Genomic DNA, 1,041,322 nt, shown 5'->3' with positions numbered 1-1,041,322 from the left:
GCCTTTTGTTTCATAATAAATTTTATTTATATAACCTTTTTGCTGATTTTTAAAGTGTTACATAAACAGGACAGGTGAAATATTATCATGTAAAGCAACCATAAACACATGAAAAGACCTAGGTTTACAGTTTATGATTAAAACTCTACTATCTACACAATAGACATAGACATAAAATGTAAAAACTTAAATATCTTAGAAACAGTAGCCAATCAGTTGTTTTAATTGTCATATTTGAGTTCAGCACATCAAAATACATAATAAATAGCACCTTTTATCTCTGAAGCAGATGACGTCTCAAAAATTGTAGACCAGTTTTATCTGTCATAATCTGAATGTGCTGAGTCTGAAAAAACAAAACGAGTTATCAAGCTAAATTTTGAATATTTTGCATTCTAAATTGGAGTTCAAAATTTAAGTAAAATTTGGAAAATTAATAGATTTCTATGGTTTTTATTCCACTACAAAGTTACTCTAGATCCTACACATTGTTTAGATCAGCGTAACGTAACAGTTCCTACATGTGCCAACACACCCCTTGCATTTACAAGCCCCAGAGCATGCCCAGGTGGCATTTCTGCAGCTACAGCATTGTGATATATACCCATTGACACATCCACAGGTAATAATTTCTGCACAGCTGTCGGGAATTGGCTCCAGTGACATTATCTTGGGTACCCGTTCTCCATTGTGTTTGGGCCAACCCATAATCTCTGGTCAGGGTAGTAAGGGATGGTTGCAGTTTGCCTGCCTCCACACCCAGGGCCAGCTCCAGGCACCAGCAAACCCAGCACGTGCTTGGGGCGGCACATTTCCTGGGGCGGCACATTTCCAGGGGCAGCATTCCCGCCAACTTTTTTTTTTTTTTGCTTGGGACGGCAAAAGCCTAGAGCCGGCCCTGGCAGCAGCAGCGCGTCCTGCACAGGGGGTGCCCTGGGGCCACTGCAGTTTGCGTTGGGGAGCAGTGCCTGCACCTTATGGCCGGGTGGGCTCTGAGCGGGGACACTCGGGCTGAGGGCTGCCCCACGGGGCGCATAGAGCAGCCTGTAGGTGCCGCAGGGCGGCTGCCCCCAGTGCCACAGCTGGGGCTGGGTGAAGTGGCCTGAGCCACCCAGGGACTGCAGCAGGGCGGCCAGGAGCAGCAGCGGCAGGGCCATAGAGGGGACCAGTGCCCAGGGCGCTGCCGTGCGGGGCCTGCGTCCTGCTCTCCGGGGCTCCACTCCCTCTGGGGCTGCCCTGCCCCAGCTCCTCAGCCCTTTGCCGGGCAGTCCCCCAAGCTCTGCCCTCCCAGGTCCCGGCCAGTCCTGGAGGCAGGAGCCCCAGCTAGAGGGACCCTGGGCTGAGGTGCGGCCCGGGAGCCCCGCTGCTTACCCCGACCCTGCAAGCGCCGCACTGACTGGAGGCAAGGGGGGAGAGGGTGGAGTCAGCACTGGTGGAGGGGAGCCTAGGGCTGGGGCGGCAGGGGGTGCAGGTGGGGTGGGGGGAGAGAGCCCAGGGTTGGGGCAGCAGGGGTGCAGGTGGGGGGAGAGCCCAGAGCTGGGGTGGGGCCATGGAGGTAGCCAAAAATTCTTTTGCTTGGGGCAGCAAAAAACCTAGAGCCGGCCCTGTCCACACCATGGCTTGAAAATGAGCTCTTTGGATGTGCTAGTGCAGTGCATCACTAATTGGGGGCAGTGCATCTGATGATCAGCACTCCGAGAACAATACTGTAGGTGCCTTGTCGCAGCTCCCCTCATCGGGTAAATTGTGCAGGCTGCAGATGAACTTTTCTGCTGAAATGATTGTTTCATTCTGTAGATCGTCCTTCCCCAGGTTTCAGACATCCATGTCTCTCCGTGAATATTGTCGAAGCAGTGTCACAGCCTTTCAGTGCATGGAAGGAGAATATGATTTCTGTGTCTGCTTGAGGAAATACAGGCAGAAGCTTCTCTCAGATAGTATGCACAGGAATGTATTTGGGGTTTTTGATGTTCCAGTCTTCGGCCATAACTTGCTGCAAAGCATTTTGTCATAGTGTGCCACTAACAGAGGAACATCAGGGTCTTGTGCTGACACAACAACGCAGTCAGTATCAGCAAGCAGTGCAGTGTAATCTTGGTGTCTTGCCTTTTCCTGGTCAGCTTCCAAGTCACTCTTGTCCAGAGTTGGCTTTGGTGATTTAACCGTACTGACTCCTTTGAACTTTCTGAACAGGACAATCATTTTGTTTTGTGGAGTGCTGGCTAGGAGTTCTTCAGAGAAGAAGTTAACGATTTGTATCTTTGTAACTTTCATTAACACTTTATTTTCATCAGCACAATCATGCAGCTTTCATGCTAGTGTGGATTCATTGCAAGTCATTTGGTCATCAAGTGCAAGACTGAACAATGTTGTGGTTTGGTCTGCAATTTGGGCACACAGATTATAGGAGAGAGTCCATTGGCTGAGTGCTGAGGCCATGCTTGTGAGACCTATAATTCCTCCTCCTCTTTCACCAGTGGCATTGAGCCTCTCTTGGGAGTGGTCCAGATCTGCCTGATTGAATCTGTGGTTGGAACCTTTCACAACCCAGTTGCCTCTATCGAGCTCTTCATGTACCTCCAGAGGGAGCTTGTTCATTTCTGCAAAGGAGAATAACTCCTCACTTAACGTTGTAGTTATGTCCCTGAAAAATGCAACTTTAAGCAAAACAATGTTAAGCAAATCCAATTTCCCCATAAGAATTAATGTAAATGTGGGGGTTAGGTTCCAGGGAATTTTTTTTCCATCAGACAAAAGACATATACACACACATACGCACAAACAGTATAAGTTTTAAACAAACAATTTAATACTGGTACACAGCCATGATGATTGTGAAGCTTGGTTGAGGTGGGGAAGTCAGAGGGTGAGATATTTCCCAGGGAATGCCTTACTGCTAAATGATGAACTAGCAATTGGCTGAGCCCTCAAGGGTTAACACATTGTTGTGTAGCCTCACACTCTACAAGGCAACACGAATGGAGGGAGGGGAGACAGCATGGCAGAGAGAGACAGACACATTCACAGTGTGTGTGAGAGAGAGATGCACATTTCTCCTTTAAGTACGCTGACCCCACTCTAAGTACACTGCATTTTAAAACAGATCAGCAAGTTGAGACAGCAGCTCCTGCCAGCAAGCTCCCTCCGTCCTGAGCCCTGTCGTGTGTCCCCCTCCCCGTCTCTTTGGAAATGGGGTGGGCAGGGGGAGGGGACCACCCTGACATTAGCCCCCCCCTCTCCCACCCCCTTGCACAATAAGCAGGAGGCTCCTGGGAGCAGCTCCCAGGCAGAGGGCAGGAGCATCACATGGCAGCAGGGGAGGGACAGCTGAACTGCTGGCAATTGATAGCCTGCTGGGCAGATGCTGCACAGGGAACTTAGGGGGGTGGGGAGCTGATGGGGGGGCTGCTGGTCCACCCTGGTTCCAAGCCCCCACCAGCTAGCTCCAACGGGCTGCTCTTCCTGCAAGCAGTGGACAAAGCAGGCCAAACGACGTTAGAAGGGAGCATTGCACAACTTTAAATGAGCACGTTCCCTAATTGATCAGCAATGTAACAACGTTAACCGAGATGACTTTAAGTGAGGAGTTACTATACACAAATCCCCACTGAGCATAATTTGTGTGGTCATTTTCATGATAGAACAGGCACAATCTTTTACAGGCATGCAGACAAGGCTCCCAAATGGCATCCTGTTGAGCTCTGATAAACAGTAGGCACATACTTATCAACGTACAGCCACCAGTACTGGAAATTGGGCTGGTTCTCTGTGTTGCTGAGCACAAACAGTGCCATCTGGTCACAGAAACTTGTCTAGGACAGAATAGACTTTAGGACATTATTGTAATCTTCTGCAGCATCAGATTTTGAAAACAACTGGAGTTTTCTTTGAGTTTCTTGTCATGTTGCTGTAGATGGCTCAGAAGTTGTGGTACTAACAGTTGCCACTTGTCCTCACAAGATAACTCTACAGGCAAAGTGGCTTTTAGATAATTTTACCAGCAGTTACAAACACTCTCATTCGTCTACCTAAAATTCCACTTTCTGTGCACACACTTGAGAATCCAGACTCCTGTGTATACTACCCCAGCAGCTTTAGGAAGTTCATTGATATGTAGCCCTCCTATGCACGGAATCAGGATATCTTCCTATTCTGGTAAAGCTCCGTCACAGCAAGGAAGAGCACTTGGTCCACACTCAAGACAGTATGTTTCTGTTGAAGATAATGTGCGACTTGAGAAAGTCTTTTCATGACAGTTTTCCATGTATCAGATACGTGAGCTGGGGACTGAATGATAGGCATGTAGCTGCATGTAGTTCATGGAAAGTCGTTGCTCTGCTTTTCATTAAAACCTGTCCAGTCAGATCTTGGATTTTCAAACTGATGTTTGAAGAAAAACGCCATGTCCTGTGGTTGTGCTTTCAAAGCTGCCTGGCTATCATTTATGTGTCCATACCACCATTCTGCCAGGACATCTTCATTGAATTGTGGTTCTGTTGTACTTCCTGTGAAATTAGCAGGAAAGATGGTGTTCACATTGAAATTAGCATGATTAGTTGGCTCAGCATCCTGCAGTATCAGGTCAGATGCGTGTCCTCTCTGACAGACTGCATATTATGTGGCATGAAATGCGTTCAGCCCACTAAGTGCACACTCATTTATATCACTGTTATCTGCAGTGAAACGGGTAAATCTTCTTTTAACCAAGTTTAATGGAATCAGTATTCCACCCTCATTCCTTGTCATCAACCTGCTCTTGGCCAGTGCTGTGTCAGGTCGAAGTACATCCTTCTGGCTTATTCAGTGCCCAGCATTATGAAACACCTGGACAAGTTTTTTTGATCTTGTGGCCTGGTGACAGGTGCTTCCAACTCAATGTGTTTGGGTGTCCCTTTCCTACTTCCCCTGGCACTTTTGATTAAATGCTGTCTAATATTAACACCCAGGAAGGTTGGCATGATTCCTGTTTCTCATCTTTACATTCTTCTGCAATGTTATCTTCTGTGTTCTCCTCCTCCTCTTCTTCAACTTCCCAAATTCAAGAATAGACTGACCAGCCAAGAGTATTTGCATGTATACAGTTGGTGGCACACAGGCTAGTGCCTCTTCCTCACTGACGTTTATCTCGTGGTACCCAGGATGAGCAGGTACATCTGAGCATAATTTCAGTGCTACCTGTACCCTGCAGCTAAGCTTCAGCAGCCCATCCCCCTTCACCCAGGGGCACACAGCCACTGTTCAGATCGCAGCCTCATGCAACTTGGCCTTGCAGGTCCTCTGAAGATCTTGCCAATGTCACCCAATGAAAGGAGGGAGGCCAGGACCTGATACTGGGCTGCTGGGGTGTGCTTTCCCAGGGCCTGTGGCAACAGGAAACCCAGCCGCTTATGACATGGTGCTGTGTGCTGGGAGTTCGTGAGCAGGTGGCCTTGGGCCTGTGCCAGCTGAGGATTGGTTTTCGTCCATTGGACTTTACACTGCCAGGTGGGAAATTCAGGCAAAGGTCACAGCCCAAGACACTGTGGGGTGGGAGTTTTCCTAATCATTTGCATACTTGTGAACCATTTTGAGCTGTGTTTTCCCAAATGAATGCTGTATTCCCTTTCCTCTTACTAACCAGTGGGTTTTGTCAGATACAGACTCAGTGCTTGCAAGTGGGGAAGTATTGCTTCTGAGAGCTGCCCAGGGGCATGGTTAGTTCTTCCAGAATTGTGGAGGGAGGGGGGGCTTACACTGGTTCTGTTTTGTAATGTTGAGAGGAACCCCTGGATATTGACCCCGGCCCTTGCTGCTGCCAAATCCACTAGGCAGAAGGATCACACTGGCAGTGACTCATGTTTCGCTGTCCCTGGGGCCAGCAACTCTGGGTGGACACAGGCGTGACCCTTCCCTTCTGACCCTGGCACCCTCTCTTACAACCTGTGCCACTCCACAGGAGACCCCAGCCAGCCTCGAGTGGGAACGACCTTTCCTGCTGCCTGGGCAGCCTGTACTGCCTGTCACCACACAGGGATTGGTGCCTGGGGGATGTTTGCCAACCATCTGCTCAAATATTGTCTCTCCAGCAGCATGTGCCCAGTGCAAAGGCCACTGTGAAGCAGTGCAGGGTTGGGGCATAGGTTGGGGGCTCTCCATTCTCACTGGCAGTGCTGTGCTCATGCTTAACCTGTCTAGCACTTGTTCATGTGTCAGATCAGCTCCAGTGGAGGAGCCCTGGTGTGGCAGGGGAAGGCTCAGCCATCCTCTCCACTGGGGAAAAGGCCTAGTTTGCATGTTCAAATCCAGCCCGGTTGGGGGGTGACCAAGTGTCACTCCCACCTGCTGGATGCTTAGCCCCGCTGTAAAACAAATTGATCCCAACCCGGATCTCAGGCTGCCTTGTATTCAGGGGTGGCCTGTGTGCCCGGTCCCCGGGATTGCCCCCTTGGGAGGGGGCTGCGCAGTTGGGTGGTGTTAGCATATGAAGGATCAGTGACTATAAGCCTCTGTCGCCCTCCCACTGAGAAGCAGTACCACTGGCAGGACACACTGTCCCTCTCCCCATGGGGCTGCATTACCTTTTGGTTGGTGGGTCACATTTTAACAAGCCTGGTTTTTATGCTACCATAAAAGTTATGGATGAAGTTCAGGAATAGAACAAGCACGGGTCTCTCACCCTGTCTGCACACACCCACTGCACCACAAAGGCTCCCTCTCCTCCGCCTCCCTCACGACAGCCAGTGCAGCGGGAGCCATGTCCTTCCAGGCTGGTGCAGCCGTGGCGAAGGCTGGCACTGCCCTCAGCGCAGATGAACGCGGTGCTGCAGGGAGCTCTCCTTGGGCCCCTGCTCCATCAGCTCTTGGCTCCCGTGCTTCTGCCAGCTCTCGCTGTGTCTAATCCCCCGTTCTGGGAAAGGTCATTGTGGGACACGTTGGGCAGTACCAGGACCCTTCAGCTCTCACTAAGCACTGCCAGGCTCGCCCCAGGCTGGAGTGTAGGGCAGGCACTGGGGGCTTTGCATGGGGATCTCCTGGCAATAGATGGGGCAGTGGTTTTTGGGGTTGGCAGAACTGCTGGGGAGCCCAGGGCTGGGATAGCAGGGGGCTGTGGGGTAGAATTGAGGGGTGCTGGCAGAGCTGTGTGGGGAGCCCAGGACTGGGATAGCAGGGGGCTGTGAGGTGGGATTGAGGGGCTTTGGTAGAGCTGTGGGGGAGAGGCCAGAGCTGGGATAGCAGGGGGTTGTGGGGTGGGATTGAGGGGCGCTGGCAGAGCTGTGTGGGGAGAGGCCAGGGCTGGGATAGCAGGGGGCTGTGGGGTGGGATTGAGGGGCGCTGGCAGAGCTGTGTGGGGAGAGGCCAGGACTAGGATAGCAGGGGGCTGTGGGATGGGATTGAGGGGCGCTGGCAGAGCTGTGGGGGAGAGGCCAGGGCTGGGATAGCAGGGGGCTGTGGAGTGGGATTGAGGGGCGCTGGCAGAGCTGTGTGGGGAGCCAGGGCTGGGATAGCAGGGGGCTGTGGGGTGGGATTGAGGGGCGCTGGCAGAGCTGTGTGGGGAGCCCAGGGCTGGGATAGCAGGGGGCTATGGGGTGGGATTGAGGGGCACTGGCAGAGCTGTGTGGAGATCCCAGGACTGGGATAGCAGGGGGCTGTGGGGTGGGATTGAGGGACGCTGGCAGAGTTTTGTGGGGAGCCCAGGGCTGGGATAGCAGGGGGCTATGGGGTGGGATTGAGGGGCGCTGGCAGAGCTGTGTGGAGATCCCAGGACTGGGATAGCAGGGGGCTGTGGGGTGGGGCTGAGGGGCGCTGGCAGAGCTGTGTGGGGAGCCCAGGGCTGGGATAGCAGGGGGCTATGGGGTGGGATTGAGGGGCGCTGGCAGAGCTGTGTGGAGATCCCAGGACTGGGATAGCAGGGGGCTGTGGGGTGGGATTGAGGGACGCTGGCAGAGTTTTGTGGGGAGCCCAGGGCTGGGATAGCAGGGGGCTATGGGGTGGGATTGAGGGGCGCTGGCAGAGTTTTGTGGGGAGCCCAGGGCTGGGATAGCAGGGGGCTGTGGGGTGGGATTGAAGTGTGCTGGCAGAGCTGTGTCGGGAGCCCAGGACTGGGATAGCAGGGGGCTTGGGGTGGGATTGAGGGGCGCTGGCAGAGCTGTGCGTGGGATGTTTGCGTAGCGCAGTGTGAGGAAGTGCTGGCTCTAACCAGTGAGCAATGGGTGGCTTACCAGCATGGCACAGCATCAGCTGCCATTTGTGCCTGGGGTGGAGCCAGGCGTTGTACTTCATAATTACCTCGCAGCCCTGTCAGGGGGAATGATTTCTCTGTTAGGCATTTTAGACTTAATTCCTCCCTTTCCAAGCAAATTGCCCTGTTGTTGCAGTCTGAGCTTTCACACAACCTTTCAACACCAGCTCATTAAGGCGCATTTCCCCATTTGTAATAATCTCTTTCCCTGGCAGAAGCTGTTCTCATTGCACATTGTTCCAAAATTAAGTTTATCTTATTTACTCCTCCTCCCACGACCTCCTCCAATGTGTAATTTTCCTTTCATGCCTTCTGAGGCCTGTGTTTGAGCTGTCAGGATCTAGGGGCTCTATTGTGCTTCTGGGCTTAATTTACTGTTGCTGTGACTAAGAGCTGGTAATGAAATCAGCAAACAAGAATTATGGCAAATGCTTTCCACATTCCTGGTCCTCCAACCCCTCCCGCACACATTCAGAGACTCGCTCCATGAGCAAGCCAGCTCATATGTTCCAGAGCTGGGCACCCAGAGCCCTTTGGGGTGCAGGTCTGAGCATGGGTCCAGCTGGTGGAGAGATCATCTACAGAATCTGGAATCACTTACCTAAGGGACACAGCATCCCTCTTTCTGAAGCGCTGCCCTGGGATAATGATGAAGAAAGGTGAGAATTGTCAGCAGGCTTGTGGCTGCTGCTGCAGTGGAGGAGATCCGATCCCAGGGCCAGGCTATCTCTCCCAGCATCAGCACCAACGAAGCAAGGGGGCATTTCATTCATGTGGAAGCCCCAGTCAAATGCCTGTTCTCATTCTGCGCCTTTAAGCAGAGACTTCAGACACATAACATTAGTTCTTGGCACAAATCTCTCTAGCTAAGGACCTGTCTGCACTGTGCAGTAAAGCAGCTTTCTGTGCTGTAACTCCAAGGTGCAGGGGTGGCTCCAGGCACCAGTGCAGCAAGCCCGTGCCTGGGGCAGCAAGCTGTGGGGGGGCGGCCTGCTGGTCGCCGTGAGGGTGGCAGTCAGGCTGCCTTCAACGGCATGCCTGTGGGAAGTCCTCTGCTCCCGCAGCTTTGGCGGCAATTTGGCGGTGGGTAGGCTGAAGGTGTTGGACCGGCGGACCTCCCGCAGGCATGCCGCCAAATCTGCGTTACCAGTACACCCCCCGCAGGCATGCCGCTGAACTTGCGTTACCGGTGCACCTCCCGCAGGCATGCCACCGAATCTGCGTTACCAGTGCACCTCCCGCAGGCGTGTCGCTGAAAGCCATCTGACTGCCGTGCTTGGGGTGGCAAAATACATAGAACCGCCCTTGCCAAGGTGTGTACTCTGCCAAGCCACTTAGTACGCAGAAACTGCATAATTGTAGCTCTTTAAAAGAAAACACCCCAATCAGAGGTGTAGAGCTTTCTGGGCTGGGGCTATAGTGCTGTGGTGCCAGTGTAGCACCGTGGTCAATTACAGTGCTGCGATTGGCCTCCAGGAGATGTCCCACAATGCCTGTTGGCTGTTCTCACCTCTCTAGTCATTGGTTTGAACTCTACTGTCCTGCCCTCAGGTGACCAACCGTCATCCTCACCCCGTAAATTCTTTTGGAATTTTGAAAATCGCCTTTCTGTTTGCTTTCCAGGTGACCAGGCCTGCTCCATGCACCAGGTGATCCTTCACTTGGAGCAATGCCAAGCTGCTGGACCTCATCAGCATTTGGGGACAGGAGGCTGTTCAGTCCCCGCTGCACTCCAGCCATAGGAATTATGATACCTACGGACAGATTTCACAATGCATGATAGAAAGGGACCATGACTGGGACACACTGCAGTGTGGGGTAAAAGTAAAGGAGCTGTGGAATGCCTACCAAAAGGTGCAGGAGGCAAACTGCCACTTCGGTGCTGCGCCCATGAGCTGCTGATTCTACAAAGACCTCGACACGATACTCAGCAGAGCCTTCCCTCCCCTTCAGCTACTGTTGCAACACTCTTTCACATGCTCCCCCAGACACCACCAACACACTCAATAGTCATTCTGCACTTGCTCAGCCTGTTGTTGAACTGTTCCTTTCTGCTGTCAAGTTGCCCCATGTATGGCTTCATAAGCCATGGCATTAAGGGATAGGCGGGGTCTCCTAGGACCACAATGGGTATTGTTCTGAAAGATGCATGCGTCATGCACTTTTCCAAACCAGCCTGCATTAATGTCTGTGAAATGCCCATGATGTTCCACAAGTGCCTAGTGAACCATTGAGAAATACCCCTTGCAATTAATGTACTTGGCAGCTAGGTGGTCTGGTGCCAGAATTGGAATGTGCATCCCATCTTTTGCCCCTCCGCAGTTAGGGAAGCCTATTTGTGCAAAACGATCCACAATGTCACATACATTGCCCAGAGTCATGGTCTTTAGGAGCAGAATGGGATTAATGGCCCTGCAGACTTCCGTCAACACAACTCCAACAGTCAACTTTCCCACTCCAAACTGGTTAGCGACTGATTGGTTGCACTGTGGAAGCTGGCTATTCCAGACTGCTATCACCACGTGCTTCAACAACAGGGCAGCTCTCATTCTCGTGTCCTTGCGCTGCAGGGTTGCAGCGAGCTCATCACACAGTCTCATGAATGTGGCTTCCTCATGTGAAAGTTCTGCAGCCATGGCTTGTCATCCCAGACCTGCATCATGATGTGATCCCACCACTCAGTGCTTGTTTCCCGAGCCCAGAAGCACTGTTCCATTGTGGCAGCATCTCTGTGAATGCCACAAGCATTCTTGTGTCATTGCTACTATGTGTGGAGAGATCAATGTCGCACTCCTCTTGCCTTTGTAGTTTAAGGATTAACTCCACAGCCACTTGTGACGTGTTGGTCAGAGCGAGCAGCAAATTGGTCAACAGTTCGGGATCCATTCCTGCAGCCCAAAGAAGCAGGGCACGCAGTACTCAAACCATTGAAAAATGGCGCCAAGTGCGGACGGAAGCACAAGGGTTTCTGGGATGTGAAGCAATGCATCACGGGTCATTAGGACAGGACCCAGCATGCCCCATGACCCTCTCTGCCTTCCCACAACTCTTAGCAGCAGAAGAGGAAGAGATGCTCTGTGGAATAGCTATCCAGAGTGCACCCCTCTGAATAGCACCACAAGTGTGAACACACTATTGTGCAGGCAGCTATCAGTGTGAACGCACAACAGCGGTTTCTCTTCAGCACTGTCTGAGCAGCGCTCTAACTGCAGTGCTGTAACTCTACCGGTGTAGACATGCCTGTAGTGAGGCAGTGTGGCTCCCCTCCGCCCTGGAGGAGGAAGAGCCCAGCCGGAAGCCAGAGTGGGTGGAGCTAGGGAGCTTTGAGCCCGCCCCTCAAAGGGTCAGGTGACGACCCGGAACTATAAAGGCTCGCCCTCAGAGCTCAGTAGGAGCCCAGCCCCTGGACAGAGCAGATGTCCCTAGGGAATCCCGAGACTGGGAAGCTCTGGTGGCCCAAGGCAGCTGCCCAGACTGGCCAGAGCTACCCTGCGCCGGCTACCCGGAGGAGCTTCCGGTGCTGCCAGACCTGCCGTCCAACCCCTAGCCCGATGAACCCATGCTCCTGGACCCCACAAAGGCCAATGCCAGGGCCCGAGGGGGAGTGTGGAAGTGGCCCGGGGACAGCCGACCCCAGTCTGGCTGCAGCACTGCCAGAGCCCATGTCAGTGTGTTGCGGCCAGGATCCCCACTGACTAAGCAGCGGGTCTTCTGCCACTGCTAGGGCCCCGGGCTGGGACGCATGGATTGAGAGGGCCTGCATCCCTGCTACCACCCAACTCCTGGGTGGCAGTCTCCCCCTTCCCCTGGCCTGAGGAGGCCGGAGCTTGTGATTACTGCTCAGCCCTGTCTGAGGGCCTGAGCATCCTGACTCAGCGTTTGGAGCCCCACCCTGACCTAGGGCCGGGCTTAAAACTGTTGTTAAGGCTCAGCCCTGCCTGAGGGCCTGAGCCTCCTGACTCAGTGGTTGTTGCCTTGCTGGAGCCAGGTCCAGACTAACCACATTTCGAACTCCCGCAAGGGCTACCGAGGGAGACCCCAGGCTGGACTAATGCCCCGGACCTATCGGGGTGTAGTGAGCCGGCGTGGCTCCCCTCCACCCTGGAGAGGGTTGAGACCCGGTGAACTCTTGTACACATGGTACCAGAAGTGGGGATCTGATCCCTTGACCCCTCTGAGAAGGGGCCGGAGGAGGAGATCCAACCCCAGAGAACCATGGAGATGGAGCAATTGTTTAAGCTGCTGACGGAGAGTCAGGAGCGGCAGTAGGCCACCCAGCTACAGCAGCAGCAACAGAGGCAGCTGCCCAGCTCCAACATCAACAACAGAGGGACGCTGACCAACTCCAGCAGTAGCAGCAGCTTATTCAGCAGCTAGGAGCCCAGCTGCAACAGCTGGTGACAGCGTTACCATACCTCGTAGACCCGCAGTCAGGGGATGGGGCTGGGTTACCACACCCTGCCGCCCCTGTGCGACTAACCAAGATAGGCCCCGACGATGACCCCGAGGCGTTCTTGGTCACGTTCTAACAGGTGGCACTGGTCACTGGGTGGCCCCAGGACCAATGGGCCACCCTTTTGGCCCCATACCTAAGAGGGACTGCCCAGACAGCCTACTGGGGGCTGGCAATGGAAGAGGCAAGGGATTATAGCCAGGTAAAGGCCGCGATCTTGGATGCCTCAGACGTCAGCCCGGAGACTTTTTGGCAGCGGTTCCGGAGCCAGACGTACCCCTCGGGCATCCAACTCCGGCTGGTGGCCCAAGCCCTGAAAGAGGCATGCAGGCGATGGCTACAGCCAGAGACAAGGACGACAGAGGAATTATGGAACAAGTCATCCTGGAACAGTTTGTGCACACCCTACCGGCCTGAGCACGGGCCTGGGTGCTCCGCCATCGGCCGGCGACGTTAGCTGCGGCCATCTCGCTGATGGAGGACTTTCTCACGGCTGAAACGCCCGTGGGGCCCACCTTCCGACCTCCAAACCCCAGGCCCGAATGCTCTAACGCTGAAAAGAAAGGGGACGCCCCAACCAGGCTGCGGAGCCATGGCTGCGGGCAGGAGGCCCGCCCAGGGTCTTGGTTCAGACATCCAGATCCTTCACCTCAGCCGGGACCGGCGCCACCCTGCTGAGCATCGCAAGGGTTCCCTGGAGTCCCCCCAGGAGTCCGAGGGGAGCCCCCTCTCGGGGCGGTTGCCCTGAGCTTGGACCTTGTTTCTATTGTGGGAAGTCCAGACACTTGCAGCAGGACTGCACAGAAGTGGACTGCAGCTTCAGGCAGGTCTGTGCAGGGGACACCAGGGCTCGGCTACCACAGGCTCCCAAGATAACGGTTCCAGTAGTTGTCGGGGACCATGCCACCCAGGCTTTGATCGACTCTGCCTGCGGTCAGACGCTCATTCGCCAGGCTCTGGGACCCCAGGCAGACCCCCGCCTGGGAACGATTCACCTGCAATGCATCAATGGGGACGTCCGTCCTTAGCCTAGTGCTTGGGTCCCGTTGACAGTAGCTGGTGTCTCCCGACGAATCGTTGTCGGCTTAGCCCCTCGACTGGCGTACCCGGTGATCCTGGGGTGGGACTGGCCCGCCTTTGAGGAGATCCTCCGGTCGACCCCGGCGCTGGAGGGAGAGCGCCAGGAGGCCCTACTGGAAGAGGTGTGCAGGACCCTGGGAACTGAACCAGGGACCGACGAAACCGATAATCCCCTGCTGGAGCCCCGGTCGAACCCCTCCTCCATACTGATTTTTGCCGTGATCAGAGAGCTGATCCTACCCTTAGCCGAGCGTATGAACAGCTTGTGGCAGTCTATGGGACAATCATCAAACCCCAGTGCACAACCCAGTGGCCCCACTTCGAACTACGCCGGGACGGTCTTTACCGGATCGACCATGACTCCCGCACAAAGGAACTCCAAACACAGCTGCTGGTACCGCGGTGTCACTGGCAAGCCGTGATGAAACTGGCACATGACATCCCGGCTGCTGGGCATCTGGGCCATGAGAAGACCCTTGCCCGGATCTTGATGCGGTTCTTCTGGCCCGGTATTCACCAGGAGGTGAGGAACTATTGTAGCTCCTGCCCAGAGTGCCAGTTAGCCGCCCCCCAGCGAGTGCCCAAGGCACCCCTGGTCCCCATGCCTATAATAGAGACGCCTTTTGAACGGGTGGCCATGGACTTGGTGGGCCCACTCCCAAAAAGAGTTGCCGGGTTCCAGTATGTCCTGGTCATCATTGACTATGCCACCCGTTTCCCCTAGGCCATCCCATTGTGGAGCACCACTGCCCGGACCATTGCCGGGGAACTGGTGAAGGTCTTTGCTCGGGTGGGCCTGCCCCGAGAAATCTTAACCGATCAAGGCACCAATTTCACCTCCAGGTTGTTACAGCAGGTCTGCGAGCTCCTGGGGGTAAAACAATTACGCACCTCCATCTACCACTCACAGACGAGTGGAACGGTTCAACCGGACCCTCAAGGAGATGTTGTGGAAGTTCCCCCTCGAGGAGCTACGCCAGTGGGACCAGTTGCTCCCTCCCCTGCTGCTAGCCATTCGTGAGGTACCCCAGTCATCAACCTTGTTTTCCCCATTTGAGCTATTGTATGGACGCCGTCCACAGGGCCTGTTGGACTTAATGCGGGAAACTTGGGAGCAGTCCCCCTGTCCAACCCAGGGTGCTGAAGTGTGTTCTCCAGCTGCAGGAATACTTTGCTCAGGATGGGGCCCTAGCTTGTGAAAACTTAAAGGCTGCACAGGACAGGCAGGAACAGACTTATAACCAGGAGACGCAGGTGCGTGACTTTGAACACGGGGATCAGGTCATACTCCTCCTGCCCTTGAGCGAGTCGAAGCTACTGGCCCGTTGGCAGGGACCCTACGAGGTAGCTCGGAAGGTTGGGCCCGTCACTTACGAGATCCACCAACCCAACCGGCGTAAGAAGACCCAGCGATACCATGTGAATCTGCTGAAGCCATGGCTAGACCGGGAGGGCTTGCTGATTAACTCTTACCGCCAGAGCCTGAACTGGGTCCCCGCGCACCCCAGACAGAGGACCTTGCTGCTCCCCTGCTTGGCGACACCCTGATGGAAGAGCAGCAAAGAATCCTGTGGCACCTTATAGACTAACAGATGTTTTGGAGCATGAGCTTTCATGGGTGAATACCCACTTCCTCAGATGCATGAGATGGAAGAGCAATGCAAGCAGGCCAAATGTCTCCTGCAGGCTTTCCAGGGAACCTTCACAGCCCTACCTGGATACACGACCCTGGTCTATCACTCTATCCAGACCAAGTCGGGGAAGGAAATCCGGGAAACGACCAGGCCACTGCTGTACCGGATGTGCCAAGAGGTGGAGGAAGAGGTACAGGCCATGCTGGCCTTAGGAGTCATCGAGCTGTCTCAGAGTGAGTGGCGTAGCTCAGTGGTCTTGGTACCCAAGCCCGATGGCACCTGCCAGTTTTGTATAGACTTCCGGCGGGTGAATGCCATCTCACCGTTCAACACCTACCCTATGCCTCGCGTGGACGAGCTGCTGGGCCACCTCGGGGAGGTCCGGTTCATCACCACCCCCGACCTCAGTAAAGGGTACTGGCAGATCCCACTCGATGACACCTCTAAGGAAAAGACAGTGTTTGCCACTCCGACGGGACTCTATCAGTTTACATGAATGCCTTTCGGTCTCCATGGAGCCCCGGCAATGTTCCAGCGGGCTAATGGATCTTCTACTACAGCCCCATCGAGACTATGCTTCGGCTTCTCGGGATGATGTTGTGGTCTATTGCCACCACTGGGAAGACCACCTGGAATGGTTAGCAGCGGTCCTGAGGTCCCTACAACAGGCAGGACTGACAGCCAACCCAAAAAAAATGCCACGTTGGATGGCAGGAGACCATGTTATCTAGGGTATACTATCGGAGGAGGACGAGTGAAGCCCCTCATCGGGAAAGTGCAAGCCCTGGCAGCCTGCCCGATGTCTACCACAGAAGGCCACGTCCGACAGTTCCTAGGGCTTCTAGGGTACTATCGGCGGTTCATCCCCCAGTTTGCTTCCATCGCAGTACCTTTAACAGGACTGTTGACAAAGAACAGCCCCCGGCAAGTACGGTGGTTCCCAGAATGTGAAGATTCCTTCTGGACACTCCAGACGTGTCTCTGCCAAAAGCCGGTCCTATACAGCCCGGACTTCCACTGGAGGTTCATCCTCCAGACGGATGCCTCAGAGGTGGGGCTGGAGGCCATCCTGTCCCAAGAAGTTGATGGAGAGGACCACTCGGTTTTATATCTCATCCGAAAATTATTTCCCCAGGACAAGAACTATGCCATGGTTGAGAAAGAAGCACTGGCCATAAAGTGGGCCTGTGACGCCCCACACTACTACCTCCTTGGGGCTCCATTCACGCAAGTCACGGAGCATGCCCCCCTCCGATGGTTGATGAAAATGAAAAATAATAACAACCGACTATTGCGATGGTACCTGACCTTACAGCCCTACGCGTTCACCATCCAGCATAGGGCTGGTAAAGAACATGCGACGAGCGGGAGCCAGACCTGTGTGGCTCCTCTCCGCCCCAGAGGAGGAAGAGCCCAGCCGGATGCCAGAGTGGGTGAAGCTCGGGAGCTCTGAGCCCGCCTCTCAAAGGGTCAGGCGGCGATCCGGAACTATAAAGGCTCGCCCTCAGAGCTCAGTAGGAGCCCAGCCGCCGGAGAGCGCAGATGTCCCTAGGGGAGCCAGAGACTGGGAAGCTCCAGTGGCCCAAGGCGGCCACCCAGACTGGCGAGAGCTACCCCACGCCGGCTACCCGGAGGAGCTGCCGGAGCTACCCTGTACCTGTTATCCGGAGGAGCTACCGGACCTGCCGTCCAACTCCTGCCCCGACGAACCCATGCTCCTGGACTCCGCAGAGGCCAACGCCAGGACCCAGTTAGGGCCCGAGGGGGAGTGTGGAAGTGGCCCAGGGGCAGCCGACCCCAGTCTGGCTGCAGCACTGCAGGAACCTATGTCAGTGTGTTGCAGCCAGGATCCCCACTGACTAAGCAGCGGATTGTCAGCCACTGCAAGGGCCGCAGGCTGGGACGCAGTGGAGTGGGAGGGCCTGCGTCCTCCCCACTGCTCAACTCCTGGGTGGCAGACTCTCCCTCTCCCTGGCCTGAGGAGGCTGGAGCCTGTTGTTACTGTTCAGTCCTGCCTGAGGGCCTGAGCATCCTGACTCAGTGTTTGTTGCCCCACCCTGACCTAGGCCCGGGGCTTGTAACTGTTCTTAAGGCTCAGCCCTGCCAGAGGGCCTGAGCCTCCTGACTCAGTCGTTGTTGCCCCGCCCGGACCTAGGGCCGGGCCCCGTGGCTGTTATTACGGCTTAGCCCTGCTGGAGGGCCTGAGCCTCCTGACTCAGTGGTTGTTGCCCCACTGGAGCCAGGCCCAGACTAACCACATTCGGCCGACTCCCGCAAGGGCTACCGAGGGAGACCCCGGGCCGGACTAATGCCCCGGACCCATTGGGGTGTAGTGAGCCGACGTGGCTCCCCTCCGCCCCGGAGAGGGTGGAGTCCTGGTGAACTCTTGTACAATGCCCTTAGGTACTTCTATGGCCCCTGTCACTGCAGTGTCCAAGCACCTCCTGGTCTGCAAAAGATTTGTCCTCACCCCCCATGCAGTCGGGCAAGGCTGTTATCCCGATTGTACAGATGGCAAAATGAGGAACAGGGAGGCTGTGCTTTGATTTCAGTCAATGGAAGTTAGGAGGACCTGGGTATGTCTGGGTAAGGGTACATCTACAGAGCAACAAACAAACCTCCTGGCAGTGAGTCTCGGGCTCATGTTGCAGGGCTAGGCATAGCAGCGTAGATATTTGGGCTCTGAAACCTGCCAAGGGGGAAGGGCCTCAGCCCAAGTGAGAACAGCTACGCTGCTATTTTTAGCCCTGTAACCTGAGCCCTGTGAACCCAAGTCAGTTGACCTGTGCTTTGAGACTTACTGCCACAGTTGGGTGTTTTTGCAATGCAGATGTGCCCTTCATTTATGCCTACAGTGCAATAGAACTCCTGTGACTGGCCTAGTCAGCTAACTTGGGCTCAGGAGGCTATCACATTGCAGTGTTGATGTTCAGGCTTGGGCTGGGCTGGACTGGAGCCTGGGTTCTGGGACCCTCCCCACTCATGTGGTCTCAAGCCCATGTCTCTGCACTTCAGTTTTATAACCCTGCAGCCCAAGTCAGCTGACCTGGGTGTTTTAGCACAGTGTCGATGTATCCTTAGTGTCTTAAGATTGTAAAGAACAAAATTGTCAGACACATAGATGAACATAATTTGTTGGGGAAGAGTCAACACAATTTTAGTAAAGGGAAATCATGCCTCACCAATTTACTAGAATTCTTTGAGGGGGTCAACAAGCATACCAACAAGGGGGATCCAGTGGATATAGTGTACTTAGAGTTTCAGAAAGCCTTTGACAAGGTCCATCACCAGAGGCTCTTAAGCAAAATAAGGTGTCAAGGGATAAGAGGAAAGGTCCTCTCATGGATTGGTAACTGGTTAAAAGACAGGAAACAAAGGGTAGGAATAAATGATCAGTTTTCAGAATGGAGAGAGGTAAATAGTGGTGTCCCCCAGGGGTCTGTATTGGGACCAGTCCTATTCAACATATTCATAAATGATCTGGAAAAAGGGGTAAACAGGGAGGTGCCAAAATCTGCAGATGATACAAAACTACTCAAGATAGTTAAGACCAAATCAGACTACGAAGGGCTACAAAAGGATTGCTCAGAACTGAGTGACTGGGCAACAAAATGGGAGATGAAATTCAATGTTGTTAAATGCAAAGTTATGCACGTTGGAAAACACAATCCCAACTATACATATAAAATGATGGGATCTAAATTAGCTGTTACCACTCAAAAAAGAGATCTTGGAGTCATTGTGGACAGTTCTCTGAAAACATCCACTCAATGTGCAGCAGCAGTCAAAAAATTGAACAGAGTGTTGGGAATCATTAAGAAAGGGATAAATAATAAGACAGAAAATCTCATATTGCCTCTTTATAAATCCATGGTACGCCTACATCTTGAATACTGCGTGCAGATATGGTCACCCCATCTCAAAAAATATCAATTGGAATTGTAAAAAGTTCAGAAAAGAGCAACAAAAATTATTAGGGGATATGGAACGGTGGCCGTATGAGGAAAGATTAATAAAACTGGGGGACTTTTCAGCTTAGAAAAGAGACGACGAAGGGGGATATGATGGAGATCTATAAAATCATGACTGGTGTGAAGAAAGTAAATAAGGAAGTGTTATTTACTCCTTCTCATAACACAAGAACTAGGGGCCACCAAATAAAATTAATAGGCAACAGGTTTAAATCAAACAAAAGGAAGTATTTCTTCACACTACGCACAGTCAGTCTGTGGAACTCTTTGCCAGAGGATGTTGTGAAGGCCAAGACTATAACAGGGTTCAAAAGAGAACTAGCTAAATTAATGGTGGATCAGTCCATCAATGGCTATTTAGCCAGGATGGGCAGGGACGGTGTTCCCAACCTCTGTTTGCCAGAAGCTGGGAATGGGTGACAGGGGATGGATGATTTAATGATTCCCTGCTCTGTTCATTCCCCCTAGGGCACCTGGCATTGGCACTGTTGGAAGACAGGACACTGGGCTGCATGGACCTTTGGTCTGACCCAGTGTGGCCGTTCTTATGTACAGGGATTGTCTGTGGCAGAGCAGGTCCCCCAAGCACTAGGAAGTGCCCTGCCCACTGGACCAGGCAATGCATGTGCACCAGGTCCTAAGGCAGGCTGTCCTCATCATGGCCACATCAGAGCTGAGCCTGTGTCACATCTCCCCCTCCTGTAAATCCCAGACTACATCTGCAGCTGGCTTGACATCAGCTGTCTCCTGCTACTACACTGGCATGTTCCAAACCGATTTCCTATCAGCCTTTCTCACTGATGCCTTAATTCTGCAGAGCTCGTAAAGCCTGAACTTCATTTTAAGCAGTGCCTGGGTCCATCTCCATTCAGCAAATCATTTAAGCACCACTTTAACTCCAAATGACTTCAGTGGGACTTAAGCACATGCTTAATTGCTTTGCTACATAGGGAGAATTGCTTAATAGCTTTTTGCATTAGGCCCTAAAGTTCTGTGCAATGAAATGTTCTGTAACATTAAAACTCACTTTCTCTATCAAAGTTGATGTTCATTCATAACACTTCCATGGGTGTAAAATTAAATCGCGATGTGTGTTTGTTTATTTATTCATATAACTTAAAAAAACCTGAGGGAACTTCAAATGTATATAACTGAATGAACATCACCAACCTCCCTTCATACAACCATGAACATTAAATAATACAGGAAGCCCTGAGTTCATTATCATCATAGCAAATCCCAGAGGGACGAAGCCTCCTTGCAGATCTAGCATCATAGGCGCCGACTCCAGGGGAGCTCCGGGAGTGGAACACCCATGGGAAAAAATGGTGGGTGCAGAGCACCCACTGGCAGCCCCCCTATCAAAACCTCCCCTGCTCCCCCCAGCACCTCCCACCCACCAGCGGGCCCCACCAATCAGTGCCTACCCCTCCCTTGCTGCGCCTACCACCTGCCATGGTTTAGCTGTTTTGCGGTGTCAGGACTCAGGAGGCGCTGGGGGGAGAAGCGAGGGCACAGCATACTTGGGGAAAGGGGTGGAACTGGGTGGGGGTGAGAAGAAGCAGGACAGGGGTGGGGCCTTGGGGAAAGGGGTGGAGTAGGGGTGGGGCCCAGGCAGACCCATGAGGAGCATCCCTCAGCAGATTATAGAATCGGCACCTATGTCTAGCATCCCCTGGATTGATCTCTAGCTAAAACCTTGAGTTGTTCTTCAAGATGCATGGTCCCTATCTGTATTCCACTGTGTATTACACATGCGCACCATGCTCCCAGAGTCGGAGAATTTTGAAAGTAGTGTCCATTGATACGCATGTGCCCTGGCTCGCCTTGTGCGCCCAGCTGAGGTGATGGAGGACTTGGGGGCAGATTGGCCACCTATTCAGTTCCTTCTCACCACTGCACGCTCTGGGTCAGAACCTTCAGTGTCCTCATCTCAGATGTCATTCTAAATAAATAGTTGTATGTAGTTTTATTCTTAAATAACCTATAGATTAGTAGTTTTACTCATTTTAAATAGTTTTAACTTAGAATCAGATTACAGGGATCCTCACCCCCCAGCCTTCCTTGTAGGCTTACTATGTCCAGAATTCTGAGCTTCAAACTCTGAGCCCCCTTCTTGGTCAGCGATGACTGTCAATGCTGCCTCTGTTGCCTGGGAGAAGCTCACATTGTGGCTTGGTGCGGTATTTGCCAGTCCTTCCCCCGCCATACCCGAGAAAGGTGGGCACTTCACCTCCACAAGTATCTCATGGAGATGGCCATGAGACACCAATCTGACCCAGGCTGGGCAACCCACCCCCGCTTTCCCCCAGATATTGGCCTAACTAAGCAAGGAGCGTGCCTCCCCCTGTGACGTCCAGCTCCAGTGCTGGAGAATCCACCCCACAAACCACGGGGTGGAGGCCTAGTCAGGAAGTTAGGAAGCTCTCTCATAAGCATTGGACTCTAAGTCCACTTTAAAAAAAACGGCCGTCCCACCCACCATGAGGACTTAGTATGTCCTATGTTCCTCAGGCACAAGAAGAAAGCCCAGAAACACTGTGCTCCATCAACAGTGCTGTCCCCAGCTCCTCACGAGACCCAGAATCTCTGGCACTGGCAAAGACCGAGTACTGCCGGATACCATCTTCAGTGCTGGCACTGATGGCCAGAACAGACAGAGTCCTCCTTACGCATGGGAGATCCAGATCCATGGCTGCACCTCAGGACATTTTTGCTGTCCTGGATCCAGAATCCTCCTTCAAGAGACCTATGGTACGGAACCTATTGTGCCCCTCACCCCGGCCCACCTACAACATACACATCTCCAGTGTCACCAATGGTACTGCCCCTAGAGCCCAAATCGGCCTTTTCTTCCTCAGGGGATTTGGAACTACTGAAAGAACTGCCTTTTCCATACCGCTCCCCTTCATTACCCAGGAGCAACCACCACTTAACCTGCCCAGAGCCATTTATATCCCATGCCATGGGGACCTCCATGACTACCCATCAGTCCCGCTTGTTGGCCATGTTGGGGACCCTGGGACCAATACCCCACTTCAGCGTCCGTCTGCCCTTTCAGGGAGTCACCCACTGCTTCCCTTCCCTAACCCTAACCCTAACCACTGAACATGCCCCCAGATATGAAGACAGAGGAGGAGATCTATGTTCCGGTTCCTGCAGTTCCACCCGAACTGGCTAGACTACCATCATCATCATAGAATCATAGACTGTTAGGGATGGAAGAGACCTCAGGAGTCATCTAGTCCAATCCTCTGCTCAGAGCAGGACCAACACCAACGAAATCATCCCAGCCAAGACTTTGTCAAGCTGGGCCTTAAAAACCTCTAAGGATGGAGATTCCACCACCTCCCTAGGTAACTCATTCCAGTGCTTCAACACCCTCCTAGTGAAATAATGTTTCCTAATATCCAACGTAAACCTCCCCCACTGCAACTTGAGACCATCGCTTCTTGTTCTGTCATCTGCCACCACTGAGAACAGCCTAGCTCCATCCTCTATGGAACCCCCCTTCAAGTAGTTGAAGGCTGCTATCAAATCCCTCCTCACTCTAAGCTTTTTGTCCACTGTAATCCCCAGGTCCTTTTCTGCAGAACTGCTGCTTAGCCATCGTTCCCCAGCCTGTAGTGGTGCATGGGATTCTTCCTTCCTAAGTGTAGGACTCTGCCCTTGTACTTGTTGAACCTCATCAGATTTCTTTTGGTCCAATCCTCTAATTTGTCTAGGTCACTCTGTATCCTATCCCTACCCTTCAGCGTATCTACCACTCCTCTCAGTTTAGTATCATCTGCAAACCTGCTAAAGGTGCAATCCACGCCTTCCTCCAGATCATTAATGAAGATATTGAATAAAATCAGCCCCAGGACTGACCCTTGGGGCACTCCACTTGATACCAGCTGCCAACTAGACATTGAGACGGTGATCACTACCCAATATAGCCAGCTTTCTATCCACTTTATAGTCCATTTATCCAATCCATGCTTTTTTTAACTTGCTGGCAAGAATACTGTGTCAAGATATATCTCATCCACCACTTTCCCCATATCAACAGAGCCAATTTTCTCATCACAGAAGGCAATCAGGTTGGTCAGGCATGACTTGCTCTTGGTGAATCCATGTTGGCTGTTCCTGATCACCTTCCTCTCCTCCAAGTGCTTCAAAATGGATTCCTTGATTACCTGCTCCATGATTTTGCCAGGGACTGAAGTGAGGCTGACTGGTCTGTAGTTTCCTAGGTTCTCTTTCTTCCCTTTTTAAAACATGGGCACTATATTTGCCCTTTTTCAATCATCCGGGAACTCCCCCAGTTGTCACAAGTTTTCAAAGATAATGGCCAGTGGCTCTGCAATCACATCAGCCAACTCCCTCAGCACCCTTGGATGCATTAGATCTGGACCCATGGACTTGTGCATGTCCATCTTTTCTAAATAGTCCTTAACCTGTTCTTTCACCACTGAGGGCTGCTAACCTTCTCCCCATACTCTGTTGCCCAGTGCAGCAGTCTGGGAGCTGACCTTGTCTGTGACATAATCTGTCACTAGGTTGCCTCCCTCATTCAGTAAGGGTCCCACACTTTCCCTGACCACCTTCTTGTTGCTAACATACCTTCTTGTTACCCATCACATCCCTTGCTAGCTGCAACTCCAATTGGGCTTTGGCCTTCCTGATGACACCCCTGCATGCTCTAGCAATATCTTTATACTCCTCCCTAGTCATCTGTCCAAATTTCCACTTCTTGTAAGCTTCGTTTTGAGTTTAAGCTAACCGAAGATTTCACTGTTGAGCCAAACTTGTCACCTGCCATATTTGCTATTCTTTTGCACTTTGGGATGGTTTGTTCTCGTGCCCTTGATAAGGCTTCTCTAAAATACAGCCAGCTCTCCTGAACTTCTTGCCCCCCTATATTAGCCACGCAGGAGATCCTGCCCATCAGTTCCCTAAGGGAGTCAAAGTCGGTTTTCTCAAGTCCAGAATCCGTATTCTGCTGCTCTTCTTTCTTCCTTTTGTCAGGATCCTAAACTCAACCATCTCATGGTCACTGCTGCCTAGATTGCCACCCACTTCTACTTCCCCTACCAATTCTTCCCTGTTTGTAAGCAGCAGGTCAAGCAGAGCACAGCGCCTAGTCAGTTCCTGCAGCACTTGCACTAGGAAGTTGTCCCCAACACCCTCCCAAAACTTCCTGGATTGTCTGTGCATTGTTATATTGCTCTCCCAGCAGATGTGAGGGTGATTGAAGTCCCCCATTAGAACCAGGGCCTGTGATCAGGAAACTTCAGTTAGTTGTCCGAAGAAAGCCTTGTCTATCTCATCCTTCTGATCTGGTGGTCTATAGCACACGCCCACCATGACATCATCCTTGTTGCTCTCGCCTCTTAACTTAACCCAAAGACTCATAACAGGCTTTTCTCCAGTTTCAAACTGGAGCTCTGAGCAACCATACCGCTCTCTTACATACAATGCAACTCCTCCACCTTTCCTTCCGTACCTGTCCTTCCTGAACAGTTTATACCCAGTCATGTGAACTGCCTCACCAAGTCTCTGTTATTCCATCGTAGTTCCTTGATTTGTGGCAGGACTTCGAATTCTTCCTGCTTGTTTCCCTGGCTTCTTGCGTTCATGTATATGCACCTAAGATAACTAGCCAGTTGCTCTACTCTCTCAGTATGAATCAGGAGGCTTCCTGTTTTGTACCCTCCTCCTTGTGTTTCCTCCTGGTATCACACTCCCCCACTTATCTCTGGGCTTAGGTCACCATGCCCCAGTGAACCTAGTTTAAAACCATCCTCACTAGGTTAGCCAGCCTGCCTGCGAAGATGCTCTTCCCTCTCTTCATTAGGTGGATCCCATCTCCTCCTAGCTATCCTTCTTCCTGGAACGACACCCCATGGTCGAAGAATCCAAAGCCCTCTCGCCGACACCACCTGTGTAACCAGGCATTTACCTCCACAATTTGACGGTCCCTACCTGGGCCTTTTCTTTCTATAGGGAGGATGGATGAGAACACAACTTGCGCCTCAAACTCCTTTATCCTTCTTCCCAGAGCCACACAGTCTGCAGTGACTCACTCAAGGTCATTCTTGACTGTATCATTGGTGCCCACATGGAGAAGTAGGAAGGGGTAGCAGTCCGAGGGTTTGATCAGTTTCGGCAGACACTCAATCACATCCTGAATTCTAGCTCCAGGCAAGCAGCACACTTCTCGAGTCTCTCGGTCTGGTCAGCAGATGGATGACTCCATCCCCCTTAGGAGGGAGTACCCAACCACCACCACCCATCTCCTTCTCTTGGGAGCAGTGGTCATGGAACCCTCATCCCTAGGACAATGCATCCCATGCTTTCCGGCCAATGGGGTCTCGTTCTGATACCTTCCCTCAGAGGGCTCTTCCAAATCCTTCTCCACAGCAGTATCTGTGCAGAGAGCCTGAAAACAGTTTTGCACCTCTATCTGCATTGATTCTGCAGCACATTTTGCTTCCAGAACCAAACACTGACATCTATCTAGAAAATCTTCATTTTCTCTGAATCAACGCAGGGTTGATACCTGGTTCTTTAGTCCTCTAACCTTCTCTTCCAATATGCAGAGCAGCCTGTACTTCGTACAGACGAAGTTGCATCTGTTCTCTGGGAGAAAGACAAACATGGCACATTCTGAGCAAGTCACAACAGCTGATTGCTCACTATCTAGGTTTTCCTTCTAAGAGGCTTCTCAGATGTATGTACTGTATTGTGAGAACCTGCTCCACTGCAGCTTCTGCCCTCTGCCGCAGCCTTCCGATATCTGTCTCACTGATTTGCCATCACTTTTCTCCTTCATGGGTAATGGCTGGTGGCCATGTACACAGAACCCACAGGACCTTCAGCACCATGGCTCTGACCATGCACTATTAAAGTCAATGAGAGCATTGCCATTGCTTTCAGTGAATGAAGGATCATGCCCCAAGCATGCAGATCCCTGAAGAAGTCATTTTGCTGTGGGTAACAGGCCAGCTACTAGTGGGAGCCAGAGTCACGGCCACTATTGCTGTGCATTGCACCTGCTCCTCTCTGTACACACCTCTGATCTATGCTACAACTAATCAGGAAAGAGATCTTGGAGTCATTGTGGATAGTTCTCTGAAGACGTCCACGGAGCGTGCAGCTGCAGTCAAAAAAGCAAACAGGATGTTTAAAAAGGGGATAGAGAATAAGACAGAGAATATCTTATTGCCCTTATATAAATCTATGGTACACCCACACCTTGAATACTGTGTACAGATGTGGTCTCCTCCTCTCAGAAAAAGCTATACTGGCATTAGAGAAGGTTCAGAGGAGGGCAACTGAAATGATTTAGGGGGTTGGAATGGGTTCTATATGAGGAGAGATTAAAGAGGTGAGGACTTTTCAGCTTGGAAAAGAGGAGACTAAGGGGGTTATGATAAAGGTATATAAAATCTTGGGTGGTGTGGAGAAAGTGAACAAAGAAAAGTTATTTACTTGTTCCCATAATATAAGAACTAGGGGCCACCAAATGAGATTAATAGGCAGCAGGTTAAAAACAAATAAAAGTAAGTTCTTCACACAGCGCACAATCAACCTGTGGAATTCCTTGCCTGAGGAAGTTGTGAAGGCTAGGGCTATAACAGGGATTAAAAGGGTACGTCTATACTACCCGCCGGATCAGCAGGTAGTGTTCGATGTATTGGGGATTGATTTATCACATCTCATCGGGATGCAATAAATCGATCTGCTAATTGATGCCCATACTCCACCTCAGGAGGAGGAGTAAGCGGAGTTGATGGGGGAGCCACGGCAGTCGACTCAGCGCCGTGAGGACGGCCAGGTAAGTCGAACTAAGATACTTTGACTTCAGCTACGTGAATAGCGTAGCTGAAATTGTGTATCTTAGTTCGCCCCCCCCTCCCCCGCTAGTGTAGCTCACACCAAAGAGAACTAGATAAATTCATGGAAGTTAAGTCCTGTCATAAACAGATAGTTAAGGGTTAATGTCTCTTTTACCAATAAAGGGTTAAGAAGCTCAGTGAACCTGGCTGACACCTGACCAGAGGACCAATAGGGGGACAAGATACTTTCAAATCTTGGTGGAGGGAAGTCTTTGTTTGTGCTTTTTGTTTTTTTCGTTGTTCGCTCTTGGGACTAAGAGAGACCAGACGTACATCCAGGCTCTCCAAATCTTTCTGAATCAGTCTTTCATGTTTCAGAATTGTAAGTAATAGCCAGGCAAGGCGGATTAGTCTTATGTTTGTTTTCTCAACTTGTAAATGTTTCTTTTTGCTGGAAGGATTTTTACCTGTTTGCTGTAACTCTGAACCTGAGGCTAGAGGGGGTTTTCGCTGGGCTATATAAATCTAAGTACCCTGTAAAGCATTTTCCATCCTGATTTTACAAGGATAATTTTTACCTTTTCTTTCTTTAATTAAAAGTTTTCTTTTTAAGAACCTGATTGATTTTTCCTTGTTTTAAGATCCAAGGGATTGGGTCTGAACTCACCAGGGACTGGTGAGGGGAAAGGAGGGGGGATGGTTAACTCCTCCTTGTTTTAAGATCCAAGGAGTCTGGATCTGTGTGAAGCCTCTCAAGGCAACCCAGGGAGGAGAAAGTCTGGGGGGAAAGGAACGGGGATGGTTAATTTCTCCTTGTTTTAAGATCTAAGGGGTTTGGATCTGTGTTCCCCAGGGAAGGTTTTGGGGGAACAGAAAGTGTGCCAGACACTGAATTCTGGCTGGTGGCAGCGTTACCAGATCTAAGCTAGTAATTAAGCTTAGAAGGGTCCATGCAGGTCCCCACATCTGTACCCTGAAGTTCAGAGTGGGGAAAAAACCTTGACAAGTCCATTAATGGCTATTAGCCAGGATGAGTAAGGAACAGTGTCCCTAGCCTCTGTTTGTCAGAGATTAGAGATGGATGGCAGGAGAGAGATCACTTGATCACTGCCTGTTAGGTTCACTCCCTCTGGGGCACCTGGCATTGGCCACTGTTGGTAGAGAGGATGCTGGGCTGGATGGACCCTTGGTCTGACCCAGTATGGCCATTCTTATGTTCTTATGCTAATTCCAGTGCCATTGTTTCACTATGGAAAGGCATTTTATGGTACAGTGTGTGTGAAAGCAGATGCACCAGCTCACTCAGTGATGCACCAGGAAACCATACATACTTTGGGAATGGCGCTGGGTAGATCTGAAGCAGATTTAAAGTCTTTCTCACAAATAGGGTTGGATTATTTATTTTTGGAGGTTGCTTCACAGTGCAGTTTTATTGGCTCCTAAATTCCAGCTCCAGAAGTTATCCCAAATGGCTTCTGTGTTTGAGTGGCCAGGACAGAAAGAGCAACCTGCCACGCAAGGTGGGATTTGCATCTCCAGTCTCCAAGGGGAAGGGAAATTGAGCCCACAAAGTTTTTTAAAAAGAGAAAACTCCCAAGCCCCGGTGTTCCCATCCTCTGCTGGCTGTGGTTGCCAAACAGAGCCCAACAGGGTGTGAAACGTCTCCCAGTGCTAAATGGGTCCAGTGCAAGCCACTCCCAGAAATTAAAATGCTGTGCTTATTTTCCACCTGGCTGAGCAAGGAGGCGAGGCATGGAAGCAGAGCCCCTCTGAAATCACCCTGACCTCACCTCCAGAGCCGCTCTTCTGTGTGTCTATCTGCTTTGCTGCTGGAGTCCTGGCAGGATGGGAATGCCTGATTCCCGACGCCTGCCTTGTTTTTGTTCAATCTCTGCCTCTGCTTGGGCACCCCAGCTGATCAAATGAGGAGCAACTCGGTCCAGGGCCGGCTCTGGCTTTTTTTGCCGCCCCAAGCAAAAAAAAAAAAAAAAAAAAAAAGGCGGGGGAAGAGGTGGCCAGAGCAGCAAAGCAGGGGAAAACAAAACAAAACAAAACAAAAAAATGTTACAGCTGGAGCAGCAAAGCAGGGGGGAGGGGAGGGAACAGCACGGCCGGCAAAGCAGGGAAAAAAAACAGAACAAAAAACCCTACAGGGCATCCGGAGCCAGGGTGCAGGGGGACTACAGTGCGTGCCCGGTCTAGTGGGGGAGGAGAGGAAGAGGGAGGGAGAGAGAGAATAGGAGGGTGGCCAGTGCTTCAGTGGGGTGCTCACCCTGCAGCCCCGACCGCCGCGCCTCCTGCTGGAAGGGCTCTGTGCCGCTCGTCGGCTGGGAGGGAAAGATGCGGGCTGCCCTGCCGAATATGCTGTAGGGCACTCCCCTCCTCTGCCCCCTACAGGGCGGCCAGATTGGGGAACCAAAAAATAAACCAGCCCTGCTGCTCTAGGATTGGGCAGAAGCCGCCCCGTAGAATCTGCTGCCCCAAGCAGGAGCTTGCTCGGCTGGTGCCTGGAGCCGACCCTGACTGGGTCACCTTTGCACCAGAAAAGGGGGAGCACTTTGATAGCAGCTGGCAAGAGGTTGGAGCAGTTTACGGCTGTGGACTCTGGCTCAACCCCTGTCTCATCTTTAACAGCTGGGTGACAGTCTGCCCCCAGGGCATCTGGAATCAGGTGCGTATGTGCAGCTCAAGGAGGACGCCTCAGGAGAAGTTTGTAAAGCAGTGGGCTATTCAGCAGCCTCAGCAGAGTGGAACTGCTGCCATGAGACGTGCTGCAGTGTAAAACTTTCTTACAAAGTCAGGACCTACCCTGGTGACCACAACAATCCACATAATTAGCCAAAAGAACAGGAGTACTTGTGGCACCTTAGAGACTAACACATTTATTTGAGCATAAGCTTTCATGGGCTACAGCTCACTTCATTGGATGCATGCAGTGGAAAATACAGTAGGAAGATATATATATCTATACACAAAGAGAACATGAAACAATTGGTGTTACCATACACACTCTTAACGAGAGTGATCAGTTAAGGTGAGCTATTATTAGCAGGAGAGAAAAAGAACTGTTTGTAGTGGTAATGAAAATGATCCATTTCCAGCAATTGACAAGAAGATGTGAGAAACAGGGAGGGGAATAAACATGGGAAATAGTTTTACTTTGTGTAATGACCTATCCACTCCCAGTCTTTATTCAAGCTTAATTTAATGGTGTCAATTTTGCAAATTAATTCCAATTCAGCAGTCTCTCATTGGAGTCTATTTCTGAAGGTTTTTTGTTGGAATATTGCGACTTTTAGATCTGTAATCAAGTGTCCAGGCAGATTGAAGTGTTCTCCAACTGGTTTTTTAATGTTATAATTCTTGATGTCTGATTTGTGTCCATTTATTCTTTTCCGTAGAGACTGTCTGGTTTGGCCAATGTACATGGCAGAGGGGCATTGCTAGCACATGATGGCATATATCACATTGGTAGATGTGCAGGTGAACGAGCCTCTGATAGTGTGGCTGATGTGATTAGGTCCTATGATGGTATCCCCTGAATGGATATGTGGACAGAGTTGGCAACGGGCTTTGTTGCAAGGATAGGTTCCTGGGTTAGTGTTTTTGTTGTGTGGTGTGTGGTTGCTTATGAGTATTTGCTTCAGGTCTGGGGGCTGTCTGTAAGCAAGGACTGGCCTGTTTCCCAAGATCTGTGAGAGTGAGGGATCGTCCTTCAGGATAGGTTGTAGATCCTTGATGATGCACTGGCGAGGTTTTAGTTGGGGGCTGAAGGCAATGGCTAGTGGCATTCTGTTATTTTCTATGTTGGGCCTGTCTTGTAGTAGGTGCCTTCTGGGTACTCTTCTGGCTCTGTCAATCTGTTTTTTCACTCCAGCAGGGGGGTATTGTAGTTGTAAGAATGCTTGATAGAGATCTTGTAGGTGTTTGTCTCTGTCTGAGGGGTTGGAGCAAATGTGATTGTATCATAGAGCTTGGCTGCAGACAATGGATCAAGTGGTGTGGTCTGGATAAAAGCTGGAGGCATGTAGGTAAATATAGCGGTCAGTAGGTTTCCGGTATAGGGTGGTGTTTATGTGACGGTTGTTTATTAGTACTGTAGTGTCTAGGAAGTGGATCTCTTATGTGGAATAGTCCAGGCTGAGGGTGATGGTGAGGTGGAAACTGTTGAAATCATGATGGAATTCCTCACAATGCACTCCCTGAAAACCAAAGTAACAGAACCAGCCACCTGCCAGGGGCTGGGCTTGGGAGCCACCTTGATTTCCCTCCCAGAGGTGGGGGCCAAGAGTGCACTGGGCCAGCTGTGGGACAAGCTGTTAGTGGCACTGCAGTGTCTGAGGAGACTGGCTGGCTGGGTGGAGGGGCAAGATGGCAGGCTCACTGCCTGGAGGCAGACAATGATGGGCAGGGGTGATCATTGGTCTCCGAATAAGGGCCACTCTGAGCCCTGGCCAGAAAAGGACCAGCCGAGATGTTTGCTGAGCTGGGAAGAGCCATTGGCAGAGTAAGCGGGGGCTAATTTCCTTAGTACAGGCAATGCATGGGCAATAGTTCTCCTATACACCCAGGACTGAGCATCACCTGGTTACCCACTGCCTCCTGCCTGAGGGAGACCTGCGTGCGGGAGCTGAACCTTAGCTCCCTCACACCACCAGCATTTCAGCCACTCCAGCGCCCTCCTGCGAGCAGTGCCAGCCTGGCTTTGCCTGGCAGGTTAACAATAGCTGCACTGCAGCCCCCGCGACGCAGCCTTCTGCCTGCTATAATGTTCCTTTTACCGCCAAGTGGCCTCAACAGCTTGCAGTTGTCTGGTTTTACACAGACTGTGCTGGGGTGGGGCAGGGGTAAACAAGTGAACCTTGCATGACATCAGCAGGAACTGCTGGGCAGCCCACGGCACATGGGAGATGTGGGTCCTGGTAATCTCTGCAGAACACTGCAACTATGTCAAACACTCTGATGGGAACCTGGCTCTGACTGTCGGCTCTGATTTCTGACTGTGGCCCTGACCCTTCGTTCTATTCCTGGCTACTGACGCCTGCTCCCGCCACTAGGTATGGCCACCCATGTCCCGGTCTCTGACACACCAGTGCCCTTAGGCAAAGCTTTGCCAACTGGGCTGGTCTTGATGAAACCCAGTGGAGACTCCCCCCTTACTTGCCTTGGTCGCTGCATGTAGATGAGCTCAGAGTGTGGTGGGTTCAGGTGGTCTGAGCAGGTCTTCTCTAGGTGGGATGTCTGGTGTGGGTTTCCAGGGCCGCTGGAAGTGGAGACCACAGAACACTTCACAAAGGCTGAAGGGCCAGAAACCTCAAGCAAGGTCTGTGCATTCCCCAGTCCCCCGAGCCCTGCTCTCTACAGCTGTGCCTGCCCTATAACAAAGGTGCGGTCTTCACCCAAGCCAGCCAGCATGAGGCCCAGTCCGAGGCTAGACAAGACAGCTGGTAGTTTTCACATGAGTCAATGCAACCTACTGACTGGTGTGAAAACTGCCAGTCATCTTCCCTAGGCCTGTTGCTGGCACTGGCTTGTGCCATGTGCTGAATGCACAGGGAGACATTCTCAGATGCCGGCTGCCCTCCCCCCACTTGACATAATGGGGGCTGGGGTAAGGCTAATGCCAGCCACTTGCTCTGCCTCTTCCCTGCTCTGTACAAAGCGAGCCCCAGGAGCCAGCTATTAGTGTCATGGCTTTTAAACAGCTTGCAAAGTGAACGTGCTTTTGAAGGTCCCAGTTGATGTGTCCTCCCTCATCTCCTGTTCTCACTCTCCAATTATAGTCATTACAGTGAGGCCTTTGTTTTCATCCCTTTGCAGAGAAGCAACATAATGCAGCATGCTGCTGAGCACACAGCCAGAGGGAGGGTTCCCATACCCCGGACTGAAACTGCCAGGGCTCGTGGCTCTGACATGCGTGTGCTGGGAGCCTACGCAGTGTGGAGGGGGAGGCTCTGTCTTACCAGCATGTGACTCTTGGCATATGTGCAGGAGGAAGTGGGAGAGGGGTGGATATGCCTCCCCATCAGTTCCCTGGAGCTCAAGCTTTCTTGGAGTCATGATACACAAACCATTTCTAGACAGGCTCTGAGGCAGGTCTCCCGAGTGATGGCCAGCTCCTTGCACCTGCACTAGGTTTGATCACCTGCCAGGCTCGGCCACACATCAGCTGCAACATTAGCCTCTTTATGGCCAAATGCTCGTGGCTGCTTTAAAATGAGTCTATATTGCAGCTCTGCGCCAGTCCAATGGATAATTCTGTTGGAAGCGTGTGAGGTTGCCTGGCACTGGAAGGCCTGAGCAGCATATGATAATACTTCAGAGTGTCCCACCAAAACGATCCCTGGGTGCACTGGCACCTTAAGTGAAGACGTAATTTGGCACCACTTCTCCCCTAGCCATCCCCAGTACCTTTCTACCATGACTCACCCACATTTGCAAGTCACCTGCACTGCTCTCTATCTCCTCCTTCTTCAGGTCCCTGCTTCTGCATTTGGTGGTAGAAGAGACCTTTGCACCGGCTACTACAGTGCTTCATGTGCAATACCATCTGCATCAGCTGGTGCAGAGGATTCTGAGAAGCAGAGGTGCTCACAGCCCGTTAGCAGAGCACAGAAAGGCTTCTCAGGCCAGCTGGCAGTCACTCCCCAGCTAGAGAAGAGCAGGTTCAGAACAGGCATGATGGAAAGTCCTTGCTAGGAAAAAGGTTACTAGTGGTGTTCCTGAGGGATTGGTCTTGGACCAATCTTATGTAACATTTTTTGTTAATGACCTTGGCACAAACAAGGAGAGTGTGCTAATAACATTTGTGGATGACACACAGTTGGGAGGTATTGCCAATACAGGAGGAGGACCAGAATATCATACAAGAAAATCTGGATGATCTTGAAAACTGGATTAACAGAAATGGGATGAAATTTAATAGTGCAAAGTGCAAGGTCATGCACTTAGGGACTAACAACAAGAATTTCTGCTATCAGGTTGGAAGCGACAAGAGGAGGAGAAAGACCTGGGTGTATTGGCTGATCACATGACACCTATGAGCTGCCAACATGATGTGGCTGTGAAAAAGGCTAGTGTGGTGCTAGGATGCACCGGGTGAGGTATTTTCGGTATAGATAGTGCAGTATTAATACCATTATACAAGGCCCTGCTGACACCTCATCTGGAATACTGGGTGCAGTTTTGGTCTCCCATGTTTAAGAAGGACAAATTCAAACTGGAACAGGTTCAGAGAAGGGCTACTGGGATGATCCGAGGAATGAAAAATGTTTCTACCCATCAGAGGAGTGAAGTTCTGGAACAGTCTTCCAAGAGGAGAAGTGGGGGCCAAAAAACCTAACTGTCTTCAAGACTAAACTTGATAAGTTTATGGAGGGGATGGTGTGATGGGACTGCCTACAATGGCAAGTAGCTGATCTGTGACTGCTGTTAGCAAATATCTCTAATGCCTGGAAATGGGACACTAGATAGGGAGGGCTCTGAGTTACTGCAGAGAATTCTTTCCCAGCTGCCTAGCCAGTGGGTCTTGCCCACATGCTCAGGGTCTAACTGGTGGCCATATTTGGGATGAGAAGAAATTTTCCACAGGTCAGACTGGCAGAGACCCTGGGAGTTTTTCACCTTCCTCTGCAGCATGGGGCAAGGATCACTTGCAGGTTTAAACTAGTGTAACTGGTGGTTTCTCTGTAACTTGAAATCTTTAACCCATGATTGAGGACTTCAGTGACTCAGCCAGAGGTTATGGGTCTGTTACAGGAGTGGGTGAATGAGGTTCTGTGGCCTGCACTGAGCAGGGGGTCAGACAGATGATCATGATGGTCCCTTCTGGCCCTAAAGTCTATGAGTATCCCCACCAACCCTTTTGTGGGGGTGTGCCACTGGCAGCATCCTGCTTTGCTTGTGCCTTAGGCCCTCTCTGACTGGCAATGGGAATTGTCCCAGGCTGTTCCTTGGAGACAGTCAGAGTGTCACCACAAGGAGTTTGGATAAGAGTGGCTCTGGGCGGCTGGCACTGACAATGTGGGAGCACAGGGGCTGTGCTGTTATGGAGTGCACAGAGCTCGCACTGCTGGGCAGGTGGGCAGCTCTGCAAAGGTTGTTTCTGGGCATGTGGAGTCCAGCATGGACACACTCTGTTTGGTTACTGTTCAGTGACAGCAAACTGCAGCAGACCAGGAAAACCTCCCTGCTGTGGCTGCTCCTGGGCTCCCAGGCCCCTCTCTGAGAACAGAGCTGCCTGTGAGGCTGAGATCCTTGCATAGAAGCAGCCATATAAATGCAAACTCTCAGGCTAAATTATTGTTCCCCTCTTTAATGCTGGGGCTAGTTCCATGAGCTGTTTGCCAGGCCTCTCTCAACAATAACAAGATTCCTGGTAGTGCTGGTGCTTGTGTCGTTTGAAAGCTGTTCAGTGACGGGCGAACCCGCACAGCAGCAGAGCTCTGGCATGTCTGTTTATTCACAGCACTTTGGGCTGCAAAGCTCTCACACAGACTCATTTCCAGTCTTCCCTAGCTAGGGCAGGGCTGGAAGGAACCTGAGACCAGATTCTGTCTTGGACACACATTACTGCTAGTGAGGAGCTGTGGGGAGAAGCACAGTGATGTGCAGAAATGATGGTGCAAGGCCCTGCTCTCCCATCCAGTGCAAGAAATGACCATGTGGATCGGTTCCTATTTCTCTCAAACTCCTGCCCTTGGCCCTGGCTCAGACAAGACAAGCAGTTGAGTTGTCATCACAATCCCCTTTCCCCTTGCTCAGGGTTATTGCTAAAAATGGCAAGCTTTTAACTAAGAGCAGTGCTGCAGAGCTTTTAGCAGGACGGCCTGGCAAGGCACTTGGCCCCAGAGAATATAGTGGGGGAGAGGGGAAGCAAGCAGCAAAGAAGTATTATCTGTGCTGATCCACGTTTGATAACTCCAGGGGAAAAGTCACCCCATCTCCTGATGTTGAATCTCAGATGCAGGCAGCTGGCTGGGTGCACGACTGGCCCCATGTTGGGTCTCAGCCAGCTGGCTGGGCAGCAGGAGGTGCCATGTGAGGGGGCTTGCTAGGCTTAAAGGATTGAAAGGCTGGCTGGATGAGGTGTTGATCTGTAAAAGGAGGAAGGCATCTTAGGTGCTTCCTTGGAACCCCTGGGAGATGGATGGAGTGAATTCACCCTAGGGCTTGGGGATCTGCCAGTCTCTGCTGGGGATTTTGAAGATCTGGCGGGAGTGGGAGGGAGGGAGAGTTCTGTAGCTAAACAGGAATTTACCAGGGCAAGACTCTGTAGTCAAGAATCCATGGGGCCCTCTCCAAGGGAAAACAACTCTTCACCCTTGAAGCTGTCAGTGCAGCCCTGCAGCAGCTCATCATGGGAGGCTCTCTGGCAGTGGGGCCCTGTTCCTGGTCATGATTCATTCCTGCACCTGGGTAGTGTCCCCTGACTCCCTCTGTCTCCAGGAACAATCAGAATCATAGAATCATAGGACTGGAAGTGACCTTAAGAGGTCATCTAGTCCAGTCCCCTGCACTAAAGGCAGGACTAAGTATTATCTAGACCATTCCTGACAGGTATTTGTTTAATTTGCTCTTAAAAATCTCTAAAGACTGAGATTCCACCACCTCCGTAGGCAATTCATTCCAGTGCTTAACCACCCTGAAAGTTAGGAATTTTTTCCTAATGTTGAACCTAAACCACGCTTGCTACAATTTAAGCCCATTGCTTCTTGTTCTATCCTCACAGGTTAAGAAGAACAATTTTTCTCCCCACTCCTTGTAACAACCTTTTATGTACTTGAAAACTGTTTTCATGTCCCCTCTCAGTCTTCTCTTCTCCAGACTAAAGAAATCCAGTTTTTTTCAAACTTCCCTCATAGGTCATGTTTTCTAGGCCTTAAATCATTCTTGTTACTCTTCTCTGGACTTTCACCAATTTGTCCACATCTTTCCTGAAATATGGCACCCATACTTCTCATGTCTTGCTAATATATCCAAGAATGATGATCGCTTTTCTTTGCAGCACTATTACACTGTTGACTCATATTTAGCTTGTGGTCCACTATGACCCCCAGATCCCTTTCCGCAGTACTCCTTCCTAGGCAGTCATTTCCCATTTTGTATGTGTGCAACTGATTGTTCCTTCCTAAGTGGGCTACTTTCCATTTGTCCTTATTGAATTTCATCCTATTTACTTCAGACCATTTCTCCAGTTTGTCCAGATCATTTTGAATTATAATCCTGTCCTCCAAGCACTTGCAACACCTCCAAGCTTGGTATCATCCACAAACTTTATAAATGTACTCTCTATGCCATTATCTAAATCATTGATGAAGATATTGAACAGAACCAGACTCAGAACTGATCTCTGCAGGACCCCACTGGTTACGCCCTTCCAGCTTGACTGTGAACCACTGATAACTACTCTCTGGGAATGGTTTTCCAACCAGTTTTGCACCCACCTTATAGTAGCTCCATTTAGGTTGCATTTCCCTAGTTTGTTTACTAGAAGGTCATGCGAGACAGTAACAAAAGCTTTACTAAAGTCAAGATATAACCCACCTACTGCTTCCCCCCTATCCACAAGGCTTGTTACCCTGTCAAAGAAAGATATCAGGTTGGTTTGACATGATTTGTTCTTGACAAATCCATGCTGACTGTTACTAATCACCTTATTATCTTCTGGATATTTGCAAATTGATTGCTTAATTATTTGCTCCATTATCTTTCTGGTACAGAAGTTAAGCTAACTCATCCGTAATTCCCTGGGTTGTCCTTATTTCCCTTTTTATAGATTGGCACTATATTTGCCCTTTTCCAGTCTTCTGGGTACTCTGCGGGGCTCTTCTCCTGCCAGGCTCCTGTTACACCTGTCGCCCAACCCCCCACACTTTAGATTTGTCGCCCATATTCAGTTCATCCCAGTTTTTATGGCTCTGACCCTGTTCAGGGGAAGTAGCCTCTGGGTGGGGCCTGCTCCCCCCAGCTGGTGGGTGGTCAAAGAAGCCAGCACCTCCAGCCAGCACGTAACTGAGCTGAAGATCAAAGACACAGGCTCAATACACAGGGTTATTTTCTACAAAGAATCCTGGCACTGAGGGACCCTATCTCTGTTACCGAAGGAGAGGTACTACATGGCAACCTTTAAGGGGTGGAGGCTGAACTCCTTACCTTGTGGAGGCCAGTGACTTTCTGGGGCCAGGATTTCATCTGCAGAAGGTGCAGCATGAGTCACTGTCCCTGGCAGACAGCTACCAGCCACACAACCATGGGAAGGCTTTCACACCATACAAGTTGCTCAGGCTCCAAGGACCTGCCTGCAATTCTCTCCTCCAGTTACAGATAAACACCTCGTTCAAAGAGCTAAACTCCCTTTAAATGCACCCCAGCAGGTCCCGTGAATCACACCCATCTCCATGCTTTGCCAGCTGGAGGAGGCTGCATGGAAATGGCCTGCTGATTTGGCAGTGCCCTCAGCAGGCTGCTCTAGGAAGGCACCCGTGATTAGGAATACCAAATGTGATGTGTGCTATAGAAGAGAGGGTTTGATGGTACCTGTTCCTCAAGTGCATCCTGCTGCAGGATCTCAAATTACTCTATAAGCATTAATGAATTAGAGCTCTCAACCTGCCTGGGAGGTGGGTATTTATTATCCCCAAATACAAATGGGGAAACTGAGGCATGGAAGTGACTCTTCTGAGGTTGTCCAGAGTGAGAGATCAAGTGAGAACCCATCTCTCTTGACTCCCAGCCATTCCCCTGCCCTAATGAGTATTTCCACCCTGGCTTCTTGAAAGCATCACCTAGCTCCTCTGTCCTGAGCAAATTCTTGCTAGGCTAATTATATCCTGCCTATCTACTGGTTCTTCTGCATTGTCAATGGGATACTGTAGTGCTTCTCTTCGCATCTAGTCTTACTAAACTGCTACATTGTGTTGCATTAAGGTGTTAAACAGTGGCTGCATTCCACCTCAGAGGTGGCTGCACTTCAGTGGTGGGCAGGATGAGTTTGACATTTCAGGCCAGAGTTTCAATGAAACTGTGATGCAGATTTTCAGCCACCCAACACAATTGTGGCCAGGTGTTTCAAGGGCTCAGCGACCAATATGCTGGGCTCTCTTAGAAATCTGGCCATTACAGCACTCTTTGGGGCTGAATGGCTGAGATGCAAATTGACATTCATTGTGAATGGCTGGCTTGATAGGGAGCAAAGTAAAAGCCTCATCAGCAACAGGAGACTCAAATCCTGCTGCTGGCTGAGGCAAGAGCAGAGCATGGCCCGCAGGCCCATACCATACCAATGGCTGCTGGGGGAAGATCCCGTAAGTAAAGGGGGAAAGCTGATAAATGCTTTAGCCCGTTCACTCTCAACTCCATTTGGCCTCCGTGAGAGTTGATGGTGCCTAGCACTGGCTCACATCCATGGTGAATACAGGGCCTTCTGCAGGGGCGGGGATAACACAGCCATGCACCTCCAGAATTTTCTAGTGGGAGACAACGGGTTCTCACAGTGGCCACAGCACAGTTCATCTACTGAACGTCAGGTCATGCGTGAAGGGAGCCCCCCGGGGAAAACATGGGCATCTGGTGATGCACAGCCCTTTGCTCTCATGCGAAGCAGGCACATTTAGCAAGGACAAAATGGAACAGTGGCCTAGAGATGCAGGTGCCTGCTAGGGTCTACCGCTTCGCTTTGCTAAACTAGGTCATGCCATGAACTTGAAGGCTGTATCTGGTCAAGCTAAAAAAGCAGGCTCAGCACAGAGTTTTTTTATATAGCAGCGGCTGAGGGTTGCTGCACTGCTCCGCCACGGACTGAGGTTGGATTACTGGGCTTGTCCCACACCAGCTGGCAGGTAGCTAGGAGTGCTGCAGAGGTGCTGTGATCAGCCTCTGGGAGAGACGGGCACCACTCATTGCTCAACAGTGACCCCTCGGGTACCCCAACTGTGGAATGTTGGGCCAAAATGGGGGTCGCACAAACGTCCCCTGGGGAACTAGATTGAGACCTCCCAGATTCATTTCCCTTTGTGACCAAGCCAGGGCAAGCAGGAATAGACTAGGGCATTTCTTGCCCTCCCTTACAGACCCCATCCTGGCTGGCTGCCTCAAGCTGTCATTCGTGCTCCCTGCTCCATGCTTTAATCCCCAGGGTGCTCTCCTTGGCAAAGAGTAATTACCTGTGCCCCAGGGTGGCATTTCGGCTGGTGTTCTGCTGAGGGACACTGAGACAGGAGGTGCCATTTCTGTTTGCTGTCATCTCTTTTATTTGTTTTGTAATTTGATTATTTTAGGAAACTGGAATCCTGCATTTGAAACAGGGAGGAAAGAGTTAATGTTTGGCCTGAGTGGGCTGGCTGGTGTGCAGAGCTGTAACGAAAAGTGACAGCTGGAGCTTTTAGCCTTTCATGGTTTATGACTGAATTTTTCAAAGTGGACGGAGCGCATCCCGCATTCCCCGGGCTGTGCTTGCCCTGTCAGGGGTCCTAAAACCTGCCTCAGCCATGGGTGAAATGCTAGATCTGACCCAGGGAGCATCAGTGCCATTTCTAACACAGGTGCGTAACTTAGATGTGTCTACAGATTGTGAGCTGCAGCCGTGGCCGAGTGCTTTACTTCCTTTGGGACTGGCAAGAAGCATGTGAGCTCTCACTTCATTACCTTGAGGTTAGACTGCTGCAGCGCCTCGCAGAAAGCGACGGGAGTTTCATGCCAGGAACAGCACTTTGCGTTATGGTGTATATTACAGAAATGTCTAAAGCGCCATGTGCTAGGGCTGAATAAACACTCATTCCCTGCCCCCAAGAGCTTACATTCTAAACAGATCAGGAGGGGAAACTGAGGCAGTGACCATCCCAATGTCATTTAGCAGGCTGGTGACTGAGCCGGGAACAGAACTCAGGTCTCCTGACTCCCAGGCCTGTGCCCCAATCCATTAGGCAATGCTGCCTCTCAGCACTGGCTGTGAATCGGCTTCTGGGAGGAATTGGAGGATTGGTTTATCCTATAAAGCTCTAAATGGCAGGGAACCTGGGTATATGGGAGCTGCCTCTTTCCCTGCCATGCTGCTGCCATTGAAATTACTGGCACTTCTCAGACTGGCACCCCCTTGATTATAAACAGAAGTGGGTGACTGGCACGATGGTTTCAGCTTTACAGTCTGATCTGCCAGAACCTGCAACGCCCCTTTTCTCTCCTTGGCCTACGGGATAGGGGACTGGCAGTCCATCGTATCTGCATTTATTGTGAAATTACATTGTCAGGGTGCCCAGAGATGGGATGGAGGTTGTTTCTTTTTGCACAGCTCTGAAAGAACTCCCTCCAGCCCATGCAGATGCAAGCATTGCAGCTCAGAATTACAAGCTCAGCTTTCTGGCATGATTCCCATTGCTTCTGCCCCCTCCCCCCATACTCCCCTTAGCTCCTTGGACTCTCTTTAACCCAGGACTGCGGCAGGGGTTTTGCAGCAGCTGCTCTCCCTTCTGGGTGCTATTGTCATTGCCTGTAGGGCCAGCCCTGAGGAGAGAAGCTATTTGTATGTGGGGCGTAAGGTGACACTTAGGAGAGAGAAATTCCAAAGGCTCATGCAGTCGGAGACAGCTGTGCGGCTATCGGCTCCACCTCGCTGTTCATCGCAGACAGGAGCTGGATTTTCCACTGTGTACAGCAAAGTGGGTACAAAATACTGTTGAATTGCAATGGGAACTTAACAGCCAGTGCTCTGCATCAGCCTGGGGATTTGGGGGCTGATTCTGCCTCTGCTCTGGTGGCTCACAGGAGCAGTAAATGCACTGCAGCCACTGGGAAAACTCACTGGCTGAAGGGCTATTGTATGCCGCCTACACTGCCTCTCTCCCAGGGCAGTGCTTAGGTGGCGGTGTGTGTCGGGGGAGGAAGGGATGTTCTGGCCGAGTAACACTGTTAAAAGCCTAGGCCTAATTTCTAGTTTGAAGTTCTCTAGCTTCAGTTTCCAGCCATTGTATCCTTTTTGGCTAGATTAAAGAGCCATCTACGATGAGAAATGTCTTTCCCATGTAGGTCCTTGTAGACTGTGATCAAGTCATCTCTCAGCCTTCTCTTGGATCGACAAAATAGGCTGAGCATCTTCAGACTGTGCCTACATTGGAGCTGGAAGTGTAGTGTTCAGCTCAGCTTGCCTTATCCACGTTCCCTCAGTCAGAGCTAGCACACTAAAACAGATGTGTAGCTGTGGTGGCATGAGCAGCTAGCAGCCCTGAGTACATGCCTATGGTTTTGGATGGGATCATACTCAGGGTGGCTAGCCTGTCAGGCCACCATGACTACACCTCTCTCTTAGCATGCTAGCTCCATCAAAGCTAGTGAGTTCCACTCCTGAGTTGGAAACTGCACCTCCTACTCCAGTGTAGACATACCCTCAGTTGCAAAAACTGTCAGGTTTTCAGACCTTGAATCATTCTTGTATCTCTTTCCTGAAGCTTTTCAAATTTTTCACCATACTTTTTGAAGTGTGGACACCAGAACTGGACACAATATTGCATTCACTAATGCCATTTTCAGAGGTAATACCAAATCCCTACACCTGTTTGATATACCTCTGCTAATATAGACAAGGACTGTATTTGCCCTCTTACCCACAGCATCACACTGGGAGCTCATGTTCAGCTGGTCATCGACCATGACCCCTAAGTCCTTTTCAGAGTTTCTGGTTTCCAGGATACAGTCTCCCATTTTGTAAGTGTGACCTTACTCCTAGATTTATCTTGGACCTTGCATTTGGCTGTGTTAATATGCATATTGTTCAAATGATTGCTCCGTGTAATTGATCTGCCCCACTCCACCAGTTCTCGTGTTATCTGCAGATTTTACCAGCAATGATTTTATATTTTCTTCCAAATCATTGATAAAGATATTGAAATGCATTGGACCAAGAATATATCCTTGCCACTTGCACTAGAAAGAGCCCCCTCAGATGATGATGCCCTATTGACAATTACTTTTTGAGATATGTCAGTTAGCCAGTTTTTAATCCATTTAATGTGGCTACCTTGATTTTTGTGTAAGGCTAATATTTTTACCAGTCAAATGCCTTACAATAGTCTGTCTGTTATGTCACTATGGTTACATTATCAACCAAATGTGTGATAATGTCAAAAACCAATATCCTGTTTGTCTGACATAAAACACTTGTGACTGGCATTAATTATGCTTCATTACTGGCAATTTTGAAATGAAGATTTGGATGTTTTTCTAAAGATATTGTGTAGTTCAAACAGGAATTATTTTTGGGAAAATTCTGTGACCTGTGTTGCACAGGAGATCAGACTAGATGATCAGTGTCCTTCTGGCCTTGGAATCTATGACCCTATGCTGCCATCCCTTCATTCTTCTGATTTGATGTCTTACTTACCTTCCATTCTTCCATAAAGCCCCACTCCTGCTGTCCCTGGCTTAGCTCATTGTGTTCCTTGCTTTCTTCCCTTCCTGTCCTGTTCTATGCCTCTTCAAAGCACCAGGCAAGGATACCACTGTGCTGTCCTGGGCACCTGGAAAATAACAAATGCTACAGCAGGGGTCGGGAACCTGTCAGATGTGATGTGCCGAGTCTTCATTTATTCACTCTGAGTTAAGGTTTCGCATGCCAGTAATACATTTTAACATTTTTAGAAGGTCTCTTTCTATAAGTCTATAATATATAACTAAACTATTGTTGTATGTAAAGTAAATAAGGTTTTAAAAATGTTTAAGAAGCTTCATTTAAAATTAAATTTAAATGCAGAACCCCTGGACTGGTGGCCAGGACTTGGTCAATGTGAGTGCCACCGAAAATCCGCTCTCATGCCACCTTTGGCACGTGTGCCATAGGTTGTCTACCCCTGTGCTACAGTGTACATGGAAATAAACTGGTAATTTCCTGCTCCCATTCAGCTGCTCTGTCTTGGGAGCAGGGGGAACCCCCTTCAGGATTGAGGGAGAACACAGTTTCCTTATTAATATCAAAGAATTGGAATGAGTAACACAGTGTTGGCAACTCTCTGTGAGTCTCACAATATCTAGTGCTTTTCTTAAAGCCCCAGGTCCTGGAGTCATGTGATCAAAAGAGAATCTCAACTTTCATTTTTAAAAAGTACATTTCTAGCCCTAACAGTTGCAGAGAAAAGCTTGGAATGTGACCCAAACTTCACCTAAAGCTCAGAAACCAGAAGGCAAATAAAAAGAATCAATTTTTAAACCCTAGGATTTTAAGTCAATCTCATAATGTTTTGGGAATTGCCTCATGATTTTTAAACTCTAGGGTTGGCAATTCTGAGCAGTGCTTCTAAGGGAATAAAGCTTTTGTTTGGAGGGCTGTGTTTGCTCCTGCATGTGAACCTGGAGTCCTGAGGCATCAAATAATTCCTTAGGCCCTGCAGTCTTATTTTAGAGTTGCCCCTTGCCCTGTTGTGGAAGGATGATTGATGTTCCTGCAGCAGGGTGAGTGATGCCTCAAAGCTCTGTCAGTGGCACGCACCTGGGCCCCCATCTGATGTGCTGCAGCCATTCTTCATGCCGGCAGCAATCATGAAAACAGCAAAAATGTGGGACTGACAATACTAGTTAGATGCCAGTCCTGAGGCTAGGCAGGTGCTCTGTAATCCACCCACCACTCTGCCCGCTGGCATAAGTTAGACCAATATATCTTTCCCGTTAGAAAATTCATTGACAATCCACTCTGCAATCTATATGGTGTACGCTGAGGATTGGCCAGGAAATATGGGAGTTGTGAAGGCTCATTTGAAGTAAATATGCCTGACACACCCCTTCACTGTGATTGATGTTTCTGTTCCTCTGCTCTCTCCCCCCTCCTCTTGCAGGTGAGGGAAGCCCAACTCCCTAAAGTAAAACTATTGTAACAAGTCTAGGATTTCTCATTGGTCACCATTCTGCACATCCTGCCCTGGAATAGAAACCTGTTCCCATGCACCATGTGCCCAGGCCTGGCCCTGCTGTTAGCACTAATGGGCCTTTGGTAGCTGGAGCACCAGATGGGAGCACAGCAATTCCTAGAGGGCCTTTGTGCAACCCACAATTTTGCGTGTGGAAAAACTTGCAATCTGAGCACAACCAGCATTTGCTTTGCAATCACAAATCATGTGGCTGAGCACCAAATGCAAAGATAGAGACCACTTTTGAAAATGTGATCTCGATTACAGAAACCAAACACACAGCTCCATGCTGCCATACAATTAAACCAGGGTTTCTCAAACAGGGGTCACCGCTTGTGTAGGGAAAGCCCCTGGTGGGCTGGGCCGCTGTGTTTACCTGCCCCGTTCGCAAGTCTGGCCAGTCTTGCCACTCCCATGGGCCCAGAGCAGCGAACCGTGGCCAGTGGGAGCCATGATCGGCTGGACCTGCAGACGGGGCAGATAAACACACCGGCCTGGCCCGCCAGAGGCTTTCCCTACACAAACGGTGACCCCTGTTTGAGAAACTCTGAATTAAACAAACAACCCCCTGTTACAACAATTATGTCCTCAGCACTTTTCACAGACTGTGATACCTAGTTGATGTTATATTAATAGCTTAGTCAGGGACTTATGGTCTGTCTGCTGATGTAGCACAGAAATGATGTCTGACCTAGATAAAAAGCCTGCCGTCACCAACTCTGTAACTTCCTTTAAATACAGTACCTCTTAGATACACACGCTGTTCCGATAGGGTTGTCCATATGGGGCAAGATTCTCCAGTATGCTCCAGCTACTTTTGGGCCACTTTCATAAACCCAATTTAACTGATTGATCAGACCAGGCTGACAATGGTTTTCCGTTGTCAAAATGTTGCATAGGAGCTAGAGTGCACCAGTGAATCTAGCCTAGTTAGGAAACACATATTCTAACAGAGTAAAGAGATTAATTCTCATCAGGGGCTGTTGCCTGTCCAACCCCTGCAACCCTTCCCAGGCTTCTTTAGCCTCTATCCACGGGGCCAGAGACACACTTCTCATCTGCCTTCCTAGCAACACTCCCCTGGCCTCCTTCCTTGGGGTTGGGGACCTGCTGCTCAGCCCTCTGTCTTCCCTCTAATCTTTCCCCTGGAGCTGCTTAGCTCAGCTACAGCAGGACCCAGGCACCCCTTTGCCCCAGCCCCTTGCACTCTGCACCCCCATCCCATCCCGCATACCCTACCTGGCCTCCCACTACATCCTCTCATCCCCTGTGCCCTGCCTGGCCCCCCCACAACACATGCACAACAAATGCACCTCACATCCCATCCCATCCCAGTCTGCATGCCCTGTTTGCCCTCCCCACAACACATGCCCCGCCCCCCCACACTTGCCACTCCCAGCACACACGCCTTGCCTGGCTCCCCACAGCACCCCCCAATCCACCCTCTGCACCTTTTGGGATGAGTTCCTTGCTGTTAGGCTCATAGTGTGGGGTGGCCACTGTGCAAGGTCAGGGTATTGACAGGGGATGCCTGGCTTGCAGAGCCTATGGCGGGGAAGGGAGGCAGGCATGTATTGGCAGGTATGGGCTTTGCACTAAAGTAAAGCAGTGGCAGCGCTCACCCAAGCCCCTCAGTGTGTGAGACACAGCTATGATCTTACCTGCAATGGAGCTGGGGAGCTGGGCAGAGGGCAGGAGCACTTCCTTAGCAGCCTGGCAGAGGCTGCTTCTTGCTCCTCAGAGCCCTGGCTGGTAGGCACCTGCCTAGTTTGCCTATGGGTGTAACCATGATGGTGCCTAAGATAGAAAGGCCTCTGCTGGGTGGGCCCCCATAACCCTGAGGGTCCCGGTGCGACTGCACCACTGTAGCTATGAGTGGCACAAATGTACCCAGGCTGGTATATTCCATCTGGGTCTGACCATCAACTACCTGAGGCTCAGTGTAGTTTTAATAGAGACCCGTCTCAGGGCTGTGTGCTTAGGAGGGTGTTGAACTAAGGTAAAACTGTTGAACTGGGGTGCCCGGAGGCAGCAAATCGGTGTGCATTGTAGGTGGCCAGAAGATGGGGCCTGGGCACTTGAGTGTCACAAAGCTGGATGTGTCTATTGCTAGCCTCCAGCAGAAAAGAGCAGGGCTCCTGGAGCAGATAGCTGGCATAGCAAACCTTGATCAAACTGCCCAATAACCACAGACCCATTCATGGTGAAGGAACTTGTCAGGTTTATCGTCGACAAAGCACGGCTTGGGTGCCCTATACGTGCTACAAGTACACTCAATGCATGTATACCGTGACAGTGGACACAGCTCACTGAATGGTGGGACTTTCTATTCCCTATTCAGCTGGACAAAGACATCCCTTTGATACCCCTCTTTACACACCCCCTCTGACGTAGTTAGTTGCTGCCCCCGATGTGGTTAGCTTGTACATGTGGATTTGAGCAAAACACTCTATGCATAACACTGTCATCCTGAGGGGTCAGTGTGTTCTCATTACCTTCGCGGTGGGGGTTGTACCATATGCGGTGTCAGGATGTTATGGTACCACCCTTTTGGAATGTGCTTGCATGAGTGTCCTGTGATTAGCCCTTCGTAGGAACGTGTGAGGTTTTTGCAATACCATCCTTGTTGTTGCCAGATTCTGAGAACCGGTCCGTGGGCAGAGCCTGACTTCTGCGCACAGCCCGGCTCTTGCTAACTTCGCTTTTATCAACCAAGCTTGTGCACTACTTTTGTTCAGGCCTTAGGGCTCACACCAGGCTTCTGGTACAAGGCCTTATGTCTCAGGCTGTCTTTCTGCTACCCCCTGCAAAAGCGCCCCACTGCCCCACTGGAAAGGGTGACCAAACAGCACCCGCCTGCCCCAAAATCACATCTGTCCTTATTGCCATTTCCTAGTGAAATGTTGCCGAATGTTTCTGTTACCAAGAGCTGCATACGGGCCATAAGGCCCAGCCCAGCTGTTCTGGTCTCTGGCGTACCAGAGCCATACTGAGGCCATGTAGGGCCCTAGGTGCATCATGACATGGACCCCTTGTGGAGTGGTAAGGGCAGAGGGGCCTCGTCCCCTCCCAGGAGGCAGAGCTAGCATCTTGGGCACCTTGTCCCCCACTTGCATAACAGCAGCAAGACAGCCCTCTTCCTGTAGAGAGGCAGCAGCGCCCTGGTATGTATTCCAGCAGTGCAGCATCTCTACATGAGTGCTAAGGTGTGACTGGCCTGCTGCGCTCTCCTCCTGCCACACCCACACAGTTCCCTGCTCGGGGGGCAGACACTGGCAGAGCCCCCTGGAGAAATCCTGGGATGGGTTCCCAGTGAGAAGCATGGGGCAGCTCCCCCTCTCCAAGCTGTTGTTTTCAGCTGGATGCTGACTGGTAGATGTCAGTGCATTGGTTCCACAAGGGTCAGGCTTTTCAAGCTTTTCTTCACAGTTGTGGAGGCTCAGGACCTAGTTTGTTTTAAATGAAAGCAGATATCACAGGACTCCAGAAGCTAAGGCCCTGGTGCACACACACACTAGCAAGGTCTTTCCTGTGTTCCAGTCTATTTTAATTGCAGTAGCCTTGGAATTTATTTTTCCTTGCACATTTGTGTCTGGAAACGGGCTTTTTGCTGGCCTGCATCTGTGCATGGTACTGCAGCTGGGACAAGGGCTGTATGTTATGCTATGTCCTATTTGTATCTAAGAGTGGCAGACAGTCCCAGGTCTGTGTGCGGAACTCCTGTCGGAGCATGAGTCCCACTGCCCTAGCCTCTCAGATTTGCTTTCCTTTCATGAGTACCAGGCCATGAGAAATATTCTGAGCCCAGGCCAGGCTGTCGGCTTTCCCCAGCTCACTGAGCAGTGTGATCCCAGGGCAGTGGTTTGGTCTCCATCTGTATTGACAGAGAGCCCCAGGACATGAGTAAATAACCACCACTACCCTGGGATGACAAATCCCACAGAATAGGTCTCTTGTAAACCTCAGCATGGGCACGGGAGGACTGTTCCTCTTAATCAGATGTGCTTTCCTGCTGTGTGAGGGGAGCCATGGAAACCCCTGGAGACAGACAGACTGACACACTCTACATATGGCAAAGCACAACAACCCCTTCCACTCCCCTCCATGTCACCATCTCGTCTCCCCTGCCGGGATCATTACAAATGGTTTCCTTCTGCACACGGAAAGTGAAAGGTCTTCAGATGAATCTTACAGCTGGATAGATCAGGTTATGTTGCTGCAGCTAGTCACTCTGGATCATCCTCTCAGTTCTCTTCTACCCTCTCCTCCTCTGGTGTCCCGCTCCTCACCCACATGCTGTTTTCTCTGTGTCTGGAGCAATCTCTGTATTGTACAGTAGCTGCTCACTCTCTACATGTCAAACCCATTTTGCAGACTGCTGCAATCGGCATTCATCAGAATCACGTTGATGTGGTGACAGGTAGATTGATTTTTAGCATGGCCATGTGGGCTGCAGAACAAGGATGCTGTGTTCATAATCCTGCCTGAACCCAGCCTCCAGTCAGCCACTAGCAATGGATATGAACACAGTAAGAGTGATGGGTATCATTATGTTTCACACCATGCAAAGAGAGAAACTAGATAACAACATAAATGCTCTTGCTGGACAATTGCAAAGTCACATGACTTTATTTCATAGAATTCAGAATGATAACACAAAAGAACCCAAAACAGAGAGAGACAAAGCAGGCTGACTTCTAGAGCAGAGAGACACAACTCACCATATGCTGCTTTAATCCGTTTCTTTTCTGCCTGATGACTGCAAACATTGATGCTGAGCCCTCCTAGCCTTCAGAGAAGCCTAGGAAACTGTCTCACTCTTGAAGCGATGGCTTGCAATTCCAACATAGCCCTCAGTGCACCACAGATACGATTTTGTTTCTGCGTACTCAGCATTGCCAAGCACAATGGTCAAAAATCATGAGTCAGGCTCATGAAAAATAATGAGATTGGCTTTAAAATCATGAGATTATGTACAAATAATAGCGGTAGTGTTCTTTTTCTTTGCCTTCTGCTTTCTGAGGGTTCACTGGGGTCACATTGGGAAGCTTTCTTCACAGACATGAAGTTTAGAAACTATTTTTTCTTTAAGAGTGAAGGCTGAAATCATCACATCTCCATTTGACTCCAGGAACTGGGGCTTTAAGGAAACAACAATTTATCATGAATCTCATGACAAGATCATAAGCATTAGCAACACACGGCACCTTTCGATGTAGGCAGCATGTCTGCAGGAGGCGAGACAGTGGGGCAGGGCTGCGAGGGGGATTCAGGATGGAGGTTGTTCAAGAGAGACACTGCTTGCCTTCTCAAAGAAATTTTATATTTGTTCTTTATTTCTCTGTAGTCTATGCCGATGGAAAATGTGTTGTTTGCCTTATATGTGTGGAAAATACGACAGACAACTTGGTGATGAGGGAGAGATTTGAGGAAGGAAGGAAAGAAAAAGAAAGACAGACTTCAATGTTCTGGAGAAAGACAGAGAGCCAAGTGTGTCTGTTGTTCTGTAAGAGCTCACAGGACCACACCCACCTCCCAGGCAGGCTGGCAGAGTGCAGAATCAATGTAAGGGAACTACCACCATACTGGGTAAAAAGGCGGAGGGAAATCAGCCCAAGCCCCTACTGCACCTCCAGAGCTGACCTTCCTCATTACTTCCATGGGCATGTCTTCACAAGACAAAGCCAGTGTTAGCTCTTGCTCCCGAGGAGCTGAGTTAACATGGTGTTAACATGACTTAGCTGTCACTGTGGACAGGGACTGTTGTGATTAACATTGTGACAGTTGGCTGTAGGTAGGCTCAACTGGTGCCATAGCTGTTACTGTGATAGAAGTGGGGATTTTCTGTGGTAGTTTTATGACTGATGTAGTTCTGTGACCTGCAGTGTGCACGGGTCAGACTAGATGATCATGATGGTCCCTTCTGAACTTAAAGGCTATGAGTCTAGGCAGCTATGTGAATGGAATTGACCCATTTGGCTTGGTATTGCTACCCTGTGGGTGCAGAGGGGTTAAAATGCAGACCAGGTGGCAGAGGAGTTTGTGTCCTGTAGCTGTCTGGGGTGATATGAATGAGCCATCAAGGACTGGCTAGACCAACACACATCTCATTGTAGGATCCAGAAAAGACAATGGGACTCCAGTGACCCAACAATTGACACGTAACCATGGGAAGTTCAGGCAGCTGCACATGGAAGCCCAGCATGGTTTTGTAGCAAAAGGACAATGGTTACACAGATGTCATGAATGTGCGTCAAGAACCGGGCTCACAGAGACACAGCAGCTCACTTGGGACTGATAAAGGGGGCAGAGACAGTGAGGTTAGGGCTTGGGGAATGGTGAAGCCACAGCTTTTTCCAACAGGAGGCATATCCTAAGCCTTCCTCTTCATGCTAATTCAAAGATGTTCAGCTTCTGTACTCTGGGTGACTAATGTATTGTTGCCTTGCTCTGAAAAGGCTGCCTGGTGCCGAGACCGCTGAGCCCCAAAGGAGTGAAAAAAGTCTCTTGAAAGAGTCTGACCAGACTTCCTGCAGGGAGCCATGGAGAGAGACAGCGATTGGAGTACAAACGCCCAATTTTGGAGCTGTGGAGGCCACTGGCCTGCCCTGTGGAACAATGTGTGGATCCCTGGGTACAACACACTAAAGGGATATTCCCAGGAGAATGGTTAAAGGCTGAGCCCCTGTGAATCTGCGACTGTGACATTCTATACCTTGGAGGAGCATCTTGTAACCCCCGCATATTCCTCATAGACTCATAGACTCTAGGACTGGAAGGGACCTCGAGAGGTCATCGAGTCCAGTCCCCTGCCCTCATGGCAGGACCAAATACTGTCTAGACCATCCCTAATAGACATTTATCTAACCTACTCTTAAATATCTCCAGAGATGGAGATTCCACAACTTCCCTAGGCAATCTATTCCAGTGTTTAACTACCCTGACAGTTAGGAACTTTTTCCTAATGTCCAACCTAAATCTCCCTTGCTGCAGTTTAAGCCCATTGCTTCTTGTTCTATCATTGGAGGCTAAGGTGAACAAGTTTTCTCCCTCCTCCTGATGACACCCTTTTAGATACCTGAAAACTGCTATCATGTCCCCTCTCAGTCTTCTCTTTTCCAAACTAAACAAACCCAATTCCTTCAGCCTTCCTTCATAGGTCATGTTCTCAAGACCTTTAATCATTCTTGTTGCTCTTCTCTGGACCCTCTCCAATTTCTCCACATCTTTCTTGAAATGCGGTGCCCAGAACTGGACACAATACTCCAGTTGAGGCCTAACCAGCGCAGAGTAAAGTGGAAGAATGACTTCTCGTGTCTTGTTTACAACACACCTGTTAATGCATCCCAGAATCACGTTTGCTTTTTTTGCAACAGTATCACACTGTTGACTCATATTAAGCTTGTGGTCCACTATGACCCCTAGATCTCTTTCTGCCATACTCCTTCCTAGACAGTCTCTTCCCATTCTGTATGTGTGAAACTGATTGTTCCTTCCTAAGTGGAGCACTTTGCATTTATCTTTATTGAACTTCATCCTGTTTACCTCAGACCATTTCTCCAATTTGTCCAGATCATTTTGAATTTTGACCCTGTCCTCCAGAGCAGTTGCAATCCCTCCCAGTTTGGTATCGTCTGCAAACTTAATAAGCGTACTTTCTATGCCAACATCTAAATCGTTGATGAAGATATTGAACAGAGCCGGTCCCAAAACAGACCCCTGCGGAACCCCACTTGTTATACCTTTCCAGAAGGATTGGGAGCCATTAATAACTACTCTCTGAGTATGGTTATCCAGCCAGTTATGCACTCACCTTATAGTAGCCCCATCTAAATTGTACTTTCCTAGTTTATCTATAAGAATATCATGCGAGACTGTATCAAATGCTTTACTAAAGTCTAGGCATATCACATCCACCGCTTCTCCCTTATCCACAAGGCTCATTATCCTATCAAAGAATGCTATCAGATTAGTTTGACACGATTTGTTCTTTACAAATCCATGCTGGCTATTCCCTATCATCTTACCACCTTCCAAGTGTTTGCAGATGATTTCTTTAATTACTTGCTCCATTATCTTCCCTGGCACAGAAGTTAAACTAACTGGTCTGTAGTTTCCTGGGTTGTTTTTATTTCCCTTTTTATAGATGGGCACTATATTTGCCCTTTTCCAGTCTTCTGGAATCTCCCCCGTCTCCCATGATTTCCGAAAGATAATAGCTAGAGGCTCAGATACCTCCTCTATTAACTCCTTGAGTATTCTAGGATGCATTTCATCAGGCCCTGGTGACTTGCAGGCATCTAACTTTTCTAAGTGATTTTTTACTTGCTCTTTTTTTATTTTATCTTCTAAACCTACCCTCTTCCCGTAAGCATTCACTATATTAGACATTCCTTCAGACTTCTCAGTGAAGACCAAAACAAAGAAGTCATTAAGTATCTCTGCCATTTCCAAGTCTCCCGTTACTGTTTCCCCCTCCTCACTGAGCAGTGGGCCTACCCTGTCCTTGGTCTTCCTCTTGCTTCTAATGTATTGATAAAAAGTCTTCTTGTTTCCCTTTATTCCCATAGCTAGTTTGAGCTCATTTTGTGCCTTTGCCTTTCTAATCTTGCCTCTGCATTCCTGTGTTATTTGCCTATATTCGTCCTTTGTAATCTGACCTAGTTTCCATTTTTTATATGACGCCTTTTTATTTTGTAGGTCACGCAAGATCTCATGGTTAAGCCAAGGTGGTCTTTTGCCACATTTTCTATCTTTCCTAACCATCGGAATAGCTTGTTTTTGGGCCCTTAATAGTGTCCCTTTGAAAAACTGCCAACTCTCCTCAGTTGTTTTTCCCCTCAGTTTTGATTCCCATGGGACCTTACCTATCAGCTCTCTGAGCTTACCAAAATCCACCTTCCTGAAATCCATTGTCTCTATTTTGCTGTACTCTCTTCTACCCTTCCTTAGAATTGCAAACTCTATGATTTCATGATCACTTTCACCCAAGCTTCCTTCTACTTTCAAATTCTCAACAAGTTCCTCCCTATTTGTTAAAATCAAGTCTAGAACAGCTTCCCCCCTAGTAGCTTTTTCAACTTTCTGAAATAAAAAGTTGTCTGCAATGCAGTCCAGGAACTTATTGGATAGTCTGTGCCCCGCGGTGTTATTTTCCCAACATATATCTGGATAGTTGAAGTCCCCCATCACCACCAAATCTTGGGCTTTGGATGATTTTGTTAGTTGTTTGAAAAAAGCCTCATCCACCTCTTCCACTTGATTAGGTGGCCTGTAGTAGACTCCCAGCACGACATCACCCGTGTTTTTTACCCCTTCTAGCCTAACCCAGAGACTCTCAACACTTCCATCTCCTATGTCCATCTCCACCTCAGTCCAAGTGTGTACATTTTTAATATGTAAGGCAACACCTCCTCCCTTTTTCCCCTGTCTATCCTTCCTGAGCAAACTATACCCATCCACACCAACATTCCAGTCGGGTGTATTATCCCACCAAGTTTCAGTAATGCCAACAATGTCATAGTAGTATTTATTTATTAGCACTTCCAGTTCTTCCTGCTCATTACCCATACTTCTTGCATTTGTATATAGGCATCTAAGATACTGGTTTGATCTTGCCTCCCAGCTTTGCCCTGACCCTCCTTTCTCTCTGCCATTATAGCCCATGCTCCCTCCTGTTTCCGACCCATCTCCCAGGTCTTGTTCCCCACTTATCTGTAGGGTTTGCTCACCTGTCCCCGTCGAACCTAGTTTAAAGCCCTCCTTACTAGGTTAGCCAGTCTGCGCAAATAAGGCCTTTCCCCTCCTTGAAAGGTGAACGCCATCTCTGCCTAGCAGTCCTTCCTCGAATAGCATCCCGTGGTCGAGGAAGCCAAAGCCCTCCTGGCGACACCATCTTTGCAGCCAGGCATTCACCTCCACGATACATCTGTCTCTGCCCGGACCCCTACCTTCAACAGGAAGAATTGAAGAGAATACCACCTGCGCTCCAAACTCCTTAACCCGTACTCTCAGAGCCCTGTAGTCACTCTTGATCTGCTCAGTGTCACACCTCATAGTATCATTTGTGCCCACATGGATGAGTAGGATGGGGTAGTAGTCAGAAGGCCGGATAATCCTCGACAATGCCTCTGTAACATCTCGGATACAGGCCCCTGGCAGGCAGCCTACCTCCCGGGATGAACGGTCAGGGCGACAGATGGGTGTCTCCGTCCCCCTCAGCAGAGAGTCTTCAACCACCACTACCCTACGTTTCTTATTATCAGTGGTGGCAGCAGACCTCCCAGCCTTAGGAGTACGACTCTTCCCCTTCTTAACCATTGGGGGTGATTCCTTCTCTCCTGTATCAAGAAGAGCATAACGGTTATCTATTACCACAGCAGTAGGGTGCGCAGCAGGGGTGGAGCACTGCCTGCTGCCTCATTTTTATATAATTGTGATCTTACATATAAAACATGCCTTGTAAGGTATCAGGGGAAAGATTATGATCTGCTGAAAGTCATTTCTCTGTCCATATATGTATATCACTAATATGTATGAAGTTATGAGATTTATGTTTAAGTTGGGGAAGCAGCCAGATATTATCTCCCCAGAGGCAACAGCAAGGAAAGTAACCAACACCCAGGCAGGGTGTCAAACAACAATCAAAAGCCATTGTCCAGCAAGGGAGCTACAATTCAGTGACTCACCTGCATCAGGCCACAACAGGGGAACTGCTCAACCTTGCCTGGAGACTCAGCAATGCCCCAGATATGCCTGGACTTGTGCTCCCCAAGCACATAGGACTGAGGGTATAAAACAGACATAGTGGCCACGTGCTGGGCCTTTCTCCTTCACCTACTAAGCTGCAAGCAACAAGGACACTCTGAAGACTCCAACTGAGGGGACTGGCCCAGATTTCAAGGGTGAAATCTGTATACTAGGCACTGCAGTATCCAGTGGGGAGAGAAAAACTGCTTAATCTAGATGTTGCCCAGTCTAATATGGTTGAGAGTTTAGACTGTGTGGTTATATTTTCTTTTCTTTTGGTAACTAACTCTGAATTTTGGCCTATCACTTAATATCACTTAAAACCTGTCTTCTATAGTCCATATATTTGTTTTACTGTTTAACTTTACCAGTGAATTTGTATGAAGTGTGTGGCAAATCTTTTCAGGTTCCCAAAGGTTGGTGTATAGCCACTTTCCATTGATGAAGTGGTGAACCAATTATTAATAATCCTGGGGCACAGTTCTGGGAGCTGGGGGGGGGGAATTCGGCTGGTGCCTTTCTCTGTGTGATTCATGAGTGACCCTGGGAGCATTCATGCAATAGAGCTGGGTGTGGGGCTCCACATGCAGCTGTGCTGAGGGATAACAGTGCCTGGAGGGGTTTGCTGCTGGTCACTAGCAAGGCATTGTGAGAGACGGTCCAGGCTGGGGACAGTTCAGGGAGCACAGCAGTACCACCGTCCCAGGCTGCAACACAGGGTTCCTGTCACAGTGACACTTACACAACTGGTTCCTGCCAACACTGGCTGCAAAGTAACTGTCAGGTTAGTAAACATGACTCCTCCACATCCTCGTCTAATGCACCCTAATTTTCTAGTGAGGACAAGCCCATGTGACTGTCGTTAGTGACTTTGGAAGTTTCACCTGCTGGGAGATGTAGGGAGGTGCTGGTGCTGCTTTCATAGATTGCAAGGCCAGAAAAGACCACTTTCATTTTCTAATCTGATCTGCTGTAGAACACAAGCTAGAGAACATCCCTGAAATAACTCCTGTTTGACTTAGAGCATTTACCACTTTCCCTCTGGTTGGATGTGCACGTGTGTACAAACACACGTCCATTAGGTCAGGTTTGCAAAGTGCTTTATATCTCTTTATATTAGTGCTTTGTGTGAATATTATTATTTATGGCTGTGTGGCTGTAAAGTCATTCATAGACATCCCAGGAAGCAGCACAGAGATGGGGGTTGGGTGTGAGCTCCAGGGATGAAGATACCCACTGGGTAGAACTATGACTTCTCCTTGTTTGGAGAGCCTGGCTGGATCCTCAGCTGGAGTAAATCCCTGTGGCTCCGATACCAGTTTACACTAGTGGAGAATCAGGCTCCTGAACTCTTGTCCTGATACACTAGCCCTGATGTATGTGTGTCAGTGTGGTTTTTTACCCTACATTAAGGTGAATGGAGTTGGATGGAGCAAAATAGTTAGGATTTAGCCAGTTTCTAGTAATTAATATAGCTCCCAAGACTGTAGTGTGTGCTTTGGACACATGTAGGAAGCCTAGCCCCTCTCCCAGGGATCCTGTAGTGCAAGGCCCCAGTTCTACACACCCATGCTTGGTGAGTGGTCCCACTGAAATTAGTAGGACTATGGCCCAGGTCCCAAAAGGTATTCAGGTGGTAGTCAAGGGTCTAAATACCCTTTGAAGCTCTGGGCCTAGTCACGTGACGTGCAGGGTCAGGTTCTTAAAAGACAAAATGCAGACAAAGGACAGACGGATGGAGAAATGCACCATGAGCCTTCTTTATATTAGAACCCAGGCCCCTGCAGGTTGGTATTGTCTTTGGTTTATTTCTTTTATTTAATGCAGTTTCTTTCAGGTGAGTGAATGCATCAATAAGGAAGTGTGATAGTTAAGTCTTCCTCTGCTATAGCCAGCGCACTTCGGACTGCCCTAGTCCTTTTATTTTATGTATCACTTTTATTCTGGGAAACAAACCACAGTAGGATTTTAAAGAAATAACCAAAGCCTCCCTTTGCTTGTGTCCCCCAGATTTTCAGTCTCAGTGCAGCCTCCACTAACTCTGAAATGAAGCATTTCAATCCAGGCTCCTAATTTGCAGTTAAATAAAAAGTCTCACACACAGTTATTATCCTTGCAACACAAGCTGACATTTAGGGGATATGCTTTCAATAACTATGCACCAGAATGGCCCACATAACACATGCAGGTCCTTGTGCTGAGACAGAGACTCTGGCCATTTGCAGTCTCCCGAGGCTCCATTTGCTAGTGCAAGTCTGGCATGCTAGGAAACTGAAAACTGCATCTTTATGTCCGAGTGCAGTTTAGTCACATGCTTTTGCAAATACATTCATACATGTCAAGAGCTGCTGAGTTTGCAGCAGTATTCTGCGTGGGCAGTGCTATAACAAGGTGCAGCAAATGATGCTATCTCCCTTCAGCTTTCAAAGGGTACAACGGGTATATTGGGATGACAGGTTTCTGGGCTCCCGAGATCCTTAATTTGTATTTAGGAAAAACTCCTAGTGAAGTCAGTGACGGTGAGCCTGAGAATGCCTTCTGTCCAGGGCTGGCTCTAGGGTTTTTGCCACGCCAAGCGGTGGAAAAAAAAAATCGCAATTGGCGGCAGATTCACTGCGCCGCTTTCTTCTTCAGTGGCAATTCCTCGGTAGGTCCTTCCCTCCGAGAGGGACCGAGGGACCCACAGCAGAAGAGCCTGACGGGCCGCCCCCTTCCCCTTGGCCACCCCAAGCACCTGCTTGCTGAGCTGGTGCCTGGGGCCAGCCCTGCTTCTATCCACCCCCACTCCCTGGCTCCTGCCACCATCCTCATCTGCTGTTCTCCACTCCCCACCCCAGCTCCTCCCCTTTTCCATCTCTACTCTGTGCGCGCTTCCCACCATACCTTGGCTCCTTGTCCTTTCCTACAACACTCCTAACCAGCTCTCCCACCCCAAGAATCCTGCTACCCCCCCCCACTGCTCCTACTCAACCACTGTGCCTCCCTCCCTGCCTGCTTTTCTGGATCTGCAGGCCCTGGCTCCTATCCGCACCCCCCACCCATGCCTTCCTCCCGCTCTGCACCTGTTTATCCGCTGGGGCCCACAAATCAACCATAACTGAGAAAATTCAGCCCAAACAGTTAAAATATGGCAAAGTTCTGAGCAACTGAAAACAAGGTTTAAAACGGAAAGCGTCGGCCAATCTTAACTGCACAAACTCTTCTGCCAGGTGTGCCCCTGCTATCACACTACACCCCTGCCTGCTCCCAGGTGCTGTGCCTGGGTTTGTGATTTAGGCCTTGTCTACACTGGCGTAGTCATGCAGCTACACGCTGCAGTGAAAACCAAGCCATGTCCACACTCTGGTGTGTAGCTACAAGTGGCAATGAAAGGCTTTGCCTGCAGGTGAGGGGAGCAGCGCAAAAAGGTTCTGGGAACAGGGAGCTGCTGGAACCTTTACCTGCCATCTCCTCCTCTCCCACAGCTCTTCCCTGCCGCCGGCTCCCCTCCTCCACAGCTCTTCCCCGCCACTGCCTCCCCTCCCCTGCAACTCTTCCCCGCCACTTCACCTCCCCCATACCTCTTCCCTGCTGCCATGGCCTTTTCCCTGCTGCCTCCTCACTGCCAAAGGTTTTTCCTGCTGCTGGAGCCTTTCCCTATGGTGAGAAAAGACTTCACCACTGGGACACTAAACTGCTTAAATAAGCAGTGTTAGTGGGAGGCCGTGCTTGGGAAAGAAGAGAACTGGGTATTTTAAGGCTCTTTAAGGTACTTTAAGGTTCTGGTATGTTTTTACTCTACTCACCCAAGCAGTGCCTCCCCGGTCACACTGCTCCTTCCACCCACGCTAGGGGGCGTGCAGTGTATGTGCTCGACATGCTGCCCTAAGGAGGTGCATGTAGCTGCACCCTTAGGAGTCACAGTGAGGGCACAGCCATTTGAAAGGCACAGGACCAGCAGGACCACTTCTAGGCACCAGCAAAGCAAGCACATGCTTGGGGCGGCACAATTCCAGGGGCAGGATTCCGGCCGTTTTGGGGGGGTTTTTTGCTTGTGGCGGCAAAAAACCTAGAGCCGGCCCTGCTGCACAGTACCAGTTTACACAAACCAGGCTGGTTAATGTTTCCATAAAGAATAACTTCAGAAATAAACAGTGCTAGGCAATGCTTAGCTGCTGTGCTTAATTGTGAAATGGACTTATCTACACTAGGGCAACTTTTCAAAATGTTCCCCCCCTTTTGCTAACTCCATTTCATTTCTACCGGTATTAGCAAGGTTGGGAGACCTAGTATAAACAGGGCCCTAGCTGGTGCTGCTGGTGTTGTAATCACTGTATTGATCATACCCAAATCTGTGTAAGCAATGACGGGATATGTTTACAAAATTGCCCTTGCATAGTGGGGCCCCTAGCATATATGCATCCCTGTTGGAAGCTCATTAGCAGTGTGGCTGTTAAGAGATCCTTCTTTTGGTCTTGTAGCTGGTGGGTATGTTTGCAGAAGTGCTGAGACCTTCAGTGTAAAACACACTTCAAAGAAGACGCAAGAAAGCCAAGCAATGTCCTATGGGAGGACTACAAAAGGGTGTTGAGGGGGGGCTGTCTGCCTGTCGCTGCTTTTAGAGCTGTATTAATGAAATTCAGTGTAGCACAAAAATAGACTGGAAGGAAAAACATATTCATTTTTCATGAGGGTAAAGTCACCAGTTGCATCTGTTGACAAAACTGTTCCACTTTTTCTAACTAATTATCCTGCTGAGTCTCTTCCCTGGCTATTCACCTGTTTACAAACAATGTCCCTAGTTTATGGCCCATATTTATCTCCATCTCACCACAACCTTGCGGAATCACTGTACTGATACCAATGCAGGTATGATGATATTACCTCTGTATATGGCATCAGTGAGACCATTACCAGGTACTGTGCCCAATTCTGGTGGCCACACTCAGAGCCAGCCTTAGGGAAAATGGCACCGTGGGCAAACTCACATTTTGGCAGCCCTGGCCCCTGCTGCCTGCCCCCATCACTCCTGGGCCCTGCTGCCTTCCCCCAGTGCCCTTCACAATGAAAGAGGTGCCCAAGCCCCAGCAAAATTAAGCACTGGTGGGGTGGCTGCTGACTGGGCACCTGCACTGAAGGTTGCGTTGCTGCTGGCAGCAGCGCTGCCTTCAAACCTGGCATGGTACAGTGTTGATGCCCTTACCTCTGCACTGCTGCTGGCAGTGGCACTGCCTTCAGAGCTGTGTGGCCAGAGAGTGGAAGCTGCTGGCTGGGAGCCCAGATGTGCCAGGGCTATGAACTGTCAAGCCCCAGCACAAGTTAAGCACTGCTTCTCTCCCCTCCCCCGCAGTGCCCCAAGCTCCCTTCACAGCCTCACACAAGGCCTGCCCTGCTCCTTGACTCTTGACCATGGCGCCCACCCCTAAGGCGAGCCCTGGAGAGGTGACTTGACCACAGTCTACAAGCACCTACACTGGGAAGAGATTTCTGACAGTAGATGGCTCATTACTCTAGTACAGGGCTGGGCAAACCTTTTGGCCTGAGGGCCACATCTGGTTACAGAAATTGTACAGTGGGCCCTGAATGCTCATGAAATTGGCAGTTGGGGTGTGGAGGTGGTGTGGGCTCAGGGGTGGGGCTGGGGATGAGGGGTTGGGGGTGCAGGAGGGTGCTCTGGGCTGGAACTGAGGGGCTCAGGGCAGGAGAGGATTAGGGCCTGGGCAGGGAGTTGGGGCACAGGAGAGGGTCAGGGGAGCAGGCTCTGGGAGTTACTTACCTCAAGCAGTACCGGAAGCAGCATCATATTCCCCACTCCCCGGGCTCCTATGTGGAGGTATGGCCAGGCGGCTCTGCATTCTGCCCCGTCCACAGGCCCCACCCCTGCAGCTCCCCCATTGGCCACAGTTCCTGGCCAATGGGAGCTGTGGGAGCGGCACTTGGGGCAGGAGCAGCGTGCAGAGGGGAAGCATGCTGCTGCTTCTGGGAGCTGCATGGAGTGGGGCAAGCCCTGGACCCTCCTCCCCAGCGGGAGCTCAAGGGCTGGATTAAAACATTTGAAGGGCTGGATGTGGCCCCCGGGCCATAGTTTGCTCACCCCTGTTCTAATAGAAAAAAGCACAATGAGACCCAATGGCTGGAGGCTGAAGCTAGACAAATTCAGACTAGAACTAAGGCGCTGATTTTTAAGTGAGGGCAATTAACCGTTGGAACAACTTACCAAGAAATGTGGTGGAGTATACATCACTTGAAATCTTTAAATCAGAATTGAATATCTTTCTAATAGATCTGCTCTAGCTCAAACAGAAGTTATGGGTTTGGTGCAGGATTTACTGGGTGAAGTATTATGGGCTATGCATGTGTGTGTCGGGGGAGCGGAGGAGTTCATAGAATCATAGAAGATCAGGGTTGAAAGAGACCTCAGGAGGTCATCTAGTTCAACCCCCTGCTCAAAGCAGGACCAACACCAACTAAATCATCCCAGCCAAGCCTTTGTCAAGCCGGGTCTTAAAAACTCTCCAAAAAACTTTATGGATTGTCTGTGCACTGTTGTATTGCTCTCCCAGCAGATACCGGGGTGATTGAAGTCCCCCATGAGAACCAGGGCCTGTGACCTGGACACTTCTGTTAGTTGGCCGAAGAAAGCCTCATCTACTTTTTCCTCCTGGTCTGGTGATCTATAGCAGACATCACCCTTGTTGCTCTCGCCTCTAAACTTAACCCAAAGACTTTCAACAGGCTTGTCTCCAGATTCATATTGAAGCGCTGACCAGTCATACTGGTCTCTTACATAGTGCAACGCCTCCACCTTTTCTCCCCCACTTGTCCTTCCTGAACAGTTTATACCCATCCATGACAGTACTCCAGTAATGTGAGGTACCCCACCAAGTCTCTAGTATTCCAATTACATCATAGTTGCTTGACTGTGCCAGGACCTCTAATTCTTCCTGCTTGTTTCCCAGGCTTCTTGCGTTTGTGTACAGGCACCTAAAATAACTAGTCGATTGCCCTATTTTCTCAATATGAATCAGGAGGTCTCCCCTGCTGTACCCTCCTCCTTGTGTTTCCTCCCGGTATCCCACTTCCCCACATACCTCAGAACTTAGGTCTCCATCCCCACAGTGAACCTAGTTTAAAGCCCTCCTCACTAGGTTAGCAAGCCTGCCTGCAAAGATGCTCTTCCCTCTCTTCGTCAGATGGAACCCATCTCTCTCTAGATCTCATCTCTTCCTCTTCTTCTGCAGTATGTGGGTCCAGGTCACTTGCCAGGATTATCTCATTTAACCATTTCCATGTGTAGTGGGGCAGTAACCCCGCTTCTGCCCTTAAGGGCTTAAAACAGCCCTGCGAGAGGGCTGAGATGGGAACCAGTAAGCCTGGGCTGATTGGGGAAGCAGCCACAGCTGGGCCACGCCCTAATCAGGCCATAGCTGGCCCTATAAAGGAGCTGCTAGGCGGGAGCTCAGAGAGTCTCTCTCTAGCTGTTGAGAGGGATGGGCCTGGCTGCTGGGAGCTGAGCAGGGTACCTAAAGTGGAGCAGGGTTGGGGAAAGGCCAGAGGAGCTGGGGCACTCTGGCCTGGAAAACCCCCAGGCTGAAGGCCTTGTTAAAGGCCAAGAAGGGTATTGGGGTTGCAGAGGGGCAGCTCAAGGGTAGGCAGAGGCAGCAGGTACAAACCCTCCTTGCCAATGATGAGTGGCAATTATACTGCAGTCTGCCCCAGTGAGCGGGGGCTAGATGGTGACTGGCAGTAGCCCAAGACTGAGGTGAGGTGGGAATAGGGGGTTGGAGGCTCCCCAGGAAGAGGAGACCCAGTGAGACTGTGGGGTACTGCAGGGGGAAGAACCCCGGCAGAAGGGGCAACAGGGCCAGCGGCAAGGCAAGACACCAGCCTGCAGAGGGCGCTCCGGAGGCTGGCGTGCTAATTCCCAGGATGACCAGCAGGAGGTGCTGCACCGGTGAATCGTTGTCCCATTACACCCTGCCATTGGTTCACCTTGGTCCTTCCTGTTCTCTGCCTGTGGCACAGAATAGTTTAGTTTCCTGTGGGCTGTGATACTTTGGTTTAATTTTGGCTGTCGGGGCTAGTGTGCAAGTGCTGGATGGTGTTGGTGGCTTGTGATCTACAGGAGGTCAGACTATATGATTGTAATAGTCCCCCTTGGCTTTAAAATCTATGAATCTCATTTCTTAGTCCTATGGACTACCAACCGCAGAGATACTGAAGTGCTGGAGAGTATTACACATGAGGTTGCAGAAATGTACCTACCTTATTCCTGTTCCGTTATTCTTGCTATTGTGTCTCATGTATGGCAACAGCCTACAACAAGAAACAGTCCAGTGTCTCACGCTCAGCCTTGAAAACCTGAGAACTCTGCTCCCTGTCTTCACATGGCTTGGAAAGTGCAGGGGGCTCTGGGCCTTCTTAATCCTTTTCTTAGATAATTTTTTATATTTATTTATTTAAATATGTATACATGTGTAACAGTGCCCTGGGGGCAATTGCAAAATGAATGCCAGACATCTGCCAGCTCTTCATATGGTAATAGATGCTACTAGGACCAGAATCATTTGATGTGGACTTTTCTTATAAACATAAAGTCCAGAGTAGCATGGCCAAAACTGTTGCTGAGGTCCAGGACTACGGTCTGGTTTATGGGCTTGGATGGAAACACAGTTACTTTGCAAGGAAACTGCAGACTTGGCTGTTCTGCATTGGGTGTTTGGATTCATATGAGCAAGGGTATAAACTTCTTGTGCATAAACTCTGCTTCCCCACACACACACCAAGGTATAAACCTGATTCCTTCCAGCTGAATTCTCAGCCCCTCTTCTTTTGGGAAACCTGAGGGCAGTTCTCTTTCTTCCTTGCTCTGTTCCAGTATGTCATGGAAAATGCAGCTATCTAGAGCTGTAAAAACGGGGACACTTGTTAGGTTGTTATGATGTTTTCTGTGAAGCACTTTATTTTGCAGACAGCCCCGCTAAGTACCTTGTCTCATCCAATTTTCTCCTCTTTCAAAGCAAATCAGCGGCGATTCAGAGTTCCATTATGTGTAATGGCATGTGTGCAAAGAGCATTAAAGAGAAGGTAGTTTCAGAAGCAGTAGTGCACACAAATGGGTCCCCCTACAAATGGGTAGATCAAATGTCTTACCCTGATCTATACTATGAGTTTAGGTTGAATTTAGCAGCATTAAATCAATTTAACCCTGCACCTGTCCACATTATGAAGCCATTTTTGTCTACTTAAAATCGATTTCTGTACTCCTCCATGACGAGGGGATTAGTGCTGAAATCGACCTTGCTGAGTCGAATTTGGGGTAGTGTGGACACAATTCGATGGTATTGGCCTTCGGGAGCTATCCCAGAATGCTCCGTTGTGACCACTCTGGACAGCACTCTCAACTCAGATGCACTGGCCAGGTAGACAGGAAAAGCCCTGCGAACTTATGAATTTCATTTCCTGTTTGGCCAGCATGGCGCGCTCATCAGCACAGGTGACCATGCAGTCCCAGAATCACAAAAGAGCTCCAGCATGGACTGAACTGGAGGTACTGGATCTGATCGCTGTATGGGAAGAGGAATCCATGCTATCAGAACTCTGTTCCAAAAAATGAAATGCCCAAATATTTGAAAAAATCTCCAAGGGCATGAAGGACAGAGGCTATAACAGGGACCCGCAGCAGTGCCGCATGAAACTTAAGGAGCTCAGGCAAGTCTACCAAAGAACCAGAGAGGCAAATGGCCACTCTGGGTCAGAGCCCCAGACATGCTACTTCTATGATGAGCTGCATGCCATACTAGGGGGTGCCCCTACAACTACCCCACCCCTGTGCGTGGACTCCATCAATGGATACTCACACAAGAGGGATGCAGATTTTGGGGACAAGGAAGATAATAGCACACAGCAAGCAAGCAGAGAAACCATTTTCCCCGACAGCCAGGAACTGTTTATCACCCTGGAGCCAATACCCTCCCAACCCACCCACAGTGGGCTTCCGGACCTTGAAGGTGGAGAAGGGACATCTGGTGAGTGTAGCTTTTGTAAATATAATACATTGTTTAAAAACAAGGATGTTTAACGATTAATTTGCCCTGAAGGCTTGGGATGCATTCGCGGCCAGTACAGCTACTGGAAAAGTCTTTTAACGTGTATGGGGATGGAGCAGAAATCTTCTTTATTCCTCTGTGTTATCCTCAGGATTCATGGTCTGCATTCATAGTCACCTGGTTGAAATAGGGGAATTTTATTAAGGGGACATTCAGAGGTGGCCGTTCTTGCTGGGCTGTTTGCCTGTTAGACACGCGGTATAAGGAGGGGTGAAGTGATCATCCCAGAGAATTGTGTGTGTGGGGGGGGGGTTCATTTGGGTTTGTGCTGCACATTAACCTGAAAACCACAGCCCCTCCTTTTAAATGGCCAACCCATTGGTATGGGAATGGAGGGCGCTGCTGTTTGAAACCATTCCCACATGTTATGACGGTTAAAGAAGCCAAAAGGCTGTGGCTTACCATGTCTGCCTGCAAGCCAAATTCTGTTGCCCGCCAGCCCTGCTTGTGTGATCTCTCACACCAAACTGCCAGGCCCTCAATATAAGAGGCAAAATGCAACCTTCTAAAGAAAGCACACGTGCTATGTAATGTTAACAACTTGGTTCACCGTGAAAGAGTCTACCCATTGTTCTCAAAATGTGTCTTTTTAAATTTTACTCTCCCTTTTTTTTCTCCCACAACTGCAAATGTTTCAACGCACCCCATATCATCTCCGTCCCAGAGGCTAGCGAAGATTAGAAGGCAAAAAAAACGCACTCACAATGAAATGTTCTCTGAGCTCATGCAATCCTCCCGCACCGAAAGAGCCCAGAAGAATGAATGGAGGCAGACAATGTCAGACTGCAGGAAAGCACAAAATGAATGTGAAGACAGGTGGCGGGAACAAGATGATAGGTGGCATCAGCGTGATGAGAGGAGGCAGGAAACAATGCTGAGGCTACTGGAGGATCAAACTGACATTCTCTGGCGTATTGTTGAGGTGCAGGAAAGGCAGCAGGAGCACAGACTGCTGCTGCAGCCCCTGTGTAACCAACCACCCTCCTCCCCAAGTTCCATAGCCTCCTCACCGAGATGCCCAAGAACGCAGTGGAGGGGCTCCGGGCACCCAACCACTCCACTCCAGAGGACTGCCCAAGCAACAGAAAGCTGGCATTCAATAAGTTTTGAAGTGCAGTGTGGCCATGTCCTTCCCTTCTCCCCCACCCCACCTGGTGCTTCCCTCCTCCCCCATCCCTCCTGGGCTACCTTGGCAGTTATCTCCCCCATTTCTGTGACGAATTAATAAAGAATGCATGAACTTGCAACAACAATGACTTTATTGCCTCTGCAAGGGGTGATCAAAGAGGGGAGGGGAGGGTGGTTGGCTTACAGGGAAGCAGAGTGAACCAAGGGGGTGGGTTTTCATCAAGGAGAAAAAAACAGAACTTTCACACTGTAGCCTGGCCAGTCATGAAACTGGTTTTCAGAGCTTCTCTGATGCGCAGCATGCCCTGCTGTGCTCTTCTAACCACCCTGGTGTCTGGCTGCATGTAATCAGCAGCCAGGTGATTTGCCTCAACCTCCCACCCCGCCATAAATGTCTCCTCCTTACTCTCACACATATTGTGGAGCACACAGCAAGCATTAATAAGGATGGGAATATTGGTTTTGCTGAGGTCATGAAATTGCACCAGCTTGCTTTTAAACATCCAAATGCACTTGCTCAGCCTATAGTTGAACAGCTCCTGACTACTATCTAGGGTGCCTGTGTATGGCTTCATGAGCCATGGCATTAAGGGGTAAGCTGGGTCCCCAAGGTAAACTATAAGCATTTTGACATCCTCAGCAGTTATTTTCAGGTCTGGAAAGTAAGTCCTTTGCTGCAGCTGTTCACACACTCCAGAGTTCCTAAAGATGTGAGTGTCATGTACCTTTCCTGGCCATCTCACGTTGATTCATAGACTCATAGACTTTAAGGTCAGAAAGGATCATTATGATCATCTAGTCTGACCTCCTGCACAATGCAGGCCACAGAATTTCACCCACCCACTCCTGTAACAAACCCTTAACCTGTGTCTGAGTTACTGAAGTCCTCAAATCGTGGTTTAAAGACCCCAAGCTGCAGAGATTTTTCTAGCAACTGACCTGTGCCCCATGCTGCAGAGGAAGGTGAAAAACCGCCAAGGCCTCTGCCAATCTTTCCTGGAGGAAAATTCCTACCTGACCCCAAATATGGTGATCAGTTAAACCCTGAGCATGTGGGCAAGACTCACCAGCCAGCACCCAGGAAAGAATTCTCTATAGTAACTCAGATCCCATCATATCTCATAGAGCTAGAAGGGACCTGGAAAGGTCATTGAGTCCAGCCCCCTGCCTTCACTAGCAGGACCAAGTACTGATTTTTGCCCCAGCTCCCTAAGTGGCCCCCTCAAGGACTGAACTCACAATCCTGGGTTTAGCAGACCAATGCTCAAACCACTGAGCTATCTCTCCCTCCCCCTTGTCTCTTGTGATCCACCAGTACTTGCAACACCATTGAAAAGTACCTCTTGCAGTTTATGTACTGGCTGCCAAGGTGGTCCGGTCCCAAGATAGGGATATGGGTTCCGTCTATCACCTCACCACAGTTAGGGAATCCCATTGCAGCAAAGCCATCCACTATGACCTGCACATTTTCCAGAGTCACTACCCTTGATAGCAGCAGTTCAGTGATTGCGTTGGTTTCTTGGCTTACAGCAGCCCCCACAGTAGATTTACTCACTCCAAATTGATTCCCGACTGACTGGTCGCTGTGTGGCTTTGCAAGTTTCCAGAGGGCTATCGCCAGTTGTTTGTGAACTATGAGGGCTGCTGTCATCTTGGTATTCTTGCGCTTCAGGGGAGGGGAAAGCAAGTCACAAAGTTCCATGAAAGTGCCCTTACGCATGCGAAAGTTTCACAGCCACTGGGAATCATCCCAGACCTGCAACACTCTGCGGTCCCACCCGTCGGTGCTTGTTTCCTGGGCCCAGAATCGGCATTCCACAGCATGAACCTGCCCCATTACCACTATGATGTCCAAACTGCCAGGGCCCCTGCTTTGAGAGAAGTCTGTGTCCATATCCTCATCACTCTCGTCACCGCGCTGCCGTCACCTCCTTGCCTGCTTTTGAAGTTTCTAGTGCTGCATATACTGCAGGATAATGGATGTGGTGTTTACAGTGCTCATAACTGTGGTAGTGATCTGAGCGGGCTCTGTGGCACGGGGTCTGCAGGAGAGCAGGAGCAGAGTGGCAGCGGAAGCAGTCGTTCAGCGATGATGGTTTGCAGCCCTACTGCACCGTCTGCTGCCAGAGCAGGAAAGCAGAGTGGCAGTGGAAGTGGTTGTTCGATGACAACAGTTTGCAGCCCTAGTGCGCTATCTGCTGCCAACAGCACCCAGGACACAACAGCAGCGGCTGAGCTGAGCGGGCTGCATGCTTGCCATGGTATGGCGTCTGCTCGGAAAAAAGGTGTGAAATGATTGTCCGCTGTTGCTCTCACGGAAGGAGGGGCGACTGACGACATGGCTTGCAGGGTTGGCTTACAGGGAATTAAAATCAACAAAGTGGATGGGTTTGCATCGAGGAGAAACACACACAACTGTCACACCTAAGCCTGGCCAGTCATGAAACTGGTTTTCAATGCCTCTGTGATGTGCAGCGTGCCTTACTGTGCTCTTCTAATCGTAAACAGCCTAGTCAGCAAACAGCGCCAGCGAGCTTTTAAATGGCCAAAGGCACATTCTACCACCATTCTGCCTGTAGTTGAACTGCTCCTTGCTACTGTCCAGGCTTCATGAGCCATGGGAGCAAGGGAGTAAGTGTGACCATGCGGTGCGGCTGGCTGGGAGAACAGCCTGAGGCAGAAGCCTCCAGCTCGTATGATATTCCAGGCAGGACTGAATCTCCATGAGACGAAACTTAAAGAAGAGAATGACCTGGAGTCACTCCCATTTATGTCCAGGCGCCCCAGCTGACCTCACTGAGGTTGGCCAGGAGCATCCACGTCTGCCCAGGTGCCCCGACCTCGGTGAGGTCAGTCAGGAGCACCCAGGAGATGGTGGCTAGCAGTCGTATTGCACTGTCTGCTGCTGTGAAGGCAAGGAGCTGCTGCTGTGTAGCAATGCAGCACCGGGTCTGACAGCAGCATCCAGGAGACATATGGTGATGGTGAGCGAAGTAGGCTCCATGCTTGCTGTGGTATGTCATCTGCACGGGTAACCCAGGAAGAAAGGTGAGAAATGATTGTTTGCCATTGCTTTCACAGAGAGGGGGAGCCTGACAACATGTACCCCAAACCACCCACAACAATGTTTTTGCCCCATCAGGCATTGGGAGCTCAACCCAGAATTCCGATGGGTGGCGGAAACTGTGGGAACTGTGGGAAAGTCGATGCTAGCCTCGTTACTGTGGACGCACTCCGCCGACTTAATGCGCTTAGTGGGGACACACACACACACACAGTCGACTGCATAAAATTGATTTCTAAAAAACTGACTTCCGTAAAATTGACCTAATTTTGTCATGTAGGCATACTCTTAGTGTAGGATGTGTACAGGGATGTGAATGACTTGTCAGGGTCACCAACCAGCCCCTGCTGTGTGGAGCTGTTAGGCTGGAAATCTGATGGATTCTCAGTAAAGCATTAAGCAAAACAGGAACTGGGACATAGCTGGGAACACTGCACTGAATTCAGACAGAGCACCATGGATTGCTTCAAATCATCTGCACCACGGATTGCTTACAAATGGCAGTGATGGAACCACTTAAAAGTTGCTAGAACCACAAGACCCTCCCAGATTGTCCTTATATCTCCTTCCCCAATAGAAGAGTTGCCAATTACTGAGTGACATGCTATGGCCAACTAAATGATCATAATGATCCCTTCTAGTTTTAAAATGTATGAATCTGTGACATGATTTATGCTGGCTAAGTAGACAGTAAGATGAAGACAGCTGCAACTTTCCCTATAAAGATATGAAAGGTATATACATGTAAAAGTTGTGCGCATTTGATTATATCCTTCTGCCCTCATTCCACGCCTTCAGGTTTAGCTTGTCTTTTTAGATTGCAAACTTCTCAGGGCAGGGACCATGTCTCCATATAGGTTTGTACTATGCCTAACCCAATGGGGCCCCAATCTTGACTGCAAACTGTAATATCAATATAATAAATAATAACTATGGTTTAATTATGAGGCCTTCATTCTGAGTGTTTGTGAGGGATTATTTCTATGCTCCAGCTGCTCTTGTACTTTGTTAATGATATCTGGATCCAGATCAAGCAACCCAGTTGGGAATACAGTACATGATTTCAACGAGAACAATAACTAATTAAGTCTATCTCAGTCATGAAGAACGGAGAAAAAACCCAAACCCTTCATAGAATGGGAGCAAATTGAATATCAGAGAGATCTGAATGTGGGCAGATAATTTGAACTATATTTCATGGGAACATTTGCTGGGGTAAGTATGGAAAAGGCTGGCAACTTCACATATTCTAAGTATCATGACCTCTTTCACCAGAGGTTGGGCTCATGCCAGTGCTGATCACAGCATCATAGATTCATAGGACTGGAAGGGATCTCAGGAGGTCATCTAGTCCAACCCCTGCTCAAAGCAGGACCAATCCCCAACAAAATCATTCTGGCCAGGGCTTTTTCAAGCCTGACCTTAAAAACCTCTAAGGAAAGAGAATCCAGCACCTCCCTAGGTAACCCATTCCAGTGCTTCACCACCCTTCTAGTGAAGAAGTTTTTCCTAATATCCAACCTAAACCTCTCCCACTGCAAGTTGAGACCATAACTCGTTGTTCTGTCAGCTTCCTTGTAAGCAGGGGCTTACATTTGTAAGTTGCACTTTCACAACAAAGAGATTGTACTATAGTGCTTATATGAGGTGAATTGAAAAATACTATTTCTTTTTCATTTTTACAGTGTAAATATTTGTAATAAAAATAACATTCACCGATTTCAATTACAGCACAGAATACTATATCATAGAATGACAGACTTTAAGGTCAGAAGGGACCATTATGATCATCTAGTCTGACCTCCTGCACAATGCAGACCACAGAATCTCTTCCACCCACTCCTGTATCAAACCTGTGTCTGAGCCACTGAAGTCCTCAGATCATGGTTTAAAGACTTCAAGGTGCAGAGAATCTTTCAGCAAGTGACCCGTGCCCCACGCTGCAGAGGAAGGCAAAAAAACCGCCAAGGCCTCTGCCAATCTGCCCTGGAGGAAAATTGCTTCCCGACTCCAAATATGGTGATCAGCTAAACCCTGAGCATGTGGGCAAGACTCACCAGCCAGCACCCAGCAAAGAATTCTTTGTAGTAACTCAGATCCCACCCCATCTAGTGTCATATATGAAAATGTAGAAAAACATTCAAAATATGTAATTAATTTCAATTGGTATTCTATTGTTTAACAGTGCTATTAAAACTGCGATTAATCACAATACATTTTTTAATCGTGATTACTTTTTTTGAGTTAATCGTGTGAGTTAACTGCGATTAATCGACAGCCCTAGTCACAATTGACCATGCATAACTGAAACCATGCAAAAAAATACCCTGTAAATTGAGGCCTGACTGTATTTTGCATTTGTCCTTATTGAATTTTATCCTATTTACTTCAGACTTTTTCTCCAGTTTGTCCAGATCATTTTGAATTTTAATCCTAGCCCCCAAAGCACTTGCTACCCCTCCCAGCTTGGTATCGTTCACAAACTTTATGTGTACTTTCTATGCCATTATCTAAATCATTAATGAAGATATTGAAAAGAACTGGACTCAGAACTGATCCTTGGGAGACCCCACTCCTGCACCCTTCTAGCATGACTGTGTACAGTTTTCCAACCAGTTTTGCACTCACCTTATAGTAGCTCCATCTCGGTTGTATTTCCCTAGTTTGTTTATTAGAAGGTCATTCAAGACAGTATCAAGAGCTTTACTAAAGTCAAGATATACCACATCTACTGTTTCCCTCTATCCAAAAGGCTTGTTACCCTATCAAAAAAGCTAATCAGGTTGGTTTGACACGATTTGTTCTTGACAAATCCATGCTGATTGTTACTTATCACCTTATTATTTTCTAGCTGTTTGCAAATTGATTGCTTAATTATTTGCTCCATTATCTTTCCGGATACAGAAGTAAAGCTGACTGGTCTGTAACTCCCTGGATTGCCCTTATTTCCCTTTTTATAGATTGGCACTATATTTGCTCTTTTCCAATATTCTGGAATCTTTCCCAGCTTCCATGACTCATCTATCTCCTCAGTCAACTCCTGGAGTATTCTAGGATGCATTCCATCACATCCTGGTGCCTTGAAAACATCTAATTTGTCTAAGTAATTTTTAATTGGTTCTTTCCCTATTTTAGTCTCTGATCCTACCTCATTTTCACTGGCATTCACTATATTAGATGTCCAATCACCACCAACGTGCTTGGTGAAAACCGAAACGAAGACGTCATTAAGCACCTCTGCCATTTCCACATTTTCTGTTTTTGTTTCCCACCCCCATTGAGTAATGGGCCTATCCTGTCCTTGGTCTTCCTCTTGCTTCTAATGTATCTGTAGAATGTTTTCTTGTTACCTTTTATGTCTCTAGCTAGTTTGATCTTGTTTTATGCCTTGGCCTTTCTAATTTTGTCCCTACTTGTGTTAGTTGTTTATATTCAGCCTTTTTAATTTGACCTAGTTTCCACTTTTTGTGGGACTCTTTTAAAAAAAATTTTAGATCATTGAAAATCTCTTGGTTAAGCCACGGTGATCTCTTGCCATTCTTCCTATCTTTCCTATGCAGTGGGATAGTCTGTGCTTGTGCCCTTAATAATGTCTCTTTGGAAAACTGCGAACTGTCTTCAATTGTTTTTCCCCTTAGACTTACTTCCTTTGGGATATTACCTACCAACCCCCTGAGTTTGCTACAGTCTGCCTTCTTGAAATCCATTGTCTTTATTTTGCTGCTTTCCCTCCTACCATTCCTTAGAATCATGAACTTTACCATTTCATGATCACTTTCACCCAAGCTGCCTTCCACTTTTAAATTCTCAACCATTTCCTCATTTGTCAAAATCAAATCTAGAACAGCCTCCCCCTAATAGCTTTCTCCACATTCTGAAATAAAAAATTGTCTCCAGTACATTCCAAGAACTTGTTGGATAATCTGTGCCCTGCTGTGTTATTATCCCAACAGATGTCTGAGTAGTTGAAGTCCCCCGTCACCACCAAATCCTGTGCTTTGGATGATTTTGTTAGTTGTTTAAAAAAGCCTCATCCAACTCTTCTTCTTGGTCAGCTGGTCTTTAGTCATGAGCACCAACTTTCACTCTGCCCAGTGGGTGCTCAACCCCACCACCCCTGCCCCACCTCTTCTCACCCCTGCACCGCCCTCACCCTGCCCCATTACACCCCTTCTCCAAAGTCCCTGCCCCCTTCCGGTGCCCATTCCACCCCATTCCGCCAAGTCTCTGCCCCTGGCGGGGGGCTGGGGAGGAAGTGCTGAGAGGGAAAGGGAGGACGGGGACACAGTTCGCTAGGAGGGGGTGGGTGTGGAGCACCAGTTAATTTTTCCCCATGGGTGCTCCAGCTCCTATGTCTGTAGCAGACTTCTACCATGACATAGCCCTTGTTTTTTACCCCTTTTATCCTTACCCAGAGACTTGCAAGAAGTCTGTCTCCTACGTCCATCTCAAGCTCAGTCCAAGTGTGTACATTTTGAATATAGAAGGCAACACCTCCTCCCTTTTTACCCTGCCTGTTCTTCCCTTCTATACCAATATTCCAGTCATGCATATTATCCCAAGTCTGCCAACTTTGTCATAGTTGTTTATTTATTAGCATTTTGAGTTCTTCCTGCTTATTCCTCTTATTTCTCGCATTAATATACAGCCATCTAAGATACTGATTTAATTTCCCCCCAGTTCTGTCTTGTCTCTCCTTTATCCCTGCTCCCATGCTCCCCCCAATGCCTACTCTTCTCCCAGATCTCCATGTGTTTGACTTACCTATGGGCTTTGGTCACCTGCCCCCTTTGAACCTAGTTTAAAATCCTCCTCACTAGGTTAGCCAGTCTGTGTCCAAATATGCTCTTTTCCTTCCTCGATAGGTGAACTCCATCTTTGTTTAGCAGTCCTTCTTCCTGGAACAGCATCTTGTGATCAAAGATGTCGAAGCCCTTCTGGCGACACCATCTTCCCAGCCAGGCTTTCACCTCCAGAATGCATCTGTCTCTGCCTGGGCCCCTACCCTGGACCAGAAGGATCAAAGAGAACACCATCTGCACTCCCGACTCCTTCATCCTTAGTCCCAGAGCCTTGTAGTCACTTCCGATCTGCTGAGGGTCATACCTCGCAATATCATTAGTACCAGCATGGATGAGTACCATGGGGTAGCAGAGGGCTGGATGATCCTCGACAATCCTTCCGTAAGATCTCAGATATGGGCCCCAGCAGGCAGCATACCTCCCAAAATGCCATGTCAGGGTGACAGATGGGTGCTTCTGTCCTCCTCAGAAGAGTCACCAAGCATTACTACCCTATGTTTCTTCCTGGGAGTGGTGGCTGCGATCCTCCCAGCCTTGGGGATACATGGCTTCTCCTCCACCACCATGCCTTGAATACTGCGTGTAGTGCTGGTCGCCCCATCTCAAAAAAGATACATTAGAATTGGAAAAGGCACAGAGAAGGGTCACAAAAATGATGAGGGGAATGGAACAGCTTCCATAAGAGGAGAGACTAAAAAGACTGGGATTGTTCAGCTTAGAAAAGAGACGACTAAGGAGCAGCCCTTCTATGGTGCCAGGCCCTGCTCTAGTAGAGGCTGCGCCTGCCTTGCCTGTTGACTACGTCCTCTTTGGCTCAGAGTACCTGATCTGAAGCCAGAGCCACCTATTGCAGCCCCCTTCCTCAGCAAGAGGGACCTGGGGGTGGGGGAGACCCCATGCCAGGAAGCAGCTGGGTCAGGGCCTAACATTCCCTGCAACAAGGGAGAGAGAGGAGAAATCCCTTCCCCACACACACTTGGGGGTGGAGGTGAGGAATGGAGCAGAAAGTCCTAGTGGGGACTCTTTGGGATGCTACTCCAAGTAAGAGAAATGGGGATGGGGAGACAGACTCTGTGAGGGTTGGGAATAGCGTGGAGTGGGAGATTCCCATGGAGGAGTGAGAGGAAATGCAGAGAGAGAAGCCCTAGTATGGAGACCAGTCAGAGAGACCCCAAAGTGGAGAAGGGGAATAAGGAGAGAGAGATCCCCAGTGGGGTAGGAGGACGAGAGAGACACCCCGATATGGGGGGAGAGGGAGAACGATAGGGAGAGACCTGTTCCCAGAGCGTGTAAAGGAAGTGGTCTCCCCACCCATGAAGGAGGTGATTAAAGGGGGAAGGCGAGTTGGATGAACTCCTGCAGAAAGAGAGAGCCCACAGCAGAGGCCAGAAGCAGGCAGAGACACCAGCAGGGAATAAGAGGAGAGAGACCTCAGTTGGGAGACTCAAGAAGGGGTCAGGACTGAGTGGGGCAGCGGCTAATAGGGCAACCAGGGGTGGGAGAGTGAGGGAAAGGAGAAAAGAGGAACATAAGCAGCAAAATGAATCAGACTCTGAAAGAGACAGAAGAGGAGTGAGGAATGAAAGACGACTCATAGACTTTAAAGCAAGAGGGGAGAGCTATGCCCATCTATTCCAGGAGTTTGGGGCCTGTCATAAACAGATAGTTAAGGGTTAATGTCTCTTTTACCTGTAAAGGGTTAACAAACTCAGTGAACCTGGCTGACACCTGACCAAAGAACCAATCAGGGGACAAGATACTTTCAAATCTTGGTGGAGGGAAGTCTTTGTTTGTGCTTTTTGGGTTGTTCTTTGTTCTCTCTTGGGATTAAGAGGAGCCAGTCGTGCAACCAGTTTTCTCCAATCTTTCTGAAACAGTCTCTCATATTCAAAATAGTAAGTAATAGCTAGAAGGCAGAATAGTCTTTTTGTTTGTTTTCTTTATTTGCAAATGTGTATTTTGCTGGAAGGATATTTTACCTCTGTTTGCTGTAACTTATACTTAGGCTAGGGGGGAGGGAGTCCCTCTGGTCTATGTAAAGCTGAGACCCTGTAAACATTTTCCATCTTGATTTTACAGAGATAATTTTTACTTTTTCTTTCTTTAATTAAAAGCTTTTCTTTTTAAGAACCTGATTGATTTTTTTTTCCTTGTGTAAGACCCAAGGGGATTGGGCTGAACTCACCAGGGATAGGTGGGGGAAAGGAGGGGGGGAAGGTTAATTCCTCTCTGTTTTAGGATCCAAGGAGTTTGGATCAGTGTATATCTCAGGGTAACCCAGGGAGGGGAAAATCTGGGAAGGGGAAAGGAGGGGGAATGGTTTATTCCTCTTTGTTTTAAGACCCAAGGGATTTGGGTCTTGGGTTCCCCAGGGAAGGTTTTTGGCAGACAGAAAGTGTACCAAACAATATATTTTGATTGGTGGCAGCGTTATCAGATCTAAGCTAGGAATTAAGTTGAGAGGGGTACATGCAGGTCCCCACTTTCTGGATGCTAAAGTTCAAAGTGGGAATAAGACCTTGACATGGTGTGCAGCGTTGGGAAGTCTAGGATCCAAAAGCCAGTGAGTTGTTTTTTTCTCTTCTTTCTAACTGCTTGGATGCAGCCTGAAGGGATTGGGTTTCAAACCAAAAGCCAGTAGGATTTTTTTTTTCTCCCTGCTAGCTGCTTGAAAGCAGGCTGAGAGAAGTGCATTTTAAAACTAAAGCCAGTGAAAAAAAATTTTTTCTCTCCTTTCTGGCTGAGAAAGCAGTCTGAAGGCAGAAGGTGTTAAATTCTTTAACAAAGGTCTTTGTTAAAAAGGAGGCTCAAGCTGAGAGTAGCAGACAACCAGCAAAAGACATCTGCAAGTGAATTGTTTTTTTTTTTTTTCTAACTCTTCGGGCATAGATCGTTAGGAAGTCTCTGTAACCAAGCAGCCTAGACTGCAGCATTCCAGGCAGTAAGCTGCAGAGGGCGCAGCCAACACAAGAAAGCAGGAACAAGGAGTTCCAAGGAACAGGCACGACTAGATGTAGAAGAAGAAGCCAAAGAAACTGCCCACAAGAAAGACATGGAGAGGAAACAAAAAGAGATAGAAATAAAAGAAAAAGAGATGGAGATAAAACAAAAAGAGATACAAATAAGAGAAAAAGAGATGGAGATAAGAGAAAGAGAAGAGCAAGCCAAAGAGGCGGCCCACAAAAGAGAAAAAAAAGCCAAAGAGGCGGGCCACAGAAGAGAGACAGAGAGGCAACAAAAAGAGCTGGAGATCCAGAGGGAGGCCCACCAGCAGGCCATGGAATTAGCAAAGACTAAGCCAGATGTTCCAGCCAACCCTAACAACCCTTCTCCAGGTACTGTTCCCCATCCCAGAAAATTCCCCACCTACAAGGCAGGTGATGACACTGAGGCCTTCTTAGAAAATTTTGAAAGGACCTGCCATGGGTACAAAATCTCTGAAGACCAGTACATGATAGAGCTGAGGTCACTGCTCAGTGGACCCCTAGCAGAGGTGGCGGCTGAAATGCCTAAGGAACACATAAACAACTATAAACTTTTTCAAACCAAGGCCAGAATCAGAATGAGGCTAACCCCTGAGCATGCCCGTCAGCGGTTCAGAGCCCTAAGGTGGAAACCAGATGTGTCATTCACCCAACACGCCTACCACGTTGGAAAGAATTGGGATGCCTGGATATCAGGAGCAAATGTTAAATCTCTGGACGAGCTGTCCCTCCTAATACAACTGGAGCAGTTCTTAGAGGGTGTTCCTGAGGAAATAGAAAGGTACATCCTAGATGGGAAGCCCAAAACTGTAACCGAGGCGGGGGAGATTGGAGCCAGATGGGTGGAAGTGGCAGAAAAGAAAAAGGCTACTAGCAAGGGGAGCGAATATCACGGGGCACACAGACAATAAACCCTATCCCCGAGGGCAACCCAAGACCCCATCTACAACCCAAGGAAAGTCCCAGACTCCCTATTTTCCCACCTCACCAGTCTCCAGCAACCCACCTCAGCCCAGTGACCAGTCAGCTGGGCGATGCTTTAAATGTAATGAACTGGGACATATAAAGGCCAGCTGCCTCAAGAACCCCAACCGAGTGCAGTTCATTACACCACCATCATACCAAATATCCCCAGGCCCAGATGCCTCTCAAATACCCTTGGAGTGAAGGGAAACCTTGAGAGTGGGCGGAAAGAAGGTTATCGCGTGGAGAGACATGGGGGCACAAGTGTCAGCTATCCACCAATCCTTAGTGGACCCCAAGTTCATTGACCCAGAGGCCCAAGTGACAATTTACCCCTTCATGTCAAAATCTGTAGACTTGCCTACAGCTGAATTGCCTGTCCAGTACAAAGGCTGGTCAGGAATGTGGACTTTTGCAGTCTATGACAATTATCTCATCCCCATGCTACTGGGAGGAAGACTTGGCCAACCAGGTGAAGCGGGCCAAGAGAGTGGGAATGGTTACACGCAGCCAGGGCAGGCAAGCTTCCAGACCCATCCCTGTTCCTGAGCCGTCCACAAGGGCCCTGTCTGTGTTACCAGAGACCCAGACAGAGGTGGTGGACCCAGATCCCCTGCCAACAACGGCAACAGCCACAGTACCTCCAGTCCCAGAACCGGAACTGGAAAAGCAACCAGCACCAGAACCATTGCCAGCACTGATGCCAGCGCTTGCAAACCCATCTTCAACACCAATGCCAGAGGGCGCCAGCGAGCCTGAACTGGCAGAAGCAGCAGACAACCATACTCAAGAGGCTCAGCCAGAGCCTGAAATACCACCTGGTGCACCAGCGGGAAGCGGTTCACCAGCAATGAAAACAACCCCATCACCTACATCGCTCCCAGAGGAACCAAGCTCAAGTCCACAGTCTAAGGAGGAACTGGTGTCTCCAGCCTCAGGGGAACAGTTCCAGACTGAGCAGGAAGCAGATGACAGTCTTCAGAAAGCTTGGGTGGCTGCACGGAGCACCCCACCACCTCTCAGCTCTTCTAACCGAACCTGGTTTGTTGTAGAACAAGGACTTTTATACAAGGAGACTCTTTCTGGTGGACACCAGGAAGACTGGCATCCTCAAAAATGGTGGTTCCAACTAAGTACCGGGGGAAGCTCTTAAGCTTAGCCCATGATCATCCCAGTGGCTATGCTGGGGTGAACAGAACCAAAGACAGGTTGAGGAAGTCCTTCCATTGGGAGGGGATGGGCAAGGATGTTGCCAAGTATGTCCAGTCTTGTGAGGTGTGCCAAAGAGTAGGAAAGCCCCAAGACCAGGTCAAGGCTGCTCTCCAGCCACCCCCCATAATTGAGGTCCCATTTCAGCGAGTAGCTGTGGATATTCTGGGTCCTTTCCCAAAAAAGACACCCAGAGGAAAGCAGTACATACTGACTTTCGTGGACTTTGCTACCCGATGGCCTGAAGCAGTAGCTCTAAGCAACACCAGGGCTAAAACTGTGTGCCAGGCCTTAACAGACATTTTTGCCAGGGTAGGTTGGTCCTCCGACATCCTTACAGATTCAGGAACTAATTTCCTGGCAGGGACCATGAAAGATCTGTGGGAAGCTCATGGCGTGAATCACTTGGCTGCCACCCCTTACCACCATCAAACCAATGGCCTGGTGAAAAGGTTTAATGGAACTTTAGGGGCCATGTTACGTAAATTCGTCAATGAACACTCCAATGATTGGGACCTAGTGTTACAGCAGTTGCTTTTTGCCTACGGGGCTGTACCACATCCCAGTTTAGGGTTTTCACCGTTTGAACTTGTGTATGGCCATGAGGTTAAGGGGCCATTACAGTTGGTGAAGCAGCAATGGGAAGGGTTTGCGCCTTCTCCAGGAACTAACATTCTAGACTTTGTAAGCAACCTACAAAGCATCCTCCAACACTCTTTAGCCCTTGCTAAAGAAAACCTAAAGGATGCTCAGAAAGAGCAAAAGGCCTGGTATGATAGACATACCAGAGAGCGTTCCTTCAAGGTAGGAGACCAGGTTATGGTCTTGAAGGCGCAACAGGCCAATAAGATGGAAGCGTCATGGGAAGGACCATTCACGGTGCAAGAGTGCCTGGGAGCTGTTAACTACCTCATAGCATTTCCCAATTCCTCCCTAAAGCCTAAAGTGTACCATGTTAATTCTCTCAAGCCCTTTTATTCCAGAGACTTGAAGGTCTGTCAGTTTAAAGCCCAGGGAGAAGATGACGCTGAGTGGCCTGAAAGTGTCTACTAAGAAGGAAAAAGTGACGGTGGTGTGGAAGAGGTGACCCTCTCCACCACCTTGGAACATCTGCAGCGGCAATAGATCAAGGAGCTGTGCACTAACTTCGCCCCATTGTTCTCAGCCACCCTAGGACGGACTGAACGGGCATACCACTCCATTGACACAGGTAATGCTCACCCAATTAGAACCCCACCCTACCGGGTGTCTCCTCATGCCAAAGCTGCTATAGAACAGGAGATCCAAAACATGCTACAGATGGGTATAATCCGCTCTTCTACCAGTGCATGGGCATCTCCACTGGTTCTGGTACCCAAACCAGATGGGGAAATACGCTTTTGCGTGGACTACCGTAAGCTAAATGCGGTAACTCATCCCAACAACTATCCAATGCCACGCACCGATGAGCTATTGGAGAAATTGGGACGTGCCCAGTTCATCTCTACAATAGACTTAACCAAGGGGTAATGGCAAGTACCGCTAGATGAACCCGCCAAAGAAAGGTCAGCCTTCATCACCCATGCAGGGGTGTATTAATTTAATGTGCTTCCTTTCGGGCTGCGAAATGCACCCGCCACCTTCCAAAGACTTGTAGATGGTCTCCTAGCAGGATTGGGAGAATATGCAGTTGCCTACCTCGATGATGTGGCCATTTTTTCTGATTCATGGCCCGAACACCTAGAACACCTGGAAAAAGTCTTTGAGTGCATCAGGCAGGCAGGACTAACTGTTAAGGCCAAAAAGTGTCAAATAGGCAAAAACAGAGTGACTTACCTGGGACACTAGGTGGGTCAAGGAACAATAAACCCTCTACAGGCCAAGGTGGATGCGATCCAAAAGTGGCCTGTCCCAAGGTCAAAGAAACAGGTCCAGTCCTTCTTAATCTTGGCCGGGTATTACAGGCGATTTGTACCACACTACAGCCAAATCGCTGCCCCACTAACAGACCTGACCAAAAAGACCCAGCCGAATGCAGTTAAATAGACTAATGAGTGTCAGAAGGCCTTTACCTAGCTTAAGGAGATGCTCATGTCTGACCATGTGCTAAGGGCCCCAGACTTTGATAAACCATTCCTAGTAACCACGGATGCATCTGAGCGTGGTGAGGGAGCAGTTTTAATGCAGGAAGGACCGGATCAAAACTTCTATCCTGTCGTGTTTCTCAGCAAGAAACTGTCTAAGAGGGAAAGCCACTGGTCAATCAGTGAAAAAGAATGCTACGCCATTGTGTATGCCCTTGAAAAGCTACGCCCATACGTTTGGGTACGGCGGTTCTAGCTACAAACCAACTATGCTGCTCTAAAATGGCTTCATACTGCCAAGGGAAACAACAAAAAACTTCTTCGATGGAGTTTAGCTCTCCAAGATTTTGAGTTTGAAATTCAACACATTTCAGGAGCTTCTAACAAAGTAGCTGATGCCACTCTCCAGTGAAAGTTTCTCAGAATCAATTGGTTAAAAAAATTGTCCTTGAAATGTGAAAAGTCTTGTAGTTTACATAATTAGTAGTATATGTAAAGGTGCATGTGTTTTATTAATCTGTTTATTCTCAAGTTCTAGGAAGAAATCACCACCAGTGTGGTTCCACACTGTCTGAGATTAGGGGGGCATGTCATAAACAGATAGTTAAGGGTTAATGTCTCTTTTACCTGTAAAGGGTTAACAAGCTCAGTGAACCTGGCTGACACCTGACCAAAGGACCAATCAGGGGACAAGATACTTTCAAATCTTGGTGGAGGGAAGTCTTTGTTTGTGCTTTTTGGGTTGTTCTTTGTTCTCTCTTGGGATTAAGAGGAGCCAGTCGTGCAACCAGTTTTCTCCAATCTTTCTGAAACAGTCTCTCATATTCAAAATAGTAAGTAATAGCTAGAAGGCGGAATAGTCTTTTTGTTTGTTTTCTTTATTTGCAAATGTGTATTTTGCTGGAAGGATATTTTACCTCTGTTTGCTGTAACTTATACTTAGGCTAGTGGGGAGGGAGTCCCTCTAGTCTTTGTATAGCTGAGACCCTGTAAACATTTTCCATCTTGATTTTACAGAGATAATTTTTACTTTTTCTTTCTTTAATTAAAAGCTTTTCTTTTTAAGAACCTGATTGATTTTTTTTTCCTTGTGTAAGACCCAAGGGGATTGGGCTGAACTCACCAGGGATAGGTGGGGGAAAGGAGGGGGGGAAGGTTAATTCCTCTCTGTTTTAGGATCCAAGGAGTTTGGATCAGTGTATATCTCAGGGTAACCCAGGGAGGGGAAAAGCTGGGAGGGGGAAGGAGGGGGAATGGTTTATTCCTCTTTGTTTTAAGACCCAAGGGATTTGGGTCTTGGGTTCCCCAGGGAAGGTTTTTGGGAGACAGAAAGTGTACCAAACACTATATTTTGGTTGGTGGCAGCGTTATCAGATCTAAGCTAGGAATTAAGTTGAGAGGGGTACATGCAGGTCCCCACTTTCTGGATGCTAAAGTTCAAAGTGGGAATAAAACCTTGACAGGGCCACAATGGCTCTGCCCCTGCCATGCTGCTAAATGAGAAGGAGCTTCTGGCCAAATGCCAGTTAGATGGTGGGTGGGGGATCCAATGATGGAGAACCACTTATCTAGTCTGATCTCCTGCAGATCACAGACCTTAGAATTTCCCCAAGTGCTTCCTACAGCGGAGAGAACTAATCTTCCCTGCTAGGTAAGTACCACTATTGAGCCGAATAATTTGTGGTTTGAACTAGAGAACAGCAGAGAAATCATCAGAGGCCCAGCACAGCACTATTATTTGTATTATCTGTGTGCCATGTACTTTACAGATTGGCAGGAATAGTGGGAGGCATTCTGCTATGTGCTACAGCAGCGTACAGAGGCTTTAAATGCCCCTTTGCCAGCCAGGCGAGAATTCCCCTGGCACAAGCCTTATGCAGGACAGCTGCAGGCTGCCCTGTGCAGGGCCCTCAGTTTGGGAGGGTGTGGGACTGGGCATAGGTGTTGGAACTAGAGGTGCTACTGCACCCCCTGGCTTGAAGTGGTTTCCATCACATACAGGGTTTACAGTTTGGTTCAATGGCTCTGAGCACCTCCACTATACAAATTGTTCCAGTGCCCCTGGGCTGAGAGCGGGAGGAGGCAGAGCTGGAGACGAGCCCAAAGCAGGTGAGGGAGCGGTGGGGGTGGAAGCGGTAAAATAGAGCAGCCTTGGACCACAGAGCACCCTAGAACGGAAGAGTCAGGAGTGGTTTAAAGCCACTTGTGCCCTCCCTGGGCTGCACCTTTCTGTACTGAACCTCCCGAAGGCACAGCACAGCACCTCTGCCAAGGTGCCTGCCCTGGAGAATTTGATCTCAACAGACAGCATACATAGAAAGGGAGAAGGCAGCAATAAAAACCAGAGTGATGGAAAGGAGATGTGCAGGATTGCCAACTCTTCTCATTTTATTTCAAGTCTTGGGATGTTTGGAGTTTTCTTAAAGCCCACCTCTTGGAAGATGGTGATTATGACAGCTTTTAGTTTTCAGCTTTTAGTTTAAAAAAGAATAAGTTTCTAGCCCTTACGATTGCAGAGAACAGCTGGAAAAGATGACCTGAGTGTAACCTAATGGTTCAGTAAATAACAGACAAATAAAAAGAACCCCAAATTTATTACTTTTGAAAAATCGAATGATTTTTCACCAATCTCATGATTTTCTGGGGCCTGAGTCATAATTTCTGACCATTTGGGGCTGGCGATGGTGGAAACTGTGCTTCACTCAGCCTTTAACTAGTTGGATGTTTTAAAGTTTTAAAATATTTGTAAAGACGGTTGCCTATAAATACAACCATACTTTGATTTTATAAAGCAGGAACCATATGGGGCCCAATTCTGTACAATGAAGGTGAGGTGTTGAGTTTTGGAAGTAAGAACCGGAATGGACGCTCCACAACCCTGTGTGCAGGAAGGAGTATGATGCTTTGGTATTATGTTGGGTTTTGTTTGCTTTTTTAACAGTGATGCCATGCTTCTGAATCATTTTTGGATCTTCCAGTGTGCGACTGATAGGAAACAGGCCAGAGTCGTTCAGGCCTGCTGTTCTGTTGGTTTTGGTGTTTGTTTAAATTTTAAAGGAAGCAAAATATTAAAACACAGAGATAAATAACAGGCAGGTGGTTTTGCTTAAAAATTATTTTTAAATATCTTAAATATTTTCAGAATTGTCCAGTGAAGGGTCACTTGACCCTTCCTTTAAAAATCCTCAAAGGTTCTTTTATAATCTCTTGCTTTGCTTGGCTGTATGTGTATTTCTATAATCTGCATTTGTGTTTGTCTGAATAACATGAAGAAAGATTGACTATTCCTGCTCAGCTTCACTATAGCTATGCCATGCCTCAGCTATCGCTTTGTTTCCAACATACAGAGGGAAATGGTCCATGTCTGGGAATCTAATCTCAACACAGATTGTTGAATGTATACAATGTTTTAAAACCTGTCATCAGATAGTTAAACTCAGAGAAAGGGAATAATAAATAATACCTACAAGGAAAAAAAGAGGTTTGTGATGCTGCATAGACCCCTAATCATCCCAAGAGAAAGACCCACATAAAGAGAAAAGGCAAAGCAGATCAATAATAGGGAGGAGCAGGAGTGGCTAGCTAGCGGCACTGATTTGCTCCAAATGTAACTCCATATGCAGCCCTCCATGGGGGTTGCCAGCATGGAACAAAGTGGTAAAATGAAAGCTCTACTCCTGTGGGAATTCTGCGCCACCTCACAATGCAGAATTTTGCAGAAATTACCGTTGTGCATGCAGAATTTCCTTTCCCCCGCAAAAATTGGCTGCAGTGCTGTGAGCTGCCACTGAACCCGACAGAGCGCAGTTTGCACATAGAAGACACTGCTGGAGGTGGCGGTGGGGGTGGGCGTGGAGGGAGCTAGAGGATCCTGACAGCTGCAGTTCCCAGCATGCCCTGAGGGAAGGAGAAGGTGGCATGCACAAAACTCCATGCAAGGCTGGGACCCAGCATGAGGCTGTTTCTTCCTCTGGATCCCTTGGCTCTGGGGGAAGAGGTGCAGCTATCTGGGCCAGAGGGCCCCCCACGGCTGGGATCTGGAAGGGAGGGAGTGTGAGTATCTGGGCAAGTGGGGGACCCACACCTCTGAGGTGGGGAGGAGGAAGGGTATCTGGGTCAGGGGAGTCCCATGGGTGGGCTCTAGGGAGGAAGGAGTTGCGGGTATCTGGGCCAGGGGGCCCCGTGGCTGGGTTTGGGGAGTGGGGCGAAGGAGGGAGTGCAGGTATTTGGACTGGGGGCCCCTGCGGCTGGCCTCTGAGAGACAGGGGTTGTGGGTGTCCGGACACCCGGCTGGGCTCTGTCGGGGAAGGAGGCAGAGAAACAGGACTGGGTTGTCATAGGGTTGTTTTTAACTTTACTGTTGGGAGAATTTTTATGTGTCTGTAGTGTTACAGACATACTTGCTGACAGGTATTTTGAAATAAATTACCAAAATAACTGAAACTGGCATGATTATGTAGTGTTATTTTGACAAATAAAATCTGCAGAATTTTGCAAAATTTTAAAATAGTGTGTGCAGAATTTTAATATTTTTGACATAGAATGCCCCCACAAGTAAATCTCACCAGCCCTTCAGGGGCCTGATCACGCAGATGGGCTGAAACGTTGCCAAAAGCTTAACTAAAACAGTGACACCTAGTGGCTAGAAAATTGGCTACAATTGGTTCTGTGGGTGCTCAGCATATTGTCATATCAAGCTCATTTTTGTCTGTTAGATGGAGATAACAAAATTTACCCATGCATCGCAGCTTGAGGGTGTGAGAATTAATGATAGATATTAATGTTGGTAAAGAACCTTCAGAAATGTAGATGATATAAAGATTCATAGAATTTAAGGCCAGAAGGAGCTTTTCTGATCATTTAATCTGACCTGCCGGAGGCCATGGGATTTCACCCAGAAATTCCTGCAATGGAGGGAAATATTCTTCCCTAGTAGGTAAGTGACTACTACTGAACTACCTCATAGAAATATGCTGCAGAAGGGCATAATATCTATTTATTTACATCACCAAGGCTTGAAGCCATTACTGCCTGTGGGTGAATGCATGTGCAGAAGCTGATATTTTTCTGAAAATTCATGAATTACAGCCTAGGGTAAAGGGCTGCCATTTCCTTCAAGTGAAATAAATGTTTTCATGGCAATAATTATTGATTTTGTAGAGAAATTTTGCAGTTTTTGCAACAAAATGGCCATTTTACAGGAGAAAAATGCTGAAGTCGTTTCCCACCATTGAGCCTGATGTTCCTCACACTTACAGTGGAGTAAAGAGAGCACAACTCCATTAACACCAGCAGAGTTTCACCAGTGTAAAACCAGTAGGAGTAAATGGAGAATCAGATTAGTTGCACGGAGAAACTGCCACTAATTTGTATGAAGAATTTCAGGCAGGAATGGAAAATGATTTGCCTTTTTGTGGCCAGATAAACAGGTGATGTTTTTAACTAGTGATCACGTATTCTTTTCTTTATTACTGTGTCATAATAATGCAAATTACATAAAAATGTGCATACCCCAAGGAGTTTATCTTGTAGGTATGTGAGGGGTGTGGACTTGGGGACACGGAGAGCAGGAGGTCCTGGGTTAGCAGTTTGGATGGCAATTAGAATCTCTCTGCATTGATTTCACCTTGTTAGGGTTTCAGTGTGTCTCCCTCTGCCCCTAACACAACTAGGGTGACCAGATGTCCTGATTTTTATAGGGACAGTCCCAATATTTGGAGCTTTTTCTTATATAGGCACCCATTACGCCCCCACCTCCTGTCCTAATTTTTCACACTTGCTGTCTGGTCACCCTAAACGCAACAAAGAGTTCAAATCGACTGGGGCAGATTCTGTCCCCAGCTGAGACCCCTTTATGCTACTGTGGGGCCAGAAGAGCTCCCTGACATAGGCATCCCTATGCTGTCTCACACACACAGGACCTGGTGTGTGTGGTGGTATAAAGGAGTGCTGGGGGAGTGGCTGAGGTGGCATGGAACAGCCAAAGAGTGGCTGTGAGGAAGCCACCATTAGCTCAGCCCCTTGTCCAGGAAAGCCCCCCCCCCACTTCCCGCTGAGATGCTGGGAGCCCTTAGCTGTCACTGAACTTAACTGGAGTTGAGAGGACTCAATGCTTTGCAAGGCCAGCTTTTGGGGTATGTCTACACTGCGAAAAAGAAAAAAAAAGTTAACTTGAGTTAAAATAGTAATGAAGACACAAAACTCCATTTTAAAATTTGGGTTAGCAGCTCAGGTCACAGCCTAAAGTTAACCCCAGGTAAGAACACACCTTTGCAAGTGCACTTCACTTCATTGGAAGTGGTGATGTGACTGTAGTGCAGGCACAGGTCACAACCGTAGTGTAGATAGATTGGTAGTATGGGCTTCAGCACAGGCTAGCAATGAGAGTACAATCGGCTGGAGGCCCTGCCTACATACTCTGGTTGTAGCCTGAGCTGAAGCCCAGGCCACCTCATCTCCAGTACTATCGTTGCCTGTGTCAGCTAGATCACATCATTCCTTGCAGAGCATTAGGAGTAAGGTGGTTGGAGGCTGGCATGAGGTAGGTGCAGCTTCCTACGATGGAAGTCACAGGGCTAAGGCAAATTCCCCAGTAGGTCTGAGTAGAGGCCGCAGTATAGGTTAGAATATAAATGGTATTTCAGTGGGCTTGTTTGTGAAAATACCTTATGCTCAGGCTGTAGCTCCCTCACCTCCTTCTCCTCAAGGTCAAGGGCTTCTAGCCTAGCGGCTGGTTCTCAGAACTGAGTGTGGATTTGGATGGCCCACTCTGGTTGGGAAGAGGCTGGCTATGGAGACCTCTACTCTGCTGTGCTGTAAAGGCTACTGTGATTTGGGGATGACGTCAGCATGGCTTTAAAAAGAGGCTTGTTGAAAAACAAGGAATGACCTGTGAAGGGAGGCGCTGGCTGGAGAAGCAGGCACAGCTCCTACCAGTTTCAAAAGCCCTGCACACGGAGAGAAACACAAGGCAAGAGCTGGGGGCAGATTTCACAGCTGGCCCCTGGCTTCCTAATGGGCTGATTGAACCCCCCTGCTCCAGCCAAGTCCCAGCCATCACCCCTCCCCCACGTGGGCAGCCTTTCAAGGCCCCCCCGCCGCGCTGTGGCTGAGGAGCAGCTGCCATCGCCCCATTCTGGCGGGGCAGCTGCCTGTCCCCGGGCTCAGGGTGCACGGCGCTGCTGCACGGCGCTGCTGCGAGCGGTTGCTGGAGCAGGTGCGTTTTGCCTGCGCTGCCTCTAGCCGGCTGCCCGGGTTCCGTGGCGTCGCATCCTTTCCTCCTGGAGCTGGTTTTCCAGCTTTCACTTCTCCCTCTCGCTGCTGAGCGCCCCCCTCTCCCCTCCTTCACATGCCTTCCATGATGTCAGCACGGGGGGAGGGGGATATGGAGGGAGCTGCCTTAACCCTCCCAGGACCCAGCCTCCTGCAGCCATCAATGAGAAGGCAGCAACCGGGGAGGCAGCGGCTTGCTGAAGCGTTTTACTAGCAAGAGCCGGGTCTGTTGTGCGTCTCCTTCAGGCGGCCAGGAGATGAATGGCAAGAGGCAATACAGATACGGTGCCATGGCAGGGCTTGGCCCCTTGAATGCCAAGCTGGGATCCTGAGTGCACATGGCTCCGCGACAGGAGGAATAAAGCAGCAGGTCGGGGCGTACTGCAGGACTTCTTGCCGTCTCTTTGTTATCGCTCTTTCCCCTCAGCGTTATGGGCAGAGGTTTTGTGCAATGAATGTTGCCTCCAAAGCTTTTCTCCCGGCGAATATGGGCACAGCTGTATCCAGAAGGAAGACTCTGAGGAATGATGCTATATCTTCTGTAGCAGCTAAAGTTAGGTGAGTGAGAACCTCGGTCTAGACAAGTTTATTGCAAGGGTGCGATAAAAATAACTACCCAAGAAGATTCTGGCAATGCCTTGCTAAGCGAAATGCCCGCACAACTCAACGTGCTGCCTGGGGTATGCAGCCTGACTGGCTAACTGCATTACAGATGTCAGCTTAGAAGAAATCTGGGCATTTGCAGAGGGCAGGGTGTGTGTGTGAGGGGGCATAATAAGACTCAATATTGCAGATGTTTGCATTTGTCTCCTCTCTTTCTTTCTGGTGAAATTCACCAGACGAATAGTGCTCGAATATGCAAACATTTCAGATGCCTCATTGTTTTTCCAGACAAGGTAATATCCCTGCAAAGCAAACTAAACTGACAAGACAATCAGGCTTGTTTGTGTGGGTGGGGAGAGAATGTGATGCTTGATTTCCTTGCTCCCTTTAACCTGCAGGCTCCAGTGGAGAATGCTGCTTATTTATTTTTAGCTTTATTCTGGCTTTCCAGTGGGTTTAAATAGCAAATGACATGAGCTGTAAGGAACCATCTGCCTAGCGGGAGGCCTGTCAAAAAACCACTCATGGGAATAGCACAAACCAATCTCAAGTAATTAATGGCATTGATTTGCAATCAGGAAATCACATTTGGTATATGAATTTTACATATATAATGACATAACTTTTTGTGTTCCTCAGAAACACCCTGTGGGGCAAAATCTCACTGGCTCTTTGGTTACTGTATGTGTGAGTGAGCACCTCAAGGTCTAATGAACAGTGCAGTTCACGCTGCATTTAGTATGGGTGCATTAAGCTAATAGAAAGAATCTCTCTCTGAACAATCCTTATGTAGAGAATGTAACTAATGGCTGCTTAGAGTAGGAACACTTTTCATTAGACACTACATTGTACTTCTGCAGTCTAGAAATGCTGACATACACAGTACCTATAGACATATGGCTAATATTTGAAAAAATACCTAATATATGATAAATGCTTATCCTGTGCAAAACAGAAAGTTCACTCTTAAATGTCTGACATGCTAGCACATATGATTGTACCATGCAATTCTCTCAAGTGTCGTATAACTGTTTTCAAATGGAAAAACCAGCAAAGAGTTAATTCATCTGGGAAGGTTCTACCCAGGGCATATTCCCCAGCCTTGCTAGCATCATCAATTGGTATTGCCCAAATGCCAGCCCCACTGAGGCAGGGGTTTAATGTTTTAATGAGCTAGTCATCAGAGTGGATTCTTTCAATCCTTGTAAATGGCAAATACTTTGAGTTTGCCTGGTTTGGTTTGCATCTGCATGTCTGACCACGTGGCTGGTGGTGGTTTTCACAGTGAGGTGATCGTCAATTCCCCCTGTAATAAAAAAGCCATCCTGTGAAAAGCCAAACCTACCAAATATCCCCATTTCTTGGAATGTCTCAGGCCATTACATTTACCCTTTGAAAGGTTTTCTTTTCTTTGTACTTGATCCATGCTATAGAATTTGGGCATATATTGCCCATCCCTCTTACCTTTTAATATGGTAAGACTTATGAGGAAAGATTAATAAAACTGGGAATTTTCAGCTTGGAAAAGAGATGACTAAGAGGGATAAAATAGAGGTCTATAAAATCGTGACTGGAGTGGAGAAAGTAAATAAGGAAATATTTACTCCTCATAACACAAGAACTAGGAGTCACCAGATGAAATGAATAGGCAGCATATTTAAAACAAACAAAAGGAAGTATTTCTTCACACAATGCACAGTCAACCTGTGGAAATCCTTGCCAGAGAATGTTGTGAAGGCCAAGATAGGGTTCAAAAAAGACTAGATAAGTTCATGGAGGATAGGTTCATCAATGACTATTAACCAGGATGGGCAAGGAGAGCCTCTGTTTGCCAGAAGCTGGGAATGAGTGACAGGGGATGGATCTTTGTGTTCATCCCCTCTGAACCATCTGGCCCTGGCCACTGTCAGAAGACAGGATACTTTGATCTGATCCAGTGTGGCCGTTCTTATGGCTCCTGGGAGATCCTGAAAAACTTGTCTGTTGCTTGATGGGACTTGGGATTTTTTTTTTTAAATATAGATGAGCTTCACATCTTAAACTGACTGTGGAATATTGGCCATGAAGATGGCAGAGAACTGGCTCCATCCCTGCTGTGTGGCAAATACAGCTGCAGCCCTCTGGAGATATTTGCCTTTTGCTTCCTAGTGGCTGCTGGGCTGATATTATGTGGACAACCATAAAGGGAATAGGTCCGTTAGCAGCACTGGCTGCTTCCTCAGTTTTAGCCGTTCACTGCTAAGCAGATTAGAGGAAGTGAACTTTTCATACGAACTCGGGGGAGACTCTTTTTGCTAGAAAAAATTATAGCAGAGTTCTCTGTAGAGCCCAGTCGATGCTGCGCTGACAAATAGACTTAAAGCAGCTTGTCACTCTGAAGCTCTAAGGCACAGCATTAAATCCCGATGATGGTAATAGTGGGGTAAGAAAAGAGGAAGTGATGTAGTTAGAAATGGACAGTGCAGAAGGCAATATAGTTCAGATTATTTTTAGGGCAATTAAAGCAATTAAAATTAATCGCAATTAATCACACAGTTAAAAAAATCACGATTAATTGCACTGTTAAACAATAATAGAATACCATTTATTTAAATATTTTGGATGTTTTCTACATTTTCAAATTGATTTCAATCATAACACAATAAAAAGTGTACAGTTCTCACTTTATATTTTTGATTACAAATATTTGCACTGTAAAAAACAAGAAATAGAATTGAAAAATACATCTCATACAGGTATTGTAGTGCAATCTCTTTATCATGAAAGTTGAACTTACAAATGTAGAATTATGTTAAAAAAATCTGCATTCAAATATAAAACTTTAGAGCCTACAAGTCCACCCAGTCTTACTTCTTGTTCAGCCAATTCCTCAGACAAACAAGTTTGGTTACAATTTGCAGGAGATAATGCTGCCTGCTTCTTGTTTACAATGTCACCTGAAAGTGAGAACAGATGTTTGCATGACACTTGTAGCTGGCGTCACAAGATATTTACATGCCAGATGTGCTAAAGATTCATATGTCCCTTCATGTTTCAACCACAATTCCAGAGGATATGCATCCTTGGTGATGACGGGTTCTGCTCGATAACGATCCAGAGCAGACTGACGCATGTTCATTTTCATCATCTGAATTAGATGCCACTAGTAAAAGGTTGGTTTTGTTGTTTTTTGTTTTTTGGTGGTGATGGTAGTTCAGGTTCTGTATTTTCTGCATTGGAGCATTGCTCTTTTAAGACTTCCGAAAGCATGCTCCGTCCCTCGTCCCTCTCAGATTTTTGGAAGGCGCTTCAAATTGTTAAACCTTGGGTCGAGTGCTATAGCTATCTTTAGAAATCTCACATTGGTACCTTCTTTGCATTTTGTCAAATCTGCTGTGAAAGTGTCTTTAAAATCAACAACGTGCTGGGTCATCATTCGAGACTGCTGTAACATGAAATATATGGCACAATGCAGGTAAAACAGAACAGGAGACATACAATTCTCCAAGTCATGCAGTCACAAATTTAATAAATGCATTATTTTTTAATGAGCATCATCAGCATGGAGCCCGCTGAGATCACTGCAGCAATTATGAGCACTGTAAACGCCACACGCAGTATCCTGGAGTATATACAGAACCAGAACCTGCCAAAGCAAAACCAGGCGAAGCGGTGACGGCAGCGTGCTGACGAGACTGATGAGGACATAGACATGGACATAGACTTCTCGCAAAGTACGGGCCCTGACAATGTGCACATCATGGTGTTAATGGGGCAGGTTCATGCTGTGGAACGCCAATTCTGGGCCCGGGAAACAAGCACAGATGGGTGGGACCGCATAGTGTTGCAGGTCTCGGATGATTCCCAGTGACTGCGGAACTTTCGCGTGCATAAGGGCACTTTCATGGAACTTTGTGACTTGCTTTCCCCTGCCCTGAAGCACCAGAATACCAAGATGAGAGCAGCCCTCACAGTTGAGAAGCGAGTGGCAATAGCCCTGTGAAACCTTGCAACTCCAGACAGCTACTGGTCAGTCGGGAATCAATTTGGAGTGGGCAAATTTACTGTGGGAGCTACTGTGATCCAAGGAGCCCACACAATAAAAGGTCTGCTGCTATCAAGGCTAGTGACTCTGGGAAATATACAGGTCATAGTGGATAGCTTTGCTGCAATGGGATTCCCTAACTGTGGTGGGGCAATAGATGGAACCCATATCCCTATCTTGGCACCGGAGCACCAGGGCACCCAGTACATAAATTGCAAGGGGTACTTTTCAATGGTGTTGCAAGCACTGGTGGATCACAAGGGATGTTTCACCGGCATCAACGTGTGATGGACGGGAAAGGTACATGACACTCACGTCTTCAGGAACTGTGGTCTGTTTCAAAAGCTGCAGGAAGGGACTTTCTTCCCAGACCAGAAAATAACTGTTGGGGATGTTGAAATGCCTATAGTTATCCTTGGGGACCCAGCCTACCCCTTAATGCCATGGCTCATGAAGCCATACACAGGCAGCCTGGACAGTAGTCAGGAGCTGTTCAGCCACAGGCTGAGCAAGTACAGAATGGTGGTAGAATGTGCATTTGGACACTTAAAAGCACGCTGGTGCCTTTTACTGACTCGGTTAGACCTCAGCGAAACCAATATTTCCATTGTTATTACTGCTTGCTGTGTGCTCCACAATCTCTGTGAGTAAGGGGGAGATGTTTATGTCGGGGTGGGAGGTTGAGGCAAATCGTCTGGCCACTGATTACGCACAGTGAGACACCAGGGCAGTTAGAAGGGCACAGCAGGACACACTGCGCATCAGAGAAACTTTGAAAACCAGTTTCATGACTGGCCAGGCTACAGTGTGAAAGTTCTGTTTGTTTCTCTTGACGAACCCTCCTCCCCCCTCCTTGGTTCACGCTACTTCCCTGTAAGCTAAACACCCTCCCCTCCCACCTTTGATCACCACTTGCAGAGGCAATAAAGTCATTGTTGCTTCACATTGGTGCATTCTTTATTAATTCATCACACAAATGGGGGTAGCCCAGGAGGGGTGCGGGAGGAGGGAAGGACATGGCCACACCGCACTTTAAAACTTAAACTTATTGAAGGCCAGCCTTCTGTTGCTTGGGCAATCCTCTGGGGTGGAGTAGCTGGGCGGCCGGAGGACCCCCCCACCCACCGCGTTCTTGGGTGTCTGGGTGAGGAAGCTATGGAACTTGGGGAGGAGGGCGGTTGGTTACACAGGGGCTGTAGTGGCGGTCTGTGCTCCTGCTGCCTTTCCTGCATCTCAACCATACGCTGGAGTATATCAGTCTGATGCTCCAGCAGTCAGAGCATCGACTCTTGCCTTCTGTCAGCAAGCTGACGCCACCCATCCTCTTCAGCCCGTCACCTCTCCTTGTGTTCCTGTTATGCTTTCCTTCACCTTGACATCATCTGCCTCCACACATTCTGGTGTGCTCTGTCCGTGTGGGAGAACAGCAGTAGCTCTGAGAACATCTCATCCCGAGTGCATTTTTTTCGCCTTCTAATCTTCGCTAGCCTCTGTGAAAGAGAAACATTTGCAGCTGGTGGCGGGGGGGGGGGGGGAAAGGGAGCATGGTAGAGAAAAAGACACATTTTAGGGAACAGTAGGATCACTCTTTCCCGTTAAACCTTGCTGTTCACATTATACAGCACATGTGCTTTTGTTACAAGGTAGCATTTTGCCTCTTATATTGAGGGCATGCCAGTGTGGTGTGAGAGATCACTCCCACCGTGCCAGGCAACAGAATTCGGCTTTCAGGCAGCCATGGTAAGCCACAGTCTTTTGGCTTCTTAACCTTCATAACATGTGGGAATGGTTTCAAACAGCAGTGCCCTCATTTCCCATACCAAGCGGCCATTGGATTGGCCATTTAAAATGGGTTTGCAATTTAAAAGGAGAGGCTGCAGTTTGTGGGTTAGTGTGCAGCACAAACTCAACCCCCCCCCCCTCACTATTCCATGGGAAGATCACTTCACCCCTCCCCCCACCATGTGGCTAACAGCAGGGAACATTTCTGTTCAGCCTTAATTTTCACGTGGCACTGCTGTGCGTCCCTATTATGGCCTTTGTCCTTCATGCCCTTTGAGACTTTTTCTAATGTTTTGGCATTTCGTTTACTGCAACAGAGTTCAGCTAGCACGGATTCGTCTCCCCATATGGCAAGCAGATCCCATACCTCCCGTTCGGTTCATGCTGGAGCTCTTTTGTGATCCTGGGACTCCATCATGGTCACCTCTGCTGATGAAATCTGCACTCAGCTGCACCTTGCCGCTCTGGCTAAACAGGAAATGAGATTCAAAAGTTCGCAGGCCTTTTCCTGTCTACCTGGCCAGTGCATCTGAGTTGAGAGCGCTGTCCAGAGCGGTCACAATGAAGCACTCTGGGATAGCTCCCAGAGGCCAATACCATTGAATTGCATCCACACTACCCCAAATTCGACTTGGCAAAGCCGATTTCAGCACCAATCCCCTCATCGGAGGAAAGAAATCGATTTAAAGAGCCCTTTAAGTAAAAAACAGGGCTTTGTTGTGTGGACGGGTCCAGGCTTAAATCAGGTAACGCTGCTAAATTCGACCTAAAATCGTAGTGTAAACCAGGCCTCAGAACGATTTCTAGTAGACAACTTTTCTTCTGTATGAGAGACATGAATATATGACCCTATTACTGAGCAGGGTGCAGAATTTGTTTACTGTTGTGTGACAAGCATGATGATGTGGTTTCAGCAACAGGTCTAAAATCCCTCGAACCATAAATTCAAATGCCAGCAGGTTTGATTCAGCCCTTCAGCTTTCCCAGGTGGATTCATTAACTTCCGTGCAGCTTACTGCAAGTTGGCTCTTTCAAACAAATCTTTAAAAACCAAAGCCCTATCTGCTCTTCATGGATATCACCAGTACCTTGATAAAAACAAGTGATTGCCCTGGCATTCTTGGTCAACATTACCTCCTCTTCTGATGCATTTGTAGTATAGAGTGTAACGATCAGGTGCTATCTCCACTCCACAAGTGGCTGCAATTCAATGTTCTATTGTGCAGTCTTAAAATGTATGAAATGTCCTGTATAAATGTAAAATAGCATCATTATTATACTGCTTTATTCCTTGTTAGAGCAATGAGTGGGAATGAAGTCTTCCCATGCTGTGTCTTGGTGCATACAATACCATGGCATATGACCTTTCAGTACCTATGAACACAATGGAGGGATTTATGTTGCATGGTAGGTGTCTTCATATGATTATTCTTTGAGTGGACGTATAGGATGGTTTTCATGCACAACTCTCATGTCCCTCCCTTGTTATATAGCAGACCTGTTCGGGTTGTTGTTGTGCTGCAAGTCAAGTCTTTACAATTATCAGCTTCTGCTAGGGTTCATGGATCTCATGATGTTTTGTTACACATTTCCCTGCTAAAATTGTGTCAATTCTATGAGCTTATTGAATAATACATGTGAACATCCCTTTGCTTCGTCTACACAGCTGCTGGCATGCACACAGGATACCCTCTCCCCTGCTCGAGACCCCTTTTATGAGGTTACATGAGATACAATCCCTGTAGTATAAAGTCCTTCCAGATTCACCATATTGTACAGCATGCCAGCTTCTTGACACCTACTGAACCTGTCTAAATCTCCCATATTGCTTTGAAAATTTCAGTGTCTCTTTTAAAATGCTGAGCCCAGTGCTAGTACCTTCAATAACAAATAGCTGCAATAAGGAATCTGTTTTAACCAGCCAAAGGAAGCAGTGATAGGCTGTATATGTTCTGCCCTTGTCACTCTAGGCTAGGTGGAGGAAAATCTAAAGGGGTATGTTGCTCTTGGACATTAACAGTGCCCTGGTTATGCCTTCTGACACCTCTGAGTTGGGGCAACATGTTTAGGCTCTTTGCAGTCACCTTATTTACCTGAGGTAAGTTTCCTCTTTTCATGCATGACAGTTAAATGAATAACCTTTGCTCTCTGTGCTCCAAGCTCTTGACCACTGTGAAGGGTTTTCTGTCCAGGTCATGGATAATTTTGGTGGGTTTCCAACCACATTGGCTGTGTTCATAGTGGCAGAATTGAGGGGTGAGGGAAGTGGGGCAAACATAGAATATCAGGGTTGGAAGGGACCTCGGGAGGTCATCTAGTCCAACCCCCTGGCAGATTTTTGCGCCAGCTCCCTAAACGGCCCCCTCAAGGATTGAACTCACAACCCTGGGTTTACCAGGCCAATGCTCAAACCACTGAGCTTTCCCTCCCCACAAACAAGGTTTATTAGTAAATGTTGTTAATAAAGCTTTATTGGTTTTTGGTTTGAATTACAAAATTAGAGCATGAGGAGAACACAGTAGCTGCCATGTGATGGATTTTAGTAAAACATTCTGTAGTATCTTATGAAATTGTTATGATTTCAAATTGTCTTAGGTAGAAAAACTACCATGTAGAATTGTGCATTGGTCACAGACTCTAAATAAACAAAGGGTTATGGTAAACTGCAGTGCATAGGCATGTGCATGGGGTGTGCTAGGTGTGTCCAGGCATACCTAATGCAGGGGTGGGCCTGGCCCGCAGGGCTTTGGATTTGGCCCATGAGACTTTCCCCCTGTAGTGCTGCAGGCCGTGTGCCGCTCTCAGAAGTGGCTGGCATCATGTCCCTGGGGCCTCGGGGGGACGAGGGGGGCACAGGGCTCTGTGTGCAGCTCCAGGCATCGTCCTCTGCAGCTCCCATTGGCCAGGAACGGGGAACTGCGGCCAATGGGAGCTTTGGGGGAGGTACCTGGAGGCGTGGCAAGGGTAGCGTGCGGAGCCCTGTGCTCCCACCCAAGGGCCGTGCAGGGACGTGGTGAGTGGCACGGTGTGGGGCCTGGGCAGACAGCCAGGGAGCACACTGCTGCCACCCTGAGCTGCTTTAGGTAAGTGGCGCCGGGCCGGAGCCTGAAACCCTCCTGCACCCCACCCCCTAACTCCCTGTCCTGAGCCTCCTGCTGCACCCCTCATGCATCCCAACCTCGTGCCCTGAGCATCCTGCCTGCACCCTGCTCCCCAACCCCCTTCCCTGAGCCCCCTGCCTGCACCCTGCACCCCTTCTCTGTCCCAATCATAGAATCATAAAATATCAGGGTTGGAAGGGACCTCAGGAGGTCATCTAGTCCAGCCCCCTGCTCAAAGCAGGACCAATCCCCAACTAAATCATCCCAGCCTGGGCTTTGTCAAACCTGACCTTAAAAACCTCTAAGGAAGGAGATTCCACCATCTCCCTAGGTAACCCATTCCAGTGGTTCACCACCCTACTACTGAAAAAGTTTTTCCTACTATCCAACCTAAACCTCCCCCACTGCAACTTGAGACCATTACTCCTTGTTCTGTCATCAGGTACCACTGAGAACAATCCCTTGCCCTGAGCCTGTTCCTGCACACTACACCCCCTCCTGCACCCCAGCGCTTTGCCCCGGCCCTGCAATTTCCCCACCCCAATGTGGCTCTCGGCCCAAAAAGTTTGTCCATCTCTGCCCTAATGTCTCAGAAAAAAGAGCAGCTTTGCATTTTAATTTAATCGCATGATACGCTCTTTTAGTTATAAAGTATGAATTGTTGTATTATGCAATCAGCGCCAAATTGCATAATATAGATGTTGTAGAAATGTATGGAAAGCTTGCGTTCGCTCGCAGCATGCCTCCCCACTACTGCGGCATCCCATTACCATTAGTCCTTCCCTCCCTCTCCGACTACTATTCTAGAAAATTCTTTGACCTGTATAAGTGGCCACATCAGGCATGCCCAGCGCAGTGTCTACAGTGTTTGTAATCTTTGTTGCGTGTACTCTACTGAAATAGCATAACAAGCCCACGGCTTTACGTTTCAATTGTATGATACCCTCCCTTTAATTTTAAAATATGGATCGGTTCATTGTTAAGATAAGAAAAGGAGCAGACGGACTGAATTATAATGAATGTGCTAATAGTAGTGCAAATAGCTCGGACTCCTTGGTTAAGAACTTACATGAAGATAACGCTGCCACCAGTTCCAGTGCATGCAATAAACTGAGTAATGACCAACAGAAACAGACTTAATCTCTTAGTTCAGGTCAGTGTAGTTTCTATTCAAAGCCATCAAACATGCCATCTGATGACCCGGTCTGGGATATTCCAAAAAATAGATTAGAATCCCAGTCTCGATTATCTAGAGGTCCTTATCAGCCTAGATTGAGCATCTTTCCTAGAAGTAAAATAGGGAATAAAGAGAGAAGTTTTCTGTCCGATTGGTATGAAAAAGTATAGGTAGTTAGAATATAGCCCGTCAAAGGATGCAGCATTTTGCTTTTACTGCCATTGCTTCTCCTCTAATGATGCAGCAAACAAAGGTCACACGGATCCAACATTTACTGATAAGGGATTCGCAAACTGGCATAGGGCTAACAAAAGTTTTAAAAACCACCAGTTGTCAAAATCTCATGTGTTGAGCTGTTCTTCATGATCAAGTTTTAATGAAGGGAAACCTACTGATGTATTGTTGGATGAAGGCAAGCAGGCTTATCTGTCTAAACAAGAAGAAGAATGGTGCCATAACCGAAGTGTAATGGAGCGACTGATTGACATTGTTCTATGTTTGACGAAAGGTGGGAGGCCATTCAAGGGCACAGTGAAAAAGCTGACACTTTTGAGAATGGTTTATTTCTAAATCTTGTCAATATGCTCCAAAAATATGATCCCATAATGGCAAAGCATGTGCAACAATCTCCTCAAAATGCTACCTATCTGAGTAATCTCATCCAAAATGATTTAATTGTGGCCTTGCACAATGTTGTGCAACAAAAGATTGTGTCTTCACTAAATAGAGAAATGGTCTCAATAATTGCAGACGACACTACTGACTGTAGATGCCATGAACAGATGTCCATTGTGGTGTGGTATTTTGACAATGAAAAACAGAGTCCAGTTGAACATTTTGTGTCTGTTCAGAGACTATTAACAGTTGATTCTCAGTCTATTTTTGACCAGTTAAATGACGTCCTCGGCATTCTTAAAATTGACTGGTCATCAGTGATGTCTGTCTGTTTTGATGGTGTATCTAGTATATCTGGATGTACTGTGGGAGTTCAAATGAAATGTAAAGAAAGAAACACTCTATGTACACTGTCTATGCACATTGTTTGACCCTCGTCCTAGTAGATCATGCACCTCAAGTAAACAAAACAGAACTGTCTTTGATTTTTTTGGTGGTGTTTAGACTTTTTATGCCTTCATGGAGGGGAGTCCTGTGCGACATGCAGTAATGGAGAAGATTTCACAAGAAGTAGGATCCCAGTTGAAGACTTTGAAGTCACTGTCAAACACAAGATGGGCATGTAGAGCAGAAGCAGTGGCTGCTGTAAAACAAAACTACTCCATCATTTTACAAGCTTTAGAAGAGATTATAGAAACAACTCGCCTTGCTGACGCTAAAATAAAAGCCAGAGGTCTTATCTATGAACTAAATTCATTCAAGTTCATCTTTGCCCTTCACATGATGCTCCCTATTCTCCAGATGGTGGTAAAAGTGAGTAAGGCTCTTCAAGCTCCAGATCTCAACTTACTTACTGCAATGACAGGGGCGAAAAGCTTGCGTAACTCTTTGCGATAAGTGGCCCAGAGTATTTTCAATCTATTTTTAATGACAGTGTGAAAATGTGTGTAGAGAATGATCTATTGATTCCCCCAGTTAAGAAGAGAAAAACGTCCACTCGTATTGATGACGCATTTGAGTCCCAGCATCACTTTGATACAAAAGAGGAGCAGGAGAGAATAACTTCATTTTACCCACTCCTAAACTCAGTGATTACCAGCATTGACCAGCGATTTGAACAGGAAACTTGTAAAGTTGTGACTGCAATGGAAAAACTGCTGAACTTAGACGTTGGCAGGGACGATATGAGAATCATTGCCAACAAATTTAAAGTGTTCTTGGATGAATTGGTAGCTGAAGTCGGATTCCTTCGGGATCATGACGGATCTGTTCCTAAAGTCAGCACTATGAACACCACCAGAGAGTGACTTGATTGGCTAAAGGAATCAGATTGGTCTTCCATGTTCCAGGCCTTTTACAAATTTATTCAGTGCTTTCCAGTCTTACCTGTTACAAGCTGTTCATGTGAAAGAGCCTTTTCGAAACTAGCACATGTGAAAAACAAACTAAGAAGTACAATGTCCCAACAGCGCCTCGACTCACTCATGATTTTGTACATTGAACAAGAATTGACTTTGTCAGTTAATTAGAATGATATGATTGAGGCATTTAAGTCCATAACACCTGGTGTGCAACGTCTCATTCTCTAGGATGGGAAGATGAAGAAACCTTAGTCTGTTTTGATCAATTTGAGTTAACTCATCTGGTTAAAGATACAGTCAATTTTCATTATCTTAATCTTTGTATAAGCTAGGTTATCACTACAGCAAAAATTTGGTATTTTGTCTCATTTTTTTAAGTAAAGTTTAGTTGTTAATTTAAAAAATTAAGGTCTTAGTTTATTTAGTTTGATGAATAAAAATAATGTCCTTTATGATTGAGTATTCAATAAATGTTCGCCTTTTAAAAAAAAAGTTCTCTGGGTGCACACCTTAATGAAATGTGCTGCCCACGCCTATACTGCAGGGTATTGAGGAGTGGACTGCCTGCTGCAGAGATTGGAAGTAGGTCTGGTCTAATTTAACTTCCCAATTAATGTTCTGAAAGAGGGAGTACCTAGTGCATCAGTGGCATTTGCAGATGGTGCTAAACTGGAATAGCTGTGAAAACTGGTGAGGGCACAAAAATAATGCAAAGGGTATGGCATAGAGAAATTAGACATAAGGACAGCTACATGAGATGGAGCTTGGCAAAGTGCAAGCTAATACACCTGAGGGAAATATCTGAAACTCTGAGTCCATGAGAAGGGATTGGATACCAGAAAGCAGGAATGCAGAAGAAGACCAAAGGGTTAATGTGGACAGCAAATTAGACAGAATTTGCAATGGAATTAGCTGCAATATTGCGGTCATGACTGAATATTATATTGATATTGTTCTAGTCTCACTGGTTGATAATCTGGTGATGGACTATGGTCAAGTGTCCATGTTTTTTTTAGTCAGTCCAAAGTGCTTGATATCATGGACTGTGATATTTTGTTGATGTGTCTGCAGACCCAGCCCAGAGTGGACAGCATCGTTCTTGACTGGTTCTCTTCCTCCTTCACTGGGAAATCCCAGAGAGTGGTTTTGAATAATCACCTGTGTTTTGAATAATCATCTCTCGCATGTGAGATACCATGGGATCTATTCTGTCGCCTCTTCTGTTCCTGCTGGAGAAGATGATGAGATGTTTGGGGTGAGGTCTTTGGACCACAGCGCAAGGACTGTTCCTCAGATTGGCCCCATGCAACAGTTGGGGTGAGGAAGTTTTTACTCATCCCTCAGCAGCTGTGCAGGGGCTGCTCATAATTTGGGCCTGAAGAAATAAAGAAGATGAATTTGTCTAGACTGTAGTTGACAACTGAAGAGATAAAATTCTGGGATATTCCCACATGTGGCCTTCAGCATATAGTAGCAAATTCTTCAAAGGATAGTGAATGGGACCAGCTCAGATTTTAGGGCAGATGGACAATCAATAGTGGGCATCAGCAGAGATGTCTGGGGAGACCGATTGGATTGAGGTGCACTTACATCTTTGGAACAAATAGGAAACTAAAGTTAATCTGAATAATTCCAAATTTTTTGTTTATATAAAACCTCATGCTGTCATAAACAGATAGCTAAGGGTTAATGTTCTTTTACCTGTAAAGGGGTAACACCAGTAACCTGAAACACCTGACCAGAGGACCAATCAGGAAACAAGACTTTTTCAAATCTGGGTGGAGGGAAGTTTGTGTGTGGAGTTCTTTGTTCTTTGTCTTGTATCTGACCCTCTCGGCTATGAGAGTGATTTTTCTATCTCCTGGCTTCCTAATCTTCTGTTTCCAAGTTGTAAGTACAAGATAGTAAGACAATAAGGTTTATATTGGTTTTTTTTGTATTTACATGTGTGTAGTTGCTGGAATGTTTTAAATTGTATTCTTTTTGAATAAGGCTGTTTATTCATTTTTTTCTTTTAAGCAAATGACCCTGTATTTGTCACCTTAATACAGAGAGACCATTTTTATGTCTTTTTCTTTCTTTTTTATATAAAGCCTTCTTTTTAAGACTTGTTGGAGTTTTTTCTTTAGTGGGGACTCCAGGTAATTGAGTCTGCAGCTCACCAGGGAATTGGTGGGAGGAAGAAGTCGGGGGGGGGGGGGGAAATCTCTTTGTGTTAGATTTACTAAGCCTGACTTTGCATACCCTCTGGGTGAGGGGGGGAAGTACTTGTGTTTTCCAGGACTGGAAACAGGGAGGATGGAGTCCCTCTGTTTAGATTCATGGAGCTTGCTTCTGTATATCTCTCCAGGAACCCAGGGAGGGAACACCTGGAGGGGGGAAGGGAAATGGTTTATTCCTCTTTGTTGTGAGACTCAAGGAATCTGAGTCTGGGGGTCCCCCAGGGAAGGTTTTGGGCAGACCACAGTGCTCCAGGCACTGTATAGATTCCTAGCTGGTGGCAGCGTTACCAGGTCCAAGCTGGTAACTAAGCTTGGAGGTTTTCATGCTAACACCCATATTTTGGACGCTAAGGTCCAGATCTGGGAAAAATGTTATGACACATGCACATGTAGCGTAACAACTCATGTGAGAGCTGATAAACTCTTGTTTCCTTACATAGATCATTTACATGGAATGATGCAGAGAAAGAATTTGTGACACACACCAAACCAACCAACCAACTAACCCTGCAGTCTCTTCATTTCATGCATGTGACGCCTCATTACATGTATACAAAGGAATGGCACCCTAGGGGCTTGACCCTGCAAATCCTTACTTGCACAAGTAGCCCTTGCACGTGTGAGTTACCCATTGACACTATGTGAACAAGAACTGCTTGTATGAGTAAAGATTCCTGGGATTAGGTTCCTAAGTTTGGATTTGTATAATGCAAGGGCTGTATTGTGGCTGATACCTGGATGGGTACGCAAGGGGGTGAGAGGGCACAAGGAGCCTTCACCCTGTTTGTGTTCCAAAAAGAACTAGATAAATTCATGGTGAATAGTTCCATCAATTGATACTAGCCAGGATGGGGAGGGATGGTGTCCCTAGCCTCTGTTTGCCAGAAGCTGGGAATGGGCGACAGGGGATGGATCAGTTGATGATTCTCTGCTCTGTTCATTCCCTCTGGGGCACCTGGCACTGGCCACTGTCAGAAGACAGGAGGATACTGGGCTAGATGGACCTTTGGTCTAACTCATTATAGCTGTTTTCATGCTCTATGTCCCTGAGGCAGAGGTGAAAGTGGACAGGTACGGGCCGGTACGGGTCTGTACACAGCCAATGTTAAAGCACTGCCATGGCAGCGTTTTAACGTCGCTGCCCCGTTTGCGCCCCCCAGGGCCACCAATGGGGGGGGAAGGGGGAAAAGGGACAGCTGCCTTGGGGCCCTACGATTTGAGAGACCCTGGGGCTCCTGGCTGCCACGGCCACTACTGCAGCAGTGGCCAGGGCCCTTTTAAATCGCTGCCGGAGCCCTGGGTGATGCTGGCTGGGCGGTGCAGAAGGGCTGGCTGGGGGAGGCTGACCCCTCCCCCCAGCTCCACACCCCTTTCGGGGTCCCGGAGCTGGACCCCATACTGGTAAGCCTTTCATGTTACTTTCATCCTTGCCCTGAGGCATGGGTAAGTCACATTAGCAGCCCCTACATCCTCCTAAGTTTTCAAGCTAGACAAATTCAGACTGGAAATAAAGCATAACTTTTTTAACAATGTACCAAGGGTTCTGGTGGATTCTCCATCACTGACCATTTTTAAATCAAGACTGGATGTCTTTCTAAAAGATTTACTCTAGGAACAATTCTGGGGCAGGTCTCTGGCCTGTGCTGTACTGGAGGTCAGCCCAGATGATCACAATAGTCCCTTCAGCTTTGAAATCTAGGAATGTCCCAAGTGCAAGGGTGGCTTCCGGCTGGTGCCCCTTGGAATTCTACCCTGACAATGGAGTGGGGCTCTAACTCTGCCCCTCCCCAGCCCCCCACTGTAACAAAGGCACAGGGGAGAGAGCATGCTGCACTCTCCTAAGGGGTGCTGCAGTGGGTGCTCTGCTTTGTACTTGGTTGTTCAGGGAGGCAGAGAAGGGGATTACTGTCCCCAAAACAAGCCTGTGTCAAGGGAACATCCAGTTTTTGGACTAGACAAGTGCGTGGGGTGCATGACCATATCAAAGCCTTAGCACACTACGTTTTCTATGTGTAGCTAAGCAGAGAACAAAGCCCTGCTGCTTTTACAGGTGGAATCAGCTCTCCAGCTCAATACATTTTGCATCCTGCAATGCTGAAGTTATTAGTCCTGGGGAAATCAGATCGCTTCCCTTCTTTACTGCTTTGATAGTCTCCATTCCCAGTGTTATATTGTTTGTGGCTCACAAATGGGCCTTCCATTCTTACCTATGCCAGGCACACTTGTGAATACACCCTGGAGAGATAGTGTATATGTGCAGCAAGGAAAACTCCTGACTGCATGAGTGCAGGGCTGTTGCACTGTCCTATCATCAAGTGGCAGAATAGAAGGGAAGTCAAGAGCTGAGAGTAAGTGTAAATTTGAGCACAAGTGCTGTTGCTTTCACAAGCAGCCTCTCACGGCAGCAATTGCAGCTTCACCTTGAGAGGCAGAGGCTTACTCTGAGGTCAAGCACCTCCAAAGGAGAAAGATAACAAAAGTACTCTAGCAGAGTGAAAGAGAACTGTCCCCATTGTAGCTCACCTTCCTACTCTGCTACCTACTTGTTGTAAATGTAACTATTGTCATGAGCTTGTTTGTTTATTTTTACTGGTCTTAATTACCTTTTAATCAATCCTGTTCCGTAGCACCAGAGGAAGTGTAATGGGTGCCCCATAGCTTGGGGTAAAGTGAATGGATGGCTATTCATATTGTGGAGCTGGGGCTGCTAACATGTTAGAACATAAAGAAAAAGCACCAGAAGATTGGTTGGGACTGGAATGTAGAGGCTCTTTCCACTAGGCTGCCAGTCTGAATTTGACCCAAGCTGGTAGCTGTTACCATCTCAGGGCCACTCGGCAGCTCTCGGAAATGAGGCAGTGCAGCCCAGTTCCCAGTGGTCAGGTTTCCAAGTCATAAAAAACAAGACCATATTGTATAACAGTTGGTCCCCTTGTTTGCAGTCTCACCAGAGGCCAAAGGCTGAACAAACTATGGAGCTGCACTTCCACCTGGCTCCTAGAGATGTTCCAGACCGATAAAGTTGCGGCACCCCTAGCCATCCTAGTATACTTGTGTTGGCATCAGCTGGAAGTAGAGGGAGGAACAAGGGGACTTAGGGGAAATAGCACTCATTAAAATGCTCTTTGTGATCGCAAATAGCTGTTCCTACACTAACCTTTACTCCTCTCCTTTTGTATCTGCTGCTGCGTGTTCCCTGGCATTTGGACTTTCAGGGCAGCAAAGGCTTTTGGAGAGTATCTTTCACAAAACCACCCTGAGGGGAGAAACGGCTCAGGTAAGAGAAATCTTGTGTGACCTTTATACTGATGTTTGGATGGTGCTCATGTGTCACAGTGGATTTTATACTAAATGCACTATTCTTATAAAGAGTCAGCGTAGGGTGTCGGCACCTGAGAGGAGAGGGCCCCACCCCTTGGAGCCCAATGTTAAAGCACTTTAGAAGAAAAGGCTGAGATAATCTACACTTGGTGAGTTGGGGGTATAAGTTCTGTTCATAGAGGACAAGTGCCATATCACAAAACCTTGAAGGAAGTCTTCCCTTGAAGGAAGTCTCAGCAGAGAGCATAAAGTCTGAAATGCACAAGGAGACTGAGCTGGCGCCTCATGCTAAGGCCTTGTCTTCACTTGGAGGAAAGGTCTGTTTTAATATGTTAAGATCCTAGTGCAGGCAAGGCAAGTTGTAGTGTTAACCCATATTCATTGGCTGAGATAAGCTCTAGGCTCACTCCTAGGGCTTACCTTCACCAGCGTGTTAAAATTACAGTTACCTTGTCTCCACTAGGATTTTAGCATGTTAGCTAATGTGTTAAAATAAAAACACACCTGTGTAGTGTAGACACCCTTAGAGGTGGTCCTTTGTAAGCAAGTAGGTGGGTGTGACTCTCCGTCACTATCAGTCTCCGAGGGAGGCCACGCCCCATAGCTACATCCCTACAGATCACTGTTGAGACATTTTGATGGGAGAAGCCTGCCTGGCTGCTCCCTTTGGTGTCTCTGTTCTGTAGAGAAAGACAAGAGGCTCCAGAGCTGTCGATACAAAACATTTCACTAGCAGTGCAGCCACTAAAAACCCTCATGAAAACATCAGGCTACTCCACAGGGGAGGAAGTTATTTAATAGGATGTAAAATCTAGCATTTGCAATTTGGGGCCTCAGCAACACAGCTGACATTTGGCTTGTGTGGGGAAATATCTTTTGCCTCAAATGTATAAAATAATATGTCAGCTTGTGCCAGACAGCCAGATAACTCCCTGCTTAGTCAGTGCTGATAACCTACAGAATTGGTCTGCCTGCTGAAGAATATTGATTTAAAACAAAGCCTCTCCTGCTGTATATTCTCTTCCCCATTCACAGAGTGTGATGTCCCTTTGTATTTGTTAGGTATGATAGTCTCAGACAAAATGTCTCTGGGATTTCGATGAATCATAGTACCAAGGCCGGAAGGGACCATTGTGATCCATGAGGAGATCAGTAATGTCTGCTTCAATGCCGCATGCTATGGAGAACAGGCAAATGCCTTCAGCACAGTTGCCCTGACACAGACCTAGCAAGAATAATGAAGAAATGATGGTGTTAGTACGCTCAGCATCACCGTACATGGGAGAAAATGGAACTAATGGAGGCTCGTTATTCTCAGAACCTGGAACATGTATATGTGCACTTACAGTGGTGCATGCTCAGAAAGATGGTCTCCTGTTTCTGTTCCCATGTTCTTGGATCCATATTAGCCTTGAGGGGACAAATCCAAGTGTTTGTGAAACTATCTATCTGCGGGCATGGATCGGACAGTGAAAGGATCAAATAAATTTACTTCTGCCTGGAGCCCTTATGGAAAAATCTTAGACTTGAATAGGAACTAAATCAACAGAGTTCGATAGAAATGGGTCTAAAAGCCTGTAGAATATAATAGAGAATGCAGTCTTTTTTCCATAGATTTATTAACCATCCTATGGCATTCTATATAATTTAGCATATTCCATAGGATATGATGGAACAAAACTCATTGCAGTAGGAAGGTTATTCTGTTAAATGCAGAAGGGATTTGGTGGGTGCAAAATGTGGGCACAAGTTTCCGTTGTCCCACAAACAGAGAGGTCAGATATCAGCTTTTCTGCAATTGTTCCATACGATGGGCTTGATCCTTGAGCACTCTGGCTTTAATCTAGCAAAGCCCTTAAACAGTGTGCTGAACTTCTATGAGTATCAGAGGGGTAGCTGTGTTAGTCTGGATCTGTAAAAGCAGCAGAGAATCCTGTGGCACCTTATGGACTAACAGACCTTTTGAAGCATGAGCTTTTGTGGGTGAATTTCGTGGGCATGCATCTGACGAAGTGGGTATTCACCCACGAAAGCTCATGCTCCAAAACGTCTGTTAGTCTGTAAGGTGCCACAGGATTCTCTGCTGCTTTAACTTCTATGAGCTTCACTTTAAGCATTTAATTTATACCATTGAAGATTAGGGTTGGAAGAGACCTCAGGAGATCATCTAGTCCAACCCCCTGCTCAAAGCAGGACCAACACCAATAAATCATCCCAGCCAGGGCTTTGTCAATCCAGGCCTTAAAAATCTCTAAGGAAGGAGATTCCACCACCTCCCTAGGTAACCCATTCCAGTGCTTCACCTAGGGCCAGCTCCAGGCACCAGCATCCCAAGCAGGTGCTTGGGGTGGCAATCTGCAAGGGGCAGCAGTCTGTGTGTTTTTTGCCCCCAACAGGGTGCCATATTGCCACCGCGGATGGTGGGAGCAGTCCATGTGCCATTAGGGTGGCACGTGCGTTTCTGTGGCGGTGGCAATTCAGCGGCAACTTCTACGTTCATCTGTCCGCGGCGGCGCAGCTTCTGTCTTCCAGCTGAAGACAGAAACTGCCGCCGAATTGTGGCGGAAATGCATGTGCCGCCTTAACAGCATATGGACTGCTCCCGCCATCCGTGGCGGCAATTTGGCACTCTGCTTGGGGCGGCAAAAACAGTAGAGCCGGTCCTGGCTTCACCATCATTCTAATGAAGTAGGGTTTCCTAATATCCAACCTAGACCTCCCCCACTGCAACTTGAGACCATTGCTCCTAGTTCTGTCATCTGCCACCACTGAGAACAGCTGAGCTCCATCCTCTTTGGAACCCCCCTTCAGGTAGCTGAAGGCTGCTATCAAATCCCCCCTCACTCTTCTCTTCTGCAGACTAAACAAGCCCAGTTCCCTCAGCCTCTCCTCATAAGTCATGTGCTCCAGCCTATACTTCATTGCTTTGTTGGATTGGGTCCAGAGTGGTGGTCATCTTGCAGGATTGAGCCTCGTGTGTATGTGATTGCACAGCATGTGTGTGTGCACTATATGTGCAGCTGTGTTGTATATGTACAGGCACACTGAGAGTCATCAGCTGGTGAGATCTGCAGGCTTTTTAGTGTAAAAACTGGTGTTATAAAAAGGGATCATAGGTTGCTCTTTTTATTATTGACTGTTTATGCTGTGGTAGTACCCTGACGCCTCAATCAGGATCCAGGCCACAGTGTGCTAGGCATTTCACAAATGCATAGTCAGAGACAGTCCCTAAGTTAGAGTCTCATAGACTCTAGGACTGGAAGGGACCTCGAGAGGTCATCGAGTCCAGTCCCCTGCCCTCATGGCAGGACCAAATACTGTCTAGACCATCCCTAATAGACATTTATCTAACCTACTCTTAAATATCTCCAGAGATGGAGATTCCACAACTTCCCTAGGCAATCTATTCCAGTGTTTAACTACCCTGACAATTAGGAACTTTTTCCTGATGTCCAACCTAAATCTCCCTTGCTGCAGTTTAAGCCCATTGCTTCTTGTTCTATCATTGGAGGCTAAGGTGAACAAGTTTTCTCCCTCCTCCTGATGACACCCTTTTAGATACCTGAAAACTGCTATCATGTCCCCTCTCAGTCTTCTCTTTTCCAAACTAAACAAACCCAATTCCTTCAGCCTTCCTTCATAGGTCATGTTCTCAAGACCTTTAATCATTCTTGTTGCTCTTCTCTGGACCCTCTCCAGTTTCTCCACATCTTTCTTGAAATGTGGTGCCCAGAACTGGACACAATACTCCAGTTGAGGCCTAACCAGCGCAGAGTAAAGCGGAAGAATGACTTCTCGTGTCTTGTTTACAACACACCTGTTAATGCATCCCAGAATCATGTTTGCTTTTTTTGCAACAGTATCACACTGTTGACTCATATTAAGCTTGTGGTCCACTATGACCCCTAGATCTCTTTCTGCCATACTCCTTCCTAGACAGTCTCTTCCCATTCTGTATGTGTGAATTAGTCTATCGACTAATTTAAAACCAGACAAAACAAGTGTGGGTAATGGGGTAGGGAGGATAGAAACACCTGACTACGTAGACTAGCTGTGCACGCAGCGTCACCACTTAACTTCCCATGATATTCTATTTCCTTGAAGTGTCAGTAAGGGGCATTGCTGTTTACACTCCTTCACTCACTGGGATATGACTGATTCTGAATAAGAGAGGCCACATGTATGATAAATCCTCAACTAAGAGAAACTGTTTCACAGAACTCATTGTACTAATCCACCTGGGTATCCCTTTGACAAGGGGACTCTCACAGCCATGCACATGCTGCTGGCCAGATGTTTTAGTAGCACAGTGTTAGACTGAGAGAGAGCTGAGGCATCTCTTTCAACCCTTGCTTAACAGAAGTAGGAGGATCCTTCTTGTTATCTATTTAAATCCCAACCAAATCAATTATAGATTTTTTTTTCCAGCTGTGTTGAGGGGCCTTCATCCAGTCTCCCTGCACAGGAGCTCTTCTGAGCACCCGGACTCATTCTCCTGGCTGCCAGTGCCTGAGATATGTCTTGGCTTTGGAGGTGAATAGCTTTTTGCCATCTGCAAACCATACTCCTCACTTGTTTCCCCTCTGGTGGGTTCGGCAGCTTCTTTCTGCAGGAGAGAGAGTTTCTAATGCTCTCCTGCCTATGTGTTCTTCCAGACACAGCTCTCTTCTCAGCCTTAAGAGCATGCACTCCAACAGTCCATGCTCTTTGAAGAGCGCTTGCAAACTCTTAACAAATTTTGCCATCTTTCATCCATTCTCTTGAAATAGCTGTGCAGTTGGTCTGTGCTTCCTTTCTCATGAGTGCTGATTACTAGGATTGTGTGTTGATTTGTTTGTGGTTACAGAGATTGTTGTGTTTGATCAGAGACTGCCTCCTTTCTCACTAGCCTGCTCCTGTTGTTTAGTGCCAGAGCCTGTAACAGAGCAATCACTTTGTAGGGATGGTCGTGACATCACAGAATGGATCAGATGATGGCTAAACTGGAGTTTATTTTCAGGACTTGAAGTATTTGAAATATGCATTCATGTTTCATACATATTTCAGGAACTCTGGTAGGTACAGCATGGGTTCCTGACAGCTATGGGAAACATGAATGTGTATTTCACTGCAATATTTTGGCTCTAGATTTTTCTATACAAATTATATTTTTCACTTATTGTGTCACCTGAATTTCCATTTCTTCCTCTTTCCTCTTGTAAGTCACTCTATTTTCACTGTTCTGCCTGCCTGACTCTTGTTTTTTAACTGCCCCTCTTTTACAGTCTAAATTGCTCCTCTGTCCTTCTGACATAACCTTAGTCCCAGATTTGGACCTTAGCGTCCAAAATATGGGGGTTAGCATGAAAACCTCCAAGCTTAGTTACCAGCTTGGACCTGGTACCTGCTGCCACCACCCAAAAAATTAGAGTGTTTTGGGGCACTCTGGTCCCTCTGAAAAACCTTCCCTGGGGACCCCAAGACCCAAATCCCTTGAGTCTCACAACCAAGGGAAATAATCCTTTTTCCCTTCCCCCCTCCAGGTGCTCCTGGAGAGATACACAGACACAAGCTCTGTGAAACTACACAGAGGGACTCCCCCTCTCCGTTCCCAATCCTGGAAACAAAAGTACTTTCCTATTTCCCCAGAGGGAATGCAAAATCAGGCTAGCGATCCAACACACAAATCTCCCCTTGATTTCTTCCTCCCACCAATTCCCTGGTGAGTACAGACTCAATTTCCCTGAAGTAAAGAAAAACTCCAACAGGTCTTAAAAGAAAGCTTTATATAAAAAGAAAGAAAAATAAGTACAAATGTTCTCTCTGTATTAAGATGATACAACACAGGGTCAATTGCTTAAAAGAATATTGAATAAACAGCCTTATTCCAAAAGAATACAAATCAAAGCACTCCAGCACTTATATTCATGCAAATACCAAAGAAAAGAAACCATAGAACTTACTATCTGATCTCTTTGTCCTTACACTTAGAAACAGAAGACTAGAAAGTAGAACTACTTCTCCAAAGCTCAGAGAAAGCAGGCAGCCAGAAAACAAAGACTCAGATACTCAATTCCCTCCACCCAAAGTTGAAAAAATCCGGTTTCCTGATTGGTCCTCTGGTCAGGTGCTTCAGGTGAAAGAGACATTAACCCTTAGCTATCTGTTTATGACACGCCCCCCAAATTGCAGACAGTGGGGAAGCTCACTGGCGGCGATTTCCTTCTAGAACTTGAAAATAAACAGATTAATACAACACATACACCTTTACCTATACTCCTAAGTATATAACTAACAGACTTCTACATTTTAAGAACACTTTTTAACTACTGAATTATGGGAAACTCTCACGGGAGAGTGCATCAGCTACTTTGTTAGAAGCTCCTGTGATGTGTTGAATTTCAAAATCAAAATCTTGGAGAGCTAAACTCCAACGAAGAAGTTTCTTGTTGTTCCCCTTGGCAGTATGAAGCCACTTTAGTGCAGCATGGTCAGTTTGTAGTTGGAACCGCCGTCCCCAAACATATGGGCGTAGCTTTTTCAGGGCGTACACAATGGCATAGCATTCCTTTTCACTGACTGACCAGTGACTTTCCCTCTCAGACAGTTTCTTGCTGAGAAACACGACAGGATGGAAGTTGTGATCCGTTGCTTCCTGCATGAGCACTGCTCCTATACCACGCTCAGACACTTTTTGGCCTTAACAGTTAGTCCTGCCTGCCTGATGCGCTCAAAGACCTTTTCCAGGTGTAGTAGGTGTTCGGGCCAGGAGTCTGAAAAAATGGCCACATCATCGAGGTAGGCAACTGCAAATTCTCCCAGTCCAGCTAGTAGACCATCTACCAGCCTCTGGAAGGTGGCGGGTGCATTTCGAAGGCCGAAAGGAAGGACATTGAATTCATACACCCCCGCATGGGTGACGAATGCTGACCTCTCCTTGGCAGGTTCATCTAGCGGTACTTGCCAGTACCCCTTGGTTAAGTCTATTGTAGAGATGAACTGGGCACGTCCCAACTTTTCCAATAGCTCATCGGTACGTGGCATTGGATAGTTGTCCGGACGAGTTACAGCATTTAGCTTACGGTAGTCCACGCAAAAGCGTATTTCCCCATCTGGTTTGGGTACCAGAACCACTGGAGATGCCCAGGCACTGGTAGATGGGCGGATAATACCCATCTGTAGCATGTTCTGGATCTCCCGTTCTATAGCGGCTTGGGCATGAGGAGACACTCGGTAGGGTGGGGTTCTGATTGGGTGAGCATTACCTGTATCAATGGAGTGGTATGCCCGTTCAGTCCGTCCTGGGGTGGCTGAGAACAATGGGGCGAAGCTAGTGCACAGCTCCTTGATTTGTTGCCGCTGCAGACGTTCCAGGGTGGTTGAGAGGTTCACCTCTTCCACGCCACCGTCTTTTTTCCCGTCGTAGTAGACACCGTCAGGCCACTCAGCATTCTCTCCCTGGACTGTAAACTGACAAACCTGTAAGTCTCTGGAATAGAAAGGCTTGAGAGAATTAACATGGTACACTTTAGGCTTTAGTGAGGAATTAGGAAATGCTATGAGGTAGTTTACAGCTCCCAGGCGCTCTTGGACTGTGAATGGCCCTTCCCATGATGCTTCCATCTTATGGGCCTGTTGCGCCTTCAAGACCATAACCTGGTCTCCTACCTTGAAGGACCGATCTCTGGCATGTCTGTCATACCAGGCCTTTTGCTCTTCTTGAGCATCCTTTAGGTTCTCTCTAGCAAGGGCTAAAGAGTGTCGGAGGGTGCTTTGTAGGTTGCTTACAAAGTCCAGAATGTTTGTTCCTGGAGAAGGCGTAAACCCCTCCCATTGCTGCTTCACCAACTGTAATGGCCCCTTAACCTCGTGACCATACACAAGTTCAAATGGTGAAAACCCTAAACTGGGATGTGGTACAGCCCTGTAGGCAAACAGCAACTGCTGCAACACTAGGTCCCAATTATTGGAGAATTCGTTGATGAATTTTCGTATTATGGCCCCCAAAGTTCCATTGAACCTTTCCACCAGGCCATTGGTTTGATGGTGGTATGGGGTGGCCACCAAGTGATTCACCCCATGAGTTTCCCACAGTTTTTCCATGGTCCCTGCCAGGAAATTAGACCCTGAATCTGTAAGGATGTCAGAGGGCCAACCTACCCTGGCAAAGATGTCTGTTAGGGCCAGGCACACAGTGTTAGCCCTGGTGTTGCCTAGAGCTACTGCTTCTGGCCATTGGGTAGCAAAGTCCACTAAAGTCAGTACGTACTGCTTTCCTCTGGGCGTCTTTTTTGGGAAAGGGCCCAGAATATCCACAGCTACTTGCTGAAATGGGACCTCAATTATGGGGAGTGGCTGGAGAGGGGCCTTGACCTGGTCTTGAGGCTTTCCCACTCTTTGGCATACCTCACATGACCGGACATACTTGGCAACATCCTTGCCCATCCCCTCCCAGTGGAAGGACTTCCCCAACCGGTCCTTGGTTCTGTTCACCCCAGCATGGCCACTGGGATGATCATGGGCTAAGCTTAAGAGCTTCCCCCGGTACTTAGTTGGAACCACCAACTGTTTTTGCGGCTGCCATTCTTCCCGGTGTCCACCAGAAAGAATTTCCTTGTATAAAAGTCCTTGGTTTATAACAAACCGGGATCGATTAGAAGAGCTGAGAGGCGGTGGGGTGCTCCGTGCCGCCGCCCAAGCTTTCTGAAGGCTGTCATCCGCTTCCTGCTCAGTCTGGAACTGTTCCCTTGAGGCTGGGGTCACCAGTTCTTCCTCAGACTGTGGACTTGGGCTTGGTCCCTCTGGAAGCGATGTAGGTGATGGGGTTGTTTCCGTTGCTGGTGAACCGCTCTCCGCTGGTGCACCTGAGGGTATTTCAGGCTCTGGCTGAGCCTTTTGGGTATGGCTGTCTGTTGCTTCTGCCAGTTTTGGCTCGCTGGCACCCTCTGGCGTTGAGTTTGAAGATGTAGTTGCACTTGCTGGTGCTGGTTGCTGTTCCAGTTCCGGGCCTGGGACTGGAGGTGCTGTGGCTGTTTCAGTGGTAGGCATGGAATCCGGGTCCACTACCTCTGTCTGGGTCTCTGGTAACACAGACGGGGCCTCTGTGGACGGCTCAGGAACAGGAATGGGTCTGGAAGCTTGCCTGGTTTGGCTACGTGTAACCATTCCCACTCTCTTGGCCCGCCTCACCTGGTTGGCCAAGTCTTCCCCCAGTAGCATGGGGATAGGATAATTGTCATAGACTGCAAAAGTCCACATTCCTGACCAGCCTTTGTACTGGACAGGCAGTTGAGCTGTAGGCAAGTCTACAGCTTGTGACATGAAGGGGTAAATTGTAACTTTGGCCTTTGGGTTGATGAATTTGGGGTCAACGAAGGATTGGTGGATAGCTGACACTTGTGCCCCCGTGTCTCTCCACGCAGTAACCTTCTTTCCGCCCACTCTCAAATTTTCCCTTCGCTCCAAGGGTATTTGAGAGGCTTCTGGGCCTGGGGATCTTTGGTGTGATGGTGGTGTAATGAATTGCACTCGCATGGTGTTCTTGGGACAGTTGGCCTTGATATGTCCCAGTTCATTACACTTAAAGCATCTTCCATCTGATGGGTCACTGGGCCGAGGTGAGTTACTGGAGACTGGTGAGGTTGAAGGGTAGGGTATCTGTGGCTTTACTTGGGTGGTATGTGGGGTCTTTGGCTGTCCTCGGTTGTAGGGTTTATGGTCTGTGTGCCCCCTGGGGTAATCGTTCCCCTTGACCGTAGCTTTCTTGCTTTCTGCCAGTTCCATCCATTTGGCTCCAATCTCCCCCGCCTCAGCGATATTCTTGGGGTTTCCATCTTGTATGTACCGTGTGATGTCTTCAGGAACACCATCCAAGAACTGCTCCATTTGTATGAGGAGGTTCAGTTCTTCCAAGGTTTGAATGTTGTTTCCTGTTAGCCAGGCCTCATAGTTTTTTGCAATGTAGTAGGCGTGTTTGGGAAATGACACCTCTGGTTTCCACTTTTGGGTTCTGAAGCGCCGACGGGCATGATCTGGGGTTATCCCCATCCTGTATCTGGCCTTGGTTAGAAAAAGTTTATAGTCATTCATTTGGTGCTTAGGCATTTCAGCTGCCACCTCTGCTAAAGGTCCACTGAGCTGTGACCTCAATTCTACCATGTACTGGTCTTCGGGAATGCTGTACCCAAGACAGGCTCTTTCAAAATTTTCCAAGAAGGCCTCGGTGTCATCCCCTGCCTTGTAGGTGGGAAATTTCCTGTGCTGTGGAGCAGTAATGGGCGCCGGGTTGTTAGGGTTGGCTGGAGTCTGTTGCTTAGCCTTTTCTAATTCCATGGCCTGTTGGTGGGCTTCCCTCTGGAGTTCTATCTGTCTTCTGTGGGCTGCCTCTTCTTCTGCTTGCTTCCTTCTATGGGCCACCTCTTCTTCTTCTTGCTTCCTTCTGTGGGCCAACTCTTCTTCTGCTTGCTTCCTTCGGTGGGCCACCTCTTCTTCTTCTATTTTTCTTTTGTGTGCTGCCTCTTTGATTTGTTCTTCTCTTTCTTTCATCTCCATTTGTCGCCTGTGTTCAGCTTCTTTGAATTGCTCTTTGGCCTTAATTTTTGCCTTAGAAGTCATGGTTCCTGTTTTCTTGTGTTGGGGTGCCCTCCGGTGTTTATCTTCTGAACTGCAGGTTCTGTTGCCTCCTGAAGTCTGCCTAGCAACAGTGCTTTTTTCCTTTTCTCTCTCTAGCTAATGTTCAATGAAAGGAAACCAGAAAAACCACTTTATTTGCATGCATATAAGTGCTGGTACTTGCCTCCTAATGGGAGGGCTATTGCATGACAAAAGACCCTCAACAGTCCCTTAATGGCTTCTCGCTTAACATGCAAGCCACAAACTGCCAGAGAGAGCAGAAAAAAAAATTCTCTCTGGTTCCCTTTTAAAACCAAACTGTTTCTCTCTGCTAAAAAGCCCTTAGCAGAGAAAAGAAAAATATAATATTCCTACTGGCTTCTGGATTCTGTCTAGATCATCCCACCGCTGCCACCATGACATAACCTTAGTCCCAGATTTGGACCTTAGCGTCCAAAATATGGGGGTTAGCATGAAAACCTCCAAGCTTAGTTACCAACTTGGACCTGGTACCTGCTGCCACCACCCAAAAAATTAGAGTGTTTTGGGGCACTCTGGTCCCTCTGAAAAACCTTCCCTGGGGACCCCAAGACCCAAATCCCTTGAGTCTCACAACCAAGGGAAATAATCCTTTTTCCCTTCCCCCCTCCAGGTGCTCCTGGAGAGATACACAGACACAAGCTCTGTGAAACTACACAGAGGGACTCCCCCTCTCCGTTCCCAATCCTGGAAACAAAAGTACTTTCCTATTTCCCCAGAGGGAATGCAAAATCAGGCTAGCGATCCAACACACAAATCTCCCCTTGATTTCTTCCTCCCACCAATTCCCTGGTGAGTACAGACTCAATTTCCCTGAAGTAAAGAAAAACTCCAACAGGTCTTAAAAGAAAGCTTTATATAAAAAGAAAGAAAAATAAGTACAAATGTTCTCTCTGTATTAAGATGATACAACACAGGGTCAATTGCTTAAAAGAATATTGAATAAACAGCCTTATTCCAAAAGAATACAAATCAAAGCACTCCAGCACTTATATTCATGCAAATACCAAAGAAAAGAAACCATAGAACTTACTATCTGATCTCTTTGTCCTTACACTTAGAAACAGAAGACTAGAAAGTAGAACTACTTCTCCAAAGCTCAGAGAAAGCAGGCAGCCAGAAAACAAAGACTCAGATACTCAATTCCCTCCACCCAAAGTTGAAAAAATCCGGTTTCCTGATTGGTCCTCTGGTCAGGTGCTTCAGGTGAAAGAGACATTAACCCTTAGCTATCTGTTTATGACACCTTCCTCCTACGTTTCACCTTTACATCCACTCCAATCGGCCCTCTGTGCTCGCGCTCTCTCTCTCTCTCCTGAATTCACCCCCCTCTATCCGGATGGAGTCCCAGGAGGGCAGGGATGTTGTCTTGTCCCTAGGATCAGACCTGTCCTGCCTTTCCCCACTAGAGTCCAGGGGAGCCAGAGGCACTCAGATACAGCAGTGACAGAAGCCTTACAGCTCTCTGGGTAGCCAGGAACGTCATTCCCCTAGAAGCACTGGGGATAGAGGTTCCTCTTCTTCTGAAGGAGGAAGAGCTGGCAATGGTACAGACTTCATGCGGAAGGGCAAGCAGATAGGAGTCTTCCAGCTGGAACACGTCTTCTTTTGCCAGGTGCAGCTAAGCCTTCAACTCTGAGGCAGAAAGCTGGAGCCCCAGAGACTCCCCATCCAGACAGAGTCTCCTTCATTGAGATGCCAGCAGCATTGACACCCTCTGAATTCATTCCACCTGTGCCACACCCCATGATCTGACACTGATTTTCCCTTTTGGTTTTGTGCTGACAGATGCTGGGGAGGGAAAGTGGCTGAACCTGTGGCTTTGGTAGTTCCAAACTGTTGCTTCATGTTGCACCAGTGACCTGATAATCTATTGTATTTCATAGGTAGCGTTTGCCTTTGGAATGTGTGTGTGTTCATGTGCATATGTCTGGAGAGTTTGTGTGTGTGATAGGGCAGGGAGCTGGGGGTGCAATAAATCATTGCAAACCAATTGTAGATGAGCAGGATGGGCCAGCTGCCACTGTCTGGATAGTTTGGCGAGCTGTGATTTATTTGGAAGGCTTTGGTTGGGATGGTATTTTTCAATGCTTCTGCAGTTGATGGATGCCCAGCCCTCAGTCACTGAAGCTGTGAATGGTAGCTAGTCTCCTCCTTCCCTATGGAATTAAACTCCAGTCTTAGGTATAGGCAGACAGGAGTCTGCAGAGTACTGCAGTGTGTAATGTTAGCAAAAACGATTTTTGCTGGAGAAGTGGAAAGTGTTTATTACCACTTAACATTTTTGTTCCACAGGGTTTTTTGAGGGAGGTGGGTCCCTGCTAACTAAACATGGGACTTGGTGGCTTCATGAGGGTGAGCTTTTGGGTGATTGGCGGTCCAGGTATGTGTTACCTGCTTTGTGTCTCGTTGTGAAGGTGTTTTTCCAGGTGGGTTTAGAAGGCAGCAGGCGGGTCTTCTCTGCTGTTGGACAGCTTGTCTTAGCTGTCATATTGCTAAGGGAATATAGGGAATAACTGGCCATGCTGCATTTGTTTGTTGTAGGCATGGGAACATGAGCCATTTTTCTGCCATTGCTGCCATTTTGGAATAGGCCAGCTGTTCTGTTAGATGATGTGTTATTGGTGGAGGATGAAAGTTCTGCATCCCTGTGGTCCACTGAGATATCCTTCTGGTGGTCCTTGGATGCTATGAGGAAAGGTTGGGCCCATGCTGGCTGACCTAATGTAAACTTCATGCATAGCCTTGTGGCTGAGAATATAGGTGTGTGTGTGTGTGTGTGTGTGTGTGTGTGTGTGTGTGTGTGTGTGTGTGTGTGTGTGTTGTGACAGACCCAGGCCAGTGTGGTACAGGACTCTGGTAGAGGGCAAATATACTAGTCACTAGCTGAGTAGTTTTCTGTTCCCTGAGTGACTAGAGCAGGGGCTGCACTGGAGTAATCAGGAACCTGCTAGAACCAATTAAGGCAGACAGGCTGATTAGAACACCTGCAGCCAATCAAGGCAGGCTAATCAGGGCACCTGGGTTTAAAAAGGAGATCACTCCAGTCAGGGAGGGAGGAGCTAGAGGAGAGGAAGTGCGTGTGAGGAGCTGGGAGCAAGAGGCACAAGGAGCTGAGAGAGAGGGTGTGCTGCAGGAGGACTACGGAGTACAAGCATTATTAGACACCAGGAGGAAGGTCCTGCGGTGAGGATAAAGAAGGTGTTTGGAGGAGGCCATGGGGAAGTAGCCCAGGGAGTTGTAACTGTCATGCAGCTGTTACAGGAGGCACTCTAGACAGCTGCAATCCACAGGGCCTTGGGCTGGAACCCGGAGTAGAGGGCAGGCCCGGGTTCCCCCCAGTCCTCCCAACTCCTGCTCCCAACTCCTGATCAGACACAGGAGGAGTTGATCCAGACTGTGGGGAAGATCACGGAGGTGAGCAAATCTCCCAATAAGCGCAGAACCCACCAAGGTAGAGGAGGAACTTTGTCACAACTGGTGTGAGGAGTGGGATCTGGTGTGCACAGCGTGGCAGAAGAAGGAGGGTGATTTAAAAAAAAAAAGGTAGAGGGTTTTTTTTTTCATCACAATGGATGACTTAGTGTGGTCACTGATACAAGCTACAGCAGCCCAGCATGAGGCTACCCGTGTCCAGGCAGCTGCCCAACAGGAGGCAGTGCAGCTGCAGCAAGAGACTAATCGCCTGCTGATGGACCAGGCTTCTCAAGATCGAGCTGTGTTGCGAGAACTGGTAAACCAGGTAAAGACCCTTACAGAGCTGAACCACAGCCATGATAGGACGCAGATCATACGGGCCAGCCAGTGGCTGCAGAAAATGACACAGGAGGATGATGTAGAGGCATACCTTCTGGCCTTTGAGAGGACAGCCCTACGGGAGGCCTGGCCTCGAGATCAGTGGTCTGGCATTCTTGCTCCATTCCTGTGTGGGGAGGCCCAGAAGGCTTACTATGATCTGCCTGAAGAGGCTACAGCAGACTACCCCCAACTGAAAGCAGAGATCCTGGCCAGTTCTGGGGTAACGACTGCAGTGCGGGCCCAGCGGTATCACGAGTCGAGGTACCAGGAAAATAAAACCCCACGGTCCCAATTGTATGACCCCATCCATCTCGCACGAAAGTGGTTGCGAACGGAGTCCCGGAGTCCAGAAGAGATACTAGAGGTTCTGGTCATCGACCGATACATGAGGGGACTACCGCCAGACCTTCGTGCCTGGGTAAGCCAGAACGAACCCTCCACCTATGATGAGGTTGTTGCACTGGTAGAAAGGCGAAGGACAGCGAGGGAGCTGACCCGACCAGTTAAGGAAGAGGCACCCCAGGTTAAACTAGCAGCACTAAGCCCTAGAACTCAGGTGACTGGGCCACCAGGAGAGCCCAGGTGGAAAAAGAGAGGGGCTGAAGGCCCACCAGAGGCCACAAAGAGTCAGAGCACTGAGAGAGAAGAGGATCGAGATGTTAGACTGCCCAAACCAAGAGACTGGGGAATGCCTAAGGCCCCATACAGATGTTATGCCTGCGGGGAGTGGGGACATATAGCTGCACAGTGTCTCAATGCTGACGAGCCGATGCAGTGTAACCTGGGGAACAGGGCAGACCCATGCTCCCTAATCCACCTTGTGGGGGTCTCACTAACCCCACATATGTACACCAGACCAGTAAAGCTAAATGGGGCAGAGACCACGGCACTGGTTGATTCAGGCAGTGCTATCACGCTTGTCTCGGGGAAGCTTGTGAAGTGTAGTCAGCTGCTGCGGGCCAAGCGTACGGGGATAACATGTGTCCATGGGACAGTTGGTTACTACCCCACCATCCCAGTAAAAATTGAGATTCAGGGGAACACTACTGAGGTAGCAGCAGGTGTAGTCCCTAAACTCCCACACCCGGTGCTCATAGGGAGGGACTTCCCAGGGTTTGGAGACTTACTCCCAGTAGGAGGATTGGAGAAAGAGGGGAATCCCGAAGTTAGTGAGGCATCCACAGTAGACTGTCAACCCCCAGTCTTCTCTGAAATATCCCCAGATTTATTTTCCATTCCCAGACATGGTAGAAAGTCGAAAAGGGAAAGGAGGGCAGCTAAGTCCTTGGGAACCCAAATACTGGCCTAAAGCCAGAGGGTCGCTCTTGTAGGTAGGCGGACCAGAGCAGCTGAAAAGGAGGCCACCCAGGAGGGAGAAGCTCCTGAGTCTGACCCTCACCCTAACACTTCTGAACCAGTAGAGGCAACAGAGACTGGGCCCCTAGATCTTGGGCAGATTAGCCCTGGAAGAGGAAATTTTGGACAGGACCAGGCTGAAGACCCAAGGTACAACAACATTAGAAAGGAGGTGACTGAAATAGATGGGGTCCCTGTGGAAGGGAGAGCACAGGGACCAGGACCCTACTTCATAATGAAGAAGAATCTCTTATGCCGAGTTGCATCAGTACAGGGGCAGAAGGTACAGCAGATCTTAGTACCTCAAAAACACCAGAACGCTATATTAAGTCTTGCGCATAGTCATCTTTTTGGGGGGCACTTGGGGGTAGAGAAGACCCTGGCACAAGTCTTATGACAGTTCTTCTGGCCCAGAGTATGTGAAGAAGTGCGGAGGTACTGTGCATCCTGCCCAGAGTGTCAGCTGCACAGTCCCCATCCCCACCTGAGGGCACCTTTAGTACCCCTTCCCATCATAGAGGTCCCCTTTGAGCGAACAGCCATGGACCTAGTGGGACCCCTGGAGAAGATGGCTCGGGGCCACCAATATATACTTGTTGTTTTGGACTATGCTACTCGCTACCCAGAAGCTGTCCCCCTGCAGAACACAGCTTCTAAAACGATAGCCAAAGAGCTGGTGGGGATCTTTGCCTGAGTGGGGCTACCAAAGGAGATATTAACAGACCAATGAACCCCATTTATGTCAAAGCTAATGAAGGACCTCTGTACGCTGCTCCATATACATACCCTGAGAACTTCAGTTTACCATCCGCAGACTGATGGGTTGGTAGAAAGGTTTAATCGAACCCTCAAGGCTATGATAAGGAAGGTGGTAAGTCGGGATGGGAAGGACTGGGACACCCTACTGCCCTATCTTATGTTCGCTGTCCGGAAAGTACCTCAGGCCTCAACTGGGTTTTCCCCATTCAAGTTATTATACGGACGTCACCCCTGTGGCATACTAGATATCGCCAAAGAGATTTGGGAAGAGCAACCCAATGAGGGGAGAAATATAATAGAACATATAATACAGATGCGAGACCGGATAGCCCGTGTCACTTCTATTGTATGGGAACATTTGGAAAAGGCACAGGAGGCCTAGAGAACCTATTACAATCACCAGGCAAAAGTCCGACAGTTCCAACCAGGGGATCGGGTGATGGTGTTGGTACCCACGGCAGAAAACAAGCTTCTGGCCCAATGGCAGGGCCCTATGAGGTGGTTGAACCCATGGGGGAAGTAACTTACAAGGTGCAGCAGCCAGGATGCCGAAAACAAGAACAGATTTATCACATCAACCTTCTGAAACCCTGGCATGCACAAGAGGCATGTATAACTATCCGAAAAGACCTAACCCAGGAAAACAAGCCTTCCAAACAAGTGAGAGTGTCTCCCGATTTAACACCAGACCAGAAGAATGAGGTGTCTGAGATGATCTTCCGGAACCAAGATGTGTTCTTGACAAAACCAGTCGAACAACCGAGACATATCACCACATCGTCACGAACCCTGGGGCCAGAATAACAATGAGGCCCTATCGGGTGCCAGCGGCCAAAAGAGAGGAAATAAAAGCCGAAGTAAAAAAAAAAATGCTGGAGTTGGGGATCATCGAAGAATCCCACAGTCAGTGGTCCAGCCCAATCGTGCTGGTGCCCAAACCTGATGGCACCACAAGGTTTTGCAACGACTTCCTGCGACTAAATGAAGTATCCTAGTTCTATGCGTACCCCATACCTCGCATAGATGAGCTAGTGAACCGTCTGGAGAATGCCTGGTACTTGACTACCCTAGACTTGACAAAGGGGTACTGGCAGATTCCCCTTGCGGAAGATGCAAAGGAAAAGACTGCGTTCTCTACACCAGAGGGTCTTTTTCAATATACTGTCCTCCCTTTTGGACTACATGGGGCCCCAGCTACTTTCTAGCGCCTCACGGACAAGCTATTACGCCCGCATAACAGTTATGCTGCTGCCTACTTGGACGATTTGGTCATTCATACCCCAAACTGGGAAACCCACCTAGAGAAGGTGGAGGCAGTCCTTGATACCTTCAGGCAAGCTAGCCTTACAGCAAACCCTGCCAAGTGCGCTGTAGGGTTTACAGAGGCCAAATATCTTGGCTACATTGTGGGAAAAGGTCTGTTAAAACCCCAAGTGAACAAGTTGGAGGCCATCCAAAACTGGCCCCGACCGCATCACAAGAAACAAGTCCGGGCATTCCTAGGTGTAGTGGGGTATTACTGACGATTTATCCCCCACTTTGCCACAAGGGCAAGCCCCCTGACAAACCTCATGAAAGCCCGTGGACCTGATCTGGTGAGATGGTCTGATGCAGCAGAGGAAGCATTCACAGACCTACGGACTGCCCTCTGCAGTAACCCTGTACTGATAGCCCCTGATTTCACCAAGGAATTTATCCTGCAGACAGATGCATCGGAAGTAGAGTTGGGGGCCGTCCTATCACAGATGGTCGGGGAGGAGGAACACCCGATTCTCTATCTCAGTAGGAAACTCCTTCCGAGGGAACAAAAATATGCAGTGGTGGAGAGAGAGTGCCTCGCCGTAAAATGGGCCATGGAAGCAATGCGCTACTGCTTGCTCGGGCGCAGATTTGTCCTCGTGACCGACCGTGCCCCTCTTCAATGGATGTAGCGGAACAAGGAGAAAAACACAAGGGTGACCAGGTGGTTCTTATCCCTCCAACCTTTCCAGTTCCGTGTGCAACACAGAGCAGGGAGCCGTCACGGTAATGCCGATGGCTTGTCATGTGTGTACTGTCTGGCATCCCAAGCTGCCCAAGCCCTTGGTGTTGAGCAGGGGGGAGGGATATGTGACAGACCCAGGCCAGTGTGGTACAGGAGTCTGGTAGAGGGCAAATATACTAGTCACTAGCTGAGTAGTTTTCTGTTCCCTGAGTGACTAGAGCAGGGGCTGCATTGGAGTAATCAGGAACCTGCTAGAACCAATTAAGACAGACAGGCTGATTAGAACACCTGCAACCAATCAAGGCAGGCTAATCAGGGCACCTGGGTTTAAAAAGGAGCTCATTCCAGTCAGGGAGGGAGGAGCTAGAGGAGAGGAAGTGCGTGTGAGGAGCTGGGAGCAAGAAGCACAAGGAGCTGAGAGTGAGAGGCTGTGCTGCTGGAGGGCTAAGGAGTACAAGTGTTATCAGACACCAGGAGGAAGGTCCTGTGGTGAGGATAAAGAAGGTGTTTGGAGGAGGCCATGGGGAAGTAGCCCAGGGAGTTGTAGCTGTCATGCAGCTGTTACAGGAGGCACTCTAGACAGCTGCAATCCACAGGGCCCTGAGCTGGAACCTGGAGTAGAAGGTGGGCCCGGGTTCCCCTCAAACCTCTCAACTCCTGATCAGACACAGGAGGAGTTGATCCCGACTGTGGGGAAGATTACGGAGGTGAGCAAATCTCCCAATAAGCGCAGGGCCCACCAAGGTAGAGGAGGAACTTTGTCACAGTGTGTGCGGTCAGGAGGTACCTGGTACAGGAAGGCTTCCAAGATGAGCAACATTTTGTGGGCTGTACTAGCATTTTGAACCTCAAAACCCAGTGACCCTCATGAGCTCACTGGTACCAGCTGGAGGCTTTTCCTGTGAGTTCCTGGAGTGGAGTTAATGCAGAATAGATTGCTGTCCTCTCGGGTAATAATCCACAAGAGAGAGTAGGAAAAAGAATATATTAACCAACAGTCACGCATCGAGGCAGAGTTTAAAGGCTGCACACATCAAAGTAGTAAAGAAATAATCATTCCAAGTCTTACCATTCTGGGGGGGGCGGGGAGTGAGATCCTCTAGACTTTCCAGAACTCCCTTTTTCCTGAGGCACACAGCAGCAGTGTTGGAGGTCCCGGTTGAAATGTTGGCACAAGAACACGTGGGTACAAACTGGCCATTAATAACTTTAGGTGGGAAAGAGGAGGATTCTAACCATCATTGGAGGCAGATCTGGAACAGCCTCCCGACCGGAGATGAGTAGTGGTGGAACAACCTAGCTAGCCTTAAGGTGGAGCTTGAAAATTTTTTGAATGAGATTATATGGCAGAGTTGCCTGTGACATCGGGGGACTGGACTTCTGTGAGATCGTGGTGCAGGCTTCCCTACAGTCATCTGATGTGAGAGTGAGAGAGAACAAACCCAGGGCATGTCCCAGTCAAAGAAGTAGAAATTAGGGGGGAAGCATTTGAGCAATCCCCCACAGTGCAGTGCTGTTCATGAGGTCTTTCTCTGGGATGGGGGCAGGAAGGAGCTCTGGGTCATTTCACTCTGGCTCATGGTCAGACAGCTTCTCTTTCTGTTCCATCGGGTGAATTCAGAGGGTTGTTAGCTCTGGGAGGAAGGTAAGTAGTGCTGGGATGGTGTCTGTGAAGGAGCCAGTTCTCCAGTCTCCCACCTTCATAAAGAAGCTGGCCCAGGTAGCTGCTTGTGTAAGGAGAGGGCCCTTGAAGCAAAGGAAGATGGACTTACGTCATTAGCATCAGGCACATCTGGGCAACAGGCCCCTCCAGAGTGACTAGCACCCTCATTGTAGACTCTTGTTGTCCCATTTGTTTAACAGAAGTTCCATCAAATACAACACGGGCCTGGTGCTGCAAAAATGAAAGGATTAGGGTCAGAGCTGCTAATCTGACCTTGGCTGAAACTCAGTTTCATTAGCATATGAGGTAGGGCTGGCTGAACTTGTTTGCATACAACAAAAACCAAAGTGAGTCATCACCCGAAATGAGAACTAAGCGCTTTTTTTTCTTTTTCTTTTTTTCTTTTTTTTTTTTTGTTAAAGGGTCAGAAAACATTGAGTCACTTTTCCTTTAATTATTTATTTTTTGCACTAGGTTTTAGCTGAAGTGAAAACACTGAAATATGAGTGAGAGGCTGTTTCAAGCTCCTCGTAGCTTAACGGCAGCAGACTCCTGGAAATCACAGCAGAAAACCTCTTCTACTGAGGTTTCCTGTCCAGTTTTGCAGACTTGAGGTTTGTCAAAGCAACCAAACTTCCTGGTGCTCTGAACTCTCTGAGACTGAAGAAAAGTGGGTGCAAGTGTGCATACGTGAGACAATGGACACCAGTACTGAGAAGATGCTTATCTCAGTACCAGCAGCACACTGTGGGGCTTGAAGAACTTCAGTCTGAGGCTTTGAGCTTTTTCTTTGATCATTTAGCAGTTTAGGAGACTGCCAGAGCTCTGCTCTTTCCAACAGTTCATGCACCAAGGCTCCAGGGGAGAGAGCTGTCCACGTCGACCTCGGTCAGCATGTAGTGGGAAGAGGAATATGGGGTTCTGGTGCTAACGTGGAAATCCTGTGTTAGGTGGCAGTGACTTGTCTCCAGATTGTTTTGTCTTTGTCTTAGTGCAGGAGGCTATTCTATTATAATGAATATTGGCAGGAAGACTGAAAGTTTATGGATGCACAGGCAACTTTTTATCAGAAACAGCTTCAGTTCATCGTCTGTCTCCTCCACTGAGAGCTCTTCCAGCACACAAGAGTAAGCGAAGCCACCTTCCTGTTGTCAGGTGACCTTAGATTTCCTCAAAGCCATTGTTGGTCTTCACTCAGCAGAGGCCCAGGCATGGCTAGCAAGGGTGTTGCCAGTCAGGATGAAGATCAGGGATTGGCAACCTTTGGCACGCGGCTCGCCAGGGTAAGCACCCTGGCGGGCCGAGCTGGTTTGTTTACTTGCCGTGTCTGCAGGTTTGGTCGATCACAGCTCCCACTGGCCAATGAGAGCTGCGGGAAGTGGCACAGGCCGAGGGATGTGCTGGCCGCCACTTCCCACAGCCCCCTTTGGCCTGGGATGGTGAACCACGGCCCACCAGGGTTCTTATCCTGGCAGGCCACGTGCCAAATTTGGGTTGCTGATCACTGATGTAGATGAATTAGCAGTGTTGGGAGGAGCAGAATTGAAATAGCCTTGGGCTTTGCATTGTGGCTGAGATGCACTGGCAGAGCTTCATGGGAGCCCAGAAGAGGATGACCACACGTGTTGCAGGTCAGGACTGAGGGGCATCAGCAGAGATGTATAATAGTTCAAGATTAGAATTGCAGGGGGCATTGTTTATCAAGCAAGACTGAAAAGTGTTCCCAGAGCTCTCTGAGGGAAACTTGCTCAGTTCACATTCTGCCTGGTTCTGACTGGTCCCCATCACTTTGCCCGATTCTTTCAGATACAGCCTGTATCTCCATAACTAATGAACATTAATTTGCCCTAATATGAACCACATGGATGCATTTTTGAAAGAAGCTGCAAATCCAAGTTCTCAAACCGTTATTCCTTCTCATCTCACATTGTTAAGGGCCCAGAAGTAATAGCTGTCCCTTCATTTAATGGCAAAGCTATAATATAGCTGGAGAAAAATAATAGCCAGAGAAGCGTAACTGCAAAAAAAGGAAACACACATCTTCTGAAATCTGAGGTGATAGTTTATTTCCTCTTGCTCCCTAAGACGGTGAAGTTTATCTAGATGCCCATCTCTTCTTCTCCAGTGCTGGGTTTGGGATTCTGGATCCAGGACACTTTCATCCTCAGTTTGGTTGCTAATAGATTTGCTCCTTTTTATCTCCTCCTGTCCTCACTCAGTGGGCCAAATTCTGCTCTGACATACAACCTGTGCAGCCTCACTGAAATCAGAGGGCTGATACAGAACAGAGCTTGGCCTGATATATGGGGCCAGATCCCCAGCTGATGTAAATTGGTGACAGCCAGCTAAGAATCTGGTCCTGAGTCAGTACAACAGTGCAAGAAGGCAAGGGCAAGGTAATGCTGTTTTCCTCTCTTACAGAGACATTGTCAAATAAAAGGGCATTTAAAAGAACATGTCATGGGGTCAGACAATGCACTCAGTTTGACCTACAGTGTTTTAAAATTATTTTATGCCAAGAAAGTCCCCTGGAGTCTAAGTATCTGGTTTTTAGCTGGTGAAAATCCAGACACTGCTGACAGTGACAGAGAAGTATTTTTGTTCTGTTTCTGTATCCAGTCAAGGGATCACAAATAGGTTAACAAATGTTATTCACAGAATTATGCTGGTGTCACTAGCAATGTCTAATCAGTGATGCTTGTGATGTGACAGCTGTGGGGGCCTGTGTTCCATGCAAATTGGAAAAAGAAAGGAATGAGCAAAACCAGTATGGAAAGAAGGGTCATTTCCAAGCTTCTGAGGAAAGCGTTGGAGTGAGTAAACCAACGTTAGTGGGCTGGGAGACTGGATGGATCACAGGGCTGATAATGGGATATTGAACCTTCAGCCTCTTGATGGCCTGTTCAGATCCAGCTCCTGTGGGCAGTTAAGTAACATCTGTTATCATCTGCTCTTTGGTCTGAGGCCTCGTGGTCTCTTGTTCCCAGTAGACAAGTATCCCCATTTAAAAAAACCACCCCAACTGACACTGCCTGGTGTCAGCAATCTCCGCAGGAGCGGCCAAGCACAGGCTAGACATGGAGGCAGAAGGCTAGATCCTCAACTGGTGTAAATTGGCATCGCTCTGCTAAGTACCATGGAGCAATGCTGATGAACAGCAACTGGGGTCTGGCCCTGAGATTCAAACTCCATGTGTCATGCCATTACATACCAGTCAGTGTTACCAGACGGCCAAACTGAAGCACTGGAATGGGTTACCTAGGGAGGTGGTGGAATCTCCTTCCTTAAAGGTTTTTAAGGTCAGGCTTGACAAAGTCCTGGCTGGGATGATTTAGTTGGGGATTGGTCCTGCTTTGAGCAGGGGGTTGGACTAGATGACCTCCTGAAGTCCCTTCCAACCCTGATATTCTATGATCCAAACGGAGCAGTAATCAGGATGAAAAGGAATCCACTCTAGGAGCGCTAATCTTCCTGCTCCAATGTAATTAAGTAGATAAGATTCTATAGCAGGGGTAGCAACCTATGGCACAGGTGCCGAAGGCAGCCCCCGAGCTGATTTTCAGTGGCACTCACGCTGCCCAGGTCCTGGCCAGCAGTCCGGGGGGCTCTGCATTTTAATTTAATTTTAAATGAAGTTTCTTAAACATCTTAAAAACCTTATTTACTTTACATACAACAATAGTTTAATTATATATTATAGGCTTATAGAAAGAGACCTTCTAAAAACATTAAAATGTATGACTGGCACGTGAAACCTTAAATTAGAGTGAATAAATGAAGACTCGGCACAGCACATCTGAAAGGTTGCTGACCCCTGTTCTATAGGCATGCGTTTATTGGGGGGGGGGCAGGGAGAACAGGAGTGATTAACAAGTCAGTTTGCACCATTCCCATTTGCCTAGAGAGAGAGAGGAGGGCACAATGCCAGGTTTCCTAAGTCCCTGCCCTGGGGCTGGCATTACTTTAAGTCGCAGCTGCGGAAATTGTTGGAAGCCTGCATCCCAAGAAAGGGGAAAAAAAACATGGGCAGGAATTGTAGGCCAAGCTGGATGAGCAAGCAACTCAGAGAGGGGATTAGGAAAAAGCAGAAAGCTTACAGGGAGTGGAAGAAAGGCGGGATTAGCAAAGGAAGCTACCTTGGTGACGTCAGAATATGTAGGGATAAAGTGAGGAAGGCTAAAAGCCGCATTGAACTGGACCTTGCAAAGGGAATCAAAACCAATAGTAAAAGGTTCTACAGCCACATAAATAAGAAGAAAACAAAGAAAGAAGAAGTGGGGCCGCTATACACTGAGGATGGAATGGAGGTTAAGGATAACCTAGGCATGGCCCAATATCTAAATAAGTACTTTGCCTCAGTTTTTAATAAGACTAGTGAGGAGTTTAGCGATGATGAAGGGATGATAAATGGGAATGTGGGTATGGAGGTGGATATTACCGCAACTGAGGTAGAGGCCAAACTTGAACAGCTTAATGGGACAAAATCGGAGGGCCCGGACAATCTCCACCCGAGGATATTAAAGGAACTGGCGCGTGAAATTGCGAGCCCATTAGCGAGAATTTTTAAGCAATCGATAAACTCGGGGGTTGTGCCGTACGACTGGAGAATTGCTAACGTAGTTCCTATTTTTAAGAAAGGGAATAAAAGTGATCCGGGTAATTATAGGCCTGTTAGCTTGACGTCTGTAGTATGTAAGGTCTTGGAAAAAATTTTAAGGGAGAAAGTAGTTAAGGACATAGAGGTCAATGGTAATTGAGACGAATTGCAACATGGATTTACTAAAGGTAGATCGTGTCAAACCAATCTGATCTCCTTCTTTGAGAAGGTGACAGATTACTTAGATAAAGGAAATGCGGTAGATCTAATTTACCTCGATTTCAGTAAGGCGTTTGACCGGGTTCCACATGGGGAACTGTTAGTTAAATTGGAAAAGATGGGGATGAATATGAAAGTTGTAAGGTGGATAAGGAACTGGTTAAAGGGGAGACTCCAGCGGGTCATATTGAAGGGTGAACTGTCAGGCTGGAAGGAGGTCACTAGTGGAGTCCCTCAAGGATCGGTTTTGGGACCGATCTTATTTAACCTTTTTATTACTGACCTTGGCACAAAGAGCGGGAATGTGCTAATAAAGTTTGTGGATGACACAAAGCTGGGGGGTATTGCTAACACGGAGAAGGACAGGGATACTATTCAGGAAGATCTGGACGACTTTGTAAACTGGAGTAATAGTAATAGGATGAAATACAATAGTGAAAAGTGCAAGGTCATGCACTTAGGAATTAATAATAAGAATTTTAGATATACGTTGGGGACGCATCAGTTGGAAGCGACAGAGGAGAAGGACCTTGGGGTATTGGTTGATAGCAGGATGACTATGAGCCGCCAATGTGATACGGCTGTTAAAAAAGCAAATGCGATTTTAGGATGCATCAGGCGAGGTATTTCCAGCAAGGATAAGGAGGTGTTAGTACCGTTATATAAGGCGCTGGTGAGACCCCATCTGGAATATTGTGTGCAGTTCTGGTGTCCCATGTTCAAGAAGGATTAATTCAAACTGGAACAGGTTCAGAGACGGGCTACTAGGATGATCCGAGGAATGGAAAAACTGCCTTATGAAAGGAGACTCAAAGAGCTTGGCTTGTTTAGCCTGGCCAAAAGAAGGCTGCGGGGGGATATGCTTGCTTTATATAAATATATCAGGGGGGTTAACGTTAGGGAGGGAGAGGAATTATTTAAGTTTAGTACTAATGTAGGCACAAGGACGAATGGGTACAAACTGGATATTAGGAAGTTTAGACTTGAAATTAGACGAAGGTTTCTAACCATTAGGGGAGTGAAGTTCTGGAACAGCCTTCCGAGGGAAGTAGTGGGGGCAAAAGACTTATCTGGCTTTAAGACTAAGCTTGATAAGTATATGGAGGGGATGTTATGATAGGATAGTTTAATTTGGGCAATTGATCTTGGATTATCACCAGATAAGTCTGCTCAATGGTCTGCGGGGAGATGTTGGATGGGATGGGAACTGAGTTACTGCAGAGAATTCCTTCTTGGGTGCTGGCTGGTGAGTCTTGCCCACATGCTCAGGGTTTAGCTGATCGCCATATTTGGGGTCGAGAAGGAATTTTCCTCCAGGGCAGATTGGCAGGGGCCCTGGAGGTTTTTCGCCTTCCCCTGCAGCGTGGGACATGGGTCGCTTGCTGGTGGATTCTCTGCAGCTTGAGGTCTTCAAACCAATTTTGAGGATTTCAATAACTCAGTCCTGGGTTAGGGGTTGTTGTAAAAGTGGATGGGTAGGGTTCTGTGGCCTGCCTTGTGCAGGAGGTCAGACTAGATGATCATATTGGTCCCTTCTGACCTATGAGTCTATGAGTCTATAGCTGTTGGAGCAGCTGGTTATGGTAGAGGTGACAAGAACAACGTGGAGATGAAATGAAACTGAGCAGCAGTAACCAGGAAGAGGGTGTTAACAGAGATCTGTGTCAGGTGACTCTTAGAAAGCAGTTCCAAAAAAGCTCCTACTTATTGCTTCTCTGCTGCCTGCAGTGAACATCACCACAGCTAATGTTTTATTCAGCTTTGGAGGGAAGTAGCTTTGCCTCCTGTATCAGCTCTGACTTGCTCCCCTTGGGGGAACAAACCATAAACCCAGCTCTCTGTCATAACCAAGCCAAAGCCACCACAGTGCTCATCTGCATGGCAACTGAACCTCATCCCTCACAGGAACGGAGGCGAAGACATAACAGGATTGCAGTTGCAGGATGGACTCTTCAAATGGCCAATGAGCACACACAGCCACAGGACTACTGATGCATAGCAGGAGGAACGATCCAGCACACAGACTCGGCATACCTGTAATGAGCGTGGATTCATTTCTGAGCAGGGTGGTGATTTCATGTAATTGATGGATGCATGGAAAAAAACCCCAGTTTTTACATTTTTATTAACTTTCCTTTGTGGATTTAAACTTTCAGTTGAAAAAGAATTAATTGACTGTTCCTATTCCCTTGGCACATGAAATTGTTTTTCCTACATGTAGTTATGAAAGATGCTAAGCATTTGGCTAGGAAGAGAAATAATTAGCCACCCAATTGGTTGAGAGAGGCAGCACACAGAGGTGGCCTATAGAGATGTACAGTATTTCTGTGTGAAAACTCCTTGATCTTTAGAAGTCAAACCACTTTTTAAGCAGGGAAATGGAACAGACATAGGAAAATCCATCCATCCCTCCAGTTACAACTTTAACAAATTCCATCACACTTTTTAAGTAGTTAGAACTAGGATTATTTTCTCAAGAATTTTAACTCCACAATTATTTCAGTTTACAGGTTGAATCATATGTCAGGACAGTTCTGCTGTCATTTACACTGGTGTAAATCTGGAGTAACCCGACAGACTGCAGTGTCAATAACTCAAGTCCTGAAATCAGGATTTGAGACTGCTTAGAAATTCACACTATTAACACCAATATGCAGGCTTGTCTGACAGACACACAGGGTGGGCCTATCAATGAAATGTATATAATTAATTTTAATATCATAAGGATGTGATTAGGACTGTCAATTAATCACAGTTAACTCAAAAAAATTAATTGCGATTAATCGCACTTATAACAATAGAGTACCAATTGAAATGTATTACATATTTTTGGATGTTTTTCTACATTTTCAATATTGATTTAAATTATAAGTAAGCACAGTGCTCACTTTATTATTATTTTTGATTACAAATATATGCACTGTAAAAATGATAAAGAAATAGTATTTTTTTAATTCACCTCATACAAGTACTGAAGTGCAATATCTTTATTGTGAAAGTGCAAATTACAAATGCAGATTTTTTTGGTTACATAACTGCACTCAACAAAACAGTGTAAAACTTTTAAGAGCCAACAAGTCCACTCAGTCCTACTTCTAATTCTACCAATTGCTAAGACGAACAAGTTTGTTTACATTGACAGGAGATACTGCTACCTGCTTCTTATTTACACTGTCACCTGAAAGTGAGAACAGGCATTCGCATGGCACTTTTGTAGCTGGTGTTGCAAGGTATTTATGCTCCAGATGTGCTAACCATCCGTATGCCCCTTCCTGCTTTGGCCACCATTCCAGAGGACATGCTTCCATGCTGATGGTGCTCATTTTTAAAAAAATGCATCAATTAAATTTATGACTGTACTCCTTGGGAAGAATTGTATGTCTCCTACTCTGTTGTACCTACATTTTGCATATATTTCATGTTATAGCAGTCTCAGATGATGACCCAGCACATGATTATTTTAAGAACACTTTCACAGCAGATTTGACAAAACTCAAAGAAGCTACTGATCTGAGATTTCTAAAAATAGCTACAGCACTCGACCCAAGGTTTAAGAATCTGAAGTGCCATCTAAAATCTGAGAGAGATGAGGTGTGGAGCATGCTTTTAGAAGTCTTAAAAGAGCAACACTTTGATGTGGAAAATACAGAACCCAAACCACCAAAAAAAGAGAATCAACCTTCTACAGGTGGCATCTGACTCAGATAATGAAAATGAATGTGCGTCAGTCCTCAGTGCTTTGAATCATTATTAAGCAGAACACATCATCAGCATGGAAGCATGTCCTCTGGAATGGTGGTTGAAGCGTGATGGGACATATCAATCTTTAGCGCATCTGGCACATAAATATCTTGCAACGCTGGCTACCATGCCATGTGCCATGCGAACACCTGTTCTTACTTTGAAGTGACATTGTAAACGAGAAGCAGGCAGTATTATCTCCTGCTGATTGTTACCAACCTTGTTTGTCTGAGTGATTGCCTGACCAAGAAGTAGAACTGAGAGGACTTGTAGGCTCTAAAGTTTTACATTGTTTTAATTTTGAATGCAGTTTTTTTGTACATAATTCTACATTTGTAAGTTCAAATTTCATGATAAAGAGATTGCACTACAGTACTTGTATGAGGTGAATTGAAAAATAAATTTTTTTACAGTGCAAATATGTGTAATCAAAAAAATATAAAGTGAGCACTGTACACTTTGTATTCTGTGTTGTAACTGAAATTAATCCATGTGATATTTAATCCATGCAGATACCCTTTGGATGGGCCATGAATATCTATATGTCTGTGTTTTGCTATGTATCACGGTTCCTCTAGTCTGAGTGCACCCTGATAGATCTCGTAGTGGTTGTGCGGGTACTAACGTGTAACACAGAGAGGTACATACTTAGCACTGGTCTGAGCTTTTAACACAGGGTCTGGTGTGTGTAGCCCTTTCAAAAGCTGCGAGTGCTGTACAGTCTGGGAGGAATAGAAACCAGAGTGGTGGTGTTTTGCCGAAGGCATGGTGGCTCTGGATCACTGCTGGAGGTGGAGCTGGAGAAGAAATGGAAAGCTGCAGTGTAAGAGCCCCTTTCTCTGGTATCTAGCTGCATTCTTAGGGGTGAAGAGTGACACAAGCCACTGTGGAGTCTGTGAGCTTGTACTAAACCAGCTTAGTGTGGGATGTCATGTCTCCCAGTCCTGCCTGAACCCAGGGAAAAAGGAGCCTGCTGTGAGTGACAAGCTACAGCTAATGGAGTGACTCCTGTCACTTGAGCAGTAAGGGTTCATGCTATTGGTGATGGAGGTCCTATCCACGATACTGCTGTTATCTGTGGTGCATGTCTGACTGTAGCAGTAGAGGTAGAGGCATTCCCTGTGAATGCAAGGAAAAGATGATCACAGCTGCCTCTGGGTGCAGGAACGCTGTACTATCCCTGAGGCCTCACCAAGTCACCAGTGAAATGAACTGGATGGGTCTCGACCTGAACTGTTCCTTACATCTTTTCAATCCAAAGCCATGGGCAGGATGACCAGTTTGGCCCCCCAGAAACATTTTCCTCTGTTGTGCTGTGTTCCGATGGAGCAGGGAAAGGAGCTGAGGGTCACGTAGTGTGTGCTCAATACCAGACACCTTAGCTGGGGGCAGTGCTGGGTTCAGTGTTCAGCCCTTGGTACAAACCATATAGGATTAGTCCTCACTGCATGTGCAGGATCCACACTTGCCTCTAGTCCGAGAGCCAGGGAATAGGCACAGCTTGGAAGGATTCTCCTCCCGAGTCACTGGCACAAGAGCACCTCCCTCAATCAGATGGAGGGACCAAATGGAGGGGAAAGGAAAGTGGGGCCGAGTGTAGGGATGAGGAAATGGGGTGGATGATTCAATGGAGCAGAATTATTTGCAGATGCACCACAGCCGGTCTTTGTCCTAAGGCTACATCATTCATCCAGGCCAGCTCCTGCACTCTCTGGAGGATAGTTACGGGGCTGGTCGGGATCCTGAAATCTCTTAGAGATTCTTTCTACTCACAGCTCAGCTGCTAGAGGAAACATTTTTATTAAAAGTCTAATGAAGCAAAGGTTTCAGTTTGGTTTTTATTGTCCATGTTAGATGTTAATATCTCCTTGCGTGTCCCCTTTCTTCAGTTGGGAAGCTGCTAGGGAACTCTTTAAAAAGTATTTGGCAGGGAAGGCACCTCCTTTGCCCCAAACCCCCACGAAATGATTAAACAGCTGTTTTGGAAAAGAAAGAAAGGGGCCGGCAGATGAGTGGAGACAGCTGTTGGGGCTGTGCTAAGAATAATGCAGAGATTTCCTGGCATTTGACTTACTGCTTGTGCTCTGAAAGGAGATTACATTTGTAATTTCCCTCCACATGCTGGGCTTCTCTCTCTCTCTCTCTCTCTCTCTCTCTCTCTCAGCTCTGGCTACATTTATTCCATGCAAGGAGTCATTGCTTCTTCCTTTCAGTGCAGCTTTTGTAGAGATGCAAACATGGTTTACAAACAATGATGATGACTACTTGCTGGTGGAGTCACCTATCAAAGGGTTCCCATCACAGCTGGGGATTGATTCCTCTTTGGATTGGTTGTGCGTACAGAAAATCAGCCTGAAATCTCTGATGCTTCCCCCTCTCCTTCCATTTGTTTTTAAACAACAGATGCAGAAAACAAATTCAGTGCAAGAAGAATGCCCAGACCAATAGCTTGTTCCCAGAGTCCAGAGGACATATATTCTGCCAATGTGGATGCCCATGTCTATTCACCTGACCCAGGCAATCCCTGCTTTCTGGGAACAGTCTGAAGCCATGTGCGTTGTGACAGTACCAGAGCCAAGTTGGATGGTCTGTACATGTCTGCATGCCATTATTCAGAATGCCCTTTCAACTCTCCTCCCTCTCCCATGCTCATTGCTGGGGTCTGCTCTCTGGGAATAGGCTGAAAGGTTTGGGCATGCGTTTGGGTGCGGGCATGCCTTTGGTGTTTGTTCCACAAGTCAGAGCCCTATCTACAAACCTTCCTCACCTAAGTAGCCCCTTTTTAGGTGCGCAGCTCTGTTGAAGTTGACAGGACTGCTCAGTTGAGTAAGGACTGCCCCGGGAAGTAAGCATTTGCAAGTTCAAGACCATGAAGATGTTCATTCCCCTGTTGTCAGCTTTCAGCCCTTTCTTGTGTTTGGGACGTTTGCAAGGAAATAAAATAGGCACAACTGCAAGAAATGCCTCTTGTTTCAGCATCAATTGTCGAGATTTACGAGGGCAATGGGTACACATTCTAGTGCCTAGTTTCACAGGTGTATCTGCCCTCCTCTCTTTCTCCCCCGTCTACACAGATAACACAGGCTACAGCTTCATAGCACCTATTATGTCAGTGCCTGGGGTAAGCCAAGGGTCTAAGCGATAAATACCAAGTGTGCCCTCTGTTTCAGATCACCTGTTAGCGGACTCCTATATTGGACAGGAAGACTCCCCTGAGATGCAGCAGGCAGCTCAGAACAAGCGCAGGCTGTCCGTCATCTCAGCTGGCAAGTTTGAGAAGAACTTCTCTGAGGAGCAGGCCGAGAAGGTCCCGAGTGAGGGGCCGAAGGCACGGGTGTATACTATCTCCGGTGAGAGGCCGATGCTGTCGGACCATGAGAACGAGAGCATGGAGTTGGTGGTGATGAAAGGCACTGGCCAAGAGGACTGCCACCATGGCCAGCCTCTGCAGAGTGCTGGCAGCTCTCACAACATTAGCAGGCATTGCAAAGGCTGGGCAGGCAGTCGGCAGGGCTCCAAGGAGTGCCCAAGCTGTGCTCAGTTGGCAGCCCACTCCCAGCACTCCTTTGACCTGGAGCAGCACCAGTCCAGCGAGACAGGATGGCGTAGGAAAAAGCTGGAGAGGATGTATAGTATTGATCGAGTGTCTGGTAAGTGAGTGTGGATGTTGTGTGCACAAAGGGTACAATGGTTCCTATTGATATGGACGGCTGCACCTCTCTCCCGGCTTCAGAAATGAACCTCCAGGGAACAGTGATTGGCCTAGAGAACTTGAACCAGTATCCCTTGGGCTTCCCGTTGGGTGCTTTGCTAGTATGTGGTGCCAGCACTGGGCAGAGGGAGGTGGCAAAACAGTGAGCATAGAATGAGTCAGGAGGATGCACTATTGGGATCTTCTGTTTGGCAGCAGGAGAAAGCTCCTCAGAGTGGATAGCGCCGAGCCTTAAACGCTCCTGATGTGACCAATGGGAGTCCTGCTGTTAGCTCAGCTCCCAGCCTGGCAGCAGCAGCATTAGTCAATGCCACAGAGTGTCCCTAAGGAAGCCTATTGCACCATCCCATAGACTCTGCATGGTGATGCTGTAAAATGTCTTTGATGGATGCTACATTGGGCAGACACTCTGTAATATACTGCTTCCCTGGAAACACTATTGTGGGTGGAGTGACACAGTTCAGTGCTCCCTTGCAGAATGACACCATACAGTGCCTTTCTATGGACACTACAGAGTGATATCAAATTGTACTTCTTCCCTCGCCAGTGGGCTATTTGCTGCTCACACTCACTCCATGAGCATCTTCGGCAAAATGATATATAATGTCCTCATCTGGGGCTAAGAAATTCTTTTATTTCTTTAATATCTAAAGCTTTCATTACATTTTACATCTCAATACATATGCTGTGTGTGTGTGTGTGTGTGTGTGTGTGTGTGTGTGTGTGTGTTACATTTAATGCAATACTTGTATATCTGTCTCTTTATCTAGTCTATGCCAGTAAGAAAGGAGATGTCTGACTGTGTGGCAAAGGTGCGCATGCTGTTTTCTTGACTATTTTTTTACAAACAGCACAGACTTTAAGAGACAGGAGTCAGATTAACTGCAGGAGGGCTTGGGTCTTGTTTGCAGGAAGAAAATATGAGGGAGCTCAAATGATGGCATTTCCCTGGATCATACCCTTATCTGTGTGCATGTAAAATGTCATGAAGATTAGGCGAGGGACCACATTTTCAAACCTGGCTGCCTGAAGTTAGGCACCAAAATTCATACGTAGGCTATTGTAAAGAAAAATCCATGGATTTTCCAAGGTGCTGAACACCACAGCTCCCAGTAATATCCATGGCCAGTGAAAACCAGGGCACTTTTATTTGGTGTCTATCATATGGGTATCTATGCTTAACCTTAAAAACCCGCATTTGAAAATGTTGGCTTAATTTATTATTTTGATTTCTTCAGTACAAAAAATGAGAAAAGTTTTCCTTCATTTTTGTTACACATGACCCTGCTCTGGTAAAGGATTGTTTTGTGTGTAATGAGAGAGAAGGGTTGTGTGAGAGCACAATAAGAATGTAGGTTCTGTGGCTGGTCTTATCAGAGTGAGAGCCCGATTCTCTTTGGGATTTGGTTTTGCATAGGTAGTAATGGGAGTAGGCTGCTAATAATTTGGGTCTAGTGTAAGCCAGGAAGGTAAAGGGATAACATTCTAAACTTGGTATATTTATGTTTTAAACCATTTTTTGGAATATTAAAGAATGTACTTTGCAGGAATAGCGCTCTTACAGATTACTCAATACGAAACAATGGGACAAAGCCCTGAGAATGGTAGGTTGTAAAATTCAGTTATCAACATCACTTGTTGGAAAAAAAAAACCAAAACAAAATCCCCAAAGCCAAACAAATGCTGTACTTGGAAGATTCCATTCTCCATTCTGATCTTCTCCATGCAGAGTTTGCCTCCTTAGACTTTAAGGGATATATTTTCAGCTATGCAACCTTGTAAAGGGAAATGTCCTCTGCTAAACAGACAAATGGCCTCTACCTTTCTGAAACTTTACTTCTGAGAATAAGAAAAGTAACGACTGTTTACTCAGAAGAACTAGAACCAACTGGGTGGCATTGGGCCTGATCTTGCAAACCCTTACATTAATAATGCTTTCTCATGTGAGTAGCACTGCTTACTTGAGTAATGATTACCCACACGTGTAAGGGATTTGCAGGACCTGGGTCTTAAACCTCAGCAAAAACAGAAACTTCACATTTCTTCAACTTCACATCTGCACCAGTTTTCCTCACTTATATGTGAGCTTATTGAAGGCCAGTTGGCTTCTGTCACTTCTTGTGCTGCCATCTCAATGGCAGGCAGAAACCTCAGTTGCTTGCTCATCTGTTTCTCATTCTGCAATTCAGAGATCTACTCATATTCTTTGCAGAGAGGGGTCCCGTGACTTGTTCTACAGCCTGAAAGTTCACATCAAACACTGCCTTGGTGTAAACAGCCAACAGCTGTCCTGTGTGCGTGTGATAGGATTCATAGCATGCTCCATATGCACCTCGTTACAAGTTTTTGATAGAGATGTGAGGGTCTGCAAAAACTGGAAACTTTTTTTGGGGAAAAACAGAGGGTTTTTTCAGGGTTGTTTTTTTTTTTGTTTTGTTGCTGCTTCCCCCCCCCTCCCCCGAGGCCTGGTATGGGAAAAATTGAAATCTTGGGAAAAATTGAAAAGAAACTGTTATCTGGAATATTTTCTCTTGGAATGACCAGTGAAAGAGAAAGGAAAGAAGGAAAAACTTGAGCTATGCTAGCATTTCCCAGAATACATTAGCTACTGTTTAAATTATATGATACTGGTTCATCGGGTGGCTAGTTATGTCTACAATTTCGGCATATATGATAATGCACTATTAAAGAATCTGGTGTTACTAATATAAAGTTTGGATATATATATACACTTTTACTCTTGGTCCTTAATATTGTACTTTGTTAACTAAATTATAAATGTTAATTTTCTGGGCTTTTTCTCCACAAGCACGAATTTCTTCTGTATCTGCATGATAATGTCAGGTCAGCGCTATTTACATACATTTTTCTGAGCCCAAAGGACATAACCTTCCTTTTTGTTTCCAACAATACTGAGGCTTTCTATTTTCAACTTTTTATATATTTTTCCTGTTCACCTTAGTGTGCAGCTGCAACCCCATCGCTAATACTAGATATGTTGGATAGATATGGAAGGAGGTTACTAGTGGAGTTCCTCAAGGATCGGTTCTGGGACCAATCTTATTTAACCTTTTTATTACCGACCTTGGCACAAAAAGCGGGAATGTGCTAATAAAGTTCGCGGATGACACGAAGCTGGGGGGTATTGCTAACACGGAGAAGGACCAGGATATCATACAGGAAGATCTGGACGACTTTGTAAACTAGAGTAATAGTAATAGGATGAAATTTAATAGTGAAAAGTGCAAGGTCATGCACTTAGGGATTAATAATAAGAACTTTAGATATAGATTGGGGACGCATCAGTTGGAAGCAACAGAAGAGGAGAAGGACCTTGGGGTATTGGTAGATCACAGGATGACTATGAGCCGCCAATGTGATATGGCCGTTAAAAAAGCTAATGCGGTTTTAGGATGCATTAGGCAAGGTATTTCCAGCAAAGATAAGGAGGTGTTAGTACCGTTATATAAGGCGCTGGTGAGACCCCACCTGGAATACTGTGTGCAGTTCTGGTCTCCCATGTTTAAGAAGGATGAATTCAAACTGGAACAGGTTCAGAGACGGGCTACTAGGATGATCCGAGGAATGGAAAACCTGTCATATGAAAGGAGACTCAAAGAGCTTGGCTTGTTTAGTCTAGCCAAAAGAAGGCTGAGGGGGGATATGCTTGCTCTTTATAAATATATCAGAGGGATTAATATTAGGAAAGGAGAGGAATTATTTAAGCTTAGTACCAATGTAGACACAAGAACGAATGGGTATAAACTGGACACTAGGAAGTTTAGACTTGAAATTAGATGAAGGTTTCTAACCTTTAGAGGAGTGAAGTTCTGGAACAGCCTTCCAAGGGGAGTAGTGGGGGCAAAAGACATATCTGGCTTTAAGATTAAGCTTGATAAGTTTATGGAAGGGATGGTATGATGGGAGAGCCTTATTTTGGCAATTGATCTGTGATTATCTCCAGATAAGTATGCCCAGTGGTTGGTGATGGGATGTTGGATGGGATGGGATCTGAGTTACTGCAGAGAATTCTTTCCTGAGTGCTGGCTGGTGAGTCTTGCCCACATGCTCAGGGTTTAGCTGATCGCCATATTTGGGGTCGGGAAGGAATTTTCCTCCAGGGCAGATTGGCAGAGGCCCTGGAGGTTTTTCGCCTTCCCCTGCAGTGTGGGGCATGGGTCACTTGCTGGTGGATTCTCTGCAGCTTGAGGTCTTCAGACCACAATTTGAAGACTTCAATAACTCAGGCATAGGTTAGGGGTTTGTTATAGAAGTGGGTGGGTAGGGTTCTGTGGCCTGCTTTGTGCAGGGGGTCGGACTAGATGATCACATTGGTCCCTTCTGACCCTAGAATCTATGAATCTATGTTTGTCATTATTATTCAAATAGAAACTAAATTATTTTACTTACTTATTTAATAAGTGTAACTGTTCTACCTGTTGGAATTGGCAGTAACAGGGGTGGGGTTCAATATCTAGAGGTTTCTCTTCAACCATACAACACAAAACCAACTCAAGCCCCCACCCAGTAACACACTACCCTCTGGGTGCCTCTAAGAGGCAATACTTCCCCTCTTGCAAGCACAGAGTCTGAGTGTAGAAAATATTTTTTTAAGAAAAGGAGGGAATTAACCGGGCATTAATTTAGGAAAACACCACAAACAGGGTTCATAAACATAAATCATGAGCCAAAGACCAACCCCCAATAAGTTGGGCAGTGTCCTCTTCCGTCAGGTTCTTAAGTTCAGCAACCAAAAGTCCCTTTAACATGCCCATCCCTTCTCTCCACCCCGCTCACAGTTGTTGTCCTTGGTCAGTGCAGACCCAGAGGTGCATCTGCAGAGTTCACTTCCTGCCCTGGGTGGAAGTGGGGGGCGGTAAGAAGGCACTTTACTTGATCCACTGCCCAGGCACTTGCTGCTCCTCTTCGCTACCACCCTACTGGCCGATCGGTGCTCCGCTCATTCCTGCCAGCTGCCCTACTGGTCGAACACTGCACTTCTTCGCTGGCTGCCCTGCCGGCTAATCGCCACACCTCCCTGCCAGGGTCTCTGCTGGCTGCCCGCATGATCACCATGCCTCTCCGCTGGTCGCCTTGCTGACTGATCTCCACACCTCTCTGCTGGCCACCCTACCAGCCACTTGCTATGCTGCCTGGATGGTTTCAGGTCCCACAACTTAACACAGCTATCAGTGATGTCAGCTGTTACTGGAGAGCCTCACTGCTGGTGCACACTGGGCAGTCTCTTGAATCAGAGACACTGTCCCAAAGCCGGTCTAATGCTTAGACCTAGGTATCAGTGATTTCAGCTCTGCAGGGTGTAACAAGACTCCCAATAGAGTCTGAATTAGCTCAGTTATTATAGAGTGGCACCCACACCACCAGACACAAGTACCTGTCCCCAACCACTCTCAACTCACTGGGCTTTGAGGCCAATGTCTCCTGCCTCGCAAGTTCCATTTATATGAGGGCGAGTCCCTCCATCGGGCTTTGCCAAGTACAGTTCTGCTGCCCTTGATTCACACAAGGATAACAACCCTTTGTTACTCCTGCCCCAATAACAATGAGACTGGGGATCCAACACCAGCCAAAAGTGACCATTTGGGCAAGCAGTCCTGTCATGTTAGGCAGGGTGGGTGTGCCGTGCAAACAAGATCAGCTCCCAAAGTCCTTTCCACAGCTCACCACTAGATGTCAGGGGAGAGCTCATTCAGACTCTGCTCACATAAGTACACCAAACAATACTTTTGATGGTCTAACTAAATTATAGATAATATATTTCTCATTCTTAAAGAAGTAAATAAAGTTTAGTTTTGATAAGCAAGTAACTACTGCAGATATTTTGGTTTTGTTTTTTTACCAAAATTTCTATTATATTCCAGAACTCCCCTGGAAAAAACCTGCTTTTTTCCCATACCTTCAAAATTTCTGGAAATTTGACACCCCTAGTTTTTGATGGTTGATTCTTAATTTGACAGTTTATCATGCTCTTGCCAAAACCTTCAATGATCAAACCCCATTATACATATTGGCACCACATCCTGAAAGCCTTTTCAGATCTTGTCTACACTAAAGGTTAATTCAGTATAATTTATGTCGCTCGGGGGTGTGAATAATCCACACCCTTGAGCAATGTTCGTTACACCAACCTAAGCCTGGCATAGATAGCCCTATGTCAGTGAGAGAGCTTCTCCTGGCGACAAAACTACCGCCTCTCACGGAAACAGAAGTTATTAAGCCAATGGGAGAGCTCACTCCCATCAACTTACAGCATCTCCACAACAAGCTGCACTGGCGCAGCTGCGTGGCTGTAGGTGCCGTAGTGTAGGTGTAGCCCTAGCCGTCTAGAATTTCACACCTGTACGGTAGTGTTACAGCCTAAGGCAAACCCATGACTACACAGTGGAAATGCACCAGATTACATTAAATGTTGCATAGCAAATCATTCATACGTGGCAAGAGCAAAAGTTATTGAAACTGTGCCCCTAGCAACGAGTGGAAGCAAGAAATATATTCCCTCATTTCCCCAAAGGCTTGAATTTTAGAGCTGCTCTTGCCCTGCAGTGTAGGGATTCATGGTGTGAATTAAAGCTGCAATATATATATAAAGCTGCCTACAGTTCAGTCTAAACCAGTCTCATCCCCTTGGTATCTGAGCCCCATTCCAGAGGGTTAGAGGTTCTTGTCTCTTGTGCAGCTGCTGATGTGATACAGCCACTGAAAGAAATGTTGATATGTTTCAGGCAATCTGGCTGGCTAATACAGAGGACATCATTGCCAATTCAGACAACATCACCCCTAAATAATTCCCTGTGCCTATGACCATCCTCCAATTTTCACCATACAGTAGCAACAACTGCACTGGCTCTAGTCATTTCATGGAGGTTACCAACTAAGTGGATCCACCAGCTGCAATTTAGGTCATCTGCTTATAGCAACTGGTCATTAAACTCCAGGAAAAGCACTGCACCTCTGTTGTTTTTTGGTTAGATTGATATTTACAACTCTCAGCTTACACTGCAACTCTCAGATTGGGTGGATTATGACCTGCTTTAAGAGAGGGAGAACTTCATGCTTATAAATTAAAGTTTATCCTGCCAGATGAGCCCTGGAGTCTGAAATCTGCTCTCTAATTACCAAGCAAGCATAGCAGACACTTCCTGGATGCCACTGTGCCTCAACCCTGACTTCTTTTAGGAGAGAGAGTATAGCTCAATCCTCCTATTCACTCTCTCTGCTGAGGATGGAGAGCAATGGGGGCAATTAATGTATTTTGTGATGTGGACCTGTTTACTGGGAAGTAGATGGAGACTAGCTATTCCCAGGCTATATCCAGGCTATTCCCAGAGCTGTTGGATGGTATTGACTGTTGCCTATAATTTTCCTGGTTTGAATCTGAACCAGTGACTTAGAGCTGAAAGCCTCCATAGCATAATCACAATCCATCACACTATCAGTCCCTGAGGCATCTACTCAGTGGAAGCTCATCATCTAATTGTGAGATAGGCAGGAATTCAGAGCCCCACCTGACAGCTATGGGTTCAAAGATCACAAACAGATATAAACTGTTTAAGGTCTGTGCTCCATTTTGCATTGGTTTCCTGTTTGTGCTTCTGGGACAAGCAGACTCAATGCTCAGTAATGATTTTGTTGCAAGCTCTTAGTCATTAGCAATGATGTGGAGATTGATATCCTGTTACAAGGGAGCTGGGAAAAAAGTAGCCATTGGTTGGTGCAGGATAGTTTATACACAGAGGCACCAAATGAGTGCTGGGGCATCTCAGGTGCCTCCAGTCTCCCTATTGGATGTTCCATTTGAATTCTAAAGCAGGGACAATCCAGATATACAAGGCCTAAAACGGGTGACATTGCTTCCCAGTTTTCCTATCTCAAGAGGCATCTCTCTCCCTTTGATAGTTTCCCTTCAGAGTAACCCATTAGGTAAACACATTGGAGAAGGTACAGCACGGTCCATGGCAATTACATGTGCACATACATACACACATGCACAAACATATCTAATGTCCCTTTTAGCACAGGGCACAATACAGGTGAGGCTCATGTGTATTTCAAGCTCAGCTGTTCTTTCACATTACTACATAAGGTAAAAGAGAATTTGTGCCAGTTTTCAGGCGTGTTTGGTTGTTGAGAAGAGATGCAGTGGGAGACTGTTTTGGAAGGATGTCCCGATCACTAACTACATATGTGTGAAACCCGTTTATGTCTGGTTGGCACTCAATTTTAGCTCTGTCTCTTCCAGATGATGTCCCCATACGGACCTGGTTCCCCAAGGAGAACCTCTTCAGTTTTCAAACTGCTACTACAACTATGCAAGCGTAAGTGAAATGGCTGTTGCTGCACCAACCTCTTTTCTCATAGTTAGTGTGTGGCCCATGCATGACTGCATCTTAGGATATCAGAGCTTTGGACAGTCAAGTTCTATATATGGCACGATGGTATGTTTGGGTGGACTGGGTGGTGAGTGTTGACTTAGTCCTTAACTCAGTCATTGTCTTACTCCCATCTTCACTTACTTGCTTATTCAGGCTCATTCACTACTTCAGTCATTCCTTCACTCTCCCTTGTTTACTCAGAGCAGGTCTACATTAGATCTACTGTACTAGGTTTACTATATCTCCCGTCGGCATAATTACTCCACCTTCGCAAGAGGCGGAAGCTATGTCAGTGGGAGGGTGTCTTTTTCACACTTCTGAGCAATGTAAGTTAGATCGACTTAAGTAGTAGTGTAGACACACCCTCTGACTCATTCATTCCCCCACTTTAACTTCTTTCTTGATTAGCTTTCTAATTTGTTATGTGCTCCCTCTGCTTGATGTGTGGGCAGCACACCCTGGCTTGTGGAGAGAGCTGTCTGTGATGTTATTCCTGCAGGAGTATTAGCCTAGGCACTTCTCAGTTGATTCTTTTGCTCTTGCCACCTCAGCTGAAGCCATGGGACTAGGTGGCTTTTGCTCTTGTCACTGCTGGGGGAGACCCTGGGTTCCACAACACTGGCACAGGGCTGCGATTGAGCAAGAGAGACAAAGACATGAACTAACCTGAGTGGAGAGATCAGATCTGAACTAGGAGCAGCTTTGTCCCCTCCCAGCCTGAACTTGGGCTCAGGTGCCCCCAGACTGTTGTGTGTTGGGAGGAAATTGTCACTGGGAGGCCAAGTAAAGCTGGAAATGCTCCCATTAAGGCCATTGACAGGAACATTTTTCTTTCCTTAATGAAATCCCTGAAGTGTTTCCCATTAGGCTGAAATAACAAGAGTATTCCAGTGACAGCAACATGATGGAGAGGGAAACTGAGGGAGCCTTTTCCCCACTCTAATGCTCTTCCGCCTCTCCCACTGTGCCTTCTCCATCTTCACTGTCCCCTTCTCTTCCCTTTCCATTGCTCCCTCTTCTCCCCCTCTCTATGTGAGGGGTTGCAGGTCTCAAACCCAGTCCATAGGCAGTGCTCAGGCCACGGTTGCCATCTGGCAGCTCACCAGAGCCCACGGAGAAGGGGCCTAGCAGCGCTTTAGCTCACCAAGGGCTCCGGCTACAAAGCTCCTGATTAGAGGAGTTGTCCAGCCCCACCAAATGGCCTGGACACACTACTCAAGCGAGAAGGAGGCACAGGAATTTGCCTGAGTAATTAAGTGAATCCAAGGCTGTCTACCAGCATGGACCCCGCTTACTAGCCTGACTTCTGAGCCCTGCTTTCCCATCAGTTCGTGCCCTCCTTGCCGCAGATCCCCATCTGCACATGGTTCCTGCTTTTCTGTCTCGCAACAGGTCCCTGCTCCTGTGCCCTAGGCCCACCTATCAACTCCAACTTGGCTTGATCCCTGACTCCAGCTCTGGCTTGACCCCTAGCTCTGATTCTTGGTTTGACTCCAACTCCAGCTCAGGCTCATCCCCTGACTCTTACTCTGACTTCAACCCTTGGCTTGTCTTCTGACTCTGTCTCTGACACCCAGTTCGGTTCCTGGCACCCAACTCTATCCGTTACGCCTGACCACCCATTGTCCCAGTCCTTACAGCTTTTTTGGGCCACTATCTTCTACTCCTAGTGGTCCCAGCTGAGGATGGACCCACTGGAGTTTCCCATACCGCCAGGGCCATCGGTTCTGCACAAGGAGGTGATCTGCCTTCAAACAGGCAACTGAGCATTGCAGGCATAAAGCTGGCAGCTGGCTGCTGAGAATTGGGCATTGTGGGAGCAAGCCCATCAACTCCTAGCAGAGAACACTGTGCTTCAGGGTCCATCTGACTGTGCTGTCACCCAAGCTGGGACCTGCTGTTCCACTGCCTGAATGCTTTGATGGGAACTGCTCTAAATCCCGAGGCTTCCTGAACTTCATGAGCTCTTGTTCTTGCTTCATCTGCAGACGTACGCTTTGGACGAGGCCAAGGTGGGCCAGGTAGTCAGCCTGCTGACTGGAGAGGTGTTGGATTGGGCCTCCACCCTGTTGGGGAGCTAGCGGTCCTCGGTCAAATTGGGATACCCTCCAGCAGGCAATATCAACCATTTTTGACAGCTCCAACCACTCCCCATGGGATTCTGCTCCGCCAGTTGAGTCAATGCAAGTAGAATTATAGAATCATAGGACTGGAAGTGACCTCAAGAGGTCATCTAGTCCAGTCCCCTGCACTCATGGCAGGACTAAGTATTATCTAGACCAAATAGACCTGGTGCACTGACAACTCTCCCCTGAAGAGAGGGATTGCAAGTGATGCCTGTGTTACCACTGTGTCAAGCTGGGCCATGCTATCTCCAGTTGCCCCGTGAGGAACCCAGCCTGAAGGAATCTGTGAAACAAACTAGCCCAGGCTAGGTGAAGAGGGCTAGCTTGGGCACGCTGACAAAATGGTCCCTTGATCCCTGAACTGAGGTCCTGACAGGAAGGTGTGCTGGCTCCTGGCGACTGGCACTGTACCCACAAGAACCACTTGAGTTATGAATCCCGGGACACCCCCAACCACTTCTTTTGTGGTGGGCCCTCTTTGACTTGGGTGCAGCAGACAACTTTGTCAATGCAGAAGCCACTCAGTCACTACACCCTGTGGTCCAGACCTAGAAGTGATAGGTCTGACAGGTGATAACTGACAGGTCCCTCTTATCCTCCAAGCCAGTGGCCACAGAAACTGTCCCTATCGAAGTTCCTATCCAAGAACATTGAGAGATCCTACAGTTCAGTGGCATCTATTCCCAGCACTTCCATCTGATTCTTGGCATCTCATGACTGGCCCTCCACAACCCCCTTATCCACTGGCATGAACTAAAAGTCAGCTTTCTCTCAGGATTCTACCAACAGCACTGCTTGATCCCAGGAAATGGGCAGCATACAGTACTTCCTCGCTGATCCTAGTCCTTAACTTCAACCCAAAAACAGTGATTACAATGAGGAGAAAAAATGCAGATGCCTTTCTCCAGCACAGGGACTGTGATTGCCCAATTAAGCTACAACCCAGGGTAAAAGTTCTGTTCAGACATACATATGCCATGTCTGAACCCTAACTATCTGCTCTGCACAGCTACCTTTTAGGAGAACCTAGCCATTGGTTTATTCATAAGTCAACTTCACGCATTTAAAAGGTGATTGCTTCTGACTAGGCATGGACTATTGGATACTGAATCAGTTTATTATTAGACCAATATCCATTACCACTGATCCCCAAGCTAATGGACTACATGGGCACTGCTTGGGAGTACACAGAACTAGACCTCCAGGGGGAATATAATCTAGTATGTGTTAGAGCTGGGAATGAATGGAAGACTACCTTTCAAACTTGTTGTGGTCACTTTGAATATCTCGTGGTGCCCTGTGGTTTGACAAGCATGCCTGCAGTGTTCCAACATTTTATTAATGACGTTCTCCAGGACATTCTGGGCCAATATGTGGTAGCTCACCTGGATGACACACTTATTTTTTCAAACAATGCTGAACAACACACAATGTACATCCATTCCATCCTGAAGAGGCTGCGCCAACATGGCCTCTATGCTAAACTAGAAAAATGCACCTTTGATCAGTCCTCCAAAGAATTCCAAGAGTTCATCCAATCCCCCACTGATACTGAAATGGACCTATTCAAGGTAAAGGCAGTCTTCACATGGGCAGCACCCTGGCACATTTGTATCCTACAGTGTTTTCTGGGGGCTGCAAACGTCTATCAGCAGTTCATCTCAAGGTTTTCAAATGGATTGTCCCTTTCACCACTCTGCTCTGCAGAAACACCAGGTTCCTTTGGTCTCTCGAGGCCCAGCAGGGCAGTTTGAGCAATTAAAACTTGCATTTACCACCATTCCTTTATTGGTCTACCCAGATACTGTGCAAGCCATCATCATGGAAATGGATGCTTCCAATTTGGCCATAGGAGCAGTGCTGTCCCAAAAATATGGTCCTCAATTATTGCTGTATCCATGTCCCTTTTACTCCAGAAAAGTCACACACGTGGAGCAAAATTATGAAATTTTGGACAAAGAAATCCTGGTAGTTAAGACTGCCTTTGAAGAGTGGCACCACTCATCTAGAAGGGGACCAATACCCTGTCCAGGTGTACACTGATCATAAGAACCTGGACTATTTGCATAGGGCTAAGGCCCTCTACCAACATCAGTGGGCCTTATTCTTTTCATGTTTCTGTAATCTCCTATTGTCCAGGACCGAAAAATAGCAAGCCAGTGCCCTGTCCCAGAAGGGAAAAAGTTATACTGATCCAAAGGATTCAAACCCTAAAACTTCCTGCATCCTCAACTCTCATAACTTTCTGGGCATGGCTCCCCGCCAAGACCTGTTTAACTCACACACAGTCAGCATCAGCCCATGGGAGTCCTCCTGATAAACAGGAAGCCATAATTAGGGAACCCCACAATGTTCAAGGTGGGATAACCTATGTGAAAGGGCATATATACATTCCCCCTGGACCTCTGAGGACTTTAACCCTAAAAGTATGTGACAACTCCCACCTGACAGGACATTTTGGCTACTTTAAAATTTGTGCCTAGTCTCTCATCTCCTTTGATAGCCTCACATGAGGGCTACAGTACAGGTCTATGTATCTTCTTGCAATATTTGCACCCACTCCAAGATACAACACAATAATCCCTTCAGTCTCTTTCAACCCCTTGTGACGCCACCTAGCCCCTACACGTCATAGCCCCAGGTTTTGTAGTAGAAGTACCAGAGTCCAGTGGGTTCATGACTCTTCCAGCAGTCATGGACTACTTCACAAAGATGTCTCATTTTGTCCCCTGCATTGGTCTACCCTCTCCCAGGAGGCCTCCCAGCTCTGTGTGGATCAAGTTGTCTGCCTCCATGGCCTCCCGGGGAGCATCATCTCTAACCGTGGTACTCAATTTATTTCTTGCTTCTGGCCAGAAGCTCTCCAGATTTTGGGTATCTGCTCCTGTCTCTCCTCTGCCCATCACCCCCAAACAACTGTCAAACAGAACCAACCAGATCCTGGAGCAGTATCTTCAATGCTACATAAACTTCCACCAGAATGGCTGGTCCTTGCTGGAATGCTGTTATGTTCTTACCTGAGACAAAGTTCACGTATAATAATGCAGAACACCCCTCTAGAGAACAAAGCCCTTTATTTTCAAACTATGGGTTCCACCCTCAGTTCTACCTGGAGCTACCACAGCTTCTCAAACCCAGCAGTCCTGGGCTGAATACAACAGAAATGTCAAACCCAAGATTACCTAAAGGTTCACCTGGAGGACACCAAGAAGTGCTACAAATAATATGGGACTGTTGATAACAGGAGGGTCTGCATTTTCAGTAGACCAGAGGATATGTCTCTTAATGAAACACCTATATGTGGAAGGCTATCTAGTAAATTGGACTTCTACTTCCTTGACTTTTACTGAGCTTACCTGAAAATTAACCCAGTCACATCACTCAACTTAATACATTCCCTCTGAATACACCGTTTTCCATATCTCTTCTGAAACCCTATATTCAGGACCCATTCCCTCATCGATCCTCACTCTATGCCTCCCCACTATGCCACTATGTGTATATTGTCCACAAGATGCTTGAGGCCAGAATCAGATGGGGGGATACTCTGATATCTTGTGGATTGGGAAGGGTACAGTCCTGAAGAAAGCTCCTAGGAGAACATCCATGCCCCTGACCTGGTAAATGCCTTCCACAAAAATCGCCCCGGGAAACCTGTCCCACTACCACTCAGGGTGGGAGAGGGGTGATGTGAGGGATCATGGGTTTTGAATGCAGGCCATGATCAGACTATGGCTGCTACTCAGCATCTCACTGGAGAAAGGGACTAGCAGAGTTCTAGCTCACCAAGGGCTCATCTACAAAGCTCCTGTTTGGGAGGAGATGTCCAGCCCCACCGATTGGCCTGGATGCTCTACGTTAACCAGAAGGAGGCACAGGAAATTGTCTGGCAGCCAGCCAGGAATTCACCTAGTTGCTCAGTCACTGCAACTCTGCTTACTGGCCTAACTCCTGAGCCTGCCTTCCTGGCTGTTCCTGATTCCCACCATCCTTATCCCACATCTGCGTTTGCCCCTGGTTCCTGCCTTTGCTCCAGGTCCCTGCTCTTATGCCACACCTCTGGCTCCCAACTCTGGCTCATACCCTTGGCTTGACCCTGATTCTGGCTCTGGCCCCTGACTCCCAACTCTAATCATTAAGCATGCCTGCCCATGCCCCATCCTTGCACTCTGATCCTCTCTCCACCTCGGTACTGAGGGGATAATTCCAGCTCTGAAAAGAAGCCAAAAGTTTTTCCTGGGATGTTCCTGAAGCCATGTCAGAAATGTCAGGGGCCAGCTCTCTGATGGCAGGTAGACGCCCAGGGAAGTGGTGAGGAGTAGGGTCGGTACAGGAGGAGCTAGTTGCTGAGGTGAGGAAGAGGTCCAGACCAGAGAACAGTTTTCACCCACCTCCTGAACTGGGCCCTGCATCGCTTGTCTGGCATATGAGCCTACACAGGGGAAACACTTCCTGATCAGAGCTGGTTGGCAGGTTCTGGTTAAGACTCGTGGGTTCAATATGCAGAATGCCCAGCAGTGGCTGAGCACTAATGCATGTCTCTTCTCTTTTCCTTTTTCTGCTTCTCCTGGGATCTCTAGCATCTCGTAAGTATGGCCTTTTTTTCTGTTTCCTTGTTTGTTGATGTCTTGGACAGAAAACCTCCGCCATCTCATTTTTCTCTAGGGCTTCCTCTGTTTGAAGGCTGCATGGTCATCTTGTCAGATGATTGATGGCTGCACCTGGATGCCTAAATAGAACAGATTTCTGTCACCTTCATCTCTACCCTGGAGACTACATGTCCCAGCATGCTTTGCCCTAACTGGATCCAAGCAAGAATAGCTGTTGTCAGAGGTGCTAGAACTAGGGATGCAGGGGGTGCTGCCACACCCCCTGGCTTGAAGTGGATTCCATCATACTGAGAGTTTACAGTTTAGTTCAGTGGCTCTCAGCACCCACCCTCCATAAATTGTTCCAGCACCCCTGGGTGTTGCATGCTGGGTCTGTAGTCTCTAAGGTCCAAACTTCCATGTTAAGAGTGAGAGCTCGTGTCAGCCATTTTGCAGGCCACACTTTGGGTATCCTTGTGCTAGCTTTGGGAGCAGCCACCTTTCCAGCCTCCTGTAACAGCTGTAAATAACCAGTACACAATGGTTTGATGGTCTTTTCTCAGCCAGTCCCTGACTTCTGTATGGTTCCATGTGGCCTGGGTCTCTTCCGCAGAGCCAGACTGTGTGTTGGGAGGGTCTCTCTGGTGTCTGGTGAGAACTTGCTCTCTCTGTCTGTCTGTTTCATGTCGTCTTCAGTTCAAAGCTGTGTAGTTGGTTAATGGCTTAAAATGGTTTCCCAGGGCATTCAGGGGCTACGCAGAGAGGAAGAGACGGAAACGAGAAAATGATTCGGCAGCTGTTATTCAGAGGTAGGGCCTGTTTTCCTGTAACCTTGCCTGACATTGCATGGGCCCGTCGGGTGTCATCAATGACGCTTGATGATGTTGAACATGGTTGTCCCTTGTCTGTGTTGCTGTTTTAGTGAGGATGCTAGTGGTGGCCATGCTGAAAGTCTGTAGGGCAATGAGTCTATGGTGAGCAAGCAGTCTTCAGCCTTCTTAAAGGGACACTGTCAAGTACTTTAAGCTCCAAATCAAAACAGACAGGCTCTTAAAGCTCAGATATGTAATCATGTAGGTGCATAACTTACAGATGCAATGAATTATATTACTTCAGTAACTCTTAGTGATGATGGCCAGTTAAATGCCTGGCAGGTCATTTCCATTTACAGTTGTTGAACTTTCTAACATCACAAATGTACCAGCATGTGTGTATTTTTCGCAGCTGGATGGGCAGGATAAGACTCTGCATTATGACAGCTGTTAAAAACAGCTATATTCACTGCAGCTCTATTCAAAACAGAGGGATTAAAAATCAATGTTTCTGCAACACAAAAGGATGAAATTGGCAGGGAAAAGAAGGCATTTTCTAGTGTCTAGAGTTTTCTTTTTTTATCAGCAATGGAAAGAACGGAGAGAGAATTACAGCCCCTATAAATGACTAGGCAGTGTCTCTTTAAAAAGGAGATGGCTCAGAGTTCTCTAGATGGCGATAGGACTGTGTCAGAAAAGAGAGAGTCTTCATTGTTCATCCAGCCTCGCAGTATTTGAGCTGTGCACCTGCCATGATGTACACAACAGTCAGGTAATTCGGTTACTGGGCCCTACCCTGAGTTGTTAGAGGAGAGAGTAAATGGAGGGTAGCGTGATGCGGTCTTTGTGGAAGTATGAAATGCATCTCCTTACCTCCCACGGACCCTCGGGATCAGGGCAGGTTGTGGGGTCCAAGTCAGTTTGCATTCCCTCTTGTGGTGGAGAAGAGACAGGATTTGGTTGCAATGAATAAAGTGGATTCATTACTGAGGCTGCAGGACATAGCCAGGCCCCTGTGGTTCTCTCTGGCTCTTAGTGCCCCGGTTAACTCCGTTGCCTTCCCTGAACTAAGGGGTCAGTGCCATAAAGTGGAACTCTCTATTCAATCCCAGCCTCTCCTCCAACTCAGAGGCTCACCCCAGAGTCCTTTCCACTGTCAGGAGGAGGTGTAAGAATTAAAGCAGTGGAATTGGAGCTGCAGCATTGCGCTAACCATGGCAATGTGTCTGGTGCATTGGCAAAAACACTGCCTCAGTTGCTGGACTTGCACCTTGACATTGTATGCCCCCGTTAAAAGGGGTATGTGCCAGTGAAACCCTGGGGCTTGAGATTGCCTCAGGCAGCAACTGCAGGGGAATGGAGGAGTCCGTGGTGGTTGCACAGTTAAATGTCAGGATTGTTGGGTTTAGGTCCTGTGTTGCGGCAGAAGGGATCTGATTGAGAAGCTAAAGTACTTAAAAGATTCTCCTAATAAAAGTGCTTCTGTTGAGCATGCAGAGGAGTCCAGGAGAGCTGGCTGTATTTTAAAGAAGCCTTAATGAGGGCGCAGGAACAAACCATCCCGAAGTGCAGAAAGAATAGCAAATATGGCAGACGACCAGCTTGGCTTAACAGAGAAATCTTCGGTGAGATTAAACACAAAAAGGAAGCTTACAAGAAGTGGAAACTTGGACAGATAACTAGGAAGGAGTATAAAGATACTGCTCGAGCATGCAGGGGTGTAATCAGGAAGGCCAAAGCACAACTGGAATTGCAGCTAGCAAGGGATGTGAAGAGTAACAAGAAGGGTTTCTACAGGTGTGCTAGTAACAGGAAGGTCAGGAAAAATGTGGGACCCTTACTGAATGGAGTAGGCAACCTGCTGACAGAGGATGTGGAAAAAGCTGAAGTACTCAATGCTTTTTTTCCCTCGGTCTTCACAGACAAGGTCAGCTCCCAGACTGCTGCACTGGGCAACAGAGTATGGGAAGGTGGTGAGCAGCCCTCAGTGGTGAAAGAACAGGTTAAGGACTATTTAGAAAAGATGGATGTGCACAAGTCCATGGGCCGGATGCACTGCATCCAAGGGTGCTGAGAGACTTGGCGGATGTGATTGCAGAGCCATTGGCTGCTATCTTTGAAAACTCATGCTGATGGGGGAGGTCCTGGATGATTGGAAAAAGGCAAATATAGTGCTCATCTTTAAAAAAGGGAAGGAGGTCTCTTTCAACCGTAATCTTCTATGATTCTATGCAAATTCCTCAATCCAGACAGACCTGTCTGCTGTGTAGTATAGGAAATTGTACCCCAGGATGGGCTGCATCTGTCTCAAGAATCTTTTGGATGGAATGCCTCCCAGGGGTATGGCGTCGCGGCTGTACAGACGGTGGTGGGAAGTTGGTGCTGGCAGCAGTAGGAGCGATATTTAGGAAGAGAAATAACAAATAGAGCCTCTTTCAATTTTTAACTTAACTGCTGCTTTCTGCATTTGGATGGATGAAAAGATTTTTGACAAGTTAAAAGATCAGATTATGTTGTGTTGGTGAGTGCAGGCATTAGTAATTTGCCCCAAGTCCCCTCGTCACATGAGTCCTGGGTGGGTCATCGTATCTCCTGTGACTTCCACTCCTCCAAGGGTAACTGCTGCTGCTCCTTGGCTCTTCGGATGCTCCTTATGGATAAGGACAGAGGTCAGACTCGAGACAGAGTGACACAGCTGCACAAATCAGTAAGGATGGAGAGGCCTAGTAGATGGGATCATGTCACTCCTTTCCCAGAGCGTTTCTTTCTAGAGGGGCGGGGGAAGGGATCCTTTTACTACCACGTTTACTCTCACTTGATCTCCCATGGGCTTTGTGTCATGGTGACCTTCCCTCCAGCTCTGGAGAGTGAGATGCAGCTGCCCCGAGAGCCCATTAGTGCTGCTCTCAGCACTGCTCAGGGGAAGTCTCTGGAGCTCGGCCCAGAACTCTCACTTAGGGACAGACCCTGCTGTCTTTGTTGTTTTCAGCACAGTGAGAGAATGCTCTCATACTGCAGAGCCCTGTTCCCACGGGGCTGGGTCCACCCTGCAAGGGGAATGGAGCATTTGACAGGGAATGGTTTTGCTTATGCCAAAGCTGGTTACAGCAGCCTCGGTGGTTGAGCTTAGCATGTTAGCTCTAACAGGGGAATGCAAACATTTCATCATTAACCTGGTATAATGTAGGTTTGAAAGCAGCATTTTACTGGGCTCCCTTCCAGAAATGTGCCCATTTCCTTTCTAGAATGACACGTTACGCTGACATCTCAATTGTAATCAGATCTGACACCTCTGGCTGGGCACTGGCCAGTTGCCACACGGATCAGGAAGGAATCCTGCCCCCACTCCATCTAGAGCACTGCACAATAGCCAGAGGCAGCATGTGTTTAGGAAGCCACAAGTCTAGGTCTCAGCTGGGGACCGGATACCCATCTAAAAGGGGCCAGTGGCCTGACCCATAATAGTGAATATTGTGACTTCCCGGTAAATTTGATCAGTCCTGCCAGGTGCCAGATGAATGTAATTTACACACCAAGGAGCCAGATAGAAAAGCAAGTTGAAGTAGGATGGAGGCTTTTCTTTGCCCCATCCCACATGTATGAATTATACCAGCGAAGTCCCCTTTGAGCCAGCTCTGACATACTGCTTAGTTCCCACTGTGGTGAGTGCGTGTGTCATGGTATAATTCCCCACTCTGAACCTTAGCGTCCAAAAGATGGGGTACCAGCATGAATTCCTTTTAGCTCAATTACCAGCTTAGAACCTATAGCGCTGCCACCAACCAGGAATTCCAGTGCCTGGTACACTCTGGTCCCCACTAAACCTTGCCCGGGGACCCCCAAGACCCAGACCCTCTGGATCTTAACACAAGGAAAGTAAACCCTTTCCCTCACCATTGCCTCTCCCAGGCTTCCCCTCCCTGGGTTACTCTGGAAGATCACTGTGATTCAAACTCCTTGAATCTTGAAACAGAGAGGAAAATTCACCTTCCCCGCTCATTCTCTCTCCCCCTCCCAGACTCTCCCTGAGAGAGACAGTAATCCTAACACGGAGAGAAATTAGCCCCTCTCTCCCCCTTCCCTCCTTTCTCCCCATCAATTCCCTGGTGAATCCAGACCCAGTCCCCTGGGGTCTCACCAGAATAAAAAAACAATTAGGTTCTTAAACAAGAAAAGCTTTTAATTAAAGAAAGAAAAACAGTAAAAATTATCTTTGTAAATTTAAGATGGAATATATTACAGGGTCTTTTAGCTATAGACACTGGGAACACCCTCCCAGCCTAAGTATTCAAGTACAAATTAAAATCCTTCCAGCCAAATACACATTTGCAAATAAAGAAAACAAACATAAGCCTAACTCGCCTTATCTACCTTGTACTCACTATTCTGAACTTATAAGAGCCTGTATTGGAGAGATTGGAGAGAAACCTGGTTGCACGTCTGGTCCCTCTGAGCCCCCAGAGTGAACAACAACCAAACACTAACAGCACACACAAAAACTTCCCTCCCTCAAGATTTGAAAGTATCCTGTCCCCTGATTGGCCCTCTGGTCAGGTGACAGCCAGGCTCACTGAACTTAACCCTTTACAGGCAAAAGAGACATGAAGTACTTGTGTTCTATTAACCCTTGACTATCTGTTTATGACACACCCCCCCAAATTGCTGACAGTGTGGAACCACACTGGCAGTGATTTCTCCCTAGAACTTTAGAATAAACAGATTAATAAACACATACACCTTTACATATACTACTAATTATGTAAAACTACAAGATTCTTCACATTGTAAGGACAATTTTTAACAAGTTGATTCTGGGAATCTTTCACAGGAGAGTGCATCAACTCCTTTATCTGTTGCCGCTGCAGACGTTCTAGGGTTGTGGAGAGGTGTACCTCTTTCACGCCACCGTCACTTTTCCCTTCATAGTAGACACCGTCAGGCCACTCAGCGTCATCTCCTCCCTGGGCTGTAAACTGACAAACCTGTAAGTCTCTGGAATAAAAGGGCTTGAGAGAATTAACATGGTACACTTTGGGCTTTAGAGGGGAATTGGGAAATGCTATGAGGTAGTTAACAGCTCCCAGGCGCTCTTGGACCGTGAATGGCCCTTTCCATGATGCTTCCACTTTATGGGCCTGTTGCGCCTTCAAGACCATAACCTAGTCTCCTACCTTGAAGGAACGCTTTCTGGTATGTCTGTCATACCAGGCCTTTTGCTCTTTTTGAGCATCCTTTAGGCTTTCTTTAGCAAGAGCTAAAGAGTGTCGGAGGGTGTTTTGTAGGTTGCTTACAAAATCCAGAATGTTAGTTCCTGGAGAGGGTGTAAACCCCTCCCATTGCTGCTTTACCAACTGTAATGGCCCTTTAACCTCGCGGCCATACACAAGCTCAAACGGTGAAAACCCTAAACTGAGATGTGGTACAGCCCTGTAAGCAAAGAGCAACTGCTGCAACACTAGGTCCCAGTCATTGGAGTGTTAATTTACAAATTTACGTATCATGGCCCCCAAAGTTCCTTTAAACCTTTCCACCAGGCCATTGGTTTGATGGTGGTACGGGGTGGAGCTAAGTGATTCACCCCATGAGTCTCCCACAGTTCTTTCATGGTCCCGGCCAGGAAACTTAGTCCCTGAATCCGTAAGGATGTCGGAGGGCCAACCTACCCTGGCAAAAATGTCTGTTAGGGCCTGGCACACAGTTTTAGCCCTGGTGTTGCCTAGAGCTACTGCTTCCGGCCATCGGGTAGCAATGTCCACAAAAGTCAGTATGTACTGCTTTCCTCTGGGTGTCTTTTTTGGGAAAGGACCCAGAATATCCACAGCTACTCGCTGAAATGGGACCTCAATTATGGGGAGTGGCTGGAGAGGGGCCTTGACCCGGTCTTGGGGCTTTCCCACTCTTTGGCACACCTCACAAGACCAGACATACTTGGCAACATCCTTGCCCATCCCCTCCCAGTGGAAGGACTTCCTCAACCTGTCTTTGGTTCTGTTCACCCCAGCATGGCCACTGGGATGATCATGGGCTAAGCTTAAGAGCTTCCTCTGGTACCTACTTGGAACCACCAACTGTTTTTGTGGATGCCAGTCTTTCCGGTGTCCACCAGAAAGAGTCTCCTTATATAAAAGCCCTTGTTCTATAACAAACTGGGATCGATTAGAAGAGCTGAGAGGCGGTGGGGTGCTCCGTGCCTCCACCCAAGCTTTCTGAAGGCTGTCATCTGCTTCCTGCTCAGTCTGGAACTGTTTCCTGGAGGCTGGAGACACCAGTTCTCCCTTAGACTGTGGACTTGGGCTTGGTCCCTTGGGAAGCGATGTAGGTGCTGAGGTTGTTTTCGTGGCTGGTGAACCGCTCTCCGCTGGTGCACCAGAGGGTATTTCAGGCTCTGGCTGAGCCTCTTGGGTAGGGTTGTCTGCTGCTTCTGCCAGTTCAGGCTCGCTGGCGCCCTCTGTCGCTGGGGTTGAAGATGCGTTTGCAAGCGCTGGCGTCAGTGCTGGCAATGGTTCTGGTGCTGGTTGCGTTTCCAGGTCCGGGTCTGGGACTGGAAGTACTGTGGCTGTTGCAGTCGTTGACAGGGAATCCAGGTCCACTACCTCTGTCTGGGTCTCTGCTAACACAGACGGGGCCCCTGTGGACGGCTCAGGAACAGGGATGGGTCTGGAAGCTTGCCTGGCTTGGCTGCGTGTAACCATTCCCACCCTCTTGGCCCACTTTACCTGGTTGGCCAAGTCTTCCCCCAGTAGCATGGGGATGTGATAATTGTTATAGACTGCAAAAGTCCACATTCCTGACCAGCCTTTATATTGGACAGGCAGTTTAGCTGTAGGCAAGTTTACCGCTTGTGACATGAAGGGGTAAATTGTCACTTGGGCCTTTGGGTTGATGGATTTGGGATCCACTAAGGATTGGTGTATAGCTGACACTTATGCCCCCATGTCCATCCACATGATAACCTTCTTTCCACCCACTCTCAAAATTTCCCTTTGCTCCCAGGGTATTTGAGAGGCATCTGGGCCTGGGGATCTTTGGAGTGATGGAGATATAATGAACTGCACTCGGTTGGGGTTCTTGGGGCAGTTGGCCTTTATATGTCCCAGTTAATTACACTTAAAGCATCGCCCAGCTGACTAGTCACTGGGCCGAGGTGGGTTACTGGAGGTTGGTGAGGTGAGAGAATAGGGAGTCTGGGGCTTTCCTTGGGTTGTAGGTGGGGTCCTGGGTTGCCCTCGGTGATAGGGTTTATTGTCGGTGTGTCCCCTGTGGTATTCGCTCCCCTTGATAGTAACTCTTTTCTTTTCTGCCACTTCCATCCATGTGGCTCCAATCTCCCCCGCCTCAGTTACAGTTTTGGGCTTCCCATCTAGGATGTACCTTTCTATTTCCTCAGGAACACCCTCTAGGAACTGCTCCAATTGTATTAGGAGGTGCATGTCATCCAGAGATTTAAAATTTGCTCCTGATATCCAGGCATTATAATTCTTTCCAATGTGGTAGGCGTGTCGGGTGAATGACACATCTGCTTTCCACCTTAGGGCTCTGAACCTCCGATGGGCATGCTCAGGTGTTAGCCCCATTCTGATTCTGGCCTTGGCTTGAAAAAGTTTATAATCGTTCATGTATTCCTTAGGCATTTCAGCTGCCACCTCTGCTAGGGGTCCACTGAGCAGTGGTCTCAGCTCTATCATGTACTGGTCTTCAGAGATGCTGTACCCATGGCAGGTCTTTTCAAAATTTTCTAGGAAGGCCTCAGTGTCATCACCTGCCTTGTAGGTGGGAAATTTCTTGGGATGTGGAACAATAACTGGAGAAGGGTTGTTAGGATTGGCTGTGTTCTTCTGCTTAGCCTGTTCTAATTCCAGGGCCTGCTGGTGGGCCTCCCTCTGGAGTTCTATCTGTCTTCTGTGGGCTGTCTCTCTTTCTCTTCCTCTCAGCTCCATCTCTTTTTGTTTTATTTCTAGTTCTTTTAGTTTCTTTTCCATGTCTCGCCTCTGCCTCCAGTTTTGCCCATTCCTGTTTCAGGGTGCCCTTGGTAGTCATGGTTTCTGCTTTCTTGTGTTGGGGCGCCCTCTGCTGTTTACTGCCTGAAATGCTGCTTTTCTACTGCCTTCTTCGGGTTGCTTAGCAACAGAGTCTTTTTTAACTCCTTCTACCTAGCTATTCCTGACAGAGTTAGAAAGAAAAAAAAAACGTTCATTTGCAAATGTGTTTTGTTGGTGTATGGTGACTCACAACTGGAGTCCCTTTGTTTAACAAAGATCCTTGTTAAACCCTAATGTCTTTGCCTTCAGAATACTCAGAAGGGAGAGACCAAAAAAACTGGCAGACCTTTGCTTTCAAAAACAACCTCCTCTAGCCTGCTTTACACACAGCTAGCAGGGAAAGAGAAAGAAAAAATCCTACTGGCTTTTGCTTCTAAACCCAAACCTCAGTCTGCCTGCAGATAGCTAGCAGGGAGAGAAATAAAAACCTCACTGGCTTTTGGATTCTATCTTATCTATCTATCCCACACACTGCACACCATGTCATGGTATAATTCCCCACTCTGAACCTTAGCGTCCAAAAGATGGGGTACCAGCATGAATTCCTCTAAGCTCAATTACCAGTTCAGTACTTGTAGCGCTGCCACCAACCAGGAATTCCAGTGCCTGGTACACTCTGGTCCCCCCAAAACCTTGCCCGGGGACCCCCAAGACCCAGACCCTCTGGATCTTAACACAAGGAAAGTAAACCCTTTCCCTCACCATTGCCTCTACCAGGCTTCCCCTCCCTGGGTTACTCTGGAAGATCACTGTGATTCAAACTCCCTGAATCTTGAAACAGAGAGGAAAATGCACCTTCCCCCCTCCTTCTCCCTCCCCCTCCCAGATTCTCCCTGAGAGAGAAAGTAATCCTAACACAGAGAGAAATTAGCCCCTCTCTCCCCCTTCCCTCCTTTCTCCCCACCAATTCCCTGGTGAATCCAGACCCAGTCCCCTGGGGTCTCACCAGAATAAAAAAAAACAATCAGGTTCTTAAACAAGAAAAGCTTTTAATTAAAGAAAGAAAAAACAGTAAAAATTATCTTTGTAAATTTAAGATGGAATAGGTACAGGGTCTTTCAGCTATAGACACTGGGAATACCCTCCCAGCCTAAGTATACAAGTACAAATTAAAATCCTTCCAGCCAAATACACATTTGCAAATAAAGAAAACAAATATAAGCCTAACTCGCTTTATCTACCTAGTACTCACTATTCTGAACTTATAAGAGCCTGTATCGGAGAGATTGGAGAGAAACCTGGTTGCACATCTGGTCCCTCTGAGCCCCCAGAGTGAACAACAACCAAACACTAACAGCACACACACCAAACCTTCCCTCCCTCAAGATTTGAACGTATCCTGTCCCCTGATTGGTCCTCTGGTCAGGTGACAGCCAGGCTTACTGAACTTAACCCTTTACAGGCAAAAGAGACATGAAGTACTTGTGTTCTATTAACCCTTGACTATCTGTTTATGACAGGGTGTGAGTCTATCAGTCTCGGGGAACCTAGAGATGGTGCAGTATCTCCTCGGGGCTCCGTCTGTGTTTGGGCCTCGGCCTTGGTCTCTCTCAGGGTATATTTTTGCACAGCCCGCAGCAGCAAGCTCCCAGCCTGGGCTGATAGAGGTGGTCTGGTGGGGCTCATGCTAGTGCCCTGACAGTGGCTGTGTAGACAGTGCTTTGAAGTTGCAATTCAGGCTGTGGCTTGAACTCTGAAGCCTGGGGAAAGGGCTGGGCTCCCAAACTCACTCCCCACTCGAGCTATAACTAAAGTGCTGTCTACGCAGCTATTTAGAGTGCCAGCGTGAGCCCCACTATTGTCCTGGGCTGGGAGGCTCCCTGCCATGGGCTGTGGAGCTATATCCTTTGGGCAGCTGCTGACAGTCAAGTCTGATTTGTATAGAACTGAGTCTGGGGTGATTTCCTGGAGGCAGTTGCTATGTATCAAGGTGCCATCCTGCGGCATCCTTTACCTCTGGGGTCTCTGCTTCCTCTGTCTCTCCACCCATCCCCTGGCCTGTGAATCCCAGGCAGGAAGGTACCTGTTGAGAGATGCACTATTAGCAAGTAGAGGCAAAACACCTGCCCCAGGGGAACCTTCCTGCTTCATGACAGTCACATTCTGGCGGGCAATCCAGATCAGTGAGCCCTGTACCTTGGAGTGGAATTTAAAGATGGAAGACACCCCTAGGGGGTCAGTGCAGGAACCCGCCTGCCTAGCATTCAAGTCACTAATGTCAGTGAATGTCAGCTCTGGAAGCACCCCCAAATGTGCTTTGGGAATGGGCAGAGCTGTGAGTGTGGCACGAGCATGGGGGGAGAAGAGGACCTCTGCACTCCTGCTGTACTGTCTGGGGCAGGGAGGAGTAGAACACCTGCCTTTGGTTTCCAAGTGGATGGGAAGAGTTAACAGCTCCTCGAGCCCTTTGCCAGCTAAGGTGGGCAGCATGCTCTGGGGCCATGGGAAGGTAGGTGGGGAAGTGTGAATCAGGGAGAGTGGAGGCAACAGCCCGGAGGAGGTTGCATGAGGATGGCTGATGCACAGCAGCCCCGTGGCACAGGGATTGAAAGGGAACACAGCCGCTCCCCTCAGCTGGCAGACAAGCCACACCCTGGCCACTGAACAAATGCAGCTGGAGTTGCTCTGAGAGTTCTGCTGTGCCCTGTGTGACTGTATTTAAATGCCTGGAAAATGGGAACTTTCCCCTCGCCGCTACTGCTTGGGCCAGTTGGTTGCTAACCCCAGCGCTCATCACTGGGTTTGTGTTGCTTTTCTTTCAGGAATTTTCGGAAGCATTTGCGCATGGTGGGGAGCCGCCGAGTGAAAGCGCAACGTGAGTAAGACGCCACAAGGCATGGCCGGGAGATGGGAGGCAGAGGGTTAATGCCAATGGAACATGGGGCTGGAGAACAGAGCTGAGTAATTAGTCATTGTTTTGCTGTCTGTTGTAAGCAGAGGGCTGGAAAGCACCTGGCACAGGCACTGAGAAGAGGTTTTCCTCCCTCACACTGCTGTGTGTAGAGAAGAGGCCAGCTGGCCCCCAAGCCTCCATACACACCAATGTATGACACTGGCCTTTAACTGTGTGACGTGACATAGCATAGCAGGCAGCGTGACGTGACATAGACCCCTGCCCCTCATTGGATAGGAGTCCCAGCGTGCAGAGTCCACGTTGTTGTCAGGGCCATGCAGGAGCAGTCAGGAGGGGGTCCCCAGCTCTGTGTGGGATACAGGTGCATGTGGCTCCTGTACTCACTAACGCTAGTGATGGTACCTTAGAGGGCTGCACTGCACTACAGGGTTAAACTCCCTAATTAAGTCGCTCTGAGAGAGATGCAGCACGTAATGAGGGCTGCCAGGCTTCTCACTGCTTCATGGGGCACAGCTACAAACCTGGGAGGCTTTGTGTTTTCACAGGGCTGAGCTGTCCCTTTCCCACCTCTCTCCTCCCATCCTGCTCCCCACACCCACCTGCTGCTCTTACCTCCTGCCTGCCCAAATTTAAGCTAAGAGGAAAACCCAACTCTGCCACTATAGTGTGACTAGCGGGCTCTGGCAGCTGGGGAGCGCGACAGTTTGCGCTTAAATAAAGAGAGTTCTGTCCATGGGGCCTGCAGGGTGACTGTAAGGGCTACAGACAGGGTGGCAGACATATGGGCTAGGACCCTGTCCTGCGGCCAGCAGTTCCCTCTGTAATCACCAAGGCAGTCTGATTTGCAGCTCAGAAGCTGGGCACAGACTCCTGGCCCCTTCCTTCACTCTCCCCTTTCCTAGTAGTGGCCATTTGTATGCACCGTGGTGGCAGGGGCCTGTGAATCCCCACACCCTAGACTCTCAAGGAGTTGCTTTCCAGCTTCCTTCCCCCATCCCTTCTGCCAGTGCTGAGCCCTGTAGTACCTTCTCTCTGCCTCTCCCCTATCGCTGAGCCCAGCAGCACTGGGCCCGCAGAGGAGGCTGCTTTCCTACCAACCCTCCCAGCTGTTGCCACTACTGAGCCCAGGTTCCGGGAATCACCTGCTTCTTTCACTGCCTCCAAGAACAGGACCCGGAGGAAGAACCCCTTATGGGGACGTGTGAGATGGGTAGGGGTGGAGTAGGAAAAGAGATGTGAGGAGAATGACCAAGTGGACCATGTGTGAAAGGGAGGAGGTGGGGGCCAGGGAGAGGCAAAAGAGGGGACCCTCATGAAAGGTGGCTGGTCTTAGGGGCTGGTGAGCTAGTCAGCAGCAGAGGGGAATGTCAAACAACGCTTGGGGAAGTAGTGTACTTTGCAGTCACACTGCCACATTTTTCTCTTGCCAGTGAACCGTTTACTCCCAGCCCCCAAGCCCTATCAGCAAGGGCAGCTCACCCCTCAGCCCAGCACATGTGTGACACCCCTGCATGGCCTGGTCCAGTTTGCTCCTGCAGGCTTGTCCAGGGAGGCCATTGCCATTGGGGTAAGAATCGAGTGCGCTGCACACAGTCATCCAGGATTTACTAAGCTCTCGATAGCTGAGCTCCCATTCAGGCAGATGATACCAGTTGTGCTCCGGCTTGGTGCTGTCGTGCTGCTGGTCAATGCCTGCCGAGAATGAGCCACCACTCTTAGGAGAGGAGTTTGTCTTCCCACTATGACCTTTCCTCTCCTTTGTGGGCATGTCTAACTGCACTCCCAGCGAGTGATTGCCGCTTGAGCTGACATACATGAGCTAGCTTTAACCTAGCTTATACCAGAGGAGTGAAGCTACAGCAACATGCACTTCAGTGTGGGCTCTATGAGACTGTCAAAGCCCTCCGGGAAATTACCTAGGGTCCAGCCTGCGCTGATGTGGCTTTGCTGCTTTGGCACCCAAGCTAGCTAGATTAAAGCTAGTCTGGGTGTGTCACATCAAGCTGCAGTCACGCCCCCTGATAGCAGTCTAGACACTTCCTTTGACAAGTAGTGTGATAATGAACAGTGGTGACATCTGAAGTGGCATTACTGGTATCCGAGTTAGGCCCCTTTGAAATGGAATGGGGGCACCTGATCTCAGAGCTATTGTTTCAGGCTCTCTGCAGACTCAGGCAGACAACCTTGCAGATAACACTCAGGTCATGTTTTCAAGAGATATGTTTTAAAAATGAAAGCTGAGGCTGCAGAACAATTGTGAGGCTTATATGTGTCTGTCTGCCTCCCAGCTAGTCCTTTACATCTCCCCCAAAGGATGCCCCCACATCTTGGAAAACACCCCAACAAATAATAAGGATCTTCTCATACTCTCATAGTGCATGTGCATGGAGATGCTGGAACTATAATTAATAAATTCAGGTTTGAGCAATAATGTTTAGGGGCAGATTACCAAGTTCCTCTTCTGTGTCTCACTCACCAGCACACACTTGTGTGCAGAAATTGACACCTGTATCCCATCAGCCATATGCTGGGCACTTGTTTGTCACATGGAAGAACAAATATGCAAGTGTGTTTGTGATCTTTAGCGTTGATGGAACCCTGCTGGGTGTTGTGTGTTTTGCTGGCAGAGCAGCAGTGGCTTTGGAGTCTGTTAATGTCCCGGTTTGGTTTTATCCTAGCATTTGGTGAGCGGCGAGAGAGAAGCTTCAGCCGGTCCTGGAGCGACCCAACTCCCATCAAGGCTGAGTCCTTCCATGACTCTCGAGAAAGTGAGTTCTGAGCCCTTTGAGCTTCTTCCCATGGCCAAAGCTGCCAACCAAGGCATTGATTGGAATCTCATAGGAGTGAACTGTCCATCCTTCTGGCCCCCTGTGGTTGCTTCCTTTCATTAGAGTGAAGTAGTTAACACTCCACATATGCACATCTAGCCTTACCTCTGGTCCTCTTTAGTTGCGGAATGAATGCCCAGCAAAGTGTGGCCTATAGGCTTGTCACCACTTTCCGTGCTCCATGAGGGCTAACCACTGCACTGCACTGCCATGTTTACACACGTCAGCACTCCAGGGGTTAATCAATTGCAGTGAAGCAGGCTGGGGCACATGAGGGCCGAACACCTAGTGCCTACCTATCCCAGGCTGGCAGGAAGTCGGAGCACAGGAGAGGTGACCCTTGGGATGTGTCTTTGGTTAACAGCTCTGCAGGTGGCACAATCTGGATTTAAAGTTTTACAGCAGAGATGGTCTACTGCGGGGACCTGGTCTCCCATGGCTCTGCAGAGGTTTCACATAGGTAACCCGCCCCACACTCTGTAAACGCCCTGCATAGGGTGCAGATGTCCCCCAGGGATCCCCAGTGTCCTCTTTCTGCCTCAGCATGTTAGAAATAGTCCAGAATGTGGTGAAATCACTGCAGGCCCCTAGATTCCTATAGATCACTGACATATTCCAGGCTAGGGGAGTTATTCTCATGGTCGGTTATTCCTGGGCCTTCCTGTTCTAAGGATGGATCATATTCTTTAATCATTAAACTAATAAGCAAGGAACCAACTCTCCAAAGCCAGAGGGCATCGTGGGAGAGGGTGGGTGGGGAAAGCACTAGAAGGACCGGGTTCAAAACGTGACCTGGTTGTTCCCAGGCAGTCTGAATTCCACCCCTTCCCCAGCCATCTCAGCAACTACTGGAAAGGGAGCATTTCAGGAGGGGTATGTTCTCATCTGCACCTGTCACTGACCCTCTGGCTAGCACTGGGGGCTTGGCTCTCTTGCCTGGGGAGGTTTAGGTTGGATATTAAGAAAAACTTTTTCACTAGGAGGGTGGTGAAGCACTGGAATGGATTACCTAGGGAAGTGGTGGAATCTCCATCCTTACAGGTTTTTAAGGTCAGACTTGACAAAGCCCTGGCTGGGATGATTTAGTTGGGGATTGGTCCTGCTTTGAGCAGGGGGTTGGAGTAGAGCAGTGCTTTTCAAGCTATCTGATGTGGGGGAGCGGCAATTTTTTTTCCAATGTGCCAGGGACCGGTGCCATATTATTATCCTACTTGATGCTCTTATGAGGAAACTCGCCGCGGAACGGAACCGGCCTGGTCTGTGGGCCACCACTGTGAGCAGCACTGGACTAGATGACCTCCTGAGATGTCTTCCATTCCGGATATTCTATGATTCTATGTTTCTGTTGCTTAACAGTGCATGAGTCGCTGGCTTCAGGAACCACTCTTAGCCTTTAGTGTGCTATTATTTTATTTTGATTTCGAAGTATGTTTTCCCCAAGGAGCATCAAGCAACATGAGGCAGCGATTTATGGGAGCAGATCGAGGCCTGCTAGGTTTTTCTGGGACAGCTGCTGAGTGACTTTAGAGGGCTTCACCATTACAGTTTGGCAGGTCCTAAAAGTCCGATGAGTTTCTTTGACCTGCCAAGAAACTCTGAATCTGGGGTGCCACATTGCCACAACCTGCCTGCGACACGCCCGTTCAAACTCCATCATTTCTTGAACTGCAGGATTCCAGCTCAGTCTGGGTAGCCTGTGGAGCTGAATCTAGCACTGACTGAGTAACTCCAGAGTGACTGATTGCAGCGCAACACTTCTGTGTCCCAGGGAGCACTGCCATCAAACTGCCTCTGAAATAAGGGAGCTCTGTGCATTATTGCTGTTTCTTAGGGTATGTCAGCACTGCAGTCAAGGTGTGGGATTGTAGCATGTGTAGACAGAGCCACACTCGCTTTCATCAAGCTAGCTCGGGTTCCTGGAGCAGTGAAGTTGCAGCAGCACGGACACCAACATGGGCTAGTTACCCGAGTCATTTTCCAGGGCCCTGGATGAGCTGGTACAGGCTGCGCTACAGCCCATGCTGTTGCACCTTCACTGCCAAGTTTAGTCATGCTTGCTGCATTCAGGCCAGCGTGGCTCTGGCTATGTGTTGCAGTCAGCCCCCCAGTTGCAGCACAGGCACACCCTATTGTTACCTGTCTGGTTAAATGGCCCAAAGATTAGGGGTGAAGCACTGAACCCTTTGGAATGGTCCCTGTGGTGGGAATGAAGATTGTCACTTTGGGAATGAAGATTGTAAGTCTGGTGGCAAGTGATAAATTGAACAAGTTAGTCACCCTGCCAACAGGATGGTGTGGAGAATGCAAGAAGCCCTGTGGCCTGGTGCCTGGTATAATGCTTCTGTCCCGCTGTTGTCTGGCAGGCCATGATCTTCAGGACTACTGCTGTGCTCTGGATGATGACTTTGACTTGAACTGGGAAACAGAGAAGGAACTTGAAGCTATGGCGTGTGATGGAGATGACTTTATTCCACCAAAAATAATGGTGAGGGCTGTTCCCACCCCCCACCCTCCCTTGCCCATGCACCTCGTTCATCTTTTCACAGCTTGCTGATTAAGATATTCATGGAAGAAGGGCAGAACCTCCAGTTCCACCTCACAGCTCTTCAGATCTCTCTTGGGGCTACTTATGGGTAAGGGAGGACGCCATTTGTGATGAGACATGGAAAGGAAATTATCCAGCTTGGTTCTTAGATTCTAGGGGGAGTGTGCAGGGCTGGCAGTTAGAAACACCCTCCCTTCCTCATTTGACTTGTACAGTGCAGCTCCACAATGCCATTTGTGTACTTTAACCTGTTCTTATAGGCTAGGCCCTTCAGCCTTCCTTCCTCTTTACTCCTGTTCTTGCTGGTCTGGTTTAGTGATGTCCTTACGTAGGGTCAAATCCTGATGTCCTTCGTTAGCCTTCACTCAGGCAAATGACAATTGACTGAGCAAAAACTGAGTACAGAATTCTGAGTTTGACCTGTACTCAAGTGGCTAGTTGGGCAGCAGGACCATTGGGGCATTGCTGATGCTTCATCTGAATGGGCCCCCGCTTTGGCATGCCACTGGGTTGCTAATATAGAGAATAGTGGTGGTGAGGTTGTCTTTTCCTTATACTCCTCCATTTTATTCTTTCTCTGGCATCCCCCCACCAAGGCAGATTTTTTTTTCCAAGTGCAAGCGGTGGGGGTGTCAGGGTAAGACATCTCCCCACAGGTTTAACAGGAAATGGAAATATGGGGCCCGATCCTCTTTTAACTTACTGTCTGGGTCTAGGTCAGGAGGGACTTGAGTTGTGTCAGCAGAGCCACGATGGGGTGTGCTCCCACTGAGCTTTGTCACTGGGCTGATGCTCCAAGCGCTTCCTTAGTTAACATTTCACTGGTGCAGCTTACTAGCCTCCCTCAGTGCTGATGATGGCTGGCTTGCTGAGCTGTTCCCTTGCTACGGCCTGGATGCAAAAGGCTGATGAAGTGAGCAGTCAAGGAGCCCAGGGACTAGAGGGGGCCTAGCAGAGGAGTGGCCAGGATATTCCTACTGAGCAGGCTTTCACTTTAGTTACCAGCAGAGGGAGGAATCCCAGCTTTCCCCTGATACCAGTTATGAATTTTGGCTTGACGGTCTAGTTGATGCCATGTCAGAAGGGTGCCTTTAAGCAAAGGCCCTTACTGCAATCAGAACCGTACTGCGTAATGTGTTTGGCTGTCTTAGGCCATACCACTGTTTTCTATACATGGAGGAACTAGCTGGGCCCAGGGTCCCTGCTGTTTGCTTTCTGCAGTTCAGAGAGAGAATAGAAATACTGTAGCCTCTTTTAGCAGCTTATTTCTGACCTGAAAGAAGAAATATTTGCATCCAGAGGGATTATGGAGACTTCTTATGGAATAAGGATGCAGACAGCATCATTCCCAGTGTACAGTGCCTGCCCACAGTCCCTTTGTGTCTCTGCTCATGACCCGTTTCTATTTCTCATTTCTGTTCCTAGCTTATTTCTTCCAAGGTCCCCAAAGCTGAGTACATCCCAACGATTATCCGCAGGGATGACCCCTCCATCATCCCCATTCTCTATGTGAGTAACCTAGCTCTTTGCATGCTCGTTGGGTACTGGAACGTTGGGTTGGCTCATAAGTCGAAATGAGTTTAGTGATTGTATCCTAGTCCCTAGGTGGCATCAGAATGTCTCAGAAGAACGATCACACAACTGAGCAAAGCTGGCAAATACCTGCTCAAGAGAGGCCCAGTATTTTGGCAGCAGACATATTAGGTCAGGATTCAGGTTTATTGGCAGAGTTCTGTGGGGTGCCCAGGACTGGAATAGTGGGGTGGCTGTAGGACAGGCTGAGGGGCACTATCAGAAGCATGTGCCTAGGGACCTGGGACTGGAATAACAAGGGGGCTGTGAGCTGGGACTGAGGAACATCGTCCATGCTGTGTGACACCAGGAGTTGAATAGAGTCAAGGTTGCAGGTCAGGACCGAGGCACATTAGCAGAGCTCTGTGTGTTGGAAGGCTATGCCATTCTTTGCTGCATGTGATCCGTTCCTAGACAGTTCAGGACTCCACATATCTCTGCAGTGGCCTCAGTCCTGGGCTTACCCAACACATTTCCCTATTCAACGCACAAACAGTGTGCAGTATTTACTTTTTTAAGTCCACCTACTTCCTGTAACTTACAAAGTTTATGTTTATTGTAACACATGGATCTTAACATAAGGGCAATGATGCTTGTGATGTTGACTGAGACCACCAGTTAGTTTAATTGAATCCCAACTTACATGCTTACCTAGTGTAGCATTGTTCTCTGTCGCATGAGGAGATCTCTTTAAATGATGAGTATCTAGCAGCACCTAGGTTTGAAACATCCTTTCTGTTCGGTTCCAGGATCATGAACACGCCACCTTTGAAGATATTCTAGGTACGTGAGTGTTATTTTCTTTGTCTTTTCCGCCACTCAGAGTTTCATGTGAACAGTAACAGGGAACTAACTCTCCAGCAGCTGAGTGCATGGGGGATTTCATTGTAATCCAGTGTTCTATCGTATCCGGCCTCCATTGGGAAAAACTATGGATTCCTGACTGCCCAAGTTCTAAAGTCTGGGGCCTGTTTTGAAATCAGTGGGGCCTATGGGTGTTCAGAGCCTCTGAAAGTCAGGCCCATGATGTTTTACAGAATAAACACAAATGAGAGATAGGAAAATCTCTGTAAAAGAGCCAGTGTTTCACCTTCTGTGTGGCTCACGTCTTTTCCCTTCATTGTTTTCTGCAGAGGAAATAGAGAAGAAGCTTAACATTTATCAGAAAGGCTGCAAGATTTGGAAGATGCTGATTTTCTGTCAGGTACGTGAAAGGCATCGGGGCACTTGGCACTTTGTTAAAAGCCAATATTTTCTCCAGGAACAAATTAACTCCAGAAAACAATATTCCAAAGCCAGCCTGTAGCAGGCTTTTATTAAAGCAATCACATCTTTAAATTCCCATTTCCCATTTGCTGACCTCTGAGCATCCTCAGCTTGCTGTGATGGCAGCTAAGGACATTTGGTTTAGTGCAGCAAATGCAGGGTTTGGCAGCTTTTCAACAGCTTTCTAGCAAATCCACACAATCTGACTTCAGAAGGAAGCTCACAGACCAAGGGGCAGGGATTTGGAGCCTGATAGTTATTGATTACTTTCATAAAGAATCCTGCAGTATGCGTTAATATAGGAACATAGGAACTTCTATACTGGATAAGGCCAGAGTTTCTGTCCCTGCCAATGGCCAGCGCCAGACCTTGCAGTGAGCAGTTATGGAGTGACTTGCCCAAAGAGAGGTTTCTGCTGAGTCTTCTCATGCCCTGGAGCAGGAATGATGCAATCCAACCAAACTTTTGAGATTTTTGTTTTTAATCCTTGCTGACATAACTGTGGATTTTCTCACAATCCATATAAATGTGTCTTCTACAATTAGAGTAATGATGGTTTTCCATGCCTCCTGGCCTCTGTTTGCCTATCATTTCCCTACCCCACACCATCAGAGATCTTAAAGCAGCAATACCAGTCAGTGATTCAATGACTTTATCATTTTTGTGTAGGCTGCACTTGGTTACTGGATAGATTCATAGATTCCAAGGCCAGAAGGGACCATTGTGATAATCTAGTCTGACCTCCTGTGTAACAGAGGCCAGAGAAGCTCCCCAAAAGATCTTTTAGAGAAACATCCCATCTTGATTTAAAAATGGCCAGTGATGGAGAATCCAGCTCAACCCTTGATAAATTGTTCCAATAGTTAATTACTCTGACTGTTAAAAATTTAGGCCTTATTTTCCAGTCTGAATTTATCTGGCTTCAACTTCCAGCCATTGGCTCATGTTACACCCTTGTCTGCTAGACTGAAGAGGCCATTATCAAATATTTGTTCCCCATGTAGATATTTACAGACTGATCAAGTCACCCCTGAACCTTCTCTTTGTTAAGCTAAATAGATTAAGCTCCCCGAGTCTATCGCTCTAAGGCAGGTTTTCTGATCCTTTCATCATTCTCCTGGCTCCTCTCTGACCTCTCTCCAATTTATCAACATCCTTCTTGATGGGAAATATCCCGAATGTTCAGATAAAGTTTCCAAGTGAGATGAATTTCTTGGTCTCCCTTATTATTCCTCAATCTTCATATTTACACTGTGAAGATTTTAATCCAGAAATGTTATTGGGTCTTTCAAGAGCAGAGCTGGCTAAATAGTTAACTCTGATTATAAATATGTGCATGAATAAAGTTCGGAGTTCAGTTTGCTATGATCTGTGGGGGTATCCTGTTTACTATTCAAAAGTATAAAGGTGGCTACTGGGGAAAATGTTTTATATATTTTCAAGAATTAAGTGTTAAGTGTGACAAAGTTCATCCTCTACTTTAGTGGGTCCTGTGCTTATTGGCAGATTTGCTCACCTCAGTGATCTTCCCCACAGTCTGGGTCAACTTCTCCTGTGTCTGATAAGGAGTTAGGAGGTTTGGGGGCAACCCGGGCCCACCCTCTACTCCGGGTTCCAGCCCAGGGCCCTGTGGATTGCAGCTGTCTAGAGTGCCTCCTGTAACAGCTGCATGACAGTTACAACTCCCTGTGCTACTTCCCCATGGCCTCCTCCAAACACCTTCTTTATCCTCACCACAGGACCTTCCTCCTGGTGTCTGATAACACTTGTACTCCGTAGTCCTCCAGTAGCACACCCTCTCACTCTCAGCTCCTTGTGCCTCTTGCTCCCAGCTCCTCACACACACTTCCTCTCCTCTGGCTCCCACCTCCCTGACTGGAGTGAGCTCCTTTTTAAACCCAGGTGCCCTGATTAGCCTGCCTTGATTGGCTGCAGGTGTTCTAATCAGCCTGTCTGTCTTAATTGGTTCTAGCAGGTTCCTGATTACTCTAGTGCAGCCCCTGCTCTGGTCACTCAGGGAACAGAAAACTACTCACCCAGTGACCAGTATATTTGCCCTCTACCAGACTCCTGTACCACACTGGTTTGGATCTCTCATAAGGCTAGTTGGCGGAAAATTCATACTGGGAACTGCATCTGTTGCCATTCACAGTTCTCCTATCTCAGCTGTTTGAGTCATCCAGTCAGGAAGAAGAAACAATACCATGTGATTTAGGCAACCAGTCACTCCTCATGCATAGCAAAGAGGGAATATTCTAAGTGAACAGTTTGTGGACAACATGAAAGCTGAAAATTATTTAGCAACCCCTAATGTAGCAGCCGTGCTCCCGGAACCCAGGGGTGGTTCTCACATGAGACAGCAGCAGAAAATGTGACCAAGTTCACACCAAATTCAGGGCAGGATTCTGTGCAGCCATGCTGCAGGTTCACAGTGGGGAAGCAGTGGCCATAAGGAGCCTTCCCCGCTGCATGTGTCCGTGTAAGAGCTGGGCAAAGCTGTAGCCCCAGCACTGTCCGGAGCACAAGGATGGCTCTCTAATGGCTCCCCTAGGGATGTCTGGTGCTCCAGAGGGGAAGGGTGTAATGTAGCCAGGGCTCCATTCTCAGCTGGCTGGCCATCTACAGGGAGAGATCTGGGGGTGCAGACTGCCTCCAGTGCTGCTCCTGGGAAGATTGTGCCAAATCCTGAAACCTTTGCTGAGTTTTCACTCAGTTGTTAGTCAAGAAAATGTCAATTGAAGTCAATGGGAGTTTTTTCTGAGTAAGGACCGAGTGAAAACTTATTTATTACGTGGATACAGGTATGCTTTGAATTCTTCAGCGCCTTAGGGTCAGAATGCTTCACATCCATGAGCCACACAGCTGACTCTGACCACTGTATTTGCCAGTCAGTTAACCAACATCTCTGAGGCTAAGATCCCACCTAAGATGAGAAGTGGAGGCCAGGGCTGTTTATCCATCTGCCTGGAGCAAAGTCAACCTGCTATGTGATTTTAGTGTCATAGACTGGAGAGTGTCTGCTCTACCCTCGCCACCTCCAGTGCTTCTCAAACAGTCCCGCAGAAGCCTAGTCACTGGAGATGGGAAAAGCCAGGGCAGCATGGTGTGCTACCGTCATTCTCTCTCTTCTCCATGTAGGGAGGTCCTGGCCACTTATATTTGTTGAAGAATAAAGTTGCCACCTTTGCCAAAGTGGAGAAGGAGGAAGATATGATCCTGTGAGTCGCTTTGTTATTTCCCAACCCTGGGTGCCCTTTCTCTGGTCTATTTAATGTAGATGGGGGTGGGTAGGCTAAAGTTTTATTCATATATTCATTGTGATAATCTAGTCTGACCTCCTGCATAATATGGGCCAGAAAACCGCCCTGCATTAATTCCTGTTTGAACTGGAGCAGAGCTCTTAGAAAAACATCCCATCTTGAATTAAATATTGCCAGTGATGGAGATCAACCATGACCCTTGGGAAATTGTTCCAATGGCTAATTCCCCTCACTATTGCAATGTACACCTTAGTTCCAGTCTGGATTTGTCTGGCTTCAGCTTCCAGCTATTGGATCTTGTTACTCTTTTGTCTGCTAGACTGAAGAGCCCGTTATCAAACATTACTTCCCCACATAGCTAGCTAGGTGGTGTCCAAGTCAGCCCTTAACCTTCTCTTTGTTAAGCAGACTAGCTTGAGCTCCTCAAGTCTCTCACTTTGTCTACTGGGGTTCTGTGTCTGGGCCTTTACTCTCTACAACCGCTTTCTGCTGCTTTATTGCTCTCAGCATGAACCGATGCTGCGTTGTCTTTTTTAAAATGTCAGTGCTAGTAATATCATGCAGCACAATTGTCAGGAATGGGAGAAGGGGAGGAAATCAGAAGGGAAAAGGTTTAAGGAAAGTGTATTTAAAAACCCTGGCAACTATGAAGATGTAAAATTTAAAAGGTTTGGGACCAGTATTGAGGGAAGAGGAGTCCAACTGTACTGCCCTGCTTGGCAGAGGGAGAGCTGAGGGTGAGTGGTCAAAGAATTATTCTTTGGGGGGAAATGCCAATGCTTGCAGCAAGTATTATTCATGACAATCAACTGGCCGAGCTCTGCTTTGGGAGCTCACCACTGTGCCATCCTGGTAGAGCATCAACAACCCACCACATGTGAGTGCAGGTGCCCTGTGCTGCTGCTGCAGACCGGTTCAGCCCATCTTACATGCATGGAACAGGTGAGGTGGGGAGATTTCCATGGAAAATCTTGCAAATGAGCTCAGGGAGAGAGACTTGTGTCTCCTCCAGGGTGGTCCCACTTTGGTCTCCCTGAACAGCGTGTCCAATGCCAGGGTGCCTGACTCTGCAGAGGGATTTTAAATGGTAATTTTGTTTCCTCCTATTACTTCCAGCTTCTGGAAGCGGCTGAGTCGACTGATGAGCAAAATCAACCCTGAGCCAAATGTCATTCACATCATGGGCTGCTATGTTCTGGGAAACCCCAATGGGGAGAAGGTAGGTGGCCCTTGGCCATGGCCAGAAGCTCTCTGTGGGCAGGTCAGCTGGTGTGGCACAGAGTTGGGATATTTGATTAAAGGGCTTTCCCCTCTAATATTGAGGGGCATGTTGCCCTTTTCCCAGCCCCTCTTCTCTAAGGATTTGCCTGCTTTGCAGACATGCGCTGCACATCTCACCTCATGAAGAGAGTAGTTCGGCTAGTGTGTGTCTTTGAAAGGATAAACCACCCTGTGGGCCATACAGTAGATAGGCAGGAAGGGATACTAGAGGTGGGAGATAGGCAGGAAGGGACTGTTCAGTTTGGCCTGTGAGTGCCTTTCAGGAAAAGTGAAGAATGGGAACATAAGACCCTTCCTTGCAACCATAGACAAAGATCAGAGAATCATAGAACTGTTGGGCTGGAAGGGATCCCGAGACATCATCAGGTCCAGCTCCTGTGCTGAGGTAGGACCAAATAAACATAGCCCATCTCTGACAGGTGTCTGTCCAATGTGTTCTTAAAAACCTCTAGTGGCAGGGATTCCACAACCTCCCTGGGAAGCCTATTCCAGTGCTTAAGTATCCTTCTAGATAGAAAGTTTTCCCTAAATACTAACCTTGCTGAAATCTCCCTTGCTGCAGATTAGGCCCATTACTCCTTGTCCTACCTTTAGTGGATGTGGAAAACAATTAATTACTCTCCTCCTTATAACAACCCTTAACCTATTTGAAGAGGGTTGTCAGATCCCCCCTCAGTCTTCTTTTCTCAAGACTAAACAGGACCATAGATCAAGTGCTCAGAACTGGACACAATACTCCAGCTGAGACCTCACCCATGCCGAGTGGGACAATCACCTGCTAATACACCCAAGAATATTATCTCTTTTCACAACTGCATCACATTGGTGGCTCATATTCAGTTTGTGATCCACTATAACACGCACATCCTTTTCAGCAGTGCTACTGTCTAGTGAGGTTTTTCCACCATTTGTCCCTACCAATAACCAAAAGGGCTGATTGGGTTAGCCTGGGATAGTCAAAGGGAAGTACAGTCAATGTGAGTTGGGCACCTAACTCACAGCCGTATTCAGCTGCCCCTTATAGGCAGGATTCTTCCAGTGGTTGTGTGCGCTGACTCCTGTTGCCCAGCACAGGAGCTGTGAGCTGCTAGGGCATGGGTGGAGCAGGACCTTGCCTAGTGGTTGTGGTGGCAGTTCAGCATAATAGTGAGCATAGATCCAGCACCTACCGGTTGGAGGGTGATACCAGAGTCAGGGGCGAGAAGCCAAGCCAAAGGTCAGGGCAAGGAGGCAAGGCATAGACTGGAATGGACAGGACTCAGGTTGGAAGCAGGGGCTGGAGCAAGAGCTAGAGAAGGAAGTGGAAGGCAGCACAGCTGCAGCATGGCATGCTTTGAGCAGCCACTCTGCTGCTGCCACTGCAAGGCTCAGGTAGCAGGCTGCTGGCTCCCTGGCCGATCAGGAAGCATGGCTATTTGGAGAAGACTCGCTGAGCTTGCTGGGTGGCCTAACGACCAGGCTGGGAGCCAGCTGTTCTCCTGACGGGGCTGATCCAAAGATTTGAGTCTGACTGCTCTGAAGAGTGCTGAGTTCTCTCGTTCCCCATTGCCCTCTGCGTGCCCATCAGTTTAATTTGAAGCACCTAGCGTGCCTCTTTTGATTCAGCTACTAACTTTTAAATCTCGTCTCATTTCAGCTCTTTCAGAATCTGAAAAACCTAATGAATCCTTATAGGGTCGTCTTTGAGTCGCCACTGGAACTTTCAGCTCAAGGTAATTTCTTCTGCTATAAATGTGAGGGCGTGCTCCTCCAGCATCACTGCCTCCTCCATGGGCCCCCTTCACAAAGAAGCTCTCTTCAACTGCTGGAAGCCCTGCCTCAAAAAGCCAAGTCCCTGAAATCTTCCCCTCTTGGCAATGACCTTATCACTGATTTGTATGGTGAATTCCTCCTGGTCCGGCTTTTCCCCTTGCACATTTCCTCCCTTTTTTCCTTTCAGTTGCACCCGTCATTGTGTTTGTAGCTGGGCAGTGCCCTCCAGAGCTAATGCAGATCAACAAAAAGGGCCAGTAACAGAAGCTGAGCTTGTAATTGATGGTTTGGTTCGACAGCAGGTCCAAACAATTGAAAAAAATTCTCTTTGGATTGAATCAGATCTGAAATTTTCAAAATGTTTGGTGACTCAAAAGAAGTCCATTTCAGGTCTGTGCCAAAGCAGGGACTTGAACCTTGAGCTCCTACATGAAGCCACTTGGCTTAAGGGGTGGGAAAGTAGCACCTCTTTCTCTGGCTGGTTTGTGACTGACTGAAGTTTTGTGTCAAATTTGCAAATGGTTTCAAGTCAGCAGAAACTTCATTTTTTGTCAAATAAACTTTTCTTTAAAAAAATGTTGCCCAGTTCTACGTGGAACTAATACTGACCCTTCTGGGCAGAGGTAGCTTAGGAGATTCGGTAAGTTACCAGAGCATGCTGAGGTCAATAGGAGAGAAGCACATGCACATCTGAGAGTAGAATCTTTTCCTTAATGATGCATGTGAGTATTTCTCCTCCAGAGGATGCTAAACAACAGCACTAGTTCTGAACAGACTGCCCATGTTAACAGGAGAGCTGAGTGTGAACCATCTTTTCATAGTCTCTTCTTGTCTGTAGTTTGAAAGACTTTAGAGGCTGTAGACACCATTTCTTTCCTTGTATGGTTGATATCTGGCTTGTGGCTTCTATCCACCTGCTCTGTTTGGTAGATTTTCACAGTTTAACCAGTCATAAATACAAGGGATGCATTGTTGTCCTTGCTGAAGTTATCCACTGTGGTTTGCCGTTGCCAGAATCATAGCGATTAAGACCAGAAGGGACCATCAAATCATCTAGTCTGGCCTCCTGGCTATCCCAGGCCATTGACACCTCCCAGCACCTGCACACTCAACCCATCGACCGAAACGAGACCCAATATTCCAGCCCCCAGGAGACTAGACTTCTGTGCCACAGGCAGAGAATAGCAGAGACTGAGGTGCACCAGTGCTTGAGGTTAAGTGAGAGACACCCAGATAATCATGGCAAGTGCCCTGCACCCATATGCTGTAGTGGAAGGCAACCCCCCACATATGCAATCAGTTAGACCCTGAGTATTTAAGCAAAAATCAGCCAGCCAACACCTGAAAGAAAGAATGTTTGATGCCATTTCAGAGCCCTGGTGCTTCCTGTCCAGTGTCCATCTCCAGATGTCGCCATCCTAGATGCTTCAGCAGAAGAAGGTTTAAAATAAATCAGATTGCACTGAGGGTGGAAAAATTCCTTCCTGACCCCTGATGGTGGCTGGCTGAAAACCAGGGCTGCTGAGCCCTACCCCCCATTGCAAGCAACCACATCATACAATTTCACTCATAAATTTTGTCCAGCTCTTTCTTAAACCTAATTAAGTTCTTTGCCCCCACAACTACTATTGGAAGTCAGTTCCAGAACCTCCTTCCTCTGATGGTTAGAAACCATCTTCTAATTTACAGCCTGAATTTGTTCATGGACAGTTCATATCCATTTGTACTTGTGCCAATACTGTCCTTTAGGTTAATAAGCTCTTCACCCTCCCTGATATTTAATCATAGAATATTAGGGTTGGAAGGGATCTCAGGAGGTCAGCTAGTCTAACCCTCTGCTCAAAGCAGGACCAATCCCCAGATAGATTTTTGCCATAAATCCCCTCCTCAGGAACTGAACTCACAACCCTGGGTTTAGCAGGCCAGTGCTCAAACCACTGAGCTATCCCTCCCCCCCTCAATTTACCCCCCAATGTATTTAGAGATAGCAGTCATATGCCCCTCAGTCTTCCTTTTGCTAGACTGAACAAGCCAAGCTCTTCCAGTCTCCTCTGATAAAATAGGCCCTCCATTCCCCTGATCATAGTAGTAGTTCTCTGCTCCTGTTCTAGTTCACATTCATCTTTCTGGAACTTGGGTGACCAGAATTGTACAGAGTATTCCAAACAAAGTCTTACCAGTGCCTTGTACGATGGCATTAATGCATCTCTGTCTTTACTGGGTATGCCTTGCTTGATACATCCAAGGATTGCATTTGCCTTTTGTCCAGCTGCATGACATAGGTGGCTCATAGTAGTCTTGTGAATGACTCAACACCCAGCTCTCTCTCCTCCTCCTGTAGTAGAAATTCTTATTAGACCCTAAGCGCATGACCCTGCAATGTGTACTATTGAATTTCCTCCCATTTTTGCCACTCTAGTCTTCAAGGTTATCCAGATATTCCTGTATAAAAATCTGATCCTCCTCAGTATTGACGCTTCCCAACCTTCAGCAAATGTTATTAGCACACTCCTACTCTTTGTGCCATGGTCATTAATAAAAATATTGAATAAGATTGGTCCAAAGACTGATCCTTGAGGAACTCTACTAGTAACCTCCCTCCAGTCTGATACGTCATCTTTCAGCAGACCCTGTTGCCTTCTCCCTTTTAGCCAGTTCTTTGTCCACCTTACAATTTTTGTACTGATCCCCATCTTCCCTAATGTAACTAATAATTTACCATGTGGTACTGTGTCCACATATTTTAGATCTATTTATTTGTGTTACTGCATCATGGAGGAATCTAGGCAGTGTACAAATACAGAACAAAAAGACAGTCCCTCCCTCAAAGAGCTTACAGTCTGCAAGAAGATGAGCACCCTCACCCCGTTTGACCTTAACAAGATCATCCTCAGCTCCCACTGACTTGAGTTGAGGGTCCTCAGCATTTTGCCTGGAGAGGCCTTGCATTTTCAAAGTGCAAACCTAAGATCCACAACAAAACCATGCAGTGTGCATGGCCTTGGGCAGAGAGTTAACTGTATCAATTCAATGGAAAAGATTGTGCTTTCTGCAAACAATAAATCTTGTAGGTGGTGCCCAGCAGAGCGGTTCTTGGCTCTGCAGGAGAGCGAGGCTTGAGACTGCATTGCAATTTTTTCATCTCAATAAATCTAGGACACGTAAAGTAACCACTTTAATCCCTGGCTACGTGTCATGCAGACATCTCAAACTGACCTTAATCAGCTGTGAAAGAGAAAAGTCCCTCTCTCTGTTTTGCTGTTTAGAATCTAGAATTGTTTGTTTTTCTTATGCTTTGTGGAGGTTTGGGTTTTGTGAAGCTACACTGGCCATCTCCATTTGCAAGATTTCTGTAAAGTGACTGTCCTAGTGAAATACTTCAGTCAAGCAGGTGCAAAAAAGATTCACACCAGTAGCGAAACCACCAAAGTCCACGTTTTCCCCCAAAGTGTTCTGCTGAACTTTTCACTTTGGCAAAAGACAGATCTGGGTAGCTAAAGTGATCTTTTTGCCTTACCAAACTCACTGCAGCCATGGAGATTGGAGATCTCATAAGCATGAAGGAGAGGGCCCTCTGTTACTGTCTGACAGGTCTGACTGTGCCTTCTTTTGGTCCATAACTTCCCAGTAGGCCAGTGGCATGTTCCCTGCTGTCATTCTAGCTAGTGTCTCCCAGAGCTGGAGTGAGTTGTACTGCGATTCTCAGCAGCCACTGATTGTCACCTTTGCTGGCAATCTGTGCAGAGAGGCCAAGAACAGAATGGGACATGGAGACAGAGCTGTATCTCACCTTCTGGGTGCGGGTGGGCACACAGTGGCAGGCTGTTAGGGGAGCCCGCCTTGCTGTTGCCTGGGCTCTCCAATGTTGAGTATGAATAATATGATCACCCATTTTGGGAGTTGTCAAGGCAACACCTTTTATGGTTACTTTCAGATGGGGCAAGTGATGCCCAGAGTGAGTGACAGCTGTCAGCAGTGTCCCTACATGAGACTCACAGACAGACCTTCCTGTGTGCGTCATTGAAACAGGGAGAATCGATCTTTTTGGCTGCTGCAGGCTGCTTGGTCTCTGCTCTGCCCAATGCATCTCTGGGGTAACCTCTGTGCTTTGTTTTGGTTCTCATCCTAGGGAAGCAAATGATTGAAACTTACTTTGATTTCCGTCTTTATCGCCTCTGGAAGACTCGCCAGCATTCCAAACTGTTGGATTATGATGACATTTTATGAGCTGGAGAAGCTATTGCATGAGGAGAGCGATCACCAATGTCTCACAAGTCATGCTTGTGGCAGAGACTTTTTTCATTGGCACAGGGAGCCCTGCAGGAGGCAACAGTGCTGAAGGGATGGAAGGAAGAGCTGTCAGGACAAAAGGCTTTTGGGTAAAGACAGAGACTTGAAGGGGAATGGTCTGACTCCGCAGACACCGCCCACAGGGTCCTTGTCTCTCAGAGGGAGCTGTGTCAAATGGGAAATTTCCTTGCAGGACTGAGCTGTTTCAGGTCATGATGGGCCAGAATCAATTCCAGGTCCTTTTAAAGACATTTAAAGCTCAGGTTTTCTTATAAAAAAATAAAACAAACAATCCTTGCACTATAGTAAAGCACTGACTTGTAGCCCAGAGCGGGAAGGACATTGTACTGATGGGCACTCTCTAGCGGCAAACTTTGCTGTGCTAGAGATGTTGGAAGGCAAGGAATGCCATACTTAATCCTGCAAGTTTTGACCGGCAAAGTTCAGCAACCTAATGTGAATACACATTGAAATACAGAATTAAAGTTTAACATATTTTGATTGAATAGAAAATAAGTGCAATTTTTATACACAGAGGGGAAAACCCTCCCAATATTTAATTAGTTACAAATAACACATCAATAATCAATAGATGAGGTATTTTTTAGTCTGCTTGAAAATATATTCGAAATCGTAATATATCTTCTGTAGACATAGTTAATCACCAGCAATATGATTTTAATGTTACTTAGCAGACCCTGCATGTCTGCTGCATTGATCAGTCCTGTTTGGTTTTGGTTTTATTTTTAATTTCAGAGTAGCTGTGTTACACTAATTGTATGTGTTCTTATGAATGTATATTGCCCCTCCAGTTAGACACAACTTTGTTACTTTATCTTTGCTACTTGCAAAACTGTATGGTTTTAGTTTTGCTGAAAGTTTAGGTTAGAAATACAGTACATGACTGAGTGGAATCTTGGTCAGTTTCATTAAGATAGAATAATGAAGTAGAAATTAATAGCCATGTTAATTGTTCACTCAATATATTGCTACATTTTAGAAAGGTGAGCTCTTCTTGCAGACTGCAGGATGGAACAGAAGATTATTTGAGAATGAGAAATCCTCCGAGGAGGTTTAGGTGTTTGAATTAATAGAATGAAATACTTCTTGAAGTATGTAGCATTGGTTAGTAGCATTTTGAATCTTTCCCACGTTCATCTAGTTGCCAGTTGACTTACAAACCACAGTTTTTTCCAGCAATCTATTGAGCCGTTTGTAGTTCTCAGCTTTCCCTTCCAAATCCTCTTTGTCTGAGACAAACAGCTTATATAGCTCTCATTTGTGAGCAGCTATGGTTTTTGAATCTGGATTTGTGCTGAGTATCTTTTAAGGATATACTGTGGAATATCTTGACTTTTTTTTAGTCTTCTAGTATCCTGAATGTCTAGGGACTAAATATTACTGCAGTCTGCACAGGTCACCCTGGCCATTTGAGGCAATTATACCCTTTCTCTTTCAGATAGGTAAAATATACAGGAGAATAACCATGGAGCTTGTGCTCCTGATGTGTTCATTTGTAAAAGTACCTGGCTGTGCAGTGCAGAAAAAATATATATATAAACCTTCTTTTGAATTGTTTAAAAAAAAATTAGTTCTGATCTGTGGAAAATCCCCTTTCTCTTTCCTGCCTGTGTGTTGTTGTAATACTAGGGAGCAGGGCACTGGCTAAAACTGCTGACCCATGTACATTAATGACCTTTTATGTCAAATCTTTATGAAATAATCCACGTACAGTTAGTAGTGGGGGAGAGGGAGAGACAGTTTCCGATCATTAGAAATCACCCTGCCCAAGCAAATAGTTCATCAATATCTGCTTGCGAATGACATGGCCCCAGCTTGAGAAAGGTGAGCACATTGCTCTGCTTCTCCAGGCGGCCATCAGGATGCTCTGCAGCTGCTGGGCATTGGGGGCGCAATTCTTTTTCTAGTTGATTTATGCTCACATTTTCAGACTAAAAGGATTCTTGGCATCGCTACGGTGGTTTTCGAAGAAAATGTCACAGCAAATGTTTTTAAAGCTATATGTCACTGAACTAGCATCTGGCATGTGATCACCTCTCTGCTGCGTCAGGAGGAGGTGTGAGTTGGATATTCTACAACAGCCTAGAAATGAAATGACAGTGACAGCATTAAGATGTTAACGCAAAAACGCATCCATATTTGATTCTGTCACTTTCCAGGTTGCTTTCATGATTTGGGTTGTTGCTTACAATGTTAAGTAAAGAATGATAAAATGCTCTCTCGTCTCAAGTAAAGCCCCACTTCAGTGAATGTGATAGCATAAATGTAGCATTGTGAAAATACTATGTGACTCTGAAAGGGCCTTTAATATATAAACTTTGGTAATTTATCTGTATAACTATTGTATATCTATTATGACTGAGCACTTCTAGAACTAGAGTTGCAGTGGAAAGGTAGACTGTACAGTTGCATAACCTATCCTATGTGGAGATGTGAGTTTGAATGACTGTTTCAGATTGTTTTACTCGTCCAATTGACTGTATAGTGTAGTATATTGAAAATAATGAATGCATTTCTCTCTTTTCCAAAGATCCATCCCATGTAGTTTTATATTATTATGACATGAGCAGATTCTTGTATTTGCAGTGATCATTTGACTAAAGGGATGAAAAAATGTTCTGAAAGCTATAATTGGAAGGACATTATGGGGCTTTTATACCTCCTGCCTATCAACTATTTAAAACCTTTCGTGCTACTGTCACTTTTCAAGTTAATTTTGAAAGGAAATAATTGTGTTTTCATCCACTTCTAGCTGCCTGATCTTTAGAATGCCTGATGAAACAGGAAGGAGTCAGCTGGGCATAGGATGAAGAAAAACTTTGTAGCTATTTAGGCTTTAGAGGAAAACACATAGAATGTGACATCTTCCATTGGAACCAACATGTCAGCAGTTGCACACAGTGGGGCCTGCATTCATCAGTCAGTATATCATATGCACACACGGTGAAATCTACCCTATGCAGAGGGCCAGCTTCAGTTCTATGCACCACTTCAAGCCCACCTAAGCTCTATGGAATGGGTTTTGAGTAGTGCATAGGCCTTGTACTGTCATGCTCTGTTGTGTACCCATTGTGGCACGATGAGATACCAGAAGTATGTTTACTGACTGATGTTCACATCCTAGAGTGTGTCATTGCACCTATAAAATGGTTCTTTTCAGTTTACTTTTTTTTTTAGCTATAAAGCTGTATTAAGCCATGCAGTCTGTTCCCCAAATTAGTCCCCTTTCTAACAGTACTTTTATTTATAATTGCTATTTGAAACTTTTGGTGGAGCCCACTTCTCATAAATGTAGTGCAATTCTGTTTATAGTGGTTTCAGAGAAGCAGCCGTGTTAGTCTGTATCTGCAAAAAGAACAGGAGTACTTGTGGCACCTTAGAGACTAACAAATTTATTTGAGCATAAGCTTTCATGGGCTATAGCCCACTTCATCGGATGAATAGAATGGAACATATAGTGAGGAGATATATATACAGAACATAAAAAGGTGAGAGTTGCCATACTGATGCTAAGAGGCTAATTAATTAAGATGAGCTATTGTCAGCAGGAGAAAAAAACTTTTGTAGTGATGATCAAGATGGCCCATTACAGACAGTTTGACAAGTAGGTGTGAGGATACTTAACATGAAGAAATAGATTCAATGTGTGTAATGGCTCAGCCATTCCCAGTCTCTATTTAAGCCTAAATTGATAGTATCTAGTTTGCATATTAATTCAAGTTCAGCAGTTTCTCGTTGGAGTCTGGTTTTGAAGCTTTTCTGTTGCAAAATTGCCCCCTTTAAGTCTGTTACTGAGTAGCCAGAGAGGTTGAAGTGTTCTCCTGCTAGTTTTTGAGCATTATGATTCCTGATGTCAGATTTGTCAATTTATTCCTTTACGTAGAGACTGTCCGGTTTGGCCAATGTACATGGCAGAGGGGTTGGCATCATGATGGCATATATCATCACATTGGTAGATGTGCAGGTGAATGAGCCCCTAATGGTATGGTTGATGTGATTAGGTCCTATGATGGTGTCACTTGAATAGATATGTGGACAGAGTTGATAGTGGAATGAGACAAAAGTCCCTAATTGCTTAGCTACTTTTCATTTGGCTTTCAGTCCTTAAGGGCCTTGTCTACAGTGAGCTTTTTGTTAAGATTTCCCACCATTATGCTACAGCAGGTCAGCTCCACTAAAAGGAGTGTGCTGCTATAGACCCAGCCACAGGTATTTTAACACCTGTTTTGTCTAGACCTGCTGTGATCAGAGGCTGGATGAAACAGTGGTAAAATGCCAGCATCTGGGTTATTCTGACCCTTGTTCTGGTGCTAGCACAGTCAAAATACACCTGAGCTAGGGCAGTGGATGGAAATTTTAACAAAGATCACATGGTAGACACATGGTAAACTGGGGAGACTTATGGTAGACACAGTTTATTGAGAAACATCACTCCACTCTAGTGAGTTTGAGTGCATGCAACAGTTATCAGCTGTAAATGTTCAGTACAGCTTTCTAATGGGAGTGTCATCTCCCCCTTCTCCACTGCTCTGGCTGAGCAGGAGCAGAGAGAAGTTTGTTGGGCCCTGGATGGAGAAGTAGGGAGGAGTCTTGCAGAAGCTGCTTCCAATAGGAAACTAAGGCTTTGTCCACGCTAACACTTTTGCTAGGAAAACTTTTGTCAGTCATAGGTGTGAAAAAACCAACCCTGTCCGACTTAAGTTTCACCAACAAAGTGCCGGTGTGGAGAGTGATATGCTGGCAGGAGACACTCTCCCGCCGACATAGCTACCGCCGCTCGTTGGGGTGATTTGATGATACTGGCGGGAGAGCTCTCTCCCACCAGCACAGAGTGGCTATGTAGGAAAGCTGTGCCACTGAAAGGTCTGTAGTATAGACAAAGCCCAAGATACGGGTTTCCATAGAATTCCACTCCACTCCCACTGCAGCTACCAGCCCCCACTAACAGGGGGTGGGGTGGTTTGGTAGGCAGGCCCTCTGTCATTACAGTGCAGCTCCACTTACAATGAAGCTTGTGTGTGGGAAACCAACCAACCGCCCTGCTGCCACATGAGGGTTCCACTGGGCATGAACAGGAGAGCCCACCACACTCTGCCTCTCCCTCATGCCTATCCAGGGGCCTCAGGAGTAGTTTGAGCCACACCCCCTGCAGTCTGTACTCAGCCTAGCTTTGTCTGCAAGGGCTTCTGCTTCCCTGGGTGAGACTCCAGGAATGAATAAATTCTTCTGGCTCGGCTCAGCCTGGGCCTCCCCTCCTGCTTGTTTGGGGCTTGTCTGAACCCAGTTCTGCCTGCTGTGATGCTTCTTGAAAGAGATGATGTGTACAGTATACACGTGTTTTTGTAGACAGGCTACCTCTCACTTTGAGTGTGTGTGATGCATGTTCCCATTTGTTCCCATCTGCTCTGTTCCATGCATCAGATTGCAAGAGTTCTCTTAGTGCCTCCTTGGCCTCTCCACCATAACTGTCCAGTCACAGAATGATAATGCGTCTCCAGAGAAGGGAAACCCGAAGACACAGCCACGAACTCCTCTTCTTAACTCAGCCTAACTAACCATGTACCACCACAGCAGGGCCCGTCTTGGGCCTGAACATTTCTTTGGGATTCACTATTTGGGAGTCCAATACAAGGTGGCTTGTTGCACAATAATGAACCCTTCTAGGTCACTATAACAGGAATGGCATTGGCAGGAGTTGCCAGAACCATGCATCAGAGATTTTCAAGGAAGTCCTTTCCCTTCCCAGATCACAAATCAGTGTATTTTGAGGATGCTGGGTAAAATCCTCTCTAAATCCTCTCCAAAATCCTCCCCCGACACATATAAGTTCAGATGAGTTGCACTGATATAAATGGGAGCACGTTCTGGCCTAGTGTTGGCTGGGGTCTGTTTTGAATCAGTTTCCCATCAGTTAAACGAAAATTACAGGAGGTAAAGGTCACTGAAAACAAATATAGATTGGCACTAAATTAGAGTAGCACATGCTTGTGTGATCCCAGAAATAGTCTATTCATTTTGTCCCTGCCTTGCTTCTTAAAATAATTGTTTAACTCTAGGAGCGGTCATGATCAGAATCAGAATGTCCTTCATTCAAACCCTGCTGGCTGGACTTGTTATGGGAGGCCTGGACTGATGCAGCAAAAATCTGCTGATGCCTAGGTTTGTTGCAGCCTCAAAGCATTAAACCAGGGAGCTCGCCTGCTGGGAGACAGGCGGCCAGGGGCCTGCAGCCTTAGATTTGGGGGTCTGAATGAGACACCATTGTCTAATAATTTTCCTCCAGCCGTTCTGTTGGATGAGGAAGTGCAAGCCAACAGCAACCAGAAACCAGTGCACCCACAGCTATGGGTCGGTCTGACTGCTGATAGCTTTGTCTCGCTCCTGGGAGTTTAATGCATACATGTGAGACTTAGAGATGGCAAGCCTGATTTTGATCTCTGTTACATCACTATAAACCTGCTGTGAAACCAGTGATGTTAAGTAGTGTGAGATCGGAGTCAGGGCCCTGGGTGTAAAAACTAGAGTGCAATCTCTTACCAGTGCTGGGGAGACACAACTGGATGTTTTGATTCAGACATATGATACATGGGAGAGGATTTGTGAAATAGTGAATTTAGAGGTGAAAATAATGGATTTTAAATTCTAAGAACCCACGTGAAGGGAAATTAATTGGCTTTTTCCTTAAATATTTAGTAAATGTCAGAGTTAAAAAGTAATGATTGCTATTACATTGCTTTTAAAATATATTTAAAATTGACCAATGAAAGGAAAAAGATTGGTAAAACATCTATGGGTCTCTTACCTTTGGTAAGTGATGTTACCATTCTGTTAGCACTCTAGCTTTTCTTCCTTATGTTCTGTGTTGCAAAGTGGTGGTGTCTTTAACTGGTCCCAGTATTTAGCTGGTCCCTCTGCAGCTGGAGCCCTGTCCAACTCTCACTAAACTAATTGGAAGTCTCTCCATCAACTTCAGTGGGAGCTGTGTCTGGGTTTCTGAAACATGAAAACTTTTGCATAGAACCTCAAGCAGCTGCTGGAGAGTTTTGTTATTGTGTACAACTGTGAGCCCTTCATGAGACTCCCCAATTCCTTCTGGAGTTTATATAGCAATAATGTGCCTGTCTCTCCTCCACTGTTCCCACTCCCCATGTGATATACATGTTTTTTCAGCTTTTGAATGTAACCTTTTGCCTACGGCTGTGCAAATCAATCTGTAGAGTTCTACTGATGTACCCAGCACTCCCCCTACGGGGAGAAAAGTTCGGTGTTATTGCATTGTGGGCCCTTTGGCAATTGGCTTTAAACTGTTCGGGCCTCTGGCTCCGGGGAAGAACACATTGCTGGAGCTGGGATTCACATACAATTGAATAGAAAATGGGGGAGCTGGAGTTTTGACTCAAACTCCAACACAGAGGTTGCATTTCCCCTTCAAACATCCTGCTCACTCTTAAGTGAGGCAGAACAGAAGGTTTCAAGGGATACCACCCCAGAGATTGATTCTTAAATTTGAGATGTCATAAAAACATCCGAAGTTAGTGTAGGAGAGGAGGGCTTTTAGTGAGTGGGGAGAATTACACACATCTATATAAATAAGCTAGTGCGTATATATACATCCATGGAATCATGCCATTGTTTCTTGTACCCAATTATTTCCCTCAAAACCATGCACTGGTTTATCATCAGAGCTGCTAGCACAGCCTGGGTTCCTGGAATTGATTTTCCTTAAAGAAAAAAGCCCCAAGCAGTGATTGGAAAAAAACATACAGTCACAGACCTACAAAGCAAAGAGAGAGTAATTAATGAAAGCAACAAAATCTAACATATAACCATGTACTTGACAACGCCATGCAAAAGATCAAATGTGTACGGCCCAATTCTGTATTGTGCTGAGTGCCCTGACCTCCCTCTGATTTCCATGGGAGTTGAGGGCACTCAGCTTATTGCAAAAATCAAGCCTTTCCAGAGGAGGAGTGTATGTATCCAACTTCACACATTGTGTGGCCTCCTCAGCACTGCTCTGAACAAAGCAGACAGCAGTAGCTGAGGATTTCATTTCAGCAGGCAGGCAGTATTTTAGGGGGAGGAACAATCTTTCCTTTCCCCATCCCATTTCAACTGGAAATTACAGTTGGATCAGTCCCATGCAGAGTGCTCCAAACTCTTCATCCCAAATTTCCAAAAACAGCCACTGCTGCTCTCGAGTGCCCAATGTGAGACAGCTCAGGTGCACAAGCAGTGATGAGCTGCCAAAATCTTAACAATCGGTTCCCAATAAAAAGTTCTGATTTAAGGGGGGGAGGAGGAGAGGGGCCGGGGCAGGGGGAGACATACTCGTGGTGCCAGGGTTCCCTCCAAGGCCTGGGGCAAAATGCCCCACTTGCCCCCTCGGCAGCCCTAGAGCTTGCAGCCCCCTCCCCCCTTACCTTGCTGGCAGCTCAAAGCAGCAGGACGACTCCGGAGCTCAGCTGAGCTGCCCAGCTGATGCCGGTAGCTGGCCACGCTGCAGCTGGGGGGAAGCGGGGGAAGGGCCGGAGGAGTCTTAGCCTCCCCAGCTGGGAATCCTGGGAGCAACAGGATGGTCTGGCCCATGGACCGGAGTTCTTTGCCCACTCCCTGGCCCTTTAACAATCGGTTCTCCACGGAGGTCTAATTTTAGCAACCGGTTCTTGGGAACCTGTGGGAACTGGCTTCAACTCATCACTGTGCACAGGTTGGCTACGGAAGATCTAAAGCACCCAAAATTAGTGGAGAGTTTTGAAGTGTGGGTCTTGCCTCTGTGGGGGATTCGAGCTGCGTTTCAAAGGACTTCTGGGCTCTGAGCGAGCAGGTCAGATCTGCTAAAAGGCTGAAAGAAGAATCTTTCTGAGCACCACCACCCCACCTTAAATGCCGTTTGCCATTGGTTACACTGGCCTCCTTCCAAGTGAGATTTGCTGTGATGTAGGCTAGATCTACCATGTCCACTGGGTTGTTCACACATTTCTTTGAGATGATTTACTGCTTTGTGTATGATAACCATGTTTCAAATACATTAAAGTTTATAGGTTTTAAGATGTGATTTAATTAAAACCAACATTTTGGGGAAAGCATGAGAAAAGCTTTTTTCTTTTCATACTCTCTCTCTCTCTTTCTCTCTCTCTGCCTGGTTACTAACACGATAACCAGGTGCTCCTTGACAAATCTGCTCTTTGGTGTCCAGCGAGGGTTTAAAGACTTTTAACATTTCTAAAATTGCAGCAGGCAAAGAAGTGCTGAAGCAGAAACTCAGGGCTCTTACAGGGGGGAAGACAAGCCGGAGTGCTGAGTCCCAGGGGCCAGAGCTATTGTGTGACAACGTTAAACGATCTATAGAAAAGCATTGGTCCTTTTACCAACCACATGGCCATGTGAAGGGCTAAGCTGTGACAGCCATTGTGGCTCTCCTAGCAGAGATGGATGCACTTCTCATCTGCACAACAGCTCCAAGTGGGTGATTCTCTTCAGAACCAAAGTACCTAGGTGCATCCTCCTGACATCTTTTGACCGTTCAGCCAAAGGAGGTTTTTAACTGTCTTTGTCCCTAGGTCCAATTTGATTGCAGTGACAATACAAGAGGATCCCTTTATAGAAACCCCTGGAGCCCTCTTGTTTTAATTCCCCATGTCTCTAGTGTAGACTTGTCTTTCCCAAACTAACAATTCACACACCACTCACTTGGTGGTGCTGTCTGACCACCATCCCCAGTCCCTGATAGCTCAGAGCCAGCAACCAGAGCTAGGAATTAAACTAGCCCCCCACTCCTGCAACTCAGGGAAAGAGGGGCCAGGACTAAGAATCATGCCCAGAACTCCCTTAGGTCAGTGGACAGCGCTAACCCCTAGGCAAACATTGTTGTCAGTTGGCTCGTGCGTGTGTGTTCTTTCTGTGTGCTGTCCTGCTTTGCGCAGATAGCTGGCTCAGCAGACATGGATAGCACTACCCACTGGAGGTTGGAATGTTACTGCCTCAGTAGCGCTGCTTAAGCTGCTCTGTGCTTCTGTCCTTGCAGCTTCAATGTTGTTAGTAGATAGTCTGCTGACCTGCTGCACTGCGGTGTTACTCATGAAGAAAGGCCCCAGCTACAGCTCAGTGACAAAGGCACACGGCCAGGTTCATTCTCCCCTAGACACTCTCAGTGCCCTGGCTCCATTGTTACAGGTACGTTAACACATGAGTGCCTGGTATAGCGTGACCATACGTCCCGTTCTGGCCGGGACAATCCCTTTTTTAAGCCTTGTCCCAGCAGTTCCAACTTTTTTTCAGTTGGCAAGAGCAAACGGGGTAAATGACCACTAGTGTCAAAAAAGTGGGGTGCAGAGGAATGGGCGCAGGGGACACCAGCAATCCCAGTCTCGCACAAGGGGGCAGGCAGGGCTCTGGTGAGCGGTGACATCAGCCTTGCGCTGGGGGGCAGGCTGGCTCGCCCTAGCCTTGTGCTGTGTCCCATTTTCCCTTTGGGAAATATCGTCACCCTAGCCTAGTAGCAAGGAATGGCTCAGTCAGCAGCAGGAGTTCCTGCCATCCCCTAGGCCACACAATGAATTAAGGCGAAAACCACTAACAGACACAGCTTAGACACCACCAGACATATTTCCTGACATCTGTCTGTTACCTCCCCTTGTTCCTGAAATATTGGACAAAACATCCCTATTAATTGTTTTGTCAAACCATCCCATCTTGTGCGACATTGGGATGTATCACTACTAGTGAGAATATGTTTATGTAAATCTCTAGTGCCTAGGACACTAGCAACAGCTTTGCCAAGTTAACGTACTGGGCAGTGAATCTGTGAGCGTCTGCTTTAATGCATTGCCTGACTTTCGTTCCCAGCCTCTGGCTCAGGCCCCGGCCTCAGGTCTTGCACCAGGCCCAGTGCTCCAGGCTCTGCTCCAAACACAAGCTCCTCTTTCTCCATTTTCAAGGTTCTTTTGCCTTATGGTAATTTAAACTGGCCACCCTGAGGGTTATTTACCATTTGGTGACTCATCCATACCACTAATCCACTGAATGGCTGAAGCAGCTTGCTAGAGCAGTGGTTTCAACCTTTTTTCATTTGCAGACCCCTACACATATTTCAAATGGAGGTGCAGACCCCTTTGGAAATCTTAGACATAGTCTACAAACTCCTAGAAGTCCACAGGTTGAAAACCTCTGTTCTAGAGTAATGCAGCACACAGCTGTTGCACCACAGCCGAGTTCTTGGCTTTCTGGGCATACTGGTGAGCTCTTCTGTCTTCCTGGGTTATTGCAAAAGGTGACAGTTGAAGTTTTAATGTCTGGTGTGTTAGCTCCAAGGTGATTGTGGAAAGTTTCATTAGTGAAGGCACAAGAAGCTGGAAGATCTGAAATTCTGTTAAGAGAGTTTAATTTCTGCCTTTGTTAGATGGTGTGAGGTGCCCCGCTTCCAGCAGCAACACTGGACTACAGTGCAATAGATAGATTAGCAGCACTTCCATTCTGCACAAACACAACTGCCATAACAGAGAAAGGAAAACAGGGACTCTGCAAGGCGGGCTAAGCCTAGGGTGACCAGATGTCCCGATTTTACAGGGACAGTCCCTACATTTGGGGCTTTGTCTTATATAGGCACCTATTACCCCCCACCCCCATCCTGATTTTTCACACTTGCTGTCTGACCACCCTATCTAAGCCCACACCCAGCTCTAAGACGTTGGGCCCAGTCTTTGCTGCCCTCAGCTGCTTTGTGTTCTGGCTATGGAGAAATACCTCTGTCACGAGGCATATCTGTCCTATAGCACCTTGTGCTTAGGGAAGCATTGCAAATACTCCCTGTCTCTGTTCCCCTTCTCTGGAAGCCACTAACTTCAGCCACTCTTGCCTCAATAATATGAAGAGTATTAGGGCCTGTGTCATAAATAGATAAGGTTTAATGCCTCTTTTACCTGTAAAGGGTTAAGAAACTCAGGAAACCTGGCTGACACCTGACCAGAGGACCAATAAGGGGAGAAGATACTTTCAAATCTTGGTGGGGAGAAGTCTTTTGTTTGTGCTCTTTGTTTTGGGGGTTGTTCGCTCTTGGGACTAAGAGGGACCAGACATCAGTCCAGGCTCTCCAAATCTTTCTGAACCAGTCTCTCACGTTTCAAACTTGTAACTAACAGCCAGGCAAGGCGTGTTAGTCTTATTTTTGTTTTCTCAACTTGTAAATGTTCCTTTTTTTGCTGAGAGGATTTTACCTCTGCTGTAACTTTGAACCTAAGGCTAGAAGGGGTTCCTCTGGGCTATATGAATCTGATTACCCTGTAAAGTATTTTCCATCCTGATTTTACAGAGATGATTTTTACCTTTCTTTTCTTTAATTAAAAGCCTTTTTTTCTTAATACCTGATTGATTTTTCCTTGTTTTTAGATCCAAGGGGATTGGATCTGGACTCACCAGGGATTGGTGGGAGAAAGGAGGGGGGATGGTTAATTTCTCCTTGTTTTAAGATCCAAGGGATTGGATCTGGACTCACAAGGGAATTGGTGAAGGAGTCTCTCAAGGCTACCCAGGGAGGGGAAAGTTTTGGGGGGAAAGGGAGTGATCCAGACACTGAAATGTCTGGATGGTGGCAGTGATACCAGATCTAACCTAGTAATTAAGCTTAGAAGTGTCCATGCAGGTCCCTACATCTGTACCCTAAAGTTCAGAGTGGGGGAGGAACCTTGACAGCTTGTTTGTCACACAGCCTCAGAAAAGAGGGGCCATGACAAAAAGTCCCAAATAAACCAAAGTGGCTGCTGTAGCCTGCCCTCTAAGCATTGTTCCCAGTTCCCTTGGGGTTCTCTCTGTCTTTGTCTCTCCTTAGGGAAGAACTCTCCAGCCCTCTTCCTACAACTGGGGAACCAGGGCTGGCTCTAGTTTTTTTGCCACCCCAAGCAAAAAAAAAAAATTTTCTGGGATGCCGCCACTGAAATTGTGCTGCCCCAAGCACGTGCTTGGTTTGCTGGTGCCTAAAGCTGGCCCTGTGGAGAACTCAAGCAATTATTATCCCTCTTCTTACCAGGAAGCCCCAGAACACCACCTTGAGCTGGGTTGCCATTTATCACCCTCAGCTGGCTCCACTTGGCTCTCAGGCTCAGAGGTTCCCTGGCTGCACCCTGATAACTCAGGGTCCTGCAGGCGCCTTTTTACTCCTTTCATGTGTGTAGGCATCTGCCCTGCTATGAAAAAAGGAGGCAGCATTTATGCTGGTCCCTTCTCCCAGCTCATTCCTTATTGGCTGAGTGAGACGAGAGCCTTCCCCATCCTATTTGCAAGGCTCTAGGTCTTGGGCCCTTAACTTCTTCCACGGACCACTTTCCTCTCTCCCGATAGTGCCTCACACTTTGTGTATCACCCCCCAAACGGTTAAAGGACCATGTCACGTGCTGGAGAGGACTGACCAGTAGGCAGTACTGCCTGTAAGAGGAAGACTGCCCCATCACAACTCTACTGTCACCCATCTAATAATGGGCAGGGGTGGAGCACTCTCCTTTACTAGCTGGTCTCAGCTGCTGGAAAAGCCTCTGTGGGAGAATCAGCAACCAGCTGTAACTTTTGCTGGGGTCCACCCCCGCTAAAGCCCTAAAGTAGTATATGGCTCAATAGCTTTCATCACCATGCATTTTTGACAGGTTTCCATGTCCTGTGTGGGGCTTCCTTCCACCCCGTTTCCATTGGCACCAAAGTTTGGCACTGTCTGCCATTTTGAAATTTTTATTTTTTATTTTTGTGTGTGTTCGAATGGGGGAAGTTTTGTGCTTGGATACGTTGAGAGAAAAAGGTTGAAAGACTAGAGTGAGAGAAGTTTTAAAGCTGAAAAAGAAAGTTGGGGTAAGGTTTAGAGAAAAAAAGGGAGAGCAAGATTATGGAGTGAGGAGACCTGTAAGAGAAAAGGGTTAAAAGACTAGAGTGAGAGAAGTTTAAAGTTTGGGTAAGGTTTATTTTTTTCCAGGTGGCTGGTAAAGGTATGTTTTAAACGAATAGAAAATTTGATACATTGAAAGATTAGAGTGAGAGACATTTGGGTAAGTTTATTGGATGTGATTGAGTAAGGAGCTCTGTTACTGAAGAATAGCATGTTTGTGTTACTGAACAGAGGCAGAGTGAAACATTTTACCCCACTGTGTGTTTATGCTTAGATACATTGAGTAAGGCTTGCTGTTGGTAAAGGGCAGGTTATTAAAGAATAGAATGCTGGTGTTACTGAACACAGGCAGAGCGAAACATCCTACCCCGTTGACTGTTGGTAGTGAAATGATAGCTGTTTTAGGCCATGCTCCTGGGAAGATAGCCCCTTCTTTCGGTGGACCAATCAGAGGCTGTTTTACAGTTAGGTCACAGAATGCCCTTGTTGAACCAATCCTATAGTCCCAAGGCTCTTTACATTACATTAAAAGCTATAAAAACAGGATTAAAAAGGAAATTTTATAAGCACATGATAAAAAAGCATTAAACAATATTAAAAACTAAAACAAAACCTGTTTAGTAAGCACATGGCCAAAAACTAGCTACAAAACATTAAAAGCTAGGTTTACAATGGAAAGTTAGCAAGCACATAATAAAAAAGCATTCAGTATCAGGGTAGATTAAGAAAAAAAGCTAAAAGAAAGAACAAAGGAAAGATAAAGAGCATGTGGTTGAATCAAAGAGAGAGATCTTTACCTTGCTGGTTTTTCTGTAAAATGAGGCAACAGCACATCTCAGAAACTTTCAGGCTGGTTATCGTAGCCTTTGGATTGGGCCAATCAGAGGTTGTTTTACAACCGCATTACAAAACTTATTTTCCTGAACCAATTCTAGAGGCCCAAGATTTTAAACAAGAGCCAACTCCCTTTTCTTCCCCCTCCCCTTCCCTCCACCTTCCTTTTAACTGCTTTATTCTTGTAACCCTTCTGCCCCTCTGAGTTGGCAGCAACAAGGGCTGTGTTCAGTATCCAGGGGTTCCGTTTCAATAACATGATGCAAAACCAGCTGGAGCCCCCACCCAGTGACCTGGGACAATAACATACCACCCCCCTGGGCGCCTCTAGGAGGCAATACTTCCCCTCTAGCAAACACGGAGTCCGAGTGTAGCAAAATCCTTTTAATAAAGGAGGGAAACAATGCGGCATTATATTGGAGAAACACCACAAACAGGATTTATAACACAAACTATGAGCAGAAGACCCACCTCCAAGTAAGTTTGGCAATGTCCTTTTCCCCTCAGAGTCTTAAGTCCAATCACCCCAAAGTCCAACAACCCAAAAGTCTCTGTCCCTGGTCAGTGCCGCCCCAAAGTTCAAAAGTTCATCTGCAGAGTTTTACTCTGGTGGAATGAGCAGGGGGGCGCACACAGGGTGTTAAGGGGCACCTTACGTGGGCCAAGGCCGACTGCCTCGCCTCTCCATGGAGGTCTGCTGCAGCCTTCACCACAAACAGCTGTGCTCCACCACCCGCTCTGCTCCGCTCCGCTCCTCCAGCTGTCCCCACAAACTGCTCCGCTCTGCTCCACTCACTGTTCCATGGGCCGCTCCAACCATCCCACAAGCTGCTCCACTCCACTAGCTGCTCTATTCCACCAGCTGTCCCATGAACCACTCCAGCCATCCCCACAAAATGCTCAGCTCCGCTGCGCTCTCCACTCCAACTGTCCTGCAAACTGCTCTGCCAGCTGCTTAGCAATATATCTTCAGGCCCCACAACTAGTTAACACAGTACTCAGTGATCTCAGCTCAGTAAACATAGCTCTTTTAGTGATTTCAGCTTGTAGTAAAGAAGCCCCAGTGCTGGTGCACCATTAGCCCAAGGTGAATTCAGCTCAGCAGTCTCTAGCTAGACTCCTAATGGAACCAAAATTAGCTCTGCTGTTCAACAGTGGAGAAGACAAAGAATGTACAATTGGTGCTAGACCCTCAAAAGACACCAGGCCCAAACCATCAGATACACACTTCTATCCCCCAACCTTTCTCCATTCACTGGGGGGTTTTGGAACCCATGTCCCTTGTCTAGCAAGTGCTATTTAGTTGATGGTGAGACCCTCTTGTCATAAAACAGCCTCATAGTCCTTCATTCACATAATCAGGGTAACAACACTTTATTCCTCCTATCCCAGTAACCGAGAGATTGGGGATCTCACAGCTGTCAAAGTGACCATTTTGGGCTGCCGTGAACTCATGCTAGGCGGCGTGGGTGTGCCTATGCAAACAAGATCAGCCCCCTAAGTTCTTTTCCACACTCACCATAATTCACCACCAGATGTCAGGGTAGAGCTCATCCTGACTCTGCTTACATTCTTATTTAAAGAATCAGACCTACTTTTTTTACAAAGAGGTTTTATTAAAAGTTAATACCATAAGCTTTTAGTAACAAACAATTTTAAAAGATTTTTTCTAGGTTTTGGGCTAACATGGTTATTTTTTAGTAAGCATAGTGTGAAAACAGCTGGCTTTTGCAGCTGTCAGCAAAAACAGCCTCTGTGATCAAAGAGAAGGCGGCCCTAGTTATGCTTTTAAAACAAAATGATACCAAACACTTAGACTAAAATGAATAGTAACTTTAACTGTAAATAAGCTTACTATCACAGAATCTCAGGGTTGGAAGTGACCACTGGAGGTCATCTAGTCCAACCCCCTGCTCAAAGCAGGACCAATCGCCAGACAGATTTTTAGCCCAGTTTCCTAAATGGCCCCCTGAAGTATTGAACTCACAACCATGGGTTTAGCAGGTCAATGCTCAAAACACTGAGTAATCCTCCCTCTTGCCCTTAAAGCTTAAAAAAGTTAAGGTATGTAGACTAATTTTCTGCCTTTTTTTCCCCCTTTAGTGGCCACCTGCTTTGCTCTTATCTAAACACTGGTCATATTTGCTCCTAGCACTCACAGATCTGCTACATGCCATTGTAGACAGTCTCAAGGGCCGTGTAGACGGCACTTTGAAGTTGCCACTTGGGTGGGAGCTCGAGCTTTGAGGCCCACTGGCCTGAGCTGTGACTTCAAAGCACTGGTTACACAGCGTAAGCCCTGCTAACTCAAATCTGTCAACCTGGGCTGGGAGCCTCACAGTCGAAGGCTGCATAGACTTACCCTTACAGCCTCCATTTTCCTGACAGACACATTCTGCCACAGAACTTACATGTCACTCACATGTATGATAACCCATTAGAGCCAGTGGATGACATGGGTGCAAACGAGGTCACATTTTTGTCCTTGTGGGAGTGTATCCAGGAAGCAGGAAATCCAGTCAGCCCTGGAGTTGTTTTTTTTTTTACTAGGACAGAGGCATAAAGAAAAGAATTAACTGCTGCTGTGCAGTGTGTCTCTCTTTATACAGACAAAAGGAGTTGAAAGATGCCTATTCTATCCTTGGTGCAGGCAAACAAAGATGACAGACTCCATTGATGTGATGCTTACTGGATACTGAGTGATAATTGAACGCACCTTTAACTTGTTTGGGCATAAATCAAAGCAACTCTGTATCCTCCTCAAGAATAAACCACTTTGCATCCAGCACTAAACACATGAGCCTGCTGGTTTTGTAAGGGCACAAAGTGCGAAAAAAAGTTTGTATCAGTTTCAACAGGTTTTAGGGCAAAACCATACGTTTGCTTTTACCCTTCAACATGTGGTGTTGGCCAGATAGGGGGATGTTAGGGATGGAAAGAAGGAGCAGGAGGACCCAGAGGCGGATTGAGTAAATGGGCTTCTTTATTTCTGTACTTGTTCCCCTCGACCCTATTGTCGAGTAAGCCTCGAATTAGTCACATCAGACTCTTTTTATCTTTTTATCTAAATACCCACATTGACTACAATGCCCCCCAAACCCTTATTTGATCATATGAATGCCCATGTAATGAATATTAATAGCTATATATGAATATAAGTATACCAGCTCCTGTTTACTATTTACAGCATTAAGCATATTATACAGACATTTTTTACCATGAAGATACATTTCTTTGCAGTAATTTAGCCATAAGTGCCCTTAATCAGCAGTTCACAGGGGCCATGACCCTGAGCTCATTTATGTAGCTGGGAGAGGACGGGAGGGGGGCGATAACACTTCTTCACTCAAAGACAATCACATTTCTCATGCAGCTGCAACACTTATCAATCCTTAACAAGCAAAAGGGGAGAGAAAAGTGTGGCAACTTTATATATCAAGTGAAGAGACAGTGCCTGCCTATGCCTTTACTCCCTATTACCATGATAGCGGTTATCCAAGTCTTTACTTAACCTTACATACCCCAACAGGGACCACTAGTCCCCAACTGAGTGGGGGAAGGATTCCAATCTGAGGAATAAGGGGACTAATCTGTTGGTCTGAAATTTATAGAGTAATGTAAATAAATGCAAAGAAATACACTGTACTAAGGCCTTGTCTGCACTGGGGATTTCACGCATTCTGGTTTCAACCAGAACACCCAATCAAAATCGGACCTGATGGCTCTGGTTGGCACTGCTGACTGGGCTGTTAAAAGTCCAGTTGGCAGCACAGCAGAGTCCTGGGGCTAAGGCAGGCTCCCTGCCTACCCTGGTTCGTTGTAGGTTCCTGCATCCCCTAGGTGTATGGGAGGCCAGGGAAACTCCATGCACTGCCCCTGCCCCTAGTGCTGGCACCACATCTCCCATTGGCCAGGAACCACAACCAATGGAAGCTGCGGGGGCAGCACCTGCAGGTATGAGGACAGCATGTGGAGCCTCCCTGGCTTCCCATGCACCTAGGGGGCCACAGGGATCTGCCAGCCGCTTCCTGGGAGCCATAGTAAACACCCTGAACCACCTCCCGCACCCCAACCCTCTTCCCCAGCCCAGAGTCTCTTTCCGCACCCAAACTCCATCCTGGAGCCAGCACCCTGCACTCCCCCCCACACACACACCAACCCCCTGCCCAAGCCCTGAGCCGCCTCCTGCATCCCAAACCCCTCATCCCCAGCCCCACCCCAGAGCCCACACCCCCAATCACAGCCTTTTGCCCCAACTCCGTGCCCCAGCCTGGTGCCCCATCCCACACCCTGAACCCCTCATTTCTGGCCCCACCCTAGAGCCCACACCCCCAGCCAAAGCCATCCCCTCCCACACGCCAAACTCCTGCCCCAGCCCAGTGAAAGTGAGTGAGGAAGAGCGAGCAACGGAAGGAGGGAGGAGGGAGTGAATGGGGGAGGGGCCTCAGAGAAGGGGTGGGGTGGGGGCGGGGCCTGAGGGAAGGGGCAGGGCAGGGGTGTTCAGTTTTGTGCAATTAGAGAGCTGGCAAACCTACTGGTGACTAGTCTAGTTGCACGTGTGCAAACCCCCTGGGTAGGCAAGCAAAGGTGAAAGGCATTTATTAATCTGTGAAAGGCACCAATGCAGTTTATCCCAGTTTCCAGCAGCAGCCAACTGCACAGTGTCCGTTGCAACCTGTAGTTTTTTACCCTGTCTACACCTGGGATTTGCTCTGGGGCAGCTACCCCTGACAAGCCTCCTGGCCTGAAATCCCCATTGTAGACAAGGCCTAAAAACAATCTGATTTTTTTAGTGGTGTGTAGCGGCTGAGCTCTCTGCTCAGCTTCTTTGACAGTCAGGATATCAAAGGCAGATTCTGTGGCCTGTTCCCCTTGCACTGATAAATGGCTGTTATGTCGCTGAGTGCAGGGATCAGTCTGGAACTGTTGGACAAGTTCAGATTACACAGTAAAGAGTGAACATAAGAACGGCCATACTGGGTCAGACCACTGTCCATCTAGCCCAGTATCCTGTCTTCTGAGAGTGGCCAATGCCAGGTGTCCCAGAGGGAATGAACAGAACAGGTGATCATCAAGAGATCCATCCCCTGTCACCCATTCCCAGCTTCTGGCAAACAGAGGTTGGGGACAACATTCCTGCCTATCCTGGCTAATAGCCACTGATGGACCTATCCTTCATGAATTTATCTAGTGAAGCTTTGTCAAGATCATGATCTGTGGCACAGCCAGTCTCAGGCCAACCTAATGAGTGCAGCTGGTCTGCAGTAGGCTGCCTGATTGGCTACATCAGTGGTTCTCAACCAGGGGTACACATACTCAGAGATCTTCTAGGGGGTATGTCAACTCATCTAGATATTTGCCTTGTTTTACAACAGGCTACACAAAAAGCACTAGCAAAGTTAGTACAAACTAACATTTCATACAGACAATAACTAATTTATACTGCTCTGTATGTTATAGGATAATGTTAAGTGGGTATACACACGTTATTAGACGTGTTTTATGTCCTTTACTGATGAGTTCAAGCACATTAATGAGGTTGAAGTTGTCATGGTGTGTTTGTGCTTGCAATATAAAAATTGATAGATTTTTAAAATGAGGAACTGGAAGCGACAGTAATGCTGCCAGTGAAAACTAAGAAACTGAAGAATGACTGGAAAAAAAAGCCATCATCAGTTCTGCAGGGAATCCATTGCTTTTGTATTCACATCTGCAAATAGTGATTCACCTAAAGCTTTGAGTCAAGCTGGAAGGGCATAACGAATGAGGTCCCACAGGGATCAGTTCTGGGCAGGGCCAGCTCCAGGCACCAGCGAAGGAAGCAGATGCTTGGGGCGGCCAATGGAAAAGGGCGGCACATCTCGGTCTTTGGCAGCAATTCAGCAGCGGGTCCCTCAGTCCTGCTCGGATTGAAGGACCAGCCACTGAATTGCTGCCGAAGAATGAAGTGGTGCGGTAGAGCTGCAGCCAAAGTGCGGCTGAAGTGACGCCGATCGCGGCTTTATCTTCTTTTTCCTGCTTCGACACTTGGGGTGGTAAAAAAGCCCTGGTTCTGGGTCCAGTTCTGTTCAATATCTTCATCAATGATTTAGATAATGGCATAGAGAGAACACTTATAAAGTTTGTGGAGGATACCAAGCTGGGAGAGGTTGCAAGTGTTTTGGAGGATGGGATTATAATTCAAAATGATCTGAACAAACTGGAGAAATGGTCTGAAGTAAATAGGATGAAATTCAATAAGGACAAACGCAAAGTATCCCACTTCGGAAGGAACAATCGGTTGCACACATACAAAATGGGAAATGACTGCCTAGGAAGGAGCACTGCGGAAACGGATCCGGGGGTCATAGTAGATCATAAGCTAAATATGAGTCAACAGTTAACATGTTGCAAAAAACAAACATCATTCTGGGATGAATTAGCAGGAGTGTTGTAAGCTATACTCAAGAAGTAATTCTTCTGCTCTATTCCATGCTGATTAGGCCTCAACTGGAGTATTGTGTCCAGTTCTGGGCACCACATTTCAGGAAAGATGTGGACAAATTGGAGGAAGTTCAGAGAAGAGCAACAAAAATTATTAAAGGTCTAAAAAACATGACCTGTGAGGAAAGATTGAAAAAATATTGTGTTTGTTTAGTCTGGAAAAGAGAAAACTGAGAGGGGACATAACAATTTTCAAGTATATAAAAGCCTGTTACAAGGAAGGGAAGAAAAATTGTTCTCGTTAACCTCTGAGGTAGGACAATGGGCTTAAACTGCAGCAAGGGAGGTTAAGGTTGGACATTGGGAAATACTTCCTAAACGTCAGATTTCTGTATACTCCAGGACGGCTCCAGGACGGAGTATACAGTATACGGAAATACTTCCTAAACGTCAGAAACTGGAATAACCTACCAAGGGAGGTTGTGGAATCTCCATCATTGGAGATTTTAAAGAGCAGGTTAGACAAACACCTGTTAGGAATGGTCTACATATAGGGGATTGAACTAGATGACCTCTCAAGGTCCCCTCCATTCCTATGATTCTATGATTATAGAGATAACAGAAACATGGTGGAATAGTACTCATGACAGGTATTGAAGGGTGTGTGCTGTTCACCAAAGACAGAAATAAAGGGAAAGGTGGTAGAGTAGCATTGTATCTTAATGATGAGGTGTAAACAGGAGCGAAATTAGAAGTGATGGCATGGATAAGACAGAGTCTGTTTGTGCCAAAATCATTTTTGAGGAAGAAAGCTCCATTTATTATTTTGCGTAGAGACTGTCCGATTTGGCCAATGTACATGGCAGAGGGCATTGCTGGCACATGATGGCATATATCACATTGGTAAATGAACGAACCTCTGATAGTGTGGAACATATGCCATCATGTGCCAGCAATGCCCCTCTGCCATGTACATTGGCCAAACCGGAAAGAATAAATGGACACAAATCAAACGTCAAGAATTGTAACATTCAAAAACTAGTCGGAGAACACTTCAACCTTCCTAGTCACTCAATTACAGACCTAAAAGTTGCAATTATTCAACAAAAAAACTTCAAAAACAGACTCCAATGAGAATCTGCAGAACTAGAATTAATCTGCAAACTGGACACCATTAAATTAGGCTTGAATAAAGACTGGGAGTGGCTGAGTCATTACACAAACTAAAAACTATTTCCCCATGTTAATTTTCCACCTTCTTGTCAACTGTTTGAAATGGACTATCCTGATGATCACTACAAATGCTTTTTTTTCTCCTGCTGAAAATAGCCCATCTTAATCAATTAGTCTCATTAGAGTTGGTATGCAACACCCATGTTCTCATGTTCTCTCTCTCTCTCACTTCCTATTGTATTTTCCACTGCATGCATCTGATGAAGTGGGCTTTAGCCCACGAAAGCTTATGCTCAAGTCTCTAAGGTGCCACAAGTACTCCTTGTTCTTTTTGCTGATACAGACTAACACAGCTGCCACTCTGAAACTTAAAAAATTAAGGGAATTAGTTAAGGAAGTGGACTGGACTGAAGAACTCAAGGATCTGAATGTGGAGGGGCCTTGGAGTTAGTTTCTGCAACTTTTGACTTAAAGTATCTGAAGCCTGCATCCCAAGCAAGAAAAAGGAATTCATAAGGAAGGGCTGCAGACCAAGCTGGATGAGCAAGCATCTCAAAAGGTGATTAAGAGAAAGCAGAAGGCCTGAAAGGAATGGAAGATGGGAAGGATCAGCAAGGAAAGCCAGAAACTGTAGGGACAAAGTGACACCTGCCAAAAGCAAGAAGAGTTGGACTTTGCAAAGAAAACTAAAACCAATAGTAAAAGGGTGTATAGCCACATATATAAAAAGAAAACAAGGAAAGAAGTGGGACCGCTAAACACTGAGAATAGGGTGGAGATTAAAGATAATCTATGCATGACCCAACACCTAAACAAATACGTTGCCTCAGTTTTTAATAAGGCTAATTAAAAGCTTAGGGACAGTGGCTGGATGGCTAATGGGAACTAGGGTATTGAAGTAGAAATTACTACAACTGAGGTGGAAGTCAAACTCAAAAATCTGAATGGGATTAAATCAGATTGCCTGGATAATCTCCATCCAAGAATATTAAAAGAACTAGTGCATAAAATTTCGAGTCCAATAGCAAGGGTTTTTAATGAATCTAAACTTGGGGGCCATACCCTATGACTAGAGAATTGCTCATAGACTCATAGACTTTAAGGTCAGAAGGGACCGTTATGATCTTCTAATCTGACCTCCTGCACAATGCACACCACAGAATGTCACCCACTCACTCCTGTAACAAACCCCTGACCTATGTCTGAGCTTCTGAAGTCCTCAAGTTGTGGTTTAAAGACTTCAAGGTGCAGAGAATCCTCCAGCAAGTGACCCATGCTCCACGCTGCAGAGGAAGGAGAAAACCCCCCAGGGCCTCTGCCAATCTGCCCTGGAGGAAAATTCCTTCCCAACCCCAAATATGGTGATCAGCTAAACCCTGAGCATGTGGGCAAGACTCACCAGCCAGACACCCAGGAAAGAGTTCTCTGTAGTAACTCAGATCCCACCCTATCTAGTGTTATATTACCAATCTGCCTGAGGTGTCAGGTGATCAGGCTGAAGCTGCAGGATCTTTAGGGGAGGAGATGGAGGAGCACACCAAGTGTCTAAATTTTAAAGTTTAATTGATAAAATAATAGCGATGAGTGCTGGGACTACTCCCACGTCACACAAAGGAAGCAAGAAAGCATTAGTACCCCAGCCCTAACCCACTTTCATACTCACACACGCACAACACGAGGCCGGCCAAGCCTGGGTGTAATGTAAGAAGAAGAGGGGGAGGGGTGGACAGGAGTTCTTGTCCTGTGCATGGGTTGTCCAGGATCCACTGTGATCTCCAACTTGCTTCAGCATTCAGGAGGGTTTTAAGTCCTGGGTTCTTTTGAAGGCGTCTAGTTCAGGGACCTCTGTTCCTGGTGCTCTTTGTGCCAGTCAAAACCGGCTTTCTGTGGCCTCCTCAGCATTCATAAAACACACAGGCTCCAGGGATGCTAGAGTCTGTTTTTCCCCTTGCCAGCCTTCACTGTCTCGCTCATTGTGGCTGCCTCTGCAAGTCTGTTCAGCTGAATCCTCTTTTCTCACAGCTGGTCGGGGTGGAATCCAGGCCCCCGTCTTCCTTGGCAGGCAGCTGAGAATCAGATGTGTGCTGTGGCCTTGAGCTGGCTGGAGTCAGCATTTTATCTTCAGACTGAGCTAGCTGAAGTGTCGAGTTAACCCATTCTCTGCCCTCTTCCTTCTCCCCCCGCCCCACTTTTGGCCTCTTGTAACCTGCAAAGGAACCTTCCACTCCACACTCAAACCTTTGACCCTCCCCAACATCCTTTGCGATGCTTGCAACAGTGTTAGCAACGTGAGAAATTCTATTAGTAAACTCCCTCCAGCCTGACAGTTTGCCTTTCAGTATAACTCATTGTTGCCACCCTTTTAACTGGTTCCTTGTCCACCTTTCAATTCCCATATTAATTCCCATCTTCTCCACTTTAACTAATAATTTCTCATGAGGAACTGTATCAAGTGCTTTACTGAAATCCAAGTAGATTAGATCTATTGCATTTCCTTCATCTAAAAAAATCAGTTATCTCCTCAAAGAAGGAGATCAGATTGGTCTGGCATGATCTACCTTTTGGAAAGCCATATTGTATTTTTATCCCAATTACCGTTTATCTCTATTCCCTTAATTACTTTCTCTTTCAAAAATTGTTGCGTACAGTTGAGGTCAAATTAACAGGCCATAGTTTCCTGGATCATTCTTTTCCTTTTCTTAAAAATAGATACTGTATTAGCACTCTGGCAGTGTTTTGGTGTTCGTTGTGAGTTTGTTTTGCTGTGGGTGGTGGTGTTTTTGGTTTGGTTTGTGTTTCCAGGACTTACAGGATTTAGGTGGGAAGGCTATGACAGATACAGAGACAGCAGTGGTAGTTACCCAAGCAGTGGAAGACACAATGAAAATGACTGGATGTGGCATCTGATCCTGGAGGCGGTACCTGAAAAGAGTTTCGTCTGCATGAAGTGCTGCCTGATAGAGCTGACGGAAGAAAAGATCCAAGGATTGGAGATGCAGGTGGAAACTCTGGTTGAGTTTAGAAGGGGGTTCAAACATGAGCTAATTCAGTTCAAACTAAATGGAAGGATAAACAAAAATAGATCTGTGACTGGGGTTTTTGATTTAAAAATAGCTAACTTTAAAAAATTAAGAAAATTAGTTAGGGAAGTGGATTGGACTGAAGAACTTGCGGATCTAAAGGTGGAGGAGGCCTGGATTTACTTCAAGTCAAGGTTGCAGAAACTATCAGACGCCTGCATCCCAAGAAAGGGGGAAAAACTCATAGGCAGGAATTGTAGACCAAGCTGGATGAGCAAGCATCTCAGAGAGGCGATTAAAAAAAAAAGCAGAAAGCCTACAAAGAGTGGAAAATGGGAGGGATCAGCAAGGAAAGCTACCTTATTGAGGTCAGAATATAGAATCATAGAATCATAGAATATCAGGGTTGGAAGGGACCTCAGGAGGTCATCTAGTCCAACCCCCTGCTCAAAGCAGGACCAATTCCGAACTAAATCATCCCAGCCAGGGCTTTGTCAAGCCTGACCTTAAAAACCTCTAAGGAAGGAGATTCCACCACCTCCCTAGGTAACCCCTTCCAGTACTTCACCACTCTCTGAGTGAAAAAGTTTTTCCTAATATCCAACCTAAACCTCCCCAACTGCAACTTGAGACCATTACTCCTTGTTCTGTCATCAGGTACCACTGAGAACTGTCTAGATCCATCCTCTTTGGAATCCCCTTTCAGGTAGTTCAAAACAGCTATCAAATCCCCCCTCATCCTTCTCTTTAGCAGACTAAACAATCCCAGTTCCCTCAGCCTCTCCTCATAAGTCATGTGCTCCAGCCGCCTAATCATTTTTGTTGCACTCCGCTGGACTCTTTCTAACTTTTCCACATCCTTCTTGTAGCGTGGGGCCCAAAACTGGACACAGTACTCCAGATGAGACCTTACCAATGTCAAATAAAGGGTAATGATCACATCCCTCGATCTGATGGCAATGCCCCTACTTATACAGCCCTAAATGCCGTTAGCCTTCTTGACAACAAGGGCACACTGTTGACCCATATCCAGGTTCTCGTCCACTGTAACCCCTAGGTCCTTTTTGGCAGAACTGCTTCCTAGCCATTCACTCCCTAGTCTGTAACAGTGAATGGGATTCTTCTGTCCTAAGTGCAGGACTCTGCACTTGTCCTTGTTGAACCTCATCAGGTTTCTTTTGGCCCAATCCTCTAATTTGTCTAGGTCCCTCTGGATCCTATCCCTACCTCCAGTGTATCTACCACTCCTCCAAGTTTAGTGTCATCTGCAAACTTGCTGAGAGTGCAGACCACGCCATCCTCCAGATCATTAATGAAGATATTGAACAAAACCGGCCCCAGGACCGACCCTTGGGGTATTCCACTTGAAACTGGCTGCCAACTAGACATGGAGCCATTGATCACTACCCACTGAGCCCGACGATCTAGCCAGCTTTCTATCCACCTTATAGTCCAATCATCCAGCCCATACTTCTTTAACTTGCTGGCAAAAATACTGTGGGAGACCGTATCAAAAGCTTTGCTAAAGTCAAGGAATAACACATCCACTGCTTTCCCCTCATGCATAGACCCAGTTATCTCCTCATAGAAGATTAGGTTAGTCAGGCATGACTTGCCCTTGGTGAATCCATGCTGACTGTTCCTGATCACTTTCCTTTCCTCTACGTGCTTCAGAATTGATTCCTTGAGGACTTGCTTCATGATTTTTCCAGGGACTGAGGTGAGGCTGACTGGCCTGCAGTTCCCTGGATCCTCCTTCTTCCCTTTTTTAAAGATGGGCACTACATTAGCCTTTTTCCAGTCATCCGGGACCTCCCCCATTCACCATGAATTTTCAAAGATAATGGCCAATGGCTCTGCAATCACATCCGCCAACTCCTTTAGCACCTTTGGATGCAGTGTATCCGGCCCCATGAACTTATGCTCTTCCAGTTTTTCTAAATAGTCCCAAACCACTTCTTTCTCCACAAAGGGCTGGTCACCTTCTTCCCATACTGTGCTGTCCAGTGCAGCAGTCTGGGAGCTGACTTTGTTTGTGAAGACAGAGGCAAAAAAAATCATTGAGTACATTAGGTTTTTCCACATCCTCTGTCACTAGGTTGCCTCCCTCATTCAGTAAGAGACCCACACTTTCCTTGACTTTCTTCTTGTTGCTAACATACCTGAAGAAACCCTTCTTGTTACTCTTAACATCTCTTGCTAGCTGCAACTCCAAGTGTGATTTGGCCTTCCTGATTTCACTCCTGCATGCCTGAGCAATATTTTTATACTCCTCCCTGGTCATTTGTCCAATCTTCCACTTCTTGTAAGCATGTAGGGCTAAAGTGAGAAAGGCCAAAAGCCATGTAGAGTTAGACCTTGCAAAGGGAATTAAAACCAATAGTTCTATAGCCATATAAATAAGAAGAAAACAGAAAGAAGAAGTGGGACCACTAAACACTGAGGATGGAGTGGAGGTTAAGGATAATTTAGGCATGACCCAATATGTAAACAAATACTTGCCTCAATCTTTAATGAGGCTAATGAGGAGCTTAGGGATAATCGTAAGATGACAAATGGGAATGAGGCTATGCAGGTAGATATTACCACGTCCAAGGTAGAAGCCAAACTTGAACAGCTTAATGGGACTAAATCAGGGGGCCCAAATAATCTTCATCCAAGAATATTAAAGGAACTGACACATGAAATTGCAAGCCCATTAGCAGGAATTTTTAATGACTCTGTAAACTCAGGGGTTGTACCATATGACTGGAGAATTGCTAACATAGTTCCTATTTTTAAGAAATGGAAAAAAGAGTGATCCAGGCAACTACAGGCTTGTTAGTTTGACATCTGTCGTATGTAAGGTCTTGGGAAAAAATTTGAAGGAAAAAGTAGTCAAGGACATTGAGGTCAATGGTAATTGGGACAAAATACAACATGGTTTTACAAAAGGTAGATCGTGCCAAACCAAACTGATCTCCTTCTTTGAGAAGGTAACAGATTTTTTAGGCAAAGGAAACGCAGTGGATCTAATTTACCTCAATTTCTGTCAGGCATTTGATATGGTTCCACATGGGGAATTATTAGTTAAATGGGAAAAGATGGGGATCAATATGAAAATTGAAAGGTGGATAAAGAACTGGTTAAATGGGGAGACTACAACGGGTCGTACTGAAAGGTGAACTGTCAGGCTAGAGGGAGGTTACTAGTGGAGTTCCTCAGGGATCAGTTTTGGGACCAATCTTATTTAATCTTTTTATTACTGACCTTGGCACAAAAAGTGGGAATGTGCTAATAAAGTTTGCGGATGACACAGCTGGGAGGTATTGCCAATACAGAGAGGGACTGGGATATCATACAAGATGATCTGGATGACCTTGTAAACTGGAGTAATAGTAATAGGATGAAATTTAATAGTGAAAAGTGCAAGGTCATGCATTTAGGGATTAATAACAATATTTTTTGTTATAAACTGGGGACTTATCAGTTGGAAGGGACAGAGGAGGAGAAAGATCTGGGTGTATTGGCTGATCACAGGATGACTCTGAACCACCAATGTGATGTGGCCATGAAAACGTCCCAGGAGGCATCTGGTGAGGTATTTTCAGTAGACAGCGAAGTGTTAGTGCCATTATACAGGGTACTGATGAGACCTCATCTGTAATAACGTGTGCGATCCTGGTCTCCCGTGTTTAAGAAAGATTAATTCAGACTGAAACAGGTGCAGAGAAGGGCTACTAGGATGATATAGGAATGTAAAACCTATCTTATGAGAGGAGACTCAACGAAAAGAGGCTGAAGGGAGATGTGATTGCTCTCTATAAATACATCAGAGGGACAAATATCAGGGTGGGACGGGAGTTATTTAAGCTGAGCACCAATGTGGACACAAAAACAAATTCATATAAACTGGGCGTGAACAAGTTTAGGTTTCAAATTAGGCTAACATTTCTAACTATCAGAAGAATGAAGTTCTGGAACAGCCTTCCAAGGGGAGCAGTGGGGGCAAAACAACTGACTTCAAGATTGAGCTTGATAAGTTTACGGAGGGGATGGTATGATGGGACTGCCTACAATGACACATATCTGATCTGCGACTGCTAGCAGCAATATCTCCAGTGGCTGGAGATGAGACACTAGATGGGGAGGGCTCTGAGTTACTACAGAGAATTCTTTCCCAGCTGTTTGGCTGGTGGGTCTTGCTGACATATTCAGGGTTTAACTGATCGCAATAATTGGGGTCAGGAAGGAATTTTCCCTGCGTTAGATTGGCAGAGCCCTTGGGGCTTTTTCACCTTCCTCTGCAGCCTAGGTCACGGGTCACTTGCAGGTTTAAACAAGTATAACTGGTGGATTCTCTGTAACTTGCAGTCTTTAAACCATGTTTTGAGGACTTCAGTAACTCATCCAGAGGTGTGGGGTCTGTTACAGGTGTTGGTGGGTGAGGTTCTGTGCCTGCAGTGCGCAAGAGGTCAGACTAGATGATCGAGATGGTCCTGTCTGGCTTTAAATTCAAAGAGTCTATGAGGAACTCAGCTGGCTCTGGGAATGGTCACTGAGCAACCTAATGAGCTTGGCTGGGCCCAATAGAGGGTCACTAAGTGGCCGTGCTACCTGATTGGACAGAATGGCCAACAGCTCGCCCTTTAGCCTTGTAGTAACAGCAGCCCAGTGGCTGCTCAATGCATTCCATGCCTGCAGCTATGCCAGACTTGCTTCCTGCACCAGCCCTACTCCATCCTGTGCCTGCTCCCACTCCTTCTCTGGTCTCCGCCTTCCTCAGAACTCCTGACTCTGACTTGGCTTATCTCCTGACCATGACCCTGGCTCTGCCCGCCGAATCTGTTCCAACCACTAGGCCAGACTCCCATTCTGACTAGTAGCACTGCCTGCACTCTAGTGTTTGACAAGAAGCCTAACTTCTGGGAGCATGCAAATCCCCAACTAAATCAGTTGCTTTATGAAGATGATCTCCAAACCAACTACATATGAAGATTCCATGGAGCAGTTTCTAAAGACTGTTGCCTAATAACAGGTTTAGCTGTATGTGGTCCAATGACCAACCTTAACAGAGCATTGAGAACTCTGCTAATGTACAATATGTTTCCATACACACGCACCTTTTCTGGCCCCAAAGTCTGTGGGTCTTTTAATCCAGAGATCCCTTGCTACATCCTGCCCCGGCAAGTGCTCTGCTGGTGCTGACGTAATGCTGCACCCCCTGAGTGGCTCATTAGCATCAGGGACTAAACTGGAGACAAGTGAATCTAAGCCCAGGTCTCTACTTCCTGAGCTGGGAGACCCAGCAAGCTTAGCCTAGGCTGCAGCAAGCTCATTCCAAGGGGGACAGCGTGCCCGCTGAGTGGGTGACACTGACAACCAGCCAGAAGATGACAGGCATATGTGATAGAATTGAGATGGGTGTTAAAGCTGCTGAGACCTCTCCATTCATCAGTTTGCTTTTAGGGACTCCCCAGCCAAACCCAGGAGGGCTGTGCTGCCACTTACTCTGCTTTTGTCGCTAGTGTGAGGGTTTCCTCATGCAATATCGTTTAATCACCATTCCATATGAATGATGAGGAGCAACAGCTGCTGCTTACACAATGCTTTATAGTTTCAAAGTACAGCATAACATTAACTAAAGTGTAAAAGATCAGAATTTATCTAAACCCAAAGCTACAGGAGAGCTCTCTGTCCCTGAACCCATAACCCTCACAAGGGCCCATGCCTGCCCATCACCCAGCAGCTAGAGGTGCTGAACACCTGCTGGCACAGTGGGTATCCCACCACACCACAAGCTGAGGTCCTGGGCAAATGAGCTCACAAATGCACCTGCTTTGACATTTGCCAAGCAAGACTGAGGAGCTGAGCCAGCAATCTCCCACCGTCCTGTGCCTTGGCATCATCCCAGTCCGATAGAGGTGCTGATCCAGAGACCTTGCTGAATTCTGGGCCTTCACATAAGTCCAGCAAACTCTGGGTGCTGAGCCAGTGACCAGGCAGGGTAAGTTTACACGGCAATTAAAAATGCATGGCTGGCCCGTGCCAGCTGACTCAGGCTCTTGGGGCTTAGGCTAAAGGGCTGTTTAATTGCTGTATAGACATTGAGGCTCGGGCTGCAGGCCATGCTCTGTGGCCCTCACCTCACAGGGTCCTACAGCTGGAGCTAGAACACGAACACTTCAATTAAACAGCCCCTTAGCCCAAATCAGCTGCCCCAGGCCAGCTGTGGGTTTTTAACTGTATTGCAAACATACCCACAGGGGCCTGTGCTTTGAGCCAATAACCTTTCATGGGCCTGAACTTTGCCATCAGCCCAGCATGCTAAGCTGGTTGAGGTAGTGACCTCACCGAGGACTGTATCTGAGATCAGCCCAACTAGACATAGGTGCTGAGCAGGAAGGTTAGCGCCAGCTAGGAACAATCTCGATTCCAGGGCTTCCTTAGCAATTTGTAGACTAAAAAAGCCTTATTACCAGCCCTTTCCAAAACCGATCCGCAACAATTCCCCAGCATCCAGTCTGGCCAGTAGTCTGCACCCAGCATCTCTGAAAGGAGCTGCTCTCTTAAGGAGAGAGTTGTTCTCTGTATGCCTATTTCTCGTGGGGAGTGTTGCCAGTGTCAGGAGATCTCAATAATATTCAGAACCAAATTCACCGAGGTGTAATTGCATCGAAGTCACTGGAGTTACCACCAGGGATGAATTAGATCCTCAGTGCTTACATAGCATTTCACAATATTGATCATTAATGAATTGTCAGTAATAAATAACCAATTCACTGATAACCAATAACTGATACTGATTTTAACTCTGATTATATGTCTAGTGAGAAGGGTTTTCTGGAGTCTGGATTAGTGCAATAATAACAAACTCGGATGAGTCAGCTTTGACTGGATTTATTGATGAATGGTTCTGCAGAGAGGTATAAGTTACCAGCAGCTGTGAAAGACCTTCTCCTGCAGTCTGTGTCCAGTCTGTAGATGGTCTTACTTCCCCTATGATTATGGGGCAGTTACACCCTTGTTGTATCTCATGCTGGACTTTATCTATTTCCCCTTTTTGATTCAAACTTCGTCTTCTCTTCAGCTATTTCTAAAGTTTCCTGTGCTATAGAAATCTGTTCCTTATTTTGGTAAAATACCTCCTACAACAGTTTTCAGACTAGGCTAAGGGCAACTGCTTGGTAAAATTCCACCCTCGAAAGTTAGCTTCATCTTAAGTCTGAAGCCCCACAGGAGTCTGGCTCCCAGGCAAGCCTGAAAATCTTTCTTGGCTCAAGTGTCAACAGTAAAGGTAACTAACTAATCCTCACAACACTCTGTAAATAAATATTGTCATAGTCACCTCGTGGATGGGGAAACTGAGGCAGATAGGGTGAGTTACTTGCCCTCAACTACAATGGCAGTCAGTGCATGTAAGCACAAAGATTTGAACTGAGGAGTCCCTAGTTTCCAAGCCTGTGCTTAATCCAACAGACAATACTGCATCTTCTTACTCCTGTTCAGGCACAGGTAATGCTCATTGTAGGATTCACACTGGTTAGAGTCTTGTTCTGATTCTGACCTCCCACCTGTTCTACATTGGTGTAACCCTAGTGAATTCCCTGGGGTTGCTCTTGACTTACATCTTTGGAAGAATGAGGTCCTATGTGACTAACGTCCACCCTGACAACTACGTGGAGTCTTGTGGGTGACACACTCCAGCAAAGCGAATAGCTATCAAGGAGCAACATTATTATTGGGATGAGAGGGCAATAAACCTTGTGAGTTTGGCCCCAGTGGCTCATTTGTTCCCAGGAAGTGTCTGATGCTGCAGTTGTTGCTAGTATAAATTGGAAATTTAAAATTCACACATCACAGATTTCTGGACTCCATTGTGAGTGCTGCCATTCCAGCCTGCTGGGATCATCCCTCAGCATTTTAGTAGATAGCAATGAACTCAGGTTGTGGCAGGCAACCAGCCTAAGTGAATGAGGTGTGTTAGAAAATGTACCGTCCCACTGCAGTGACGAGAAGAGTGCATGCATTATTGTTGTTTGAATGAAGCTCCAGCCAAGATCAGAGCCCTGCTGTGCTAGACACACATACAGACTGAGACAGCCCCTTCACCAAAGAGCTCACCATCTAAATACTCCAGCCAGCCAAGGGGAGGAAGAAAGAATTACCACCCAAGTTTGACAAAAAAGGATCCAGAGAGGCCAAGGGCTAGGTCTACAAAAGGATTTAGGCACCTAACTTTCTGCCAGTGGGCATGTGCAAAACCTCAGCTCTGACCCATCCAGTTGCTCAGTGCCTAAGCCATGGCAGGATCCTCCAGACAGGTGTTCCTCTGCCCATCTTGCCTATGGGGCCCAATTCAGTCAGTGTCCTCAGAGGCTGCCTTCTGGATTGGGGCCCGCATAAAACAGCTAAAGAGGAGGCAGTCCCTCCCGCACACACTCTAGTTCAAGGCTTAGGGTATTCAGCACGGAGGGGGGAGACCTGCATTCGATTTCCTGCTCTGAATCAGCACAAGGGAGTTGAGCCCAGTTCCTGGAGATGAGCAGTGTAACCACTGGGCTATAAAAGGGATATCTACCACAGCTCCTTGCAACAAAGGGCTGACCTGGCTCAAGTGCCTAACTCCAGGAGAGTCTCTGGGGGATAGGGGTTAGGCCACAACTCTCCCTTCTCCTTGGTGTTTCCTCTGGGCTAGTTTAGGCAACTCCCAGTTCATTGTGCTGGCTTCTGTGGTACCTAACCCTCCCCATGTGCATAACTGCTGGAACTAGGGGTGCTGGGGGTTCGGCTGCACCCCCTGGTTTGACGTGGTTTCCACCATATTCAGGGTTTACAGTTTGGTTCAATGGCTCTCAGCCCCAGGGCCGGCCTTAGGATTTATGGTGCCCTAGGCGAGATTATTAAACTGGTGCCCCTGTGCCTGATCTGCTCTTAGCAACACAAACATAAGCTTATAGTATTGGAAAACTTGCCACATTCACATTATTAAAACCAGTTTAACTTAATTAAGCAGACTGTAATGCTGATGGACTAGCACTAAAGAAGCAGCACTATAGAAAAAATTCTGATATGACAGAATGATGCAAATAATATTTTTTTTTAATTTATCAAAATTTTATTGGAAATTTTTATGAAGAGGTATTGAAACAGATATGTTTTTAATTAAAAGCAATCTTTCTGGCTTTTTTGGCTGCAAAATCAGTAATAATGTCATTGTATGACAAAGACAAAGTCATGTCTTGTTCGATCGCAAGAATAGCAAGACCAGTCAAGCGTACCTGACTCATTGTAGAGCGGAGATAGTTTTTAATGAGCTTTAGTTTTGAGAAACTCCGTTCTCCTGATGCTACTGTTATAGGAATTGTCAGTAGAATACGAGTGGCAATGTACACATTAGGATATATGTCAACAAGTTTGCGGGTATGAATAAACTGTACAATGTCCATCACCGATTTTGCATGTGGCAACATTGATGACAGTGTACTCAATTCTTTGTACAGTTCAAGCCCATTTAAATCAAAACTATCACCGTGCTTCAGGAGGCTCTCTAGATTCTTGCACTTTGTCATTAGTTGCTCTTGTTTTCCTATTTCGTTGAATTTAGTTATGTCATACAAAAATCCAAACTGTTCATGGTGTACTTGCAAGGTATTAAACCTTTCATCAACAGCAGATACTGCTTTATCCATCACAACATTAAAAAATTCAACCTCAAATTTCTTTTCTGGATCGTCTATGGGCATGATCTGCTGTACAGATTCTTCACAAAGAAGTGTCCCTGGCCTTTTTAACTCATATTAACTATGTATTTACTTTATGAAAGTTGGAGAAAACATTGTGAAAACGTAAAACATTGGCTGCCCAACTTCTGGGCTGGCAAAAGTTATACTGACTCACAGGGAAAAAAAAAAAGCAGGTGAATCTTAGTACAACATATGGTCACTCTATACCAGGAGTCGGCAACCTTTCAGAAGTGGTGTGCCAAGTTCACTGTAATTTAAGGTTTCTCGTGCCAGTAATACGTTTTAATGTTTGTAGAAGGTTTCTCTCTATGTCTATATTATATAAATAAACTATTGTTATTATCTGAGGTCTTGGCCACTGCTCCTGCTCAGGCCACTGCCAGCTGAGTAAATGAAACCCCAAACCGGCAGCGGGCTGGTGGCTGGAACCCTAGACAAGGATCCCAGGCCCTGCTCAGCCCGCAGCTGGTCTGGGGCTCTGACCACCAACTCCTGCCAGCCAGGATCCCGGCCGCCAACCCCCCCACCCAGCCTGCTACCAGCCTGGGATTCTGCTCACCCAGGCTGGCAGGAGGCAGAGTGGGGCTGACGGCTGAGCTCCTGACTGGCAAGGGGCCGGCAGCCGGAACCCCGGAGTAGCAGTAGGCTGAGTGCTGCTGGCACCCCAGACTGGCAGCAGACTGAGCCACTCAACCCCCCACCGGCCCTGCTCAGCCCGCCACCAGCCCGCTCAGCCCACTGCCGGTTGAGTGAATGGAACCCCAGGCTGACAGCAGGTTGAGTGGTTCAACTGGCCTGCTCAGCCCACGCCAGCCTGGGGTTCCTTCGGGGTCCCCAGGCCAGCAGTAGGTGCTGAGTGGGGCCGATGGCTGGTATCCCAGCTGGCAATAGGGCAGCAGCCGGAACCCCAGAGCAGTGATGGGCTGAGCCGCTCAGCCTGCTGCTGCATACCATCAAAAATCAGCTCACCTGCCACCTTTGACACGTGTGCCGTACGTTGCCGAACCCTGCTTTATACACTAGTAAGGAGATGAGCATATTACAGTTGTTGGAGGGCTCTTATCAGGAGTAACATGCTATAGGAAAGTCAGTCAACATTTTTTGTTTCTCTGATGAAAACTGACCCACTCCCTGCCTCAAACCAAACCTGTCACTAATAATTGTCAACAACTTAATTTTCTGTTTTTGGCTAAGATATTGATTTTAAAAAAAAACATTGAAATTGGATTCAGGATTGTTAGCAATAATTTTTGGCAAACAAAGTTTTAAATGACAATCTAAATGTCAACACAGCACTGCTTTCATGCTTGGCTTACCCCCCAGACTGCTGGTCCAACAGCTGCTGTAGAGGAGGAGATAGGTGGAAAACTGTAGGACCCCAAAATCCACCTCTTGGGGTGCAGAGTGGTAACAGCAGCAGCAAACCCTCAGGTCCAATCACACACCAATGGGCACCGCCGCCAGCCCAACAGACCATGGTGAAGTTAGCACAGCATCTGATCTCAGGGACGGGGCACCCATGGAGCCACAGCAGCTCATCCTGCCCTGTGCAGCTCCCCCGGATGAGATGGATCGCTGGCAGCTGCCAGCCCGGGGGAGAGGCGCTCCCCAGCGAGGGTGGCCAGATCCAGATGTCCTGATTTTATAGGGTCAGTCCCGATATTTGGGGCTTTGTCTTATATAGGCACCAATTACCCCCACCTAGAGTGACCAGAGAGAAAATGTGTAAAATCAGGACAGGGATGGGAGGGGGTGGGGGGGTAAAAGGAGCCTATATAAGAAAAAGACCCCAAAATTGGGACTGTCCCTATAAAATAGGGATATCTGATCACTGTACCCCAATCCCCTATCCTGATTTTTCACACATCTGGCTAACCCCAGCCAAGCCCTGTGTGCCATTCCAATCCTGGCTGCCTGCCAAGGAAGTGAGTTACTTTCATTTTCATTCCTCAGCAAGCAGCCAGCCAGCCCTCCTCCTCCCATCCCCCAGCACCTCACCCAACCCAGCCCTGACGGAGGGGAGGGAGGAGAGAGAGAGGGGTGCTCCTGGGGAGGGGGGAGAAAGGAGGGGGTGCTCCGCGGGGGAGAAGAATGGATGTTATGGGAGACAACAAAGGATACTGGTTCCAGAGCCACAGAGCCTGCCTCACCTGACCTCAGCCGGGGGGAAAGAGTCACACTCACAGGTGAGCTCCTTTCCCAACCCCCACCCCCTCCCCTTCCCAGAGACCCCAGCAGCCAATCCCGTCCCTCAGACTGTGCTGCATTCGGCTCTCTCTAGGACCCAGCAGCCCTGCTTCTACACTGTCTGGGCTGCCTGCAGCGTGGTGCCCCCAGGCAGAGTGAGGCCCTACGCGGCTGCCTATCCTGCCTATGCCTAAGGACGGCCCTGCTCAGCCCCTCCTCCACAAATTGTTCCAGCTCCTCAGCTCCTGCACTATGTCGGGAGGCTGGGTGTCTAACGCCGGGCAGTTGAGTCCCCTAGGCCGCAGGGTGCTCAGGAGTTAGCAATTGCAACCCTGAATCGAAGTCCCCTTTTTGTACCAAGCCGCTTGGCACTTCAGCGCATGCTGAGCTCACAGTGGAAAGTGGACGGGAGGCAGCCACAAGTCTGCCCCGTAGGCAGGTGTTACATGAGCTATTTGGCAGCATTAGTGTCTGCTGAACGGGACCAAGAATGGGAACAGCACAGTGGGGGGGGAGAGGGGGGTGCAGGTCAGGACAGAGGTGAGCTGGCAGAGCTCTGGGGAGTGGGAAGGACTGTGAACACTGGACTAGCAAGGCTGGTGGGTCAGCAAAGAGGCATTGGCAGGTCCATGAGGGAAAGCTTGCCCAGCCCTTGGCTGCACTGTGCCTGGGTTCCCATGAGGCGATTAGCCCCTTGCTGTTGCATGCATTACATTCACCCACCTCATTTACACACAGCAAGAGTCAAAGAAAACAAACATCTCATTGTAAACCTCACAAGGAAATCGTGGGGTTTTCTTCTGCAAATGAAACTATTGTGAGCTGACATGCTTCAGCGAAGCGTCATCACAGGAGCAGAAAGAGACCTGCCTGTTAATAAACAGATGGGGCAGGAAGGAAACGCCAAAGGGGTGTGTCAGGCCGGCACTGTATAGCAAGTAAAGATACTTCCATGGGGGGGGGGCAGAGGGGGGCTGATTGGCCGAGTAACTCTGTACACGCCATCCACGTTATACAACTGCAGAGTTGGATTAAAACTTTGCTGTGTTTACTTGCCAACAGATTCTCCAGCTGTGCGTTGTCAGCTCTCGCAGGGCGGATTGTGCTTCCCAGTACTGCTCTGCAAAGGCAAAGGTAAGCTGAGAACCTCTTTCTGTCTTTCTGAATGCTCTGTGCAGTGATTTGTTATACTGCAGCACAACAAAGACATGACTTGCCTTAGGACTGGATACCCCAGGATCACAGCTCAGACCCAGCACCCTGCGGTGTTCACACTTGGGAGGAGTGTAGAGCAGCATTTCATCGCTTATTTCTCGTCCTATGGCTCAGTGACATGAATACAGTGGAATCATTCCTCGTCTAGAGGAACCATGTTTATCTCCAAACAACTGCACTCCCCACGGAGATTCTCCCACACTGGAGTTGCAGTCTGTGCAGTGTCACACAATGAAGTAGTTCAGGAAGTGTCAGCCCATGCATGCTCACAGGGAGCCTTTCCAGCATCTTGGAAAAGGCTGAGGCGCTGGAAGAATTTCTCTCTCCTTGCTGGAGCAGAATGCTGTGTAAAGAAGTCTATCCTCTCTGTGGTCCCTTCTTGTCTGGTTTCCAAGCTCCCTTGACCAGGATGGTCCCCAGGTCACTCTCAGGGGAGGTCTGGAGGGTCAAGGCATGGCTACCATCAGCTATAAACAGGAAGAAGTGTGTTTGCTTGTTTCCTTCATTTGCAGACTCCGGACAGCAAGTCAGTAAAGGGCTCCTATTCCAAGGTCGAGCTTTCTGAGGCCAGAAATTACTTAGTGGCCAGGTGAGGAGCAGAGGACTTGCCATGTTTCCTCTGTCTCTGCATCCTGAGATGTTAACCACTAAGGGTGCCTGGCTGGCTCCAGGGGCAGTACATGTGAGCTGCAATGCCTGTACTTAAGGGCCAACGTTGCCAAGTAAATATAAAAAACCTAGAGGCTTGATTATGTTTTTAGACACAACCCTGAGTAAGGGGCCGTGCAGAGCCCAGCTGCCCCCAGAGAAACATGGGGAGGTTTGTACCTCAGCGAACCGATTGCTGCACAGGAGGATGGTCGTATTGCACATCCTGGCACATGCTGCTCCTGTGACACCCAGCTCCCTCCACAGGCTGATGCACAGGGAACACAATGTATCGGGGCGTTGACTCCTCCCCACCCCTTTGAGAGGACTTACGCTCCATCCCTGGTGTGCATGGAGGAAGCAGCCTCTGTTCCCCATTGATTGTGACTGTCCCTGGTACTCACACAGGGTTTTGTAGGACATGTGACAGAGACCTTGGCCTCTCATACGCGCCTGTGGGCTGGGTCAAGCACCCCAGGCAAGAATGTGCTCTTCTGAGAGCAAAAGACAGTGGGCTGTTCTTTTTTCACTCTGGCACCAGTGAAGTAAGCTGTTTGAGCTGGGAGCCCCTCCCAAACCAACCACCACTTCAGGGAGCAGGGTCTGCTACCTTAGCCAGGCGTTTGTGGTAAGAGCCAAATGCAGACTGTAGCACAGTCTCAGCCACAGATTCTTTTTTGGGTCAAACACAAGTAACTGTGTCAAACCAGCGATGAACCAATGCAAGCAATGATAATAAAGTTCCTGTGACTCCCTGTATATCATCTGTGCATGTAGCTCTCCTCGCTTCCAGCAGCCTGCCCATATATGCTGAGGTGGTGACCCGGACTGGAACTCCTAACACTAAGGCTAAGTCTACAATGCAAATAGCGTAGCTGAAGTCGGTGTATCTTAGGTCGATTTACCTGGCTGTGAGGACAGCGGCCAGTCGACTGCTGCCGCTCCCCCATCAACTCTGCTTCCACCTCTCGCCGCAGTGGAGTTCCAGAGTAGAAGGCAGAGCGATCGGGGATGGATTTTATCTCATCTACACTAGACTCAATAAATCGATCCCCAACAGATCGATCACTACCCGCCAATCCAGCGGGTAGTGTAGACATACCCTAAGTCGGGCTTTGCCTCACCTCTCCATTCTTTCTGCTTCCTGGAGCCTCTAGACAGGAGACATTCCAGCTCTTTGTTGGCTTTCTCTGAGTTGACATTTCCAAGATACTTGCTGGAGTTTTCAGCTGGTGCTAGTGGCATAGGATAAAATGTCAGCTCCAAACACTTTACTCTTCTTAACCTGGGGCTGGGTCTGATGTTTGGCCTGATAGGCTGGGAGGATTAAATGGTTAAAGGGATCTGTCTGCTCAGAACAAGCAAAGTCACCTAAGGGATTTGTTACACAGGGTTACTAGCCTTAGCAGTACCTAGGCATTTAGACAAGGGGACTGTGACCACTTTGCCTGGAAAAGTCCAGGGCTGTGAGGAAAGTCTTCTAGGCAGATTTAGGCCAGAACAGGGCCCTATCCTAGGCTTCAGCACAAGTGAATGGCCCTGGCCTCTCCTCTCCATCCAGAGCACAGAGACAGAGTCTTCCTAACACTGGGGCTAAGCTGCTAATGCTTCACCTCCTGCCTAGAAGGCACAAGCAGGACAAGCAAAGGCTGCACTCATGCCCAGTGCTTACTCTGGGGTGCAGTGCCAGAGGGAGGGGCAGGAGCTGTTACATTATTAGAAGCTGGTTCTGCTGAACCCTCCTTTTCCATCCATGAACCCACAGCTTGTGGCTATTAGTAAAAGATCCTTGATCTTTGCAGGGCATCAAAACCCAGGTGCAAATTTGGGGAGTTGGGCTAAGTTAAATGCACAGGAAGAAATGCATCACTCATGAAGGGCTGACTATAAAGTCTAGGGTGTGGTGGGAGCATAAGCCTTCTTAAAAGGTACGTCCCATGCAAATAGAACACTGTGGACCTGTTCCAACTGCTTTGCACCCTCTGCTCTCATCTCCACTTGTGCAAAGCGGCGTAGGACACAACTAATTCAGAAAGGTACCTTTTTACATTCATAGGGTGCTGCTGAAAATAATGACATCAAGAATCAGGCTTGGTGTCTCTGGAAAACCTCTCTATTGCTGGGAAAAAATCAGCATAATTAGATACATCTCTGACATCAGGCAGACCAAGAGTTAGTCTGATTTGTGGAGGGAACCAGAACTCAGAAGGTGAATGAAGGGCTATGAGAAAATCAGCTGCACACCCCCACAGGCCTGCATTAGAGAATGAGTCTCTTTGAACCCTCCTGTAAATGTAAATACTGAATGCACTGAAAATATCCCCTGCACGCAGAGATGGAAACAGCTTCCACTGCGGAGCGAAGCCCCAGTTAGAGTGACCAGACAGCAGATGTGAAAAAAAAAATCAGGACACAAGGTGTGGGGGTAATAGGAACCTATATAAGAAAAATACCCAAAAATCAGGACTGTCCCTATAAAATTGGGACATCTGGTCAACCTAGGCGTGGTCAGCACCACTCATGTCAGGCTCGTCCAGACAAAGCAGCACCACCGTCAGTCCTGCAGGGAACACGGTACTCAGGGTATGTCTATACTACAGGATTATTCCAATTATACATAAACCGGTTTTGTAAAACAGATTGTATAAAGTCGAGTGCACGCGGCCACACAAAGCACAATAATTCGGAGGTGTGCGTCCATGTACCGAGGCTAGCGTCGATTTCCGGAGCATTGCACTGTGGGTAGCTATCCCGTAGCTATCCCATAGTTCCCACAGTCTCCCACGCCCATTGGAATTCTGGGTTGAGATCCCAGTGCATGATGGTGCAAAAACAGTGTCGTGGGTGATTCTGGGTAAATGTCGTCACTCATTCCTTCCTCCATGAAAGCAACAGCAGACAATCATTTGGAGCCCTTTTTCCCTGGATTGCCCTGGCAGATGCCATAGCATGGCAACCATGGAGCCCATTTTGCCTTTTGTCACTGTCACCGTATGTGTACTGGATGCCGCTGACAGAGGCAGTACTGCAGTGCTACACAGCAGTATTCATTTGTCTTTGCAAGGTAGCAGAGACAGTTATCATCCCTATTGTACTGTCTGCCATGCCATTGTAAATTGGTGATGAGATGACGGTTATCAGTCGTTCTGTACCGTCTGCTGCTGTCATGGGTGCTCCTGGCTAGCCTTCACAGAGGTCAGCTGGGGGTGCAAAGACAAAAATGGGAATGACTCCTCGGGTCATTCCCTCCTTTATGTTTTATCTAAAAATAGAGTCAGTCCTGCCTAGAATATGGGGCAAGTGTACTAGAGAACCAGAGAGCACAGCCGCTCCGTGTCAGATCCTGCAGAAATGATGAGCTGCATGCCATTCACGGGGGGTGCCCCTGCAACAACCCCACCCGTTGCTTCCCTCCTCCCCCAGTCCTCCTGGGCTACCGTTGCAGTGTCCCCTCCATTTATGTGAAGAAGTAATAAAGAATACAGGAATAAGAAACACTGACTTTTTAGTGAGATAAAACGAGGGAGAGGCAGCCTCCCGCTGCTATGATAGTCCAGGCAGTACAGAATCTTTTCTTTAGACATGAAAGGGGGGAAGCTGATGGAGCTCAGCCCCTAGTTGCTATGATGAAGATGGTTACCAGCCGTTCTGTACCATCTGCCGGGAATGACCAGGAGTCATTCTTATTTTTACCCAGGCGCTCCCAGCCGACCTCACTGAGGCCAGCCAGGAGCACTCACAGGGTGATGAGGACGGCTATCAGTCATTTTGTACTGTACCATCTGCTACCAGATAGGAGAGGGGAGAGGATGCTGCTGTTCAGTGCCACAGCACTGCATCTGCCAGCAGCACGCAGTAGACATACGGTGACATTGAAAAAGTCAAGAAACTATTTTTCTTCCCTTTTCTTTCATGGGATGGGGGAGTAAATTGACGAGATATACCCTGAACCACCCCGGACAATGTGTTTGACCCTACAGGCACTGGGAGCTCAGCCAAGAATGCAAATGCTTTTTGGAGACTGCGGGGACTGTGGGATAGCTGGAGTCCTCAGTACCCCCTCCCTCCCTCCACGAGCATCCATTTGATTCTTTAGCTTTCTGTTACGCTTGTCACACAGCACTGTGCTTGGCCTCTGTCTATCATAGCCTGGAGATTTTTCAAATGCTTACTCATTTCGTCTTCTGTAACGGAGCTGTGATAGAACAGATTTGTCTCTCCATACAGCGATCAGATCCAGTATGTCCAGTACGGTCCATGCTGGAGCTCTTTTTGGATTTGGGACTGCATCGCCACCCGTGCTGATCAGAACTCCACGCTGGGCAAACAGGAAATGAAATTCAAAAGTTCGTGGGGCTTTTCCTGTCTACCTGGCCAGTGCATCCGAGTTCAGATGGCTTTCCAGAGAGGTCACAATGGTGCACTGTGGGATACCGCCCGGAGGCCAATACCATCGATTTGCGGTCACACTGACCCTAATCTGAAATGGCAATACCGATTTCAGCGCTACTCCTCTCGTCGGGGAGGAGTACAGAAATCAGTTTAAAGAGCCCTTTATATCGATATAAAGGGCCTCATTGTGTGGATGGGTGCAGGGTTAAATCGGTTTAATGCTGATAAATTTGGTTTAAATGCGTAGTGTAGACCAGGCCTCAGTTTCGCCTCTCTCTGATTTCTAGTGTGCTGACCAAACATACCGGCTATGATGCAGCACCTTTCCAGGCTCCTCAGAATCTGTATTCAGGGACAAGTGTCTAGGTGCTTAGCCTATTCGAATGATAGAAGGCAGCTGTCACATTCAGATCAGGAACTAGATTGTGGATGTTCCAGGGTTTGGGGTCAGGCCTATTTTTAAATAAATCTGGATCCCATTCCAACACCAAGGAAACCCACGCAGAACCACAGTATGCCTTCTTCCTGAAGATCACATTGTAGCTCCCCTTCACTCCCCTTCTTAAAGTCAATCAAGTCCAAGTTCCCACACGCTAATGGCTCGCAGGCTGATGCCACTAAGGCACCACAGTTTCACAGCCAACAGCACACAAGGGAGTGAGGTTGCCAGCCTTTGCCTGCCCTTACCCGAAGGAGAGGTGGTCCTTTCAGGGTGAGGTCAAACATGACTCAGCCCCACAGCTTTCAGGCATGTAGTCGAGTGTCTTAGCCTTCTTAAAGGCTTTGGGTAAAATTGCAGGTGGGCCTGAGCTGCATGAGGTGCACTAAGGAGAGACGGTAAGTTGCTGTCAACCACCATTCCATCTCCTTGACACTGGGATCAGCAGGGGCCAGACTCATTATCAGCCTGGTCAAGGGTGCAGTTTAGTGTAGAGCAAAGCACAGTGGCTCTTGCTTGCAGGTCAGCTAGACAAAAAGATGCTCGCCAGAGATCAGCTATGTATGGCCAAAGCAGAAATATTACCCAGCATGACAGGCAGAGGATGCATTTGAGGGCACTGCTGGGACAGGCCTTATGTCAAGGCCTGTCCCCATGGAGAGTTAAAAGCCATCAGCAAAAGGCCACCAGACATCAGAAAGAGCATCAGCTTTAGAAAGGAAAATTACTAAGGGCTGGTCTACACTAGAATTGCGACACCAGCTGTTCTGATGTAGCTGCACCACTGTAGCGCTGCTAGTGCAGATGCCCTATGCCAACCGGAGAGAGCTCTCCCCGTGGCATAATTACTCCACCTCCCCATGCAGCGGTAGCTATAGCAGTGGGAGAGCTTCTCCCACTAATGGAGCACTGTCCACCCGGTACTGAGGTCTGTGTAACATACGGTGGCCTGGGGGTGGTGGTTATACTGAAGTAAGCGCTAATGTGTACAAGCACTAAGGCTGCTTTCTAATCAGCTGCCAAATGGTCAGATTGCCACATCACACACACCTATTCATAGGAATCCCATTCTGATTCAGCAGGAATCATTAGACTGCCTGACCTTTATGTTATAGTTACATTATCAACTCTAAGAGCCACGTGTCTGCCTGATGGCTGACAAACCAGTTCCCCAAGGGACTCTCCCCCACTTCCTCTGGCTGAGGAGGTGGGTGGGAGTGGGGGCTCTGCAGAGCCAGGATCCAGGGGTGAGGGGGGGGCACCTGACCACCTCTGAGGAGCACACCTGCTTTGTTTTATTATTTGTTTATTTGGATTTATGCAACCAGCTAAACAGGCAGCCTAACTGCTCAAATTACTCTCCCCTCCACAATTCATGGCACTCATCATGCTCCCTCATTTTCAAATGGCCAGCAAAAAAGAGAAGGCCTGTAGCATGCCTGGCAAGTCATCAGATTCAGGCTGATAGGTGGAGCTAATTCACAGATGCCTCCACAGTGCGCGATCTGCAAATAGCCCCTGGTTACACCAGCAGAGGATCTGTTGATACGCACTGTACTAGCCACTGCAGCAGTTAAGAAGTTGGCAGATGATTTCCTATGCAAGAAAGCAGATCTGGGTTCTGTCACTCCCCTGTGAACTTGATTGAGTTACTGAACCATTGCTTCCTTTTGTCTGTTTAGACTGCAAGCTCTGCAGGATAAGAACTGCCTCTTACCATATGTTTCTATAGCACCTAGCACAATAGAGACCTGATCTCAGTTGGGGCCTCAAGATGCTCCCATGATATACAGACTGATTATGATAGTAAGGTCTAGGGAGAGAAAGTGGCAGCTATATTATGTTACGTATCATGTACTGTGCACTCAGACCCATCACTGGATTAATGCTCACCCACAGCCTGCAAGGAAGCAGAGCTAAGCACCCGCATCTGGCAGATGGAGAAACTAAGGCAGAGAACACTTATTTGTCCAAGGCAATCCAGGAAATCCATGGCAGAGTGTGACTACTCCTGAGGGCATTTTGAGCCAAAAAAATTAAAAATTCTGCACTGCAAAATTAAAAATTCTGCGCATAATATTTAAAAATTCTGCAAGTTTTATTTGTCAATAAATAAATGTGGAGACTCTAGCATGGCAGTGGGAGCACAGGCCACTGGCTGCATGAAGGTGGCAGATGACCCTGCTGCCCCTTCCCTCCCCCATGACACAGACTCAGTGTGATGCTGCACCTAACCCTGACACAGCACAAGGGCTGGTCCTGCCCCAGAAATACCCTGGGGCCCTGCCCCTCTGTGCCAAGTGCACTGGGTGTGGGGAAGGCAGGCTCAACCAGGCAGGAGCCAAATGTGAAGGGACTCAGTGTGGGGAGGATCCAGATGTGGGGTGTGAGGCTTCCGTGTGGGACAATGTGGGTGCTGGCTGCTCAGTGGAGGGTCTATGTGTGGGAAGATGTGGATGCACAGAGGCTCTTTGGGGGATTTCAGGTGCAGAGAAAATGGGACTCTACAGAGGCTTCCAGGTGAAGGTGGTTGGGGCTCAGAGGCGGGTTTGGGTGTGGGGTCTCAGCAGGAGAGTCTGGGTGCTGAGGGAGTGGGGCTTGGGGGTCTGGGTGCAGCTAGCTGGGGGTTAGTGGGGTGGGATCTGGATGTGGAGGCTCGGGGGGTGCAGGAGGATGTGGCTTATCAGGTTGGGGGTTTGAGTGCAAGGAGATCAGTGGAGTGTTCTGGGTACAAGAGGTGGGGGTCTGGAGGCAGGGGGCTGGTTGCAGTGTGGCTCCAGATGCAGGGGTAGAGGTTCAGTGGGGTGGGGTTTGGGTATGGAGGGCTGGGGGGGTGGGTGTACTGGATGAGGTTCAGCTGGAGGCAGGTATGGGAGGTCGAGATGGATGGGGGTTAGATGGATGGAGGAGCAGCTCCCCGTACAGTGACCCCTCCCCCTGTGGCAGAGGAGCAGTAGGGGAAAGAAGCAGGAGAGAATGCTGAGCTTCCTGCTGCCAGGGGAGGTTTTGGGGGGTGGGTCTGACATAGTCCCCGTCACTTTTTGCACGAGAAGAGGAAGCCCCTTTCTCTTCTCCCTCCAGCTCAGCTGGGACTAGCTGCTGATTCCAGCGCAGGGTAGGAGCCACCAGCTGGGGCATTCCCAGCCCTGCGATGACTTACCTCTCTGCCAATTGCTCCAGGTGATTGAAACAAAGCACCTGCATTGTGATGGAGGGGTGCATGACCACTTTTGCTGCTTCCCTTTGCCTCCCTGTCAGAAAGTCATTTTTCTGTGGGGAAGCAAAGGAATCTGTAGGGATGTAAATTCTGTGTACGCACAGTGGCACAAAATTCCCCCAGGAATAAGAATCTGGATCGATTTCAGGAGCTCCTGGCTGTTAGCCTGTGCCTTAGAAAGCAGAGTTATTGAAACACACCATACCCACTAAGGGACTGGCAGGCTGCCATGGCACCCCATTATACTGTCCCCCCTGGAGGCGGTGCTGTGGTTATGGAGGAGCCACAAAGGGAACTTGAAATGAAAAAAGGCTCTTTCTGCAGGTCCAGATTTCCATTCCTCAGTCATCACCTATAACTGGGCCAGATTTCCAGATGAGCTCAGCACTAAACATGCACAGAACATGCTGAGGTCTTTGGACAATGTGGTTGCAGGTGCAGAGCCCTTCTGGAAATTCCAGCCCTAGTGTCTGTAGAATCTCAGTTTCCTTGTTCAGCATTGTTGTGGTTAAGAACGCAAGAACAGCCATACTGGGTCAGACCGATGGCCCATCTAGCCCAGTATCCTGGCCAGGGGCCAATGCCAAGTGCTTCAGAGGGAATGAACAGAACATGGCAATTAGTGGGTGATCCACCCCATGTCATACACTCCCAGCTTCTGGACATCAGAGGCTTAGGGCCACCCAGAGCCTGGGGATGCATCCCTGACCATCTTAGCTAATAGCCATTACATAAGAACATAAGAACGGCCGTACGGGGTCAGACCAAAGGTCCATCTAGCCCAGTATCTGTCTACCGACAGTGGCCAATGCCAGGTGCCCCAGAGGGAGTGAACCTAACAGGCAATGATCAAGTGATCTCTCTCCTGCCGTCCATCTCCATCCTCTGATGAACAGAAGCTAGGGACACCATTTTTACCCTTCCTGGCTAATAGCCATTTATGGACTTAGCCACCATGAATTTATCCAGTTCCTTTTAAACATTGTTATAGGCCTAGCCTTCACAACCTCCTCGGGTAAGGAGTTCCACAAGTTGACTGTGCGCTGTGTGAAGAAGAACTTCCTTTTATTTGTTTTAAACCTGCTACCTATTAATTTCATCTGGTGACCCCTAGTTCTTGTATTATGGGAATAAGTAAATAACTTTTCCTTATCCACTTTCTCCACATCACTCATGATTTTATATACCTCTATCATATGCCCCCTTAGTCTCCTCTTTTCCAAGCTGAAGAGGCCTAGCCTCTTTAATCTTTCCTCATATGGGACCCTCTCGAAACCCCTAATCATTTTAGTTGCCCTTCTCTGAATCTTTTCTAGTGCTAGAATATCTTTTTTGAGATGAGGAGACCACATCTGTACGCAGTATTCGAGATGTGAGCGTACCATGGATTTATATAAGGGCAATAATATATTCTCAGTCTTATTCTCTATCCCCTTTTTAATGATTTCTAACATCTTGTTTGCTTTTTTGACCGCCTCTGCACACTGCGTGGACATCTTCAGAGAACTATCCACGATGAAGCCAAGATCTTTTTCCTGACTCGTTGTAGTTAAATTAGCCTCCATCATATTGTATGTATAGTTGGGGTTATTTTTTCCAATGTGCATTACTTTACATTTATCCACATTAAATTTCATTTGCCATTTTGTTGCCCAATCATTTAGTTTTGTGAGATCTTTTTGAAGTTCTTCAAAATCTGCTTTGGTCTTAACTGTCTTGAGTATTTAGTATCATCTGCAAATTTTGCAACCTCACTGTTTATCCCTTTCTCCAGATCATTTATGAATAAGTTGAATAGGATTGGTCCTAGGACTGACCCTTGGGGAACACCACTAATTGCCCCTCTCCATTCTGAGAATTTACCATTAATTCCTACCCTTTGTTCCCTATCTTTTAGCCAGTTCTCAATCCATGAAAGGATCTTCCCTCTTATCCCATGAAGACTTGATTTACGTAAGAGCTTTTGGTGAGGGACCTTGTCAAAGGCTTTCTGGAAATCTAAGTACACTATGTCCACTGGATCCCCCTTGTCCACATGTTTGTTGACCCCTTCAAAGAACTCTAATAGATTAGTAAGACATGATTTCCCTTTACAGAAACCATGTTGACTATTGCTCAACAGTTTATGTTTTTCTATGTGTCTGACAATTTTATTCTTAACTATTGTTTCGACTAATTTGCCCGGTACTGACGTTAGACTTACCGGTCTGTAATTGCCAGGATCACCTCTAGAGCCCTTTTTAAATATTAGCTAACTTCCAGTCATTGGGTGCCGAAGCCGATTTAAAGGACAGGTTACAAACCTTAGTTAATAGTTCAGCAACTTCATAATTGAGTTCTTTCAGAACTCTTGGGTGAATGCCATCTGGTCCCGGTGACTTGTTAATGCTGAGTTTATCAATTAAATCCAAAACCTCCTTTAGTGACGCTTCAATCTGTGACAGTTCCTCAGATTTGTCACCTACAAAAGCCAGCTCAGGTTTGGGAATCTCCCTAACATCCTCAGCTGTGAAGACTGAAGCAAAGAATCCATTTAGTTTCTCCGCAATGACTTTATCGTCTTTAAGCGCTCCTTTTGTATTTCATCATCAAGGGGTCCCACCGGTTGTTTAGCAGGCTTCCTGCTTCTGATGTACTTAAAAAACATTTTGTTACTACCGTTGGAGTTTTTGGCTAGCCGTTCTTCAAACTCCTCTTTGGCTTTTCTTATTACACTCTTGCACTTAAGCTGGCAGTGTTTATGCTCCTTTCTATTTGCTTCACTAGGATTTGACTTCCATCTTTTAAAGGAAGTCTTTTTATCTCTCACTGCTTCTTTTACATGGTTGTTAAGCCATGGTGGCTCTTTTTTAGTTCTTTTACTGTGTTTCTTAATTTGGGGTATACATTGAAGTTGGGCCTCTAATATGGTGTCTTTAAAAAGCACCCATGCAGCTTGCAGGGATTTCACTTTAGTCACTGTACCTTTTAACTTTTGTTTAACTAACCCCCTCATTTTTGTATAGTTCCCTCTTTTGAAATTAAATGCCACAGTGTTGGGCTGTTGAGATATTCTTCCCCCCACAGGGACATTGAATGTTATTGTATTATGGTCACTGTTTCCAAGCGGTCCTGCTGTAGTTACCTCTTGGACCGGCTCCTGCTCTCCACTCAGGATTAAATCTAGAGTTGCCTCTCCCCTTGTGGGTTCCCGTACCAGCTGCTCCATGAAGCAGTCCTTTAAAGTATCGAGAAATTTTATCTCTGCATTTCGTCCTGAAGTGAAATGTTCCCAGTCAATTTGGGGATAATTGAAATCCCCCACTATTATTGGGTTCTTAATTTTGATAGCCTCTCTCATTTCCCTTAGCATTTCATCATCACTATTACTGTCCTGGTCAGGTGGTTGATAGATCCCTAATGTTATATTTTTATTAGAGCATGAAATTTCTATCCATAGCGATTCGATAGAACATGTGGATTCACTTAAGATTTTTACTTCATTTGAATCTACATTTTCTTTCACATACAGGGCCACTCCTCCCCCTGCACGACCTGTTCTGTCCTTCCTATATATTTTGTACCCCGGAATGATTGTGTCCCATTGATTGCTCTCAGTCCACCAGGTTTCTGTGATGCCTATTATATCAATATCCTCCTTTATCACAAGGCACTCTAGTTCACCCATCTTATTATTTAGACTTCTAGCATTTGTGTACAAGCACTTTAAAAACTTGTCCTTGTTTATTTGTCTGCCCTTTTCTGATGTGCCAGATTCTTTTTTATGTGACTGTTTATCATCTGATCCGGCCCTTACATTATCCTCTTCCATCCTCTCTTCCTGACTATAACCTGGAGATTCCCTATCATCAGACTCTCCCCTAAGAGAAGTCTGTGTCTGATCCACATGCTCCTCTACAGGAGTCGGCTTTCCCCCATCTCCTAGTTTAAAAACTGCTCTACAACCTTTTTAATGTTTAGTGCCTGCAGTCTGGTTCCACTTTGGTTTAGGTGGAGCCCATCTCTCCTGTACAGGCTCCTCCCATCCCAAAAGCTTCCCCAGTTCCTCTCTACACCATCGTCTCATCCACACATTGAGACTCTGAAGCTCTGCCTGCCTACCTGGCCCTGCGCATGGAACTGGGAGCATTTCTGAGAATGCCACCATAGAGGTCCTGGATTTCAGTCTCTTCCCTAGCAGCCTAAATTTGGCTTCCAGGACATCTCTCCTACCCTTCCCTATGTCATTGGTACCTACATGTACCACGACCACCAGCTCCTCCCCAGCACTACACATAAATCTGTCTAGATGCCTCGAGAGATCCGCAACCTTTGCACCAGGCAGGCAAGTCACCATACGGTTCTCCTGGTCATCACAAACCCAGCTATCTACGTTTCTAATGATCGAATCTCCCATTATTAACACCTGCCGTTTCCTAGCAACTGGAGTTCTCTCCCCTGGAGAGGTAACCTCAGTGTGAGAGGCAACCCCAGCACCATCTGGAAGGAGGGTCCCAACTATGGGAAGGTTTCCCTCTGCTCCCATTGACTGCTCTGCTTCCCTGGGCCTTTCTTCCTCCTCAACAGCACAGAGGCTGTCTGAGCGGAGGTGGGACAATTCTACAGTGTCCTGGAAAGCCTCATCAACATACCTCTCTGCCTCTCTTAGCTCCTCCAGTTCCGCCACCCTGGCCTCCAAAGTCCGTACGTTGCCTCTGCGGGCCAGGAGCTCCTTACACTGACTGCACACATACACCACCCGCCCACAGGGCAGGTAATCATACATGCTACACTCAGTGCAATGAACTGGATAGCCCCCACTCTGCTGCTGGGCTTCTGCCTGCATTCTCTCCTAGTTAATGAAAGGGTGGTTTAAAGAAAAGGGTTTTGGAATATGGTTTGGAGTATAGGTTTTAAGGGGACTACAGGGGAACAGGTAGGACCAATAAGGGACCCCCGCTCTCGTCCCACTCCCCTTCCAAACTCCCTTGCGAAACTCCCTGTTAGCAACCCTTGGTCACTTGTGAGCGGCTTTATAAAGCCCTGGCCTGAGTGAATGACCACCCACTGATTAAGGCTCAGCCAATTACCAGAGGCTTCGAGCTTTCAAACCTTCCTTTGAAGCTCACAGCCTCCAACTGCCAGCCACAGCACACGGTCCTTCAAACAACCAAACAAACAAACAAACAGACTGACAAACACAAGCTCAGCACATAGCACACAGCAAGTACCAATGATGGACCTATTCTCCATGAACTTATCTCATTCTGTTTTGAACCCTGTTATAGTCTTAGCCTTTACAGCATCCTCTGGCAATGAGCTCCACAGGTTGACTGTGCATTGTCTGAAGAAGTACTTCCTTTTGTTTGTTTTAAACCTTCTGCCTGTTAATTTCATTAGGTGAGCCCGAGTTCTTGTGTTATGTGAAAGGGTAAATAACCCTTCATTATTCACTTTCTCCACACCAGTCAGGATTTTATAGACCTCTATCCAGAGGTGAAAGTAAGCTGGTATGCCCCGGTTCAGCATACCGGCAAGAGCCAGTGCACTGTACCGGGGTGGCCTGGCTTCCCCAGAAGGCAATTTAAAGGGCCTGGGGCTCCCAGCAGTGGCTGGAGCCCCAGGCGCTTTAAATTGCTGCCAGAGGCCTGCTGCTGGAGCCCTGGGGTAGCAGTGGGACTCCAGGGGTTATTTAAAGGGCCAGGGCTCCCGCTGCCTTTACTGCCCTGGGTCCTTTAAATAACCCCTGGAGCCCCTCCACCACTACCCCAGGGCTCTGGGGGCTATTTAAAGAGTTGGGGCAGCAGAAGCAGGGGAGTCCTGGGCCCTTTAAATAACCCTCAGAACCCTGGAGTAGTGGCAGGGCTCTGGGGGCTACTTAAAGGGCCCGGGGCTCCCACTGCCTCTGCGGCCCCGGCCCTTTAAACCACTGCCGGATCCTCTGACTGCTGCTGCTACCCTAGGGCCCCGGCAGGCTCCAGCAGCTATTTAAAGGGCTGGGGCTATAGTGGCGGCCAAGCCCTGGGCCCTTTAAACTGCTGCCGGAGCCCCCAGCTGCCACTGCTACTCCAGTGGGGGAGGGAGAGGGCACTGACCCCCATCTCCACCCTTTCTGCCCGAGGCCCCACCCCTTCAGGGGGCCAGAGCCTGCCCTAACCCAGCCCCGTACTGGTAAGTCCCTATTTCTACTTTCACCCCTGCCTCTATCATATCCCCGCTTAGTCATCTCTTTTCCAAGGTGAACAGTCCCAGTCTCATATGGAAGCTGTTCCATACCCCTCGTCATTTTTGTTGTCCTTCTCTGGTTTGACACTGACAGTAACAAACAGTGAGGCTTATATTAGCAGGATCTATGAGGACAGTATTCAATTTACCCCAGAATGCGAGAGAGGCATGTTTAGAGTCCTAGCTCAGTGCATGCAATCTTGTGTCCTTCTAGTGCAGTGGTTCCCAATCTTTTTTGTCTGGTGGGCTCCAGACGATAAGCCACCGAGGACCAGAGCCGGTGGATGAGCATCCACCGAAATGCCTCCGAGAAGTGGCAACGTCAATAGACGTCACCACTGAAATACCAACGAAAATCATTGGCGTTTCGGCAGCGATGCCTCTGGATGACGCTGCTTTGCGGTGGCATTTCAGCAGATGCTTGTCTGCTGGCCAGTACGTGGGCGCACATAGATGCCCTGGCAGGCGCCGCCGCACCCACGGCCACCACGTTGGGGACCACTGCTCTAGTGGGTGATCCTAAAGCAGTGAGGCCTCTTTGGTTAGCTTAAGTAGGAGGGGGTTTGGTTTATGAGCTGGAAGTCTCTGCTTTGATTCCATACTGCTGACTGTATCCATCTAGAAGCAGACCTGCTGGTTACACAGGGGTGGTGCTTGTTAGTGAACATAACGTAACTTCTGTGTGTGTCAAATGCACATTTCCTGCACTGGGCGTCTTGTCTACTGGTGCCCAGGTTCTTCTATGTGAATGGTGGGTGGGAAGCAGGTTCTCCCTGTGCGTCTCTTTCACTGCTAGAGCTTGTGACTCTTGGCTTGCTGAGTTCCTGTTTGCAGAGGATTAGTAACTCTGGCAGCTGCCCCATCTCCTTTGTTGCAAATGGAGGTGGGTTGTTTTGTTCGTTTCGGGTCATTATTCTCTTATCACGTGACAGAGAAAAAAACGAAAAGCAGAAATGACATGCAGGGAAAGAGCTCTTTAACCCAGAGGCGGATGCAAGCTCCCGCTTCAACGGGTGCACAATATACCAAGGAGTGGGGGGCTCAGTAGGTGGATGTTGGGTCAGAGAGTGCCCAGGCCAGTGGGGTCACTGACCTCCCCACAAGTATGGGGGGAGTCTGTGCCTTGTGTGTGGCTAGGGGGCTGCTTCCTGTTCCACCTTTTCCTGAGCTCTGGCCCACTGCCAGTGAAAGCGTTATTCCCAACCCCACTCCTACCTCCAGGCTCCTGGCTTGATAGGTCCCCTTGGACCCCGCACGACGATGTCAGCAGCAGCAACAGTGGGATCTGGGCACGGCCAGGGCAGGCCTGTCGCTCGCCGCACTAGCGTGGCAGGCACCAGACGTGAATGGCACTGCAACCCCATGCACTAGGTCGCCACATCACTCACTTACCTTTGGCTCAGCAGCCCCTCCGTCATGAGGGATGGCTGTGTCAAACCTGCGTGGTGCTGGGACCCCATGCACCACATTGCATACCACTCACTGCCAGTCCAAACCTAAATGGTGCTGTGTGTTCTGATGGTGCGACCCTCCCTAGAACCACCAGTGCTTTCAGCTGGTATCGCTGTGGGCTGTGAGGCCAGCACTGTATGCAGGCCTACCAGTGGGTGCAGTATGGGTTATTGGCTGGGATTCTGTCTCTGCACCACTGACCGGTATCATCAGAGTTCAACACATGCCTAGGGCCACATATAGGTTGCTGTTGTCTACAATCTGCCTCCTTTCCCTGACCATATCCAGGACAGGCTTCCTCGCTGTTTCTTTGCTGAACACTACTTGAACCTGCAACCAGAGTGAGTGACTGATGTTAGTAATTCCTATCAGACAGATGCAAATCTTTGGCTGAAGCAACACCACCGAAGGTCCTACCTATCTGCACTAGACAGGGTCAGGAAATTCATTACATTCTCATTGCCTCCATTTCTCATTGCCTGTTTGTGGCTGCTGCAGTCACACCATGCTAGGCTCCAGCTCTGCAATGTCTTCCGTTAGTTTATCCCTCCATACTGTCACTGCTGTGCCCCTCATGGGGAAGAGGAGACAGGAGCGAGTTATAATGAAGATGAAGTGGATTTGTCATTGAGGCTGCTGGACACAGACAGAGCCCATGGGTCGCTCACTCTTGGATTAAATACATTCACTTGGAGGTGGTTAATGTTATCATACCAGATATCTCAAATCCTGGCTTGGATTTCTAAGCAGGGAAGGGATTTCTCATTCTGTTATGGGAACATTTAGCCTGAGCTGGGCTGCCTTCTTTCAGTGGTTCCCAAACGTTTTACTCCGGCCTCCCACCACCTGCATTGTCTGTTTGAAGGACCTACCGTTCCATATTGTAATAAAGCTGCCCATGACCTGAGGACCTCCCTACAGCCAGAGGTTGCCCTGCAGCACCCAGCCTCTGGTTCCCACTCTTCAGGGTCTTCTTAACCAGACTCCACACAGACTTGCCTTGTCCATTCACCACCCCTTCTCAGGGGTCACTTAAATAAATAAAGCTCCAAAAGAAAATTCAGATTTCTACAACACAGTCCCTATGTCTTATCCTCCCAAGCTTTTCCTGCCTGTAGTCTCAGGAGGGAAAGCCCACAGCCCAGGTCTTTCTACTGGAGTCTGCTCACTCCCAGTAGTCTCCAATTCAGCTGGCTTTCCTGCTCTGAACCTTGAGTCTCTAGTTCTGACTTCCAAACCCCCTGCAGGGAACTTCCCATGACATACTGCCCTTCTGTCCAGCCCCTGCTGCCTTTTATAGGGAATGACCTGCTGAACCCAGGTGTGCCTCCTTAGGAATCAGATTTGGCTAGCCCCAGGCCTCCAGCCGCTATGGACAAGCCCCCTTGTTACATGTGCAAACACAGAGATATAAGTTACTGTTGCTTGCTAGGAGCTGTCCTACCAGTCTGTGGAGTGCCCTGTAAATGGGGGTGCCATCCAGACCCCTGCTCCCACTTCTCAGCCCTGCAGCCCTCCTCCTCCAATGACGATGATTTGGTCCCCAAGCCCTCTTGCTCTTGCTCTCCCAGCCATGCTCTTCCTGCAGTCCCAACTGGCACCTCTCACCAAACTGTCTGCTTGTTGGCTCTGGCCACTTCCTCTGTGCTGCTGCTGCTGCCTCAGACCCATGGACATGCTACATTTCTCTCTGGAAAATCTCAAGCTGATATTTGGGTTGTTGCCTGCCATGTGTCCCACATTTTAAAGAGTGATTTCCACTTCATGGTGTTCTCTCTCATAGAGTCTCAGGGATGGAAGGGACCTTAGGAGATCATCTAGTCCAACCCCCTGCTCAAAGGGGGAACCAATCCACAGACAGATTTTTGCCCCAGATCCCTAAATGCCCCCCTTAAGGACTGAGCTCACAACCTTGGATTTGGCAGACCAATGTTCAGACCACTGAGCTATCCACTCCCTTATACTGGACATTATGCGAATCAAACAAAACCAAGAATATTTCTGATTTACATTACATTGGTAACTTGCATGGAGTTACATTGGATAACAAATGACAATGACAAATAGATTGATAGATTTCAAGGCCAGAAGGGACCATTGTGATCATCTAACCTGGCCTCACGAATAACACAGGCCAGAAACCAGCCCCAAAATAATTCCTTTTGAACTAGAACATGTCTTTTTAAAAAATCCAATCTTGAAATATTATCAATGTGAAAGGGACACACAGATGAAATAACCACATCTGTCGTAGGGTCCAAGCCACTTACTTCTGAAGAGTGTCCCAAATTCAGATGAGTGCTGCTAACTTCATCTCTCTGGATTGTGTTTAGAATCACACAGTAGCCAAAGAGCTGCCTCTAGGCTTCTAGCTGCATGGGTTCCTATACGTGGCTTATTCCAGCAGGTATACAAAGCCGTGTACATTTATGAAAAGCAGCTCAGCTGACTTCAGTGGGACCAGGATTTCAGCCCAACTGAGTAAATGAACCCTGGGGCTGAAACCTCTCCATATCTGGGAAGCCAGAGCCTTTTGATGTCTCAGCGTATTCCAGCACATGTGCCTTGGACATACTGCATTGCTGTCCTAATGTGCCATTTTGAATGGAGTCGGCCCCACTTTGAGGACTGTTATGCATGTGTGAATATGAGCTTACAGAGGAGCCTGCAGAATTGGACTGACATCACCAGTTTGTTTCATACAGCCCATTGCAAGGCTATAACTTTCATGCACTACTAATGGAGCCAGCTTCGAAGCAGTACCTGCAAGATGAACAGCTCTGCATCACCCTAACCGTCCCCATAGTTATCCATCCCCATCACCCTATATTCCCCGGCTCTTTTCCCCCATTTCTGTCACTCATGCTCCATTATTTTCCCTTCTCCTCCCCCCACCCTTTTTATCTTGGAACTTTCAGCCCCCACACACTAATTGGGATGAAGTGTTTTCCTGACTTTGATTAAAATATAGAAGTGGGCACTTTCTGATGTCCCAGCTGAGCTACATCCTGAAATTGTGGGTCAGTGGATGACCAGAATTGATCAAAGCATTCAAGCCAAAGGAGAGAACAGCAGAGTATTGCTGTGTGCACCAAACAGAATCCTGGCATGGCAAAGTGGTGGCAATAGAGATTGGTTACCTTGAGTTAGCATCAACTCCCTTACCCTGGCATACCTGACTGTCTGCCTTTGCCTGGTCAGATCCTGCTGTGAAAATGTTTAGAAAGTATGAAAAACACCTCCTCACCTGAACGAGGAACAGCATGATTAGCCAATAGTCTTTGTTTGTCTTGTTGCAATCTACAGTATATTTAAGACTCGTTCCTGGCTGAGTCGTGCTATGAAACCTGCAAGCCTGCCAAGAGCAACACCATAATCCTGTTTATAAAAAAGTAACCTATTCCAGTGTCTTGTAAGGTGTACAGCTGGGTGTGGTGTCAAGCAGCCTACGATGTCACCACACAGGCAATAGTTTAGAGTTCATGACACTAAGCAACCCTGAGTATGTCTCTGCCAACTTCCCCATCATTCTGCTCTCCAGGCCTCCTTTACATCTTGTAATTTATCTTAATAACATCCTGTCTCACAGACATGCCTACTCATGTCACACAGACACTTAACTCACCTAAGTTGTTCGAGGTGTTGACATTGGGCAAAACTCTGTGCTTTCACTTCGCAAAATCTCAGGTATTTGGACACCAAGTTCCTTTTAAAAGCAAGCCATGTGGGTGGCTTTGAAAATCTCAGACAGAAAGCAGAGATGGTCAACTTTTACAAATTCCCATTTTTCAACAAAATTCATTGTTGAGATTTTAGATTTTAGAAAAGGAATTTTCACAAATTTTTCCTTATGTTTCAAGAAACTTTCAAAACGTTTTTTGCAGACATGAGGTTTCATTTACTCCCATCCAAGTTTCAGACACTCCTTGTTATTTTTTTCAAATTTCACAGCTATTTTTAAGAAATTGCCTGTTTCTACTGAAGTGAAAACTGCTTCTCACTTTCTGCCAAAAGATACCAAGCAGTATTTGTGATTGAAAAGTGAACTAAAAGGCAATTAGGCAGTTTCTTTTAGGTAGAACAAGACAGAAAGCCAGAATCTACTGGTTTCCCTCCAGTAGAGGGAAACTACTCATAACAGCTAAGCTACAAAATATCTAAGACCATAAATCACTGACCATTCACTGGTTTGCATTTTCCTCTCCAGAAGCGGCTGCATTTCAGAGGTGGGAGAAATGATTCATACATATATACACATTTGTAAAGCTCTTTCGGCCAAACAGCCCCATTAAAATCAATGAGATGACTGCTGCGAGTTGCTCACTGATGGGAGAAAAAGTTCCCAATCTGGCCCTTTAGGATTAAGGGCAATGTATAAATATCTTGCATACAGAACTCATACAAGCATTTTACTGCACTTTACACCAACCCCACCGTGTGCTAGAGACTTTTACTAGAGGGAGCATGTAGTTTAATGAAATAATTATTTGTTGGTCCTAGCAGTTGGCTTGCTGTATAACCACTCACTCAATGATTTAGGAGGGACCATATCTCTTAGTTACAGACTCCACATCAGTGATACTTTGATAAGCTTCTTGGAATTTCTTTTTTAATTATTCTTCTCATAAAAGAAAAGAGAGAAATCAGGAAATAAAATGGCGAAACCTGCTCCCTTTTCTGTTGTCAGCAAAGCTACCTATAAGTAGGGGAGTCAGAACTAACAAGATGTCCTGCGTTCCAGTGTAGTGCCCTGTTCCACTTGGCCATTTCTAGTCATAACACAAGGCAATTGTCATGGTTGCAGGGCTAGCAGCATCTCTGTCCCTTCTTTGGTCTCTCTGAGTGGCCCACTCAGGTGTCAGGCATCAGGCTTTTACCTACCCTACTGTGGAATCACTTGATTCTCTCGCTCTTAAAGCAGATCCTGGGTTTCACATCCTGCAAATCCACTGGGCTTACCCGGCAGGGCCAGCTGGGTTAAGTGCCTGTGGTTCTTCCCTTCAGGAGTCTGTGAGCAGTGGGAAATGCAGTAAACAGGCATTCCTTACACCCAAGGATTGTTTATTTAACAGTAGGAATAAAGCATTTGGAGAGAGAGAGAGACTTTAAAACAGTCTGTGTACTTGTCTATTGTACCCAAAACCATCCTGTGATGGTGGGCCAGGCAGACCAGTGGGTCCTGGGTGCTAGCCTGGACAGCTCCTCCCCAACAACTACATTCCCCTGTAAAGAGCCACGTTTTGTCCATCTAGAGCTCTCTGTTCTTTTGGTTTCCCAGCTGTTGGCCCTGCTTGTTTGTGGGCTCAGCGGAAGTTTGAGCCAGACCCCTCAGAGCCAATGGTTCTGCCATTGCCCTGTAACCACCCTCAAGGGCTGCTGAGGGATGTCTTACCTTGTGCCATTTTTCACCTTCCTGCTTGTTTCCTAACAGTTCTGTTGATTTAACTCAATATAGTCAAACTATGAACATCCCAATAACCAGGTCTCACAGTGTATCATTGATAAATTAGTACAGAGCAGTCCCATGTCCATTGCAGCAGCAAAGAAAAATTGAATGCATAATTTAACAGATTTCTTTATAACAGAAAAGATATTTTAACCAAACATTTATCTGGGATCTCAAATTCCTCAGGGGATTAGGGTTTCCAGATATACCTGTAATCCCAGATCTCTTGCAGACTGGCTTGTCTAGATCTATAGCATGTAGTAACTCTATGTGTAAGGAAAACGTAACACCTCTCAGGGCTTGTCTACATGGGGAAATAGCCTGGAATTATTCTGCAATAGTTATATCGCACTAGCTCCCCATGTGGACACTCGTATTCTGCACTAGGAATGCCTATGTGCAGTTTAATGTAATCTACTTTAAAACAATCCTTTAACCTACAGGAAACTTTCCCTGATTTATAGATATTTTGGACTTGAGCTGTATCAGAATAGATGCCCTCATTAATGTATCTTCCCTTTAGCTTTCACACAGCTGCATGTGGCTTCAGCCGCACACTAACATCACTGAGGTTATGTGGCTCGTTAGATTTCATTTGCTACTTTGCTCTTTTCTTTTGTTTTCTTTTCTGTCTTCCTCGCTTTGTAGTGTGTAGCCAATTTCCATATATTACACTTTAATGACAATAAAAAAAGAGAATAGAGAACTCAGCTCTGATACCAGGCTGGCCTGGATACCCATTAGAGCTTGTAACATGGTTCTTATCTCATTGGTAAATTAGAATAGGGCATAGTTTCCTTTAGAAATAACTGTCCAGACACTAGTGTGCTTCCTCCATCCAGCAGTAAAGCTCCCATGCTCTCCCCTTTGGCACTTTCTGTACTCATCCGGATCAGGTCATGCAGAAAGACCTGAACTGATGCCACACAGGAAAGACATTTTGCATGACATAAAGAGGGATAATTAAGTGGATCAGGGAGAACAGGGAGCTGTGATCCTGAAACAATGAGACACTGTTGCTGATTGCCAACTTCGGCCTAGGAACAGGACTAAGGGCTCAGCAAGGTGTGGGTAGTTACATTCTACATTAGCATGATGAAGGGTTTAGCATTTGAAGTCATAGAATCATAGAATCATAGAATATCAGGGTTGGAAGGGACCTCAGGAGGTCATCTAGTCCAACCCCCTGCTCAAAGCAGGACCAATCCCCAACTAAATCATCCCAGCCAGGGCTTCATCAAGCCTTACTTAAAAACCTCTAAGGAAGGAGATTCCACCACCTCCCTAGGTAACCCGTTCCAGTGCTTCACCACCCTCCTAGTGAAAAAGTTTTTCCTAATATCCAACCTAAACCTCCCCCACTGCAACTTGAGACCATTGTTCTGTCATCTGCTACCACTGAGAACAGTCTAGATCCATCCTCTTTGGAACCTCCTTTCAGGTAGTTGAAAGCAGCTATCAAATCCCCCCTCATTCTTCTCTTCTGCAGACTAAATAACCCCAGTTCCCTCAGCCTCTCCTCATAAGTCATGTACTCCAACCCCCAATCATTTCTGTTGCCCTCTGCTGGACTCTCTCCAATTTGTCCACATCCTTTGTGTAGTGGGGGGCCCAAAACTGGACACAGTACTCCAGATGTGGCCTCACCAGTGCCGAATAGAGGGGAATAATCATTTCCCTCAATCTGCTGGCAATGCTCCTACTAATACAGCCCAATATGCCATTAGCCTTCTTGGCAACAAGGGCACACTGCTGACTCATATCCAGCTTCTTGTCCACTGTAATTCCCAGGTCCTTTTCTGCAGAACTTCTGCCTAGCCACTCGGTCCCTAGTCTGTAGTAGTGCATTGGATTCTTCCATCCTAAGTGCAGGACTCTTGTCCTTACTGAACCTCATCAGGTTTCTTTTGGCCCAATCCTCTAATTTGTCTAGGTTCCTCTGTATCCTATCCCTACTCTCCAGTGTATCTACCATTCCTTCCAGTTTAGTGTCATCTGCAGACTTGCTGAGAGTGCAGTCCATGCCATCATCCAGATCATTAATGAAGATACTGAACAAAACCAGCCCCAGGACCGACCTTTGGGGCACGCTGCTTGATATCGGCTGCTAACTAGACATGGAGCCATTGATCGCTACCCGTTGAGCCCGATGATTTAGCCAGCTTTCTATCCACCTTATAGTCCATTCATCCTGTCCATACTTCTTTAACTTGCTGGCAAGAATACTGTGGGACTTGTTGCCTCTTACCACTCACTGCTTAAGAGGGATATAGGATGCCCCCCTAAGATGCATGGGATGCAGGGTCTCAAGAGGCCACATGCTTTGCTTGATATATATATTTAAAGAGTTTGAAGCAGCAGATTGTAAAAATGAAACAATCAAACGTGCATACAAATAGGCAAAAGGAGCCTAAAAAGGCAGTTGCTGAGACAAGAATAGAGGCTGAAAAGGAAACAAAGAGGAAGATAGAGGAAGATGACTGTAAGAAATTGGTTTTTGAGTTGACAAAAAATGGAGTGAAACACAAGAAGTGAAGAACTTTTTGTGTGATGGATGGGAACTGTGTGGTGACTAACCCTAAAGAGGTGGTAGAAGAATGGAAAAAATATGTCTCCCAAGTCAAGACCATTCATTATCTATGCCCCACCCCCTTTTTTAAATTGCTCAGCTGCAATTAAGGGAGTTCTGAATGTAGGGTTCTTGAGTTTTACCCTTGCATGCATGGATACTTTGAGATTTTTAACCACTCAGATTTATTAATTCACATAGATCTATAATCAACAGTTTTATAGATCATGTTTAGATGCACCAAACCTGAACATGTAATGAACACAAAATACACATGCAGTCTTGCAAGCAATTAGCATAGGTGTTGGGGACCAGCAATTATATGAAGAAAGAATACAAATCACGAAATAGAATAGAATAGAATAGAATGGAATATTAGGGTTGGATGAGATCTCAGGAGGTCATCTAGTCCAATCCCCTGCTCAAAGCAGGACCAACACCAACTAAATCATCCCAGACAAGGCTTTGTCAGGCTGGGCCTTAAAAACCTCTAAGGAAGGAGATTCCACCACTTCTCTAGGGAACCCATTCCAGTGCTTCACCACCCTCCTAGTGAAATAATGTTTCCTAATATCCAACCTAGATCTCCCCCACAGCAACCTGAAACCATTACTCCTTGCTCTGTCGTCTGCCACCACTGAGAACAGCCTAGCTCCATCCTCTTTGGAACCCCCCTTCAAGTAGTTGAAGGCTGCTATCAAATCCTTCCTCTTCTCTTCTGCAGACTAAATAACCCAGTTCCCTCAGTCTCTCCTCGAAAGTAATGTGCCCCAGCCCCCTAATCATTTTCATTGTCCTCCGCTGGAATCTCTCCAATTTGTCCACATCCCTTCTGTAGTAGGGGGACCAAAACTGGATACAATACTCCAGGTGTGGCCTCACCCGTGCCAAATTGGGGGGAATAATCACTTCCCTCAATCTGCTGGCAATGCTTCTATTAATACAGCCCAATATGCCATTGGCCTTCTTGGCAACAAGAGCATACTGCTGACTCTCATCCAGTTTCTCGTCCACTGTAACCCCCAGGTCCTTTTCTGCAGAACTGCTGCTTAGCCAGTCGGTCCCCAGCCTGTAGTGGTGCATTTGATTCTTCCTTCTTCTGCACTTGTCCTTGCTGAACCTTATAAGATTTCTTCTGATTCAATCCTCCAATTTATCTAGGTCACTCTGGACCCTATCCCTACCCTCCAGCGTATCTACCTCTCCCCCAGCTTAATGTCATCTGCAAACTTGCTGAGAGTCCAATTCATCCCATCATCCAAATCATTCATAAAGATGTTGAACAAAACTGGCCCCAGGACTGACCCCTGGGGCACTCCGGTTGATACTGGCTGCCAGCTAGATATTGAGCTGTTGATCACTACCCGTTGAGCCCGACAATCTAGCCAGCTTTCTATCCACCTTATAGTCCATTAATTCAATCCATACTTTTTTAACTTGCTGGCAAGAATACTGTAGGAGACCATATCCAAAAGCTTTACTAAAGTCAAGATATATCATATCCACTGCTTTCTCCATATCCACAGAGCCAGTTACCTCATCACAGAAGGCAATCGGGTTGGTCAGGCATGATCTGCCCTTGGTGAATCCATGTTGACTGTTCCTAATCATCTTCCTCTCCTCCAAGTTCTTCAAAATGAATTCTTTGAGGACCTGCTTCATGATTTTTCCAGGGGCTGAGGTGAGGCTGTAGTTCCTCGAATTGTCCTTCTTCTCTTTTTTAATGATGGGCATTATATTTGTCTTTTTCCAGTCGTCTGGGACCACCCCCATCACCACGAATTTTAAAGATAATGGCTAATGGCTCTGAAATCACATCAGCCAACTCCCTCTCACCCTCAAATGCATTGCATCCACCCCCAGGGACTTGTGCATGTCCAGTTTTTTCTAAATAGTCCTTAACCTGTTCTTTCACCACAGATGGCTGCTCACCTCCTCCCCATACTGTGCTGTCCATTGCAGCAGGCTGGGAGCTGACCTTGTCTGTGAAGACCGAGGCAAAAAAAGCATTGAGAACTTCAGCTTTTTTCACATAATCTGTCACTAGGTTGCCTTCCCCATTTGGCAAGGGTCCCACACTTCCCCTGACCTTCTGGTTGCTAACACACCTGTAGAAACTCTTCTTGTTACCCTTCATATCTCTTGCTAGCTGCAACTCCACGTGTGTCTTGGCCTTCCTGATGACACCCCTGCATGCTCGAGCAATATTTTTATACTCCTCCCTAGTTATCTGTCCAAATTTCCACTTCTTGTAAGCTTCCTTTTTGAGTTTAAGCTCACTGAAGATTTCACTGTTAAGCCAACCTGGTCGCCTGCCGTCTTTGCTATTCTTTCTGCACATTGAGATGGTTTGTTCCTGCGTTCTCAATAAGGCTCCTTTAAAATACAGCCAGCTCTGTATTTTATTATAAGATTTCTTATTATTGTTACTTGTAATCTTCAATTATCAGTTCTTCAGAATATCTGATACCTTTATTACACTTCAAGTAATTTTCTCAAGGAGTAAGGATGTGTTTGTCTTAGGGCATGCTGACCCATGTGGCCCATACTATTTCTGTTTCTTGTTTTGAGAGGGTCTAGTTTAAAACATCAAAAGCTATTATTTAAAGTTATGGTTTGAGGCTCTCTTAGGCCAATCTACTTGGACTTATAAAGAAGAAATGTGCAGACAGCTTGCTCTGTTAAAATCCAAAATATGGTTCCTTAGGACCTCCCTAGAAAGAATACAGACTCAACAAGGGAACTTTCAGTTACCTATTTTAAAGAACAGAAAGAGAAAAACAGTTTCTGAAATGAAATCTCACCACTTCTTCTCAGGCCTGCTAGTCCTGGGATGGGGGGAGTCTGTCCATTTGGCTGGTCCAAGTGTCTTGTGGCACTTCTGGATTCTGCAACTTCTTTTGTGGGGTCAGCTAAATAGTTCCTTTTCTTAGTTCTGTGACCTTGGGGTGGGGAAGAGGCTGTCAAGTGTCTGGTAATACTTCCTTGGTTCAATAGCTTCTTTGATAGGTTCAGCAAATTCTGAGCTCCCTCACGATGACCTCAGTTTTATACCTGGCTTTCGGGGAATGTTGGACAGGGCAATCCTCTGGTTTCTATTGTCTTAAAGACTAACAGATTTATTTGGGCATAAGCTTTCATGAGTAAAGAACCTCACTTGTTCAGATGTGTCTGAAGAAGTGAGGGTTTTTACCAACGAAAGTTTATGCTCAAATAAATCTGTTAGTCTTTAAGGTGCCACCGGACTCCTTATTGTTTTTGTGGATACAGACTAACACGGCTACCTCCTGATACTTCGTTTCCATTGGACACTTGCCAAATGAGTTCTCAGATTTCTGTTTTCTCAGTTCTCATATCCAGTAGCTGGTGACAGGGTAAATACTTTTTCTCTGATCCTTTTCTTATTGGAAGCTTTTTATGTGTTATTCGTTTCAAGGGTTTTATTTCTTTGTTAACATAGACTATGCATTGGAATTCCCCTTTTTAAAGCAAATTCTTTTACTATTTCAAATGTATACATCAGGTAAGTGCTGCTATCTTTCAATATTCTTTTTCCTTCTGGTGCCATACAATTCCTATCACTTCTAGAGTATAGCAAACATTTAGAGAAAAGAACAACCAAATCCTTTATAGCTTCTTGTTGCAGGGCAAGTACACCCCATGATCCTAGGGATGGGATAAGGGCATGGTAGCCCTGTGGTTAAGTCTATATGGCTGCCCTCAGCCTCAGGGCTGTGTGGTCCAATGGCCGGCGCCTATAGGACTCCCCTTGTCTGCAGAGAAGTTCGGCCTAATGGCCAGAGTCAGTAGGACTCCCCTTGGCTGCTGGTAAGCATGGCCGAATGGCCAGAGTCAATAGGTCTCCCCTTGGCTGCAGGGAAACGCAGCCCAACAGCCAGAGTTATCAGAAGGGGGTGTGGTGGGTCACCCCCCTGAAGCGGGGGCAGCTGGGTAGGGGGACCTGGGCCTTCCCTGCTCCCCCGAGTCCCACCCACCCCGGTAGTGGCGAATGAGTTTGCCACTAAGTTGGCGGGGAATCCACCCGCAATATGCCGATTGCTGCAGGGACACTGGCTAGTCGCTCCCTGGGATAATTCCTACCTAGACTCCTGCAGTTGAAGTCAGAGTGTCTTTGGAGTCTCGGGGCTTTTTGGGTGGCAACCGCAATCTCCCTGGGGCAGCCACAGGTACCTAGGTGCCTGCCAGGGCCTCGGTGTCTCCTGCTCTCGCATTCCTGGATGTTGCCTGCTCCTTAGCTGGAGCCAACAAGATGCGCCCATCCTTCTTGGTGGTCAGCCCCAGACTAAGCTAAGCTGCTCCCTTTCATACTGCTGCCCCAGTTGGAGCTTGCCCAGCAGGGTTGAGGGGCTCTAAGAGCTCTGCCTTAGCCCCTTCCACTCCAATGTGGAGCAAGTACACCCCTGTCTCAAACCCTCCTCCTCCTCCTTCCTTGTCTTCCTCCCTACCCCACCTCAAAAAGAAATCTGCATTGGCATGTGCCTTTCTCAGTCAATGAAAGACACAGAAATCATACGGTTGTAGGGAGAGGTACCAACACATGATCCGGGCGTTGGTGTCTTTCGTGTTATTGAGCCAGCGGAGGGGGGTGGTCTGTAATTAGATGGAAGGAGTTTCCCAGTAAGTAATAACGCAGGGCCTCCACTGCCCACTTCATAGCTAGCACCTCTTTCTCGATGGTAAAATATTGAGTCTTCCTAGGGAACAGTTTCCAGCCCAGGTAAAGAAACAGGTGTTCTTCATTGGTTTCTTGTGAGAGGACTGCCCTGAGTCCAGTTTCCAAGGCATCCATCTGTAGGACAAATGGTATCAAAGTCAGGATGGTTTAAAGCTGGTTCCTATGCAAGCCATTCCTTCAGTGTGTGGAAGGCCACCTTGCATGTCTCGGACCACTGGACCTTCTGTGGTTGCAAGTTCTTAGTCTGGTCCGACAAAGGGGCTACTTGTATTGTGAAATCAGGCACGAACCAGCAGTAGTACCCCACCAGCCCTAAGAACTGCCTCACCTGCCTTTTTGTCATGGGGGCAGGCCAGTCCCTTAGGGCTTGTACCTTATCTACTAGGGGCCTCAGCTTCCCACCACCCACTATGTGCCCCAGGTACGTCACCTCCCATTGGCCAAAGTGATAGTTGGCCAGGTTTGCCATGAGCCCAGCCTCCTTTAGGACTCCCAGAATGTTGGTATCATTCCCGGCGGAAACACTGGTGGTAGGTCTTGGGACTGATGCCTGCCCAGTCTAAGATAGCACCTTTACCTTTTTGTATTCAAGGGCACCCAGAGTGTCCAGATTCCAGTATGCAGTCTGGGCTGGACCCATCATGTAGGGGGCCAGCAGAGTGGCCCAGTGTTCAGGAAAGGCCTCAGGGTCATCTTGGGAACCCATCTTTGTGAGTCGCATGGGGAGGTTGGCAGGTTAGGGTTCCAGTGTCTGCAACAATTGCATCATTTGCTGCACCAACCGCTCCTGCTGAGTTTAGTGCTGGTCAGCCAGCTCATGCATCAGCTGTTGCTGCTGGGCGGTGATCTGCTGCATCAATTATGCTTGGCACTGCTGCTTCTGAGTCGCCTGTAGTTGTTGGTTCTCTAACAACCGCTTCACTAGTTTGTCCATCTCCATCTTGCTTTACAATGGTTAACAAGTGGGGGAACCCTGTGCTTACTTCAGGTGGTCTCCTCTCACTTGGGTCCTGTTAGCAGGTCCCAACTATTGTCTGCATTCTCCACCATGTGTTGAGGGGCAAGTACACCATGTCACCCTGTGGGGGCGGGGGGGCAGGGATAAGAGTATGGTAGCTCTGCAGTTAAATCTATATGGCTGCCCTCAGCCTCAGGGCTGCGTAGTCCAATGGCCGGCCTCAATAGGACTCCCTTTGGCTGCTGGGAAGCATGGTTGAATGGCCAGGGTCAGTACGATTTGCTTGGCTGCTGGGAATCATGACCGAATAGCCAGAGTCAGTAGGCCTCCACTTGGCTGCTGGGAAGCGTGGCCAAATGGTCAGAGTCAGTTGGACTGTTACTAATTTGGGGTGAAAAATATATTGACGCTATATATCTGTGATGGAGTAGGGGCTGTCTGTGTGGGGAATGGGAGAGCAGGGGAGGACTTTAGGGGATGGACGAGACCGGAGCCTGTAACCTGAGCTAGGTAAGGGAGGGGAAAGGTCAACACCTTTGCTCGGGAAGGGGGACAAAGGAAGGGAGTGGCAGGAGGGAAGCAGTTTGAGTTTGGGCTTGGGGCTGTGTGGGCGGAATTCAGGGTATCCTAGCTAGGATCCAAGCACCCTGAAAGCCCAGAAGGACTCGATGGAGGGGTCCTGACTGTGCCTGCAAGCTCTGCTGTAGCCTGTGTTCCTGTTGTCCAATAAACCTTCTGTTTTACTGGCTGGCTAAGAGTCACTGTGGGTCCCAGGAAGAGGGGTGCAGGACTGGACTCCCCACACTCTGTGACAACATCTATATCTGTATACAAGGTCTCTCTATAGATACATAAGATATACACTCTTTGAGAGATGAGTAGGTCTGTAGGTCACCTAACAAGTTATTCTTAACAAGTATAAATTTACAGTTTCTCTACACCTCTCTAAAAATTGATTAACTTACAGGAAACAATGGTTCACTCTGCATAGGTCACCAGGATGTTACCCTTGTTTGCCAACATTTGAAAAGTTCTTTTTAGCTAGACAGAGGAAGAGACCGTTCCCTTTTGTGACAGACCCAGACCAGTAGGGTACAGGAGTCTGGTCCTATTGGTATCCAGGAAGTGCTAAAAGACCTCCCCCCAGCCTAAGGGGAGGAGCCACAGGTCTGTGACACCAAATAATTGCGTGGGACAACCAATGAGAAAACCAGGATCGGGAGTGAGGGCATAGGGCTAAACGAAGGGAACCTGATGGAGACACCAAGCAGAGAACCCCAGACAACCCCCACTGCTCCTCGAAGATGTCAAGGGAGCCAGTGGACGCTGCTCAGAGGAACTCTGCCTGGATGCGTGAACGAATGGAGTAGCGGAAATAGGCCCCACAGTCGCAGGAAATCCTGTCGGCCAACCTCCTCTCCCTGGTGTTGTAGATGGCTAGTTTGGCCAGGGCCAAGAGGAGGTTGACAAGGAGATCCCACGACTTTGTGGGGCCACGGATGGGGAGTGCATAGATAAACAGGTGAGGAGAAAAGTGCAACCAAAAACGCAACAAGAGATCCAAGAGGAGCCGGAACAGGGGCTGCAACCTGGCACACTCTAAATAAACGTGCGCCAGGGTCTCCTTCATGCCGCAAAAGGGGCAGGTGTTGGGGACTGGGGTAAACCGCGCCAAGTACACGCCCGTGCTCACGGCCCCGTGAAGGAGCAGCCAACTGATATCCCCGGCGGGCCTCGGGATCAGGGCAGAGTATAAGCTGGCCCACCGGGGCTTCTCACCCTCAAGAGGTGGCAGGAGGTCCTGCCACTTCGTATCGGGACGGGACGTGAGGGTGAGGCAGTGAAGAGTGTGGAGCATGAGCATGTACAGATGTTTCCTCGGCACGGTCTGGAGCAGAACCGGCTGCAGATCATGCAGCCAGCTCGCAGTGAAAGGGCGGGGGGGGCTGATTGGGTCCACAGGGCGGGGCCCAATAAAAAGGTCCACGAGGCCTGGGGTGGAGGTTCAGCAGGACATGCCCTCTAGCAGGACCTGGTTGAGGTAGGCCCGAGCAGTGGGCAGTAAAGCGGTCTTCACCTCCTGAAGTACATGCCGGGGAGTACAAGGTGTGGAGAGCCCCATGCGCTGAGCAAGCATCAGGGGATCCAGCCAGTCTCCCCGGTCGTAGTCCAGGAGGTCTCCGACCCTGGTGACTCCCGCCAAGACCAGCCTCTGGTGCACCGCAGAGGACTCCGCCACCTGCACAAGAAGCTGGGGGTTGTGTAGCAGGGGCTTCACGAGGAGATCAGCCCCCACGGTGGCCGCCATGGACCTGGTCGTTGAAAAGAGCTTCCAGGTCCAGAGGAGGTCTTGGTAGAAGACTAGCAGCCCAGAAAGGTCTCAAGGAAGACCTCTCGGATGGAGGTAAAAGAGCTACCTGTCATATCGGAGCCCTCGGAAGCAGCCGAGGAAGGTGCGCGCCAATACACTCTACGCCGGACTACCTGCACCATACAGGAGCCTCTGCAGGGCCTAGAGGCGGAAGACATGGACCTGAGTGTGTAGGCACTTCACGCCCTGCCCACCCCTCCTCCAGGGGCTGCTGGAGGACCTCTGCAGAGACCCAGTGCATTCCTGGCCAAAAGAACTCCAGAATCACAGTCCAGAGGTTGGCCAGGAAACCCGGGGCTGGGACCAGGGTGTTGAGCCTGTACCAGAGCATGGACAGGACCAGTTGATTAAGCAACAGTGCCCTCCCTCGAAGGGAGAGGCACCGGAGTAGTCCTGTCCATTTCCGGATCCTCTCCTTCACCTTGCCCTCTAAACCGTGCCAGTTCTCCGGTGGAGACAGATGCGTGGTAGAAAGGTAAACGCCAAGATAGAGCAGCGGACCCGCGCTCCACCGGATGGCCTGAAGCGCGGGTGGGAGGGAGCTCGCCTGCCACCCGTCCCTGACCACCAGGCCAGAGCTCTTGACCCAGTTGATCCAGGCAGAGGAGGCCGCCGAGTAGATGGCCTGGCAGGCCTCCACCCGCGTCAAGTCGCCCGGGTCCTGGACCACGAGGAGCACATCGTTGGCATACGCCAGCAGGACCAGCCGCAGCTCCGGCTCTCGAAGCACCAACTCTGTCAGCCTCCGGCGTAGGAGACAGAGGAAGGGCTCAATCTCCAGAGCATACATCTGGCCCGAGAGGGGGCACCCCTGCTGCACTCCCTGCCCGAAGCTGACCAGCTCGGTCAGGGTCCAGTTGAGCCTGACCAGACACTCTGCGGAAGCGTACAGCACCTGGAGAAAACCCACAAACTGGGACCCGAAGCCGAATGCTCGCAAAGTGCCCAGGAGATACCCATGGTCCACCCTATGGAATGCCTTCTGATCCAGAGACAAGACGGCGAACGACAGACCATCCCTACACCCTAATTCCAGAAGGTCTCGGACCAGATACAAGTTATCAAAGATCGTGCAGCGCGGGACGGTGTAGGTCTGGTCTGGGTGGACCACGTCCACCAGCACGGACCCTAGCTGCATCGAGATGGGCTTCGCAATGATTTTATAGTCCGTGCTGAGGAGTGAGACAGGACGCCAATTCCGTAAGTTGCGGAGGTCCCCCCTCTTCGGCAATAAGGCGAGCATGGCTCGCCTGCACGAGAGAGGGAGGACGCCGCTCTGCAAAGACTTGGCCCAGATGGTGACCAGGTCTGGGTCGAGGACGTCCCAGAACACACGGTAGAACTCCACAGTCAGCCTGTCCATGCCCAGAGATTTATTGGTGGGCATGCTATGGAGGGCTTCCGAGAACTCAGCCAGAGTGAGAGGCAGCTCTAGCCAGTCCCGGTCGCCCATCCTGACCATCGGGAGTCCGTCCCATAGCACTCTGCAAGTGTTAGGATCAGTCGGATCCGGGGAGAAAAGAGTCACTTAGAAGGCCCTGGCCCTCCCGCACATCTTCGTGAGGGGGGTGCCATCCTCCACCAGGAGGCAGATGACGTGCTTCTTGGTCCCCCTCTTTTTCTCCAGGGCGTAGAAGAAACGGGAGCAGCGATCCATCTCCCGAAGGAGGCGAATGCTGGATCGAACAAAGGCACCCTGCGCCCGATGGTCTTCAAGGGCCCAGAGCTCCTCCCGCTTCTCCCGGCACACTCCGCAGAGGGATGGATCCTCGAGCCTGGTGGCCAGACGCCTCTCCAGCTCCAAGACCTCCCGTTCTTCTTTGAGTGCTTGCTCATATCCATTCCAGTTAGGTCTGCGCGCGCCGTGTGCACGTTTGTTGGAGATTTTTACCCTAGCAACACTCGGTGGGCCGGCAGGGTGCCCTCTGAAGTGGCGCCGCTATGGCACCTGATATATACCCCTGCCGGCCCATCCGCTCCTCAGTTCATTCTTACCGCCCGTGTCGGTCGTTGGAACAGTGGAGCGTGGCTTAGCTGATCTCCACCTCCCTAGCTCTTTGCTCGTTTATATAGTCATTGTGTACATAGTTCGTTCTCTATAGTTCTAGTTAACTTTTATATTAGTAGTTTTTATAGTGGTTGTGTATATAATTAGAGAGGATCGAGGGCTAGCCCCTTCTCCTCCCCCAGTACCAGGGCCCATGCCCGGTTCACCGGGCTTCAAACCCTGTGCAGCCTGTCATCGGCCGATGCCCACAGGAGACCCGCACGACTCCTGTTTAAAGTGCCTGGGCGAATCCCACCTTGCAGACAAGTGCCGAATCTGCAAGGCTTTCAAGCCCCGGATGAAGAAAGAGCAGGACATTTGCCTCAAGCAACTTTTGATGGAGGCAGCTCTAACTCCTCCATCCTCGGCACCGACTCCGGCACTGGGGACAAGTGCTTCCTCTGCACCGGAACGCACGGTTCCAGTAAAGGCTCCTCGGCACCAGCCTTCACCAGCTCAACCCTCTGGCCAGTACCTATCCCTCTCCCCGAGGAGCAAGAGGCACAAGGCTCCTGCGGCACCTGTATCCATGCCGCAGTCGGAGCGTACATCCAAGGCTGACCGCCCGGCATCATCAACTGCTGAGGCACCGCTCGCCTCCGCACCGTTGATTCCGGTCTCTCAGGAGCTGTCGAGTCCAGTGCCTACCAGCTCCCCAGCGCACGCTGTGGTCGAGCTCGTCGTGCCCTCTACGCCGGAGACTTTCTCTACGGCTCGGGAACTAATTGCTCTGACGGAGCCTGAGCTGCCCCAACCCCCGGCACCGCCGGTGCGGGTTGTTCAGTCACTGGGCAAGCCCGCCTTGATGAGGCCATCTTCGCCAGACACTGCGCAACGCCGCCGGTCCCGATCCAGGTCCCGTGGACGCTCTCGGTCCCGCCATCGCTCCCGCTCTCAGCGCTGCTCGCAGTCCCAGTACCGTTCTCCATTCCGGTACCGGTCATACTAGCAGCACCGCTCGAGATCCCGGTCTCCATCACGGTACTCTCGGCATCTGTCCAGATCCCCCAATCTCAGCATGAGATGTGAGGCACCGGTCGACCTCCTGGCACCGCGCTGGTCGCAGGTCCCAGTCCCACTCCTGGCACCGCTATGACTCTCAGTACCGTTCGCCTGTACCGCGCAGACAGGAGTCCAATGGATGCAGAGACCTGGTCCAATCGACTTCAGCTCCTCCGTGGCCTTCGCGTCATCCATCCGTCTCCTCCCATGCGGACAGTGCCTCCTACAGGGATTTGGATATGCATGCCCATGGCCCGGACCACGGACCTCACCAGTGGCATGTACATGGTCCTAGAGGGAGCACCTGAAAGAAGTTTCATCTGCATGAAGTGCCGCCTGATGGAGCTGCTGGAGGAAAAGGTAAGGGGACTGGAGATGCAAGTGGAAACTCTGGCTGTTTAGAAGGGGATTTGAGCAGATGATGGAACACAGATATGATGAGGCACAGGGGACAAGCTCAGACGAGCGGACAGAAGCGGGACCTAAGGATTCTGAGGAGGGACTGCTGGGTGAGGAAAGTGGACGGTGGAAGCATGTCACTAGGAGAACCAGGCAGAGGAAAAGACGGGCCAGCGATGGACAAATAGAACTCAGGAACAGGTTTGCTGAGTTGGGAAATGAAGATGGAACACAGCAGGCTGCTGAAGGAGAAAGGGCGAGGAAGAAGAGGCAAGCAGCTAGTACTGCAGAAGGAGGGGAGCAGTCACTGGAGGCGACATCAAGTACGAGCCCTAAGAGGATTGTAAGGGCGAATTCAAATCGAGAGGAATCGCTGCCAGCTGCTGTGGGGGATAGACCGCAGAATCGCACTGTTGCCAGGAAAAGGCAAGTCTACGTGATTGGAGACTCTTTACTGAGAAGAGTAGACAGGCCTGTAACTAGACCTGATCGGGAGAACAGAAGAGTGTGCTGTATGCCAGGGGCTAAGATACAGGATGTGGATTTGAGGCTGAATACGATCTTAGCGGGAGCGGGAAAGAATCCATTGATTATCCTTCATGTGGGAACGAATGACACGGCTAGTTACTCGCTGGACTGTATCAAGGAGGACTACGCCAGACTGGGGAAGAGGCTTAAAGACATCGAGGCTCAGGTGATCTTCAGTGGGATTCTGCCAGTTCCTAAAGCGGGGCGACGAAGGAGTGACAAGATTATGGCAATCAACAGATGGCTCAGGGAGTGGTGTTATAAGGAGGGCTTTGGGATGTACAGTCACTGGGAAGCATTTACGGATAGACGACTGTTCGCTCAGGATGGACTTCATCTCAGCAAGGAGGGAAATAGAATTCTAGGATGGAGGCTCGCCGACCTCATCAAGAGGGCTTTAAACTAGGAAGTTGGGGGAGATGGTTGGGAGATGTTCGGGAGATCTCCACGCCGGAATATAACCTGGAGAGGGAAGTAAACAAAGTGAGCGGGGATACCCTTGCGACCCCAAGATTTGATCCAAGGAGGAATAGTGGAGTAGAAACCAGAGTAACGGGTGATGCTGGTGGTAGAAAGTTTGCGCACGACGGGGGAAAGAATGTCACTGACGCCAAACGCCGAAAATTAAAAGGTCTGTACACTAATGCGAGGAGCCTAGGTAACAAGATGGAGGAACTGGAGTTACTAGTGCAGGAAGTGAAGCCGGATATTATAGGGATTACCGAAACCTGGTGGAATAGTACTCATGACTGGAGCACGGGTATTGAAGGCTATGTGCTGTTTAGAAAAGACAGGAAGAAAGGCAAAGGTGGTGGAGTAGCCTTGTACATCAATGATGAAATTAAATGTAGCGAAATAAGAAGCGATGGAATGGACAAGACAGAGTCTGTCTGGGCAAAAATCACACTGGGTAAAAAAGCAACTAGAGCATCCCCTGAGATAGTGCTTGGGGTGTGCTACAGACCGCCGGGATCGGATTGGGATATGGATAGAGACCTCTTTAATGTCTTTAATGAAGTAAACACAAAGGGGAAATGTGTGATTATGGGGGACTTCAACTTCCCGGATATAGACTGGAGGACGAGTTCTTGCAAGAATAATAGGGGTCAGATTTTTCTGGATGTGATAGCGGATGGATTTCTTCATCAAGTAGTTGAAGCACCTACCAGAGGGGATGCCATTTTAGATTTGGTGTTGGTGAGCAGTGAGGACCTCGTAGAAGAAATGGTGGTAGGGGACAACCTTGGTTCGAGTGATCATGAGCTGATTCAGTTCAAACTAGATGGAAGGATAAACAAATGTAGATCTGGGATTAGGGTTTTTGACTTCTCGAGGGCTAATTTTAAAGAGTTAAGGAAATTAGTTAGGGAAGTGGATTGGATGGAGGAATTAGTGGATTTAAATGTGGAGGAGGCCTGGAATTACTTTAAGTCGCAGCTGCGGAGACTGTCGGAAGCCTGCATCCCGAGAAAGGGGAAAAAAAACCATGGGCAAGAGTTGTAGGCCAAACTGGATGAGCAAACAACTCAGAGAGGGGATTAGACAAAAGCAGAAAGCTTACAGGGAGTGGAAGGAAGGCAGGATCAGTAAGGAAAGCTACCTTGCTGAGGTCAGAACATGTAGGGATAAAATGAGGAAGGCTAAAAGCCACATTGAACTGGAACTTGCAAAGGGAATCAAAACCAATAGTAAAAGGTTCTACAGCCACATAAATAAGAAGAGAACAAAGAAAGAAGAAGTGGGGCCGCTATACACTGAGGATGGAATGGAGGTTAAGGATAACCTAGGCATGGCCCAACATCTAAACAAGTACTTTGCCTCAGTTTTTAATAAGACTAGTGAGGAACCTTGCGATGATGGAGGGATGATAAACGGGAATGTGGATATGGAAGTGGATATTACGGCAACTGAGGTAGAGGCCGTACTTGAACAGCTCGATGGGACGAAGTCGGAGGGCCCGGACAATCTCCATCCGAGGATATTAAAGGAACTGGCGCGTGAAATTGCGAGCCCGTTAGCGATAATTTTTAAGCAATCGATAAACTCGGGGGTTGTACCGTATGACTGGAGGATTGCTAATGTAGTTCCTATTTTTAAGAAAGGGAATAAGAGCGATCCGGGTAATTATAGGCCTGTTAGCTTGACGTCTGTAGTATGTAAGGTCTTGGAAAAAATTTTAAGGGAGAAAGTAGTTAAGGACATAGAGGTCAATGGTAATTGTGACGAATTGCAACACGGATTTACTAAAGGTAGATCGTGCCAAACCAATCTGATCTCCTTCTTTGAGAAGGTGACGGATTACTTAGATAAAGGAAATGCGGTAGATATAATTTACCTAGATTTCAGTAAGGCGTTCGACACGGTTCCGCACGGGGAGCTGTTAGTTAAATTGGAAAAGATGGGAGTGAATATGAAAGTTGTAAGGTGGATAAGGAACTGGTTAAAGGGGAGACTCCAGAGGGTCGTATTGAAAGGTGAACTGTCGGGCTGGAAGGAGGTCACCAGTGGAGTCCCTCAAGGATCGGTTTTGGGACCGATCTTATTTAACCTCTTTATTACTGACCTTGGCACAAAGAGTGGGAATGTGCTACTAAAGTTTGCGGATGACACGAAGCTGGGGGGTATTGCTAACACGGAGAAGGACAGGGATACTATTCAGGAAGATCTGAACCACCTTGTAAACTGGAGTAATAGAAATAGGATGAAATACAACAGTGAAAAGTGCAAGGTCATGCATTTAGGAATTAATAATAAGAATTTTGGATATACGTTGGGGGCGCATCAGTTGGAAGTGACGGAGGAGGAGAAGGACCTTGGGGTACTGGTTGATAGCAGGATGACTATGAGTCGCCAATGTGATACGGCTGTTAAAAAAGCAAATGCGATTTTGGGATGCATCAGGCGGGCTATTTCCTGCAAGGACAAGGAGGTGTTAGTACCGTTATATAAGGCGTTGGTGAGACCCCATCTGGAATACTGTGTGCAGTTCTGGTGTCCCATGTTCAAGAAGGATGAATTCAAACTGGAACAGGTTCAGAGACGGGCTACGAGGATGATCCGAGGAATGGAAAAACTGCCTTATGAAAGGAGACTCAAAGAGCTTGGCTTGTTTAGCCTGGCCAAAAGAAGGCTGAGGGGGGATATGCTCGCTCTATATAAATATTTCAAGGGGGTTAACGTTAGGGAGGGAGAGGAATTATTTAAGTTTAGTACTAATGTAGGCACGAGGACGAATGGGTATAAACTGGATATTAGGAAGTTTAGACTTGAAATTAGACGAAGGTTTCTGACCATTAGGGGAGTGAAGTTCTGGAATAGCCTTCCGAGGGAAGTAGTAGGGGCAAAAGACTTTCCTGGCTTTAAGACAAAGCTTGATAAGTATATGGAGGGGATGTTATGATAGGATCGTTAATTTGGGCAATTGATCTTGAATTACCACCAGACAGGTCTGCTCAATGGTCTGCGGGGAGATGTTGGATGCGATGGGTACTGAGTTGCTGCGGAGAATTCCTTCTTGGGTGCTGGCTGGTGACTCTTGCCCACATGCTCAGGGTTTAGCTGATCGCCATATTTGGGGTCGGGAAGGAATTTTCCTCCAGGGCGGATTGGCAGGTGCCCTGGAGGTTTTTCGCCTTCCCCTGCAGCGTGGGGCACGGGTCGCTTGCTGGTGGTTTCCCTGCAGCTTGAGGTCTTCAAACCATTTTTGAGGATTTCAATAACTCGGTCCTGTGATAGGGGTTGTTATAAAATTGGATGGGTGGGGTTCTGTGGCCTGCCTTGTGCAGGAGGTCAGACTAGATGATCAGATTGGTCCCTTCTGACCTATGAGTCTATAAGTCTATGAGTCTATGAGTCCTTTTGGACGCCTTGGGCATATCATCAAGCCCAAGGCGAACTGACTGGCCCATCAAGCTCCGGTCACTCAGAGCACTGTGTGCCCAAGGCCACCGTCAGACGACCTCCCCTCGCCGGCATGGAGGAAACCAGTGCACACGCTCCGGACCCGCATGATCTTCCAGAGACGGAGGTCCCCCCGGACCAGGCATCATTGCAGGACCCACTCGTCCCAGGGCTGTCATCCTCCTTTTCCCCGGATGAGGCAGTAGTGGGCACGTCAGCATCGGGGCCACCTCCGATTGACCTCCGGTCACACCAGGACCTTCTGCGGCGTGTCGCCCAGAATATCAACCTGCCAGTAGAGGAGGTTCCAGAGGTGGAGGACCCGGTGATTAGCATCTTGTCTGCAGAGACACCCACCAGAGTGGCTCTCCCCTTCATCCGTTCGATCCAGGCTAGAGCAGACACTATCTGGCAATCCCCGGCTTCCATCCCACCTACAGCCAAGGGAGGTCGAATGGAAATACATGGTGCCTTCCAAGGGGTATGAATACCTCTACGTGCACCCCACTCCCTATTCCTTGGTGCTACAGTCCGTCAACGAATGGGAGCGCCACAGCCAACAAGCCCCTGAACCTAAATCTAGGGAGGCCAGGCGCATGGATTGGTTGGGATGGAAAATCTGTTCCGCGGGAGGCCTCCAACTCCGCATAGCAAACCAACAATCTCTCCTGGGTAGATACAATTACAATACCTGGGAGGCGGTCGGGAAGTTTGTCAAGTTGGTTCCGCAGGATTCCCGCCAGGAATCTGCAGCACTCCTGGAGGAGGGGAAGAGGGTCGCAAGGACCTCCTTACAAGCCTCGCTAGATGCCGCCAATTCGGCGGCTAGAACGGTCACCTCTGGCATAGCCATGCACCGTATATCATGGTTGCAAGTGTCCAGCCTGCCACCTGAGTTGCAACATACCATACAAGACTTGCTGTTTGATGGACAAGGCTTGTTCTCGCAAAAGATGGACCCCAGACTGCAGAGTCTAAAGGACAACCATGTAATTATGCATTTGTTGGAAATGCATACGCCTCAGACTCAAAGACGGTCCTTCCGTTCCCAACCTCAGCGCCCTTACCCCCCGCCTCAGCCAAGGCAAGACTTTGCCAAAAGACGAAATTGTACCAATCGCAGACGTCAGTCTGGACCTCAAGGGGGTAACAATTCCGGTCCCACCAAACCAACACCGGGACCCAAATCAAACTTTTGAGGATGCGCCCGAGAGCCCTGTACCAATTGCCTCCCCGGATTCCTTTCAGTTCTACAACTGCCTTACCCCGTTCCTTCCTGCGTGGTCCCAGTTGACGTCAGATCATTGGGTCCTACGTACGGTGGAGCTTGGAGAACATCTTCAATTTGTTTCACCCCCTCCCTCCCACCCCTCCTCGTCCCTCTTCAGGGACCCCTCTCACGAGCAACTCCTCATCCAGGAGGTCCGCAGGCTCCTCTCAATTGGAGCTATAGAGGAGGTACCGGACGAGTTAAGGGGCAAGGGGTTTTATACCCGATATTTTCCAATTCCCAAGGTGAAAGGGGGCCTCCGGCCTATCCTAGACCTGCGAGGACTGAACAAATTCATCAAAAAGTTCAAGTTCCGCATGGTATCCCTGGGAACCATCATCCCTTCCCTGGATCCCGGAGATTGGTACGCCGCTCTCAACATGCAGGATGCATATTTCCACATTGCAATTTATCCCCCGCACAGGAGGTATCTGCGCTTTGTGGTAAATCATCTACACTACCAGTTTACTGTCCTCCCCTTTGGCCTCTCCTCGGCCCCTCGTGTCTTCACGAAGCGTATTGAGGTCGTCGCTGCTTCCCTACTCCGTCGTAGAATACACATCTTCCCTTACCTCGACAACTGGTTTATCCGAGGGGCCTCCGAGGCACAAGTCATCAGCCATGTGACCGTTATCAAGGACCTGTTTATGCGTCTAGGCCTGATCCTCAATCTGGATAAGTCAACTCTGGTGCCTACGCAGAGGATAGAATTTATCGGGGCAATGCTGGACTCCAACCTGGCGACGGCCAGTTTACCTCCCCACTGATTTCAGGCCATAGTCTCCCTTGTCCAAAGTCTTCAGAATTTTCCAACAACCTCTGCTCGCACTTGCCTTGGTCTCCTCGGTCACATGGCTGCATGCACATTTGTCACAAAGCACGACTGGCTGCGAATGCATCCTCTCCAAATCTGGCTCGCCTCCGTCTATCGGCCAGGCAGAGACGCCATAGACATCATTCTGACAGTTCCGCCGAGCTCCCTCGACTGGTGGTGAACGTCGTCCCAGGTGTGGCAGGCCTGCCATTCCATCCTCCCCAGCCCTCCACATCCCTAACAATGGATTCATCCTCTCTGGGCTGGGGTGCTCACCTAGGGCACCTGCGCACCCAAGGCCTTTGGTCGTCCCAGGAGCTGACGCTACACATCAATGTCCGGGAGCTGAGAGTGATCCAGCTGGTGTGCCAAGCATTCCAGTGCCATCTGCAGGGCCGTTGTGTTGCAGTATTCACGGACAACACAACGGCCATGTATTATATAAACAAACAGGGAGGGACACGGTCCTCCCCCTTGTGTCAGGAAGCGATCCAACTGTGGGACTTCTGCATAGCCCACTCCATAGACCTAGTAGCCTCCTTCCTTCCAGGAGTCCGGAACACGCTCGCAGATCACCTGAGCAAGTCCTTCCTGGAGCACGAGTGGTCCATCCGTCCGGACATTCTCCATTCAGTTTTCCGGAGGTGGGGCTTTCCCCACATAGACCTCTTTGCCTCCCGGGAGAACAGGAAATGCCAGGTGTTCTGCTCTCTACAAGGTCACTCCCCAGGCTCCCTGTCAGACGCGTTCCTCATCCCGTGGACAGGCCACTTCTGTTATGCCTTCCCACCATTTCTTCTCATCCACCGAGTTCTTCTCAAACTCTGCAGGGACAAAGCCTGCCTTATCTTGATCGCTCCGGCTTGGCCAAGGCAGCATTGGTACACCATGCTGTTCGACCTGTCTCTGTCAGACCCGATTCCCCTGACACTCTGCCCGTACCTGATCACGCAGGACTTCGGCAGGCTGCACCACCCGGACCTGCAGTCCCTTCATCTGACTGCATGGCTGCTGGCTGATTGAGCCAATCGGAGTTGTGTTGTTCCGCCGCAGTGCAACAGGTGCTGCTGGGAAACAGAAAGCCCTCCACATGTTCAACATACCTCGCTAAATGGAAGCGCTTCTGTCACTGGTGCGCCCAGCAGGACCTTTCTCCACAGTTTGTATTAGTCCCCACCATCTTGGACTTTTTATGGTCTCTCAAAGAGCAAGGTCTAGTGATCTCTTCTCTAAGAGTGCACCTTGCAGCTATTTCCACCTTCCATCCTGGGGAGGCTGGCAGTTCCGTTTTTTTCCCATCCTATAGTTTCCAGATTCCTCAAGGTCTTGGAGTGACTCTATCCCCAGGTCAAACGCCCAACCCCTACCTGGGACCTGAACCTCGTCTTAACCAGGCTCATGGGGCCCCCCTTTGAGCCTTTAGCCACATGCTCGCTGCTGTACCTGTCATGGAAGACAGTGTTCCTAGTCGCTGTCACCTCGGCTAGACGAGTCTCAGAACTTCGAGCTGTGACTGTGGATCCTCCGCATACGGTGTTCCGTAAGGACAAGTTACAGCTGCGACCACACTCGGCGTTCCTCCCAAAGGTCGTCTCTGCCTTTCACGTTAATCAGGACATCTTCCTGCCAGTCTTTTTTCCAAAGCTGCACTCATCACGACGGGAACAGCAGCTGCACACTCTGGATGTCCACAGGGCTCTCGCCTTTTACATCGAGAGGACCAGAGCCTTCTGGCTTTCACCTCAGCTATTTGTAGCGGTAGCAGAACGTATGAAGGGCATGGCAATCTCTTCCCAACGGATCGCATCTTGGGTGACATCCTGCATTCGGGCATGCTATGACTTGGCTCACGTTCCAACTGGCCATCTCACCGCCCACTCTACTCGGGCTCAAGCCTCATCTGCCGCGTTCTTGGCCCATGTTCCCATACAGGAAATCTGCCGCGCGGCCACCTGGTCTTCCATCCACACCTTTGCATCGCACTATGCATTGGTCCAGCAGTCCAGAGACGATGCCGCCTTCAGCTCAGTGGTCTTACATTCCGCAACGTCTCACTCTGACCCCACCGCCTAGGTAAGGCTTGGGAATCACCTAACTTGAATGGATATGAGCAAGCACTCGAAGAAGAAAAGACGGTTACTCACCTTTGTAACTGTTGTTCTTCAAGATGTGTTGCTCATATCCATTCCACACCCACCCTCCTTCCCCACTGTCGGAGTAGCCGGCAAGAAGGAACTGAGGAGCGGATGGACCGGCAGGGGTATATATCAGGCGCCATAGCGGCGCCATTCCAGAAAGCACCCTGCTGGCCCACCGAGTGTTGCTAGGGTAAAAATCTCCAACGAACGTGCATGCGGAGCTCGCACACCTAACTGGAATGGATATGAGCAACACATCTTGAAGAACAACAGTTACAAAGGTGAGTAACCGTCTTTTCCAACTGCTCTATCGCCACATCCCTCCGTCGGCTGGCGCCCCAGGTGTAGTCGCAGCAGAAGAGCTGGGCCCACACCTTCCCCAGGTCCCACCACCACCATGCCAAGGAAAAGGCACGCCTCTGCCCTTGCCAGGCCAGCCAGAACTCCCGGAAGGACACCACGAAGCCCACATCTTCCAGCAAACTATTATTAAAGTGCCAGTAGGCCGGCCCCGGTCTCTCCGCGCAGAGAGAGGCCGTCACAGTGGCAAGATGCTGATCTGAAAAGGGGGCCGACCGAACACTAGAGGAGTGGGCTTGTGAAAGGTGGAGACATGACAGGTAAATGAGGTCCAGCTGGGAGTGGCACGACCGATGGGCCTCCACCTGGACGAAGGTGAACATCGAGACGTCATCCGGGTGGTGGTCGCGCCAGATGTCCAGCAGGGAGTGGCGTTTGACAATCTCCCGGAGGACATCCACGGTGGCCTGGCACTGTTCAGTCCCCAAGCGGTCCCGTTCCTCAAGGGTGGTGTTAAAATCCCCTCCCAGGACCAGACACTCAGGAGGATCCAGGGAGCCGAGGAAGGTGGACGCCTGCTGAAAAAAATGCAACCTCTCCGGGCCCGATGTCAGGGCGTAGACATTGACAAGATTAACCACAAGCCCCTCCATGCGGACCCGGAGGTGCAGCAGGCAGCCCGGCACAGCCTCGGCGACCCCCAGCACCTCGGGCCATAGGTCGGGGGAGAACAAGGTCACCACTCCAGCCGTGCGAACCGAGAGGTGGCTAAAATAGACCCCATGCCCCCACTCCAGCTACTAGCTAGCTTCAGCGGCTGGATCCGTATGGGTCTCCTGCAGGAAAACTACAGAGTACCCCCCCTCCCCGAGGAAGGAAAGCACCTGGCTCTTGCAGAGACCCATCCTACAGCCCTGGGTGTTTAATGTGGCAAAGATGATCGTTGCCATAAGGAGGGCTGTGGGGGATCCTCGCTGGCAGACACGCCCACAGCCTCTGTCGGGCCGCGCAGCAATCCGTGACCTACCCCGTAGGTGAGTAAAGAGTCACGGGAGAGGCGGACCCGCTGGTAGGCTGCTGCGGCCTGCTTCCCGGTCCTCTTACCCTCCCCCATGAGGGCCCTCCATGAGGAACGAGAATACAGACTGCCGTGGGGTGCTGTAAGTACTGTAGAGCTTCAGGGTTGGAATGACCTCACTAGTTGCAATGGTGGAGAAATGAGGGAGCCCTGCATGCTGTTCCTAAAACCGCTGCAGCATTCGGAGGGTTAAGCCCAAGCTCTGTAGAGTGCATCATTCTATTCCAGCTTGAGGTTGGCATGTTTTCCCTTGGGAAAGCTGATGTGAGACTTTCATAATCAATGTTATTACAGCTTGCATACAGCTAAAGTAACACTAAGATGATGCACATCGCTGAGTTTAATTACCACCAAATAATGCCAGTGCTTTGAGCTTTGGGTTTAGAAAAACAGAAAACATCTGTTGGTATCATAGTTGGCAGGTTCTTATTGGATATTAGAAAAATTATTTAAGTTTGCATTTGCATCAACATGATGATCACTAAAATACGTTTATATGTTTTTAGATACATAGGTTACAAATATATATTGTGACAAAGTTCCTCCTCTGCCTTGGTGGGTTCTGCTCTTCCTGGCGGATTTGTCTCCTCAGCAGTTTTTGGCAGTCCTCAGTTTGACTCCTTTTGTTAGTGGCACAAACCTGCGGTTCATTTGGCTAACATCATCACTGGCCAGCATGGGGAAAAGGAGGAGAACAATCCCTGCAGTCTCTGCTGGCCCACCTAATGGGTCGGGGGACAGACCAGAGACCTTCCCCTATGGTGGGACCCACAGTCCAGCTCAACTCCTCTTATATCAAATAGGGAGTTGTGGGGGAATCTGGGCCCGCCCTCTACTCCAGGTTCCAGCCTAGGGCTCTGTGGATTGCAGCTGTCTTTAGTGTCTCTTGTAACAGCTGAGTGACAGCTACGACTGCCTGGGCTACTTCCCCATGGCCTCCTCCAAACACCTTCTTTGTCCTCACCACTGGACCTTCCTCCTGATGTCTGATAACACTTGTACTTCTCAGTCCTCCAGCAGTACGCCTATTCACTCAGCTTCTTGCTTGCCTCTTGTTCCCAGCTCCTCGCATGCCTCTCACTGACTGCAGTGAAGTCATTTCTAAACCAGGTGCCCTGATTAGCTTGCCTGCCTTAATTGATTCCAGCAAGTTCCTGACTGTACCCCAGGAAAAGGGTCCTGCTTAATCTGAGGATAATTAATATGTCTGCATTCTATCACTCTCCTGTAGTCATCTGGCCTGATCCTGTCATTATATATATATATATATATGGGCATCAAGTACTCAAAATTTACCATTATGCATGCAACCTTAATTTGACCCCCTTCTGCATCGGTTCTGCTCACTGAATGAGGCAGACGCCCTGTGGAAAAAATTAGTATGCACTCAGGTAATGAAAAGCTGTATCATAATGCAGTCCCCCAGTGGGCAGAATAAAGGTTGCTTGGGCTACTGTGAATCTGGCCCCCAAGCAACCTAACCGAGTAACTTCCTAGCACTTTTTTAAAGGAAAAGAACATATACAACTGTGACAACCCCGCCACATCAGCAGAATTTGAAGCTTCAGCACAGACTGTGCTCACTTTAGCTGCAGGCCTTACACCATAAGCTAATATCAGGAGTAAGCTGTTATTCCAGAGAGGAAAGTGGATTGCTGGGTCCTGTAGCTGGGGCTGGGTGGAGTCTAACCCAGCTGGAGAAGATCCTGCCCCATGTGGAACCCACTAAGAGATGCATAGGCCATTGGGGCCATGTGCTGAGTCTAGGAAGTGGCTGGGTTAGCCTGGCCCAGCCCTCTTTTCCTTTCCCTTCCAATCCCACTATGCTCTTCCCTCTCTTCGTCTCTGCCTAGCACTCCTCCTTCTTGGAACACCATCCCATGGTGGAAGAATCCAAAGCCTTTTCTCCAACACCACCTGTGTAGCCATTTGTTGACTTCCACAATTCGACGATCTCTACCCAGGCCTTTTCCCTGCACAGGGAGGATGGACCACTTGTGCCTCAAACTCCTCTATCCTTCTTCCCAGAGCTGCATAATCTACAGTGATCCACTCAAGGTCATTCTTGGCAGTATAATTAGTGCCCATGTGGAGAAGCAGGAAGGGGTAGCAATCCAAGGGCTCGACGAGTCTTGGCAGTCTCTCCATCACATCATGAATCCTAGCTCCTGGCAAGCAGCAGACCTCTGTTTTCTCGGTTGGGGCAGCAGATAGATGACTCAGTCCTGAGGAGGGAGTCCCCGACCACCACTACTCTCCTCCTTCTCTTGGGAGTGGTGGTCGTGGAACCCCCATCCCTAGGACAGTGCATCTCATGCCTTCCAATCACTGGAGTCTCCTTCTGCTCCCTTCCCTCAGATGTTTCATCTAGTCCACTCTCCGCATTAGTACCTGTGGAACGAACATGAAAACAGTTGCTCATCTGTAGCTCTGTTGCTGGTACATGGACACTCCTCTTTCTTCCTCCTGGAGTTCACATGCTGACAAATTTCTTCATCATCCCTCAGTCCCCTCTACGCAGCCTGCTCCGATTCTTCAAAACATTGTGCCTGTAGAAGCATATCCTGACGTCTGTCCAGGAAATCTTCTTTTTCCCTTATGCAGCGCAGGGTCGATATTTGTTTCTCCAGACCTCAAACCTTCTCTTCCAATATGGGGACCAGCTTGCACTTTGTACACACAAAGTCACTTCTGTCCTGTGGAAGAAAGACAAACATGGCACAACCTGTGCAGGTTACAACAGCTGAACGCTCACTTTCCATAATTTCTTCCTTCTAAGAGCTTCCTCAGCTGTTGCAGCAACTCACAGAAGCCCACGAGATGAAAGCCTCAGTGGGCTCTCTCCAGGCTATATCCCAGGCAAACTCCCTCTGTTAGCCTCCATTGTTCATTGCTCAGCTGGTTCCCCGCTGACTGCCTTTTTATAACAGTAGGGGCACTCAAGGCCCACCTGGAACAAAGCACTCCCAATTCACACTTTTCAAACAAACAATCAAACAAGCACACGGACAAACTGACAAACGCTGCAACAGACACTCAGATACTCACCAACACAACCCCCCTAATGCAGCACTTAGTGTACCTCCTCTCAGACAGATCCCAGGCAAACTCCCTCTGTTAGCCTCAAGAAAGGTCTGTCTTCCACATGAACAAGATTTACTCTTGTTGTAGAGAGTTCCTTTGTGTCAGAGGAACAGAACTGTTGACATAATCTTCATCATGGAGCATTAGATGGTCTTTTAGACATCCTAAGGCATTGTTTGCAAGCATGGTAATGTTAACCCCTATGGCACACTTGGGTAGAATAATTACTGGAGCATTCCCCTCATTGATGTTAATGCAGAGAAAGTCAGTGCTGGGACTGAGCCCACCTTTTGAGACAGTGATATTCTTTCATCGCCAGAGAAGGCCAGCGGAAGAATGTCACTACAAATTTATAGCTGGGTGTTAGGTGGTGTAGGGAACTTATGTTGACTAGGGATCTGGGGTGCATAGTGGATCACAAGTTAAATGTGAGTCAACAGTGTGACACTGTTGCAAAAAAAGCAAATATCATTCAGGAGTGTATTAGCAGGAGTCTTGTAAGCAAGACACGAGAAGTAATTCTTCCACTCTATTCCGCACTGATTAGGCCTCAACTGGAGCACTGTGTCCAGTTCTGAGTGTCACATTTCAGGACAAATTGGATAAAGTCCAGAGAAGAACAACAAAAATTGTTAAAGGTCTAGAAAACGTGACCTATGAGGGAAGATTGAAAAAAACTGGGTTTGTTTAGTCTGGAGAAGAGAAGACTGAGAGGGGCATGATAATAGTTTTCAAATATATAAAATGTTGTTACAAGAAGGAGGGAGAAAAATTGTTCTCATTAAGCTCTGAGGCTAGGACAAGAAGCAATGGGCTTAAACTGCTACAAGGGAGGTTTAGATTAGATATTAGGAAAAAGTTCCTAACTGTTAGGGTGGTTAAGCACTGGAATAAATTGCCCAGGGAGGTTGATCTTTTCTTCACTCTTCTTGTTTCTCTAATATCCTAGGCTCTTGGCTACACCAATACTGCATATTTCACATTTATTTTCATTTTCATGGAGAATTTCCTGGCTTTCAAACCACTTGTTTTTCTTATATCTACAACTTCCTCATAAGATCATTTTCTCAATATATATTTACAACCCTAAAACTTAGTAAGAAAGTTTTTGCCTGGGGAAATTATCATCCTAGCAAAATTATCAAGAAATTTACTTGAGGCTGCTCTATACTTACAAATTGTACTGTCATAGCTATGTCTGCAAGAAGTATAAAAATATCACACAGACCTCATTTGATATAGCTGTACCATCAAAAACCCTTGTGCAGATGCAGTTATACCAGCAAAAAATCATTTTGTTGGTATCATTTAGTCTGGGAAACTAATGTAAGCTTCATCTCCAGAAACTCATTTACGCGACAGTACTATGTATTAAATGTTCCCCATTGTATTCATGTATCCGGTTTGGATTGTGCATGTATGTATTAGATAGATTAGATAGATAGGGTGTATAAGGAGAGAGAGCGAGAGAGAGAGCATTAAGTATATTTCTAGTATATCAGACATCCCCCAGTGCACCTTGAAATGAATAAACTGCAGGGTTCAGATTTGGAATAGTAGGGAAAGAGGCTCACGGTAAGAGGCTACTGAGTATACTGCCCTTCAATGTGCATGATGAGGTCAGCCAAGGAAACGCCCTTCCACATGGGCACAGTGTCAGGTTATCTAACAGGATGTTACAAGGGAACTGGCTGGCACTGGCTGTACTGTAGAGATGCAGAATGTGATACATTTCACCCGGGAGTGAACCAGTCACCAGCAGTGTCTGGAAGGAATCATCCCCCCTGCACAACTGGCTGGCACATTGTGAGGAATCTTTACTGTCCTCTGAACATCAGCTATTAGCCGCTGCCAGCATCAGGTTGCTGCACTGGTACAGGAGATCCAAGAGCCTGATGAACAGCGGGCTGCAAGTTCCTCTTACACACACCTCTCCATCCCATGGCTTCACCTGCTCCTCGGTGTGCACTTGTCACCCATCGATAGGAGTTTCTTCAGGGATAGTGCAGCCAGAGGAGTCTGGTAAAACAGATTCTGCTGCTTTCATATATGGGAGTCTTTTTAACATGGAAAAACATGTCTTGTCTTAAGGAAAGGGGGATGGAGGGCTAAGGGGTGGGCTCCCCTCAGCAAGTCACTTCACCTCTCCTATTAGGCCAGGACTGAGGACATTGCTGGGAAGCTGAACACTGATGATGGAGCTCCATAGCTCTGGGGTGCATCTGCTTGAGGACTTCACTTCCAATAGCCTTCCTCTCCAGAGCCCCACTCAGCATGGCCAGGTTCCAGTAATGCATGTTATGGACTGGCTTGTCCATTGTCCAGAACTCCACTGGGGACTGTCCCAGCCCATGGAGAATACAGGTGCGTTTTAAAGCCATCCAGGGGATTTGAATGCCCAGTTCCATTCCCACTAGTGTTATTGAGAATTGGGCATCCCGAGCCCTTCAGTAACTTTGGAAATCTCAGCCTGAATTTTGCAAAGGTTTGTTCAAGACAAGAAGAAGTTAAAAGACTAAACATCTCTAATCAGGAAAAAAAATCAGCACTCTGCCTGGGAACAGAAATAACTCTGGGTACAGAGCTACACATCACCCACACTCAGGGTATGTCTACACTACGGGATTATACCGATTTTACAGAAACCGTTTTTTTAAACAGATTGTATGAAGTCGGGTGCATGCAGCCACACTAAGCACATTAATTCGGTGGTGTGCGTCCGTGTACCTAGGCTGGTGTCGATTTCCAGAGTGTTGCACTGTGAGTAGCTATCCCATAGTTCCCACAGTCTCCCCTGCCCCTTGGAATTGTGGGTTGAGATCCCAGTGCCTGATGGGGCAAAAAACATTATTGGGGTGGTTCTGGGTACAGCCTCACCCCTCCCTCCATGAAAGCAGCCTTTTTTCCTGGGTGAACTGTGCAAATGCCATAGCACAGCAAACATGGACCCTGCTGAGCTCAAGACAGCAATCATGGATGTTGTAAACACCTCATGCATTATCGTGCAGTCAATGCTGAATCGGAACCTGGCAGCTACGGCAGAGCGGCCATGAGAGTGATGAGGACATGGTCACAGAATTCTCTCAAACCACGGGCCCCTGCGCTTTGGAGAGCCTGCTGGTAATGGTGCAGGTTGTAGTCATTGAACGCCAATTTGGGGCCCGGGAAACAAGCAAAGACTGGTGGGACCGCATAGTTTTGCAGGTTTGGGACGATTCCCAGTGGCTGCGAAACTTTTGCATGCGTAAGGGCACTTTCATGGAACTTTGTGACTTGCTTTCCTCTGCCCTGAAACGCCAGAATACCAAGATGAGAGCAGCCCTCACAGTGGAGAAGCAAGTGGCGATAGCCCTCTGGAAGCTTGCAACGCCAGACAGCTACCAGTCAGTCAGGAATCAATTTGGAGTTGGAAAATCTATTGTGGGAGCTGCTGTGATGCAAGTAGCCAAAGCAATCATTAAGCTGCTGCTACGAAAGGTTGTGACTCTGGGAAATGTGCAGGTCATAGTGGATGGCTTTGCTGCAATGGGATTCCCTAACTGTGGTGGGGCCATAGATGGAACCCATATCCCTATCTTGGCACCAGAGCACCAAGGCACCCAGTACATAAACCGCAAGGGGTACTTTTCAATGGTGCTGCAAGCACTGGTGGATCACAAGGGACGTTTCACCAACATCCACGTGGGATGGCCAGGAAGGGTTCATGACGCTCTCGTCTTCAGGAACACTACTCTGTTTAAATGGCTGCAGCAAGGGAATTACTTCCCAGACCAGAAAATAACAGTTGGGGATGTTGAAATGCCTGTCGTTATCCTGGGTGACCCAGCCTACCCCTTGATGCCATGGCTCATGAAGCCATATACAGGCAGCCTGGACAGTGGTCAAGAGCTGTTCAACTACAGGCAGAGCAAGTGCAGAATGGTGGTAGAATGTGCATTTGGCCGTTTAAAGGCGCGCTGGCGCACATTACTGACTCGCTCAGACCTCAGCCAAACCAGTGTCCCCTTTGTTATTGCTGCTTGCTCTGTGCTCCACAATCTCTGTGAGAGTAAGGGGGACACCTTTATGGCGGAGTGGGAGGCTGAGGCAAATCACCTGGCAGCTGATTTCGCGCAGCCAGACACTAGAGTGATTAGAAGAGCACACAGGAAGCGGAGTGCATCAGAGAAGCTTTGAAAACCAGTTTTATCACGGGCCAGGGTACAGTGTGACTGCTGTGTTTGTTTCCCCTTGATGAACCCCCCCCTCGCCTTGATTGATTCATTCCCTGTAAGCAACCCACCTTCCCGCTTCGATTACAGCTTGTTTAAGGAAATAAAGCCACTATCGTTTAAAAATCATGTATTCTTTATTAATTCATTATAAAAAGAGGGAGAGAACTGACAAGGTAGCCTGGGTGCGGTTTGGGAGGAGGATAGGAGGGAAGGAAAAGGCCACTAAAAAAATTTCAAAGTAATGACAGCCTGTTGGTTGGGCTGTCCACTGGGGTGGAGTGGGCGAGTGCATGGAGCCTCCCCCCACGTGTTCTTACACATCTGGGTGAGGAGGATGTGAAACATGGTGAGGAGTGAGGGTGGTTATACAGGGGCTGCAGCGGCACTCTGTGATCCTGCTGCTGTTCCTGAAGCTCCACCAGATGCTGAAGCATGTCAGTTTGATCACGCACAGGGCGGTCCTTAGGCATAGGCAGGATAGGCAGCCGCGTAGGGCCTCACTCTGCCTGGGGGCACCACTCTGCAGGCAGCCCAGACAGTGTAGAAGCAGGGCTGTGGGTCCTAGAGAGAGCCGAATGCAGCACAGTCTGAGGAATGGGATTGGCTGTTGGGGTCTCTGGGAAGGGGAGGAGGTAGGGGTTGGAGAAGGAGCTCACCTGTGAGTGTGACTCTTTCCCCCCGGCTGAGGTCAGGTGAGGCAGGCTCTGTGGCTCTGGAACCAGTATCCTTTGTTGTCTCCCATAACATCCATTCTTCTCCCCCGCGGAGCACCCCCTCCTTTCTCCCTCCTCCCCAGGAGCACCCCTCTCTCTCTCCTCCCTCCCCTCCGTCAGGGCTGGGTTGGGAGAGGTGCTGGGGGGGAGGAGAGGCTGGCTGCCTGCTGAGGAATGAAAGTGAAAGTAACTCACTTCCTCTGCAGGCAGCCAGAATTGGAATGTCACACAGGGCTTGGCTGGGGTTAGCCAGATGTGTGAAAAATCAGGCTAGGGGATTGGGGTAGGGTGAGCAGATATCCCTATTTTATAGGGACAGTCCCAATTTTGGGATCTTTTTCTTATATAGGCTCCTTTTACCCCCCCACCCCCACCCATCCCTGTCCTGATTTTACACACTTTCTGTCTGGTCACTCTAGGTGGGGGTAATTGGTGCCTATATAAGACAAAGCCCCAAACATCGGGACTGGCCCTATAAAATCAGGACATCTGGATCTGGCCACCCTCGCTGGGGAGCGCCTCTCCCCCGGGCTGGCAGCTGCCAGCGATCCATCTCATCCAGGGGGAGCTGCACAGGGCAGGATGAGCTGCTGTGGCTCCATGGGTGCCCCGTCCCTGAGATCAGATGCTGTGCTAAATGCACCATGGTCTGTTGGGCTGGCGGAGGTGTCCATTGGCGTGTGATTGGACCCGAGGGTTTGCTGCTGCTGTTGCCACTCTGCACCCCAAGAGGTGGATTTTGGCGTCCTGCAGTTTTCCACCTATCTCCTCCTCTACTGCAGCTGTTGGACCAGCAGGCTGGAGGGTGAACCAAGCATGAAAGCAGTACTGTGTTGCCATTTAGATTGTCATTTAAAACTTGGTTTGCCAAAAATTCTTGCTAACAATCCTGAATCCAATTTCAATATTTTTTTTAAAAAAATATCAATATCTTAGCCAAAAACAGAATATTAAGTTGTTGACAATTATTACTGACAGGTTTGGTTTGAGGCAGGGAGTGGGTCAGTTTTCATCAGAGAAACAAAAAATGTTGACTGACTTTCCTATAGCCTGTTACTCCTGATAAGAGCCCTCCAACAACTGTAATATGCTCATCTCCTTACTAGTGTATAAAGCAGGGTTCGGCAACCTACGGCACACGTGTCAAAGGTGGCAGGTGAGCTGATTTTTGATGGTATGCAGCAGCAGGCTGAGCAGCTCAGCCCATCACTGCTCTGGAGTTCCGGCTGCTGCCCTATTGCCAGCCGGGATACCAGCCATCGGCCCCACTCAGCACCTACTGCTGGCCTGGGGACCCCCAAGGAACCCCAGGCTGGCAGTGGGCTGAGCAGGCCAGTTGAACCACTCAACCTGCTGTCAGCCTGGGGTTCCATTCACTCAGCCGGCAGCGGGCTGAGTGGGCTGGTGGCGGGCTGAGCAGGGCCGGTGGGGGGTTGAGTGGCTCAGTCTGCTGCCAGTCTGGGGTACCAGCAGCACTCAGCCTACTGCTACTCCGGGGTTCTGGCTGCCGGCCCCTTGCCAGTCAGGAGCTCAGCTGCCAGCCCCACTCTGCCTCCTGCCAGCCTGGGTGAGCAGAATCCCAGGCTGGTAGCGGGCTGAGGGGGGATTGGCGGCCGGGATCCTGGCTGGCAGGAGTTGGTGGTCAGAGCCCCAGACCAGCAGTGGGCTGAGCAGGGCCTGGGATCCTTGTCTAGGGTTCCAGCCACCAGCCCGCTGCCGGTTTGGGGTTTCATTTACTCAGCTGGCAGTGGCCTGAGCAGGACCAGTGGCCAAGACTTCAGATAATAACAATGGTTTATTTATATAATATAGACATAGAGAGAAACCTTCTACAAACATTAAAACGTATTACTGGCACGAGAAACCTTAAATTACAGTGAACTTGGCACACCACTTCTGAAAGGTTGCCGACTCCTGGTATAGAGTGACCATATGTTGTACTAAGATTCACCTGCTTTTTTTTTCCCTGTGAGTCAGTATAACTTTTGCCAGCCCAGAAGTTGGGCAGCCAATGTTTTACGTTTTCACAATGTTTTCTCCAACTTTCATAAAGTAAATACATAGTTAATATGAGTTAAAAAGAGCAGGGACACGTCTTTGTGAAGAATCTGTACAGCAGATCATGCCCATAGACGATCCAGAAAAGAAATTTGAGGTTGAATTTTTAATGTTGTGATGGATAAAGCAGTATCTGCTGTTGATGAAAGGTTTAATACCTTGCAAGTACACCATGAACAGTTTGGATTTTTGTATGACATAACTAAATTCAACAAAATAGGAAAACAAGAGCAACTAATGACAAAGTGCAAGAATCTAGAGAGCCTCCTGAAGCACGGTGATAGTTTTGATTTAAATGGACTTGAACTGTACAAAGAACTGAGTACACTGTCATCAATGTTGCCACATGCAAAATCGGTGATGGACATTGTACAGTTTATTCATACCCACAAACTTGTTGACATATATCCTAATGTGTACATTGCCACTCGTATTCTACTGACAATTCCTGTAACAGTAGCATCAGGAGAACGGAGTTTCTCGAAACTAAAGCTCATTGAAAACTATCTCCGCTCTACAATGAGTCAGGAACGCTTGACTTGTCTTGTTATTCTTGCGATCGAACAAGACACGACTTTGTCTTTGTCATTCGATGACATTATTACTGATTTTGCAACCAAAAAAGCCAGAAGGATTGCTTTTAATTAAAAACAAATCTTTGTTTCAATACCTCTTCATATAAATTTCCAATAAAATTTTGATAAATTAAAAAATATATATTATTTGCATCATTCTGTCATATCAGAATTTTTTCTATAGTGCTGCTTCTTTAGTGCTAGTCCATCAGCATTACAGTGTGCTTAATTAAGTTTAACTGGTTTTAATAATGTGAATGTGGCAAGTTTTCCAATACTATAAGCTTATGTTTGTGTTGCTAAGAGCAGATCAGGCACAGGGGCACCAGTTTAATAATCTCGCCTAGGGCACCATAAATCCTAAGGCCGGCCCTGATCACGCAGCAGCCCCAGAGTTGCATCCTGCCACTGCTGATCTTCCTGCCTACACCTCTGATTTTCCTGCTGCCACCGCTCATCTCAAGCGTCCCTCCTGTCCTCACATTCACTGGTATCTTTCCTGTAATTTGATACAGCGTCCTTCCACTCATTCAGATGAGCTCTTTCATTGTGGGTCACTTCCATGATGTTCGAGAACATTTCGTCTCGCATCTTTTTTTTCCACCACCTTATCTGAGATAGCCTTTGGGATGGAGTAGGGAGGCTTGAAAAATTTGCAGCTGCATGAGGGAGGGAAAAAAGGGAGAGAAGTGTTTAAAAAGATACATTTTACAGAACAATGCTTATACTCTTTCACAGTGAACAACACTATTCACCTTACATAGCACATGTGATTTCACTACAAGGTCGCATTTTGTATCTTAATATTGAGTGCCTGCGGCTCTGGTGTTAGAGATCTCACAGATGCAGGTCCGGGCAGCAGAATTCAGCTTGTATGCAGCCATGGTAAGCCATTGTCTTTCGGCTTCTGCAGCCTTCATATATCCAGCGCTCTCCTTTCCCAAATAGCAAGCAAAGCCCGTTGAGTGCTGCTTCTTTCCTGTTAACTTGCAGCAGCAGAAACCACCCCCCCATCCAATTCTCTGGGATGATCGCTTTACCCCTCCCCCCACCACATGGCTGGTATCATGGAAGATTACTGCTAAACACCCCCCTCCCCGCCCCACCGCGTGGCTGGTAGCAGGGAAGATTCCTGCTAGCCAAATGCGAAAAAACGCAGCACCAATCACCCCCCCCTTCCCCCTGCTTGGCTACCTGCAAGGAAGGATTTCTTTTAAGCAACAGGCAAACAGCCCAGTAGGAATGGCCATCTCTGTCCCCTTAATTAAATTCCTGAATTTCAACCAGGTTACCATGAATGATATCACTCTCCTGAGGATAACACAGCGAGATAAAGAATGGATGTTGCTTGAATGCCAGCAAACACCGGGACCATATGCAGCTAGGCTTTGTCATGCAATGATACCAGATTACTTGCTACGTGCATGGCGTGGTCAAGTGTCCTACCATGGAGGACAGAATAAGGCTGCCCTGCCCAGAAACCTTCTGCAAAGGCTTTTGGAGTACCTCCAGGAGAGCTTCATGGAGATGTCCCTGGAGGATTTCTGCTCCATCCCCAGATGTGTTAACAGACTTTTCCAGTAACTGTACTGGCCGTGAATGCATCCCAAGTCCTCAGGGCAAATTAATCATTAAAAAACACTTGCTTTTAAACCATGTTTTATATTTACAAAGGTACACTCACCAGAGGTCCCTTCCATGGCTTCATTGTGTGGGATAGTGGCTTGGGAGGGCTGGGAGGGTAATTCCGTCAGGGTGAGAAAAAGCTCCTGGCTGTTGGGGAGAACGGAGTGCTGTGTGCTCTCTGCAAGCTCGTCCTCCTCTTCCTCCTCCTCATCTTCCCCGTCCGCAGAATCCTCAGCCATGACTGAGATTACCACCCCCACCTCGGAATCCACGGACAGGGGTGGGGTAGTGGTGGTTGACCCCCCCCAGAATTGCATGCAGCTCAGCGTAGAAGCGGCATGTTTTCGGCCCTGCCCCAGACCTTCTGTTTGCTGCTTTGGTTTTCTGGTAGGCTTGTCTGAGCTCCTTAACTTTCACTCTGCACTGCACTGAGTCCCTGGTGTGGCCTTTCTCCATCATAGCCTTGGAAATTTTTTTAAATATTTTTTCATTTCGTCTTTTGGAACGGAGTTCTGTTTGCACAGAATCCTCTCCCCATATAGCGATCAGATCCAGTACCTCCCGTGCGGTCCATGCTGGAGCTCTTTTTCGATTCTCAGGAGACTGCATTGTTACCTGTGCTGATGAGCTCTGCGTGGTCACCTGTGCTGATCAGAGCTCCACGCTGGCTGTTATAGTCTTGGGGGCAGCCGGTTTAGGAAGAAATCACTTGAGGCCAGACAGCAGACAGCTAACAAAGCTACCATTTATTTTTGGATAGTACTCTCTGCAGTAGTGGACTGCATTATAGAGACTTCTGGCCATTTAGAATGGGCATCTACTGCCACCAAGAACATGCTTCCTTCAAGGGGGCCAGTGAAGTCAATGTGAATAAGTTGCCACGGGTTTTCAGGCCAGTCCCATGGGTGTAGGGGCGCCCACTGGGGTGCATTCCTCACACCTTGACACGACATACAAGCTTTTGCCTTCTCTTCAATAGCACTGTCCAATCCAGGCCACCAAAAGTAGCTATTCCACAGTGATCGGAATGTAGCTGTTCTAACATCTGTGATCTCAGTGGTGGTGGAATAATGACACGTCTCCCCCACAACAAACAACCAGATTGGACCGATAACTCCATCCTCCTGGACATGTAGGGTAACAAGGTTGGGTGAGATCGGAGAGGTTTGTCAAGATTTTCCATGCATCACCAGGTCCATAACTTGGGACAATACTGGGTCAACGCGAGTTGCCTTCTTTATCTGAGTAGCAGTGATGGGTGTATTCTCTACCTGTTCAAAGTAGAAGATTTCCTTTTGGGCACTTGTCATAAACAGATAGTTAAGGGTTAATGACTCTTTTACCTGTAAAGGGTTAATAAACAGGGACCCAAACACCTGACCAGAGGACCAATCAGGAAACAAGATACTTTCAAATCTGGGTGGAGGGAAGCCTTTGTTTGTGGGTTTTGGGTTTTGTGCGTTGTTCTCTCTGGGTCCTGGACGGGACTAGAAGTGCAAGCACGTTTCTGCCAATCTCCCTGCTACAGTCTCTTATCTATTCAGAATAGTAAGTGAGTAAGTAAAGGCGGTTATAGTCTTTTAACTTGTTTTTCTTTATTTGCAGATGTGTACTTGCTGGAAGTAGCTTAAATTGTGTTTCTGCTGGAGAAAGCTTCTTTCTATTGTCTATAAGCTAAAAAACCCTGTATATTTACCATCTTGATTACAGAGACAATTTTTATGTTTTTCCTTCTTTATTAAAGTTTTCCTTTTTTTTTTTTTAGAATCTAATTGATTTTTTTTGTTATCTATTGTAAGACTCCAGGGAAGGGAGTCTACACTCACCAGGGAATTGGTGGGAGAAAGGAAAGGGAGGAGGGAAGACAAACCTACTCTCTGCGTTTATCTCTGTATCTCTCTCTGGGGAAGAAGGGAGGGGGAAGGTAACATTCCTCTCGCGGTGGGGATTCAAGGAATTGAATCACGGTGGTCTCCTAGTGTACCCAGGGCTGGAAAGAGCTGGGAGAAAGAAAGGAGGGGAAAGGGAAATGGTTTATTCCCCTTTGTTTTGAGACTCAAGGAATCTGGGTCTTGGGGGTCCCCAGGGAAGGGTTTGGGGGGACCAGAGGGTATCAGGCCCTGGAATTCCTGATTGGTGGCAGCGCTACAGAATCTAAGCTGGTAATTAAGCTTAGGGGAATTCATGCTAGTACCCATATTTTGGACGCTAAGGTTCAAATTTGGGAATTATACTATGACAGCACTATCTTGATGTTTGACCGGCAAAGGCAACCTGGAGAGGCCATCTGCATTGCCATGCAGAGTGGATTTCTGATATTTGACTTCATATATGTGTGCTGAAAGTAACAATGCCCAATGTTGCATACGACTAGCAGCTAATGGGGGAATGCCTGTGTAGGGTCCAAAACTTGACGTCAGAGGTCGATGGTCTGTGAGAAGAGTAAACTTTCGCCCAAACAGGTACTGATTTAACTTCCGAATTCAAAAAACGATTCCTAATGCCTCACGTTCGATCTGGGCATAGTTTCTGCTTTGCTTAGAGTGCGTGAAGCAAAAGCAATAGGTCTCTTTTCTCCCGAATGCATACTGTGTGACACGACTGCTCCCACTCCATAAGGGGAAGCATCGCAGGCCGATTGTAGGGGTAAGGATGGATCAAAGTGCATTAGAACTTCAGAATTTAGCAATGCATCCTTAGCTTTGTTAAATGCAACATCACAGGCTTCAGTCCACTTCCAGGCCTTGTTCTGCCCCAGGAGCTCATTAAGTGGTTTTAGCAGTGTGGCTAACTGTGAGATGAACTTTCCATAATAGTTCAGTAGTCCTAGAAACGAGTGCAGCTGGCTTACATTTCGAGGTGGAGGAGCCTCCACAATAGCTTTAACTTTTGCAGGGGCCTTATGAAGACCTGCAGAATCAATGATGTGTCTCAAATATTCAACAGAGGGCTTGAAGAATTCACACTTGTCTTTGTGAACTCGTAGGCCATACTCTTCCAGTCTTTGTAGGGTAGCCTCTAAATTCTTTAAGTGATCTTCTTCATTCCTTCCAGTGACCAGGATATCATCCAGATAGCACTGAACTCCTGACAAGCCACACAAGATCTGGTCCATAGCCCTCTGGAACAGGGCGGGAGTAGAAGTTATTCCGAAGGGTAGGCGACAGTATCGATAAAGCCCCTTATGAGTCACAATAGTCAACAGCTCTTGGGACTTTTCATCGACGTGCCTCTGTAAATATGCTTGACTCAGATCAATCTTACTGAACTTTTGTCCTCCAGCCAGGCCTGCGAAGAGGTCATCGATGCGAGGAAGCAGGTATTGCTCTGCACACAACACTGGGTTGACAGTGACTTTAAAATCACTGCAAATCCGGAGAGAGCCATCTTTCTTCACTATTGGGACGATAGGAGTGGCCCATGAGCTATGGGTAACTGGTATTAGGACTCTATTGGTAACCAGGCGCTCCAGGTCTGCTTCAACTTTTGGCCTGATGGCATATGGCACAGTTTGGGCTTTCAGATATTTTGGTGGACTGTCAGGTTTAATGATCAATGTCACAGTGATTCCCTTCATACTTCCCAAATCATCTCCAAAAACAGCAGCATGTTTTCTTAGTATAGGGGTTAGACTGGTTTCTTCTTTAGTCATCCGGTGCACTTCTGCCCAGTTCAGCTGAATCTTCCCAAGCCAAGACCTACCCATTAAGACTGGGTAGTTACCTCTCACCACAAACAGTGGCAATTTAGCAGCCTGTCCATTGAGCTCCACCTTAACATCAATAATGCCCAACATGGGCACAGCTTCTCCCGTATACGTCTTCGGAACAGTTTTTGTTGCCTTAAGCGGAAGATGCAGTAGCTTTTCTTTATACATAGTCTCGGAGACCAGCGAGACGGCTGCACCGGTGTCCAGTTCCATGCGTATAGGTTTGTCATCCAACAACGGGGTTACCAAGTATTCATGTGAGCCCACTGCCAAAGACAAAACATGCAGTGGCACTTCCACTTGCGATGAGGTGTCACCTTGATCATCCTGGGTCTGCTCTAGGGTATGCAGGGTTCCTCTTTTGTCGACCAGACCACAGGCCTCTTTTTCTTTTGTTTACAGGCACACTCAATGTGTCCCTTTTTGCCACAGTGTCGACACACCCGGTCCTTACACCAGCATTCTGATGCCTGGTGACCCGGCTTACCACAGCGGTAACATTCTTGACCCTGCACAGTTTTGTGGGTTGGTTGCACCGATGTATTGCGCCTCCCTTGTAGCCAGTTCCATGGAGACAGCAATATCAACAGCCTTCTGTAATGTAAGCTGAGCCTCTGTCAGTAGGTGCGTCCATATAGCTTCACTGTACAGGCCACACACTAACCTGTCACGCAGGGCATCATTTAACATCTCTTTAAATGCAGTGTTCTGCTAGCTTTTTAAAAATTGCTACAAATTGTACAAATGTTTCATCTTCTTTTTGGTCTCTTTTGTGGAACCTATATCTTTCAGCAATTACCAGTGGTTTTGGGGAAAAATGGGAACCCAGGATTTCCACAACGTCACTGTAAGATTTAGTCTCAGGCTTAACAGGGTGTATGCGTAGCAGGGAGTAGGTTTTAGCCCCTACAACACTTAAGAATATTGGCACCTTCTTCACTTCTGTAGTGTCATTTGCAATAATAAAAAGCTCAAAACGCTCAGTATACACAGGCCACTGCTCTATATTCTCATCAAAAGGTTCCAGTGGACCGGTCAGAGTAGCCATGATTTTTAGTTTCACTTTCACAGTCAGTGCAAACAAGCAGTTTTTTTGTTTGTTTGTTTGTTTTACCTTGACTTCTACTTCCTTCTGTTACTAGAGCAGCACCGGAATTCCATCCATCGTCGCCACTTGTTGTATCCTTGGGGGCAGCCAGTTTAGGAAGAAATCACTTGAGGCCAGACAGCAGACAGCTAACAAAACTACCATTTATTTTACACACACAGAGCTCACCTAACCGGCTGAAGCAGGCTAGGCTATCCCCTAATAATCTAACTCAGTTGCCATAGGAACAAAAACCATGACAACCAAATACACAACACTGGCCAAACAGGAAATGAAATTCAAAAGTTTCCGGAGCTTTTCCTGTCTACCTGGCCAGTGCATCCGAGTTCAGATTGCTTTCCAGAGCAGTCACAATGGTGCACTGTAGAATAAGGCCCAGAGGCCAATACTGTCGAATTGCGGCCACACTAACCCTAATCCGACATGGCAATACCGATTTCAGCGCTACTCCCCTCATCGGGAGCAGTACAGAAATCGGTTTTAAGAGCTCTTTATATCGATATAAATGGCTTCATTGTGTGGACAGGTGCAGGGTTAAATCGGTTTAACTCTGCTAAATTCAGTATAAATGCTTAGTGTAGACCAGGCCTCAGTCTGCTTTGTATTGCTCTGGTGCCTTGGATATCCATTCTGTTACTGTGTTTCACCTCAGCGCTAGGAAAGTAAGATCCTCCAGACCATCTCTCTCTTGCCCCACCTTTAAGGAGATACCACCGCGGGCTGTGATCTTATCAGATCTCATCAGCCAAGCTGGGTTAGGTCTTAATACTTGAGTGGGAGAATTCCATGGAACCCCTTTAGGAAAAGATGTGCATGGGTGATTCAGTCAGTGGCAGTCTTCCCAACGCCCCCACACTGGTAGAGGATGCTGTGCTGCTAGGGTGCTACCTTTTGGACAAGTCATATAATCTGGTTCCTCTAAGGGGAGGTGCTATGGGGCTGCTGAAAGCATCATCTCAGTCTCCTAGCAAGGCTTTTCCTTGTACTGACCATGCTTGTCCAGCTATTTATATATAAAGGCTTCATTTGAAGTGTCACTACTCCAAATTTCTGTTTTACTTCTCATATACATAATACTGTGGAACACACCAGCTGCTCCAAGGCCCCCAACTGTGTATTGCTCTTTGGAACTAGGAACAAGGAATGTTTTACAGACCAGGGGACTCTATCCTGGGAAGCAGTGACTCTAAAAAAGATTTGGGGGTTGAGATAGATAATTGGCTAGCCACGAGCTCCCAGTCTAACACTGTGGCCAAAATGGCAGGTGCAATCCTGGGATGCATAAACATGGGAGGTTATTTTTCCGCTGCATTTGGCACTGGTGCAACCACTGCTGGGGTTCTGTGTCCCCTTTTGATATCCACAATTGAAGGAGGATGTTGATAAATTGGAGAGGGATGAGAGAAGAGCCATAAGAATGATTAAAAGATTAGAAAACCTGCCTTAGAGTGACAGACTCTAGAAGCTGAATCTATTTAGTTGACAAAGAGAAGACTAATAGGTGACTTGATCACAGTCTATTGGTACCTACATGGGAAACAAATATTTAATAACTGGTTCTTCAATCTAGCAGAGAAAGATTTAACATGATCCAATGGCTGGAAGTTGAAGCTAGACAAATTCAGACTGGATATTAAGCATATATTTTTAACACTGAGAGTAATAAACCATTGGAACAATTTACCAAGGGTCATGGTGAATGCTCCATCACTGACAATTTTAAAATCAAGACTGGATTTTTTAAAAAAGCTTTGCTTTAGAAGTGATTTGGGGCAGTTCTCTGGTATGTGTTATACAGGAGGTCAGACTAGACCAATGGCTCGCAATGTGTGGCCCAATCAGCACAGAGCTGCAGCCCATGTGACATCCTCCAGGCTGTACAGGTAGTTCTGGATGCAGCCCACAATGGTAAATAGTTTGAGAACCACTGGACTAGATGATCACAGTGGTCCCTTGTGGCCTGGGAATCTATGAATGAATCTGAATTCCTGGTACACCTCACGGAACAGCCCATCAGGCACATCTGAGACCTGAAGGGCCCTTCTGGAATTAGTACATGTTGTGCTAAAGTAAATTCCTCCCATTACAGAGCTGCCAGCTCCTCACCAGACAAGCCCCTCAGGGGATTTCTGTCTCTGCAGTGTGTGAGATGAATGTATGTATTCCTGTCAAATAGCAGCTGAATCAGATGCCATGCAGGCCAGCAGGTCTCAGACATTGGTATGGTACCCTTCTGCAGGCTCACAGCATTCCTGAGGATCCTCTGTGCTGAGCCCCGGTGCACTGCTGCTAGTGTCTCCCCCAGTCTGTGCACTAACATGGACACAAGGCCATGGTCTTGGCCTTGAGATGAGGTTAGGGTTAGTCTAAGCACCATGGTAGGCTAAAGCCAACATGTGTAGAGGGGAGGTGGCAGGCACAGCAAGGGCTGAGCTTGGAAAGGTTGGGAACAGTGATGCAGAGATGGTGTCTCAGAGCGCCCCCCAGTGCAGAAAGACTCTGGGTAACCCCTTCTGTGTCACACATGACATAAGCAGAAGGGTCAATATGAAGCTTGAAATAGGAACACATTGCTAACTCTCTTTACTAGGAAATTAAAGGTAATCATTACCTCTCCTTATCACCTGGGATGCAAATGAGATGTTATAATTTAACCTCTGGAATGTACAGTTCACTTTACAAGGATCCAGAGGGAGTTTATTGGAGGAAATGGGGAAAAGGCTATTTACCCCCATGAAGTCATTCTGCAGGAGACAGTTAGTACACAAGAGTGCTGCCCTTGCAGGAAGCTTTTCTCCACCCAGGGTGATAACACAGGCTGTCTTGGCCAAGGCCAAGTGCTGTAGCATAATCACAACCCATCTTCAAAGGGAGACCCTTGGCAAAGTTCTCATTGCCACTGGCTCCCCATGGCAACAGTTTGCCTTAAATCCGGAAAGGTTCCACACCTCTAAACCCTCTGGAGTGGAAAACCTGAAGCATGATACTGCATCCCTCCAGGTGACCCCTGCGACCAGATCTTAGCACAGCCAGGTGTGGGATTTCCACATCTCAGAGGCTGGCAAACTCTCCTCTCCTCCAGAGTGAAGGAAAGAGATAGTGACTGGGAGACAATAATAAGACAGTGGTAGTAATAATTCGCCTGCAGCACACTGCAGGCAGCACGTAGCTCTGTGGCTGCACAAGATGGTTTGTCCAGGGAAGGGTGTGTCCGACTGAACATTTGCCTCCGATCAAGTTCAGCATGGACTTGGCCAATTTATAAAGAGCTGCCAAACATCGGTGTACACAGGTCTCATGCCGAGTGTGAGCCAATGAATCCTGGTGGCTCTGCCAGATGGCCAAGTCCCTCCCCGTCCTCTGTCTGTGAGATTCTAGGGAAGTGAAGTCGGATTCTCCACCTGCCTGAAATGACATACTCCACACCATGGAAAGCACCCCTCGCTACCATGGTGACCAGGGTAATAAATAACTAAATGAAACATCTGCCATCACAACAGATGATGACCTCCCATAACAGTTCCCACTGGGGTCACCACCTAGTTCCCATAGATCCTCCGTGGGTGAGTATTAGCAAAATTTCAATATATTTCCATACAATTTTCCCTTGTCCCAATGGTCTCCCTTGTGGCTTTCCCTTCAAAATAAACCTAGCTACTGTCATTGCTATCAGACATCACCAGTGTGGTGCTCTGCTCTGTTCAGTGTTGTAACAGTTGGCTGCGTGAGTGTGTTCCCTCTGTGTCCTGCCCCGGCTCTGCAGATCGCTGGCGCAGCAGACCCCTAGAGAACCCCCAGTGACCCAGACTCTCATAAGGTACGAAAGCACCCAGCCAGGTTTATTGTCAAATGAAGCTCAGTAATAGTTCCCCACAGACTCTACAGGACATACTACAAATATGTGCCCCCTGACAATGGACCGGCTCAGTCAGTGGCAGGACTCTCCACTGCCCCCTAGGCCGGACAAAGACATCCACTCAGAGATGCATTCTTATTCACAGGTACAAACAAGTTACACATCACTCCTGATGTACCGAGGTACAACCCCTCTGCGTGTTGTGGTGCTGCCTCTCTCCTGGTACAGGTTGGTTCGAACAAATGAGTCTGTCCTTTTGACCCTGTCTTTTAGGATGGGTCAGCCTGTTCCTCATTATTTTTGCGGAATGTGACTGTTCTGGTGCCATCCTGGTCCACGTTTATCCTTTAAATATGTGTATACATCCAATTAGCAGCCTTCTTGCCAACTTTTGTGAGCAGGGCCTGCCTCTGGCTCACAGCTGAACTTTGCTTTATGTTAACAATGCCTTGACCATTCCTTTCCTCAGGCCTCATACCAGGTCTCTGATACCAAGGGTTTATGTTTCAGGGCCTCATCTTACTACAGTTGTCATCATCATCAGTCATGTGGGAGCTGATGGATTTAGTCAGCACAATCTGTTTCATACCTGGAATTTCTTGGGCAATATTAAAAACCTTCTGCCCTTGCCTTGCTCTGCAAATGCTCTGAGATCCTCACAAGACAATATCCCTGACCTTCAGCTTTCAGCTGAGCTGCTTGGTTGTGGGGGCAGTGGAAGGTTTGAGTTCAACTCTTCTCTTCACTGTGTATGAGGGTTGCCCTAGATTCATTTTTCTTCAGGTCACACTGTATTTGAGATAAGGTAGCTGGAAGCTGGCAAACCTTTGCCAGCTCTTTCCATGGTATTAAGTCTTGTGATAGCTGCATTTAGGCTCCAAGCTGTTAAACCTTTATGAGAGATCATTTGCTGCCTTTAGTGCAGGGGGATGCATGGGTCAAACAGCCTTGGACACTGCCCCTTCCATTAATGCTAACAAACAGCACCACATTGGCAGGGGAAGCACAAACTTCACCCATGCCAGCCCACACCTAATAGCCAGTTTCCTGGGCTAAGGAGTCCACGGTCACAGTGGAAGGAGAAGTTCAGCCTCTGCTGAAGCAGCCAGTTAGTGCCAATTACAGTGGTAGTTTTTGCATTGCATTTTCATTGATTTGAGGATAAAGTCCAACTTAGCAATGGTAGGGCAGAGCACAGGACTCAGGGCCAGGGATCAGAATGGACTTCTCAGCTGTATGTCTCCAAAATGTCCAGTTGCAAAAATAAGCCTCAAATGTAAAAACAGAGGCTGACTCATGAATGGCCAGAGGGGAACACTGCCTTTGAGGGATAAAGATAAACCCTAGCTGTTCTACAGTATTAATTGATCACAAAGCACTTTACAAAGCAGGTCAGAATCATGGTCTGCATTTTGCAGATAGGAAACCTTTGCTGTCTACTAAACAGCAATGATCCCCCGTGGCCACATCCAACCAACCCTTTGAACTGCCCTTCTACTTTTCTACATGTGTGTGTTTGCAGTGATTTTTAAAATGAGCATCGATTTGAGACGCTACATCCCTGCCATTCTGGTAGCGCTGGCTGTGTCTTCATCCATCGTCCTCATTCTCAGCCTGGTGAGGATCCAAAATGTCTCCTTTGCACCTCACAACAAGGTGAGTCCCTGAGCTACAGAATACAGAGGCCAGTAGTGTTGCATAGGTGCTTGGAAATTTCAGAGTTTACCAAAAATTGTATAAGTTAATATTTTTAGCAACAAGCAAAAATGCATTGCCATAGCTTTGCAGGTATAGACTTCCCAGCCTCCCTGCATACTGATGAAAAAGTGAAATACTGGCAGAACCCCACATGTGCTTGAAAAATACAACAGATCACACAAGAAATTGCAGTGTTATTTTTATTGCTCTTGGGACGAACGGCTTCAGTCGGCATCAGGGCTTCATTGTGCTAGGCACTCTACAAACTTCTAATCGAAGACCTCTGTCTGGGCCACCTCGGAAGAAGGCCATCATTTTGTGCCTTTACAAACTAAGGACCCATCCCAATGCCATCCCCAATGCTGAATCCCAGCGTATTTTTAAAAGGACTCTTACACTGTGACAGACTTGGTGGAGGCGCAGAAATTAACATGGAGCTGGACCATTATGTGCTCAGCCTTCTGTTTAAATCCATGCAAGCCCAGCTAGGGTGACCAGATAGCAAGTGTGAAAAATTGGGACTTTTTGGGGGGAGAGGGGCATAGCATAGGCACCGACTCCATGGGTTTTCCAGGACTGGAGCACCCACGGGGAAAAACCCCACCCTGTCCCCCTGCCCCAGCTCACCTCCGCACCGTCTCCTCCCCTGAGCGCACTGCTGCATCTTGCTTCTCCCCCATCCCTCCTAGCGCTTGCACTGCAAAACAGCTGTTTCGTGTGGCAAGCCTGGGAGGGAGGGGGAATGCAGCACACTTGGGGGAGGAGGTGGGGCCAGGGTGGGGATTTGGGGAGGGATCCAATACAGACAGGGAGGGGCAGAGTTGGGGCGGGGCTGGGGGTGGGGCCAGGGGCGTGAGCACCTACATGTGCAGACAAAAGTTGGCACCTGTGGAGTATAGTTGCATATATAAGACAAAGCCCCAATATATCAGGATGATCCCAATAATATCAGGATGTCTGATCACCCTAAGCCCAATGGGACTCCCTGGATAGGAAAGCTAGGGTAGAAGGTGGCCATATCTACTCTGCTACCACTCTGGGGAAATGTCAGAAGTAGACATTCTGTGAGAGATCATTTTCATTCACTCCAAATTTTCTTCCTCCTTCCACTTGATCCTACAACAGCAGTGCTCCAGCAGTGGTCTGCAGAGACAGGTGGCTGCTCACGTGGTTCTATGGGTACGACTACACTGCCCACATTACAGCGTGGCCGTGGCCGTGGCAAAGCAGTGACATGGGCAGTGTAGTCATGCTTTATCACTGGGGGAGAGCTCTCCCGGCAATAAAAAATAACCACCCCGAATGAGGGATGGTAGCTTTATCGACAGGAGCACGGCTCCTGGCGATAAAGTGCTGTCTAGACTGATGCTTTTTAGCGCTAAAACTTTTGTCACTCCTGGGGGTGTTTTAATTCACACTGCTGAACGACTAAAGTTTTAGAGCTGAAAGTGGCCGTGTAGACACAGCCTAAGTCTCCTTGTTTCCGGCTGCTACAGCCCATAAACATACAGCTTAATGTACATCTGAACTGGGACTTTCTGAGAGCTCAGGTGCCCAGCCCCCATTGACATTCAAGATTTGGCCACCTAAGTCCCTTACATCTCTTTGGAAATTCCAGCCTAAAGACTTTCCAAATATTACTTTTTCATGTAAACAATTGTCATAGTTGCCATATAGATGTTATATAACCATGAATGGGAGGGGAAGTGGTCCCTGAGATAGCAAATGGGTGATCAGGTGGTCTGGGTGATTGTGAATCAGAGGAGGTGTTCCTGAGATAGGAGTCCAGAGGGGTCAGTTGTGGCTCACCACGAGGACAGGGGGAAAGAAAAAGAAAATCCATAATTCTAAATCAGTTAATCTCTTATGGGACCACATATACTCAAAAGCCTGCATCATACTCCTATGGATCTGACATGGTGTCACATAAAGGCAGAGTTAATGTTGTGTGGGTACCCAAATTGTGCAGTTTCATAGCTTAACATATTTAGATTTTTTTTAAGTGTAACCTTAACTCTGAATTTCCCAGGTTTATAATGCTTGGATTTGGGAATACTTACACAATCCTTGTGATGTATTTTACCCTAAATTACTCATATGAATTCTCAACCTTAACTCTGTGTTAGCATAGTGTTTGTCTGGGAATCTCTAGTAAGTTGTGACCCATGCTCTGAAAAGTTTTGAGAAACTTCTGCCCACAGCAAAGTCCTGTAACACGTCAGAGCCTCTGTAGATGCCACAGACATAAGACTACACAGATTTGAGTTTGTGATGTTGCATGATGGAATTGTTGGTGCAGTCACTGAGAGAAAGATTGCTGAGAAGAAACTCTGGATTCTGGTCTCAGTGCACATACGTGTGTTCCCAGTGAGCACTGCAGTGACTGACCTTCCCTCAACCCCTAGACATGTACAGGGCTGAGGCACATGGAAGGGCGGGGGCGGGGGAAGCTTACATCATTGTAGCCTGTATTTTGTGGGGTGAGATCTTCAGGCCCAAGGCTGTCAATATGGCATCTTTGAACCACACTGGCGAACATTAAACCAACAAAGAAAATAAAAGATCAGTAAAACCTCAATAAAGAAAATGCAGTTGCACTGATGGTGTAAATTATCATCAGTCTGTGGACTGCAGGGGCAGGGCTGGAAACCGGTTGACTTCAGTGGAGTAGCCACATTAGCTGAGCCAACATGCTCAAGGGACCTACCTGTTTCTACTTTACCTTCAATGGAGGCACAGGTTTTAAGGTTTTAAAGGCCCAGCTTGACAAAGCCCTGGCTGGGATGATTTAGTTGGGGTTGGTCCTGCTTTGAGCAGGGGGTTGGACTAGATGACCTCTTGAGGACTCTCCCAATCCTAATCTTCCATGATTCTATGACATCAGAGGGCCCATTTGGCTAAGGAGCAGAAGCACATGCCTCTAACTCTGACTGACCTATTCAGCCCCCGAGCAAACATTAGCGCAGGGAGATGACAGGGCCCAGTTTCTGCTCTGGCTTACCGGACCCATCATGTTTTGGTTATGCCTTCCAGTACGGGATGGTGTTCGATGCAGGCTCATCCCACACCTCTCTGTTCGTCTACCAGTGGACATCTGACAAAACAAATGACACCGGAGTGGTCAGCCAGACGTTATCCTGTAATGTCCAAGGTCAGTATTCCTGCCCCTCTGTGAGGGAAACACCATGGGCTCAGAACTCCTCTGAGATTTCTTATGCATCATGGCACCTAGGTGGTGGAAATGTTGGATGAGTGTAAGAGTCTAGTGGACATGTCTTTTCTACAGAAGACGATCGTGCCCTACTGACACTGGGGAAGCACAGTAGTTACAGCAAGAATTGCTGCATCTAGGTTGCCTGAAGTCAAGGGATTCCTGTTTTCAGTTGCTCCCTGGCACCATGCACAGCCTCTGGCCACAGCAAATCAACCTGACCTTGAGCTGTGGGAAGGAACTTTTCAGGGCAGCCTCCAAAATCGCAGCACTTTGGGGTGCATCAGAGCTAGCCACATTTGTCTATAGACACAGGCAACTCAGCCAAAGAAGTGACACTGCGTGGAGAGATGAGTCCACAGCGCTTATCCCTCACCCCTTCTCTGGATTCACTTATAATGGGAGGGACAACAGAACCCACCTCTAGTGACCCTCCATCTATTGTGAGTGGAAGCTCAGGGTGGCTTCATGGCATCTGCATAGGTTTTCACTCCTCTTATAGTGATAGAGTGCACTATAGCATACCACCAGAGGCAAGGTACACTGTGACAACCCCCTTGGAATGCAGGAATTATCACTGAGTTCTGCATTCCAAGAGGGTAATCGCCAACTTTTCCTCCTCTGCTCTGGGTGAGCAGGGGATAGGAACATTGCCACTACCCTTGAGGGAAAAGATAGAGAGGAATCCCTGGCTTCCACTCTTGCATCTCACTGGGAATGAAGATATGGATTTCCAGAGTCTTCCCCGAACCTGCTAGCGCTCACTGCAACTGTGGTGAAGGAACCCTGCCAGCTTTTATGTTCATGGCACACACACAGAGCAATTAAAATGTTCTTGCTGGAAGGTTACAATGTAACTAGGGCTGTCAATTAGTCACAGTTAACTTACAGGATTAACTAAAAAAATTAATCATGATTAAAAAAATTAATCGCAATTAATCTGTTTTAATTGCATTGTTAAACAATAGAATCCCAATTGAAATGTATTAAATATTTTGGATGTTTTTCTATATTTTCATATACATTGTATTCTGTGTTGTAATTGAAATCAAAGTGTATATTATTTTTTATTACAAATATTTGCACTGTAAAAAGATTAAAAAAAGAGATAGTATTTTTCAATTCACCTCACACAAGTACTATAGTGCAATCTCTTTGTCGTGAAAGAGCAACTTAGAAATGTAGATTTTTTTTGTTACATAGCTGCACTCAAAAACAAAACAATCTAAAACTTCAGAGCCTACAAGTCCACTCAGTCCTACTTCTTGTTCAGCCAGTCGCTAAGACAAATACGTTTGTTTACATTTACAGGAGATAATGCTTCCCACTTCTTATTTACAATGTCACCAGAAAGTGAGAACAGGCATTTGCATGGCACTTTTGTAGCTGACATTGCAAGGTATTTATGTGCCAGATATACTAAACAATTGTATGGCCCTTCATGCTTCAGCTACCATTCCAGAGGACATGCTTCCATGCTGATGACGCTCATTGAAAAAAGAATGTAATTAAATTTGTGACTGAACTCCTTGGAAGAGAATTGTATGTCCCCTGCTCTGTTTTACCCGCATTCTGCCATATATTTCATGTTATAGAGGTCTTGGACCCAGCATAAGTTCATTTTAAGAACATTTCCACTGTAGATTTCACAAAACACAAAGAAGGTACCAATGTGAGATTTCTAACTGAATCAAGGTTTAAGAATCTGAAGTGCCTTCCAAAATCTGAGAGGGATGAGGTGTGGAGCATGCTTTCAGAAATCTTAAAAGAGCAGTGCTCCAATGAGGAAAATACAGAACCCAAACTATCAAAAGAGAAAATCAACTTTCTGCTGGCGGGATCTGACTCAGATGATGAAAATGAACATGCATTGGTCTGCACTGCTTTGGATTGTTATTGAGCAGAACCTATCATCAGCATGGACGTATGTCTGCTGGAATGGTGGTCGAAGCATGAAGGGACATATGAATCTTTCACGCATCTAGCACGTAAATATCTTGCGACACCAGCTACAACAGTGCCATGAGAACACCTCTTCTCACTTTCACTTGACATTGTAAACAAGAAGCGGGCAACATTATCTCATGCAAATGTAAACAAACCTCATTGTCTTAGCAATTGGGTGAATAAGAAGTAGGACTGAGTGGACTTCAAGGCTCTAAAATTTTTAATTGTTTTATTTTTGAAAGCAGTTTTTTTGTACATAATTCTACATTTGTAAGTTCAACTTTTGTGATAAAGAGATTTCACTACAGTACTTGTATGAGGTGAACTGAAAAATACTATTTTTGTTTTTTTATAGTGCAAATACTTGTAATAAAAAATAAATATAAAGCGAGCACTATTCTATTATTGTTTAACAGTGCGATTAATCACGCAATTAATCACAATTAATGTTTTAATTGCTTGACCGTCCTAAATATAACACTACTTTATTTCTTAGAATTCAGAACAATAACACACAAGAATCCCAGAACAAGAGCAAATAAAACAGCCTGTTCCCTAAGGTAAACACATCTCACTCCACCTCGCTGTAGGCTGGGTGTTTGCAGATAGACTGCTGAAGAGTCAGATTGCACACTTCCTTACAGAGCCCCCTAACCTGCAAGCAGGACCAGGAAAACCCCTGAGGACTAAAAGTGACCACTTACAACTTCAAAAACAGCTTTCAGTGCACCACTCCATCAGTCCCCTGGGCAACATGGCATGAGATCTTGTGCCAGAATGTAATCGGTAGAGCAAAGCTCATCTACTGCTGCAGGGCTTTTCCCACTTCCCTGCAGGAGGGACTCTTACTATGCAATAATTTTCCCAGGTGAAATGAGATCTCCCAATGTCAGTGTTTGAGTGGTGCTGGAAAGGGAGGCTGAGTCAAGCAGAAATCCCAGGCTTCCCATTAGCAGGCAGGGCTGGGCCCTGGAGTCTTTGCTTGCTCACCTGTTGCTAAACTTATCCTGTATTATTTTGGAGAGGTTGAAACAATCCAGTGTCTCTGCTTTTTTTTTTCTGGGCCTGTTTCCTCTGTTGGTCTCCACGAACAAATGGCAGCAATGGGAACCAATGAACGCAGATGCCTCTGCTGAACTGGGACTCTGCGGCCTGTATCTCTGCTGTGAGCTTCTTATGTAGGAGTTCTGACCACAGATTTGGGTACTGTGCTGGCATGGTGAGAAGCACTGAAAGGTTACAGGTGTCCCGTGCAGCACAGAAGTGTGCCATACAGGCACAATATGGCCTCTTATGATCTTACCTCCCAGTAGAGGGGAGCCGGGGCTAGTCTGTAATGGAAATAAAGAGAATTCATTATTGTGGCTTCTGGACACAAGCAGACCCTATGATTCTGCCTGGCTGCCTGGCTTCCAGAATAACCCACCCTGTGCTGCCTAGTTCCAACATGAAGGAGGTCCCTGTCTCCTGGCCTCGAGTGAGACACTGCCCACTACAGTACAGCCTGCATGCCACTTGGCTCCTTGCACCTAATGATCATGCTTCAGGAGGCGAAGCAGAGAGTTGAGTGATGTGGTTACTGAGGGATTCACAGGCAGGTACCCATCACAGTCCCAAGAGGTACCAGGCCTCAGCCCCTTATGTCCTCTCATTGTACCCTGCCCCATCCCCAGTCACTCTTATCAACATAACTATGTTCCAGGACCTGGCATATCGAGCTACGCCAATGACCCTCCCAAAGCTGGTGTGTCCCTCCGGAGCTGTCTAGAGGACGCCCTGAAGGTCATTCCTGATGAGAGACAGAGGGAGGTACCAGTTTACCTTGGAGCTACAGCAGGCATGAGGCTGCTGAGGTAATAACACAGGGTCTCTGGGGTAAACAAAAGGCTGTCTGTGGGGACACAACACCCCCCAGCCCAGTACAGCTACAACTGGCTCAGCACTCACAGGCACCCTTACCTCCCATTCTGGCACCGAAGAAAGAGATCAGATCCTCAGTAGAGCTCAGCACACGGGGTGCATGCTGGGTGCTGAACTGTCCAGAAAACATGGCCCTGACTGGGGATGCTGAGCCCTTGGGACTCTGGCCCTGGACGTGGCAGGGGGAGGGAGAAGTTCATTGTTAATGACACCACCCAGCCACATAGAGTCTCTCTCGCTGAACAGACCCCAGGTAGTCAGGGACGGCTCCAGCTTTTTTGCCGCCCCAAGCAGCGAAGCGGGGAAAAAAAAGATAAAGCCGATTGGCGGCACTTCAGCGGCAGCTCAATCGAGCCGCTTCATTCTTCGGTGGCACTTCGGCTGCAGCTCTAAGAGGACAAGAGGGACTGAAGGACCCACCACCCAAGACCCAGACATGCTGCCCCTTTCCATTGGCTGCCCCAATTACCTGCTTCCTTCGCTGGTGCCTGGAGCCAGCCCTGCAGGTAGTGGTGGTTGTGGGAGGTGGGGGTCCGGGATAGAGGATCTTGTGGAACCTTAACTTTGAATTGTTACTTTCAAAGCCTCATCCTTAATTTGGAATTACATACATGGCCCCTAGTACTGTACTTTGTGAGCACTGCACAATCTTTAATGTATTTATTCTCAGGAGGCAGGACCATGCTATTACCCCCACTGTACAGATGGGAACTGAGCCCAGAGCAACTAAGTGACGTGCCCAAAGTCACACAGGACTGCTGCTATGGTGGAGCAGGAAAATGAACAGAGGTCTCCTAAGTCAAAGGCTAGCACTCTAACCATGGGAACATCCGTTCTCCCACAGTCTTTTATAATCATAAAATTACAATGAGTTTGCTATCTTTAAAGATTTTGTCTGGGAATAGACAGTGTAATTACAGCCTTTAATAAGTTCCCCCTCAGATGGACAGCACCCTAGTAATAGTCCTGTGGTTGTCCTTTGCTCCATTACTTTGCCACAAAATCTAGGTTCAAAATGGGGAACAAGTGTCTGCTGCTGTGAGGCATCTTGGTTTGGCTCTGACACTTCATGGACAATTCAGCAAAGCTGATAAGTGACACGTTTTTAAAACAAGACTGGATGTGTCTAAAAGATATGACCTAGGAAGCTTTTCAGGAAAATTCTATGTCCTGTGTTATAAGAGGTTAGACTATAACTATAGGCTGAAGTTTTAAATCATGATTTAATGACATGTGTAACTCAGCCAGGGGTTAGGAGTCTATCACAGGAGTGGGTGGGTGAGGTTCTGTGGCCTGTGATGTGTGGGAGGTCCAACTAGATGAGCACAATGGTCCTTTCTGGTCTTGATGGCTATGAATTTCCCATCACTTGGAGTCTTCAAACCAAGGCGCATGTCTTCCAAATGAGACACTCTAGTTCAGCTGCAGTTCCTGGGTTTGATGCAGGAATTATAGGATCTGTGCTGTGCAGGAGGTCACACTAGAGCATAATGATTCCTTCTGGTCTTAAAATCTACAAATCTATGAAATACTTAAAGCAAATAAAGACAGATGGTATGAAACAAATATAGAGAGCCTGAGGTGATGTTCCATGAAAGAAGGAGAGCAGTGTTATTTTTACCTTGTTTTTATCTACGTGATTCCAAATCAAGACAAAAATGCAGTTTGGGTTCAGTTAGCAGAAAGAGACGTGTAAACTACCAATCTCCTGCAGTGTGGAATGTTTGCTGCAAAAATCCAAAGTCTATGAATAGAATGTCCTTGCATTTTCTCTGTGCTGTTGATTCCATTGTTTTGGTGACTCTTTTCCTTTGCACACCCTTTAGCATGGAAAACAAGTCAGCTGCACACCAGGTCCTGAATGAAGTCGCTAAGACCATACAACAGTATCCTGTGAATTTCCATGGGGCTCGGATCATTACAGGGGAAGAGGAAGGAGCCTATGGCTGGATCACCATCAACTATCTGCTGGACTCCTTCACCAAGGTGTGGCTAGTGGGAGATGGAAACATTCATCTCTGCTATTCTTATTATTTTAGATTCCTAAATGCTTAAGTTAATTCAGGCTGATGAAAGGTACTTGACAGCAGCCCACAATGATAAAGCCCAGGAAGGACTGGATAGAAACTATTTAACTTTGTATGGAGGCTACCACACTAAGCAGCCGTCAGATGGTAACAACTTTCAGACTGGTTACTGCTAGGAACATAGGGGTGAAAGGTTCCTTATCCTATTAGAGTATCAACCTCCAAGCTAGCCAGCTCCCAATAGTCCAGTATGATGTAATATCATTCTCAGATGATGTTATAGTTAAAAAAACCCATGACCAATAAGCTATTGACACCTCAGTACAGCAATTATCCCAGAGACTGTATCAGATGACACAGACACACAAAAACCTGCCATTATTAAGCCTACAGATGAAAGAGAAGGAAAAATGATTAATAAGTCTCCCTGTTAAACACTAAACAGAAATCAAGGGTCATTCCTGGGTGAAACCAGATCAAATTTCAGTTCAAAGAGTTTTCAGAGACTATATTTTCAGATTCTGTAGGCAGGTGACCTCTGCAGTGCAGTTAACCCCTTCTGTTTTATTCTATTTGATTCAATTCAGTTTGATTTCATACCGGTTCTTACAGCCCGCATCCCATAGAAATAACTCAAGACTGGACTGTATCTCCATGTAATCCCTGTTTTGTCTTGGCAGTACTCTCCCAAACAACGTGACTGGATCCATCCTCAGTCAGCCAAGATCCTGGGTGCACTGGACCTTGGAGGAGCATCAACCCAAATCAGCTTTATCCCCATTGGTCCAATTACTGACCAGACAAAAGCCTCTACCTTCAGGCTCTATGGGTTTACCTACACTATCTACACACACAGCTATCTCTGCTATGGACAGAATCAGGCACTGAAGCAGCTAATCCTGAAAATAACAGAAGTGAGAGAACGTTTGGTAGCAGTTTGACTCTACCCTCATTCTATCAATAAGATTTTATTTCTATTAAATGCAAATAGGAGCACAGGGAGCAGCATCAGAGGGGGCTTAGCATTGCAGCAGGCTCCGTGGGGCCTGGTGGGGGGGGTCGTGAGGATCAGCATCTGGTATAAAGATGCAGACCTTGGGAGGAGCATGGGGGAGAGGAGGGGAGCAGAGGCTTGAAGCTGGGAAAGTTTTCAAGGTATCCCTGGGAGACGAGGAGAGAAGCAGGGGCTTGGCTGATGGAGGCCTTGTAAGGCAGGAACAATGGGGAGAACAGGAGGGGTTTGATCGATGCTGCCCTTCTGAGATGTACAAGAGAGGAGGAGGAGATTCCATTTCCAGTCGTGGCTACAGAGATACCTACGCGTTGTGGGGACCCTGAGCTAGGGCCAGGGCGGGGGGCTTGTCAAGGCTGCAGACACTTCCAGGGTTCAGAGACTCTGGCATTGTCTATCATTCAGCCTCCTGATTTATAGGGATTCAGTGGGGATCACGTTACGCTCACTTTAGAGGCCACATGGTCATGAGGGTTTGTGCGCAATGCTGAAGGACCTGAATTGCACTTTGCCAGATGAGTTGGGGAGGCTGCTGGGTCCCTGAGGCTCGGCAACGCCTGTAGCCTATAGGAGCCCCTGCACTCTTCTCCCATGCAGCTCAGCGTGCATCCAGAGCCCCAAGAGGCTTGCATGAGAGGGAGAGCAGGAGGCTGCAGACACACAGATAGGTCTGGGGCTGACAAAGCCAACAATAAATCTGATGATAATACAACTTCATAGAAAGAAGCCCCAGCAGCTGGGCCAGTGGTCTTAAAAGGAAAACCTCTCACCGAGCTGCCTGCCAGTCCTGTCTAACTCCCAGTACATCACTACCCTTAGGCTGGGATGCCCCATCGTATTTAATGAAGGCAGGGGATAGGAATGAGTCTTCATTCTACGAATGACCATGTGATTTCACTGTTCCCAGAACATGAGGGTCCAGGGCTCCATTAACCACCCCTGCTATCCTGAAGGATACCAGGAAACCACCACAGCAGCTTCCATTCACAGCATGCCCTGCACGGCCTCTCAGGCACTGACTCCGTCCCAAGCCTCCTGGAATGCCACGCTGGTGGGCACAGGGAATGCCACGGAGTGCCGTATGGCCATCAAACAGATCTTCAACTTCACGGCATGCGGCCAGAGTCAATCCTGCACGTTCGATGGGATCTACCAGCCCCTGGTCAACGGGGAGTTCTTTGTAAGGCAAATCCTCTCTAACCCCTCTTCTGAACAATCTCTAAACCCTTGTTCTCTTTGGGTGACCCTTTGTGCCCCTTCAGAGAGGCTGAGCATGCCTCCCTCACAGCTCCTAATTGCCCAGGACTGAGCTAGAACCTCAAACTCAGATGCAGCAAGCCCAAACCAGCCCTTTCAGACAACTGTGCACAGCTGATACCAGGGTGAGAGGTGCATCCCCCCAGACCCGGGGGCATTTCAGGCTGGCTGCTGCCCTGAGCAAAGGGAATGCAGCTTCCTATGCAGCACAGAGAGGGAATGTGTATTGCAAAACAGAAATCATAGCGCTTTTCAGAATGGACTGGTGACCTGGCCCATGGTGACCCTTCACTAGCAGTGGTAGGAAAATGGAAGGGAGAGGAGCTTTTTAGGGAAAATTTCAACTTTGTGTTAAAAACTCCCAGGGTTTGTTGGGTTTTTCTGGAGGTGTTTGTTTGTTTGTTTGTTTGTTTCAGTTTGTGGAAGCAAATTTAAATATTTCATTTGGCTTGGTCAACATTAAACCACATCCTCTGGAGCCGCTGCTGCGACATGCAAATTATAGTTCGGGTGCCTCATGCCCCATTCACCTGCCAAGGCTGCCTGGACTAACATTCCCCAGCCCATCGTCTGGACTAACATTCCCCAGCCCATCGTCTGGGCTAACATTCCCCAGCCCATAGTCTGGACTAACTTTTCCCAGCCCATCGTCTGGGCTAACATTTCCCATCCCATCGTCTGGACTAACATTCCCCAGCCCATCGTCTGGGCTAACATTTCCCATCTCATTGTCTGGACTAACATTCCCCATCCCATCGTCTGGACTAACATTTCCCAGCCCATCGTCTCCCCATCTTGCTGGTGCATCATGGGAGTCCCATGGAGGTGTAGACTGGCTGGGTTGCACAGCCCATGGAGGAGAAAGGGGATGAGGTACCTGAACTAAAATTTCCATGAGGCACTGCAAATTTCTGAATCAAAATTGCCAGTTTGTGGGTGTTTGTATAACCTTTGGGTGGGCTAGAGTTCACTTCACTGCCTCTTCTCCAGTGCCTAAAAAAAACAACCCCAATTCACGAAGAAAAGCAGCTGGAGACCCAGAATTCAGTCTCTAAGGATTTTCAGCCAGGAGATCGCACAGGGTCAATCTCCCCACATTCAAGTCCCAAAATGAATAAAAGGAATTAACATAACTAAGTACCTACTTTATAAAATCTTATAAAGAAACATAATAAATAATAACTTAGATTTTAAAACATAACATAGCTATTTTATAATCCACATACATTATCTTCACAGTTATACATAAATAAAGAAAACAAATCTAAACAGATCAGTCCCCACAGGAACACACTGAGAAGAAACTTAGGGCTGATTTCCATTACTGGGGACGCTGTCGATTTAGCAGGTCTAGTGAAGACCCATTAAATCGACAGCAGAGCACTCTCTGGTCGACCCTGGTACTCCAGCTCTCTGAGAAGAGTAAGGGAAGTCAACCAGAGAGTGTTTCCCCTTGACACAGCGCAGTGAAGACACTGGGATAAGTCGACCTAAGCTACATCGACTCCAGCTACATTATTCAGAGAATATTAGGGTTGGAAGAGACCTCAGGGGGTCATCTAGTCCAACCCCCTGCTCAAAGCAGGACCAATATCCAACTAAATCGTCCCAGCCATGTCTTTGTCAAGCCAGGCCTTAAAAACCTCTAAGGATGAAGATTCCACCACCTCCCTAGGTATTCACGTAGGTGGAGTAGCATAACTTAGGTCAACTTACCTCGTAGTGAAGACAAGCCCTCAGAGTTCTCAAAAGCTTAGGTTGAGTTCACTTGAGTTTCTGATCACCAAAGTTACACAGTCTGCTGAGTCAAAAGCAACATCTTCCCTCTACTTGCTTGCAGGAATCTTCAGCTGGAATCCATGGAGACTCTTCCTCCTCCTCTGCTGACATCACTGTTAGCCAGTCAACTAACTGATTAACTCAGTAAAGTATACTGATTTTGAAAAAACCCTGTTACAAGAACATACAAAACTGAGACTAGAAAAACAGAAACAACTCCGTCCCCATTATCACATTTACACAAAAGTTGCCCCTTTGACCTCATGGAGCCTGACCCCAGCAACAGGGAATAATTAGAACGACTGGAGCAGACCCAAAACTACCACACCCAATTCCAGAGGCTTCTGGGTGAGGAGTGCTAAATCCGCCTAGCAACAATGACCCAGACACAACTCACTGCTACCCGACCCCCCCAACAGGTCTCTTACAGAGATATCTCCCTATTAGCAACATAGGTTACATTTGTTTTTTCAACAGAAAGTCAAAATTTTCCCTGAAAACCAGAGACTCTTCATGAAAAACTGTGTTTAGTCTAAAACCTAATTTTCTGTCGCAAAACACTATTGACAGAAGAGTTTCAACCAGGCCTTCCCCTTCATCCCTTTAAACCTGGAAAGCATCTCCTTCTCCCCATGGCAACAATAATACTTAGCACTTACAGCTCAGTAATGCGAAAGCACATTACATAAGAACATGTGCTCAGATAGGCCCATATTACCCCTTGGGACACAGTCACAAAGAGGGGATGGAATTAGGGTTGCCACCCGTTCAGTTTCATCCAGACAGTCTGGGTTTCGGCAATAATAATAGATGTCTCAAGACATCTAGATAGACTTATGTGTAGTGCTGGAGAGAAGCTGGTTGTCATGGTACATGTAGATACCAGTGACAAGGGGAAGGATAGGAGAAAGGTCCTGGAGGCCAAATTTAGGCTGCTAGGTAAGAGATTGAAGTCCAGGACCTCCATGGTAGCATTCTCTGAGATGCTCCCAGTTCCATGCGCAGGGTCAGTTAGACAGGCAGAGCTGCAGGGTCTCAATGCATGGATGAGATGATTGTGTAAGGAAGAGGGGGTTAGATTTATTAGGAAATGGGGAAACTTTTGGGAAAGGAGGAGCCTATACAGGAAGGATGGGCTCCACCTAAACCAGAATGGAACCAGACTGCTGGCACTTAATATTAAAAAGGTTGTAGAGCAGTTTTTAAACTAAGGGCTGGGGGAAAGCCGACAGGTGCGGAGGAGCACGTGGTTCAGACATCCCTTAGGGGAGGATCTATTAATAGAGAATCTCTATGTCCTAGTGAGGACGAGAGGATGTAAAATGATAAAATACAGGCAGGGTCTGATCAGAAACACTCAAATAAAAAAGAGTCCCATTCAATTACATTGTATAATGGCAGACAGCTAAAAGGAGACTTGTGGAACTCCTTACCTGAGGAGGTTGTGAAGGCTAGGACTATAACAATGTTTAAAAGGGAACTGGATAAATTCATAGTGGCTAAGTCCCTAAATGGCTATTAGCCAGGAAGGGTAAAGAATGGTGTCCCTAGCCTCTGTTCATCAGAGGATGGAGTTGGATGGCAGGAGAGAGATCACTTAATCACTGCCTGTTAGCTTCACTCCCTCTGGGGCACCTGGCATTGGCCACTGTCGGTAGACAGATACTAGGCTAGATGGACCTTTGGTCTGACCTGGTACGGCCGTTCTTATGTTCTTATGTTCTTATGAGACAAGTTTTTAAAGTGCTTATATACCAATGCTGGAAGACTAAATAATAAAATGGGTGAACCTCGTATTAAATGAGGATATTGATATAACAGCCATCACAGAAACTTGGTGGAATGAGGATAATTAATGGGACACCAGGGATACCAGGGTACAAAATATATTGGAAGGCAGAACAGGTCGTGCTGGTGGGGAAGTGGCACTATATGTGAAAGAAAGCATAGAATCGAATAAAGTAAAAATCTTAAATCAATCAAACTGACCATAGAATCTCTATGGATAAAAATTCCATGCTCTAATAATAAGAATATAGCGGTAGGGATCTATTACCAACCTCCTGACCAGGATGGTGATAGTGACTGGGAAATACTCAAGGAGATTAGAGAGGCTATTAAAAAACTCAATACTAAAAGTGGGGGATTTCAATTATTCCCATATTGACTGGGTACATGTCACCCCAGGACGGGATGCAGAGATAAAGTTTCTTGACACTTTAAATGACTGCTTCTTGGAGCAGCTGGTACAGGAACCCACCAGAGGAGAGGCAATTCTTGATTTAGTCCTGAGTGGAGCACAGGATCTGGTCCAAGAGGTGAATATAGCTGAATCGCTTGGTAATAGTGACCATAATATAATTAAATTTAATATCCCTGTGGCAGGAAAAACACCACAGCAGCCCAGCACTGTAGCATTTAATTTCAGAAAGGGGGACTACACAAAAACAAGGAAGTTAGTTAAACAGAAATTAAAAGGTACAGGGCCAAAAGTGAAATCTCTGCAAGCTGCATGGAAACTTTTTAAAGACACCATAATAGAGGCTTAACTTAAATGTATACCTCAAATTAAAAAACATAGTAAGAGAACCAAAAAAGAGCCACTGTGGCTAAACAATAAAGTAAAAGAAGCAGTGAGAGGCAAATAAAGCATCCTGTAAAAAGTGGAAGTTAAATCCTAGTGAGGAAAATAGAAAGGTGCATAAACACTGGCAAATGAAATGTAAAAATACAATTAGGAAGGCCAAAAAAGAATTTGAGGAACAGTTAGCCAAAGACTCAAAAAGTAATAGCAAAAAAAATTTTTAAGTACATCAGAAGCAGGAAGCCTGTTAAACAACCAGTGGGGCCACTGGACGATGAAGGTGCTAAAGGAGCACTCAAGGACGATAAGGCCATTGCGGAGAAACTAAATGAATTCTTTGCATCGGTCTTCATGGCTGAGGATGTGAGGGAGATTCCCAGACCTGAACGATTCTTTTTAGGTGACAGCTCTGAGGAACTCTGAAACTGATCTGAGGAACCTGTCCCAAACTGAGGTATCATTAGAGGAGGTTTTGGAACAAATTGATCAATTAAACAGCAATAAGTCACCAGGACCAGATGGTATTCACGCAAGAGTTCTGAAAGAACTCAAATGTGAAATTGCAGAACTACTAACTGTAGTCTGTAACCTATCATTTAAATCAGCTTCTGTACCAGATGAGTGGAGGATAGCTAATGTGATGCCAATTTTTAAAAAGGGCTCCAGAGGTGATCCTGGCAATCACAGGCCTGTAAGACTGACTTCAGTACCTGGCTAACTGGTTGAAACTATAATAAAGAACAATATATGTCAGACATATAGATGAACATAATTTGTTGAGGAAGAGTCAACATGGTTTTAATAAAGGGAAATCATGCTTCACCAATCTACTAGAATTCTTTGAGGGGGCCAACAAGCATGTGGACCAAGGAGATCCATTGGATATAGTGTACTTAGATTTTCAGAAAGCCTTTGACAAGGTCTCTCAGCAAAGGCTCTTACACAAAGTAAACTGCCACGGGATAAGAGGGAAGGTGCTCTCATGGATTGGTAACTGGTTAAAAGATAGGAAACAGGATAAGTATAAATGGTCAGTTTTCAAAATGGAGAGAGGTAAATAGTGGTGTCCCCCAGGGGTCTGTTCCGGGACCAGTCCTATTCAACATATTCATAAATGATCTGGAAAAAGGGGTAAACAGTGAGGTGGCAAAATTTGCAATGGCACACAATTACTAAAGATAGTTAAGACCCAGGCAGGCTGCGAAGAGCTACAAAAGGATCTCTTAAAATTGAGTGACTGTGCAACAAAATGGCAGATGAAATTTAATGTTAATAAATGCAAACTGACACACATTTGAAACCATAGTCTCAACTACACATATAAAATGATGGTGTCTAAATTAGCTGTTACCACTCAAGAAAGAGATCTTGGAGTCATTGTGGATAGTTCTCTGAAAACATCCACTCAGTGTGCAACGGCAGTCAAAAAAAACGAACAGAATGCTGGGAATAATTAAGAAGGGGGCAGAAAATATCATGTTGCCTCTATATAAATCCATGGTATGCCCACATCTTGAATGCTGCGTGCAGTTGTGGTCACCCCATCTCAAAAAAGATATATTGGAATTGAAAAAGGTTCAGAAAAGGGCAACAAAAATGATTAGGGGTATGGAACGGCTTTCATATGAGGAGAGATTAATAAGACTGGGACTTCTCAGCTTGGAAAAGAGATGGCTAAGGGCAGACATGATTGAGGTCTATAAAATCATGACCGGTGTAGAGAAAGTAGATAAGGAAGTGTTGTTTACTACTACTCATAACACAAGAACTAGGGGTAACCAAATGAAATTAATAGGCAGCAGGTTTAAAACAAATAAAAAGAAGCATTTCTTCATACAACGCACAGTCAGCCTGTGGAACTCCTTGCTGGAAGATGTGGTGAAGGTCAAGACCATAACAGGGTTCAAAAAGAACTAGGTAAATTAATGGAGGATAGGTCCATCTATGGCTATTAGCCAGGATGGGCAGGAATGATGTCCCTTGCCTCTGTTTGTCAGAAGCTGGGAATGGATCACTTGATGATTCCTTGTTCTGTTCATTCCCTCTACCAGTCATTGTCAGAAGACTGGATACTGACCCAGTAGGGCCATTTTTATGTTCTTGTGTTGTGTGCCATTTCACAAGCCCCCAAGGTCCTTTTTCTTTTAAATCTGTTTTCCACAGTGGTAGCCCTAGCCACTCACTGCCAATTTGGATTTAACTCACTGACAGATGCTTACACAGTGAATGCTCACCACCCTCAGGAGGAGGGGGACAGAGCCAAGCCAATCACAGTCTACAGCTCCTCCCTGTCTCACACACTCCTGGCTACCCAACTGGGGAAAGTTTCTCAGTCTAGAATTTGACAAGGTGCAGGAAGTGGGCAGGTAATGCTCTCCTTTTAGGCAGGTATACAGCAAATGGAGGAGCACCTGTTTCATAGAATATCAGGGTTAGAAGGGACCTCAAGAGATCATCTAAGTCCAACCCCTTGCTCAAAGCAGAACCAATCCCCAGACAGATTTTTGCCCCAGACCCCTAAATGGCTCCCTCAAGGATTGAACTCCCAACTCTGGGTTTAGCAGACCAATGCTCAAACCACTGAGCTATCCCTCCCTCCTTCTGTGCCTCTTCCTTTCACACTCCCACTGTGTGTGCACGGGCTGGGACCATCTTCTCTCTTAGGTACTAGTGCAAAAAAAGGGACTCCGTCCCCCAATCGGTACATCCGTGTAATAGAGCGAGAAGTCCTCCCTTTCACCTCAGCTGTATGTGCAAAAGGGGGAGCTCCCTTCCTATGCTCCCCAGAACGGGTTTGCTAATGAAGCAAATGTGTGTGTGTGTGTGTGTGTGTAAAAATGAAGATGTTCAAATGAGCGTTTGTAAATGAAAATCCCCTCGTGGATGTGCACATTGCACTTATTGCTCCTAGGATGTACCTCAGACGTGTCACCTCTGGGGCTGGGAGGGACAGGAGCCTGTGATGGCTGCGGGGCCTCAGGAGTAGGGACAGCGAAGGGAGCGGGGCCTCAGGGGTCCGGCTACCAGCCATGAGAAAGGTGGCAGTCCTAGGCTGGTTTTCCCTGAGCTGGTAAAGGGAGAAGTGGTAGAGCACAGCTTGCAGGCCGGTGTTAATGCACAGGATCATATTCCTCAAAGTCAAGCCAACAACAAAGCCCATGCTCAGGCCTCCTATTGACCTGTTGGTCTCTTGCTTTTCAGGCCTTCTCTGCCTTTTACTACACCTTCAGCTTCCTCAACCTGACCAGTGGGCAGCCCCTGGCCGTTGTCGAGGACACTGTCCAGAAGTTCTGTGCAAGAAACTGGACAGACGTACGTGCTGTGAGGGGGGATGGAGGCTACAGGGGAATAGGCTGGGGCCATCTGTGGAGATTGCAAAGCAAAGGGTCCTAAGAGGAGAGGGGGAAGGGAACTCTCCCAGGGGAGGCCCCACAGCAAAAGGCAGGCCAAGATTATTGAAGGGGGAGGTGATATCACAAAGCTCAATGCCCTGGCAATAGTCAGAGGGCCAGTGATCTCTGCTCTGAGCTGCCCACAGGGGTGCAGGCTCAGTTCCTAGGCCCAGCCACTCTCTCCAGGCTGGCAGGAGCCTGAAGCTCTGTGGATGCAGCACACTCCCACTCTGGTAGGAGGCAGCGCATCCTGTCACTCCGGGGTACTCTTTGTGGCAGCCAGAAGCCATGCTGATGGGCTCCCAGCTGGCCACCATCAGGAGTGAAATGGTCCCAAGTGATTAACTTAAATCAAGAGGAGGGGGCAGAACTACCCAAAGCACCATCTCCCTCCTGCAGAAAACATCCTGCAGCTTCCCGAGGATGACCAATGTCACCCCCATGCAGGGTCGAGGAGTGGGAACAGCCAGTCAGCACCAGAGGAGTTTTCACTGCTGAGGTCGCATGCACCCAGCTGCTGTGCTGTACAGCCCCTCATGTGGCCTGGCGCACAGGGACGCTCTCAGCGCAGATCCAGCCTACAGAGGGGAAGGTGTTGTTGGGGTGGGCACACAGCCCCCTGGCTGGGGAGAGCAGGGCAGTGCAGAGACAGACTGGACATGGGTCCCGCTGGGAACAGAGAATGAGGCCATGGCCATGTTGTACATGAGTAACATTGGGGTGGGGCAGCCAGACCAGTTGCTCAATCACAGCTCATGTGATGGGCTAGGAAATACCTGCCTGGTCCATGAGCAAGCACCTGTCTCTGTACCCCAGAGAGATGTGGGCCATCAATCCCTCCCTCCACACCTCAGACTGTCAGGGAGCTGCCAGGACACAGTCTGCCCCTGCTGTAGGCTCACAGCTCCTGTCACGCTGCTGGTGTTAATGTCCCTTCTCTCCCCTGTGCTGATTGTCTACCCCCAGTTGAAATCCAGCTTCCCCAAAGAGAAAGATCAGTGGCTGCGAGAGTACTGTTCCAGCGCCAACTACATCCTGGTGCTCCTGCTTGACGCCTACAAATTCAACCAAACCAGCTGGGGCAGCATCAAGTTCCAGATGAAGGTAAGCGAGAGTCCAAGTGAGGAAGAATCGCACGTCAACCTGCTTGGAGTCAGCAAGGCTTAGTTGGTGGCACAGCTGCCCTCACCTCTGGGGATGAAGGGCATGGCTGCCACCCTGCTAGTCCATGTTGCTTCTCTCCAGCCTTAATGATGCACTGCAGTGACTATGCTCCTGCTCTTCCAGCGCACCTCAGTCCTGACCTACCTCCACTCCTTCTCTTGCAATCCTTGGCTTCCCACCCTGAGAACTCCACCAGTACTCCTCAGTCCTGTGATTCGGGGTCCCTGCTGCATTTCAGCGAGTGCTGATGGACTGTGTGCAGTTGTGGCAGAAATCATGACATGCTTTTATGATGAGGACCCACAATGCTCAGAAGGAGAGTCCAGACTCCCCTGTTCCCCATGGGAGGGTTTGGAAGCCAAGGGCTAGGAAGGTGTTTTGCTGCCACAGCCTCTGTTCCTTATGCCCATATCAGTGATTCTCAGGCAGCAGACTATGCAAACTGCAGGTCAGGAATCTGGGCATCCCTGTCTCCCTGTGGGAGTTGAATAATAGAATATGAGGGTAGGAAGGGACCTCAAGAGGTCACCTATCCATCCAACCCCCTGCTGGGAGCAGGACTAATCCCTAGACAGATTTTTGCCCCAGATACCTGGGTGGTCCCCTCAAGGATTGAACTCATAATTCTCTGCTCAAACCCCTGAGCCATCCCTCCCTATTAGCAGAGCACAGCTCTTGGGGACTGGACATCCCCTTAATACCAGGGTGCTCTTTCCTTGAGCAGGCAGCAAACACGGACATTGGCTGGACCCTGGGCTACATGCTGAATCTCACCAACATGATCCCGGCGGAGGCTCCGGAGCAAGTGAAAGGGCAGCAGCATGGGCTCTGGGCCGCTGCCATCTTCTTCATTGTCCTGACTCTGGCTTTCTGCCTCGTTGGCTTGCTCATATACATCCTGTGGTAGGAGCCATTCAGCAGGAGCAGATGGCCAGGGCTCCAGCACCTCGTACCCTCCACTAATGAGAGGCCTTAGACACCCTGTTAAATGGAGACTTGAGGGGTGGGCACCCACAGAATATAACTGACCCCACAGCAAGATTTAAACTAGGCCCTATATCACATGGGGAGTGGGAGCCACTAACCCCTGAGGCTGGAGTTTTCAAGGTATTTAGCCACCTAAAGATGCTGATATGCACCTAGTGGGATTTTTTTCAAAAGTATTTAAGTGCCTAACTTAAATTTTTTCACACAACTCATGGTCAACCTGTGGAACTCCTTGCCAGAGGATATTGTGACTGCCAAGACTATAACAGGATTTAAAAAAGAACTAGATAAATTCATGGAGGACAGGTCCAGCGATGGCTATTAGCCAGGATGGGCAGGGATGGTGTCCCTTACATCTGTCTGCCAGAAGCTGGGAATTGGCAACAGGGGATGGATCACTTGATGATTCCCTGTTCGGTTCATTCCCTCTGGGGCACCTGGCACTGGCCACTGTCAGAAGACAGGATACTGGGCTAGATGGACCTTTGGTCTGACCCAGTATGGCCGTTCTTGTGTTCTTATGAACTCCCCTTGTTTCAATAGGAGTTAGGGGCTTAGGAACTTTTGAAAATCCCATTAGGTGACTAACTGCATCTTCGGGTGCCTAAATACCTGTAAAAATCTCGCCTTAGTGCCCCTAGTTGCAACCAGTAGCAGGCTCACAAGCCTCTCGCATGAACCAATCAGTGGAGGGAGCAGGAGTAGAGCGAAGCACTATTTTTCAGAAAAATATGGTTTATTAGCTGAAAAATCAACCCAAAACTATTTGTGAATTTGACACAAATTTGCTGCATAATTTGGGCCCATAACAAAAATAAAATCAGGCTGGAGTCACAAGGGGTTTAAGCAGCATTCACCAGACAGCTGGAAGAGGACCTGACTACCTACCACCTTTACACTGAGTGGTCCACCCACTCACCTGCAATGTACAAAATGCAAGTTCAGTTCCCCCCACTGCCTGCTGTAGAGTGGGAAATACACTTGGGTCTCCTGCTCCCAGAGGAGTGTGCTTACCACCAGGCTACAGGATATCTTGGTGTGGAACTTTCTCAGCCTCTCCTGTTGAAACTATTCATTCCCCCGAAGCACCTGGCCACTGGCAGCAGACAGGCCACAGGGCTAGATGGATCCTTTGTCTGACCCTGTGTGGCTGTTCTTATGAAACACTGTCACTTTGCACAACATACTCGAATAACATGGGCAGCGGGTGTCATAGGCACGGGGAGGCTGTGCCTCCCCAACCAGCCTTGCATTGCCCCACCCACTCTCCAGCCCCAAGCCAGGCCCCCTCCTGAGGTTCCCAGTGCTTTGCCCGGCTGGACCTGGCTGACCTGCCTCCTGCAGGGACTCAAGGCAGCTTGTGCTAGGGCCATGCTGCCCGGCACGCTGGGGCTGGCAGGGGTGCTCTGGGATCCGGCAGGGGAGAGGGGCAGAAGGAGGGGGCAGAACAGGAGGGGTGGGGTCGGGGGCTAGCCTCCCCCACCTACCGGGTCACCGGCCACCTATGCTTGAATAGTCAATGGGTGAGCCCAGTACAGACTGACTCCATAACTCAGTGGCTAGGGCACTCACCTAGCAATAGATGAGACTCAAGGCCCTGCTCCAATAAATGTTTATACACAGTGGGAAAGGTTCAGCAGCCACTATCTAGAGAGTCCTGCATCAGTGGCTAGGGCCCTGTCCTGTAAAGGCGGGAGACTTGAGTTCAAATCTCTAGCCTACCTCAAGTGGAGTGGGGGCATCAGACCCATTCTTCTAACTCCTGGGCTGAAAGTTGTAAGAAGGAGTTCTCCTCCAATGGCCATTGTGTGAATCTAGCCCTTTAACAACGCCTGAAAACAAAGCATTTGGGGGTCAATCCAAACAATGGACATTTTTGATCCCTTGGAATTTTTGGATTCAGCTCGAGCAGAACCGTATTTTTGTGGGTTTTTTCAATTTTTTGGAACTTGCAGAGATCTGAAAAAAGTCAGTTATTCAGTGAGCTCTAACATGAGCCCCATGCTCTCCCACCACAGGTTACATACATACATTGTCTTGAATGGCTCTAGCTACTGGTTTTTAACAAACATTCTTGGGAGGGGCAGGCCTGCAAAACCATCTCTCGCTCTCTGATCCCTGGGCTGCTGAGGGACTCATGCTGCTAGCCCTCCCTTGCACTGTGGGTGCACTGGTACATGGTCCAGTAATTCATGCTAAGGGCTATACATTGCCATGCCAGGCTTTGCCAGGACTGACAGGTAGTGCAGACCCACCCGAGCAGTTAGGAAGGCATCACCTGAGTCTGCAGTGGTTAAATGAGATCCAAGCCCTAGCTCTGGTCTCTGGTAAATTTAGAGCTGACAGCTGCCCAATCCTGCATTTGATATAATTTTAATGAGACTTTTCCATTGCAATTTACCTTATGGATTTAATCAATTGGCATGTTAATTAAAAGGTGAACTGAGTGTTAAAGTGTTAGTGAGGATTAGCAGCTATATCAGAATACCAGTCAGAGTCTTCCCAAAGGGAGTCTGTTCCCATCTCAGTCCCCAGGGGGCTTTCCCAGGAGCCCCTTTGAGGGTGAGGAGATGAGAATTCCTCAGGATGTGAGGAATAATTGGGGCCTTCAGTGGTTCCACCTTCAGTGGTTCCTTGGCCTGGTTCCATCCTTGTATACCACCCCAATCCAGTTCATCCCCAGTAGCTTCCCTCCCTCTGCTTGCTCCCCCGGGGGGTGGGAGGACTGTCCCCCAAAAATCTTTAAATGCATCAGTAATGAAAGCCATGGGAATTTTGCCCTTGAGTGGATGTTTGAAGGTTAGCCTCTTCGATAGTTCCAATGGGAACAAGGTCTCTGCACCAAAGAAATCCAGCCAGGGCTCAAGTGGGATACAAGTCTTTCCCTGACCCATACACTGGAGTACATTTCATCCTATTTCTTCTCTGCCTGCAACATCGTCTCCATCACTGTCTTCCATCTTCTACCTTATTTTTTGTCAAGTTCTGTGATTTGTTTCCTAATCAATATTTCTGTTGCTAGTGCTAGCCTTTGGGTTTTGCTTTCTCTGGAGAAAGTGCAGAGACTTTGCATTTATTCCTACTTTATTTCATAAGCAAACTAATTTTTACAAGGAGCAGAGAAGAGAAACTGTGATGTGGTCTGTGAAAGTAAATGCCTGTCATTCCGAGGCATAAAAACATGAACCAATAAATGGATCTAAAAGCTCTGACATGGCACCTCCTGGCTTCGGCTCAGTCTGAAGTCTGGACTGCAGGCAAATAGCTGGGTGTCATGAACTGCTGCTTTCGCAGAGATGAGAAAGACTACAAACCTTCCCAGGGTAATCAGCAGTGGAAGCTCGTCCTGCCAAGGTGCATCTGCTGCTTGGCTCCGGAGCACCCTGCACATCTGCAATGTGTCATCATTGTTCAATGGATCAAAAGGAAGCCGTCAATGGAACCACCCTCCCATCCCAGTCTCGCTGACAGGGTCATGAGTGAGTCCGTGTCTGCATGGCTCTTGGACCAACAGCCTAGCTAAGAACAAGGATGAGTTGAAGAAAAGTAATTGCTGTGCACAAATCTCAAAACAAGGATCCCCACAGGGTGGGCTCACTGTGCCGTCATGTGCTGAAGGGCCACCTGGGAACAGGGGCAGCTCCAGGCCCCAGCACGCCAAGCACGTGCTTGGGGTGGCAAGCTGCGGGGGGGGGAGCTCTGCCGGCGCCATGAGGGTGGCAGGCAGGCTGCCTTCGGTGGCTTGCCTGCAGAGGGTCCGCTGGTCCCGCGGCTTCGGAGGACCTCCCGCAGGCACGCCAAAGTCGCGGGACCAGCAGACCCTCCGCAGGCAAGCTGCCGAAGGCAGCCTGCCTGCTGTGCTTGGGGCGGCAAAATGCCTAGAGCTGCCCCTGCCTGGGAAGGCTTTTTACTGCTGCTCAGAGTAGTGGCCTCCAAACTGTGGCCGTCTCAGCGCTACTTCTAGCAAAATCCCCTGCAGCTCTCCAAACCCAGGAGTCCACAGCAGAGGGATCCAGCCTGCCCCATCCTCTCTGGGCCTCTTTGGGCCTGCCAGGGTGAAGATGCTGAGGCAGCCGTGGAATCATCTGCAGCACTGTTGGTGACTCCGACGAGAACTCAGGAGTGGCACTGGCTTTGCTGACTCACTCTTTTAAATGGCATTGCAGGCACCTCCACTTAGCCCCTTTGGCAGTCCAGGGCTGCCAGTTACATGTCATGGTTCTGTCTGAAGTTCAGGGAATTCTGTCACCCATGGCAGGTGCTGATCCTAAGGATGGTCAAGTGTCTGTGAAGTTGGTTTGGAGGGGTGGGTGGCTGGAGGTTAAATGATGTTCTGTGTTACATGGCCCAAGAGATTGATTCTGAAATAATTTCAATGCTCAGGAAAGCTGCTCTGCCGTTGATACATTGAGGAGGTCAGGGCCAGCTCCTTCTGGTTTGACTACACTCCACATGCAAGCTGCTGTTACCATTGTATATTGTTGGTTGTGTGGACAATTGTTTGCTTGCAAGATTCCTTTGAAATTGCTGCACTCTCATGAGTGTGTGTGCCCTCCACGTAACATAGCACAGCTAGTTCAGTCTTTGTTCGATTTCTGGGAGCCAAACATGAGGAGCTACTAAGACCCAGTGCACTCAGTACTAGCCCTTGAGAAAAGCCAGCTATACCAAGCCACCACATTCAAAGGAAGAGGAGGTGCGTGGCCCCGGACAAAGAACACTGAAGTCCTGATAGCTGTCACCCAGCAGCCCGTTGGTGGTTCACTTCTCTGTGTCAGCTACTCAACAGGCCCGACATACACACTGCGCCTAACACGCTGGTGTCATGTTTACCCAAAAGGTGGCATGAAATATGCCCTTGGACAACTACTCATCCTAACCCTATCAGTAATATTCTGATGGCTGTACGATCAACCTGCAAAAACTTATACTGCAGTGCTGGACTCATGACTCAAATGTATTTAAACGAGGCATGTCAAGGAGAACTAATAAACCAGTTTCTCCCTCCTCCCTCAAAAAAGGAATGTGGTTCCACCAGCTTGACTGGGTGTCCATGTAACTGGAGCAAGGTGTGACCAAAGACAAAGAAAGGCACATCTGCGTGGCAGGCAAACAAAGCCATCGGGAGAGCAAGTGGGGAAAAGGTGAGCATGTAACAAGCTCAGCAGGAGATGGAACCCGCACCCACAGGGAGCCTTCCTGCCTCTGGCAGCAGGGTCAGTGACCTGTGAGAAACACTTTTCAAAGGTTTACTGCCCTATAAGAGAGGAGCAGAGAACCCTCTGTTATCCTTCACCTGAGGCAACAAGGCAAACCAGCGCCTGGGACTCTGGGGGATCTTGGCTCAGAGCCAGCCAGCCATCCCTGGAAAAGGAAGCTTGGTGAGGAAATTACCTTGAACAAAGACTGTGGCTTGTTAAGCCAAATTTTAGCTTCTTGTAGCCCTTTTATCTTTGTCCTTTGTAGCTGAACTCACTTCAAACCTGGCTTTGTAACTGAATAAACTGTTTTACTTTTTATCTAAACCAGTCCAGTGCTTTGATTGAACTGGAGGGACTGTAACACCAGGCAAGAGACCAAGCTGCAGTTCCTCTCTTTACAGGAGCAGCAAGTGTAATCATTTCAGTGAGTGTCCCAGGAGAGGGCTGGGCGCATCAGGGAAACAGTTCTGGGAAATTTAGGACTGGGAGTGTTGGGGTCACTTTGAAACGCTAACAGGGGTAGAAACCAGGCTGTGCCCTGCACGCTTGTCTGCTGGCTCTTGGTGTCCAGGCAGTGAGCTGCATAAACAGAGCATTTAAGGCACCCAAAGTTATGCCAGGCAGGCAGTGACACAAACCATTACTGGTCTGGATGGAACTGCAACACGTCACAGAGGCAGTGTTGGGAAAGACTCTGCAATGTCTACAGAATGTTGCTACAGGAAGCAGAAAACCCAGCCGTGGGTCTTAATATTATTGCAGATCTCTCAGGGGCTCTAAGAAAACTTGGGAGCTCAGTGAGAACCTGATCACAAGGTACAGTAGGGTGTCAGCATGGGTGATGGGTTAGATGTGAGCTGAACTATGCCCCCAGCTTTGGCCATCCTACTGGGTTCTTGTGACCTCTCTATGGGACTTTCAAGGGGGAGGGGGCTCTTCCTACCATCATTCTAAAAACTGGGGTGCAAGGGAGAGCAGACAGTCTGGGGAACAATCCCAGCATCAGCCCCCCACCCCCACAAGAGCTGATGCAGACTGTATGAAAGGAGATCCAGGCCCTACTTGTGAGCCTGATTTTATCCTCAGAGTGGAATAAAACTTCCTCTCCAAGGTGAAGTCCAGCATGACATGAGCATGTGCCACTGCCTCTTTAATAGCCCCTAAGCAGCAGCAGAAGAGATGCTGCTGCAGAAATAAACAGTCTCAGGTTCCTGCAGCCTATAGCCCATAGGGTTTAATGGCTACACAAGGGGGAGCAATAGTTCAGTGGTTTGAGCACTGGCCTGCTAAACCCAGGGTTGTAAGTTCAATCCTTGAGGGGGCCACTTAGGGATCTGAGGCAAAATCAGTACTTGGTCCTGTTAGTGAAGGCAGGGGGCTGGAGTCAATAACCTTTTAGGGTCCCTTCCAGATCTAGGAGATAGGTGTATCTCTCTCTCTCTCTATATATATATATGTCCATAACACATTGTGCATTCATCAGCCAGGACATACATACCTTAGGGGCTTCATCACAAAGGATAGCTGAGTCCTTTACCCATCTGCACTATTCTTACACTGACTCCTGAACCCAAACTGCTCCAGCTCCCTCAAATAATCACCTAATTGGGCTGTTACATTTAACTACAAGTCAGTCACTGACACAGATCTACTTAGTCCAGTTGACACAGTTGTTTACAAGCTACATCCACCTCCCCTGCATTGTCCAGAGGTTCAACTCCATATGCAAATGCCCTGGAATTGCCAGGGCTTTAGAACACTGCATCTCTGGCTGCCTCAGTCCTCAGTGGGGCTGCAGCCCCTCCCTGTGCTGGAATGTCCAGCCCCTCAAGAGTTTGTGCTTGTGAAGGTGTTGGGGGGACCCAGAAAGAACTGGTAAGTGCAGGATTTTCATTTTATTTACAAGCATGTTTAGTGAGTTATTTGGAAGTATGTACTGGGGGCCCTCAAACTTGGACACCCCCCCACCCTGTGCAGAACCATAATTACATCTCTGCCTCAGTTTCCCCAATGGACTTTCAATAAGTCTAAAGAGACAGATGTCTAGTGAGCAATGTCCCTTCAGGGGTCTAGTTTATCTAACCCAAAGGCAAACCATTACCCAACTAGGCCTCCATCCAGGATCCTAAGGAGCAGGAAGAGGCTGCATTAACTTTAGTCCAACACTTCCACTTATGTCCAGGTCCCTGACTAATGAGCCCCTCATGATTCAGAGCCCTCCTCTGGAGTCAGGGCCACTTGTCATCAGCTCAGGAAGGGCCTCAGTCCTCTTGGGTCAAGGGCCACACAGAGGTTAAACCACAATGCCCCTGGTTTCCTCAGAGCAGCATATAATTCCTCTCAGTTGGGGAGCCTACCGCTACCTGGTGAAGTCCTTCCATGGAGACAAGGCATTCATATCCCTTCGCTTTTGTAGCCTTTCACACCAGGAACACTCTTCCTTGGTTCGGGTTGTCAACCCTCCAGGATTGTTGAGTGTCCAGGAATTCACAATTCATTGGTAATTAAAGATTATGACGTGATGAAACCACCAAGAACATGTCCATCCAAACTGGCAACCCTATTTTTGGCTTCCTTTCCTGCTGGCCTTCCTCACCAGTCCCCACTCCTCCCCAGAAGCCCTCTCCTTTTCTCTTTCTGCATTCTGGGGACAGGTCCTCTCCCCAGCACCTCTGTTCCCTAGGACAGGCCACCAGGGGTAGATTCCTAGCCTGCTGCCCTGAGGAATTCTTTCTCCAGGGGCCTCTTCTGGGCATTCTCACCTGCCTGAGCCCCCACAACCCTTTATAAGATCCAGGTAATTAACTAGTGTCCTGCTGCTTGCGCACTCACTTATCCTGAGAGGGAGCTGGGCTGGGCACTCACTTTAACAGGGCCTGTCACAGGTAGGCTAGGAGCAGTGACAAGGTGGCACAATGATCAGTTTGGGAAGAGGCACCCAGTCTGACTGGGTTTGATGGGAAATCGAGTTCTTTGTACAGCAGCCCACAACTTGCAGCCTCACATGCCAGGGTGGCTTTCCCATGTGGCACCTGTGCCTGCCTCTCCTCTCTCTCCCTTACACATGTATAAGCCAGGGTAAAAAGAGTCTGAGCCCTGCCATATTAACCTTTTGTAACCCTGAGCCAGGGCAGTGTCTGGAGCCTGGCCCAAACACCCAGTCTGTAACCGACACTCCTGTGTGCCACAACCAGCCCCTCACTGGTGACAGCCAAAGGGCAAGTCCCTGCCTCTGCAGAGCTGCTGCAGCTCCCCTGCATCCAGACACTTCCAAATATGTTGGCTGGTGCTCACTGGACCAGGAGGAGACTCCGCTTTGCTCCAGCTGGCCCTGGAGTCTCCTGGCACTCTAGCCAATACTTCCTGCCTCACCAGTCCCAACCCCAGCACCCTTCCAGCTTCCCCCCGCACCCCAAATCCAGTAAGCCATGGCCCCTGCCCACACCACTCCCCCTCTCTGCCATATTCCCGAGCCACCCTGTCACCTCCAGCTCAGACAGGACACCCAAAACCACCCCTCCCTAAGCCCTGTAAACCAGCCTCTCCACCCCTTCCATTGCCACCACCCACTGTCTGGACACCCACTACAGACTAAGCTCCTCTCCCACAAACCATTTAGGCCACACACACGCCCCAAACTGGGCTCTGCAGGACGCAGCAGCACCTCCTTAGGACAGCCTTTGTTTGCACAGCAGGCCTTGCAGACTGGAAAGCGAGGTGGGGGGGAGAGCAGGAAGCCAGCACAGCTCACAGGGCTGAGATCTGACTGAAAAGTGTCACCAATTTGCCAACAGGTGGCATTTATCCTTCAAACCCAACATTCCCACCCTCCCTGGGGAGGGGTTTCTCTCCCAGACCCAGCCTCCATCAGCAAGTAGGGGCACTGGGATGCAAGGCCACGAACGTCTCTAAACACAGGACTGCGTGATGTCCGGGGAAAGTCATGTGCGGCTCCTGATGGCAGCAGTGCCCCAGCCCGAAGAGCACTGGCCAGCTACAGCATAGTCTCATAGGTGGCAAAGGGCCGTTGATAGCACAGAGCCAGGCCTGTCCAGATGATCATGGCCAGCGTGAGGCAGGTGGTGAGCACAGCCGCTGCCCACAGGTCAGGCCGCTGCCCCTTCACTCGGTTGGGAGCCTCCAAGGGGATCGTGTTGGTTAGGTTCAGCATGTAGCCCAGGCTCCAGCCCACATCCACAGCAGCCACCTGAGAGGAGAGAGCAGAGAAGTTTTATGGACTCACAAGGGGCGGGCACTCAGTGCTGGGCAGGGAAGGAGGTGAATCAGAGCCTTCTTCAGCGATTTACAGCAATACCGAATGCACTTGTTCTTATGTAGTCATTCTGCTGTTCAACAGCCACAGAACTCACCCCAGAGCCCTCGCCTGGCCCCAGAACGCACACCCAGCCTTGGAACCCTCGCACAGCCCTGGAGCCCGCCCTGGAGTCCTCATCTGGCCCCAGAACCCACTCCAGAGCCCACATCCAGCCCTGGAACCCTCACCCGGCCCTGGAGCCCTTGCCCTGCCCCAGAACCCGCTCCAAAGCCCACACCCGGCCCCGGAGCCCTCATCCAGCCCCAGAACCCACCCCAGAGCCCACATCTGGACCTGGAGCGCTCGCCTGGCCCCGGAGCTCTGGCCTGGAGTCCTCGCCTGGCACCAGAACCCACCCCAGAGCCCTCCCCCAGTCACAGAACCTGCCCCCATCCTCCATTGCTGTGAAATTGTGCTCTAGAATTTAAATTTGCAACTTTAACAACTAAAGGGCATTGTAGCCCCCACAGTTGGGAAGAAAATGAGAAGCGTGTAAGTGGTGCTGGCTGTGAGCCTGCAGACAGCTCAAGATGAAAGCAGAGAGCCATGACCTGCCTCATTCATCTCAAGGAATTGTTAATTCTGAAACTTAAAGGTGGCAAGTTAAACATCAGCAGTTTCATCAGGGAGCATTTCAAGAAGCAGACAGCTAATGTGTTTCTCCCACAACACCAAACCCTGCCATGCCTTTCCAGGTACCAAAACCCTCAGCTGCCCCCTGGCCATGTGCCAAAACCTCCCACTCAGCCTGACAGCTTCAAATGTAGTGCTGCCATGTGAGTGCAAAATCAGGGGGCTGGAGACAGCATCAGGAAAATTGAATGGAATCTCAGCAAACCCAGAGTGACGGGACTGGTTCATTGATTTTCAGATTTCATTCATACAATCTCCATTGAGCTGCCTCAGAACAGAACACAGGAGTTGCCAAACTGGCTCAGAGCCAACCACCATATGGTCCAGTACCCTATCTGTGGCAGTGGCCAACATCAGATGTAACAAGAGAAGGAACAAGAACCTGGCAGTCGGCAGTGAGGGGATAATCTGTCCCGTCCTCCAGCACACAAAAATCACATCCTAGTCGATGATCTGCATAGAATGCAGGGATGCTGCTGCAGCAATGCTTAGGCCCACAGAGCTACAGAGGATACAGGGGCCTGGGTTACACTGAGCATGTCTAGCTTAAGCCACCATCCAGCTGTATGGGAACCAGTTACTCCAACCCTTATTAGGACCCAACTCACAGTGACTCCATTTACCATGACAGCCGTTGCCTCCCTGAAGGGGCATATATTTAAGGCCCTTTTTCTGCACTCTCTCAGGGCTGGGTTACTGACATGCAGAGCACCTACCATCTGCAGGGTTTATAATCCAGACTAGGGGCCTTGGATTCCTGCAACCTGACTGCCTCTCATAACTCATGTGTCAGGCTCACCTGCCACATGGCTGGATGTATGTGAGAGCCAGTGTAATGGAGGGACAAGCCTTATGGGCTACTGCACCACACTGCACAAATAAGACTCCCAGGGAAGGGAACAGACCTGCAGTGGCTGCAGGAGAATTGGAGCAGGCAGAGTAACTCAAATGCCTTTTCAGTTCCTAATTTCTTTGGCTATGGGGAGAGAGAGAGAAAGAGACATAAAATGCAACTTTTTTCCAGACTGGCACAATTGTACAATTTGGATTGTGCAATGTAGCTGGGCAGCCACTGCATGGCACCAGTGATTCCAATGCTGAGATTCCAATGCCAAGAACCCCAGCAGGCTGCATTACCCCAGTGAGAGGGAAGAAGTGGAGAGCTGTTCCAGTGCCCATGCTGGGCTAGGGGGAGCAGAGTAAAGAGTGCACAGGCCCTTTATCTCCATTTCCCCTCAGCTGGGCACTGATGGACCAGATTTCCCTCAGGAGCCCACAGTGGTAAGGCAGGCTGGGGACAGACCTGCTCCAGGGGGCGTGACCCAGGCTGCGCAGCAGACCCTGCCAGGGAGATGTCCTACCTGCCGGTGGAAATGGATGTTGCTCCATGTCTGGTTGTCAAACTTGTAGCCTTGCAGCAGGAGGGTGAGAATGTAGGTGCTGGCAGCGCAGTAATCCTGCAGGCGGGTCTTGTTCATGCCAGGATCCACCATTTGCACCTAGGGACATGGGGGCCAGGGTCAGTGCAAACCTGCTGTTCCCATGTAGAGATGCCCAGTTAGCCCATTGGTAACTTTACTCTGGGAAAGAATCATAGACGTTTAGGTCAGAAGGGACCATTATGATCATCTAGTCTGACCTCCTGCACAACGCAGGCCACAGAATCTCACCCACCCACTCCTGTATCAGACCTGTGTCTGAGACACTGAAGTCCTCAAATCATGGTTTAAAGACTTCAGGGTGCAGAGAATCTTCCAGCAAATGACCTGTGCCCCACGCTGCAGAGGAAGGCAAAAAAAACCCAAAAACCCAGGGCCTCTGCCAGTCTGCCCTGGAGGAAAATTCTTTCCCGACCCCAAATACGGCAATCAGCTAAACCCTGAGCATGTGGGCAAGACTCTCCATCCAGACACCCAGGAAAGAATTCGCTGTAGTAACTCAGATCCCACCCCATCTAACATCCCATCACTAGCCATTGGGCACATTTACCGCAGTAGTCAAAGATGAATTAGCGAGCTACAGGTCAGAGAGGCTCCCTTACCCCACTGGCCCAACGCACAGACCTGATATTTCAGCTCCAAGCCAGGCACGTGGCAGAGGCACCCACTGTGCTTTAGATTCCAGTCACTACCAAACTGGGCCAGATCCAAGCTGGGGACCTCAAGAGGGCAGCAAGGTCTCTGTACCCTGTCACTGAACCCTAGGCATGCAGCCCCACTCCCCTCACTGCTATATCCTGCACTCACGCACTGGAATGACCCTCTGCTCTGCCACTGGGATAACTAGGACCCTCAGGACTTTGGGCCTGGCCAAGTCTCTATCCTGAGAGGGCAGGATGAAGAATCTGTCACCCAGGTTTTGCGTGAGAAGGAGCAGCAGGCCAGAGGGTTTCTCCAGGGGAGGTCTCTCCTACAGCATGCTTATCCTCGCTGCTTCCAGTCACCAAGAGACATGGCTCTGGTGCAGGAGCTCTGATCCCTTCAGAACACAGAGCCGCACAGAGGGGCCTCCCCTCCCAGTCCTGCTGCCACAGCTTCCCTATGGCATAGCCCTGGGTCCCTCACACAAGTAACTAGGCTCACAGGACACAGCCAGGATGGAAAGTGACTCCTTTTACTAAGCCAGCACAGCCACTGCTGGCTCCAGCTCTGTCGCCTTGGGCTGTTTTCTCTCCCTGCTATAGACAGGGCTCTGCAGTTTCCTCTTTCCTTGCTCTCTGCAGCTCCCACTGCTCCATCTTTCCTCTCAGTTTGCTGCCCACACTTCAGCAGATCTGATCATGGCTGAATTTACCCCTCAGCCAGATAGTGCACAAGGCAGCGAGAGGAGCTGGGGTTGGGAACCTAGCAAGATGCGTCACCACTTGGAGATGGAGAAATAATTCAGCACCGGAGCAGGGGCAGTTACACACCCCATGGGGAAATCCTCTGCAGACCACTGACGCACAATGAGCCAGTTGAACTCCAGAAAACCCAGGGGGGAGAAGTCCCAGAAGAATTGAGAACCCAAAAGCTAATGATTTATCCCCCATCTTTCTGCCCAAGCCAAGGCTCCCCCACAAGAAGATCCCAAGAGAAGGAGAATCCCAGCCTGCTAATGGAACCCTTGTGTTCTCCAGTTTCCCCCTGCTTCTAGATTCAGGCATTACATGACAGCACCGGCAGCTGTTAACCAGGGGTCTCACCTCCTTCCAGTCCTTAGCACAGAAGTGCTCGATGGTGGCACTGACGTCACTCAAGGGATGCCCGCTGGTCAGGTTCAGAAAGTGGAAGACAGAATAAAATCCGGAAAAGGCCTTACAACAAAAAAGCAGGTTAGCCAAGCAGCCAGCCCTCAGTGACACGCTCTCTGCAGGCCAATGGCCTCAGCCACCCCAACTCTTCATTGCAGGCTCCATAAATCAACTTCCATCTCCCCTAACCGAAAGGAGGCAGCCACAGAAAGGAAGCAGGGTGTGGGGGAGATTCTCCCACACTCCTCTGGACATGAAATTAGTGCCAGTGAACAGTGCCTGAAGCAGAGCAATGGGTATGGGGGCTCTCCATTCACAGCAGGGACCGACCTAGCTAGGGATCTGAACACAGTCACTGAACCACTGCCCATGGCTGGAAGCATGACTTCCCAGGGCACATGCTCATAGGGCAGTATTATCACCAAGGCCTACGGGGCAGAGAGGACAGCCCAAGCTTCCTAGTGTCTCGTGAGTTCAACGAACTGAGCCCAGGGAACCCCACTAGTTTTCCCAGCACAGAGAGCTGTAGATAAGAAGGGTTACATTCATGAGATGCAGCTTGCACCAGACAGAGGTAGCACTGGAATATAGTCTGATGGGTGCATGGATGGGAGAGAGGAGACATGGGCATATGTCAGTCCAACACCTCCAAAGTCTCTGCACTGGCCTGGGAGCAGGGAAATAACAGGAGCTGGGGGAAAGGGGAGTTCAGGAAAGCGTGACTGTCCCTGAGAGACAGCATGGACTGAGGCACCAAGCCGCCCAGATCCTGGGCACAGACATTCAGGAACTTCTCCCTAGGTATGAAATGCAGGTTGGGGAGGTTTGGGACTGGCGTGGTATGGGATAGCGGAGCCCATCTTTCCAGGGCCGGCTCCAGGCACCAGCATTCCAGGCAGGTGCTTGGGGTGGCAATCTGCAAGGGGTGGCAGTCCGTGTGTTTTTGCCCCAAAGCAGCACGCCGAATTGCCATTGCGGATGGCAGGAGCAGTTCATGTGCCCTTAGGGCGGCACATGCGTTTCCACCGCGGCGGCAATTTGGCGGCAGCTTCTATGTTTAGCTGTCCGCAGCGGCGCAGCTTCTGTCTTGCTGCCGCAGAATTGCCGCCGCTGCAGAAACACGCGTGCCGCCCTAACGACACACAGACTGCCCCCACCGTCTGCAGCGGCAATTCGGCGCGCTGCTTGGGGTGGCGAAAACAGTAGAGCTGGCTCTGCATTTTCCAACATTCACGCTATGGGGACAGAGGGATATCGTCCCACGTCCCTTTGGTGGAAGCCACACGAGCACCACCAGCATCTGGAAGTCTGTCTCCAGACAAGAGGGGCACTGGATTAGGAGCCGGGTGCTGTAGCTCAGAACTGAGGTGTGAGGACAGGAAGGTCCATGTGACCTGCCTATTCACATACCCACAGCATGTCTGGGTGATGCTGGTGCTGCAGAGCTGGGAGCCCCCTCCTTTCTTAAGGCCTCGTCTGGATGGGGACATTGCGTGAATTTAATGTACAGTGAGAATTTAAACAGTTAGGTCAGCGGATGCTCAGAATGCAGTTCGAGAGACATTTATTTTGGTTTCGCTTTCACCAATTCCTAATCAACGTAGGTGAAACTGAAAAGTAGCCTGGTTTGAACTGAGGGATGTCTATCCTGCAAGCTGAGGAGTGTAATCTCAGGCAGATTTACCTGCACTAGCTTCACCCACACTAGCACGGCTAAAACAAGCAGGGTAAACACAGCAGCGGGGGTCCAGCGCAGGCTAGCAGGACAAACCCCGAGTCCCTGGTGCGCTTGTGAAGCCTGTGTGGCCTCATTACACTGCTACTTGTAGTCGCTCTAACGCTGGTAAAACTAGTACAGCTATGGTCACCTGTGCTGCAGTCACCCCTGGTATTGCCATGTAGACGTGCTCTAAGAACCCACATAGGTTTGGGCACTGCTTTACCCACGTTGATTTAGAGTTGAATCATTGCAACTTGCCCATGTAGACAACACATCCACTTCACTTTCCCACGTTTACAGACAGTTACAAATGTAACTCGTCCCACGCCCTGCCCCATGTGCCCCCAGCCCGAGATCACCAAGATGCCATAGGCTGGAAGGAAATGTCACGAGAGACATAGCAGCCGCTTGTTCTGTGCACGGGGCTGGTCCTGGCTTTCAGACATTCACTCGCATAAGTACCAATGGGAATTTCCCCCCACAGCACCCCCCCCTCCGCCTGAGGTACAGGGACCCTCAGCCAGCAGATGCCTCAGAACCCAGATCCCACCAGTGTGCTAGCCCGCTAGAAGAGAAGGGAAGGCTCCCTTACGAAGAACTGCCCATGCCCTGGGGGCTGGTAGACCCCGTTGAACCCGCATGTCCTGTTGGCCCCACAGGCTGTGAAGTTGAAGAGTTTCTGGATGGCACTCCTGCACTCCACTGGGGCTCCTGTCCCCTGCACCGTGAGGATCTGGCTGGGATCATGTGCAGCTGGTGCCGGGACGCAGGGACTGTCATACAGGGCAGCGGCAGTGACGTTCTCCTCGTATCCCTTGGGATAGCACGGGTGGGAGATCTGCTGAGAGGTGAGGTTCTCCTAGAGAGAGGGGAACCCGTTAGCAGCTCTCAGGCTTGGGATAGCAGCCAAACCCCCGTCCCCACCACTTGACACACACACATGAGCCAGCCTAGTAGTCTGGAACATCCCACAGCGGAGAAAGCAGAGGGCAGCCCCAAGATGCTGCCCATCCCTATGCACACTGGATATTCTCCAGAAACCTGCTGAGGAGCCTGCTAATCTCTCAGAGGGAAACGTTCCCTTCCCACTCTGGGCCCATTCCAAGCAGTGATATCCTTTCCCTCCTTACCCGACTGCAGGAATCAAACTGTCCGATGGGGAAGGGAACAAAAATCAAGAAGGGTCTGACCAGCCCCACTTGCCCTGCTCCTGCAGGCTGACAGCCCCTGTGTACCCTCAGCAGAACGAGGGCTGGACTAGGACCAACCCCTCAGCGGCAGTGCTCTGCATTCCTCCCCTTGCGCCTCCACTAGCTCACAGTCCTGCACCCCACTGGCTTCGCTCCTTTGGGAGACATTCACTCCCATGTAACAAAAGATCAAGACAAGATTCACATTATACTCTATGGACGACCACAGAGATTCAGGACCATCCAGAGCCTCCTCAATGGAGATCCTAAGGCAGGAAGGGCGCCAGTTTTGCCATGGATCCTCCTGTGGTTTGCACATGTGCAGCTGCATGGACAATCTCATGCTGGGTTTATCTTTCCTGTCAGGTCACCGTGTGCTAGATCAGCTTGTTTTAAAGGGGAGAGCACAGGTGGAGAAGAGCCAAAAGCCAACGGCAGGCACTGATTCATCTTTACAAAAACACTCTGCACACTCAGACATTTTGCCCAGCACTTCTCATTCTTTCACCCAACTTGTAACAGGAATTGGAGCCAGCAAGCCAGGCGACAGCTTGTGGACTGGCTCCCCCACCAGCAGCAGAATTTCAGTGTCACCTCAGCGGGCCGTGTCTCTCACATACTCTGACGCACCTTCCCATCGGCCGCCTCTCCCTGTTTAGGCTGCTAACCCTGTCCCTGCAGGAATCTCCTGCCAAACCTTTTGCCTGCCTAGTGCCAAGAGCTCCTGCTCCATCCCTGCTTGAACTGCTATCTGTCCCAACTGAGCAGGCTCCCTCGCCTAGGAAACACTGCCCCCAAGCTGTCATGCGAGCTGTGGTCAGCTGTCTCAGGTGCAGAGCCAAAGCCTTGACAGAGGGCCTTGGGTCACATGCACGTGCCCCAGCATCAGTGCCCTGCTACCAGAAACCCACTGATAGACTGAAAGGGCATCTAGTCTCCCTGCAACTCGCCTCTGCACAGTCAGATCACAGCTCCCTGCACAAGGAGGCCCATAGATCTGCCGTGGAAGTTAAACGGCACAGGGCCATGCAGAGCCTGCTATGCTGCTGGTATTCACGGAGCTGGGTAAAGCTCTGTGCTGCACACACATCCCTGCCTACAGCCAAGGGAGTTAAGCACCACAAGAACTCAAGCTCTGATGCCACCTGGGCCACAGACTCCTCCTGGAGTGTAGGATGAGCCTCTTACAGCAGCTACTGGCACACAGCCACTATGGTTGTTGCCCAACCTGAGAAACCTCAGGCCAGCTTTTCAGAGGTGCTTGGCATCCCCAGTTCTAGTCAGTGGGAGCTGCAGGTGCCACTTGGCTCTGAAAACCAAGTCAGAGGCACCTCCAGCAGGTACCCAACATCAGAGGTAGTATTTTAAGGTGCTGCCCTCTCTCTGCCTCTTTCTCTTCTGCAGCACAGGGTTAACACCTCCCACACGGGGAGCAATGGGGGTAAGTAGTTGACAGGTACGGATCTCATTATAAGAAGTGCCAAGTTATTACTAGCTTTGCCTTTGGCAGCCAAAGGTGCAACAGCTCCATAGGGCCAAGTGCGCATCCCACTACACTTGTGCTTGTGCTACCAGACTCAGTGAGCCCCTGGCCTGGTGAAGAGGGAATGGGCAGATTCAGGAGAATACCTCTCTGAGGGATGCAATTAGCTTCTTCAAGGCTTGGTTTTCTCCGTAGCAGAGGTAGCTGTGGGTATAAAGCGAGTAGTTGGTCCCATATAACCGGAAGAGGACTTCGGTGCTGTTGTCCTCAATGGCACGACCAGGGTGAAAGGTTATCTGGGTCGAGGCTCCTCCAAGGTCCAGTGCTCCCACAACTGCAGCTGCCTCAGGATGTATCCACATCCCTGTGAAAGAGAACTGCCCCCACCACACGGAATCAGTTCACGGCTGGTGCCTAGAGTTAAGAACAGTGTCACTGGAGGGTCAGGGGATAGAGTGCCCATCTCCATAGGAAAGCAGCATCACAAGCTGAGCAAGGAAGCATGTCTGTTAATCAGTGTCCAAGACTCTTGCACTGGGATGTGGGGCCTAGGAGACCAGCTGCCACTCAGGGTGTGTCTTTTCCGCCACTTAACTAGACATCTGTCTCATCCAAAAGCTGAGGCCTGGCATGGGCCGCGGTCTCCCCAAATCCCTCCTGCCATGGAAGTGCTGCTGCCTGCAGCTGAAGCTACTAGAAGCTGCTGCCTGAAGGTGACAGGGAGACACCAGCACCCTCCTAAGTAAAGAATCACCAGCTCCTCTTGTGAGGGGTTTGGTCCTATGTCAGGGGTGTCAGGGACTCAAAATCCAGCTTCCAGAGCCCTGGATTCTCATGTGGTGTGGGAATTCCCAGATGAAGCCAAGACGGAACAAGCCAGAGAAGGGAGCACGTCTGGGAAATGAGCGGGGCTGAGACGACCTGCCATGTTGGCTCCTCGTCTGATCCGTTTTCCATAGGAAAGGAGCAGCCCAGCCAGCCAAGGTCACTCCCTTCCCTTCCCCCTCTGCACAGGCACTGACCCTGATGAGCATCTCCAGAAGGTAGTTGATTGTGATCCAGCCAAAGGATCCTTCCTCATTCCCAGTGAGGATCCGAGCGCCACGGAAATCTACAGGATACTGCCGGATGGTCTTGGAGACCTCTGCAAAGACCAGGTCGGCTTTTGTGCTGTTCTGCTCCCTGCGAACGGGGAGGGGAGAGATTCCACTGGAGCCCTGACAGATATGGTGAGGCATGCACAGTGACTGCCTAATCTAATCCCTTCCAGAGGGGTACTAAACCTGAACACAAGCATCTTCCCTGGAGGTGCCGAAGTGGGTGAGAAAAGGGCGCCCTGCTCCTGACACTCCATCAAGTCAGCCAGTAACAGAACAGGAATGTAGTTAATGCTTAATTACAAGTTTCTGGCACTTACACTGAAAATGTCAACTGCATCTCCTCACATTGCCATGGTGCCCCGATGGTAAGAGCCTTACCTAGACCGACTGGTCCTTCAAACCCACCCCGGGAGTTTAGCAATGCACACATGCACCATTGACATGCAGCCCACTCTGGCGTGGAGGGAAAGCAGTAGGTGGACAAGCTGCATGAATGTGACAGAGGCACATGGAAAACGTTACCACCTGTGCAGAGCATGGATTTGAGGTCTGTCCGCAAAGACTCCCCCAGCGAATGGCAGGTGACTGAAATGGTTAACCTGGGAGGGAGGAAGGGCCAGGTCAGCCCTGCAGGATTTGTGCCTATGATGAACTGGAGGCTTCACCACCAAGCTATCACTGCCTCATCATTTCAGCCCAGCAAGAAGCCAGTGCTGCGGTCACTAGAGCACAGGCCTGTGTGTGGTGGGAACTGGCTTTTCCCTGTGCGGAGCTGCCATCCTCGCAGTCACTCCCGGTACCTCAGCAGCCGCATGCCTGCAGTAGCGCCCAGGTAGGTGGGCGTTTCTTTCTGTTGCTCCACAGGGATGATCGTCATGGCCTTGTCCAGACAGGCTCTCAGGCTGGCTCCGGCCCTAGTGGGGTTGTCAGCGTAACTGGAGATCCCAGGTCCTGGAATAAAGCATCCCAGTGAGAGCCTGAGCTCAGCCAGGCACCTGAGACAGGGACTGGCAACACTGCTGGCACCTGGGGCTGGAGAGCCCAGAGTGAGGGTCAGTTGTTTGCAGGGAAGAGGAGCATATAGATGTAGGAAAAATCTGCAGAGGGCCAACCAAGGTCTGGCGGGAACTGCCCTCCTTGTCCCATAGCAAATGACACTCCTGCAGCAGAGCACTGTGGGAGAGGCTGCTCCTGCCTGGCGGCTGGGCCATAGGACACCCATGCATCCTGGGTCTGCCCGTTACCACGACACAGAGCTTGAATGCAGACAAAAGTCGGGGTGTCCAGGTCTGGGGCTGCGCTGGGGACCTCTCATTCCCCCAGGCTCACTGCATTTTACAGTACAGCTGAGTGTCACCCCTGCTTTCCAGATAGCAGTCTAGGGATGGGGGAGGGTCACACTCACTTCTCCCATTTTGGATTTGTAGGTCTTTCCATGGCACAGAGATGTGGTGGACAGTTCAGCTTCCACCTTTGCTCCCTGGGGTCCACTGCACTATACTGCAGGTAGCTAAAGGACCAAAGTCCACCTGTAATATATGCGCTTGTGATGCACCTATAATGGCAAAGGCCAAACTCATGCCTGGTGCAACTCCACTGACTTCCATGGAGTCCCACCAGAGATGAATGGGGCCCAGTTGCTATCCCTGGAACATAGAGATCCAGGCAGAAGGAGGTGGTGTTAGGCCTGAGGGGTAATGCAAGTGCAGGACAGTAAATAGCACAGCAACCTTTGCCCGACAGAAGCATTTCACACACATTTGTTGGCACATGGACATAACCCAGTGGAGGGCATAAGGGTGAGAGAGAAACATCTGACTGACCTTGCACGGTGCAGGCTTCAGCCTGGCTGACGATGCCGGTGCCGTTCTCTTTATCTGCTGGCCACTGGTAGATGTAGAGAGCCGTGTGCGAGGAGCCGGCGTCAAACACCATCCCATACTGAAGGGGGAGCCGGGAGGGAAGATGGCGTCACAGAGTGCTCACCGCTGCACAAGGGCTGCTGTATGTGTTCTCAACTCTTGCATACAAAGAACTGCACTTTCAGGCTTGACCTTCCAGCCTGGCTTTAACCAGGCCTTTGTTTCTATCCCTTGGGTTTTGCAGTTAGATAAAGTTCCGAGGTGGAAAGGAAAGTGAGGTGTGAAACAGCAAGTCTCACACCCCTGCAGTGACATTCACGGAGCTCTCAGGAGTTGGAGACACAGGTGGAATGGCTCAAACCTGTGGGCCTGTTCACGGCTATCAGGGGCTGGGATATCAGGAAGTGGTAGTTGTGCAGCAGTCTTTGAAGAGCAAGAATGAAAGAGACAACAGGGAAGGAACATGAAACCCTGGAAAGGAGGACAGAGGAGAGGAAACATACAGGATGCTCATGAGATCGGAAAAGAGAAAGTAGAAATAAAAGTCAGGAGAAACTAGTTTAGTTACACAGCAGAACCATTAACAGACAGGAAGCCACACAGCAGGTCTGGGGACATGGGAAAGGATGTGACACTATTTCTAACAGGCTATCAAACCCACACAGCTGGCGGAGGTTTCTGTATCAGTCATTGCAGGCAATGTACTCTACCTTGGTTCTTGCAGGCAGACAAACGTCCTTCACTTGAACAAGGATGAGGATGAGGGTAGCTATTCCTGAAGCTGCAGCCACTGCAAGAAGGCACCTGACATCCTGCCCTAACATTTCTGCGCCAATCTGTGAGCAAAGCAGAAGCTGTGTCAAGACAAACACATCTCATCTTCCTGCTTTCCAGCAAGTTCCTGGGTTTACTCTTACAGATAGTTCAGGACAAGGGCGGTGGGTGGCTAACACATCCCATTGAGCCTGTCACAGCTGCAGTGAGTCTGTTCCAGCTCCACAAGCATACATTATTTGAGCAATTGTACATCCTGATGGTACAGCAAACAAGATGACCCTGGTGGTGGGTTTGGTGCAGGGAGGAGCAGAGGAGGCTCAGAGAGGAAAGAGCTCCCATAAGACCAAATGACATAATATGCAGGCCTGGCCCAGCGCAGAGAGGCGGAACTGCTGGTGACTGCTACTTCTTCTCCATGCCACACCATGCAGAGCACAGCTCAAGTTGCAGTAGGCCCTTGGCGTAACAACTTGAGCAGAACAGCCAATCACAATGCCACCCCCATTGTCCAACTCCATCATCTCTGACCCCATGGCAGGTTCTGCTCTCCTAGTTAGCAGACAGTCTCGTCCAGACTGTAACCCAAAGCTGAAGTGCAAGATCCTGCACCATTTCTAGATTCACTTTCCATTCCTTGCCCCTCCCCATATTCGCCTCCCCTTTCTAGACTAGCAGAGCTGTTTGGGTCTGGTGGGAGACAGGGCACACACATTGGATCCAGGGCTATGGGATGGGGTCAGGTTTGATTTTTGTTTAAAATATATTTAATACAGAAAAATAAAGAGGGTTGGGAGTGTAATGACAGCATGCAAAGAAAGCACTTTACATCATTCATAACTTAAGACACACACACATGCAGTACGGAGAGAAGAACCCTCACTTTACAAATGGATTCAGAGGTTAAACATTCCAGGCCCCAGAGGGAAAAGGTGAACCTGGAGCTTAGTTCTGTGCTCTCGCATTAAGGGGTGCCAGGTGTTGTCTGGGTGGGTGAGACCAGCAAGCTCAGCTATGTCATATGGCTCTGTTTCAAGCCAATTATTTCTTGTGAATAGTCATTGGACAGGTTACTCCTGGGGAAATTCTGTGCTAATGCAGCACAGCAGACCACCCCCCGCCCTTTGCTTCCTTGCAGAAAATGGTTTCTGTGGGGAAGGAGAAGCTGCACCAGTGCTCACTCACCCCTCCAGGCATCTCCACAGCTCATATGCAAATATTCAGGCAGCCAGGGGGAGAAGTAAATCACTGGCTGGAGGAGGGTCTGGGGATGCCCTGGCAACCCACGGACCTTAGTCACAGCTGGGGAGGCAGGGGAAGAGGATGGAGACAGAGTCCCCCCTCCCACTTCCTGCCTAGAGCAGACAGGGCTGGGTCAGATCAAGCCCCAGAAACTTCCCCTGGCTGCAGGAAGCTCTGCACCTTGGGGTGGGGGGGTTCTGGGAGTGGGGAGAGGCTCAGGGGTGTCCAGATGCATGGGAGTTGAGTGGAGAAGGGAAGCAGCTCCTTGTACAGTGACTCCTCTGTCCACCCGGAACCATCCCCCACCGACAGGGACGGCTCTAGCAATTTCGCCACCCCAAGCACAGCGGCACGCCGAGGGGGGCGCTCTGCCACTCGTCGGTCCCGCGGCTCCGGTGGACCTGCCGCAGGCGTTTCTGTGGAGGGTCCGATGGTCCTGCGGCTCCGGGGGAGCTGCCGCAGGTGTGTCTGCAGGAGGTCCACTGGAGCAGCGGGACCAGCGGACCGTCCGCAGCCATGCCTGTGGCAGCTCCACCAGAGCAGCCTGCCGCCCTCCCAGCAACCGGCAGAGCGCCCCCCGCGGCGTGCCGCCCCAAGCACGCGCTTGCCGCGTTGTGGCCTGGAGCCGGCACTGCCCACCGAGCTCCCCAAACCCCCACCACGCCGAGCCTCACCCCCTGCATCAGGAGCCCCTCCATACCCGGACCCCCATCTCACTGAGCCCCAACCAGCTACACTCAGACTCCCACCCAGCCCCACTCCCTCCCCACACTGAGCCCTAACCACCTTCACCTTGCCCCCTGTTGCAGAGTCCCATTCCCCCCGCACTCAGAATCCTGCACCAAGCCCCTGTGCCCCAGATTCCCCCCTGCACCCAGACCCCCCACTGAGCCGTCCACAATCAGACTGCGACACACAGAACCCTGGTACTCTTGAGGGAATTCTGCACCGAAAAATTAAAAATGTAAAATTCTGAAAAGTTCTGCATATTTTAATTGTCAAAATAACATGGAAACACAATAACAATATAATCACACCATTTTCAATTATTTGTTGACAAGTAATTTGAAATTCAACAAATGATTGAAAATGGTGTGATTATAAAGTTCTTTTGACAAACGGGCAGAATTTTGCAAAATTTTAAAATATTGTGCACAGCATATTGAATTTTTTTGGCACAGAATATTGAATTTTTTGGCACAGAATTCCCTCAGGAGCAGACAGGTGGTGGGGATTTTCTTTTGAGATCTTGTGTTCCAGTTAATTTCATCACTGGTCAACCCACTCTGGTCTTTCTGTTCTCTCTGCCAGACTGGTCACACAGCCCCATGCCAACAAGCTAAAGAGCAGGGAAGGGTTAGGCAGGGAGAGGAATGTGATTGAGAAGGAAAAAGAGGGAAACAAGCAATTCCTGATGCATGAAGGGAATATTGATTATCTGAATCCAAAAGAAAATGAAAACATTTCAGAAGAGATTGGCCGTGTTCTTGCCATTTGTTTTCTAATGCCCCTGTCTTCTCGCTGCTGCACATCAGCTGAGAGGTCTGTTCTTTTCAATGGTGTAGCATGGGAAGAGCAGTCCATCGAGACAGGTCAGCAAGCAACACACATGCACATAGGATTTCCAAAATGCTTCCAATTCCCCCCATTTCAATTCAATCCAAACAAACAACACAGTCATCTCCCTGAGCTATAACTGCCCAGGGGTAGGTACAGCTTCATGAGAACTGGATAACCCATCCTGGACAATGATCCCACACTTTCACAGGCCTTGGGTGGCAGGCCAGTCCTCGCCCACAGACAACTAGCCAACCTGAAGCATATTCTCACCAGTAACTATACACCACATCATAGCAACTCTAACTCAGGAACCAATCCATGCAACAAACCTTGATGCCAACTCTGCCCACATATCTACACCAGCGACACCATCACAGGACCTAACCAGATCAGCCACACCATCACCGGTTCATTCCCCTGCACATCCACCAATATAATATACGTCATCATATGCCAGCAATGCCCCTCTGCTATATACATCGGCCAAACTGGACAGTCCCTCCATAAAAGGATAAATGGACACAAATCAGATATTAGGAATGGCAATATATAAAAACCTGTAGGAGAACACTTCAGTCTCCCTGGACACACAATAGCAGATGTAAAGGTAACCATTCTGCAGCAAAAAAACTTCAGGAGAAACTTCAAAGAGAAACTGCTGAGCTTCAGTTCATCTGCAAATTTGACACCATCCGCTCAGGATTAAACAAAGACTGTGAATGGCTAGCCAACTACAAAACCAGTTTCTCCTCCCTTGGTGTTCACATCGCAACTGCTAGAAGAGGGCCTCATCCTCCCTGATTGAACTAACCTCATTATCTCTAGCCTGATTCTTGTCTGCATATTTATACCTGCCCCTGGAAATTTCCACTACATGCATCCGACAAAGTGGGTATTCACCCACAAAAGCTCATCCTCCAATACATCTGTTAGTCTATAAGGTGCCACAGGACCGTTGCTGCTTTCACAGATCCAGACTAACACGGCTACCCATCTGATATTGGATAGTGAATGGTTCTCCTGTCCTGCAAAAATGTTCAGGTGTAAGAAATATTTTTGCATTCTGAATCAGGATGAAAAGTCAAAACCTTGAATGTTTGTGTGACCTGAAAATCTGAAAACAATTTCAGTTCAGGTCAATAAAACCATTTTGTTTCAACAATGTAAAAAATTTCATTTTGGTTTTGACCCTTTTTTAGTGTAAATTACAAAGCCAAAAGACATCTTGAATAGGAAAACCGGAATTTTTCATTTTGAAAAATCTCAAAATGAAACATCTACAGTTTCAAAATTTTTTGCTGAAAAACTTTTGAGTTGAGAAATTTATCACAACCCACCCTTTCCCATGAAAACGCTGGGTTTTGATGACTCACCCATTCTTCAACACAAAACTATATTGTCAAAAAGCTTCTGCTAACACTAGTATTCTAGCTGTAGTGGTGTGGGCAGCAGTGAGCAGGAGCACAGGCTAGCCGACCTGAGGACATTCCCACCGGGGCTGAGTGAGTGCTATCGTGGCAACACTACTATTTTTAGTGCATCAGCTCAATGGGAGCTAACACAAGCATGTCTGCTCGAGTTGGGAATCACACTCCAGCTCCAAGTAGAGCCACAACCTAAGGGTACGTCTACACTTATGGCAGCATGTCGAGGACAGTATGTAGAGGACAGCTGCGTGCCAAGCTAGCACGGGTATAAATAGGAGTGTAGACAGTGAGGCACAGCTTAGGTGAGAAGAGTAAAGCTCCCTACATGCCTGAACCCCCATGGCAGGTACCCTACCCGGTTATACATGCCCAAGCTGTGCCTCCCATGTCTATGCTGCTATTTTTAGCAGCTTTTTCTTACTGCCTCCTCCTGCTCCTCATGTGGCTACACACTGCAGTGACAAGTGTGGATGCACCCTGCTGGAGGGACGGGGGAAATAGTTCAGCGGTTTGAGCAGTGGCCTGCTAAACCCAGCATTGTGAGCTCAAACCTTGAGGGGGGCATTTAGGGATCTGGGACAAAAATCTGTCTGGGGAATATGTCCTGCTTTGAGCAGGGGGCTGGACTAGATGACCTCCTGAGGTCCCTTCCAACCTTTATATTCTATGATGCATACAGCTATGCATGTAGTGCCTGTACCCTACATGCTACAGCAAGTGTAGACAAGACACAAAAGTGGTGTGTGTGGTGGGGTTCCTTGTTCTGCTTGCAGGTAGGGGGCTCTGTGGGGAAGCATGCGATCAGAGTCAGTCTGAAAAGAGCAAGCTGGAACAAGGTGGGGTGAATTGTGCCTCTCTGCCTTAGGAAGCAGCCTGCTTCATCTCTCTCTGGTTTTGGTTTCTATATGTTATCGCTTTGGATTCTAAGAATAAAAGTAGTGCTATGCTGCAACCCTCAAGCAAGAGTATTTGATGTTCTTATTTAACTTCTCTGTGTGTTTGCCTTGAACATAATACCCTCTGAGGCCAATTTCTCTTGTGCTAGGAAAGAGCAATCACATAAGATCCCTTCTTCCAAGGCCTCACAAACGAGATAGTAAATGGATTTCAGAAATGGACCTTGGCCAAAATCTTGGGTCCACAATCTGACTGAATCCCTCTCTCCCACCTCTGTGTGTTGATTGCCTTTGTAGGGTGTAAGAATTACAGGTCTTACACCTAAGTCTTCCTCTGTGTTTGTATAGTGCCTGATACAACACAGCCCTGATCTGGACTGGGCCCTCCTAGCACTACCACAATCCAAATAAATAGCCATATAGCCCCCAGACTTTGGGGGAATGTTGATCGCACTCAGGCAGGCACCAATCCCAGTTCACCAGTAGCTGTCAGCATTAGAAAGCCAGCATTTACCAACAGTCACCCCACAGCAGGATCTAAAACACTGTAATGCTCTCCCCTCTGGGCAGACCGCTGGGCTCCCTCAGTTAAAACTGAGCAGGAACTATCAGGAGAAGTCTCTTTTTCACTGGCACGCACAAGGTGTGGGGCCTGGCAGAGGGATTGTACCAAGGGCAGCAGAGGAAAGCACATACCAACCATAAGCCAGCAGCTTCCGTTAGCCTGACCCAAAGCCCAGGGGAGCACCCTGGTGGCATTGCACAGGGTACTGAAGAGGAGTTCCCAGCCACGGTCAGGAAAGTTAAGTGGAGGCTGAAGTCAGTGGGAATGGTGCCCACTGACACATGGGCTGAGCTTGGCCCATGCTCTGCTGAGGTGCTGGGCAGCTGACGAATGTGGGAACAGGGCCAGCCGTAGACCTTTTACCATCCAAGGAGGGAAAAAACAAAAACCAACCTAGCCAAATGTTGCTCCAGCTGTTGGCACCCTAGGGCAACCTCCCTGGTCCCCTACCCCAAGGCCAGGCCTTACTGGGAATGGCAGCTCTCAGTGATGTGTCTGAGCATGGTCCGGGTGTGAAGCTTGTTCGGCATGTCCAAATTCACCTCCCAAAACTGACCCCCCAGAGCTGGCAGACAGAGACAGCGTAGGCACAGGGCAGAGAGTCTCCACATGCTCCTCCCCCTCCTCCCATCCTGCTCACCTCCCCAGCAGGAAATGAGATGCTGTGCAGGGAAACTAACTGGGCCATTGAGAATACAGCCATAAGGGAGCCAGTCCAGAGGAGGCAAAGAGCAGGTTCTTCTAGGGATCTCTAGAGCTGGCTAACCCTTGCGTGAGCTGGGCATCGACAGGCCTTGGGGTGCCCAGCAGGCTGTATTGCCTGTGCTACAAACAAAGTGCAACAACAGCGTCCTCTGTCACGTGCTCTGGACTCTCATTGGCACTAGAGGCTAAAGAGGCCGGACGTTAGATGGGAGGTAGGATGTGGTGAGAATGCGGCACAGTAAGGATACACTGTAGGAAACATGCAGTGATGCAGCTTCTCTTTCACTTCACCCAGTTCACATTACATGGTTTTTATTCTCTCCACACCCTGAGTAAAGCCCAGGAAAGGTAACGCCTGAGAGCTTCCCTCAGCGCTAATGATGCCCCCTGTGACAGTGCAGGGAGTTCAGAGGTGAGCCTGCTCTCTGGCCACTGAGAGGTGAATTAGTGCCCCAGGAGAAACTGACTGGGGTAATGATCCAGTCAGGCTGCTGGGCTGGGAGGGTAAGAACTGGCTCCATGAGCCCTGGGCTGATAAAAAAGGCACAGGAAGGAAGGTCGTGCAGGGGAGAGGAGGAGGAACAGGGCTAGCTAAGTCTAGCCATGCAGAGGCCTCAGCAGGGAGATCTCTGTTCCCGTTACATCCTGCTGAGAGGTCCTAAAGCTCTGCAGAGTGTAAACACGCAGGAGCCCGGAGGACTGTGGTGAAATTGGTAAAGGGGAATCGAAATAAAGTTTCACTGAGCAGACACCCGGTGGAGTCTATGTGGTTTCTGCAGGGAAGAGGATGATGCAGAGACAGGCCCTCGTCATACCCCCAAGCCCACTAAATGGTGAATTATAGGAACAGCCCTGAACTGGCCCCAGGGAGAGAGATGAGATGATGTAACAGAGATCCAGTCTTGAATTTTAAATGTAATATAGGCTAGGTTAAAAGGTGGCAAATTCAAAACAAACAGAAGTAATTACTATGTCACACAGTGCACAGCTAGACTGTGGAACTCCCTGCCACAGAAAATCAACAAGGCCAATTTACTGAGATTGTAGGGCAGAGGCTGCCTCCCTGTACAGTACCTGGCAAACTGGAGGTCCTGGTCCGTGACTGGGGCTCCTAGGTGCTACCACAATACAGACAAGGACAATGCAAGATTCAGAAAGGGATTGGGCACTTACAGGGATGGGGTATTACAGCGTCTGCCTCCAGGTCTGAGCCAGGCCCCTGGAGACGAATGTGGGGGATAGATGGGCCCCCAGCTGCCCACTGCAGGGTGCTCGGCCCCCACGGGAGCCACGGGTGCCTGTGTAGCCAGGACACGGGGCGAGGTGGCCCTTGGGACGGAGCCAGGCCGGCAGGTCTGTGATCGGAGGGAGCCACATGCCCAGCTCCCGCCGCATTTCAGTGAACTCCCCCGGGCTCCTCCCGCCATCCTGCTGGGGAGCTGGCACCGACCCTGACAGCGAAGGGGACTCGGAGCGGCCCGCGAGCCAGGGCAGCCCCCGGGGTCACTCGTTACCTGCCGCGCAGCCGTCCGGGACAGCCGCCTCCTGCTGCGGAGCCTGCAGCCCGCCCCGCGCTGCCCTTGGCTCTCAGGCGGCCCTGCCCCGGAACGCGGCTGCGGCTTTGCAGACAGCCGGGGAGCGAGCGCTGGCGCCTCGGTGACCCCGCTCTGCTCGGCTGCTGCTTCCTGCTCCGCAGATGCAAAGCGAAAGCAAAGGCACCGCCACCACCCTCCCCGCCCGGGTTTCCAGCCTCCCGGCCCGCCCAAACGTCTTTGGTAAGGCCCACGCAGCGGACTCGGGCTCTGAGATTCAGCGCCAGGGGGTTTGCTGCCAAGTTCTCTGCTGTTTTCCTCCTTCCCATCCCCTCTCTCGCTCGTTTCCTTACCAGAGTCCAACGGTAAATAGACCCTTCTCAGTGCCAAAGAGAGAAGCACAGTCTGGGTTAAATGGGGACAAATTGTTCCCCCCCCAGGACAGAGTCAGAGAAATTCCTCCTGCAGACACTCAGGTCTTGTCCACACTGGAAGCTGGGCCAGGCTCCTAGCTACCGCAGCATAGCTCTCAAACCCTGCTAGTGCAGATGCAGCTGGTAGCCTATAGCACTAACCTGCTTGCTTCTGTCTTTCTTATAGTTTAAGTATTTGATGTATTGTAATAGGTTTATAGATTTATATTACAAATAAGTTTGGCTGTAATGCAAGAGACCTACAGGCCAAAAAAAATATCCAAAATAAAACAAAAAACCCACCTGTATGTTAAGCTAAGGCAAAGTTAGCATCTCTATGTTAAAAGCAGCAAAGAGTCCTGTGGCACCTTATAGACTAACAGACGTTTTGGAGCATGAGCTTTCATGGGTGAAATTTCCACTACATGCATCCCACAAAGTGGCTATTCACCCATGAAAGCTCATGCTCCAAAACGTCTGTTAGTCTATAAGGTGCCACAGGATTCTTTGCTGCTTTTAATATAGAGATGCTAACTTTGCCTTAGCTTAACATACTTTGCTGCTTTTACAGATCCAGACTAACATGGCTACCTCTCTGATACTTTCTATATTAAGACGTTTTACGCAGAAAGCAAAGATGACCTATATATTGAGACTTGTTACTTAAATAGATAAGCACCCATGCATATGTCTAAGACCTTTTATCTAAACCAATAGCCAATGAAGAATGGCACAGGGATTTTTTCAATTTTGTACCCACAGACTTAACAAGTACACCACAAGGAAACTTATATGTGTATATAGATGTCATCAACATGCACAAACATACTAGCCTATGGAGTAACGCGTACCCTGACATTTTGTGGGTGAGGAATGAAATTTGGGCATAGGAGGAAGGATTTCCAGCACTTGTGCCCTATAAAAGAGGGGACCCACCTCACTAGAGTATTCTCACTTACTCTCTATCTTACTTTCACTCACTCTTTTTATTTTATTTTATCTATCTACTACTACTATCCATCTACTATTAGTAGGCTATGCTTGTTTTTCTTGAAACTTAAAGTTTCAAGGGAACTAGGCTGAGATTGGTCTCCCTAAGTTTTATTCTTAGTTTATTTTATAAGACTGATTTTAAGTTTAAGTTAGTCAAGTAAACCCTGAGGGTATGTCTTTGAAGTGCGAGTGTGGTCGTGGCGCCAGCGCTGGGAGAGAGCTCTCCCAGCGCTGCAGGTACTCCACCTCCCCGTGGGGATTAGCTTACAGCGCTGGGAGCCGCGCTCCCAGCACTGGGGCACTGTTTACACTGGTGCTTTACAGCGCTGTAACTTGCTGCACTCAGGGGGGTGATTTTTCACTCCCCTGAGCGAGAAACTTGCAGCGCTGTAAAGCGCCAGTGTAAGCAAGGCCTGAGAAAGACTCAGGGCTTGGGTACACTGGAGAGTTGCAGTGCTGGTGGTGGCTTTACAGCGCTGCAACTCACTCACCGTCCACACTTTTTTTTTTTCCCCAGCATTTTCCTTCTTATTTTATTATGCCCTCCCCTTTCACCCCCCCCCCCCGCACACACACCACATTACAAGCGCTGACGGGGCCCCCCGGTGGCAGCTCGGGGCCCTGCTGGGTGACACGAGGAGCCAGCAATTTTGGGGGGGGTGGATGCCCAAGGGGGGAGTTGGAAAAACCCTTCATGGCAAGAAATCAGAGGTTAGCCAAGGACCCAGGCAGAGCAGGGAGGGGCGGTTACATGGGGAGGATTTAATTATGCAGATGGGGGGGTGACAGGGAGGGGTGCCCCCCCATCCTCACCCCAGGAGAACAGATGCTCTTATCAAGGAGATCAACCAACAAAAGGAAAAAGTGCAGGTCCCTTCGGGGAGGAGGGCGCCCCCCGGCGGCAGGGCTGAGTGGGGCGCCTCACATGCCATAGATGCTCTCGTCACTGTAGGCGATGTACAGGAAGAAGTCTTCCTCATGGTGCTCCTGGTACAGCTGGCCCATGGTGGCGCTGGTCGGGGGGATGACGTTGTTGACGAAGAAGAACAAAGCGTCCTCAGCCCTTAGGTGGATTCGCTTCCGGATCAGGAAGTAGAACTGTCCGACTGTGAGGTCTGACGGGACCAGGTATTTCTTCTTGTTCAGGTCTCCTATCCGGGCTTTGGGCGCTTTCTCCACAATCACCGGGACGCGATCCGGGTATTTCTTGCAGATCTTCTCGCCCTCGCAGTGGTGCCGCTCGAAGGGCTGCTCCTCCTTGTACAGGAACTTCATGGCACCGTCCACACTTGGGAGGCACATACAGCGCTGTATCTCCCTGGCTACAGCGCTGGCTGTACTCCACCTCGGCCTGGGGAATAACGACTGCAGCGCTGGTGTTGCAGCGCTGCTCCACCAGTGTGGCCATCAAAAGCGCTGTTATTGGCCTCCCGAGGTATTCAGAAGTATCCCAGAATGCCTGTTCAGCCACTCTGCTCATCAGTTCGAACTCTACTGCCCTGGCCTCAGGTGACCTGCCCTTTAAATGCCCCGGGAATTTTAAAAAGCCTCTTCCTGTTTGCTCAGCCAGGTGTGGAGTGCAATCAGTGAATCTTTCCAGGTGCCCATGCCTCCACGTGCCAAACGAGCCCCAACATGGAGCAATGGTGAGTTACTGGACCTCATCAGTGTTTTGGGGGAGGAAGCTGTGCAGTCCCAGCTGCACTCCAGCCGTAGGAATTATGATACCTTTGGGCAGGTATCAAGGGCCATACTGGAAAGGGGCCATGACCGGGACGCGCTGCAGTGCAGGGTTAAAGTGAAGGAGCTGCGGATTGCCTATTGCAAAGCCTGCGAGGGAAACCGCCGCTCCGGCGCTGTTCCCACGACCTGCCATTTTTACAAAGAGCTGGACGTGATACTTGGGGATGACCCCACCACCAATCCAAGGACCACAATGGACACTTCAGAGTGGTGGGGGGGAGGAGGTGTGGAGGGAGGAGGAAACCGAGAGTGAGGGTACTGGGGTGCGGGGAGACACCCCGGAGTCCCTGGAGGCATGCAGCTAGGAGCTCTTCTCAAGCCAGGAGGAAGGTAGCCAGTCGCAGCAGCCGGTACTTGGTGGAGGACAAACAGAGGAGCGGGTTCCCAGTAAGCAGCTTTTATTTTCAGGATGGAAATTTTTCGGGAGAGGAGGGAGGGTTCTGCATGCATGCATGCATGCCTAGATGTGGAATAGCAAGGGGTGGGGGGACCATTGCTGCACACAGGCAAGCTGCACAGGGGCCAGGACGGAATCCGCATTGCTGTAGAAGACCCTCCCGCTCTTCCTAGGTGACCCGCAGCAACGAGATATCTTCCAGGATCAACTCCTCTGGAAAATGTTGGGAAAGTGTTCAGTGTAGGTGCCCCCTGCAGCTGTTTGCTTTCCCCAATGCACAGAAACCCCGAGGACAGTACAGCCCTGAAGCAATCAGTTCCCCTTACTCACCATTTTGGGGCTCCTGTGGGTTATGTGCACTCTCTTTGGTATGGAAAAATTATGCTGTTGTGAAGAATGTTACTCCTTCACTGTGTGGGAATAACTGTCTGAGATATAAACAATGCTGCCTCTGTTAACTGTTGCCTTTTTTGCCTTTCCACAAGCAACCTTGAGTTCTCGGCTTCCCGTGTTATCAACAGCTCAAAGACTCCAAAACCTCCGGAAGAAGCCGCGAAAAAGCAAAGATGACCTGCTGCAAACAGTTATGGATCACTCTGCCACAGAGAATCAAAAATTGCAGGACTGGAGGGAAAGGGAAAGCAGGATCTGCCAGAAAAACTCAGCGGTCAGGAAGAAAAGCACAAAGCAGCTGATAAGCATCCTGGCGCGCCAAGCTGACTCTATCCAGGCGCTCATAGCCATGGAGGCAGAGCACTACCGCGCCAGCCCTTCCCCGTCCCAAAGCTCTTTCCCTTGTGCCCCAATGTCAGCTCAAAACCCACCTCCCCAGCATCCAGGTTCTTACCTCCACCAGCTGCCTCCAATACCTGTACGTTCACCAACCAGCCCTTAGAACTACGACCCTTACCCTCTGCACTCAACCCCCATCACCATGCAGTATAGCCATCCTGAAGTGCAGCAGTCATTGCACAGCACTCCAGACAGGACATATTCAAACCTGTGACTGTACAGTTTCCCACCCCACCCCCCTGCCCAAAATGTTGTGTGTCTGTCAATAAAGTTATTTTCTTTTCAATAAATGAATTCTTGGCTTTGAAAACAGTCTTTATTATTGCAGAAAGTCAAAGATACCTTAGCCCAGGAAAGAAACAGGCACTGCAGATCAGCTTAGGAAAAACAGATTCCTACTAACATTGTAACCACTGCACTTCACTCCTGTGCAAGGCACCAAACATTACTGTTAGTTTTCAACCTCAAACTCCCCCCTCAAGGCATCCCTAATCCTTGAAGCCCTGTGCTGGGCCTCTCTAGTAGCCCTGCTCTCTGGCTGTTTAAATTCAGCCTCCAGGCGTTGAACCTCAGAGGTCCATACCTGACTGAATCTTTCACCTTTGCCTTCACAAATATTATGGAGGGTACAGCACGTGCATATAACCGCGGGGATGCCGCTTTCCCCCAAGTCTAGCTTCCCATACAGAGACTGCCAGCGCCCCTTTAAATGGCCAAAAGCACATTCCACAGTCATCTGGCACCGGCTCAGCCTGTAGTTGAACTGGTCCTTGCTCCTGTCAAGCTTCCCTGTATATGGTTTCATGAGCCAAGGCATTAACGGGTAAGCGGGGTCTCCAAGGATCACAATGGGCATTTTGACGTCCCCTACTGCGATCTTCCGGTCTGGGAAAAAAGTCCCTGCCTGCAGCTTCCTGAACAGGCCAGTGTTCCAAAAGATGCGTGCATCGTGCACCTTTCCAGGCCAGCTTGTGTTAATGTCAATGAAACGCCCACGGTGGTCCACAAGCACCTGAAGAACCATAGAGAAATACCCCTTCTGATTAACGTACTCAGATGCTAGGTGGGGTGGTGCCAGAATAGGAATATGTGTCCCATCTATCGCCTCTCCACAGTTAGGGAAACCCATTTGTGCAAAGCCATCCACAATGTCCTGCATGTTCTCCAGAGTCACAGTTCTTCTTAGCAGGATGCGATTAATGGCCCTGCAAACTTGCATCAACACGATTCCAACGGTCGACTTTCCCACTCCAAACTGGTTCGCCACCGATCGGTAGCTGTCTGAAGTTGCCAGCTTCCAGATTGCAATAGCCACCCGCTTCTCCACCATCAGGGCAGCTCTCAATCTTGTGTCCTTGTGCCACAGGGTGGGGGTGAGCTCAGCACACAGTCCCATGAAAGTGGCTTTTCTCATCCAGAAGTTCTGCAGCCACTGCTCGTCATCCCAGACTTCTATGACGATGTGATCCCACCACTCAGTGCTTGTTTCCTGAGCTCAAAAGCGGCATTCCACGGTGCTGAGCATTTCTGTGAATGCCAGAAGCAATTTAGTGTCATACACGTCAGGTGACTCGCTATCATCATCAGACTCCTCATCACTTTGTATTTTAAGGAATAGCTCAACTGCCAAATGTGATGTGCTGGTGAGACTCGTCAGCATACTCCTCAGCAGTTCGGGCTCCATTTCCCACAGAAATCGCGCTGCACAGAAACCGTTGAGAGAGTCAAGATGGCACCAAACATGGATGGAAAAACAGATTGCTGGGATGTGAAGCGATGCATCACGGGGCGTTGGGACAGGAAGCAGAATGACCCGCCCCCTCCGCCCCCTTCCCGCAACCTACGGTGCTAAAATGGTGCCAAAATGGGATGAGGTGCCCTGTGGGATAGCTGCCCATAATGCACCACTCCCAACACCGCTGCAAATACTGCAAATGTGGCCACACTGCAGCGCTTTCTCTACACAGCTGTACAAAGACAGCTTTAACTCCCAGTGCTGCACACCTGCAAGTGTAGCCAAACCCTCACTCTGTCCCTCTCCTCCCTGTTGCTGCATCCCTGGCTTGGAGGCATAGGGCAGTGTGAAGCAGGCTCTGTCCCTGAGGCAGAGCAGAAATGTAACAACTAAACAGGCAGGCTGCTGATGTTCCCATTGTTAGTGAATTGTTGCCATTCTTGGTCAATTAAGGCTCCTTTACCTTGCCAGAGTGGTGTAAAGAAGTCTTCTTGTAAATGACATGAGCGGATTCCTCAGCTAGGGAAGTCTGTGGCCCTGTCTACACTGGCAACTTTCTGTGCAGTAAAGCAGCTTCTCTTCTGCAGACTAAATAACCCCAGTTCCCTCAGCCTCTCCTCATAAGTCATGTACTCCAACCCCCAATCATTTCTGTTGCCCTCTGCTGGACTCTCTCCAATTTGTCCACATCCTTTGTGTAGTGGGGGGCCCAAAACTGGACACAGTACTCCAGATGTGGCCTCACCAGTGCCGAATAGAGGGGAATAATCATTTCCCTCAATCTGCTGGCAATGCTCCTACTAATACAGCCCAATATGCCATTAGCCTTCTTGGCAACAAGGACACACTGCTGACTCATATCCAGCTTCTCATCCACTGTAATTCCCAGGTCCTTTTCTGCAGAACTGCTGCTTAGCCACTAGGTCCCTAGTCTGTAGCAGTGCATGGGATTCTTCTGTCCTAAGTGCAGGACTCTGCACTTGTCCTTGTTGAACCTCATCAGATTTCTTTTGGCCCAATCCTCCAATTTGTCTAGGTCACTCTGGACCCTATCCCTACTCTCCAGCATATCGACTTCTCCCTCCAGCTCAGTGTCATCCGCGAACTTGCTAAGGGTGCAATTCATTCCATCATCCAGATCACTAATGAAGATATTGAACAAAACCGGCCCCAGGACCAATCTCAGGGACACTCCGCTTGATAGCAGCTAACAACTGTTGAGCCCAACAATCTTGCCATCTTTCTATTCACCTTATAGTCCATTGGTCCAATCCATACTTTTTTAACTTGCTGGCAATAATACTGTGGGAGATCGTATCAAAAGCTTTGCTAAAGTCAAGGTATGTCATGTCCACCACTTTCCCCGTATCCACAGAGCCAGTTATCTCATCATAGAAAGCACTCGGGTTGGTCAGGCATCTCTTGTCCTTCATGAATCCATGTTGACTGTTCCTAATCACCTTCCTCTTCTCCAAGGTCTTCAAAATGGATTCTTTGAGGACCTGCTTCATGATTTTTCCAGGGACTAAGGTGAGGCTGACTGGCCTGTAGTTCCCCGGATTGTCCTTCTTCTCCTTTTTAAAGATGGGCACTACATTGGCCTTTACCAGTCGTAAGGGACCTTCCCCAATCTCCACAAATTTTCAAAGATAATGGCTAATGGCTCTGAAATCACATCAGCCAACTCCCTCACAGCCTCAAATGCATTGCATCCATCCCCAGGGACTTGTGCATGTCCAGCTTTTCTAAATATTCCTTAATCTGTTCTTTCATCACTGCGGGCTGCTCACCTCCTCCCCATACTGTGCTGTCCATTGCAGCAGGCTGGGAGCTGATCTTGTCTGTAAAGACCGAGGCAAAAACAGAATTGAGTACTTCAGCATTTTTCACATCCTCTGTCACTAGGCTGCCTCCCCCATTCAGTAAAGGTCCCACACTTTCCCTGACCTCTTTCTTGTTGCTAACATATCCGTAGAAACTCTTCTTGTTACCCTTCACATCCCTTGCTAGCTGCAACTCCAAGTGTGATTTGGCCTTCCTGATTACACCCCTGCATGCTCGAGCAATATTTTTATACTCCTCCCTAGTCATCTGTCCAAGTTTCCACTTATTGTAAGCTTTCTTTTTGTGTTTAAGCTCACTGAAGATTTCTCTGTTAAGCCAAGCTGGTCGCCTGCCATATTTGCTCTTCTTTCTGCACATTGGGATGGTTTGTTCCTGCGCCCTCAATAAGGCTTCTTTAAAATACCGCCAGCTCTCCTGGACTTCTTTCCCCCTCATATTAGCCTCGCAGGGGATCCTGCCCATCAGTTCCCTAAAGGAATCAAAGTCTGCTTTTCTGAAGTTGAGGGTCCATATTCTGCTGCTCTTCTGTCTTCCTTTTGTCAGGATCCTGAACTCAACCATCTCATGGTCACTGCTGCCCAGGTTGCCACCCACTTCTACTTCCCCTACCAATTTTTTCCCTGTTTATGAGCAGCAGGTCAAGAGAAGCATGGCCCCTGGTTGGTTCCTCCAGCACTTACACCAGAAAGTTGTCCCCAACACATTCCAAAAACTTCCTGGATTGTCTGTCCATTGTTATATTGCTCTCCCAGCAGATGTCAGGGTGATTGAAGTCCCCCATGAGAACCAGGGCCTCTGATCTGGAAAATTCTGTTAGTTGTCCGAAGAAAGCCTTGTACACCTCATCTGTAGCAGATGCCCACCATGACATCATCCAGTTTTTCTCACCTCTAAACTTAACACAAAGACTCTCAACAGGCTTGTCTCCAGATTCATACTGGAGCTCTGAAAAATCACACTGCTGTCTTACGTACAGTGCAACTCCTCCACCTTTTGTCCCCCACCTGTCCTTCCTGAACAGTTTATACCCATCCATGACAGTGCTCCAGTCATATGAGTCAGGCAATGCTCTGGAACTGCTCCCCACAAAGCTAGTCAGGACTTTGGGGAGCCACCTGTCCCTTGGAGCAGACTGTCTTCAGGGCAAGAAGCTCACATGGCTTCACCTCCTGGGTCTCTCCTTGGAGCATTCAGCATCCTCTGCCCCTCTGTGCGCTTCCCTCAGCAAGTCCGCCCAGGCAGGGTCCTGGGGAAGCCAGAGGGTCCTGCGCCCCCACTTCACAGTCAGATGTGACTCTTAGCCAGCCAGTAAAATAGAGGTTTATTAGATGACAGGAACACGATCTAAAACAGAGCCTGTAGGTACAGTGAACGGGACCCCTTAGCTGGGTCCATTTTGGGGGGCAGTGAGCCAGACACCCACGTCTGCACTTCACTCCTCGTCCCCAGCCAGCCCCAAACTGAAACCCCCTCCAGCCCCTCCTTTCTGGCCTTTGTCTCTTTCCTGGGCCAGGAGGTCACCCGGTCTCTTTGTTCACTTTTAGCCATCCCCTTGCAAGAGTGGGAGAAGGGCGCCAGCCATTTGTTGCTTAGGATTCAAAGTGTCGGCAATTTATGCACACTGGAGACTTAAGAAATGCATAGGGGAAACTGAGGCACCCACACAGTATTCAGAGGAAACATTAAGAACAGTCCCACTTCGTCACAGTCTCTGTTATTCCAATCACATCATAGTTCCTTGACTGTGCCAGGACTTCCAAATTCTTACTGCTTGTTTCCCAGGCTCCTTGCTTTCATGTACAGGCGCCTAAGATAACTAGCTGATTGCCCTACTTTCTGAGTATGAATCAGGAGGCCTTCCCTGTTGCACCCTCCTCCTTGTGTTTCCTCCTGGTATCCCACTTCCCCACTTACCTCAGGGCTTAGGTCTCCATCCCTCGGTGAACCTAGTTTAAAGCCCTTCTCACTAGGTTAGCCAGCCTGCTTGCAAAGATGCTCTTCCCTCTCTTCGTTAGGTGGATCCCGTCTCCTCCTAGCACTTCTTCTTCCTGGAACAACATCCCATGGTCGAAGAATCCAAAGCCCTCTCGCCGACACCACCTGTGTAACCAGGCATTTACCTCCACAATTCAATGGTCTCTACCTGGGCCTTTTCCTTCAACAAGGAGGATGGACAAGAACACGACTTGCATCTCAAACTCCTTTATCCTTCTTCCCAGAGCCACACAGTCTGCAGTGACCCACTCAAGGTCATTCTTGGCAGTATCATTGGTGCCCATGTGGAGAAGTAGGAAGGGGTAGCAGTCCGAGGGCTTGATCAGTTTCGGCAGACACTCCATCACATCCTGAATTCTAGCTCCAGGCAAGCAGCACACTTCTCGAGTTTCCCAGTCTGGACGGCAGATGGATGATTCCATCTGCCTTAGGAGAGAGTCCCTGATCACCATTACCCATCTCCTCCTCTTGGGAGTGGGGATCGTGGAACCCCCATCCCTACAACAATGCATCCCATGCATTCCTGTTGATGGAGTCTCCTTCTGATCCCTTCCCTCAGATAACTCTTCCAAACCATTCTCTGCCATAATTCTTGCCTCTATCTGCATTGCGGGTACATGGGTTATCCTCTTTCTTCTTCTGGAGGTCAGATGCTACCAATTTTCTTCCCCAGTCTGCACTGCCCTCTCTGATTCTTCAGCATGCTGTGCCTGCAGTACCAAACGCTGACTTCTATCCAGAAAATCTTCATTTTCTCTGATGCAAAGCAGGGTTGATACTTGGGTCTCTAGTCCTTTAACCTTCTCTTCCAATATGGAGACCAGCTTGCACTTCGTACAGATGAAGTTAATAATAATAGGAGATATACACCTATCTCCTAGAACTGGAAGGGATGTTGAAAGGTCATTGAGTCCAGCCCCTTGCCTTCACTAGCAGGACCAAGTACTGATTTTTGCCCCAGATCTCTAAGCGGCCTCAAGGATTAAGCTCACAACCCTGGGTTTAGCAGGCCAATGCTCAAACCACTGAGCTATCCCTTCTCCCTTGCTTCTGTCCTCTGGGAGAAAGACAAACATGGCACATCCTGTGCAGCTCACAAAAGCTGACTGCTCACTAACCATATTGTCTTCCTTCTAAAAGCCTCTTCTGATGTTGTATTTACTGCTCAAAGAGGCCTGAAAGGCAAAAAACTCTGTGGGAACACCCTTCAGGTGAACTCCCTCTGTTTGCCTCTCCTCTGTTCACAGTCACCCCTCTCTCTGTTCCCAAAAGGTCACCTGTATGACTGCCCCGCTTTGAGAGGACAGTTACACAGTTTCCTCGTAAAACCTGAGGCACAGGTTGGGTGCCTGGGAGCACAGATGTTATTCCAGCAAATTCCTCCTGGGCAAACCCTTCCCTGTAATTAGTGAGGAGACATTCCTGTAGTCCCCACATTCCTTCTTAACTTCCTTCTCTGGGCTCCCCTCTAAGCCACACACCTCTGTGCTCCGTAGACAGTAATCTGCCCCCTGTTCAGCTGTAGGCTTACAGCTAACAGCCAGAACAGACCCTTCACTGGTAAGCATTGCACTCTCCTCCCTCTTTGAATTGGGTTTGTCTCCAGTTACAGAGCCCATGGAATCTGCACCCACTGCAGTGGCTTCTAGCATTCCATCACCCTTCTCTACGGATTTCCTCCAGGACACGTTTCCCTTATGTCTTGGAGCAAGACCCGTCTTTAGCCACCGGGTAAGAGGTGGTTTCAACCACACCCACCCCTGTCAACAGACGGTGTTTCACTGCTGCAGAGGAATTAGAGAGACACTTTCCCATTTCCCCATCAGTTTCTGTGACTTTACTTTTTCCCACTGGGGCTTCACCACAAGATTCCTCCTTGTTGCTGACAAACCCCTGGACAGCCTGAGCCACATTTCAAAATCCATTCCCCAAAAGAATTTGCGTTGGGTTATGAGGAACTGCAGAAACTGTTAATTCAGCTTGTAAATCCTCAGTTTCCATGTGCACTTTCGCCAAAGACACAAGGATTTTGTGACCTCCTACTAACAAAAGCTCTGCCATCTGTCCTGGCAGTATGTCTTTCTCCTGAACCAGGACTCTCCTGATCACAGAAATTTCTGCACCAGTATCTCTCCATGCAGGGAGCTCTTTGCCATTTAGTCTGAGCACCTTTGTGTGCTTCTTGCTAGGCTGTGCAGTGGCAACATTTACAAACCCTGTCTGACAAGTGGCAAGTTCCTCTGTACTCTGGGTAGCAGCATTTCAATTAGTTGCTTGCTGCCTGTTCCCACTCAACATTTGGCATTTAATTCTCAGGAGAACAGGAGAATTACAATGATAGCACCTTCTGGGCTCCTCTCCTTTTACAGGAGATCTGGGATGAGAACTGGAGGAATGAATCTGGGGAGGTGAGCATCCAGCCTCCCATCCACCCTCCTTCTTCCCAGGGCTAAATAGGGTGACCAGATCACAACACTAAAATATCGTGACACACTGGGGTGCTGTCAGCTCCGCCCACAGTCCACCCCTGCTCCTCCCAGGCTCCTCCCCCACTCTGCCCCAGGTCCTGCCCCATCCCTGCTCGGACCCCCTACTGCTCGGACCCCCGCTCGGACCCCCGGCCCACCACTGGCTTGCTGCATCCCCCCTCAGTCCCCCACCCACCACTTGCCTCCTCACCCCCCCAGCCCGCCTGCCTGCTGCTCACTCGCTGCTCGCCTCTTCAGGCCCTCTCCCACCACTCACCCCTACGGTGCCGACTTCCCCTCTGCCGGGTGGGTGCTCGCCCACCCTCTGCCTCTTCCCGCCCCTGCACCACCTTTGCTCCGTCCCCATTCCACCCCTTCCCCCAAGTCACCGCCCCTGCCCTGCCTTTTCTCCACCTCCTCCCCTGAGCGTGCTGCGTCTCCGCTCCTCCCCCCTCCCTCCCAGAAATCGCTAAGCGCCACCAAACAGCTGTTAGGCAGCAGGAAGCACTGGGAGTGGGGGGGGGGAGTGGGGATGTGGTGCGCTGAGGGGAGGAAGAAGGAGATGAGGAGAGGGGAGTTTGGCTGCAATTTCTCCCCGTGGGTGCTCCAGCCCTGGACCACCCATGTAGTCAGCACCTCCCTCCTGCTCACCTCCTTACCTGACTATCGGGACAAATGGTGTCCCGATCGTACATTGATCGGGACATGGGACAAAGGGTTAAATATCAGGACAGTCCTAATTTTATGAGGACTGCTGGTCACCCTAGGGGTAAAATGGGAACCCTGCTTCCCATCAAACTTAAACTCCTCTGTCCGTGACTTATTCCTACTAGGTGCTTGGGATTGTTCAAATTTAACTGCAAAAGTTGCAAGTTCTTCGACCATCTCTACCTTTATATCCCATAAACACTGTTTTACATCATCATTAGACATATTCAGGATCTGTTCCTGAGCAACGAAATCACACATTGCTTCAAAGCTTGTAATACCTTTTCCCCTTACCCACTCATTTGGTTCACATAAGCCACATTACTTAATCCAGCCCCTCTCTTAAGGCTTCCAAATTTTACCCTATAAATTAGTTGGCATCTTACTGAATATGTCCAGAACTCTCCCAGACAGTTTGCAACCAGCTTGGTCATCTGTTGATCCTCAGGAATCGCATGGTGCATACACAGTCTCTCAAAGGTGATGAAATATTCAGCAATGTCCCCAGAGTCATTGTATGGAGGACACAACCGCTCCCACTTGTGGATTTTTGGAGAACTGGAGTCCCCTAATGTGGGGTTCTGTCTCTTCCACTCCATTATGGCCAGTTCATGCTTCATTTCTTTGTCTTTCAGTGCCAGGGCTAACTTCTGCCTGGCTGCTTCTGCTTCCATTTGTCAGCCTCCAGCTGTCTCAGTTCCATGACTCTCTGATGTGAAGCCTTTTGCCTGGCTTCTTGTGCTTTAATTTCCATCCATTTTAATTCCATCTGTCTCTTCTCCATCCTTTCGTTTTCTTCTACTTGCAACCCGTGGAGCTCCAATTTTTTGGTAGCTTCACTTTCACTCATTTTCCTGCCTTTCCTGTCCCTACTTCCCTTACCCAAAATAAGCAAACAGAAAATAACAAACCAGTAACCACTTCGCCTATTCCCCAGTCAACACCCTTAAAACTCGCTGAAAATCACCACCAGTGTCTGAGAGCAGTAAGCTGTGCACATTACCCTACCTGACTACGCCTCTGTGACAGGTTGGACCCCCCATCTGGGGTGCCTCCTGAAGTACTGTAGTTTTACTGAGCCTGCCTGCTCCACTACCCGAGGCCCCTCTCCCTGTTTTGCTGCATCAGGCTCTCCTGTCTCTGCCAGCACACACACAGGTAGGAACCCACCAGCTGCAAAATCACAGAGTCTGTGAGCAGCTCTCTATGGGAAGATTCAGCTAGGAAATTGCCCACCACTCAAGTGTAGCTCCCCTCTGGAAAGTATAATATTGTCTTGTACTGTAGAGAACTCTATACAATGTAAGCTCATAAATTTGATCCCTCCCTCAATGTGGAGGAAGATATGCACAACTTCTTGCCCCCACCTGTTATAAATTGCACAAACTGGGTTATGTTATAAACAAGAAATATGTTTATTAACTATAAAAGGTAAATTTAAGTGATTATAAGGGATAGCAAACAGAACAAAGCAGATTACTTAGAAAATAAAACAAACCATGCAAACTAAGCTTGATTCATAAGAACATAAGAATGGCAGTACTGGGTCAGAGCAAAGGTCCATCCAGCCCAGTACCCTGTCTACCAACAGTGGCCAATACCAGAGGGAGTGAACCTAACAGGTAATGATCAAGTGATCTCTCTCCTGCTGTCCATCACCACCCTCTGACAAACAGAGACTAGGGACACCATTCCTTACCCATCCTGGCTAATAGGCATTAATGGACTTAACCTCCATGAATTTATCCAATTCTCTTTTAAACACTGTTATAGTCCTAGCCTTCACAATCTCCTCAGGCAAGGAGTTCCACAAGTTGACTGTGCGCTACATGAAGAAGAACTTCCTTTTATTTGTTTTAAACCTGCTGCCTATTAATTTCATTTGATAGCCTCTAGTTCTTATATTATGGGAACAAGTAAATAACTTTTCCTTATTCACTTTCTCCACATCACTCATGATTTTATATACCTCTATCCTATCCCTCCTTAGTCTCTTCTTTTCCAAGCTGAAAAGTCCTCGTCTCTTTAATCTCTCCTCATATGGGATCTGTTCCAAACCCCTCATCACTTTAGTTGCCCTTCTCTGAACCTTTCCTAATGCCAGTATAGCTTTTTTGAGATGAGGAGACCACATCTGTACACAGTATTCAAGGTGTGGGAGTACCATGGATTTATATAAGGGTAATAAGATATTCTCTGTCTTATTCTCTATCCCCTTTTTAATGATCCTAACATCCTGTTTCATTTTTTGACTGCAGCTGCACACTGCATGGACATCTTCAGAGAACTATCCATGATGACTGCAAGATCTTTTTCCTGATTAGTTGTAGCTAAATTAGCCCCCATCATATTGTATGTATAGTTGGGTTATTTTCCCAATGTGTGTTACTTTACATTTATCCACATTAAATTTCATTTGCCATTTTGTTGCCCAATCACTTAGTTTTGTGAGATCTTTCTGAAGTTCTTCACAGTCTGCTTTGGTCTTAACTATCTTGAGCAGTTTAGTATCATCTGCAAACTTTGCCACCTCACTTTTTACCCCTTTCTCCAGATCATTTATGAATAAGTTGAATAGGATTGGTCCTAGGACTGACCCTTGGGGAACACCACTAGTTACCCCTCTTTAATCTGAAAAGTTACCATTTATTACTACCCTTTGTTCTCTGTCTTTTAGCCAGTTCTCAGTCCATGAAAGGATCTTCCCTCTTATCCCATGACAACTTATTTTACATTAGAGCCTTTGGTAAGGGACCTTGTCAAAGGCTTTCTGGTAATCTAAGTACACTATGTCCACTGGATCCCCCTTGTCCACACAGGGCCACCCAGAGGATTCAGGGGGCCTGGGGCAAAGCAATTTCGGGGGCCCCTTCCATAAAAAAATTTGCAATACTATACAATACTATATTCTCACGGGGGCCCCTGTGAGGCCTGGCGCAAATTGCCTCACTTGCTCCCGCCCCACGGGTGGCCCTGGGAAAAATAAACCTTCTGCATCTTGGCACAAATCCAGTTTTGAGAAAACTGCTTTACAAGGTATCACTGGTTCTCAGCATCAGCTAGTGCTAAAAGGCACTAAAGCTCATTAAAAGGGTTGGACAAATATTTTCCGTCAAAACTTTTTCTGGATTGAAAACTAGGGGTTTTTAAAAAGCAGAAAAAAATCACGGACACTGGCTGCTTTCCTTCAAAATTTGTTGTGGTTTTTTTAATTGAAAAGCTGAAATTAGTCTGCCAAAACCTGAACATGGTTTGAGGTTTCAGAAGTGTGTGGCCAAATATTTGCTGCTTACTGTGTTTGATTGTTTAAAGAAACAATAAAAAAATTCTGCTTAAAAAAAATCGAAAACTTTTGAACCACCTCAGCTTGTGACCAAACACCTGAGCCCATTCAGTCAGAGATTTTCCTAGGTTTCTGATACTCTGCTGGCTTCCTTGACTCGTATCTGTTTCCATAACTTTGGGTTCATTTAGGTTAGAACATAAGAACAGCCATACTGGGTCAAACCAAAGGTCCATTCAGCTCAGTATCCTGTGTGCCAACGATGGCCAATGCCAAGTGCCCCAGAGGGAGTGAACCTAACAGGTAATGATCAAGTGATCTCTCTCCTGCCAGCCATCTCCACCCTCTGACAAACAGAGGCTAGGGACACCATTCCTTACCCATCCTGGCTAATAGCTATTAATGCACTTAACCTCCATGCATGTCTCTTTCCTAGAGACTGGCTCCATGGGGTCCCTCCCAAACTAGAGACGGTTACTGTGGTTTTGTCTTTAGTATAGCTTTTGTACATACTCCACAAACTGAGCATTTGAGCTCATTCCAGAACCTGGATGAGCTTATGTTGTGAAAACTGAAATGTTCAAAATAGCACATGCATGTGAATGGACACAGGGTGCTAAAATTAAGTTAACCCAGGTGTTCCCAAACTGGGGGTCAGGACCCCTCAAGGGGTCACGAGGTTATTACTGGGGGTCGCGAGCTGTCAGCCTCCACCTCAAACCCCGCTTTGCCTCCAGCATTTATAATAGTGTTAAATATATTAAAAAGTGTTTTTTAATTTGGGGGGGGGTCACACTCAGAGGTTTGCTATGTGAAAGGGTCACCAGTATAAAAGTTTGAGAACCACTGAATTAACCCCTCTGGAGCCTCAGGGAATGTGTGTGGCAGGGGGTCTCCCTTGGTAGGGTTGGGAAGGATATTGCTCTTCTCATGTGATCCTTCCCCCATGGCTCTCTTGGCACTATCACTGTTAATCTAAAGTGGCTAATTTTAAATGAAGCTACCCTCCCCTGACATCAATCTCCCTATGGCACTGAAATTAAATATAGACTATAATTTGGTATTTGAGAAGTGAAAGGGATGGTAGCCCTAATGGAAAAGCTAACAAGTTGGCTCTTCTGCAAGCCTCAAACTGCTGAATGAGATTTAGGGTAGGGAAGGCTGTGCCTCCCAAACAGCCTGGCCCTGCCCCCTATCTGACCCCCACCCACTTCCTGCCCCCCAACTGCCCATCCCTCTCAGAATCCCTGACCCATTCTGCTCCTTGTCTCCTCACTGTCCCCCAGAGACCCCACCCACAACCACCACCACCCTGGGACCCCACCCTTACTCCCTGTCCCATGACTGCCCCGACCCCTGTTCAACCCCCTGCTGAGTCCTGACAGACCCCCAGAACGCCCATGATACAAACCCCCGCTCCCTGTCCCCTAATTGCCCCCCCACCTCTGCCCCCTCCCTGTGCCCTGCCTGTCCCCGGGACTCCCTGCCCCTTAGCCAACCTCCTCCGGCTGCAGTCCCTTACCCCAGGCTCCCCCGTCACCTGGAGCCTCAGCGCATCCAGGAGCTTCCCTCGACAGCTGCAGCGTGGCTCCGGAGGGAGCTGAGCTCAGCCTGGAGCTCGCAGCCCCGCCCCCTTACCATGCGGCTCTGAGCGGGGCGGAGCTCAGGGGCCCCGCCGGACCCACGCTGCAGCTGTCCAGGGACTGTCCTGGATGCGCTGAGGCTCCGAGAGAGGGGCGGAGACGGGGTTGAGTCGGGCTGGGGCCGGGGCGGGAGCCTCAGCCATTCTCGTGGGGGCCCCAAAGGAGCCCGGGGCCTGGGGCAAATTGCCCCACTTGCACCCCCCTCTGGGTGGCCCTGTGTCCACGTGTTTGTTGACCCCTTGAAGGAACTCTAATAGATTAGTAAGACATGATTTTCCTTTACAGAAACCGTGCTGACTTTTGCCCAACAATTTATGTTCTTCTATGTGTCTGACAATTTTATTCTTTACGATTGTTTCAACTAATTTGCCCAGTACTGACGTTAGACTTACTGGTCTGTAATTGCCGGGATCACCTCTAGAGCCCTTTTTAAATATTGGTGTCACATTAGCTCTCTTCCAGTCACTGGGTACAGAAGCTGATTTAAAGAACAGGTTACAAACCATAGTTAGTAGTTCCACAATTCACATTTGAGATATTTCAGAACTCTTGGATGAATGTCATCTGGTCCTGGTGACTTCTTACTGTTAAGTTTATCAATTAATTCCAAAACCTCCTCTAGTGACACCTCCATCTGTGACAATTCCTCATATTTGTCACCTACAAAATCCGGCTCAGGTTGGGAATCTCCCTAACATCCTCAGCCGTGAAGACTAAAGCAAAGAATCCATTTAGTTTCTCTGCAATGACTTCATTGTCTTTAAGTCTTCCTTTTGTATCTCGATCATCCAGGGGTCCCACTGATTGCTTAGCAGGCTTCCTGCTTCTGATGTACTTAAAAAACATTTTATTACCTTTGGAGTTTTTGGCTAGCTGTTCTTCAAACTCCTTTTTGATTTTTCTTATTACATTTTTACACTTAATTTAGCAGTGTTTATGCTCCTTTCTATTTACCTCACTACGATTTGATTTCCACTTTTTAAAAGATGCCTTTTTATCTCCCACTGCTTCTTTTACATGGTTGTTAACCAATGGTGGCTCTTTTTTAGTTCTTTTATTGGATTTTTTATTTGGGGTATACATTTAAATTGGGCCTCTATTATCGTGTCTTTGCAAAGTGTCCATGCAGCTTGCAGGGATTTCATTCTAGTCACTGTACCTTTTAATTTCTGTTTAACTAGCCCCCTTATTTTTGCATTGTTCCCCTTTCTGAAATTAAATGCCACAATGTTGGACTGTTGAGGTTTTCTTCCCACCACAGGAATGTTAAAAGTTATTACAGTATGGTCACTATTTCTAAGCAGTCCTGTTATAGTTACCTCTTGGACTGGATCCTGCGCACCACTCAGGACTAAATCAAGAATTGCCTCTCCCCTTGTGGGTTCCTGTACCAGCTGCTCCAAGAAACAGTCATTTAAAGTATCAAGAAACTTTGTGTATGCATTTCGTCCTGACCTGACATGTTCCCAGTCAATATGGGGATAACTGAAATCCCCCACTATTATTGAGTTCTTTATTTTGATAGCCTCTCTAATCTCCCTTAGCATTTCATCGTCACTATCACTGTCCTGTCAGGTGGTCGATAATAGATCCCTACTGTTATATTTTTATTAGAGCGTGGAATTACTATCCATAGAGATTCTACGGAACATGTGGATTCACTTAAGATTTTTACTTCATTTGATTCTACATTTTCTTTCACATATATTGCCACTCCCCCACCCCATATGACCTGTTCTGTCCTTCCCATATATTTTGTACCCTGAAATGATTGTGTCCCATTGATTGTCCTCACTCCACCAGGTTTCTGTGGTGCCAATTATATCAATATCCTCCTTTATCACAAGGCACTCTAGTTCACCCATCTTATTATTTAGACTTCTAGCATTTGTGTACAAGCACTTTAAAAACTTGTCACTGTTTGTTTGTCTGCCCTTTTCTGATGTGTTGGATTCTTCTTTATGTGAATGTTTCTTGTCTGATCTGTCCCCTACTTTATCATCTTCCTATGACAGGTTGGATCACAGAAACCCCCTGGGAGCTACCACCTGATGTGCCAAGACTACTTCTGCTCCTGCTTTCCCTGCCAGCTCAGGACTCCAGCACCCTGTCTTGCTAAGCCAGACATTCCCATCTGCTCCAACACAGACCCAGGGTCTGAATTACTTTCCCCAAAGCTGCAGGTTTACCTGAAAGCAACTCACAGAAATGTGCTTGTCTCTAACACTCAAATGCCCAACTCTGAATGGGGTCTAACCCCAAATAAATCTGTTTTACCCTCTATAAAGCTTATACAGGGTAGACTCATAAATTGTTCGCCCTCTATAACACTGATAGAGATATGCACAGTTGTTTGCTCCCCGAGGTATTAACAAATACTCTGGATTAATTAATAAGTAAAAAGTAGCAAAGAATCCTGTGGCACCTTATAGACTAACAGACGTTTTGGAGCATGAGCTTTCGTGGGTGAATACCCACTTCTTCAGATGCATGCATCTGAAGAAGTGGGTATTCACCCACGAAAGCTCATGCTCCAAAACATCTGTTAGTCTATAAGGTGCCACAGGATTCTTTGCTGCTTTTACAGATCCAGACTAACACGGCTACCCCTCTGATACTTAAGTAAAAAGTGATTTTATTAAATACAGAAAGTGGGATTTAAGTGGTTCCAAGTAGTAACAGACAGAACAAAGTAATTCACCAAGCAAAATAAAATAAAATGCACAAATCTATGTCTAATCAAACTGAATACAGATAATCTCACCCTCAGAGATGCTTCAGTAAGTTTTTTCCTCAGACTGGACCCCTCCCAGGCCTGGGCACAATTCTTTCCCCTGGTACAGCTCTTGTTCCAGCTCAGGTGGTAGCTAGGGGATTCTTCATGATGGCTCCTCCCTCTTTTGTTCTGTTTCATCCCTTTGTATATCTTTTGCATAAGGTGGGAATCCTTTGCGCCTCTCTCTTGGTTCCCACCCCCTCCTTCTCAATGGAAAGACACCAGGTTAGAGATGGATTCCAGTTCAGGTGACATGATCACATGTCACTGCAAGACTTCATTGCCCACTTGCCAGCACACAGGTATAAAGGAAGACTTACAGGTAAAACACACCCATCTGCAGACAATTGTCCTGGTTAATGGGAGTCATCAAGATTCCAAACCACCATTAATGGCCCTCACTTTGCATAATTACAATAGGCCCTCAGAGTTATATTTCATATTTCTAGTTTCAGATACAGGAGTGGTACATTTATACAAATAGGATGATCACACTCAGTAGATTATAAGCTTTGTAATGATACCTTACAAGAGACCTTTTGCATAAGGCATATTCCAGTTACACTATATTCACTCATTAGCATATTTTTATAAAACCATATAGATGGTAACGTCACACTTCCATCCTCTCCTCCTGACTAAAACCTAGAGAATCTCTATCAATAGACTCTTCCATAGGAGAAGTCTCTGTCCAATCCACATGCTCCTCTGCAGTAGTTGGCTTCCCCCATCTCCTAGTTTAAAAACTGCTCTGCAACCTTTTTAATGTTTAGTGCTAGCAGTCGAGATCCACTTTGCTTTAGGTGGAGCCCATCCCTCCTGTATAGGCTCCCCACATCCCAAAAGTTTCCCCAGTTCCTAATAAATCTAAACCCCTCCTCTCTACACCATTGTCTCATCCACGCACTGAGACTCTGAAGCTCTGCCTGCCTACCTGGCCCTGTGCGGGGAACTGGAAGCATTTCTGAGAATGCCACCATAGAGGTCCTGGATTTCAGTCTCTTCTCTAGCAGCCTAAATTTGGCCTCCAGGACGTCACTCCTACCCTTCCCTATGTCATTGGTACCTACGTGTACCACAACCACCATCTCCTCCCCAGCACTACACATAAGTCTGTCTAGATGCCTTGAGAGATCCACAACCTTCGCACCAGGCAGGCCAGTCACCATACGGTTCTCCCGGTCAGCTATCTATGTTTCTAATGATCACTGATCTAACGATTCACTAAAGAAACATGTTACAAAACATAATTTCTCACCCTAAATGTTGACTTAGGCAGGATGCAGAGTTTCTGTAGCTTAGCGTTCCAGTTATTTCTCTTTTTAGACTAGACTTTGTCTGTCTCAGTCTGGACTCAGCCCTTGTCTTTCCCTCAACTTAGTTCCTTTGTCTCTTCAACTACTTTTATCAGTCTTTCTTCTTGGGTGGGAAGGCAGTGAAGGGAGAGTGCTGATGGTCTCGCCTCCCAGCCTTAAATAGAATTTATATAAGGCGAGAAGCCTTTGTTTCCAGTGGAAAAGTACCAGCAGTGTCCAAGCTGGTATTTTGCATCAGGTGATATATTGCAGTGTTGAAGCAACCATGGAACCAGGTTTATTTGCAATGACCACAGGACAGAACTCCAGAAAGATAGGAGATCCACATCTATTTCTAATAACCCATTGTTTTCTGCACCCTGGCTATTTCACGGCTGTTGGGGAATTCCATGCAGCCACCCAGAGAGGTACTTGTCTTCTACACAGCTGGCCAACTCCCAGAGCCTGTGTGCCAAGGCATGGGCTCCTCCACCATGATCTCCTGGACAGGCAGCCTCTGTGGCAGGGCTCCTGGAGCCCAAACCTGCTCTGGATGGGTTGCTGCTTCCCGCCTGTTCATTTCTTCCAGATCCATGATGCCCTTTGCAGCTGCGTACTCAGCTTGTGCCCAGAACACTGTGAATCCAGCTCTGTGCTCACATGGCTTGCCCTGTGCCCCTGCTGTTCCAGCACCTGACTTTCCACATAGCCCAAAGCAATCGCACAGGGGATATGGGGCCTGAAATTCATGGAATGACCCCACACACACACACACACACACGTGCACTCCGCCAGCCCCCCCCTTATCCTCCCACCCTGCAGCTCTGTGGTCTGAGGGTGCACGTCTGCGAGAGAGACCACCTCCAAGCAACAATGTGAATGTAACAGGGCCCTGAGAAAGGGGAGGCCACGCATGAGGGGGTCACATTGCAGTTCTGGCACACCTGTGGGTGAGCAGTGACAGCACTGAGTACATCTCAGGCTGAGAGTCTCATGGTGAGTGGGGGAACTACTCCACCCTGCCAGGAGACAGGAGGGGCAACAGCTGAGTGGCAAGAGAAAGGCAGGAGGTGCCAGTTCCACCTCTCACCCAGCCCTGAAGTTTGCAGAAGGGCCCCATGGCAGTAACCCGATCTTTGCTGCACCATGGTCATACTCGCAGTTCCCAGACATGCTGGGTACGTGTGACAGAACATCCCTGCAAATGCACCAGCATGGTCCATTGCTGGCAATGGGGCATGAAGGAGAATCCAGCAGTGGAGGAGTTAAATGGGCTGCTTTTTGGCAAAGTGTTGCTTGGCTATAGCGCACACACATGCATACACACTCACACAAACACACACAGTATCTCAGAAGCATATGCTGCTTGGATGAAGCTGCCTCCTCAATGGCTAGCAGCCAACCTTGGGGTTAGTGCCCTGGTGAAGGGGAAATGACTCTGTAGACTCGTGAGCACTCGGGGATTAGCAGTAAGAGTGGCAGTGGCACCGAGAGGCCCCAAGAAAGATGATGGCCCCATCGTGCAGGCTCTGCACAGACACAGACAGTCCCTGTCCTGAAGAACTTGGTGTCAATAGGCAGGAAATGGGAAGAAAGACATAGAAAACGTGGTCACAGCAGATCCATACAGTGAAGCCAGGTCTCCTGAGTTTCAGTCAAGTGCTCTGCCCACTGGGCTGCACTGCCTCAATCCTCTAGCAAAGCCTGGGGGAGACCTGTGCAGGGTATGCCACAGAGTGTGACCCTGAACACAGCATGAGGTGCAATCTCTGGTTAAAAGGCTTAGCAGTGGAATAGCAGGGGGGCTGCAGGCTGGGGTTGAAGGGCATTGGCAGAGCGTGGGGCACGGGGAGGGAGAGTGTAGCAATGGCAGGAGGGCTGCAAGTCAGGACTGAGAGATATTGGCAGAGGTTGGGGGAGAGGGAGAAGACAGGACTTGAATAGCAGCTTGGGACTGAGGTCTCTCACTCTTTATCTCTCTATTTGCACTGTCCAGCAACAGCAGATCATCCTGCCCCATAGATTGAGGGCCTGAGGCAGGAGGCCTCTTTTAAAGCACTGGGTCTGCAACTTAATTTGGATTGAAGACACCCTAGAGTCCTGAGCGAACATTGTTTCCACAGGGGCTCCCTGCCCCCCAGGCCCTGGGATTCTTGTAAGTGGTGCAGGGTAACCTCCCGCTCTGGCTAGCACATTTACAGCTGATTCAGGGAATAGCCACATTAGCCCTTTCACTGCTGTCAGAAAGTGCAGGGACCCGCGGAGCACTTTCCACAAGAAGGTCCCCTCCTGCTGTAGGTGAGGCTCCGGATTGGATCAGGCCTGGCAGCATCCAAAGGACAAAGCAAGATTCCCCTAGCCCTGCTGCCTGGCCCCTTCTCCAGCAGTGAAGCAGTTAAAACCAAAGCCCTGTTTCTGTAGGTAAATAGTCCAGCCATCCCCTCACCTGCTGCGTCACCTTGGCCTGACAGGGAGAGGCTGTCAGGGCCCCTGGCCTGCTTCCAGGGGACAGGTGATTGGTTGTGGGCCATAGGGAGGGGACTTTCCCTTGGGGTGTGCTGGGTGCTGGCAGCCTCTGTCCAGGCACACGGCACTGCACTGCCCCAGCAGCATGGAATAATGGAAGCACAGACGAGAAGCACCACTGTGTGAGCCCAAAGGTCTCCTTGTCGGCAGTGCAGGTGAGGTGCGAGGGCTTCCGGGGTGGTTTTCCTCGCAAAGTCTGGCAGCTTGGGAAGCTCCTGTAAAGTGCAGTTCTGGGCTGAACAGTGACTCTGCACAACCCTCCCCTTCTCAGCCAGCCGCCCTGCTTCCCGTGTGTATCAGAGTCTGAGCTTGGGGACTTTGCTCTCCAGTTAGCACCACAGCTCCAGCCCGGCTAAGGGAGAGTGCATGTTCTGTTCCCTGTTGTGCATCGTCGGTGGGCTAGCAATGCTAGGTGCGGTCAGCCATCCCTGTGCAAACCAGTGCAGCCCTAGCCCCTTCACTGGGTGTGGCTGAGGGCAGAGTGTGGGCTGAAGAGCTCAGTTATAGGGAGGCTGTGAGAGATGGAAAGAGTCTAGGAAAAAGCTTGGCTGACAAGTCAACTGGGTAAACGACCCCTGCAGAAATCACAGAATCATAGACTCGTAGGACTGGAGAGGACCTCAAGAGGTCATCTAGTCCCATTCCCTGCACTCATGGCAGGACTAAGTATTATCACTCTAGACCATCCCTGACAGGTGTTTGTCTAACCTGCTTTTTAAAATCTCCAAGGATGGAGATTCCCCAGCCTCCCTAGGCAATTTATTCCAGTGCTTATCTACCCTGACAGTTAGGACGTTTTTCCTAATGTCCAACCTAAACGGCCCTTCCTGCAGTTTAAGCCCATTGCTTCTTGTCTTATCCTCAGAGGTTAACAAGAACAATTTTTCTCCTTCCTCTTTGTAACAACCTTTTATGTACTTGAAAACTGTTATGTCCCCCCTCAGTCTTCTCTTCTCCAGACTAAACAAACCCAGTTTTTTCAATCTTCCTTCATAGGTCATGTTTTCTAGATTTTTAATCATTCCTGTTGCTCTTCTCTGGACTTTCTCCAATTTGTCAACATCCTTCCTGAAATGTAGCACCCAGAACTGGACACAATACCCCAGCTGAGGCCATATCAGCGTGGAGTAGAGCAGAAGAATTACTTCTTGGTCTTGCTTACAACACTCTTGCTAATACTTCCCAGAATGATGTTTGGATTTTTTGCAGCACTGTTACACTGTTGACTCATATTTAGCTTGTGGTACACTATGACCCCCAGATCCCTTTCCGCAGTACTCCTTCCTAGGCAGTCATTTCCCATTTTGTATGTGTGCAACTGATTGTTCCTTCCTAAGTTGAGTACTTTGCATTTGTCCTTATTGAATTTCATCCTGTTTACTTCCGACCATTTCTCCAGTTTGTCCAGATCATTTTGAATTTTAATCCTATCCTCCAAGGCACTTGCAACCCCTCCCAGCTTGGTATTGTCTTCAAACTTTCTAAATGTACTTTCTATGCCATTATCTAAATCATTGATGAAGATATTGACTAGAACTGGACCCAGAACTGATCCCTGTGGGACCCCACTCGTTATGCCCTTCTAGCATGACTGTAAATGTGAACCACTGATAACTACTCTCTGGGAATGGTTTTCCAACCAGTTATGCACCCACATTGTAGCTCCATCTAGGTTGTATTTCCGTAGTTTGTTTATGAGAAGGTCATGCAATATAATATCAAAAGCTTTACTAAAGTCAAGATACGCCACATCTACCGCTTCCCCCCCCATCCACAAGGCTTGTTATCCTGTCAAATTGTTCTTGACAAATCCATGCTCACTGTTACTTATCACCTTATTATCTTCTAGATGTTTGCAAATTGATTGCTTGATTATTTGCTCCATGTGTGCCAGCTCACTCCCTGTGCTATGCAGGAACTCAGGCACTGAGCAGAATTGTCCTTTCTGGCCTTAACATCCGAACTCTATAGCTCAATGCAATGGGAACGGTTTGGCCAATGACATCCTCTCTTCCAAGAAGTATGCAGAAAACCTGACCACAGCACGCTTGTACTGACTGTATTTCACATATTCTAAGGCCATCTTCCCCCAACAAGACAATACAGCAAAATGTGCTGTGCTTCGCTCCCCGTTGTGCGTGAAATGCTACGTATGTTCAGTAAACAGCAAGTGCAAAAAACACAAAACGGGGGAACAACTGTGAACTCCTACTAATGGAACCTATCTCCAATGGTTGCATCTGATGCTGGGCAGTATTAGATTTAAAAGGCCAACCTCCCATCACCATAGTATCCGAGCACCTCATCATCAACAATCAGGAGCACTAACCCCATTAATCTACTGGGGTTAGTGCTCCTGATTGTTGATGATGCACAACAACAATCAGGAGCACTTGTAGATGGGGAAACAGAAGCACAGAGTAGATTAAGCAGCTTGGCCAAGATTATGTAGGCAGTCAGTGGTTCAGCTGAGAACTGAACATAGGGGATCTGTGGCCTTAGGCAACATGCCCTAGGACCACCCATCCTGCTTGCTGGCTTTTCTGTTTCTGTTTTATTCCAGCCCAACTCCTGACCAAGCAGAACCTACGCAGCAGGTTGGAGGGCAGAGAGGGAGGGGAGGTAGCACAACATAGTGTCTTTACTCAGCTATTGCATGTATTAGGCGGGTAGGCCATTGCACAGATATAACCAGACTCTGTCATTTTCTCACACTGGTTATACTGCTGTGATTTCTCACTGAATTTTAGGTCCTGATCCTAGAAGGATCTGAGCACCTCTTGCAATCAGTGGGAGGTGCAGGTCTGTAAGATTTCCTGGGGGCTCTCAGCACTCTGCTGGATTGGGCCCTGAGGTTGTAGGAAAGGTGTGCCATCACACATGTTCTAGTGCACAGCCTGTTGACTTTCGGACTATCCTTTGGCACTGCATGGCTCTTTGTGACAGGTGGCCAGGATGTGTTTCTGGGGCTGGTCCATGTTCTTTTGCAATAACTATGTACAGAAACAAATGTGCTTGGTTACCCACTCTGAATTCATTGGGGAACTGGACCACACACGAATAGAGTACATGACAGATAATGGCTACGCAGCCTTACCAGAGTCTAGTGATGCTTCTGGGGGTTCCCAGGGTCTGCCATGCAGCACAACTCTGGCCTTGTTACAGCACTTCTAGCTTGACTAAATAATGAGATGCATCTGGGATGAGGTCCTGACAGCCTGCAATTGTCTGAGCCATGTTACCCTCAAGGAGGGAGGATGATTTTCTTGGGAAGTGTAAGGGGGAATGGGCCTACTTGTCTTCCTCTTTGACCCTTTCTAGTTACAGCCATGCACTCACCTCTTGATTTCACTCTGTATGTACAGGATGGTAACTCAGGGACACAGAAAGGGCCATCTTCTCATTCTGGCCGGGGTACCAACTGTGAGTTAGCTCACAAGGCAGGAGCCGAACCCTTTCCAGACCAGCCGTGCATTTGAAACATTTCAATCTAGAGCGAGCAAAGCAGTCTAGGGAAGGCGCCACATGGGCTCCAAGTGGAAGGCTTGGCCATGATGGTCTAATGTGCCTCCTCCATTGCTCACTGCTCTGATTTATTGATTCTGCCAGGTGCATGAGAATGGGGAATCCCAAAGGGCTCAGAGAGACGCTCAGACCCAGTGCCCCATGCTCTGGGGGTTCCTCCTTGATTTAGAGAGCAGAAGTGAGAGGCATGTTCAGACCGTGGGGGGAGGGGAAGTGATGGGGCAGCAGGATGGGGCGTGGAAAACACCAGCCTAGAAATGCCAGGCTGTGAAGCTCCTGTGACTTGCGGCCTGAGAAGTGGGAAGAAGGGGGTGTCTGCCAGCAGACTGTGAGCGAAGGGCCCCCTGGAGAATCTGAGAGAGAGCCAGTGCTTTGGGGAGCTGAGGGGAGCTTGTTCAAGCCCACCTGGGGCTGTCAGCCTCACAAGACCCATCATATGGAGCTGGTCACTCTGCCCAGAATGGCCTGAGACACTAACAGCAAAGCTGTGCATAGACAAATAGGAAGGCGATTGAGAAGTTCTCTGGCTTGTGATACCTGCCAAGGCTGGTGCTGGGCTTAAAGATGTGACCGATCTCAGCCAGGGTCCTTCATCTTGCAGGTCACCATGGGATGCAGTCCCAAGGCAGTTGCTGCTGGGTGTCTCCTAGCAGTCATTGTTGTTTCTGGCATCATTGCTCTTATCCTGGCGGTTGTGGGTGTGAAGGATGTTTATCTGCCTCCAGGTACCAAGGTAGGAGCTGGGGCTGTAGCTCAGGTATCCAGCCAATACCCCATCAAGAGTTAAGCTCAGGCCTTTACAGGAGGTTTGGGCACATTTGGGGTTTGTCAGTGAGGTGGGGGTGATGCCTGTACACAGCCCCATAGCCCGGCATGGCTAGTACTTTGGGCAATGCAGAAACACAGCACTGCCCCTAGCGCTTGGTTTACAGGAGACAAAATCTTCCTATTGCCAAGCACCAACAGAGGCTTCCCTGCTAGCTCACGCACCAGGGGCTTGTGGTTTCAGAGCCAGCCAGACATATTGGCTTTTATCCCTGATGCTGCTCCTTGGGGGTCTTTACACAGCTGCTACTGGCTAGTCTCTGTCTCTGGCGTCTGAATTTCCACTGCCTGCCAGTCCCCACCAGCTCCCTGTATTATCCTGCAAAGTGAAGCTGGGTCCCAGCTACCCCCTCCATGCTGCCTCCCTGGGGACAGCTGGGAAATCCCCAAAGCCAAAGTGCTCTCTGACCTCATGTCCCCTCCTGGCTCCCCTTTCAGTATGGGATGGTGTTTGACGCTGGCTCCTCGCACACGGCCCTCTACATCTACCAGTGGTCAGCGAATAAAGAGAACGGCACCGGCATTGTCAGCCAGGCTGAGGCCTGCACCGTGCAAGGTCAGTGCGGTCAGATGTTCCTGTTTCTCCTTCCTGAGCTCTCCCCTTAGGCTCTGTGCTGAGCGTACAGCAGAATGGGAGAGCTGGCTTGGACGAAAGGCCTTGATTGGTTGCTGAGGTGTCTGTGACACTGGAGAAGCCATCTTTATTGGGGCAGCGACCTAGCGCAAAGGGAAGACTTTACCCACAGGTTATTTCCATACACACAGACCCAGCATTAAGCAGGGCAGTATGACAGTCGCTTAGCTGGACAGCCTGGCTTTACATGGGGCTGGATTATCAGTGAAATGAGTTAGCTGGTTCTCAGTCCCAGCCCCCTCAATGTTTGTCCATATCCCAAAATCACTGTTCAGCTTTGACACAATGGTCAGTCTGGGCATGAGAGGCCCAGGGCTGGGTTAGCAGGGGGGCTGCAGATAGGGATTGAGGGGCATTTGCACAGCTGTGGGGGGGGAGGGGACCAGCAGGGCAGCTGACGTTTAGAACTGAGGTGCACAAGCAGAGCTGATTGAGGACCCAGAGGTTGCTGCTAGTTAGGGCTGAGATGTGTAAGCACAGCCAGGTGAGGCAAGACTGGAACAGAGAGGTGTATTGCAGCACAGGGCTGAGCCATAGGCACCAACTCTGTGCATGTTGCGGGGCTAGTGCACCCATGGGGAAAAATTGGTGGGTGCTCTGCATCCACAGCAGCTCCCCACTCCACCTCAGCTCACTTCCACTCCGCCTCCTCCCCTAAGCGCGCTCCCCTGCTTCTCCTCCTAGCTGCCAGTGCTTGCCACCACCAAACAGCTGTTTCGCCCCAGCAAGCACTGGGAGGGAGGGGGGAAGGAAGGGGAATGCAGTGCACTCCAGGAAGAGGCGAGGCCGGGGCAGGGATTGGGGGAAGGAGTCCAATAAGGGCAGGGAGGGAGCGGAGTTGGGGTGGGGACTTTGGGGAAGGGGGCGGAATGGGGGCAGGGCAGGAGGGGGGGGCAGGGGTGGAGTCAGGGCAGGGCCGGGGCAAGCACCCACCTGTGCTGGGAAAAGTTGGCACCTATGGGCTGAGGGGTGGCAGCACAGGGACCAGTGGGAATCTTAGCACTATGATTGTCTTTAACAGCATTAAAAGAGAACCCTTGGGGAGGGCAGAGCAGCACAAGGAGTGTTAGCCCAGCACTCCTGGGGTAACTGAGTAGCTGAAATCAGCATGGACCGTGTCCAGTGCACGGGTGAGCCTAGAATGAAGCACAGGGAAGCACTGATGGTATCACATAGATTCCTCTGCTTTAGAGCTCTGGATAAAAGACAAGGCTCCAAGGCCACAGGGAACCAAGTTATTGGTTAAGTGAGCACAAACCAAAGGTCCTGTGGGTGTGAGTGACCTTGAACTTATGGAACTGTTGGTCCATTGGAATCTGGGGAAGACAAATATTGACATACCCATTCCAGTTCCAGTCTCAGCCAGTGGGAGGGGCTGAGCTAATCTCATCGAGATGAAATCCCAGAAATATAATCTCAAAACAGAAGAAAGAATTAGGAGTACTTGCGGCACCTTAGAGACTAACAAATTTATTTGAGCATAAGCTTATATAGATCTTCCTACTGTATTTTCCACTGCATGCATCTGAATAAGGGGCTGTAGCCCACAAAAGCTTATGCTCAAATAAATTTGTTAATCTCTAAAGTGCCACAAGGACTCCTCGTTCTTTTTGCTGATACAGACTAACACAGCTACCACTCTGAAAACAGAATGAGATTTTAATTGAGGTAAACAAACAGCTATCTCACATCCATTATGAACACAACTATTCATGCCCCTGTGCATATTTACTCTTGTACATTCTTCAGTGCATAGCTAACACCTGCCTTTCTCCTCCTTATATAAACAAGGAGACACCCCAACAAGTGGATTCATTTACCAGAGCCAGATGGCAATGCAGCCAATTGCACAGATCATGTGCAGGTTTAACGAGTGTGATAATCACTCCTAGCTTTACCCTCTCCTCCAAGGTGAGGAGCTCTGCCTTGTGCTCTCTTTGGCTACCCAACGTCTTTTCAGGTGCTGTGACCTGCAGCCCGATCAGCTCTGAAAACTGCCTCAGCAAGAACATCCCCAGGGAAGAATGATACCAGCCCAGAGCTTCACCAGCCAATGGGAGAGCTTGTTGGGCTCACTTTAGCTGCTGGAGAGAATGGGACACATTCAGTCCTGGTGTCACCATCATAATGCTTCTGCTTTGGTTACCTCAAAGCTGGATTCAGCTCCGTGACTGGATGGGACAAGGCTGTTGCTTCCTGTTCAGCTCCATTTGGTAGCTCCATTGTGCTGAACAATCCAATATTTACAGGGTCTGACCCTCGCTGTGAGCTCTCCAGCCCCAGGGTATCAGACCAGGCAGTGCCGGATTAGCCATTGGGACAACAGGGCCCGTGCCCAATTGGGGTCCCCCAGAAAAATGAGTGGCTTCATGCCCCAACCCACCCACCACTCCTGCAGGGGAGTGGGGTCCGGGCACAGGAGTTTGCCCCACTCTGCCTGCCCTCCCTGAACTCTTGACTGGAGTGGGGGAAGCTCCCACAACCCATCCCAGCTCCCTGGCAGGAGTGCCAGGGGGAAGCAGGGGGGTGGACTGCAGGCGGAAGGGCCTCCACAAACCCCAAATCCATCTCTGAGGCCAAGCCCTGGCAGCATTGCCAGTCCGTCTCAGGTGCCTGGCTGAGCTCAGGCTCTCACTGGGATGCTTTATTCCAGGCCCTGGGATCTCCAGTTACGCTGAAAACCCTGCTAATGCTGGAGCCAGCCTGAGGGCCTGTCTGGACAAGGCCATGACGATCATCCCTGCAGAGCAACAGAGAGAAACGCCCACCTACCTGGGCGCTACTGCGGGCATGCGGCTGCTGAGGTACCGGGAGTGACTGCGAGGAGGCAGCTCCGCACAGGGAAAAGCCGGTTCCCACCACACACAGGCCTGTGCGCTAGAGACCATAATGAACACACGCCAGTCAGTGCAGTGTGGGAGAGGCACTGGGAACTCCTCCTGTCCATGCTGGGTGGTTCTGGCAGAGCCCCACCAGCGGGGAAACCAGCAGCTGTAGGAGAGGAGGGGGGTGATTGCAGAGGAGCAGACTCACGCCTGCAGCGCCTCCTGCTGGTGACTTCCAGGAATTAGCTCATGCCAGCTGTGGAGCGCCCTCTGCAGGCCACTGATCCACCTGTCCTCTGGCCCCCATGTCCCTCCCAGATCCAGTGCCCTGTTGTCTGGGGTGCTGCCCCCACCAGTAACCCCCAGTCTTAGGGTCTCCCCCTCCCAGGGGAGCCCCCACCCACTATCCCCACTTCACCTCAGTCTTGGCTACTACCTAGTCTCCATCTAGCCCCCATTCACTGGGGCAGACTGCAGTATAAGCCACTTATCACAGGCAAAGGGGTTTGGTTTTGGACCTGCTGCCTTGGCCTACCCCTGGGCTGCTCTCTGCAACCCCCAGTACCTTTTGGCCTTATGCTAGGCCACAGCCTGGCCCATCTCCCTCTACAAACAGAGAGAGACTGACTGCTTCAGCCCAGCATTCCCTTTATAGGGCCAGCTGAGTCCGTTTGGGGCATGGCCACAGCTGTGGCTGTTTCCCGACTCAGCCTGGGCTGTTCTCCCACCCTGCCAGACCTCTCCCAGGGCTGGAGCAGGTCTTCACTCCGCTACAGGGATCAAGCCTGATACAAAGTGGCAGGACCTCCTGCCACCTCTGGAGGGTGAGGAGCCGCGGTGGGCCAACCTCTACTCTACCCTGGTCCCGAGGCCCGCCGGAGATATCAGTTGGCGGCTCCTTCATGGGGCCGTGAGCACGGGCGTGTACTTGGCGCGGTTTATTCCTGTCCCGGACACCTGCCCCTTCTGTGGCGTGAGGGAGACCCTGGCGCACGTTTACTTAGAGTGCGCCCGGTTGCAGCCCCTACACCGGCTCCTCATTAACATCCTTTTACGTTTCTGGCTGCACTTTTCCCCTCACCTCCTTCTCTACGCACTCCCTATCCGTGGCCCCACGAAGTCCCGGGACCTCCTGGTCAACTTCCTCCTCGCCCTGGCAAAAAAGGCCATCTACACGACCAGGGAGAGGAGGTTGGCCGATGGAGACCCCGGCGACTGTGGGGCTGTTTCCGATCCATGGTCTGTTCACGCATCCGGGCGGGGTTCCTCTGGGCGGTGTCCACTGGCTCCCTTGACGCCTTTGAGGAGCAGTGGGTGCTGTCCGGGGTTCTCTGCTCGGTGTCCCCGTCAGGTTCCCTTCTTATGACCCTTTGACCTCACTCCTGTCCCTGTTCTTTTATTAGTTGTCCCCCGAACTCAGTGGGTTCTGTGGTCCTGTGGTTCCTCCCCTTAGGCTGGGGGGGGGATCCTTTAGCAGTGGGCGGACTTTGCCCGCCCACTTCCCAGACACCCAATAGATACAGGGATCAAGCCCGATACAAAGTGGCAGGACCTCCTGCCACCTCTGGAGGGTGAGGAGCCCCGGTGGGCCAACCTCTACTCTACCCTGGTCCCGAGGCCCGCCGGGGATATCAGTTGGCGGCTCCTTCATGGGGCCGTGAGCACGGGCGTGTACTTGGTGCGGTTTACCCCTGTCCCAGACACCTGCCCCTTCTGTGGCGTGAGGGAGACCCTGGCGCACGTCTACTTGGAGTGCACCAGGTTGCAGCCCCTACACCGGCTCCTCATTGACATCCTATTACTTTTCTGGCTGCACTTTTCCCCTCACCTCCTTCTCTACTCACTCCCTATCCGTGGCCCCACGAAGTCCCAGGACCTCCTAGTCAACCTCCTCCTCGCCCTGGCCAAACAGGCCATCTACAAGACCAGGGAGAGGAGGTTGGCTGATGGAGACTCTGGTGACTGTGGGGCTTGTTTCCGATCCATGGTTCGTTCACGCATCAGGGCGGAGTTCCTCTGGGCGGCGTCCACTGGCTCCCTTGATGCCTTCGAGGAGCAGTGGGCGCTGTCCGGGGTTCTCTGCTCGGTGTCCCCGTCAGGTTCCCTCCTTCTGACCCTTTGACCTCACTCCTGTCCCTGTTCTTTTATTAGTTGTCCCCCGGAATTAGTGGGTTTCTGAAGTCCTGTGGATCCTTCCCTTAGGCTGGGGGGGGATCCTTTAGCAGTGGGCGGGCTTCTGCCCGCCCACCTCTTGGATACCCAATAGATACAGGGATCAAGCCTGATACAAAGTGGCGGGACCTCCTGCCGCCTCTGGAAGGTGAGGAGCCCCGGTGGGCCAGCCTTTACTCCACCCTGGTCCTGAGGCCCGCCGGGGATATCAGTTGGTGGCTCCTTCATGGGGCCGTGAGCACGGGCGTGTACTTGGCGCAGTTTACCCCTGTCCCGGACACCTGCCCCTTCTGTGGCGTGAGGGAGACCCTGGCGCACGTTTACTTAGAGTGCGCCAGGTTGCAGCCCCTACACTGGCTCCTCATTAACATCCTATTACGTTTCTGGCTGCACTTTCCCCCTCACCTCCTTCTCTACGCACTCCCTATCCGTGGCCCCACGAAGTCCCGGGACCTCCTGGTCAACCTCCTCCTCACCCTGGCTAAAAAGGCCATCCACAAGACCAGGGAGAGGAGGTTGGCCGATGGAGACTCCGGTGACTGTGGGGCTTGTTTCCGATCCATGGTCCGCTCACGTATCCGGGCGGATTTCCTCTGGGCGGCGTCCACTGGCTCCCTTGACGCCTTCGAGGAGCAGTGGGCGCTATCCGGGGTTCTCTGCTCGGTGTCCCCATCAGTTTCCCTTCTTATGACCCTTTGACCTCACTCCTGTCCCTGTTCTTTTATTAGTTGTCCCCCATAATCAGTGGGTTCTGTGGTCCTGTGGATCCTCCCCTTAGGCTGGGCAGGGGATCCTTTAGCAGTGGGCGGGCTTCGCCCGCTCACTTCCCAGACCCCCAATAGTACAGGGATCAACAACTAGAAAGGGAGGGTATGGCAGGGGCCGTGAGGTAGGAAGTGGCCATTATTGCTAGCTGATAGATTAACCATTCACCTCTTTATCCATGCACAAACCAACACTGCTCGGTGGAGATGGTTAGGGCGCCCCTGATCCCTCCATTCCCAATAACACATGATTGATTGATCTTCTAGACCCTCCCTGTGTTCCCCCTGTCCTCCTGAGAAGAGACATGTAACCAGATGGAGGAGAGTTCTCACCCTTCTCCTGAGCATCCCTGATGCTTTGCAATAAACATTAATGTCAGTATCCCTTGAAACCACAATAGAGTGCTGTATGCTAGGGGCAACTCTGCCTCCCCTGCAGCCACCATGCCTGCTGTGCTGTGTCCATCAGGGGCCCAGTGGAATCTCTCCTCTCCCCATTCGCAGGGAGCAGAACAGCACTAAAGCAGACCTGGTCTTTGCAGAGGTCTCCAAGACCATCCAGCAGTACCCTGTAGATTTCCGTGGCGCTCGGATCCTCACTGGGAATGAGGAAGGATCCTTTGGTTGGATCACAATCAACTACCTGCTGGAGACGCTCATCAAGGTCAGTGCTTGGGCAGAGGGGGGAAGTGACCTTGGCTGGCTGGTCTGCTCCTTTTCTGTGGAAAACGGGTTGGACGAGGAGTCAACATGGCAGGTCATCTCAGCCCCACTCATTTCCCCAACATGCTCCCTTCTCTGGCTTGTCCCGTCTTGGCTGCAGCTGGGAATTCCCACACCACATGAGAATCCAGGGCTCTGGTAGCTGGCTTCCTGACACCCCTGGCATGGGAGCAAACCTCTCACAAAGGAAGCTGGCATTTCATTTGATAGGAGGGCTCTGGTGTCTTTCCACAACAGGAAAACCTTTAAATGGCTATAGCTGCAGTCAGCATTGCATCTATGGGGTGCTTGGACTCAAGGAGGCCCTGTCCTGTGCCAAGCCATGGCATTTGCATGCAACAGAAGGCCTTATTCAGATAACTGGAGGAAAGTAATGTCCCTAGAACCCTGTTAGCGTTGCCGCCCCCTCGGCCCAGTACAGTAGTGAAGGTTTGCTCTTTACTTATATCTGTGTTGACATTTGTAACAAACTCATGCAATTTGTTTTCCTTCTTGACTTAAAACCCAGAGGTGCTTTTCCTCTCAGTCAGTTTTGGAACCTTACAAATTTTGGAACATATTTCTACTCCTATAGGGTGCCTTTGCTGCTGCTCTCACCTACAAAGAAACCACGCAAAGCGGCCTATGAAGGTGCTTTCATATGGCCAGATTTTCAGGTGGGGTAAATCATTTTAGCTCTTTTGCAGTCAGTGGATCTAGGCTGATGTACAGCAAGAGGAGCTGGAATGCAGCTGAGGATCTAGCCCTGTGTACCTTGGCTGGGCATTGAGATCAATGCCCTGCCACTGAAGGTGTGGCTAGATAGGGACATGGCATCCAGGAGGCCATCACAAAGTTTACTTTACATGCAAAATCTTTAGTAAGTGATTATAACTTGGATTTTCTTCAGCCTGAATTAATCCTTAGTGTTTGGTGGGGGCAGTTCTCCTTTGCAGGGAAATGGATACGGCCTCAGTCAGCTGAGGTTCTGGGAGCTCTGGATCTTGGAGGAGCCTCAACCCAAATAACCTTTCAGCCCAGTGGTACCATTGAGGACAACAGCACCGAAGTCTTCTTCCGGCTGTATGGGACCAACTACTCCATTTATACTCACAGCTACCTCTGCTACGGGCGAGACCAGGCCCTGAAGATGTTGCTGGCAGCCCTAAGGAAGGTATAAATAATTATAGTACGAGGCACTAGCATTTTCCCCTTCACTTTCTGTAGGTCACTATCTTATAGTCAACCCCGATAGACCTGCTCAACAATTTTCAATCAAAAAGAAATTTAGATGAAAAATGTCTTTTTGATAAAATGGAACATATATGAAAAAAAGAAGTTTTTTGTCAGGAAATTGGAGGCTTTCCTTTAAAAAAAACACAAAAACTGGTTTTTCCCCTCAGCTTTTAACTGCTACAAACTGAAAAAAAAATCAGTTTGGGGAATTTGGGCTTTTTTCATTCAAATCTGAAAAATATTCATTTTCACTGAAATTTTTCACGGGACTAAAATTGATATCCAGTCTCTTCTCTACCCTAGAGGAGTCCTTCTCCAGTCAGGCCCATGTGACACCTTGCTTCCTGCTTCTGGGCAGTAAGTCAGCTGAGCCATGATTGGTAGCAGAGAATAGCTGAAGTGCCAGAAGTCTCCAAGGGAGGTGCACACTTGACAGCTGCCAAATCTCCAGGTGCCACTGTGAAATGCCCCTGCTCTGCTGCTCTACTGTCTGGATAGAGCAGAGTGACACACACATGCCATGTGGCTAACTACAGCAGTTGTGTCCCTGCAGCACACACCTGCTGCACTGCTTCCAATGCAATGGTAAATGCATGCCGGCCACACATCAGGCGCAGGACAGGGGCAAGAGCAGAAGAGTGCAGAACCCTCCATTAAATGTTTAAAAAGTTGCAGGCTGGCATGTACTGAATCTGGATGAATCAAGCAATAGTTGACTAACATGTAGTGGCCTTGCCCTGCTGTTATTTGTGGCTCACTTTATTGCTTGGCCCACCAGCTTACTCATGAAAACGTTTTCATGAAAATGTCCAGCAGCTTCTCAAACTTTAGCGTCAACAATTATTTGTCTGGAATTTATGCCAGAAACAGTGTTGGTGAGTCACATTTTTTTATTTATCTGTTTTCAAGTTTGTCACCCAGTCAGGGAGTTCCCTTCTCCCTCCACCACACCCCACTCACAGTTGTTGTCCTTGGTTGGTGAAGATCCAGATTTCAGAGGTGCATCTGTGTGTGTTCACCTCCCATGCTGGAGGGGAGGAGAGGGGAAGGCCCCTTGCTCTCTCCACTGTCCGGGCATTCACTCTGGCATCAGCCACTCCGCTGGCCACTCACCACCACCCAAATCTGCACCCTCTGGGATGTCTTGAAGGCCACCACAGGTTTTTAAGGGTCAGGCTTGACAAAGCCCTGGCTGGGATGATTTAGTTGGGGATTGGTCCTGGTTTGAGCAGGGGGTTGGACTAGATGACCTCCTGAAGTCCCTTCCAACCCTGATATTCTGTGATTCTATGACCACTTAATACAGCTCTCAGCGTTTTCAGCTGTTAGTGCAGGGGCCGGGGGGAGCGGGGAGGCACCGCTAGTGCAGACTGGGCAGTCACTTGCATCAGAGACATTGTCCCAAAGCAGGTATAATAACTTAGACCTGGCTATCAGTGACTTCAGCTCTGTTGGTCTGCAGCAAGACTCTCAGTTGTATCTTAATAAGGTCTGTTATTACACACCAGAGAGAGGAAAAACCAAATGGTGTCTGAGACTCTTAGGCAGCACCCACACCACCAGAGACTTGTCCCCATCCTCTCTCAACTCCCCTGGGTTTTGGCACCCCTCTTGATTCATACAACAAGGATAACAACCCCGTGGGTGGCAGGTGAACAACGGGCTTGGGGAGGCTAGTCCCTGGCCAGCCTGCTCCTTCTGCCTGGGGCCCCATCCATCCTACCCCCCTTCCCCTGCTGGAGCCCTGGTAGGCGGGCAGCCAGCATTGCCCCCAGCCCGAGCCCCAGAGCAGCAGGCGGACAGGCAGGCAGGCAGCTGATCGTGGTCCCTAGCGCAGCAGGTGGGTAGCACCCCGCACCCCTGGAGCACGGGGAGGGCGGGCAGCACAGCCCCCATCCCCAGGTGGGCAGGTGGCACAAGCACCGGCTCGAGCCGCCCAGAGTCCCTGGCTACAGGCCGGCCCCCACTAGCCCCAGCAGGGCACCGGAGCCCTCCCCAAAATGGGGGGGGAGCCAAGGGCCCCTGCCCGAGGTGGAGGCAAAGGCAGGCAGCCCCCTGCCCTTGTCCCAGGCTCCACACACAGGGTAGGTGGAGAAACCCAGGCTCTCCACAATTGCCCGCATAGCTCTCTCTGACCCAGCTCCGGCTGGAGAAGGCAAGTAGGGGAGCTCAGAGTCACAGCCTGGCCATGGTAAGAGTTGGGCAGGCAGCTGCGGGGAGCTGCAGCAGACTCTTTACCTGCCTGCAGTGTGGGGGGCTGGAGCAGCCCCCAGCCCATGTCCCCACCCCTAAGGCTCCCTGCCTACCCAGGGAAGGAGGAGGGTCCACGACTCCACTTCTCCTCACAGATGCCCACATGGCTCTTATCATGGCTGGGCTGCAGCTCCAAGGCCCCACCCGCCCCGGCTGGAGCCAGGTCGGGGAGAGCCACATGGGTAGCTGAAGGAACCAGCGTGGAGTCATGGACTCCGCCCCGCCCCAGGCAGCCAGAGACATGAGCCCCCATCCTTCCACCACATCACGGGAAGGTGGAGGGTGTGCCGCGGCTCCCCAGAGCTGCCCAAGCTCCCCAGCTGGGCTCCGCGCTGGCCTAGCTGGGATGTGGGGCCTCGGGGGGAAGAGGATGGGAAGGGGGCAGGGTCTGCTCCAGCAAAAAGTGGATGGGCCAAGCGACAGTGGGAGGGCTATGGCCCCCCCCCCGACCCTCCTGGTTCCAGGGCCACTGGCCTGGGCCCCACAGCAGAGAATGATGGGAAAACAGGACTGGTCCTGGAGGTGGAGTGTGGTTGGGGCCATGCAGGCCGTTTGGCTAGGCTGAGCCTTCCCCTGCCTTTGATACTCGCTGCCCATGAACAACCCTTTATTACCCCTGCCTCCAGTAACAAAGTGACTTGTGATCCAACACCAGCCCAAAGTGATCATTTGGGCAAAGCAGGCCCAGCCTGTTGTGTGCCATGGGAGAGTGGGTGTGTCTGCGCAAACAAAGTTGGTTCATGAAGTCTTCTTCGCCAACTCATCCCTAGATGTCAGGCGAGAGCTCATGCAGACCCTGTGTACACCAACAAATGGGTAACCAAATTATAAATGGCTCTGACCTGCCAGAGAAGAGTATGAAAATCTCTGAGAGCATCAGAAGATTGTCAAGTTGGGTGGACAGGGACTCTTTGCCAACTGCTTTTCTTTAGAGCATAGACCAGGCAAAACAAAGACTTAATCTGTGAAACTGAGCAAGTACTAGAGAAAAGCCCCAGTGAGGCAGGATTTCCCTTCTTTCTCCTATGCCCTGGAAACTCCCAGATATCACAGACGAGGGTGTGACTCATAGTTACGTGATTTATGACTCCATCTTCCCCCCGCCCCTCTTGCTGGCTAGTCCTCAGACTTGACACTGTGCTAACAATCTGCAGCAGCACCCAGGGAGATCAATAAGGGCAGATCCTATAGCCCAGTCAGCTACACTACAGCTCTTGCTCTCTGCCTTGGGATTTGTATTAACCCCTCGCATGCCACAGTAGCTGCACCATGCAGCCAGCAATGGGGGAGCTGTATAGGCTGCAGCAATGATTTTCCACCCGTACTCTGGAGGACAGCAGCCCACCATGTGTCACCTTTCTACTCCTGAAGTCCTCCCCCTGACAGCCTGGCTCCACCCATGTGTTTCAGATGGAAGTAGCAAGAAGCCATGGATGTTACTTTACTTCTTCCCTTGAAACTCCCCAACCTGGGCAGTGCTCTGGTATCAGAGAGACTGTCCCATGCTCCGCCAGGCTCTGACACTCAGGGCTGTGTCCTGTGCAGGGCACATGAGAAGGTCTGTGCAGAGACATCCACACAAGAAGTGGCAAGCAGGGGAGCCCAGTCCTGGTGCTGGGATGAGAGACCTAAGGGGAAGGTCTGCCAGGCTGGTGCTTCGGTCCACTCTTCTTACCTTGCATAAGAGACCTGGTGTGCAAGGGGGTAACTCAGCACTGCTCAGTGCACAGGCAACAGCTAAAGTAGCTGGCTTGAGTTCACTCATACCCGTTTGTACTGAAGTACAACAGCCCTAAGCGCCCCCACCCCCGTGTTCTGCGTGAAGACGTGCAGGGTCAAGACTCTGGGATCTGGGTCCTGACTCCTCACAGATAGCTGTGAGGTTGGATCCCAAAGAGGCATGGAGGATTGGGGGGTGGAGATGAGATGAAGGCCTGGGTGGGTTGGGGCTGCAGAGCTCTGGGAGGAGCATGTGACAAAAGCAGAGTAGGGTGAGGTGCCAAAGGAGCATTGACTTCCTCGCCATCATGTGTGTGCGTCATCTCTAAGGCCAGGCAGGGCCTCGCCTGCCACTGGTGAGGGAGATACTCAGATACCCAGAGTGGGGTTTGCATGGACATCCTATACCAGGATAGGATTTGCAGTCTCAAATACAATGGGATGGATAAGAAAATCCATAGGACAGTTCTTGTTTTCTTCTAAATCCTATAGGACTTTCCTATAAGGGTTTAGCTGCCACTCTGTCAGAAGCGCCAAGGTGGAGGGTGGAGGGGATGGGGGAGAGGTAGGGAGGGAAGGGGTTTGGCTGCTATCCCAAGCCTGAGAGCTGCTAACGGGTTCCCCTCTCTCTAGGAGAACCTCACCTCTCAGCAGATCTCCCACCCGTGCTACCCCAAGGGATACGAGGAGAACGTCACTGGCGCTGCCCTGTATGACAGTCCCTGCGTCCCGGCACCAGCTGCACATGACCCCAGCCAGATTCTCACGGTGCAGGGGACAGGAGCCCCAGCGGAGTGCAGGAGTGCCATCCAGAAACTCTTCAACTTCACAGCCTGTGGGGCCAACAGGACGTGCGGGTTCAACGGGGTCTACCAGCCCCCAGGGCATGGGCAGTTCTTCGTAAGGGAGCCTTCCCTTCCCTTCTAGTGGGCTAGCACACTGGTGGGAGTCACACTGTACTGCCTGGTCACAACAGGACTGTGGAGATAGAGAAGGCAATAGCTAAACTGGAGGGAGGCTGTATCACTGTGTGTGCGTAACCCCCAGCTAAACTTGACCTGGGATAAATGCCAAGATCCCCATTAGGAACCATGAAGCTATGGAGGAGATGTTTGAAAATCTGCTGGGCCTATGTGCAGGGGCTGTTCTTCCCCAGAGGGGAGGATGGGTCACGAGCAGAGTAAACAAACTCGCCCCATCCCAGCTCTGTATGCCATTCATGGCTGTTAATGTAATAACGCTGCCTTCCGCCTTCCAGCAGAATCCTCCCGGGGTCACTCCTGTGATCTGTCTGCCCTGGGAAACACTCCAGCCACTGAAGGGCCCCAAGGGAGTTGTGCCATTAGCATGACTTACTGGGCCTATGCACTGCCAACCACAGCCAAGGAATGAGGGTCACTTTCAAAGCAACTTAGTACAGGACACGTGCAGCTGCCCCAATTTTGTGCTAGAGCCAAGGCCAATCTGCACATGCATGTTTGAAGCTTACCATGTTGTATCATATCTCCATCTGTGATCATAAGGGCCTCCAGAGGCGTTCTGCGCATGGATTTTAATACACATTTAATTGTTATTGGGTTCATTCTTGTCAATGCATCTCCATAGCGCCCATTGCACTCTGGAGTATGGTGTGGGAGCATTTTTCGTTTCCGTGTGTGATCAGTCACAATTCTCTTAGTTTTCTTTTTCCAAGTAAACAACAACAGAAGCAAAAACAAAGGAAATTCAATGCTAAACAAAGAGGATTATTGCCACTTTGTGCTTAGACCTGGTCAGGGAATAGATATTAAAGTCTGTTAACTTAATTGAAACAAAATCTTGCAATCTTCCCTGAAATCCACACCTCAGCCCCTCTGTTTTTAGGCCAGCTCTGGCTGTAAATCAAATTGTGAGAATTTAAATGTGTAAAAAACACCCACTCAGGCAATTTGATGGTATAGTTTAGCCCAAGATGCAGCTCGGGCACACTGGCATGGGTAGTAGGAGAAAAGTTTGCATGTTGGCTGCTCAGACTGTATCCATTCTATGGCTACAAAAGAATTTCAGTCTCTTAGGCTGCTGATCTCAGACTACATTCACAAATGCAAAAATAATTCAGCTGTGAAATAGCCCCTCACCTCAACCATGCCCAGACTACAAAAGCATTAACTTCGCTTTGCACCTACAATCACAGAATTTGTATGCATCTAAACATGTGGTACTGTAGATTACATACTGATGCCAGTTGAGACCACAATGACATTGCTGGGAGACTTTCCACTGAGTACTGTAGGCATTGGTTCAGGTCTCTAGTGCCCAGTCCTGAGATCTGCTCTTGGTTCTGCTGTTGACTATCATTGTCACCTAAGCCAAGTCACTTCACCTCACTGTGCTTCAATTTTCTCATTTGTGAAATGAGGCTAATAATGCTGGCCTGCCTCAGACGTGGAGTGAGGAGAAATTCATTACTGCCATGAAACACTTTGGGGTTCCCCTTGGATGAAGAGTTCTCCAGAAGGGAAAGCTCATTATTGTTGTTATGCTCCTCTGCAGTGTTTTCTGGAAGGAGACAGATTTAATCTCTCCTCTTCTTGCACAGGCCTTTTCTGGATTTTACTACACATTCCATTTTCTGAACCTGACTAACGAGCAGCCCCTGAGTGTCATCAATGCCACCATCTGGGGTTTCTGCACTAAAGGCTGGAAGGAGGTAAGATTCTTGTTGGTAGCAGCCAAGAGTTCAGTATGTGTTTGCCTATTATCCTGTGAAGCCCCAGAGCTGCATGACAAGCCTCAAAGCAGAGGAGCTCTGAAGGCTCATTAGCAGGTAGGAATCCCACTCCTCACATCCTGGCAGAAAGGCTTGTCCTAGCAGTGTGCAGGGACTGATAGGTTAGGAAGTGGGAGGGGAAGGAGGCGTGCAGGGGTCTCAGATTTGAACTGCAAAAAGTGTCAGGCCCTTTGGATCTCAGCTTCAGTGTAAGACTACTGGCCAAGTCCCAGCACACTGCTAAAAAGGCTCTTGGGTTTGGGCTTCCTGCCCCAGCTGTGGTTTCTGCACTAGTAATGGGGCTGCTGGCTAAGCAATGGAGACAGATACTTCAGCTTTTTCATAGAACTGTATCCTGCTTGTTCCCCTTTGTTCCACCACCAGGAAAGGTGAGCTTTTTGCAGGCCCCATGCTAACTGCTGTCTGCATTGTCTGTCTCAATGGCTCTCTCAGCTGCAGGCCAGTTTCCCACAGGAGGAGAGTCAGGGGCGCCTACACAATTACTGCCCCTCGGCCTTTTACATCCTGACACTGCTACAGGAGGGCTACAAATTTGACGAACAAACGTGGAGCAACATCCATTTCCGCCAAAAGGTAAAGAGACATTGTTGGTCCGGCTTGTGCAGCCAGCTGGCAGCGACTGCCACTCCTCCCAGGGTCGCTGTCTCCAACCTTGGCTACAGTTATCACTACACAGAGTGAGAATTATGCCCACTAACAGGGCTGGCCTTACCCTGAGGTGAACTGAGGCAGTTGTCTCAGGTGCCAGACTGTGGGGGGGCGCCACTAGGACCCAAGTGTAGAAAATTGGGTCTGCTGCTGGTGCATATGTATTCTCTCTGCTCTAGATGCATAGAGATGGTGTAGTGCTGTGCTGGAGGAGGGAGGGCACAAGAGACATAACAGGCAGGCGAGAGAAAAGGTGAGAGGGAATAACAGAAAGCAGGAACTACAAGGAGAGAGAGAGAGAGAGAGAGGAGTAGGAGCATCTTATGTACCTCTCTAGCACCCCAGGAGCCTGGACTAATTCCCACCAGCTTCTCAGGGAGCTTCCTGTTTCCTGCTGCTTCCCTGAACCCACTTGAGGAGAACAGGCAGTCAACTGAAGTAGTAGGAGCCAGTTAGGCCCTTAAGATGCTGATATCTTCCCTCACTCAGGCCCTGCTATCAGCCTGCTTATTTGTCCCCTTCAATTGAGTGTTGAGAGCCACTCTAGCTGGCACAGAACAGCAGTCATGAGTGAAAGAAGAAAACACCCCTCTGGGGCAGCATTCCGAAAAAGCAAGCAAACAAAGGAAGCTTTTCTATCTATGCAGGATGGAGCTCTCCTGAGATACAGAGACACAAACATTCACGGTGAGCCTTCTGGCCCCAGTGAGAATGTGAGTGGTGAGGAGATGCCTGATCTTCCAGTTAGTCAGAGTGCAGGTGACCTGGCAGCTACTGCAGCATTCATATCTCCATCTCAAATGGATGTAACCATGCACATTCCCGAACAAAAGACTAGATCAGAGAAGAGTGTGGTGGAGGCGCAAGAAACAGCTGCTGCTGAGTTTAGTTCCTAAGTCTAGATGATCCAGGACTGTGGACCGACTTGAGCAGTAGCCTGAGGGACTTCCTTGTACTGCATGGGCCACAGCAAGTGAAAAACGTCATGTTCCCCAAAGACAATGAAAATAGAAGTTTCCATCCAACACATTACTGGTGTGAAATCCCCAATGGTGACAAAGTGGAGAGGCTTATGTACTCAAAAACCCAGAATGCTACATACTGTTTTTGTTACAAACTCTTCCAGTCTAATGTTCCAGCCACATTGGGTTCTACAGGAACAAAGGACTGGAAAAATCTGGCTAGAAATTTGGCATGCCATGAAAAGGCAGAAAATCACCAGAGAACATTCCATAGGTGGAAAGAGCTTGAGGTTACAGGCCACCATAGATGATCAGCATCAAGAGACGATTGCATCAGAGTTTCTTTACTGGCAAAATGTTCTGAAAAGGCTCACTGCCATTGTGAAAATGCTTGCTACCCAAAACCTAGCACTGCGTGGCACTTCAGATCAGTTGTATGTGCCAAACAATGGAAACTTCCTTACAATTGTAAAGCTGGTGGCTGAGTTTGATGCTGTACTCCAGGAGCATCTAAGAAGAGTCACCATCCAAGAAATGTACACACACCACTACCTTGGAAAAAACAATTCAAAGTGAGATCATACAGTTACTGGCAACAAAAGTCAAACAGAAGATTGTGGCAGATCTGAAGTCAGCAAGATATTATTCTGGACTACACACCTGACATCAGCCATATGGAACAAATGAGTTTAATGGTGCATTTTGTAACAACAACAGAACCTAGTGAAAATATCCCTGCAATGATGACTGTCAAAGAGTATTTTCTAGAATTTATTGACATTGATGATACTACAGGAGCTGGTATGACAAATGTGCTTCTTAAAAAGCTGGAAGATACGGGAATTGCGATAGCTGACATGAGAGGTCAGGGCTACGATAATGGTGCCAACATGAGAGGAACGAACAGAGGAGTGCAGACATGGATTGAAGAGTTAAACCCTCGAGCTTTTTTTGTCCCATGCAATTCTCATTCATTGAACTTGGTGGTCAGTGATGCAGCATCAGCTTCTAGTGAGGCTGCTGAATTTTTTAATATAATTCAAAGCATCTATGTATTTTTCTCTGCAGCAACTCATTGATGGCAAATTTTGAAGCAACATCTGGGAACATCCTCTCTGATACTGAAGCCACTAATGCCACACCATGGGAAAGTCGAGTGGAGGCGATAAAGCCTATCAAACACCAAACTGGGAAGATAGATGATGCCATAGTTCCCATTATGGAGGATAATACTATGACAGGAACTGTTCATGGGAGAACAATGGCAGAGGGAAATGGAATCACCAGAAACATACATAATTTCAAATTTCTGTGTGGCTTAGTGTTGTGGCATGACATACTGTTTGAAATAAATGTTGTAAGCAAGAGACTCCAAGGTGTTGATCTTGATATATCTGGAGCAATGGAACAACTGGACAAAGCAAAGTCATACCTACAGAATTAACCAATCAGATGAGGGATTTCAAAATGTTCTGAAGAGTGCACAGAAATTGGCAGAGGAACTTCACACTGAAGCTATTTTCCCACCCATTCAAGAATACAAGAGTCACCGAAGAAGACATTTTGATTACAAGGCATGGGATAATCCCGTAAGAGACCCCAAACAACAATTCAAAGTTGAATTATTTAACCAGGTGCTAGATTGTGCAGTACAGTCAGTTGAAGAACGTTTCATGCAGCTCAAGGAACACAGCAATATATTTGGGATGTTGTATGATATTCCAAAACTCCTCACTATACCTGAAGAAGACCTACACCAGCAATGCAGAGCATTAGAGACACTGTAGGCACATGATGACGTGCACGATATTGATGTGAGTGATTTAGGTGATGAACTGAATGCCCTTTCAAGATACATTTCAGCAGGATCAACTCCAAAGCCTGTTCTGGAATATATGTGCACAAATAAGTTGACCACCCTCTTTCCAAATGCTTCTGTTGCTCTGTGCATACTTCTAACACTTTCGGTAACAGTTGCCAGTGGAAAAAAGCAGCTTCTCCAAACTGAAGTTAATAAAAACACCTCTACACTCCACAATGAGAGGAGAGGCTGGTCGGCCTTGCAACCATCTCAGCAGAGCATGAGCTGGCCCAGACTGTGGACCTTCTAGAAGCAGTTCAAATCTTTGCAACCAAGGTGGCACGGAAAGCACCACTTTGATTATTCAAACAGATAAAAATGCCAGTGTTTACTATGCAGACAAGAAGTTACATTTGCTGTTCAAGTGTTTGAAAGTTACGTGTTACTTAAAATTTTTGAACAAGGCATTTTAAGTTGTTAGTTCTCCTTTATTGGGATAGGTAGCAGAGCGGTACCATGAGAGCAGTAGAACAGGAAGAAGGCAGAATTTAGACCTTTCAAAGTTTTGGCCCAAGCAAGGCGGTATTGGGGCATCATTTGAGCTCCCCGCCTCAGGTGCCAAAATGCTCTGGGCTGGCCCTGCCCACTAATGCAAATGGCTATTCACCTGCACCTGGTAACTAAGAATCTGACCTGCTGAGTTCTGAGTGCCCTCAACTCAGACTGGTTTGCCTGGGAATCAAGGGCACTCAGCATCACACCAAAGGTGGCTACACTTAGCAGGACTGAGCCCTGAAGAGGCTTGATTGCAGCTACATCCTTCCTCCTGGCTGTGAGAGGAAAAGGAGATCTTCCGTGGGAGCAGCAGACTATGGTGTGCTGTCATGGAAAGTTCTGCACTAGTGGCCACATGGCTTCACCACACGTTCCCTAGAGACCACAGGGCCAAATTCTTTTTTCCTTTACACTGGCATAAATCTAAATGAACCTCATTGACTTCAGTGGAGTCAGATATGTTTAACAGCAGGCTTCTGTCACCGCTGGCTGAGGTAGTCCAGAGGTCACAGGGACATTGTGGGGGGGATGGAAGCATGGGGAATGGCAAATTTGTAAGGGGAAATTAAAAGTAAATCATCATCAGAGGTGTCACTGCAGGGGCAAGGTCTGCTTCTGAATCATTGCAATGGCTCCAGTCCCAAAGAAGTGTCACTGCTTGTGACCCCAAAGGCCCTGGGCCACAATGCTAATGAGGGCTGGCCTGTAATGGCCAGTTCAGGGTACAGAATCCAAGAATGGGGCAGCAGGAGGGATGCTGGGAGAGCTGCACTGGGGGACACTAGCAATGTATGTCTGTGTAGGGCTGAATCAGCCCTGTGAGAGGAGCACTGAGGTGAAAGTAAGCTGGTCTGGTCCAGTACTGGCTTCCCCAGGCTGGCAATTTAAAGGGCCTGGGGCTCCCTGCAGTGGCTGGAGCCCCGGGCCCTTTAAATCGCCTCCCAAGCCCCACTGCCAGAGCTCTGGGGCAGCAGCAGCAGGGCTCCAGCAGTGATTTAAAGGGCAGAGAGCCCCAGGCCCTTTAAATCACTGCCAGAGCCCTACCTCTGCTATCCTGGGGCCCCGGCAGCAGGGCTCGGGCGGTGCTTTAAAGAGCCTGGGTCTACCTGCGGCGGCTGGAGCCCCTGGACCTTTAAATCACCGCCGGAGCCCCAGGGCTCTGGTAGCTCCAGGGTGATTTAAAGGCCCTGGGGCTCCCAGCCGCAGCCGGAGCCCCTGGGCCTTTAAATCTTGATTTAAAGGGCCCTGGTATTTAAAGGCCCCACTTCTTCTGGTTGAGGCCACGCCTCTTCCAGTTGAGGCCATGCCCTCTGCTCAGGATTCTGGCATACCAGTAAGTCCTTTAAGTTACTTTCACTCCTGGAGGAGCACCACTTCTACTGCCCCTGTAGGAGCTGGGGGGGATCAGAAGGGGATGCCAGGCTCCTGATGTGCTGGCTCCTGCTGGCTGCATTTGTATAGCACAGTGATCTCGGGCAGAGCCATGGTAACAGCAGTCCTGCATGGGGATACATCTTTGATGCACATGGCTAACCAGGCCAGACTGTATTGGTCTCCGGGACCAGAACCTGCAGAGAGAGGCACAAGAATTTCTCTCCCACAAGCTGTGGAGGCAGCAGGGGCTCCAGACTCCAAGTACTTTGCCAGCACATTAACACGCTTACTTGCTCTTTCCCCAGGCTGCGAATACAGACATCGGCTGGACCTTGGGCTACGTGCTGAACCTCACCAACATGATCCCGGCAGAGAGCCCCGAACAAGTGAAAGGGCAGCAGCGTGGGCTCTGGGCAGCCGCCATCTTCTTTATTGTCCTGACCACTGCAGTGGCACTGGTGGCCATTCTCATCCAGTGCCTCTGGAATCCCACTTAGCAGCCCAAGTAATGGATGGAGAGCCCCCCTCACCAGCCCAGGAAAGGGGAAATGGCACAAGTGATGACAGGTGCTGGGAGACCTTCAAGGCACTGGCCATCTCTTCAGGATACCTGCCTGGTTCCTCTCAGTGAACACCTCCCGCCAAAGAAGGCCAAGGGGGGATCTGATCAGAGTTTAGAACTATGTCCTGGGGGAAGAGCTCTGATCAGAGAAGTCTCTTTAACCGAGCAGACAAAGGATGACTGAGAGCCAACGGCTGGAAGCTGAACTAGACCAATTTGAACTAGAAATAAGGCATTTCTTTAAAATAGGGAGAGTAATTAATCACTGCCTAAATATATGGGGGAGTTTCCCATCGCGTGACATCTTTCAGTCAAGACTGGCTGTCTTTCTAGACATGCTGTAGCACACTTAGAAGCCATGGGTACAGTGCCGGAGTCCAGGAGTGTGGCTGGACAGCCTGTGTTATACAGGAGGTCAGGCTGGATGATGCTAATGCGCCCTCTGACTCTCACTGTTGGATTGGAGACAGATTCTTGCAACAGCAGCAGGAGGGCCAGCCACGCATTTAGGCATGGATCCTGAGTGCAAGGAAGGTGTGTGCTCTGGCAGATCAGGATGGGACCCTGTACCTTTAAGTCGTGTAGTCTGTTAGCCTTTTTGTGCCCGGAATGACGCCTGCAGGTATGTGGTAGCACTCTGGCAAGAAGACAACAGCCTTCTCAGTGCCCTGCTCTCCCCCTCCACCCCCCGCACTGTGAGATCAACTGTTCCTGCCTCCTTTGTTTTCTTTGTGCATGTTAGGCAGTACCTTCCCAGACCTGCAGAAGAGCTCTGTGCAGCTCAAAACCTTGTCTCATGCACCAACAGAAGTTGGGAAAGGAAATATCTTTCATTGGACCACTTTGTCTCAGGATCAAAGTCAGTTATTTTTAGAAATATTTATTGGAATTTCAGAGAAAAGAAAATAATAAGCAGCTGATCTGAACATTGCAAAGGCTGCTTCCACTGGCCCCGTAGATATAGATTTGATTTAAATAAAACCCACCACCCCACTCCAAAACCTCAGCTCTAGGCACACTGACACCTCTTCACAAACACACTCCCTCCAACAGCATCACAGGCTCCTACCCAACTAAACCAACTGCAAGGGACCATCCAGGAATTCCCAGAAACAAAGAGCGTCGCCCCACCCCAGCCAGCCAGCCACCCCCTCAGCCCTCATGAGGAGTGGTTTTTACAGCACCTCCTAAAAGTTAATTAATTCAGGTTCTTTTGGTCTAAGGGGAGGAACAAGAGCCAAACAAGGAGCCCTCCTGCTGGCAACTTCCTCTTCCAGGCTGCAGCTCAGGTGCCTGGGCTAGCCATGGCTGTGGCAGCAGGGCATGGGCCAGGCAGTGCAAGGGGCTGAGTGACCTTACAAAGGGTATGCCAAGTACAGGCTGTGAGTGACCTCAGAGAGGCTGTGCCTGACAGTGGCTCTGGGGGTGGGTAAGGGTTTGAGACAGCATACAGAGGCCTGGACCAAGGAAGGCTTTGCAGGGTGGAGGGCAGGAGTGTCCTGCTCAGCCTGTTCCAGGTAAGCACCGTGCAGCGCTGAGAGGCTGTGTCATCAAAGAGCCTGCCCTATGCAGAGGACAGTGTCAGTGAGCTGCAGGGTGTGGGGACGGAGCCACTGCACAGAGACCCATGGCAGCAAAGGCTCCATGGTGTACATGGGTTGCACAACCTCCCAGAAACCTGTGCCAGCTCAATAGAGACGGTGTGTGATCTCACATGGCCCTGAGCCAGGTGAGGGCTAGGAAGGATTGATGGGCTGAGCAACTCCCCAAAGGCTTGGGCCAAGTGAGAGGTTGGCAGAAAGGAGGGGCAAGGGAGCTCCCCAAGGCCAGTGGGGGCTGAGTGAGCTCCTAGAGGCTCATGTACCGCATAGCTGATGGGCCGAGCGAGCCCCAGGGGCTGGTGCCCAGGAACCACCCTGCAGTTCCTGTGACCGGTACAAGTGTTAGCCGGGGCTCGACCCCCTTCGGGCGGTGGGGAGCCACACCGGCTCACTACACACAGTTGTCGTTCAGGGGGAATTAGTCTGTCCGTGGAGTCTCCCTCGGCAGCCCTTGCGGTAACTGAAATAAACACTGTGAGCCCAGGCCCTGGATCAGGGTGGGGCAACAATGAGTCAGGCCCTCGGGCAGGGCTGAGCAGTAGCAATGCAAACAGTAAGGAGCCCAGGCCCAGGGTCAGGGCGGAGCAACAATGTGTCTGGGCTCAGGCCCTCAGGCAGGGTTGAGCAGTAATAATAAGCCCAAACCTCCTCAGGCCTGGGGGAGGGGGAGACTGCCACCCACAAATTGGGTGGCAGGGGGACACAGGCCCTCCCACTCCTCTATGTCCCAGCCCGGGGCCCTAGCAGTGGCAGAAGACCCGCTGCTTAGTGGGGATCCTGGCCGCAACACACCGACATGGGCTCTGGCAATGCTGCAGCCAGACTGGGGTTGGCTGCCCCCGGGCTACTTCCACACTCCCCCTCGGGTTGTACCTGGGTCCTGGTGTTGGCCTCTAGGGGATCCAGGACCATGGGTTCTTCGGGGCAGGGTGCGATCGGCAGGTCAGGCAACTCCTCCGGGTAGCGGGCGCAGGGCAGGGCAGGTCAGGCAACTCCTCCGGGTAGCGGGCGCAGGGCAGGTCAGGCAACTCCTCCGGGTAGCAGGCGCAGGGCAGGTCAGGTCAGGCAACTCCTCCGGGTAGCGGGCGCAGGGCAGGTCAGGTCAGGCAACTCCTCCGGGTAGCAGGCGCAGGGCAGGTCAGGTCAGGCAACTCCTCCGGGTAGCAGGCGCAGGGCAGGTCAGGTCAGGCAACTCCTCCGGGTAGCAGGCGCAGGGCAGGTCAGGTCAGGCAACTCCTCCGGGTAGCGGGCGCAGGGCAGGTCAGGTCAGGCAACTCCTCCGGGTAGCGGGCGCAGGGCAGGGCAGGCAACTCCTCCGGGTAGCAGGCGCAGGGCAGGGCAGGCAACTGCTCCGGGTAGCGGGCGCAGGGCAGGGCAGGCAACTCCTCCGGGTAGCGGGCGCAGGGCAGGTCAGGCAATTCCTCTGGGTAGCGGGCGCAGGGCAGGGCAGGCCCGGCCAGTCTAGGCAGCCGCCTTGGGCTGCAGGGTTTTCCCAGGCGCGGGCTAGGCTGGAGACGTCCTGTCTCTCCAGCGGCTGGGGCCTTACTGAGCTCTGAGGGCGAGCCTTTATACTGCTGGGTCGCCGCCTGACCCTCTGAGGGGCGGGCTCAGAGCTCCCTAGCTCCACCCACTCCAGCCTCTGGACAGGCTCTTGCCCCTCCGGGGCGGCGGGGAGTCACACTGGCTCACTACAGGACCCTTTTTGCAAAGTAGAGACTCTAGGTCACCCCCTTTCCCCCACCAGGTTATTTTTATCTACTCCCATGAGCCCCGCTCTCTCTGTGTTCTTAGCTCCCCCATGGCTCCTTTCAGCTTCACTTACCACTTCTTTCTTCTGGCTCTCCTTGATCCCTCTGGGCTTCGCTAGGCCTATTTCTCTGGCTGCCCTCCCCACAATGCCTCAGCTCCTGTCACCTGCCCATTTCCCACACCCTGTTCATTATCCCCAGTCCCTGCATTCCTTCCCTCCAACCCAGTGCTCAGTCCCTCAAGGCCTAGCTCCCTGCTGTGGCCCAACTTCGTGGAACTGACTGGGACACCAGTGTTCACCTGATCAGGGACAACCCCCACAACCCAAGATGTCTGGGCACAAGGCCCTTTGCCTCTGGTAGATCCATGGGGCTTGGAGGGGCCACACACCCTATGCCTCATTCATGTGCACTCATTTACAGCCATGCAAAGTGGGTGTGAAATGCTCCCCAACCAGAACAGCACTGTTTTTACACTGCGTGGGGCCCAGGAAATCAAGCCTGCTTCCCTGTCCACTGGGTGGCATGTTACCTCCCACACTCTGGCCTCAATGGGTCTGTTAGCACTGCCATTAGACCCCCACAGCAGGCCTGTGCCAGCTGACTTAGGCTCATGGGACTCGGGCTAAGGATCTATTTACTTGACCCAAGCCCAGATATCTACACCACCCTCAAACAGCCCCTTAGCCCGAGTCAGCTGGCATGGACCAGCTGTGGGTTTTTAACGGCAGCATGGGCATATCCAGTGACGGGCAAGGTCCAGCTTCCCTCACATTTATTGCACCTGGTGGGAAGTGGGGATTAAGGCCTGAGCCAGGCCCCCTCTTCTGGAGGAACTGGTTTTTCTTACCACTTAATCTGCGCCTTTGAACCTCAAGTTCTTGCTACAGAAAGAGCTGGTGGCTGGGTCAGAGATGGGAAAACTCCATTTGCTGTGTCAACACCTCTCAGAGTGACCTTCATGAGACACCACCCCCTCTCTTGCACCCAGATCCCACCTCACCCCCACTCCCCAGCCAGACCTGTCTGTCATTTCACTTTTATTATTGGGAAATACTGAGGCCAGACACATGCTATTTCTGCTACAGAAATTAATCCTGCCGGGTTTCTGGATAATGGGGTCCCATACTGGGAAGCGTCTTGTGTAGGCATCTTCATTAAATACCTAGCAGGGCTGGCAATAGTCAGACCTGAATGAATTGGTGCAAGCTTCTCCTGTTCTCTGGGAGACATGAGTAAGGTGAGGTGGGGTCCCCAGCCCAGCTGGCTTCTTGTGGAGTCTGGCAGGAAGAAGCATCTCTTCTCTAAGGGCAGGTAGCCCCAATGCTGGCCTGAGCAGCAAAGCACTTGGGGAAAATGCCAAAGTTGCCATTGCAGTGGCCTTCAAGCCAGTCCTCATTCACTGGGAAAATACAAAGGAACAGGGTAAGGACCTAGCAATCCCTTGAATTGCCTAACCAAGGAGACACAAGCCTTGCTAAGGGTGACATTCACCCCTGCGCAAAGGGCCAGTATAGGCCAATGCACCTCAGTCCCCCATAAGGCCTAGTGGCTTAACTGTCAGGAAGCCTTTTGTTCCCCACCTTGTCCCCATCTCCTCCCTGCAAACAGATTCCTGAAGCTGCCCATCAAAGAACTTCAGGCAGAACTAGAAAGCTACCTTCGGAGAGAATGTCCAGTGTGTCTCCTTCACTGAATTCCAGATCCTCTGGCCTTTGCGCCGTGTAACCATGGTGTGCTACCATCCTGTAGAGAACAGGTCTGTCTGAACAGGCATCTGTGCCCTATGGGACAAGGCTATGTTGTAAACCACACAGCAGAGCAGAAATTAAACCAGAATCTAGGGAGGTAGCACAGCATCCCAAAGGGACACGTACCTGGCACCAGAGTGTCAGCCTCCCATCTGTCACCTGCTGCCACATCTGCCCCAGCTCCTCTTCTCCCGAAATCACAATTAATTCTTTGCTGTCTGAAAGCCTGCAGCTGAAGTAAGAGAGGAGGTCAGAGAGAATGCACTAGGGCCAAATTTAGAGGTGAAATTAAGCTTGTGCAACTTGTATCTCCCTCTGATTCCCTAAGCATGTCAGTCCAGGAACTCCAGGGTATGTCTGTGCTGGAGCTGGAGATGTAATTCCCCGTTCAGGCAGACAGACCCGCGCTAGCTGTGCTCGAGCTAGCATGCTAACAGGAGAAGTGTAGCTGTGGTGCCACGGGGCGGGAGGGGCTAGCTGCCCTGAATATGTAGCTAGGTTTTCAGACGGGATTGAACACAGAATGTTTAGGCTGGCTACGCTGCTATTCTTAGCATACCAGCTCAACCAGAGCTAGCGCATATGAAATTATCCCTCCAGCTCCAGTAGACAAAACTTCAGTTTGCTTTAGACTTACACAAGACCTCTAAACTGGCCACACAAAGTGCAACTGAATTGAACCTGGTGTGCTTTAAATGTTGTGCTGGCTGAGAGAAAATCATTTCTAGGTCAGGGTTGTCTACAATAGCATTTCTCCTTAAATTTCCCCTGCTTTCACTACTGCTGGTGTAGTTCCATACTCCTGTGGTCCTGTGAAACCTCCGTACTCACACATTCCCTGTCCCCAAGGAGTCAGTGTTGTGCTCTAAAGCAATGAGGTGGAATATCCAGGGGACAGGGCACTGTGTGACTATTCAGTCGGGAGAGGGGACACAGTGCTGGTTTGTATTTACTCATCTTGTGAACTGTGGCTATGACTGCCTGAGCCCTTTTGAAGGACAAAAGGCCCTGAGGAGAACAACATAGATGGCAGATATGGTCTTAATGCCTAGCTCCTTGGGCAAACACCTCTTCAGAGAACTGCAATGACTTGTCTGCAGTGGCAAGAGGAAAGCTGCAGCTCAACGGGAAGGAGAAACTCCAACTCAGCCTTTGGCACCAGCTCAGGGTAGCCAGAGTGCGACCCTATTTCCAGTCTGTGACCAAGCCTACCTCAGCTTCCCAAGCTCTGCCTGCTGGCTGGACGTCTCCCTCAGCAGAGACCTGAGGTCTGACAGGGTCAGGGCCTTGTTCACTTTAACTGTATAGTCACAGTGGACTTTCAGCAGGATGGATCTGTTCTCGCCGGAGGATGCTTTGTCCTGAGCCAGTGGGACCTGCTGACAAACAGGGAGCAAAGGAGAATCTGCTCTGAATGGGTTGGTTAGAGCGATTTCACCAGCAAATATCAGAATAACAATAATGCCTATTCTTACAACAGCAGAGCTCAAAGCACTTTACAATTTGTTAATGTATTTATCCTCACAACATCTTTGTGATGTAGGGAAATATTATTATCCCCACTTTACAGCTGGGATGCCAAGGCACAGAGACATGAGGTGACTTACCTAGGAAGTCCTTGGTGGAGCAAGGAACCGAACACAGGTCTCACACATCTCAGCCAGTGCCCCGACCACTAGCCCATCCTTCCATACCCAGAGTCAAGAGTGGGGGCCTAACCCAAATGCCAACCTCAGTGCCACCAAACTCCATGTGGCATAAAATCTGAGCCAGGATCCATATGTGAATTTCACATATGGGGCCCATTTCTCAAAACCCTGGATCCAAACAGTTACATTTTTCCCCAGGGAAGAGTCTGGATCTGAATCCTATAACTCAGACACATCTAATCAGCACAGGAGTTCTGCTTATGCCAGAGGGGAGACAGGTACTCCCTGTGTTATCACGCAAACAGGTCCCTACTGTGATGCTGCCAGGTCCCATAATTTCTTGTGGAAATTTCAGCTGCCCATCCATGCAGCTTGGCACAGCACTGACTCCAAAATCACAGGGAGTCTAGCGGCCATGCCAAATGAAGTGGGGCTACTGGTGACCTGACCAGCAGCTCCCTCTGACAAAGGATCTGTAAGCACAAGTCCCACGTGAGGTACGAAAAGGATACAGAGGTGATTTGACTGACCCCTGAAATGCAGTGCTCTCTGTGATAGAACACAGTGGTTGTTAACAGCACAGAGCAACAGTATGGGCCTGGAAGAGGAAGATCAAGGACTCAGGAGTAACAGACAAAAGTCCATTTGGGAGTTAGGATCTCTCTGGGATGGGGGGAGGGGAAACTGCTCTGGAAGAAAAGGCTTTCCAGTCAGGGCCGGCTCCAGGCACCAGCCGAGCAAGCTCGTGCTTGGGGTGGCAGATTCTACGGGGCAGCTTCCGCCCAACCCTAGGGCGGCACGGCTGCTTTTTTTTTCTGTTCACTTCTCTGGCTGCCCTGTAGGGTGCAGCGGCACGGAGGAGGGGAGCAACCTGCAGCAAACTCGGCATGGCAGCCCGTGTCCTTCCCTCCCAGCCAACTGGAGCGGCGCAGAGCCCTCCCAGCAGGCGGCGGGGCGGTCGGGGCCAGGTGGCGAGCGCCCCACTGAAGTGCTGGCCGCCCCCCTTCTCTCTCCCTCCGGCTCCCTCCCCCTCCCCCTCCCCCCCACTAGACCGGGCGCGCACTCTGCAGCACAGGGAGTTCCCTGCACTCTGGCTCCGGCCGCCCTGTAGGGTTTTTTTGTTTTGTTTTTTTCCCCTGCTTTGCCGGCCGCGCCGTTGTCGCCCCTCCCACCCCCGCTTTGCCGCTCCAGCCGCACCGCAGGTTTTTTTTTCCCCCTCTTTGCCCCTCCAGCCGCGCAGTTTTTTTGTTTTGTGTCCGTTCCCTCCCCACCTCCCCGTTTTGCCACTCCGGCCACTCCGTTGATTTCTTCGGTCCCTGCTTTGCCGCTCCGGCGGTCCCCCCTTTTTTGGGGGGGAGTGGCAAGAAAGCTAGAGGTGGCCCTGTTTCCAATGAGCCCCAAAGTTTTGGAGTGGCTCTGAGTTTTGGTGGAACTGGGCTGAATCCACCCTTACCTTTGGCACCAGTGATTTTATAGCCTTAATGGTTTGTGACGTTGGGGAACATTGCACCTGCAAGTCTGCTTGCAGATCAGCATCATTTGCAGCAACGTCTTCTCCTTCAGCAGGTCCTGCAGAGCAAAACATTGCCAAACAGCCATCATGACAATGGGCAGGGCCTCTTTGGAGGAGATGGGGTTGGACAACTTTGGGGGGGTCCCACTGAGTCACATCTGGAGGGACTCCAGGCAGCGTGAGAAGCCACCGATTTTATTGCCTGAGCTGTCCATCCCTCCCCTCTCAGGGACTGGCTTATAGAACCCTGCCTGCCCTTGTCACTGTAGCAAGGGGGGCAAGTGACAAATTTATTGGACACCAGCTCTGAATCACCGGGTGCCTACCAACCAGTTCATTTCTATTTGGACACAGTCCTGGCCCTCCATCTCTGTTCAGAGCAGAATGAGTGGGCCAGAGCAAAGTGTGTGCAGTGATCCCTGACACACAGAATCTACCCTGCTACCAGGGTGCTCTTGGGCTTCACAGTCAGTCCCTGCCAGTAACCACATGCTGCAAGTGGGGAGCTAGCCTTGCTGGTATTGTAGGGTCCCTAGCGCAGTGGTGTTTTGGGGCACTGGCGGGTGATCTCACACAACTCCCATTGGGATCCTTACCCCCACATGCCTCTTCAGTTCCAGAAAGCAGGATTTACCTTGCTGCTGGTGGTCCATTTCTTGCACGTGGGGCCGGTTGGGGGGCACTTTAATGGGGGGAAGAGGAATCCCATTACTGACTTTCTGCAAGAGAACAAAATGAAAACAAACTGATCAAACACGTGAGGAGAGTATGGCTGAGGCCAATGTCGAGCAGAACAGTTCTAAGAAACTGGAGTTTTGGGAAATCAGCTCCCTCATTCCCCATTGGCCAGAAGGAGCAGGTGGCAGCTGGTTTGCGTCACTGAGTAGATTTCAGGCTATGACTTTAAGGGTGGGCAGAGCCTCAGGGATGGCTAATTCATTAACTCACATATGAAGTGGAGCACTCAGGCTCCTCCAGGCTTCCCCAGAGGGTGGCTACCCACCTGGTACTCATATGGGTTTGTTTTATTTTGTTGCACTGTTTGCTCATCTCTCTGGGATCCCAACCCTGCATTTAGTCTGGGGATGGCCACTTCCCCATCTGACCAAAAATGGAAGCTGTCTTCACTGGGATTTCCACGGCTGATCCCTCCGACTCAAGGGCTTGTCTGCCCTTCACTCAGCTCCAAAGTTCTGCACTGAACAGGTTTACAGCAGGGAACCCTACCAACTCCATAGGATAAACTATAACAGAGTCATAGAATATCAGGGTTGGAAGGGACCTCAGGAGGTCATCTAGTCCAATCCCCTGCTCAAAGCAGGACTAGAGGAAGTTCATTCACTAGAGGCCACTAGTATGTCAGAACTGAAGTGGCCGCTGAAATTCCCTGCTCACTGCAGTGGGCGCGTGGGTGTGAGTCACACCTTGTCTGCTGGAGGATTCAAGCGGAGACAGCTTTCAATCAGCTCAAGCCATTAGAGCAAGGCTGCATTGGTTACAATATGGTGGGTCCTAACTGTGAGGAGGAGAGGGTAAAAGAAATGGATTTTTTCCAAAATGGAAGCTTTGACTTTGCAGGAAACACATCAGAGCTGTGGAAAAAATCCACCTTTTGCCTACTGCTTGGATTTACCATTGTCCGTGGCTGGTTGAAAGCCCTGGACCTACGCATGGGGTGAGTCTGAAGAGAGAGCCCACTGCCTTGCTCTGCGGTTCAGAGCCCTGCCACTCATAGTGGTCTGGCTGTGTTTTCTCTCCCTTCCCCATCCCATAGTCACAAGATTGTCCCCTTACCCACTTATCAGCCTTGGGGGCATAAACAGGCTCCAGGTGAGAGGTTGGTATACGCAGTTTCTGGGAAACACAGAGCAGAACAGAAAACAGGGTGAGATCAGGCACACTTGAAACAGACACTCTTCTGTCCAGTGCAGGAATTCTCTTCGCTGGCTTTGACAACCCCACCTTGCCCCTCAGTCATTCACATCCCTGTGGCATGTGTCATTTCCCGGCACGCCACTCTGACCAGGTCACTCTGTCTGCTGGCTCACTCTTCTCCATCATCACAAACACAAACTACTTGCCATCATTTTCAAGGCCCTTCACAGCCTGTCCCCACCAGCCTTCCTCGCCCACTTGTTAACTTTTAAAGAGGAACCTTTCTGCTTCCTCCCATGCTGCCCCTCACATGCAGGAGGAGCTGCCTCCATCTTTCTTCAGTTTCCTTTTTATAACTCTCCTGTGCTGTGATGCCTACCAGAAAACTTGACAATGGTTAGACTGCTGGTTATGCTGAGAACACTGTCTGTCAGATTGACCAGTCTTATCTCACTGTGTCTTTCTGCTCCCCCATCTGTCTTTGGGCCCACACGTTTTCTCTGCCTTATACTTTGATTGTAAGCTCTTAGGGGCAGGCACTGTCTCTTTATTCTGAGTCAGTATAGGTCATTGCACAGAGCAATCCTGACCCATGACAGGGCTCCTGGCCTCTATTCTAATATAAACAGCAATATTTACACTGGCCCACTGAGGATTGCACGTGGGTGGTGATGCCCACTTGGGGACACAGCAGCACATTGCTCTCCCTTCTGAGGACTCTGCTTTCCATACAGCAGTTGCAAGAGGGCCACTGGATGAACTCTAGACACTTCTTGTGCACTTTATTCTGCAGGAGGTGAGGCTTCACAATTGATGTGAATTGTGCCCCTGCTAGTGGTTCTTACCGAATGTTTCTAGTTGCATAATCCCAATGGAGGATCCACTTGTGTCAGAAGGGATAAGGATCAGAAGAAGCTGAGGTCTCCAGTTTACTGGCCAGTGGAGTTAGAGAGGTGATGGGGAAAAGTCAATGAGATCTGAAAAGCCCCGAACAACCCTTAACAGCTGCTGCTATTAGTATCCAAACCATGAAAGTGAACTGGCAGTTTCAGAGAAGATACTGTCATATCCCACCCTCTGGGGTGCTCCAGTTCCTGAGAGCTGCCAAAGGAATATCCTATTAAAGCCTCAGCAAGCCCCAGCTGGCAGGGAGTGCTGTAGTGTCTACTGATGCTGTGCTAGAGGCAGGAGCACCAGCCTGTCAGTTTCACATACCTGTCCGTCACATATGGCAGTAGCCCAGCCATCTGCCCCTTTAGTTAGTACAAAGATGATAGTGCTGCTCTTCACTGCCATCTCTTCAGAGTCCTCAGGGTAATAATGAGTCACGACTCGATAGTAACCTGAGCTGTGGTCTCTGGAGAAAAAAAAATAACAGCTTTACTCAGCACCCTTTGGCGCTGTCACTCTCCCACTGTGGGGTGTGGACACCACTGGGTTTAATGGGATTCCCTTCTCTTTGCTCCTCTGGGTTACCCTTCTTGGAGACATTCAGGCTAGGAATGGGCATTGCCATCCTGTGACCTATCCACTGGCTCTTCTGTCAATGCACTTTGAAATGTAAAGAGTGGTAGGACATTCTCCGCTCCTCAGGTGCCAATGCACCCTGGAACAATGCCACTCTTCCCTGGGTGGAGTCCCCACTGCATTCTGCTGGAGAACCTGCCTTTTTACTGGGGTCTGAGGAAAGCCACACCCTCCTACTCTGTCCATCTAGTCACTTACGGGCCTCCATCCCCATAGCATCCAAGCATCTCACAACCATCAAGGACTGTCTCCTTCCCACACCACTGTGCAGTAGGAGAGCATCATTACCCCCATTTGCAGACAAGGAACTAAAGCAAAGAATGATCAAGGAACACATTTTCAGAAGAACTCAGGGCCAAATTTTCAGAAGAGCTCAGAACCTACAGTTGGGACTGGACTTTCACTGTGGCTCCACTCCTAGTTAGACATCTAAACTTGTCCAAGGTCCAATGACAAGAGGGTTATGGATCCAGCGTCTCACTTCAGAGCTCTAACCACGAGCCCATCCTTCCTCCCACATGGTGATCCTCCCTTGCCATATACTCTCAGTTGTGAGCTGAGTAAACTCGGGAATGCTTCTCTTTTGAGCATCTCCTCGCATAGGCAGCAGTAGCCTTGGGCTGTGTCTCCATGGTGCAGTTACCACATTTATGGTCTCTCAGAGATGATAATCCATGAACTTTTGGAGAAGAACATGCCTGTGCGCCGAAGTGCAAAATATCAGGACACGAGACAAATAAGTAAATATCGGGACAGTCCCGATAAAATCGGGATGTCTGGTCACACTACATGCCGGTCACTTCTGAGAGCCACCTGAGCGCCTCCCAGCTGAACCCCACACACCTCACCTCCTCCCACAACCCAACCCATTGCTCAGCCCTGAGCCACCTCCTGCACTCAAACTCCCTCCCAGAGCCCACACTCCCTCCTGCACCCCAACCCCTTGACCTAGCCCTGAGCCCCCTCCTGCACCCCAAACCCCTCATCTCCAACCCTCCCCAGAGCCTGCACTCCAGCCAGAGCCCTCACTTCCTCCCACACCCCAACCCCTTGCCCCAGACCTGTGAAAGTGAGTGAGGGTGGGGGAGAGCGAGTGATGGTGGGAGGGGGGTGGAGTGAACAGGGCGTGGGGCCTCAGAGAAGGGGTGGGGCAGAGTGTGGCCTCTGAGAAGGGGCAGGGAAGAGGGAAGTGCACAGGTGTTTGGATTTGTACAATTAGACAGTTGACAAACCTATTTCTGAACCACCTTCTAGCTTTTTGAGATGAAAACAATGGGCCAGATTCAGCCCTGGATTATTGGAAGCACAAACCCAGGGAAGTCAATGGAGCTGCACCTCCTTAGACCAGGGCTGAATTTGGTCCCAGTTACAGAAGTGCTGATAGGAGCATTTGGAATCCTTGTCCTGGGGGTTAGAGCAAGGAATCTGAGAGTAGGTAGCTGTGGGTTCTAACAGTGGTGCTGCCATTGACTTACTATGTGGCCTTGAACAGGTCACTTAACCTCTCTCTCTCTCTGTTTCCCAACCTGTGACATGGTATTGTAGCTGGCTCACAGGGTGTTTGTGATGCTTAATCAATGTCTGCAAAGGGCTTTGAGATCCTTGCAAGGTGTTATAGAAGTGCCAGGTGTTATTGTTATTAACTACAATGGCTATCACAATCACACAAGTCTTTCACGCACACAGCGTTTTCTCCTTAGTGATGGATCTCTGGGACTGGGATACTGCAGCGTCTTCAAACCAAAACCTCTGGGGCCAAGACAAGGTGCCATGAGGAGAAATAGTGACAGAAGAGCAAAGCCATCCAGGACTGGTCACTTACCGCACGGCACTGACACTGGGTTCGTAAAAGCCCTGTCTCTGTGGAGAAACAACAGCGTCTATTTTATAGTGCCAGATTCCAAGCCAGAAGGGACCACTGGGATCATCTAGGCAGACCTCCTCTATAACATAGGCCAGAGAACTCCCCACAATGCTTTGAATAGCTTGTATCAGGCAGCAATGCAGAGTCTGAGAGAGAGTTTCAGTCTCTGACATTTTCCCTTCTAGTCTCCTGTCCACACTTGTCATGCAATCATTCACCACTCTAGGGACAGTCATCAAGGCCACTCCACACTGTTGAGCAGTGCTGGCAGCCCCCTTTTCTCTGCCCATCCCACCCAGTAGAGACCAACCTACTTGCACGTTCCCCTGCTCCTAACATTCACATGACAGTGCACCCCACTGCCCTGGAGGATAGGTCTGTGGTGGTGCTGGGCAAGTGAGTTAAACATTACATAGACTCTGCTGCAGCGGCTTTAATTCAGTGCAGAGAAAATAACGCTCTGTTCAGGGGGCAGAGACTTATATGCCTCATCTGAGCCCCTCTGGCCAACGATGAAGCACAACTGATGGGGTCTGAGGGGTGGAAGGATATCTGCAGTGATATGGCACATAGAGGGTAGGAATTGCTAGGCAGGGGGAGACATGCGGGACTCAGAGCCCCAAGGAAACCTCTCAGCTACACTAAAATATTATGGAGTCCATGACAGGTTCTCATCCTGATGGACGTCTTGGCTGGGGACCCTAAGTGGAGCTATACGACAACAATGCCATTACATGACCTTACCATGCATAAATCAAGTACCATCAGTTGTTGCACTGTCCCACTCACCTGTGGCCTGAGAGGCTCAAATCCAATGTACTCATCATTGGGAATGACGGAGGAGATCACCTGCCAGAGGACAGATCAGATCAGACTCTGGATCACATGAAGGAACAGCAAGGCCCCATTAAAACTGCCTCTGGGAATCAGCCACTCTCCCTGGTTTTCCCATGAGTGAGTCCCTAGCACCAAGTAGCAGGGCTTAACAAAAAGTCACTGCACACAATGTAGAGTGCAGAGCTGAGTCCAGGCAGTAACCCCAGCTACTCCAGGGGCCTGGTTTACTAGCTCTTGCCATGCTGGTTCCCTACATGTCTGTGGGTGAATCTGAGAGCACAACCACACATTTGCTCTGCACTCAATAGGCTCCTGGCCTGTGACACTTACCCAAAGGGTGCAGAGGTCAGAGAAATGCGAAGAGAAATCTTCTGATGACCTGCTAATATTCTCCGAAGGGCATTAACCAATTAACAAAACAGTCATCCCACAACAAGTGGGAATCTGCTTCAGCTCAGAGGGTCAAACCCTGTGGGACTGGTTAGGTGAGCCCGCATGTCTTGAAAGTGTAATTTTTCAGCATAATGACAAAACCAAGGATTCCCTAAGTACCTGATGAGCAATTTCGGAGGCTTACAATCAGCAAAGATACAATGGTATCAGCACACAGAGCAGTGTGGAGTCATGCTCTATTTACAGAGGGTCAGATATGTCTCTCACTGGGCATTGACACATGGCAGGGAAGGAAAGAAGCCCTTGGCTTGTTGCTCATCTGGAAGGTAGCAATGTAGTGGAGCAGTGGGTGCCAGGCTGCTATTCCCACTCACACAGGTGGGCAATGAGTGAATGGGCAGGAGTGGGCAGTAGGCATCTCCTTGCAACATGCTGGCCAGTGCAGCTGGGCCAGCTCAAAGGGCGAAGTGTGCTGTGCCAGGAAGAAGGCTAGCGCAGCAGACTTTTCCCCAAAAAGGGAGGGGGAAGCAGGGCCCAAACTGTGACTGTCTTCCACCACAGTGCTAAGAGTGTAACTCGAGTGTTGCCCCAGCCCGACTCTCATCCATACACCCAAATCTCCAATTGGAGCTAAGTGGTACTTTAAGTTTGAGAGAGTTGGCCTGTCAGGGGGGTGGGTTGAAGCTGGAGTGCTGCTGATGCAGCGGGGATGCAGCAACTCAGATTACAACAACTCATCAACTGCTAATCCATTCTGCTAATCCAACCAGGATATATCTACACTACAGAGACTATCCTGCACAGCTACGTCAGCATAGCCCCATAGTGTAAACGCAGCTTATGATGACAGAAGAGGTTCTTTTGTCGGTATAGGAACCCTACTCCCCAAACACTGCTAGCTATGTCAACAGAAAAGCTCTTATTTCAACATAGCTGTGTCTACACGGGGTGTGCTTTTTCATGCCCTTGATCGATATAGTTGTTCAGCATAGACCAGGCCTCATTCTGTGCTGCTAATCCAATCACCTTGTGTAATTTGAGTGTTGTTCTGCAGTAGGGTCACTCTCACTTGAGCAAGGTTAAGTCAAGTGGAGTCACTTGCATGTATTAAATCAAGCTAACTGCTGCAATGAAGAAAAGCTCTTAGTTACTATTTGGTCCCTGCTCTGCTCCTCAGGAAGTGCAACTATGCACCACCTTCTACTCCAGGCAGATGGTAAGGTTCCATAGGACCCATATTTCCTGCAACATCCTTCCACTCACAAACAGTCCTGTAACTTCAGCCTCATCAGTTTCCCTCTCTGTAAAATGGACTCAATAACCCTCACTTCGCTGCGAGCGAAGGGGAGGGTTAAATAACTAATGTTTTTAAAGCACTTTGTGATCTTCAGAAAAAATGCACTACACAAGAGCTAGGTATTTATTTAATTTCAAAATAATTTTCTCCTGGATATAAAAAGCCCAACCACTGAGGAGCACTTTCCTTATGGACAAAAATGCTTCCAACAGAGTACTGATTATTCCCCTCCACTTGTGAAATTCACCTTGCTCCAAGCAAGGACAGATGGTAGGAAAACACTCAAAGCTAGAAAAATGACAGAGGAAAACCTGAAAGACTGGTTCCTAACAATGGAGCTATTGCACTTAGGGTCTAAAGAATCTCTTGATATTTCCAAGGCACTGTGGCTGGCAGAGGGGCCCAAGCAATGTTACTCTCAGGAGGCTATCAGTGCTGTGGCTGGTAGAGGACCCCGGCAGTAATGTTCTCATGAGCAACCAGAGCCCTGGATCTTAGGGTATGTCTACACGACGGGATTATTCCAATTTTACATAAACCAGTTTTGTAAAACATTTTGTATAAAGTCGAGTGTACGTGGCCGCACTAAGCACATTAAATAGGCGGTGTGCATCCATGTACCGAGGCTAGTGTCGATTTCTGGAGCGTTGCACTGTGGGTAGCTATCCCGTAGCTATCCCATAGTTCCCGCAGTCTCCTCTGCCCATTGGAATTCTGGGTTGACATCCCAATGCATGATGGTGCAAAAACAATGTCACGGGTGATTCTGGGTAAATGTCGTCACTCATTCCTTCCTCGTGAAAGCAACGGCAGACAATCATTTCGTGCCCTTTTCCCCTGGATTACCCTGGCAGACGCCATAGCATGGCAACCATGGAGCCCATTTTGCCTTTTGTCACTGTCACCGTATGTATACTGGATGCTGCTGACAGAGGCAGTACTGCAGTGCTACACAGCAGCATTCATTTGCCATTGCAAGGTAGCAGAGATGGTTACTAGTCGTTCTGTACTGTCTGCTGTACCATTGTAAATTGGCGATGAGATGACGGTTATCAGTCGTTCTGTACCGTCTGCTGCTGTCACGGGTACTCCTGGCTGGCCTTAGCTGAGGTCGGCCGGGGGCACAAAGACAAAACTGGGAATGACTCCCCCAGTCAATCCCTCCTTTATGGTTTATCTAAAAATAGAGTCAGTCCTGCCTAGATTATGGGGCAAGTGTACTAGAGAACCAGTGTCTCAGAGAACCAGAGAGCACAGCCGCTCCGTGTCAGATCCCGCAGAAATGATGAGCTGCATGCCATTCATGGGGGGTGCCCCTGCAACAACCCCACCCGTTGATTCCCTTCTCCCCCAACCTTTCTGGGCTACTGTGGCAGTGTCCCCCATTTGTGTGATGAAGTAATAAAGAATGCATGAATAAGAAACACTGACTGTTTAGTGAGATAAAATGAGGGGGAGGCAGCCTCCAGCTGCTATGATAGTCCAGGCAGGACATTAAACGGTGGCGGGGAGAGGAGCCCAGCATCCCGCTGCTATGATAGTCCAGGCAGTACAGAATCTTTTCTTTAGACACGAAAGGAGGGGGGCTGATGGAACTCAGCCCCTAGTTGCTATGATGAGGACGGTTACCAGCTTTTCTGTACCATCTACCGGGAATGACTGGGAGTTATTCCTATTTTTACCCAGGCGCCCCCGGCCAACCTCACCTGAGGACATCTAAGAGCACTCATGGGCTGATGATGATGATGGATAGTAGTCATATTGTACCGTCTGCCACCGGGGTGGGGAGGGGAGAGGATGCTGCTATTCACTACCGCAGTACTGCATCTACCAGCAGCATGCAGTAGACATATGGTGACATATAAAAAAGTCAAGAAATGATTTTTTTTCCCTTTTGTTTCATGGGGGAGGAGAGGGGGTAAATTGACGAGATATACCCTGAAACACCCTGGACAATGTGTTTGACCCTACAGGCATTGGGAGCTCAGCCAAGAATGCAAATACTTTTCAGAGACTGCGGGGACTGTGGGATAGCTGGAGTCCTCAGTACCCCCTCCCTCCCTCCATGAGCATCCATTTGATTCTTTGGCTTTCTGTTACACTTGTCACACAGCACTGTGCTGTGGCCTCTGTCTATCATAGCCTGGAGATTTTTTCAAATGCTTTTTCATTTCGTCTTCTGTAACGGAGCTGTGATAGAACAGATTTGTCTCCCCATACAGTGATCAGATCCAGTATCTCCCGTACAGCCCATGCTGGAGCTCTTTTTGGACTTGGGACTGCATTGCCACCCGTGCTGATCAGAGCTCCACGCTGGGCAAACAGGAAATGAAATTCAAAAGTACGTGGGGCTTTTCCTGTTTACCTGGCCAGTGCATCTGAATTCGGATTGTTGTCCAGAGCAGTCACAATGGTGCACTATGGGATACCGCCCGGAGGCCAATACCGTCGATTTGCGGCCACACTAACCCTAATCCGATATGGTAATACCGATTTCAGCACTACTCCTCTCATCGGGGAGGAGTACAAAAACCGGTTTAAAGAGCCCTTTATATTGATATAAAGGGCCTTGTTGTGTGGATGGGTGCAGCGTTAAATCGGTTTAACGCTGCTAAAATCGGTTTAATCGTGTAGTGTAGACCAGGCCTTAGTTTTCTCATTGCTGACCTTAGTCATCAGGGCCCCATGCTAACATTCTTACACTAGGATTGACCTTTCTGCAACCTAGGGTGCCTTACCTTGGGTTTACCAAGGAAATCTTTTGAATCCAGCTGCTCAACTTCCTCCTTTCGTGGTCTGAAAAATTCCCCCAGGGAAACATGTATGGGCTCCAGGAAGAGATGATTCTACAGTGGGGGGAAGAGATCAAACCAAGGACATTAGATATCATTAACCACAGCTTAACATTTAAAAGAGAAAAGTAAATACTGCTTCCCCCATGGGGTGTGGTCAAACCAGGGAATTCAGTGTGGCAGAAATTATGGACTTGAAAAAGCGTGATCTGGACTTGACCAATGTGTAGAGGCTAAGATAGTTCACATTTCTGGGCATAAGCCGATTTCTGGAGATACCAGGGAGGGGTGAAGGGAGAGCGTGAAATAAGATTTGCTAAATAAATCTCTAATCTGCTTTTCCTGTTGATCTTCCTCAACTTCATTATTCTCTGTAAATTGTAACTAGAGTCTAGCACTCAGATCCCAATACAAGCAAATAAATGTTTACCAAAGTGCAAAGAATAGGATGAAAATAATACTGAAAATAGCATAATGCCATTTTGGGAATCAATGGTGCAGCCTCCTCTGGAATATTATGTTAGCTTCTAGTCACTCTACCTCATACAAGTCATGACAGAAATGAAAGGATTCAGGGAGAGGTCTTAAAAGTCATTAGCAGCGTGGCTAGAGGTTTGTACAAGGAGAAAATGAAAAGACTGGGACTGTTTCCTTTGGCGAGCAGATGATAAGATGAAACACAACAGAGGTATATAAAATAATGACCAGTTTAGAAAAGGTAAATCAGGAGCTCTTGTTCACCCTCTTTGATAACACAAGAACAAGATATGAAATCAAAAAGCAACACAGTTAAAACAAATAAAGGGAAATACTGTGCTTAACTTGTGAATTAACCAGTAATTAACCTCTGAGGCTCATTGTGACAAGATATCACTGAGGGCAAAGATTAGCCATTTTTATGGACAATAAGAAGATCCAGACAGGGCCGGCGCTTCCATTAGGCGACCCTAGGCGGTCGCCTAGGGCACCAGGATTCAGGGGGTTGCATTTTATGAGCTCCCCAAGGGGTGCACAGGAGCTTCCGGTTCCGCTCCTGTCGCGTCACCGAAGAAGGACCTTCTGCCGACCTGCCACGGAAAACAGCGGCAGGCAATTGAGCAGCTCAATGACTGCTGCTGTCACCTGTGGCATTTCGGCGGAGGGTCCTTCTTCGGCGGCAGGGCCGGTGCAACCATTTAGGGGGACTAGGCGGTTGTCTAGGGTGCCAAGATTGGGGGGCACCAAAAAGTAGCACCCCCCCAATTTTTTTTAAGTGGTTGAGCAGCCGCTGCTGCTGGGATGGAGAGGGAGTCTGAGCTGCCAGCAGCCGGCAGCCCAGGGGTTCCGCTGGGTCAGCGCGCCGCCGCTGGCAGCCCAGGGGGTCCTCTGGGTCAGTGCGCCGCTGGCGCAGCCGGCAGCCCAGGGGGTTCCACTGCGCAGTCGTGCCTGGAGAGGATGCGGAGCAGAGGTGAGCTGGGGTGGGAAGGTACCACAGGGCTCCTCGGGCCAGGGGGTGGGGAGCTGCCGCTGGGTGTGGGGAGCTGCCACGGGGGCGGGATGCACACTTCAGGGCGGGGGGGCAGGGAGCTGCTGCAGGGCTGGGGGGGCGCAAGCTGGAAGTTTGGCCTAGGGCGCGAAACTTCCTTGCAATGACCCTGTTCGGCAGTGCGACGGGAGCAGAACCAGAAGCTCCTGCGTGCCCCATGGGGAGCACACAAAATGCCGCCCTTCGAATTCTGCATAGGGCGCCAGAAACCCTGGTGCCGCTTCTGGATACAGAGTTCCATTCAACAGGGTTTTTAAAAGCATTTTATAGGGAAGAACATCACGGTGTTTTAGAACAGCAGTTCTCAAAGCTGGTCTGGCGCTTGTTCAGGGGAAGCCCCTGGCAGGCCAGGCCGATGTGTTTACCTGCTGCGTCCGCAGGTGCGGCCGATCGTGGCTCCCACTGGCTGCAATTCACCACTCCAGGCCAGTGGGGGCTGCAGGAAGGGCGGCCAGCACATCCTTCAGCCCACGCCACTTCCTGCAGCCCTCATGGGCCTGGAGTGGCGAACCACGGCCAGTGGGAGCCACAATCGGCCGAACCTGTGGACACGGCAGGTAAACACACTGACCCGGCTCACCAGGGGCTTTCCCTGAACGAGCGCCAGACCAGCTTTGAGAACCACTGCTTTAGAACATAAGCAGATTCCTAACTGGCAGCAGCTATGAAGAAACTTCCCCTATGACCAGATTATTCCATAACTGTCCACTATGGTGTTACTTTCCCCTTCCTCTGAAGCAGCTGGTAGTGATGGAGACAGGATACTAAAGTAGCTGGACATTTGCTCTGACAGGCTATGACAACTTCTATGCTCTGAAGGGAAAGGCACTGTAGGCAGGTGGCAGGTGGGAGCAGACAAAACAGCTGGAACACCCCAATCTTTGGAGTGCTTATAGCCCAGGTGGAGACTTTTTAACCTGGGCCCTATGAAATGTATCCCCAGGACTCAAATCCCCAGGGTTTAACCCTTTATAGTTAAGGCTAAGATTTTGTCACAGATATTGTTAGTAATAGTCATGGACAGGTCATAGGCAAAAGAGAAAAATTCATGGAAGCCCTGACCTGTTCCTGGCTTTTACTAAAGATATCCCTGACAAAATGGGGATCTGCAGGTCCCCCCCTTGCCTGAAGCAGGGCAGCTGCACAGGAGCTAGGAGCTGCCTGCAGCAGCTGGGGGCTGTGGGGTACCCCGCCGCCTGCAGCTCCAGGGGCCCACGGTGGTCAGGGAATAGGGGGTTCCCCTGCTGCCCAAGGGCTTGGGGGTTCTCCTGCCTCCAGCAGCTCCGTGAGCCCCACCACCCATAGCAACTGGGAGCTCGGGAGTTTCCCCACCACCCACAGCGGCCGGGAGTTCAAGGGTTTCCCTGCCGCCACTGCAGCTGGGAGCTGCAGGATCCCTCTGCTTCCTGCAGCTCCAGGGGCCCATGGTGGCCGGGCGCCCCGGGCGTTCTCCCTCCGCCCATGGTGGCCGGGAGCTCCGGGAGTTCTCCCACCGCCCATGGTGGCCGGGAGCCCCGGGAGTTCTCCCACCGCCCATGGTGGCCGGGAGCCCCGGGAGTTCTCCCACCGCCCATGGTGGCCGGGAGCCCCGGGAGTTCTCCCACCGCCCATGGTGGCCGGGAGCCCCGGGAGTTCTCCCACCGCCCATGGTGGCCGGGAGCCCCGGGAGTTCTCCCACCGCCCATGGTGGCCGGGAGCCCCGGGAGTTCTCCCACCGCCCATGGTGGCCGGGAGCCCCGGGAGTTCTCCCACCGCCCATGGTGGCCGGGAGCTCCGGGAGTTCTCCCACCGCCCATGGTGGCCGGGAGCTCCGGGAGTTCTCCCACCGCCCATGGTGGCCGGGAGCTCCGGGAGTTCTCCCACCGCCCATGGTGGCCGGGAGCTCCGGGAGTTCTCCCACCCCCCATGGTGGCCGGGAGCTCCGGGAGTTCTCCCACCGCCCATGGTGGCCGGGAGCTCTGGGGTTCCCCCTCCACCAGTGACAGCTTCGAGCTCTGGGAGCTGCCAGAGGTGGTGGGGGTACCCCATAGCTCCCTGCCTCTGAGGACTGCAGGGGATCCTGCAGCTCCCAACCACCAGTCACTGGAAGTCATGGATTCTGTGACCGACGCAACCTCCATGACTAAATTGTAACCTTATTTATAGTCAGTCTCACCTGCACCCAGTCAAGGGCAACATCCAGGCTTGTGGTTCTTCCTTCAGGCCTCTGTCTGATAGCCTCCTCCAGGGTTATTCTAGCTTCCTGCCACAGCCCAAGTTGGCACTGCACTGCTGCAGTATTGTACAGCACCTAAAACCGGCAGTAAGGGGATGAGACTCTCACCAGCAACTCAAGGGAATCAAAGCAATGGGAAGTTCACTGAAGCCAACCAAGTGCAGAAACCCAAGTGAAACAGAAAGGCGTGTCCAGAGCATCACAGACACAGCAACCAGCTCAGCCTTTCCTCTGCTGTTGATCACAGGGATGCTGCTGAGAGAGCTATCTTACAAAACTTCACGTACGGAGGTCAGAGAAAATAAACACTGTGCTTCATAAAGCGATGCTGCTAGGCTGCATACCGCAGGCTCAGAGCCTTTGGGGCAGATCAGGACTAGCCAGCAGGGTGCTGGAAGCAAAGAGGTACATGGGGCACAAAAGAGGAAGTGTTCTCAAAGGAGGATCATCTCTGACAACATATGAGGCACTGTAGGTTAGTCCCTCTCTAGGCACCAGTGGCTCTAACATTTTCCCTGTGCACGTTTCCTGGATTTCTGCCAGCGTGTATCCTGCTGCTGTGATACTCTTGTTCTGTGGCAGGGGTAGGCAAGCTCTGACACGCGTGCCAAAGGCAGCATGTGAGCTGATTTTCAGTGGCAGTCACACTGCCCAGGTCCTTGCCACCGATCTGGGGGCCTCTGCATTTTAATTTAATTTTAAATGAAGCTTCTTAAACATTTTAAAAACCTTATTTACTTTACATACAACAATAGTTTAGTTATATATTATAGACTTGTGGAAAGAGACCTTCTAAAAAACATTAAAATGTAGTACTGGCACGCAAAACCTTAAATTAGAGTGAATAAATGAAGACTCAGGACAGCTCTTCTGAAAGGTTGCTGACCCCTATCTGTGGCATACACTGTGCTCAACGACAGCACATTCACTAGCCACACTCTGGGAGGAAAAGCAGTAGGGAGTCACATGGACAGATATGTGCTCTTCTACAGAGTTCAGACAATAGCCAGGCAATTTAGTATGAGGATCCACCAAGTCTTGAATGCTGGCTGGAAGAGGCTGGCCCAGATGTGCTAAGCTTGGTCCAGATGTCAATAGCCAGATGTTATATGGGGTGCCTGTAGCATTCCTGCAGCTCTCTCTGACCTCAAAACCCAACGCTTTTCAGGAAAGCTCTCCCCAGATCCCACGTGTTATTAACATGGCAAGTTAGACCTGCACACACATGTACAATGAGCAGCAGAGCATGTAGCACATACACAGTTAGCAGCGCTATAATGGAACACACCTGGCCCAGTTATCATATGTGGGCTTCGTAACAAAGTGGCCAATGCCCACATTTAGTGCTCAAATCAACCTCTAGGCTCATTAAATTGGCATTTACAAGCCCAAAAGGCAATGTAAGCATCCTAATGGGAGACCTGCAAGTAACTCTAAGATGCCCCCATTGAAAAGCTGGGCCCAGGATATAAAAAGTTAGGTCTGTGTCTGTGATTTGAAAGTAACCTTTGGGCTAGTGGAAATAAGCAGCATTAAGGAGGCCACAAGAATGAAGAGCATTACCTGCTTTCCCTAGGAGTGTGCATTGCTGGCAAACCTTGGGAGCAGCACTGGCTCCTGCCTCAATAGTTTACTGCCCATCCTCCTGATCAGAGATGAGAGACTGTAATGCTACTGTTCTTCTAATAGATAAAGAAAGAAGAAAAAAACATGGTGGAAAAGTTGATCAGAAGATCCCCCTCAGCTAGCTTTTAAGTTGAGGACAGAGCAGTGGCTTGTTGGACAGTGGCACCAAGGGGAATGGAGCTTGGGAGATGTCCGAGTGCAATGTTTTCCCCAAGAATTGAAATGGGGGGGTGTTCGAATTTACAGGGGGGAAGTCAGGGCCGATGAGGGGTGAGACCGCGAGGGTGAAGATGGGCTCTATGGCACCACAGTAAAAACGGAAAAATGTTTCATGACCATTTTATTAGATTTAACTCATGTTTTAAAATCACCACACAAATTAAAGTTGGCTACTCAAGCCTTCTATGAAGCACGACATCTACATCCTTCTTGGTTTCTTGTTATAATTTTGCACAATTCTGTTAATGAACTTCTTGAATGCAATGCATTCATCTTTGGTGGCTTCTCGTGTGTTCGGTACTTCCCTTCCTTCAATTGATATGCTCAGTAGTTCATTCACATGATCAGGCAGAAGACAACTTCTTTCAGAACATAAAATTCTATTCAATGATGAAAAAGAACGCTCAACTGTAGCTGTCGTGACTGGGAGTAGCAAGAGATTAATTCCTACTTCTTTCATCCCAGGAAACAGAACACAAAGATCGGGTTGAGCCACTAGTGATGATAAAAAATAAGTTGAAGTCAAATCTTCATTCATTTGTCGCATGATATTCCACTCTGTGTTCAAATTCTCTATTCTATCCTGAGCACATGGCAGCCCCATTGCTGGTAGTGCCTCGCTCCACTCAACTGTCGGTGTTTTATAGGACAGGGATCTGTAAAAGCTACGTAGAGGTTGAGTAGAATCTAATCTAATCCACCAGATTTCCTACTTAGATCCATCCCATCTTAGTAGATACTTTCCAAAGCCAGGAGTAATTTTAAGACAACAGCCAAGGATCGCTCATGAGAAAGCCAGCGGGTTTTCCCAGGTTGGACTAATTTGAACTTCAGTCCCAGTGTATCTTCTAAATTCTCCAAGATATTCAGTCTTTTTGGACTCTTGCTGTAAAAAGACTATAATGAAGGCATTAAATTTATAGCTTTTTTAATGTCTTTTGAAGAGTCTACAGTTCATACTAGCGCTAGTTGGAGTAGATGGCCTCTGCAGTGTGTATAGCAGAGATAAGGGTTACACTTTTCTCTGAGCAAAAAAATGATTGTGTGTTTGATGGAGCTGCAAACTTCTCTTCCAGCCATCTGTTTGGGGTCCAACTGACAAGCATTTAACTCTTCTAAGATGCGGGTTGTCACAGATGCAGCCGATGTGTCTTCTATAACTTGAACATCTAGAAATGCATCGACTGGCCGACCACTTACATCAGGATAACGTACACAATGACTTAATACTTGATGTCCATTTGCATTGGTGCATTCATCAGCCATGTATGCAAATTTTTTGAATGTGGTAAAAGTGTTCTTTACTTTTTCAACTGTTGAGTCTTTCACTGTTGCACCACATGCATCTAGCCAGTCAGTTGAGTTTCTTGCAGAAAGATAGTGAGCATTTGCTGGGCTTTTTCAGAACCAGTGTTCAACTTCAGGATGAACAAGTGACAATGCACTTAACATTGGCACGGGTGGCAAGTTTGTAGAAATTTTGGTGGTGCCCAGAACCTGCCCCCCCAACTCTGCCCCCCCAAACTCCACTCCCACCTGCCTAAGGCTCTGGGAGGGGGCTTGGCAGAGGGCATCTAGGGTGCAGATCCTGGGCTGGGGATTAGGGTGCAGGAGGGGTACAGGGTGCAGGCTTTGGGATGGAGTTTGGGTGCTGGGGGCAGGCTCTGGGCTGGGGCAGGGGGTGGGTGTGCAGGAGGGGGTGAGGGGTGCAGGCTTTGGGATGGAGTTTGGGTGCAGGCTCTGGGCTGGGGGTGGGGGCATAGGAAGGGGTGAGAGGTGCAGGCTCTGGGAGGGAGTTTGGGGGTAGGAAGGGGTGTGTGGGAAGGGGGAGGGGGTGCACCCTCTGGGAGGGAGTTTGGGGATAGGAGGGAGTGCAGGGGTGAGGGCTGTGGATGAGGGATTCATGATGCAGGAGGGGGCTCAGGGCTGGGGCTGAGGATTAGGGTGTGGGGGGAGGAGGGCTCTGGCTGGGGCTGGGGGATGAGGGGTTCATGATGCAGGAGGGGGCTCAGGGCTGAGGCAGAGGATTAGGGTGCGAGGGGATGAGGGTTCTGGCTACGGCTGGGGATTAGGGGTTCATGATGCAGGAGGGGGCTCAGGGCTAGGGCAGAGGGTTGGGGTGTGGGGTGAGGGCTGTGGGGCTGAGGATGAGAGGTTCATGCTGCGGGGATGCTCAGGGCTGGGGCAGAGTATTAAGGTGTCAGGCAGGGACGCGGCGAGACGGGGGGGGACACACAGGGGGAGGGGTGGCAGGTGGGGGCTGGGACCTGCTCCAGGCAGGGATGCGGCGGGGGGGGAGACCCACGGAGGACGGGGCCCAATCCAGGGAGGGCCAGGGTAGAGACCCAGCTCCAAATATTTCTGGAGCAGGGCACCCGGCCCTGAATATTCCTGGAGCCCGAGCACCACAAATGTATATAACCTGCCACCTATGCCTCCAGTTTGTAGAGTGTGGTATCTCTTGCTTAAGTAGAAAGTATGATGCCACAGCCATGTGTGTTCGCATGAACTGTGTTGTGTCTCCAGCATTCTTAACAGCTTCATTAACACTCACCAGTATTGTCCTTGGTAAGGAGTTCAGAGGTGCTTTCACATGAGTTCACCAACCAGGTTGGGGGCCAGAAGGCACCTTGCTTGTTCCTCCAGCTGCTCACTGTTCGCTCTGGCCACTGTTGTTCATTGTGCCACCATTCACTCCATCGCTCTGTTGCCAATGGCCCTGCGCTGTCACCTTCTGCTGCTACCTGCCACTGTGACCTCTGCGAGTTGGTCTCTTGAGGTTCCACCAGCTCTCAGTGATTTCAGCTGAGCTCTCAGTGGGGGAACCTCGCTGCTAGTGCAGACTGGGCCGTCTCTTCCACAGAAACACTGTCCCACAGCAGCATTAAGCACTTGGACCTGATTATCAGTGATTTCAGCTGTAGTGGTCACTTAACAAAACAAAAGACTATCTGTGGAGCCTAATCAGCTCTGTCTTTAAACAGTGGAGAGGAGCAGGTCAAACAGTACTTGTGACCCAGGCAGACCATCAAGCAAAACGCCTGCCCCCATCCTCTCGCTTGATGCCCTCAATCAGCACAGGCTAAGTACAGTTCTACTGCCCTTTACTCATACAATAAGAACAACAACATTCATTACATTCCAACCCCGCATTCAAGTGGTCTGTAACCCAACCCCAGCCAAAATCTATCACTTTGGCAACACAGCACTGTTCACTGGATACCTAGGTAGATTAGGTGTGAATGTAAATACAATCTGGTCCTGAAGCCTTTCCCCCTCAGCTCATCACTAGCTGTCAGGGAGAGCTTATTTAGAACTTGCTTACAAATCATCATTTGAAATGATTATGTTGGCCAGCATCACCGAAATGAATGTACTGACATTGTCATAAAAAACAACAGCTGTATAAGGAAGCTAGTCTATTTTCAGACTTTTCAAATCTATTATATTTTTTCAGATACACATATTTTATCATACACTTTATATGCTTTTAAAGTGTATATTAATGTTTCAATTTCAATTCAAATTTCCAAACAATCACTAAATTGGCAACACTACTTGTAAATAGTTCACAAAACGGGGTGGGGGTGGGAGGGAGGATTCAGGGCAGTTATAGGGAAATCCCTGTCTGAGTGGCAGATGCTGGAGCAGTGAATTGATGTGAGGAAGATAAGCACATAACATGAGATGGGCCACGGTCTTCCGGTGAGATCATAGGACTAGGAGCCAGAAGAACTAAGTCCTATTCCTCATTGTTATTGTCACATGGATAATAATAGCTATGCACCTCACAGAGGTGTTGTGGGAATTAATTAGGGCTAAACTATGGTCTAATGGATTTCAGTGGTAAAACTCTCATTAGCTTGTGTGGGACCTGGGTTTAGCCTTTATTTTTATAAAGATCTTTGAGATACTCACATGAAAACAGATCATTAGAGCATTAATCACAAATGATGATTTATCACCACCATTCCCATTGGAGGGGACATACATGTGTGCTGATGGTAAAATCCTCCAATGGGATTTTGTTTTCATTTTTTGCAAAATGTGAAAACTTTTCAGAGGACATTAGAGGGTCAACATGGTGTGAATACACCTCTTGATATCTTCTAAAGAATGCTTCATGAATAAATGTTTGTGCTTGCCAGTGTGTGCACCAATCCCATTCCCCCAGCCACCCTTCAGATCACGTGCTTGGGGCCCTGCACTTTCAAAAGGTATACCCCTTGTTTTCAAAGGCATGACAACAGAGTGGAAGGAAATGCAGGGAGAGATCCATAAAGTCACACTGCTGCTGTATAGAAGCTTTAGCACATTGCACTTAAAGGAGCACATGCATGAATAAAGTTGCCTGACAGGTTCTGGGACCTGTCTGACTGGAGACACACAATGCCTCTTTTCATATTTAGGGGTCTAAGTATTAAACTATCTCTTTTTTCTACCTGATTTTCAGTGTATCCAAAAAGACTCAGGACACAGGAAACAAAGTAATGTAAAGACTAGTTAAAAATATGCCCCGTACAACAGCTGCATCTGTGTTTAAAATGTCTTCACTTCTCAAAACCCCTTTGTCACACAGACTGCACTAGTCTGTGACCACTGTCCCTTAATTCCTCAGAGAGGCGTAAACAGGAATTCACTGTGCATGAGCTGGGGGAACTCGCAACAACCCATCACATCTGACACATGGGATAGAATCCCCAATATATACACTGAGTAAAGAACAGACACAGACATTAAGATTATTTCCAGTGTTGTATAAATTGTCTTTCTTTTATATGGTGCAGCAATAATTTTTGTTGTGTTTACATTTATAATAATTGGACAGAAGACGGGGAGTTTAAAAAAATGTGCCCAATAACATTACCAGTTGCAGACGAGGCCTTGTAAACTACCACTTGGGATTTGTTCAAAATTTGCATTCTTAGGACCCTGTCTTCCAGTTAGGTCCATGGGATGTGTGAAGAAATGGGAATTTTCTGTCCTATCCTTAGGAATTTATGTGTGCCTCCGTTTCCTTCTATACTTTGCATTGCTACCTTGTGGGTGCAAAAGGGTTAACAGCGCTTCTGGAACAACTCAGGAGTTATGAGGTATGTGTTCCACTTTGCTGGGCTGGGTCATTAAAGAACAGGTTGAAACTAATCCAGGTCAATAGAGGATGTGAAGAGACAATGAGACCCCCACCCCCACCTGAAGACTGAATGGCTGACACCTCATAGAAGGAACTCCGCCCCTCAGGCAGAACATGTGAACTCAGCTGGAGAACAAAGGCAAAAAGGTGTCAGGTGGCTGGAATAAGGGCTGCCATGTAGAGGGACTCAGCAGCTCTCATATGGAATGAAGGCAAAGAACTGGAGCCAGAACTGGAGTTGAAAACAGCTTTCATTGCATTGGCGCGGCCAGGACAGACTATGCCTTAACTTTTACTTTCCTGTTCCTAGGTTACTAAGAACTCTCCGATTCTGTAGCCAGGTGATTAATAAATTGTTACCTTGTTTTGAAAAGGATGCCTGTGTTGCTGCAAGTACTCACTGTGAGCCTTGCGCTCTGACTGGCTACAGTGCCAGCCTGTAGGGTTTCCAATTTTGGTTGGATGTATTCCTGGAAGTCTCATCATATGACATAATCTTTAATTAAAGATTAATCTTTCATTCCTGGAGACTCCAGGACAACCCTGGAGGGTTGGCAAACTTACCAGCCTCCTGTAGGCATCTGGCTTGGCTGGATTTGCTGCAGATAGCCATGGAAAGAGACAGGGACCACTGAGAGACTACAGCCTGCCCTGTGGAACTGTGTGGTTCCCTGGGGCCCAGACTACTAAAGGGTCACTTCCAAGGGGTGGGTTACAGCGTGGGGCATAGACCAGCCCTGTGAATCCGGGGCAGGTGGACCTGTGATAAGCAGCAGTTAATGTGACATTTCTGTGTACAGGAACATGGATATGTGGTTTTTGTTCACGCTTCCATTCTCAAAATTTATGCACAACACTGGTATTGGTCTCAAGGGGTCTCTACAGAGACCTCAGTCTGGCCAAAGACAGCATCTTTAGCTCATTGCAACACTGATATGGATTCTACTGGGATTATATTTAAGGAAAAACCCATGCCTCTCAGGAACTACTCTCTACTCCTTAACTGGATTAACTGCAACTCAACAATCTCACTCTCTCAATATAAAAATATTGTTTGAATTTTGGAATTAGACCACTTTCTCCCAGTTTTCCCAAGCTAGCAGGTAAGCTCCAGAGCAGTGCTAATATTCTGCAAGTTGGACTGGCAGCACACTGATATCCTCATATACATCTGGACATCAGGGTTTTACGGTCAAACATGGAAATTATGATGGACACAGCTTGGAAAGCATCTCGTTGGCTTTCCATTGCTGATAAGTAAAGACCTCTCTCCTACCCACCCACACACTCACCTCCCAGGCACAGAGCACGTGCCTTAGTCCCAGTTGTTTGTAGTCAATGAAAGGGTTATTTCTCAGGTGAGTGAGGGCCATGCTGAAGTCATACAGAGCTTCTTCATACCTGCAGTGCACAAGGATAGAGATGAAGATGAGAACTGAATCCCCAAATTTGCAGGGAAAAGTATCAAGCTCAGGAACCAGACAAACAAAGAGGATTCTTCTCTTCCCAGCAGCCTGGGTTAGAGGAAGCTTCACTGGAGAAACATGTGGAATCCCTAAATGTAGACTATTGTTTCCCTTTCCTCCATGATGATCTGGTCTTATCCCACTGTCTGAGTCTGTTAACTTTTGACATCCAAAATGCTGTCATGATACTGAGGAGATGGGAGAAAGTGGAAAGACTAACACTTCCTTGCTAACTGTAGAAACTTCACATTATGCTCCAATTATGGGAATTGGGATCCCTTGCAATTTTATCCTAGCTAGTGTCCTTGCAGAAATTTAAGAGAAAAAGAAAGTGCTGAAGGGTAATGCTGATATTGGACAACAATTCCCAACTAAAGGGGAAAGGACTCAAAAAAACCTGCGGCTGGCCTGTGCCAGTTGTCTTGGATTCTGGCCTGTTTAACTGTAGTGTAGACTTATAGGCTAGGAGTGGACCCTGGTCTCCGGGGCCCTGTGGGATGGAAGGGTCCCAGAGCTCAGGTTGTAGGCCAAACCCAGAAGTCTATGCAGCAATGGAACAGCACTGCAGGCCAAGCCCCATGAGCCTGAGTCATAGAATATCAGGTTTCAAAATCAGAGGGGTAGCTGTGTTAGTCTGGATCTGTAAAAGCAGCACAGGATTCTTTGCTGCTTTTACAGGTTTCAAAAGGACCTCAGGAGATTATCTAGTCCAACTCCCTGCTCAAAGTAGGACCACCTCCCTAACAGATTTTTGCCCCAGATCACTAAGTGGCCTGCTGAAGGATTGAGCTCACAACCCTTGGTTTAGCAGGCCAATGCTCAAACCACTGAGCTATCCCTCCCCCAAGCACCAGCTGGGGGTTTGTCTTTGCTGTGTAGACAAACCCTGACAATCAGTCTTTTCTGAACAATGTATGTATAAATACAGAGGAACTCCGCTGACTACAAGTGGAATTGCTCTGAATTAGAGCTGTGCAAAGGATGGACGTTCTGCCTGGAGAATGAATTCCAGAGTTCTAAATTTGTCTTCATTCCAAATTTGAAAAATGTGAAGTTCTCTGCAAAGAAATTTTTGTTTCATTTCAAGTTGCTGAAAACATTTAATTTCTATACAGAATTTAAAAAAATCAAAATGAATAGTCTTTTTAAAATGAAGAATTGAAATGTTTTGTTTTGACATTGTCTAAACCTTTCCCCCTTGTCTTCCTAAATGAACTTCTCAATGGAACGGTACATTCTAACAGAATATGATTCCACTGACGTTCCTCCAACCAGCTCTACTCTGAATTTACCCTGTGTTGTTTAGAGCAGAATTTGGCTTAGCCATTTTGACTGACAAGAATGGCAATGGTCACCCTCCCTCAACAAAGGGGAGTGGCCACAGAGACACAAAGGTCATCCAATGGGAACAACTAAAATCATAATAGGGACGAGGGGAAGGGGAGTGAGGTATGTGTTGCTAGGAGCCCAGATGCCGGCTCATGCCAAGGCCCCAGGCCTCACTGACAGATGCACAGCTGGAAACCAGTCTAACTCACCTGTGTATTAGTATTGTTAAAATACGACTTAGATTTGTAAGAATGTGTTTATTGTTTGGACTTTATGAAGACTTGTAGGATGCTGTATGTATTAATCTTACTTACAACATCTGTACCCCGTAAGGGTATATAAGATTGTATGAGGTGTTTGCATTGTAATCATCTGTAATTGTGCAAATCATCAAACAGAAAGGAGCATTAATTAATGTAGAAATACTGGCTTCCTACAGAACGTGTTAGGTCCTGCCCACCAAGAAGACCCACAAAGGAGCCATTGTGAAACTGTCACACTGTCTGGAGTGGCTCATGACTGTGAGTGCCTACCTCAGGATAGACTGTCAGAAAACAAGAGCAGACACCCCAAACCGGTGGTACGGTCTATAATTACATTTCCCCAAGCCAGTAACAAATGTGAACTCCTGGATCACTCTACCAGGCTCACCATGGAAGCACAGACAGTCCCCTTAGACTCTCCAGTCTGTCTTGCCACCCAGGCAAGCTCAACTTTGTGATAAAAGATTCTTTAAATCCCATACCACATCACATCAGGTTTCTTCCAGTCCCAAGAGACCAGTCACCCCCAGATCAACTGGTACTCCAGATCTTACACTAAAGACAAGGCTGGCAGCCAATTCTATAGTAAACTAACTTATAGATTTATTAGCTAAGAAAGGGAAATGAGAGTTATTGAGGTTAAAGCAGGTAAAATATATGCACAAGTGAGTCACAGTTTGTAACTCCAAATGGTGTCAGTGATGTAATAAACGTCTGGTTTCCCAAAAGTCTTTCAGGGAACCCAGATTGTCTCTGGGGATCTCTGCTTTGCATCCAGTACACTTCCCTGTAAGATTCCAAACAGTCCAGACATGAAGGCTCTTTCCCTGAATCCATTCTTATATCTTCTGACAGAAGACAAGATGACAGTGTCTCTTCCCACATGGGCTTTTCCTTTGGTGATGGAGAGTGAGGAATGCACTTAATCTTTTGACCTTGAACCATCATATATAATGGCCACTTGCTTTGAAATTAGCATTTTCTGTTAAAGTCCTTAACTCCTCCTTTAGCGTTTCACAAGATTTCTTTGATGGGTTACTAAGTTACAGAGGTGTACACAATGCAGATGTTTGCTATTATATTATAACTGGAACAGATAAGTGAAAACAATGCAAATAACATCCCATTGGCTTCCATGAAGTTTAAAAACCCAATACACTCATTCATCTAACCATAACTTTGATCTATAATAATACAAAAGTGAATTGATCTGAATACATTGTAGCATGACCTGGTCTGCCAGCCACACTGAAACATTAAAGAACAAAGACTGTTAATTGCTTCCCCTCACACTCAGGGAGAGTAGACCTGCGGGTGAACTCATCCCATCAGCTTGAACTCTGGGGGAAGAGAATATAAACATCTGACAAGAAGGAATAGGCACTCTCTGCTGCTTGAACTCTGAGAAGTGAAAATTCATATGTCCCTCATTCTTCAACCACCATTCCAGGGGACATGTGTCCATGCTGATGATGGGTTCTGCTCGATAACAATCCAAAGCAGTGATGACCAATGCATGTTCATTTTCATTATCCGAGTCAGATGCCACCAGCAGAAGGTTGATTTTCTTTTTTGGTGGTTCAGGTTCTATAGTTTCCACATCAGAGTGCTGCTCTTTTAAGACTTCTGAAAGCATGCTTCACACCTCATCCCTCGCAGATTTTGGAAGGCACTTCAGATTCTTAAACCTTGGGTCGAGTGCTGTAGCTATCTTTAGAAATCTCACATTGGTACCTTCTTTGCGTTTTGTCAAATCTGCTGTGAAAGTGTTCTTAAAATAAACAGCATGTGCTGGGTCATCATCTGAGACTGCTATAACATGAAAAGTGGCAGAATGCAGGTAAAATAGAGCCAGAGACATACAATTCTCTCCCGAGGGGTTCAGTCACAAATTTAATTAATTCATTACTTTTTTAACAAGCGTCATTATCATGGAAGCATGTCCTCTGGAATGGTGGCCAAAGCATGAAGAGGCATACGAATGTTTAGCATATCTAGCATGTAAATACTTTGCAATGCCAGCTACAAAAGTGCCATGCGAATGCCTGTTCTCACTTTCTGGTGACATTGTAAATAAAAAGTAGGAAGCATTATCTCCCGTAAATCTAAACAAACTTGTTTGTCTTAGCAATTGGCTGAACGAGAAGTAGGTCTGAGTGGACTTGTAGGATCTAAAGTTTTACATTGTTTTGTTTTTGAGTGCAGTTACATAACAAAAAAATCTATATTTGTAAGTTGCACTTTCACAATAAAGAGATTGCATTACAGTACTTGTATGAGGTGAACTGAAAAATACTATTTCTTTTGTTTATCATTTTACAGTGCAAATAACATAAGAACATAAGAATGGCCATACTGGCTCAGACAAAAGGTCCATCCAGCCCAGTACCCTGTCTACCGACAGTGGCCAATGCCAGGTGTCCCAGAGGGAGTGAACCTAACAGGTAATGATCAATCTCGGGTGTTGTGCCGTATGACTGGAGGATTGCTAATGTAGTTCCTATTTTTAAGAAAGGGAAAAAGAGTGATCCGGGTAATTATAGGCCTGTTAGCTTGACGTCTGTAGTATGTAAGGTCTTGGAAAAAATTTTAAGGGAGAAAGTAGTTAAGGACATAGAGGTCAATGGTAATTGGGACGAATTGCAACACGGATTTACTAAAGGTAGATCGTGCCAAACCAATCTGATCTCCTTCTTTGAGAAGGTGACGGATTACTTAGATAAAGGAAATGCGGTAGATATAATTTACCTAGATTTCAGTAAGGCGTTCGACACGGTTCCGCATGGGGAGCTGTTAGTTAAATTGGAAAAGCTGGGAGTGAATATGAAAGTTGTAAGGTGGATAAGGAACTGGTTAAAGGGGAGACTCCAGAGGGTCGTACTGAAAGGTGAACTGTCGGACTGGAAGGAGGTCACCAGTGGAGTCCCTCAAGGATCGGTTTTGGGACCGATCTTATTTAACCTTTTTATTACTGACCTTGGCACAAAGAGCGGGAATGTGCTAATAAAGTTCGCGGATGACACGAAGCTGGGGGGTATTGCTAACACGGAGAAGGACAGGGATACTATTCAAGAAGATCTGAACCACCTTGTAAACTGGAGTAATAGAAATAGGATGAAATACAATAGTGAAAAGTGCAAGGTCATGCATTTAGGAATTAATAATAAGAATTTTGGATATACGTTGGGGGCGCATCAGTTGGAAGCGACGGAGGAAGAGAAGGACCTTGGGGTACTGGTTGATAGCAGGATGACTATGAGTCGCCAATGTGATATGGCTGTTAAAAAAGCAAATGCGATTTTGGGATGCATCAGGCAGGGTATTTCCTGCAAGGATAAGGAGGTGTTAGTACCGTTGTATACGGCGTTGGTGAGACCTCATCTGGAATACTGTGTGCAGTTCTGGTGTCCCATGTTCAAGAAGGATGAATTCAAACTGGAACAGGTTCAGAGACGGGCTACGAGGATGATCCGAGGAATGGAAAAACTGCCTTATGAAAGGAGACTCAAAGAGCTTGGCTTGTTTAGCCTGGCCAAAAGAAGGCTGAGGGGGGATATGCTCGCCCTATATAAATATATCAAGGGGGTTAACGTTAGGGAGGGAGAGGAATTATTTAAGTTTAGTACTAATGTAGCCACGAGGACGAATGGGTATAAACTGGATATTAGGAAGTTTAGACTTGAAATTAGACGAAGGTTTCTGACCATTAGGGGAGTGAAGTTCTGGAATAGCCTTCCGAGGGAAGTAGTAGGGGCAAAAGACTTTCCTGGCTTTAAGACAAAGCTTGATAAGTATATGGAGGGGATGTTATGATAGGATCGTTAATTTGGGCAATTGATCTTGAATTACCACCAGACAGGTCTGCTCAATGGTCTGCGGGGAGATGTTGCATGCGATGGGTACTAAGTTGCTGCGGAGAACTCCTTCTTAGGTGCTGGCTGGTGACTCTTGCCCACATGCTCAGGGTTTAGCTGATCGCCATATTTGGGGTCGGGAAGGAATTTTCCTCCAGGGCGGATTGGCAGGTGCCCTGGAGGTTTTTCGCCTTCCCCTGCAGCGTGGGGCACCGGTCGCTTGCTGGTGGTGTCTCTGCAGCTTGAGGTCTTCAAACCATTTTTGAGGATTTCAATAACTCGGTCCTGGGATAGGGGTTGTATAAAATTGGATGGGTGGGGTTCTGTGGCCTGCCTTGTGCAGGAGGTCAGACTAGATGATCAGATTGGTCCCTTCTGACCTATGAGTCTATGAGTCTAAGTGATCTCTCTCCTGCCGTCCATCACCACCCTCTGAGAAACAGACTAGGGACACCATTCCTTACCCATCCTGGATAATAGCCATTAATGGACTTAACCTCCATGAATTTATCTAGTTCTCTTTTAAACCCTGTAATAGTCCTAGCCTTCACAACCTCCTCAGGCAATGAGTTCCACAGGTTGACTGTGTGCTGTGTGAATAACTTCCTTTTATTTGTTTTAAACCTGCTGCCCATTAATTTTATTTGGTGGCCCCTAGTTCTTATATTATGGGAACAAGTAAATAACTTCTCCTTATTCACTTTCTCCACACCACTCATGATTTTATACACCTCTACCATATCCCCCCTTAGTCTCCTCTTTTCCAAGCTGAAATGTCCTAGCCTCTTCAATTGCTCCTCATATGAGACTCACTATAACCCCCTAATCATTTTAGTTGCCTTTTTCTGAACCTTTTCTAATGCCAGTATAGCTTTTTTGAGATGAGACCACACCTGTACACAGTATTCAAGATGTGGATATACCATGGATTTATATAAGGGCAATAAGATATTCTCTGTCTTATTCCCGTTTTGAATTATTCCTAACATCCTGTTTGCTTTTTTGACTGCTGCTGCACACTGCGTGGATGTCTTCAGAGAACTATCCACGATGACTGCAAGATCTTTTTCCTGATTAGTTGTAGCTAAATTAGCCCCCATCATATTGTATGTATAGTTGGGTTATTTTCCCAATTTGTGTTACTTTACATTTATCCACATTAAATTTCATTTGCCATTTTGTTGCCCAGTCTCTTAGTTTTGTGAGATCTTTCTGAAGTTCTTCACAATCTGCTTTGGTCTTAACTATGTTGAGCAGTTTAGCATTATCTGCAAACTTTGCCACCTCACTGTTTACCCCTTTCTCCAGATCATTTATGAATACGTTGAATAGGATTGGTCCTAGGATTGACCCTTGGGGAACACTACTAATTACCCCTCTCCATTCTTTAAATTTACTGTTTATTCCTACCCTTTGTTCCCTGTCTTTTAACTAGTTCTCAATCCATTAAAGGATCTTCCCTCTTATCCTATAACAACTTAATTTATGCAAGAGCCTTTGGTGAGGGACCTTGTCAAAGGCTTTCTGGAAATCTAAGTACATTATGTCCACTGGATCCCCCTTTGTTAAGGTTTCTTTCCCCCACTTTGAACCTTAGGGTACAGATGTGGGGGACCTGCATGGACCCTTCTAAGCTTAATTACTAGCTTAGATCTCGTAACACTGCCACCACCCAGAATTTCAGTGTCTGGGGCACTTTCTGTCCCCCCAAAACTTTCCCCTCCCTGGGTTGCCTTGAGGGACTTCACCAAATCCCTGGTGAACACAGATCCAAACCCCTTGGATCTTAAAACAAGGAGAAATTAACCATCCCCCTCCTTTCCCCCCACCAATTCCTGGTGAGTCCAGATCCAATCCCCTTGGATCTTAAAACAAGGAGAAATTAGCTATCCCCCCTCCTTTCCCCCCCACCAATCCCTGGTGAGTCCAGATCCGATCCCCTTGGATCTTAAAACAAGGAAAAATCAATCAGGTTCTTAAAAAGAAAGCTTTTAATTAAAGAAAGAAAAAGTAAAAATCATCTCTGTAAAATCAGGATGGAAAATGCTTTACAGGGTACTCAGATTCATACAGCCCAGAGGAAACCCCCTCTAGCCTTAGATTCAAAATTACAGCAAACAGAGGTAAAAATCCTTCCAGCAAAAAGAAACATTTACAAGTTGAGAAAACAAACATAAGACTAACATGCCTTGCCTGGCTGATTACTTACAAGTTTGAAACATGAGAGACTGATTTAGAAAGATTTGGAGAGCCTGGATGTATGTCTGGTCCCTCTTAGTCCCAAGAGCGAACAACGAACAAAACAAACAGCACAAACAAAGACTTCCCTCCACCGAGATTTGAAAGTATCTTGTCCTCCGATTGGTTCTTTGAACATGTGTCAGCCAGGTTTACTGAGCTTCTTAACCCTTTACAGCTAAAAGAGACATTAACCCTTAACTATCTGTTTATGACACGCTTGTCCACATGTTTGTTGACTCCTTCAAAGAACGCTAATAGATTAGTAAGACATGATTTCCCTTTACAGAAACCATGTTGACTTTTGTCCAACAATTTATGTTCTTCTATGTGTCTGACAATTTTATTCTTTACGATTGTTTCAATTAATTGCCGGGATCACTTCTAGAGCCCTTTTTAAATATTGGTGTTACGTTGGCTATCTTCCAGTCACTGGGTACAGAAGCTGATTTAATGGACATGTTACAAACCATAGTTAATAGTTCTGCAATTTCACATTTGAGTTCTTTCAGAACTCTTGGGTGAATGCCATCTGGTCCTGGTGACTTGTTCTTCAATCTGTGACAATTCCTCAGATTTGTCACCTACAAAAGCTGGCTCAGATTTGGGAATCTCCCTAACATCCTTAGCCGTGAAGGCTGAAGCAAAGAAATCATTTGGTTTCTCCACAATGACTTTATCGTCTTTAAGTGCTCCTTTTGTATCTCGATCATCCACGGGCCCCACTGGTTGCTTAAGAGGCTTCCTGCTTCTTGATGTACTTAAAAACATTTTGTTATTACCTTTGGAGTTTTTGGCTAGCTGTTCTTCAAACTCCTTTTTGGTTTTTCTTATTACATTTTTACACTTAATTTGGCAGTGTTTATGCTCCTTTCTATTTACCTCACTACAATTTGACTTCCACTTTTTAAAAGAAGCCTTTTTATCTCTCATTGCTTCTTTTACATGGTAGTTAAGCCACGGTGGCTCTTTTTTAGTTCTTTTACTGTGTTTTTTAATTTGGGGTGTACATTTAAGCTGGGCCTCTCTCATGGTGTCTTTGAAAAGCGTCCATGCAAGTTGCAGGGATTTCACTCTAATCACTGTATCTTTTAATATCTGTTTAATTAACCTCCTAATTTTTGCATAATTCCCCTTTCTGAAATTAAATGCCACAGTGTTGGGCTGTTGAGGTGTTCTTCCCACCATAGGAACGTTAAATGTTATTATGTTATGGTCACTATTTCCAAGCGGTCCTGTTTTAGGGTATGTCTACACTACAGGATTATTCCAATTTTACAGAAACCGGCTTTTGGAAACAGATTGTATAAAGTTGAGTGCACGTGGCCACACTAAGCACATTAATTCGGCAGTGAGCATCCATGTACCGAGGCTAGCATCAATTTCCGGAGTGTTGCACTGTGGGTAACTATCCCATAGCTATCCCATAGTCCCCGCAGTCTCCCTTGCCCATTGGAATTCTGGGTTGAGATCCCAATGCACGATGGGGCAAAAACAGTGTCGCGGGTGATTTTGAGTAAATGTTGTCACTCAATCTCCTCATTCCGTGAAAGCAATGGCAGACCAGGGCTGGCTTTAGGAAGCACAGGGCCCAATTCAAACAGTTTCGACCGGCCCCCAGCACAGATGACTAAAAAAAAAAAAAAACCACATATAAAAAAACATGTGGGGCTTGTACTCACTGGATAGTGCTCCGAGTCTTTGGCGGCACTTCGGCAACGGGTCTTTCACTCGCTCCAGGTCCTGGGCGGCACTGAAGGACCCGCTGCTGAAGATCCAGAGCAAGCAAAGGACGCACCACCAAAGTGCCTCCGAAGACCCAGAGCGAGCGAAGAACCCGACACCGAAGTGCCACCGAAGACCTAGAGCACTGCCAGGTGAGTAAAAATTAAAAAGGCGCCTCTAGCCAGGGAAGGGATTCTCACTGGGCATGGGGCCCTCTTAGGTGGAGGGCCCGATTCGGGGCAATTGGTGGAATAGGCCTAAAGCCGGCCCTGCGGCAGACAATCATTTCGCGCCCTTTTCCCTGGATTGCCCGGCCAGACGCCATAGCACAGCAACCATGGAGCCCCTTCGGCCTTTTTTCACTGTCACCGTATGTCTACTGGATGTTGCTAACAGACGCGGTACTTCAGTGCTACACAGCAGCATCCCCTTGCCTTTTGCAAGTTGACAATGACGGTTACCAGTCACACTGTACCGTCTGCTGCAGTCATTGGTCCCCCTGGCCAGCCTTGGTGAGGTCGGTTGGGGGCGCATGGACAAAAATGGGAATGACTCCCCAGGTCATTCTCTTCTTTTAAGTTTTGTCTAATGGAGAGTCAGTCCTGCCTAGAATATCAGGCAAGCCTACTAAAGAACCAGAGAGGCAAACGGCTGCTCCGAGTCAGAGCCCCAGACATGCTGTTTCTATGATGAGCTGCATGCCATTCTAGGAGGTGCCCCTGCAACAACCCCACCCATTGCTTCCCTCCTCCCCAACCCCTCCTGGGCTACCATGACAGTTATCCCCCCATCTGTGTGATGAAATAATAAAGAATGCATGAATAAGAAACAACACTGACTTTATTGCCTCTACAAGCAGATATCAAAGTTGGGAGGGGAGGGGAGCCTCCAGCTGCTATGATATTCCAGGCAGGAGTGAATCTCCATTAGACAAAGCTTAAAGAAGAGAATGACCTGGGAGTCATTCCCATTTTTGCCCAGGCGCCCCCAGCCGACCTCACTGAGGCCAGCCAGGAGCACTCACAGGACGACGATGACAGCTATCAGTCCTACTGCACTGTCTGCCATCCGCAAGGCAAGGGAAGGGAAGGGAAGAGGATGCTGCTGTGTAGCGCTGCAGCACCGCGTCTGCCAGCAGCATCCAGTAGACATACGGTGACAATGAAAAAAGGTGAGAAAGGATTTTTTTCCCTTTGCTTTCACGGGGGGGAGAGGGGGACGACATATACCCTGAACCACCTGCAACAATGTTTTTGATCCTTCAGGCTTTGGGAGCTCAGCCAAGAATTCAAATGGTTTTCGGAGAGTGCGGGAACTGTGGGATAGCTACAGTCGTCAGTCGCCCCTCCCTCCGTGAGTGTCCATTTCATTCTTTGGCTTTCTAGTACACTTGTCTCAGCTCTTTAAGTTTCAGCACTGTGTTGAGTCCCTGTTGTGGCCTCTGTTCATCATAGCCTCGGAGATTTTTTCAAATGCTTTGGCATTTCGTCTATTGGAACGGAGTCTGATAGAACAGATTCATCTCCCCATACAGAGATCAGATTCAGTATCTCCCGTACGGTCCACGCTGGAGCTCTTTTTTGATTCTGGGACTGCTTGGTCACCTGTGCTGATCAGCACTCCACGCTGGGCAAACAGGAAATGAAATTCAAAAGTTTGTGGGGCTTTTCCTGTCTACCTGGCCAGTGCATCCAAGTTCAGATTGCTGTCCAGAGTGGTCACAATGGTGCACTGTGGGATAGCTTCTGGAGGCCAATACTGTCAAATTGCAGCCACACTAATCCTAACTCAAAATGGCGATACCGATTTCAGGCTACTCCCCTCGTCGGGGTGGAGTACAGATATCGATATTAAGAGCCTTTTACATTGAAATAAAGGGCTTTGTTGTGTGGACAGGTGCAGGGTTAATTCGGTTTAACGCTGCTAAATTAGAGATAAACTCATAGTTTAGACCAGGCCATAGTTACCTCTTGGATCAGATCCTGCACTCCACTCAGGCCTAAATCGAGAATAGCCTCTCCCCTTGTGGGTTTCTGTACCAGCTGCTCCAAGAAGCAGTCATTTAAAGTATCAAGAAATTTTGCCTCTGCATTTCGTCCTGAGCTGACATGTACCCAGTCAATATGGGGATAATTGAAATCCCCCACTATTATTGAGTTCTTTGTTTTGATAGCCTCTCTAATCTCTCTTAGCATTTCATCGTCACTATCATTGTCCTGGTCAAGTGGTCGATAATAGATCCCTACTTCTATATTCTTATTAGAGCATGAAATTACTATCCATAGAGATTCTATGGAATAGGTGGATTCATTTAAGATTTTTACTTCATTTGATTCTACATTTTCTTTCACATATAGTGCCATGCTTCCCCCCAACCCCCGCCTCCCTGCCCGCACGACCTGTTCTGTCCTTCTGATATATTTTGTACTCCGGAATGATTGTGTCCCATTGATTGTCCCCACTCCACCAGGTTTCTGTAATCAAAATTAATATATACTTTGATTTCAATTGCAACACAGAATAAAATATATATGAAAATGTAGAAGAAAATCCAAAATATTTAACAAATTTCAATTGGTATTCTATTGTTTAACAGTGCAATTAAAACTGCAATTAATGTTTTTAATCGTGATTACTTTTTTTGAGTTAATTGTGTGAGTTAGCTGTGATTAATTGACAGTCGTAGTAAACAGTCTTTCCTGGGGAAGCGGGATACCAGACTTGATAGATCAATTGTCTGATTTACTATGGTGACTTCTATGTTTCTGGTCTTTGCTCAATGGCTGGAAGATTCTGGATGGACCCAGATACCAGAGTTTTCGAGAGGGTGTATATGCTATGTCTACAAGTTATATGGTCTTTAAGTTTATTACCTTTTGCCTTTGTGGTGTCTGAGTACACAAACAATGCAGCATGGTAATCAGAGTCTGTGTTCTGTACCTTGCTATACCACTGATTCACTCTGAGGCCTTGGGGAAGTCACTTCCCTTCTCTAAACCTCAGCCTCCCCAGCTGTAACATGGAGATTATACTGACCTAACTGACAAAGATCTTCTGAGGATTAACTGATATTTGCAAAGTGTGTTGAGAACACTGGACAAAATGCACTTCAGAAGGGTGAAATATCATTCAAGAAAGAGAGGCAAAGAGTGAATTGAACCAAGCTTTACACTTACATTTCTAACTGCAGACAGACAAACCCTCTTTGAAAGAAGCCAATAGCTAGATGGTTGTCCTTGGTAACTGTTTTATCAAAGGCCTAAGAAGAAAAATACAGACATGAGAAAAGTTAGCTAAACCACATAACAAAGCCAGTGCCTGACAGATATGATTGCAAGGCATTTGTTAGAGCTATGGAAGGGCATGGTGGCTGAAAGCCAGGAGCAGTTCCTGTGTGTGGGAGAATGCATGTGAACAATCAAAATGATATGTTGCAGATTAGAACCAGTCCCGGAAGAGAGTGATGGAATGTTCCTAAAATAATGCTGTTAGGAATCAGAATTGTGTAATGCAGCTCCAGGCTCCTGTAATCTGAAGGCCTATTTGCCTGAAGCATAATTGGCTGTTCACACCTGGAAGCACCTTGTATAGCCTGTTCTTGGCCACTGCGAGCAGACACAGGTGAGCTATGGGGAAAATCATTTTGGGAACTACTTGATTTGAGAGGGGATCATTGAAAGCAGGTGGTGATAGGATGGAGAGTGGGGGATGTGAAGGAGAAAATGGAAAGAGTCCTCAACATACACATAAAAGTCAGTATTCCTGCTTATCTTAAACCCACAGATGGGCCTACTTCCCAGATGAATAAAGGGAGCCATTGCATAACTGTGGTAACCTTAATTCATGGCAGTGGGTGTCAAAGCAGAACCCCATCCAGGAAGGTTATTTTAGTTAGTATGTGCTTTTGGAAAGTACGGGGTGCATCTCCTTTACCATGATTTTAAATAAGTGAAATGCAGATGAGAACGGATGAGGCCTGAAATCCTGGATTTTCTGTACACAGTTTAGACTGGAACTGTGTGCATTTGAAAAGGGAGCTGTGTCAAGGCTGTTGAAAAGCACAGACCCAAGCCAGACTGTGCCCTCACACTACAAAGGGCTATAAGGTCAGGAAGGCTCCTTGGCCCTCTCCCTTTCCTGAATTTGCACACCCATGTGGGGCTTTCAGAGGGTCACTGCCGCTCTCCATGGGGTACACCATTCTGCCTCAGTTTTTCCACATCGCTGTATTAACCTACAAGATGAAAATATCAGACATTCACTTGACCCACACAAAGAACAATCAGTTCCTTCTCTGGTATGCAGGACTTCATGGCTCTGTCCCTTCACCCTTCCCAGGGCCCACACAGCCCTTCCAGCCAGGCTTCTCCCTTCATTGGAGTAAAATATACCTTCAGGCACTGTTCTCCCATTACACTCCTTCCTCTCTGCTTTTTTCAGCAACTGACTTTTTATTATTGAGCACGAGCAAGCCCACCCCTTCCTTCCAGTTGTCTCTACCCCATTGTGTGTTCTCCTGCAATCAATACAAACAGATGTGGCCCTTCCTTAGACAAAGGACTAGTTCTTTCTCTGCTAGCCCAGGGATGGGGTCTATGAATCCCGTTACAGGGGTATGTGACAATCACATAGAGAAATGCAAACACACTGTGCTAGTCTAGACTCTCCATGCTTTTTCCTTTTTCCCTTGCACTGGCCAGGACTCCAGTGCAAGGGAAAAAGAACTCCAGGCAGCAGCATGCAATTAAAAATCGGCTCGTGTGCCATCTTTGGCACGTGTGCCATAGGTTGCCGACCCTTGATCTATATCCTGTTTGACGTATATTAGGGTAACTGTCGCTATGTCTTTTTTCATGTCTTGTAACTCTGTGATTACCTTCGCATTTGTATGAGTCTACTTAATTCACATTAGGTCAGAAAGCCTGTATTTATTGTTTAGGTGTGAATTTACTTAATACGTAGACAATGTAAAAGCTAATGAAGAGTGCTTCTGCCTGTCCCAGTATGTACTCTCCGGTAATTAGATAATTCTAGTGTAAAGTGTGTTCGTTTTATGATAAGAATGCATTTGATGTGAAAGCTTAATGAAAACTGCTTTAGAACTGCAATTTAGGAAGCTTCCGGATTTCAAAGCAAGGGTCATTGGTTTGAAAATGGAGATTCACAAACTGTCTACATTGCCCATTCTTCCGAAGAGGAAAACACTGTTGTGATAGAAACACCTGCCAGGAAAATGGCTTGGGAGTGATCCTTCCTCTCTGATCCATATGAACGGAGGGTTCCAGATGCAAGACAGGGGTCCCCAAAAGCCATTTTAGGAAACCCTGAGGAACTTATGGAAAAATAGCAAACATTATGTCTCTACATCATTTGCATTACAAACACTAATTCACCTGTAATGTATTTTATCTGCTTTAAATCTCCCAGTAACTCTCATTTTCTTTTCTTAGCTAATAAACCTTTAGTTTACTAAAGAAATTGGCTGTCAGCACTGTCTTAGGTGAGATCTGGAGTATATCTTGACCTGAGGTATGTGACTGACTTTTGAGGGCTGAAAGAACCTAATGCACATGTGGTCAACCTGAGCCTGAGAAAGAGCCAGAATTTATCAATGTACATTGCCAAAGAGCCACAGTAATATGTCAGCAGCCCCTAGTCAGCTCCACCCCCCACCTCCCAGTGCCTCTCACCCACTGGGAGCTCCACCGATCAGTGCCTCCCGCTCAGGGGAGGGGACAGAAAGGGGTGGAGTGGGGGCAGGACCTGTGGTAGAGCCAGGGGTTGAGCAGTGAGCGCCCTCTGGCACATTGAAATATTGATGTCTGTAGCTCCAGCCCCGGAGTTGGTGCCTATACAAGGAGCCGCATATTAACTTCTGAAAAGCCACATGTGGCTCTGGAGCCACAAGTTGGCCACCCCTGACCTAATGTGTGGTGAATATTGGCTGTAATAACCTTTCATCATTAAGTCCAGTTTGTCTGGGTGGTAAGTGGAGTTTGTCTGGGTGGAGCGCCCAAGTTTGTCTGGGTGGAGCGCCCAAGAGCACTACCTGTGGCTCTGTGAACATAAGAATGGCCATACTGGGTCACATCAAAGATCTATCTAGCCCAGTGTCCTATCTTCTGACAGTGGCCAGTGCCAGGTGCCCCAGAGAGAATGAACAGAACAGGGAATCATCAAGTGATCCATCCCCTGTCACCCATTCCCACTTTCTAGTCTCTGCTAGGGACACCATCCCTGCCCATCCTGGCTAATAGCTATTGATGGATCTATCCTCTATGAACTTATCTAAGTCTTTTTTGAACCCTGTTATAGTCTTGGCCTTCACAACATCCTCTGGCAAGGAGTTCCACAGGTTGACTGTGCATTGTGTGAAAAATACTTCCTTTTTTTTGTTTTAAACCTGCTGCCTATTAATTTCATTTGGTGACCCCTAGTTCTTGTGTTATGAGAAGGAGTAAATAACACTTCCTTATTCTTTTTCTCCACACCAGTCATGATTTTATAGACCTCTATCATATCCCCCCTTAGTCACCTCTTTTCCAAGCTGAAAAGTCCCAGTCTTATTCATCTCTCCTCATATGGAAGGTGTTCCATACCCCTAATAATTTTTGTTGCCCTTTTCTGAACCTTTTCCAATCCCAATAGATTTTTTTTTGAGATGGGGCAACCACATCTGCACACAGTATTCAAGATGTGGGTGTACCATGGATTTTTATAGAGGCAATATGATATTTTCTGTCTTATTATCTATCCTTTCTTAATGATTCTCAACATTCTGTTTGCTTTTTTGACTGCCGCTGCACATTGAGTGGATGTTTTCAGAGAACTATCCACAATGACTCCAAGATCTTTCTTGAGTGGTAACAGCTAATTTAGACCCTATCATTTTATATGTGTAGTTGGGATTATGTTTTCCAGTGTGAATTACTTTGCAGGGTGAGGCTAATATAGTAAACCAGGAGTGCAGATTTGTTATTGGTTTGGTGGTATGTAATTATAGAATATACCACTAGTCTGGAGGGTCTGACCTGAGATTGGCCGCTCGGGTGTAACCCACTGTGACAATTACATACATTTACCATTAATGAGCCATTATTAATTCATAGCCACATTGGGAAAACCACCAGAGTTTACTTAGATGTGCCATCACATATAAATCTAAGTCACAGTTTTCAATGATCAAGGTCTTTACTGACTGAGGAAGGGGGAGAAACAGAATGTAAGAGAATCTGGCTTGTTCTTGGACTCATGAGCAGGAACAGAATTAGATTTGTCCAAAATCAGGCAACCATAAATTCCTCTGAAATATGTTCTGTAAGGTTTGTTCAGTAGCAAAGTATAATTTTCTTTCCCCATTCTATCTGCGCTATAGTAATTCAAATAATAATAACTTGAAAATCTCGTAAGAAATAATATAATTGCAGATTTCCACTTCCCATTCAGAGTTAACCATCTCTTTCCCAGATAAAAGTAAACACAAAACACAGATTCCCTTCCTATATTTTTGACTTGCTTTACTTTTCTTTCTTTTGCTCACCTGCAAGGCTCCCTCAAGGTTCCCTGTTAAGAGATGCACACAGCCTATGTTGAAATAGATCCTGGAGGATGGCTCTTCGATACTGGAGAAGATTTTCAAGGCAGAGTCCCAGTCACCCTTATCCATAGCCAGAATTCCTTCATGCCAGCCTCTCACTAAGTCTCGATATGCCATTTTCTCTCTGTTTACACACAGATTCCTCTCTAAAGTCCTTCAGGATCTGGATATCTTGGCAGCTGCCTAAAGCCTCACCCAGCTCTTTGCTGACAGACAGGTGCACCTGCCTGGAATTCAGGGCTAACAAGGAAGTTAGCAGCCTGTAAGTCATACTTTGCTAAATACTCCCTTTATTACTCAATGGGTTCAGAAACACAAAGATTTAAAGGAAATGAGCAAAAGTAGGCGGAGTCAACCTAAATATTGACAGAGGAGACTGTTTAATCTCTGCCTGAACATAGATGTTGAGATTGCCATCTCGGTTGCACACATTTGTGTATAACTGAATGCAGGTCTGGCCTCAAATCTGTATAAAGCACATAAAACACAGATTTGTTCACCTATTGCATTGTACTCCAAGTATTTCACTGAATTTCACAAAGAAAAGGTGGAATGCATAAAATTAGATAGTAAGCACTTCTGGCCAGGTGCTATGCCTTTCTCTGTGTTCTGCGAAGACCCTGGTAAGCTTCTGTACACAGTCAAAAATAAAAAAATCATATCAATATAATACAGTAACTCCTTGCTTAACGTTGTAGTTATGTTCCTGAAAAATGTGACTTTAAGCGAAATAATGTTAAGCGAATCCAATTTCCCCATAAGATTTAATGTAAATAAGGGGGGTTAGGTTCCAGGGAAATTTTTTTCACCAGACAAAAGACTATATATATATATATGTGTATACACACACACACATACACACAGTATAAGTTTTAAACAAACAATTTAATACTGTACACAGCAACGATAATTGTGAAGCTTGATTGAGGTGGTGAAGTCAGAGGGTGGGATAACACAGCAATCTCCTTCAGCAGCACAAGAAGGATAGGCAGATAAACAGTTACTAAGCCAATTCAGCAGTAGGAGAGGTAACTCACCGCCAGAGGCGGCTCTAGGTATTTTGCCGCCCCAAGCACAGCTGGCAGGCTGCCTTCGGCGGCTTGCCTGTGGGATGTCCCCGGTCCTGCGGATTTGGCGGCACGCCTGTGGGAGGTCCGTCGAAGCCGCGGGATCAGCAGACCCTCTGCAGGCATGCCGCCGAAGGCAACCTGCCTGCCGCCCTTGCAGCGACTGGCAGATCACCCCCCCCGTGGCTTGCCGCCCCAGGCACGCGCTTGGCGTGCTGGTGCCTGGAGCCATTCCTGCTCACTGCCCAATCTTCCTCTCTGGAATTTGGACCAGAGGAAGACAAGTCCTGGCTCCTTTGCCAGTTTGGAGCCATTTTCTTACTTGGAGAGACCCCCACAATTGTAAGCCTGCTGAATCCACCTAGAGTATGTGGCTGCAAAGAGTGGGTGTGTGTTCTGAGAAACAAAGAGCCAATTTGATTAGAGACAAGAAGAGTACAAATAGGTCTCCCTGTTTGTGCAGCTTTTTTGTATTGAATGATGTTGTGGCCTAGTGAATCAGTGGGTTCCTCTGCTTAGTGTTTTGGAATGACAGTCAAGTCCTAGTCCCTCTTTCTGGGGATATTCGGGTTGAATGGCAGTATCAAGAGCCCACTTACAATTAAGAACCATCTCCATTTTATTTTCAGGGAGAGGAAGAACAGCTCTCCTTACATGCTGTTTGGAAGGTTTCTTTCCTGTGCCTGTAGCAACAGGTTCTGTCAAATAGCTGATCTCCAACTGAGTCATTTTGTGGGGCATTTTATAAGATAAGAGACAGATCTTTCTATGGGGCCATATCCTGTCAAATACACCCCAATCACTTATTGCTCATTTTACAAAAATTCTGCAGACTAGGAATTCCATAAATCATTGGTGTGCCAGAGCATCACCTGAGAACTGCAGCTGCTCTCCTTTCTTTCTGGCAAGAAAACAGTTCTGTTGATTAGCGGCTTTTGGAAGCCATACTTCTGTATTTACATCTCACATCAGAATTTTATATTTTTCCTGTGCTAATTATGCAAAGTCTCTTACAACAGGCTCTTAAGAAAACTAAGTAATCATGGGATGAGAGGTGAAGTTTTGTCTCATTAGATATTGACAGCTAGGAGAAAACAAGAAGTTTGAACTAATGATTGATCTTCAAAATGGCAAAAGATTAACAGTGAGTTACCCTAAGGTCTGTATTAGAACTGGAGTGGTTTAATATGTAAACGATCTGGAATGAGGGGTGACAGGGAGCTGGCAATATTGGTCAATGACACAAGATTATTTAGTTTTAGTCAAGACTAGGTAAGACTGTGAGGAACTGCATAGGGATCTAACAAAACTATCTGACCGGGCAGTTTGATGGCAGACAAGATACACTGGCGAATGAAAGGTTGTGCACAATAAGAAATAATTTAGCCCATTCATACACATTGCTGGGATCTAAATGAAATGTAAGCACTCAGGGGAAAGACCTGGATATCACTGTGGATAGTTCAATGAAAACTTCTGTTCAATACATAGCAGAAGTCAAAAAGCAAATAAAATATTAGGTAATCAAAATAACGGGAGAGAAAACAATACTAAAACCATTATATAAATTGATGTTATATTTTTATTTAGAATGCCGAGTAGATACCCAAACTGAAAAAAGACAGAGCAGAAACAAAGGGAACTGAGAACCCTGCAGAAAACAAAAACAAAACCCCATTACAGCGGGGCTGGAAGTCTGGAGTCAACTGAGATTTAGTCTAAAAAGAGCAATATGGATGCTCCTGATGGGCTGGAATCTGGGCTCTGAGACTCTCCATCCTCCCCAGGTTTTGGAGCCTGGATTCTAGCCCAATCCAAATATCTACACTGCTATTTTCAGTCCAGTAGCAGGAGTCCTGCTGCTGCAAATCCAAGTCAGTTGCCCCAGGCTCTGCGACTCACTGCTGTGGGGTTTTCCTATTGACTGAGACAGGCAACAAAGGGCGGGGACTGGAAGGGCTGCATAGGAGGTCAGACTCAGGAGCTCGGGCCTGCACAGGGGCGATGAGAAGAGGGGACATGAGAGGGGCAGGACACTGGGAGCCTCATTTGCTATTTGCATAACGCGCGGCCATTCCACAGGCGCTGTACAACGTGGGGCCTGAGGCGAAAGAGCAGGTCCCTGAGAACGCCCCACCCCCGGACAACCCGCCGGGACGCGGGCACGAGGGAGGGGCCGGGCAGGCTCCGCCTGGGGGCGCTATTCAGCCCGGCACGTTTCTGCACCGTTGTGGGGGGCCCCCGAGCGGAGGCCGGCAGGGGGCGCTGCGGCGAGCGGCGTGTGTCACAGGGAACCCGCGCCGCCGGGCTGCGGGGAAGGATTTGGGCGCCGCACCACAGAGCCCGCTCGCTGTTACCGGCTTCCGGCGCGGCGTCAGGTGAGTGGCCGGAGCAGCTCCGCAGATCCCCGCAGCCCGCCATGGGCCGGGCCGGGCCGGGGAGGCGGAGCCCAGACCCTGCCTGGCTGGGGGCAGAGCAGGGAGCGGCTCGTCTCTGTGCGGTGCCGAGCCCCGGGGCGGGAGCAGCCCCAGGCACGGCAGGTCCCAGCGGCCCCCGAGGCCGGGCAGTGCTGGGTCCGCCCCCCCCGCCCCTGGCGTCCCTCGGCGGCGCGCTGCTGGCTGCACGGAGCCCTCAGCGGGGTGCCGCTCCTGGGCCGCGCCGCTCGGTGCTGAGAGGCGGGTGGCCCGTGACTGGGTCCTGGGGCTTCGGCAAGCCCCTCCCGCTCTCCCCCCAGCGCTAAGCGGGCGCTTGGGCGGGCTGCAGTCGGCGCAACATTAAGCACCTCACAAACTTTTCATTGGGGCTTCGCTTGGTGAATACAAACTTGAGACGTCCAAAGGGGAGACTGAACATACGGTGTTGATTGAACATACGAGGGTGGCCAAAGGACTTCGGTGTTTTTGGAGACAAAAAACCAGCTTCGGGAGACAATAGGAACCGACCTGTTCTTTTTGAGGGGTTGTGGGGATCGTTTGGGTTTGTAAAACAGAACTGAAACTTATTAGTTGGCAGCTGATGCCTTAATGAAAGTTGCCATGCAGCGCTTCTTGCTAACACACTACTAGCTAAATTCATGAAGTTTCCCATTCTTACCACAGAAAGCCACTAATTGTCAATATTTTTATGTTGTAATCTCTGGTGGGGTTTATTATCACCCTTCATCTGTAAGCAGTTGTTGAAATAAAATGATGAAAATATATCACTACCATCAATCCCTCGTTTCCTGGCACAGTGATGTACCTTGCTTTAAGCAGTGATGTGAATTTGCAATTTTTCAGCGCTGCCATTAGATGTCAGTATGGCACTAAGGAGCTAGGAGAGTTGCCCAATGTAAGACCATATACAGTTCAATATTTATGTAGCATTCTTCTGACACAGCATCACAGAATGCTTTAGGGAAAAGAGAAAAGAAAGATTTACAGTTGGGGGTTTAAAAAAGAAATTGCCTCAGCTGACAGCATTCCAGTTAGTTGAGGCAGAATAAGGAGTGCAAACAGGTGATGTTATCGGGAATATTATTGTGCTAATCACAAGATGCAGGGGTTTAAATAGGAAGAAATAGGCTTTGTCTACATTAGCACTTTTGTTGGCAAACCAGTCAAGGGTGTGAAAAAACACACCTTTGACCAACATAAGTTTCACCGGCAAAAGTGCTAGTGTGGACAGTGCTATGTTGGCAGGAGATACTCTCCTGCCAGCATAGCTAACACTGCTCATTGGGGTGGTTTAATTATGCCAGCAGAAAAGCACAGAATTAATGACACATTGCAAGATTGAAAGTAGCGTCCAAATGCTGAAACTAAGCAGTAGATGCAAAGAAGCTGTCCCATTATAGAACTTTTTCTGAACTACGTTGAAATTCCTCAAAAACAAACACATCTGCCCCATCTGATCAATATATAAACCATGGGCTTGACAGAATCTTGTCATTGCTGAACAACAGTATATGCAAGTGATCAATGCAGTGTTTCACACTATCTTTTCTGAGCTGTCATCTCCAAGACAGAATAACCATTGTCTCAGAAACAGAGAAATCTTTGATGCATATGGAAGTCTCTAAAAATTAAAATGTTGATTTTTTTTTAATGCCATTGGGCCAGAGCTATGGTTTTTATTTAAAAAACAGATAAGGTTCAGTGACTTTATTAGTAATAATACTTTGTCCTTTTATATAATACTTCACATCTCAAAACGCTTCACAGTTCTCCTGCCAGGTACTCTAGACAGCTTGTTATCCACTTTTTTACTCTGAGGGAAGTGACTTGCTTATGGTCAGACAACAGGTAACATGGGTAATTTCCAGTGCTTTTTCTAACACTTGCACACATGGAACAAGAAGATACTCCAATATATAGTGAAATGCTTCCCAAAAATCCAATGTATGCCTGGATATGAGTTCCTCAGACAGTCTTTTGTAGATGGGGAGATAGAATCTGCAGTAATTATGTGCAGAAGAAGGAGCCATATTTGGCTCACCTGATGCACAGATAGTTTTATAATCACTTTTTGTTGTAGTTTTGCACTTGCAGTAATTTAACAGAAAGTTTTTGTTAAAAAAAATCTGTTTTTATTCTAACATAGTCAGGGGAAGGGTTTGAACAGCTCATCTGAAACTGCGTCAGATTAACATTATGCACAGAACTCATTTGTGAGTTCAGAGAAGGAAACCTAAACCCCACAAAGTTTTGCTTTGAAGGTTTTGTGTACGTCCATGCCACAAAAAGTTTCTTTTCTAAAGACACTTAACAGTTTTTGTTAGTCCTTAAAATGAACTGTGTTAAAGGTGAAATGCAAAGATGAAATGAGCATAGCCCTTGGAAGAAAGTAGCCCTATGTGAGAATAGAAACATGATCACTGTATTCGGTATATATCACATTAGAATTTTAATGATCAAGGTGCTTGTTAGATATTTCATATAATAGAAAAGGGATAAACTGATATTCACATATGTGTACATGTGCTCTTTGTCTTTTAATCAGCTCCTGCTCTTCATTATGCAGCTGTGACCAAATAATGTAAATATGAAGGTACTGACGTTGTAGAGCAGTTCCTTTCTTGTTAACATACTCTGTGCTCTCATTGACGTTCTTTACTACAGTCTTACAGTGCAGTTTATTTGTGGACATTGTTGACATTTGGGTGAACATATCACAGTGCACTTAATGGCACATTAACCTAGCTGTGCAGATCTGTTTTATAGATGGGATGTATAGTAACTAGACTATAGGCATACTTTATTGAACCTCACTATCATGAATTTCTGACGTGCATGTCTTGCTCTTTCATCGGCTTATCAGATGAGAGGAGTAGCTGGTAAATAACTGTCTCCAGAAACTCACCAGGATATAGTGTAAGGCTGTGGTTTCTCTGGTAGCAACAGTTAAGGTTGCAAAAGGTTTTCATTATCATCTTGTATTTTCTTTTACTCATGTCTTTCCCCAGAATTCTCATTCTGGACTGAAAGTTTCCATGCTTGGTATATGTTCTAAGATGATTACTTAAAATAAGTTTCAAGTGAATTCTTTTAGTCATGTTTGGGTTATGTGTCTCTGAAATAAAAATTCCCACTTTAAGAACATGCAGGAGACTGTCTTTCCACTGCTGATCTTTTAAAAGTAGTCTTCCTCAAGGAAGGAGTTGTTAAGTCAGAAAAAGAATTGAGTGGAAAATAACAAAATCAATGCACATGGGATTGAGCACAGTAGGAATTTTCCACTGCTTGCAAAATGCACATTTAAATATTTGCTGGATACAACTGACTCACTTTGTTTTTTGTCAGATATAAAATGGCTTATAACTTTTGGGAAACTATTATTAATAATCATATTGATTATGGTAGTGCCTGAGGGCCAAACAGTAGTACTGTACAAACAAAAGTAGGATTGTATCCATTTGGGATTGAAACTTCACATTTTTGGAAATAAAGGGGAATTTTCTTGGAAATGGATTGATTTTGTCTTTTTGAATTATGGGACAGAATTGCAGCTTTTTTACTTTCAACTCAGAAATGATCAGTGTTACAAACTCGAAGGAAAGCATGTTATAGCTAGCCCTCAGAGGGAAAGAGACCCGTGAGAAGTTTGATAAAAATTCACCACATATTTGAAAAATATTTTTTCCGATAAGCAATTACTGCAGTTGCCAGAGGGACATTACATGAGTGTGAACGGGAGGGAGATGGTCTCTCTGCTAAGCTGTGGTCCATGTGGGATGTGGAAATGTGGCACAGTTAACATTGCTTTTAAAATGCTTAACTTTTGTATTTTTTACTCTTTAGTGAATTTAACTGTGCAACCCTAATATTACATTAGTGGAGATTTTGCATTTAGTAAGTTGTAGAGATGTTAGCAAGTGTTTATGGCCCCATTTCAGGAAAGCAATTAACACTTTTCAGGTTAGCACTTAAGTACTTGCTTAACATTAAGCATGTGCTTAAATTCCATTGACCTCAGTGGGACTTGTACTTGTGTGTAAGGGCTGTCCTGAATTAGGGACTAAGTATGTAGAGAAATGAGTAAACGCTAACAGGTTTGCTTAATTCCTTTTAGTGGTATACAGAGGTGGAATTATTCTGTCATCACTGAACAGACAACACATGCCCTGTCCTCCTTCTGGGTAAGTTTGCTGGTCCACTAGACCTAAATTTATTTAAGCTAATATTGATGGGTAGTTTTGCAAGCTGGATGACTCTGTTTTCATAGTCTGACAGTGAAATTTAAAAAATAAACTCTGCTCTGAAGATCAATTTTATCATGACTTGTCCAGTGTAGAGTTTGTTCATGATGGGACTGCATCAGATCAAAAAGCACATGTAGCATGTTTGCAAGGTGTTTTGCTAGCATATTTTGTTCATGTAGATGCATTAAAGCAAACCTGAACATCGGCAAAGTCACAGCTGTGAAAGCTTGTAGCAAGAACTTGCTCACCACCATTATTGTTTATATGGCCATTCTTACTGGTGATATCCTTTCGAATGAGCTGTGTTTTATGATATAGCAGTCATAACTGGGAACAGATTTGGGAGGTTCCTATACCTTTTGATCTGTGGACTTCATTTGCGATTCCCATTGGCATTGCAAAGGTTGAATTCATCTGTGTCTGAAGCATGCCATTTCATTTCATGATCCAGAATGTTAGAATGAATTTCCATATTTAGTACATTCAGACTCCTTTGAACAGAGTAGAAGCCCAGCTAGAGAAGCCTAGAGGATCTCACATGTCCATGCTAAGCAAATAGGATATCAGTTTATAAGGTGTCTTCAAAATGACCACCTCACTCCAGTTCCTCATAGACATAGTAAATTGCAGGGATTTGGAGCAATCAAATTTTTGTTTTGCTCCAGCTCCAGGCATAAAATCTACTGGTCCGCGCTCCAGCTCCAGGCTCTGCTCCAAAGCCCTGGTAAATTGTGTAGAACTCAGTTTATCTGCCTTGGAAGGGCGACACTGAGCTATTGGAGCTTTGGTTTCAGGTGTTTATGTGTGTGGTTCTAGGTATTTTTAATCTGAAGTTTAGACTACCAAGCCATCCCCCCAGCAGGGCCTGTGGATTAAAAAGTAACCAAAGACATTTGCAAAGGAGTAATTCACAAATTAGCTCTATTTGATTTATTTTTTCCTGTTGTTCAAGTGGGAATGAAGTGTGGCATAGTTATTAAAATGCCATAAAATCTGATTCCATTCTGAGCAGTCACCGCCATACATATTCTAAAACTTCATCTTTAATTTCACTAGGGGGCGGACTTGCATATTAAAAATATTTGGACTGCCACCCAGATCAGCATTAGCAAGATTACATTTCTGTTAGAGAGACAGATACCGATGTAAACATAATTCTTAATTTGATGTTCTGCAGAGTACAAAGTTTAGGCTCTGGGATATCGCTCATACTGTGTGTGGGAGATACTAGCAGTCTATCAGCAAATTATCACACTTTCTTAACTATGGGTTTAATTATCTAAATAATATGCTTTTGTCAGTGTCGTTACATTATGGATTGGCATGACCTCATGCATGTGTTCACTTGAGAGCTGTTACAGTTCCTTTTGTATTTTTTAATGCTCCCATCATCATTTCTTAAAAAATAATAATAATAATAAATCCTCTTTAAGTATAGAGCACCAAAAACCACCTCCATTAACTCTTGGGCTCTAATCCCAGCCCTGACTCCCTCTATGACTTTGGGCAATTCATTTAATGTCTCTTCTTCAGATTCCCATTTATAATATGCAGGATAATAATTCCTACCTTACAAGGAGATTGTGAGAATGAATTAATTAATGTGCATAAAGTGCTTTGAAATTGAAAAGTGTTTATAGTGTTAAGTATTATTGAAGTGTTGAGAAAAGTGGCAAAAGCTAGGAAAATCAAAATTAAAACAAGTGCTCCCTCCTTAACTCTTACCAGTGAGGGGTGGGATTTTGTGTTTTGTTCTTTTAATACTTTAAAGCAGGGGTAGGCAACCTATGGCACGGGTGCCGAAGGCGGCACGTAAGCTGATTTTCAGTGGCACTCACACTGCCTGGGTCCTTGCCACCGGTCCGGCGGTCTCTGCATTTTAATTTAATTTTAAATGAATCTTCTTAAATGTTTTAAAAACCTTATTTACCTTACATACAACAATAGTTTAGTTATATATTATAGACTCATAGAAACAGACCTTCTAAGAACGTTAAAATGTATTACTGGCACGCAAAGCCTTAAATTAGAGCGGATGAATGAAGACTCGGCACAGCACTTCTGACAGGTTGCCGATCCCTGCTTTAAAGTAAAGGGAAGTAATTTGCTTTAGCTTTGAGTTTCCTAGCTATTGTCTCATAAGACCAGCTGTATTCGCATTTAGGAGTCATGGCTTTTCTGTGACTATACTCTATGACTTACTGACACTGATTTTTTTTAAAAAGTTCATACCCACTCTGTTTAATTTGATATAGTTTCTGAATAATTCACATTGGATCATACCCAGATTGAGTAGTCTTACTTAAGTAAATGGCACTTATGTCATATACCAGACCCATGGCTGTATACCAATTTCAGTGCATTGCTTTACCGTAACTGTAAATTCCCTCTCCAGTGTCAGTAATATTCATTAGTTGCTGTATAGCCATTTTCATCTACAGACCTCAAAGCACTTCACAAAGATGGGCCAATATTTTTATTTCCTTTTACAGATGGGGAAACTCAAGTACAGAAAGAGATAGTGAATTGGCCTAAATCATACAATAGGTCAGTGACAAAGCTGGGAACAGAACCCCATTCTTCCCTGTTTGCTGGGCCACACTGCTTCATAGTGTCTTTCAGCAGAGCCTCTCAGAAATGCTTCAGAGCCTCTTAAGAAGTAGGCGTTATCTGTATTACACAGATGGTGAGTGGTTATGTGATTTGCCTGAGGTCACTGAGGACATGTGTCTCTGAACCTTCCATGGAATTCATATCTCCTGACTCCAGATCCTGTGCTTTAGCCACCAGATCATTCTTTGCTTTGTGCCTTAAAGAGTTCTGTCATTTGCTGTGAACTCCTAAAATGCTACAGGTCTGTAATTTTATTTTTGAGATGCAAACTAATTTTTAAAGATGAAGTACTGCCCACCCTATCCCCTCCCCTCTCCTGCTTTCCCCAGGTTTTCTCTGTAAGAATGGGAGGCCTCCAGCAGATGCCCTCTCTCTCTCTAGTACTGCTCCATAATCATTGTAGGAAGGAAGTGCAGCAATTTGGAGGGGAGGGGAGACAGAGAACTTACTGCCCACAAGTCCTCCCCTACTTCCACTGATCAGATGATGGCAATGGGAGGAAAGCAGGAACTGACCCCTGATGTGACTGACTACTGAACTGTGGGAAGGATGGGGTCTTGAGCCCCTCACACAGACCTCCATGCAGTTGATGAGCCAAGAACTGGTGGAACTGAATCCCTGTTCAGCAGGGACTCAACTGGCCAGCCTTGCAAAGTGGAATTCTCCTGCTCAGGGCAGTCGAAGACCATGGCCAGAGCTTTAAAAGCATTTAATTCCTGCAATTGTATTAAAAGCTTGGGGTTCTGAACTCATAAACAGCTTCTTAGCTTTGTTCCAGAGGTGGCTGCTTTTCAGTGAGAGGCAAAATGAATAATGTATGTATTGTTCTGAAATGTTTTGGGATATTCCAGAATGAAAGGTAGTGTCAGCATCTAAATGTTAGATGGTGGTATCACAATCGTCGTCGTATCTTCATCTTCTAAGAAAAAAATCTTTTGTGCCAGAATGGCAAACGTGAAATGGCATAAGTGCAGATTTTCCAGATAGGATTCTGAGGTGACATTTTTATATCATATTCCCACTTAGGGGTAGGAAGGGGGTGGTTTTAACTCTTCCTGAAGGGCTTTACCCTCATGATTCCCATCAGTGATTACAGAATTTGAATGACAAAAACTTGTATCTCAAAAATTCTCACCTTACTTACATACTATGCCATGTCACACTTACTCATCTTCTCCCTACTTTACCACACACACAAGGTGGGCATTGTGGAACAAAATCATGGAATATGATTCTCCATACAAGATGGTCAAAGGAAGCCCCAGATGCTTGTATGAAATACTTTTCTGTGGCATACTGTCTCCTACGATATTTTTTCTCACAGTTCAGTTCCACAAACTAACTGGAAAGGCTAATTTAGTTTTGTGGCACAGTTTATATTCTGGTTTGCATCTTTGAAGACTCATCTGAGTTGTATAATGACATGTTTGCATGTGTTAGCCAATAACTTAACAATGACATATGAGTGTTAAATGTCATTAATATGCTCCAGCATCCTCCTTCCTTGAGGGCTGTAATCAGTTCCAGGTACCATCTGATTTTTATTTAAATAGACTGCTACAGTCCTTAGTCCCATCTCCAGTTACATTTCAGTATTGTGCTTAGAATGTTCTGCCAAGTTCTTCTCCTCATTTTTTAGTATACATCAGCAATGGTGCAACTGTTTAGGATCTAGAGACCAATGAGGGTGTTTCTGGTGGAGTTCCAAGGATGGAGTAATGATGGTAACTTCTTGAGCACCTCTTTAAAGTTACTGGGAGAACCAGTGCCTAAGGATTTTGAGTCTCATGTGTTTTTGTTGGTTTCAGTACACCCTGTGTATTAAGATACTGTGCTGATGTGGACAGGCAGCGGCAGCCACTGCACAAAGGCTTATACATAAATAAGAATGTATATCTGAAAAGAAAACGTGCCAAAAGCTATTTGGAAGAAAATAGGGCACGTGCTAGTAAAAAGGAGGGAAAACAGTAGAGGAAGAGAGGGATTGGCTGTTGGTTAGAGGAAAACATGGACTCTGTGTTGGTCCTTCATCTGGATTAATGCAGGAAAATGGCAGGGTCTAATGTGATAATGCAAATTGAGTGAGCTGCTTTCTTGTCACCCGCAATGCTCCTTTGAGTGAGATCTAACCCCCACAATGAGTAGAGAGGAGCTGTTTAGATAAGAGCTCAATGGTTTTGGCAGCCTGACATGGAATAGATTAAATACCAAAGAGTAAATAGCTCTAAGCAGAACAAATGCAAAACTTTTGGGAAATATTTAAAGAAAGTAAAATGAATAAATAATTTTGTGTACAGTGTCCAGAGTGATTTTAAAACACTCTTGTTCCCTGTCCGAATAAATGCTTCTTTCGGCCAAACAGAACTCTTTTTCCGTGATTTATTACACCAGTTAAAATATAAGCCCTGTGTGTAGAGCTGTCGGTTTAACAGAACAGCTTTCTTTCTCCTTTCAGATTTAAGCCACATGTTGTTGTATCAACAGAGTCTTTGTCTCTGCTCAGTTATGAGTTACCACTATTTTTTAAAAGCAAAAATATGTGCTTTTTAATAGTCCCATTTAGGGATGTAAAAGGTTAACCCGTAAGCATTAGGCTTACGAATTAACCGACTTCAACTATTAACCCCAGCAGCAGATACCCTGTCCTTGCCGTGCTGGACCAGCAGGAGGGACCCCGGCCACATTGGGCTGGCAGAAGGCCGGCTGGTCAGAGGTGCCCCAGCCCCAACCATGCTAGTGGAACCCCAGTTACCTCAGTTAATGGTTAACCAGCTAGACAATATAATTTTAATTGTTTAACTGGTTAACTTTTTAAACTGATATTTGCATCCCTTGCCCCATTACAGAAGAGGCAAGGGTAAGCTATATGGAGGTGAATGCCAAATTGTGATTCTTTAAATAGTGTGAAGGTTGTGATGCAAACTTATCGGTCAAAGATGGGCTTTTCAGCCTCTTCTCCCTTCACCATTGTGGTGGAAGACCCAACAATATGACATGAGGATACTCTGTTATCCTTAGCCTAGAATTTTCTAGCTTTTCCCAGGTTATGCAGTGATATTAAGCATAGCCTTTTCTACTTAAATCTAATTCCCTTTCTTTTAAAAAATGGATCTTTTGTAGAAGCTTATAATTCACATTTCCTTCCTTCCTACTCCCCCGCAGAGAGCGGAACAGTCCTTTTTGCAGACCTCCTGCTTTCCCAGAATTTACAATTGGATATTACTGATGTTCTTTTTTCTTGAATAAATATATATTTAGTTAGCAAAGTTGCAGCTTCTTAAGACATCTGCATATAGGTGCAAAACTGAGAATTAGCGCTGGTCCAGTAGAGTAAAACAGTACTCTAAATTAGTTGTGCCTGACAATTTGAAACCTAGAATTGGCCTTTCTCTACAGCAGTGCAGGAGGTCACCTGACCATTCCCATATATTGGAGTAGCATGGAGAAGGAGTTCAGAAGCCCTGCTTCTCCCATTTCCTCCCTCCCTCCTCCCCAAGCTGTCAGCTGGATGGGGTGAATACAGCCAAAGAAGGAACAGAGGCAGTTTCTGTCTCAGAGGTTCCAGTTTGTGCTGTGCTGTTGTCAGCCCCCAGCACCTCCTTTGTTCTTCCTCTGACGTCAGTGCAGTGGATCCTGCCTAAAGTGTTGAGATAGTTGTGTGTGGTGATGTGTAGAGAGGCCAGAATGAGTATGGGTCCCAACCCACAAGGAGTCCCTTTGGTGTTTAAAGAGTCTGCACTACGGTCCAGTTCCATATGGAAGGGTTATCCTAAACACTCCAAGAAAATGGTCTCCTTAGAGATTAGATAATCCATGGCAGGAAAAGAAAGAAGCTGTTAGAATAATAGAATATCAGAGTTGGAAGGGACCTCAGGAGGTATCTAGTCCAACCCCCTGCTCAGAGCAGGACCAATCCCCACCTAAATCATCCCAGCCAGGGCTTTATCAAGCCTGACCTTAAAAACCTCTAAGAAAGGAGATTCCACCACCTCCCTAGGTAACCCATTCCAGTGCTTCACCACCCTCCTAGTGAAAAAGTTTTTCCTCATATCCAACCTAAATCTCCCCCACTGCAACTTGAGACCATTACTCCTTGTTCTATCACCTGCTACCATTGAGAACAGTCTAGATCCATCCTCTTTGAAACCCCCTTTCAGGTAGTTGAAAAGAGCTATCAAATCCCCCCTCATTCTTCTCTTCTGCAGACTAAATAATCCCAGATCCCTCAGCCTCTCCTCATAAGTCATGTGCTCCATCCCTCTAATCATTTTTGTTGACCTCCACTGGACTCTTTCCAATTTTTCCACATCATTCTTGTAGTGTGGGGCCCAAAACTAGACACGCTACTCCAGGTGAGGCCTCACCAATGTTGAATAGAGGGGAATAATCACGTCCCTCAGTCTGCTGGCAGTGCTCCTGCTTATATAGTCCAAAATGCCATTAGCCTTCTTGGCAACTAGGGGTTGACTCATATCCAGCTTCTAGTCTACTGTAACCCCTGGGTCCTTTTCTGCAGAACTGCTGCCTAGACATTCAGTCCCTAGTCCGTAGCAGTGAATGGGATTCTTTCATCCTAAGTGCAGGACTCTGCACTTGTCCTTGTTGAACCTCATCAGATTTCTTTTGGCCCAGTCCTCTAATTTGTCTAGGTCCCTCTGTATCCTATCCCTACCCTCCAGCATATCTACCTCCCAGTTTTGTGTCATCTGAGAACTTGCTGAGAGTGCAGTCCACGCCATCCTCCATATCATTAATGAAGATATTGAACAAAACCAGCCCTAGAACCAACTCTTGGGCACTCCGCTTGATACCGGCTGCTAACTAGACATGGAGCCATTGATCACTACCCGTTGAGCCCGATGATCTAGCCAGCTTTCTATCCACCTTATAGTCCATTCATCCAGCCCATACTTCTTTAACTTGCCGACAAGAATACTGTGGGAGACCGCATCAAAAGCTTTTCTAAAGTCAAGGAATAAACATGTCCACTGCTTTTTTCCTCCTCCACAGAGCCAGTGGATCTCTTGTCCGTCTACCTAAAAGTAAATACATGCATTGCAGGCTTGGCAAAATGCACTGTTATACTGGAAGGGGACATCTCCCCAAAGATCAGACAACCCGTGGGGTGGAAGGCGCTTGAGGAAGATTACTGAGTCCTTGGTGGCAAGCATGCACACATTAGTCACAGAACTTAAATGGTCCAGTTATCTTCAGAGGACTGTTAAAAATACACAAACAAGTGAAGTCTGTGGAAAAGGAAGCTGGTCCCTTCATTTCGAAGACATCGCTGAACATTGTCAAGTTCTCTGCAGGAGCCAGTGCTGCAAATGCTTCTTGCACAGACCAACTGTAGTTGAAGATTGAAAGGCAGAAAGCCAGGCTTGTGTGCTTTGTTTCTTTCCTTTATTTTTTTTGCAGGTTGGCCTCCAATCTCTGCCCAGACCCTTTCCCATTAGTGAAGTGTGCCTCTCAAAAAAGTAATAAAACATTTTGGAAAACTACTCTCTTCGAGCTCACTAGACTTTTCATCAAGTCTTCTTTCTTTATATCCCTTCTTAACTAAACTACCCCCTCCAAACATTGTGTGAATGCTGGATATTAAGATTAAATTCATCCACTTACCAGCTGTTCACTATTGTTATATGGATACACAGATGTCTTCCAAGGGGTACGTCAACTCATCTAGATATTTGCCTAGTTTTACAACAGGCTATGTAAATAGCACTAGCAAAGATAGCGTAAAATTTCATACAGGCAATGACTTGCTCTGTATGTTATTGGGTAATGTAAAGTGGGTATACACAGGGTATTAGATGCGTTTTATGTCCTTTACTGATGAGTGCAAGCACATTAATGAGGTTGAAGTTGTCATGATGTGTAGGTGCTTGTGATATAAAAATTGATAGATTTTTAAAACGAGGAGCTGGAAGCAGCGGTAGTGACGACAGTGAAAGAAATTGAAGATGACCGGAAAAAAACCCATCATCAGTTCTGCAGGGAATCTGTTGCTTTTGGTTTCACATCGGCAAGTGACAATCCACCTAAAGCTTTGTTTTTCCGTTACGGAGAAACTCTATCAAATAACTGTTTGAAGCCAGCACATTTGCTGTGACATTTGAAGACAGAACACCTTGTGCATGCAAGTAAGCCATAGATTTTTTTTAGATTAAAATGAAAAAAAAAAAAAAAAAGCTTCAGCTATTTCTACAAAAGCACTCATATGTACATCATTTGGCCCACTTGACATGTGAGTTGAAGTTATATTTCCACAACATTCAACACAACTCAGCTCAACTTGACGAAGTGAGAAACCCATTCATTTTGTCAGATGTTAGCAACAGCAACCTCTCTGCCAGTCAGCAAGATAATCTTCTTTTGCTATCCTCAGACCATGGTCTGCAAATTAAGATAAATGACTCCATACTACTCTTGTTCTGGTGGTTAGAACAGAAAGAGTACAGTGACCTTGGGAGCCATGCTTTGGATGTTCTGTTACCTTTTGGGTCAACATATCTTTGTGAAGTCTCATTTTCTGCTATGGCTGCCTCAAGACAAAGAATAGAAATAGACTCAATGTGGAGAAAAACTTTATTGCTTCACTATCTCCCAGAATGACACAGCTCACAAGTGAAAAACAGGCTCAAGTATCACGCTGAAATATAAGTACAATATTTATATTCCAGTTGGTTTATTTTACAATTATATGGTGAAAATGAGAAAGTAAACAATGTTTCAGTAATACTGTGCTGTGACGCTTTTGTATTTTTGTCTAATTTTGTGAGCAAGTAGTTTTTAAGTGAGGTGAAACTTGGGGTACATAAGACAAATCAAACTGCTGAAAGTGGGACAGTAGTCTGGAAAGATCGAGAACCACAGGTTTAGACTGTCAGCATGCTGCCGATTAGTATGACTGTGATGTGGACACTAAGAAATCTAACTCATTTCACACAGGTTATCAAACAGCTCGCAGATGTTAAGATAGTGGTTTGGGGCCACTATTGACATGATTTGGATTTCAATTTAGAGGTTCAATTTTCTCTCTGATTACCAATCCCTCTGGGCCATATAGTTCCCAGCATCAAAAATTCTTTAAACTTACCCAAGAAGATGATGTAAAAATATTCTTTTTCTTTAAACCTGTTCTTATGCTGTCTTGTATACTTTATTTATTTATTTTTTGTTAACTTGTCTTCTGTATTCACTATTTTATATTGATGGAATTTCTAATCTTAATTAAAATTTAAGGCTTTAAACATTAAATATAAAGCACATATTCTGAGCAAGAGAGGACTCCATACTTAATCCATAGGCAGGCGTTTAGTGTCATTCATGTTCTATACAGGCAGTTTGACGTCCACAGAGTGCCTTGACAGAATCACTGCCTGGTATGTATCCCAGGACAGACTTTTACCTTCTCTATTTTGGTGCCTTATGATAGAGGACATAAAATGTGATAATCTTTGGCTTGCTTAGGTTTTTTGTTTTCCTTTGTTCTCATAATAATACAGTTCTCGTTTGTACTCAACAAACATATAAAATAAGGTGCGGCTTACAATATTGATAGAACTGGCAAAATGAAATACAGTCACCCTGCAGCTTGCTGTAAAGTATTAATCACTTTACCTGTGCACTTTGAAAGAGCAAATGGAAAATTACAGCTCAGCAATAAACTCTGTACCAGAACAGAATTTAGCTCAGAATGGGCATCAGTTTTCCTCCATGCCAAAATATATAAAGGTCAATCCAAAACTCTTGGAGCCAAAATTATTAATATTTGGATGTGTTATTTCAAGGCCATTGTTCCCCTACTGGTTTAGCCAGAACCATTCTGAATGTTCTTTGTATGTGCTCAGTCAGTGCTGAGCTGGCTGAACAGAAGCACAGGTCTTTTAAAAACTGAGAAAATTTAAATTTTATTCTTCCACAATTTTCCTTCATAACTTTTCCACCATTTTGATGCAACAAATTGTGATCCAACTTCCTTTAAAATATATAAATCTGGATCTTTCAATTCTGAATGCTGGAAGAGAAGAAAGGAACTCAGGGCTACATTCCATAAGCCATATTTTAGCCACCTCCACCTATTTGGGGCTCAGCCTATGGCCTTAGTATTTGAGGTGAGACACATTGACTAAGCAACTGAATGTTTTCATAGCTTCTTTGATTCATATTTTGATATTATCCTTGTATGGGTCTAGTTCTGGTGTTAACAGACCAAGCCAGATTTCCACTGGTACCTTGACAGTAGTCAGTTGGTAATTTCAAGCCCCTTCAGAGCTTCTTTCAATTGTTTTGTAGTTTAGTAGTGGATGCAAACAGCACTTCAGAGCCTGGCGGCGCTGCCACAACACCGTCCAGGCTGGTGAAAGCCATCCTGTCGTCCCTGGGGGAAGATCACCCTCGACTCGGCCATCCCCAGGACAGACAGCAGACTGCAACCCAACATCGTCGTGACAGATGCAGAAAAGAAGAAGGTCCTCATGGTAGACGTCATGGTGCCATTTGAAAACAGGTCACTGGCCTTCCATGAGGCCCGAGCATGGAAGGCTTTGAAGTACACCCTGCTGGCCGAGACCCTGAGAGCCTAGGGCTACGAGGTCGAGATACACACCCTGATCATGGGAGCCCTGGGCTCATGGGACCCCCACAACGAGCTGGTTCTGAGAGCATGCGGAGTTGGTTGATGCCACGCCCGGCTCATGAGACAGCTTGTGGTATCTGGCACCATCAGGTGGTCCAGAGACGTTTATACGGAACATGTCACAGGATATTGTCAATACCATGTTGAGTAATTGATACCGCCAACCAGAGAAATAACCCACTTCCTTCCCTGACGAACCAGGGGACGCACCCTACCCATGTACTTATTCGCTACACTGATACTCCTTATACAGTCCATGGGTGGCGTACCCGAGCCCAGTTATCCACTGACACTTTAAAAACTCTTGCACCCCAATCTGGGTCTGTGCTGGTTATGTGATATGTATGTATCTCTTCATCCTTGCAACTGATACCTGTAATCCTTCATAACTCAAGCCTGACCCCAGATGTACAGTACCTTCTCTCTTAACTTGTGTATATTTAATTTTAAACTTTAACTTTAATAATTTTTTTAAATCTGTTCTCTGAAGAGTTCATCCATGTTGAATTCTGTGTTTTAACAAATTCATTATTATTCTCAGTGCAAGTATCAACAGACCTTTATGGTAGTTAGCTACAAATGTAGAGACCTCATCTTTCTGAGAATTCCAACAAGGGTTACTGAGAAGCTGGGAGCATTCATTCTGTGTTTTATATCATCCAGCCATTAGTCTTACGGTAGTTGTGGAAGTAGTTTTGAACTTGGCCAGTGCACTTTGTGACTATATGTGGTACTTCTTTCTCAGGAAGGTTTAAAGTTTAGGTTGATGGTACCTGAAAAGTTCTTTCATCTTTTTCATTTTATTTCCAATGACCTAGCAAATAGCAAAGGTCTCCTTTACTCTGTATTGTTAGATAGCATCTTCAGAAACTGGAGCAGAATATTCTATGCTTTTCTTTTCAGATGGAGAAACAGTAACATTAAACTGATAGCTTTTATTGATGCTTGTATCCATTACGGGATCATTTGTCATGTTCTGCCAAAACTCCTGTTTTAATGTTGATTCTTTTAATCCTTGATTTACATTTCCTCTTTTCTTTCTTTGTAGGATCTCTTAGTTGACCTGTAAATTTGTCCTGTCTGGAAGAGTATATCCAGGATCTACTGCTTCCGTCATTTCTTTACATTCCTAATTTTGTGCTACATTCAAGGCAATGTTGGCATAAAACAAGGTTGCAGATTTCTTCTTAATTTCATCCTTGCCTTGCAATGATTGTCATGGCATGTTTGCTAACAGATCTTTGCTATTTTTGGGTGTGAGAGATGATCAGAGACATGTTGAAGAGCTTCTGGAAGGCTTGGGAAAGATTTAAATTGTCATCACAGCTGTGTTTGAATGACAGCAGTGACATCAGAAAGGTCATCATGCTCATAAGTGTTCTGCTCTTCACGTTCTAAAGACAAAGTTTCGTTCACTTACACATTTGTTCTTGAAAGATCCAAAGAAACCAATTTCTTGAGTTAAGCACACATTGCTTCTGTCTTACTGCTCCATCATTCTTGACAATGTTTCCATTTTACTGTGGAGGTTTTATCTGTTTTCATACTTCTGTCTGTTTAATCTTTTGTTCTCTTCTACTTCCTTCAATTTGAAGCATGTTGAATCATTTAAATCCATACATTGACGGCTGGTACTAACTAAAGACTAATCACCTATTTGTAATAGTGATCAATAACTTTCAGGTTTTCTACAGAATGAGTAACAATTACTTAGTAAAGTCAATACTATGAAGACTGAAGATGGGGGAAAAAAAAGCTAGTCAGACTGCCTTATATAATATGTCTAGCATAGTTTTCAGTAGTTTCTGGATTTTAGCAAACTAAACCCATTAACAATTCACGACTCCACCCCACTTCCCTTTTCAACATCCATTGAGAGTTAATTCCATCCCCTACCCCTGCCCTTGTTTCCTGTGATATTCCCTTCTTTCCCTCTAGGCTTCTAACCCGTTCTCTATAGTAATTTTCTAATTGATTCTTAAGAGACACAACAAAAATATTGATGATCATATCCCTTGTAACTTTTTAGAATATAGTTTTCACATCTTGAAGTTAGATCCTAAAGTTTTTGGTATTACAGTTCTTTCAAATATATGTTAACTTATGTTACGATTTCAAAGTTATGCAGAAGTTCAAAAAATGGGGGAAGAAAAATCATTGGGTTGATTTTTCGCAGCCTCAGACAAAAGGGTGAAGTGTTTCTTTCTCTTGTGCAGTGATTTCCTAGTAGAAGTCTTAAGGTATGTTTGCTATAAAACCTATTTGTTCTGGGATACTACATTTATGACCCATTTGCTGGATAAAATAACAGCCCAGAAATCCAGGAGGTAGTAAAAAGAAACTAGAAAACCTGATGGAAAAGTTTATGAACTGAGAAATTATCCAAGGAATACATCCCAGATCTTTTCAGATATAGCTGCTAGTTTATTTTATTATGTTAATGTATAGCCAAGCTTTTTCCTTTGTTTGTACAAAATTGTGCTTTACTGAATTTTTCCATCATAAATGCTGGATGGAGTTTGTGATTCATTTTTTAGTTTACATGTACTTTGCTGTTTCTTACCTGCCATAATGCATCCAGCATCTTTCAAAAGCTCCCTCATGAAAAGGACAAATGGATTTTGTTTATAAGCTAAATAAAGCACCTTTTGCTGACAGTCTTTGTGTAGAACACTGAATTGCTATACATTTTGCCTATTCTATTGTATTTGACTGTAGAATACACCTCTACTCTGATATAATGCGACCCGATATAACACGAATTTAGATATATCGCGGTAAAGCAGCGCTCCAGGGGGGCGGGGCTGCACACTCTGGCAGATCAAAGCAAGTTCGATATGACGTGGTTTCACCTACAATGTGGTAAGATTTTTTGGCTCCCCAGGGCAGCGTTATATCGGGGTAGAGGTGTACTTGGACAGAAAATGGTAACATTTCCTAAACATTTCCATATGTTGACAATTGTATCTTTGTCCACCTAAGATAGTTTGTAACAATAAGAGTTTTAAGATTCTTTAAGATCATGTTTTGATGTGTCAGTAAAGGGTTAGCACAGTAATGTACACAGGCTAAAATATGCACAGAGTCAGAGTTTGTCTTTCCTTTGGCTCCTAAGAAAGCTGTGTCATATTCCACTATGTTCTAAGTAATCTAGAGCTTTGTCTCCATGGATTTGGTGGCCAATGAGTTGATCCCTCCAGGAAACCTAGCCGAACAGGTTCCTAATCACGTTTGAACATTAAAGAAGATTTAAGAATGTTAGCAAATTTTCCATTTGTAAGCAAGATGTTTGTTAGAAGTGCAAAGAACAATCTAAGCTTTGCCAAATCAATGCTAAGAGTATGCAGCCCAGCTGGCCTCAAACACAATGTGTTGTCAATTTTGTTTTTATTTAGGGCAGATTTGCAAAGGCTGGTATGCTGATACAGACATAATGGGATGTGTGATGTGTCCCATCTGTGTAAACTTTGCATTCTATAAACGATCCTGTACAGCTGGGACTTTTTTGTACCGTGGTTTTTAGTATGCATTTTTAAACTGGAGATATTAGGTTTGGGAAGCTGTGCTGTATTAATTTAGTTACTGTGAAAGTCGAGTACCTCATTAAACTACATTTGCAGTCTTCAAGATGCAGTAGACTTAGGAATAATGAGTAATTACTTTTCCATTTTATAGCTTGAGAAGATAAATTAGGTTGATCCTTAGACTGTGGAAGTCTGTTTGGCAGATCCTAAAGAATTATTGCTAAACATGTTTTGAGGTTTGTTTTAAGTCATGATAGGATGACCACATTTTCGTAAAAAAGAAACTTTTCACAGGGTGGGGAGGGAGGAAGTGAATTCAGGGGATGGCTTTGGTGGGCATCAACTGGAGTGAATGGGGTGTGGGTGACAAAGAAGCGTATTGCCACCTCCTTTTCAACAGCAAAGTCATCACTCTCGTTACACTTTTCTTCCACTCAGAATATATGACTGTATCTACACTATTCCAACCATTGCTTCCACCAGTGGAGTGAACCATTCATTAGTGTAGGTAGGGCTTGAAGACCCTGCTGTGACGTTAAGCATCATTTCATCTGAACAGATTTATAGAGTAGTTCACACTTTGGCGCCTGCGATTGCCTTGTTTATACTTATGAAGCATAAGTGTAAGTGGTGACCACCAGTGGAGCTGAACCGAGTAGAAACAGTGGGGAAAGAGTTTAGGAAAAAATGCTAGTGTAGACCAGGCTCTTAAGTGCAGAGGGTAGGGGAATCATTGGATGCTCTGAAAGTCTGTTATCATTTTCTGGTTAAGCTGGCCAGCAGCTCCTTCAGGTGGTTACAAAAACCTGTGCAAGGTTTACAAAAATCATAACTAGACAGTTTCGTAAAACACAGGAGACAGTTTTTCTGAGATACATGTGTGATGTTACACCCCATATGCTTCATATAAATACGGTTATATGAATATGGCATAACTAAGATACACTTTATGCAAGATAGCTCATGTAAGATATAGTTGGAAAGGTTATGATTTATGAATGTGATTATCCAATTTGTATGCATGTAGCATTTCTGTATTTAAAGTTAGGAATATTGACTATGTAACAATTACAACTGTGTGTGTACTTGGGGGCAATCATCAGACAGTAGGCAATCATCCTGAATGACGTATTTAAGAAGGATAATAGAACTCTGAAGATACTAATCTCCCACCTTCCTGAGGTGCTTTCTGGTATACTACAATGACACTACAAGGTCAGGTGATAATGTCACCTGATGAAAAATACCCCCTTGGACACTACTGATACTTTTCCACTGTAGGGGGATGGGGCTCAAACAAAGGATTCTGGCCTTAGGTAAACCCTTTCTAAAGGCTGGGAAGGGGTTAATTGGGACTCTCGTCTATTGCCTACCAAAGAAGAAGGACTGCTGAAAGAACCTGAATGAACAAAGGAACTAACCTGAAGGGAAAGGCAGGGGTGAGTCCAGACTGAGACAGGGAAATAATTGGAACTCTGAGCTACAGAAACTTTGCAGCCTGCCTAAAATAAAATTTAAAGTAAGAAACTACATTTTGTAACTTGTTTCTTTAGTGACTCAAGCTTAGTTTGTGTTTTATTTTATTTGTTCAGTAATCTGCTTCGTTCTGTTTGCTGTCTCTTGTAATCACTAAAAATCTGCCTTTTATAGTTAATACATTTGTTTTGTTTATTATTAAACCCAGTTTGTGCAATTTCTAATGGGGGGCACAAAAAGTTGTGCATATCTCTCTTCACATGGAGGGAGAGGGCAAATTTTTATGAGCTTGTGCTGTGCAGATTTTTCTATACAGTGGAAGACAGTATTATTTTGGGTTTATTCACCAAAAGAGGTGTGCACGTGAGTGCTGGGTGAATCCTCCCACACGGAGCTGACATCAGTCTGTGTCTGCAGCTGGTGTGGCCCTACCTGTGTGTATGTGTTGCAAGAGACTGGAGAGTCTAATTCAACAAAACAGGGAGAGGGAATTCAGGCTGGTGGACTCAGTGAAACCCCAATACATCACGTGGTATCCCAAGAGGGGAGTCCAACCCATCACAACATGGTCACCCTATGCTCTTACTTTCAGAATGTCAGTATGTCTGGGTTGGCTTTAGGGAGTTGCAGTCACAGATAATAGTACCAGATGATGATTTGGTTTCATAGAATCATAGAATATTAGGGTTGGAAGGGACCTCAGGAGGTCATCCAGTCCAACCCCATGCGCAAAGCAGGACCAATTCCCAACTAAATCATCCCAGCCAGGGCTTTGTCAAGCCTGACCTTAAAAAGCTCTAAGGAAGGAGATTCCACCCCCTCCCTAGGGAACCCATTCCAGTGCTTCACCACTCTCTGAGTGAAAAAGTCTTTCCTAATATCCAACCTAAACCTCTCCCACAGCAACTTGAGACCATTACTTCTTGTTCTGTCATCAGCTACCAATGAGAACAGCCTAGATCCATCCTCTTTGGAACCCCCTTTCAGGTAGTTGAAAGCAGCTATCAGATCCCCCCTCATTCTTCTCTTCTGCAGACTAAACAATCCCAGTTCCCTCAGCCTCTCCTCATAAGTCATGTGCTCTATCCCCCTAGTCATTTTTGTTGACCTCCGCTGGACTCTTTCCAATTTGTCCACATCCTTCTTGTAGTGTGGGGCCCAAAACTGGACACAGTACTCCAGATGAGGCCTCACCAGTGTCGAATAGAGGGGAATGATCACATCCCTCGATCTACTGGCAGTGCCCCTACTTATACAGCCCAAAATGCCATTAGCCTTCTTGGCAACAAGGGCACACTGTTGACTCATATCCAGCTTCTCATCCACTGTAACCTCTAGGTCCTTTTCTGCATAACTGCTTCCTAGCCATTCGGTCCCTAGTCTGTAATAGTGAATGGGATTCTTCCGTCCTAAGTGCAGGACTCTGCACTTGTTCTTGTTGAACCTCATCAGTTATTTTTTTTGGCCCAGTCCTCTAATTGGTCTAGGTCCCTCTGGATCCTATCCCTAGTGTATCTACCACTCCTCCAAGTTTAGTGTTATCTGCAAACTTGCTGAGAGTGCAGTCCACACCGTCCTCCAGATCGTTAATGGAGATATTGAACAAAACCGGCCCCAGGACCGACCCTTGGGGCACTCCACTTGAAACCGGCTGCCAACTAGACATGGAACCGTTGATCACTACCCGTTGAGCCCAACGATCTAGCCAGCTTTCTGTCCACCTTATAGTCCAATCATCCAGCCCATACTTCTTTAACTTGCTGGTAAGAATACTGTGGGAGACCATATCCAAAGCTTTGCTAAAGTTGAGGAATAACACACCCACTGCTTTCCCCTCGTCCACAGACCCAGTTATCTCCTCATAGAAGGCAATTAGGTTAGTCAGGCATAACTTGCCCTTGATGAATCCATGCTGACTGTTCCTAATCACTTTCCTCTCTTCTAAGTGCTTCAGAATTGATTCCCTGAGGACCTGCTCCATGATTTTTCCGGGGACTGAGGTGAGGCTGACTGGCCTGTAGTTCCCCAGATCCTCCTCCTTCCGTATTTTAAAGATGGGCACTACAGTAGCCTTTTTCCAGTTATCTGGGACCTCCCCCGTTCACCATGAATTCTCAAAGATAATGGCCAATGGCTCTGCAATCACATCTGCCAACTCCTTTAGCACCCTTGGATGCAGCGCATCCGACCCCATGGACTTGTGCTCGTCCAGTTTTTCTAAATAGTCCTCAACCACTTCTTTCTCCATAGAGGGCTGGTCACCTCCTCCCCATACTGTGCTGCCCAGTGCAGCAGTCTGGGAGCTGACCTTGTTTGTGAAGACAGAGGCAAAAAAAGCATTGAGTACATTAGCTTTTTCCACATCCGCTGTCACTAGGTTGCCTCCCTCATTCAGTAAGGGGCCCACACTTTCCTTGACTTTCTTCTTGTTGCTAACATACCTGAAGAAACCCTTCTTGTTACTCTTAACATCTCTTGCTAGCTGCAACTCCAAGTGTGATTTGGCCTTCCTGATTACACTCCTGCATGCCTGAGCAATATTTTTATACTCCTCCCTGGACATTTGTCCAATCTTCCAGTTCTTGTAAGCTTCTTTTTTGCGTTTAAGATCAGCTATGATTTCACTGTTAAGCCAGGCTGGTCGCCTGCCATATTTACTATTCTTCCTACACATCGGGATGGTTTTTTCCTGCAACCTCAATAAGGATTCCTTAAAATACAGCCAGCTCTCCTGGACTCCTTTCCCCCTCATGTTATTTTCCCAGGGGATCCTGCCCATCAGCTCCCTGAGTGAGTCAAAGTCTGCTTTTCTGAAGTCCAGGGTCTGTATTCTGCTGCTTTCCTTTCTTATGTCAGGATCCTGAACTCGACCATCTCATGGTCACTGCCTCCCAGGTTCCCATCCACTTTTGCTTCCCCTACTAATTCTTCTCTGTTTGTGAGCAGCAGGTCAAGAAGAGCTCTGCCCCTAGTTGGTTCCTCCAGCACTTGGAACAGGAAATTGTCCCCTACACTTTGCAAAAACTTCCTAGATTGTCTGTGCAGGGGTTTGAGGCAAGGGACCGAACAAGCACAGTTTAGATTTGATTTGCAATGTACACTTCTACCACTTCATTTGTGGGGCTTGGGGTTTGTTTCTGTGAATTATATCTCTTCTCTTTGTTTATCAGCTGCAGAGGTAACCTTCAGTTTATATGATGTGATAGTTTTGAACCAATCTTTTGTTTGAAGTTAGAATGCCAGGTTAGAAATAGCTATCCTTGATATGGTGTTATACTGCAACCTCTAATCTTATACCTACTTTTATAACATACCAGGATTGTCTTCTGTGTACCATATGTGCATTTAGATGAAGACCAAAGGCATGAGCTGTCTTAGTCTTATTGCTAACATTGACTGCCATTAACTATGCGTATTATATCACTTAGCCCACGTCCAGACTACCCCGCCGTATCGGCGGGTTAAAATCGATTGCTCGGGGATCGATATATCGCATCTAGTCTAGACGCGATATATCGATCCCCGAGCGCGCTTATATCTATTCCGGAACTCCATCAACCCGAACGGAGTTCCGGAATCGACACGGAGAGCCGCGGACATCGATCCCGCGCCGTCTGGACGGGTGAGTAATTCGATCTTAGATATTCGACTTCAGCTACGTTATTCACGTAGCTGAAGTTGCGTATCTAAGATCGATTTTCCTCCCCTAGTCTGGACGAGGCCTTAGGTAAATTGGATAACATGGATTTGGAGACATAAAGGAACTTTCCAAAACAGAAATAAAAAATGTCCTTTACTAAAGTCTTTTGGAAGACCTGTTAGATTAGACCCTGATTCTGCAAAACTTGAGCATATGTATAAAGGGGGCTACTCACAGTGTGTAAGTTTTTGCATGATTGGGTCTTAAGTCATTTTTCTTTGGGTGGAGGGGTGAATGAAAAAGGTTAAATTGAAGTCTCACTATTTCAGATATAAATATATATTATATTAGACAAATCCATTCTTGTGTTCTTGCTGTTATATGATGAGTAATAACAATATTTTTAATCTAAAGTAATACCTGTTTACTCTGAGTATATCAATACATTCTAAGCAACTTACCCTGAGAAATGAAACCTTGCTATAGAGAAAAGCAGCGCATATAGAACTTTGCTTTCAGCAGAGACTTTGGGCTGAGTTCCAGCCTGGAGGACATATTTTTAGTTAATCTGAAAACCTGTTAAGAATAGCTAGCTGTAATGGCAGTATCTGCAAACCCTTCACATGGCAGCCCGGTCTTGCTGTAATAAAAATGCTAACTTAAACTGTTGATTTTTTTTACAGCATTTCCTCCCAAGAGATAAAGTAAATCAATGACAATTAGTTGCTCAAATATTGTACTGATGGGAGCAGTATAACGTCTTAGAGAGAATTACATACATTTGGTTTCTTTAGAGGAAGGGGAGTTGGACGGTTTGGAAAAACACCCAGAAAGGAAATATTACTTGAAAGCTGTTTATTAGAAAGTAACAAAATAAGAGCTCTGGCTCAGATGGCAGCACTCTTATGCCAGAAATAGACGGAAACAGATTCAAGTTCTGCTTTATTTCAGGACTTGCTGATACAAATGCTGAACTTCCAGTGGGGAGGAATAAGTTGGGTGACACTTCACAAGAGTTGCCATCCTTGGCTGAAACATGAATAGAGATCCCCTTTGATCACTTACTAGTTTGAAGTCAAAGATATGCAGCACATAAGGGAAAAAAAGGTTCTCTCTTAATAAAAATGTGATCGAAGTGTGAGCTATTGCTGTGTAGTAGCTGCTGTTTCCCTACAACCATTTCTCCATGCTCATTATCTAATAATTACTTTAAGCCAGTGGTTCCCAAACTTTGTACCTCATGCCCCCCCTTATCCCTGTCTGCGTCTTCCCCCCCCGCCACCCACCGGGAGGGGGTGATGTGGACAGGGTAAGGGGGCTGAGGCTGGGAGTGGGGCCGGGAGTGGAGCTTCGGCTGGCAGCCAGGGCCCCAGGCATGGGGCTGGCAGCTGGGCCCGGGAGCAAACCTGGATGGTGTTGTGACAGGGTGGTTCCCAAGGGGGTTCTGTGATCCAACAAATCCTTTGCCTCTGCTTTCCCTGCCAGCCTGGGACTCCAGCACCCTGTCTTGTTGAGCCAGACACGGCAGTCCGCTCCATCACAGACTCAGGGTCTGAACCATGTGCCCCAAAGCTGCAGACTTAACTGAAAGCAGCTAACAGAAGTGTTCCTGTCTTTAACACTCAGATGCCCAACTCCCAATGGGGTCCAAACCCCAAATTAGTTTTACCTTGTATAAAGCTTATACAGGGTAAACTCATAAATTGTTCGCCCTCTTTAACACGGATATGCACAGCTGTTTGTCCCCCTCGTCCCCCCAGGTATTAATATATACATTGGGTTAATTAATAAGTAAAAAGTGATTTTATTAAATACAGAAAGTAGGATTTAAGTGGTTCCAAGTACTAGCAGACAGAACAAAGTGAATTACCAAGCAAAATAAAATAGAACATGCAAGTCTAAGCCTAGTACAGTAAAAAGGCTTAATACAGATAAATCTCACCCTCAGAGATGTTTCAATAAGTTTCTTTCACAGACTGGACGCCTTCCTAGTCTGGACACAAACCTTTTCCCTGGTACAGCCCTTGTTCCAGCTCAGGTGATAGCTCAGGGATGTCTCATGATGGCTCCCCCTTTGTTCTTCTCCATCCACTTAGGATTCCTGCCTTCTGCAAAAGATATATTTGTCCCTCTCTGGGTTCCCACTCCCTCCTTCTCAATGGAAAAGCACCAGGTTAAAGATGGATTCCAGTTCAGGTAACATGATCACGTCCCTGTAAGACTTCATTACCCACTTGCAGGACACACGTGTACAGGAAGACTTACAAGTAAAACAGAGCCATCTACAGTCAATTGTCCTGGTTAATGGGAGCCATCAAGATTCCAAACCACCATTAATGGCCCACACTTTGCATAATTACAATAGGCCCTCAGAGTTATATTTCATATTTCTAGTTTCAGCTTCAAGAGTGGTACATTTATACAAATAGGATGACCACACTCAGCAGATTATAAGATTTGTAATGATGCCTTACAAGAGACCTTTTGCATGAAGCATATTTTAGTTACTTTATGTTCACACTCATTGGCATACTTTCATAAAATCATACAGAGTACAACATCCAAGGCGCTCCCTTCCCACCTTCTGTGGGGGCTGGCCTGGGCCCCAGCTGTGTGCCCCCCACCCCACCCCAAAAATTCCTCTGCTCTGCAGTTTGGGGACCTTTGCTTTAAGCAGTTTGGCATGGAATAAAGAATTTGCATCAGGAAAAGCTTTACTGTAGTGCTTATTGAGTAGTGACTCCTGTAGCTGAGATTTCAAATAGTTTCCAGGTTTTTTCATATTTATAACTTTATGAAAAAATAACCTTTGGCCTTACATTTTCCATGCTTAGTCTTAACTCAAATGTGACTCTTTTTTGGTAAGTTTTGAGTTAATCTTGCAGTTTTTGAGGGTGTTTTTTTTTTTTTTTTAAATAAAATATACACTCACTTTTTTAGAGAGGACTACCGCAGAAGTACCTGAAATTATAAACTTGCCCTGGACACAGCCCTCAGTGGGGATTAGTACCTTTGCCAGGTTTGAGAAATACTGCTTTGGATTTGACTAGATTCATAGATTCTAAGGCCAGAAGAAACCATTATGATCATCCAGCATGTTTCAGCTACAGCATGTGTTTTAGAAAGAGATTTAGTTTTGGTTTAAAGACTTACTATACTAGTTTATGCTCATTTTAATTTTGTATGGTAAGCATGCACAAAAGCATGTTATACTACTGAAGCCTGACCCACACTAGCTCTCTGTCCACTGCTGGACCCCGTTCAGAGTTCTGGAGCTGATTTACAAAGCCCTAATAAAGCTTGACCGTACTGTCTCCTTGTCTCAAAGACTGATTCTGCTAGGACCAACAACCATTCAGGACATTACATCTAGCATTATGTTTATCGCAGGCCAGAAACAAACCTAAGGGAGCCAGAGGAAGCGCCTTTTCCATATCGGGCCCAAGATTCTAGGAGATCAGGAATAGTTCTTCAGATCATGCTGTAAATCTCTCTCCAGCAATGCAATCCCTAAGAATGCCAGCCTCAAACACCCCTTTGGCCACTTCTTCTAGTTCCTTCAGCCTTTCTTCCATGCTGCCTATATAGATAGAAAAGACCCTCACTGAACTACTCCATAAAGTTTCTCCCATTCCTTTTTAAAATCCATCTTCCAGACTAATACACTGGAGACCTGTAGTAAATTAGGAACCGACCAGGAAAGTGACCAGTAGTGATCACTGATTTAATAATATGTTACACACAAAATAACTACGTTAAAAGAACATTATTAAAATTACAAAGTTGAACACTCAGCTGTTAGGAAATGCCAGAATTAAGGTTGTCCCTTAGCCTCACCTATAGTTTGATTTATTTATAATTGAAAAATAAAATTAAATGACTTGAAACTATCTAATTGTGCACACAGCTAGTCTGTGTAACCACATTTTCCTCCCACCATCAGCATCCTCCTTTCCCTCCATTTGTTTGTTATATACACTTTTAGGATCCTCTCTTAAATTAGAGCCCAGTCCTGCAGTATGCTCTAGTCTGGCTAGACCTCTGCACTTGTGTGGACCTCAGCAGGTTTCTAGGAGTAGATATGCCTGCTTGCAGCTTGCTGAAGGATCAGGGCCTTAGATTCTAATCTCTTTGAGGCAAGGGCAGTCTCTTTATGCCTCTTTGTCTTTGTGCCCTGCCTAGCATAGTGTGGCCTAGATCCTGATAGGAGCTTCTGGGTGCTACACTAACAGACATAATAATAGGAAAGGACTAAATCAAAGAAGAGAATATTGCTGCATAGTCCCAAATAGAAGCCAGTGACTAAATTCAAAGAGCAGTATGGAGATATTCTTATACTGTCTGGAGAAAAATATTGCTACTAGAGTTGTCAATTAATCACAGTTGAGGCAAGTGATTAATTCAAAACAAATTAAGTCAATTAAAAAAGCAAACTTGATTAATCACAGTTTTAATCACACTGTTAAACAACAGAATAGTAATTTAAATTTATTATAAATATTTTGAATGTTTTTCCACATTTTCAAATATATTGATTTCAATTACAACACAGAATACAAAGGGTACAGTGCTCATTCTATATTATTATTTTTATTACAAATATTTGAACTATAAAAAAGATAAACAAAAGAACTAGTTTCAGAGTGGTAGCCGTGTTAGTCTGTATCAGCAAAAAGAACGAGGAGTACTTGTGGCACCTTAGAGACTAACAAATATTTGGGCATAAGCTTTCATTGGCTAAAACCCACTTCATCAGATGCATGTAGTGGAAAATACAGTAGGAAGACATATATATATGTGTGTGTGTATATATATATATATATATATATATACACACACACACACACAACATGAAAAAATTGGTGTTGCCATACCAACTCTGATGACACTAATCAATTAAGGTGGGCTATTATCAGCAGGAGAAAAAAACTTTTGTAGTGATAATCAGGATGGCCCATTTCAAACAGTTGATAAGAAGGCATGAGTAACAGTAGGGGAAAAATAGCATGGGGAAATAGTTTTTAGTTTGTATAATGACCCATCCACTCCCAGTCTTTATTCAAGCCTAATTTAATGGTGTCCAGTTTGCAAATTAATTCCAATTCTGCAGTTTCTCGCTGGAGTCTGTTTTTGAAGTTTTTTTGTTGAAGAATTGCGACTTTTAGGTCTGTAATCGAGTGTCCAGTGTAGCCCTAAGGATTAATCTGCTGGTCTGTATAAATATATCTTTCTTATAAATTTGAGTATTTGATGTAATAGGCTTATAGATTTATATTAAGAACAAGTTTGGCTGTAATGCAAGAGACCTAGAGGCCAAAACCCTGTATGTTAAGCTAATGCGAAATTAACACATTTTGGGACCCTTACTCAGAAAAGTAAAATTAGACAAAACACCCGTGCAGATGTCTAGAGACCTTTGCCTGAACCAATAACAATAAAGGGTTGTAAAGGGGGATTTTTGCCCACAAATCTAACAAGTACACCACAAATGCGTACATACCTGTCATCCATATGCACGTACATACCGGCCTATGAGGTAAGTGTACCCTAACATTTCCATGGGGGAAGGATGAAATTTGGGCATAAGAGGAAGGATTTCTGACTAATGCCATATAAAAAGGTGAGGCAGCTCACCATTAGGCAGGCAATCTACCCACCTATCTGCTCCTGTCTACTCTTCATTGCCTCCACCTTCAACTACTATTGATGCTACCCATCTACGACGGCTGTTAACTATTAATAGGCCATCTTTTATTTCTTTTCAAACTGTAAGTTTAAAGGGACTTGGTTTCCCTTTTATTTTATTTAGCAAAGCTTAATAGGTTAAGCCAGAAAGTAAACAACTCTGCAGTAGCTTCCTCTGCCAGAGGTGTGAAAACGCCCAAGGCGGTGCTGCTGTATCTGCCAACACCAGGTTATTAAAACAGAATGTGAGTATTAATCAACTTTACAGCACACAATCTTTTATATTACCATAGATATATCTCTTAAAGAACTGTGATACTTGTAACTCTGTAATCCTAACTGTTTTACCATTTGCTTACTATTTCATTGATTTTAATAAAAGGTCTTTATGACTAAATCTGTCTCAGTGTAAGCTTCCTGTCATACCCCCAAAGTTCCTTTTGTAAACTCTGTGAAGCCTGATTCAGGACAAACTTTATCTTCTGATCAAACAAATTGGCGAGCCAAAACCCATACTAATTAATATCCATAATAATTATTAAAATTATTAATAAAATTAATTAAATTAAGTGGATAAATTAAATCAACACTACCACCACACCCCAAATCAGGCTACACCAGAGAGGCTGAAGAGTCTTCTGACTGGTTTTTGAATGTTCTAATTCTTGACGTCTGATTGTGTCCATTTGTTCTTTTACGTAGAGACTGTCCGGTTTGGTCAGTGTACATGGCAGAGGGGCGTTGCTGGCACATGATGGCATATATCACATTGGTAGATGTGCAGATGAATGAGCCCCTGATGGTGTGGCTGATGTGATTAGGTCCTATGATAATGTCCCTTGAATAGATATGTCGACAATAATAGCCCACCTTAATTGATTAGTCTTGTTAGAGTTGTATGGCAGCCCCCATTTTTTCATGTTTATATATCTTCCTACTGTATTTATCACTGCATGCATGTGATGAAGTGGGTTTTAGCCCACGAAAGCTTATGCCCAAAAGAACTAGTATTTTTCAATTCACCTCATACAAGTACTGCAGTGCACTCTCTTTATCGTGAAAGTGCAACTCACAAATGTAGATTTTTTTTGTTACTTAAATGCACTCAAAAACAAAACAATGTAAAACTTTAGCATCTACAAGTCCACTCAGTCCTACTTCTTGTTCAGCCAGTTGCTGAGACAAACAAGTTTCGTATATGAATGTTTAGCATGTCTGGCATGTAAATACTGTGCAATGCCGGCTACAACAGTGCCATGTGAATGCCTGTTCTCATTTTCAGGTGACATTGTAAATAAGAAGCGGGCAGCATTATCTCCTGCAAATGTAAACAGACTTGTTTGTCGTAGTAATTAACTGAACAAGAATTAGGACTGAGTGGAATTGTATGCTCAGTTTTATATTGTTTTGTTTTTGAGTGCAGTTATGTTAAAAAAATTCTACATTTGTAAGTTGCACTTTCATGATAAAGAGATTGCACTACAGTACTTGTATGAGGTGAATTGAAAAATACTATTCCTTTTGTTTATCTTTTTTACAGTGCAAATATTTTTTAAAAAAATAATATAAAGTGAGCTCTGTACACTTTGTATTCGTGTTGTAATTGAAATTAATATATTTGAAAATGTAGAAAACATTAAAAATAATTAAATGGTATTTATTATTTCTTAACAATGCGATTAAAACTGCGATTAATCACGATTATTGTTTTTAATCTCATGATTAATTGCGGTTAATTTTTTTAAATAATTTGACAGCCATAATTGCTACTGAATAATTAACCCCAAATAGTTTAAAAGGGCAAAAATTCTTCAGACCATATTGTTCTTCTTTTTTTTTAATTGTTTTCTATTTCCTGTACAATTGTTATAGCAGTTTTCCCAATGAGCTGTTGGGAATTTACAATCAAGGAGCCAATTTCTGGCTGCCATGTGCCCTAAAATACTTGTCAGAAAACCTATGGCTAAAAGGGGAATGCAGTGCAAACATTTTCCACTTCTCTTCTGGCCTCCTCCCACCAAAACCCACAAAAACAGCTGTAAAACACAGCTCGTGCCACCGATTTTCTTAGCAATCAGAGACCACTATGCATCTAAATGCCACTAAAATGTGTTTTAAAAAAGCAAATAAATTTCTCTCTTGCTACAGAGAATGGAAGGGACTTGGTCCATGCAAAGACTAAGGGCTTGTCTACATCAGAAAGTTGCAGCGCTGGTGAGGGAGTTACAGCGCTGCAACTTAGGAGGTGTACACATCTGCAGGGCACCACCAGCGCTGCAACTCCCTGTTTGCAGCGCTGGCCGTACTCCCGTTTTGTCTCGGGTGTAGAGGATCCAGCGCTGGTGATCCAGCGCTGGTAATCAAATATAGACACTTACCAGCGCTTTTCTTGACCTCCGTGGAATAAGCAGGTATCCCAGCATACCTGAGGAAGCCTCTGGTAATCAAGCTGGTCTCCTTCCCCGGTTTGCTCTCGCGTTCCCCGAACCCCGAGCAAGCAGGTCTCCTTCCCTGCGGTTTGCTGGGTGGTTCCGGGAACGCGAGAGCAAACCGGGAAAGGAGACCAGCTTCGCCGCGGTTTGCTCTCGCATTCCCCGAACCCCGAGCAAGCAGGTCTCCTTCCCTGCGGTTTGCAGGGTGGTTCCGGGAAACGCGAGAGCAAACCGCGGCGAAGCTGGTCTCCTTCCCCGGTTTGCTCTCGCGTTCCCCGAACCCCCGAGCAAGCAGGTCTCCTTCCCCGCGGTTTGCTGGGTGGTTCCGGGAACGCGAGAGCAAACCGCGGCGAAGCTGGTCTCCTTTCTCGGTTTGCTCTCGTGTTCCCCGAACCCCGAGCAAGCAGGTCTCCTTCCCTGCGGTTTGCAGGGTGGTTCGGGAACGCGAGAGCAAACCAGGAAAGGAGACCAGCTTCGCCGCGGTTTGCTCTCGCGTTCCCCGAACAAGCAGGTCTTCTTCCCTGCGGTTTGCAGGGTGGTTCCGGAACGCGAGAGCAAACCGGGAAAGGAGACCAGCTTCGCCGCGGTTTGCTCTCGCGTTCCCCGAACCACCCTGCAAACCGCAGGGAAGGAGACCTGCTTGCTCGGGGTTCGGGGAACGAGAGAGCAAACCGAGAAAGGAGACCAGCTTCGCCGCGGTTTGCTCTCGCGTTCCCCGAACCTCCCTTGAAGCCGCCCAACAGCGCTGCAGTGTGGCCACATCTAACACCACTTGCAGCGCTGGTTGCTGTAAGTGTGGCCACTCTGCAGCGCTGGCCCTATACAGCTGTACTAATACAGCTGTAACAACCAGCGCTGCAAAATTTTAGGTGTAGACATGGCCTCAGTTAATCTGATTTTACATTGTTAGGGGGCTTATTCCTTTACCCTGTCACTTCCCTGGTCCTTCTCGCATGAACCTCCTTTCTCTGGAGGCGACAGGAATATCAGGACAGGATTGTATTCCTAACAGCCCAATAGCACCTTCTTTCAATGTGACTAGTTTGGAATGTGAGGATGTGACCATACACTTCCCAGTTTATGGCTGGCCTCTGCTGCTTAGCTGAAGGCCTTGGCCTAAGAACCAGGCCTCAGACTGTCACAGTAAGAGAAGACCCTTACACCAGCAGGCAGTGATTTTGATTCTCTTTTTCATACCTCTATAACTAGCTAAGTGATAGGAATACACCTAAATTCTTAAAGTATAGGCCTTTGTAGACAGGCCTGAATATCTATATCCTAACACTCCGCCCCTTTTTATTCTTTTGGGATCTTCCTGCCCAGGTATCCCTGGAAAAGCATAGGACATATGGCGACAAATTTCCTGATAGGGCCAGGCATCAAGGTGAATATTCCATTTGTCTCACTGCCCCTTGTGTAGTATAGTGCCCTGCGCCTTCTCTCGTACAGGCGTACCACACCTATTCCAATTAGTGTTCCAGACTTCCCATTATAGTGGGCCCGAGAAGGTTGGGTCTGGGTTGTTTAGTATACTGTGGGGTGGAGAGGGCTTACTACATTACTTAGAGGTTATCTCCATATGCAACGTAACACAAGTTCAGTTAACAATACGCAATTCACAGCAATACCAAGTCCTGATCACTGCAGTGTGGTCCAACATCCAAGCCACGACCAGACCACTGCCTCTTCTCCTTTGACAGGGTCAAGATCTTAATGTGTCCAGTTGCTGGCAGTTGCAACAAGCCGCCCCTGCAGGTTTTATGTGCTTTTGTCCACATCATAAGTTCATTGAATGTCCACAGAGAAATGAGTTATTGTCCAAACCAACTTAACCACTTGGTATGGAATCAGGCAGTATGCCCCGGTTTGATTATTCACAGCAATAAGATTTACAGATCCATTTGTGCACTAAAGTCCAGATAGCAGCGTGTAGATGTGTGTAGTTTGGATGGGGGCTGGTGTAATTGTGCCCCATTGTAATATGTACATTTCCAGCAAAACACCTCATACACAGTACACCCAATTGTCCACCCCTTGCCATAGGCCATTGATCCTGCTCCTCCATAGTCATAGGAAAGGGGCACAGCCAAACATCTTCTCTGGATTTACGCCATTTTACACACCCCTCCATTGGTTCCCGTGAGCTCCTCCCCTTCTCATTATTCCCATAGGGCTTGTGGGGCCTACTTTAGTTGCTGTTCTATTTCCAGGCACCATGGTAGCTATAAACAGGTGCTGGCCTTCTAGTTGAGCATTTTGCATTCCCATACACATCTCCCTGCCAAGGTCAGCCTTTTGAAGCCATCCCCCACCCACCTCATGCTAGCAACAAGACAAACACCACAGACAAACAACACAAAACATAGATCCATGGTATTCTGGGTTATTCTTCCGCTGGCACCAGCTTGCTTGTAGTGTCTGAAAAACAAACAAAAAAACAATTTCCACCCCCCTGGTGGGGACAGATTATTGCTTAATAAATAATACCAATTCCTTTTACAAATTTCCTTGCTAATTGTAGGAAAAACAGAAGAATTACCTCCAGGCTGTCCTTATTTTGTTCTATTGTCAGGCTAGTGAATTACCCCACTCACTGGTCATTTATGAAATTTATGAGGTGGTGTGCCTCAGTTTCTCCTCTTGTACAACAGACCAGGTTTGCAATAGTTTCCGTGCTGTACAAAACTTTACGTTTATTCTCAGGTAATAGCTGAAAGACAGCTTCAGATTTCTGCTCTGTACACACACACACACCCACCCTTACGGTTAACCTGTCCCCCTTATTCTCAGGCTTGACTTATTTTTTTCACCTCCCTTTGCTGGAGGGCCATAATCTGAGTCTTCTAGTAGCTTGTTTGCTGACCAGATGTATTCATTATTTGCAGGTTCTTTGTGCTGCTACTTATGGGCAGTTTCCTCCTTCCCCCATCAGTGAGGTAATTTGCATACACACAGAGGCTTTCTTGGCTTGCCTCTGGATCCAAAGCTATTATCAGTTTAGAGACTGTCTTACAAGGGGACACATTCCACTTCTACCAGAGTTCTGATTACTTTTCACTTTCATCTCCTGCTCCAAAACACACAGAGGTCTGAAAAAGAAAGCACAATCTATTGTGGCTCCTTTTGGAGCCCTAATAGGGTTTTAATTAAGTACCATGTTTTGTTTGCATTTCTTTTACCTCTTTTCCAATATACACTGCACATGTCCTGGGAAATAGTTTAACCTCCGTAACATTGTATTAACCATATTAATTTTACACAAGGTGTAACTGCCTTCCCGTGCCCACAGAGTTTTAATGCACCCCCAAAGTGACAGTCTGATGCCCCAGAGCCACCCCAAGGCTCAGTGTTCCCATTATTGCTCCCCTTTTCCTTTTCCTTTTCTTTTTCTTGTGCGCACACACAAATTTCTATTTTGCCTAACATCCCTTGCACTGTGATTACTCTTTTTTACACAACTGTACCCTGATTACACTTCCATCTTGTACAACCAGAGGCAGACAGGGGCAGCCAAATTAAGTTCCATTAGAAAACCCTGACATTTCTTTAGCGATTTTGATTACATTACCCAATAGTGAAATAATTTTGATTAGATTATTCCTCCGCCTGCTGCCTGCAGCAGTCCCTTATAGACCATTTCTGTGGGGAAAGGGCCCATTTCCCCTTAGAATAGCTGTAAAGGCTTCTGGGGACAGAAGCATAGTGGTGGTAGTAGTCACTCTACCTGACCCCGTAGCATAATTTAATTACCAAGCTTCCATCCGATGTGAGTGCAGAGAGTTGCACATACAGTTACATTTATATAACTGGGTTTTATTATCAAACAAAAAACTTGCTTCTTGTAACACACAACTGTCACCTTTAACGTCTTCACAGCTTCCAAGTGTTTACTTTGCTCCAAACCCTCTATTATCAATTTTTGCAAAAGTTATATGTAACTTTTCACTTACTTACTCCTACATTTAATTCTTTGTCTGTAACAACTTAGCCACCAAGTACAATTATTGCTACACAGCTGCCTTAACCTGTGCTGTCTTTACCTTGAGACTGTTCAAAAGGCAGTAAAACATTTGTCTCCGTGGTTGCCCATGGATCTTTTACTCCAAAAATTCCAGTTGACTACAGCAGACCTCCCTTATACTTTGTCCCAAACAAAATGAAACACAAAAAATTTCACATAAGTATCCAAAGTACCCTCCATTAAAACTTCAGAAAAGCAAAAGTGTGGAAAGGCAAGGGGAAGAGGTGGAAAGAAACCAATTAAGCCTGTTAGGTCAGTTTAAAGTACAGGCTACCAGCAGCAAATTAAGTAAACTGAGAGAAAGAAGAAGGAAAAGAAGAAAAGGATATAGTTAGCTTTGAACCAGGAGTAGGCTCCCAAGCTTGAAACACTTGGGAACCCTTACCCCCAGATTCTCATCCTGGCTCTGGGAGAAGAGTGGGGGTTGTTACCTGCTCTTGCAAACCCTGCCATTTTTCACCTTGAAACCTTTTCTTTTTTTCCTCCACTCCCCCGGGACCAAGTCCCAGCTCCTGTCTCTAAAGGTGATCTGTTAACTCTGCTTCTGACTGTAAACCGTGTTGTGCCAAATTATCTTTAACCACCCCTAACTACCTTACAACACTGCAGCAACCCTTGCTGAAACAGCAGCAAACTTGAAAGATTACTGGCAGCTTCCCATAATTTTGCACTTACTTCAAACCTCTCACAAGTGGACTGAAGTGCTTCCTTTCCCTAGAAGGCTTTCAGTCCCAATGGGCAGGGACCTTCTTCCACTACCCATATACCAAAGAAGGGTGGGCTCCTCAGCCACCCTCCATCCCTATGGGTCCCCTAACACTTCCTCCATTTCATTTTTAATCTCATCCCAGGCTGACCCCTGCACCTGGTATGGGCCCTGGTTCTTCCTTATCCAAAAAATCCTTTACCCTGGCTTGCCAGAACCCGCAACTAACATCACAAGAGTTCGCTATGCCCCCTCCAAGTAGCTGCGCAGACTCTTGGGGAGGGGGGCTTTGTCATAACTTAGTCCCAGATTTGGACCTTAGCGTCCAAAATATGGGGGTTAGCATGAAAACCTCCAAGCTTAGTTACCAGCTTGGACCTGGTACTTGCTGCCACCACCCAAAAAATTAGTGTTTTGGGGCACTCTGGTCCCCCCGAAACCCTTCCCTGGGGACCCCAAGACCCAAACCCTTGAGTCTCACAACAAAGGGAAATACATTTTTTCCCTTCCCCCCCCTCCAGGTGCTCCTGGAGAGATACACAGACACAAGCTCTGTGAATCTAAACAGAGGGAGTCCACCCTCTGTAATTCCAATCCTGGAAACAAAAGCACTTTCCTCTTCACCCAGAGGGAATGCAAAATCAGACTAGTAAATCTAACACACACAGATCTCCCTCGGACTTCTTCCTCCCACCAATTCCCTGGTGAGTACAGACTCAATTTCCCTGAAGTTTCCCAGAAAAGAAAACTCCAACAGGTCTCAAAAAGAAAGCTTTATATAAAAAAGAAAGAAAAATACATACAAATGGTCTCTCTGTATTTGGGTGACAAATACAGGGTCAATTGCTTAAAAGAATATTGAATAAACAGCCTTATTTAAAAAGAATACAATTCAAAGCACTCCAGCAACTATAGACATGTAAATACATGATCTCTGTACTTACAACTTGGAAACAGAAGATTAGAGAGCAGGAAATAGAAATTACTCCTCATAGCTGAGAGAAAAGCAGGCAGACCGAAAACAAAGACTCAGACACAAACTTCCCTCCACCCAGAGTTGAAAAAATCCGGTTTCCTGATTGGTCCTCTGGTCAGGTGCTTCAGGTGAAAGAGACATTAACCCTTAGCTATCTGTTTATGACACGCAACTAACATCACGAGAGTTCGCTATGCCCCCTCCAAGTAGCTGCGCAGACTGTTGGGGAGGGGGGCTTACAGGCTGCCACTCACCTATCCGAGTCAACGGTACCAAGATGTTAGGGGGCCTATTCCTTCACCCTCTCCCTTCCCTGGTCCTTCTCACATGAACAGAGAGCAACAATACCCAAAGTCCAAAGCTGCAGACAATTCAATGTTTATTGGGGTGAACTTCCAGCAAGCATGATTCCAGTTTCCTTCCTTAGTGTCCCCCTTCCCAGCTCTGACATTACAGAGCCTTGCCTGTGTCCCTGTTCCTGTTCCCATCTCCCCCCTTAACAAAACATGATCCCAATTCCCCCATCCCCAGTCCCTGTTCCTCCCCTTACTTCCTGACTGACTGCAGACTGTATAGTAAAACTTGAGTTCTGTTTAGCTATACCTTAACCAATTATTTTACTGAAATTTAACTAACCAATCCTAACATATTGTAATATGGTTATTTAACCAATTATATCCTACCACCTTAATTGGTTTACACCCAGCAAAATTAATTATACAGCAGACAGAAACAGTTACAGAACCAGACAGAGATTGTACAGACAAACAATAGGGAAGTGGAGACTACAGTGATAGAACAATACAGAAATGAGGGTTTCACATCCCAGCTATGGATAAGTGAGTTCTTGCCAGACAGGATGCCATCAAACTAAGTTTCCTTTTACATCTTCTAGTCTCTTCCCTTTCTCTGGAGGTGATAAGAATATCAGGGCAGGATTGTATTCCTAACAGCCCAATAGCACCTTCTTTCAATGTGACTAGTTTGGAATGTGAGGACATGACCATACACTTCCCAGTTTATGGCTGGCCTCTGCTGCTTAGCTGAAGACCTTAGCCTAAGAACCAGGCCGCAGACTGTCACAGTAAGAGAAGGCCTTTTCACCGGCAGATAGTGATTTTGATTCTCTCTTTTATGCTTCTATAACTAGCTAAGTGATAAGAATACACCTAAATTCTTAAAGTATAGGCCTTTGCAGACAGGCCTGAATATCTATATCCTAACATACAAGTACATATTTTTTCTTGATTGAAGAATTTTTGTGGCAGTCACAGAATAATGTTTCATTGTCTCATGGAGAGTTTGTAAATAAATATATAGAAAGTTTAAGAATGATGAGAACTGTAGATCTTTCTTAACATCTTTGGGGTTGGAAGGGAGGTTTAATCCGTCTCTATTTCATCCCTCTGCATAGTAACAAAATTAATGCAATTCTTTTTAAGTCTTCCCTACTTTGACAGGTGAGGCTGGCTTCTAGCAGATATATCCAGCTATATTGCTTCAAGTTAAAGAAACATCCAGACTCTTTATAAAGACAACAATCCTACCCGTTTCCTTTGTCAAAGGTTATACAGCATACATCTGGGGTGGAAATGAAAAGAGGAATTAAAAAAAATATATAATTTCCACATTCAAGCAACAGAGAGAAACATTTGGGGGGGTCTACACTCAAAGGATAAGTCAACTCAGATATGTTCTTTGGACTTCAACTTTGACCAAGTGAAACTAGTTTTCTAATGGAGAATATTATCTATATTTGGGCCTTGATGTAGCAAAGCACTTCAACATGTGCTTAACCTCAAGTTTGATTTAGTAAGTTGAAAATTAAGCAAATGTTTTGCTGCATTGTAACCATAAAGGAACATTGGAGCAGTAAAAAATTTTATTAAATGTTTGGTAGTGCCCTTTTTAAGTCAAGTGAAAGTGTATGATAGCTACCTAGCTAATACTTAAAAGTTACCAAGTCTGTTTTGTACTCCTGAGGGAATTCTGCGCCATTGTGCAATGCAGAATTTGTGTAGAGTTAATGTTCTGTGCAAAATTTCATTTGTCGCTGAAGAATTGGTGCTGCAGAGAATCTTTTTTGTTGACTATATTGTTACAGATATACTTGCTGACAGGTATTTTGAAATAAATTACCAAAATAATTGAAACTGATGTGATAATATTTTTGACAAATAAAATATGCAGAATTTTAAAATATTGTGTGCAGAATTTTTATCTTTTTGGCACAGAATTCCCTCAAGAGTAGTTTTATATAGTGCAGCTTTCCTACATAATAATGTGGGAAACAAAATCCTGCTTTCTTAAACTTCGGTTACAGAAGATTAAAAATATACTTGAGTTCCTGAGATGGCAGAAATTTTGGAATAAGGTCTTTCTATGATTCTTTAGTCACAGGGCTTCAGAAATGTTTATTCCTTCCCTATCCGTATTTCTGGGTGCAACAGGCACATGTTTATGCAGCTTCCCCTGATAATCTATTTATCTCATTGACCACCACTCTGTAGAATTCTCTGGAGAGCCCTTGGCCAAACAGCTGAGGGAGGTTAAGTGTGTTTCACTCCCCTAAGTCCTTCCCAGACACATGCTTCCATTGTTATCTTAATTAGAAAGTATTTAAATGACAATCCATGTTGGTGGCATGGGCACCACATGCTCCCCTATTCATTTGACATTTATTACCTCCTTTACAGACATAAGCATTCATTTTAGAGGAATCTGCACCAGCATGTGCCTCAATATCAGAGGCTGAAGGCTCTTTTCCAGACTCTTTGGTAATGGTTTAAAAGGAAGGATAAAGAGATATGCAGACGCTCAGCAGCTGTGCCTTCTTTGTACTAATGCTATCCAAAACGCTTTCACCGTTCTCTTCCTTGACTGGAGCAGATGTCCTAGAGAGTAATGCTGTTAGTGATAGCTGCTAAGATAAAATGGTTCATGATAGCTAGCATCCTATCAACAACTGAACCTTCTCCATCTGTTAAATAACCAGCTCTAAAATTAATGTTGTGGGGGATGGGAAGAGAGTTCTTTAGTGACTGCAACGTGCATCATACCTGGCTTTCTGCACTCCTGCTTCTCAGCCAGCCTCTGAGCCACAGAAACTTCCATGGGAAATAAAGATAACCATCTCCTGAGCCAAACATCTGTGTGATTGAGAATGCACACTAATAGTTTGGAGAGCTACCCAGGTTCAAATTTCATTCAGAAAGCGAGGTTAATTTGCCAGTCCAGAACTGTGCATGCAGTTTGGCAAAGTTAGCAGCAACATCTATTTATTTGTCACTAAATTGTGTTTTACATGTGCTCATTTATAGGTCTCAAGGCACATGTACAAAGTGTTCATAGATGTATAGATTCTAAGGCCAGGAGGGATCATTATGATTTTTAAAAAAAATTACAGTTTCTTTTCTAGTTTAGAAGCCAGAGGAAAGTAAAGGAGGGTTCCAAAAAAATGAACAAACATCTACTTTCATAAAGATGAACCTTTCACTCTGCCCTAAAGTGCCACAGACCATGGCTCTGGTCCGCCCAAAAGGGGACCTAATCAGAGAATTCAGTGCCCTCCATAGACAACGCTAGCCCACCAGCTTCCAGACATTTAAATATATGGGATGTGTGACAGATATGGCCATTTTCTGTAATATCCTGGGCAGACCTTATTGAATTAAGTTTAAGTATCTTAGGAGTTCATTGTATTAAAAATGCAAATGTTTATGTATTATTGTGGGATTGTAGGTAATGTCTGTGTAGGGGAGTCATGACTAATGTAAACCCTGAGCAATGTTATGAGCTTCAAAGGACTATTAGAAACAATGGGCTAGACACGAATGAGCTTTCAAAGTTAAGTAGTATCAGAGGGGTAGCCGTGTTAGTCTGGATCTGTAAAAGCAGCAAAGAGTCCTGTGGCACCTTATAGACTAACAGACGGTTTGGAGCATGAGCTTTCGTGGGTGAATACCCACTTCATCAGATGCATGTAGTGGAAATATCCAGGGGCAGGTATATATATGCAGGCAAGCTAGAGATAATGAGGTTAGTTCAATCAGGGAGGATGAGGCCCTCTTCTGGCAGTTGAGGTGTGAAAACCAAGGGAATGTTTTTGAAAATATTAAATGTGAATAACTTCTCCAGGGTAAAGTTAATCTCCTTCCTGCTCTTTCTGTGGTGGACTGAATTGCATTGAGAGGCCATTAAATTTAATGTGATACAGTCTCCTATGTTGGGACAAACCATTATTTTGAGATAAGGAGGGCAAGGGCATTTTAAATGGGACAGGGGTGGGGTTTATGTTTGGCTAATCCAGGGGTTGGCAAACTTCAGAAGCGGTGTGCCGTGTCTTCATTTATTCACTCTAATTTAAGATTTTGCATGCCAGTAATACATTTTAACGTTTTTAGGTCTCTTTCTGTAAGTCTATAATATGTAACTAAACTATTGTTGTATGTAAAGTAAATAAGGTTTTTAAAATGTTTAAAAAGCTTCATTTAATATTAAATTAAAATGCAGAGACCTTTAGACCGGTGGCCAGGAGCCAGGCAGTGAGAGTGCCACTGAAAATCAGCTCACGTGCTGCCTTTGGCACGCGTGCCATAGGTTGCCTACCCCGGGCTAATCTCTAGATTAAACAGTGTATCTGTTTGTTGCCATCTTGTTTACTTGGGTGTTGTGGCAACTCACATAAGGTGACCAGTGAAATGGAAGCTCTTGGCCTCCCATGAATTTCCTACAGCTGCTTCTCACACAGCTGTTCTGATTTCAAAGTGCTAGATACACAGCATATCTACAATCAGATCAGAGGCTGGTAGGAACAGAAATTGTATTCCTATGTGTTACGGTTTATGAGAACCCACCGAAATAAACAGCTGTTGGCGCTCCTGCTATACTTATATTAATTGGATTCAACATTACAGTTTGCTGGATATTTTTCACACTGGAGTAAACTGGAAAAAAGCAATTTGCTCAACCAGTCATTTTCAGTATTTTCTTTGCTGCTATTTCAAATATTTGTGCTTGGAAAAGAGTAATCTCTCCCCAATTTGTTTCTTCAAGTCACCCATCCTCTTCCCGTCTGTATCAAATTCAGACTTCTTGTCTTCACCTACAAACTCTGCTCCGCATCCCATTGCTGTTTTCATTACTTACAGTCTTTGATGCCATCCAGTGAATCCTGCCTCACAGAGTCCATGAATGTAAACTCGTATCAGCCAGTCCACCATTATTAATAAAGAGATGCCCTAGATCCTTCCTGTTGTGTTGTGGTGGTCTTCCTATTTAGCCTGTAATCCTGCTAGTGAGGGACTCTAGGCCCATGTAGGACAGTGCATAACAGAAATACCTCCATTCCTCTGGATTTTGCACTGAAGTCATGATCTTATAAGAAGCTTACAAGAAGCAAAAACTTAGACAGACCAGGGAGGAGTATAAAAATATTGCTTGAGTATGCAGGAATGTAATCAGGAAGGCCAAAGCACAACTGGAGTTGCAGCTAGCAAGGGATGTGAAGAGAAACAAGAAGAGTTTCTATGTATATGTTAGCAACAAGAAAGAGGTCATGGAAAGTGTGAGATCCTTACTGAATGGGGGAGGCAGCCTAGTGACAGATGATGTGGAAAAAGCTGAAGTACTCAATGCTTTTTTTGCCTTGGTCTTCACAGACAAGGTCAGGTCCCAGCCTGCTGCACTGGGTAGCACAGTATGGGGAGGAAGTGAGAAGCCCTCTGTGGTGAAAGAACAGGTTAAGGACTCTTTAGAAAAGCTGGATGTGCACAGGTTCATGGGGCCAGATATAATGCATCCGAGGGTGCTGAGGGAGTTGGCTGATGTGATTGCAGAGCCATTAGCCATTGTCTTTGAAAACTCATGGTGATCAGGGGAGGTCCCGCACAATTGGAAAAAGGCAAATACAGTGCCCATCTTTAAAAAAGGGAAGGAGGAGAATCTGGGGAACTACAGACTGGTCCGCCTCACCTCAGTCCCTGGAAAAATCATGGAGCAGGTCCTCAGGGAATCCATTTTGAAGCACTTGGAGGAGAGGAAGGTGATCAGGAACAGTCAACATGGATTCACTAAGGGCAAGTCAAGCCTGAGAAACCTGATTGCCTTCTATAATGACATAACTGTCTCTGTGAATATGGGGAAAGCGGTGGACGTGATATACATTGACTTTAGCAAAGCTTTTGATACGGGATCCCACAGTATTCTTGCCAGCAAGTTAAAGAAGTATTCTTCCATCCTAAGTGCAGGACTCTGCACTTGTCCTTGTTGAACCTCATCAGATTTCTTTTGGCCCAATCATCTAATTTGTCTACATCCTCTGTATCCTACCCTCCAGCATATCTTCCACTTCTCTCAGTTTAGAGTCATCTGCAGACTTGCTGAGGGTGCAGGTCACGCCATCCTCCAGAACATTAATGAAGATATTGAACAAAACCGGCCCCAGGACCGACCTTGGGGCACTCCGTTTGATACCAGCTGCCAACTAAACATGGAGCCATTGATCACTGCCTGTAGAACCTGACGATCTAGCCAGCTTTCTGTCCACCTTATAGTCCATTCATCCAGCCCATAGTTCTTTATACTTTATACTTCTTTGGGTGTGCACCAATGGGAGAAAAACATTGGATGTAATTCATGAAAAATTAAACACAATATAGTTAGAAACATTAGCAATACTTTGAATAATAGTGGGCCAATGCACAGAAAAAATTTGCACTTGAGATTGTAACAGCAAGTTGAGGGGCACCCTGGGGTAGGTGGTCTCTGCACGTGTTTGGAAAGTATTGGTAAACAAATGTGCCATGGTGGGGGCATATTCCGATGCCTCCCCTTCCCAGCAGATGTGTTGAAACACCTCATAAAAGCGATCTGGTATTGCCCTTTTTTTACACATTATTTGAGGGCACTTCATAGGCCATAGCTGCCAGGTGTTGCCCTCTGCAATCCATATGTGCTGGTAGTCAGGGGGTGCAGTCAGCACATACTGCTTAGCTGTGTTATTGGGGGGAGCCACCTCCTATACGTTGCTATGGACCACCCAGTCCCAGAGGCAGCCTTTCCAAAGGCCTGGTTGGATTTTTATAGCAGGGATCCATACTCCTTTTATGGGATCAAAGGCCGTGAAGTAGCAGGCTATGTCTGTGCACTTCCAGTTAGTGATCCTCTAGGAATAGCGAAAAGGCTATTGCTCCCGGGGAATTCCTGAGTGGGAATGGATTTCCCTGGGCCAGGCTCCATGGAGCATATCCTCCTGGATGCTATGGACTTGTTGGGTTAAATATTGTTCTGTCCAAAATTGAGGATCCTCGCAAAGGGAGAGATCAAAGCCCTCACAAGGGTCGCCCGAGTCATCCCCCGTGAGGCTCACCACCTGGACATAATGCATGGCCAATTGGTGTTTTAACTGTTCAGTTTTCCTTTCTGGCAAGCACACTGCTGTTCAAGTGTATGCTGGGTACGAACGGTCAAATCTTTGACAAGTCTCTGAAGGACCAGTACTTGCTTAGCCAGTGTTTCCAGGCGGGTGCGTTCTGCTTTTTCCGCCTGGAAGTCCTGTCTTAAGGCCTGCAGCTTGTTCTGGGTGTAGGCTTGGGTTGCCGCCTGGTTAGTAATTTGTGTTTTCAGTTGCTCAGTTTCCACTAGCTGTTGGGTACATACTTCTTCCCTTTCCCCCAACTCCTCTTTCTGCCCCAACAACATTTGGTTCCACAAAGCCGCTGTAGTCCATACCAATCCCACACCTGCCCCCAAGTTTTTACCCTTCTGCCTTTCGTACTTGACATACAGGTCTAACAAATCCTGCCAAGTTTGCACCCTTTTCTGAAGCTCTGCCACGGAACCCCAGGGATTGTGTTTCACCTTGGTGAGACCCCTCTCCAGCCGGGAGAGGTCCTCACCCCCCTTTGAAAGAGGCAACAGGGTCCTGTCCCTTTTTGTCACTCCCTCCATGGCTCGGGCATCAGGTCCACTAGTCTTCCGTGACACCAGCGGGCCAGGCAGCAGCACTCCCATGCCTGTGCTTCCTAATCCTAATGCACATGCGTCCAGCCTTGAACCCATCATTGATGCCATCGCCCACGACTGCGGGACTCCCGAGTACGGAATCGTGACTACTCGTTTCCTAAACATGCTGACACAATTCTTTAATGCAGCTGGTTAGAACAGTTGGTGCTCTCTCAGAGCACCTCTGCACTTCTCCATCAAAAATATGACAAATTTATGATACCAATCTGCCTGGGGCTTTAGGTGATCAGGCTGAGGCTGCAGGACCTTTAGGGGAGAAGATGAAGGAGCACACCAAGTGACTAAGTTTAAAGCTTTATTAATTAAATAACCGTGATGAGTGCTGGGTGCACCCCACATCATTTAGAGGGAGGAAGAAAGCGTTAGTGCCCAAGGCCTAACCCACTTTCATATTTACACATGCACAACATAAGCCTGGCCAAGGCTGGGTGTAACATAAGAAGAAGAGGGGGAAGGGTAGACGAGAGTTCTGCCCTGTGCGTAGGTCGTCTAGGGTCTACTGTAAATCTCCGACTTGCTTCAACTCTTGGGAGGGTTTTTAACCCTGGGTTCTTCCGGGAGCATTTTTGTCCTGGGACCTTTGCCCCTTGTGCTCTCAGTACCAGTCCAAACCGGTCTACCACGAGTCCCTTAGGTTCCCAAAAACACACCAGTTTCAGGGTCGCAAGACTGTTGTTTTTCAGCTCACTGGGTTTTGCCATTTTACTGGTTTTGCCATTTCTTTAGTTCTGTCTGGCTTAGTTCTTTTTTTTTTTTTTTTTTTTTTTTAAACAGCTGGCCAGGATTGATATGCAGGCTTCTGGCTGTTTGGCAGCAGAGAGCTTGTTTGTGTGCGCTGGCCTTGGGCTGCAGTTTTATTCCTTATTTTTTGGCCATGCTGGATCGTTGAGTTAACCCGTTCCTTTCCCCCTTCCTCCTGCTTCGGCCTCCTGTAACCTGCAAAGGAATCTTCCAATCCACTCTTACGCCTTTAACCCTTTCCAAGATACTTCTCAATGCATATAAAGCCATTAGTTATATATAACGCTGCTGCTTACCCAGGGGATCCCATGTGTGTGGGGGCATTTTATCGTGAGAAAATTGGAGAGAGTCCAGCAGAGGGCAATGAAAATGATTAGGGGGAGGAGAGGCTGACGGAACTGGGGTTATTTAGTCTGCAGAAGAGAAGAGTCAGGGGGGATTTGATAGCAGCCTTCAGCTACCTGAAGGAGGCTTCCAAAGAGGATGGAGCTCGGCTGTTCTCCGTGATGGCAGATGACAGAACAAGGATCAGTGGTCTCAAATTGCAGTGGGGGAGGTCTAGGTTGGATATTAGGAAAAACTGTTTAACTGGAACGGTGGTGAAGTACTGGAATGGGTTACCTAGGGAGGTGGTGGAATCTCCATCCTTAGAGGTTTTTAAGGTCAGCCTTGATGAAGCCCTGGCTGGGATGATTTAGTTGGGGTTGGTCTGGTTGGACTAGATGACCTCCTGAGGTCTCTTCCAACCCATATCTTCTATGATTCTAAGCAGAATTTCCAGGACACCCTATCTAATTAACTCTCTTACAAGAAACCATCTGTTATTTGAAGTTGTCTTGTCCTTAGCTGAGATCATCTAACAGCAGTCTGGTTTTATAACTTGGTTCGGAAAAAAAGTATTAGATAATTAGAGCAGGGGATTGGACTAGATGACCTCTTGAGGTCTCTTCCAACCCTAATAATCTATGATTCTGTAAATTCAAGGATGATAGATGCATCTATGGCTATTAGCAGTGATGGTCAGGGATGCAATGCTATGCTCTAGGTGCCCCTAAACTTCTAACTGCCAGACCTGGGACTGGAGAACAGGGAATGGATCACTCAAAATTGCCCTGTGCTATTCATTCCCTCTGTAGCATCTGGCACTAGCCACTCTTGGAAAACAGGATACTGGGCTAGCTGGGCCATTCTTATGTTTTAATTTAAAATTATAACTGAGTGAATTTTGGAATTTCCATCTTGGGGGAATTACCGACATTTCAACATTTGTGTTCGTCCTGAAATAGGATGAAAAGATGAAATTCTGAGATTTTTCAGAGAACAGAAATGTGAAAAGTTTTTGATTCAGAAATGTCAGTACACTTCAGCATTTTCAGTTGAAAGGAAACATTTCAATATTCCTAAAATCAAAATGTTTTGTTTTGTTGAATTGGCCAAAAAAATCTTTGTTTCAGGGCAAATCAGCATTAACCAGCATTTCTCTTCCTTATGGGAGTTGTAGTTTGAGCCCCCGTTTTAAAGTCCATCATCTCCCCCTTTCTCTCCTGTGGGCTGGCCTCTCTGGAAGACTACATTTTCCACACTGCAAAGCGGACCCTGCTGACTGAGCTGCATGATGCATCAGGGGAATCATATGATTCTGGGTGTATCATGGTAGGTGTAGTCTAGCTAGGGAGGATGAGGCATCATTTTTTTTTTAGAAACTGCATTTTCTATTAGCAAATCATTCAGACAGAAAATTCCTGACCAGTTCCATTTAAAATCATCCCTAAATAGAGAATTTTCATGAGCAGTGGAGAAACAGTGGCTCAGTTAAAGGGGCTGATGTTGCTGCCACCGTCTCCTCTGGCTGTTTCCTCCAACCTGTTCTCCTCACCTCAATCTTACTGAGCTGAGCTGAGGTTCAGGCAGCTTGCTCTCAATCATGCCTCAGTCTTAACTGGTGGAAGTTCTGAAATGCATTGTTGTCCAAGTTTGAGACTTAGACACATACAATTAGGTGTCATCAGCCCACGGAAATCACTACATCCCATGTCTTCTTACTAACCCTCCTAGCGGCCCCGTATCTATTTGGAACAGAAGGAGTGACAGAATAGTATATTGGATTGGAGAGTCTTCAGGGAAGAAGAGCAGTTGTGCTCACAGCTACTGGTTGTGATCTTTCCATAGATGAGTCAGCAATATTTATGACTGATGCTATCAAAGGCAGCTGATAAATGTAATGATGCTAGCAAGGACACTGGACCTTTACCCATTGTCAGTAGGAGATCATTTGACAGCACAAACAGTGCAGCTTCTGTGCCACAATTAGGTCTATAGCCAGATTGTCAAGGACATGAGAGTTATCTAGATACTCCGATGTCATACGGTATATTATGGTAGAGCCCAAAAGAGGTGAAGTCAGGGGTCGGCAACCTATGGCACGTGTGCCAAAGACAGCACGTGAGCCGATTTTTAATGGCACGCTGCTGCCTGCCGGGGTCCCGCTCAGCCTAGTGCCAAACCCTGGCAGCGGGCTGAGCTGGACCCCAGCAGGCAGCAGCATGCCATTAAAAATGCTGCCTGACTCAGCCCGCTCTTCTCCGCCCCCCGCCTACCGCTCTCTCTGGCAGGGACAGGGGGCAGAAGCAAGCTTGGTCCTGCCGGCTGCTGCTGTAGGGCAGGCTCCGCTGGCAGCCAAGCTTCCCTCTCCCCCGCCTCTTCCCCCAGCATGCGGCATTGAGCCTCGCCTCCTCTCCCTCCCTTCCACCGATGGCCCTTGTGAGGGAGGGGAGAAGAGCAGCCCCAGCGCCCTCATTGCTCAGACTGGTAAGGAGGTGGGGAAGGGAGGCAGGACTGGGGCCTTGGGGAAGGTGGGTAGGAGTGGAGCTAACCTTCCAGCCCCCTGCTGTGAGCTGCTCAGGACAGGGGGCTGGGAGCACCCCCCTGATCCCAGCCCACCCCCGCCCTCTGCCCTGACCCCTGCACCCCAGCCCTGTGCATCCCCCCCACAACCCTATCGCTGATTCCTGCACCCTCCACACATACCCAGCCCCCTCACACCACATGCCCTGTCCCCTGCACCCCCTCACACGCCCCCAGCCCTCTGCCCTGACTCCTATACCCCCTTGCACCCCAGCTCCCTGCATCCCCCTCATGACCCTATCCCTGACTCCTGCACCCTCCACACATACCCAGCCTCCCCACTCCCCCTGCCCTGACTCCTGCACTCCCTGCCCTGACTCCTGCACTCCCCACACATACCCAGCCTCCCCACACCCCATGCCCTGACTTTTGCACCCCCCACATCCCCACCCTGAGCACCAAATGGGAGCTCCTGCACCGCTTGCACCAAATGGGAGCTGCCCAGGTAAGTGCTCCACACCCACCCCAACCCCCAGCCTGCTCCTTCACCCCCAGCCCTGTGCTTAGTGCACCCACCCTCAGCGCAGTGCAGAGAGAGAGAGAGAAGAGAATGGGCCAGAACCAGGGAGAAGGTAGGTACCCACTGTATGTGGGCAGGGCCGGGACCCCAGGCTGGCAGCGGGCTGAGCAGGGCCGGCAGCCGGGACCCTGGCTGGCAGGAGCCAGCGGATGGAACCCCAGACTGACAGCAGGCTGTGCAGCTCGGCCTGTTGCTGGTCTGGGGTGCCGGCTCTGCTCAACTCACCACCGGTCTGGGGTTCTGGCTGCCGGCCCTGCTTAGCCTGCTGCTGGTCTGGGGTTCTGGCTGCCGGCCCCTTGCCAGCTGGGGTCCCAGCCACCGGCCCTGCTCAGCCCACTGGCAACCTGGGGTTCTGGCCCCAGGCCCCACTCAGCCTGCTGCTGACCTAGGTGGACGGAACCCCAGGCCGGGAGCGGGCTGAGCAGGCCGGCGGCTTAGGATCAGCATTTTAATTTAATTTTAAATGAAGCTTCTTAAACATTTTTGAAAACCTTGTTTACTTTACCTACAATACATAGTTTAGCTATATTATATATAGACTTATAAAGAGAAACCTAAAAAACGTTAAAATGTATTACCGGCATGCAAAACCTTAAATTAAAGTGAATAAATGAAGACTCGGCACCCCACTTCTGAAAGGTTGCTGACCCCTGGGTTAAATGCTATATGGATGTATAAGAAAACACAATCCCTGCTCTGTAGAGTTTACTGTGCTCTGTTGCTGGAATTCATATTGGGATTATATTGTGTGCTGGGACAGTGAAGCTTGCTAGGGAAGAGTGATGGCAGCATGATCAATGTAAGGAATTTAAAAAAATTCCTCATAAATGTACAACTTAATCTAAATTGGGACAAAATGGAGGGAATGTCTGCTATAGCTTGTCTTTCTGACTACTGGGACCCTTTACACTGTCTCCAAATGTATTTTAGTTATGAGTCTTATGACAATTTATTTAATCATAGCCGTGGCATTAGACAAAATATGGAGGAGGACATGGTCTCTTCCCCAAGGATCTTGCCCCCTCCACAGGATGGACATGGCAATAAAGACACATTATATACAACACGATAGGATTTCTTTCTGAGTCACTTGGATGCTAAGGGGATAAGCACTATAAAAATGTGCTTGAGGGACTTCTGATTTTAGATATATAATTTGCAATGCATACCTTTAACTCTCACAATGTTTTATATATGGTTCCCATTATAGTGGAAGATTGAAATGGTTAATGGGGCAGGGACATTAATGATTATCTATCTGCCTCATAAGAGTGATGTGAAGGTTCTATTTGCTACAGCACTTTGATAATGTAATGTATTTTATAAGAACTAAATATTAAACCCTATCCTGCTCCCACAAAACAATTTTTGAGATTTACTAGCAAGACTGAGGTTAGTTCTTAGCGCTGCATCCAGCTGATTAGATGTACAGCAGCCAGTAATGCTGACATTTGAGTGCCTGATTTTTGGCATATTTCAATGAAAGTTTTACCCCACTGCTGTTTCCAACACAGCAATTGTACATTTTCTTTGAAATAAAATTAAAACCACTGGCTCTAAGCCTCCTCTCTTTGAAACATAATTGTATAAGCTTCTTAACATAAGAGCTCCTCCTGAATGTATTGTGACTAGAGTCTTGTAGGAAATGGGCGAAATGATTTGTACTATACACAAAGCTAGAAGTTCTGTCCCTGCCATTCCTAGACTGTCTCTCATAATTATGTATCCTGGGTTGCCAAGCATTTTCATTACTTTTGTCAGATAATGTTTGCTGATTCTGGCAAAACAGTGCTGATGAAATGCACATCTTGACTACCAGTGCCAAAGGAGCTCTTCTTAGGAAGTGGAAGTGGGGACTCCTGCAGGATCAGTAATTGATTATTACTGGATTGCATGACATTCATTAAACAAATAAAAAAAATTAAGAAACTCCAATGAATTGCAGATGTAGATTGCAGATTTTTAACTGAGAATCCTAAAACCACTTGTTTGAGTTGAACCACATTAAGGACTTGGGAAACAACAGGTCTGTGGGAATCCTGTTCATACTGGCATGATGTCCAACAGCCTCTGTTTTTAGGCTAGACACCACATTTTTAGTTAGAGACATATTGGGTTCCAAACAGATTTTTTTCATTTGGTTCAAGTTAAATTGAAAAAAATAAAAAGGTGGGTGGAGGGGGGGGAAGCAAGCAGCCAGGAAGAATTTTTGGCTTTTGTTTCTTTACCAGCTGTTTTTATTCTTGGAAACTCATTTTAGCTCCTGGTGTGTTTCTTCATAGAATATCAGGGTTGGAAGGGACCTCAGGAGGTCATCCAGTCCAATCCCCTGCTCAGAGCAGGACCAATTCCCAACTAAATTGTCCCAGCCAGGGCTTTGTCAAGCCTGACCTTAAAAACCTCTAAGAAAAGAGAGTCCACTACCTCCCTAGGTAACCCATTCCAGTGCTTCACCACCCTCCTAGTGAAACAGTTTTTCCTAATATCCAACCTAAATCTCCCCCACTGCAACTTGAGACCATTACTCCTTGTTCTGTCATCAGGTACCACTGAGAACAGTCTAGATCCATCCTCTTTGGAACCCCCTTTCAGGTAGCTGAAAGCAGCTATCAAATCCCCCCTCGTTCTTCTCTTCTGCAGACTAAACAATCCTAGTTCCCTCAGCTTCTCCTCGTAGGTCATGTGCTCCAGCCCCCTAATCATTTTTGTTGCCCTCTGCTGGACTCTTTCCAATTTCTCCACATCCTTCTTGTAGTGTGGGACCCAAAACTGGACACAGTACTACAGATGAGGCATCACCAATGTTAAATAGAGAGGAATGATCACGTCCCTCGATCTGCTGGCAATGCCCCTACTTATACAGCCCAAAATGCTGTTTACCTTCTTGGCAACAAGGGCACACTGTTGACTCATATCCAGCTTCTCGTCCACCCTAACCCCTAGGTCCTTTTCTGCAGAACTGCTTCCTAGCCATTCGGTCCCTAGTCTGTAACAGTGAATGAGGTTCTTCCGTCCTAAGTACAGGACTCTGCACTTGTCCTTATTGAACCTCATCAGGTTTCTTTTGGCCCAGTCCTCTAATTTGTCTAGGTCCCTCTGTATCCTATCCCTACCCCCCAGCGTATCTACCACTCCTCTCAGTTGAGTGTTGTCATAAACAGATAGTTAAGGGTTAATATCTCTTTTACCTGTAAAGGGTTAACAAACAGGGAACCAAACACATGACCAGGGGACCAATCAGGAGACAAGATACTTTCAAATCTCGGTGGAGGGAAGCCTTTGTTTTTTGGGTTTTGTTTGTTCTCTCTGGGCTCTGAGAGTGACCACACGTACCTACAGGCTCTCTAACCTTCTATTCCAATTTTGTGAGTACAAAAGTAGGAAGGCGGTATAGTCTTTTTATTTGTTTTCCTTTATTTGCAAATGTGTAGTTTGCTGGAAGTATTTTAAATTGTATTTTGCTGGGGGAGAGGCTTCTTTCTAGTTTCTATAAGCTGACAGACCCTGTAACTTTTTACCATCTAAATTGCAGAGATAAACTTTTACTTTTTTTTCTTTCTTTTTATTAAAAGTTTTGCTTTTAAGACCTGTCTGATTTTTCCCCCTTGTTGAGGCTCAAGGGAATTGAGTCTGTACTTAACAGGGAAGGAGAAGGGAGGGGAAGGGTGGAATCCCTTTGTTTTAGATTCACAGAGCATGAATCTTTCTCTCTCTCCAGGAGACCTAATTTCTCTGTGTTGTGATTCAAGGAGTTTGAATCACAGTAATCTTCCAGGGTAACCCAGGGAGGTGAAGGTTGGGAAAGGCAACGGTGAGGAAAGGGGTTTACTTTCCTTGTGTTAAGATCCAGGGGGTCTGGGTCTTGGGGGTCCCCAGGGAAGGTTTTGGGGGGACCAGAGTGTATCAGGCACTGGAATTCCTGATTGGTGGCAGCTTATCAGATCTAAGTTGGTAATTAAGCTAAGAGGAAGAGGAAAGGGGTTTACTTTCCTTGTGTTAAGATCCAGGGGGTCTGGGTCTTGGGGGTCCCCAGGGAAGGTTTTGGGGGGACCAGAGTGTATCAGGCACTGGAATTCCTGATTGGTGGCAGCTTATCAGATCTAAGCTGGTAATTAAGCTTAGAGGAATTCATGCTGGTACCCCAATTTTTGGACTCTAAGGTTCAGATCGAGGAAAGATACCATGACAAGTGTCATCTGCAAACTTGCTGAGAGTGCAGTCCACGCCATACTCCAGATCACTAATGAAGATATTGAACAAAACCAGCTCCAGGACCGACCCTTGGGGCACTCCGCTTGAAACCGGCTGCCAACTAGACATGGAGCTGTTGATCACTACCTATTGAGCTTGACGATCTAGCCAGCTTTCTACCCACCTTATAGTCCATTCATCCAGCCCATACTTCTTTAACTTGCTGGCAAGAATACTGTTGGAGACCATATCAAAAGCTTTGCTAAAGTCAAGGAATAACACATCCACTGCTTTCCCTTCATCCACAGACCCAGTTATTTCCTCATAGAAGGCAATTAGGTTAGTCAGGCATGACTTGCCCTTGGTGAATCCATGCTGACTGTTCCTGATCAGTTTCCTCTCCTCTCAGTGCTTCAGAATTGATTCCTTGAGGACCTGCTCCATGATTTCTCCAGGGACTGAGGTGAGGCTGACTGGTCTGTAGTTCCCTGGATCCTCCTCCTTCTCTTTTTTAAAGATAGGCTCTACATTAGCCTTTTTCCAGTCATCTGGGACCTCCCCCAATCGCCATGAGTTTTCAAACATACCTGAAGAAATCCTTCTTGTTACTCTTAACATCTCTTGCTAGCTGCAACTCCAGGTGTGATTTGGCCTTCCTGATTTCACTCCTGCATGCCTGAGCAATATTTTTATACTCCTCCCTGGTCATTTGTCCAGTCTTCCGCTTTTTGTAAGCTGCTTTTTTGTTTTTAAGATCAGCAAGGATTTCACTGTTAAGCCAAGCTGGTTGCCTGCCATATTTACTATTCTTTCTACACACTGGGATGTTTTTTTCCTGCAACCTCAATAAGGATTCTTTAAAATGCAGCCAGCTCTCCTGGACTCCTTTCCCCCTCATGTTATTCTCCCAAGGGATCCTGCTCATCAGTTCCCTGAGTGAGTCAAAGTCTGCTTTTCTGAAGTCCAGGGTCCATATTCTGCAGCTCTCCTTTCTTCCTTGTGTCAGGATCCTGAACTCAACCATCTCATGGTCACTGCCTCCCAGGTTCCCACCCACTTTTGCTTCCCCTACTAATTCTTCCCAGTTTGCGAGCAGCAGGTCAAGAAGAGCTCTGCCCCTAGTTGGTTCCTCCAGCACTTGGAGCAGGAATTTGTCCCCTACACTTTCCAAAAACTTACTGGATTGTCTGTCAATTTGTAGCTTATGAATTTCAGAAGCATATAGATACACTGTAGATCCTCTGTATAAAGCTGTGCATGAGAAATAAGCATTTGTGCACTAATTGCACAAATTAGTTGTTCAAACAACTTCTTTATTGGGAATTCCTAGAAATTCTCTTTTAGATAAAAGTTGCTAGGCAAACTCTTGTAAATCAAAAAATTGACTACTTTTAAAATCTTGGTTTTAAGAAGGTGTAGAGGAGTGGACTCACCCCATGCGATGCCCCCTGCTGGTGTCTTCCAGGAATTACTCATAGATTCATAGACTTTAAGGTCAGAAGGGACCATTATGATCATCTAGTCTGACCTCCTGCACAATGCAGGCCACAGAATCTCACTCATCCACTTCTATAACAAACCCCTAACCTATGTCTGAGTTATTGAAGTCCTTTAATTGTGGTTTGAAGACCTCAAGCTGCAGAGAATCCTCCAGCAAGTGATCCGTGCCCCATGCTGCAGAGGAAGGCAAAAAACCTCCATGGCCTCTGCCAATCTGCCCTGGAGGAAAATTCCTTCCCGACCCCAAATATGGCGATCAGTTAAACCCCGAGCATGTGGGCAAGACTCAGCAGTTAGCACCCAGGAAAGAATTGCCTGTAGTAACTCAGATCCCAACCCATCTAACATCCCATCACAGACCACTGGGCATACTTACCTGCTGATAATCAAAGATCAGTTGCCAAAATTAATTGCCAAAATTAGGCTATCCCATCATACCATCCCCTCCATTAACTTATCAAGCTTGGTCTTAAAGCCAGATATATCTTTTGCCCTCACTACTCCCCTTGGAAGGCTGTTCCAGAACTTCACTTCTCTGATGGTTAGAAACCTTCGTCTAATTTTAAGTCTAAATTTCCTAGTGTCCAGTTTATATCCATTTGTTCTTGTGTCCACATTGGTACTAATCTTAAATAATTCCTCTCCCTCCCTAATATTAATCCCTCTGATATGTTTATAAAGAGCAATCATATCCCCCCTCAATCTTCTTTTGGTTAGGCTAAACAAGCCAAGCTCTTTGAGTCTCCTTTCATAAGACAGGTTTTCCATTCCTCGGATCATCCTAGTAACCTGTCTCTGAACCTGTTCCAGTTTGAATTCATCCTTCTTAAACATGGGAGACCAGAACTGCACACAGTATTCCAGCTGAGGTCTCACCAGTGCCTTATATAACAGTACTAACACCTCCTTATCTTTGCTGGAAATACCTCGCCTGATGCATCCTAAAACTGCATTAGCTTTTTTAACGGCCATATCACATTGGCTGCTCATAGTCATCCTGTGATCAACCAATACTCCGAGGTCCTTCTTCTCCTCCGTTGCTTCCAACTGATGCATCCCCAATTTATAACTAAAATTCTTGTTATTAATCCCTAAATGCATGACTTTACACTTTTCACTGTTAAATTTCACTTGTTACTATTACTCCGGTTTACAAGGTCATCCAGATCTTCCTGTATGATATCCTGGTCCTTCTCTGTGTTAGCAATACCTCCCAGCTTTGTGTCATCCGCAAACTTTATTAGCACATTCCCACTTTTTGTGCCAAGGTCAGTAGTAAAAAGGTTAAATAAGATTGGTCCCAAAACCAATCCCTGAGGAACTCCACTAGTAACCTCCTTCCAGGCTGACAGTTCATCTTTCAGTACGACCCATTGTAGTCTCCCATTTAACCAGTTCCTTATCCACCTTTCAATTTGCATATTGATCCCCATCTTTTCCAATTTAACTAATAATTCCCCATGTGGAACCATATCAAATGCCTTACTGAAATCGAGGTAAATTAGATCTACTGCATTTCCTTTGTCTAAAAAATCTGTTACCTTCTCAAAGAAGGAGATCAGGCTGGTTTGGCATGATCTACCTTTAGTAAAACCATGTTGTATTTTGTCCCAATTACCATTGACCTCAATGTCCTTAACTACTTTCTCCTTCAAAATTTTTTCCAAGACCTTACATACTACAGATGTCAAACTAACAGGCCTATAATTACTCAGATCACTTTTTTCCCCTTTCTTAAAGATAGGAACTATGTTAGCAATTTTCCAGTCATACGGTACAACCTCTGAGTTTACCGATTCATTAAAAATTCCCTGTAATGGGCTTGCAATTTCATGTGCCAGTTCCTTTAATATTCTTGGATGAAGATTATCTGGGCCCTCTGATTTTGTTCCATTAAGCTGTTCGAGTTTGGCTTCTGTCTTGGATGTGGTAATATAGCCTCATTCCCATTTGTCATCCTTCCATGATCCCTAAGCTCCTCATTAGCCTTATTAAAGACTGAGGCAAAGTATTTATTTAGATATTAGGCCATGTCTAGATTATTTTTAACCTCCATTGAATCCTCAGTGTTTAGCTTTCCCACTTCTTCCTTCTTTGTTTTCTTCTTATTTATATGGCTATAGAACCTTTTACTATTGGTTTTAATTCCCTTTGCAAGGTCCAACTCTATATGGCTTTTAGCCTTTCTCACTTCATCCCTACATGTTCTGACCTCAATAAGGTAGCTTCCCTTGCTAATCCTGCCCATCTTCCACTCTTTGTAGGCTTTCTGCTTTTTCTTAATCACCTCTCTAAGATGCTTGCTCATCCAGCTTGGTCTACAACTCCTGCCTATGATTTTTTCCCCCTTTCTTGGGATGCAGGCTTCTGATAGTTTCTGCAACTTTGACCTGAAGTAATTCCAGGATTCCTCCACCTTTAGATCCCAAGTTCTTCAGTCCAATCCACTTCCCTAACTAATTTCCTTAGTTCTTTAAAGTTAGCCCTTTTGAAATCAAAAACCCTAGTCCCAGATCCATTTTTGTTTATCCTTCCATCTAGTTTGAACTGAATTATCTCACGATCACTTGAACCAAGGTTGTCCCCTACAACCATTTCTTCTATGAGGTCCTCACTACTCACCAAAACAAATCTAAAATGGCATCCCCTCTTGTTGGTTCTTCAACTACTTGGTGAAGAAATCCATCAGCTATCACATCCAGAAAAATCTGAGCCCTATTATTATTACTAGCACTTGTCCTCCAGTCTATATCTGGGAAGTTAAAGTCTCCCATGATCACACAATTCCCATTAGTGTTTACTTCATTAAAAACATTAAAAAAGTCTCTATCCATATCCAAATCAGATCCCGGCGGTCTGTAGCACACCCCAAGCACTATCTCCGGGGAGGCTCTAGTAGCTTTCTTTCCAAATGTGATTTTTGCCCAGACAGACTCTGTCTTGTCCATTCCATCCCTTCTTATTTCTTTACAGTTAACCTCATCATTGATATACAATGCTACTCCACCACCTTTGCCTTTATTTCTGTCTTTCCTAAACAGCACATGCCCTTCTATTCCTGTACTCCAGTCATGACTACTGTTCCACCATGTTTCTGTTATCCCTATAATATCCAGTTTCACTTCCTGCACCAGTAGCTCTAGTTCCTCCATTTTGTTCCCTAGGCTCCTCCCATTAGTGTACAGACATCTTAATTTTTGCCGTTTGGCTTCAGTGACATTCTTTATCTGGTTAGGCACAGACATTCTACCACCAGTATCACCTATTAGACTGGTATCTACACCACCCTTCCTCCTTATGTCCATTCTTCTGGCCATGGCTGTATCCTCTCTTACTTTGTTTTCTTCCCCCTCAGTGTTAAATTCTGGCGTGGAGATTACTTGGACATCTCCCAACCATCTCCCCCAAATTCCTAGTTTAAAGCTCTCTTAATAGTTGGGCGAGCCTCCATCCTAGAAGTCTATTTCCCTCCTTACTCAGGTGAAGTCCATCCTGAGAGAACAGTCCTCTGTCCATGAATGCTTCCCAGTGGCCATACATCCCAAAGTCCTCCTTATAGCACCACTGCCTGAGCCATCTGTTGATCACCATAATCTTGTCACACCTTTGTTGCCCTTCTCTAGGAACAGGCAGAATCCCACTGAAGATCACCTGCGCCTCGATTTCCTTAGGCGTCTTCCCCAGCCTGGCATAGTCTCCCTTGATATATTCCAGCGAGAATCTAGCCGAATCATTCGTTCCCACATGAAGGACAATCAACGGATTCTTTCCCGCTCCTGTTAGGATCCTTTTCAGCCTCAGATCCACATCCGTATCTTAGCACCGGGCAGACAGCACACCCTTCTGTTCTCCGGATCAGCACTAGTTGCAGGCCTGTCTGTTCTTCTCAGTAAGGAGTCCCCAATCATGTAGACCTGCCTATTCCTGGTGACAGTGTGGTTCTTGGTCTATCCCCTGCTCCCACTGGCTGCAAGTCCTCTCGATTCCTGTTCGCCTTTGCAATCCTCCGCAACCCATCCTGTATCCTCCTGGGGCTCATATTTGGTGTTGTCTCCATTGACTCTTCCCCTCTTCCTGTAGGGCTAGCTGCTCTTCTCTTCTTCCTTGCCCTCTCACCTTCAGCGACCACCTGCTGTGCCCCTTCGTTTTCCAACTCTGCAAACCTGTTCCTGAGCTCTATTTCTCCTTCACTAGCCCGTCTTTTCCTCTGCCTGGTTCGCTTAGTCACATGCTTTCACCATCCGCTTTCCTCACCCAGCAGTCTCCTCTCAGAATTCTTTGGTCGTGCTTCCATCTGCAAGTCTGAGCTTTTCCCTTCAGCCTCATCATGTCTTTGCTCCATCATCTGCTCGAACCCCCTTCTAAACTCAACCAGAGTTTCCACCTGCATCTCCCATCCTTGGATCTTTTCTTCCATCAGCTCTATCATGCAGACAAAACTCTTTTCAGGATCATGTACACGCCGCAGCTTCCACATCCAGTCATCTTCATTGTGTCTTCCACTAGTGCCTCTGTATCGGTTATAGCCTTCCCACAAAAACCTGCTCCTCCAACAGAACTCCCAGTGAAACTCCCCTGTTTACAGCTCTGTTTGCTGGCTGCTGTACCACTGCAGCTGTCTATTAGCTCGTTCCAGCTCTAGAGCGCCCTCTGCAGGCCAGTGATCCACCTGTCCTCTGGCCCCATGTCCCTCCCTGGACCCAGTGCCCTTTTACCTAAGGTGCTGCCCCCTGGCAGAACCCCCTCAGTCTCAAGGTCTCCCCTCCCTGTGGAACCCCTACCCACTATTCCCTAAGTCCAGCTAACGCCCATTTTTGGCTATGTCTGCTCTTAAAAAGCTACAGCAGCACAACTTACTACAGTGACAGGAGGGGTTCTGTCATAATCATGGCATGCAACAGATCTAATCTCCAAGCAGCCTCTTCAGTACAGTCACCCTGGGTTACAGTATCTGACCAAAAATCCCCATTTATTTCCCACTTCTGGAAGAATCTCTATGCCACCTGACTATCGAGGCCCTAACCTCAACAGCCCCAGGGCACCAATGGACAGGTGGAGTGGGTCAATTAGGTAATTGAACAGGATATTGCTTCCTAAAGTATCATCAAGATGATTGGCTGTCACTCATGCTGAATTTGCTTACAACAATGCCAGATGCCTCCACCAAGTAGACATTGCTAACTACGTTTTCCATCTTTGTGCTTGTCCAGAGATCCCCCCTGGATTGTCAATGCCCTTTGTTACTGAACTCATGGCCCATATCCAGCAAATACACCAAGAATGCCTGAGGTAGTTAGAAGTAGCCAAGAAAACATACAAATGCTCTGCCAGCTTGTTCTGTCAGCCAATACCTGGGTTTGGGATAGAGGAGAAGGTGAGGTTGTCCACTGAGCTGGGACCGAGGGGTTTGGAGGGTGGGAGGGGGATCAGGACTGGGGCAGGGGATTGGGACACGGGTGGAGCGGCTCAGGAGTGCAGGCTTCGGGCGGCACTTACCTTAAGCAGCTCCCAGAAGCAGCAGCATGCCTCCCTATGTCTCCTAAACGGAGGCACGGCGCCGACCATGTGACTCTGCGCACTTCCCCGTCCTCAGGCGCCGCCCCTGCAGCTGCCATTAGCTGCGATTCCTTGTCAATGGGAGCTGCGGGGGACAGTGCTTGGGGCAGGAGCAGTGTGCAGAGAGCCCCCTGGCTGCTCCTATGTACTTCATTGACAATAAATCTGGCTGGGTGCCTTCATTCCTTAATGGATCTTGTGCTCATTGGGTGGTTCGCTCGAGGTCTGCGCAGGGCAGCACACAGAGGGAACACACACACACAACCAAACATCTATCAACATCTAACTACGCCTTGTTCTCGGAAACGGCGGAACTGTTTTGGCTGAAATTTTCCAGAAAAGTTCAGCATGAGATTGATACTCTGCATGGATAATTCAGCCTAGACAGTTATAGCAACTGAAAACAGAGTCCTGTAATGGGAAGTGTTGTGCAGTGTTACCAGCCCTACCTATAATAACTGTGGGACTTACTTTACTGTGGCAGAGTTGTCTTTTACTGAAATACCCTTCACATCTCTACTGGCCTAAGCAAGGATGACGTTAGCGTTGCTACCTGACCAGTTTTGGACTGGCCTGATTTTGTCTTCTTCAAGAAACAGTCTCTATTGTATTCCACTGAGGGTTACGCATGCTTACCATGCACCTAGAGCTGGAGAATTTGAAAGTAGTGTCTGTTTGTCTGCATATGGTCCCTGACTCACCTTGTGCTTCCATCTGAGACAGGCCATGCACGCAGTGATCTTGACTACTGGCTGAGCATGTCACAGCTGAAGGTGCTCTGTCACCACCTGGCCTGCACCTGAGTCTCGTACTGTGTGCATGCAATGTGCCAGGGGCAGACACCAGCCAATAGGGAAGTGGCACCCTAGTCCTTCCCCAGAGTCCCTCCAAGTTTCGTATAACTTTCTGAGAGTTGAACTCCTCCCCATGGTTGCCCCCAGCCCTGGGTCCTGGCCCCATCCACAGGTCAACTGGTTTTTCTGTGCCTTGGAGGTGGAACCTCTAGACGATGAGTAGTTGTGACCATGAGAATGCAGTGTCTGTCTGTTAAACACATCATTCCCCCCCTTGTATTAGGTACACTTGGTGAGAGGGATTTCGTTTAGCAGTACTTCAGGAAGCATGTTTGTGAAAGGTGGAATGTTCTCCCTCTTCTCGTTTGCTGGCACTTACTTCTATGAAAATTTTCCCTTCCCCACCAAAACCTCCAACTGAATGTATTAGGTGTTTTCCAGACAAATTATTCTACATTATGTTTTTACGAAGGCAGTCAGTCTCACCCTGCTCCCATTTCATGGGTGTAGGAAGTAGTAAAAGTTTAGTAAACCTAGCGGGCAGATACTGATGGTGTAACATCCACTGGTGTGAGAAATAAGGCTAAATATTATTTATGCTATAGCCCTACTAAGACAATAAACTCTACCTATTTCCCAGTTTGGCTGAGGTGGAAATAAATGTGGTTTGAAGGAACACCATTAGTTTAAGCTTTCCTTGGGACCAATTCAAGCCCAATGAAGTCAATGGGATTTTGTTTATTGGTGTAAGAATCCCCCCCAATCTCCGCCATATACTATTGCCAAGTGTCGTCTCTCCAACAGAGCTGTGTATTCTTCTTTTCTCATGGAGACGTGGCTATTAAAATTATGTGATTAGTATAGCATGTATTATCTGTTATGCTTTATTTTTGTAAAGTTATGCTTATTCAGAATTTTTATAATTAGGGCTTGTCTACATATACAGTGCTGCAACAGCGCAGCTGCAGTGATGTAGCTGCATTGCTGTCAAACTTCGTGAAGATGCTGCACACGCTGATGGGAGGGCTTTGCCTGTCGGCGTAGGTACTACACTTCCCTGAGAGGCGTTAGCTATGTTGACATAGTACTGCCTGCACCAAGAGTTTGGTCAGTATATACTGTGTCGCTGAGCTGAGAGACATAGTTATACTGACATAAGTCTGTACTGTAGACCAAGTCTTATTTGCATAGGAGTTTAAAAAATTGTTGCACTGTAAGGCATCAGTGCTTACATACCTTTGACAAAATGGCGCAATATTTTTAGAGCGCGGGAGATGGCATTCATTCTGGATCTTTTTCTTCTTTGTTTTAGTTTAGATTTATGATTGCTTTCAAGTGCTATATTGTGTTTGTTACTTCATCAGCTGAGAATGGTGAGGTACGAAAGGGGGCAAATGCACACTTAAAAACATTATCTCCTATAAGGCATGTCTTTATGATGGTTAGTTGATTAGAATTATTCTGTTCTCTTTGGCTATGTAACTCTCATGTTATTTATGTGTATAGTAGATTTTGAGGATATTTATTCTTTAGCAGTGCCATGAGAACATTGATACATCTTCCTTGAGTACTTCAGGCGCTTTACCTGTTAATCTACCTTTACGGTCTTCATCCAAAAATTTTTTTTTTTCATATTGGAGCCCATCACATGGAAATAATTATTTCTGAGAGGAGGAAAAAATTTCTTTGTTGGATGACAGACAAGCCTGTTGTCAGTTTTTAACTTCAAATTTTTCATTGTGAAAAACTTCCTCTGTCTGTAGAAAAAGTACTCACAGTGGTTTAAACATTTCAGAAGGAGCTAATGAGAATGTTTTGATTTGTCTTAATAATCAGCCTGATTACTTTTAACTATTAATTATTATTTTTACCTTTCCATGGTATTTTCTCAATATGTTGTTTGGCTGGATGCCTGCATTTATGTTTAAAGAGTGTAGCAGTGTACAAGAGAATATTTACCAGACTAGGCATAGAGTGACTTCTCTGGTGAACCGCACCACCACTTACATCAGTGGACATTCATCTTCAGTAGAATGCTGTAGCATTGTCCACTGAATAGATGATTTATTCTGGGGAGTAAAATGATTTGGAGACATGATGGGTTGCAGACTATAAGGTGAGTTATTATTACTAGCCATGAGTGCTGCTGTTCAACTGTGTGAAATTGAAGAGGAATACCATCCAGCTAGAGTTCCTTTTTACAGTGTCAGATAAAAAAAAATGGGAGCACGCAAACTTGAACTATTGAGAAGCTGCTGTTCAATTGCTAAATCTCTTGAGAGTTAAATACTTGACATCTTTATAAGGCTCTTACAGAATTTTTGTTGAGAAATAAGGTTTTTAAACACTTTGTTATTCTTTATAAGTTGCAGCTAAGGGTATTTCTGTTTGCATCTTAAGGAGTTAAATTCCAGAGTAATACAATCAGAGTTTTGATGTAACTTTGGAAGACAAATGGCTACAATTTGGAGACTGTGAATTTTGTAATTGGCAGTCCTGCAGTTATCAATAAGCAATGGACTTTTCAGATACTTTATGTTTATAGAACTGATTTCCTAATTTCAGTGCCTATTTAAAAATTCTGGTTTAGTATTTTGCTTCTCAGTGAACCATTTGTATTGGTGATTCAAGTTTCAAGTGAGAGGTCTTCTGAGTGTTTCTGGATGGTGTCAAACAGTAATTATGTAAGAACACTATCCAAAGTATATTGAGTATCAGAGAGTGCATTTAAAAAATATCTTGTTTGCTTATACTATATGTGAAATATAGCTGAGGACAGAGATTGTCAAATATTACTTTTCTTGTACAGTAACGATAATCCTGGAAAACTGTAGATGTGTGAAATGGTCATAAACAGGCTCTATAGCATGTTATGCACAGATGGTTAATAAAATATATTCCCTAATTTTTAAAAAATTCAGATCTAATCCATAAATTTTAGCCATAGTCACAATGATATTTATGTGCAATAGATGATAGTTAAATGTTTCTAACATATCACTTTGGCTTTCAGCTTTTGATTTATATTTGTCTAGAGAACCATGCAGGAAATGGGGACTTATTGGTATGTAGTAATTTCCAGTGATCCTCATCGATAAATTTGTTGTTTAATTTCTGATTTCTGTGATCCCGCCATCATTTTCGTGGTACTCTTAGTCAGTTTTGTATTTGAAATCTGCATTAGTCTGTGGAAGGCATATTTGGGCAGTGTAAAAAGAAAACAGAAAATTGAACTTTTTATATTTACTGAAAAAATATCTGTTTGTACAGAAGATTCAGCAAAGTTATCAGAGGGACACCCTTTCCCTCTCTTCCCTAGCATGTCTAGCTCCCATGATTCAGATCTGATGTGATGGTTTATTGACTTAACCTGTCAATAACAACTTCCTGAATTTGGTGATAAGGACGTTCAATTTATTGAATCTGTGTACAAAGCCATTGGCCCTGAAGATGCTGTAGTTGGATCAGAATACAGCTGCTTGTCTGATAACCCTGGCAGGCCATTGAAAGCATATGACCCCAGTGCTACAGTCTTTGGAATGTTTGCCCTGGAATATAAACATAGCCGTCCTCTATACAAGCATGACAATTCACAACACCTATTTTTCATTGGAACTATGGAACTCTTAGCCCCAAAGGTGTGACTCATGACTGTGAGGGACAGAGTATTCCTGGAACATGTTGGAATGAGAATGATTCCTGCCTTCCTAAGAACAAGCTGCAAAACTCACTTATTTGATTTACCTTTCCTACAGTAATAAAGGAAGGAGCATGGGGGGGGGGAGAAATTAAGTTATCTGATACTTGTAAATAACAGATAGTGAAGGAAAGGTCCCATGATGCTGAGAATATGAGAAATGTGATAGATGAAAATGTTTTTCCCCTCACAAAATATTAGACTTTTCTTCTTCGAGTGATTGTTCACGTCCATTACACATTAGGTGTGTGCACGCCACATGCACAGATGTCGGAAACTTTTTCTCTTAGTGGCCCCCGTCGGGCCAGCAGAAGGGATCCTGCCAGAGTGGCGCTCCGCGCTGGCGCATATATACCCCTGCTGACCCAACCCTCCCTCAGTTCCTTCTTACCAGCTGTGGCGGCGTTGGAATAGCTCTTATCTCTCCTGAGAGTGTCCCTTAGCATTGTTGTTAGCGTTTAGCAGTTATCAGTTCTTAATAGTTAGCAGTAGTTAACAGTTATCTTTAGTAGATAGTTAAGCTTCCTTTGTTCTAGGTGTTTGGAAGCTTTTCCAACACCAGCCCTGGGCTGCGGGGCATGCCTCAGACCCAAGGCTTCAAGGCTTCTGCCATATGCCACAAGCCTATGCCTATTAGTGATCCCCACAACTCATGTCTCCATTGCCTAGGGGAATCACATCAGACAGAGCACTGCAAAATCTGTAAGACCTTTAAGCCGAGGACCAAAAAAGAAAGAGACTTTCGCCTCAAGCAGCTGCTCATGGAGACTGCATTGCAACACTCGACTTTGGGTCATCCAACCACGGCACCGGCGTCCTCAGTGCGGAGTGCCCTGACGTCAGTTCATGATCTGGCACTGGTGGGGCACCGAGACAGCAAGACAGGCCCAAGCACCGTTCGATTTTGCTGACTCAGTTGAAGGGCCAGCCTAAGACCCAAGGGCACTCCTCGCATAAGAAGGCGGCACCGACGAAGGAATCGAGGGTGCAAAAGGGTAGTGCTGCCCCAGGACAGGCCCTGGCACTGGTGGCTCCGGCGCCAAAAGGCCCGTCGAGCCCCAGGCTAAGTGCCTCGAGTGAGGAGGAAGGGCTGGAGGAGCTCCTAGAACAGCACTCCATGCCGGACACCTTTGAGGTGGCAAAGGACCTCACTGAATTGTCCGTGATGAGCCCCCTCCCTGCCATCCGGCACTGTTGCCAAGACTGCCGTCCAGAGCCAAACTGGCATTGATGTGCTTGTCAAGGTCATGATCCTGGCACCACTCCCGGCATCGGGCCCGGTTGAGCTCAGCCTCGGTGGACTCTCACCTGCCCCTGATTCAGCGGGCCTCGAGGGCATTGGACCCCAGCCAGCACTTAGCACTGGACCAGCCGGTGTGGTGATCCCCGACACCATCTCTGGGCTGGCACTGAAGCACTGCAAGGCCGTGGTCCCTGGGCCGAGCCACTAGCCGTTGTTCCTGGTCCGGGGGATACCGGTCCCGGTCCAAGTCAACGAGGCGCTGATCCTGGCCGACGAGGCACCGTTCCCCAGCCCCTAAACGGCACCATTCCACAGCACCGCCATGGCCCGCAAAGTCGCCATCTGTGGAATCTGAGGTGGACTTGGGCCGCTCTAACTATGCCTGCAGGGCACCGGTCAGCAGAGATCACCAAACCCCATGGCACCCCCAGCGGGGCCCGCCAGGGCAGTGGCCCTTCTGGACACCATGGGCCTATCACCAACAGCCCCCCCTCCAGAACCTCGAGGTCTGGCTACTCAGGGCACTCCCCGCATGGACACCCCTCTACACACAAGGAGGCCACAGTTTCCAGGCCACCAGATGCCCCAGAACACAGGAGAGCAGAAGCGGCACTGAGCCCGGTGCTGTCTCAAACATGCTCAGTTGGACAGGAGCCCCCAACCTGCGAAGAGACACAGGAAGGGTTGGAGTACGAGGTACAGAAGGCTCTAACCTCTTCATCCTTGCCGGATGAAGCCGTGGCAGGCACGGCAATATCAGGGCCTCCCCTGATCAACCATAGGGCACACCAAGAGTTGCTCCACAGAGTAGCCCAGAATTTGGGCCTGCAGGCGGAGGAGATGGTAGAGCAGGAGGATCCCATGGTGGACATCCTAAGCCCTGAAGGCCTCTCCAGAATTGCGCTCCTGCTCATAAAAAGAATCCAATCTAATAATAAGACAGTTTGGCAGACGCCAGCCTCCAGTTCACCGTCAGCAAAGGGTGTAGAGAAGAAGTACTTTGCCCATTCCAAAAGTTATGACTTCCTCTTCTGTCATCCGACACCCTGTTCACTGATCGTCTCTGTGGTCAACCAACGGGAACAACATGGGCAGCAAGCTCCGCCCTCTAAAGCCAAGGAGGCAAAGCGCTTAGACTTATTCGGCAGGAAGATCTATTCCTCTGGGGGCCTCCAATTGAGGATCACGAATCAACAAGCGATCCTGAATAGACACAATTTCAATTCCTGGGCAGCAGTCTCCAATTTAAGGACTCCTTATCCCAGGGCTCTCAGCCTGAGTTCACGGCCCTCATGGACGAGGGAAAAGCGGTAGCCAAGACCTCTCTGCAGGCCTCCCTTGACTCAGCTGACGCAGCAACCAAAACGATTGCATTGGGAGTGGTGATGAGACGCTCGGCGTGGCTGCAGGCTTCGGGCCTTCCGCCAGAGGTCCAAAATACCCTCCAAGATCTCCCGTTTGAGGGGTCCGACCTATTCGCGGACCAAAGGGATGCCAGGCTGCACAACCTTAAAGATTCCCGGGCAAACCTTAAGTCATTGGGGATGTACACCCCTGTGATGCAGAGGAAACCCTTCAAGCCCCAACCACCACAGCCAAGGCAATATCATCCTCGCCCCAGGCAGGAGCTTTACCGCAGAAGGGGCAGAGACAACAGGTGTAAGTGGAACAACACGCCTAACAGGGCCAGGGCCACGGCCAGGGTAAGCCACTACCTGGCAACAAGCAGGAGTTTTGAAGGTGTGCTCAAGGACAGCACACCAAACCACTTACCAGATCCTTCCCTCTGTTTCCTGAGCCGCTTGTCCCACTTCTATCATGTGTGGTCCCATTTAGCATCGGACCGTTTGGTCCTACATACGGTGAAGGTGGGATACAAGCTTCAGTTCTCCTAATCCCCTCTCTTCCACCTCCCTTCCCTATCCCTCTTCAGGGACCCTTCTTATGAGCAACTTCTGGTGCAGGAGGTTCAGGCCCTTCTCAAGGCGGGGCTGTGGAGGAGGTCCCTCAGGACCTAAGGGGAAAAGGGTTTTACTCTTGGTATTTCCTTATCCCCAAGGCAAAGTGGGGTCTTCGGCCCATTTTAGACCTGCGCGGACTCAACAAATTCTTGGTCAAGGTCTGCTTCCACATGGTCTCCCTTAGCTCTATTATTCTGTCTCTGGATCTGGGGTATTGGTAAGTTGCCCTCGATATGAAAGATGCCTATTTTCATGTCGCCATTCAACCCGCTCACCGGCGTTTTCTATGATTCACTATAAACCAGCACCATTACCAGTTTATGGTCCTACCTTTTGGCCTGGCTACGGCCCCGCATGTATTCACAAAATGTATGTCAGTGGTGGCAGCCTTTCTCCGAAAAAGGACAATGCAAGTGTACTCGTACTTACACGATTGGCTCCTCGTGGGCCAGTCTGAGGAGGAGGTCCATTCCCATGTGACGATGGCACTGGACGTATTCCACAAACTAGGTCTCCTAGTCAATGTGCCAAAGTCTTCCCTGATACCGACGCAAAGGCTGGACTTCATCGGGGCAGTCCTGGACTCAGTAGAGGCATGAGTGAGCCTCCCGGAATCCAGGTTCCTGGCCATCCAGCGAACCATAGTCTCAATGCAGAGGTTCCCTACTAGGACAGCCAGATGCTGCCTGCAGCTCCTAGGGCACATGATGGTGTGCACTCACGTGGTCAAACCTGCTCGACTGAGGCTGAGAACTTTGCAACTGTGGCATCGCCCTGGCAGAGACCCCTTGGATCTTGTAGTGACAATCCCGGCCCAGGTCTTGGACTCCCTGCGCTGGTGGCTCAATCAGCAGGTAGTTTGCGAAGGGATCCCCTTCGCTGCACTGCAACCCACCCTGACGCTGGTAACAGGTGTGTCAGACCTTGGCTGGGGAGGACACTTGGGGGATCTACGGATGCAGGGCTTGTGGTCCAGGGACGAAATGTCGCTCCACATCAACATAAAGGAGCTCAGGGCGGTTCGCCTAGCCTGCCAGACCTTTCACGCTACTTTAGAAGGGCACAGCATGACAGTTCTGACAGACAACAGTACCGCCATGTTTTACATAAGCAGGGTGGAGCTCGTTCCTCTCCCCTCTGCCACGAGGCGCTTCTCCTGTGGGACTTTTGTATAGCCCGCTCAGTGCAACTGGTAGCGTCATACCTTCCGGGGGAATGAAACAAGCTGGCAGATAGCCTCAGCAGGTCGTATCAAATGGACGAATGGACGTTGAGATCGGATGTCCTGCAGTCGATCTTCCGGAGGTGGGGATTTCCTCAAATTAACCTCTTTGCCACCAAAGACAACAGCCAATGCCCTCAGTTTTGTTTTTTCCAAAACCACAGCCCGGGCTCAGTGGCAGATGCCTTCACGATTCTGTGGGGCGGGAGTCTGAAGTATGCCTTCCCACCTCTTCCGCTCATTGGCAGAGTCCTCCTCAAGGTCCGCAGGGACAAGGCAGTGATGATTCTCATCGCACCAGCTTGGCCACACCAGTATTGGTTTACAACCTTGCTGGAACTGTCAGTGACTGCCCCGATTGCTGTGCCCCTGCACCAAGATCTCATCATGCAGGACAGCGGACGCCTGCTCCACCAGAATCTTCAATCTCTGCATCTTATGGCATGGAATCTCTGTGGTTGAACGCTGTGGAGAGTCAATGCTCCCTTCAGGTTTGTCCTCGGTAGTAGGAAGCCTTCCACTAGGGCGACATGCCTCGCGAAGTGGAAGAGGTTAGCCTGCTGGTGTGAACCAAAGCTCATACAGCCTCTTCAGGCCTCTGTCCCAGTCATACTGGAATACCTGCTGCACCTCAAACATCAAGGTCTCGTCCTCTCGATTAGAGCACATCTGGCTGCCATTTCATTGTTCCACCCAGGGGAGTTTGATCATTCTGTGTTTTCCAGTCCCATAGTAGCCCGGTTCCTCAAGGGGCTGGAGAGGGTGTTTCTCTGTTCGCGCCTGCCAGTCCCTCCATGGAATCTTAACCTGGTCCTGACTAAGCTCATGGGACCCCCTTTCGAGCCCCTAGCCTCTTGCTCTTTCAAGCACCTTGCCTGGAAGGTGACGTTTTTGGTGGCCATTACGTCTGCAGGGAGGGTGTCAGAACTGAGGGCCCTCACTTTGGAACCCCTGTATACGATTTTTTATAAAGACAAGGTGCAGCTTAGACCACATCCTAAATTCCTCTCTAAGGTAGTTTTGCAATTTCACATAGTACAGGACATTTGTTTGCCAGTATTCTTTCCCAAACCACACACGGACCCGAGTCACCGCAGCCTGCAAACTCTAGATGTCCGTAGGGCCCTGACGTTCTACCTGGAGCAAACTAGACCTTTCTGCAGGTTGACACAGTTTTTCGTCGCCTTCGCAGAGAGAACGAAGGTCTCCCTGTGTCGGCACAGCAGTTATCATCGTGGATCATGGGTTGCATCCGCGCATGTTACAAGCTCGCCAAGGTGCCAGCCCCAACAGTCACCGCTCATTCGACTAGGATTCAAGCATTCTCAACGGCTTTTCTGGCACAGGTTCCGCTCCAGGAGAGCTGTAAAGCAGCCACCCGGTCGTCGGCGCACACGTTCATACCCGCTGCGCGGTCCATCAACAGGCCAGAGAGGACACGGCTGGCTGCAGGGCTGTGCTCCAATCAATTGTTCCATGACTTCTGCCCTCCTCCCGTGTTAAGCTTGTGAGTCACCTAATGTGTAATGGAGGTGAACAATCACTCGAAGAAGAAAAAACGGTTACCTACCTTTTCGTAACTGTTGTTCTGCGAGATGTATTGTTCACGTCCATTACACTTCCCATCCTCCTTCCCCTCTGTCGGAGTCACCGGCAAGAAGGAACTGAGGGAGAGTCAGGTCGGCAGGGGTATATATACGCCAGCGCGGGGCGCCGCTCTGGTGGGCCCCCCCGCCGACCCGAAAGGGGCTGCTAAGGGAAGAAGTTTCCGACATCCGTGCACGTGGTGTGCGCACACCTTATGTGTAATGGACATGAACAACACATCTCGAAGAGCAACAGTTACGAAAAGGTAGGTAACCGGTTTTTACTTTTACTAGTTGTCAATGGGCTGACTTGCCTGAAAAGGTGCCTGTTTGCTGTCTGTTTTTACAAACTTGGGGCCTACTCATGCACTCCTTAGTCAGTGAGAGATTTTCATAAGGGCTCTGAGACTAGGCCAGAAGTTTAGTTTTTTCCTTTACTTATGCTTAACTGCACCCCTACTGTAAAACAGATTCTAGTTTTTTACATGACAGGTCATTTTTGTGATGATCAGCTCATAGAATGAGTAAGCTTAGTGACAATGCACCTTCTGCAAGTTTCTGCGAAGGTAAGTTGGTGCTACCCTCTTCAGGTGGTGATGAGGCAACATGCTTCTCCAGGGAAGGACCTTCTTCACAGGGTTAACATGAAAAGTTTTCAGAGCATTTACTGGAAAGAGACTTAAGCCTTAGAAAGTCCTCCCAGTTTTCTGTTTCATTTGTCGCCAATACAGTCAATTCTGCTGATGCAAGAGAACCAAGATGGTATTGCATTTTGTTTTGCTACTCTTTGTGCACTAAATAAGGCAAGAGTCCTGTGCAAAAAAATTATATGTGACCATATAATTAAAGACTATATCATATGCCCAAGGGATGAAAATTAAGGTGTCACAGGCATATTTCTTAACCTTTGCATCCTTGAATTGCAACTTTAATAGCATTTTTAACATATTTTAACATAGCAGTTTTAAAATATGTAATAATACTTAGCTCATATTACATATATGATATTATACTTACAGCTACTACAGATAAGGAAAATTTTTTCTTTCAGCAATCGAACCAATTTTTTCTGGAAAAGCAATTTTTGTGTTACTGGTATCAGCAGCACCAGTAGCCTTCAGTATTTATGGTAACATAGAGGACAGTGTTAATTGTCAAATAGATGCAACTTCTTTTTCTGAGAAAAAAGGTGCGAAACACTGGGGTCGTTACCCCTCTAATGGGAGAGCGTGTCTTTCTGCTTTGCTCAAGAAGGAAGCAATAACCTCACATTTCTGTTTGCATGTAGAGTTTTCCCATGATTGGCAGCTCCTTCAGTCTACCACATAGAATTTGAAGTCACTGAGGCCAAACACATTTAATATATGCAGTTTGGGATGAATGCAAGTCTGTTTATAATCTGTTGTAATTTGAAATGAACTTTGATTTCTTACCATCTGGAAAATATACCTCAGGAAAAACAAGTATTTAGGCAATAGTTTCTTGAGCATTTTGATACTTGCAAAAGTCTTCTGCTTTTTGCAAGAGATTTGTATTGTTCCATAAATCTTTAAATTTGGAGAGGAAAATGGATCTCTCTATTTTTCCATAACCGCTTCATTCTTTAAATAATATGGATGCTCATTTCTTTGGGCAGCAGGGGGGAAGAAGCTGACACATTAGCCAGTTACACATTTTTTTACAGTTTTTAAAGCAATACAGCCTGCACTAATAAGCATTTTGAACCCTTCCCTCCAGAGTGCCCTGGGATGCCATGTGGCCTCATTAAGTTAGCCATTCCAGGAACAGATTGAAAGCTGCTTTTCCATGTGTATTTTTTAAAACTTGGCTGCAGCGATGAGGCTGGGACAGGGGTATAGAGGAGGGGAGAGAAAAACAGAAAAGGGAGAAAGCAGGAAGAAAAGCCTTAAGGCTAATTTCATATAGGCTGCTTTGTTAAAAATATGGACATTTTTGTAATTACACTATGTTAGGATCACATCATGTTGGCTTTTCTCTGATAGATTTCTCTTGGGATGTCTCTTTTACACGTGTTGAGTTTAACTTGGATTGAGATGAGGGGCACTTACTAACTGAAGCATAGCACTATAAGCTCTCTCTTGGTGATAGACTAAAATAAAAACATTTACAATACTTCTGCAATTTTTCCTGCAGCAGCCCTAAACCAGATGGAAAGTAAAACACAGACTTTTCTACTGTATGTATTTCCTCCTGGACTTCACTCTGCCTTCAGTAAAAGACACATCTGTGCTGTATCCCAGCATAATGCAACAGTATAAATCACTGGTACACCCACACCTTGAATGCTGCATGCAGTTCTAGTTGTCTCATTTAAAAAAAGAGAGATTAGAATTGGAAAAGGTACAGAGAAGGGCAACAAAAATGATTTGAGGTATGGAACAGCTTTCATATGAGCAGAGATTAAAAAGACTGTGACTGTTCAGCTTAGACAAGAGATGACTAAGAGGGGGATATGATAGTAAAATCATGAATGATGTGGAGAAAGTGACTGGGGAAGTGTTATTTATGCCTTCACATAGCAGAAGAGCCAGGGGTCACTCAATGAAATTAACAGGCAGCAGGTTTAAAACAAACAAAACATGCAGTAAGCCTATGGGACTCATTGCCAAGGATACTGTGAAGTCCAGAAATATAACGAGTTCAAAAAAGAATTAGATAAGTTCATGGAGGATAGGTCCATCAAGAGCTATTACCCAAGATGGTCAGGAATGCAACCTCATGCTTGAGGTGTCCCTGAGCATCTGACTGCCAGAAGCTGGGACTGGATGATGGGATGGATCACTCAAAATTGTCCTGTGCTGTTTATTCCCTCTGAAGCACCTGGCCCTGTCCACTGTCAGAAGACAGGATACTAGGCTAGATGTACTGTTGGTCTGACCCAGTATGGCCATTCTTATGTTCTTATGTAGAGGAGAAGCATCCCCATCCAAATTTCTGGCTCATAAGGTTCTCTTGAGTGAAATCAGAGCGTGGAGAGGCAGTCACACTCTTAGGAGCCATACTGGAAGTAGTATGTGACATTTTGGGGTTCAACTTAGACCAGTGAGAGGTCGTGTTACTGCCTGCTCTTTAACTCTGGGTGCTTAAATGCTCTGCAGCAGTGTCTTACAGCTCGGATATCAACAGCCAGCAGATAAGCATGCAGTTCCCTAAGGGTATGTATACATTGCAAAGAAAAATCCACAGCACTGAGTTGGGGGCATGGGTCTCAGGATGTGTGGCTATTTCCTTACAGTGTAGACTTCCCGGCTCGGACTGCAGCCTGAGCTCTGGGATCCTCCCACTTTGCAGGGTCCTAGTGCCTGGGTTTCAGCCCAAGCCCGTAAGTGTACATAGCAATGAAACAGCCCCGCAGCCTGAGCCCCATGAGCCAAAGTCAGCTGGCACGGGCCAGCCGTGGGTGTCTAATTGTAGTGTAGACATACCTGAGTGTCTATACGCTGTGGAGCCCTGGTTCAACCCCTTGACCCCAGCAGCCTGCTTATAACACAAGAGCCCCACCCTAGCCTCCACCAGTCTTGTTACTACATGCAAGTTGACTCCAACACACTCCAAGTCTTGAGTTTTCCCCAGTCTGTCTGCCCTGAAGTGTCCAGTCCTCACCTGGAACTCTCAGACAAGTAAGAAGGTTCATTGCTCCTTTAAAGAGACAGAAGCATCACTTATTACTTTAATTGGAGCTAACAATCACTTCCGTTGAAACACACCACTGGGTTGGTTTAGATTAAAAGTAAAATAAATTTATTAACATAAAGAGAGTTTTTAAGTGAGTTCAGGTACAAGGGATAAAGATAAAAATGGTTACAGCCAAATACAAGTAAAAATAGGCTTTCTAATGGCTAAGACCTATCTTAACAAGCTACAGTCTTTGTTCAAGGTAGATTTCTTACCAACAGGGATCCTAGTTTTGTGAAAAAATAAAAACGTATAGAGTGGAACCCCAATTATCCAGTCTAATTGAGAATGGTGTCAGATCAGATCATCAAAAATTTGGATAATCAGAGAATGGATGGGGCTCTGGCTGTCAGCTTAAAAATTGTAATTATATCAGTAAAACATTGTTTTCAACAGATACCTATATATATCGTGGCCAGAAAAACTAAAGTTCAGCCTTTCATTTTAATTGGGAAATGCAGATTTTTTTTTGGTGTTTTTTTTATCACAGAAAACTAAGATCTCTGTTTACCAATCTTTCTTCTTCAGCCATGGCTGACTTTCTCTCAGTCAAGTACCTTCAACAAAAGTACAGGGTGCTAGTTTCCATTGTCTCCCGATGTGAAAGATCCAACATGGCTCTTTGTTTCCCCATATGTCTCTCAGAGTTCATTGACCCTGTTTCAAGATGCAGGAGGATCTCATGTTGTTTTTCTTCCTGTGGAGTTTCCATCCCCCTGCTGATTTGTATGTAAATTGGGCTTCCATTGTTTTGATTCCAAAATGCTTATTTTACGTTGGAGACAGGTAGATAGTTTCCTTTCCTCCTGTCTGGGGGAAATCCTGCTTCTGTGTGTGTTTGGGCACAGACTTTAAGCATAATATCAGTGAGTATTCATAATTCCTCATATAGTGTTAATGCATACATTTTACAATGATATTGATCGCCAGTGTGTCACAGACTTTCTCCCCCACTCACTATGTTGATGGCTTTGTTTACTTTTTAAGTAAATATGCCTTCATTGTCTCTGCCTGACGACCAGGCTGGTCAGACAAAGAGTTGCTGATACAGAGTAGTGAACCACAAATGGGGCTCTGTGTCACAGTATCCTAACTGTCACGTGGCTTGGATAGCTCTGACTCATCCTTCTGGTAGTATATTGGTATCAGTGGATCTATTGCAGGATAAGATTTTCTCACTCTATTGCCTTACTCTTCAGATTAGTATCAGAGGGTAGCCGTGTTAGTCTGGATCTGTAAAAGCAGCAGAGAGTCTTGTGACACCTTAGAGACTAACAGACGTGTTGGAGCATGAGGTTTCGTGGGTGAAAACCCACTTCATCGGACGCATGACATGCATCTGTTATGGATCCAGACTAACACAGCTACCCGTCTGACATGCATCCGACGAAGTGGGTATTCACCGACAAAAGCTCATGCTCCAATATGTCTGTTAGTCTATAAGGTGCCACAGGACTCTTTGCTGCTCTTCAGATTAGTGTTTTAGTCACAAACTCAGCCTCTGGAGATAAAAACAGGTGCTTAGTTTGCTTGGCAGAGTACAGGAGTGGCTCTTTGAAACTTGTGGATAGAGCTGCTCAGGTGCAGAAAGAATTAGCTGCCTACTTGCACGAAACCTTTCTCTTCCAGCTTCTTAGGGCATGACTACACTATGGGCACTACAGTGGCACAGCTACCGCACTGTAGCACTATATTGTAGACTCTTCCTACAGTGACAGAAGTGGTTTTTCAGTTGTTGTAAGTAATCCATCTCCCCAAGTGGCAGTAGCTAGGTTGGTGAAAGCACTCTTCCATTGACCTAGTTGCATCTACACCAGGATTTAGGTTGGCACAGCTACGGCAATGTAGTTGTGTTCATCTAAATTGTAAGTGTAGATAAGGTCTGTTTTTGATATTTCCTGGAATGCTAGTGAGGGTCTTTATGTGTCTAGTGTGTCTCCTTTGGTCTTTATCATTTAATCTCCCTTGTATCCCACATAAACACTAGATCAGACCTTATCAGTGACCTGCTTCTAGTATGTTGCCCAGCTTAAAAGCCTGTAGAGCCTCATAGATAATTTTTGTTTTGCTCACTCCAGGGTGTTTTGATCATCTCTTCACGTACTAATTGATCTCCTCCTCACTCTCTGTTTACTTCTCACACAGAAGTTTTGGCTCTTTTGCGTAATAAAACCTGAAGACATGGGATTTGATGTATCTTCTGGTTTCATATGAAATTGTTCTGATTGCAGAAACATATGTTGTCATCAGTACTACTCTCTTGTGACCTCTGCTGCAGCCAGCAAGGGGGGATTGGAAGTTAGCTTTAAGAGAGAAATATGCAACCGTTGCACAATTCCTACCTCTGGAGCCTTGGGACTGAGAGTCTGGTATTCAAGAGAGGGCTGTCCATCCCTCTTTTGAATCCCAGACTCTCATTCCCCAGGACTTGGGATGTAATAATTGTCTAAAGGTACATCTTTTAAAAGTGATGTCATTGGATGTTTGGAATACTGCGTCTGGATTTTCAAATTCTAAATCCTTGTATATTTAAGTTTCTTACATGAAACTCTTAATTTGTCTTGCTCTTTATGTTACTGTCTCGGTATAGTGCACAGGGCCGGCTCCAGGGTTTTTTCCACCCCAAGCAGCAAAAAACCAAACAACATCTCCTCCCTCCCCTGCCCCCCCGATATCGCGATCAGCTCTACTGCCGCCACTTCAGTCTTCGGTGGCAGGTCCTTTGCTCCCTCTCTGTTGGACGCCCCAAGCACCTGCTTACTGGGCTGGTGCCTGGAGCCGGCCCTGATAGACAAACAGAAACTCCCATGAAAGACGTTGTTAACTAGGACAACTAATGGCTGTTAACATTATTATTTCTATAATAAAAAAATGATAATTGAACAGTGACAGCTGGAAGTCAGTGGATTCCCTCAGCAGGAGTAACCAAAGGCAGAATTTTCACAGGATTTGCTGAAGAGAGGCATATTACTCTGCCATATGTAAGCAATGTGGTGTGAAGCACATGTTGGCAAATCTTTAAATTTTCATGCTACAAGAAAGTACTATGGTTTTAAAAGGCTCACATTTCCAAAACTGATCTGTAATTTTGAGTAATATAAGATGGGTCCTCTTTTTCAGTGGTGCTGGATACCCACAGTTCCTGGGGAAGCCAATTGGAATTGTGGATATTTAACGCCTCTGAAAATCAAACTTGTGATGCTGACACTGGGCTCCCATAATTGGAGATCATCTTTGAAAATGTGGCTCTTTAAGTCTTTAACTGTTGGCTAGTGACCTGTAATGTAACAGACAGTCATGCAGGTTTAACAGTGAGCTTGGTGCCATCTTATATGAAGGCTTTTGTTTTTATCATTTTAAACTTCTTTCCTACTTGATGGTGAAGTCAAAAGTGTTTAATGGAAATGCTTGTATTTCGAGACTTTCCCTTGCAATTTGTAGATCAACGCAGCCTTCATTATGTTCCTCTTACAGGAACCACATCATCTTTCCTGCTAATTGTTCTCTCAGCTGCTCAAAGACTGAGGAACTCTTTAGTGGCTTGGTAACGGATTGATTGCATGTGTATCTGAGGCATTATTGTCTTCAGCTTGGCTTCTGATGCTGCTTGGAGCAGCAATGATCTGCTGGACAGAGAAGAATGACAGATGAGTGGAGACTTCCTGTAGGGTAGGGGGCGCATCACCCAGCTGTTTAGAGGAATTGGAGAAAAGGGAGAAAGACAGATTGTCCCATTATATTTATGGAGCCCTAGTCACACAAACAATGACTATCCCCTTTGACAAGAAGATTGTTTAATTAGTCAGGGATTTAATAAAGAGATGACTTAACACACTGTGCTCTGAAGGCATCTCCTTTTTAATATTGTGTACAGTAGCACGGTTCTCTACAGTAGTGTTTTTTCTTTCCTATGCTCTCTCCAGTGGACACTTCCATAGCTCTGTTCCAACTCTGTGTAGTAGTTTACGTGAATAATATTAATAGAGCTCAAATACTAGATAAGAACTGCCATCTGGAAAACAAAATTACGTCATTGCCTGAAAATTGGCTCTGAGCTCCCATGAGCACCCCACTAGCTGTACAGCTATTTGGGAAGTTGGGGGAATTCTCCACCCCTCACCCACATTGTGTCCAGGTGCAGTATCTGACTCTCCTTTCCTACCTGTACCCAGGAAGACCAGGCCCTATGCCTTAAGATTCACCTCATGGATGTAGCCATGAGACCATAGTCAGATCATGGCTGGGGAATGCCCCCTGTACACTGAGCAGACCAGGAGAGTGCCTCCTACTGCGTAGTCACGGTCTGGATCCACTGGTGCCAGTGCTGTGGACCCCACGCCTGGGCCTCGCTGTGAAACATGGAAGCATGCACATAAGCATGGCAGTAAGTCTTCTTCCAGATCCAAGAAAGAGGGTGTACCATCCATGTCAGAGGAGGAGCACATCCCAAGGCCCACAAGAGTGAGAAGAAGCTCATTGTTCACTGGATCTGTTGGTCCCCGAATCATGCACTGCTCCTGCATTGGCTCCGCTGGATGCTGCTGTGTCATCTATCGTCAGTTTCAGGAGTGGCTCAGCAGACTAGCTGTCATGTTGGAGAACACCACTATGGTTTACTTCGTAAACAAGAAAGGAGGCACAAGGTTCCCAGCACTGTGTGTGAAAACTCTGCATCTCTGGAAATAGTGTGTTGCAAACTGTATCCTCTTGTTGGTGGCCTACCTGTCTGGGACCAAGAAAATTATGGCTGATGTTCTCAGCAGGAACTTTGCAACAGACCACATGGTAATTGCAGACATTTTTGGTCCATGATGAACTCCGATCAGGGACCTCATTACCTCTCACGCCAACACCAAGTGCATTCAGTATAGCTCAAGTGGAGGACTTGGTGCCCATTCACAGAGTGACACCCTGGTCTTTGACTGGTTGGACCAGGTCAGCTATGCCTTTCCTCCTCTACCATTCATGTCATGCATCCTTCACCAACTCTCATGAGAGAGGACGATGGTCATCCTGATTGTTCCATTCTGGCTTTGCCAGTTGTGTTTTCCTCTGCTTCTCTGCATGTTGAAACATCCTTCACTCCTACTCCCAACATTCCCAGAACTGCTCACACAACACAATGGCAGACTCAGATCCCTCATCCACAGACGCTTCATCTGACAACCTGGTTTTTGGATGGACACTTCCATTACTACGAGAATATTTGACAGCAATATGAGAGGTCCTCTCCAATAGCAGGAAGGACTCAATAAGGTGATCCTACTAAGGTAAGTGGATGTGCTTTGCCTCTTGGGCCAAACAGAAAGGTCTTGCCCCTGAGACTTGGCATCCAGATGCTGTTGGACTGTTTCCTCTACCTGAAGGCATCAGGACTTGCTCTCAGCTCCATCAGGGTGGATGCAGCAGCTATTAGTGCTTTCCACCATCCAGTGGAGGGTCATTCAGTTTTTACCCTCCCTTTGACTGCCCAGTTCTGGAATGATCTTGTATGTAAATACCCGCCCATCCAACCTATCATTCCTCAGTAGGACCTCAGCTTAGTCCTTACGTCATTAATGAATTCTTCTTTTGACCCCATGGCCTCCTGCTCCCTTTCTCTTCTTTCCATGAAGAACACCTTCCTATTGGCTATCACCTCTGCAGGGACGGTTGGTGAACTGGGAGCCACGATGGCATCCTCCCTTTCACCACGTTTCACAAGGATAAAGTTTCACTGAGCTTGCATCCCAAATTTCTACCAAAAGTGGTTTCTGTTACCTCCTCAACCAACCCATACGTTCAGGGGCAGAAAGTTTGTATAATTTTTGTTGTGCCCAGAACAGGTCCAAGTCCCGCCCCTCTCTCCACACCTGCCTAAGGCTCTGGGAGGGAGTTTGGGTGCAGGAGGGGTGCAGGCTCTGGGATGGAGTTTGGGTGCTGGGTGCAGGCTCTGGGAAAGAGTTTGGGTGCGAGAGAGGTGCAGGCTCTGGGAGGGAGTTTGGGTTCTGGATGCAGGCTCTGGACTGGGATGGGGGTTGAGGTGCGGGAGGGGATTTGGGGTGCTGAGTACAGGAAGGGGGTTTGGGTGCTGGGTGTGCACTCTGGGCTGGGATAGAGGGTTGGGGTGCGGGGCATAGAACTAGGCTGGGGATGAGGAGTTTGGGGTGCAGCAGGCAGGCTGCTCAGGGGCTAGGGCGGGGGACCAGAGAAGAGAACTCCCTTCAGCCCTCTCCCCTCTGGCAGCAGTGAGCTCTGGGGAAGTGGGGGGAAGGGGAGACTCCTCCCTGGCACGACACTCACTTAAGTCCCACCAGGCTGCTGCTTCAGAGGTCTAGCAAGGATAAGCCTGCCCCATCCCTCAGGGTCAACTTGGAGTTGCCTCTCATGGGGGGGGGGGGGCTGCCATGTGCCTCCTCCCACCTTCCTCCCTCTGCAGGTGCAGCAGCTACCTCAGCCTGCCCCTGCCACCACTCCCTTGTAGCCGGCAGTGGCCAGTGAGGGAGCACAGCACAGAGTTGCAGAGGGCAGCTGCCTGCTGCCCAGGGCAGGCAGGGACACTCGGGGGAAGAGGCAGGTGTGGCCAGGGGAGAGACCCAGCCCCAAACACTGGGGGAGCTGGGCTCCCTGCGCCCTGAATTTGCAGGAGCCCAGGCACCATGGTCCCATACAACTCGCCACCCGTGCATACATTTGCCAACCTTCTTTCCCAAACTGCACACCTCAGATGAGGAGCAGTAGCTCAATTCTCTCAATGTCTGTATGGCCCTAGTCTTTTACCTACAGAGGATGAAGCCCTTCTGGAAATCTCCTAGACCAGGGGTGGGCAAACTTTTTTGCCCGAGGGCCACATGTGCTTGGGGAAATTGCATGCAGGGCCATGAATGTAGGGCTGGGGAAGGGGGTTTGGGTGTGGGAGGGAGTGCGAAATGTGGGAGGGAGCGCGGTGTGTGGCATGCAGGAAGGGGCTCAGGGCAAGGGATTGGAGTGCAGGAGTGGTGCAGGGTGCAGGAGGGAGCTCATGGCAGGGGGTTGGCGGCTCAGGGCAGGGGTTGGGGTGCAGGAGGGGTGCAGAGTGTGGAGGGGCTCAGGGCAGGGGGTTGGGGTGCATAAGGGGTGTGGGCTGAAGCAGGGGATTCAGGGCGGGGTTGGGGTACAGGAAGGGTGCGGCGTGCGGCAGGGGTCTCAGGGCAGGGATTCAGGGTGAAGCCTCCAGCCTCGTACCTCTTACGGTGAGCGGCTCCGGAGTGGCAGCGGTGAAAAGCGGGGCTCAGGCAGGATCCATGCCTGCCGTAGCCCTGCGCTGCTCCCAGAATCGGCCGGCACCACGTCCCTGCAGCCCCTCGGGGAGGAGGGGTAGAGGGCTCTGTGTGCTGCCCTCGCCTACAGGTACCTCCCCCGAAGCTTCCATTGGCCGCGGTTTTCTGTTCCCGGCCAATGGGAGCTGCGGAGAGCGGTGCCTGCAGGTGAGGACAGCACACCGAGCCCTCTGCTCCTCCTTCCAGGGGCCTCAGGGACATGGTGCCGGCCGCTTCTGGGAGTGGCGCGGCGCTGGCAATCTCGCAGGCCAGATCCAAAGCCCTGATGGGCCAGATTCAGCCCATGGGCTGTAGTTTCCCCACCTCTGTCTTAAGACTATTTGTGGCCATAGTGGAGAGACTTAAAGGGCAGGCCATCTCCACCCAGATAATCTCGAAGTGGGTCTCAGAGTGCATTACACTCTACTATCAACAAATGGGATTGTCCCCACCTGATGTGGTATGGGCCCATTCCACGAGAGTACAAGCATCACCTGTCACCATACTCAATGACGTACCCCTTGCAGACATATGTAAGGTGGCTATGTGGAGTTCGGTACACACCTTTTCTTTTCATTATGATCTAGTGCATGATTCTGCAACGGACGCCTCATTCTGCGCAGCATAAGAACATAAGAATGACCATACCAGGTCAGACCAAAGGTCCGTCTAGCCCAGTATCTGTCTATCGACAGTAGCCAATGCCAGGTGCCCCAGAGGGAGTGAACCTAACAAGCAATGATCAAGTGATCACTCTCCTGCTATCCATCTCCATCCTCTGACAAACAGAGGCTAGGGACACCATTCCTTACCCATCCTGGCTAATAGCCTTTTATGGACCTAACCACCATGAATTTAGCCAGTTCTTTTTAAAATGCTGTTATAGTCCTAGCCTTCACAACCTCCTCAGGTAAGGAGTTCCACAAGTTGACTGTGCGCTGCATGAAGAAGAACTTCTTTTTATTTGTTTTAAACCTGCTGCCTATTAATTTCATTTGGTGACCCCTAGTTCTTGTATTATGAGAATAAATAAATAACTTTTCCTTATCCACTTTCTCCACACCACTCATGATTTTATATACCTCTATCATATCTCCCCTTAGTTTCCTCTTTTCCAAGCTGAAGAGTCCTAGTCTCTTTAATCTTTCCTCATATGGGACACTCTCCAAACCCCTAATCATTTTAGTTGCCCTTTTCTGAACCTTTTCTAGTGCCAGTATATCTTTTTTGAGGTGAGGAGACCACATCTGTACACAGTATTCGAGATGTGGGCGTTCCATGGATTTATATAAGGGCAATAATATATTCTCAGTCTTATTCTCTATCCGCTTTTTAATGATTCCTAACATCGCATTTGCTTTTTTGACCGCCTCTGCACACTGGGTGGACATCTTCAGAGAACTATCCACGATGACTCCAAGATCTTTTTCCTGACTCGTCGTAGCTAAATTAGCCCCCATCATATTGTATGTATAGTTGGGGTTATTTTTTCCAATATGCGTTACTTTACATTTATCCACATTAAATTTCTTTTGCCATTTTGTTGCCCAATCACTTAGTTTTGTGAGATCTTTTTGAAGTTCTTCACAGTCTGCTTTGGTCTTAACTATCTTGAGCAGTTTAGTATAATCTGCAAACTTTGCCACCTCACTTTTTACCCCTTTCTCCAGATCATTTATGAATAAATTGAATAGGATTGGTCCTAGGACTGACCCTTGGGGAACACCACTAGTTACCCTTTTCCATTCTGAGAATTTACCATTAATTCCTACCCTTTGTTCCCTATCTTAACCAGTTCTCAATCCATGAAAAGACCTTCCCTTTTATCCCATGACAGCTTAATTTATGTAAGAGCCTTTGGTGAAGGACCTTGTCAAAGACTTTCTGGAAATCTAAGTATACTATGTCCACTAGATCCCCCTTGTCCACATGTTTATTGACCCCTTCAAAGAACTCTAATAGATTAGGAAGACACAATTTCCCTTTACAGAAACCGTGTTGACTATTGCTCAACAGTATATGTTTTTCTATGTGTCTGATAATTTTATTCTTAACTATTGTTTCGACTAATTTGCCCAGTACCGATGTTAGACTTACCGGTCTGTATTTGCCAGGATCACCTTTAGAGCCCTTTTTAAATATTGGCGTTACATTAGCTAACTTCCAATTTAAAGGGCAGGTTACAAACCTTAGTTAATAGTTCCGCAACTTCACATTTGAGTTCTTTCAGAACTCTTGGGTGAATGCCATCTGGTCCCAGTGACTTGTTAATGTTGAGTTTATCAATTAATTCCAAAACCTCCTCTAGTGACACTTCAATCTGTGACAGTTCCTCAGATTTGTCACCTACAAAAGCCAGCTCATGTTTGGGAATCTTCCTAACATCCTCAGCCGTGAAGACTGAAGCAAAGAATCCGTTTAGTTTCTCCACAATGACTTTATCGTCTTTAAGCGCTCCTTTTGTATTATGATCGTCAAGGGGCCCCACTGGTTGTTTAGCAGGCTTTCTGCTTCTGATGTACTTAAAAACCATTTTGTTATTACCTTTGGAGTTTTTGGCTAGCCGTTCTTCAAACTCCTCTTTGGCTTTTTTCTTATACTCTTGCACTTAATTTGGCAGTGTTTATGCTCCTTTCTATTTGCTTCACTAGGATTTGACTTCCACTTTTTAAAGGAAGTCTTTTTATCTCTCACTGCTTCTTTCACATGGTTATTAAGCCATGGTGGCTCTTTTTTAGTTCTTTTACTGTGTTTCTTATTTTGGGGTATACATTTAAGTTGGGCCTCTTTTATGGTGTCTTTAAAAAGTGACCATGCAGCTTGCAGGGATTTCACTTTAGTCACTGTACCTTTTAACTTCTGTTTAACTAACCCTCTCATTTTTGTATAGTTCTCCCTTTTGAAATTAAATGCCACAGTGTTGGGCTGTTGAGATGTTCTTCCCACCACAGGGATGTTGAATGCTATTGTATTATGGTCACTATTTCCAAGTGGTCCTGCTATAGTTACCTCTTGGACCAGCTCCTGTGCTCCACTCAGGATTAAATCTAGAGTTGCCTCTCCCCTTGTGGGTTCCCATACCAGCTTCTCCGTGAAGCAGTCATTTAAAGTATCGAGAAATTTTATCTCTGCATTTTGTCCTTAAGTGAAATGTTCCCAGTCAATATGGGGATAAATGAAATCCCCCACTATTATTGGGTTCTTAATTTTGATATCCTCTCTAATTTCCCTTAGCATTTCGTCATCACTATTACTGTCCTGGTCAGGTGGTCGATAATAGATCCCTAATGTTATATTTTTATTAGAGCATGAAATTTCTATCCATAGAGATTCTATGGAACATGTGGATTCGCTTAAGATTTTTACTTCATTTGAATCTACATTTTCTTTCACATATAGTACCACCCCTCCCCCTGCACGACCTCTTCTGTCCTTCCGATATATTTTGTACCTCGGAATGATGGTGTCCTATTGATTGCTCTCAGTCCACCAGGTTTCTGTGATACCTATTATATCAATATCCTCCTTTATCGCAAGGCACTCTAGTTCACCCATTTTATTATTTAGACTTCTAGCATTTGTGTACAAACAGTTTAAAAGCTTGTCCCTGTTTATTTGTCTGCCCTTTTCTGATGTGTCGGATTCTTTTTTTATGTGACCGTTTATCATCTGATCTGGCCCTTACATTATCTTTTTCCGTCCTCTGCTCCTGACTATAACCTAGAGATTCTCTATCATCAGACTCTCCCCAAGGAGAAGTCTGTGTCCGATCCACATGCTCCTCTGCAGCAGTCGGCTTTCCCCCATCTTCTAGTTTATAAACTACTCTACAACCTTTTTAATGTTTAGTGCCTGCAGTCTGGTTCCACTTTGGTTTAGGTGGAGCCCATCTCTCTTGTACAGGCTCCCCACATCCCAAAAGTTTCCCCAGTTCCTAATGAACGTAAACCCCTCCTCTCTACACCATCGTCTCATCCACACATTGAGACTCTGAAGCTCTGCCTGCCTACCTGGCCCTGTGCGTGGAACTGGGAGCATTTCTGAGAATGCCACCATAGAGGTCCTGAATTTCAGTCTCTTCCCTAGCAGCCTAAATTTGGCTTCCAGGACATCTCTTCTACCCTTCCCTATGTCATTGGTACCTACATGTACCACGACCACCGGCTCCTCCCCAGCACTACACATAAGTCTGTCTAGATGCCTCGAGAGATCCGCAACTTTCACACCAGGCAGGCAAGTCACCATATGGTTCTCCCAGTCATCACAAACCCAGCTATCGATGTTTCTAATGATCAAATCTCCCATTACTAACACCTGCCTTTTGCTAGCAACTGGTGGTAACCTCAGTGTGAGAGGCAACCCCAGCACCATCTGGAAGGAGGATCCCAACTATGGGAAGATTTCCCTCTGCTTCCCTGGGCCTTTCATCCTCCTCAACAGGGCAGGGGCTGTCTGAGTGGAAGTGGGACAATTCTACAGTGTCCCAGAAAGCCTCATCAACATACCTCTCTGCCTCTCTTAGTTCCTCTGTTCTGCCACCCTGGCCTACAAAGTCCGTACGTGGTCTCTGAGGGTCAGAAGCTCCTTGCACCGACTGCACACATAAGCCACCCACCCACAGGGCAGGTAATCATACATGCTACACTCAGTGCAATAAACTGGATAGCCCCACTCTGCTGCTGGGCTTCTGCCTGCATTGTCTCCTACTTAATGAAAGGGTTGTTTAAAGCAAGAAGTTTTGAATTGAGTTTAGTTCATAGGTTTTAAGGGGACTAAAGGGGCATGGATAGAACCGACAAGGGACCTCTGCTCCCTTCCCACTCCCTTTCCAAACGCCCTTGCGAAACTCCCTGTTAGCAGTCCCTGGATGCAAAGCTCCCTGGTCGCTTGTGCGTTGTTTTATAAAGCTCTGGCCTGTGTGAATGCCCTGCCCACTGATTAAGGTTCAGCAAATTACCAGAGGCTTCTAGCTTTCAAACCTTCCTTTGAAGCTCACGGCCTCCAACTGCCAGCCACAGCACACGGTCCTTCAAACAAGCAACAAACAAAAAGACTGACAAACACAAGCTCAGCACACAGCAAGTAACCCCCAAATACAAAAAACACACACTACAGACAGTCACTTACCCTACAGATGCTGTATTTGCTGCTCCTTCACCTGGAGAACTCCCTTGCAAAACTCCCTGTTAGCAGCCCCTGTTCGCAGTCTTCCATTCCACAGTTCTGTCTGCCGTGGTTGACACCCTCAGGATCCTTGGACTCCGAGGCCAGCTCCTACTATTCACGGTATAGTAGGCATAGTTTGGAGGCACGCTCTTCCATCCTGGCAGTCACAATGGCCACCCACTGCACAATGGCCCTTCTGGACCCCCTAGGCTTACCATTAGGCCCAGGGTACCCCTGCCAGGGTTTCTAGGTCAGTTATATTGGGACATCACTGGGCACAGTCACCTGCGGACAGAACCATCCCTCATACTACTGCGGTGGCTCTATCCAGACCGCCCCCACATACTACAGAGGGCACATCAGAACCGGCCCGAGATCTGCCCACGTCTCAGGTCCTGTTGGACCACGCTGAGCCATTTGACACCAGTTCTACCCAGGACCAACCTGAGTGCATGGTGGGCCATGATGGCCCTGTGCCTCCACTGGCCTTCTGTTCATCTTCACCTGATGAGGCAGTGACAGGAATGACAGCTTCAGGTCCTCTGCCCATCAACTACAGGGCCCACCAGGACCTACTCCGCCGCATTGCCCGTAATATGGGCCTACAGATAGAGGAAATCATTGAGTCAGAGGATCTGATGGTGGACATTCTTAAGCTGTTGGTTCCTTCCAGAGTGACGTTGCCAATAATTAAGACTATTGGCAACAATTATAGTGCTCCATGGCAGACTCCAGCGTCCATTCCACCAACTGCCAGGGGTGTGGAAAGAAAATATTTTGTTCCCTCTAAGGGTTATGAATTCTTGTTCTCCCACCCACGCCCTTGCTGCCTAGTGGTCTCTTTGGTGAACGAGAAGAAGCATCAGGGACAACAGGCACCGGCTCCCAAGGCCAGAGGCCAAATGGATGGACCTCTTTGGCAGGAAAATTTATGCTGCAGAGGGTCAACAGCTGAGGATAGCTAAGCAGGAAGCTGTCCTCAGTAGGTATCATTTTAACATGTGGGACTCCATGTCAACATATAAGGAGTAACTTTCCATTGAGTCAAAACCTGAGTTCTCGGCTTTCGTTGAGAAGGAGAAGGCAGTTGCCAGGACATCCCTGCAGGCCTCACTCGACTCGGCCGACTCTGCTGCATGTATCATCGTCTCGGGTGGTCGTGAGGAGAATAGCTTGGCTCCAAGCGACCAGGCTTCCCATGGAAATTCAGCAGACTCTGCAGGACCTTCCCTTTGAGGGTTCGGGGCTGTTTTCAGACAAGACAGATTCAAGGCTTCACAACCTTAAGGATTCCAGGACAACAATGAAATTTCTGAGGCAATACCAGCCCCTCCTGAAGCAGGATACTTACTGTTGGAGGGACAGGAATTCCAGGCATAGACTTTCCAATCCTCCCTCAGGCTAAGGGCAGGGCCCGACCAAGCCATTGTTGGGACCCAAGCAAGGGTTTTGAAGGGACACCCGAGGATGGTGTACCAGCCACAATTATGTATCCTTCCCCCTGTTTTTTGAACCGTCTATCTCACTTCTGCCATGCAGGGTCTCATATAACATCAGACCTTTTGGGTTCTTTGCAAGGTAGAAGTGGGATATTCTTTCCAATTCTGCTCCTCCCCTCCCTCCCACCCACCTTCCCTGTCCCTCTTTAGAGACCCCTCTCACAAGCATCTCCGTATCCAGGAGGTGCAGGTGCTCCTCGCCATGGGAGTGGTGAAGGAGGTTCCTCAGGCGCTAAGGGGCAAGGGATTCTATTCCCATTATTTCCTAATTCCCAAGACAAAAAGGGGTCTCAGACCCATCTTAGACCTGCGAGGACTCAATCAGTTCATGGTAAAGTTGAAGTTCCGCATGGTCTCCCTAAGCACAATTATCCCTTCCCTGGATCCGGGGGACTGGTATGCTGCTCTCGATGTGAAAGATGTATACTTTCACATAGCCACCTCGCCGGCGCACAGACTCTTCCTGAGATTCATTGTCAATCACATACATTATCAGTTCATGGTGCTCCCATATGAGTTATCAGCAGCCCCCTGGGTGTTCACCAAGTGTATGTCAGCGGTCACAGCCTTTCTCCGAAAGAGATAGGTGAAGGTGTTCCCCTACTTAGACGATTGGCTCCTGCAGGGGCACTCCAGGGAGCAGGTGGAGTCCCAGGTCCAGTTAGTCAGAGAGACCTTCCAGAGCCTGGGCCTCCTCCTCAGTGTAGACAAATCGACGCCGTCACCCACCCAATGACTAGAATACACTGGAGCGGTGCTAGACTTGGTTCATGCAAGAGCCATCCTGCCAGAACCCAGATTCCAAACGCCATTCAAACTCTCAGACAGTAACCTACCACAACCACAAGGATGTTCCTTAGCCTCTTGAGACACGTGGCGACATGCACCTATGTAGTTAGGCATGCCAGGATGAGGCTCAGACCATTCCAGGCATGGCTTGCTTCAGCTTATCACCCAGGCTGAGACAGTCTAGACTCGGTAGTAATAGTACTGTCATGAATCCTAGACACCCTAGGATGGTGGTTGGACCCTCGCATGGTCTGCAAAGGAGTCCCATTCACCACTCCTCAACCATCCATCACCTTAGTAATGGATGCATCAGACCTCGGTTGGGGGGCTCACCTACGAAACCTACAGATTCAGGGCATGTGGTCACAGTATGAGATCCTGCTCCACATCAGTATAAAGGACCTCAGAGTGGTGAGACTAGCCTGCCAGACCGACCTTACAATATTGCAAGGTCAGTGCATGGTGATGCTGACTGACAACACCACCGCCATGTGGGCTATGTAATAACCACAATTGCAATTAATTAAATCCTACCACAGTTTTACAGGTAGGCACTCTTATGTTATCTAAGGATGCATAATAATCCAGGCCATTAAAGGAATCTAAAATTAAAATGATCTTCTGAATGCCCAAGAGGACAGTGGTGTATGGCATGGAGTAAGTACTCATGTAGTTTTGCAGTATATTTTTTATTACATGTTACCTTTATGACTAAAGCCCTGGGTGTCTGGGCAGGGCCGTCCTTAAGCATACGCAGCTGCGTAGGGCATCTGAAAATTTGAGACACCACTGGGACAGCAGATAAGAGCAGGTCAGCTCCCGCACACCCAGCGAGAATTTAGAATTCATGTTTTCAAGATTTTTTTCTGTAAAGCATAAAGGGTAGAAACATTTTTTTTAGAAGAATGCTGAGGTTCTTGCATAATCACATGACATCAGGAGAAAATCCTGTCTTTAAGGAAAAAAAACAAATATTGTTAGACTAATGATAAAATTCCTCTTTCACTAGTACTTTTGTGAAAGGCTGCTATCACTTGGAAAAGCATTCTCAATGTTAGCGTGCAAATGTACTTAAAACCCTCCAATGATAGGGGTTCCTCAGCCTCCTTTGAAAGCCTGTTCCAGAACTTCACTACCATTATTGTTAGAAATTTTTCGTAATATCTAATCCAGGGGTAGGCAGCCTATGGCACGGGTGCCAAAGGCGGCACACGAGCTGATTCTCAGTGGCACTCACACTGCCCAGGTCCTGACCACCAGTCCGGGGGGCTCTGCATTTTAATTTAATTTTAAATGAAGCTTCTTAAACATTTTATAAATCTTATTTGCTTTACATACAACAATAGTTTAGTTATATATTATAGACTTATAGAAAGAGACCTTCTAAAAACGTTAAAAGGTATTACTGGCACGCGAAACCTTAGCTCGGAGTGAATAAATGAAGACTTGGTACACCACTTCTCAAAGGTTGCTGACCCCTGATCTAATCTAAATCTCCCTGGCTGCAGATTAAGCCCCATTACTTCTTGTCCTCCTTCAGTGGACTTGGAGAACAATTGAAAAGTCCAATGGGTTTTGTAATATAGTGTATTTAATCTATGGACTGAAACGTCAAGGGCAAGGAGGACTATCTGTGATTAGTGTCAGTTTATAGGAACAGTTGGGAAAATATTTGAAGAGAACAACTTTGAGGAGTGAAGTTGTTCAGAAAAGAAAGGAAGGTGTGGGAGGGCTAGAGGGAGATGGGCTTTCAACCCTAAAACTTCCTGCACTCACAGTAGTACACCTCTACTCTGATATAATGCTGTCCTTCGGAGCCAAAACATCTTACCGTGTTGTAGGTGAAACTGTGTTATATTGAACTTGCTTTGATCCCCCTTCCCCCCCCACCCCCGAAGCACTGCTTTACCGTGTTATATCCAAATTCGTGTTATATTGGGTGGCATTATAGACAGGTAGCGGTGTAGTTGTTTGTCAAATGGATTTTCTACTTTGAGCAATGTTTGTGATATTTAGCCAGCAGAGGGTGCTGGAGGCCAGCATACAAACACTGCCCCTCTGCTTCTTTCCAGAACAAAGAGACCTGTAATGCAGCTCTGGAGCTTGTGGTCCAGAGCTAGCATCCTTTCTGTGTGTTAACACAGGGTAAGAAATGGCTACCCTGGACATTGAGAAAACATCCTTTGACTTAGGAACCCTCCCCTGTCTCTCAGCCGGTCCCCTTCAGTTCTACTTGCTATTCGCGAGCAAACATGCTAAGGGACCAAGTCTGTTTAACTTGAAAAAACAGCAAGATGAGCAAACAGAGCCTGGTCATTGGAGTTTTCAGCGTGTATCTGATTGTGCTGCTGGCAAAGTGCTTTACAAGTTCTCTATAGACGGGGAAACCTAGAAAGCTAGGACCTTTGCTTTTTGGATGGAAAAACTCATTATGTCAGCTGGCTGTATGTATCCCCCTGCCCTGATGAAGCAGAAGGCTCTCTGTGAGGACTGGGCTCCTATAGTAGGGGAGGCATTTCTTGTACAGGCACTACATACATTTTGAGGTGATGGTAGGTGAAGATCCTTCCAAAATAGCTCAGATTAAACCTACATCTGATGTAGAAGAGGCAGATGTTCCCCAGCCAATGACAACTTCCCTTTCCCCAGGTGCAAATGAGCCCCTTCTTAGATCAGCTCTTGAACATGGGTTCCAGGACATGAGCAAGAAAACTGTCTGATAGGTAGATTTAAAAGTTGGTTTGTGACAAGACTTGAAAGGCAGAGATGATATCTTCCTCAATAGCTGTATTCAGCTGTTCAAGGCTAATGAGGAAAGAGCCCAAAACTAATTTTGTCAAAAGATTTCAGGTAGAAGATGCATTCAGAGTCAGAATTTACCTCAAACCATAACTTCTGAGGAAAAGATTGCAGAAGGTCTATATCCTTCCAGCAATGAAGATTCTCCCAGAAGTCATCATTTTAGAGCATTTTCCCAGCTGGGAAAAGATTTATCTTTTGCGAGCAGGGTTGTGTCATCTTTATCAACCCGCTGAATAAACCTTCCTTATTTCATTTCTGGAAAATCAGTTAAGTGATATGCCATTAAATTTGCTTCAGTTTGATAGTACCCGTGATCTGTTTATCTTGGGTGGGAGGGAAAAGAGTGAGTACCTTTAACCTTACTGCCTCTCTAATGCTGAGTAACTCAACTGCTCTGGAGTGGGTCATACAGCATGTGGCTGCTGTCCTGTGATCTGCAAAGTTAATTACAGATTCTGAATGTATGAATGGTCAGATGTGAACCTCTGCTAGACTATTAGGCATTGGCATATGGAACTGAAAAAGTCATTTCTGTAGATTTGTTATTGTTCCTTTATTATTGGTATTCTGTTGATACCCACAATGTGGCATTATCCACACAGGCATGAAGGCATTATTGTCCCAAAGAGCTTGCTCAGATTTTATTTATTACCGTGATACCACAATAATTGGTGTATTCTTAATGCATGTTCCTTGGAGAGTGCATCAGGATGGTATAACTCCACTGACTTCAACCACACTTGGTCTGTTTAGTGCTGAATCCTGTTATAATTAACTGGTACTTTACATTTCAAAACAATCCAAAACATAATTACTTAAAAAAAGCTGTATGTATAAAACAGAGACAGAGAGTGATGGATCTGTTCATTAGACTGATTTGTAATAAACTAAATGTTTAATTGAAAGGAGTCTCCTCCATTTAGTTTGACAGTTCTGGCATTACATGCTCCCACTAATAGAGCAAATGTTTTGGATTCTGCTATGCTGCTGTGTTCTGGAATGCTCTGCAAGCTGGGTCTGGATGGGTCAGAGGTGAGCATCTCAGCCAATCCACTTTGGACCTATGAAGTTTTATGTGGCAGACAAGTAACATTCCAGACCATTGATAAAGAAATGAAACTGCCTGGGGCTTCTTCTGCACAGAATTCAGACAGTGTTGCTTTCAAACTTCTTTTTAACCCTGATGTTGATAGTTGCCCTTCTCCCTTGCTGTCAAGAAATTAAATACAGGGTTTCTGTGTAGTTTTAAAATTTATGTGTAGAGGGGGTTGGCCAAGTGAGAACAGTTTGAACTTGCCTTTTGCATTTCATACCCTTTTTACAATGAAAGATATAATATACACGCTGCCATGTATTTATGATAAATAAAACTGACCAAAGAAAATGTCTGGAGATAGGCTTAATATACAGGTAACTATACTGACATACCAAAAAAATGTGATGACATTTGGATAACTACAGCAATGAAGAACAATGACATAGGGCATAATCCCAAAACTGTTGAAATCAATGGAAAGACTCCCATTGACTTCAGTGGGCTTTGGCTCAAACCCATAATGCCTTTGCCAGGACCCTGAAAGATGTGCATGTGTATTGCTTTAACTAAAATGGACCTCCAGGACTGTTTCCCATCCCCGCCTTCCATACTCATGGTCCAGTACTTTCTGGGATGCGTTGAGTGGTGCTGGATGCCTCTCTGGCTCCATATCCTTCCATGTTAGGTGGTGATGGAGCAGTTGCAGGAAAACTGAAATTATTATTAAAAATCATGACATTTTTTCAAAATAATAAATGTTGGCTACTTTTTATTTTGTTTTCTGTGCTTTTAGGTTACATTCAATTAACCTTTTCAACCATTTCTTCACAATCAAGGGGACTAGAAACTTACTTTTGTTTAAAAAAAAAAAAGAAGAGGAGAGTCTCATGTGGTCTCTTCAATCTGGCAGCTGTGGCTTAAAAAAACCCGCAAAATAATATTAGACTTGTGTTAAGTTGCAGGAACTGGCAACACTGTATTTAAAAATGTCAAAGAAAAAGCAACACTTGTTTTTCTCTGCCTGCCTCCTGTTTCTTGCTTGCTCCTGCCTGTGACCCTACTTGCACTGATAGCATTGAAGAGAAAACAGGCCCTTCGGTTCCCTGTATTGTGTTAGAATAATAGACTTGTAGGACTGGAAGAGACCTCAGTAAGTCTTCTAGTCCAGTCCCCTACACTCAAGGCAGGACTAAGTATTAGTCATGACTAAGGCTGTCTGTCTGTCATAGAGGTCACAGAAGTTACGAATTCTGTGACTTTCCGTGACCTCTGTGCAGGGGCGGCTCTAGGTATTTTGCTGCCCCAAGCATGGCAAGCAGGTTGCCTTCGGCGGCTTGTCTGCAGGAGGTCCGCCGAAGCCGTGGGACCAGCGGACCCTCCGCAGACATGCCGCTGAAGGCAGCCGGCCTGCCGCCCTCGCGGCGACCAGCAGAGCCCCCGCCGTGGCTTGCCACCCCAGGCACGCGCTTGACGTGCTGGTGCCTGGAGCTGCCCCTGCCTCCGTGACTTCTGCAACGGCTGGTGCTGACTCGGGGGCTGCCCAAGCTGGCAGTAGCAGTTTGGGTGTGTGGGAGGGGGCTCCTAGGCGGAGGAGCCAGGGGGCTCTGCGTGCTGCCCACGCCCACAGGTGCTGCCCCTGCAGCTCCCATTGACTGTGGTTCCCGGCCAGTGGGAGCTGCGGAGCTAGCTCTTATAGTGGGAGCAGCGCATGGAGCCCCACTGGCCACTCCTCCCCCAGGAGCTGCAGGGACATGCCGGTTGGAGCCAGGTAGGGAGCCTGCCAGCTCCGCCAACCCTCTCCCCCCAGCACAAACAGAGATCCTACCTCCCCCCATCTCCCAGCAGGGGTCCTGGGCTGTGCACTGCCCTCCATACCTCCCCAGCACCCAGTGGTGGTTGTAGGGCGCTGGCTGCCACCCCCCAGGACCAGCAGGGGTCTTGGGCCACACACCCCGCACACACGGCACCCCTGGACTGCTCCCCCTCCCCCCCCCGGACACCTGCGAACCCCCAGCCCAAGTTTTAGATAGGAGTATATTGTAAAAGCCATGGACAGGTCACAGGCCATGAATTTTTGTTTACTGTCCATGACTGTTACTAAAAATACCCAGGACTAAAACGTAGCCTTAGTCATGGCCTCAGGTGCTACTAAAGCCTGTTCTACACTACAGAGTTAAGATGACATAAGGCAGCTTAAGTCAACCTAACCTCTAAGGGTATGTCTCCACTACCCACTGGATTGGCAGGCAGTGATCGATACAGCGGGGATCGATTTATCGCATCTAGTCTAGATGCGATAAATCGACCCCCAAGTCCTCTCCCATCGACTCCTGTACTCCAGTGCCGAGAGAGGTGCAGGCAGAGTCTAAGGGAGAACCGCAGCAGTTGACTCACCATGGTGAAGACACCATGGTAAGTTGATCTAAATATGTCGACTTCAGCTACGTGGAGGTTACGTAACTTAGATCGATTCCAACCCCACCTCGGATAGACCAGGGCCAAGCGTCTACACTACAATTAGGCTCCCACAGATGTAAGTCAGCCAGTACATCAACTTAATAACTCCACCTCGGAGAGAAGTGTAACACTTAAGTCAGTGTAGTTAGAGTGACACAGTGTCAGTGTTAACACTGTGTTACTTACATCACTGGAGTCCTGTTGCCCCGCACTGACAGCCTGAACTGTCAGCCCCATGTGGGGCTCACAGCTGGAGTACTCCCTTCCTCCCCCCTCCCAGCCCTGGGGCTGTCAGGTGAGCTAAGCATTCATTCAGCTGACTTCAAATTATTTTCATTCTGCAAACTGATTGGTTAAATTACTGTGAAACTTAATATGGCATTTTGTTTTTTAAAAAACCCAGAACAAAACCTGTCATTGGAGTGGTCTCACAGCCATGAACTATAGCTCTCACAACACCAACAGACGGGCAGGGTGACAGTTTCTTGGTAGCTGCCAGTGAGATACTTGTTGGAGGGGGAAAATCATTGGTTAACTCTGCAGTGAAGAAACTGTTTGTGGAACTCTTTTCCTCTAACTTTCCCATATTGGTTTATTTATAAGGAACTTTTTGAAGACACTCAAACACAATATGTACACGATGACAATGGTCTGTTTCTAATGTGTCATTATTAACCACTGCAAAACTGGTGAAGTCTGTTGGAGCTGAGCTCTGTACAAGACCAAAGACAGAGACATTTTCCTCCAGACATACTAGGCTCAGACGTTGATTAGACTAACCCATTGTGCGCAATCAAACTCAAGCCTGAATGTAAAAATAGTAGATGTGTGAGAAATGAGATAATACCTCTCTGCATGGAGAACAATTGAACTAAATTTAACATCAACTCCAAAATTACTCTAATATGATGTAAAAGAGAGAATTTTTTTTTTAAAAAAACCTCAGGCTAGAAAGAAACCAGAAACAGAAGAGAAATTGTGATTTTTACTGTTCAACAAAAATAGAAGCAGTGTCTAGAGGTTCTTTTTTCTGCCAAGAAATGTTAATGAATTATGGGACCTGTCTGTTTAATGCCAATGACTTGAAAAATTGCAAACGGCTGCAGAGGGAAACTAAAAACAGGTATTGTACAAAAAGCAGGGTTCCCCAGGCTGTCACGGTCGGAAAAAAGCAGCGGGGGGGGGGGGGGGGCTGGGGTGGGGGGAGGGAATGCCTTAACTGTATAGCTTCTTTGCACTGAAGCTAAACATTTCAAACATCACATTACGTCGGGATACCTAGTCTCATAGTGTGCAGCCCAAATGTGAAGAGTTTATATGTTAAATAATTTCTTAGATTATTGTTTTACTAGGCTAGATTCTCAGGGCTCTATGCAATAAAAATAATCCAAGCAGAATATGTAGAATGACAAGTTCCATCCTAATTTACATAGTTTTGAGGCAGTAGCGAAAATGGAGATATGACTTGCCTGTTTTTTCTGAAAGTATCTAAGAAAAAGACATTTTCCACAAATCATAATACCTGACCCACAAAACAATGGGATTTGATTAGTGCTTTGCATGGCTATATAGATGCCTGACTTAATTCCCAGTCTGTTTCTTCACACACTGGCAATGCAGCAGAAGAAGTGTGATCGACACCTAAGTGAAAATGAGAGACATTTATTTCTCAGCAGACAATGTGGCTATAGAGCAGTGTCAGTATGAGTTTCGCTAGTAGGTGACTCCTTGGAGGGACACACAGGGGGCACCAGCTAAAAGGGGAGGACATGTGACCTCCCCACATGACTGCACCCCGCCCCCAGCAGGGGCCCCCATGCTCTCCTCATCTCACATTACTTGGCTTCCAGGACAGTGGCTGAGCCTTCCCTGGCATGCTCGGAGCCGGCGCCTGTCCCCAGATGGGGGACAGCCTGCTGCTGCCGCAGCCAGGTGCACTCTCCCTGTCAGCCACTGCACTGCACCGGGCAGCGTCCCAGGCAGAATTGCTGGAAGAGGGGAGGCGCCAGTCCTGCTTCTTACCTTCCAGCTCTGGCACCACTCCTTCCTCTCCCCACTTGGGCCAGCTGCTGTGGGCACCTGACCCTGCTGGAGGGTCACTTGACACTTTGTGCCCCTCTCACGAGTCACCACAGTGGGATATTCTCAGGGTTCCGACTAACAAATAGAAGAAGTATTTGTGGGGAGCAGGAGCTGAAAATGTCATTTTAAAAACTATTCTGTAGATCTCTGAACGTGACTCCTGATAGTGTATGCAATGGTCTTTCCTAAAATGGCTGCTCACTGAAAGAATATTGCCAATGGGTAAGAACTGTTACAGAGTTGGACTTCTGGAATTACTCAGCTAAATTCAAAAGGGAATTTGAAAGAAATCTTGTCAGAGTTCCAAAAATCTGCCCAAATGCTGAGTGTTTGTGCCAGTGACTGTGGTCTGGATCTTATGCCGCTGGACCTCATGCCACTGACTACTAAATAAGACCATATTCCTTGGAGGGTCCTGTGCCATTTGAGTGGGTGTGTTTGCTTGGACTGGTTAATAATGTACTTATGTCACTATTTTCTAGAGATGATTAATGGGATCCTCCCATCCTTGCATTCTTGTGCTGCCAACCTATTTGGGGGTCACAGAACCACGGTAGGGAGCAGGGAGTCACATCTTAGTGTGATATATTTACACAGAGACATTAGAATCATAAGACTGGAAGGAACCTCGATAGATCTAGTGCAGTCTCCTACACTGAGGCAGGACTAAGTATTATCTGTCCCTGACAGGTGTTTAACCTGTTCTTAAAAACTTCTAATGATGGAGATTCCACAACCTCTCTAGGCTATTTGTTCCAGTGCTTACTCTGGCTATGTCTACACTACAAGATAATTTCGAATTAACATAAACCAGTTTTATAAAACAGATATTATAAAATCGACTGCGTGCGGCCACACTAGGTACATTAATTTGGTGATGTGCGTCCATGGTCCAAGGCTAGCATCGATTTCTGGAGCGTTGCACTGTGGGTAGCTATTCCGTAGCTATCCCATAGTTCCCGCAGTCTCCCCTGCCCCTTGGAATTCTGGGTTGAGATCCCAGTGCCTGATGGGGCAAAAATCATTGTCGTGGGTGGTTCTGGGTACAGCCTCACCCCTCCCTTCCTGAAAGCAGCAGACAACCATTTTGCGCCTTTTTTCCTGGGTGAACTGAAAGCAAACGCCATAGCACAGCAAGCATGGACCCTGCTCAGATCAATAGCGCAATCGTGGACGTTGTAAACACCTCGCACATTCTCGTGCAGTCTATGGTGAACCATGAACTGCAAAGGCAGGCGAGGAGGAGGCAGCTACGGCAGCGTGGCGACGAGAGTGATGAGGACATGGACACTGATTTCTCCCTAACCGCGGGCCCCTGCACTTTGGAGCTCCTGCTGGTAATGGGGAAGGTTCTACCCATTGAACGCCGATTTTGGGCCCGGGAAACAAGCACAGACTGGTGGGACCGCATAGTTTTGCAGGTGTGGGACGATTCACAGTGGCTGCGAAACTTTCGCATGTGTAAGAGCACTTTCTTTGAACTTTGTGACTTGCTTTCCCCTGCCCTGAAACGCCATAATACCAAGATGAGAGCAGCCCTCACAGTGGAGAAGCGAGTGGCAATAGCCCTCTGGAAGCTTGCAACACCAGACAGCTACCGGTCAGTCGGGAATCAGTTTGGAGTGGGAAAATCTACTGTGGGGGCTGCTGTGTTGCAAGTAGCCAAAGCAATTATTAAGCTGCTGCTACGAAAGGTTATGACTCTGGGAAACATGCAGGTCATAGTGGATGGCTTTGCTGCAATGAGATTCCCTAACTGTGGGGGGGCGATAGATGGAACCCATATCCCTATCTTGGCACCGGAGCACCAGGGCACGCAGTACATAAACTGCAAGGGGTACTTTTCAATGGTGCTGCAAGCACTGGTGGATCACAAGGGACGTTTCACCAACATCCACATGGGATGGCCAGGAAGGGTTCATGACGCTCACGTCTTCAGAAGCACTGTTCTGTTTAAATGGCTGCAGCAAGGGACTTACTTCCCAGACCAGAAAATAACAGTTGGGGATGTTGAAATGCCTGTTGTTATCCTGGGTGACCCAGCCTACCCCTTGATGCCATGGCTCATGAAGCCATACACAGGAGGCCTGGACAGTGGTCAGGAGCTGTTCAACTACAGGCTGAGCAAGTGCAGAATGGTGGTAGAATGTGCATTTGGCCGTTTAAAGGCGCGCTGGTGCACATTACTGACTCGCTCAGACCTCAGCCAAACCAATGTCCCCTTTGTTATTGCTGCTTGCTGTGTGCTCCACAATCTCTGTGAGTAAGGGGGAGACCTTTATGGCGGGGTGGGAGGCTGAGGCAAATCACCTGGCCGCTGATTACATGCAGCCAGACACCAGGGCGATTAGAAGAGCTCACCAGGAAGCGGTGCGCATCAGAGAAGCCTTGAAAACGAGTTTCATCACAGGCCAGGGTACGGTGTGACTGCTGTGTTTGTTTCCCCTTCATGAACCTCCCCCCCCTTTATTGACTCCTCCTGTAAGCAACCCACCCTCCCCCTTCGATTACAGCTTGCTTAAGGAAATAAAGTCACTATTGTTTAAAAAGCATGTATTCTTTATTAAAAGTCATTCTCTGTAAGCAACCCACCCTCCCCCTTCATTTAAAAAGCATGTAATTATAAAAAGAGGAAGTTAATTAACAAGGTATCCCGGGAGTGGTTTGGGAGGAGGATAGGAGGGAAGGAAAAGGCCATTAAGCACATTTCAATGTAATGACAGCCTTTTGGTTGGACTGTCCATGGGGGTGGAGTGGGCTGGTGCACAAAGCCTTCCCCCACGCGTTCTTACACGTCTGGGTGAGGAAGACATGGAACATGGTGAGTACTGAGGGTGGTTAAACATGGGCTGCAGTGGCACTCTGTGACCCCGCTGCTCCTCCTGAAGATCCACCAGACGTCGGAGGATGTCAGTTTGATCACGCAGCAGCTCCAGCGTTGCATCCCGCCACCGCTGATTTTCCTACCTGTACCTCTCATCTCGAGCGTCTCTCCTATCCTCATGTTGGTCCCTCCTGTCCTCACGTTGGTCCCTCCTGTCCTCACGTTCACTGGCATCTTTCCTGTACTTTTTTACCACGTCCTTCCACTCCCTCAGATGAGCTCTTTCATTGCGGGTTACTTCCATGATTTCTGAGAACATTTCATCTCACGTCCTCTTCTTCCTCCGCCTTATCTGAGCTAGCCTTCGGGATGGAGTAGGGAGGCTTGAAAAATGTGCAGCTGCATGAGTGGGGCAAAATAGGGAGAGAAGGATTTAAAAAGATACATTTTACAGAACAATGGTTATACTCCTTCACAGTGAACAACACTATTCACCTTACATAGCACGTGTGATTTCACTACAGGGTCGCATTTGGAAACCTTTAATATTGAGTGCCTGCGGCTCTGGTGTTACAGATCAACACAGACGCAGGTCCGGGCATCACAATTCAGCTTGCATGCTGTCATGGTAAGGCATACCTTCTACCTTTGCTGCTTCTTTCCTGTTAACAAGGAGCAGCAGATGCCAACCCCTCCCCTCCCCAATCCAATTCTCTAGAATTGCTTTACCCCTCCCCCCACCGCATGGCTCGTATCATGGAAGATCACTGCTAATCACCCACCTTTCTCCCCCCGCCACCGTGTGGCTGGTAGCTGGGAAGATTCCTGCTGGCCAAACGCTAAAAAGCTCAGCGCTGTCCTTCCTCCCCACCCCCATCTCTCTGTCCCCTTACTTAAATTCCTTAATTTCAACCAGGTTACCATGAACGATATCACTCTGCTGAGGATAACAGAGCGAGATAAAGAACGGATGTTTCTTGAATGCCAGCAATCACCGGGACCGTATGCAGCTATGCTTTGTCATGCAATGATACCCGATTACTTGCTACATGCATGGCGTGGTAAAGTATCCTACCATGGTGGACGGAACAAGGCTGCCTTGCCCAGAAACCTTCTGCAAAGGCTTTTGGTGTACCTCCAGGAGCGCTTCATGGAGATGTCCCTGGAGGATTTCCGCTCCATCCCCAGACATGTTAACAAACTTTTCCAGTAACTTTACTGGCAGCGAATGCATCCCAAGCCCTCATGGCAAATCAATCATTAAAAAACGCTTGCTTTTAAACCATATTTTATATTTACAAAGGTACACTCACCAGAGGTCGCTTCCATGGCTTCACTGTCTGGGCTAGTGGCTTGGAAGGGCTGGGAGGGTAATTCCGTCTGGGTCACCAAAAGCTCCTGGCTGCTGGGGAGAATGGAGTGCTGTGTGCTCTCTGCAGGCTCATCCTCCTCTTCCTCCTCCTCCTCATCTTCCCCCTCCGCTGAATCCTCATCCATGGTTGAGATTAGAACCCCCACCTCGGAATCCACGGACAGGGGAGGGGTAGTGGTGGCGCAGCCCCCTAAAATTGCATGCAGCTCAGCGTAGAAGCGTCATGTTTTTGGCCCTGACTCTGATCTTCCCTTTGCTGCTTTGGTTTTCTGGTAGGCTTGTCTGAGCTCCTTCACTTTCACTCTGCACTGCACTGAGTCCCTGCTGTGGCCTCTCTCTATCATGGTCCTGGAAATTTTTTCAAAAGTTTTTTCATTTCGTCTTTTGGAACAGAGTTCTGTTAGCACTGAATCCTCTCCCTATATAGCGATAAGATCCAGTACCTCTCGTGCAGTCCATGCTGGTGCTCTTTTTCTATTCTCAAGAGACTGCATTGTTACCTGTGCTGATGAGCTCTGCGTGGTCACCTGTGCTGATGAGAGCTCCACGCTGGCCAAACAGGAAATGCAATTCAAAAGTTCGCAGGGCTTTTCCTGTATACCTGGCCAGTGCATTAGAGTTCAGATTCCTGTCCAGAGCGGCCAGTGGTGCACTGTGGGATAGCGCCCGGAGGCCAATAACTTCGATTTGCGGCCACACTAACCCTAAATCGATACGTTAATATCGATTTTAGCATTACTCCTCTCGTTGGGGAGGAGTACAGAAATCGATTTAAAGAGCCCTTTAAATCGATATAAAGTGCATTGTAGCGTGGACGGGTACAGTGTTAAATCGATTTGACACTGTTAAAATCGCTTTAACTGCGTAGTGTGGACCAGGCCTCTGACAGGAAATTTTTCCCGATGTCTAATCTCTATTTCCCTTGCTGTAATTTAAGCCCATTGCTTCTTGTCCTGTGCTCAGTGGCAGGGCCGGCTCCAGGATTTTTGCCGCCCCAAGGAGCAAAGAAAATAGAGCTGCGATTGTGATCAACTCTACTGCCTCCGTTTCAGTCTTCGGTGGCAATTCGGTGGCAGGTCCTTTGCTCCAAGAGGGAGTGAGGGACCCACTGCCAAATTGCCACCAAAGAGCTGGATGTGCCACCCCTCTCTGTTGGGCTGCACACAATACTCCGGCTAGTACATCCCAGAATGATGTTTGCTTTTTTTGCAATAGTGTTGCACTGTTGACTTATATTTAGCTTGCTCTCCACTATGACCCTCAGAGCCCTTTCTGCAATACTCCTTCCTAGGCAGTCATTTCCCATTTTGTATGTGTGCAACTGATTGTTCCTTCCTAAGTGGGCTACTTTGCATTTGTCCTTATTGAATTTCATCCTATTTACTTCAGACCATTTCTCCAGTTTGTCTAGATCATTTTGAATGTTAATCCTTATTTACCAACTCCTTGAGTTTGCTAAAGTCTGCCTTCTTGAAGTCCATTATCTTCATTCTGCCGTTTTCCCTCCTACCATTCCTCAGAATCATGAACTCTATAATTTCATGATCACTTTCACCCAAGCTGCCTTACCCATTCAAATTCTCAACCAGTTCCTGCATATTTCTCAGAATCAAATCTAGAACAGTTTCTCCCCGATCACTTTCTCCACCTTCTGTACTAAATACTGTCTTGAATGCATTCCATGAATTTATTGGATAATCTGTGCCTGGCTGTATTATTTTCCCAACAGATCTGTGAGCACTTGACATCCCCCATCCCCACCAAGTCCTGTGCTTTGGATAATTTTATTAGTTGTTTTAAAAAAGCCTCATCCACCTCTTGTTCCTGGTTAGGTGGTCTATAGTAGACTACATACCATGACATCACTTTTTTTTTTTTAACCCCTTTCATCCTCACTCAGGGACTTTCAACAGGTCTGCTTCCCACTTCATATCTTGACCTCAGTTTAAGTGTATACATCCTTGATATACAAGGCAACACCTCCTCCCTTTTTTCTTGCGTGTCCATCCTGAACAAGTGGTACCCTTCAATACCAACATTCAAGTCATATGAATTGTCCCACACTGTGAAGCTAGTTATGTCATAATTGTGATTATTCACTAGTTCTTCCTGTTTTTTCCCATACTTCTTGCGTTAGTAACCAGACATCTGAGATATTCATTAGATTTATATTCCCTCTTGTCTCTACCTTCTCCCTTCTATGATTGTCCATTTTCCTCATAGATTTCAACTCTTCACCCAGGTCTCCATGTTCTGGACTCATCAGTGGGCTTTTGTCTTCTGCCCCGATGAACCTTGTTTAAAGCCATCCTCACTAGTTAGCCAATCAGTGTCCAAAGATACTCTTCCTTTTCCTTCATGAGTGGATCCCATCTCTGCTTAGCAGTCCTTCTTGGAACAGCATCCCATGAAAGAAGTTGCCAAAGCCCTTCTGGTGGCACCATCTGTGCAGCCATACATTCACCACCAGGATGTGTCTGTCTCTGCCTGGACCCCTACCCTTGACCAGAAGAATTGATGAAAACACCACCTGTGCCTTCAATTCCCCAACCCTAACTCTCAGAGTCTTGTAGTCACTTCTAATCTGCTTAGTCTTACACCTTATAGTATAATGAATGCCCACATGGATGAGCAGCATGGTATCGTAGTTAGAGGGCTGGATGATCCTCGGCAGTCCTTCAGTAATGTCTTGGATACAGGCCCCTGGCAAGTAGCACACTTCCCGCGCTCCCAGGTCAGACATTCATCTCCTGGTGTAGAAGATACACTGTATGTATTTGTGTGGAGCAGCTTTATCCATCTGCAATAGAAGACTGTACTTTTATTGACAGTTTCTGGTGACAGTGTAAACTGTGTGAGTGACACCCTCAGAGTGATGTGTATATCTCACTAGAACCCTGGGGTAAGTCATCTTCTACAGTTGCATATTGTCCTCTGAAGTGCTCATGAGACTACCATTCACTTCACATGGACTGTATTTATAACACTCAAAAAGTACACAGACCTGAAGTAAGCCTTTAACAGGTTATCCAAAAACCTAAATCCCTTCTCTTTCCTAGTATATTTTTATTCTGTGCATTGCTGTTTGCAAGAATATTAAATCTGGGTATTCTTGAGGGGAATTTCCTGACAAACAATCCTCTAATGTGACTCAGCAGGAAGGATGTAGTTAAGACACTGGACTGGGACTCAGGAGATTTGGGTTCTATTCCCAGCCGCAGCCAAGATGTAATGAATGGGTGGATGAGCAAACGAGGTGGGGCAAACATGATTTTGGTATCAACAGTTTGCAAAATTGGAAAGTTATGTAGGTTTTGTTTTTGTTAACGGGGACAAATAGATAACATTCAAGATGAGGCTTTGACTTACACTGAGGTCTGTGAAATATGAACCTAAAAATTAATGTTACGTTGATGTAGAAATCAAGCTGCATTATTGAATATGCGGGAATAGTTGAGATGATATCTTCCACTGTGGGCTTAGATGAATAATTCCTCACGCAGCGTGTGTCTACACAGCTGCTGGAAGGTGTGATTCCCAGCTTGGCTAGATCTACATGCACTAGCTCTGCTTGAGGTAGTGCCTAAAAACAGCGTCATGGCCAATGCGGCACTAGCTGGCTGCCCAAATTCATGTCAGGTAGGATTATATCAGGTGGCTAGCATGACCTGCTGCTTGGGCCACCATGGCCACACTGCTATTTTTAGTTTGAGCAGAACTAGCATGGCTATGTCTTCCCACATAGGGAATTACATCTTCCAGCTGCAGTGCAGATATACCTTTAGGGGCCCTCATCCTTCAAACTGTGTGCTGGAGTTTCTATGAGAAAATAGATCCCAGGGCACTTTCTCCCCCACTTTGCCGAGGGTCAATCACCCCTTAGTTTATGAAGTGCAAACTTAGTATTTTCTTTGTCAGTAACTCTGCATTTTTCCTTTCAGAATTGAGAGTACTGATTGCACCACTTTAGCTCAGCATTTTAACTTGGTGTCCATCTAGAAAGGATGAATCAGGAGAGCAGCCCAAGTGACCACACTGATGGTGAGTTTTCTGCCTGTGCAGGCACTCAGATCTATCTGTAATGTTTTGGTCAGCAAGATTTGCTTTGTGCGTGTTTTACTAATTTCTGTAGTGTCAGAAAATTAAACCCCAAACAGGAAAAAAACAAAAACAGTGAATCAAGTGCTGAAACAGTCAAATGCATCTTGCATCTATGATTTTGCAATGTACCATGAAGGTGACTGGACCTTCAACACTCTCTGAGATTAGTGTCAGAGTGGTCGCCATGTTAGTTTGTATCCTCAAAAACAGCGAGGAGTCCTTGTGGGACTTTAGAGACTAACAAATAAATTTCTTAGTTTTCCCAGATAAATTTGTTAGTCTCTAAAGTGCCACAAGACTCCTCATTGTTTTGTCTCAGAGACTAGTCAGCTGTCAGAACGCTGGGAATTAGACTCTGATTTTAAAAAAATGTTTGACAGTTGTACTGTTTCAACAACTCCCATGTATGCACAAGAATATGCGGTTTTAATTCCAGTGCCTTATACAAATGATCATTCAGTTTTATCTATCATCTAGTTTTTCTGTATTCAGTCATGTGTCAGCAGTAATTATCCTTCTAACGAAAGAGTTAGATTACAAAGTAATGTGCTGCAAATGTGTAATAAAAAAACCAGTGGCATCATGTCCCAATTAACTCCTGGAACTGTTTACTAAGGGTTGCAGTGGATTTGCTGGAAATTTTAAAATCAAGATTGGATGTTCTTCTGAAAGATCTGCTCTAATTCAAACAGACAGTATTTCAGGGAAGTTCTGTGGCCTGTATTATCATAGAATCATAGAATATCAGGGTTGGACTGGACCTCAGGAGATCATCTAGTCCAACCCCCTGTTCAAAGCAGGACCGATTCCCAGACACAGTTTTGTCCCAGATCCCTAAGTGGCCCCCTCTAGGATTGAACTCACAAGCCTGGGTTTAGCAAGCCAATGCTCAAACCACTGTTATCCCTCCCCTGCAGGAAGTCAGGCTAGAAGAACACATTTGACCTTTCTGGCATTGGACTCTATGAACCTAGACGCACTGACTATAAAGTGTCGGACTCCTATTCAGTTGTGCGCTTATGTTGATGTGTAAAGAGCTGTTCTTATTCTGATATGAAGGCTAGTTTCATGGTTTCCATTGTTTCCAATTCTCTGTGGATGAGGAGCTTTTTTTTTTTTTGGTCAGATTCCTTTTTCAAAGAAGAGGCTGTTGTGAGAGCTCAGTCTACTTGCTCTTTTGGTTTTTCCTTGAGAGGACTAGTGAGTCTGTTTCTTTCTGGGTTTTTTGTTTGTTTGTTTTGATTTGAGGTTTTTTATTGTTGTTTAGGTTGGTTTGTCTGTCTCTGACTTTATCTACGTGAGGAAATTTTATCATTCTGATAGTGACAGTGAAAATCCTCATGTAGACAAGGTGCTGGTGGCCACCATCAGCACTACATCACGCAGACCTGCAAGGAGCAGGGGAAGTCGACATAGAGCTTAAAAGCCTCGTGGCTGCCTGAGCCCTTTCTGCACTAGTGCTCCTACCATTGTTGTGACTACTGGAGCGGAACTGGTGGTGCAACAGTGGGAAATTTTAGAAAAATTCCCTCTGGGATGTGGAGGAACAGTGAGAGGTCCCCTCCCCCTCTTTAATATGCATCCAGTTCTTGATCTAGGGCAGTGGCTCTCAACCTTTCCAGACTGCTTTACCCCTTTCAGGAGTCTGATTTGTCTTATGTACCCCCAAGTTTCACCTCACTTTAAAACTACTTGCTTACAAAATCAGACATGACATAATACAAAAGTGTCACCGCCACATCATTACTGAAAAATTGCCTACTTTCTCATTTTTACCATATAATTATAAAATAAGTCCACTGGAATATAAGTATTGTACTTACATATCAGTGTATAGTATATAGAGCAGTATAAATAAGTCATTGTCGGTATGAAATTTTAGTTTGTACTGACTTTGCTAGAGCTCTTTATTTAGCCTGTTGTAAAACTAGGCAAATATCTAGATGAATTGCTGTACCCCCTGGAAGACTTTTCTGTACCTTCAAGGGTACGTGTACCCCTGGTTGAGAACCACTGATCTAGAGAGAAGAGAGTTCCCACTCTCGAGTGTCCTCTCTGTGTTTTTGTTGATGTGGGTGGAAGATGGCTGCATGGTAGGAGGTTATAGGGGGCGGATGAATTAAGTGTGTGAGGGAGAAAAGTTTAGTGTCTTTGATAATAGGTGCTGGGATGACTCTGTGAAAGGGAAGACTCCTTAGGCAAATCTTTTTTTGTCTCCACTGAGAGGGGTGGAATGGTTGGCCAGAATGCTCCTTTGCTGCTCCTCGAGGGCAAAAGCTTAACAAGATTTAAAAAGGCCTTGCGTATTTACATGGAGCTCAATAATATCTGAAGTTGTTATAATTAATGACAACAGAATTTGGGAAGCGATATTAAACCCTGTGCTTCAGGATGAGACCTTCATGGGGGCATGATATCCCACATATACCTACTGGGGTGTTCTTACATCTCTGTCTGGTGCTGGCCATTGTCAGATGCAGGATACTGGACTAGATAGACATTGGGTCTGATCCATTGTGGAAATCCCTATGTTCCTGTGGTTTGCCAGCTTTGTTGCAAATAAGGCTGACAATCTATTTGGAAATCTCTGAAATCTGATCTCCATTTGTTCAGTTCCCAACACCTGATTCTGATTCTACAGCTGCCTTGCAACTTTTAAGACCTCAATACAATTAATTGTCGTAAGCCCCACTGAGCCTACCACTTAGGTAGGAGTTAGAGAAGAAGGATACTTTAATCTTTAGAAAGATTAAAATATTTTAATGTAATCCATCTGAAATGGTTAGACTTTTCTCAGGGTCAGAGACAGCCAAGTTTTTTCCCCATTCCCTCCTCCCTTCATCTACAGGAAGGAAGTGCTGGCAAGGGCCCTCTCAGCTTCCTGTCGACTTCTGAGCACATTTCCAGACACAACCTTCTCCATCATCCATCACCCGGACCAGCAAAACAATTAACTGCAGTGCAACAGGAAAAACACATGTCTCACATAAACAGTTTGGAGGCTGTATGATCCCAAACCACTGGAATTCACGTACAAACCAGATTAATCTATGAGTTACATGTGACCGGAGATTATTCAGTACTTTCTTCCCTTCCGTTTGTAACCAGATGTGTTGGTCACTACAATTTTCCTTTAAAGGACACTTAAAAAAAAAAAGGAATAACATTTGTTTAATAAACTAGTTGCTACATTGCCAAAAGTCAATAGAATTTATATAGCCTTTCGCCAAGAAAATGACCAAGCTTGGTTTCTGGTCAGAAGCACAATGGAAGTAGTGCCTTTGGCTCCAGGGGTTACTCCTGGGGGCATTCTGTGCCAAAAAATTCTACAAATATTATTTGTCAAAATAACAGTACATAGTTTCAATTACACTTCTACCCCGATATAACGCTGTCCTCAGGAGCCAAAAAATCTTACTGCATTATAGGTGAAACTGCATTATATCGAACTTGCTTTGATCCACCGGAGCGCTCAGCTCTGGCCCCGGCCCCCAGAGCTCTGCTTTATCGTGTTATATCCGAATTCGTTTATATCGGGTCGCGTTATATCGGGGTAGAAGTGTATTTTGGTAATTTATTTTAAAATACCTGTCAGCAACTATGTTTAACAATACAGACACACACAAAAATTTCCCCAGGAGTAGAGAGTTAAAGAAACCCCATGACAACCTAGTTCCTATTTCTCTGCCCCTTTGCCCCAAGCCCAGCCAGGGGCCAGACACCCACAATCCCTTCCTCCACACAGCCCAACCGTGGAGCCCTCCCCAGCCAATACACCTGAACCCCCCTCCCAGCCCCCCTGCCCAGATACTCACACCCTTCCCCTCCAGAGCCCAGCTGTGCCCCACTTCCCAGCCCAAACACCCCCCTCCACCCAGAGAGCCCAGGGATCCAGAGGAAGAAACAGCCTGATGCTTGGTCCGAGGTTTGCATGGAGTTTCCTGCGCGCTGCCCTCTCTTTCCCTCAGGGCATGTTGGGAACTGCAGCTGTCAGGAATCCACTAGCTCCCTCTCCCTTCCCACAGCAGTGTCTTCTATGTGCGAGCTGTGGGTTCTGCGGGGTCCAGAAGCCCCTAATGGTGGCTAGCAGCACTGCAGCCAATTTCTGTGGGGGAAAGGAAATTCTGCATGCACAACATTAATTTCTGCAAAATTCTGCATTGCGCAGTGGCGCAGAATTCCCCCAGAAGTACCTATGCATAGAAGGTGACTCGTCAGTATCATATTACTAGGGCAAATGTCCCTGCCAGATGTTCAAGCAGTAATACTGATGGATTCCAGAGCAGGGCAGGGATGAGAGCCATGGTATATAAGGCTGAAGTGTGGCATCTTAAAAGAAGGAATAAATATGGTGGAGAACCTGAAGACCTCATCCCTGGTAGGGGGGCAGTGGCTCTCTTTCAGAAAGGGTTAGGAGAGTCATTTATGAAATTCTGTTTCATAAAAGCTCCATATTTCTAATTTTGTGACAGAAATTACATTGCAACATTTAGCTACGTTCTCAGTACTATGTGCTATGCATCTTTTGTCAGGCCAGGCCTTAAATCAACAGTTAGTTTTACATTTAATATAAATCCTTTTTGGAGTAATATAGGTCTCCAAATCTAGAGATCTGCTAATCAAGGCTAGGCTGGGGTCTGCTCAGGAAAATCAGGAGCATTTGAGTAAGTCTGAATTTAGAGGAAAAACTACTTTTGAATATATTAAAACTTCAGCATCTGTTCTTAGTGTAGGAGAAAAGAATTCAAGTGCAAGGGGCTAAGAAAATCAACTAGGGCCGCATTTGAGAAAGGCGGCCACTGTGGCTGCATGCAGCCACCAGGGGCTTTTCATGTGACCACATCCTCCTTGGTGGTGATGGCGGGGGGGAGCAAAGTAGTGGCCCCTACCAGGGCTGCCAGTAGGGGTTGGGCCCTGTCCCCCTCTGGAGCCAGAAATGCTGGAGGAGCAGGCAGGCGGCGGGGCTTGGGTTTCAGATCTGGGGTGGTGAGTGGCAGGCTCCAGCTGTGTGGCAGCAGGCTCCTTCCCCCAGCCATGGGCTTTGAGCCCTGACTCCAGGCTCACTCCCTTCCCCCAGTGCCTCCTCTGGCCCCGGGCTCTGGCTGTGTGTTCTGACCCCCATCTGGAGGGTTTTGGACTCCATCCGTGGAGCCACATAATCCAGCCTTGGCCCCCAGGCATCTGGCAGTGATTGCTGGCCCCAAACCCCCCCCCCCCCCCCGCTCCACATTGCCCCTGGCCCCTACTATGTCCTCCGGCCCCGGACTCACTGGGCTGTGCAGTTGCAGGGCTCCAGTCCCTGGACTCACCCCCTGCATCACCCTTGGCCCCAAGCTGCCTCCCTACCCACCTCCCCATCCAGGGCTTAATTTGTCCCCCAGCTTACTAGGGCTGAGTGAGTCTGTTGTGAAAAATGATATTTGTATGTTTGTTAATATCACTTTTCACTGCCTCCCTGCTAGCTAGCAAGTCTGCTGCTGTGAAAAGTGATATTAACAAAATACAAGTATCACTTTTCACACAAACAGACTTACTAGCTAGCAAGTCTTATAAAAATAAGCAACCAAAAGGGGCAAAAGAAACAACAACAAAAAGGGACAAATACATGCAAAACACATTATTTGTTTCTATTATGTTTAGGTCCAGTAAAGAACAGAGAAAACTGTACATTATTTTTATTATTGAGTCTGCAAAAAACCCTTCATAAATAAATTACAATGATTTGGATATGTATAGATGCATATTTATTTGTTTTTCCTAAAGTTAATTGAGTATTTTAGGAAAAATTGTCAGAGCGGCCACCAGCAATAGTTGGTGGCCGCAATCTGAGGCCACCAAAAATTTTCTTGAGAGAACCTCTGAACTAGGGTGTCTTTCTTTCCATGATACCACTGAATTTTAGTTGATCATCAGTCTTTGTTTGTTCTTTCTGAAAGAGCCATCATTATTAAAAATTTTCAGTGCAGTTCTGTGTACAATGTTCCCAGTGTATTACTGGCAGTAGTTAAATTGTCTGGTGGCTAAATTTGGCTAAATAATGCTAAAACATGAATAGATGCTGTACACGCCGGTACTCAGAGAATGGGTTCATTGTGTTGATGAGACAGTTTCCAGGTTAGACTCGTAGAAGGCAGTTTGTTTAGGCTTTACTCTAAAGCCTTGTTATGTATTACTGAACCCTAGGTAGAATAAGAGAATCCTGCCTCTTCAACCCACTGGCCTAGGTAGAGTCATAGAGTTTAGGGCCAGAGGGGACCACCAAATCACCTAGTCTGACCTCCTGTATTTCACAGGTCACCAACACCACCCAGCACATGTATGCTAAACCATCAACCAAAATTAGACCAAAGTGTTATAGCCCATTATGTTACTATTTTAGATATAAAGCCCACTGCCCCAGCTGAAGAGATCAGGGTGGTTGTACCCAATGATAAAACAATTAAAAGGCTTGCAACAGTGGTTCTCAAACTTTTGTACCAGTAACCCCTTTCACACAGCAAGCCTCTGAGTGCAACCTCCCCTTATAAATTAAAAACACTTCTTATATATTTAACACCATTATAAATGCTGGAGGCAAAGTGAGGTTTGGGATGGTTGCTGACAGCTCACAACCCCCCCTGTGATAACCTCATGACCCCCTGAAGGGTCCCAATCCCCAGTTTGACAACCCCTGGCTTACAACTTTAAAAAGTTAGCCAAGGCTAGTCTGGCACAGGTGGAGCATCCCCACTGGAAAGTCGTATCCGTGCCAGACCTGTGTGGCTGTGTCTGAAGTGGTGCTGTACGAGCTGTGTGCTGGGTGGATTTCTGGCAGGATATCGCAGGGTTCTTAGCAGTGCATTAAACTGGGCCACTCTATAAATTTATTCACAGTGTATTTTGGGAGAACATGTCTGTCCTTCCTGAGCCCCTGTGCAGAAATGTTCTTATGGGTCTTACTGATATCACACCACAGCTTTACCAGAAGGCTGGTGTCAGCTTCTGACCAGCTGGCAGCATGGGCAAATGCATCTGGGGTGGCATCTCTGATTCTGTGGAAGTGTAGCAGAAATAGAGCAGGCAAACATGAGGTTAAAATATAGTGTGGAATAAGGCAGGAATTAGACAAGAAAGTACAGCTCAGATGGAATTGTGGGATAGCATTGGAGGACTAACAGCCCTGGTCTTGATTAGCCTGAGTTTTCATTGCAAAGTAGGTGGGTTTTCAGCTCAGGCTGAAGCAAAACCTGAGCTCATGCCTATATCCTGCTAGCCCAGGCTTAAAGCATCCTTGAACCTGGGTTAGAGGATTTTCTATGTGGTCGAGAGGGAGGGTGGGGCAACATCCATGCCAGAACCTGGGCTAACTCTGCAGTGAGGAAAAGATTGTGTACCCAGCTAGTTTACCTAACAATCTGTTCCTGTCACTGTTAGCCTCATCCACTCTCCTCCATTAGTTTGTTTCATCTCCTTGTGGTGTTTTGTCTTGGAGTGTAAGCTCTTGGGTCAGGGACTGCCTGCTACTTACATTGTGTCTGTACAGCACCTAGCACACTGGGGCCCTTATCAGGGCTGGATTTGCACCTTACACATCCCTAGGCACAGCATCATTAGTGGCCCCTCCTCCCTCCCGATGTGGCCCTACCTGGAGCCCCCCTCTGGAGTCCCCATGTGGCCCTGTGGACCCCTCCCTCAGCAGCCCTGTGTGGCCCTCTCTGCCTCCTAACCTGGCTTCAGGTACGCTGATGTGACTTGTCACTTGAGAACAAAGTGCACCCGCTACTCACCTGCTAGCTGTTTGCCACTGCCTCCCAGCCCACAGTGGCATCTGGTGGGCAAAAGGCAGAACTGCAGCATATTTTCTGCAGAAAAAGCATTCTGCCTTCCTCAGACAAGAATTGTACGCATGCTGCAATTGTTACCTAAGGATAGGGGGCACGACGTAAGACAAGCGGTGTGTGAGGTACCTTGGCAGGGGGCAGGGCAGATCAGGAGGCTCCCTCCCTCCCAAGAACATCCGAGCAGTGCGGCGAGTGGCAGCAGGGCAGCAAAATAACCCAAAATACTGCGACTCGCAACTGCCAACCCCTCTCCCCTGGCAACTGACAGCTATAAATAGTTGAGTTGAGCTAGATAATCATATAGTTGACATTGTGACGGGACCCCTAAATCCAGCCCTGGCCCTTATCTATCCTGATTACGATCTCTAGGTGCTGCTGCAGTACAAATAATAACAATATATTTTTTCAAACCCTCTTAAAACACATACAGATAATGCTGATTAAAAGAGTACAGTAACTAAAGAAGAGGCTAAATGGACTGGAGTTAGCAAGAAAGTGAAATATGGCATCAGATAGTTGTAATTTAATAAAAGAGACAGCTCTGAATTGTAAAAGTAATCTTAAGGTGTTTCTTTAGTGGGGTAAAACGAACTGAGACAACTGTCTGCATAGAGGAGCAGTTTCCGCACAATTTCCATGGCCTTCAGCACCAAGATCTCAAATACTGGCCTGGAATATAGCAGTAAAATCCCTAATATACAGAGGCATCAGAGCATGGATAGCCATCAGGATGAGAGTGGAGGAGGTGGTTAGAGGATTGTAAGAAACAATGTGTCAGTTTGAAATCATGTCAATTTCAAAATGCAGTAAAAAGTATTTTGGGGTCCTACCCAGCCATAGCCCCTGGTCAATTCATGTTGGTTTACAACCCTGTTTTGTAAATGTTTTCTTCTCCCTGCTTTATTAAACTGACTGTACAGCCATGAAAATGGGCAATACGCAAAATGCTATAATTGCAGAAATCTGCCTACTGTAGAGATTCTTGAACCTTCTGGCCAGTTTTGAAGACAGGATACTGGGCTAGATGGACCTCAGGTTTGAGTCAGTCTAGCAATTCTTGTGTTCCTAAATAAAGTGAAAAAAAGGTTTGTCTTCATTCTTTGTCAGTTACAGTTATCAAAGCAGTACTTAGGATAATAATGGGTAAAAGGGAATCAGCAGAAATGTGATTTGTTGACAATATCTCACTGCCAACTTGAAATCAGTCCACCACATTCTAGCCAAGCGATGTGAGGAACGCAGGGCAGGAGTAACATGATCATAGTTACTCAAACCACTGAGCCCAAGTGCTGCTGCATTCTGAACAAACTGCACGCAACAGAGATGCGCTGTCTCCAGGGAGTGACAGTCATCAGTTCTCATGGTCACAAAGTGTATGAAGCAGTCGGGGAGTTGAGAGCCTTTTCTAATAGCAGTTATGGGTCATAATCCTAGTTAGAAGGGGAAGACAGGATGTCTCAGCACCGATAAGAAAAACAGAAATCCATGGAATTCTTTAGTCTCTGAGGCCTTGAAGAAATAGACTAGTCGTTGTGCTAATGCTGGTGTGGAATAGGCAATGCACTGAAACTCCCAAATGAGTCCGTCCAGCCAAAAGGGCTGACTGCTTATCTTTAGGATATGCCCAAAGACGCAGACCATAAACCACCAATATCTGAGAATTCTTCCATGAATGTCTTCTCATTGCTTGAAGGTCTGTACACCAGCTGGACCATCAGCTGGCCACCTGGTGTACGGCAGAAGTAGCTAAAACGAAAGGCCACAGCTGCCTCTTTCCATTCGTATTCTTCTGCATAAGATTAGTGGATTTCAGAATACCTGTCTAATCCCAGCTGTACCAAAATGGCCTTGAGCAGCATCCATCCAGGTCCCCACTAGACTGGGAAAATGGACTGCAAATTGAAGTGATGCTGTGTGCGTCATAGACACCTGCAGCAATAAACTGGACACAAGTAACTAAACAGCAGTTAGAACAGTTGGTACAGAATTTGGTCACTACTGAGAAGGGCCAGATTTGAACCAGAAATGTATCTTTGTACCACACCTCAGGTTGTTAGTCCTCTTCAGTGGCTATTATCAGCATAACAGCTTAAAAGTTAACATGTTGCTGTTCATCATCTCCCTCCTACTCCATAGACCTTCTTCACAAGATAGGCTGTGATTTCTTCTGTTTAAAAAGAATACCCAGCTATTTGTGCTCTGTAGGAGCACAAGAAAGTGACTGTAGCAGCAGCCTGTTTCAAATGTTTACATGTGAGGTAGCTACACCTAAATAATAGTGTAATAGAATAGAAACACGGCCTCCATCTGTACTTGGGGCAAGGGGAATGACACTGCGATAATCAAGTTTCATTTTTATTTCTAAAGAACTGTGAGGCTGTAGAAACACAACTAGTTCTGTCTAGGTTCTAAGCCAGTGCTTGCTCTTTGTGTGTATGTGATTGTGGATTTTTTAAATGAAACGATTTTGCAAGCACTTCCTTCCTGCATTTCTGAGAAAGAGGGAGGGGGGAATGTTTAACTGTTTGCCTTTGACGGAGGAGGAAAAATTGAAGAAAGCAAGAGATGCAATCCTAAGTAACTTCTGACCTTTTACTTCAGACTGGTGATGTTTTCAGTGGCAGAGCCTCCAGGGATTGACAGCATCCTCCTTGCTATTGTGCTGCCTGCTCAAAAAGGAGCTAAAGTTCAGCTTTTATGATGTTCTCACTCTGGGCTTCTGGGGAAAAAGGCCACATTCCATTTCTTAAGTCATACGAGTGCAAAAGCTGACCGAGTTCTACAGTCTAACCTCAGGGCATTAGGCCAGTTCAGAGTGAAACTGGGAACGACAGACAAGTTAGGTAAATATGAAGCCAAATCTTTCTCCTCACAGAGATTCGCAGCAGGTGGGAGGATGAAGGTTCAGTGTAGTTTCACTGTTAAATCAAAAGCACTGATTTATTTTATGCTGGCTTGTTGCTTTTTCATAAAAATGTGCTGCTTGTTGTGACTCATAAAGGGCTCTCATGCTTTGTTGTTTAGAGAGTCTTTTCCATATTGGCCTGCACTTACTGGAAATGAATGTTATTCCCCAAGACAGAAACCAGGAAGTGACTTTTTGATGGTGATTGTTTTTTTTTCAGCTAATATTCCCAAGTGAATCTTCTGTCCTGCAAGTCACTCTTCATTCTGCTCTCTGATAGGGGCTGGATGGCCTTTTGTCTGCCTGATTAGTCGGGTGTCTCTCTTTGGGCTAGCTCGTCACTGCCTGGGTGGCCGCCTTTCACTGACTGTTATGGCTGCCTTACAGCCATCTTTTCATTGATCTCAGTTGCTTCCACCATTGGACAGTGAACCTTATTTCCAGAAAAATTCCCTTCATTCTCATTGTGGAAAGGCCACTAGATATAGCTGCTTAGTGTTTAATATAATGATTCCCGCTGTGAGAAAATGGAAACAGCTCTTCAAGGGGTGGGGCAACATGGTACGCAGAAGGGACCACCAATCTCAAAGATAGGGTTAATATTTTACAGAGGCTCAGAGTTTTCTAAGTTGTGCAAATGGCTAAAAATAAAAATCTGGATGACCTTTTAAAAACGGGTCCCAATCAGTTTATATCCGTACTACAGTGCTTGCGACTTTACTCCTGATGAGAGTGCTTCTACATTTTTGTGTAGCCCTCTTGTGACTCCCACAATCACAGGCTGACCAGTACTGCATAATGGGCCTATCTGGGGAAGTAAGCTCCCTTTGCAGCTGGAATGTCCCTGGTGTATTGAGACAGGACAGTCACTTGAGTTTGTTCTGTAGAAAACTCTTGTTGGCACATATGAGAGATGCTGTGCCATGGATTGTAGAATACAGAAATATAAAGATAGTCCCTGCTCTAACAGGCTTACAGCCAATAATATAGATACATAGAAGGCCTGACACAATGGGAAATGTTGAAGTGAGGACATAGGTATGGGTTGTTTTATGAGATGGTGGTTAGTGCTGGCATGAGGAAGAAATTCCTGACAGCAGCAAAGAGATTAAATATCTCCAAAGATGTTAGTTCAAACATACTTTGAAAAATGTAACAGAGGCATAAATGCACCTCTGGATGAATGTTTTATAGATGCAGGACTGCCAGCCTTCCCCTAGCAATCACATTTCCACTTTTTCATGTGGTATGCACCTGTGGCATGCCGACAGTGCATGTGGTTGTGATGGGGAGATGGCCAGCTTCAAAACCACAGAGTTGTATCTTTGTTTCTTAATGTGAGTTTTTGTCCCAGTCTTTTTGTGGCTTTTCTATGCTCCTAGTTCTGTCAGTAGCATCTTTACAACAACTCATTTCCTCCCCCAACCCTCAAATTTGGTAAATAATACTGTGGAAATAGAAATCCGTAGAGTTGCTAGCAAGGCACAAGCAGATGTTCCTGCAGACTGTGTAAATAGTGCACTTTGAAGAAGTCTTCCTACTTAGTACTGAAGCTCCCTATGTAACTACTTGTATTTCCTTTTGTAGGTAAGAATTGAGAAGCTCTGTGGCTTAGAACCCTTAGACATTTTCATTTTTATAATGATCGATGCAATGTTACAAATTCAGAGGAGATGTGGAAGGGGGAATCAGTTCTGTAGCTTGGTTTGCTACAGCTCAGACCTTAAGTTTCTCCCAGAGAAAATAGACTGAAAGGGCCAATACACAGCTAGTCAGATTGCAGGGTTCTGACAGCCACCAAAACTTGCCCCCATCCCATTTGTTCCCCGATTTGATTTATTACCTGAAATAAATCCCATTAGTCTCATCTATTTCTCCCCTCTCGGAGAAAAATGCATCCTTTCCAGCAAGGAATCAGATTCCTCTTGGCTAGCTCAAGACATGCTGTTTGCATATATTTACTTGTTTTTTTGTTTCTGTGTTTATCATAAGAACCATTTTCCTTTAAAGTAAGTGTAAGTGTGTGTGTGTGCGCGTGTGTGTGTGTGTGGTGGGCGAGGTTTCTATTTACCCTACTGACAATTCGTACCACCACCAGAGGTACATTCTAGGACAGGTGTGGGCAAACTTTTTGGCCCGAGGGCCACATCTGGGTATGGAAATTGTATGGCAGGCCATGAATGCTCATGAAATTGGGGGCTGGGGTGCAAGAGGGGGCGAAGGCTCTGGCTGGGGGTGCAGGCTCTGGGGTGGGGCTGAGGATGAGGGGTTGGGGGTGCAGGGGGGTGCTCCGCCCTGGGACTGGGCGGGTGGTTCGGAGGGCGGGAGGGGGATCAGGGCAGGGGGTTGGGGTGCAGGAGGGGGTCAGGGTTGCAGGCTCCAGGCAGCGCTTTCCTCAAGCAGCTCCCAGAAGCAGCGGCGTGTCCCCACTCCAGCTCCTACACAGATGCGCGGCCAGGCAGCTCTACATGCTGCCCCATTCGCAGGCGCTGCCCCTGCAGCTCCCATTGGCTGCGATTCCCAACGAATGGGAGCTGTGGGGGCAGTGCTTGGGGTGAGAGCAGTATGGGGAGCCTCCTGGCTGTCCCTATGTGTAGGAGCCGGAGGGGGGGACATGCTGTTGCTTTCAGGAGCCCCTGACCCCGCTTCCCGGCGAGAGGTCAAGGGCCAGATTAAAACTTCTGGAGTTTGCCATAGTTTGCCCACTCCTGTTCTAGGAGCAAGTGAAAAACCATGTGACTAGGGATGTAGTGATGACTTGGAGTCATGGGTGAGGTAAGTGCCTTGATTTAAATGGAGCTTTGACTATTTACACTGCCTGAGAATCTGGTGTGTAATGTATTCACCTCATTATGTACTTGTGCGTCTGATTTTTTTTAATTTTATGAGGCGTATAAGAGCTAGTTGTTGTTGTTGTTATCCATTTTCATTCTGTTCTTGACATTCCTTGCAGTCAGCTAACCAGACATTATGATCAAAACTGTTTGAACTATTTATTTTTCCTGGGCTAACTAAACTAAAATAAGCATTATTATGTGTCTTCATTCTACATTGTTTTACTTCAGCAAAATTTCGCACAAGGTAGTTTTCAGGTTTTGCTGCAATGAATGTAGCAGGATCCTAGAAACTCAGCACAACAGAAGTTCTGCCAGCTCTGAGTTTTAATGAATACAGTGAACTTTGCAAGCTGGGGAGTCTCCAACAGATGGAATCATTCAAGCAAATCTTTGTTTGGCTTGGCTGAGTCTCTCCTTCATCCTCCTGTCTTTCATCCTTGTCTCTCTGTGTCTCTATATCTGTCTTTGTCTCTTTCTCTCTCTCTGTCCACCCCACATCCAGTTGTAGTATGAAGCAATCGGTACTAACCTGGCCACTTCCAAGGCAAACAGCAAATCAGATTGAAAGAAGAGGCCTTTGGCTGTTACAGGGACTTGTGTCCACTCATTTCCTAGAATTAAAGGCTGGGAGTTGAGCTGTCACCCAGCCAAGCCACAGACAATTATTAGATTTCCATTTTGTGACTTTGATAGAGACTTAAATACATGCACCAATTGGGAAAACAAAGTATATGGTAAAATAGGTAGAAATCCACTTTCTCATATGGGTAATTCCTTCCCTTTCCCCACTGAGATGCATTTTCTCTCTCAGGAAAACCAAAGCACATTTTGCTTTTTTATTAGAAATCCTGAGGTCAGGTCTATGCGGTGAAACATCAATTTGTAATCTGTCAAAGTAGTTACTAACTGTGTACTGTGTCTAGTAGTTACAGCAAGGAACTAGGATCTGAAGTTCCTGGGGCTTGATTGTGATCTCACACCTGAGTCAGTAAGGAGTAACTCCCTTGAAGTAAATGCAGGTAAAGTGTGGTGTAAGTGAGATCAGAATCAGGCCCTGGGTCTCTGTTCTCATTTCTACACCTGATTTACTGCATGACCTAGAGTAAGTCACTTAACTTCCCCAAGCCTCAGTTTCCTCATTTGTAGAAGGGGAATAATGCCTACTTGTCTTGGAAAGGTGTTATGAAGCCTAATTATTCTTTACATTTTTTTAGATTTGTAAATTAAAATTACATATGTAGTTTAATAACAAATAACGTAATCATTTACCTCAGGATACAGCTCTTCAGAGCTCTGTCATCCTCCTCAGGAGGGAAAAGCCAGAGAAAATACAGGGATTGCTTTCACAGTCTTCACAATAGTCTGTGTTATTAACAAGTGTTGTCACCTATCTTTTACTAAGTACAGAAACTTCTGGGAATATCATGGTAACAATAAAGACCTGCAGAGAGAAAGTATTAAGATGTTAATGACTATCACTGTGAAAGCATTGTGCCAAGAAGGTCAACAAATTCTGACTCAACATTGTGCCTTCAGATTGGTTGAGAAATCAGGTTCCAAAAACGAGAGCCCTCCAAACTCTCTGTGACGGGATACCTGGGGTGCAGTCTTGGACTGTGGGGCCACTGTGCCCCCTTAACTGTCTCCCGCCTGTGCTGTTTCTCAGAATGCCTTGCTAGTGACAAGCAGCAAACCCCTCCAGGTGGTGGTATCACTCAGCACCACCACATGTATCACCACACACCCAGCTCTATTGTGTGAATGCTTCCATAGCCACTCATGAATCACACAGAGAAAGGCACCAGCCGAATCCCCCCCCCCCAGCTCCCAGCATTGTACCTCAGGAATATACCACCTTGCACTGCTCAAGACGAGCAGTGCAGATTTATTAATTGGTTCACTACTTCATCAATGGTAAGTGGATATACACCAGCCTTTGTAAACCTGAACAAACACCCTTACCAAATGCTTCAGGCAAACTCACTGGTGAAGATAAACAGTTAAACAAATTTATTGACTACAAAAGATAGATTTTAAGTGATTATAAGTGACAGGCAAAAAGTCAGAGTCAGTTACCAAAATAAAATAAAATATAAGCACACAGTCTAAACTCTCGACCCTATTAGACTGAGCAACATCTAGATTAAGCAGTTTTTCTCACCCTACTGAATACTGCAGTCCTTAATGTGCAGATTTGTCCCTTAAACCTGGGCCAGTCTCTTCTGTTGAAGTCTTTAGTCTTCTTCCGAGTGTCTTTGTTGCATGCAGCACAGGTGAGGACAGGAGAAAGGCCAAGCATGGGCCCCCTATGTTCTGTTTTATACCCTTAGCCCATGTGCTTGGAGAATGGAAGTCCAGGCATGTCTGGGGAGCATTGCTGAGTCCCTAGGCAAGGTTGAGCAATTCCCCTGGCATGGGATTAATTCTTATGGGTGATTTAAGATCCTTGGATAGAAGGTGCTATAGAAGGGCAATGAATTGTCACAGTCAGTGCTATGATTCCAAGTTGTCCTCACATACCACCTGTCTTTTGGGGATCCCACCATTGTGTTTTAGGACAGCAGGCAATTGGGCTAAGGCCTTTGTTCTGTTGATCCTTGGCATATGCAACTTGCTCCCTCTTGTCCATCTCTGTCCTCTTTCCACTGTCCAGCTGTCTTAAATTTAAAATTGCTGGCCCCACATTTATACCTGTTCCTCGTGACATATAGTTCTGTTCATATTGAATTTTAAGAGGGTGTTTTTATGTTCTCTGTTATCATGTTTTAATCATGTGCATCACTTGCCAAGTCCATGTAACAGCAAACAAGTTCTTTGGCAGTTGGTGCTTTATAAATCATATTGTATGTTTAGATGAAGACTCTGTGCCTAGTAGTATACAATGAAAACTTGGTGTGATGCTCCTCAGGGCTATCCAGGGATGTCAGGCACCTCACCACTACCTTCCCTTAGCATGAAGCAGTCTTGTCTGTGCCTGCTGTAGATCAGCTCCTTAAAATCACCAGCCTCTGGCAGCACAAGCACTGCCTTCCTGGCCTCTGCATGCCTTGCTCTCCCTGTACAGGTAGTGATAGGCACACAGTAACCCCTGAGTGCTTGGAGCATGTCCTGCAGTGTCCAGTCCCTTATCCACTGAATGCTCATAGAATTACCATGCCTTCTTTTCCCAAAAGAGCAATATGCACCAGCTTGTAAGATTCAACTCAGAACTACCACTTTGCTTAGCACCATAGCACATAGATATATTCATAGTGAAAACAAGAACAATGTTGTTATCAAAGAACAGAGATTCAAGTAATAGTGAGTACGACTATTGGAAACAAAAGACTGCATGTAACACAAAATCATCACTCACTTTCTAGAGACCAAACTTTAACTAAAAAGTTACTCTCTAGTGTAAAGAAGCTTACAGCAGGTTCTCTTGAGCGTTTTCAACCAGGCCTGAGACCCCTTGATTTAAGTTCCTTCTAAGCTGTGTGGCCACCTAGCAGTATATCAAGTGCTGCATAGTTCAGGTGCCCCTCTCCCCACTACCACACTGCTCCTGTCCTCTGCCTTGGAGCCCTGGCCAGCTTCTCCCAGGAGCCTTGCTATGCAGAGCAGAAGGGGGTTGTGGGGGGACTGATGTCAGGGTGTCCCCCTCCCTCCATCTCTGTACCCCATCTCCGCAGAGCTGAGTGGTGGGGGGAAACATGACAGGGCTCAGACGTGGGACGGAGCTTGCTGGCAGTTGCTGCTGTGTCTGAACAAGCAGACTTCAGACTGGTGAGTGTCAATTTACTTAAAGGGGCAGCACGTGTCTCTCTGATACACACACACACTTGCACGCACTGTCTCTCTCTTGCACACACTGTATGTGTGTGTTTCTCTCACTCTCTCTCTCTCTCTTTCACACACACAGTCTTTCACACTCACCTCCCAATACATAATTGTGTTGTTGTTTCTTCTTGATACTTTCTGCAGTACACACATATTTTCTGTAATTTTATTCTTTCAAAGTGCTGATATTTGAGGTTTTTGACTGGTCTATGTATTCCATAATTTTTATGTCTCTCTTATGCTTAAAATTAATTCTTTGAGTAGTGAGTTCTAAAATGCCTAATTTGTCCTGACTGGAGTAATTATACCTATGGTAACTTTTATAGATTCATAGATTCTAGGACTGGAAGGGACCTCGAGAGGTCATTGAGTCCAGTCCCCTGCCCTCATGGCAGGACCAAATACTGTCTAGAACATCCCTGATAGACATTTATCTAACCTACTCTTAAATATCTCCAGAGATGGAGATTCCACAATCTCCCTGGGCAATTTATTCCAGTGTTTAACCACCCCAACAGTTAGGAACGTTTTCCTAGTGTCCAACCTAAACCTCCCTTGCTGCAGTTTAAGCCCATTGCTTCTTGCTCTATCATTAGAGGCTAAGGTGAACAAGTTTCCTCCCTCCTCCTGATGACACCCTTTTAGATTCCTGAAAACTACTATCATGTCCCCTCTCAGTCTTCTCTTTTCCAAACTAAACAAACCCAATTCTTTCAGCCTTCCTTCATAGGTCACGTTCTCTAGACCTCTAATCATTCTTGTTGCTCTTCCCTGAACCCTCTCCAATTTCTCCACCTCTTTCTTGAAATTCGGTGCCCAGAACTGGACACAATACTCCAGTTGAGGCCTAACCAGCAGAAGAATGACTTCTCATGTCTTGCTCACAACACACCTGTTAATGCATCCCAGAATCACGTTTGGTTTTTTTGCAACAACATCACACTGTTGACTCATATTTAGCTTGTGGTCCACTATAACCCCTATATCCCTTTCTGCTGTACTCCTTCCTAGACAGTCTCTTTCCATTTTGTATGTGTGAAACTGATTGTTCCTTCCTAAGTGGAGTGCTTTGCATTTGTCTTTGTTAAACTTCATCCTGTTTACCTCAGACTGTTTCTCCAATTTGTCCAGATCATATTGAATTATGACCCTGTCCTCCAAAGCAGTTGCAGTCCCTCCCAGTTTGGTATCATCTGCAAACTTAATAAGTGTACTTTCTATGCCAGAGTCTACGTCGTTGATAAAGATATTGAACAGAGCCTGTCCCAAAACAGACCCCTGTGGAACCCCTCTTGTTATACCTTTCCAGCAGGATTGGGAACCATTAATAACTACTCTGTGAGTACGGTTATACAGCCAGTTATGCACCCACCTTATAGTAGCCCTATCTAAGTTGTATTTGCCTAGTTTATTGATAAGAATATCATACGAGACTGTATCAAATGCCTTACTAAAGTCTAGGTATACCACATCCACCACTTCTCCCTTATCCACAAGACTCATTATCCTATCAAAGAAAGCTATCAGATTGGTTTGACACGATTTGTTCTTTACAAATCCATGCTGGCTATTTCCTATCACCTTACCACCTTCCAAGTATTTGCAGATGATTCCCTTAATTACTTGCTCCGTTATCTTCCCTGGCACAGAAGTTAAACCAGCTGGTCTGTAGTTTCCTTGTTTGTTTTTATTTCCCTTTTTATAGGTGGGCACTATATTTGCCCTTTTCCAGTCTTCTGGAATCTCTCCCGTCTCCCATGATTTTCCAAAGATAATAGCTAGAGGCTCAGATACCTGCTCTGTTAGCTCCTTGAGTATTCTAGGATGCATTTCATCAGGCCCTGGTGACTTGCAGGCATCTAACTTTTCTAAGTGATTTTTGACTTGTTCTTTTTTTTATTTTATCTTCTAAACCTACCCCCTTCCCATTAGCATTCACTATATTAGACATTCCTTCAGACTTCTCGGTGAAGAACGAAACAAAGAAGTCATTAAGCATCTCTGCCATTTCCAAGTTTCCTGTTACTGTTTCTCCCTCCTCACTGAGCAGTGGGCCTACCCTGTCCTTGGTCTTCCTCTTGTTTCTAATGTATTGATAAAAAGTCTTCCTGTTTCCCTTTATTCCTGTAGCTAGTTTGAGCTCATTTTGTGCCTTGGCCTTTCTAATCTTGCCCCTGCATTCCTGTGTTGTTTGCCTATATTCATCCTTTGTAATCTGTCCTAGTTTCCATTTTTTATATGACTCTTTTTTATTTTTTTAGATCATGCAACATCTTGTGGTTAAGCCAAGTGGATCTTTTGCCACATTTTCTATCTTTCCTACCCAGTGGAATAGCTTGCTTTTGGGCCCTTAATAGTATCCCTTTGAAAAACTGCCAACTCTCCTCAGTTGTTTTTCACCCAGTCTTGATTCCCATGGGACTTACCTATCAGCTCTCTGAGCTTACCAAAATCCGCCTTCCTGAAATCCATTGTCTCTATTTTGCTGTACTCCCTTCTACCCTTCCTTAGAATTGTGAACTCTGATTTCAGGATACTTTCACCCAAGCTGCCTTCTACTTGCAAATTCTTAACGAGTTCCTCCCTATTTGTTAAAATCAAGTCTAGAATGGCTTCCTCCCAGTAGTTTTTTCAACCTTCTGAAATAAAAAGTTGTCTTCAATGCAGTCCAAGAACTTATTGGATAGTCTGTGCCCTGCTGTGTTATTTTCCCAACATGTATTTGGATAGTTGAAGTCCCCCATCACCACCAAATTTTGGGCTTTGGATGATTTTGTTAGTTGTTCAAAAAAAGCCTCATCCACCTCTCCCACCTTGTTAGGTCGCCTGTAGTAGACTCCTAGCATGACATCACCCTTGTTTTTTACTTCTTTTAGCCTGACCCAGAGACTCTCAGCACTTCCGTCTCCTATGTCCATCTCCACCTCAGTCCAAGTATGTACATTTTTAATATATAAGGCAACACCTCCTCCCTTTTTCCCCTGTCTATCCTTCCTGAGCAAGCTGTACCCATCCACACCAACGCTCGAATCGTGTATTATCCCACCAAGTTTCAGTGATGCCAACAATGTCATGGTTGTATTTATTTATTAGCACTTCCAGGTCTTCCTGCTTATTACCCATACTTCTCGCATTTGTATATAGGCATCTAAGAGCCTGATTTGATCTTGTCTCTCAGTTTTGCCCTGACCCTCCTTTCTCTCTGCCATTATAGCCCACACTCCCTCCTATTTCCAACCCATCTCCCAGGTCTCCATGTTCCCCACTTACCTGTGGGTTTTGCTCACCTGTCCCCGTCGAGCCTAGTTTAAAGCCCTCCTCACTAGATTAGCCAGTCTGTGTCCAAACAGGGTCTTTCCCCTCCTCGAAAGGTAAACGCCATCTCTGCCTAGCAGTTCTTCCTCGAATAGCATCCCGTGGGCAAGGAAGTCAAAGACCTCCTGGCGACACCATCTTCGCAGCCAGGCATTCACCTCCATGATGCATCTGTCTCTGCCTGGGCCCCTACCTTTTGACAGGAAGAATCGAAGAGAATACCACCTGCGCTCCTAACTCCTTCACCCGTACTCCCAGATCCCTGTAGTCACTTTTGGTCCACGCAATGTCACACCTCGCGGTATCATTTGTGCCCACATGGATGAGTAGCATGAGGTAGTAGTCAGAGGGCTGGATAATCCTCGACAATGCCTCTGTAATATCTCGGATACGTGCCCCCGGCAGGCAGCCTACCTCCCGAGATGAAATGTCAGGGTGACAGATGGCCCCTTCAGCAGAGAGTCTCTGACCACCACTACCCTATGTTTCCTATTCGCAGTGGTGGCATCAGACCTCCCTGCCTTAGGGTGTACGAGGCTTCTTGTCCTTTACTGTAGGGGATGATTCCTTCTCTCCTGTATCAAGAAGAGCATAACGGTTACCTATTACTACGGCAGGAGGGTTCGGAGCAGAGGTGGAGCACTGCCTGCTGCCAGAAGTAATCACCTTCCAGTGTCCACCCTGAGCCATTTCCTCCTCCACCAGTGGTGTGTCAGCAGTCCTGTGTTCTGGGACAGCTACCTCAGCTGTCTCCACGTGGACACTGTCCAGGAATTGCTCATGGATTTGGATGCTCCTCAACCTAGCCACCTCCTCCTGTAGCTCTCCCACCTGCTGCCTGAGAGATTCCACCAGTAGGCACCTTTCACATTGGATGCCGCCTCCCCCCCCCCACCCTCCGCCGCCTGGATATCAGTAATTGTAAATTGCAAGTTACAGTCCCTGCAGAACCACACCAGGATCTGGGTAGAAGCTTCCATGCTCAGGCACTCTGTCTGGCTACAGGCGCGGGTGGAGGAGTCAGAAGCAGTTCTGGCAAAGGTGTTGCGGGTCTTCCTAACCATCGTAAACCTCCCTTTGTCAAAGTCCCTCTCAAACTCCCCTGTCTGCAGCCCCCTGTTATAAAAATATATATTATAGTGTGGAAGTGGAAAAAGAGATAAATGGAATTTAAATTCAGATATCTTAGTTTCTAGGAATAGAGCAAGAGTCACTAACACTAACTCTAATAAAGCGAGACTTTAAGGCAGGGCCTGGGTGAGTGGGAAGCGAGTGGAAAAAACTAAGAAATACTGTTTTAACCTTGTGTTAGATAAGAATGGAATGCAGACTGTAGCAGAAACTGCTGAGAAGTAAGCTATCAGGAAGCAATATGTATAAACAAGACGCGGCTGTTGATCATTATTTTATGCAACCCAAGGTATAAATGCTTGCCCTAATTGTTTATCTGGCGGAGACCTGCCTAGGAAGGGGGAATCCCTGTCCGTGTGCACACTCCTCCTTGCAATTGCTTGAGAATAAACTGTGTCTGTATTGCAAACAACCTAAGAATGAAGACTGTGTTTTCTTCCACAATATCTAGGTTTTTTGTTTCTACTGGTGGCGCACATCCACACAAATTTGATGCACATAACAAAATTCATACACACATGGATGGAAAAAATTAGAGAGAACATTGCCTTTGTCATGAAGTTAAATCACTGTCCTTTTACTTTTGCAGTGAATGATGCCAAATGCCTTCTCTGCCTCTCAAATGTAGTGAAACAGACCTAGGGTGACCAGATGTCCTGATATTCAGGGCTTTTTCTTATATAGGCTCCTATTACCCCCCACCTTCTGTCCCAATTTTTCACACTTTCTATCTGGTCACTTTCAACAGACCTCTGAAGTGCACCTTCAGAGGAAGTCTTCTCCTCCTTCCTGCTTTTCTCTTCCTGTTAGTTTCTTTGTGAAATCTCCAGAATCTTTCATTTTGCATTCAGTTCAGACTGGTGATAAGAGACCCATTGTGAGTGAGACTTTTCTCAATGTACATGTAAACGGATAGATGGATAAACATCTTTTGTCTGACAGAAAACCCCTTTGTCACCTTTGCGTATGATTAACCCCCAGGCACAGACTTTAAGAACATACTTTCAGTATAGATATGTATCTTCTTACATAGTATCTGTACATACATTTCACAATGATACTGATGACCAGTGTGATACTGGTTTTTATTTGAGACCTCAGATGACACTCATTGATGAACTAAAATATACATGTCAGACCCAACAGATCTCTGTAAGGCCTCAGCACTTTCTTGCCGTTTGACATTAAGAGGTTATTGTGTCCACATGGTGCTTTGTAAGTGTTCAGGATGCCTGTGTGCCTTATAGCCTTCTCCTGCAGAATGTGATGAAATGCAGAATCCCCTGTGTAGTTTTACTTGCATAGTAACTGATTCCAAGATAATAACTGTTCTTGTTCAGAGACCCAAGGCTGAGATGTTGATAAGAAGCAGGCTTACTGCTGAGGAGGTTCTTAGCCCAGGATTTGGGTATTGCCCTGTAAACAGAGTGCACTCTCAAGAAATGATGCTGAAATGTGCTCTGCTCTCTCTTCTCTGTCATCTGCATGGCTGATGTAAATCCTTGTGCTCTGAATAGCTGTTGCCTTCTGAAGTCCCCCCTTCCCTCTGTCCAAAACAAAGATGGCCATCTCAATATCAGACACTGCTCCTATCCACCTTGTCAGATCACCTGCTGTACCCGCATTCCTTCAACCACTGTATATAATCCTGTCTACTCCGGCTCTCTCCAAACTACCTCTATTTTAGGTGACTATCTCTGAGGTATCTGTGCTAATCTCAACCCCTGCCCTTGAGGAAGGCTTATTTCCTCACTTTGCCCAGGATTATATGAAGTGAGTGTTAATATTGGGTTAGATGAGAGTAGTCAGAATTTAAATTAGCTACCCTCCTGCATTATTATTTAATAATAGCTAGCGAACAGGAGCAGCTAACCGAGGAGTTTTGCAAGGTGAAGGAGGAGCAGTTACGTGACCGCTGGGGTAAGTTTGTTGTCTGTAATATGTGTGTTCATGGTGTGCTTGCTGCTTGACTGAAATATACCGTGTGTGTGCTGAGCCTAGTGGCCTGCTAGGCAAGGCGGAGAGCTGAGAGCTTCTTAGCGCACGTCCAGACTAACCCGCGGCATCGGCGGGTTAAAATCGATTGCTCGGGGATCGATATATCGCGTCTAGTCTGGACGCGATGTATCGATCCCCGAGCGCGCTTACATCGATTCCGGAACTCCATCAACCCGAACGGAGTTCCGGAATCGACACGGAGAGCCGCGGACATCGATGCCGCGCCGTCCAGACGGGTGAGTACCTCGATTTTAGAAATTCGACTTCAGCTACGTTATTCCCGTAGCTGAAGTTGCGTATCTAAAATCGATTTTAATTCCTAGTCTGGACGTGGCCTTAGTGAGGTTTTGATTCCTAAACCTTTTAGCACCCATCAGCCAGGGGGCGGGGCTACTCAGGAAGACCAGGGCTTTAAAAAGCCCTCTCCTGAGCGGCTAACAGAGGAGTTTTGCGAGGGAGTTTACAGGAGAAGTGTGAGGGGGGGCTAGATACACTTAACATTCCTAAACTTCTTTAAACTTAAAGCCAAAACCACCCCCTGATAAAAACAAAAGAACAACAAAGGAACGAGATTCAGGAGTTAAAATATAATGCAGGCAGAAGTCCAACAACAGAGTGGGCTATCCACTTTACTGCCACTCCTGGAATTGGGCCGCCCCAGGCACGTGCTTGCTTTGCTTGTGCCTAGAGCTGGACCTGAAAGTGACATCACTTAGGGGAGGATCTATTAATGGAGATTCTCTATGTCCTGCTAAGGAAGAGAGGATGGAAGATGATAAAAAAGGCGGTAGGATCTGATGAGAAACAGTCAAATAAAAAAAAGTCCTGTTCATATAATGGCAGACAGGTGAAAAGTGACAAGTTTTTAAAGTGCTTATATATCAGTGCTAGAAATCTAAATAATAAGATGGGTGCCTTGTATTAAATGAGGATATTGATATAACAGGCATCACAGAAACTTGGTGGAATGAGGATAATCAATGGGACACAGTAATACCAGGATACAAAATATATCAGGAGGACAGAAGAGGTTGTGCTGGTGAGGGAGGGGCACTATATGTGAAAGAAAGCATAGACTCAAATGAAGTAAAAATCTTAAATGAACCAAACTGTACCATAGACTCTCTATGGATTATAATTTCATGCTTGAATATTAAGACTATAGTTGTAGGGATGTATTACTGACTACTTGACCAGGATGGTGAGAATGACTGTGAAATGCTCAGGAAGATTAGAGAGGCTATTAAAATAAAAACCTCAGTAATAATGGGGGTTTCAACTATCACCATAATCATTGGGTACATGTCACCTCAGAATCATATAATCATAGAATCTCAGGGTTGGAAGGGACCTCAGGAGGTCATCTAGTCCAGTGCCCTGCTCAAAGCAGGACCAATTCCCAACTAAATCATCCCAGCCAGGGCTTTGTCAAGCCTGACCTTAAAAACCTCTAAGGAAGGAGATTCCACCACCTCCCTACGGAACCCATTCCAGTGCTTCACCACCCTCCCAGTGAAAAAGTTTTTCCTAATATCCAATCTAAACCTCCTCCACTGCAATTTGAGACCATTACTCCTTGTTCTGTCATCTGGTACCATTGACAACAGTCTAGATCCAGCCTCTTTGGAACCCCCTTTCAGGTAGTTGAAAGCAGCTATCAAATCCCCCCTCATTCTTCTCTTCTGCAGACTAAACAATCCCAGTTCCCTCAGCCTCTCCTCATAAGTCAGGTGCTCCAGCCCCCTGATCATTTTTGTTGCCCTCCGCTGGACTCTTTCCAATTTTTCCACATCCTTCTTGTAGTGTGGGGCCCAAAACTGGACACAGTACTCCAGATGAGGCCTCACCAGTGCTGAATAGAGGGGAATCATATAATCATAGAATGTCAGGGTTGGAAGGGACCTAAGGAGGTCATTTAGTCCAACCCCCTGCTCAAAGCAGGACCAATTCCCAACTAAATCATCCCAGCCAGGGCTTTGTCAAACCTGACCTTTAAAACCTCTAAGGAAGGAGATTCTACCACCTCCTTAGGTAACCCATTCCAGTTCTTCACCACCCTCCTAGTGTTTTGGAACCCACCAGAGGAGAGGCAATTCTTGATTTAGTCCTAAGTGGAGCACAGGAGATCTGGTCCAAGAGTTGTATATAGCTGGACCGCTTGGTAATAGTGACCATAATACAGTAGTCTCCAATCTTTTTATGCACAAGATCACTTTTTGAATTTAAGAACGACCAGGATCTACCCTACCCCTTCCCCGAGGCCCTGCTCTGCTCTCTGCATTCCCCCCCTCCCTCCATCTCTTGCTCTCCCCAACCCTCACTCACTTTCACCAGGCTGAGACGGAGGTGGGGTGTGGGAGGGAGTTTTGGTGCAAGGGACATATAGTCACACTGCACCTAGTCTCATAGAATCCACTGAACATTTCATTAGTTTTGCTTTTTATCAGTGTCATTTGTGGTTTATAGATCCAAAATCCTTCAGGGATTGTCACAAATCAGTGTAACGTTTTCAACAGTGGGGTGTGCATTAGCTGAGCCTGGGGCCAGGGTTTGGGTACAGGAGTGAGGGGTGCAGGCTCTGGGAGGGAGTTTGGGTGCAGGAGGGGGCTCCAGGCTGGGGTAGAGTGTTGAGGTGCAGGAGAGGGTGAGGGATGTGGGCTCTGGGAGAGAGTTTGGGTGCAGGAGGGGGCTCTGGGCTGGGGCAGGTGTTTGGGGTGTATGAGGGGGGCGAGGTGCAGGCTCTGGCTGGGAGGCGCTGCATCAAGTCTCTGCAGCCCCTGAGGAGGAGGGGGACAGCGGGTCTCCATGCACTACCCACACCTACAGCTCCCACTTGCTGGTTCCCAGTCAATGGGAGCTGCAAGGACGGTGCTGCGAGTCTGGGCAATGCATGGAGCCACCTCATCTCTCCTCCCAGGGGCCGGAGAGATGTGCCAGCAGCCAGCTTCTTCCAGGAGTGGTGTGCGGCCAGGGCAGGCATGCACTGCCAGACTTTTAGCGGACGAAGAGTGCGATGGACTGGCAGAGGCTTCAGGATCGACCAGTCGATTGCAATCGACCGGTTGGTGTCCACTGCTCTATATAAATCCATGGTACGCCCACATCTTCAATACTGCGTGCTGATGTGATCGCCCCATCTCAAAAAAGATCTATTGGAATTGGAAAAGGTTCGAAAAGGGCAACAAAAATGATTAGGGGTATGGAATGGCTGCCATATGAGGAAAGATTAATAATAAGACTGGGACTTTTCAGCTTGGAAAACAGACTAAGGGGGGATATGATTGAGGTCTATAAAATCATGACTGGTGTGGAGAAAGTAAAAAAGGAAGTTGTATTTACTCCTTTTCATAATACAAGAACTAGGGGTCACAAAATGAAATTAATAGGCAGCAGATTTAAAGCGAAAGGAAGTATTTTTTCACACAACGCAAAGTCAACCTGTGGAACTCCTTGCCAGAGGTTGTTATGAAGGCCAGGACTACAACAGGGTTCAAAAAAGAACTAGATAAATTCATGAAGGATAGGTCCATCAATGAGTATTATCCATGATAGGCAGGGATGGTGTCCCTAGCCTCTGTTCGCCAGAAGCTGGGAATGGGTGACAGGGAATGGATTGCTTGATGATTCCCTGTTCTGTTCATTCCCTCTGGGGCACCTATTATTGGCCACTGTTAGAAGACAGGACTGGTCTAGATGGACCTTTGGTCTGACCCAGTATGGCTCTTCTTATGTTCTTAATATGCTACAAAGCCAGTTTTGTACCTTGCATTTTCTAGCCAATAGTGTTGCCCATATATCACATGATCAGGAGAGGAGAAATAGGTTGCTAAGAGGTGGCTCAACAGTCCTGTGCATCTGCTGTCAGTTTATTTTCTTGGCACTTACAGCTTTGAATTTCAGCAGGTGAACACCTATCCCTAACAACAATGTAAGTAAGGGAAGAGGTAAGGAGAAGTATTGGGTGATTAGAGAAAGATGGCTAAGCATGTTCACTGCAGATGGAAGTAAGCAGTTATAACAAGCACCAGCACTCTGAGACTAAGTGTCTACACTGCACTACATACTGGAAGCTTGTCACAGTGTAGACCAGACTAAGTGTGATCTCTAAGGGCTGTAGGTATCTAGTGTTCTTGGTTTGCTCAGAATGTGTTTTGATTATATTTTTGCAATAGCTCAATAAGCCTTGACCTGTGAACAATGTTATTTGCCTTTTGAAAGATGCAAGTATCAGGAAAGCCTGTCGGCCTGACAGAAGTAGAATATCTAGGACAAGGAACAATATGTTTTAAAGATATAGCAGCTTCAGTGCATATGTAGAGTGTTTATACATTAATGCTAAGCTGCGTAATTCGTCTTTGAAATTATGCTGAAATGGTAAGAGCTGCTCCAAGTACTGAAGTCATTCTGAGTCCCAGAGTTTCTGTGGTGGTTGCTCAGATGAAACGAAAGTTCCTTTGCCTCCTTCCCTTTTGGACTAGTTCCTGCAAACACTGCTGGGTGTACAATGAAGCTTACTACCACCAGAGTTGTACTGGGAGTACTTTGGGTGATGAGCACAACACCCAGCAGTTTTGTGACATCTTACTCACACTGGGTAATATTTGACCCCTCCAGTTGTCCCTCTGAAATCAGTGTTGGAGAAGCAAGGTACTACTCAGTGTGAGTCAGGGTATCACAAACTAATATGAGGTTCTCACCTGGTTACAGTAGCTTAATTCAGAGTCACAAATTTCTGTGTAAAGCAGTCTGTTCTGTGGGGTATTGTGAGAGGCTGCTCACAGTGATACCAAAGAGGCCAGGACTGTAATCTCTAGAAGTGACGTACATACAGACTTTACTTTTAAAAGAAATTTATTTTCTTTGAAAAATCTTTAATAAAGAGGACTGCATTTTCCTGGGGAAAAATCTTGGAACATCTGCATATTATGGTCTAACCCAAAATGCTTTTATTTTGTAGTAACAGCCATGGTGCTCATGGATCATATAATTTTTTCTGAGCAGTTTCTTCATTATTAGTGGGGAAACCATGGTTCCATACTTTATATAAACAACACTAGATAGTTTAGGGTTGGGGGAGGGAATATTGCTCCATAAATGTCAGAGTGCTTGCTTATCTTATTCATTCAGATAAACACCTCTCAACATCCTTCTTTTGTCATAGGAACAGGAAAAGAACAATTGTTTGAGATGTGCGTCAGTCATACTTGTAACCAGGCAGTCTCAGAACCCTCCCCATTTACCATAGCAACCAACAGTCCTCTTAGAAATGTGTCAGTGGTATGTTGACAGGTATCCTTTCTTTTGTACTTCAGCTTCCAGTATGTGGGCTGTAACTTTACAAGCATCATGTGTGGTGGGCGCCAGAGCTTTCCAATTTTACCTCAGATAAAGGGGTAAACGTGTCAGTTTTGCCTTGCATAAATAAATGGACATTGCCATTTTTACCTGATCTGTGTCTCTTTGGTCTTCCTGTACCTATTACCAGGAATCCTGACAATTCAGAGGCAAATTATTTAGTCATCTAAAGCATTATCTAAATGACAAATTTTAGCCTGAGTTTATTTGTCATGCACACAACTTATATTAGACAAGGGGTTGTTTGTGAAAATGAATTTGGTTCTTGGCTGAGTTATTAAAAGGTGACCTGGAAAGCTTTGTACCTGCAAAAATCAGCCATCAAGATTCTCTGAGCCTCCTGCAGCAGTTTATGACATTCCTAACATTAGGTCCCCCAGCTCCCACTGCACTTTTGAAAATCCCTCCCAGGAACGGCTCAAGCAACAGTATTACCCATAATACCCTGTGTGAGATGTTGTCATTCTCGGTTGCTGGGGAAAATAGCAATTTTGAGGTGTGAGTAAATAAAGGAGGAAATAATTTTCTAATATTTTCTTTTAAAGTACAATGATTTATAGTGCCAGTCTGCTTTTGGAAGACCTGATTCTTTCTTACACTGGAGTAAATCAAGGTAATTTCATTAGCAAAGCAGAGAGGGGAACCGGGCTGAGAATCTACTAATTATTTGGCAGACAGATGGGCTGGGCAGTCTAGTAGGTCCTTTCTATCTCCGACTTCTGTGATTTTTTAAAATATTTTTGTCTAAGCTTTTTGGTTCACCTTTCCCATTATGTAAATAAGACTCAGTTTGCAGCTTGTTGGGGGCTGACAATGTTTCTTCCAATTAAATTCTTCCCTTGAAAGAAAATGTGCTTACTTGGGTAAGGCAACAGGTCACTGCAGAAAACTTGCCACATGGCTTTGGCTCTTTGGATTGGAAAGGGTAAAAGCAGATTAACCACTGCTGTCTGGATTGGCATTTGTCTTGATGAGGGAGGGTGCTTTATCCACATGAATCATAGAATATCAGGGTTGGAAGGGACCACCCTCCTAGTGAAAAAGTTTTTCCTAATATCCAACCTAAACCTCCCCTACTGCAACTTGAGACCAGTACTCCTTGTTCTGTCAGGTACCACTGAGAACAGTCTAGATCCATCCCCTTTGGAACCCCCTTTCAGGTAGTTGAAAGCAGCTATCAAGTCCCCCTTCATTCATCTCTTCTGCAGACTAAATAGTCCCTCAGCCTCTCCTCATAATTCATGTGCTCCAGCCCCTTAATCATTTCTGTTGCCCTCCACTGGACTCTCTCCAATTTTTTCACATCCTTCTTGTAGTGTGGGGCCCAAAACTGGACACAGTACTCCAGATGAGGCCTCACCAATGCCAAATAGAGGGGAATGATCACATCCCTCAATCTGCTGGAAATGCTCCTACTTATACAGCCCAAAATGCTGTTAGGCTTGTTGGCAACAAGGGCACACTGTTGACTCATATCCAGCTTCTTGTCCACTGTAACCCCTAGGTCCTTTTCTGCAGAACTGCTGCCTAGCCACTTGGTCTCTAGTCTATAGCAGTGCATGGGATTCTTCTGTCCTGTCCCTACCCTCCAGTTTATTTACCGCTCCTCTCAGTTAAGTGTCATCTACGAACTTGCAGAGGGTGCAATCCACGCGATCCTCCATATCATTAATGAAGATATTGAACAAAACTGGTTCTAGGACCGACCCTTGGGGCACTCCGCTTGATACTGGCTGCCAACTAGACATGGAGCTGTTGATCATTACCCGTTGAGCCCGATGATCTAGCCAGCTTTCTACCCACCTTTTAGTCCATTTATCCAGCCCATAACTTCTCTAACTTGCCGACAAGAATACTGTGGGAGATTGTATCAAAAGCTTTGATAAAGTCAAGGAATAACACGTCCACTGCTTCCCCCTCATCCCCAGACCCACTTATCTCCTCACAGAAGGCAATTCGGTTAGTCAGGCGTGACTTGCCCTTGCTGAATCCATGCTGACTGCTCCTGATCACTTTCCTCTCCTCTGAGTGCTTCAGAATTGATTCCTCGAGGACCTGCTCCATGATTTTTCCAGGGACTGAGGTGAGGCTGACTGGTCTGTAGTTCCCTGGATCCTCCTCCTTCCATTTTTTAAAGATGGGCACTACATTAGCCTTTTTCCAGTCATCTGGGACCTCCCCTGATCGCCATGAGTTTCCACAAGGTGGAACGGTGATGGCTAATGACAATCTGGAGTTCTGAGGGTTGAAAGAGGAAAATGGCAGCCTCCCAGCAGACCTTTGGGAAAGCAGGCAGAGCAGTCTATGGGGCACAGGCAGGCATGGCTAAGGAGTCCACACTTTGATACCTGAGAATGAGAGATGAAACATTGCTGGTGAGTTTCTGTGCATTCCTTTTATCTTTGCCCACTGGTTTAGATGCAAGTTGCTGAATAAATAAACAAAACATAATATATTTGGAGGGAATATGACAGTAACATCCTTGAAAATATAGCAGCACTGCACTTAGGACATTCTGTTCAGCATCTCAGCACAATATAGGAGAAGAATAAATTGAAGTATCTCCCATTGTAAAAATTTCATTTGACGCTAGTTCAAAATTTGAGCCGTATTTCCATTTGTAATTTTAAAAAGCCCATAAAGGTAAAGAATGAGGAATCATCTATTTCAGTTTTCCAAGACTTTTCCCATAGCAAATTCACAAGCCAAAAGATCTTTGATGGACTGGAGTTAAGATTGTAAATATATACCTGTTATATAGTGGAATGGAACTGAGTACATTGCAGTTGAAGGGCCTTGTGAAATCAGGCTTCAGTGGGCATTGAATCAGACCCTGAGAGGGGCAAAGCCCTACAAATATTGGAAAGCTAGGACATTCAAAGTAAGATTAACATTTAACACACAACATTAGCAATAGCAATGCAAGGTTAAAGTACCCCCAAAATCATTAACTCAGCTCCAGTCACCGACTGCCATGCATGTTCTTCATGTCAGGCACAGCAGAGGGAATAGAACAAACCGTGGTTTTTACTAGGAAAGCTAGTTACAACCTTAACTCCAAAGTGACTAATGCTCTCTGTAACACCTAATGTTAATTCTTACAGGTGACAGCTTTGGCCTTCTAGTCTATGTGTTAAGAAAAGGACACTAACTGTTATGATGATCTTTTTCTAGGAAGAACAAATACCAGAAAATCTAGAAATACTTCATGTCAGAATCAGAATACTGGAGGTTTTCCGTTTTTTAAAACTGTAAAACATCTAGATCTGGCCAATTTACTAGGAACTGTAAAAACAATTTGTTTTAAAAAAACTAACCCCCAGGGTGAGATGCTTGTTGTGCTGGTTAGAGAGGGAAGGTAGAACCAAGCAGGCGCAATGTGGATTGCTCCTCTCCCTTCACGTAACTCTGCCACTATCATCCGAGCCTGAGCAGAGCCTGACAGTGGAGACTGTACACTGTTAGTGTTTTAAGTTTAGATATACCCTTCGAACCAGAACCAAATAGCATCAAATCACTGAATAGAAGTCCTCACTATGGACAGGTTTCAGAGTAGCAGCCGTGTTAATCTGTATCTGCAAAAAGAACAGAAGTACTTGTGGCACTGTAGAGACTAACAAATTTATTTGAGCATAAGCTTTTGTGGGCTACAGCTCACTTTATCGGATGCACAGAATGGAGCATATAGTAAGGAGATATATAGACACATACAGAGAACATGAAAAGGTAGGAGTTACCCTACCAACTGTAAGAGGCTAATTAATTAAGAGAAAAAAACATTTGTACTGATAGTCAAGATAGCCCATTACAGACAGTTTGACAAGAAGGTGTGAGGATACTTAACATGGGGAAATAGATTCAATGTGTGTAATGGCTCAGCCATTCCCAGTCTCTATTCAAACCTAAATTGATGGTATCTAGTTTGCATATTAATTCAAGTTCAGCAGTTTCTCGTTAGAGTCTGGTTTTGAAGCTTTTCTATTGCAAAATTGCCACCTTTAAGTCTGTTACTGAGTGACCAGAGAGATTGAAGCGTTCTCCTACTGGTTTTTGAATGTTATGATTCCTGATGTCAGATCTGTGTCCATTTATTCTTTTGCGTAGAGACTGTCCAGTTTGGTCAATGTACATGGCAGAGGGGCATTGCTGGCACATGATGGCATATATCACATTGGTAGATGTGCAGGTGAATGAGCCCCTGATGGCATGACTGATGTGATTAGCTCCTATGATGATGTCACTTGAATAGATATGTGGGCAGAGTTGGCATCAGGCTTTGTTGTAAGGATAGGTTCCTGGATTAGTGTTTTTGTTGTGTGGTATGTGGTTTCTGGTGAGTATTTGCTTCAGGTTGGGGGACTGTCTGTAAGCGAGGACAGGTCTGTCTCCCAAGATCTGTGAGAGTGAGGGATCATCTTTCAGGATAGGTTGTAGATCTTCGATGATGAGCTGGAGAGGTTTTAATTGGGGGCTGAAGGTGACGGCTAGTGGTGTTCTGTTACTTTCTTTGTTGGGCCTGTCCTGCAGTAGGTGACTTCTGGGTACTCTTCTGGCTCTGTCAATCTGTTTTTTCACTTCAGCAGGTGGGTATTGTAGTTTTAAGAATGCTTGATAGAGATCTTGTAGGTGTTTGTCTCTGTCTGTGGGATTGGAGCAAATGCAGTTGTATCTTAGAGCTTGGCTATAGACCAGAGGTAGACAGCCTATAACATGCATGCCAAAGGTGGTACACGATCTGATTTTCAGTGGCACTCACACTGCCCAGGTCCTCGCCACTGGTCCGGGTGTGTGGCTCTGCATTTTAATTTAATTTTAAATGAAGCTTCTTAAACATTTTAAAAACCTTATTTACTTTACATACAACAATAGTTTAGTTATATATTATAGACTCATAGAAAGAGACCTTCTAAAAATGTTAAAATGTATTACTGGCACGCGAGACCTTAAATTAGAGTGAATAAATGAAGACTCGGCCCAGCACTTCTGCAGGGTTGCCGACCCCTGCTGTAGACAGTGGATCGTGTGGTGTGTCCTGAATGGAAGCTTTGGACAGTTTGTTTTACATAGAAGAATTGGTATTTACGGAAAACCAGTTAAAGGCTATTAGTGTTAGGATTTGGGCATTTCCAGAGATGCTTGGAAGGGAGGAAATTGGTAAACTTTCTGAAATTATTTTGCATTGATCCTTCTGAACTCCAAAGTGTTTAGGATACCTAAATGAAAGCCTGTAAATTTAGTTCCAGTCTGCCGCTTCTCCTGCTGTCCATTTATTGTGGTATTCTCAGCACCATTGACTGTGAAAGAATAATATATTTAAGATAAGAAAAGAAACTGTTTATATATTAATTTTAGAATTCATAATTTTTCCTGATCTTTACCAGGCTTCATGGGCTTGCAGGAAGATACTGTTGGCTTTCCATCATTGGGTTGTGTTTTTCTATTGTAGTTTTGTGTCCTGTGAAACCATGATTAATGAAATAAAGGAAAATTTACTAATATTGTGATTAGGTTGACTTGCCTATATTCTTAGATAATCAGAGATGCAACAAGGCTCAGCAAGAAACAGCATTGCTGAGGTTAGATGAGGGTCTGGATATTTGGATAGCCCTTCTCTTAAACAGATAGCACCATCTGTTATTTGTTATGAAATATAATCCCCCATCCCACTCCTCCCTCCATCAACATTATCATTCAAGGGGCATTTGCAGAAAGAGAAAAGTCCCCCCTACCCCGCATTTTTTTTTCTTTCGCTTAAAAAGTATCATTGGAAAAACTCACTAAACTGAGAGTTAAAATAAGTAAATATTGTACTGCTATGTTTTTCGTGGGGCTTTATGAAGTGGGTATTTTGGAAAGTGTAGTGCCTTTAAAAAAGTCGTCTTAGTGGGACATTTTTTGGGAAGGTTGTTTCCTTACGTAAGAATAGATGAATTTTTCAGTTTACTATGAAAAGATTAAAGGTGTTTTTAGCGTAAAAATGTTTGCTTCATTTTATTAATTTGGACTTTCGTTACACATAAGAAACACCTCTTCAAAGCCTGAGAGGCCCTTGAGCTTTAGTTTTTGTTTGATTTTTAAAGTTTTGAAATTGAATAAGAAATTAGGGCTGTCAAACGATTAAAAACAATCGAAATTAATTGCAAGATTAAAAAGATAGTCACGATTAATCGCAGTTTTAATCGCACTGTAATCTGGCGTGACCTTCCCTCAGTTTCCTCCTCTGAGGGAGGCCATGCCTCCTCACAATTTGGTCTGCTATAGACTTTTCCAAGCACAGGAAAAAAAGGGAGGAATTAGTGGCCTTCAAGTGGGGCTGGGCCATAAACAGTCTGGGCCAGTGCTGGGCAACCTGCAGCCCGTGGGCTGAATGTGGCCCATCAGGGTAATCTGATTGCGGGTTTCGAGACATTTTGCTGACATTGACCGTCCACAGGCCTGGTCCCCTGCAGCTCCCAGTGGCTGCAGTTTGCGGTTCCCGGTTATGTAGTTATGTAAAAAAAAATAATTCTATAATTCTGTCTTTGTAAGTTGCACTTTCGTGATAAAGAGATTGCACTACAGTACGTGTACTTGTATGAGGTGAATTGAAAAATACTATTTGTAATAAAAATAATAATATAAAATGAGCACTGTATACTTTGTATTTTGTGTTGCCATTGAAATCAATATATTTGAAAATATAGAAAAACATCCAAAATATTTACAATAAATTTAAATTTATATTCTATTATTGTTTAACAATGTGATTAAAACTGCTCAGGGCAACTTCAAAAAAAAATCTAGTTAATTTGTTTTGTGTTAATCGCTTGAGTTAACAGTGATTAACTATAAAAAATAACTGCACTTTTCTCAGTAAAAGTGGGGTATTTTGTGAATAGTGAGTTTTCCCTTCATTGACAACATTTTCATTTTGGGAGAGAAGTTCTGACCAGATGAATTAGCCTTTAATTTTATGTGAATAGATTTTATTTGGCCTGTATTTAAAAAAAAAAAAAGTTTTAGCCATTTTGAAAACAAAAAATGGTTATGTGTTTAAATCAGATGCATATTTGTCTTTTTATTATTTAATGCATATTTATTACTTAATAAATAATAATGTCTTCATTCCATTTCCATTTAAAGTATGGGAATTTTTTTTAACTGGGATGTTGCTTTAGAGGAACATAAAACTTCTGACTCACCAAGAACTAGACATTTATTTGCATAATTGTCTGGTTTGCCATTTTGTTTTCACAACTTGAATTTTTGAAGAGTTGGTTGCATTTTGCCCGAGCAATAGATGACTCCCATATTTTCTTCCCTTTTAGCCCTTTTAGCCCCTCCATCTTTTACTGCAGTTGTTTGCCTTCCTCATGCTGTCTTTGTTTTACCCTTTTGTCCCCCCCTCGTCTTTACCCCCTTTTTCTCTTCCCCTTGCTCCATTCTCTTTCCACCCTCATCCTTTTGTCTCCCAGTCTCTGTCTCCAAATTCCAACTTCTCCTAGGTCTTTGCCATCATCTAGTCAACATGACAAACTCTTAGAGACATTGCAGAATGTACTGATCATGTGAAGGGTTATTTTTGGCAAATGGCCACCATTTGTTTCTGAGGAATTTCTCTGAATGTCTCAAATTTTTCTCCAGAGAAATTCAGTAAGAAACACTTTATCGGCTTAATCCTGAATACGAAAGTAACAACACAGTTAGCAATCGGAGGGGTCTTCCTTTATTAGGTACTTCTGGCTTCACTTCATCCTCAAGCTCCGTCTCCAACTTCAGCTACAACTTTCGAACTGTGGTAGACTTCAAAACACTTGTCATTTAGAAAATTGTAGCTGAAGACTGAGCCTAAGGATAGAGTGGAGCAAGAAATACCTAATAAAGAGGATCCCTCTGTTTGCTAACCATGTTGTTAATTCATTTTATTTTCTTATTGCTCTGATCCAATTAATGTCAGCATAGTTATATATTTTAGAAAGGCATACTTGTCTTATTGGGTTTCAGGGAGAGAACCTTAAGAAATAAAAATTGCTCTTGGTAACAAAATATTGTAAATTCTAATATTTTTGTTAAAGAAAAAAGTTTGTTGCTTCTGAAAATAAGTAATCACTGTCTTTGTATGATTTCATCTTTGTGTATGTGTGACTTCTGCAGTTCATAATAAACATTGAGGGGGTAAGGAACAGCTATTCTGTACAATTCAAAGTTACCAGGCTTCTAGTAACTAGCCTCTACTGACTTTGGGGAATTTGGAAAATATTCCTTTAATATTATCTGACATTCCCACTGGCAACCTGTTGTACATACATTAGGTGGTTATTAAGTTATAGACAGCCAGAGGTCTCTGACTTTTTGGAGTGTAGGCTACATCTTAGTAGAAAGACCGTCCCTGAGGCCATCTCCTCTTCCATTCATGAGTGCATGGACCACCTCCTTTTCTATCCCATTGCATTTATATAACATCCTCGTGGCAATGAACCTATTGATGTATTTTTAGCTGTGTGAAGAATGTGTGGGAGAGGGTGGGGTCACTGAGAGAGAAGCAGTTTTTGAAACTTCCCAAACATCAGAGAAGGGGGTAAGGGAGGATGCATCGTAACCAAACTGCTATGAGAAATCAAGAGAACTGGTGGTGCTGCTTGTGGAAATAAAATGGAAACAGTATGGTTCCAGGAAGAATTACTCTGTCTTGGGACTCAAGAACGTACAATCTGTGATGAGAAGGGACCAGAAAGTTAATAGTGTCTCTTCATGCAGAGTGAACTTTCAGATAAGAACAGTTGGAGAACTTGAGTCTCCTTGTGTACTCCAAGGGTGCGGCTCTGCAGAGGTAATGCACTCTTTATGCTCTAGTTCAGTGTTTCTCAACCTTTTTGATGCCAGAGACCAGCTTGCTGCCTTCCTAACCTGTGTCAGGGAGATCTTAGGGACCAGTGCCGATCCACACACAGTTTGTTTAGAAACACTGACCTATTTCAAAAAGGAATTATTTTGAGGAAGTTCTATTGTCTGTGTTATACAGATCAGACTAGATGATCACAACGGTTCATTCTAGCCTTGGAATCTCTGAGCATGACCGTGATGAGGTGTACCTACTCCGCATTGGTTCAGTGGGGATTAATCACATTCTGAGGGCCGAGAAGGCCATGCCCCCTCGTCTCTGCTGGGCATGGTCCAGCTGGAGCCAGGATATAAAAGGGAGCAGCTCAGCTCAGTTTGGGCTGGCCGCTAAAGGGAACAGAATTGCATTGCAGACTCCTGCGAAGGGACTGCTGGTGCTCGCAGATGCAGAGGCCAGGCCGGCTGCGGCACCAACTGACCACCTGCCACCCGATGCCACAGACAGAGGAGACCACGGAACCCCTAAGACTACCAGCCATGGAAGAATGGGTAGGAAGTAGCCCAAGGGGACTAAGCATTGGTCTGGTTGAGGTACCGGGCTTTGACTCAGTGTGTTTCAGAAGGATATCCTCTGACACAGTGGCAGATAATTCCGCAACAGACAGGACCTGGGCTGAGACCCGATGGAGTAAGGAGGGCCCAGGTCCCCCTACACAGCCTGCTGCCCCCCCCCAGGTGGTAGCTCACCCCACTCTGGTCACTTAGGCCACACTGCCCTGCCACAGAGGGTGATTCTGTTGATTTTTGCCACTAAGCCACACTTGCTGCAAAAGGTTAGTCCTGTTGACTCCAGGCACTGGGCCAGGGGCAGGCAAACTATGGCCCATGCGCCTATCTGGCCCCTCAGGGCTTTGGATCTGGCCCGCGGGATTGCCCCCCCTTGCGTCGTGGGTCCCACGCCGCTCTCAGAAGCAGCCCTCGAGTGGGGGGGAGAGGGCTCCACGTGCATTGCCCTTGCCTCCAGGCACCACCCCCCGCCGCTCCCATTGGCTGAGAATGGGGAGCCAAGGCCAATGGGAGTTTCAGGGGAGGTATCTGGAGGTGCGGCAAGGGCAGCGCATGCAGAGCCCTCTGCCCCCCACCCCCCAGGGGCTGCAGCGCTTCCCAGAGTGGTGCAGGGCTGGAGTCAGGGCAGGCATGCAAGGGCCTGCCCTGGCCCCAGTGCACACTGCTGCCACCCCAGAGCTGCTTTAAGTAAGCGGCGCTGGGCCAGAGCTCGAACCCCTGCTGCATCCCACCCCCTAACTCTCTTCCCTAAGCCCCCTGCCTGCACCTTGCATCCCTCCACCACAACTCCCTGCCCTGAGCCCCCTCGTACACCCCGCACCCCTCCTGCCCCCTAACCCACTGCCCTGAGCTCCCTGCTGCACCCTGCACCCCTCCTGCATCCCAACCCCCTGCTGCACCCCTCCTCCACCCCAAGCCTGCCCTGAGCCCCCCTCCCAGAGTCTGCACCCCTTCCCTGAGCCCCCTCATGCACCCAGCACCTCTCCTCTGCCCCAGTCCATTGCCCTGAGCCCCTTCCTGCACACCGCACCCCCTCCCACACCCTATACTCCCTCCTGCACCTCAGCCCTCTTCCCCGGCCCTGCATACAATTCTGTCCTCCCCAGATGTAGCCCTCGGCCCAAAAAGTTTGCCCACCCCTGCACTAGGCCATACTGCCCTTGCCACAATAGGGTAGTCCTATTGACTCTGGCCACTAGACAACACTACCCTTCCATAAAAGGGTAATCCTATTGACTCCAGCTACTAGGAAACACTGCCCTGACACAAATGGATAGTCGTATTGACTCCAGCCACCAGCCCGTATTACACTACCTAGAAGGGTAGTCCTAGTGTCTCGAGCCATGCTGCCCCAAACCAAAGGGCTGCTGCACAGACTCCGAGCATTAGGCCGTACCACCCTAGGAGCCAGAGCTGCTGTGGTGACTTGGGAGACTAGGACATTTAGGCCTCCCAAGCTCTACTTTAATTCTCTCACAAACAGACATACCCTGCACAGGTGGACCTACCCTGCGACAATGACAGTTTCCTGTTAGTAACTTTCCTTGCTTTATTACTCACCTTTATGATAGAGTTCGTCATTGCTTTGGAACTCTGCCTCTTCCATTACCTCCTGATGTGTTTATTTTTTGATCACTATAAAAATGTTCATATTAGAAACCTGTATTTTTATTTTGTTTATATTTTTACAGATTGTAACTTACCACACCAACCCTTGTACACAACTACACCACATGATTCCATGTTATATTCAGAAAAGTGCTCTATGAGTTGTCTATTCAGGATAGAGAACAGAATGGAAATATTAAGAGAAAAATGACTGTACAGTTGTAGAAAATGAATAGTGGTGATTTTAGCTATACTGTTGTATCAGCATGAATACAAAATAAGCAGGGGTTGCATTTCACTGTGAATAAATTAGGAAATGTGATCCTGGCATTGTTCGGAAAATATGTGGAAATTATGGCTATACCATTAGATGTCATTTAAAACACATGTTCTTAGGAGGAGAGTGCATAGTTGATTGGTCTGAAGGAGATGGAATGATAGTAATGAAAAACCCGCTTCTCAATGCTGTAGATCAGGGGTCAGCAACCTTTCAGAAGTGCTGTGCCGAGTCTTCATTTATTCACTCAGATTTAATGTTTCGCATGCCGGTAATACATTTTAATCTTTTTAGAAGGTCTCTTTCTATAAGTCTATACATACGACAATAGTTTAGTTGCATAAAAGTAAATAAGGTTTTTAAAATGTTTATGAAGCTTCATTTAAAATTAAATTAAAATGCAGAGCCCCCCGGACTGGTGGCCAGGACCCAGGCAGTGTGAGTGCCACTGAAAATCAGCTCATGTGCTGCCTTTGGCACACGTGCCATAAGTTGCCTACTCCTGCTGTAGATTCTCCTAAATCCTGATGGGCTAAACCTTTGCCGTTCAGAGACTGAATTCCGCCTACTTCTATTGCTTATTCTGATCCCCTGATTGCTTGGCCTCGTTCCTTCCCTCTGCAGCCAGAGAAGCATTAAACCAGAAGAGGGTTATGGTAGCTGGCCATAAGTCTAGTTTTTAATTGGATGCCCCTAGTGCTGAAGCATGATAAGTTTTGCAAAAGGAACTGGAAAAAACTAAAAGCAGCAGAGAATCCCCAGTTCTCAGGAACATGTTTCAGAGCTGTTGGACAGTGGGTGGTCTCCTTCCTTTGAGCTTCTAACTGTTTTCTGAGGGATTTCCCCATTTAGCTCCTGTATTCCTCAGGGACTTCCTCATGCTCATACTGAAGCTGACAGAGGGTTAAATGAGTTCTTTGTGAGGCAGTGAGCCTTCAGCACAAAGCAAGGAGGGTGTAGCAAGATCCAACAGTATTGCAGTAATAAGACCCTAACTTTAAAAATCAATGAATGATCTAAACTATGATCCTTTCGGCTAGGTAATCATAATCTCTGATTGGTATGTATTTCCATTCCACTAGCTAGTCTGCATGTTGGCAGTGCTTTTTCTTTTTTCTACATGTCTGAGTAAAATCCAGTAGTAATGAGTTGTTTAATAAGCCTCCTATAAAGCACAGGGAGAGCAGCACTCCCTTCAGTATACTTATATCTGGGTGTTTGTACATTCATCTTTTCTCCAGTCTCTCAAATTATCCAAAATTCATCTACCGCTTGTTTTGCCTTTCCTCTTAGTGTCTGCTTTCTCTTAGTGAGCTCTTAAATGTGGTTATAATACAGGGCTTCAAAACGTATATTGTGAAATATAATGCTGGTTCTTATAAAATTGCCCAAATATTTAAAAAATGCCTTGCTTCAGGTGTTTGTTACATGTATTTATATAAATGAGTGTTGAATTACAAAGAAAAGTATGGAATTCACGATGACAAGAGCAGTTCCCCGTAGAATCATGTTCACAAGCTCAAAGAATGCCTTGACACAGCATAGTGAAAATGGAGAGGCTAATTATTCCAACCGGTGTGTGGTTAAATTGAGGTTTCTCTATGTGAGATGTACGCGTTAGGAATAGGCAAGGCTGATGACTTTAAGGTTGTAAATATCTGTCCATTACTTGTGGAGGAACTTGGTATCTTTTATTTTTTAATCCCCAATGTTAGTTTGAAAATTCAAAGTTAATGTTATCTTAAAAAACAATGTCTGATCGTTAGAAAAGATAGAAATTTATCTTTAATGTCACCCAAACAATTTTAGCTTGGTCCCTGAACCCACTAACCTTCCACTTTATGTATCCAGCGTACCTTGCGTGTCAGGATACAAATGTTTTGCTGGAAGACTGTTGACAGATCAGGTTTTGATAAAGACTTCAGTAAATCTAAGCTGTTTATCACTTTGTATGTGGAATCAAGGCAGCTGAGACCATGGCTTTGGTTTTGTACGTTTGTGTCTGGGATATGTGAGTATGATTGCCCACAACCCTGCACCTCCTAGCTTGTGAACTGCTGATTGAGTTCTTAGCTCCAAATATGCTGCTGACATGTACGTACAGCTTTACAGTATGATATTTAAATATTTACAACCCTCTTTTCTTTTGCAGAATTGTCCCAAATGGTCATTCTGATAAACTGAAGATGTTTATTCAGGAAAGGCTTGTTTCCTGGGTTTTAGTATTATTTTAGGCAAAAACCATAAGGGGAGAGTTAAGGTTGTTTATGACCTAATTGATGGGTCGATTTGGTTTGGAAATCATTATATTTATTATCTACCTCTTGTTAGACATGGTAATAAAGACTTAATATTTAAAAAATGAAAGCCTCCCCTTTTTTCAGGCTAGAGATGTTAGTTAACATTGCCTTAGAGAAGGCCTGAGCATTGACAAATAGAACTTGAGCTTTTCCAGCTATAAAGTGCAGCTGTAACTGACTGGTTGGTGGAATCCTAAATTTCAATCACATTATCTTCTTTCTCTTACTTTCAATTTCTTATAATTAGTTGACTGTAACTCTTCCAGGCCTCAGGCTGTGTGGCGTTTATTGGCTCTTGACACAAAGGAAAACCACAGAGAGATTTTTCACTGGTGAATTTCTCTTTTGGAGTTTGATGTCTCATTTTCCCCCGCAAGATACATGAGTGGCTTTGGTTAGAAAATAGATTTCTGTTGCCAGTACATTTCAGTAAAGTTGGTGAATAATGTAATTGAATTTTGAGATGGCACATGAGCAAACCATCATTTTACTTCACCAGCCTGTGTGTGCCAGTTTTGTCGTGATCACAATGTGTTCTGAATAATCTCTGCAAAAAGAAAAAGGAGAATGAATAGAAAGAAGTTTCTGGCTTTCCTGAGAGGCACTTTTCCAACTTAAAAATATAAACCCTATGGTTTTCATGGTTTTTAAATGCAACCACAGACATTGAGAACTGGGAAAGACTGGATTTACAGTCACCTCCTTTTATTACTGGACAAAGGAAGAGGGTTTATTTTCTTAATTAAAAATGTTGAATACTATTGAATTACTGTAAAAAAAAAAACAAAGTAAAATATGAATGTAGTGTTTGGGGAAGCCAGGTTGTTAGCGCATGCAATGAGCAGGTGCAGAATACAATATGCTTCTTTCCCAGGGCTCCACCAAGGTACATCAGCCTTTTTCTGTGGGACCTCTTCTAGGGCTCAGAGGTTCTGGAGTGCCCTCAGAACTTGGCACTTCTGTGGATCCTGCCGATGAGGATGTAGATCAGTGCCCATTGCAGTGATTGTTTACGTGATATTGATGTCTCTGCTCTGCCTTGGGAAGTAGAGTAGATCACCAGTCCAGGCCTCTCTGGGACTTTTGACCACAAACTCATGGTCTCATTGGCTACACTGGACTTTGCTCCCCACTCTTCTCATTGGCATGCATGTTTTGGAGGCTTGGGCCACGTCTACACTACCCGCCGGATCGGGGGGGAGTAATCGATCTATCGGGGATCGATTTATCATGTTTCATCTCATCTAGACACGATAAATCAATCCCCGAATCGACGCCCGTGCTCCACCTCGGCAGGAGGAGTAAGCGGAGTCGACAGGGGAGCCACAGCGGTCGACTTGTTGCCTTGAGGACAGACAGGTAAGTCGAACTAAGATACTTCAAAGTTGTGTATCTTAGATCCATCCCCGCTCATTGTAGACCAGCCCTAAGAGTGCAGACCTCTTCCAGCTCTCCCATGCCATCTTCTCACACCTATTTCTTGTGGGTCCATCCCTGTGTCATTAGTTTATCTAATCCAGAACTTGAAAAACCCACTTGCTAGTAGTTAGTGGGGAACTTTCCGTAGCAAGCCATCAGTTTCTCTAGAATATAATTTTTATTTGAAAAATAGCTAGTCTGGTTGAAAAGAAACCTGAGGCGATGCCATGTGGTCTTCCTGAATCTGCAGACATCCAGCTCCTGTGCTGCTGCTCCCTTTGTGCTGTTCATAGCACACAGCAGAATGAAACTGACAAGACCCTCGCATGGGCAGTTAATGACAACCCTGTGGCAGCAGTACTGTTGACACTGTTCTGTCAAGAATAGTGTTGATTTCATGCTGCTGCTTGTGAAATCTAAGGGCTGCAGCAGGGATAGGCACTAGAGGTATTCTCAGAGGAGAAGTGCCAAACCATGGAGGGAGAAGGAAAATACTTAAGACATCTCTCCACCCCTCACAGCAGCCAGGGGGATGGGGGAGAGACTTCCGCCCCGCTCCCAGAGGTTCTGGTTGTGGAAGAGGAGACAGACAGCTCCTCCTCCCTTCCAGTAGCTGGGGAAGGTAAGAACCTCAAATTTATTTCATGTTTCCTAGCCAAATGTTAGGGGATTGTTGGCCCTTTACTAAAACTCATGGGTTTTTTTGGTTGACTAGCTCCCAGTACCAAGAGAAAGGGGAAGGGTCAATGGGAAATCAAGACCCTGAGACTGACAGTCCCCAGGAACAATGGGGAGAGGCCAGTGCTCCAGGTCAACCTGATTGACAGGGTGGGCAGGCTAATGAGGGAGTCAGGAGGCCTGGGGGGCCAGTCCTCTGGGTGACCTGGAATTACCTGGAACAGAGTTGGGCCGAGCTAAGGAGAGAGCAGGGTCCCGAGCTGAACTCGGGAGCAGAGCCGCGCCAGCCAGAGAAGCAGCCCAGAGAGCAGGTCATTGCTGGGAGCAGAGCCACAGAAACAGCTCAGAGAGCATACCTGTGCTGGGAAAAGAGCTGTAGCAACTGGGGCCAGAGGAGCCAAAGGAGCAGCCCAAGAGGCTAGAGGCAGAGCAGCAGCAGTGCTGAGGCAGAGTGGAGGTGGAGCTGGAACGGTCTGGAGCTGGATGTGGTGAGCAGCTGGGAAGGGTGAGGGGGACCCTGGGCAGCGGGCCCAGCACTGGTAGATGCCCCCAGTCAAGAGGCCTTGCAGGCCAGACTTGGGGGGGGGATCATAACCCTGACAGGGGGGCTGACGCTGGGAAGAAAGGTTCTGCCACCTAGATCCTGAAGGCGTGTGGCTTCCGCCAGAGCAAGTGTCTGACCCGCAGCATCTCTGCAGCACAGCCAGGGCCCGGGCAGGGGGCTGTGCCGTGTGAGGGACAGACTAAACTGCCCCGATGTTCCAGAGATGCTGGTTGTGACGTCCCCGGGCCACAGAGCAGGGTGATGGGTTTTCCTTTCACTTTCCTCATTTTTCCTTATTTTTTTTAATTGATAGCAGTTTAATAAATTGTATTTGCTTTGAACTGTATGTAATGATCAGTGGGTCAGAGAAGCATCCAGAGCAGAGAGAGCATCCTGGCGTGGTGTCATAAACAGATAGCTAAGGGTTAATGTAATTTAACCTGTAAAGGGTTAACACAGGGAACCAAACACCTGACCAGAGGACCAATCGGGAAACAGGACTTTTTCAAATCTGGGTGGAGGGAAGTTTTGGGTGTGAGTTCTTTGTTGTTTGTCTTGGGTCTGTGCCCTCTCGGGTCTGAGAGTGATTTTTCTATCTCCAGGTTTTCTAATCTTCTGTTTCCAAGTTATAAGTACAAGGATAGTAAGACAATAGGTTTATATTGTTTTTTTTGTATTTACATGTGTGTAGTTGCTGGAATGTGTTAAATTATATTCTTTTTGGATAAGGCTGTTTATTCCTTTTTTTCCTTTAAGCAATTGACCCTGTATATTGTCACCTTAATACAGAGACCATTTTATGTCCTTTTTCATTCTTTTTATATAAAGCTCTTTTTAAGACCTGTTGGAGTTTTTCTTTAGTGGGGACTCCAGGGAATTGAGTCTGCAGCTCACCAGGGGATTGGTGGGAGGAAGAAGTCAGGGGGAAAAATCTCTTTGTGTTAGATTTACTAAGCCTGACTTTGCATACCCTCTGGGTGAGGGGGGAGAGAGGTTAGATCTCTCGGTGCTTGTGTTTCAAGGACTTGAAGCAGGGAAGGTGGAATCCCTTTGTTTAGATTCACTGAGCTTGCTTCTGTATATCTCTCCAGGAACCCAGGGAGGGAACACCTGGAGGGGAGGAGGGGGAAGGGAAATGGTTTATTCCCCTTTGTTGTGAGACTCAAGGAATCTGAGTCTTGGGGTCCCCCAGGGAAGGTTTTGGGGAGACCACAGTGAGCTAGGCACTGTATAATTCCTAGCTGATGGCAGCAATTACCAGGTCCAAGCTGGTAACTAAGCTTGGAGGTTTTCATGCTAACACCCATATTTTGGACGCTAAGGTCCAGATCTAGGAAGAAATGTTATGACACGTGGGGACACTCAAACCCCTGCCCTAAGTGACCACGACAAGGTGGCGAGTTGAGCCCCCCAGGAATTCTGGGCCCAGCCTTGTTGGGGTTCCGAGGGCTTTGCCAGCCAGGAGAGTGGAAGGGGAGCCCTCAAGGTCAGACAGGCCTCTGGGTAAAGGGAGTGGGAGCGAGGACTCAGATCCTTTCGCCAGCCCATTTCAGCGGGGTCACGTATAAACCAGGAAAGTTCCTCACAGTAGCGGGACCATTCCCCAGTTTGTACAAAAGCTGATAGGACAGATAAAGGTGTCCAAGCAGAGTTCAGTACAAACTTCAACACCCTCCCGCTTTTCCTTGTGAATATTGCAGTGGGGCTGGGCAACAAAAGGTGTTGCCTCTGAGCTTCATTGGTGCCCCTCACCCCCCCCAATCTGTCCTTTCATCTGACACCAGGTAGTAGATGATATATTCACTGAACCTTGATCGAATGTTCTCATTGACATCCCTATGTCTGTATGAGGTTGTAGAGGAGAGAGGAGGGGACTGCTGCTGAGAATTAGGATTTGTGTAATGTACCTATTTCTATATATGATTCCTTGTTCAGTGGAATCAAGCAGGAATTGCCTCTTTTTGGATGTAGACAGACGGACCTGCAGTGAGCTTGAGTGTGGTTGCTATCCAGGGGAGAAACTGTAGTTTTGTTTCTTTCTCACTATTGTGCTCTCCCAAATACACGCACCCTGTACGTGTACCTCTTTGTCCGATCCAACTCCCCACTTTGCTTTCCTATCCAATTGTCCCTGCTCATTCCCTTTCTCCCGTTGTTTTCCCCTGTTCTCCCACCAGACCTTCTGGCAGCAAGAGAGACTGCGATAGCCGCTGATAGCCTCCACTGCCACCTCTTTTTTCTCTGCCAGGAGTGTGGGAAGAGAGGACAGACAAGAAGTAGCCTGGCTGCCTGGAACTGTGTCTTGACAGCAGCCCTGGACATCCAGGAGAACATAAGAACGGCCATATTGGGTCAGAACAATGGTCCATCTAGCCAGTATCCTGTCTTCCAATAGTGGCCATTGCCAGGTGCTTCAGAGGGAATGCACAGAAGTGGAGAATTTTGAGTGATCCATCCCTGGTCGTCCAATCGCAGCTTCTGGCAGTTGGAGGTTTAGGGACACCCAGAGCATGGGGTCGTATCCCTGATCATCTTGGCTAATAGCCATTATCCTCCATGATCCTCCATGAACTTATCTAATTTTTTCAAAGGAGGAGTAACTGCTGGGAAGATCTTGCAGTCTGCTGAATGCCTGTGGTTATGCAGGAGCGGGATAGACAGGGAGGGAGCAAATGTGGGAGTGATAGCTCCAGGGGTGACACTTGGCTGTTGTATACATCCTATTTAAAATTCTTTAATTGTTTTTTTAAATTGGTTTACACGTGTGATTGCATTGTAGCATTTATCCTGCATCTGAGGAGATGAGCATGTTTTTCAGAAGAGCTGATGACAATGGTGCATCGCTGGAAGTGGACTGGAGAGACTATTTGCATTGCTGCTCTTCTGTCCTGTTCTGTATTCAAGCAGTCACGAGATTTGGGTGGGATTTCCCTTCAAATGTGAAAAGATTTAGGGGGGGAAATCACCAAAGAAGGAACTTGTTTTGATGACAGAGGTCTAGAAAGCTTGTAATGGGTTTAACAGTTGGCCTTATGCAAAGTCATAACTCTTAGTTTTTCTATATCATCCCAAAGTGTTCCACACATTAATAATGGTTCAGATTTGCAACGGATTCTATTAAACACTTCGGGCTATATATTGACTTTTCACGTGGGCACACGTCCCCTTTGAAATCAGTGGGAGAGGTTTGTGTGTGTGTGTCTGCATGTGCGCATGTGTAAAAGATGCATTTTTATTCTTGTAAAAGGCAGTGGCTCTACAATTGTTGTGGAGCTTGACTTTCCCAATGATGATGTAAAATATGATGCTATGAATTGTAAATATGACCGAGTCGAGTTTACTGTGGTATTTCCGAGAGGGAACTGCATGGTAGAAGTACCTGAACAAGTGATACGATGCTGTCCGTTTAACATGCAATCTAGTGGCTTCTTACAACATTCTATAATTATCACACTTTATAATGTAGCTGAGTTGAGGCAAAAGTTTTGCACTTGAGGTAGCTTTTCTGTTGGCTGAAGTGGCATAATAAGATACAAGTCTACAAACATTTTAAAGTCAGTTATTCAGGTTTTATAGATAGCATACACGGGGTAGTTTAATTGTCTCTCTTTTTCAAGTTTATTTAATTAACCAAGAAGCCTGAGCCTATTTTTAATAAGACTACATTCTGGACTTCAGAATTTAGTAAAAAATTCCCCCATAACATGTTCTAATTGATGTAGAATTGAGTAAGAATATGCTTATGAAACATTCAGAGACCAATATTGAGAATTGTATTGCCTTTTAAATTAAATATGCTTAAATGTTGACAGTTCCAGGAACCCCATTCTGACTGGCTTGATGCATAATAAAGGATTTTAATTTAAATTTTCAGTTAGTTACAAAATCTACTTTTAAAACTTTCTGATGATACTTTTTATCAAGAAAGCTTAAAAAGTTGCTGTGATTGTTGGTTTGGTTTGTAAAAGCAGTGGAAAAGCCCAGATGACATTGCCATAATTTTAGTCTGCATTGCATTTGTGGGTTTTGGGTATATCATCCTCTTTCATCTTCCAATAAATAATGCCTTGCCAGGATCACCATAAACCTTGGGCCTAATCTAATAACACAAACAAGTATAGCTGAAGCACAGCAACCTGGCAATTATTGCTAACTGACAGAGTGTCTCCTACAATTACTAAGGCGGTTTCCAAACAAATTCACCCACTTCTGTCTCTCGTCTGACTGCTGGGATGAGGTCCAAGCCCAGGTCTATTCCATCTATTCCAGTGAAAGTTTCAGAAAGCATTGATAATCCTTTCTAAACCAAGCATGAAACTAACTCTTCTAGGACTGTATGGTTTTGTATTTCAAAAATGGCAGAGATCAGTCCAGTCATATTTGCTGAAAAGTGGTGACATGATTTCGTTGTAAATACACCCAGAGAGCTTTGCACCGAATAAGCATTTATGTGTCTGTGGGTGTTTAGTTAAAGCTGTGCATGGATGATGTCTGTTGTGGTTTTGTTAGGCTTCCAGAGCGAGGGGGTTTAGCACTTTAATCCTGAATGACAGTTGGAAGGTTGGTGGTTTCAAACAGTGGCATGGAGGGGCCTATTTCTCTTCAGCAGAACAGTGCACAAGTGTATCTGGACTGCCTGTACAGAAGCACTAAATCTGTTTTGTTTTGTTTTTCTCCCTTATCCCTCTCCCTCACTCCGCCCCCCCACCTCCAGGCCAGGACTCACTTCTATTGCTGAAAACCCTTCAGTCCCTCTGGACAAAGAAAGAGATGAACAAGGTAAGGCTGTATAGTGAACCTCCCCTTCACACTGGAGCTAATAACGGTATGCAAAACATGTCCAGCCTCAGAGCCCTTGGGTCAGACCCTCCATTCTTCAGGATTGCTTTCAATTCCAGTACATAGGGGAAGGACCTACGGATCTGCAGTGTGAAGGGAAAATAAAAGGCAGCCTTGTCCAACGTTCAGCAGTTGTGGGACACGCATACAAGGGCTACAGTAGACAGGCTGAGTTGTTAAAAAAAAATCAAAGTCAATCTTTTATTTTAAACATTTTTTTTGTCCAATTAATGTAGAGAGTAAGAAATATGAAGATTTAAAGTACCCTGTCATCCTTACACCTGGTAAAGAGAGTGTTGAAATTGCCAGCACATCTTCCCATGGTGGGGTGGGGATGCTTTGCTAAGTGGATAAATATTTAAGCCTTCATATTTCATGATGTCTTTTCATTTTTGGAGCAGTATGCTGCAGTTTGGTTGGATAGTGTCTCTGTGAAATTATTGATATATTTTTAAACAGCCCTATGTTTTTTTCTAGATGCTATGTATAGATTTCTCGAACGGAATGATACATACTTCATCTAAATTTGGGAACTCAGAAAATTAACAAAAAAATTAGACATAACTGGTTAGTGTTTAGCTTCCCATGCTTAGCAGTCTCCGCTTTGCAGCCAGGTTAATAGCATAAATGTTTTCCTGAAATACCTGGGAACGTGCAAAATATCATTTTATTGTGTGGAATATACGCAGTCGACTGTATGCTAGTATGCCCAAAGGACCATAGCCTATGTGCTACTGCCTAGTTGTCAGATTTACTTGGTCATCATACCTGACTGGTGCATTTCATAGAATTATAGAATATCAGGGTTGGAAGGGACCTCAGGAGGTCATCTAGTCCAACCCCCTGCTCAAAGCAGGACCAATCCTCAGACAGATTTTTGCCCCCAATCCCTAAATGGCCCCCTCAAGGATTGAACTCACAACCCTGGGTTTTGCAGGCCAATGCGCAAAACACTGAGCTACCCCTCCCCTCTTCCAGAATTGAGACCTTCCAGCTCCTCTAGCTTGCGGTCCCCCAGCCTTAGTAATTGAGCAGCTGGAAATACAACAATTGAGAGGTCTCTTTTTGAATTGTCAATTACTGACACAGACTAGAGCTCAGCAATTCTGAAGACTGAGGCTTTCTATCACGTTACGCCAGAGCAAGAGGAAAACATTAATTGTTAGGATTTGAGGACAGTTCATTCCACCGGAACAACAACAGGGAAAAATAATAATCAAAAGCTATACACTGTGCAAACTGGAATTTGGATGGATTGCAAACCAAAATATTATGAGAAAGAGTTTCCCATTAAAGTGTCCTGGGCAGACTGTATCACATCCTTTTTGTAACTTAAGGGTCTCCATGACTCATCTCAGCCTACACAACTTATTCAGCAAGTCTCTCAAATTGCGTCATCCCAGGAATGCATGTGATTTCAGGTTATTTGCTGTGAACTGCTCCTGAATTTTTTAAAGGAAGACAGACCCCCTTACACCATATATGTTCATCATACACAGCATGGGGGCTCATGACAGGCATGCACAGCCGCATGGATCCCACTCACTACACTACTCTCCATATCTGCCAATGCAGATAAACCACTTCTCTCTTAAACTGAAAGATGGGCCTGCAGACCAGGAGAAAAGTCATTTGTATAGGTGAGACAGGGAAGCATGGCAATGACAGTGAGGGGGTAAAATGATTCAGTGATTCTAATGTGGAGACTGTACTCTTGATGTCTGCGCGCGCGCACACACACACTCTCTCTCTCTCAGCTGTCATCAGGTTGCTACACACACACACATTCACTCACTCACTCACTCTTACTTTTCTCCCTCAGCTGTCATCAGGTTGCTGCCATGCAAGGGTACTGATCAGTTTTTGGGGGTATTTCCTACCTTCAGATATACAGTTGTGTCCCATGTTGATGCTAAGGGAAACTGTGTGCATTCATCTGAGAACAGAATAAGATCCTGATTTTGTAACCACTCACCCCATCCCTATCTACCATTGACATCATCACTGTTACAGACAAAATAATTTGAAGCAAAATGACCCTAACCTTGAATGTACAGTAAATGAGTAAAGTTAAAGATTAGATACATTAATTTCACCAAGGCACCTATTGCTTCAACCTGGCACAGGCTTATGTACGTGATTCCTGTTAATGCTAAAGAGAGTTAATCACTTCCATTAACCTCCCCCACCTGTCCACTCCTTGAACACTGATTGAAAACTAGATCTCTACATTAGGCTAGGACTCCAATTCTGAGGGTTTAGAGAGTTCAATGATTTGTACATAGAAGATAAATAAACTTAATTTTTGAGTAATCTGGCAGGATTAGCAGAAGGTTCTTTGTTTTTGTAACTCAGAATAATGGGCAAAAGAAAATAGACTGGACATCAGCTTCTTAACTATGAGGTTTATTAGGCCGTGGAATACTCTCCCAAGGAATCCTTGGTATGTGAATCATTGCTAGACTTGCCACATAATTGCAAATGTACTTACGGAAGAATCCTGCACTGGCAAAGTGATGAACATGGTGACCTAACAGGTATTTTCCTCTCTGATATTCATTCAGGTCATACTTTCTGTACATTCCATGCCATTTATCACTTCCTTAGATCATTAGCAGACTTTAAAGAGAGATTTTCCCACTGCTTAGAATATCTAAGTGATCCATAATCAAAAATCAATCCAGACATATTGTCATTGCTGCTCTTGCCAGTTTTGCAACTGTTCTGAGATATGTGTGTGAGTGGGGGCTTGCTTTCTTACAAGGCCATTGTGTTCTGTAGCACATCTTGCCAAAGCTCAGATTCTGACTCCAGCCAAAGGAGATGCTGAGCTGTGCGGAGAAAACTCTTGTTCAATTCCAAATGTGCTGAAGTGGGGCTTTGAAAAAAGAGATCATTTATACATAGTGCAGTTTACTTGGCTAGTCGCTTTGTTTTCCTTTGGCTATTGTGACAGATATTTGTGGTTGGCATTCCACTGTAGCCTGGCTTCTTCTGCTGAATTTTGCAGTGAAGTTAGAGTCCTATATTTGACATCACGATCTCTTGCCACAGGGAAAAATACTTAGGGAGACTTAGCTTAGCAGACTTTTGTCTGAACACACATCTTTGGCCACGTCCAGACTAGGAATTAAAATCGATTTTAGATACGCAACTTCAGCTACGGGAATAACGTAGCTGAAGTCGAATTTCTAAAATCGAGGTACTCACCAGTCTGGACGGCGCGGCATCGATGTCCGCGGCTCTCCGTGTCGATTCCGGAACTCTGTTCGGATTGATGGAGTTCCGGAATCGATGTAAGCGCGCTCGGGGATCGATACACCGCGTCCAGACTAGACGCGATATATCGATCCCCGAGCAATCGATTTTAACCCGCCGATGCCGCGGGTTAGTCTGGACGAGGGCTTTGTTAGTCATCAGCATTGTTCTTGATGCAGTTGATAACCCAGTAAAGAGAAACAGATTTATAGTTGTTATAGTCTCAAGGTTTTCCAGCATGAAAGGGGATACGGAAAATTACTGGCAAATCACACTGTCTTCCAATACATATTTTAGATGAATAAAAAGGAAGAAATCTGACTGGCATATTTTTTCTAGCTATTTTTTTGTTTTCCATGTCATTCTTCAGTCTTTTTTATACTGTTTCCATTGGAAGCTGCAACTAGGATCATCATGTAAATAAATTAGTAAAACTTGCTGCAAGCAGGAAACAGCATCGTTCAGATTTTGCCTCTTAGCCAGAAAAAAAGAGAGCAGCTACTGTTACTGAATTCTTCTCTTCTGTCTCTGCTCTCCCTTTGCTCCATGCATGTACCATGTGGTGAAAGGTACTTGTGGGGCTACTGAAGGATGCCATTTCTTCTCCCTCTGAGCTCTCTGGAAACTACCCTCTAATGTAAACATTATAGAGATATTGCCCAGGACTGTTAATTAATCACTTAGACCAGATGGATAGTAAGTTGCCTATTCACAAAGTTCAATTCCTTAACTTTTCTAAACAGATCACCCAGAAATTCCTTAGATTTATAGCATATTTTTTCCATGTTCGAAGCTTTTCAGCACTCTATCTTATAACTTTAATGAGATGTCCGCTATAAAATGGCAATGGTAGCCTAAACCAAATATCTCACCCTTCTTTGGAGAAGGGGAAATTGGATTTCAAATAGGGCAATTTGAGTTTTCAACAAGTTTCTGATGCTAAATGTTTTATCCTGTATTTAAATCCTTAACTATTTTAGTCTCAGGGTTTTCCACTCTAGTGTAAGGTGTTGCATAATTGTGATTGCAATGGTTATGTGATGAATATAAACGTTTGCAGTGCAGGAATGGAGAGTTGGTTTTTTATCTGTGTTCTTATCTGTAGGTATATTAGAAGTGCAGATAATAGGGTTTGTAAACCTGCCTGCCTTTACTGTCACCACTTCTCCAATAACACCCCCTCCCCCAAATCCTAAGCCGCTTTGTCCTGCAGAACAACTTATCGGTATTTATGGGATAATTAGTGTTGGCAATTGCTGCTTTTCCCATTGGGTTTGATGTGCAATGGGCCATGAAGGAATCTTTAAAGACATGAAAAGTCACTAGAAGCAGAGATGGTGGTTGAATAGCAACGGTTACCTCCCTGAATAGATTAAATTAAATAATAATAAAAAATATTTGTGTTATGCTGGGGGAAGGGAGGATTCACTTATCTATTTGTATATGACAATGTATTTTTGTATCTTGGCAGCTCAAGGAAGAAACCAGGCGGGGTTTTGCAGCTCTGGAAGACCCATTGGCCGGACTCCTGGACATGCTGGAGAGCAGCAGTGACTGGAAGGGGAAAGGGCACTCCCTGGGGTATTACATCACCAATGAGTTGCAACTTTGGATAAAGGAACATCCTGCTGTTCAGAAGGTTAGAGAGAGAAAGAGACAGAGCCTGGAGAAAAGAAAGGGGTTTTCATGCTCCCAAAGTGCCTCCCTCTCCTCCAATCACTTTATTCCATAGTCCAGTTCCTTTCCATTAGTGCACCCACAAACATAATGCATCTGAGGAAGTGGGTATTCACCCACGAAAGCTCATGCTCCAAAACGTCTGTTAGTCTATAGGTGCCACAGGATTCTTTGCTGCTTTTACAGATCCAGACTAACACGGCTACCCTCTGATACTTGACACAAACATAATGTGACCTGCTGATAGAATTCATACTGAGGTAGTATGTCCAGTGATGCTGTCATGAAAGTGAAGCAACACCAATGATGCTAAAATATCTTCCCATTTCCTCCCACTGCCTGGGATTTCTGTCTCCCCAGATCAAGCTGCCTTGCTGGAATATGGACCTTTCAGTCTTTCCCCTTGCTGGAGGCTTTCCCATTGGAACCAACATCCCATAAGCCCAATTACTGTATGCTCTTCCAGTTTTGCACATAGAAGACAATTACTGAATGATTATTTAACTCTGTCAATGTGGTAGCAGCTTCTATCACTCAAAGTGCTGGAAGTGGTAACAATACGAATCTCCTGGAAGCTTGAGTGACCAAGCTGAAGTTATAGGGTCGTCAAAATAGTAATTCATCCATTTCCTTGGCCTGTTGCATTCTGATCCCTTGAGATTTTTCCTTTCTCTATACGGCTTCCTGTGAACTTTAGGTAGTTTTGTCTTCGTACTGTTTCATTTTTCATTTTTATTCCAAGTGCCTGAGTTTTCAAGTTCAGCTTCTCCATTCAGAGCCCCAAGATCTCTATTTTCTGCCATTACAGTCTGTTGTAGTTGAATCAAACACAGAACTAAGAGTAAAGAACTTCAAAGTTTTAATGGAATGATCATGTATGAAAGTATGTATTAGTAGTTGTGTCCCTGTGTCATGACACCATCCTTTTGCCTCAAGGCCGCTCCAGGACGCTGGAGGGTAGGGATAGGATAAGAACATAAGAACGGCCGTACCGGGTCAGACCAAAGGTCCATCTAGCCCAGTATCTGTCTTCCGACAGTGGCCAATGCCAAGTGCCCCAGAGGGAGAGAAGCTAACAGGCAATGATCAAGTGATATCTCTCCTGCCATCCATCTCAATCCTCTGACAAACAGAGGCTAGGGACACCATTCTTTACCTTTCTTGGCTAATAGCCATTTATGGACTTAGCCACCATGAATTTATCCAGTTCCCTTTTAAACATTGTTATAGTCCTAGCCTTCAGAACTTCCTCAGGTAAGGAGTTCCACAAGTTGACTGTGTGCTGTGTGAAGAAGAACTTCCTTTTATTTGTTTTAAACCTGCTACCTATTAATTTCATTTGGTGACCCCTAGTTCTTGTATTATGGGAATAAGTAAATAACTTTTCCTTATCCACTTTCTCCACATCACTCATGATTTTATATACCTCTATCATACCTCCCCCTAATCTCCTCTTTTCCAAGCTGAAGAGGCCTAGCCTCTTTAATCTTTCCTCGTATGGGACCTTCTCCAAACCCCTAATCATTTTAGTTGCCATTTTCTGAACCTTTTCTAGTGCTAGAGTATCTTTTTTGAGGTGAGGAGACCACATCTGTACACAGTATTCGAGATGTGGGCGCACCATGGATTTATATAAGGGCAATAATATATTCTCAGTCTTATTCTCTATCCTCTTTTTAATGATTCCTAACATCCTGTTTGCTTTTTTGACTGCCTCTGCGCACTGGGTGGACATCTTCAGAGAACTATCCACAGTGACGACAAGATCTTTTTCCTGACTTGTTGTAGCTAAATTAGCCCCCATCATATTGTATGTATAGTTGGGGTTATTTTTTCCAATGTGCATTACTTTACATTTATCCACATTAAATTTCATTTGCCATTTTGTTGCCCAATCACTTAGTTTTGTGAGATCTTTTTGAAGTTCTTCACAATCTGCTTTGGTCTTAACTATCTTGAGTAGTTTAGTCTCATCTGCAAACTTTGCCACCTCACTGTTTACCCCTTTCTCCAGATCATTTATGAATAAATTGAATAGGATTGGTCCTAGGACTGGCCCTTGGGGAACACCACTAGTTACCCTTCTCCATTCTGAGAATTTACCATTAATTCCTACCCTTTGTTCCCTGTCTTTTAACCAGTTCTCAATCCATGAAAGGACCTTCCCTTTTATCCCATGACAGCTTAATTTACGTAAGAGCCTTTGGTGAGAGACCTTGTCAAAGGCTTTCTGGAAATCTAAGTACACTCTGTCCAATGGATCTCCCTTGTCCACATGTTTGTTGACCCCTTCAAAGAACTCTAATAGATTAGTAAGACACGATTTCCCTTTACAGAAACCATGTTGACTGTTGCTCAACAGTTTGTTTTTCTATGTGTCTGACAATTTTATTCTTAACTATTGTTTCGACTAATTTGCCCGGTACTGACGTTAGACTTGCCGGACTGTAATTGCCGGGATCACCTCTAGAGCCCTTTTTAAATATTGGCGTTATATTAGCTAACTTCCAGTCATTGGGTACCAAAGCCGATTTAAAGGACAGGTTACAAACCTTAGTTAATAGTTCCGCAACTTCACATTTGAGTTCTTTCAGAACTCTTGGGTGAATGCCATCTGGTCCCAGTGACTTGTTAATGTTGAGTTTATCAATTCCAAAACCTCCTCTAGTGACACTTCAATCTGTGACAGTTCCTCAGATTTGTAACCTACAAAAGCCGGCTCGGGTTTGGGAATCTCCTTAACATCCTCAGCCATGAAGACTGAAGCAAAGAATCCGTTTAGTTCTTCTTCGAGTGCTTGCTCATATCCATTCCAGTTAGGTGTGCGCGCGTGCTGCGTGCCCGTTCGTCGGAAGATTTTTACCCTAGCAACACTCGGTGGGTCGGCTGGGCGCCCCCTGGAGTGGCGCCGCTATGGCACCGGATATATACCCCTGCCGACCCAGCCACCCTTCAGTTCCTTCTTACCGCCCGTGTCGGTCGTTGGAACAGTGGAGCGCGGCTTAGCTGACCTCCACTTCCCTAGCTACTCGTAGTTCTCGTGTATATAGTTATGTAGTTATAATCCTTTTATATATATATTTGTATAGTTATATGTTTTTTCTTTGCTAACATAGTTAGTTTAGTAATAGTTAGCGGGGTTCAGGAAGTAGCCCTTTCCCCGCACCCGGTGCCGGAGCCCATGCCCGGCTCACTGGGTTTTAAAATGGGCTCGGCCTGCCAGAAGCCGACACGACTCCTGTTTGAAGTGCCTTGGGGAATCACACTTGACAGCTAAGTGCCCCATTTGCAAGGCTTTTAAGCCGAGAACAAAAAGGAGCGGGACTTTCACTTACCCCTCCACCTTTGGCCCCGAGTGATGATCAAGCGGCTGGCAGAAGCGCCTCCTCGGCACCGGACCCCGCCGGTACTGCCAAGGCCTTTCGGCACCGGCCGTCGCCGGCACCGAAGTCGACCCGGCACCGCTCCCTCTCTCCTAGGTCGAGAAAGCCTACGATTCCTGCTGGTGCCTGACAGCTCCCCGGCACGCGCCGTGGTTGAGCCCCCTGCTCCTGCTGCTTCCGTGCCACCTGCATCGCAGCCAGAGAGCTCGTCTAAGTCGGATCGCCCGGCACCAACACCTGCTGAGGCACCGACAACGTCGGCACCGTCGATCCCGGTCCCACAAGGGCCGTCGAATCCGGTGCCTGACAGCTCCCCGGCACGCGCCGTGGTTGAGCTTACTGCTCCTGCTGCTTCCGTGCCAACTGCACCGGAGCCAGAGAGCTCGTCTAAGTCGGATCGCCCGGCACCAACACCTGCCGAGGCACCGACAACGTCGGCACCGTCGATCCCGGTCCCACGAGGGCCGTCAAATCCGGTGCCTGACAGCTCCCCAGTATGCACTGTGGTTGAGCCTGCTGTTCCCTCCACACCGGAGACATTCCCAACGGTGAGGGATCTCATTGCCATGACAGAGTCGATGCTGCCTGACCCCGGCACCGCTGGTGCCGGTAATACAGTCTCTTGCCAAGCCTCCCTTGATATGATCATCCTCTGTCGGCACAGCAGAGCGGCACCGTTCATGATCACGGTCCCGCAGACGCTCCAGGTCCCGTCGGCACACCCGACACCACTTGCAGTCCCGGTGCTGTTCTCCTCCTCGGTACTGGTTGCACTCGCCACACCGGTTGGTATCCCATTCGCCGACCCGCTACTATTGGCACCGTTCCGACTCCCGGCACTGCGACAGGTACCGTGACTCCCGTAGCCTCTCCCGACCTCGAGCCTCGAGATCTCGGTCGACCTCCCAGCACCGCTCTGGTTGCAGGTCTGGATCTCATTCCAGGTACCGGTACGCCTCCCGGTACCGGTCCCCGGTGCCGAGTTGGGCAAGGTCCGATAGAGTCAGAGACTCTGCCCATGTATTTTTTTTAGTACCTCCATGGCCATCCAGACATGCATCCGTGTCATCCTATGTGGGCAGATCTTATGCTCAAGACCACGATTCTGATGTGCCCACCAACAACCTGAGAGCCCAACAGGACCTCCTAAGGAGGGTACCACGCCATATGGACCTCCAGGTGGAGGAGGTCCCGGAGGTAGAGGACCCGGTATGGTGCCCTCTAAGGGGTACGACTACTTGTCTGTCTGTCCTCCTCTCTGCTCACTAGTCGTTCAGTCCATTAAGGAGAGGGAATGGCATGGCCAGCAGGCGCCAGCCTCAAAATCGAAGGAGGCTAGGCGAATGAATCAACTTGGCCGCCAGGTGTACTCTGCAGAGGCCTTACAGCTCTGGGTGGCAAAGCAACAAGCCTTGCTTAGCCACTATAATTATAACACCTGGGTGGCGGTAGTTTAGTTTATGGAGTTTCTCCCTCAAAACTCCCGCCAAGAGCTCGCTGCTGTCTTGGAGGAAGGGAAAAAGGTGCCCAGAGCGTCCCTCCAGGCCTCGTTGGACGCAGCAGACTCAGCAGCCAGGACTCTGGCCTCGGGTGTTGCCATGAGGCACATCTCATGGCTTCAGGTTTCAAACCTCCGGCCGGAGCTACAGTATGCCATTCAGGACTTACCATTTGATGGTAAAGGCCTCTTCGCGGCAAAGACAGCCCCAGGCTGCAAAGCCTGAAGGACAACAGGGTCCTAATGCGCTCTCTCAGCATGCATACGCCAGCGACCAAACGCAGGCCTTTCTGTCCCCAGCCACACCGCCGTACTCTGTGCCTAGCCAGAGACAGGACTTTGGCAGACGGCGAGGCCGAGATGGTCGCAGACAAATGTCAGGACCTCTAGAGGGCCAAGGTCAAGATCCCTCGCAATCACCACCGGGACCAAAGACGAACCTTCCAAGGTGCGCCTGAGGGCGGTGTACCAGTCACAGGCCGGGATCCCACTCCTACTTTCTCCTGGCTTGGCCCCAGTTAATTTCAGATCGCTGGGTCCTGCACACGGTGGAGCATGGGTACCACCTCCAATTTGTTCCAACCCTGTCCCCCTTCAGGGACCCCTCTCACGAACAATTCCTCTTACAAGAGGTGCAGACGCTGATGGATGAAAGGGGCAAGGGGTTTTACTCCCGTTATGCCCTAGTCCCCCACTCGAACGGAGGTCTCAGACCTTCCTAGACCTGTGAGCACTCAACCAGTTTATGATAAGGTTGAAGTTCTGCATGGTATCCCTGGGAACCATTATCCCGTCCTTGCATCCTGGAGACTGCTATGCCGCCCTCGATATGAAGGACGCGTACTTTCACATCGCCATCTTCCCTCCGCACAGGAGATACCTCCGCTTTCTAGCCAACCGTCAGTACTTCTGGTTTACGGTCCTGCTGTTTGGCCTTTCTACAACCTCACGGGTATTGTCCAAGTGTATGGCCATAGTCGCCGCCTACCTTCGCCGATGTCGGATATGCGTTTTTCCATATCTGGACGATTTGCTTATCCAAGGAGACTCCGAGACACAAATCACTCAGCACGTGGGCATCGTCACAGACCTATTCACACGTCTAGGCCTGATGATTACTATAGAGCAATCCACTCTGGTTCCCACGCAGAGGTTGGACTTCCTAGGGGCTATCCTGGTCTCCGACCTAACCGGAGCCTGCTTACCACAGCCACGGTTTCAGGCGATGGCAACAATCATCCGAGGTCTGCAGACTTTCCCAACGACCTCGGCTCGCACTTGTCTCAGTCTTCTGGGTCCATGGCTGCCCGCAAGTTTGTAACCAAACACGCCAAGCTCTGCCTCCGTCCTCTCCAAGTCAGGCTCACCTTGGCGTACCGCCCGGACAGGGACCCAATGCTCATGGTAGTCACCATTCCCTTGAGCACCTTAGGCTCCCTAGAATGGTGGCTAACTCCCTCCCTGGTGTGGGCAGGGATGTGGTTCCATCCGCCCCAGCCCTCACTGCCCCTGACGACGGACGCGTCATCTCTCTGCTCGGGTGCTCACCTTGGTCACCTTCGAGCTTAAGTCCTTTGGTCTTCTCGGGAGCTGGCATTCCACATCAATGCCCAAAAATGGGAGCAGTCCGCCTGGCGTGCCAGGGGTTCCAGCAGCAGCCGCGAAGCCGTGGTGTCTCAGTGTTTACAGCCAACACAACGGCCATGTGCTACACATGGTCCTCCCCCTTTTGTCAGGCATGGCCCACTCGATGAATCTGGTAGCGTCCTTTCTCTCAGGCGTTCGGAACGCCTTGGCGCTTTGACTCAGCAGGTCTTTCCTGTCTCACGAGTGGTCGCTCTGCCCCATGTGATGCATTCTGTTTTCCAGAATTGGAGACTTTTCCTCACATAGACCTGTTCGCTCACCGCGAGAGCAGAAAATGCCAGATGTTCTGCTTCTTCCAAGGTCTCCCCTCGGGATCGATCTTGGACGCATTCCTGATGCCATGGAAGGACCAACTCCTTTATGCCTTCCCACTGTTCCCGCTGGTTCATTAGGTTCTGCTCAAACTCTGCAGGGGCAGAGCGCGCATCATCATGATCACTCCAGCGTGGTCCAGGCAGCACTGATACACCACGTTGCTCGACCTGTCAATAACCAACCCAATTACCCTGCCACTCCACCCAGACCTCATCACTCAGGGCCACGGCAGGCTTCGTCACCCGGACCTGCAGTCTCTTCACCTCACGGTGTGGCTGCTGCGTGACTAAACCGGGGTGGCAGGAAGCCTTCCACCTGGTCAACGTACCTGGCCGAGTGGAAGCATTTCTTCTACAGGTGCGAAACGCTCGATCTTACTCCTACTGAGGTCTCGATCCCCTCTATTTGGCCTACCTCTGGCCTTCAACAGCAGGACCTAGCGTTGTCATCGCTGAGGGTACACTTGGCAGCCATCTCTACCTTCCACCCAGGCTAAGGTGGTCATTCCGTGTTCTCACACTCTATGGGTTCGAGGTCCCTCAAGGGCTTGGAGTGCTTACACCCTCAAGTACACCGCCCAGCCCCAACCTGGGACCTCAACCTAGTTTTAACCAGACTTATGTCTCCCCCATTCGAGCCGTTAGCGACCTGCTCTCTGCTATACCTGTCTTGGAAGACATCTTTCCTCGTAGCCGTCACATCGGCCAGACGAGTCTCCGAGCTCAGAGCTCTTACGGTGGTTCTACCATACACTAGGTTTCACAAAGACAAGGTGCAGTTACGACCACGCCTGGCTTTCCTCCCTAAGGTGATTTCGGCCTTTCATGTTACCCACACTCAATGCAATGGGCGCAACAATTGCACTCCCTGGACGTCTGTAGAGCGCTCGCATTTATATTGCGCGGACAGAGCCATTTCGTAAAATACCCCAACTCTGTCACGGTAGCAGACCAAAGGAAAGGCTTACCTGTTTTCCTCTCAGAGGATCTCATCTTGGGTGATGGCGTACATCCGCACTTGTTATGATTTGGCTCATATTTCCCCAAGCCACATCATCGTGCATTTTACCAGGGCTCAGGCTTCATCTGCTGCCTTGTTGGCTCGTGTACCTACCCACGAGATCTGTCGCGCAGCTCCATGGTCCTCAGTTCATACCTTTGCTTCGCATTATGCTCTGGTTCAACAGTCAAGAGATGCTGTAGCCTCTGGCCCAGCAGTTTTACATTCTGCCACATTTCACTCCGACCCCACCGCCTAGGTAAGGCTTGGGAATCACCTAACTGGAATGGATATGAGCAAGCACTCGAAGAAGAAAAGACGGTTACTCACCTTTGTAACTGTTGTTCTTCGAGATGTGTTGCTCACATCCATTCCAAACCCACGCTCCTTCTCTTCTGTCGGAGTAGCCGGCAAGGAACTGAAGGGTGGCTGGGTCGGCAGGGGTATATATCCGGCACCATAACGGCGCCACTCCAGGGGGCGCCCAGCCGACCCACCGAGTGTTGCTAGGGTAAAAATCTTCCGACGAAAGTGCACGCGGCGCGCGCACACCTAACTGGAATGGATATGGTAACACATCTTGAAGAACAACAGTTACAAAGGTGAGTAACCGTCTTTTTCTCCGCAATGACTTTATCGTCTTTAAGCGCTCCTTTTGTATTTCATCATCAAGGGACCCCACTGGTTGTTTAGCAGGCTTCCTGCTTCTGATGTACTTAAAAAACATTTTGTTATTACCTTTGGAGTTTTTGGCTAGCTGTTCTTCAAACTCCTCTTTGGCTTTTCTTATTATACTCTTGCACTTAAGCTGGCAGTGTTTGTGCTCCTTTCTGTTTACCTCACTAGGATTTGACTTCCACTTTTTAAAGGAAGTCTTTTTATCTCTCACTGCTTCTTTTACATGGTTGTTAAGCCACGGTGGCTCTTTTTTAGTTCTTTTACTGTGTTTCTTAATTTGGGGTATACATTGAAGTTGGACCTCTATTATTGTGTCTTTAAAAAGGGCCCATGCAGCTTGCAGGGATTTCACTTTAGTCACTGTACCTTTTAACTTCTGTTTAACTAACCCCCTCATTTTTGCATAGTTCCCCCTTTTGAAATTAAATGCCACAGTGTTGTGCTCTTGACGTGTTCTTCCCCCCACAGCGACGTTGAATGCTATTGTATTATGGTCACTATTTCCAAGCGGTCCTGCTATAGTTACCTCTTGGACCAGCTCCTGCGCTCCACTCAGGATTAAATCTAGAGTTGCCTCTCCCCTTGTGGGTTCCCGTACCAGCTGTTCCATGAAGCAGTCATTTAAAGTATCGAGAAATTTTATCTCTGCATTTCGTCCTGAAGTGAAATGTTCCCAGTCAATATGGGGATAATTGAAATCCCCCACTATTATTGGGTTCTTAATTTTGATAGCCTCTCTAATTTCCCTTAGCATTTCATCATCACTATTACTGTCCTGGTCAGGTGGTTGATAGATCCCTAATGTTATATTTTTTATTACAGCATGAAATTTTTATCCATAGCGATACAGAGGGATCTAGACAAATTAGAGGACTGGGCCAAAAGAAACCTGATGAGGTTCAACAAGGACAAGTGCAGAGTCCTGCACTTAGAACGGAAGAATCCCATTCACTGTTACAGACTAGGGACCGAGTGGCTAGGCAGCAGTTCTACAGAAGAGGACCTAGGAGTTACAGTGGATGAGAAGCTGGATAAGAGTCAACAGTGTGCCCTTGTTGCCAAGAAAGCTCACGGCATTTTGGGCTGTATAAATAGGGGCATTGCCAGCAGATCGAGGGATGTGATCATTCCCCTCTATTTGACATTGGTGAGGCCCCATCTGGAGTACTGTGTCCAGTTTTGGGCCTCACACCACAAGAAGAATGTGGAAAAGTTGGGAAGAGTCCAGCGGAGGGCAACAAAAATGATTAGGGGGCTGGAGAACATGACTTATGAGGAGAGACTGAGGGAACTGGGATTGTTTAGTCTGCAGAAGAGAATGAGGGGGCATATGATAGCTGCTTTCAACTACCTGAAAGAAGAAGAAGTGAGCTGTAGCCCACGAAAGCTTATGCTGAAGTAAATTTGTTAGTCTCTAAGGTGCTACAAGTACTCCTGTTCTTTTTACCTGAAAGGGAGTTCCAAAGAGGATGGATCTAGACCAGTGGTCCCCAACCTTTTTGGCTGTCGGGTGCTAGCCGAAGGACCACTGCGGCGCAAAGCACCTGCTGAAATGCTGCCATCGAGAGTCCCACCGAAGTTCGGGAGCGACACCTCTTGATGATGTCACTTGTCGACAGCAAGCGGCAGCATCAAGAGGCCTTCCCGCCAAAATTCGGGGACGACGCCTCTCGATGACATCACTTGTCGGCGACAAGCATCGTCATCGAGAGGTGTCCCCGCCGAAATGACACTGAAATTCGGCGTCATTTTGGCGGGTGCTCTCCCGGGGGCCAGGACGCGGGGCATTAAGATGCCCCTGCGGGTGCCATGGCACCTGTGGGCACCGCGTTGGGGACCACTGATCTAGACTGTTCTCCGTGGTACCTGATGACAGAACAAGGAGTAATGGTCTCAAGTTGCAGTAGGGGTGGTTTAGGTTGGATATTCGGAAAAACTTTTTCACTCAGAGAGTGGTGAAGAACTGGAATGGGTTACCTAGGGAGGTGGTGGAATCTCGTTCCTTAGAGGTTTTTAAGGTCAGGCTTGACAAAGCCTTGGCTGGGATGATTTAGTCGGGGATTGGTCCTGCTTTGAGCAAGGGGTTGGACTAGATGACCTCCTGAGGTCCCTTCCAGCCCTGATATTCTATGATTCTATGACCTGGGAACAAGACTGGGAATGAAATTGAGTTCTCATGCATCGCTGAGAAGGGTTGCCTGTGGAGAGCTGGTGGATGAAAGAGCCAGGAGGCTTGTTTCTGCTGTGGGAACTTACCACAAAAGGTACCTCCTCTGACCTGGTTTCTAACTCCCGTGTTGAGTTGGAGGTGTGAATACTGCAAGAAGTTCTGTTAGCAAAAAGAGGTGTTCCCCATGCTCAGATTGATATTTGTACCGGGCCTCTCCAAGTTCTACCCCACTAACATTTAATGTTGTTTTAATTGGCCACTGTGAAGTGATGTGTGTAGCATGTTGCCCTGATTTCTGTGTCAAAATCCAAGGAGGAACTGGAGAACCCCTTTCTAATGGGTTGGCTTGTCTGATGTTTTAAAAAGCTACATTTTGGACTGTCATTGAATTGTATTGGTCTTTATGAAACCTGTGTTTGACTCTGATTTCTTAGTCTGACTTGAGGCTGAAGAAGCTCCAGACCCGACTGTTCAGAATACTAGCCCAGAGCCAAGTTAATCTCCTTGACCCGCTGATCAGCATTTTTCAGCTACATACAGCAGACCAGAACAATTTGCTTGGACATGTCAGTCACATTTACCACAAGGGCAAGTACAAAGAGGTGGGTCTTGATTTTCAACTTGGTTTTCACACTGAGAGCTTTGATTCCCTGTTAGTGTCTGGGCCTGTTTTTCATTATATTTCTGTGTAAATTCCACTTCATAATGGCAGCAAGGCCTGTGCGTGGTGTAATTTAGTATGATCGTTGTACTTGGTGGTACTTATTTAGCCTTCCTTCAACCTCATGCCTCATACTGGGAGAGCACACAATTCCAGTCAAACCCAACTCCCTTTGTGAGTTTTGCAAGAATTTGGTTAATTTTTGGGTACTTTATTTTGAGTGCTTAATAAAATAAAAAATAATCCATTCCACATGTCCTGGTTTTGACCAGAAATGGAATATTGTGAGGGACATCTTTTGTGGTATATATCACCTGACTGAAAATCTTACCAGACAGATTTTCTGTTTCATGGGATTACTGAATCAAGGTGTTTGACTAATTTCAAGTGTGATTGTAAATGAGATTTTGCTAGACATTTGAGGCTCCAGGGATACAGATGAGTTTTTCACTGCTATCTTTTGGAAATGCAGATTCTTTCAAGCATTTTGAACTGGAAAGCTCCAAATTATTTTTGAAGCTGTTTCTCTAGGGTCCTTTCCCTGACTTGAGCACTTCTCAGGCAGGAAGAGTTGGCTCATAACCTTTTTTCCTTAAGAAGAAGAACCAAATACAGTGTTTTTTCTCAGGGTTGTCCACGGGATATCAGAGCTATTTCATTTCCCTTACCCATATCTTCCTCCCAATTATAGTATCACCAAAAGAACAAATGCAGGTCCTGATCCGTACACTCCAAGACAGAGTAGAGTAATAGAATGTGGCAGACAATCCTGGCACTAGGACTATGAGGCCTCTGCTGCAAGCAATGGCGAGGATGTCTATATTATGCTGATTCTACTGTAACCTCTTGTAGGGATCCTTTCAGGTGGGGCAGTAACAAACGTTCAGATGTGAGCCTCTTCGCCCCCTTTTGTCCCATCTTAAGTCTTCAGAAGGTTGAAATCCTTCTAAATATTTGATATTATTCTCTGCTTTTTCCAACCCCTTGTTTAAGCCCTAAGGGTTATCTATAGAATGGGGCACCAACATTTCAGTCTTTACTTCACAGAAATACACTCCCTTTAGTCCACTGGACACATTTAATATTCTCATGTGAACAATGCATCCTTGCCTCATGTGTTCATGTCCCACCTCTCACAAATCGCATAAGAGAACAGTGTCTCTGCAGACAATGAAGTCCCTGATGTTCCTAGAGACTGGTGTGCTGGTTATCTCATTTACTTCTGAAGCTGATCTGATCCCTCCCATGGCCTTCAATATTAGAGCTTCTCAAAGGCTGAACCAATTTGTCTGTCAGAATAACAGTAATTTGTGCAGCTGAGCCAAGCATTCTCTTGGGATTTGTGAATTTTGGATTGTCACCTCCAGTGCTAATAGAACACTGTGGCTGTGGATGAAAGTAGTAGGGGTATAAAAAGTAATAATGGGAAGATAAATCTTGAATTATTTGGAGATAGCACCCTTTTGTTGGCAGATGCCACAGATGTGAATAATTCCTGCTACTCAGAGTTATGAGCAGCTCAGGGATGGAAGTTGTTTGTAACTCTGAAATGTTCATAACTCTGAACAAAATGTTAGGGTTGTTCTTTCAAAAGTTTACAGTGGAACATTGATTTAATACAGCTTTGAAACTTCACTATGCAGAAGAAAAATGCTACTTTCGCTTTATTTTTTAATAGTTTACCTTTAACACAATACTGTACTGTATTTGCTTTTTCCTTTCTTTTTTTTTTTTTTTTTTTTGTCTCTTCTTTTGCCTGATTGCATACTTACAGTTCCAAATGAGGTATGTGGTTGATTGGTCAGTTAGTAACTCTGGTGTTCGCAAGTCTGAGGTTCTACTGTAATAGTCGCAGATAGTAAATGCATTCTGTGAGGCACCCCTCTGAGTATGGGAGGATGAGATGAGCCTCACTGGCCACTGGATGGCACCACTGCTCCCAAAACATATAATGGGAGCTTTATTTTTCTGACTGTAAGTAAGGTGACAGTTAAGGAAAAAGGCAGAAGTGTCTGTGTGGCAAGTTTCTGGGTGTGTTTCCATTCTGGTGTGAATGCAGTTGATGGCAGCTGCTGATGGAATGCAGTACTATGGTGCTAACAAAAAAGGGTTTTAAAGCTGACAATTAGAGTGTATACTATTGTTTGGTAATGGGGCTAGTATCTAAACAGAGGGATTTAAAAATGTCTATTTATACAGTTCCAGCTGGGGTGCCTTTAGATATATTTCCTCTTTCTTATACAGCTGCTTTCATGAGCCAAGCGTAGTTGCAAGGTGAGTTTCAGTAGTCACCCTAAACTGTACATTGAGCTATCTAATGTTAGTGTATTAGACTATTTTGTGGTCAGGCTGAACCTGGAGAAAATGCCGTGCACATCATGTGTTGTGCAGGACTCCAAGGCGCTGATAGTATTGTAGTCTTTCAGAACTCCCTTTCTTGAGCTCTCCATTTCGATGTTGGTGAATGGCTTTATGAAAACCAAGATGGCCGCTGGTACTTTTTAAACAATGATGGAATTCAGCAGACCAGAGGCTAATATAGTGCGATGCTATTCTGTGAAGAGACGCTGAATAGGCCAGGCTGTGCTTTAGAAGAATGAGGGATAGGCAGAAGGCAAGCTAGTGTTTCATGGTCATCTTATGTTACACTTCAGCCTTTCAAAGAGTGTCTGGGGCTGGTTGAATGAACCTCTCCTGCACTCCAAATGCAGGACTCTAAAGACAAAGGAGACTCTTGTCACTTGCAGGCCCCTTCAGCGAATAAAAGCTATTGTCACATGAACAGGGGCAGTCTGGCAGGCTGTGCATGCTTCAGTGCCCCATGATATCGCTAAGTCTCAGCAGAAACCACATTCAGTGCCCTGTCAGCTTTGATTAGCAGGGTCTCATGACTTAATGTGCTGCGATATTTCATGTCTAAGGGTAGCGGCTGTCTTTCTGTGGGATGAATGCCCTCTATTGTCCACTAAGTTATTTTATTTACATTTTTTAAACAGCTTATGAAGGTAAAAAGATAGCTGTGCTAAAAAAAAATCAAATTCCTTTGCTTGTGGATCAGTAGTAAGTGCTTCTAGGGTCAGATACAGTGAAACTTGTTTTCGCAATTAGCATCAAAGTTCTGGTTTTGTTTAACAGCTTTATATTAAATTCTAAACAGGTGGCAGTGGAGCTGGGTTTAGGAAGGAAACAATAAATAATCTTTTTAGCCTCTGACAACCAGAAATATTCCTTGGCTTGAGAGAACTCCCACTCAAAGCTCTCTGCATTAGAAATCTGGGGACTTTTTTCTTGTTCTGATTTGTTTTTTATACAAGAACATTGGGGCTAAGGTTTAGCAGGGATGGGGAGATAATTTTTGCATTTCATTTTTAACGAATAAATGACATTCTCCTTCCGTATTTATTGTTTTTGTACAGAAAATGGATTTTGTAAATATGTTAAATTGAGCTAATACTTGCTAGTTTTCAATAAAAGAAACAGATTTTTTAATTATATCTAAGGCTAATTGCTAAAATTAGGAATTAGGCGATAAAGGCATTAAAATATACCATTTACTTATTTTAAATACACCCATCTTAGTGTTCTCAAAAACTGCATTAACACAGGGTTAGGGTTGAGATTACGTCAGTAATTTAGAGTAAAGTACATTTCTGGGATGGTTTAATTATTCAAAAAACAACCATGATAAACCCAGGAAATTCAGATTTAGGGATAAACTCAAAATAAATCCAAACATGCTAAGGGTCTAGCAATTCACATTTCAGGCACGCAGGCTACCTTAACTCAGCCCTCTAGTGATGCCTAATATGATTATGATTGTGGCATATTCACGTTTGTAGTTTTAAATTGATTAGATTCAACTGATGTTAGAATATACATTATATTGTTCTTTTGCTATGGTGTCACTGTAGGGCAGAGTTAAAGCTGTTTGGGTTCCCTAACTGACTTTCCAGACCTTAATATGTTTGGATTGCTTTTAAATTTAATCTTAACTCAGACTTTCCTGGATTGTTTTGTACACATTTTACCCTAAATCACTGATATGTTAACTGCATTTTAATATAGTTTTTGTGTGGAAATTTCCTTTTTTTAATTAAAAAATTAATACGTGAACAAAAAATAAGGAACTCAATGAGGATATTATCATGTGATAATTCTAATTGGATAATTCTAATAACCTTAAATCTTTTAGGGCCAGATTCACAGATACACTCTTGATGCTTTATGCTACTCAGGTACATTACAAAGTAGCCTGGCCAGAAATACTCACTAGTTAAACTGGGTTTAAAGCTGTGCTGTGTCATTGGAGCTGCACAAAACAGCCAGTGTTCAGTTCAATTGCCCCCTCCCTCCTATATTCCAACATGCTTATGTGCATGTGCATACACACAGGTTTCCAATCCAAATTCCCTCTCCCTCCTGTCCTCCAGATTCCTCTGCACCACAAAACAGTTCTCCTCCATCATGTTCTCCACGGTCCCCTGCATGTGCACACACCTGATTTCCCATCCCTCCTGTGCTTTGCACTGCGCTGTGCATGCGTGTGCTCACACGCACACACATCTGAGTTTCCCCCTCTATTTGAGCAGATCTGGAGTAACAGGTAATATCTGAAGAGAAATACTTGCACTTATTGGTGAATGATTGATTGATTGACTTATGTGTGTGTGTGTTTGTTTGTTTATAGCTGGAAGTTTTCCCATCAGTAAAGGCTAACACATAAAATCTTCTTCAGATAAACAAAAAATCATCCTCTTTCAAAATATCGCCCCCCCACCTCCCATCATTCCTAATGGTCACCTCCAAATTGCTCTCAGAGAAGATGACTGCCCTCTATGGGATGAGCTGGAGAAGAACATTGAGGAGTCAGTAAACAGGGTCATCTTTGCCTATCATCCAAGTCCCACTGAGAACCATAGGAGATGGTAGCCATTTTACAAAGAATGTCTTAACTGAGGGCAAGCTCTGGGCATCTGTCCCCATGTGAATAGCACCTTGGATCATTTTTGTGTTTTGTCCAGATATGATGTTTATGCTGACTGCTGCTCAAACAGAGCCTGACCCAAGGCCCTTGGAAGACAATAAAAGGATTCATTGTCTTCAGTGGCTTTGAATCAGACCATTGGTCATCACCTTTTCCTCTGATCTTACCCTTTTCCCTGTATCAGGCATCACTGTCAGCACATAGCCCTCATCACGAGCCTGCCCCTCCATAGGCTCAGGAAAGGAAATGGAAGAAAAGTGTAAACCTTTCCCATGCTTCTAATTTAGATCCAATGTGGAAGTGAACTGCAGGGGTGGGAAGGGGGGAGTTAATGTAACCCAAATGCTTGTCTGGGTTATTTCTTTGCTGTTATTTTTATTCATACTGGAAATTGGAATGCATTAGTAGGAGCAGAAAAGGCAGCACATGCTAATATTCAGAATTGTAAGAGGCATTTTACATGTGGGTTATGTTGGTTTCAGAGTGCATATAGAGGCCTTCCTAATAAATGCATTGTGTGTGCAGACATTACAAGGATTTTAGGGTTCCTGGATAATGTGCTGAGAGGATCATTTATAAAAGGTAGTTATTGGTCTTGCTTAACAGTTGGAGGAGTGGTGAAGGCGGCTAGGATTTGGAATTGCTATTGCCTTTCTGGTCCAAGTTTAATCTGAGGTTTCTACAACTTAGTTAACATGATTACTAGTTTCCAGTTATTCTGGCTACTCGTGGTCCAGAGTAGAGTATGCACAAAGCTGTGTGATGGAGAAATACTCAGTTACCATGGTAGGGTGTATCTTTAATTATCAGCTGAAGTACGTAATCTATATTCTGATAGACTTGTTATCGGACAGCAAAATTAGTCATGAATGAGTTGTTACATCCCTGGAGATCTTATCCTCTGTAAAAATAATATTAAAAATGGGGTCATTTTACAGAAAACTTTTTTGTGGAGTTGAACAACACCAAACATCGCAATAACAAAATAAATAATAAAATAGATACAGCAGCCAAGTCAGTCACATCTTTAGTTCAGTTAGGCTTATCTCTTCTATTATTATTCAGATTGTAAACATGCTGATACCATCTGATGTTGTCCTTTCTGTTCAAAGAACTGGACTCTGTAAGTACACCCTTCAATAGGGCCTTCTGTTTGTTTGTTTCTAACACTAGTAATCATAAAACCAAGAAAAGCATTTCAACAAATCAGTTAAGTGTGTGCTTAATTTGAGATTTAACTCGTTGAGGGCACGTCTACACTAGGAATTTGTGTCAACAAAAGTGATGTCTATAAGGTGGACGGAAAGCTGGCTAGATCGTCAGACTCAACGGGTAGTGATCAATGGCTCCATGTCTAGTTGGCAGCCAGTTTCAAGTGGAGTGCCCCAAGGGTCGGTCCTGGGGCCAGTTTTGTTCAATATCTTCATTAATGATCTGGAAGATGGTGTGGACTGCACTCTCAACAAGTTTGCAGATGACACTAAACCGGGAGGAGTGGTAGGTATGCTTTAGCGTAGGGATAGGATCCAGAGGGACCTAGACAAATTAGAGGATTAGGCCAAAAGAAACCTGATAAGGTTCAACAAGGACAAGTGCAGAGTCCTGCACTTAAGACGGAAGAATCCCATGCACTGTTACAGACTAGGGACTGAATGGAATGGGTTACCTAGGGAGATGGTGGAATCTCCTTCCTGAGAGGCTTTTAAGGTCAGGCTTGACAAAGCCCTGTCTGAGATGATTTAATTGGGAACTGGTCCTGCTTTGAGCAGGGGGTTGGACTAGATGACCTCCTGAGGTCCCTTCCAACCCTGATATTCTATGATTCTATGATTCTTTGATGTCAACACCCAAAAGTCGACATAATAAAAATTGCAAGTTCATGTTAACACTTGCTCCCTCTGTTGGCAGATTGTATCCACAGTGAGGGGACCATCATTGACAGTATGAGCAATGCACTGTGGGTACCTATCCCACAGTGCTTCTGTCACTAGGTGTTATGGAATGACTGAGCAGATCACGGCACATCTTGAGACAGTGCTAAATGTCCTGTGATGTGTTGTTTTCTGTCCCAGCACTCTATGGGCTTCCGGCTTTCGTTCGCAGCATTTTTCAGCGGCCCATCTATGCTGTTCACTCTGGCATCTTTGTGAGAAGGGATGGATCCCACGTGGCTCTCTTATGCTTTGTTAAGTGTCATGAAGACATCACGGATGGCAGTGCAGTTAATCGTGAAGTTCCTAACTGAAGAAGACTTGCGGGTGCCTGACATTCTGTGGGATATGGATAGGGGCATTTAGATGGTTTTTGGCATTCACAGAGCAGGTGCATAGGGTAGAACCTCACTTTTGGGCTTGGGAAACAAGCATTGAATGGTGGGATCGTATCGTCGTGCAGATGAAGGATGATGAGCCGTGGCTACAGATCTTTTGGATTTGGAAAGCCGCCTTCCTGGAACTATGCGTGGAGTTCACTCCAGATCTGCTTCTTGGTAGAAAAGCATGTGGCAATTGCTGTGTGTGGCAAAAGCTGGCAACTTTAGACTGCTACTGGTCAGTTTCAAATCAATTTGGAGTGGGGAAGTTGACCATTGGGGCTGCGTTAATGTGAGTGTCCACGGCAATAAATCTCATCCTCCTATGAAGAACCTTGACTCTGGGAAATGTACGTGAATTAGTGGATGGCTTTTAGGAAATGGGTTTCACAAACTGTGGAGGCGTCACCATGGGTGTTTCACTGATATCAACATGGGGTGATCTGGGAAAGTGCATGACGCATGCATCGTCAGGAACACCATTCTGTAGAGAAAGCTGCAAGCAGAGACTTTCTTTCCTAACCAGAAGATTACAATGGGGAGTGTTGAAATACCCATAATGATCCTGGGGGACCCTGCGTACCCCATACAACGTGGCTTATGAAACCTTACACGGGACACCTGGACAGCAGTAAGGAGCAGTTCAAAAACAGACTCAGTAGGTGCCGGATGACAATGGAATGTGGTTTTGGCAGATTAAGGCACACTGGCAATGCCTTTATGGCAGGTTGGTCCTCACTGAGGATAATATTCCTGTGGTCATAGCTGCATGCTGTACGTTGCGTAATCTCTGTGAAGCTAAGGGTGAAAGGTTTGCTCAGGGGTGGAATGCTGAGGCAGACTGCTTGGCCACTGATTTTGAGCAGCCAGATACCAGGGCTGTCAGAGGAGCCCACGAGGAGCTATTTGAATCATGGAGTCTTTGAGGCAGCACTTTGACAATGACCACCAGTAACATCTATCTCTGTCGGAGCTGCTTCAGTGTTACGTTACATGTAGTTTTACTAGGGGGCAATCCATGTTTTATTACATATTCAGTGTTACATTACATATAGTTTTCCTAGGAGGCAATGGTGACATTTGGGGCCTTGTATTCCTGTAATAAAGTGATTGCAATGCCTGTGCATGTATTGGCAGTGCCTGCAATCTCACCTTGTAGAAAAAAAATAAAGATGATTTACCATTATAAAAGTTTGCTTTTATTGCACATGAAACAGCACACACAAACACACAGATGCTTGATGGGAAAGGAGGAGCCAGGGAAAGGCAGACTCTCACGGCTGTGTTTAGGTCCAGCTATCATTGTGAAAGTTATCTGAGGAGGTGGAGTGAAGGGGAAACTGAGAAGCCCTGGAAGGTGGAAAGGAATGTGTGAGCAGAGTTTGGGGGAGACATGGGAAAGAGTTCTGAATGTGCTGCAGTGGAGGTCAAGCACTGATTTGCTCATCTACAGCATTATTAAGGACTTCAGCATCTGCGTTTGCTCTCCCATTACTTTAGTCATCTGCTCAGTAGCGTCCTTAACAAACACGTGATTCTTTTTTCTGTCTGACTGTTTGGCTTCCCAGCACTCCTTTCGTTCCCTTTTTTCTGTATTGCAGCACTGTAGGACCTCCCGGAACACGTCTTCTTTGCTGCATCTTGGACTCTTTCTTATCTGGTGGAGGTGCTTGGCTGAGGTGTGTGAGGTGTTCCTGAAGGCCACATCTGGTGAAGCAGAGAGGACAATACACAGAAGTGGGATTGTTAAATTCACGCACAGCACTGAAATATTTCTGTTAAACACACCTTTTACAACATTGCCATCACTTTCTTGCTGACCCTAGCCAGGCACACATCTCCACAAACAGCCAAAGCATGGGGAGTGTTGGCAGGGAAGCTGGAGGGAGGGGGCTACACCACATGTGGAAAAGAGCAAACACGGTTTGCAAGGGTTGTGGTGCAGCATTCTAGGGAACAAATTCTAAAATTCTCCCACACTTTTCCACAAGCGGGGGTAATTCTAGCAGACATCTCACCACTAAGGATGAGCAGGGAAATGTGGGTACATCTACTCCATGCTTGTGGCTTCTTCCCTGCTCCTTATGCTGCTCGCCTATGTGCTGCTTTGGTCTCTCCACAAGTGATTGATGAGTGGTGTGGGAAAGTTTCCTACAATGGGGGAAGGAACAAAGCTACTCTGCCTCGGAAACTTCGGCAGAGGATTACTGAGTACCTCCAGGAAACTTTCCTGGAGATCTCTCTGGAGGATTCCTGTGAGATCTCAGCATTCGTCAATACCCTGTTCCGCCGTACTGATTAACTGCACAGGGAAATGTCCAGCACACACAAACACAGCCAGTCTCTCACATTTCTATAGCCTGAACCCACCTCCACACTACACAAACCACAGCCACTTACCGGGAGTCTCATCCATAGAGCAACTGCTGAGACTGGCTAGACACCTCTGGAGTGGAGAATAGTTCCTGGCTGCCTGCCTGCCCTACTGGGCGACTCTGCTGGGAGCTGCACATCCTCATCTAACTCCACCTCTTCATTAATAACTTTGTCCTCTGGGTTAGGTCCTCTTTCTGCCACCTCTGTGCCCTCCGAAGAATTCACGGGCTCTTGGCAATGGAGGTGAGGACGCGACCAAGGATAGCATCCAGCTCCTCATAGAACCAGCAGGTCTTGGGAGAAGCACCTGAGCAACAGTTTGCCTCCCTCGCCTTGTGGTACGCCTGCCTCAGCTCCTTTATCTTTGCTCTGCACTTGCAGCATGTCCCAATCACAGCCCTTTTCGCTCAAGCCTGGAGAAATCTGCCTGTAGGTATCCCAGTTCCTATGGCTCGAGCACAGCTGGGACTGCACAGCCTCCAGTGCCGTGACAAGGGCCAGGCGAGTGAGGCACTTGCCTCAGGCCTGCAAAGCAGAGGGGTGCAGAAAAAGACTGGTTTTCTCGCCTCCCTCCCCAGCCGGGCTTGTTCCCTCCCTGCGTGTGTCCCTGTGGGTGGCTGCCTGGAGAATAGCAGCCCCCCGGCAACCCCTTTCCGCGTGCACCGGGACTTGGTCTGCAGCGATTCCAGCCTCTGGCTCCAGGGCAGCTTCCCAGCCAATGCCCGTGTCTCCGCCTGACTCCTCTGGCCTGAGTCAGCCCAGGGCAGGAGGGGGAATGGGGAGAGCTGCTACCCGGTAACCCCAGCACAGCCCGGCTTGTGCCCTGGGGCTTCTTCCTCTGGCTTACCAGGCAGGGTTTAGTCCATTGTAGCCCAGACCAGCCCCAACCCCGGAGAACTGGCCCGACCCGCGGGGCTGGCAGGGGACGAGCCTGGCAGCCAGGAGGGTTTTAGGAGGAGCCAGAGGCAGGCCTGGTGCAGATCGTGGAGCTCCGCGTCCTTTGCCACCGCAGCTGCACTGAGCCGTGGCTGGGAACTTGGAGTGGGGCCCAAGTGTAAGCAGCACCCCTGCACCACCCTGGCGCAGCAGCTTCCGGGCTGGGCCTGCAGCACTCGGGGCCCAGGGCAGTGAGCAGGGCGCTCTGGGAGCAGCCGTGTTATTTCCCTCCTGGCCTGGCCAAGGATCGCAGCACAGTGGCTGGGAGCTGAGCCAGCTCCGGGGGGCTTTGGGCTCCTGGGTCCTGGCAGGGTTTGGAGGGGAGGCTACGAACGGGTGGCGGGGGGCAGCTTAGCTGCATTTGTCTAAGCAGCGTGTCCCCAGTGCTGGGCACATTGGTGCCCCAGCAGGGCGCTGCACTGGGACTGCTCCTGCTTCCGGGCTACAGCGCCCCAGATCCCCCTGCTCTGCTCAGGCCAGATCGCAGAAAGGCGGGGAGCTTGGAGAGTGAAGTGGGCTGGTTCTGGCATTTCCACCTCTGTCTGCTGCTCCTGCCCGGCCCTTTCCGCCCACCGACTCAGGCGCCCCCTCCCTGGGCACGGGCTGGGGGCTGAAGCAATCAGTGCTGCTCCCCGGCTGGGCTTTGCCCTGGTGCACTTGCACCGCCCCGAGACAGTTGCTTAAACACCAGCGCATTTAAAAACATGTTTCTAGTGAAGGGGGGGGAAGCTGTCAGTCCTTGGGAAGGGAAAAACCCCAGACATATGGGAGGAAAAAGCAACGGTGCCCGCCTGCTCCAGCAGTGAACGGGTGATGGAGGTGGTGAAAAATGAAACTAAAAACGACTGTTTTCTATTTAAAAATGTAAATAAACAGAACAGCCTTCCCTGCGGTGTTTGTCTAACTGCAGCAGCATTGCTGCTGTGTAGGTCATGAAAAGAGTGGTGCATAGTTTAAAACTTCCCATTCTGTTGATTTCTTAAGGAACAGTCCTTCATAGTCCAAACACAAAAGCTCATGATTTAATTGGGAGCAGAAACAAAAGCTCTGATTGTTGATGTTCAAACAATATTTTTTTTCTGAAGACTTCCTAGTTCAAACGGATCTTATGATTAAAATAAAAAAACTTTCTATTACCATTATTCTTCTTGTTTACGTATTTTTCTTTTTTCTTTTTTCTTTCTTTTTTTTTTTTTTTTACAAAGTAACTACTATGAAATTGTATGGAAGGGGGAGGGCGCAATTTTATATTCTTGCCTCGGGCGCAAAAATAGCTAGTTACGGCTCTGACGGCCTCCTCTCCCCATATACTGAGCAGATCCAGCAGGTCTGCAGTGGTCCAAGCAGGAGAGCGTTTGCTGCAATAAGCTGCCGTGGTCACCTGAGAAGATGTGATGAGACCTCTCCACACCGAGCAAACAGGAAATAGAATTTCAAAAATTCCTGGAGCTTCTAAGTGGGAGGGGAGGATGGTTGTTTACCTGGCTGCCGGGCAGTGGAGTTTAAACTGCTGACCAGAGTAGGTCAGGATGGGCATTGTGGGACATCTCCTGGAGGTCAGTTAAGACGATGAAATGAAGCATAGTGTCTACACTTGCATTTTGTCGACAAAAATGTAGAGGAAAAAGACTTAAATCTCTCGTGAGGACGGATGAATTTTGTCACCCAAACCAGGCATTTTCCCCAACAAAAGTCGCCTTGCAGTGTGTATGCACTCACTGTTTGGGTCGACAAATGGTAGTTTTGGTGACAAAACCTGGTAGTGTAGACAAGACCTGAGACTTAAGTGCATTCTTAAGTAATTTGCTGAATAGGGATGGGCTTAAGGACTATTTCTGTGCCTTGCTGAATCAGGCCTCAAAGAACATGTTTTAGCAACCCCTTGGCAGAATGGTATGACTGTATTAATTTTCAATTCACGAGCAACAGTTATCCAATGTTTTGCATCACCTTATTGTACTAGGGTGGGGCTGCACCGAGTAGAGAAGGGAAACTGAAGCCAGGATGAAAGCAAGTTCTTGAGGTTAAAATACAGGATGGGAATGCAGAAGATCTTGGTTCTATTCCTGGCTCTGCCACTGACTGCTTCTGTGACTTTCCTCAAAAATCATTTTGCCACTCTAGGGCTCACTTTCCCATCTGCAGAATTAGGATACTGATTCTGAGGAACTTCACATGGGGATTACAAGATTTAGTTCATCACCATTCAGAACACAGCATAAAAGGGCACAATATAATTATTATCATCCTTTTATTTGTTATTCATAGCATCTGGGGTATGTGGAGCTAAATTTAAGTGATTGAACCTAAAAATCTGATTTTTAGTTGTATTCACATTTATGAATGAGATGTTTTCACAAAATATAACTGCATTGAAAGTTTAAAATCAGAAGGAATTGTGTTCAAGTTAACTCACAAATATCGTTTTTTGTTCCGTTTTTAAATTTATATTCCTGGAGAAAATTACCTATCAGTTGAGTCTTTCCAAACACTTGACTAGAGACTCTGGTTTTTTGCTCTAAATTTTTTAATAGAATGCTTGATCCCAGAATTTTTCTTCTGAGGTTTAATACAGTTTAAAACATGTAATGCCACTGATAGTGTTTTTGTGGATTTGTAAATGAAATCTGTGCAGGCAGTTGCATTTAATTAGCACATTCAAAATATAACAATAAATAGAATCATTCTGCGACTAATGTGTATACTTCAGTTTAGAAACACATCTGTTTATAAGCTCTCCCAAACACACATTTTCCACTACAACCAGAAGTATTTTCTATCTTTTGTGTTTTCTAGGCAGCCATTCTGAGTATAAAGCTAAAATTACAGCTGGATCTAGATGTGGAGAAGGTAAGTCTGTTTCCCCTGTTGTCTTCTCTATCATCAGATGCATCCTTTGATAAACCAGACACACAGTCTTGCACAAAAGTGGAAGTTATATACCAGTACTATACACTAATATCTAATTTGCACAAAGTCGCTAGGGAGCTGCTAAAAATTTTGCTTCATCCTGTGAAGTGACTGAAAGATTTTTTTATACCACATTCCATCTTAATAGAATATTTTTCTAACTGGAATCTGAAACTCCAGCTGTGTTGATTCTCTTTTGCAAATTATTGTGTCTGTAATAAGGTTTATTAAATGCAAAAATAATCCCATCTCCTCCTCTGCTCTCCCCATTCAGAATAATGGGTGTAGGAAGATAACTGAAATATTTTCTACCTATGTGGTGGTAAGAGATGGCCTGAGTTAAATAAATTCTAATGCCAAAGGTTTGTAATGTTGTTGGTAATATTTGTGTTGAAAATTCTGTGTAGAAAACTCCCTTTCGGCATATTTGGATATAGAAATATTTTTCTAACGTTTAAGCAATTTGGAACACTTTTCTCAAGCACTTTCAGACCTCAGTATAGAAGACTTCGAGCTAGAGTGTTGCCCATCCCGAGCACCCATGCAGGCGTGTAAGGCTCACTATTCACTTTCTGAGCAGCAGCAAAATTGGACAGCTCCTGCTCCTGTGCCTGTAAGCTGGGAGTGGCAGGAGACTTAGCTCTGCCTCTCCAGTGCTGCTGAGCCAATGCAATGGGAAGCGGTTTGCATCAGGTATAGAGGACAGTGTCTCTGTAATGCTTTACAAGTGCAAAACTATTTTTCTTCCTAGATGTGCACTCCATTGCTACTTCAAGAGAAGACTAACCTAGTGGAGGCTTATGTGGCAGAATATCCTGATCTCCAGCGCAAACTCTTGCAGACCCTGGATATGTGGTGTGAACCTAGTTTTAATACTACAGACATCTCAAGGTAGAAGATTATTCTATTTTCCAGTGTTTTATCCTTCTTCTGTCTAAACAGCATACAATATTATATGACATTATGAGCAGGTGCTAAATAGCTATCAGGTAAGGACAATATGTTTTCTAGTGCTCTTTCTGCGTTCACTAATAACACGCTGAAAGCCATGGAGTAACTTGCTAAATGTTGTGTAGTAACTTCCCATCAGAGAAGGGAAAAATTCTGGTAATTGTGAAATTTGGTCTCTCAAAAGGCCTTATCCTATGAGACACTGAGCACCTATCACTCCCATTGATGTCATTGGAAGTGGCAGGGACTGAGCACTTTGCACAGTGAGGCTAAACATGAAAACATTGTAGTAGATCTTATCCAGGAAACCTCAACAGCCTGACTCTGGTGCTGCAACATCCATTGTGCATATCTGGCAGTGAGATGTGGGGAGGGGAATAAGGATCATCAGTTGGTAACCCTGATTTCAGTTGAATTTTCAACTGAAAATTCCCTTTCCGTCAGCTTCAGATAGCAGTGCTAAACCGGGAAATAGTGCAGTTGTGAAGGAGCCATCTGCAGATAGTCCTCGTCAAAGTAAAAAGCCTTTGCACTCGCTCCATGCGTGCGCGTCTAATATTCCCATGATACAGTGTCAAAAAACAAGAAATATATGTACTCATCATTTCTTTTCCAGTGAAATTATCAGGGTTGTTTTTTAATTTATAAACCACCTCTCACCAAAGTGGCTTATGCCAAGTAAGCATCAGCAGTGCAATCAAAACAACAGCATATATGCAGCAGATACAATGCTAATAAAAGCAGAGTGGGTCTTACATACCAGGTTGCTGGAAATCAGGTACTGACATGAACTCTTAAAACCCTTGAATGGAGAATTGGAGACTGATGAAGACATGAGTATCAGCTAACTGATGGAAAGAATAGCACTTACCTTAAAGTAAGAATGACCAAATGGGTCAGACCAGAGGTCCATATAGGCCAGTATCCTGTCTTCTAACGGTGGCTGATACCTGGTGCTTCAGAGGGAATGAACAGAACAGGGCAATTATTGAGTGATCCATCTCCTGTCATCCACTTCCAGCATCTGGCAGTCAGAGGCTTAGGATGCCTGGGGCACAGGGTTGCATTCATGATCATCTTGGCCAAAAGAACTTAGTTCTACTTTTGGCCTTCACAACATCCCCTGGCAATGAGTTCCACAGAGTGACTGTGCGTGTTGTAAAGAAATACTTCCTTTTGTTTGTTTTAAACCTGCTGCCCATTAATTTCATTGGGTGACCGCTGGTTCTCGTGTTGTGTGAAGGAGTAAATAACACTTCCTTATTCACTTTCTCCACATCATTCAGGATCTTATAGACCTCTATTATATCCCTACTTAGTTGTTTCTTTTCTAAACGTAAGAGTCCCCAGTCTTTTTAATCTCTCATACGGAAGTTGTTCCATATCCCTAGTAATTTTTGTTGCCCTTCCCTGTACCTTTTCCTTTCCTAACAGAACTTTTTTGATACGGGGTGACCAGAACTGCTCACAGTATTCAAGGTGTGAGTGTACCGTGGATTTATATAATGACACTATGATATTTTTTGTCTTGTTATCTGTCCCTTTCCTAATAGTTCCCAACATTCTGTTTGCTTTTTTGACTGCTGCTGCACATTGAGTGGATGTTTTCAGGGAACTATCCACGATAACTCCAAGATCTCTTTCTTGAGTGGTAACAGCTAATTTAGACCCAGTTGGAGGAAAAAATGGTATAGGCTCAGCTTTGATGGATGAGGGGGGAAAAGAAGTTGTCACCATCACCCAGCTACAGACAACACCCCTGCTATTAAAAGGGAGAAGTATCTTATCTGTTTGCATTGATGTTTCTTCCTGGCTTTGCTTGTTTTGTTTACAGGCAGTATCAAGGTTTACGACCTAACAAACTCAACCATAAAATGCTAAGCAAACTGGTCTTCAGGCTCCTAGAACAATATAACCTAGATCCAGGTATGTGACATTACACTAAATCATTTAATCACCTTTCCAGTGAACAACAGATAAAGCTTATCTGTCTTCCCACATGTCCAGCAAGGAATCTCTGCTGTCATCTGGAACTTAATTGATGTTGTTTAAAAACAAAGCACATAAATTAAGGAAATTTTCACTTTGTGTTGTTGAAGAATTAGATGCTGGTGACTAATAGGCTGTTTCTTCCATGATATGACATAAATCTTGGCTTCAGAATGTTATGCATAAACATGTGATGGTCAGTTTTGAGTACTAGCTCCATCGGGCTCACATAAGAGGTCTCACATTACTCATTTGGGGATTCTGACTTTGTGAGTTACAAGACCATCAGCTTAAAAGAGATAAACCATGAGAAGAAGGAGACACGTGTATCTTTCCTGTGAAATAGGAATGGCTGCTGCTGAAGGGAATTTAAAGGGCTCTTGCAACCTTACGGGAGAAGTAATACAGTTTACATCCTTGTAAGGGATCTACTTCACTCCTAAATGTCACTTGAAATCCATTCTCTTTAACATTTTGCATTGATTATTACTGGGAGATGTGTTAGGTTTCCTTGCATTGTGACATTAACAAGTAATGACTCCTGGCAGAAATCCTTAGGGGCCCCCTATAATTTGCATCCGATGTAGGTCCCTCACTCCATCGGGACCACTGAATATTGCATATTTCCCTGTTTTCTGGAACTGAATGTTATTTGCTAACCTAAGTTGTGAATTCCATTCCATCTTGCAGTGATACTGTGTTGCATATTCATCTTCACTTCTCCAAAATGCTGCTAAATATAAAAGAATTATCCTCATAGACCCTCCCTTAGAGCATGTAATTGTAATTAATTCCCATTGTATTGGTGGGCAAACTGAGGCACAGAGGAATTAAGAGATTTGTTTAAAACCATGCAACAGGTTGATGGTTCACCCAGGGTTAGACCTGAGGATTTTCTGCCTCATAAGCCTGGACGTCCACTAGGCCGTATGTCCCCTGTCAATTTACAAAGGGAGTTGAAGGAATTGCTCTCCCAAACCCATGAAAGACCCACACACAGAGAAAACTGACTGTACAGGAGAAATGGTGAAATTGTCCATGCATAAAGTGCTGTCAAACACAGAGCAAGCAAACTGAAAAAAACAGCTTTGTTTCCTTTAACCTTAGATGTTACTTGTAACAACAGTAAGAAAAAAATGTTAAGACAAAAATGTGCTTTTGGAGTTGATAGTGCCTGTTTAATTATGAAGGTTTATAAATCATACTGAAGGTATAAAACACTGTACAGTATAACTACAAAGCATCATTATTATCATCATCTCCTGTTGGTGAGTGTTTAGCATCTCCAGGATTTTTATTCACACATTGCCAGATCTCTCTAGCTGCACCTGCTGTATTAATGACTGTAGGGTATGTACCAGTGGTTCTGCAGAAAGAGATTGTGGGGGTAGAGCAGATTGGGTAGGTGGATTCGCCAAGGCAATGAATGACCTTGAAAGACTCCAGCAGTTTGAAGGAGGAGTCTGCCTGTTTTAGTTTAACTTCACATGTGGATCTCTCTCTGGATCCCGAGTGGGACTTTAAATCCGCTGCCCGAATGTATGTTCATATTTCTAGGGTTTACCTCAACTTTTTCCCAGCAAGGTACCTGCAGTGTGAAAGAGATTTGGCCACCAGCTTGATCTGTAACACTGTTATTTGTATTATTGTTAGTGCACAATAATAAAAATAATGCCTCAGTTAAAAAAATTGGCCCTTGAGTTTTCCTGTGGGTATTAACATACAGATAACTGAAGAATTACTTTGAACCTTTGATCAATTTTCTTTTTATTGTAAAGGTCAGTAAGTACACCCTGAAATTCCAGAGAGAGCTCATGCTGCAAGTCAGGACATGCATTGCCAGGTGTTTCCGGTTTTTGAGGATTTAATTGGAATTGTTTTTCTTTGAGTGCTGTCCCTGTGGGTGCTCCATTTTAGGTGTTGGAGCACCCCTGTGCTCATACTCAGAGACTTTTGGTAGCAGTGCCCAGTTGGGTCGCACATGCATGGTCCCTATCTCCTGCTGCTTCAGGCAGTTAACTGATGCTGTGCTCCGACCCCGACCTCCCCACCCCCCCCGCACTCAGTTCCTTCCCTACTGCCCTCGGCTACAGAGTTGGAGCAATCAGCAGCGCCTCCCTACTTAGCTACTTAGTAGTTAATTAGTTTAACAGTTAGTTACTTAGTTTCCTCGTTAGCAGCTATTTACATTGTTTTCCTTTTTCTTTTATCCCTGTCACCATAGTTTAAAACAAAACAAAACCAACCCCTTTTTCCTTTTACTTTCCTTTTGAACTACGGGCTGAGGAGAAGTTTCAGTTGAACCGCGGCATACACAGCTGCTCTGAGGGTGAAAGCCCCCCCGACAGGAATGCCTGGTTTTCCAGGCTTTAAAGGCTGTCTCAACTGCAAGCTTGCTATACCTGTCTCAGATGGCCATGATCAGCGTGTTTGCTGCCTAGGCGAAAGACACACAACTCAGAAGTCTTAGCACTGTCTCAAGCTCACTGCCGGGACAAGAAGAGCTAGAAATTTGCTGTTAAAGCTCCTCCTTATGGCGAAGTCTCTCAGACCTGCATCTGAGCCTGAAGCCCTCTTGGTGAAACTTCACCAACCATGGCTTCTGACAGGCGTCCCTCCTCAATCCGTGCATCTGAGCAAACTGTCAAAAGGGCAAGCAGCTATGTCTCCAACTCAGGAATCGGCCAAGAAGTGTCGTTCTGCAAGAGGACACTCAGCACTGGCAGCCGACCCAGCGGGACCACCCGGCACCGCCGGTACCTCTAGAGCCAGAGACTCTAAAAGAGCCGCTCCCACAGAAGCACTAAAGGGAAATCTGAACCCAATGCCTTGACGCTGCCAATACCAAATCTGTGATCCGCACGCAGCGGTGGGGCACCAGGACAGATGGCGGCTCCTTCAAAGACACGCTCGGTGCACACAGTGGTGCAGCCTTCAGCACCAGCTTATACAGAGCAGCTCCAGGCACTGACAGTGATACAGTCTCAGGGGCCAATCAAACAGACATCACAGCAGTTTCTCGACAAAAGGGTCTCTTAAGGCTTGGCTACTCTGGAGAGTTGCAGCGCTGGTGGTGGGTTTACAGCGCTGCAACTTAGTAACTGTCCACACCTGCAAGGCACATCCAGCACTGCAACTCCCTGGCTGCAGCGCTGGCTGTACACCTGGTCTGCTTGGGGTATAACGATTGCAGCGCTGGTGATGCAGCGCTGCTCGTCAAGTGTGGCCATCAAAAGCGCTGTAATTGGCCTCCAGGGTTTTAGGAGGTATCCCAGAATGCCTGCTCACAACAAATCAGAAGAGTGGCTGAACTCCGTCTGGGCTCCCCGGAGCTGCTTATCTAAAAAACAAACACAGCTCCTGTTTGCTCGAGAAGAGGCAGGCAGGGGAATTGCTTTGGAATGTTCACAGCTGTTTGCCTGAGGAGAGAAGCCACACGGCGGAGGGGGAGGGGGAGTCCGTGTTGGAGCTCATAATTTGCATTTAGTGAATAAGAGGGGTGGGGGAAGGGCTCGAAACTTTTAAAATGATTGCAGGTTGGTGATGTGTATGTCCCAGTCCTTAGAACTTGCAAGGCAGGGAGCTGACAGCTCCAAAAATCCACTCTCTCTCTCTCCCCCCACGCTCCCCCTCACCCCCCTCTTTTGAAAAGCACGTTGCAGCCACTTGAACGCTGGGATAGCTGCCCATAATGCACCACTCCCAACAGCGCTGCAAAAGCTGCAAATGTGGCCACACTGCAGCGCTGGTAGCTGTCAGTGTGGCCACACTGCAGCGCTTTCCCTACACAGCTGTACAAAGACAGCTGTAACTCCCAGCACTGTACAGCTGTAAGTGTAGCCATGGCCTTAGTCGGTTCTGCCCCTGACTCCCCTATCATCGGCACCAATGCAAACATGTCACCCTTGGCACCGAGTCTCCTCGCATCTCCAGTACAATCCACTCCTCCCTATTTGAGTGAGGAGGATGAGAGTGAGGAAGGACAAGGAGATCTCCCATCACAATCTCTACCATGAACCGACTAACTCAGGACCCCCTCAGGGGACATATTACACTGATTCCGAGTATTTTCAATGGTATGGCCAGCCCTGAGGGGCCCCCCATACCTCCCCCACCCCAATGGGCATACTGGAACCTGTGGGTGGCATACTTCACACAACAGGGACTGCCTGCCACATCCAGACCTGGCACACAGCAGTCACCTGTGCCTGGACCTTTGATGGTGGCAGGGAAACTGGGGGAAGATGAGGAAGAACCCCGATCATGGAAGGGGTACCACTTACCCATTTCCCATCACTATCCACAGATGACACTGTTACACCTCCTCCCCATAATATAGGGGATGATTTTAGACTATTCCAGGATCTATTTAAAAGAGTGGCTAGCTCCCTGGACATCTCCCTTGGGGAGGTCCAAGTGACACAACACAAACTAGTGGAGATTTTGCATACATCTGCTTCATCCAAAATTGCTGTGAGTGAGGTGCTGATGGACCCCGTCAAAACCATTTGGCAGAACCCTGCCACTACTCCTCCAACCTGCAAGAGGTCTGACAAAAAATATTATGTACCAGCCAAAGGCACAGAGTTCCTCTTTTCACATCCAGCGCCCAATTCCCTAGTGGTGGACACAGTCCAGGAACATGGTAGGCAACGACAGCCCAAAACCACACCTCACGACAAAGACTGGAAAAGTCTTGATCTTTTTGGTCGCAAGGCTTATTCCTCGGCTACACTAAACCTCCGTACAGCCAACTACGAGGCATTACTGGCAAAATATGACTATATTAACTACACAAAGATGTCTGAATTGACTGATTTTATTTCTGAGGACAAGAGAGAACAATTCACAGCACTTGTATCAGAGGGACAACTCATCTCCAAAACAGCCCTGCAAGCCACACTTGATTCTGTGGACACAGCTGCACGTTCAGTGGCGACGGCTGGCACGATGAGAAGGGCCTCATGGCTCCATCTCTTCAGCTTTCCTAAGGAGGTGCAATCCACAGTTGAGGATTTCCCATTTGAAAGTCCCAAACTCTTTGACAAGAAGACAGATGACTCTCTCCACTTGCTCAAGGATTCACGGGCAACACTTTGATCCTTGGGAGTCTATACACCCAAACCCAAGAAAAAACAGAGAAATGTACCCCAACACTACTGCCAGACCATGTATTCACAACAGCAATGGTGATTAGAGTCACAGGCCCACAAACACAGGCACCTGAGGAGACGCCAATCCACTTCTTCAGTAGCTGCGTCCCAACCATCAACCTCCAGACAACAAATTTGAAGCCTTGGTTGAGGGCACGAGAGCCCGAGGTCTATCTGTGCTGGTGACACCATCTCTCTCCCAACCATTCAGATATCGTCTAGTTCCATTTTATCCAATCTGGAAGACCCATCACATCTGACAAATGGGTGCTAGAAATTGTACAAACTGGTTACTCCATTCCCCCCCCTTTCCCCAACTCCCCTACCCATCCTTCCTCCCTGTCCCTCTTCAGGGATCCCTCCCAAGAGTCTCTGCTGTACCAGGAGGTAAGCCACCTCTTGCAACTAGGAGCAGTAGAACCCTTTCAAAGAGAACACAGAAGGAGAGGATTTTATTCCCACTATTTTCTCACAAAGAAAAAGTCCGGTGGATGGAGACCAATATTCGATCTACAATGACTCATCAAGTTTGTCAAAACACAATGATTCAAGACGATCACACTACACACCATAATTCCAGCTCTAGAAAGAGGGGATTGGTTCTTGTCCCTCGACCTCTGGGACTAGATGACCTCCTGAGGTCCCTTCCAACCCTGATATTCTGTGATTCTATGATGCCTATTTTCATTTAACAATACATCCCTCTCATCGCAGATTTCTCCGTTTTACCATCGGACAGGACCAGTTCCAATAAAAGGTCCTTCCCTTCTGCCTCTCTGCTTCCCCTCAAGTGTTTTCGAAGGTACTGGCCGTGGTTGGAGCATGCCTGCGCAGCTATGCAATCAATACGGCAGGCAGCAATACAAGCCACCAAACAGATGGTAACCCTTTTCACGAGATTGGGCCTCCAAATAAACACTGACTCCAGTGCAGGAGTTGGAGTTCATTGGGGCCCATCTCAATTCTACCGAGGCCATAGCCTCTCTGCCAAGGCAATGGTTTCTCACTCTCACCAGCCTCATAGCCATGGCACAGAACAGTCCACAGATATCAACCAGGACTTGCCTACAACTTCTTGGTCACATGGTAGCCACAACGTTTGTCATCAGACATGCCAGATTAAACAAGCATTGCCTGCAAGGATGGCTCCTTATGAATTATGTCCCACACAGACACAGCATAAACAAATGTCTTACGATGCCAGACAAAATAAAGGACTCTCTACTCTGATGGACACAACCAGCCAATGTATGCACAGGAGTGCCCTTCTTTCAGAAGACGCCGACACAAACTATCACTACAGATGCCTCACTGTTGGGATGGGGGGCACACGTGCATCCACATGCTATCCAGGGCTGCTGGTCTCCTGCAGAATCCCTTCTACATATAAATCTGTTAGAACAGCCGAGTTCCATCCTCTTTGGAACCCCCCTTCAGGTAGTTGAAGGCTGCTATCATATCGCTCTCCCTCTTCTCTTCTGCAGACTAAACAAGCCCAGTTCCCTCTGCCTCTCCTCATAAGTCATGTGCCCCAACCCCCTACTCATTTTCGTTGCCCTCTGCTAGACTCGCTCCAATTTGTCCACAACCCTTCTGTAGTGGGGGGCCCAAAACTGGATGCAGTACTCCAGATGTGGCCTCACTAGGGCCGAATAGAGGGCAATAATCACTTCCCCTGATTGGCTGGCAATGCTCCTACTAATGCAGCCCAATATGCCATTGGCTGCCTTAGCAATGAGGGCACACGGCTGACTCATATCCAGCCTCGCATCCCTTGTAATCTATCCACTTTATAGTCCATTCATCCAATCCATACTTCTTTAACTTGCTGGCAAGAATACTGTTGCTGGCTTATTTTTTGTGGTTTTTGCCACCAGTTTTTCCCTTAGATTTAATCCTGAATTGCATTTTGTACAAACCTTTAAGCCCTAGAGATAACACTGTACAATATATACTGAGAATGATTATTTCTCATGTATTTAAACAGCAGAGGGCAGAAGAGGGCTGCTCAGAAATCTGTGCATTAGTTTAGGTATGTCACTACCATCCTTAGACATTGCGAGAATGCAGTGCATACCAGAGGACAGCCACCATGGGAAGCTCTACCTGTACTTCACAGAGTTTCTTTGAGTTAAGTATTTTCAAAGGATGTTACTCTGGAGTCAGGTGAACGAGTGTAATATTAGAACTAAAGAGAAAATGCCTAATCTGTCGGAAGATGATAGGCAAAGTAACTTTTGTTCCCACAAATATTCAGTTGTGTGCAGGCAGAGTAGAAGGATATGCTCTTCCATTAAATTAGGTCACCCAGGGTTGTAAACCATTGTTTCCCACCACTTGTGGATGATTTTCCTGCTGCATGTCTCATCCCTATTGTCAAATACCAGTACAACATTGTCTATGAAAATTGCCTATGTGCATTCACATTGTTAGGAGTTGTAAGCCTCTCACAGAAGGTCAGGAGCTTTTACCTGGCAGTGACCACTGGCTTGTACACCCACCTTCTCCCCAGTAGGATATGAAATACGGCATAGGCCAAATCACCACTCAGTTCCTTCAGGCTGCTGAAGGAGAGTTGAGCTTGGGACATGCTGCTGTCCTTGATCCTTCCCTTGTAATTTTCCCTGTTTTTCTAAAGAACTGTGTTTTTTTCTCTTTGAAGTACAAGCTACCGCTGAAGATGACCCCTAAAGGGCCCTAGTTAATCTAGGGAGGAGACAGAAGTGTGAGGACTCTGGAGCAATCCAAAGGTCTCTTGGTTTCTGCACTCTGTTAGGGCCAAACCCACTCTTCCCTTCTTGTTCTGAAACAGAGTTTGCCACATTGTCAGATGAGCCAGAAGCCTACCGTGTGGCACTCTTTCTTTAGGCTCTCATCTAAGTGCCTTCTTGGGAGGCCCAGCTGGTATCTGGACTACAAGTTTAATGGGATGGTCAAGAGCCTCCAAGAGTCTGTGGATTTTTGCTCCCTTTCCCCTGTGGAGACTTCTTTTCCTATTCCCTTGGAATGAAATTATGTAAAATCAGTGGGTCCTGGAAATTACACTAAAAGGATATCCTATTCAACTGCACTGTATGCCACTTCACCCTAATCTGCATGATGGACTCTTCTCATCAGAAAGTGCTATGGATCTAAAACATTTCCCTCCTCCAAATAGACCATAGTACAGAAGGTAGAGGCTTTAGTTCTCTTATTTCCAAAGATTTCAGCTCTTGTGGGCTGGTTCTCGTTTACACTAAGGCCCCTTAACATTTCAAGAGCAGTGGGAATCAAGTTAGTGCAGATGAGAATCAGGCTCTTGGTGTAATGTAAAGGCAGTGTTGAGTGGGACCTGATAGTGAATCAGAAGGAATGCAGTGCATTATCAGTTTTATACAGTCAACCACCAGATCTACAGAACCGAAGAGCTGTCATCCCAAAAGACACCCACAGACCATGTAACACCAGTGCAGTGTGTGTGTCCATTTCAAACCCTGTAGGTAAAGAGGACATCACATTGGTTTTTGCTTTCTGGCTGTTAGTATCAGGCTTCCTCCCTACCAAATGATGAAGATGGGTGGAAGGGTAGAATTCCTGGTTCCACTTTTGTGTCTATCCCAAATGTCAAATGCAATCTAGACTAGATGCCATTATGGTGCTACTTCAAGATTTTGTAATAATACACATCCAGTGATATATGTTGTGGGTAGGGTGACCAGACAGCAAGTGTGAAAAATGGGGATGGGGTGGGGGGTAATTGGCACCTGTATTAGAAAAAGCCCCAAATATCGGGACTGTCCCTATAAAATCGGGACATCTGGTCACTCTAGTTGAAGGAGGGAGTATTTATAAGAATCATAGACCCATAGAGTTAGAAGGGACCACAGGGATCATCTAGTCTAACCCTGCCAAGATGCAGGATTTGCTTTGTGCTGATGCGTAGGAACCTCAGCCATGGAGCAGGCCCAGGACCGTACAAACACGTATTGAAAGTATGGCCCCTTCTCCAAAGCGCTTACAATAGATCAGGGGCTCTCAAACTGGGGGTCAGGACCCCTCAGGGGGTCACGAGGTTATTACATGGGGGGTCACAAGCTGTCAACCTTCACCCTAGAATACTCAAGAAGCTAATAGAGGAGGTGTCTGAACCTCTTGCTATTATCTTTGGAAAATCATAGGAGACGGGAGAGATTCCAGAAGACTGGAAAAGGGTAAATATAGGGCCCACCTATAAAAAGAGAAATAAATATAACCCAGGAAACTACAGACCAGTTAGTTTAACTTCTGTGCCAGGGAAGATAATGGAGCAAGTAATTAAGGAAATAATCTGCAAACACTTGGAAGGTGGTAAGGTGATAGGGAATAGCCAGCATGGATTTGTAAAGAACAAATCGTGTCAAACCAATCTGATAGCTTTCTTTGATAGGATAACGAGTCTTGTGGATAAGGGAGAAGCGGTGGATGTGGTATACCTAGATTTTAGTAAGACATTTGATACAGTCTTGCATGATATTCTTATCAATAAACGAGGCAAATACAACTTAGATGGGACTACTATAAGGTGGGTGCATAACTGACTGGATAACCGTACTCAGAGAGTAGTTATTAATGGTTCCCAATCCTGCTGGAAAGGTATAACAAGTGGGTTCCACAGGGGTCTGTTTTGGGACCAGCTCTGTTCAATATCTTCATCAACGACTTAGATATTGGCATAGAAAATACGCTTATCAAGTTTGCAGATGATGCCAAACTGGTAGGGATTGCAACTGTTTTGGAGGACAGAGTCATAATTAAAAATGATCTGGACAAATTGGAGAAACAGTCTGAGGTAAACAGGATGAAGTTTAATACAGACAAATGCAAAGTGCTCCACTTAGGAAGGAACAGTCACTTTCACACATACAGAATGGGAAGAGATGGTCTAGGAAGGAGTACGGCAGAAAGGGATATGGGGTTATAGTGGACCACAAGCTAAATATGAGTCAACAGTGTGATGATGATGCAAAAAAAGCAAACGTGATTCTGGGATGCATTAACAGGTGTGTTGTGAGCAAGACATGAGAAGTCGTTCTTCCACTCTACTCTGTGCTGGTTAGGCCTCAGCTGGAGTATTGTGTCCACTTCTGGGCACTGCATTTCAAAAAAGATGTAGAGAAATTGAAGAGGGTCCAGAGAAGAGCAACAAGAATGATTAAAGGTCTTGAGAACATGACCTACGAAGGAAGGCTGAAAGAATTGGGTTTGTTTAGTTTGGAAAAAAGAAGACTGAGAAGGGACATGATAGCAGTTTTCAGGTATCTAAAAGGGTGTCATAAGGAGGAGGGAGGAAACTTGTTCACCTTAGCCTCTAATGATAGAACAAGAAGCAATGGGCTTAAACTGCAGCAAGGGAGGTTTAGGTTGGACATAAGGAAAAAGTTCCTAACTGCCAGGGTGGTTAAACACTGGAATAAATTGCCTAGGGATGTTGTGGAATCTCCATCTCTGGAGATATTTAAGAGTAGGTTAGATAAATGTCTATCAGGGATGGTCTAGACAGTATTTGGCCCTGCATGAGGGCAGGGGACTGGACTCGATGACCTCTCGAGGTCCCTTCCAGCCCTAGAATCTATAAAACCCCAAACCCTGCATTGCTTCCTAACTTATAAAAGGGGTCGTACTCAGAGACTTACTATGTGAAAGGGGTCACCAGTAAAAAAAAGTTTGAGAGCCGCTGCAATAGATTGTCTTATGCTATCTTGGAGAGGGCACTGTGCTGGGACTCAGTAGACCTGAGTTCAGTTCCCTGCTCTGTTACTGGTCTGTGTAACTATGGGCAAGTCACTCTACCTCTCTGTGTCTCAGTGTTCTCATTTGTAAAATGGGGATAATGATATTGACCTGCTTGGGAATCTGCTGATGAAAAGTGCTGTATAACCAGGGGGCAGCCATTTCAGACTCAATTCTGAGTGCCAGAGAGGAATTGGTTGCAAATCTAAAGGCAATTTGGGTGAAAGTGATCACGAAATTATAAGATGTCATGGTTCTAAAGAAAGGAAGGACTGAGAACAGCAGAATAAGGACAATGGCCTTCAAAAAAAGCAGACTTCAACAAAGTCAAAGAACTTGTAGGTAAGGTCCCATGGTGAGAAATTCTGAGGGAAAAGGGTGTTTGGGAGACCTGACAGTTTTTCAAGAAGATAACTGAGGAACCACCTGATCAGCATCCTATACAGCAAACAGGAAAACATCAAAAAAGAGCTCTCCAACCTGGAGACTCATTAATAACCAAACTTCCATACAAACGGACTTCACTAAAATAAGACAGGAGATCTACATTACTCACTTCACCTCTCTACAAGGGAAAAAGGACTGTAAGCTGTCTAAACTCCTACCTGCCACATGGGGCCACAACTGTGGTACCCCCAACCCACCCAGCAATATCGTCAATCTATCCAACTACAAACTCAGCCCAGAAGAAAAGTCTGTCCTATCTTGGGGACTCTCTTTCTGCCCTGCCACCCCCACCAACATGATACAGTTCTGCGGTGATCTGGAAGCCTACATTCGCTGTCTCCGACTCAAAGAATACTTTCAGGACAACACTGAACAGTGCACTGATACACAGGTACCCTCCCACCAACAGCACAAGAAGAAGAACTCCACATGGACTCCTCCTGAGGGTTGAAATGACAGTCTGGACCTCTACATTGAATGCTTCCGCCGACGTGCACAGGCAGAAATTGTGGAAAAACAACATCGCTTGCCTCATAACCAAAGTTGTGCAGAACGCAATACCATCCACAGCCTCAGAAACCACTCAGACATTATCATCAAAGAGGCTGATAAAGGAGGTGCTGTTGTCATCATGAACAGGTCTGACTACCAAAAGGAGGCTGCCAGACAGCTCTCCAACACCAAATTCTACAGACCACTTCCCTCAGATCCCACTGAGGAATACACTAAGAAACTGCAACATCTACTCAGGACACTCCCTACACTAACACCGGAACAAATCAACATACCCTTAGAGCCCCGACCAGGGTTATTCTATCTACTAACCAAGATCCACAAACCCGGAAATCCTGGAGGCCCCATCATCTCGGGCATTGGCACTCTCACTGAAGGACTGTCTGGATATGTGGACTCTCTACTCAGACCCTATGCCACCAGCACTCCCAGCTATCTCCGTGACACCACTGATTTCCTGAGGAAACTACAATGCATTGGTGACCTTCCAGAAAACACCATCCTAGCCACCATGGATGTAGAGGCTCTCTACACGAGCATCCCACACACAGATGGAATACAAGCTGTCAGGAACAGAATCCCTGATGATGCTACAGCACAACTGGCAGCTGAGCTCTGTGCCTTTATCCTCACACACAACTATTTCAAATTTGATGACAATATATATCTCCAGATCAGTGGCACCGCTATGGGCACCCGCATGGCCCCACAATATGCCAATATTTTTATGGCCGACCTGGAACAACGCTTCCTCAGCTCTCGTCCACTCACGCCCCTTCTCTACCTAAGCTACATTGATGACATCTTCATCATCTGGACCCATGGGAAGAAGTCTCTGGAAAAATTCCACCACGATTTCAACAGCTTCCACCCCACCATCAACCTCAGCCTGGACCAATCTACACGGGAGGTCCACTTCCTAGACACCACGGTGCAAATAAGTGACGGTCACATTACCACCACCCTATACCGAAAACCTACTGACCGCTATGCCTACCTTCATGCCTCCAGCTTCCATCCTGGGCACACCACACGATCCATTGTCTACAGCCAAGCACTGAGGTACAACCGCATCTGCTTTAACCCCTCAGACAGAGACCAACACCTACAAAATCTCCAGCAATCATTCTCAAAACTACAATACCCGCACGAGGAAATAAGGAAACAGATCAACAGAGCCAGACGTGTACCCAGAAGCCTCCTACTGCAAGACAAACCCAAGAAAGAAACCAACAAGACTCCACCGGCCATCACATACAGTCCCCAGCTGAAACCCCTCCAACGCATCATCAGGGACCTACACCCATCCTGGACAATGATCCCACAGTTTCACAGGCCTTGGGTGGCAGGCCAGTCCTCGCCCACAGGCAACCTGCCAACCTGAAACATATTCTCACCAGTAACTGCACACCGCACCATAGTAACTCTAGCTCAGGAGCCAATCCATGCAACGAACTTCAATGCCAACTCTGCCCACATCTACACCAGCGACACCATCATAGGTCCTAACCAGATCAGCCACACCATCACCGGTTCATTCACCTGCACGTCCACCAGTGTAATATACGCCATCATATGCCAGCAATGCCTCTCTGCTATGTACATCGGCCAAACTGGACAGTCGCTACGGAAAAGGATAAACGGACACAAATCAGATATTAGGAATAGCAATATACAAAAACCTGTAGGAGAACACTTCAACCTCCCTGGCCACACTATAGCAGACCTTAAGGTGGCCATCCTGCAGCAAAAAATCTTCAGGACCAGACTTCAAAGAGAAACTGCTGAGCTTCAGTTCATCTGCAAATTTGACACCATCAGCTCAGGATTAAACAAAGACTGTGAATGGCTTGCCAATTACAGAACCAGTTGCTCCTCCCTTGGTTTTCGCACCTCAACTGCTAGAACAGGGCCTCATCCTCCCTGACTGAACTACCTCATTATCTCTAGCTTGCCTGCATATATATACCTGCCCCTGGAAATTTCCACTACATGCATCTGACGAAGTGGGTATTCACCCACGAAAGCTCATGCTCCAAAACATCTGTTAGTCTATAAGGTGCCACAGGACTCGCTGCTGCTTTTACAGATCCAGACTAACACGGCTACCCCTCTGATACATAGCAGGAATAGTAAGATGCTAATATGAGTCCATCAGGAGCTCTATAATGTCCTGAAAATCAAAAAGGAATCCTACAAAATGTGGAAAGATGGACACATTGCTAAGGAGGAGTACAAATGAATAAATAGCATGAGCAGGCAGGGACAAAATCAGAAAGGCTATGGCACAACAGGAATTACAACTAGCAGAAGACATAAAAAGCAATAAGAAGAGGTTCTTCAAATACATTAAGAGCAAGAGAAAGATGAAATAAAGTATAGATCCTCTAGTGACTAAGGAATAAGAGCTAATAACTGGTGAGATCAAGAAGGCTGACCTATTTAATGCCAGTTTCGCTTCTGTCTTCCCCAGAAAGATTATGGCTCATCTGATACTCAGCACAATTAATATTAACAACAAGGAGGAAGGAACACAAGCCAAAATAGGGAAAGAACAAATTAAAGAATATTTAGGTACATTAGATATATTGAAGTCTGCAAGGTCTGATGAAAATTAATCCTAGGGTACTTAATTGAATCTGAATCTAAATCTCAGAACTGTTAGCAATAATTTTTGAGAACTCCTGGAGAATAGGTGAATGTCCCAGTGGACTGGAGAAGAGCAAACATAGCATCTCTTTTTAAAAGGGGTAACAAACAGGACCCGGTGAATTATAGGCCAGTCAGCCTAAAGTTACTAAAACAATTTGTCAATCAACTTGTAAGCAGTTGAAGGATAATAGGGTTATAAGGAGTAGCCAGCATGATTTTGTGAAGAAGAAATCATGCTAAACCAACCCAATTGCCATCTTTGGCTTTGGCTACACTGACGCTCTACAGCGCTGCAACGTTTTTGCTCGGGGTGTGAAAAAACACCTCCCTGAGCGCAGCAAGTTACAGCGCTGTAAAGCGCCAGTGTAAACAGTGCCCCAGCGCTGGGAGCGCAGCTGTAAGCTAATCCCCACGGGGAGGTGGAGTAGGTGCAGCGCTGGGAGAGCTTTCTCCCAATGCTGGTGCCGCGACCACACTCGCACTTCAAAGCGCTGCTGTGGGAGCGCTCCCGCGGCAGCGTTTTGGAGTTCTGAGTGTAGCCAAGCCCTTTGTCAGGGTTACTGGCTGTGAGTAAGGGGGAAGCAGATGATGTGCTATATCTTGATTTTAGTAAGACTTTTGACATGGTCCCACATGCTAGAGCCCGACCAAATTCACGGCCATGAAAAATGCGTCACGGTCCGTGATATCTGGTCTCTTTGCATACAATCTGGTCTTTTGTGTGCTTTTACCCTATACCAGCAGCCCTCAACTGGGGTCTGTGAGCCTTTTCAGGGAGGCTGCAGGGCCCCGTGGCTGGCACCCGGTGCCCTGAACCCTGGCACCTCCTGTGGGGCTGAAGTCAGGAGCCCCAGCACCCCCTTGCGGGGCTGAAGCTGGGAGTGGCGCGAGGCTGAAGTCCCCCTTCCCCAAGCCAGGAGCAGAGTGGGGCTGAAACCGGTGCTCCCCCTTCCCCAAGCCAGGAGTGGTGTGGAGGGTTGAAACCAGCAGGGACCCCCTGCCCTCGAAGCCAGGAGCAGCGTGCGGCTGAATCCAGGAGCCCCAGGGTTCCCCACGTCCTGCTGAAGCCGGGAGCCATGTGGGACTGAAGCTCCAAGTCCTGGTGCTCCCCATGGGCAGAAGCTGTGAGCCCATGGGCACAGCTGGGGGAGAACAAGGGCGTTGGCCCCCCAATCCACAGTGCCGTTCCCAGAGTGGGGCAGTCTGGGGGCTGCTCCATCCCCCTCACAGCTTCTCCTCTCCCCCAGGCCTCCTCAGGCCCAGCCCAGCCCTCTGGCCAGGTTGTAGGTGGGAAGCCAGAGCCAGGCAGTGCGGGGCAGCTGCTCCTCTGGCAGGTGGTGCCATGGAGTGGGCAGCTGTGGCATTCTCCCATCTGCTGCTGGTGCCTGGAGTTGCGGCTTTCAGCCCTCTTTGACTGCTCAGGCAACTGGTAAGAGCCGCCTGGGTGGAGGGACTGAGCTCTGGGGCTAGCAGAGCCCTTGGGGAACAGCCACCGCAGGGGGAGCCTTTCTGACACACAGCCCCTAGCTATTCTTCTTCCTGCACCCTGAGCTACCCCCACCCATACACAGCCCCAGCCGTCCCCTGCCTGCACCCTGAGCTACCCCCTGCCTGCACACAGCCCCTGGCTATCCCCTCCCCTCATCCTGAGCAGTTTTCAAAATTTTTGAGCTGAGTCCCCCCCTTTTGAGTAATATTTTTAGTTGTAGCCCCCCCATGTCCCAGACAGGTGTGGGGGGGTGCTCCCTCCCTGAACCCCACTGTGCAGAGGTGGCTCAAGCCCTGCCAGTCCTCCCCCCCCAATAGAAGTCAATCTGCCTATGCCCAAGGGTCATCCCTCCCGGCCCAGAGCCCCGTGTTCTCCTACCTCCCCCCCGCCCCAGGCCCTCAAGTTTGTATAGCTTGTTGAAAAAGGTTGAGGACCCCTGCCCTATGCTATACAGATTTCATGGGGAGACCAGTGTTTCTCAAATTGGGGGTCCTGCCCCAAAAAGGAGTTGCAGAGGGGGTCACAAGGTTATTTTAGGGGATCGCAGTATTGCCACCCTTGCATCTGTGCTGCCTTCAGAGCTGGGCAGCTGAAGAGCAGTGGCTGTTGGCCGAGTGCCCATCTCTGAAGGCAGTGCCCCTCCAACATCAGCGCAGAAGTAAGGGTGGCAACACCATCCCATGCCATCCTTCCTTCTGCTCTGCTACTGGTGGCAGCTCTGCCTTCAGAGCTGGGCTCCCGGCCAGCAGCTGCCGTTCTCCAGCTGCCCAGCTCTGAAGGCAGCACTGCTGCCAGCAGCAGAGCAGAAGTAAGTGTAGTCCTGCAACCCCCCGCACCCAATAACCTTGCACCTCCATCCCCAACTCCTTTTTGGGCCAGGATCCCTACAATTACAAAACCATGGCATTTCAGATTTCAATAACTGAAATCATGAAATTTATTATTTTTAAAATCCTATGACCATGAAATTGACCAAAATGTGCCATGAATTTGGTTGGGCCCTAGACATGACATTCTCATAAGCAAACTGGGGAAATGTGATCCAGATTAAATTACTATACAGTGGGTGTACAACTGGTTTAAGAAATGTACTCAAAGAGTATTTATCAATAGTTCTCTGTCATACTGGGAAGAGCATATGTAGTGGGGTCCCCCTGTGGAGAATATGCTTAGAAAATTTGTGGGTGACACCAATGTGGGAGGGCTTGCAAGCACTTTGGAGGACAGGCTTAGAATTCAAAATGAATTGACAAATTGGAGAATTGGTCTGAAATCAACAAGATGAAATTCAATAAAGACAAGTGCAGAGTACTTCACTTAAGTAGGAAATATCAAATGCACAGCTACACAATGAGGAATAACTGGCTAGGTGGTAGGATTGCATAAAAGGATCTGGAGGTTATAGTGGAATCCAAATTGAAAATGAGCCACCAATGTGATGCAGTTATGAAAAACGCTAATATGCTGGGTATATTAACTGGAATGTCATAGATAAAATACATGGGAGGTAATTGTCCCAGTCTACTCGGCTCTGGTGAGGTCTCGACAGGAGTACATCGTTCGATTCTTGGCATCATGCTTTAGGAAAGATATGGACAAATTGGAGGGAGTCCAGAGGAGAGCAACAAACAAGATAAAACCTGTCGTATGAGGAAAGGTTAAAAAAATTGGGCATGTTTAATCTTGAGAAAAGATTACTGAGGGGTTCCTGATAACAGTTTTCCACTATGTTAAGGGATGTTGTAAAGAGGATGATCAGTTGTTCTCCATGTCCACTGAGGGTAGGACAAGAAGTAATGGGCTTAATCTATAGTAAGGGAGATTTAGATTAGATATTAGGAAAAACTTTGACTATTTGGGTAGTTAAGCTCTGGAACAGGCTTCCAAGGGAGGTTGTAGAATCCCCATCTTTGGAACTTTTTATGCCCAGGTGGGACAAACACCCGTTGGAGATGGTCTCGGTTTACTTGGTCTTGCCTCAGTGCAGGGGGATGGACTAGATGAGCTCTCAAGGTCTCTTCCAACCCTAAATTTCTGTGATTCTGTAAGAACTGGGAATTACTGTTGTTATTATTTGTTTACTTATGCCAATTTAGCAAAGAACATGATAGCTAGATGCAGGGCAGCCGAGTTCAAAAGAGTGAGCAGAGTGGTCAAGATGGGCATTGTGGGATACTGGGTGAGGCCAGTTCTGGTGATATAATGAACGGCAGTGTTTATGCTGACGTTTTGTCTCTTTAACTTTGCTCAAAAAGTTCAATGCCTCTCGCTGAGGTGGCTTTATTTTTTCAGCAAAACAGCAGAGTTTTGCCACGAAAAGTAGCTTTGTAGAGTGTACACCTCCCCTGTTTTGTCAGCAAAAGCTGCCTTTTGTTGAGAAAACTATAGTGTAGACAAGGCTTAAATCACATTTTAAAGGTGATTTATGACCTTAAATCTCATGAAAGGCAATGAGATTTAGGACCCTAAGTCATTTGGGCGCTTTTGAAAATGTACCCATTGACTTTACTCTTTTGTATTAGCTTGTTTTTGCTACTGGAACATCTTGGTGCATCAAAGATGTGTATAGTGTGTCTATTGCAAACCTATGACTTTCTGCTTGGGGTGTTAATAATTCTATTTTCTTTTGAATTTGTTCTTTGAATTTGTGCTCCCCAGCTTTTAAATTCTTGTACATTTTCATCTCTATGGGAATGTGTCCTGGATGTTTAAGATATATGTTATGTCCAGTGTATATATTGCTAAGGCTTAAATGATTTTTCTCACCACCCCCTCAAAAAAAAAAAAAAAAAAAGAGAGAGAGAGAGAGAGAAGCAGTAGCAGCAGCCACAGCAGCAGAAAACTGCCTATAGTAGCACATGCCAAATTGCAAAATATATTTATGGGCTTGCTTACACTACAAATGCTAATCTGGTTTTAAACACAATTAGCAGTGTTAATATAGGCAAAGCCAGGATGCTTCTGGCCCTCTTTGTTTCAGGTGTGGATAGTGTCTTTCTGTGTTTGCATCATTTAAAGTGATTTTTATATTGTGGAGAAAAAAAGTACTGTCTAGAAAAGAACGCTTCAAGCATTCTTTAATGCATATGTTGTGTTTTAATGCATATGTTGTGTTGTCTTAAAGACCTTTCTTTCGTTTCAGCTCTCTGTCCGAATGTCATAAATCAGCGACACCTAGGATCTCTGAAATATCTCTTCTACAAGAGGTTTGTTGAGGTATGTTTGTACAATGTATGTATGGATTTATTTTTGTTGTGATTTGAACAATAAAATAGAGATGCTGGAAACGTGAGGTTGGTATGCAAGTAGAGGGTAGTCATGCTGTAGTGATACAGAAAGGCATTGAGAGTCAAATCACACTTACGAGTGCTTGGACTGAGATATTATAGACTGATACATCTAGTGCAGAATTATGGGTATGTTTTATTATACTATTATATTTATGATAGGGACCAGTCCTGCAGGGCACCAAATGCCGTCCGCTCCCACTGACTTCAGTGGCAATTAAAGGTGTTCAGTAAACTGCAAGAGGTGCTCTCCCAATCAACAGTTTGGGTCTCAGGGAGGACAGAATTGTTCCACCATGTTTGGCAGTGTAGTCATCCTAAGTACATTAACAAAGACAAGGCTGGTGTTCAGGGGAAGGGTACCTTCCATTTGTCCTGTGCAAAGCTCATTAATTCCCTGAGTATAAGCACACTCATGTTTTAGAGGGCGCTTCTCCGTGTTACCAATGTGAACATTTTTTGGAGTATTCAGTTGCTCAGCAGCAGCCTGAATAGGCATGGAGGCGTCTCCTGTGTTTCTGGGAGTCTGTGTTGGGTGTGCTAAAAGCATCATGAAATTTAAGTATTCTGTTGCTTTACTGAGTTCAGCAATGTCTCAGTTTTCAGCAGTCTTACCTACCTGTGCAGTTGGAAGTTATCTGTAGTTTTGCACCCACTACAAAGTAGGTCTGGTTGGATTATCTCTATTTTATAAGGTATATGAGAAGCTTCAGTATGATCTGGATAGGATTCTGTGTGGCCTTCTGTAGTAGTGTGGCGCCGGGGCTCAACCCTCCTTGCGGGCGGAGGGGAACCACACCGGCCCACCGCGCTCCGTCGACTCGGGGTCCGTCCCTTGCTGCGGGGCGGAGTGAACTCACAACAGTTAGCAAGTGGCCAAGGCCTTTAGGCAGGGCGGGGCAACACACACAGTCTAGGCTCAGACCTCGTCAGCAGAGCTGAGCACAGGGGAACAGTATATAGCTTCCACCGGTCAGGGGAGGGAGAGTCTGCCACCCTTGAAGAGGTGGCAGGGGGAACGCAGGCCCTCCCACTCCACTGCGTTCCAGCCCGGGGCCCTAGTAGCGGTCAACACCGCTAGCGGTCAGTGGAGGATCCTGACCGAAACATACTGCCATCGGCTCAGGTGAGCCTGCAGCCCGACTGCGGTCGGCTGCCCCCGGGCCACTTCCAACCTCCCCCTCACTGGGTACCTGCCCTCTGCCAGTGTAGTCCGGGGGGTCCCAGATCATGGGTTCCTCAGGGTGTCTGGCGTCGGGAGATCCAGTCCACTCGTCGGAGTATTGGGTGTCGGGAGATCCGGTCCACTCCTCGGGGTACCGGGAGGTCCAGACAGCTCCTCCACAGGCCGAGCGTCGGACCGCTCAGTCGGCTCCTCTGAGTACTGGCCCCAGGGGAGGTCAGGCCAGTACCCCTCTGGGTACTGGGCACGGGGTAGGCCGGGCCCAGCCGGAGCCCGGGCCCTAGCGTCTGCCTTCTCTGGCAGCCTCCTCCTAACTGAGCGCTGGGGCCGGGCTTTTGTACTTCCGGTTCCACCCCCTGACTTCCAGGGGGGCGGGGACAGGCGGGACGGGCCTTGGACTTCCTGTCCCACCCCTTGACTTCTAGGGCGCGGGGACGGGCGGCGGGGCCTCCGCCCATGGCCGCATCTTCTCTGGCCTATGTCCCTCAGGAGCGCGGGGGAGTGGGGCCCCCTCGCTACACCTTCATATTGTAAGTGCAGATTGAGGTTTGGATAATAATCTTGTGCTGTACTCAAACATTTCTCTGAATTAACTAATCTAAGCAATATTTTTCTAATGTGCCCTTCATGATGATATATGAGAACCCGGAGATTTTCAGTGCATACCAGATTGCATTCCTATGTCATAAATGCTGTCTGTGTGTTAAATTTCCACTTGATGTGTATAACATGCTTTAAAAACATATTTTAGAGATTTTTTTGGTCTTTTTAGAAAACCATGACTCAGGAGAATTGGGCCGATCATGTTCAGGTAAGTGTGAAATGCTCCCTTACCATTTATTTTTTAAGCTTTCTTTGTGTGGACCTCATTTTAAGACCATTTAAAAATATCCCACTCTGGTGTTAAAAGAATTTGCAATATGTTACAGTATTACAGCTTTTTAGCTTTGTCAGAACTGCCTACACACATGTGGCACAGTTGTGTGTGGTGAGGGGTATGTATGTATCTATGCATTGGCTTTTAAAAACTTGCCATTTTTACCTAGGGTAAATAGGTAAGATTACTGTGGTCTTCTCTTGTGATTCTCTGTATTTACTGTAGGAAACACGCTGAGCACTGCAAATACTGAGGTTATCTAGTTACAGATATTTATTTAATTATCTAAGGCAACTGTCAAGGGCCACCAGTAAACACAGTCAGAAAAACATCTTTGTCCTGAGAATTTTCAGCTGGTTTACTATATAAATGTAAGGTATTTATGGTTTCTGGGTCTCATGGTACAGTAGATAGTAATGATTCAAACATCATTAGAGCAGGGACAGGAAAAGGCAGGATGGGGGCTTGCGGGAAGGGTGGAGTGGGGGTGGGGTCTGGAGTGGAGTGGGGGAAGGAAAAGGCACGGTGGGGGCTTGGAGGAAGTGGTGGAGTAGGGGCGGGCATGGGGCGGAGGAGAGGTCGAGCACACACACAGACACCCTGTGTAGAGTGGGAGTCAGTGCCTATGCGTCTCTAGATCTGTAACCATATTATGAAGGGTCTAAAGATGTGGTAGGGAGTTTCCCTGCCTCTGCCACCTCAGGCCTTGTCTACACTACACAGTTTTGTCAACAAAAGTCAGGTTTTGTTGGCAAAACAGTGGCGGTCTATACACAACAATGCTCCCCATGCCGATTTAACTCTCCTGCTATGCAGACATAATAAAACCACCTCGATGAGTGGCATAGAGCTTTTTGTGACTAAGTTAGAGCGATGCAGTGTCATTGTAGACAATGTGCTTGCTTGTGTCACCCTAAGTGGCCCCCAGGAGGTGTTCCACAATGCCCATCATGATTGCTCTTGTCAGCAGTTCCTACTCCACTGCCCTGCAGCCAGGTACACAGGCATGCACCGCTCTCCCTTTAAAACCCCAGGAATTTTTGAAATTCCTCTTCATGTTTGCTCGGGGTGGACAGTTTACATTGCATCTTCCCAGCTGTCTATGCCAGCTTTCTCCAGCAAATGTGATCCCGCTTTGAGTACACTGGAGTTGCTGGATCTGTTGGATCTGTGCGAAGAGGAGACTATGCAGTCACAGCTCTGATCCAGCCGTAGGAACTTGGCACCTATGAACGGATTGCTCATGGCATGGCATGAAAAGGACATGCAGCAATGACATGCTAAGGCCTAGTTTACACTATGCATTTAAACCGATTTTAGCAGCATTAAACCGATTTAATGCTGTACCCGTCCACACTACGAGGCCCTCTATATCGATATAAAGGGCTCTTTAAATCGGTTTCTGTACTCCACCCGACGAGAGGAGTAGCGCTAAAATCGGTATTACCATATCAGATTAGGGTTAGTGTGGCCGCAAATCGACGGTATTGGCCTCTGGGCGGTATCCCACAGTGCACCACTGTGACCGCTCTGGACAGCAATCTCAGCTCGGATGCAGTGGCCAGGTAAACAGGAAAAGCCCCACGAAATTTTGATTTTCATTTCCTGTTTGCCCAGCGTGGAGCTCTGATCAGCACGGGTGGCAATGCAGTCCCAAATCCAAAAAGAGCTCCATCATGGACCGTACGGGAGATACTGAATCTGATTGCTGTATGGGGAGACAAATCTGTTCTATCAAAGCTCCGTTACAGAAGACGAAATGCCAAAGCGTTTGAAAAAAAAATCTACAGGCTACACAGTGCTGCATGACAAGCGTAACGGGAAGCCAGAGACTCAAATGGACGCTCATGGAGGGAGGGAGGGGGTACTGAGGACTCCAGCTATCCCACAGTCCCCAGCAGTCTCCGAAAAGTATTTGCATTCTTGGCTGAGCTCCCAATGCCTGTAGGTTCAAACACATTGTCCGGCATGGTTCAGGGAATAGCTCGTCAATTTACTCCCCTCCCCCACGTGAAAGAAAAGGGAAAGAAATCATTTCTTGACTTCTTTCAATATCACCCTATGTCTACTGAATGCTGCTGGTAGACGCGATGCTGCAGCAGTGAAGAGAAGTATCTGCTCCTCTCCCCTCCCTGGTGGCAGACGGTGCATTAGGACTGATAACTGTCCTTCTTATCAACCGTCCTTCTTATCAGCCTGGCTGGCTTTAGGTGAGGCTGGTCGGGGGCGCCTGAGTGAAAATAGGAATGACTCCCGGTCATTCCAAGTAGATGGTACAGAATGGCTGGTAACTGTCTTCATCACAGCAACTGGGGGTTGAGCTTCAATCAGCCCCCTCTCTTTCATGTGAAAAGAAAAGATTCTGTACTGCCTGGACTACTATAGCAGTGGGATGCTGGGCTCCTCTCCCCCACACTGCTTAATGTCCTGCCTGGACTATCATAGCACCGGGAGGCTGCCTTCCCCTCATTTTATGTCACTAAGAACTCAGTGTTTCTTATTCCTGCATTCTTTATTACTTCATGACACAAATGGGGGGGGACACTGCCATGGTAGCCCAGGAAGGTTGGGGGGAGAAGGGAAGCAACGGGTGGGGTTGTTGCAGGGGCACCCCCCGTGAATGGCATGTAGCTCATCATTTCTGTGGGAATCTGACACGGAGCAGCTGTGCTCTCTGATACACTGCTTCTCTAGTACATTTGCCCCATGTTCTAGGCAGGACTGACTCTATTTTTAGAAACCATAAAGGAGGGATTGACTCAGGGAGTTATTCCCATTTTTGCTTTTGATCCCCCGGCCGATTTCAGCCGGGGAACCCATGATAGCAGCAGACAGCACAGAAGGACAGATAACCGTCATCTCATTGCCAAATTACACTGGCACGGTACAGAACGACTGGTAACCGTCTCTGCTATCATGCAAAAGCAAATGAATGCTACTGTGTAGCGCTGGAGTATCGCCTCTGTCCACGGCATCCAGTACACATATGGTGACTGTAAAAAAAAAAAAAAGGGTGAACGGGCTCCATGGTTGCCGTGCTATGGCCAGGGCAATCCAGGGAAAAAGGATGCGAAATGATTGTCTGCCATTGCTTTCCCGGAGGAAGGAATGATTGATGACATTTACCCAGAACCACCCGCGACGATGATTTTTGCCCCATCAGCCACTGGGCTCTCAACCCAGAATTCTAAGGGGTAGGGGAGACTGCGGGAACTATGGGATAGCTGTGGAATAGCTACCCACAGTGCAACGCTCCGGAAATCGACGCTAGCCTCGGACTATAGACGCACACCACCGAATTAATGTGCTTAATGTGGCCGCGTGCACTTGACTTTATACAATCTGTTTTATAAAATCGGTTTGTGTAAAATCGGAATAATCCCGTAGTGTAGACGTACCCTAAGATCAAGGAGCTGAGGCAGGCATATCAGAAAGCAAAGGAGACCGACCATCCCTCTGGCTTGGTGCTGAAAACATGCTGCTTCTACAAGGAGCTGCATGCCATCCTTGGTGGTGACCCTACCTCCACTGCCAAGAGCCCCGTGGATACTTTGCGGGGACTGGAGGCAACGGCCAGCAGAGTAAACCCCGTGGATGAGGAGGTTGAGTTGGAGAAGGATGTGCAACAGGCAATAGGCTCGTCTGGTGGTGTGGAGAGCCAGGACCTCTTTTTAACTCCAGATGGGTCTAGCCAGTTCCAGCAGTCTGGCTCTGACGTGCTTGAAGCAGGAGAGGGAGCTCTGGTAAGTACTCATTTTTCTTTGGTACTGCACGGTGACATGAAGTAGAGGAGTTCTTTATTTTGTTACATGGTGCATGTGGGATTGAAATTAACAACACTAGATATTGTTTGCACCTGCTTTGCATTCCCCTGTGCAGCTATGCAGTGGAGACCCTGCAGAAAAGTTTGTTAATGTACACCGAGATCTTTTGGAAATTCTGCATGGAGATCTCTTGGAAACTTTCCTGCAGGTACTCTGCAATCCTCTGCCGAAAGTTCCTTGGCAGAGCTGCTGTGTTTCTTCCCCTGTTGTAGGAAACTTTGCTGCGCCAATCAGCATTTACTTCTGCAGGAACCAAAGCAGCACACAGGCAAGCAGCATGCAGACCTGGTCTGAAGCCACACGCATGCAGGAGATGCACCCTTGCATCTTCGGTTACCCTCAATAGTGTGATTTCAGCTTCGATCACCCCCATCTGTGGAAAATGGTGTCAGTATTCAGAATAGTGTCCCTAGGCGCTTGTATTGATCCCCTTCTGAAACCACCCAGACCGTTTGCAATCATCTGATCAGGCTGATAGCAAGCACAGAGCATGGAGACAGACAATAAATGAAAAACTAGAAGTAGATAGCCAGGAGAAGAGACATGGGCAAGAACCGATATTTGAGGGCCAGGAGAAGATGATAAAGCTCATAGAGGACCAATCAGAGATTTTGTGCTGCAGTTGGAACACATGCATGCTCGACTCTGCCTACAGCCCTTACAGAACTGCTTTCTGTGCCGTCCCCAAACTCCCCACACACATTCCTCACATGTTCCCAGCCCATCGCAGTATCCCTGGCACTTCACCCCTAGGGACATTTTCCATAAGGACAACTGGACTTACACACAGCTGTGGGATCCTCATTTCTGAGAGTGCTGCTCACTGTCATGTCCCTTGTAAGAAATGTTAATCTGTGTATTGCTGTTTAATAAAAATTTAGTCTTACAAAGACAATGATTCTTTATTTTTGACCTATACGGGGCGGTTTCAGCAGAAATTCATACACAGTGGCAATCAGCACATTTTCAGACTACAATTAATGCTCAGGCACGAATCATTACAAGAGTCATTCAGCGTGGCAAGTAAACAGTGCCTGGCTGCATGCATTGCAGCAAGACACATTACTGTCAAAATGCTGCTTCAAAACCTCCCTGATTTAAATAGCCTTCCGTTTAGCACCCCGCCCCCCCAACTAGCCCTAGTGTCTGGGTGCTCAAAATCATCTGCCAGTTGGTACAGATCGGTGTTCCACCCCTGGGGAAACTTTTCCCCCTTGACTTCACAAATGTTATGCAGAGCACCAGCTGACTGCTATGATCATGGGAATATTTTCCTCACTGAGGTTTAACCTGCCAAAAAGGCAGCACCAGCAACCCTTTAATCTGCCAAATGCACATTCTACAGTCATTCTTCACCTAGAAGCCTGTTGTGAAGTGCTCCTTGCTGCTGTCAAAGTTTCTGGTGTGAGGCTTGATGAGCCACGAGACTAAGGAGTAGGCTGGGTCTCCCAGGATCACTGTGGGCATTTCCACATCTCCTAGTGGAATCTTCTGGTCTGGAAAGAAAGTCCCTGCATGCAGCTTTCTATATAGGCCAATGTTCCTGAAGATGCAAGTGTCAAGCACCTTCCCTGACCACCCCACTTTGATGTCAGTGAAATGACCCCAGTGATCCACTAGCTCCTGCAATATCATAGAGAAGTATCCCTTTCTGTTGATGTATTCTGTCACAACATGGCCTGGGGCCAAAATTGGGATATGCGTACCATCTGTCCCCTTGCCGCAGTTAGGGAATCCCATTGCTGCAAAGCCATCCGCTATTTCCTGCACATTGCCCAAAGTCACAGTCCTTTGCAGCAGAAGGTGATTAATGGCCATGCACACTTCCATCACCACAACCGCCCACAATAGACTTCCCAACTCCAAACGGATTCACGACTGACCGGTAGCAGTCCAGAGTTGCCAGCTTCCACACAGTGATTGCCACTCACTTTTCCACTGTTAGGGCGGCTCTCATTTTGGTGTCCACATGCTCCAGTACAGCAGTGAGCTCCGCACACAGTTCAAGGAAGGTGGCTTTGCGCATACAAAAGTTGAGCAGCCATTGCTTGCCATCCCAGACCCACATCACAATCCCACTACTCAGTGCTTGTTTCCAGAGTCTGGTAGCGATGGTCCAATGTGTGTAGTTGCTCCATGAATGCCAACATCAATCTTGAATTGTTTCCTTCCATGGCACACAGCAGGGCAGGCACCACGGATTCCTGTTCAGATTCACAGCTCATCAAGTACGGCAGGATCAGTGTACCGGGGCTTGACCCCTTCCGCGGTGGCAGGGAGCCACACTGGCTCACTACACACAGTTGTCGGCGGGAATTAGTCTGTCCGCAGGGGTCTCCCTCAGCAGCCCTTGCAGTAACTGGAACACTGTGGGCCCAGGCTCTGGGTCAGGGTGGGCACCAATGAGTCAAGGACTCAGGCCCTCGGGCAGGGCTGAGCAGTAGCAATGCAAACAGTAAGGCGCCCAGGCTTGGGGTCAGGGCGGAGCAACAATGTGTCTGGGCTCAGGCCCTCAGGCAGGGTTGAGCAGTAATAATAAGCCCAAACCTCCTCAGGCCTGGGGGAGGGGGAGACTGCCACCCACAAAGTGGGTGGCAGGGGGACACAGGCCCTCCCACTCCTCTATGTCCCAGCCCAGGGCCCTAGCAACGGCAGAAGACCCGCTGCTTAGTGGGAATCCTGGCCGCAACACACCGACATGGGCTCTGGCAATGCTGCAGCCAGACTGGGGTCGGCTGCCCCTGGACTACTTCCACACTCCCCCTCGAGTTGTACCTGGGTCCTGGTGTTGGCCTCTGGGGGATCCAGGACCATGGGTTCTTCGGGGCAGGGTGCGATCGGCAGGTCAGGCAACTCCTCCGGGTAGCGGGCGCAGGGCAGGTCAGGCAACTCCTCCAGGTAGCGGGCGCAGGGCAGGTCAGGCAACTCCTCCAGGTAGCAGGCGCAGGCAGGTCAGGCAACTCCTCCAGGTAGCGGGCGCAGGGCAGGTCAGGCAACTCCTCCAGGTAGCAGGCGCAGGCAGGTCAGGCAACTCCTCCGGGTAGCGGGCGCAGGGCAGATCAGGTCAGGCAACTCCTCCGGGTAGCGGGCACAGGGCAGATCAGGTCAGGCAACTCCTCCGGGTAGCGGGCACAGGGCAGGTCAGGCAACTCCTCCAGGTAGCGGGCGCAGGCTAGGTCAGGCAACTCCTCCGGGTAGTGGGCGCAGGGCAGGTCAGGCAACTCCTCCGGGTAGCGGGCGCAGGGCAGGTCAGGCAACTCCTCCGGGTAGCGGGCGCAGGGCAGGTCAGGTCAGGCAACTCCTCTGGGTAGCGGGTGCAGGTCAGGTCAGGCAACTCCTCCAGGTAGCAGGCGCAGGGCAGGCCCGGCCAGTCTAGGCGGCCGCCTTGGGCTGCGGGGTTTTCCCAGGCGCGGGCTAGGCTGGAGACGTCCGGTCTCTCCAGCAGCTGGGGCTTACTGAGCTCTGAGGGCGAGCCTTTATACTTCTGGGTCTCCGCCTGACCCTCTGAGGGGCGGTCTCAGAGCTCCCTAGCTCCGCCCACTCCAGCCTCCGGACGGGTTCTTCCCCCTCCGCGTTTGCGTGGAGCCACACCGGCTCACTACAATCAGCCACGTTGTGTTCATAATGCTTATCACCAGACTGGTGAACAGTGCAGGATCTGTTCTTTCAGTCAGAGATGGCAGGTGCAAAGTTTACAGGGGTAGTGAAAAACATCACAAAATGTAGTTGGAAGCCCTTAGAATTATGGGATGGAGAAAACTGCTTCATGATCTCATCCCCATGGTGCACTGTAATCCGTTCCCAGAACTCCTAGTGAGAGAAAGTGGCCATTTGAACAGTGGGATAGCTACCCACAGTGTGCTACTCATTCTGTCAGTGCTAGAGCACCAACTGTGGACATGCTCCACCAACACTAGGGGAGCACTGTGTGAACATGCACAAGCGATGTAATTACAGTGGTTTATGATCGTCAACGTAACTTAAGTTGGCTTAACTCTATAGTGTAGACATGGCCTCAGTTACCTGATCTTGTTATGCCCTCAATCAGTAAGATATGTAAGCATGCGCCTAATTTTAAACATGTGAGTGTTCCCCTTTACTTCAGTGGGCCTACTCAGATGCTGAAAGTTAGACATGCTCAAATACCTTGCTGAATCAGAGCGTGATGAAAGATTAGGAATGGGTTGGTAATCGTCATCTTTGCAAAAACCTCTGAATTCACGTTTGTATTTGAAATGAAGGTATTTTCAGTGATACTTGTTAAACCCAATATTATTCATGTCTTTGTTTCCATTATCTAACATTGACATATAGAAAAAAATTGGTATAAAATTACAAAATATATCAGCCAGTTCATGGAGAATGTGTGCATTATATATACAGTCTCACTGAAGGATGGTACCTACTCCAGGCGCTGAGCCACCTACCAGTACCATAGCAGAATCTATTTTGTACATCAAGAGTTAAAGAAGGCCTCACTAAATGATGAATGTAGCCAGGAGTTTCTTTGTACATCTCTAAACTAGAGGATGCAGACGCTGTACTCTCTGAATCTAGAAGGAAATGTATGCATTGGTTTCTGCAGCCAATTTATATCTTTCTGACAACTAAATAATAATCACAGCAGTACTGCTTAACCGTGCCTGTTATCAGCCCTGACTCTTGTGGTTATCAGTGATTACTGTCTTTGGCATCACATTAAAGACGCTAGAGTGTGTACCCGTACTTCTGAAGGGAAACCTAAATAATCCCACATATAGATATGCTTCTGCTTCACAGTGCCAACAGCAGGACTGTACTAAACAAAGGAAAGGTCAAAGCAGCAATGTGCTCCATGCATGTTTCAGAAAGCCTGTTTTCTGTATTGTTTTTCTCGGGAGATTTTTCAGCACAAACTCAAGAGTTGTTACTGACCCCTTTTAAACACTGGGGTTTTGACTAAATGATTTTTTTTCACACACAGTATCTGTTTTCAGTGTGTGATACAGCAGGGCCAGAGAGCAGCAGGGGAGTAGTAGATGAGAGGTATATAAACCCTAGGATGATCAAGGCCTTATGCCCTGTGAACTAGGGAAAGGTTACTACAGGGTAGTTGGAGCACCTGGAGCCAATTAAGGCCCCACCCAAGACCTAATTTAAAAAACCGTGCTTCAGTCAGACAGAGTGGGAAGGAGAGCTGACTAGAGTTTGGAGAAGTATTGTTGTTAACCAGTTGTACAGAGGACTGAGGGAAACCCTACCCAAGGGAAGAGAGGATAAGCAGCCCACAACGCTGAAGGGGCTGGGCCCTGGAGCAGGAGAGCGGACCTGGGCCCCTTCCCTGCTCCCCTCTCTCGCCCACCGGGGCACTAGCGGAGCCCAGAACACATAAGAATAGGGGCAAGGGGCGGCGGCCTGACCCACCACACCAAGAAAAAGTGCAGGACCCACCACAGTAACATCAGCCATTTGCCACACATGGAAAATTTTGACTTTTTGTTGAAAAGCAACACACACATACTGAAAATGTGCGACTGAAAATTTAAATTTGGGAGTGCTGCTGCAGTGCTACATGGGAGATGTAGTTCAGGTTCCTCCTCTGCAGGGGCCAAGCTCTACAAACCTGATTATAGCTCTCATGGTGCACTGAGTAGCACAGCAAGGGGGAGACTGTTGCAGAACAGGCAATACAGTCCAGGCAGAGAGCCTACAGGAGAATTTGGGCGTGAGGCATCTGGACTATGACTCCCAAGAAGCACAACAGTGACATTTCGGAATTAACCAAAAATTATTGCCTTCTCTTCATGTGTCATTGTAAATGCCTGCATCTGTAACTTTCACTCCATGCATCTGAAGAAGTGAGGTTTTTTACCCACGAAAGTTTATGCCCAAATAAATCTGTTAGTCTTCACGGTGCCACCGGACTCCTTGTTGTTTTTCTAAAAATTTTTGCATTTTGATTTTTTGCTGAGAAGCTGAAAGTTTCCATTTTGTGAGCAGTTCAATGCAACAGCCATGATCTAAACTGAAAGTCAGAACCTTGGAGCTCCCTGTCCTCATGGCGCTGGCAGTATATCACGTTTGGGTGGCCAGGTGACGTAACATTTCTGTGCTGAGTAGTTGAATTAGGTTTATGTTCATCCAAAAAGGCATAATAGAGCTTCGTGTCATTTCCCCATTGATGAAATCCCTTCACCTGTGGGCTAGAATGGTGTAACTTTATAACAGTACCCAGCAACAGTACCTGTAACTAACAATAGCAGTGGATGCAGTTGAAACAGTCAGTGTATTTAATGTTGGCAGAATATAATTGTCCAATGGAACATAGCCAGGCTGTCAAGGTTGAAAATAATGCCCTGGCATGTTTTATGAGCTTAAATGATCAGGGCCTTTTTACATTGTCTGAAAGATGTCCTGTACTAATTGCTAAAGAGATGTTTTCATGGGAAAGGACATTGCCTAGTTTCTCAAAACTGAAACACCTGCAAAATTTATATTCAGACCATGAACTGGCATTTCTAAATTATTTCACTGATTTATTAGGCACCCATTGGGAAGCTGTAGTTCATCATCCTTTCCTGTTTTAGGTTAGCTAATGCTTGGCAGCACTGTGTACTTTTAAGTTGGTATGCACTGCTGTACTATCGTAGAGTACCGACAAGAGTACATTTGTTCAGACCTCTGATTTGCAGACATTCAGCCTACCCTAGTCTAGTGTTAATAGTAATGCACACTGGACTCTGGAGCCAGCTGTTAGCCAGGTTCAGCTCTGGAAGAAGCCGCAGCTAATCAGGTCTCCTTTCCCAGCTGTGACAATGAGAGAAATTATTTATTTATTTAAAATTTCGGACCATGAAAATCAAACATGCTGAGCTCATAAGCCTTGTTCTCTGAGGGCCCTGGGGTCAGATGCTAGGATTTGCTGCAATTATATAACTCTGTTCCCACAAAAATTCTAGGCTTGTTACTAATGTGCCTTTACAGTATAAAGTAACCACAAAATGTAAAACAAAAAAACTACCCAGAACACCAAGAGCTAGACCTTATGAAATGCTATTCCAACAGAAGTTGTGAGATAATATTCAGAAATAAGCATGGACCATGTCCCCTCCTTTATCTAAAACACACTTTAATGATTGTCAGAATTTGAGACCACAGGCTTAAATTTTCTTAGACTATAACAAGGACCTGAATGAAGGAGCCTTATTATTTATCTGCTTGTCTTTCAAACATCTTAGAGAATAATACCCTATATTTATAGAACACCTTCCATCTCCAAAGACCCCAAGTCCTTTAGCTAAAGATCCTTTAATCCCTTTTAATCCCAAATGATCTACAGGGACCTCTTCATCCTCCATTGAAATGTAGCTATCCCTGGAGTTAAAATGCAACAACCAGTCTGTTCTAGGACAACAACCCACAGTGGTTTCAGGAAAGGAAGTGAAGAAGAATCCTGTTGAAACTATGAGGGAATTGAAATAGGCAGAAAGCTATTACTGAAGTTATTTGGCCATGATAACAGGCTAACAGGCTAATGAGAACAAGAGGTAACAGGCTCAGTTTGTAAACATGCTCCATTCGGGCTTCTGACTTCTGTCAGCCACTTTAGTTGACCTGAATTCCCTTTGACGTACTGCAAGGAACTCAAGTATCAAAGGGGTAGCCGTGTTAGTCTAGATCTGTAAAAAGTGACAAAGAGTCCTGTGGCCAGGGCTGGCTCCGGGCACCAGCTTATCAAGCAGATGCTTGGGGCGGCAACTCTGGAGGGGGGTGGCACTTTCAGGTATTCAGCAGCAATTCGGCTGAGGGTCCCCAATTCCCGCTCGGAGCAAAGGACCTCCCACTGAATTGCTGCAGATTTTTTTTTTTGGCTGTTTGGGGCGGCAAAACCCCTGGAGCTGGCCTGCCTGTGGCACCTTATAGATTAACAGATGTATTGGAGCAAGGAACTGAAGATCTACAAGGCATTAAGCAAATTATATTGTCATTCAAGGAATAGTTATCAAGTGATATATTGATGTCTTTCTGTACCTGTCTTCTAGCGAATCTATTTTTACTCTATATTTGAGTGAACTGTTTACCTAGCGATATGGTGGATTCTCCATCATTTGAAGTCTTTAAATCAAGGTTGGATGTCTTCCTGAAAGGTAGATTAGATGATGAGAATGGTCTCCTCTGACCTTAAAATAAACGGGGTAGATCCTCCAGTGGTGTAAATTGTCATAGCTCCACCAGTGGAATGGTAACAGTTTACACCAGCTGCAGATCTGCAATTAGGAGTCTATGTAGCTGTGACTACAGTGTGTCCATGTGTATGTGACAGCTGTCAGTCACCTTTGACTCCTTGCATACACTCTGCCTGTTAATCCATCTGCACCAGAGCTGCTTCTAACATTCCAAAACTTGGAGCAACTTTTAAACAGCTGCCATTTTTACAAAACGTGAAAAAGGGGGGTTTCTTTCTCATTCTCCCCTTGCTTGAGGAGTTGCAGAACGGGCAATATTCAATCCTGGATCTGTAACAGATTTAAAGTCCAAAATCTCACGAACATAGGAATGAGATCATTGCTCTATACCAGTTGAGAGCTGGCAGTATCTCCCCGCTTGCAGAGGCTGTTTCAAGTTTTCTCTCGCTGCTGCTACTACTCCTTTCATTCTGCTTCCCGCCTTTCGTGTCTGACTTGTGACACTATCATGAACTGACCAGAAGCCCCAGTAGTGGAGGAAGTGTGGAAGAAACAACAACCATGAAGATCTCTCTGCTTTTGTTTGTTGTCTGTCGTGTATACACTCAGTATCACAGAACTTTGGAGAGAGTGTGTAGTTTGTAGATAGGTTCAATCTGAAACGTGAAGGAGCTCACAGAAGTCAGGGGAATGGAAGTAGCTGAAACATTGGTGTTATAGAGATTTCAGAAATAGTTTTCTTTAATTTTTCCAGTTATATTTGGTGAATAGTTTCATTTCTTTATTTATAGCTGACATAACATCATGGGCACTGAAAACTGATGCAATTTGCTGAGCACAGTACCTGGGTCTGATCCAGAAAGCAGGTCCATCTGCGTATACTGGGGGACAAGCACCACTTAATCTTCAATTACTACTGCTTTCCATATTGACAGCAGTAAAGTATCAGAGGGGTAGCCATGTTAGTCTAGATCTGTAAAAGCAGGAAAGAGTCCTGTGGCACCTTACAGACTAACAGATGTATTGGAGTATGAGCTTTCATGGGTGAATACCCACTTCGTTGGATGCATGTAGTCGAAATTTCCAGGGGCAGGTATATATATGCAAGCGAGAAGCAGGGTAGAGATAACGAGATTAGTTCAGTCAGGGAGGATGAGGCCCTCTTCTAGCAGTTGAGATGTGAAAACCAAGGGAGGAGAAACTGCTTTTGTAGTTGGCAAGCCATTTACAGTCTTTGTTTAATCCTGAGCGGATGGTGTCAAATTTGCAAATGAACTGAAGCTCAGCAGTTTCTCTTTGAAGTCTGGTCCTGAAGTTTTTTTGCTGCAGGATTACTACCTTTAAATCTGCTGTTGTGTGTCCAGGGAGATTGAAGTGTTCTCCTACAGGTTTTGTATATTGCCATTCCTAATATCTGATTTGTGTCCCTTTATCTTTAAATTGACGTTTGTGGCATGGATTGGTTCCTGAGTTAGAGCTACTATGGTGTGGTGTGTGGTTGCTGGTTGCCCACTTTCACAGGCCTTGGGAGGTAGGCCAGTCCTCGCCCACAGAAAACCCACCAACCTGAACCATATTCTCACCAACAACTACACACCGCACCATAGTAAGTCTAACTCAGAAACCAATCCATGCAACAAACCTCGATGCCCACTCTGCCTACATATCTACACCAGCGACACCATCACACGACCTAATCAGATCAGCCACACCATCACCGGTTCATTCACCTGCATGTCCACCAATGTAATATACGCCATCATATGCCAGCAATGCCCCTCTGCTAAGTACATCGACCAAACTGGACAGTCCCTCTGTAAAAGGATAAATGGACACAAATCAGATATTAGGAATGGCAATATACAAAAACCTGTAGGAGAACACTTCAGTCTCCCTGGACACACAATAGCAGATGTAAAGGTAGTCATCCTGCACCAAAAAAACTTCAGGACCAGACTTCAAAGAGAAACTGCTGAGCTTCAGTTCATTTGCAAATTTGACACCATCCGCTCAGGATTAAACAAAGACTGCGAATGGCTAGCCAACTACAAAAGCAGTTTCTCCTCCCTTGGTGTTCACACCTCAACTGCTAGAAGAGGGCCTCATCCTCCCTGATTGAACTAACCTCGTTATCTCTAGCCTGCTTCTTGCTTGCATATTTATACCTGCCTCTTGAAATTTCCACTACATGCATCTGACGAAGTGGGTATTCACCCACGAAAGCTCATGTTCCAATATGTTTGTTAGTTTATAAGGTGCCACAGGACTCTTTGCCACTTTTACAGATCCAGACTAACACGGCTACCCCTTTGATACTTAATAATGTTAGTGTTATTGGTCTAAAGGAAATTGGACCTTCTTATTCAACAAACCTGGAGCTGTTTGGGTGGAAATACATGGGAAAAGTTGGACAAATGGCATGTTCTGCCCCCCAAAAAGACCTGGCAAAACATGATTTGTGTCACTAAGTGTAAATACTAAAACATACCTACTGTATGGCTTGATGAGGGATTGCTTGTTAAAATAACTAGAGAGCTGGCAGTCCTAATTATAATGATTTGTATTTTTGACAACAAACTAGGCATTTCCAGAGCAGTCAGTTGTAATGAGGGACAAACAAACTAATGACTTAACATGAGGCTGGGGTAATGGAGCAGGAACCATTCAACGTTTTAAAGGAAAAATGACCAACATTTTCAAAACTGAATGCCAAAAGGTTTGAGAAGGGGAGTAGGGTGGTTCTCAAAGGTACTGAGCAGCTACAAAGCTGGGAGCTGCAGCTGCACAGTATCTTTGAGAATCAACCCTCTCTTATTTAGCTGGGATTTTCAGTGTGAGTTAGACATCCAACTTGCATTTTGGGGGGGATATTGACACCTGACTCCCTACGCCACAGCTTTGAAAACACTGGCCAAAGCTCCTTAATTCATGTATCCATTAGCACGCAGGAGTGAGAGGAGAGCTGGGGAGAATGTACTGGAAAGAAAAATCTCTTTATACTGTTTCAAAATGTTTTTTGGTGAGGCAACATCAGCTTTCTAACCCTAAACCCCCTAACCTAATGGGGCTAGATTGCTGCTAAACAGTATGTACAAGTTTTGGTCACTAATAAACATGCCTTTGAAAGCACAGCTTCACCAGAAAGCAATTTTGTACTGAATAAAGAAGAAGGTAATTGGCTTATGGCTACAGGTTCAGTAGGGTCCGTATTAGATTAACAAATGCAACTCTCAGCAAACTGTGAAACTGTCCAGCAGGGGCACATAGGAACTTGTTAGCTAGCTAAATATAAGGAGCACAATTGCTGTGAATATTACAATACAAAGTGCAAAGCACCCCAAGACTTTCAGGGTGATGTGAAAGAAGCAGAAGCACACTGAGGACCAAGGGCCATTAAAACCAAGTGGAGGATCTCATGAATGTATTTGTTTCCGCAGTGCCTGTCACCGCCTACTAACAGCAATTGCCAGAGCAATATGTCAGTTACAGCTGTAACCAAAAAGATGAAAATTACTCAGCATAAAACCTTCTAATCCCCCATTTTTGGAGTATAGGACTGCATTCTAAATAGTAACCTGTACTACACATCTAAACTGGACTCCACCTAACCTGTGAAAACACAGCAATCCACAGGATAACTGAAAAACCCAAGTCTTTGTGCTCCCATTGCACCAAGACAATGGGAGTCTAGGAGCCACAGTGATACCAGACTTCCCAAAGGAGGCAGGGAGATGCACACAAGAGGTGAGGGGCCATGGGCCTACCCGCTCTTCCATACTGGCTAATGCAGAGGAAAGAGGACGTGCTCCCTGTACCATAAAAAGGTATGGCAGGGGCTGCCAAAGCCTATGTTTTCCCCAGAGCTCTAGAGCACCCTGCGCATATCTTAACCTACCCCCCAGTTTGGGGAGGGTCTTCATGCTACAATCTAATCCTTTATAACTATATTATATGTGCCCAGAAGAGGCACTTGGTTATCAGAGCTACATTTGCTCAATGTTATCAACATTTTACACACAGACAGACAGACACACACACACAGCCCTCTCCCCTGCGTTCTCTTTCCTCCCTCAGTAAAACAGTCCAGTCATCCAATAATCATCCTGGATTATTGCATAGCCCTGTAATGTATCACTACCTCTCTGAGTCCTTCTGCAAGAAACGCACTGGGCTGTGAAGGGACTGTGCCAATCCTGTGCGTTTCATAAAGGCGTTTGGGCTATTCTCAGTTGATGGTTTGGCTGCGTTATACTTTTAGGCAAGATTACTTCCCCAGTTTGGTGCCAAGAAGAGAACCACATAAACAGATGATTGTTTAGAAGCAAAAAAACAAAACAAAAAAACCAGGGAACTAATCTTCGCTTGTTTGCTCTGAAAGAATGTGTGTCTCCTAGGAGTGTTGTAATTATGGATTTAGGAAATCAGTCCAATTTGCCAGGGTGTGAATTTCAGAGTTCATTCAGTCTGCCCTCTCAAGCATTCCTTCCACAGAACAAAAAGCACCAGGAGTTTAAATGCACCAAGAGAGATTAAAGAAAAACTATCCACTGCCGATCCTTCCATTTGCTAAAGATTCCACAAACATACTTATTATAGCTCTGGCTTGCTGCCAAGTGAGCTCCTTGACTGGTGAAATAAAAATGAAACGTTGTAACCCAAGTCTTGGTCATTAACATAGGCTTCTATTTTTCATACCCTGCCAGTGACGGGAGTCAATGCTATTGGGCAAGTATTTTCCTCTTCATTATTTTATTTAAGCATTTTGAAGAATTTTCAAAATAGAAAATGTCATCCAGTGAGAATCTCATATTAGCATATTCTTGGAAAGGAAAACATCTATAGCCAAGTCTCCAAAAAGTCTGAAGCAAGAAAGAGGAACCAGAGTGATAATAGGAAACAAACATGCTGCCTAATACACATGTGAATTTAAGAACACCTGTTCTGTTGTCAATATTCCACATTCTTTCATCAGGCAAAAAAGATAGGTCTTGTTAGGTGACTCATCCATCAGTAGGGGGTGGATCACACCCGTAAACACAGCACATGTCAGTAGGCATGGTGGATGTGGATTGAAGACACAATAGGGCCCTAAACAATTACACAAATAGCACATACTGTACTATACATTACCAAAAATGACCCAGAGCAGAACTCTGAGCTTGAACTCTCAGAGGCCAGTTGAAGTGAGAGGCAGCCAGTGAAGAAGACTAAATAAATCATAGAAGATTAGGGTTGGAAGAGACCTCAGGAGGTCATCTAGTCCAACCTCTTGCTCAAAGCACACTAAATAAGCCCAGTTCCCTCCACCTCTCCTCATAAGTCATGTGCCCCAGCCCCCTAATAATTTTCGTTGCCATTTGCTGGACTCTTTCCAATTTGTCCACATCCTTTCTGTTAGTGGGGGGCCAAAAATTGGACACAATATTGCAGATGTGACCTCACTCGTGCTGAATAGAGGGCAATAATCACTTCCCCCGATCTGCAGGCAATGCTCCTACTAATGCAGCCCAATATGCCGTTAGCCTTCTTGGCAACGAGGGCACACTGTTGATTCCTATCCACTTCTCGTCCACTGTAATCCTCAGGTCCTTTTCTGCAGAAGTACCGCGTAGCCATTTGGCCCTCCACCTGTAGCAGTGCATGGGATTCTTCTGTCCTAAGTGCAGGACTGTGCACTTGACCTTGTTGAATATCATCAGATTTCTTTTGGCCCAATCCTCCCATTTGTCTAGGTCACTCTGGACCCTATCCCTACCCTCCAGTGTATCTACCTCTGCCCTCAGCTCAGTGAAATCCGCAAACTTGCTGAGGGTGCAATCCATCCCAACATCCAGATCATTAATGAATATGTTGAACAAAACTAGTCCCAGGACCAACTCCTGGGGCACTCAGCTTGATACTGGCTGCCAACTAGACATCAAGCTGTTGATCACTACCCATTGAGCCCAACCATCTATCCAGCTTTCTTTCCACCTTATAGTCCATTCATTCAATCCATACTTCTTTAACTTGCTGGCAGGAATACTGTGGGAGACTGTTGTGACGCTGCACTCCATATGTTTATGGAAATATGCTTATGAGTGTGAATACAATGTAACTGGAATAGGCTTTATGCAAAAGGTCTCTTGTAAAGTATCATTGCGAAACCTATAATCTACTGAGTGTGTTCATCCTATTTGTATGGATGTATCATTCTTGTATCTGAAACTAGAGATATGAAGTATTACTCTGAGGTCCTATAGTAATTATGCAAGATGTGGGCCATTAATGGCGGATTAGACTCTTGATGTCTCCCATTGACTAGGACAATTGGTTGTAAATGGCTCTGTTTACTTTGAACCCTTCCTGCGTTCCTGTGAGTCAGGCTGGGAAGAATGAAATCATGGGGTCTCACAGGACATGTGACCATGACACCTGGTACTGGAATCCATCTTAAACCTGATGCTTTTCCATTTAGAAGGAAGGGTGGGAACCCAGAGAGAGGCAAAGGATTCCTGCCTTGTGCCAAAGATAAAAAAGGGGGGTGGAACAGAACAAAGGGGGCTGACAGACATGAGAAATCCCCGAGTTACCACCTGAGCTGGAGCTATAAAGGACTGTATCCGGAGAAAGGATTGGGCCCAGACTAAGGAGGAGTCTAGTCTGTGAAAGAAGCTTATTGGTACATCTCTGAGGGTGAGATTTACCTGTGTTCAGTTTCTTAAATGTATTAGGCTTAGACTTGCATATTTTGTTTTATTTTGCTTGGTAACTTACTTTGCTCTGTCTGTTATTACTTGAAACCACTTAAATCCTACTTTTTATACTAAATAAAATCACTTTTCTTTATTAGTAAGCCCAGAGTCAGTAATTAATACCTGGGGGAGCAAACAGCTGTGCATATCGCTCTATCGGTGCTATAGCGGGCAGACAGTTTATGAGTTTACCCTGCATAAGCTTTATACAGAGTAAAATGGATTTATTTGGGTTTTGGATCCCATTGGGAACTGGGTGTCTGGGTGCTGGAGATAGGTGACTTGCCGAGCAGTTTTTGGTTAAAGTCTGCAGCTTTGAGGGCATGGTTCAGACCCTGGTCTGTGTTGCAGCAGGCTTGCATGTCTGGCTCCACAAGACAGGGTTCTGGAGTCCCAGGCTGGCAGGGAAGACGGGCTCAGACGTAGTTTCAGCACATCAGGTGTGTAGCGGGGTGGTCACCCGCTCCTGCCCTGAAGGGCTTGAAATCAGCCCTGAAAGAGGGCTGCAGTGGTAAAAGCAGCCCTGGAGAGGGCTGCAGCTCTGAAAGCTGGGCTGTTTGGGAAAGCAGCCACAGCTGTAGCTGGCTTAATAAGGGCCCAGCTGGCCCTTATAAGAGGGCAATGGGCCAGGCGCAAACAGTCTCCTCCTACCTGAGGAGGGAGATGGACCTAACTGCCTGAGTGCTAGAGGGTACTGGGTGAAACAGGGCTGGGGAAGGCCAGAGGAGCAGGGGAGCTCCAGATTGGCAACTACCCAGGCTGCAGGGCCTGGTCCAAGGCCCACAGAGGTATTGGGAGGCAGAGGAAGGCAGCAGGTCTGAACAACCTTGCCTATGATGTGTGGCTTTTACACTGCAGTCTGCCACAGGGAGCGTGGGCTTGGTGACAACTGGCAGTAGCCCAGACTGAGGCAAGGTGGGGATAGAGGGTTGGGGGTTCCCCTGAGAGGGGAGACCCATAGAGACTGTTGGGAGGGACCCCAGAGTAAGTACAGTGGGATTTCCAGCCTGTTTGAAGGGACGGATGAGGTTGTGAAGGATGCTTGGTGATGGTATATTATTTATGAATACTATTTGGGACTGGGTTGTGGGAATATTTCCTGTGTGACTGTATTGGGTTAATTTACTGTTTGCATATGTTGGCTTCATTTAATAGTAGGGCTGTTAGGAGACAGGCAGGAAGGTAACACAATGGCTCCAGATAAAACAGTTCCTGGTAAACAGGTCATCTACCTGAGCTATTGGCTGTGAGGATGAGAATCCCGGGCCCCAGACAAAGATACACATCAGTTTTGCCAAGGCTGGGAATACACCGATCAGAAGGACTGGAAACAGTTAAAAGTCTCTCGCTATCTGGAGCTGGGGGCAGTGGTCAGGGAGTTTGTGAGGAATCGAGGGATGCAGACCTAGAGGGAGGGTCTGAGTCAGTTACAACTTGTCTTGGCTTTCAGGGGGTGGTAAGCCTTCCACAGAGAGATGTGTGTGCAGATGTTTTGTTATTTTAAGAACCTTTTTTCCTCTGTGCTGTGTCCCTACTGTAGGGTGACCAGATGTCCCGATTTTATAGGGACAGTCCCGATTTTTGGGTCTTTTTCTTATATAGACTCCTATTATCCCCCACTCCCATCCCGATTTTTCACATTTGCTCTCTGATCACCCTACCCTACTGTTACATTTAAACAACACTGTTCAATACAAAACAAGGCTGTTTATGTAAATATATTCGCCACTGGTCACAGCTCCCAAAGGACAGATTTGCAGGTGCAGAACCCAAGTGGACCAGCTGAGAACTCTCAGTTGGTACACAGGGTTCTGTATCCTGAGACCCAGTCTGCGGGTGGGAGAAGCATGGGACTGTACTCTGAGAGAGGTGAAGGCACAAGCCTGACACCTGAGGGAATGCAGCCTGCCAACCTGGTTTTAACCAAGCAATAACTCCTGGACTCTGCTTACCCAGTGCCTATCCATGCACCCCTCTAAGCCTCCTTTAAGCTTCCTTATACAGTATTTTTGGTACCAAAGTTCTTTCCTACACAATTATATTTGGGTCTGTCACAAGGTAAGTACACCCCATCACAAGGTGTCAGGTGGGCACTGAGGTGGCTATCCTCCTGTGCAGGGCACTGTGGCCTAGTGTCCAGAGTCAATAGGGCTGGGGAGGCAGCCGTCACCAGTTAGGGTCCCACAGCCTCCTGGCTGGGGCAACTCAGCAACAAACTCGGGCCTTGCTTGCAAAGGAGAGCAAGCTGCCAACCAGTGCTGAAGCTGGTGGCCAGGGGTAGGGAGACTTGGGCTCTCCCTACTCCACCAGCTCCCATTCCAAAGCCCTGTCAGTGGCAAGTGGGCCCACCACTGGGTTGGCAGAGATCCCACTGAAAGACGCTGACTAGTCTGGCTGTGGTACCAGGAACAGAATGTGTGGTTCCCCTAGGCTACTTCCTACCCTGTCTCTCGGCCACATAGACTGCAGGTCCTCCATCTCCTTGGGGTGCTCGGCAGGTGAGAATTCAGACCCTCCCTACATGGGCCTTAGCGGACAGGTGGAGTCATGGTATGGCAGGTCTCTGGCTTGGGGCTCCAACAGCTTCTGGGCAGGAGCATGCAACACACATCCACTCTCCTCCCCAGTCAGCCCAGACAGAACTGGGCTACTCTTTTATAGTCTGCCTCTAGTTGGAGCATGCCCACCAAGGGCAAGGGGGCGTGGCCTCCTTAGCCCACAGGGTATGGTTAACCCCTGCAGGCTCAGTGCAGGGTAAGTACAGTGGATCCAAGAATATAATTATGGGGTCTTATTTTCAACTGGACCTCAGTATAGCCTCCTTTTGCTATGGGTGCTGTGAACTGTGAGCAAAAATCAGATCTTTAGCATTGAAATGCCAGGGTTTGTGTGCATAATTAACTGCATGTGCAAAATATGCTGGCACGGTTCTTTGCAAGAGTAATTTTACCTGCAAAAAAGGTAGGTAACTATTAAACATTTGGAGCATAATGTCCATGGAAAGCTCATAAATATTTAGAGGATCCAGTAATAAAGAGCGTATGAACATGTGGGTTTGAGTGTGTGTGTGTGGGGAGTGGTCCTATGGAAAATGCAAAAAATCAAAACAACCTCAGATCACTAACCTACACAAACAAATTATCTGGATTCTTCTTCGAGTGATTGCTCATGTGTATTCCACAGTAGGTGTGTGTGCTCACCACATGCACCAATGCTGGAGGTTTTCCCCCTAGCAGTACCCGTAGGGGGAGCACCCCCCGTGACTCCTGGAGTGGCACCTGCCTGGCACGGTGTAACAGGAGCTGCGTGCTCCCCCCACCCTCAGTTCCTGCTTGCCTCCAGTGAATGTGTGTCAGAACTGCTCTGCTCCAGCTTTGCTGTAGCTTGTCCTCTGAACCGTTTGTTAGTCTAGTACCTGTAGTTAGTTAGCGTAGTTTAGTTAGTCAGTGAGCCTGGGCCGGGGCATGCCCCGAGCCCTGTGATTTAAGTTGTGAGTTCTTGTCAGCGTTCTGTGCCAAGAAGCGACGCACACACAGATTGTTTGCGCTGCTTGGGAGAAACCCATATCAGCGAGAGATACAAGATTTGCAAATTGTTTAAGCCTCGGACCAAGAGAGAAAGGGACATTAGGCTCCAAGCTATTCTGATGGAGTTGGTGCTGACCCTGACCCTGGCACACTGCTCCGAACCAGTACTGGTATGCGGTATGCGACGATCCGCTGGTGCCATTGACCAGTTGGCACTGCTCCCCGTCCATGAGGCATGCCAAGAGGGCCAAGAAGACTCCCTCTTTGCAGCGGCACTGACAGAAATCTGGGACAGAATCTAGACCCATGTCGGGCAGTCCTCGATCCCCACCGGGCCCTACACCTCCGACTCACATAAAGTGGAATAGCCCGGCCCCTTCGGAACAGGCCTCTCCAGATGTCCAGATACCGTTCACGCTTGAAGCCCTCCAGGCAGCCTGGGACGTCATGTCCATGCCAGTGCCTGGAGCGCCGCCGATGTCGGCCCCACGCTCCAGAGGCAAGCCTCTGTTGGGAACTCCGCAGTCACCCCCGGCTACCTGTCTCGGTCGAGGAAACATTCCCGATGCTGATCACTGCCCAGTGTCCGCTCGGGGCAGAGTCCAGGTGGATTGCTCTCGATGCTGAGCACACTCTCGGGCTTGGTTCCGGCCGGCCGGCTGGGACTTGCAGCACCCGTTCTCACAGAGAGCAGATATCGACAGAACCATGGCAGACATCATCATCGGTCCACTCCGCAAAGGCACTGCAGCCCCGGGTGTCGATTGCTGGCACCTCACCATTGTGGATCTGCCTGTTGAGGCCATTTGCAGAGCAGCTATTACCATTGGCACCAGTCCTCCACGTCGAGATCGCGGTCCCGTGACTGTCGCAGATCCCAGCACTGCTGCTCCTCCCAGTCGAGAGACAGCAGTGGATCCAACGCTAGTCCGGTCTCCATTCGTAACCGTCCTTCAACGGGCCAGACTCTCGGGTGCTGCTCCGGTGCCGGTCGAAACCCAAAGCACCACACTGGCCTTGTTGCCACACCCAGAGGAGGCAATTACGGCCCCACCTCCCTCCATCCCGCAGGAGGGCTTCAGGGCCCACCAATAGCTCCTAAAGCGGGTGGCAGCAAGCCTCCACCTCCAGGCAGAGCAGATGGAGGAGCCTCGGGCTCCCTGTTCAATGTGTTGTCCCCTTCGGCACCGAGTAGGGTAGCCTTGCTGCTCCATGAAGGGGTGGCTAAAATTTCAAATCCCATGCGGCAAACACCGGCCTCGTTGGCCCCCATATCAAAAAAGGCAGAACGTAAGTACTTTGTACCCACTAAAGGGCATGAGTACCTATATACTCACCCGGCGCCCAACTCCCTGGTGGTCGAGTCGGTCAACCACAGGGAACGACAGGGTCAGCCAGCCCCGACCCGAAAGAACAAAGACTCTCGGAGGCTGGACTCTTTCGGAAGAAAAATTTATTCGTCTTTGAGCTTCCAGTTATGAGTGGCAAACCATCAGGCCCTCTTGGGTCGGTATGAATTTAATCTGTGGGGCTCCCTGCCTAAATTTGAGGTCTCCCTCCAGAAGCACGATAAGAAGGAGTTCAGGGCACTGGTGGAGGAAGGGGCAGCGGCAGCTCGGGCTTCCCTGCAGGCTGCCTCGGATGCTACGGACACAGCCGCACGTTCAGTGGCTACCACGGTGTCTATGAGACATGCGTCATGGCTCCTGCTCTCTGGGCTCTCCAGCGAGGTGCGGTCTTCCATGCAGGATCTCCCGTTTGATGGGAAAGCTCTGTTCGCAGAGGAAACAGTTACAAGGCTGCATGGCATGAAGGACTCCTGCATGACCCTCCAGACCCTGGGTCTCTATGTCCCGGCTCCGGCATTACCTAAGGTCAAGCCGCAGCAGACTCCAACCCTGGCCACCCTCCCAAAGTACGAGGTCGCCCATAAGAAGCAACGGGACTATAAGAGATGCCCTCAGAGGCAGTGTCGGCCTGCTCCCCAGCCTGGACCCTCCAAGGGCAAGCAGGCGGAGAAAAGGCTATTTTGACAGGACACTCAAGGGCAACCCCCCAGTTCTCATCAGGGATCCAACCCCAATACAGCTTCCCTTCTCCAACCGGTTGTGTGCTTTTCTTCTGGAATGGTCTGAGCTCACTTCAGACCGATGGGTCTTCAACACCATCTCCCGGGGTTACACCCTCCAGTTTACCTCCTCCCCACCCAACCACCCCCTACCCCATCCCTCCTGGGGGACCCTCGCACGAAGCTCTGCTCGAAGAGGAGATAGAGCGGCTTCTACGACTAGGAGCGATAGAGGTGGTGCCCGAGGAGTTCATGGGCAAGGGGCACTACTCCTGTTATTTCCTTAGCCTGAAGGCAAAAGGGGGTCTCAGGCCCATACTGGACCTGTGGGGTCTGAACCAGCACATGGGGAAGCTCAAGTTCCGCATGGTCTCCCTGGCCTCCATCACCCTGTCCCTGGATCCCGGGGACTGGTACGCTGCCCTTGATCTACAGGACGCGTACTTCCACATCCACATATTCCAGGGGCACAGGCGCTTCCTCTGTTTTGTGGTGGGACAGAATCACTACCAATTTACGATCCTCCCATTTGGGTTGTCCACTGCTCCCAGAGTGTTTACAAAATGCATGTCGGTGGTAGCAGCCTACCTCAGATGGCCGGGGGTACAGATATTTCCCAATCTGGACGACTGGCTTGTCAAGGGCACATCCTGGTCACAGGTGAGGGATCCTGTGGTGCTCCTCCTGTCCACGTGCACTGCCCTGGGCCTGTTGGTAAACAACACCAAGTCCACATTAGTCCTGGACCAACGCATAAAGTTTATCCGGGCGCTCCTGGATGCAGTGTCGGCCAGCGCCTCCCTCCCACAAGACAGATTCGAGACCCTGAAAGGTCACAGAGTTCCTGGTGCAACAGCCAGGGTTTACCTGCAGCTCTTGAGGTCCTACGCTGGTGTGCATGTATGTGGTCCGTCACGCCAGACTCAGGATGAGGCCCCTCCAGCTCTGGCTGGCCTCGAATTTCTCCCAAGCCACAGACAGGATGGACAAGGCCCTCACTGTGCCAGATGCTGTGATTACCTCCCTGCGATGGTGGTCCACCGCAAACAACATGCTCCAAAGGGTCCTGTTCAGGGACAAGGCCCTGTTGCTGGGACTGGTGTCTGATGCATCGGAGCTGGGTTGGGGGGCCCATGTGAGGAGCTTTCAGACCCAAGGCCTGTAGTCAGCTCAGGATCTGACCCTACACATAAACGTCAAGGAGCTCAGAGCAGTGAGGCTGGCATGTATGGCCTTTTGCTCGCACCTGGAGGGCAAGGTAATCAGGGTCTTCACTGACAAGATGGCCTCAATGTTCTATATTAACAGGCAAGGCGGGGCCTACTCCTCTGCCCTCTTCCTCAAAGCCCTCAGTCAGTGAGAGGGCAGATCGCTTCAGCAGGACTTATCCTTGCAACACAAGTAGTCCCTCCACCTGGAAGTGGCCCACTGGCTCTTCTGAAGGTGCAGAACTTAACAGGTGGACCTATTCGCAACTATGCAGAACTAGCAATGCACCCGGTTCTGCTCCAGGGGGGGCCTGAGGAGGGGTGCTATCTCCGATGCCTTTCTCCTGTACTGGTCAGGCCAGCTTCTCTACACCTTCCCCCTGTTCTCTATAATCAGCAGGGTCCTGGAGAAGATAAAGTCGGACAAGGCCCGGGTCCTCCTGATTGCCCCGACGTAGCCCAGGCAGTATTGGTACAGGACCCTCATGGGCCTGGCAGTAGCTCTGCCATGGCCGTTGCCACTATGCCCAGACCTGCTCTCACAGGACCAGGGATGCCTCCTCCATCCCAGCCTAGTGGCTTTTCAGCTTATGGCATGGCTGCTCAGTGGTTAGGTGGAGAGGAAAGGACATGCTCACAGCAGGTTCAGCACATCCTCCTCGAAAGTAGACGGCACTCCACTCACCATGCTTATTTGGTGAAGCGGTCCTGGTCTTCTAGGTGGGCGGCAGACCAGAGTGTCTCCCCAGTGACCACCCCAATCCATCTTATTCTTGATTACCTCCTCCACCTGAAGGCCCAGGGCCTGGTGCCCTCATCCGTCAAGGTGCACCTCGCGGCCGTATCGGCCTTCCATCCACCGGTACAAGGACACACAGTGTTTTCCCATGCTATGACTGGCTGGTTCCTTAAGGGTCTAGACCATCCTTTCTCGTATTCTAGACCCCCGTTTCCACAGTGGGACCTAAACCTGGTGTTGGCTCGTCTCATGGGGCCCCCGTTTGAACCACTGGCCACGTGCTCCTGGTCTCATCTCTCGTGGAAGGTGGCCTTCCTGGTTGCTATCACGTTGGCCAGGCACGTCTTGGAGCTCAGGGCCCTGATCTCCGAACTGCCGTACACGGTCTTTCATAGGACAAGGTCCAGCTCTGCCCACACCCCGCGTTCCTCCCGAAGGTGGTCTCTGCCTACCACATGGGTCATGACATTTTTCTACCAGTCCTCTGCCCCAAGCCTCATGCATCCAGTGAGAAACGCTACCTCCATACACTCGACGTGCAGCTTTCTCTAGCTTTCTACATCGAGCAGACTAAGCCGTTCAGAAAGTCATCGCAACTGTTTGTCGCCTCTGCTGAGTGCGCAAGAGGCCAGCTGTTTTCCACTCAGCAGCTTTCCAGTTGGATCACTTCGTGCATCCGCTCCTGTTATGAGCTGGCGAGCATTCCCCCGCCACCCATTGTGAGGGCAGACTCGACCCAGGTACAGGCCTCGTCTGCGGCCTTTGTGGCCCATGTCCCCATCCAGGACATTTGTAGAGCCACCGTGTAGTTGTCAGTTCACACGTTCACCTCGCACTATGTGATCATCTCCCAAACTGGGGATGATGCTGGGTTCGACAGAGCTGTCCTCCATCCTGGGAACTTGTGAACTCCTACTCACCTCCAACAGATATAGCTTGGAATCACCAATTGTGGAATACACATGAGCAATCACTCGAAGAAGAAAAAACAGTTACCTTTTCCATAACTGGTGTTCTTTGAGATGTGTTGCTCAGGTGTATTCTACATCCCACCCTCCTTCCCCCTCTGTCAGAGATGTCTGGCAAGAAGGAACTGAGGGTGGGGGGAGTGTGCAGCTCCCCTTATACCGTGCCAGGCAAACGCCACTCCCCCCCTACAGGTACTGCTAGGGGAAGAACTTCCATCACCAGTGCACGTGGGGAGCGCGGACACCTACTGTGGAATAGACATGAGCAACACATCTCGAAGAACGCCAGTTACAGAAAAGGTAACTGGTTTTTTTCATTCTGTGTTCTTCTGGTACTTAATAATATTATTACAGCACCTCCTGAAGTGGGTGGCAGAAACACTGAATGGCACCATTAGCAGAAATGTTTTCCAATGTTACTCATTTATCTTACGCAGCTGAACAGTTACAGCAGATTAATTGTTTTCAAGGCTGGTTTTCAAACCTCTCCTTTGGGTGTTGTGTAGAGTAACTCTCTTCACAGATTGAGTCATAGAGTTTAAGGCCAGATGGGATCATTAGATCATCTAGTCTAGTGTGGCCTGTCTAACACAGGTCATTAAATTCATTCAGTCACCTTGGTATTGAGCCCAGTAACTTGGTCCAGCCTCTCAACGGCTGTAAATCGGAGAAGCTCCACTGAAGGCAATGCCATTTTATGAAGTCTGTGGGGCTATGGCAGTTTACACAAGATGAGGATCTTGCTCACATTATCTGTTTAGTACTAGCAACAGCCATCATTGCAACTGTTTCTGACCAGGAAGGTAGGAATGTCTGCTTGCTGAGAAAAGAGGTGTCAGCTCATCTGTCAGTTAGTCAGTAAGAGTGCTCTGATTCCAGTGATGTCAGTTCCATAGAGGCTAAGCATGCATATTTCACTCTGTCTTCATTCCTGTTTGTTCTCAATCTAGAAGATATCTACACATCCCAATCAATCCCTGTCAGACTCGTGTAGAACAGAAGAAAACAGTGGGTCATTTCTCTGCTCACATTCATTCTCACTACTGTCCAGCAGCACGACTGTTTGATAGTTGGTAAGGCTGTTATTGCAGCACATTGCTGTGTATTACTACATCAGATGTACTTCCTGGAGGTGGTTCTTGTAGTAACAGTTTATTCTACTTAGATATGTGATCAGAGTGTTTTCTGGATGGAGTCCCATGTTCTGATATTAATCCTTCAAGAACTTCTAATGTGACAAAAAAGTCACATTTTCCTAGTGAAGGCACCTCAGATCTCAAGATACAAACCAAAATCCAATTATTTTAGGGGTGATGTTTGTGCAGTTGTTTCTGAAGGCGCTTCACAATGTTACCTGTGTCACTGTCCTTCTGTACAGTGTCATGGTAAAGAGAGTTCCTGCACCGGCCCATATTTTAGGGGTTTGAATCAGCACATTATGAGTGCAACACAATACTCCTCCCTTTGAAATCTGATTCATTTAACAATGGAGCAGTCTGTTAGTCTTTCATAAGCACTTTTTCTCTTGTAGAGGTAACTCCTACCCTCTCCTGAGTAGTGTGCTGACACTGGGGAGGGAGGTGGTGTTGGGAACCTTATTCCCTCACACACAAGCAGGCGTGCAAATTTTTGCTGACTATTCTGGTGACACTGGAGGACTGGCTAATGAACCATCTCACGTGTCCCCTAAGGGTGTGATCAGCTGTTTGAGGGGCCTGGTCTGGAGGAGAGTACAGGTTAGGGAGGCGGTGTAGTCTAGAGGAATCATAGGGTTAGAAGGGGCCACAAGGGTAATCTAGTCTAACCCCTTGCCTTTTGAATGAGCTTCCAGTGAAGGAGCTTCCACAGCCTCCCTAGGGGCTGTTCCATTGTCCTACTGTTCTGACAGGTAGGAAGTTTTTCCTGAGATTTCATCTAAATCTGCTATGCTGTAGTTTGAACCTATTGCCTTTTGTCCTGTCTTCTATGGCAAGAGAGAAAAACTTTTCTCCATCTTTTTTCTGGCAGCCTTTCAATTATTTGAAGACCGCTGTCCTGTTCTCCCTTAATTTCCTCTTCTCCAAACTAAACTTACCCAGTTCCTTCAGCCTTTGCTTGTATGGCTTGTGTTCCATCCCTTTGATCATCTTTGTCGTTCACCTCTGAATGCTTTCCAGTTTCCCTACATCCTTTCTGTCCATTGGTGACCAAAATTGGACACAGTCCTCCAGCTGAGGCCTAACAGGCACAGACTGGGGAAGTAGATGCTCCCAAATTCTGATTGTGGCTTTGCTGATGGCTCTCTGAGAGGCTTTGGGCAAATGACTTTCCCGTCCACCTTCATTTCCCTCTTTGAGAAATAATGATACTAATGATGATGGACCTGCCTCACAGAGGGGTTATGAGGATTCCTCAGTTTTATTACAAAGTGCTTTGAATATGTGGAATTCTGGTTATGAGCTGGGAGATGCATGCTGCTGTTCCTATTTCCAGCAGTAAAGTATGTCCCAACACTCATCCTCTAGCCCTGTGTGAAGGCTGCCCTCAGCAGCAAATGTCTTGCAGAGAGAAAATGCTGCAGCCAGTATTCTTGCTCCCTTCCCATCGCTCCCCAAGGCAGAATTGTGAAGGTTAGGGAGACTATCCAGAATGAATGATACTGGATGCTTCTTCAGTTTACCTCCTGGGATCATTCGGAGGGGCAGTGCTGCAACTAGATTATTCTTGCAATTGTTTCTGAAATGACTTTGCCATACAATGAAGTCATCAATTCCTGCTGTACTGTGGAACACTTTTTTGCCTCATTTGTGACAGTGAGATTTTCCAAGTATGTCATTCATGATGGTGGTGTAGGGAATTTTTGTGTGTGGCTGTGGATTAAGGGTAGCATGATATGTCTAGGAATCTGAAAGGGAAGTAAACCTGCCTTGCTGATGTATAATTTTCTCTTGCTCGGAGGAACAGTGCAGCAGGTCGTTGGTGACATTAATCAGAACAGACCCATTGTAGTCTGGTTTGCTAATAGACCCATGGGAAAATACCTTGTTTCCCTTCAAAAGTTTTCATTTACAGAAACCAAAATATTTGTGTAATGGCAAATGTCATCCAGGAGGTATGTTCCCATCTCCATCAGTTCACATGCCATTCTGGGGACAAAACACCCCCATTATAGCCTCCTGCAAAGTCTTTCATTTGCAAGCCTTTTCCCTCTATAGAATAGTTAGCTTTGCAGCAAATGCATTTTTTTCTGTTGACCAAAACTACTTTCCATTTCATGCAGATTCAAAATGTAATATCTCGGAGGAAATTTAACTTCTCTCAAGAGCCACTCTTGTGTCTAAAAGATTAATTCTGTTACCATTCAAAAAAAACCCTCATCCCTCCCAGATGTAGATCACTGAAACAATAATATTTATCTATTAAGTACTGACTATGTGCAAAGTAATGGCAGTCCCTGGTCCAAAGAGTTACATTGTGAACAACGGACAGAGAGATGACAGGACAGAGGCTGTGAAACCCAGAGGAAGGACTGACGTTGTATTCTTACTGTGTTATTAATTCATTGCAAAAGAAGTGAGTGTTCAGGAGGGACTTTGAATGAGGATAAGAAAGTGGCTTGGCACACTGGGACAGGGAAGAGATTCAGGTTCTAATTCAAGAAAGCACTGAAAAACATACTTCAGTGCTTTCCTGAAGCAGGGCCACATTGCATAAGGTGCCATAGAAGAAGGTACAGAGATAGGAGATGGACAAAGCATCCAGACTGGCATGCTTAGTAAGGAAGGGTGTGGAGGGGGAAATGAGTTATTACAAATACCTCAGTCAAAAAAAGTCATGGGTATGAGGCCACAGAAATAATCGCTTTATGACAGGATTGGTCTTCTGTGTAGTGAAAAGGAGCCAGATCCAATAGCCATGCTGGTCCATGGAAAGACTCCCATTACTTCAATGGGTGCTGGAACTGGCCCATGTGAAGGCCAGTCTTGTCAGGTTCATTGCTGCTTTTTCCAGTTTTATTCAGATTTTTTTCCCATGTGCATGATCACTGGGGGATTATTCTCTCCCTTCCGATCATGGTAAGCCCATCCCTTGCCAAGCAGTACTGCTTCTCCAGCCATGAGGATTACAGCTCCTATGATCCCCATTACCTATTTTTCCCCTCCCCAAGATCTTGCCCTCCTCCTTTTGTACAGAAATCTGCAGACATGGAATCATGGAATCTCAGGGTTGGAAGGGACCTCAGGAGGTATCTAGTCCATTCCAAAGAGATGACTGCAAAGCCTGCTGTGATCTCCCACCTCCTCCTCCTCCATCACTCTTCCCTCTAATACCCTCTCCTCCTTTTCCCCCAGGATAGACACTGACTTTCCTTGCCTGCTAATCTCCCCATCTGCTTCTCCCATCCCGTTACACCTGTTTCACTTCTGTCTCCTCCTGGATGTCTCCCCTTCACCTTAGCAAGAGGGTTGAAAATAATGATGCCGTCATGAGCAAAAAAAAATGCTTCACCATTTGGCAGAGCTGTGGAAATGCAGCATTGGAGTTTAGCCAGTGATACTTGCAGTGCGGTTGGCTTCATGCAGCTATCTGTCCTAACTCATGTTTGCCACCTGCAAACATGATTCCTCCTCTTCTTTTTTCCCAATCACTACCTCCTTTGCATCTCTGTATTTTCCTTTTTCCTTTCCTGACTTTGGGCCATCAGCAGATTTATTTCCTGATCTGAAGCAGGAGTGTCTGTTTTGAAGACAACTTCTTACCTTTTCCTTGCTAAAAGAATCTCAAGAATGAGGCCCGTTGTCCCCAGCAGCATTCCACAGGTTCAGACTTTGTTTGCACATGTCCTGGGTGAAAAAGCAAGATGCAGAGAATCCCTCAGAATGAATTCTAATCGTGTAAATACAGTTTAGGTGCAGCCGGGCTACTGGGCAGGGATCTATGTGTATGTGCAGAAGGAACATGGAACTTCCTTAAATTCATGTCTGTACATTTAGCTCCTGTGGCCTTGTCTACACTAGAAAGGGTTTGCTGGTATAGGGTATGCTGGTATTCCAACAAACCCTTATAGTGGAGGTGCAGCGTATATTGGCCAAACAGTTGTTTTGCTGATATAGCTTTACCAGTTCCCCAAACAAAGTAAGCTATATTGGCAAAACACTTTTTGAAAACACTAGGGCTTTTGCTGGTTTAGCTATTTTGGTTGGTGAGTGTTCTTTTCACACTTCTAACTGACAGAGCCATGCTGGAAAACTTTGACCAGGTCTGTAGGATATGGCCATTTGTACAGTATTTTTGTTCGTTGGTAGAACCACCATGTCTGCAGTTATGAAGAGAGGCATGTAGTGTCACCATAATAAGGATGCCATTCTGCTGATGTTCTCTCTGTGGTACCAAGTATCAGAGGGGTAACTGTGTTAGTCTGTATCCACAAAAACAGTGAGGAGTCCAGTGGCACCTCAAAGACTCTAACAGATTTATTTAAGCATAAGCTTTCATGGATAAAAACCCTCTTCTTCAAATGCATGGAGTGAAAATTACAGATTCAGGCATAGATATACTGGCACATGAAGAGAAGGGAGTTACCTTACAAGTGGCAAACCAGTGTGGACAAGGCCAATCCAGTCAGGGTGGGTGTGGTCCACTCCCAGTAATTGATGAGGAGGTGTCAATACCAAGAGCGGGAAAATTGCTTTTGTAGTGAGCCAGCCACTCCCAGTCCCTATTCAAGCCCAAATTAATGGTGTGAAGTTTGCAAATGAAGTGTAGCTCTGCAGTTTCCCTGTGAAGTCTGTTTTTGAAGTTTTGTTGTTGAAGGATGACTACTTTTAAATCTGTTACTGAATGTCCAGGGAGATTGAAGTGTTCTCCTACTGGTTTTTGTATATTACCATTCCTGATGTCTGATCCGTGTCCATTTATTCTTTTGCGTAGAGACTGTCCGGTTTGGCCAATGTACATGGCAGAGGGGCATTGCTGGCACATGATGGCATATATCACATTAGTAGATGTGCAGGTGAATGAGCCCCTGATGGTGTGGCTGATGTGGTTAGGTCCTGTGGTGGTGTCCCATGAATAGATATGCGGACAGAGTTGCAACAGGGTTTGTTGGAGGGATTGGTTCCTGGGCTAGTGTTTTTGTTGTGTGGTGTGTAGTTGCTAGTGAGTATTTGCTTCAGGTTAGGGGGCTGTCTATAAGTGAGGACTGGCCTGCCTCCCAAGGTCTGTGAGAGTGAGGGATCGTCATTCAGGATAGGTTGTAGATCCCTGATGATGCGCTGGAGAGGTTTTAGCTGGGGACTGTATGTGACGGCTAATGGCGTTCTGTTACTTTCTTTGTTGGGCCTGTCCTGTAGTGGGTGACTTCTGGGTACCCTTCTGGCTCTGTCAATCTGTTTCTTCACTTCACCAGGTGGGTATTGTAGTTTTAACAACACTTGATAGAGATCCTGTAGGTGTTTGTCTCTGGGCAGGTCCAGACTAGAGCTTTAAATCGATTTTAAGAGCTCTAAATCGATTTAAAGCTGTAACCGTCCACACTACAGAGTGCATAAAATCGATTTTAAGGGTCCCTAAAATCGATTTTGGAACTCCATCTAAACGAGAGGAGTAACTCCAAAATCGATTTCTTAAAATCGATTTTATGATAGTGTGGACAGACATCGAAGTTAATGGCCTTCGGGACGTATCCCACAGTGCTCTAGTGGCCGCTCTACACAGGTAAAGGTACTCTTCTGCTGGCCAGGTAAACAGGAAAAGCCCCGGGAACTTTGAAATTCCATTTCCTGCTTGCACAGCGTGGTTTGCTCTCGCGTTCCCCGGACCACCCAGCAAACTGCAGGGAAGGAGACCTGCTTGTTCGGGGAACGCGAGAGCAAACCGGGAAAGGAGACCAGCTTCGCCGCGGTTTGCTCTCGCGTTCCCCGAACCACCCAGCAAACCGCAGGGAAGGAGACCTGCTTGTTCGGGGAACGCAGAGCAAACCGGGGAAGGAGACCAGCTTCGCCGCGGTTTGCTCTCGCGTTCCCCGAACCCCCCTGCAAACCGCAGGGAAGGAGACCTGCTTGTTCGGGGAACGCAGAGCAAACCGGGGAAGGAGACCAGCTTCGCCGCGGTTTGCTCTCGCGTTCCCCGAACCACCCAGCAAACCGCAGAGAAGGAGACCTGCTTGTTCGGGGAACGCAGAGCAAACCGGGGAAGGAGACCAGCTTCGCCGCGGTTTGCTCTCGCGTTCCCCGAACCCCCCTGCAAACCGCAGGGAAGGAGACCTGCTTGCTCGGGGTTCGGGGAACGCAGAGCAAACCGGGGAAGGAGACCAGCTTCGCCGCAGTTTGCTCTCGCGTTCCCCGGACCCCCCTGCAAACAGCAGGGAAAGAGACCTGCTTGCTCGGGGTTCGGGGAACGCGAGAGCAAACCGGGGAAGGAGACCTGCTTGTTCGGGGAACGTAGAGCAAACCGGGGAAGGAGACCAGCTTCGCCGCGGTTTGCTCTCGCGTTCCCCGGACCACCCAGCAAACCGCAGGGAAGGAGACCTGCTTGCTCGGGGAACGCGAGAGCAAACCGGGAAAGGAGACCAGCTTTGCCGCGGTTTGCTCTCGCGTTCCCCGAACCACCCAGCGCGAACTGACTGTGTGCCGTTTACAGGAAGGGGGGGGACCCAGAACCACCCAGGATGGGGACTTTGATCCCATCATGCACTGGGCTAGTAACCCATAATTCCAAAGGGCAGGGACCCGTGCAGGAACTGTGGGATAGGTACCCAGAGTGCAACGCTCAAGCAAAAGATGGACGCCAGGGAAAATGGACGCTCAACATCGATGTAAGTACCTCTAGTGTGGATGCACAAAATCGATTTTATAAAACCTGCTTTATAAAATCGATTTTAAGCACATCGATTTTAGGCTGTAGTCTGGACGTGGGCTCTGTCTGAGGGATTGGAGCAAATACGGTTGTATCTTAGAGCCTGGCTGTAGACAATGGATCGTGTGATGTGGTCTGGATGAAGGCTGGAGGCATGTAGGTAGGTATAGCGGTCAGTAGGTTTCTGGTATAGGGTGGTGTTTATGTGACTATCACTTATTTGCACTGCAGTGTCCAGCAAGTGCATCTCTTGTGTGTACTGGTCCAGGCTGAGGTTGATGGTGGGGTGGAAATTATTGAAATCCTGGTGGAATTCTTCAAGGACCTTCTTCCCGTGGGTCCAGATGATGAAGATGTCATCAATGTAGCACAAGTGTAGTAGGGGCACTAGGGGAGGAGAGCTGAGGAAGTGTTGTTCTAAGTCAGCCATAAAAATGTTGGCATACTGTTGTTGGGCCATGTGGGTACTCGTAGCAGTGCCGCTGACATGAAAGGTATAAGTTGTCCCCAAATGTGAAATAGTTGTGAGTGAGGACAAAGTCACAAAGCTCAGCCACCAGGTGTGCTGTGGCATCGTCAGGGATACTGTTCCTGACAGCTTGTAGTCCATCCTCATGTGGAATGCTGGTGTAAAGAGCTTCTACATTCATGGTGGCCAGGATGGTGTTTTCAGGAAGATCACCAATGGATTGTAGTTTCCTCAGGAAGTCAGTGGTGTGTTGAAGATAGCTGGGAATGCTGGTAGCTTAGGGTCTGAGGAGAGAGTCCAAATAGCCAGATAATCTTGGGCATGGCTGGCTCTCCACAAAAGCAGTTTTCCCTCTCTTGGTATTGACACCTCCTCATCAGTTATTGGGAGTGGACCACATCCACCCTGACTGAATTGGCCTTGTCAACACTGGTTCTCCACTTGTAAGGTAACTCCCTTCTCTTCATGTGCCAGAATATCTATGCCTGTATCTGTAATTTTCACTCCATGCATCTGAAGACGTGGTTTTTTTACCCACGAAAGCTTATGCCCAAATAAATCTGTTAGGCTTTAAGGTGCCACCGGACTCCTCGTTGTCTCTGTGGCACTGATGCTAGAAGCCAAATGCCACATCCTCAGGAAGGCTGTGGCTCCTGCAGAGTGAGTGCAACGTGACACAGTGGTCCTAACTTGAACTGTTCTCTTTTTGTTCTATATGCCCAGTCTTGTTCTGAATATCAAGAGGTGCTGCCTGTCAGCAGCAGGATTCCCTTGGCAATGCATTGCTTACATGTGCTTTAGTACGAAGTTGACCCTTTTAATCATCTGGCATGTGGAAGCTATTGCTTAGATAGCAACTCTGGGGGAACCCAGTTACAGCTGGCACACTGGGGATGTTGCACCCAGTTGTGTTAGGAAACAATATACAAGTTCCAAATAATGGCAAAATTGAGCACACCACCTAATATACAACAAAGTAATCACCTTGACTGTGGTTCATGGAGAGCAGAAAGGGACCCATAAACTTCCCAGTATTTATGAAGATAGGCGGTTCCTTGCCAATGCCCATTTAATTCAGTAATGAATTTACTGCATGCAAAACTGGGATTCATTATGTGACAGACAAGCAGTTCATAGTCCATCTTTGGCTGTGAGTCACTGTAATGAAATGTTAAAGGGATTTTTAAAATACAGCTGGTATGTTTAGCTTAGCAGTTATCCCAAGCAGATTATGGAGGTTTATGAGCAGGGTTGGATAAGGCATTGGCTCAATAGGCCCCTGCTAAGGGTCTCAGCTCCTGAAGTCGTGCGATTACAACAGAGTCACCATTTTCATTGGTTACATGAGTTTCTAGATCTGGTGGTTGTGAAGAAAAGCTTGAAGACTTGGAGCTGATGCAGTGACATTTGCCGGAGTTTGCAGACAGCCTGAGATAATAGCTCTGGGAGGGGTGAATTGTCCCATTCATCTCTATTTAACCCCAAGGCCCTTTGCTCTGGAAGAGGCCTTGCTGATACCTCTGTGTGTTGTAGGAAGAGCACAGATGCTTCGAGGTGGGGGTAAGAGCCCCATCCTGCTATTCCTCCCTGGGAAGGGAGGAAAGCCCCCCTTCCCCGCTAATGCTTTTGCCAGTGGGGTAGTGTCATGGTGAGGCCACTGTGGGCTCTGTGTCATGGTGTGCCTCGGTCCAAACTGCCTTAATCCAATCCTGTTTCAAACAGCTAACGGACGCTGGAGACCTTTGCTCTCTGGCTGGCCAGCTGTTAATCTGACTCTGCTTTATTTTGTCAGTATGGGAGATGAACCAGACATGCTGGTCATCACCCAGTCTGAATTGCATTGTCCTTCAGTATACTGCTGGCACGTGTCCTCTCTTTGCTCTGCCCATGGTCTTCAGGTGAGCTGGAGTGCCCTGGTCACATGCTCCCCAAGAGCAATCCATCTGCATGGGAGACGAGTAGGCCGGAACAGTAAGACATAGCAGTCTGGGCTCAAACAATGTTACTTCTAAAGTGAGAAAGACATGCACATGCTCATTTCTTGCTCCCTCCTCTGCCAAGCAGCAGGGAGTCAATTCAGGCTGCCAGTTCCCGTCCTGAGCCCTAGAGTTCCTCGCTTTGGGCACCCTGTCCTTGGAAATGTGCAGTCGTGCTGAAAATGGAACCTGCACCAACAGCTTCTGTTACTCTTGCTTCCTTGCAGAACACAGTTGGGGAGAATCGATGGCTACAAGAGCAGCTGATTCAACTGCTAGTCAGCTACTGTGATCTGAACACAGCAGCCAGGTGGGCTCTCCGCTATAGCTTATCTGAGAAGACCCTGCCTTATGGAGTGGCCAATGAACTTCAGAAACTCAGGGTCCAGGAGAGGTAAATATTGTGGATTATACTGACTTCAGAAATGTCTGAATTATGCCAGTGACCTCTCTGACCCCCAGAGCAGCTTGGATCTGGGAGGCACAAAGGCGGCTTAAAGTGCCCTCAGGAGAAAAGCTCTGTACCTTACCTCTTAGAAACACAACCCCGTCTGAGTGAATTGGACAGCTGAGTTCATGCAGGGAAATCCCAGCCTGCAGGAGAGAGTTTGCATTTGGATAAATGACCGACTGCAAATGAAAGTCTGAGCTCCAGTAGCTGTTCGGTTAAGTCCATAGTATAGAGTTAAATCCACCACACCCTTCTGAAGAATCCATGTGCAGGTATCTGAGAACACACTGCTGAGGAGCTGCTTAGTTTGGCAATCCTCCTCTTCTTACTTCTTTCTTGAATCTTGCTTCTCCTTCCTGACTCGGGTCTCAGAGTATATTTTACCTCCTTATTTCAGGCAGTGTACATGAGGTATTCAGACATAGGCAATCAACCGCAAAACATCTAGTAGCCAGATCTTAGGTGGGAGCACTAAGTTTAAAGAATCCAGAAGTTGCATGATACTGGTGGTGTCGCTCCCTGAGGGGCACATCCTGCCCATTCCCTCTAGCACGTAGGATATAAAAGATAGTAGAATTGGTGTGGTTATGCTGTGCAGGGAGGCAGTATGCACAGAATCCATGCAGTGGTTTCCACAACTCCATCTGCAGTGAAAATGTGCTCCATGGGACTTAAGCCATGAGAGCATGGGGAGGTGTTTTGGATATGAGCCAGGCTGTAGGAGGCATGTCCACCAGCCAGATTATCACAGCAGCCAGATTCCTGCAGGGGTACAGAGCCTCAGTTAAGACTATTGCAGTCCTCTGGTCTCACAAGAAGCTGCTGGTGGCTCTACCACCACACTGCAGCCAAGGAAAGAGGTATTCTCTCCCCCATCAGTCACCCCGTGCATTTACTTGGACAAGGAAGATGATCTGGCCCTGAACATTTAGAACAAAGCTGGAGAGCTCTAGGCTGTGTTGCTGAGTGCAGAGCAGCACTTATGCATGCAGAGATTGGTGCAATGGCAGGCCTTGCACTTGGGGACGCATGGAGTGCATAAGGTTATCGGTCCTGCAGCCGCTAGCCTCTGCCAAAGGAGACAGATGATAGCCTGGCCCCACCTCATCACCAGGGGCACAGAGCAGCAATGCTTAGGAGACACTGAAATCTAGGCCTGCAGGAGGCTGCCCCTAAGTGGGGACAGTATTCTACAGGCAGCACATGACCTTTCTTTGCATGCAGTGTAAACCTCCAAACAATGGGCAGGTGGAGACCATGCCTGCGAGAGAACCACAAACTCTGGGCATGTACCACGGCAGGAAACCAACATCAGAACTTAACATGTCAGTAACCTCACTGCATGTGCCAGCTCTGTCACTCTCAGTGTATTTGGATGGGTAGGTGAAGCCCTCTTTACCTCAGTCTTCCCACCTGCAAAATGGGAATAAGAATCCTAATCCACTATGGTGAAGTGCTTTGCAGTCCATGGAGCTCTGGACCTAAATGCAGCCACTTCTCTTTTCTTAGCAATTGAAATAGTCTAGCAGCAGGTTCCCACAGAGGACGTTCACGCTACAAGGGAAAGAGAGATGGTATCAGAGTATAAATGATGACATCATCTCTGCTGTGGTCCTACCACATGCTCCTCTTGAGCTGTGCAGATCAGAATATTCCCGGAGACATGAGATTTCACACCTTCATTAAATATTTTACACAAATATTGACTTCGCCATGCGCACATACCGTCTCTGCGAGGGAATGTTTGCACAGCACCAAGCTGCTATGTTACAAAATTAGTCACACAGTCCCCGAAACACAAGGTTAGTAAATATTTTCTCAAATAATAAACCATTTAAAGTCTCTGTGGGAAAGAGACTAGCCAGAAATTCATGATACGTACAAAATAGCTGGGTTTTCTCTTATTCTTACTTTCCTCTGATTGCATCATCTGACAGGACACAAATGCAAAGCTATTACAGCATTTACAAAGCTTTTGCAAGAGCCTCTGCTGTGTGGGGATCCAACTCATGCTGTGTAAGATCCTGTTCTAGGATATCCATGATAACTCACAAAGCTCTAACAGTGCCAGGGTGTTAATGCACTTGCGGTACACCTCTCTCTGGGACACGGCCTGAAGTCTTAGTGTGGGAGAATCAAACAGGTGGGGAGTCTCATTCTGGCTGTGAGTTCAACTTACCACTGTTCTTAGCACCGGGACCCAAAGTGCAGGGAGGTGGTGGAGTAGTGTGAAAACCATCTAGGGGCTTTTGTATTTTCAGCTCCATGGAACAGAGGGAACAGCAGGTGTAAAAGCTGTACAAGAAAAGGGCTGGGGGAGGCTGGCATAGGAAGGAGAGGTTAGTGAAGCCTTTATGAGCCATTCCACTCTAAGCTCAATGGAGGAGGAGGCCTCCTGAGCCAGAGGTGGAGCAGCCTGTGATTCTCTGCCTGTTCCTGTCTAATGAGAAATCCAAAGCTCTGGTTTGGGCCCTCAGCCGGTCAGAGCCAGCCTGTCCGTGTGGATGGGGCCATGCCAGCTAGTGGGTTCCTGGGTTCATGGTGGGGGGCTGGAAGTCGAGTCCTTACAATGTGCTAACTTTGAAGCCAGAACTCACTTGCTGGCTTTAAGTTCACATCAGTTCTAGGAAAGAGAATGGAATGTGAGCAATGCATGATGAAAAGTCTGGGTTTGGGAGGCTTTTCTTGTCTGGAGGCTGCTTCCAATGTGTGTGTGTGTTATTGATGGAATGGACTTATGCTCCAAGCTTCCATCTCTGTCTCACATGCACTAGATGTTTTTGTGGTGATTTGAGGCCGGGGGGGAGGAGAGAAGGTGAGTCAATGCTGAAAGGAACAGAGAGAAAGAGTAGAGTAAGGAAAGGGTTAGAGAAAGTGGACAGAGAAGAGAGATGGAGTGAGAGGAGGTGACAGAGGGATGTGAGGAGAGGGGCTTTAGGACTTTCTGATGTCCCTTGGGCCCTGAAATCTTAGGTTGGCCCTGTTAAAAGTTGCTGGCTCTTGTTTTGTGCAGGGTAGAAGATGCTGAGAGCAGAGTGGATGACTATGAAGAGGATAGGAAGGAGGGTTATTACCAGGTCCCCATTCCTAGGGAGAACATTCACTTTCTGCAGACATGGGAAGAGGTGCTGAGGTGGAGGGAGAAGATGCTGCAGGTAAGTGTCTCCCTGCTGTTGGCTTTTTAATGTCAATCATGTAACGGCATATTTGTGACCTTCATCATCAAATACATGAGCACTCCTGGCACTTTCAGTAGGAAATCTCTGAGGCCTGTGGGCTCGGAGATTGACTGGAATAGCTATTGTGGAGTAAGCTATCACAGGGGTGGGCAAACTACGGCCCACAGGCCACACCTGGCGCTCCAGCTGGTTTAATCCAGCCCTCAAGCTCCCGCTGGGGAGCGGGGTCTGGGACTTACCCTGCTCCCGTGCTCCAGCTGGGGAGCGGGGTTAGAGAATGCTCTGCGAGCGCCGCTCAGAGCCTGCACCCCTGACTCGCTCCTGTGCCCCAACCCCCTGCCTCAGCCAGAAGCCCCCTCACGCACCCTGAACTCCTCATTTTTGGCCCCACCCCAGAGCCCACACCCCCAGCCTGTCCAATTTCCATACCTAGATGTGGCTCTCAGGCCAAAAAGTTTGCCCACCCCTGAACTATCAGAAAAAACTTCCTATGGGATAGTGTATTCTGGATAAAAGCCACTTTATTCACAATAATTAGTGCACTTCCAAAGCAGAGTAATTATTTTGCAGTAAAGTCACTCTTAGTCCAGAGTAGAGTGTCCAGCCAGGAAGTTGTTCCACAATTGCTGTTCTAGTCTATGTCCCATGTAAACAAGCCCTGAGTAAAGAAAGCCTTCTGTGTATGCTGCAGCCTGGCCAGGTTGTTGGCATCGACATGGAGTGGAGGCCGTCATTCGGCGTAGTTGGAAGGCCACGTGTCTCAGTGCTGCAGATTGCTATCGAGGAGCAGGTGTTTCTCCTGGATTTGCTGCAGCTCCTCAAGCCAGATGAGACGGAGGAACTTTCTCACTTTGTCCAGACCCTCTTCTCAGATCCAACCATCATTAAACTAGGTAACTTAAGCTTTCCCCTATGCGCTGCTTTCCACTGCAGCTACTTCACATACATAGGAACAACAGGGACTTCATCTACCCTGCCCTCTATACATGGGGCCTTCCCCTAGTAGGGTATAATCTAGTCCAGTTAGAACAGGCTCTTAGAACATTCTTCTCTTATCGCTTTGGGATATTAGATGGCTGCCATGGCAGGCAGCAGGGTGAACAGCTTCCACCACTGCCTGCCCCACACCAGAAACTACAACTCTGTAGGTTAAACCATCTAGTATCAGAACAAACATCTGTCTGGGTTAGCCTGCTCCATACCAGAACCCCCAGCTCCCTGGGTTAGTCCACCCAGTATCAGGACCCAGAACGCTTGGGGTTAGCCCACTGAGTACCAGAAATCAAACCAGGCTAATCAAGAGAGCACCCAGTACCAGAACCCAGAGCTTTCCAAGGCCATGTCTAACCACCCCCTGGATTGGCAAGTAGTAATTGATTTATTGGGGATCGATTTATCATGTCTCGTCTAGACACGATAAATCAGTCCCCGAATTGACGCCCATACTCCACCTCAGTAGGAAGAGTAAGCAGAGTTGATGGGGGAGCCGCGGCGGTCGACTCACCACCGTGAGGACGGCCAGGTAAGTCGAACTAAGATACTGTGACTTCAGCTACACGAATAGCGTAGCTGAAGTTGTGTATCTTAGATCGATCTCCCCCTGCCCCTCAGTGTAGACCAGCCCAAAGTTAGCCCATCCAGTACCAGAGCCCGTCGCTCCCTGGGTTAGCCCACTCAATACCAGAATTCATAGCTCTCTGGGTTAGCCTGCCCAGGACCAGAACAGATATCTTTCTGGGTTAGCCCACCTGAAACCAGAACCCAGAGCTCTCAGGTTAGCCTTCCATGCACCAGAACCCAGAACTCATTTTTCTATCTGTGTGATTTGAGGCTTTGTCTCTGCAGGTTATGGGATGTCTGGAGACCTGCACAGCCTAGCTGCTACGTGCTCTGCTTTTAAAGAAATGGATAAGCAGGTGCAAGGCATAGTGGACCTACTTGCAGTAGATAAACAAGTAAGAATGGGAACCTGAAGATTTGGAAAAGTCCTTCTCTTGACTGTTCTGGAAGATAACTCCCATTATTTCACAGCATTGTCTTTCTGCATCCTATATTGGCAGGGAGATGCCTAGATGACCTGATAGGTCTTTTCCATCGTTGTGTTGTGATTCTTTAGAGAGAGACACAAGCATTTAGTTTTGATTAGCTAAAAAGACATGGCTGGGCATTTTAATAGCTCTCCACTTTACCTTTATAAAAGGAACTAAAATGGAGTCAGAGGTCCATTCACCAACAGGGGCTTTTTGAACACAGCCATTACACTCATACTTGCTATGAGCAAATTCTTGTAGAATGATCTTTAACTTATAAAAGTTTTATTATTCTAGCATTTGGTAGTGTCCATAGAGTTGTTATGGATTTAATAGACAGCTCCTTATAAAGAGCATGGAGCATGAGCATAGGACTCAGTGCAGTACAGGATTTGTGTTCATCTGGTACTGAAATGCAGCTGGCTCTGGATTAGAACTCAGTAGCTGTGTAGCAGCATGCAGTAATTTTAGTAAGAAAATGAAAAATTGCATCTGTTTGAAACTGCAAGGGACATTTAAGGAGATAGGTTGGGATTTAGCCAAACTCTTGAGGTTGTCATCCCAACTCAGGAAGTGCTGAGGAAACTCTAGTGTCCACAAGTAATCACAAACTTAGTTCTATCCAGACCAAGTGGGGGACATTTCAGAATCGTCATTGTTTGCTCTAATCCGGGGGCACCTTTTCTGTTTAACACATTAGCTCAGAAAACAAAATGGGGAGGAAGATGCTGGGGTTCTGTGGTTATTATTTGTATTGCATTAGTGCCCAGTGGCCTCAGTTGGCTCAGGGACTCTCTGCTCTAGGTGCTTTGCAAATGCATGAGAAGAGACACACCGTGACCCAACTTCTTAACATCTTAGGAAATTTGGTCACCCTTTTTAGCATACTCAGAGGAGGAGGACTCCACGGTCAGCAAGCCAGAATCTTTAGCCAGGTTCTTTGAATATGAACTTGATCCTGACTAAGTAATAGGTAATGTACAATGTAGTTTGTTAACATTTTATTGTAAGTTTGCTTTAATAAAAAGTTTCAGATAAAAAATTCTGAAAAAGCGCTCCAGGTATGATGCAGTCAAACTAGGCTGTTGTTTCCCTTCCATGCTTTGAGACCAAGTTCATTTCTAACAAGTGTGTTTGTCAAGCAAATATCCAGTACCTGTTCGGGTATCCAGTTTGCCATGCCAGCCCTTGTCTGAGATGACTGGGCTGTATGTACCGTTACTGAAGTGAAAGGTGATTACATTAGGGTTGCTCCCTGTCCACGTACCTTGATTGTACTTTCCACCCCACTGCAACGTGATATTTTCAGGCTCTGTTTTGAAATCTCTATGTTTTGCATCTTTCTCTCCCCTTTCAGTTACAGAAATGCTGGAGGAAGAGCAGCCTTCAAGTTGACGTACTGTCACAAGAGAAGACCTGTGGAGACAGAGGGTTCAGGCAGTCGGAAAGAGGGCTCAGTCTGCTGGTGCAGCATGTCCTGGGGAAACCTCTTGATAAAACTGAGCAGCTCTCCAACTGGGAGAAACGGCCGCTGCGAGAGGAACAAATCCTCTATGCAGGTCTGGTTAGCATGTAACTGTAGAGCAAGGTGCTACGGACAACTCTGTCATGGGCCTGCATTTCATTAGCTGGGTAGATGTTAACCAGGAGAGGGGAAAATGGCTTTGCAGATTAGTTTCTGTTCAAAGAAGCCAGCACATGTTTTGTTTGTCCTTTTATGGATCTAGTTTTAATGACTGGAGTGTAAACTGTTCAATGAATCATTATTTCTCTGATAAAAGAATTTCTTTACCAGTCAAATTATTCTGATGAAACAATCTCAATGGGAACTCCTCTGAATAGTTGAAAAGGAAAAAAAGTCCACTTTCGTCTGCCTCATTTCACTGCACACAGCTTTTCTGGGAAACCACTGTTATGTCCCATATGTCACAAGGATGCACTGAATTCAAGATGGGCATGGATGGCGTTCGGAGCCATACTACAGGGGCCTTTGTCCAGGCAGGTCAATGTGAACTGTAGGTATAAATCCGGAGATAGTCACAGTAAGACAGCGGAACTCCATGGAGTGATAAAAAAAAAAGTACTAGCCCAGTGTTAAATTCAGCCCTTCTATAAGCAGGGGCAACTCCCAGTCAGGTCAGTGTTTGAGATTTGCATAACTGACTAGGAGATTTAGTCACACAACTTCCATTAACATGAATGGGGGCTGTATGGCTAAATCCTCAAGTTAGAATTGAACGTCTCAGGCAGTGGTAGTTGCAGTTTCTTTGTGTCAAGGCAGAGTGTGGCTCCGTGTCTTTGAATTCTGTGAGGGGAAAGATACCACATTTGTGCTAGTTCTGGATTGATGCAATGGGATTCTGGGTCAGAGCCTATTTGATTGTTATATTTACTGAATCTGTACAAGGCCATAACATACAGTGCTAGATACCTGCAGCTACCAAGGGCAATTGGATGTAGTTGCATTTATATAGTTGAAGACTCTCTTCTTTTCATCACAAAAGCCTCTCTGTTTTGATCAAAGCCAAACTAATGGACATGTTCTGTTTTGTAGCCTCTGATGCGTACTGCTTGCTGGAGGTGTATAAGAAACTGTGTGAGGATCCATCAGGCTTTGGCCTGTGTTCAGATCTCACTGAGAGCCTGGTGGGTAAACCTACCACAAAATCCAGGGCAAAGAAGCAGCTGAATCAACAAGAAATGCCATCACCTTCTGAGCAGGTTTGTAAACATCTTCAAAGAACTGTACATTGCTCCCAATTTCTTCAAACTATACATGGGCCTTACCTCTCAAGCAGGCTCTTAGCCTGTCTGCAGGCTTTTCTCTAGTCCTGGGGTAGCAAAAATCCTTCTCACTTTCCTATTTTACTTGGGAAATGTGTTTAACCCCAATAGTGCCAGTACTCAAAGTTCCCTGCATAGGTCAATGCATGTATTTCCTCTGCTGAAAAATGTCATTTAAAAATACGAACAACATAGCAAGTTGCCATTGGTGTTAGCACATTCCTATTTGCATACAAGGTTTTTCAGCAGAATTTTCTAGCCATCCTAAACTAATGGGAATATTGTAAATGAAACATATACGGGTTATTGCTGCAAAGGTTGCTACAATAAGTTTTACAGGCTTGGACTGACTTGTGAACTCAGGATCCATCATTGTCACCTCTACAATCCAATTAATTAGTCAAGTGGCTGTTGTTGATGTTTATTACAGTAGTGTTCAGGGACCCACTGAGATCCGGGCCCTACAAAGTGGGAGAGGCCCTGCCCCAGAGAGCTTTAAATCTCTTTTGAGAAAAGGCAGTAACATAGATTTAACAGTGTAAATATCTTTATACTGTGTCACTGTTGAAAAGTAAGCATTTACCCACAGCGACCACCCACTGGTATTTGAGATAAGAACATAAGAATGACCATACTGGGTCAGACCAGTATCCTGTCTTCTGATGATGGCCAATGCCAGATGCTTTAGGGGGAATTAACAGAACAGGTAATCAAGAGATCTATCCCCTGTTGCCCATTCCCATCTTCTCACAAACAGAGGCCTGTGAGACTTCAGAGCATGGTTTTGCATCCCTGCCCATCCTGGCTAATAGCCATTAATAGACCTATCCTCCATGGACTTATTTAGTTCTTTTTTCAACCCTGTTATAGTCTTAGTCTTCACAGCATCCCCTGGCAATGAGTTCCACAGACTGACTGTGCGTTGTGTGAAGAAATACTTAAACCTGCTGCCTATTTAATTTCCTAGTTCTTCTACTGCAGCAATACTGCATATAATAACGGATCCTGCAGCAATTCCCTGTTCTAGGTATAGTGACCACCTACAAACTGTAAATATGTCTTCAAGCAACTTCAAGCCTATTAATTTTAAAAATACTAGACGCAAAGCTGAGCATTGGAGGCTGGTTTGGGGTTGTCGCCCCAATTATTCTGAATAGGTTACCAGCTACATTAATACAGCTTCCCAAAGACGGGAGGGTATCTCAGGGGACTCTCCAGGCAGCAGAAATAAAATAAACAAACTTCAGTCATTCCTGTATGTCTTTTTTTCTGTAGCAAGCCAAAGTGATAGGCATGGAGGCCTTGAGCCCCCCGCCTTCCATCTCCCCGAAGGAGTTCAGCGTGGTCTGTGATAACATGCTGCAAGGACTTGGGCGCCACCTTCGCTGCCTTGGAGTGGACGTCCGCATGCTAGAGAATGATGATAACCATAGAAAAGCTGCTGAGGTCAGTCCTGAGTTGGGTCACTTTAGCTGTCACCATGTAGGGACAGCGCAGTGTTTAAACGAATGTGATTTCAATGGGTATTAATATTCCCCTGTGTCCAATGAGCCTGGGAGTGTTGCTTGCTACTCGCTTACCCTGTGCCTTTGCTAACACCTCATTGTCTGTCTCACTACTGTCACAAGTGGCCTCGCAGACCTGGCCATTATCATTTTGGCTATGCTTTCCACTTCCTGGGGAGAGAGGGTGGGAACAAACCCTGTTTGCATGGAGCTCTGTGATTTCATGGCTTGTTCGTAGCTGCACTTTTCTGTCATAGACAGTAGTGCTGGGAGCTAATAAGCAATTAAGAGAACAAAAGTGCATGAGGTGTGACCAGTAGTTTATGAGCGTTTATAATGGTGTAGTGCCATCATGGCTAGGGCAAGAGATGGGGGCCCAGAAGGCATTTGGTCTATAATGGGATAGAACCACAGGAAGGGAAATAATTTGTCTGGCTTGTTCCTTAGACACCCCAGATGGAACATAATCAAAGCAGGACTGTGCTGCGTGTCGAGTGAAGATTTCCAAGATAAAATATCAGGAAACTTTCTAGCTAGCTAGCATGGGGTACACCCAGCCTGGCTAAACAACTCTAGAATGTCTAGAAATGAATCAGAGTTGAACATTCAAGAAGGGAGTACCTGTAAAATGTGCTGGGTTGGCTACCACTGAATCTGGACTCCCATAACCCCTCTGTCTGACCCTCTGTGTTTAGGAGGAAAGAGACACATGCTCTTTCATTTCACACATATTTCTGCTATGACAGAAATGGAGATATCCAGCCCACACAATGTGTCGCTATATCAAATATGCAGTGATGACCAGGCCTAGTGTACAGGATATTTCCTCTTCAGATGTCTGCTTGGCTGGAATCCTGAGCAGTCCTTAACTTCTGAAGAAATAATTAATATCTCATCCCTGACTTACATGAGTCATTAAAACACACTAGCTATCCCTCATCTTCCTCTCCCCTCTCCCCCTCCATCTCTTTTCCTTCTGATGCCTTATCATGCCTCGGACAGGATATTTCAGATTGTACTCTCTATGGTGACCAGGCAAACATCCTTCTGCTATCAAAAGCCCTTGGAGAGTTACTGCATTGCAGAGACTTTGGCCTGGTCTACACTACGCATTTAAACCGAATTTAGCAGCGTTAAACCGATTTAACCCTGCATCCGTCCACACAACGAGGCCCTTTATATTGATATAAAGAGCTCTTTAAACTGATTTCTGTACTCCTCCCCGACGAGAGGAGTAGCGCTGAAATCGGTATTGCCATGTCGGATTAGGGTTAGTGTGGCCGCAAATCGACTGTATTGGCCTCCAGGCGGTATCCCACAGTGCACCATTGTGACCGCTCTGGACAGCAATCTGAACTCGGATGCACTGGCCAGGTAGACAGGAAAAGCCCCGCAAACTTTTGAATTTCATTTCCTGTTTGCCCAGCGTGGAGCTCTGATCAGCACGGGTGGCGATGCAGTCCCAAATCCAAAAAGAGCTCCAGTGTGGACCGTACGGGAGATACTGGATCTGATCGCTGTATGGAGAGACAAATCTGTTCTATCAGAGCTCCATTACAGAAGACGAAATGACAAAGCATTTGAAAAAATCTCCAGGCTGAGATAGACAGAGGCCACAGCACAGTGCTGTGTGACAAGCGTAACGGAAAACCAAAGAATCAAATGGACGCAATCAAATGGACGCTCATGGAGGGAAGGAGGGGTACTGAAGACTCCAGCTATCCCACAGTCCCCGCAGTCTCCGAAAAGCATTTGCATTCTTGGCTGAGCTCTCAATGCCTGAAGGGTCAAAAACATTTTCCCAGGTGTTTCAGGGTATACAAAAGGCAAAACGGGCTCCATGGTTGCCATGCTATGGCGTCTTCCAGGGAAAAAGGGTGCAAAATGATTGTCTGCCGTTGCTTTCACGGAGGAAGGATTGAGTGACAACATTTACCCAGAATCACCCGCGACACTGTTTTTGCATTGGGATCTCAACCCAGAATTCCAATGGGCGGGGGAGACTGCAGGAACTATGAGATAGCTACCCACGGTGCAACACTCCGGAAATTGACGCTAGCCTGGGTACATGGACGCACACCGCCGAATTAATATGCTTAGTGTGGCCGCGTGCACTCGACTTTATACAATCTGTTTTACAAAACCGGTTTATGTAAAATCGGAATAATCCCGTAGTGTAGACATACCCTTTGATGCGTGCTTGGATAATCACAGATAAAAATGGATATCTTTGCCCCGTTTTTATCTGAGAATCTTGATTTAAATAAAAATCTAATACCGAACATTGCGCACACAGAAAGTCAGCAAGCAACTCTCCCAGAGACAGGAGAAAGATTTGAATAGTGATCACCAGGTCTTCTTATGTTTGAAAGAAGCTATCACAATAACGTACCAGTGTCATCTGGGCTCACAGCATTCACATGCAAAATTAGGGTTTGTTTTTCCATTACAGTTATTTCAATTATATTATTAATCAAACATACATACACACATGTACATCTTTCTTGCTCTCATATTGCAAAGATCACTCTAGCAATTCATTTGCCAACCAAGGCCCCTTGAATGGCTTTGCATTTGCTTCCTATGGTTTTTCCAGCACCAGTTGCTAAAGCAACTGTGAATATTACCAAGTGGATGGTCTCACCTTTTGGATTTTATCTGAGATGTTGCTTAAAAGCAATTTGCAAGCCTGAATCTATGGATGTGCGCTGTACCCTCTTGGAATAATGTGTGTGGTAGTGGTCAAGCAATAGCCCTCCTTTGATTTGGGAAATACTGCTCCCCACCAAACCCAGTTGCTTCTTAGTCTTCTGCAGTTATCTGCAGAGTGTCTTCTTCTGGATGGCTGCTATCCTAGCAAGACTTGTCTCATCAGACCTGTAGTTTCAAATCTTATGTGCTGCACTGAATGTGAGAGTGAATTCAAAAATATAGAGGAATTAGAGTTTCTTATATAAATCTCTTTTCAATTAAATCTGCTCACTATGGGAAGAAAGAGTCTCATAAGCTGACTTTCAGTGAATAAATCCTTTCCAAGTTTCTTTGATTAGCCATTAACTTGCATGTGAATAACTGTTTCGTGCTAGAGTGTGGGCACAAGAATAATTTTGGAAATCCTCCATTTTTGTGGCACGGCTGTGCAAGTGATCGACATTAGCAAATATCTTCAATGGCTGGTGATGGGACAGTAGCTGGGGAGGGCTCTCAGTTACTATGGAGAATTCTTTCTAGGTGTCTGGCTGGTAGGTCTTGACCTCATGCTCAGAGTCTAACTGATCACCATATTTTGGGTCAGAAAGGAATTTTCCTGCAGGTCAGATTGGCAGAGAGCCTGGAGTTGTTTTGGTTTTTTTTTGCCTTCTTCTGCAGCATAGGGCATGGGTTATTTGCAGGTTTAAACTAGTGTAAATGGATTCTTTGTAACTTGAAGTCTTTAAACCATGACTGAGGACTTCAGTGACTCAGCCAGAGGTTAGGGGTCTATCACAGGAGTGGGTGGGTGAGGTTCTGTGGCCTGAAATGTGCAAGAGGTCAAACTAGATGATCACGATGGTCCTTTCTGGCCTTAAAGTATGAGGCTATGAGCTTGTTTATACTGTGTGTCTAGAGGTCTAAGCCCAGATCCCCAGCTGCTATGGAGCGGCCCACAGGAGAATGGATTCAACTGTGGCTCTTAGCGTTGCATGTCCTAATCCTGCGCCAGGTGCACACTGAGCTGATCTCTTGGCTTTACATAGAGCAGCCTAGGGGCCCCAAGGAGTCTTCAGGAGCAACTGGGGATTGATGAGGTGCAATGAAGTCTTGGCCACACATGGCCTCTACGTTAACTATGGGGGGTAGCATAGGAGTCGTTACATCAGTTCTACACCACTGGCAGATCCCAGCTTCAGGAATGCTTTTACTAACGGGCCCAGAGCAACCCTCACACAGGAGAATCCTGGCCTCTGTGTCTCTAACCAATGCATAACTCCTCTGATAAGAATAGGAACTATCCAAAATGGGAATGCACCTCATTGGAAGGGCTGCACGCTTTGGGAATTATGCACGAGGAGGCTTTAAACTCTATCTTGAGCCCAGTATTATTTAAAATACATCTCCAGTTGGAATAATGTTCCTTTTGTCTTTGACTATTTGTCCCTATGGGTGCTCCACCGGAGGATGCAGATGTATCTGGACACGCTTGACAGAGAAGCAAAGCAGTGTGCACAGGCCCATGCCTGCGCAGGGCAACGCCTCATACCTTCAAATGAGGACATGTAAGGAAGTGTGGGCCCACCACTGCTCAGTTGCTTCTCGACTGCCTGTGCCTTGAGACAGAGCGATTGCATGCCCACTGATTCTCAGCTTCTGTCTCAATCATTTTCATGTTTTTTTCTCTTAGTTTTCCTTTATTTTGTTTCAATATTTTATTTCTCTTTTAGTCTTAATATATTTGTATTTAGAAGGTGAGTTGGTCGCCCTTTCCCCTTTTTTTTCTGTCCCCTGTTTTTGGACCATTACGCTCCAGGGTTATGCCACAGACCATGGGCATAATTGACACAGGTTTTTATCCGCATAGCGATGGACATTTGAGCTGCCTTTGCTGCCATGGAGACATCCATATCCTGTCACAGTGTAAGGTCTGTATGGGATTTAAGGCAGGTCTCGAAAGGAGAGACTGAAGCTCCTTGAAATGGAGTGTTCACTAGCTCCGGGGGCGGGAAGGAGTCCATTTCCCACCTCATACGTTGGCATCACCTTGCTGGGTTGCTCCACCAGCTGTTGCAGCTCCGGCTGCATTTTCAGAAGCTAGGACTGTCATAAACAGATGGTTAAGGGTTAATGTCTCTTTTTCCTGTAAAGGGTTGACTAGCAGTAAACCTGGAACACCTGACCAGAGGACCAATCAGGAGACAAGATACTTTCAAATCTCGGTGGAGGAAAGCTTTTGTTTGTGCTTTCTGGGTTTTTGTTTTTGTTCTCTCTGGGTTCTGAGAGGGGCCAGACATGTAGCAGATATCTGCAAGTTTCTGAAACAGCCTCTTCTGTTCAATTTAGTAAGTACCAGTTAAAAAGGTGGTTTAGTCTTTTAATTGTTTTCTTATTTTGCAAATCTGTATTTTGCTGGAAGGCTTGTATCTCTGTTGCTGCAACTTGTATTTGTGCTGGGGGGAGAATTCTCTCTAGTGTCTATAAGCTGAAAGACCCTGTAACATTTTCCATCTTGATTTTACAGAGACAATTTTTACTTTTTCTTTCTTTTATTAAAAGCTTTGCTTTTAAAAAACCTGATTGATTTTTTTCCCCCTTGTTAAGGCTCAAGGGAATAGAGTCTAAACTCACCGGGGAGTGGTGGGAGGAAAAGGAGAGTGGGGTGGAAGGCGAATTTCCCTTTGTTTTAAATTCAAAGAGCTTGAATCTGTCTATCTCTCCAGGATAGCCCAGGGAGGGAAAGCCTGGGAGAGGACATGATGGGGGGGAAGGGTTTATTTTCCCTTGTGTTAAGGTTCAAGGAATTTGGATCTTGTTTCACCGGTGAGTTGGTGAAGCCTCTCCAGATGACCCAGGGAGGGAAAGTCTAAGAGGGGAAAGGGGGAGTGATAGTCAATTCCTCCTTGTTTTAAGATCCAGGGGGTCTGGGTCTTGGGGTCCCCTGGGAAGGTTTTGGGGGGACCAGAGTGTACCAGGCACTGCAAGTCCTGGTTGGTGGCAGCGCTACAGGTTCTAAGCTGGTAATTGAGCTTAGAGGAATTCATGCTGGTACCCATCTTTTGGACACTAAAGTTCAGAGTGGGGGTGCATACCATGACAAGGACATTGAGGAAGAAGAAGCCTCTTTCCCCTGCCAGGGAAACAAGGAAGATCACCCCATAAATCTCACTCTGAGACAGGGTGTCAAGGTTTTTTCCCCCACATTGAACTTTAGGGTACAAAAAGTGGGGACCTGCCTGAACACTTTTAAGCTTAATTACTAGCTTAAATCTGGTACGCTGCCACCAGCCAGAAGTCTGTGTCTGGCACACCTCTGTTCCCCCAAAACCTTTCTTGGGGAACCCAAGACCCAAACCCCTTGGGTCTGAAAACAAGGAGAATTTAACCAGCCCCCTCCTTCTCCTCCCACCAATCCCTGGTGAGTTTAGACTCAATCCTTTGGATTCTAAAACAAGGAAAAATCAATCAGGTTCTTAAAAAGAAAGCTTTTAATTAAAAAAAGAAAAGGTAAAAATAATCTCTGTAAAATCACGATGGAAAATGCTTTAGAGGGTACTTAGATTCATATAGACTAGAGGGACTTCCCCCCCCCCCCCCCGCCCCCTAGCCTGAGATTCAAAGTTACAGCAAACAGAGGTAAAAATCCTTCCAGCAAAAAGACACATTTACAAGTTAAGAAGACAAATGTAAGACTAATCCGCTTTGCCTGGCTATTACTTACTATTTTGAAACATGAAAGACTGATTCAGAAAGATTGGGAAGCCTGGGTGTACGTCTTGTCCCTCTCAGTCCCGAGAGCGAACAACGAACAAAACACAAAGCACAATCAAAGGCTTCCCTCCACCAAGATTTGAAAGTATCTTGTCTCTCTATTGGTCCTCTGGTCAGGTGTCAGCCAGGTTTACTGAGCTTCTTAACCCTTTACAGGTAAAAGAGACATTAACCCTTAACCATCTGTTTATGACACAAGGGTAGGCAAGCTATGGCACGGTACCAAAGGCAGCACACGAGCTGATTTTCAGTGGCACTCACACTGCCCGGTCCTGACGACCAGTCCGGGGGGCTCTGCATTTTAATTTAACTTTAAATGAAGCTTCTTAAACATTTTCAAAACCTTATTTACTTTACATACAACAATAGTTTAGTTATGTATTATAGACTTATAGAAAGAGACCTTCTAAGAATGTTAAAATGTATTTCTGGTACGAAAAACCTTAAATTAGAGTGAATAAATGAAGACTCGGCATAGCACTTCTGAAAGGTTGCTGAAGGAGGCTGCTCTAAAGAGACCTCAGGTCCACTCAAGGGATACATCGGAGGCTCTGTCTGATTCTGGTACGGAGTCACTGGTACTGCACAAGAAGCAGCAGGTGTAGAAGTCTTCTAGTAGACAGCACAGGGAGCCCTCTGTGTCAGTGCTGACAGACCCCTCTTGGCCCCGAGATGCACACAGCCTCCTACTTGCACTCCAGTTCCTCCATTTCTCTGAACCAGAGCTCTGAGGTCAGAGAATTTCTTCCACAAGTCGCTCTGATACCATGCTCACCATTTTGGCACTGACCCCCTTCTCCAGACCCTAATACCGACTCAGATTTCTGAGGAACCACAAATGGAGGGAAACTCACAGCCATCAAAAAACACGTGTTCATCTCCAGTAAGGCAGTAATGCCCCTACCGCCCTCTTTTGCTGATGGACTTTTGGCCCATCCAAGACCCCATGAAATGCCTGCAGAATCCCTCCAGATCCTGCTAGAAGAGGTTCAGGAGTCTCAACACTCCTTCGTAGCCATTATAAATATCACCCCTCAGGGGAAATCCCCTCCTAACCAATGAGACTCTGTTATTGCCTACTCTCACAGTCTGACAAACACCTGCCACAATCTAGCCCACCTGTAAGCAGGCAGATAAAAAGGACTATATTCCATCAAAGAGAATGGAACATTTATTTTCACACCCCACTCCCAATTCCCTAGTGGTGGATGAAGCTAATGAAAGAAATGAACAAACCCGCTCCAGACCCTTTCCTTATGATAAAGAGTCCAAACATTTAGACATCCTGGGTGGAAAGAGCTGCTCTCCAGTTTTGGGTGGTAAGCTAGCAAGCCCTGTTGGCGAAATATGATTTTAACACATATTCCAGGTTCACCCATTGTACTGAACATCTGCCACTGGACCAGAGGGAACAATTTCAGGCCCTTATCTCTGAGAGTCAATTGGACTCAAGGATGACCTTACTGTCTCTTGGAATTTATGTCCTTTCAACAAAAAGTTGGTTTAGTAGGTCCCAAATGTCCCAGGCTTTTGACCATTCCAGTGCTATCTGAAACAGACTCTTCTTGGATATTCTGTCTTTCAGAGGAGGAGATCCGCCTCCCCCTCTACTTTATCATCATCTGCACCTCCCTTTAAGAAACAGTTTTGACATCCTGGTTGAGAGCCTTAAGCAGCCTGCTTTCCCGGATCCTGTGCTGCGCAATTGCATCCAACTCTCTTTGAAAACCAACCAGCCCACTTCCTCCCTGTCTGGGAACAGCTTACCTCAGATAAACGGACCTTGGAGGTGACTGATGTAGGATATTCTGTCCGCTTCCATACTATTTCCCCCTACCACCACCCTTTTCCCATGCCTCTTCAGGGACCCCTCTCGTGAAGATTTCTTAACACAAGAGGTCCAGTCTCTCCTACTCTTGGTGGTGATCAAACTGGTTCTCCCAGAGTTCACTGGAAGAGGATTCTATTCCAACTACTTCCTAGTTCCAAGCAGGGCAAAGAATGGAGACCTCAGAAACCTGAACACCCTGTATCCTTTCCCAGCACTTCAAGATGGTGACACTAGCAACCATAATCCCATCCTTTTATCTGGGAGATTGGTTTGTCACCCTTGACCTTCTGGATGCCTACTTTCATGTAGCTATTCACCCATCCCACAAATGTTTCCTACACTTCATAGAGGCTCAGAACACCACCAGTACTGAGTCCTTCCATTTGGGCTCTCCACAGCCCTGGAGGTCTTTGCAAAGCTTTTCTTAGCAGTGGTGGCCCATTTACGTTAATGGGGCATAGCAGTATTCCCATATCTGGACAATTGGCTCCTTGGGGTTTGATCAGCTCTAGAGGTCCAGTCAGCAGCCTCCAAGGATGTAGCCCTATTTCAGTCTCTGGGCCTTCGCATCAATCGGAAGAAGTCTACATTGCCCCAGTTCAAAGAACAGATTTCATCAGAGCCCCTCTAAACTCTGATCACCAGAGCCTATCTTCCCAAAGAGAGATTCCCCACTCTGCCAAGTCTAACCACGATGATACAACATAGCCCACAAACAGCTGCGAGGACCTGTCTACAGCTCTTGTTCCTGTGTCGGCCTCTACTTTCATCACACATCATGTGAGACTGTGCAGGTGCCTTCAGGCATAGCAGAAGACTGTATACACCCCAAATGCATTACAATACCTCAGAAAGTTCTGGACTCTTTTCAGGTGGTGGAAGGATCCATTTAACATCTGTGTGGGAACCCCATTCTTACATCCCCCATGTCGAAGATCCTCACAACAGATGCTTCTCTTTTGGGATGAGGAGTTCACCTTCAAGGGAGGACAGCCCAGGGCAAATGGTCTGCACAAGAGGTCATGTTCCACATCAACATTCTAGAGTTAAGAGCAGTTCAATATGCTTTTCAACCCTTTCTTCACACCATGCAGGGCCACCATCAGAGTAATGCTGGACAACAGGGCAAAAATGTATTATATCAACCGTTAGGGCAGAGCAAGATCCCAGTACTTATGTACAGAGTCACTAAAGCTATGGAACTTGTGCGTTTCCCATCAGAGAGAAATCTCAGCAATTTGTCTTCCAGGCCTCTAAAATAGAATTTCAAACTCCCTGAGCAGAAACTTCCATCAGGACCAAAAATTGGAGCTCAACAATTCTGTCTTCCACCGCATCTGCCAAACCTGAGGTATTCCAGAAGCAGGCCTCTGTGCCATCCCAAACAACAGGAAATGTCACCTTTTTTTTCTTCTCCAAGGGAAGACACGGCCACAACTCATTTGGAGATGCCCTGATAACACTATGGCCCCGTATCCTGCTGTTTGTTTACCCATGTCTACCGCTAATTCTCAAACCATGGCAAGAGAGAGCAAGATTTACCCTCTGAGTGCTGTCCTGGCCAAGGCAAGTATGGTATTTGAACCTCCTCCACCTCTACACTTTCCTTTCAGGAAGGGTCTTCTGTCACAGAATTCTGGGACCCTGATGCATCCCAGCCCTTCCTCCCTGAACCTGAGAGCATGGTTCTTGAGCACAGAACTAACCTGCTCAGATACGGTTCCAGTCAGTTGTCCTACCTATAAGAAAACTCAGTACCCACAAAACCTACCTTCAAAAGTGGAAATGCTTCCATTCCTGGTGTTCTCTTCGCCCTTCTCAAGAATCAGAGGCTCACAAAAAGAGAGGTGAAAACTGCTCTTAAGGAATCCAGCACACAAAGTGCCCCTTAATCAAGTGTCTGTTACTCCTTCACAAGAGCCTAGATCAGTACTGCCCTTTCTGCTGCCAAAGCAGGAAAAGAAGCAACATTGACAGCATCCTTCCAAACTTACTTAACTATATTGGGCCAAGAGGGTGCAATTGGATGGCATCACTATTCACTGAAGTCATCATCAGCAAACTCCCAACAGCTTGGAGATGATAAACTGTCTTCTTAAAACCTGGAAAGCTGCCTGATGACCCAAAACGCTACTGCCTCATATCTCTCCTTTGTGAAAGAAACAAATTACTGGAGCTGGTGATCCTAGTGAGGCTGAACCCCGTCCTGGAGACTGCAGTCCCCCTGGAACAAACAGGTTTCAAGGCAGAGAGAAGCTTCTGGTATCATGTGCTTCCACTGACTACGCATTGCGACCTGCTTCCAGCAGAAGCTTAAAACGGCTCAGCTTTTAACAATTTGTCATCAGCCTATGACACCTTCTGGCACAAGGTACTGTTGAAGCTATCCAACCTGCTTTAATGCAACTAGACATTTCAACTCATTATGTCAGTGTTTTCAGACAGAAGCTTCTGTGTCCGTCTTGGAATCAGATTAACAAAAAGCAGAGTCTGCACAGTGGCTTCCCACAGGGATCAGTACTAGTATCATCCCTTTTTAACTCATATACAAGTTCATTTATATCAATGACTTGGCACTAATGGCACAGGCCACAACACTCAAGGAAGCAAAGACACCGTTGGTACTGATCTGAAGAGGATGGAAGACTACTTTTGGTACTGGTGGCTCAAACATACTCCATCAAAAATGGTGGTGTCAACTTTCCATCTCAGCAATTCTGAAGCTGAGAGGATGCTGAATGTAAATTTCTGTGGCAAGCCTTACCTGTCGTCAACATCTGAAGCAGGTGAGCCAGAAAATGAAGTGTCACATCAGTATCATCCAAAAACTGGCAGGTTCTAAGTGGGGTTATGGTGTTCAAACGCGACCAAGGCAATGTTGGCTTTAGTTTATTCCATACCTGAGGAATGCGCACCTAGTTTGGGGAAGAAGCTCGCACACAGACGTTGTCAATATGCAGCTAAATGTAGCTATGAGACTTGGCACCCTGAAGTCCACTCCTCTGCCTTGGCTTCCAGGCATTACAAACATCCCTCCTCCAACCATCCAGTGAGAGATGGCTACTTTGTACAGGTACAAGAAGACTCTCATTAACCAAAAGCTCCTGCTCCATGTCAAGCTTGTTCACCCACCATGTATTCATCTTAAGTCTCACTGACCATTCTGGGCAGCCAGAGAAGCTCTTCTGTTATCCAGTTTCAACCCAGAAGATATCTGGCAGATGCAGTGGGCAGGCTCTGATGTAAACAACAAGCACCTCATAGATGACCCCACTGTCAAACCGACTGGTTTCTTTTTCCACTGAAGACAGTGGACAGCCATCAACTGTATTAGGATGTTACATGGAAGGTGTACACATCTGATGCACAAATGGAGAATCAAGGATTTGCAACAGTGTTAATGTGGAAACCCCCAAACCATCTAACACATTGTGAACAAGTACCCTCTCTTTTCATTTTCAGGGGTACAGCAAGGGTGCACCCTGCATCTCCTGAAGCCCTCAAATGGATTTTAGACCTTTCTGTTAACTTGTAAATGTTGTAATTCCACACAAAAGAAGAGGTTCCACTTTCCAAGATCCTAACTGCCTATTAGATTTAAAGACAAATGGCCTATCAGTGAGCTCACTCAGAGTACATTTGGCCACCATCACATCCTTTCACTTGCCTATCAAGACTTACTAGTATTTGTCCACCACACTCCAGCGGTTTCCTCAAGGACTTTGTAAATGATCATGGAATCATAGAAACATAGAATATCAGGGTTGGAAGGGACCTCAGGAGGTCATCTAGTCCAACTCCCTGCTCAAAGCAGGACCAATTCCCAATTAAATCATCCCAGCCAGGGCTTTGTCAAGCCTGAGCTTAAAAACCTCTAAGGAAGGAGAGTCCACCACCTCCCTAGGTAACACATTCCAGTGTTTCACCACTCTCTGAGTGAAAAAGTTTTTCCTAATATCCAACCTAAACCTCTCCCACTGCAACTTGAGACCATTACTCCTTGTTCTGTCATCAGGTACCACTGAGAACAGTCTAGATTTATCCTCTTTGGAACCTCCTTTCAAGTAGTTGAAAGCAGCTATCAAATCCCCCCTCATTCTCTCTTCTGCAGACTAAACAATCCCAGTTCCCTCAGCCTCTCCTCATAAGTCCCAGCCCCCTCATCATTTTTGTTGCCCTTCGCTGGATTCTTTCCAATTTTTCCACATCCTTTTTGTACTGTGGGGCCCAAAGCTGGACACAGTACTCCAGATGAGGCCTCACCAATGTCGAATAGAGGGGAATGATCACATCCCTCAATCTACTGGCAATGCCCCTACTTATACAGCCCAAAATGCCGTTAGCCTTCTTGGCAACCAGGGCACACTGTTGACTCATATCCAGCTTTTTGTCCGCTATAACCCCTAGGTCCTTTTCTGCAGAACTGCTGCCTAGCCACTCGGTCCCTAGTCTGTAACAGTGAATGGGATTCTTCCATCCTAAGTATAGGACTCTGCACTTGTCCTTGTTGAACCTCATCAGGTTTCTTTTGGCCCAGTCCTCTAATTTATCTGGGTCCCTCTGTATCCTATCCCTACTCTCCAGCGTATCTACCACTCCTCCAAGTTTAGTGTCATCTGCAAACTTGCTGAGAGTGCAATCCACGCCATCCTCCAGATCATTAATGAAGATATTGAACAAAACTGACTCCAGGACCGACCCTTGGGGCACTCCACTTGAAACTAGCTGCCAGCTAGACATGGAGCCGTTGATCACTACCCTTTGAGCCCGATGATCTAGCCAGCTTTCTATCCACCTTATAGTCCATTCATCCAGCCCATACTTCTTTAATTTGCTGGCAAGAATACTGTGGGTGACCATATCAAAAGCTTTGCTAAAGTCAAGGAATAACACATCCATTGCTTTCCACTCTTCCACAAAGACAGTTATATCGTCATAGAAGGCAATTAGGTTAGTCAGGAATGACTTGCCCTTGGTGAATCCATGCTGACTGTTCCTGATCATTTTCCTCTCCTCTACGTGCTTCAGAATTGATTCCTTGAGGACCTGTTCCATGATTTTTCCAGGGACTGAGATGAGGGTGACTGGTCTGTAGTTCCCCAGATCCTCCTCTTTCCGTATTTTAAAGATGGGCACTACATTAGCCTTTTTCCAGTCATCCGGGACCTTCGCCATGAGTTTTCAAAGGTAATGGCCAATGGCTCTGCAATCACATCTGCCAACTCCTTTAGCACCCTCAGATGCAGCGCATCTGGACCCATGGACTTGTGCTCGTCCAGTTTTTCTAAATAATCCCAAACCACTTCTTTCTCCACAGAGGGCTGGTCATCTCCTCCACATACTGTGCTGCCCAGTGCAGCAGTCTGGGAGCTGACCTTGTTTCTGAAGACAGAGGCAAAAAAATCATTGAGTACATTAGCTTTTTCCACATCTTCTGTCACTAGGTTGCCTCCCTCATTCAGTAAGGGGCCCACACTTTCCTTGACCTTCTCCTTGTTGCTAACATACCTGAAGAAACCCTTCTTGTTACTCTTAACATCTCTTGCTAGCTGCAACTCCAAGTGTGATTTGGCCTTCCTGATTTCACTCCTGCATGCCTGAGCAATATTTTTATACTCCTCCCTGGTCATTTGTCCAATCTTCCACTTCTTGTAAGCTTCTTTTTTGTGTTTAAGATCAGCAAGGATTTCACTGTTAAGCCAAGCTGGTTGCCTGCATATTTACTATACTTCCTACACATCGGGATGTTTTTTTCCTGCAACCTCAGTAAGGATTCTTTAAAATACAGCCAGCTCTCCTGGACTCCTTTCTCCGTCGTGTTATTTTCCCAGGGGATCCTGCCTATCAGCTCCCTGAGGGAGTCAAAGTCTGCTTTTCTGAAGTCCAGAGTCTGTATTCTGTTGCTCTCCTTTCTTCCTTGTGTCAGGATCCTGAACTCGACCATCTCATGGTCACTGCCTCCCAGGTTCCCATCCACTTTTGCTTCCCCTACTAACTCTTCTCTGTTTGTGAGCAGCATGTCAAGAAGAGCTCTGCCCTTAGTTGTTTCCTCCAGCACTTGGAGCAGGAAATTGTCCCCTACACTTTCCAAAAACTTCCTGGATTGTCTGTGCAACTTCCTGGATTGGGGCCTACCTTATTGCCCCTTCTTCTAGCTAACCCAGGCTTGTGCCTGCTGAGTCTGCTTCCCTCCCTGGGGGAATTCTGCCTGGAGCCCTCTCAAAATCTAGGGAAGGGAGTTTCCAGACAGATGAATTGTTGTGAGTTTCATTTCAAGCCTTTTTAATGAAAACACGATCAAAGCTTCACAACCTCTCCCTTCAAAGTCTGTAAGGTTACATCCCTTTTCCCCACGAATTCATAAACCCCAAAGTTCCTGGCTCTTATCTCAGAGCCTTTGTGATAACAGGACTTTCCCCAGTCTCCATTCTGTCAATCTGTTTCTTGGAGCCATTCCTCCCAGCAGTTGCTCCAGCTACTGGCAAATATTGCCACCCCCTTCCATTTCTTTCTCCTCCTTTTATGAGGATCAGCTAATTAAGTTTACAGGTCTTTTTCAGGTGTAGTGGTTGGGGCTCATTAGCCAGCCAGCTGCGGGCCTCTGACCTCAGAGGATTGGTACCCCTTATAGCTTCACAGGCTTACACAACTTATTTCCTCCTTACAGAACCAGTCCTCTCCATTCCCTGTGGGACCTTTATTTGGTTCTCAGTGCCCTGAGAAAATCCCCTTTGAACCGATGGCTATCAGTTCTCTCCTCCACCTCTCCATCAAGACTTGGTTCCTCTTAGCCATTACTTCAGCTAGACAAATGGGAGAGGTTGGTGCTCTTATGGCAGACCCACCATTTACGAACTTTTGTAAAGATAAGGTTACCCTGTGTTCCCATCCTTGCTGCCTTCCTAATGCCATATTAATCAAGACATCCACCTACAAAAAGCTTCATGCCTCCAGAGGGGAGACCAGCCTACATATATTAAATATCAGAAGGGCTCTCGTCTTCTACTTTGAGAGGACTAAGAACTTCTGGGCCTTTTCTAGGCTGTCTGTATCAATTTCTCAAAGGATGAAGAGAATCTGTTCCCACTCAAAGACTATCAAAGTGGGGTTTGAGTTGCATTTTAACCTGTGATAAATCTGCTGAGGTGCAGTCCCCTCACAGAGTGACTGCACATTCCAATAGAGCTCAGGTAACATCTATAGCTCTACTCAAAGACATTTCCATAATGTAGGACTGCAACTTGCAACCCATATGTTTGTTGAGCACTGAACTATCTTACTTGCTTTCAGGGATGAGGCTACCTTTGATGACAGTCCTCTAAACCGTCTTGGACTTGCCTCCTCAGCACCCAGCCTCCTCACTGAGTTACTGCTTGGGAGTCTCCTATGGCGAAGCGCCCATAAGCACATATACTCGAAGGAGAGGGATAGGTTACTTCTCTTACAGCAGTTTGAGATGTTTTGTCTCTAGGGATGCTCTGCTCCTGCCCTCCTTCCTCTCAGCTGTGGAGACTCTGCTTTGCGGTTGAAAAGAAACTGAGTGGCAGTAGGACTGCACCTCCTTTTATGTCCTTGTTTGGAGGAATGAGGTGCTGCTCTGCGCAGGCACAGACCTGTGGACACTGCTTTGCATTCTTTGGTCAAGATTCCAAGGCATGCATGCATCTTACAGTGGGGCACATCTCAAAGAACTCCAGTTACTATAAGGTAAGTAACCACTCATAGAATCATAGAATACTAGGGTTGGAAGAGACCTCAGCAGGTCATCCAGTCAAATCCCCTGCTCAAAGCAGGACCAACACCAACTAAATCATCCATGCCAAGGCTTTGTCAAGCTGGGCCTTAAAAACTTCTAAGGATGGAGTTTCCACCACCTCCTTAGGTAACACATTCCAGTGCTTCACCACCCTCCTAGTGAAAAAGTTTTTCTTAATATCCAACCTAAAACTCCCCCACTGCAACTTGAGATCATTGCTCCTTGTTCTGTCATCTGCCACCACTGAGAACAGCTGAGCTCCATCCTCTTTGGAAGCCCCTTTCAGGTAGCTGAAGGCTGCTATCAAATCCCGCCTCACTCTTCCCTTCTGCAGACTAAATAACCCCAGTTCCCTCAGCCTCTCCTCATAAGTCATGTGCTCCTAAGCATTTTCGTTGTCCGCCACTGGATTCCCTTCAATTTGTCCACATCTCTTCTGTAGTGGGGGGACCAAAACTGGGCGCAATACTCGAGATGTGGCCTCACCAATACCAAATAGAGGGGAATAATCACTTCCCTTGATCTGCTGGCAATGCTCCTCCTAATGCAGCCCAATATGCCATTGGCCTTCTTGGCTACAAGGACACGCTGTTGACTCATATCCAGCTTCTTATCCACTGTAATCCCCAAGTCCTTTTCTGCAGACCTGCTGCTTAACCAATTGATCCCCAGCCTGTAGTGGTGCATGGGATTCTTCCTTCCTAAGTGCAGGACTCTGCACTTGTCCTTGTTGAACCTCCTCAGATTTCTTCTGACCTAATCCTCCAATTTGCCTAGGTCATGCTGGACCCTATCCCTACTCTCCAGCGTATCTACCTCTCCCCCCAATTTAGTGTCATCTGCAAATTTGTTGAGAGTGCAATTCATCCCATCATCCAGATCATTAATAAAGATATTGAACAAAATTAGCCCCAGGACTGACCCCTGGGGCACTTCGCTTGATACCGGCTGCCAACTAGACATGGAGCCGTTGATCACTACCCGTTGAGCCCGATGATCTAGCCAGCTTCCTAGCCACCTTATAGTCCATTCATCCAATCCATACTTCTTTAACTTGCTGGCAAGAATACTGTGAGAGACCGTATCAAAAGCTTTGCTAAAGTCAAGATATATCACATCCACCACTTTCCCCATATCCACAGAGCCAGTTATCTCATCATAGAAGGCAATCAGGTTGGTCAAGCATGACTTGCCCTTGGTGAATCCATGTTGACTGTTCCTGATCACCTTCCTTTCCTCCAAGTGCTTTAAAATGGATTCCTTGAGGACCAGCTCCATGTTTTTGCCAGGGACTGAAGTGGGGCTGTAGTTCCTCGGGTTCTCTTTCTTCCCTTTTTTTAAATATGGGCACTGTATTTGCCTATATTTATATATTATAGAATGACTCCTATAGTTATATAAAATATAAACTATAGGAGTAGTGATATAAACTGTATTTATATTTTATATAGTTATATAAAATATACTATATATTTAAACTATATTAACAAATAAACTATATTTATATTTTATATAACTACTCCTTATTAAGGAGGGCTAAGCTTTGCCCCCAAGATGCAGTATCCCATCATGTTTACAGCTGATAGTAAACCAGTCCTTGCGTGAGGAAGCTGCCCAGTGCTTTTGCTGCTATTCCTGTTTGAAATTAGCCTGGATTTCAATACATGCTTTTTTTCCCCTTGGTTTAGAAGCTCCAGTGGTACCAAATTCCTATTTCCCCAATATTTTGGGTTGTACCATTGTTTCTCTTGCAAATTCTGCTTTGTGAGGCATTCTAAGAACCCATAAAAACTAGCTCCTGAGTGAAACTTGGCTCCTGATGCAGATCACCCCAGAATCGCTCTGGCCCACTGGAAGCAGGAAGTCTCAGAAATTTCATGGGAGAGCATGTTTTCTTGCCCAGTTCTCCAGACTCAGGAAGTGTAGCTACAAACCCAGTTGTCTGGATACTTTTCAGACAGTACCCTTTGGTGGTTCACCGATCACCTTGTTGCTGGCAGCACTTGCTATAGGTGTTACAATGCCATCCATTTAAAATGGAGCAGGATCTCACAGGAAATTTGTGTTAGTTTCCCAGTTCATTGATTTCCAATGAGAGGCTTGTGGGATCCTGCAAAACACTATAAACTTTCTGGAGTCTTTTTTTTTAATGGACAGTATTGTGTGTTCAAAGTCATCTGCTCTTCATAGAATTAGAAGGGACCTCAGGAGGTCATCTAGTCTGACCTCCTGCTCAAAGCAGGACCAATCCCCCAAATTTTTACCCCAGTTCCCCAAATGGCCCCCTCAAGGATTGAACTCACAACCCTGGGTTTAGCAGGCCAGTGCTCAAACCACTGAGCTATCCCCTCCCCCCCAAGCTGGCTGCCCAGATAGGGCTTGAATCCTGGACCCTCAGATTAAGAGCCTGATGCTCTACCAACTGAGCTACCTGGGCATATTCAGAGCTACCTTCCACGCCTAGGCATAACTTGGCATATTGCATTGTTATGAGGTGTCCCAGGTTCTTTAAGGCCTTCTCTTGGAGGCCTCCCTGTCCTACTGCACCCCACCCCAGGAAAGGAGCAGTGACGGTGGGTCCGCCTGGCCTGCCTAGAAAGGCTGCAGGGAAGCAGCCAATCGGAGCACAGCAGGCTCAGCAGCCCAGAGCTGCAGAGTTAGCAAGTCAGTTTCTGGCTGGGACCAGAAGACCTGTGACCCTAAGGTAACGAGTGAAGGAGATGGGACTAAGTGGGAAGCAGCCCAGGGAAGGCTGTAGCAGCAACTATAAGGGAAGCTGTTGATAGAGACCCTGGGCAGAGACCTGGTGTTGCGGGGGGGAGAGGGGGAGCTCTGGCCCCTCTGGCCACTGGGGAAGTGGCCTTAGTCCCGGAAAGTGGACAAGACTCTTTACAAAATGCCCGAGAAAGGGGCTGGAATTAAAACAGGCACAGAGATGGGGCTGAAGACCTTTGTGAGGGCCGACCATTGGTAGAACTTAGTTATCCCAGAAGGGGTTCATCCATTGACCTATTAACTGGGTGACTTAGCTGGAGGACCAAGCCACCAAAGACCTACCTAGGGAGCTGCTCAACCCACAGGGGCGCCAGAACCAAGAAAAGATTGAAGCACCATACTCAGCTGCTGTGAGGCACTCACAAGAGTTGAGTGCACCCCATTACGTGTGCAGTGGTGTAAAGCAGCCAGAAAGCTGGTAGAACTGGGTACCCCTTATTTCCCTGGTGCAGGGGAGCCATTGTACACCAGCCTACTCCCCATTCCTACCCTGCAACTCCAGCATGTCAGGGGATGGCCAGGATAGGTGGCTCTCTGCAGTTGAATTGGCCCTCAACCAGATCAAGGGGCACAAAGGTTATCTCCTCTGTCATTGTGTTGAGCAGAGCATAGCCAGACCAGAGTGTCAAATCTGTAAATCTCATCTTCAGCTTTGAATTTCTTGTCCTTTTATGGTTTAAACCATACTCTTGATAGCTAGACAATCTTTTCTCTCTCCCATCCAGAGAGAACATCAACAGAGCAGACAAGTGGAGAATTAAGATTAGGTCTGGATGTCAATGTTTAGCCTCTGGGTGAAGGTGGAGGGGATCCAGGAAGACCATTTCATATCTAGAGATCTTGGTACAAATGAGTTGGGTGGTTTTTCTCTGGTCCATAAGCCAGAGTTATGAAACTACTGTCATGACTTGGTACAGTTGCTTATTTTCAGAAATGTGTGCCTAGGAGAGATCTAGGATTGGAATAGCAGGTTAGGGATATAGCGAATGCACAGCAGGTCAGGACTAAAGCATATTTATAGTTGTTTAAGGCTCATGACTGTTGCTGACTAGCATGAAATACATTTGCAGGGCTATACTGTGCTCAGGCCTGACATAGCAACTGGGTGCAGGTGTGGACTGAGATGCACAGACAACTCTGTACAACACCTACCAAACCTAGGTTGTGCTTTCATATTGAAGAACACTATTCTTATTCCATAGCTAATGCCATTGAAAGTAGCTCCACAGCAGGACAGGACTGTCCCTTTGGCGTGTGGTGCCTTTGCAAGTAATAAGTACTAGTAGCTAACTCTTATACAGCGTTCTTCCTCCAGAGAGTTTAAAGCGTAAGGTGCCACAGGATTCTTTGCTGCTTTTACAGATCCAGACTAACACGGCGACCCCTCTGATACTTGACACCATGCAAGGCACTGCATTTAGCCATATGGAGTGGAAATCCATCAACCTCATGAAGAAACTTGCACAAATACAGACAGATGTCATCTTCCTTTTACAAAACCAGTTTCTCCTCCCTTGGTTTTCACACCTCAACTGCTAGAACAGGGCGTCATCCTCCCTGATTGAACTACCTCATTATCTCTAGCTTGCCTGCATATATATACCTGCCCCTGGAAATTTCCACTACATACAAAGTGGGTATTCACCCACGAAAGCTCATGCTCCAAAACGTCTGTTAGTCTATAAGGTGCCACAGGATTCTTGCTGCTTTTACAGATCCAGACTAACACGGCGACCCCTCTGATACTTTACAAAGACAGGTCTGTCTCATTATCCCTGCTCTACAGAGCGGGAAGCTGAGGCCCAGAGAGGTGAAGTGACTTACTCAAAGTCTCCCCTCTATTCCCTGGGAGAGCTGGGGACAGTCCAGCGTGCTGTGCACTGGCCACACTCCAGCTTGCTGCTGCAGCCTGGAGTTGGGTGTCTGTTCTTTTACTTGACTCTTGGCCAGTTAGTACCAGAGTTACATTTGTTTATTTCTCTCTGTGAAGAGGAAAGGACATGCTATTCTCCTTAAATTACCTTTCCCATTGGTTTCCGTCTAAGGGTGCTCTCCTGTGTGGCTCCTCTGGCACGTGTGCACTTCCGGCCAGCACTGTTACAAAAACTGACAAACATTTCAGGAAAAATATTGCTTTTCTTATTTTTATTTTGTGTGACTTGCCTTGTCTTTCCAGTGCCATTTAGATAAGGGGCTTTATCAAGCTTGAGTTAGTTAACCGTGGCAGCAGGATGTCTGAATGGAGTGTTCCCGCTGTGAAATCCTCAGACTTATCTTGAAATACACATAGGTCTGAAGGAAATTAAGAGATCTCTTTTCTCTTGTTGGCAAATCCCTGTAATTTAATTGAGCGATAAAAGTCCAGCAGGGCAGGCACTAATGTGCCATAAGCTCTAGCAGTGATTCGCCTCAGCCAGTCCTATTCTGGTTTTCCTGATGCTCACTAAACAATGTGAGTTGGAACTGACCTGGTGATTTCACTCCCATGGCCCCAGTTCTCTAGAGCCATGTGCCTTACTAAGAGAGTGAGTTTGTTGTCTGCGGTAAGAGCCACCATCCAGCATGTTAGGGGGTGGCCTTGAGTGCTCTCTCAGCGCAGTGGTGGTAGCTAGTAACTGTGCAAAGGTAAGAATAAAAAAGGGCCCCCTGGCAAGACATATTCGGAACAAAGCTCTGTGTAGTCCACCCTTACGATGCTCCATGTGATGGGCAAGATCCTGATGATTTAATAATGATAATAGTACCTAGCTGAATCATGGATGAATCAACTACAAAGGGAGATTATGACTTCAGGGATTTGTCTCTCTTCTAATGTGTTTCTCCAGGCTGGATGGGCACAAGAAGAACATGCAGTGGTTTGTAGCTGAGAGAGTTTTGAAGTGGTTTTAAGAAACATACAGTTTAATTTCTAAAGCTTTGCCTTTCCTGTTTACACTTAATGACAGCCCAGCTCATTCTGGGGTGAAAGACGAGAGACTGCATTGCGTTGATCTCTAGGCATTTCCTTTTGCCAGCATAAGAACTAGTGTTGATAGGAGCCAGAGGGAGCTTCCCAGACTCCTAACCAGAGGAGAGGCCCCAGTGACTTGAGGTCGGATACATGGAGAGAGAGTAAGGTCTCTAACAGAATACAGGTGAATGCATAGAGATGAGAAGTAACCCCATTCCTAGTGCAGAGTGCAGTCTCTATTAGCAGTGAAACTTAAATCCATATACAGTACCTAAGGGGAGGTGCTGGTTTTACATGTTTCAGAGTGTATTTGGGCATACGCTTTTGTGGGCTAAAACCCACTTCATCAGATGCATGGAGTGGAACTATATAGGGAGGTACCTACTACATGTTCCACTACGTGCATCTGATGAAATGGGTTTTAGCCCATGAAAGCTTATGCCCAAATAAATTTGTTAGTCTCTAAAGTGCCACAAGGGCTCCTCATTGGTTTGACATGGGAAAACTTCTATCACTATAGGACCCTTCTATCACTATAGCCTGTAGTACATTTACATGTGGGGATGCTGCTCTATCACATAGAGATCAGGCACGTTTTCATCTTTGTGAAGCATCTTGGTTTCAGATTCACTAGACTGTTTTGTTACCAAAGCATTCCAAATGAATCTTACCAAATCATGAAAATCCAAGAGTATGGCCCTCAATCATTCTGAGCAAACCCTGTGCTGGAATGATGGTCTTGTGGTTAAGGAATTGGACTGGAAGTCACGAGATACAGTCTGCCACAGACTTCCTGTGTGAGCTTGAACAAGTCTTTGTGTCTTTGTTCCCCATCTGTAAATCAAGATAATAGCTCTGCTGTATCTCACAAGTGTGTGAGGCTCATTTCGTTAATGTTTGAGGCTTTCTGGCATGGTGCTCATAAAATCTAGAGAAGTGCTCTCCTACAGAGTGAGAGTTTGTGTCACCAAATGTGTTCATTTTTTATTATGATCTGATTGGGAGGTATTTTTCATTGTTATTTTTTACCCATGTTAATTATGGCTTTTCTGTTGTTCCCAGATTGCCAGGCAGGATGGAAGGGTCATTTTAACCTCTGGACTCCCATATCAGACAGTAAGTGCTAAGTATTTCTGGCATTTCTCTTGTGTAGTGTCATTTCATGGACTGGGGTGCGCAAAGTGGAGGAGAGGAAAAGTCAAATGTAAAAGCAACAACTGGACTGACTTTTTCATCTATTTCCTGTACTGAAAGCCATTGATATATAAAGGATTTTGTAAGGCTTGTTCTAGCTCTCTATGTCAGAGGTTTGAGAATAGGTTTCTTTTATACTTATATTCAACCAGAAGTGAGAGCAATTACACTGCACCTCAAAATGTAAAATAAAGCAAACACATCCCAGAACAAAGTGGCTCTGTACAGCTTATCCATCATGATTCAGTGCAGTTCACTTCCCAACCATTTCACCAAGGAGTAAAAAGAGATTCCTGTTTCTTGACTGTATCAGTACAGACAACACTATCTGCTGTTCTTATGCTCTCGAGCTTTTCTTTAGGCTTGGAGGAGATAGGCTGGAAATGCCAAACACAGGCCCAGTTGGAAGCTTGAGTTGCTTTATGTGTGTGTAATAAATAAAACAGCTCCTGCACTCAGCCCCATAGCAAATGCCCATATCCCTCAATGAAACAGAATGCAGTTGCCCTCCCAAATACTGTTAATGCAATGTTGGGGGGATATGTTTAACTATACCATTCAGTAATTGAAATGATACAATACTCATTGTAGACGGTCTTGTGCCCTGTCTTGTGACCCGCAAATTCATGTAAAGCAGTAAAACCACTGGGGATCATGGGGAGGATGGATTCCAGACTGCAGATACAAAAGATCCTAACTGTCTTCACTTTCTGCTTGTATCTGGAGCTGGAGTAGTCATAGAACCTACCTTGCGGGTTTACTAGTTAATACAGTTTGTTGCTGAGTGCATGAGAGAACCCTTTAAATACTGAGGCTACGTCTACACTAATGAGCTTGCAGCTGGACTGATGTAGCTGCATTGCTGTAAGATCACTCATGTAGCCACTCTGTGCTGACGGGAGAGAGGTCTCCCGTTGTCATAATAAAACCACCTCCAGGAGTGCTGGTGGCTGTGATGACAGGAGAAGTTCTCCCACCAACATAGCGCTGTGCATGCTGCCACTTATGCCGGTGAAACTTATGTTGCTTAGGGGGATAATTTTTTCACATCCCTGAGCGACATAAATTTTGCTGACCTAAGTGATAGTATAGACATGGCCTTTGTCTGGTTATTTAGGGCTCAGTACTGTAGTCATAACAGAAATAGAGCTTCCATTGACTCTACTTTTATCACTTCTCCTGTCTCTGTAGATCAGGGGTCGGCAGCCTTTCAGAAGTGGTGTGCTGAGTCTTCATTTATTCACTCTAATTTAAGGTTTCGCGTGCCAGTCATACATGTTAACATTTTTAGAAGGTCTCTTGCTATAAGTCTATAATATATAACTAAACTTTTGTTGTGCATAAAGTAAATAAGGTTTTGAAAATGTTTAAGAAGCTTCATTTAAAATTAAATTAAAATGCAGAACCCTCCGGGGCAGTGGCCAGGACCCAGGCAGTGTGAGTGCCACTGAAAATCAGTTTGCGTGCCGCCTTTGGCACACATGCCATAGGTTGCCTACCCCTGCTGTAGATACTTCACGATCAGGCCCATTGGTAGGAGGCAGAGTAAGGGAACAGCACTTGGAAAATAACTACTTTAGGATGTAGAGTATTGTATTGGGAATTGACTGCTGCCATTTGATACATAGCATTTGTACGTCCCTTGTGTATGTTACAAAATGACAGCAGGATTGTACACTCGTAAACACTGGGCTTGTTTACTAAAGTTAATTGATTAACAATTATCTCAAAGCAGTTAACACATTTACAAAAACTAGTCTGGACATTCCCTAATTGTGTGTTCCAGGATACAAACATCTGTGCTAAATCTGTCTGTGGAACACACATGTGGGGAGTGGCCACATTCACTACACAAGCTAAATGGCAACCAGTTAACTCGAGGTAAAAAGGTGCAGTGCAAATAAACCTAGGGAGGTGAGATGGTGACAAGCTATTGTCAAGTGCTAGCTTCTCATTTCTTACCTTGTTTTTTCTCATGTCAGTGTACACAGTCTTCCAGATGACCTCAGTTTGAAAGCCATGGTTAAATAAATTCCCCCATTTTCATCCTAGAGAGCATCTACAATTGTGAATCTAAATTAAAGGGAAATTCAAACTGGCTATCATGTATGGTATATTCTGACCATTATATTGCTCCAACCAACTCAAAGCTCTTTACAAAGGTGACTAAGTGTTAAAGTACCTTCTGTATTAGATCTGAATTTAGTGAGTTAACATAATAGCACCAAACTTTGTTATTAAAACCAAAGTTACCATATGGGAATGAGTCCAGATCCCAGCCGTGTGAGTGCATTGATTGACATCTCTTTGGTGTATGATTTTGTCTTTTGAAGCTACAGTCCCAGGTAGGAGAAGGAAGGTGTTTCTCTGTGGATTGTTCAGAAAAAGCAAAGGAGCAGGCCCTCCAGGTTCTGAAGCACTTCAATGTTCAAGTATCCCTTGCAGATGTCTTCAGCCGTTGTCAGGTAGGACTTTTCCTTTCTGAATTAGCAACACTGCTTGAGCTGTGCACAGCTGACACCATTGTAGTACTCAGTTTCACATCCTTTGGTCTTGCTTTGAGTTCCCAGGTTTCCCACCTGGACTTGGGAAAAGTTTCACAAAGGAGCATGAATTTTGGAATGTGCTAATATCCTTTAGAAATGTTGGTGAACAAGTTAGAATAGCACAGATGCACATGAAGAGTGTTAGCATCTGGTTTCGGATCTTCTTTTAACCTTAATGTTCATGGATATAGTCTTCTTTTTTCCTCCTTTCTCTACCTAGCATGTGCTGTTTTAATTGTAAAGCGTGGTTAAAATGGCTCTGTCGTTTTGATAACTATTAATTACATTGATGGGGAAGGGTCTATAGGTTTTGAAGGCTAGGTTTTTTTGTCTCAGGGTCCGTTAGGTTGGTTCACTTTGTTGCCAGCTGATAGATTCAGATTGTGTTTGGCATTGGATACTCTTGGATTGGGTTTTTTTTAATAATTATTGTTTGTGTTAGGCCTCAATCTTCTCCATACTCTGATCTTCTCCAGTTTCACTGTTTCAATCATTACATTAACATGGTGAAATCGATTTCTTTGAAAACTTGTGACTTGTAACATCTCTTAGCTTATCAGAGTTTTAAAGAGAGGAAGGGAAGAAATATACAAAACTAACTAGAAAGAGAGCATTCCCTTACGGGTAAGTGAGCCAAGTCTAGCGTTTCACTATCTTCTGTTTCATTCTCTCTGGTAAATAGCTAGCAGCACCAAAGGCAATAAATATTGGGAAAGCACATCTGTCTATGGTTTCCTAGAATTCCACTTGTATCTGATTTCAAAAGTTGTTGAAACAGTGTCTGTAAGTCACTTGGAAAATGAGTGATCCAACTGTTCAGGAGTACCCATAAGATGGGAATGTCACAGTGCTGAGCAGATGGTGTAGACATAATCTGGGTCAGATACTTCATCAGACCAATGGATATATTCAGATACCAGATAATGTACTTGTTCTTAAGCTTTTGTGGGCTAAAACCCACTTCATCAGATGCATGGAATGAAAAATACAGTAAGCAGTATATATATTACAGCACATGAAAAGTTGGGAGTTGCCTTACCAAGTGGGGGGTCACTTTTGTAGCGCTAGCGAGGTCAATGCAATCAAAGTGGGCATTGCCCATTTCCAACAGTTGACAAGAAGGTGTGAGTATCAGCAGAGGGAAAATTACTTTTTGTAGTGACCCAGCCACTCCTAATCTTTATTCAGGCCTAATTTGATGGCGTCCAGTTTGCAAATTAATTCCAGTTCTGCAGTTTCTCTGTGAAGTCTGTTTTTGACTTTTTTTTAAATTGACAAATTGCCACTTTTAAGTCTGTTATTGAGTGTCCAGAGAGATTGAAGTGTTCTCCTACTGGTTTTTGAATGTTGCAATTCTTGATGTCTGATTTGTGTCCATTTATTCTTTTGAGTAAAGACTGTCCGGTTTGGCCAGTGTACGTGGCAGAGGGGCATTGCTGGCACATGATGGCATATATCACATTGGCAGATGTGCAGGTGAACGAGCCTCTGATGGTCCTGTGGTGGTGTCCCATGAACAGATATGCAGACAGAGTTGCAATGGGGTTTGTTGGAGGGATTGGTTCCTGGGCTAGTGTTTTCGTTGTGTGGTGTGTAGTTGCTAGTGAGTATTTGCTGAGGTTGGGGGGCTATCTGTAAGCAAGGACTGGCCTGCCTCCCAAGGTCTGTGAGAGTGAGGTATAGCTCAGCGGTTTGAGCAACACTGCTAAACCCAGGGTTGTGAGTTCAGTCCTTGAGGGGCCCACTTAGGGATCTAGGACAAAAATCAGTACTTGGTCCTGCTAGTGAAGGCAGGGGGCTGGACTCGATGACCTTTCGAGGTCCCTTCCAGTTCTAGAAGATTGATATATCTCCAATTATTATTATTATTATTATTATTATTATTATTATTATTATCATCATCATTCAGGATAGGTTGTAGATCCCTGATGATGCACTGGAGAGGTTTTAGTTGGGGGCTGTAGGTGATGGCTAATGGCATTCTTTGTTGGGCCTGTCCTGTAGTCGGTGACTTCTGGGTACCCTTCTGGCTCTGTCAATCTGTTTCTTCACTTCACCAGATGGGTATTGTAGTTTTAACAACACTTGATAGAGATCCTGTAGGTGTTTGTCTCTGTCTGAGGGATTGGAGCAAATACGGTTTTATCTTAGAGCTTGGCTGTATACTATGGATCGTGTGATGTGGTCTGGATGAAGGCTGGAGGCATGTAGGTAAATATAGCAGTCGGTAGGTTTCTGGTATAAGGTGGTGTTTATGTGACCATCACTTATTTGCACTGCAGTGTCCAGGAAGTGGATCTCTTGTGTGTACTGTTCCAGGCTAAGGTTGATGGTGGGGTGGAAATTATTGAAATCCTGGTGGAATTCTTCAAGGGCTTCCTTCCTGTGGGTCCAGATGATGAAGATGTCATCAATGTAGCACAAATATAGTAGGGGCACTAGGGGACGAGAGCTGAGGAAGCATTGTTCTAAGTCAGCCATAAAAATGTTGGCATACTGTGGGGCCATGTGAGTACCCACCGCAATGCCGCTGACTTGAAGGTATATATTGTCCCCAAATGTGAAATAGTTATGGGTGAGGACAAAATCACAAAGTTCAGCCACCAGGTTTGCCGTGACATTATCGGGGATACTATTCCTGACGGCTTGTAGTCCATCTTTATGTGGAATATTGGTGTAAAAAGCTTCTACATCCATAGTGGCTAGGATGGTGTTTTCAGGAAGATCACCAGTGGATTGTAGTTTCCTCAGAAAGTCAGTGGTGTGTTGAAGATAGCTGGGAGTGCAGGATCTGAAGAGAGAGTCCACATAGTCAGACAATCCTGCTGTTAGGGTGCTAATGCTTGAGATGATGGGGTGTCCAGGTTTATGGATCTTGGGTAGCAGATAGAGTACCCCTGGTTGGGGCTCTAGGGGTGTATCTGTGTAGATTTGTTCCTGTGCTTCTTCAGGGAGTTTCTTGAGCAAATGGTGTAGTTTCTTTTTCAAACCCTCAGTGGGATCGGGGGATAGTGGCCTGTAGAATGTGGTGTTGGAGAGCTGCGTAGCAGCCTCTTGTTCATATTCCGACCTATTCATGATGACTACAGCACCTCCTTTGTCAGCCTTTTTTATTATGATGTCAGAGTTGTTTCTGAGGCTGTGGATGGTGGTGTGCTCTGCACAGCTGAGATTATAAGGCAAGTGATGCTGCTTTTCTACAATTTCAGCCCATGCACGTTGGCGGAAGCGCTCTATGTAGAAGTCCAATCTGTTATTTCAACCGTCAAAAGGAGTCCACACAGAATCCTCCTTTTTATAGCATTGGTAGGAAGGTTTCTGTGGGTTAGTGTGCTGTTCAGTGGTGTGTTGGAAATTGTGGTATAAAACTGACTCCCAAGTTTATGAGAGATAAGGTGGGTGAGGTAATATCTTTTATTGGTGAGAGAGACAAGCTTTCAAGTTTATACAGAGCTCTTCTTCAGGTCTGTCTGGGGAAGGTACTCTGAGCATCACAGCCAAATGTAAGGTGGAACTGATTGTTTAGCATAAGTAATTAGTTCATATTCTGAGCGACCATTCAGGTAGAGTGGCCCATTAACAAACTTTGCATGACCTACCCTGAATGGTCCCTTAGAATATGTACCATTTGTGCTAAATAATCTGCTGTACCTTTCCCAGACCTGAAGAAGAGCTCTGTGTGGCTCTAAAACTTGTGTCTCACTGCAGAAGTTGGGCCAATAAAAGATATTACCTCACCCACCTTGTCTCGCTAATATCCTGGGCCCACATGGCTACAACTATACCCCAGTTTATGAGATAGGTGCTAGAACTGCTTAACTTTGCAGTTCTGTAATCTGTGCTGCTCTTCAATCATTGTTACTTATGTTGTATAAAGCAATGCCCAGCAAAATCCATTACGTACCCTCCTCCTTCCGCAAGAAATCTGCACCTGTGTATTATGATGGTAAAAGAGCTGTATTTATTCACACATGGTAGGGGACTGGCCCTGCTTTTGTGTTAAACTGGTTTGTATTTTTGAAAAGATATTTAGAGGGAAGCACACAGGTAAATATATGTATAAAATAAAGAGACAGGACTAAAGGTTGTAGTGTAGTGATATGTAGGTAAGGACATAAGGTGCAGTATTGTTCTATATTAGAGGCTGCCTAAATATTGTTGCAGTGTCTTGTTATACATTGATATGTCTACAAGTAGTTGCTGTACTTGTGTAATTTTAACTCAAAATCTGTTTGTTGGATGTTACCAGTAGCTATTGGCTAAAGCCCTACTGCTTCTCAACTTGTTCTTGGGGCTTTCTAATCCACCCTGTTGATCTCATCTATATCTTATATTAAATTTAACCACATTGTAAGGATGTGGCATTTCAGTGCTGACTTGCATACAGAACCGAGGAGATTCAGATGTCTCTGAGGTTGCACTGCTAACTTAATGTGTGCACAGTACCTTTCCTCTTACAGGGAACCCAAACCCTTACAACTCTATACTACAGGAATCACTTCCTCACTATCGCCTGATTCCAGCAGGAGTCGTAGGTGTTCAGGACCTCTGGAAATCAGGCTACCAGAGCAGATCATACTGCATAACCATGTTGGTGGGGCATATTTAACCTAAAAGAAAAAGGGAGCAGCAGGGCAGAACCCTTCTGTTCCTTGGGATCTCCAGTACGAACACCGACTATGCAAAACTTCGTTTTTAAGATCTTATCTAAAAGGTCCCACTGCACTTCCCACAGCAAACTTAATGGAGTTAATTGTGTTTACTCAGGATGAACGAAGGACAGACTGGACCTTAAACCACTATAATTCACCCACCACCCCCACCCCCGTCTCCTCCACATTAAGTACTCTTTGTCTTGACTGGCTTATGGACCGTGGCCTTTGAATATGAGCTCACTCTGGTGCTCCCTTGGCATGAGAGCTGACACTTCTGCAAAGGCAATCAAGAGCTTTCTACTCTTGCACAAATTCATGGGGCCAGATGCACTGCATCCGGGGATGCTCAAGGAGTTAGCAGATGTTATTGCAGAGCCATTGGCCATTATCTTTGAAAACTCATGGTGCTTGGGGGAAGTCCTGGATTACTAGAAAAAGGCTAATGTAGTGCCCATCTCTAAGAAAGGGAAGACGAAGGATCCACAGAACTACAGGCCAGTCAGCCTCACCTCAGTCCCTGGAAAAATCATGGAGCAGGTCCTTAAGGAATCGATTTTGAAGCACTTTGAGGAGAGGAAAGTGATCAGGAACAGTCAGCATGGATTTACCAAGGGCAAATCATTCCTGACTAACCAAATTGCCTTCTATGACGAGATAACTGTCTTTGTGGAAGAGGGGAAAGCAGTGGATGTGTTATTCCTTGACTTTGATACGGTCTCCCACAGTATTCTTGCCAGCAGGTTAAAATAGTATTGGCTGGATGAGTGGACTGTAGGGTGTATAGAAAGCTGGTTAGATCATCAGGCTTGACGGACAGTGATCGATGGCTCCATGTCTAGTTGGCAGCCGGTATCAAGAGGAGTGCCCCAGGGGTCGGTCCTGGGACTGGTTTTGTTCAATATCTTTGTTAATGATCTGGAGGATGGCATGGACTACACCCTCAACAAGTTTGCAGATGACACTAAACTGGGACAAGTGGTAAAAACACTGGAGAGTAGGGATAGGATCCAGAGGGACCTAGATAAATTAGAGGATTGGACCAAAATAAATCTGATGAGGTTCAACAAGGACAAGTGCAGAGTCTTGCACTTAGGACGGAATATCACCATGCACTGCTACAGACTAGGGACCGAATGGCTAGGCGGCAGTTCTGCAGAAAAGGATCTAGGGGTTACAGCGGACGAGAAGCTGGATATGAGTCAACAGTGTGCCCTTGTTGCCAAGAAGGCTAATGGCATTTTGGGCTATATAAGTAAGGGCATTGCCAACAGATCGAGGGACGTGATCATTCCCCTCTATTCGACATTGGTGAGGCCTCATCTGGAGTACTGTGTCCAGTACAAGAAGGATGTGGAAAAATTGGAAAGAGTCCAGCAGAGGGCAACAAAAATGATTAGGGGGCTGGAGCACATGACTTATGAGGAGAGGCTGAGGGAACTGGGATTGTTTAGTCTGCAGAAGAGAGGAATGAGGTGGGATTTGATAGCTGCTTTCAGCTACCTGAAAGGGGGTTCCAAAGAGGATGGATCTAGACTGTTCTTAGCGGTACCTGATGACAGAACAAGGAGTAATGGTCTCAAGTTGCAGTGGGGGAGGTTTAGGTTGGATATTAAGAAAAACTTTTTCACTCAGAGAGTGGTGAAGCACTGGAATGGGTTACCTAGGGAGGTGGTGGACTCTCCTTCCTTAGAGGTTTTTAAGGTCAGGCTTGACAGAGCCCTGGCTTGGATGATTTAGTTGGGGATTGGTCCTGCTTTGAGCAGGGGGTTGGACTAGATGACCTCCTGAGGTCCCTTCTAATCCTGCTAGTCTGTGATTCTATGATACTTTCCTCATAGCACAGAAGTCCCATTGGCAGTGTGGCAAAGGCTAGTGCTGAGATTTCAAGGTAACAAATGGCAAATCTCAAGCACTGTGTAGTATTTATTCAGTAGGGTCAGCTGGGTAATGTGGATGTCTGACCTGCATCACCCTCCTTCCTTGTCTTCATGGAGCTTAATGGTCTCTGAACTACAGGCTTTTGGATGAAGAAAGTTTCTATTCCACTGCCAGAGAGCTGGAGGTTCATTATCAGCTGTGATAGTCAATCACAGATAAGTATTTTCTGTGTGTTGCAGGAAGCTGTGTGGCATCCTGCCTGACTCCCTGTCTCGCAGAGCAGGGGTTTGTTTTGTCTCTTGGGCTCATGTTGTGTAAATGATTTGATGAATGTCAGCAAATATTGTCACTGTAACAATTACCACTTGTAACACGGAATGCATTCAAATAGCCACCAGTTCACTTTGGTATCCAAGATTGTTATAAAGTGCACTTCCTCTTATCAGCTCCCTTGGAATGGATGCAGGATCTCTCTTTGGAGTTGAGAGGAATTTGACTTTCTCTTTTTCCCAGCCATGAGATCAGATCTTTCTCAATTAAAACAAGTGCAAATGCTAGTTACCTCTGTGTGACTTCTCCCTGGAGGCTGAAGGAAAGGTTCACCTGCCTGCTCTTCTTCCTCTGCTCTGCTTTGTGTTTTGATTTCTGAAGGATTTATTGATTTGTGCAAATGATAAGCCCTTATCAGGTGAGGTCACTAATTGCCCTTCTGTCTTTCTCAGTCTTACCATTGCATCTCTCTGTTGAGAACTGCATCTTCAGGCCTGTGTGACCAGCATGGATAACCCATCAGCACCTAGTATTGTTAGTCAGGCCTGTTCTATGGAAGGTTCTGCCTTTAGAGGTGAGGGGATCTCCTTCAGTGAGCTCCCCCTTGGAGAAGTCTAGATGGCTTCTACTTCAGGCCCGTTCTTTATGGATGATCAGAGACCCCCAAGGGTCCACCAGTTTTTTCTTTGTTTTACTCCCCACATGCCAGATACCTTGCTTGTATGCGCAGAGGCAACTACACTGGTTTCACTTGAATTCCTTTGTTCCTCAAAGCTCATCAGAGATAATCCACCAAAGGCAGTACTCATATGTTACCTAACATTAGCATCTTTGCAATTAACCGTTTAAGTTAAAATGTGGTATTTACAGCCTTTTGAAAAGTGGGTCTCTTCTGACCATCAGCTGTACTCCATATTTCTGAACAGTCCTGTCTGTACAACTTACTTTTCTCTCAGATACACATATGCAGCTGAAGTGAGTGGAAGTGGTGTGCATGTCTCTGAATGTAGAAGATGGATTTTAGATCATACAGTCCATATACTGGTGTCTCTGCTCATCTTGAAGAACCTAGAGAAGTTCTTAGGGACTACCCTGGGATTTTTAAGCTCAGTTACCAAACCAGGTTTATGAAGTTTATGTTGTAAAATTATGCCTCAATAGACCATTGTGTGTGTGTGTCTGTACACACGGGTACATATAGCTGAAATCTAGGACATTCTAAATTAATTTTAAAGTTTGAGACCCCATTTCCACCTTTCACCAACATCTTATTGTACAGCATCCCGAGCACCTTGATGGGTGAGATTATTATCCGCTAGACATGGAATGATCTCTGAAGGGAAGGAACTCCACCGCTTGGACATTTAAAACTAGATTGGATACAGCACTAAAGGTATTGTAGGGAACAAACCTGTACTGGCAGAGAGTGGTGACTTACTAGGTTTTTCTTCTCTGCCTCCTGTGATTCTATGAAATCTCTCTCAATAAAATCTCACATGAACTCTAGTGAAGCAGCTGCAGAAAGTTTCATTTACATTTCTAACTACACAGTGCTAAGTTTGTTTATTTAATGATCTTTTGCAATGGGACTGAGGTATGTAGGACTATCATTTCCTTTTACTGACTCGGGTATGATGTCTGCACTAAACAAATCTTTGCCAGTGAAAAACCACTTGTGACAGTGGAGCTAAATTCAGGACAGGGGAGCAGGAAACTTTCCACTGTGAGTAATCCTGCTCTATGCAATATCTTATGGGCAGTGTTGCAGTTTCAGTGGCGATGAACTGAGAAGATATGAATAGAAGTTATTAGCTTCAGAGCCTAGTGACCTTCGTACAGCAAGTGCTTGTCATTGTGACTCAAAGAGCAAACAGATAGATAAAAAGTTGTTCTTGTTATCTAAGCACACAGTCTGTGAGGGTTTGTAACTTAACTGTAAAATCTTGCTGGCCTGAGAGCCTACAGACACGTTCTGAGCAAGGAGGGCCTGTCCATCTCCAGATGTGCTGGGTTTGTTCTCCTTGGATACAAAGCTCAAGCTTTGAACTGGAATGGCAAAGTGCTTGTAAGCTGCTATTTGAATGTCTGGTGTGAAATGTTGCTCTTCCATTGAACGTGGAAAGAATTCTCCTCCTACCTGCTTGGAAGGCAGCATTGTCCACTGGATAAATAACTGTGTGGGACTCAGGAGACCTGGTTTCTATTCCTGGTTCTACCACTGAGCTACTGGGTCACCTTGGGAAAGTCACTTCCCCTGTTTGGGCCTCTGTTTCCTTTCCCACCTTTTGTCTGTTGTGTCTATTTAGCTTTGAAGCGGTTCGGGGCCAGTACTGTTTCCTGCAATATGTTTGTACAGCACCTAACACAATAGGGCTCTGAATCTCGGTTGGGGCTTGTAGGCACGACTGAATCACAAACAAAAGTAACACCTCCTCCAGAATCAAACCTGCAGAAAAGAAAAGCACATCTCTGACCTCTACTGCACTTTTTGCATCTGAACCTCCCTCTGTTTATTGTGCAACTATCTGTGTTCTAATAGCTTGTTTCTTTCCCTTCACTGAATGCTCTGATCCCAATAAGCAAATCCCTTCGTCTTTACTGATGTCCTGTTTAGCTTATGACCTTGACCTGAGTCCTGCAGGATGCGAGTTAGCTGCTATATTTCATTGTCTGGAGATCTGATATCCAGTGTTCTTTGCCCTTCAGTTTTAAAGCGACTTGCTCCAGCCTTTTTGAAAGGCATTAGTGTGGGACTGGGGATGAGAGGAAACCACCAAGTTAGAAGCTGAAATGGTACAGCAGTTTCAGCAAATGTTTCCATCTTCGTGCTGTTAAGGTAACAAACCTCATGGCTGTGAAGCTCATCACGTGCAAGCTCTGATTTATGCAGAGTGAACATGGCACGGAGCAATCCGTTTGTCTGGGAAAAATATAAAGGCCTTATGATTAGATGAAAAACCCTATGCTTGGGGCACTTTACAGGAAGCTTTGAAGCCAGCTTGGGAACCCTGGCAATATTAGTCGATAAGTAATAATATAGATCCCTCAAGCTGTAGTTTAGCTTAAAAATGTGCATGTCTCTCATGAGCTTCTGTCACAGCAATCTGATCAGCAGGCTTTTTCGTTCCTTTTATGTGGGTTGTGCTGTTGGTCCAGATGAGGCTGAGAACATCCAGCCACCTCCTTTCTCACAAACTTGTAAGCTGAGTACTTATCTCCCCATTTTATCGTGTTTTGGAAGCGGGACCAGAGCAATTTTGTTTTGTAGTCCCTTTTCTGAGCTTGGGGAGGCTTGACAGAAATTTTACAAAAGGGTAATAATCAAGAGTTTTTAATGTAACTGTTGTGCTTGCCATTATTCTCTGCACAAAACCTGGAAGATTAAAAGGAGACAAATTGTATAAGGCCTTTCTTCTTCTCCCAGGACAGAGGGATTCTCCCACGAGGGCTATGCCACCTTTTTGAAATAACAGTTCTCACTCAGTTATCTTTTTAACTAAAGCATGACCCACAAGATCAGCAAAGAGTGTAAAAAACCTGAAATTCACAGAAGCCGCAACATTGCAGCATCACCACCAAGCCTGTACATCGTTGTGTCTCCAATTCCTACTTCTTGGCTCTGTAATCTCTCTGGGAAGGGCTGTGTCTTGCTGTGTGTGTAAAGCGACTAGTACTATGTACATAAAGAAATAACAAAGACCATATGCACTCTTTTTCACCTGCTTGAGAACTTTGCAAAATGTAATATCGCTTTGAAACCCTCTGTGGTTTAATAAAAGGCTTATCCATCGGATGCAATTTGTCAGCTCCTGCAGGTGAAGAAGACCTATAGTTAACAGCATCCATGGTTTCCCCAGATGGGAGTTAGTAGCTTAGTCCTCCCATCCTCTCATCCTGAGATGAAAAATCAGTCTGATTCTTGTCCAATGTGGAGCTTTTGATTTCTTGCTTCAAAGTGTAATTGTTCAGCACGAAGGGTGAGACCCTCTTACTGTTTATCCTGGGCCTTGCGCTTTAGATATAATATACAACTTGTACCGCTTAGATTCTGACTGGGAAGCAGAGCTGGTCCTGTTCTCTCTTTCTAGGGCAGCAGAAGGAGTGAATAGATCTCAATGGGATGGTTTTGAGTTTGAGCTAGCAGGCTTCATCAATGATTATACCTCGCAGTTACATAGTATTTTCATCTTCAATCTCCATATGGACATCTCTGAGAGGTGGGCCTCCTTTTCAGTGTGAGCAGTTTTACACAACAATGTTTAGTCAACAGCAAGTTTGTACTAATTTATCAAGGGCAAATTGCACTTCTTTAGGACCTTAGTTTGAGGTACTGTATTTGTTGTTCTCAAGTGGTTTACAATCCTTAATTAAGCCTCATAACATCTCATAATAGGCAGGTGTTGTTCATACCCATTTTATAGATAGGTTAACTCAGGCATCCAGAAGATACATGCCTTGTCCAGGGTCAAAAATTTAGTTAGATGTGAGGCTAGAAGCCAGAAGTCATGACTCTCAGTCTCCTGTTCTAACTACTAGAGACTACCAGTCATGAATACAGATCCCTTTGTTCTCAGGCTGTAGCATGTGATAGGAATCACTAATTCATTGTGATAGGAATCCCTTTTGCCAGCTCTTCCAGAAATGGTGCTCATTTGAAGCTGAGGGAGAAGTCAGGGACAGCTCTGGGTATGGCTACACTTGCAGTGCTTTGAAGTGTGAGTGTGGTCGCGGCGCCAGTGCTGGGAGAGAGCTCTCCCAGCGCTGCAGGGACTCCACCTCCCCGTGGGGATTAGCTCCCAGCGCTGGGGCACTGTTTACACTGGCGCTTTGCAGCGCTGTAACTTGCACTCGGGGGTGTTTTTTCACACCCCTGAGCGAGAAAGTTGCAGCGCTGTAAAGCGGCAGTGTAGCCAAGGCCTCTACTTCTTTCTGGGGCACTGGGAACACATTCCAGTGAGCTTTACATGCAATGAATAAAGATTCCAGTGAGTGTGTAGCCCTGTGATGAGTGTAAGAAAGCGCCTTGGGGTTCCTTGTTTGTGTTACAAAACCTCACCTAAGCTATAAGCAGCATTAACACCTGATGCTTGCAAAGAAAGAAGCATAATGCACCAACCAGTTCTGCAGTGTGATATACAAGTAAAAAAAAAATCTCTTCCTGACCTCTGCTGCCAATCAGCTTATGCCCTGGAGCACAAAGTCTGAATAATTTCCAGCATGAAACTAGCATCCCACTGCATTATCTTACATGTATAGCACAAGGCCAAAAAAAAAAAAAAAAGAAAAGGAAAGAAAAGAAAAGGAAAAAAAGATTTGACTGGGCCTAATTCTTAGCAGCGAGCCTGGAGAATAGTGCCTGGTTCCCACAGACTGTACACTTTCCTGCCAAGATTTCAGTATCTTCAGAAATCCAGTGGAGCATGAAGGTCACAACAAGGGAAGAATGACAGCCTGGGATTTTTTCCCCTTTTACCAGCTATGAGCAGACTGTTGTCTCTCTAGCATGTTGACTATTTTCGTAGGGTTAGCATGAAGTTTATATTTTTCACAGACCAGTGGAAGTCAAATATGAGAATTCAGCAGATCAGCTGCGTTTCTTCAAGGAAGATGATATGATGTTGCAGATTTTCTTCTTCGGTGTCTGCAAAAGCTTCACTTGCAGTGAAATTTCCCATTCAGAGTTTTGACTGCAGATCCTTTTTGTGTGTGTGTGTATGAGAGAGTCTATCCAGGTTCTGTTTTGTGTAGTTGTATACCTTTTCTCATTTCTCTTGCAAAGCTGTAGGTGAATATTAAACTTTGAAAAAACAGTATTAGTTATGCAGCGTGCTGATAAGGCCAATTAGCCATTACAATTCAATTATCCTCAGCTTACAAAGCAAATATTTTCATTTGAGGACTCTTATCCTTATTTCTTGGAGCTGGACTAGTCCTGCTGCACTAAATACACTCAAGGTATGGTTGTGCATTTTTTTCCGAGAGCAATACCAGTTGGAAATATGCTGGATTTAGCCAGTGGAAACAGAGCCAGTGAAAATGGCGTATGTATTTAGACTAGCATAGTAGAGGAGACACAATGTAACACAAATTAAACTTCCTTTTATAGAGCTCTGCATGAGGCTTTCCCCTTTTTCTTGGTTTTGGACAGATCAGTGAAGTATATTGGTCAGCATATTCCCCCCTGGTGCACTGGGAGAAAGTAAGGAAAGGTCACAAGGTGACAGTGACAGAGTGACTGTAAGGACAATGCAGAATTCTCTGTAGAAGGCGGTGACACAGCTATAATTCCCACATGTCTGAGAGAAACTGTCCCCTATGTTTTCTCTCTCCAGTGTCATGAGAAAACAGGAGATTTAAGGCCAATTTAAGTTCTGTTGGTTTCTAGTTCCTGGTGTCTCTTAAAGGTCAGAGTTCACTCTTTCCATCTGTAAGCTTTAGAGCTTTTTTGTATGTGTCCATTGTTAACTTTATAATGTTTATTATTCACACATCATGTCTTATTAATGATTCAGTGCTCAGTTCTGCCAGTGTATATAGTACAGTATATCATACCTACTGATTCCTGTCAGAGACTTTGTCAGATCTGTAATTTTTGGACAGAATGAGTTTTGCATTGAGCATTTGTTTTGTAATACTATTACTTTGGACTTGCACAGTGATGTTCATCTGTGGATCTTAAACACTAAATCACAGCTGTCCAGAAAGTGGACAGTTTCTACCATTCATAGTGTTGGTTGTATGAAGTATATCACACCCAAAATCAAAGAAAACCTTGTTGCTATGTACCATAATTCAAAATAGTATGTCTTTTGATGCAGGTATATTTCATCTGTTGATATGAAGGCATTCTCAGTCAAACGCTAACAGAAGTTAAAATTAGTGAGCAACATATACAGGGCTTGGGCCTTTCAGTGAGACTTTACAGTAACTCCTCGCTTAACATTGTAGTTCTGTTCCTAAAAAATCTGACTTTAAGCTAAACGGTGTTAAGCAAATCCGATTTCCCTATAAGAATTAATGTAAATGGAGGGGTTAGGTTCCAGGGAAATTTTTTTCACCAGACAAAAAACTATATATTGTGTATATATATATATACACAGTATACGTTTTAAACAAACAGTTTAATACTGTTCACAGCTATGATGATTGTGAAGCTTGGTTGAGGTGGTAAAGTTAGAGGGTGGAAGAGGGTAGGATATTTCCCAGGGAATGCCTTGCTGCTAAATAACGAACTAGCACTCTGCTGATCCCTCAAGGATTAACACATTGTTAATGTGGCCTCTCACACTCTACAAGGCAGCAGGAATGGAGGGGAGGGGAGGGAAGGGGAGACAGCACAGCAGACAGAGACAGACACACACCTTGTGTGTGGGAGAGAGAGAGAAATGCACACTGCCCCTTTAAAGAAGCTGACCCACTCTTAATTCATTGTCTTTTTAAGTGGATCAGGAAGTTGAGAGAGCAGCTGCTGCCCCAGGCTCTCTCTGTCTCTCTCCATCCTTGTCCCCACCCTGCTCTTTATGGAGAAGAGGTAAGCAGAGTGCAGGAGCAGGGGGGAAGGAGACACCCTGACATTAGCCCATTTCCTTTCCCCTCCTGCACAGCAAGCAGGAGGCTTGGGGAGCAGCTCCAAGGCAGGAGCAGCAAATGGCAGTGGGGGGAGGGAGGGACGGCTGAACTGCCCAGCAATTGATAGCCTGCTGGGGAGCTGCTGCACAGGGAACTTAGGGGAGTGGGGAGCTGATGAGAGGCTGCCGGTCCACCCTGGTTCCAAGCCCCCACCGGCTAGCTCCAACAGGCTGCTTTTCCTGCAAGGAGCACACAAAGCAGGTGGTTGCCAAATGATGTTAGAAGGGAGCATTGCACAACTTTAAACGAGCATGTTCCCTAACTGATCAGCAACATAACAATGTTAACTGGGACGACTTTAAGTGAGGAGTTCCTGTACTTCCCAAAAGGTGCAGCTGCTGTAAGTGATATAACAGATGACAGTAAAATAATGTGTTGGCCAGGGAGAGTTGATCCATGTGGGAGAACAGCAGGCAGATGGGAAATCCCTGAGGATTAATTTTATATGGAACAGGACTGTAAAAAACCACTAAAGCCAAACATGCTGATGTTTTGCTTTTTGCACACCGGGCTAACCGTTGATTTCATTTAGTTTGCTGCTGTTGCCATGTTTTCTCGCATTCTTCCTGATTTTGACAGTTTAAACAAAGTTGGGTAATAAGCCAAAAGTAAAAAAGCACAATGAATTTTTCACCATTCAGAGAAAAAGATCCTGTGACTATGGAATAATCCAGAACTCCCTACCGATGACAAACCCATCTCTTTACCCTGATTATCCCTCCATGTCTCTGGCAGATCTCACATTGCACCAGGTTCAGGTGTTAGGTCATACCTCCCCAAAACAGGGCTTTCCCTGTATCAGCAGCATATAGTGGCTTTTACTGGAAAGCTCATATTACCCCAGTGAAAATAATCGTTTATGCAAAGTTCCACCATTTAGATTAGGTTTCTTATTTGTGGCCAATGAGGTGTGAAAGTGAAAGCTAATCTGCACTGCAAGCCTGGGGCCACTTTGTATATGCTAACTCCTTATGATCCCTTTAAATTTGGCTCATGAGAACGGAGCAGGCCAGGTCCTACAATACAAGTCAAAGGAATACAAAATGCAGGTGGTCAGTTTACATCAATGCTCTGAGGCTTGGCATGTCAGCAGAATACTGCTCTGCAATCCAAACAGGCCCAGAATAGCCTTAAGAAAGAATAAACTACCAAACCAAAGGAAGTGATGAGGTTTGGGCTTGGCATTTGGCCCAAGGACTTTCCTAGTCATTTCAGTTAAGAAGTGTCGGACCATTATTCCCAGGGCCTTGCACAGATTAGGCCAGGTTCTTTTTCACAGAAGTAGTACCTGATGGCTGATTGTTTCTCTCACAGGCTTACCTGGCTGCCCACTTAGGTGAGCAGTACAGAGCCAGAGGCATTGTTAAACGCTCCTTTTTGGGATGCAGATTCCATGCAGACAAAATGAGCAGGTTTGATTTCATAGGCTTCTGTCATGTGCTTTCTTTTTTTATTACCTTCCCTGTTGCCACCACATCACTGCCAACGTCAACATTTTCCTGGGGGAGTCAGGAGAGGAAAAGTTACTCTTCATAGCAGCCCCCCAGGTGTGTCTGAATCACACCACTCACTTCTCTGACACTAACATGACTTTTCTCCTGTTAGCACTGTCGATCCAGTACGATAATAGGGGAGAAAGTGGCAGTCTCTGTCCTACTTCAGGCAGTCTCAGCAAAACAGTCAGCTCCCACACTTCCGAGAAAAACTGCTTGAGCAATGTTTGTAGAACTATTTATTGTTTCCTTCCCCCTGTAAACTCAAGTTGCTTTAGTGGCATGACTCGAAGAGGCTTCAGAGAGAGAGAAATTATAACCAATACATTTACAAAACCCATAACATTAATTAAAAGAGATTTCATATACACAGTGTCATCTTAATGCCTGCTTTTGCACAATCTGTCAGGGCTAGCAAAAGATCGCTCACCTTCTACCATCGGGAAAGAGGGTTCCCAATTCTCCAAAAGGATAAAACACCCATTTCTAGAACTAGCTGTTCTCAAAATACTGGACCTTAAACCTGTCTCTGGTGCCCATCCTGTGCCTGGGGTGGGGGGATTGTGTGGGTTTTCTTCTTCAGTGGCAGATGTTTGGCATGTTCAGAGGAGTGAAATGATAGTTGATGGATTATGGACAGAGTGCAAGTGATATGGTCAAAGGGGAAGGATATATGTAAGTTATTGCCTGGATGAAATCTAGAATAGCAAGACTTAACTGAACTGAGTGGAGAGCTTTCTGCATCTTTAGCTCTGGAGTTAGTAAAATATTTGTTCTGGTTTGGTATAGTGCTTAGAACAGAGGACTGGGAATCTGGATTCCTGGGTTCTACCTGGGTCTCAGTCTTTCACACACTGGCTGACTTTGGGCAAATCACTTACTCTCCCTGTGTGTCTCTTTCCTTCGCGGGGGAGAGTGGAGGGCGGGAACAAGAGTGATCCACCACCACAGGAGGCTGTTCGGCTAAACCTTAAGCTGTCATGGGATAAGAGGGAAGGTGCTCTCATGGACTGGTATCTGGTTAAAAAATAGGAAACAAAGGGTAGGAATAAATGGTCCATTTTCAGAATGGAGAGAGGTAAATAGTGGTGTCCCCTAGGGGTCTGCACTGGGACCAGTCCTATTCAACATATTCATAAATGATCTGGAAAAAGGGATAAACAGCGAAGTGGCAAAATTTGCAGATGATACAAAACTACTCACGATAGTTAAGTCTAAGGCAGACTGCGAAGAACTACAAAAGGATCTCACAAAACTGGGTGACTGGGCAACAAAATGGCAGATAAAATTCAGTGTTGATAAATGCAGAGTAATGCACATTTGACAACATAATCCCAACTATACATATAAAATGATTGAGTCTAAATTAGCTGTTACCACTCAAGAAAGAGATCTTGGAGTCATTGTGGATAGTTTTCTGAAAATATCCACTCAATGTGCAGCGGCAGGCAAAAAACCAAACAGCATGTTGGGAGTCATTAAGAAAGAGATAGGTAATAAGACAGAAAATATCATATTGCCTCTGTGTAAATCCATGCTATGCCCACATCTTGAATATTGCGTGCTGATGTGGTCGCCTCATTTAAAAAAAAGATACATTGGAATTGTAAAAGATTCAGAAAAAGGCAACAAAAATGAGTAGGGGTATGGAACGGCTTCCATCTAAGGAGAGATTAATAAGACTGGGACTTTTCAGCTTGGAAAAGAGGCAACTAGGCAGCGATATGAGAGAGGTCTATAAAATCATGACTAGTGTGGAGAAAGTAAATAAGGAATTATTTGCTCCTTCTCATAACACAAGAACTAGGGGGTCACCAAATGAAATGAATAAGCAGCAGAGGTCTAAAACAAACAAACGGAAGTATTTCTTCACATAACGCACAGTCAGCCTGTGGAACTCCTTGCCAAAGGATGTTGTGAAGGCCAAGACTGTAACAGCGTTCAAAAAAGAACTAGATGAGTTCATGAAGGATAGGTCCATCAATGAATGAGTAGGGATGGTGTCCACAACCTATGTTTGCCAGAGGCTGGGAATAGGTGACAGGGGAAGGATCATTTGATGATTCCCTGTTCTGTTGGTTCCCTCTGGGGCACCTGGCATTAGCCACGGTTGGAAGACTGAATACTGGGCTAGATGGACCTTTGGTTTGACCCAGTATGGCTGGTCTTATGTTCTTACCTTAGGATCCACTGATGATAGGTGCAAGGGAGGGGTCGCGTTCTGTCACAATGGTCACAGTTTCCAAAGGTGAAAAACGGAATAATGGTAATACAACAGGAAACAATGAACATATATTTGAAAGGTGTCAAAGGTTTATGCCTTCTGTGTTGCGTGCCTTTATACAGTGTTATTCATATTCAGTTTAGTATCACAAACAATACTCTATTTATTAACAAAAACACAGCCTCAGTGACCCTTTAAAGTCGCCAATGAGAATTCCCAGTACTTTGTTATTATTGATGTGACGTGCCCCTGCCTATAACAGGAGCTTCTCCTGACAGCAACCTCTGCACAGCTTTGTAAAACTCAGCAATTCAAACCCACACTATAGATAGTTTTAAATGGCTAGTGATGGGCCTCCTGGGAGATTTCTGCCAAACTCTTGAAGACCACCGAGCTTTCGAAGTTGCAGGATGTCCTTTTCCAGAGCCCCAGGGCAGGAAGAATGGGCAGAGACAGATTCTCCTACCAAAGCAGGATCAGACTGGTTATTTTTTCAGTTGCAAGCAAAGAATAATTCATTCTGTTGCTTAGCAGAAGAGAGAGCTGTGTCAGTAGGGGATGTCAAATAAATTTATATAATAAATAAATAAAGCAGATTTGGGTAGAAATCCTTAGAAAACTTGAAGTTTATTTACTTTGAAAATCTGTCACTGTTATTCTAAGACAGACAAACAGACAAAACCACAAGAGCTTGAATCATTCAAACATTGAATTATTCTGAACTTATATGAGAGCTATAACTATATTTTTTCTAATGGTATAACAATAGCATGGAAATATTTATAGACTGAGAGTAACATTTTCAAAAATGTCTAAGTGACTTAGGAGCACAGATCCCATTTTCAGAGTGATGTAAGCACTTAGGAGCCCAAATCTCATGAAAGTCAGTGACTAAATCACTTTGGAAAATGGGACGTAGGCTCCCAAGTCACTTAAGTACTTTTGAAAACATTACTCTCAACTCAATTGATTCCTGATATGGCTTTCCCAAGAAGGTGGGTTTTCTCCTTCCATTTGGGTCTCTTCTTTACGTCTGAAGTTTGATGGCCTTTAGTGACAGTGAATGTCAGTCTCTTGCTTAGCTCAGATATTGGTCAGAAAATCTCCTAGATTTAAAACAATCAGTTGTGGGAGAGCAGGCTGGTGCAGTGAAAGGCTCCTGCCACGTGTTGGTATCCTCTGCAACAACAAGCACCTTCCCTCCCAGCAAAACCCGACAAAAATGTATTTTTAACAGTGACACTGGCATGCTGGTGGCTGCCATCGCATTGATGAGGCAGCTTGCAGGCAGTCTCGGCCCTTAACATTGGTTTCCTTTCTATTTATATTGAAGCCTTTTGCCACAGGGGCTGCTTCTTACTTGAGTACAATGCCTTGCACTGGGGCCATGCCCTTAGTCCCTGACACTACTGTAACACAAATAATAATAGAGGAATGACTCTCGCAACTATGAGCTTAGGAATGTCATCAGTTTACCAGGGTGAGCCAAATTCAGCCCTAAGTGTCCTGGGGTAAGTGGAGGTAGCTCCCGTGGGAGTCTGGGCCAAATGCCAAGATGATATTAACAGTGGTGTAACTTACTCATCGTGTTGGTCAGAAAGCAGGTGTAAGTGGAATTAATGCAATTAGCATTTTTTTTTGACAGTCAGTGGCTGTGCAAAATGAATGTAACTAAGGGTATGTCTTCACTAGCAACATTAAAGCGCTGCCACGGAACCAGCGCTGTAAAACCTCCTCCACGAGGGGAGTAGCTTCCAGTGCGGGGAGCGCGGCTCCCAGCACTCGTGCACTGTCTACATTGTCACTTTACAGTGCTGAAAGTTGCAGCACTCGGGGGTGTTTTTTCACACCCCTGAGCGAGAAAGTGGCAGTGTAGACAAGGCCTAACACAGCGCTAGGGGAAGGAGTTGCATCAGATGAGGCTTAAAGACCTGCAAACAGTCCATACACTATAACATCCATCTGTACCTTCCCCAGAACTCAGAGGGACACATTGAACCCTGCCATAAATTGGTCAGCTCCTGTTGTATTGACATCGGAAATCAATGAGTGTTACACCAGTTTAAGCCAAGATGTGAAACCAATCCCCAGAGATTTATAAATTGGTGTAAATTTCACACAGGGAAAGGCTCCAGCAGTTACACACACGCTGAATGCCAAGTGATAGAAGTCAGGCTACCTTTCACAGCTGTTTGCTGATCATCTCATAACATGTAATTTACAGAGATAAGGTGGGTGTGGTAATCTGTTGATTCAATGAAAGATATTACCTCACCCACCCTATCTTTCTAGTATCCTGGGACCAACCATGCCACAACAACACTGTGTAATTTACAGCAACTTTTGCATCACTGCTGAATATAGTCAATGATTTTTAAATACATTTCCCAGATTATTCATGGTGAGACAGATTCTTCCCTTAGATTAGACTATGAATTCCCCAGGGGATCTGCAGAGGTTGGTTCCTTACTAGCCCTTCTGGGAGTAAATCATGCAGGGTTTATTCACCAATACACATGGCCCTGGGAATCATTTTCCCCTTTGGGCCAGTTAGCTAAAGATTCATTCTTTCACTCTCAGAATCCAAATAATTTAAATCTGTTTATTCCTCATATGCATAAAATATAGACATTAAAGAAAAAAGTGTCAGTTTAATCTTTACGTGGCACTGTACCTTTAACTGTGCTGTTGTTGTACCAAGTAGTTGAAGCTCTCTGAACCTAAATGCACAACTTGAGATATGTTGAAGGAGAGAGGAAACTGGTGGTGGGTGATGTACTTTAAATGCCCTGCAGCTATCAGGTTATAAATAAAGAGGAAGAACACCAAGAGCACACAGATTGGAACCAGAGGAAATGCATGAAGCCTTGAAGTGACCTTACGTAAATTCCAAATGAAGGGAGGTAACTTAACCCGTCTTTTTAAGGAGTTGTAAACATCAGAATAATAAAAGATTTGAGATGCAAAAACATCGCAACATTAACAAGTCACCGGGACCAGATAGCATTCACCCAAGAGTTCTGAAAGAACTCAAATGTGAAGTTACAGAACTATTAACTAAGGTTTGTAACCTGTCCTTCAAATCGGCTTCGGTACCCAATGACTGGAAGTTAGTTAATGTAACGCCAATATTTAAAAAGGGCTCTAGAGGTGATCCCGGCAATTACAGACCGGTAAGTCTAACGTCGGTACCAGGCAAATTAGTCGAAACAATAGTTAAGAATAAAATTGTCAGACACGTAGGAAAACATAAACTGTTGAGCAATAGTCAGCATGGTTTCTGTAAAGGGAAATTGTGTCTTCCTAATCTATTAGAGTTCTTTGAAGGGGTCAACAAACGTGGACAAGGGGGATCCAGTGGACATAGTGTACTTAGATTTCCAGGAAGCCTTTGACAAGGTCCCTCACCAAAAGCTCTTACGTAAATTAAGCTGTCATGGGATAAAAGGGAAGGTCCTTCCATGAACTGAGAACTGGTTAAAAGACAGGGAACAAAGGGTAGGAATTAATGGTAAATTCTCAGAATGGAGAGAGGTAACTAGTGGTGTTCCCCAAGGGTCAGTCCTAGGACCAATCCTATTCAACTTATTCATAAATGATCTGGAGAAAGGAGTAAACAGTGAGGTGGCAAAGTTTGCAGATGATACTAAACTGCTCAAGATAGTTAAGACCAAAGCAGATTGTGAAGAACTTCGAAAAGATCTCACAAAACTAAGTGATTGGGCAACAAAATGGCAAATGAAATTTAATGTGGATAAATGTAAAGTAATGCACATTGGAAAAAATAACCTCAGCTGTACATACAATATGATAGGGCTAATTTAGCTACAACGAGTCAGGAAAAAGATCTTGGAGTCATCGTGGATAGTTCTCTGAAGATGTCCACGCAGTGCACAGAGGCAGTCAAAAAAGCAAACAGGATGTTAGGAATCATTAAAAAGAGGATAGAGAATAAGACTGAGAATATATTATTGCCCTTATATAAATCCATGGTACGCCCACATCTCGAATACTGCGTACAGATGTGGTCTCCTCACCTCAAAAAAGATATTCTAGCACTAGAAAAGGTTCAGAAAAGGGCAACTAAAATGGTTAGGGGTTTGGAGAGTGTCCCATACGAGGAAAGATTGAAGAGGCTAGGCCACTTCAGCTTGGAAAAGAGGAGACTAAGGGGGGGTATGATAGAGGTATATAAAATCATGAGTGATATTGAGAAAGTGGATAAGGAAAAGTTATTTACTTATTCCCATAACACAAGAACTAGGGGTCACCAAATGAAATTAATAGGTAGCAGGTTTAAAACAAATAAAAGGAAGTTCTTCTTCACACAATGCACAATCAGCTTGTGGAACTCCTTACCTGAGGAGGTTGTGAAGGCTAGGACTATAACAATGTTTAAAAGGGAACTGGATAAATTCATGGTGGCTAAGTCCATAAATGGCTATTAGCCAGAATAGATAAAGAATGGTGTTCCTAGCCTCTGTTCATCAGAGGATGGAGATGGCTGGCAGGAGAGAGATCACTTGATCGTTGCAGGTTAGCTTCACTCCCTCTGGGGCACCTGGCATTGGCTACTGTTGGTAGACAGATACTAGGCTAGATGGACCTTTGGTCTGACTCGCTAAAGCTGTTCTTATGTTAGACTCATAGGTCAGAAGGGACCAATATGATCATCTAATCTGACCTCCTGCACAAGGCAGGCCACAGAACCCCACCCATCCAATTTTATAACAACCCCTAACCCAGGACCGAGTTATTGAAATCCTCAAAATTGGTTTGAAGACCTCAAGCTGCAGAGAATCCACCAGCAAGCGACCCGTGCCCCACGCTGCAGGGGAAGGCGAAAAACCTCCAGGGCCCCTGCCAATCCGCCCTGGAGGAAGATTCCTTCCCGACCCCAAATATGGCGATCAGCTAAACCCTGAGCATGTGGGCAAGACTCACCAGCCAGCACCCAAGAAGGAATTCTCTGCAGTAACTCAGTTCCCATCCCATCCAACATCTCCCCGCAGACCATTGAGCAGACCTATCTGGTGGTAATCCAAGATCAATTGCCCAAATTAACGATCCTATCATAACATCCCCTCCATATACTTATCAAGCTTTGTCTTAAAGCCAGAAAAGTCTTTTGCCCCTACTACTTCCATCGGAAGGCTGTTCCAAAACTTCACTTCCCTAATGGTTAGAAACCTTCGTCTAATTTCAAGTCTAAACTTCCTAATATCCAGTTTATACCCATTCGTCCTCGTGCCTACATTAGTACTAAACTTAAATAATTCCTCTCCCTCCCTAACGTTAACCCCCCTGATATATTTATATAGAGCAAGCATATCCCCCTGCAGCCTTCTTTTGGCCAGGCTAAACAAGCCAAGCTCTTTGAGTCTCCTTTCATAAGGCAGGTTTTCCATTCCTCGGATCATCCTTGTAGCCCGTCTCTGAACCTGTTCCAGTTTGAATTCATCCTTCTTGAACATGGGACACCAGAACTGCACACAGTATTCCAGATGGGGTCTCACCAGCGCCTTATATAACAGTACTAACACCTCCTTATCCTTGCAGGAAATACCCCACCTGATGCATCCCAAAATCGCATTTGCTTTTTTAACAGCCGTATCACATTGGCGACTCATAGTCATCCTGCTATCAACCAGTTATGTTCTTATGTTCTTATCTAGATAGCACATATTGATAAATCTCTAAATGCAGCTAAAAAATGGGTAGGGATTCCAGAATCCTGACCAGCCCGGAAACCGGACGCTGCTTCTTGAATCAAATTTTTGCTTTTGAAGTTGAGGATTCAAAATTCTGGAATGTTTTTTCTCCTTTAAGAACATAAGAACGGCCCTACTGGGTCAGAGCAAAGGTCCATCTAGCCCAGTATCCTGTCTTCCGACAGTGACCAATGCCAGGTGCCCCAGAGGGAATGAACAGAACAGGGAATCATCAAGTGATCCAGCCCCTTTTGCCCATTCCCAGCTTCTGGGAAACAGAGGCTAGGGACACCATCCCTGCTCATCCTGGCTAATAGCCATTGATGGACCTATCCTCCATGAATTTATCTTGGTCTTTTTTGAACCCTGTTATAGTCTTGGCCTTCACAACATCCTCTGGCAAGAAGTTACCTAGGTTGACTAAGTGTTGTGTGAAGAAATACTTCCTTTTGTTTGTTCTAAATCTGCTGCCTTTACATTATTAATGTTATAGCTCTTACTGGGGAAATGTCCCTATTGCACTTTCCATGATTCTGGGAGTACTAGTGAGTAAAAGGAAATCAGCTCTCCCTGTGGGTCTCCAGCCCATGCTAAATCCGTCATTGAAATGAGAGCCATTTGGGCAGAATTGCTGGGCCGTTTTGTCAGTGGGAGGATTGCTCCTGCATTCCCACCACAGTGTGTGCACCTGAAGGAGAGACTCTCCTCATTCCTACTAATTTACTTCCAATAACAGCATGAATGCAGGGAAATGTGTTCCCAATTTGTGATTGTGCCAGTGACAGATAATTATCACTATCATAGGGCTGTCATTTTGTTGTTTCCAATGTTAGTTATTTGATTTTGTTGGGCTGGGATTTTCCAAGGAGTCTACAAGAGTTAAGTGCCCAAGTCCCACTGAAATTTCTATGGGAGCTGGGCACCTAAATCCCTTGGGCTGTTCAGAACCCTGCCTTATTACACAGCCTTATTGAGATGTGTATACAGGAAGGAACTGAGACCCCTGTCCAGTACTCAAGGCACCACATCACAGCCTCCAAAAACAGAAATAAACAGACAACTAACAAAGATGAAAACCTCCCCAGCCTTGAATAATCCAAACAGCCTTACACATTAATATGTTTATTGGCCCAAATGCAACACTTTGTCTTTGGAATAGCGTAAAGCTGAACAAGTGCATTCTGAAGCAATGGAGACAGTGCCTGGAAGTGGTGGCTTGCGGCTGAGCTGCTGTGTTAAACGAACAGCCTCCTGCTGCAGAGGGACAATGTGATGGCATCCTTTTGAGACTGTTTGTTCTGGGGGATTTCCTCCCTTAGACCAAAGGCCCTAATTTACCTGTACTCATTCAGCAACAAAAGCAAGCAAGAAACCCAGTGTCTTCCCCTTTGAGAGAGGCTGGAAAATCTTCCCTGTATTTAAAGTTCCCATGGCTGCAGTTAGAAATTGGCACAGAGTTGGCCAGGGGATTATCTGAGGTCATGTACTCAAATAGTTGTAGATAAAACAAGGGCCTGTTTGCATTGGAAATCTCCAGAGGGCTTTTCCTTTGTGAGAGGGGTAATGATATTGCACGAGGACATGAGCCAAAATAAAGATTCGACTTTCTGTGTAGTAGCTCAGTAGAATAAAATGAGTGATGGAAAAAATGAGATTGTCTGTTTTCATTATTCTGTTATTATTGTTATTATGAATATTATTGTTATTTTTTTGAAGTTGCTATTGGGATGAAAGAGTTATAGCTGAGGAGAGGGAATCTTGCAGTGAGGCCACATCTAAGACTAAGGACTGGACTCCACTACGGGGAGATCGATGCTGCTGCAATCAATGCAGCAGGGGTCAATTTAGTGGGTCTAGTGGAGACCCACAAAATCTACTGCAGAGCGCTCTCCAGTGGACCCCTCCAAGAAGAGCAAGGGAAAGTCGACTGGAGAGCATCTCCCGTCGACGTAGTGCCGTGAAGACACCGGAGTAAGTCAGTCTAAGCTACATCAACTCCAGCTACATCATATTATTCATGTAGCTGGAGTAGTGTAACTTAGGTTGACTTACCCTCATAGTAAAGACAAGCCCTCAGTTTACAATGCTGCCACTGGATGAAAATCATACTAGCTGAAAGAGGAAGAAAAGAAGTACCCAGTCTGGGGTCTGTAATAACCATTCTTTGCATCGGTTTATACATCTCTGTAGGCTGTTATCCCAAAGTGGACCTGGGTTCCATTCTGGGCAGTGCTGAGCCACTTCACTCCCATATTGCAAAGCCATTTGGGCATTGTGGACCAGTAATCAAATGCTCAGTGTTCCGGTCCCTGCTTGAAAGAGTCTTCCTTTGTCACCTGTTGATCCTCCACTGACCATGCTCCATTTCCAATAAAACCGTATCAGTTGTGGCAAATGCACAAAGAGAACTATTACATGGGTTTTGGAGGCTAAAGAGGGAATAAGACTCAGCCAAAGCCTTCTGCAGACCCTTGGGAAACTATTCAATATACAGACCTGTACACTCAAGCATATTAGTACAAGAAGTTCCTGCCAGTTTTTTTCCCAGTTCCCATTAGTGAAAAATGTATACTTGTAATAATAACTTTCTCCCTTGCAGCTCAGCTTTTGCAGTGATGTTTATGGTTTCATAGTTATGAAAATAAATGAAATTACAAACAGAAAATAGCAAAGCAGGGAGGAAATTTGGACTTTGGGGGCTTTCCATCTTCCTGTGGCAGTCTCAGATGCCGCATTTGATGGACACTGGTGGAAGAATATAAGTGGACAGACTGAGAATGAGCAAAGTGAAGAGCAAGAGGCAAGAATTCCTGGACATACATTTTGCCACCCTTCCCTAGCATCCTGAGTGTTTAAATGCTTTGAAGAGCTGTTTACTGAGCATCTGCGCTAGGAGCTCCATCTTTTGGGAGACCTGAATGGAATTCCTAATTTTGGTGCATGAACTTCCAACCTTATCCCTTTTCCCCACTTGCGACAGCACTCAGTGACAGTAACAGCTGAAGCTGATGTGGCAGCAGTTCTCAGGCCTCAGAGGTGACCACTTATAATCCGCACTAGCAGGCTGTGGGGAACCAATCCTCTTGGGTATTGGTGGAGGCTCTTCCTATGTTGCTGAATATTCATTACTTTGCCTTTTTGTTCCTGTGTATAGTCAGAGTGAGAGGAATCCTTTTGTATATTGTTAAAATCTATATTCAGTGTGACTGGGCAAGTCCTGCAGACCTGAGGGGTTGTGATAGATGGCACATAGGAAGCGTACATGCTTTAAGATCAGAAAGGGGAGAAGATTAGTGCTAAGTAAGCTGATACTATTTTTGTGCTGTAAGGAATATTGCCTGACACTCAAAGGGACACAGAGACTTCTTGGGGACTTGCTATATGTTCTTCAGGATGTTATACTAAAAATTATAATGAGAAAATAATATACTTCATGAATTTCACTTCTGAATCTTGTCAGAAATTGCCTGCAACCTGCTTGCAGTTTTCCTCCATTCAATAATTTGTATGCAACTTGAAATTATTTTGTGATGATTTTCAGTCTGGGATCTTTGAAGGCATCTGTGAGAGTTAGGATTCCAATTCGTACTGCATTTCAATGGGATCAGAGCACAAAACTCCTTTAGGGTCCTTTGAAAATCCCAGAGTCAGTCAATAGTGCTTGGTCTGTATATTGGCCCAAGAAGTTCATTGGAGTATTTTGAAATGTGACTTGCTGAATTGTTTTATTGGTATGTTTCTGTTCCCTGATTAGTTGAGAAGAACTGTTAGAATCAGGTTTTCAATGCATATTCTCATATTTACAGCTTCAAAAGTCAATTTCTGGGAATATTCTCCAGAATTTCCTTAAAATTCATTGTCTGTGCACATTCCTTCCAGTAAACAAGTGTGTTAGAGATCTGAAGACATAGAAGGAGTGCAGACACGGCTATTGTGTCTTCGAACCCTAATCTATGATTCTATGAATGTGAATTCATGGGGTTTGTTTTAAAAAAAGGAAATCTCTTTGCAGTATTCCCTTAACTCCTCTCATTCTGCAGATCATCACCATAATGGCAACTCAGTCGCCAGGATCCAGCTCACACTGACCTATAACAGTGTTATAGAGGAGTTTTACTAAAATGGGAAAACAAATTTAGTTTTTAACTAAGGTGACCAGGATTCTGTTAGCTATTCCTCTTAGGGTTTTCTATAGCATTAACTGCTACAGGATCTGCGTGCTGGATAGACACTACATAGCATATTTCTTAATGTATTTGTTTTATAAGGCAAATTGCTGATAAAATACTTCTGATGCACAATCATTCATCAAAAATACTTATGGACCACTAAAGTTCTTTCCCTGTATGCATGGACATATTGGGGACAAACGCTAAGTTATCAGTAGGGAGGAGAGAGGCTAAAAATAGAATACTTAGCACTTGTAAAGTTCTTTGTCTTCAAAGCTCTGTGCAAACCTTAGGCTTTCTTCATAGGAGACCTGCATGAAAATCCTTGTCTAGGTTGCTGGTAGACAGGCATCTGAGTGTCATGCTTATTCCCATTGGACAGTTGTCCATTTTACAGTATCACTCCTCAGTTTAGTAGATTTGTTGCTCACTGCTCAAAAGGGACCCAAGAGTGGCACAAGAGTTGATGTCACAGGTCAAACTTGAAGTAGGAGAGAGCTTTTGCCATCTAAGGAAAAACTGAAAAGCTCTTTATGGTTTAATTAAACTTACAGTCTTTGACTGGTTTAGGATGGAGGCATTTTCTGCTTGTTTCGTGCCCAGTGGAAATACAGTATTCTGAAAGCATGACTTATAAGAATCTTATATTTATACATTCACGGGAGACGGACGTCAGATCCTGCGCCTGCCAACAGCTCAGCCTGATGGTTAAATTACTAACAAATTGAGCTGGATTTTGTCTTTTTACTAGAGAATTTCTGCATTTTTGTTCGTAGGTGACTTGTGCTAATTTGGCATCTGTTTCCAGGGCAATTTTAATTTTTTTTCAGCACAAACACTTAGCTGGTACAATATAGGAAAACTCCTGTGCTTTTTTAGTTGTGGGGGGAGGTGTTGGTGAAAGTAGCACACTAGAAGGTTGAGTAGGAGCAGCTGTTGTCTTTGGCTCAGGAGAGCTTTGGCATTTGTTGACTCTACTGAGGAAACACATGCTTAAAATCTACAGCAGTTAAACCCAGCTTCTAAAACAGCAGATAAAAGAAAGGCCACGTGTTCAGTTTCAGTTGGTTCAGTTCTTGTTAATAACTGTAGCTTGCTCTGGCTATAGAGCCATAAGTGTGGGTGACACTTTACCAGTGACATGGTTCTCAGCCTCGAGGGACATACAGTCTAACACAGTATATGATCTAGTCCGGTATCACTCTGCTGAATTAGAAGATGCTGCATAAAATAGTTGGGACATGAGGCTGTAAGAGCGTGGAGCTAAACAGGTTGCATCCCTACATCTGAACTTGGAATGATACCCCTTTTAACTGTAATGGGGGTGAACTTCAGCATGTTCTGAACAGGTTACATAACAGGAATCCTAGTATCCTGGCATCTGCCTTCTCCCAGTAGGGGTTTAGCCAGTGCATTTGGTCCTATACCATTGAGGTTAATGGAAGTTTTGCTGTTGAGAAAAATAGGTGCAGGACTGGACCCAACACGCTGGAACATCAAATACATGAAACAAGCCTGAGCCCTGCTAATGCCGTGTGTATGACTGAACCCAAGGAGCATACTAACATAATCTAAGTGGGGCATCTCTGTGGGGCATCTCTAGCCCAGAATAAGGTACAACAGTGGGCCCAGAGGTGCATTCCCACTTCTGCAGAATGGGGAAAGGACCTGCACCCTCACCACAGACACCAATTAGGGAGTTTTTAAGAACATAAAAATGTCTTCCAACAGTGGCCAGTGCCAGGAGCCACAGAGGGAATGAACAGAACAGGGCAATTATTGGATGATCCATCCCATATCATCCAGTCCCAGCTTCTGGCCATCAGAGGCTTAGGGACACCTAGAGCATGGGATGTATCTGTGATCATCTTGGCTAATAGCCATTGATGGACATATCCTCCATGAACTTATCACTTTTTTTTTGAACCCAGTTATAATTCTGGCCTTCACAGTGTCCCCTGGCAACGAGTTCCACAGGCTGACTGTGCGCTGTGTAGAGAAATACTTTTTTTCTTTGTTTTAAACCTGTTGCCTATTCATTTCATTGGGTGACCATGGATTTATATAGTGGCATTATGATATATACTGTCCTATTATGTATCCCTTTCCTAATGGTTCCTAACATTGTTAGCTTTTTTGTCTGCCACTTCACATTGAGCAGATGTTTTCAGAGAACTAGCTGCAATGATTCCAAGATCTCTTTCTTGAATGGTAACAGCTAAGTTAGAACCCATCATTTTGTATTAGGGCTGTCAAGAAATTAAAGAAATTAATTGCAATGAATCACGAGATTAAAAAATTAATCATGATTAATCACAGTTTTAATCGCACTGTTAAACAATAATAGAATGCCATTTATTTTTGCACGTTTTCTACATTTTCAAATATATTGATTTCAAGTACAAAACAGAATACAAAGTATACGGTGCTCACTTTATATTATTATTTTTTATTTCAAATATTTGCTCTGTAAAAAAGATAAAAGAAATAGCATTTCTTCTTTGAGTGCATGCTCCTGTCGATTCCATTCTAGGTGTGTACGTGCCCATGTGCACAGTTGTCTGAGATTTCTGCCTTAGCGATGTCCATAGGGTCTGTCACAGCACTGCGTCAAGTGCTGCACTCATGCGTGGGTATAGTAGGTGCCACCGACCCTACGCCTTCTCAGTTCCTTCTTACCACCTGTGATGGTTGGTTGGAGAGCCTTGTCTTGCAGATCGCAAGAGCATTAGCGGTTCTTTATAGCCTTTTGTTTCTCTTATCTGTACATAGTTGTAAAGTAGTTTGTAGGTAGTTAGCCTTTAGTAGAGTTAAGTTAGTGGACATAGAGTCCTGGCTGCCCTGCTCCCCCGGCATCAAGTCATGCTCAGCGTGCAGCAGGCCGATGCCTATCTGTGATCCCCACAAGAGTTGCCTGCAGTGCCTGGGGGAATCCCACAGAAAATACAAGTGTCAGATTTGTAAAAACTTCTGAGCTTTGAACGCAGAAGGAGCGGGATATCTGCTTGAGGGCCCTCCTCATGGAGGCTGCACTTCGCCCCACATCGGAGCCCATTGCTGTGGATCCCACACCAAGTACTTCTACTTTGGTCTGGAGCGCACCACCGGCACTGGACTCCACCTGGCACCGTTTCCCTTCGCCTGTGCCGAAGAAGCGTCAAAAGAAGAGGAGCCCCTTGGCACTGAAAGATAAGAGGACTTTGGGAAAAGGGACGTATGTCAGGCCTTGCGCCTGCTCTGGGGCTTCACAGAAGACTGAGGAGGTCGGACCCCCCAGCCCGGACGAGGATCTGCACCCAACCCTGGGAAGTGGAAGGGGTCCCTGGCTTCTCCCAGGGCCATCAATGCCAAAAGCAGCCCAGGTGGCTGAAGACCAAATGAGCTGACCGGGACCGCAGGTGCCGCACCAGGTGGTGAACTCGGCTAAGTCCCCAGCACCTAAGGGAAGCCATTCGTGGTGTAGTCTCAGAGGTTGGTGCAGCACCCCTGGTCGCTGGACCATAGGTGCGGATCCCCATCTCTGTGTCCTCAGACCCTGACACTTTTTCCAGCTAGAAGAACACACTCCACAACTACTAGACATGGGACTCTGGAGTTGAGGCATTGATCTCCATACCACTGGTACCGGCGAGCTTCTGGCCACCTCCATCAGGTGGTTTCCACAATGCCAGTCTCCTCCCAGGAAGGACCGTTCACCATCACGCCAATGGTCCCGGTGCCCCCGGTACCGTTCCTCCAGTAGGCATCATTACTCATCCTCACCTCACCGGTCACCGACCAAAATCAGCAGGCAGACTTAGGCCTCAACAGTTCCACTATGGTTGCCGGAAGGAGAATGGTCCAAGTTAGACCAAGAGTTCAGCCCTTCACCTTGAAGGGGAGGATTCACCTGGGGGTCTTCAAGATTGCCAAGTCACTATGGCAAAGCCCTTCTTCTATTCCGCCGACTTCCAAAAAAGAGGAAAAGAAATATTATGTCCCTGTGAAACATCTTGAATACCTGTACACACACACCCCTGCGGCATCACTGGTTGTGTCTGTGGTGAACAAGAGGGAAAGATAGGGCCATGTTAGTGGCACCCCCAAAAGTAAGGACACCAAAAGACTGGATTTATTTGACAGAAAAGTTCATTTGACGGCCAGCCTTTAATTGAGGGTGTCAAACCACCAAGCCCCATTGGGCAGGTATAATTTCAGCCTGTGTCACTCACTGAATAAGTTCAAGGAGGCCCTCTCACAAGATTGTACCTAGGAGTTCACTGCACTGGTGGATGAAGGCATGGCGGTGGCCAGGGGAGTCCTTCAAATGGCCTGGGACACTACTGACTCAGCCGCCAGGGTGATCGCGTCTGTGGTGGCCATGAGATGCAGCTCATGGTTGCAGTCCTCTGGGTTGTCCCAAGAGATGCAGGCCACTATTAAGGACCTCCCTTTTGTGGGAACAGGGGTCTTCTCCGACCTCACAGATGCAAGACTACATGGCCTTAAAGACTCTCGAGCTACCCTCCTCTCCTTGGGCCTTCACACCCTTCAGCAATCCAGGAAGCCATTCCACCATCCGTCTCCTCCTCCTCCTCCTCCTCTCTCTAGGTCCTGGGGAACTCGCAGTTCGGGTTCCTACAGGAGGAAAGACAAGGACAAGAGGCATAAATGTGTCTCAAGGAATTGAAATTGTGCATGATCTCCCTGGCTTCCATCATCCCCTCTCTGGATCTGGCAGACTGGTACACTGCCCTCGATTTAAATGATGCATATTTCCACATTTCCATTTTCCCAGGGCACCAGCGCTTCCTCCATTTCATGCTGGGCCAGTGTCATTTCCAGTTCATGGCAATGCCTTTTGGTCTCTCGTTGGCCCTGAGAGTGTTCACAAAGTGCATAGAGCTAGTGGCCGCTTACCTGTGGCATCGAGGATTCCGAATTTACCCACACCTTGGTGACTGGTTATTAAAGGGCTGTACCCAAGATCAGGTGCAGAGGCATCTCGATCTGGTCTGTTCCACCTATCACGACCTGAGGCTGGTAATAAACAAGAAAAAGTCAATCTTAACCCCAGTGCAATGCATATAATTTATCGGGGCAGTCCTCAACTCCACTCGGGCGAGGGCCTTCCTGAGGCCAGGTTCCAAGCCATGGTGGACCTCATCTTGTCTGCGTGAGCCCAACTTCTCACCACCGCCCACACATGCCTGAGACTGTTGGGTCACATGATGGCATGCACTTATGTGTTCTGGCACGCACAGCTCCGTCTCAGTCTATGACCCCAACCGGCACAGCACGGACCGGGTGGTCAGGATTCCGGACAGTGTTCTGTTATCACTCACGTGGTGGTAGGATCCCACATCGGTGCTGGAAGGGGTCCCCTTCGTGACTCCATCCCTGTTGGCAACTCTCATCTCCGATACCTCGGACCTGGGGTGGAGAGCCCATCTGGGCACTCTCAGCATGCAAGGTTGTTGGTTCAGTCGCGATGGCTCCCTGCATATCAGTGTCAGAGAGCTCAGAGTCATTTGCCTGGCCTGCCATGCCTTCCTGCCTCAGTTGCAGGGCATGGTGGGGCAGGTCCTGATGGACAACATTGTGACCGTCTTCGATATCAACAGGCAGGGTGGACCCAGGTCATCTGTCCTCTGCCAGGAAGCATCCTGGTGCTCGGCTTCTGTCTGCAGCACGATAACCATCTTATAGCCACTCACCTGCCTGGGTCCAATTGGTCCCTCCATCTGGACGTGGTCAGCTTTATCTTCCGCAAGTGAGGAATTCCCCGGGTGGACCTGTTCACGTACAGGCAGAACAGGAAATGCCGCGTTGGTGCTGTCACAGATAATGCGTCCCCCCTTTGAGCCTTTGGCTTCCTGCTGTCTCCTCCTCCTGTCCTGGAAGGTGGCGTTCCTGGTTGCAGTGACATCAGCCTGCCGAGTCTCAGAGATTAGGGCACTCACCTCGGAACCACCCTTATACGATGTACAGGGACGAGATCTATCTGAGACCGCACCTGGTCTTCCTGTCAAGGTGGTCGAGCCAGGGCATTTCATTCAAGCCAGGACATTTTCTTCGTCTTTTTCCCAAAGCTGCATAAGTCAGAGGAGCGTAGGCTACATTCCCTAGACGTCAGGAGGGTGCTAGCCTAATACACTGAAAGCACAATGCCATTCTGCAATTTGCCGCAATTGTTTGTCGCAGTGGTGGACAGGCTTGAGGGGGAGAGATAGCTCAGTGGTTTGAGCATTGGCCTGCTAAACCCAGGGTTGCAAGCTCAATCACTGAGGGGACCATTTAGGGATCTGGGACAAAAGTCTGTCTGAGGATTGGTCCTGCTTTGAGCAGGGAGTTGGACTGGATGCCCTCCTGAGGTCCTTTACAACCCTGATATTCTATGATGAGAAGCCAGCCAATGTCTGCGCAAAGAGTTTCATCGTGAATCACTGCCTGAATCTGTTACTGCCATGATCAGGCAAAGGTGCCACCTCTGGCAATTGTAACCGCCCACTCGACCAGGACACAAGCCTCTTTGGCAGCCCTTCTGGCCTAAGTGCCTATTCGCGACATCTTCAGGGTGGTCACCTGGTCATCCATCCATATGTTCACATCCCACTATGCACTGACTCAGCAGGCCCCAGGATGATGCCAGCTTCGGTAGGGCAGTACTGCAAAACGCCAGATTGTAAATTCCGAGCCTGCCTCCAAGAATACTACTTCTGACTCACCTAGAATGGAACGGACATGAGCAAGCACTCAAAGAAGATAAAATGGTTACTCACCTTTTGTAGCTGTTGTTCTTTGAGATGTGTTGCTCATGTCCATTCCATTACCTGCCCTCCTACCCCTCTGTCGGAATTACTGGCAAGAAGGAACCGAGAGGGCATAGGGTCGGCGGTGCCTAATATACCAACACATGAGTGTGGCACTCAAGGGGGCGCCATCGCCGACCTTACGGATACTGCTTAGGCAGAAATCTCTGACAACTGTGCACATGGGCACACACACACCTAGAATGGAGTGGACATGAACAAGTATTGTAGTGCAATCTCTATCACCAAAGTTGAACTTACAAATGTAGAATTATTATTTTGTTTATGTAACTGCACTCAAAAATAAAACAATGTAAAACTTTAGAACCTATAAGTTCTTTAAAGCAGGAGGGGGTCCAGGAGGAGACAATGAGAAGGACGAGGCAGGAAGGGGGAAGCAAGCAATGACTTGTGCAGGAGGAGGGTGAGGGACATGTCTTGCTGCTGCTTCTGGAAGGGTGATTTCTGGTACTGAGCTCACCAGGCCCCTATTTTCTGTGGGGTACTGGCTGGAGGCAATGTGGTACGGTGTGGGATGGGGGAGTCGGTCTCTGGAGTAAGGGTCTGAACAGGGGCAATGGTGCATGGTGTACAGGAGGTAAGGAGGGTCCTGGAGCAAGGGGCTCGCTGGGGGCAATGGGGCATGGCATGTGGGGGGCCAGCCCCCAGAGTGAGGGGCCAGCCATCCAGCGGCAATGGGGCATGGCTTGGGCGCATGAGTTGGTTCCCAGAGAGAGGGGCAGGCCGGCTGGGGGCAATGGAGCACAGCCCCAGGGGGGCAGGGAGGGGTTTGTTCCCAGGGCGAGGGGTTGGCCGGGGGCAGTGAGGCACAGCGTGGGTGAGAGGTGTTGTTCCCCAGGGCGAGGGGCTTGCCAGTGGCAATGAGGCATGGTTGCATTAGGTGCTTCTCTCTGCTCCCAAAGATATGCGATTAACGCTGTTAAAAAATTAAGGTTTCAGTTAATCGCAGGCATTAATTACAATTAATTGACCACCCTATTTTGTATATATAGTTGAGATGATGTTTTCCAATGTTCATTACTTTGCATTTAGCAAAGTTGAATTTCATCTGCCAATTTGTTGCCTGGTCCCCCAGTTTTGTGAGATCCCTTTGTAACTCTCTGCAGTCTACTTTGGACTTAACTATCTTGAGTAACTTTATATCATCTGCAAACTTTGCCACCTCGCTGTTTATCCCTTTTTCTAGATCATTTATGAATATGTTGACCAATACTGGTCCCAGCACGGATCCTTTCAGGACCCCACTATTTACCCTCTGTCCATTCTGAAAATGGACCTTTTATTCCAACCCTGTGTCTCGTGTCTTTTAACCAGTTACTGATACAGGAGAGGACCTTCCCTTTAATCGCACAACTGCTTACTTTGCTCAAGGGCCTTTGGTGAGGGACCTTGTCAAAGGCTTTCTGAAAGTCCAAGTACACTATATCCATTGGCTCACCCGTGTCCGCGTTTGTTGACCCCCTCAAAGAATTCTAGTAGATTGGTGAGGCATGGTTTCCCTTTACAAAAGTCATGTTGACTCTTCCCCAACAAATCATGTTAATCTCTGTGTCAGAGAATTCTGGTTCTTACTACAGTTTCAACCAATTTGCCTGGTACTGAAGTTAGGCTTGCCAGTCTGTCAATACCAGGCTCACTTCTGGAGCCTTTTTAAAAAACTGCTGTTACATTAGCTACCCTCCAGTCATCTCTATAGAGGCTCATTTAAATGATAGCTTACATAGCACAATTAGTAGTTCTGCAGTTTCATATCTGAGTCACAGGTCACCACGGTAGCATTTTACACCCATTTTGCATAGGAGTAAATGACAACACAGGAACACAGAGTGCAGGGCCTAGGCCAGGCCCTGAAACTGTTAGGAATAGGCTCCCTCAGCCACCTTCTGAACAACCCAGGAGGGAGCTAGCTTCACCCCTAGATGCATTGCAGGGGAGACAGGCAGTGCATGCCTTCCCCTCAGAAGAAGCAACAAGAGGAAGAGAAGACTGAACCTGGTCCCAGGATCCTTGAAAGAATTGCAGCCCTCCTCCTCCAGGCTGCTGAGCCTGGCTATCACAGGCTCCGGCTTCCAATTTTCCCTGGGGGTGCTCAACACCTGCTCAGTCCCAGTTCCCGCCCCCACTCCACCCCTTCTCTTAAGATCCTACCCCTGCCCTGCGTCTTCCCACCCTTGCCCCACCCCACTCACACGCACCCTGCCTCTTCCCAACCCAGTTCTGCCCCCCTCCCGTGAGCGTGCCCTGTCCCCTTTGCTCCCCCAGCGCTTCCTGCATGCAGCAAAACAGCTGTTCCACAGTGTTCAGGAGATGCTGGGTGAGGGCTGCTGGTAGACAGGAGTGTGGCGGCGGGGAGGGAAGCTGGCTGCCAGTGGGTGCTAAGCATCTGCTAATTTTTCTCCATGGTGCTTCAGCCCTGTAACTCCCATGGAATCGGTACCTATTGCTACAGTTTCAGGTTTGCAATAAAAAACCTGAATGTGAGCGCGTTTGACTTGGCATTAGGTTTCATCACACCAAGTCTGCACAACTCTTCGCCAGCAGGTAAAGTTAAAGATTTGTCAGCATTCCTTCCCTCCTGACCTACCTAGTGTCTCAAGTATCGGTCACTGTGGTGAAGTTTCATGTTCAACTAGAACCTCACAGAAGCTCAGTCCAGGGGCAGGTCTTTCTACAAAGTCTGTGAAATCATCCTTAATTTGGGGCAAATCCACAATACCTGGATTTCTGCCACCTCACCACATCTTCCCCCTTGCAGAAGTGAGGCAAGCAGCTGGGCAGGACAGCAAACAGCTGGTGCCAAAAAGGTTCAAAATCCAGGACACCCTGGGAGAGAAACTTTGAGATCCTTGGTCTTGTATGTGGCAGGACCCTGCATCTGTGGGTCTCCCTGCCCCCACACCTGCTGTGAGGCATTTCCTTTTGTTGCTCTCAGCCCCCTTATTGAGTCTTTAAAAGCTGTGGAGGGAAGTAGTCAATGGTCCTTATGATGCCTTGTAATTCGTATGGAGTTCAAGGGAAACGTGCTGCAAAGAGCAGCTTTCTCCTGACACAGCCAAAGGGAACAGGGCTTCATCACAGCACTTGTGGCTAGATGGAAGCATACTGCATAACCGCCTTGCCTTCCTTGCATTCTTTCCCTGTGTTCATGAGATTGGCCCTTTCAGCTCCCCTCCACACTGGCCGTTGGTGCTTATGGGGAACGTAGTATGGCTCATAAGTACTATCTCCTCTCTTATAGCATGCCTTAAAAATAAATAAAGGCCCACCACCACGGTAATGGTAGAGTACAGCAACAAAGTACAGGTGCCTGTTGTGCTGATGAAGCCCTGCATTGGTGTGCCCAGGTCTGGGCATGGCATGCAGAGGTGCCTGCACACTCACCCGTGCTGTCTTTGCTTTGCAGCAGTGCTGGTGTTGTAAATTTGGGGGAAGAAGGGGTGTGCCTTCATTTTTGTGGGTGTGCCCATTCCTCCTCCCTGTGAACATTTGTTCCCAAAGGTCTGTTCTAAACACAGAAGAAGCAGGAGGTGTAGAGCGGAGGCTCCGAATCCAGCCTAGTGCCCTTGCTGTAACACCTAGCAATGGAGTGTTGGTTGCTGTTTGACACAGCACCAGCCTGCACTTGGACCCTGCAGGCCACACTCTGAATTTCCTTGCACATCTCAGATGCTCCTTTGGAGTCCAGCGTAGTTGTGGGAGATTAATATTATTAATCAGCGACCTCTTAAAAAACTCTACTGGGCATTTGGTTTTCGGTGCCTGGCTTGGTGATGTGTTTCGGAGGCTGCCACTTGCTTTCAGAGGTTATGGGGAAGGGCTTGTAGAAAGGATTTCTCCAGAAGAAAGCCTCCCTCCACCCCCAATACATCTTTGTGTAGCCCTCCTCTGTCGCTTGTTTCCCATGGCAAGAAGTGTCGAGTTCAGAAAGCATCAGCCCCAAGCCTTTTGATCTTCTCTTTCTCTAGAGAAAAAGATTAAAAAGAGACAAGAAGTTAAGGATTTTCAAGGGGGCCTGGAACATGAATAGCTGATTCGGCGGCAGCGGTCACCTCCCCCTGCAGCATTCTTCCTGTGTGATCAGAGGGACAGTGGGGTGTGAGAAGGGCACCAGGGAGGCCTATTGGTGCATCACCAGGAGGGTTGGGGGAGAAAATGGGGGCAGGAGCGTGAGGGCTATAGTGGTGAGCCCTTGTAAAGAAACAATGACTCCAAGCTTCTCCATTGTTAGGCGGTCTTTACAGAGAGTGCCATGAATACAGGTTATAAATTCTTTTGCCATTGAGAAAGCTATCCAAACCTGACTTCATCCTGCCCTAAACCAGGCCATGGTATGCCTGAGCCCTATCAGTTGCATAGCAATGAATTCGTTTACATCTGGATACTTAATCTTCAATTCACTTGCAGTTTATCTTACCCCTGGAACAGTGAATAATGCAGCTCTATTGTGCTGAAGTCCATCTGCAATCATCAGCTAGGAAAGCACTCCTTTTCTGTGCACACCAGAGATGAGGAGGATGGTTATAAGATATCTTGCTTTTGAACCACAGTTACCAGAGCGAGGCTTTCACCATGGCTTTACTTACTCTTTGATTTGGGGGAATTTATCATTTGCTTCCTCGAAGTCTGGAAAAGCTGTCTCACTATATCCGTTCTGAAGGTTGAGTCATTAAATATTGGCACAAGAGTTTAAAACCCTGCTTAATATGTTCCCAATATAATTAGCAAATACTAAGTGATTTAGCTAGTCCACGATAACATTAAAATGAATGGGAGTGCAAAATGTTCAGATGGGGCAGCAATGGGGAGAGGAGGATTAATGCTGCAGAGGACATGTGGGTCAGGATAACAGTTGTGACCCATTTCAGGAAGTGGAGGCAGAGTAGAATATTCTACTCCTACCAGGAGGGTGGGTCAGGAAAGAATGACCTAACAGGAGGGTAGGTGAGGACAGAGTTAAGGACGAGAATTCCTTGAATTGTACTTTAAATCCCAACTTTAATTCCCATGATCAGTATATGTATATGTGCGATTTGGGTTGTGCATAAGCCAAGGAAACCCACTCTGGCCGCAGTATCCTTCTGCTTTTACATGGAGTGGATACAATTTTTAGAAAGTCCTCCTGGCTTTTTACTTCCTCCAACACCAATGCAAAAGATTCTGCTCTTACCAAGAAATCATGTCTGGACAACTTAGTTCTGTCAGCCCGAGCATTCAAAATTAATGAGTCAGGCCCAAACAATCAGGAGACTGGCATAAAAATCAGAAGATTTTAAAAATAATGTTTTTGAGCCTTTAAGGATCAGATTTTGAAGCTATTATCCATAACCCCAAAGGCTAGAAACTGGCTATTTTTTAAATGAAAGCTGAGAATATCATATAAGCACATGACTTTAGGAGCTGGAACTTAAAGAAAAACACCAAATATTGTGAGACTTGTGTTATAGTCACAAGAGTTGACGCTCTCTAATTACATCACTCACTGCCATAGTCCGGAAGGCCTGCAGTATGAAGTCATGTGAAGTCTCATTCTGTTCAGGGCAGAGCGGCTTTGGCTGCCAGCTTCAGGTTGGCCTCAGTCCAAGACATTTGCAAAGCACCCACATAGTCTTCTCTACAGTGGTGGCCTGAGCAGTGAGAGAGGGCTGCCCCAACTACAAGCCTCTTAGACAGTGGCGGACTATCCAGTGGCCCCAAGGGCCCTGGCCAATCGGGGGGCTCCAGTAAATGGGTGCTGCAGCAGAAATCTGCCGCAGAGTGGCGAAAGCCCAAAGCCTGGCTAAAGCCACAGGGTCGGCAAGGGTAGCCCCAGCACGCAGGACAAGGGAAGCCCCATTGCCTGACCCCTGTCCCTACCAGAAGCTGTGGGGCGGGCAAGGGAAGCTCCAGTACCTGATCCTGGTCCCTGGCAGAAGCCATGGGCAGGATCGGGTTAACTTTTTGTGGGCCTGGCATCAAACATATTTGTGGGCCCCCCGGGGAGTGATTGTAAAAGGGGCTGGGGGCACAAAGACAGTGGGGCGGGAGTTAGATTTGGTCTCAGGAGCAAGGGAGGGGCCGGGGTAAACTGCAAGCGCAGCAGGGCTGGGGAGGGAGTAATCAAGATCCCCGTTCCTCCCCCACTGCCCACATAGAGCGGGTACCTACCTGGTTCTAGCCCATTCTGTTCCTCTCTCTCTGCACTGAGCTGCCCCATCTCCCGCAGCAGCAGGACAGGTTCTCTTCCAGCCCTCTGGGGTGGGTGATGGAAGTGAGAGGAGCAGAGGCTAATGTGGTTACTCCTATAATCGGACGTTTTGTTTCCAGACAGCACTGCCAACAGCACTCAGGTTCTGTTTTCTACTGGAGTTTCCAGTCTAAAACTGGATACCTGGCAACAGGGCTGCCAGAAAAGCGTGACGGGGGGAGGGGAGAAGCAATCATTTTTAAGCTGGGGGTGGAGCAATTAGTGGATGGGCTGGGGAGCGGAGCGGAGCTAGTGCGCAGGGCCATGTCTGCTGAACTGTGCAGGTGGGTTGGAGACTGTGGGGATCGGTCGACACAGCATCCCCAGCCCAGGTGACGTGACAGCCAATGGTGGATTTAGAGTTAGTGGGGTGTCTCGGCCCTGTGCTCAGCTTCATTTTGGGAGCCCCTCCTTGGGACTCAGCCAAGAAAAAGAACATTCTCTCTTACCTCCTCCTACCCCTGTTTTTCATTCTTTTTTTCCTTCATCCTCCTCCTATAAGTAATAGCAAGTAAATGAAAATAAAGTGAGGTACCTTGATTGTTCTTGAGTCTAACTTATTTTTCCACAGACCACTTGAAAATTGCAGAGGGTCTTGACAGACCACTTAATGATCTTTCCAAATATTGTTTGTACCGTTAGCTAACGATTGTAAATAGCTTTGGATAAGCGTGCTTTATTAAAAAAATGTAAAAAAGCATTGGGGTGCGAGATCTGGCCAGGAGCTAGGGTGAGGGAGGGGGCTCAGGGTTGGGGCAGGAGGTTCGAGTGTGGAGCGCTTGCTTGGGGAAGCTCCAGTTTGGTGCGAGGGGTGCAGATGGGAATGGGGGGTGGGGTTGCAGGAGCTCCTGTTTGGTGCTAAGGGTGGGGGTAGGGATGGGGGGGGGCAGGAGTCAGGGCATGGGGTGTGGGGGAGCCTGAGTGTATGTGCGGGGTGCAAGAGTCAGGGCTGGGGAGGTGGGGGGATGCAGGAGTCAGGGCAGGGAGTATGTGAGGGAGGTGCAGGGGTCAGGGTGGGCAGAGGGCTGGGGAGTGTGGGCTGGGGTCGTGGGTGTGCTCACGGCAGGGAGCTGGAGGGGTATGCCCCAATTCCAACCCCTTCCCCAAGGCCCCACCCCCGCCTCTTCTCCTCCCCCCCCCGAGCGGTGAGCATGCTGAGGCTCCACTCTTCCCCCTCCCCCCTGCCAGCAAACAGCTGACTGGCGGCAGGGGGAGGGGAGGGCATGTAGCACCCTCCAGCGAGGAGGTGGGGGAGGAGCTTGGCTGCCAGCAGAGCCTGCCCTGCTGCAGCAGGAGCCAGCAGCATCAAGCTTCTGCCCCCACAGGAGAGAGCGGGGCAGGGGGTGGAGAAGAGTGGGGCCGGTCCCCTTTGAACTGTGGGCCCGGCGCCATGGAAAATCCGGTACTGGCCATGGGGCAGGCAGGGGAAGGGGAAGCCCCAGCGCCCGGACCCAGGACTCTGACAGAAGCGCAGGGCGGTGGGGGAGGTCCCAATTTCTGGACCCCCGCTGCAGCCCCAGGCCTGGAGGACCTCTCGCTCCCTACTGCAGCTTCAGGGCTGGAGGAGTCTCACTCCCCTCTGTGGCCCCGGGGCCATGGTAGGGGGACAGAGCTTCTCCGGTCTTGAGGCTGCACTGGTGGGAAGCAGAAAGGAGCAAACAGGAGGTGGGGCCGCAGTGCGGAGGGGATAGAATAGGGCAGGACTGTGAGTGAAACGGGGGCTGGGCTGCAGGGGAAGGGAGTGCAGTGGGTGCAGGGCCACGGAGGAAGGAGTGGAATGGGATGGGACTGTGGGTGGAACAGGGCAGGGCTGTGGGGGAAGGGGCAGAACAGGGCGTGGCTGTGTGTGAAACAGGTGAGGCTGCAGGTTGAATGGGCGGAATGGGGGCAGGACCAAAGAGGGAAGGGGCAGAATGGGGACGGGGCCACGGTTCTGGCGTTAAAATTTGGCCAGACTTCAGTCATTTGGGCAGAAATTTTTCATTCCAAAGGTGTGCTTCAGGTTCAATTTTCAGTAAAGTTTCAACCAAAACAGGTCAGTTGTTTCCAAGGACAGAAGCTAGGGAATAATATGTTGTTTTCCAATTTTTTTTAAAAAGTGTGACCTTTTGTTTGAGACGTTCTAGTGCCCCCAGGCTTTGGAGCAGGACTTGATAGGTCCTGTGCCTTTTGCTGTTCCTGTGAAAATCTGCCCTACTTTGGGATTCCGACAAGGATCCAGAGGGGGAGATTAGGGCTATTGTTTGGTCAAAGAGAATGGTTTGGGGTGAGAACCTGAAAAGTGGAACAAGGTAGGCAAGGTGAATGGGACTGGGGCCATGTGTAGGGAAGAGACGGGAGTGGGACAGGGATAGGTTGGCGAGGACAAGGCTGAAGGGGTTAAGCTTGGGGGGAACAAGCAGAAGCAGGAACCCAAGATTCTTGAGTGTCATCATTCCTCCACCGTCAGCAAATACTTCTGAAACCTCCTGGCAAAGTGTGTATCTTGTCCCCTTGTGTTGCTGGTCCACACAGAGGATGACAACCTATTACTGCTCTCCGTTACTCCATTAAATCAATGGCAGAGGTCTGTGCAGTGGATTTATAGGGTCCAGCCCTGGAGATGACCCATGTGGATGTCAGAGTGATGCCACATGATGGAATTTCTATTTATTCCTTCCATTTGCTGTTCTAAAAATCTAGGAAATTATACACACAAAAACACATTAAAAGAAAATTATTTATGTACTTAAAGATTGTCATAATGCTGTGCACAAGAGGGTTGAAATAAGGTTGCACGGGTAATCTTCATTCTGGCATTTCCTAACTCCTGAGTGTTTGACTTTGCAATTGTAATAATGTTTTTAATGTCGTTTTTTGTGTGTAATTTCTCTAGATAGCTTCAGAGAATAAGAGCAATAGGCAACGTCTTTTATTGGAATGAGTGTTAGGCTGGCAGAGCCTCTGCATGTCAGTATGCACATTGCCAGAGCAGTTTAATACAGAATTTAACATGTTGAATGATGTCTGAGATACCAGCTTCTTCTGACAGAATGCACCTTCTGTTCTGCCTAGTGTCTCCTAGTCATCTCCACCCCCCAAAATGTCCAGCAATTGGCTAAGGTGACATCCTGCTCTGGAACAGCTGACTGTGACTAAATAACCTGTCCCCAACCCCATGGTGTTTAAGTCGATCGCTCTTGTCCACAGTCTGTTACTGCAGGTTTCTTCTTGTTTCAGGGGGTGGCCCAGTGTCACAATTTCTTGTTATTCACCTTCTCTTTCCAGTAGAAGGTGGTCTGAGAATTTCGATGCTAGTTGATCATTCCTTTGACGCCCTCTTGCTTCCTCTTGGTATTTTACCCAGTGAGGCCTGTGAAAGGAGCAGCATAAACCAGCTGAGAGTATCCTTTCCACTTTTAATTATCCTTGGGAGCTCACTCTAAATGGCCCTTCTCGTTGACCATCTGTAAAAGGTGAGAGCCCAAAATGTCACTGACAATGCAAAGTGAGGACAGGTTGCAGAGGATGGGAATGCCCTTTCGCTGCATCACTGTGCACTCTATCAGGAACTATGGGTCTTGAACCCAGGTCCTAGGACTTCTAGGAGCTAGGAAGCCCCAACCTGCCACCCAGTGATATGCTAACAGTTCTTATGGCGGAAGCTGAATCCCAACAGAGGACTTCAGTCCTGGAACCTGATTGGCAGAATCCTGAGAATCCTGACTGGTCCATAGTTTATAAATAAACCCATCACAGGAACAAGAAGTTGTTCATACAGCTGGGATTCAGCCTGCCCTGAACTTTGTGCTTCCCGCTCCTGTCACTTGACTTCCTGGCATCCCAACCCAGCTTGACTCCTGGTGTCTGACTTGTGGTTCTGATCTCCAGTTTGTCTCCTGCCTCTGACCCCCTGGTATCCCGACCCAGCCTGACTCTGGTTACCAATTTGTGATTCTACTCTCAAGTTTGTCTCCTGCTTCTGATCTCCTGGTATCCTGATCTGGCCGACTCTTGTTTCCCGTCCCATGATGGTGGACCCTTGTTCTGACAACTGGGTGTGGCTGCCCATGACCCAGCTGTGACACGCTCACACCACACTGCTTTGAAAAGAAAAACACAGGCTTGCCACTGCTGGGCTTGTGTCAGTGTCCAAGTTACCAGGTAACCAGCATCCTATCTTCCAGTTCAGGGAACAAATCATAGGACTGGAAGGGACCTTGAGAGGTCGTCTAGTCCAGTGGTTTTCAAACTGCGGATTACGACCCAGTACTGGGTCGCGGAATGTAAGGCACTGGGTTGCGGTGGCTCTGGTAAGCACCACTGACCGGGCCATTAAAAGTCCCATTGGCGGTGCTGCCCAGCTAAAACACGCTAGTTCGTACCTGTTCTGACACCGTGCTGCACCCCGGAAGCAGCCAGCAGCAGGTCCATCTCCTAAGTGGGGGAGGGGGGCATGGGGCTTCGTGTGCTGCCCCTGCCCTGAGCCCCCTCTCAAACTCTGAGCCCCTTCCTGCACCGCAGACCCCTCATCCCTGGCCTCACCCAAGAGCCTGCACCCCCAACTCAGAGCCCTGACCTCCTCCTGCACCCCAACCCCTTGTCTCACCCTGACCCCCCCCAACCCAGAGCCCCTTCCTGCACCCCAAACCGCTCATTCCTGGCTCAACCCCATACCCCTCATGCCCACACCGCAACCCTCTGCGCCAGCCCTGAGCCCCTCCCACACCCCAAACCCCTCATCCCCAGCAGTGTTGGGTCATGGGCATCAACAATTTTCTCAGAAAAAAAGTTTGAAAACCACTGATCTAGTCCAGTCCCCTGCACTCAGTATTATCAAGTTACCTTAATTAAAATGAAAAACCCTACAAGACAGAGGACTGTGAAACACCTCTTGAGTTTAGCTGAGGTTGGAAGAAGAGAAGTTATAGTCTCTGACAGAAATCCTGCCACGGCCGCCTTGCTGTTAGGATTACTTTTAAATGTGGTGGGGCTGTTGGCTAGGCTGGGCTTTTACTCGCATCAGTAATAAGCAGCACTTTCCCTTGGCTGCTGTTCCCTGGGCTAAGTGGCAATGTGAGTAACAGCTGTAGCTCAGTCAAGATTGAGTAATGCTTTTATCCCTTCACCATTCCAGGACACATGTACCCCTCTACCCTCAGGCCCAAGGTCAGAGTTCACTGACAAGTGTCATAGGGATTGGAGCAATCTCCTTGCAGCCAGCTCTGGAATGTCAGTCACCTGTCTCTTTGCCATTTTACTGGGTGTGATTCACTCTTGGGCTTCTGCTCCCAAAGAGTCAGAGGCAAACAAACAGGAAAACCTTCCAAGAAATAGTAATATAGGGGATAAGCGGAGGGGATTTATTAAAGGGAGAGAAAACAAACATCCTGAATTGGGTCCCGTTTGTTAAAGATGCAGGGTGGATGAGAAGCAGTGATGTGAGTCCAAAGGGTAGCCCTGCAGGGCTTCCCATCAAGCAGCTTGTGATCCTCATCATATGCACATTCAGAGAAATGCCAGTGTTTTGTAGGTTGTTATTGCTATCTCTGTACTGACTGTGTGGTGAGGGGCTTTCATCCCTCGATGTGCTAGTCGCTAACAGCAGCTCTGTGTGGATGCACTAGGAGGAGGTTAGGAACATAGTATTGCCAGACCAGGTCACTCCAATGAGCCAGGAAGTCCAGCAGCCTGCCTCCAACACCCACCAGTAGCAAGTGCTCCGAAGCAAGGTTCACAAGAGCCCCTGACAGAAAATGATGTGAACTAGGAGGTGATTTCTTCCTTGCTCCTGCCAGTTGCTGGTTGGCTTCTGCATAAGGGCTTAAAAGCCTTACAGCCTTGGAGCAGACTTTGCTTGTTGGCTCCCAGGGCTGCATCTGTACTCAGCTGTTTCTGAAAACTCCACTGTGGAGGAAGCCCTAGAGCAGCCCTAGGAAATGGGTGGTGGGGGCAGGAGGGGGCGATTTTCAGAAGCTAAGTGCAGACAGGGATAATACTTGGTTAAAGCCAACTGTCAAAGGCGACATAAACAGAGATGGGATACTCCTGATGGGGACAGTGCGGAGGTTCAAATGTGGGTTTTGAAAAATCCCATGAAATAGCACTTGTGGGTTTATTTTTTCAGGCTAAAAATCTATTTTTCAAATTGAAGATGGGGTTTGTGCAGGGAGAGGAGCAGGTTTCAGGGTTTGAAGTTAATAATTTCTGCAAGTTCAATTTTTACTAAAGCGAGTTGAGAAGCATTGTCACATCAGTGTCTCACCAAAGGCTCTGAACTCAGTGGTAGTTCTGAGGTTTTACTCCAGTGGGAGCAGATTCAAACCCTCAAGCAGATTTCGTCACCTTGCTTCCTTCAAGGTCTTCACTAATTATTTACAGTGTTTACACCCAGCTTGGGGACAGCTGGGGGCTGGCAGCTCCTCCTGGGCAAAATCAACAGCAACATCCTTAGGCACTGATGTTTTTGTCAGTGGCAGCAGGCTCGGCAGTTGTAGAATCAGTGCCATTTGCACACAGGCTGATGGCCACCACTGGTAAGTTGAGCCATAGGCCTGCTAGTTGGCCATTGGTAATGCAGCAGCAGCAGCAGCAAATAGCCCAAGGAAGACGGCATCCAGCCACACAGGGATAACTTTCACTATCAGGGGGAGATTAATTTTGATATGTGGATTCAGGGGATATAGCTCTCTTTTTTTGAAAGGGGGAAGGAACAAATCCTTCATCAACTTACTGATTAAAAGCCTCACTCTACAAGGTGCTAAGCACCATGGAAGTTGGGTGCTCAACACTTTTTGGGATTGGGCCTTCAAATTGTAAACTCCTCTGAACAGGGACTGTGTTTAGCACCAAGCCATTATGTAGAAAGGAGACGTTGGTTTTGGCTGAGCAAAATTACAGGGCTGAACTCAGGGTGCAAAGCAAATCCTGCTGTGAAGTATAATATGGAAACTCTAAATACTGCTGTTATTGTGCTAACTTCATTGTTGCTTTCTGTCGGATAGCTTTGTATTCTGTACCTCTGTAACTATGTCAAATTTATGGTCTTGCCGGATGCGTGCCTTTTTGTATAAAGACATGTAAGGCCACGGAACTCACCCCTGCGGCACCTCCTGCTGGTCGTCTGAGGGAATTAGCTCTCCAGCCGATGGAGTGCCCTCTGCAGGCCAGTGTACCACTACCGCTTGGCCCCTATGTCCCTCCCAGACCCGGTGCCCTGTTTTCTGGGGCGTTGCCCCCTGGCAGTGACCCCTCAGTCTTAGGGTCTCCCCTCCCCGGGGAACCCCCACCCACTATCCCCGCCTTGCCTCAGTATATGGCTACTGCCAGTCATCATCTAGCCCCACGCCCTGGGGCAGACTGCAGTATCAGCCTACTCATCACTGGCAAGGAGGATTTGGACCTGCTGCCTTGGCCTACCCCTGGGCTGCCCTCTGCAACCCCCAGTACCTATTAGCCCAATGCTAAGCTGTAGCCTGGGGCTTTCCAGGCTGGAGCTCCCCAGCTCCTCTGCCTTTCCCCAGCCCTGCTTCCCTCGGGTACTGGGGTCCAGCTCCCTGCAGCCAGGCCCGTCTCCCTCTACAGCCAGAGAGAGACAGTTTGCTTGAGCTCTTGGCTCAAGCCTTTATAGGGCCAGCTGGGCCCTAATTGGGGCATGGCCCCAGCTGAGTCTGCTTCCTACTCAGCCTGGGCTGTTCTCCGAGCCCTCCAGCCCTCTCCCAGGGCTGGTTTTAACCCTGTCAGGGCTGGAACAGGTAACCACCCCACTACAAGACAGTAGACCCCATTTACTAGTGTAACCATCTCTGCTGAAGAGTCCATGCAGAAGTTATCATTCATGCACAACAGTGGCCTAACTATTAGCAGTTACTACACATTTTCAGTGTGTTGCTGGGAGCTGCTAGTCAGTGAGAGTGCTGTTTTGTCTCAAGTAATTTGTTTCTTCTTGCAGAGTACGCATGCTGGGTCACAATTCCTTTACCTTTACTAGACTCTCACTGCTGTGTAAGCCACATATCAGTTCTGCTTCCTGCTGCAATGGGATTAATGAGATGTCACCTGAGCCAACAAGCTATGATAAGCATGTGAGTTATTCACATACAGAATTAGCCCAATAACAGAATAAGCTCAGCTCTCCAAGACTCTCTGGCTTGATTCTTCTTCGAGTGATTGCTCATGTGTATTCCACAATAGCTGTGCGTGCTCACCATGTGCACCGGTGCCGGAAGTTTTTCCCCTAGCAGTACCTGTAGGGGGGAACTCTCTCTGTGACCCCTGGAGTGGTGCCTGTCTGGCACGGTATAAGGGGAGCCCACCACCCTCAGTTCCTTCTTGCTGCCAGTGAAGGTGCGTCAGAACTACTCAGCTCCAGCTTTGCTGCAGCTTGTCCCCAGAACTATTGTTTGTTCATTAGTACCTGTAGTCAGTTCACTTTTCAGTTAAGTTTAGTTAGTTAGCATGCCCCGAGCCCCGGGATTTAAGTCGTGAAGCTCTTGTAGGCGTTCTGTGCCAAGGAGTGACCCGCACACAGACTGTCTGCGCTGCTTGGGAGAAACCCATGTCAGCGAAAGATGCAAGATCTGCAAGTTATTCATGCCTCGGACGAAAAAAGAAAGGGACATTAGACTCTGGGCTGTCCTAATGGAGTTGATGCTGGCCCCGACCCTGGCACGCTGCTCCGATCTGGTACCCGGCACCGCTGCGTCAGTGCGTGGAGACCCTCAGGTACCCTCGACTAGTCGGCGCTGCTCCCCTTCCACGGGGCATGCCAAGAGGACCAGAAAGACTCCCTCTTCGCAATATCACCAGGGAAGTCTGGGATAGCGGAGAGGCCCATGTCGGGTAGTCCTCAATCCCCACTGGGCCCTAGGCCTCTGACTCACGTTGAGCGGAGTAGCCCAACCCCTTCGGAGCAGGCCTTTATGGATGTCCGGATGCCATCTACGCCCGAAGCCCTCCAGGCTGGTGCCCAGACCTCCACCGAGGTCGGCCCCACGGTCCAGGGGCAAGCTGCCGCTGGGATAGGCACAGTCACTGCCGGCCCAGTCTTGGTCTCGGTCGAGGGAATGTTCTTGACACTGCTCACCACCTAGCAGTTGTTCAGGGCTCAATCCATGTGGATCACCCTTGATACAGGCCAGGCTGTCTGGATGGGTGCTGTCTGATCGGAACTCCTGGCACCGCTCATCTTCGCAGAGCGAATACCAACAGGACTGTGGCGGACGTCGCCAACAGCTGTCGTCTCGAAGGAGGTACTGCTGTTGGTCGTGGCATAACCGTCGACACTGTTTCCACTTGGACTTCCGCTCCAAGTCTCCGCTAAGGCACCATAGCTCCAGGTGTCAATTGCCGGCATATCACCATCACGGGTCCTCCCGTCAAGACCGTTCACAGAGCAACTACTGACGTTGGTGCCGTTCCTTCACCTCAAGGTCACGGTCCCGGGGTCAACATAGATCCCGGCACCGCCACCACTCCCGGTCCAGAGGCAGCAGCGGGTCATACGCCAGCCTGGGCTCCTCTCACAGCTGCCTATCTACAGGCTAGGCTAGTCAGCCCAATCAGCCGGTCCCACTGGTGCCTCAGCAAGTGCAGTGGCACCGAGTATCGTGGCCAGCCCAGTGGTACCAGTGGGCACCGTGGCCTCCAGCACAGCCCCTGGTGGGGATTCGCTCTGTGGCCGGGGCATCGGAAGCACTGTTGGCCTCCATCCCTAGATGACCAAGAAAGGAGTCGGTGGGACCCATATCTTAGGCACTGTGCCTGGAGTCCGACCAGTTGATGGATCTCTGGTGCCAGCCAACACTGGCCTCCTCGCCCCATCCAGAGGAGCTGATTGCAGCCCCACCCTCCTCCATCCTGCAGGAGGACTACCAGGCCCACCAAGAACTCTTAAAAAGGGTGGCAGCGAACCTCCACCTCCAGGCAGAGAAGATGGAGGAGCCTTTGGACTCCTTGTTCAATGTGCTGTCCCCCTCGGCACCGGGCAGAGTGACCTTGCTGCTCCATGAAGGGGTAGCAAGAATTTCAAATGCCCTGTGGCAAACACCAGCCTCGTTGGCTCCCATCTCTAAGAAAGTGCAGCGCAAGTACTTTGTACCCACTAAGGGACACAAGTATTTGTATACCCACCAAGCGCCCAACACAGGGAGTGGCAGGGGGAGCCAGCCCTGACCCCTAAGAACAAAGACTCTCAGAGACTGGATGCTTTTGGGAGAAAAGCTTATTTGTTGTCAAGCTTCCAGCTAAGAGTGGCAAACCATCAGGCTTTTCTGGGTCACTCCAAGTTTAATCTCTGGGGATCTCTCTCCAAGTTTGAGGACTCCCTCTGGGAGCACGATAGAAAAGAGTTTAAGGTGCTCGTGGACGATGGGGCAGCAGCCAAAGGGCATCCCTGCAGGTCACTTCTGATGCAGGGGACACGGCTGCATGGTCCATGGTCTTGGCAGTGTCCATGGCTTCTGCTCTCTGGGCTATCCAACAAAGCACAGTCATCAGTGCAGGATCTCCCTTTCGACAGGAAGGCGCTGTTTGCGGAGGAGACAGACACGAGGCTGCATGGCATTAAAGACTCCCGCACAACCTCCAGACCTTGGGCCTTTATGTCCATGCTCCAGCAAAACCCAAGTTCAAGCCACAGCAGGCTCCTGCGCAGGCCGCCCTCCTGAAATACGAGGGTGCCCAGAAGAACCAGTGGGACTATAAGAAATGGCCGCAAAGGCAGTATCGGCTTTCCCCCCAGCCTGGGTCCTCTAAGGGCAAGCAGGCGGGTAAAAGGTGTTTTTGATGGGACACTCAGGGATACCCTGCCAGTTCTCAGCAGGGACCCACCCCCAATAAAGCTCCCTTTTTCCAGTCGATTGTATGCTTTCCTCCTGGTATGGTCACGTCTCACCTCGGACTGCTAGGTCCTCAACACCATCACCCAAGGTAACACCCTTTAGTTTGCCTCCTACCTGCCCAACCACCCTCTACCCCCATCCCTCTTGGGGGACCCATTGCACGAGGCTCTCCTCGAGCAGGAGGTTGAGAGGCTCCTGGAACTAGGAGCGATAGAGGCCATGCCCAAGGAGTTCCTGGGCAAGAGGTATTACTCCCAGTATTTCCTTATCATGAAGGCCAAAGGGGCTCAGGCCCATCCTGGACCTGCGAGGCCTGAACCAGTACATGGTGAAACTCAAGTTCCGCATGGTTTCCCCAACCTCCATCATCCCCTCCCTGGATCACAGGGACTGGTACGCTGCCCTTGATCTACAGGACGCGTACTTCCACATCCACATATTCCAGGGGCACAGGCACTTCCTCTGTTTTGTGGTGGGACAGAATCACTGCCAATTTACAGTCTTCCCGTTTGGCCTGTCCACTGTCTCCAGGGTCTTGACAAAATGCATGTCGGTTGTAGCGGCCTACCTCAGGTGCCGGGGGGTCCAGATATTCCCCTAGCTGGACGACTGGCTGGTCAAGGGCACCTCCAGGTCGCAGGTGAAGGATCACGTTGCTCTCCTCCTGTCCACATGCACTGCCCTGGGCCTGTTGGTAAACAACACCAAGTCCATGTTAGTCCCAGTCCAACGCATAGAGTTTATCGAGGCGTTCATGGACGCAGTGTCAGCCAGGGACTCTCTCCCCTGAGACAGGTTCAAGATCCTGAAAGGTCGCATCGACTCGATCACAAGGTTCCCGCTGACGACAGCCAGGGCTTGCCTGCAGCTGCTAGGTCACATGTCAGTGTGCACGTATGTGGTCTGCCAAACACAGGATGAGGTCCCTCCAGTTCTGGCTGGCCTCGCAATTCTCCCAGGCCGCGGACAGAATGGACAAGGTCCTCACCGTGCCGAGCTTGGTGATCACCTCCCTGCGATGGTGGTCTGCACCAAGCAACATGCTCCAAGGGGTCCTGTTCAGGGGCAGGGTCCCGTCGTTGGAGTTGGTGTCTGATGCATAGGACCTGGGTTGGGGGGCCCATGTAGGGAATTTTCAGACCCAAAGCCTGTGATCTCCGCAAGACCTGACCCTTCACATAAACGTCAAGGAACTCACCGCTCCTACATGGCGAAGTGGTCTCGTTTTTCTAGGTGGGTGGCAACCAAGGTGTGTCCCCAACAGCTACCCCGATCCAGCTTATCCTTGATTACCTCCTCCACCTGAGAGCTCAGGGCCTGGCATCCTCGTCAGTTAGGGTACACCTGGTGGCCATATTGGCCTTCCATCCCTCAGTGCAAGGGCACACTGTGTTCTCCCATGCTATGACTGGCCGGTTCCTTAAGTGTTTGGACCAGCTTTACCCATATTCTAAGCCCCTGGTCCCACAGTGGGACCTGAATCTGATACTGACTCATCTTACGGGATCCCCGTTTGAACCGTTGGCCACGTGTTCCTGGTCTCACGTCTCATGGAAGGTGGCCTTCCTGGTTACTATCACATCGGCCAGGTAGGTCTCGGAGCTCAGGGCCCTGACCACCAAGCCACCGTATACAGTCTTTCTTGAGTATATAGTCCAGCTCTGCCCACACCCCCCGTTCCTCCTGAAGGTGGTCTCCGTCTAGCACATAAGTCAGGATATTTTTCTACCACTCCTCTGCCCCAAGCCTCACGCAACTAGTGAGGAGTGCCGTCTCCACACACTCAATGTGAGGCGAGCTCTGGCTTTCTACCTCAATCGGGCCAAGCCGTTCAGAAAGTCCTCGCAACTGTTCATCGCCTTGGCTGAGCGTGCAAGGGGCCAGCCGATTTCCACTCAGTGGCTTTCCAACCGGATCACATCATGCATAGGCTCCTGTTATGAGCTGGTGGGTGTCCCCCCACCGCCCATTGTGAGGGTGCACTCGACTCAGGCGCAGGCCTTGTTGGCTGCTTTCGAGGCCCATGTCCCTATTTAGAACATTTGTAGGGCCGCCACGTGGTCTTCAGTTCACACGTTCACCTCGCACTATCTGATAGTCTCCCAAACCAAGGATGATGCCGGGTTTGGCAGGGTGGTGCTCTGTCTCAAGAACTTGTGAACTCCTACCCACCTCCAGCAGGTACAGCTTGGAATCAGCTATTGCTGAATACACATGAGCAATCACTTGAAGAAGAAAAGACAGTTACCTTTCCATAACTGGTGTTCTTTGAGATGTGTTGCTCGTGTCTATTCGACATCCCACCCTCCTTCCCCTCTCCGGAGTTGTCTGGCAAGAAGGAACTGAGGGTGGGGGGAGTGCGCAGCTCCTCTTATATCGCGCCAGGCAAGCACCACTCCAAGGCGAGCACGCACACCTACTGTGGAATAGACATGAGCAACACATCTCAAAGAACACCAGCTATGGAAAAGGTAACTGTCTTTTTCCAAGGCTGTGCTAAAAGCTTCCAAAACATTCCCACATTACGGGGATCAAGAGTATGGTTTCTATAGGAATCATCCATGGGCTTGACCATCATTCCTTCCTTTTACGATCTATCATTGTTACTTTATATAGACAAAATCACTATTATATATGCAGGAGGCATCTTTATAGAAGATCAACCCTTTTGCACAGAATAAAACGTGAAGAGGCCTGTTTTATATTCACGTATTCAGTTCAACAGAATTTCTCGAGATGGTTTAATTTTTGCTTTTTGTGTTCAATCAACATCCACTGTTAGTGGTTCTAGCTTTGCACCTGAGATCAGTGCGTGGCTGAACTCTTGCCAGGATGGCTCATACAGTGTGGAATTTGCTCTGCTTCGAGCATCCAGTCACTTTCAAAATAAAGTGGGTTTAGTTATTGTTAATTAGTTGTTACTTGCCAGCTCAGCTTTCTAATTACAATTACTTTTCACTACATTGCACACTCGTTTCACTGGTTTCTTTCTGTGCTTGTTTTCATTGCACTTCTCCACACATTTTGAGTTGGTGCACCAGAAATGCATTATATTAATTGACTATTTAAGATGCCAAATCAGTGACAATAGGCTTTGAAAATTACCAAAACAAGAATAAACAAGATATTTCACTTTCTCCTTTCTTTACCTACCAGGACTTGGCTTGTGGATGCCATGTTTTCCTGGTAGCTTAGCTAATGCCAAGAATCATTTTTAGGTCTATGCATTTTTGTACCTTACATTCTGTGACTGATTTAGGATCTTAAATCTTTGTTGTCACATTAGTTAAATGTCCCTTTCCACTTAGATATGTAGTAATATTGCAACCAAATATGGTCATCTAGGCTGCAGTTCAGCAAAGCATCTAAGCACTTGCTTAAGTCTCATTGACTTAAGGTTCTCAAACTTCATTGCACCAGGACCCCCTTCTGAAAATGAAAATTACTACACAACCCCAGGAGGGGAGACTGAAGCCTGAGCCCCAATGCCATGGGCTGGGGAGGGGGCACCAACACTGAAACCCAAAGGTTTCAGGCTCAGGTGGGAGGCCTGTAACCTGAGCCTCGCCACCCAGGGCTTCAGCCCTCAGGATTTGGCTTCAGCCCTGGGCTGTAGGGCTTGGGCTTTGGCTCCAGAGCCCAAGAAGTCTAATGCCAGCCCTGGTGACCTGATTAAAATGGGGTCACGACCCACTTTGTGGGCCCAGCCCACAGTTTGAGAACTGCTGATAAAGTTAAGCAAATGTTTAAGTGCTTTGGCTCAGGGAACACACCTTTTATAGGCACAGTTCTGGCACAATAAAGATTTTCCTGGTGCAATACTTTCTGTTCGCCTATGGCTTTCCCCCAAAGCATCCCAATGAACTTTAAATACCTTATTGATCTTGATCAGTTACTGAGGAGGATAGATGTATGATGTTAAGCCTTAAAGGAGAGAGGACTAAATCAGTTTGATCAAAGAGAACTGCAGATTGAAGGGGTACGACAGCTAAAGCTCAAAATCCAAGCGTTTTGAGCTTGCTTCTAGGAGTCCCCAGAAGACTAGCATTGGTAGACTTCAGAGAAAACCACAGTTGTTGTCAATGTGAACAGAAGGTCACTAAGATACTCAGGCCAGGGAGATTTCATGTTGTCAAAACAATTTTCAGTGCAGTGTAAACTGTAATGGAAAGCCAGTGTAAATATAGTAATATTGGCTAAACAAGCTGATAACTTAGTGTGAGTCCCTTGGGGGCCAGTGGTTTGCACCTACTGATGTCTGTGAAGTGTTTTGCCTGTTACTCCATAAACTAAGACCATAGTCAGTGAATTTCCTAGCTCAGAAGGATGGTTTACCCCTTTGCATAGGTTATATACAACACAGGTTATGCCTAGTGATGTTTCAGGGATGGTAACAGGAGATTGTGCCTACAACATCAGTATAATCTCTTCTCTGTTTCCTCTGGTTGTATAGATTTCCATTTGTGTGGTATAGTCATTGTGGGAGGATAACAAAGACTTAAAGATGTTAATTAATTAATACAGGTACTTCACCCTCCAGGGTGAATGCCTCATGTGAAAATTACACAGCAGGTGTGCCTGCTCAGCCTGACCTTTCCTGGTGTAAACCACAAAGAGAGTATTCAAGAAGACACTTGGATGGTTTACAGGCCTATAATCGCACCTCCCAGCTGGGGGTTGGTTTGTGTGCCCGCTGCTCGCCCTCAGCTCTGTACTGTTTTCTCCCTGGAAACATGAATAGAGTTTGGTTGGTGACTTCATTTGGATTATACAAGCCAGGCTGGTTTGTTCGGTGGGGTTTAGTGTATGGGTGATGGATGGTGTTGGTGGCCTGTGATGTACAGGAGGCCAGACTAGATGTTTTGGTGGTCCCTTCTGGCCTTAAATTCTACGACTGTCTGAGTATAATGGGTTCAGATACTTAAACCTGGTGATTCTTGCTCATATGCACACATTTGGAAACCTCAGCCAGTGGGGAGTTGAGAAGGCATTTTCCCCATAGAATATGGGCACAGACCATGGGACTTTTCACATACCTTGGGAGCACTCAGGAATTGTCCATTGGTGTCAGGCTGCTGCCTCCCTTAAGACTGATATCCCTCATTTATAGGGGTCTTGAGCATTGATGGACCTTGGTCCTTCACATCTTTTTGTTCCATGACAAGTTTTTTGCAGTCTTTCATGTTACTGTTTATCATAGGAGAAAATTCCTCCTTCTCCTGAACTCAAACCAATGTCTGGGGACCAGGACCGGCGCTAGGGGTTTGAGCGCCCTAGGCGCACGGCAATTTTGCTGCCCCGCGCGCTGGTCCCACGGCTCCGGTGGAGCTGCCGCAGTCATGCCTGCGGATGGTCCATTGGAGCCGTGCGAGGAGCCGACCGTCCACCCGCAGGCATGACTGCGGTAGCTCCACCAGAGCCGCGGACCAGCGAACCCTCCGCAGGCACCACTGCAGCAGCTCCACCGGAGCTGCCTGCCGCCCCCTCTGGCAAAACAGCGCCCACTAATTATTCTGGCGCCCGAGGCAATTGCCTAGGCTGCCTAAATGGTAGCACCAGCCCTGCTGGGGACCCAAACAAAGAAAACTATGAATAAGAATTTGCCATTTTACAATGTTTCTGAAACTGTAACATATGTAATGTGTGGGTGCACGTTGCAAGGGATACTTAGATAAAAGTCACTTCAGTCTTTCAGAAAGTATAAAGTAGTGCTTTCTAGAATAAAAATAATAGAGCTAAGCTCTGAAACTTTCTTTTCTAACTTTCAAATAGGAGGGAAATCATTGATGTTTTAAAGAAAACAGTGAATTTCACATACTAACTATTTGAGCTGTTTTTCACCCAGTTTCATTCCATTTGCTGTCGACAATTTCTTAGCCCTTCTCAAGATGCACCTGTCAGTTTAGACTCATCTGTTCATAAATCTTAGTTGTTGGAAATGGTTGGGAAAGCCCAGTGACCAGGCCTTGGCGATGTGAGGTTGTAAATGTCTCTCATGGCTCCGTTCTTACTGACAGTCATCTGAGCTACCACATAAGGACAAGTTATGAAATACAAACATATTTGTACCTGCTTGGTGCTGGCACTGCACTGTTACATAGGAACTTGGTATTGCCAGACTGGATCAGACGCAAGCTCAGTCTAGTCCAGTATCCTGTCTCTGGCAGTGGCCAGAACCAGCTGCTGCTGAGAAAGGTGTAGGGACCCTACAACAGCAGATGTGAGTTAAACCTCTCATTATGTCTCATCCTGATCTCTAAAGTAAGAGACTGGTTTAAACCTGAAGCGCAAGGTTTAATTTCTTTTTGTTATCTTTCATCATCTCAATTGTATGCAAGGTTTTAGGACAAAATTTGAAGGAGAGGGTAACTAAACACATAGAGGTAAACAGCAACTGGGATAAAATACAATATGATTTTAGAAAAGGTAGATCCTGTCAGATCATCCTGATCTTTTTCTTTGAGAAGATAACTGATTTTTTACTGGGTGTGTTGGTCGATCTGCCAAAGTGCTGTGGCAGTGGAAAAAGGCTAATGCAGTCCTAGGATGCATCAGGTGAGGTATTTCAATAGAGAGAGAAAAGTGTTACCATTGTACAAGGAATTAGTGAGACTTCCTCTGGAATACTATGTGCCATTCTTATTTCCCACGTTTAAGAAAGGAATTCAAACTGGAACAGGTTCAGAGAAGGGCTACTAGGATGATCAGAGGAATGGAGAACCTGCCTTATGAAAGGAGACTTAAGAAGCTTGGCTTGTTTAGCTTAACAGAATGAAGGCTGAGGGAAGATATAGTTGCTCTCTATAAATATATCAGAAGGACAAACACCAGGGAGCGAGAGGAGTTATTTAAGCTAAGAGCCATTGTTGGCACAATAGCAAATGGATATAAACTGACAATCAAGAGGTTTAGGCTTGAAATCTGACAACGATTTCAGACCATCAGAGGTGTAAAGTTCTGGAATGGCCTTCCAAGGGGAGTAGTGGGGGCAGAAAACGTAACTTGTTTCAAGACTGAGCTTGATAAGTTTATGGAGGAATAGTATGATGAGTTGCCTACAATGGCATATGGCTCAATTGCAACTGCTATTAGCGAATATCTCTATGCCTGGAGATGGGACACTAGACGGGGAGGGCTCTGAGTTACTGCAGAGAATTTTTTCCCAGGTGTCTGTCTGGTGGGTCTTGCCCACATGCTCAGGGTCTAACTGATCACTACATTTAAGGATGGAAAGGAGTTTTCCCCCATGTCAGATTGGCAGAGACCACGGGGGGTTTTAGCCATTGCTGAGAAACTAAATTAATTATTTGCATTGGTCTTCATGGCTGAGGATGTGAGGGAGATTCCCAAACCTGAGCCATTCTTCATAGGTGACAAATTCAAGGAACTGTACCAGACTGAGGTGTCATTGTAATCGTGCCTTTGTGAGTCACAACTGAGAATACTAAATTCAGGACAAACTGCTGAGAAATAGGGTGAACACACCACAAAACTGGAGGTTATTCTCCCATGAGATATACCAAACCCCCAACAAAAGTAAACTTCGGTTTCACCACACTGGCTAACAAGAAGCCATAAAAGCAGTTTCTTTGAGTATTCGAGTCCTTGTATCACCACCAAAAACACTAGACACAGAGATGAGTGATTCTTTAAAACCAGTCTCCTCAAATAAGATTCTTCTGATTCCAAAGGACCAGCCACACACCCAGGTCAATATACAACTCAGATCTTACCCAAAAATCAAGCTGTTGCCAATCCTTTACTATCTAAAATCTAAAGGTTTATTCATTAAAAGAAAGGAAGAAAGGTAAGAGTTAAAATTGGTTAAAGGAATCAAATACATACAGTAATTGTAAAGTTCTTGGTTCAGGCTTGTTGCAGTGATGAAGTAAACCGCTGGCTTAAGTTAAGTCTCTGGTTGCTTCCATATCATTGGAAGGACCTCAGTCCCTTGAGTAGAATGCTCCCATTAGTATAAGTCCATAGTCCAGAGGCTAAAGGAGGAAAGAGGCCAAATGAAGGTGTTTCCAAGGCCATTTATAGCCTCTGCCATGTGGAGGAAAACCCATTGTTTCAAACAAAGCCCTCTGCACAGCTAGTGGAAAATTACAGGTAAAGGATGGATATTTGGAGTTGTGTCCATGCATAATTTTGCTTAGTCACAGCAGGAAATCATTACCTATACCCCAGCAGAACGTCTACAGGACAGTCCATTCAATGTAGATGGACGTCTCCCATGGTCCATTGTCAGTTAAGTGTTCCTTGATGAGCCACTTAATTTGTGTTGGTTAACTGCCTTGTGGGCATTACCCCAGGAGCAAACATTTTAAATACAGGTATAGAGCCAATACTCATAACTTCAAAACCAAAAATGATACTTGCATACAGATAACATAATCATAACCTTTTCATAGACATCTTACATGCCACATTTGTGCTAGATTTGTTGCAAATATATAACAATAATTGCAACAATGATCTATATCAGGGGTAGGCAACCTATGACATGCGTGCCAAAGGTGGCATGCGAGCTGATTTTCAATGACACTCACACTGCCTGGGTCCCAGCCACCGGTCCAGAGGGCTCTGCATTTTAATTTTAAATGATGCTTCTTAAACATTTTAAAAACCTTATTTACTTTACATACAACAGTAGTTTAGTTATACATTATAGACTTATAGAAACAGACCTTCTAAAAACATTTAAATGTATTACTGACACGTGAAACCTTAAATTAGAGTGAATAAATGAAGACTCGGCACACCACTTCTGAAAGGTTGCCGACCCCTGATCTATATGGTCATATTTTACTCAGATAATGTCACAGTCATTAGAGGACATTTTGGAACAAATTGATAAACTAAAGAGTAATAAGTCACCAGGACTAGATGGTATTCACGCAAGAATTCTGAAAGAGCTCAAATGTGAAATTGCAGAACTACTAACTGTAGTCTGTAATCTATCATTTAAATTAGCTTCTGTACCAAATGACTGAAGGATAGCTAATTTGAAGCCAGTGTTTAAAAAGGGCTCCAGAGGTGATCCTGGCAATTACAGGCCAATAAGCCTGACTTCAGTACCTGGCTAACTGGTTGAAACTAAAGAACAAAATTGTCAGACACATAGATGAACATAATTTGTTGGGGAAGAGTCAGCATGGTTTTTGTAAAGGGAAATCATGCCTCACCAATCTACTAGAATTCTTTGAGGAAGTCAGCAGGCATGTGGACAAGGGGGATCCAGTGGATTTAGATTTTCAGAAAGCCTTTGACAAGGCCCTCACCAAAGGCTCTTAGGCAAAGTAAGCTGTCATGGGATAAGAGGGAAGGTCCTCTCATGGATTAGTAACTGGTTAAAAGATAGGAAACAAAGGGTAGGAATAAACGGTCCATTTTCAGAATGGAGAGAGGTAAATAGTGGTGACTCCCAGGAGTCTGTACTGGGCCCAGTCCTATTCAGTATATTCGTAAATGATCTGGAGAAACGGGTAAACAGTGAGGCGGCAAAATTTGCAGATGATACAAAACTGCTGAAGATAGTTAAGTGCCAGGCAGACTGTGAAGAGCTACAACAGGATCTCACAATACTGGGTGACTGGGCAACAAAATGGCAGATGAAATTCAGTGTTGATAAATTCTAAGTAATGCACATTGGAAAACATAATCTCAACTATACATATAAAATGATGGGGTCTAAATTAGCTGTTACCACTCAAGAAAGAGATCTTGGAGTCATTGCGGATAGTTCTCTGAAAACATCCACTCAATGTGCAGCGGCAGTCAAAAAAGAGAACAGAATGTTGGGAATCATTAAGAAAGGGATAGATAATAAGACAGAAAATATCATATTGCCTCAGTATAAATCCATGATACACCCACATCTTGAATACTGCGTGCAGATGTTGTTGCCTCATCTCAAAGAGGATATTTTGGAATTGGAAAAGGTTCAGAAAAGAGCAACAAAAATGATTAGGGATATGGAACAGCTGCCATATGAGGAGACATTAATAAGACTGGAACTTTTCAGTTTAGAAAAGAGATGACTGGGGGGGCAGTATGATAGAGGTCTATAAAATCATGACTGGGGTGGAGAAAAAAAATAAGGAAGTGTTATTTACTCCTTCTCATAACACAAGAACTAGGGGACATGAAATGAAATTACTAGGCAGCAGGTTTAAAACAAACAAAAGGAAGTATTTTTTCACACAACACACAATCAACCTGTGAACTCCTTGCCAGAGGATGTTGTGAAGTCCAAGACTATAACTGGGTTAAAAAAAGACCTAGATAAATTCATGGAGGATAGGCCCATCAAGGGCTATTAGCCAAGATCGGCAGGGATGGTGTCCCTTGCCTCTGTTTCCCAGAAGCTGGGAATCAGTGACAGGGGATGGATCACTTGATGATTCCCTATTCTGTTCATTCCCTCTGGGGCACCTGGCATTGGCCACTGTCAGAAGACAGGATACTGGGCTAGATGGACCTTTGGTCTGACCCAGTATGGCCGTTATTATGTCTTCCTCTGCAGCATAGGACATGGGGAACTTGCTGGTTTGAAGTAGAGTAAATGATGGATTCTTTGTAACTTGAAGTCTTTAAATCAAGATTTGAGGACTTCACTAACTCAGCCTGAGGTTATGGGCCTATTACAGGAGTGGTTGGGTGAAAGTTGTGACCTGTTGTGTGCAGGAGGTCAAACTAGATGAGCATGATGGTTTAATCCTCATGCTTCCCTCTGAGTAGGTCTCTATCATCCCCTTTTTACAGATGAAAAAAACAAGGTAGTGAAGTGAAATGACTTGTCCAGCGCCCCATTAGAAAGTTAGTGACAGAGCCAGGAATAGGTCAGGAATCCAGACATGAAGCACTGGCCACACTGGTTCAAGAAATGTAGTTCTAGGCCACTGTTGTAGTACTAGGCAGCAGTAAAAATCCAGACAGCAATTCAGACTCCTGACAGGGTCCAGAAGCCACAACCCCTAGCATTGCCCAGCAGTGCCTTATCTGCAACTCCTGAGGGAATAAAGCTCGACTGATGAATCTCTTCAATGAGAATTCTGATCAAATACGTTAGCTTCCTTCTCACTGTTTTGAAAATAACTTGGTGAAACATACTGAGCTGGAAGTTATCAATTCTTATCCTAAAGAGTCTCCTGCATGGAATTTTGATTTACAACATATATTTTCTGATCAACACGTTTGCTTTATTAAAAGTAGTAATAAACCTTCTATGTCTGTCTGCCCCAGGATCAGGATGTCTCTGCGTGATGGAGAGCCCTAAAGTTCCTCCGCATCACTTTTGATTCATGGATTATAAGACCCAAAGGGACCACTGTGATCCCATAGCCTGTTCTGCTGCCTAACACAGGCCATAGGACTTCCCTGAATTAATTCGTGGTTGTATTGCAGCCACTTTTTAGAAAGACATCCAGTCCTGATTTAAAAAATGCCAGTGATGGAGAATCCACCACAACCTTGGGTAAATTGTTCCCATGGTTAATTACCAATTTACTGAGGACTGGATAGGACACCCTTGACAGCACACCATCAACTCTCTTAATGGTCTTAAAGGATCCCTGCTGAGCGATAAAAGCTTCACTTCCTGGGGTTGCCATACTGCTTCTATCCCCAGGAACCTGGGGGATTGGGAGATCTGCAAAGTGATAAAAATTGTACCACTAATTTAAGCTTCTGACACAATTTGTTCTTAAGATTTATAAATCCTATGGTTTTTATGCAACAAGTATTTGTTCATATTTTAACAAGTTCTCCTAAGTAATTCTGACATTCAGTCTTTAATCATAAACAAGATTCAAGGATAACTTTTCAAAAGATCATCATAAATGTTTGATAATAGTTCAACATCCTCCTCATTTCCCCTCTGATTCTTGCCCTTGGCTATTATGAAGACTGTCCTTTCCACCACCTAGTCGTCCATAACAGTGTCTCTTTGTACAAATTCTGCTAAATGTCATTGCTGGCTAATTGGCTAATTTCCTGCTTGCTGGTTTTTGAGTGGATGCATTGTGCTTGCACACATCTCACTTTGCCTAAGGATCACCTCCACTGTTGAAGTGTGTCAGCTAAACTCAGGCATATCCATAGGTCAGCCCTTGAAATACGCTTAAAATGCACTGTGTTGTCAACCCATATTATTATAATAAACTCATCCAGTAGGAAAGGAAATGTGCACTTCACTGATTTATGCCAAGACCGTCCTTAAGGACAGCATTAGAAAAATTCCAGAGGTGGCTCAGATTAGATTGCTGGGTCTAGTACTAGGTAACCATGGAAAAATGCAATTTTGACTTGGAGTCCAATCTCCAGTTTGTGTATGTGGAGTCTTTTGGCATCTTACCTCTCCATCCTGAAAAGTTCATATTTTTAGGTTTATGCTGGATTATTTTCAGTGCTGGAGGACGTAAAGCTGTTGTGAAGGGAGGGTGGGCTGTTCTGTTAGCTTGTGGAATGAAGTCTGTACTGAGCACTTTGTTTTGTAAGATACACCTCTACCCCAATACAACGCTCTCCTCGGAAGCCAAAAAATCTTACTGCGTTATAGGTGAAACCATGTTATATCGAACTTGCTTTGATCCCCTGGAGTGCGCAGCCCCATCTGGAGCACTGCTTTACCGCGTTATTTCCGAATTCGTGTTATATCAGGTCACATGATTTTGGGGGTAGAGATGTATGTTTATTGAAATTTACTAAACTACACTTTTAGTTCCAATTCAGCACATCATCTAAGCACATTGGCTTAAAGAAATCACATGGACTGGGAGGAAGATGAGCAGGACTAAATATTAATCAGAGACTAGAGATGGTTAAGGCCTGATCTGCAGAGGTGCTTTGGCTATAATTCGGAGGTAATTTCAAAAGTGATTGCAGTGGACAGTCCAGCTGGCACCCAGTTGGGATATAAACTTCTCTCAAGTGTTGTCAGGGACACAGAACCTGTATCTGCTCCTCATTTGGCTAAGAATTGTGCACATCTGATTATTTTTACTACCTCATTTTTCCTCCCAGCTGCATGGAAGAGAATCCAGCCTGCTGGGTCATAGAATCATAGAATGTCAGGGTTGGAAGGGACCTCAGGAGGTCATCTAGTCCAACCTCTGCTCAAAGCAGGACCAATTCCCAACTAAATCATCCCAGCCAGGGCTTTGTCAAGCCAGACCTTAAAAACCTGTAAGGAAGGAGATTCCACCACCTCCCTAGGTAACCCATTCCAGTGCTTCACCACCCTTCTAGTGAAAAAGTTTTTCTTAATATCCAACCTAAACCTCTCCCACTGCAACTTGAGACCATTACTCCTTGTTCTGTCACCAGGTACCACAGAGAACAGTCTAGATCCATCCTCTTTGAAACTCCCTTTCAGGTAGTTGAAAGCAGCTATCAAATCCCCCCTCATTCTTCTCTTCTGCTGACTAAACAATCGCAGTTTCCTCAGCCTCTCCTCGTAAGTCATGTGCTCCAGCCCCTAATAATTTTTGTTGCCCTCTGCTGGACTCTTTTCCAGTTTTTGCACATCCTTCTTGTAGTGTGGGGCCCAAAACTGGACACAGTACTCCAGATGAGTCCTCACCAATGTCGAATAGAGGGGAATGATCACGTCCCTCGATCTGCTGGCAATTCCCCTACTTATACAGCCCCAAATGCAATTAGTCTTCTTGGCAACAAGGGCACACTGTTGACTCATATCCAGCTTCTCGTCCACTGTAACCCCTAGGTCTTTTTCTACAGAACTGCTTCCTAGCCATTCGGTCCCTAGTCTGTAACAGTGAATGGGATTCTTCCATCCTAAGTGCAAGACTCTGCACTTGTCCTTGTTGAACCTCATTAGGTTTCTTTTGGCCCAGTCCTCTAATTTATCTAGGTCCCTCTATATCCTATCCCCACCCTCCAGTGTATCTACCACTCCTCCCAGTTTAGTGTCATCTGCAAACTTGCTGGGAGGGTCTTAAAGGTCTAATTTCAAGCTAGCCTACTCTACAGTGAAACAACTTTTCAGTTGTTAATTCCCGAGCGTACTATACTATGGAGCTACTATAAGGTGGATGCATAACTGATTGGAAAACTGTTTCCAGAGAGTAATCATCAGTGGTTCACAGTCATGCTAGAAGGGCACAATGAGTAGGGTCTTGCAGGGATCAGTTCTGGGTCCAGTTCTGTTCAATATCTTCATCAATGATTTAGATACCAAGATGGGAGGATTTTCAAGTGCTTTGGAGGATAGGATTATAATTCAAAATGATCTGGACAAACTGGAGTAATTGTCTGAAATAAATAGGATGAAATTCAATAAGGACAAATGCAAAGTTCTCCACTTAGGCAGGAACAATCAGTTGCACACATGCAGAATGGGAAATGACTGCCTAGGAAGGAGTACTGTGGAAAGGGATCTGGGGTCACAGCGGATCATAAGCTAAATATGAGTCAACAGTGTGACATTGTTGCAAAAGAAGTGAACATCATTTTGGGATATAGTAGCAGGAGTGTTGTAAGTAGCAGGAGTGTTCTGCTCTACTCCAGATTGCTTACGCCTCAGCTGGAGTATTGTGTCCAGTTCTGGGCGCCACATTTCAGGAAAGATGTGGACAAATTGGAGAAAGTCCAGAGAAGAGCAACAAAAATGATTAAAGGTCCAGAAAACATGACCTGTGAGGGAAGATTGAAAAAATTGGATTTGTATAATCTGGAGAAGAGAAGACTGAGAGGGGCATGATAACAGTTTTCAAGTACGTAAAAGGCTGTTACAAGGAGGAGGGAGTAAAATTGTTCTTCTTAACCTGTGAGGATAGGACAAGAAGCAATGGGCTTAAATTGCAGCAAGGGAGGTTTAGGTTGGACATTAGGAAAAACTTCCTAACTGTCAGCGTGGTTAAGCACTGGAATAAATTGCCTAGGGAAGTTATGGAATCTCCATCATAGGAGATTTTTGAGATCAGGTTAGACAAACTCCTGTCAGGGATGCTCTAGATAATACTTAGTCCTGCCAGGAGTGCAGGGGACTCTCGAGGTCCCTTCTAGTCCTGTGATTCTATGATAAACCCCTTTCCTTAAATAATCACTTTCCAGCAACTTTGACAAATCACACATGAAACAAGAAAGATTTACAAATAATAAAAACTTGGAGCTCCTATGGTGCTTTGAATGAAATAACTGAGAAGCATTTTACAGCCTAGTAATCAAGGTGTGCACTCATTCTGTCACATAACACTGAATACCCATTTTACAGACTCATAAAGAGATGCACAGAGCAGATACCATACTTGCTGAAGGCTACTCAATGAGTCAGTGGCAAAGCCAGGAATAGCTTTTCAAAAACCCAACTCCTAGTCTCTTGCTATAACCAGTAGACAACACCTCTTCCCGTGCCCTTTCAAATGTGACATCTCTCTACGATTAGGGTGGAACTAAGGATCTAAAATATTAAATGGTTAACCGATAAGTATTAGTCTTACCATTAATGTATTGCAGTTAACATTTAAAATGATTAGCAGCAGCCCTGACCCCCACTGTGTGGGGCCATGTGGCAGCCCCAGACCTCAAGCCCTGAGTCCCGCCATGCGGTAGCCCTGGACCCTGAGTCCTGGACCCCAAGCCCTGCTGTGCAGGGGCTGGCAACAGCCTCGGACCCCAAGCCCTGCTGTGTGGGGCTGAACGGCAGCCCCAGACCCTGACACGCACACACCTTGGTGGGGATGGACGGCAGCCCCAACACCAGACCCTGACCCCCATCTATTAAACAGTTAACAGATATAATTTTAATAGTTTAAACGGGTACTTTTTAAAATGATATTTACATTCCTAGGTGGAACAGGGGAAAGAAGATTTTTGCTGGATAAAGAACCTTAAGTAAGGGCTTGGGTTTTCAAAGGACACTAAGGGAGTTAGACGCCCATTGAGGACTGCTGGTATTTGGGTATCTTACTTTTCTAGAGTCCTTAGAAAATGTCATCCATATAGAATATTTGTTTCTTACAGAAAACATATGTGAATGAGGTGCTTTGAAAATGCACAGGCTGAGTTCAGGTTTTGGAACAAACATTTTAAATATTAAAAACATTGAGTGAAATGTTTGAAGTCTCCTGGAGTTTTGCCATTGGCTTCATTGTGGCCAGGATTTCACCCTGTATGTGGAAACAAATCTTCTGCTCTTTTCTGGACGTTGTATCAAAACAAGATCCTCTCTTCCTAAGCTCTTGGTGCTTATTTCTCACTTGCAATTTTAACACTCTACCACATTGTGGACCAGTATTTCAATAGCAGCTCACTGCAATGTCTTAGGCCATGGATCCTGACTTCAAACTGCTGCTAAGCAGCAAGAACAGACACACAGAGTAGATATGAAACCCTACATCCATGCAAATCACTTTCCCTTGGAATAATGTGGGGAAGAAAGAAATGGGTAAATATGTATCAACAAAACGGTCTCTAATTAGAATGATCCTCAGAGGTTTCCAGGAGATGCTTTCAGGATAGGTAAATACCAGACTAGCACTCTGCCTTTACCAGAGGGAATGATTGTTTGTTGAAACTCATCTAATTACTCAGTAAGCATATCTGAGAGAGTTGGTTTGGTAAGAGAGAAGAGCAGCCTCTTAGAAGCAAAACAGATGCATGGAAGTAATGACAGGGATAGTTACTTTCAAGAATCCTGCTACAAAAGCAAAATGAGAATTGTTTGTGTAAACACATGCAGACAGTTTACTCAGCGTTAACTATCATAGAAGCAGCAAAGAGTCCTGTGGCACCTTATAGGCTAACAGACGTATTGGAGCATGAGCTTTCGTGGGTGAATACCTACTTCGTCGGATGCATATATGTTAACTATCATGTTGGAGATACACGTACAGTGTAAATAACAAGGATACTGGAAGATATTTAGCTACATAAGGGAAGTAGACTAGACAGTTCTAGGGAAATATTTTAGGACAATGACTTACCAACTTTTTAATGTTAAATACCCCCAAACAAAGCAAAGCCTCTTATGATGTGTCTACACAGCTGCTAAGACCAAGTTTCATAGCCTGGGGCGACAGGCTCTTGCTAGCACGCTAAAAATAGCTGTGTAGACGTTGCTCTGATATATGGGCTCTGAAGCACTCCCCCTTCCTAAACGTGAGATCCCAAGCTCCAGCCTGAGCCAAAACATTCCCATTGCTATTTGCAGTATGCTGGCGCGAGCCCCACTAATGCGAGTCTGTGAGACTCGGTCCTAGCAGCTGTGTAGACGTATCCTTTGTGACTATCCTTCTCTCCAGAAACACACAACTCTGTCAAGTGACTTCACTCATTCATGAATGTCCTTTGAACTTGATACTCTTGTCATAGATGGTCTTACCTGGACAAAAATGTGCAAGCAATGAGTGCATGATTTTGCATTCAGTTATCATGGTATCTGTGCATGTAAATTAAGTGTGTACTTGTGTGTGCATTTTGAAGTTGTGTTTCTAAGGAATGTAGAAATTTCTAGATTTTGAAACCACTAAGCTTTTCTGTATTCCTTTTTTTAACCATAGTTCTGAGATCACTGGAAGAAGAATTACCCATTGCTCAGTATCCTTTCATATTTTGAACACACACATATTCAAAATCACAAATCTCAGCCATACAGGAAAAAAGATACAGAGAAAGAGAGGAAAGTGCAAGAGAATCACGGAACATGTGCACTTGTGATGGGAAGGGGATGCTTTGTTGCAGGCCAGCTACAAAGGGACTGAAAAAAGTATAGAAAATATCCATACATTGTTCACAAGTAGTCTTCTATCCTGTTCCTTGTATCGTCAGTGTTTCAGACCATAGGTTGGTTCCAAAGAGGCAGTAAGGGTATATGTACACTACAGGATTATTCCAATTTTACATAAACCGGTTTTGTAAAACAGACTGTATAAAGTCGAGTGCACGCGGCCACACAAAGCACAATAATTCGGCGATGTGCGTCCATGTACCGAGGCTAGCGTCGATTTCTGGAGTGTTGCACTGTGGGTAGCTATCCCGTAGCTATCCCATAGTTCCCGCAGTCTCCCCTGCCCATTGGAATTCTGGGTTGAGATCCCAATGCAAAAACAATGTCGCAAGTGATTCTGGGTAAATGTCGTCACTCATTCCTTCCTCCCGTGAAAGCAACGGCAGACAATCATTTCGTGCCCTTTTTCCCTGGATTGCCCGGGCAGACACCATAGCATGGCAACCGTGGAGCCCGTTTTGCCTTTTGTCACTGTCACCATATGTGTACTGGATGCCGCTGACAGAGGTGGTACTGCAGTGCTACACAGCAGCATTCATTTGCCATTGCAAGATAGCAGAGATGGTTACTAGTCGTTCTGTACCGTCTGCTGTACCATTGTAAATTGGCGATGAGATGACGGTTATCAGTCGTTCTGTACCGTCTGCTGCTGTCATGGGTGCTCCTGGCTGGCCTTCGCTGAGATTGGCATCGACCAGGGGCGCAAAGACAAAAGTGGGAATGACTCCCCGAGCCAATCCTTCCTTTATGGTTTATCTAAAAATAGAGTCAGTCCTGCCTAGAATATGGAGCAAGTGTACTAGAGAACCAGTGTATCAGAGAACCAGAGAGCACAGCCACTCCATGTCAGATCCCGCAGAAATGATGAGCTGCATGCCATTCTAGGGGGTGCCCCTGCAACAACCCCACCCGTTGCTTCACTCCTCCCCAAACCTTCCTGGGCTACCGTGGCAGTGTCCCCCCATTTGTGTGATGAAGTAATAAAGAATGCAGGAATAAGAAACAGTGACTTTTTAGTGAGATAAAATGAGGGGGAGGCAGCCTCCAGCTGCTATGATAGTCCGGGCAGGACATTAAATGGGGGGGGAGGAGGAGCCCAGCATCCTGCTGCTATGATAGTCCAGGCAGTAGAGAATCTTTTCTTTAGACATGAAGGGGGAGGGGAGCGGGCTGGTGGAACTCAGCTCCCAGTTGCTATGATGAGGACGGTTACCAGCCATTCTGTACCATCTACTGGGAGTCATTCTTATTTTTACCCAGGCGCCCCCGGCCGACCTCATCTGAGGCCAGCTAGGAGCACTCACAGGATGATGAGGACAGCTATCAGTCCTTTTATACGGTACCATCTACTGGAGGGGAGAGGATGCTGCTGTTCGGTGCCATAGCACCGCATCTACCAGCAGCATGCAGTAGACATAGGGTGACATATAAAAAAGTCAAGAAACGATTTTTTACCTTTTCTTTCACGGGGGGCGGAGGGGTGCTAAATTGACGACATATACCCTGAAACACCCCGGACAATATGTTTGACCCTTCAGGCATTGGGAGCTCAGCCAAGAATGCAAATGCTTTTCAGAGACTGCGAGGACTGTGGGATAGCTGGAGTTCTCAGTACCCCCTCCCTCCCTCCATGAGCGTCCATTTGATTCTTTGGCTTTCCATTACGCTTGTCACACAGCACTGTGCTGTGGACTCTGTATCATAGCCTGGAGATTTTTTCAAATGCTTTCTCATTTCGTCTTCTGTAACGGAGCTGTGATAGAACAGATTTGTCTCCCCATACAGTGATCAGATCCAGTATCTCCCGTACAGCCCATGCTGGAGCTCTTTTTGGATTTGGGACTGCATCACCACCCGTGCTGATCAGAGCTCCACGGTGGGCAAACAGTAAATGAAATTCAAAAGTTCGCGGGGCTTTTCCTGTCTATCTGGCCAGTGCATCCAAGTTCGGATTGCTGTCCAGAGCAGTCACAATGGTGCACTGTGGGATACCACCTGGAGGCCAATACCGTCGATTTGTGGCCACGCTAACCCTAATCCGATATGGTAATACTGATTTCAGCACTACTCCTTTGGTCGGGGAGGAGTACAGAAACCGACTTAAAGAGCCCTTTATATCGATATAAAGGGCCTCGTTGTGTGGACAGGTACAGCGTTAAATAGGTTTAATGCTGCTAAAATCAGTTTAAATGCGTAGTGTAGACCAGGCCTACCTCTTGAGGCAGTTCGTTTTAAGTCTTCCCAGCAATGTCACCAGACTTTCACACTCCTCCTCCTCTTCGACTATCCCACCTGCCTTTAAACTGAATATACAGAACGCTATCATGTGTGAGCCAACAATTGTTCCATTCAAGCTTAGGAACATAAGACTTCCTCTAAGACAGTTGATCCGTTCATTATGTCTGGAATTCAGTTTCTAGCAGTGGCCAATAGCTGATGCTTCAGAGAAAGGTGAAAATCCCCATGTTGCTCCAAGCCAATTGTGCAATGCTATGGGAGGAGGTAGGGGTCCTTCCTGACCCTGTGTGGTGATCCGTGTGGCCCCTGGAACAAGGAAATTGATTATCAGCTTAATTGTCTTCCCACCTTCAGTCCTACCTCCATGACTCTTGTGTGTGAGATAGAACTAGAAGTTGCTAAGATATAGGCAGCCTCTTATGACACTCTCATGAGTGATGTACCTGAATACTTGGATGCTAATAGCTAAACTGTGTTGTTAAATTTATTCACCTAAATTTGGGTTATTGCTTTTAATGCACTATATGTATCTTATGAATTTAAAAACAAACTTTGTATTTGTGGATAATCTAAGCACTATGCCCAGATGTACAGACACTCTTTTTAATCTGTGTATTGTATCATTTTTTTAACATTAGCTTTAATAAATTTTTTATATCCAAATGGAGAGTTACTGTTCTCCAAGGCTAATGCATCCCTGGGTGCTGCCTCTGCAAAATTGGAAGGCTAAAGCCATGTCTTTCCTCATGCTGGTCCGCACAACTAGCCAGACATGGAAGAGAGTGTACACTGCACCCTTCAGAAAGTCATACAGTGCTCAGCACATCTTCGGGCCCTTTTGCCCTGGGCTATGCTTTAATGGTACAGTCTGGCTGTTATTTAAAGCAAGGTTTGTATAAAGTGGGGACTTGTCATTTTGTGGTAATGAAGCATCGTGCATTCCATTCTGGCAGGAAGGGTCTTTTTTATGAATGGGAAACCCGTATCTTCATAAGGAAGAGAAACTGGTGAGTGTGCTCCAGAAATGGGAACCCTGGAATCCAGATGTGAGAGACTCAGAAGCAAGTGGGCTTGTCTTCCCCATAGTAGAGACATGCAGTATCTTTACACATTTATAATCCTCATCTTGATTTTGTATCCCAGTTCAAATGGCTTGATTGATCTTCTGACACATTCATTGGCCATGCTCTTTGAATGGATCACACCAATTTGGAAGACTACTTTTTTTGGTTTATTTTCATTTTAATTATCCTCATAAAAACTTAGTGAAAACACTCTGCCCTGATAACCCACCTTTCCATATACATAAAAATGTCAAGACTCTAAAGTCCAATGTCTCAGGATCCTGCAGGGCTGGAAATGGGAGTTTTGTCCTGTGAAAAGAGGGCCTGGCTCTCAGTTCTTGCCAGGAAAGGGCCTGGGATACTGGAGTTTAAAGAGATGACATCTTTAGGTCTAGAAAAGCTATTTTAGGTTGTGCTACGTAGGAAGTATATTACACTTATTAGCTTTAACCGAGTTCTCCCTCTTAGCCCTGTACAGCTAACTAAGGCACTTAGCTTTACAGGTGGAAGGATACAAGAAATAGTCACAATAAACACTTTTAAATACTCCTACATTGGTTTTTTTCCTGTAAATATGCAGCATATACAAAGTACACAGTAATGTGGCAGGGTATAAAGGCTTTTGCTTGTGATGATTTTCGTAATTCATGCAGCTTCACCATCTGTGAGTAACTTGTCCCAGCCCAACTCCTGTTGATAAATCCCATCACAATCCACTCTCGTTTGTTCTGGACAAAGACACACAATACGTGTAGCTGTCATAGCCATTTGTGAGGCCTCTTTTTCCACCTCAACTCCCATGAGTCCTTCCAAACACTCCAAGCCTTGGAGCAACCTCAGAAGCAGACTCCTTTTAATTTTTTTTTATATTTAACGTGATTAAATAAAGTTTTTGCTTCATTCCCTGAAGCAGTATCAAGCCTCGTGTCTTGTAACCAACCTGAGCATGCCCTATAAAGTCATGCATCAAGCACACAGCCTGCTGAGTCTTTGAACAGGTTGTTCTCTTTCTTGTTAACCAGTGGATAGTCTAGTCCATTGTCGGGGTTGGAAAAATAAACTACACAAAGCTAAGATACATTCAATATTTATTTAGGTATCTATATGGCCCTCATCCACATAGTACCATTAGTGGACTTTCTCCTTAACACACCTGTGAAATAGGGAAGTATTATCCCCATTTTATAGATGAGAAGCTGAGGCATGGAGAAATTTATCTGATTTGCTCTCACAGAAAGTCTGTGGCTAAGCCAGGAATTGAATCCAGGTCCCCAGAGTCCCAATGAAATAACCTATTCTTGAGAACATCCCTCCTACTTATACAAGAGAAAGAAGTCACCAATAGATTCAACAATATACTAGGTTGTTTACGGAGCTTCTGTCAGCCGGATGCCCACAGTCCTGGTTTCCATTACCCATCGTGCTCACCTGAGGAGAGTGGCATAGAAGTGTTTGTCAGTGCTAAGGGTGCCTCTGTTTGTTTATTTAAATGTATGTTGGCATTAGTAACTAGGTTTACAGATAGTCAAAAATGAGGGGAGGGGGGTTCCAATGGAAAACGTTGGTGTTTTGGCCTAACGCTGAATACCAAGAAATTTCATCCAAAACCAGAAATATTTGCATTTAGAAATGCTGCCATATTGCCTCATGGGAGTTCCAGTTCAGGTGCCTTAAGCTCCCATTCTCTTCTATAGGTTGGGCTCCTTGCTTGCACTGCATATCCAGTGATACCCTATGGTCTCTCCTCTTGGAGAGAGTGTATCATGGCGTTCCTGGCCATGGTGCATCATGTAGTCTGGCTAGAGAGCCCAGCACATAGAGGAGATTGGGAACATGAGGCAACTGAACTACAACTCTCATAAGGCACTGCGGCAAGTTTTCCAAATTTTAATATTTCAGTTGTGGACTGAAATATTTTGGTTTTCAGGTGTTCAGTTTTTCAACATAAAATCTAAATTTTCTATAGAAAGCAGAGACTCTTTGCAAGTGACGGTCACATTAACGCCACCCTATACCAAAAACACACCGACCACTATGCCTATCTTCATGCCTCCAGCCTCCATCCCGGACACACCACACAATCCATTATCTACAGCCAAGCACTGAGGTACAACCGCATCTGCTCCAACCCCTCAGACAGAGACCAACACCTACAAAATCTTCACCAAGCATTCTCAAAACTACAATACCCGCACAAGGAAATAAGGAAACAGATCAACAGAGCCAGACGTGTACCCAGAAGCCTCCTACTGCAAGACAAACCCAAGAAAGAAACCAACAGAACTCCAATAGCCATCACATACAGTCCCCAGCTAAAACCTCTCAAATGCATCATCAGTGATCTACAACCCATCTTGGACAATGATCCCACACTTTCACAGGCCTTGGGAGGGTAGGCCAGTCCTCGCCCACAGACAACCCGCCAGCCTGAACCATATTCTCACCAACTGCACATCGTACCATGGTAACTCTAACTCAGGAACCAATCCATGCAACAAACCTCGATGCCAACTCTACCCACATATCTACACCAGCGACACCATCACAGGACCTAACCAGATCAGCCACACCATCACCGGTTCATTCACCTGCACGTCCACCAATGTAATATACGCCATCATATGCCAGCAATGCCCCTCTGCTATGTATATCGGCCAAACTGGACAGTCCTTCCATAAAAGGATAAATGGACACAAATCAGATATTAGGAATGACAATATACAAAAACCTGTAGGAGAACACTTCAGTCTCCCTGGACACACAATAGGATTTAAAGGTAGCCATCCTGCAGCAAAAAAATTTCAGGACCAGACTTCAAAGAGAAATTGCTGAGCTTCAGTTCATCTGCAAATTTGACACCATCAGCTCAGGATTAAACAAAGACTGTGAATGGCTTGCCAACTACAAAAGCAGTTTCTCCTCCCTTGGTTTTCACACCTCAACTGCTAGAACGGGGCCTCATCCTCCCTGATTGAACTAAACCTCGTTATCTCCAGCCTGATTCTTGTCTGCATATTTATACCTGCCCCTGGAAATTTCCACTATATGCATCCGATGAAGTGGGTATTCACCCACGAAAGCTCATGCTCCAATATGTTTGTTAGTCTATCAGGTGCCACAGGACTCATTGCTGCTTTTACAGATCCAGACTAACACGGCTACCCCTCTGATATTTGACTCTTTGCACAGAATGTTGTTTAGCTGAAATCCCAGTTTTCCATTGAAAAATAGTTTCAAGGAAAATTATAAGCAGCTGTGGTGAGTGTTGCTTCTTGGCCTTCTGACTTTCTTCATGGAGGCACAGAAAAATTCTCCTTCTTGTTTGAATTCCATGATTTTCCTTCACACAGAGCCTCTATCTGCAATTTCTCTGGAAAATTCTACTCAGCAGTTTCCTGTAGTGAGTTCCATATTGCTTGCAAATGGTGGGTTCCTTGAGTCTTTAGCTAGTATTAAATTTTGGTATGCCTTTTAAATTAGCATTTTAATAGTATGTTAGAATTACAGGTACTCTGACAAATTAAAATTCATGCTTTTGTGCGAACATTTTTTAACTCCTTATTGTGATTTGTAAACCCTAGGATGTCTATGAGTGAAACGGAGAAAAATGCTTCTCTTTTATTTATTTTGTAATTGGGCATTTAACAGCACTTTGTATGACATCACTTTCACTGTTTCCTTGATTAATTTGCTAGGTAGTTTGCCCTGTTGTTTGTTTGGGTGTTTCACACAGCAGCAGGTTAGAGAAAACATTTTAAAAATTGAACAGGAATATGTAAAAGTAAAACCAAAAACATCTGGCAAAGGGACTCAGGATAGGTATAGTACTTGATTTTTAAAAATTAACTCAATTTCAAGTTCTCCCTGTCATTGTAAAGAGTTATGCATTTGGTTGCTTTTAAATATTGATCTTAACTTCGTTTTCAGCAGTAGGAAAGCTATGTACAAAAACTACAAATGTTTCTCCTTTTACCTAAGGATTAGATTCTGTATTTAGAGAAACAAAGCAATTACTTCAAAGTAAATATTATGCAAACACCTTGGTGTAATACAAACAGCATAACTTGCCCACAAAAGACAACTAAAAGCAAACACATTTAAAAAAAAACCAACATTTTAATGAAAGCAGCAACTAGTCACATGTATTTCCAGACAGTCTTTAGGGTAACAAAGAGAATTGGCCTTGCATCCCCTGAAAAGGAACCGGAAGGATACCAGGGAAGTGAAACTATGAGAATTCATTTAGTCCTCAGAACAGAGTCCTATGATTGGGCACAGTGTTGTCACATGAAAGGTGTGGGAGAATGCTGAAAAGTTGGTTACGCTTGCATTTCTAGAGTCAAAAATAGCAAGCGAACCAGCTAGTTACTTCAGATGCTCTCATGAAACAAACTGACTAGAGGGATCTGCAGAATTTCATTGAGATCTTCTTGGGCAGCATCCCACATACCCCTTTACTTTGATATAACACTGTCCTTGGGAGCCAAAAAATCTTACCATGTTATAGGTGAAACCACGTTATATTGAACGTGCTTTGATCCACCCGCGTGCGCGGCCACGCCCTCCACCCTTCCAGTTCTAGGAGATATGTATATCTCCAATTATTATTTTTTTTTTAGACTGTCTCTGATTTAGAGCTGAATATTGACATTTCTGCACTTCAGCGGGGTGGGAGAGGAGGAGAATTCCATACTGGGGGGGTGGGGGAAGGAAACCTGTTTTAGTGAAAGATAATGTCAGCAGTGTGAAGGTGCTCAGGGGAGCGCACTGTTAGTAATGGGCTGTGTGGAGTAGAGTGCTGATGCCCACCACACACAATCAACTTATAAAGCTGATGTTCTGACTGGTAACCGAGCCTATCTGACATGTGCACACATGCACCGCTGAGTGTCGTTTCTGGTCTTAAGGAGCCCAGATTGTTCCTGACTGGCCCTTGGGCTTGAACAATGAGTTTATTTCGTATCTTTAATTTATTTTCTTTGATGCTGGAGCTGTTCTTCATCTCGCTCCCCGCTAAATCTCCTTATTGCACAGCATATGAGAGAGACTCAGCAGCTACTGCTGCTTCATTTATTTGCTGACCTCCTGTTGGGTGTGCTGATACAATAATTCAGAGGGCATGGGCGGCGGGTAGCAAATGCAGGGGAAGGTGTGCAGTGGTTGCCCCAGGAATTGAAATTGGGGGGATGTTCGAATTTACAGGGGTAGGGGAGTGTCAGGACCGATGAAATACATAAAAGAGATATGAATAAAGTAAATATTTTGTTAGTATAATGCAAATTTAACATAAGGATAATGCAAGTTACACCAAAACAGGTCTAGATTTCTAAAAATATATATATATATTTTTTAAAAATGTGTTTAATTTAAATTGACTTTTGAAAAGTAAGCCGTCATGGGATAAGAGGGAAGTCCTCTCATGGATCAGTAACTGGTTAAAAGATGGGAAACAAAGGGTAGGAATAAATTATCAGTTTTCAGAATGGAGAGAGATAAATAGTGGTATCCCAGAGGGGTCGGTACTGGGACCAGTACTGTTCAACATACTCATAAATGATCTGGAAAAATGGGTAAACAGTGAGGTGGCAAAATTTGCAGATGATACAAAACTATTCAAGATAGTTAAGTCCCAGGCAGACTGTGAAGAGTTACAAAGGGATCTCACAAAACTGGGTGACTGGGCAACAAAAAAGGCAAATGAAATTCAATGTTGATAAATGCAAAGTGATGCACATTGGAAAACAATCTCAACTATACATACAAAATGAAGGAGTCTGAATTAGCTGACACCTCTCAAGAAAGAGATCTTGGCGTCATTGTGGATAGTTCTCTGAAAACATCCACTCAATGTGCAGCTGCAGTCACTGATTCCCAACATTCTGTTTGCTTTTTTAAAAAGAACAGGACTACTTGTGGCACCTTAGCGACTAACAAATTTATTTGAGCATAAGCTTTTGTGGGCTCCAGCCCACTTCATCGGATGTAGCCCATGAAAGCTTATGCTCAAATAAATTTGTTAATCTCTAAAGTGCTACAAGTACTCCTGTTCTTTTTGCGGATACAGACTAACACGGCTGCTACTCTGAAACATTTGCTTTTTTTAAGAAAGGGATAGACAGTAAGACGGAAAATATCATATTGCCTCTGTATAAATCCATGGTATGTGTACATCTTGAATACTGTGTGCAGATCTAGTCACCTCATCCCAAAAAAGATATACTGAGAATGGAAAAGGTAAAGAGATGGGCAACTAAAATGATTAGGGATATGAAACTGGAGGAGAAATTAAAATGATTGCGAATTTTCATCTTAGAAAAGAGACGACTGAGGGGGGATATGATACAAGTCTATAAAATCTTGACTGGTGTGAAGAAAGTGAATAAAGAAATGTTGTTTAACCTTCACATAACACAAGAACTAGCAGTCACCCAATGAAATTAATAGGCAGCAGGCTTTAACAAAACAAAAGGAAGTATTTCTTCACACAGCATAAAGTCAGCCCATGGAACTCTTTGCCAGGGGATGCTGTGAAGACCAAAACTATAACAGGATTTAAAAAAGAACTAGATAAATTCCTGGAGAACAGGTCCATCAGTGGCTATTAGGCAGGATGGGGAGGGATGCAATACCATGCTCTGAGCGTCCCTAGCCTGTTTGCCAGAAGCTGGGAATAGGCAACAGAGGATGGATCACTTGATGATTCCCTGTGCTGTTCATTCCCTCTGAAGCACCTGGCCTTGACCACTGTTGGAAGACAGGATACTGGGCTATATGGACCATTGGTCTGACCCAGTATGACCATTCTTATGTAAAAAATAATTATAATAATAAAAATGTTTAGTACAGAAACTCCCCAACATAATGATCTCTCAGGATAGCAACAATGTGAGATAATAACCTTGGCAAATAATGCATTTTAAAAATTTTGGCCTACTAGGAAACATTTATATAAGTTTCCATTCCCAGTCACAAATCTAGCATTCTGGAGCAAAGTCACTAAAATATAGTCCAACAAACAAATGTTTATTTAACGTGCCCCTCACTTTTCCCTCCACTGCACCCCACTCACCGGTGTTGTCCTTGGTCAGTGGAGACTCAGAGTTCAGAGGTGTTTTCACATGAGTTCATCTCCCAGGTGGGGGGCAAGAAGGCACCTTGCTCGTTCCTCCAGCTGCTCACTGTTTGGTCTGGCCACGGCTGTTCGTTGTGCCACCGTTCACTCCACTGCTCTGTTGCCAATGGCCCTGTACTGTCACTTTCTGCTGCTACCTGCCACTGTGACCTCTGCGAGTTGGTCTCTTGAGGTTCCACCAGCTCTCAGTGATTTCAGCTGAGCTCTCAGTGGGGGAACCTCGCTGCTAGTGCAGACTGGGCCGTCTCTTCCACAGAAACACTGTCTCCATTAGAACACTGTCCCCACAGCAGATTAAGCACTTAGACCTGATTGTCAGTGATTTCAGCTGCAGTGGTCACTTAACAGAACAGAACACTATATCTGTGGAGCCTAATCAGCTCTGTCTTTAAACAGTGGAGAGGGACAGGTCCCCACCCTCTCTCTTGATGCCCTCAAATCAGCACAGACTAAGTACAGTTCAACTGCCCTTTACTCATACAATAAGAACAACAACATTTCGTTCCCCACTCCCACCCCACATTCAAGTGACTTTTAACCCAACCCCAGGCAAAATCTATCATTTGGGCAGCACAGCTCTGTTTGCTGGATACCTAGGTAGAGTAGGTGTGACTGTAAATACAATCTGGTCCTGAAGCCTTTCTCCCCAGCTCATCACTAGCTGTCAGGGAGAGGTCATTTGGACTTTGCTTACAAATCATGATTTGAAATTATTAGGTTGGCCAACATCATCGAAATGAGTACACTGACATTGTCATAAAGCACAACGGCTGTATAAGGAAGCTAGTCTATATTCATACTTTTCAAGTCTATTATACTTTCAGATACATGTATTTTATCATACACTGTATATGCTTTTCAGGTGTGTATTAATGTTTCAATTTCAATTCAAACTTCCAAACAGTCACTGAATTGGCATGTTTCAGACTAACAGCCATGTTAGTCTGTATCCGCAAAAAGAACAGGAATCCTTGTGGCACCGTAGAGACTAACAAATGTATTTGAGCATAAGCTTTCGTGGGCCCACTTCATCAAATGCATAGAATGGAACTTATAGTGAGGAGATATATATACATACAGAGAACATGAAAAGGTGGGAGTTGCCCAATCATCTCTAAGAGGCTAATTAATTAAGATGAGCTATTGTCAGCAGGAGAAAAAAAACTTTTGTAGTGATAATCAAGGTAGCCCATTCCAGACAGTTTGACAAGTAGGTGTGAGGATACTTAACATGAGGAAATAGATTCAATGTGTGTAATGGCTCAGCCATTCCCAGTCTCTGTTTAAGCCTAAATTGATTATCTAGTTTGCATAATCAAGTTCAGCAGTTTCTAGATGGAGTCTGTTTTTGAAGCTTTTCTGTTGCAAAATTACCACCTTTGAATCTGTTACTGAGTGGCTGGAGAGGTTGAAGTGTTCTCCTACTGGTTTTTGAATGTTATGATTCCTGATGTCAGATTTTTGTCTGTTTATCCTTTTATGTAGAGACTGTTTGGTTTGGCCAATGTACATGGCAGAGGGGCATTGCTGGCACATGATGGCATATATCACATTGGTAGATGTGCAGGTGAACAAGCCCCTGATGTTGTGGCTGATGTGATTAGGTCCTATTATGGTGTCACTTGAATAGATATGTGGACAGAGTTGGCATTGGGCTTTGTTGCAAGGTTAATTTCCTGGGTTAGTGTTTTTGTTGTGTGGTGTGTGGTTGCTGGTGAGTATTTGCTGCAGGCTGGGGGGCTGTCTGTAAGCGAGGACAGGCCTGTCTCTGAAGATCTGAGAGAGTAGATCTTTGATGATGTGCTGGAGAGGTTTTAGTTGGGGGCTGAAGGTAACAGCTAGTGGCATTCTGTTATTTTCTATGTTGGGCCTGTCTTGTAGTAGGTGGCTTCTGGGTACTCTTCTGGCTCTGTCAATCTGTTTTTCTCTTCAGCAGGTGGGTATTGTAGTTTTAAGAATACTTGATAGAGATTTTGTAGGTGTTTGTCTGAGGGATTGGAGCAAGTGCGGTTATATTTTAGAGCTTGGCTGTAGACAATGGATCGTTTGGTGTGTCCTGGATGGAAGCTGGAGGCATGTAGGTAAGTATAGTGGTCAGTAGGTTTCCGGTATAGGGTAGTGTTTATGTGACCATCACTTATTAGCACAGTAGTGTCAAGGAAATGGACCCCTTGTGTGGATTGGTCTAGGCTGAGGTTGATGATGGGATGGAAATTGTTGAAATCATGGTGGAATTCCTCAAGGGCTTCTTTTCCATGAGTCCAGATGATGAAGATGTCATCGGTGTAGCGCAAGTAACGTAGGGGCATTAGGGGATGAGAGCTAAGGAAGTGTTGTTCTAATTCAGCCATAAAAATGTTTTCATACTATGGGGCCATGCGGATACCCATAGCAATGCCACTGACTTGAAGGTATATATTGTCCCCAAATGTGAAATAGTTGTGGGTGAGGATAAAGTCACAAAGTTCAGCCACCAGGTTTGGTATGTAACTAGTTCACAAAACTGGTGGAGAGTGTAAGGAAAACACTGAAAGTGTGCCACCCCAAACAGCCTGGCATGGCCCTACCCATGCTCTGCCCCCAGGCCTCCATCTGCCTGTTTCCAGTTCCCTTCCCCGTGTGGCTGAGAGGCTGGGGCCAGTGTTCACAAGGCCCAGGGTTGGGGAAGCTGGGGCCACGGCTGAGGGCACTCTGGATGCACCGCCCACCTACTGCTGGGGATGGGGGTGCTCTGGCCATGCTGGGGCTGAGGGCACATGGGGCTGGTGGCTGCAGGGGGACGTGCGCTCCGGTCTCCGGTGAGGGGGGGGAAAGGGAAGTGTGGGGCATAGGGCGAGGGGCTAGCCTCCCCAGCTGCACATTCACCCACTGCCCATAGCAGAGGGGGTGTTTGTTTATGCAAAGCCTCCCTGAGCTCTGAGCAGCGTGGTTCCAAACACTGGGCACACCAACCCCTCCATAAGCAGCTGCATCCATGGCCTAATGCTAAAAGCAGGCCAGGGATATGGAGAAAGGCTCTCTAGCCCTGTAGGGTCCTGCCCATGACTGGGGCTCCCAGGTATTACAGAAATACACATAAATAATCTCTGCCTGTGAGGGCAGGAAGGTGTGAGTCACCAGCCCAGTCTGGATGAACTGAAGCTAGTGGTTTAAGGGCTTATTGGGAAGAAGGGAACGGAAGGGAAGCCCCTTTAGGGGTTACTTGCTCCGATTCTAGCTCCCCAGCACATTCAGGGAGTTAAGTGAAAAGTCAGTAGCAGCAGCGGCAGCTACCACTGGACTCAGCCAGCAGCAGCTGCAAATATTTCTGACCATGAGCTTAGGCTGTCTATGCAGAGCCACAGCAGCAGACGTTTCAAGCCAGCTCTGTCTGCTTGAGTTTCTGAGGGGAGCTCTCCACTTTGAATCCTCTCCAAGGCAATTTTATATTAATTAGCAACTTTTGGCTTCACTGTATAGCTTCTCTGTTTATCTTTTGTCTGAATTAGTTCTCTTCTCTTCCTCCTGTTGTTTCTTCTTCCTGAGTGGGATGGGGGCCATGCAGACTCTCTCCCCATATCCAGCCTGGTCACTGCACTGTGTAGGGGCCATGCAGCTCTCTCCCTGCCCTTTGCCCAGCCCTGTTCACTGCACTGTACATGGTCCATCCAGATCCCTCCCCAGTCCACGAACATAAGAACGGCCATTCTGGATCAGATCATTGGTCCATCTTGCCCAGTATCCTGTCTTCTGACAATGGTCAATGCCAGGTGCTTCAAAGGAAATGAACAGAACAGAATCATCAAATGATCCATCCCCTAGCATCCAGTCCCAGCTTCTGGCACTCAGAGGATTAGGGACGCCCAGAGCATGGGGTTGCATCCTTGACTATCTTGGCTAATAGTCACTGATGGATCTATCCTCCCTCAACTTGTCTAATTATTTTTGAACCCAGTTATAGTTTTGACTTTCATAACATCCCCTGGCAACAAGTTTCACTGGTTAACTCTGCATTCTGTGGGTTGTGTTGGGTCTCTTCACTTCATAGAGTCATAGATTCCAAGGTCAAAAAGGACCATTGTTGTAGTCTAACCTGACCTCCTGAGAACAGACAGAGAACAGCCCAAAAATAATTTGTAGTGCAGATTTTTTTAGAAAAACATCCAATTTTGATTTAAAAATTGTTGGTGATGCAGACTCCACCAGCACTCTTGGGAAACAGTTCTCATTGTTAATTACGCTCACTGTTAAACGTTTACATCTTATTTCCAGTTTGAATTTGTTTAGCTTCACCTTTCAGCCATTGGATTATGTTAAAACTTTCTCTGATAGACTAAGGAGCCCAGTATTAAATATTTGTTCAACATGTAGGTACTGTGATAGACCCAGGCCAGTTGGGAAAAGCAGAGTAGTAGAAGGGAGATATATTGGCCACTGGATAAGCAGTTTTCTGTTTCCTGAGTGACCAGAGCAGGGGCTGCTCCAGGCTAATGAGGACAAAGAAGGTGTTTGGAGGAGGCCATGGGGAAGTAGTCCAGGGAGTTGTAGCTGTCACACAGCTGTACCAGGAGGCACTATAGACAGCTGCAGTCCACAGGGAACCCGGAGTAGAGGGCGAGCCTGGGTTCCTCCCAACTCCTGATCAAACACAGGAGGAATTGACCTGGACTGTGGCTTCTACCAGAAGGGAAGGTCTCTGGGCTGTTTCCCGACCCTCAAATCTTTTTTCAGAGTCACTGCTTCCTAGGATAGAGTCCTTCATCCTATAAACATGGCCTACATTCTTGATTCCCAGATGTCTGTATTTACATTTAGCTGTGTTAAAATGCATATTGTTTGCTTGGGCCCAGTTTAACAAGCGATCCATATCTCTCAGAATCAGTGACTTGTCCTCTCCATTATTTATCATTCCTCCATTTTTTGGGACATCTGCAAACTCTATCAGTGATAATTTTATGTTTTCTTCCAGGTAATTGATAAAAATTAGGGCTATCGATTAATCGCAGCTAACTCACACAATTAACTCAAAAAAAGTAATTGTGATTAATCTCAGTTTTAATTGCATTATTAAACAATAGAATACCAATTGAAATTTATTAAATGTTTTTGAATGTTTTTCTACATTTTCAAATATATTGATTTAAATTACAATACAGAATACAAAGTGTACACTGCTCACTTTATATTATTATTTTTATTACAAATATTTGCACAATAAAAAGGATAAAAGAAACAGTATTTTTCAGTTCACCTCATACAATTACTTAATGCAATCTCTTTATCGTGAAAGTGCAATTTACAAATGTAGTTTTTTTTGTTACACAACTGCACTCGAAAACAAAACAATGTAAAACATTAGAGCCAAAAGACAAACAAGTTTATTTACATTTACAGGAGATGATGCTGTCAACTTCTTATTTACAATGTCACCAGAAAGTGAGAACAGCTGTTCGCATGAGACTTTTGTAGCTGGCATTGCAAGGTGCTTATGTGCCAGACATGCTAAACATTCGTACGCCCCTTCATGCTTCAGCTGCCATTTCAGAGGACATGCTTCCATGCTGATGACAGTCGTTAACAAAATAATGCGTTAATTACATTTGTGACTGAACTCCTTGAGGGAGAATTGTATGTTTCTGGCTCTATTTTACCTTCATTCTGCCATATATTTCATGTTATAGCAGTCTCGGATGATGACTCAGAAAATGTTCATTTTAAGAACACTTTCACTGCAGATTTGACAAAACGCAAAGAAGGTACCAATGTGAGATTTCTAAAGATAGCTACAGCACTTGCTTTAAGGATCTGAAGTGCCTTCCAGAATCTGAGAGGCGTGAGGTCTGGAACATGCTTTCAGAAATCTTAAAAGAGCAACACTCTGATGCAGAAACTGCAGAACCCAAACCACCAAAAAAGAAAATCAACCTTCTGCTGGTGGCATCTGACTTAGATGATGATAATGAAAATGTGTCAGTCTGCACTGCTTTGGATTGTTATCGAGCAGAACCCATCATAAACATGGACGTACATCCTCTAGAATGGTGAGTAAAGCATGAAGGGATATAAGAATCTTTAGCCCATTTGGCATGTAAATATCTTGCGACTCTGGCTACAACAGTGCCATGAGAACACCTGTTCTCACTTTCGAGTGACATTGTGAACAAGAAGTGGGCAGCATTATCTCCTGCAAATGAAAGCAAACTTGTTTGTCTGAGTGATTGGCTGAACAAGAAATGGGACTGAGTGGACTTGTAGGCTCTAAAGTTTTACATTGTTTTATTTTTTAATGCAGTTTTTTTTGTACATAATTCTACATTTGTAAGTTCAACTTTCATGATAATGAGATTGCGCTACAGTACTTGTATTAGGCGAATTGAAAAATACTATTTCTTTTGTTTTTTACAGTGCAAATATTTATAATAAAAAATAAATATAAAGTGAGCACTGTACACTTTGTATTCTGTGTTGTAATTAAAATCAATATAGTTGAAAATGTGGAAAACATCCAAAAATATTTAAATAAATGGCATTCTCTTATTGTTTAACAGTGCAATTATTTTTCTTAATTGCTTAACAGCCCTGATAAAAACGTTATATAGAGTATGGCCAAGAAATGAGCCCTGTGAGACCCCACTGGAAAGACATCCTCTTGCTGATGATTCCCTGTTTACAGTTACATTTTCAGTCATGTCAGTTAGCCAGTTTTTAATCCATTCAATATGTGCCATGTTAATTTTATATCGTGCTGTTTTTTTAATCAAAATGTCCTGCGGTACCAAGCTGAACGCCTTACAGAAGTCTAAGTATATTACATCAACACTTTTACCTTTATCCACCAAACCTGTAATCTCATCAAAAAAGATATCAAATTAGTTTGACAGGATCTCTTTTTCATGAACCCATATTCATTTGCATTAATTACATTGCCATCCTTTAATTCTTTATTAATTGAGTCCCTTAGCAGCTGCTCTGATATCTTGGCCAGGATCGATGTCAAGCTGACAGGCCTATAGTTACCTGGATCACCCCATTTATCCTTAAAATTAATAAAACATTAGCTCTCTTCTAGTCTTCTGTAACTTCCCTCATGCTCCAAGAGTTATTGAAAATCAACATTAACATCCAGTGAGTTCCTCAGCCAGTTTTTTTAAAACCATTGGAGGCCATGTTGATTTAAAAATGTCTAATTTTAGTAGCTTCTGTTTAACATCCTCCCAAGATACTATTGGAATGGAGTGTTATCATCACCATGTGATGAGATATCATCTATTTTTCCCCAGATAGAGAACAGAAATATTTATTCATCACTTCTTTTTCTGGCTATGTCTTCACTAGGATAAAGGTGTGTTTTTAACTCTACTGAGCCCCCTTGGGTTAACTAACTCACAGCGTAATCCTAGGGAAGATGAGGTCGTTTGTAGTTTTCACATGAGCTCACAGATGGAGTTAAAAATAATGACGGAGCCTAGTCCTTAACTCAACCTGCAAACTCGTGTGAAAGCCGAAGTGAAACTACTGGCCGTGACCTTTCAATCTGTTAATCAAAGTGCCTGCCATTCCAGGGCAGGTGAAACAACACGATATTGAGCAGAGAATGATCCTCTCTTTCCAGAGCAGTTTATTCAGTTGAAAGTGACCCCCATATCCATTCCATGCAGATCTGTTGGCTCCTATGAGCTCAGCTGTTCCTTTTGGGATTTCCACCTGATAAATTAAACTGCAACTGTTTATTGGAATTGTTTCTTTTCTCCTAATGCTTCTGTCCTGGTTCCTCTGGCTCGATCCTTTCTTATCCTTCCTCATAGAGGATGGAACACCTTCTCCATACACATCTGGGCTGGACTGGGCTCAGTCTCTATTAGTCTGTTCTGAAGTGATGGCTGCCCTAATAAAGTCTCCACCAAACCTTGTTTCCTCTGTTGCAAAGGGAAGCTTGGCTCCCTTTTGACCAGTTCCTCATTGAAATCCCTCCTGCTCTCCTCAGTGCAGCATGCAGGCAGATGGTTTCTGTTGCAGCTGACACTCTGCAGCTGTGCAGACTGAACCTCAGGAACTCTAAACAGTAGCACACATAGCATCCTGTTCACTCAGCGCTGTGTCATGTTTCCCGGCTGACTCCCTCCCTTTTCCCAGTCTGGCAATTTACACAGGTGACATGCGCTCTTCAAGCTAAAAGCCTGAAATAAACAGGATGGATCAGATTCTCCTCTCATTTACATTGGAGTCTTTTGTGGAGTTACTCCAGTTTTACACCTATGTGGTGGATACTGGAATCTGGCCTGATGTCTGCAGATTAACACAGTCCTTTATTTCTCAGTTTATAAAATCCACCCCCTCTAACCTTCAAGTCATTTTGTGTCGTGCTTTGTAGGTCTCTGCCACTCAGGCCTTTCTCCGGAGACTGATGAGACACTCTGACCATCCTGATTTTCATGAGCTCGTGCCACATACTGAGCATTCCAAAGGGCCTGAAACGTATTTGTCATGAGGATAGTATAGTGTGGAAGTGGACAAAGGAGGAAATGTCTATAGCAGCCTTCCCTCCCCCTTCAGAGGATGAGTGGAGGAAAAGCAGAATTAGAAATACCCAGCCGCAGTGTGTAGTGGATCTACTGCTCCCAGTCAGGGCCACCCCTAGACATTGTGGTGCCTGTCGCAGCCCCCTCCCATGGGGGGCTGCACCAAAGGTCTGTACGGGGAAGAAGCAGGCTTGGGGGGCAGGGGGAAACCACCCCCCAAGCATGAGCCAGAAGAGCGGAGTGAGTTGGGGCCGGGTCGCTCCACTTCCTGCCGCCCTGTGATTGCAGGGTGGGCCTGACCCCTGCTGCAGTCCCCAGGGTCGTGCTCAGGGCAGGGCCACCCCTACCCATACGCAAAGTACGCAGCTGCGTAGGGCACCAGGAAATTTGGGGCACCACATTTCCTGGTGCCCTGTGCAGCTGCGTGCTGCTCCAGCCCCTGACCCGCCTCTTCCCCAGGGCCTCCATCCCAACCCCGCCCCCACTCAACCCATTCCCTAAAGCCCCCGCCCTGCTCTGCCAGAGCCCCACCCCTTTTCCACCGCAGCCCCACCTCTTCCCACCCTAGCTCTGCCCCACTCCCCTAAGGACTGCACTAGGGCCGGGCCTGCACTCACTGGTGGTGGAAAGTGCAGCAATCCGGCGCCAGCCACATCGCCAGTGAGTGCTGGGGGGCAGTTCCCCCCTACTCCCCAAGTCAGCCCCCCCGCCACCACAGAGGCCTGCCTCCCTCCCTGTGGGGGAGCTGCGTAGGGCCCCAGAATAGCTAGGGACAGCCCTGGCTCAGGGGAAGGGGTGGAGTGGGAGTGAGACGGGGGCAGAGCAGGGGTGGGAAGAGGCGAAGTGGAACTGGGGTAGGGGCTATGGGGAAAGGGTGGAGTGGGCATGGGACAGGAGCAGGGGCAGCTTTCCTGGCTGGCTCAGCTGACCGGGGGATCAGGCTGGCCACTGCAGCAGCACCCAGCTGCGTAGGGCACCAGGAAATTTGGTGCCCCACTCAGCTGCATAGTTTGCGTATGGATAAAGACAGCCCTGTTCCCAATGCGGAACAAGGCAGAAACCTGATAAAGAAGTTAGTTTGAATCATCTGGGTCATATGAGGAGGGAGTGTATCTGTCAAACTAGCATGTTCCCTACCACCACACCAGGGTGTCAAGTCAAATGCTGCTTCAGAAACAGGCCTCTGTTCAATTTCTTTTTCCTTTTGTTTTTTTGTGTTAACACTTTTTGGGGTAACCCAAAATTTCCTTTTCCCTTTGCAGGCCTGTGAAACAGTGGTTATCAACCTGTTTACCATTGTGAGTCACCTATGTAGCTTTCTCTGTGTTTGTGAGCTGCAACCACACAATATACACCACTACCTCGATATAACGCTACCCTATACAGCATGAATTTGGATATAACGCAGTAAAGCAGCGCTCCGGGGGTGGAGGGGGGGTTTGCGCACTCCAGCGGATCAAAGCATGTTCAATATAACACAGTTTCACCTATAAAGTGTTAAGATTTTTTGGCTCCCAAGGACAGCGTTATATCGAGGTAGAGGTGTATATACTACCTGTATGGCTCTGAAGATGTCACATGAGCCGCGGCCATGTACCGATTGGGCCACACACGGGCTGTGGGATGAGAACCACTGCTGTAAAATGTAGAGGACAAAATTATAGTCATTGGGGATTGTTTGAGATTCCTTGATTCCTAAAGTTCCTCACTGTTTCTGATCAGGTCCTGAGCACACAGACAGCTCTGCTAATGCACCTCACTCCTGATCTTAGGCTCTGCCTGCAGTCCCATTCATGAACCCCCTTCTCCACAGTGCTGCCAGTGCATCCCAGTCCAGACCTGCAGCCCCCTTGCTATTCTAGTCCCGAGCAAAGGATTGCAACCATACCAAAATATGTAGAGTTGTATGACATAGTGGACAAAGCTCCATTAGGGACTAGCGCAAAACTGCCCAATCCAGGGTCTGCTCCTTGGTCCCCAGTAATCCCCACCGCACGCTTTAATCCTCAGAAATCCTGCTCATGAAAAGCATGTGTAAAACATTTCATACTCTACCATTTCAGATTTCCCCATAATTTCAGAGGTATCTAATGCCACTCATTGCCAGTTCCTGCAGTATCACAACTCTGTGATTGACCACCAAAAGCTTTGATCTGTTATTGGGACCTTACTTGTAAGGGTGGGTAGCTGAGAGGCACTTTTCCTTTATGGAAGAGCAGTCTAGAAGACCCATTACTAATTGCCTGTGTCATGCCAGCTTGTCTGTAGTGCACTCACCACTGTAAAATGTACCAGGATTTCAGTTTCATTTTCAGCAGTTTACACAATTCAGCTCAGCTTCTGGACTTGGGCTAGCAGAGTCTTCTTTCAGCGCTGTACCAGAGAGTTTGCATCTGGACAGACAACCCATTCATAACACTAAAGCAGTCTAATATCATTGCAACCAAACTTGATCCCATATATGGGAGAAAAAAGTTCTGGCACAGAACTGTCCTTTGCTCTTGTCTTCTCCTCCCACCTGTAGACTCTCTCCCACAGCGTTGAGCAGTGAGGACATGTTCTCCCATTCCATGTGGCCCTATCTAGGGGAGCTGGAGGATTCTTGCCGTGGCCTACTCTTGGGCTGCTCTTCTGACAAACCTACCAGGTGGCATTTCAGACTATTCCTGGAAGTTGCTGCTTTTAATAGCGTCAGGGGCTCATCTGAATTCATAGCAATGTGGTTCCCCTTTTTCTGGGCTAATGTCCTGTCCTTTATGCAAGCAGAGAAGGTGTGTGGTTAGCTGTTGATGCTGATGGGCTTTGGATGTGGCAGCATGCCATATCCTACCATTCAGATTACCCAGAGTTTGGAGACACCCTCAGACCATGTCTGCGCTGCAGAAGCACTGTAGTGTAGACACTTATGACATCAATGAAAGGGGTTTTTCTGTTGATGCAGGTAATCTACCTCTCTGAGAGGAGGCAGCTAGTATGGCGAAGAATTCTTCTATCAGCCTAGCCACATCTACACTGGGGGATAGGTTGACCTAACTATGGTGTTCAGGTCACAACATTTTTCACAGTCACGTATGACGTAGCCAGAACCAGCTTTAGACACTGCTGGGCTCGATTCGAAAGAGCTGCTGCTGAAGACAACGGCAGGACTTCGGTGGCAGCTCTATTGGCTGCCGATGCCTTCGGCGGGACGTTGCGGGGCCCTCTTAGGGGCACAGGGCCTGATTCAGGGGAATCGGATGAATCGCCCTAAAGCTGGCCCTGGACATAGCTAGGTTAACCTAATTTTTAAGTGTAGATAGAGCTGGTTTCGGCCTCCCCCTCTCTAGCCTGGTGAGACTATAGGATGCAGAAGTGGAGCAATTTTGGCCACTCTGAGAGGATCCCCTACCAGTTGATCTATAGAATGGCACTAGCAGCCACTCTGGTCTGATGGGGGGGTGGGGATGGAGCAAAGGAGATCAGTGAGAGGAGGGTTGGCTCCAGAGTGAAGGGGCTGTGTGCTTCCTTCCCCACTACCTTCCGTGTCTATAGAGGGATGCATTGTTTCTGCTTCACCATCCTTGTTCATCCTTTGCACCTTCAGAGCTAGATCGTGGGGAAGAGCCTTTAGCATCTCCCTTCCAAGCTGTTTCAGACCTAGGAATGTGCATGGCACTGCCATCCTGCTAAATCATGTGAGATTAACTCATGGTGATGGAAACCTCCCCGTTCCAAGATTTTCCTACCCCCAGGGCAGAGGATGTCCCACCTTCCCTTTAGAGAAAGAAGAGCATGGCCATTCTTGTGGAACAGGCTCCGTCTTTGCACAGGGTACTACAGCCATGGTGAAAATTAGAACAATGGAAAACATCCCAGCCAAATCAGGACACTGGCTAAACCTGATCCCATGGCAGACGTCCTTGTGCTAAGGGGATTGTGTGTCCTGGCCTTCTGGAAAATGATGACAGAGAGAAAGGGGGACTGTAGCAAGGAGGTGTGGCCTCCCTCCAAGGTTGACAAGGAGGGACCACAATCCTTCCCTTGGTTTGCAGAGCCAGGAAGGCCATGCTGGCCCGCTGGAAGCTGAGGGGCGGGACAGGAAGCAGAAGTATAAAAAGCGGGCCCTGCAGCTCAGTTGGGCTGAAGCCTCCGAGGGAGACAGATGTGTCCCGCTTGCTGCTGGAGCCCGAAGAGGACCCCGGCCATACCGAATACTTGCCATAGCTGGTATTCTGCCAAGACGCCAAGTAGCTGCTGGGGCTGCCACTGGCCACCTACCTCAGGGAGATGGAGGTACCTATCTATCAAGGGGAAAGTAGGAAGCAGCCCAGGAAAACTAAACTATAGTCTGGTTGGGTTTTGGCCTGAGACTAGGTCAGCATGTTGCGGGTGGGTCCTCGCGGATCCCCAGACTCTGTCACTGTTAGAGCCCGGGACTGGGACTCGGTGGAGTAGTATGGACCCAGGTCCTCCTACTATCCCAACCTTGGGATGGCAGCCTCCCCACTCTAGGCCACAAGGTCTGTGTTTGTCGGCAGTCTGCCAGAGTCAAGATGCCCAGCCGTTTGATGCTTTGTGCTTCTTAACGGCCAGGCCCCCTGACTATTTACTGCTCTGACTTCCCCGAGGGGGCCACCGACTAGTCATTGCTCTGCCCTGCCTGAGGGCTAGAGCCCCCTAGCTGTTTGCTGCCCCACCCTGCCTGAGGGCCTGGGATACTAGACTTGAGTTGCCCTACCCTAACTGCCGCCCAGAGCCCCTCACTGTTTGGTGCCCTGCCCTGCCCTGCCTGAGGGTCAGGGTTCATAGACTCATTATTGCTAAGCCCAGCTCATGCGACCTGAGCTTTAACGATTGCTAATTCCCCCCCCACACTCCCCCCCAGTTGATTGCCATGCTAAGGGTGTGACAGCAAGGAGGCGTGGCCTCCCTCAGATTGACAAGGAGGGACGTTCACTCACTCTTAAAGGGATACACATGGTCCTTACAGAGGAGCCAGTCTACGTTAACCCATAGTTATCTTTACTGGGATCCTGGAGCTGGATTTACTTCTCTCTGGGTCCTCTCCTCCTCTTCCTCCCCACATGCAGAAGTCAGGCCACATTGCCCTCAATCATACATGCCTTTTCCACATCCCTACCTCCTCCGCCAAGTGTGAGAAGTCGTCCTTCCCTGGGCTGGACCTTAGCCTCATACTTAAATCATCACCAATAATAAAAGGGTTGAAATGATCCCATCCCTGGCAATTGTGTTGCTGATGCACAGGGCAGATCTAATGCAGCTTACCTTCTCCCGACTGGATCATTTCTGCAGGGTTAACAGGACACAGTCTTGGTTAACGTCCGTCAAATTTGCAGTTAGGACCCAAGGACACGCAGGGTCAGAGGGCCTCAGTTCAAGGTGCCACGTCGGTAGTCACATTTCTGACTGTAACTGTATAACTGTTGTCTAAAATCATCACTATTCATTGTTGGTAATTTGGCTTAATAAAAGGATGGGTTAAGAAATGGAATTGCCAAGATGTGTCATTTTTTATCTGAGCTTTAATATGTGCTTTAATATATGCATCAGGCTAATAAACAAGTAGTGAGAAAAGTAATTACAGGACTGGAGCCATAAACCTTGCAGAGTTGATGTATGAAACTAAAGCCCTCAGATAGCATGGTCATTACCTTCCTCACCTGTCTGATTTTTCCAAGAATCTCTTTCCAAGTATTTCCTCACTCAAGTTTCCTCACCCTTCAGAAAGCTTAGCTTTGTCCATTACATGCAGAAAGTTACCCAGTGATAGTTGCTGGAAGACAGTGTGGTCTAGCGATTAGAGCTGAGACTTAAAGGTTCTGGACCCAGACTTACCATTGATTCACTGGTTGACTGTGGTTAAGCTGCTGTGCCTCAGTTTCCCCATCTCTAAAATGGATGTCATGCTGTTTATCTTTCACTGTTGTGACACTTAGTTGGCTTTTATCCAGAGCATTAAAATCTTTGGTTGAAAGACTCTGCCTGTGACCTTGGCATATTATTAGTATTAATTCATTTAAATGTATTTTCCATTCCTATTCTATTGCAATTATTTTCATGTAAATCAGATGTCTCTACAGCAGTTTGCAAGAAGCCCAGAGACTTGTTCTCATCCTGAAGGCTGGTATCCCACACATGGGTGTGAAGAAAATACAGCAAGCTTTGCGAGAGAAAATGCTGAGCTGGCTCTTGACACCCTGAACCCTCACTCTGCGGCTTCATCTAGCAAACTGTTACCTATGATTAAGGGCCCGTATCAATTTTAATGTCATGAAAGCCACACAGACCATAAAATCCCCGTGTTCAGTGCAGAAATGGACATTGGATGCTTTTTTGTCTGAAATGCGTTAAATCTGAGTTTGGGAGGGGTGCCCCAGGCCTTGTCAGCCCAGAGGAATTGTATTGTTTCACTCCTTTTCAAAGCAGAAATCTCACATTCACAATAATTTACATGTTCCCCCCTGTTCATCCATGACAAACTGTAAACCCAACCTCCTCTTCTAGGGTTTAAAAACAGTCTCCCACCATGGTATGATGGGCAGTTCACTGCTGTACAGTGTTGGGATGTGCCCCTTCTGTTGGCAGCTGCTAGTGTCAGGGGACTAGTGTCTATAGCAAGGTGGCAGTTTTCTTACCCCTAGCTATCAGAGCAACCAGTGTCCTGTTGGTTATAGGGACAAATAACCAGAGAAAAATTGTAGAGTAGGACTGTGTGTCTCCTGTTCTACTAAAAAGCTGTTGGTTAACAGGAAGGAATTTCATGCCCTCATGGCCCTGCACCAGCTAGTCATGGTGCTGCTCTCAGTTTGGACGCTGAAACTAAGCATAGCCAGCACCTTCTTTCCATTTTCTGGGCCAGATCCCCAGCTGGGGTAAACAAGAGTAACTCCATTGAAATCAATAACATGACACCAGTACACACCAGCTGAGGTTCTTTTCCTCTGTGTAGCCCCCCAAGAGGCTGTTCCAACAGCCAGCAATTCCCAATGGCAGAGATGCCTCAGCCCATCTTTCTTTCCCCTATGAAGTCCCCCTTACATCAGGGGCTGGGAAGGTGAGAGATGTAGTAATCACTACTGTGGCTCTGCATCGCTAACAAGCTTGCCGTATACAGCAGTCTGCAGCTCTGGCTTTATGGCTGCTTCGTGTTGCTGGAGTGAGGCTCAGGATCTAGCCCAAAGACTTTTTATCTGGCTCAGTTGCCTACAGGCAATGCTAGAGGCACTCCAAGGCTTGAGGCCCTGGTTGAAATCTCTTGGGAGTGCCCCAAACACATCTGGTTCTTTAGTGTTTCCCACGAGAGGAGCTGAGATTGGGGTTGTCTGAAAAGGGGCATTTAGATGAGTGCAGAACTGAATCCCTTTCTGAGCATAGTGGCCTGGCAGCATTTGTTTGTGCGAGGTAGGATTCTCACGCTATAAATATACAGTCTGTGATAAGGGAAGGGAAAAAGTCCAGCATGGAAATATTCCTTCTGTAAGAGAAATAATTTTGCTGCTGCTAAAAATATATGTTCATATTATTCTTCCCTTGGTCTTTAGTGTGATGGGAGAGAGTGCACGCACGCTGCCTTCAGGGGATTGAGTACACTGAGCATACCCAAAGCATTCAGAAAGGCCATGTGTCCACAGGGGATGGAGGCATTACGAAGAGAGGGAGAGAGCAAGGGGGCTGGTCCCTTTGTCTAGTGTCTTCCCCTCTAGTCTGCATGATCATCCTCATCTCTTTCAAGCCTTGGTACAGGGTTATCCGCAAAGATCCCAGAAAGCAACCTCTAAGCAGGTGCTGGCAGTGGGAAAGGAAAATTATCTGCTGTGTTCTCTCCTTTCCCAGCCCTTGCTGTGCAAAGAGCCATGGATGGCTTTGTTCAGGAGGAGCACACCGTTGGAGAGGAAGGGTTTATGTGAGATGTCTAATCCACTCCTGATAGTTCTTTCCTGACTGACACTTCTGGTATCTTAATTCTGCTATGCGGTGCTCTCCTTGCCTCGTTGGGATGGTGGTGCAGAACCAGATGTTCCTGGTGACTGTTGTGAAGTCACTGAGACAGTGACTGTGATGTAAAGTAAGGCATGCTCACCTTCTCTCAACTTTCCATCCCTAAGTGGGAAGCCAGCAGGGTTTTCTGCTAATCTATAATCTGAGAGCCAGATCCTCAAATAGCATGAGTCAGCATAGCTCAATTGAATGTCAAGGAAGCTATATCAATTTACACCAACAAAGGTTCTCTCTCCTGAGCTCAGTGGAGCCATGGCAGTCTACACCAGAGAGGGATCAAGCCCTGGGTATTTTTTGTGGTGATAACCCCATCACCGCTCGCCACTCTTGCACCTTCTTTGAGAAATCCTTGGTGGTTCATTTTGTATCATGTACCTTGGAACCCTCATAACAATAGGCCTGGGCATGGGTAATGTGGCTTTGTTCCATTTAATGCTGGGTGTGAAATCTCAAGGATACAAGCATCTTTAAGTCATGACATAGTCACGTAGTTGTGTGCCAGTTGGTACACACACACACCACTGTTATGAGGCTAGGCAAAACCTTGATGAGGTATTTCTTGCGCATTGGCAAAATTACATTGTTGGATATTCAGGGTACAGTAAGATCAGTTCAATTTTTTTCTGAATCTCTGTTTATGTCCAGCGAGTTGAGGACATCTTTCAGGAGGATCTTTGACACCTGAAGTGACTATTTTTCCTCTCTCATTCCCATTGTAAATCATCATGTCCCCCATCTGCTAGAAGAGCCCAGGTTCAAGAAGCTGACTTGTTAGAAAGGGTCTTAAATACTGGGGAACCTTCAGAGCTCTCAGATTGTAAAGCACAACTCTTTCCCCATTTTTTTCTATCACCTCCCTCTCCCCTCCCATTGCCTTATTGACTAGTTATCAAAGTTGATAACTTCTGCTGCTTCTAAGCCAGTCCTCTCTACCTGCTTGATCCTGGAGTGAAATCATTATAGTGTGTTTGTGATACTGCATTCACTTGTGATAGGATATGGCAAGGTCATGATTTCGGCGCTCGATCCAGCAGTTAAAGTAGCTGGTGTGGGAGGATATCATCAGTAGTAGCAAAGAGAAATATGAAAGATGCTTTTCTTGTGTATATTCTCTTTTAAGGACTCTGTGCAGCTCAAACATACACATAAAGGCAAAGTAGCTTTTACTAACCATGCTCAGTAGAAGAAGGAAAGGAGACTGATCTGTACTGTTGGAAGAGAAATGCATCAGGGAAGCCATAATTTTTATCTGGACATGTCCTTGATTATTAATGTATTTATTGAACCGCTCCTGATGTGTCCTGGTGAAGCTGATATAACACTTCCTTCAAGGTGAGCTCAGAACCCTAATTGGGTTTCCACCAAGGCATCTAGATCTAGTTGACCTTAGTACAAGCTCTTTCAGACAGTGTGCCCTTATAACAGAATTTGTCAGAGAGCATCCAGCATACACTGAAGAGAAAGGGAAGATTTGTATTCTTTTTAAATAGTTAGAGTAAGCAGTATTTTGGTGGGAGGTGCAGGATTAACAGCCTGGAGGACCACAGTCCTCTATTTATCCATACCACATGGGCAGTAGCAGTGCGGGCTTCCCCAGCACTGCCCAGCAACATCTCAATCTTGACCCAGAGAGCCTAGTTAAGAGGGTGAGAGGAGAGTTCATAACCTGCTCCTTCGTTGCTCTATCTGCTCAGACTGCCCAGAAGGGGGCCAATCAGAGCCCGCAGTGGTCATGGGATTTGTGATGGCGAAGGAGGGCTTTGCTGTGAGCTTGAAGAGGAATCACAACATGTGTTTGTAGGGCTTCATTGTGTTGTGCTCCTTGCATGGTGGGATAGACACACTGCTTATAGCACCATTACAGACAAGGCAATAGAGCCATCCGTTTTAGTTCACGTTAACCACTGGCACAAATAATGATAACAGAGAAAACAAAATGTCTGCCTATTTCTGCTGGGATTTCCTAAAGGAAAAGGACTTTTGGGGATGGTTTATGAAGAAATGTTGCCTGTTTGGCTAATGCTGGGTGAATGAGTCAGTACCTTGTATCAACCTTCGTAGCAAGCCTGCAAGTTTCCTTCTGGCCTCTGAGCAGCATGCTGTGACTTCGCCTACTCCCAGGTGGGACATTCACTCTGCTCTAATATGCCATGGTTTTAATTGTCTAATGTCCCGCCTGGTGCAGTGACAGGAATGTCTGGGTGGTGGGAGGGAGGGGAGAACTGCTGCAGAAAGGAAAGGGAAAAGCTGCCTCCTTGTTTTTCCAGCTCCGGACCCTCTCCCATTTCCATTGCTGGGAAAGGCAGGGTTCAGCCCAGCTCAAGGTTACGTCCTTCTGCTGCCTGGCCTGGGTTCAAAAAGCGTGAGAGAGAGCTAGACACAATAACAAATATGTCAAATGTACAATCACTTCCTCTTGGGCTTCTGGGGCTTTTGTGCAAGTGTATGGGGCGGGGGGGAGGGAAGGGTGGAAAAGATTAATGGAATCAAATAGGAACTGTGCTGGCAGTAGGGTTAGTGTGTGTCAAAAATATTTGCTTACAGAGCCTAAACCTTAGGGAAGCAAGATTCTGGGGCTTTGTGTGTCTGAGGAGATGAGAAAAAAAAAGGCCATTCTTAGATTCCTCACCTGTTATAATTCTCCGTAGAAATCAGTCATTTTCCATGGAGAAGCTGCTCTGAATAGTGCTAGATTTCTGTCACTTGAGGACTAGTTGAACCTTTCTCTAGTTTTGCTTTCAGGTACATTTGTTATAAGTCTGTGAGGCAGGAAAAGCCCCTCAGAAAACTGGTCAGAATTTTTCAATTTTTGAATCACAACAAGGAAAAAAGGGAACAAAATTTCCTGACCAGTTTGGTAGAGAGCATTTCCTGTTACTCACAGCTGCGCTCTGAATCCGCAGCCACCAGGAATAGCTCCTTGCATGCGTAGATGTGTGAAGCCCATTGGCATGTTTGGTTCGTTACCAGGGACAGTTTGCATTTGGGAACCATCCATTGTTCCCTGCAATAGGCATTGTTTTTATTGTTTTTATTTAGCTCACCTTTTCCTCTGACATGAGACTGATCTGTCATAATTTAACCTTCTGGGGCCATAGGAGACTAATTCCTTCAAACACCTTGACCCAGGCTGTGTCCCAGGGGCTCTGCATCTCCCTGTGGCTTTGAAAACCAGTTTCAGCAATGAGCCAGAGTAATGTGACACTTATCTGTGTTGTTCCTTACCAAATTGTCCCCTCCAGTGCATTTTCTCCTCTGTAAACTCTACCCCCACCAAGCACCATGTGCTGAATGAATAAAGAGCCTGTTCTCCTCAATCCGTTAAGTTTTATTATGCTCACAAACACACAGAGGCAGCAAAGAAAAGTAAGATAACCTGGGGCAAAAGGACTGATAACACTCGGGGGAGAAACAAGCACAGCTTGCTTACAGATGCACTGCAGTAGCAATCAAAGGTGTGGGAATGGGCATCTTCTGGTCCTCTCCCCTGGTATTGAGTGCAAGGGATACCTAACTCCAGTGCCCACCTCCCGCCGCCTCATAGGACATTTTGGGGAGGAGGATGTAGAACTGGGCGATGATTGCAGCAGGTTCAGCATTGGCTCCAGAGGGACTCCAGCATCCAGCAGCCTTTCCTGAACCTCAGTCAGACTCCTCAACATGCCTGTCTGCTCCTTCATAATCCACAGCATCTCTTCCTGCATGGCACGCTCTTGTTCCCTGCATGCTCTCCTGTCCTCCCTGTCCATGTCCAGTTCTTGGACAGCATAATCCTCCATGCTCTGAGCTCCTTCTTGTCGCTTTCGGAGGCACACATTAATTCATTGAATATGGCTGCTTTTCCCACCTTCTAATCTGGAAAGTTTCTGTCCCAGTATGGAGGATGTGCCGATAGACAAGGTTTCAGCTGTAAAGGATACGAAGCACAAGGGTTGCATTGACAGTGCATACATTGTTTCTGATGCAAGGCAGGGCCGGCTTTAGGAAGTGTGGGGCCCAATTCGAACATTTTCGGCGGGGCCCTGGCAGGGATGACTAAAAAAAAAAAACAAGTGTAAAAAAAAGCCTTTCATTTCTTCCGTGTATTATTTACTTTCCATAACTATATAAATAATAAAATTATATATTATGTACATTGCATCATATATGCTGTTGATTGGTTATTAATGACTGCCGTTTCACATGTGTGGGTCCCCGCCACTCCCTGGGGATGTGCACATGTGTGGGTCCCAGCTGCTCCCTGCCCCCCTCATTGAAGCAGGTGTGCAGGGTTACTGGCCTGGGAACTGCAGGGCACCAGTGGACATGGGGCTGGCTGGAGGCAGGGCAGGGGCTGACTGGAAGTAGGGTCTGGCTGCAGGCAGGCAAGGGGTGCGCGGCTGGCTGGAGACAGGGGAGTGTGGGGCGGGCTGGCTTCAGGCAGGGCTGCAGTGGGGTGCAGCAGGGGTTGGCAGGGCTGGAGACAGAGGAGTGCGGGACTGGCTGGCTTCGGGGGGGAGTGCAGCAGGGTTGGCTGGAGACAGGGCAGGGGGTGCGGGGCTGGGTGCACGCAGGGCGGGCAGTGCAGGGCTGGTGCGGGCAGGGGGGGCTGGCTGGCTTTGGGCAGGGCTGCAGGGGGGTGTGGCAGGGGTTGTCTGGAGACAGGGCAGGGGGTTTGGCAGGGGCTGGCTGTGGGCAGGGGGTGCAGAGCTGGCTGCAGGCGGGGGGGTGGGGCTGCTGCGGGCAGGGCAGGAGGTGCAGTAGAGGCAGCTGGAGCCCCGGCCCTTTAAATAACCGCCAAGCCCCCCACTATCCCAGGGCTCTGGGGGCTATTTAAAGGGCCCGGGGCTCCCCTGCTTCTACCCTGTCCTGGACCTTTTAAATAGCCGCGGGAGCCCTGGGGAATGCATGGGGGCGGCGGTGCTCCGGCGGCTATTTGGAGAACCGGGGTGGCAGAGGCAGCTGGAGCCCCGGCCCTTTAAATAGCCCCCAGAGCCCCCCACTACCCCAGGGCTCTGGGGCTATTTAAAGGGCCCGGAGCTCCAGCCAGGAGAGCAGGTCTGCAGAGTAGGGCTTGCCGCGCTCTGGGCAGAGCTCCAGCTGGGAGGGCGGGGCTGTGGGGCAGCCGCGCTCCTGCCTGTGCTTTGGTCAGGAGAGCGAGGCCACAGAAGAACCCGGAGCAGACCGCAGCCGGGGTAAGTAAAAAAAATTAAAAAGGCGCCTAAGGTGCGGGGCCCGATTTCTGGGAATCGGGCGAATTGGCCTAAAGCCGGCCCTTGTTCAAGGTTAATGTTTTTATTAACCCTCGATGCACTTCCCTGCAAGCCACAACATAATCACACCAGCGACACCATCACAGGACCTAACCAGATCAGCCACACCATCACCGGTCCATTCACCTGCACGTCCACCAATGTAATATACACCATCATATGCCAGCAATGCCCCTCTGCTATGTACATTGGCCAAACTGGACAGTCTCTATGGAAAAGGATAAATGGACACAAATCAGATATTAGGAATGGCAATATACAAAAACCTGTAGGAGAACACTTCAGTCTCCCTGGACACACAATAGCAGATTTAAAGGTAGCCATCCTGCAGCAAAAAAACTTCAGGACCAGACTTCAAAGAGAAACTGCTGAGCTTCAGTTCATCTGCAAATTTGACTCCATCCGCTCAGGATTAAACAAAGACTGTGAATGGCTAGCCAACTACAAAAGCAGTTTCTCCTCCCTTGGTTTTCACACCTCAACTGCTAGAAGAGGGCCTCATCCTCCCTGATTGAACTAACCTTGTTATCTCTAGCCTGATTCTTGCTTGAAGTGGGTATTCACCCACGAAAGCTCATCCTCCAATACGTCTGTTAGTCTATAAGGTGCCACAAGACTCTTTGCTGCTTTTACAGATCCAGACTAACACGGCGACCCCTCTGATTTTTTGTTCAGATTATACATAAAAAATAATAGCATGTAAGCTCTACAGTTTGATTGGAAATGTGAACTCACCAGAGGTGCCTTCCCTGACATCACGCTGTACTGCCAGCTGGTCCTGTGAAGGGATGGGCTCCAGGGTTAAAAGCAGTTCTTGGCTGTCAGGAACAACGGATCCTCTGCTTGCTTGTCTCACATTCTCCTCCTGTTCCTCTTCCTCGTCAACAATGTCCTTGTTGTTGCTTAAGGTTGTCTGCGGCTCCTGGGAGGTATCTGTGGAGCATTTTGGGGTAGTGGTGAGGTTGCCATCAAGAACCGCATGGGGCTGTATAAAAGAGAAGGTAGGACTATGAGGATCCCTTGCTCTGGAAATCACTGCTTTCAGTCCAGAATTCCTTGAATATGTTCACCTTCAGGACACACTGCAAAGAGTGTCTGTTGGTTTGGGCCCTAACAGAATTGGAGTGGATTTAATTTTTTTCCTTGCTGGGGTAGGATATTATTATTCTATTATTATTACGGTAGGCAGGGCCCCATTACGTTTGGCACATATTGGCATATAAGAGAGACACTCCCTGCCCCAAAGAGCTTGCAGTGTAAGACTGTGGACAGCAAACAGATGAAGAGAGAACAACGAAACAGTGAGATGATCATGGTCAGCATGAAAAGTAGCAGTCATGGCATATAAGCTGCCTAACCATTGAGCGATTTTCTGTAGACATCACGGCAAAGGAGAATTTGTAGGAGGACAATGAGTTGGCTTTCAGAAGGTTACAGGGAGCTCCTTGCAAGTGTATGAGTAGCATAGGAGAAACCACAAAGTGATTGTTCAAAAATGAAACACATGGGCAGTGAAAACTGGTACCATTGGCAGAGCAGAGGTGGGAATCAATATCTCAATATAAAGGGTGGTAAATTGGGTGGGATTGGGCTGTGATGGGCCTTACAAGTGAAGACAAAAGTTCGTGTTTAATGTGGTGGAGATATATTTTGCTGCTGTGCTTTACTGCCAGGTCTTGTGTAAGGTGGGAGGGGGCAGCTGGATGGATATCCTTGTAAATATGCATCTTTAAACAGTGCCAGAGATCCCCAAACGCTCATGCCTGGCTCAGTGATATGACCTCCTCATGCACCACTTGCATTCCACAGAAAGGAAATGCCCCAAAAATTCAAAGCACTTTGGGCTGCCTTGTTAGAGACCTATCATGATTAATGCAGACACTGAAGATAGATATTTCGCTTTCCTTCCCCTACCTTTATTCTAACCCTCTTTACTTACTCTTGGTGTTACGATGAATCTTGGTTTTTGGTATATCTGTTATATTTGAAAAAAATAATAAATCATTATAATGAAAAAAAATAGTGCCAGGGCCCTTGAGCTTCAGAAAGGGTCCTGTTTTGCAATTCAGTTCAAAGACATCTAATAAAGAAGCAAAATGAACAATACTTTTATCCATTTTCATCAGATGTTCACTTTAAAAGGGGCTCTCTTGCATCTCTACGTCTTGTTTTTAATGTGCAAGAGGTTTTGTTCTTTGAATAGGTCTTATGTTCACTACTGTAGGATGGAAGTAAATGCAGAGGAAACCTAGATGTAAAATGCAAACGCAGTCAGGTTTATGCAGCCAGATTAAAATAGCTCCCTAAGATGGTTAAATGTTGTCCTCAGCTTTTGGCTCCAGACAACAGCACCAACAGTGAGCTGTTCTTCACTCTCAGTCCCAGTGAGTATTTGCTATGACAAAATGTTATATTTCATTATGAGTGGAACTTGGGTTTAGGTGTGATGCTTGAGAAGAATACAGCCATTTGCCCTCCCCCATTCCGACCCGAGTTACACCATGTTTTATGATAAATCGTTATTTTTCTGTAGATGTCTCATTTCCACCAGTACCAGAAAGAGGGCAAGGAGACAAGATGGCAGGTGTATAAGCAGCAAGAGGTAGGTTAGGTAACTGGCAGAAGATAATGGAGTAGGTGAGTGGGGTTTATAGGGAAAGGAATTTCTAGAGATTTCTGCCACCTCATATTTTGAAGAAAACACTATTTTAGGAAATTGTTTTAATTGTTGTAATGTTTTCGTTTTGTTACATTAATGTTTTTGTAACACTGGTGCTGTTTTTGTCTCTCTGCTCCTACACAGCTTTGTTGTCTTAGTTACCATGAGTTACAGAAATAACTCCTGGTCTGCCCACAATCCCAGAATAGCTGGCCGATCTGCTAAAGTGATCAGCAATGAAATAATTATCAGTTGCCATCATTGGTCTTCAGAGTTAACAACCAATTGAGGTGGATGTGTCAGTTCACACCTCTCATAACGCTTAGTGTTTTACTGTGTCTATCCACAGACTCAGGCAGACAGCACTGCACCAGGTCACAGACACACGGGTTCCTTCACAGCCATAGGAGTTAGACATTTTAATGAAATGTTAAATGCTGTAGAAACTGGTGAAGTCACCACAGAAGGACTGCAGAATTACCAACTCAAGTCAGTTCATGGGTGTAATTGCACTGTACATTGTGTCTTTGTGCTGTGTTTGAAATAATGTTTGCTGAGTACAGTATATACCATACTGAGGAGCACCACTCAGAATGGCTGTTTATGGAAAAACCGGTGCTTTCCTGGGCATTTCTGAGTCTCATCCTAGCTGAAAAGTCACCATGAAGAAGACTTTATGCTTCAATATTGATGCATTCTGCACTGTGCACTGTTTCTACAGATTTGCAGCCCTGCCTTGCTGACAGTTTGACATGTTTTGTATGTGCAGCTGTAAATCAAAGGCAAGAGAGACAAAACGTGCTTTCTCCAATACATTTGTCTATATTTTACTTTGATGTGTATTGTGGTAGTGCCTAGACGCCCCAGCAGAGGTTGAGGACCTACTGGGCTATGTGAGACACATAATAAGAGACAGGACCTGTCACAAAGAGCTTACAATCTAAATAAACAAGGGAGAAAAGGATGATTACTATCCCCATTTTACAGTTAGGAACCAAAACCCAGAGAGATTAAGTGACACACCCAAGGTCACACAGGAAGGCTGTGACAGAGCTAAGGGTTAAACCCTAATCTTCAGAGTCTCAGTCTAGTGCCTGAGCTACAAGGCTACCCTTCCTCCCTGACAGTGAGCTAGAGGATTAAATCTCATTCACCTCTTTCACAGTAGTTTAATAACTACTTTGTCATAATGTGTAAAAAGCAACAAAGAGTCCTGTGGCACCTTAAAGACTAACAGAGTTATTGGAGCATAAGCTGATGGTGTCAAATTTGCAGATGAACTGAAGCTCAGCAGTTTCTCTTTGGAGTCTGGTCCTGAAGTTTTTTTGCTGCAGGATGGCTACCATTTGCAAATTTGACACCATCAGCTCAGGATTAAACAAAGACTGTGAATGGCTTGCCAACTACAAAAGCAGTTTCTCCTCCCTTGGTTTTCACACCTCAGCTACTGGAAGAGGGCCTCATCCTCCCTGATTGAACTGACCTCATTTCTCCAGACTGATTCTGGCCTGCATATCTGTACCTGCCTCTGGAAATTTCCACCACATGCGTCTGACAAAGTGGGTATTCACTCACGAAAGCTTATGCTCCAATACATCTGTTTGTCATAATGTTTTAATATCAATCCAGCTTGAATTGGAAGATCTTACTCTGCTGGCCATCTCCGTACTTTACCCCAGACTCTCAGCACAGTTGCAGTAATGCAGGGAGTAAGGCAGTAATGCAAAATCTAGCAAGCACATGTATCATAAGAGGATTTAAACCCAGATCCCTAGCCCTGTATGCTGATAAGTCTTTATCATTGGTTGGACTCAGTCACATCTGCTATAAAATGTCACTTTCAGCAACACCCTATGGAGTTAAAACTCAGATGCTGATAACTAAAAGCTGCTGTTGGGAATGCTTCCCCCAGGTGCATCCTTCATTACAGCAAGAGGGAGCTAAAGTTCTTTTGTCCTGGAGTAACCATGGCCCCGGGGCAGAGCACTTGGAGCGCAGGTAAATCAGGGTTAATGCCAGCAAGGTATCCCTGTGCAATGTCCTTTTTATCTGATGTGATACAGTGCATTTCCTGGCCCAGCGGTTCTCGTCCGGTCATTAAGGCTGCTTGGCAGTTGAGCGGAGAGGAAGGCTGTAAGTAAATATGGCATTCTTGGATCGGTCACTGGGAAAGCCAGCGAGGAGCTGCATGGGATTGCTGTCTCCAAAGCCGCCTTGTTTCCTCGCCTCTCAGACACACAACTTCCTGCCAGGGAAGGCACACACTGCTGAGGTCCAGCAACGCAGCTCTCTCCCTCTGGCCCAGTGCTGCTGACAGCCATTCCTTCCCTGGGCAGTCCTGTCTTGCTTGACATTCTTCATCTTCCTTGTCTCTGGCAGGCTTTTCCAAGGATCCCAAGTCAGTTGGAACCCCAACTCCTATTGAATTTCATAGTCACCTTGCAAAATCCTAGCGAGTAAATACAGAAGTGTGTAGCCATGGATGGGGCAATCTGCCCTTTCCAGACCATGCCTGCCTTTCATTGATTTCAAACCTTACTATTCTGTCTGCATCATCTTTACATGTTGGGGCCTGGATTGTTCTGACCGTGTTTGGTTTCTAATGTCCATGTTTCTCAACTTTCCCGTCTGAGCCTGATATTTGCTGTGAACACTTCCTGGGGCTCCTTGGAATCAGTCAGGCTCTTCCTTGGGGTCAGAGTAGCATGAGAAGGAAATGTATTTCTGTGTCCCAGACCTTTGGGGGTCTAACAGAGAGAAATCACCACCAGTTCTTTAAGTAGTTCAGTGCAGAGTCATTAAAGATGGCTTCAGGTTTGCTGGGCTAACTAAGCAGAAGAATCATAAAATATCAGAGTTGGAAGAGATCTCAGGAGGTCATCTAGTCCAACTCCCTACTCAAAGCAGGACCAACCCCAACTAAATCATCCCAGCCAGGGCTTTGTCAAGCTGGGCCTTCAAAACCTCTAAGGAAGGAGATTCCACCACCTCCCTAGGGAACCCATTCCAGTGCTTCACCACCCTCCTAGTGAAATAGTTTTTCCTAATATCCCAACATAGACCACCTCCACAGCAACTTGAGACCATTGCTCCTTCTTCTGTCATCTGTCACCACTGAGAACAGCTGAGCTCCGTTCTCTTTGGAACCCCCCTTTAGGGATTGAAGGCTGCTATCAAATCCCCTCTCACTCTTCTCTTCTGCAGACTAAATAACCCCAGTTCCCTCAGCCTCTCCTCATAAGTCATGTGCCCCAGCCCCCTGGTCATTTTCCGCTGGACTCTCTCCCATTTGTCCACATCCCTTCTATAGTGAGGGGACCAAAACTGGATGCAGTACTCCAGGAGTGGCCTCACCAATGCTGAATAGAGGGGGAATAATCACTTCCCTTGATCTGATGGCAATGCTCCTACTAATACAGCCCAATATAGAATTATAGAAGATTAGGGTTGGAAGGGACCTCAGAAGGTCATCTAGTCCAATCCTCTGTTCAAAGCAAGACCAATCACCAGACAGATTTTACTCCAAATCCCTAAATGGTCCCCTCAAGGACTGAACTCACAACCCTGGGTTTAACAGGCCAATGCTCAAACTACTGAGCTATCAGGAAGATACATAACAAACTGAGGAAGGGGATGCTTGCAGTTCATTGCACTAGATGGCTGAGGTACAAAGATTCCCAGGTCATGAAACTGTTGGTCTGACTGTGCTGGCCTTCATCTGGGTAAAAACCAGGAGCATAAGTCAGAGGAGAGCAGTGTTACATTTTTTAAAATGTCTCAGTTTTTAAGCTGAGTAGCTAGATTTTTGCCATGGAAAAATTAAAGGAAACTTTGCTTTAAAGTCTCCCCCTGCTTTTCTCTCACATCCAGGGCCTAGCTGAGACTCACACAAAGCTGGTGTTTGTGCTGTCCAAGAGGTGTAAAGAGAAGGAAGGCAGTCACTCGGGCTGACTCACTGTAAGGACACTTAGTTTCATGGAAGTATGAGATAAAAAGAAGCCTGTTTCCTCAGCCCAGGTCACTGAATGCAAAGTGCATCAGATTGGATGGTGCTGGGATCCTAGTTATAGTATTTTCCACATCATAGTGTTGTTTTGAAGCATTTCTGTAGTTGTGGCAATCACAGGCCTAAAACCAAATTGAAATTGATCATGGCATCACTAGTCTGCAGTGTAGTCTCTGACTGCTGTTTAATCATGACCTTGTATCCTGATGGTAAGTTTACTTTAGATTCCCCTTGCACCTCACTTGGGTTTCACGTCTTAGTGGAAAAGAGTGGTTGGCTGGCTCCATATTCCCAGTGTCTTGACTCTTTTTATTTCCCCAGATGTTTCCAGGCTTTCCTTGAAGACAAGTCCAGTATGCCATGCTTACCTTCTCATTTCCTGCTCATGTCACTTCTCTCTCAGTTCACTGCTAGTTGTGTGAGAATCTGTTTGGCCGCTTCACATTCCTCTGTAAAAATGATGCAGGCTTAGAATTAGGGCTTCAGCTCTGGAGCCTGCTACTGAAGGATATAAGAGACCATGAGGGTGAGTGCCATAAAAATGTGTCTCATAGGGTATGTCTACATCTACAATTTTGCAGCGCTGGTTGTTACAGCTGTATTAGTACAGCTGTATAGGGCCAGCGCTGCAGAGTGGCCACACTTACAGCAACCAGCGCTGCAAGTGGTGTTAGATGTGGCCACACTGCAGCGCTGTTGGGCGGCTTCAAGGGGGGTTCGGGGAACGCGAGAGCAAACTGGGGAAGGAGACCAGCTTCACCGCGGTTTGCTCTCGCGTTCCCCGAACCCCCCTGCAAACCGCAGGAAAGGAGACCTGCTTGCACGGGGGTTCGGGGAACGCAAGAGCAAACCGGGGAAGGAGACCAGCTTCGCCGCGGTTTGCTCTCGCGTTCCCCGAACCCCCCTGCAAACCGCAGGGAAGACCTGCTTGCTCGGGGGTTCGGGGAACGCGAGAGCAAACCGGGAAAGGAGACCAGCTTCGCCGCGGTTTGCTCTCGCGTTCCCCGAACCACCCTGCAAACCGCAGGGAAGGAGACCTGCTTGCTCGGGGGTTCGGGGAATGCGAGAGCAAACCGGGGAAGGAGACCAGCTTCGCCGCGGTTTGCTCTCGCGTTCCCCGAACCACCCTGCAAACCGCAGGGAAGGAGACCTGCTTGCTCGGGGTTCGGGGAACGCGAGAGCAAACTGGGGAAGGAGACCAGCTTGATTACCAGAGGCTTCCTCAGGTATGCTGGGATACCTGCTTATTCCACGGAGGTCAAGAAAAGCACTGGTAAGTGTCTACACTTGATTACCAGCTCTGGATCACCAGCGCTGGATCCTCTACACCCGAGACAAAACGGGAGTACGGCCAGCGCTGCAAACAGGGAGTTGCAGCGCTGGTGATGCCCTGCAGATGTGTACACCTCCTAAGTTGCAGCGCTGTAACCCCCTCACCAGCGCTGCAACTTTGTGATGTAGACAAGCCCATAATTATCAGCCCAGAAAAGCTGGCACCTGAGCAGCCAAGAACAACTCAGAATCCACATCTGAAATGGGCGCTGTATAGGCTGCTGAGCACTGTTGTGTCAGGATATCCACAGCATTCCTGTGGAGTTGTTGTTCACAGAAGAGGCTGGGTTGTTCTCCCCATGACTGAGATGTCCAGCATGGCCAAAGGAAATCTTGTTGTGGTAAAAACTGAACTCTGATTCTGCCAAACATATTGAAGGGATTTGTTTTGTGTTTGGGCTTTGCTATTGACATATGTAGGTGGTTCTCCCATTTAAGCAGCTTTTCCTGTGGAATTTCACTATGCTAGAGGGATTTCCCCCTCATGACTAGGCACTGGCTGCTCCATGCAGTGCCGCAACCCTGACCGCATGGAACTGCTAGCATGCAGGGTCTGGGGGTATCCAGGATCTAATGGCTGGAAACTAAAGAGAGACAAATTCAACTAGAAGTAAGGCGCTCATTCTTCTTCGAGTGCTGGTCCCTGTGTGTATTCCGCTGTGGGCATGCATGTGCTCCCTGCACCCAGAGCCAGAGTATTTTGAAAGCAGTGTCTGTTGGTCCGTCCTTACCTCTGCAGATTTTAGACTTCATTGGAGGGTCCCTAAATTAAATCAAGGCAAGGGCTTATCTGCCAATGGACAAGTTCCAGGTGAAGAACGACCGCCTAGACCAAGTCATAAGAAACCCTTGAGCACCTGTCTGTATCTGTGTTTCCCTCCTGGATCATATGTTTTCATGCACTTGCATCACACCACTTGCCCAGACTCCATCTTCATTGCCTACAAGTGTGGCTTCAAACTGTGTACTCCCCAGACCAATCGTCCAAGAACACCTCAGTAATTGTTCACACCAAAGAAATATCCTCTCTGCTATGGTGGAAAGATCCTCACCTGGAGTGCTTAGGCATTCCCTCTCTTTCCTCCACACCGAACAAGGCAGTCATTACAGACAACTCCCTTCTAGGTAGGGAGCTCACATGGACAACTGCACAGCGCAGCGCACTTGGACATTGAGAGTCCAGGATTCACGTCAATATTTTGGAATTGCTGGCAGTCTGAAAAGCTTGCAAGGCCTTTCTCCCATCACCATACCCTCATAATGTCAGACAATATCATGACCACCTTCAATATCAGATCCATCCCGTGTGCAGAAGTGGTTAGTATATGGAATTCTGCATCAGCAATCAAATCACCTGTTGGCAGTTTAACTTCCAGGGAATCAGAACTTGCTAGTGGGTGCCCTCTGCAGCCACTTTACTATCGACCACGAGTGAGAGTTATACAACTCTGTCATGAACATTGTCTTTGCCCTATAGAGGACCCCCACAAGGGACCTGTTCACCTCTCGGACAAATAGAAAATGCAGCATATTCTGCTCCAGAGGAGACCTAGGACGCCACTCTCAGGACAATACCCTACTTATTCCATTCTGAGACCATCTGAACTATGCCTTCCATCCATAACCACTCCTACCTCGGGTCTTGCAGAATATTCCTTGGGACAGAGCGTGAGTCATCCACATCACCCCCAACTGACCTAGGCAGTTCTGGTTCCTGAGCCACTTCCGCATAGCATCATGACCACTGATCGCAAGAAGGGCCATACTGGGTCAGACCAAAGGTTCGTATAGCCCAGTATCCTGTCTTCTGACAGTGGCCAGTACCAGGTGTCCCAGAGGGAATGTACAGAACAGATAATCATCAAGAGATCCATCATCATTCAGCCCTTTTCCAGTTTCCTAGGGGAAGAATCAGACATCCCAATCCCTAACCACTCCATCTCCTTTTGTGTTTTTTGTGTGATTTTTGAGTGATTTTTGGATGAGCATCAACCTTAGAATGGTCATGTTCTGAAACTGTGTGAAACATTTTTACCAATAGTACAAAGAAATCCACTAGAAGAGGATGTTAGCCAAGTGGAGGTATTTGTCTGGGCAGAGCTGTGGATATCCTCTTATTTGGACTACATCCAGTTACTATAGGGTAAGTAATTTTCTCTTTTTAACAGTGAGGAAAGTTAACTATTGGAACTGCTTACCTATGGATGTTGTGGATTCTTTATCATTTGATGTCTTCATATCAAAACTGGATGTCTCTTTCTATGAGATCTACTCTAGCTCATCTGGAAGTTATGGACTTAATTCAGGAATCATTGGGTGAAATACTTTGTTATGTATTCTGCAGGAGATCAGATTAGATGATCATAATAGTCCCTTCTAGCCTCAAAATCTGTTAATCAGCGGTAATTTCCAAGATCCATTTTCTCATTGCACATAGACCATCATACAGCAAAGCTTTTTGGTACCTAAATGTCTGGCCCGTATTTGACTTGGTGGCTTAGAGACAGTGAAGGACTTTGCCATCTGTGACCCAAAGCCCTGAGCCCTCAGCTGTGTCTATTGTATTTCTGTTTAGCATCATTGCAAGAAACAATTTGAACAAAAGACAGAAAAAAAAATCCACCCAGAATCCTGAAAGTGCTTCTCCAGAGAATGACCAGCTGTCAAGGGACTGTAGAGTGCCCTTTGAGCTCTAGCAGGCAGCCTTCCTTTCTGCTGGGGAGCAGCCACAACCATATTCTCAAAGTCTTCACATTGCAAGGGTAAAGAACAGCTTCAGATTCACTGCTGTGGTTTCAGTCCAGTCTGAGTTCTGCTTGTAGCGGTGTGCATGCAGCTGATGCCTCACGAGAGCAGCCATTCATGTAGCAGAAATACTGTGAATGAGAATGGCTGATCCCTGCGGTTTTTTCGGCAGTCTGGTCAAACCAGTATCTGTAGCTCTGAGACATCCCAAAGTTCAGCCTTACCTGGATCTGTGTCTGAGTCCCACCTTCTGGGCCCATCAAGTCCAAGCCATGTGTGTTTTGCTGGGAATATTGCCAGGCATGTGAAATTTAAATGAACACCTGGAGACACTTGTTTTTCATGGAGGTGCATTTAGCTTGTCTTCTGAATCTACTCATAAAAGGCTTCACAGTTCTCTGCCAGGCAGTTTTTGTCTTGTTGCAACGTGCACACGTTTGCACAGATTCGCATGTCTAACTGCTTACTAACAACTGAGGGACACACCACACTGGGTCTTCTTACTCTGCTGATTGGAATGGACAAACAGTGGCGTGACTAGTAGTAAACAAACAGGTTTCTATGTGATCCATTGTGGTGGGAGAGGTGCGCGTGCACGTGTGTGTATGTGTGTGTTTATGGGAGTGAGTATTCTAGTTCCTTTGATGAGGATATTAAGGGAGGAATGTCAGTGTCAAAGCAGCATTCAGGTTCTGCTGTTTAGATCTTTATTTGCATTGGATTTCAGTCCTTTGTCTACTCATCCATGCTTAACCAGCCAATTAGCTGGAAATCATCTCTTAACAGGAGCGGTGAACGGAGCTTGAAACCTCCTGTGGCTGGGCCAGGAAAATATGCTGCTGGTCTGAGTCCCTCTCATCCTCTTCACACATTTCCTTACATATTGTTCCCCTGATTGCAGAGCCCTGGGATTAGGGAAAATCCAGAGAAAACACAGCTGTAGTGTGAACGCCATTCCAAAATATACTTATCTAGCACATTGTTTACTGTGCCAAGTGTTAACTACAGGAATTTAAATTCCATTCTTAGCTAATCATTGATGCCAAACCTTATCATATAGCAATCCCTTGCCCTTCTCTGGTACTTTCCATTCGAGGATCTCAAAGCCCTTTCTAACATCAATAAGTCAACACTCACAACACCCCAATATGATTCTGTATAGTCCTCATTAAGTGAGGCATGTACCACTTAAATGATCTGAGATAATGCCCCAGGTCTTTAGCAGTGTCAAGGTTACCACCAGTATCTCTTCACTGTTGATTCTGTGCTTTACCCATTAGACCATAGCTGTTTACTCAGAGGGTGAACCCTATTGCTTTGCATAATCATCACAATAAAAATAGTATATTGTCAACTTTCGAGTTATTTCTCACCAATACTTGTGAATTCTCCCTTGGAGTGCTGCAGAATAGCAGTCTTGCTCAGCCGACCTACCTGTTTAGTGTCAAACTATTTCAAAGGCCACTGAGATTGGGTACTCCTAGCTGAACTGCAAGCTGAAATGCACAGACTAGGTTACTTACAAAGTAAACATTTTGCTAACAGACAGACTCATCTTGGAAAGCGAGTCTGCTTCCAAGGCTGGTTTTGCTCCAGTATGTCAGTAGCACCTGGAATGTGCCCCTCCTAAGATGGAACAGCCCTCAGGAAATGAAATCCCTCTGTTGTTACATTGGACTGGACTATTCTTGGCTGCAGTGGGAGTTTGGAGGCACTCCCAATATCTGCCACACATCCAACATGTTTCTATTTCACAAACTGTTTTAGGATGCTATTCTTCTCCCCACCCTCTTCTCCTCTGAGCTCCCCAGCTCTGACTGCTTCCTCTAGCCCTGGTTCCCAGCCGCTGGCACGGAATCTCTGTCACATGCAGGGAGTGAGGGACCAGCTTTCTGATTTAGCTGTCATTGTAAGTGAAAGGAAGTAGCAGAGAGCTGAAATTTCTGAATATCTTCCAAGGGGACTCCCATCCCCTCCAAGGCATGGCTCAACTTTGCAGCGAAGGCTGGACAGTTTCCAAGAGTTGGGGTGTTTTATGTCTTTTTCTGAAGCACACTCTTTCCTTTTCTCCCCTTCACTGCAAATCTTCCAAGGTAACAAAGTACTGAATCCTGGGGCCCCATCCAGCATCCTCTGACCAACACTATCAGACGGTGATATAGCTGACTAATAAGTTCCTGTGATGTGTTACTGCTATAAGGAATAACTGTTCTAAGGCAATGGATTCTAAAAGATGTTCCTGGGAGTGACCTTTTGCAGAGTTAACAGATCCTGAGTCCTGGCACCCACTCTTTGCACGCTACTCAGGATGAGCCTTTGAATTGGTGAGCCAGAGAAGGAATTGTAGTGTGTAACCCTCTGGCACCCTCTAATCTGCCATGGTCCTTGTATTAGCTTGAGCGATTGGCACTCTGCACACCCTTCCTCCAGACAAGTCATGCTAAGGCAGGAACAGATTCCTGCTGCAAGATTCCTATGCCAGCTGACTCAGGCTCACAGGGCTCAGGCTAAGGGGCTGTTTAATTGCTGTGTGGACATTCGGGCTCAGGCTTAAACCCAGACTCTAAGACCTTGTGAGGGTCCCAGGGCTCAGGCCTCAGCCTGAGCCAGAACTGCAATTGAACAGCCCCACTGCCCGAGTCCTGTGACCCAAGTCAGCTGGCATGGGCAAGCTGTGGGTTTTTAATTGCAGTGTAGGCATAACCCTAGTCTCACACTCCCGGGGCCAAAAGGAGATAGTACTGCTGACGTCATTGGCCTCATCACCAGGATCAAGGGAATTATGCTAACTCAGGAGCATCCCCCTCCATCCAATGAAAATGGCTCTCCCATTTTCTATGGCTGTATTGCAGAACCTCAAGGATCTGTACAAACCATAGACTGGTTAGTATGTCAGCAGAAGTGACATGGAGGGTATTGATTTCATGTGTGTCACCGCCAAATACTAGATAATGGAGAATGATGTTTGTCCAATGTCTTTAACTTTGCTTTTGTGAGTCAAGGCATCATAGCACATGTGATATCTAGCATCTGAAACCCCTGCAACGTTTGAACACCATGGGGAGAACACAGGTGCTCAGATACAATAGCGATGGGCATGGAATGACATCCCTGATGGATGGAAAGAATGCCTTGATTCAAAAGTTTCTTTTGCCTTCTTATTTGAGTTACAGCCTTATGCTCGTGATTCCATGCACGTGTGGGCTTCTGCAGACACAGAGGCTACTAGCACATTTCTGTGAATTTGTGCATTACTGAGACTGGAAGCTCTTTGAGGCAGCAACTGACTTCTTGTTCTGTGTCTATACAGCACTGAGCACAATGGGTTCCTGACCATTGGAACTCCAAGGTATTATCGTGATACAAGTAATAAAATGTCTACGAAAATCTGCCCTAAATATTATATTGAACACTGTTTCGTGATTTGCTTAATTTAATAGCAGTTTGCGCCAAGCCCCTAGCAGCTCCCGGAGCTGTCATAGTATGGTAGAAAATTGTTGGTTTGATCATTTTCCTTTTTTTTTTTTTACTGTAAATAATCCTATAAAGCAGTGTTTCCCAAACTTGGGACGCCGCTTGTGTAGGGAAAGCCCCTGGCAGGCAGGGCCGATTTGTTTACCTGCCGCGTCCACAGATCTGGCTGATCGCAGCTCCCACTGGCCATGGTTCGCTTCACTAGGCCAATGGGGGCTGCTGAAAGTGGCGCGGGCTGAGGGATGTGCTGGCTGCCACTTTCGGCAACCCCCATTGGCCTGGAGCAGCAAACCGCGGCCAGTGGGAGCCGCGGCGGCTGGACCTGTGGACAGGGCAGGTAAACACCCCAGCCCGGCCCGCAAGGGGCTTTCCCTACACAAGCGGCATCCCAAGTTTGACACTGCCATAAATTATGATTTTGTATTGCAGCACAGTGGATCACCTGAGGCTGAAGAATGGTGAGAAAATCTACTAATTAAAATGTTCAAGCTTATTTAACTTACAGTCAACTTCTGATGACAGAGAGGGAGTCTTAGGACTGAGTCATGTCATCCTGCATCGATGTCAGAGCTCATTGCAGCAGTGTTTGACTGGAACAATGTCGAGATGCTTAGGGGAGAGAGACTCATTTTTAGTGAAGTTTAATGCTTCTTACTTAAAACAGCGAAGGGTCAGTGACCTGGCCACCTCTGATCTGAGAGTGTTAGTAACCCAAGTCAAGCCACTTGATCCTAAACATAGAATCATAGAATATTAGGGTTGAAAGAGATCTCAGGAGGTCATCTAGTCCAACCCCCTGCTCAAAGCAGGACCAACCCCAACTAAATCATCCCAGCCAGGGCTTTGTCAAGTCGGGCCTTCAAAACCTCTAAGGATGGAGATTCCACCACCTCTCTAGGGAACCCATTCCAGCGCTTCACCACCCTCCTAGTGAAATAGTGTTTCCTATTATCCAACCTAGACCTCCCCCTACTGTAACTTGAGACCATTGCTCCTTGTTCTGTCATCTCTCACCACTGAGAACAGCTGAGCTCCGTTCTCTTTGGAACCCCCCTTTAGGGATTGAAGGCTGCTATCAAATCCCCTCTCACTCTTCTCTTCTGCAGACTAAACAAGCCCAGTGCCCTCAGCCTCTCCTCATAAGTCATGTGCCCCAGCCCCCTGGTCATTTTCCGCTGGACTCTCTCCCATTTGTCCACATCCCTTCTATAGTGGGGGGACCAAAACTGGATGCAGTACTCCAGGTGTGGCCTCACCAGTGCCGACTAGAAGGGAATAATCACTTCCCTCAATCTGCTGGCAGTGCTCCTACTAATGCAGCCCAATATGCCTTTGGCCTTCTTGAAAACAAGGACACACTGCTGACTCAATCCCCAGTTCCTATTCTGCAGAACTGCTGCTTAGCCAGTTGGTCCCCAGCCTGTAGTAGTGCATGGAGTTCTTCCTTCCTCTGCACTTGTTCTTGTTGAACCTCATCAGATTTCTTTTGGCCCAATCCTCCAATTTGTCTAGGTCACTCTGGACCCTATCCCTAACTTATAACGTATCTATCTCTCCCTCCAGCTTAGTGTCATCTGCAGACATGCTGAAGGCATAGGCTCCAGGCTGGAGCACCCACAGGGAAAAATTAGCAGGTGCTCAGCACCCACCGTCAGCCAAGCTCCCGCCGCCTCGCCTCCACTCCCCCTCCCAAACAAGCTGCATCCCCGCTCCTCTCCCCATCCCAGCACTTTCTGCCTCCTTGCTACCTTACAGCTGTTTGATGGAGCTTAGGAGTTTCCCAGGGGGAGGGGGAGGAGGAGCAGGGACACGGTGCTCTCAGGGGAGGAGGCAGAGAGGGTGGGAACTTGGGGGAAGGGGGTGGAATGGGGGCAGGGTGAGGGTGGTGCAGGTGTGAGAAGAGGCGGGACAGGGCGGGACGGAGGGGCGTTGAGCACTCAACAGCAGAGTGGAAGTCTGCGCCTATGGCTGAGGGTGCAATTAATCGCATCATCCAGATCATTAATAGAGATGTTCAACAAAACTGGTGCCAGGACAGACCTCTGGGGCACTCTGCTTGATACCAGCTGCCAACTAGACATCAAGCCGTTGATCACTGCCCATTGAGCCCTACAATCTAGCCAGCTTTCTATCCACCTTATAGTCCATTCATCCAATCCACACTTCTTTATCTTGCTGGCAAGAATACTGTGGGATCCCGTATCAAAAGCTTTGCTCAAGTCAAGCTATATCATGTCCACCACTTTCCCCATATCCACAGAGCCAGTTATCTCATCATAGAAGGCACTCGGGTTGGTAAGGTCTGACTTGCCCTTGGTGACTCCATGTTGACTGTTCCTGATCACCTTCCTCTCCTCCAAGTGTTTCAAAATGGATTCCTTGAGGACCTGCTCCACGATTTTGCCAGGAACTGAGGTGAGGCTGACTGATCTGTACTTCCTTGGGTTCTCTTTCTTCCCTTTTTAAAATATGGGCACTATATTTGCCCTTTTCCAATCATCTGGGACCTCCCCCAATCACCACAAATTTTCAAAGATAATGGCCAATGGCTCTGCCATCACATCAACCAACTCCCTCAGCATCCTTAGATGCATTAGATCTGGACCCATAGACTCATGCATGTCCAGCTTTTCTAAATAGTCCTTAACCTGTTCTTTCACCTCTGAGGGCTGCTCACCTCCTCCCCATACCAGGTTGCCCAGTGCAGCAGTCTGGGAACTGACCTTGTCAGTGAAGACCAAGGCAAAAAAAGCATTGAGTACTTCAGCTTTTTCCACATCCTCTGTCACTATTTTGCCTCCCTCATTCAGTAAGGGGCCCACACTTTCCTTGACCACCTTCTTGTTGCTAACATACCTGTAGAAACCCTTCTTGCTACCCTTCACGTCCCTTGCTAACTGCAGCTCCAGTTGTGCCTTGGCCTTCCTGATTATACCTCTGCATGCTCTAGCAGTATTTTTGTACTCCTCCCTAGTCATCTGTCCAAATATCCACTTCTTTTAAGCATAAAAGCAGTGTTTGATTGCATGCAGAAAAAACATTCAGTATCTAAGGTACTGGTGAAAAAAACAGTCATTTTCTAGTAAAATGATGGGAAAGTAGCCCATTCATCACCAGCCACTGTAAAATATTTTTTTCAATCTGTTCCTGTTTAAGCAGCATGATATCAAGGGGATAATTGCTGTTTGGATTTGATCCCAGAAGAAAAATCATTCAGTTCTTTCTTATCAGGTCCTTCCCTGCAGAGTTAGATACCCGCGGACTTTATCTCCCTCTTCAGTGTTGCCCTCTAATTACTATTTAAACAGCTCATTAGAAAACCTTCATTAAAGTGTGATAGCTGAGTCTGGAAATAAATTAAGGATTATGCTTCTATAAACTGCTACCATCCTACACACAGATTGGTGCAGTGGTCACTACCCCATGCGGATGTAAATAAGAGGATATAGGGTTGTATGCAGCATAGGGTCGCACAAACTTGTAATGTCTCATTATGCAGAAGTGGGGTCAGTTCTTTGAGGCACATACTGATACCAGGGTTCCTTATCTAAGAGCTGGCTAGGCTCTTAAGTGTTCTGGTTGCATCATGGCATGACTCCAGTATGTGCTGGAAATAAACCAGGACAATAGCTACAAGTCAGCCCATTTCCATGCATAACACAGTATTTCAACAGCTGTGAAGCATTGCACAGTTACGATTACAGTCTAGAGAAAATTAGAGACCATAGCAATTCCATTTTAAAGAAAAAAAATACATGGGAAGTGTTTTATATTAATTTGGTGCTGGTGAAACGTTCTTGAATGCGGGACTAAAGGACTCTCTTTATCTCTAGAATAGGTGCTGGCAGTGTCAATGTAAATTTCCCCCACAAATGCATTTCAGACTTGGAGGGATTGCCGTGGTAACAAAGGAATGGATGTGCAGTCTCCCTGTTTCTCCAAATTCTGGCATCTTGTCAATTTCACCCAAGAGTCACTCTTTGGCATTGCTCTTTCGCATGTTTTTTAATCAGGAAATCCACAAATGTTTAATAAATATCATTACAGAGAGCATGCCAGCCAGCAAGCATATGTGTGTGCACTGTGGAATGTTGTATGGACTTGGCAGAATTTGGTCCTGCAAATATTTTCACAAAATTCACAGCATTTTACAGAATGTTTTTCTTTTCTTGCCAACTTGATACCATAAAATGAGAAACCCAGAAATTGTTTGCAACTCTGCCCCCTACCTAAGGCAGCAGTTTCATGCATCCTTTACATCATGTAACAGAGGGCTTGTCTACATGGCAACATCCAGGAAAGTTAATCCAAATTAAGGTGTGAATTTGAAGTGTTTTACTTAATCCTCATTAAGTCCCTGTCTGGATGCTATTATTAAGGTGTGAATTTGAAGTGTTTTACTTAATTCTCATTAAGTCTCTGTCTGGATCAGAATTAAAGGGGCCTTAATTCAGTTTAATTTAATTCATGTTGGAATTTAACTTTAATTCTGAATGAATTCACACCTTTAGTTAATTTCGATTAATTTTCCTGGATGTCCCCATGTACACAGGCCCAGAATTATCTGTTCCCCAAGTGAATGTGCTGCTAGACCACGAAGAGTGAACACATTCTACACAACAGCTACAGCATGGGCAGCTGCTCTGCAAGATTCCCCATTGTACTTCATCGATCTCCCTAAACCCTGACCTTTTTATCATCCATTTTGTGAGCTCCGCAGAATTGCAGCAAATACCAAATATGTAACTGCTGTCGGACCCACCAGTCACCATAGCTATTAGTACTAACCTGCCATAGCTTACATTAAAGTAATAAGCTATAGCTATATAAGTACCTTTATATGCATATAACTGTGGCTATACTAAGGACATGCACAGATCTATCTACATCCGTTTCCAAACTAAAGGTGCAAAAAATGCTGTATAATGTTTTCTGCAACCTCACTTTTGAAATTCAGCATTAAATGAATAAATCCTGCCCTCTCTTCCAACCTATATTTGTTGTACATATTGACAACCTTGCAGAAAAGATACATTCCTACAGTTGCAAAGAAAAATAATGAACAACACACTGGAAACCAGAGGCTTCTCCAAAACTACGTGAGATGTAGGATTTAATGACTATTCTTTCTTTGGAGCAGGGAAAGAGACTTTATGTGCTTCAGAGCATGTGCTGTGTCTTTATATATATCAGGGGTAGGCAACCTACGGCACGCGTGCCGAAGGCGGCACACAAGCTGATTTTCAGTGACACTCACACTGCCTGGGTCCTGGCCACCGGTCCAGTGGGCTCTGCATTTTAATTTAATTTTAAATGAAGCTTCTGAAACATTTTCAAGGCCTTGTTTACTTTACATACAACACTAGTTTAGTTATACATTATAGACTTACAGAAAGAGACCTTCTAAAAACGTTAAAATGTATTACTGGCATGCGAAACCTTAAATTAGAGTGAATAAATGAAGACTCGGCACAGCACTTCTGAAAGGTTGCCGACCCCTGATATATATCTATATAGTACCTAGCACATATGAGCACTGTCGTAGTACAAATAACTCATTACAAAGCTAAAAAGAAGTTAAGGGAATCTGCAGACATATATGGGCTTGGATCCTTTCCTCTACTCACTGAGAAACAAGCATATTGATCAAGGAGAATTCTCAAGTGCTGATAAAGGACGGGGCCCAATGCCCTTTGAAGAACAATAGAAAGACTCCCATTGATCTCACTGGAGCTGGATCAGCCCATAGAATCTTATAAGTGATAACTAACCTTATCAGTACAAAACCAAATTGTTGCAGTCTGTTCTATACAATGTTTGCTTTACATTAAGGCTATTGTGATTGGAATAATAGAGACTTGGTGGAGTAACTCACATGATTGGAGCACTGTCATGGATGGGTATAAACTGTTCAGGAAGGACAAGTGGGGGAGAAAAGGTGGACGAGTTCTACTGTATGATTGCTCAGAGCTCCAGTATGAAACTGGAGAAAAGCCTGTTGAGAGTCTTTGGGTTAAGTTTAGAGACGAGAGCAACAAGAGTGATGTCATGGTGACCGTTTGCTATAGACCACTAGACTAGGAGGATGAGGCAGACAAGGCTTTCTTTAGACAACTAACAGAAATTTCCAGATCACAAGCCATGGTTCTCATGGGGGACTTCATCTCCTGATGTCTGCTGGGAGAGCAATACAGCGGTGCACAGATAATCCAGGAAGTTTTTGGTGAGTGTTGGGGAAACCTTTCTGGTGCAAGTGCTGGAGGAACTAACTACTGGCCGTGCACCTCTTGACCTGCTGCTCACAAACGGAAGAATTGGTAGGGGGAGTAGAAGTGGGTGGTAACCTGGGCAGCAGTGACCATGAGATGGTTGAGTTCCTAACAAAAGGAAGAAAGGAGAGCAGCAGAATACGGACCCTGGACTTCACTGATGGCCAGGATCTCCAGGGCGGCAAATAGTAGGGGGAAAGAAGTCCAGGAGAGCTGGCTGTACTTTAAAGAAGCCTTATTGAGGGCACAGGAACAAACCATCCCGATGTGTAGAAAGAGTAGCAAATATGGCAGACAATCAGCTTGGCATAACAGAGGAATCTTAGGTGAGCTTAAACACAAAAAGGAAGCTTACAAGAAGTGGAAACTTGAACAGATGACTAGGGAGGAGTATAAAGGGAAGGAGGAGAATCCAGGGAACTACAGGCCAGTCAGCCTCACCTCAGTCCCCAGAAAAATCATAGAGAAGATCCTCAAGGAATCCATTATGAAGCACTTGGAGGAGAGGAAGGTGATCAGGAACAGTCAACATGGAATCACCAAGGGCAAGTCAGACCTTACCAACCCGAGTGCCTTCTGTGATAAGATAACTGGCTCTGTGGATATGGGGAAAGTGGTGGACATGATATACCTTGACTTGAGCAAAGCTTTTGATACGGTCTCTCACAGTATTCTTGCCAGCAAGTTAAAGAAGTAGGAATTGGATGAATTGACTATAAGGTGGGTAGAAAGTTGGCTAGATCGTCAGTCTCAATGGGTAGTGATCAACAGCTTGATGTCTAGTTGGCAGCCGGTATCAAGCGGAGTGCCCCAGGGGTCAGTCCTGGGGCCAGTTTTGTTCAACATCTTCATTAATGATCTGGATAATGGGATGGATTGCACCCTCAGCAAGTTTACAGATGACACTAAGCTCAAAGGAGAGGTGTATAAGCTGGGGGATAGGGATAGGGTCCAGATTGACCTAGATAGGTTGGAGGGTTGGGCCAAAGGAAATCTGATGAGGTTCAACAAGGACAAGTGCAGAGTTCTGCACTTAGGACGGAGGAATCCCATGCACTGCTACAGGCTGGGGACCAACTGGCTAAGTGGCAGTTCTGCGGAAAAAGACCTGGAGATTACAGTGGACAAGAAGCTGGATATGAGTCAGTGTGCCCTTGTTGCCAAGAAGGCTAATGGCATATTGGGATGCATTAGTAGGAGCATTGCCAGCCGATCGAGGAAAGTGATTATTCCCCTCTATTAGGCACTGGTGAGGCCCCATGTGTAGTATTGCATCCAGTTTTGGGCCACCGCCCCACTACAGAAAGGATGTGGACAAATTGGAGAGAGTCCAACAGAGAGAAACGAAAATGATTAGGGGGATGGACACATGACTTATGAGGAAAGGCTGAGAGAACTGGGGTTATTTAGTCTGCAGAAGAGAAGAGTGAGGGGGGATTTGACAGGCGCCATCAGCTACCTGAAGGAGGGTTCCACAGAGGATGGAGCTAGGCTGTTCTCAATGGTACCAGATGACAGAACAAGGAGTAATGGTCTCAAGTTGCAGTGGGGGAGGTCTAGGCTGGATATTAGGAAAAACTTTTTCACTAGGAGGGTGGTGAAGCACTGGAATGGGTTACCTAGGGAGATGGTGGAATCTCCATCCTTAGAGGTTTTTAAGGCCCGGCTTGACAAAGTCTTGACTGGGATGGTTTAGTTGGGATTGATCCTGCTTTGAGCAGGGCGTTGGACTAGATGACCTCCTGAGGTCTCTTCCAACCCTAATCTTCTATGATTCTATGATTTAGGGTATAGTTCTGCCTTTTTGAGAATCCTTTCTATGAAATGTATTTCCAGTAAGTGGCTTTTGCATTGGCAACACTTAATTTATTGTCTGCACAATCAGAAGATGGAGAAATCTTGTGGAGTTGGAAGTTTTGCTAATGTCTCTATTTTTTAATATATAAAATAAGTGTTTTAATTACATGGTTAATTTCAAGAGTGATTAAATTAAACAAAATATTCACGCAAGAGGACAGCCTGTGCTGTGTAATCAAGATAGTGGAAACCTAACCTTTGGCTGAGACACGTGGCTGTCTTAAAGCATATAGTCTGTGTGTTGCATTCACTTTCTCTCTTTCCCCCATTTTTGCTTCTTTTTTCCTCACCCTCACTCTGTTTGTTTTTCTATCTCCTACTCTACCTTTCACAATTTCTCCTAAGCAGAATCAGACATTCTTACTGCTGCTTACAAAAAACAAATGGACCTGCCCCAGTCAAAAATCAGCAGTTTGGCATCCGTGACAGAGTGACAAATGTGAGATTCTACCAGGTTTGTGTAGAATGAAAGTAAATTTTCCCATATGAGTGAAAAGCTAGAGTAGAATGAATAAAGTGTTTCTAAAGTGCTCTGTATATGCACACTATAAATACCCATGCCTTTCCGCTTAGAAGGGTCAGATGGGACTCTTTCCTAGCTCAGTGAGTCCAGAATTGAAGGGACCCTGGCTGATGCGGGGAAGAGTGAGACACAATTGTTAATAAAGCATATAACTAACAGATTTAATGTGATAAATCTAAGTTGTCTAATGCCGGGTACTGTGTTTCTTAGTGAGAAAATTGGTTTTAATTCAGGAAAATTATCACGATGATAAAACGTGGCTGGATGAGTAGTTTTCCAGAGACAGTCTTTCTTCATTCCCGGCTGTTCACTGGGAAGGATGTATTAACTCAGTTCTGTTTCCATTCTCTGAGAACTTCATGAAGACAAACTGGAGACAGCTGTAGAGGGTTATGGGAAAGAAAAGAAAGAGTCAGCTAATTGACACGAATGGCAAGTACCAAAGCAATACACGTTGCAGTGCAACTGGAATCTTTTCTGGTGCTTTCAAAGGTGGGACTCCAAAATGCATTCATTCATGACTAAAAACCTGCCAGCTGAAAGCAATATATTTACAGCGCTGTGGCCAAGAATAGCAGTTGTGCTCATTAGATGCTTTATTTCTCAAGACTTTAATGTAAGCCATTTGGGTTAAATGTAGCACATGCCCTTCAAGCCCTCAAGGAGGATGACAGTGAATATGATGTGTAGGTGAGATTTTTACATGGAGACTTAGCCTGTAAAGAAACCTGAAGTGAGTGGAGAGCAAGGGCTGTTTAGCATCTCTTGCCAGACAGATACTAGTGAAGTGGAAGCTAAGAGTGGTAAACCTTCCATTGACTTCAGTGGACATGAGTTAGGCCAACAATGACTGGATTTGAAAACTCCACCCTAACTGATTTTCCTGTAATTTTGATCTATTATTATTTCAGACTTGTAAGCACAAAAGTCTTCTACACAGTTTAGTTTGGGTCCTCTGCTTCCAGGTTTTGATTGTGGTATTGAGAATTCCTGCCTTTTAGATGAAATCCACCACAATGTACATGGTTCCTGTTCAGATTTCACATACCAAAATGCCCTGTGGTTCTTAAAGTAATCATTTGCATTCGGTGTTGTTCTGTGTGAGATGAGGAACCCAGGTGATTTTGAAAGGCTGCAGAAAGGGAAAGTTTTCTCCAGGAAAGGCAGTATTGGATTAAGAAAAATATCACACTCTAATGTTAAGAAGGCATGTCTGAAAATGGCCTTCCCAAGGGATTGTGCAGTGGGCTACTTCCTGGGAGTGTGTCCATTAGCACCAGTCACAGTCCCCTTGGCATAAGAGGAGTCACTTAAAAGCATGCAACAGAAGTAGGACAGACTGTTGAATTAGAGATCACTGGCGCTGGTCAAAAATTTTCCATCAAAACATATTTTTTTTTCTTTGAGTGCGGGTCCATATACGTATTTCTCTGTGGGTGTGCACAAATGCTCCATGCACCCAGAGTCGGAGACTTCTTGAAAGGAGTGTCCGTTGGTCCATACATGTGTCCTTGCCCTCCTCATGTTTCCAACTGTGGGCATAAAGGGCAGCCTCTCCAGTTCCTTCTTACCACCACATGCCCTGGGTCAGAACCTCCAGTCTCCAGAGTCTCCTTCAGTTTCTGAGATCTGATATTTCAAAGATTGCCATTAGTGCATTTTGTATATAGTTCTTTATAGTTAGTATGTTTTTAATAATATAAAAGTGTTTTCCTTGTTAGACAGAGTCTCTGCCTCAGGGAACCCTGCCTCTCCCTTCTGGTACCCATTGTGTGTCCTGCTCCCATTCCTGCTTGGCCAGCAACAACCATCAACACTGTTCTCAAAGAATGGGGCAGACAATACCCAAAACTGGTGGTTATTGTAATACTTAGATTCACCAAGCAAGCAACAAAACAGCATCCACAATACCTTACTGGCTACCCAGAAGCCAGGAATACAGTTCCCTCAAAGCAACTTAGCCTTGGGCTTCCAGCCAGACAGCCAAATCAAATGTGATGAGGATTACGGAAAATTTTGTTCATTATATAAAAAGTTCTACCAATCCCAAAGAATTGGACACCTTACCCACCAGGTTAATGAATGTCTCAGATCTTATCCAAGTACACGTTTATAGCCAATTCTTATTAACTAAACTAAGACTTATTAAAAAAGAAATGAGAGGGAGTATTGGCTAAAAGATCATTATACATACAAATATGAATAAAGTTCTTAGGTCAGTTTCAAAGTAGAGATGGTGAACTTTAGAGTTGCAAAGAGTTCTTCCAAGAATCAGTTCACTAGATTATAGTCCTATGTCCAAATATCCAATAGCCGGGCGAACCAGAATGGAACTGGAGACCACAGTCTTGCAACTCAAACTTCCCCTGATGATGCTTAAGCAGATCTGAGGTAAAAAAAGATCAGGGCCCTGGAGTCCTTTTTATAGCTCTCTTGCAGCCTCTTGACAGTATGCAGTCCTTGGGTGAGAACAGGTGAAGCATTATGGCTTTGAAGTAGACCTATTTCCTAAGCAACACTGATAATTAGCTACATTGATTAGCATAAGGTTATTACCCATCTTCAGCCATTTACACGTAGTTTACTACTAACTTGAAGAGAAATCAAGACAGTGATGTTCCTACATTCACAGTTCATCTAAATGTTAACATCTTTTGATCTCTGAATTAACAGAATACAGAGATAGGCAGGAACTGTTTGGTTACATTGTCAAGCTCTAACAATATATATGTAAACTCACAAAAACACAATCATTATCTATCAATATGTCTCTAAAGGTTGAATCTGGGTCAAGTAGCCTGCTAGTTGTGTACCCCTTTCTGGCCCTGTATCACAGTAAGGTTCTGTGGTCTGCAATGTGCAGGAGGTCTGACTAAATTATTGTGATTGACCCTTCTGATCTTTGAGTCTATGAGTCATCCTCATCACCCCCAGTTGGTACAGATAGTTTTGATTCCCAGATCTCCTGTTACTGTCATCTCATCCTCTGATCAGCATCCACCCCTTTCCCAATCTCTTGATCCAGGAGAAGGGTAGGATCAAGCATGGCAACCTCAAAGAGCTTTATCTCATGGCTTGGTTTTTGGATGAGCATCAAGACTAGAACATTCCTGCTCTGAAACCGTACAAATCATCCTTAATAACAGCAGAAAAGTTTCCACTGGGAAATGCTATTCAGCCAAGTGGAAGCATTTTTCTATCTGGGCACAGCAGCAACATGTATCTCCTGAGTCCACTCATATTCCTTGGACTTCAGAAAAGCAAACTTTGACTCCCTCAGAGAACTGATGAGGAGGATCCCCTGGGAGAATAACATGAGGGGGAAAGGAGTCCAGCTAGCAAGGGATGTTAAGAGTAACAAGAAGAGTTTCTGTAGGTATGTCAGCAATAAGAAGAAGGTCAAGGAAAGTGTGGGCCCCTTACTGAATGGGGGGGGCAACCTAGTGACAGAGGATGTGGAAAAAGTTAATGTACTCAATGCTTTTCTTGCCTCTGTCTACACGAACAAGGTCAGCTCCCAGACTGCTGCACTGGGCAGCACAGTATGGGGAGGAGGTGAACAGCCCTCTGTGGAGAAAGAAGTGGTTCAGGACTATTTAGAAAAGCTGGATGAGCACAAATCCTTGGGGCTGGATGCGCTGCATCCGAGGGTGCTAAAGGAGTTGGCGGATGTGATTGCAGAGCCATTGGCCATTATCTTTGAAACCTCCTGGCAATTGGGGGAGGTCCCGGATGACTGGAAAAAGGCTAATGTAGTGCCCATCTTTAAAAAAGAGAAGAAGAATAACCAAGGGAACTACAGGCCCTTTAGCCTCACCTCAGTCCCTAGAAAAATCATGGAGTAGCTCGTCAAGGAATCAATTCTGAAGCACGTAGAGGAAAGGAAAGTGATCAGGAACAGTCAGCATGGATTCACCAAGAGCACATCATGCCTGACTAACCTAATTGCGTTCTATGAGGAGATAACTGGGTCTGTGGATGAGGGGAAAGCAGTGGATGTGTTATTCCTTGACTTTAGCAAAGCTTTTGATATGATCTCCCACAGTATTCTTGCCAGCAAGTTAAAGAAGTATGGGCTGGATGAATGGACTATAAGGTGGATAGAAAGCTGGCTAGATCGTCAGGCTCAATGGGTAATGATCAATGGCTCTATGTCTCGTTGGCAACCGGTTTCAAGCGGAGTGCCCCAGGTGTCGGTTCTGGGGCCGGTTTTGTTCAATATCTTCATTAATGATTTGGAGGATGGTGTGAACTCCACCCTCAGCAAGTTTGCAGATGACACTAAACTGGGAGGAGTGGTAGATACGTAGGAGGGTAGGGATAGGATCCAGAGGGGCCTAGACAAATTAGAGGATTGGGCCAAAAGACATCTGATCAGGTTCAACAAGGACAAGTGCAGAGTCCTGCACTTAGGACTGAACAATCCATTCACTGCTACAGACTAGGGACCTAGTGGCTAGGCAGCAGTTCTGCAGAAAAGGACCTAGGGGTTACAGTGGATGAGAAGCTGGATATGAGTCAACAGTGTGCCCTTGTTGGCAAGAAGGCTAACTGCATTTTGGGCTGTATAAGTAGGGGCATTGCCAGCAGATTGAGGGACGTGATCATTCCCCTCTATTCGACACTGGTGAGGCCTCATCTGGAGTAGTGTGTCCAGTTTTGGTCCCCACAGTACAAGACAGATGTGGAAAAATTGGAAAGAGTCCAGCGGAGGGCAACAAAAATGCTTAGGGGGCTGGAGCACAGGACTTATGAGGAGAGGCTGAGGGAACTGGGATTGTTTAGTCTGCAGAAAAGAAGAATGAGGCGGGATTTGACAGCTGCTTTCAACTACCTGAAAGGGGGTTCCAAAGAGGCTGGATCTAGACTGTTCTCAGTGGTACCAGATGACAGAACAAGGAGTAGTGGTGTCAAGTTGCCGTGTGGGAGGTTTAGGTTGGATATTTGGAAAAACTTTTTCACTAGGAGGGTGGTGAAGCACTGGAATGGGTTACCTAGGAAGGTGGTGGAATCTCCTTCCTTAAAAGTTTTTAAGGTCAGGCTTGACAAAGCCCTGGCTTGGATGATTTAGTTGGGGACTGGCCCTGCTTTGAGCAGGGGGTTGGACTAGATAACCTCCTGAGGTCCCTTCCAACCCTAATATTCTATGATTCTATAATATTGCTCTTGTTTTGGGCCTCTTCTCTCTCACAAAATAGCTGGGCTTTCCCTTAGTTCTGTATGTCTACCTCGCAGCCATCAGTGCATGCCATCCACTATAGACTTAATCCTTGTACTTTTGCATTCACTAACCTTCCCTTCATACTATTAGCTACATGTTCCATGTCTCACTTATCAGTGAAAGTTGTATTCCTCCTGGCCATTAAGTCAACCAGCAGAGAAGGTGAGCTGGGTGCCCTAGTGGTAGATCTGCCATACACTATATTCCATAAGGACAAAGTCTCTGTATCACTACATCCAAAATTCATCCCTGAAGTAGTTTCAGATTTTCACATAACCTAGCCTATCCACTTACCTGTTTTTTTTTCACAAAGCCACATGCATCTAAGGAGAAGAGACTTCATTCTCTCAGCATGCGACATGATCTCACCTTCTATCTACAGAGGACAAGGCTACTCAGAAAATCACCAAGACTTTCAAGCTGTAGCAGAATGAGTTCAAGGTCAAGCAGTTTACTCCCAGAGAATCTCTTAATGGATCTCAGACTGTATCCTGCTGTAGCAGAGCTTGGCAGGGCCTCCGTGGCTCCGGCCTCTGCTAGGTTCACAAAGTCACCATTGAACTATATACAGTTGGTCCTTCACCATCTGCAGGCAGGTGAAAGGGAAGAACTAGCTCCCTCCTTGCCTTTTCCCTTTCTTTCCGCTCCCCCTTGACTTCCTTCCCCTGAGGCTTTTATGCAGCCCCAGGCTAATTAGTTGGCAACTGTCTCTACTTCCCCAATTAGGGCCAGATTATCTCCAGCCAATTTATTTCCCTAAATGGGAGCTGGCTTGACAGAGGGCTGAATCAGTAACCCTTTGTCCAGCACCCTGTCACACCTGCTCTGGTACCAGTTGTTGTGTCTTCCTCTACCTCATGGAGTGATGGCTTATTCTACAAAAGCCCAAGCAATTCAGTGGCATTGCTTCAGGAAGTACCTTTTCTGGACCTTTTCAGGGCAGCTACAGTGGAGTTTCACCCACATGTTTACGAGACATTGTGCTCCAGTGCAGAACTCCAGCACTGACGTGTCGTATGGTACAGCAGTCCTCCAAATGGCTCTTCCATCAGCATCCTCCTGCATGAAAACTGCTTGTCAGTCATCCACAGTGGAATACACACAAGGACTGGTATTCGAAGAAGAGGAAGTTACTTGCCTTGTGGTCAGTGGAGGTCCTTTGGAGATGTGTGTCCCTATCTGTATTTCTCCTCTGTTTCAGACCTTTACTGGATTTGTTTGGAGCAAAGGAACTGGGATTGGTCCACTTTGCTCTGTTTGCCCTCAGTTGGAAACACGATGTGGGCAAGGGTACATACATGGAACATCAGACACTCTTTGCAAGAATTCTCCTACTCTGTGTGCCTGGAGGGCATGCATGCCCCCACAGTGGAACACAGACCTCAAAGAACCTCCGCTTACCCCAAGGTAAGTAACTTCCTCTTTCTGTGTAAAACAGCTTTTTGACATGGAGATTTTTGTGAAAAAAAAATTTTGTCCAAAAATGTGGGTTGTCATCAAAAAACCAAAACCCTGAAACTGAATTAATAAGTACTTTCTATTGTGGTTTTTTGACAATACCTCAAAACATTGTGAGGAAAACTATAAACAAAAATGAAAAAAATATATAATTTTTTTTCAAAATATTTAAAACAGAAAAAAATAATTTCCCAAGAAGTTTTGGGTAACACAATATTTATCACTGATTAATAATTATCTTTCTGGGATAAAACCGAAGAACACCATTTGAGATCCCTTCCTACCCTAGTATTCTCTCAGAAGTACGTTTCTGGGGAGATATATCTGTTTATATTATGTGATTGATTTATTATTCATTATATTAGGATCCATTTAAATAAGATCTGAGTAATTTCCAAGTGCTAATTCTATGCCATCAGCATCATGAAACAGCATTTGGGAGTTTACATCATAAAGAGCGGCTCTTTTTCTCCCATTGAACTTTCCTCTGTTATTCTTAGGGCAGCTGACCAGGGTCATCCACAGCCAGAGAAATGAAGTCTGGGTCTTGTGGAAAACTGGGACCCCAGCGCCACCTCCTATTATATAGATATAAATGGAATGGAAAATTGTTTCAAATAAAGTGCACTGCCCTCTGAGAAATGTTCTCACAGAACTGCCTCTGAGAGCTTCTTAACTCTTTGTCATTGTAGAGAGCCTTGCTTTTGAGTAGAGGGCTCTCAGATAGCACTTACAGTCGATGCAATGTGCCAGGCAGAGATTAAAGGGCATTCCAGAAGGGGTCTCCAGTGCCGCTTGCCCTGTCTGTTTGCACAGTGTGTGCAGTATCACTCACAGACCAGCCCAACCCTAGCTTGTTGTTCCTACAGACTAGGCTTGGTGGGCCTGATTCTCCTCTCCTCCCACTGGTGACTTCAATGGAGTCACTCCTGATGTACACCACTGTTACAGAGAGGAGAATCAGACCCAATGGAGGCCCTTCTGATGTACACGATGCTGAATGAGAGGACAATCCATTCCATTGGCTGTAGTTCTCTATACGAAATGTGACTCCCATCTCCTCAATCCGCACCCACATTATTTTTATTACAAACAAACAAAAAACAACCCTTAAAAAGGAGGCCGCAGGCCCACTCCTTGATTAGGTGTAAGTAAACTGAGACACTAATTATGGGACTACACTAAATATACCATTCTCCATTCACTCATCCATTCATCGGCAGTAACCCTACTCAACCAACTACTAGTTTCATCTCATTGCACGTGAGAATTAAGTGATCATCCTAACTGACAAACACAGAAACACAGCATCGTTCTTCTCTAAGAATCACATGCCTTATCTTGACTCCAATACGTTTGTCACAGTTCAGAGAAACTGCACCTGCATTCCCCCTCTGTTGTCCAGAAAGGGCACCCACTCTAGGCTCTGGCTTCTCAGCCTCACCTCTCCTGGGCTAAAACACACATCTTTCTCCCTCTTGACCAAGATATTTCCAGGTTGCACAACTCCCTACCTACACTGTGATATCCCCAGCAAAAAGACAGGCAGCCTAAGTAGGCTTGTTTTGACTTCTCTTCAGAGATAATTAACCGTGTAATTACCACAATTAATCTACCACACAGCTCTTTCTAAGCAAGCATGTTTTATTCTTAAGGTAAAAACAATACAGAGAAAACATCATAAAATCAATAAAAGAACCTACACACATGATAATAAGTTTACCAAGGATCACCCCAACTCCAGCATGGGCTCCGACAGGTGAACAGTCCTTCAAACCCCACATAGGGGTTTTCCACTGGTTTCAAGTTCATAAAACCCTTTTCTCAGAACAAGAACTCTCATTACAAAGTTTAGTCCATCCTTTATACATTTTTTTTTGGGGGGGGGGGAGGTATTTGATCCAGAGTTTCCAGGAGCAGGTAATCAGTAGACAATGGGTTTCTCTCGCCAGGGCTTAGCTTCTAAAGGCCTGCCAAATGTCTCCTAGGAAACTCACTTCACACGTGTTGTCCCAAGCAGTTCTTTGAAGTTAATAATGCTTCCCAGAGATTGCATTAATCATGTCTTCCTCCTAAAGAAGTTCCATGCAATCCCCCACGAATACATAAACATTTGCATTTGTAATACAGTACTCCTTAATACTTACACTTAATTGAGTAAGACTTAATTTAATTCAATACAGTTTGTCCAGGAGATTGCAGTAGGTTGCCCTGTTTGTCACAACATTCCTCTATGTATGAATGCAGAGCTGAGTGCTGAAAACAGAACATGGACATTGAGATGTATTGTGCTTCCCTGAGACGGTGTAGTGGATAGAGGAAGGAAGAAAGGGAAAGACAGAAGGCGGTCAGTGCAATTTGTGTCATTGGCCTTTGAATCTGTGAAGTCATTCTTCTTCTCTACTCCGTACTGATTAGACCTCAACTGTAGTAGTGTGTCCAGTTCTGGGTGCCACATTTCAGGAAAGATGTAGACAAATTGGAGAAAGTCCAGAGAAGAGCAAAAAATGATTAAAGGTCTAAAAAACACGACCTATGAGAGAAGATTAAAAAAAATGGATTTGTTTAGTTTGGAGAAGAGAAGACTGAGAGGACACATAAGAGTTTTCAAGTACATAAAAGGTTGTTACAAGGAGGAGGGAGAAAAATTTTTCTCCTTAACCTCTGAGGATAGTCGAAGAAGCAAGGAGCTTAAATTGCAGCAAGGGCAGTGTAAATGAGATATTAGGAAAAAATTCCTAACTGTCAGGGTGGTGAAGTTCTGGAATAAATTGCCAAGGGGGGTTGTGGAATCTCCATCACTGGAGATTTTTAAGAGCAGGTTGGACAAACACCTGTCAGGGATGGTTTAGATAATACTTAGTCTTGTCTTGAGTGCAGGGGACTGAACTAGATGACCTCTCGAGGTCTCTCCAAGTCCTATGATTCTGTGGTTCTATGATTGTCAGTGCCATTAGACTTGCCTTCCACACCTAGGGAAACATTTCTTTGTGGGAAAATTGAATTCAGGAGGATGAGAGGAAAGGCTGAGCTGTGTGCGAGTCCCACTACTGGGGAAGGCCTTTGGGAAGGGAGGAAAAGCATCCCAGAGGAAAGGGAATTCAGTCAGACTCTGATGCTCTTCTCTGCATGATCCAAACTGCACCTTGTCTCTCAGACTACATCCCAGAATCACTCCTTGAAGTTGTGGAACAAAGAATGGAACCTCTCCTCATTTAGCTATTTTAAAAGCAGATTCATCATTTTCTCGTCCGTGATTACAATGGTATCTATGAAGTCTAAGATTAGTGTACTCAGTTCTCATGTTTCAGTTCATCAGCTGATTGCAGCACAAGTCAAAAAGTTTACACACATGCTGATGCACACACATCATGTACAGCAGGGCACAATCATAAGAGTGGAAGGAACCTTGTGAGGTCATCTAGTCCAGTCTCCTGCACTCATGGCAGGACTAAGTATTATCTAGACCATTCCTGACAGGTATTTGTTTAACCTACTCTTAAAAATCTCCAATGATGGAGACTTTCTCCTATTTGTCCACATCTTTCCTGAAATGTGGAGCTCAGAACTGGACACAATACTCCAGTTGAGGCCTAATCAGCATGGAGTAGAATGGAGCAATTACATCTCGTCTTGCTTACAACACACCTATTAATACAAGGGTTCTCAAACTGGGGGTCGAGAGTTATTATCTGGGGGGTCAGGAGCTGTCAGCTTCCTCCCCAAACACCGCTTTGCCTCTAGCATTTATAATGGTGTTAAATATATTAAAAAGAGTTTTTAATTTATTATGGGGATCGCACTCAGAGGCTTGCTATGTGAAAGGGGTCACCAGTACAAAAGTTTGAGAACCACTGTACTAAGACATCTCAGAGTGATGTTTGCTTTTTTTTTTTCAACAGTGTGATCCACTGTGATTCCCAGATCCCTTTCTGCAGTACTCCGTCCTAGGCAGTCATTTCCCATTTTGTATGTATGCAACTGATTGTTCCTTCCGAAGTGGAGTACTTTGCATTTGTCCTTATTGAATTTCTTCCTATTGACTGCAGACCATTTCTCCAGTTTGTTCAGATAATTTTGAATTTTAATCCTATCGTCCAAAGCACTTACAACCCCTCCCAGCTTGGTGGTATCTGCAAACTTTATAAGTGTTCTCTCTATGCCATTACCTAAATCATTGATGAAACTACTGAACAGAGCCATACCCAGAACTGATCCCTGTGGGACCCCACTTGATATGCCCTTCCAACTTGACTTTGAACCACTGATAACTACTCTCTTTTCCAACTTGTTGTGCACCCATCTTATAGTAGCTCCATCTAGGTTGTATTTCCCTAGTTTGTTTACGAGAAGGTCATGCAAGACAGTATCAAAAGCCTTACTGAAGTCAAGATATAACACACCTACTGCTTCCCCCCTCTCCATGAGGCTTGTTTCTCTGTCAGAGAAAGCTGTTAGATCAGTTTGACATGATTTGTTCTTGACAAATCCATGCTCACTGTTACTTGTCACCTTATTATCTTCTAGGTGCATTCAAATTGCTAAATTTTTTGCTCTATTATCTTTCTAGGTACTGAAGTTAAGCTGACTGGTCTGTAATTCTTGGGTTGTCCTTATTCCCCTTTTTGTGTGATGGGCACTATATTTGCCCTTTTCTAGCCCTCTGGAATCTCTCCCATCATCCATGACTTTTCTAAGATAATTGCTAATGGCTCAGTAGCTCTCCTCATTCCACTCCTTGAGTATTCTAGGATGTATTTCATCAGGCTCTGTGACTTGAAGACATCGAACTTGTCTAAGTAAATTTTAACTTGTTCTTTCCCTATATTAGCCTCAGAGCCAACCTCATTTTCACTGGCCTTCACTATGTTACAAGTCCAATCGCTACAGACCTTTTTGGTGAAAACTGAAACAAAAAAGTCATTATTCCCTCCCCCGCCTCCCCAGTTGAGTAAGGGGCCTTACCCTGTCCTTGGTCCTCCTCTTGCTTCTAATGTATTTGTAGAATGTTTTCTTGTTAACCTTTATATCTCTAGCTAGATTAATCTCATTTTGTGCCTTGGCCTTTCTAATTTTGTCCCTACATACTCATGTCTTGGAATGCCCCCTAAGGGCCTTGCACTTACAATGCAGTTCTCTGAGTAATGCAACCAAAAGTCCAGTGTAAATGCAGGGAGTTTTGTCCAATGATTACAACACAAGGTTTGGGGTCCAGATTCCAAGGTTCTGTTCCCAGATCTGCCATGTCCTCAGTGCTTTTTGAAACACTTGTCTTTGGGAGCACTGAATTCTAAAACATGGAAGGCAAACTCCAAGTAGGGCCCTGTGTGTAATGCCCAGAATCTGTATGTGAAAGCAGGAGCTGTTTTTCTAAGACACACAGCCGTGCATGCTCACACACTGGAGAGGACTTTGAACCTTTGGCCATTACCATAGACTTTCTTCTTTCAAAGGCCATCCGCTGCCCTCAGTCCAGGCTCCGAACTTCCACCGATGTGAATAGGATAGTATGGCTCCAATTTTTGAAATAAGGCTGTGATAGAAATACTGTGGAAGCAGTTTGCTCTTCCCCCTGCATGTTAATCTGAACTACTCTGAACTGTGACAATCAGATGGACTAGCTCACAAATGCAGTTGAAAGTGCTCTTTTCCCAGGAGAATTATGCAGCATTTTTAATTTTAATTCTTCCTCTCCCTCCCCCCCCCCCCCCCCGCCCCTTCCTCTGATATTTTAGTGCCATTCCCTAAGGGAAACTTACTTAGCTTGTACAGTGTTCCCACCAGAAAGGCTAACCTCCCCTCCTTTTTTTTCTGGGATTGGGGGGTGGGTTAATGGTAGCATGTCCCATGACAAAAGAAACATAAATCTCTCCAGTGGGAGGATTGCTTTTCTCCTGAAAGAGTCCTTCTCCAAGGCTGGCGCAGACCCTCAGGCTGCTCTAATTTAGGGCCAGATTCTGCCACAGTTCAGTGGTGTCTGAACAAATGGAAATGAGCGTAGAATTTGACCCTTTCTGTTCAAGATAAATGCCAGCTCTGCCTGTAAGAGTTATCTCTGCCATGGTAACAGGCCAACTGAATGAGGACATTTGTTTCTGGGGGTGGGTGGTTGAGGGAAGGAGGGCACTTTGTAGAGGAACCAGAGGTTTACTATTAGAAGCGGAAGTTGCCATCTAGAATTGGTTGCTTACCATGTCCCACAGAAAAGGAAAATCTTATGCAAATACATGCACACATCCATGCATGTGTGAGTATATTTGGAGGGTCTAGTCATGGCTACATACTTAAAGTTGTGTTCCAAAGTTAGCTTGGAATGGAATATAAATCATGTAAATCACATTTTTGAGCGTGAACTTTCACACCGTTTTAGTTTTCAAGCCTCTGAGTTTCCTCTGTCATTTTTGTTTGGTTTAGTGTTAAAAAATTTTAATTAGAAGTGTTTGGTATTGGTGTCTGGCTGGTATTCATCAAGCTTTCTCATGTTTTATTGCCATGTTTCTTTAATACAACATGCTCTGCAGAGGCAAATCTTGGATAGATCTAATACAATGATTTTTAAAAAAGAAATATTTATGATTAAGCATGATTTTTGCCATTCTTCACAACACACTGATTTGCCTGCAGAAAGTGGAGGCATAAAATCTTCTCCGCAGAAACTAATGCAGAGTGAGGCTGTCTGCATCATTGTCATTTCCCTGCAACCTGGACTGAAGGACATTTAGGCTGCCCTTAGTAAAGATGGCCTCCATCTCTTAATGTGCCCGCGGGAGTGAAGCCAAGGGAAGATGGCAGCCTTGATGCCGTCAGGAGGCAGAGAAAGGCACTGTAAAGAATAAGTGAATAAATCGGGGTGGGGGGAATATGTGTAGGAGTGTAGAATAATGTAAAGGGATGCAGGAGAGAGAAGTAGGAAAAATATTTGCAGTGGTTCACGTGGAAGACAGGAGACTATGCAGGGAGAATATGACTGAGACAGAGATTTGAGACAGGGAGGAGAAGGGGACTATGACAGGTTATGCCCCTTAGGAAGTCACCTGATGTGCTGAGATACCACTGAGTCTACCTGTTCTGCCAGCATGGGCCCCCTGAACCAGGCTATTAAAGCAGGGCTTTGGAGCGGAGCCCGGAGCTGGAGCGCGGAGCATCTCCGGAGCAGCGGAGCTGCAAGTTTTTGCCTGGAGCTGGAGCGGAGCCGGAGCACAGCACCAAAGCCCTGTATTAAAGCCTCCTCTAACACACACACAGGCAGGGCCACACCCAGCTGCAGATCGGCTGTGGGAAGATTCATCTTGAGGGACTTGCTCCAACACTCTGGTGCTCACTCCTTTTAAGGGGTACAAACCCAAAATTTTTATGAAATTTGCTCTGTCCCTCAATGTGGAGAGAGGTGTGTACGCTTCTTGCCCCCGCCCCCAGTTAGAAATGACAGAAACTGGGTTTAATAATAAACAAAACAAATCTTATTAACTATAAAAGGCGCAGATTTTAAGTGGTTAAAGGGATAACAAGCAGAACAAAGCAGATTACTAAGCAAATTAAATCAAGCACGCAAACTAAGCTGGTTTCACTAAAGAAATTGGTTACAGACAGTATTTCTCACCCTAGATATTGTTGCAGGCAGGTTGCAAATTTGCTGTGGTTCAGAGTTCCAGTTATATTCCTTTCAGACTAGACTGCTGTCTCAGTCTGGACTCCCCCCTTGCCTTGCCTTCAGGTGGTTTTTGCAGTCTTTCTTCTTGGGCAGACAGACCATAGAGAAGAGTCCCATTTGTCTTCCTTCCCACCCTTAAATAGGATTTACATAAGGTAGGAATCCTTCACACCTCTCCTTTCAGTGGAAAGTTACAAGAAGTCCCAGGTAATGTTTAGTGTCAGGTGACAAGACCACCTGACTCTGTAGTATCACAGCGTCCATGAGTCATTGGCAGTATGGAGAGCCCACAGGAAGGCCAAGCTTTTCACAGTCTGTTGTCCTCACTGATGGGCCATTAGAATCATAGAATAGCAGCATTGGAAGGGACGTCAGGAGGTCATCTAGTCCAACCCCCTGCTCAAAGCAGGGCCAATCCCCAAACAGATTTTTGCCCCAGATCCCTAAATGGGCCCCTCAAGGATTGAACTCACAACCCTGGGTTTAGCAGGCCAACGCTAGCCCTGTCTGTCTTTTCCATTGTTGTACCTGAAGTGTGAGCAGTGCGCGTCACCCAAAGTAGCATCGGTGAAATACAGATACATAGTCAATATTCCTAATTTCAGATACAGAAATGATACGTGCATACAAATTGGATAATCACATTCAGTAAATCATAACCTTTCCAATGATATCTCACATGAGCCATCTTGCATAAAGTACATCTCAGTTATGTCATATTCATATCATAACCATATTTTCATAAGGGAATATGGAATGTCACATCACAGGGACAGAGATAGGACAGTGATAGCAAAGAGAGATGGGGAGAGAGAGAGAATGGTGTGACAATAAGACCTGTCAATCCAGCACTAAATTCACTTAAAATCACAGTGGTCACCATTAAAAAGTCAGTTCACCAACAACTGCTGCACAGTGATATCTGAGAGACCACAGCTATTTTCCGGTCCTAGTGTAGGGGGAATCTGCAGTTTTTCACAAACTACTAAGTGGCAACTGATGTGTTGGGAAGAGCTTTCAGTGGCAATCCTTGTATGAAAATATTAGAAAATAAAGAAAAAGCCTAGTAAATAATGGGGTTGAATTATGTCAAAAGGATCTACGTCAACAGGAATAAAAAGAAGAGTTCTTGTAAAGGAAATGTATTCACTCAGTTACAGAAGAGGAGGATTGCTTTAAGGCTTATTATTTGCTATTTGTATTACCGTAACTACTGGCCCTGGTAGAAGTGGTTAAAATGTTTTGATCAAAATGTTTTCCTGCTGAAAAATGGGGTTTCATGAAAAACTTTTTCCATAGGAAACTGACATTTTTTTCACCTATGGGAAATTGCTAAACAAAGCAAAACAAAATTTTTGTTTCATTTAATTTCAAATGAAATTTTCATTTTATTTTGTTTTTTAAAACCAATTTTTTCTACATTTAGAAATCTCGAATGTGTTTTCCCCTCTTTTTTCCTTATTTATTACTGAACACAGTAGAATGAATGACATCCACACTTTAGGGTTGCGGATGTTTTCCCCACTTTTTTCTTGTTTTAATTTTTCCTTTTCCCGCTCAGTAACTTTTCAAAGTGAAATGCTATCACTTCGCTACTCTGTAACTTTTCCCAAGTTGCAGAAGTGTTGAAAAGTTACTGAGTGGGAAAAGGAAAGATGAAAAAAAGAAAAAGTAGGTTGAAAAAGCTGAACCCTAGACATCATTTCTTCTAGGGAGGAAAAGGGGATGGAAACAAATTCAGAATTAAAAAAAACGGTTTTCTTTTAAATAAACAACCAACAACAAATTATTTTAAAGAAGTCAAAATCCAACTTTTGTTTCAAAATTTCCCCTTGAAAAATACAAAATTTCAAATGAAGCTGTTTTCAACATTTTTCACAGAATTTTTTTTTTTACCAGCTTTGGCCCCAACCAATATGGGATCCCTTTGTGCTGGGCGCTGTAAAGCCACACAGGAAGAGAAAACCCTACCCCAAAGAACTTACAGTCTAAGCAGACAAGGCAGACAAAGGATGAGAGAAAGGAATACGACTTACAAACAGAAAATTGGAAACTGTGGTACAGAGAAATTGAGGTGGATATTTTGAAAGGAAGAAAGGACAATTAAGCATCCAACTTCCACTGAAAGGCATTTGTGCTGTTGAAATTTTCTCCTTAAGCCAGCTAGAAGTCAGTGGTGGAGGCAAGACTAGAACTCAGATCTTGTGGTTCTCAGTTCAGTGCCTTAACTACAAGACCATCATCTTTTTTTCACCATTTATTTCCAAAATGGCATTCTTACCATAAGACGTATCCCTCTTATCAAGTACATATGAATATACGAGTTTCTCGGCTCTAAGGTGTGCATGTGGGAGTGAGAATTCTAGAGCATGAGGAATACAATTCTGCTGGCATGCAATCTGTTGAGAGCCTGGATCATCCATCAGGAATGCCATTGTGAAGGGGACATTCCAAGTGTTTTTCAGCATGGGAAAATATTTTATCAAAGAAACTTGGAATAAAAAAAAAATCTAAACATGAACCCTTGACACGGTGCCACATGCTGGCTATTTTTAAGTTGCTTCTTGATCGTTCCACTTGTTCTCATCATGGTCAACTCTTAGAATGATGGAATTAGTCACCATCTATGAGATGAAGTAAACAGATAGTTCATGGCTTCAAAATGAGCATGAAGTTAACTCTTCCAGGGAATTGAAAGTCATGGTGGGAAAACACTGAGAGCCACATAGATTGACTACAGAAAAAGCAATATGGACCATGGCTGAGTTTCCTTAGAGTCTGCTCTTCTAATTATGGCCACTGGGATAGAGAAAGGCCATGTCTGTGCCAGTCTGTTACTGACAGAAATCTGGAAGACATTTATTACTGTTACTTTTGTTTGTGTAGCCACGATACCCAAGCTCCAAGGTAGATTCCTAGATTCCATAAGGGACTACTGTGATCATCTGGTCTGACCTGCATAGCACAGGCCAGGGAACTTTCCTGAAATAATTCCTGTTTGATTTAGAGCAGATCTTTTAGAAAAACATCCCATCATCAGGCTGGCTCCAGGTTTTCTGACGCCCCAAGCAGCGGGGGGAAAAAAAAGACCGATCGGCAGCAGTTCGGCAGCGGGTCCTTCGCTCCCTATCTTCCTCTTTGGCAGCAGCACAAAGAGGAACAGAGGGACTGAGGGACCCACTGCCGAATTCCCGCCAAAGACCTGGACATGCCTCCCCAATACCTGAGGGAGTGCTGCCCCTTCGTATTGGGTGCCCCAAGCACCTGCTTCCTTAGCTGGTGCCTGGAGCCGGCCCTGCCCATCATGATTTTGAAATGACCAGTGATAGTGCTGGTTGTGCTGAGTGCTGTGCAGACACACAAGAAGAAACAGTCTGTCCCCAAAATAGTTGCAACATAGTTTGTAGCAAGGTACATGAAGTGACCAAGAATAAAAAGAGAGGGGAGTGCCCATGTGGATTAGTTCACGGAAGATGTCTCATGTGTAAAGACCAGCGCAGAAGAAAGCCCAAAGATTTGATGGGAGAAGCAGGCCAGTGAACTGCACTCTCCCCCATGCTGTTTATGTGAATGGGGGAAAAAGGCCAGATTTCAAGTTTCTGAATAAGTGAATGCCAAAGCTGACTACTCCTGAATGGCAGGTCCCACATGGTAGGACACCGTTAGGAAAGGGTGGGCTTTAGAGAAGAATTAAATTCCAAGTCATGAATTATGTGCAATAAGGCCCACAGACTATGTGCTCCTGTGAGATCAGATTGGAGCTGTGTGCTGCCCTGGACTATCCCCACGTTGCAGAAGCAGGTGGTGCACTAACTGTTCTACCTACTAACTAGAAAAATTGCAAATGTCCAAATGCCATTCACTTTAAAACAAGTAACTACTTTGGAACTGCAGATTACTTAGTAACTTTCCCGCAAACTCTCTGGCCACTGAGTTTCTTCTGATTATACTTAACTGCCATATTAACGTATGCAATTATCTAATTGTGTTGCTAGGTCTGTATTTGCAGTTTTTGCTGGACAGAAGAAAGGTTAGCTGGCTGATGTCTTGGCTGTAAAATATTCAGCAATTTTTTCCATGACGTGCAAACTGTAGTTCCCCAATAACAATAATGATAGTAACTTCCTTAGCATATGTGCAATGTGCCTCAGGTGGCACATGACCAGGAATCATCACCAAATTTGCTGGTTGGATCATTAGCTTCCCCGGCACGGGCTGGGTACTGACAAGGAGTACAACCTGAGCACGGATCCATACTCCCATGATGATGATGATAATAATAATAAATAATACCTACCACTTACACAGTATGTTATATTGTCAGAGCACAGTACAAACATCAGCAATCTATTTTATGGGTCCCTTGAAGTTAATGGAAGTTCATGGAAAGCATTAAAATGGTGTGTATACACCCCCAAAGCCTTCAGAGTTGGTTTTGGATAACATCTGTAATGTATTTTTGAGGATCTAGACAACGTCTGATGAATTTAAAATATGATGATGATGTTTTTAATTTAACCACCTAGGTCTGTTACATGACTCTCCTGCTATCCAAAGAGCTTTAATAAAGAATGGTTCCCGTTTGTTGAAATGCTAAATTAAACAAATTACTATCCAATTAGGGCGCTTATTCTAATTTTGGCATCGGCTGTTACTTTGGAAACATAATAAAACAATGTTTAGGCAAGTCAAAGGAGAGTTAAGTGAATGCAGTTTTTCAATGAATACCCCAAATATCTATTGGCAAAATCCAGTGGAAAGGAAAAGAATAAATCCATTGATTATGGAGAAGTTTGTCAGCGCCATTCCAAATGGCTTTGTCTTCTGTTTTTTAGAATAGAAGATCTGTGGTGGGTTTTGGCCAGCTTGTGGTGCTGTAATGATGAACTAGCAAGGACCAGGGACTTTCAGTACCATTGAAAAGTGTAGCTTCCATTTCTTTATAAAGAAGCCAGCTACTAAAACCATGGCAATCGGATTTTTGGAACCTTCCCTCCAGTTCTGCTGAGGCCTGTGTTTTATGGAATTTTATGAAGGATGACTACATTAGCATCAGATTATTTTTAAAAAAACAAAACAACCTCATGCACATAAGGAGACAGTTTGTTTTTACAAAAGTCTGAATTTTCCTACTGTGAATTGTTAGGTTTACCGGCTACTTGAAATGACATCCATATAGAACAGTAAAGTAACAATATTTCTGAGTTTGGGATCCTTCCTTGCCAGGATTATTACAATAATAATAGCAACAAACATTTCCTAATTAGTCATTAATTATAGGTTAGCTTTTCTTACATGGCATAGAGGTAATTCACTGAGAACTAACACGCAAGCATTATGGACAGACCCAGAGTTCTGCACAGTTAAGGCTGCAACTGGTTTGCATAATGTGGCGATTTTAACCCCCTTTGTTCTCCATGAAGTGCATCTCTCTCTACTGCCAGATTTTGAAGGTTAGGTGTCAGGATGGAGATTTTCCTCCAGTTGGTGGCAGGGCAGGCCTACAGAGCTGCAAACTGACAGATCAGTCCTCCTTAGGAAAGTGTCAATGATCAAAAGGCCTTTGCATCTCTCCACATTTCTAGTGCAATGAAATTTGATGTGGGGATCTCCATCACAATCTCCTGTACAAAGTCCGGTATGAACCAAGGAAGCTGTTTAAAAATAGGAAAAATTAGCAAATTCACTGTTAGAGTGAAATTAACTTCACCCGCATTTGCTGTCTATGCTAGAGAAGTGCAGGGCATTTGAGGAAGTGAAACTTCTCAGGCACCAGGCACAGGCCATCCCCTACAACTGTTTCCAGCCTGTGGAATGGAAGAGTAGGTACAGCTACTTCAAGCAGATTGTATCAGTTCCTGGGTCACTGGATCCACATAAATCTGGATTTAAACCCCTCTCCATGTCCACCTCTGGAATACCCCTGGAACATTAAGGTTTTTTTAACACTAGTCTACATGAGGCTGTCATGGCCATTCCCAGAACAGGTCCTGTGCAGAGCTTAAGAGATGTGGAGAGCGTTGCATCAGCCCTCTTCCCTGCTGTGCGGCTGATCTGTTGTGTGACCTTGGGCAAATCACTTTACCCCTTGATGATTCTGTTTATCCTCCTGCCCTTTGTCTACTTAAACTGAAAGCTCTTTAGGGCAGGGACAGTCTCTCACTCTGTGTCTGTACAGCACCCAACACATTTATTATTGTTATTGCTGTACCAGCTAGGAGCCCTAGGCATGGCCCAGTGCCCCATCCGGGGCAGTACAGTACAAAGGGACAGTCCCTGCCCAACAGGGTTCATAGTCTAAGTATAGGACAAGAGACACCAGATGGAGACAGATGGGGGAATGCAAATAAACAATGAGGTAGTATTGGTCAGTGTGACAGGAAGTGGCCTCTGCACACCAGCAGCCCAACCATGGTCAAGGTTTTATGGAGGCAACATGGCAAAGAAGAGTTCTAAGGAGGGATAGCTCAGTGGTTTGAGCATTGGCCTGCTAAAGCCAGGGTTGTGAGCTCAATCCTTGAGGGGGCCATTTAGGGATCTGGGGCAAAAATCTGGGGATTGGTCCAGCTTTGAGCAGGGGGTTGGACTAGATGATCTCCTGAGGAGGTCCCTTCCAACCTTGATATTCTATGATCTGCATCTCCTAGCTGCAGCTGGGGCTAATGCACTTCAAAATCCCACCCCTCAGTCTGTGAGCCATAGTTGGGTAAATCTACACTTTGAGCTGAGGAGGCAGGTCCATGCTAGCTCTGATTGAGCTAATGCACTAAAAATAGAGCAATGTCAGGGGGTAGCTGCCTGAGACTGTGCTTAGCATCTCAGATGGGTGGGTAGTCAAGGCAGTTAGCGCATCCACATGTCTGTCTCAAACTGGGATTTACACCCTAAAATCAACATGCAGACATGCCCAAAGAAGCATCACACATCTGGGTCTCCTGAGAGGAGATGGGAAAAGAAAGTATGCTGGTGGGTTTCACCTGGATGGAGAGAGAGCTAGACTTCACTGCATACAGTTTTATATGATAAAGTCCAGTGCTTGCAGGAGTCTGTTTTGCTTTTAATATATCTTTACACTAGTTTTTTTCTACCCACTGGAAAATAATATATACTATGAATATTGCATCTGATAAATCCAAAGCATTAAAAATATGGAAATGATCAATTAAAACTATATAAATACAGGGTTGGCCTAACTGTGAGCCTATTGGAATCAATCGGAGTTAGGCCAGTACTGAACCCTTTTGAAAATCCTCCCCAAAGTTTCTCATGCCTTTGCAGCTCTTGCATTCTCTTTAAAAATGCAGACCTGTGAAAACTCACATTCAGCATATTCCAGTGGCAGCCAGTGATGAGCTGCCAAAATCTTAACAACCAATTCCCTATAAAAAGTTCTGATTTAAGGGATGTGCCACAGTATGTATTTTTTGTACCAATCCGGTTACCATACATCCATATTTTCTGAATTTAAAAATTCCTCCTGGATAGTGATTTAAGAACTAAGCAGCCTGACATGTCCAGGAGAATACAGCTGTATGTTAACCCCACCTAAATTTCTTTTTTAAAAAGATGGGCCTGATCTAGAAATGAGCTCCGTTTCACATGTGTGGGTCCCCGCCGCTCCCTGGGGGTGTGCTGGGGTGACCAGATGTCTCGATTTTTGGGTCTTTTTCTTATATAGGCTCCTATTACCCGCCACCCCCGTCCCGATTTTTCACACTTGCTGTCTGGTCACCTTAGAGTGTGCACATGTGTGGGTCCCAGCTGCTCCCTGCCCCCTCATTGAAGTAGGTGTGCAGGGTTACTGCCCTGGGAACTGCAGGTCACCAGTGGACATGAGACCAGCTGCAGACAGGGGCATGGGGCAGGGCTAGCTGGAAGCAGGGGGTGCAGGGCTGGCAGCAGGCAGGGCAGGGGGTGTGGAGCTGGCTGGAGACAGAAGGAAGCAGGGTTGGCTGGAGATGGGCGTGGGGCTGGCTGGAGGCAGGGCAGGACCTGAGTGGAGGTAGGGGCTGGCTGCAGGCAGGGCAGGGGGATGTGGCAGGGGTTGGCTGGAGACAGGGCAGGGGGTGCGGGGCTGGCTGCAGGCAGGGTAGGGGGTGTGGGGCTGGCTGGAGACAGGAGGGTGCAGGGCTGGCTGGAGGCAGGGCAGGAGCTGACTGGAGGTAGGGGCTGGCTGCAGGCAGGGCAGGGGTGTGCGGTAGGGGTTGGCTGGAGACAGGGCAGGACCTGACTGGAGGTAGGGGCTGGCTGCAGGCAGGGTAGGGGTTGTGGGGCTGGCGTGAGACAGGAGGGTGCAGGGCTGGCTGGGGGCGGGGCAGGAGCTGACTGGAGGTAGGGGCTGGCTGCAGGCAGGGCAGGGGTGTGCGGCAGGGGTTGGCTGGAGACAGGGCAGGAGGTGCACAGCCAGCTGCAGGCAGGGCAGGGGTTGTGGGGCTGGCTGCAGGCAGGGCAGGGGGTGCAGTGCTCCAACTTAGCTTTTTTTTTTTCCTTCAGCAGCACTCTGGACCTTCCCCCTCATGTGTCCTGATATTTTGTTCATGTAATCTGGTCACCCTAGGGCAGGGCAGGGGGTGTGGCGGGGCTGGCTGCAGGCAGGGAGTGCAGGGCTGGCTGGAGACAGGGGCTGACTGTGGGCAGGGTGGCAGGTACTCATGTGGAGAGCAGCTTGGAGCAGCCCAAGCAGTAGCACGCAGCCCAGGCCCAGCAGAGCAGCCAGGGACCCACCAGGCAGCAGTGGGAGCCCCAGAGCCAGGAGTCAGGGGAGCAGCAGCAGCCACAAGGCCCATGCCCACATGGCTGCCACAGCGCAGCAACCCCGGTGGCCAGAGGAGGAATTACATCACTTCCCAGCCAGAACCCATCAAAGCTGCAGTGTCCCCTCACAGGGAAACAGGTTAACAACCGGTTCTAAAACTGCTTCAAAATTTAACAATTGGTTCATGTGAACCGGTACAAACTGGCTCCAGCTCACCACTGGTGGCAGCCTTAACTCTGACCTTCCAGCTGGTTCTGACGCCCTTAGGTCCTTTTGGATAAAAGAGACAGAGCCTAAATCTCATTTGGAGAAATAACTTAAAGCTAGATTTCCAAGGGTATTTAGGCACCTAAAGATGAAGATAGAATGGGAGTTAGGTGCTGAACTTGCTGAGGTCCTTTTTGAAAATCCCACTAGACAGCTGTCTGCATCTTTACACTCCTAGATACCTTTGAAAATCTGGCCCTAGGACCCAGATCCTCAAAGGTATTTAGGCACCTAATTCCCATTGAGAATATGGGCCTGAGGCTTCTAAGTCCCATTGGCTTTAAATGAGGTTCCTAATTGCTTAGGTCATTTTTGGAAATGGGATTTGGGCTCCTACATCATGAAGATGCTTTTGGAAATGTTAGCACCATTATCTAAATGTAAAATGTTGTTTTCTTATGTGATGTATTTAATTGGGATGTTCACTAAATTTCAGCAGGTGGCTTCTTTACTAAGTGTCAAAGTCAAACTTCATTGAGTATGATAGGAAAGGATTTAGTTCAGATTTTGCATTGTGATACTGAGGTCTTCATTGGTAAAATTCTGTTTCACCGTTAGGGCCACACTCCTGCAGAGATACCCAGTTAACTTTGTGCACATGAGTGAGGCCTTTGACTTCAGTGAGCCTGCTCACATGTACAAAGTAGCCCAGGACACAAATCTGAGTGGGATCGAGGCCTGAGATTGTGGGCAGCTTCAAGAAGGATCACATTCCTTGTATTATATGTGCTACATTTTAGAAGTTATCAGAGAGAGACTGAGATTATCAAAGCCAAATGAATGAGAGTTGGGTGTCCTAATCCCGTAAGCACTTTCAGAATTCTCAGCCAGAATGACCATTAGGGTTGCCAGGTGTCCAGTTTTCAATCAGACCCTAGGCCATTAAAAGTCCAGTTGGTGGGGCTGGCAGGCTCCCTACCTGGCTCTGTGTGGTTCCTTGAAAGCAATGACCTGTTCCTAGGTGGAGGCTCAGCCAAGGGGGCTCTGTGCGCTGTCCCCATCCCAAGTTCCAGCTCCGTAGCTCCCATTGGCCAGGAACCATGACCAAAGGGAGCTGCGGGGGCAGCACGTGTAGGCGGAGGCAGCAGGCAGAGCTGCCTGGCTGTGCCTACACTTAGGAGCCAAAGAACATGTCACAGCTTCCGGAGAGCCCCTCAAGGTAAGCCTGGAGCCTGCGCCCTCACCCCCTCCTGCACCCCAGCCCTGCCCTGAGCCCTCTCCCGCACCCAAACTCCTTCCTGGAGCCTGCACACACCCCCCGTGCCCCAACCTCCTGGCCCAGCCTGGAACCCCCTCCTGCACCCTGAAACACTCATTTCTGGTCCCAGCCCAGCCCAGAGCCTGTACCCCCTCCCACACCCTAGCTGCCTCCCACACTCCAAACCCCTCGGCTCCACCCCCCAACCTGGAGCCCCCTCCTGCACCACAAACCCCTCATCCCTGGCCCACCCCAGAGTCTGTCCCCTGCCCCAGCACGCAGCCCCTTCCTGCACCTTGAGCCACTCATTTCTGGGCCCATCCCACACCCCCAGCTGGAGCTCACACCCCCTCCTGTGAGTAACGGGGGGGAATGGAGTGAGTGGGGCCTCATAGAAGGGGCAGGGGTGGGGTAAGAGTGTTCGGTTTTGTGGAATTAGAAAGCTGGCAACCCTCGTGACCATAGCAACTACCATGAGAAGCATTTTGTATTTATATGTATTCCTCAGACTTCCCTGGCGTTACTGGGATATGATTATGCTCATCTTTGATTCTTTGACTTAATATGTCCTTTTGTTTACTATTTTATGCCATACCTATGCATTTAATTTTATTTCAAGTGTACAATGAGTTGTAGAGCAAAACTGTCTTTGAAATTTGTCCGAGTTATGCTAGCCATGTTTAATGGGTGTGCCAGGAGAGGTGAGCAGTGTCAGACCTTATGGGAATGACTTCTGTTGGGATGTTTCAAGGGGGAGGGAAACCCGATCTCTATTTCTACTATTTGTAATTCTGATCTCTGCCCCAAATGGAAAAGCAAGTGAGAGGAAGGAGCTACAAGCAAAGCAATAATCCAGCAACCCCTCCATCTCCCCAGCCCCGCTCCTTCTTTCAGAAAACTCAAGCTTGAACTGTTTTCACATTGGCTTTTTTCCCCCCAGACTTGTTCTCTCTTTTGTCAGATACCGAGGCCCAAAGAACAGTGCAGGGTACCCTGATAGACCTCGTTCCCACACTCATCATTACTGGGTCACAGGAGACACAGAAAGAGCTGCTGTGCTCATCGGACTTCGGGGGAGGAAAGAGGAGGGGTGATGGGGAGGAGCACAAGAATTGTATTTAAAGTTGGCTCTGCTGGCGTTACCTCATTTCTTTCTCACTGAAGATGACCTTCAGTTTCTCCCTGGCTAATCCCTCCCTTTAATTCCCCTCCTCTCTCCTCTTCCAGGTCAGGGTGTTTATCATATTTTCCCCCCTCAGTGACTCTGTTCCTTTTGGTGGTTTTGAAGTTCAGACCCAAGTCCAGATGTCTCCATCCTCCCCACAGAGTAGCACCTTCCTGGGAGGCAGGCGCCATAAAGTGTTATCTGAACTTTAAAGATGCTGCTATGAATTCAGGGTTCGGCTCTCCTGTGGGATGTGTGTGTAGATATTGACACAGAGTCCTGTGGCACCTGATAGACTAACAAACAGACATTTTGGAGCATAAGCCTTTGTGGGTGAATACCCACTTCATCAGATGAATGACAGATGTGTAGATATTGTTAACATGAGTTGTACATACACACATAAAGGGATTTCTAAGCCCCATAAGACTGAAGACATAAACAGAAACCCAGCAAATGCATGAGAACCATATCATACGTTATATCATCTATATTTGTATAGACAAAAATTCATGCAGACTGGTTAACCAGCCCTTGCTAGAATTAACCATACAGTTAACCAACCCTGTGTGCATTAACCATCCCTGATTGTTGCCCAGCATTGATTAAGGCTGCTTAACACCAGAGCACTCATTTCTGTAGCAGTGGTACTGTGCATGATTTGTTATTTTTATGAGAAATTCTTGTTCTGTGGTGTTAATTTCCGAAGGATGTGCACGCAGCCAACAAGCCAGCAGAACAAAGTAATCCACCTCATTGGATAAATGCTGAAATCACAGCTAGGCCTAAGCCAGAACCTTCTAGCCGAACATCTCTCCCTGTATTTTGTTGGCCTGGATGAAATGCCCTGAACCACCCTTGAATTTGGTTTAGTAAAATATAAACCTGACTTGTGAGGTTTAGTTATACCCTACCCACTCTGGCCTGTCCACTACCTCTGAGTCTGGACAGACATAGAAGGTTTATCTGAGCGCACAATCATGCCGAATTTGGGGGTTGCATACAGTGGGGTCCTGATCTGAACCAAAATATGGCTTGAGACTCTCTCGAGCTAAAGGAAAAGACTTAAAACACAATCACATAAACTGCAACTGTAACTAGAACTGCCTTGCGTCATAAGGTGTAAACAATACCCAGGCCTAGTGCACACACACCTAGCTGCAGATTACTAACATTCTGACTGTTGAATTACAGGTGCTCAAACACAAAGAATGCTGTTAGAGATCTAACCCTGATACGCAGCTAAGACGTGTTCCTTAAGGGAATCTTCAGTCAAAACTTGCAACCTTGGCTGTCCAAAATTAGGGCTCTAACCCTGGGATTCTTAGAAGAATTAGGCACCCATTACTTACACTTAGGTTGTAAGTGCTCTGAGGCAGGGGCCATCTTTTTGTTCTGTATTTGTACAGCACCTAGCACACTAGGGTCTTTGTCCATGACCAGGGCTCCTAGGTGCTACCACAGTAATAATAATAATTAATTAATATCTAGACACCTTAATTAGAATGGTCTCATTTTAAGGTGCTTCGTGCCTGCAGTTAAAATTGACTTCAATGGAAGCTATGGGTGATTAAATATGGATTTAGGTGCCTGACTTTAGATACTGAAATTTGAAAACTTTGGCAATAATACCTAAAATACAGCTCTGTACTTACATTATTAATCATCCTTATGCAACTGACTTTCTGTTCTATGAAATAGCTATTAGAAGACTCAGCAACTGGGGCACATAAAGGACAGAGGGAGTCAGAATTAAGGTTGTTTTTGGACATCTAATATTAGTGTTCACATGTCTAGATTTTTGTTAGCAAATTTATGAACTTGTAAGGATATTCAAATCATTATACACATAACCTTTATTTAGCATTTGCATTCTTCTTAATGGTTACGTTTTGGTGGCTTTTTTAGTCTGTAATGAAATGCTGATAGTACTTACTGTAGCAGTCTTAGGTATGTTAACAATTTTTGTTTGGGAATATAAGCAGGGTTTACAGTCCTGATGGGCTATAATTCAGTTTATTTATTAGCAGGTATTAAAATGGTTTATTAACTGGTCAAAAACTGATTGCTATCCCCCGTCATTACCTAGGCTTGCTTCCACCTCCACAAAAGGATGAGGAAGCTGAAATGTATGGACAGCCCCTTACAGTCTGGATGCAAATATCTCTGGGCTTTTAAGAGATGTTTGTAAAGCTGCCTATACGTTTACTCTTGCGAGATCCAGACACTTCATGGTCTTTTGTGGTACATACAGAAGGAGCTATCAGAGGCTCAATCACAATGCACAAACACAAAACCACCTCAGCCTAATGTGTATCTTTTTATATCAAACAAGCCAATGGAAAAAAAGAGAGGCTATGCTAGCTGCATGGGATGAGAGAGAAAGTCTTCCTATTTCCCACAACACCCTGGTATTCTTATCTGCTCGGCAGTGAATATAAAACATGGAGCTGGAGAGTCGGAGTCCCACAAAATGTGGAGGACTCTTCTGCATCTGTTTTCACTGCAGCCCCATTTCGTATGAGGAGGGGGGATGCTAAGAAAGCAGCACAGGGCTCTGGCCCTGTGAACCCTGAAGGGTTAAAAGTCAACATGTCATGCAGAGAGTTAGGGACACAGCTCCAATTGAAATCACTCACCCTGCTTGCTCACAGAATTCCTCATGCAGGGCTTTGAAAGTTTCCCCTACATGCACAGCAAAAATAGGACCCCAAGAGAAGAATGCAAGAGGGATAGGGAATGATCAGGCACAGTGCATTAGCACTCCCACCTAGGGCTCTAACGAGCCATTTTGGAAGAGGCTGCATCTGAAAAATACTTCAGTGTCCCCTAAGCTGTTCACAGGGGCGGCTCTAGGCATTTTGCCGCCCCAAGCACGGCAGGCTGCCTTCGGTGGCTTGCCTGCGGGAGGTCCCCGGTCCCGCGAATTCGGCGGCAGCCTGCGGGAGGTCCGCCTAAGCTGCGGGACCAGCGGAACCTCCGCAGGCAAGCCGCGGAAGGCAACCTGCCTGCTGCCCTCGCGGCGACCAGCAGAGCACCCCCCGCGGCTTGCTGCCCCAAGCACGCGCTTGTGGTGCTCGTGCCTGGAGCCGCCCCTGGCTGTTCAGCAGGTGCTATGGCTCTGTTATTTCATCTGCTCGCTGGTAATTCTAAGAATCAGATCTCTCCTTGTTTTGCTTTTTACGTCATCCTCTGGATGGTGAGGAGACACACACACATACAGCCAGTTTCTACACAAGTCAAAGTCCAGAGTAACTCCATGGACTCCAGTTCAGCTGCTCAAATGTACACTAACATCACTGAACTCAGAATCTGGCCTACAGCCTCTTAAAGCCTTTTGCTGGCTGACATGCTGGAAAATGCCAGCATCCTGCTGACTAAAAGACACTATAAAGTCATTTCATTGAATGAGTTTGATCTATTTTCATTCTCTTCTGTCTCTGGCTTTTCATGCAACAGCAACAGCAATGACACCTCTACATTATCCTAATGCATAACCAGCATTGCCAAACCCGTGCATTCCAATGTCATGAGTCGGGGCTCAAAAAATCATGAGATGGGCTTAAAAATCATGTTTTTTTTAAAATGTTGATTTGTTTTTTCTTCTGGTTGCTGACCCTTTACGACGCACGTGAGTCATTTTCTCAGGCTTTTCTCTGCATCCACAAAGACTAGAACCATATTTTTAATTTTCAGTGGAAGCTGAGATTCTCAGGTGGTTAGTTACCTGGCTCCAGGAGCTGGGGCTTTAAGAAAGACACCAAATATTACAAGACTTGTGATAAAATTACTGGAGTTGACAATACTGAATAACCCTGGGGCTTGCTGTTTTACTCAGTTGCAGTAACTGGACAAACCCAGAATGCATGATTTGTTATCTGTCACAGAAATGGAGGGCATGTATTTTCTGTGTAAACCCATCAGAAATTATTTATTTTCATCTTCACTGTTACCCAGTCCCTTAGCTGGGACCGTTGTTGTTTGTTGTCACTTCTCAGCCCAGTGACAGTTAACAGCAGAAATGGGCAAAAAAACAGGGTGCTTTTTGTGTTGTAAAACCTCAACAGACAGGGGTTGGTTTTGTAAATCCCAGGGCACTTTGAATCCAGGTTCGATTTTATCTGAATGTCTAATGGTCCTGGGGAGGAGGTTCAGATAAACGGCTCAAGAATTGACCAGTCTGCTGTGAGCTGTGCAGAATTAGCCCTGAACTATGCTCAGAAATGCAAAGGTGTCATACCAGCGAGCCCCACAATGGAAGGATTGTCACTGTAACTGAGTTAGGTTTTAAGCCAATGAGGATTTGGTTGGGGAGGAATCGGGTTATAGTGGCCTAATTTTACAAGGGGAGAGCTTTACTAAGAGAGTGGTTTTTTCTGCCCCTTTTATCCCACCATGTTAGAGCTTTTAAGTGCAACAATGCAGAAATCTGTAAGCAGTTGTGCAGAGTTTAAGTCCATGCCCAATTAGCAGCAAAAACCAATAAAGACACAGCATGTGCAGCTTGGGCCTCTGAGTATTCTCACAGGCCCCATGAACTCTGCTGATAGTTTCCTTTCAGCCGCCGTTCATTGGCAAAGGAAAGACACTTGATGATCTCGCCCAGTAGAAATAAATTGGTGGAATCTGAACCGTTTCAGAAGGGAAAGGGCAGCTGTTGGGTCTGTCGGGCATCCTGCTACTGAAGGCAGGGAACTTTCCTGGAGTAGAGCTGCTGAGATTTGTCTGTAAGCTCCCAAAGAGCTTCACCAGAAAGGCTGGTCCATATTAAATCAAACCAGACTTGGAGAACCAATTGCATCATCTCCTCTGATGGGAGTTAGATTTTGCTTCATTGAACATCAAAGGAAATGAGGACTGTAGGTCTTTAGACTGGGCTGCTTGCATCTGGTGTTGAACTCGCTCAGGCAAGGGGTAACGGCAGCTGGGTGTGTCTGTCTGTTCGTCTCTTTAATAGTTAAAATATATTGTTTATGAATAACAGAGAATGTGGCTCCTTGGCTGTTGCCTTCAAAGTTCTAGTATTAATTCTAGCTCTTGGTGAAATGTCAGAATTCCCACAGAAAAACCAGTGTTGGGAGGTGGGTGGGGCGGCGCATTCGATCCATTTAAAGCCAGATTCTGATGCTCTAACTCAGGTTGAACATCATTTTTCTTTCTGAATAGTCCCATTGAAGTCAGTGGGGGGACCAGGGTGCTACTGATTCTGATTAAAGTTCCACATTCAGGCCTTTATTGTTCAAATTAGGGATGTCAAATGACTAAAAAAATTAATCACATTGTTAAACAGTAATAGAACACCATTTATATAAATATTTTTGGATGTTTTCCACATTTTCAAATCTGTTGATTTCAATTACAGCACAACATACAAAGTGTACACTGCTCACTTTATATTTATTTTTATGATAAATATTTGAACTGTAAAAATAAAAGAAATAATAATTTTCAATTAATTTAATAAACGTACTATAGTGTAATCTCTTTATCATGAAAGTTGAACTTACAAATGTATAGCTATGTACAAAAAATAACTGCATTCAAAAATAAAACAATGTAAAACTTCAGCGCCTACAAGTCCACTCAGTCTTACTTCTTGTTCAGCCAGTCGCTCAGACAAACAAGTTTGTTTACATTTGGAGGAGATAACGCTGCCCAGTTCTTGTTTACAATGTCACCTGAAAGTGAGAACAGAAGTTGGCATGGCACCATTGTAGCCAGCATTGCAAGATATTTATGTGCCAGATGCACTAAAGATTCATATGTCTCTTAATGCTTCAACCACCATTCCTGAGGACATTAGTCCACGCTGATGACAGGTTCTGCTCAATAACAACCCCAAGCAGTGCAGACCGATGCATGTTCATTTTCATCATCTGAGTCAGATATCACCAGCAGAAGGTTGCTTTTCTTTTTTGATCGTTCGGGTTCTGTAGTTTCTGCGTCAGAGTGTTGCTCTTTTAAGACTTCTGAAAGCATTCTCCACACCTCATCTCTCAGATTTTGGAAGGCACTTCAGATTCTTAAACCTTGGGTGAAGTGCTGTAGCTATCTTTAGAAATCTCACATTGGTACCTTTGCATTTTGTCAAATCTGCAGTGAAAGTGTTCTTAAAATGAACAGCATGATGGATCATTATTTGAGACGGCTGTAACATGAAATATATGGCAGAATGCAGGTAAAACACAGAGCAGGAGACATACAATTCTCCCCAAAGGAGTTCAGTCACAAATTTAAGTAATGCCTTTTTTTAACGAGCATCATGGGCATGGAAGCATGTCCTCTGGAATGGTCGCCAAAGCACGAAGGAGCATGCGAATGTTTAGTATATCTGGCACATAAATACCTTGCAATGCCAGCTACAAAAGTGCCATGGGAATGTCTGTTCTCACTTTCAGGTTACATTGTAAATAAGAAGCAGGCAAGATTATCTCCCGTAAATGTAAAACAAACTTGTTTGTCTTAGCAATTGGCTTCATAAGAAGTAGGACTGAGTGGACTTGTAGGCTCTGAAGTTTTAAATAGTTTTGTTTTTGAGTGCAGTTATGTAACAAAAAAAAATCTGCATTCGTAAGTTACACTTTCACGATAAAGAGATTGCACTACAGTACTTATATGAGGACAACTGAAAAATACTATTTCTTTTACCATTTTTACAATGCAAATATTTGAAATAAAAATAATATAAAGTGAGCTCTGTACATTTGTATTCTGTGTTGTAACTGAAATCAATATATTTGAAAATGAATTAAAACAGCTAAAATATTGAATACATTTCAATTGTTTAACAGTATGATTAAAACTGTGATTAATTTCTTTTAATCACAATTAATTTTTTGAGTTAATCGTGTGAGTTACCTGCAAATTATCGACAGCCCTGGTTCAAATACAAGCTACGTGAACCCTCCTCATCCATGGGTGACTCCTCCTAACAGAGACTGGTTCCTTCTTATGGGAAGGTATCATCTACCTCCTATTCCTGTTGGGTTATTAACTGTCAGTTACTTATCCTGTAATGTCCTTCATCCCTTGACTTTTCCCAAGTTGAGATATTGGGTAGATCATCTAGGGACTTATCCCTTCTCTTTGGCCTTTTATCAAAGCTCCAGTGTAGTCCAGTTGAATCTACTGTGATCTCTGGCCACGGGATGGATATGATGGGGTAATGGGTCTTTTCTCTCTCTAAGTGCTATGAATTTCACAGTAATCAGCCAAAACCTGATCATTGCTCAGTTTTAGGGCCTCACTCTGCTGTACATACACTTAACAAAAAGTTGGCACCTTCTCTAGAGACTTTCCAACATATGAATGAGGTGAGCTCTTAATTTTGTCACTCGACATATGCTAAATCTGCAAGCTCCTTGGGGCAGTGACTGGATACACAGTGTCTAGTGCTATGAGATGCTGATCATAGAGGGGTGTCTTTAAAGCATCTGTAAAGCAAATACTATATAATCATTCAAGGAGCAGGTTCCCGGGGATTTCTCTTTTTTCATTACAATAAAGAGAGCTCCCAAGGGTCCGATCCATCTTTGGGCATGAGAACAAGGGCTCAGCCCAGCTCAGTCCCACCTGGCACTAAGGGCCTAAGCTCCAGAGTTCCAGGTCATTAGTGGGGCAGCAAGGGAGAAGGTTGCTGTGCCAACACTTAGGCTATATCTGATCTGTACAGAAATGAAGTCAACTCCCTACCCAGAGCTGACCGTCAGGCACTGTTATCCAGCACTAACATGCACTAGAGACCGTTATTTTTTCAGCATAAATATCAATGTGGAGCTCTGGAGCTCCAGGGTATGGAAAGGTTACTGTGACAGATGTGAGTAAGGCCAGCTCAGCCTGACTGGTGACCTGCTGAGTCTGGCATGGGGACTCTGGAAACTGGTGAAGAAAAGAGACCTTTTGGCAAACAGACAAGTTGGAAGGGAAGTTTCCTTCAGAAGAACTGACGTTGCTAAGGGAGAGGCCAGAGACCTCAAGGAACTGAAAGTGCCGTTCTCCTGTGAAAAATCACCCCTTCTCCAGGAGGCGGCTGCATATACGTATGCAGAGTCGGCTTTGCTTACGCTAGTGACAGTGCTTTGAACTCTCCCTGCCCTTTGCTGGATGAGTTGCTCCTCAGAGCAAGCAAAGACCAAGCAGTCCTTGCTCACAGTCTGCTATTATGCCCTGGCCTTGTATTGGCTGTGGCAAGTGGAGAGAAATTTCTTACATTTCCCTCCTCTCCTCTACTCCCTCCTCTGCACACCGACAGAAGGACGGATCACAATCTGGCCCCATGGAAGCTTGGGGAATTTTTCCAGTATCCAGTAGTATCCTAGGATACCATCCGTGTTTTAATGACATAGGCCTGGAATGTCAGACTTGGGAGCTCTCTTTTATTGTAATGAAAAAAGAGAAATCCCCAGGATCCTGCTCCTTGAATGATCATAGTGCTGGACACTGTGTATCCTGCTGGTGGAACCCTACATTTAAATTAGAGAATCAGAGAAATGTAAGTCTGGAAGGGACCTCAAGAGATCATCTAGTCCAACCCCACTACGCTGAGGCAGGATTAAGTTTACCTAGACCAACCCAGAACCCAAATGGCCAATTTCACTAGCATCAGTAATGGTTCAGCAAATGCCTGGTACGGAAACAACATCCTCTTCCTGTTACAGAGCCACAGGAGCTCTGGGAAGGGATGGTTTGGTAAAGTGGCCCGTTAGCAATCCCACTGCATTCAGTGTGAAAGTCACTGACACTGGGAAACGATTCGGTTCACTGAGGGCCAGGGTGTGTTGGAACTGCCACAAGTGGTCAGATCCCTGTGTCAGGCTGTGATGTGATCCACTGACTGTGCTGGTGCTGCATGCAAAAACAGAGAGTGATGGGACTGCAGCCCAGCACAAGCCCTGCAGAACGTACCCCATTGCATACCAGTGCTGTGAGTAGCAATGGGCACATGCCATGTACTGCATACAGACCTGTCATCTCCTATTGAGTTCCTGGGAAGTGGGTGGGTGGAAGCCTGCTCACATCTAAAGGCCCCTTCTCCAGCCTAAGGAGAGGAGCCACTGAGTCCAGGGCTCAAATGAAGTCGGGGGACAACTAATGAAAAACAGAGACAGAAGTGAAGTCATAGGGTCAAAATCTGGGAGTCAGAGCAGGACACCAAGCAGAGAACCCTGGACAGTGCCTACTGCTCCTCAAAGGCATCCAGGAAGCTAGTGGATGCGGCCCAGAAGAACTCTGCCCAGATATGTGACCTGAGGAAGGAACAGAAATGTAGTAACTCCTCACTTAAAGTCGTCCCGGTTAAAGTTGTTTCGTCATTAGGTTGCTGATCAATTAGGGAACATGCTCATTTAAAGTTGTGCAGTGCTCCCTCAGTTGTTTGGCAACCGCCTGCTTTGTCCACAGCTTGCAGGAAGAGCAGCCTGTTGGAGCTAGCTGGTGGGGGCTTGGAACCAGGGTGAACCGGCAGCCCTCCCCATCAGCTCCCCACTCCCCTAAGTTCCCTGTGCAGCAGCTGCCAGCAGGCTATCAATTGCAGCTGTTCCTCCCCCCACTGCCATGTGCTGCTCCTGCCCTCTGCCTTGGAGCTGCTCCCTGAGCCTCCTGCTTGCTGGGTGGGGGGGAAAGAGGGGCTAATGTCAGGGTGTCCCCCTCCCCCCTGCTTCTACACCCTGCTTACCTTTTCTCCATACAGAGCAGGGTGGGGACAAGGATGGAGAGAGACAGAGAGAGCCTGGGGCAGCAGCTGCTCTCTCAACTTCCTGTTCCACTTAAAAAGACAATGTACTTAAGAGTGGGTCAGCTTCCTTAAAGGGGCAGTGTGCATTTCTCTCTCTCTGTCTCTGTCTGCTGTGCTGTCTACCCTCCCCTCCATTCCTGCACCTTGTAGAATGTGAGGCTACATTAACAACAGTGTATTAACCCTTGAGGGCTAGCTCATCATTCAGCACAGGGGTTCTCAAACTGGGGGTCAGCCTCCACCCCAGACCTTGCTTTGCCTCCAGCATTTATAATGGTGTTAAATATATTAAAAAGTATTTTTAATTTATATTGGGGGGCCACTCGGAGGCTTGCTGTGTGAAAGGGATCACCAGTACAAAAGTTTGAGAACCACTGATTTAGCAGCAAGACGTTCCCTGGGAAATATCCCACCCTCTTCCACCCTCTAACTTCACCATCTCAGCCAAGCTTCACAATCATCATAGCTGTGAACAGTATTGAATTGTTTGTTCAAAACGTATACTCTGTGTGTGTGTGTGTGTATAATATAGCTTTATGTCTGGTGAAAAACATTTCCCTGGAACCTAACACTCCCCTCCCCCTCTGTTTATATTAATTCTCATGGGGAAATTGGATTTGCTTAACGTCATTTCGCTTAAAGTCACATTTTTCGGTAACATAACTACAACGTTAAGTGAGGAGTTACTGTAGGCCCCACAATCACAGAGCATCTCCCCATCCAGCATCCTTCTCCTGATATGGTGGATGACCACTTTGGCCAATGCCAGGAGAGGGTTTATGAGGAGGTCTTGTGACTTTGTGGGGCCATGGATGGAATGAGCGTAGATCAGGAGGTGTGGGGAAAAGTGCAGCCAGAACCTAAGGGAAAGGTTCTGGAGGAGCCGGAAAAGGGGCTGCGCCTGGGGCACTCGATATAAATGTGCGCCAGGGTCTCCCTCACACTGCAAAAGGTGCAAGTGTCAGGAAGGGGGATGAACCATGCCAGGTACATGCCCGTGCCCACAGCTCTGTGAAGGAGGCGCCAACTAATATCCCCAGGGGGCTGTGGGACCAGGGTGAAATACAGACTTGCCCACTGGGGCTCCTCACTCACCATAGGTAGGAGAAGAATAATTTAGTGCAGCTGAGACACACACTTGCACTAGCTAGTTAACAGCTTGGTGTTATAGCCCTAACCAATGCCATCTGCTCAAGGGCTCTGATGTGTATTCTACCCTGCAAAGGGCTTTTTAAAATACATTTTCCCTTGCAGGAAAAGGATTGTCTGGTAGGGCTAAGTCACTATTGTATTAAGAAGCCCACATGACCCTTTTGCTTAAGGTAGTAAAACTGTAAATGCTGCTAAAAGCAGAGATAAAACTACTAATTATTTTCTCATTAAAAAAGAATCCCCAATAAATCCTTTTAAGATGATCCCATAAATCCCTCTGAGCATCATTAAGGTCATTTGCTTTCAGCTCTTCTCTTTCCCCTAGGGAGGTTTTTATGGGTCTACAGACACCATGTTTTCAGGATTTGTATCTCAAATAAAAGGAAGTTTTGAGGAGTTCATCCATCAAAGGTGACCCACTGTCCCCATGGCAATAATCAGAGAGCAGCAGACCCATGATGGGTCGGGGGGGAAACAGATAACGCCAATTCCTTTCAAAACTCCCATGATACTGGGAATGAATGAACTGTGCTCGTGAGTCTTCGGCAACAATCACTGAGATACAATTATCACACCGGGCATCCTACAAGGACATGTCCATGCCTAAGGCTGGCTCAACATACTGCACAAGGATTGTACTGAGCGTGTACAAATGTGTGAGTTCAGTTTGACTCTGCATGCAGCCAGAACTGGCCTCCTGAACTGCGCCAGCACAATGGCACTTTGTGCATCGGTCCAGTGATATTTGCATGCTTGCACAGGACATGCACTGTACTTTGTAAGTGAAAGTAGGGATTTGCGTGCGTATGTATTCCACAGGAGAAAGCTCCACGGGTGTATGGCCATAGCAAACAAGAGGCCTGGTTTCCTGAGACGGTTACTCTAACAAAAGCTGCCTTCTCCTAGCGCTTCAAGCTTTCTCCCAGTTCTACTCTTTCTGTCAGCTTGCTCTGGGGTCCAGCTTAGGGAAAAAGCTTATCTCTGAATACGTATCATATTGGCTAATTCTGCCAGGGCAGAGCAAGGCGGCCTGAGTATGATCTCGCTAAGGAAAACTAAACCTTCCCATCACTATATTGCTGTTCATTACTGTTATTTGTATCACCATGGCACCTTCAGGTCCCAGCCAAGATGAAGGCTTCATTGTGCGACTCTGCGCTCACAGTCTGAGTCGAAAAGGCAGGCAAAGGGTGGGAGAAATGAAGATGGGGAGCTGAGGCTCAGAGATGCTAAGGATATGCCTTCAATGCAAACTTCACTCAGGTGATTGGTTGGCCTGGGCCAGGTGTGAGCAGCCACACTGCACATCCCTCTCTGAATTACTTTGTCCTCATTGGTGCTGTGCTCCCTGTTTATGCTGCTGGGATGTATGGGGGACATCCCATGGGTCTTTATGATGCAGTGAGCTGTGTCACTGTATGATTCTTTCCCAGTTAATTGTGGGAGACACATGGGGGGACCCTCTGCACTGGAGTGGGTTAGCCTGCATCCTCACTGTGTGCTAGTCTGAGTGAAAACTGCACCCAAGCGCTAACCTGTATCCGAAGGCCAGACCAGCTAGCTTGGGTTTAGATCACCACCAAAATAAGGTGAAATGGTTTGTGTGTGGGTGAGAGGGAAGTTAGGAGCAGCATCCGAGTAAGAACCTGAGTTAACTCTGCAGTGAGGACAGACCCTTTGGGTACATCTACACAGCAAAAAAAAAACCCACGGCAGTGAGTCTCAGAGCCCAGGTCTACACACTTGGGCTCCTGGGTCTTGCAGAACAGCACTAGAGATAGCCATGGGCTTGGGCTGGAGCGCAGGCTCGGAAGCCCAGTGGTGGTGGGAGGGAGATTGGTTTCACCCCTCCAATGTCTGCATGGCTATTTTTAGCACAGTAGCGCAAGGTCAAGTCTGTAGACTTGGGCTCTGAGATTCACTGTTGCCAGCGTGTTTTTGCCATGTCAATATACCTTAAATGACTTGACCAAGGTCACACAGGGCATCTGTGGCGGAGCAGAAAGTTGATCTCAGCTCTCTTGAGTCCTCATTCAAGGCTTGATCCTGCACCATTCACATCAATGGGAGTTTTTCCATTGAGTTGAGTGGAAGCGGGATCAGGCCCATAGCCCCTTAAATATAAACCTGCCTTTCGTCTCATATTTAGATCTGCATTTTAAGTGCCATCTGTGTCAAAACAGGCCCCTTCCCTGATTCACTCTACAGAAGCTGCAGACAGGATTTCAGTCTAGATATATCAGAATTCCCGAAGTCCCTATTTCAAGACAGCTGGATCAGTAATAAAGAGGGAGCACGGTGTGAGCCTGGGAATATGCCCCCTTGCAAACTCACCCAGGCACTTTCAAAAGAGTTGAAATCTGTTGTGAAAAAGGCTTTTAGGCTCCTGGATCTTGGTAGCTGGGGTGTTGCCCAAGGTGACTATTTCATTCAAGGGCTTGTTTTCATATCACGCCCCACAGAGGGAATGGTTTATTTTGCTTTATTTTGTTTTCTCTTTGCCTGGCAGCTAACCCTGCCTCGTTCTCTCTCTCTCAGCTCCAGAACATCTCGCTGTCATTCAGAAGAGCCAGTGGCAAAGTCAGAACTGGCATCTGCCAGAACCCAGCCCTGGTAGCATTGCTGGGCTGATTTTAAAGCGCCAATCTCCCATTGGGCAGGGCTAGGTGGATTTTTATGTCCATCTCTGCCAGCGATGCTGGCTTCAGTTGCCCATTTGTCAGATTTTCCAATAAGCACCTTTGTTATTATGCATCATGTCATTACAATCTCTTCTTACAGCCTGCTTATGCCATGATGCCTACAGCAGGTACAGTGTGATCTCTGCGTATCCCGCTAACCATAACAGGCTCACGGGTTTGTTGTGCTCCCCCTGTCTGTTTGCCATGTCCACATGTTGTCTCTGGTCTCAGACTGAGACTGTAAGCTCTTTGGGGCAGGGCATATCTTTTCATTCTGTGTGTACAGCACCTCGAGGGCACAGTGGAGCCAGGTTCTTGGCATTACTGCAGTACAAATCATAAACAGTCATTGAGTGCTTCTGGCAATCATATCTGAAGAGAGTCAGGTTGGCCGCATGCTTAGAGAGCTAGCCTAGGATTCAAGACCCTGATTCAGGTTCCTGCTCTACCACTGACTTACTGTGTGACCTTGGGCAAGTCACTTGGTCTCTCTATGCCTCAGTTCCCCATCAGTAAAATGGAGGTCATAGCACTGCTGTGCCTCACAGATTAAAATATAGCCAGGTAGGCCTCAATCTGGACAATTGATCCATGTGGGAGGGCCTCTGTGCCTGTGTGGAGCCTTGCTAGCATCAACAGGCCCATGCTGAGCCCCTGTAATCTGCTTCTTACAGAGCATCTGCTCTGGGTTTCTGCTCTGCTCCAGCACTGCACGAAGCTGAGCAGAGACAAAATTGCTCTCATAGCATCACTGGATGGTGTACTCTGCTGGGTCAGAGGGTGGGCACGTTATCCATACATCCCCAAACACACCTATTTACCTGCCTTTCTGTCATGGCCCCCCCTCACCATTGTATCTGAACCCCTCATACCCTTCAGTGTATTTATCCTCAACCCCTCTCCACCAACAGGGGCAGCTATTAAATTCGGGCTGGCCCTGCTCCTGTCCACTTATCGGAGGGCTCCTGTTTCCCATGCCGAAGTGGGTAATACAGGAACATGGAGTGACTCATGTTGATTTGCACCTGGATCATTGTATTCAATAAAACAAACAGGTTCCTCACTGCCCTGCTGCTTGGTGCCTCCAGCCCATTGGGTACTGTCGATGGTAGGATCTGCGGGACACAGAGCCCTGGGGCCTGGGCTGGTACCGGATACTGCGGAGGGTGGGATCTGTGGGACACGGAACCCTGGGGCCTGGGCTGGTACTGGATACTGGGCAGGGTGGGATCTGTGGGACACGGAGCCCTGGGGCCTGGGCTGGTACCAGATACTGGGGAGGGTGGGATCTGTGGGACACGGAGCCCTGGGGCCTGGGCTGGTACCGGATACTGGGGAGGATGGGATCTGTGGGACACGGAGCCCTGGGGCCTGGGCTGGTACCGGATACTGGGGAGGATGAGATCTGCGGGACACAGAGCCCTGGGGCCTGGGCTGGTACCAGGTACTGGGGAGGGTGGGATCTGTGGGACACGGAGCTCTGGGGCCTGGGCTGGTACCAGGTACTGGGGAGGGTGGGATCTGTGGGACACGGAGCCCTGGGGCCTGGGCTGGTACTGGATACTGGGCAGGGTGGGATCTGTGGGACACGGAGACCTGGGGCCTGGGCTGGTACCGGATACTGGGAGGATGAGATCTGCGGGACACAGAGCCCTGGGGCCTGGGCTGGTACCAGGTACTGGGGAGGGTGGGATCTGTGGGACACGGAGCTCTGGGGCCTGGGCTGATACCAGGTATTGGTGGGCAGGCTGAGAGGTGCAGAGCATTGGCCGGTATGGGATGTGGGGGGCGGTGAGAATGGTAGGGAGGTTCTTCCACCTGTGGCTGGGGGGTCTCCATGGCGGAAATGGGGCAGTGTGAGGTTCTGAGCCTCACCCTCTTCCCCAGACTCTCTCTCATGCATTCCGTGTCCCCTGCATTACCTCACCAACTCCTGAGGAGCAAAGCAGCCCCTGCTCAGGGAGCCCCAGTGAATGTGTAGGGGAAACAAGGCTCTTCTCACTCCCTGGGGTGAGCACGCACCTGGCCTGGCCTGGGGAAGCTGGCTGGCTGATGGCAGGAGCTTCACAGTATCTCTGTAGTGCCTTTCCCCAGGGGGTGGCGGTAGACAAGTCTCTCGCCCCCTCGTGATAGGTGGGGAGATGCCCAGGGCGCTTTGCCCAAGTGGTTAATTCTGCTAGGAAGGGAGAAAAGAGGCTAGCTGTGGGACAAGCAGATATAACAGACAGACTCCAAATGTTAAAAAAAATGTAAATCAGCGCCCCCAAAATCATAAGATTTAAAAAATATAAAATGTTTTGTGCTTCGTCGTTGCCTTCTGGTGCTTGAATGTTTACGGTTCATGTTTGAAGTTTTTCTCTTGAGTGGTGAGGGCTAGAAGCTATTTTTAAATGGAGGCTGAGATTCTCGGGTAATAACACGATTGCATCAGCTGAGCTCTAATAGAAACCCAACGCTGAGCCTCCTGATAAAATCATGACAATTGGCAACACTGTGGAGAAGGGAGGCACATGCTTATGTGTGAATTAGTGCCCCAGGTTACATGCAGCCTTTACTATGGAGCAGTGACTGGCATCTATCTCCATACTACATAAGCTAGGACTGGACCAACTTTAACAAGTAATGACATTGTGGTAATTGACTTGCTGTTCCAACCCAGTGTAATTTTAGGCAGTGTCGCCTAGGGGATAGCATACTAGACTAGGAGTCAGAAGACAAGGGTTCTACTCCTGGATCTGCCCATAACCTACTGGGTGACCTCGGGCAAGTCACTTCATTGCTTTATGCCTCAGTTTCCCCAACTGTAAATAGGGATAATATTCATGATCTCCTTTGTGAATCACCTTGAGATCTACTGGTGCAAAGTGCTAGAGAAGAGCTAGGGGGCTTTATTTATTTGTTTGTTTGTTTTTGTTTATTTGTTTATTTGGCCTCGAGGGAGATTTTCAAAGGCACATGTGGCAGTCAGATGCATTGATTTCCAACGGAAGTTGGGTGCTATTTGTAGCTATGGCGTTTCCCCCTTCACCTACTGGTTCAGATTTAAAACACAACAGACACTTAAATGAAAAGATCGTGGGTTTGGCACCTGGGTTTGTTATGTAATAGACATTCTGGGAGGCACTACAGCCAAAGAAAGGGTTTCGTCTGCAACATTCAGTTTCTTGAGTGCCATTCCTTGTTGAAAAACCTGTTGAGGAGATGCCCGTCTGCAGTGTTTAGGGTACTCATCAGCAGTATTTAAAATGTGTGGTTAGTTCCTCGATTACTGGGGTGCTCTGCAAAGGAGAGACCTGTGTTGTCTCTCATCACAGCCCCACAATCTCTTCTCCCCCATGTAAATTATGATGATGATTATTTAATTGTATGTGTTATTTACTTTCTGAGCTGCCTGCACTCCAGTTGCTGGGCAGTTTCACTGCCTGAGTTCCAAAAGGTCTTTAGGACACCATTTGTGTTTCCTTTCACCTGGATGTTTGTTTGGCCCTCTCCGGAGATGGAGATGCTGTAAGATCAGGCGAGATGAGATCCAGTGAGCTGGGCTTTTTGCCCTGGCAGAATGTGTGGAGATGCAGTCGTGTTAGATCTGTCTTCTCCAGATATAGCTGTACTTTCCATGCTGCTACCATGAAGGGTCTGTGAGTATTCCCACTATAAAACCTCATTAGCTACCTGACTGAAACTGACAAAAGCAAGGAAATTCAGATTTAAGGCTGAGATTGTCCCTGACTTACCCCACCTTTCTCCTGCTCGACCTGTAGTCACAGACATGTGAAGCACTGTTCTGAGGCAGTCTTCAAGCAGTGCAAAAGGAGATAGGGATGGACTCTGAATGTTCTTGTTTTTACCGAGCAGAGTGTGTCCAATGGTTAGAAATTAGCGTTTACACAACTAAAGTGCTTTTTGTATAGGAGATTCCCAGCATCCCCTGGTACAGAGACACGGTCAGAGCATTTCAGCCGTTGCACCTCTTGTACGCCCCTAGCACTGGGAACCCCTCTGAGTGGACTCCTTTCAAGTGTCATCACTCCATCCAAAAAAATGCAGATGTCAAGAAACTCTTTGTATTGCATCTCAGCATATCCAGAGCCCTACGGCTCTGATGTTCTGGAGAACTGTAACAGCCCTTCTTTTGTGCCCAAAACATTCCAGCCAGCTCCCAAATTGGAACATGAAACATACTTTTGCACTGAGGCTTAAGGAAACTGTAGGAGTGGGAGGAGACCAGACTGTAAAGATCTGTTCCCTGTTATTAGAGCACTGGTGCAGGAGACTGGGAGTCAGGACTGCTGGGTTCTGTTCTGAGCTCTGAGAAGGAGTGTTGTCCAGTGGTGAGAGCAAGTGATGTGGAGTCAGGATTTCTGTATCTGCCAATGATTGCCTGTGAAACCTTGAGCAAGTCACTTCCTGCACTGTGCCTCAGTTTCCCCAACTATAACATGGGCAAAATATGGGCCTACCTCTCAGGAGTGTGATGGGGCTTAACTAAAGTGGTGACGCTCTGTAAACTCCTCAGGCAAGAGAAGCGGTGCCCATTGTTGTCAGCAGACTGGTCCCAGTGACAATAATGCCAAAGCTTTGGTATTTAAAATAAAATAAAACCTCTGCAAGCTTGGCCCACAGAAGCCTGCTTTCCCAGCACAGATCTAGAAGCACCCCCAGTGCCAGTGTGGGCTGCTTCTCACTGATGGTGTTGCAATGCTGGAGAAGGCCCTTTCTTCGGTGACATGTTGAACTATTGCAGCAAAGCCGAGGCGCTCTCTCTCGCTCGCTCGCTCTCACTCTTTCTCTCTGTGATGTGGTTGCTAAAGGATGTGGTGGCAATAAAAGTGTTAATATGATGAGGTGTTAATGTATGTGAAGCAGTTGGTTTCCTGTTAACACCAGCGCGACGTGATGCCCTTCCCCCACTACCTTGAGTGAATTGGTTCCCATCCGTCTCTCTCCATCCTGTTCCCTGCACCGCAAGCTCCATTTACAGTCATTTACTAAAACAACACAGTGTGTGAACTCTCTTTGGGCCAAAACTAACTGCTGTCCCATTAACGCAAGCTATTTGTTTGTAGATGTGCCGTCCCCCGAGCTCACCCTGTGTCCGGGAAGGCTGGGCAATGGGAATTCTCACCAAGAGAGCTAACGGCACTGAGACTGACCAGTGAAATAGTGTCTGTTCTTGGGCCTCCTGTGTTTTGAACGAAGTGAGCACCTCGTGGTTTGTTTCGGGGAAAGATTTTCCTGTAATGAGTGAAATGTACAAAATAATTGTGTCCAAATAACACTGAGTACCTTCTCTTCATTGCAGATGGCCTGTCTTTCCCTCCCTTCCCTTCTGGTGGAATGGCTGGTGCATTGTAACACTGCCCAGTCTCATTGTCCGGGCCCTTATGCTGAAATAGGGTTTGTGGTCCCTTTGTACAGCCATGCTCAGGGAGTCACAGCTGAGAGCCCAATGCCTCCAGTAACTGTGAAATATTAAGGGAACATGACCAGCTCTTACAATTGTTAGGTGTTAAACTGTATCTACGTGTTGCTAAGGGAAGTTTCCAGTCCTATTAAACTAACTCAATTGAGCTCATTTAATTTTTAAAAGCACTTTTTCTCCTTGTGTAAACAGAGTTTGTGAGGCCTGGATAGTTGAACTCCAGGGGTTGCAGGAACTTTCTTGGAGGAGGGATACAAAAATGAATGCCAATAACATTTTCAAATCTTAGACCCTTCTGCAATACTGACACTGTGAAAGATGTGGCCTCCAGAGAACACAGGATGCTGTGCTGGAGTGGAGTGGTTGTAATGACTCTCATGTGGGATGACCAGCTTATGACTTCTTCCGGAGTACCCCCCCCCCCCATGCTTCCGCAGTGCTGTCATTTTCACACTCCCCGAGTGGAAGTCACTAACATATGTACACCTTTTGCCTCCTGTATACAGAAATACAGCCTAGATGGAGTTACTGTAAGGTAGGTGCAGACCTGGTTGGAAAACCGTTCCCAGAGAGTAGTTATCAGCGGTTCACAGTCAAGCTGGAAGGGGGTGACCAGTGGGGTCCTGCAGGGATCAGTTCTGGGTCTGGTTCTGTTCAATATCTTCATCAGTGATTTAGATAATGGCATAGAGAGAACACTTATAAAGTTTGTGGATGATACCAAGCTGGGAGGGGTTTCAAGTGCTTTGGAGGATAGGATTATAATTCAAAATGATCTAGACAAACTGGAGAAATGGTCTGAAGTAAATAGGATGAAATTCAATAAGGACAAATGCAAAGTACTCCATTTAGGATGGAACAAACAGTTGCACACATACAAAATGGGAAATGACTGCCTAGGAAGGACTATTGCAGCAAGGGATCTGAGGGGCATAGTGGATCACAAGCTAAATATGACTCAACAGTGCAACACTGTTGCAAAAAAAAGGCAAACATCATTCTGGGATGTATTAGCAGGAGTGTTTCAAACAAGACATGAGAACTAATTCTTCCACTCTACTCTGCACTGATTAGGCCTCAGCAGGAGTATTGTGTCCAGTTCTGGGCGCCACATTTCAGGAAAGATGTGGTCAAATTGGAGAAAGTCCAGAGAAGAGCAGCAAAAATGATTAAAGGTTTAGAAAACATGAGCTATGAGGAAAGATTGAAAAAAATGGGTGTGTTTAGTTTGAAGAAGAGAAGTACATAAAAGGTTGTTACAAGAAGGAGGGAGAAAGGTTGTTCTTCTTAACCTCTGAGGCTAGGACAAGAAACTGGGATTAAATTGCAGCAAAGGAGGTTTAAATTGGACATTAGGAAAGACTTCCTAACTGTCAGGGTGGTTAAGCATGGGAACAAATTGCCTCTGGAGGTTGTGGAATGTAATTGTAGGTTTTTAAGAGCAGGTTAGACAATGACCTGTCAGAGATGGGACTAGATAATACTTCGTCCTGCCTTGAGTGTAGGAGACTGGACTAGAAAACCTCTCAAGGTCCCTTCCGGTCCTATGATTCAGTGATTCTAGATGGTGTTTTACAGCATGCTCTCTTTGCATTGGAACAGAGAACACGGTCATCAAGTTGTACATTAAAAAAGCAGTCGGAGATGTTTGCAGTACAGCCTTGAGTGTGCTTTGAGTCATCAACAAGTCTGCTCTCACTTCTGTAGTGCACCATTGCCTTGGGCTGATTGATCACTGGAATGCTGCTCACACTCCCATGCCAATCCCATTGTAGCAATTTTTTATTTCTGTATTTTTTTAATCGCACTTTATAAAAGTGTCTGGAGGTTGTGGCACTGTAAAGGACACAGCACAGAGTAATGCTGGCCTCAGGGAAGTTTTTCTTAGCAAGGGCCAGACTGAAGCTTGGAGTCTACAATAAGGTCTGTGTGGATGGAGCTGTCTTGACTTTAGTGGGCTTAGGCGCAGAGCCTACTGGAGGCTCATTGCAGGATCAAGGACGTGTTCAGACAAAAGAGAGAGCACTTGGAAATAGCATATACATTGGAGTAACTCACTGCTATGTCTTCGCTGCAAGAAAAGTGTGTTGTTACATTAAGACAGCTATCTTGAGGTAAAATCGTAGTGGAGACAAGTCACAGGTAGTTTTTACCTTGATGTAGGCAGTTGAGATCAACCCTATATCCCTTACTTGGGATTTACCTCAGCTAGGTAAAAACTACAATGCCATATCTCACTAGGAATTTACCTCAAAAAAGAAGAGATCAGTTGTCTCCTGATGTAGCAAACTCTCCCCTTGTGTTACACTGACAAACACCAATAGCAGAGCTGATCAAAATATTCTGTATTTCACTTTTTCATAATTTTTGGTCATTTCATGGGAAAAAATGATGAATTTTTCACAGTTTTCATGAAAAATTCACCCAGCTCTGGAGTTGATGAACAAATGTAAAAGTAAAAATTGCCATGGAAAATGTCATGGGTTCGTGCCCGGGGGAAACAAGGGGATGAATGTTTTCAAAAAAGTCCCATTTTCCCCCCAGCTCCACTGGGCACTACTGCCTTTCTGAGGGGTTTGTATTCAAGTGATACAGATAATCTCTGGATGACCAACAGCAACAGGTTGTCCAAACCACTACCGTAAATGCTGTTGGTATTTGTCACTAAGGGGTCAAGTTAACTTTCCCATAATCCTTATGGAGGGAGCTCTTTGTATCTATTCACCCTCTCTGGGAAGAGTACTCCATTTCCTAGTTCTGGCAATATAAAGTGACTATTATAGAATAATAGACTTTCATAGAATCATAGATTTTAAGGTCAAAAGGGACCATTATGATAATCTAGTCTGACCTCCTGCACAACGCAGGCCACAGAATCTCACCCACCCACTCCTGTACCAGACCTGTGTCACTGAAGTCCTCAAATCATGGTTTAAAGACTTCAAGGTGCAGAGAATCTTCCAGCAAGTGACCCATGCCCCATGCTGCAGAGGAAGGCAAAAAAAAACCAAGGCTTCTGCCAATCTTCCCTGGAGGAAAATTCCTTCCCCACTCCAAATACAGTGATCACCTAAACCCTGAGCATGTGGGAAAGACTCACCAGCCAGACACCCAAGAAAGAATTCTCTGTAGTAACTCAGATCTCAACCAATCACAAGCCATTGGGCACATTTACCGCTAGTAGTCAAAGATGAATTAATTGCCAAAATTAAGCTATTCCATTATACCATCCCCTCCATAAACTTATCAAGCTTTGTCTTGAAGCCAGATATATCTTTTGCCCCCACTACTCCCCTTGGAAAGCTGTTGCAGAACTTCACACCTCTGATGGTTAGAAACCTTCGTCTAATTTTAAGTCTAAACTTCCTGATAGCCAATTTATATCCATTTGTTCTTGTGTCCACATTGGTACTGAGCTGAAATAATTCCTCTCCCTCCCTGGTATTTATTCCTCTGTTGTATGTATAGAGAGCAATCATATCTCCCCTCAGCCTTCTTTTGGTTAGGCTAAACAAGCCAAGCTCTTTGAGTCTCCTTTCATATGACAGGTTTTCCATTCCTTGGGTCATCCTAGTAGCCCTTCTCTGAATCTGTTCCAGTTTGAATTCATCCTTCTTAAACATGGGGGACCAGAACTGCACACAGTATTCCAGATGAGGTCTCACCAGTGCCTTGTGTAACGGTACTAACACCTCCTTATCTCTACTGGAAATATCTCGCCTGATGTATCCCAAGACCGCATAATTTTTTTTCACAGCCATATCACATTGGCGGCTCATAGTCATCCTGTGATCAACCAATATTCAGAGGTCCTTCTCCTCCTCTGTTACTTCCAACTGATGCCTCCCCATCTTATAACAATAGTTCTTGTTATTAATTGCGAAATGCATGACCTTGCACTTTTTACTATTAAATTTCATCCTATTACTATTACTCCAGTTTACAAGGTCATCCAGATCTTTCTGAGTAATATCCCGGTCCTTCTCTGTGTTAGCAATACCTCCCAGCTTTGTGTCATCCGCAAACTTTATTGGCACATTCCCACTTTTTGTGCCAAGGTCAGTAATAAAAAGATTAAATAAGATTGGTCCCCAAACCGATCCCTGAGGAACTCCACTAGTAACCTCCCTCCAGCCTGACAGTTCACCTTTCAGTATGACCCATTGTAGTCTCCCATTTAACCAGTTCCTTATCCACCTTTCAGTTTTCATATTGATCCCCATTTTTTCCAATTTAGCTAATAATTCCCCATGTGGAACCGTATCAAATGCCTTACTGAAATCAAGGTAAATTAGATCCACTGCATTTCCTTTGTCTAAAAAATCTGTTACTTTCCCAAAGAAGGAGATCTGGTTGGTTTGGCGCGATCTACCTTTTGTAAAACCATGTTGTATTTTGTCCCAATTACCACTGACCTCAATGTCCTTGTCTACTTTTTCCTGCGACATTTTTTCCAAGACCTTGCATACTGCATATGTCAAACTGACAGGCCTGTAGTTGCCCGGATCACCTTCCCCCCCCCCACCTTTCTTAAAGATAGGAACTATGTTAGCAACCCCTGAGTTTACAGAGTCATTAAAAATTCCTGCTAATGGGCTTGCAATTTCATGTGCCAGTTCCTTTAACATTCTTGGATGAAGATTATCTGGGCCCCCTGATTTCATCCCATTAAGCTGTTCGAGTTTGGCTTCTACCTCAGATGTGGTAATATCTACCTCTATAGCCTCATTCTCATTTGTCATCCTACCGTTATCCCTGAGTTCCTCATTAGCCTCAGTAAAGACTGTGGCAAAGTATTTGTTTAGATACAGGGCCATGCCTAGCTTATCCTTAACCTCCACTCCATCCTTGCTGTTTAGCGGTCCCACTTCTTCTTTGTTTGTTTTCTTCTTATTTATATGGCTATAGAACCTATGGTTATAAAACCTATTGGTTTTAATTCCTTTTGCAAGGTCCAACTCTACATGGCTTTTGGCCTATCTAACTTTATCCCTACATCTTCTGACCTCAATAAGAAGGTAGCTTTCCTTGCTGATTACTCCCATCTTCTATTCCTTGTAGGCTTTCTGCTTTTTCTTAATCACCTCTCTGAGATGCTTGCTCATCCAGCTTGGCCTACAATTCCTGCCTATGAATTTTTTCCCCTTTCTTGGGATGCAGGCTTCTGATAGTTTCTGCAACTTTGACTTGAAGTAATTCCAGGATTCCTCCACCTTTAGATCCCCAAGTTCTTCAGTCCAATCCACTTTCCTAACTAATTTCCTTAATTCTTCAAAGTTAGCCCTTTTAAAATAAAAACCCCTAGTCCCAGATCTATTTTTGTTTATCCTTCCATTTAGTTTAAACTGAATTAGCTCATGATTGCTCGAACCAAGGTTGTCCCCTACAACCATTGCTTCTATGAGGTCCTCACTACTCACCAAAACCAAATCTAAAATGGCATCCCCTCTTGTTGGTTCTTCAACTACTTGATGAAGGAATCCATCAGCTATCACATCTAGGAACATCTGAGCCCTATTATTATTACCAGCACTTGTCCTCCAGTTAAAGTCTCCTATGATCACACAATTCCCATTAGTGTTTACTTCATTAAAAACATTAAAAAGTCTCTATCCATATCCAAATCAGATCCCGGCAGTCTGTAGCACACCTCAAGCACTATCTCAGGGGAGCCTCTAGTAGCTTTCTTCCCCAATGTGATTTTTGCCCAGACAGACTCTGTCTTATCCATTCCATCCCTTCTTATTTCTTTACAGTTAACCTCATCATTGATATACAATGCTACTCCACCACCTTTGCCTTTATTTCTGTCTTTCCTAAACAGCACATGCCCTTCAATTCCTGTACTCCAGTCATGACTACTATTCCACCATGTTTCTGTTATTTTTATAATACAGTAACTCCTCACTTAATGTTGTAGTTCTGTTCCTGAAAAATGCGACTTTAAGTGAAATGATGTTAAGCTAATCCAATTTCCCCATATGAATTAATGAAAATGGGGGAGGGTTAGGTTCCAGGGCAGCTTCCCCTACTCTGCAAGCACCAGAGACGGGGGGTTCAACCTTCAGCCCGCCCACTTCACTCCTTTCCCCTAGCCCTCACCCTTGACCCGCCTCTTCTTCCCCCCCCGCCTCCTCCCCCTTTACTTCGCTTGCTGCGTCCTGGCTCCTCCCCTCTTCCTCCCATCCCTTCTAAACGCCAAGCCAGCTGATTGCTGCATAGGGGAGGGAGGGGGAGGTGCACCGATTCCTTGCTCCTCCCGCCTCCCTCCTGCCTGGGGCAATCATCTGGCTTGCCGCGTTCGGGAGGCGGGGGAGGAAGGGGGAGCCTGCGCGCCGAGTCCTCGCTCCTCCTTCCTGCCGAGGGCAGTCAGCTGGCTTGTGGCGTTTTGGAGGCAGGAGGGAGGGGTTCTTTGATCCTGCTTCCATATGCAAGTCTGAGCTTTTCCCTTCAGCCTCATCATGCCTTTGCTCCATCATTCGCTCGAACCCCCTTCTAAACTCAACTAGAGTTTCCACCTGCATCTCCAGTCCTTGGTTCTTTTCTTCCATCAGCTCTCTCATGCGGCACTTCATGCAGACAAAACTCTTTTCGGGTACCCGCTCCAGGATCATGTACATGCCGCAGCTTCCACATCCAGTCACCTTCATTGTGTCATCTTCATCTTCCACTGCTTGGGTCTCTACAACTGCTGCCTCTGTATCTGTCATAGGCTTCCCACCTAAATCTTGTAAATCTGGGAAACACAAACCAACCCAAAACACCACCACCCACAGCAAAACAACCCCCTAACAAGCACCAAGAGACTGCTAGAACACTGCACAATCCCTTCAGTAGCCTGTGTATTCCTCTGTCTGCCTCTCTTAGCTTCCCCGAAACTCCCACTGAAACTCTCCTGTTTGCAGCTCTGTTTGCTGGCTCCTGTGCCGCTTCAGCTGTCTAGGCCACTGCCTGACTGGCTGGCTACCATTATAGGACCCCTAGCCAGAGAAGCCCCACCCCATAATCAGGGCTCAACTTCTCTCTCAGCACACTACCCCTACCAGCCTCCACACATACAAATACAACTGCAACTACAAATAGCTACAAATACCTTCTCCTCCAACAGAACTCCACTCAAACTCCCCTATTTACAGCCCTGTTTGCTGGCTCCTGTGCCTTCCTGTGAAGGTAGCGAATGTCAGAAATTTGAGGCAAATGCATAAATGAGAAGTAGTTGGAGAGAGAGGAAGAAAGTGTCATTGTTTTGATACTCTTACTGAGATGAACTACTCCCTGTCCTTTGGGTTAGGGTACGTCCAGACTACCCGCCGTATCGGCGGGTTAAAATCGATTGCTCGGGGATCGATATATCGCGTCTAATCTAGACGCAATATATCGATCCCCGAGTGCGCTTATATCGATTCAGGAACTCCATCAACCCCAACGGAGTTCCGGAATCGACACGGAGAGCCACGAACATCGATCCCGCGCCGTCTGGACGGGTGAGTAATCCGATCTTAGATATTCGACTTCAGCTACGTTATTCACGTAGCTGAAGTTGCGTATCTAAGATCGATTTCCCCCCCTAGTGTGGACCAGCCCTTAGACACTTACTTGGGTGATCATTTTGATTCTAGAGAAACAAGGTGGGTGAGGTAATATCTGTTACTGGACCAACTTCTGTTGGTGAGAGAGACAAGCTTTTGAGCCACACAGAACTTGTCTTCAGGTCAGCTCTGTGTGTGTGTCTCTCTCTCTGAAAAAAGTTGGTCCAATAAAAGATATTACCGCACCCACCTTGTCTCTGTAATATTGTCAGACCAACACGGCTACCACAACAGTATATACAACATTTTGATTCTGATATTTTTTCCTCAATTGTCTGGGGACATTAGCGAAACCTTCTGGGGATCATTCGTTTAATCTTCATAGATACACAGGCAATCACATGCAAAAGATGAGATTGATTGCTGCTGTACCCATTTCCTGCCTTGATCTTTGTGCCAGATTCTCACCCTGAGTCTGCCAAATGGTAATAGTCTGTCAAAGTTCTGGTGTGCATTTAGGCTGAGATTTTCAAAGCCGCCAAGGGGATTTGGGCACACAGTTCCAATTAATTTTAATGTAGGCATCTGAATCTCTCTCGCAGCTTTGAAAATCTCAGACTTAATTTCTTCCCTTCCCACCATTCTCAAGTTACTCCTCACTCCAGGATTCCAGTGCACCTGAGAATTACAGGGAATTTAGTGCTGTGCCTTCGAAGCACTGTTCTTCACACTGCAGTGTCTTTGTGTCTGTGTTCCACTTTTCCCTCTTTGTTCACTCTCTAATTTACTATTAGTAATGTTGTCTCCATTGTAGGCCCTTTCCAAAGACCAGCCCTCTGCATCCTTAGCCCCTGGTTGTTGGAACTATCTCCACCATATGATGCCACATTTATATCGCAAATCTCTGTTCTGATAATTAATTTGAAATCTTCTCTACTTGCATATTATGGCAAAGATGCAGGCATAAGAAAAATACGAGCATAACGTGAACTGAAAATATAGAGCAGCCACATCCCATACAACAGTCCACTGAGAAGAGGTTCCTTTTGTCTACCATAATTTGGGTTTAGTCTCCATTTGTGTTTGCTCAAACTTTTTCATTTCAATTCCAAAGGGGTTTGCAGCTTGTTCCATTTTGGAGATGAGGTTGTGTGTAGTCACAGTCCCACAAGTTTGAAAAGTCTCATCCTCCCATGATTGAATCCCTCTGTTAGCCCATCATCCATCCTAGGGCTCTCTGAATTGCTCTAACTCCAGCCGGCACTCGCAGATATACAGGAAAATCCTACATGACTTGCCTTATGTGGATGCCTTTTCCAATAAAATCAGAGAAAAGTCTCCATGTGGTGGCAGAGAGAAGCCACACAATATTTGCAGATCCCCTTTTAACAGGCTGAACTTAAACCAAAGCTGATTTTGAGTGCCTTGGGGCTTCCAATGCCATCCAACTCTTGGCCTCTGTACTGGGACGTCTAACACTGGGGACCATAATGTTCTTTGCAATAGAGATGGTTGCCCACTACGAACAGACTGGAAACAGCCAAGCTCATTTCACTCTGCTGAATGTTTGTCAAATGGTAATTTTTAGTTGCCAACACCTCAGTTATATTTGATCCAGTGATAGAGAGAGTGAAGACTCTGTATCCCATTACCATGGCCTAAAACATTCAGGACCAGATCTTCAACTGGTGGAAACTGAGACCTGTCCATCAAAATGAGTAGAATTTCACCAATTTACAACTGCTACAAGTATGTCCTTGGTCTCTGAGGTATTGTCTACTGATCTCTGTGTGGTTCCCCTTCCTTGTAACCCATCCCCACTCCCGCATATGTGTTTCATCAGCTAAAGGAGGAAGCAGGGTTTTTCTGCTGGCATTAATATACTTGTTATAAAATTTGGCTATCCTTAGGAGTCGACCTCTTTGTCTGATGTTGCCTGGCAGAACTGGAAGCTGTCTACACCTGGGCACCCAATTCCTGGTTTTAAATACATAGATTATGTGACAGTTTGAAAGTCTAGCCCTTAGATGTTAATTAGGTTGATTATCCAACTTCACACTAGATACCTTTAGAGTATAATGTTTTATAGGTGTCTTGTGTTTTTCAGAGCTTTGCAGTATATTTGATCACATATGTGGGGAATGGTTGTTATTTTCCATAAAGGCAATTGTAATATTTCAGATACAGTGTTCATGAGTCTTTCTATCACTGAATTGAGTCTCGAGGTTAGAGCAGAATCCTGGGATCCAGGATTAATGAGTTCTAGCCCAAGCTCTGCCATTGACTCACCATGTGACCTCACATGTCTTTTCACCCTTCCATGCCCCGTTTCTGTAAAATTGTATGACATTGTTTATTGCACAAAGTTATTAAGAGACAGTGTTTGCAAAGCACACTGGAATCTTTGGATGAAAGTTGCTACGTAAGTTTAGAGTATTACTTATCAGAGGGATAGCCGTGTTAGTCTGGATCTGTAAAAGCAGCAAAGAATCCTGTGGCACCTTATAGACTAACAGACGTTTTGGAGCATGAGCTTTCGTGGGTGAGTAGAGACTGTCCAGTTTGGCCGATGTACATAGCAGAGGGGCATTGCTGGCATATGATGGCGTATATTACATTGGTGGATGTGCAGGTGAATGAACCGGTGATGGTGTGGCTGATCTGGTTAGGTCCTGTGATGGTGTCGCTGGTGTAGATATGTGGGCAGAGTTGGCATTGAGGTTTGTTGCATGGATTGGTTCCTGAGCTAGAGTTATTATGGTGCGGTGTGCAGTTACTGGTGAGAATATGTTTCAGGTTGGCAGGTTGTCTGTGGGCAAGGACTGGCCTGCCACCCAAGGCCTGTGAAAGTGTGGGATCATTGTCCAGGATGGGTTGTAGATCCTTGATGATGCGTTGGAGGGGTTTTAGCTGTGGGCTGTATGTGATGGCCAGTGGAGTTCTGTTGGTTTCTTTCTTGGGTTTGTCTTGTCTCTACAGAAAAGGATAAATGGACACAAATCAGACATTAGGAATGGCAATATACAAAAACCTGTAGGAGAGCACTTCAACCTCCCTGGCCACACTATAGCAGACCTTAAGGTGGCCATCCTGCAGCAAAAAAACTTCAGGACCAGACTTCAAAGAGAAACTGCTGAGCTTCAGTTCATCTGCAAGTTTGACACCATCAGCTCAGGATTGAACAAAGACTCTGAATGGCTAGCCAACTACAGAACCAGTTTCTCCTCTCTTGGTTTTCACACCTCAACTGCTAGAACAGGGCCTCATCCTCCCGGATTGAACTGACCTCGTTATCTCTAGCTTGCTTGCTAGCATATATTTACCTGCCCCTGGAAATTTCCACTACATGCATCCGAGGACGTGGGTATTCACCCACGAAAGCTCATGCTCCAAAACGTCTGTTAGTCTATAATGTGCCACAGGATTCTTTGCTGCTTTTAGAGTATTACTGTTGTTTTATTAATAACTCCCCTTTAGTGCAAGTCCAGTTCAGAATCAACCACTCCGGAGTGCAATAGTTTATTCAGAAGGTTAACTGCTGGACGTGATTGAGAATTGAAATTTTAATGCACAAGAGATGTGTAACAAGAAATCACTTTTTTGGAACTGTTAACTGTGAAAGGATTTGGAGGTAACTGTATGACAGATCCCCTGGAAAATTAATTGACATGACTGATGCCCCAATACAGTCCATTCATGTTTTTTTTCCACTTGTAATATTTGTTTCATATTCAGAAGAATTCTTTGTTCAGTCAGTTTCACTCACTCTTGAAGCTCCATGCTGATATCAGCCTTTTTTTCTTTCTCTCTCTCTAACTTGGTCCTGCATTTGAAGATGTAGGATTGGATTTTCAGAAGTGATCAGCATTGGTCTAGCATTGCTCCTGTCCAAGCCAATGGGAGCTGAGTTTGCCAGTGCTGAGTGCTTTTGAAAATCCCACCCACTGTTCAGTGTGTGACTCCTCAGATATCCCTCAGAGTCAGAGGAGACACTAATGCTATGAACACAGCATCTTGGCTTCACTACAGGAGCAAGCAGAAAAGCAGCAGGACTGTTGGGGCATCATGTCCTACCCAGTACAAATAGCACAGAACAGAGATCATGACAGGCCAAGTGAACTGTTACACTGTAAATGTTCCGTTTTGCAACGCCACGGCAGCCAGAAAGTCCCTGTTTACCCTGTTCCATGGTTAAAGAGAACAAAGAAAGGTGGGTGTTTTACAAAGAGGAAGGGAATATTTTGCTGGTTTGGTCAAATCTTAGCTGGAACCATCAGAACGCTGCTGCAGTGTGCGCTGTTCTCAACCACACCTACGTGACGTCTCTCCACCTCCCCAAACCACACATTCTTCTTCATCTTTTGCCTTCTTAAAGTACACGCAATGGATTTGGTAGAAGCATTGGTAAAAATCAAACTCCTTCAGTATTACTGCGTTTATTGGAACTCTGTGTGTGTATGCGATTAAATTAAAACAATAGTGTGGGGATTTTGACAAAAACTGGCAAAAAACAGGAAATTCAGAACAAGCAGTAATGTTTTTCATTTCTGTAACATTTGTCAACTGAGGATTCCCAGAGCATGTTATACTCATATGGGTATACAATCGGGAGGGTCTGCTTCTCCCCAATATGCGTCTCTGTGTTCATTGTTGGAAACGGCTTTTTGATTATTAGCAGGGAAGGTATCAGATGCTTTGGAAAGCTCTGTTTGTTTCTGAGGATCTGTCTCCACTCCAGCTGGGAGCATGCTTCTCAGCACAGGTAGACAGCTGGGCTAGCTCTGTTCAAGCTAATGCACTAAATGCAGTGTAGCTGGGGTAGCACAGGCGGCAGCTCGGGCTGTAGCCATCAGAGTACAGACCCGTATGGTCCCCCTGTGTACTCAGGCCAGTGACCCAAGCTGCTGCCTATGCTACCTCTGCCTGTACTGCTGTTTTCAGTTCATTAGCTTGAGTAGAGCTAGTGCATCTGTCTACCCAAGCTGGCAGGTCCTGTGTAGACATCATATGAGAGGAGGATCAGGCCATGTGTCTAAATAATACTTTATGTAGGCTGATATCACTGCTAGTGCAAAACAGCCTCTACTAAAACACCTCCCATGCCATTTGAGATCCACCTTGTAACCAGCATAAAGCACTGCTTCAAACTACGCTTGTTCTAACAGCTGTCCTGGTGCCCTTGGTAAAGCCAGAGTAGCAGCTTTGATTGGGAAAGTAGTGGACCTGGAAGAAATATTGAGCAGTGAGTTGTTCAGATACTGTAACTGGAAAGATGCAGTAGCCCACTGTTAGCTTTTTCCTGGCAATGATGCCGAAGAAGTCAAAGTATTCCCTTATCGTTACCTGTCCCTCTGTGCCTAAAAAGGTTAGAGAAACATCGGTCAGGAATGGGCGGGCTAGAATATATACACTTTATCCTGCTCAGTATGGGGGGATGGAGTGGCCTCATGATCCCTTGAGGTCCTTTCCAGCCCTATATTTCTATGATTCTGTGACTGGAATGGCTTGGATGGCCATTGCCCTGTGGATTGGCCTTCAGGGTCATTCTGTTTCCACTGTAGTGTTTGAAGGAGGAGGCTGTGAAGGTGTCTGAACCAGAAACTGAGCTCTTGGCTCCAAAATGTGCAGCAGGAAAACAGAGATGTTCTCTTCCTCTTCGGAGTAACTAGGAGACTCGATGGTTTGGAGTCTCATTTGTGCAGATACAGCAAACATGGCTCAGACTTTTTTCACTTGACCTTGTTGAAATGTTTATAGTTGTCACCAAAGTGACTTCCAGTTTCAGAGGGTTAGTTCCAATATTTCTCTCCTCTTCTGACAGTTGAACATTTTCCCACCAAACCAGCTTCCTCTTACATGATAGATGATGATGATTTCTCACTGCAGATGGGAACTCCTCACCTTTTTATTTTACAGACTGGTTTTAATTTGGCAGGTCTCATTCTTTTTCTTTGGAGTGAGATGCAAAACTTTTTCAAACCATGAGAAAAAAAAAGATTTCTAACTTCTTTTAGGTCTTTCTGAGACTTTGCAGGGAACTTTAATAATATTTAAAAAAAAAAAAGCATCTCATTTGGAAATCTGCACCAAATTTGTACCAGTCTCCCCTCACAACAGGCTGACTAGTGCAAATTACATTTCACAATCATAACTTTCAAGGATACCTCATTTTGAGTGATGACACTCATTTTAATCCCAAAGTTCTTACCTATTCCTCACGTGATATGTTCACGAACAGGATGATATCACAGGGTTGTCTGCAACAGCGAAACTGGACTGAGTGACCCAGGAGGACCTCTCTAGGCCTATGTCCTATGTTCCTATTTTCAACGCACATCTGGTGTCCCCCTAACTTTAATTGTCAAAAATGATTTGGGTCAGAAATAAGGAATCATAACTCTAATAGAAAGTTCTTTATACTAAAGTAATTAATATCATTTTAAGTTTTCTACATGAATAATTTTTCATGTCCTTCATTTTTGTCTTTGTCACATTTTGTAACCCACGTCTGAGCTGTGACAAGTTCAGAGATAGTTCACAGTGGGTTGCTAGAGCAGCTGGTCCATAATCCAGATTTTATGGCTGAGTCTAGATTTGTACTGTTTGTTCAATGGGAGAATATAGCACAATGTCTTCCTTGCATTTTGCCCAATATTGTGGAGTCTCACGTGTGCCTTTGTGTTTTTTTTAAAACAATACCAGAATATTTGCATGAAAACAGATTTTTAGAAATTAATTTTTCTATGTCTCTTGCCCCATGTTTCCGTCATCCACTGATGTTAGTATCATCCCCACAGCATCTAGCTGTGATGCACTATCACAGACAGGATGGTAACTACTCCCTGGGCAGTTGGCGCCAGTGAATTATAAGCATCAAGGATCGTGTTTTCATGCAACTATTCCAGATTTGCATGAAGTTACCTGCAAAATCTCTAATGCTCAGTTTCTGGGATGACTGTGGTGGGCTTGTTATTAGTGTTGTATCAACAATGATCAGTGGCTGAGAGTATTTGAACTGCATTTAATATGCAACCTGAGCAATCCTACCATGCTACCACGTAATGCTCTGTTTGGTGTGGCTCATAGAAATTGGTAAGCCAGTTCTGTCTTTTACATAAGGAGCAGACCCTGCCTAGTACCATTAGGATTCTGGCATCTGAACAAGATGTAATTCCAAAAGCTATATCAAGCTGGCTCCTTGGCTCAGCCAGAAATTGTTACCGAGTAGGAGCTCAGGAATGAACATGAGCTTCCATACCAAGTGACAAAGGAAGCCAAGTATCTTCCATGGATTTTGCGTTGACCTGTGGGATAGTGGTGCAAACACAAAGGTTCCACAGTGTCCTGCATAGACTGGCTTTTAGAACTGCATTGGCAACAACTGTGCAGAGAGTTGCCCATTGACCACAGAGCAAAAGGAGAGTGATCAGGATGGTAGACAGTGGAATAATGGAAGCAAAAATAGGTCATCTACATCGTTGATTGCATTTTTGACTATAGAAGGAGACAGAGTATCTTCGGGGGATCTCCAGAGGATGCATCTGAGAAAAGAATCTAATCTGGTTTGTCAGAGCTCCCTTTTTATTTTTTGCTGCCAGTCTGTGTGAGCTGCTAGGAGGGAAACAATCTGTGGATTTTGTTTCTCTTCCCTTTGATAATATTGGCATAAGGTGAAATCAGCTTGATGGCGTCAACATGGGCTCTAGCTGCCGCACCAGACGCCTTCTCTGTGTGTAGTTCAGTAACAGTTCTCCATCGCTCCCTCTCACTCGCTCAGTTTCTCTCTGTTGGAGAAAATGGGTTCTTGTTTTGCTCTGTTTTTTCCCGTGAGAGCTCATTAGCTGATGCCATCAACCCACAAGGCTGTGATTGGTGTTTATTTTAGAAGGGCGTTGTGGGTCTGTCACAGGATATATTTTAAATCACCTTCGATAGCTTCAATAAACAAAACTTAGCTTTTCTCTCTATTTCTGCCCCCACCCCCACTCCAAAAAAAAAGAGAGAAAGAGAAACTCTTGTTGTCTCTCATTTATTATTTTTCTTTCTGTGAGAATTTTCCCAGATGGGAAAGCAGAAGTGGCCTTTTTGAAACAATGTTGGTGAACGGCTTCTGAACAGAAGAGAGGAGCATCAGCAGCCTGCCTGTAAACGCCAGTGAAATACGGCTCTAGGGATGGGACAAACAATGATCTTTTGGGTCCAATTTGAGTCAACAGAGTCTATTCAGGAAATAAAAGCCACCTGTCCCTACAGGGATTTTTCTTAATGTACAGATATCTTTGAAATGCTCTTGAAGAGGGATTGGCTGACTCATAGGAATGCTCATGGGATGCAGAGTCAGTGCTGGCAGTGGCTGTATACTATTACTATGAGATGGCCATTTGGTGGCCTGTGTAAAGTAACTTGATGGTCTCATTCCAATCCCCAGTGGGTAGCTCTCCACATCAGAGCAAGTGCTATTATAACACTGTCCCCTCATTGGCATTCCAGCAGAGAGACCAAGGGCTGAATGGACCATGGAGGTAGATCTCTCAGATCTGCAGTTAGTTTCTCTGGATCAAGTGTGAGACGTGGTAGCATGGTGAAGAAGCTGGTAAGGCCACTGCCTGTGCTGTATTTGTGCTGGGGACAGAGGCCTTCACTGTTGAGGCTTTCAATGGCATCACCTGATACAAGAACTTCATTAAAAAAGGATTGTAGCCTCTGAATTTCCTGTTGCTGCAAGCAGGAGTCTACAGAGAAGCCTGAAGGTCTCAGACCCTCATAGGTGGTCAAAGGAAGTACTGGGGCATGTAGCTTTAATTAGACCTGTTGTGTATAATTATTCCAGGCACATTGAGGACCTTAATTGTCCTGTGAAACATAGCAGGCCAATGAAGCTATTTGCTGCGCGTCAGTATTAGCTACATAGGCAAGTAGAACAGTGTATTTGGGACCAGATCTGCCTAACACATAGGGCAGTTACTTGACTTGACCTAGGATTCAGGGGCTCTTTGAACAGTTGAATAATCAGCTGAAGAGTATGACAGCAGAAGAGAGTAGAGGTGTTAGTACAAATGGGGAACCCTCAAGATGCTGCTGGTGCTGTTGAAAATGAGGGACATCAGCATCTGTTTACAAGCGAGGACAGTCAAGCATAGATGATTGCAGAGGATTTGTCAAGTCTTTCCCTATTAGAGGGCAGAGAGAACTGATTTCCAAGTAGCATGGTCATTATTCATTTCATTGGCTAGATGATTAAGTAAGGTTGTAGGCACCAAGAATCCATGCATATTTAAGGTGTAGTGACTGATACTTTGTTTCTGTATTGAATGGTAACAAAGAAGTAATAATACAGCATCGTATACATAAAAAGGCAAAGTACCCAGACTGGATGAGTGAAACATCTAATTTTACTCCTCCTATAACCTGCTGCCATGTGGTTGGGATACTCTGGATAACTGTAAAGTCTGAATCGAATTGCTCACAGTTGGGGGTTCTGGTAAGATCTTAGGCCTGTAAGATCACATGAGCCAAGCTTGACCAGTCAGCCAACATTTAATTCTCCCAAGATGGATATTTAGTGATTATTGCATTCCGATTCCAGCCTCCCAACATGTGTTGAGCTCCCTATGAAACAGATTCCAGCTTCCCCTGAGGTGATTTGCTGGGCAGTTCAGCCTCCCGTTATGTAGAAAATAGCAGTCCTGTTTCTGGAATGGTGCTCACAGATATGAAGTTGTCACTGTCAGTGAAACAGTCACCCTCACTCAGTGATCCACACCATCACCATCTCCAAGCCAAATCTGATGCTCCATCGCCTGATCTCACAAGGCTGTGCATGGGAGCTTCTGTTGCTGCTAGGAAGTGGGTTGCTCATGGGATTGGGTGCTAGGTTTGTTCCTGACCATGGAGGGATTTTAAAGAGACTTCACTTGTTTGATAGTGTGCTTTACAAAGCAAGTCGTCTGCCCTGATTGTGGCCCTCTAAGCAGTCCCACACCATGTGTCTGAGGAGGATGGCTGACCCCATCCATCCTCTGGCCCACCATGTCCTGCTCACACCTGCCAGCTGATCTCAGTGATAAGCACACCCTACATGATCCCTACATGAAGGCTTCTTACTTTCACCCCCATTCAGCTATATCAGCTCCATTTCTAAGGAACCTCCACGTGGTTTGCCCTAAGTGCAGGATCTGTTGCTTTGAGTAGCCAACTAGTGCAGTTGATAAGTGGTGTTCTTCTGCTGGAGAATGAAGACGTCTAACTCCCTAGCGCATGGCTGCCAGGGAGACAGGAAGGTAGGGGTTATCTGTTGCTCTTCACCAAGGAAAAGCATTCTACAGGTGGTTACACAAGAACCTTTCAGCACAAGAGTCCGAGGTACATGCACAAGCAGTCTGATGAGTATTTGGTCTCCTGTTTTTACCAAAGCTCCAACAGTTGCCTCTTCAAGGCAAGAGAAAAAATAATAATCCTTGTCAGCAGAGAGTGACTCTTAGTCCACATCACCGGTGGTTCTGTTTTAATTTGTGAGTGAGCTCATTACTATTAGGGATATTCAAGTGACAGCTCTGGAGAATGGAGAACCACCATTTAATAGGTCTGGCATGATTGGTACATCATGGTGCCCCACTGATGTGACTAACCCCTGACTGGAAGGTCCCGTATTTGAGACACAGCAGAATACATGCAACCAATATCAGTCTTTGGCCTTTGTGCAGACACCCAACAATGCCACACCTTGTGAGGATGTTTTTTTGTGATGTAAATGCTGCCTGCTGTGACGTGGACTGAGATCCTCCAAAATTACCTCATATGGGTTACTGAATAGCTAGTGGGTGGCAATAAAACTGATTTATCTTCCCTGTGAATCTGGACTGGACTCACACAGGCAACCTAGACATGAAAGACACAATATCCTACTAACAGTCTCTTGAGCCAGCTAGTCAACCTTAAAGAGCATTTTATTACACAAAGTACAGAACACATTTAACAGGACTATAGAGCCAGGTGACTGTCACCAAGCTCCTATCTTAACAGGAATTCATTGATTGAAACAGAACCCGGAGATGAAGTCCAGCATCTTCACACTTGAGTCCCCAATATTACCCTCCTAGATCCGTATTTAAGTGTCTAACTGGTGCCATCCAGGCATAGGAATTTTGGTCTCGGTGCATGTAACATTCCTGGGAGGTTTAGGTGATTGTTATCCTCCCTTTTTTTTGCTTTGTAGGGTAGCTGGTGACATTTCTGCTTTTTATGATGCTTTCACACCAGTGAGGTTCTCCAGAAGGTCACTTCTGCTTTCCCCTCTGGGAAAATGTTCACAGAATGAAAAATAATAAATTAAAGAAGACAAGAGTTTCTCTGTTTTAGAGCTCAGCGGAAAAAGCAGCATTCTGTTTATTAAAGATAACATAGGTGATGGAAATTTACCATACGGAAGAAGCCATGCCTGATTTGATCACAAATGTATCATTTCCATGAGCTCCAACATTTCACACACAGTGAGGCAGAAAAATCAGAAGTATTGGAACCATGTTTATAGCAGAAATGGGCCCAACCTAAATCCTGGGATCCCAATGCTCCTGACCTTTGTCCAGCCCCCAACTCTGTAACGAGCCAAACCAAGACCACTGACCCATACCTCCTGCTGAACTTCTTTTTAATGCAGAAGGCGTTTGAAATCTGACTAGGAATCCTGTAGCTCAGGTGTATAAGTCTCAAGTTGGTTCTCCCATACAGGAGAAGAAAACGACCCCCTTATGGGCCTCATCCTGCTGCAATAATTATCAATGAAAAATACACAGTTATGTCGAGGTAGTAGAACTGGCCCCTGTGGATTGAGACTTCTGTCTCTTCCTGTTTGATTGTATCTCATGCATTCAAGGCAGTGGTGGCGAAATTGTCTGCTAGAAAAGCATATTTAAAGCCTATGTAATACTGAATGAGTAGTTTAAAAATGCTGGTCTCCAGGAAATGTGTGTGTGTGTACGTGTGCCTGCTCATGCATGCACATCTGGTGGATATATGTGTATATGGTCACGTGGATGTGTGTAAATGTAACCACGTGGAGGTGTGTGCACACATACCTGTGCGTATATCTACATGTGCACACACACACACTTGCAGCTATCGAACTCCAGCTTCCCTTATGTGATCTCTTCCACTTATCACGCGCCTGATAAGAATTCTTGACCAATACTTTTCCGTGGTGGAAGGTCAGTGATGTAATGCGTGGACATAGGCATATCCATTCTGTGTGTCAATAAATGCTAACTTTGGTCCCGTCCTACTGACATAGTTTCAGGTGTTCTGAAAAGTGTGGAAAAGTCAATTATTTCTGCCTGCAGCATGAATGCAAATATCTAGCACAGTGTCTAGTCACTGGCTGTGAGATCATCAGATCAGTTGCCTGGAATGGAAAGTTTCTAACCAGTGTGGATCCTGCCTGCGTTCATACACTTATTGTGGCAAAACTGATGTGCAAAGAGATGGGCATATTTTAACATTGTGTTTGCTTATAGTGAGGCTTCGGTACAGCATGTGTGTAGTGTGAACTGAGGGTAAGAGCAGACTAGACCTTTGAGTGGTGCAGCATGCTCAGAGGCAGGAGCATGGGGGATCACTGATCTGAGCTACTGTGTTGCGATTCTCTTACAACTGCCCTGGCTCCTCTACAGTGGCTGGATCGACTTTAAGGAAAATCTTTAATGGTGTTAACTCTAGCTTCATTCTCAGTCTGCTCCGTGAACCTGGCACTGGAGGGGGTCTGTACTCACGCCATTGACCTACATTTACTGCCTAGCCTTCCAGTCCTTTTTGTTGCATTTTTAAAAATTGGGGCCCTTGGTTTGTTTTGATATGTCATATTTTAAGGGGCTGGGACTCTACTTTCATGTTTGTTTCCATTGTGGTGTTTGGCCTCCGAAGCCCCTTGGCGGGGTGTAGAGAGGATGTTAAATATATACACACACTATGGCCATTATTTATTTATTGTTATAGTCCTGTGGGCCCCCATCTCGGTTTCTTGGCACTTCACCCACTTAATCTCTCCATTGCTTTGTTCACACGTCTCTCTGGACACTGCGGAGAAGCTGCTTTTTTACATCTCTGTTTGTTTTGAATGACAAGGGAGAGACTGTCAGATTCCCAGGCTAGACCACGCTGTGACTGCCGCTTTGAGACACAAGACAGTGTAGTGTGGGAGCGACTGGTGAGAAAAAGCTCATGCTGTAGCAGGAAAGCCAGACGTCTGCAACCATCAAACCATTCATGTGGTTGCAACTGCTGCTGGTGCAGAGAGAAAAATATGAAGCCAGTTGGGACTGCTGCACTGGCCCACCGAGCACCCAGTGATTCCGAACCCAGCTCCCAGTGGAGACAGAAAGGCAGAGGAGACCAAACGGATGGGAACAAGATTAATGGAGATGAGTTTAGCTATGCAGGCCTCCTGACTCACGCAGTTCTGCTAAGCCAACCATGATGGAATCTCATACGTGACCCCCCAAGGCAGATAGGCTGGGGATTTATCTATTTCATTCTGCAGTACTAGAATAATGGAAAGAAGAAGGACCGTTCTTGCCACAGATGTGAACAGCTAGAAGGGCTCATAGCAGACATAGGGAAGCTAATGCTCAGCCCAAGAACTGTCCAGAATTTGTGAACGAAGTTGATGTCAGAACAGGTTGATATTGGTTAAGTTGATGGTTAGCTGCTCACCAGGCTCTTCCAGTGCCATAGAGCTCAGCCACCACCCAGCTGCTCCAGGCACATCTGTAAATCTTCACCTTCAAAGCTGTGCAGCGTCTGAGTTTTTGGCACGCCAGTGAGATGAGCCAGTAGGAGGAAATGGGAAAAGAAAAGAAAAGAAAAGATAGGGTAACTGTTAGGATGGATTAGCTGAATACAGAACTGAGCAAGGGAGATGTCCATTCTTTCATAGTTCTCAAGGACCATCATTTCTGATTCATTCAGGTATTGAGCCAAATTGAGTCCTGGCTTACATTAGGTTCCAGTGGTAGCTGTACCTGCTTACTCCAAGCATGGATTGCCCCACTGCATTCATAAAATCATAGAATATCAGGGTTGGAAGGGACCTCAGGAAGTCATCTACTCCAACCACCTGCTCAAAGCAAGACCAATTCCCAACTAAATCATCCCAGCCAGGGCTTTGTCAAGCCTGACCTTAAAAACCTCTAAGGAAGGAGAGTCCACCACCTCCCTTAGTAACCCATTCCAATGCTTTTTTCTAATATCCAACCTAAACCTCCCCCACTGCAACTTGAGACCATTACTCCTTGTTCTGTCATCAGCTACCATTGAGAACAGTCTAGATCCATCCTCTTTGGAACCTCCTTTCAGGTAGTTGAAAGCAGCCATCAAATCCCCCCTCATTCTTCTCTTCTGCAGACTAAACAATCCCAGTTCCCTCAGCCTCTCCTCATAAGTCATATGCTCCAGCCCCCTAATCATTTTTGTTGCCCTCCGCTGGACTCTTTCCAAGTTTTCCACATCCTTCTTGTAGTGTGGGGCCCAAAACTGGACACAGTACTCCAGATGGGGCCTCACCAATGTCAAATAGAGGGGAATGATCACGTCCCTCGATCTGCTGGCAATGCCCCTACTTATACAGCCCAAAATGCCATTAGGCTTCTTGGCAACAAGGGCACACTGTTGACTCATACCAGCTTCTCGTCCACTGTAACTTCTAGGTCCTTTTCTGCAGAACTGCTTCCTAGCCATTCGGTCCCTAGTCTGTAGCAGTGCATGGGATTCTTCCATCCTAAGTGCAGGACTCTGCACTTGTCCTTGTTGAACCTCATCAGTTTTCTTTTGGCCCAATCCTCTAATTTGTCTAATTTCATTGACCTGCAGGTTCTAGATGACTTTAAAACAGCATGGAAGAACAGTGATGGGTGAGCCTCAGCCCCTTGCTCAGAGAAACACGCCAGCACCTTTAAAATAATACCAAGGAATTCAATGCCAAGCACAGGGGCAACAGCACATTATTGTTCGGCATAGAGCACCCTTCCAAATCCCTATCTGAGTATGTGAACACTCACCTCTCACTTGATGTCTCTGGATCCTATGGTTGGCTCAGTTCCTGTGGTCCTTTAGCACTGGCTAACAGGCTGGGCATATTCAACGAAGGCCCATTGGCATGGAATGCCTTCACAGAGGAGATCTCCTAAAACCCTTGGCTGCTCAGCAAAGCCTGTCTGTCCCAGCTGGCCTTTCCTTGACCGTTTTTAGGGACCCCTCCCTTTCCAGCCCCATTTCTTTGTGTACCATTTGGGAGAATATCCTGTTCGTAGGTGTACCCTGCTCAGTGTCATCCTCTGAAACATTCCTTGTTTCTAGCTGACTGTATATTTAAGATGATTGGTTCTTTTGACTGATTCTTAATAGTTTCTGCTTTGTTCAATATTGCTCAGGGACTGAGCTGGTTTGTCACATGTTCCTTCTACATCAATCCAGCAATAAATAGAAATAACACCATGGCTGAGAATGCGCAGATACAAAAAGCAAGAAATTCAAGGCTATGACTCTTTCCATAACTGTAACGTGGGCAACGTGCCCAAGTAACAGCACTTTGCCCTACTGCAGCAGTGTCCATCCAAGGGTCTCAAAGTGCCTAACAAACATTCATTATATAAGTTTCTCTTCTTCAGTGAAAGGCAAGATGGTCTGGTCGATAGGGCACTGAGCTAAGGTTCAGGAGAGCTGGGTTCCGTTCCCAGCTCTGCCACTGATTTCCTGCGCAAGCTCTAGCATATGGCTTCCACTTTCTGTGCCTCTGTTTCCCCTCCCGCTTTTTGTCTGTCTTGTCTACTTAGAATGCAGGCTCTTTAGGGGAGGGACCATAGTTTTGTCTTTGTACAGCACCTAGCACAGTGGGGTTCTGATCTCATGCTGCAATTCTAAGCATTACTGTAGTACAACTAATCAATCACAGTACATATTATCCCCATCGTATGTAAGGGGAAACTGAGGCACAGAGTGGTGACTTTCCCAGAGTCACACAGAAAAATGTTTAGAAGCAAAGGTCTCCTGGCACCCAGTCCTGGGCACTGACCACATCCTTACTCTCAGGTATCCATTTAACAGCGTGTGTAGAGTATACACAGGACAGGAAGTTACAGCTGTGTGGGAACTGTGGTTTGAGTATGTAAATGATCGGACATAATTGTGCGTTCACATATTTTCTCCATGGATACATTGGTGCATGTTCCTGAGCACAGAGATTAAATTGACGCTGGTGAATGAGTCAATCAGGATAGCTGAGGAATCCCCACAGGGAAATGACAGTACTTCAGGAGTTCAGCATTGCAGCCCAAGGTGCTGCACACTGCCTTTCCGCTGGAGTTGGCTGGTCTGTTATCTCTGGCTAAGATCAGAAGTGCTGTTGAGCATCAGGGAAATTGTAGCTTCTTGCTGATAACATGGATTTCCTTTGTCCCCAGAGCATTTACCAACATGTGAAAGGTAAATCTAATGGCTGTTAAGAATCAGGAGGTAGGGGTGTTAGTCTATATCTACAAAAACAATAAAGAGGCCGGTGGCACCTTAAAGAGTAACAGATTTATTTGGGCATAAGCTTTCGTGGGTAAAAAACCCACTTGTTGAGTTAGTCTTCAAGGTGCCACCAGACTCCTTGTTGTTCTAGTGGCTGTTGCTATTGCCTGCCACTGCTAACCCAGTACCAGTAGCTCTTTGTGTTGTCTGTACTGAGTGTCCTGCAAATGCATCTGTCTGTCCACTGAGTTAGTGTTAAGCCTGATCCTCAACTGGTGAAGATCCCGATCATTCTGTTAACATTGGTGTAGCTCAGCCAATATACCCAGCCGAGGTGTGTCAGCCAGGCCACTGGATCTGGTCCTGTGACTGCAGCTGAAGTGGGAGACTCAAGTACCCCACATTTGTCTCCTGAACTGGGTATAACTCAGTTAATAGCTCATGTATAAACAGAGACAATACTGGGGTTAAAACCCTGCATAGTCCAGAGCTTTAACCTAGTCATAGGCACATGGGTTGGGTCCCATCTACATTCCATCTTTATTCTGGAACTGGGTCAGGTCATACTTGGCTCCATTGACTCCTGTACAGCTGCAGTTTGGACGAAGCATTAGCGCCCAGGGCAGGCGTTCCTTCGAGTCTGCTAGAGGCAAGACAAGAAAGGGGGCTGGGCTACAAGGAGGGGAGATGTGGGTGGCTAGAAAGGGGCTTTAATTGGATTTGATGAAACTAACAGAAAAATAATAGCAGGGGTAGCAGAGCTAGAGAAAAACGGAAGGGATTTAAAGTAAAACCAGCGACTAGTCATTACTCCCCTGGGGCCCCAGTGTCTGAAATCACGCCCGTATGAATTTCCCAAGGGTCCTAGTGTTCCTCATTAGCTAGCAATGCCTCTGTCACTTTAGTGATTTTCCTACACTGCAGCCTCTTCCCAGTCCCTATGCATGTGAGCCCCAGGTTGTGCCCAGAGCTGTGCTGATTCCCAGGACAGCTTGAGTCTCTAACAAGCTGAGGGAGGAAAACACACAGCCCTATTTCTTCCAGTCCCAGATTACCAGTGTGGGCAAGTGCAGTCGCACATGGCTGTGTGTGCAGATTGGGAGCAAGGGGTTGGCACTGTACAGTTCCAAGTCAATGCCAGCCCTGCTGTTTAGCATCATCAGTTTTTACTCTTCCCCACCTGCTGATTAACTTGCCCTTGTTCTCCAGAGCTCCACAGAACTGCTGCTTGGGGCAGGAAGCCCAGCCTAGCACCTTGCATGACTAGATCCAGGCAGAAAAGTGAAAGCTGCAGAAGTTGCCCTCTTTCTCCCCACCTTTTTCAGCTGACATTAGCACAGTCTGCCGTCCACAGTATCCTGTCTCAGCCAAGCTGACAGATGGACAGCTGTCAGGGGCATCATGCTACGGGTGCCAAGTCCACTCTCTCACTAGTTCTGCTATCTTCTTAACTTTCAGAAGCCCAGCTCATTCCCAGTGCCTGCCATCTGGTTTGGCAATTGAAGTCAACTTGCTAAGCCTCTTGACAGCAGCGTCAAAGTCTAAATAGAGTCTGAAAATCTTGAGAACATTTAGCACTAGCACACTAGGTTTGCAGAACTCCCAGGGATCCCCTGGATTGTAACACAGCCTTTGCAGGCCAAGTTTGGAAGGGTAAAAGCAGCATTTTATAGCCAAAGATCTGCAATATTTGTCAGCTAAAGTACAAAGGAATGAGTGGCTTAGCAATACTTCCCAAGCAAGATTTTGTATGGGATCATTTGCTCCCCTGTCTAGTTCATATCAGAGAAAAGCTGGCTTCATTTCAAAGGCAACAAAGACAGTAATCAGAGTGATCTTTTGCAGTGGGTCGTGTCAGCCTGGCCTCCCTGTCCTGTACCTGCACTGTTCTGAAGATGCATGATATGGAGTAAGCTTGACTTATCACTATCCATGAACACAGGGACCCGTGGTTAAAGGCAGTGCCAGTACAAAGATGCTTCTGTGATGGGAGATAGGTGGGCAGGGCTGTGGCCCAGAAGGCTCTGCTTTTGTCTCTAGTATAGAGTTGAGTCTGTGGAGGCTGCAGGGCCAAGCATGCAGGGATGATTGGGTCAACAGGGAGCGTTGCATGCTGAGGCCTCGTTTCCGTGAGCGGTGCTTCCCTAGTAAAGATGAGAGCAACTGCGTCTACTCTGTTTGATGCAGCTTGCCCTAGGGACCATACTGCCCTCAAGCTCTGGGCACGTTTCCAGTGTGGCTCTCAGTTGGGGAAGATGTGGGCTCCCTGCGTGTCAGCTGGAGAGTGGGTGATAGTCTCTGTACCGGAGCCCCAGGGAGTGAATGGGACCACACTGGAGTAAAGGCTGCTCCCACTCACCAAGCGGTTTAATCACCACAAGGCCAAAGGCGAACCTCTTTCCTCAGCTTCTACTCAGCCCTCATTCCCACTAGCTCCAACGGGGGGTTGTCTGAATAGGGACCAGTAAGGACCTCAGGGTTTGGCTTTAATATTTTAATGTCAGTTGCAAAACTGAATCACTTGTATAAGTGCAACCAGGTTATTTTATATCAGACTCTATTTCTGGGGACAGACCCACAGATACCACGACGGTGGCTGCAGTGAGGCCTAAATAGGACAGGGCACAGCCAGGTGAGAGCAGGAGACTGGACAGTAGACAAGGTCACATGCACCTGTCAGTGGTAACAAAGCACAACTATTTCCCTAGTAACATAGGACATGATGTTCCCCTTGGAGCCTATTTCAATGTGAAATCTCCGAATCTGACCGCTTTCCCCTGCACCCTTTAATGCCAGTTGATTTGTGGGGGCTGTGAGGAAGGGGAGCAGATATATGTGGAGATCATTGTGGCCCAGACTGCTCAGGGGTCTGTGGTATATTGTAGTATACAACAGGGGCCCTCTAAAGCCTAAAAACCACTTTCTAGCAACACTCATTTGTTTTTAGGGAGTCAGAAATTAAAATTCTCCTTATATGCTGGTCACCTGATGCCCTGGCAGTGCCAGCAGTGGACTCACCGGGCAGCATTTCAGGCTGTCTTGGAGCTTTGAACACAGGGAGCTCCCCAGGCTGCATCTCTGTGAGTGAAGTGGGGATGCTGCATCCCTTCCAGTGAGTGGCAGATTAGTTGTTTCCTTATGAATCTCTTGATGGCTATGCTTTGATCCGAGTGCCCCCCTCTCCCAAACTCACTCGCTCTGCTGTAGTGCTGTGCGTGCGCACGCAGAAATTCCCAGCCTTGGCCACTCCCTCCTGCTCTCTCAGGCTGTTTGTTTCCCACTGCCTTTACTGTGACTAAAGCCAGGCTGCTTGGCCTGCCCATCCTCCCACTTTCCCACACTGCTTAGCAATCAGCAGGTTCTCACACTCAGCTCCCATGGGGCCACGTCTGCTCTCAGGCAGGCATGTCCGCCTGGCCTAGAACTTCCCCTGAGTCTGGGAACTGGGCCTCACTTTCTCTCAGCTTAGCACAGAGCTGACACTTTTCTTTTCTGTCCCTCCCGATGAAAAAGCAAGAGAGAAATAATCGTAGCCGCAGCTCGAGCCCTTTAGGAATGTCTCCAAACATCAGATTCGATGGGATGGGGATGGGGCAGAAAGGAAACTATATGCTTCTGCTTCTGTTTGTAAAGCACCCAAAGTGTCTGGGGTATGGGAGGGCTTTGAGGTGTGCAGAGTGTGACATCTCTACCCAATTAGAGGCCGCTTGCCTAGCCAGGTCGGTTTTTCTATTGCAGTCATAATCAAGTGCAGGAGTCGGGTAGGGTGTGAGGCCTTCTGCATAGGAGACACACCCCCTTGCTCTCCCCTAGGTCAGGAGCAGAGTTATCTCTTGTTTGCCAAGTGCATTTGATTCCACAGGTGGCTGGAACTGAAATCCCCAGATGGCAACAGCCCAACATCTGTGGCTCAGGCTGGATGCTAAGATTTTATAAGTTAAACACCAAAATATGTGGCCTGAGTTTTAGCGCAGAGCACTGGTAGCTCCCATGTGAAGTCAGGGCCATTTCAAATCAGGCTTGTTACTTTGGCGTCCACATGGATTTAGGTACCGAAGTGCAGAAACCCACGTTTCAGAATCTTTCTCTGAGAGTCTGTTAGTAACTCGGTGTTGCTACATCCTTCAAGGGACACTTCCCAGGCTGGTCCTAGTGGGGCTGGCCCTGCTGTGCTGGGATTCCCAGCAATGGGATACTCCCATGCTGGTGTCACTCTGGGGGAGCACAGGGTTCTTGCGGGCATCCTTGTGGCTGGAGTGGGCAGAGTGGAGGGCCTGCATTTGCTGACTCCCCCAGACTTCAGCAGTATCCTCCTTGGGATTGGGTTTATAGTAGGACTGTCAAGCAATTAAAAAATTAATCACAATTAATCGCCTGATTAAAAAAATTAATCGCGATTAATCATGTGATTAATCATATTGTTAAACAATAATAGAATACCATTTATTTAAACATTTGTGGATGTTTTCTACATTTTCAAATATGCTGATTTCAGTTACAACACAAGATACAAAGTGTACAATACTCACTTTGTATTTATTTTTTATTACAAATATTTGCACTGTATAAAAACAAAAGAAAGTCATACAAGCTCTGTAGTACAATCTCTTTATCATGACATTTGAACCCACAAATGTAGAATTATGTACAAAAAAAACTGCATTCAAAAATAAAACAATGTAAAACTTTAGAGCTTACAAGTCCTCTCAGTTCTACTTCTTGTTCAGCCAATCTCTCAGACAAACAAGTTTTTACATTTACAGGAGATAATGCTGCCTGCTTCATGTTAACAATGTCACCTGAAAGTGAGAGCAGACGTCTGCATGGCACTGTTGTGGCTGGCATGGCAAGATATTTACATGCCAGATGCCCCCAAGATTCATGTGTCCCTTCATGCTTCAATCACCATTCCAGAGGGCATGCGTTCATGCTGATGATGGGTTCTGCTTGATAATGATCCAAAGCAGTGCTGACCGACTGCTCTCCTGAGAACAGAAGCTGCTCCCTGTTGAGGCTTTTTGAGGACAAAGCGCCCACCATTGGGAGAAAGTGGAAGGGTACTGGCACTGGTTCCTCTCCCCTGGCCCAGCCCTCCCCAGACCAAATCTGGTCTGGTTCAGTTCAGGGGGTTCGGTCTGGGGAGCAATGTGGGTCTGTTTCATTTCAGGTAGTTCAGTCTGGGAAGGGATGCGGCTTGGGTCCGATTTGGAGGGTTGGCCTGGTCTTTTGGGGTCACAGCTGGTCCTGATCCTAGTTTCTGTCCCTCTCTGCCTTGGGGAAGGACTAGCAAGACTAGTATGAATAATGACACTGTAAATAAAATGTATTAAAGTTTTTCATATTTTTTATTTTTAAAATGTTTTAAACGGCTTTTAAATTCACCCCAATTTCATACAAAAATGTAATTCAAGCCCTGGTAGTTCATATGAGAAATGTGAAGGATGAGATAGTGTGATGGTTCCCTTTTAGTGGGAGCCGCACATGGTGGGGGTTTTGGCCAGCTTTGGCTTTTGTTAGCTGTTTTTACCCACACACGCTCTCTCTCACACACAATCTCCCTCACACAGTCCCCTCAACACACACACACACCAGGGCTTCCTGCATGCAGGTCACTTTCCCCACCTGGACTTGCTGTGAGACATCAGAAGCTGCTGCTCTCCTGCCCTCTCCTTAGGCATCTCAGGCGGGGAAAGTGACCTAGATGCAGGGAGCCGTGGTGTTGCTCCTTGCTCCCCCCTCACAGCCCCCTAGGGGTGTGTGGGGCAGAGGAGCAGCGGTGCAGGGATGAGAAGGGGCGGGGCAGGGGTATTTGGTTTTGTGTGATTACAAAGCTGGCAACCCTATGGCTAGGTAGTACTGGTCTCCATCTGGACAGCAAATGTAAGGGATTCCTTTGGGGCGTTGCCTGCTGGAGAAGGCTGCTGGAGTCAGCACTTTGTGAGCAAATGGCAGGGCATGAGGGTCAGCCAAGGGCACAAGAGCCAAGTGGCCTGGAAGAAGGGATGGCTGCAGGATAATTGCCGTTCTCTGTGCGGTTCTGAAGTTCCCAGTGTCCTAAGCCAGCAGTTTGCCTCGAGCTGGCTGAGTTTGGGAAGTAGCAAGGGATCAATGAACCAATCTGGGGAAAGTACAAACCTCCCCCCTCAAACTAAACCTTTCTGAACTCCCTTTTGACTCTGTCTTGGGCCAGGCCCAGAAATGAATGCACTGACACAGAAGCCTTTCTTGTGCCTCTGCCACCCCAGTGGGAGCAGCATGTGCTGCAAATCTAACGTGAGAGCTTGTCTCACTGCAGAGCCAGCTATGCTCGCTTTGCCCAGCAGATTCTCAGGAGTTTCTGAACCCTAGGCTAGGATTTGCCAAGCCTCCTAGGGGATTTAGGTGCACCAGTCCTATTAACATTAATTCATGGGAATTGCGTGTCCAAATCTCCTTTGAAAATTGCAGCCTTAAGGTGCTTGTATGAACTCAGTTTCTGAGCACATGGAGATGCAGATTGTACTTCCCTGTGCTCCTGATGGGAGCTGCACTCCAGGGGTTACCCCAGGACCCTCCTCCTGAGGTTCCTCCCAGTGGAGTGGCTTTAAAACTGGTTGGAGTTCCACAGAAGCCCTGCCTTTGGAGACGTTCTGAAAGATGCACTCAGTCGATATATCTCCCAGCCTGACTTGTCCCAAGGCAGAATGGGGGTTGTTGGTACTTTTTGCTGTTGATCCTTGTGCAACAACCAGACTCTTCTCTACCAGCAGCCTGCAGCCCTGTCCTGTTGGCAGAACCCAGGCCAGGAGCTGGTCTCATTCATTGTGAAGTAGTTTGCCTTCGATGAAGGTTTTGCCTGCATGCGGCCTGTGGAATTTTCCCCATTATGTTAGGGATATGCATATGGTTGCGTGTAGGGCGGTGACATTTGTGTTTGTGCTGGGAGCCGCAGGCCCTGTGTTTGAACTGGTGCTGTACTGCTGACTTTTGAATGAGTGGCTGTCAAGCAGAGTTGGTCTCATACTAAGGGTCGTTATTTAAATCAGCAGCATGTTTGGCATCTCAGGGCCTGGCCATACCGTACGTACAGCGGCACAGGGACCTGGCGTAGGCCTGTGGACACGAGAGCCGTGGCATATCCTAACGAGGATTAATTATTTGGTGGCTCTCTGGCCATTCCCCATAGCCAGCCCGACACTGCGATCGGGAAGGGACTCTCCAGCTGGGGAACGGCACTCCTTGAGCAAGTGCGTTTGTAGAGCTCTTTGCTGAAATGAACCACTGGGGTTTTTTACCGAGTCTTCATCCTGTGGTGCTCTTCATTCTGCACATCAGTCTCCCAACTTGTACTGGGCCTTGCTGGTGGTGGGACCTGGAGCCAAAGCTCACAATAGCTTTATTCTGGAGAGACAATGATGGCAGCAAGTAAATCCCTAACCAGCCTCTCAGATCCCCACATAAGGGGCTGAGCTCCGAGCATTTATTAGAACTCTACTTTCTGCTCACTTTTGTGACACAAAGACCAAAGCTGCCAGTTTGCCCGGAATGACCTCTGGTGCCCTGCAAATCTAACCTCTTCCCAGAAAAGACAAAAATCCCATTGCCTTATATCTCCATCTGTTTAGGGAACAGTTTGACCTAACAAGATTAGCATTTGGGGTTGTCTCTTCCTCTTTTCCTTTTTTTTTCCCCTGCGGTTTGCAAAGAAAACAGCATTGGATTTAGGACAATGGGTTGAAAACCACTCATTTGTAAGTAGCACAACCCATGGAAACTGTTTTGTTCCCAAGTTATCTCGGGAAGGGCTCAAGGATCCTCTGTTAATGCACACAGGAGTCAGTAGAGGGGTTTAAGTGGGGGAAGGAATGGTGTTAGTTAAAACGTAGCTGTAGGCAGCGTCCCATCAAGCATCCAGCTTTGGTCGGTCTGCACGCAGAAAGCATGTTCTGGGGTATAGTTGTCACTGCTCCTGAAGCGAGACGTATGCTCAGCAGAGACTGTGTTATCCAGGATGGACTGTGGTCTAATGGTTAGAACAGGGGACTGAGAGTCAGAACTCTTGGATTCTACTCCCAGCTCTCGCACTGACTGGGAATTTGTAACTGTAGTTGCCTTAAAGTAGGAACCTGGATCCACATTTACGGCCCTGTATACAAGTGGGCTGATTTCTTAGCAAAGCTGAAGGGAGTCACTGAGAGTCAGAATGTGCTGGGCTCTGGAAGATCACGAAAGAGACTCAAAGCAGGATTAACCTGGGAGAAAACAACTGGCACTTTTTGTTGAACACGGCCTAGAGTCCAGTCACCGACCACTTCGATTCCTCCTGGCTTCATTTCCACAGGTTAGCTCTCCAAACAAAGGGAGAGGCCTAGGAGTGCGGCTGGGAATGGCCATGGAAAGGTAAAGGGCTTTAATTCCTTCAGTGGGGCTGTTTCTCTTCCCCCTCCCTTTTTGCTACATTGTACTGAGCTTGAATCAGAGCTTCACAAAAGGGATTAGAGGATCGGTGCTGATAAATAGAGGAGCAGGTTGAAATCCGTGGGAACCAGTCGTGGCACACAGTGTAAAGGGACATTCTTCCTCCAGAGGGCCAGGCAGTAGCAAAAGTCCAGGCTAACCCTAGGTCACCCGGGGGACCCCAGTGCCTGAGAAGATTTGTTCGGACACTGGCTTTTGTTGTGCAGAGTTCCGTGTCAGCGCAGCATGTATCTCGCTGCCTATTGATGATGAGGGAAAGCTCTGTTGTCACACTTGAAAGGGCCCCTCTTTCACTCCCTCTCTCTTGGGTTCTGCTGGCTATGTCATAGCAGTACATGGGAACCAGCATCCCAGAACTCAGCACACGCTCTGGCCTAGGCCAGAGGCCTGCATAGACCACTGTCACTGGCCATTCGGGTTAGGGTCTGGCTGATGCTGAAGGCAAATGTGTTGACAGACCTTGTGCTTCATCAGTTCCACATGAGATTCGAGTGTTGTGCACAGAATAGCCTCTTGGGCTTTAGCCAGTTGCCTGGTGAGACAGAGCCTGTAACACTGGTGAGACACTGGTGAGAAACCAGCCTATAATGCACTGTATAATAATATTCAGGATGAGGAAAGGTTGTAGGAGCAATCCCAGAACAGTGAGGGGGGGACTCTCCAAAGGCTAAGAGGTACCTTTCCATTTGCATGAGGATCCTGAATTTGGGGTGCTAATCCACATCTCTAGAGCTGCAGTTTTGAGATGGGAACCACATGTTCCTGTTTGTAGCCGAGGCACAGGTCTCACCAGAACAGCCTTCCTGGTGGCCTTTCCGCGGGACTCACTGGAAGCAGGAAGTCCAGATTGAAGCAGGTGAATTGGAAAACAAGTGACTCAGACTTTGTCTGCCCTCCAGGAAAGGCCTGAGGGAAGGTTTGGTCAGAGGCTTTGTCCTTTATCCTGGCCATTTGGCATATCCCTGTAGCAATAACATTTCCCAGACAGAGGGGGTGGGGCAGGTTCACTCCCTGAGTAACACAAACAGACCTGACAGGTGCTGGTTTCCTTTCCCATTACCAGCTGATCCTCAGAAACGCGAGAGAGGGCTCAATCAGACAAACCATCCTGATTCTGGATATCACTGGCTCTAGCAGTGTTTCCAATTCAAGTACAGGAAATATCTTGGAAACCTTTGCTCTCTCTGCAACCACAGCAGGCAGAGCTGGAGGCATCAGCACGGCGTCCATCTGCAAGGTTCTTATCTGACCAATCAAGTCGCAGCAAGACTTGAACTTGGACGGGAAATGCTCTATTTTCAACCTGCTGCCTTTGTGGGGGAATATTAGAGAAATGCCCTGGAAGCTGCACAGCTCAGGTCTGGATCTGAGTTTCATCGAAGTCCAGGTTCTTGTTTCTAGGGCTCAGAACCAGGCAGGAAGTTCAGATGTAGATCAGAACTTCCCTAACCCTTAACTTAGCAGTAAGGCAACGTTGCCATAGAAAGTACACGTCACACCAAACCACCTAGCGTTGAAAACCCAGTGCACTTTTGTCTGGCTAACTGACTAACCAAATAAAAAACCCAAACCAAAGTGAAGCTAAATCGAATTCAGCTGTCTTTGCACAGGCTGTGATGCTTGCTGGAATCTAGCAAAGCACCCAGGGGAGTAAATTCCCTTGACTAAGTCCTGCCACCAGTCATGGGGTCTTTAATCCCCCTAGCTGACAGCAAGAACCCCACAGGCAATCTTAAACTCTGTATAGGTTCTAGGGCAAGAGGCTGCTAATCACAGCAGGGTGCCTAAACATTTCTGTTAGGAATATTGCATGCTTCATCCAAAAGGATTCAAACCAAGTTTCTGGTCTGGGTAGGAGTGCTTGGAAATACACACTTACGCACCCCAAATGCATCCATCTTTGGGGTCGAAGCCAGCCAATGTTAGCAGCTTGCAGCAGCACTACACCACAGGGGAGAACAGGCAGTGAAGAACACGGCGTCCCTTTGAAGGGCACCGGGATTAACTACTCTTACAAAAAATGCCACGGGTTCTTTAACGATCACAAGTGGTCAGGGCCTTTGATTAATATCTCAGTCAACAGGTGACTCTTTAGGAGATAGCTCCTGCCTCTCTCCTTTGCTCTTGCTCCTGTTGTTGAAACGGAGTCATTCTGATGTTATATTTGCAAAGACTTGCCTAGAGGTGAGGATGCAAGCTTGCTTCTGAGCTTCTCATGCTCCGTATCAGCTTGGTGGCTCTCAGTACAGATCCCAGTACGGTATGACTCCAAAGCCTTGGCTAGCTGAAGCTGCAGTATAATGAAAGCTCAGACAGGCTGATACATAAGCGTCTGAATAAGCCACGTGCATGTGTGACCCCAGAACTTTGTGTTAGCTTTCCAGCAGTGAGACAAAGCAGGAAAGCGACGAACATGTTTGCTGCTCCCCACCCTCTGGTTGTGCTTCTCCAGGCGAGAAATTTCAGGGATGAAAAACAAAAGCCTCCTCTAAGAGTCAGGGTTACGCTGGAGAAACAAGGCAGCTTGGTATGTGACTGGGCCAGCAGGGAATATGGTCATCACTGAGACGTCCAGCACAGCATAGCTCGCTAAGGAGACACGTTACTGTCTCTGGGAAATCTGTGTGGGCAGCAGTATAAATATTCTTGGAGGCCACTTGGGAGTCTAGGAGCTGAAGAGGCAGCTTGGATCTATTGAGGCTGGGCAACAGCCAGTTCTTTCAAAGAGCTGTGAAGAAAACGGGCCTGACTTCCGAGAAGTGGGATTTTGGCTCACTGGTGGGTGGAATGAGAGAGTCACCACCTGTCCTGATTTTCAGGGCAGCTTAAAAGTGCTGAGTCAGGGCTTCTGGGGCCTGTCAAGTGCGCCCTGGGTTGGCATTTGGAAGGGGAGAAGCCAGCCTTCTGAATCCACTGGGCCTGGACTCACTTGCCGTGTCCCACCACCAGCGACTCAGGAGTGTGGTCGGTGAGGAATCAGCACTTGACAAGCGCAGGGGGTTCCTGGTCATGAGAGTGGAGGGGGCACACAAACTGTTCGGCTTTCCTGCACCACTTACCGAAAGGACTGAGCTGGGGGCTGGGGCAAAGGGATGGGACAAAACCAACTAGCTGGCCAGGATCAGGAGCTGAGATTCTGTGTGTTCTAGCAGCTGATGCTTTGGTCTGGCTTCCATGCTTGGCCTTAGGTACAGCACCGTGCAAGAGGGCAGCCTAGAGGTGATGGGGGCACGACTGGCCTCAGATAAGGCAGCAGCTAGAAGGAGCGTGCTTAGGCATCTATGCCGGGGAAGGTTCCTGGGCGTTGCTGCTATTCGGGTGACAATTCCAGTACGGCCATCTGGGCACTATCTCGGGGTTGGTGGGCAGGCACCCTCGCTAGTGGATGGGGCCAGGATTTCTGCCATTTCCTCAAATCACTTCCTCCCAGGATCATCTCCAGGTGGTCAGCGGGGGGAGAGGGCACCAGCCCTGCTGGAAGGACCCCCATTCACCCCATCACATTCTGCCTGTATCACACCAGCCACTGAACCACCACAGGCCATGGCATCTCCCCACAACCACTGGCTCCCTTGGCTTATCTGACCCATAGATTAATCACATGGTATTGGGCTTTGGGAGGAGCTGTCACTCAAACCCCTCCCTGCAGATCCTAGGAGGGGAGTGAGGGAAATGTTGGTGCTCTCCCTCACCATGTGACATGGGTGTTTACTTTCTGTTTGATTTTCTATAGAAAAGAAATAGCGCTGGAGCGTGAGCTTTTTTCCCAGGCTATTGGAGTCACCAAATTAGTCCAGACTAATCGAATATAGCTGTTTCCTGTTCTCTCAATAACAGGTCTAACACTCCACTGTCCTCCTGCACTGTTTATTTCAATAGGTAAAAGCTGGTTTTCCAGAGCGAGAAAACAGCATTGACCCTCCTCAACCATTTCAGTTTTGGCTGTCTCTACGCCCCCTCCTCACAGCCCTCCCATCCTGAGCCTTTAAGGCTTTCCTGCTGAGGAACTCACTGCGGTGTTAGTCAGGACACAGAGTGACAAAAATCCCAGGCCCTTGAAGGCGCATCCATGGAAGCGGATAGCTGTGCCGTCCATTTCACACCTTTACTCCCTTCCTTACACATGCACACACACACTCCTCTATCCACACACACACACCTTTATCTCCATCCAAGAGATGTGCAGACTTTTCACACTAAAGCTGGGACAATTCTGCTGTTCCTGACAGCCAGAAGAATGATCCTTTTAATAGCGTCTCATTCAGAATCTGCAGCACTGGGGATAAACAACGGAAACTGGTTTCAGATAAAGGCGGAAGCAGGAGCCAAACTGGAAATGGATTGAAAAAGTGCAGGCGTCCCAAGTGACCCTCTCCAAGAGGGGAACTCCCTGCTTTGTTTGTTTTCTTTAATTCATTCCATCGCTCCAGAAAGTTCGTGGAGCTCAGGGCATATCAGTAGCAACCGAAGGCAGGTTTCTCCTCTTCCCCAACCACTCCCACCAAATATGTGTCTGTCTCTCCCTCTGCCCTCAGATTGTGCTAGCTAATTACTCTGGTACCTGGGGGGAGTGGAATGACTAGGGAACCTCTGACTGATCAAGTGAGACAGCTCTAGAACTGCCCTTGTGGCTTTCAGTTTCTTGAACTGCAGTTCATTTATTTGTGAAGCACAAGTCATCATCTAGTGTGTGTGGGGAGGAATCTCTGAATAAGTTGGGGGGCCAACTCATCGGACAAAGCTAGCCCTTGAATGGGTTTCAGTGGGGAAACTGAGTCAGAACCTGAGGTTCAGTGACTTGGCACATGTTCCATGCTTTGCATCCACTAGACTTTCTTCTTAAAATTCCTCAGTATGGCTGTCACCAGTGGGGAGAATGCTAGTGTATTCCAGCTGCTGGAATCTCAAATTACATGCCACTGAATCTGCTCAGCATAGGGCCAGATGAAATGGAAATTAGAACAATTTATAACTGCACTCCCACCAGTGCTTCCCCCAGCAGAACTGAACTGATGGGACCAACAGTGCAAAATGCTCACACTAGAGTCTTCTGCAGTGAGTGAGTGGTGGATGCGGGAAGAGAACATGGGGAGGGGAACTGGTTTGAGGGGAAGATGGAGGTCAAGTTGAGGATGGAACAGAAGACAGTGAAAGGAAAGAACTAAAGGAGAAGGAGAAATAAAGGGGAAAAAGAATGTGGAGAAAATAGTAAGGGAGAAGAGAGAGAAATTGTTCCAGGTAAAAAGAGCTAGAAGGAGAAATTCCAGCTGGGAAAACAAAGAGATGTTATGAGGAAAAAAAGTAGGGGGTGGAACAAAGAGGGGGAGAGACCCTTATAGAAGGATGAAAACTGCTGGGAAATTAGCATGAGGGAAACAACCAGAAAGAGTGGAGAGAAGATTGCCTGGAAGTGAAGAAGGCAAGGTGGAAGACAGAGAGCAGGGTCACTCCATGTGAGATAGAGAACCAGGCACAAGGGCTGAGTGAAGAAGGAGAAGATGCCAGTCACTGATTCGTTTGAAGAGGGCTTGGTTCATTAGCTGCTTTCAATCTGTTCTTCACTAAGAGTTTGGCTATTTGCAGCAGAAGCAGGAAACGCCACCCCCACCGTCAAGACCCATTTTGTACCTTTTAGACAAGGTCTTCCAGAATGAGAGGTGATTTTGCACGCCCTACTTAGGGCGCTGTACAGGGGCCTATTTTTCAGAGGGCAGATGTTCAAAACTTTCTGAAAAGCAGGTCCCTTTAAGGTGCCTCAAGTTGGGCATCCGAAATCACTAGTTGCTTTGGAAAAGTCGGTGGAGCTCCATCCATCCCCTCACCGCATAGGTTCTGTCCCTATGTGTCATTATGGTTCTTGATCTAAAAACTGGACAGATACAAGGTAAACAAACCTCATGAATGACAGCAAGTCAATTCCATTCATAAATCTCCTTCCAGGGTTAGGACTCCTCATCTAAGACAGAGAAGGAGATGATCTATTGCCTGGGACAAGGGGTTGTTTTACTTTGAAATGACTAAATTCAAAGCGATCAGAAAGGCAAATAGAGTTCATGGAAGTATTTCTGAAAATGTTTTAAGCCCCTACTCCTTTCCCCATTTCTTACTCCCCCTCCCATTCATCCTCCTTCCACCCCAGGATTCTTGACACCAACCCCAACAGGTTTACAGTTAACGATGACCAAACAGCCTCATCCTGGCTTCCTTTGTCCTCCCCTGGTGTTTTCTCAGGCGCATCTCAATTGCTTCATAAGTGTCTTTGACCTCGGACCCAAGACATTCTGCTGTAGGCTAGGATGTAGCTAGGTCTCAGCCTGGCTGTGTAAAGTGCTAAAGGCTGCATTTGCACCCGAGCAGCAGCACTAAGGGCTGGCCTACACTAGTGCTGCAAGTCGATCTCAGTTACACTAGTTCAAGTGTGTAAGTTATGTAATTGAAGTTGACATAACTATGGTTGACTTAGAGCAGTGTCTACACTGTGCTGTGTCGACGGGAAAAGCTCTCCGACCAATATAGCTGCTGCCTCTCGGGGAGCTGGGGTACAGACGTCGATGGGAGAGCGCTCTCCCATCGACTTAGCGTGTCTTCACTAGACCCTCTAAATGGACATCACTGCATCGATCGCAGCAGTGCCAGTTTAGCCGATAGTGTAGACATGGCCTGACTCAGCAGATCATGCCCAGGTACAAAGTGATCTCCATGTTTCTTTCACAGCTGAGTTTCTTCCCAAGCCCCTTGAATTTGCAGTGCCACCTCTGGCTTGGACTGGGCCATCTGCTGTAAACGAAGGCAGCAATTGACTGGTCACAAACTGTTTTGTTTTTATCTAACCTGCTTGCCTTCCCTTATGCCCTTCTGCCTCCTCCAGTGTGCCTACAGCCCATTCTCATGCTCACCGTTAGGTCAGCATCCCATTCACTCCCTGTCACAGTACAAATGCTGAGCTCATTTCACATGGCGGGGAGGGAAGGACGAACAAATAGTTCCGATGGATGATATTAAACACTTGCCTTATGCTTGATACAAAACCTGTTTGGTCAGACTGGTGATTCCAGCTCTGAGCCATTCCAGCCTCCTAGCTGTTAGCTGAGCTTTAGTGTCTATAGGGTGGGTACAGTACGAGCTTGTTATGAGACTGTATTAATGAAATACTGCTGCACACGGTGAGAGTGGCATGGTTTGTTACTCAGGGCCACATTCTGAACTCAGTGACACCACTGGTCTCTGCACTAACTTCACTGAAGCCAGCTGAGTTACTCTGGTTTGACACTGGTGTAAATGAGATGAGAATCTGGGCCGTGATGTGTGTCTGTGTGTGCACACACATATACACTGGTACCTTACATTGACCCTACAGGGTATCTGTCTGCTTTATGAAGGGCTTGCAGAGGAGGATTGACTTACACTTTATAAAGCCAAGCTGGGAGCCGTTGGGTGGAGGCTAAGTGATTGAGGAGTGCAAATCCCAATGATTTTCATTGAGGCTCTTAAATCACTGAGATGCTGTTGAAAATCCCAACCATTGTGTTTTCTCCGAGGTTAGTGGGTTGTGGAGCCATCAGTTCCACACGCCCTCACACAGCTTTTTAGAGGATCCAGCCAGATATTTATTTTGTATTCGGTGTCAATCCCTCATCTCCCTCTTGGTTGACATTGCATTATAAAGGTTTTCATCCCTATTTTAAGAGCTCCTAGCATTTTGTTGACCATGTGTTCTCTTCTCATCCTCTCTGGTAGTAGCTGTGGTATCTTCTGTTCTTGTATCTGCTAGGATCCAGTCTGGCCTGGGTCCTGCTTTGTCACCCCAACATACATTTTGATCATGGTTTGAGTTTGATTTTAGGGCCTCTTGTGGTTTTCATGCCTCCAGTCTGACTAATATTGGAGACTGTGGCCAGGGAGCCCTCCCTCCTGCAATGTGACTGTGGTGCTGGCATGTGCAGCCTATATTTGCATTATTGATTCTTTCAGCCTTGGTCCTGCCTTGTGCTAAACCAGCATCTCCCCAGATCGTCACTGCTTCTGCACCTCTGTGCATACCTGCTCCAATGTCCAGCTGTGCTTCTAACCACGTGCAACCTCCTCTTTGGTTTTCTCTCCCATCTGCCTTTCTCCTTTTCTTCTCCCTGTTATGCTCCCACAAACTGTGCCTTCTCCTGTTCTCCCAGTGCAGCCTCACTTGTTAGGGCAGGACTCTTGTCTGTAGTGTGCCGGGTTTGGTATAGTCCGATATAGGTAATGAGAAATGGTGATACTGGCTGGGGGATTCTCCCCTTCGTAAGGGAAGCAAGTGTGCCATCCCTGATGCCTTTGGGTTTTTGCATATGGCTGATAAAGAAGCTGTTCTCAACCTCCATCCTCACCATCTGCACAACATAGAGTCTGAGACACCTCATCCCAGGGAGCCTAGAGAATGAATGGCATGCCTGGGTTATACCAACAGCAGATAGGTACCTTTCCTCCTCTAACCTCTTCCTTTTGGAGTATCTCAAAGCACTTCATGAGTATTGACTAATTTGGCCTCACAACATTGCTGTCGTGTGGGGAAGTATAATACAGCCAGGGAGACTGAGACACAGGGAAGCTGATGCTATGTCTGTGGTCACACAGAGAGTCATCAGATAGCAAAGAATAGAATTCAGGCATTCTTCCTTCCAGTACTTTTCATTAAGCACACGATCATTCTGTGTCTCTTCAGGGTGCAGCAAAGGTAACCTTGAATTCAAGTCACCACGCACCTTGCTCCCAGCAGCTGGCTATGAATTAATAGCCTCTTCTGCTCACCAGTTCAGAATCCTTGTGCTGCTCGCTAGGGAGTATCAACACTGGCAAAACTTGGCTGTGGAATGCTCTGCTGGTGGAAGCTGTATAGTTTCAGGATGTTTGCTGAATCATAGACTCATAGACTCATAGACTCTAGGACTGGAAGGGACCTCGAGAGGTCATCGAGTCCAGTCCCCTGCCATCATGGCAGGACCAAATACTGTCTAGACCATCCCTGATAGACATTTATCTAACCTACTCTTAAATATCTCCAGAGATGGAGATTCCACAACTTCCCTAGGCAATCTATTCCAGTGTTTAACTACCCTGACAGTTAGGAACTTTTTCCTAATGTCTAACCTAAATCTCCCTTGCTGCAGTTTAAGCCCATTGCTTCTTGTTCTATCATTGGAGGCTAAGGTGAACAAGTTTTCTCCCTCCTCCTGATGACACCCTTTTAGATACCTGAAAACTGCTATCATGTCCCCTCTCAGTCTTCTCTTTTCCAAACTAAACAAACCCAATTCCTTCAGCCTTCCTTCATAGGTCATGTTCTCAAGACCTTTAATCATTCTTGTTGCTCTTCTCTGGACCCTCTCCAATTTCTCCACATCTTTCTTGAAATGCGGTGCCCAGAACTGGACACAATACTCCAGTTGAGGCCTAACCAGCGCAGAGTAAAGCGGAATTTTATTAATTTTATTCTTATTTATGTGGGTAGATGTGCGAGCTAAGGAGAATTCTGGCTTCATGTTAAAGAACTGGCAACTTTCTATGGTGAGTGATGTCTGTATGGCTAGTGATTTGAAGACTTTAATGCAGAAGGGATGACTTTCTAAAAATGCGTTCTAATTCAACATAAATTGTTGGGTTACTTGAAAGAATCCCTGGTGAAATTCTCTGGCCTGTGTTACTCATGAGGTCAGTCTAGATCAGGGGCGGGCAAACTTTTTGGCCTGAGGGCTGCATTGGGTTTCATAAATTGTATGGTGGGCCGGTTAGGGGAGGGGGTCGTCGCCTGCCCCTACCTCCTATCTGCCCACTCTGGGACCCCTGCCCCATCCACACACCCCCGCTCCCGGTCCCCTGACTGCTCCCGGACCCCCGCCGGCCATCCAACCCCTCCTCTCATTCCTGATAGCCCCCCTGGGACCCCTGCCCCATCCAACCACCCTTTCTTCCTGTCCCCTGACTGCCCCCTGCCACCCCATCCTACCCCCCCTCCTTCCTGACTGCCTCCTGAGACTTCTGCCCCTATTCAACCCCCTGTTTCCCCCCCAACCACCACCCCAAACTCCCCTGCCTTCTGCCCAACCCCTCTGCTCCCTGCCCCCTTACTGCACTGCCTGGAGCACCGGTGGTTGGCAGCACTACTGCCACGCTGCCATGCAGCACAGAGCACCAAATCAGGCCGCGCTCTTCAGCGGCAGTGCCCCAGCAGTTCACAACCCCACCACCCAGAGCATTGCGCTGGCAGCGGAGTGAGCAAGCTGAGGCTGCGCGGGAGTGGGGACAGCAGGGGAGGGACCAGGGGCTAGCCTCCAGGGCCAGGAGCTCGGAGGCTGGACAGGATGGTCCCACAGGCTGGATGTTGCCTGCAGGCCGTAGTTTGTCCACCTCTGGTCTAGATGATTATATTGGTGTCTTCTAGCAGGCAAATCTATGCATCACCTGACAATTCTCATTGAAAGTGGCCTTCCAACTGTGTTGCGGAAATCTACCAGCCCAGGCATAGCTGGTCCTGCTCTTACTTAGGTTGGGTTTGCATCAGTGTGACTGCATTGAGATGAGTGGAATTGTTAATGGTTTACAGCGGTGTGAGTCCAGAACAAACCTGACATCGCCTTATGCTTCACAGCAGCAGTGATAGAAAGGCCAAAAATGTCAAACCGTTCTTACCGAGAGCTAGGCACCTAAGCCGTCTGTTGGTACCAAAGTAAAAGGGGCCAGATTTTCAGGGAGCTGAGCAGCCGAAGCAGGTGTTGACTACGTTGAATAGGTGCCTACAGGTGGTTTCAGGCACTAGCTTTGGCCAGTGATATGTTCCTTCGTCACTCATCTGAAACTGTTCCTTGCAGATGAGCAGTTTTTCCAAGTGACCCAGACTGATGAGAACAAATGGGGGAAGGGGTGTTGTTTTGACTACAAGCCATTTGGTCCCAGAGGTTTTTATCCAATTAACAGACAAGGTACCATGGAAATCACTAGCGCTGTTTACAAAGAGTGAAATGTTGCTGCAATCAGAGAGGAGCTGCTGTGTGGATTCTCACCTCCTTGCAGTTTGCTGGAGATGAAAGGGCCACTTGCTCTTTCAGATGAAAGAGTCGGCAGGCAGCAGGGCTGAGAAGTGCAGAGGTGATGAGAGATGAGGGGAAGCTCAGCAAGCATTTCCCTGCTGTCTACGCCTTGTGGCTCTCAGCACAGAGTGAAGGTATCCTCTGAACTTTGTACTTTCCCAGGGTAGCAGAAGAGGCTTCCTTGCTGTGCATAGCACACTCACTGCTCACACGGAGACAGGCTGGAGCTGAGTGCACTGCAGCCCTCTTCAGAGCAAAACTGCAGGCGGATACTCCGCTTCTGCTGTCACAGGCAGATACAAAGCTCAGAGCAGCCGTTCTGTCAGCTGCAGGAGGCCTGTGACACGCAGCCCCTGCAGTGCAGTTAGCATGTTGGCTGAAGGCGTGTAAGCATGTGCTGAAGGAGTTGTTCATCCCATACAGCAGGGAGGCAGGTTGGTGCAGAGCAGAGCTCTTGCATGAAAAGGTCAGATTGGACCCATGTTTCTTTGTCAGTGCTCCATGTGGATCCCAGCGAGTTGGGTTTTCTGCACATTTTATAAACCAAAATAGCCTTTACTGGGTTTTCTTGGAAAGAACCGTACATGAAATTCCTGTGGCAGCCCATACTGCACTCTGCTGCATGCCATGGCTACTCAGGAGATCACCGTGACAGGAGGGGGAGAGCTCAGGTTCTCCTGCCCCCACAGCACAGGCTCTGTCACTTGAAATAGGAGACTGGTCCCTAGCTATCAACAGTGTACCGGCTATGAAACAGAGTTGAGGAATTCTGACTTGCTCCAGCAGTGGGGAGTGCTGCACACATGTGCATGAACACACATGCACTGGCCAGTTCAGTACAGTCATAAAAAGTTTGTACGTTGCAAACAGAGTATAGTGAAATGCTGTGGTAAAATATTGGTGAAAGGAATTTATACAGCAGTTGCTTGACCTAGTTAAGGTTCAGCAGGAGGAGGTTCTGATCAGTATGGTCCAGGGGGCTGTTGATTTATAGCAGGGCTGTAGAGAGAAGGGATGTGGCCCAGTGCACTGGCTGCAGGATAATTTACATAATTTTCAACATGTCCTCTTAATCCCAAGCCTTCTCTCCCTATTCCAAACTCAAATTCCCTCAACAAAAACCATTCTCCCAACTGCTTTTCCCTGGTGACTCCACTCCCCGGTGTTGTTTAATCAGACTCCTGCTCTGTATTTGACTGCCATGCCGTGCCTTTGCCTCTGCCTTTACCACTAGTGCATTATTGGGGAGGGTTTGCCCTGGTAAAAGTTGTCCCAGAAGCAGTGTACACCACCAAATATGCCTGGGGTGTTGGATTTCTCTCAAGTCTGACTGGCTCAACAACAAGAGTGCCCAGAGTTTCATAAAAAAATTGGTGGTCCTTATTTGGGGGGTAGCTCAGTGGTTTGAACATTGGCCTGCTAAACCCAGGGTTGTGAGTTCAATCCTTGAGGGGGCCATTTAGGGAACTGGGGTAAAGATCTGTCTGGGGATGGTCCTGCTTTGAGCAGGGGGGTGGACTAGATGATATTTTATGATCAGGAGGATCTATGCAGGGAACCCAGGTTGGGTAAAGGAAAAGAGGTCACATTGGGAGGGAAGAAAAATCCAGGTGGGCCGAAGAAGAAGGAGTGAATGTTGGTTGTTTTCATGCCCTCTAAAATGGAGACGGAAGGGCTGGATGGCTCATAGAATTAGTCAGGGGATACACACTCTTTCACTCTTCCTCCTCTAAGGCCCCAACTCCAATCTTAGTAATAACTGTAGGCTGTTACCATCTGGTGACTGATGTGAAATGAGCTGGTGACCTCAGCCAAGTGCTCAACAAACATAAGAACAGCCCTACTGGGTCAGACCAAAGGTCCATCTAGCCCAGTATCCTGTCTTCCAACAGTGGCCAATGCCAGGTACTGCAGAGGGAAGGAAAAGAACAGGCAGTCATCAAGTGATCCATCCCCTGTTGTCCACTCCCAGCTTCTAGCAGTCAGAGGCAGGACACTCTGGCATGGGGTTGCATCCCTGACCATCTTGCCTAATAGCCATTGATGGACCTATCCTCCATGAGCTTATCTAGTTCTTTTTTGAACCCGCTTATCCTTTTGGCCTTCACAACATCCCTGGAAACAAGTTCCACACGTTGACTGTGCGCTGTGTGAAGCACTTTGTTTTGTTTGTTTTAAACCCACTACCTCTTAATTTCACTGGATTACCCCTAGTTCTTGTGTATTTCCTTATTCACTTTCTCCGCACCAGTCACAATTTTATAGACGTCTTTCGTATCCCCTTCAGTCGTCTTTTTTCCAAGCTGAAAAGTCCCAGTCTAAAGTCCCAGATTAAAAATTTCTCCTCATATGGAAGCTGTTCCATGCCCTTAATCATATTTGTTGCCCTTCTCTGTAACTTTTCCAATTCTAACATATCTTTTTTGAGATGAGGTGACCAGAACTGTGCACAGAATTCAAGGTGTGGTATGTATCATGGATTTATATAGTGGCTTTATGATATTTTCTGTCCCTGTTTGAGAATCTTGGAAGTTGCATGGGGAGTTTTACAGCTGTAATTTTTGCCTCTTACCCAGCACTACATGTACATTTTACACACTCAATTAACAATGCAGACTCGTTTTTCTCAGTGAATCACTTTATATGTTATGAAGGCTCCTCTGTCTTCATTTCTACTTCGCTTCCAGGTTGGAAGCACTCCAGAATCTCCTGTGTAGAGAATGACTGTAGTCAAATTAATGGCACTACCTGGGGTTATGCCTTGGCTGAGATACTTGTGGAGCATCATAACAGGGCAAGTCACGAGTGCTGGTTGGAAGGTGCTTGACAGTCAGAACCGGGGCCCAGATTCTGCAGTGGGGAGCTGATTAGCAAAGCCTAACCTTGATTGTATTTAGGCTGCTTTTGCTAGTTTTCCCATTGTTGCAATCGCTGACTCAGCTCCACCAATAGCAGCAGAATATCAGAGCGCTAGCATAGGCAAGAGAACAGCAGCCAGCCGTGTGCCAGGTAGCCTTGCTGTGAACCATCTTCGGTGGCACAGGGGTTATGTTAGGGCCGACCAAAAAAAATCTGTAAAGTCAGTTTTCAGTGACAAATCACCTTTGCAGCTAAATGAATTTTTTCATGAAAAATATCTGCTTTCTGTGGGGAAAAATTGATTTTTTTTGTTGAGAAAACAAACACCTGAAAACCAAAAAACTTGATTTGGCCATGCCTTTGATGTGCCGCAGGGGTGTTGTAGTTCAGGTGCCTCACGTTCCCATCCTCCTCTATGGGCCAGACTCCCCCAGCCAGACTGCATCTCCCATGATGTTCCACAACAGTTCAGCAAGATTTAGTGCATCTTGGGATATGTAGTCCAGCTAGGGTCCCCAACCCATAGAAGAAAATGAGGGCATGAGGCACCACAGTGACTTAGAAGGACACGGTGTCATAGGTCATGGCTGCCCTATATTGTCCTTAGCTGGCTAAGCATAGCATGGTTACCTCTCCCTGCCTCAGTTTCCCCCCCCCCTTGGTTTTCCACACACCAGCCTGTGCTGGAGATGTGGCTTAGCCCTCTGATCAAATGAGAAACACACATTACCCCTTCCAGGGTAGCAAAAGTCCAACTGAAGAACGAAAAGCTCTTTGGGTCTTTACTCCCTCTTGCTTTCTGGACCCTGTTCCCAGCCCCTGCTGGGCTACCTTGGAGAATTTTTTCCCTGCTCTGGTATAGAGCACTTGGCTCCCAGGCTGCTTTCCTGGAGTACCATTCTCAGCCCCTTTCTAGGCTCTGTTTCTTGCATCCTTCCCTGCTCTGCTGTAGAGCCTAGGGCCCTCAGGCTGGCTCCCCTTGAGCACCAGTCACCTGCAGAGCCTGGCTCAGGGCCGTCTACAGGAGCTTGTCTGCTCCCTTGGCCCCATACCCAGACTGCGCTCTCTCAGTCCTTCTATAAGGCCCAGTTGTCTGTCTTTAGTCCTGCCCAATCATACTGGGAAACATCTAATTAATTACGGCATAGCTGTGGCTGGCGGCTGTCCCCATTTCCATTTCCATGGGCCCATTACCATGTGACACACAGTTCAAAGCAAACAAAGTCAAAACTAATAAATACTTTGGTTTGGTTCCAGAAATGTCAATGAAACATTTCCATGCAGGAACGTTCAATGTCATTTCGAAAGAGAATTTCAAAATCAAAAGTTTTCAGGTTTTGGTTTGTCTACAAAAAGTTGCAGTCTTCTCAGAAAAAATATTGTTGTATTTTGCTAAGCAGCTGTAGTTAAGATACCTGAGGCTGCCCTGTCTTACACTAGAACTCCCACCATGGCACCACTGCTGGAGCAGAACCAAACAATCATCTGGTTGTGGAGTGGGAATTCCAGATTGACCATATTGTACAAACCAGATTTCTTTAGCAGATTCATAAGCACCAGAGCAGAAAAGGAAGAACAGCTCTGACAAAAAAATGCACCCAAGTGTGACATGTAGTGGTTGCATCTCATATTATTAAGGGGGTTTAGTTCACTTTGGGCGAGCCCTAGAATTTCAGATGTGTATGTGAATTTAGTGGATCTGCTTGGGCTGGGGATGTGAGACTGAGGTTTTCCCATGATATTCAAGGACCACCTGGTGTCCTCAGGGCTAGGAATCAGTACTCTCACTAGAGCCTTTCCGTACTTCAGCTTCCCTTCACAGCCAAAACCAGGAAGTGGGAAGTGTGTGAACCCTTAAAGTCAGCGGAACTTTTTAAAGCTTTGTGAAAAGCCACTTGCCACAGTGGGCGGGGGAGGGAAGAGATGCTTCCTTTGACGCTGGGATTCCTGTGCTCTAACTATTCATTGAGGAAATAAGTGACTGCAGGGCAGCCTCTCAACCTCATAAATGCTCGCTATGGACACAGGAAAACTTGTGTTTCATTCCAGATGCAGAACCCAACCCAAGCTCATCAAGAGCCCAGACATCTTCAAGCCAATCTGAGCCAGATTATGGCTCCATGTTGAAAGCAAGAGAACCTTGCAGCTTTGCACAGATGTGAAAGCAGGCAAAACTTGGCAGTCTGGGCTGAATTGGGCTTTGGATTCGCACCTCAGTCAGTGGGGAATGGCGAGACTGGAACCCTGTGTGGCTCATGATCCAGGAACCACAGTGACTAGAAACCACCAAATTTCATATGGCTCTGTCATCATTCCGAGCCAGGGAGAGCTTAGTGCCCAGGAATGAAACCACATGTTTTGTCCCAATGTACGCAGAAGCGTAAGCAGCAGCACTTGCAAAAGCCTTTAGATGGAAGGGCCTTGAGCATGGGTCAGACAGCAGCGGTGGGAATGTGCATTGGGTAAATGGGCATATTTGAATCAGTGTTGCTTGGCTGCTGAACTTCACTAAGAGAATTGAATATTTGAGATGATATCTTCTAAACTAACCTATCAGGTCAAGCATTCAGTGGGCCTGTGTAATAGGTGAGCTATGCAAACTGTGCACAGATCCACTGCAGGAAGCTAGCCCCACATAACTACATGACTGGAATATTGGTAGAGAAGAGTACAGCTTGCTCAGGAAGGACAGGCAGGGAAAAATGGGAGAAGCTGTTGCATTATAGATCAAAAAATGTATATGCCTGGACTGAGGCTGAGATGGAAATGAGAGACAGACTTGTTGAAAATCTCTGGGTAAGGATGAAAGGGGTAAAAACTAAGGATGATGTCATGGTAGGGGACTACTACAGACCACCTAACCAGGAACAAGAGGTGGAGGCGGCTTTTTATAAACAACTAATAAAAGCATTCAAAGCCCAGGACTTGGCGGGGATGGGGGACTTCAACTACCCGGGCCGTTGTTGTGGAAAATAACACTGCAGGGCACAGCTTATCCAACAAGTTCTTGGAATCCATTAGAGAATTTTTTTTATTTCAGAAGGTGAAGGAAGTTACTAGGAGAGAGGCTGTTCTAGATTTGAGTTTGACAAATAAGGAGGAACTAGTTGAAAATTTGAAAGTGGAAGGAAGCTTGGGTGAAAGTGATCATGAAATGAGAGAGTTCATGATTTTAAGGAACAGTAGGAGGGAAAACAGCACAATAAAGACAATGGATTTCAAGAAGGCAGACTTAGCAAACTCAAGGATTAGGTAGATAAGATTCCATGTGAAACAAATCTAAGGGAAGATAGTTCCAGAGAGTTGGCAGGTTTTCAGAAAGCCATTATTAGGGGCACAAGAGCAAACCATCCCACTGAGTAGGAAAGATAGGAAGTCTGGCAAGAGACCACCGTGGCTTAACCAGGAGAACTTCAGTGATCTGAAACTCAAACAGGAGTCTACAAAAAGTGGAAACTAGGTCAAATTACAAAGGATGAATATAAACAAACAACACAAGCATGTAGAGATAAAATTAGAAAGGCCAAAGCACAAAACAAAATTAAACCAGCTAGAGACATAAAGGGTAACAAGAAAACATTCTACAAATACATTAGAAGCAAGAGGAAGGATAGGCCCATTACTCAATGAGGGGAGAAAAATAATAACAGAAAATGTGAAAATGGCAGACGTACTAAGTCACTTTTTGTTTCGTCTTTCACCAAAAGCAACTGGATGTCTAACATAGTGAAGGCCAATGAAAATGAGGTAAGATCAGAGACTCAAATAGGGAAAGAACAAGTTAAAAATTACTTAGACAAGTTAGATATCTTCAGGTCACCAGGTCAGATGAAATACATCCGAGAACACTCAAGGAGCTGTCTGTGGAAATATTTGAGCCATTAGTGATTATTAAGGCCTGCTAAACCCAGGGTTGTGAGTTCAATCCCTGAGGGGGCTATTTGGGGATTGGCCCTGCTTTGAGCAGGGGGTTGGACTAGATGATCTCCTGAGGTCTCTTCCAACACTAATAATCTATGAAGGCGCTACCAAATTCATGGCCATGAAAAATGCATCATGGACCATGAAATCCGGTCTCGCCCCCGTTAAACCTGGTCTTTTGTGTGCTTTTACCCTGTACTATATGGGTTTCATGGAGGAGACCAGCGTTTCTCAAATTAGAGCCCTGATCTAAAGAGGGAGTTGCAGGGGGGGTCACAAGGTTATTTTAGGGGGGAGACACGGTATTGCCACTCTGACTTCTGTGCAGATTTCAGAGCTGGGCAGCTAGGGAGCAGTGGCTGCTGGCCGGGAGCCCAGCTCTGAAGACAGCAGCTCACCAGCAGCTGTGCAGAAGTAAGGGTGGCAGTACCATCCCAGGCCAGTCTTACTTCTGCACTGCTGCTGGCAGCGGTTCTGCCTTCAGAGCGGGGCTCCTGGCCAGCAGCTGCCTCTTTTCAGCTGCTCAGCTTTGAAGGCAGTGCCGCTGCCAGCAGCAGTGCAGAAATAAGGGTAGCAGTACCGCAACCCCCCCTACAATAACTTTGCATCCTCTCCAGAACTCCATTTTGGGTCAGGACCCCTACAATTACGACACCCTGAAATTTCAAATTTAAATAGCTGAAATCATGAAATTTACAATTTTTAAAATCCTATGACTCTGAAATTGACCAAAATGGACTGTGAATTTGGTAGGGCCCTAGTGATTATCTTTGAAAAGTCATGGAAGACGGGAGAGATTCCAGGGGGCTGGGAAAGGGCAATATGGTGCCAGTATATAAAATGGGGAATAAACACAATCCGGGGAGTTACAGACCAGTCATCTTAACTTCAGTAACCAGAAAGATAATGGAGCAAATAATTAAGCAAGACAGCTAGAAGATAATTGAAACCAACATGTTTGAAAATGTAGAAAACATCCAAAAATATTTAAATAAATGGTATTCTATTATTGTTTGACAGTGCAATTCATCTCACAATTAATCGCGATTAATTTTTTTAATTGCTTGACAGCCCTAGTTATCAGTGGTTCACAGTCAAGCTGGAAGGGCATAACAAGTGGGGTCCTGCAGGGATCATTTCTGGGTCTGGTTCTGTTCAATATCTTCATCAGTGATTCAGATAATGGCATAGAGAGAACACATAAAGTTTGCGGACAATACCAAGCTGGGAGAGGTTGCAAGTGCTTTGGAGGATAGTATTAAAATTCAGAATGATCTGGACAAACTAGAGAAATGGTCTGAAGTAAATAGGATGAAATTCAATAAGGACAAATGGAAAGTAGCCCACTTAGGAAGGAACAATCAGTTCACATACAAAATGGGAAATGACTGCCTAGGAAGGAGCACCGTAGAAAGGGTTCTGGGGTCATAATGGATCACAAATGTAAGTCAACAGTTAACACTGTTAGGGGACATGTTAACACTAATGTCAGGTCATCAGCAGAGGAAATTGCAAATCTGACTTTTAGGAATTAAATGTCAAAGTTTATTATACTGCCAGATCCCAGTGTTGTTATTTCTGTAAGGGGTTTGTCAAGCCCCAGAGCACTAGCAAAGGGGTGTCTTGACAGCTGAGCGGCCATGAAAAGTCACAGCTGGCAGCAGTTGTAGATGGAGTTTTGCTCCTGTGTCTGGAACAGGGTCTGGCACTGGTGGGGCTGGATGGGGAGGCCACTTCCGGCAGGGCCAGTGTTGCAACTTGCAGAACAGAGTCTCCAGTCTAAAGGCCGGATGGGTTCAGGGAGCAGGGAAGGGATTGGGATTTGGGACTGTTGGGGAATTCAGGAGGTCTTTCCAGCTGAGCAGCTTTCTTGATTTTCTAGATCAGAAGTGGGCAAAGTACGGCCCGCGGGCCACGTCCGGCCTGGCCCTTGAGCTCCCGGCTGGGCAGCTAGCCCCTGGCCCCTCCCCTGCTGTCCCCCCTCCCCTGCAGCCACGCCGCCGCGTGGGCAGCGCTCTGGGCGGCTGGGCTGTGCGCTCCTTCAGAGCAGCATGTCTGGCTCTGGCTGGGTGGCACGGCAACCAGACATGCCGCTCTGAGCAGCATGGTAAGCGGGCTGGGGCCAGGGGGTTGGATAAAGTGCAAGAGGTCCTGGGGGACAGGGAGCAGGAGGTGGTTGGATGAGGCAGAGGTTCTGGGGGGGCGGAGAAGACGGGGAACGGGGGGGGGGGCAGTTGGATAAGCATGGGAGTCCTGGGGGGCCTGTCGAGGGGGGGTGTGGCTAGGGGGTGGGACAGTCAGGGGACAGGGGTTGGATAGTGGGTGGAGTCCCAGGGGGGAAGTTAGGGGCAGGGAGTCCCAGGAGGGGGCGGTTAGGGGACAAGAAGCAGGAGGGCTGGAGGGTCAGGAGTTCTGAAGGGGTCAATCGGGGTCAGAAGTGGGAGGGCGGGGGCGAGGCTATTTGGGGAGGCACAGCCTTCCCTACCTGGCCCTCCATACAGTTTTGCAGCCCCAGTGTGGCCCTTGGGCCAAAAAGTTTGCCCACCCCTGCTCTAGATGCTGTCTCTAAGCTAGGCGGTTCCTGGTGAGGGTGAATAGCCCTGTACAGATGGGTTTAGGAGCTGTGTACATGAGTTAAGGACCAGTCTAAAAGGAGAATTACTGGGGCATGTGAAATGAGAGACCTCTTCAGCACTCACTCCTACCTGGTGGCTCGACCTTTCCTTACTGCTCCAAAGCAGTACCCAGGCATCTTGTTCCACGTGGAAATGAACAATGGCCTTACCCTGAAAGGACTGGAGCTTGGGTTTGGTTTAGATAAGCATCCCAAAGTTCAGACTCTTATCCAAACCCCTGGAGATCTCACCAGGTACTTCCACCTAGCAGGCCTCAAGGTCCCCAGCCCTCCAGAGTACCTAGCACAGCAGAGAGAGGAACGCCTGACCAAGACACGGTTGAGCCTACAAAAGGGTCAGTCCACAGAGGAGGGCTGGTTTCTGAACTCACTGCCTCATCTCTAGTAGCAGCAAATCTACAGAACTCACCACTCTGGATCTGCTCTCACCATAGGAGTGACAGCTCTATGAATGGGAGATCACGACCCTGTCACCCATTGCACACAGCTCTTGATCCTCCTAGAAAGGTGCCTTTACACCTTCAGCTGAGGCAGGATTGAAGGACAGGGTGCGATTGCACCAATCTCGGCTCTGGTGGTGCTTTCCAAAGCATCACTGCCAACCCTTGGTGAAGGTGCCAGGTGATTGCACTTCTGCCTGAGAGCTCGTTTCCCTTTCTGTAACTGAGCCTCCCTTGCCTCTCGCTCCTGGCCTTTGAAGCACCTGCTTGCCCATGACTGAGGGGGGAAGGAAATTAATAACTGACTGCCAGCCAAGGATGCATGCTGCTGGTAGGGATCAGCCAATGGGTGCACCGTGAGCGCTCTCTCCTCTCCTCCCCTGAGAGCTGCATGGGTCTTACTGCCTCCTCTTCACTCCTTGTCTCTTCAAGTTGCTCTCTGTGCCCCTGGGACCAGGTCGTTCCTTCCCTGGGTTTTCAGCCGTACAGTTAGAGCCCACAAATGAAAGGGATGGTCACAACACTACGAGCATGGTGCGTCATGGGCTCCATTTACTGTAGCACCGGACTGCCTCGGGTTTAGCTGGGACCGTGCCAGGTGATCGGTGGCCAGGATGGATTATCCCCAGGGAATATGCTGAACTGGAGCAGGCTCAGCTCCTTGGCTAGCTTGATCTGAGATCTCAGCCTCCAGGAGGTGATCCGAGTGTCCTGGCAACGTGGCTGGGAGGTAGCCTCTTCTCACTTGTGCTGACAAACTACGCACCGAGCTGCTGGAAATGTGACAGACAGTGATGGTGTCTGCGGTGTTTTCACAACCCAAACTCAGGCCCTTTTGCTCTTTCTCTCTGTATTTTAATCAGCGTCTAATTAGCCCTGGATGCTCTCCAGCAGCCCAGCTGCATGCCAAGCTAGATGTTCGATGCCTTGTCTGTTGTTCCACTCGGACTCTGTAATTGTAGCAGGGCACAGACGACACGGAGGCAGAGGTGCCCTTTTATTATGAATGATCCTTTGGCCAAGACAAAAGCCTGAGTAGCAGTGATCCTGAGAGGAGTCAGACTAAACATGAGCAAGCAGATGTGTCTCTGGCAGATGGGCCGCCACAGGGCGTTCTGCTTCAGAACTCCCTGTAACTCTTGCTTTTCTGGGAATCGTTTTCAGTGTCTCGTAGGGCGAGTGCAGACCACAGGCTGGGAGCCCGGCGCTGGTGTGGGAGCTGCATCCATGCCTTGCACAGAAAGGCCTGGACAATAGCTCAGTCACAAAGCTCAAAGCACACTGCTGTCTCATAAGAAGATAAGAACGGCCGTACCGGGTCAGACCAAGGGTCCATCTCGCCCAGTATCCTGTCTCACGACAGTGGCCAATACCAGGTGCCCCAGAGAGAGTGAACCTAACAGGCAATGATCAAGTGATCTCTCCTGCCATCCATCTCCACCCTCTGACAAGCAAACAGAGGCTAGGCTCTAGTCAAGGGCCTGGATATGGATCTTTTCATGTCGTTTTCATGTTGCCTTTGCCTGCAACATGAGGGCTGGGGAAAGGGCTGGACTGGCAGCCTTCGGGGGCTGCAGCCTTTTAGGGATACACAAAACAGAGACAGACCAGATATTGGCAGGCTAAGCTTCCCCTGTACTGCTCTGCCAGTGCGCCTGACCCCTGAGGCATGCCTGCCAGGGCCAAAAGCCCAGCATGGTCCCCATGGCCCGGTCAGTCTTCAGCCTCAGGGATAGTGGGTCTGGTGATTTGTGGCCATTTGCTCACTGGGAACAGTCCTCCTCCCAGCCCTTTGGCCCCCCTCAGCTGAGGTAGGTTTGACCCAACAGCCTAGAGCTGACCAGCTCAGACTGCCATAGCAGTGCTCCCATAGCAGACTTTCAACTCCCTTATTAAGAGGACAGTTCCCTCAGAGAGGTTTGCTTTGAATTTCCTACATCAGATCCACTGCTGAGGCAGGAAGCGAGATGGGCAGAGCGCTGCAAAGCGCTGCTGCTATTTGTTCCTGGAGGAGGAGCAATCTGAGCTGAATAGGGGCTCAGGCTGCCTTGTATGTTTCAGTTCCCATGCTTAAAACCAGAGGTACTTACTGAACCTCCAACTGCCCGTTCCTGTCATGTACGGTGCAGGTACCATTGGTTCCACAAAGCCAGTCCAAGCCAGCTGGGAGCCTCCTAACAGATTGCAGTGACTCGAAGGATCAAAGACATCTGCCCCCTGGAAATACTAATGGCCAGGCTTGACTGGATAAACACTGCAGGGGAGGATGAATCCTGTAACAGGGTTCAAAAAAGAACTAGATAAATTCTTGGAGAATAGGTCCATCAACGGCTACTAGCCAGGATGGACAGGAATGGTGTCCCCAACCTCTGTTTGCCAGAAGCTGGGCATGAGCATCAGGAGATGAATCACTTGGTGATTCCCTATTAGGTTCACTCTCTCTGGGGCACCTGGCACTGGCCACTGTCGGAAGACAGGACACTGGACTAGATGGACCTTTGGTCTGACCCAGTAGGGCCATTCTTATATTCATGTAGCCACTGTGCAGGGCTAGGGTGGTGTATCTCTTCAGCTCCAGTTAACCCAGTGAAATCCATGGCTGGCTGGGATTGGCTGCAGGAGCACTTTGGGGCTGTAATCACAGGACAACAGGAACTTCCAGCCAAAGGAGAAAGGCAGGGGTGAGGCAAGCTGGGCTCCCACCAGCCCCATGACACAGCACTGACATAATCAAGGCCCAGTCCCACTGAGCTCTCACACCATCTCTCCCGTGTGCAGTGGGGGGCAGCCAGCGCAGATCCTGTTCCCTGGACCCCTCCCTCTGGAGCCCCTGATGAGTTGCACTGGCTCGGAGCAATGCAGAGCATAAGAACGGCCATACTGGGTCAGGCCAGTGGTCCATCTAGCCCAGTATCCTGTCTTCCAATAGTGGCCAATGCCAGGTGCCCCAAAAGGAATGAACACAAGAGAATAATTTTGAGTGATCCATCCCTTGTCATCCAATCCCAGCCTCTGGCACTCAGAGGTCTGGGACACTCAGAGCATGGGGTTACATCATTTCCATGTGCATTGCCCAGGCGGATCCTGCTGAACTGCTTGGAGATTCTCAAAGGCCGGAATACCTTCAGCATCAGTGGGTGCTATATTCAGCTCATAGGTGAGCACCAAAGAGCCAGAGTCTCTCCTTGAGTGTGCAGGAGCTGGGCTAGCTCCTTGATCCTCCAAGCACAAGTGTGCAACTAGAGTTACAGCATGTGCTTACTGAGTGCATCGCTCTCAACCACTACAGCCTTAGCAGCAGCGACCCAGGAGGCCACTTATCGAGCTACCCCACTGGAGCTAGGCTGTCAACAGCTACAGCCATGTTCAAGCCCAAGAGCCATGGCGGGAGGCCAGCCTTCAGGCCAGGCCCCAGTGTGGCTGGTGAGAGACCACATTTAAATGCCTGGGGTTGAGGCAGCGTCACAAGGCAAATATTTGTGTCGGTACCATGAATGTGTACATTCCAGGATGCCTGGCCAGATAAAGAGCAACAGGAAATCAAGCTCCCTGGTGGACTAGCCTCATAGAAAGACATTTTGCTCCATCCACTCATACATAGAAGGCACCCCAAGGAGGCTGGGAATCAGGTCTGTAAGAGAAGGAATGGGTGAAACTGAGGAGAGGATAATTTAGCCTGAGGACATTGGTATTGTTATGCTGAAAAGTGCTAATGGCCTCCATCGGGGGTCTTCTGTGCACGACAATCACTGGCCTCAGTGTGGGCAGGTGGACGGGGGAGAAGAGTTCTTCATAGAATCATAGAATCCAGGGTTGGAAGGGACCTCAGGAGGTCATCTAGTCCAACCCCCTGCTCAAAGCAGGACCAATTCCCAACTAAATCATCCCAGCCTGGGCTTTGTCAAGCCTGACCTTAAAAACCTCTAATTCACCCACGAAAGCTCATGCTCCAAAAGTCTGTTAGTCTATAAGGTGCCACAGGATTCTTTGCTGCTTTTACCACCTCCCTAGGTAACCCATTCCAGTGCTTCACCACCTTCCTAGTGAAAAAGTTTTTCTTAATATCCAACCTAAACCTCCCCCACTGCAACTTGAGACCAACTCCTTGTTCCGTCATCTGGTACCACTGAGAACAGTCTCGATCCATCCTCTTTGGAGCCCCCTTTCAGGCAGTTGAAAGCAGCTATCAAATCCCCCCTCATTCTTCTCTTCTGCAGACTAAACAATCCCAGTTCCCTCAGCCTCTCCTCATAAGTCATGTGCTCCAGCCCCCTAAGCATTTTGTTGCCCTCCGCTAGACTCTTTCCAATTTTTGCACATCCTTCTTGTAGTGTGGGGCCCAAAACTGGACACAGTACTCCAGATGAGGCCTCACCAATGTCGAATAGAGGGGAATGATCACGTCCCTCGATCTGCTGGCAATGCCCCTACTTATACAGCCCACAATGCAGTTAGCCTTCTTGGCAACAAGGGCACACTGTTGACTCATATCCAGCTTCTCGTCCACTGTAACCTCTAGGCCCTTTTCTGCAGAACTGATGCCTAGCCACTCGGTCCCTAGTCTGTACAGTGCGTGGCCCATCAGTAGGAGCCAAGGAGTTTTGTAGTGCAGAACAGTTGAACACAAAAAAAGGGGGCTCATGCTGGAGCCAGGTGACCAGCCCATGCAGCCAGGGTTGAATCCATGCTGTGTGTGAGTGGACAGAGGCAGTTGCAGTACGTCCCTGAAGAAAAGGAGCAGAGTCAGAGGCTATTTCTACACTTAAACCATGCTTCAGTGTAGCCAGTCATTGTTGTGATGGGCAGGGTTCTCCTGTCGCTGTAGTTAATACACCTCCCTGAGAGGCAATAGTTGTCTACACTGGGGGTTAGGTTGGCTTAACTATATTGCTCAGGCGGATGGATTTTTAACACCCCTGAGCATTACCGCTGAGCCAGCTTAACATTTTAGTGTGGACCTGGATGCAGCTACCCCTTGGCACAAGGCTGGAACGTGTGGCTGAGGATTTCTGCAGAGATTGGTGTCTATGCTCCTACTGCTCAGGGAAACAGGATATAGGGTATATTCCTGTAACTAAGCAGAGTGCCCCATGAATGTCCCTCTGAATCTCTCACACATTTCTGATCCAAAAAGAAACTATCCTGCCAGGCCGTAATTTCAGCCGGAAGGGATCACTAGGGTTCCCTACTCAGGGGAATCTGATGTTCCTGTTCAAGGAAGCAGTGGGCTGCAAGGTGCGGGCTTCTTGCCCTGCCTTGACCACCTGCATCAGCAGCCTGGGAAAAGGACTGGAACACAAAGACCACGGCAGATTTGAAACAGAGAGAGAGCATGGTGCCCACATTGGAGCCTCTCTTAAACAAACATCAGGGAGGCCTGTCAGACACCCAAATCCACCCTCGTCCAGGACAGACATAACCTAGGCCCATATCCTCAGAGGTACTTAGGAACCTAGATGTCAATGGAAGTTAGGAGCCTAAACACCTTTGTGGATCTGGGCCTAAACCTCTAGATTAAAAGGACACTTCGGGTCTCAGATTGGCTGTCCTGTGCCAAGCTGCCAACATATGCTGTGGTGCATCAGAACAGGGCAAGCCAGCTGAACATTAGGGGTCAGGTATCAGGGGGGTCGCCGTGTTAGTCTGGATCTGTAAAAGCAGCAAAGAATCCTGTGGCACCTTATAGACTAACAGACGTATTGGAGCATGAGCTTTCGTGGGTGAATACCCACTTCGTCAGATGCATCCGACGAAGTGGATATTCACCCATGAAAGCTCATGCTCCAATACGTCTGTTAGTTTATAAGGTGCCACAGGACTCTTTATTACGGGTCAGGACACCTGGGTTCTATTCCTAGTGGTGCCCCTCACTTAGCTATGGAACCATGGGCAAATGGCTTCACCTGCAGGGCCTTAGTTTTGCCATCCGCAGTATGGGTCTGAGAAAGCCAACTTCTCAGGACCATTGTGAGAAATATCACATCCCCTTTGGTTAAAGCATTGTGAGCTCCTGAGGGGACATGCGTCCAGTGGGCAGGGCATTGGACTGAGATTTTTAACACCCCTGAGCGACTTCGTTGGGTCAGTTTAACCTTTTAGTATAGACCTGGCTGCGGCTACTCCCTGATTGACCTGAGATTATCTGAGTTCTGTCCCTGGCCCTGCCACTGGCCTGCCATGTGACCTTGGGCAAGTTTCTGTGCCTCGGTTTCCCTTCCCACCTTGTGTCTTGTCCATTTAGACGGTGAGTTCTTTAAGACTGGGACTGTCTCTCACTCTCTGTATGGCACCCAGCACAATGGGGCCCTGATCCCATTTGAGGTCTTCTGATGTTACTGAAATACAAATAGTAAATAAGAAGTGCATATTAGCTAAAATATTTATTCCACACATACAGTGGGGTTTGCACACATTGTCAGATCCTGAGGCACCTGTGCCAAACAATGAGTTAAACTCATGCAGTGTTTCTCAGCGAGTTTGTGTGACCAGCATTTCGTAGTCATAGTGAACCTGACTGCTTAACTAAACTCACCGCAATGAACCAAGCCCAGGAAAGGCCCCTGTATAGAGTCTGCATTTGCCTTACCTTTGCTTGTCTCTGAATTCCATTCCTCTGACATGTTTGGATCAAATCCGATGACCCAAATCAGACTACAGCAGCTTAAAAGAAAAGTAACTTTCCTGTAAGAGCAGCTCAGCTGCCTCAGGAGAGTCCCCTGGGCCACCCCAAGACTGGCTGCTACACCCTGACACGCTACAGTATGTCTCCAACCATGAAGCACCAAAACATTTTACTAGTTTTAATTCAGTTACTTTGCAGCAGGGGTCGGCAACCTATGGCACGCGTGCCAAAGACGACACGCAAGCCCAGGTAAGCGCTCCTGCAGAGTCCCGGCAGGCAGCAGCATGCCATTAAAAATCCTGCCCAGCTCTTCTCCGCCCTCTGCCCCCCACCCCCTCCCACGGGGACAAGGGGCAGAGGGCAGAAGCTTGGTCCTGCCGGCTCCCTTGCCTCTCCTCGCAGTGTGCTGGGTTCCTGCCCTTCCTCCTCCTCTCCGTCCCTGCCTCCCTGCTGGCTGATCAGCTGATGGCCCTTGCGAGGGAAGGGGTCCCGAAGGAGCAGAGTCAGCGTGCTTGCTGCTCCCGGCAGAGGCAGAGAAAAAGCAGGGGCAGGGCCTTGGGGAAGCGGGAGGGGGGTGGAATAGGGGCATATCCCCTCCAGCCCTCTGCCCTGACCCCCCCACACACACACCCAGCCCTCTATCCTGCAGCCTTGCAGCCCCACACACACCCCAAGGTCCCTGCCCCCTGCCCTGACCCCACACACACACACCCAGCCCTCTGCCCTGAGCCCTGCACAACCCCCAGGCCTATGCCCTGAACTGTGCGCCCCGCACACACCCCAGGTCCCTGCCCTGAGCCCTGTACCCTCCTCTCACACACGCAGCCCTCTGCTTGACTCCTTCACCCCCCCCCCACAACCCCAGCCCTGACTCTGGCACCCCCACACATACCCAGGCCCCCCACACCCCATTCCGTGACACCTGCACCCCCTCACATGCCCCTAGCCCTCTGCCCTGACTCTTGCACCCCCCCCACATACCCAGCCCCCCACACCCCATGCACCCCCCTCATCCTGACTCTTACACCCCCCACATCTCCACCCCCACCCTGAGCACCAAACGGGAGCTCCTGCACCCCCCCCCCCACATATTCTCTCCTGCGCCCCTTGCACCAAATGGGAGCTGCCCATGTAAGTGCCCCACACCCAAACCTCCTGCCCCAACCCTGAGCCCCCTCCCTCATTCTAGCTCCTGGCCAGACCCTGCACCCCAACCTCCAGCCCTGTGCTCAATGCACTCCCACCCTCAGCTCAGTGCAGAGAGAGGAAGAGAATGGGCCAGAACCAGGGAGAAGGTAGGTACCTACTGTATGTGGGCAGGGCCAGGACCCCAGACCGGCAGCGGGCTGAGCGGGTCCAGCAGCTGGGATCCCAGCTGGCAGGAGCCAACAGATGGAACCCCTGAGCAGCAGTGGGCTGAGCTGCTCAGCCCACTGCTGGTCTGGGGTCCCGGCCGCTGGCCCTGCACAGCCTGCTGCCAGTCTGGGGTTCTGGCTGCCGGACCCTTGCCAACCGGGGTCCCGGCTGCAGGCCTCGCTCAGCCCACTGCCGGCCTAGGTGAACAGATCCCCAGACCAGCAGCAGGCTGAGCCGGCCGGTAGTGTAAGATCAACATTTAAATTTAATGTTAAATGAAGCTTCTTAAGCATTTTGAAAACCTTGTTTATTTTACAATACAACACTAGTTTAGTTATATAATATATAGACTTATAGAGAGAGGCCTTCTAAAAAACATTAAAATGTATTACCGGCAGGTGAAACCTTAAATTAAAGTGAATAAATGAAGACTCGGCACAGCACTTCTGAAAGGTTGCCAACCCCTACTTTACAGAGTGACGTTATACCATTATGGTATTGTGTGACACTAGCAGTGAAACTCTTGGAAGCTGTTGCCATCATGGGCAGAGATCATAGAATATCAGGGTTGGAAGGGACCTCAGGAGGTCACCTCGTCCAACCTCCTGCTCAAAGCAGGATCTAATCCCAACTAAATCAATTGCCCCCCGAAACTGGATACATCGCAGAGGCAACACATGATGGGGAACATGTAGGGTTGCCAACTTTCTATTTGCAGAAAACCAACCGCTATTGCCCTGCTCTTTCCCCAAGGCCCCAGCCCTGCCCCACCCCTTCTCTGAGGCCTAGGCTCCTGCTCACTCCATCCTCCCTCCCGTTACTCGCTCTCCCCCACCCTTTCTCATTCACTCATTTTCACTGGGCTGGGGCAGGCGGTTGGGATGTGAAAGGAGGTGAGGGCTCCAGCTGGGGGGGAACAGGCTCTGGGGCGGGGGCCAGAGATGAGGGGTTTGGGGTACACGAGGGAGCTCTGGGCTGGGGAGTGGGGCCAAGGGGTTCGAAGTGTGAGAAGGGGCTCCAGGCTGGGGCAGAGTTTGAGGTGTGGGAGAGGATACAGGCTCTGGGGTTGGGGTGCAAGCTCTGGGATAGGGCCAGAAATGAGGGGTTCAGGAACGGGCTCCAGGCTGGGCCAGGGGGTTGGGGTGCAGGAGGGGATGAGGGCTCTGGCTGGGAGTGTGGGCTCTGGAGTGGGGCCAGAAATGAGGGTTTGGGGTGTAGGAGGAGGCTCCAGTCTGGGCCAGGGGTTTCAGAGTGCAGGAGGGGGCTCAGGGCTGGGGCAGGGGGTTGGGGTGCAGGAAGGGGTTCGGGCTCTGGGTAGCGCTTACCTCAGGCAGCTCCCAGAAAGCAGTGACATCTCCCTCTGGTTCCTAGGCAGAGGCGCAGCCATGGTGCTCTGCACATTGTCCCGCCTGCAGGCATCGCCCCCTCAGCTCCCATTGGTCGCAGTTTCTGGCCAATGGGAGCTGCTGAGCTGGCGCAGGGGGTGGGGAGGTTAAAATAAAAAATTAAGGGTAATTAAATAATGAACGTAAACTGTATTTGTGATTTCAAGTACACTGTAATTTAAGTATCACTAGCAATCGGTAAATCCAGAAATTAGGCCTATACCTATTATTAATGTATTAAGCCCTGTGCCCCTCCAAATACAGTAACTCCTCACTTAAAGTCGTCCTGGTTAACATTGTTTTGTAGTTACATTGCTGATCAATTAGGGAACATGCTCATTTAAAGTTGTGCAGTGCTCCCTTCTAACGTTGTTTGGCAGCCACCTGCTTTGTCCACTGCTTGCAGGAAGAGCAGCCGTTGGAGCTAGCTGGTGGGGGCTTGGAACCAGGGTGGACCGGCAGCCCCCCCATCAGCTCCCCACTCCCCTAAGTTCCCTGTGCGGCAGCTGCCTAGCAGGCTATCAGTTGCCAGGCAGTTCAGCTGTCCCTCCTCCCTCCTTCCCCACTACCATGTGCTGCTCCTGTCCTCTGCCTTGGAGCTGCCCCCCGAGCCTCCTGCTTGCTGTGCAGGGTGGGTGAACGGGGGAGCTAATGTCAAGGTGTCCCCCTCCCCCGTGCTCCTGCACCCTGCTTACCCTTCTCCATACAGAGCAGGGTGGGGACAAGGATGGAGAGAGACAGAGAGAGCCTGGGACAGCAGCTGCTCTCTCAACTTCCCGATCCACTTGAAAAGACAATGAATTAAGAGTGGGTCAGCTTCCTTAAAGGGGCAGTGTGCATTTCTCTCTCTCTCCCACACACAAGGTGTGTGTCTGTCTCTGTCTGCTGTGCTGTCTCCCCTCCCCTCCCCTCCCCTCCATTCCTGCTGCCTTGTAGAGTGTGAGAGGCCACATTAACAACAACGTGTTAATCCTTGAGGAATCAGCCATGTGCTAGTTCATCATTTAGCAATAAGGCATTCCCTGGGAAATATCCCACCCTCTGACTTCACCACCTCAACCAAGCTTCACAATCACCATAGCTGTAAACAGTATTAAATTGTTTGTTTAAAGCGTATACTGTGTGTATATAAATACACAAGGTATGGTTTTTTGTCTGGTGAAAAAAATTCCCTGGAACCTAAGCCCCCCATTGACATTAATTCTTATAGGGAAATTGGATTTGCTGAACATCGTTTCGCATTTTTCAGGAACAGAACTACAGCGTTAAGCGAGGAGTTACTGTACAGAAGTCAGACTGTGGCTATGGTTACCATCCCTTGGCTCTCCAGAGGCCCTGGGGAAATGACTCAGTGGTCTCAATCCAGGATCTAGTGAACATGTGTCCACAGCACAAAACCCACCAACCTCCCGTCTCAGTACAGTCAAGGGCTGAATGAACCATATAGTGTGCACTAAAGTCTGGGATGGCAGCTCTCAGCGTAAGCCTGCCATCATGTATGATTGCTAACACAGCAAGTACTGTTACAGAGATGAATAACTCGAGAAGTGAGTTACAAGAGATCTGCAAAAGAAATAACATGGGATCATGGCCCTTTTTGTTTCTCTATCGTGAAGAAAGAAGGCCCGGGAGGAGTGTGTGTGTGTGTTTGTCACATTAGAAATTCAGGTTTTCTCTACTCTGGAAGACCAGGGATGCTCAGGGATCTTGTTTGTGTCCAACAGCAGAGGCAGTGAGGTTGTGGCACCCGATGAAGTGAGAAGGGATGCCATTTCTATTCAGAGTCTTTAAAACTTTTTTTTGTTCCCATGCAGTCTGGGGAAAAGCTCCCCTTGTTAAGCATTCAGCACCCCACCTCCTTCAGTTCAGGGCTGAGAAACTGCTCAGCTCCACTTCTCCAAGTCATCCAAAGAGGTCTCCAGCAAAAACAGGGATGACAAGACTTGACATTTCTGATTATGTTCAAGTTTTTCAAAAGCATAACAATCCTGTTTTCAATTAACACAGGACCCTCTGGAGCCCACTTTATTACATCCCAAAGCCAAAAAAAAAGCAGGCACATCTTCAATACACAGGTTTCCACCTTCAGTACACAGCCTGAGAAGGAAAGATGTTCCCGCAGAAAATTAATAGTGTTCACCTTCCTTCCTGCTATGCACCATAGAGGGATTTCCTATCCAGTGTGACGTGTTCTTCCCCGCCAGAGTTCAGCAGCCAATGCGCACCCATGAAGATCTGGCCACTTATGGACTTAACCAGAAACTGAGCCCTTCTGAAAATGGGGCCTTTGGGTTCCCCGTAGGTAAAATGGGCGTGGTTACAGTTACCCAGCCGCACTGAACAGTAGCTGCGGAAGCCTCCATATGGGTTTTTGTTTTTTTTTTCATCTGGTGGCCTGGGAATCTTGCTGGCCAGAATTGCCAGAAAAAGCGTGGTGCTTTGGTCCTTCCAGCTTCCATCTGGGCTGAAGTGAGGACATGGGCAAAAACAACTCAGAGAAACAAGCCAAGCCCCTGAACCCTCAGTTCACTTCAATGCAGGTTGCAGCTCTGCATATTCTTTCACTTGCAACAGGTATCCCAGCCACTGCCTCATCTCTGGAGAGTGCATCACTGTCCCTCCCACAATGCAGGCTCTGTGCATCAACTGCCTTGGCTGTGTGATTAATTAGCTAGGAAGCCAGTTACCACAGCATTCACCCACAAGTGGGACCCTGTAACCCGTTCCCTTGAACCCCACTGGACAGCAGGAAATAGGAGAAGGGATCTCTGCTGGTGAGGGGCCCAGCCAGCTTCTGGGATATGGCTCTGTTCTCACTTAAGCCAGCATGCATCAGAGGAAATGCTACTGAAGTCAACGGAAGCTCATGGTCTGCATGGCCGGCAGTTCGCAATAAAGGATCCATCCTCCCACCCCACCATTGCAATTAGAACTGAGGTTCAACTCTCCCAGACAGATGTATCTCAGCTTCACCAGGGACCCTGCTGCTGTCCCTCCAAATTCCTGCCTCAACTTTCAGCCATAGCACCACAATCTTCTGGCTCAGTGGGCGGAGGTAGCCTGAGCCAAGTCAGTACAGATCAGCACGGGCTCCTACTCTGGCCAGGGCTGGTGTCAGAGGGTGTTGCCCCCCTATAAAGAGGCATCACACACAGCCCTTGGCGCGGTGGGGGCGAGGGACCTGGAGGGCTCCCATCAGCAGTTGGCCATTGATCTTGACAGAGCACTAACAGGGAAATCCTGCCTGCCACAGAGCCCCTGCTCAGGATTGTTGGTTTCCCCCCATGCCTGGGAACTAACTCTGAGCTTTTGTTGGAGAACAGACTGTAGCTTTCATGAGAAAAGGTTAGTACAGTATGTTAGTGCCTAATGAAGGGATAAAGAGTCTGATTCTCACACCCTGGGGACTGTGAGGTGACAGCAGCCCCGGAGAAGGGTATTGAACACCTACCCTCTGGGAACCCTTCCCTCCCTGCCAGTGTTCCTCCTGACATGTCAAGATGACAGGAGGGCAGAACATGTCAAGGTCTTTGTCTCAGTTTCCTTTTCTTTCTTACTCCCGATACTCTTTCATCAGGAGTGCGCTTCCTCAAGTGGGGTGGGGGGGATTGGCAGGCTGTGGAAAGCCTGAGAAACTGGCAAATAAATCAGTGATCAGCCTGGTGTCACCTGATCTGAAGTTCTGCAGCACGGTGTTTAAAAACAAACAGCAACAGGATGATGGGGTTCAGAGACCAGTACATGAGTGAGTCAGTGGGTTTAGCCTCATGGCCACCATAGAGCAAGCTGCCCCGGGCGGGGAGTGCTGATGCATGCGCCCGCCATCTGCACTCCACCTAGCTGGTGGGTACCTAGCCCCAGTTGGAGGTTGGCATTCAGCAGCTGCCCAGGGCCCCATGTGTGCACTGCTGTATTGCCCTCTCTTGACCCCAGTTACTCTAGCCTGGCCAGGGAATTCTGATCCTCCCTCTCTGCTCGCCAGCATATCAGTCAACTGCAGCTTCCTTCTGTGCTGGTCGTGACTAATGGGTGCAAAGGAAGGTGTGAGCTGGCCGATGATGGGAAGGTAACAAAGCAGCCGACGGGTTCCCCTGCATTTGTGTGCACTAGCCGCACTAGTTACAGTTATAGATTCACAGATTCTAAGGCCAGAAGGGACCACTGTGATCATCTAGTCTGACCTCTGGCAGAGCACCGGACACAGGGGTTCCCTGAACTAATCCATTTTGTATTGGAGCAGATCTTTTACACAGTGGTGTCCCTATGACCATGAGAACCACTCATGACCCAGGGCAGAGAGAGAAGGGGAGAATGGGAGCCAGGCACAGCTGGGACCATTCGCAGCAATAACTCTGCCCCTTAGCACTTACAAATTGCCTTTTCATCTGAGGACATCAAAGCGCTTCAGAGGAGCAGGTAAATGTCCCTAGCCATTTTGTACAGGTGGGGAAACGGAGGCACGAAGATCACCCACGGTCACTCAACAAGTGTGTGGTAAAGCTGGGAACTAGCTCTCTTGATTCCCATCCCTGGACCCCTGCCATACAACCACTGTAGCAGCTCTGTGCTTTCAGGCCCAGGCTAAAGGGAGATATACTTCTGCAGTTCAGTCCAGCGCATGTTAAAACAGTGCAGTTATAACCTTCCCGCCCCTGAAGAATGGGATTCAGGGTGGAAGCTGTGTCTCACTGTCCCTTCCAGGCTTGAGGGGATGCAAATTAACACAGAACACAAGAAGTCAGCGTTGGCAAAGATCTGTTAGGTTCTGTGTGGTCCATTCTCCAGGATTATACCAACAGTAAATCCTCCAGTGATTTACATAACCTAGTTCTCAATGGCCCATGCATGGAGCATGCACCTCTCTTCCCTGGGGAGACTATTCCAAAGCTCTGATATTGTGACTAAGATTTGTGTGCAACAACATCCCTACAGGTGAGGTTGAAATTAACCAACATCCCCTGCTTTCCAGGAAGGTCCACTTTCGCTTGGCTACCTTAATAGCCCAAGTGAAGGATATACACAAAGTCGCATCGTAACCGAAATGAATAGTGCAAATTATGCCTGCAAATACAGAACTTGCAGCTTCCAAGTAAAGATCTGGCCTGTGGCTTTCTGCTCTTCAATTGTATTGCCAGCCATTCTGCTGCAGCAACTTATTAAAAATGTAGGGAGTCCTGTGACTTGTGCAACTGCAGTGATGGGGGATTGTGCACCCCCATCACTTGCCCACTGGGCTGTGGGCAAGGATTCCTTCCTGCTGTTCACATGGATTGGCACAGATTGAGGGTGGTTTTTCTCTTTTTCTTATGGGAATTCCATGCTGGTGAAAAATGCCGCATTACTAGCACCATAGATTGCAGTCTTGAGTGCATGAAAGAGGTATAGCGTGGATAGCAGCAATGCAGGACTCCCACAGTGCCCTCAACTGGTGTGTCTCAACTCTGAACGGGCCGGAGCCTCTCTGGGGGACAGGGAAGTTCAGTTGCCCCCAGCCAGTGCTGTTGTGCTGGGGGGCTGTTGTGTGTTGGAGCAATATTTAATAAGCTCTAAGGTGAATTAGGAAAGAACAACTCTATTTCCTAGGGGAGTTTAATTCCAGTTACGCAAGCAGGGAGGATGGAATGCTCTCAGAGCAGGAGAGACCCGTTCCACCGAACTCCACCCCCCCAACATTCTAAATTAGACCCATTGCATCCCCGGAACAAACTGTCACTGTCTGATCTGTGACCGACGGGGCAGGACAGGGTTCTAGGGCCTTGCAATTTTGGAATGATGGATTTACACAGTAACTCTTTCCAGGGGCTGGGGCTGTTCGCTGTAGTGGTGGTTTTTATTGCATGGATATCAATGCATAAGGCATGGGCTGAAACCGGATCTTATTTCACATTGGCTAGCAAAGAACTGTCTAGTGCGAATGACTTTGAGTTGCAAGCTGGTCCAGAGCTGAGCCAGTGATCTGCAAGTAAAGGGCACTGTATCACATCGCCAGGCTTGATGGAAGCTTTCAAGAATTTTCCTCATTTTTTGTTGGGCTTAGTTTTTCTACTTTTTCAACACATTGCAGTGGTCAATTGCATCATATCGTTGGGAGCCACCAGATGGCGATATCACAAATAGTCTTTGGGCTTGTCTTCACTGCTGTGTTAGTTCAAGTTATCCCCATTGGCGTTAACTCCTCTCGCGTTAGCCTAGCTCGACTGAGAGCGTCACCTGCAGAGCAGTCCTGGAGCTGCACAGGGCCATTGGATTAGCTGAGTCCCCATTGCGTTAGTAGCTCTAGTGTCAGTGATGCTCAAGCTTCAGCCTTGCCCCCAACAAGCCAACTAGCTTGAATTTAAAGCACCACATAACTCGCACTAGAGATTATTGTGTGGACAGGAGTTGGGCTGGGTTCTACCTTGAGTTAGCACTGCAGTGAAGACAAGCCCTTAAAAGTTCTGCTTAACACAGCTACGTCTACACTTGGAGCTGGGGGTAGGGTGCTTGTGCAGACATACTCGTTCTTTCAGCACCTAGCACACTAAAGCAATGGCACCCACCTGGACTCTAGGCACGCACGTGGGGTGGCTCGCCTGTGTCACCACTGCCTGGGCTACCGCAGCTATGCGCCTGTAGCGCGACAGTGGGATGAGAGCTCGCACAAGCTTGTCTATGCGAGCTGGGACTCACACCTCCAGCTCAAAGTGCAGACAGCCCCTCCATGCATAGGCACACACAGCTCTTGGAGAATGCTGTGCTGTAGAGCGGTACTCCGGCAGCTCTCTTCCAAAGATGGGAAAGTTCAGTACAGTTGGTTTTCTCTGCCCAAGCCTCTCTGATTGAATCACACCTCAGGTGCAAAACTGCTCCCTACAGAACACACCCAGGCAAACAACATGACGTAGTGCCAAAACATTACAGCTCAGTTACTTACCTAAGTAAGGGCAGTGGAATGTTACTGTCTCTTAAAAATGGCACAAGCAGGTACTGGAAACTCAGGCAAAAAATAGCTCAGCAAAACAACAGTTTGGGGGCAGCTACTTTGGCCTGCAAAGTAGAGATACAACTTTTCATGTGGATTCAGCCTGTTACTCTTTAAAAGAGCCTTTTAGAGACATGCTTTGCACAGTCTTATAATTTAATCCAGTAACAAACTGATTAATATAGACACAATATGGACACATGAACTTGCTGGAGTCCATGTGAGTTGTTGTGTTTTGGTTGTCTCTAAGTGTCTGGGAACAGGTACAGTAATATATTATTGCAACTAATATTCAAGCCTCCACCTGCATTTAATAAATCTAGAGAGCTGGGCAAATAATAATAATAAAAATCAGCTGAGAGTTGGCAGTTAGATAGGTGTTGGTTCCTCAGGTGTTTTGACTCTTTTGTACTATTTCTATATATTAAAGGTGACCTCCAAATCAATTAAAATATTGGGAGTCTGCCCTTTTTTTTGCTTCCTTCTAGTGGATAAAAAAGCACTCACATCTTTTCTCCATCAGTTTTGTTTTGTTTTTTTCTGCTTGTTTTTATCTGAAAAATATCAGGAATGTCAGCTCTGCTCTTGCCTGGTTGTTCTGAAGCACTTAGAATCATAGAATATCAGGGTTGGAAGGGACCTCAGGAGGTCATCTAGTCCAACCCCCTGCTCAAAGCAGGACCAATCCCCAACTAAATCATCCCAGCCAGGGCTTTGTCAAGCCTGACCTTAAAAACCTCTAAGGAAGGAGATTCCACCACCTCCCTAGGTAACCCATTCCAGTGTTTCATCACCCTCCTAGTGAAAAAGTTTTTCCTAATATCCAACCTAAACCTTCCCCACTGCAACTTGAGACCATTACTCCTTGTTCTGTCACTTGCTGAAGTCGGTTCCTTGTAAGCAATCACATCTTCATTGGAAGAGACAATTAGCCCATTAAATCTTTAGCAAAGTTTTCCTTTCCCCAGAGTGATAAGTAATTGTTGAAGTTACACAGACATTAACAACAAAGAGTTTTGAACAGTGTGAGTCAAACCCCAGCTCAGCATAATCACATCTTTCGCCTCTTGCTGTGCCATCATTTCACTAGTTCTCCAGTCAATGTGATCTTAAAGTCTAGATGAGACCTAAGGGTGTTTTCAGAATGACTCATTGTTGGCCTAACTCTGTCCTTGTTGAATGTGAAGTTAGACCAAGATGTGCAATTCTGCAGATCACCCGACTCTGCTGAGCCTTGGGCATTTTTGTTTAAAAAAAACAACACACACCACCTTTCAGGGTCCCTCTGTCCACTACGAAAAAGCAGAAAAAGGGCACAATCCCCATTTTGTTTTACTTCAGAAAATGGTGGGAGGAGGTTTCAGGAGGCATGTGAAAATGGTCCTGGAAACCTGCTCACCATTAACAATTTGTTTTGAATGAAAATTTATCTGCTGGCTCTAGGGTTAATGTATTATTATTTGTTGTTAATAGTTTAGAAGCGACTGGAAGTCAGGGCCCAATAATGTGCTGCATTCTTTGTGAATGAAAACCAAGAGTGTGCTTACGAGCTCTTGAAACACAAGACTGAGCCCTGTAGATGTAGCCCAGTGTCACTGTGTTACAAACACTGCGATTTTATCACAGATCTCATGCTATTTGCTGTTTCCCTTAAAGCCCCAGCTTCTGGAGTCATGTGATTATATAATAATCTCAGCTTTCATTTACAAACAAACGAACAAACAGTAAGCTTCTACCCCTCCTGGTTGTGGACAGAAGTTTGGCAACAAGACTCCTCAAAGCTCCAGCCCCAGCAGGCAAAAAAAAAAGAACCCAATACTGATTATTTTTTGTAAAACATCTCATGAGTTTAAAGTTAATCTGATTATTGCGGGGGGCAAGACACTCCTGATTTATGAATATTGGAGGTTGGCAATGCAGAGACAGGACAAGTTACAGGCCTTGTGATTACACAAATGATTTGTGTGCTAGTTCGTAGCAGCAGTTGGGTGTTTGTACAGCACCGAGCATGATGGGGTCCTGGGCCATGACCGGGGCTGCTAGGTGCTAATGCAAGGGTCGCAACCTTTCAGAAGTGCTGTGCCGAGTCTTCATTTATTCACTCTAATTTAAGGTTTTGCGTGCCAGTCATACATTTTAATGTTTTTAGAAAGTCTCTTCCTAGAAGTCTATAATATATAACTAAACTATTGTTGTATGTAAAGTAAATAAGGTTTTTAAAATGTTTAAGAAGCTTCGTTTAAAATTAAATTAAAATGCAGAGCCCCCTAGACTGGTGGCCAGGACCCAGGCAGTGTGAGTGCCACTGAAAATCAGCTCGCGTGCCGCCTTCGGCACACATGCCATAGGTTGCCTACCCCTGAGCTAATGTAATACTCCTGTGACAGTGCCTGGAGATGGTACTAACTGGTTTCCCCAGAGAGGGTAGATTGGGACTGGATTGTAATTAACCGGTCTGGTTGTGGTGAAGAGCCATTAGCCCATCAGCTCACAACTGCTCAGAAGTGCACAGAAAGGAAGTGATGGACAGGCCCAGGGCTAGCTGAGCCAGTCTCACAGAGACCTCAGTGAAGGGAGACATCTGTTCCTCTCAGGCTCTGGAGAAAGAGCCAAAAGCAGCGGGGAAGCTGTAACCAGCACTGCTGCTTGGGACTGAAGGTGTTGGTGGAAGGAACATAAGTAAACGGCAAGGTGTGGCTACACAGCCCCTGTAGTTGGAGTGGTTTCTGGTGTGTGGCCTGCTACAAAACCTAATAAAAAATGTACAGCGCCTCGCACTGTGGGGCCTGGGCCAGGACTGGGGCTCCTGCCTGCTACCATAATACATCTAATAAACAGCGCCTAGAACAATGGGGTAATATAAATAACTAAGGAAAGGGAGCCAGCTGCCCACCCTAGTGCAGCTGCTAAAGCTCTGTTGTATACATTGTTACAGGCATTGATTGGAGAACAAGAAGCAGAGCTTGCCTTGGCATCCCCCCCACATCACAGATTCCCAGCCACCCTGATCACTCTGCTGTGCACAGGGTCAGGCTAAAGACTTGCTGTGGGTGACTGAGGAGTTTATTATGTGTGTCCCATTAGTGCCAGAGACCGACCCCTCCTCAGGCTGCTCCTGGGCTAGGCACAGGGGAATTGTCATTAGCCCTCTGTCCCAAGGGGGAACCAAGGCCTGGAGCCTCGTCAGCCCCAGGCATCTCTCGGGGTCAATATTCGTGCAAGCTCGTTCCCACTGGAGGGGAAGCTGAGGGGGATGTTTTCCAGCTGAGTATCTGGGCCTGAGAAGCAGGCGTCCCTCGGCTCAAGTGTGCTGAAACGTTTAATTAGAATTTAACAGCAGCCTGGGAAAGAGGTGTCTTGTCCTATTTCTGGGTTGCGTGTTGTTTTTTAACCACTAGCCCTGTATGAATACGGCTGAGAGGGCCGGGCCGCACAATGAGTCCTTTATGTGCCTGTTCCCATTGCCCTCCTCACCCCCTGACCTTTCCCATTAGTTGCTGGCGCTGTGCCCAGGAGGGAACGTTGCTCTGGAGCCGGGATGGGTGGCTGTCCCTTGCCCTGCCAGCAGGCGTTGCTGTGGAGTGGTGTTGCTGGGAGGGCCCCATGGGTCGAATGGGAGCTCTGCTGTCTCCCACTGCAAGAGCTGGAGGCCCAGAGAGCAAATTCCCTCCATGAGAGCAACACGGGGGGCTGGGATGACATAACCCCCCAAAACTCACTCAACATGATGCCTGGGGACAGCGCTCCAGGAAAGCTGCTGATCCCGCCTTACCAACTACACTGCGGGACGGTGACTCAGTGAGGGGCACTCTTCCCTCTGAGCTGCTGCTGGATGAGAGGGGAAGCCAATGTCCCCATGCCCCTGTAGACAGCAGAGCTTCTTGGCTAGAGAAGGGCATTGACCCTAGAGCCCAGCAAACTCCATTCCTAGCAGTCATGTCCTTCCTGCCTGAAATTCCTCAGGTGGTTCCCAATGGCTGTGTTATTCTTCACTTCCTGTCTTAAACCTCTGTGTGATGTCACTGTGGAGAGGGTTTTCCTCCAAATCACGGTGTGCAGAGCGCACTCCACAGGGTAGCCTATACAGCTTCGTAACATGGTTCCCAAACATAATTCCTGGCTACTGGTCAGGGAAACTGGACTAGACGCCTGCTTTGTTTGAATGTAAACAGCTAGCACAGCTCAGCTCCCAGCAGGCAGGGTCCAGGTGTCACAGAATAGTTTGGCTGCCAAGCTGGTTCCCCTTAGGCAGTGGCATTGCTGGACTCTCCAGACGGTAGGAGCACAGGCTGTCAGCGTGCACTGGCTGGCATTAGGGGACTACTCCGAACTAAGTGGCAGGATTTTGGCTCTTTCAGAGGCGCTGAGCCATTCACACAGAGCAGAGATTCCCTTCTGTGAAGTGGTATCCAGAGTTCAGCACCAGCAGCCAGCCTCTGCCTCACTCAAGGGGGTTTATCCGCAGAAAAACATATTCAAATAATATCCTCGGGGGTGGAAGTAGGACATGAGGCCTCGTTTGCGTGGCTGCACAGTGCTGCTTGGTCCTGTGCAGCTCGACAGACCCACACCAGCCATTGCCTGGCTTCCTCCTGCAGAGCCGCAGCCTTCCCAAGGCAGGGCCATGCAGACTGCACGCACAGTGTGCATGGCCACTGGCCAGTGGGTGTGCATGGGCGGCGCAGCCATGCACTGTATGCGTGCGCTGCTCTGGCCCAGCTTCAGGCTGGCTGGGCTGAGGAGCCAGGAGCCAGGCCAGTGCTGGTGTGGCTTCTGTCAGCGGCATGAGACTTGGGCTGTGGCAGAGCTTTACCCAGAAGAATATTTTACCCGAATGAGCACGGAGGGTTGTTGGAGCACCCTGGTTTTCCAAGGGTGTTCGATAGCTCTGAACTGGACCTGGACCCTGTGTCCTCGATGTGAATCCCAGCCCTGACTGTGATTTAGGCTCCACTCCCAGACTGAAAAGCTGTGCTTGCCGGGCTGAGTCCGGCTGCTTAGTCGGCAAGCAGGTAAAATTCCCTTTGACTGCTGTGTTTCGCCTCTGTGGGACTAGGAGAGGTGGGCCCAGTTTTCCCCTCCTGTCGGCCTTGATCTTCTTTCATCCCTGCTCTTCCTGGGCAGGCCGTGCTCCCAGTAGCCCCACTCCAGCCCATTGAATCCAGCCAGGCCCACCACAGTGAGGGCAATTGCCTTGGGGCCCCCGGGTGCTGCTGCGGCTGCGGTGGCAGCGGCCGAGAACCCTGGACTCTTTTAAATCACCCGGGCAAGCCACAGGGCTCCTATCCCCAACCCTCCTCCCGCTGTCCGAATCCCTCAGTCCCATCCCGGGGCACCTCCTGCACCCCAAATCCCTCATCCCCAGCCCCACCCCAGAGCTTGCACCCCCAGCCAGAGCCCTCACACCCCCACACCCCAACCCTTTGCCCCAGCCCAGAGCCCTCTCCCACACTTTGAACCTCTCAGCCCCAGATTGGAGCCCCCTCCTGCACCCCAAACTCCTCATCCCCAGCCCCACCCCAGAGCTTGCACCCCCAGCCAGAGCCTTCACACCCCCACACCCCAACCCTTTGCCCCAGCCCAGAGCCCTCTCCCATACTTTGAACCTCTCAGCCCCAGATTGGAGCCCCCTCCTGCACCCCAAATCCCTCATCCCCAGCCCCACCCCAGAGCTTGCACCCCCAGCCAGAGCCCTCACACCCCCACACCCCAACCCTTTGCCCCAGCCCAGAGCTCTCTCCCACACTTTGAACCTCTCAGCCCCAGATTGGAGCCCCCTCCTGCACCCCAAATCCCTCATCCCCAGCCCCACCCCAGAGCTTGCACTCCCAGCCAGAGCCCTCACACCCTCACACCCCAACCCTTTGCCCCAGCCCAGAGCCCTCTCCCATACTTTGAACCTCTCAGCCCCAGATTGGAGCCCCCTCCTGCACCCCAAATCCCTCATCCACAGCCCCACCCCAGAGCTGGCACCCCCAGCCAGAGCCCTCACTCCCCCCTGCACCCCAACCACCTGTTGCAGCCCAGAGCCCCCTTCCATACTCTGAACCCCTCATTTCTGGCCCCATCCCAGAACCCGCACCCCCAGCCCCGAACCTGTACGCCTTGTACCCGCTTCAATACCCCAACCCCCTGCCTCAGCCCAGAGCCCCCTCCCATACGTCGAACCCCTCGCCTCCACCCCCCAGCTCTGAGCCCCCTCTTGCACCTCAAAGCCTTCACCCTACCCCAGAGCCTGCACCCCAAGCTGGAGCCCTCACTCCCTCTCGCATCCCAACCCAGTGCCTCAGCCCGGAGCCCAGTGCCTCCCCTCCTACATCCTGAACTCCTCATTTCTGGCCCCACCCTGGAGCCTGCACCCCCAACTGGAGCCCTCACCCCCTTCCACACTCCAGCCCCCTCAGCCAGCCTGGTGAAAATAAGCAAATGAGTGAGGGTGGGGAGAGTGAGCAACAGAAGAGGGCGGGATGGAGTGAGCAGGGGATGGGATCTCGGAGGAGGGCTGGGACAGGTGGTTGGACAGGTGGTGGGGGTTTTGTGCAAGTAGAAAGCTGGCAATCCTAATAGGCACTGAGTCAAGCCCTAAGTCTTCCAGTCACTTCCAGAGGAGGCACAGTAGAGACAGCAGCAGCAGAACAAGCTTGCCAGTTATTCTGTATTTTGCCCAACACTAATAGCACGAAGAAACCTCAGGGGTACAGGGGGATCCAAATAACAGCATGTGTACCCACTGCTGCTCTGGCTGGGTTCTAAAACTCAGAACACAGTGAGCGCCACTAAAGACTCTCAGACTATTTGAAAAGATACCACTCAATTGCTACGCACTAACAGTGCCCACCAGTGTGACTTAGCCCTCACTTAGGGCAGGTAGGGGAGTTCAGTCTCCAGGGCCTGTTCAGTCCTTGGTGCCTCTGGTGAAATTAGTACCAATTGCAATGGTGTTTTTGTGCTATGGACACCAACTCTCTCTGACACTGGAGAGTTGCCCCCCTCTTTCCACCAAGCAGTTGGGCATAGTTTTTGGTCATTGCCAACCTGGGCTTGATTTGAATACATCCATATTCCACTCTTGATCCCTGGAGCATTCAGTGCTCCTTTGCCCGGAATTGGATCTGATTGAACTGGTTGTCCATGCCGTTAAAAACAACAAATCCACCACTCTGTCTCTGAATTAAAAAGTAAGGCAACAATCACTGTTTCTGGAGGACCTACCTTGCTCTGTGCTTTGCTTCTGCCATGCCAGTAAGGGGACTGCCCATGAACTCCCAAACCCTCCCCTATTGCCAGGCGTAGGGCGAGGCAAGTTTCAAAATGCCCTGGCAAGATAAGCACCAAAGCAAAGCCAACCTGGGCTGCCATGTGTTTCCCCTCTTCCAGGAACTAATCATCTGCCTCCACTGTCTCCTGTCTCCAAAGGGTTTATTGGTAAAGCTTTTTAAAGCCTTTCTAAGACTGTTGTTTTTCCCAGAGATACGATGCACGTTTACACCTCAAGCATAGCTTCAGGTGGAGCCTCCAGGAGCTCGTGCATCTCCGAAGGGTGCCAGTACAACGCCCTTCTTTCATACCAAGCCCTCTCCCCTTTGTACGGTTACTGATCTTCCCTCACGTTAGTCTTACCAGTGAAAGCAGCATTATCTCAGATCCCCCGAGCTTTCAAAAGCTGCTTGGCATTACTACATTCCTGATTGAAATGTCCTGCATTTTCTACTTGCTCTTCTAAGGGTTCAGTAGAAACATCTAATCTGTTTGACAATTCCTGGCACGTGAGCCTTCAGTTCAGCATGGATCCTAGAGACGGCTCCAATCCAGAGCTAACCCTGGAATTGTGCAAGCCCATCTCCAATACAACAGCTGCCAAAGGGCCTTAATAACAAGACTGTGTATGATAACATGTCTCCTGGAGAGCTCCTCTGGCTGCCGGCTGACAGCATGTGCTGACCCACTGAGACAGCTCCTCCAGGGCACTGTTGGCTGAACCAGGAGGCTGATCTCCCTAGGGAAATGGTAGTGACTCCTGGAGGGGGAGCAGTGGGCTGTGAGCAAGCCCAGGAAATGCAGAGGGGAAAGGAATTTGGTTTCTTCTATGCAGGATCCTTTTCACTTACAATTGTGCCTGGTCAAAGGTCTCCACGGGTCTGAATGGGATTAGGCACATAACCCAAGGATTCTTGCCCAAGTGTGAATTGATCAGCACATTATGGGCTCTGGAAGACATGGCTTGTTGGCCGGGGGCTTGAAGGCTTTGGTCCATCTGCGGTACTGAGCAGGGATGACAGTCTGTCAGGGCGAGCAGGGTCTAGCTACATGATAAATGTCCTGTGTCTGCAGGGGATGGGGAAGAGGCACCTGGGTCCTTTCTCTGCTTTCTACATCTCTGTAACTGAGCAGTGTGGGCAGCAGCTCAGACTATTCAACAATGAATATTTAGTTGACTCTGAGTGAGTGCACTGATGTGGGCCAGCTGGTGTACAGTGGGGTCGCTCCATTGAGGTCAGTGCAGCTACACTCATTTACGCCAGCTGAGAAACTGGCCTTGTATGTTCAAAATTGTTCACAAGGTTTAGAGCAGGGAGGAATCCCTTGGCCTTAGGGAGTAATCCCAGGCAAAGGTTGGTTCCCTCTGCAATTCCGACATCCCCAGCAGAAGGCCACCTGGAAGTGCTATGTAGAGCACAACCTGAGAGCTCCTGCTTTAGGGTAAACGGTTCTGTGAAAGTGTAAGATTGCGACTGTGATTTTTTAAACAAAAATCCTGCTAAAACCGGAGCCAAGACCCCAGTGTCTGTGTGCTCCTCCACCAGCACAGTGCACAAGGGGAAATGCATTTTAGCAGGAAACTGATCATTCGAAATCTTTGAGGATTTGACGGTGGGACGTCATGTTACCCAGTTTGGGTGGTTGGGAACCTGCCGTTCACATGCTAAAGCATTGGTCAAGCCACAATGACCAGCAGCACAAGACTGTGTAATAGTCCCCTCATTTGAGAGCTGCACAGTTAGCTAACTGATTCCAGACGGGCTCTGCGCTGCAGACATTGCAGAGCATTTTCCAAGGGGTGGCAGAGCTGTTACTGTAATTTGGAGCCCTTTGAATTTTTCTTGCGAAAAGTTCAAGATGCCATTTGTCTGCGTTGCTTGAAATGGTCTTTACACAGTACTGCTTACAAATCAATGTATCGCATATTGGTCCAGTGGGCCACTGTTGATAGCCTGTCAGTAACCCACAGACTTATCAGGCAAGCCCTTTGCCGGGGGAAGAGCTCTTTACCCTGATTGCTGCCTACAGCCTAGGTCAGAGTCACTGCTGCTGACTTTAGAGTGCTCCCAGCTGGCGCTCACGGTGTGCAAGGTCCTCGCTCTCTCACCCATGCACCGCTTAGGACAGAGCTCTCAGAGGCAGCAGTGCCCCGGGAGACGACCTCTTTTTAGTGGCCCAGGGAAATCTCTCTTCTCATTAGTCAAGCAGGCAGTGAACCATTCTGAACACTCCCTGGCACAAAGGAACCGAGCCAGGCTGGAAAAGCTGGGATGGAACTGGAATTTGCTGGGGATTGTAGTCTCCTGTTGCTGTCCATTTTCAAGGAGAAGTTGCTCAACCTCAACCTGTGATTACATTATTACTATTATTGTGTATGAATTTGTATTGCCATAGCACCTGGGGCCTCCGCCATGGCCCAGTACCCCCAGCGCTAGGTGCCGAACAGACACAGAAAAAAGAGAGCCCCTTCCTCAAAGAACTACAGTCTGAGACAAGAGAAAATGGGGATGGGAGAGCACATGGAAGCAATGAGAGGCCTTGCCAGTGGGGGCCTTCACCACAACCTGCTGCTGCTTTCCCTCAGCCCCTCTGCTCACCAGTGCTTCCCATGCTACCTGGCCAGAGCAGGGAGCTGGGCACTGGGGAAGGGTCCCCTCCTTGCCCTGCTTAACATCTCAGAGTGCTCCTCCGATCAGCGCTTGGCTCCCTGCTCTGTCCCTGTCTTCCAGGTACAGCAGGGCTCTGCCAAGCCATGCTGCTGAGATCTAACACCATGTGTGCATCTCTCTATAGCCAGCGGGGCAGGGAGCAGGCCTGCCACATACTGGGGGAACGGAAATCACAGAAGGGAGGTAAGTGGGGCATAGACTCTCCAGAATCGAGACAGCTCTGAACAAGGCAGCAGCACATCACTTGCATTCCTGGCGCAGGTCAGTTATTTTCTCCGATAGCTGCTGTGCGAGGCTGCGCGGAGCTGGAAACGTGCGGCATAGTGCTGGTGAGCAGAGTGCAGGTGATCACAGTATATCACGTGGCTCCCATCACCACAGAGGTGGCTGTGTGCTTTCTGACTGTACCTGCACACACTCCACTGGCTTTCCTTGGGTCAGGGATTAATGAACAAGGATCTAATGGCACCAGCATTTCTACAGGGTCATTGAGAGGGTTAGCAGCTGCAGTGTGCTAGTCTTAAATGAAAACCACTTCAGGTATGTGGGAGGCAGGTGCAGATAAACAGAGCAAGGAAAGGGAGTTAGCAAATAGGACACAGCACAGTGAATGCCAAATTCTGGGCTCCAAATAAACATATCTTGTCTTTGTTGCAGGCTGTTGCACATCTCTGAAGGCGTGGCAAGGGTTAGCCTGCTCCCAGGGGAAGGAGGGCAGATTCTGAAATGTCCTGGAAGAGTATTTTTAGCTTAAAAGCAGCTCAAGGGCTTCCCAAAGTGATCGCAACATTCTTGCGAGTGACAGCTTTGTAGAAAGCTCAGACACTGGTCTCTGACCTCTCACTCACTCCCTTTACCTTTGGTGGGGAGGCGGGGGCCCAGACATGCTGCACACAACCGTGCTTCATGCTTCGGCAGTGAATGAAGAAGGAAGTGTTGCCCGGGACACCTCTTAGCAGAGTCGGGGCTGAGCCAGAGAATGCAAAGCCACCAAAACCCACAGACAGTTTAGCTAATAGTTGTTGGCAAACTAAGAGCTTTGATCTGCCTCCCTCCAGGTCAGTTATTGCAAACTCCTCTGCTCACTAATGAGTGTGTGTAGGTGTGTGTGCGTGTGTGTGGGGGGGTGTTTACAGAAGGGCAGCCAGTCTAATGAGATTAACAGCCCTTGTCCTGTGTGGGATAAGTCTCCTGTTGCGAGCGCAATATGTAGCAAAAGGAGTTGTGCTGATGTGCCCTGAATGGTTAAAATATCCAGGGGCAGAGAAAGGGCTTGATCCTGCAAGGAGCTGAGCACCATGGCCCCAGTCCAGCAAAATGCTTTAGCAGGTACCTAACTTTAACCTAAGGAGTCCCATTCTGCACCTATGTATGTGAGTGCGTATGTGTGCACATGTTATTGTGTATGAGTCTGGGTGTGAGCCCGTGTGCATGCCCACAAATGTGAGTGCTTACCCATGGATGTATATGTGTGTGGTTGCATATCCCTGTTATGTGTGTGAGTGCATGCCCATGTATGTACATGTGAGTGCATACCCATGTATGTGTGTGTGCATCCCATGTGTGTATGTGAGTGCGTCCCATATGTGTGTGAGAGCATACCATATGTGTGTGTGTGAGTGCGTCCCATGTGTGTATGTGTGTGAGTGCGTCATAGAATCATAGAATAGAATAATTGAATATCTGGATTGGAAGGGACCTCAGGAGGTCATCTAGTCCAACCCCCTGCTCAAAGCAGAACCAATTCCCAACTAAATCATCCCAGCCAGGGCTTTGTCAAGCCTGACCTTAAAAACCTCTAAGGAAGGAGATTCCACCACCTCCCTAGGTAACCCATTCCAGTGCTTCACCACCCTCCTAGTGAAAAAGTTTTTCCTAATATCCAACCTAAACCTCCCCCACTGCAACTTGAGACCATTACTCCTTGTTCTGTCATCTGCTACCACTGAGAACAGTCTAGATCCATCCTCTTTGGAACCCCCTTTCCGGTAGTTGAAAGCAGCTATCAAATCCCCCCTCACTCTTCTCTTCTGCAGACTAAACAATCCCAGTTCCCTCAGGCTCTCCTCATAAGTCATGTGCTCCAGCCCCCTAATCATTTTTGTTGCCCTCCGTGTCCCATATATTTACGTGTGAGTGCATTGCCATGTACGAATGTGAGTGCGTCCCATGTGTATATGTGTGAGTCCGAACCCATATATGTGTGTGAGTGCATACCATGTGTGTATGTGTGAGTGCAAACGTGTGTGTATATGTGAGTGCAAACCCATGTGTGTATGTGAGTGCGTCCTGTGAGTGCATCCCATGTATGTACGTGTGAGTACATACCAATGTATGTGTGTGTGTGTGTGTGAGTGCATCCCGTGGATGCTTGTTAACCCTTTTCACTGCATCCAACACAAAAGTAAAGTTTATGCTAAGTGGAAGGACTGGGGTTTGCTGGGCTCATACTAGACCCTTGGTAGGTTTTGTCTGCATCACGAAGCCACCAAATGTCCTTTGGAAATGTGACCATCTCCACTCAGGAGATGTCCATTATGGGAATAGCAGAGGATGCTGATAACAACTGAGGTACTGCCCACAGCGTGCCGCCAGTGGTGTGTACACCCCGTTACTGTCACAAGCACTAAAATTCATCAGGCTAATGCAAGATGCAAAGGGAAATACATGCACAGCTAAACTGGACTCTTAGGAGTGATGGGCATGTCCAGGTTCGGCAGACTTGAGATCCAAACAACTGCAGTGAATTTGGCTCCAGATGCATGGCAGTTCAGTACCAGGATGCCTGTGCTGTCTGCCTCGGGTAGCCAAGCATGGGGCAGTAACGGAAGCTGTGATGCAGAGTGCTGATGCCCTGGGAGTTACTTCTGCACCAGAAAGAACTCTGGTAGAAATGAGAGGCTACACTAGGCCCTCTGCTGCCTGCTGGCTGATGGGAAAGAGATCATTTCCAATAGCTGTCCCAGTACTTCCCACACCTCTGGGGAGGGCCCACACTCATTGGACAGTTGTAGGAGAGAGATGAGGTGAAGAAGGACTGTCAGCAACTCATGAAGAAGGACGACGTAAGCTGGGAGGTGGCACCAAGAGCAGTGAGAAATGGAGCTGCCATGCTGAATGGGAGACACAGCCAAGGGGAAATCGTACAATCCTCACCACCACTAGTCTCTCTGGCTTTCTCTGGTAAAACAGCTCCTGCACCTCCCGGGAACTGACTACGTTTGCTGAGTGTCTGGCAGTGACAGAGCAAGTCACAAGGGGTGCACACCCCGACTGCCTGCCTGCCAGAAGCAGACGGCTCTGAAGTACATTCAGAGATGGGGCCGGTTGGCTCTTGTCAGTTTCTCAGCCAGTCAGGATATTCCGCGTAGCTGGATTGGAGTTTTCTCTGGTCTGGGTGAGCTCAGTTACCTTGAGGGAGGAAAACCCATTCAAACTCCTCCAGCAATCTGTGGAAGGCAAGGTGCGCGAGCTCAGAGGAGCTGTGTATGAGCCAAGAGCAGGCAGGCCAAGTAGGGGCTGCCCCACTGGGCTGAACTTTATAGCTGGCCTCACACGCTCCTCAGCTGGTCATTCGACCAGAGCGCAGTCCCGATGCCACAGTGAGAGGAACAGTATAAACACCTGGAAAGATTTAGAAGAAGGGAGAAAGTGCTGACAGACTGACGTCCTGATCCCCTTCCCAGAGCAGGGCTGGAGGATCGAGGCCCTCCATGGTCACAGCCTCATTCTCTACCCCTCCTGCCTATAGATCCAAGGGCTCAATTGATCCCTTTGAAATGGCCCTAGGGAGTAGCACTGGGGCAAGGGAGTTCTCCACCAGTACCTGCCGTGGTCCAGGCCTTGCATTGGGGTGGGGGAGGGGAAGAGCGCCATGACTAGAACACATTGTGCAGTGGCTGTTCTGTGCTTCCCAACGCTGCTCTGAGTGATGCTGGCTGGCAGGCAAACCCAGAGAGCTGCAGTGCACGGATGACTTAAAGCCACCTTGGAAGTGGAAATATCCCTCCTAGGTCCTATGGCTTCCATCTCCTGATTGTCCCTTGCAGACGGTTGCTCAGTGCATCCTGTTAAATGTCCTCAGGAGTGTCACTTCCCCAACTCCCTCAGCTGGTGGGCTCCAGCCTGGGGTGCTGCCTCCCAAGCAGTGGGAATGTGCCAGGAGCACATCAGGGCCTGACATCAGCAAAACACAACCAGCGTGGCTGCCCTGTGGAGCCCTGCAGCTCTTTGGTCCAGGGCCTATTTGACCCCGTCTTGTGGAAGATCCCAGGTGTGGCTAGAAGAGAGAGACCTTTCCATGCAGCTGGATGAGCTGAGGGCATCTTCTCTGCCTCCTGCCACCAGTGGAGCACAAGCCCTGATTGCTGAGCTGTTTGTCTCTGCATTGTCCCAGTCCTGCCAGATGCTGTGTCCATTTACAGACAGTCAGCTGGTTTTACTAGCTTTCTGGACAGCTGTTTCAATTGGCAAATGAACAGCCCTCTTGTCAGGACTAATTGGCAAGTGTGCTTCTGTTTTGTGAGTAAATAGCATTGTCACCATGGGCCTAGCTCCTGAGCATGGGGAGGAGATTGGGGCCGGTGAGGAAGCATCCTGAGAAGAGGTAATTAAGAAGGGAGAGAGTCATTCACTCCCATGAACTCTGTCGTTTGCAGTCACTGAGTTAGTAAGGGAATGTGTATGTTTGGATGGGCAAAGGGAAACATGCAGAAATGAGCCTGCTGGATTGCCAGATAGCAGAGAAACGCTCCTTTTATCGAGCTGACATCTGCTGCTTTGCAGGGTGAAATGACAGCAAGTGGAGCAGAGTGTAAAATAGTCCCCATAAAAATCAGGACGCCAGTGCATTCAGTGCAAAGGTTATTATTTTTCCTGCCTTTTTCCACTGCCCAGTCCCCATCCTCAAAATCTTGATTCCAGTCCCATAAATCACCCCATTCCCCAGAAGGAGGATCCTTATCTGAACCTGGCAAAAAAATTGATCCAGGGCATTGGATTCAGAAAGCTTCCTGTGTTTTTTCCAGCCCCGTCCCCTTCACAACCCTTGTGTCCTCTAACATGGGGAACAAGAACTGCAGCATGCCCTGTTGCAAAAAGAGCAATAGTGGAATGGATACAAACACGGGAGGAGAGTTACAGAAAGAACTGTGACCAGACTGGAAAACCTTGAGAGGAATTTATTTGTGGGTCCCAAATAAGAAGGGAAGCTGAGGTGGAGGGCTGTCCTTAGGACACTAGGGGGCACAATGAGGTGGCCGCACGTCTTAGGCCCTTAAATGAGGGCCCAGTTTTGCCAGTTGGTGAGTGCTGTGAGTTAGGGGTGCTGAGCCCCCTGCCTGATTCTGAGAGGTGCTGAGCATCCCCAGTGCATGCTGGGCTCCGCAGTGAGTCTGGCTAGGCCCACGCAGGGGGCAAAGTGAAAGGAGCCCCTTACACCCGCGTACAGGCCACGTACTTCACCAGAGCTTGGGTGGAGGAACAACAACTGCCTCTGTGCTGTTACCTCTCTTTCAGAGTGACAATGGGCAGGGAGTTGGCTCTGCCTGCCCTATGCACCCACTGGCCAGGACAGCTGAGCTGGCACAGAATAGGGAGTAAGCACCAAAGGGCTGGCACAGTCCCCTGAGCAGATTGAGACCCTCAGAGTCACTGTCTAGTTGCTGCCCTGTGCCTTGGGCAAACCTGACTTCCATTGTAGCCAGCTGTAGCTGCTGAGTACCTCTGAAAATCAGCCGCTTATATTCGGGTGCCTAAATCCAGATGCAAGGCCTAACTCCAGGGTGAAGATGCTTTTCAGTGGGGCTATACAACACATCTCCCAGAGGGTGGGAACCAGGTGTGGGTGTAGGTACCTAGCTCTAGGCTCCCCCATTTGCAAATTCTGTCCCAAACATTTTCCTGCCTGTGTTAGTAACAGCTTTGCTTACCCCTACTGGAAGAGTGCTCCCATTTCAGCATGCTTCTGTGGTGTCCTGCTGCTTGTGGGCTCTGTGGGTTTCATCAGCTGGAGGAGAGAAGCTGCCCTGATCTGTTTGCAACCAGTTGAGTTTCACTTTGTGTCTGTCATCAGTTTCGGGCTCCGGTTCTCAGGCAGTAAGTAGCACAGTGTTGTGGGGTTTGGCTTCCCAATCCACAAGGGGAAAGCCCCATCTGAAGCAATCTTGAAACCATTCCTGTCCAGATGGTCATTTGGGGAAGACCTTCCAAGGCACAGATGAGAGTGAGGTGCACAATGTCCATTGACTTCCACTGGGAATGAGGCATCTGGCTGCCTGTGAGGGATGGACAGTGAGGTGTCTCTCAGCCCAACCTTCATATGGCAGCCAGTTCAGCCCAAGCTAGTCCTGCTCCCTGAGTTCATTGGCACATTGCACAGCCGAGTGCTGCATCTCCCCAGCTCTAGCTGCAGCAGCACGGTGCTGACAGGGAAGGGGTGACCTGATCACAGTCTATAAGCACCTACATGGGGGACAAATATTTAATACTGGGCTCTTCAGTCTAGCGGTGTAACACGCTTCAGTGGCTGGAAGTTGAAGCAGGATGAATTCAGACTGGAAATAAGGCCTAAATTTTTAACCTGGAGAGTAATGAAGCACTGGAACAATTTACCAAGTCACTGACAATTGTTCAATGAAGATTGGATGTTTTTCTGAAAGATCTGCTGTAGGAATTATTGTGGGAAGTCCTCAGGCCTGTGCTGTGCAGGAGATCAGACTATGGTCACAATAATCCGTTGTGGCCCCGAAATGTATGAATCTGCAAATGTACCCTCCCTTCCTCCTCGCTTTCCAGCCTGTCCACAGGCTGGCTACTGTGCTCTATGTAATGTAGGCATGAGATGCAGTGTGCGGCCAGGTGGGTGAATAGGAGATAGAGCAGGAGTGGGCAAACTTTTTGGCCCGAGGGCCACATCAGGGTATGGAAATTGTATGACGGGCCATGAATGCTCACGAAATTGGGGGTTGGGGTGTGGGTGAGGGCTCTGGACTGGGGCAGGGAGTTGGGGGTTTGTGAGGGGTGAGGGCTCCAGCTGGCGGTGTGGGCTCTGGGGTGGGGCTGGGGATGAGGGGTTCGGGATGCAGGAAGGTGCTCTGGGCTGGGACCAAGGGTCTCAGATGGCAGGAGGGAGATCAAGGCTACGGCAGGGAGTTGGGGTGCAGGAGAGGGTCAGGGGTGCAGGTTCCGGGCCGTGCTTACCTCAAGCAGCTCCCGGAAGCAGCAGCTGTCCCCACCAGCTCCTATGCAGAGGCATGGCCAGGTGGCTCTGTGCACTGCCCTGTCTACAGGCACCGCACCTTCAGCTCCCATTGGCCACAGTTCCCAGCCAATGGGCGCTGCGAGGGTGGCACTTGGGGTGGAGACAGTGTGAGGAGGGGGACATGCTGCTGCTTCCAGGAGCCTCACGGAGCGGGGCAAGCCCCTGACCCTTCTCCCCAGCAGGAGCTCGAGGGCCAGATTAAAACATCTGAAGGACCAGATGTGGCCCCCGAGCCGTAGTTTGCCTACCCCTGTGATAGAGTATGTGAGTGTGAGAGAGAGACCAGAGCAATTGGAACTGAATTGTACAGGATGATAAACCACACACAAACTCGACATAAAGGCCCTTTTCTGCTCTCCTCCATCAATCTGGAACAACCCCTCTTCAGGCAGTGAAGTGACACTGGGGTAAAACAGATGTAAGAGAGAGCAGAGCCAGGCCATGAAAGTGAATCCTCCTCCTTTCCCAGCCAAGTTGCCAGTCCTAGTGTGAGCAGACAAGTGGAATCCCAGAGATAGGTCTTGGGGACAGGTATAGAAAAGCTCTGTTGGTGACAAAGTCTATCAAGCAGGTTCTCCCCTGCCTAGGTTCAGGAAGGAGCAGTGAAGGTCCCTAACAAGACAGGGCCCCAGAGCTCAGTAGCCTTGGAGTACTGTGGTGGTTTAATGTTATGTCAATATGATCCAGGCTCCTGTGCATAGGGACAGACCCAAAGTCTGGGGCATCTTTCCATTTACTTTGGTAGCATATGGATTAGGTCATGAGTTGGTCCCTGAGCAAAAACCAACCCCAGAAGGTCTGTTCGGCTGAGGTTTACTGGGAACTGTGGGCTCCATGCTCTTTCCCAACCCATATCCCTCCCTTTTCCTACTCCAAGTACAGCTCCCAGCCCATGCAGGGATGTGACCAGACATTGCCCTCTTCTTCGCCCATGTGGATGCTCACATCTGGTCTCCACCATAAAGCCCTTTGGCTTCCATTTGCCTTCCTAGGTCAACCTTGGCTCCTATGTCTCTAATTCCCCATCCTATGCAGTGCAGAGCTCCAGCAGACAGCTGCACTGGAGGCCACCTGTCCTTGCTTCCTGCATGGATTTGTTATCAGAAGAGAGCTTTGTTGTTCGTTACCTTGGGATCTGGATGCCCTATGAAATCAACAGCCATGGAATTGCACCTTGGGATCATGTTCCCATTGCAGAGGAAATGGTTTCAGCTTGACGGGGGTAGTGGGGATTCCACTCCAAGCATCTTTGCCATCTGATGGCTAGTGTGGGTGTCATAGGTTGATGATGAGAGTTCTGGAGAAAGGTCATTGGGGAAGGCAGCCCTTAGCACACATGCATGGGAGAATTCGCCTGATTGGAGCCCGACTGAAGGGCTAATTCTGGATTTGAATGGGACACTAAAAGACACTGAATTACTCATTGCAACAGGATTTTTCCAGGTATTCATGGGTCCATCCTTTCTTTATTCTGCAGCAAAGTAAACTCCTCAAGTTACAGATCCAAGCAGTACAGTTAAATGGGATGTCGCTTAGAAATTCACTGGCCCTTTCTTTCTCTTCCCATTGTTTCCTGTTCCCATAATTTCCCTCCCCACCCCAGAGACCTCCTGAGTTTTGTGATGAATGACCAGGAAGAACCCCGCAAAGCATGCCCTTCCAGCAAAGTGCAGCTCCTGACCTGCTGGGGACAAGCCATGCAACCCCTCGGGCTGGGTCTCTGTGCAGCGAAACAGGTGCAGGAAAAGCCCTGAGACGCGACTGGTCAATTCTTAGAACTTGATCCAAAGTTCGGTCAAGCCCAGTACAAAGATTCCATTAACTTCAAAGGGCTTTGGCTCAGGCCCTAAGTGCAGAGGAGAAATGTAATTCCATGGTCCTGTTCTCTGTGGAGTGTCTTGTATTGAATTTGTATGTATATATATTTTCTACACACAGTATGTTAGAGAAGGCCAGTACAGGACGTGCGCCTGGCACTTGCAGTAGAAGCTGGGTTGATTTGTGTTGGTCGTTAGCTCCTGGGGGAGTCATTCCGTGTTCTTGGACCTGTCTCCAAGAAGCTTCTGTCTCCTGCAGACGTGAGCTTTACCCTTATTGTTGAGACTCTCACTGGGCCAGAAGAGTGGAGTTGTTGGCCATAGTCTTCATCCCACAGCTGGAGGTAATCTTTTCGCTGTCCTGGCCTCACCCTTTGGAGCACCTTGTAGATAAGGATGGAGACCTTCAGCTGGATTGGCTGTTCTGTGGGAAGCCAGCGTAGGGAGCGGAGAACAGGTGTGCTGCATTGCTGAGATGTGCTGCAGTGTTCTGAACTAGTTGGAGATTCCTAACCACTGATGGCGTCATGCCCAGGTATGTGGCATGGCTGGAGCCCAGCTGAGAGGTTATGACAATGGGTATAACTGAGGCCAGGAGGGGATGGAGTCTCCTAACCACCCAGAGATGATCGAAAGCATTGCTTGTGGATGCTGCTAGATGTGAGCTTTGTGTTGGTGAGGAATCCAGGAGCTTCCTAAACCGCAGACTGAGTGGGCTGGTTATGGTTGTGAATCTGCAACCAGCAGAGACTGCACCAGGGCTGCGAACTCCTCAGAATGCCATTTGCCTAGTGGTCCCTGCAGTAAAGCCAGAGATTCAGTGCTGTCATGAGACAGACAGGCAATCCCTGTGTATTCAGACAGTCCACAGGGGGGTCACCGCTCTGCTGGGAGAGGCCCCCCGAGAAGTGGGGTGAAGTGGGAGAATTGATATGAGTTGCTTTTGTGGAGGGTTCATTCAGGATTCTTTTCCTCTGAGGGATGTCCTGCACAGGAGCTTAGCCATGGTGAAGGAGAGTGCCCAGTGCTGGGCACAGTGACAGTTCGTGCCAAAGCAGTGTTGGCTGGGCTGAATTACAAGGGATTCTTGTGTGTTGAGCTGCACGCCCTGGAGCCCGGCACTCCAAGCTCATGGACAGTGTGGCTAGTGGCCATGCAGGGTTCCCCCAGGTACCCTAAGACTGAGCTTCACCCCCACCCCAGACCTTCCCCCTGTGTGGTCAGAGGGGAGTTTTCTCTCCATGGCCTGCTTGACCCATCTCCCCTCTGCTGGGCATGTCCAACAGCAGCCTGGCTGTGATGACTTATAGGGACTTTTTCATAGGGCAGCATGATACCAGGGAGGCCATGAGCTCTACAGATTTGCCCCCAGCCCAGAAATAGACAGCCCATGGGCAGTGGGGGATTAATTCCTGGGCCCCTGGGCCCCCTGCCCAGGGACCCCAGCCAGTTTGGGAGTCTCCGCAGAAGCGCCGGAACCTGGGTAGCAGTGGAGGGGCCACCAGCACCAGAACTGAGGCCTCGCTCCCCCGCTGGACCTTAGAGCAGGCCCCAACCTGTGTCGCCAACCCCCAGGGCACACTGCTGCTGGTGGGACGCAGGGTGGGGGCTCCAGTCTGGCCTCCTGCCCCCTCCCCAGGGCTGCAGACATGCTCTGTGGGGAGAGGAGGCCCTGCCCTGGCTGGGAGGCAGCGGGGAGCCCCAGGAAGGTCACAGGCAGGGAGGGCTCTTCTGGAGCAACTCCCATTGCTTCTAGCTCAGCCATAGAGGCTGCCGTACTCCACCCAAACTCGGTCAGTGCCTGTGCCCTGCTCCCACTGCCAGGCTGCCCCCACTGGGTCCTTCCTGCTCCCAGTAACAGGCTGCCCCTGCTGCCACCTGGGCTTTGTGCCAAGATAGTAACCAGGTGAGGCACCACTCCTCCTGTCCCCTCTGGCCTGAGCCTTGCAGTTTGGGAAGGCAACGTCCCCCTTGTGTCCATGCCAATGCTGTTCCACACCTGCCTGAGGCTACTGTGCCCATGTTCAAAAGTGAGGGGCCATGGCCTGCCTGGTTCTGGTGCCCCTGGGCCCCCAGGATGTGGGGGACCCAAATGTTCTTTGTGACCCTGGCCCCTATAAATTGCAATCCGCTTCTGCCCATGGGTTAAACTCAACTCTCAGTCATACCAGGACACTCCAATCGGTACAACAGCTTCCTGCCCCACCGCACCCGGAGGGCTGTGCCTGAATGCTGGGGGCAGGATTGTGCATGCAGCCTAGAGGTGGCTTTTAACAGTGTTGTGCCCTTTCAGTCCTAGACTGTTTCAGGGGCTGGCACAGTTCCTGATACAATTTAGCTAACCCGTCCCTGGCTGCCCCACCCAGGGTCTACGTGCTGCACCCCAAAGCTGTGATTTACCAGGGGCATTGAAGCCTTATGCAGTGGCTACACCAGGAGTTATAAGGGGCTTCCTCAGTTCACATATGCTGCTGCAGTAGCACACAGAGCCAGGCTGGGTGGAGCAAATCCTTCCCAAGACACTTTCTCTCGCTGTTTTTACTGAGCTGTGCCACGTTCATGGTCAACAGATGGTGTAACCCACGTGTCAGGATGGGTCCTTCCACCTGTGCCTTGCGTAAATAGGTTACCAGCCCCAGGCCTGTGCAGTGGGGAGACACCCCACAACCCTCTGTCCCCCACTCCAGCAGCTAAGACTGTTTCTCAGAATGCACTGGTACAAGCACAGCTGGTCAGGCAAGGTGCAGAGGCCATCCATCACAGCTGTGCTGGGGGCACCTGCAGCATGGCCATGCTGTACCGTATTAGCAGGACCCAGGTCAGTTTCACAGTGGAATTTTAGGGGCTTGGGTGCAGAACCCAGCAGGGATCCATGCCCGAGATCTGTGGTGTTGTTTTGCTACAGAATGCCAGGGACTGGACTCCTTGGGTGCATGTTCTTTATATAGGCAGCGAGATTTGGGGCACAATAAATGACAGGATCCAGCAGCTTCCACATAGCTCTCGCTTTTACTTTTTCCCTCCAGTGAGTGTTTCAGTCTCTTCCAGCTCTCTCTGCAGTGAAGATTGGGCCTCTCAATCGACAGCATCCCAGGAAAATAGCGTGCTGGGGCACCGTACCTGTCTCTTTCTACATCTCCCACATGGTGGAACAAGACCTTTCCCTGCCACACACTCATCATGTCTCACTTATATTGCTCAGACATCAGGCATTCCTACCCACCTGGCTCCAGCCCCATCACTGGTAACAGCTCGCCTGGACAGAGAGCTTTCTGTGAGCTTGTCAGGGATTGTGCTTGGAGATCCCCTTAGATTCCTTCTCCTCACCCCAGCTGTTGGAGACAGAGGGAGCCTTTCTCTGACATATCGTCAAAGTTTGATGCCTCAAAGTATTGCCAGAGATCAGTCATATGTGAATCACGGCCTGTGGATGCTGGAAACTGAAATGTATTTTCTTGCTCTCTTTTTCTCCATATTGGTTTGTTCTTGTAGGGTTTCGTATGGATGGTGGGTTAAACATACTAGTTTAGTATTGCAGGGTTGCTCATGAGCACTGGGCTGCAGGGGCCTATTTATTATTGTGAGGTTGCCCGTGGGTTGCTAGTTATTTGGGGGCTTTAAGGACAAAATGCACTGAACCATGTGTTGTGGGGAAATATATAAAGAATTCCATAGAAACAGGAGAAAAACACTGGGGATTTGGTCAGTTTCACACTTATCCTCATGACACACCTTGGTTCTATGGTTGTATTAATCCAAGGAAACAATCTCTTAAAATGTCCAGGGGCTGGTTCTGCCCCCCACGCTGCCCAGTTATGAATTGCTCTGGTGGCAGATGGGGTGACTAGCGTGGGAACAGTGCAAGCTGCATTATGCTGCACTCAGCAGGGCATGTTCTGCCAGTGGCAGGAGGGAGAGCAGCCATAGTGCTGGGCATTGTGGGCTGTGATACAGGCCGTGGGCACCCAGGAAAGGTTGCTCTGATTTATGCCACTTTCGCTCCTGTACCAGCCCAGAATCCAGGTGGCACAATGCGCCTTTAAAGCTGCCTTTTCCCCTGCTCCTCCTGGACTTCACCTTCTGTGCCGCAGCTCACAAAACCTGGCCCCAGCAGGCAGGCACGTGAGCTGAGTGGCGCCGGCCCCAGAGAAGTCAGAGATTCCAGGGAACCTGGCAGGCCTAGAGGCAGGTGGTGACAGCATGTCTGTGCTGAGTGCCACAGGATGGATTTTGGCTTAGTTGATTGCACAATCTGAGCTGTATGGTTGGGTCAGCAGATAGAGAAACAACATGTTTGTGTTGAGCCTTCAGTTTTTGCAGGCGTGTCTCCTGTTATTGTCATGGATTGCAGCCATGAGCTCATCAGCTCAGCCTCCCTGCCTCTATAACAGCTTCTGCCCTCTGAAGGGGACAGCCAGGGATTCTCAAACATTGTAAAACCAAGGGCTGGAACAGCAACCCTGCAAGCAGCATATACTGGCCCTGCCATGAGGCACAGGGATATTAGCCTGACCCGGGTCATGAGGCTTCTGAGTAGGAAGTCAAGACTGGTCTGACATACTGGCATTCCTGTGTGTCGCACCAGTATTACATGGTGTCACATGTAAATGACAGCTCTGATCAAAGCCAGTCGAATTCCTGTGTGGAAGGGAACCTGGCAGAGAATGGGAGCAGGTGGCTGCAGCCCAGCCAGAGTGGCATCAAAGCGAAATCCAGTATTGCCAACTGCACGAGTTCACAGATCACATCAGGCTCACAAAAACCACAAGATTTTTAAAAAATCATATATTGAGGGTTCTGCTCATTTGCCTCCTGGGTTTTGAGCCTTCAGGCCTCATGTTTCTAAGCTTTACTCCACAACCAAGGAAGCTACAATTTTTTTCTAATGAAAACTGAGATTCCAGGGTAATCATTTAACTCCAGGAGCAAATGCCAAATGTCAGGAGACTCATAAGACTATAAGAATGGCCATACTGGGTCAGACCAAAGGTCCATCTAGCCCAGTATCCTGTCTTCCAACAGTGGCCAATGCCAGGTGCCCCCAGGAGCGGCTCTAGACATTTTGCCACCCCAAGCATGGAGGGTCCGCTGGTCCCGACCCTTCACAGGCACGCCTGTGGGAGGTCCACCGAAGCCGCGGGACCAGTGGACCCTTCACAGGCAAGCCGCTGAAGGCACCATGCCTGCCACCCTAGCAGCGACTGGCAGAGCACCCCCCGTGGCTTGCCGCCCCAGGCACGCGCTTGGAGCACTGGTGCTGAAGCCGCCCCTGGGTGCCCCAGAGGGAATGAACAGAACAGGTGATCCATCCCGTCACCCATTCTCAGCTTCTGATAAAATAGTGTGTCTTGGCAACTCTGGGAGGGTGAAATTCTCTGCAGTGCTGCGTATAGTAGGTCCAGAGGCACTGGAGAGCAATAGCACATCCACAAGGGCAGGAAGGACTGCAGACTGCCAGGCGGAGGCAAAGGTCCTGTGACCCATACAAGGATGTCACCTGGAAAAGGCACTTTCTCACCAGAAACCAGGTGCTAAGTGAGGAGATTGGCCAGTATGTTACAGCCTATGGAATAAAGCGAAGTTATGTGAGTTTGAACAGTTCACAGAAGGTCTGATAAGAGAACTAATTTTGTTGTGGCATAACTGATAACAAGGGTTATTATGAGAAATAGGACCTGGCTTTGGAAAGAAGAGTGGGTATTTGGAGAGCTTGGGAAATCTGCTTAAGTGAAAGCATCAGCAAGCAGTGAAATCACTGAAGTGCATCTAATTGAAAATGCATCCCAAGGCACAAAGACAGAACATATGGGGAAACAAATGGCAGAGAAAAGATTATCTTGCAACAAATGTGGAGATGATCACAATCTCACACAAAGCTCTGTAGCACGAGGGACTGAGGTCAGGTATACCATAAAAGCAGTCCTTTTGCAAGTGTGTCACTCAAAACATACATTGCAGAGAAATCCCATCCTGAAGTGTACTCTTCTGAGCCAAAAGTTCTAGTCACTTTGATGAAGGAGGAGAATTGCATGCTGGGAGCTGTAGTCTCTGTGGGTCTTACTGCACACCTTTGCATTCAAGTTGAGGTTGGTTATTTGGCCTGAATGGCACTCTTTAGCCAACGCTGTATTACGGAAACTGGGAGCATTTGATCACTGTAAGTAAATGAGACTTTCGAAATGGAGATTCTAAAATGAGCTACAAGGGTCAGTACATGAGAAGCACTTGGTATTAGAGTAGACAGCAACTGTTCTACTCTGAAATGTGATTGCATACACTCTTGCATCTTCTCACAGTTGGCTCCTTGTCTGAATCAGAGCTGTGTCTGCTGGCTTTCCTCACTGCACTAGTGCTGCAGAGACAACAGCATGGTTTTGAGAGAAGGAAGTGGGTTCACTTCCAGCTCACTGAGAACAACGCTCCAATTGGAGATGCTTTATTGTTGAGGATGTGTGAGCTGGAAAGAGCCCACTCTGGCTCAGTTTGGAGGAGCAGCAAATAGAAAAACCATGAGCTGAGCAGAGGTGACCTGGAGTCACTGACCAAGAAGCTTGGACTTCCCAGGCCATTGACACAGAGGAAAACTCTACTGTGAGGCTTCTCAGTGAATTGTTCCCAGACCCCAGTGTTTTCTTGTTCGCCTTTTAGTCTATGTTTGCTGGGCTGCCAAGAGTGCAACCTGCAAGCCTGGAATGCATCTGCAACCCCTTGACTCCGCCTCTGTCTTTAGAGAGCCAAGGTATCATACTTGTTGTGCAGCTGTGAGTCCAAAGTGCCATGCAGAGAATGAGCGCCCTGCAGAGCAGGGTGACGTGGATCCCGTACTCCACCCTGTACAGGCACAGCTACAAATGGCCATTTGGGTTTATTTCTGGGGTAGACCACATATATGTGAGTGTGCAACATCCATGCCACCCTCCGGCTACTGGAAAGCTGCCTGTGGAGCCCACGGGTGTTGCAAATTTGGGATCCCCGCCCTCGGATCTTTATTCCTTTATTAACTGAAGGGCTGAATTTGGATGTCAGGTACCCAGGTCACGGATCTGCATGTGTCTCGGACAAGCTGCAGTCACACAGCAGCTGATCACAGTGTGGCCAAGATTCCAAACCAACTGTGAGTTATCAATAAGTGCTAAAATTGACAGGTTACAGGAGTAACCATGAGAACTTCAAGCTATCATAGGGTGACCAGACAGCAAATGTGAAAAATCAGGACAGGGGGTGGGTGGTAGTAGGAGCCTATATAAGAAAAAGACCCCAAAATCAGGACTGTCCCTATAAAATCAGGACATCTGTTCCCCCTGGGCTGTCAAGATGCTGATTCCAATTATTTAAAAACACCCCACACACATACACACCCTGGACAGCCGTCTTCTGTTGCATTCAGACAGGTATTTCGAGAATCCAGGACCCCCTTTGTTGGTCTCTGGGAGGAGAGAGCTCTGCCTCCTGGAAAGCCGACTCAGCATGATGGGAAGCAGCAATCCAGCTGCAGTGTTCTGAGGGCTCACAGCGTGGCAAAGCAGAAAAATCTGCTGGGAACAGAGCTAAATCCTCACTCTCCTCTGAGCCTCAGCAAAAGCTGGAGAAGTGCACTTGGAACAAGAAGCAAATCCTGCTGTATGCAGAGAGCTCTGCCTCCTGACTAGGTTTTGGAACTGGCCGCTGCAGGGTTTGCTCGCTGTTTCTGCCCTCGTTTAGAGAGACAGGGTGGATGAGGTAACAGAAGTTGGTGCAATAAAAAGATATTGCCTCATCCACCTTGTCTCTCTAATATCCTGGGGCCGACGGGCTACAGCACTGCATACTGTCCCAGTTTGTGAGGCAGAAGGATTTTTGTGTAGTGCTGAACTCTTGCTTGGCCTGTAATAGCCAGAAGGAAGGGCTGGGACCGTGCCTTCCCATGCGGTTTATATCGGCTCACTGACCTGAAAGACAAACTCAGCATGGTCTATAGAAACATGATGTCATTTCACTGTCCCCACATTGATTTGACTACCCATGAATTGGTCGTACCTAACTGAGAGGATCCTGGAATGATGCTCAGATCCCATGGCCATGGGCTCTGCGTTCGAACCAAGGAAGAAACATGCATGCATCTGTGTACTAATGACCGGGGCAATTGAAATCAATAGGGTAAGAAAAGTCCCTGCAGATTTTTTGCATATTGTGATGTTTTCTACAGAGTCTAAGCTTCTCTTCTAAAAACAAAGTCTATGCCCCTTCTGGTTGCTGAGGTACCATCGAGTGTGTGAGCCAGTGGCCTTTGACTTCACTCCGGACTGAAAGGCAGAAGCCATGTGTCTAGTGGTTAGCCCAGGGGGCTATGAATCGACACGCAGGGGGTCTGTTCTGAGCTCGCCCAGTGACTCTTTGTGCGACCTTGTTCAATTCCGCTCTCCTCTCTGTGTATAAAAGCAGGGCTAGTGATGGTAACAACTAACTCGGAATCTCAGTGTGAGGTCCAGGCCAGTGCAGATCTGCTGCAGAAACTGCGTGGTGGAGGGGCAGATGCTTGCTCCTGGCTCCTCCTCAAGACTGTATAAAGCTGAGGGAGCACGCTGTAGTGCAAACTGCCTAGTGGAGAGCATCCCAGGCCGAGTCAGCCAGCCAGGACTTTGGGAACTAGGGGATCCATCAATGTGACTTTCTTGGGCATGTAGAACACACCTGTTACCTCTGGCAGCCGGCTATCCCCTTGCAGTGTGGACCTCAGAGCCGGACTGGGGATGGTATCAGTGGGGAAGTGTCCCTAACACAGACATGGCCAAACAGCATCCGCTTGCTGTATGAGTTCCTGGCGAGTGCTGATGCGACAATGCCAGGGAGGAAGGCACTTCACACTCCTCCCATTTATTGACAAGGAGCAGTAGGAATCCTGGTGTAATAACTAGTTGCCTGGACCTGGAGAGGAGGTTGAGGCATTTCAGGGCACAATCAGTCCTCCAGGAATATAGATGGCACCAGTAGAGCCAGAAGTTCCATTAGCTCCGCCATCGGCGTTCCCCTCCAGCAGTTCTGGTGGCCAATAGTCTTGTCAATCTTCTCAGGTTAGTGGTTGATCTCACAACAGAGAGGGAATCTGGCTTTAGTCCTGTGACAGATTCCTCCTTCCTTGGAGATCCATCACCCATTGTGTCAGATGAAAGCCCCTGCAGTTGGCTCCATTGCAGCCTTCAGGCTCTGGAAAGTTGCCAGTGCACTCCCGGGCTGGGCAAAACTTGGGCAGCACTACTGGATAAATAGCGAGGCCCCCTTGGGCAGGAGTAGTTAGTTTGCCAGTGTGAGGCATTTGTTACACCCTAGCTTGCTAGGCCTTCACGCTGCACTCGCCACATGCCATGGGCGCTCCTCAAGGAGGTGTCTGAGAACATTAGCAACTTGGAGCCAATCCATGGAGCTCATTGGCTGGCTGTCCTGAGTATAGGTCAATAGGCAGCAATAGTTTGTATCCTTTCTGGCCCTTGAAGGAAAAACAGACCAAGTAGATAACCCCATTAACTGCCCTGGCAAACGGTTTATACTCTGCTGGACCCTATTGGCTTATGTGCCATGGAGAGACAGGTGGACAGATCACCTCTGTCATTTATTGATGATGATTTCTGAAACATGCTGATGAGAAGAAGTTCCTACCCTCTGTCCAGTCCAACCCCCCCATCCACCAGAATTCAGTAATGTTCAGCGTGTCCCTTTCCATCTTTGTATCTCCCAGAGCAAAGTTCCTGGTGGACCCAAAGCCAGGAGTTAGTAGCAGATGATCTGCTTTGATAGAAATACATCCCGAGATGGGGCCAGATGCTTAAAGGAGGTCAGCTCCCATTTAGGCTCCTAAATCAGGGCTACCTGTTCCCGGGGTTCAATGCCCGACATGTGCACATGCACACACACATACACACACATGCACCCACCAGAACACATAGACATGCACACCCATGCACAATTATACATGCGCACCCCCAAGCACCCTTGAACATGCATGCCCATGCACATATACATACTCACACATGTACACATGCATGCACACACTGGCACATATGCACACACATACACGTACACATACGTGCATGTACACGCTCACACGGGCACATGCATGCACACCCGCGTGCATGCACACACACTCTCCCCAGGAGCCCTTTGAAACTCAGGTCCCTTAGTTAGGTTCCTCAATGGGAGCTCTTTTGACAATCTGGCCCCGTGGTGGGACCTAGAGGGTAGCTATTGTGTCATTCCGCCTACCCAGCAGGGGCAGCCAGACCTCCCATCATAGTGACGGGCAGGCAGAGACTTTGGGATGTCAGTGTCTTGCCCGTGAGTAGCAGCTGTTTCTGGTCAGGCTCCATGACAAGCGGCTTAGGGGTACATCTACACAGTGAAAGAAAATCCTCAGCACTAAGTCGGAGAGCCTTGGTCAGTTGATTTGAGCATGCTGCAGGGCTGCATACAGCAGTCCAGACCCCTGAGCCTGAACATCTACCGCAGCTGAGCCAGGCTCTAAGCCTCACTGCGCAGGGTGTTTTCTGCTGTGGAGATCTGCCCTCAGACACCAGAAATCCTGGCACCCCAGCTGCTTAGCCAGTTTGGGAAGTGGCCGGGGGCGCCCTGCAGCCCTGCCGTCTGGGAAGGCACATTTGCCATGCTATCCATCTTGATTTCACATGGGCCCCCAGGGAAGGGGGGAGCGTTGCCCTTAGCAGCTCTCAGGCTAATAATCGCCTTGTTGTTTTGCAGTTCTTGAAAGTGCACTGGGTTTGCCTTTCCGTGCCCTTCCCCCTCCCTCTCCTTGCCTATTCCACCTTGTGTGTAGGAACTGGTTTTTCTTCCTGGGCTATTGTTTCTGCTGGATTGGTTACATCGCTTCGGGCCTGGCTCACATTTCCTTTCTCACGCTTTTTTTTTTTTTTTTTTGTAATTCCCATTTTCTACTGCAGCTTCTGTTTAAGTCTCACTAGAAAAAGCAGCATCTGAAACACCCCTAAGGATCCTAGCACTTGGGGCGGGTGAGGTGCCATGCTCTGCCCTGATGCCATCCATCCCACAAGGCCTGAAGACGAATGGTTACAGGGCCACCAGACTGCGAACCTTAAAGATCAAGAGATTGGCTTTAACATTGAGAGAGTCATAACAATAATAAATGTTGGGTTCCTTGTTTGCCTTCTCTGTATTAGTGGTAGGAGCAGTATTTATAGGAGCCCCAGGACAGGTCTGGCACAAATGCAGAACAAAAAGACAGTCCCTGCCCGGAAGAGCTGACACTCTGAGTAAGCTTCTGGAGTTTGAGTCTTTAGGCCAGGGTTTCTCAAACTGTGGGTCATGACTGCTCAGGGGGTCACAAGCTTATTACATGGGGTGTCGTGAGCTGTCAGCCTCCACCCCAAACTCCAGCATTTATAATAGTGTTAAATATAAAAAGAGAGAGTTTTTAATTCATAAGGAGGTTGCACTCAGAGGCTTGCTGTGTGAAAGGGGTCACCAGTACAAAAGTTTGAGAACCGTTGCTTTAGGTTTATGTTACTGTGTTCAGGACGCAGGGGGCTGCCTAACCTTTGCATAGCCAGGAGCCATCTTAAGCGCTCGCTAGGATCCAGTGGGCTGCACTTCTTTTGCCTAGCAGCTGTCCTCATCTTGGCTACAGCCTGTGGAGACTGAGTCCCAGCATGTCTTGCTCTCTCTGGCTCCTGTCCATGGCCACACCTCCTAACAAAGATGAGAGTGGCCATAGACTGCACTGTTGCAATACAGTGGCTCGTGCTTTGGGCCAGCTCTGTGTTGTAGTGAAGGCGGCTGAGCATTGCTGGGGGCAGGCCAGAGCTGAGCCGTAGATACTTCTGACTGGGGGTGCAGAGGGACAGACTGTTAGCGCTGATGGACCCTGCCTAATCCAAAGCCTAGCTCGTGTATTGTTGTAGGCTCCTCTTCCGTGTCTAGAAGGATCTTCAGTTTTTTCCTTGTTTGCTGCCTGATTCCCCATTGCCCTGCACCTTGCACAGGCATTCACAGCAGTGTAAAGTGGGAGTGAAACGCACCCAGTCTGATCTGGGACTCAGCCCCTAATGTCACACCAGAAATGACAACGGGAGGGGGACATGCCCGACTTAGCGATGCCTCGGAAACAAGCTCCTTGGCAGCAGCTGATGTGGAAAGGTGAGCTTGGAGCAAACACACAGCAGCAGGCAGAGATCAGCTGGGATCCAATTCAGATGTGCAGGGCAGTGTCCCCTTGGAACTCCATATTGCACCATACAGGAGCTTGTGTTCCCAGCTTAAAACAACAGCTGAAACATGATCCCTCCCCTCCCATTCCCCAGTGCCTGCTTGTGCCCCCCAACACATTGCTGCCCCTTCCAGACAGGTCACTGCACCAGGGGGGGCTCGGCTGTAATGAGTCAGGTTGAAAGGGAGCCTGGCCCTTCTGACCTGCCTCAGTCACATCCACAGCACTGCGGGTGGGGCAAACAGGACTTGGGAAGAAAAGGCTGCGTGGGGGCGGGGCCTCGGGGATATGGGGCGGTGTAAGGGCAGGGTCTCGGGGATATGGAGCGGTGTGAGGGCGGGGCCTCAGGCAGATGGGACGGTGTGGGGGCAGGGCTTTGGGGGAAGGGGTGGTCTGAGGGCGGGGCTTTGGGAAGGAGTGGTGTGAGGGCAGGAGCTCGGGGAGATGGGGCGACATGAGGGCAGGGCTTCAGGGGGAGTGGGCAATGCTGGGGCGGGGCCATGATTCAGGCTCTGGTGGCCCACCCACTTTTAGGGAAATTCCACTGCTCCTGTTCTGAAAGCTTTTGACGTCAGAGGGGGCTGGCCTTTCGGACTGTTAGACACAGAGTCTGTGTTATGTGGTAATCAGAAATGTGCCTGCTGTATGGAAATTCCAGTTTTGTTTGTGTCCTGCTTCACGTTATCTGATTAATAAGATACAGTGTGAAAGGAGAGACCATCGTTCGATGTCCATGCATACTTTAGAGGGCAGAGTTAAGGGTGATCATTCAGTCTTCATTTTTGGAATTACCTGACATTTCAAAGCTTGATTTCATGACCTGAACTTTGCAGTAGTTTTGTTATATAAATAAATATATGACAGTATTTATATTAATTATGACTGTTAGTATTAATAAAACTAGGGTTTCTTTTTTTTAAGAAGTAAGACACCCAGAGCTTTGCAGCGTCCCAGGACGCATAATTTCTGTGGTCAGAATTTCTGTCATGGTGCCCCTGGTACGCAGCATTCTTGAACTTTTGGTCTCAGTGAGATCTGCAGAACAAGCCAACTTCAAAGGTTTTCACTAGAGCTTAGGTTGTGTTTTAGTTTTCTGAACAGAACGTTTCCAGTTGGAGCTGAGGGGCAGAACCCTTATTTTTGTCACACATGAATAACTCTAAAGCATCTGGGTCAATTTTAGCTAAAACGTATTAAAAAGAGGAAACAAAATAAATCCAAATTCACCAGGCCGGGACATCTTCAGTCCAAATAGAAGAGATCCCTGTATTCAGACACAGAGGTATAGCTAGCTAGAGAAAACTCAGCATAATTAAGAGTAACAGTAATTAGATACATTACCCTTCTTCTGCCAAGCTCTACTGGCAAGTAAAGCAGCACAGTTTTTGAAGGTGGTCTTGCTCCTGTCAGTCACGTGAATGAACAGGAACAGACTTGTGTGTTTCACATTTCCACCGTTTGATGGTGTCACGTTGCACATCCACACACACAGGAAAGGGCCATCCTGTTCTGGGAGCTGTAGGCATCATGAAGTTGCTCTCAGCCAGGCATGAATGCGATGTGCTGAGCTGGTGCAAGGCATGTTATGTGCATGGGCAGGGTGCAACCAGGTGCAGCAGGAATAAGAATGGACATGGGCTGGTTTCTTTTTCTTGAACCAAGTACAGAGCGAGATGTTCCTACAAGTCTGGCTGAGACCAGTCCTTCACCCACCCTCCTGGTTGCCTCACAATGATGACCATCCACAGCTAAATGGGGCATGGTACTCTAAACTAAAGCTTGGGTGATGCTAGGCAACACTCTTTCTTCCTTTATTGTTTGTGTTCCCATAGCCCCATAGAAGCCCCAGCTATCATGGACCAGAACCCCACTGTGCTAGGTGCTGTACAAACAGTACTTCCACTGCAGCATTTGCTGGGCTCTGCTCTTGTGATTAAGGTTGTGTTAGGGCTTCTGCAGACCCAGCTTTCTAAAGGGTTTAGACCACAGCTGTTCTGCATATGTTCTGATTTGGACCAAACTTTAGCTGGCAAGATGTCAGGACGGATGCAAGTTTGGATGCTTATTGATTTGGCTGCTTATTGGTGTGCAGAAGAAGAATAACAGAAAAATAAAGACATGCAGTTTGAGATCTGTGTTTTCCTCTGGAAATTAAATTCTGCATGTGGTTTTAGTGCAACATAGGGACAGAGTCTTATTGACATGAAAGCCCAGGAAGTTCAGTTTCATATACCCAAGGCAATGCAATATTAAGGCAGTAGAATGAGGGAGGCCCGGTGGTCAGTGAGCGGCACTGCTGTGTGCATGATTTGCAGGATAGCGTAGATATACATAGAAATGGAAATGGACGGCATGCCATTGCCATGGATCTGGTCCTGGAAGGTTAAATGCTTCATTGCTGGATGTGCCAGGCATGTCAGACAAAGCCCTGTGTGCCAGGTTCAGCAATACAGTCTGTTCTGAGCTCAGTAGGATGTTGGCTCATCCACGGATTGCAGTGTAGCATAGTTAGGGGCGGGGGGTGCACATGCTGGGGATGTTGTGGATCAGGGTGTCCAGTGCATGCTGAGAGTGTATCATACTTCACAGGCTGTAGATGAGTGTCGGCAGTGCACCCTGGGGATGTGCTTGGCTGGGGTGTTTGTGGGTGGCATGCACCGTGAACCCATGAATGTGCTGCACACGGGGATGCATGCGGCAGGTGCATGCTGGGAATGGGTATGTGTGGCGTGTGCATGCTGTTGTGTGCACATGGTGCACACTGAGGAATTGGGTGTGTGTCACAGTGTGGCTGGCCCCAGTAAATGAAGTGCAGTAGGTCCAGCTCTCCTGTGACAGAGCTGTGCTCCCAGCTAGCCAGTTAAGAGGATGTGGCCGCAGGGCCGGTGCAAGGATGTTTCGTGCCCTAGGTGAAACTTCCACCTTGCACCCTCGCCCCCCGTTCCCCTACCCTGAGGCACCCCCACCATGGCAGCTCCCCCCCGTCCTCCCTGAGGTGCCTCCCTTGCGGCAGCTCCCCACCCTCTGCTCTGAGGCCCCCTTCTCCCGGCCCCAGCTCACCCCTGCTCTGTGCATGAGCACCCCAGGCACGCCATGGCCGTTTCACTTCTCCCACCTTCCAGGCTTGCGGCACCTAAGCTGATTGGCGCCACAAGCCTGGGAGGCAGGAGAAGTGAAGTGGCCACGGCGTGCTCGGGGAGGAGGCGGGGCAGGGGTGAGCTGGGACAGAGAGTTCCCCTGTGTGCTGCCCCCCCTCCCACTTGCTGCAGGCGGCCCTCCCCGTGCTCCCCTGTCCCAGTTTCCTCCGCCTAAATGCCGCGGTGACCGGGACGGCTGAAGATCCAGCCGCCGTGGTTGCTGCTGAAGAAAATGGTGCCCCCCAAATTCCAGTGCAGGCGGTCGCCTAAATGGTTGCACTGGCCCTGTGTGGCCGCACCTTGGGGCTACGAAGGATCGGTGAAGACAAAACCTGGTAGAGGAGAGACTTGGTGAAATAGAGGCCAGAGGGAGGTTCCAGTGCATCAGAGGAGACTGGTTCAGCCAGGAAGGGCAGGTGAAAGCTGCCAGAGACCAGGGAACTGAAGGAGTCCTGGAAGGAAGCAGACGGTGGTTCCTGGAGGAAGGCTGAAGGCAGACAGGCAGCAAGAGGGATTTGCTGGCCGACGTCCCCAAGCCAGAGAGGGCTAAGGCAGAAGCAGCAGCAGAGGGCCTTGCCTGCTGACTGTAAGCTGGAGAGCTGGTGCCAAGGGCTAAAGAGGGCTGCAGGCAGGGGACGCTTGCCCACTGCCATCTCCAGGAATCAGAGAGTTCGACCCAGGGAGACAGCGAGAGGGCAAGGGATGCTCCCAGCAGAGGCTTTGGGGCTCATACTGGGTAGAGCGAGGTTACACTTCAGTTGAAAGGGCTGGGGTGGCTGTACTGGTACAGGGGTAGGGGAGGACTGAAAGCGAGTCCAGGTGTAGCCAAGGCGCTGGTGCCAGAGGTAGGGCATTAAGGGATGAGATGTCTGGAGTTTTAGTGACTGTTTGCACTGGGGTGAGGAATGGACTGCAGGGTGGGGCCTTTTGTTATGGACTATTTGGACTATGCTGTTGTAATAAACCAGCCGCAAGGAGGGGTGGTAATGAGACGAGAAAGTCTGAGAGGGGAAAGTGAAGCAGGTGTGCCTGTCATGCTGCAGCCCACGGCAGGAGGGTGTGCCAGGCAGGGTTGCCCCATGACCCCTTGTATCCCAGGCTGTGTGCATGCTCAGCAAGTGTCTGAATGTGACAAGCTAGGAACAATATTGTGGGTGTCACGTATCCAAAGCATGCAAAGAGCTTTGCATTCCTCAAAGAACTCAGAACCATTCCCCAGGTCCACTGTACTTCCCCCACGCTCTGAGCACTGGAACCTCACTATGGTCATTGAAAGCAAAGTTCCTTCATGTATTTCTAAAGCTCCCAAAATAAAGCTCACAAATGACAATGGCGTGGCCTGTGCTAGCTGACTGGGGGATCCAAGCAGCTACTCTGAGTGTCTCCTGTAGCACACTCAGATAAATCTAGAATAACCAATGTATTCCGGAAGTGATATTTTACCAACAACTTTGTAACTGAGTGAAACAGCTGCCTTGGCTACTGGATTCTCAGGGCACAGCTGATCTGGGCAGCAACCACTATAGACCCTGATCTTGCAAGGGGCTGAGCACTTTTTTGGGGGATGCGCAAAGCTCTGAATTCCCATTGACGTCATTTCTGTTCCGTTCCATCTAGGTTCTTACACATGTCCATCCCCAGGGTATTTGAGCACCTCAGGGAGTTGTAGGTCCCAGAATGTGCTCAGCACCTCACAGGATCAGGTCTTTTGATATTAACCTCTTGATATGGGCAGCTGTAAAAAAAAAAAAGCCAGTATAAAGCAGGAGGAGATGCCCTCAAAGGGGCAATTCCTCAGAGTGCTGAAAATAAAATGCAGCTGGAGATGGTACCTTATAAAGTCACCGAACATGTCGCCTTCAGTTCTGGCCAGTTTTACTCTGACCCATGGATGACCTCCCTCCAGCTGTATCTCCCAATCTTGTCATCAGGGAACCTCTGCTAATCTGCTCCCTTTGAATGCGCTGTGGTTCTTGTTTCCTGCTCCCAAACAAATGAGGCCCTTTTAGCAATCAGATGAGCCTCTCCCACTGCTATGCAAATGAGACTAATTAAAGACATTCCTTATATGTTTGATTTCCCACACCTTTTACCTCCAAAGGGAATAGAAACATCATGTTTCAACTCTGTATTTCACGGTAGCTGGAGTGGGTCACTCACAATAGGAGTATTTGGCTGATATAAGTTGAAGCACTTTCTTATGCATGACAAACTTTCCAGAAACCTATGACTAATAGTGAAGAGGGAGCAGAGAAAGCAGTGGGAATGCTGGATTGTCATGGGCTGTGATCCCATAAAATTTGCCAGCTGAGCGGGTTGGGCTAGCTCAGTACTTGCATGAGAGACCTCTAAGGAACTCCTGGTTGCCAATGGGGGAAGTGATGCTGATGAATCAGTAAATAGTCTACCACTGCCCCAACACAACCCCCATTTCCCTTGCCTCTCCCATTTCCCCAGTGGCAGGCAGGGACCTGCCTCTTACGGTCATAACAATACCATCATTCCTTGAACAAATAGGAATGTTAGTCCTGGCCAAATTCCAGCTTAGGATGTCACATTCTGCCTCCCTAAATTCCCCCTGCAGATTTAATTTAGGACTAAGGGACCTCCTGGGTCACTGAATCCTGGCCCTTGCTCTCACAGGCTACCCTGTCATATAAACAAACAGGATACAATGCTCATCAGTGTTTGTCCTCAATGGTTCACTTGAGCTGTTGTGTGCTGTCAAATCTTTGCTGCTTTTCTGTGGTGAGCTAGCAGAGCCTTGCATGTGATCTCTGATCAGTGAGATGTAGGCTGTCGGTGTAGAGCACGTTGGGATCCTTCAGGGGATAGGGGATGGAAAGATGTAAGATCATTTTAAAAGCAACAAGAGAAAACGAGAGCAAAGAGCATGCCATCTCTTCACTGCCCCACCGCTGCCTACAATGGGATGGTATTAAATCTTGCCTGAGTGCCACATGTTGACATTAGTTGTAGAATTCTCGGCTACCGGGATGTCAGTAGCTCAAGATAAAAGTTGCCTAGTGCAAAGGGAAAATAGAGACGCCTCAGGATGCTCAGAAATGTGTTGTTCTCTGAAGCCATGTCTGAGTGATGGCCATTCTCTCCAAGGGAAGGGGTAGCTGTCCATAGGCTGACTCTCCCTCCTCTGCACTTGCAGACATCATTTACATCGGTGTAAATGACACCACAAGGTGCATGGTGGCAGCAAGAATCAGGCCCAGTGAGCTTATGAGAACAAGATGGGATTGTCTGAACTGTGTATGTCACAAGGAGGAGCTGAAAACTTGGGAAAAGAGTGATGGAAAATATATACAATGGTACACATACACACACACACACACACTTTCTTACACTGACACTAATAAACAAACACACTCGCACACACACAGGGGCTAGGCAAACCAATATAGTTCAAATAAAACCAGGCACAAACCTTCAGCCCAAACTGAGACCAAACCAAAACACAAACCTTTATTTGAAATTTGTAAAATCTTGTTACCCCTTTTTTGATTTAATTTTTCCCCATGTCTCTGCACTTCCTGCTTCTGGGCAGTAGCAGAAGTACCAAACTCTCAAGAAAAACCCTTGTTCTTCTCCCTGTATTGCCTCTGGTAGTGGAAGACAGTTTGCTCTGGTGAGCCATTAGAATGAGGAAGCTTAGCCAAGCTTTTCAGGTCCATTTCATTTCCATTCTGGTGAATTTTCTAATCTGGATACACAACTGAATTAAACTTTGGATGCCCAGTGTCCTGTGTTTAACGGCAGGCCCATTGATTGTAACAGCTGAAATGAGACCTGCAATCTGCATTCGTCAGGGAGTGGCCCTTTCTCCATATCACTCCACCAGATGACATCTGTCTCAGCCATATAGTGATGATGGGGAAGGAAAGGAATGGAAGAGATTGGGAAGTGAGTAGGAAAAGAGATATGCTGAGTAAAAGACCCCTGTTGTGTTGCGCTGACATCAGGTGCTACTAGGAGTTAATTCATTGCACTTGGAAACTTATTTGACATTTACAATTTCTTTTGACATACCGAGGGTTTTCCAAGCCAGAAAGTCCCAGGGGAGCAAGGAGGTGACACTTCACCAGTGTAGATCCAGCCAAACCAGGTTCTCATATTCAGTGGGGGAGGGATAGCTCAGTGGTTGGAGCATTGGCTTGCTAAACCTAGGGTTGTGAGTTCAGTGCTTGAGAGGGCCATTATGAGATCTGGGGCAAAAATTTGTCAGGGATAGTACTTGGTCCTGCTGTGAAGGCAAGAGGACTGAACTCAATGACCTTTCAGGGTCCCTTCCACTTCTATGAGATAGGTATATCTCCATATTTTAAAAAAAACCTCACAGTCCATATAATGGCTTAAAGAGGCAGCATGAGGTTCACATTGTTCCATTTAACTACAAAAATAATGAAACAATCTCTGCAGTTATGGGGCCAAAGAGAGGTGGATTTTCTTTTGGACATTATTACAGCTCAATAACTTGGTAGGTGGCAATACTGCTGAAAAACATCTGGGGGGTTATTATAGTGAATCACATGTTCAGTGAGAGTCAACAGTGTGCTGCAGTTACAAAAAGGGATAATATTGTTCTGGATATAGTAACAGGAGGTAACTGTCTGAATACCAGGTTGATGGGCCTCCTAGGACTACCAAGGTGGGCAGATAAAGGGCTGAGCAAAAATGGTTTTGTTAAAATATGAACCACCAGAAGCTTGACCTAAGTATGAACAAACCAACCCCTAGAACTTCAGCCGAGCTCACCCTGGCCCCTGGGAGCTTTGCAGAATTCCAGAAAGTTTGGCTGTTAACGTTGCGTATTGTAAGTTTTTCATTAAGCTTCTCAGCTTCCTGGGTTGGAGCTGAGATGGAAGCCCAGATAGAGGAGCTGTTCCCTTGTGACTCAGAGCGGAGCTGGAGAGCTCACTGAAACTATCAGGATTCCAGCTCAGAGCATCCAAAGCTTGGTGCTTTTTGAGGTTTCAACTGTCACTTGCTCAGGCATTTAGCTCTGAGAAGGGAAGAACGTCATCTGTGGTTTGCATCACCTTCCCTATCTGAAATAACCTGTGGGTCGATTCCCCACCCAGGTGGGAGAGAGAAGGTAGGTATCGTTCTGCACAAACAGGATCCAGAAGAGCCAGTACCAAACCAGCTTCCCAGTTGGTCCTGCCTTTCCAAAGGCGTCCTCACCTGCATTCTCCTCCCTGTCCAATTTATACAGAGAAAATCTGACCATCGGGGGTGTTTCCCCTGGCTCAGTTTGGCTCATTAATTCCTTTGAACTGTGTCATATTCAGTATGCACAAAACAGGGCAGTCCCAGCATTCAGCTCTGAGTCTGCTCAGACTTCTGGAGATGTCTAGTTTGCACTGGGCATGCTTGCAACTTGATCCCTGTCCTAACAGGTTTCAAGGAGCTCACAGCAGTGGCCATGGTCAGAGGTCTTAAAGAACCTCTGCCGTGCTCCAGCCAGCCTAGGCAAAGATACTAACCATGTGACACGGCCAGATCCTCACTGAGTCTGTAAGATAGCTGAGTGGAAACAGCCACTCCTCCTGCATGACTCACTCTGTGGTGTCACAATCCAGTGTTGGTGACATCACATTCGCCAGCACCTCAGTGTCATAAACCCTGAGTTTTGACATCATGGAGCAATCCCGTCAGGAGAAGCAGGTTTGGTTGAAAAAAGGGGAGTTTCTACAGGAGGAGGCTGAGAGGCTGTGGTGGGGCAGAGGGGAAGGCTGTCACCCCTATTTTTCCTCTTTCTAATGAGCTGGGAAATTATTCATTCCCCCAAAATCACTTTCCAAGCCAGGAAACTTCCTGACCTAGCCCTTGTCAGGCCGACAGGCCTGATTCCTGTGCCCGATGGGACTAGTGCTGTATACTCTGCTCAGCCTTTGTGCCTAGCAATTGGCAGCTGGAAGCAGGGCTGCCGTGGGAACACACACCTGCCACGGCTCCCGAGGTCTGGGATTGCCTCAGCAGGGGCGCAGCCAAGATCCATTTCACAGGGGGCAGAACGAAGCTAGCCTGGGATTTGCCAGTGACTAAGCATGAGCTGGCAAGGGCTGCCCTAGCGTGAGAAAGGGAGGGCTCCTCCTCTGCTGTGTGCTCACCTGGAATAAAGGCTCTGCGGCGACCTGCATTGCTCTGCCCATGCTTGGTGCCAGCCCTCTCTCTCTAGGCACTTGTCTGCCCTACTCGCATGTCCCAGACCCAGAGCCCTGTGTTTCTGGAGACTGCGGGGTTTGGGGCAGAGTTTTTCACCTCCAGATCAGCAAAGTGAAGCCAGCCCCAGCTGGCAATCACCACAGGGTATCCCCTGCCGTCTACCCTCGGCCCGTGGAACAACATCCAGTTAACAGTAGCTGGCAGCCATCTGAGTAGAGAGCCCCCAGAGACTGAGCCAGCCCTAGCACGCAGGACAGGGCTGGGGTGCCGGGGGAGATGATGCTCTCTCTGCTCTGCAGGGGCTTGTGTTTATGTGGCATTAACTTCACCTGAGATGTTTTGCATGGAGGAAGAGGTGAGCCATTGGCTGCCCTGCTCCTGCCCATTCACTGGGCATGTGCCAGGGGTTTGGAGTCAGCAAGTCAGCTCATCGCTGTGTGTGGCTGTTGCAGAGGCTCCCTGCACCCTCCTGAAGCAGCTGCAAGCTCTAGCAGGTGTCATGTGCCGGGAAGCCAAGCAGCTCTCCAGGCTGAGCTCCAGCCCGTCACTCATGCTCAGGCAGCTCTGATTGATGCCCTCTTGCTGCTGCTCCAAAGGAGACATTGTCTCTCCCTTTGCTACCTGATGAACTGCTCGCCTGCCCCTGTTCAAATGCAACCCCTTCCCAGTCCCATTGGCTGAGGAGAGTCATGTGACCAGGCAGTTGTATTCCGCCTTAGCTGTCTCAACCCCTCTGAATATTTTCCCATCGGAACTGCAGGTCTCGTGTTAGCTGTGTCATCATCATTAAGGGCTGAAGAATGTTCCCATGAATTTTGGCTTTAATTATATCTGCACCACCTTTTCTGTGCCCTGTTTTTTTTCTAACCTAGCACAACAGGTCCAGGGAAAACAGACATGTGCAAGGAGGGGGAAGTCAGTCCTTTTCCCATCGAGAGGCTCATTCCTTCCCCACCCGCACCCCTTTAAAACTCCCCATTAGCAGAGCTCAGGCTGAGAAGGCTGCTCTGCCAGTGCAGCTGTCTGCCCCTCCCACCCCAGCAAGCTCATCTCACCCCTTTACGGGAGATAGCTGGTGAGCTCTGATCGGGGCAGCGTTCCTGACGGGCTTGCCCTCGCCGTTCGATGAGTTCCACCATGTTTAGGGGGGATATTAAAACCATTTTCATTGAAATGTTTATGATGACTAATTGCCTTTGCCACTAAGTGGTTATATGTCTGCTGTGCCTGCCCCACTCCTTTGGGAGCTGGGGCCTGGTGATGGCTTTGTTGGTCATGGCATTAAAGGCTCAGGACTAGGAGATAAATCTTATTCCCCCTATAGGCCACACCAGGTCACCCAGTTGATCTGTGGCCAAGCTGGGGATAGAAGCCAGGAGTCCTAGTCCATTGCCAAACAGCAAGGAGAGATTTCATTTTGAACAGCCGGAATCATTGCTAATTTGATTTTGTATTCTGGAGATGGCCAGTCTCTGCATATCCCCACAACAGGAACATCAGCCACCTCCTCCCACCGATGTGTTTCAGGTCTGACCACTTCTTGAGGCCAGAAGGAAGTTACGTCTCCATGGCCCATCCAGCCCTTGGACTCTTACTGAGACTATTAACAGTAGGGACCAGCAAGTGCTGGGATGAACAGGTTGACAGTGCACTGGGCTGGGAGCCAGGAGATCTGGCCTTTTCCCAGTCCTGTCCCCTTCCTTCGCCTTTGTCTCCTCTTCCAACCTCAGGTCCATGGCTACCATCACACTGCCCCATACTCCTGCAAGACTCTCTCACTCATCTGCCAAGAGCCTTTTTCTCTCCTCCTTTTTGAGCACCTCATCTTTATTCTAGACCTACACCACCCTTCCCTGAGTTCCTCACCTGTGGAATGGCTTAGGTTTGCTAGTCTGATTTAAACTGTCATCTCTCTGGGGCAGGGAACATTTCCTTATCTATGTTTGTGCAGTGCTGTGTGCACTTGGGACACTCCGTGTTCTGGAAGAATGATACTGATCGATGGAAAACACACCCAGAAGCCTGACTGTTTGCTCTCCCAGGCACAGATCTGGCTCAGTCACCTTGTAATCCCTTCTGAACAAATCAAACAAGGTGCTCTTTCCTTCTGGATGGAGCTGAGAGCTGTATAGTGAGGGAGGCTGCCTCGTGCAGACTTTGGCACAAGCTTCCTAAGCTGCTTGTGTGACAAGGAAGGGAATGCAATAAATGCAGCCAATTCACCTTTGTCTGCTGTGTTGCAATCCAATACAATTTATAAGGCACCTTCCATGCCAGAAGTCCCAAGGCGGCTTGTAAGACATACAAGGACCTTAGGTAAGTCACAGGTGCCCTGCAAAGCAGCAGCCTTTGTAGCTCTGTTCAGCATCAAATGCAAATCTTGCCCAGGAGAAAATTTCCTACCCTGTAGGGGGCAGCGTCAACCAAAAGAGGCCTTGCTCCAGCTGTCTCCCTTGCAAGTGGAGTGTGCAAAGGCAGGAGATGCATACCTGAGAAGGCTGTAGAACCTCCCCACAAAGGGGTCTGCTCACCCACGGCAGGGAGGAGCCAGTGATGGGCCTAACTCACAGTAAAATTCATGGGAATTAGGAGAGGACTTGCCTCCAACCCATGAGTGGGAGAACAGGTCTCCATTATGTGTAAACTGACCCCAGTGTCATACCCAGGAGTGTCAGAGCAATAAGGAGGGTAGAGGGGAGTGAACTGGTTTGAGGGGCTCCTGAACTTCTTGGGAAAGAATCTGCAGTAGGTCTCTGCCCTTGGAGACTCTGGAGATTATCATAAGCCCTGATCTTGCACAGTGCAGGAGCTGAGTTTCAGACAGTAAACCCTAACTGACCTTCAGTCAGCCCAGAGCTTCTGTTATCAAGAGCTTGGAAATCAGCATTTCATATGGCCTCAGAGATGGGAAATACTGATGGGAGTCCACGTCGATTCCCAGCTGCTGTGCAGACGGAGCTCATGTTCAATGAAAAGAGAAACAGTCTCTTCCCCTGTGGTCAAAAAGTGCACCTGTTTTTCTCAAACATTTTTCAGGGTATTTCAGTAAATTGGTCACATCTCAACCTCACCTGCAAGTTGTGAGTTTCTGTCTAAGCCCTAGCATGGTTACACCTTGAAGAGATGCAGTTAAAATGCAGGAGTGGCACGCAAATGAAAAGTAAGACAATCATGAGATTTAAGGTCTGTGTTTACTCAAGACAGTTAAACCCTGAGAAGATCAGATCCGATAACCTCCTGAAGTTATAATTTAACTCTGCCTTATGTTTTGTTCCTCGGGAAATCAGAAGTGACTCCTCCCTTGTGATTCTTCGTAGTGCAGACCTGGCTTCTCTGAGAATTCTGGTTCTCCCAACCAGGTTCCCCCCTGAGTTCCTGGTGTTTTGGAAGAGCGCATTTGGTGTCACTTTTTCATTGGTTAAGTCTTTTAAAAAGAGAGCGAAGGAGGAATGTTTGTTTTCAGTGGGCAGGCCTGGTTCCTTGGAATGGGAGACTTGCAGGCATTTCTCACGTGGCCCAGAGCTGGACCTAGATTTTGCTCCGGTTGGTAATCATGAGCACGCTCAGTTCTCACACTCCCCATGCATTTGCTGGTGCTGGAGTTGGCCAACATTTCTTGAAATGTCAAGAAAGAAAAGACAGAGAAATATTGATTAAGGGTAATATTTCCAAAGTGCCTATGGCCCAGATTGGCGCAGTGAAATCCATAGACGTTAGGCGCATAAATACCTTTGAGGATCTGGGTCTAAATGACCTAGGAGCCAAAGCACCATTTTCAAAAGTGCTATGGGCATTTGAAGCCTAAGTGCCACTGAAAATCTGTGGGGTTTAGGTATCATTGGAAAACAGGACTCAGGCTCCTACATCATTTAGGTGAATTTGAAAATGTTTCCGTACATTTTTTGCAAAGCATTTTTGCCCTTTTCCAACCAGCTGCAATGGCACCACTCCCTCCCTGGGCTGTGTGTTTCTCAGACTGCGGCAGGAGCTCTGGGTCACATCTGACCATTTGTGTTCCTACTGCTGTGGGCAGTCACTTGGGCACCATACATTGCACCAGATCCATTCCATGAAAATGTCAAAAAAAAAAAAGAACAAAAAAACCCAACCCCAAAAGCAACGAGCCTGTGCAGGTTTTCAGGGAAATGAATGCTTGGGAAAGGAACAAAAGCTGCATGTTCTGCAATGTCTGAGAACTGGAACAATTGGGAAGCCTTATGTTTTAATACAGAGCATATAAAAAGAAATGAGGAATCAAATTGCAAGGTCCCTCTTCCCATGAGTGCTGACAGCTTGCAAATCATGTGGCATCAAAAAGTGATCCTGGAATTGTTGATTTAGAACTGTACTTAGGAGGGGAGGAGGCCATTAAGTCTGTCTGTTTGTCTGTCATCACCATGTTTCTATCTCACTCTCTCGCTAATGAAGTACTGTATGTAGCTCTGAATACTTAGTGACACTAGCCTTCAGAGGTGTCTTTTCTCCCCTATGCTTTCGGAATCAGGTGTCATTACTTAGATTTTCTTCTTTCGCTTATTCTGTCTCCTTTCTCCATCCTCATTGCCAAGCCAGCCCTAGTTGTTGGGATCAGGCTGTGTGAAAAGGGAGGTCTTACACTGAGTGTAAGTGGAGTCTGGTTTGAGTCCAATCTGATTTCCATTGGTGTGAAGTTCCACAGCTGAGGGCCTTTCCCTGAGAATATCCTGCCCCACAAACCGTATCATCTGCAGAGCCCCCTGGAGAGCAGTTGGGTCACAGATGAAGCAGCAGTCTCTGAGGTGCTATTACTAGGGATGTAAAATTTCAGAAAATTTTCAAGGCATAGAAAAGAAATGTGTGTTTCTGGGGGTTTTCAGAACCCCCCCCCAAATTCTGGGGAAGATTGAAATATCTGCAGTAGTTATTTGCTTATCAAAACTAAACTTTCTTTACTTCTAATACTGTAATTCCTAAAGTATCTTCATTTTCAATACTTACCAGTGTTAGAAAGCATTAGAAGGGCAGCAGGAACATTGTTTTAAACATTACTCTAAAAGTCCTTTCACTGCTCATTCTGAGAGAAAATATTTTATATAACAGCTTCTTTTACATTTGTCCCAAAATGTCCAGTTCTTCCATACTAGGCCTCTGAAAAAAACAGGGAAAAAATGTCCCCACGCCTGCCCCCCCGCCCAAGTTTCTGTTTTTCCATGGCCCCTCCCATCTCCTGTTGTAGCTAGGCCTGAGTCCGTTGAAGGCCTTAAATATCAGGAGCAGGTCCTAGATTGTGAGCAAGTGTTGAATGAGGAACTAGAGCCGTGAGTTAAGCACTGTGGTGATGTGTCCTCCTCTGCCCTTGTTGTGTAGGAGACAGGATTCGCTGGGCTCTGTAAGCTGTCATTCCTCTGTGGCCTTGGCCTTCATGCCAGGCAGAGTGATCTGTTGTAGGCTGGCTTGGAGGTATTGAAGGGTGGTCAGGCCCTGCCTGAGAAGAGGGGACCAGGCAGAATGGGAAGCCAGCATTTCATAACAGTGTTGTAATCTGAGAGTCGCAGATCAGTGCTGAGTCCAAGGCTGTCCACTACCTGGCTGGCTGGAGGGCAGAGACCTCCGATGGCTGGAGAGGTTAATACCCCTGCAAGCTCCTCAAAGTGAGCTCCTCTTCTTGCCGCATCACCTCAGCTCCCTAGGCTATGCCTACATCGTCCATGTGCTGCCCTGTGACCACTGGCTGACGGCATTGTCTGAGCCTGCTGACAAGAGAGGAAGCTGCAGGGCACGGCATGTTGTGTGCATTGGAGTCCATACAAGGCCTCAAGTATGCAGAGCGCTTGCCTGTCAGGCTCTTCTATGGTTATCACCAAGGAGCAGTCTGGGGCTGCACTGTTCTCTTCCCACAGCTCTGGGTTCAGTGAATAATACCCTGGGTAGCTTTGCAAACCAAGGCCATTATCATGGTCTCTAGAGTCACTGCCAGGGTAGGGAGAGGTTTGGGGAGCCCCCAACACTGGCAGTGGGTGGGAGGCTCCCTGCATCAGGCCTCCAGGGCACAGAGGTGTGGTTCCCACACTCCTTTTTGAGCCACCAGCTGGTGCAGAAAGGGGTGTGGCCCTGGCACCATCCTTACTCAGCCACGCACCCTTTGGGGCATCTGACTTCCCCAGTGCACTCACTTGGGGTTAATCAGTGAGAGCTTTGTCACGGACCAGGTGTGCAAGGGAGCTCCCTGCTTCCTCTCTCCCCCACCCAGGGAGAATCCCAGAATCTGGCCTTAAAATTATAACCTAATCAGCTTTCCAACTGAAGGGCATAAGCAAGGTCTGAGGGGAGACTTCCTTCCAGCCCTCCCTGTACAACACAGTTCAATGGGCCAGCAACCCTGGGGGCATTCTCCTTCCTTTGCAAAGGTTTTGGTCGCTGCTGGATTCCAAGCCAGTCTAATCTGATCCAGCCATGTGGCAAGACCCATGCACTGAGGAGGGGACGGGAGAAATTGATTTCACTGCATTCAGGGCACCTTGTACTCTGCAAAACAGCTGTGCAGGGCTGGAAGGAAGTGGCTGATCAGAGAACTCAAAGCATTTGCCATAGTGCGTGGAAAGTGAGTTCTCTGAAGAGTTTTCATCACTGATTGCATGGCCTTCTCTGGGGCTTTCCGTGTTACCCACTGTCTCAGGCTTTGCTTGAGGTGCAGTTTCAGAGAGCAGAAGGCAGAGGCCTTTTACAGGCTGAGTCATTTGCAGTCATTTCTTGGAGTGCCTGACTGCCAAGTTATTGCCCAGACTGGGGACACTCTGCCCCATCCCTCCCTGCTTGTGGTTGTATATTTTTTTCTAACCAATAGTTGTCCCACTTTCCTCTCTGATTCTCCACTTATGGGAAAGGGGAACCATAGGTCCCAGCTGTGACCCCTCTGCCACGTCCAGTTAGTGCTCCACAAACATATCAAAAGTGCTAAAGATCTGATCCGAAGCCCTTTGTAGTCAGTGAGACTTTCATTATCTACAATAGACTTTGGATCAGACCCCAACCAGGTAACCAGGAGCGGCTCCAGGCACCAACACAGCAAGCTCATGCCTGGGGCGGCAAGTGTGGGGGGTGCCGTGCTGGTCGCCGTGAGGGAGGGAGTCAGACTGCCCTTGGCAGCATGCCTGCGGGAGGTCCGCCGGTCTCGCGGCTTCGCTGAAGACGCAGGACCAGCGGATCACTCACAGAAACGCCCCCTGACTGCCATGCTTGCGGGGGCAAAGAACATAGAGTCACCCCTGCAGGTAACTTGCTGCATTTAAAAGGCATGCACCATTCTAATCACTTGCCTTGGCTGCAGTTCTTTAAAGGGACTGGTCAGCCTGAAGCCTAGTCCTTGGGGATTTTTAGTGAGTTACAGGTCACTTTGGGTATCACACCCGAGTCCCCCTGTACGTTTTTGTGGCATTAGTCACATCGTCCTGAGTTTTAAATAGATTCTCTCTCCCCCTTTTGCTGTGTGGAAGACCTACACTAACTGCCAGTACAAGGGAGAACAGTGAAACTGATGCGACAGAACGCCACTAAAGGCCCTGGGCGAAATCCAGGCCCCATTGAGGTCAGTGGGAGATTGAGCATTGACTTCACTTGTGCCAGGATTTTTACCTGTAGTCGCATCCTACTGGAAAAGAGAGAGAAATATTTTTTCCTCCAGTGTCAGTGCTAGAAGTCTTGGCAGAGTTCAGAGTGACCCGGTGGTGTTCAGTTCTTGAGGCCCAACGCTGTGAAGGGGTCTGATTTTCACAGTGCTCAGCACTTTCTGAAAACCAGGCCCCTTTAAGATGTCTCAGATTGGGACCCCTAAATCACTAGTCATTTTGGAGAATGTAGGTCCGTGTGTGTTACTCATGATAAGTAAAATCTGTCCCAGAGGAGTGATTTGCAAGGCAACGGTGCCCCATTCAGAAAGCTCATTACCTCAGCAAGCTTTTCAGTTCTGTGCCTATTTATGCAAATAGGGAGAGCCAAAGAGTGAGTTTCAAAGCTGTAACTCAGGATCTTGGGGTCCTGCTGACATTTACAGACAGTCTCAGCTTCTGGTGCTTTATGGCAGCATCCAGGTCCCAGCTGAGCGAGCTGTACCCCAGGGTACGAAGCAGCAGGTGTCTGTCCTCCCAATGCTGAGCAGGGCTGGAGTTGGCTAGCCGTGAAAGGTTGAAGGCATTCATTTATTTAGGGGGCAGGATGGAGATTCCTAGAGAGCACTGCTGGATTTGCCATGTTAAATTATGGGCTCTTAATGAATAAGCCCTATCATGGGCTTTTAATGGGCATCTCAGTCCATTATTCTTTATGGGAGCGTTACACAATAAAGCTGGGCAGCTATTTTCTCTCTTGAGACTTTGACCCAGAGTTCAGGCTATAAACTGGGTTTGCCAAGGAGTGGATCAGAAGCTGTAAGTGACTAGCTGGGGCAGAGTGCCTCCCCCAGCTACCTCCCTCCAGACCCATGCAGACACCCCACTCTTCTCTTTGAGCTGGGGCTGGCATCTGGGGAAGCCTGAACAGGTCCCTTGAAATCCCTGGGCTGGGGCTGCACTGTGAGAAGGGTCAAGAGTTCACATTCCACCTAGCCAGCTGGCTGCGGATGCCATGGCAGAACCCAAAGTGAGCACAGGCAGCATGTTGCTGCAGGCCTGGCACAGGGCACAGCTCATCTCTGTGGCTGACGCTGGTCTGGGGATGCAGTGTCATTGGAGGAGTGTGTGGTAGTCCTGTGGCTCTGCAGCAGGCTGGGAGTGCCACCCCGGCTGCATAGCCAGTGTGAGCAGCAGTGAGTTGGGGTGGGGTGTTGCGTTTTCCCCTCAATCTCGTAATTCTCTTGTGGGTTTCCCTATTGCCCTCTACTATAGGAAGGAGGGTCAAAGTCTGGGACTCCAGAGATCTGTGTCCTACCCTAGTGCTGTCACAGCCTCAGTCTGTGACTCCGTGGCTCAGTTTCCCCAGATGTAACATGCTGATGATGCTGACCAACCTCAGAGGGCCATTGTGAGGCTGAATTCATTGGTTTGCAAAATGCAGTGAGATCCTTGGACAGAAGGTGCTACAAAGCGGCAGAGGACTCAGCCAGCACCCTCTTTCTAATCTTCCTCTCTCTCTCTTCATTTTGCTAGTTGTGTAATGGTGACAAATATTTGAAGATCTCCAAAGACCAAATGAAGCAACTGATGCAGCTCAGTGGACTCTTAACAGAAGAAGATGATGCAGGTAACTGAGTGGGCACCTAACAGGTTAATGCAGGCTGGCCAGGGGGTTGCGTTCCTGCCTGAGCCGGTGAGTGAACTGTACTCCTGCACTGGGAGCACCTGTGCACTCTGTCAGCAGGATTTACAATAGCCCAAGGACCAGCTCCTAATCTGTAAAACGTCTCAGCCTCCTGAGGCTCTGTGGGCCAGTTCCTCGGGTGGGGTAAATCAGTGTAGCTCCATCAGATGCAGGGCACTGATATCAGTACACACCAGCTGAGAGCCCAGCCCTAATAACAGGGATGATGATTGTGCTTAAAGGGGACATTTGATAGCAGCTTTTTTGTGTGTGTGATTTGTTGGTCATTTGACTTCAGTGCAAAAATAAGTTACAAGGATTTATACCCACACAATCGTATTGGTGTGTAGATGGTGTTCAGGTACAGAGGTGCAATAGGTGAAGTCAACACTATGTTGCAATTCCTCGATCATCTCTTCTCCCCAGCAATTTCCATGCAGCTGGGTATTGTGAAGATAGGAGCAGTAGCTGATCCTAAAGCCCGTTTGTTATTTGTGTGGCCTTTTTAATTGAAGGACTCATTTCCAGATTCTTTTTACTGAGATTGCAACTCCTTAAAATATAAACGTTGCATCAAGAACTACAACTGGGCTTTCCAAAAGGAGTTAGGCACCCAACTCAAAGCCAATGGGAGTTGCAAGGCTAGCTCCCCCTTTGGAAAAACCCAGCCCACACAGACAATATTCTAGCCCTTTGTAGACAAGAAGGGTCTGATTCTCCAGTCTGCACCTTGTGGTGCAGCATGTAAAACTTTACCAGATCAGACTCAGAGTCTTTCACCCCCTACTGTGCTGGTGTACCTGACTGTACAGGCTGCGGGGTGCCAAGGAATCAGGCTCAGCCAGCAAAGAGCATTTCCAGACCTGGTGTAGGTTTCCCATGGATTTGCACCATAAGCAAGGCCCTTCTGAGCTTGCAAACAAAGACCCTGATCAGCAAAACTCCAGGACCTCTAAGCACAACTCTAGTAGTCCAGCCATTGAGCCATTCTTTGACTTTGCACTATGATTTAGAAGAATTCGTCCTCTGGCCGTTGGGTGGAGAGGGCTGTTTTGAACGCTGGGTGTAGTGATTTCCCGTTGGTGCATTAGTTACAGTCTAAGGACTTCCCCATCTAACTCTCTGCAAACTGTGTCAACCACAGGCTGCAAAGTGGCTTCTCATTGCTAGTGTCTCTAATGCCCCATATGCTGCCTCCATGGCTACTCTTAAACTGGATCAGATTGCAGCTGGAGTGATTATAGTCTAACTAGAACTGCCCTTAGAGACATGGTGGGGAGGTATTATTCATTTTCTGTCTTAGTCTGCTCTGGTATGGTGTTGGCTACAGCTACCATGCTTCACCCCAGTTGTGGCAGCGTTTCAGTGAGTGACATAGAGGCAGTGTGGTCCAGTGGGCAGTGCACTGGAATAGGAGTCTGGAGATGGGAGTCCATTGCTGGATCTGCCACTGACCTACAGCATAGCCTTAAGCAAGCCACTTAACCTGGCCTTCCCTCAGTTTCCCTGTCTGTGTAGTGTGTAGACAATGATCATTCCTGTACTTTGTGAACCATTTGGAGCGCTATAAATGCAAAGGATTTGCTATTGATTAAGTGCAAGGTCCTTTGGACTGAAGGGAAGATGCAGTAGATGTGTGACTCTCATTCCCAGTACTGTGCCTGGCTGGGGGGAATTGTCCTATCAGAGCTTTCCCTGCTGAGAGCTGTTCCTGTTCCATGGTAGCCCAAGACTGGCCCAGCCTGTGCAGCCCGTTTCAGAGTCCTGGATGGGAAAGCAGAAATGCTTTGGTTTATATTCAGCTGCGATAGGTGCCCCTTTCTCCCCAGAGCACGACGCACAGGGAATGTGATGTGACTAGAGAGTCTCGCACGTCATTGCTTCTGCCAGCTGAGCTCATTGCACACCTGGGCCTTACTGCATTCCCCCATTCTCCCCCCCAAACTCCCTGTGTCCTCCCTTCCTCTCCCGCTCTTTCAGGGACTCCCTGCAACCACTTTGTGTGTCCCCTCCCTCATACCATTGTACCACTCATGTGCCATGTTCTGTGCCCCCCATTTGCTCTCCCCTCATGCCTGGATCCCCCATTCCTCCCCATGCCAGAGCTCTGTGTGTGTTCCAGGTACCAGGGGCTATGTGTGTCCCCCAGGTTCCCCTTCTCCATACTGTACCCCTCCCTTCCATTCTTATTTTATATTTTTCTGTCTGGGAGATCTGCTTTTCTGCTTTTTATTGCCATCGATAGGCTCTGCGCAGTGATTCCTAGAACCAGTGGTGATGGAACAAATTGTAGAGTGGGGGTGCTGAGAGCCATGGAACCAAACTGTAAACCCTGAATACAAAGGAAACCACTTCAAGCCCAGAGGGTGCGAGAGCACCCTCAGCACCCTAGTTCCAGCACCTATGCCTAGAACATGCCTGAAATTTTGGAGCTGATCAGATACTGTGTCCAAAAATTATTGCATTACATCCGGACAGGCAGGTAGGCAGGCAGAGAAAGGCCACTGAGTTGAACATAAGATCTGACTTTGCTAAGCCAACAATCTGAATCACATGCCAGCAATTCTGGCTGAGAGATTTTAGGGGAACCTTGATTCATAGATTTTAGGACCAGAGAGGGCATGCGGCATTAGCTCTGTTTCACTGCAAAGTCACCTTTGCACTGAGGCGATACTTCTTGGGTTGTGGTTGTAGCCAGATTATGCTGACAGTGCAGCACAAAGCAGCCACTCCATCCCTTTGCATCCCACAGTTACTTGGAAGGAGAATGATCTCCAGTTTCTCCACAATAACCCCTGCATCTTGTCCAGTCTCTCCAAGCAACGCTGGGGGCTGTCTCCTCAGATGTTTTCAACTATGGGACTGAACAGTGAGATAATGGAGTATGTGATGCCAAAGCAACTGTCTGTGTGAGTCACATATGGATGGAGACCATGCCCGAGGAACTGAAATGCAACTGAAGGCCGCAGCTAGCATGGTTTTGGTCCTCTGCACCCAGATGGGCCTGAAGCTGCAAAGGGCCATTTGCTAAGGCTGATCACTTTTGGGGGAGGTCCTGGCAGTGAATGACAAGAACCCCTTGGTGCTTGCCATGTTGGATACATCTCTAGTAAGGTATTTTTCTGTGCCGTTCTGTTTGACTTGTTTCCATTCCTTTTTATGGCCGGGCTTGTATGTTATTAATGGATGATTAATCATTGTATAATAACTCATTTGAATTTTTACCTTGGACTTTGTACAGGTTTCCCAAGGTTTGGGCACATTTTCCAATCCAGTCTGTTTAGGGCTAATCCAGATTTTCCAGAAATTGCTCACAAGCCCAGACACAACTGCCTCAGATGGAATTCCCAGCATGGTGGTCCCCACAGCTTTCCCAGGGGTGGTTTATGCAGCCATGACACAGGGGAAACAATGAGCAAGTCAGTTTGTGAGTTGGTGTCACAGGCTCACGGAGCTGTGCTTTCCCTTAGTTTTGTGCTGCACCCCACCCCATCGCTATGAACCCGAAGAATGTCACTGGGAAGGATTCTGCTGCAAAAGTGATTTTGCGAAAACAAGACTGAAATAAGATACCTAAAAATTACGTGGGATGTAACGTGGTCCTTAATGGGGCAACTTGGCCCAGGCAACACATGTCCGCACCTAGGTCACCACGTTTCCAGGGACACTAAAGTGGAGCATGGGCTCTGACATGCCATCAGCTGGCCAGCCTTGTTTCAGCCACAGTGTGGAGTGGGAGACCATGACATAGGTCATTCTAACCAGGCCAGGGAACATAAAAAATATTACTTGCCTATTCTCACTGTAATGGGGTCAGCTCTGGTCATTGATATTTTAGTAGGGCTGTGGCAGGAGAAATCAGACAATGTGAGAACCCAGACACAGGCCATGCTTGGGCACTTTAGATTAAAAATTTGAATTTTTTTGTGAAAAATTGTCAGCATTTTTGCCGACTTTTGTAGACATGCCTGGCTGTGTCCCATCTATGCCATGCACTTAGAAACATTCATGTCTGACTGTCTTCATTCTGGCAAGCTCTGGTAATGGCTTCACAACAAATCAGGAGCAAACAGAAACAGCCAGCCTTGTTCTGCCTCCCAGTAGCATCTTTTCATGGCCTTTGATATTCCTCTTCCTTTAAAAACATGCCGGAGTTATGGCCTTGATAAAGGATTTGATGGGAGAAATTCTAGGCCCTAAGTTATGTAGTTGGTCAGACTAGATGATCAGCAGATCCCATCTGGCCTTCAAATGTGAGTCAGTTTTCCTTACTGGACCTGTGATTTTCCTAAGCAGTCTAGGGCTTCCTTTGCCATTCCAAGCTAGAGAACAGCGGAGGATCAGATATATCAAGCTAGGACATATGAGAGGGACCAGACGGTTACCTTGGGATGCCCTATTCCTGACTGCAAAGCTGTGCAGAGCCAGGCTATGGGCACTCTGGGATGGATGTGTTGCTGACAGGTTGGATGTCAAGCTCACAGCTGTTTCATAGCATGCAGAGCGGCTATCCTAGATCTGAGACCAGAGTGCAAATATTTGGGGATGTTGTGTGCAGAATTTTTGTCTCAGCTGATAGCTGGTGTGCAGTGTTTCCAACTTGCATTACAATCTTCATCACAAGAAGTTGCCACATTCAGGATTTGCAATTGCTCATATGAAATGTGTGGTCAAGTGGCTTATCTGGGGGATTGGGAATCTGGAACCAGCTGCAGATTCCTGCTCTGATGCTGGCTACCCTTAGGTAAATCACTTGATTTCTCTGTGCCTCAGTTTCCTTATCTGAAAAATGGGAATAATACTGGCCTGCCTCACAGGGGGCTGGAGGTGCAGTGAGCCAGGGCTCGTAAAGCATGTTGAAGCTGTAATTAACCATTGGAACCGCTTACCCAGAGTCATGGTGGATTCTCCATCTCTGGCAATTTTTGTAGCAAGATTGGCTGTTTTTCTAAAAGAGCTGCTCTAGTTCACAGTGAATTATTTTGGGGATGTTCTGTGGCCTGTGCTATGCAGGGGATCAGACTAGATGATCCCTTCCTGCCTGGGAATCTGTGAAGTTCTGAGTCTATGTGATGCACTAGTGTGAGCAAACTGCAGAGCACTTGTAACAATAGTAACTTACTCTGTTGCATTTTGACTAGGTCTCCACCACCCTCTTCCTCACAGCTTCACTGAAAGCCTGTGGAAGGGAACTAGGTCAGACCTTTCTGAGAGACTCATCTGTGCCCCTCAAGCTCAACCAGCTGTAACAGAACAGCCTTTTCAGCAGCAATTGGGTTTCTGCCTCTCCCACTAGAGTGGTGTGACTCTCGCCTGCTGCCCAGTGAAGAGGGCTGCCATGTGACAAATCTGACTGTACTGCCATGGTTGGCCCAGCTGGGGATGGCTGTCCTCTGAGCTACCTCATCTGCCCTGCAGCTACTGCATAAGATGCTGTCATCCTCTAACGGATGTGTCCCAGAGAGAGAAGTCAGTGCCTTGTGGGGCCTCATTCTGGTGGCTGAGATTGCAGGGGGAGGAGGAGGAGGTGGCAGAACATGGCTCTTCTCCTCTACCAATGATGATGACCCCAACAGGAAATGGAAGATCGTGGCTAAGGCTCTTGGCCTGGGGATTCACAATGGGTTCATCCACTCGGCATTCACTCCTAACGGGTTCCAATCCTCTCTAGGTCAGTAGCAAAATAAGCTTGGTGACCTCGTCCTCATCTGCAGTGGGTGTTTTTCCACCTTGCCTATGTATTGTGCCATAGTTCCTTTGGCTGGGGTGGGAGTCTTTGCTGAAGGGTTGTCCAGATGTGGAATAGCCAGCGGCGGCATGGCAGGCAGAGGAGTGGGGCAGAGCTGACAGAGGTGGGGAATTGTAGGGCAGGACTGGCGGGCATTGACAGAACTCAGGGCAGCCCAGGCTGGAATAGCTGGGGATCTTGTGTGGCAGTACTGAGGGGTGTTGGCAGAGGCTGTGGCACTCTCACATTAGACAAACAGGGATAGTTCATCTCAAGATTGAGGTGCACTGGCACAGCATGTGGAGGCCAGGACTGGACTAGCAGAGGATGCTGCAGGTCAAGATTGAGATTCCTGCACTGAGCCAGGCTCGAGCTGATGCTACTGAGCCTTCCATTCCGCCTAGATTTTGCTCCATGTAGCAGCAGAGCTGGGAATAAATCCCTGGAGAGACCCAGAGCTGTTCATTAAAAGGTCTGGTGGTTGTGAACGCAACACTGTGCAGTGTGGTGAGCTCCAAAGGCACCCTTGGTGTGGGACAGTGCAAATGGCAAGAGGGTGGATGAAGGATCCTTGTTTGTGTCACATGAACAGCATGGGAAAAATGACTGTTAAGATGGGGTTGCTGCAGATAGACTGCTGTGTATACAGCCCAGGAGCGCTCCCCTGGCTGTGACCCTGGACACCTGTTTGTTCAGCACGTTTCCCACTCACTTGCCTGCAGAAGTGAATCAGTATTTCTTTTCCTTCCTCCCCTCAGCCTCTTAAGGTCACTCTTCACTGCACTGCTGATTACAGCATGAGAATTTTCTCAGCCCTTCACTCTGCTGTGTGGCCTGTGAGCTCAGGAAGTGGGGGAGGAAGCAGCCAAACAGGGAAAGCGTTGCAGCTATCAATTGTTCTGTGTTGAGGTTTAAATCCCATGTCTCCCAGGGAAGAGTTGGGGTCTTTCTACATCCCACCCCCTTCTCCACCAAAGCTCTCTGGGGCCAGGCCAGTGATTCTGAGGCTAGGGGCTGCCAGGGCAATGCACAAAACTCACCGACACTTCCTCACAACTTGGTGAACCCCACAGCCTCCTTAGCCGTGGACTCAAGTCTGCAGCTAAAGAGGTATCAGTCTGTTTAGAGCCTCAGTTAATTACACTTGAAGCTGGGATGGAGCTGTCACTTTAAAATAAGGCAGGCTTGAGGTCTCATGAGAGGGCTACAGAATCTCATGCCTGACCCTTGCATGCTACTTCAGCTCACTCCACTATAAGGCGTAGGACCCAGCACTTTGGCACTCTGTATTGAATGTTGTGCCAATCCGATTGCCACATAAGGATGGACATGCAGTAATACAACCCAGACTGAGCATTTGCAGTGGGCTTAGGATAATGACTCCAAGGAGCAGTGCTCAGGGGTCTCCAGATGAAGGAGCCACATAGCTTTTTTCACACATAGACTGCAAAAGTGGGTGAGCACTATTATCCCTGCTTTGGACATGGGGAAACTGAGGCACGGTTAGGCAATGGAGCTTCCATGAGGTCTGGCAGTGAGTGGCAGAGCCAGGGGTAGAAGCCAGAAGTCCTGATTTTCACTCCCATGCTCAACCGTTAGACCAAGCTGCCTCAGAAAGATAAGCATTTAGTGCAAAGTTGAGTGTACACTAAAAAGAGCAACCCCATAACCATAATATGTTGTTCTTAATTATTATTATTTATTACAGGCTCACCTAGTAGCCCCAAATGAGACTGGGGCCCCATTTTTCCTATAGGTTTATACAGCACCTAGCACAATGTGGCCCAGGCCTGTTTTAGACCCCTAGGTACTACCACAATATAAATATCAAATAGTAATGGCATTGAACTGTGCCAGGCACTGTACACACACAGTGAGAGAGTCCCTGCCCCGAAAAACAGGTCAGGGGCAAGGCTGGGGATAGACCTAGAGCACAGCATGAATGTCTCAGAGGCTGGATGTTCAGCAGAAATGTCTGTCAGCCCCCTTCCCTCTCCCATGGTGCAGATACGCTAACAGGTAGTAGCCGTGGGTTTCCAGAGCTGTGCAGACCTCACATCAGTATTATACTGATGGTGAGCAGAGAATAAGCAAGAGCCAACTGTATCCTTTGCTGATGCAAGAGTAATCCAGCAAAACAAAACATTGTGCTCACTTGCAGGGGCAGCTCCAGGCCCCAGCACGCCAAGCGCGTGCTTGGGGCGGCATGGCACGGAGGGCTCTCTGCCGGTCGCCGGGAGGGCGGCAGGCGGCTCCGGTGGACCGCCCTGTCCGCTGGAGGTTCACCAGAGCTGCAGAACCAGCAGCCCCTCTGCAGGCACGTCTGCGGGAGGTCTACTGGAGCCGCGGGACCAGCGACCGGCAGAGCACCCCCCACGGCGTGCCGCGATGCTTGGGGCGGGGAAACGGCTAGAGCCGCCCCTGCTCACTTACTGGGGGCAGGAGGTGCCAGACAGGGTTGCTGGGGAGGCTAGGGGAAGGCAGAGAATCCAACAAGATCCCTTTCCCTGCCATGAAACCCTATAGAGAGCAAGGAGAGTCTTGGACTGCTTCATGCCATTTTTTGCCTTGTTGCTTTGCATCAGCAGAGCAAAGGGGGGCACAGGTCTTAGCTCCCAATCTCCGTCCTACGCAGCTCCGAGAAAGCCCTAAGAACTTGGCCCCTCCTGCGTTGAACTGGTTGCACAATCCAGAGTCCTTTGTCCTTTACTTATCACAGTTATCTGGAAGGAAAAGATAATCAGGCATCTTCAGTTCTCTGCAATAGAGTGTGTTTCTCAGGCTCGTAACTTCCCTTATCAGGAGCCATCTCTCACCAAGGGAAGGTTTCCCATGGACCTTTGTCCTCTAAGAATGCTCCCGGGTGTGTTTTCAGACTTGAGCAAAGTCTTTATGACAAGTGCTTTCTTCAGAACACCTAGCTCTTAATTGCCAAATGACAGGGGAGTATATTGCCCGTGTGAGGGAAGTGCTCATGGTGACAGCCCTGGAGGGCGGGCATGGCTGTGAGCATGTCAAAACCTCCTGGTACAACTTTGTGTGTCTCAGGATATGGCAGATGTCCATTATTTCTCAAGGATCACACTTCCACAGGGACCTGCTGCTGCTACCCAGCCAGTACAGACACAAGAGCATTGGTAGCCCAGGTCCAAGCCTCACGGGTAGGAATGCTGACTGTCTGCCACAGGTGGGCCTATACAAGAAGAGAACAGGAGATGGACCCTTTGCTGGGGTGGCATTAGCTTCCCAAGTGAGACTACGTTAATTCGCTCTGACAGGGTCCAAGATGAGAGAGCCTCCTACCCCAGCCTGGAACTCACATGACATATGGAGAGTATTTTTAAAGCGCGGTTTCTAACATTGTTTACCCTAAGCAAACATTTAAGGGTGGGGCTTTCAAAATGCCTAAGTGATGGAGGAGCAAACCCCATTAAAAAACCCTATCCTTGAAAACCACCTTTCCCCTGCTTCTGGCCCATTGCTCTTGTCACTAGGAATTCTCCAGCCCTGTGCCCAACTCAGTGCTGGTGTGTGGGGGATCCTGCTAACAGTGGGATGCAGGCTCGGAAGCACCTGGCTCTGCCGAGTGCCCTGTAGTGAATAAAGGACACTGGGGGGACTGGTCAGCTCATGCCTTCCACTGGCATCCTTAACGAGGGTGGGTAGAATGTACCACGGTCTGTAGGGAGAATTCAGTGCTTCTGATCACCAGCTCTCCCCCTGCCAGTCCTCCGTCTCCCAGACAAATCCCCCTCAAGCTGGGCCAGCCTCCAACCTGGCTCGTCATTAGCCACCACTTTACACAGAGGGCAAAGAGCATGGGATAGGAGTCTGGGGTCTGGTGGTCCCAGCTCTGACACTCACTTGCAAATTACTTAACCTCACAGGGCCTGGCTGCCCTGTCTGTAAAATGGACTTAATGATGCCCCCCGACACACACACACACACACACACACACACACACACGCAGCAGAGTGCTTTGGGATCTGGAGCTGAACAGTGAGAGGGAGTTGTTATTTGTGTGTTTGTCCAGGTGGGGAGCATTCATTCGGGGAGAAAGCAGGTCAGAGAAGCACCCCCTCACACTCCAAGTTGGATTGCCACCAGCATTGTTTCCCCTCTCTGGACGGCTTCATTTCCCCAAGAAGGAACCTCATCAATAACAATACAGTAACCACCTTTCTTTTTACCCCTCATGGCCTCCAAGCTGCCTGGGCATTCAGCTGTCCTCACAGAGTGTAGACATGTCCCTCTCTCCAGAGCCCCAACTCCTCTTCATGGAGATTAGTTGACTCCCTACAGCACTGGGTTTGTCACAACAGGCAAGAAGTCCCATTTCACCCCAAGTAGTGTGGGATTAAGCACTGCTGCCGGTGTGAAAGTGAGGCCCTGGAATAGGCCATGAAGATTGTTACAGTGGGACGCGGGAAGCTGGAGTGCCACTCCTTCCAGCCCTCCCACACTCTCTTTGTGATCCACTGACTGCCTCCCAGTATCAGAACCACTCCGGCAGTTTGGCTAATCTGGGTTCTACGGCACTAGCAACACTTGCCGTCATGGAGACTGTCCTGTCGTTCCAGGGCTACCCTCATAAATATTTACTACTACTGCTGAGCTGCATTTGGATCCTGGACCCCAGGCATCAAGTCGCAGCCCTGGCAGAGATGACTGGGGAAGACTCTTAGATAAAGATTGGAGGGAAATGAGGATTTCAGGTCCTGTCAGTTTCTCTTTTTTCATGGGCTTAGGACATCACATAGGGCACAGGACATGGCCATCGCTTGGTTTATCCAGTTTCCTAGGCCGAGCCAGCACTGTTGAGTTTGGACAGCAGAAGTTTGGTTGCTGTGCGCAGTGGGGTAATGAGACCCACATCAATGGGTGTGCGTGAAGGAGTCTGCCAGCCAGTGCCCAGGAGAGTCTCATGAGGCGACCTGTGTCCTGAGGGGAAAGTCAGCATTGCCAATGCCACAGCAGTTGGGGCACAGAGAGCGTGGGGGAAGGGCATGCGTATTGTGAAGATCTGTGCACCCTGTGCTGTCTGTAGCGTCTCATTTTCGCAGCTCCAGTGGGCAGGGAGTTTGGAAGAATAGCTCTACTTGGCACCCCCCACTTTTGAGGTGTTTCAAAGCAGGGAGATATATTCTGCCTGCCAAACCCTGGGTTGACTATACAGAATAAAACGTCAGAAATCCCTTTGCACAAAGGCTGTTGGACTCTGTCATCCCAGAGTGATCCCGGCGGGCGGGGGGGACGGAGGGGAGGAAAAGGCCTTTTTAATTTAAAGGTGTTTTGTAATGGGATTATTAGTTCCCAAGAGGTGTTTCTAATTGATTTGATAGTGAACAGAATTCATTTCTGCCCCTCAGAGGGTGGCAGCGGGAATCCAGGCTCTGGCATGACTGGTGACAGACAGGTCCCTTGAAAATGCAGCTGTAAGAATCTCCTGGGATGTTGTAATGACGCTCTTGGCTCCCCTTGGCCTCCCAGGCCCCCTGACCATTTCTTGATCTCAGTGCTCTGCACTGGGATTTCAGTCATTTGTGACTGCGCCGCACGGCTTAGACAGCTGTCCCAGATACATAGCAGGCGCCAGCGCCCTCAGCCACACTGCTGCACACCCACCACAGACCGTCCATTTGCAGCCTTGTCTGGCGGGGCATCCGCCAGCGCACGGACACAGCAATGCACAGTGCCAAGGAGATTGCAGCCCGAATGGGGCTCACAATGAGCTGTCCTCTGCCTTTGAACTGTGAAAGGTGCCCATGCACGTGCGTGTGCCCGGGTCCAGCCAGTTTGCCTTGCAGTGAAGGTGTGGCTCTTTGTTTCTGTGCATGCTGCATTCCTAGGGCCCCAGCGCAGCAGCACATGATCGCTGGAAACTAGAATTCCCTGTGTGGGCGCCCCAGCTTGGAGCCATGCTGTGGATTTTAGCACTCTCACAAGATAAGGCGCCACATTTACCCTGCTTTAGGAAAGGAGGGGAGAGAAAAATCCCTCCTTAAAGAAATCTTCCCTCTCCTCCCCCAGCCCCTTTCTCTCCATAGCCACCACGGAGATGACCTTTTCACAGTGACTTTTTTCTAAGATTGTTTGCCGAGTTGGCACCCTGCTTACTGGCTCCCAGTGGCCTTTTCAGACAGACTGCCACAGGGACACAGGCATCTTCAAAAGCCTTTGAACCGAATTCCATTGCGGGGGGGGGGGGGGGGCGCTAGGGAGTAGCTTTACAAGCTCCCATTGAAAAATTGTTACTTTGAAGTGATGTTGCATTTTCAACCCATTGAAGCACCACAATTAAGAGGGGGCTGGGGCCGAACGAAAGGCAAAATGCTGGGTGTTGCAAGCTTTTCTCTCCTTTTCTTTGTAACAATGACCGCCCCCACCCCCCAACAGCCACATCCCACAGGGGAAGGGGAGTGTGGCCGGGCAGGGGGTTGGTACTTCACGCTTTACAGGGTGCCTTGAAGAATTTTTTTAAAATCCCACACACTATCCACTATGCTGGTGGGAGAGTTGTGAATAGGGTGACCAGACAGCAAGTGTGAAAAATCGGGACAGGCCTGGAGGGTGATAGGAGGCTATATAAGAAAAAGCCCCAAATATCAGGATTGTCCCTATAAAATCAGGACATCTGGTCACCCTAGTTGTGAAGGGCCCGTGGCTGAGAGCTTGCAGAGCTGCACCAGGGCCGACAGACAGGGAGATTTCCAAAGAGAGGGGGAAATGCCAGGCATTCCTGGAAGAGCACAGAAGCTGAAGGGACTCTCAGTAAAGCCCAGCCATGACAGCTTGGTACCTTCAGAGAAGAAAATAACAGAAAGGGGTGATTGTATTAAAGCATTTCAGGGCTGAACATGCATTTTCAAAGACAGAAGGGGGGCAATATCGTAGGGCAAACGAGGGGATTTTTCCACATCCCCAGCACTAGAGCTGGTGGATTCTTTTGGCAAATAGTACATTTTGAAATGTTGCCTCGTTCAGCCCAAATGACATTTTTGTGGGTTTTCATTTCAGTGAGATGAACAGACTAAAATTCAGTTTGTCATTTTTTTTTTTTGAGTTCAGCCACTGACCTGAAAATCAGTGATTCGCTCAGGTGTCCTCAGCCCAGTGCGATACTGCTAGGGGCTCCATCCTGCTGTGTTTGAGGTTATCATTATTATTGATCATTATTAGAATATAAGAACAGCCATACTGGGCCAGACCAGTGGTCCATCTAGCCCCTATCCTGTCTTCTGACAGTGGCCAGAGCCAAGTGCTTCAGAGGGAATGAACAGAACAGGACAATTATTGAGTGATCCCTCCCCTGTCATCCAGTACCAGCATCTGGCAGAGGCTTAGGAAACCCAGAGCATGGGATTATGTCCCTGACCATTTTGGCTAATAGCCATTAATGGACCTATTCTCCATCAATTTACCTAGTTCTTTTTTGAACCCTGTTATAGCCTTGGCCTTCACAGCATCCCCTGGTAATGCATTCCACAGGTTGACTATGCATTGTGTGAGAAGTATTTCCTTTTGTTTGTTTTAAACCTGCTGCCTATTAATTTCATTGGGTGACCCCTGATTATTGGTATTACAGTAGCATTTAGAGGCTCCAGCCAAGGTACAAGGCCCCGTCATGCTGGGCACTGCACAGATACATAGTGAGAGCCAGTCGTCACCCCCAGGAGCTTACAATCTAAACTGGCAGGACAGAAAAAGGGTGGGCAGGAGAAAGGAAGGATTATTCTCTCCATTCTGCAGAAGTGAGACCCAGGGCAGTAATCACTTGTCCTGGGTCACACAGTTACTCTGTGTTTCAGACTGGAAATAAGGGGGAAATGTTTAATAGTCAGAGTAATTAACCACTAGAACCACTTACCAAGGTCCTAGTGGATTCTCCATCACTGACAGTTTTAAAATCAAAGACTGAATGTTTTTCTAAAAGTTCTGCTGTGGGGCAGGTCTCTGGCCTGTGCTGTGCAGGAGCTCTGCCTAGATGTTCACAGTGGTCTCTTCTGGCCTGGGAATCGATTCCTCCCTCGGCTTTGCCTGCCCCTTGTCAAACAGGCAAAATAAACTGAAAAGTCCCTACCTAGATTTGCAGATTTTTAAAGCCAGAAGGGACCACTGTGATCATCTAGGCTGAGCTCCTGCATAGCACTCGTCAGAGAACTGCCCTAGTGACTCCTGCATTGAACTTTACAGCACGTGGCTCCCTTCAAAAGACATCGAGCCTTGATTTAAAGACTCCATGGATGGACTTGAACACAACAAGTTTAGGACCGGGGGCGTCTTAAGCCAGCCATAGACTGTGTCCTGAAATCTTCCTTGGTGGTGGTGGTTTGAGTGACAGCCCTCATGTCTTTACATTTTGGTCAGGGTCTGTCATCACATTTACCCAGTTCTTTGTTTCCTTTCTGTGGTGGTCGGATAGTTTGGGAAAGAGATCCCACGTGGGATGTTAGAAAAGGCATATAATCCGTTCCCAGGGCATTCCCGTCTTCCTGATCAGCAGGGCTTGGGTCTGATCACAGGGTGCTTAGACGTTTTAAAATGTATCTGCTAACATGGTAGCTATGTCTGTCATGACTCTCACGTACCTTGGGGCCAGGATAATAGGCACATGCTGAGAAACCCCTGTTATTTTAGAATAATAGTACTGGATCCTTCTCCAGCACCTTCCATCGAAGGATCTGAATGTGCTTTATACATTAATTTGTGAAGCCTCTCAATGCCACTGTGGGATAGGGAGGGAAGGATTATTACACCAGTTTTACAGATGGGGAAACTGAGACACAAAGGAGGAAATGGCTTCTCCAAGGTCGGTTCTATCGGAGTTGGAACCAGGTGCCTGGGCCCTTGAATGCCAGCCATGTGCTTTGACCACACAGGCTCTGGTCTGATAGCAATTCACAGCCTCTTGCGTATGTACAGGCACTACATAGCCAGGCACTCGGCATGTGCTTACCAGCGCCCCTGGCTTGGGAATACATCTCTGTTGAATGGGGCTCAATCACAGCACGGTGGGAGCTGAAACACAGTTTTGCACAGTGGCCCTTCACCTTTCCCTGCAGGGTCACACAGTGCTGTGTGGCAGGCAATCAAGAGCTCTCCTTGCCATGGATTCTAAGCAAGGTTTAAGCAGCCCGAAGGAAGGACCCGCATCTGGACCTTCCAGAGAGCTGATTCTGCTCCACTCCTGCATGCTGCTTTGGGGCATTCCTGGGCCACAGAGGGAGCTGGAAGAGGCAGGGGAAAGATTCCTCCAATTGGGCACAGCCCCCCTGCAGCTTCTGGCTTAGGGCACACTGGGCTCAGCAGGGGGAGTATCAGCACACTGAGTGCCGGGGTCAGGGGGATTCTTGGCTGTCCCTGGGGCTGCTTTAGCGGCTATGCAGTTCTCACAGCAGCACAGACTCTGGAGGGTGTAAACGTGATTTAAAACTCCCCACCCCCACCCGGGCTGTGGCTCCCAGGAGACAGAACAGAATTTATCCCCAAAGGATTTCAGAGCCATTTCTACAGAACATATTACATACGCCTCTAGAACCTTCCTGGTTTCAACCCTAGGATTTTTCCCCAGTGACACTGCCTTGTGTTTGAATTCCCGTCTGCACCCACGCGGGGCATTATGGGCCAGTGGAGGAGTAGCTGACCCAGGAGTCAGTCCCAGCTCTGCTTTGTGACCTCAGGCAGGTCACTTCATCACTTGCCAATGGCACTGAGTGCTCTGTGCAGAGTGCTTTGAGATCCAGGGCTGAAGAGCTAAGGACAATTCCGGTATTACTCTATTGCACTCCCTGGAACATTGAGACACCTTCTGACAGAGCTCTCGTGCCCTGGAGAGGAACAGCCCCAGTGATGTCATACTAGATAGATGTAAGTTGCCTTTTGTTGTATAACTTTTGTCTAGGCAAGAGAGCTCCCCATGCCAAGGATGAATCAGCTCCTGCTAATATACTCAGTCCGCCTCCCTGCGTCACTTTCTGCCAGACTTCCTGATGGATGACAGTCAAGTCAGTCTTGGACTTTTGCCTCCTGGACCCAGCCATGCCCTTGCCATGGGGACACAAGCAATGAGAACCTGCACTGCAGTGCCAAACAAACAATAGGTGGTGTAGCTTTGTGGGCAATGGCATTGGTCCCTGTGCCCACAATGGGATTCTAGGAAGTGCCCAGCCAAAGCTGCCTGCCGGGAGCAGGTGCACAAACTGAACTCCCCAGGAAGCTTGCCATGCAGGATCACATCATCTGGAATCAGAGGAACATGTCTCTTTGGCTTCTTTCACCTCAGGGCAAACATCACCTTGTTGTTGGGGGGCAGAGGAGAGGAACAAGAGGGCTGCATAACTGTGCTCCAATTCTGGGTTTCTGCAAAACACAAGCCCTAAACCATCTAGTGCCCGATGCCTTTAGGACTTGGATTAACAATCCAGTGTAGATTGTTAATTGAGTCAATTACTTTTCCAAAGCTGATCACTAATCCGGATAACTATTCATATGCTATCTAACATTTCCACAGCTCCTTTCATCCTCACAGATCACAAAATACTTTGCAATCTTTCTGCTTTCTCTCACTCTCTGTGACCTTTGAAATGCAGCCACCTCTGGGGTGGAGTGCCACAGCAGTTTGAAAGTACACAGCAACTACACAACATCTCATATCAGTGAAGGATACCATATCTGCATAAACTTTAGAGGGAATTACAGAATGTATTGCCGAAACTGGCATTTGTCCAAGACATTAGTTAATATCCCTCCTCTTGTGGAATGTGCAATCTGATATTTAATGAGCTCCAATTGTTTGGACCTCAGTTTCAAAGTACACATAACAGACAGCACTGTCATGAGCACTCGACCCACAGCAACACATTTTGCCATTGGTTCAGTAGAGACCCTGCCTCTGATCCCCAGGACCTGCGTTTTCCTTCGTGGTTTCTTATCCAAGCACATCCAGGCAACCCAAAGTGACGTGGCTGCAGGCCGCCTGGATGAGCAGCAATTGCTAAAGCTTAACTTGGGGGCTCTGTGTGTCCTCATTTGGCCATAGCAATCAGCAGGGTTCCCCAATAGCAGACAGTATAGAGTAGCTGCAGATGATACTCTGGGGGTAGGATCCCCCCAGCTCCTCACTCTGGCCTCTGCTTGCCATTGGGGCCAAGGGAGAATTCCTTTGGCGTAGGCGCTGCTGTGGGCACACACCCTACACTTCCCCCTGGTAGGAGCATGCGGTAGGTGGAGCCAGTGCCTGGGAAGCAGTGCCCATGTCTACAGCTGTTCTCCTTTGTGGCACCAGCACCAGAGAGGCTGCTGTAACTGACACCCTGGCTGAGTCACGATTTATTTTTGTAGAAAATTCACAGCAGTGTAAATGGCAAAAATCTTGAATTTCAGAGTTTCCAGAACGAAGTTTACAAGTAAAGTTAATCGATTTCAAGGCGTGTGCATGGAATGAATTTTACAATTGAATGTCAATGATTTTTTACAACTAAAATCTGCAGCAAACACAAACATCTGCAATCCCCTAAATGTTGGTTTATTTCTGTTTTATTTGTGAATTAATGTTAAGCATCGTTAGTCGCTTTGCTTGTTCCGCATTCATGGATTGCCCCTGCCTGTGCACAGCACTGTAAACTGAGGTCATCTCTTCTGTTAAATACTTCATTATAGGCATTTTCCATTTAAAATATATTGTAAAGATCATTGTTGAGCACCAATCCAGCTCATCACACCTGTTACTCAGTATTGAGTGTCTGTTTGTTCTCTCCTGTTTCCACAGATTGGCTGGCAAAGTCTGAAGAGAAACAAGAGACAAACCCAGCATCTGACACCTCAAAATCCGACTCCCCGCAGCCAGTTTATAATCCAAACTGCCAGTGGCTAGAAGACTCAGACCTCAATGTGGAGACCCTGACGCTGGCCACAGGTGCCTCCCTTCAGCTAGCAGCCATCCCGCCTGGGGTGCTGGGCAAAGCGGACCTATCTTACTTCTACTGTTGCACCCAGTGTGGCAAAGTGTTCTGGGAGGGCTCGCACTTTGGGCGAGTGGTCTCTCAGTTTAAGGAGGCTTTGGGCACCGCAGAGGGAAGCCAAAGCTTTTACGAGCTGAGCTGAGGTGGAGGGTTCCTGACTAGGGACTGGGAATCTCAGCTGGATCCTGATTCCCCGATGAGCCACTGCGTCTTTAACAGGAAATGGACTTTGGTTTGATGTTAAGGGCTGGGAGTTTGGGACAAAGGGTGCTCATGAAACTGTACTGGGCCATGGTACCTACAGGCTGATATCAAATGGCCTCCACGGAAATCATTAAATCTGAGACGTTCCGGGACCGATCCCTGTCCTCTGTTGCACTGGTGTCGCTGGGGGAAGGGGTGTTGCTCCCTAACCACCCATGGAGCCATGTCCATGCCTCCCTCAGAGAACCCCCATCGGCACAGCCCTCCTGCCACAGAACAGCTCCCTCCAGTTCCAGAGGGGGGCGTGTGTGTGAGGTGAGGAACTGCTCACCATGGAATCACAGACAGTCCCCTTAGACTCTCCAGTCTATATTGCCACCCAGGCAAGCTCAACTTTGTGATAAAAGATACTTTAAACCCCAAACCACACCACATCAGGTTTCTTCCAGTCCCAAGAGGCCAGTCACCCCCAGATCAACTGGTACTCCAGATCTTACACCAAAGACAAGGCTGGCAGTCAATTCTATAGTAAACTAACTATAGACTTATTAGCTAAGAAAGGGAAATGAGAGTTACTGAGATTAAAGCAGGTAAAATATATGCACAGGTGAGTCACAGTTTGTAACTCCAAATGGTATCAGTGATGTAATAAACATCTGGTTTCCCAAAAGTCTTTCAGGGAACCCAGATTGTCTCTGGGGATCTCTGCTTTCCATCCAGTACACTTCCCTGTAAGACTCCAAACAGTCCAGACATGAAGGATCTTTCCCTGAATCCGTTCTTATATCTTCTGACAGAAGACAAGATGGCAGTGTCTGTTCCCCCGTGAGCTTTTCCTTTGGTGATGAAGAGTGGGGAATGCACTTAATCTTTTGACCTTGAACCATCATACATAATGGCTACTTGCTTTGAAATTAGGATTTTCTGTTAAAGTCCTTAACTCCTCCTTTAGCATTTCACAAGATTTCTTTGATGGGTTATTAAGTTACAGAGGTGTACACAATGCAGATGTTTGCTGTTACACTGTAACAGGAACAGATAAGTGAAAATAATACAAGTAACATTCCACTAGTTTTCACACCTGAACACACTCCTACATTTACACTCATTTTATTTGGACTAATACACAAGTGAATTGACCTGTAGCCCTGATCAGACCTGGTCTGCCAGCATCACACCAAGAACCAACTGTGGCCACACTGCCTGGCCTTGTGCAGAGCCAAGAGTCACGGGGCACCTTACAGAACATGGTGGCCCCACTGGCAGAATGGGACTCTGTAGGAGACATGTAAAGGACTGGTGAGAAGCAGCCAGCAAGCTCCAGTTGGATTCCACAGGGCAGCCATGCAGTGCAAATGGATGAGTGGAGATGGACGTGACAGTCATAAGCAGGAGTGAGGCCCAGGTCCCCCCAGAATTGAAGGGTAAGCCCCCACCAGCACTGTCCCCTTGCTGTTTCTGAGATGGGTGGGATGAGGGGAATGTGCTTCACACTCAGCTGCTAGGAGCAGGGGCTCTGTCTTTTCCCCCAGGGTTTGTGGTGGTGAGGTTCTTGGTGACTGCTCCTCCCTGCCTTGGAATGGGCTCCCACCAGCACAGAACTAGAGGCTCCTGGCACAGCTACTTGGGGCTCCGCTCCCTTTGTTCTCAGGCAGCGGGAGCCAAATGCTGACTAGCTAATTCAGCATAAAATCATAGATCAGTAGGGCCCTCGAGAGGCCATCTAGTCCAGGCCCAAGTGACCCTAGCCCATCCCTGACGGGGTCTGCCCAGCCTGTGCTTAAACCCTCCAGTGACGAGGATTCCACAGCCTCCCTGGGAAGGCTATTCCAGAGCTTAACTAGCCATAGATTTAGAATGTTTTTCTTACTATCAAACCTAAATCTCCCTTGCTGCAGATTATGACGATTTCTTGTCCAACCTTCAGAGAACATGGAAAGCAATTGCTGTAGTGGGGGGTTCTGAAGCCTACAGACGGGGGGGCTCCAGAGCCCAAGCTCCAGCGCAAACCGTAATGTCTACCCAGCTGTATCACATCCCATGAGCCCACATCTGTTGACTTGCGCTTGGAGGCTCACAGCTGCAGGTTGTGTAAATGTATCCTTAGTGGCAGCATGGCACCCCTGTAGCCGCTCTGCCCCGCCATGGACGGACTGGGGCAAAACTGAAGCAAAGGGCATTCTGAGTTGAGCCCCTTGCAACTCAAGGGGCCTTGGGCCATACTGGGTTTTGGAGGCCCTGCTCGCCAGCCTGTTCTACATTACCATCAGCCCCACGCCTCAGAGGGCACAGTGCAGTGGCCATGCAAGGCTGCGAAGCCACTGTCTGTCTCTGGTGAGCTTTCCCCTGCTCCCTCCCTCCATTGCCAACACGATTGGACAGTGTGGGTCTGCGAGAGAGGGACTCATGCACCCTAGAGTGCCAGTGCTGGTGCCCAAAGGAGACACCGGGAGGCACTGGACTGGCACTCAGGACCAGGTTGCTGTGTCACTAGCAAAGCTAGATAGAAATCATGTTGTAGGCTCTGACATTCACCGCTCTGACATTCCAGCAGCACAAATCGTGCCCTGTGCCAGCTAGGCTCCCAGTGGGCAGCAGAAGCCTTGGAAATGCCCATGGGCATTAAAGCTGTATGCCGACTCCTCTTTAAATGCACTTTGCTGCGCAAAGTGGTGCTGCCTCTGTCAGGCCCCAGTGGAACACGGTGGGCTAATTAAAGGCGAGCTGCTCTGTGTTCTCAGCCAGCCCTTTGCTACCCCTGTTAAGGTAGTGCTGGTTGTGGCGGGAGGGAAAGGATGTGGGATATGCCTTGAATCCATGGCCAGATACCAGCCTCATACCTCAGCAGTTCTGAATGCTGCTGACTGCAGAAACTAAATCCCTCTGTCCACATTACGCCACCTGTTGGCACCAAGTGGCAGAATTTCCCCCAGACCAGCTCTACCTTCCTTCTTCCAGTGGTCCCAGTGGACCTCGAGAGGTCATCTAGTCCAGTCCCCTGCACTCAAGGCAGGTCTAAGTGTTATGTAGATCATCCCTGACAGATGTTTGTTCAACTTGCTCTTAAAAACCCCCAATGATGGAGATTCCACAGGCTCCCTAGGCAGTTTATTCTAGTGCTTAACCACTCTGACTGTTAGGAAGTTTTTTCTAATGTCCAGCCTAAACCACCCTTGCTGCAAAGTAAGCCCATTGCTTCTTGTCCGATCCTCAGAGGTTAAGAACAATTTTTCTCCCTCCTCCTTGTAACAACCATTTATGTAATTGAAAACTGTTATGTACCCTCTCAGTCTTCTCTTTTCCAGACTAAACAAACCCAGTTTTTTCAATCTTTCCTCATAGGTCATGTTTTCTAAACCTTTAATCATTCTTGTTGCTCTTCTCTGGACTCTCTTCAGTTTGTCCACATCTTTCCTGAAATGTGGTGCCCAGAACTTGATACAATACTCCAGTTGAGGCCTAATCAGCGTGGAGTAGAGCGGAAGAATTACTTCATGTGTCTTGCTTACAACACTCCTGCTAATATATCCCAGAATGATGTTCACTTTTTTTGCAACAGCGTCACTTTTGACTCATATTTAGCTTGTGATCTACTATCCCCCCCAGATCCCTTTCTGCAGTACTGCTTCCTAGGCAGTCATTTCCCATTTTGTAAAAGCAGCAAAGAATCCTGTGGCACCTTATAGACTAACAGACGTTTTGGAGCATGAGCTTTCGTGGGTGAATACCCACTTTGTCAGATGCATCTGACGTCTAGGTGCATCTGATGAAGTGGGTATTCACCCACAAAAGCTCATGCTCCAAAACGTCTGTTAGTCTATAAGGTGCCACAGGATTCTTTGCTGCTTTTACAGATCCAGACTAACACGGCTACCCCTCTGATACTATTTCCCATTTTGTATGTGTGCAACTGATTGTTCCTTCCTAAGTGGAGTACTTTGTATTTGTCCTTATTGAATTTCATCCTATTTACTTCAGTCCATTTCTCCAGTTTGTCCAGATCATTTTGAATTTTAATCCTATCCTCCAAAGCACTTGCAACCCCTCCCAGCTTACTATCATCCGCAAACTTCATTATCTAAATATCTAAATGATGAAGATATTGAACAGAACCAGACCCAGAACTAATCCCTATGGGACCCCACTCAGTATGCCTTTCCTAGAGAGTAGTTATCAGTGGTTCACAATCATGCTGGAACGATTTTCCAACCAGTTATTCACCCACGTTATAGCAGCTCCATCTAGGTTGTATTTCCCTAGTTTGTTTATGAGAAAGTCATGCGAGACAGTATCAAAAGCTTTACTAAACTCATGATATACCACACCTACCGCTTCCCCCTATCCACAAGGTTTATTACCCTGTCAACGAAAGCTATCAGGTCGGTTTGACATGAGTTGTTCTTGACAAATCCATGCTGACAGTAATTTATCACCTTATTATCTTCTAGGTGTTTCCAAATTGATGCTTAGTTATTCGCTCTATTATCTTTCCGGGTACAGAAGTTAAGTTGACTGGTCTGTAATTCCCCAGGTTGTCCCTATTTCCTGTTTTAGAGATGGGCACTAGATTTGGGGGGAGGGGTAGCTCAGTGGTTTGAGTATTGGCCTGCTAAACCCAGGGTTGTGTGTTCAATCCTTGAGGGGGCCATTTGGGGAACTGGGGTAAAAATCTGGGGATTGGTCCTGCTTTTGAGCAGGGGGTTGGACTAGATGACCTCCTGAGGTCCCTTCCAATTCTATGATTTGCCCTTTTCCAGTCTTCTGGAATCTCTCCTGTCTTCCATGACTTTTCAAAGATAATTGCTAATGGCTCAGATATCTCTTCAATCAGCTCCTTGAGTATTCTAGGATGCATTTCATCAGGCCCTGGTTATTTAAAGACATCTAACTTGTCTAAGTAATTTTTTACTTGTTCTTTCCCTATTTTAGACTCTGATCTTACCTCATTTTCACTAGCATTCACTTTGTTAGACGTCCAGTCACCACCAACCTTGGTGAAAACTGAAACAAAGAAGTCATTAAGCACCTCTGCCATTTCCACATTTTCTCTTATTGTCTTTCCCCCCTCATTGAGTAACGAGCCGACTCTGTCCTTGGTCTTCCTCTTGCTTCTAATGCATCTATAGAATGTTTTCTTGTTTCCTTTTATGTCCCTAGCTAGGTTGATCTCGTTTTGTGCCTTGGCTTTTCTAATTTTGTCCCTACAGACTTGTGTTATTTGTTTATATTCATCCTTTGTAATTTGACCAAGTTTCCACTTTTTGTAGGACTCTTTTCTGAGTTTCAGATCACTGAAGATCTCCTGGTTAAGCCAGGGTGGTCTCTTGCCATATTTTCTATCTTTCCTACACAGTGGGGTAGTTTGCTCTTGTGCCCTTAATAAT

The 1,041,322-nt window shown here is 47.2% G+C and overlaps 7 protein-coding genes and 2 long non-coding RNA genes across 21 annotated transcripts; 5 read left to right on the top strand and 4 right to left on the bottom strand.

Moving 5' to 3' along the window:
• The first annotated feature begins 89,608 nt into the window (after positions 1 to 89,608).
• NSMF (NMDA receptor synaptonuclear signaling and neuronal migration factor) lies at positions 89,609 to 188,617 on the top strand. 5 transcript variants are annotated; one of them, XM_050926523.1, is made up of 15 exons: positions 89,609 to 89,947; positions 107,490 to 107,551; positions 139,512 to 139,991; positions 148,314 to 148,389; positions 155,902 to 155,970; positions 166,775 to 166,827; positions 169,545 to 169,634; positions 172,058 to 172,179; positions 173,665 to 173,748; positions 174,561 to 174,594; positions 174,945 to 175,015; positions 178,216 to 178,295; positions 179,454 to 179,556; positions 181,255 to 181,330; positions 185,500 to 188,617. In XM_050926523.1, the coding sequence occupies exons 1-15, from the start codon at positions 89,841 to 89,843 to the stop codon at positions 185,595 to 185,597; spliced, it is 1,605 nt and encodes a 534-aa protein (XP_050782480.1). In that variant the 5' UTR covers positions 89,609 to 89,840; the 3' UTR covers positions 185,598 to 188,617. The 5 variants fall into 5 exon arrangements, with proteins under 5 accessions (XP_050782480.1, XP_050782479.1, XP_050782478.1 ...); XM_050926522.1 differs by having other exon boundaries at positions 89,758 to 89,947; positions 139,512 to 139,691; XM_050926521.1 differs by having other exon boundaries at positions 89,758 to 89,947; positions 185,305 to 185,592.
• Positions 188,618 to 222,809: 34,192 nt separating this feature from the next.
• On the top strand, positions 222,810 to 314,987 carry LOC127036057 (ectonucleoside triphosphate diphosphohydrolase 8-like). Its single transcript, XM_050926527.1, has 11 exons — positions 222,810 to 222,909; positions 223,973 to 224,046; positions 292,460 to 292,592; positions 295,668 to 295,785; positions 299,495 to 299,645; positions 301,539 to 301,698; positions 302,420 to 302,653; positions 303,659 to 303,931; positions 311,573 to 311,683; positions 312,730 to 312,867; positions 313,652 to 314,987. Exons 3-11 carry the CDS (start codon positions 292,470 to 292,472, stop codon positions 313,832 to 313,834), a joined length of 1,491 nt encoding a protein of 496 aa, XP_050782484.1. The 5' UTR covers positions 222,810 to 222,909; positions 223,973 to 224,046; positions 292,460 to 292,469; the 3' UTR covers positions 313,835 to 314,987.
• Positions 314,988 to 320,995: 6,008 nt separating this feature from the next.
• On the bottom strand, positions 320,996 to 343,765 carry LOC127036048 (ectonucleoside triphosphate diphosphohydrolase 8-like). The gene is given in 11 exon segments (XM_050926505.1): positions 320,996 to 323,322; positions 325,425 to 325,562; positions 327,248 to 327,358; positions 329,608 to 329,874; positions 331,835 to 332,065; positions 332,711 to 332,870; positions 333,589 to 333,739; positions 334,612 to 334,729; positions 335,361 to 335,486; positions 343,334 to 343,581; positions 343,584 to 343,765. Coding segments are annotated over 11 exon segments (1,860 nt in total). The 5' UTR covers positions 343,681 to 343,765; the 3' UTR covers positions 320,996 to 323,109.
• Positions 343,766 to 345,276: 1,511 nt separating this feature from the next.
• LOC127036078 (gamma-aminobutyric acid receptor-associated protein-like) lies at positions 345,277 to 346,032 on the bottom strand. The gene has a single exon (XM_050926591.1). It carries the CDS (start codon positions 346,030 to 346,032, stop codon positions 345,679 to 345,681), a length of 354 nt encoding a protein of 117 aa, XP_050782548.1. The 3' UTR covers positions 345,277 to 345,678.
• Positions 346,033 to 346,409: 377 nt separating this feature from the next.
• LOC127036086 (uncharacterized) lies at positions 346,410 to 347,983 on the top strand. The gene is made up of 2 exons (XR_007770006.1): positions 346,410 to 346,887; positions 347,383 to 347,983. It is a non-coding gene; the product is annotated as an uncharacterized LOC127036086 (long non-coding RNA).
• Positions 347,984 to 368,036: 20,053 nt separating this feature from the next.
• ENTPD8 (ectonucleoside triphosphate diphosphohydrolase 8) lies at positions 368,037 to 393,580 on the top strand. The gene is made up of 10 exons (XM_050926526.1): positions 368,037 to 368,118; positions 372,090 to 372,221; positions 372,752 to 372,869; positions 375,601 to 375,751; positions 379,213 to 379,372; positions 380,354 to 380,584; positions 385,252 to 385,518; positions 387,197 to 387,307; positions 387,821 to 387,961; positions 393,034 to 393,580. Exons 2-10 carry the CDS (start codon positions 372,096 to 372,098, stop codon positions 393,223 to 393,225), a joined length of 1,497 nt encoding a protein of 498 aa, XP_050782483.1. The 5' UTR covers positions 368,037 to 368,118; positions 372,090 to 372,095; the 3' UTR covers positions 393,226 to 393,580.
• A 4,092-nt stretch (positions 393,581 to 397,672) lies between these two features.
• NOXA1 (NADPH oxidase activator 1) lies at positions 397,673 to 441,567 on the bottom strand. Of its 3 annotated transcripts, XM_050926517.1 has the most exons (15): positions 441,272 to 441,567; positions 436,908 to 436,990; positions 424,149 to 424,257; positions 415,818 to 415,952; positions 412,084 to 412,191; positions 407,608 to 407,667; positions 406,777 to 406,814; positions 404,643 to 404,784; positions 403,347 to 403,406; positions 402,187 to 402,271; positions 401,493 to 401,608; positions 399,603 to 399,766; positions 398,517 to 398,622; positions 398,300 to 398,423; positions 397,673 to 398,041 (listed from the first exon to the last, which is right to left on the bottom strand). In XM_050926517.1, exons 1-15 carry the CDS (start codon positions 441,443 to 441,445, stop codon positions 397,944 to 397,946), a joined length of 1,602 nt encoding a protein of 533 aa, XP_050782474.1. In that variant the 5' UTR covers positions 441,446 to 441,567; the 3' UTR covers positions 397,673 to 397,943. The 3 variants fall into 3 exon arrangements, with proteins under 3 accessions (XP_050782474.1, XP_050782475.1, XP_050782476.1); XM_050926518.1 differs by lacking the exon at positions 415,818 to 415,952; XM_050926519.1 differs by lacking the exon at positions 436,908 to 436,990 and having other exon boundaries at positions 441,272 to 441,364.
• A 5,804-nt stretch (positions 441,568 to 447,371) lies between these two features.
• On the top strand, positions 447,372 to 1,036,083 carry EXD3 (exonuclease 3'-5' domain containing 3). 7 transcript variants are annotated; one of them, XM_050926484.1, is made up of 25 exons: positions 447,372 to 447,423; positions 448,945 to 449,011; positions 451,567 to 451,621; positions 451,758 to 451,928; positions 551,670 to 551,769; positions 601,937 to 602,001; positions 606,791 to 606,958; positions 618,121 to 618,288; positions 631,751 to 631,804; positions 632,616 to 632,755; positions 634,650 to 634,741; positions 653,949 to 654,022; positions 656,049 to 656,087; positions 693,895 to 694,061; positions 697,132 to 697,273; positions 697,989 to 698,190; positions 699,143 to 699,252; positions 700,685 to 700,886; positions 701,882 to 702,048; positions 703,387 to 703,557; positions 726,453 to 726,506; positions 728,918 to 729,049; positions 958,738 to 958,788; positions 1,017,896 to 1,017,989; positions 1,035,542 to 1,036,083. In XM_050926484.1, exons 5-25 carry the CDS (start codon positions 551,733 to 551,735, stop codon positions 1,035,874 to 1,035,876), a joined length of 2,664 nt encoding a protein of 887 aa, XP_050782441.1. In that variant the 5' UTR covers positions 447,372 to 447,423; positions 448,945 to 449,011; positions 451,567 to 451,621; positions 451,758 to 451,928; positions 551,670 to 551,732; the 3' UTR covers positions 1,035,877 to 1,036,083. The 7 variants fall into 7 exon arrangements, with proteins under 7 accessions (XP_050782441.1, XP_050782440.1, XP_050782445.1 ...); XM_050926483.1 differs by lacking the exons at positions 451,567 to 451,621; positions 451,758 to 451,928; XM_050926488.1 differs by lacking the exons at positions 451,567 to 451,621; positions 451,758 to 451,928; positions 618,121 to 618,288.
• On the bottom strand, positions 546,100 to 547,741 carry LOC127036087 (uncharacterized). The gene is made up of 2 exons (XR_007770007.1): positions 547,670 to 547,741; positions 546,100 to 546,755 (listed from the first exon to the last, which is right to left on the bottom strand). It is a non-coding gene; the product is annotated as an uncharacterized LOC127036087 (long non-coding RNA).
• Positions 1,036,084 to 1,041,322: the final 5,239 nt, after the last annotated feature.

This window comes from Gopherus flavomarginatus, chromosome 17 (genome assembly GCF_025201925.1).
Source record: "Gopherus flavomarginatus isolate rGopFla2 chromosome 17, rGopFla2.mat.asm, whole genome shotgun sequence".
Taxonomy (NCBI): Eukaryota; Metazoa; Chordata; order Testudines; family Testudinidae; genus Gopherus; species Gopherus flavomarginatus.
The sequence above is the reverse complement of the archived record's forward strand: the minus strand, read 5'-3'. Positions and strand labels throughout refer to the sequence as shown.

Bases quoted from the DNA above. Each gene is read 5' to 3' on its own strand.
- NSMF (XM_050926523.1), top strand. From the start codon at position 89,841: ATGAATGTTGCCTCCAAAGCTTTTCTCCCGGCGAATATGGGCACAGCT. The intron at 178,296-179,453 runs GTGAGTCGCTTT...TATTACTTCCAG, and splicing joins AAGGAGGAAGATATGATCCT to CTTCTGGAAGCGGCTGAGTC. The intron at 179,557-181,254 runs GTAGGTGGCCCT...GTCTCATTTCAG, and splicing joins GAAACCCCAATGGGGAGAAG to CTCTTTCAGAATCTGAAAAA.
- LOC127036057 (XM_050926527.1), top strand. From the start codon at position 292,470: ATGAGCATCGATTTGAGACGCTACATCCCTGCCATTCTGGTAGCGCTG. The intron at 292,593-295,667 runs GTGAGTCCCTGA...TATGCCTTCCAG, and splicing joins CCTTTGCACCTCACAACAAG to TACGGGATGGTGTTCGATGC. The intron at 299,646-301,538 runs GTAATAACACAG...CACACCCTTTAG, and splicing joins GCAGGCATGAGGCTGCTGAG to CATGGAAAACAAGTCAGCTG.
- LOC127036078 (XM_050926591.1), bottom strand. From the start codon at position 346,032: ATGAAGTTCCTGTACAAGGAGGAGCAGCCCTTCGAGCGGCACCACTGC.
- ENTPD8 (XM_050926526.1), top strand. From the start codon at position 372,096: ATGGGATGCAGTCCCAAGGCAGTTGCTGCTGGGTGTCTCCTAGCAGTC. The intron at 372,222-372,751 runs GTAGGAGCTGGG...CTCCCCTTTCAG, and splicing joins ATCTGCCTCCAGGTACCAAG to TATGGGATGGTGTTTGACGC. The intron at 379,373-380,353 runs GTCAGTGCTTGG...TGGTGGGGGCAG, and splicing joins TGCTGGAGACGCTCATCAAG to TTCTCCTTTGCAGGGAAATG.
- NOXA1 (XM_050926517.1), bottom strand. From the start codon at position 441,445: ATGGCATATCGAGACTTAGTGAGAGGCTGGCATGAAGGAATTCTGGCT. The intron at 407,668-412,083 runs GTAAGGCACCCT...GTCCTCTGGCAG, and splicing joins ATTTCCTTGGTAAACCCAAG to GTGATCTCCTCCGTCATTCC. The intron at 398,623-399,602 runs GTAGGCTTGGTC...CTCTTACTTCAG, and splicing joins GCAGAGCTTGGGAAGCTGAG to CTGCAGGCTTTCAGACAGCA.
- EXD3 (XM_050926483.1), top strand. From the start codon at position 551,733: ATGAATCAGGAGAGCAGCCCAAGTGACCACACTGATG. The intron at 631,805-632,615 runs GTAAGTCTGTTT...TTTTCTTCCTAG, and splicing joins TGGATCTAGATGTGGAGAAG to ATGTGCACTCCATTGCTACT. The intron at 697,274-697,988 runs GTAAGTGTCTCC...TGTATGCTGCAG, and splicing joins GGAGGGAGAAGATGCTGCAG to CCTGGCCAGGTTGTTGGCAT.